The following is a 1,143,166-nucleotide window of genomic DNA, read 5'->3' as shown; positions in this document are numbered from 1 at the left end:
CCCTGTGTTTAACTCCCAGCAATAAAGGGCGGACCCACCGCAACCTTTTCCCTGCGCCGATCACTGAGAGGATTGGTTGCACAGGCTGGTTGTATCCTTATCAGAAGCAATAACAGTTTTGCTCTTTGTATTTCCTGGCTCTATTGGCAATCTCACGCTTTGAACAAACAAAAAACCCAGCAACTGGAGCACATGGCTGGGAAAAAAGGTGGAGATTCCTGGGCTCTCTCTGATGCTCTGCCACTTGCTCCCCATGTGGCCCCGAGCATGTCACTTCACCTCTCCATCAATCCACCTTTCTCCCCTGTAAATTTAGGAGAATGATACTTTGCTGGCCGGTGTGGCAATGTTTAATAACATTTCTCCAGCCTTGATAGCCTGGCATGAAAGCAGCCGTATAAGAGCAAAGTGTTGATATAAATTTGCACAGCCTGCGAGAAATCTGAGATGATATTAAAATGTCAGGTTTTTATTTTTAAAAAAAATTTTTTTTTTTTTTGCAAAATCTGTTGGATATATATGTTCAATAGGTACTTGTGTTAGATTTCAAAAGCCAGCAAGTTTTCTTTCATGGTGAAGTTACAAGGCTTTAACCAGTTGCAATCCATACTATACTGTGTTCGTAGTACTGCAACATTTTTATTTATTTTGCATTAGAAAATGTAAACAAAACCAAACCCTACCTTGAATGTCCACTCTTGGCCCTATTATCAAAACATGTTTTCGGTTTTGTTCAATATCTGAAATAACAAAATAATATCGTGTCTGTTGTGATAGAGCTGTGAAATGTACTTGGCAGAGTATTTTAAGTCCCTCCTTAGCTTAGCAGTTCAGATTCATTGTTTTTATTGATGAGGTTTTCATTGGCTGGGCTATTTTAAAATGGAGATTCTAATACTCAGAAGCCTTGTCCACAAAGAGAATTATATAATTGTGATTTTAATGAGTGGGGGATGGTACCAATGTAAGTACAAGCAATGGTGGGTAGTCTATGGTACCACTGGTTTTACAGATGCAGGTCATTTACAGTTTTGCCCTACCTCTATACTTGTGCTGTGTCATACCTTTGAAGTTGCACAGCCCTGTGGGAACTTGTGCCCAGGACAGTGCCCTGAAGCAATGACTTCTGGGAGATTTTAGAAGGCTTTCTGAAAGCTCTGGTGAACTATAAAAGAAGAAATTAAGCTCCAGTCCACTATGAAATTCTCATAAATCTGCTAATACCAGCAACCATTCTCAGTCCTTTAGCAAAATGGAAAATTTAGCTCTCAGCAAGAAAAGCTTCTTTAAAAAAAAAAAAAAAAAAAGGCAGCCCGGCTGTACTAGATAACAGAGGATGTTCTGGCAGTGCCTGCAGAGAGCTAGAGACCATATAAACTTCATGCTATAGTAGTTGTGCCTCCACCACTGCCTGAGCAGACAGCTGTATGCTTTGCTTGCAGCTTACATTTGCTGAGTGGAGTGTTGCTTTTGTGTCTGCACCCCTTCCACAGACTCATGAAACCAAGTTGTTCTCAAGACCTGCAATGAGTAATAGTGGCTGTTTAACTTCGGGATTAGGAAGGAGGCTGTTCTGTGCCTGGTGCAAATTGATCCCAATATTGCTGTGCCAGACCATAAGGATAATATTAATAATAAATGGAATTATTTAACAGAGTTTCAGAGCGATTATCAAAAGTCATCTTCCTTTAAGGCATCACCTAATGTTATTAGGGACTATTAACAAAACAATTTTCTGGAATCTTTCTGTTTTGAGATTTATTTTTTCCTTTATCACTTATATTGTGCCATAAATGGACATGATGCTTCATACAAAAATGAGACGACCAGGTCCCTGCTGGAAGGGAATACAGCTTATTACCCAATTCTGCTAAAATTACTCCCACAAAATAGCTCCACTTAAGTCAATGGGACAATTGGATTTGACTCTAAATTAGACAAATCATCAAACAGCTGATGACAAAGAATGGCACAAGGCTGGCAGAAACAACAGAAGAAAAGGGAAAAGGAAAACTGCTCTAAGTAGAGTATTTTTTTTACAAGATGTAAAATTGCTTTTTCCAATTTTGTTTTCCCTTACATGAACAATGTAATGCTTGATTTACTTTACAAAAATAACCATAGACGATTAGGTAATTAAACTATCATAAAAAGCCATTGTTGTGATTATTTATACAGTGCCCAATGTGTGACAGGGACTTTACTGAACAAATAAGACACATGCCCTTCCCTATGGAGCTTACAATCTAATTTTAGTCCTGACAAGACTGAGCACAATAAAACAGAAGGTGGGGGTTGAGGGAAAGACTAGGAATGATGATGGTTAAAATAGTAAAGTATGTGGCTACGGTTCTGTTATATTAGATTATTGTCTTCTTTCTCCCTCAAATTTGTTTGTAGGACTCACAGAAGAAATAAGTCTTGTGGAGTGATTTGAACGAAGAGAGGACGGGCAACCTGGCACATTGGGGTGGAGTGGTCATTTTACACAAAGAAGCAGCATGGAAGAAAGATATGGTGCAGGTCTCAAGGCTGGGGAAGCAAAAGAGTTCCTAGGGGGATATATAAAAACCATGAGGTTTAAGATGTAGACCAAGGCAGACTTATGAAGGGTCTGAAGGTGGTGAGCCCAAGAAATTTAAACTTAATACGGTGGATAATGGAGATATTTGAGGGGGGAGTGCCATGGTCTGATTTTAGCAGGTGCATTTCAGATCAATTGGCAGGGAATTAATGTGCATATTAGGGAGGCCATGGTGGAAATGGTTTCAGAAGCAAGATGGAAGATTACCAGTGTGTAGAGAAGTGTCTCAGCTGTTGAGAGGGAAAGAAAGGATCAGATTTTTGAAATATTGAAGGGGGGAAAGTAGCAAGACTTGGTAACAGTCCTGATGTGCAGTAAGGAGGGAGAAGTTAAAGATTACCCTTAGGCTGAGTGAGTAAGAAAATATTTGTGTTAGCCTCAATAATGGAGAAGGGCAAAGGCAGAGGGGCTTGGGGAGAAAAAATAAGCAGCTCAGTTTTGGCAGCATACATGGAGCTAATGCCATTAAATATGCAGGGTTGAACATAAATGCAGTTACAGTAGTCTGTACAGGGGACAGAGTAAAGCGGATCTTAAGAGATCTTCCCTGTTTGGTGATCACAATCATATGAGGGAAAGGGAGATTGCAACAGGCACCACCTTGAGAGTGTACAGATGGTAGGCTAACTAGTGGTTTAAAGAGAGCTGCCTACTGGCCAAGATCTCAGAAATCAGCTCCAGCTGGACAGTGTTCCTCCTGTGTGGGTGGAGTAACTGCGTCTCTGCTCCTGTCCCTTGCTGCTCACTCACTGCTACTTCCAAGTTTTTGGGGGCCAGTTAAGGACTGGGTGAGAGTAAGGCACTGTTTGGAGGGCTGCCCTCTTTTTGAGATTCTGGCTGCTACTCACCAGCTGCCATAGTGCCAGTGGTCAGAATTCAGTATATACATTTAAGAAATGTACCTAGCAGAGAACCTCAGACACTAGTGCCATACCATATCAATCAGTACACTGTTGGAGGTTATGAAGAAATTCAGGGTGAAACTATGACTTAACCCTACTTGAAGCCACCCACTTTTGTGTTTATGATGTAATTTATATAATGAAATGCAACTCCTTCATTAAAGCAACATAAATACTGCAAACTTAGGGCATCAAGCAGCAGGTTTGTGTGGGGTTTTTAATTATATTTTCTTATTTTAAAATGGTTTACTCTACCCTGTTGCTTTGTGAAAGACCCATATAAACAACAGAGGAAATTAGGTGACTATATGAAGAGGGAAAAGAGAAACAGACTCTATACACAGTACCGTCCAACACACAATGTAAACAAACTGGGGAAGAAACCCACCAGAAATATGTAACCTCTAATCTCTGTGTTATGTTCGGTGGTACTTGTAACAACAGTAGGTAAAAATATTTAGACAGAGATTTTATTTTTAAATTGACAGTGACACATCAGTCAATAAGGTCAAATTAAATTATTAGTTGCAGCAATGTATGATTGTTCCAGGTTGCCCTACTTCCTGTCAGCTCTTGAATTACTTGACTAAAATATAACACTGTTTAAAGCACGCACTGTGTCTAACATGCTGTTACTAAAATACTAAAAGCATTTTATATTCCTCACACAGTGATTACATGTGAAGTTCTAAAGAGCCGCAGCTTTTGAGTTCTTTGTGCAAGAGGAAATCTTACATATCTTTTTAATGGAGAAAAAATGTGTGTGTCAGGTTGGGGGGTGCGGAATATGGGCAGGAAGCAGGGGTGTTCCTTCAACAGCTAACCCGGAAGTGACTGAAGGGATTTTTTTCAAAAATAACTTACCACTGGCCTAACAATGGGGACGAGACTTGAACTCCTTACTCCAGCAAAATACCCAGGGAAGTCAATGATACTTTTGCTCAACTAAGGCCTGCAGGATCAGGTCCTGAGCATAGTTTTAGCTTCAAAAGCGAATGTTTCAGAAAGTTGTTATATGTGAAATCATGGCTGTAAACTGGTGGAGTGAATCAGCTGGTTCAGCAAGAAAAGAACTGTCCTTCAATTGGCAAATTTTCCTTAATAATCCCTTAATAATTCTTGAGGTCTTAGAATGTTTTAGTTACAAGAGTAACAAAGGGTTGTTTTCATACCAAGAAAAGAACAAGGACAACAAACTCCAGGGAACCCCCACCCATGTAACAACTTGGTGTCAAGTCTTACCTTCTTAAAGGCTTCCCCAACCTTCTGACAAAGTATGTAGCTTTTCTTTTAGCATATCCTAATACAATTTCTCACAGAACATGACTGGGGTTTCAGGCCAACGGTTTTACCTGACCACATGGCCTACATCTATGTAAGAGCTAAGCAGAGAATTCCTAGCTTGCCACTTCAATTACAGAAGACTCTCTCCCCCTTCAACTCTCTCCACTCACTCCCCCTTGGCTCCACTTTATCAAACACAAACTTTAAAGAAACATCACAGATTAGTCCCATCCTTGTGATTATCTCTGAAATGCTTTTGACTGGTTGCCCCCTCACTCTGCATTGTTAATTATCCCAGCCTTTAATACAAGTTAGTCCAGTTTTATCTTCAAACATCTTCACATTTCTTCCCATGCCATGCCTTAATCATGGTAGGAGCTCTTTGTAAAAATCCACAAAGCTACTATATTGTCATCCTCCAAACTCATCTCTGTCAGGATGCATACAAACCACTTGACAAAAGGCTAGGTAGCTGGTGTTCCATGACCATGGCTTATTATGCTAATCATGAGCATTCCACTGTTACCTTGTCTTTCCGCAACCTGCACACACACTGTCTGTTGTTGTGTCTCAACATACACTCAGATTGCATATTCTTTGGGGCAGGGACCATCTTTTCATTATATGTGTGTGCTACACCAAGCAAAATGGAGCTCAAATGACTGATTTGGCCTCTTAGGCATTGCCACATACAAATAAATAATAATAATAATTAATAATGCTTTCTGGTAATCAGGTGCGGCCACCAGATCCTGTTATAATGATAGTCACTTATATCATTAACTATAGTATTCTCTACTGTAAATGTTACAATATATGCCACAACATCCATTAGAAAAATCAAAATATCTCCTGGAAGTACAGGAAAGCTTACACCAGGGCTCCTAGATCTTTTTGTTAATAGCCATCACAGTCTGTCATGTACAATATATAGATTCATAGGTAATTTTTAAAATGGGTAGTATTGTACTTACTTGATATCTCTGAAGGATACATTATGTACTCTACTCTACCAGCGCCTTCAAAATCATCAATACCTATCATGTAAACATGCATTTACACATTTTTTAAATGTATCATTTGACTTAGATGCTATTGCAGTTCACGTTGTAAAAATGTATGTAGTCACTTAAAAAATTACACACACACACAGAGTTAGGATCTGATCCAGTTCAAACAATCCACAGTCTTCAAAGCTACACAAGCCATAGGAGGCTGTTCAGCCTGGTTCTGCAGCAGGCTGAGCTATTCAGAGGAAAGGCCAAGCTGTTGTGAAAGTCAAAAATAAAAACCACTGCTTTCTAGACAAAAGCTGTGGAGTTATCCAGGCCTCTGGGTGAAGGATCTCCTGAACTACACTCCTCCCAGTTCTCAGGACAGGAAGGCCAATACTTTCAAACTTGGGCCCAGGTCCTCAAAGATATTTGAGTGCCTAACTCACATTGTTTTCCATGGGAGTTAGGTGCTGAAATACCTTCCAGAGTCTGAGCCATAAATCCATATTTAGGTACCTGTGCTAATGGCCTGCTTTTCAGAGGTGCTGGAACACCTGCAGTTCTTCAAGTCACCTTTGAATCTTCAGTATGGATTTAGATGTCTTACTATAGACCCCTGAATTTGTAAAATTTGGCCTATGTCTCCAAGCAGCTCAAAGCCCTGAGAGTTCAGTGCATAGCACTGTGGAAACTCTCCACTCCATGACTGTATGGTTTATAGAGAGACAAGATAGGTGAGGTAATATCTTTTATCGGACCAACTTCTGTTGATGAGAGAGACAAACTTTCGAGCTTACACAGAGCCTTTCTCCAGACCTGAAGAAGAGCTCATCTCTCTCTCACCATAGAAGTTTGTCCAATAAAAGATATTACCTCACCCTCTTGTCTCTCTGATATTCTGAAACCAACACTGCTACAACAACACTGCATACAATGTATGGCTTATGGCAAATGGACAAAGATTGTTTATTTTTTAAAATTACTGGGATCTAGAGCCACCCTCTTGAAATCAATAGCCAGGAAGTGCTGAGAGATTTCTGTCCTTGACTCCCAGAGAGGATTGCATTCTCCACACAAAATCTGGAGAGTGTTGAGGGCTGCAATACCCTTTGTTCTTTTAAAATCCCAGATGCAGTTAGCCTGTGTGGTTTCAGAGTAACAGCCGTGTTAGTCTGTATTCGCAAAAAGAAAAAGGAGTACTTGTGGCACCTTAGAGACTAACCAATTTATTTGAGCATAAGCTTTCGTGAGCTACAGCTCACTTCATCGGATGCATACTGTGGAAAGTGTAGAAGATCTTATTATATACACACAAAGCATGAAAAAATATCTCCTCCCACCCCACTCTCCTGCTGGTAATAGCTTGTCTAAAGTGATCACTCTCCTTACAATGTGTATGATAATCAAGGTGGGCCATTTCCAACACAAATCCAGGTTTTCTCACCCCCCCGCCCCCACACACAAACTCACTCTCCTGATGGTAATAGCTTATCCAAAGTGACCACACTCCTTACATTGTGTATGATAATCAAGGTGGGCCATTTCCAGCACAAATCCAGGGTTTAACAAGAACGTCTGGGGGGGGGGGGGTAGGAAAAAACAAGGGGAAATAGGCTACCTTGCATAATGACCCAGCCACTCCCAGTCTCTATTCAAGCCTAAGTTAATTGTATCCAATTTGCAAATGAATTCCAGTTCAGCAGTTTCTCGCTGGAGTCTGGATTTGAAGTTTTTTTGTTGTAAAATAGCGACTTTCATGTCTGTAATCACGTGATCAGAGAGATTGAAGTGTTCTCCGACTGGTTTATGAATGTTATAATTCTTGACATCTGATTTGTGTCCATTTACTCTTTTATGTAGAGACTGTCCAGTTTGACCAATGTACATGGCAGAGGGGCATTGCTGGCACATGATGGCATATATCACATTGGTGGATGTGCAGGTGAACGAGCCTCTGATAGTGTGGCTGATGTTATTAGGCCCTGTGATGGTGTCACCTGAATAGATATGTGGGCACAGTTGGCAACAGGCTTTGTTGCAAGGATAGGTTCCTGGGTTAGTGGTTCTGTTGTGTGATATGTGGTTGCTGGTGAGTATTTGCTTCAGGTTGGGGGGCTGTCTGTAGGCAAGGACTGGCCTGTCTCCCAAGATTTGTGAGAGTGTTGGGTCATCCTTCAGGATAGGTTGTAGATCCTTGATAACGCGTTGGCGGGGTTTTAGTTGGGGGCTGAAGGTGACGGCTAGTGGCGTTCTGTTATTTTCTTTGTTAGGCCTGTCCTGTAGTAGGTGACTTCGGGGAACTCTTCTGGCTCTATCAATCTGTTTCTTCACTTCCGCAGGTGGGTATTGTAGTTGTAAGAATGCTTCATAGAGATCTTGTAGGTGTCTGTCTCTGTCTGAGGGGTTGGAGCAAATGCGGTTGTATCGCAGAGCTTGGCTGTAGACGATGGATCGTGTGGTGTGGTCAGGGTGAAAGCTGGAGGCATGTAGGTACGAATAGCAGTCAGTAGGTTTCCGATATAGGGTGGTGTTTATGTGACCATCGCTTATTAGCACCATAGTGATCAGGAAGTGGATCTCTTGTGTGGACTGGACCAGGCTGAGGTTGATGGTGGGATGGAAATTGTTGAAATCATGGTGGAATTCCTCAAGGGCTTCTTTTCCATGGGTCCAGATGATGAAGATGTCATCAATATAGCGCAAGTAGAGTAGGGGCGTTAGGGGACGAGAGCTGAGGAAGCGTTGTTCTAAATCAGCCATAAAAATGCTGGCATAGTGTGGGGCCATGCGGGTACCCATAGCAGTGCTGCTGATCTGAAGATATACATTGTCCCCAAATGTAAAATAGTTATGGGTAAGGACAAAGTCACAAAGTTCAGCCACCAGGTTAGCCGTGACATTATCGGGGATAGTGTTCTTGACGGCTTGTAGTTCATCTTTGTGTGGAATGTTGGTGTAGAGGGCTTCTACATCCATAGTGGCCAGGATGTGGTTCACTTCCCATTCCTTGGCTGATCACCAGAATAGATCTTTCACCTAGGGAGAGCACAGTACCCTTCAGGTTGCAGCCCCTTTAAATTTTATAGCCAGATGACTGATAGTCAGAAGGCTAAGTAAGAACACAACCCCAAGTTAAAACATCATACGATTCCCTGTCTCAGGCGTTATTATCCCTTGGAAGAGAGTGGATTAGAAAATTGAATCCAGAGATTGATAGATTTTAAGGCCAGAAGTGATCATTTAATTCTCTAGTCTCACCTCTTGTGTAACACAGGCTATAGAATTTAATCCAGCTACTTCTGTATGGAGCCCAATAACTTATGTTTGACGAAAGCATATCTTCCAGAAAGATATGAGGCCAATGTCTACACTAGCAAGTTTACAGCAGCACAGCTGTACCGATGCAGCTGCGCCACTGTAAGATTGTACGTGTAGCCACTCTGCGCTGATGGGAGAGAGCTCTCCCGTTGACAAGTGGTGGCAGCTATGTTGGTGGGAGAGCGTCTCCAGCCGACATAGCACTGTCCACATCAGTGCTTCTGTTGGTGTAACTTATGTCGCTCAGAGGTGGTTTTTTCACACCCCGAGCAACATAAGTTATACCGACAAAAGTACTTGTGTAGACATAGCCTCAGACTTGACTTGAAGACCTCAAGAGATAGACAATGGACTACTTCCCTTAGTAGTTTGTTCCACTAATTAACCAACTTGTTACAAATTTGTCCCTTCTTTTTCATTTGAATTTGTCTGATTTGAACTTCCAGCCATTTGGTCTTGTTATGCCTTTCTCTGCGAGATTAAAAAGGCCATATAATTTACTCCATTGACTGTAACTCTCCTCTTGAACCATTACAACGCATGTTATTGTTTCCATCCAGAGTACAGTGCACTTACAAGATTAATACAGAAATATATATTATTAAAATGTTACTGCATGTGCTCAGTAGCTGACTTTTAAATATAGTATTAAATATAAAGCATCTTTTAAAAATAATTTAAAATATTTAAAGGGTTCTATCTGCAGTACTGTAATTAATTTGATTCTAAAATCAGAGTTGATTTGAAATTGTGGAAGTGCGACAAGCCTCTGAAACTAACAAACTTCTCTTTTGTACATAATTATATAAAATAAATACATAAAGTCAAAATAAAATGGATCAAACATATTTTAAAATGTCACCCTTTTAGGCTGACTCTTTGTATGGCAAATTGCATTGTGAGATAGACTTTTTACAAATGAGTTCTAAAACTTGAGTGACATTTATAATGGAAATGTGAAGAGATCCTTAATGAAAGCCATGCTGTTTGTTGCTGCTATAGTCACTTTCAATGGATCACTGACTTCAGTGACCATACAGACTGTGCATGTATGATAACTCTTGTTTTGTCAGGGATTATAGGATGCTCTATTACCTGTTAAACACAGTAGACGAATTACTGTAGATCTGAGAGTACTGTCATTGTTTAAAAATTACTGCAATCCACAGTATTGCACAGCTGCCAAGTTTTAGGCCTCCAATCTCATAAAAAGCTACATCCCATGTACACTAAGGGGGGAATTCAGAGATATGAAAATGTAAATACTTTCTGAAGGCACAAGATCTTCTGAATCCCTAGTTCTTTCAATGTATCCTTGGAAAGCAGATATACAAAGCCAGAAGTCTTAGCTTTTCAGTTTTCACAACATGCTACACCAGTTTTGAAATGAATTTTAGGAAAATAAAAGCTTAATACGGTCATGTAAAAAGAAAGTGTTCGGCTCCAAGGCCTCAGCTAGACTCCAGAAGAGAAAAATAAGATCTTCATTAATTATTATTCCCTTTAAAAAATTAAAATTTTTCTTTAGTAGCATATTGGAAAAATTTACACTCTAACCAGGCTTTCTGAGATGTTTGTACAGTAGTTTGTTGGATTAATTGAATATGCGATTTAAGAGGCTGGGTCACCACTTTCTTATTACACTTCTTACTTCACACAGCGCACAATCAACCTGTGCAATTCATCACAAGGGGATATAGTGAAGGCCAAGAGTATAACTGGGTTCAAAAAGGAATTAGATAAGTTCATGGAGGATTGGTCCATCAATGGCTATTAGCCAAGATGGTCAGAGAAGCAGCTCCTTGTGCTGGGTGTCTCTAGCCTCTGACTGCCAGAAGTTGGGACTAGATGACAGGAGATGGATCACTCAATGACTGCCTGTTCTGTTCATTCCCTCTGAAGCATCTGGCACTGGTCACTGTCAGAAGACAGGATAGTGGGCTAGATGGACCTTTGGTCTGACCCAGTATGGTTGCTTTTATGTTCCTATTTATTTTATGGGTCCCGACAAAGAGAATGCACTTTCTTACAAAGCTCTGAAGAAAAAAAAAAAAAAAAAAAGGATGCGAATTTAATACAAATTGACCTGTCCTTTAGCCTGGAACAAATCAGCCTGTTATTTTGTTAACTAATTCAATAAAAATAATTACTTTATCAATACATAATAGTACCCTGAATCTATCATCAGATAAGCATAGCTATAGTCCTGTAGATAAGCACTGGAAGAAGTCATTAGCAACAGAGTAATAATTTTAACAATTTTCTGTTTCTCTCCCATGAAGAATTTCATACATTACCAGCATCTTTTAAAAATTAATTTTAGCAACCAAATGTAAAATATTATAGATAGATAGATAGATAGATTAGATAGATTCATTAGCCTAATTTAGCCTCAGCTTGTTGTAACACCAGGAAATAAGTATCTGAGTAGGTATAGATTTATGTTTTTTAGTCCAGATCCTCAGCTGCTGTAAATCAGTACAACTTTCAATGACTCAGCTCTGAATTAATTCATGCACAAAAATAAAAGGCAAACAGACTTCAGTGGAGCTACACGGATTTGGTCTGAAGATCTGATGTGACTCTTTAGTAGCTAAAGTGAAAAACCAGTGAGAAATTATTGCTACTCCTGTAACATACGAATTTTAATATACAAATTTAATGTGTGTATTTATATTTATACACATATATATACACATATACATTATATATATACACACACACATGTAAACTGAAAATATATATATATATACACGCATATACATTTCTAATATCTAATATGACTGAGGAAAGCTGAAGGACCACAGATCCACCCACTACACACACTGCAATGTGCTACTGCAGGTAAAGCAGTGGGTAGTTTCTTGTAAGGCACCCACTTTACCTCCCTATTCTTATTGAGACCCCAAGTATAGCCAGCTGTGGAAGCTCACATGTATAGTACTCTAGGTTCATTCAGTAGCCCACCAGTCCAAGCTTATAGTCTTTGCTACTATGGCAATGTCACTTGGCTCAGTCTTGAGGGGTACCAGTGGAGCACGTGGCCTCCTAGTGAGTGGAAGAATGGTGAGAGGGATTGGAGCTGCTGGAAAGAATGGAAAGAAGATTCAGAAGAGAAATGCAAAAAAGTAAAACAATAAAGAAAAAGGCTAAAGAGAGGACAGGAAAGAATGAAGAAAATGGACAAAAGGAGAAGCAACTGGAAAGAAAAACAGAAAGGCAATGGGCAAAAATAGAAGAGCTGGTAATAACTGTGTCAGGACATGGTACAAGAAGGCAATGGTGGGTTCCCATCTGCCAAGCTATCTTAGGTGGAGGGTCAAACAAAAACATCTGGGAAGGGAACCATTATTTTAAAGACTTCTTCAGGTTGTATCCTTTAGCTGTGCTCCTCTAACAACTTGTCTGGGTCCCAAAAGCCTGTAGATTCTGCTTTTCTCACTTTTGGCAGACTATGAGCATGTTTCTGTTTGCTCTTCTGTTCTCACTATGTATAAGGGAAGAAACTTGACCTCTGATCTGCCAGTGCTTTAGGATCCCCATAAGGGTACTTGTGGCAGCCCAGCCCTGTCAGCGGCTTAGGTTATCTCTGCTACTTACACTGTACATATAATTAGTTGGAGTTTATCTTTTCATTCTCTATTTTTAAAAAAGCCACAGGCATTATGTTTTGTGTCTTGTTTAAGCACCCTAGGGCGACACTTCTTACTAGAATTGATTTTATTTTCATCTGCTTGTTCTAACTCCAAACATAAGTCTCTCTATAAAGAAGTGGTGTAAAACAAGCTAATCAGATTCATGCAAATAACAGCACATTCTGTTACAACAGGCACCTGAAATTGGTGACATCCCAATGAAGCCAGTACCCAACTAGAATGTCATGACAGGAGAAGCTTCTACCGTCCCTGTTACAACTATTCCCAGTCATTACCGGCAGAACCAGCTATTGAACCTAGATCTTCTGAGTGAGAGGAACAGTTTATATGGGACTATATATCTTGTGTAACATTTTAAAAATTATTATTTAAATGGATTTAATCTTGATGGACTTGTAATGTTTTCTCTATCAACATAAAGATTCCAGAAGATAAACAGTTTGACTTATAGCCCAGTTCCAAAGCAGAAAAATTACTGTAAATCCTTTGTCTGAGAAGAAAATGGAGGTGATGAAACTGATAACTGATCATAACTGTTCAAATCTATTTTTAATTTCATGGAAGAATGCTGCTAGGATTCTTTTGCAATCAGTTCTTATTATACGATTTTTATGTTTAACTTTCTGTCAAACTTGTGACACGTCATCTCACCTGGATCAGACCATGTCAACATCCTCAAAACTGGTCTCTTGTGTACAGATTTTTGATAGTTTTTGGGGAGGAGACAGGTCACAAATGTCAGTCCCTCTGGTATGCAAAAATACCAATTATTTTTTAAATTGCTGATGTAAGTGGTTTTTTCCCCCAAACTTGATGTTAGCTAAGGATGACCTAATTTGAACCTGACTGGACCAAGTTGCAGGACTCCAAAATAGGCCTTGCATCTGATTTGTCCAGGGCCTTGAAGGGAGGATCTGCAAGGTGGAATAAGATAACTATAAAACAAACTATAAGAATCAAGGGTAAGGCTGAGAAACCTCTCTTTTCAGGTGAGCAAGCTGCCTCTGGGAAGAATGATAGTCTACAATACCCAAGACCCCTTTGAGGAGAGGAAATTAAAACCTCATCAAATAGGCTATGACAACCTTTGACCAGTCTCTCCCTGTGCCCACATTGTCCGGACATCTGTAAGAGAAGAAATGTTGGCAAAACCCTGTTATATGAAGTATCATATTTTCCTTTTTCTATTTTTATTAGCGGGGAGATGTCCCAGCCTTTTTATAGTTGTTAATATTAAGGTGTGAAGGTATCATGTGCATGCATGTGTCTATGAGTACCTATAAAGTTCACACGGGAAGGCACCAGAAAGGAAAATTCCCCAGATTTAAACAGCCCTAAATAGTATCTGATAAAATCATTCATCAGAGTCTGTTTTGTGTTTTATGTTTAGAAGTCCTGATACCCTTGAAATTGTCTTCCAATTTCTGGTAAATAAGAGTTGTCAAACTTCGGCTTATCAAGAGTATTTTATTAAAATCTGTATTAAAGTATCTTAATTGGGGGTAGGGGAGGAAAGGGTTAGGACCAGATAGATTTTTTCAAAGGTATGAAGTACCCCTTGGGACTTAGGTATGTAACCTGCTGAGGAGCTTTTGAAAATCCTACTAGGTGACTCTCTGCTTGTTTGGGTTCCTAAATACCTTTGAAAATCTGGTCCATAGCCACCACTTAAGAATAGAATTGTAAGAAGGATGCTTTATAATTGGCTCTGAGGTTGTGATTTAAATGTTAGGCAGTTTGATTTCAGTAAAAGATACGCAACTACTGAAATTAAAGATTCTACTTATTATGATTAAATTAGTTGGCATTTATAACCAAAAAGGACAGCTACCTTCTGAGACTCTTAAAATGTATAAGGATGATTATATTGGGTGTTAGTTTGATGATTTAACTAATTTGATGATGTAATTCCAAACCAATATCAAGACCAACTTGTTTTATTTTATCTTGATCTGATTTTGAGTTGATAGATGTAATGCTTTATTGCCACTTTCGTTTAATATTATTAATAGCTTAGCTTTGGTGACACATTTTATTTATTTTAATCTTTTAAATATTTTAATGTGCTTAATAAAACTGAGTCATATTTCCTGCAACATGGGTCCAGAATATCAGAAACGGAGGTGAGGACTGTCAGGCCTAGAAGTTGGAGCAGTGGTGGTCAGTCCTAGGTGTCAGAGCAAAGGGTCATAGCTAAAATCAGGGGTCAAGAGCATGTTTGGAACAAGGCAAGAGTAGGGCTGGGAGCTAGAGCAGGACTAGGGACAAGACTGGAAGAAGACCATGGCTAAAGCAGGCTGAGGCCTATGGAGTCTGTCACCACTATCTGGCAGAGGAGAGTTCTAGGTCATAAAATGACATTGAGCAGACTCAGCTGCTGTTTCGCCTGAGAGGTTTATATGCCTGCTCTGAGTCACTAGACTAGCTGCTGGCTTGTGGACTGGCTGGAGCCTAACACAGGAATAACTCATCACTGTATGTGGCTTAATTAGGCTCTAGATCAGGGATGACTCATCACCTCACACAGAAGTTTCCAAAGGCGATGTGTGGAGGGGATCTGTGGGGGGGGAGTCCATGTCGCCTACCAGATTTGTTCCTCGACTTGTATTGAGCATGCTGACATGGATTAAGCATGCTCAGTAACACTGATGAAGCTGGCTGCCCTCACATTGCTGCTCCCCCAACTATTGGCAGGCATGGGTCATCTTTGCACAGAACTTTTGAGGACCTGAGTGGATATCAGCTGATCAACATGAAAGCTTTTCCAGCTCCCCTTAATTAGTCTTTGGTTCTCACACCTGGTCCCCAGTCCTGTTTATTATGGCTTTTCTCTGTACTGTTGCACCAGTTTAAAGTGTTGTGATTTTGAAACATATTTAAAGCAGTGTAAAAGGCTATGTGGACACACTTACTTTGGTTCAAACACAGGTTATTTTGATTTAAGTTAATTAGGAACAGGTTTAAGTTAAACAAAAATAAATCACTCTTAGATCAAAGTAAGGATCTCCACACAGAGGTTTGCACTAATTGAATTAAACTGGTACAAAAGTGTGTGTAGACAAGTCCTTAGCCACAGACCATCTATGCCCTCACAACAACATAGGCTTGAAAAATCATATTTGCCCCCTTGGGCAGGACAAGTAGTTTTCTTGGATGTGTGAGTTACTTAGAGTAAAATGTCATCAGTTTTTCCATTGTCAACAGTCATTGTGACAAAGGGCAGGTGAGTCAATTTTGGGCATGGGCTAGTACAATTTTTATGAAAATATTGCAAAGCTGCAATAGCACATCTGAACACAATCTTAAGAAAAATTACAAGACCTTGTTTAGATTGTAATCTCTATGATTCAGGGCATCAACCTCCCTGGCATTTCATAGGGGGTTGAGCACTAAGCCGATATTTAACAAATAATAAATATATGGACTTTGGACATTCTTGAATTGTTTTATGTTCCAAGTCCAAACTGACAGTGTAGAACAGATATGACCTTGCTTCCACATGTGGCAGGCTATTTTAAAAGGAACGGCACCAATTTTCCAGGAGGTTTCTCCTTTAAATATTGTTTATGCACAGTTCTAAAATTATATAATTTATTACACAGCTATTAACAAGGCAAAGTCATGCAAGGAATATGACAAAGAATCAGAAATATAGAAATGAATACATGTGATATCTAGTTATTGTGGGTTTGTTTGAATAAAGGGGCATCATCTGAAAATAACATTTTGTATCTTCTGTTGTTACAAGTCACCCCAAGATCATTATGGCAGAAAGAAACTACTTTTCTATATTCTCAGTTTGTTTACATTGTTCCTTTAACGAAACTGTTGTGTTGATGCTCCAGCATGGCAACTTAATTTCTGTCGAGGGCTCTGGAGAAAGCTCATGTACATGTTCTTGTCTCCAAGTTTCACCAGAGGGTGTTTACCAGTAACAGTCGCTGCAAAGCGGAAACTGAAGGCAGATGTGCATAGAGCAGAAGAAGAGGGAGGTGAGGCGGTGGGCCCAAGGCCATTTGGTGTCACTGTTCTTGTGTCCACCCAGAAGACCCTTCTAAACATCACCAGTGGAGCAGAAAAACAGATATATTTTAAATATATGTATATATTTGTTACAGTTATATAACTGCACCTGTATTCCCCCCTATGATCCAGGAAGGACACCCACTTTCAGACCTCCGGCTCCTCAGCTGTTACCGCTGTTGGGTGGAGACATGCATCTCTCTCCCTGCTGCCTCGGCTGCACTCCTCCCTGCCTTCGCTGTGAATTCCCCAGCAAAGTCAGACTTCCTAAGCTGACCTGCTTTACTTTTCCCCGCAGAGATAGCACACAGTGTAATGGCCACAGTTAAGTTACCACATTGTTGTTTCTCAGTAAGCACATTAATTCTTAAGGTAAAAACATTACAGAGAAAACATACTAAAAACAATAAAGGAAGCTATGTGCATGCTAATAAGCTTACCAGAGATAGTTTTCTAGTGTAGTGTAACAGTCTCAATGCAAGCACTGATATTGAGAAACAGTATATGAATTTGGCCTCTGGGGATTTTAAGAAAGTGGAATTCTGTACTTACACCAAGGGCCCACTTGGGCAACCCTTCTTCACATTAATGATCATGATCTCATGAAATCAGTTGAACTACTCCTGTACATAAGTGCTTCCCAATGTAAGAGTAGCACAATCAGGCCCTGGAAATTTTCATGCTCTTTGAACTGTAATTGTATCCAGTTTCCTTGTACCAGAATGCTGTAATTTAAAAAGTTAGCACTTTTCTGAAGGATATATTGAGAAATATTCCTTTGCTATTATATTTCTTCGTTGCTGGCTTCCGGGTGAAGAAAGTGGGTGCAGTTTTTGTTTTGTTTTGTTTTCCTTTAGAATATCGCATGTGAACACCCTGATACGACTGAGAGGCTTCAACATTTTGTAGAAATGTTGCCTGCATTTTAGTGATGTGACAGACATATCACACACCTACTTTTTGGCTTGTGTATGCCATTTAAGATTGCTTATGTAAAGGATTGACAGCTCAAAATGATACTTCCCAATTTGACTTTAGTTTAGTCTTAAATAGTTCAAGTACTGAATAACTGCAAAATGCATATGGTACAAAAAAAAGCAAAACAAATACCTTGAAAAAGTGTTAAAAGGTATTGGAACAAGAACAAATCACTGTTACATCACTTTTACCAAATATACAAGTGAAAACCACAGCAGGAAACCATCAAAACCAACTGTGTTGAATCTTCCTCTCTACAGTGGTTAGTTCTCACAACATGTAGCTGGTGTAGAATCTTTTTCATTTGATTACTTATTTGAAAAGACCTATCAAATTAGTCTCTAAGGTGCCACTAGTACTCCTTTTCTTTTTGCGAACTACACCAACTGTTCACAGCAGTTGTGCAGATGTGGCAGAGTGGCTTCACTTGGGCTCCATAGCTTACTGTACTTCACTATCCTCCTACAGCTCCCAGGCCTCTCCAGTAGAGCTGGTTGGGAATTTTTTGACCAATTTTTTTGGAGGAAAATGCCGCTTTATCAACACCCTATCCAACATATATTTTTGGATAAAAATTTCATCAGGAAGGTTTCTCATCTCCAAGATGGAATATCTGGTCAGAGAGAGTGCCTAGAATACGCTACTGTGACGTGGGAACTTGAACCTGGGTCTCCTACAACCCTTGTGAATGCCCTAACCATGGAGCTATTGGCTATTCTGAGATGGGTCTGTGTCTCCGTCTCTATTTCTGCCTCAGAAAAATCTCATTTTTGTTCCACTTCAGAGCAAAAAGAAATAGAAATCTTGTTTTCTGGCCAGTTCTACTCCCTGGCACCTGACCTGTAGTCTCCAGCAGTATATCCAGGATGTGGATTTCCTTTTGTATCTCTAGCTGACTCATTTGTCATTTTTTGAAGAGACATAAGTTGACCAGCAAAGGAACTACACTGTTCATGTTTTTTTCTGACACATGGTATCGAGAGGAACAGCTCTAGAGGAAAAAGCTAAACATACAATTGAAACATCATCCTACAGCTCACAATCTATATTCGCATGAGATACTGGTGACTAAAGGAAAGTTCTGACCTATCCATCTTATCTGTCTCATTTAGGATTTAAATGGGGCCTATCAACTTGCTATCTAATCCCATATGTGCCATATTAAAGATTCTGTAAAAGAAATGTCTGATGTGTTGTAGTTTCCTCTGATGTCAGAGGGATGAGAAAAGATGGAGGTTTGTTGCATTATCTGTATAAATGCATCCATATCTCAAGATCTGTTTGTCTCAGATGAGAGCATAAGAACAGCACAGTTGGCTAAAACTCCCTGCTTTTGATTAAAACACATCTTTCTGGAGATGTGCCATAACACTCATCAAGGGCATACAGATGTGATGAAGCTCACACTTGCAGAACTGAACTCTTTAAAGGATGAGAAACTCAGTTATCCTATCAGAAAGCTTGTTCAGGCATAAATTGGTTTGATGCTTGTAGATTGCGTATGGCATAGGTGTACGGAATGGAGCTAAATTGTAGCGGCTGAATTAAATTAGGAGAGCCACATTACAATATATAGAATTAAAAACCCTGTATTATTTGCCATTACATGCCTGAAAAAAAAATCACACTTGTAGTTAAGTTATGATATTTTCTAAATAGTACTGGCACAGGATTAACAGTTAGTGCAACACTTTTACATAGAACTAGTATGTATACATGAGGAATTCAAGGAAGGGAGGGCTGCTTTGCTGTCTATTGTGGGCATTTTAAACTAATGTCCTGCTCTGTTTATATGCCCAGATGCCACAGTGCTAGATGCATAATAAAATAATTAAATAACCACGATCAGTGACCTGCATTATGACAAAAATATCTGATTTTTTTATAGCTATAAAGACCTCCTTGTATTAACAAAGTGCTGATATATAGTTACTTGGCAGTGACAGATTTTTCTTTTTACCAGTCTGATAGCCTCACATAACTAATTCCAAAGTATCAGTCTTTCTGTGCTCTATACTAGGAGTGTTCTAATTTTGTCCAGCTGACAAGAGCATTGACAATTTCCAAAAATCTGAGGTCTGCATCTAACTTGTGTAACATGGATCAGACTGAAGACATCCTCATTTTACATTTGTATTTATTTATAAGACATTTTAGAGCACCCACCATTACAGAATCCGAGCACCTCACAAACACATTATTTAAACCTCAGAGCTCCCCTGCCAGGCGTGGAAGCATTGATGATCCCAAATTTACAGATGGAAAAACTGAAGCACATAGATACTAAGCGACTTACCCAAGATCACACTGGATGTTTGTGGTATTGCTGGGAATAGATGTCATCTCTTGACGGCCCTGCCTGTGCTTTAACCACAAGTCCATTCTTCCTTGTGTGCAGCTAGCTTCTGATGCACACCTCAATATGGTGAAGGACCTTACCTCATGCATTGTCCCATTTACTCCACTGCAACTGCTCACGTCGTGATGTGCTTCTAAATGAGTGAGGATATCAGAATCTAGCCTTTCATAAGTAAAATCTGAGACCCATGGAGACTTCAGGTTCTGCATGAAATCTTCCACTCTGATCCAAGCACAGACCTTTCAGATCAAGATGGAGCACTGCATGTTACATGATGTACTAGCATCAGGGCCAGCTCTAGGCACCAGCAAAACAAGCAGGTGCTCGGGGCGGCACATTTCTAGGGGTGGCATTCTGGCGCCTAGAAATGTGCCCCCCCACCGCCCCAGCTTGCCTCCGCTCCGCCTCTGCCTGCTCCCCTGAGTGCGCCGCCACTGCTCCGCTTCTCCTCCCTCCCTCTCTCCTTCCCTCCCAGGTTTGCCGCGCGCCAAACAGCTGTTTCAGACAGCAAGCCTGGGAGGGAGGGAGGAGAAGCTGAGCGGCACTGTGCTTGGGGGAGGCGGCGGTGGTGGAGCAGAGGCGAGCTGGGGTGGGGAGTGGTTCCTCTATTCCACCCCTTGCTGCTCACCTCCACTCCGCCTGCTCCCCTGAACGCGCTGCCTCTCCCTCGCCTGGGGTGGGGGAGTGGAGTGGCGGCATGTTCAGGGAAGCAGGCGGAGCGGAGGTGAGCTAGGGTGGGGGGGTTGCGGGGGGGGGGAGCCGCAGGAAGCAATGGGGGGGGGAAATGTGGCACGCCAGGGGGAGGAGGTGGAGGCGGGGCCGGGGATTTGGGGAAGGGGTTGTGAAGGGGTGGAGTTGGGGGCGGGGAGGCATGAAAAATAGGGGGGGCAGCCAAAAAATTGTTTGCTTGGTGCAGCAAAAATCCTAGAGCCGGCCCTGACTAGCATTGCCACTCATTTGAATTTCTCCAAAGTGGCACGCTTATGAATTGAGATACCAACACTGAGCCTGCACATCATGGTACAATGTGATGGTCTTTATCAGTGCAACACCCCACTGTGTTACATTAAAATGTGACCACATTGCATCAACTGTATGATGACATTGCATCAAAATGTTATCACGACACATTGCCTTATGAGTGATGATATTTCACAGGCCCCACAAAGAAGGAGGATAGCTCAGTGGTTTGAGCATTGGCCTACTAAACCAAGCGGTGTGAGTTCAACCCTTGAGGGGGCAATTTAGGGATCGGGGCAAAAATTGGGGATTGGTCCTGTTTTGAGCAGGGGGTTGGACTAGATGACCTCCTGAGGTCCCTTCCAACCCTGATATTCTATGATTCTAAGAGGCTGTGGGACCTGCTAATGTCCCATCATCTAGGCTTATATAGTGTGGGATTGCCCCAGCCAAATCAGGATAATCCCAGATATCAAAAGGAGTAGTGAACATAAGGCCTCAAGAGTACAAGTCTATTCTAAATCAGGGTTATAAATGCAAAAAACAAGATTTTTCTATTTTTTTATGCACTAATCCTAAGAAATTTGATAAAGATTGAACAAGATATAATCCCCCCACAACCCACAAAAACTCCACCCATTCTCCACGTTGTCCCTTTTCCTTAAAAAGGGAAGTTATTGTAGCAGTTAGAAATGGAGAAGTCCTATTCCTTTATCTAGTCCATCCCTTGTGAGTGCAGGGATCATTCCATTTCAAGCATCTTACCTTAACAAGATGATTTAGGTTTAATACTCAAGCAAGTGATGACATATAAGCATTATGCTTTCCTACACAAATTGTTTGCTCTCGTTTGTTTTACAAAGTTAAAGTAGTTCACTGTCCTTCAGTAGTAATAAAAAAATACTACTACCACCATCACCAAGCTCTTGTATAGCATTTCTCGGGTCTCAAGTTATCTTTACCAGTATCTTGGTCTGCTCCTTTTTGTCCATGCTAACTATCATTCTCTCACAATGATCTGATATTTCGCTATGGCAATTTTTCAGTGTGGAAGCAATGTTTACCCTCAAAGGTTTGGACTGGAGAGAAATTGGAGCTACAGCTAGACACAGAGTGTGAGTTGAGGGGATATCATGAATGAATCAACCCCTCTTTCTCATTTTGGCCAAGAGTAACCAGGGTTCACTCAAAGCCTCAGAAGGTATTTAGGTGCCTCACTACCTTTGAGGATCTGGGCCCAGTGTCTTTCATAATTCACTACCCCATGCTTTGAGATCTAAGTACGGGCACTTGGTACGGGCACTATAGTACTCAGACTTGGGGCTTTCGCATCACTGGTGTAACATGGAGCAAGACATTACAGATCTCCTTTTTTCACACATGCAAGATAGCATATTCTGGTGACTGACTGACTCCCATGATAATGAGTATACTCAGAAAGAACAGCAAGACCTAAAAAGATGCTATGAGCAATAGATCTGCAATTACATTTCTGAAAACATGCATTGCTATTTTAGGACCATCCACACCATTACAAAACTTGTAGCCTAATAAAAGCACCTTAAGTTTAGCAGGGATTCATGGGTAGATGACCTACCTGATTCCTCCATCTGGGCTGTTCTATTCACTGGCATGACTGTGGCAGACATGACCCATTTAGATGGGGACACTATTGAAAGGCAAAGGGGGAGTGTTCAGAGTATCTTTCTCTGTCTGCTATCTTTGCTCTTTATTCCTTCTTTTCTGACAGTGAAATGATTGCACGACAGAGAAAGCGTTATTGCAGCGACAGTCATTGCTTGCAAATACACTGTATTCTCATCACTGTGAACACCTTATAAAGCTGAGACCACTTGGGATGTGGGAGACAACCTCCCTGCAGCTAAAGCATCCCTACATAGAAATATGCAACTTTCTGGGTTGTGTTACTGCAGTGACAGTCATTGCCTGCAAATACACTGTATTCTGTATTATAAAGCTGAGACCACTTGGGATGTGGGAGACAACCTCTCTGCAGCTACGCATCCCTACATAGAAATATGCAACTTTCTGGGTTAAGCTGTGCTGTGCTCTCTTAAGAATCATGCACAGGCTCTGACTCATGATAGCTGTAGCCTGCTGTGTGTTGATATACCCATAGACTAACTAAAGGTACAGAAAACTCTTTTCGCTGTCTGTGCTTTTGCTTAGACAGGGCTAATTTTCAGGCAGAACAAATTGGTTCAATCTTTTATTGGCCTGAGCAGATGTGAAGGGTGTGTGTGTGTGTCACATGCTGGTGCTGACTGCTCTGGATTGTGCTCTTCCAGCTGGGAGCCCCCTGTGTGCATCAAATGTTTGACCCGTCCCTTAAGTTCTGATGGATTTGTTCCTGTGTGGTTTCATGTGTCGCATGAGGTCACCTGATAGAAGGGTGTTTTCACCCAAATCCACTGCTGGCAGCATTTCCATGGTACTTATCTTTTGACATCTGGCTGAAGGATAGTTTTCCTGCAGAAAAGAAGGTTTCGACAAGATTTTACAGTCTGCCTATTTAAAACTATGAGGGTTATGCGCTTAGAGACAAGTTTGAAAGATTGCAGGAACAAACTATACAGAAGGGTCTCTGCTGCTAGGTTATGTTTTTGGGATTAGGTGAGGAAATGCACTTCAGATTCTTCTGAGGTGCTCTGCTACTCACAACACACAATTCATAAATTTTAAGGCCAGAAGAGACCATTATGTTCATCAGAATCACAGTCCCTGCATTGAACTACTGGGATTCCTCACCACTCAAACAAGCTGATTAGGTACTGAAAATGCTTCAGTTACAAACCACTAACATTGTAGATTTTATAATAAATTCTCCTTATAGACTTTGGAACTGTAGTCAAATCTCTTTCCTTCCTCCCCTCCTCCTCTTCACCGGCAGACACTACAGAGAACATCATCAGCAGCCCTATAGAAATGACAAATGATTATATCTTGTTCAATCATTTATCAAATTGCTTATGATTTTCCAGATGCCATACATTCCACTTGTGAGTGCAGCTGAGGCAGAAGGGGAGGAGGGGAAGGGAGATAAGAGGATATAAGGAAGAAAGGAAGGAAGGTAGCAATGAGAGGGGAGGTGGTGTGTGAAACAATCAGGGTGAAGAGCAATAGATGCACAACATGGAAGAAAGGGCAGAGACTGACAGAGGGAGAGACTAGGGGACAAGGTGGAGAGGCAGCAGACATGTTGGGAAAAGAAAATTAAACAGGCACATGAGTTAGAACTGGTAAACAGCAATGAATAGCAACAGTAGATAAATGGCAATTAATAGTAGTCAGCTAACGGCATAGGACAATAAGCAAATGATGATGAACTAGCAATCAATTAAAGGCGGTAAATAGGCCATCTATTTAAGGCAGTGAGAGCAAGCACTCAGTCAATCAATAGCAATGCAGAGCGGGGAACAATTAATAGTGAGCACGTACTACAACCCATGGCCTCTTGAAGAATCACAGTGTGTGTCTGGAAGATATGTATGTATGCCTGTGGGGAGAATGTCTGTGCACTTTTCTGTGGGCTTCTGCACAGCAAAGAGGTGTAAATTTGTAATTATAGATAGGAACCCAATAGCAGCTCTGCATCAGACCTCAGATACCATTGAATTTATGCTGCACTGGTATGAGAAACACAATTGGCAAATAATGGAGTTTTGCCCCTCCAGAAGATGTTGGCAAGTGTGAAGTTGGAACATCCAGCAACCTGGACAATCTCAGTAGCAGCTGGTGCTCAAAATAAGTAGTAGGGCCTTGGCTGGCATTTAGATAACCTTTCCTTCTCTAACTATATATTTCTAATCCCCCACTCTCCCATATGCAAAAATCATGTGTGATCTCCCTTCAGAAAAGTCAATTAAACCATTGGGGGCCCTTTCCTCCTTGCCAAAAAATAAATGTTACCACCACAATCGCTCCTCTGCTGTAATTCCCACCATTGCTCTTCCTGAAAGTGAGCAGACAGACCCCCTCCCCTCTATGCCAGGGAGACAGACCCTCTCCCCTCTATGTCATCCCTTCCTTTCATTCTCCCATTTCCAGGCTGCAGTCTCCCTCTTCTCTGGTCACAGACCCTCCTCCTACCTGCTGCCTCCTTACAATTGCAAGCAGCCAGCTCCTCACTCCCTGCCTCAGCACTCCCGAGTCCCTCCTCCTGTGCTTGAGGTGAGGCTGGAGATCTGCCTGTGCTTAGTCACGGGGGCTGCTATGATTCTGTCCCACAGGGAACTGAAAAAGCAGCCCATGAGCAGGCTCCAACATCAGCATTGCTCTGTCTTTTTCCAGAGAGGGAAGAGCTTTTGTTGTCTAGGAACCAGCAGCCTGACCTGCCTCTCCCTCCTAAGATTGCACTCATAGTGTTGTACCGAAGGCTTCCAACTCCTCCACCTCTCTCTCCATTGTGCTGCTGGAGAGAAGGGAGAAAAGAAAGCATTTGCCACAAAGGGTTGTTTGTTTAAAGAAAGGAGGGGGAGATTTAATCAACTGGACATAGCTCTATTAGTATCTCAACACCAGACACCACTGGACAACCTGTTTATGTTTTCTGAATGAGTTTGGCTCTGATGAGGCAAAAATCATAGATATTCCCTACTGTATCAAACAAGGTTTCATTTACAATTTCTAGCACCTTCGAAGTTAGGTATAATCATGTATGGGTGTGATTATCATTGGTGAAAATAATTTCTGGTATGTCCAGTTCATTGCCATCCAAACCCTCAGATCTGTACATGCCTTAAATACGTAACTAAAACAATATCACAAGTAATTGGGCAACATGCCCTAATACACATTGTAGCCCAGTGGGCTACCTTGCATAAGAACATAAGAATGGCCATATTATGTCAGACCAAAGGTCCATCCAGCCCAGTATCCTGTCTGATGACAGTGGCCAATGCCAGGTGCCCCAGAGGGAGTGAACCTAACAGGTAATGATCAAGTGATCTCTCTCCTGCCATCCAGCATCACCCTCTGACAAACAGAGCCTAGGGACACCATTCCTTACCCATCCTGATTAATAGCCATTAATGGACTTAACCTCCATGAATTTATCTAGTTCTCTTTTAAACCCTGTTATAATCCTAGCCTTCACAACCTCCTCTGGCCCCTAGTTCTTATATTATGGGACCAAGTAAATAACTTTTCCTTATTCACTTTCTCCACACCACTCATGATTTTATATACCTCTATCACATCCCCCTAGTCTCCTCTTTTCCAAGCTGAAAAGTCCTAGCCTCTTTAGTCTCTCCTCACATAGGACCCGTTCCAAACCCCTAATCCTTTTAGTTGCCCTTCTCTGAACCTTTTCTAATGCCAGTATATCTTTTTTGAGATGAGGAGACCACATCTGTACGCCGTATTCAAGATGTGGGCGTACCATGGATTTATATAAGGGCAATAAGATATTCTCCATCTTATTCTCAATCCCTTTTTTAATGATTCATAACATCCTGTTTGCTTTTTTGACTGCCACTGCACACTGTGTGGACATCTTCAGAGAACTATCCACGATGATGCCAAGATCTCTTTCCTAATTAGTTGTATCTAAATTAGCCCCCATCATATTGTATGTATAGTTGGGGTTATTTTTTCCAGTGTGCATTACTTTACATTTATCCACATTAAATTTCATTTGCCATTTTGTTGCCCAATCACTTAGTTTTGTGAGATCTTTCTGAAGTTCTTCACAGTCTGCTTTGGTCTTAACTATCTTGAGCATTTTAGAATCATCTGCAAACTTTGCCTCCTCGCTGTTTATCCCTTTCTCCAGATCATTTATGAATAAGTTGAATAGGATTGGTCCTAGGACTGACCCTTGGGGAACACCACTAGTTACCCCTCTCCATTCTGAAAATTTACCATTTATTTATTTATTCTGAAAATTTACTGTTTATTCCTACCCTTTGTTCCCTGTCTTTTAACCAGCTCTCAATCCATGAAAGGATCTTCCCTCTTATTATATTCACTGCTTTGCATTATATTCTGCTTTTATAATATTCAGCAGTAATGCAAGGAACCTACAGGCCTGTATGCTGTAAGACATTAGCTTCAGCAAGTTAGCATAAGGCTTGAGGCCTATGACCGTTGAACAGATAAACGTCCCAACAGAAAACTCCCAGTATTGGGGAGCTGAAAATAGAGTGTTTAATGGGAATTTCTGACCACAGGAACATGACCCAACCACAAGAATGTCATGGCAAGAAGTTGACATATATGATAATAAGTTGAAGATCATTGCTGTACTAACCTATAGGAGAAGGACACGCCAACATTAGTAAGGGGAGGATATACAAATAAGGAAAAGGGGAAAAATCCCCTACTGAATATGCATGAAACATAGTGGCATCAGCGTAACATATTATAAAAGTTGCAGCCCAGCCTATGGGCAGTCGGAGAAGGAGATGTAGTCCTTGGGAGGTGCCAGAATGATGGCCACTGCTGATGAGGGGGAAGGTGATGAAGATGATGTCTAACAGTTCAGTTTGTTCTACAAGGCATGGTGTGAGTATATGGATGTGCAGATGTACATTCTGTAGTATCTCTATCTACCTTACTGAGTTGGGGTGTTTGTGACTGCTAAATGTATTAATAAACTATTTATAAATAGTTCATGTAGTGTGAATGTTGCAATTATGCACATAGGGGTTCCCAGCTATATAACACTTTGAATAATACTGGGTCTGATACTGGGGAAAAAGCCTGTCAAACCTCAAAGTGACAACTGGGGATTTTTAAGTAATCAATACATGGGCGGTGCATGAAGCCCCCTTTCAGGGAGGCTAACCCCTGGTCTCACCCCTTCTGCCCAAGTCCCCTCCCTTCCCCCGCCCCTTCTGCCTCTCTCCCTGTGGGAGCTCTGAGCCCCATACTGTGGCCTGAGGAGCCCTGCCCCAGCCGATCCAGCTCCCAGAGTGCTGGGCCTCACCCCCACCCCCTTTCAGGGGAGATGCTGAGCAAGGGCAGGAAGAGGAACAGAATATAGGAGGGGTTCTTGGGGCAGAGAGTGGGCAGGATCACAACTGGCTACTTGGGGAGGCTTAGCCTCCCCTGGCCTGTGATATCTGCCGCCCATGAATCCATATAATTAATACATAATCTATAGATTGGGCTACAACTTCCACAATGGAGAAGAACACACAAAAAAACCCCTACATCCCTTTCCTGAAGCATAAACACACAAAAATCAAAATATTAAAACAAAATAAACTCAGAATTCAAGTGGAAACAATTTCAGTCTTTCCCTGCTAAATAGCAGAGATGTACATTATTGGCTATAAAGAAGAGAGAGAACCAGGGCCTGGTCCTTTTGGTGCTGAGCACTTTCAAATCCTAGTGAAATCCAGAGGAGAGAGATCACTAATCACCTCAGGAGGTCTTCAACACGTCACAGGATCAGGACCTACGAGAGCAGTGGATCCGCAGTGGAAGAGGCCACGTTTCCTCCCTTCTCCCTTATACCTTTCAAGATTGTATCTTGGGGCAGTTCTACTAATCTCAGTGGCCACAGTCCTTACTTGAGCTTCCCCTATATTATGTAGGGCTTTAAATAGTGATAAAAAACTGAAGTGTGCTTGCTGTCTTACAGCCACCCAGTGAAGTCTGAGAGAGACAGCATCATGACTGTTGCAAGCCAACCACCTTGAGAAGCTCTTCTGCCATGTTCTGCAGCAGCTGCTTTCTGAGGTGCAGCTTTCAAGGGTGGGTCAAAATAAAGGTCAATTACAATAGTTTAGCCTCTTTGCCACAAAATCCTCAGCAGTCAAGCAGTTTTGTCAATACCCTCAAAACCAACGAGCACCACCTCATGAATGTGCAGGATAGGCAGTGGGTCTCTGTCATCAGTGCAATACATATAATACTGTGTAAAATTGACCCTTTAATTCACTTACCACATCACGTGGATGTGTCTGCACATGTCATTGAAATAGAACCCTTTCAAAGCAGTAAATGCCTCAATGGCACAGGACTGCAGCTGTTATTTTCAGTGGAATTTTGCATATCCATGTGACATTGCCCTATGATATTGCTCAGATGGCTCATCACACTGAAGCTTGTCTTTCTGGACAGTCTTTCCCAAGCATCTTGTATCCCTTCATTGTTCCCCAGGAAAAACAAAAAGGAACATCACTGGTAAGGCCTATGGCACAGAATAGTGCTGGAGTATCCGAAGATGGTGGCTCATGTGACTTTTCCTTGTCCAGGTAGCATTTGTACAATTTTCCAGTTTACGCATCAGAAGTGTGATGGCGTAGAAAGATGTGACTGAATGGGGTCCAGAGCTAGTACTTGGCATGTTTTTGTAAGCCATGAGTCTTTCCGACACATTTTTGGAATCAGTGCAATGGACTTGCATATGTCACCTAACATTCTTTTTGAAGCATGGCAAGAATCCAGCGCAGAGACAGCTAAAGATGTAAAGTGAGGGGAGCTTTGTAATGCACACTATTCTTCATTCCAGAAAGATATGCATGTGTGCATCAGACACTTAGCAAGCCCTAAGAGTCAAATCTATGAATTCAAAAACTCTGTATTTTAGATTTTTTTTGTTCATGGTAGTGTGTTTGACTTAATTTAATTTGCCTGTGGCCAATTTGAGAAGAGCCCTATTATCCCCCACATCAAGAAAATGGGGTCCCAAATCTTTAGGAGAGCCAAAATTCAGAAACAATATTGAAGAATGTGCTGGTTCAGATCCTTAGTTGATATAAATGGGCACAGAGCAGCTATGGGGCAGATCCTCAGTCAGTGTAAATTGTCATAGCTCCATTGACATCAGTGAAGCTACAACAATTTTCATCACCTAAGGATCCAAATTTGTGTATACTTAACAGCAGTAGATGCCATGGCTTTGCAGATTTTTTTCCACAATTTTAATCTGGTCATATTGTTTACTCTTGAATTAGTCCCTCAAAACATTGGTAGAGACGATGATAAAAATGAAAGAACTCTGCTTTCTCTATCAGAATCTTGGCACAAATCACAGCAGAGAGCATCACTCTCCTTTTTGGCAAGGAGATCTCTTTTCTATCCCAATAAAAAGAGCCTCTAGAGAGCAAATAAGATGAACAACTTTGCTCAAGTAGTTTATTATAACACATGCCGCCCCAGATGGCCATTGCACAATGTGAACTTCTGCCCCCTTTCATGTGCTGGAGTTGATATTTTGGCAAGTCCAGAAAGTCTCTAAAAACAATTATGTGTTTAGTTTTCTGGTCAAAGAGGGGAAACCACTCCAGACAAGTAATTAAGATGCTGCAATAAGACTATTGTAGAATTAAAGTTTGAATGAATATACAAAGGTTTCAAGGAACATACTAAACATTGAATGGAAATACAAATAAGCAGCATTTATAAATAGTATACAGTTATTCATTTGTTATTGGTTTCTCTCCAATTATTATTGTAAAAAAAAAAAGACATTCCATAACGATGTTTTCCTTGAGCCTATTTAATTACATCCAATAGTGGCTTTATGCATTTAGAAAATTAAGCTATTTCACTAATGTAACATAAGCCTCTTTGTATAAGGTCTCATTTTCATTTAATAAATTCTGTTGAGTTATTAGTCTAGTTTCTGATAAACCAATAATTTGTCCTATTTCTCCCTCTTCCTAGTGACAGGGAGCAATGTAAATTCTGAGTGAAATCCTGCTCCTCCTGCTGTGATTACAGAAGAGTCAAAACTTATTAGATGGGGGAAAACATATAAGGAGATGCCACACGAGAGATTTTGACAGCCCCGACATGCCATTACACTGCTCCTTGGTCTCCTCCTCTTGAGAGCCTTTTTTTAATTTTGTCCTCTTATCAAAATATTTTGGAGGAATGATAATCTATTTAAGGACTTCTAATGCACCCATCACAATATAATTTAAGTATCCTTATAATACTTTGCACTTCTTTAGCACTTTCCACTCAGTGATGTCGAAGCACTTTGCAAACATTAATTTCAGCGTCACACCACTCCTGTGAAGTAGATCAGTACCAACATCCCAATTTTATAGTGGAGGAAGTTAAGGTGCAGAAAGATTAATAGTGGGATTTTACAAAGCACTCAAAATTGGCCTAATTCTTCTCCTATTGGAGTCACTGGTAAAACTCCCCTTGACTTGGATGGGAACAGGGTTATGCTTACAGTGAGCACTTTGTAAAAATCCCACTTTAAGTGACTTACTCAAGGTCACACAGGATGTCAGTAGCAGACTCCAGACTAGAAATTAGAACTTCAAACTCACACCTGTTCCTTACCTGTAGTACATTCTTCCTTTGGCAAATAACGTAGAATTATATAGTGTCAAATGAAAAACTGTGGCCAAGATTTTAAAAAACGGCTGGTCATTCTGTGCAATTTGTGTGTGCTCTGCTTGAGACAAGGGGTCTCATTTTCAGAAGTAGGGGAGTATCCACTTTCGGGGGGGTGGGGGCGGGGAGAAGAACCCCAAACACAAATCAAGCTGGTCTTTAAGGTGTCTCCAACTGAGCACCCAAATAGTGAGGCACTCAAAATCACTAGTCACTTTTGAAAATCTTGGTCTACTCTTTTAAATTGCAAGATTTCAGCTGTTTGTTGGCCTTTAGCCCCCTCTCCCTTCCCCCCGCCAAAAAAAGGAGAGAGAGAAAAAGAAAGAAAATTCTATTCATTTTAAGAAGCTTATGATGTCATATGTGAAATGTTAGATAGACTAAGTTTAGACAAAATCCCTAAAAAGATGACCTACTTGAGGGTGTTTTATAGACTATGCAATCTCTGTAGATAGAGTTAACAAGACATTTTATGGAGCTGGATTTTAAATGCATCAGATTTTGTGCAAGACAGACTTATTATTGGATCCAATTTTTATTATCTAATCTAATGTTTGAGTGTTAAAGAGACAATATATTCATTCTCAGTAAGCTCTGCCTTCAGATCTGGTGCTTTCATGTTTAATGCATTTTTATCTCAATTGTTCTTTTTAGTTTCCACAGATGTCAAGATATAATTTTCTTATAATTGTATTTCTTTCCATAGGCTTATAACTCCCACCTGCTTAAGTTTTCCACTGAATGCATCCAATGAAGTGAGCTGTAGCTCTCGAAAGCTTATGCTCAAATAAATTTGTTAGTCTCTAAGGTGCCACAAGTTCTCCTCTTCTTTTTGCGAATACAGTCTAACACGGCTGCTACTCTGAAACCTGTCACCTGCTTAAGTGTTTGCTTCCATTACAGTCAATGGGAAGTTTGCCATAGACTCCAATGGAAGCAGAAGTGGACCATAAAACTTAGATAAAAATTACTGTGCAACATGATTCGTATGTGTAATTTGAGTGAAAAAGTCAACACAGTGGACAAAATAGAAGTAGCTTTAGAAATATTTAAGCATCCATCTGTCTTAAAAGGCTTTAAAAATGAAAATGTAAATAAAAAAAAGGAGGGGGGCTAGACAATAAGTAAATAGAATGGGGAACAATTCACTCATTAGAACTTAAAAGTGCTGCGTATTTAATGAGATATATATTTATAAAGACTCATTTATGAATTGAATATCTTGATATTCAAAATGCAAGCATTTCACTAGCCACTTGCTACATAGTTAAGCCAATGTGACAAAGTTCCTGCTCTACCTTGGTGGGTCTTGCACTTATTAGCGGATTTGCTCACCTTGGAGGTTCACGGCAGCCCTCAGCTTGGCCGTTTTTCTGAATTCACAGTCCAGGTCGACTCCTCCTGTGTCTGACCAGGAGTTGGGAGGATTTGGGGGGAACCCGGGCCCGCCCTCTACTCTGGGTTCCAGCCCAGGGCCCTGTGGAATGCGGCTGTCTAGAGTGCCTCCTGGAACAGCTGTGCGACAGTACAACTCCCTGGGCTACTTCCCCATGGCCTCCTCCCAACACCTTCTTTATCCTCACCATAGGACCTTCCTCCTGGTGTCTGATAATGCTTGTACAACTTAGTCCTCCAACAGGCCGCGTTCTCACTCTCAGCTCCTAGCGCCTCTTGCTCCCAACTCCTCACACGCACACCACAAACTGAAGTGAGCTCCTTTTTAAAACCCAGGTGCTCTGATTAGCCTGCCTTAATTGATTCTACCAGCTTCTTGATTGGCTGCAGGTGTTCTAATCAGCCTGTCTTAATTGTCTCCAGAAGGTTCCTGATTGTTCTGGAACCTTTCCTGTTACCTTACCCAGGGAAAAGGGACCTACTTAGCCTGGGGCTAATATATCTGCCTTCTATTACTCTCCTATAGCCATCTGGCCCGACTCTGTCACAGTCAAGTTATAGCAATTATACTAAGATCTTTTGATAGAGACTTGACAAAGTAAGGCAAAGACTAGTATTTCTGAACCACAAATAGGCACAAACAGAATGCTCGGCTAAGCTTCCTATGGACTGAAAGTTGATGAGGCAACTAGAAGCATATTTATTATAACACCACAGTTATCCAGGCTTCATGATCAAGTTTAGATCAGCTAGTCAGTTGTTTTTCTTGGGTCTTCATGTAATCCTAAGGTTTGACTTTCTGTGGTCCAAACTATGATTGTTTTACTGAGCTAGTGAGAACCTCCTTATTGTTTATGATTATCTGTATTCGCGTAAGAAATCCTCAACACTATGTTATTTTTGTAGACATAAGTCAGGAAGAGAGCTCAGATTCCCCATCTTCCCCCTCTTAAAATTGTAGTGTAATTTGTGAAGAAAGATCATTTTGACCTTACCTGAATTGGAATTTTACTAACACCTCATTTGGCAAGAGAAGGAGAAGTATGCACTGGACATATTTAGACTTACGCTGCTTTGAATACGTTGCTGGATTTCAGCCTTTGTGTTTTATAATTATGTTCTCAGCACTGTAGTATGAAACAGCAGATATATAAAGATGCAGTTCTGAGCAGAAATATAATGGTTTTATCCTCATTATTAAATATTCAGAGGAAAAAACATACTTGTTTTCTCTATTACACTGCACAATACTCTTGATATACAATGATTATTTGAACTTTAATATTCTTATACTTTTCTGCACTACATCAGTGGGTTTGTAGAGTCTCATTTATAGAGCCACATTTAATGTTTACCCTCGTGAAGTATGTATCTGCCAGATACACACACATACCCAACATGGTAGGGGTTACTGTTCCCTTCATCAGAAAAATTAATGAACTTGAAATGGTTGAAGAGACAGATGTTTATTCTTTTACATTCCACACAAGGTTAGAGTTTCTATTTTTCTGAGAATGTTACTGGTAGGTATCTTTCCATATGAAATATGATTATTAAATAAGGATTTGAAAAGACTTGACAGTCATTTGGGGTTGCACACATGTTTAGCACAGATTTTTCTAAACTGGCTGCAGAGGTGGCTATATTTGTTGGCAGAAAGGCAGTTTTCCAAAGTTATTCCTTGAGTCAGGGGGCTTGTAAAATGAAACCCTCTCCTCTACTTTATCAGTGCACATCCAACCCTGGTCAATACAGGCTGAACTCTTTGAGGCGCAGCCAAGAAAAAAAAAGTTACTCCAGTCTGCACTTGCTGCAATATTTATAAATAATAGTCAGGAGTCAGCCCTCAGGACATTTTGCATTTTTTAATTCTCTGGTTCTCTATTTCAGTGCCTATGAACAGGCACATGACAAGTGTTTCAGAACCTGGGGGCAGAACTGTCTTGTGAGATTTGTCACCAATGCATTTTTGCATGCAGGAAGAACCAAAGGGCACTAAAAAAACAAAAAAACCCACGTCTTTCTAGGGGACATTTTTAAAAGTAACTTCTAAATAGGCCATGCATGGTGACATTAAAGGCATGCACAAAGTCATTATACTTGGAAAGATTAATCCCCTTTTTAAAATTAATATTTTTTTTAAAAGATAGTTTCAATTTTGGCAAAATGTTACAAAATGACGACTTTAGAATTAAAATTTGCACAGTTGGACAGGGCAAGAGGGCAATGTCATTAGCAAAACAAAGTAAAACTAACTGCAGGTATTGAAATGCTTTACTGGTTGCTTCTAAACATGCAATAAGAAAAATGATCTGAGCATTATAGGGCAGCATAGCTACTCCATAGTTAAAGCTAAAGTATTAACTGATTTTCTAAACTGCAACTCCCCCACCCCCCCAAAGAAACTGATCCCACTGAAAATCTCACATGCCACATTCATTCATGGGTGCAGTCTTTCTGGAAGATTTCAGGGGGTGGAGGGTGGGAGGGGTGAGCAAATCAAAAAAGAAGTTTTAAATGTATGGCATTTATTTCAAAATGTCTACTGACTTCAAAAAAAGCTAACTTTTTTTTAGCACATAGTATCTAAGTAGTTTGGCCCACAGACTTCACATTTGTCTGAGGAGGGTCTTTTAGTTGTTTTTTGGGGTGGGGAAGAGAAATAGAGGGGAAATTACACAGAAGTCTCTGCAATACCTTTGTGCAGGAGATGGAACTTTTTATGGAGTTGGTCCGAGACTGTGGACTGAACTCCCCTAGCAACTAAGACTCACAAAACCTCACCACCTTCCATTCCAAAGTATAAGATGCATTTCTTTGACCTTGCCTTATCCAATAAAAACGTATATTTTAGAACAACTTAAAACCTTACCAAAACAATAAACACTCCACAGCACTCACTTCTCCCCATGGTGGGAGGATCATAGAATCATAGCAATGTAGGGCCAAGTAAACCCAGACCATCCGTGCCAGCTGTTTGTCTAACCTATACTTAAAAGCCTCCAATGAGAGGGATTACACAACCTCCTTTAGAAGCCTATTCCAGAGTTTAACTACCCTTATAGTTAGAATTTTTTTTGCCGGATATCTAACTTAAGTCTCCTTTGCAGCAGTTAATCCCATAACTTCTTGTCCTACCTCTAGTGGACATGGAGAACAATGGATCACAGTCCTCTTTGTAACAGCTCTTAACATGGAGGGAACAAACACCACATGACAGATGTGTAGTCATGTTGCTTAATGCACGACTGGAAGTTGCTCAGCTACTACAGTGATGAGTGTGATACAAGAACCCATAGACTCTATAGCACCAACAGCTTTATACCAAACTCTGCGCTAAAGTAGGCAGAGAAGGAGTTAGTTAAGGGCTCATTAGAGCAAGGCTATACATTGAAGGTACAAGAAAGCTAGAGGACAGGCCCTGACGAGAAGTATACATAACCAAGAATATTTATTCATTTGAAATTCCCAGAATGGTTACACTAGTTTTCCCAAAAGACAAATGCTTGCCCTTACTGCTCATTGCCTGGAATCTGGATGTCCTGAGGAGTTTCGTCTGATGACTAGCAAAGCAGTCTGGTCCTTTCCAGGTGGTCTGCAAGCAAATTTGACTCCAGTCACTTCCCTGTTTTCCCTTTTAATCTTTGAGTTCCTTTACTGATTTGAGTTCTTAGTTGAAACTTACCATTTTCAGCACTTCAGATCTTTTCTCTGAGAAGTCATTGTGATTTCTGAACACTTCATTAGCTTATGAAGGACTGGGTTTCACTCCTCCGTGTCAGATCACCAGCCTTCTTCTTCCATTCATCTCTGAATCAGAAATAATTGCTGTGTAGATTTAGTATAGTACAGGTGAGCTATTCAGTTCGTGCAAATACAACACTTTGTGCATTTCCTCTTTAATTAAAACTATGTGAGACTCATTCTTGGTGCTTCAGTTGTTTTTGAAATACTTTTGGAGTCTTTCACTGCATCTGCCAGCTGCAGCAAGACACCAGCACAGGACCATGATTTCCAGGGAGTTAAACACCTAGGTGCATTTGAAAAATCCTACTATGTGCCTAATACAAAATGTGGCTTAGAGAATCCTTCCCAGGGGCCCTATTCTGTTCCCCACCACTAGAGTGAAAGGCAACAAATGCCAGGGGAGAAGAGGAGGGCTATATCCTGGAATTTAGAAGGGTGGGAGCAGTAGCATTTCAGCTGCCTCCCCACTTTCCCTGATCCCACAGAAGCCCTGATCCCATAGCACATGTATGCTGTGAGGACGGGGCTCCATGGATTGAGAGGAACTATTGCTGGGTGGGGAGGAGGATAGGAGCCAGGAGGCTGGCTGCTCCCCGTGGCATCAATTCCCCATCAGAACTGGGGATTTTTCAGTGTAGAGTAATGCTGACCACATAGGGGTGCTTGGCAATATTTTTCAGGAGGGAACTTGTGGGCACAGTTGGGCCAGTGGCAAGGAGAAACCCAGTGATCGGTGCGATGGCACTGGACCTACGTGTAAAAGCCCCAGACTTTGGTGGATGTCTGAAGAGCCTCTTCATTTCCTTCTGGACTTTGGGACATCTGCAAATTTGGGGAGCAAAGCCAAAGGTCTGCTTCATGGAGAGCAAATGCTGCCCACTCTCCCTGTCCCCAATGAGATAAGCACATGGAAACTCCACAAATAGAAATTCAGTAAATTTCCTGGCCTTTACCAGTGTTTTCCCACTCAGGGTACACTCTTGCCCTAAGCCATTGTAAATGATCCTTCTGCTCCATAGCACTAATCTTAAAGCTGCTCAAAAATCTTCGTTTCTTGGCAAGGGACACTTGCATGGCAGCTGAGTCAGCTTCCAATAATCAACACAGAAGCGTAACTATGTTGGAGCAGCTGAGGGTCTAACTCACAAATCGTGTTGGCATCTCATCTTCTTGTCCACTTTCTTCACTGATGTAATGTGGGAGAAATGGTACAAAATCTTTCACTGATATGTGGATGGATGATCTGATGAGTTATTTCTGAAATGCACGCAAAATCCAAGGGGGGTTAAGAGAGCTTTATTATTCCTACTAATCAGTTGTAGCAACTTCTCTCTTATACTCCAAGTACCAATATTAAATTTAACCCCCTGCTCTTTATCATTTAGGTTAATATGCCATTTCATAATTAACCTCTTCATTACTACTTTCTGCTTTAGTTTTGGTTTTACTGATCACCACTTGCATGTAGAAATTTACCTCTATGTACCACTAAGCCTCTGGATTTCACTCCATGAGTATTTAGTTAAGTGACTCAAAAAAAGCACTTTTGACTGCTGATGTTGTTTATGCCTCTCTAATTGAAGCTTTTGGTCCCATGTGATCAGACAAGAAACTCATCTTTTTTAAGCGAGAGCCACTTGACTGCAGGTAAGGTATGTTACAGCTTGTAGAATGTCAGCTGGAGCTAATAAGAAGCTGACTGGCCTGCCTTAGTATTAAAATGTCTCACAGAATTCACTCTGTCCTTGCAAAATGGAGATTTTGCTTTTCTGCATATGTCTGACTTAGGAGGCTCATAGTTTCATGTGCCTGTAGTGACTGGCTATGAAGATATCACAGCAGACCTAGATTTATCTTTATAAGAGAAATCCGCTGCATCTGATACAGTGTGAATAATTGCTGGAGTACAAAGTGAAGGGAAGGAAAATAAATTCTGCAGTAGAAGGAGGTTGTTAAACTAGTAGAAAAATGTACGTAGGTTCAATTATTTCAATATTAGCTAACAAAAATTATCTTGAGTGACAGTTAAGATTATGGCAGGATACACTTCATCCACCCAAAACTTTTAAAGAATGGAAACAAGGGCAAAAACTTGTGTCTTCCTTTCCACTCTCACATTGCCGTTGATGATACACTCCAACACTCCATAAGGTTTTCCCTTCCATCTTCAGATATCAAAAAGGAATATGTACCCAAAACTTCACCAAACCTGCACTCTAATGCAAAACCATAGTGGTGACCTCATGTGCTTTTATATCAACAGATCAGCACATCTGACTGTCACACATTCCATGCGTTTGGGAAGTTATTCCGCCAGAACACTGCTAACGTTTTGAGTATAGCTTTTCCTTAACTCTTTAAGTTGGGGTCCACAGGTTTAGTCATTAACAAAGGTAGTGAATTGCATGGGAACTTAAACAGCAGTCAGAAGAGAGGAGATCTGAACTCCTGGTCACCTCTTGTGTAGCCCAGGTAGCTTTTCCTAGACTACAGAGGTACTTGGTGAAAGTCTCACACACACTTTTTCCCGCCCAGTAATGAGTGGTGGCATTCATGCTGCAGCCCATTTGTTTTCAAATTAAAATTCAGCTGGTTCAGCTTGGTGCACATATTTTCCATTGTGTCTCAAATGTTATAAAATGCTGTACAGATAAACATTATCTCTGTATAAATGACGTTCTAGGAATCAGCCCACGTGTAGTAACAATCTGGCCAAAGGACATATCCCAGAGTGTTTTACATTTCTTGCAGAAAGGGTTCAAAGAAAACTGAGACAATAAATCAGCGAAGTAAATCTCATGCTTCTGGGGGGATCTGACTCACGATTCTTGATCTCTTGTGGTCGGAACTACTATAACTGCATCTACCTTAGGGCTTTTGCTGGCATAGCTATGTTGATTTGGGATGGTGTGTGTGTGTTTTTTTTAAAAAATATATAAAAACACAATCATTACTGACATTGTGATGGTAGGAAACAAGTCACAGACATTCTTAACAGATTTCCACGGGCAGAAGCAGGGCTCTCCATCATTTTGGACAGATGACTTGTGATTGTCAAAAAGTCCACAAAGTGTGTTTGGAATAGTGGAAGGAGGAGTTGGACTAGTCAAAGAATAATCCTCAGCACTCCTGTATTTTAATCAAGTCCCACAACCCTCTCCAATCTTGCCAGCAATTTTGGGCAACATCAACATATAGCAGTTACGTCCGCTGCCAAAATACACCTTGCAGAGGTCATCTCTGTGTGTACTACAGCCTGGCAGAGCTACAGGGGGAAAGGCATGTTTATCAGCACAGTCCAATGGACTGAGCATAGCTGGAAACCAGGAGCTCCGGAGTTCTGATTTGCTATGTGGCTTTGGCAAACTACTGAATCTGTGTCTCTATTTTACCATCAGTAAAGTCGGAGTAATAATAATGATAATATCTACTTACCTCACAAGAAGAAAAGGAGTACTTATGGTACCTTAGAGACTAACAGATTTATTTGAGCATAAGCTTTCGTGAGCTACAGCATGAAATGAGCTGTAGCTCACGAAAGCTTATGCTCAAATAAATTTGTTAATCTCTAAGGTGCCACAAGTCCTCCTTTTCTTTTTGCGAATACAGACTCACACAGCTGCTACTCTATTACCTCACAAGGGTGCTCAAAGGACAATTAGTTAATGGCTGTAAATAATGGCTTTGAATATACGACGTGCCTTTTGTTTCCGTTACTACTACAGGGACCTCAGGAGCAGACCCAGCCGCATCAGAGAAGCGTGAGGATATTTCAACAAGGCTGACAGGATGGTGGGGTTCACTGACAGCAGGAGACAACTCCAAGGACTTACTTACACTTGAAAGCTACATCAAGTTACTTATGCTTTTAATACTTATAGGAATGTATGTCTTTCTCTGTGTTTATACTTTTCAAGTCCTGATAGACCATTTTCATACGCTCCTTTGCTCATTGCTAATCCAAGTTATATAACTGATTTCAACCTTCTCATACATTAATCCCTCTACCCTACTAAGAATTTTTGTTATGCATCTTTGAATACCTTCCAATTCAGCCATGTTTTTCTGGTCATGAGGTACACAGAACTGAACGTAACTCAAGCGCACTATAGCTATAGAGAGAAGCTATAGCTCCTGATTACATGATGTAACTTCAAAACTCCCATTGACTTCAGTGGGACCAGGATATCACCCATGGAGTCCAAAGTTACATTGGTAATTTTTGTCACCATATTACATTAGAAACTTATAACTAATTTACTGTTCACTATCACCTCTAGGTCTCTTAAGACAACTCTGCAATTATTTAACCACATACATAATTTTAGACACATAAGTAGCCTCACTGATTTCAGTTGACTTATACACATATTTAAATACCTTGCTGGACAGGAACCTTAATGTGCTGTAGGAAAGAACATTCAAACCTAAAACCATTTAACTGAATGAGTAGTTAATCTGTTCATCCAGGGTGAAAGTAGCACAAGTGTCTACCTATTTGCCTGGTGGGAGCTCATATTTGTCAGTCAGTAGTTAGCACCGACCAAGTTCTCATTGACTAAAAAAAATAATGGTTCAAATGAAAATTTAAAGTTGCTAGTTGATGTTTATTAGGCTTGACTACAATAGTGTCTTCAGAAGAAATGCCTGGAATACTGGTTTGGGTGGAGTAGTAGTACATATTAAATCTTATCTAACCTATTCATCACCTACTAATGTAACAGTAATTAACTAGTATCTCACACCAATGAGCCCAAGCTAAAGAACTGGCTAAGCAAGTCTCAACACTTTGAATGAATGATAAGGAATTCAGAATCATGAGGTGTGCCACAAAGTTGGCTCTCCTTTCTCAGTGACATGAGGCATGAACTCCCCAAGAAGAAAGCCAAAGTTCTAATTCCTCTCCTGTTCATGGGTATAGACAAAATCCAGCTAAAAGCCCTTTATTTTCCAGAGGCTAGGAAAGGTGCAAAGGACATATATCATATTGGTAGATGTGCAGTTGAAGGAGCAGGTGAAGATATCATTAACTTGGGTTTGAATAGAGCCTGGGAGCGGCTGGGTCATTACACATATTGAATCTATTTCCCAAAGTTAAGTATCCTCACACCTTCTTGTCAACTGTCTAAATGGACCATCTTGATTATCACTACAAAAGCTTTTTTCTCTTGGTGATAATAGCTCATCTTAACTAATTAGCCTCTCACAGTTTGTATGGGAACTTCCAACTTATCTGTATGTATATCTATCTATCATCTTACTATATATTCCATTCTACACATCCGATGAAGTGGGCTGTAGCCCTCGAAAGCTTATGCTCTAATAAATTTGTTAGTCTCTAAGGTGCCACAAATACTCCTGTTCTTTTTGAGGGTACACCTAGGAGTTCGAGCACTCGTTGGTAGCCAGGAACAGGTGCCCAGGGTCACAGCTGGAGTCAGAGGCCAGAACCAAAGTCAGGAATCAGAGCTGAGGGCCACACCAAAGTCAGAAGCCAAAGCAGGATTCGGAGCTGAGGGTCAGAATTGAGTTACCTGGAGCAAGGCAGGGTAGGCATAGGACTGGAACAAGCGGGAGCTATCACAGCTGTGAGCAGATGCTTTGAGCACCCCATTAACCTCCTGGTGCTGCACTTAAGAGCTAGGTTGCTGGTTCTTCCCACCAGTCAGGCAGCATAGCCAATCATAGCCTACTATAGGCCAGCTGTGCTCATTAGGTTGCCTGGAAACCTGACACCACTGGGCCAAAGTTATTAGGAAGTTCTTCTTCTCCCCCAGCTGTTTTGTGTTAATTTCCCTGAGAGGCTTGATCCAGTAGGTGGCCTCTGAGAACACCTATCAGATTGGACCCCACACATGACGTAGGCTGCTGGCCCCCTGTCTTCTCCACTCTTGTTACAGTGTGTATGGTAACACCCATTGTTTCATGTTCTCTGTGTATATAAAATCTCCCCACTGTATTTTCCACTGCATGCATCCGATGAAGTGAGCTGTAGCTCGTGAAAGCTTATGCTCAAATAAATTGGTTAGTCTCTAAGGTGCCACAAGTACCCCTTTTCTTTTTGCGGATACAGACTAACACGGCTGCTACTCTGAAACCAGTTTGTGAATCACTCTGGGGGGTTAAATAGCATATAGGTGCCTGGACACAGAGTCTTCAAAGGTTGTCTTGATTGCCAGTAGCTCTTTATCCCAAATGCTATTGTTCCCCTGTGCTGGGGCTAACTTTTGGGAATAAAAGGTCCATGGGTTGAGTGGATTATGTGAACCCATTAGTTGCAACAGGCAAAAATTAGATGCATTGGCCACAGTGCATGGCTTGGTGGGGTCTGGATGGATGAGGCGGGGAACCATGGTGAAAGATTTCTTTAGTTGGTCAAAGGCAGATTGTTTGGTTTTCAGAGGCTCAAATTGGACTCAATTCCAGAGAAGTGCCATCAGAAGGGCTACCAGATGGGAAAACCCCTTGATTAAATGCTGTTAGAAGTCAACAAAACCAAGGAACCATTATACCCCTCACTTGTTCTTTGGAGCCACCCACTCAGAGGGTGGCAGATACCTTACATGGATCCATTGTCAGCCCTTAAGGCAAAATGATGTATCCAAGGAACTCATTTGTGCTCTGGCTCAATGCACTATTCTCTAACTTAGCATAGGGGTGGTTTTTGTGGAGCCTTTCCAAGATGCAGCACATATGTTGGTCATGGAGGACTTGGTTCTCAGAGAAGATGAGAATATCATCAAGATAGATATGAGGAACTGATCCACTGTGTCTCTAAATCTATCACTGATGAAGTGTTGGAATGTTGCAGAGGCATTGCACAATTCAAAAGACATTACCAAGTATTTGAAGTGTCTGTATCAAGTGCAGAAGGCAGTCTGCTACTCATTCCCTTCCCAAATATGGACCAGGTTATAAGAACCACAGAGGTCCCGCTTAGTAAATTACTTAGCAGAGCAGTGTCTCTCGAACAGCTCATTGATGAGCAGTAGAGGTAAAGATTCTCAAGGGTGACCTTCTTCCAAAGCTCAATAGACTGTGCAGGTGTACAGGGAGCCATCTTTTTTGGCCACAAAGAAAACTGGGATGTAGACATGGATGGCAGGATGAACCCCATTTCCAGATTCTCTGGGAGGTATTCACAAAGTGCCTGCAGCTCAGGATCCTCAGTTCTTGGCTGGAGATCGATGGAGCAACAGTTGCAGTGATGTGGCATCAGTATATCAGCCTTCTTTTTATCAAACACATCTGCCAGATCCCTGTACTTTGTCAGTACTTCTGGGGCTACTGGGGGAACTGTGAGTGTGATGGAGGTTTTGCTGACCTGATCTTCTCTGTCCAAGGATCCCTGAGGGTCTTGGGCTTCCTCAGATTTAAACTATGGATGGCCTCTGGCACAGAACTGGATTTAGAGAGACAAAACTGCTGACATAATGGTGAGCAAAAACAGACTGTCCCTGCCCCCAGCCAATATATAGTGACCAAAGAAATGCCAAGGATGACCAGGAAATGTAGGAAGCGAACCAAGCCAAACTGTAAGATTTCATGATGGTCCAAGATTTGTGACTTCCTGATGACAGGAGAGACCTGTCAACTGATTCCATGAGGTCAAGGATGGCCTTGCACTGTGCCTGCGCAAACTTCAAGTCCATAAAATTACTAGTGGTGCCAGAGTTGACTGGCACTTCTTTACAGACCTCTTGCATGGCAGGGTGCCACAGAGTAGAAACTGGAGGGGTATTGGCTGCTGGTTGGACACCTGAAGAGGCCCAGTGGTCAGGTGCAGGCTCTTGTGCTAAAACGAGGGGAGGAAAAACAGTCCAGCCCAGACCCATCTATCAATGTTAGGGTGTGGCATTTCCTGACCGAGATGTGGGTTGGTCCTTCCCTGGGCAGGACAAAGCTCAATGCCCAGACAATAGAGACCCCCACACGCATCATTGAGCCTTCTCCCCTTCGAGGTGGTGAGTCTGGACCATATCAACTTGCATAGTTTTGGGCTGTAGGGTGGGTGCAGAAGATTGACAGGTCAGGGCTGTCAAAACCAGTATGGCATGGAGTGTTATCCTTCTTTCTTGTCAGTGTTCAGCTAGATGGCTGTCAGTTTTAATGTACAGATTGATAGAGTCCATGCTGGCCTGAGGTTTCATCCAAGCCAGCTCCCCCTTAATGTTGTCATTGAGACCATGCTGAAAACGATGGAACTGAGTGGCTTCATTCCATTCTATGTCCGCCACTAGGTGCTAGAAGTCAGTGACCAGCCAGCATCCCTGCCTTAGAGTCTGAAGCATAGCCTCTGGCATGCAAGTCCTGTTCGGGTTGCCAAAGATCACCAACATGGCTTGAACAAATTCTTTGAACCATCTGAAGAGGGGGTTGGACTTTCGAGAACTGGGGAGGCCCAGATCAATGCCTCCCTGGTCAGCAAGCTGATGATAAGCCCCACCTTGGTCTTGTTGGCAGGAAGCAGAAACAGGAGATGGCACTGGTTTAGAAACCTGCAGAACTTCCCCCAGTTACCATCCAACTTGTGAAGTAATGGTATCTTCGGCTCAGTTACTTGTTAGGCTATATAATGTATTAAATTGAAGCTCTCTTCTGAAAAATGTCTATGTAAAAAATGGCACTTTGTTGTTCAACAGATCTGCTTCTTGTGCATATTCAGAATCATATCTACTGATTTTACTGAGAAACATTCTGTGGGCTAAATTCTACCCAGACTTACACCTGTGCCACTGTCTTCAAATTAATCCCTGAACAATACAACTGTAACCCTGTTGCCTTCACTGGGTCTGCACATGTATAAATGATTGGGCCTGACTGGATCTTAGTAGACATTTCTGTTGGAGAACAAAGGGAACAGATTCCAGCTCTTTTTCCTTTAGCTGTGTGGCTCTGCAAGGCCCAGCAGAGAAAAAGTGACACAGACTTATTTTGGCCATGAGTTGGTTATATGCCCTACTTGATTTTCAGGCCTCTTGTAGAATTTTCAGGGTTGCTAGGTTTTGTTTTTAAAAATATACCTTTTTACTTGTAAACTGAGCACATAATCTGAAAATCACTGAAAGGCAATAAACATGGGTCCCCATAATGCTACTGGAGAAGAGATTTTCAAAGCTTCTGCTTTCCCCATCAAAGTCCTCGCTCCAAGACCCTACAGCTTCCTTCGGTCATCTCTCTCCTCCCATTCTCACATTGTTCTCATGCCCTGCAAATACTCTTCTCTCCAATTTGTGACTCGACTTGCTGCCCCATGGTATCAGATCTTTTTGTGTACTTCTTGATTCCACCACAGGAGGTGATCCACTCCATTTTAAGACATGATTGTCTTCTGCTTTACGTCTGACCTTCAGCAAGGAGGAAGCTGTTACTCCTCCACATTTAAGCTAGTTCTTCATGGAGTCTATAAGTCTCTGCAGTGTTGCCAAATCTTTTGATTTTATCCTGAGCCTTGTAATGTTTGGTATTTTCCTTAAAACCACAGATCTTTCAGTTATATGATCACATGAGAATCTTAGCATTCATTTCAATGAGGAAAAAAACCCCTAAGTTTTTAGCCTTCTTGGTTGCAGTTAAAGCCTGAAAAGGAGAACCCTACAGGCTCAAAACCAAAGGCCAATAAAAAGACCATACACGTATTATTATTTTTTTTAAAATCTAATGATTTTGGGGGGTCTGACACATGATTTTTTGAATGCTTGGGCTGGGCAACCCTAGGTAGTTCTAGAGTGGGATTATTGAGTGAAGAGACCCTGGCACACTGACTTGCTGCTTCAGGCTTCTCATCCTCAGGTCTCCATTTATAAGTGAGTAGGTGCAAGGGGGTGATTTTACCTCTATATACAACTTTGGTTAGATCAGTTCTGGAATAGTGTCTCCAGTGCTGGCATCCACATTTTAACAAGGATCTTGAAAAATTGGTGAGGATGCAGAAAAAAGTCACAAAAATTGTTATGAGTGCTGGAAAAAATGCCTTGCAGTGAAAGATGCAAGGAGCTCAGTCTGTTTAGTTTATCAGAATGAAGATTGGGAGATGACTCAATTACTGTGTAGATGAATCTTCATGCGGAGAAAATACCAAGTACTGAAGAGCTTTTTAACCTAGCAGAGAAAGGCATAACAAGAACCAATAGCTGAAAGTGAAAACCAGACAAATTCAAATTAGAAATAAGGCACACATGTTTAGGTGAGGTTGATTATCCATTAAAACAAACTACCAGGGGAAGTGGTGAATTCTCCGTTTCTTGATGTCTTCAAATCAAGACTGGATACTTTTCTGGAAGATATGCTTTTGCCAAGCATAAATTATTGGGCTCTGTACAGGGGTAACTGGGTGAAATTTGATGGCTTGTGATATACTGGAGGTCAGACTAGCTAAATTCTTCTGGCCTTAAATCTGTGAATATGAAAATAAACCCAAGAAGTGTATTCTAATTTCCCTTTGCCTCAAGAGTACATCTTCAATAGCCTTATCTTCTAAGCACATCCAGAACTGTCTAAAAAACATTCCAGTTCTCCACTTACATCTCCTGGCTCATGGAGAGCTCCCCGCCGTGCAGAAATTTCATTGAGGTATCCGGCACCGGTACTACACCACCAGGATTGTCACAAGGCACAAAAGACCAGTCCACCCCTGCCCTTAAACAAATACTGACTGACGATGAAGCAGAGAGGCCTCTCTGTAACAACAGATTAGAAACGTTCTTAATTTACAAGCTTTGTCTGTTCAGGAACCCTATCAACACATTTTACAAGCAAGACAGAGCTGCGGAAAGTGTTCTGGGCATGTCTGTGAAATCTGATTGGTTTTCGGTCATGAAACTGTCATTTTCAATTACTGTCCTACTTCTGAATTAGATACTGAGAAACGTTGTTGTTATTCTATGGCAATATACAAGTTGGGGGAAAATACTACCCTCAGTTAAAACTGTTCAACTCCACTGAAGTCAATGGGATTGAATGGGTTGTTGAGGGCAGAATTAGGTCAGGTTGTATAATCTTTCAGGGTATGTCTATGCTGCAATTAAAAACCTGCCAATGGCCCGTGTCAGGAGCTCGGGCTAAGGGGCTGTTTAATTGCGGTGTAGATGTTTGGGCTTGGATTACAGCCTGATCTCTGGGACCGTCTCTCTTGGGCAGTCCCAGAGGTTGGGCTACAGCCTGAGCCCAAACGTCTACACTGCAATTTAACAGCCGCTGAGCCTGAGCCCTGCAAGCCCGAGTCAGCTGACATTGGCCAGCTGCAGGTGTCTAATGCAGTGTAGACATATCCTCTAGGTCTTGATGTTTTTCCTAAATATTATTTTTTTAAGCATATGATTAAGTTCATAGGAAAGTTTTCTTGAAAATGTAAATTCCCATGAGGCAACATATATGAATCATTCAGAAGTGGACAAAGATATGCTGTAGTAAACAATTCAGGGGCAGATGGGATGTATTAGATGATCAAATATGTCTTTCCCATTTTTAATGTCTATGATTCCCATAGAATAGAAAAAAGCATGTTGTACCTACACAAGGAGATCTTTCCTTATTTGATTTGTATTACAAGTATCACCTGGCAGCTTGATTATAGCTTTGCATCTCATCTGACTACATGTATGCTGATCCCTCCCTGATAATGGTCTCCCTGCCAAGGATTAGTATAAAAATGCACATCCCTCCCAAAGCTTTATCACATCTTCACTGCAAAGCCAGAATGAGCTCTTTTCTCTTATGACAGAATAGTTTCTCTCTCATTCCTTAATCTGTCAGCATTCTGTATAGAAGAGATGATGGGATTTGAAATTCATCCTCCAGGCTGGGCCAGCTGAATAAAAAGTAAATCTGAACAGGACATATTTATATCCCACCCCCTTTCTCTGCCCTGAACTTCGTAAAGGTAAGAGACACGTCTTTCCTTTAACACTTGATCCCTGAGTGATAATTTATTCTATACCACTAAAATATACAATAATAAAGTGTACATTTAGAATGGTGCTTTCTCTTTGAGTTTTGTCTAATGTATACCGTAAAAAGCAAGTACTTCCTAAACAAAAGTGAGTTCATAATCTGTGGGATAATAAATATTGTTACTGCAGTGGCATAGCCTACAGAACAGTGAAATGACTTTGATGTGCTGCCAGAATACTTTATGTAAATATGCTAGAGTCTATTCCATCTTTCCCCTACCCCCCACTATGCCCATCTTTTTATTTGTTAGGGACATTAGAAGAAAATATTTATTTTCCCTGGTAAATGCTGTCTGCTCATTTTTGTTATGATTCAGTACTGTGTAGATATGTCTGGCTGGATCAGAATAAAAATATAAAATATGGAATATAAACATAAATGTAAAACATAGAATTCATGTGCTTATAAGGATCATAAAACAAGTAATAGAACCTATATGTTTGATCCTTACTTTCAGTTACTACAGTTAGTGCACTCTGGTTGCTACTTACTGAGCCATTCAATTTGGCCTTGTTGTTACCTTGTGCTCCACCGATCTGTTTATTTTATCCAGCTGTTGTCTCTTCTCTTGTACTTAGGTCCTGATCCTGCAACCACTTATGCATGTGCTTGACTTTACTATACTGAGCAGTCTCCTTGAAATTCATGAGACTAACCATCGTAGCAGATTTGGTGCCTTAGACAAATCGTCTAGACATAAGGGCCATCTTTTTGTTCTGTGTGTACAGTACCTAGTAGAGTACAACCGTGGTCCCTGACTGGGGAATCTAGGAGATACCACAGTACAAATAAATAAATCAATAGTAAAATTAATTTGGGTGGATTTCTACCTGATCCTTTTTCCAGTTTACTGCAATAACTGAATCCTATTATGGATAGATGGGACAAGATTAATAGCAGATAAACAATAACACTGGTTTATTTTATATCAACAGAGTGATTTTTCTATTCAGTTAATACATGAACACTTTGCCCTCTCTGTTCAGCAGTTTTTCTTTTTGTCTTGTTGGTAATTTCATATCTTTTGCTTTTAGAGGATAGAAATTAAAATGGGAATCGCCTGTTTTTGTTTCAAATAATAACACCACACATTGGAGCCCAGCTCAGATTGAAAAATCCTTTTCAAAACAGGGTATCCTAGAGAGTTTAGTGTGGATGGGCTGCTATCATGCAGTGTCTAAATGGAGCTGGTGCCCATCCAATGACACCTTTGTGAGATGTGAGAAAGCTGTTTGCAGAGAATGAGAAACTGTGGCTAAAAATAGCAAAGCTTCACCATCAAATGGGGATAAGAAGAACTTACATGTTAACTTCATTCTGTATGAGACTTAGAAGTTGACAGAGAGATAGAAAAAGATAGCAACCTCTAACACCTACTGAGTGACCCAATGTGGGGAAGGAAGTAAAGTATAGGGAGACAACGGTTTTCCAGTAGGACCAAGCCTCCCCAAGGTTTATCACAGTGTATACCACTTCTTAGAAGAGAAGTCTTTTCCTGGATAACCTCCCAGACTTTTCTCATCACTAGCCTCTTCAGGATGCCACCCTATCCCTGTGGGCACTTATAGAACTTGGGGGCTGATTCAAAGCCCACTGAAGAAAATGGGAGTCTTTCCTTTTACTTCAAGGGTTTTGCACCAGGCTGTTGATGGTTTTGTACCTACAGTTATTCGTGTCACTAACTCTCAACTAGTTTCCTTCCCCAAATTCTAATTCTGATGGCTTCTTTTCTCCCACTCACTTTCATCAGTCTTCTTCAGTCACCACTGCATCTTCATTGACCCTGGACAACAGAAGAAATAACAGTAAAGGAAAAGGTGCAGCCAGCACCATGGCTGGGATTCACAAAGGGTCTTGGGCATCTAGAAATCATGAGGCCCACTCTGTGATCCACAAAGCCTAAGTTAGGTGTTTAGGCTCCATATACAATGATTGGGGAGAGATAGGCACCTGAGAATGGGATCCACAAAGCCAGCACACTAGGCAGGGCACCAGCTAAGCAACCCAATGAGAGGTACTGGTGAGAGGGACATGTCCTAATCCCAGCCCTTCTCATGGAGTTCTGGGCTGTAGGGGGGCACCTCTTTCTGATGACTTAGGTGCCCAGTCATTTTTCGTGAGACTGAGTTAGGCAGGCATCTACCTCCACACAAAGTGGCCCAGGGGTTGGTGAGGAGCTGGGGAGGTCCGAGGGGGGAGGGAGAGCTCCCTTATAACCCTCAGTCCAAAGATCAGGGTACTCATCCAGAATGTGGGAGTCCCCTGGTGGGAGTGGGAGTCACCCTCTACCTGATGCGGGGAAGGGATTAGACCAGGGTTCTGGCAGCTCACAAGTGAATGCTCTAAGCCCTCCATTATGGGACAGTCCAATATGGGTCGCTCTCAGTCTCTCCTGGTGAAATTGTTCAGCTTTAATTAAATAATTAGATATTATTTGGGTCACGGAAAGAGTGAGACTCACTTGATAATTAGGGCACCCACTTGAAAGCTGCCAGATCCCTGTTCAAATCCCTTGTCATCAGGCATCTCTACATCCTCTACTAAGTTATCAGGGAGGTTAGTGTTGGCCTCCCCCACAGTAGGTTTTGCGTAGAGCTAGGCAGCCTCTGAGCATGCCTACAGGATCAGGCCCGATAGGCAGGCTGACCCCAATCTTGCCTTGGTTCATGGATCACACTGAGGCTTAGGCAGGAGATAGGTGTCCAGAGACAGAAACATAGGCACTTAGGGAACTTTTAACCTGGAAACTTAGGTACTGAGTGAGGTTAGGGCACCTACAAGGAAAGGTGGCAGCTGAGTGGGGGTTTTGTGGATCGCAATGGTGCCCAAAATGGAATTTAGGTGCCTAAATCTGGAGTTAGATGCCTAAGTCCCTTTATGGATTTGAGCCTACATGACTAGCACTATAAAGAAATAGCATAGTACTCCTTTAAATAATTTGTAAGACCTCTAGTGGTGCCCACTGTGTTCTGTATTTTAGAAACCAGCCAATGTTAACAACCAGCAAGTGCTCCCCTATCTACAGTATGAAAACCTGTGACACAGATAGTGCAGGTGTTCATAGAACCATAGAATATCAGGGTTGGAAGGGACCTCAGGAGGTCATCTAGTCCAACCCCCTGCTCAGAGCAGGACCAATCCCCAATTTGTGCCCCAGATCCCTAAATGGCCCCCTCAAGGATTGAACTCACAACCCTGGGTTTAGCAGGCCAATGTTCACTGAGCTATCCCTCCCCCAATGCGATAATGTGATCTTTAAAATATTCTGTCAATTTCTATTCCAACCAGAGTTAGTTAAAGAATAATCAGCAAATAAAAATGTTTGGCTTCTTGAAACATTTGCAAACCAACCCCTTTTATTCCCAGATTTAGTCAATGTTCCAAAACATTCCAAGAAATCACAAGTGACAAAATGGCAATCTATGGGTGAAGTATCTGATATTGCTTTTTGGTGTTCCATCTTCCAACTTCAAAACTGATCATACATTACTCTAGCAGGAAGAGCACACGCACTCTACTTTGAATACTGGCATTCATGATCAGATACCCATCACTGATGCTGAAGATGTATATTAGGAACTGAATACATGCATTCAGTGTTGACTCCGTGTATTCAATGGAAACATGAAGACCAGTTTCAAAGTGTCATCAATCACTGCACAGCAGTAAGAAATGAACAATGTGCTAGCATCTGAATTTTTTTACCCAGCATTCAGCCATCTCTACTTCTGACAATGTACCATATACAATGAGTTGGAGTATTCAGAAATATGCTTTAGCATTAAGTCCCCCAAAATTGAATGGGGGAGGAGGAGGATTTGATTGCTGAAAAGCTACTCTTTCATGAGTACTGGATAAAGGACATTCATCTTGCTAGACTATCTCCTAATTTCTGCTTCTTTGGTACTGAAATTTCTCTTTCAGTAATACTCCCCATAACTTTATAAACTACGCAGTGAGAGGTGGCCTGTCCATAGACTGTAAGGTCCTTGGGGTAGGATCTCTCTTTTTGTCGTGTGTTTTTACACTGCCTAGTACAGTGGGGTCCTGGTCCATGGCTAGGGCTTCTAAGTGCTACGGTAATATAAATAAATTATAATAATTTTTAGTGTCACTTTAGCAGTTCCACACTTAGGGCCTGATCCTGCAAACACTTCCACAAGTTTTTTAGTTTTACACGCATGCAATGCTCCACTGAAGTCAATAAGTCACCAGTGTGCAATGTAAACACACACCTAAGTCTTTGCAGGACTAGTGCCTTACTACTTTTTCAAGCAAAGCAATATGTTTAAATTTCAGATATTCTTTTTCATGCTGATTCGTGCAGATTTGTCAGAAACCAATGAGCTTTTGCTGACCAAAGGTCAGCAGATTTTATGATTTGTTTGCGGATTGTGGGTCACTCAAGTGGATTTGCTCTTTTCTTTCAGGAAGATCCCGGAGGGTGGTAGAGGTTTGCCCTTATATGTCTACATGGGAATAACCCCTCCCACCCCTCCCCGGCTGGACTGGGTCGGCTGACTCGGGCTCAGAAGGCTTGGGCTTCGGGGCTGAAAAATTGCTTTGTAGCCCTGTGTAGACAGGTGCTTGGTTCTGTTACACTAGGTACTGCAAGATTTCCTTCTGTTACTGCCCCTGCTCATCATATGTGTAACCCTTCAGCCAGTGGAGCCGGCAGCAACAAGGGCCGGGTTCAGTATCTAGGGGTTCCTTTTCAACAATACAACCCAAAACCGGCTCGAGCCTCCACCCAGTGACCTGGGACAATTACACACCACCCTCTGGGCGCCGCTCAGAGGCAAGACTTCTGATCTCGCAAGCACAGAGTCTGAGTGTAGCAAAAAAGAATAATAGGGAAATAATGCGGCATTAATTTGGGAATACACCGTAAACAGGGTTCATAAACATAAACCATGAGAAAAAGACCTACCCCCAAGTAAGTTGGGGACTATCCTTTTCCCCTCAGGGTTTTAAGTCCAGCAACTCAAAAATCCCTTTCTCATGCTGTCCCTCCTCTGCACCCCACTCACAGTTGCTGTCTTTGGCCAGTGCAGCCCCACAGTTCAGAGGTTCATCAGCAGAGTTCACCTCCCACCTGAGGTGGAAGGGGTGGTGGTAAGGAGGCACCTTACAAGCTCTGCTGCTTGGGCACTCGCTCGTTGCCCCAAAGGCCGATTGCCACGCCTCTCTGCAGGGCTCTGCTCTGGCCCTCTCTGCCAGCCACCCCTGCCTCTCCACCAGCTGCCCACTCGCCAAGATGTCTTCAGATGTCTTAACACAGCTCTCAGTGATTTCAGCTGTTAGTGGGGAGCCCCACTGCTGGTGCACACTGCCTCTTGCAATGGACACTGTCCCAAAGTACATCTAATACCTAGGTATCACTGATTTCAGCTCTGCAGCATGTAACAGGATTGTCAATTGAGTCTAAATTAGCTCTTTTATTATACCATGGAGAAAAGATCAAATGGTGTCAAGGACCCCTAAACAGGACCCACACCACCAGGTACAAGTACCTGTCTCCATCCTCTCTCAACTCACTGGGCTTTGGAACCCATGTCCCCGCCCTAGCGAGTGCCATTCAGTTGAGGGGTGTGGGGGGGGGACCCATACTGGTAAGAGCTCCATTTTACTTTCACCCCTGGGTTTCATTCACCTTTTCTCAAAGAGACCTTCCCAGCTATTCCTGGATTCTAAGAGGACATCAGTGCCTTTTTTCATCTGTGTCTTGTAACCTTAAAACACAGAGGGAAGCGGTGGGAGCATTTGAAACCTAGATCTAAATGTTGTTACTCAAGCCTGTCACTATTTTGTTCCTTTCACTCTATTTGAATGGTAAAGTTAGACTGATCAATAGAGCTTCCCCCATCTTTTTTTAAAAAGAAAACAAAAATTAAACCCCTAAAACAACTGTCTTGGGCAAGACACTTAAACCTCGATTTCCCAGTATGCAAAGTGAGTCTATTACTAATTAACTTCATAGGGCTGCTGTGAGATTTAATTATTGCCTGTAAAGTGTTTTGAGATCTTAGGGTGAAATGTGCGATAAGAGTGCAAAATATGACAATAAATATGAATAATACCCATGATCCTTGGCCCTCTGCTGAGCTCCTTTAAGAAAGGTTAACATAACAGATAATCTAACTTGGGCATCCTAAAATCATCAGACTATCACTAGGCTTTTGTTGTTTCGCTTTTCCCATCCTGCACCTGGATGTATTCTGTTCAGAACATGAACTATATGAGACAGGGACCTTGTCTTCATTGTGTCTGTCAAATGCTTGCCACACTGTTCAATAATAATAATAATTAATAAATCCCTACATTTGGGGCCCAATACTACTGGACAGTATATGTGACAGGGTGCAGGTGCTCTATATGGTTCCCAAAGGGAACAAGGGCTCAACTCCAGATCAGCTTTCCCTCCCACCTAGCACAGATGGGGGATGGAGGAGGGAAACTATAGAGTGGCTGCTTGGGAGACAGCTTGGGGAGACTGACTTTGGGATGTGAGTACTGAGCTCTCCTCACATCTGGGATGAGACTGACCCCCACACTAGGGAGCTCTCTGACACCCTTCCACTTATATTAACTTAATATACATTCTAATTATAAATACAACCTTTAAGGAAAACAATTTACTAACATTTCCCCACAGTGCCACTCTTAGGTTATAGCCCTTCCCCTGAGCAAATGTGCAAACAGAGGGAGGGGACCTTAGCTCAGGAACGGGGTGAGCCTGTTGTTTCCTTGGACCCCGCACCTTGTCACAATATCCCTCCATCAATTTTACTTAGGACTCAACAAATGCAGAGCCATTTACTGCCTACTGAATATTCTGTGCAGTGTTCTGTTCTTGCTGAGTTGTAAGTGGAAGTGAGCCAAAAAGAGAAGAAGCAATTAACAGCCAGCTCTGACCACTAGATCAAAATGCAATGCAAAATGAAAACAATCCTGAGAGAGAGTCCTCTGCATTAGAACCCTTCCATCCCAGGGAGCATGAATACCTTCTCCATACCTGAGGGGAGGGCACCGTGACAATGATGGAGAAACTGTAGCTTATGTCAGTTCTGAAGAATCTTCCTTTCCAATTATCTTGATTCATTATTCATACATTATATAATCTATGTACAATTAATACTGTACTGTGCATTAAGACTATTTCAGAGGGTCAGCATGCACAGGAATACTAGAGTAGAATGGATATGAGTTAATGGCTCTATTTGATAGAGAGGTGGCCCAAACGGGAATGGCTGAGCCCAGTCATCCTCAAACATTGGGGAAGTTTGGATCCAGATTTGGACCTGAACTTTGCCGTGTAGGCTTGTCTCTCTAAGATGGATCTCAACTACAGTACCAGATTCAAATCTCCTTGAAGCTTGAGATCTGGAACAGAACTTTGTAGCTTGGGTTTTCTCCGGAAAAAAATCAGGAAGGACTATTTCAAAAACTTGGAATCTGAGAGTAATGGAGGGGAGAATTCAGACCCTAGTGCAGTCAAAAAGGTATGAAAGTGCCTGAACGCTGCATGGTCCCCTTTAAATCTCAAACTTCAGAATGTCTACCTAGGAACCAAGAAATTGTTTAGGGATTTAATATGAGGTCAGACTAGATGATCACGATGATCCCTTCTGGCCTTAAAGTCTATGAGTCTATAGTAGCACAGCGCTGCCCATTGGCCAGATTATCAGATGTGTTGCAGTTGTTTCATGCTGAGCTACTAGTGCAAAACAATCATGACCCCAGCAAAACCAGCCAGTAAAGGGTCCTCCCCTGAGTTGGGGAATCATTCAGCAACACAGAGCAGACTGTACCTTCACCTCCTTCATAACCTCCAGTGGTCTTGAGTCGGGGAAAGAGGGCTTAGCTTACTATTCCCGGCTGCTGCCATGGCCCCATTGGGTGTGTTGGCACTGCAGCAGGCTTAAAATAAAGCAGCCCTGAATGTACTCTGCTTTACACCAGCAAGCAGCCCAATTGTCTTGTAGGAGTGGGAAGAAAGGGACAGGGAGACAGGATGCAAAAGCATCTTAAAGCCACCTTTCAATCTTGCCCTCCCCTGAACTGTTCTGAATACAGCTTAGACACAGCCCAGAATCAGGGCCAGAGTGTGGCTGAATCCCTGTGTGCTCTGCATGGAGGCAATCTTCCCTGCAGTTCATTAACAGGCTCTTTCATGGGGAGAGCTTCAAAGGTAAGTGCCTCTATTTATTCAAACCCTCCCCTCCCCTCATCGCCTCCAAAAGACAGGCTCAGCCAGAACTGATTTTTTTAAATAACGGAGAAGCTGCTTTTACATGTTCACCTTCCTCCATCAGCCTCCAGCCCTGGAAGCCAAACTAGGAAGATTTTTACATAGTAAAATGACGTCAATAAATGACTTATATTTCACCCTGAAACACCACCACATAAAGGAAAAAGGAAAAATTCTCCTCTCATTTACGTAACCGAGAGAAAAGCTTGGCTCTTTACCACCTGATGGCTGGTCAGTGGGTTATAAGAAATGAGCTGTTGTGCTCAGCCTGGTTTCTAGTACACACCACAAAGGCCGCCATCACCCATCCTTCTTGGCAGTGTCAGCAGGGAAGCTAAGGATTGACTACACTAGGAGACCAGCTGCTCTTCCACTCAGAGAGATGGGCTTTCTAAATCGGGGTTTGGATGTATTGGCAGGGCAGTGTGGGGGAAGCTTGTCCTGCCACTGCTTTGCTGCTCCTCTTTTGTCATCTCTAAGGTTGTTAATCTGGCACCTATCAGTGAAAATACTTTTTAAAAGGTAACCTGGCTGGCTACAATGCTTACTGGGTAATAATCAATTATGCTTCAATCTGGGGAAATCAGCAATGCCAAATGTCCATTTGATCAGGTATTGTAAGATTGACATGTCAGACATTGTCCTGGACAAGCCAGGATTTTGTGCCCTGAATAGCTGGGGATAGTTATTCACCTAAAACTCCAAGGATGTCTCCTAGTTTTCACAAAAAGAAAAGGAGTACTTGTGGCACCTTAGAGACTAACCAATTTATTTGAGCATGAGCTTTCGTGAGCTACAGCTCACTTCATTGGATGCCCCGATGAAGTGAGCTGTAGCTCACGAAAGCTCATGCTCAAATAAATTGGTTAGTCTCTAAGGTGCCACAAGTACTCCTTTTCTTTTTGCGAATACAGACTAACACGGCTGTTACTCTGAAACCTGTCCTAGTTTTCAGTGTCTTAGGTGATTGCCCATTCTATGGTCCCTGGCCCTGCAATGATGTGTTTGTACACGAGTATAATTTTAGGCCACACATTTAGATCTGGATTGTGGCTAGTTCTGTGTGAATGGACAAAGTGGGAAGGGAGGCCAGGAATCTCTCACCTGCACAAAAGGCAGCCACAATCTTAGTCCTTGCCTTCCTGATGCATAAGGAGCAGCAGTCTCTAGTGCTCACAGAAGCAATAAGCTGTTTCCAAGTGGACAACAGTGGGTCCAGAGCTCCTCCACCCCCTCAACACCTAGCAGCACAGCAGGACCAGTATAGGGAAGATCATAAACACCACCTTTTTAAAGGAGGCCACAGCTCCCATTCTGGCATGTGCTCCTGAGTCTGCCCAAATGCCCTGATTACTATCTCCACATTTCCCCCACCAATGCAAGCTCTGCCTGTCAATGCCAGAGTAGGACCCTTAAGAAGGAATTTTTCCCCAGGTAACCAAAAGGACAAAACAAAACTCAATTAAAGAGCTATGCAGGGTATTAAGTAATTAAAAGCTTGCAAGCTGGTACACAGCTAATCATAGAAATAAATAGTTACCTAGTAGCTTTATTATATTAAAACTAAAGGTCTACACACTACATAACAGAATAACAGTTCAGGGACCTGAAACCACTGAGAAGCCATAAATTATATTCTGAAACACAGGAAAAAGCCCGCATAGCTGTTGTGGTACATACTTAGGAGAAGGCAGACTGAGTTCTGGGCTATATCTGTCAGGGGGCAGATGACATCCTGACATCCTCTTTAAATTACATGACATGTGTGCCCCCAGGTACTGTGTCTATGGTTTGCATATGTATAGCTTGCCTTGCCTATGCTAGTCAGTTGTGGGGGGTAGGGGGATTTACTCTGGCGGTCAATCATATAACAACCAGTCTGTGTTCTAAAAAGGTAACAAGCCCTGGAGCAAGCAATTTACCCCAGGAGCTAGACTATTAGAAACTGGCTGAATTCCACTCTCCAAGCCGAGGAAACCCTCCCCCGCCTATTGCTAAATCAGTAATTTAATTTAAATTATTCTACACTGGTACTGTCCTGAGGAAAAATCAGCATGCATCTCCTGGTCTTGGAATAGGATTGTCCCACAGAACAAGTTACACCTGTTCTCCTTTCCTGTACAGAAAAGGAGAGAGCAGAGAAGAGCTGTCACGGCTGAAACTAAACATTTTTCTAACACTATCATGGTGATTGAATGCCATATGCTTCCATTCCCTCAGTCCATAGCCACAACTCCCACCGACATGGATGAGAGTTCTACCATGGAGCCGGTCTGATGGCAGTCTATGGCCCACTGTGTTAATGTCCTGCTATGAACTGAATCAAAGGTGCATTTTATTACTCCAAAAGACAGAATTCCAAGCACAGTGCATATCTGTGGACTCAAGCAGCACTTATGAGCACAAGGCAGAGATGTGAGTGTAACTCTGACAAGAATAGGCACAAGAATTATGTAACTGTATAGACAATCAGGCAAAGTAATCTGGAAAATTCCTCATGGAGCACAGAACAAATACTGATCTTTTGGATTCAAAACAAATCATGAAGACTCAGGAAATAGGTAATACCCTGTGTTTTGCAGATGCATTTTGACTCTAATTCTGTAGAGGCTTTATAGTGCTGGCAGAACCAGCTGTCATACAAGCAGAGGAGAGATCTACATTCAAGAAGTGAAAATAACTCTTTCCTCACTATCTAAAAACAAAACTGAGACAATTACTGTAGCTGTGGGACTGTTTTTAAATTTTAGCTAAATCTTTGGCCTTCAGACTAGAACAGATGCTCATATTTTGTCAGATGAACATTATTTAAGTGGGGCTAGTTGGCAACAATTGTAGAAAGGTTTTGTAACCAATGCTATGTTATATACACTGCTATACATCATTAAATAAAGCACATTTCACTTACTAAATGACCAGACTATATAAACAAATTTTGTAAGTGCTAAGAATTATGATAATTTATATTGTTATTATTCTATTATAAAATGGTGGTAACTGCTTGCAACTCTTCTAGCTTCCTCAATGACAAAGTAAGGTGCCCTGTAAGTGTCAGACTCATCTCAAACCAGTTCCGCTCTCTATTTGCCTCCTTTGTCCAATAATATCATGAGGTAAGGAGAACAGGAGAAGAGAACAAAGTCAATCAGGACTGTGATGCTGAAAGAATAACATTCTCACAGTGCAGGAAGTCAGGCTCGTGTTTGTGAGTCAATTTCAGAATTCTTCCCCGCAGATCAAGACATTCCTTCCTCTCCCTTATTCTTCAGGTTGTTGATTTCATTATTCTGAATTCCTTGCATTGCTCAGTGTTCTTATAAATGAGGATCGCCATTCCCATCTGTTGATATCTGCAGGTCATTAGCTTTCTTCTTAGCCTCCTGCAGTTTTGAGCCAACCCTTCCTCTTTCAATCCATGAAAGTCAGGATAGCGTATATATTATTCAATATGCCAGAAATATTTGTAGCTTGTTTTCTGTGACTCAGGTAATGTGTGGCACCTCTTGCAGTTTCCTTGTCTGTATTGTGGGATATCAATGCACTGGTTGTCCTGGGGAGAAAATGGCAATCTAAACCAAAAAACACAGAGACGCAGTCACACAAAGATGTTTAACTCTGCATCTGTGATGAGAGTTGACTGAAGCTAGTGAAATATACTGCTTCGGTATTTTAGTTTCAGGAAAGTTGCTCTAGTAGGACCTGATCCAAAGCCATTGAAATCAATGGAAAGGCTTCCACTGACATCAGTGAGGTTGGAACAGGTCTTTAGAAGGTATTGTTTCTGCTTTAAAATAAAGGTTCTGTGACTGTAGAGCCCAGGGAAAGTGCCCATGAGACTGAAGTCCTCTGTGTCCACAGAACTGCATGGGCAGTGTCAGCACAAGCTTCTTACCCTGCCCTGTCAATGTATCTCAACCCTGACCTGAAGGAACTAGCTCAAGAGTTCTGAGAATAATTCCGTCTCTGCTCTTATTCAGGCCCCCCCGTTTAGTAAATCATGTACTTAAAAGTTTTGCTGAATTGGATCCCAGCCCTTCTTTTCTCTGCCATGACTCTACAGGGGCACTAATTATTGCACACTTTGGCAGTGGACCAGAATCAGCAAGCTCTCTCCACAAAGGCCACAGAAGAATTCAACAACATACCACAACAACATTTTTTGGTCACTATTGGTAAATCAATCATAGGTACTTGTATGGCTCCCATCACCATAGTACCTGAGTGCCTCACTATCTTTAATGTATTTATCCTCACAAACACCCATGTTAGGCAGAGTGGGGCACTGAGGCACAGCAACACCACGTGTATGTCTACACAGCAACTAAACACCTGTGGCTGGCCCATATCAGCTGACTCGGGCTTGCAGGGCTGTTTCATTGCTGTGTAGACTTTTGGGGTCTGGGTGGCGCCCACACTTTAGGATCCTGGGGAGTGAGAGGTCCCTCAGAGCTCAGGCTCAGCTCAAACCTGGAAGTCTACACAGCAGTGAAACAGACCCACACCCTGAGCCCTGTGAACCCAAGCTGGCTGGAGCAGGTCAGGTGCCATTTTTCTTCACTGCATAGACATACTCTAAGCAACTCACCAGGGTCACACAGGATGCCTGTGGGCAAGCAGGACTAGAACCCAGGTGTCCTAGGGGCCAGGTTAGGGCCCTGACCAGTGGACCATCCTTCTTCTGGGCTGGCTTTAAATAGGTGATATAGAGGTCATTATTGTTATGAAGAATTATGACTTCTAATTTTGTTGCAGGATTTGTATATTATAAATGCATTTAATTTTTTTCTGCCACTGTTCTAGAGGTTTGCGCTTAGAAGAGGGGAGGTTTGCAGGTTCAAACACGTAATTATGTGCCTCCGATTATACTGTTTCAAATATAAAATATGGTAAGAGCGTAGTACGCTAGAGATACAGTTAGTAATCAAACCCTACACGCTTGTACATTTCCGTGATTTGGAAAAGTAGAGTGTTTGGTTGCATCTGTATATAAGTCAGTACGTAAGCACTTAATTTTTTCCTGAAACAGGAAGGTGCATGTTGTGTCCTAGGAGCCTGGGAGTCTTTAATTAGCTTATTGACACTGAGGATTAATGTAAAGAATTATTGCACAATGTTTGTTTTAGTTAGAGGCACAGATTAATTGCTGAAGGCCAGATGGGAACCTTCGGGGTAAATAACTGGTGTTGCCAGAGATGTGCTGGGACTGTGTGTGTGCATAGCTGTGGCATCCAGGATAGCCAGCTAGCAAGGAGAGTGCTAGAGCTCTGAGGCATTCTGCCTACCCAGGGCAGATGAAGGCAGGATGGCTATGGGGCATAGGGGGGTGGAATAGTCCAAGCAGGGCTTCTAGCACCTCCTGCAGACAGGTGCACTGTGAGCTCCTCCTTTGCCTGTCTTTGACTGTGGCTCAATTTGGATAGTGATTGCCCCTCTGGGCCTATGGATGCAGCAGCATCACCTCCAGCCGTTAGGTATGTCTACACTGCAAAATAAATCAATAAAAAAGAAGCCCCACAGCAGTGAGTCTCAGAGCCCTGATCTACAGACTTGGGCTCGTGCTACGGTGCTTAAAATAGCAGCGTAGACGTTCTTGCTTGGGCTTGAGCTTAGGCTCTGGGACCCACCTCTCTTGCCAGGCTTCAGAGCCTAAGCGCCAGTAGCTATTTTTGGTGCCATAACATGAACTTGAGCCTGTAGACCTGGCTCTGAGACTTGCTGCTGTGGTTTTTTTGGTTTTGCTGTGTACACGTGCTCTTTGTGGCTCAGGGAACATTGTTCCTGACACGGGTGGTTAGGCTCCCTGCACAGTCCTCCTTTCCCCCCCTAGTCAGTGCACCTATGCAAGCAAGGAAGAAGACAGAGCAGGATTTTGACAAATTCACTGCTTTGCGAGAAGCAGGTTTTTAAATGATATGGTGATATACACCAAACACCTGAAGTTAGAGTCTTGGCCTGCAAATGGGAATGGATTAATAATTAGCACACTCAGAAAGGTGGGCATGACTGTCGGCAATGAGGGCATAGTTTTGTGTGCTATTGGATTAAAGGTAGGATAGTTGAGCTGGTTTGCATAAAACAACACTGCAGACCTTTGCTCAAAACAAAACTTTTTTGTGGTTCAAACATGGAAATAGGTCTTCTCAAGGAATTATTGCAGGAAATTACTTTTTCCTCTGCTAACACTCCTGTTCCCTCCAAAAAATGGCTTGTGGAGTAAATATTTAAATAATTCGATGGTTGCTGAGTGTAATCATGAGAACTGTAAAAAACCCTTTTCTCCTGACATAACATTTAAGGCAGGGAGTTGAGAAAGGTATAGGCAGAATGGTCCATATGGGAATATGAGGAACTGAGATGTCTGAGGGAATTGTCACTTTCAAGCCAAACTGGCATTGATATCATTTCAGGGTTTTTTCCCTCCTTCCCCTGTCACAATAGAGCGTGATCCAGTTCTCTCAGAACTCAACAGGAGTACTGCCAGTGACTTCAGTGGGAGTTGGATCAGGCTTTTAGCTGGCTTACAACAGGAAGTGGCAGTGAGTATAAAGTTATATGTGGACAGAAATGAAACGCAAATTGCAGATCAGATTTAGTTTTTTTGGTTTTTTTTCCCCCAGGTAAAAAAGTTTTATTGACACTGTAACAGGGTGAGCCATACTTTAAAATCCCAAGTAAAAACAGGAAGTAAACAGTGAACATTTATGTCCATGTATGTAAAAGTGACTACAGTGTAGTAAGCTGTGGTTACATATAAACCAACCTGTGGTTTTCACATGTGGCTATTGTTTCTTTGTTGTCTGGAGTGGAGTAGCAGGGATAAGGATGTATACTATACCGCCACCAGGTATGTTGGGGAGCGTAGACAGATAGTTCTCCAAAGTTTGGAAAGGCTGCGGAGGCCGATGTCTTTGGGCATGTAGATCAGTAATGCTGTGACTGCAACATTTGAGATTGTTGCCTGAGCAAATTCATGATGTCTTGGTGCATTTCCCAAAGCATCTCTCAGTTCTTTTGCCTCTTCTGCAGCAATCACTCTCTCCATGGTCATATTGAGATGCCCCCTCCAACGCCTTTGTTTCTGGTCTGAGGCCGTTCAGGACTGGAGGATTTCACAGAACATCTCCTCCCTAGATTTTGCAAAAAGAAAAGGAGTACTTGTGGCACCTTAGAGACTAACCAATTTATTTGAGCATGAGCTTTCGTGAGCTACAGCTCACTTCATCAGATGTATACCGTGGAAACTGCAGCAGACTTTATATACACACAGAGAATATGAAACAATACCTCCTCCCACCCCACTGTCCTGCTGGTAATAGCTTAAAGGAAGATGATGTCTGTCTGTATCTGTACAAGTTTTTTCATGCAGTTGATAGATTTCCACTCCATACGGCTAAATGCAGTGCCTTGCATAATGACAGGTTTCAGAGGAACAGCCGTGTTAGTCTGTATTCGCAAAAAGAAAAGGAGTACTTGTGGCACCTTAGAGACTAACCAATTTATTTGAGCAGCTCTGATGTAACTCACTGCAATTTATGTTACCATTCTAGGCAGGGATGCTTTTTACAAGAGAAAGGCTCCCATAATTTAATATGGATCTGGACACTATTGCTCATCTTTTATTGACAACGTAGAAATAAATCTGCTGCAGAAAATTCTACCTTCCAAACAACCCAGTTTAGCTGAACACTTTAATCCTGACCTTTAAAACTGAATGGGGAAAATGAGGGACAATAAAGACTAGTTTATAGGAATATAATTTTGTAGCAAGCAAAAAGCATGCAGATGTTTTCCATAGGTAATTTCAGTATTCCTGCATTTATATTGATTTACCATCATAAACACCATCTTTGCTTTAGGCCAAGAAGTGCCATATAGTTTCTCTATTATGGTGGCACCTTACTGCTTGATTTAAAAATGCATTTAATCACCACAGTTAAAATAACAAATGATATGCTTCAATTTACTGGCATTTCATAAATCAGTGTTAAGATGTGATGGTTTGAATCTGAGGCACTGGAACAGCAACAATAATAGGCAGTACACTCAGAATCCACTCCCAGTCTCTGCTAGGGTGGTTTTTAGGGGTGGCTGACTCCTAGGCAGAAGTGGGATGTTATGGATCCTTTGCATGGCTGTAATTCCATGTATCTGAGGATATCAAAGAGCTTTAAATCATCATAATATCCCTGTGACATAGATTCAGTAGAACCTCAGAGTGACAAACACCTTGGGCAGGGAGGTTGTTCACAACTCTGAAATGTTCGAAACTCTGAACAAAATGTTACAGTGGTTCTTTCAAAAGTTTACAACTGAACATTGACTTAATACAGCTTTGAAACTTAACTATGCAGAAGAAAAATGCTGCTTTTCCTTTATTATTTTAGTTGTTGATGTTTAACACAGTACTGTACTGTATTTGCTCTTTTTTTTTTTTTTGGTCTCTGCTGCTGCCTGATTATGTGCTTCTGTTTCCAAATGAGGTGTGTGGGTGACTGGTCAGTTCGTAACTTGGGTGTTTGTAACTCTGAGGTTCTACTGTAAGTATTATCCCCATATTATAGATGGGAAACTGAGGCCCAGGGAGTCATGACTTGTCCAATGTGACACGAAGCATCTGTATCTCAGCAACGAAGAGATCCATCTCTCCTTACTTCCAGACTCATGACTGAATGACAAACAGTCACGAAACAGCTCACGAAAGCTTATGCTCTAATAAATTTGTTTGTCTCTAAGGTGCCACAAGTCCTCCTTTTCTTTTTACGGATACAGGCTAACATGGCTGCTACTCTGAAAAAAGATCATTCATCTATCCTTTTACTAGCCTAAATCTGCATTCATTTGGTAGGGTTTAAGGTATGCAGTTTTCATGCTTAACTAGGCTGAAAACCCCACATTGAAAACCAATATAGACAAGTGAGATTTTCAACTGAGTTAAACTAGCTCACCAGAACTAACTCAGGTGAAAAACATATCTTTTTTCTCATCTAAATAAGGGCATGGTTGCAAAGCAACTCTTCAAAATGTGACCCAGACATGACCAATGCAGTCATATCTGCCTGAGTCTGTTTGTAAGCTATATGAAAAAACTCTTGAGTGATGTGTGAATGACCCCTTCATCTCAGTCGTTGTGAATGCAGATGCCCCAATTATGGCAATTTAAGTGCCAAGATTGTTAACTATTACATTGCTGATCAAAGCACGTAAGAAAGGAAATGGCAGCTTGTATTATGAAGAGATACACAATCTACTGTGTCTGGTGTTTCCATCACAAGTGGGGGGCACTTGGGAAAGAACTACGAATTATTTTTTTCACCAATAAAGGAATCAAGCTCCAGTGAGGAGGATCCATGCTCAAGGAGTCCAGTGGGACATCTGAGCCCTACACCAGTGGGGAGCTGACCCTGAGGAGCTTAGCAGAATCCATAGGAGGATTTAAAACCCACAGAGGGGTGCCAAACAAGAGCATAGAACCTAGCAGATCATATTGTGAATATCTGCATGACCTACTGTCAGTGGCATCTTATTTTGGTGTCTCGAGTAGGTAGAGCTTATTTGGGGGTGGTGGTGGGGGGAGATAGCTTGGTGGAATACCACTATTTTCCCCCTTCCATATCCACCCTGGCTTAAAAATAATCCTTGCAGTCAAAATGCTGTACAAATGCAAGGTTTCAGTTACTAGAAAATTGCTGAAGAGGATTGGGGAATGAGGAAATAGAGGTGGTAGATCAAGGTGGAAGGGAATAGAAGTTAAACTTTTGAATTTCCACAGAGTTGAGACACTTTGTTTTCAGTACACTCCTCTGATTTGTCCTGTACTCTTAAGTATATTACAACAGGCAGCAGAGAAATATATAATACACTCAGTGTGTTATTATATGCATCTGTTTGCTGTGAATTGGTCTTTACTTTTATCACTGTAAGAGAATTTGTTATAGAGGACAATGATTAGCACCAAAATTGGGAAGTAAGAGAAGCAAAGACTGTTAAATATAAATTAACCTGTGGGGAAACATTTATATCCTGGTTCATGCATAATATTATCATGTATCAGAAGGTATAGCTGTCAACTATAGCTAACTATCAGGAGGTATAGCTGTCAACACCAAAGCCAACACTAAAAATCATTTCAGAACAAAATACGTTGTTAACTTTTGTGATATGAAAAAGGCCTTAGAGACAAATAGACCAATGAAACAAAATGGCCTGAAGCAGCCATAAGCCAGCATATAGCAGAGCTAGTTTGTGATTACATGAGCGTATCTGATGGAGCTTACCAGTTCTCAAGTGCAATTTTCTTTTGAGAAACAGGATCCCTTAGGAAGGTAGACGAGCTATTCATTAGTATGCAGGAATTATTCAGCTAAATTTAGACTTAAATTTAGCCAACGGCTATTTCAGGCAATTTGTGACTGCTATGGGTAATGTTTTTTAAACTCATTGACCTACTGCTTATGTTAATAGCTCACAAACAGAACAATGAGATGGTAAATGAAAAATTTCACTGAGCACCTGGATACATGTAAGTTTGTCTTGTCCTACTGCTTTTTATATGTGACACTTGACAAAGAATCCTCAATAGTGTGGCCTTCTTTAGAATGAAGAGTGAAGAGGCAGTGCTCGTCAAGGGCGAAACATGAATTATTTCATGGGGCCATGTGGTCCCATGGCTCGTGTGCCACAGAGTGACAAAGACTCCAGTTCTGTGAGATGCTGAGCACGGAAGTCAGCAGAAGCTCATCACCTTGTGAGGGTGGGTCCAGAAAGCTAGAACAACTAGCCTCAAAAGCTAAAGCACTGGCCAATATCTTGTACTTGGTGTGATACCATTCCACATTAGAACAGAAAGATGGTGTGAGGTAGAAAATTGCCCAGGTCAGCCAACCAAATATGTGGGGGGTGCAATCTGTTGAAAGTTGGGAGGAATCAGGGAGAAAAAATTACCATTTATGGCACCCTGCATGACAACAAGATCGAACTTGCTACCAAAAAGACATGGCAAGTTACTCATGGCATGAGTAGCCAGACACACTTTGAATAATAAGGGATATAAACATCAGCTGATTTCTGAGACTTATTTGGGGCCAAATGCAGAGAGCATGTGTACAGTGATATAAATTACAACCCTTTTCACTAGCTTAGAGTGCCACAGAGCTGCTTACAGTCACTTTCCCAATGTGCAAGGGAGTCTAAGTGGGTATAATTTACATGGTGAGAAGTCAGAAAAAGCTGTAAGATAAAGCAGCGTAGGAGCTATGCAGAATTATTGCCAGTGATAGGGCTAAAAGACAGATGGCCTGCAGTGGGCACTGGAGACTAAACCCCATGAAACATTGCTCCCTGACATAAGGAGACACACTGCTGGGGAGTGTGCATCATTCCACATGGTTCCAGAGTGGGCTTGACCGTGACCCCCTCTGGGAAGGAGACAGTCTGAGATTTTTTTAAAAAAATTAATATTATTAGAGGTTCAGTTGGCTAAATGGAGAAAGCAGTTCACACACCGGCAGCGTGACAGCAGGAGACAGACTCACACATTGTTACTATGGCTTGTGCAAGGGCAACAAAATCAGCAGGAGGCCCAACAGTTACAGCAAGAGTGTTTTCTCCAAAGCCGTGAGAAACGGAGCCCCAGCAGATGGGTGGCTCTGGGGGAAGAGAGCCCCAGTAGGCTGGTACTAGTTCTGTCGAAACTAGGCCCCGGAGATAATCCGGAGGTGTTTTTAGACACGCTTGAACAGGTGGCAGTGCTGGCAGGTGGGGCTGAGGTGTCTTGGACAGCCTGGGTGGCCACATTTCTCTGAAGAGAGGCTCAAGCTGTGTACCATGCCCTTTCATGTGAACAAGCAAAGCCTCATATTGTTGTAACGGAGGCTATCTTAGACTGTTTAGGTCTAGTTTTGGAAACCTACAGACACCACTTTAGAGTAGAATCTCTCCCTCTAGGCCCACCTTGATTATCATGCGCATTGTGGGGAGAGTGGTCACTTTGGATGAGCTATTGCCAGCGGGATAGTGAGTTTGTGTGTGTGGTTTTTGGGAGGGGAGTGGGGGGGTGAGAGAACCTGGATTTGTGCAGGAAATGGCCCAACTTGATTGTCATGCACATTGTGTGGAGAGTTGTCACTTTGGATGGGCTATCACCAGCAGGAGAGTGAATTTGTGTGGGGGGGTGGAGGGCGAGAAAACCTGGATTTGTGCTGGAAATGGCCCAACTTGATGATCACTTTAGATAAGCTATTACCAGCAGGACAGTGGGGTGGGAGGAGGTATTGTTTCATATTCTCTGTGTGTATATAAAGTCTGCTGCAGTTTCCACGGTATGCATCCGATGAAGTGAGCTGTAGCTCACGAAAGCTCATGCTCAAATAAATTGGTTAGTCTCTAAGGTGCCACAAGTACTCCTTTTCTTTTTGCGAATACAGACTAACACGGCTGTTACTCTGAAACCTGTAGAGAAAACAGAAGCTTATCTAGAAACATATGGCATCGAACTGCCCAAGTGAGGGCCTAAATTAAGCATATTGTACTGAGGGAAATGGGTTGTCGGAGAACCCCAAATGCCAGAGGTCAAAGGTGACATACGAGGAGAGAAATTTTGAGATGCTTCTAAATTGCAAGGACAAGAGGACCTATCAACATCTCAGCAGTTCCCACAAATCTGCAAAGTACCACTGGGGGCAACAAGAAGACTATATGGTCTGTTTTCACTGTGGTCAGCCTGTCCACATAAAAAGAGACACCCCTTATGCAGTGCAACTATCCAGGGTGCTATTAGAGCCAAGTCTGTGGCCTACAAATCTCCCTTAATAGGGGTTGAACCCTACCATATATTGTACTTGTTTGACTAGGGGACTCGGTAGTAAAGGTCAACTCCTGCTGCAAGCAGATGTTAGTCTGGGGGAACAGTCTCCAATTAAAAAAGGTGGACAGACTCCTGTCAATACATAATTCTTGTGTGCATGGTGAGACATGTGTACCCAATGACAGAAGTAGACATTAATGTATGAGGTAATGTATGAGGTAATGTATGGCAGAAGGTTGAGGTGGTAAGGAAACTCCCCTGGCCCAAAACTGTGGGCAGAGACTGGTGGAGTTTCCTGACCCTGATGCAACACAGGGTACCCACTGAGCTGATAGGCTTGGGACTGGTTAGCTTTGCTGAACAGGTGGAAAGATCAGACAGACTTTGCAGGCGATGTTGAAAGGCCCAACCAGAGGCTTTAAGGCGCCTTTAAAGCCTGGAGGTGCAATTATATAAGAGATGAGGTGAGAGGAGGAGGAAGTGAAGGCCCTTTGGCAGAAGATTATGATGGAAGCAGAGAAATGGGAACAGGAATTAGTCCAGACAAAAATAGAATTGGAACAGGAAAAGTATTTTTGCCAACTGCTCAAACAGGAACTGGCCACATGCCGGGCAGAAAACCTGGAGTCCAGACCCTGTTAGTTAGCTACAAACACCCATTGGGACTGAAGAGGAAAGAAATTGGACAGATCTTTGGGAAAAGGATATCCTCTGTGAAAGGACAGAAAAGGCTGCACTAACCAGCACAGTAACTCCTGAAGAGTACCCCATTGGGCATGTTCTGGAGAACGGTGAATGAGTGATGGGGTGAAACCCCCCATCACAGGCAAGAAAGGGTTAAAAGGCCCAATTAGTCTCATGCACGTCACCTGGGTGGTAATTAGATAGTTACCTGTCAGCCAGAGAAGGTGGGACTAAGGAAGGAGCAGGTGATAATTCGACAGACACCTGGGCCTGATAAGTAGGCTGAGAGTTCAGTCAGGAGTGAGAAGCCGCAGGCAGGCTGGCTGGCCGGCCGGCCGACGGGAGGGGCCAAAGAGCCAGAGACTGATGCAGGCCAGAGGCCTCAGGAAGACTTAGGTTGGATGGGCCGGCGTTTGGTACCAGAGCCAGGGAAAGGCAGTGGAACTCCAGGAAAGGGTTGAGCATGGTGCCCCGAGGACGAGTGGATTCTTTGGGCTATGGACTGCATATGGACATTTCTTAACCCAGTAGGGGTTTGGACTAGCTGCTTCTCAGCCAGAGGGATGGGTGGGGTTCAAAGACTGGTGGCCTGCAGAGGGCACCAGAGACCAAAATCACTGCAACATTGCACCCTGACACAAAGGGGCTGCACTGGTGGTGAGTGCGCATCATTACACGGTCTGACTATAGACATGCTTACCCGCTGTTTGATCTTTGGAAAGTGTCAGAGAGTCCAGTAGAGAGCTGCTAGAACAGAGAAATAAAAGCCTCGGGCAAGAAGAACAGGTAAAAGAAGAAAGGGACCTGAGTCTCTTTTCCCACTTCCTTTGATGTCCTGACATACCACACGCTGTTACACGCATCTTTACCCAGAGTACAATTATTTTACACAAAATGTGTCCACAGTGACAGTGATCAAGCAGACCCCACCGTCAAAGAGATGTGCAGAAGGAAAATACTAGGAGAGAGTTAAAAGCTCCACAGGTGCAAAAGGCCCTAAATGCAGAGGAACAGGCTCCATTCCACTGTATGAGAGATGCTGTGAAGTTCCCATGCGGGGCGTCTTTGCTCCCATGTTCCACGGCAACACAGGTTTGAAGCTGCAGTGGAATGCATTAGGGAGGGGGAGGGAAATGGACAGTGAAACTGCAGATTCAGAGACCTAAATCCCTTGTGTAGGGTGTATACAAGGGAACCTACTGCTACCACAGTCCAGTAGTTTATTGCCATTTCCATGGAAATATTTCCATTACACAGAGCAAGAAATGGAGGGGCAAGGAGATTAAGCCCACATTTTCAAAAGTGGTCATTAATTTTGGATTTCTCAGTTTGTAGATGCTACTTAGGTGCTCAAGTTCACACAAGTATCCAGATTTTTATTGCCTTGCAGCCTAAGGAGCCATTCACACCTGTACAAAAGGCTACCAAGTTGGAATGGCAGCAGGTCACACACACTTTGCAAAGGTGAAAGTAATTCCACAAGTTGCAAGGCAGTGCGGAACCTGGCCCATGATGTCAGCGGCAGACCCAGGAATACAGTTCACATTGCCTGCCTCTTTGTCCTGTGTGTAACCACAAGACCATCCTTCATCCCAGGGGATGTGTAGTGGTGGCAGAAGTGCAATGGCTATGTGCCAAAGATGTGAAGAGGATTCATTCCCTTTCCACTTCTATTTAGACCTCCTCCATTTACTTGGATTTTGCCTTCTGGAGGTGAGGAGTAAGGAGGATTTGACCCAGAGTGTGTATTATTGCAGAAAAGAAATAGTAAGCACAAAAGAGATTGGGCAAACAACTAAGGTAACCCTAATTGCATTACCTGCCTAGCATACGTGAGAAGAAAGAGTATTTTTCAATCAACTGCATGTTTACAGAAAAAACAGTCATATGACTTTCCATCTAGCCTTCAGGATAGCAGTGGAACTGGCTTGGATTGACCTACAAATATTGTTAAATAAATGTCACATAAAGCTACATGGTGCCACAGTTCAGTAAAATTGGGCAAAAGTGCATGGACCTCCTACGTTAAATTCTAAGGGTGGAACAGAAAAGCTGACGTTCTGTCAGGAATAGCAGAGATAAATATTTGTTTTCAAAATAAACAGGTAACTCCCTCTTAAGCCTCAGAAGCCAACATCACTTCCCTTCCTGCAAAGAGTGATGGAGTAAGGAATTATTCTTAGTAACATAACACAGTGTAAAATAACCACTAGCTCACTGCAAATCTTGGGGAAAAGTGCCTTAATATTTTATTTAACAAATCTTTGCAAAATTCATCAACACTATGCTGTGAATGCATTAGCAAATTATTTCACCAACTTTAGAAGTTGGGAAAATTGGGGTGGGTAGCAAGGGAAAGTATTTGTCAAATTGTCTATGCAAAAATATCCTTACTGAGGCAAAACGCCATTATTTTCAATGGAAGTTTTCCCTGTAGACCACAGGATTAGATTGCAAGAGCTTAGTTTATTTATAATAGTGGTTTATTTATATAGGGAGGGAAGGATGATTGTGTGGTTAGAGCACAGCATCGGGAGCCAAACCTAGTTCGGGTTCTACCATACGCTTCTTGTGTGACTCTGGGCAAGTCACATGAAGGCTAAATTTAAGGCACAGGCAGGGCAGTGATGAGGTGCACCACTCCAATGAGAGTTTCTGGAGGGATGCACAATTGGGGCACTCTCTCCCTTGTGCATACACACCCCTGGATTCTTTATATCTAGCTAGGTACTTATATAGCCTTCATCACATAGTACCTCAAAATCATTAATGAAATTTAACATCATACAGGGAAATGCTATCCCACTTTTACAAGGGGGAAACTGAGGCACAGAGCATTTAATGCTATGTCTACACTTATGGTGGCATGTTGAGTACATGAACTACATGTGTAGCTACATGCTACTGTGAAAGGCAATGCTTGTCACTGTGGTGTGTAGCTACACATGGCAGTGAAGGCTCCGGCAGTGGGGAGCTGCTGAAGCCTTTTCCCTCTGCCTCCTCCTTGCCAGAACCTTTCCCCACTGCTGGAGCCTTTCACTGCTGTGGGAAAAGGTTCTGGCAGCAGGGAGGCAGAAGGAAACTCCACTGCTAAAAACAGCAGTATAGAAGTAGGAGGCACTGCTTAGGTGTGTAGAGAGCCCTGTAGGGTATATGCCTTGGGGGTTTGGGCTTGGAGAGCATGCTACTCAATTTGACAAAGCCATGCCTCACCATCTACATGGCTATTTATACCAGTGTTAACTGGATGCGCAGCATCTGTACTCTACATGTAGTGCAAATTAGACCTATCCTAGGTGATTCACCCAGGATTACATAGGCTGAGCCTTGAATTGAACCTAGGTCTCCCAAGTGCCATAACAGTGTACTATCCACTAGGCCATCTTTCTTGCCCCCTTCTTACCATATGACTCAGTCTTCTTCATCTGTAGGTGGATGATACTTTACTTGAGTGCAGCAGGGACTTGAGGACCCAGTTCAGAAGCTCACACTCAAGTGACAGGTTTCAGAGTAGCGGCCGTGTTAGTCTGTATTCGCAAAAAGAAAAGGAGTACTTGTGGCACCTTAGAGACTAACCAATTTATTTGAGCATGAGCTTTCGTGAGCTACAGCTCACTTCATCGGATGCATACCGTGGAAACTGCAGCAGACATTATATACACACAGAGATCATGAAACAATACCTCCTCCCACCCCACTGTCCTGCTGGTAATAGCTTATCTAAAGTGATCATCAAGTTGGGCCATTTCCAGCACAAATCCAGGTTTTCTCACCCTCCACCCCCCCCACACACAAACTCACTCTCCTGCTGGTAATAGCCCATCCAAAGTGACAACTCTCTTCACAATGTGCATGATAATCAAGGTGGGTCATTTCCTGCACAAATCCAGGTTCTCTCACCCCCTCACCCACCTCCAAAAACCACACACACAAACTCACTATCCTGCTGGTAATAGCTCATCCAAAGTGACCACTCTCCCTACAATGTGCATGATAATCAAGGTGGGCCATTTCCAGCACAAATCCAGGCTCTCTTTTTTGTGCTGGAAATGGCCCACCTTGATTATCATGCACATTGTAGGGAGAGTGGTCACTTTGGATGAGCTATTACCAGCAGGATAGTGAGTTTGTGTGTGTGGTTTTTGGAGGTGGGTGAGGGGGTGAGAGAACCTGGATTTGTGCAGGAAATGGCCCACCTTGATTATCATGCACATTGTGAAGAGAGTTGTCACTTTGGATAGGCTATTACCAGCAGGAGAGTGAGTTTGTGTGTGTGGGGGGGGGGGGGGGGAGGGTGAGAAAACCTGGATTTGTGCTGGAAATGGCCCAACTTGATCACTTTAGATAAGCTATTACCAGCAGGACAGTGGGGTGGGAGGAGGTATTGTTTCATGATCTCTGTGTGTATATAATGTCTGCTGCAGTTTCCACGGTATGCATCCGATGAAGTGAGCTGTAGCTCACGAAAGCTCATGCTCAAATAAATTGGTTAGTCTCTAAGGTGCCACTAGTACTCCTTTTCTTTTTACACTCAAGTGAGTAGCCCCATTCACCTCCTGGGCACGGCCTTAACTCTTGAAGATCAGGTTGAGAGGGTCCCTTGCATAGCTGCAGTAAGGCAGAGGGGTATACAAGAAGTCTCTGCCACCCAGAACCTGCCTGAGGGCTGCTCACATTAGTTGTCCCTTTGAGCAGGGACTTCATGTCCTTTCCTCCCCATTGAGCCAATTGCACAAAAACAAGGCGCAGGGAGGGATAAGGAAGAGATGGGACGATGGCTTTCACAGCAACCTGTGGAGTGGGACCAGTGCACTGGGGGGGGAGGGGGGGGAGAGCTATCTGCGCCTTTGTCCTAATGGCTGGCACAGAGATCCCATCCCCCAGGCACACCATGCAACACAGGGACAGATTGTATCTCCTGAGGATGCTGGCAGAGGCGGTGGATTGTGATTTTGGGAGGCAACCCTGAGCTGCTCTGGAAAGTGATGTGTAGAGGGAGAGCTGGTATATAGCTGATTGCTGTGTATATCAGAAGGGAAGGAGGTCTGAAGGAAATTGATTGGTGGGGCAGAAGCCTCATTGGCTCAAGTGGATTGAGACGGTATGTGTGGGAGCATCTTGGTGAGAGCAGGGAGGAAGTAACACATCCCTGGGAAGTTCCCACACGTGGGAACATAGGAATTGCCAGATAGGATGATACCACCTAGTCCAGTCTTCGACAATGACCAGTTTCAGAGGAAGCTGCAAGAAACCATATAGTGGATAATTTGGGGAAAGTTTCTCACTAGCCTCCCCCATTAGCGATTGGCTTCAGTTTTGTAAGACTGGCTCTGCACAAGAAAATCTCTTCTCCTGAGATTTTTGGCTGGATTTCCAGAGTAAGTAGGCCCAGCTGAGATTCAAATTAGCATCTGAACTGCATCAACCAGCCATTTAGATTTGCCCATCACAGCCTTAAATTGGGAGACCACATTCAATAACAGCAGTAGAAATTATGAAGTCACCTTGTCCGAGGGTGGCACAGGTTTCCTTCCCCTTGTCCCTGCACCGGCCAAAGAAAGGTTCTCAGAGGCCTCTTGCAGGTGCTTCACCTGTGTTCTTTCATTTACAGGGGCTGTACAGTCCCAATCCCCCCAACACCTGTCCCCGCTCCGACACCTCACTGGGTCCTCTGGCCTTTGAGGCTTGTGTCAGCCAGCAGGGGACAGAACCGCAACCCTCCTATCTTCCTGCCTGGCTCATGCCCTTCCTGAGCACTTCCCAGGGTTTATATGCCTTCCCAGTCAGCTCAGCAGATCCCACTGAGCCTGCCCTCATTAGGGCCTGCAGCTGGGCTCCCTGCTAAGGGCCCTGGCCCATACCCCTGGCCACCCTACAGGGAAGCAGGGGGGAAGCCGGCTCTTTAGCAGGGTACCAAAGGTTGCATACCTCTGCCCTGCGACACACCTGTATACACAAAATAAATAATTAAATAATAAATACACAGGATCTTGGCACAAAAACTCAGCTAGGACATATCTTGGCACTGACTAACTGGGAGTACCAATCATCTCTTGATTTATTTCAGCCCAGATTCTCTACATGTCATTCCAAAGACAGAGTGGTACATGGACACTTTTTTATCTTTGCAGTTAATCTGATCCTGGAGGGTCTCGATTGGACAGATCTACAGGGATTTTAAGGGCACAATTGCTTAAGTTCCTTGTACTTGCCAATTCTGTTGTGTTTTGAAAGTCCATTAAATGCAGTGGAATGGACTTAAGGAAAGACATGAAAAATGATAAGGCTGGTATCACAAACCTGCTCTAAATGTTGTTGTAAAGTGCAGGTCATCTGTAATTTCAACAGTTTCACTACCAATACCTCGCATAGTGACAGGTTTCAGAGTAGCAGCCGTGTTAGTCTGTATCCGCAAAAAGAACAGGAGGACTTGTGGCACCTTAGAGACTAACCAATTTATTTGAGCATAAGGTGCCACAAGTACTCCTGTTCTTACTACCAATACCTTTGATCTATTCTTTCTATTATTAAATAGCACAATGATAATAATTAATAATACCCTGTGCTTCCATTGTGTCTTCAGCCAAAGATCTCAAAACATTTAAAAAGATTAGCCGATTAGTCCTCAAACAGCCACATCTAACAATTGGAGAAACTGAGTCACGGAGAGGTTAGGTGACCTGCCTCACAGAGCTAGGAATAGGCATTCTGGGTTCTGTCTCCTGGTTCCCCACTCTCACCACTAGTCACATTTGTAAAACAGTTTTGTTTTAGTAGCTAACAAGTTACCTGAACGTTTGGTTTCCTGACCCTCCTATAGGCTACGCAGGCAACACAGTCACCGGAAAGTCAAGTGTATAAGGCAAGGTTGGTCACTGAATGTGAGCAAAGTGCTTTAACCATAGCAAATATGTTACCTATAACATTGTGCACCCTTCTAATAAATCTGATTTGAATGTGTCAGTGTTTGAGGACTGCTGTATGTAATGAGCCACATCACACAGCCACATAAGAGCTCAAACTTATTTTTAAATGCAGCATCATGCACTGTGAGTGACTACCACATACACTGACATATAAACTGACCCTCACATAAGACCATGGATAAAGAAACTAACAAAAGATGGGTGAGCTGTGTATAAATTGACCCACATCCTCTGTAAGCTTTCCTCTGCATAGCACTCTTTTCACATCACGTCTCTCTAGGGCTGCCACAACCTTTATATTCAGCTTCCCAAGTCTTTCCCTGTTTCAACTTGAATATTGACCTTTATCTTCTCTGGATTTCAGAGCTGCCCTTGACCTTCCAGACCTTCTTTCCAGTCTCCCAAAATTTTTTCCCCCATCCTCTCCCTCACTTCTGTCTCTTTCGCTATCTGTGGCTGTGTTAAGAGTTACTGTCACTGACTCGCTAAAGCAGCTGGATGCCGTGTTGTTGTCGCCGTGTCGGCCTCAGGATATTAGAGAGACAAGGTGGGTGAGGTCATATCTTTTACTGGTGTTTTATTTTATTCATACCAGAAGTTAGTCCAATAAAAGATATTACCTCACCTACCTCGTCCCACTAAAGTAGTGACACTGAGCTTCAAGGAGCCAGAGAGCCAATTCATCATCAAATAGAGTCTCTGGTGAATCAGAAAATCATCATACTGAGACTAGAGTTGGGTGAAACATTCAGTAGTAACTTTTTTTTTTCTTTTTTTTTTTGCAAAAAATACAGTCAGGAACACATAAAAGTTTCATAAACTTGTTTCAGTTTTGCTGAATTGGTCATGTAAAAACATTTGTTTTTGAAAATGTTCAGAAGTTTTCCTTTGACTTTTTTGAAATGTAACATTTCGATTTTTCAGTTCGTTATAACTTTGTTTAGAAATTTCCTTCAATTTCCTTAAAAAAACCAAACAAACTCTAAACACTCAAAATCAAAATGAAACATTTTGTTCAACTCAAAACTTTTTTTTTTTTTTTAAACTTTTTGGTTCCCTGAAAATGTAAATAAATAAATAAATAACAATAAAATTGGGATCAATCCCAAATTAGTTGTTTTTTTAAATTATTTTTCACAACTGCCAGTGTATCAAAAAAAGTTATTCATACAGCCCTGGTAGTGACATCCTTGTGCCATGTTTGTCATGGCTGTGTACTGATAATGCATCATCTCAACCCAATGCTGTCAAATAGCAACCTAACATACTGATGATCAGCCCATCACGTGAGGACACTGACTTCTGTCTCCATTTTACTCTCATCTTTTTTTTTTTTTTTCAATTCTTCTTCCTGCCTGGGAAGCTGGGGAAGGATTCTGGTGATTCCAGCCAATTTCCTTACTGCCTCGCGGGTGTGGAAGAATGGGAGGGGTGCCTCTGGGCTCTGTATTTGGATTACTCAAGCCTAGGACTAGCCCTGATACCCTAATGCTGTCGACCTTGCTCAGGTAACACTCCTCACTGAAATCAAGCAGAGTGTTGCATGAGTACAGAGTGCAGGATCAGACTCTGAATTCTCTCTTTTTAATCTTGTCAGTTACTTTGCTGCTGTGACATGTCTAAATGCGTTTTCTCGATTCCAAATTCTCCTCGCTCCTTGAATTTCCATCAGGTTAAGGCTGATTTGTGATGCTTTCATGTACTGGAGTTTGGTTTAGACCAAGCAAGCTCTAACCTTTCATGTAGATATGTCCAAGTCATTTACTTCTGTATTGCCTTGGCCCTACAATTCTCAAGGTATTTTATGTTCCCGTGTGGTGAAGGCTCTCTCCTTCCCGCTGTACTTCAAACAGTGTGAAAAAGAAATTGAATGGTACAAATGTATATCATGTTGGAAAAAGAGCATTAAGCAGAAGAAATGTTTTCTCCTTGCTCCTTAGAAAGCTTCAAATCCAAAACAGCTTTGGAAAAGATGGCACAAAAGTGTCATTTAAAAATTAAATCTGTCTTTGAGTGGTCCTGCTTAGTTAAAAGGCTACAAAATAGGAAAAGGTAAGTGAAGATTAACGCTTTGTGGCTTGATATTTAGAAGTGCTGAGCACTCACAAATCCCATTAACTTCAATGGAAGAAGCAGATAGTTAGCTCCTTTAAAAACATCAGGCCATTGGTATCCAGAGGCTCCAGATTGTAGGGGCAGAAGCCTCTGAAGCTGAGACTGCTGCAGTGATGGGCTGGTGATAAAGTATAGCCCAGCAGGGGCTGCACACTCCACAGAACACCCCTGGACTCAGAACTATGCAGAGGAGACACCCCCCAACACACACTGGGGGCACTTTGACCAGGTGGTTCCTCCCCTCCAGGGGTATATCTACACGGCATTGTAAACCTGGGTCTGTGGTATTGTGGACTCGGTGTTTCCAATCCAGTGTTTGAACATCTACACTGCATTGTAAACCTGGGCTTACAGTCGCTGTCCCAGATCTCACAGCCATTGTAATGTGTCCATACTGCACTACAGAGACCTGACTCGGATTTGCCACTTGAGCGGCATCCCCAAAGCAAAATGACAGGGCTTGGACCTGAGTCACTGTGGGGAACATAGCCCACCTCCCTAGGAGGGTCGTAGGAGCTGAGTCCTGAGAGGTTGCTGACGCAAGTCAGACTGATCTATGTGTGTGGATGAAAGTGGGACGTGGGTTCAAATCTGAGGCAGAGCCCAGGCTTATTGTGCAGTGTAGACATACCCTATATGGGAGAAAACTGCAGAGGAACCAGCCAGGAACTCCAGCTGGCAGGGGCAGAAGCAGCCAAAAACAAAGACCTTTGGAGAAGTTTGTTGACTGGACTCTCTGGCCTTGTGCTGACTGGATGTTTGCTCCAACCATCCCTACTCCCCACCTCCAGGGTTTTTTCTACATGGGGAGACTCCAGAAAGTGAAATTGAATTAACTGCAGGGGTGAATTAAAAGTGAATTAGTTAAACTGCATTAAGCCTGTGTGGATACTCTCATTCAGGATTACAGTGGCCTTAATTCAGGTTATTTTAGGGTATGTCTACACTACGAAATTAGGTCGAATTTATAGAAGTCGGTTTTTTAGAAATCGGTTTTATATATTCGAGTGTGTGTGTCCCCACAGAAAATGCTCTAAGTGCATTAAGTGCATTAACTCAGTGGAGTGCTTCCACAGTACCGAGGCAAGCGTCGACTTCCGGAGTGTTGCACTGTGGGTAGCTATCGCACAGTTCCCACAGTCTCCACTGCACGTTGGAATTCTGGGTTGAGATCCCAATGCCTGATGGGGCTAAAACATTGTCGTGGGTGGTTCTGGGTACATATCATCAGGCCCCCGTTCCCTCCCTTCCTCCGTGAAAGAAAGGGCAGACAATCGTTTTGCGCCTTTTTTCTTGAGTTATCTGTGCAGATGCCATACCACGGCAAGCATGGAGCCTGCTCAAGTAACCGTCACCGTATGTCTCCTGGGTGCTGGCAGATGCGGTACTGCATTGCTACACAACAGCAGCAACCCCTTGCCTTATGGCAGCAGACGGTACAATAGGACAGGTAGCCGTCATCATCATGTCCGAGGTGCTCCTGGTTGCCTCTGTGAGGTCGATCAGGAGCGCCTGGGCAGACATGGGCGCAGGGACTAAATTTGGAGTGACTTGATCAGGGCATTCTCTTTAGTCCTGCAGTCAGTCCTATTGAACCATCTTATGGTGAGCAGGCAGGCGATACGGATTGCTAGCAGTCCTCTTGTACCATCTTCTGCCGAGCAGCCATGAGATGTGGATGGCATGCAGTCCTTCTGCACCGTCTGCTGCCAGTCAAAGATGTAAAAGATAGATGGAGTGTATCAAAACAAGAAATAGACCAGATTTGTTTTGTACTCATTTGCAAACCCCGCCCCCCGTCTATGGGACTCATTCCTCTAGGTCACACTGCAGTCACTCACAGAGAAGGTGCAGCGGAGTAAATCTAGCCATGTACCAATCAGAGGCCAGACCAACCTGCTTGTTCCAATAAGAACAATTAGTTAGGTGCATCATTTCTTATTGGAACCCTCCATGAAGTCCTGCCTGAAATACTCCTTGATGTAAAGCCACCCCCTTTGTTGATTTTAACTCCCTGTAAGCCAACCCTGTAAGCCATGTCGTCAGTCGCCCCTCCCTGCGTCAGAGCAACAGCAGACAATCGTGCATCTGAGTTGAGAGTGCTGTTCAGAGCAGTAACAATGGAGCACTCTGGGATAGCTCCCGGAGGCCAATACCCTTGAATTGTGTCCACAGTACCCCAAATTCGACCCGGCATGGCCGATTTAAGCGCTAATCCACTTGTCAGGGGTGGAGTAAGGAAATCGATTTTAAGAGCCCTTTAATTCGAAATAAAGGGCTTTATCGTGTGGACGGGTGCAGGTTTACATCGACTTAACGCTGCTAAATTCGACCTAAAGTCCTAGTGTAGACCAGAGCTTAATTCAAACTGTGGAAGTCTCTTCACCCCACACCCATCTGTCTTACCCTCTTCTCCCCAGCACTGTCCTCCTCACCCCCACTCTTCGTCCTGTACCTTTCCATTTAGCGGATCTCCTCCTAAGTAAACCCAACTGCCTTCCCCCCCCAAAACTGTGGAACTAACATAACATTTGCCACCATCATATTACTCACTCTGCTTGTGTATTAGACCCTCTTCCCTCACCGTATGTCTGTCTGGTCTGTTTAGATTGTAAGCTCATTGAGGCAGGGACTGCCAGGTACTCTGTGTTTGTAGAGTGCTTCGCACAATAGGGCCCCATTCTTGATTGGTCTTTAGGCACAACTGTAAATAAACATGTTAAATAATATTACATTTAAAAAAATAATTTAGTATTTATAAATTCAAGGTCAAAGATTGCTTTGGATGTGTGGATACATCTTCCCCTGGGTCCAATGGGCTGATGCTATGACCTTAACCCATAATGAGTAGTCCAGTTAAAATCAGTGCAGGGTCAGGCCCTTTGCAGTCACCTTTCATATGAGCTCAGTCCCTACAACATGAAGGGCTTTTTTCCTCTCTGGAAGGCAGGGGGTGGAACCATAGTAACCAGTCGAGATGCTCAGAGGAAGTATTCTGTACATACAGGCAGAGTGTTGTGGAGGAGCAGCTGCACAGAGTGTCTTCCTGGCACAGGTTGATGAAATATGTAATGTGTGCTCCTGGCAGTTTCTGCTGCCAAAAGCTAGCAGGTGTGCTAGAGCGTACCTGGCCACGCCCCCCCATGTGATTACAACCGCATAGACCTTGGAGTGCAGCCGAGAGTTTTAGCTTCTGCTTCCCATACTTAGACGGCACAGCTGTTAGCATCTGGGTGGGATGGAACTCCCTAAACCCACTTTCAGCATCGTGCACCCACAGGATTTAGTTCTAAATTTCAGAGAAGTCATGGATGGTTCACACTCGCAATCAAGATCAGTATCCAAGGGGCCAGATTCTGCTCTCGCTTGCATTGGCATAAATCAGGTATAGCTTCACGGAAGTGGCGTTGACATGGGTGCAAAATCAGCGTGAGAAGAATCAGACCCAGAATTGAAGATGCATTATTTGCTCTAATTCAGTATCTACCACTCCCTGCCTGCAATGATCACAGAACAAACAATGACGTGTTGGGAGCGAACCTGCCTGGCTCTTAAGAACACACATGGATTTCCAGGATTTTCTTTCAGACAGAACAGCAGGTTTCATTCTGTAGAGCCACAGACATGCTACTATAGTCGGCTTTGTGCAATGCAGGGTTTTCAGCATTTTGTGGTTAACCACAAATGACATTTAAGATTGAGAATCCTCTTTAAATTCCTGCATTGGTCTCTCTCTTTATGTCACTGTACCTGACAATTAGGTATGCCAGGGCGAAAAAAGCTGAGTTCCTCCCCTTCCACTGTGGAGTAGGATTTGAGGCCAAATTCACCCCCACTGGCAAAGGGAGGTGCAAATCATAGCTCCCAGAGGCAGCCTTGCCCCTTTTGCCCTAGGAGGGATTCAACCTTTGGGTGGAACAACAAGCAGCAACAAACTGCCACCTTCTTTTCAAACAGAGGGATTCAAACTGTAGGACTATTTACAAGCCAATGGGGAAGCGGTGTAATTTAGCTGACCAGTACGATGCACCAGTCCTCCATTAATATTTGTGAGGAAGGGCCATCTGGTTACACACTGTAGCCAGGAGAAAGAAGAAAATACTTAGAAGATATTTTTAAAAATCTGTTTAAATTTTTGAGGTTGTCTTAAGATTTCTGAGCATGACAGGATTGACTGGACCTTCCTGGTTTTGTCTCTCTGTGACCTTGGGTGCCTTTAAAGCTTGACACCCTCCATTTGGTCCATCAGTTGCAGTTCCAATTCATTTCCAATATTTGCAGCAACGCCACTGAGTCCCATAACTGTATTTTTATAGCCATATAAGAATAGTTCTGTTTATAAGGAATGACATGGAGTTTCTCCAAGATACACCTTTACTGATACCTTCAGATTTTCTGGCCCATTGCCCAGCATCTCATGTAGTCATTTCCTTTAGCACAAGGCAAGTATAAACACCACCAATTCAGGATGACAGTATTTTTACCCTCATTTTGCATTGGTGTAAGAGACTGTCCAAGATACAGGGCAATGGAGAATGAGGCTCCCAGTATGCTCGTCACTAGAGCAGACATGCCTGCCAAAGCTTCCACGTGTCATGTGACCCTTACACTGCTTGAGACCTAGTTGTTTAACACTATCTCCGAACAATCAAGAAAGACAAACACGCACTCCAAAAGAAATATTTGTTTTGGACATTTGATAAGAAGAGATCATGTATACTATATCAAGTGCTGGTAGCAGCTGGTATTTCTGGTTGAGTATCATGTGTGGGCTCCACTCTGGTGCCTGCTGAATCTGCCACCCCAGCAGTTCTTGTCACCTAGGTACACTGTGCAGAAATTTTGTTTCGCTGTGAATCAAACACAATTATCATACCCCGTCTTTGCTGTTTTCGAACCAGTTAAGGACTCGATCACAGTTCAAAGAGCCAGAGCCCTGCTGCTGTGGGGAAAGAGATGAACTGCCCAAGCAGCAAAGGGCAGAGGCAGGATGTCTGTCAGGGGCAGAGGAAGGCACAATGCTTTTATGGATTCTGGAGGGCGTGACCTCAGGGACCGCTACTGACACAAGTGTGCCCTATGGCATATACACAGGGACCTGGGCTTTTCCTTCAGCTTTCTCTGCAATACTGGACATGGTTCAATTTCTTGCAATTGCAAATAGGAACAGACACGGGTGGACCTTGGTCTTTTCTCCACATCAGACATTCCTTTTTCCTGTATTATTGGTATCTTCTCCCTACCCATTGCTATAGGTCCAGTAGTGGATTAATGCCCAATGGTGTGTCACTAAGATGTGAGTTCTGCCACTTTAGGGGCAACTAGATCATTTCCTGTTGAGAGCACACTGCACCTCTGGTGCATGCACACATATGGAGTAGCAGCGACAGGGGAAGGTCTCAGTGGCAGCAGAGGGATATGGAGAAGGAAGAGGAGGAAAACTATTCTACACCTGTGGGAAACTATGAGGCGGGGGGGGGGGTGTGTGTGGAATTCCAGAGCCTGCATTCCATATGGCTGTCTCTTCTTCAGATGGCCATCTCCATTTCTGCCCTGCCCTGTGCGTGGTTACCTTTCAGATTAAGTCCTGGTGTCCATCTCTCATCTAACGTGGCAGAGTAAGAATACTGTGCGAGAGAGCTCTGAGTTAGAGTTGGAGGAGAGAAGTAGAATTGGAGAGGAGAAGGCAAGAGATCTAGGAGGGTGGAGTAGTGGGTAGGAATAACTGGAAGGAGAGAAAAGTTTGTTGAGGAGACCCAGCCAAGAGGGACCCCAAAGTACTTGTGCTTCTGGGCCCCATTTAGACACCATTGCACAGAGACTTGAACAGAAAGGGAAGGGAGGCTTGTGACTGTAGCTACTACTAGGATCCCTACTTCCCCAGCTTTTGAGCCATCAACCAAAACCCAATAAGAGAAGCACAATGCTGACTTATTCCTGCTGCTAACTTATCCAGTCACCAGGGAACTATTCAGAAAAAGAACACATCTTGCACATGACGTACAGCCCGGTATTAGTGGCAACCTGAGTCAGGTGCTGCTATTGTTGCTGTTTGATGAGTCAATGAGCAATGCGTGCTTGTTACTTTGGCTTTTGTTAATCTACATAATGAGACCTATTAAGTCATCAAGCCCTTCTCCCTGCAGAATAGTTCCCCAAACTATATCTGCTAGTTTTAAGAGTCCTATGCAATGTGTGTGTGGAGGGGTGTCTACCACAGTCCTTGGGAGCCATTCCTCACTCTAATACATTATGCCTCACTATCAAGAAGCTTTGGGATGATAATCAACCCAAGTGTTCCTTTTTCCTAAATTCAGCCTGTTATTCTTTATTCCACTTCATTGTCCCACCTTGCTTTTCCACTCTACCACCACCCCACCTCACCACTTCTTGGGGCTCCTTTTCCCCACAGGATACAAGTACAGTTCCATTGCCTTCCACAGGAGTTATTCATATCCTGAAATTTGAGAATCAGGCCTGTGGCAGAGCATGGGATCTCTTACTACACTGCCTTCCCCTTGCTTTCACAGACAGTCAACTCAATGTACAAACCAAACACAGTAGCTGTTAGTTTCTTCCTCAGAGCTCATTGCCCTGGTTTCTGCGCAGCACATACATACATATGTCCTTTCCTCTGCCGAGGGGCACACAACTTCCTTTTAAGATGTTGAGCCTAATTATGCTCAGCTACACATAATTAGGTCCCAGATGGTAGTGCCTGCCTGAGCTGACTCTGAACCTTGCCTGAGAAAGACTCCCCCAACCCACACCAAAAAAAAAAAGAAAGTCAATGTGGCTCCACAGGACCTGACCTAAAGGGCATCACGTAAGTGGGGAGGGGTGCAGTGGGGCAGCAGTGTCCCCACCAGGGGGCATCAAAGGATCTGTGTGCCCTGTCATTAGGCCTTTGGTGTTATACACCTTCCAATATGTTTTCTTTTATGTTCTACCCACACCTCCCTCAGTCTTCTTGCCAAATTAGAGAGATTTAGCTCTTCTAACCCTGTCCTCATAAACTTCCTCCCAGGCCCTGCTCAGTTTTATTGCTTTTCTCTGAATTCCCTTCAGTCTGTCAAACTCTTTCCGCTAATGGGATACCCAGAACTCATCGTGGTAGGGCAGTGTGTCCCTCTGCAGTGTCCCCACTCTTCATCAGCTGACAGCCTTATCCCCCCGAGAAGGTAGAAGTGTCACATTTCCATTCCATTGTTCATTTCAGAAAGCCAGCTGAACAGAACTGATGGCTACCTGCACCTTTTGAAGGTTCCCTGAGGAGTTGGAAGATACATGCCACCCAAGGGATTGCAACTTCAGGCTTCCCTTCCCTGCCTCACTGGACCAACTTAAATAGCTGTATGTCAGGAAGGTAATGGAAGCGTGAAATTTCACATCTTTATTTAAGATGCCTCTTTTTTCCAGCTGCATGACATTAGCAAGCATAAGAACATTGCACATCAGCAGAAAAGAAAGTGGAATTCACTGGGGGCATATGCCCATGACTGTAGACCAGAGTGTACTTCTTAATGAAAGTTTTAGGCCAGCTTTGCTGTTTTAAGGTGCCAAATCCTGCAGAACTTTCTCAATTCTTGGCTCTTGCTCAGGCAAAACTCCCAGTGAAGCCATTAGGGAAATTTGCCTGAATAAAAATGGAGCTCTTAAAGATCTGGCCCAAGACAATTCAAAGGTTCATTCTGGAATTAAGCCTGGCACAATAAAAAGAATTTGAAGAGAACACTACTTGAGAATAAACTAACTTGAACTACTGCAAGCGGTCCCTTTGGATCCTTCTGTAATATTTTTTTCTATCTATACATACAGTGCCTATGAAACAACCTGGAGGCTGAACTCCATTTAACCAAAGTACAGTGATGATAATACTAAGTGAAGCCACTCTAGCCTTCCCACTGCTCAGACTGCCTGGCTGATGTCCTGCAGCCCTTACTTTGAGGACCCACCCCTGTGTGAGAAGGCAGCTCAATCCCTATGCCCATTCAGTTGGCGTCTCTGCCGTGGCTGCCAGCAAGGGTGTGATTTAGTGCTAATTTCAGTATTTATTAGCAGAACTGCTCTCCACTAGCAGCTGTACATTGCACGTTGCCTTCTCTGTATTTCTAATGCTTTCTAGGTGTCAGCTTGGAAACGACCAGCTGCAACCAAAGGTTGCAGGATTGAGACCTGTGATACCAAGCAGCCACCGCAGAGGTGACAGGGCCAACATTGGATGGAATTGAGCTGGTGACCTAGAGGTAAAAGATGATCCCATCTGAGCCATTAATTCAGTTGACCTCACTCCTTATATCGAACTGGGCACATTACACATATAACTTTGCTTATTTCAGTTCATTCAGTCCTTAAACATTTTGAGAGTGACCCTAAAAATATGAATTTGCTTTGTGGGATGTGGTACTATGATGTATTAAGAGGAGTGTCATATGTAAGTCATGGGAGGTAATTGCCCCGTTCCACTCAGCACTGGTGAGGCCTCAGCTGGAGTAGTGTGTCCCGTTCTGGGTGCCACACTTTAGGAAAGATGTGGACAAATTGGAGAGAGCCCAGAGGAAAGCAAGAAAAAATGATAAAAGGTTTAGAAAACCTGACCTATGAGGAAAGGTTAAAAAACTGAGCCCGTTTAGTCTTGAGAAAAGAAGACTGAAAAGAGACCTGATAAGAGTCTTTAAATATGTTAAGGGCTGTAGTAAGAAAGATGGTGATCAATTGTTCTCCATGTCCACTGAAGGCAATCTGCAGCAAGGGAAATTTAGGTTAGATATTAGGAAAAACTTTCTAACTGTATGGGAAGTTAAAATCTGGAGTAGGCTTTCAAAGGAGATTGTGGAATCCCCATCACTGGAAGTTTTTAAGAACAGGTTGGACAAGCACCTGTCAGGGATGGTATACGTTTACTTGGTCCTGCCACAGCACAGAGGGACTGGACTTGATGACTTCTCAAGGTCCTTCCAGTCATATGTTTCTATGACTCTATGTTTTATAAATATCCTGGCTTGGACATTGTTTGTGTGGAATATCCTAAGAAATTAGTTAGCTACTCGTAATGATGACATGCTATATACATTTATAAATGTTATTAATCTCATTAGCAAACATTGAAGTATGCTCAAAATACATAGGAGCAGGGTTAAAATGAGGCAGATGCAACTTCAAATGCTTCATTGCCATACTTAATAGCTGGAGTCCATTAAAAGTGTATTAGTAAAAATATTGGAAATCCATGAAAATATGCTTTACTGTGTTTTGTTGAAAAGCAAAGGACCAAAACGATTGTAAACTACATTTACTATACTTAGGTCTACCTGAGTTTCTCAATCTACTAAATAAACAAAGGGGCCAGATTCATCCTTGATGTAATGGAATGACACCAGAGCGAGTTTGACCTTAGGAGACTGAATTTTTAAATCTACAATTGAACTCAAATTTTCATCCATTCTATAGACCTGTTGCAAGTCTACCTAATCTGCGTACTGGCCACTAAAGTGAGTGGCAAAAAAATTCAGCATGAATCTAATTAGGGAGGCAATGACAATCTGTTTAGTTACATTCCTTTAGAGGGAAGTAAATTTCATGGCCCATCCCCAGAAGATGCCATATGTAAGTAACTAAAAATACCATTGGCTGGGTCTTCAGCTACACAACCAGTTCTTTGATACCTTCTCCTTCCTTTTCCTTCACCCAGCCCCCCAAAATGCCAAAGTTAGAGATGGGCCCAAGCAAAACCCAAGTTTGGATCCAGACATAGAATTGAATTTCCTCAATGATCTGTTTGTTTTTAGGATTTTGATTGGGCCTAATTCTATCTGAAACCTTTTACTTAACATGAAGCGTGTTGCATTGGATTTACCTTTCTTTAAAGAATATGCATTTTCGTATCTAAACAGATTGAAATGAGTGTCCCTCGAATGAATAGAGAACCCATTGCATTATCCTGAAAGCCTCTGCGCTGTGTAATCTTAGTTCTAAATATAAGCTAAAATCTCAAAAATGCAATGCTCCTGCATTGTCAGCAGAGAATGGAGTGGCAGAGCAGATGCTTCTCATTATACTCCTTGGGCTTGATTGTCCCCATGTGTGCGCTAAAGTGTACATGTGTAAAACACATGAAGAAAAGTAGACTTGAAAGGAGCGATGCACTGAGTATGGTGTTGTACCTCAAAAATGTATAATAAAGGTGGTGAAATAATTATGCAATGCAGAGTGTAGATTTGCAGGTAGACCATATATGGTCAACGGGCAGGCCCTAAAGCAGGCTGGACTACACGCAGATAGAAGGAGATGTGGAAAACAAACAAAAGTGGGCCCAGTCTTACAACCCTTACTCTCATGAGAAATTTTATTATTATTATTAGAATTATTAGAATCTTCCAGGTGAGTAAGGGCTATTCGGGTGTTTAAGGGTTGCAGGATCAGGCCATATGGCACCAAGCAGTCATGGCAGAGACAAGTAGCACCACACAGTGGTTAGCAGGGAGAAGTGGAAAAGCAGAACCTGAACCATAGCATGGAAAGTGAAAGCAAGGAAGGAGAAATAGCAATGCCAAATAACAGAAGGGAAACGTTTGTAAGCTTTGACGAATGCAACAAAGATGAGAGTCTGGCCAAAGTGCATCCTAGCTCCTTCATGGAATAGACTCTCTGTAATGGCCACTTTTAGACCTGACAACTCCTTCACCTCCACTGACAGGAGCAATGATGCCACTGCGTCTACCACACCTGTCCCAAGTAATGTTAGATAACATATAACAATACCTGTGACTGGTCTAAATTAGCGTTCCCAACCTTGCTACCTGTGGTGGAACTGCACTGCTGCTAATGCAAAGCTGAGAGAATTCTCCAGGGCCTGCACCCGTGATGTGAAAGTTTTGCAATTAAAATACTCGCATTTCATATGTTTGTGACAGTGATGAAGATGGTTCTGTTGGCACAGAGTCATTATTTTCAGTTCTCTCAGGTGATCTACATGGAAAATGACAAGCTCACTATGCATATATCAGCTATATCCAGGTTAAGAATCTGTGGAACCATTTTTACACATAGCCTAGATCAGTGGTTCTCAAACTTGGTCCGCCACTTGTTCAGGGAAAGCCCCTGGCGTGCCGGACCAGTTTGTTTACCTGCCGCGTCCGCAGGTTCGCCCAATCGCGTCTCCCACTGGCTGCGGTTCGCCACTCCAGGCCAATGGGGGCTGCAGGAAGCAGCGCGTGCAAAGCGGTGGACCGGCTTTGAGAACCACTGGCCTAGATGACCTCCTGCATCCACAATTTCTGGAAGTACTAATACCTCCATACTTTTGGTATGGAATTCACTTGGACTCCTGGCATGCTAGTTGTCTCAGTTCTCCCAAACCCCTTATTTCTTGATAGCACGCCTTACTTGTTTTCCAGTAAGAGGGCTGAGGCACTGCTAATAGCAATGGTTTAAGTGCTAGCATAGAGAGGGCTCAAGTGTTTTTATCCACTGTATCATCAGAGTCTGATTTTCATTACATGTCAGTAAATATGCCTGAGCCTTCTCTACACTAGCACTCACATGGTACCTTTGCTGGATATCGGGAATAACATCTTCTTAGCTAGGTAAGGCTCGTGTGTGCAGCTGCTGTGCACAGTGGGGAGGCTCGCCCTGTGCCCAAGACTGAGAGGCAACATGGGCACCTCTTTTGATCACTTTGCACAGCATGGCCAGTAAGCTGATGCTTTCTCTTCTTACTGTGAACTGCAGAGCACAGGGGATATGCTGCCTTCCACAGAAAGTGCTGGCTAACTCCACCCACACAGAGCTCTTTGTTTCAGAAGAAAGCAAGAGTATAAGGGTATGTTTACGCTGGCAAGTTTCTGCATCACAAGTTATACCACTTCTATTAAAAAGCTGGAATTAAACTGCTGTTGTGTGTCCACACGGTGCTCCTTGTGACACTGGAGTGCATCCACATTAGCGGCTCTTGCAATGGCAAAGACAGCAGGGCATTGTGGTAGCTATCCCACCCTGCAACTGGCCGCAGGGTGCTTTGGGAAGGGTTTGCAGTGCCTCATGGGGCAGGCACAGCATTACATGATGCAGGTTTCCCAGTCCCATTGTTCCATGGAAATCTACTACATTGCCAGCTACTTTTCAACTGAAGTGTGTATGTGGGGGGAGTGTGTGTGAGTGTATGGAGGGGGTGGGGGGACAGTGTGTCAGCATGCTGCCTTGTAAGTTCAGACAGTGGCAGGAAGCAACCAGTCCTGAGGCAGAGGGAGGGGGGAACCCCGACATCAACCCCAACCTCCCTCCCTGGGCTCTCTGCACAGCAACCTCTCTCTCTCTCTCACACACAGACACCTGCCTCTGTGTTCAAAAGCACAAGCATTCCACATGAATGGTTTGCTTTGTGTCCCGGAGCAGATCAGCTCAGCACGCAAGGGCTGTCAGAAACAGTGCTTTGAAAGGGGTGGGGTGCATGTCCCCAGGGCAGCCGAGTTCAAAACAATGAGCAGAGAGGTCACTTGAGGCATTGTGGGACAGCCCCAGAGGCCAATTACAAGCGCAGAAAGCAATGAAGTGTCTACACTGGCAATAGAGAGCTGTAGCCTCTGTGCACATACCGTTACGACTCTTGTTGAGGTGGGATTTTTTGCAGCTCTCTGAGGAGAAACTGAGGAGTTTCTGCGCACAAAGTGAGTTGGCAATGTGTACACGTCTGCAGTTTGAGGGCAAAAAGCTGCTTTACGGCACAGAAACTTGCCAGTGTAGACAAACCCTAGTCCGTGTCCCTCCCTACACCTAGTTCTGCCTGTTCAGTGAAGGCAGAAATGCCCTTTCACAGACTATACTTTGCAGTCTTCTATCTGACCCACTGCCTGCGGGGAGTAGGCCTTCTTTACATATGCCCAATATTTGACTTGAAGATCGTACCTCCCTGCAACTCAATTTGTGCATTTGTAAAATGGCTATAATATTAATACCAACCTACCCGGCAGGGGTGCTGCGGAGGCTTATTAGTTACATATTTGTAAAGTAAATTGAGAGCCTCAGATGAAAGGTGCCAAATGTAAATATAAAGTATTATAATGATGGTGATTAGGCATCAAGAGTTGAAATTCCAACAGGGATGGCTGTAATTTTGAGGAGGAATTTTTAGGGGACCTTTATCTTCTGAAGCAAGGGGAAATTATGCCTGACTCCTCCCACTCAGAAAGACCATTGTGAAGAAAGACATTTGTGCATGATTTGCAGGACCTCTGTGCTACTGTGCCAACACATGGCAGTTTTCAGTAACAAGGAATTTAGTCACAGAATACCTTTACAGGGAAGCAAACCTCCAGAGCACCTGCAAATGTGCTGTGTGGAGCATGGTTTTCATTATCTCCATAAATAACAGCAACAATGTAAGATGAAGGCCAAATGTGAGAGACTTCTCAGTGAAAATGTCAGCTCTGAGTATGAGACACACATTGTTCTTTAGCCTGCCTCCCCCCACCTCATGCTGTTCACAGGCATGGGGGGACACTGAAAAATTAACAGTTTTTAATTAGATTTTAACTAGTTTTTAACTAGATTGCTCAGCTGGCTGGTAATGGTCCATTGTGCCTTTCACTTCTTGTTTGCTGACTTGATTGCAGCTTAGAATGGTGGTGATCAAACGCTGTGGCCATCTGTTGTTCGTTAGGTCTTGGTGAAAGAAGTCTAGTGCTGTCACCCTTCTTACCCGTGGACAAGCACCCACCTTGTGATAGGGAGGTCATAGGGTTCAGTAACTAGAGCATGTGAATGGGGGACCAGGGAGCTGGGGTTGCAAGCCCAGCCTTCATGCTAACTGGCTCTGTGATCTTGGACAAGTCACTTAGGTTTTCTGTGCTTGAATCTCCCCATCTGCTCCATGGGGCGAGTAATACTCATCGCATCTACCTCACAGGAGTTTAAACCAATAGGAGTGGATTGCAGCATTAAGCTCTAGCCCCTCTTTGGAGGAGGGGTGAAACCATGCCAGTGGGAGATCCAAGAACAATGTCTGCTAGAACTCAGGGGGACGTCTGTGCCTTGATAGCTCTGTTGGCTGCTATGGAGGGTCAGTGGGGTCAGGGCCCACCCCTTCATTCCTTCTCCCGATAGCCTTTTCAGACAGCAGCACCATACCTACATCAGTCAGTCTGAAAAGATGGGGAGGGACTGGCAGCATCTACTTGTGACTTTTCCTCCTTTCCCACCCACACAGGGACAGGTAAAATCTAGCCTTTAATGTTGCCCTGAAGCATTTGAGACCCTTGGATAGAAGGTGCTGTACTTTTGTTAGCCTCAGCACAGAGACCATTACTCCTTGTTCTGTCATCTGCTACCACTGAGAACAGTCTAGAGCCATCACCTTTGGAACCCCCTTTCAGGTAGTTGAAAGCAGCTATCAAATCCCCCCGCATTCTTCTCTTCCGCAGACTAAACAATCCCAGTTCCCTCAGCCTCTCCTCATAAGTCATGTGTTCCAGTCCCCTAATCATTTTTGTTACCCTCCTCTGGACATTTTCCAATTTTTCTATATCCTTCTTGTAGTGTTGGGCCCAAAACTGGACACAGTACTCCAGATGAGGCCCCACCAATGTCGAATAGAGGGGAACGATCATGTTCCTCGATCTGCTGGCAATGCCCCTACTTATACATTCCAAAATGCCATTGGCCTTCTTGGCAACAACGGCACACTGTTGACTCATATCCAGCTTCTCGTCCACTGTAACCCCTAGGTCCTTTTCTGCAGAACTGCTGCCGAGCCATTCGGTCCCTAGTCTGTAGCGGTGCATGGGATTTTTCCGTCCTAAGTGCAGGACTCTGCACTTGTCCTTGTTGAACCTCATCAGATTTCTTTTGGTCCAATCCTCTAATTTGTCTAGGGCCCTCTGTATCCTATCCCTACCCTCCAGCGTATCTGCCTCTCCTCCCAGTTTAGTGTCATCTGCAAACTTGCTGAGGGTGGAATCCACACCATCCTCCAGATCATTTATGAAGATATTAAACAAAACAGGCCCCAGGACCGACCCTTGGGGCACTCCACTTGATACCAGCTGCCAACTAGACATGGAGCCATTGATCACTACCCGTTGAGCCCATATATGCCATCATGTGCCAGCAATGCCCCTCTGCCATGTACATTGGCCAAACCAGACAGTCTCTATGCAAAAGAATAAATGGACACAAATCTGACATCAGGAATCACAACATTCAAAAAACGGTAGGTGAACACTTCAACCTCTCTGGCCACTCAGTAAAAGATTTAAGGGTGGCAATTTTGCAACAGAAAAGCTTCAAAAACAGACTCCAGCGAGAAACTGCTGAGCTTGAATTAATATGCAAACTAGATACCATTAACTTGGGTTTGAATAGAGACTGGGATGCCTGGGTCATTACACATATTGAATCTATTTCCCTATGTTAAGTATGCTCACACCTTCTTGTCAACTGTCTAAATGGGCCATCTTCATTATCACTACAAAAGTTTTTTTCTCCTGCTGATAATAGCTCATCTTAATTAATTAGCCTCTTACAGTTGGTATGGCAAATTCCATCTTCTCTGTATGTATATATCTTCTTACTATATGTTCCATTCTATGCATCCGATGAAGTGGGCTGTAGCCCACGAAAGCTTATGCTCTAATAAATTTGTTAGTCTCTAAGGTGCCACAAGTCCTCCTGTTCTTTTTGCGGATACAGACTAACTCGGCTGCTACTCTGAAACCTAATAAAAGATAACAACTCACCCACCTTGTCTCTCTAAGTAATTCAGTCTCAGTCAATCTGTAGGGAATACAGTTCAGGAGCACCTGCTGTGGGTTTTCCCTTACTGGGCAATTGCATTCTGCCAACACTGTTTCAGGAGTTAATCTGAAAATTACACGATATTAATGAGCTCAGGTTGAGTAAATTTAATTAAATGACAAGAACCACATGGAAGGGTGTGCCTTAGTTTCAGTCAAAGGTGGAACATTATTAAGTACCATTTACATCAAGGGAAACACCCACTTTTGAAATCACTGATGCCAGTAACACATGCTTTGTATTTAACTCACTCAGTAAAATAGGAAGCCCGTCTATAGAACACAGAGTTTCTAATTTGCTTTCTGCCAGGGTGATGATTAATGTAGTTTCAACACACCCCATCAGCCAATTATGACAGATAGTAACCCCTGTAATAGGAATCTCTGGCTACATTCTTGTTACTTGGATTTACTGTTCAGACCAGTTAGGCTATAAATTACTTTCTCCCTGGGAAAAGAATGAACATCTAAGGCTAATAAGTAGCGACTCAAGCTTTAAATTTTCATATATGTCCAGCTAAATTACCAGGGCACTCTGTACCTTCTCTTAACCTTACACAGCCACTTGATCATCTGTGCAATTAAAAGTAACTGCTTTGATCTATAGACCTCTCTTCTCTTGGACAACTCTCAATAGTTGGGGGAAAATCTTAAAGTGGAAATGCAAGCATTCAGATAAAATCAGGGGAGATGCTTTAGACTCAATATCTACCCTTATAAAATAAAAAGTACTAGAAAAATCTAGAGTAATGGCTCCAAACCACTACTGATAAAGTGTTTGGGCTATTAGTAGAGAATACAATAGTTGTGTATTTTTTTTTATTAGACAAGATGAGACTTATTATTTTAGCTTCTGGTAAGACTATCAGTGGAAGATTATAATGAAGTAGTTGGGCTTTTTGTTTTGTTTTTAATACACCCCAGAAAACCACTGAGGCGGTGGGACTCAGAGCCCAGGCTCTAGCCCAAACAGGAACATCTACACTGCTGTTTTTAGTCCTGTAGCGCAAGCCCGAGTGAGTCAACCCAGACTCTGAGATCTGCTGCCACAGGGTTTTTTTCTCTCTCTCTCAGTATAGAGGTACCCTTAGTGTCAGATGACCTGAGGGAATTCTAAGTACAGTAACTCCTCGCTTAACGTTGTAGTTATATTCCTGAAAAATGTGACTTTAAGTGAAACGATGTTAAGCGAATCCAATTTCCCCATAAGAATTAATGTAAATGGGGGGAGTTAGGTTCCAGGGCAATTTTTTTTGCTGGACAAAAGACTATATATATATATACACACACACATATATACACAGTATAAGTTTTTTAAACAATTTAATACTGTACACAGCAATGATGACTGTGAAGCTTGGTTGAGGTGATGGAGTCAGAGAGTAGAAGGGGATGGGATATTTCCCAGGGAATGCCTTACTGCTCAGTGATGAACTAGCACTGGTTGAGCCCTCAAGGGTTAACACATTGTTGTTAATGTAGCCTCACACTCTACAAAGCAGCACAAATGGAGGGAGGGGAGACAGCATGGCAGACAGAGACAGAGACACACACCCTGTGTGTGTGAGAGAGGTGCGCATTGGCCCTTTAAGTAGGCTAACCCCACTCTAAGTACACTGCCTTTTAAAGTAGATCAGCAAGTTGAGACAGCAGATGCTGCCAGCAAGCTCCCTCCATCCTGAGCCCTGTCATGTGTCCCCCGCTGCTCTATGAAGATGGGGTAAGCAGGGGGCAGGAGCAGCGGGACACCCTGACATTAGTGCCCCCGCTCACCCCGCACAGCAAGCAGGAGGCTCGGGGAGCAGCTCCAAGGGAGAGGGCAGGAGCAGCACATGGCAGTGGTGGGAGGGACAGCTGAACTGCCAGCAATTGATAGCCTGCTGGGCAGCTGCCCCACAGGGAACTTAGGGGAGTGGGGAGCTGATAGGGGGGCTGCTGGTCCACCCTGGTTCCAAGTCCTCACCAGCTAGCTGCAATGGGCTACTCTTTCTTAAAGCAGTGGACAAAGCTGGCGTCTGACAAACAACGTTATAAGGGAGCATTGCGCAACTATAAATGAGCATGTTCCCTAACTGATCAGCAACAAAACAACGTTAACTGTGACGACTTTAAGTGAGGAGTTACTGTTCCCATGAGAGCATGGACAGCTCAGAGAATCATCTTCATGTTTTCTCAACTTGCCCATTGCTGCTTAGGCTTTGGATCTAGATTAACAAATATGCTCATTGAAAAGACTAAAATGGACTTTTCCCTTTGGATCCAGTATATTTAGAGTTACGTGCCTCACAAACACATCTGAGCTATGTGCTTACAAAGGATTGCCAGATTGGATCGGAATAATAGTCCATCTAATCCAAACTCCTGTCTCCCAGCTGCTTCAGTGGGAAATGCAAGAATCTCTGCAGTTGGCATGTATGGAATCATTATTCCTACAAGTGGACAGTAAGCAAAGGTATTTAATGAAATCATTTTTCATTGCAGCAAAGCACGGCCCTATGGCTTATGCAGGATGGAGTCCCCTCCTGTTATACTGCACTGTTACAATCTCTTGTAATGGCAGAGTAAAAAATATATTGTGTGCTCCCTAACTGCAGTAAAAGGAGTTTTAAAAAAGCCAGAAAAAACCGTGACAGTTCCAAGGCTACACTCTTCATTATAACAATCCCAGACGGGGTGAATTCCTATATGAAACGCTTAGTTGCCTGGTGGTAGTACCTGTCTGTTTCCTTTGCCCTGGTGCACGTCCAAGATGTCTGGTGCACATCAAAGGAAGTGACACCCATATGATACACTTGACAATCCATTAAAATGCCATGTAATTCCACATCAAAAGACTTTTAGGGAAGTAGCGTTATCAGAAGCAAGAAGATCCATAAGGCACTGGAGAAAGGAAAGACTAGATTATAAATAGGAAGGAATGTTTTTTCTTCCTGCATTCATCTTTTTTGTTACCTTAGAGAACATCCAGAGATATTTAAGAAGATATCAGACCCGTACTTGGCTTGAAATTTGATTAATATAACATCTAAATATTTATTATATATGTTATCAATGTCATTTATTATAAATGCTTATAGTTCCACAGAGGGTTTTTATTTGATTCATCTTTGTATCAATATTGGTTTATATTTATATGTACATGTCTTTGAGAAGGTACAGTTTCATATGCTAACAAGTCTATATCTATATCTATTGTTGTCCAAACATCTAGTTGTGGCCCATGTTTACACAATGGGCGGGGGCTTAAAACATGCAGTGACACATGTGAGAGCAGTGACATTTTTGAAAATAGTACGCACTTCGTAGGAATCTGTTCACCAGGTACGAAGCACCCCTTGTGTAGCTGCCTCATCCTCTTCTAAAGGACTTCCAAATAATTGTGAGCCCGGTCATCAGGTTTGGTGCTGAAGAGGTTAGGTATGTAATTACCTGTTGAAGGCTAGCCTATTTATTTAAGCAAGTTTCAAAAGCCTCTTGAACTTGAAAGAAGTGCAGTTTCATATTTTCTCCAGCAACAATGGCACTCAGGAGGAGTGCTGATAAATTAATTTGCTTAAGAGGTAGCTAACTGTTTAAACAATGCCCCATAAAGCCTGTTTGCTGCTCTATAAACTTCTTGAAAAAGAAAACCCAGCTTGATGTTTACCTTTGACCTTGACACAGTGAGCCCTTTGTAAGCAGTTTTTTAGCGCAAACCAAGGCCCAATCCATCTTCTGTCAGCAAAGGATACAGTGAAGAACTGACTCCTTCATTCCTTAAGCACCCCAAACTCCCAATGATCGCGGTGGGAATATTCAGAATGCAGGACAGGGCCCTAAGCAAGCTTGTTTTACTTTTCTTCATTCACAATCCAGACCCGTTTGTTCATTTCAACACAAACAGCAGGAAAATAGCAACAGATCTCCCTGTGTGGGTCAGCTTTAGTCAATCAAATAACAGCTCCCCAGCACACCTGTCACATACACAGGGCATTTGTTATTCCAGTTAATCCACAAAGTCCCACCAAACATGTTGTTTCATTGCATGTGTGGTAGGATGGATGGGACAGTCTAAAATTGCTTCTGAAGCTCCTAGGCTCTGAATGGTCCCTAGCAATAAGGAAATGTATAATAATTACTACTATTGCATGGGTATGAATCACATTTGATACTCTAATTAGAGTCTGTGTAATGAAACCTGCCATCAGGCAAAATTCACCAAGCAGGTAACATACAAAAGCCAGTAGGAGAACACTTCAATCTCCCTGGACATTCAATAACAGATTTAAAAGTAGCCAGCCTTCAACAAAAAAACTTCAAGAACAGACTTCAAAGAGAAACTGCAGAGCTACAATTCATTTGCAAACTTAATACCATCAATTTGGGCTTGATTAGGGACTGGGAGTGGCTGGCTCACTACAAAGGCAATTTCCCCTCTCTTGGGATTGACATCTCCTCATCAATTATTAGGAGTGGACAACATCCACCCTGATTGAATTGGCCTTCAACATTGGTTCTCCACTTGTAAGGTAACTCCCTTCTCTTCATGTGCCAATATATATTTATGCCTGTGTATCTGTAATTTTCACTCCATGCATCTGAAGAAGTGGGGTTTTTACCCACCAAAGCTTATGCCCGAATAAATCTGTTACTCTTTAAGGTGCCACCAGACTCATCATTGTTTTTCAGTTAGGGTTTTGCAGTTTCTCTGGTCCTGGGACTGAAAGCTAGATTCGTGGGGTACGAACTCACAAGAACTGAAACCTGGATTAAAAAACCCCGTTGTTTGGTACATTTCTGAAACTGAACTCTTCATCTTGAGGGCATTAAAGAAATCAACATCTTGTTCTTCAGGAGCAAAAAAATCCATAGAACTACCCCTATCAATAACACCAGATTTATCAATCATTTCATATGTTAATAAAAAGACAATTTTAAAAATAAAGATTCAGAGCATTTTGTTTTTAAACATATTAGGCCTTCATCCTGAAGAGTTATGCATATTCACACTGAGAGTAGTTCCATTGATTTCAATGGGGCTACTCCATATAAAAGACATACATAAGTTTTTGCAGGATTGGGGCCCTAGAGAGATGGGCAGCTCTGAAAGCAGGGTGGCAACGGGGTGCTAAATCTTCTGAGAAAAGTGATATTGACAAAGTTTCTCCCCCACCCCCAAGTATTAAACAGTAACTATCAAAAATAACTTTTCTATCTATGTGTTTGTGTGAAAGGGGTCGCCAACACAAAAAGTCTGGGAACCACTGGGCTAAACCAAATGTAATCTTGGCAATTCTTGGATGTGATCCTTGGTACTCAGTGGAAAGTATTTTCCCACTAGCACAGGCTTGCCAGTTTTCATGTAAGGCATTGTCTCTTTGATCTCTAACTCCACCTGGGCTTAACTGGATCAAGAACATACAATTGCACACGCTTTTAGGGGTCCTGTTTGACCCTGGGTCAAAATGGACTATTCTTAAAGTGTTCTGGGATCCACTTGGGCTGTAGTCACATTGAGGCAGCTCAACTTATTGAAAACCTTTTCATGTCCTTCCCTTGTGTAGGAAGATACCCATCGCTGCATCCAACTGACTTTAAATAAGTTACAGCCATAGCAGCTGGATGTGGAATTTAGGAATGAGAGAGAGCAGCCATGTGTGAAAGTCTGAGACAAGTGTTGGAAAAAAATTATACCACTCCTATTCTATGGGGAAAAAAAAAGCTATAAAATAGCTTTTTTCGTGACTTGGAAAATGTTTAGAGTAGTATGTATTTTTTCTGGAGAAGCAGCATGGATCTAGACCCTTTGCATAAGCTCTGGACATTTTGTAGAGCAGATTTCCTAACGCTCTCAAAACTGCAGTGCTGGACTGTAACCCGTTCTCACAGAACATGTTTCATTTGGGCACACTGCAGTTACATCAAGAGCCTCATTATCAGCCAGTACTTGTACCTCATCTTACATTCTTGCTGTACCTTACCAAGGGCCAAATCCTGAGATCGTTATGCAGACAAAACTCCCCCTGAAGTGAGATTAACTCCAAAAGCTCTGCAGATGAATATAATCATTGGCTCCAATTCAGCCTTTGTATAAGGTGAATTCTGGTGGCATAAACTCAGTTGAAGGTCCCCAGTGGCAGAAAGACTGCTGAAGGGCATTTCTAGCCACTTTCCAACATTGCAACTTTCTTCCTAACCAGTATGGGCACTGCAGGAGGACAGCATAGTGTTTAAAGTGGGCAATGTTTGGCAGGAAACCTGTAGCCAAATTGTGCAGGAGATGTGGTCTAGGCCTTACAATAAAGGACTGCAAGTCAGGATTCAAATTTCATTCCTCACTCTGCCACCAGCTCTCTCCATGGCCTTAACTTCTGTGAGCTTCAGTTTTAAATCTGTAAAATGGGGACATTAATAAGGAGGAGGCTTATTTAATTAATGTTTGCAAAATACTCTACAATAACAGTCAGCAGACATGCAAATTATTATATTTGGTGTTGATATTTTGCATTTCAAAGGCTTACAGTATTCTGAGCTATTGCTACATTTTAATCTTTACAACATTTTAATTTTAAAAATCAGACCTATTGGTTGAATAAAATAAACCCCTCAGAGGAGGCCTGAGCTTGTGAGTGTAAGCAGGGGAATAGTCCTGCTATTGTGTGGAACTTTCCTGGCTTCTGCACTACCCCGGTGAAGTGGGCCAGCGAAAGGATCTGAGTCCTCGCTCCCACTTCCTTTACCCAGTGGCCTCACTGCCCTTGAGGGCTCCCCTTCCACTCTCCTGTCTGGCAGAGTCCTCGTAACCCCAACAAGGCTGGGGCCAGGATTCCTGGGGGGCTCGACCCCCAACCCTGCTGTGGTCACCTAGGACAGGGGCTAGGGTGTCCCCACTCCAGGGTACTCTCTCTGCACTGGGCACTTCTCTGACCCACTGACCATTACATGAAAGTTAAAGCAAATGCAAGTTATTTAATCAACAATTAATTTTAAAAGGAATAAGGAAAAATGGGAAAGGTTAAAGGAAACACATCAACCCGCTCTGTGGCAGGGAACATCACAAACAGGGTCTCTGGAATGTCAGGGGAGTTCACAGTCTGTTCCTTGTAAGTCCCAGGCCTTCTTCTCAGGCCCTGGCTGTGCTGTAGGGAAGCTGTGGGTTGGACACTTGCTCCGGCGGTGGCCACACGCTCCCAGGCTCTAAGTGGTAGGACCATTCTTCCCAGTGTCGCCCCCGCCCTGTCGGGGTTGTGATCCAAGCCTGGCCTGCAGAGCCCCTTGGCTGAGGCGTCTCCCTGTGCTGGGCCTGCTGCCCAAGGTCCCCCTCGGTCTCCCTTAGCTGCTCACCGCACCCAGCTCCAGACTGCTCCAGCCCCAGCTCCACCACTCTGTCTCTGCACTGCTGCTGCTGCTCTGCCTCCAGCTCCATGGGCTGCTTCTTTGGCCCCTCTTGCTCTGGTTGCTGCAGCTCTGCTCCCAGGACAGGTCTGCTCTGCAGGCTGCTTCTGTGACTCTGCTCCCAGCACTGACCTGCTTCCTGGGCTGTTTTTCTGGCCCCTCTGGCTCTGGTTGCTGCAGCTTTCTCCCAGGGCAAGTCTGCTCTCTCTGGGCTGTGCCTCTGGTTCCTCTGGATCTGGCACAGCTTTGCTCCCCAGCTTAGCTTGCACCCCTGCTTTCTCTTTAGCTCGGCCCCACTCTGTCTGGCCCAGGCAATTCCAGCTCACACAGAGGACAGGACCTCCCCGGCCTCCTGACTCCCTGATTAGCCTGCCCGCCCTGTCATTCAGGCTGACCTGGAGCATTGGCCTCTCCCCATTGTTCCTGGGGGCTGTCAGTCTCAGGGTGTTGATTCCCCATCGATCCTTCCCCCTTTGTAGTACTGGGAGATAGCAACTAAAACACCCCCACTGAATGTTAGTAAGGGGGCAACAGTCCCCTTACGTGAGCATGCAGAAATGATAGTTGGCATTTGAACTTGTTTGTCTATGTTTGGGGATTTCTTTTCTTTTCTTTTTTAAATGGGATGAGAAAACAAGGTTTAAGATTCCACCTCACACATTTTCAGATTCTAGGGAGATTTTGCTCCAAACAGTAATTGTTTGGCTTGCTGCTACATGGGTCAGGTGTGAGGTGACCCTGTTAGTCTGGATTCCTGCTGTGCAAACTTTAAACCCCATTGGTAGGAATGTTTAGCTTTGCTACAGAGATGTCTTGTATTTGAGTATAAATCGCTGTATGAAATGACAAAATATAAGACACTAACCTGCATGCTGCTATTTGCTAACTTGCTATTTTAATTTTATGTTGGTTGGGTTTATTTTCTTCACTGGTTGTCTCCTGCTCTCTCCTTCTCTTCCTGCATTCCCCTTCTCATTCTGCTTAGGACTTTTTATCTCACATTCCTAATTTGATAAGATCCTTAGGCCTTATCTAATTCCCACTTATGTGAATGGAAAGACTCCCATGGAATCAGAGGAGTTCAGATCATGCTCTTTTTCCTCTCCTTCCCACTAATCACAACTACATGGGGTGTTGTTTCTCATTCCTTAACTATGCAATAGACCTTGCAATCCGGACCTGGAAACTGTTCTCAACGACCAGGTCCGTGGCGGCCACCGTGGGAGCAGATCTCCTCACGGAGCCTCTGCTACACAACCTCCAGCTCCGTGTGCAGGTGGCGGAGTCCCGCTCGGTGCGCCAGAGTTTGTCCTGGAGGAAGTCACGAGAGTTGGAGACCTCCTGGACTACGACCGGGGAAACTGGCTGGATCCCCTGACGCTCGCCCGGCGCATGGGGCTCTCCAGACCTCGTACCCCCCGGCGCGTACTTCAGGAGGTGAAGGCCGCCTTGACGCCCGCTGCTTGGGCTTATCTCAATCGAGCCCTGCGTGAGGGCGCACCCTGCCCACTCTCTACCCCAGGCCCGCCGGACCTTTCAATTGGGCCCCTACCCCGTAGGTCCCAACAAACCTCTCACCCTTTCACTGCAAACCGGCTGCATGAACTGCAGCCGGTCAGCTTCCAAATTGCGCCACGGAAATATTTATACACACTCACGCGTCACACCCTTCACGCCCACACCCTGGTGTCCCGCCCCGATACAAAGTGGCAGGACCTCCTGCCACCTTTGGAGGGTGAGCAACCTCGGTGGGCCAGCCTGTATTCCACCTTGGTCCCGAGGCCCGTCGGGGACATTAGTTGGCGGCTCCTTCACGGAGCTGTGAGCACAGGCGTGTTTTTGACACGGTTCACCCCCATCCCGGATACTTGCCCTTTTTGCAATGTGAGGGAAACCCTGGCGTACGTATATTTAGAGTGTGCCAGATTGCAGCCCCTTTTTCGGCTCCTCACGAATATTTTATTACGCTTTTGGCTCCACTTTTCCCCTCACCTTTTTATTTACACACTCCCCATCCATGGGCCCACAAAATCGCGAGATCTCCTGGTTAACCTCCTCCTAGCCCTAGCTAAAACAGCCATTTATAAAACCAGAGAGGGGAGGTTGGCTAATGAAGTGTCCTGTGATTGTAGGGCCGTTTTCCGATCCTCAGTACATTCACGTATCCAGGCGGAGTTCCTCTGGGCGGCGTCCACCGACTCCCTTGACGCCTTCGAGGAGCGGTGGGCGCTGTCCGAGGTTCTCTGCTTGGTGACCCCGTCTGGTTCCCTCCGTCTGACCCTTTGATTGAGGGGAAGAGCGAGACACCCCAGCCCCAGCTGTTGCCGCTGTGGATACCATCATCATTGTCACCTAGGAGGGGTCCTATAACACGTGGGTGTAATCCCCCCCACCCCAAACCGCCTACCCCGCAGCCGTGCCCATCTTGTCGGGCACTCTCAGGAGAGGAATAATCGGTGACACTGGGCGTGGCACTAGGTAACTCGAGGGGGTGGAAGACCACGAGTGTCGAGGAAGCCCCCCCCGCTCTAGGCCACCAGGTAACTCAGGAGGGTGGAAGATCACGAGTGTCGAGGAAGCTCCCCCGCTCTGGGCCCAGGCTAGCCTGAACACTTCTCCCTCCTGAAGGTTGCTGTGTCATACCTTCTGTTTGCTTTTGTTTTGTTGCATAGTTTTGCTTTATCCCCTTTGGTGATTCTTTGTAAGTGTTACACAAATAAAATTCTTTTCTGCTTCAAAAAAAAAAAAAAAATAGACCTTGCAAAAAAGTCCTGGATTGTGAATGGAGGAACAAGTCACACGACAGTACAGGTAATTACCACTACTGAATAGAGAGGAACCTCTTTTCAAGTAGATGACCTCATCACAATTGAACAGAACAACAGAGCACTACTCCAGATGCAGGGGAAGGGCGTTGCCTAGTGATATTTAAAGCCCATTATAATAATCTACTGTGGCAAACATATAACACATACATTCATTCTAAACATACATTTTGTCTGTGGTGAAAATAAACTTTTAGAGATTAGAGCCCATTTAGATCCAGTTTCCAGGGCAAGAAGAAGGAAGTTTCTTTAATAACTAGTTGGGTTTAATTAGGAAAATACTTTCTCATGCAATATTCCCGCTGTGCAATACCTGAGTTTTGCTTGAGAAAGGATTGAGTAATACCTGAACCAAGGACTTCCAGATTTGGGTCCAACTACCTCAGGACATCTACAAATGTAACAGGCACCTTCAAACCTGGGTTGGGAAATGTTGCAGAGTGTGATCCCAGAACATGCCACCCTGTGTTATGACACTGCAATTACCTCGCCTCAGTTCCCCTCTTGGTTCTCCAGTTAACTCACACATAGCCAGGAGTTTTTGTAAACATAACATTCTTCCTCTGAGGGTCTGATTGATCAATTTCTCACAAAAGAAACACGCAGTTCCTTTGGCCCTTCCAGGCTCAGTCCCTTCCTTCCTCAGAGCTTCCTCTCTTGGCTTTTCAGTTCCTCTCAGCAGGGGAGCTCTGCCAGTCCAACTCCAGCCCTGGGCCTCTCTGGAGAGACTTTCCCCTAAATCTCTTCTTTGTCCCTGGTCCATAGCCTCAAACTCACTCTGCCACTGGGGCAAGGTCTCCCCAACCCTCCTTCTTTACGCTGTGATTGAATGCTGGCTGGCTTCTCCAATCCACCATCATTCTCCTCACATTCTGTCACACCAATTCAATTTACTCATGACATGCTGAGATTGAATTTGTACTACATTTACCTTCTTAGCACCCTCCCTTTATGTTGCTAATTTAAGGACACCTGACTCAGGCACCTCCTTCGGCTTGGTCAAGTGATCCTTTCCTGAACTACCTGTTCTTAAAGGGCCATGCTTTGGACAGGGTTAGCTAGCTCTGAGCCCCCTGCTCTTAAAAGGGATAGGTCACCTCTTACAAGGAAGTTCAGTAGGATGTAATTGAGCTGTTGTTTTTAAGAGGGAGAGTAAGATAAATAATGTCACTCTTTCTCCACACGTCTAGGCAATATCCAAACCCTGCTGCTTCTTCCTTCTCAACATTTCCAAGACCCATCATTTTCTTTCCATCTGCACTGCCAGACTTCTTGTTCCAAGTCCTCATTTTATCCCACCTCAATTACTGCAACATCCTTCTCTCTGGTCCCCCAAACACACTCTGTCCCACTTCAATCCATATACAATGCAGCCACTAAATGCATCTTCCTTGCCAGCCTATGTTATCATGCAACTTTCCTCTCAAATCCTTCCACTGGCTCCTCATTCAATGTCATATCAAATTTAAGCTTCTTGTCACCACTACAGCTGGTCAACATTTCTCAAAGTTCACAATTTTGACGATACTTCCCTGGATGGAAAAAATGGTTGAAATTTTTGCAGAGGTTATGTCCCATTTTTCAACTGGCTGTAGTCACTCCTTTCAAAGCTCTTTGTAAATCTGCCCATCTCTACTTATCCTCCATTGGAAAGCATTGTGTTGCTCACTAGTGCTCCCATCTTTTTCTGCCCATTTGTCAGTCTCTCACACAATCTCTTTTATGTTTACATCCAGATAGCGTCCCATGTACAACCTCCTTGCACTCGCCTGCAAAGCTCCTACCCTGTCCACATTTAAGTCCCTCTTAGAGACTCACTTCTGCCATGTCACAGTGAATCATGCTGACTTGTATAGAAGACAGATTGGTCCAGTCTGTATCCTGATTTATCCCCATTCAAACTTACTCAAGTCAAAAGCAGGCCGTGGCTTATGATAACAGGTATTATCGTTTATTAATGTCATTTATTTGCTGCATGCTGACATTGTCCTTAGTACTGCCTATAACAAGGAGGAAGATACCATCCCTGTTTCGAAAAGATCATCATTTACATAGGGTCTGATTTTCGGAGAACCCACAACTTCAGTTGAAGTCAATGGGAGGTGCAGGTGCTCAGCACTTCTGAAAATCTGGCTTAGAAGGTACTGAGTTATATCTCGTGATATACATCACATATTGTAATATGTAACATACATGTTCTATGGGGAACTCACAGGTCAGAAATGTAGAGAGAAAGCTGTGTGGAGGTATTTGTTCTTAGGTAGTTACCAGCCTCAGTGGCAAGGGCTAGGCTGGAGTTGATTGCCAGGAGACACATTTTCTCTTGCACCCTTCTTTATTCCAAATGAATAAATGCATTGAGGGTATCTGCTGCTGCATCACAGTAGGGCATGTATGTTTTGCTAATTAATACTTTCCTCCTGGGAGTGCAATAAGAAAATCCTGAAGTAGACTTTGATTCCCACTATAAATGGCTTATGGAAACATCCCAGGCTCACTGGGTAGTAATACCAGGGCTACCACTTTGTCATGGGACATCCTGTGTTTGTAGCTGTTAAAATTACTAGTGGATAGATCAATTTCTTTTTCTTGGCACCGTTGTAGCTGATGGATGGGTAAGTGTTTGCAGGAGTCATGAGCTGGTGAAGGGTATGGTTCACTGACTGCCTAAGTCACTTTGAAGCTCTGGCACATCTCCAGATGTCACACACTTCAGTTACAATAATTAGATCACTGTGACAGTTCAGTGCAAGAGGTTGAGTCTGTGCAGTCTGTCTCTGTTCTGGAAATTCATCCTTTTGAAAGCTGCTTCCTTCAGTAACACACTTCTTTGCCTCTCAGCATTGCTGCTGTTGCCTTCAGCTTACCTCCTGGGAGGGTGGGGCTGAGGAGGTCAAGTTTGTGCAGGGCCATTGCACTCAGGAAATGTCTCCGTTCTTCCACTGAGAAAATCTGCATTTCTTTGAAGATAATGGAACTCTCTGAAGTGTTTTTTTTTTTAACCTTGAGGAAAAGGGAGATGTATTTTTCATATTAATATCAATGAAATAATTAAAATGCATGAAACCATTAGGATTCCTATCCAGCTTTAGCCTGTGTCTTCATCACTCATCTGCTTGCAAATTTCCTTCCAGGCATCCAACAGTTGCATAGCCCACACTATGAGTAAAAAGCCCTTTAAGACAAATCTAAGGCTTGTATTGCTTGTGTTCAGCAGAAACGTTGCACAAGCATTCTTTTCAACTTTTTCAGCAGGAAGCATATCCATTGCTTAGCCAGTTCCACAGGGAAGAGGGGTAGTGAATAATTCATTAAAATACTCCTTTCCCTTCCACTGACACAATCATTCACAAGAGACAAAATCTTCCCTTACCTGACTGCGCAAGTTTCCTTTTGTCTTGAAAAGTTTAAATCAGCTCTGATCAGAAAGGGCTGTATCTAAGCTTATGGAAGAGACATTCAGGATGGACAGACATACTGATGACTGGCAAGCTTGTCTTTAACACCCGCTGCTGATGTGTGATCATTCTACTCAAGTGTTAGGAAAACTGGCACTTTGCCCACTCAGAGCTGGGTATGCGACCCCCTACCAGGACAAATGTTTAATAATAATGCAAGCGCCATCTGTTCCATAGAAAGACCCTTGTCTGTGGCAGCATTGAGACACTGATGTTCTTAACATGTGATTACACATGTTGACATTTATGCAAGAAAATAAATGGCATTGCCTATTGTAAACAGAGGGGGAGATGAAGAAAACTGGATTGCAAGTGCTCACTGAGAAGAAATAGTGTTTAGAGCACCTTAGAGACTAACCAATTTATTTGAGCATAAGCTTTCGTGAGCTACAGCTCACTTCATCGGATGATTCAGTGGAAAATACAGTGAGGAGATTTATATACACCACAGAACAAGAAAAAATGGGTGTTATCATACACATTGTAAGGAGAGTGATCACTTAAGATGAGCTATTACCAGCGGGGGGGGGGGGGGGTGGAGGTGGGGGGGAGGGGGGGCGGAACCCTTTGTAGTGATAATCAAGGTGGGCCATTTCCAGCAGTTAACAAGAACGTCTGAGGAAGGGGGGGGGAGGGATAAACAAGGGGAAATAGTTTTACTTTATGTAATGACTCAACCACTCCCAGTCTCTATTCAAGCCTAAGTTAATTGTATCCAATTTGCAAATGAATTCCAATTCAGCAGTGTCTCCTTGGAGTCTGTTTCTGAAGTCTTTTTGTTGAAGAATAGCCACTTTTAGGTCTGTAATCGAGTGACCAGAGAGATTGAAGTGTTCTCCGATTGGTTTATGAATGTTATAATTCTTGACATCTGATTTGTGTCCATTTATTCTTTTACGTAGAGACTGTCCAGTTTGATCAATGTACATGGCAGCGGGGCATTGCTGGCATATATCACATTGGTAGATGTGCAGGTGAACAAGCCTCTGATAGTGTGGCTGATGTGATTAGGCCCTATGATGGTGTCCCCTGAATAGATATGTGGACACAGTTGGCAACAGGCTTTGTTGCAAGGATAGGTTCCTGGGTTAGTGGTTCTGTTGTGTGGTATGTGGTTGTGTGGTGTGTTGGAGTCTGTTTTTGAAGTCTTTTTGTTCTATTGTTGTGTTCAACACGGCAGAGGTTATGGGGCAAGTGATGCTGCTTTTCCACAATTTCAGCCCGTGCACGTTGACGGAAGCAATCTATATAGAAGTCCAGTCTGTTTTTTTGACCTTCAGGAGGCGTCCACGCAGAATCCTGCTGAATTGGAATTAATTTGCAAACTGGATACAATTAGCTTAGGCTTGAATAGAGACTGGGAGTGGATGGGTCATTATACAAAGTAAAACTATTTCCCCATGTTTATCCCCGCCCCACCCCACTGTTCCTCAGACATTCTTGTTAACTGCTGGAAATGGCCCACCTTGATTATCACTACAAAAGGTTTTCTTTCCTCCCTTACCCTCCCCCCCTCCCCCCGCTCTCCTGCTGGTAATAGCTCATCTTAAGTGATCACTCTCCTTACAGTGTGTATGATAACACCCATTTTTTCATGTTCTGTGTGTATATAAGTCTCCTCACTGTATTTTCCACTGAATGCATCCGATGAAGTGAGCTGTAGCTCACGAAAGCTTATGCTCAAATAAATTGGTTAGTCTCTGAGGTGCCACAAGTCCTCCTTTTCTTTTTGCGAATACAGACTAACACAGCTGCTACTCTGAAACCTGTTTAGAGCAGAGGACTAACAGTCAGGATTCCTGGATTCTGTTCCCCACTCTGCCAGTAACTTGCTGTGTAACCTTGGGCAAATCCTATGCCTCAGTTTACCAGTTAACCTCTCTGTGCATCAGTTTACTTATCTATAAAATATCACCTACCTACCTCACAAGGTATTGTGGGAATTAACTTCTCCAAATCACTTTGAGAGCCTGGGGTGAAAAGGTGCGTTATAACCGTATATTTTGCCATGGCAAACCTTTTAAGAAAATGTGGAGTGACTGCATGTATGTGGATAGATGCACAACCAGAATACACTTAAAACCGCCTGTCCCACCACAGAGGGGTACCTGCACTAGGCCAAACACAGTGGAGCCTAGGTGTGAGCACCCAAAGGTCAGCCTGTTTACTTACCCTAAAAATGAGCAAACAGCTATCCTGACTGACTTCTTTCCCACACAACGCATTTGAAATCCTTCCAGGACCAGCACAGAAGAATTTGAGACTTCATCTGTTTTGGGCCTGAGCCTACTTCTATTGAAGTGAATGCCAAAACTCCCATTGACTTCAATGGACACAAGTCCAGGTCCTTTGCTCGTTTCTGAATTTGAGAGTGTCCATTCATTCATTGTCAACCATGATTTGACTGTGTGGGCTAGTATAGATAAGTGACAAAAACAGAGAAAATGAGACATTCTTGCTCATCACAATTGTCAGTGACTCAGTGGATAGATAGAACAATGAACACGTTCTAAGCACGGTTGAGATCCTCGGGACATCAAGTTGTTGCGTTCTAGGCATAATTTCAGTTCTACTCCAAGGAAGTCAACCAGGAAACCATAGTTCACAGATGGGTGTAGAAGGGTCTGGGCCTTCATGCTTTGTGATGCAATGAACTTCAGGCAAGGTAATTAGGGTTTCTGTAGGAAAACTGATTTGTGTTTGCAGTTGAGCTGCAGAAGCCAACAGAAAATGGAAACTTTGCAGCTGGAGCCATATAATTTTGACTTGTGGATTTATTACTCCAAGAAAAGCAGTGGAGTCACACCAAGGATTCTTCTGGCCAATGGGCAAATTGTTCTTTCAGTTACACAAGTGCAACTCCAAGTGGTGTAACAGAACAGAATTTGGTCCAGATTGACTTCACATGGGTGTAAATGAGACAGATTTTGGCTCAGTATCATAGAATCATAGAATCATAGAATATCAGGGTTGGAAGGGACCCCTGAAGGTCATCTAGTCCAACCCCCTGCTCGAAGCAGGACCAATTCCCAGTTAAATCATCCCAGCCAGGGCTTTGTCAAGCCTGACCTTAAAAACCTCTAAGGAAGGAGATTCTACCACCTCCCTAGGTAACGCATTCCAGTGTTTCACCACCCTCTTAGTGAAAAATTTTTTCCTAATATCCAATCTAAACCTCCCCCACTGCAACTTGAGACCATTACTCCTCGTTCTGTCATCTGCTACCATTGAGAACAGTCTAGAGCCATCCTCTTTGGAACCCCCTTTCAGGTAGTTGAAAGCAGCTATCAAATCCCCCCTCATTCTTCTCTTCTGCAGGCTAAACAATCCCAGCTCCCTCAGCCTCTCCTCATAACTCATGTGTTCTAGACCCCTAATCATTTTTGTTGCCCTTCGCTGGACTCTCTCCAATTTATCCACATCCTTCTTGTAGTGTGGGGCCCAAAACTGGACACAGTACTCCAGATGAGGCCTCACCAATGTCGAATAGAGGGGAACGATCACGTCCCTCGATCTGCTCGCTATGCCCCTACTTATACATCCCAAAATGCCATTGGCCTTCTTGGCAACAAGGGCACACTGCTGACTCATATCCAGCTTCTCATCCACTGTCACCCCTAGGTCCTTTTCCGCAGAACTGCTGCCTAGCCATTCGGTCCCTAGTCTGTAGCGGTGCATTGGATTCTTCCATCCTAAGTGCAGGACCTTGCACTTATCCTTATTGAACCTCATCAGATTTCTTTTGGCCCAATCCTCCAATTTGTCTAGGTCCTTCTGTATCCTATCCCTCCCCTCCAGTGTATCTACCACTCCTCCCAGTTTAGTATCATCCGCAAATTTGCTGAGAGTGCAATCCACACCATCCTCCAGATCATTTATGAAGATATTGAACAAAACCGGCCCCAGGACCGACCCTTGGGGCACTCCACTTGATACCGGCTGCCAACTAGACATGGAGCCATTGATCACTACCCGTTGAGCCCGACAATCTAGCCAGCTTTCTACCCACCTTATAGTGCATTCATCCAGCCCATACTTCCTTAACTTGCTGACAAGAATACTGTGGGAGACCGTGTCAAAAGCTTTGCTAAAGTCAAGAAACAATACATCCACTGCTTTCCCTTCATCCACAGAACCAGTAATCTCATCATAAAAGGCGATTAGATTAGTCAGGCATGACCTTCCCTTGGTGAATCCATGCTGGCTGTTCCTGATCACTTTCCTCTCATGCAAGTGCTTCAGGATTGATTCTTTGAGGACCTGCTCCATGATTTTTCCAGGGACTGAGGTGAGGCTGACTGGCCTGTAGTTCCCTGGATCCTCCTTCTTCCCTTTTTTAAAGATTGGCACTACATTAGCCTTTTAGTAGTGTAGTAGTGCCCTTATATTTCCTTCCCCTGGGAATAAAACAGCAAAAGCCCCATGAAGATGGGCCATGAGGCCATGCAGAGGAAAAATGCTACACAGCTATGTGGAATATTCCCCTTCTCTAGATAGCTGCTAACTTTCCCTCTTACAGACATTCCATGCCACTTGGAAATAATTGGAGTGGCCACGGAGCAGTGGAAAGGAGTAATGGAAAAGCTCTTTCTCCTTTGTGGGGATGCCTACAAAAAACTTGGTAATGGTTATGCAGCAGCTGTGTTGAGACCACTCCCTATCTCGCTGACCGGTATTGTCTCATTGTTCCCTTGTGCTTCGCTGTCTGTCTGTATCTCCTTGTGTCTCTTGTCTTTTACTTACATGGCAAGCTTTTTGGGCAGGGACCATCTTTATGTTCTGTTTGCACAGCACCTAGCACAGTGAGGTCCTGGTTCATGACTGGGGCTCCTAAGCACTATAGTAATACAAATAAATATTGTGAGCGAGACCAGATGGATGAGATATCTTTTAATGGACCAATTTCTCTTGGTGGAAGAGACAAGCTTTGGACCTGCACAAAGCTCTTCTGCAGGTCATCTCATCCACCTTGTCTTTCAAATATCCTGGGACCAACACAACTATGACTACACTGTAAACAATATCCTGAGCAGCGTTCTCCCCACTGTATGGGGCCAAAGTTCTGTATAAAAATAGAGAATTAACTATTGCTGCAATCCCATGCTCATAGTTAAGAACCTTGTACCTCTGGTCAATAGTTAATGTAAGTCCTTGATAGCCAGAATATAGCCGAGGGACCAAATGTGGCTCATTTGGTTCTACAGTGTGGCTTGTGGCTTGGTCGGGATAGAGCATTGCATGTTGGGACCTAATGTTTCTCTGGATCACGTCTCCACAGCAAAGACTAAGTCAACTACAATCTGCTCCATTTTATGCAAACCAGGTGCAACCCTGAGGCTCTTGGTGAGTTGCCAATGAGGCCCTTGGCTGGACAAAGTTTGGGCATCCCTGACTGAGTGTTAATTGACTGCTGTTTGTGACTGGCTTGCTGCCAGCGTCGAAATGACTGTGGCGTCTTTGAAGCTGAAATACTGTTTTTATAAAATAATCATCTCAGTTCTTTCTAGTGCCTTGCAACAGTTACATCTGTGCTGCTCTGTCTGCTGCATCTGCACATGAAGATGACCTTCTACAAAGCTTAATGCAGTATTATAAATACAGTATATGTGACATTCAGGCTGCCTGTTCCAATCTCGAGGTGGGAGGCAGTGCTAAATAGCAGCTATTTCAGCAGCAACACTAACTTATGGCTAAACCCACTCATTTTCATAGACATATGCATTAAGTTGCTCTTGCACTTCTGGAACAGGCCATATAAACCTGCACAGCCCTACACGCTTCATCGTTGCATCTTGTGTAGATAATAATACTTCCATCCGAGGATGTCTACGAGCTTTGTAGATATTCAGTCTCGCCACAGTCCTGTAAGGCAGATGTGTTATCACGTCCATTTTACAGATGAGGAAATGGAAGCAGTAAGTGAGGCCAACATTTTCAGTCCTTAGTGCCTACAGCTAGGTATGGAAATCTGTACTCAAGTGACTAATCATAGGAACCTATGTTTAATAATTTTGGCTTAAATGACCCTGTAACCCAAGGTCACACAGGAAAACTGGGGCACAGCTGGGCATAGAACTCAGACCTACTGATGCTAAGCCCTACGCCTTCACCCCAAGACCATCCTTCCATATTTGAGAATGGCTTCAGGGAGGAAGCATGTCTGGTAGCTAGAGCACAAGGCTTAGGGCTTGTCTGTATGGTGGTGTAGTGGGCGGCAAGCTGGGGTGTGAATTACAGAGCACTATGGAGCTTTTAGTCTGTGGTAGTAGGGTCCCTGCCGCCACTTAGTGTGCGGCAGACTAGAGTGCTGTTGATTTACACCCCAGCTGGCCATGCAATAAATCGCTGTGTAGATGTGTAGAGTCAGGAGGTAGGGGCCCCCGATTCTCCTGCCACAAGAGGTAAAGAACTAGCTTTGCTTTCGATAGGAGTTATTTGTGTAACCCTCCTGCCAAGTGTCATTAGCCAGGTTCAGATGATGTCTAGAGGTTCTGTTTAAAATATATACAAAGATTGGCTCATGCCACTGCTTAAAACCTTAGCCATTCCCAGGTTTTAGAAACTTGAGATGTAACCGCACTTATCACCTTTCTAGGTGTCTCTTCCCCCTTCCCTAGCACTCTGGCGTCCTTGGGAATAGGAAACCACAAACACTTTTTGTTGTTTGGGAAAGAACACAATCATATATTTCCTTAAAAATCATATTAGGAAAACCCAGACAATATATCAGGTGTATGACTGACTTCCTGGTCTTAGTTATTAATTGCCCATTTTTTGTCTTTAGCCCAGATTTGTTACACATGACATAAATCCCATTCACCTCTTGCTCATGAATTCATTAGACTCAGGAGTTGTCACCATAGTATCGGAGCACTGCATAATGTCCTTGTGAAGCAGGGAAGTACTTTTACTTGCATTTGATGGATGGGGAATGGCAGAACAGGGGGCCTAATGACTTGACCAAGGACACATAGGAAATCTGTAACAGAACAGTGAATTGAACCAGATCGGTAAATGCCTAGGCAACTGTTCTAACCACCAGACCATCCCAACCGACCCCAGCTGGATCTGGGCTTGGGGAAATGAGCTCCAATAAAACTACCACTGCACAGTATGGGTCCTATCAAATCAGCTTTGCTGCTCCCAGGCGGAGCAAATTCAGCTCCACCAGATCAGCTGCTACCAGGTCTTTTCCTGCAAAACCAGCTCTGCTGCTTCCAAATCCAGTCCCGTGAAATAAACTCCATGCAGAGTTTTTTTTTGCTGGGAATTTGGAGCAAAACAAAACCCCTTGCAGAATTTCTACTCGCAGACAGAATCGCCTGATCATCTTGTTGAATTTTGGCTCACTACCCATTCAGAGTTTACTCTCTGTCATCTCAGGGTGACCTATCTCCTTTGGGCTAGACCTTCATAATTTCTCCCCTTTTCAAAAATATATTTCAAGGCACCAATTAATGCCAGTCCCATAAGCAAAACACAAACGCCAAACAGGTCAACATAAAAGTACACTGGGACAAAATTACAAATGATGTAAATCAAGCCTGCCAAAGTTATTATTATTAGTGGTAAATTGAGGTCCCGTTGCACTGGGTGCTATACAAACACAGAAAAGAGGCAATTCTTGCCCTGGAGTGCCAGCTTTCCTTCTTTTTTTCTGTAGGCAGCTACTTTCCCAGTAAGACTCTATTTGGGTCAAAATGTTACCTAGTTGCTTAAATAATAAAATATAGCTTTGTCTTTTAAATTACAAATGCCACCTGGATTAAAAATTGCTTTGTTCTTCTAGAAGAAAAGATCATACTTGCATTTTCTGTCTTACATGTAAAAGACATGGGGTGAAATCATGGCCTGGTAGTTTGGCTATTGACTGCACTGTGGCCAGGATTTCACCCAGGATTTTAATAATCATTGTATATTATGAGTTGAATGACCTTTGTTTTGTGGTTAGTGTTTTTAGGGAAGGGTCTTGTGATGCAGTGTGTTATCCTTTTGATGGACTTCAGCTCTTCCAAGCTTCATGGTTTGTAGGAATACATGAATGCACTGCCATCCTAAGCAAGGCAGATCTGCTCCACTTCAGCTGATGACATTCCAGAACAAGGAGGGTCTTCTGGTAAAGACACCGGATTGGGACTTCAGAAATGTGAGTGCAATTTGTGGTTCGATCATATGCTTCCTGTGTGACCTCTGGCAAATCATTTAACGTCTGTGCATTAGTTCATCTGTAAAATGCGGGAAACCACACTTCCTTTTCTATTTTTTATCTATTAGATGGACCAGTTTTAGGGGCAGGAACGGTCTCTGACTATATGAATGTCAAGTACTTAGCATAATGGGAAGTCCAATTTTGGGAGGGGGGACTAGATGTTACGGCACTGTAAATATTTACGAAGAATAATTTTTAAAATAAAGGTGTTACACCTTTTATTTCTATGTATATTTAGAGAGCAACAATAAAACAGTATCAAGCTAAAACTATACCAACGATACAGTTGGTGATTTTGCAAGAACTACAGTTAAGGTAGCCCAGGCTTTTCCATGATAGTCCCCCCCCAGCCCCTTTGCAGTTGCTCATAACTTTGTGACCTTTTCACATTTTCAGCTGAAACTGTCCAAAGCTAGTCTTTGTCCACGTGTGAATATATTTTTGGAAATTTGCGCAAGATTAATTCAGCCATTTCTGAAAACGAGGAGAGTTTTACAAACAACTTACATTCCTTATTCTTATCTCATATCAAAAACTACATAAGCCTCATGGGACTACCTTAACAAAGGTGGATGGGTGTTACGAAGACAAAATCATCATTCTAGGCTGGAGCAGTGGTTCATTAAAGCCATTGTCCTGCTGCATGGATAATGCAGAAATGTTTCAGTGTACAGAACAAGAATCTCGACAGTCGTTATTTAAGAACACGGAGTGAACTTCCACAGCAATATAGTTAGCAACATCTCCCAACACCTTCCATAGCTCTGCTAAACGCAATTTTATCCAAATGGCTCTACGATTCAGACATCACATCTTATACCAACATATATTGTTCCGTGACTCATGCTGCCCTTAATGGGAACATATGCTACAATTTTCAGAGTAGCAGCCGTGTTAGTCTGTATTTGCAAAAAGAAAAGGAGGACTAGTGGCACCTTAGAGACTAACCAATTTATTTGAGCATAAGCTTTCATGAGCTACAGCTCACTTCATGGGATGCATTCAGTGCTACAATGCTTCAGAATGAGCCAGCAACCACTTAAAAGGAAGATTTATATCTTTTGCCTTGAAGGAGTTTTAACACCTTGAGTGCTTGAGATAGGTTACTGCTCCTGCACTATTGCCCAAAATTACCAAGACACTCTGGTTTTCAGTGTCACTTAATGCAATTGTACAGTGTGTAAAGCCAGCCACCATTTATCAAAGGGTTTTGATATTTAATAATTGTCATAGTTTGCTGTATACAGGTGCAGTATGTGCAATATGGCTGTTTGGTGGCATTGTCGTGACTAGTGCAGGTTGGGGAGTTTTCAACAAAATGGTTCTCGACAGAAAATGGGATTTTTGGGGAGGTCAAGGCTAGTTGTCAGGGAGATTGCACTAGAGAGCTGGAATAGGCTGAGATCAGGAGACTGGACAGAGTTCTTTGGAGGATAAGAAGAGGTGATGGGGATTGGAGGAGAAGGAGGATGGAGCAGAAGATAGTGAGAAAGGGGTAGATAAAAATCAATGAAAATCTCATCTCCACTCCTAGATAATTTCAGTTTTTATGCAACTTTACTACATTTTAAGTTGGCCCCTATGGTTACATGAATATAAAGGTCTGAACTAAATAACAGACACTTTTCAATTTATCCAAAAGCATTAACACAGAAAGGCCAGAAATTAAATATAAAGACCAGATATAAAACCAGTGGTGGTCTAGCTATTCATATGTTGCCTTTTCTTATCTGGAGTTACATTCTGTCATGTTTAGTTTCTCCATGTCTTGTAATACTATGCACAATGCCTCTAGGGACCAATACCTAATAACTTAGGATGTGATCCTCAGTATAATTATCTTTTTACCATGATCATAAAAATCTATAGTCTGATAAAACATTAGGCTAATAATTTGAAAAATTATGAAACATTATTAGGTTATAAAATGTAACAATTTTACTGTAAGGTAGTTGTAATTATACGTTACACAAAATTAAATGATAAAACATATGTAATATACATTCAAATCCTTTCTTTAAAATCACTTTTCCCACCAGGTTTGCTACCTCTTACCCTCTATTGCAACACTACTCACCTCTTCATAAATTCCACCTCACCCCTTCCACAAACATATCTCACTAAAAATCAACAGTGCAGCCAGTCTTTATGTCTCTCTCATTGCACCCCTCAGGGCAATGAGAACCTCATTTTTGGCTACTGTTGTTTTACCCACACCTTTTTTATTTGTTGTCCATTCACTATGACTTTGATCTACAATGATACTGTAAACTCTTCAACTTCGAGAGCTTGGGCTAAATTCTGCTGTCACACCTGTGCAATTCTACCAACTGGGATTGAGGTTGCAAAGGCATAACAGGGAGCAGAATTTGTCCTCTTATCCCCCTGCCTCTCATACCTGTATGATCAAGGGCCAATCCTGTAAAATCCTGAATGCCTCCTGAGAGGTGCTGAGTGCCTTCAACTAACTTCAATAGGAGTTGCAGGGACTCGTCACCTCTCAGGAGGTGCTTAGTACCATCTAGCATCAAGCCTGTATAGATCACAAGAACACAGCTGTGTCTCTTACTGAAAAGCATACCCCAAAGAGATAGCATGAGAATTATTTTGGGGGGCCTAGGATGTGGGACGTGGCTTCAGTTTAATTTGTGTGGCATTTCACTGAGGGCCAAGATTATTTAGCAAGCTTGTCATATGTCTGAGCAAGATTAAGGCAGTCAGTCAGGGATAGCTAATGTGTAGCAGTCATTTGACTTTTGTAAAAAGAAAAGGAGGACTTGTGGCACCTTAGAGACTAACAAATTTATTTTGTGAGCTACAGCTCACTTCATCGGATACATGTGTAATGTCATTGCTTATGTTGCTCAGAGCTTGTGCAATCCTTTAGAATGTACACACAGAGAGACTTTAACTGCTGTCGAGCTTTTTGCTATATTTAGAAACAAAATGTTACAATTCTTCTCTTAAGAAGAAAAATTTGCCTGGATGGGTAAAATGCCATTATTATGCATTATTTAGAATACTGACAGTCTGGAGTCTCATGCAGAGAGCGCCTCCCGCAAAATAAACCAATACTGTCAAGGGAGTATTTGCAGATTGCCATTTCCCCTTGCGCTATCGCTTTGGATAGGAGCTGCCTGCAGCCTGGGGCTACTGGTTCTGTCTTCTGACTCAGTGTGCTGGGAATACCCTCTGCATCTGCTAGGCTTACTTGGCCTGCAGAACTCTCCGACCTGTCAAAAAGATAAGGCAGAGAAAACTGCTGTTTTCAATGGCTTATTTATTGTAACAACAGGAATGGCAGAGCCAACTATTGTTGGCTACAGCTGTGGAGGGAGATGAGAAAAACCACTGAAGAGGCAGAGTATATGGGGCAAAAGCACCAGAGGAGTCCGAACGAAGGGCCTACCTACACTGCAAGTATATAGTTGTGGCAGGGGACTTGGTTAAAACATTGCGGCCTAAGGACCAGTTATGACACGGCTCCATTCATGCCCATGCTTTAGCAGTTAAGGTAGCATCAAAATAAAATCATGTTATGAAGTCACAATAATAGTCCTTCCCAGTCTGCCTTTCCTCTGCCTTTCCCCCTTTTGGGGATATAAGCATTTGCCATATACGGGATCTTTTTCAGGGTCAGTGTCTAATATCTTAGGGCCATGTCTTGCAAGATGCTGAGTGCCCTCAATTCACGTGAAGTCTAAAACACTCCTTACTTTGTAGGGTCTCGTTATTAACCGTTCCATCAATGTTATGGTATCTTTGTATTCATTCTCTACTGGGATCAGGCACATTCTGATGTTGTGGCCTCTTTGTCTCGTATTCTAAAAGCCCTGGGCATCTGTCACTTGCTGCCTTATACTGAATCAAAATTTTAAAGCCTTTCTTGTTTCTCGGGAACGTGATCAAACCTCTTTGCTACCTGGATTTTCAAATGAATCTTCTTCCCATTTTCTCGAGCTGACCTGCCATGTTTTTACCTTGGCCTCATCAGCCAGCCTTGCAAATTTATCTAGTTGTGAATGCAGAGGTTCCAGCAGATCTAGGAGAGCTGACTCTTCTGCAGGGTCATCTGAGGAAGGGTATGCTGGGTGCATGAAATGATGTCCTCTATGCCGCTTGTACTCCTGACGCTTGCAGCCCTGAAGCGCAATTTCTCTCTTTATTTTTGCTCTCACTGGGCATTTTAAGTGTCTTATCCCTTCAGGTTTCTGAGGCCCCTTCACTAACTTTCTTTACTTTTAGAAGCATTCCGTTGTCTTTGATGCTGCACCCGCTCAGGAGCTTGCATCAGGCAGATAGGGCCATTGCTAATGACCTCTGATGCTCCCTAAAGCATGAACTATTTTTAAGGTATCATCTCTTTATATTGCCTCACTGTTTTTTAACCATGCTTTCTCCCCATAGAACATCTGTAGGATCAGATCTCTCTGCCCACATTAAAGCTACTGTTCACTGTAAAAAAATAATGGAGGTGATTCCATGTGGCTCCTTTTGGAGGCACAGGCCAGAACTCACAGCCCATAGGGATGGAAGATAAAGGGGGCTTCCCACATTTCCCATGTCCAGGCTGCTGCAGGGCCTGAAATGCTGCACAGCACAACATTAGATGCTCAGCACTTCACAGGACCTGGCCCTTAATGATCTCTTGAGTTACACAACTGGGCACAAGCAATAGCAGAATGACATGTTATCTTTACCAGAATGGCCTTATTTATTTGTTACCTCGCTGCTTAATCTCTGATGCAGGAATCTCTTACTCTGAACTAGAACTGCTAGGTTAACCAGGTTTCAGAGTAGCAGCCGTGTTAGTCTGTATCTGCAAAAAGAACAGGAGGACTTGTGGCACCTTAGAGACTAACAAATTTATTTGAGCATAAGCTTTCGTGAGCTACAGCTCACTTCATCAGATGCATTTGATGAAGCGAGCTGTAGCTCACGAAAGCTTATGCTCAAATAAATTTGTTAGTCTCTAAGGTGCCACAAATACTCCTTTTCTTTCTAGGTTAACCAGGAATTCCCCTTTCTCTAAATAGTAACCAGGGCCTCCTTTTCCAAGGTGCAACTGTCCCCACGGTAGGTTAAAAAAAAATCATTGTCACTGAACAATTTAATAACATTTGCATTTAAAAGTCTTTATTTGAAACTCATATTTAATTAAAAAGCGGCCAGTAACATTTTAAATAATATTGTCATTTTAGGCAGTAAAGGATCCTTGCCTCAAAGCCAATATCACATTTACATTCCTAACTTCTGCTCGCAAGCTATACTGTAGCAGGACGATGCATTGCCCCTAGACTCAAACCAACATCCCTGAGAAGTCGCTCTACACGTGACCAGGGCACTTATCTGCACCACTGAGGTGTCTGGTCTTTCTTTCACGCTTCTCGTCAGTTGCTCTTTGGAATTATTTCTTATTCCAGAATCTTCTCTCCCTCTCACTCTGCTTCAAGTTGCTTTGCATACATACCCCTTTTCTGCTGCTTAATTCTGCCTGCTCCTTGTTACTCTCCACTTCCTGGGAATGTCAGTGCTCCCACCCCTCTTTCTTCCCTTGGCTCTTTCGTCCCAGCAGCTTCAACCAGCAGAAAGGGACTGAACGAAGGTGATAGGAAGGAAAGGTGTGGTATACCAGGATCTCTGTGGGTGTGGAGAATAAGCTGACAGCACCAGGGGATAAGCACAAGGAGTACGACAGAAAGGTGGAAGCTATGTTCCAAAAGCAAGAAAACCTGACATTTCTTTTCAACTCTGTGCCAGGTGGGGAAGATGTATAAATGTCACCCATGCCGCTCATCAGCTGGAGCACCAAGAGCAGAGCAAACAGAACTTCAATTCCTCCCACTAAGCGTACAAGCAGCCTACAAATGTCATCCCTGGCTGTCCATTCTAGTTTGTGGACAAGCGTCCTGTGGTCTGTTTTGAACCTGGATCTCCCTCCTGGCGCGTTGGGGAAGGAGGTTGCACAGTTCCCAGGCCAGTGACTGGACTTTCCCTTCTTGTGAGCAAGCAGTTGGGGAAGAGACAGTATTATTACTGCAAATTAATAATTTGACAGTTGAATGGAAATCTGTTGAGCTGGCTAGTGTGTGGGCATGCAGGAGTGTGCAAATGGCCAGACCATTGCCTGCTGTGCATTGGAATCAGGACTGCAGATCCTGTCTCACAGGCCGTACACTGGGCATAGCTAATGACTCAGCTCTGTTGGTCACCTATCCTTTAGCTCAAGTGGTAATATAAAGAAGATCTGAGTTCTGTCTTTTCTATCACTGTGAAATTCTGATAATAGGTGGCCATGGGCCTGTTATATTATCTTAACCCAGCATATCACCATGAAATAAAACATATTCATAATGAAGCCAGTATGCCTGATGCAAGGAACCTGTCTGTCCTTGTGTTTCAGTAGCAGTCACTGAACTTTTCAAAGACCTTGGGTAAAAGAATTAATGAGGAGGGAGGCAGAAATCTTTGAAATTGAGCATCAGTAATGGGGAGACAGAGAATGAATAGCTTGGCAGTTAATGGCATGTCCTGGAGCAAGGGGGGAAGGAACTGGAGTTTAAAATCCCTTTCTCATTTAAAGCAAGAGAACTAGGAAAAAGTAGAAAACAGCTGAGAAAAAGTCAAAAGATTTTACAAGGATTGGGAGCTATGACTTCTGGCCATGGAGTCCTATGTCCATAAGCCTGAAATATGAGAGATGCTTTTCCTTATTGTTGCCTCAGCTTGAATAGCTAAAATATATTATGGTAGCACCTCTGAATCCTAATCAGGGATCAGGGCTCCTTGGAGTTAGGGACAATTCTATTCTGTTCTGTATAGGTTTTTATACCGTGCTCATCACCGTAGTATCTGAGTGCATTCCAGTCATACATTAAATAACATGACTACACATCTGTCACGTGCTGTTTGTTCTCTCCCCCTCTCCTCAAAGGGAGAAGCATGCGCAGCAAAGTACCTTGGTTTGGTAGGGTGTGTCTTTTTTTTTTAATACAATACAAACATACTTATCAAATAACAAAGAAGGGAGTCCCTGACCCAGAGAACTCATAATCTCAATATCAGACAGTATGCAACAGGTGGATGAAAGAGAGAAATAGGTGTGGATTGGGAGACTGAAGTAACAATAAAGCGGAGTTTAGCAGAAAAGCAGAGGTCTCAGCTACCACTGTTGTGGGTTGTGGCTCCTTGTTACTCCTTGTTACTTTTCATTATCTCATAACTTCCGTCTGTCACAGTGAAGGGGATGTGTGAGCCTCTTGGATCAGATCATTCCTCCAAATGAATGAAACTCAGAACTCTATTGCATTGTTCACTGTGATGACAATCTCTGTTTGTTCCCTGAGATACGCAATTTGCACTGGTGTTACTGAGAGCAGAATTTGACCACTTTATATTACAGATATCGCATAAAAGCATTTCCCTCTTCCCTTTTCTAGAAAATAGGATGACCCCTTTCCAGGTGGTAGCTATGGCTGGAAACTGCAGTGAAAGGAATATCCAGGTGACAGTCATTGTATTAAGAGATTTTTTTTCACTATTTCAGAGAGACTGTAGGTATAATTAGAAATCTTTTTGCTATTTACTCTAAGGGTAGTATGGTTCTATTTAATTAAAGTGCTGTTTGCATATTTGACTCCCATTATGAGCCATAACCATCCTCTGCAAAGAGATCAGAAGTCCAGTGAAGTGCATGGGAAAGTTTCTCCTAAGTGTCCCATACAGCCGGGGTAGTCAATAGGGAGACCGTGGTCCAAATCCGGACCACCAGATGCTTTTGAAGAGACCCCACATTCTTTTTATTTAATTATTATAATAATAATAATTTTCTTTTGTTATTATTTTCTCTGGAGTCTGGACCTTGGCTATACCTTGACCAAGAAATTTGTACCTTGACAAAATATAATTGATTACCCCGGACCTACAGGATGAAACCCATCACAATGAAAGCAGGAACTTTTTTTTCCTCTGAGCTATGCTGGATGATACAGCCTACCTGAGCTTCGCTTGAATTCCCAAACTCCCAACCCAAAAGATGTGTGCATGAAGGGAGCTGTGCAAGGGACAGCTGTAGTCTAGTGGAGGGAGCATGGGGATGGCAACCAGGACACTTGCCTTCTATTCCTGACAGATTGAGCGTGAGCAACTCATCTAACCTCTCTGTGCCTCAGTTAACACCTCTGTAAAATAGAGATAATACTTCCCTCATGTTTGGTGAGAGTTTAGGATGCAAAATAGCTATATAACTTCAACGACTGGGCCCAGTCACACTCATGAGACTCATAGACTTTAAGGTCAGAAGGGACCATTATGATAGTCTAGTCTGACCTCCTCCACAACGCAGGCCACAGAATCTCACCCACCCACTCCTGTAATAAACCCCTAACCTATGTCTGAGCTATTGAAGTCCTCAAATCGTGGTTTAAAGACTTCAAGGAGCAGAGAATCCTCCAGCAAGTGACCCGTGCCCCACGCTGCAGAGGAAGGCGAAAAACCCCCAGGGCCTCTGCCAATCTGCCCTGGAGGAAAATTCCTTCCCGACCCCAAATATGGTGATCAGGTAAACCCTGAGCATGTGGGCAAGACTCACTAGCCAGGCGCCCAGGAAAGAATTCTCTGTAGTAACTCAGATCCCACCCCATCTAACATCCCATTATAGGCCATTGGGCATATTTACCGCTAATAGTCAAAGATCAATTAATTGCCAAAATTTAGGCTATCCCATCATACCATCCCCTCCATAAACTTATCATGCTTAGTCTTTCATCCAGATATGTCTTTTGCCCCCACTGCTCCCCTTGGAAGGCTGTTCCAGAACTTCACTCCTCTGATGGTTAGAAACCTTCATCTAATTTCAAGTCTAAACTTCCTGATGGCTAGTTTATATCCATTTGTTCTTGTGTACTGAGCTTAAATAATTCCTCTCCCTCGCTGGTATTTATCCCTCTGATATATTTATAGAGAGCAATCATATCTCCCCTCAACCTTCTTTTGGTTAGGCTAAACAAGCCAAGCTCTTTGAGTCTCCTTTCATAAGACAGGTTTTCCATTCCTTGGATCATCCTAGTAGCCCTTCTCTGTACCTGTTCCAGTTTGAATTCATCCTTCTTAAACATGGGAGACCAGAACAGCACACAGTATTCCAGATGAAGTCTAACCAGTGCCTTGTATAATGGTACTAACGCCTCCTTATCTCTACTGGAAATACCTCGCCTGATGCATCCCAAGACTGCATTAGCTTTTTTCACGGCCATATCACATTGGCGGCTCATAGTCATCCTGTGGTCAACCAATACTCTGGGGTCCTTCTCCTCCTTTGTTACTTCCAACTGATGAGTCCCCAGCTTATAACAAAAAATCTTGTTATTAATCCCTAAATGCATGACCTCGCACTTTTCATGATTAAATTTCATCCTATTACTATTACTCCAGTTTACAAGGTCATCCAGATCTTCCTGTATGATATCCCGGTTCTTCTCTGTATTGGCAATACCTTCCAGCTTTGTGTCATCTGCAAACTTTATTAACACACTCCCACTTTTTGTGCCAAGGTCAGTAATAAAAAGATTAAATAAGATTGGTCCCAAAACCGATCCGAGGCATTCCACTAGTAACCTCCGTCCAGCCTGACAGTTCACCTTTCAGTATGGCCCATTGTAGTCTCCCCTTTAACGAGTTCCTTATCCACCTTTCAATTTTCATATCGATCCCCATCTTTTCCAATTTAACTAATAATTTCCCAGGTGGAACCGTATCAAATGCCTTACTGAAATTGAGGTAAATTAGATCCACTGCGTTTCCTTTGTCTAAAATATCTGTTACCTTCTCAAAGAAGGAGATCAGGTTGGTTTGACATAATCTACCTTTTGTAAAACCATGTTGTATTTTGTCTCAATTACTATTGACTTCAATGTCCTTAACTACTTTCTCCTTCAAAATTTTTTCCAAGACCTTGCATACTACAGATGTCAAACTAACAGGCCTGTAGTTACCTGGATCACTTTTTTCCCTTTCTTAAAGATAGGAACTATGTTAGCAATTCTCCAGTCATATGGTACAACCCCTGAGTTTACAGATTCATTAAAAATTCTTGCTAATGGGCTTGCAATTTCATGTGCCAGTTCCTTTAATATTCTTTGATGAAGATTATCTGGGCCCCCCGATTTAGTCCCATTAAGCTGTTCGAGTTTGGCTTCTACCGTGGATGTGGTAATATCTACCTCCATATCCTCATTCACATTTGTCATCCTGCCATTATCCCTAAGCTCCTCATTAGCCTCATTAAAGACTGAGGCAAAGTATTTGTTTAGATATTGGGCCATGCCTAGATTATCCTTAACCTCCACTCCACCCTCAGTGTTTAGCGGTCCCACTTTTTTCTTTGTTTTCTTCCTATTTATATGGCTATAGAACCTTTTACTATTGGTTTTAATTCTCTTTGCAAGGTCCAACTCTACATGACTTTTGGCCTTTCTCACTTTATCCCTACATGTTCTGACCTCAATAAGGTAGCTTTCCTTGCTGACCCCCCCATCGTCCACTCCTTGTAGGCTTTCTGCTTTTTCTTAATCACCTCTCTGAGATGCTTACTCATGCAGCTTGGTCTACAATTCCTGCCTACGAATTTTTTCCCCTTTCTTGGGATGCAGGCTTCTGATAATTTCTGCAGCTTTGACTTGAAGTAATTCCGGGCCTCCTCCGCCTTTAGATCCACAAGTTCTTCAGTCCAATCCAGTTCCCTAACTAATTTCCTTAATTTTTTGAAGGTAGCCCTTTTGAAATCATAAACCCTAGTCACAGATCTATTTTTCTTTATCCTTCCATTTAGTTTGAACTGAATTAGCTCATGATCACTTGAACCAAGGTTGTCCCCTACAACCATTTCTTCTATGGGGTCCTATGGAGGTTTAGGTTGGATATTAGGAAAAACTTTTTCACTAGGAGGGTGGTGAAACACTGGAATGCGTTGCTTAGGGAGGTGGTGGAATCTCCTTCCTTAGAAGTTTTTAAGGTCAGGCTTGACAAAGCCCTGGCTGGGATGATTTAATTGAGGATTGGTCCTGCTTTTGAGCAGGGGATTGGACTAGATGACCTCCTGAGGTCCCTTCCAACCCTGATATTCTATGATTCTATGATTCCTCACTACTCACCAAAACCAAATCTAAAATGGCATTCCCTCTTGTTGGTTCAGCAACTACTTGGTGAAGGAATCCATCAGCTATCGCATCCAGGAAAATCTGACCCCTATTATTATACTAGCACTTGTCCTCCAGGCTATATCTGGGAAGTTATACACAAGTGCTGAGCACCCTTAGTTCCACTGGAATGAGTAGGACTTGAGAGTGCTCAGAGCTTGGTCCTATTGCAATAGCGTAAGATGGCAGTCTATGAGGGTTGGAAAAGAAACTGCATTAGGTTCTCTTTCACCTTCCTTTGAAGTTGTGATTGCTGCAGAAGGGCAGAGCTACTGGACTAGGTTGTCCAAGGGCTTGATATGGTATGGCAGCTTGTATGTAATTACATTGTTCTATTCAGCAGGATGCATTATTCTCTATTTATCGCCTGTTGTTCACATTCTTTGAAGAAAACCAAATATTTAGTTCTTTTGAGCAATTCTTATTCTGACTGGAGTTTCACACAATGGAAGAATCAGTTACCGGTTTAACATCTGGATATTTTGAAGGTATGCATGTCTACAGCTTCCTTCAGTAGGGCAGAAAAAAAGACAGTGTGTGTGTGTGTGTGTATACTATAATAGCAATATGTCATACTGGTGCTGCTGTCCTTAATTTCATACCAGTTTAACCTGGCAATAGAAACAATGGCTTTTTAGAGGAACACCGCTTCATGGGTATCACAAAGGGCTGCAGTACCATATAGATGTTAACTGTGTGAGTGTTGCAATACCATATAGTTAAGTTTGTGTGTGGGCGTATGCATGTGTGTGTGTGGGCATGGGGGAGAGAGAGAAATGGGAGCCAGGCAGATCATATAGTATAATAGTAATACTTAGCATTTGTATAGCACTTTTCATCCATAGATGAAGTGCTTTACGGAAGCTGGTACGTATTATTAGCCCAGTATGACAAAGCATAGATGTTAAAGCAAAATCTGTCTAGCAGACAGATAGTATAGCACAGTATAATGTAGATGGTAAACCAATGACCCAGAATCTAGACAGCTAAAATCTTAATCCCCTTTAAATAGATTCACAGACATCTTTTCATCGCAAACATTTGATCCAATGAGATGCTGTGTATTGTTGTGCTGTATTTATAGACCAACATGACAAAGGTTTGCAATGTTTTTGCTTAAATAATGCTGTTTTCTCCTGTTAATTTGTCAACACACTGCGGTCTTTGAAAAAAAGAACATCAGATCTGTATCAGAACAGTCAGATAATAAACAAAGGGCTATGTACAGAAAGTTCGAGTCAGCAGATACCCTGATTAGTAAGAGTACTTTCACTCTGAATAAGCCAAGAGTAATGGTCAGCCATAAAGAAGAGTTTTTTTCTCCCCCCATGTCCAAACCTTGGGGAGGTTATGGTAGGAGAGCAATGAGAAGTCAAATGGTCTGTTCTGTGAGCTCTCTCTGGAGTATTGTCTGTAGTTCTTTTTGCTCTTAACAAACTGGTCTGACCAGTGATTAATATTAAAGGCCTGATTTTTCAGAGGCGCTGTGCACCCTCAGCTCCCATGATAATACTTCCTTGGGGAATGCCGGTGCTGAACATCTCTGAAAGTCAGGCCAAAAAGCCCTAGGGATCAGTGCGTTGGAGTTAGGATCGGGGATCTGCGGCCGCAAATGGTTGAAATAAACATCCTTTTTCATTCCAACAGGCAACTCTGTTGGCTGGTGTTAAGAAATTATAAATCATTTATCTTAAGGAGCCTTGTCAATGTAAGAACTGAAACAGTGGCCACATCCATACTAGAAACACTTTACGGGTATGCTATATCAGCAAAGCTGCACTTTGTACCAGTACAGTAAAGTCTCCCCTTCCCCTGAGAGAAATAAGCTATACCTGTAAATGCGCAGTTTTGTCTGTATAGCTGTGTCTGCACTAGGGACTTCTGCTGGCACAGCTGTGTTGATCAGGGATGACATCTCTTCATACCCCTAACCAACACAGCTCTGTTGACTGAAGTCTGTAGTGTAGACCTGGCATGTGACTGCTCATCATTGATGTGCGTGATTATAGATGAGTGACCTGCTTTGTATTGGCTGGGTTGTATTGAAGTACTGTGATGCTGAAGTAAGACTATGTTGGATAGCCCTCTGTGACGATGGCAAATATCAGATGGGAATCTCACGAGACCACCCCAGTGAACAAAACGTAACAAACAAATGTACCTAGGAAGTTCAATATTTCTCATAGCAAGGGTACAGTATGCAACACTGGATAGAGGCATGAGTTTAATTTTTACTGTAATACCGCCTCAAATGTGATCACAGAGTTCAGTTAAACTTGTTAACTGTCCCTAGAGTCTCACTGATATACAATAGAACTTAGTTTGTGTGAGGAAACATAAAACACACATTCTCAATGTCTGGGAGAAATATGAGCAAAAATAACACTGAAATAGGCTTATGGGAGATAGTGGACAGCAAATGAGACATGAGTGTACCATGCCATATAGCTGCAGAAAGGGTCATTTTAACCTACATAAGCAAAAGCCTTACTTCTGTGAAAAAGGAGGAAGCAGCCCCTCTCTCTACAGCTCTGGTGCAGCTGCTCCTGGAATAAGTTGCATTCAGTTCTGGGCACCATGTGGCAACTAGAGAAAGTTCAGACAAGAACAACAGACAGGTCAGGGGCTAGAGTGGTTAACTGTGCCCCTGATTCAGTCAGGTGCTTAAGTTTGTGCCTAATTTTAAGCATAGGAGTAGTCCCTTTGATTTTAATTGGGCTACACATGCTCCAAGTCAGGCACTTGCTTAAGTACCTTGCTGAATCAGTGACTTAATAAGGGAGAATAGAAGAGCTAAGTACATACACTAAGTGGGGGACATAAATATTTTAAGAGTGTGAACACTGATTTAGAAGAGATATTTAGTGTGATACCTGAGGTTTAAGTTGGAGCAAAGAGAAGGAGAAAGAAAGGGAAAATGTAGGCAGTGTAGCAAGAACTCCCTGGCTTTTGATTCTTTGGCTAAGAATGAGCAGGGTCTTTAGATGTCTCCATTTTCCGTTGCCCACAAAAAGCATCTGAAACAGGCATAATTTTCAGCAGGCAGGCAATGAGCACTTTCTGAATGTCAGGCTCTTTTAAGGTTGAACATCCAAGTTGTGATGGTGCCCCCCATAAGGCTTTATGGAAATATGCTTATGAATATATATGACATAACTGGAATATATTCTATGCTACATATGCCATGTGAGATATCTATGTTTAGGTTTCAGAGTAACAGCCGTGTTAGTCTGTATTCGCAAAAAGAAAAGGAGTACTTGTGGCACCTTAGAGACTAACCAATTTATTTGAGCATGAGCTTTCGTGAGCTACAGCTCACTTCATCGGATGCTGTTTCCACAGAAGGAGATTAGTCTGTAAAAGGAAGCTTACTGGAACTGGTGAGGTTTTGTCTGTATTTAGTTTTATTAGACATAGACTTGCTGGTTTTATTTTATTTTGCTTGGTAATTCACTTTGTTCTGTCTGTTACTACTTGGAACCACTTAAATCCTACTTTCTGTATTTAATAAAATCACTTTTTACTTATTAATTAACCCAGCCTACGTATTAATACCTGACCGGGGGGGTAGGGGAGGGGCAAACAGCTGTGCGTATCTCTCTATCAGTGTTATAGGGGGTGAACAATTTATGAGTTTACCCTGTATAAGCTTTATACAGGATAAAATGGATTTATTTAGGGTTTGGACCCCATTGGGAGTTGGGCATCTGAGTGTTAAAGACAGGAACACTTCTATAAGCTGCTTTCAGTTAAGGCTACAGCTGTTAGGGGACATGGTTCAGACACTGGGTCTGAGTTTGCAGCAGGCTAGCGGGTCTGGCTCAAACCAGGCAGGGTGCTGGAGTCCTAAGCTGATTGGGCAGGAAAGCAGGGGTAGAAGTAGACTTTCTTGGCACATCAGGTGGCAGCTCCCAGGGGGTTTCTGTGCTCCAACCTGTCACACAAGTCACTAGTGACTTTTAGAAATCTTGGCCCTTAACTATGCACTGGTAATGTTGTATTAAGACACTATTTATGTGTTTATTTTCCGTTTTTATAGAAGATTTTATTTCTTTAGGAAAAAGGGGGGATATTGAAAAAAGAAAGTCCTCAATTCTATCTAAAAGAGGCAATCAGTCAACAGAGGCCAACTGGCGGCCATCTTTGTCATAAACACTTATAGACAGCTTAAAAGGGACCAAATCCTGTCGTCGTTGCACAGGCAATATTCCCACTGAGTGAAATTCTGCCCCCACTGAAGTCAATGGGAGTTTTGCCTGAGGAAGGACTGCAGAATTTGGCCCAGGAGAAAGACTTTTCAACTTAAAGAAACTTCTCACTAAATGTTTAACTGATTTAGTCAATCTATAGCTTTTATTACTTATTCGTGGGCTTACTGCAATCAGTCAGTGGGGGAAATGGTGATCTCAACTTCGGAACCCAGCTCTCTGTGGTTCAACTGCTATTGGAACACATGCAAATGAGAAAGGTGACTGTCCTGGAAGTTCTGCAGTGTCAGGAAAGCGTTACTTGTGGTTTGCGAAACAAAACCAAACCACAGCCCAATCCTCAAGAAACTGTGAGTATGCTCATATACAACCCCAATTCTCTTGTCGCTGCTGCTGCTACACACATTATATTTGGCAGGCCCTTACTGAAAGGCTTGAAAGATGCACTTCTGCCATCCTAGCACTGATATGTGGACTGAAGGAAGGCATTTGGTCTGAGTGTGGGCTTACTAAGGAGTGACATTATCTTAAACACCAAGCACTAATTATTTTTTATTTTTATTTATTCATTTTTTTAAAAAAAGCATACATCCAGGTTAGTCTCTGAAGGACACTTGGAGTACTTGCTGTCCTTCCCAGGCAGCCAGCCATTAGAAATAAACCAGGGAGACATTTAAGAGCAGCAGAATGGTACTCTTTGCACCCTCAAAGAATGCCGATAACCAGAGTTCGTGTAACAGAAGAGGTGCCTTGAAAATGGATTATTTAGCTTCAGAGTCAGGGATTAATGTGTCTCCAAAACACTGTCCGTTCCCTGCTTCCTTTCAAAACTCCCCTTCCCTCAATCCCCTATGGGTTAGTCTCCTTTCGCCAACTGCAACATCCTCACTCTCCAACAATCAGAAAGAACTGCTGACATTCTGGCAAGCCGTACACAAACTGTATTGTTTGCTAAACTCCCTTCATCCGATTCTCACTCTCCCATGTCACAGTCAGGGCCAGCCTCAGAAACCAGCCCGGGGCTGTTGGGTTATAGAATAAGTCCTCCGGGAAGTGTAGAGATGCCACACTTCCTGTACACTCTTCACGCAGTCTTTGGTTTCCCTGGGACACTTCTGCTGGGGCAGAAATAAATGAGCTCAAGATAGAGCAGTTGTAGGCTGCAGCTACATAAAGTAGTAGGAAGTTTATCTCATTTCTGTACATCGTTCCTGTTCATAATAAAGGCTTTATCCTGATGCCACTCTGCTTGTCATTAAGCTTCTACAGTTGTGGTCTGGTGCTTTTGAGGTTCTGCCTCCCACTGGAGCAGCCAGACTAAAGGAGGAAAACATCTCACCTCCAAACATGACAGCAGGGTGAGAGGTGGAAGAGACTGGTGGTCACTATCAGTAGCTAATGTTTGTACTAGGGGTGGGTGAACCTCATGGAGTTTTGCTAACCTCATGGCCTCTTCACAAAACTAGCTTGAGTCACGAACCTTTTTTCCTCTTTTAATGTAAACCCACATTCCTCCTCCTCTTCCCTCTCCCATCGCCAAGGGGGTTAAGTCAATTAAATATGCTTCTTGTTAAAAGGAAGACAGTGCCAGGTATTAGGGACAGAACATACCCCCTACAGTTAGGCAGGCACATGCTACGTATTTCATCTGATTTTTTTTCACCCATCTTTTCGGCTCCATTTTCCCGGTCCCCCTGTATTTATTTTTCTCACAGCTCCATTTTTCATGCAATTTCTTCATGGGAGTTCCTCTCTTTTCTTGCAGTCTCGCCTACGTGCAGTGTGTTCAGGTCTAATCTTTGAACTCAAAATGTTCGAGTGGGTTTGAACCTAGGCCAAGTGGGTTGCCGCTCTCTTTGGATATGTGCAGCCTTATATAAACACTAAGTGTTATTAGATTCCTCTCTGGCAGACTGGGGGGAAGGGTTTCCCTGAAATGGTGCAACCCTAGTTGATTGTTTGACTGCCCGTAATCCTGCATGCCTCTGTTCTGTTCATGACTCCGCTGTGCTGTGTGTCCTCCTGTTTCTACTGAAGCATCACAAGTCTTTTCTTTGTGTTAGACTTGGAGCAGAAACACCCAAAGGAAGGACTGGATTTGGACCAAGTCCAAAGGGTCCCTATCATCTCAAAATTGTCAGGGTAGTTTTTCAGTGAGTACCAGCTAAAACTAAATCACATAAGCACCTAAGAACGAAGTTTATGCTCAGAGGCAGTAGACCCATAGCTCCCACGGAGGCCAATGTCTCTTTGAGGTTAGATTGTGGCCCTCAAATTTATGTTAATTTTTGCCAATGCCTTTCTGGTTTTGGCTATGAGAGTATTTGTAAGGTACTTTAAGGAATTTGGAGCTTATTTAAAAGGTTAAAACCTAGCTGAAAAACATTTTATAGAGTTCTGAATTTCTGGATAGTGGAATTTACTGTACATGAGATTTGAAATAATGAGCTGAGCGTATTTAAGTGATGAATAATAAATAAATAAATTTGGAATCTATGGGTCAGATCCTCATCTGGTGTGAATCAGACATGCCAACCCCACAAAAAAAAACAAACACAGAAATTGGGCTTGTTTTGGGCTTAATTGGTGTGTGAGTTGCTTGTTGGCTAGTTTTTGGCTTGTAGCTTGGTTTTTCTTCTTTTTGATCAGCTCCTGGCAAGCGAGGGCGGGGGGGAGGCAGGCAAGCAGGGGCAAGGTGGAGAGAGAGTTGGGGTGCACGGCGGGCCCACCACAGTCCCAGACTGCACGCTGGGGGGATCTAGTCACATAGAGTTTTGGGGTTCTTAGGGATTGGCTTGTTTTGAAATGGGATTAGCTTGATTTTTGGCTTATTGTGAAAGTTGGGGTGCTTATTTACCGCATGCAAGTTGGCAAACATGGTGTGAATCAGCGTAGCTCTAAGGGAATCAAGAAAGCTATGCCAAGTTACAACAGTCCTATAATGACAGGTTTCAGAGTAGCAGCCGTGTTAGTCTGTATTCGCAAAAAGAAAACGAGTACTTGTGGCACCTGAGAGACAAGTGAGCTGTAGCTCATAAAAGCTTATGCTCAAATAAATTTGTTAGTCTCTAAGGTGCCAGAAGTACTCCTTTTCTTTTTGTGAACAGTCCTATAGTTTTCTAACCTGAGGGCGTGTCTAAAAAGACTTTTTTTTTTTTAATACTCCATTTCAGCATCCAGGTTTAGAAGATTTATTTTTCACTTATCTCATCCCATCAGCCAAGGTTCATTTATAAATACAGCCCCAAGTCTGGTGAGCTGTTTAGATTAATTAATGTACCTGGCTGTTTGTATTTCAGTGCTGATTTGCCATAAAAAGAGCTCCAAGAAAAATGTGTTCAATTACATGAAGAAAATGCAATGTTTTTATTGGCTTATTACATTAGATTCTGTACACTAGGGATATTTTATTCGGTTCTCCGATCACAGCACATTTCCTGGTCTCACCATTCCACAAAAAAAATATATTTTACTACAGCAGTTTTCTACATCTTGATCTGCCCCAACTCTCTCCATTTCTTGTTGGGATTTTGTACTAGGCACAGATGGGCCTGATTCTTGTTTACACTAAGGCCTCTTTACACTCTCAGAACAGTATAAAGGGGCCTTAGTGTAAATGAGAATCAGGCTCAAATGTGTGGCAAAGGGATAACTGAAGGTTCAGGGATTTAGAACGGAAGAGCGACAGAGATTTGGGCTCCAGTGGTGTCAATGAAAGTTGTGTCACTGACTTCAATGGGAGAATGACTGAGCCCAGAGCTTTTTACCTCTGACGGTTGTCCACACTGGAGCTGGAAGGTGTGAGTACCAACCCCAGGAGACATCCCTGAACTAGCTCTGATTGAGCTAGATCACTACAAATAGAAATGTAGCTGTGGCAGCACAAGGGGCAAGAGGAATTAGCTGCCCCAAGTACGATCCCTCCGAGACAGTAGGTGCTTATTTGGGGCAGCTAGCCCCTCCCACTCCTGGCACTGCCGCTGCAGCACTGTTTTGGAGCACTAGCTTGAGCAGAACTAATGCAGGTATAGAATGCAATTACAACCTCCAGCTGCAGTACAGACATACCCTAAGTCACTGGCTTGAATCTGGCCTGGTTGGTAGTGGCCCGAAATTGTTACTAGATGACAGCCCTTTGGGAATCTAGGTAAAATTGAGTTGGATGACTCTGGAGTTGGTCCAGTTTCTAGTGGAGAGGGGTCACAGAACGGTTATTATAATTGGCAACTGGTATTCTTGTTGGCATGAGCAGCAGAAATGCCAAGGTCTCCACTGATGGGAAAGACCTCCAAGGGTAAATAAATAAATGTATTTATAAGTAAGTAAATGAGACCAATGAAGTTGTATAGAAATTGAATAGGAATTTATAGCAATCAGTCTAAGAACCACTGTAGAATTTAATAGAGAATTATAACTTTTCTATAGGGTTTTGAACCATCCTATAGAAGAGAGAGGTCTCCATTAAATTCTATAGGATGGCTCAGAAACCTAATAGCAAGTGTGTCATTTTCTCCTGAATTTTATAGGACTTTTCGAAAGGGGCTGAATGAACATGGAGACTGAAGTGCCCTCTAATTCCTGAGGGTGTCTGAGTTACAATGCCATTAGGAGGCTTTCACCACTGCTGTTGCAGTTGTACCTGTTCTGTGGATAAAAAAGAGAAATTCTCTCTGGGCACCATTTGCAAGTTTTACCTACACTCGGGAAATCTGTATGAAAAGCAGTTGCATATCTGGCCCATTAGTTCAGCAATAATACAGGCTTGGGGTTTGAGTCAGATGTTTAGTCCCTTGTTCCAAGCAGGTTTGGGAGCATTATGCTCTCAGGCAGGTCTGGCTCCAGTCTAGCTCCTCTAGGTCTAAGAGCACCTCCTCTTCCAGGTCTGGCTCCACTTCACTTCTTGGAGAAAGCCTATTCAGTGCCTTTCCTCCCCAGAGGAAATATGGCTCTTTTCTTAGGAGAGCCACTTACTAGAGCTGGGCAGGAAACTGTTTTCCCCTCCTGTAAGAATTTTTGAGATTTCAAAAATCTCTTCCCCCCTCCCCCACATCAGGAAGAAAAGTTGAAATCACAAAACATTTTCCAAATCAACCCCCCCCAAAAAATTAGCATTGGGTCAATCTAAATATTTCACTTTGGTAATTCTGAAATGACTTGTTTCAATTTTTTTTTAATATAGTTTACTATCAATTAACTACAGTTTCTAAACAAAGATATTTTAACCTGAAAAAATGCTAACTTTTTGTTTTGAAAGTGTAAAAATGGGATGTTTTGATTGATGTTTTTTTCCCCAAAGACTTTTCAAAATGGAAATTGTCTGAAACTGACCCTTTCCTGTGAACAGCTTCAATAATAAGAACATTTATAAATCACACACAGACAAACCTGGTTTTGTTGAAAACCAGAATATAGACAATTCTAAAGAAAGTGTGTCTGGCGTTCATCTCAGCAGCCCGTTAAGTTGTCTGGGCAGTGTGCAATAATGCTAATACCGACGTATCTGGTCAACACACAATCATAAATCACATGGCAACAAAGACAGTGCTAAGGACTTGAACATTTAAACAAAGTCAGGCAAAGGGGTTTAAAGCTTCTTATAAAACAAACAATCAAGCACTTGATTGCCATGCCACCCACTGAGAGAGTCATGTGACAGCCAAAGGTAGGGCTGTTTGCAGCCCTTCCCTCAGATTAAGAAAACAGCTGCACTGGTTTGTGCTCTACCCTTTAGGATGAACTACTCCCTCAGGCCTTGCTTGCAGTTTTGCAAGAGCTTGGGATACAGGCTGTTGGGACCATAGTGGTAATGTGGAGCAGGCAGCCTGGATATACAAACACAGGCCTACCCCTTCTTTCCCATACAAACTGATGTGGGTTAACCAATGTGCACTTAGTACACTTGCACAGGGCTCCTATTGCAGGGGGCCCCCCCTGACCACCAGATCTGTGGGTGGCTTTGCAAAGGGCCAAACCTGAGTAGTGCTGTGACCCCATGCGCTCCAGGTCACAGTGCCACTCGCTCACATTTGGCCTGCGTCGTGTGAGTACAGGACAGGTGATGGGAGCAAGTGGAGCGGCTGGGCAGCCAGGACCAGGAGGAGCCCTCCTAGCCCAGGATGGGAATGGAGCACTGAGCCTGGCAGGGTGGAGGGTGGAGTGAGCAAGTTGCTGGTGAGAGGCCAGGAAGGTTCCTGGGGGCACTGAGTGAAGGACTGGGGGTGAGTGGGGCACGTTGGAGGGCTCCAGGATAAGGGGTTGTGGGGGATTGGAGGGAGGTGGAGGGAGAATGGGAGATGTTGGAGGTGATGAGTTTGGGGGCGGGCCAGGATGTTGGGGGCTGTGGCTGGTGTTGGGGGCTGTGGTGAGCGGAAGGTATGTCAGGACTCCTAGGATGCATGTGGGGGCTGATGGAGGGTTGTTGGGGTCTATGTGGAGTGGGAGGACCATTCAGGGGACGGGTCTGCGTGTAGGGTGGGCAGAGAGGGGTACTCAGGGCTCTATGGATGAGGTGGGAGTGCTTTGCTGAGCAGCCCCTGTCCATGCCATGCTGGGCTGGCAGCAGCTGGGGCAGAGCTAGAGCAGGGTTGCAGCGTGGCTCAGGTTTGGCCTGGCCGCCCCTCTATCATATTGGGGGTGAGGTTGGGGGGGTAAGGACAGCTGGGCCAAATGTGTGTGATGGTGGTGGGTGCAATTTCCATAGTGCCCAGGGCCCCAAAATTCTTTAACCCTGCCCTGCATACAAAGCTTTTACAGTCCATTGACAGCTGTAGATTTGCTCTTGATTTACACCAGTGGGAGAGGAGAATCAAGCCCATATTCTCCTGAATGGAGCATTTGAGGGGGGGGGGGTAACGCTAATCCCTGCTCTCTTTGTCTGAAATGTCAGTTGAGTCGTGTAACACAGAGCTCTGTTAAAGGGTAGGAGTGTTGGCAATTAAGGGATATTTCTTAGCAGTTTTGAGGGGTTTGCCTGTGAGGATGATGGACGCCGCGGAGGGCCTGAAGACAAAACTTATGCAAGTTAAAAGCAAACTGTTTGTGAGGACCATCCCGTTCCCCACACTGCAGTGACTGACGCACACGCAGTCCCAGGGTCGCACAGTCGCTGAACAAAGAATGGACCCATTATGGCAAAGAAGCACATGAGCATTAGTCATTCATTACTCCTCACAGGTGTTGCAGCAGCACAATCAAGCAGGGGAAGGGAAAGAATGTGAGGGGGAGGGAGAAGAGGGATAGAGTCATTCCTGCTGCTCTGTCAGCGCCAGCCTCAGAACCCCCTTAGTTTCCTTCTGCCACTCTCATCTTTGGCCCGAACGATCCCTTACCTTGCCCAATGTGTAGTTATTAACCCCTTGTGCAAACTGAGTGTAAAATGCTACTCTTCTTCTTTTTTGGTAGCACACTCCCAGGGGCAGGTTGCACAGGTGTATGCATCTGCACAAGGTACACCGCTCTTTGTGCTGCCTTTCACATTACCCCTGGTGCTTGGAACGAGCACGTAAACCCCACTGCACCAGGCCCTCAGCCACATCTTACTCAAATCCCTCCTAAAGACTCACTTCTTCATAAGACCAGCAAAACATAGCCTACGCCACTCCAATGTCCTCCCTACTCACAATGTTACATAACTGAGGTAACTCACAAGGTTACATAAATGAGGGCGGGATGATGATGGGAGAAAGAAAATCACATTTCAAACCAACATTGTTATTTATTATTGTTAATTATTTGTGTTACCATAGCTCCTCGGAGTCTCAGTCCTGGACCAGGACCCCACATAGTGCTAGATGCTGTACAAAACAGAACAAAAAGACTGTCCCTGCCCCAAAGCACTTACAATCTAACGTGGGGCTCTTATCATCTAGTGCTCATCTGGTCCTTTCTGGGTCTGCCTTTTACATTGTCAGTTCCTTGTGCTGCAGACTGCCTTTTGGTATGTGTTGTACAGCACTAAACATGCTATTGATGTGTAACAAAGAAATAATACCTTTTAACAATAAATACATTCAATTATTACATTCTAAAATAGTGCCGAAGTCTGATAGGGTCTAGTTGCCTGATGTGTTTTATGGTTGCCTCCCATAGCATAATCTTAAAAGACAATCCAAATAAATACAGATCAAACCTAAGGATACACTGCTGCCCCCAGAAATGCACGTATCATTCATACCGAAGTTCTGCAGTGATAGTGCATGGATTTTTTTCAGCAAACTCGGCAAGAAGCCATCTTCCATACTGACATGCCAGGACTTCATGGAAAGGCAGGTAAATGAGGCTAACAATGAGGTTTTCTGACTATGTGAAGCTATTTATTCTGTACAGGTTCAGACGTTGACCTGAAATATGAGATATTCTTGACCACTTTGGACCACATTGTACCCTGTAGTTCTGTGGGAGGAGGTTACAAGGATCCAGCAGGTCCCAACTCAGGCTACAGGGGCAGGGAAGGGAGATTACTACCCCTGCAACATTATTCTCTCCCTCTGGTAACCCCACAGAAGCCCCTCTGCACAGACTCGTGATCCATACATGGGAGGAATGCGAGGAAGACTGGAGAGGGCTTTACTCTCTTGCCATGTCCTCCCTTTCCCCCAAACCTATGGATCTTTTGTAGTTAAGTTAAATGAATACAGACAAGATCAGCATTATCATTCCCCTTCCACAGACTAGACTTCACCCTTTTAAGGAGGATTCTTAGGTCAGCAGATGGTGCGGGTGACATGAATTCTAAGGGGAGCTGGTACGGACCAGGGCCAATGCAAAGGTACAAAGGGTGTCCATGCAGATTACTCTGTGTTCATGGTTACCACAAGATCTACTAGTTTATGGGCTAGGTTGGAACCCCTGGTCAGGTCCATAGGGGGCAGGAGGGAATCGTATCCTACATTATCCAACAAAAATATTCCAGATTCTCGGAGTTCCCTCGACCCTATGTGAGAGAAATCTAGCACTTAGTAAAACTTCATCTTCCTCTTGAAATCCTTCTGCAATGAGTACTACAACTCTGTTTTTTTAATTCAATGGACAACATTATTAATAATAATTCATTCATCTCCAATGGATTTCAACCCAGCCTTCATATTCTGTTGTTAGTTGAAAAAAGAATGGCATATACTAGTGTCAGTCATGTTACTTTTTCAGATCAATTGTGTCTGACACCTGGAACGATCGCAGACATTGCCTCAATGTGAGAGCCTTTCAGATGAGATCTTAAATACTTTGGCATTGTTTATATTGTACGGATATTAGTGCTCTTTTGGCTCTTGTACCTTTTGGCCAAAATCTCCTTTCTGTTGTGCAGCATGTTATGTATTTGCTGGTTGCTGCTCTTCACCCAAGAGCAGGCTGCATGTCACTGATACTGTCTAATGTGAAGTACTTAGGGATTCTATGGGATGAACGGTACTATATAACTGTGTCATTAAACATACACCTAGTATAAATGTTTTCGATTGCATGCTTCTTAGGGTAAGGACAATCATTTACTTACTATGTGTTTGTATAGTGCCTGGCACAATGGGACCCTGATGTAGTCTGTGCCTCAAGGCATTACCATAAAACAAATAAATAAAATAAGACTACAAAGACAGGCTTTATAACATTAATGTTGCTTTACATGACATTAGCTCTAAAACGTGTTACCACATATATTCACATAGGGCCTGGGCAACTAGGTTAGCCTCTGAAACAAGGCTATTGTACTGGAGGGGAGAAAACCCCACTTTAGCCCACTATGACATCTCTCCCTTAGCTTATGCAATGAAGCCTATAACAGCATTTAATCTGAGGATTGTTTGTGATGCAAGAAACCTGTTCTTTTTCCAAACTGATCACCATACATTGATGAGCATCTTAGCACTTCTTTCTGAATGAAGTGGCAGTGCCAGGAATTACATCATAGCAGCAATCAGAGTAACACAGCTGTTATGTCTGGAACTTCTGGGCCCAATTCCCTACACCTTTATAGTGTACTTGAATTCTATGGAGTTACTCCTGATTTACACCACAGTCTGTACACGAGAACAGAATTAGGCTCACTGAGACTGGGGAGAGTGGTGAGGAGGGTGATTCTTCTAGGACCAACAAACAAACCCAATTTTGTGATGGCCCTTCTTATTTTCAATGGATTTTGGAAGCCTCATGAGTGTGTTGTGTATACCCAAACTACCTGTGCTTGCAGTTGGCCCCTGGGCTCATTCTGTCATTCCCCATCATGATAAAAGTTCCTCCCTGTTTAAGTTATTTAATATTTTCATCAGCCCTTAATGAAACATTTTCTCCTTTCTCCAGAACATTAAGTGGGGCTCAGCTGTTAGAATCGGGCAGCTGTATTTCCTCCAACAGGCAGTGTTCTGGGAGGGCGGATGCAGGGAGAGAAAGCTAGCCTTAGGTGGACTACACTTGGTCCCCCTCTTCCCTTTAAATTTCAATATTTCTTTAGAAATTTGAAACAGGTGGATGCTGGTGTTGTTCTGAGCCATGTTAGAGTAAATGGCACAGCATTAATGTACATGGCCTGTTACACTCTGAAACCGGAATACTAAAAGAGAACATCCTCAAATGATGTTGTGGGAGAAAGCTGACATTAGAGCAAGTTACTGATCTTTTCGAAGGAAAGCTTCAAACTGTGGTGGCTCTTTGAAAAAAAGAGAAGAGAAATGCTAGACTGTTACAAGTGACCCACTTAAAAAATCTGACATAGATTTTCTGCATTTGCAAGATACACTTCCAGCCCTGCGCTTTTCACACAGGACCACGGAAAGTAGTCACAACAGAGAACATCAGCCACAGCTGTTCAGATTGCTGCTTGAATACTGCCAAGCTTCAGCCAATTTGCCTGTAATTCTATTCAGATGTTCAGAATCTGCCTCACTGCTTTTCAAAGAAAGATTTTTTTAACCACATGCTGCCATGCACTGGGTTATCACTCATCACATCGTATGAGCAACGACTGCACTGCATTAGAGAGTGATGGTTACAGACATTAATGGGGGCATTAACAAGATCATTAATGCATGCTAGCTTTGACACTTCTTTCCCTTCCCCCACCCTGCACGTACACATCCAGTCAATAGTTTACAGTGACATGGCCCAAAGTGAAATCACATGAGAAAGAGTAAACAGTCAGGGTGTCTCCCCACCATAGATAATATTGCAAAATCTCTTGCTGTATTGATGACAGACATCATATCCTCTTTATACACTGGGGAGAACGATATTCAATTACTCGCATATGGTAATAAGCATTCTTTTAGTGTGTCAGTTCTTTCCTTATAAGGCAGTACCTGCATGATGCATGGAAGGATATGAGACAATATCATACAGTACTATTCTGTTACACAGGACTGTCATGTCTTCAGTCCCAGAACACACACCCCTTAGTTTCTATACTGAGGAGGCTCTCGCTTAAGGAATTTCCTTAAAGCCATTGGGCCAGTTTCATCCTTGGAGTAACTCTGTTGCACTCAGTGGAGTTGAGCCAGGGGTGAATCTGGCCTGTTTTCTGCACAGGTTTCAGAGTAGCAGCTGTGTTAGTCTGTATCTGCAAAAAGAACAGGAGGACTTGTGGCACCTTAGGGACTAACAAATTTGAGCATAAGCTTTCGTGGGCTATGCTCAAATAAATGTGTTAGTTTCTAAGGTGCCACAAATACTCCTGTTCTTTTTGTTTTCTGCACAGTTACACTGTCATGGTGTACTCAGCAGGAGACTGGAGTTCAGTTTATTTTAATAGATACTGCATGACAGAACTTGCCATCCCATGTCTATAGTGATAAAATGCATAATATAATATCTCATAAGATAATTAATTTCCTCTATTGTATCTTTATGACTGTCCATAAGGCTCTACATCAACAGCATACATAATGTAATGAAGCAACTAGCACAATAGGCGGTCTGCTGCAGAACTAAAATACATTCAGAACTAGGCTGAGCAGAGGTACCCAGCTTCTACCAATGCTGGTAGGGATGGTCTGGGTCAGTGTGCCCTGAATTTTTGATCTAATATTCCGGTAGCAGTTTAAACCTGTACCAGGAGTGGAAGCGGTGGAGACACCTCTTACTCCCTCATTATAGTGAAAGCTGCCCGACATTCTCCTTGTTCTGCAACAGCAGTGAGCTGGCACATGTGGGATTTTAGCAGCACTGCTCACTGACTGCAACAAAACAAGGAGGCAAAGTCCACATTCTTTCTTCTTCAAATATTACTGTGCTGGTGCCAAAAGAGTTTCACCTATTTTAACAAAAATGGAGCCTAAAAAAAAGGAAGGGGATAGCCAAATGAAAGAAACAACAACATTTCCCTTCCCAGAAAACTCTGCTGCCCATGGATAAAGGGCCAGAGCATTTTGAAATGGGCAAAATTGTCATTCAACATATCTGTGAAGATGTTTGTCTCAACATTGCTTTGCTCTCTGATATTCCTTTCTTAGCTAATGAAATGCTAAGTGTTATACCATGGCGATATTTGTTGCATTAAAATAGTTATATCAGTCAGTGTCTCAAAACAGGCAAGACTGGAAACTGATGCAAAACTCTTTAATGAAGGGATTCTTAGCTGCACGCGTGTCCTCTGATTTACTGATGAATGAGGGGTCTCCCTCTTCTTCCTCAACTGACATACCAGAATAATGGTACAGTATGGTGCAACTGGAAGTCTCCACTCAGGAGAACTGCAGAATCAGATTGCCACCATGGAAGGTCAACATTTCAGTCCAGTGGCACAGGTGCATGGGAGAAATAGACAAAAAAATTCCCTACAGCTGTGCTAAGTTAATAGATTTTAAGGCTAGGAAGGCCCGTTAGATCATTAAGTCTAACCTCTGTTATAACACAGGCTGTCAAATTTCACCCCATCACTCCTGTATTCAGCCCAATAACTCGTGTTTGGCTAACGCATATCTTCCAGAAAGGCATCCAGTCTTGATGCGAAAACTTCAAGAGACCAAGAATCCATCCCTTTCCAAGGTAGTTTATTCTAATGGTTAACCTCCCTCACTGTGCTTTATTTCTCATTTGAATTAGTCTGGCTTTAATTTCCAGACATTGGTTCTTGTTCTGCTTTTCCCTGCTAGGTTAATGAGCCCTTTAGTACCCTATATTTTCTCCCTGTGAAGGTATTAAATGTTGTAATCAAGTCACCTCTGTCTTCTTTTTGATAAGTGGAAAACATTCAACTCCTGGAGTCTCTCACTGCAAGGCGTTTTCTCCAACCCCTGAACTATTCGTGTGGCTTTTTTCAGCACCCTCTCAAATTTTTCAACCCTTTTAAAAATGTGGATGCCAGAACTGGCCAGAGTATTCCAGTATTGATCTCACTGATGTTGTGTACAGAAGTAAAATCACCTCCCTTCTCCAAATCCTATCCATACTTCCAAGTATCGCACAAGCCCCTTTTGCCACAGCATCGCAGCGGGAGCTCATGATCAGCCCTTTGTCCACTAGGATTCCTAAATCCTTTGCAGAGTCACGGCAATGCAGGATACAATCGCCTGGCTGGATACAATTGCCTGGCTACAGCTTGGACACATGATTCTTCTCCCTTCTGATCATCAGGATCTACGATATTAACATAAAATAGTGTAAAGTACTAACCCCAGCCTGCTAGGTGCCATGTGCTAATTGTTCTGGGCCTCTCCAGAGAAGCCAGGTTGAATCTTATGTGTAGTTTCTCATCCTTGGGCTGGCACAGGCTAGGAGAGCTGAAGCGATCACATTAAGACCTTTAGGGATTAAATGGAAAAAGTGCCTCATGCTGCTCCCTAATTTTTTACCTATTTGCCCATTAGAAAATGTAAAAAAGTGTGCTCTGCTGGGGGTGCCTTTCCGCAACTAATTTCCATGCTGACAGGACATTGGACTACTCCGCCCATTCCAAGAAATAAATTAACCACAGAAATAATAATAAATGAGGCCCCTCCAGAATAGTCAGTCAACCCCTCCACTCCTTATCCCCCCAGCAACAAGTGTCTGGGAAACTAACTGGGTTTTGCAGCGTACCTGATGGATGAGAAAACCGAGGCTAATTTGGACAAATGGGGAAAGCAATTTTCAAAGCAAAGGATAAAATTAGATAAAATGATTATTTTGCCATTGAAAATATGTCAAAAAGTTAATTTCTTCTGAGTCAGATTCTGCTTTCTGGTACACCAGAGTGACCTTGGACTAACTCCATTGGGGGTCACTCCAGATTGACACTGGTGGAAACTAGAGCAGAATTTGGCCCTTTGACTTTGGAATTATTATTTGTATGACTGTAGACCCTAAGGCCTCATGAAGAACTGAAATCTCATTGTACTAGGCTCTCTTGTTGGTGCGCATTTTAGCAGGGGCGGCAGGTTTGTATAATTTTTGGTGGTGCCCAGAACAGGTGAAAGTCCCATCCCCCGCCCCGCCCCACATCTGCCTTGTAAGCCAATATATATATTTTTTAAATAATGTAAAAATGGACTGGAAACGGTAAGCGTTTAACATTTTCCCTATATTGCACAATGTGGGTGTGTGTGTGGGGGGGGAATGAAGGCTCTGGGGTGGGTCTGGGGATGAGGGGTTTGGGGTGTAGGAGGGGGTCAGGGCTAGGGCAGAGGGTTGGGGTGTGCAGGCTCTGGGGTGGGGCTGAGGATGAGGGATTTGGGGTGTGGAGTGTGGAAGGGGGTCAGGGCTAGCACAGAGGGTTGGGGTGTGGGAGGGTGCAGGCTGTGGGCTCTGGGGTGGGCAGGGAGGGGGATGAGGAGTTTGGGGTGCAGGCAGGCTGCCATGGGGGAGTGGCCCCCTCCCCCAGCAGCACACTCCTATGGCACCATCACTGCACGTGTTCCTATAGGCCGGGCCCTTCTCAGGTCCAAGAAGCCCCCTTGTCTCCCTGGTGGTGGGTGCCGGGGTGGGGGGGCGCTACCATCATGTGTGCACCTCCTCCCCTCCTCCCTTCTCCGGCAGCGGCTGTGCTGCTGCCTCAGCCTGCTGCCAGCCCCACTCCCTTTTGAAGCCAGCAGCGGCCATCGATGGAGCTCAGCGCAGAGTACACCACTGCCCAGGGCGCAGACAGGGACCCTCTGGGGGAGGTGTGCAGGGTGGCAGGTAGGCCGAGGGAGAGACCTGGCCCTGAACATTGGTGGAGCTGGGCCCCTGGGCCCTGCATTTGCTGGAGCATGGGCACCACGGGCCCATATAACTTGCTGCCCCTGCATGATAGAACCCCCTATTATTAAGGTTGCCTGAAATTTCTCATTATAAGACCCTGTTTTTCAGTTACTTATAAAACTTAGCCAATCTATAGGCATTTGGGCTATCATTTCCCATACTGGCGGTCTGTCTCAAGTTGCATTAATTATTATATTATTTTAATTTCAGTGAAAACAGTTCAGCTGTTTCCAAGAGACTAAGGAAAACACAATCAAATATTACTTTTTCCACAGGACCCCTGCCTCATTCAGTGCACAGCATCTGGGGTTGTATCAGAGTTGTATCGAAAAGGAGGCTGCTTTCTAGAGGACCCCTGCTTTCTATAGGACCCTCCAACTCATCGGTTGCAGTAGTGGGAAGGTGTGTAGTGAATGAGGCAGGGACTGCAGGAAGAGACAGGGTGGTCTTGTTGCTAAGGCAGTTGAAAGTTGCCCTAGAAATTGGATTCTATCCCTGCCTCTCCCACAGAGTTTGTCTGTGATGCTGGGCAAGTCACTTAAACCAAACTGGTCTCTAGTTGCATGTTCCTTATTTTCTAGGTGCCTATTTTGAGACCCTGGGGTCTGATTTGTAGAAGTGCTGAGCACTCACAGCTGCAACTGAAGTCAATGGAGAGCTGTGCTTTGAACATATGAAGTCCTATCTAATGTTAAGTACACCAAAAAATCAGGTCCTAAGCATGTCGGCCATCCAAAATTAGTGGTTCTTTTGACCTGAAATCTCTTTGTGCCTCAGCTCCCCGCCTGTAAAATGGGTATAATACTACCTCATCTCACAAGGGTACCGTGAAAAGCGCATGAGAAAGTGAATAGTTCTGTCATCTAGGCAGGGTTTGAATAGTATGCAGTAAATAAGGTCTAGGGTCACACACTGAACAATGAGGAGAAAAGAAAGTATTGAACAGCTGCTCAGTAAGTGAGTGTCATCCATTCTGTGCACTGAATGAGGCCAGGGTCCTGTAGAAAAAACAATATGTGACCATGTATTTAAAGTCTGTATTATAATGCATAAGCAGAAGGGTGCTGAATTAAGGTTGCCTTAATTCTGACATTTCCTAATTTTGGAGTGCTTGACTTTGCAACCTTAAAAATCTTCTTTTCATGTAGTTATTTTTGTGTGTAATATAAATATATAATAAGTGACAGTCTCTGCCTCAAAAAGATTAGAGTCAGGAGGGACGCATTGTCCCTAGGAAAGAGGTTATTCTCAAGCCAAAAAAAATAAAGTGGCAAACTTGAGCTAATCAAATCAAATCAAATCTCCCTCTAATTTTCAGTCCTTTCCTCTTGTTAGAAATATTTTACATACCTCTACTTCTGATTGAACCAATACCAAAGCTAGTGCAAATTTCTTGGCACAGGCTGTTTTTGCAAGAGTTTCAGACCAAAGTAATTTGGATACATTTTGGATAAGCAGGCAAATTTGTGTGGGTGCTTATCCAAACCAAATTGCTAATCTTTTAGAAATTCATTCATTCCTATTAATCCTGTATCCTGGTCATAGAATTTCTGGTAACTTTTGAGATAGCAGTGCCATATTTTGGTTATAACTAGAAGACTATTTCTGCATGACCTGCAACTAACAGGTTAATTGAGGATTTTGAACATGTAAATCATCTGAAATATTTATCTCCTCTAACTCCTTGGTGTTTAATTACTTTACAGATACCAGATCCTGATTTGTACAAAATGAATTACAGTAGAAGACCATCCTTTACAAAAAATGTACTGATAGAAACTGAGGATTGTTGCTTATGCAGAATCGGGGCCACAGAGCAGGCCATTGTAGGCCACAGTGACTACAGTTATGGGACCGACCCTAATTTGGGGGATTGTAAAGGAGAATCTCAGCTTTTATTTGTTAAAACACCGAGGGCCAGATTTGCAGCTGGTGTTTATCAGAGTAGCTCCATTGTCTTCAATGGAGTTATGGCAATTCACACCAGCTGAAGATCTGGTCCTAGGTGTCTATATCATTTCCTTTCAGAGATAGGCTTGAAAATGTAAATGGATGCCCATTGGTGCAAACTGATCCCTAGTTTGTCATTCTTCTCTGGACCCTCTCTAATTTATAGCATCCTTCTTGAACTGTGGATACCAGAACTAGATACAATATTTCAGCCGTGGTCACACCAGTGCCAAATACAGAGGTAAAAGTACCTCTTCACCCCTACTTGAGATTACCCTTGCATCCCAGGATCATATTGTATCTTTTGGCTACATCATCACACTGGAAAGTCATGTTCAGTTAATTATCCACCATGACCCCCAAAAGTTTTTCAGAGTCACTGCTTCCCAAAATAAAGTTCCCCATTCTGTAAGTACAGGCTACATTCTTTGTTCCAAGATGTAAACATTTACATTTAGCCATATTAAAACATATTATTTGCTTGTGCCTAACCTACCAAGTGATCCAGATTGCTCTGAATCAGTGACCTGTCCTCTTCAATATTTGCCACTCCCTCAATTTTTATGTAAACTGCAAGCTTTATCAGGGACAATTTTATGTTCTCATTGATAAAAACATTAAATACCATGGGGCCAAGAACTGATCCCTGTGAGACCCCAATAGAAATACACCCTCTTGATGATGATTCCCCATTTACAATTACATTTTGAGACCTATCAGCTAGCCAGTTTTTAATCAATTTAATGTGTGCAATGTTAATTTTGTATCTTTCTAGTTTTTTAATCAAAATGTTATGTGGTACCAACACCTTACAGAAGTGTAAGTATATTATGTCAACTCTATTACCTTTATTAACCAAATTTATAATCTCACAAAAATATCAAGTTAGTTTGACAAAACGAAAGCTAACGTAATCAAATGCATTTATATATTGGCTTCCATAGGAAGATCAATCTCTAATGTAATTTACAAAGAGATGGAGAGAGAGTGAGTACTGTAAGGTTGGGATGACAAAACACTAACGTTCAGAAATTCACCGTCAAGAGGGAAACATGCCAGATGTCCTACAGTATTTAGCGTTAACAGGGTGTCATCTTAATTACTCTTTAAGGCACCTTCTCATGCTTCAGTACTACAAGATATGTTGTCTTTCCTCTTTCAGCTGCCTCTCCCTGAATCCATTCCTTTGGGTCTCAACCTGAAATCATTGTATAATAGCTTTGTGTGTGTGAATAGTTTGTGGACAAGCTGAGCTTTTCAGTCTTTGCAGGCCAATGGAGTTAGAGATTCACTGCTGGTTCCTAGCAGAGATAAAGGGCAAGTTGTGCCTATACAGCTTCTAAATTGTCTCATTCCAAAGTTCTTCAAGGTACAGAAATTAATTACTAAGAATAGTGTTTTAATTACACACTCATACTATTTGCAACAATTATAATGCGTGCCCAAAGAGGAAATAGCTGTCTGCATGCATCTGTTCCTGATAGCTTAGGAAATGGTTCTTTGTACTAAAATAGATGTGTGAACTTAACAAGCTGATCAAGAGAATAGCAAACATACTATAATAGCAATAGCGTACTATAATAGACATATATGGTCTAAGATTATTGTTGCTATTATTGTATGTTAAGTTCACACGTGTGTGTGTGTGTGTGTATATATATATATATATATATATATATATATATATATATATATATATATATATTCTGTACCCCGCCACATACTGAATTTCTACTCCAGTCAAAACACGGTATGTACAATGTTTCTGGTCTGTGCCAGAGTCAGGAGACTAGGAGTGTGTCTGGATTAGGACTAAGAGAACCCAGAGAAATTCAGTACTAGTGGTACTTTAGAGACTAACCAATTTATTTGAGCATAAGCTTTCGTGAGCTACAGCTCACTTCATCGGATGTGAGATGTAGCTCACGAAAGTTTATGCTCAAATAAATTGGGTAGTCTCTAAGGTGCCACTAGTACTCCTTTCCTTTTTGCGAATACAGACTAACACGGCTGCTACTCTGAAACCAGAGAAATTCAGGTGTGGATCTGGGTTCTGCTTTTGTCCAAAGTTCTGCAAAATATCAGAATTTACAGAACTTGAACTTGAATATTTCAGAATTTGGTGAGAAAGTTGTTAAGTGTTAAAAGTAACACAGCTAAAAATATACTACTACTGTATCTTTGAGAAGCTACTGTTTATGTGAATTATTGATCAAGAGTGCTCAGTAACTTTTAATGTAGGCCCTCTCTCCCCGCAGAGCCACTCCCACCTCCCTTACATCTAGAGTGGAATTAACCATTTGGTTCCTAAACTGTGTTATATTGGGAAACCCTATTTTTCCAGGACATTTTTTTTCTCCTCTCTGTATCAGACATTGGTCAGGACCATACAACAATCTGACTGAAGGCAAACAAAAGGGGGAGCCATGATTTGAAGATAAATGTCCAAGGAGGCAGAGAGAGAAAGTCAGAGACAGTTTGTATCTGGGAGACCTTTAGGAGTGGAGAGAGAGAGGTTGACGAGGCATCCTTGGAGAAGGGCGCTAAAAAGAGATAGCCAAGGTAACAGCACATTGCTGAAGGATTTAACACTAGGGGATCAAGGCAGCAAGATTTACTGTTGTAAATCTAGGATTTGTTAAAATCCATATTCATCAATTTGTTGCCATGAGATGTACCATGATTGGATTTTAACACATTTGTATAACAGTCCAAATAGTTTCCTGTGATGATCAATATTTTTACAAAACGTTTAAAACTTTAGTAGCACTTTTTTCTTTTTTTTTTTTGGGGGGGGGGAGATACTGTCCTAAAGTGACTTTAAATCTCTAAAGTGATTTAGGTTCTTCCATTGCTACTTGAAAAGCCAGCTATACATCCTGCCGGCAGCAATTAGATTAGCACACCAGAAAAATCAATCTGAGAACTAAATTGAAATCCTAGCACAGCCTCGTCTAGTGTAAGGAGTGGATGAATAGACTAGTCTGTACCAGCTCACAGTCAAATGAGAGATAACCAGAGGCTTTTGCCAACCATTTTCTGTGAAGGATTTTTAGCCTCTTATTGCTGCGATGAATGAGGACACAGTAGCTCCCACAATGACTGCACTAGTCGCGACAGACAACCACTTGTGTGCAAACATAGCCTGGCAAGGATTTGAACATCCTTTGCCACCTCCTGTCTATGCCAGAAATACTTGTTTGTCAGTGATGGGGGGAAATGAATGGAGTGTGTGACAGAGAATGGAATAAGGTATTACAAGGAACCCAACAGTGCAGGAAGATGTTAAAGCAAAGAAAACATCAGGGGTGAAATCCTGGTCCCACTGAAGTCAGTGACAAAACTCCTGTTGACTTCTCTGGGCCAAGATTTTGCCCATGGAGAAAAATCCACAGGAATAGGATGGGAAATGCCTTAATGTGGAAGAGCTGGAGTGACTGTCTAAAACTATGGGAGAATTTCAGATGGGTGTCTTAACTGCATGTAATTGATCGAAATGGATTGTTCAGTATGTTGTATTTTACTATTATAAGGGCACTGTGAAGGTATTTACCATAATTAAAAGAAGTCATTGTTATTGACCCATAGTGTTTTTATAACAACCCCTTGGAATCTTGAAATAAATTCTATTTCTTATGTTGCAGTCTTCTATAGTACTTTGTTACTGTAGGGCTGTGTGCATGTGATTTCAATACCTCACGTTGATTTTATTAATGATTTTAAATCAGTACACTTAGAAATTCAGAATTCTGATTTTAGTGCAAAATCCTGTTCCCTGGGTGCAGCCTGAACGAGTAACTCCTATCGGGAGGCTTGGGGGCTGGAATCCTCTCCCGCTAAGGCACGAAACAGCTGTGTAGCGGGTGCAGAGAGATTATTTTCTTCAGCTAAACTCGCCAAATCAAAGCAGATGGGGAGTTGAAGGGTGTCACAGTGATGAGGCTAGCTGCACCGCTGCCCTTTTTCTGGCCCCTGCGAACGCATCTGCCTCAAGGATTTGTCCTCTTGCTTGTGTGGGGGTGGAATCTTGCTGACTAGGATCCAAGTCCACTGCCCTATCTAAACCAACCACTTAATGCCCTCCAGGTTCAGCTGGCTTTTCATAGAATATCAGGGTCATCTAGTCCAACCCCCTGCTCAAAGCAGGACCAATCCCCAATTTTCCCCTCAGATCCTTAAATGGCACCCTCAAGGATTGAATTTACAACCCTGGGTTTAGCAGACCAACGCTCAAACCACTGAGCTATCCCTGCCCCTAAGCTCTCCCAAGAAGACCAAGCTATAGCCATTAAAGCTACTTGTTCTGGCATTGTCTCTTAAGCACCCTTAAAGTGTAAGTTGTTTGGCAACTACTAGAAAGAGCCTTCCACCCCCACCCCCATCCCTGCCATTCTATGCGTGTGGCACATAACAGTCTAGTCTCCGGTGGGCTGTTGTACTTTGATCTAATTTTGATTGTTGGGTTTAGTGTTTGGGTGCTGGGTGGCACTGGTGGCCTGTGATGTATAGGAGGTCAGATTAGATGAACTGGTGTTCCCGCCTGGCCTGAAACTCTATGGGTCTGTAGGGCAGGGAATGATTCTGCATTGGCATGTCATTGACTTTCAATGGGACTTGAGTTCACAAATCACTTAGGCAATTTTGAGAATCCCACCTATTATTCCTAGCAACTGCTTGCACTGTGCTAAACAATCCCTCTCTCTCTCTGGGGTGCTTGACTCTCCTCTCTTATAGCAGTGTAAATCAGGAAGAAATCTACTTATGTCAGTGATGTTATACTAACATGAAAGGCAAATCAGACCTATGAATTTCCATAGCTTGTTATGTCCCTCCCAATTTTGCACAGTCATTGATTAGCCCAGCCTTATCTGGGACTAAATTCTGCTGTAGGGTTACACAAATGCATCTCCCCGTTATTTTAGCTGAGAGCAGCATTTGGTCCATTTAGTTCTGACGACCCCTGACAGGGGGTCTGACTGTCATTAATAGTAAGCCACTTTCCACCACTCTGGCACTGCAAAGACCCCTTAAAGTAGGAATAAATTATATTTGTATCCACTTTAAAAATCCCTTTACACTTCTAGAATGGTGGAAAATGGCCATAGTGTAAGTGACATTCAGGGTCAGTCCTTGTGTTATCTACTGGCAAGTATCTCTAGTTCAAGGAATTACAATTATTGGGTGAACCCAAAAAGAATTTGTTTGAGAAAGTTATGAGCAACTGAGAAAGGTCAGATTATAATGGGAATGTAAATTTGTATTTAACTATCTGTGCTTAAATGTTACTATATGACATGATACAAATGTGAAATGAGGTCATACCTGGACCTACCAAGTTTGATAATACCCATATCTCTCTATTGAGAGAACAGCTGAATTAAGGTGATAGGCATGATCAGTCACATATAAAATATCTACATAATTAAAAATTTTGCTGCAGTACTTTCCAGATTTTAACTAGTAATTCTGCAATTAAACCTGGATAATTCCTTTTAATAGGTTATTTTGAATCCTTGCAGCATATATTCAGCTCTGGCGACCTGGTGACCACTGACTGAGCAGCACATTTGTAAAATTAGATTGTATATAAATCTACTTTTCTGTACCTGAGGCTTTCCAGATGCTGTAAAAATCTTATTGCATCCATAAAATGTATCCCAAAGGAACTGGTGCAAAGCCTGATGTGATAAAATGCATATATCTCAATATACGTATTCATTAGGTTGTTCAAGAAACCACCCAGTATCAATCACTGGTGTGGACATGTTTAGTGGCTGTCTGAAATATTAACTTGGACCGGATAGTGATTTTACAAGCAAGTGAACATCAGGCAGCTTCACTGGACATTTAATTTACTGAACAATGAATGGATTGAAAAACTGAAAAGAGAGAGGGACAGCAATTCCTGTAAGAAAACAATTATTGGAGCTTCAACAATTGCATGCAAAAGCCCAGTAAACACAGCTAGAAAGGAGCTTCTGAAGTTGAATCTTATGTTGCTCATTTGTTATTTTGCTTGCTAATTGATGTAAATAGAGATTGTGAAAAGTACATGCTTCCTGTAGGCCAGTGGCTCTCAACCTTTCCAGACTACTGTACTCCCTTCAGGAGTCTGATTTGTCTTGCGTACCCAAAGTTTCACCTCACTTAAAAACTACTTGCTTACAAAATCAAACATAAAAATACAAAAATGTTCCAGCACGCTATTACTGAAAAATTGCTGACTTTCTCATTGTTACCATGTAATTATAAAATAAATCAACTGGAATATAAATATTGTACTTACATTTCAGTGTATAGTAAATAGAGCAGTATAAACAAGCCATTGTCTATATGAAATTTTACTTTGTACTTACTTTGCTAGTGCTTTTTATGTAGCCTGTTGTAAAACTAGGCAAATATCTAGATGAGCTGATGTACCCCCTGGATGACCTCAGTGTGCCCCCAGGGATACGCATACCCCGGTTGAGAACCACTGCTGTAGGGGGTTCTATGGTTCCAAACTAGTTTAGGAAAAATAAGAATGTACTCCATGCTTCTCAACCAGTTTCTAGAATCAACTCAAAAATCAGCCTTTGGTTTTTTGCTTCTGGTTTCTGGCTTGCCCAAGAAGGAGAAGTGCTGAAATACTGTGGGGAGAGGGGGAAAGGGGAGGCTATACTTTTCAGGTATTCTTTCTATGACTGAATACTGAAGCATCAGAAATCTCAACCAGACATGCTGTCCTCAAAGATTTCCATTCCAATTTTAGGAACTTCAAGAGGCCTAGCGAATACTCAAATTTGCAGTGCAGCTAAACTAAACCCAATGGCCAAGTGTTTTGCAGTTCACCCATTGTTATTTAATGACAAGTTGTATCAGGGTTATTAGCTTGTGTGTCTGCTGCTGCACCTGGCTGGTTCTAAGCAAAGCTGGTTTCAAGAATTAAGCACTGCTGTGAACTCCTTATGTGAGGTGTCCCCGTATTGTTCAAAGTCCTAGGGAAGAGAATGGTGACAAAGTAAGTGTATTGAACTAAATTCTTATGTGGCCACCCCCCCCCCCCACATCTTTGTGTCCAAGTGCCCTACAAAAGATGAAGGAATTTATCCTTCCAACACCCCATGAGGCCGGCATTATTATCCGCATTTTAGATGCAGGGAGCAGAGGCATGGACAAAGTTGCTTACCCAAGATTACATAGGAAACCTGTAGCAGACCCAGGAATTCAACACAGGTCTCCTGACTCTCAGTCCACTACCTCAACCACCAGCCCAGTATTCCCCCACCCTAAGCAGAGAGGAAATTAAGCAAAAAAGTTTGGCTTTGGATCAGGATCCAAAGTTGTTTTCGGTGGGAGCATTCGGACCCAGTGTTTTGATATAGGCCCATTTCTAAATATAAAATTGTGTTGTGTTGTTTTTAATCAGCCTAAAACAGAAGTGATGAGAGCAGCGGAAGCCTCAAGGGATGGAGGAAGGCGACTGAAGACACCAGCATTTCCGCGGCCTCCCCACCCCCTCACACACATACCTTCCAGGTTACTCTAAAAGTGTGAAAGAAAAGCAGGGGCTCTAGGAGAAAACACATTGACTAGTAGTAAACAACTTTTGATGCTGATGACCAGTTATCAAAAAAAAAAAATGGTGGTGTTTTTCATTAATCCTTTGAAAGATGCCCAAACAAAGGTAGGAAAAAATATTACTCACTCCCCACTGCATTCTGGGAAGGATTCACATTTATTTTCCTGCTGTGATGGTGGCAATGGTGGGGAAATTAATTCTGTATAATCCCTTTGCTTTTTCAAAACAGAACAGGGATAGAAAATTGCTCCCCTTTTTAAAATAAAAAAAACAACACAACAACAACAACAAGGGTAAGAGGCTGAAGTGAGCTAAGCATCCTTGGCTGACAAGGATTTAATTACTTGCTGAGCTGAAACGAGGACCTCACACAGTCCGGCCCTTGGAAAAAGAGTTCTGTCGGGGATGTCTGTCCATTCCAGCTAAGTATGTGCAGTTCTAGTCTAGTCTGATGAGCCACGAGAGAAATCAGGTATTTCTCATCCCATCCACAGATTGAGGGTGTGCACAGGGCCATAGGGAGTAGCAGTACAGAGAGAAGGCCTTTGGAAACAGGATGAATTTAAAACTTCTTGGTTAATTTCTGCTCTGTGACACGAAGGCCTCTTCCAATTAATTTTCCATTGAATTTGTCCCACCTTGCTTAAGTCAGAAATGTGATTATAAGATGGTTGAACACTGCGCAGATGCAGAGAAAAGGTCTCTCCTTTCCCAGCTTTTCTCCATTCACACATAAATATTCAGGCTGCAGAGAAATCCATTGTGTGGGCTGCAGAAACCAGTTGCAGCTGTTAATGGCCATTGTTTAAGGAGTATCTTGACACTTCTCTGGGGTTGAGAATGCCCTTTCAGGAGCCTGTCATGGTAGCTTTTCCGCTGTGTTTGTTGCAGTCCTGAGCCCCCTTTATAAACCATATACTAACATGAAATCTGACTATACAGATATTTGGAAGGTAGTTTGGACTATGGGGGGGAAGCAGAGAATGTTGGGTTGGAATGGTTTTGATTTATTTCTTGTCTGTGACTTTCTCCCCCTTCCTTTGCAGGGCAAGAACTAGAGCAAGATAAACCTGAAGCTGAGAGGAATAGCTATCTAACTTGCTTATAAAGGAGCACATATGTGTGGAGGACAGCTCCTCTCCATGGGCTGGGGTTCACAGCACCTGACACAAAGGGGAAGAATCATCTATGAGGGCCCCTCTCACAGAGTTTCTCCTGAAAGATAAGCGGGTGTGTGGGGGGCGGGGGCGTTCACTTCCTCAGCCTGTGCCATGGAATGAGCCTGGTCTTTAGCAGTCTAAACCATCCGTTGGAAGCCTTGTGTCTCCATACTGGCTCTGTGCTCCTGGCAGCTTCCACTAGCAGAGACTCCTCTGACCATGGCTGATTCCCAAGGCTTCTGTACAGAGGGATACCTATCTTGGAGGGGGCTCAATGAGATTGTGACAATGTACATTTCCACCCAGCCCAGGGCTACCCACCGCTCATCCATCCCCCGTCTGTTCAAGTCCTGTAGCCCTTCTTGTTACTCTTCACAGATTCCGACTCCATGAAGCGCCCTCACAAGGTGACAGCACCACACAGATGCTGACCCTGTCACCCACTGTCCCATTCCACTTGTGGATCTTTGCAGATGGGGAAATTATGCTTCCTCATATTTCTAGCTGCCTTCCTGTTCTGGCAAGGTAACTTCTCCTTTGTAGTTACCCTTAATATGTCTGTCAAGGACACATTTGTTCTGAAACTTTAAAAGGCAAGTGGCTCTTTGCTTCAGACGGGTTTTTTTCCTTCTTTTTCTTTTCATGAATTAATCTCCAATATAGGCAGACTTTCCCATTGTGTGTGTGTGTCCCAGTGCCATTGCAAATGATTGCTTTTTAGGCTATGTTTGTTTTTCAATTTGTGCTGCCACATATCAATCCTGACAGAAGAAGCTTTTGTACAGATAAATAACTTTTTTCCCCCAAAGCCCAGGATTAATTGTAAAATAATACACATTTAAAACATATGGCGTGTGGCATGTAAAGCATCTCGCATATAGAATAGAAAATGCCAAGTTCTTCAGACTGCTTCCCTTTCTAAAAGAACTGAGGAAATTAGGGTGGTAATGAGCATAGGGTCTTGATTTTCCCTTCCACTGTGTCAGCCCTCCATCTTCCCACATAGAAACCTCACATGCATGCACTGTATAGTCACTCCCAGATATACCCAGCAATTATGAAGATCACTCCCTGGAAGACACTGACACTGAAAGGACATATTTGGGCATTTCTTTTTCCTCTCTCCTTTCCTCCCTCTCTTCTGTTTAAAGCCGCCTCTCCTCCCACTCCCCAACAAAAGCAATAAAGAGTCACTCCTCCTAGGCTCCCTTTGACAGCAACCCTGGGTGGGCGTAAATTAAGTGATTACACTGCTAGAGAAGTCTCCTGAGGAGGGGATTAAGGCAGCTTTGAGATCCAGGCAAGGTCAGGAAAAGGTGGCCACGTGTGAACTAAAAACGCAAGCTGCCCTTTCAAATGCCTAGAATTATCAGTCAAGCAGCACTTACATTTCATGGCAGCCTGCGCTTGTGCTCAGCCACCATTCAGGGAAAGGCAAGGACATTTTCCTCCTCTTTGTCCAATTTTCCCCCTCTGAAGTCTGCAGTTCATGCTATATCAATGACCAACAGGGTAAAATCACTACAATCCCGTACATTATTACTGTATGCACCTACATGCAGCAGCATTAGAGACGAACCCCAGGTTTGAATGCTCATACAGGACCAAATCCATAGACTAATGGACAGGCCAGATCATTTGGATCTAAACTTTCCAACTTAGAGCTCTCTCTATAAGCAGGCTGAGCCAGACCCACAATTCAAACAACCCCTTGGGGGAGCATTCAGATTTGGATCCAGTTTCACATCTGATTATAACCATTCCCCTCCCTAATTAGTATCTTTGGCCCGGATCCACAAAGGCATTTAGGCACGTAAGTCCCATTTTTAGGCTCTATTGTGATCCACAAAACTCTCACTTGGCAGCTGCCTAACCCTGTAGGTGCCTAAACTCACTTGATGCCTACGTTTTCAGTAAAAATTCCCTAAGCGCCTCTCTTTCTGCTCCCCGCTAGGAGTCCGGATGCCTGTCTCTGACCTAACCCCCACTGCAATCCACACACTGGGAGAAGATGGGCGTTCCTCCACCTAACCTGCTCATGGGGACTGATCTGGTAGGTTTTCTCAGGGGCCACCTAGATGTGCACAAAACAGCTGTGGGGGGAGGGGAGGAAAGGAGAAGGAAGAGAACGATGACTGTAGAGTCACTGGTGCTCTTTCTCTGGCCCAATTAACATTTAATTATTTAATTAAAGTGGAACAACTTCAATAGGAGAGATTGAGGGAATCCAGCGTGAGAATATCCTATAGTCCAGTGTACTCACCCGAGAGATGGTAGATCTCTATTCTAAACCCTTCTCATCAGGCAGAAAGTAGACTTGAACCAGGGGTCTCCCACATCCCAGATGAGTATCTTAACCACTGGGCTAAAGGTTATAAGGGAGGTGCGCCTCCTTGGCTGTTTTATGTAGATCTAAACAGTCTCTGCACAAGCCTACCTGTTCAGGCCCCAAGAGTGCCCATCTTCCCCAGGGTCTGTGGATTGCAAGCAAGATAGGTGTCTCCTTGCAGCCGAGATTTAGGCACTTATCTTCATAAGAGGGGTGATTATTTGGGTACATCCCTCTCATTGAAATTTCCCATTGTCTAGTGTAGGTAGCTCCTCCTTCCAGGGCTGGCTTTCTGGATCCCATTCTAAGGCATCTCTGACTCTCTATTCCTTGCATAGGGAGCTTAACTCATAGACTTTAAGGCCAGAAGGGACCATCATGATCATCTAGTCTGACCTTCTGAACATTGCAGGCCACAGAACCTCACCCACCCACTCTTGTAATAGACCCCTAACCTCTGGCTGAGTTACTGACATCCTCAAATTATGGTTTAAAGACTTAAGTTACAGAGAATCCACCATTTATATTCATTTTAAACCTGCAAGTGATTCGTATTTCATGCTGCAGAGGAAGGCAAAACCCTCACCCCCTCACAGTCTCTACCAGTCTGACCCAGGGAAAATTCCTTCCCAACCCCAAATATGGTGATCAGTTGGACCCTGAGCATTCTGGCATGACCTGATAGCTAGACACCTGGGAAAGAATCCTCTGTAGTAACTCAGAGCTCTCCCCATATCATGTCCCATCACTGGCCATTGGGGATATCTGCTGCTAGCAGTTGCAGATTGGCTACACGCCATTGTAGGCAGTCACATCATACCATTCCCGCCATAAACTTGTCAAGCTCAGTCTTGAAGCCAGTTAGGTTTTTTGCTCCCACTGCTCCCCTTGGAAGGTCTATTCCAGAACTTCACCCCTCTGATGGTTAGAAACCTTCCTCTAATTTCAAGCCTAAACTTGTTGATGGCCAGTTTATATCCATTTGTTCTTGTATCAACTTTAGCACTTAACTTAAATAACTCCTCTCCCTCCCTGGTATTTATACCTCTGATGTATTTATAGAGAGCAATCTTATCTCCCCTCAGCCTTCATCTGGTTAGGCTAAACAAATGTTTGAGTCTCTTCTCATAAGTTAGGTTTTCCATTCCTCGGATCATCCTAGTAGCCCTTCTGTGCACCTGTGTGAGTTTGAATTCATCTTTCTTAAACACGGGAGACCAGAACTGCACACAGTATTCCAGATGAAGTCTCACCAGTGCCTTGGATAATAGTACTAACACTAACTTGTCTCTACTGGAAATACCTCACCCGATGCATCCTAGCACTACATTAGCCTTTTTCACAGCCACATCACATTGACGACTCATAGTCATCCTGTGATCTACCAATACACCCAGGTCTTTCTCCTCTGTTGCTTCCAACTGATAAGTCCCCATCTTATAGCAAAAATTTGTGTTGTTAGACCCTAAGTGCATGACCTTGCACTTTGCACTATTAAATTTCATCCCACTTCTATTACTCCAGATTTCAAGGTCATCCAGATCTTCTTGTAGGATATTCCAGTCCTCTTCCGTATTGGCAATACCTCCTAACTTTGTGTCATCCACAAATTTTATTAGCATACTCCCACTTTTTGTGTCAAGATCATTAATAAAAACATTTAAGACTGATCCCTGAGGAACTCCACCAGGAACCTCCCTCCAGCCTGAGAGTTCACCTTTCCTCATGACCCATTTTAGTTTCTCCTGTAACCAGTTCCTTCTCCACCTTTCAATTCTCATATTAATCCCCATCTTCTTCAGTGTAACTAATAATTTCCCATGTGGAACTCTATCAAATGCCTTAATGACATCCAACTGCATTTCCTTTGTCTAAACAAATCAGTTATCTTCTCAAAAAAGGCCAGATTGGTCTGGCAGAATCTACCTTTTGTAACATCATGTTGTATTTTATCCCAAATACAGTTTACCGCCGTCTCCTTAACTACTTTCTCTTTCAAAGTTTGTTCCAAGACCTTGCACGCAATTGAGATCAAACTAACAGGCTTGTAGTTTCCCCAGTCCCATTTTCCCCCTTCTTCAATTAGCTACTATTTTTGCAATTCTCCAGACACAGGGTATGACCTCCCCGAGTTTATAGATTCATTCGAAATTCTTGCTACTGGGATTTCAATTTCATGTGCCAGTGCCTTTAATATTCTTGGATGGAGATTATCTGGGCCCTTTAATTTAGTCCCATGAAGCTGTTTGAGTTTGACTTCAACCTTGTTGATCATGTCATTGTTCCTGTGATTTTCTAGGTGATTTTCAGCGTCGTCAACGCCTAAGTCCCCTTGTGGATGCTGTGCTTTCTATTTATTTCCCTCATGTTTCAGTACAGGGAGAAAGGTGACAGAGATCCTGGTAGCTTCAATGCATTCAAGTTAATTACAGATGCAATAAACATTCACCATATTTTGCAGAGGTGTCTTTTAAAGTGCAGCTATTTGACACAGGCACATAAAGGAACATGGGTAATAGGGAAAGTAGGGATTCAGGCATTGTGAGTTTTATTCCTTGTTCTGTTAATGACTTCCTGTGCATCTTGGACAAGTTACTTAATGTCTCTGGGCTAATCCTGACTGCCTTGTACCTTGTGTAGTCACTTACATAGGCGCTAGCGTAAAAAAACCCACAACCATTCTGACTGGATACCATTTTACATCCACTTTGTGCTGGTGTAAGTGACAACACATTGGAAAATCAGGCCCAGCCATTCTGATTCAGTGGTGTTTTGACCTCAATTCACACAGCTGAAAAGGCTACACGAATTGCAAGATATTGGTGTATAGAGCCTTCTGTGCTTCATTTCGAGGGAAGCACAGATCGGGGGAAGAGAGTATTCCCCTCTATTCGGCACTGGTGAGGCCACATCTGGAGTACTGCATTCAGTTTTGGGGCCGCCACCACAGAAAGGATGTGGACAAATTGGAGAGAGTCCAACGGAGGTCAATGAAAATTATCAGGGGGCTGGGGCACATGACTTACGAGGAGAGGCTGAGGGAATTGGGCTTGTTTAGTCTGCAGAAGAGAAGAGTGAGGGGGGCTTTGATAGCAGTCTTCAACTACCTGAAGGGGGGCTCCAAAGAGGATGGAGCTTGGCTGTTCTCAGTGGTGGCAGACGACAGAACAAGGAGCAATGGTCTCAAGTTGCAGTGGGGGATGTCTAGGTTGGATATTAGGAAACACTATTTCACTAGGAGGGTGGTGAAGCACTGGAATGCGTTACCTAGGGAGGTGGTGGAATCTCCATCCTTAGAGGTTTTTAAGGTCAGGCTTGACAAAGCCCTGGCTGGGATGATTTACTTGGTGTTGGTCCTGCCTTGAGCAGGGGGTTGGACTAGATCAGTGGTTCCCAAACTTAAAATCCCCTGAACCGCTTTCATTAAAATGTGAAATCTCATGAACCCCCTCCTAAAAATGAATATTTCCAGGAATTTAAGTTTAAGTCTCCTCAGTGTGATGCTAACAACCAACAAACTAGAAAATGAGAAGATTAACTCACCTCTCACTGAAGCAAAACAGCATTCCAGAGAAAATGACTTAGTATCGAATTACTGAGGCACCTTAACACTGCTACATTGACTACAACGTGGTTCTGGCTGGTTTGGCACGCAAACACTTTTTCTTCCGCCACCAGGGCCAACCCTAGGGGGTGCCCTGAGAGGGAAAAATTAGCCTGGACCAACCCCCATGTACAGCGTGGCCCCCCCGCTCACTCTGCCCCTCATGCCACCCAACTTCCCCTGTCTGCCAAGGACAGCGGTCCAAGCTGCCGCCTGCGCACCTGGGGTCCCAGCTGCCTCCCTGCCAGCCCCTGCTGACTGCTGGGGCTCGGGCTGCCGGCCCCAACTGCCCGGCCCCACTCTCCATGGGGCTCGGGCTGCCAGCCCAACTGCCGTGGGCTCAGGCTGCTGGCCCCTCCGCCGAATGGGGCTCGGCTGCACGTTCCACAGCGCTCGGCTGCCGGCCCCAACTGCCCGGCTCTGCGCTGCTTGGGCTGCTGGCACCTCCGCTGACCAGGGCTCAGCTGCCCGCTCAGCACTCCACAGGGCTCAGGCTGTCTGCTCCGCAACCAGGTCCCACCTGCTGCCTCCCATGCCTGGGGTCCTCTGGCCACCATTAAAGACATTTTTCTGGCGACCCCCCTGTAACATTGTGCGAACCCCTAGGGGTTCGCAAACCCCAGTTTGGGAACCACTGCACTAGATGACCTCCTGAGGTCTCTTCCAACCCTAATCTTCTATGATTATATGATTTTCCTCATTGGTTAAAAAGAAAGGAAATGCTACCTATCCTTATCTTCTTGTTTTACCAGGACACTATCAGTGTAGAAGTTAACCCTTTTTGAACAGCATTTTCTTCCTACTCAAAATAGAATTAACCAGGATTATACTAGATTAATATATGAGCACTCAGATCCAACTGCACAACTCAAACTTACTTTGTACCCTTCTCCATGTTAATAAAAAAGAGAGAGAGAGAGAGAAGTTAATTTCATAAAAGAAAAGCATAGCTCTGGGAATTAGTAAGGGGTAGGCAATTGACTTTAAACAGAAAATAAAATTTTTAAAAAGGGGATGGGTGGGAAAGGGTTGTCTTATCTGTGACATCTTGAATTGGTTCTGATCTTCTAGGTGAAAAACTTTTTTTTATTTTAAAAACAGGTAATTCTGCTTATTCCAGTGAAGTGAAGATGTATTATTTTCACTTGTGGGTTATCATCTATCATTTTACAGCTGGCCTCAGGTGAAATTTGTAAGGCCCTTGTGCCAAAACAATTCACGTTCTCCTTGACCATAAATAGGAGTAATTTATGTCTTTAGCAGACTTTGAAGCAGACCTAGTCTTTACTGTCACTGAAGTGTTTGTAGAAAATCATATTCCCTATAGGGGAATTGTTTAAAAAAACCCATCATACTGAAGCCCATAAAATTAACAGTGTAAATATAAATTTTGAAGAAAGATTTTCTTCTTCTACTCAACTGTATAGAAATTACATATGCTGTATAAACTAGGTATGTGTGTTAGACATGGGCTTCAGCTGCCTAGGTCTGATCCATATTTGAATCTGAACAATCCAAAGTTCAGGGGTATTTGAAACTGTATTTTGATTTGAACCTAACTCAAAATATTTTCCGCAGAATCTGAAATCACTCTCATCATCTCTTATGCTGGAATGGTTAGCACAGGCCTCCTCAAATTTATCCACCTAAAGGTAGCATTTAGTTGCACTTTGTGGTCCATGTGTGCTTTCAGAACGTAGCTGAATTTTACTGCCTGCACCATCTGACACTTGGCGTTACATGTCTGCCTTTCTAGGTGCTTCTAAGCTGCTTTTTATCCCTTCCAGAAAGGCTGCCTCTATCTACCTTTCCTGTAGTAATACACTGGCTGTTTGTATATAAGCAAGCCATATTACCCTATAGTGCCTGATCACAGAGAAGATCAGAGACTTACTACTGGTGTGTGCTTTATGATTTCTCCTTCAGTTTACCTGGTAGAGATCCGCAGCTTTTTGGAGCTGAAGGCTCAGGGTTTCAGTTTCAGTCCCAGTTTCCTCTGTACATGTGTAAGTTGCATAATAATTTCATCTGTCTGCATCAAATGGTTACACCATTGACTGTAAGCACATAGTCATGTTCCAAATATCTAGCATGACAACCTGGCCAAGCTAGGACAGGTGAAAAAAATAGCAACTCCTATTCATCTTTGTGAAACAGTGCCACACCTTTTGAATAACTTGTATGGCGACACTGTTTCTTTGCCATCAGCAGATTACCTTCCATTGTGGGACATCAGTTTATTATCGTAGTTCCAAATCTTCATGTGATGGGTTTGGGAGGTGCTATAGCTGCATGATCTCTCTCTATTGTTGCTACATTTAACAAAACGATAAGGCTGTATTTGCTCCTAAGCTAATTTAGGGGGCAAGTTATTATCAACTGTGATCTAGGTTACATTTAATGAGTGCAAGTCTCGTGCATTAGTCTGTGTAACTAGGGAGAAAGGCACCAAACAATGCTCAGTAGCCAAGGAACTTTGAAAAAGGTCTGCTGTCTCTATGTCCTTGCAAGTGTGAGGGACTCGCCCCTGGGGCTCCTCCTGCTGGTGTCCTGGGAATTAGCTCTACTTCCAGCCTTGGAGCGCCCTCTGCAGGCCGGTGTCCCGCTTATGCCAGGCCCCCGTGTCCCTTCTGGATCCGGTGCCCCTTGTACACTGGGGTGCTGCCCCCCGGTAGTAACCCCTCACTTGCAAGGTCTCCCCACCCAGGGTTCCCCTAGCCCCACCTCACCTCAGTCTTTGGCTACTGCCCAGTCACTATCTAGCCCCCGTTCACTGGGGCTGACTGCAGTATATAAGCCACTCATCACAGGCAAGGGGGGTTTGGACCGGCTGCCTCTGCCTACCCGCAGGCTGCCCCCTGCAACCCCAGTACCTAACTGGCCTTTGACTAGGCCGCAGCCTAGGGGGTTTCCATGCTGGAGCTCCCCAGCTCCCTTGGCCTTCCCCCAGCCCTGCTCCACTCTAGGCACTTGGTTAGGCTCCCCAGCAGCCAGGACCTACTCTCTCTACAGGCAGAGAGAGTCTGTTTGGACTCCTGGCTCGCAGCCTCTTATAGGGGCCAGCTGGGCCTGATTGGGGTGTGGCCCCAGCTGTTGCTGCCTTTCCCAAATCGGCCCAGGCTTCTTGTCCCCAGCCACAGCCCTCTCCGGGGCTGTTCTAAGCCCCTCAGGGCAGGAACGGTGTCTACCCCGCTACAGTCCCTTATACAGGTGATACAAGGATAAACCTTACAGGGAGATCGAGAAAATAAGGCTGAGACAGGTGACTTGCCCAAGGTCACAAATTTAGTCTGGGGCAGAGCTGACGCTAGAATGCAGAGCCCCAATCCCTGGTGGCATGGTCTGGATATACTGGGTCACATTCTGCTCTCCGTTACACCAGGGTAAATCTCGAATAACTTCACTGCCTTCTGCTTTGCATTGTGTTGGCCTCCATGACCAACATAGGTTTTTTAATGAGGTTTTCCACTGGTAGCAGGTTCCTGTAAGCTTCCTGGATGTACACGTACTGTCAGATATTGACTCAGTTGACTCTGGGACAAAAAAACCAAACCAAACAAACAAAAAACTGTTGCAAGCCAAGCCCTCACTTACTACAGGCTGTTCCACCCAGGCAGGCCCAGGGTGTCATCTTTATTTTATGCCCTGGTAGTGGAGTATGTTGGTGCTGCTTTTCAGATAGAGAGCTGGGTCACAATGATGGGGAAGTGAGCTATCGAGTCTTTACTGGCAGTGTTAGAAGTATGCTATATAAAACTCACTGATAGCTTTGCCATTCATCAGTAATGCAGCCATCCTTAACTCATGCTAAGAAAGCCATTGTACAACACCATCACCTAACGCATGTATAAAAATTCTAACAATGGCTGGATCTGTACTTCTCCAAAGTTCCAGGAAAGAGGTTGAATGTGGTATTCATATTGAGGCCCATCTCTGGTACATACAAATTATGCCCCCACAGCAATTCTTTCCTTCCTAACCCATTCCACCTGTGCAATTCCATATCCTCGTTCACTCCCACCAATATCTGCTCCATTCATTTTACTGAGATTCCCCTCCCACGTGCACCTGCAAATCCCTTGGATCGCCTCTCCCAATTGTCTCCATGCCTTTCAGTTGTTTTCTTTTACTTACCATGACTTTTAAAGAGCTTCCCATCTAGCCTCACCATAGGCAGAGAATTCACCAGCAAGACTCTCCTGCTCTGTCAGCATTCTGTGAGGTAAGACTCGGGGCCAGAAACCATATGTGAGCCCAGCCCTTGCTTATGTGCTTCCACCCACACAGTCATCGCTGCTGTTTCATGATCTGCTACGAGTTGCCTTAGTGTTGATCACCACAAAATACACCAGGCCCTCATTTAATATCTATTCTTATCTGATCTAGATGATGTTGGACTGTGCAGATATAGGTCTCTTTTTGTCATCCCCTCAGAATTAGATTCTATTCATGCCAATGAAAGAGATGGTTAGCTACACAAGTCACTGACAACAGTGGGGATATGATGAGGATACACCTGGCTTTGAGACCCTTTTTCCTGGGCCCTCACAGCATGTGGCTCCTCAGTCCATCACTAGGAGACTTTCTCCTCCTTTAGTGATCCATCAGGTAGCTCTCCTTCAGCCAACTCTCCTTAAATGGCTCCTTTTTTCTGTGAAGTCTCCCCCAGACATGGGGGATGCAGCCCATTTGACTCTAAGCCGAGGTGCCATACTTTCAGCACACCACCAGCAGGACAGACTCAAGGTGGCAGTATCCATTCAAAGACATTCAACACTTTTGGTAGCAGAATTTCCTCCATTCTGTCCCAACAGCACTTTCTTCCTTCTTGTTCTTCACCCCCATTTCCCATTCTCCATTGACAGGGTTTCCCCATGAGTTCATGCACTTTCACAGGCTGCATTAGCTGGTTGAACACATGGCCAACCAAGGTTGGGTGGACACCATTTGAATATATCCTCCTCTGCCAAATCCTTAACACAACCACCACCACCCTTTTTACAAGAAAGACTAATACACTAAACTGCTTTATTTTATGGGGAAGGAGAGAGGAACTTTGCTCCTCTTCCTTGTGGGAACTGAGGTACTGTAAGTTTAAATTCAGAAAAATGAATGCAGGCACAAATACCTTAGAAGTATTATTAATACATACTTATTATACAAACACATGGCAAGAGGACATGAGGAAGGAGTTGGGTGTGTTTGCAGGCAACTCTATAAAAATAAAACAAAATTATCATTGTTTGACAATGTTCCTGTTAGTGAAAGGTGAACTTACGAAGCAAAGGTTCGGATAAACATGAAAAGGTTGATCTAGAAAGTCTACAAAACTCTGATGGAAGATTCTTGACACCTGACTTTCTTAACAAAATTTCAGGCACTTCTTGCTTCCAGCTGTGTTGCAAACAGGAAATACCATCACCATGTAAAGAAAGGAAAAAGCAATGAAGAGACACTAGAGAAGCTTGAGAGTCTGGTTTTTGGATGAATGCTTAGGCCAGTCTCCTGAAGTTGCCCACTCATATTCAGTTTCTATAGCCATCACACTTACACAACACCATCAGCAAGTTCCAGTACTCCCATAGCCCAGCGTTAATTCTCTTTTTCATGGAGCACACAGTTATAAATCCCTTCCCTCTACTTAAACAAGCCTGTATATCTACCGAGTTGAGAATGGCCCTGTAGAATAGCTGAAGGACTCCTAACACACAGCACTCCCGTGGGAAATAATTGTTCACATTTACAATTTCTAGATGCTTTACACAAAGATTAACTAGTTGATCTTTTCAACACTTTTGGAAAGCAAGTAGATATTATGAACCCTGCTTACAGATTTGAGGAAGAATCAAAGTTATTTACCCAAGACTGTCGAGCAAGGATATGAATCCTGTGATCAGTCCACTAAGGTGCACCTTTCACACAGCCACATGTTACTTTTCCCCCAACTACATATCATTTTGAAATATTCATCACTATGGACAAAAAAAAAAAATTGTACTCCATACATCTGTGGTCCAAAATGACCAGAGCAGTTGTCAGGGCCCTCTGGACTCTGAATATCACCAATGTTTCATTACTGATCTGGACACTGAATGAAATCAGTCATCCTAAGAAAGACACATTTTCAAACTGCATCTGTTTGCCTAGAAGAAAAAAAACTATGAATTATTCTGTGTAATCATTCTCCTGAAAACACAGCTCCTGTCAGCTTATATTATATGTGAGTTACAAGCCAAACTTAGACCCATAGATTTTAAAAGAGAACAAAACCCCATGAAGCCTATAGAACATTAGCAGAATGGAACTCAAAATACTAAGCAACCTAGCTAGGGGAAAAACAACGCTTGTCCTCAAGAGTTGCATTCTATACGAACAAGAAAGAAAATATAGATCACTTACAATGCTAAATGAAAGCAACACAATCCCCAATGCAGAAAGCAAAGAGCATATTAGAGTAAATCTCAAAGGAAAAACAGCAGATATCAGTCAAGAAGTCACAGAAATATGAACAACAATTAGTATTTTCCCCACTTGTCACCATTCTTCACATATACTTGGTTTCTTTGATTGCATCCATGCTGAAAATGTTAGGCATTTCTAGCACCAGTGCAGCTCCACCACTGCTAACAATGGTAGGAGTGCTAACATAGGAAAACCATAGAACATAGCTCATCTAACCATGTTCAGAACAGATCTCGACAACGATAGTATAACATAGTATATATATATACTATAGTATATAGTATATAGTATATATAGTATATAACATAGGGGGAAAGAGGGGCAAATGGTATAGCAGAGCTCCCCTACATCTATCCTTCACCTGCATAAGGTCCCGTAGAGGCCTTTCACCAGTGGCACAAGTTACAGCAGCTAGGGGTGTGCTCTAAGTTTTGCCAGGCTTGGTTGGCACAGGATCAAGGGCTGCAATCGTTCCTTGTGGCCACCACTCTCCACTTTTCCTGAGCTCCCCTTGGATGCAGTTGTCCTCACCATTGAGGCCTCACCACAGACAATGCCATTCTTGCCTAAAACCAAAGTATGCTGGGCAGAAAGTTCTAAGTGTCTTGAATGGTCACTAAGAGGCTGGCTATTTTACTTCCACTCCTTCGCTTTGCTGGTTGGAATCAGACATACCCAGATGTTTGTGCCTTTGCCACCATTTAGTGGATGACCTAGAAAGTAGATAAGCACCTTTATGTGACTCCCAACTAATGGGAACACGTGTTAGCATAAAATGCAGAGACTTGTGGTTCTGGAGAGGAAGGGTCACATGTTTTGTTTCACATGCTACAAGTAAGCAATTTAACTGGTGACCATGGCATCTGTTTGTTATACAACTAAATAAAATGTGAATTCCATGCGCACCGATGTCATTTGTGTCTTCAGATTGAACCATCATCAGTGTTAGCTAAGGGAGTGAAACTGGGTTCTAATCAGGTTTAGATAGGTGCTCTTGAAAATTTTACCCTCTAACTGAAAATCAGTGGAACGTAGCTGGCTCTGTGCCCGTTGCTCTTGAAAATGGGACAAAGGTACTTTTGAACGTTTTACCCAGAAAGATTTTCTTCAGCTTTGAAAAACAGACTCAGCTGCTCTACATGCAAGTTTTTAAAAAAGCAACGGTTGTTGTCTTTCTTCACTGAAGAACGATTTGAGTAGAAGGATTATGTAGCTGGGGCTACTTAGATTGAAAGGGCAGAGACTTTGTTTTCATATAAGTCCCCAACATACGACATTTCCTTGTTTCCTGAGACTGGCATTTCAAAGATTAACAGTCATGCTTAAACTCTTGGATGACCCAGTGTAGCCAACCACGGAGCTTGCTTCTCTTTCCCTTCTCCCACCCCATCTCAAAGGAAAGGATGGATTTTTCCTTGTTTAATATTTAATGACGCCTCTCTAAAGAAGTTTCAGCCCAACAGAAATACAAGCCTTAAGCACAGAACAACACTGCACTGTTTGGACTATTTCGTCTGACCAATTAATCTTATTTTGTGAGAGGTTGGGCAGCTTCGGCAGGGTGTTGAGCATCATCAAGTCTCAATGAAGCCCAAGGGAATAGAGGATATTCAGCACCTTGCAGGAAACGCTGAGCAGCTTGCAAGATTAGACCCTAACGTAGTACAAAAAGAAGGGATGATCGAAGATAACGATTCTTGGTAATCAGTATCCCACAGCTGATCTATTTTACAAGAGTTCCCCCCCTCTACCCTCATTGTATTATGGACTTTTCTCTTTTAGGATAGAAGGCACCGTAGACATGTACAGTATTTTCCCAGGACGTCTGGAGTTGTTGATTCAGCATGGAAGGGATGGGTGGTAATGTGTCAGGAAGCTGTCTGGCAGACGCGTGTATAGACCTTTGTTTTGTAATTTAGACAAGCTGCCTGGTGGGTCTGCCATATGTAGCAGTCTCCCAGTCAGCCCGGAATGTGATGTGTTAATGTCTGACACTGACTTGTTCTTTGCTTTCACCAGAAGCAAGAAACCTCTGGCCAGGCCAGAGCCCTTTAAAGGGAATTTTCCACTCCTCCAGTTCTTTCCTCAGCTGTGCCTTGGCCTACCATACAGCCACTAGAAGCCTCAGAGGAGAATAGAATTGTTCTTTATCAAACTCAAGTCTTCTCTTCTCCCTAGATTTGTTAGAAATATTTGGAATATGACAGGCTTTTCCACATTCAAAGTACTGAAGGTTTTCTTTCTAGCACCAATGCTTCCATTGTAATAAACAAGCCAGCTGATGACTCTGCTAAAGAATCAGAACCCACATGCCATTTGTATATGTTAAATTAATGTTTGATTTACTAGTAATCATTTGAAAAGAAATAGAAAACACTACATATTTGCCTAAGCCAGCACATACATCTCATAATAGGTGCTGTAACCTTTATGCAGCATACACACAATACAGAACCTAGTCTATATTTCTTCATCTGTCTCACCCAGCATTGTACAACAGTTAACTTTCATGATGATCAAAATCTTTTTTCCCCCCAATAAAGCATTCCAGATTAAAATTGGCAGGGAAACCCCCATTCTCCCAAACCTACAAATCAAAACAACCTCAGTGGTCTTAAATTTGTGATGTTCTAAATTGATTAAGATCTCATGGGTTTGAATCAGTTTTTCAGGACTCGCCACACAGATCTGTGCTCCCTCAGATCTGTCTGCTATAAAATGTATCATTATTATTTGTATTGCAGTATTGCAGCATCACCCCAGTCAAGGGTCAGGGCCTCAATTTGTTAGGCACCGTACACACATAACAAAAAGACGGTCCCTGCCCCAGAGAACTTACAGCCTTTGCATACTGGAGGGTGAAATGGATCACCTCTGATCAATCTTTCAGAAAGGTCCCCAGAAAACAGACTTCATAGCTGTCTCAAACCCTGAGAGCTTCCCGAATGGCAGATCTAGCCCATTTCTATAGAACAGGAGAAAGTACGTTGAGCCGGAGTGTGTATGTATGTATGTGCGGGGGTGGTTACACAAATTTCACAAGAGCAATTCTGTGGCAGGGTGAGATTTGATTTATTCTTTGGCCTTGTGTACAGTACAGGATAAGAGTGTGTTTAAACATGCATGTGAACAACCAAGTTAGATGTTACAATGTTGACCGCAAGTTAATGGTCAGGGTAGACCAGGACAAATCATGTTCAGCATCATGTTAATTAATTGTAATCAAAGCCTGTTGGAACCAAGGTTTATTCCTGATTGGCTGACCTGATGCTGACTGTTATGGGGTCTACCCTGACGACGTATGGCTTCCTACGTTACATGACCCTTCCCCAGAAGGAATGATTCACAAGAGGATATATGGTATGTATGGTAGGAGAAAGGACCGACCTTATTTGCTCTTTGCAATTTCCTCTCTCAGAAGTGGTTCTGTTGGCAGCGCTTATCAGTGGAGATGCTGTCAGAGGCTGTGAGGCTTTATTAGAACATCAGAGTGATCATTATTTTTACTCCTTCTTCAAAGACCTCTTTACAATGAAACCCTGTGAAGTTTTCCCCTTTTGAAGATCTTTCCTGTCAGGAGGTTCACATCCAATGTTCTCTCAAACCACAAAACCCTTTCCCCATGACACAATGTTAGGCTGCATAGACTCCATGTGATAAACATGTTGCATATTGCAGAACTATGAGTCAAATGGATGCAGTGGAAGAGAGGAGAAATGTGGGGGTAAGAGATCTATTCTTCTCTCCTTTGTTTCTTGGGGGTGGAGGTGGGGAGTCCCTGTAAACATTCACAAAGCTACCTCATTATCCTCCTTCAAATCCCTCCTTAAAACTCTCCTTTGACATGCTGCCTAAAAAAAACTCGACAATGGTTAGGCTGCTGGTGTGCCAGCCATGTTGACCAAAATTATCTCATTATTCCCTCGCACGTCCCTGTCTGTCTGTATCCATCTCTTGTCTCTTATCTTCTTCTTCAATTGTAAGCTCTTTGGGGGCAGGGACAATCTTTTGTTCTGTTTTTGTACAGCACCTAGCACAATGGGTCCTGGTCCTCGACTGGGGCTCATAGGCCCTATGGTAATACAATTAATTAATAATACAGTACAATCCACAGATCAATCAGATGCTCCCAATTTGGTTTTAACTCATAGAAATGTAGGACTGGAAGGGACCTTGAGAGGTCATCTAGTCCAGTCTCTGCACTAAGCCAGGACTAAGTATTAACTAGACCATCCCTGACAGTCTAACCTGTTCTTAAAAGCCTCCAATGATGAAGATTGCACAACCTCTCTAGGTAATTTGTTCCAGTGCTTAACAACCCTGACAGTTAGGCAGTTTTTCCTAATGCCCAACCTAAACCTCCCTTGCTGCAATTTAAGCCCATTACTTCTTGTCCTGTCCTCAGTGATTAAGGAGAATATTTTATCACCCTCCTCTTTATAACATTTCTCCAGTTTGTCAAGAACATTTTGAATTCTAACTCTGACCTCCAAAGTGCTGGCAAACTGAATATTGTCCACAAACTTTATAACCATACTTTCCATGCCAATATCCAAATCATTTATGAAGATATTAAATAGAACTGGACCCACGACAGATTCCTGTGGGAATACACTTGATATGCCTGCCAGCTTGTGAACCATTGATAAACGCTCTTTGAATATTATTTTCCAATCAGATGTGCACTCATCTTATAGTAGGTTCGTCTAGGCTATTTTCCCTAGTTTGCTTCTGAGAAGGTCATGTGAGACAGTATCAAAAGCCCTACTAAAGTTGAGATATTTCACATCTACTACTTCTCCCCACCCACAACACTTGTTACCCTGTCAAACAAGGATGTTAAGTTGGATTGACATGATTTGTTCTTGACAAAGCCATGTTCACTGTTACGTCTCACCTTATTTTCTAGGCAGGTGCTTGCACATTGGTTGCTTATTCGCTCCAATATCTTTCCAGGTACCGAAGTTAAGCTTACTGGTCTATAGTTCCCTGGGTTGTGCTTATTTCCCTTTTAATAGATAGGTACTATATTTGCCCCTCTCCAGTCCTCTGGGATTTTTTCTGTCCTCCTCAAGTTCTCAAAGATAATTGGTAATGGCTCAGAGCTCTCTTCAACCAGTTCCTTAAGTACTCTAGGACGGATTTTATCAGGCCCTGTGCCTTGAAGATATCTAATTTGTCTAGAAGATATCTAACTTGTTTTTTCCCTGTTTTAGTCCCAGGTCCTACCCCATTTACACTGATGTTCACTATGTTAGTCATCCAATCACTGCTAACCTTTTTGGTGAAAACTGGGGGAAAAACAAACAAACAAACAAAACATTAACACTGGCCATTGCTGCATTTTCTGTTATTGTCTTTCCCTCCTCATTGAGTAATGGGCCTACTCGGTCCTTGGTTTTTCTCTTGCTTATGTGTTTGTAAAATGTTTTCTTGTTACTCTTTATGTCCTTAACTAGTTTAATCTCATTTTGTATGTTGGCCTTTCTAACTTTGTCCCTACATGCTTGTGTTGTTTTTTTATATTCATCCTTCATAATTTGACAAGTTTCTATTTTTATATGACTCTGTTTTGAGTTTCAGGTTGTTTAACATCTCCTGGCTAAGCTGGGGTGGCCTCTTACCATACTTCCTATCTTTCCTGCATATTGGGATAGTTTGCTCTTGTGCCCTTAATAACGTCTCTTTAAAAAACTGCCAACTCTCCTGGACTCTTTTTTGTCCTCTTAGGCTTGATTCCCATAGGATCCTACAGACCAATTCTTTGAGTTTGCTAAAGTCTGCCTTCATGAAGTCCATTGTCTTTATTCTTCCTTTTTCCCTCCTACCATTCTGTAGTCATGAATGCTATCATTTCATGATCACTTACACCCAAGTTGCTTCCCACCTTCAAATCTCAACCAGTTTCTCCCTGTTTGTCAGAATGAAAGCTAGAATAGTCTCCCCCTTAGTTGCTTTTCCATCTTCTGTAATAAAAAGTTGTCTCCAATGCATTCCAAGAACTTGTTGGATAATCCGTGCCCCACTGTAATTTTCCCAATAGATGTCTGGATAGTTGAAATCCCCCCCACCAAGTCTTGTGCTTTGGATGAGTTTGTTAGATGTTTCAAAAAAAACCTGATCCAACTCTCCTTCCTGGTTTGGTGTTCTATAGTAAACCCCGTACCATGACATCACCTCTCCTCACCCCCCCCCCTTTTTAACCCCTTTTATTCTTACCCAGAGACTTTGAATATTTTTTCCAATATCTTTCCAAGTATCAAAGTTAAGCTGACTGGTCTATAATTCCCTGGGTTGTACTTATTTCCCTTTTCATAGATAGGTCCTATATTTGCCCTTTTCTAGTCCTCTGGATTGCCTCCCACTTCTACCTTGACTTCAGTGCAAGTGTATATATTTTTGATATACCAGGTAACACCTCCTCCCTTTTTCATTGCCTGTCCTTCCTGAACAAACTGTACCCTTCTTTACCAATATTTGCAGTCATCTGAATTATCCCACCAATCAGTGATGCCAGTTATGTTATAATTCACTAGTATTTCTAGTTCTTCCTGTTTGTTCCCTATAGTTCTTGTATAGTATACAGACATCTAAGATGTTCATTAGCCTTCCCTTCTATATTCCCCATTGTCTCTTCTTTGTCCTTGCTATGATTACACATGTTCCCCCCAGATTCTGACCCTTAACCCTGGTCTCCAGGTTCCGGACTTACCTGTGGGCTTTTGTCTCCTGTCCCTGTTGAACCTAGTTTAAAGCCCACCTCACTAGTTTAGCAGTCTGAATCCAAAGATAGTGTTCCCCTTCCCTGATAGGTGGACCCCATCTCTGCTCAACAGCATCCCATGGTCGAGGAAGCTGAAGCCCTCCTGGCAACATTAGGATGCGCAGCCATGGAGTTACCTCCAGGATGTGTCTGTCTCTGCCTGGCCCCTTACCCTTCACTGGACGTGTAGACATTACAATTCACCATTGTATTACACCTTGTGTAGTCACTTACATCAGTACAAAATGAGTATAGAGTAGGTATAACATGATCCCTGCATTTTGTTGCCAGTAAAGATGGTTTAGCAACAAAACCTGATTCCAAACACCTCCAAAGTTCAAGAAAGATCAAATTCAAACTTCATGGTTGGCCCATATTTCAATAGTGAGACAAACAAATGTGCCAGCTCCATACAGCCCTGAAGTCTGAGGCATCTTGGATCCAGATCTGAACCCAAATTCTGCTGCTTAGGGTGTGTGTGTGTGTGTATCTCCAAGGTTTTCCACATCTGTAAGCCAATGGTTATGTTATTTCTATTGGGTGTTAGCTATAGATTTATGATGCAAACTATGCGTTTTGGTTTCCAAATTTATCTGGAGTAGACATATTTACAGTACATTTTATATGGCAACATTTAAGGATATATCCAATGCTATTCTGGGAAAAAGTCCTTAAGACTGACTCTAGCTGGCTGTGCTAGGGTGTAGAATGGTAAACAGAGAAGGAGACAGAAAAGGGAGCACCATTACTCAGACACAGGCTGCAAACTGAGATCAACAGTAAGGGCATGCAAGGTTGGTCAGATTTGCACACAGCAGGAGGTGCTGCTGCTGATGTCAGTAAGAATTAGGATAGGGGCTTCAGCCAAGGGACAGAAAGATACCATAGATATTAAACACAAAATAGATAGTGTAAACAAAGCCTCAAGGAAAACACTCAGAGAAGTAGATTTTTCAGTTACTCAGTGCACAGGCAATGCATTGGGGTGAGGGTGGGGGGCGAAGAATAGGGGGTCACGTGCCAGATTTCTGCCTTCCCTTTAGTACAGAGTTTCCCAAAGTGTTTGAAAACCAACACCTCCTGCCAGAAGCCAGCTGATCGGAAGCTGGTGGGAGCCACCTGCCCCCCTCGGGCCCCTGGCTCTCCATGCTGTGGGAGCCAGGGTGCTGGCTGGCTGCCTGGCAGCCCTCCTTGCCAGGCTGCCTCTGCGCGGCCAGATGCTCCTCAGCTGGGTGGGCAGTACAGCTCCGAACTGCACCCCTGATGCGCTCTTGCCTCTCTGCCCAAGAAGCCCGGCTGCCATGAGCTGCTCCCCGAGGCACTCACTCACTACTGTCCTGGCACTCCTGGATCTGCTGCTGCTCCTCACGAGGGAAATGCACTTCAAGTTAAGATGTTTCAATTCTTGAGCTAAAATTAATTCTTTAAGCAAAAAATATTTGCAAGTGATTCATACTGTGGAAAGTTACAGTACTGAAACTGGAAAATCTATTTCACAGTGAAAAATAATTGTCTATTTAAACAGAAATCATTATTTCAGTGTTATAATGAAAGCCGTAGATGCTTACAGTCATTAATATGTCTTGATCAAACATAAACATCTTGATTTTTCAGCTCAAATGACCCGTGATGAGCTATTAATGTGAAGTTCTATAATGAGCATTGAGCTTCTCCTCAAGGTAATTGCTATTTCTTGTTTAATTGCTGAGTGTAAGGTCATCCAAGCCACCTCATAATCAGAAGTGGTCATGTGCCCCGTCCCCACGTTTAAATTGTGCTCCCTCCCACTATCAAGAGTTAACCATTGCCTCTGATTCAGTGTAAAGGTGGAGGGACACCACTGACTTCAAACAAGTTACTCCAAATTTACACCAGTGTAGCTAAGAATAGAATTTGGCCCTTTGCTTCCACTCTCCCAGTTAATGCACTAGGATTTGGATTGGCGTTTCCTGTTAAGCGTAAAAGGAGTCACCCCAATAAATTACCCTCATCTGCACATCGGTAGGAGACTGAGAGCCCCTTGTCAACTAACAAAGTGCGCCATATACAAAATAAATGTAGCATGCTAATTATTCTCTACAATTGTGATTGATTTTTGTGTTGGTTTTGCACATTCTGTAACTAGGAAAGCTAATTTACTAATTTTTATAGTGTCACCAACGTTAAAGCCTAAAGTGGCTATTCAGGTCTATGCCCAAATGACATATTTGTCAATTCTGCAGGCAGATTCTACAGCATTCAAAGCTGGTTGCAACCTTGATGCTGTTTATTTCAGGCAATGTACAAATTTGTCTCCATAAACTGTATCCAAATGTGAGCTCTCTGGGTTACTGTAGCTGATAGAATTGTAAGCTTAGTGAATGCTCATGGAAATCTGATGGGTTATTTATAAGGACCTCCAATATAAATATTGATGAGCCACCTGCTCATCAAATTTGGACAGCATAGACACACTGTACCTGTGAACCAGAAATGTAAGAAGCTTAGCCAACAATTAAGCTCTTTGTATAATGAAAGGCAGTCTTTGGGACCTGCAAAGTCTGAAGTCCTGGTTCCCTGATAAGTATAAGTGCCAAGGGGGGATGTAAAAGCTCAGCATGCTCTTCTTTTGCTCATTTACAAGTTTATTTCCGGCCTGTTTCCTGACAAAGACAGTTTACATTTGCAAGGCTGATTGCTAGGCTTGATTCCCCTGCCCCCCCCCCAAATAAGTCATGGATTTTGGATGGGTTTCACCTACGGCCACCTAGGGATGGTCTTTGGAGTCTAAAAACCACAGGTCTCTAGCTGGATCAGTTAGCCTGCAGTCATATGAGACTGTGCCATCCAGACTGCTGGTGGTGGTGGCGGCATTAGAACCACTGGCAAGCTACCTCCCAGCCATCTGCATGTAGGCTGCTCTGATGAGCAGTCATTGTAATCTTTGGACACAAGGAATAACTGTTAAACAGAAGGTGAGGCAGGGGGGACTAGATGGAGCAATCATGGGACTGAGAGCAAGGGATTCCTGGTCTCACATGGGAGGCGGGGATGCTAAACGGAGAAAGGAATCAGAAGGGGAGTGAGAAGGTGAGGGGAATGAAGATGAGAAGGTGGGAGGAGGTTGGAGGGATGAGACTTCTTCCAACAAGAAATAACCTCCGTGGGAGCCTCCAAAACCTAGCGTCAGTCCTGCAAATGTTACTTGGCCTCTATGCGCCACTGCACGGCCACCATGCTAAGTGTCTTGCATGGCTTCAATAAAGGACTTCTGCCGACACCAGTGTCCAGTTTTCACCTTTTGAAAAGCAAACAGATCATAGCAGAGGAATTTGGATTGTGCAGCTCTTGAAGCTGGAAGGCGGGAACTTGAAGCTGAGAAAAGTGTTAATTGTGCAAATAAACAAGTGAGAAATGAAGGCCCAAATGAGATCTCCCTTACAGCAATATACTCCTATTGGCTTTGACTGTGTTTCTTCTGATTTACACCAGCATGAGATAGTTCAGAATCCACCTGCTATTGAGTTGGAAGAAATACATTAGCCCTCACAGGTAGGTGTTTGTAAAACCCTTCGTAGCTGCAGTTTGCTAGCACGAAATGAAGAACTCTGGAGCAAAATGTTGTGCATTCTTTTTATCTGTATACATGTAGTAACTATCTATATTCAGAAGGGACTGTTAATCCTAGATTTCGATGCCAGACCCAATCTTGCACTCCGTAATCCCATTGATTTCCATCAATGAGAGATTGTTCTGAGTAGGGCTTGCAGGATTTTAAGAAGAGAGTAGCTTTACATCCCCAAGAGCCTGATTCTATTCTCTGTTGTACCAAGTTCTGCCAAAAGTAACTACAGTGAAGTTGATGGAATTACACTGATATTAGCGAGAGGTGAACAGCTTAATTGTGGGGCCCAATTGTCTAGGAAGAAATACTGGTTTAAAATGTAATACTAGAGCTAGCTGGAAAAAATCCAATGAAAAAATATTTCATTGGTATTCGCCAGGTCATCAAAACTGAAATGTTCTGCGGAGATGGTTCGAGTTGAATGAAGTTCTGATGGAACCCAGGGCAGGGATTTGATAGAACTCTGCATATCAGGCACGTTTGGAAATCTGCCTGGCTCCAGTCTGGTCCATTCGCTGGCCTGCCTCAGAATCTGGGACCTCAGGGCTTCCAGAGACCAGAGCTCTGGGGCAGCCAGCCAGATCGACTGCCCTGGAACTGGGGCTCCCTTCCCTTTTGCAGGGAATTTCAAAAATTTTGGAATCAGAACAAAAGCAATTTTTGACATATCGAAATCCTTTTCAAAGCTGTTACCTCTCTCCACATGGCTCTATTTAATACACATTACGGACTCAGTTTTCATCTGTGTTGTATCCAGTGCAGTCATTTACCCCTGTGTAATGTGTGTATAAGGGGCTACCCAGTCAGGTTTCTCAAATTCCTTAGCTATAATTTCTCTCCCTAAAAGCCCTCAGTCAGGCTGGGTTTACGAGCAGAGGGATATAAAAATGTATACCGTCCTGGCTACATTTGTTTTAAAATTCAAAACTATTATTAAAATTATCCCCCCTCCTTCCTCACCACATCTGTGGCATGTCACTAAACAAACAGATATTGGGGGCTATGACTTCTTATTGGTATGAATTTGGGACGGTCTACTTGATACTAATGTGGTTATCCCAAACACATGCCAATTAAACATCCGTCTTTCCCACACACAGACTACTTTTTCTTCCTCCTTGCCCTCCTCATGTTCCCTCACCACTAGTTTATCCTCATACTTGGGCCCGTAGTGGCCTACTTGTAAGCTGTATCTGTGTTTTCTCTATGAGGCACCTTTTTGTTACTGATTCAGCAGAGGATGTTGAGGATCTACCATTTACATAGTCTTTTTGGTAGGGCACAGGATTTCATATACCAGCTATGTGACAGTCCGCTGGAATGTTACCCATTGGAACAAGGTACCAAGGGTTGTGGTAGATTTTCCAGCACTGGCCATTTTAACATCAAGATTAGATGTTTTTCTGAGAGGCTCTAATTCAAACAGGAATTATTTCAGAGAAGTTCCAGGCCTGTGCAGGAGGTCATAGTAGATAATCACAGAGATCCCTTTTGGATTTAGATGCATAGATTTTATTCCTAATTGCATTACTTGAATAAACCTCTTTTGTAAAGCTTCACTAAGCTGTTATGTTCAGTTTTACTCAAAAACTTAGGTCTGGTCTACACTACAGAGGTAGGCTGATGCAAGACAGCTTCCATCGATCTAACTACAGAAGTGTCTACACTTAAATTTTGCTCCCGCCAATGCAACCGCACTGCTTCACCAGTTTAAGAATCACCTCCACGAGTGACAGGTTGACACAGTGTCAGTATAGTAACTATGTTGCTGACATCGACTGCTACTGAGTTGCAGGAGCCATTTCATAATGCCCTACACCGACAGTACAATCGATTCAAGTGCTCCTGGTGGGGAAACGCACTGCCGACACCAGGAGCAAAACAATGCAATTACTGCGGTGGCTGTATGCTGACATAAGTTAGGTCAACATGATTTGGTAGGGTAGACATTCCCTGCAGTGAAGGCGTTGGCTTATCACAACAAAGACAACTCTTCTGGGTCTCATTGCATTAGACCTGCTAGCTAGAGCTAAGAACTAAAATCCCAAACAGTTTAATACATTGCAGGCTGGCATTGCCACGTTCTGAAAGGCTAACCATTTTGTAACTCTATTACTGAGACAGAGATTTTCTCTCTTCCTTACAACTTAATTCTGAGGACCTTTCCATAAAAATCACATTAAGTGTAGAGAGCAACTGGCAGTGGTTTTAGCCCTAAAGATGAGACTGTCAAAAGACTTAATAGTAGTTTTAATCTTTTTTATCTGCCCTAGGATTCAAAGGAAGAAAGTCATTTATCAAAAAATACATGTGAAAGGCCTACAGTCTGTATATTTTAGATCAGCTTAGTCTCACTGATCCTTGCTTAACTCTTTTTTTTCTGATTATAAATCCAGTTCTCCACTTGTTCTCCCTTGTCTGACATTTTCTATTGAGAAGTATAATATTTACCTTTATATGTCAGAGCAATCTCAGCAAAATATCTGTAAGACTCTATCCAAATAAACACAAGACCAGTGGGATCAAAACCTCAGACCTGAAGTACCAGCCAATACCATTACAGCTAAAGTAGTAACTCCATCAGCTGCCAATAAGTAGCAGACACTTACCTTTGCTAGGATTGGCCACTGGAGAGACCAAGACTTTGTCTTCACTGGAAAAAAAAAAGTGCATTTTTTTAACCATGAAATAATTAACATGCAGTAATTAGCATGCTGTGAAATCCTAGTGGAGACAAAGTACCTATAGTTTTTACCATGAGATTGCTAACTGAGGTCAACACTCAGTCCACTTCCACCCATGGCTGACCTCTCCTAGTTTACGTTATGGTAATACTACAGTCAGTGCCCTTTATGCACTAGGATATTACCGTGGGATAGATAACACACAGTAGTTATCCTGCAGTGAAAACATACCTTTTTGTCAGTGACGACAAGACCTAAGTAAAAAAATGACAATAGCATAGAAAATTCGAGCTAAATTCTGCCTCATTACACTGATACCATCTCTTTGATTTCACCTCACAGACACTGATTGGTTTATATGGATTGCAGACTCCAAGCAGAGTTTTGCCCATTATCTGTAGATTTTATTCCAGTGCTGTACTCCCTTCTTTATTCGCCCCATGTTTACCAACTGCCAGAGCAGAGTTCTCCTGGTACCCTAGATATATGCAGTAAAATTCTAGTTTCCTATGTCTAGGGCATAGGATATTGTCCCATGGTTTCATGATGCTACTACATAAATGGCAAGGCAAAGCCAAACTGTTTATTTTCAAAAGTAGCGTGGAAGACCTTTCAGAAACAGCGATCTGTTGCATGGATTTCATCCCTCTTATGCCAAATTTCAGAGTAGCCGCTGCATTCTGATTTGCTTGGGGAACAAAGCTAGTGTGTGCTTTAGCCAACCAAAGCCGAGAATTCCTGGGTTTTTAAAATCCAGAATCTTGCATTATTATGAACAAACAGGTTTCTGAATGGCTGAGTTAGAAGCTGGTTTTAAATACATATACCACTAAGTTTTACAAGTCAGCTAATAAAAAAAAGCTGATTGTCTGGGACAGACTCCTGTTGCTATAATGCAGTACTTATTCAAGTGGTCACTGATGTAAGTGAGATTCAGTCAAACCCTAAGGGAGCAGCCTCTGTTTCCTTGCAACTCTGGCAGTGGAATCTCTCTACAGAGAAAGTTGCTTGTAAAGAGCAAAACAGCTTCCCTGCATACACTCCCCTCCCCCGTCTACTTTTTATTCCTTCTGTGGTCCCACTCTCCCTCCTCCTGCTGCACACACAGCTAACTCCCAGATCAGAAGCAGCTCTCCACTAAAGACAGGAAGCAATTCATTTGTCTTGAACCTCAACACCACACTAATCCGAAACATGCTGGAATCATTCTTCTTTGAAATAGTTTCTAGCCCATTAGCTGTAGTTATGGAGCATGGAGCAGTGCTACTTATGTTACAACACAGGGATCCAGAGCTGGAAATGAGGATCATTGTCTCAAACCAACAGCAGAGAGGTAGGACAAAAGATTCTCTCAGTCAGCCTGCAGCCGCCTGTCCTAGGGGGAGCATAGAAGTAGTGTATACCTCCTTCTTGAAACCCCTATACATTTCAGCAGGCTGTTGGCTAGCTTTGAAATTCACAGAGAGGAAGGAATACCGAATCCCTTCCAATCTCCACCATGCCAGAAATTCCCCTGGAAGCTTAAGATTTCATGTCAGATGAGAAGTTTCACATCCAAAACATTTTTTTTAAATGAAATGATAAATACAAGGAACCCAGGTAGAGTGAAAGTGGGTTCAGTGCAACTCCTTTAGTGAAGTAGATTCAAAAGGTCCCACATTTTTGCAGCATATTGTGATGCCAATGAGCCTATTCTTTAACTGAAAGGGGGTTTTTTTGGTTTGTTTTTGTAAGGGAGAGAAATGAGTTCATAATCAAAGGGCACGATTATAAAATGATATCAGTCTGGGCCATTCCAGTCCATCCTAATACTCTACATTTTGAAAGTAACTTTCTTTCTTCATGAGAGGGCATAGGTGAGAGAGAGAGAATAGTCACATCTTGAAAATAAGAAGTAGAGAAAGTCAGTGACTTGTGTCTGACAGAAATTCCTTCAGCAACATGGAGAGACTCATTAGAATTTTCCCATGACACACCACAAAAGATAGCTGGGGAAAACAAAGTGAGGTGCTGGAGCTCAGTATATTCCTTTGTCCTTGAGAATCCTGGCCTTGCTGAATCTCACGGGCTGGTGCATGCATAATTTGGGGCAGCTAATTAAGTGCTCTTGCCAAAATAAAGGGGGTTGAAAGGGGTGGGGGAAAGATATAAAGTTGGCTTTAATTAAAACCATGTGATTGTCTTTAATATTTACATAACGTGCTATCATAATTGCCCCTGATTGGAGACTTAAAACTGGGAGGAGGAAATGGCAGGCTGGAATTTCCGAGCTGTGAAAACCAAACACAAGCCCCTTCAACCAAACTGACCCAAAAAGCCACAGCAGAGGAAATGCATTTGAGCAATTTTAAACCCAAGAGTTACGAGCTGGGCTCAGATCAGCATATTTGTTATCATGCATTAATATGCTTTCAACAAATTGCAACACTCATGCAGGTGGTCCTATGAGCACCATTATTCTGGTTTATGGCTGCACACTTCATTAGTGCAGACAGGTTGCACGATATCAGATGGCAGTGGATTGGGGGGGGGGGTGGGCTGTTAAGTAAAGCGTGTCTTGTTTGGTGCTGGTCTCCTGCCTCTCAGATTTGAGAGTCAGCAACTTGTTATACCAATAAAATAAAAACCAGCAGGATCTTATTAAAGAGGAAAAGGCAAAATGCCACATTTATTGTGAATACAGAAAGAATCATAGTAAGCAGTTAGTTATAGCTATAACATTCCATTCAATTTCATATTTATTCACACACACACACACACACACAGGTTCTGCAAGGTTATCATAGTTATCAGCCTTAGAGTTGCTCATGGCAAGCCACTGGCCAGGTGGCCTGGACATGAGGAGGGAGCAGGGCCTCGTCAGATGCTCATCTGATGCTCCTGGAAGTTGGTTTGCAGAATCAGACCCCAAAGTTCTCACTTTCTAGAGTCCATTTTTATAGGAATTTCTTCCTATGCCAGTCTATGGGAATTGCTTCATCATGCTGTTGCTGATGGCACATTCCTGACGGCTCCGTGCTGCCAGATGTTATCTTGTTCTTTGGTTCTCCCATTCTTGAGGCTGTTGGGTGGATTCCAGTCTGCCCGTGTGTGTGTGTGTGTCCGTCCCTCTGGTTATTTCCACTTGACACCTTCTTCAGCCGATGGACACTGCATTCTAAAGCTGACACCTCCCTGATCATTCAGTTATTATTCACACCAAGAATCAACCACATACATTCTCCATCTCTATTTTAATCACAATTGTTAACAAAGTGAGATGAATACAACAAAAGGGCGGGGAGTCTCTGGGTGCTGTTTCTGTTGTTACAGAGTATTGCTTTGAGAGTCTCTCTATGTGAGTAGTTGTTGTTACAAAGAATTGCTTTGAGAACAGACTCTGTCTTAGAATGTACTAGCACAATTAGCAGCTTGCAAGTTTCACACAGAGGGAGAGAAACAGTACCAAAAACCAAGAGACCTCTTAATTAGTAATACCCTGGAATTTAAACTCTGGGGAATCAAACTCATTTGTGATTTTATACAGAACTTCTTTAATATGATCCAACAAACTAACTGCTAGGGAAGGAGGAGAGTCTGATAAGAGTCTACATAAAAGAAAGCGCAATACTTTCTTTTGGTCTTCATTGTATTAATGTAATGTTAATCATGATAACCTTTTTAGATGCAGATTGAATGTATAATTTTGTAGGAATTTAATATGGCTGTAACTCAATACATAACAGGAAACAGATGGGCCCTGTACCTGAACCCTCTGAAAATTGACATCTGGATCCAAATATTGCAGTTCAGAACCATCTCTATAAAAGGCCTTAACCTGAACCCAAGCATGCTTAACTTAATCACTTGTGGAGATAGCTATAAAACTGATGCCGTGTGTGTGTGTGTGTGTGTGTGTGTGTGTAGGGTACTTTTAAGTTTAAAGACAGCAACCATTTTGGCTGCTATGGGTATGTCTACACTACGGAATAAGGTCGAATTTATAGAAGTCGGTTTTTTAGAAATCGGTTTTATAAATTCGAGTGTGTGTGTCCCCACAGTAAATGCTCTAAGTGCATTAAGTGCATTAACTCGGCGGAGCGCTTCCACAGTACCGAGGCAAGCGTCGACTTCCGGAGCGTTGCACTGTGGGTAGCTATCCCACAGTTCCCGCAGTCTCCGCTGCCCATTGGAATTCTGGGTTGAGATCCCAATGCCTGATGGGGCTAAAACATTGTCGCGGGTGGTTCTGGGTACATATCGTCAGCCTCCCGTTCCCTCCCTCCCCCCGTGAAAGCAAGGGCAGACAATCATTTCGCGCCTTTTTTCCTGAGTTACCTGTGCAGACGCCATACCATGGCAAGCATGGAGCCCGCTCAGGTAACCGTCACCCTATGTCTCCTGGGTGCTGGCAGACGCGGTACGGCATTGCTACACAGTAGCAGCAACCCCTTGCCTTGTGGCAGCAGACGGTACAGTACGACTGGTAGCCGTCATCGTCATGTCTGAGGTGCTCCTGGTCGCCTCTGTGAGGTCGATCAGGAGCGCCTGGGCAGACATGGGCACAGGGACTAAATTTGGAGTGACTTGACCAGGTCATTCTCTTTAGTCCTGCAGTCAGTCCTATTGAACCGTCTTATGGTGAGCGGGCAGGCGATACGGACTGCTAGCAGTCGTGCTGTACCATCTTCTGCCGAGCAGTCATGAGATGTGGATGGCATGCAGTCCGTCTGCTGCCAGCCAAAGATGTAAAAGATAGATGGAGTGGGTCAAAACAAGAAATAGACCAGATTTGTTTTGTACTCATTTGCTTCCCCCCCCTCCCCTGTCTAGGGGACTCATTCTTCTAGATCACACTGCAGTCAAGGTGCAGCGAGGTAAATCTAGCCATGTATCAATCAGAGGCCAGGCTAACCTTCTTGCTCCAATAAGGACAATAACTTAGGTGCACCATTTCTTATTGGAACCCTCTGTGAAGTCCTGCCTGAAATACTCCTTGATGTAAAGCCACCCCCTTTGTTGATTTTAGCTCCCTGAAGCCAACCCTGTAAGCGCCCCTCCCAGCGTCAGAGCAATGGCAAACAATCGGGCATCTGAGAGTGCTGTCCAGAGCAGTCACAATGGAGCGCTCTGATGGGGCTAAAACATTGTCGCGGGTGGTTCTGGGTACGTGTCGTCAGGCCCCCGTTCCCTCCCTCCCTCCGTGAAAGCAAGGGCAGACAATCATTTCGCGCCTTTTTTCCTGAGTTACCTGTGCAGACGCCATACCACAGCAAGCATGGAGCCCGCTCAGGTAACCGTCACCCTATGTCTCCTGGGTGCTGGCAGACGCGGTACGGCTTTGCTGCACAGTAGCAGCAACCCCTTGCCTTCTGGCAGCAGACGGTGCAATACGACTGGTAGTCGTCCTCATCGTGTCCGAGGTGCTCCTGGCCGCGTCGGCTGGGAGCGCCTGGGCAGACATGGGCGCAGGGACTAAATTTGGAGTGACTTGACCAGGTCATTCTCTTTAGTCCTGCAGTCAGTCCTATTGAACCATCTTATGGTGAGCAGGCAGGCGATACGGACTGCTAGCAGTCGTACTGTACCATCTTCTGCCAGGCAGGCAAGAGATGAGGATTGCTAGCAGTCGTATTGCACCATCTTCTGCCAGGCAGGCAAGAGATGGGGATGGCTAGCAGGCGTACTGTACCATCTTCTGCCAAGCAGCCATGAGATGTGGATGGCATGCAGTCCTTCTGCACCGTCTGCTGCCAGCCAAAGATGTAAAAGATAGATGGAGTGGGTCAAAACAAGAAATAGACCAGATTTGTTTTGTACTCATTTGCCTCCTCCCCTGTCTAGGGGACTCATTCCTCTAGGTCACACTGCAGTCACTCACAGAGAAGGTGCAGCGAGGTAAATCTAGCCATGTATCAATCAGAGGCCAGGCTAACCTCCTTGTTCCAATAACAACGATAACTTAGGTGCACCATTTCTTATTGGAACCCTCCGTGCAGTCCTGCCTGAAATACTCCTTGATGTACAGGCACCCCCTTTGTTGATTTTAGCTCCCTGAAGCCAACCCTGTAAGCCGTGTCGTCAGTCGCCCCTCCCTCCGTCAGAGCAACGGCAGACAATCGTTCCGCGCCTTTTTTCTGTGCGGACGCCATACCACGGCAAGCATGGAGCCCGCTCAGCTCACTTTGGCAATTAGGAGCACATTAACCACCACACGCATTATTCAGCAGTATATGCAGCACCAGAACCTGGCAACGCGATACCGGGCGAGGAGGCGACGTCAGCGCGGTCCCGTGAGTGATCAGGACATGGACACAGATTTCTCTGAAAGCATGGGCCCTGCCAATGCATGCATCATGGTGCTAATGGGGCAGGTTCATGCTGTGGAACGCCGATTCTGGGCTCGGGAAACAAGCACAGACTGGTGGGACCGCATAGTGTTGCAGGTCTGGGACGATTCCCAGTGGCTACGAAACTTTCGCATGCGTAAGGGCACTTTCATGGAACTTTGTGACTTGCTTTCCCCTGTCCTGAAGCGCATGAATACCAAGATGAGAGCAGCCCTCACAGTTGAGAAGCGAGTGGCGATAGCCCTGTGGAAGCTTGCAACGCCAGACAGCTACCGGTCAGTTGGGAATCAATTTGGAGTGGGCAAATCTACTGTGGGGGCTGCTGTGATGCAAGTAGCCCACGCAATCAAAGATCTGCTGATATCAAGGGTAGTGACCCTGGGAAATGTGCAGGTCATAGTGGATGGCTTTGCTGCAATGGGATTCCCTAACTGTGGTGGGGCTATAGATGGAACCCATATCCCTATCTTGGCACCGGAGCACCAAGCCGCCGAGTACATAAACCGCAAGGGGTACTTTTCAATAGTGCTGCAAGCTCTGGTGGATCACAAGGGACGTTTCACCAACATCAACGTGGGATGGCCGGGAAAGGTGCATGATGCTCGCATCTTCAGGAACTCTGGTCTGTTTCAAAAGCTGCAGGAAGGGACTTTATTCCCAGACCAGAAAATAACTGTTGGGGATGTTGAAATGCCTATATGTATCCTTGGGGACCCAGCCTACCCCTTAATGCCATGGCTCATGAAGCCGTACACAGGCAGCCTGGACAGTGGTCAGGAGCTGTTCAACTACAGGCTGAGCAAGTGCAGAATGGTGGTAGAATGTGCATTTGGACGTTTAAAGGCGCGCTGGCGCAGTTTATTGACTCGCTTAGACCTCAGCGAAACCAATATTCCCACTGTTATTACTGCTTGCTGTGTGCTCCACAATATCTGTGAGAGTAAGGGGGAGACGTTTATGGCGGGGTGGGAGGTTGAGGCAAATCGCCTGGCTGCTGGTTACGCGCAGCCAGACACCAGGGCGGTTAGAAGAGCACAGGAGGGCGCGGTACGCATCAGAGAAGCTTTGAAAAACAGTTTCATGACTGGCCAGGCTACGGTGTAAAAGTTCTGTTTGTTTCTCCTTGATGAACCCCCCCGCCCCTTGGTTCACTCTACTTCCCTGTAAGCTAACCACCCTCCCCTCCTCCCTTTAATCATTGCTTGCAGAGCCAATAAAGTCATTGCTGCTTCACAGTCATGCATTCGTTATTCATTCATCACACAAACAGGGGGATGACTACCAAGGTATCCCAGGAGGGGTGGTGGAGGAGGGAAGGAAAATGCCACACAGCACTTTAAGCACAGCACTTTAAAAGTTTACAACTTTAAAATTTATTGAATGACAGCCTTCTTTTTTTTGGGCAATCCTCTGTGGGGGAGTGGCTGGTTGGCCGGAGGCCTCCCCACCGTGTTCTTGGGCGTCTGGGTGTGGAGGCTATGGAACTTGGGGAGGAGGGCGGTTGGTTACAGAGGGGCTGCAGTGGCAGTCTGTGCTCCAGCTGCCTTTGCTGCAGCTCAACCATACACTGGAGCATACTGGTTTGGTCCTGCAGCAGCCTCAGCATTGAATCCTGCCTCCTCTCATCACGCTGCCGCCACCTTTGAGCTTCAGCCCTGTCTTCAGCCCGCCACTTACTCTCTTCAGCCCGCCACTTACTCTCTTCAGCCCTCCACCTCTCCTCCCGGTCATTTTGTGCTTTCCTGCACTCTGACATTATTTGCCTCCACGCATTCGTCTGTGCTCTGTCAGTGTGGGAGGACAGCATGAGCTCGGAGAACATTTCATCGCGAGTGCGTTTTTTTTTCTTTCTAAGCTTCACTAGCCTCTGGGAAGGAGAAGATCCTGTGATCATTGAAACACATGCAGCTGGTGGAGAAAAAAAAAGGGACAGCGGTATTTAAAAAGACACATTTTATAAAACAGTGGCTACACTCTTTCAGGGTAAACCTTGAAAGTTAACATTACATACATAGCACATGTGCTTTCGTTACAAGGTCGCATTTTGCCTCCTCCCACCGCGTGAACGGATTTTGGTTGAATGCCAGCAAACATACACTGCAATGCTTTGTTCTACAGTGATTCCCCAGTACGTGTTGCTGGCCTGGAGTGGTAAAGTGTCCTACCATGAAGGACGAAATAAGGCTGCCCTCCCCAGAAACCTTTTGCAAAGGCAGAACCGCAAATGCCAGGGCAAAGTAATCCTTTCACATGCTTGCTTTTAAACCATGTATAGCATTTTAAAAGGTACACTCACCAGAGGTCCCTTCTCCGCCTGCTGAGTCCAGGAGGCAGCCTTGGGTGGGTTCGGGGGGTACTGGCTCCAGGTCTAGGGTGAGAAACAGTTCCTGGCTGTCGGGAAAACCGGTTTCTCCGCTTGCTTGCTGTGAGCTATCTACAACCTCCTCCTCATCATCTTCTTCGTCCCCAAAACCTACTTCTGTATTGCCTCCATCTCCATTGAAGGAGTCAAACAACACGGCTGGGGTAGTGGTGGCTGAACCCCCTAAAATGGCATGCAGCTCATCATAGAAGCGGCATGTTTGGGGCTCTGACCCAGAGCGGCCGTTCGCCTCTCTGGTTTTCTGGTAGGCTTGCCTCAGCTCCTTCAGTTTCACGCGGCACTGCTTCGGGTCCCTGTTATGGCCTCTGTCCTTCATGCCCTGGGAGATTTTCAGAAAGGTTTTGGCATTTCGAAAACTGGAACGGAGTTCTGATAGCACGGATTCCTCTCCCCAAACAGCGATCAGATCCCGTACCTCCCGTTCAGTCCATGCTGGAGCTCTTTTGCGATTCTGGGACTCCATCATGGTCACCTCTGCTGATGAGCTCTGCATGGTCACCTGCAGCTTGCCACGCTGGCCAAACAGGAAATGAGATTCAAAAGTTCGCGGTTCTTTTCCTGTCTACCTGGCCAGTGCATCTGAGTTGAGAGCGCTGTCCAGAGCGGTCAGAATGGAGCACTCTGGGATAGCTCCCGGAGGCCAATACCATCGAATTGTGTCCACAGTACCCCAAATTCGAGCCGGCAAGGTCGATTTAAGCGCTAATCCACTTGTCAGGGGTGGAGTAAGGAAATCGATTTTAAGAGCCCTTTAAGTCGAAATAAAGGGCTTCATTGTGTGGACGGGTGCAGGTTTAAATCGATTTAACGCTGCTAAATTCGATCTAAAGTCCTAGTGTAGACCAGGGCTTAGATGTGCAAAAGCAGAAACCATTTTGTGCTCAGAGATCCTGTTATGGAGGAGAGACAGTCACTCTGCTCTCCCTCATGGAAACTTTATTTTGTTATCTCATTGGTAACCTTGATCTACAAAAATGTATAGAGTTGCTCTTTGTGTATGGAAAGACATGAGAATTGTGGTGATCTGGAACTATTAGAACAAAAATAAAATTTCCATGAGAGAACGCCCAGTGTGTGTTTGTGCAGCCCGCACTGTGTACGGCTGCAGCATCTCTGATGAAAATATGGCAGCTGTCTCTACATACATTCAAAGTTCTTGGAAATTTAAAGGTGCGGTATTCAGAAAACAAAGGCATACTGTTTCATAGCTACTTACAACATGGGCTTATAGGTAATGAGAACCAAGTACAAAGAGAAACGCAATTGTATTGCTCTGTGAAACATTCTCTAGGCTCATATAATGAGAAACTGTTAAATTTCTATCCTTTTCCTTGCAAAGATAGCCTTAAAAATGCACGCTAACGTACTGCTAGGATTGAAAGTTTGGCACTGATTTTTCCTAAAAGTCATGGAATAATTGCTGTTTCTCACACGTACAACTCCTACAGCCCAACTTTAAGGAACTTGAAAACCAGGGACACAAGTCCTTTCTATTTTTGAGAGGACCCCAGATCATTTCACAGCTATTGAGTGTAATTCCACACAACTTGCCACCAGTAGCACCTTCAGCACCGCTGAAGGTTCTCTCCTAGCCAGTTCCTTCCAAGTGAGCTGGCTCTGCTTAGCAACCAGCACAACCTCTGACCACAAGAAGATGCACCTGAGCAGTATGAGACACCATGTGGACTAGCCATGGAGTGAAAAGGGGGCTCCTGGGGTCTAATGACAGCTCTACCACCAGCTCTCTTTGTAACCTTATTCAAGACGCTTAGGCCATGATCGTCAGGCATATCTATTAATTCAGGATCCGTAGGGGTGCTGAACACCCACATTGACTTCAGTTGGAATTATGGGTGCTCAGCATCTGTGAACATCAGGCACGAAGGCTCAGATGGAAGTTAGGAGCCTAAATACTTTTGTGGTTCTCGGCGTAACTGTCAGACCTTGAGCACTCAAAGACCAAAATTTATGGACGCAGGAAACTGTTGCTCTTAACTTCACTGCCTTAGTTTTTCCTAACATAAAATGGAGATAAGTATAGCCTTTTTGATGGACGGGTGATTTGATTACTGGTTAATCTCTCAGACGGCATTGGTTCAAGATTCTGTCTTCCGAGGGCTACAGCACCACTTGCCCCCAGCACGTGGGCCGGGCAATATACTGGTACTTCCCTACCTCACAGGGATGCTACAGCCATTAGTGTGTGTAAAGTGCTAAGAGTCACTGGAACACACACACAAAACCCTCCAGTGGCTGAGGGCTTAGTGGCCCTCACATTCCCTTATACATTGACGCCATTGCAAGCAGCTGGTCTCCATTTCTCCTGAACAGCTGAGAGGGACCAGAAGGTTTGTTGTTTTAGTGCTACAGCCATAATGCTAATTGCCTATACGTTATATCTAGCTTCACATGTTGTGTTAGTGAGCATACTGAGAGCAATGCTCTTTAACGTAGAGGGGCCACGCAAGACCCTCTGCATGGTGGGTTGTCTGCCGGGAGCCCCTGGCAGAGTGGATGGCAATGGGGATGGACCAGAGTAATGGTGTCACAAATTCCACCGATCTCATGGCTCACGTGCAACGGATGCAGAAGAGCTACAGCTTCTATTCTGACCCAGTGTTGGACTAGTGGCCACAATGGGGCAGTATGTACTGCAGCCCTACATCCTCTACGCCCATTTTATTGATTAATACCACTCAGCATCAACGTTTTGACTGTGAAATGCTGCTGTTCACTCGCCATCTTTGTACAAGCAAACTTCAGAAAGTTTCAGTGATGAACTTAGTTTCTGTCCCTTCCATCAGAGAGAAGCTAGTGACCTGATGAATCTACAAAGACATTTGGAAATGCACTTTGGTATTGCTGTGTCATTTGATCATTTCACAGCAACGACAAGAAGAAGAAACTACTCTGCCACAGTCAGGTCCCCAATAACCACGTTTGCCAGCTGTACCCAGATACAGTAGATTTAGTCGCATACACATTGCTGCTCTGACTAGTTTCTGGCCACTTCCAAAAGATAACCTGATAGTGGTGCTCAAAACGTTCTAACAAACTCTTTAAAGGCATACTACCTCATTGCTATACACTACACATGCCTCTCCCCTTAATGTAAAAAGAACAAAGTCACAACTGCATTACTATCATTAAATATCAACAAGCTACAGATTAAGTCTGAGAAGTGGTTTACAACCTCTCTCCGGATAACATTTCGTAAGCATCGCAAAAACAGCTAGAACAGTGTTTGTACATTACCAGCAACATCTTCCTGCTCTATATTGGTAAGGTTTCAGAGTAACAGCCGGGTTAGTCTGTATTCGCAAAAAGAAAAGGAGTACTTGTGGCACCTTAGAGACTAACCAATTTATTTGAGCATGAGCTTTCGTGAGCTACAGCTCACTTCATCGGATGCATACCGTGGAATAAGGTAATTTGTGGTATACTACTCTGTTCCTATTGGTACATCACAAGTGCCAAATATTCCTTTTCAGTACTCGAAAGAATCAACCTCAATGAGAGAAATCCATCTGTGTGACCTCACTCTCTTGGTTAAGGAAATCATCTGCACAAGAAACTACATTTCAGTGCCGTCAGTGAGCTCGCAACAGAAAAGTCAAGAAGCCTATATTCCATCCCATAAAACTCACTGAATAAAGAGGCATGACGTATGTGCAACCTTGGACATAGCTCAAACTCTGCTTCCAACTCGTTGTTGAACTTTGGGCTCACAACATATGTGGCCTCTCAGACTCTGGGCTTGTCCATACAAACACTTAGTTCACAGCAAATTGGGGTGTAAATCTACCCTGTGCTAGCCAACTGCACACTAATCGTCCATGTGGACCTTGCTGCTGTGCAGTGAAAGTTCCCTAGTGCACTTTGCTCTACTCCAGCACCACTCTAGCAGGTGAGGGAATTTACAGTACTAAGCAGCGGAATCCACACGGACAGCGAGAGTGGAGCAGGCTAATGCTGGGTAGATTTACACTACAGCTTGCCATGAATAAGTAAGTGCTTGTATAGACAAGCCCTTACTTTACCCATCTACAAAATGGATACATTAGAATGGGGAAACACAATGGATACACACTAGACTGAAAGTTATGAGACCTGGGTTCCCTTCCCACTCCTTCCATTGATTCCCTACTAAACTGCAAAGTCTCTTAACCTCTGTGCCTCAGTTTCCCCCTCCCCCAGACCTGTAAGAATGGGGAGAAACAATGCTTACTAACTTTTGTAAAGCATTTGGAGAAATACATAGGCAAGTCACTATCCAACTGCAAAGCAATTTCCTTTTTAATACTTAACAAAGGAATCTTCTAAGGGTTAATACTGGAAAGGGACTCCGTCATGGTAGGTGTAAATTATTATTTCTGTGAAGTTGATTTTTGTCAGAGTAAAGGCATCTGAATGTTTGTCTTTGCCAGGAGAAAGCAAAAACGTGACCAGTTCAATAGCACTGTTGTGGAAAATTCAGACAACCTTCAGACAGGAGAGTGCTCCCCACAGCAATATTAATCGCATAGTTTACAGTTGTAAACAACTAGACAAGAAGCTATTTAGAATATAATAGGCTCTCAAACATATGTTTTGAATGTCATGCATTTCTAAACACCGCTTCAATACCTTGCTTTTCTGGACATTTCAGTCATGGACTAGGTGTTAAACGGGTCATAATGTATTGTAACTGCTCCAGATTAACAAATCATATTAGCAAATAGCTTGGGTAGCACAGAGCTACAATATTTTCTGCATTCCTCCTATCCCCTTCATGCATTTCTACTAGGGTTACCCTTACTGGCCCGTATTTGACTGGCCTGGTCAGTTTTTCTATGGATTTGCCAGTTACCATAAAAATAAATTAATCTGCTGGGGTTTCTTTTACATGGGTCTAAAGATTTCTATTATCACCACAATACACTGGGATATCTAATGTTAAACGTTTCTGTGCCCAGCTAAAGATGCTGCAGTGTTCCCACTGCTGCAGTTTAAGCAATAACTAGGGCCCTACCAAATTCACAGCCATGAAAAACACATCACAGACTGTGAAATCTGGTCTCCACCCGTGAAATCTGTATAGTATAAGGTAAAAGCATACAAAAGACCAGATTTCACGGGGGAGACCAGCGTTTCTCAAATTGGGGGTCCTGACCCAAATGGGAGATGCGGGGCGGGGGGGGTCACAAGGTTATTTTAGTGGGGGTTACAGTATTGCTACCCTTACTTCTGCACTGCTGCTGGTGGGACACTGCCTTCAGAGCTGGGTGGCCAGAGAATGGCAGCTGTTGGCTGGGCACCCAACTCTGAAGGCAGCGCCTTGCCAGCAGCAGCGCAGAAGTAAGGGTGGCAATACCATACCATGTCACCCTTGCTTCTGCGTTGCGGTCTTCAGAGCTGGGCAAGCAGAGAGTGGCGGCTGCTGACCGAGGACCCAGCTCTGCAGGCAGCAGCGCAGAAGTAGGGGTGGCAATGTCATACCAGGCCAGCCTTACTTTTGCACTGCTGCTGGCGGTGGCTCTGCCTTCAGAGCTGGGCTCCCGGCCAGCAGCCGCCGCTCTCCAGCTGCCCAGCTCTGAAAGCAGCACGGCCACCAGCAGCTGCACAGAAGTAAGGGTAGCAGTACCGCAACCCCCCCTACAATAACCTTATGACCTCCCCACAACTCCTTTTTGGGTCAGGACCCCTACAATTACAACACCATGAAATTTCAGTTTTAAATAGCTGAAATCATGAAATTTACAATTTTTTAAATCCTATGACCATGAAATTGACCAAAATGGACCCTGAATGTGTGTGAGAGAGGGTTTGAGTCACATGAGAGTGAGGAGACATGCTATGTTATCAATCTTATCTATGTGTGTTATCTCTCTAGATCAGGGGTCAGCAACCTATGGCACGAGTGCCAAAGATGGAACGCAAGCCAATTTTTAATGGCACGCTTCTGTCTGCCGGACCCCGGCAGACAGCAGCATGCCATTAAAAATCCTACCCGGCCCACTCTTTTCTGCCCCCCACCCACAGCTCTCTCCTTGCAGGGCAGGCAAGCTTCCCCCTCCCCCGGCCTCTTCCCCCAGTGTGCTGGGTTCCTGCCCCTCCTTCTCTCCCTCCCTATGGCCGATCAGCTGACAGCCCTTGCTACGGAGCGGAGCGGGAGGGGGAGAGGGAAAAGCGGAGCCACAGAGCGCTCTGTGCTCCGGGGACCTTGGGGAAGGGGGTGGAATCAGGGCATATCCCCTCCAACCCCCTTCCCTGAGCTGCTCAGGGCAGGGGGCTGGGAGAACCCCCACAGCCCCAGCCCTCACTCCCAGCCCTCTGCCCTTACCTCTGAACCCCCCCACACCCCAGCCCCATGCCCTGACCTCGGAGCCCCCCAGCCCCGTGCCCTGACTCCGGCACCCCCCACACATACCCAACCGCCCCACACCCCATGCCCTGACTCTTGCACCCCCCACACATACCCAGCCGCCCCTCACCCCATGCCCTGACTCTTGCACCCCCCACACATACCCAGCTGCCCCACACCCCATGCCCTGACTCTTGCACCCCCCACATCTCCACCCCCACCCTGAGCACTGAACAGGAGCTCCTGCACCCCCCCCACATTCCCACCTGGACCCCTCATACCAAATGGGAGCTGACCAGGAAAGCGCTCCACACCCATACCTCCTGCCCCAACCTGAGCCCCCTCAGTCATTCTAGTTCCTGGCCAGACCCTGCACCCCAATCCCCAGCCTGCACCTTCACCCCCAGCCCTGTTCTCAGCGCACTCCCACCCTCATCTCAGTGCAGAGAGAGGAAGAGAATGGCTAGAACCAGGGAGAAGGTAGGTACCCACTCTATGTGGACAGGGCCGGGACCCCAGACCGGCAGCGGGCTGAGTGGGGCCGGCAGCCGGGACCCTGGCTGGCAGGAGCCGGCAGACAGAACCCCAGACCGGCAGCGGGCTGAGCCGCTCAGCCCATTGCTGGTCTGGGGTCCCAGCCGCCGGCCCGGGGTCCCAGCCGCCGGCCCGCTCAGCCCACTGCCGGTCTGGGGTTCTGGCTGCCGGCCCCTTGCCAGCCAGGGTCCCGGCCGCAGGCCCCGCTCAGCCCGCTGCTGGCCTAGGTGAATGGAACCCTCAGGTCGGCAATGGGCTGAGCGGGCCGGCGGTGTAAGATCAGCATTTTAATTTAATATGAAGCTTCTTAAACATTTTGAAAACCTTGTTTACATATGACAATAGTTTAGTTATAATAATATATAGACTTATAGAGAGAGACCTTCTAAAAAACGTTAAAATGTATTACTGGCACACGAAACCTTAAAGTGAATAAATGAAGACTCGGCACACCACTTCTAAAAGGTTGCCGACCCCTGCTCTAGATACTGTAAGTGGCTGTTAAAGGGGGGGGAGGTTCAGAGTTGCCTTGTAGTTGTGGGATGGAGTTGAGGTGGGCTTGCCTGCCTTGTGTGTGGTGGGCGTGCTGGTTTTTTTGCATTTCAAAGGTGGTAACCCCCTAGTTTCTACAAAGAGAGTAGAACAGAACCTCAGAGTTACAAAAACTTCGGGAACGGAGGTTGTTCATAACTCTGAAATGTTCGTAACTCTGAATAAAACTTTATGGTTGTTTTCAAAAGCTTACAACTGAACATTGACTTAATACAGCTTTGAAACTTTACTATACAGAAGGAAAATGCTGCTTTTAACCATCTTAACCAGCTACCCTGGGAAACTACATGAACCTTAAGAGCCCCCAAACAGTCATAGGCCAGAACTGCTCACACCTGGACTCTGTAGGCAAGAAATAGGTAGAATGCTTTCCTTCCCACTTTAACAAGCACACCTCCTCTCTTTAAAAGTCTAGTCATTGATCTTCCACTGGTGTAGTCATAGCTCCATTGACTTCAAAGGATTTATGACAGTTTACAGCAGATGAGATTTGGCTTCTCATCTTTGAGGCCCAGCTGTCAGCCTCTCCCTCCAGGACTAACAGGTTGTACTAGTTTTTCAGGGTGTGGCAGGTACTTTCCTCCCTCTAAGGAATCTGATTAACCTCAACCTCCCTTTGCTATGGCCAATGAGTACAGGCCCTCTAAGACATGCAGCAAAGACCATATTTTAGAGACTAATTAAGATTCTAAAATTGACAGGAGCCCTGTTCACAGATGTTACGTAACACGAGTCCTTTGCTCACTCTAGGATGCCTGGAGTATGGAGCTGCATTCTATTCTGTACTTGCACATTTTAATACCATCTCTTCTCCACCTGTATTCTCTGAAATGCCTCCAAAGATTTATTGTCTTATCCTCTCAGTTTTGAACTGGACACAGGCAACAAAACCTACATTTTATTAAACTGATTTACACAGGCATATAAGGTCAAGCTTAATCCCTGTGTTTTGTGTTACATAATGAAACCTATCACAGCAGGCTTTCAAGTTATTAAGCTTTTTTATGTTACTCATTTTTTTTGTTTATTGCTGCATTCCTCCCCAAGGATTTGTTGCTTTATTGTTTTTGGTTATGTGGCAATAGTGAAACTCATTTTAATTCATTTACTTTTGCATACCATGCCCCAGCACTTATGGATGAGTAGCTTTGCATATGTGAGTAGTCCCATTGACCTCTCAAATAAGTAAAGTTACTTGTGAGTGAAAGTCTTTGCGGTACCAGGGCCCATGCTTTTAACAACCATTGTATACTGTTCTTAAATATTTTGGGTCTGCCCCCGGGTAATGCCACTGAAATCAATGGAATTACACCAATGTGAAGGTGGTGTCAGGATTAGAATCAAGTCTACTGACTGGAGTAAATAATTAACAAAGCTATTTCTCCAGCTAGCCTAAGAAATCTAACTCTTTGTAGGTTAGTAGTGGTATCTGTTTTTATTAGTTTTGAAAAGTAATTTCTAATATAGAAGTTCCCTCTTCCTGGTGATAAACAGCTTCAGGGCTCCCCCCTGCTTTTCTCCCAATCCTTGCTGTCTCTAATTATAATATATTTTTCACTTCTACAGTGTCTCATCTGAAGATCTCAAATTACTTTCCAAACCTTAATTCATTAATCTTCAAATCATCCCTTTGATGTAGGTGCTTATTAATAGACCCATGTTATGGGTGGGCAAATTCAGGCAGAGTGAAATTAAGCCGTTTGCCCAAAGTCACAAAGCAAGTCAGCAGAAGGATAAGAATGGATTCCTATGAGAAGCCATTGGAAACACTCCTGCTCAATGAGGATTCCACATTTACAGTTAAATTTTGAGACCCATCAGCTAGCCAGTTTTCAATCCATTTAAAGGTGCCATGATAATTTTATATCATTCTAGTTTTTTAATCAAAATGACATGCTCAGTACCTCTGAAGATCAGATCCAAATTGGCTGCTACCCATTTCTGCAGTAGCTTATCCACTCTAATGAGACTCACAGTATTTTCATGGCTGCATTAATTCTTTTCCTTTTTACTGAATGCTCTTCTGAATTAAAATAATCTATCCCCCAACCCACCCGCTCCAGCCCCCCTTTTTCTTATTTTCCTCCTAAATGCTACAGAAATTGCTTTCCTGGGACTCAGAAACTAATTTATGCAAATTGTTACAGAGCATCACCACTGCCATGGTGCCACTACATTGGTGAGATGGTTAATTATCAGGATAATGCAATTTGTCTGCTCTCAATACCCTTGTGCTGCTCTTAAAAGGAAACAAATGAAGCAGCATCAGTGAGACCAAAAAAAAAGAGGGATACTTCAGTACTCTATTAATAACAGCCATAAAGGAAATAAAAGATTAAAGGCCATTCCCAGTACAAATGGCATGCAGCTTTATGCAGCACAAAAGCTGAGGGGCTAGGACCTCAGTGGCACACCTGGCCTTGTTATTCATGAGGAGATAAATCCAAAGGTCCTTTCTTAATTGTTATTTAATTACTTTTACCTCACTAGGAATTTCAGAGAAGAAAGAACTGAGTAAAGCTGAGGACCTGTGGTGAGAGATTGGACTTGGATTCAGAAGACATACATTTTCTTCTCAGCTTTGCCACTGACGTGCTGTTTGACCTTGGGCAAGTCATATAAATTCTCTGTGCCTCAATTTCCCTATCCATAAAATGGGGATAACTATGATTATTCATGGTTGTGTTGGGAAAAGTGACAGTAAAATTGATATCAGCTTACTCAACCTTTATGCTCTGTGGGTGTCTTCAAGTTATAGCTGCTTACTTTCATAACAGAAACAAGAGTGTCTTCTGTTAGGGCCAGTACAGCTATAGGAGAGCAAGCTGGGAACTGTTTTGGCTCCCACATGAACAGATTTGTCAGCTAAGTCCTGCCACCAGTTCTTTACTACTGGTGATGCTGTAAGATGCAGAAAGAACCAGCTTGACTTTCAGATCCCAGGCTGCATCTGCAGAGCTGCGGCTCTGAAGAAAACAACTTTTGCTAACTGAATAAATTTGATGAGACGCCCATGAGAGAATAATAATGAGCAGGGATAGCACACAGTGAGCCTGATCCCATACTCACAGGGACCAATCACGGAACTCTTCCTTATGCAGCGGGAGCAGGAACAGACCGGATACCATTTTCCAGTCACTTTCCTGACTGCATCTGCAGCTTAAACTGGATTAACTGCCCTTTATGCTTGCGCATCACTATCCAGATAATTGCCCTTGGCTGAACATTTTTAAGTGCTTATTTTTCCGCTAGAAAAACTCTCTCTCCCTTCAATCAAGCGCAGTTACCTCAACCTCCATTTCTAATTGTTGATTTTCCACACATGCACACGTGCACAAAATTCCCTTGGGGGTTTTCTGCCACTGTCAGTAGATACTTTATTAGCAGAATCCACTGAAGCTATTGGAGCTGGCAGCCATCTTTCATCTGTGGCTGGCAGGTACTAAACCACCATGTATGGGGATGCCCTGAGTGGCTAGTGGCATGAAGGGGAGGAGGGAGAGATAGAGACCTAGAAATACACATGTGAATAACAGGTTTCAGAGTAACAGCCGTGTTAGTCTGTATTCGCAAAAAGAAAAGGAGTACTTGTGGCACCTTAGAGACAGTGGGGTGGGAGGTGGTATTGTTTCATATTCTCTGCGTGTATATAAAGTCTGCTGCAGTTTCCACGGTATGCATCCGATGAAGTGAGCTGTAGCTCACGAAAGCTCATGCTCAAATAAATTGGTTAGTCTCTAAGGTGCCACATGTGAATAACAGTTGTGTGTCTTGAATTAGAGCCAAAACTCCACAGATGCCCAGCTGGCAGAGCCCATATGGAGCCTCTGAGGCCAGGAACTATGGAGACGCAATATATTTCCTAGATGTCTTCCCATTTTAATTGCTGAAGTAGTCTCTTTTCTTTATCTCAACAGGAGCTGCAGTAGGAGAACAGAGATACATATCTTGGCTCCTCTTCTATTGTAAAACCATCCTGACAAGGGCAGTGGGAAATTAAAATCAGCTGCCAGACACTTTACGCAACTCTCGGCTTCAGGCCAATCAAGAAGAAACAAAAGAGGCAACAGGAACACATTCCCTATTCCCAGTGTCTCTGAGTCAGACCAGTCCCAGGCATGTGCCGTTACTGCAGACTGTACACTGAAAACAGTCCGGTGGGATGAATAGAGCCAATATAGATTTTAAAAGAAAATCTATTGTTGGGGTCGGTCTGTCCCCTCTGTTTAAGGGGCGAAGACATGTTGGCTTTGTACAGCACTATAAGTGGGGCAGGGAGGGCGGCAGAGACCTCAAATGCAGGAGACAAGAGCTTTATACAGGATAAAAGAAAAATTACTTCTGTTCCATTACCCTTGAAAAATGATTTAGAACCTCCCTCCCCTAGCTTTTATTGAATCTAAATTATAGCAGGGTTTTCATCATCTGTGTCATCTCTGCCTTTTCTTTAGCAGGCTTGATTAAATAAGTCATCATTGGACAGTTTTTTCCCCCACTCAAAAAAAAAAAGGCAATTTGGACAGGTTTTTTCCTGTTAGTCTTTTGCAAAATGGTGCAAACGTGGCATTTGGGATGTAATCGTAGCATTTATCCTACCGCTTCTTCACTGGGTAATGCTGCAGGGATGTGCACAAATATGAACAGGATGCTTTTCGGAACTTTTTTGGGATCTAACTATCAGAGAGTACAAATCTGTAACATATTTGTCCATCCACTTCCGGTGGCCATGATGAGACAGGCGCAACTCAGGACGGAGTGGCAAAAATGGAATCACACCAGTTTTGCATCTGCAGGATTCTGGGGCTTCCAGGGACAGGTTCAGGGGGCTCCTCAAACAAGTCTGAGGCGCAATGGTCTGTGAGAAACCACGTGCAGAGCAGAGTAGAAACATCCTCTTCTCCCCCTGGATATGCTCCCTGCTTCCCCCATCCTTACACCAGGTGTGGATTCTCTCTCCTGTGGGTAGATCAGCTGCTTGTCAGCCCACTCAAGCTGCAGAAGCAGCATAAGAGAGTCAGAACAGAACCCCAAACTGGGGCCTAAAAATCAGCCTCCTGTGATTTCAGGCATGTTTCCAATCCCTACACTGTGACCAAACCACAGGCCTCTGGTGACCTCTTTTCTTCTCTGTGACCCTGGCTTCCAGGTCTCTTCCTCCCAGTAACCCCCTTATCTCCCTGAAACTTCCATTTTCTTTCCATCCAGGACACTACTTGCAAGGACCCCCTATCCCATGGAGGCAGCTTTCTTCTCTGATACATCTGCTACTCTCTCAGCCAGGCCAGCTCCTCCTCCTTGCTTCCAACTGATTTAAAGAAAATGGGCCTATACAGGAGAATTTGGATATCCGTTCAAATTCTGAACCCTTCCCATGTTCTGGGATTTTGGATCTGAGGAGTTGGTTCACCTCATATGGAGATAAGGCCAGACACTACATTTTGATCCAGACTTACATTCAGATTTTAAGTCCTACCCAAAATGCCAGGATATTCAGATTTACAATTCTGGTTTGGGCCCGTGTCTAATTTACATCTTGCAGCTCAAGAGCGTTCCCTGACCTGGAGAGCTCCTAAGAAGCTGAAATAGAGACGCCCAAATTCTTGTGCATGGAGCACTTGCTGGTGATCTACAGAATGTTCAAGCACATAGTGATGGAGTTTGTTGTTTTTTCCCCCTGTCCAGCTGCTTCTACAGGTGCCCAAGTTCCTCACTGCAAAAATGCTGTAAAAGCTGCTAGGGGCTGCTGCTACAAGAAGAGGAAGAGAAAAAACAGAAGTCTGGAACCACCAGGTTCCGGGGGAGCAGGGAACAGTACAGCTAGGCAGGATGTTCAGAGGAGTGGGATGGGTCAGGAGAGGAGAAGAGATTCAGATGTCCGGCAGAAGGGAATCGTGTGGCAGGGATTTACAAGCAAGGCAAAAGAAGCATGTGCAGGGAGAGAGGAGGAGATGGGAACCAGACCTGACTAAGCCGAGGAAAGAGGAAGGGTGGCGGGTACAGAGAAAATGGGGGGGGGGGGGGGACAATGGGCCGATCCTCAAAGGTATTTAGGCACCTAACTCCCATTGAAATCAATGGGAATTAGGTGCCTAAATACCTTTGAGGATTTGAGCCAATGTGATTAACTTTCTGAAAGAAAAACACTTAGGCACAGATTTTAAGTGACAAATGATTTTGTTTGCCTCAATTTCTGGGCAACCGACTCGAGATACCTAAAGAAACCAGATTTTCAAAAGTGCTGAGCACTCCCCTTCTGAAAATCCAGGTCCCTTTAAAGGTGTCTCAGGCTGGGAACTAAAAATGGAGGCACCCAGAATCGCTAGTCACTGTTGAAAGTCTGGGCCTCATTGTATCACCTATCACCAGCAGGAGAGTGAATTTGTGTGGGGGGGTGGAGGGTGAGAAAACCTGGATTTGTGCTGGAAATGGCCCAACCTGATGATCACTTTAGATAAGCTATTACCAGCAGGACAGTGGGGTGGGAGGAGGTATTGTTTCATGGTCTCTGTGTGTATATAAAGTCTGCTGCAGTTTCCACGGTATGCATCCGATGAAGTGAGCTGTAGCTCACAAAAGCTCATGCTCAAATAAATTGGTTAGTCTCTAAGGTGCCACAAGTACTCCTTTTCTTTTTGCGAATACAGACTAACACGGCTGTTACTCTGACTCCTTTTCTTTTTGTATTAAAAGAGTTATCATGCATAAATAATGCCCTCACTACTTCTGCCTGGGAGCAACAGCTCTTCTTGCCACTGAAAATGGGAAGGCAGGGGAGTCCACAAGACAGGCTCTCAAACCGGGAGCACTGTTATGAAAGAGCTTCAGGACACCTGAAAAAAAGATCCTATGTAATACCAGGGCAAGAGGCTCGTGCAGAGCCGTGAGCATTTCCAGAGATGGGCCTTCCCCAGTGGGATCAACAAATGTAGGGAGGCGTCATGAGTCTTCTGGGGTGGGAAGAAGGAAGACTGAAATCTCCGCTGTTTGTAAGAAGGGAGTATAGAATAAAGCCACAGACAAGGAAAGCGGCTGAAGAGTCATAGCGGGGGCGATGAGCCAACACAGCCTGGACAAAAATCCAGATCCCAGGTTCTATGGCACCTCTGTAATATCCATAATTTTTCATGGATGACATTAAGACACAGGACAATTCAAACATTTAAGCTTTCTAGCTGTAGCTCACGAAAGCTTATGCTCAAATAAATTGGTTAGTCTCTAAGGTGCCACAAGTCCTTTTCTTTTAGCTAGAGTAGTTTTCCCTCATTTAATAGGACTTCTTTTGCTACCCAAGTGCATATTTTATCTCTCTCCACCCCTGCCTGCCCCAGCTTCCAAGTGCTGATTTAAATGCAACTCTTCAGAATCGGCTCATTAATGTTAAACTCCATGTCTCCATTTTCCTTGGCAAAATAATCTAATTACTGGTATCCTTTGCTCTGCCACTGCAGAGATGATTCCTGCATCCTTGAAAGACAGGGAGAGAAAGCTAAAAGAAAAGTTAACAAGCAGTCAGGGGAATGTAGGTTACTACAAACAAACAGAAACTGGAGGGCTGTAATGAGATACAAATTGAAAATGAGACAAAGCATTGCCATGCTATCCTTCTACACACAGAGACAACATCACTCACCTTGACTAATGAGTGCTGTGGAACAAAATGGGCAAAGAGGGGGACTTGGCTGCACTGAATAATATTCTAGTGCAAGTTGAACTAATAGGTAAATTTCATCTGGTGATGAATGAACACGTTTGGCATGCATGGCAGAAAGAGCCCATGATTATGTCATGAGGGGGAAATGCATTTATCGAAGGGGATACTGGCAAGGTATTTAAAAAAAAATTGTAATCGTTTTTTCCACTCACTGTGTTTATAATGAATCACCTCTTGGAATCTTGAGACTGAAATTGGTTTTCCTAAGGAATCCCTGTAGCAGGGCGAGCACCCCGGTCTGGAAAGAAAAGGGTTAATACCAGCTCTGGGAAAGGACTGCCCTGAGGAGCCGATCAGGTGAAGGCAGGTAGCAGCCAGCCAGGCCTGGTAGGGCTGGTATAAAAAGGGCTGTGAGCTAGGAGGCAGGCAGTCTCACTCTAGCCTTGGGGTGGGAAGGACTGGGCTGCCTGGGAGCACAGGGTACCTTCAACAGAGCAGTGGAGGGGAAGGGGCAGGCTGAGCTGAGAAGCTCAGGCCCGGTGACCTCCCAGGCTGAGGCCTGACAGGAAGGCGTAAAGAGGTACTGGGGCTGCAGGGAAAGGCAACAGGTCCAACGCTCTAGCCAATGATGAGTGGCCACTTCAGACTGCAGTTTGCCTCGGAGGGACGGGGCTAGATGAAGACTGGCAGTGGGTCACTGAGGCGAGGTGGCTCAGTGGAGTGGGGTTCCCTGCGTGAGGGGCAGCACCCCAAGGTAAGGGGCACTGTGGTCTGGGAGGAATGTGGGGCCTATACGGGGTGGAAACAAAGAGACTGCAGAGGGGTAGGTAAGGGCAGGAAGAAACTGGCCAGAGGAGGGCACTCCTGAGCTGAATAAGCTAATTCCCAGACTGACCAGCAGGAGGTGCTGCTCTGGTGAGTCAGCACCTTGCCACAATCCCCTTCCCCCACTTTGTGTTGTATGACTGAACTCACATTGATTATTTTAATGATGTATCAATATTTTGTAATTAGTACTAAAAGGGAATACTTTTTCCACACAAAATACAATTAGCTGGTGGAACTCATGGCCACTAGATATCACTGAGGCCAAGAGGTTTGGTCACTTCTGCATATTCCTCTGATTTGTATTATTAGAATAGTAAATATTTTACAAGTAAACAAGAGTTTTGGAAGGAATATAAACCCTTATGCTTCAGAGTAGTAGTAGGGTTTCTTGCACTTTCTTTTGAAGCACCTGGTGCTGGCCACTGTTGGATACAGGATACTGGACTAGATGGACATTGGTCTCATGCAGTGTGATTATTCCTAGGTTCCTACTTACACACCATCAAGAGGTGCATCTAGAGCACCTATAATTCCAGAATCTCAAAGTGCTTTACAGGCACTAAGGGTATGTCTACACTGCAATTAAAAACCGGCAGGTAGCTTGTGCCAACTGACCCACCTTGCAGGGTCCTAGAGCTTGAGCTCCAGCCAAGGGCTGTCTCTAGCTATTCTGGGGTCCTATACAACACCCAATTTGGTGCCCTACGCAGCTGCATTCTTTGCGTATGGGTAGGGACGGCCCTGGTCCAGCCCAATCCCGAACACCTACACTGCAATTAAACAGCCCCTTAAAGCCCCAGACACCAGAGCAATGCTAAGGAGTAGCCAAACTGGGGGGAAGCTCCCTGAGCTTAAGGTTCACTTGGACAGTTTGGAAGGACAAGGTGGAGGGAAGAGAACGGTTAGAAGACAGTAGGAATGGTTTCAAGATCCAGAATGAATTCCTAACTACATTTAAACTAAAACAGGTTTCTCCTCATTTATACTGTCAGACCATTAGTGAGTTTTAAGGTATGTTTATCAGTCTGAGGTAATGCGAAAAGAGGACCCTTTTAATTCTTCTGGCCCTCTCCATGAGGTACTTATGTTTCCTTCCCCCTCCTACTTCCATCTTTGTAGCCATCAGCACATTCCTTCAGACTAGAAGAGAAATGTCCCCAAACCCCACAGCTGCACTGTCTGGGATATGCTAAAAGCAGGCTCCTGATGGCTTCAGGAAGTCCCTTGCTAAAATTCTCTCACCCCTTTGAAGGCAGGGAGTTGAGGTGATTTCCCACAGCAGGATGGGCCCCTCTCAGAGAAATACCCACAGAAGTCAAACCTCAGGGAAGAGTTTGCTGGGATAGCTAAGAGTGGGGGCAGAGCTTTTGCTTCCCTGCAGAACAGGCAGCAGAAATTGCCAGAGGTTTACCACAAACACCCAAGTAGGCTGAGTAGCACATGCACAATGCCTTGCAACTGTTCCCTCCCGTGGCCCATGCATGCACCTCTGGGGTCCCTGGATGTGTAGGACTCCAATAGCTTGCCATAATGAATGTTGCTCAGACTGGCTGGTAATTGTAAAGAATCCCTTTGTGTTTTTAGGGTTAAATACAAGAATAACCTTCCCAAATCCAATGTCAAAACTACGGTTAATCGTTGGCGGTGGCGGGGTGGTAGTAGGGGTGCAAGTGTCCCCTACAGACATCTGCACTTACGTGGGCAGCCTCCTGACAATGCTGTCCAGTCAGAAAGCCATTAGTTTAATTTTTTCCCTAACATCTAGCTCACAGCCAGCTTGCAAGTAAAAGGTTTTCAAATGGCCATCAAACAAAGGAGCTGCCTGAGCCCTTTCTGCTGCCAAAGTCCCTCTACCTCATGTGGTATAGAAATCTTGTTTACGAAGTTGGAGTGTGACGAAAGCAGCATTCCAGCATGGTCATAGTCAATGCCACTGATGATGCATGCCAGCTCTTTACGCATTAGAAATGCATCTTAATTGTCGTTTGTTAGCTCCTTGAAGAAGTTACAAACTTCTACAGAAAGTCATTAACTTTGACATGAAACCTAGGTGGAAAACCCCACCCAGTTTTTATTCTGATAGTAGGATTTTACTATTACTTGATTTCACCTTTAAGAAAAACACCTCAAATTAAACAAAATATAAAATCTGAAACTCAGGCTGGCCCACCTTTGTTCCATTTCATCTGAAACTCAGGCTGGCCCACCTTTGTTCCATTTCATCTGAATCTGGAATGTTCTTTGGCAGCTCCTCTAACTGGTACTCAAAAGCAAGGTACAATAGTGTGACAAGTTCAGTTTTAATAACCTAAAATTCTACAGGCACATATTTCAGCCAGCCAGAGCCATACATAGTTGCACCTTTGTGAGCGACAGGGCGTTAGAGGGAGGTCGATGTGGATTTTGTGCGCTGATAGTGCAATGTAATATAAATGACCAGCTAGGTAATATGCTGTCAGACATTTGCAGACCCCAACCACTTTGTAACTGCATGTGGGTTCATGTTGTGTACAGATACTGCAGTGATATCACCAAAATACCAACCAGATTACCTGTTAGAGAATAGATTTCAATTGAAATCCCTGTTTACACACCACTGGGACACTGAACTACCTATAATGGAAATTTAGGTTTTTTCCTAAATACCACTGTCTACTTGCACCCACCCAAGTGATGTAACTTGCACAGACTAGTCAGACTGATAACAATGCTTCTGACTCTGGCTCTTTAACTGTTGTGCTGCACTGCTCTTGTTTTGTTGAGCTTGAGCCAATGCCTAGTGAACTCAATGGGTCTTTCCATTGGGGTGCTGGATTGGACCCAAAATGCAGTGAATGCTTAAAGTACAAAACAATAGGATCACAGAAGAAAAGAAATATTTCTTGAAAAACATATTTGAATGGGAAATACAACTTGGAATTCCCCTAACCGTATGACAATCATAGAATCAGAGCAGTGTAGGGCTGGAAGGGACCTTGAGAAGCATAGGCACCGAGTTTCTAATCTGCCTGGGGATGCTCCCCCCGGCTCCACCCAGGCCCTGTCCCCACTCCACCCCTTCCCCAATGCCTCACCCCCACCCACCTCTTCCTACCCCTGCTCCGGCCTGCCTCTTCCCTGCCCAGTTCCGCCAAGCATGCTGCACCCTCCCTCCTCCCCCACCCCAATGCCTCCAGATGCCGCAAAACAGCTGATCCACAGGAGGCAGTAGGTGCTGGGAGGGAGGGGGAGGCACTGATCAGGAGGCACTGGGGGGTGGAAGAGGCATTGATAAAGGGGCTGCTGGTGGGCGATGAGCATCCGCCATTTTTTACCCATGGGAGCTCCAGAGGTCATCAAGTCCAGGCCCTTGTGCTGTGGCAGGACCAAGTAAACCTAGACCAATCAGAGCAACAGAAACTGACCATCACCAGAAAGCTTTGCAATGTAATACCCCAGCATCTCCTGGCCTCAGTCTTGGGGCTGCTCCAGAATTTAGTCTTACCCACATGATACTGGACAACTCAGTCAGGAACTTATTCAACAGCAGAGGAAAGCAGAGACTCATGTCTGACTGTGTGCGCCCTGTAGTACTACTTTATATCATTTTTAGGTAGAGAGTGGCTCCTGCTTGTTTCATAGCCATTAACAAACACATGACTTGTGACTCTTGGGGAAAATAACATCAAAAGAATAAATAGGATTCCATTTTCCAGGTACATTTTTCTCAGCCCGACAAGAACAATAAAGGTCTGTCTGCGTAACGTTCCTTGAAAGCTGTGAGCCATGGAATAAGGCCACTGCAGCGGGAGTGCTCTTTCACTGCTCTGCTGTGTGACCTCAAGCAAAGCACTGCACCTCTCTGTACCTCTTTCCCCCTCCATCTGTTACATGGGGATGATACTTACCTGCCTTCGTAAAGCACTTTGAAAGCAAAGGATGAAAAGTGCTATATAAAAACTAAGTATGAATAAATACATTTTTCAAAAAAAAAATCAACATGAACAGAAGAAAAAGAGCCAGTACAGAGTGTAGTCATGATGAATAAAGTTGTTATATAAAGTTATTTAATAAAAAATAACCTGTACAAAAAGAAAAGAAAGAAAGAAAAGTAGGATTACAGCCTGCTATTGTTCCCAGAATGTAACTGGCTCTGTAACACTGTACAAAAATCTGCTACAATTTGTTATTTCCCTGTGCCTAGGTTCCAGAGGATAATGTAACAACCATTTCCTCTGCACAAATTCCTTAGCCATAATAAACTCAGAACAAATACAAGTAAATAAACATTTGTCTGCAGGTCTCGTCTGTTACGATCACTATTTATTATTTGTATGGCTGTTTAACCTACAAAGTTCTAGGTGTTTTCCAAGCAGAGAGGAAGATAGTGCTTTTGCCAAAGAGGTCAAAGTCTCAGGTCCTGCTGGTCTGATACCCATCAAAGCCAATGGGTAGGGCCTGATCCTTAAGTAAACAAGGAAGAAAAACAATAGGGGCCTGATACAAAGTCTCAATGAAGTCAATGGAAATACTCCCACCGATTACAAAAGGCTTTGAATGAGGCCCTGTATGAATAACAAAACAGCAAAGTGTGAAGGAGGTTGGTATGTATTGTGTTTGTTTTTTTCCTTTTCAGGACCTTCATCCCCAACCACTACACATCTGGCCATCAAGCCCCTCCCTCAGCCATATTCCTACCCTTTTCTTTCATCCAGATTACTCTCCCATGCCAAAGCACCAGCCTACCCATGACTCCCCTCTAATATTCCCCAAGACATTGAGTCACCCAGCCTTTCCCAAGCCTCCCTGTCAAGCAGTCCACAGAAATGAGGAGCCCCCAGAATGGCGAAAGGTGTACTCTCTCCCCCTCCTCTCACACCACTGTAACTGCTCCAACCACTGCCAGAAAATCTCTGGCCTCCACAGAGACTGATGATGAGATTTCCTGCCCCATGTAGGTGTCTCCTTTTAATTTTTTGTCCAAACATTGGGTTTGCAGCCCAGATTTATGATAACACTTGGTATTTAGCCATAGATCTGAAACATTTTACAAAGGTGGCTAAAATATTATTGTCTCCATTTTACAGAAGAATTCAGATCTTTTAAATCCCAGGCCAGTTCCTTAACTGCAAGGCCAGACCATCCTTCCTCTCTTCACAGCCCTTATTGGGTTAGAACCTGACTAACGCAGAAACTGCTCCACTCTTCATAAAAGTGGCCACTAGTACTCCTTTTCTTTTTGCGAATACAGACTAACACGGCTGCTACTCTGAATCCACTCTTCATGACTCTCACCTACCACACAGCTACAGAGTTCAGGAATATAGGAGATTACTATGTTTAGGGTGAAACTCTAATGGCTGGGTGTTTTCTCGCCTTCCCAGTTGCAGGACCATGGTAACGGAGTTCCCTTCCAGCAGATACCAGAAGATCCCAAATCCCACTATCTTTGGAAAATAATGTAGGTGCTCTCTCTCTCAAATTTCTGGAAGATGCCAAATAATAGCAATGAAAAGAAACCACAAATTCATCCTTGGTGCCTCATAAATTCAACAGGGAAAGTAGTCTGTCAGACCGATTGGTTTTTGCAACTTTGGTTGTGCTGGTTGGCCAGGAGAGGTCCATGTGCTAGATTAGATAAAATACTTAGACTTTCAGGGCAAGGAGTGTCCATATTTTGGAGAAAGGATGGTTTTGTGTTTAAGGCACTTGACTATAACTCAGGATCTCTGGGTTTCAAATCCCAGCTCTGCCAGAGGCTTCCTGTATGACCTCAGCAACTCATTTAATCTCTGAATCTCTAAAATGGGTGTAATACGAGGGTCTGGGGGAAGAGGGCAGTGTTAGGCTAAATCAATACATGCTCAAAAGGAGATTAGAATCCACACTGTTCCTATTGGGATCCAGAAAGTGGGCAGGCGGAAGCCCGCCCACTGCTAAAGGGTCCTCTCCCAGCCTAAGGGGGGATCCACAGGACCTGGAAGCCAAGTGATTTCGGGGGACAACTAATAAAAGAACAGGAGCGTGGTCAAAGGGTCAAACAAAGGGAACTTGATGGGGACACTGAGCAGAGAACCCCGAACAGCACCCACTGCTCCTCGAAGGCATCAAGAGAGTCAGTGGGCACCGCCCAGAGGAATTCTGCCCAGATGCGTGGACAGACAGAGGATTGGAAATAGGCCCCACAGTCACAGGAGTCTCCATCGGCCAACCTCTTCTCCCTGGTTTTATAGATGGCCATTTTAGACAGGGCCAGGAGGAGGTTGACCAGGAGGTCCTGTGGCTTTGTGGGGCCATGGATAGGGAGTGCATAGATAAGGCAGTGAGGGGAAAAGTGTAGCCAGAAAAGTAACAAAATATTTGTGAGGAGCCGGAATAGGGGATGCAACCTGGTGCACTCCAAGTAAATGTGTGCCAGGGTCTCCCTCACGCCACAGAAAGGGCAGGTGTCCAGGCTATATAAATAGACACATCGTGGGTTGGATCCTGGTCTTTCTTCTGACAGTGTAAAGGGACCATGAAGTTGTCTGGGCAATTGGGAATTTCCCTGGTGTGGGGAAACTCCTAGATGGCGTTAGTAAGGAGAAGGTGTCCCCACCTCTTGGCCCTCTTGCACAGGGTACATGCCAGGGTGCCATGGGGCATGGCCACAGCATGCTACACTCCAGCCATCCTAGAACAGTAGAATGGCCCCTGGGAGACTGATCCAAACCAGCAGGAAGCGAGATTGCACAGAGTTATGATAGAAACCAAACTGACCACCTTTGCCCATCCCAACCTCTGTTTTACTGTGCAGAAGTCTGGGATAGCTGAGGATCTGGCCCCCTGTACCTTAGTCAATGCTGAGCACCATGTTGCTGCTTAACAAATATAAAACAACAACAACAACAACAGACAAAGTATCTATCATAACTGTTCTCTACTACAATGTAAGAGTTGAGCTAAAGGAGACTTGTTCCAGAACAAACAATGTAATCTTTTATTTCAGGAATTACTGTGCTATGACTCATTATATGTCAGATCACACAGACTAGAGCCACTTGTATAGCCCAGTAACTGTTATCGATACTCATGCTAATGTAATTAATGTACACTACCTGTATATCTCTTTTAAAAACAGCATAACTCTGTGTGTGTGTGTGTGTGTGTGTGTGTACGCGCATGTGTATACCTGCGCCAGGATTTCAAGGGATTATGTACCAGCTGTTTCAGCATGTGGCATATGATGCTGAGCAAATGATAACAAAACTTGTAACATGAAGGGCAGAATCTCTGACTGGAAGCTATCTCAAAGGACTGGAGAATCCAAGAAATTCCAGGTTTTTCTAAAGCACTTTGAATGCTCAGAGCTCTGTAAACAAAACGGTGGCTTGGAAAAGGCACTCCCTTCGTTAGCATAAAATTAGTGCAGTGTTGATGGCAGGTGCCCGAATGACAGGCTTGAGGACCAAAGTCCTCTCTTTACACAGCAATGCTGCAAACCTCATTACAGTCCCTTGCCAAACTACTTGACCCTTGCCCTGAAGGAAATTATAGGTGTGAACTATCCTGCAGTCTCCAAGCCTGTTTGCTGGAGCATGAACAAAGCAGCTTTACTAGTTGTAATGTGGGTTTCTGTTAAATAAATAGGATTGTCCATTAGGAACTGTACTGAAACCCCCAACCCATTTCAGATATGGATCTAACGGTCTTTGATTTTTCTATAGCACCTATCAACCTGGCATCTGGATAACCACCATACTCTGCTATATCCTCTATCAGCCTGGACCACACTGGAACCTGTGACCTGGATCACATTTTCAACCAATGTGCAAAATGTTCCCTATCCTGCTAGTAATTTTCTTAGCCATCAAGAATGTTAATAACAAATTATTCTCTCTCTAGTCACATTTATTTACTGAGCTCATTAAACCAACTAAAGCAGTGCAGATTAAATGTCGTTTCCAGGCACATGGCGGGTAGGGTACCAGAGCTGGGTTACAATGGCCTCCCACCAAATACAGTCACTAAAAACTGATAAAATAATCTTAATACACAAGTGAATTTCCTTAGCATAAACCTACATATTGTTCAGTAAAGGAATGGATTTCTTTTTTAAAAAATAGTAAAACTTATATTCTTTTTAGTATCACTCGGAATCCTGTTCATGTTCATTTGTTCTTTATCGGCAGATCTTCAGCTGATTTAAATTGGCATAGCTCCACTGAAGTCAATCCATAGACCTATGCCAATGTACACAAGCTGAGGATACGGCCCTTATTTTCCATCACCTTTGGATGGCAGTGTATCAGAGGATCTGAATCCACATTCAGAAAGATATTGCTAAAGTATCTTTCCCAGAGTAAAACTTTAGCTATCTATACATGCACTTCATAAAGTCACTTTGGCTCAAGGGGTAAATCCATCTGATTTTGATCAAATGATTATGGTGATGTGAGGTGATAAAGAATGCCAAACAGCAAATCTAATTAAGCAGGGGTGTAATATGTATAATTTGTGCAAAGTTGTGGCTGAGCAGCTATAAATTATATCACCATATTCAATTACAGGAAACAATATTTCCTGTGCCAAACAACCTTTAAAGTCTGCAAGGAGATTTCCCCATTTCATATGTACATTTTTAATCACTGTTTCAATTTTTCACTTGAAAGAAAAGAATAGAATCAACACACAACAGGAAGGTCAAAAAGTTCTTACATTCTAGACTTCTAAAAGCATCTTAGTTTGATAACTTTGGGTTCATAACAACAGATACACACACAGTATATAAACAAAAAATCTTAAAGGGACAGATACCTAACACATGAGATCCTTCACACCTTCATTTTATGGTGCATCTATAGCAGAAACTAATAGTATGAGACACAAACACACCACAGGGAGGGGGCTGTGAGCAGGGATGGGGGAAGAGGGGTGCCAAATCTTGCCTTCATCTGGGGTATCTAGGCATCCAGGGGCCAATTTTGGAGTGTCCAAGGGTCAATACATTGCATCAGGCCACCTAGTCACCTGGCACTGAGAGGACACTATTTGCTGACATGAAAGCCCCTATTATCTGCCTAGCTTTATTACATGGGATGACCCTGTTTGGAATCCACCTCCCTCAACTCAAACAAAGCTACAGTTCCCATTTTGTCTCCTTGCAGTTACTTGGCATCCAAGGTGGTAAAAGTGGTAAGAAGCCAATGGCCAAGGAGTTAGAGCAAAGGGCTTGTGAGCTTGGAAGTCCTGGTCCTGATTTTCCTCTGACTTGCACTGTGTTTGCAGCACTGTAGCCTCATTGAGTTAAATGGTGTTACTCTGAAACTATGCCAGTATAACAGCAGAGGGGAATTGGAACCTCTGAGTTTAAACCCCAGCTGAGTCACTTGTCTTCACTAGATTTATTTTCCTAAAACTTCCCAGCATTGCAGCTCCACCAGCAGTAGCAGTAGTGTAGAAAAGGCACTGACCTGCTGCAGGTGTTTTAACCACGGTTAAAGTAGCCGAGACGAAACAATGGTTAAAATGCTGTTGCTGGTCTTCACTTGGGCTTCCATCACTGCTAACACTGGAGGAGTATTAAATCCACTGCTCTGGGATCACTGGGATTCCACTTCACACCTGCAAACGCTGAAGGAAACTGCTGCTAATGCACCACCAAGGCTTAAAGAGAGTGTCCAGGGACTGGAAGGGGCAGCAGAGGCGCAAGCAAACTAGCAAGGGAGTGAGCTACAGTGGGCAGCTTCATCATATTTTCATCAGAGTCAAAGCTGTAATAATAAACAGTCTAGAGATATAGCGAGACCTAGATAATCCACGCCCATAGATGTACCTAGATGACTGGCTCTTTGAAGGAATTAAGTGTTGATCTTCTAGCCTGGGCCAAAGGCACAGCTGATTTGCTAATCTGAAGATTTTCTATAAATCTGTATAGCTTGCCCTTTTCTACAAAGGAGTGAATTATAGAAAAATAAACTATGGAGCAGATTCTTTCTTGGCTGCACCCGATGTTCAGCACAGCTGAGGAGGGAGCCCCTTTATCCTGGGACTGCTCTGCACTGGAAAGCTCTTCTAAATTGTGCCAGCTTCTCATGGCCCAAAGGGACTGTTATAGCTGTAGCAGGATCACCAGAGCAGACAATTGTTCTTCTTTTTCAAGGTTGAGGTCAATTTCCCCCGGCAATCGGGAGAAGTTCACTCTACCAGTGCTTATTTGCTTTACTTCTTCAGTTTCTAGGGCTGTCAGTCTGGCACCCTTCATAAGCACCAACCTTATTCTCATACTCAAAGAAATTAAAATAAAACAGTAGCAATAAATTTGTGTGTTATGTAAATAAAGCGGTCTTTAGTGAACAAAGCCAAATTTCAATTATTGTCAGTGACAGATTATAACCTGAAGTTTAACAGCAGGAAAATGATCACTTAGCAGTTGTTACATATTCCTCTTGCCAGGTGTAGTTGGGAGCAGCAGGGACTGGGACCAAACAGCTATGGGTTCCTCCTAAAATTCACAGACACCACTGGCTCAAACCCTGAGGTAGAATTTCTGGGATCACTAAATACCTTCTTTGGGCATTCTTACTAGGCAAAATTTCCTCACTTCCAAGTACTGAGTCTGTGTATGAAACAAGGAAAACTTTATTTTTCCAAATATATATAAAGGATAGGTAAAATACTGACCCATAGTAACTTTTGCAGTAGGCTGCTAACCCAGTTCCCCACTCATCAGTAGGAACATCGAATAGGCAAACATCCATTTACCACATCACTTCCCCCTTCTACATCTGGTAACCCTAACTCACAGTTTGGAGTCAGTGGGTAGCATAGTCCAAGAGTCTTGAAGTACATTCAGACGGGCCTCTGTCCAGTTCCTTGGAAAGCACTGCCGGGTCCTATCCTCAGGTCCTAATACCTAACCCAGCTACAGTAACTACAGCTTTATTTAGCAGCTGATCAGGAAGAACCTCACTAGAACTCACTCAGTTCTATTACTGTAATTTGCAGTATCAGCTGACAGTCCTTCCCATAACACACAAGCCTCAGTACAGAAGAAGAAAACAGTACCATATAACCTTCATCATAGCCCTTAATATATCATAGAAACCTTTTTCTTTGCTATTACTTCAGTTCCAGTACGCAACCAATTCTGAGTTTGTGTACAGTTATGGTGATTGTGACTGTGACTATCACTGGAGGAATTCTGGGTAGAAAATTTATGCAAATGAAGCTCTCTCTCTGCAGCAATAATTCCTCCTGTTAGCCAACAGATGGTGCAAGAAAGCTTCTTACCTTCTAAAGTTTCAGACCACAGGATTCACATTAGTTTAGCTGCAGCCTTTTATTAGGGTGCAGACTCCTTTTAGTCAAGTGACATAGGCCCAGATCCAGAAAGATATTTAGATGCCTCAGCCCCAGATGTAGGTATCTAAGTTCCAGTTTTATGCAGCACTGTGATCCAAGAAGACCCTGCTTGGTTGTCACCTAATCCCTAGTGCCTAAACTCACTTGGAATTTAAAATTCCCCTGTAAAAGTTCCCCAGCCACTTAAGTTTCTGCTTGCAGGCATGCACATTGCTGCCTCCCTCTAGGAGTCCAGACATCTTTCTGATGCCTAAGCCCTAGCATGATCCAAGGGAGTTTGGCACTCGTGTGCCTTTCTTGTCCATTCCAGATAGGGGTGGTGCCACTGTCCCCCTTATAACTTGTTGCCTCGTGGTCAGAACACTCACCCAGGCTGGGGGGGATGTGGGTGGGTTCAATTCCACCTGCTGCCTGAGGGGAGAAAGGATTTGAACAGGGGTCTCCCATCAGGGTGCCCTAACCATGGGACTATGGGATATTCTGATGTGGGGCTCTCGCTCAATCTCTAAAGTTGAGGCTGTTTCACTATGTAAATACTTAAATAGTCACTGGGCCAGAGAGAGAAAGAGAGAGAGAGAGAGAATCATTGTACCGCCTGACCCAGGGTCCAGTCTCCCTGCTCTAATGACTCTAATTATTTATCCAGAGTAGAATGCCTTCAACAGGAGAGAGGAAGGGAGACCTGTGATGATTCCCAAGGGTACCCACGGCTGTGAGACATCTCACTACCACCTGCCCTTAGCATGAAGAAGCCTTGACTGTGTCTGCTGGGGGTCAGCTCCCCAACTCCATCGGCACGGACAACACATGCACTCACCTTTGTACTTACACAGGCCCTGATGTCCCTCTACAAATTAGCCATAGGCTCACTCCAACCCTTGAGCCCTCTAAGCATCTCCCTAGAGTGTCTAGCCCCTGATCCACTGGACACTCACAGTAGTCACAGATTTGCAGCTTCCAAAGGTACAGAACACCCTATCTTACCAGTTCTACCCCAGATCACAGATCCGCTTAACACGCAACACTTAGAGGTGTTTATAGTGAACTAAAGTAAACGTTTATTTAACAAAGCAGGGAGATCTAAGTGATAGCAAGTTGAGGTATTGGAAACAAACAGTTACATATAAAATGAAATCCTAACATGCATTCTAGAGCCTAAACTTAGTTAACTAGATACTCTCATGTCTCATAGAGTAATGCTCACCCAAAGTCCTTCCAGCCAGTGACCCTCCTTTCATAAGACAAACACGCTGTTAGCTTGTCTCCTCGGTGAAGGATACCGTGTGGTTCTTTGTATTATCTGATATACCTTTGGTTTTTATCATAAAAAGGACATCCCCCTGTAGATTGCTGTTTCCTGTAGATTTTCTCTCTTGTAGATTTTGCAACCTTTCAACTGGTATCTGGCTCATTATGCACATAAGCATCCCAGACCTTAAGAACATATCTTTTCACTTTAGATACATAATTCCTTAAATATTATCCATACATATATTTCACAATGATTATGATGACCCCAGTTGGCTCATGGTTCTTGGTAGAGACCTCACATACCAGCCTTTGGAGAACTATTATGCATATATCTGACCCAGGGGATCCACGTAAAACCCTACACATCCCTTGTGTCTCTGCCAGTTGACACTGACAGGTCCCTGGGTCACAAACCCCACATCAGAATATCTCATAGCTCAGTGGTTAGGGCTCTCTCCCGATTGAGGAAGGCACTTAGCTCATGGTTGCACGAAACAGTTTAGGCACTTAAGCTGCCTGACTCCCTGAGAGGGGTTCCTGACTGGGGATCAGAAGCAGAGATAGGGGCCTTTCTCCAGCTCGGAGTTAGGTGCCTAAATCTGTGAGGGGGTGGGGCCTAGGACACACCCCTCTCACTGGCATCTCCCAGTAGCTAGTTTAGGCAGTTCCCTTCCTAATTTGCTGGCTTTTGGGGCTCCCATTCATAGGTGCCTTTCTCTCCCCATTCATTGTATAGGAAACCGAGGCACCTAATTCAATTTTGTGGATCCTGCTGATGTTCCAGTGATTTCCAAGGTGCCTAAAGGTAGGCATTGCAATACATAAGTCCCTTTGTGGATCCAGGCCATTGTGCTTTAGAAACACTGAGTAGGTATACTGACTTTTTGGAGTCATGGTGAAAAGCATGAGAGCAGAATCAGGCACTAATGCCAAAATGTTTAAAGCTGAGTTCCAAATTAGAGACTTAATAAAACTGGCCTCTGGTGCTGAGCACCCACAGTCCCCTGGGAGTCAGTAGAAGCTGCCGGTGCTCCACAGACAACTAATTTGCAGGGATAGTGAATAGTGGAAGCTCCTACTGACCCTTCCATCTACCAGCATTTTTCAGGCATTTATGACACTGGTGTCTGAGCACTCTGGGTCCCAATCTCACTCGTCTTTCTTCCACGCCATTTCAAGACTCCATCTTTATTCTACCCCTTCAGCTAAACTCTCATTCAGGTTCTCAACATATCCCATCTTAACTACTATCACTTCTTCCCCCCTGGACTCCCTGACATCCACACTGACTTCCTTGTGCATACAAAAACCAGCTGCTCAGATCTTCATCCTTGCCTGTTGTTTTGACCATTTCATCTCTCTCTGAAACCCACAGCTGGTTTCTCCACCAACCTTCTTGTCCTGCTCTTCAAAGCCCTGCAAGGCTTTCCCCCTCTCTCCTTTACTTACCTCATTTCCCCCCTCCTCCAGCCCATCAAATGGTGTTGCCCTTGATATCCAGTTTGTTCACTTCTCCCATCATCATCTCCATGTTGTCTTTCACACTGCTTCCTAGGCATAGATATCCTTCCTTAGCTGCCTCTGAGAGACTTACTTCTGATGGTGTGTCTACAAGAAACTAGCCAACTAATAATGACTAGATAGAGGAACACTTCGGAATCCTATATAAAATGTCTGTATGCTTTAGCTGTTCCCAGACCTAACCCCATTTCTTTTCTTCATAGAACATAGGCTTTTGGACTGTGCATTTCCATGTCTGTCCAGCATTTAGCACACTGTGGATGCTGTAATTCATAATAACAGACATAGTTCTCTAGTGTGAACACCTGTCGTAAGTGTGTAGAAAGTAGTTCCCATGTTGATTTTTCAGTAACGATATATATTGTCGAGTTTGCCAAAGCTGTAAAGCTTTGGAGAACGGCATAATAATGGAAACCAGTATTGTGGCCAATGCACATACCTTAAGCCAGACATGTACATCCATAATTGAGCACTAATGTAAATAAGTGACCTGATTTTCAGAGGCGTCAGTGGGCATTTGTGGCTTCTCAGCCACTGTGAAAATAAACCAGGCCACTTTTGTTTATGTTCCGAACACCCAAGTTTGAAAATGTCAGCTTATGATTCACGATTTAAAGAGAGAGAGAGATTAAACTGTGTGTGGTGGACTTGCAGGGAGTTTTGCACAAATTGGAATGTTGCCATGACAGACAGTTGATCAATGTAGGATTTCATCATATCATACAATTGCTTTACAATGATTTTCCCTGTACAGAGTATTGGCACTGTCCTTTTCAGTCCATTTGGAGTGTGGTGGAAGGTTAATGGGAGGTTTCCATAAGGTATCCAGATGGCTGAGGCTGCCTCTGAGATACACGGGGGGTTTAAAGAAACTTTTGACCAATAATGAAAAACAGAAGCCATGACTGGTGTTGGCTTCCAAGTTACTCATTTTCCTGTGAAATCCTTGACTGACACGCAAGCTGATTGGGGAGTCGGATTTGTAACAACCTGCTGCCATTAGAGCTACGCTGTTGCGCTAAGGCTGTGAGAAGTCAGGTGCGTCAGCCATTAGCCATAGATGTACAGTAGAAGGTTATAGCAGTTGTCCTGAAAACTGGGACGGGCTCATTCTTGTGAGCGAGTTAAAGAACTGAGAGTTAACAAATCAAATACCCTTGAAGGCCAGCACTTGTCCCTGAGCATTACCTTTGTACTAGTAGCTAAGGATTCTCTTGTATTCATAGCCTGTCTAGCATATTTTTTTCCAAACCCACATGCTAGTTTCTAACTCACTCTCTTTCCTTTGAGCTTAGCTGTTCTTTATTTAAGGCTCCCCTCCCCTCCCGGGACTCAGTAAAGATTTTTACATCCACTAGGTTATTTTACAGCAGGTTTAACCCATTTTCCAAGTATGGCTTCAAACACTTGGCCCAAAGAATTAACCATAAGGGCCAGATCCTCAGCTGGCATAAAGCTCCATAAAGACCTTTATAGGAAATTGTCCATAAAAAGGCTACAAAGTGAGAACTCTTCTGAAGGGGAGAGGAGAGTCCAGAGAGTGAAGTTCTGTACAGCTACAGGACTCTTTTCCTGATAACTCTGCCATTTATCCTGTCAGAAACAGACCCATGGCTCTGGCTGATGGAGTCAAGTCTGAAATTAAGCCTCTTGCTGAACAAAGGAGTAACTGACAATAACTGATCTCTCAGGCTGTGAGCATGCACAGTGTTATTTGGGGCACTCCAGCCACAGTTCAGAAACTTCAAACCATCCTCTCCCCATTTAGATTTCATTAGTCTTGTCTTCAAATGGCACTCTTGGAGTCAACCCTTTGGAAGCTGCAGGCATCCTTCTGAGCATTTGGCTGGTTGGCAGTCTGCAAAATGCCATCGTACAATTTCAATTTCTGAGGGCCAATATATGTTAGCACCTAACAAGGCCTCTGAGTAACATGCTGGCTGGATAACGTGCGGCTTGCTGTACCCGTAGCATTGGTGGTCACATGAAACCAAATTGTTCCCTCCCACAAATGGATGATACACAGAGATCATGAACCTGAGGGTTACCTTCAAATCTTGCCCTCCAGGGGATGGCTTGGGTGGTACCTTCTCTCAGAAACAGGGGATCTTATGGAAAGGAGACATGGAGGATTGGAATCCAATGGGATGTCACACCCAATGCAGCTACACTGCACCGGCACAAAAAGCCGTCCATTTATTGTGTACATTGGCCAAACTGGACAGTATCTACGTAAAAGAATAAATGGACACAAATCAGTTGTCAAGAATTGTAACATTCAAAAACCAGTCGGAGAACACTTCAATCTCTTTGGTCACTCGACTACAGACCTAAAAGTGACAATTCAACAAAAAACTTCAAAAACAGACTCCAACAAGTGACTGCTGAATTGGAATTAATTTGCAAACTGGATACAATTAACTTAGGCTTGAATACAGACTGGGAGTGGATGGGTCATTACACAAAGTACAACTATTTCCCCATGTTTATTTCCCCTCCTACTGTTCTTCAACTGCTGGAAATGGCCCACCTTGATTATCACTACAAAAGGTTCCAATCCCGCCCCCCCGGTTCTCCTGCTGGTAATACCTCACCTTTCCTGATCACTCTGGTTACAGTGTGTATGGTAACACCCATTGGTTCATGTTCTCTGTGTATATAAAATCTCCTCACTGTATTTTCCACTGAATGCATCTGATGAAGTGAGCTGTAGCTCACGAAAGCTTATGCTCTAATTAATGTGTTAGTCTCTAAGGTGCCACAAATACTCCTTTTCTTTATACTTTACTTTGGACACAAAAAGAGAGCTCAGGTTAGGAAAATCTGTCCTAAAACTCTATCCCTTAAGGACTCCAGCAATAGACATATTTCCAAACCAACCTTTGCTACAGCATTAAATTAAAAAAACCCACACAACTAAAAAACTCCCCATGGGCCAGATTCTGATACCCTTATGCATACTGAGTATCACCTTACTCCTTGAGCAGTCCCATCAAAATCACAGTATCTTACATCTAAGCAAACTCATGTATGCACCCTATCTGCTGTCACTGCACACATGCAGGAATTTGGAACACATAGCAAGCTGTGGGAGTGAGTTGATTTTTTTTTTAGTAAACTCTGCAAAATAATACTAATTTTAAAATGTTCACAGCTACAATCCTTAAGGTGAGTTCCATGATATGGGACATTTGTTGAGTCACATTGATTTGAAGTCCTACCACAACATTGACAGTGTTCCTCAGAATCCATTATGAATTCACCTTATTACCCTTATTACAATGCTTATCTCAAAGAACAGCCCTATATGAAGGGAGTTCTATACCCATAAAACTAATAGAGCTTTCTGGACATTTGCCCTTCCCGGTTGTGATATTTGTGTTTAGTGCTGCCTGCAGTACACCCAACTGAGTGTTGAGAGGTATGCCAGAAAGTCTCTGAATATGTGAACATTATCAGCTGGGACAGCACCATCAAATGCTGCACAATAAGTGCCTGTATCTAGCTGTCCTGCTAAAGCTCTCTCTCTCTTTCTGTTTCTGGTTGAGTCTCTCACTTGTTTGCAGTCATTTACCTTTCAGGCTGATTTTGCATATCCTCCACACCGCTCCCCCACTGCCCCCCCCTCCACCCCCCCAGATATTTTGGAATGTACGGCTGATCACAGGCAGCTGTAATTGGTCATGAATGGCAATGTGCTCTGGAGAAGAGGAAATACAGTATCTGTCACTCATCTATACTCCAGGCAAATTGTCTGCTTCAAGAGAAAAGATCGCCTTTAAAAAACAGGGGGAAATAAAATTGAAGAGGAAGAGTCAGAAGACATTTTGAATGAAGTCAACTGGCTTTAGAAAACAGCAAACTTCTCACCTACAAGGACATAACAGGCTGAGAAACTAGTTATTCCAGATGTACTGTATATCCTGCGCACACATGAAATACCACACAGAAATGTACAGTGCACTTCAGTTCCTATCTGCGTGGGCCTGCTTCTGATAAACATACAATAAATAAAAAGAAAAGGAGTACTTGTGGCACCTTAGAGACTAACCAATTTATTTGAGCATAAGCTTTTGTGAGCTACAGCTCACTTCATCGGATGCATTCTGTGGAAAATACAGAAGGTGTTCTTATACATACAAACCATGAAAAAAATGGGTGTTTACCACTACAAAAGGTTTTCTCTCCCAGCAGGAGAGTGGGGTGGGGGGAGAGAAAACCTTTTGTAGTGGTAAACACCCATTTTTTTCCATAGTTTGTATGTATAAGAACACCTTCTGTAATTACCACAGAATGCATCCGATGAAGTGAGCTGTAGCTCACGAAAGCTTATGCTCAAATAAATTGGTTAGTCTCTAAGGTGCCACAAGTACTCCTTTTCTTTTTGCAAATATAGACTAACACGGCTATTACTCTGAAACCTATACAATAAATAGCATCTTACTTCCCATCGACTTAGGTGGTTACCTCTTGTGGAGGAAGGTACCGCTCAAGGTGAGTAAAGGGTATCAGAATCTGGGAGAAGTCTTTTTGCATGCGACACAACTGTTTCTCTGCGCCACGTTTTCCATCTCCTCTTTTGCTGGTGTCCATCATGTTGATTCATTTAAGTCTCATACTGTAGCTTTAAAAGGTTATGAGTTACATGCACAATCAATGGGCCAAGTCTCCATTCAGCTTCTATTGTTGCTCATGCCCATGGCTGTCAGTCCCCTAGCAATGACTCCTATCACACTGCTGCTATGGTTCATACATATCATCCCTTATGCCTTTCAGTCTTCCGTATGATAGTTCAGATGACACACACCTCCCAGAATTCTATGCAGAAGCAGGTCACACTCTCAACCTGTCACTATTTTGGATCATATTAAAGAAGTTCTGTATTAAAATCACAAATGAGTTTGATTCCCCATAGTTTAAATTCCAGGGTATTACTAATTAAGAGGTCTCTTGGTTTTTGGTACTGTTTCTCTCCCTCTATGTGTGAAACTTGCAAGTTGCTAATTGTGCTAGTACATTCTAAGACAGAGTCTGTTCTCAAAGCAATTCTTTGTAACAACAACTACTCACACAGAGAGAGACTCAAAGCAATACTCTGTAACAACAGAAACAGCATCCAGAGACCCCCCGCCCTTTTGTCGTATTCATCTCGCTTTGTTAACAATTGTTATTAAAATAGAGATAGAGGACGTATGTGGATGGATGCTTGATGTGGATAATTGAATGATCAGGGAGGTGCCAGCCTAAGAATCCAGTGTCCATCGGCTGAAGAAGGCGTCAAGTGGAAATAACCAGAGGACCTCCGGTGGGCAGACTGGAATCCACCCAACAGCCTCAAGAATGGGAGAACCAAAGAACAAGATAACATCTGGCAGCACGGAGCCGTCAGGAATGTGCCATCAGCAACAGCATGATGAAGCAATTCCCATAGACTGGCATAGGAAGAAATTCCTATAAAAATGGACTCTAGAAAGTGAGAACTTTGGGGTCTGATTCTGCAAACCAACTTCCAGGAGCATCAGATGAGCATCTGACAAGGCCCTGCTCCCTCCTCATGTCCAGGCCACCTGGCCAGTGGCTTGCCATGAGCAACTCTAAGGCTGATAACTATGATAACAACCTTGCAGAACCTGTGTGTGTCTGTGTGTGTGTGTGTATGAATGAATGTGTGAATAAATATGAGATCGAATGGAATGTTATAGCTATAACTAACTGCTTACTATGATTCTTTCTGTATTCACAATAAATGTGGCATTTTGCCTTTTCCCCTTTAATAAGATCCTGCTGGTTTTTATTTTATTGGTATAACTATGTTTATTTGTGCAGCATTTAGTATTGTTAATAAAGGGCAATTATGGTTAAAATGCATCATTCTGCTCCCTCACTTAGGCTAGTGTAAAACTGAAATAACCCAAGGAATTATTCCAGATTTCCATTGATGTAACAAAAATCAAAATCTGGCCCAGAAGCTCTATGTTAGAAACAACACTTCCTTACTCAGACTGTGTGTACACCAACTTTTCTGACAATAATATATTTTATTCCAATCCTGATAGCTTTGCAGAGCCCAACAGAGAGAGATTGAACTGGATTTTTCTGACTCATGCACCTTACAATGCCTGTAATAGTTATCAGCTTCTTCATAATTAACAGAATTGTTAAAGATTCTGCAACAGGAACTTAGCAACTAGTGGCGTGAGAGCAAGAAAGACTCCACCTGGACTTTTAGATCTGAGGTGGAGTTTGTGGGCTGGCAGTTAGAAAAAGGCCATCTTTTCACTTGTAGCCAGAGCAAAATTGTTATTGAGCCACTAGCCATGGTAACCCACAATGCCGTTTGTAAAGCCAGGTCATGAAGTATAATTGCATTTTTATCATCATTCTTGTGTTCAGGACTTTACAGAACATAAGGGAAGATCTGGTCCCTGCTTCCAGAAGCTTGCACATCCTCAGAGAGACAATTCAGTTCAAACACATAGCACTTCAATCCTGATTAAATCCCCTTTGCACCACTCTAGCAATATGGAAGGAATTTAAAGCATCCACAGACATCCACAGTTCAGATATATTGTGATGTGGGGAAGGAGGCAGAGCCAGTGTGTGATGCACTCCAGCAGCCCTGGGCCACCACTAGGGGGCCATTGCAGTTGGCATAATTCAGAGCAGCTCCACCGATGCTCTTACTTGCAACCAGTTTGGCTCCCAGGAAGGAGAGAGAAATGAAGGTGGCTGACCCTTTGCCTCCCTCCTCAGCTGTGCTGACTGTAAATTTACAGATGATGGTTGAAACTCAAAGCAGTGCAGATACTTTCTCTTTTAGATTCTGAATCTGTATTCCTGTGATTCATGTTGCAACAGTGGATGGTCTAATGCAGCTGCAGTTGTGGGTGGGCTGGTAGCGTTTCCATGGAAGATTGGCTCTGCAACAGAAGCAGAACAGGCAGTTGCCCAGGGCAGCAAAACATTAGGAACAGCAAAGTGACAGTTTGTTGAGTGAGTGACTGCAGGTCCCGAAAGTCTGGATGTTTTCCAACAGAGCAGCAGACCTCAGTGCTGGCTGCTGTATCTCCATGCATCACTGCTCAGACCAAAGGAACAGTGCTGACCATTAGTGATCACAGAAGAGATAAGAACAATAAATATGGGGAAGGGTCTGATTCACTGTCCTTTATAATGTTTAAGGCAGTGCTAGGGTAACAGAAGCATCAACAACGTAGAGAGCTAATCTTATTTTTTCAGCTGCTTAAAAACTAGATCACCCTTCTCCTCCAGCCCCACAATACTCTTTTCTTCCGAATAGCCGCACATATAAGCCTCGGGTGCTATTTAAATAAAGTTACTTTATTTCAGAGAGGTTTCCAAACCTCAAAGTTCAGACCTGGATTTAGATCCAGACTTCTCCTGAGTTCAGATGCAGTTCATTCCGCTCATTAGAGACAGAAGACAAGCAGGGGATTCTGATGTAAACTTTCCCAAAGTTCAGGTATGTTTAGAACTGGATTATTTTATTTAGGCCCATCTCCACTTTATAATGCTGCTGGTAGTTCAGTAGGTGGCACTCTTCCTTCTGAGTCACTGGCTCAGCATAGAGCTAGAGGTTATTAGGCTACAGAAAGTGATGTCTTTGAGATGAGAAACAAAAATCAAGGACCGGACAATTAAGAAGCGTGTTTTAAAGTCTAGGTGAAACTCCAATTTAGTTAATGTAGATGTCCTCTCTGCAGTTCCAAATGGACAGGGTAACCTTGACTTCTCCAAAGCAATTTTGTATTTTTTTGGGGGGGGTTGGGCTGTATTAAAAAAATGCTTGTCAAAGCCTTATCCAGGGTCCATTGAAGTCAGTGAAAAGACTCCAATTGACTTCAAAGGGCATTGGATTAGGGCCAGACTCCTCCTTATATTCACTGGTAAGAGAGGAGAATCAGGCCCTGAGAGTTTACCTATCTGGCCCAAAAGCAGTGAGATGTGTAATGTTGTAGGGGCATCTCCTCTGCACTCCCAGACAGGTCTTTGTAACAATTAACAAAGCAACTGCCTCCAGAGAATCCGCTGCAGAGCCCAATGCATGTTAAGAATCATTTAAAGAGATTTTTTCTTCAGGTAACCATAAAATCTGCTTATCTGCACAGGGAGGTTTCCAAAGCAGAGTGCATGCCCCTTGTTACAATCTACCACAGGAGTTAGTGGCGTAAGGGATGCTGTGTCCTTTGGTGCTACAATTTGGAGTAGCAACTGCTATCTGTATTTATTGAGCCTCATTCTCCCCCATCTTGCATCTTGTGTATTCATTTGCATTGGTGCAAAGTGGGTGTAAAATGCTGTCAGAGCAGAATAGTAGCATTTTACCCCACTTTGGACAGGGGTAAATAACTACACAAGGTGCAAGACTAGAGAATCAGGACTCCAGTGTTTATTCATGGAGATATATGAATAAATTGTCTGCAAAGTAAAATCCTTCAGAAAGAGAATATCAATGTAATTGGCTTCTGAGTTTCATGTGTGTAGTGATGCCCGGTGAATTGCGATGGTACTCAAATCAATTGCTGATTTGAAAGGGGTTTTACTGATTATATAACAGTGGAGGAATAGACAACAAACAGCAACAAATTGCTCCCAAGGGCAGACATGCTGAATAGCATTCTGGTTATGGTAGAAAAGCTTTGTCAAATAAGGAAGATTGTGCAGCATTTCCTAGAGGTGGTTAGACTCTGCATTTGTATAACCTCCTTGGAAATTCATTCTGCAGCTAGATACCCTCAACTGCCAATACATTGTCCCCAATTCCTCTGGCACTTGGCCATCCAACCAGCTCCACGCATTGTTAGAGGTGCCTCAAGCTGAGGTTTGGGGCACACTAATGGGAGCAGAGTGGTTAATCAATCGCCATGATCCCTTACATATCTGTGCCATGGATAAACTGATGACTTTAAGTCTCAAAGGATGACAAGGCTGCTTCTTTCCTAGCATCAGATTAACTAAGTAAAAACCAAACCAAGTAAATTTAGTGAAATCTGCTTTCTGAAGAGGTCAGCAATTCATATCCTCTTGGGGTACCATACCAAAGTCTTTCTGTCACTCACCCGTCTAATTTTAGTTGCTTGGATTTTGTGGCTGCACTAGTGATGCTTCCTGGCTCTGAATACTGCTTAGCCTGCCTCGGGTCTTAGATTTACACTGGAAAGAGACCAGCAAAAATAATTTGCAACTTGCTTCAGAGCCAATAAACACAGTTGGCATTGTTTTGCTGTGCCACTCTGGTTGTAAAACACAGATGGGCTTCCCTTTATTCCTTGGATTCTTTTTTTATTATGACTATTTCAGAAATGTCCAAGAATGTCAGCTAACTTCTCTCAAACTAATACTTCAATGACATCTGGTGGTCTGGTCAATAAATTGTTTTCAGATGCTCTGAACAATCATAGTGGGGAATTGTCTTTTCAAGGGTAGGGTGTATTTCCATTGCAAAAACCTTTTATTGCTTGTAGGTGCTTTATTGATTGACGTTTTCATTAATCCCAACATAAAAAATGTGCTAGATTTTACTTTGAGCAGCAGCGTCAAAGCATATGAGTCAGCACTTGGCTTCCTTCCACCACCATGAACATCTGGGGAAACAGATGTCACCCCATAAAACTGCCAAAGTAATTCATCTCTGTCACCAAAGGGAGTAAGTGGGTTACTTGGGATAGTTGCTGAGTGGTTTCCCATTAGAATTACTGACTTGTTCTGCTGTACCAGGGCAGTCAAGGCTTTAGGGCTATTGTGGACAAAAATTCTGAGTAGTATTACGGAAGGATTCCCAAATTGGCTCTGATGTTGATATATCTTGGAGTAGAATCCAGATCAGCATTCTGATTGTTACTGGAGTGCAGACCTTTTCCCAATTTCCTCTAACATAAAATACAATAAATGTACAACTTTCCTGTTAATAATCTTACCTATAATAATAATAATAATAATTAAAAAACAGTCTAACCTGCGTGTGTGTGCTTCAGACTCTGAGTTGTAAGCCTGGCCAGTGAACTGTTGCAAATACCAGCTCAAGAAAGTGAATCAAATGCTGATGAATACACATATTACATACATAAAAGCAATCAAGTTTAAGGCAAAAGCCCAGACTGGGTTAGGCATTAAAGAATAAAAACATTTCATATTTACTGTAAGTGGAAGAATAATGGTTACTGCTGGGAGAGAGAAATGAAATACATTGGAAAACATGTAGTAAGTGCTGAGTCACTTTCCAAAAGCAAAGTTATGCATGAGTGAGATGCATCTGTTAACACGGTAAATGAAAATAGGGAATGCTACACTGGGCTGCTGCGTTCAGATAACTGTTGACATATAACTGGAGATACTGATAAAATATAATTAAGGAAGGTTCAGAACAGACACAGGAAAACAGACTAATGCAATTTCCAGAGGAAAATGCAATAGAAATAAAAAAGAATACACAAGCCACCTGGAGAAAAATAATTACTGTTACTGTCTTTACCAACTGTCCTTGTTCTCAAGGGGCAGTTCCTGTTAGCAGCTTTAAACCCATGCTGCAAAGTGTGGAGTATGAGACTAATGCAAAAGTTAATTTGTAAGGCCAGCCATTTTCAGGAGTTGCGAGAGAACAGTGTGCTGCCCTCAGCCAAAGAGTGGTTTTTCAGGGAAGTTGTCCTTATATGTTAGTTTGCGTTTCACTGGTTGAGTTCACTTAATATCTTGCTGCCAGAGTTGTGAGGCTACTTTCTGGAATAAACCGTCGTTGGTGCAAGTCAGAGCAGAACCTAGCTGAAGGAGCAAAGCATTGGAAAACTGCAGAGTTCTCTATTACTTGTTCTGCTTCATCCCTCCACTTTCCTGCCCAGTTTTGAGAGGTCAAGAGGTCCTTTGAAATGTTGTGTTTGACTAATTGACCACATAACTTTATGTTCAGCTTCCTCAACTGTTTAGATATGGGCAGGAGGGGAGATTGACTCTTGTTAACTGGAACATGATGTCTTGAACAGGGAAGCTTCCCACAGGGCTACCTTTAGAGAGACAAGTAGCTTGGAAGTGTCAGACTGGGCTAGCAGCTCTTGAATAACATGACTTTTGAGACAGAGCATTACAAGAAAAGACCTGTATAGCACACACGTTTCTTTCATATCACCACAGGGTTGTTTTTCTGTTTTGGTTTGGCTTTGGGGGGGAAAGTGTGCTTATTTTTTAAGCTGTAAAAAGCAGACAAACAATGATAGGGGAGTCTTTTTTGCTAACTCCATGATATTTGGTGTTTTTCTTATGGTCCCAGTTCCTGGACAGCCCCGCAACCTGAAGCAAATACTCACCAACAACCACATACCACACAACAGAACCACTAACCCAGGAACTTATCCTTGCAACAAAGCCCGTTGCCAATTGTGCCCACATATCTATTCAGGGGACACCATCACAGGGCCTAATAACATCAGCCACACTATCAGAGGCTCGTTCACCTGCACATCCACCAATGTGATATATGCCATCATGTGCCAGCAATGCCCCTCTGCCATGTACATTGGTCAAACTGGACAGTCTCTACGTAAAAGAATAAATGGACACAAATCAGATGTCAAGAATTATAACATTCATAAACCAGTCGGAGAACACTTCAATCTCTCTGGTCACGCAATCACAGACATGAAGGTCGCTATCTTAAAACAAAAAAACTTCAAATCCAGACTCCAGCGAGAAACTGCTGAATTGGAATTCATTTGCAAATTGGATACAATTAATTTAGGCTTAAATAGAGACTGGGAGTGGCTAAGTCATTATGCAAGGTAGCCTGTTTCCTCTTGTTTTTTCCTACACCCCCCCCCCCCTCAGATGTTCTGGTTTAACTTGGATTTAAACTTGGAGAGTGGTCAGTTTGGATGAGCTATTACCAGCAGGAGAGTGAGTTTGTGTGTGTATGGGGGTGGGGGGGATGTGAGAAAACCTAGATTTGTGCAGGAAATAGCCCAACTTGATTATGTAAAGAGTTGTCACTTTGGATGGGCTAGCACCAGCAGGAGAGTGAATTTGTGTGGGGGGGGTGGAGGGTGAGAAAACCTGGATTTGTGCTGGAAATGGCCCACCTGATGATCACTTTAGATAAGCTATTACCAGCAGGACAGTGGGGTGGGAGGAGGTATTGTTTCATATTCTCTGTGTATATATAAAGTCTGCTGCAGTTTCCACGGTATGCATCCGATGAAGTGAGCTGTAGCTCACGAAAGCTCATGCTCAAATAAATTGGTTAGTCTCTAAGGTGCCACAAGTACTCCTTTTCTTTTTACATGTGACTATGTGAGCATAAGCTTTCGTGAGCTACAGCTCACTTCATCGGATGCATGTAGTTGAAAATACAGTGGGGAGATTTATATACACAGAGAACATGAAACAATGGGTGTTACCATACACACTGTAACAAGAGTGATCAGGTAAGGTGAGCTATTACCAGCAGGAGAGCGGGGTGGGGGGGACCTTTTGTAGTGATAATCAAGGTGGGCCATTTCCAGCAGTTGACAAGAACATCTGAGGAACAATGGCAGGGGGGAGGGATAAACATGGGGAAATAGTTTTACTTTATGTAATGACCCATCCACTCCCAGTCTTTATTCAAGCCTAAGTTAATTGTATCCAGTTTGCAAATTAATTCCAATTCAGCAGTCTCTCGTTGGAGTCTGTCTTTGAAGGTTTTTTTGTTGAAGAATTGCCACTTTTAGGTCTGTAATCGAGTGACCAAAGAGATTGAAGTGTTCTCCGACTGGTTTTTGAATGTTACAATTATTGACGTCTGATTTGTATCCATTTATTCTTTTACATAGAGACTGTCCAGTTTGGCCAATACATGGCAGAGGGGCATTGTGACCTCATAATTGTGAAGAAAAAGTGAACCACAAAGTTTCAAAAGCCAGAAGGCAAATAAATCCCAGCAATTATTAATGTTAAAAATCTCCATGCTCTGACTCAGACTTCTTGTGTGACCTTGGGCAAGTCTCTCTCTTGGGCAAGCTTCTCTGTGCCTCAGTTCCCCATCTACCTCACAGGGGTGTTGTGACGATAAATATAGGAAGACTGTGAAGTGCTTTGAGATCTATGAATGAAAAATGCTATACAAGAGCTAGGTGTGACTATTATTATTTATTGAACCAATCTCATTATTTTTGAATGCTTAGGATTGGTAATACTGTCCGTGTTTTCATGAAGGTGGGTCAAAGCAACTAAAATGCTCAAAGATAGCTTTCATCAGCCAGGGAATGAAACCGCACAAATCTTTGTTCTTTCTGATTAATCGTTAGAAGGGTGCCATCAACTCAGCCAATATTACCATGAACATCTCTGCACTAAACATCCATTAAACCCAAATGGTCTGATTTTTATTTGCACCCAAGGCAAGATAATTCATTATGAAGAATGTTTTTACATGGGCAGCTCAAACCCATTTCTGTGCGAGAAGAAAATAAGTCTACCAGAAAATTTAAAACTTTCAGGTGTGAGGTAAACAGGACGGAGCTAAGATTCCTTAGGGAAAAAACAACAAAGCAACCCAACAGTTAACTACCTTTTAGCAGGAGACTTCAATTTCAAGTAGGCAAAGAAAGCTGGAGATAAGAAGTTATCTGCTTAAGATTTCTAAGTATCCAGCCTTATGAAAGTCAAGAACAAGTTCCACACACTATCTGGTGAAGATTATGCCTGACTAGGCACAGAGTGTGTAAACAAGAACAGCATTGGATTATATATAGTGCCTTTCAAACTCTGGGAGTCTTAAAAGCATTGTAGGTAGTATCACTTCCCAAATGAGCTGCATTTAGTGGATCAGACCTATACTAAGAAAGGACATAAGTTGTGAGAGGTTCCAACTTGCACACACACCAGCAGGATACATTAAGTATGTGGAGCCTACCTGACCTTTCCTATCAAATTCCATTGTGAGAGTGGGCAAATCACAATCTCTTTTTGCCTCAGTTTAATGTGAATAAAATGGGGATAATATTTCTTTTCTCCTATCCTTTGTCTGTCTTGTTTATTTAGATTGTAAATTCTTCAGAGCAGATAATGTCTCTTACAATGTGTTTGTTCAGAGTCTATCTCAACATGATCTTGATCTTGGCTAGGGCACCTAACTGCTATCATAACACCCATAAGAAATAGTAACATAGGCTAGAAAGAATGCATATGGCAAAGGATTGTGGGCTCCACTGATGGCACCACAGGCTGAAACTCCATTAAGCAGGGCAATTGGGCACATGAACAGACTGGGGTTTGACATGAGGGGAATTGCAGTTTCAATCCTTCCTCCAGACTCAACTTGTTCAACCTATTTTAGTCAACCTCGCTCTGTGCCCTAGAGTCCATCCCAAAGAAGGGGCAGAGGAGACAGTGGTCCTCCTTTCTCACAGACCTGCAGAGGTACATTGCAGGATGCAGACAGCACCATCCCAAAGAAGGTTGTTGCTCGCACATTCTCTCTGAGACACTGTCCCTCCCAGAGCTTCCCCAGGGGCAGGGCAGCTCCCCAGTGCATGCAACGCAGGCCTGTGGTTAAATACCACAATCTATGCCTCCATAAATTACTCCCTCCTTCACAGAACCTTACAGGAGAGTTTAATCTGCTGGGCAGCTCCACCATGAGCAGTTAAGTCTCCTTTGTCTTTGACTAACACACATACTGCAAGAGCGGGGGATCATTTACACTGTAAGTAATTCTGGATTGGCTATGACTGCAATTAATGGAAAGGGGGAAAGGCTCTGAAAAAAACAGTAACCCGTTGGACTTACAATATATGCAATCCCACTGACTACATTTGGCTTCTAGGAGGTGTAAATCAGACAGGAAAATTGGAGTACATATTTATATAGTATGGGCCTGATCCTCAGCTGGTGTCAATCAGCCTTGACCCATTGACTTCATTGAAACTGTACTAATTGACACCTGGGGGGATCTGCCCTGTATAGGAAAATAATCCTGAACTTTCCCACTCACAACAGCAAACTTGCCACATCAGTTAAGACTCTCTCAGTCCAGCCAGCAATACAGCTTCCCCCCCGATTACTATTAATGGGAGTTAGGAACATGCATCAAGTAGAGAATGCAACCTACTGTGTTCAGTGACCTTCATCTCATTTAATCAGAGTACTAACTCACTGGCTCTACCAGACACTGCCTTGCACAGTTTCCCTTGGTGCTTGTGTGTGTTATAGGTAATTCATAACAACACATGACAGGGTGTGCATTGGAGTCTCAAGCACTAGAGATGTATTACACAACATAACGCAATGCGTGACCTGGAGTGCCTGAATGCGTTTACTTGTGCAGTGAGGAGATAACTTGTATTCCAGTTCCCTGCAATCTAGCCTGAAATGTCTGCTTTATGGGAGATTTAGGTCAAGGAAAAAAATATATGGATTTATGTGTGTTTCAATTATTTCTAAAGCATCGCTGAAGTACTTTGAGTTACCAAGGATTGGCAGAGGTGATGTAATGCATAATCTCCATGAGCACTGTGAACAATTCGGCAAGTAGGTGGTGGTAGAGGATTCTGTTGCCTTGTCTTACCTTTTTTTAAAAAAAGGTATTTTCAGTGTTCCATGGTGACTTTCCCATTAAACAGACGGATTCAAATTCTGGCCAGACGCACACCCAATACAATCTGCTTTTAGCTGAGAGGGTTGCAGGGGGACTATTCTTGTCATAAATAAATGATTTCCTGCCTGCCTCACTGACAAACTAATGCTACCCAGGTAAATTCTGCACATCATTAGAGGAGGTAGAACAACAGTTCTGAATAACGATCCCATTTCTCTAGCACAAGATCCCCCTTTTTCCCCAGACCTGAGTTATGCCCAGGAAACTTGGAGTAATAATATTGTACCAATACATAGCACCTTTCATGTAATGTATCTACTTATAGCTCCTCTGAAATGCAGCCACCTCTGGGTGGGAAACCAGCGGACAGTCAACTGTGGATTTGTGGGGAGTAATGGATGATTCTTTGGTCAAAGTCATGGAGTAAATGCCTGCTCTTGTCAAAAGTATATCAGGATCTTTCATGTCCATAAAGGACTGACAGGTTTTTAAGAGTTCACCTGAAAGCCCATGACACAGTAAGATGTGTGGTACTGACCAGAGCTCACTGAAAAAATCTGAATTTTGTTTTTTTGATGAAAAAAAGGGATGATTTTTTTCACAATACATTTCCCCATTTTTTCCATTTGTTCTAGTATTGACTTTTATCATCTGACAGGCTTTAACACCATTGGATTCCTGACCCAGGTCAGGTGACTGGAGCCAAGAAACAAACTCATTCTGTCTTTCCAGCACTCATGTGTGTCAGAAGTATGTTATATCACCCTGTCAGGATCTGAGCCTGTTGTTCTAGGGAACCTAAGTATTCCAAATCTCCCTCTGATACTACGAAGTCAGGTTCTTCCAGTGGGCTGTCAACTCTCCTTTCCAGCACAGGGGATCATTTACCAAAAAATGAATTGTTCCACACACATTTTCACCTTTATCTTTCTGACATACAGTTTTCCACTCCCCATCTATATCCCACTGTTGAAGAGACAGAAAAAGATTTTTAAAACTTCAAAAACTGTTATTCTCTGTTTTGTGCTTTCATCTGACAGCTCATTCCTCACCACTAAATTCTGTTTTTTGAAACTGGGCAAAGTGATATTTTGTGTGACTGAGTAAGTTAATTCCAACGCTTGCTGCTGACCTCGCAATAGCCTAGTCAGTGGCCAATCAGATCACTGGATTTATATGGTCCATTTTATAAATGGAGTTGCTGTATTAAAGGATAAGCGTAGGAAGTGTTATTTTGGCTCCAAATATGGAACACTGAGACACAGTAACCACCTGTTACCTTGAGCCATCTTTTGAAGTTTCATGGAACCATATGGATCATCATACTGCTTTTGTAGCTCCTAAGTAACATCTGGCTTTCATTTTCCTTAGCCCTCTTCTGATGCACTTCTAAATCTAAGACTTCTGAGTCTTGGAAAGGAAGCTTTTACATTTTATATGCTTCAGAACACTAAATAGATTTTCACAGAAAGTTTTTAGAGAAAAGGACAAGGTCATATGGACCAGAGATCTCTTTGATAATTCGCCTTGCCTAGTCTTTACTTAAACTGACCCAGATGCTGAATGAGCAGATTTCCAGGTTCCAGTTTGCTTCCTTACCTTGCTGACAAGTTCACTAACCCTGCTATTTGTTATGTTCAGTTTCTATGTTTATCAGCTCTTCACTCAAAGTTTATGAAAAAGATGTTCTGATGAGGGGGATTAAAAAGAAGTAAAAATCCAAGGCCAGATTATCCACACTATTATGCCAGTATTATGCTGGTGTGACTCCTCAAGAATCACCTGTGTAAAACTGATGGAACTTGGATGAGAATCTGGCTTTCAGAATAAGTAGGGAGGAGCCACTTCTCACAAAGGATAATATATGGAATAAATTACCAGGGACATGATTGAAGCAAAGAGCCTAAATGAGTTCAAGAAATACCAAGATCTTTTCTGAAGGAAGGAATCTGTGAGGATAGAGAAAAAGACTTACAACTAAAAATAAATAAATAATAATTAAAAAGGGCCAGCGTGCTAAATGGCATTTTGTATTCCTAAAATCCCTTTACGTTGGACCTTCTTGTAAATGCATTAAAGTGACCCACTGGAAAATTATGCTCGCTTCAACTTTTTGTAATGGAAAGGTTTCTTGGGGAAAAAATACTAGAAATGGGCCTGAATCATACCCCAGATACTAATTTGACATCTGGATCTGAATACAGAATTTGTCAAAGAACTGGATATTCAGATCCAGTGTTTAGATTCAGCCCATTAAATAAGTACAAGCTGTGAACTCAGATCTGAGGTCCAGATCAAGATTTGGGGTCATAACGTGGGTTTTAATATATGTTCATCTCTAAAGCATACTCACTCAATTATTTTTCAACATTTTCAAGATGGATTTCAGAAAACAAGCACTAATCTCTCTATGATGACATCTCTTGCTTTGTAAAATGTCATATTGTGACAGAGTAGTCGATATATATTGTCACTTTACAAGCCTCTCCATGTCACACAGCCACTCCATGATTGGAAACCTTGGTAGTCCATGCCCAGGAAAAAAATCACAATAATAGGGTCTCCTGGGTTAGGACGGAGGCTTGTTAGCAGAGCTGTATGGAGGAAGCTTCCATAATGTCCACTATCATTTGGCTCAAACTAAGTGCTATCACTCCCTCAGATACATGAGCATTATAATTCATTCCATTCTAAATAATACCATGCCGCTACCTGTTTATCTTACATTTTTATAATACACCAAGCCCTGTGCAATCTAAGTATTGCACAAAACTAAAGCGCACAAATGCCCCCAATTTGATATATTTATTTATGCTGGGAACCACCTTCCTTCAAAAATAGTCACATTGACATGAATGCTACACTACATGAGTAAGAGTAGCAGAATCTGACCCAGGGTGTTTTCCTTTTTTGTTCCTCTAGTGCAAAGAAGCATGAGTTAGTCCGCAAAGGATATTTTAAGAGCATTGACAAATATGTTTACAAAACACTTTGAAACAAATAGAGGTTAGCAATAATGAATTATTTCTGTCCCACAAGGTTATTTTCTTTGTTCTCAGGTCTGCAGCAAATATACAGAATACTGCAGTCTGATTTTTCTTTACTTCCTCCCCCAAAGATCTACAGATTTTCAGTGGTCTCTAAATTGTTCGAGTCAATTTTACAGCCAGAAACCATTTCACGTATTGATTGTCATCTATTGAGTACAAGCAACTCCACACTGGACTTTCTGCAGGTGACATTCCAAGAGGAGACAATAATGACTCACATTTACAAGAAGGAAATGGGAGAAAGCTACAATCACAGTATTTCTAACCCAATTGGAATGTAGTCTCTGATGCACCCAGCTCTTAGATCAGATTTTCAGAAGAGCTCTGCTCTAATTTAAACACCAAAATCAGATAGATGTCTTTGTCCATTTTTAAACCATAAATTAAATGATCTTTTCCTATTGCAACCTGTGACAGCCGTCGGTCAGTCCTCTGAGCCCCTAGGGGCGATGGAGAGCAATGGTCTCCGTGGCAGGCCTCGGCCCCACCTCCCGGGCGCTGGGGAATTAGCGGGAAGGGGTGCCGGCCAGCGTCAGTCGCGCACCCCTCGGGCAGGGGAGCGCCAGCCAGCGTCAGTCGCGCACCCCTCGGGCAGGGGAGCGCCGGCCAGCGTCAGTCGCGCACCCCTCGGGCAGGGGAGCGCCGGGGTAGGGGAACGCAGGCCCACCCAACTCCACTGCGTTCCAGCCCAGGGCCCTGACAGTGGCGGGAGGCAAAGGTCCCGCCGCTGGGTCAGCGGGGCAATCCGCACCCGCTGACCAACACACCCACCCCACGGTGTAGTTGGGCCCCTGGGCTACTTCCTACCCGGTCTCGCTCAGGCGGGCCGCTCCGGTCCCTCCACCTCCTCCGGGTATTCCGCTGCGGGCAGCTCCGGATCCTCCATCTCCTCTGGGTAATCCACTGCGGGCAGCTCCGGTTCCTCCGGGTATTCCGCTGCGGGCCACCCCCGCTCTCCCTCGGTATCGGACTCACGCTGGTCCGGGCTGCAGTCAGGCCCCTCCAGGTCCTCTGGGTATTCAGCGGCCGGCAGCCCTGGTTCCCACAGGCCTTCCCCCCGGTCAGGCTCCTCCTTGCTTCGCCTGGGTCAGCAGCAGGATCGCGAGGGAGCAGCCTGTGTCTCCCTCCCTCCCTGGTGCTCTCCTCACTGGGCAGAGGGCCCCGCCCTTTGTACTTCCTGTCCCACCCTTCCCCTTCTGGGGATTGGCGGAAGCTTGGCCTGGCCCCGCTCAGGCTCAGAGGGTGGCTCTTTACCCTCTGGTTCGGAGGGGAGCCACTCTGGCTCCCTACACAACCCATTGCCCCAAGTTGAACTCTGTTTCTCGGTCTTAGGATATATGTGTACTGCCAAAAAACTTATCTTAATAAAAGTCAATCTCCACAGGAATGTTGAACCTAAAATTTGAACTTTTAAAAAATGGAAAAGAACTGAAAAAAAAAATAGTTAAAGCTCAGGATCAAGGCCCTGATTCAGCAAAGCTCTTAAATATGTGTTTAACTTAAATACATGCTTAAGTCCCATTGATTTCAATCCCAAACACAGGGTATTTCATACCCTCTGAGTTCAATCCTGAGCTCCACTCCAGGTCCTTTGTGCTGCTCCAACAGCAGTCAAAGGGGCAAGAAAGTCAGTGGTTCTTCCTAAACGGGGATTCTCCTGGTGTGGGGGCATCCTTGGGTGGCACAGAGCTGGTATCTAGTCTACTCCTTTCCAGCTCCCAGCACCCATTGCAGAGGGACATTCTGAGGGTGTGGCCTGAGGATACTGCCCTCCAGCGATCCCCAGTTGGTAGAGCAATCCCTTTTTGCATAGCCAGATAGGAATTGTTTAAAGCAGCCTGAGCTGAGCTTTGAGACCCAGGACTGGTGGATCTCCCAACTCCCACGGGCTGGCCCTGGCATTTACAGAACATGTGGATTTAGGCTTCTGTATGCAAATGAGGAGACACTCAGCTGGTGAGTCTGCATGCAAACTGAGCAGTTCCCTTTCAAAACCTCTTTTCAGTTAATGCTGTGGTTTTTTTCTCCTTCAAGTTCCATAGAAGACACTCTCTGTTACACTTATGCTTAAATTATACATGCTTTTAAACAGAGGGAGAGAGAACTAAAATCCAAGCCACTTTAGGTTAACATAGCCATATAAAATAGTTATATCACAAATTTAAAACCACCATATATCAGTTACATTATCCCTAAACCAAAGCAAAACTTCTCTAGCAAGATTATATGTGATATCTAGCCACAGTGAGTGATCTACATTAGACCCCATCTCCCACAATAATTCTTCTGCAGCTTGTCCATTTCATCATGTGGCCATCAAGTATAGAGCAATTGAATCCCTTGCCCCTTATTTAAAATGTGGAGGGCTTTGATCAGTTTTGTCCCATGTGATTTGAATCTGTGCACATGTAAGCCCTGCTTGGAAAATGTGGAGCCATTTTCCTTTCTAGTGACTGGTTCATATAAGAGATTAGCGAGCCTGCTACTAAGTGCTTTAGCTCAAGCAGTTGAGGGTCATATTTTAGTTTTGCAGGTTCTGGTTTCAAACCCTCAGTGTTCAAACATTCTGGAAATTATCAGAACTATTGCTAGAGAAATTTTTAACTAATCTATTGAAATCACATCATGATTTTGCTTGCTGGGAAATATGACCACTTTAAATCTGAAGGGCTAAGAGAATCATGCTTGTATGAAGTGTAAACAATGCTAGTGACTGAAAGAAAGTGTCTCATGCCCACATGGGTTGGCCCATACCCTCTTTCATCTAATATGTGGGCAGAATTCCTATTGAAGGCCTTGGTTTATAAGAAGTAGCATTGCAAAAGAATGGACAAACAAGTACATACTTGTGGTCTCTGCTTTGGAGATCACTCCCTCAAAGTTACTTGTGTTGGAATTATGGATGACTTCATCTACTGTACAGACTTAGCCTCCCAACATTTTGAAATGCTGCTGTTCTCATATCCACCCACTTAATGATGAATAATAGCACAGAGCTATTTTGATGACTTCAGTACACGTCAGAAGCTATGTTTATATGCAAATTACATCATTTTTGAAAATTCATAACAAAATTTCTTCTTAAAGTAGCCACAACCAAATGTAGCTCTGCTCTGGCTCACTGGCTTTAGAGAATCCAGTAAACATCTCTCTTTTACCAAACAGCGACTGTGAAGGTTAATGAAAGTGGTTTAACTGGGAACTGGCTGCTATTTCATGGTTTCCCTCATGCTGCTGTGACAGTTTTTCCTAGCTGGTTCATGGACTTCCCTCCAGAAGTGCTTGGAGGGTCTCTAACCATGTGCCTCTGACACTGCCCCACCACTCGTCCAACGGGGCCTTAATGCTGCTCCAACAATGTTTAGAGTACCACAGGCATTTGTCAGCATAGCAGTCTACTCACTGCAAGATGAGAAAGGAGGCCCTGAGTCAGTTTAAATTCAGGCTATTTATCCAAGTCCTCTCATTGTCTGTTAGTCTCTGAAAAACCCAATTTGAACTATATTATATGCAAGCCTCTCCCATGATACTTCTCCGGAGGTGTTACATCCTGAGTGAATTTGCCTAATTATCCCCCACTGTTCTTAATTCCTGGAGGGCTGTGATTACCCTGCCCCATGGAATTACATACAATCCTGGGCCTACAATGACACATAAACTTAATACAGTAAGTTCTCCCAAAGAGATTGCATAAAATTGCCATATCTGTCACAGCCTGAGCTTCCAGAAACGCGACACAGTGTTAAAACATGTATACATGGAGTGTTTCAGAGGTGTCATTGAATGAATGAGGGACTGGGAATGGAATGTAGAGTGTTTCATCTTTTAAAAACTCAGTTTATTAGGCTGAGGGTTACTGAAAATCATTACCATCCTGAAATTATTTGGTGACTTATGTGAGGTGTGTTGTAGGCCTTAGACCCTTTCTGACTAGACAAGTGACTATGTCACACATACACAAAAGACCACCACAATTGACAACAATTACTTACCACTATTTCCTGACATTGCAATGCAATGGTCTAGGTAAAGCGAGCTAAAGTCTTGCTTGGGTTTCCTACTGACAAACTCACCATTACAACTGGCAGACACCAAGAAAAGAACAGGCATGGAGAACTAATTACCCATTAACCCTCGAGTTGGGTCATCCAGGGTCAGTGCACATGCTCTTCTACTTGGGCATGAAAATTGGGATGTACTTGTATGTCCCCTGGGTCCATTATTTGAGTTTAAGCCCTTAGAATGCTTCCTAATCGCCAAATGTATACCACCTGGAAACATATTTTGAGAGCTGGAAATAAGACTGCAATGGGCACATGCCCAAAGGCAGCAGGAAAGCTCAGCAGTGGAGAAACTGGTCTCCAGTCACCCAGTACTGTTTCCTGGGGATGGGTAAACTGCATTGCAGTGTTTTGACCATTCATAAGAACTAGATATGCAAGAAAGAATCAATTTTAAAATTGATCTCAAGATTATGCTTTCTTTGGGAAATAAGGATTGCTATTATTTGTCATGATTAGCAAGGGATGAGGTTATGTGGGGGTGACTTCATAAATATTATTTTGTTTTACTAGCTCAGGGCATACACCAGAAACTGACATGACTACAGGAAGGTTTCAAACAGAGAAGGAACAGGAAACAGTTTTGCAATTCTAATGAGCACTCTGGGACTGTTTGCTTTTAGATCTGGGTAAGATTAGAACTACACACGTGTGCTAAATGTGTCCATGACAGAATCAAATGAGCTTTCCTGACTGAGGAGCCGAAGATTGTTGTGAAAGTGCTGAAGGCACAAGCACAGAGTCAGAAATCTAAGTTTCAGAGGAACAGCCGTGTTAGTCTGTATTCGCATCTGATGAAGTGAGCTGTAGCTCACGAAAGCTCATGCTCAAATAAATTGGTTAGTCTCTAAGGTGCCACAAGTACTCCTTTTCTTTTTTTGAGAAATCTAAGTGAATCTCTTTGTATTGTCTGCCTAATAAATGAACATTCAACTTTACATACAAACAAACAAACAAACAAACAAACAAACAAACAAACAAACAAACACCACGTTTGCCAGCCTCACAGCGCAGAGGGGGAAATCAGGACTGATTCAGATGAACAGGCTGTAAATTGCTGCCACTGCAGTGACAGACTCCAGTGACTGCTTTTGAGAGGTCCCTCATCGATATTGAAATTGCAATTCACAGCAAGCCTCCTGAAAGGTAATTCAATTGAACAAATGGCTAAGGGTTAAAGTCTGACCAGCTTGTGAACATAGCAGGTGTGTGTGTGGACCAGCAAGGAGCTTCCTCCCATTATGCAGCATGTGGAAGGCCAGCCACCACTACAGTCCCTGCACTTAGGTGCTTTGCACCTTGCAGTTATTTATGCCTCTGCAAGATGGGTATAATGATTTTGTTGAACTCTTCCATGGGGGAAAAAAACAAAAACAAAACATTTTTTGACCAGCGCCAATCATCACTCTTTTTTTCTGCAATGTACAATTTACCCTGCAGGAGACCTTTCATTGCACCTCAGGCATATATCAAACTTTTTTTTTTTCCTTTTTTTGCTGTTTTTGTTTCACCAGTTTGCATTCTAAGAGCCCGATTCTGCAACCCTCTCTCACATTCAGTAGTACCTGCTCCCACTGAACTCAGTGAGCCTGTTCACATGAGCAACTGCTACAGAGCATAAACTAGGCTTGTAGCAGAAGGGGCGGAGTCTTGACCGCCTCACACTTTGCATAGTCATTTACACCCGTCAAAGTGGGTATGAAGTGCTTCCCGAATAGCACTCCCTTTGCACTGGTGTAAATGATCACACTAGGTACAAGGCAGGGGAGAATCGGAACCAAAAGCATTTAACAGGTTTCAGAGTAGCAGCCGTGTTAGTCTGTGTCCGCAAAAAGAACAGGAGGACTTGTGGCACCTTAAAGACTAACAAATTTGTTAGAGCATAAGCTTTCATGGGCTACAGCCCACTTCATCGGATGCATAGAATGGAACATATAGTAAGATTATATATATACGTACAGATAAGTTGGAAGTTACCATACAAACTGTGAGAGGCTAATTAGTTAAGATGAGCTATTATCAGGCACTCGTCACCAAGAATACTGGGAGACCAAGAGGTTTCTGCACATTACAGAAGTGGTTCTTGGCCTTTTCCATCCCATGAGCCCAATAGAAAATGTTTCAGGCTCCCCCCCTCCTATCTAGCTATAAAGACAGGGAGGAGAAGAGTTGTGAGCCCTTAAGGCCTGTTTGTGGGTCTTGTGGGGATCACAAAACCCAGTTTGAAAATCTGTGTGTTACAGCATCTTTTGGGTTAGTTTGGTAATGGGCATTGCTGACATGGGTATATGCCTGGCAAACTATCTATGGCATTTATATGATCCCCCATCACTGTTGTGCCTGAGTGTCTCACAATTTTTAATCCTGTGAAGTAGAGAAATTCCCATTTTACAGATAGGGAACTCAGTCACGGATAGGCAAAGCGACTTGCCCTCAGGTGCAGTGGAATTCTGTGATGTAGTAGTGAATTGAACTCAGAGGTGCTAAACTAGAACCTTAACTGCTGGACCATACTTCCTGTCCAATTGGAATCGGCAAGATGTTGCAAGTTTAGGGACAGCATGGAAGGTGGCTTAGAGATGAGTGCAGGAGGAGTAGTCAGGCTGGTTTCATTAGCACAGAGAGGGGAGGAGTGGTAAGAAATGATGGCAGAGATGTAGGCATGGTGGAGTCGTACATGGCCCTGCAGATAAGAGAAGAAAATTAAACTTCAGAGCAAAGATGACAGGATGCCACTAGAGGGATTGAAGAGGAGAGTGAGTCATGAGTGCACCAGTAATTTTGAGGCGTGATCATATGAGATGTTAACAAGCAGTTGAGTGAATTTCCTGAGCTGCCAACAAGTGGCGACTGAGTTTTGCAGAGCAGCCGTGGTACAAGCCTCTGTTGTTCACAAACAGGATCTGGCCGCCCCTTTCGTTAGAAAGGGTCCATATCACAACAGGGGCATGTGCTTTTTCTTAGCAGTACTCGGTCCTGCTGAGTCAGAGTCACCTTGTACGCAGCCAAGCACAAGCCAGTAAAACGGGCATTAATCAAGTTGTTCTGAGCCATGCAAAAGAGCAGAGGTAAATGCAGATGTGAACTGCTTAGAGGCAGGATATTTTCAGAAGGTAAGACGTGGATGGGCTGAAGCAGAGGAGAGCTACTGCAGGTAGAGAAGTGAATGCAATACGCATACTAGATAAACAGACTACTTCATGTGTGGGGAGCTCCCAGCTGAGTTTAACGTCCTACTGGATCTGTGACACAAAGATTAAGTCTGGCACCCTGACTGAGCAAGCAGGAAATGCTTCTTTGTCCTGGCAATTTGGGATTCAGGGGAGGAGCCCTACTGTGCTGAGAGCACCCTGCCCCAAGCCAGTCCCAGCCTCTACTACAGGACCAGCACAGGTTACCTGAACAACTGGACTCAGCAGAGGTGGCAGCTGCTGTAAGCCTCCTGCAAGTAAGGACCACAGAGCCCCACAGATGTGCAGGTAAGAAGCCACAGCTGAGACTCCCGTCTGCATTCACTCTGCTCTCTTTCTAGCTGGGCACCTCTCCCCACCCTAGCTGCAGAGCAGGGGAAGTTTCTCTTCTTCCCACCTTAGGGGATAGGTAAAGGGAGTAGAGGGGTGTGGACAGTGTGGGAGGGGAGGCGGACGGGGACTGTGGGGAGGACAAGGTGGAACATCAAGGATTGAAGAAAGAAGAGCGTGGCAGGATGTGCAAGGGGTTTGCAGGAGGGGAGCCTGAGAGGGAGAAACTGGGTTGGGGACATGGGGAAGAGGAGCTGGGGAGGAGAAAGCAGAGAGATGAAGGATGAAGACAAGGAGGAATGGAGAGATGAGACTGGGGAAAAGCAGAGCAAGGAGGGATGATAGGATACATCAAGGGGCAAAGAAAAGCAAGCGGGTGTCACAGAAGGAAGATAGAAAGGGGGACATCACAGGATAAGATTTAGACATACCTAGGGGCAGAGGGATACTGGATGTAGCAAAGGGACTGTAGACACCTTGGAAGAGTGAACAGAAGTGGGATATCTATGAGTAGGTTGCGGAGAGGAGAATGGGTGGTGTTTGAAGGGACAGGATGTAGAGACTGGATCTGTGGGTAGAGGAGAGAGGGATGGAAAGTTGGGTAGAGGCCAGGGAAACGTTTAGAGCTTTAGGTGGAGGTAGGAGAGAACTAATACTGCTGGGAGCTTTGGGCACAGCGTGGCTCCTGGTTCTGTGAGTGTCTTTGTCCTCCCTTCACTTTGTTGACAGAATTACTCCACTGATTGGCAGCTGTCTGCTAGGCCTGATTGATTCCCAGGAGAAAACAGCCTTTGCTACTTGGGGTATTCCACTTAGCCACCCCTCAGCATTTAATAGGTTGTATTCTCCATGGCCACCAGCAGTATGCAGCTGCCCACCTGCATGACGGGTCATCTTTAGTCCTACTTATCAGTCACATCTGAGTGAGGAGGGAACTGACAGTTGAGGGAGGCTGGAGTCAGTGCTAACCTGAACTCCTGCAAATTTGGGAAAGGAGAAGCTATATACCTGCTAGGAAATGAGCAAGTTCAACCTATCCTACCTCCACCCACAGAGAAAGTGGAGACCCTCCAAAAAGCCCATTCCCTAAAACCAAGAAGCAAGTATGCTCCTTCTTGGAGGTGGCCAGCTATTGCATGGGATTCCTGACACATTTCGCCACACTTGCTTGAGCTTAAAAAACAGTGAGGCACCACAGCAGAGGTATGAGGCAGAACCATGCAACCAGGCTTTCACAGTGATAAAAGAACATATTTTTTAAACAGCCTGGGCTGAGCAACCTAGATTTTAACTGGACGCTTACTCTACTGAGCAGATAAATTGGATATTGAATTGGGGGCTGTATGATTCCAGAAATTTCAGGGTGAAGACCACAATATATTATACTGGAGATGTAGACTCATTCCCATTGGGGTGGGGAGTGGGGAAGATCTTTAAGGAGAGAGTGGTTGCTTTAAGACAGTACTGGCTTGGGTACCCTTTTATTTTGTTTACAGGCCATGCTGCCCTGTGTTGGTTACATACTCTGAAAGAGTCTAATCTCCAGATCATCCATTACTACCTGAGGCTCCAGCCTTATGTTTTCCATGTGCAACACCGACCTGCGAGGCAGCATGGGAAGGGTTAACTTCCCATGCACCCTACCCCCAACTTGGTCGCTGGCAAAAGCCCCAGTATCCATTCCTCTAATATAATGAGGCCAGTATGGGTTATACATGGGGAGTTTGTTAGACAAGTGGGCCTTGTTAACTTGCCAACATGGGGCATGTAACTTGCTGACTTTGCCTGTGGGGGAAACTCAGAGAACAGTCAGCCCACAAGAAAGGGCTCTAACCCAAGTAACTTGGAAGGGGGTCTCCTTACACAGTGAGCTATTTAAGTTTCTTTTTTTAAAAATTGCTGCTGTTAAAGACAATCCTGGGCCTGCATTCTAGTCCATCGGTGACACTCCAGCTGTGCAAAGGGGCTGCAAAACAGCCAATGTCTCCAGCTGGCATGAAACGTTGGCATAGCTACCTTCTGTCACTCCGCCCCCTGTTGTAGCCTGATTCCAGGGTTGGGAACATTCTGGGGGGAAAGCATGGCCAGATGACTTGTGTGCTCTGGCAACCCCCAGGAAGTGGTCACCCCTTGGGGGCCAGCAGCAGCCAGGGATAGTTTAGAGCAGCTTTTGGGCTGTTGTAAACTATGCTGGTGCCAGAAGCAGGGAGTGGATCACTCAATGGCTGCCTGTTCTGCTCATTTCCTCTGAAGTGCCTGGTATTGGTCACTGTTGGAAAACAGGATAGATAGCTGGACCATTGGTCTGACCCAGTATGGCTGTTCTTATGACCCAGGATCTGGGAGCCACAAAATGCTACTCATCCCTCCTTCAGCTGCATCCATTGGCTAGTGGGCATAGCCAGAGATCAAAGCCAATAAAGTAACAGCCAGCCTGTGGCCTGAGATAGAGGGATCTAGGGTGGGTCTTCTGTTCTTATTGGGTTTGTTCAATGAAAGCCTAAAATGAACAGATACCCCAGTAAAAGGTGGATGGCTAGAGGGAGGGGTGAACACTTGAGGAAAAAAAAAGTCAACCAGAAGGTCTGTTGTGATTTAAGAGAAGCCAGGGCTCAGTTATAGTCACCTCAGAGAACAAACGTTCTTGACTGTGGGATGGAGTCATTAATTTAATTGGTCCATTCCATTTCCAGTTTCAGTGATCCCTCCATGTGAGAGCTTTTAGCTAGGAGTGTGTCGATCCCCTGCTTGAGACCTGAGATTGCACACATGTTCGGCTCAGATCTTGAGACTCACTTAATCTTAGGTAAACTGACAGAAGGAATGAAAGGGGTGTCGGGTTGATACACAGCAGGCTCACTGGAGACGCTCACAGCTTGGTACAAAATGAAGAACATCTCAACCTTATCAGATTTCATTGGTAAAGAGTCTGCACATTCCTTTGGAGAGACTCATTAGAAGGCAGATAAGCCAAAGGTATGGACAGGGACATACAGCAGGCCAAAATGTCTCTCAGATCAATCAAAAAACAAAGAGCCCAAAAATGCTTTCCAGGAACAGGTGTTGCTGGTGGGAAAGACTGTGTGTTGGCTCTCAACTGACAGTCTCTCCAATTGTGCCTTTAAAAAAGAGTGTCATGTTAAAAACTATTTTAAAAAAGCTTCCCTTTCTAAGTGACTACCAACACAGTGAAGTATTACAAAACAAAGGATTTTGAAAATGTAAAGTGCCTTTCACTGTTGCATGTGTGCACTGTTTATTCTTGCATCAGAGTGGGAAGTGAGGTGTTTCAATTTTGTTTAAAGTCAGTATCACTGTCATGTTCTTATGTATTAGTTCAGTTCAGCACTGGTTTGGGTTACAACCACTACAGGAGAAGGCTGGGTATGTAACTATCAATACTTGCGCCTCCAAAACAAAGGCTGGGTTGAGGCTCAGCTGAAAATTAGACTCTATGTATGTGTGCCAAGTGTGATAGTCCTTAACATAAAGAGACAGTATTTCACTGTCTATTTAGAAAGTCTTGCATTTATTTATAAATATCCTATTCTCAAAGGGATATTAATAACTTCTTCACTCTCACTTGGGGTTGGAAGAATATTTTTCTTCTGCATTTACTTGAATTATAAAACAAGAACTAAAAATATCAGAAAGTGGATGTTCCTCAAAAACAGGAGCTAGCTTTGACTTCTTGGTATGTTAAAATATATTCAGCCTTTTTCTTGTTTTCTTTGTTTTGGTCTTGATTGAATGTGTGTATGGGAAGCAACACTGTGCCATCTAGTAGCTGGTAGAATGATTCCCAGCCATGTATTCCCAAATTCCACTTGGTTTTGCTGGGGGTAGGGTATCTTCTATTAGACAAACAGGCAACGCCCTTGCTTTTGTGTGCTGTATCTATGTCAAGATTGAGAAACCCTCCAAGTAATAGTCTCACATTACCCAGTCACATAAACAGGCTGGTTTGTTTGTGTGGTTTGCAACCTTAGTTAAGGAACAGACCTGATATAGATTTCCAAGCAACCTTTTCATCTTTGCCCTTTAAGGTTTAGCTCTAATTGTATTCAAGCCATGCACTTAACTATCTGCATTCTTCTGTTCCAGGAACAGGAGGAAGCCACATACTATACAGATGAAATATGAAATTTTGCCTCATTCTTACAAGTGATTTGTGAACTTGAATATAAAGTACAGAGATCTAATGCAAGCTGATAAGTCCTAATTATTATTGCTTCACAGCAACTGAATGAGTAACTGGTTCATATGGAGTTTTCAGTATCAGAGAAAGTAAAGTTCACCGGCTGACACACAACTGGCTAACAATTCTTTCTACTATAGATGCAGTGAGAAGTTGATCCTTACCAACAAGCAGTGAGAAGTTGATCCTTACCAACAAGCAGATCCTGTTTTTCCCTCCCTAAGTACCAGCTGGGCCACTTTGATCAATACCTTTAACTGTCAGGCCTTTATCTTCTATGAACCAACATGGAAAGCAATCTTAAGAATGTCCTTGTCATTTCTTTTGGATTTTTACTTCTATTTACTGCTTACGGAGGGCTTCAGAGTCTGCAGGTAAATGTAACTAGTTTCATTAGTTGCTATGATATCCGTTCCTGTAGTTTTCAGAGTAACAGCCGTGTTAGTCTGTATTTGCCAAAAGAAAAGGAATATTTGTGGCACCTTAGAGACTAACCAATTTATTTGAGCATAAGCTTTCGTGAGCTACAGCTCACTTCATCGGATGCATCCAATGAAGTGAGCTGTAGCTCACGAAAGCTTATGCTCAAATAAATTGGTTAGTCTCTAAGGTGCCACAAGTACTCCTTTTCTTGTTCCTATAGTTGCATCAGTCCAGTCAAGGGGTGTGAAACATAATCTTTTCTTGGTATCTTTGAACAAAAATGTGATTTTCTGGTGTGGGCTGAGATATGGCCTGGCAACAGATGATGTGTTTTACCCAAGTTCCAGAGCTTCTGTTAAGAATTTTATACCTGGAATGCAATGGAAGGGCTCAGAAATAGAGGGGATTTTTAGGAGTAGAAATAGTTCTAGAAATGCCTAGATCTGTAAAAAAATGCCTAAGACGTACGTTGGCCATGAAAAGGTGACACGGTATCTTGTTTGCAGACTTGTGCAATGCCAAACGCAGGATGTACCCTTCCTGCCATATGATCTTAAACTGTGATCTTTTCAGATCTCAATAACATTTTGGAATAAAAGGCTGTCTCGAAAAACCCAGAATGCTGCAGCTAGGGATGTTGGTAATTCAGGAAATGGTTCTCTTCCTTCTGTGGCCCCCTCTTGATGAAGAAAAAAGGTGCTTTTTTCAATCATGTAAACGTAACATGATTGGAAAGTCCTGGTAAATATGCAGTCTAATACATCTGAAGCCTGGTTAACTGGTTGCATTGCAGCCTAGCAGGAACCCTTAAAGAATTTCTTTTTAAACTCATGATGTTTAAACCGATCTCATGGTTTTTTGTGTTCTGACTAATAATATTTAAATGCTTGGAGCTGGCAATATTTTAGATATGGATTTTTAAATAAGAATCCCCCGCTGATCTGCAAGCCAAATTTGAATGTCTATTGAACAATGAGTTCCTTACACCTGCACAATGGCAGCCATGGAAGGGAAGTAGCAGAAGCTAATATGGCTTTAGGCAGCATTACTCCCACTGGGATTTCCAAACAGCTCTCAGAGCCAACCAGGGATTATGGGCAGCTGGTCTTCAGCTCCACGTCTGCGGCCCGAACCCTGCAGAGCCAGTTCCCCATGAAACACTGGTGGAGAAGCTGCTGGAGGCTCAGGTGAAGGATGAGATGAGGCCATGCAGGCGGTACCCTGCACCCACTCCCCCAGATCTGAAAGATCTTAACTAGAGCAGGTCAAAAAAATGGCAACACACTAGTTTTAAATCAAAATGCAATTTCATCTAAATCAAAACTTTTTGCAGAAAAGCGTTGATTTCAACAATGTTTTTCAGTGGGGAAAAAGCTGAAACCAATCATTTTGACTCTCATTTCAACTTTGTATTATAGTTTAATATTAAAAATATAAAAGTTAAAACAAATCAAAATGAGAAAGTAGAAACAACACATTTTTACCTTATTGAAATGACACATTTCGATGCACCCAAATCAAACATTTTAGGAATTTTTGTTGTGTGGGAAACTTCAAAATTTTGACTTTTCATTCGGATTGGGAACTTCTTTTGTGTGGGTATGTGAAATGTCAGAATTTCCCATTGGAAAATGGAAATTCCAGTTGCTGACCAGCTCTGATTTTAACCCCTTGTGCTCATGGAAGTGGAGAGCATGATCTGACCCAAGGTTCTTATTTATTAATATGACTGTAGCACGTAGGAGCCCTCATCATGGACCAGGACCCCATTGGTTTAGGTGCTGTGTTTAGCTAGTAAACAGGAAGCACATTTTTGCACTCTTCTAATTACTCTATATACATCCAAGAACTGTAGCCAGCCACTGAAAAGCACCCATCTCTAGAGTGGAAGACAGCAGACAACCAGTTACCCACCATGCAATGTGTCATAATAGTGATGGGTAGGGAGGAAATAATTTTGGCCGAGGACCCTGGTGACCGCATGCTCCTACAAAAAAAATGCCCCGGGGCTTACATGGGCACACACAACTTCAATTTTTAAGGTATCCTTTGAAATAACCTTCCCACACAGGGTAAACTGCATGGAACTCAGATCTACCTAGGAAGGGCCAACTAGACCATGCTGGAATTTGAACCTTTCGTTCTGAGATGTCTAAGAAGTTTTCAGACCTTGTGCTTAAAGTACTACGGCATTGCCTCGGGCAAAAATCCCCTTGGGATTATGAATCAAGAGACTTTCTTTTCAAAGTAAACAAGAAAGAAAAAGAGAGAAGGAAAACAGATTTTCCTTAAGTCTCATTGGTCTAAAAACCAAACTGTGTTTGTTGCAAACCAAAATCCTGGATCTGAACCCCACTCTGCATCCCAAATGTTTAGACAATTCACAATCCAAACCTGAATCTGGATCAGAATTTTGAAAGTGGCCCCTATCTTTGATGGCTTAAACCAAAATCCTGGAACTTGGACGGGTAGGGGATGTTAAAATACAGAGCCAACTTCTGGCTTCATCCTATCTCTGGCCAAAGCCAGTTTTGAGTATCCCCTTCCCCACTCTCCCTTTTCCATCCTTACCCTTGTGGCTTTGGAAGCACTGATATTTCAGCTACCATATCTCCCCTTCTCACATGGTAAATTCTGGGTCAACTTGTTTTTGTCTCCACAGAGCAGTCTCCACTCTGAAGAAGGTCTTGGTGTTGCCTCACTAAGTGTTATCTATGCAGCTCTCATCCTCTCTTCCATGTTTCTCCCTCCAATCCTCATTAAGAAGCTGGGCTGCAAGTGGACCATTGCAGGCTCCATGTGCTGCTACATCGCATTCTCCCTGGGCAACTTCTATGCCAGCTGGTACTGATGGCCTTTTATACTGATCTGCCAGAGTTGAACTAGTGAAACGCCATTCATTACATCTGGGTTAGATATGCAAAGGGGCAATTTTTTCTCCGTAGAGAGTTATCAGTGTTTGGAATTTCCTGCCCCCAGTGGTACTCCCAGAACCAACCAAATGGACAAGAACTTGGGCAGAGTCGTCCCTTTGATAGGGCGAATCGAGGTGACTGCCCCGGGCCTTGCGCTTTGCATAAAATCGTGAGGAAGCAATCTTGTTCAATGCTTCTGGGGGTGCTGGGGTATTGTGGAACTGGGCAGCCTCTGCTAGACCTTTTTTCAAGGTGTAGTGTCCTTCATGCCAAACCCAGGTCCACTCTTCATTGGGTAGGGGATGTGAGGCTAGAGGGGAAGGCTACTTGTTTTGTCCCCCTCCACCTCTCTTTACATCCATCCAGGGTAGGCACAATCTAGTCCTTAGATTACAGAAGGAAAGGGTTCGTGAACTCAGACTAGGTGTATGAACTGTACAAGTCCCCCCATGCCCCAAATATAGTTGGCATCATTCTCAAACTTCACAGTGTTCAGTCATTCCTTGTTTAAATTCATTGGGGCAGATTTGACCCTGGAGTAACTCCACTGATTTAAACAAAAGTTGAATATGTTTGGGTTATGGGCGGCGGGTAATGGAGTCTGGGGGAGGCTAAACCTCCCCAAACCTCCACTAATGCTCCCTGTCACAGGCCCAGGGTCAGGCCGCGGCAGAACTCAGAGCTCCTCTGGGTGGCTCAGACTCAGGGCTCAGCCCCAGCTGGCTGGCTGGGGCTCAGGGCTTCTCCGGACTGCTCTGGGGCTGCTCCGGGCGGCAGCAGGCTGGTGGGGGTAGGGCAGCAGGTCAGCTGGGGTTCCGGGCTGCTCCAGGTGCCAGCCAGGGTTCGGGTCTGTGCTGGTGGGCCAGCTGGTGGGGGGGGGGGTGGAAGAGCAGGAGTGGGGTCGAGGCCTCGACTGGAAGAGGCAGGGCAAGGAGCTAGCCTCTCCAAATGGGGGTGCACAAACTGCCCATGGTTTCGGTGTATTGTGATGTCTGTTATGCATCTGAGACTCTGGGAATAATTTGGCTTATGTATTTTATTTATGGAATGCAGTGTTCAGTGATCTGCCTTGGAGGGGGAATAGATGGACAAACAGATAAAATCTGTGCTAAATAAAGTATTCTTTGGCAGGTACACGCTAATCCCTACCTCCATAATCCTGGGATTTGGGGGAGCCCCTCTCTGGTCTGCTAAATGCACCTATCTCACAATAGCTGGCAATTTGTACGCCCAAAAGGCAGGGAAAATTGGAAGAGATGTCATCAATCAGTATTTTGGGCTCTTCTTTCTCATATTCCAGTCTTCTGGAGTCTGGGGAAATCTTATTTCATCTTTGATATTTGGCCAAACTATCACCACAGGTAATATATTATATGTATATGTATATTTAAAGATCTAAAGTATAATATTTCTTTCTTGCACCCTTCCATCATGCCGTGTTTCTGAAAGAAAAGATTTATTGCTTTAAAGTTTATTTTTTAAAACCTTGGTTAAAAAAGGCAGGCAGAATAATGCAGAAGCAATTTCATGGATGTTTTGAGGTGAAAAGTCAAATGTGTTTTACATTTTTAAAAATGCAAGTTTAATCACTGATGATAATTGAACTGATTTTGAGGTTACTTGGATTTAGTGCTTAATCCAGTTGCCAGAGAGAGGCAGAACTGTCTACTGGCTAGAACATGGGACTGGAAGCCAGGACTCTTGTGTTCCAATCCACACTCTGATAGTGAATTGCCATATAGTTTGGACAAGTCAGTTAACTTCTCTGCCTCCATTTCCCATTTATAAAATGGGGATAACAAGAGCTAACAAGGATGTTGTATTTGGTCAATATCTTGAAGACGGGAAGTATTATAATGTATCATTATTACAATCATCTTGCTGCTTCATTCAAAGGTCAGGATATAATGGAAATGGGAGATTCTTGAGTGGAAAGAAGTTACAGATCACTGGATCAAGCAGGAAAAATGGCTTCTTTTAAAGGAGGTTTTGTCTCCAAGAGTTCAGAGTTCAACTAGAAATTGGGTTTAACCTTATATATTCAGGAAGCTCACATCAGGTTTTATTAACAGTGTAAGTCTAAAAATATTGTCCAATCTGTTGCACCCTGTTTTATGCCAGCGCAGCTTTTGAAGTCAGTGAAGTTACCCTGAGACAGACTTGTATAACAGAGTGGAGAATCTGGTCCCCTGGGTATGAATCTCTACTCCAGTCCTTTGCCCCTGAGCAAGGTGGATATAACACACCACCATATCAGAATAGTGAGGGGAAGCACAAGGTGCAAGGCAATGGATAATCAGGTGCATTCTCGCTAATATTGAACCGTATTGTGGCTCACAGAGATACAGAAGATCCACTTTGAGGGGGTTCCCTCACTCTTACATTTGGGTTTGCACGTCTCCCTTAAAATGCTGAGGCCATCTCTGTGGGCCTCCACTTTTATTTCATTGATTGGCTCCTTTTGATTTTAGTAAATGCTGTACTTGTGAAAGGGGCTAACTTAGCAGCTCTCAAGTCTGAAGCTTTGTTTATCTAAACAGTGACAACATGGGCAGAGCCAGTGTAAGCTTCCCCCCATTGCCTGACCACTGAGCCTCAGCCTTGATGTGGAGGGATCTTCTATGAAGGCAAGACTAAACTCCAGTCTCCAGCTCATTCAGTTCTTAGCCTCTCTTTGGACACTACCAACAAGGGTGTGCTCATGTATTTTTCAGCACCAACAATGTTTGTTTTTGTTGTAGCAAAATGGAAAAAAAGTAAAATATGCTCATTTGGAAGAAAACCTTTACAAAATGTAGACCTGCTTCCCACACTCACGCTTATAAACTCGGCCAAACCCTTTACCATAGCTAGCCATCCCCATGAAGGCAGGACGTCCCTGATTTTAATGGGAGACCTTGTAAGAATGAGATGCTTCCGAAATATCTAGGGGCTGGCATGACATACTGCTTGGCTGCATCACGAGGGAACGACACAGGAGATAAATTTGTAAAGGCAATAGCCACATATAAAATGCAACATTCATTTTCCTCACCCCTTCCTACTAGCACCACTTTGGGCTTGATTTTCAGAGATGCTGAGCACCTAGTGACCCCAGTTAGAGCTGTGGGTCCTCTGCACTCCTGGAAACCAGGCCCCATACTACTTAAGTGCCCTGTGTCACCACCAGGATATTGCACGTGAGAAGAAAAAGCACCAGGTTTTGCTTTACATTGTTGAAAACTTAATCAAGTTCTAGATTTATTTTTCACTCCCGAGCCTCAGGACTGCTCTACATTATACTTTGCTCCCCAGGGGTCTTTGCAGCAGCTGAGAATAGCCAGAGTGCAGTGTCAGGCCGTGATGTAAAACTGCTGAGGCAGGTCTCTGTCATCTGGAGAATCCTTTTATACCAGGGTTATTCCCCAGGGGCCATTTACACTCTGTTTAAGCTTCCAGTATGACACAAAGACTGGGACAAAATGAAGAGTTCACCCTTGTTTATTTAACACACTTCCAGAATATAATCGCTTTCCTGAAGTTCCACTGGTCCGAAGCTATGCAAATGTGGCCACTGGCCACAGCAAGGCGATCACTTTATCCGCCTTGTTAATTTTTACCTCAGGGCATGTCTACACTGCTGCCTAAGTCGATATAAATTACGACACTGAGGGATGTGAAAAAGTCCCCCCACCCCCTGAGCAACATAAGTTTTGTGCTCTCCACACCAGCGCTATGTTGGCCAGAGATGCTCTACCGCTGACATAGCTTCTGCTTCTTGCATCGGTGCAGCTGTGCCAATGTAGCGCTGTAGTGTAGACTTGCCCTCACGGTAAACTTGAATTGTCTTTGTGGTCAATAAACAGCTTGTGCACGCGGCTGTTGTTTAAAGCTAAAAGCTGTGATGAAAACAAACCAACTGCAACTAATGTTTAAAATAACCATACAATAGACCTAATTAAGTAAGGAATCAACCTAGATAAACTTTATTCCCACTTATTCAAGAACTGACATGCTTTGCAATGAAAGCTGGTGAATTAATTTTAAAGCTCTCTCTTTTCCTCCTGGTACGCCCCGGCCTATTCAGGTTCACAATTTTGATGACTATTTTGCATTCTTACAATGAGTAATGAGTACAGGAGGGAATTAGCATGGTGTGATCACGCTACAGAGGAACTCTGTGTGGTGTGTGTGTGTGTGTGGGGGGGGAATATTGTCATATGCTCAGCATAGGATTTAAGGATTAAACAAAGCAAAGCCATGTAGAGTTGCTTTAGTTTCAAATATATTCGCAAATAACAATAAAACCAGGAAGAACTGGTTCTTTTCAGGGATGGATTATGGCTAAATGTCACCTAGATCAATCAAAAATGAGCGTCTCAGAACTGTCCTCCCAGACAGAGTGCTACTGGAATGTGAAATTCCATTACGGAGCAGAGCAAAGAAGGCTGCTGCTCAGAAAAACAAAACAACCGGGGCCTGTGTTTCCTCTTCTGAAGTGTTAGGAGCAAGCAGAAATGTTAGACCATTCTTTAATATTATTTCTTCAGTGTCATTCATCCAGAAGGTTCCCAAAGTTGTTTTTTTTTACAAACTAATTAATAAATACTTTGATCTTTTTCATCCATAGATGTCAAAGTACTCTGTAATGAATGGTAAGCATCATTAACTCCATTTTACCAATTGGAAAACTAAGAGAAGTGACTAAATCAAGGTTACATAGCTAGTGAGCTTCACTGGTGGGACCAGAACTCAAGTAGCCTGTGTTCTAGTTTGGTAACCTTGTCCACTGTCCTCCCTACTACAACAAACATGAATAGAAACTAACCCGCAATGGATCCCAACTGAAGAATTCAGATCTAGATCTGGATTTTGTAACTCCCAAGTTAGGGATATTCCAAACAAGGGGTTTTGGTATGACCTAGGATAACAAATTGGGCCCATTTGAAAAATCTGAGATCCAGATACTTATTTGAACTTCAAACACTCACAAAGTGAGGATGAGCTCAGATCTGGGATTACTGATTTGGGACCATTTCTACAGGTAACCACTTATTTAGTAAGCTAACTGGAGCTCCTGTTGCACTGGAAATACACACTAGGAGGTGGGAGGACCAGTTTGGACAAACTAAGAACCTTACCTATCCAACCTATCACCCAGAACTTGCACTGATTTTTTTGTTGTTGTTGAGGTTCAGGAAAGCTCATTTAACTTGTATTTCATTTTCATGGATGTGCTAAAGTGCAATATTTCAAGGAAAGCAATTCCTGTGGTTTCTGTGTCCCAGATGTTAATCTCCTAGGGAAGGGTCTTCTTCAGATTTCCAGCCCAGTTTTGCAGACCCAAGTAATTCAAATGAGGCTTCAGTAAAAAGTAAAAAAACCTTTTTGAGTACTGAACTGAACCATCAACCTTTTTGAAGTTTACTCAGGGTGACTTCAGGCCTTGGAAAGCATGCCCCTCCCCCACAGGGCTTACTGATAAAGAGTGGCGTGAATCAAAGCCCCAGCTAAAAACAGTTCCAAATTTTGGAGCATCACAACTCAGGATTCAAACTCTGTAGCTGGTGCCTTCTTTATAAATGGCTAAACTAGAATATTGCTGAATTTTGGGGAAGTTTGGATCTATGATCAACCTTTGTTACTTGGATCCATTTCTACTTATTACCTTGAACTCTGCTTATCTGACTTCCCTCATGTTCTGCCTTTGTTTTCATTGTTACTGAAGTAGTGGAAGTCTCAGCAGAAGATCTGATGTGCTGTGGAGCATATGACTGCATGACAAATGCTACAGCTAACACCACTGCATCGAGTGGGCCAACCAAGACCTTAATCTATATCCTGTTGGGTGTCTACACTGGTATGTGCTTCCAGCGGTCTCAACCAAACATCACTTACAGGGAAATTAGATGCAAATGAAATCAAAGATAATCTTGCAGAGTATGTTTCCAGAGTCCTCCAATTTGAGCTGACAAAAAGGAAAGCCCTTTTCTCCTGAGCTGCAACCAGTTCCCTTCTGAGAAGCCCTAGCTGCTTTGTGCAACTCTGTATTTCTTTACTCCTTAAAGGAGCAGGACACCCTTTATATTTACATTTTTACTTAGAATGAAAATTACAATTAAGGTAGAGTTTAGACATTTAGGCAAACACAATCCTCTCTTGCTTGGACCAGTCTTTACTTCAGCTAAGGAAAGCCCCATACAATATGGCTTTCTTCAACGAGTGTCCAAAAGAGGGGTCTAAAATGTGGCTCACTTCAGACAACTCCCACAGAGGAATCCCCAGCCTCTTCCTAGAGATTCTGTCAGAAACTGAGTAGTGGATGGTCTGGTATAGTGGTTGGAGCAGCAGCAGTCAAACCTAGTGATTGGGCTGGGGACAGGAGCCAGAATCAAGAACAGGGTTGAAACAAGGCTAAAGCAGAAACGGAACAAGGACAGGCTGGGGCTGGGGCTGGGACTGTAACAGAACAAGAGCAAGCAGAGGCTGGTGCAGGAGCAGTCTGTCAGGGCCACCAAGCGGCAGGTGATACTCCTGGTGGGGTAGCAATGTTGAGCAGACTGAAGTAGCTGCTCTCAGTGGGACCCTGTATCCCTGGATTTGGGATCACCTGGTGAGACCTGCACCTGTGGATTGGCTGAGCCCTGGTTGAGTGACATGGAAGCTCTGAGAGCAATCATCAGGTTCAAAGATGACTCATTACAGATCCTACCTCCCTGAATCTTAGTGCCAGATTCAGCCTTAACTCCGGACAGAACATCTGTCTTCTTGGATGTGCCTTAACTAGGATAAAAGGAGTTTTCTTAAGTGTTCACTCACTTATTTTAAAACCTAAGGATGTGGTAGACTCTTCATCCCTTGAAGTCTTTAAATTAAGACTGGATGGCTTCCTAAAAGATAAGCTCTAGCTCAGTCACAAGCTATGGGCTTGATGCAGAAGTTATTGCATGGAGTTCATTGGCCTGTCTTCTGCAGGAGGTCAGAGTACTTCAATAATACAAATAAATAATAGTAAATAATAATGGTTCCTTTTGGAAAATCTATTAAAACTCTAGTGTAGACAGGGCAAGTTGTATCTCTAACACATTTTAGCTGGTTAAAGTGAATCCTAGGAGAGAACCTATAAAATACACTTTGTCCTGTCTACGCTAGTTAAAACATGTTAACTAATACTTTAAATAAATCCTTTTAACATAGTCTAGATACACCCCAGCTGTGCTTAGAGGACATAATTCCTTATAGCTGGTCGAGCCCCACAATACTCAGGGATAGGCATAAATTCTTCTTCTTCTAGGCAGAGAATTAACAGCTTCCATTCTACCCTCTGGAATAGACCCCATGGCAGCACCACTATGATACCAGTATATTGGTACCATATGTACGACCCCCTCTTGCACCCCCGCACTGGATGGAGTATGTGAAAACTGCTCATAGGTTCCTTCCTCTGGCCACGCTAGTGGAGTAGAGTTGGGCCCAGAGCTAGTACAGTTGTCCAGTGACTATTTTGTCTGTCTACATGTGGCCAAAAGCCCATTATAAGGAATAAAGAGTGTATTACAATCTGCCCACCTTAGTGTGGCTGGATTTTGCCAATGTAGTGTTTTCCTAGATCTGAAGACAGGATCTAGCTGCTGAGAAGGGGGAAAAAATAATGCAGCACACATCCTCTGTTCTGAGGTAACACATGAACAGAGTTAGGTATCTCTTTTCACACCCTCTTTTCCCCTCAGTGTGCACTTGTAAATTAGAACGAATGTAGCCAATGAAACAACTTTAATTGGAATCCAGTGCTCAAGACAAAGAACACTCATGTCACTCAGTGACATTTTACAGCAGTGAGTAAAGCTTAGAATGCAGCTGACTGCAAACCGCGTAGATAAAATCTTCCCTTCTGGTTAAAGGGGAGAGGTTTTTGACAGCCACATATGTCACCTTTCACCTTTTGACACGGTTTTATGTTTTCTACCGATATATGTAATCTCTGTGTGGAGATATAACACTAAATGTGTAATACACCAATGGAAGGGAGTGTGTCATCTGGCAAAACACCTCAAATCTGCCATGCTTAATTAATGGGTAAAAGGAGGAAGTAAAAAGCCCCCTCGCACATCCTCCACCTCATCTGGAGTGCATTGGAGCTGCTACCTTTCTGCAGAGTGTGGGTTTGGGTTGTGAGTTTTAGCTCTAAATCTGATTACTAACATGTGCTCCCCTAAGCTTTGCTCATACAAAATGAAAGTAACCCTGCCTTCCACTGACCTCACTCCAACAGTCTCAATTTCTCTTTCACTCTTAATAAGAGATATTACTTTCCTACCTTGAGGGAAACCAAATATCTGAATATTTCATTCAGAGACATTTTTTAAATGTCTCCTCAGTTTTGTGGATGACTATATACTTGGCAGTTCTTGGCTGGAGAGGAGGATAAATAGCTAGGCTATCTTGTAGAGTCTTTTGGGTTATTTTGAAAACCAGAGTGTGGACTTCTCTGTTTAGATTTATAAGCCTCACAACTGTTAATCTCCTGTAATTGCTCTCAGTTCACTACAGGAATTTATAGACTATTCATCCTGCAAGCTTCCCTGGATTTTCCTTGCACTCCTCACTTCCCTGCAATAAGTCCATAACACTGCTATAAACCCTAACAGAATTAAAAATAACTCACATCACTAATGGCTACACTCCAGCGGTAACAGAACACGTGTAATCACTTTATGAGAACATTAATATTAACACTGTCTTAAGGAGACATACCTAAGAAGTAAGTTTAGTGTTTTTGTGCAATTTATTGTAAGTCTGCCCCTGCAATGGGAGGCGATATGAAAAGCACAAAGCATCTGGCTCTGAGTTAATGGATAGGCAGATGCACACCTACAACTACAGTGTCACAGTGATGAATGGATGTACAGCATGTAAAACATGCAGTGGGCCTGATTCTCCTCTCACTTTATAACTCCATTTACTTCAATGGAGTGATGCCTGATTTACACCAGTGTAGCAAAAAGATAAATCAGGCCCTGAGTTTTTAATTAAGGAAACGATCACCTGTTGCTGCTTCAGACCTCTTGGCCCAAAATTCTGTTCTAATTTATACTAATGCGGTCCTATTGACTTCAATGGAATGACACTACAGAGACAGGAGAATTTGACCCTATATGTATATGATCATCTGCACTGACTATCAGTGTACGCTGTTATTTGTCATTTTTATATTAGGTGTACAGCCACAGAGTTGATCTATCAAGCTATACACAGTTGCCTCCTAGCATTTTTCATGTCCCATACATTCATTACTGTTCTAAGCACATCAGCTACCAGCAGTGTTTTGAGACAATCAAAATCTCTAGTGGGATCCAGGAAAATAAAAGTTAAAATTCTATCCGTAGCCTGATATTTATTTTTTTCAAGTATTTTGAGAAAGACTATTACTAACCATGAATATCTTGTCATTGAACATGGATGTTCCCTAGTTGAGCTAGGAACTGTTGATAGGTGCAAAGGGAACTCTTTCATGCCAGCCTCCCTATGACCTCTGACATGACTTGGAAGAGTGAGAGATTGTTCTGATGTAATGGTGCAGCTGACTTTGCGACTGTCATAACATGTATGTCACACCTCAGCAGAGGGAATTTTGTGAGGTGCACAGCGGCATACAGCGGTCTGGAACTTAGATCAGGCATTTTTAATTAGACAGTAATGGCCACTAGGCTGTATTTAAACCAGTCTTTCAGCCACCAAAACATGTGACCCAGAACTAAGCACTAGATCTGAATAATAATAAACCAACTGTCTGTCATTCTCTTGGCTTCCCTCCTGGTTTCATGCATTTGTTTTGTTTTTGCAGGTAGTGGTGTGATAGCGGTGTTGCTGATTGCTCTATTTCTGGATCAAATCAAAGCCAACCAAGCAGAGAGTGAGACAGAAAAGATGCAGACTCAGTCCTTTTGGTCCACATTCCTAGCAACTTTCCAGCATCTTAAAGATAAGCGACAGTGTCTCCTAATCCCTCTGACAATGTACAGCGGGTTTGAACAGGCATTCCTTGCTGGTGACTATACAAAGGTGGGACTGAATGTTCCTAGTTATGCTCAATCTTTCTATAATTTACCTCTGCTTAATACTAGTTCCTCTACCAGATAATTACTCAGAGTAAAATGATGTATATTCAATGGCAGGGGACAGTCTTGGCAATGCTAAATTACTGCCTAATACTATTTGAATTAACTCCGACTGAGCTGTTCAAATACAAGAGGCTGGCAGTAACCAAATCAAAGCAAAAAAAAAAAATCTGGGAAGAAATTATTTTGAGTTTACAGCAAAAGGTTTTTAAAAAATTTCCTTAGAATTCGGTATAATATTTGTATTTGTTCGGTAATGAATCAATATATTATTGGTTTCAGAGTAGCAGCCGTGGTAGTCTGTATTCGCAAAAAGAAAAGGAGTACTTGTGGCACTTGTGGCATCGGATGCATCTGATGAAGTGAGCTGTAGCTCACGAAAGCTTATGCTCAAATAAATTGGTTAGTCTCTAAGGTGCCACAAGTACTCCTTTTCTTTTTGCGAATATATTATTGATAATTAAAATGTTATTGACTTCTTTTTAAGTATTGCATGGACCTTTTGGTTCCATTTTTGTTTAAGACTATTAAACTATTAGTTGTATTAAGTTGTCTAAAATTATATCGAACATTTCTTTTCCATGTCTATAAATCAATGGCAGTTTTAAAAAGGCAGAAGTCAGGAGGCAGCATAAGATTGGAACAAAAATTAGAAACTTCTAACATGAGATTTGCAAATACAGGACACTCAGCAATTGCTGATTAGCTCATCCTGAGTTCTGGAACAGGTCCAAAAATATCACTAGTTCAAATACAAGTTTTTTCTTCTTTAACACTATGATGCCCTCTTGTCATTCTTCAGGCTTCCTTTTCTCTTGGCACATGCTTTTCACATTTTGTCATAGTCACTAGTACAGTAAGTTTCAGAAAACTCCAGACCTTCTCAGGGTATATCACGCCACCCTTACTTCTGAGCTGCTGCTGGCATCAGTACTGCCTTCAGAGCTGGGTGCCCAGCCAGCAGCCACTGCTCTCCAGCCGCCCAGCTCTGAAGGCAGAGTGGAGGCTGCTGGCCAGCCGCCCAGCTCTGAAGGCAGTGTTGCCATCAGCAGCAGAGCAGAAGTAAGGGTGGCATGGGTTGGTATTTCCTATATGCTTAAATGGCTCTGTTTGAATCAATGCCTTACTGTTTTTAATATTTAGTGAGAGTTGCATGTTGATTTTTTTATCGGTATATGTACTTGTGTGGCAGGCAGGGGGCATAAACTGCTAGACACAAAGAAGGAGGGTGTGAGCAAATACATTTGAGAACCACTGGTATAGGGAGCCTAAGTTAGGGCTCAGAGTAACAGCCATGTTAGTCTGTATTCGCAAAAAGAAAAGGAGTACTTGTAGCACCTTAGAGACTAACCAATTTATTTGAGCATGAGCTTTCGTGAGCTACAGCTCACTTCATCAGATGCATACCGTGGAAACTGCAGCAGACTTTATATATACACAGAGAATATGAAACAATACCTCCTCCCACCCCACTGTCCTGCTGGTAATAGCTTATCTAAAGTGATCATCAGGTGGGCCATTTCCAGCACAAATCCAGGTTTTCTCACCCTCCACCCCTCCACACAAATTCACTCTCCTGCTGGTGCTAGCCCATCCAAAGTGACAACTCTTTACATAATCAAGTCGGGCTATTTCCTGCATAAATCCAGGTTTTCTCACATCCCCCCCACCCCCATACACACACAAACTCACTCTCCTGCTGGTAATAGCTCATCTAAACTGACCACTCTCCAAGTTTAAATCCAACTTGTGCTGATTTGTGCTGGAAATGGCCCACCTGATGATCACTTTAGATAAGCTATTACCAGCAGGACAGTGGGGTGGGAGGAGGTATTGTTTCATATTCTCTGTGTATATATAAAGTCTGCTGCAGTTTCCACGGTATGCATCTGATGAAGTGAGCTGTAGCTCACGAAAGCTCATGCTCAAATAAATTGGTTAGTCTCTAAGGTGCTACAAGTACTCCTTTTCTTTTTAAGTTAGGGCTGTGAAGTGAAGTTGAATCCTGTTGAATCCTACTGAGTGGCTTGATGGCTGATCTATAAGCTGGCTGGCTACAAAACATTATCTTGCACATGTTCAAAAGCCAGAAGTGATAAGGAAGAGTCAGAACCACCCCACTGCACATGCATTCTCAAAAAACAGCACAGAACAGACTTATTCCTCAGCTGTACATTCAGAAAGTCTTCAAGTAATCTGAAATAGGGAAGGAGCTAAACATCTTCTTAGACTGCTCATTTGAAACTTGAGCTTTCAGGCACCATGCACAACCAGAGAGGGAGGATGCACCCATTACTAATCTTGAATGGATCAAGTGACATCCCATAACCATTTAGGAGAATGTTTTTATAGGTAAGATCCATTCCCTTTCTGGGGGTGCACCATGCTCTTTTATGGAGATTAGAGTTCAAATCCCAATCCCAGCCAAGGAAGGGTAGAGAGTTCTTTGTGCCACTATGTAGCAAGAAAGTCTAGTGACCAGATGGCCTAGTGGTTATCTCATGGCCTTACAGTTTCTACTGGTCTAGTCATCCTGGCTGTGGACTCTGCTATAGACCACCAGACCAGGGGGATGAGGTGGACGGGGCTTTCTTCCGGCAACGAACAGAAGTTACTAGGTCACAGGGCCTGGTTCTCATGAGGGACTTCAATCACCCCAATATCTTTGGGAGAGCAATACAGCAGTGCACAGACAATCCAGGAAGTTTTTGGAAAGTGTAGGGGACAATTTCCTGGTGCAAGTGCTGGAGGAACCAACTAGGGGCAGAGCTCTTCTTGACCAGCTGCTCACAAACAGGGAAGAATTAGCAGGGGAAGCAAAAGTGGATGGGAACCTGGGAGGCAGTGACCATGAGAGGGTCGAGTTCAGGATCCTGACACAAGGAAGATAGGAGCAGCAGAATACGGACCCTGGACTTCAGAAAAGCAGATTTTGACTCCCTCAGGGAACTGATGGGCAGGATCCCCTGGGAGAATAACATGAGGGGGAAAGGAGTCCAGGAGAGCTGGCTGTATTTTAAAGAATCCTTATTGAGGTTACAGGAACAAACAATCCCGATGTGTAGAAAGAATAGTAAATATGGCAGGCGACCAGCTTGGCTTAACAGTGAAATCCTTCCTGATCTTAAACACAAAAAAGCAGCTTACAAGAAGTGGAAGATTGGACAAATGACCAGGGAGGAGTATAAAAATATTGCTCAGGCATGGAGGAGCGAAATCAGGAAGGCCAAATCACACCTGGAGTTGCAGCTAGCGAGAGATGTTAAGAGTAACAAGAAGGGTTTCTTCAGGTATGTTAGCAACAAGAAGAAAGTCAAGGAAAGTGTGGGTCCCTTACTGAATGAGGCAGGCAACCTAGTGAACAGACGATGTGGAAAAAGCTAATGTACTCAATGCTTTTTTTGCCTCTGTCTTCACAAACAAGGTCAGCTCCCAGATTACTGCATTGGGTAACACAGTATGGGGAGAAGGTGACCAGCTCTCTGTGGAGATAGAAGTGGTTCAGGACTATTTAGAAAAGCTGGACATTCACAAGTCCATGGGGCCGGATGCACTGCATCCGAGGGTGCTAAAGGAGTTGGCGGATGTGATTGCAGAGCCATTGGCCATTATCTTTGAAAACTCATGGCGATCGGGGGAGGTCTAGGATGACTGGAAAAAGGCTAATGTAGTGCCCATTTTTAAAAAAGGAAAGGAGGAGGACCTCAGTCCCTGGAAAAACCATGGAGCAGGTCCTCAAGGAATCAATTCTGAAGCACTTAGAGGAGAGGAAAGTGATCAGGAACAGTCAGCATGGACTCACCAAGGGCAAGTCATGCCTGACTAACCTAATTGCCTTCTATGACGAGATAACTGGCTCTGTGGATGAGGGGAAAGCAGTGGACGTGTTATTCCTTGACTTTAGCAAAGCTTTTGATATGGTCTCTCACAGTATTCTTCCCAGAAAGTTAAATAAGTATGGGCTGGATGAATGGACTACAAGGTGGATAGAAAGTTGGCTAGATTGTCGGGCTCAACAGGTAGTGATCAATGGCTCCATGTCTAGTTGGCAGCCAGTATCAAGCGGAGTGCCCCAAGGGTCGGTCCTGGGGCTGGTTTTGTTCAATATCTTCATTAATGATCGGAAGGATGGCATGGATTGCACCCTCAGCAAGTTTGCAGATGACAATAAACTGGGAGGAGAGGTAGATACGCTGAAGGGTAGGGATAGGATACAGAAGGACCTCGACAAATTAGAGGATTGGGCCAAAAGAAATCTGATGAGGTTCAACAAGGACAAGTGCAGAGTCCTGCACTTAGGACAGAAGAATCCCATGCACCGCTACAGACTAGGGACCGAGTGGCTAGGCTGCAGTTCTGCAGAAAAGGAGCTAGGGGTTCCAGTGGATGAGAAGCTGGATATGAGTCAGCAGTTTGCCCTTGTTGCCAAGAAGGCTAACAGAATTTTGGGCTGTATAAGGAGCAGCATTGCCAGTGGATCGAAGGACATCATCATTCCCCTCTATTCGACACTGGTGAGGCCTCATCTGGAGTACTGTGTCCAGTTTCGGGCCCCACACTACAAGAAGAATGTGGAAAAATTGGACAGAGTCCAGCGGAGGGCAACAAAAATTATTAGGGGGCTGGAGCACATGATTTATGAGGAGAGGCTGAGGGAACTGGGATTATTTAGTCTGCAGAAGAGAAGAATGAGGGCGGGATTTGATAGCTGCTTTCAACTAACCGAAAGGGGGTTCCAAAGAGGATGGAGCTAGGCTGTTCTCAGTGGTGGCAGATAACAGAACAAGGAGTAATGGTCTCAAGTTGCAGTGGGGGAGGTCTAGGTTGGATATTAGGAAAAACTTTTTCACTAGGAGGGTGGTGAAGCACTGGAATGGGTTACCTGTGGAGGTGGTGGAATCTCCATCCTTAGAGATTTTTAAGGTCAGGCTTGAGAAAGCTCTGGCTGGGAAGATTTAGTTGGGGATTGGTCCTGCTTTGAGCAGGGGGTCAGACTAGATGACCTCCTGAGGTCCCTTCTAACCCTGATATTCTATGATTATATGATTCAATCACCCCATCATGCTCCAATTGCTCCCCCCAAAGCTCAGTCACTACAAAGGGGGGGGGCAAGTTAGGGGGACCTGGGCCCACCCACTCCATTCGGTACTAACACAGAGCACTAGGGGTTCTCTCAGAGTTTCCAGCCCAATTACTGAGCTACCCCAAATTATGTTACCCCCAGGTCACTTCCTACCAGTCTGGAGTTCCTCCGATTGGAACAGGGTCACTGGTTTAGCAGACTCTCCTCAGTCTCTCAGTGTCCTGTTCAGTCAGTCAATCTCTCACACTTGTGGCTTTCAACTCCCAAGGAGGGTGGGGGAGCCTAAGTCCCTGCTGCTAGCGCAGCTGTCACAAAGCTGTTGTCATTCCTTGCACAGCTCTCAGCATCAACCTTGCTTCCTGGTGCCAGCTCATTCCCCCCTTTTCCTGGGCTACCAGTGTCCTTCTAAACTGTTCCTCCACTGAGAACATGCTCTGCACCTGTTGAGGGGGAGCACCAGTATTGACTACTCCCTGCCCTGGTTCAGCATGGGGCCTGTAGACCCCATCACACACTACCATGGGGGCTGATCTGAAGGGGAAATAGGGCTCCAAATGCAGCCCTTGTTCCTTTAAGAGAAACGCTGGTGCTGTGGTGCAGGTCTCACTGGGAACTGGGATGGGAATGTTGCTGGAGGCCAGATACAGCAGCATTCCAGAGACTTGACAGTGGAGATACCGAACTGTGCTTTATTGATCATGTCTACACGGTATGAATATTCACCAGAATATTCTGAGAATCAGACCCTCTGACTTTAGCCACAAAGAGAAGTCGTAGTCTGTGAATAATAATGCCGTGTGTCTGTTCTCTTCTCTTTAGTCATATGTGACCTGTGCCCTGGGGATACATTTTGTTGGTTATGTGATGATCTCCTTTTCAGCTACAAATTCGCTCTGCTCTCTGTTCTTTGGAAAGATTTCCCAGTTAACTGGCAGAAAAGCCCTATTTGCATTAGGTATGTAAAGACTGCTTGGAGGACCAATGATCTCATCTGGTAAGACAAATCCTGTGCTCCCTTCCCACAGCATGGGGCAGGGGGAATCATGCTATAGGTTACCAGTTAGAAGAGATATACCTGGAGGCAAACTCTTCATTCATTAGAGGAGCTGGGGAAGAGAGGAGTCGCAATTAAGCTGCATATTCAAGTCATTCCATTGACTCCGTCCAGCAGCTCTCCATTGTTGACAGGCTCAGCTCACCCTGGTTTTGGTGATACTATATACTCAAGTTGAGCTGTTAGTTCTTTGGAACGAATGTGACTGATGCCAGATTGTCTCTCATTATTGGGCCAAATCCTGATCCTGTTGAAGTCCATTGCAGTATTGCTATTTGCTTCAACGAGTTCTGAATTTACCAATAGCTCTGTCAGGACCAAAATCCTGGCCTACTTTTGGTTAAAAACCACAGTGAGTAATGAGCTAACATATTAACTTGGTCCTTGGGGGAAATGTGAACTTGGGGCTACTAGCATTCAGTCTAATAACTGCAGGATATGTTTTGAACATTAGTCCTGTGTCCTAATTGCCATGTGTTTTGTAGTGCAGAAAAATGAAAATGAAAGCAAGAGAGAGAACTATCTCAGTGCGCAAGTTTAGACTAAATGAAGTGCTGCATATGGACGAGAAGTGTGTAGGGTACTGTGAGGAGAAGAGACTTATGGGATGGATATATTTTAAGGGCTCCTTTCAGTGGACATTGAAAAAAGGCTGTCCCAATAAATAATTTACCAAGGCAGAAAAATATCAAGGAAAGTGTTTCATTTGAAGCCCAGTATCTGAAAATGAGATTTCTGTGCCATTTGAAGAAAGTTTATTACAATGAGTTGTCCTGAATTCCATAGCATGGTTCCCTTTATTAATAGAAACTGCATTGCTTGATTCCACGTGCATTGCCCTAGAAATTTTCCCTAAGATAGCTTTAAAGCTAGAGACAAGAGATTCAGAGTTCTTAATATAGAACCGTAGAACTTTGCAGGTTCCAGTTGTTCAGTTTTCCCATACATATTTTTGCTCTTTGTGTATTCCTCCCTCTTGGTGACTCATTTTATCTTAAGGAAAACAAAGAAATTACAGTCTTTATAAGGGTCTGATTCAAAGCCACCGTCCACCCACCCCTCATTCCACTGGGCTTTGAGTCAGGACCTTGGAGTGTGAGATCAAAATGCAGTGATTCACTAACATTCTCCATCTAAGCAGAAAGATAAAATGTCAGCCACCGCTTCAACAGGCAACCTAGATGATCTTAAGGCCAGGTTTCAGAGTAGCAGCCGTGTTAGTCTGTATTCGCAAAAAGAAAAGGAGGACTAGTGGCACCTTAGAGACTAACCAAATGATTTGAGCATAAGCTTTCGTGAGCTACATTCCACTGAATGCATCCAATGAAGTGAGCTGTAGCTCACGAAAACTTTTGTTCAAATAAATTGGTTAGTCTCTACGGTGCCTCTAGTACTCCTTTTCTTTTTAGATGATCTTAATGGCCCCTTAAAAAAAACAAAAATCTCTCTCTAAAGGACAGTATATGGAAAACAGAATGAAACATCCTTTCAGTTATCTACCAGTAGACACCTACATCACATTAGGATTCAAAGTCTTCTGGGGTCCCCTATGCCTATTCAGTGGTACATTGGCTTGGCTATTCCCATTGGTAGGTCTTAACCTCTGGGTTAATATCTCCATTAGCTCAGAATTCCTCTCTATTTAGGACATGGCCTGGGATGACTATATAAAAACAGGCTCTTCCCAATGTTTCATTGTACAATATTAACTGATGACCAAGAGAGGATTGCAGTGTCTTTGTGTAACTTTAAACGGATGAGTACAGATGATGGAACCTTCCTGGTTCACTGACCTTATTTTATTCAATAGCGTTTGAAGAAATCTTGCAGTAGACTCTGAAACACTGTATATCTAATATGAAATTTCCAGTTTATAACAGTAATTATGTTTTCTCCTTCTCTCTCCTAAACATACAGCTGCAATTACAAACCTTGCCTGTATAATAGCACTATTGCTGTGGAAACCTCACCCAAACCAGCTTGCTGTATTCTTCATATTCTCTGCTCTTTGGGGCCTAGCTGATGCCATTTGGCAGACACAAACCAATGGTAAGTCCCAGCGACAGCTAACTGAACCTCACTGAAATATAGTATTCTGTATGTTTTTTATTTATATGCAGTCTGTTTTACTCTACATGGGCATAAAACATGGTGATGGGTTTAAGATGGGCTTCAGGAAATATGCTTACCCTCCTTTCAGTCAGAAAAATGAGAACAAATGCTCAGGAAGGAGAAACTAATTTAAATGCTTATTAGCCTGGCTTTAGCCAAGGTGGAGGGAGGGGACATCCTTGAACAAGGTAATGGATGATCAAAATAAATCTTTGAAATGCTCACAAAATTCCAGAAGGAAAGTCAAAATTTGGAGGTAATTAAGTTAATACCCAGGTTGTAATATAGAGCTATCATTGTAGACATGGCCTGCATATATACTGACATCTGAGATAAACAGTTAATGCAAATGTTCTCAAAACTCTAAATATTAATATCTTTCGATACCTCACTCTGCTGAGAATAAAGGAGGCTCTTCTTTTTAGAGACGGGGGCACACACAACCTAAAGATTAAAAACAGGACAAATCAAGAAAGAGTCATGCACTCTGGTGGCCTGCGGGACTGCCTTTGAACACGTAAAGTCTAACAACCACCAATCTTAGCCTTGCTAACTGAATATCCCAACCTGTGCTGGCAAGATTTTCCATAGCTTGCCACAAGCAAGACACAGTTTAAGTGCTGTAACGAGGCACACCCACCTCTCACGAGCACCCCTTTGGCTGAGTGCATTGCCAGTGACTGCAAAGTCTCTCAGGGCTAGTCTACACTGCAGCAGCGCTTTAACATGGCTTGTGTAACTTGGCTTGTGTAGTCAAGAGCTCTCTCAGAGCTCTACAAAACCCACCTCCACAAGGGGCATAGCTAATGGTGCTGGGAGCCTGGCTCCCAGCGCTGGGGCACTGTCTACACTGGCACTTCACAGCGCTGAAACTTGCTGCGCTCGGGGTGTGTGTGTGTTTTTTCACACCCCTGAGCAAGAAAGTTGCAGCGCTGTAAAGTGCCCGTGTAGACAAGCCCTTAGTTTGTCCCTGCTCCAGGATAGTGCCCCAGGGCTCCCTCCCTGGTGACAATGTCTTCGCCCTCTTCTTGGGCCTTCTGGCTGCAGCTGTCCAGCTGGGCCACTATAGGTCAGTTGCCTCTTTAGGGTGCCTCAATGTCCAGGCCGCTTCCCCCCAGTGGCTAATGGAGGGGACCTGAGCCCACCCACTACTCCAGGTCGCAGCCCAGGGACCCTATAGATAACAGCCCATCCGCTGTATCCCTTTATCTATGTCACAGGGCTTTTCTAATTCCTCTGGGCCACTTCCCCGCAGCCCCCACCATCTTCACCCTTACCTCAGGGCCTTGTCCTAATGGAGTCCGAGCAACCAGCTCAGAGCTCCTTCTCGCGCTCCCTGGCTTCTGTCCACACTGCCCTGTCCAGGGTTCTGTAGGTCAGTCAGTCCATCTGCCAGCCAGCCAGCCACACTCCTACAGCTCCAGCAAGGAACTGAACTTCATCTGGCCCTGCAGCTCTTCTTATACTAGGCTGCTAGCCCTGATTCGTGGTGTCCCACACAGCTGCTCTAGGCAGCGTGGAGGACCCTCTCCACTGCCCTTTTCTGGGGTGGGGTGTGACAGGGCCTTAGAGGGTCTGGTATACCCCATCACAAGTGCTCTCCTATCTTATCATGTATTTCTTTTCTCTCTATTTCTTAATTTTTTTCAACTGCAACTATAATTCAGATCTGGCTATTAACATAGTGTTACAGGTGCTGGCTGACCCTCCCGAAGGTGAGATGGGGGAGTATGACATGGCTGGCCTACCAGGTTCTATGTCAGATTGTGTAGCTGGGCCTCCCTTCCCCTGTAGTGCTTCAGTTTCCCTCTGGTTGGTTGGGTAGTTTGGATGAGTTGACCCTCTGGCTAAATAAATGCTCTACCCTTTCACGGTTCCAAATAGGCCAAAGGAAACAAAACACAGTTCCTTTGCCCTGCTCAGGTCATAATCCTCTTCCCAAGATCCACAGTCTTCCCCTTAAGGTACAGGGGAATGAAAGGTGGGGCTTCCTCTCACCCACTCTGGAACATCCCCCCCCTGGGGAGCCCTAAATGAGAGCAGGTGCACACAGCAGGCTACACACCCACACCTCTTCTCTCATGCCAGGCCACATCCTTCTCCTGCATCCAACACAAGTCTAAATCACCACCTCTCGTATCCAGGTTCACACCTGCTGAGTTAAGGTTGATATCAATAGTTATTTGCCCTCCCTGGTTTAAACAGTTCATTCACAGAATCATAGAATCATAGAATATCAGGGTTGGAAGGGACCCCTGAAGGTCATCTAGTCCAACCCCCTGCTCAAAGCAGGACCAATTCCCAGTTAAATCATCCCAGCCAGGGCTTTGTCAAGCCTGACCTTAAAAACCTCTAAGGAAGGAGATTCTACCACCTCCCTAGGTAACGCATTCCAGTGTTTCACCACCCTCTTAGTGAAAAAGTTTTTCCTAATATCCAATCTAAACCTCCCCCACTGCAACTTGAGACCATTACTCCTTGTTCTGTCATCTGCTACTATTGAGAAAAGTCTAGAGCCATCGTCCATCATCTCCTGCCTTGAACAATATACGGATCCATGGGGGTCCTGCCTCTTCAGCTCACCTTTCCCAGGCTTCTTCCCCAGCTTTCTTAACCATGCAGCAGGTCTTGTTTCATCCTCAGGCTCTCCTTTTACTGAGGAACAGGTTCTGTCTTTTATCCTGCTTCCCTCTTTCCCAGCAAGCCTTGCACGCCGCGACTTGCTCCTTCTGGATAGCACATCCTTCAGAATGCCTGGCCCTAAAGGGGCCATGGCCCAAAAACAGGAGGCTTGGGCTGCATCTCCCTTAGAAGTGACTGCACGTCCTTACAGCAGAGAGAAAGAAAAAAACAGGAGGGAAGTGCCCACGGTCATAGACGGAGGTTGAGGAGGGTTGGCAGTTCCTAACCACAGAGTAGACACTGACAACGGATGGTGCTTCATATTGGTGTAGAATGAGCGACTGTGACTAATGAGTCTTGTGGTGCAGCGGCATGGTTCCCCACTGTTATGTACTGTCCGCTAGTACAGGTGCCACCTTCTTTCCTAAGTTCCTGGAAGGTCATCAACCAAGTCCACATTTAGTGTTTGACCAGGAAGCACAATAAGTGTTCTTTATGCATGTACAAACCCCCTATATCTTTTCTTATTATTATTATTATTATCTTTAGCTATGCTGCAGGACAAAATAATATCACAACAGGACAATAATTTGCATCTTCACATGGTCACATGGCATCACTGATGATAACATTACCCCTTCATGGAGAGATGCAATGTTATTACATCATAATGCTGCATCACACCATGGGATCTCCAGTATTATATGAATCTGTTCAGGAGTCCTATATTGGCCTGATTCTCCTCTCACCTACATCAGTTTTGCACAGGTGTAACACCACTGCCTTCACCAGAATTACTCCTGATTTACAGCAGTCTGAGTCGAGATTCATGCCTTTTACAATAATAGTTTAAAGGACAAATCTTGCATTTCTTACTCTGGCAAACCCCCATTGAAGTCCATTGGGATCTTAAAGGCTGAGTAAAAACTGAGTAAAACTACCAGGTTGTGCTGCACAATTAGGGCTTATGAGATCATCAGAGATTTACTTTGACCTTGTATGGAGATGTACTCTAATACGGATCAAGGGTTCCCCCTACAGGATATTAATTAGAACAGAATGAATCCTTTCATCTATATCCTTATATATATTTTTTTAATATTTCTGAGTGGCTGGGTGGTTGTGGTTGTGTGTGTCCCTAGTTATTCTGAATGGAATCTGTTCCATTTTAGAGTATGCAGCACCCTCTCTTATCTAAACTGAACACAGTCCCTTCCTGCTAATAATTGCAGTTCTTCAACAACAATTGTGTAGCACAGGACAACCAAGTAGAGGGTAGCAAAATAAAATTCTTTCCAGCCTCGCCTGCCTCTTTAGAAACGATGTGAATCAGTCTGGAACGCTGACAGCACTGGTGCTCACACTAGGTTCAGCAGCCCCAGTTTGTGCCCATTCCTAGTTGTAAACAGGGGGAAAGGAGGTAAGGGAACTACTGGAAAAATGAGGTCGGGGCTTGTGCTGCTAAAAGCAAGGGGCTGTTCCTGCCCAGTGGAATCAGGCATTTCACCAAGGAAGCACAGCGGTGCCGGGGCACCTCAGACTGACCTGCCAATTTGTGCCAAACTGTGTGCAACCGTTTTATGCTATGGACAACCATTTGTTAGGGCCTGGGATGAGACACCAGCCTCAGGTTCCTGTGTGACCTACGCCCAGCTCTTAGCACATGTTCAACCGAGAAGTTAGAGTTACAGGTCCAGATTTACAAAGGGACATAGTCCCAGACCCTCAGACCTATTCAGGCAGCTCACATCCATTAATCTCTCACAGTAAGGTGCCTAATTACCTTTAAGGATCTGGCCTTAGGCATCGCCATGCTGAGTGTTGCAACACTTAACTTTTAGGCGCCTAGAAAATCATTGGAATCCACAAATTCTGGGTTAGGCATTGTCAAGGTTCCTTCCCCACTCTGAACTCTAGGGTACAGATGTGGGGACCTGCATGAAAAACCCCCTAAGCTTATTTTTACCAGCTTAGGTTAAAACTTCCCCAAGGTACAAACTATTTTATCTTTTGCCCTTGGACTTTATTGCTGCAACCACCAAGCGTCTAACAAATATATAACAGGGAAAGAGCCTGCTTGGAAACATCTTTCCCCTCCCAAACCCTACACCCCCTTTCCTGGGGAAGGCTTGATAAAAATCCTCACCAATTTGCATAGGTGAACACAGACCCAAACCCTTGGATCTTAAGAACAATAAAAAAGCAATCAGATTCTTAAAAGAAGAGTTTTAATTAAAGAAAAAGTAAAAGAATCTTTTTGTAACTTAAGGTTTACAAAAAGAATCAGAATTCTCTGTAAAATCAGGATGGTAAATACCTTACAGGGTAATCAGATTCAAAACATAGAAAATCCCTCTAGGCAAAACCTTAAGTTACAAAAAGACACAAAAACAGGAATATACATTCCATTCAGCACAACTGATTTTATCAGCCATTTAAACAAAACAGAATCTAACGCATATCTAACTAGATTGCTCATTAACTCTTTATAGGAGTTCTGATCTGCATTCCTGCTCTGGTCCCAGCAAAAGCAACACACAGACAGAGAGAACCCTTTGTTTTCTCTCCCCCCCCCCCCCCAGCTTTGAAAGTATCTTGTCTCCTCACTGGTCATTTTGGTCAGGTGCCAGCAAGGTTATCTTAGCTTCTTAACCCTTTACAGGTGAAAGGGTTTTTCCTCTGGCCAGGAGGGATTTAAAGGTGTTTACCCTTCCCTTTATATTTATGACAGGCATCTAGGCTCCCTATACAATGAATAGGGAGAGATAGGCTCCTGAGAATGGGATCTACAAAAGCCAGCATGCTAGGAGGGGCCTACACTAGCCAATGGAAGATGCCAATGAGAGGATTGTGTCCTAAATCCTGCCCCTCTGATGGAGTTAGGCACCTAGCTCTGCTTGCAACAAAACCCACAACTTCCTCCTGAACAAACAAGAAAAAACCCTTCTAAAATCCAAACTTTTTACACTCAGAAATACTATTATATTAGCAAATATTGTTTAAACTAATTCTCACTTCCTTAATCCAAGAATCTGATAATTTTCACCCCTTTTCAGAATTAATTACAAAGCATTGTAGCAAGGTCCCTTGTTACTAAAACATCATGACTTTTACAAAATGTAGTTCAGGGCATTTACTTGTATCCTGTGAAGGAAGATCATTAATACTAACCTACACTGATCCAGGTTAATGAAATATACATTTGGTGATGCACTAGCCTTGATTTCTTACCACCCGTGTTCGCTTACTCACTAATTTGTAAAATCCAATAAGTGTCCCCTTGCAATTGGCATGAATTAGCAAGGTTCTACTGCCCAGATGATGAGATGATCCCCTTTGGGAGGTTAAACATCTCTCACAGCTCACCCTGACTTTTTGAGAGCAACTTCAGCAGGAAGAGATTTTTGTGACTCTAACACAAGCCAGAAATGCAAATTTACACTGAATGTTCTAACACCCATCAAGACAAAACTGCCCTCTTTGTTGTATGAGACTCTATGGACTGGGCTCAGCCCACGTCATTGATCTTACACTGAAACACTATAGGCCATATAAGTACCTAGATCAAGCTTCTCATTCTACTCCTCATCTTACCTCCTCACTGCATCTAGCACTGTCCTCCTCTCCCTTCTTATGTTCTCATCACTTTATGTAAGAGCCTTCTGCTTCATGGCTCTTGGTGTCTAGAAAAAGCTTCCTGCCACCTCATTTCAAACTTCAACAGAAAACATCCTTTCTTCCTTGCCTACAGCTGTCTCCCCCGACCCCCCGCTAGGATATATTCACCAAGTTACCTGTATTATTTAACTTCTTATAACACTATGGGATACAGTTTGCATGACAGAGAAGACTAAATTACAAGCTTGTATTTTCCTGTGATTTGACCACAGGGAAGGAAATATAGCTCATGTTGTAGGAAATATAGAATGTGTTCAGACTTACCATCACAAAGATCATCTCTCTTTCTTTGCAGCACTCTATGGAGTTTTATTTGAGAAACACAAAGAGGCAGCCTTCGCTAATTATCGACTCTGGGAGTCATTGGGATTTGTCATCGCTTTTGGATACAGCACCTTCTTTCATGTTTACGTCAAACTGTACATTGTAATGGCTGTGCTGGTGGTGGCCATAGCGACGTATGGGACAGTTGAATACCTGGAAGCAAAGGACTTGCCTGGAAAACCTACCACTGTGAAGGAGGAAATAACAGGATCTGTAGTCCAGCAAACACGTCTTTAAACCCAACAGGATCAGAGCAGTAGAAACAAAGAATTCTGGGCAGCTGAGCACAACTGATTTCTTTAAGGGAGATTCAAAGTGTTCAATCAGATTTTAGAAGAATATAAAGGAACTCTTTTCCTGGTCAGTCTAATATAAAGAAATAGGAATAAATCTCCTTTCATACCTCTGTTTTTTAAAAGGTTATCTGACTTTGTCATTTCACTCAAACTCTTACTAATAATGAAAAATTATTTTTTTAAAAATTGTATTGGATTTTTTTTTCACAAATAACATTTTATTAAACATGATAAAAGACCTTTTTATTAGATAGGATACAAAAGGTTCTGATCCAGTGGTGCAAAATGAATGAGCTACACCTTTCAGTTCCCACTGACATCAATGGGCATAGAGCGTGCTCAGCATTTTTCAGGGGTCACTCATGTGAGTGGACCCCTATTTATAACTACCTCATAACAACATCGACTCTCATGAACACAAACCTAAATTATTGCAGTTCCTTCCCACCTAGTTTTGATGAAAGGCTGCTCCATTGCTTGTAGCTTGTGCAGAATGCAGCACTGTGTGCCTAAGAGTATCTGTGATCATACTATTCTCATCCTCTGTTTGAATTTTTTTTTTTTACACTTGCTGTCAGAGAACTTGTAGTTGGCCTGGTTGGTCTTTAAAACCTTAATGGTGTAGGCCCTGGCTCTACAATATTTAAGAATTCTGTCTGAGCTGTCTTCATGTGTATTTGCACTCCGCAATATCTACTCCATTATGCCTTAGGACAGCAGACAATTGTGTCTGTGCCACTGTGGTCCTTGCATCCTGGTACTCATGCCTTCATCCCTTCTTAGGGGCTAAGATTCGCGATGTGACGGAGAGACTGCCGAGATTCATCAAGCCCTCGGATCGCTACCCCTTCCCGCTTCTCCACGTGGGCACCAATGATACTGCCAAGAATGACCTTGAGCGGATCACTGCAGACTACGTGGCTCTGGGAAGAAGGATAAAGGAGTTTGAGGCGCAGGTGGTGTTCTCGTCCATCCTCCCCGTGGAAGGAAAAGGCCTGGGTAGGGACCGTCGAATCGTGGAAGTCAATGAATGGCTACGCAGGTGGTGTCAGAGAGAAGGCTTTGGATTCTTTGACCATGGGATGGTGTTGCATGAAGGAGAAGTGCTGGGCAGAGACGGGCTCCACCTAACGAAGAGAGGGAAGAGCATCTTTGCGAGCAGGCTGGCTAACGTAGTGAGGAGGGCTTTAAACTAGGTTCACCACGGGAAGGAGACCAAAGCCCTGAGGTAAGTGGGAAAGCGGGATACCGGGAGGAAGCACAGGCAGGAACGTCTGTGAGGGGAGGGCTCCTACCTCATACTAGAATGAGGGGCGATCAGCAGGTTATCTCAAGTACCTATATACAAATGCACAAAGCCTTGGAAACAAGCAGGGAGAACTGGAGGTCCTGGTGATGTCAAGGAATTATGACGTGATTGGAATAACAGAGACTTGGTGGGATAACTCACATGACTGGAGTACTGTCATGGATGGTTATAAACTGTTCAGGAAGGACAGGCAGGGCAGAAAAGGTGGGGGAGTAGCACTGTATGTAAGGGAGCAGTATGACTGCTCAGAGCTCCGGTATGAAACTGCAGAAAAACCTGAGTGCCTCTGGCTTAAGTTTAGAAGTGTGAGCAAGAAGACTGATGTAGTGGTGGGAGTCTGCTATAGATCACCGGACCAGGGGGATGAGGTGGATGAGGCTTTCTTCCGGCAACTCGCAGAAGCTACTAGATCAAAACGCCCTGGTTCTCATGGGCGACTTTAATCTTCCTGATATCTGCTGGGAGAGCACTACAGCGGTGCATAGACAATCCAGGAAGTTTTTGGAAAATGTAGGGGACAATTTCCTGGTGCAAGTGCTAGAGGAGCCAACTGGGGGGAGCTTTTCTTGACCTGCTGCTCACAAACCGGGAAGAATTAGTGGGGGAAGCAAAAATGGATGGGAATCTGGGAGGCAGTGACCATGAGTTGGTTGAGTTCAGGATCCTGACACAGGGAAGAAAGGTAAGCAGCAGAATACGGACCCTGAACTTCAGGAAAGCAGACTTGGACTCCCTCAGGGAACTGATGGGTAGGATCCCCTGGGGGAATAACATGAAGGAGAAAGGAGTCCAGGAGAGCAGGCTGTATTTCAAGGAATCCCTATTGAGGTTACAGGGACAAACCATCCCTATGTGTCGAAAGAATAGTAAATATGGCAGGCGACCAGCTTGCCTTAACGGTGAAATCCTTGCAGATCTTAAACATAAAAAAGAAGCTTACAAGAAGTGGAAGATTGGACAAATGACCAGGGAAGAGTATAAAAATATTGCTCGGGCATGCAAGAGCGAAATCAGGAAGGCCAAATCACACCTGGAGCTGCAGCTAGCAAGAGATGTTAAGAGTAACAAGAAGGGTTTCTTCAGGTATGTTGGCAACAAGAAGAAAGCCAAGGATAGTGTGGGCCCCTTACTGAATGAGGGAGGCAACCTAGTGACAGAGGATGTGGAAAAAGCTAATGTACTCAATGCTTTTTTTGCCTCTGTCTTCACGAACAAGGTCAGCTCCCAGACTGCTGCGCTGGGCATCACAGCATGGGGAGTAGGTGGCCAGCCCTCTGTGGAGAAAGAGGTGGTTAGGGACTAGGGTTAGAAAAGCTGGATGTGCACAAGTCCATGGGGCCGGACGCGTTGCATCCGAGAGTGCTAAAGGAATTGGCGGCTGTGATTGCAGAGCCATTGGCCATTATCTTTGAAAACTCGTGCCGAACGGGGGAAGTTCTGGATGACTGGAAAAAGGCTAATGTAGTGCCAATCTTTAAAAAAGGGAAGAAGGAGGATCCTGGGAACTACAGGCCAGTCAGCCTCACCTCAGTCCCCGGAAAAATCATGGAGCAGGTCCTCAAGGAAACAATCCTGAAGCACTTACACGAGAGGAAAGTGATCAGGAACAGTCAGCATGGATTCACCAAGGGAAGGTCATGCCTGACTAATCTAATCACCTTCTACGATGAGATTACTGGTTCTGTGGATGAAGGGAAAGCAGTGGATGTACTGTTTCTTGACTTTAGCAAAGCTTTTGACATGGTCTCCTACAGTATTCTTGTCAGCAAGTTAAAGAAGTATGGGCTGGATGAATGCACTATAAGGTGGGTAGAAAGTTGGCTAGATTGTCGGGCTCAACAGGTAGTGATCAATGGCTCCATGTCTAGATGGCAGCCGGTATCAAGTGGAGTGCCCCAAGGGTCGGTCCTGGGGCCGGTTTTGTTCAATATCTTCATAAATGATCTGGAGGATGGTGTGGATTGCACTCTCAGCAAATTTGCGGATGATACTAAACTGGGAGGAGTGGTAGATACGCTGGAGGATAGGGATAAGATACAGAGGGACCTAGACAAATTGGAGGATTGGGCCAAAAGAAATCTGATGAGGTTCAACAAGGATAAGTGCAGGGTCCTGCACTTAGGATGGAAGAATCCAATGCACCGCTACAGACTAGGGACCAAATGGCTAGGCAGCAGTTCTGCGGAAAAGGACCTAGGGGTGACAGTGGACGAGAAGCTGGATATGAGTCAACAGTGTGCCCTTGTTGCCAAGAAGGCCAATGGCATTTTGGGATGTATATGTAGGGGCATAGCCAGCAGATCGAGGGACGTGATCGTTCCCCTCTGTTGGAAATTGGTGAGGCCTCATCTGGAGTACTGTGTCCAGTTTTGGGCCCCGCACTATAAGAAGGATGTGGATAAATTGGAGAGAGTCCAGCGAAGGGCAACAAAAATGATTAGGGGTCTGGAACACATGACTTATGAGGAGAGGCTGAGGGAACTGGGATTGTTTAGTCTGCAGAAGAGAAGAATGAGGGGGGATTTGATAGCTGCTTTCAACTACCTGAGAGGTGGTTCCAAAGAGGATGGATCTAGACTATTCTCAGTGGTAGAAGAGGACAGGACAAGGAGTAATGGTCTCAAGTTGCAGTGGGGGAGGTTTAGGTTGGATATTAGGAAAAACTTTTTCACTAGGAGGGTGGTGAAACACTGGAATGCGTTACCTAGGGAGGTGGTAGAATCTCCTTTCTTAGAAGTTTTTAAGGTCAGGCTTGACAAAACTCTGGCTGGGATGATTTAATTGGGGATTGGTCCTGCTTTGAGCAGGGGGTTGGACTAGATGACCTCCTGAGGTCTCTTCCAACCCTGATATTCTATGATTCTATTGTTCCTTTCTTCACCTCCTCCCTTGCCACTTTAAAACAACCCCCACTCAAAATGTCGGTCATCAACATTTCTAAAAAAATCATAACCACAGTCACCTTGTCCCTCCTGCTAAGTACCATGCAGGGTTTCCCCAACCCCATTTTATTTTTGTTTGGAATTTTATTACATTGTTGGGATTATTTTGTGCTATCATTAAATTATTGAACAGTGTCCCCAGCACCTTGGCAGGTGGGTATTGTCCAAAATCAATGATTATTATTAGTCGTGTAACAGCAGAAATAATCCTTTTTGTAAAGCAAACAAAATGTAAGAGAAGAAAAATTGAAGACACTGACTACCAATCATCAGGATTAGCACACACCTGGAAACAAATGACATTGTAAGATAAACTGTGTAATACCATGAAATCTAACATTTGAGACTAATAGGTTCAATTATTAACTGCACCATGAGAGTGAGGCATTAATGAAATAAAAACAAATGTGGATGTAACAAGAAGATAGAAAGAAATAATCAGATTAATGTGGGAAACCCCCCCGAAGTATTCCTTTTTACAATTTTTTTCTCACACTACTTTCCTTCCTCAAATAGTATTTTCTAGTACCAGGATTCCTGTCCAGATTTCACTCATGTTCTGTCTAGCGTTCCATATTATACCTTTATTTACCTTCTAGTTTATAATTAAGTATAATTCATTATGTCCAGCAAAAAAACAACAAACAAACAAAAACAGGCAAGCTCCTTTACAGCTCTGCCTCCCTGATGGCTCTGTCAATTCTGAAAAAAGGCTTGTAATTAATCACTTTGTTCATTATATTTGTGACTAAACTATTATAGCATTGGAATCCTCAGGAATGTTCACCATACATTCAGTGATTACAGATGGACTTTCAATAACATCTAGTTTACCTCCTGACTCCTTTACCGTTCTGTTGCATATTCTTAACAGGTGTTGCTTCCCCAGAATGCAGAATCTTTATTTCATCTTCAACTTGCCCTTTACGTATCAAACACACTCACTGCAAATACACAGGTGATAACACACTACCCCATTTTGCATGCACAGAGCTTGCATGCTGTCTTAGTGTCCTTCAGCCCAATGTCCATTTGTGTGCATGCAACTTTGCATCTGTTGATACAGCAGGTTTTTTCTATCACCATACTATTGAAATACTTTCAGTTACCTCCTCTCCTTCCTTCCAAAACTATCTGGATATTTTTCATGCTGTGGACATGTCAAGCAATGACACCACAATGGCCTGCCACAGACAACATAGATTCCAACTGAAGTTACAATGAATGAAGCAGGCAGTAAGCAACTGGATGGTGCTGGTATCTGGGAATCTCAGCACAGGTGAGGCAGAGTCAGAACTGGAAGGATGGTCTTGTGGGTCAGGCACTGGACTGGAGATTTGTGTTTAGTTAGTGGCTCTGTCACAGACTTCCAGTGTGACATAGGCAAGTCACATATCTCGGTGCCTCAGCTCCAACTCTGTAAAATGGGGATAATTACACCTCTCCCTCACAGGGGTATTGCGAGAATAAGTTCAGATAGTATGGCAATGGGAGCCATAAACATACCCAGCTTGACAGTTAATTTGAGAAGCCTTAGTCAGGGCAGAGTGAGGTGAAGCATATGATAGCCTCATATGCGAATAACACGGCTGAGCTGTCTGGCAGAGGCAACTATCAGACTTGATCTATGCAGCCTGAACTTTTCAATTAGGCCATAGATGAGCAAACCCCATAAGTGAGTTAGAACTGTGGTGATTTAATATAAAGTTAATAAACCGAGCCTGTGCTGTAGCACGACTCAAGACATCAAAATATTGGTAGGGGGCTGAGCCAGGGAGGCCTCTGTGCTCCAGTGGGAAAACAAAGTGACAGTTGGTATCACTGTGGCACGAAGCTGCTGGCCTTCCAGAGGAACATTCCACAAGCCTTGCTTTGGTTGACCGGGTACTAAGCAGGCGAATAATATTTGGATGGAATGAACTGAACCAGAGGCAGGACTCACTTGGAATCTCCATCCCCTCTCAACTCATGCTTGGCTGATGGCCAATCTATTATAATGCCACCAGCAATAACTGCGTTCACCCCAGTAGGCTTCTATCACTGACTCCACCTGTATGAGGTTAATGAGTGCCCATTCTGGTCGCATGCTGAGCAACCCCAATATGTACAAGCTGCAGGCTTGAAGGTACTGGAAAGATAACCACTAGTCACCTGGACAGCAAACCGTCTATAAGCAGACTGCCACTAAATGCTGTGCATGATAAATGTTTATACCAGACAAATATTATGCAGGCTCACAGCTTTGCAAGGTGGAGAGCACCCCCTGCAAGCTGCTGAGTGCCTCCTGACAGATGCTGAGTTCCCAGGCTGAGGAGACACTGAAATGGGGAGCAAGGGAGCAGAACTGAATTAGCTGGAGGAGGGAAGCAGAGAATAGATGATGGGGACAAGGGAAGTCACCAGTTTTTCTCCCTCTGGGACCTGGTCTCACACTTTGTGATCCTGTTTTCCCAGTTCAGCGCAGCTGAGATAGAAGTTTGATATGGAGTTGGGGGCAGTGATGAGAGCCCTGGCCCAAGCAGCAGCAGTCACCGGGGGCTAGGGGTGCGGAGGGAGGAGAGGAGGCAGAAGGCGGGGCATCCTAATTTACCAGCTGACTTTCTAAATTAAACTGAATACCATTAATATTAATCGTTGTCTACATACGTCCAGTGACTGCAGTGAGAGTCCTACACATAAAAACCAAAGCCCATCACAGCGCCGCATGAAACCACAGAGGAGAATGAATTAAAAGCAACATAAGCTAAAGTTTGATATTACTAAGCCAAGGCTTTCATGGACTCCTGGGGAGTTTTGCCTGAGCAAGGCTGGCTGGCTTTGGCTTATGGAGATTAAAGAAGAGAAAGAGGAACTTATGGGCTGGTGACAGAAGTTGAAAGGACTCAATAAACCACTTTGCCTACTTCCATGATGCTGTCACTCTTTGCCTTTGTGTACAGGATTGCTACTTTGTGTTGCTAGGCAACAATACTTCAACCCTCTTGGCCTGCCCTTGGAGACATCCAGGCAAGAAAAACCAATCAGACAGCTGTAGCTGCTGAATCAGGCAGCCTGCAAATCCCACTTTGGCGTTTGCAAGCATAAAGAGGGGGTTTCCTTCTGTTCGTATTTGAAAATTCAAGTGTATGTTGATGTTTTCTGATTCTCTACCTAGAGCTGGGAGTGTCCCGGCCAGCATGCATTGTTGATGAGGACAATTACCATACAGAGAATGCACCTGTCCAGAAGTGTAGATGTACCAGTGGGAGAGGTATGTGCCCATTTTGAATTGGTGAGTACAGTCGTGTGTATGTAAAGCACTTTCTAGTCCTTGGCCTTTCTTGGGAAAGAAGGAATTTATCCTGGGGGGGCGGGGAGGGGAAATCCTGTGAAAAGGATTTCATTCCCAGCTGATGATGGAGGACACACAACAGGGGTTGAGAGCATAAGGGTTGGAAGCCTTCTTTGTTTCATACCAGATTCATAGAGATGTCATGATTTGTAAGATGCTGAATTCAACTGCATTTCAACTGGCAGAGTAAGAAAAGGGAGGGGTTTTTGGTAAGTCTCTCTCTACTATTGTCCTTATGCCAATACATAAATATTTAGTATGCACCTGTCCAATACATCGTTTGTCCATTGTACAATGGCTTTTACAATATTAATTCCAACATAATGCAGCTATTGCTAGATTTGATGTCACAAAAACTCTTTTGTTCAAAGAAAATCAGTTATCTGAGCTAGCTTGGATGCATCCTTGGAAGATATGCTTTAGTCAAACACAAGTTGTTGGGACCAATATGGGGTAACAGGGTCAAATTTGATAGCCTTTGATATACAGGATGTCAGACTACTAGATGATCTGATGGTCCCTTATGGTCTTGAAATCAATTAGCCAGGAAAGCTGGGTGAATAATGGATTTTTTGATTCAGTGGCAATTTCAAAAAGTTTAAAAAATTCATTTTGGGTCTCACCAAAATAAAAAAAAATAATAAAAAAATTGGACAAATTGAGAAGTAAAAAGAAAAAAAATTGTTTGGGTCAAATGAAACATTTCATTTGGACCAAACCAAAATATGCTATTTCAATTTTGACCATTTTAAAATGTTTTAGAATTTTAAAAACAACATTAAAGAACTTTTTGAAACAAAACCATTTCCAATTGAAACGTTCAATTTCAAAAATGAAATTTTAAAGCTGGACACCTGCGCAGCGGTGGCCATTGCAATATCATCAGCATCCAGTTATTCGTTACGGCAGCACGAGTACTTTTATTTAAAATACAAGGAAATACATTAGCCTCTCAGAGACCACTGTGTGAGAGCTGTGGGCAGTTGTTAACTTTGAATGGAAACTACTACCAGTGCACTGGGCAACAATGATTGCAAGTAGATGGAGCTTAAAATTATGATGTTTTCATAACTTGCAAAAGAAAATTGGGCAACTCAGGCAAATTCATCTGAATGAAAGGACATTTGTATAGTGATTCACACAGCCATAGGAAAAAAAGTAGTCAAATTTGTGTTCACGCATTTAGGTGATCACTTGATGATAGTTCTCCTCCAGTTGTGCTTAAATTGTGTTCCTTATATCTGAAATCTTTTTATTGTTTTTGCGCTCCATATACACTAGGTACTGAGTTTCCAAGGTATTTGGTGTTGATATTTATGTTTAGGCTTGCAAAGCACTTGTCTTTCTAGTCAACTTCCCTCTGAGTGTAAATGGCACGAAAGGTTTTCCATTGACGCAACCTGACATGAGCAAGCCACTGTCAACAGCTTTATTGTTTAGGTAGTGTTAGCAGCCAGTAATGAGTAATTTACAATGTGTTAGTTCAGACTCCATTGTGACAGCATTTACTGTACTCAGTAGTCATATAATACAGTGCCTTTCAATGAAGGGTTGCTAGTTGCACTACTGATCAGTGCATCACACACACACGCAACTTACTGCAACATTTAAACTATGACTCAGAGATGTCAAGCTTGGTCAATTTAGTTAAATGTTATTTGGAATTTAGTATTCCTTGTCAGGGAAGCTGAGTCAGAGCCTAGAAAATTTGCAGCACAAATGTTTCTTTCCAGGGCTTTTAAAATGGATGATTAATAGGTATCTACCAAGGCGATTTTATAAGAGAGAATGGAACTTTAGGGAAGAAGATGGAGGCAAAGACAATAACTAACATGTACTTACATTACTGGAGGCTGCCATGGCAATGTGTGTTCTGCCTCAGCAGTGTCCACCACACTCCTGGGACCTTAAAGAGAATAGAAAATAGTCACTGGTGGGCTGCTTTTCCATATACCCAAGTAAATCTACTTACATCACTAGGGTGCTTTAGTACCCACATGGTTCCCCTCAATCCCACCTCCCAAGAGTGGTACATCCCCTGAGGACTCTGCCTTATGTGTGGGAGAGAGATGGGGAGGAGGAATTCCTGAGTTACCTGAAGGGGCTCAGGGGGTGTCCTCAATCCAAACCTGGACCTGGCTGACTTCCATCTCTGGCTCAAACACAAGAGAGAAAGAAGTTATAAGTTCAGCTGCAAAACAACAGAAAAAATATTCATTTATTTATTAACTACTTTGTTTTACTATAAATAGTATTGAGTAATGGATTAGAAATCATGAAATGAAGAAATTCAGCCCTAGTTCATGGGTGCTCAATAGTCTCTGCTCCTGCTGGACAGTGATTCTCCTTGTCCTCTTTCAACAGGGATCACACTATTCTTCACCTTCCCGCCACTTCCCCCAAGTCCCTCCCGCGTGTACACAGCCATTTCCCTCTATGCAGGGTCCAGCCCTTGGGCCCTCCCATGACGCACCTGGCTGTCTCAAAGCAGTAAAGTGCTGCTTCGCTGCTTCCCAGGGCCACTTCCTATGATGTCTGTCTCTTGTTAGGCCCTTCTCCTCAGCCTTTTGCCATCAATCCTCTGCTGAAACCCTCCTGGGTTTTGTTCCCAGTTCCCTGTCAGGGGCACCACCTCCAGCCTCGGTTCAGATGCCTGGTCACTGGAGAGCACCACTGCTGTCCCCAGATCTCTCCCAGCCACTGCCCTGCCTGTCAGCTTTCTCCCTTGTCTGAACAGCACAATCTGCCTTTTAACCTGGCTCCTTCTTCCCAGCAGGCCTGGCTCCAGTCCCACGGTTTGGGCGGCACGTCAAACCTAGATGGGAACTGGTCCTGAGTTCTTCCTAAAGTCCTAACTTGTCCTGTGCACGTGGCTCATGACTCATGCACCACTGCAGATAGCACCAGACCATTCATACCTGTTTCAAGTGGCAACAATGAAATTTCTCTAAGGTAGACAAGGGTTAAAGCTCACAAAAGAAAGATACTTAGTGTGTTGAGCTGACAGTGCCAGCTGACCACAGCACAAGGCTCAGGGAACCAATACATATACATCAGGCAAGAATGTCACTGAATGCTGGAGTAGGGTGGGAAATGATTTTCCCATCCTGCAGAATTTTTTGAGGTTTTGAAATTTTTTCCCATTCTGAATCAGGACAAAAAGTCAAAATCTTGAATATGTTGGTCGACTGAAAAATCTGAAAAAAATTTCAAATCAGGTCAATTGAAACATTTCATTTCAACTGTGCCTTTTCTTTTCAATTGAAAAAGATAGAACTTTTCAACAATTTAATTTTTTTGTTCAAAAATATTTCAAAAAAGGACATTTGTGAAGCCAACCATTTTCGGTGAAAAGTTTCAGTTTTGACAAATTGCCATGTCCCCATAAATATTCTATCACAGGAAAGGGGGGTGAGGGAATGCTGTGAGGTATACACACATCCTGGGTTTCTATGGAGATTTAGAATGTATGGCATTTACATTCTGGGGATTGTTTCAAAAGTTGGGAGTTTAAACCTCAGGAGGAGAGATTCTCAACCTCAAAAAATATACCAAGATGTCAGTCTGAAAACAGGTTGAGCAGAGGACTGACCGCTGTATCGCGGATGTGCATGTCTTGGGCAATGTCAGACCTGTGCAGATACTAAGGCTTTGTCTACACTGGCAAGTGAACGACAAAACTTTTGTCATTCAGGGGTGTTAAAAAAACCCCACACACTGAAAGACACCTTTTAGTGGCACAGCTGTAGCGGCACGGCTCTGTCACTAAAAGCGGCATAGCGTAGACAAAGCCTAAGGGTTGTGATTAGGAAAATTCCTTTCTTCTTTTATTTTCTAATGTTGTTACATTCCAAGGGTAAAATTTAATGTCCGTCCCTGGAGACCCCATCCTGGGGGATTTCAGAGTGTGGAGTGGTAAAATAGGCAAGTTCATGCTGATCTTAAGGGCATGGATTTCAATGGCAGAGATGATGCCTTGTGGAACTATTCTCCCCCTAACTGCAGTCTTGTCCCCTTTCTAGACATAGAGGAACTTCTGCAGCAGGTTTTGGGGAAGGGCAGAGCACTGACACAGAAGCAGCAATACCCCCCCCAAGGCAGATATCCGCTGGGATTTTGTGTCCTCCACAGACAGCAGGGGCAACAGAGCCTTCAAGTTGTACCCCATTTCTTTAGATTGAGAATTAATTGGTATGTGTGGGTGTGGCGGGAGGGTGGGAAGTCTTATTTAAAAGTTAATAATTCTGTGTTAAAGCTGCTACTTTCCCCAGGAAACTAGAAGAATTAAAATGCATTTCCAACTCAGAGGAGCTGACATGCACCATCTGCGGTACATATTCTGAAATGGTGCATCATTTAGAGATTACATGAATTCCTATTGGAGATTATTTACAAACCCCAGGGAGTATTAACTCCTCTGCCGGAGGGAAATGGAGAGAAGGAACAGTGTATGGAGCTCTTCAGGAAGGAGGAAAAGTTTCACTGGTAACAGCAAAGTATTAGGTAGACCAGCCAGGTGATACCAGGACTTTAGGCTGAGATCCAAAGCCCACTGAAGCCAATGGAGTCTTTCCAGTGACTTCACTGGGCTTTGGATCAGGTCCTAAGATTTTGTCTACAATGGGGTTTTTCTCAGACAAGGGTTAGGTTAAAACATGGTTGTAAAATGTCTGGTCCTTGTCTAAATGGCAACTGTTGGGAATTATGGGTCATAAATTACTAGTGTAGACAAGGTCTAATAGGAGAAGTTATTATCATTGGACTGAACAAAGGCATTGTAAAATAATAGATATCTGTGCATTACAAAAGCATTAGTCTACTACGCCAGCCCAATACCGCTAAGATTGGCCAAGTTAAATTAAAAAGCAAAGCAAAAGAAAATATATGAACATTCAATTTTATAGAGACAGCCATGTGTCATGCTGCCTTAAAGTTTTCTGAAACTAAGATCATTGTACATGAGGCTCATACAATTGCTCCTTCAGCAGTAAATAAATCTTTGGACTCCATTTTTCAATTGCAATTTGCTCATTCATGGTAGAAAGAACCATGGGAAAGAGAGGAGGCTTTGGGTGTGCCAAGACACATGTGATGCATTTCAGCTCAATTCATGACAGTCATTTATTTACCTTCTGATCATTCTTTTTCAGAAAATAAGGCCCACACAATGGCATATGACCATGATGCAGAAGACATCCTGAAGCCTCTGGTCTTCCGTCTCCATGAGAGCGTTCCTGAAGCAGTCCGTGAGGTCTTACTGGAACGTGGTTGGAGTGAATTTGATGAACAAGAGCAAGATGAAGCAGACTGGAATCTGTACTGGCAGAACTCCCCTTTCCGTATGACTGACCACCGTAGCATTAAACCATGGCAGAGGCTCAATCACTATCCAGAAACAGTCAGGATCACAAGGAAAGACTATCTGGCAAGGCATCTGAAACGCATGAAGGGAATTTATGGACCATCTCTTTACGAGTTTAGTCCAATGGCATTCATCATGCCTAACGACTATGTCAAGTTTATAGCAGAATACACTAAGGAGAGACAGTCACAGGGCAGAAAGCCAAGCTACTGGATTTGCAAGCCTGTGGGTCTATCTCGTGGAAGGGGCATTCTCATTTTCCAGGACATTAAAAACTTTGTATATGATTGCATGGTCATTGTGCAGAAGTACATTAGTAACCCTTTGCTTATTTCTGGGTACAAATGGGATCTCCGCCTCTATGTCTGTGTCACCAGTTTTTGCCCCCTTACCATTTACACTTATGAAGAAGGGCTAGTGAGGTTTGCCACTGAAAAGTTTGACCTTAGTTCTCTGGACAACGTCTATGCCCATCTGACAAACACCAGCATCAATAAATTTGGCGCCTCGTACAAAAAAAATAAAGAAGGGATCGGCCGTGGCTGCAAATGGACATTCAGCAAATTCCGTTCTTACCTACGCAGCCATGAGGTGGACGACCTGCTTCTGTGGCGGAGAATACACAACATTGTAATGCTGACCCTGCTCGCTATAACCCCTTCTGTTCCACTGACGTCCAATTGCTTTGAGCTCTTTGGGTTCGACATTCTGATCGATGACACATTCAAACCATGGCTTTTAGAAGTAAACTACAGCCCAGCCTTGCGCCTAGACTGTTCCATCGACAGAACAGTGAAAAAAAGACTTCTCCATGACATCATTGAATTGCTAAATTATAAGCAAACTGACACCTTGAGAGAAAACAAAGGGGCTGGCACTAAAGCTTCCTATGCTGGTAGAACACACATCCCCTTGACAGCACAGGGTGAAAATGCAACAGATGGTGCTCCTGATTTCCTTGCTTCTAGGCAAGAAAGTGAATGCACTGCCACTTCTGCAGTGCAGTCTCTCTTGGCGGTTACAGGAGGTGCGTTTAAGAAGGAGGCCATAGTGATGGAGAGAATGGCCAGAACACATCCAAGGAAAACACTAACCTCACAGCTCCGGGAAAGGATGAACAGGCCGAAAACATCTTCGCAATCAAAGGCAGTGTCTAAAAGCAACCAGCTCTCAGGAGCTAGACACCCTGCACATGCATCTGTCCAAGTCACCCATCGGTTGCCTACCACTGAGTTATGTAACTACAAATTAACTATTCCTCCATATTTTCTCTCCACTAAAGACAAAAGGCCCTTCCCTCGAGTAGGTGATTTTGTCCTTATATTTCCTTTCAACGATGCTGCACTTGAAGCCTCCAGAAATGGAATAGATGTAAAAAGCATCATACAAGAAATACACAAGTTAATGAACAAACAGTTGCCCCCAGGACAGCAGAGAGTAAAGAAGAGAAAAGATTATTTAACTTTTAGATAACTCAGTAGATGTTAGGATATAAGCTGCCACACAATGAAAGAGGAAGACAATAACCAGATATGAATGGTGCTGGGCTATTGACCCATCTTAGCTGGTGGTTTAGTTTGAAGATGGTGGGTATGTGCGGAAGTCATCTCAGAAATAGGGATCTTGCAAAACCACACACAATTTGAAAATGTCTCTTGTAATTTAACAATGACCCTGGGAAATTATTTTTTTAAATTAAATACTGAATTGCATAATTAATTTATACAGTATTCTTCTGCCTCTGAAATAGTCTCAAAATGAAAATATAAAATTGCATATTCTTTCAAAAGCTTTAACAATGTCAATCTTTGCTTTTGTTTATGAGTCATTTATTAATTCCTACCCTTCATTGTCAATGGCTTTTCTTTTCCTGCCTGGGAGGCTTTATAACTATAAAATGTTGGTTAGTTTACCCCTTGCAGCATGCAACTTGGATATCCATGTCCCATAGTTTACAGTGTTATTAATAGTCATAAAACTATCAAGTCTCTTTAAGAATTCAGTACATGATCTCATACACTGAGCTTCTGGGCAGTCACTGCTGCAACCTGATTACATGCTGCGTGAAGAAATACCATCCAAATAGAATTACATTCATTTGATTGAAAACTGGGTTTCTGCAGAAATTCTTATGAAATGTAATTTCAAAAATATCCTACATGCTGTTCCAGACTGGTTTTCAAACCCACTGCTCAAACACTAAACAAAGAATCCCGAACAGTCTTGGTGAGGTAGAAAATATTATAATTACCAGAGCAACAGAGGAATTTAATATTGGAGCTGCGTTGAGACCTCGAACTACCATTTTTGAATCACCAGATAAAACCTCTCCCACCGACACAGTACATTATCTGCCTGTTGGGGCCTTACTAATGTTAAACAGTTACTCAGCTTTGTTATGCCATAATTATGGGGCCTTACATCAGATTGCTGGTTTAACACTTTTTGCACAATAAAGTGAGTAGGGAGAAACCCCACCACCAACACTGAATTGAAATATTTGTCTGACTCCCTGTCCAAACCATCTGAGCTCCTCGTGCATCTCTACTGCCACCAATTGTCCGTCTGGCAAAAACTGCACCTGCTATGGTCTACAGAAGTACATTCTCATTTTGTTCCAAACATGAGGCAAAATTCTAATTGCCATGGGCTTAGTCTGATGCCAGAAAATCTGTGGGTAACAAAGAATTGAGGTGTTGCAACTGTATTCTATCTCCCTGCAAAGTCACCCCTTACAGCTTCTATAATAAGAAACACAGAGGGATGTTTTGGGGCCGGCATGGTCTGTGTGTTTAGGGAGGGTAAGACTCTGATCCTGCAGAAGGGAGTATGCAGCCACTCATATATAGGTTATCTGTGTTCTTAGAAAGAATCATCTGTGGCTGGGAAAGGCCATTGTCAGTCAGAATAAAGGGCAGAGGGGTTTTGCAGCATGAAGGATTAGAGAAGAGAGGAGTGTGAGGAAGAGGTAGGGAGCTGTCTTTTTGTATTAAGAATAACCAGATCAGGGCTCATTTTTACTATGTTTTTATTTCCATTGAAGGGGTTCTGGTTACGGCATGAGCTAAATAGCTCTTGTGATTTATGCCATCACCTTCTCCCTCTCTCTGAGAGCAAACTAGTCTTGTGCTATTTGTTTTGATGGTTCCTTTGCTTTTATACTATTCAGCATCTCCTGAGGTTTGCTTTCTAGCATGCCAGGTCCGACAAGACAACAAAATTACCATTAAATACTCATTACTAATCTCATCTCAAATGGTTATACTATGGGCAAGTGCAGCCGCAAAGGGTTCTACTAGCTAGGCTCTGGTTTGCCACTACCCCAGGCAGTATGGTGCCAGGCTCCTGGGGGAGCTAGCAAAATGATTTGGGCTGTGGTATCATTAACATGCACAGGACATGCAGCTCTAAATCTCATTTTCGTCAGAACCAGATGGTGCAGTGTTCACTTTCCTAGTGCCTGGCCAGGACAGGGACGTAGAGCGAGTTGCCTGAGACTCAATCTAGACGAGACATAGGTGATACTAGTGGGTTGGAACCTAGGGGATACAACAGAAGTAGTTCCTGCCCCTGTGCCTGAAAGAGATTTTGCTCATCTTTTCTCCAAGATGTTTGCAATTTGGGGGTGCTACTGGTGAAGTTGTTGGCCCAGAGAACCTTTTTTACCTGCATATGGTAAGTAGTGCTTAAATTATGTGGAAAAATAGGGGGTGGCTTTAATGTAAACATTAGTGAGAAGTAAGGGGGGGGTCATAAGACAGAAGTGAGGTAACCACTAAAAGTAGTATATGGGGGCCTGCCCCTCCCTCCCCAGCCCCGCCATAATTCAAGCACAGCTGGTAAGACATTTGTGACATTTTACTTTGGATCAAGAGCCTGCCAAGGAAATCCATACTTTTGTAACTTTTAGTTGGGATTACTGCAATGTATTTTGCATCTACATGAACCTATACATGAAGGTCATGTGGAAGGTAATGGACAAGGCAACTATATCACTGTTAGATGGGTATTACTCACAGGAAATATTTTACACCAGTTCTTTGATGACTTTACCGTTCGCACTTTTACTTCTGGGTTCAATTCAAGCTCCCGACTTTGATGTGTAAAGCCCTACAGTACATAGTTTACATTAGAGCCTGGTTACTTGAGAAGTTGCCTCTCCTCCTGTACCACAGTGCAAATGTATTTATTTCACTTACAGAGAGCACTATCACCCTAGGCACATTTAAATAAGAACAATCATATAACAGTACAATGCCTCCAGCATCTAATAGTAGCCAACACAAACAATCCCAAAAAACACCCTCAGAGAAAGCCTCGGTAAGCAGCTCTTACAATGTTCCCTGAAAGGCAACTGATTCAGGCTGTCAGACCTCTCCACTGGGAATGCTCTGCAACGCTTCTTATATGGGCCTGCCCAGCCCTGATTGGCTGCTCCTCACAGCCCTTCTCTGATTGGCTGCCTCCTGCACAGCCTCCCTGGGGCTCTATTAACCCCTTAGAGCCCAGTGTGGGGCAGGCACCCCATCACAGGATTATAATTAATGGTGTAAACAAGCAGATTTCTAGATACTTAATCATGATTTAAGAGTAAAAGTGACAAACAAAAACCACCAAAAATTTCCTGAATACCTGTAAATGAGCACAAACAAGCTGCTTCATTGACAAATAAACTTTTTTAAAAACAGGATGCTTAGGAATTAACTTGATGTTTCTCATTGGCAGATGCAAACACGATGTCTATTTTTTCCTAACCTGATTGAATGCAGTTTTCAATGACAGCTTTGCTGCGATGGTTATTTGGGACAAACCATGTAGCCTTGTTTCAGCCTTTATGTAGCAGCAAGAAGTATTACCCTGTAACAAAGGACATGGAATAGAATGGTCTCTTTCAAAGATCTTTTTGGACTTCTTTAATAAGCTGCCTTTCACAATCTACGTAGAAATAGATTAAAGATTACAATAGTGAAAAGCACACCATTCTAAATAGTTTATTTTACACATAGGGAGTAAAAGGAATAAAAATACAACTATGTTATCACACCCGAATTACATTAAAATATATTCATCATCAAATGCTTCGAAAAGAGTAATTACATTTATACACACTGTAGTTTGTGATCAATATTAATGGGAAATAACTAGTTTCATACACTTTCTGTCTAGTCAGAATACGTCTCCCAGACTGCACAGTAATTTGTTTGTATTCTGAGTTGCAAGAAACAAAACAGAAAAATGAACAATTGCATAATCTTGCAATTATTTTATACTTGCATGTGAGGAAAGAATAAAGGTAGATTGCTAGGAGAGTCTGCAGGAGTTTACACATTTTGGGTGCTGGAGTCAAAAGAAATTACATAATGCTAGAGAGAGAGAGAGAGAATCAACAAGAAATATTTGTAAAATTAAAGACATCGGTCCAGATCTTCATGGAGTGTAAATCAATATGTCTCTATTGAAGACTGAAGAGCTGGACCTGGTCTTTAGATTTTTACTTAATAAACTGCATTCACGTTAATGATTTTGTTTAAGGCAGCATGTCTGAGTGGATCTACCATGCTGAATAATAAAAACAATATTTTTTACATTTATATGGTGTCGTTCCAAAGGATCTCAAAGTGCCTTACAGCTGTGGGGCATACATACAACACCACTGAAGTGCAGCCACTTCTGGGATAGACAGAGGAGCCAACTAGCACCCGAGTAAAGGGAAGGGAAATTTTGGGCAAAGTCACCAGGCAAACACTTGGTGGAAAGGAAAGTACCATGGGTTGGTTAATGTATATTCAGGGCAGACATGAGTGCAGTTTTAGAAGCCTTCTTCAAGAAGCACCCACCCAGAAAGCTGTAGTTTAACTAAAATTCAGTGAATGCAAGTAAAATTCAATCCCACATATCTACTTGGAATGTGAACTTATGGTCCACGGGAACCTAGGCATATCATATCATATGCTTAGTCTGCTAGTCCATCCCCTTCTTCCTTACACCTGGTGTGAAGAAATGAAATGTTCTCCACACAGCAATTTCTGTTTTTTCTGGAGATGCATGGCATTCATTTATGATTTTAGAGAACACAACTCTTTATGAGCCTGATCCTTAATTGACTTTGAGAGGAGTTGTAGGTGCTCAGCACCACTCACAGTCAGGCCCTAATTCTTTCAAGGAACAGAAAGGCAGGAAAAGGGACAAGGAAGAAAACAAATCAGACTTGTGCACTTCCAGGGGATACATATCTACACTGTAAAATAATAACCAATCTCAACCAGAAACTGGCTTGAATGACCTACATACAACATTGCGTCTAGAGCAGATGAATCACTTCTTATTGAGGATGATGTTGCCCTCTTCGTCTTTGATTCGAACCCGGCCAGAGGAATACTTTGTTTCCTGTTGGCCACTGGAGTACACAGTCTTTACAGTGCCATCGGGGTACTCCCTTCTCTTGAACTGTGACGTGTGAATTTCCTTCTGCCCATTACTGAACATCACCATTTTATCGCCATTCCTGAAAAAAAAGACAGTTGATAAAGTATTCAACCATGTACAAAAGCCCAGATTCCCCATGGGTGTATAGTATATCCTGACCAGGAGCGGTGGGAGCTCCCTAAAATTGGGCGGGGGGGGGCCACTGGCACCTGAACTGTGCCCTGCCCCTCCGTGACACCCCTCCCCCCCGAGGCCCTGCCCCCATGCCACCCCTTTTCCTTGAGCCTTCACCCTCGCACGGCCCCTTCCCCAAGGCCCTGCTCCTGCACCGCCTCTTCCCACCAAGACACCCCCTCCCGTGCTCGCTCCTCTCCACCCCTCCTCCTGTTGCTTGCTCTTACGGTTGGTAAAAAGTGATAGGGCCATGACCCCTTGGTCCCCCATGTTCTGGTGCCCCTGATCCTGACAGACTCCAGCAATGGATAATACACCGTGGGGAGATATACAGTATAATAGATAGCTTCAGAAACCAATGCTGAGGGCCAGGGCTGCCTCCAAAGTGGCCAGCACTCGACAGGGAAGGGGCGTGGATATACTCAATCAACTCACTCCAAGAGCTGCTTCTAACAGTGGGGCTTTGATGGAGTCCCAGCCATAACTTAAAACTGCTCCCTGCAGGGGAAAGCTATGAGGGAGGTGAAGCTACAATTATGCTGCCTGAAATGAATCCTCCCTATGGTGGATGGGCCCAGGCTGGTGCAAGGACACACAAATGACATCTCCTTGTGTCCACATGGGTGAAAGTAGCCCTAATGTTATATACACTGCTGCAGGAGATGGACAGGGTGCACAGAAATGCATCACTGAGACTAAACGTTCTTATGAATATATCTGATTTGCAGCAGTGGGAGTGGAATATAACACATCAGATGGAAGCTTTCCCCTACAAGTTTCAGCACAGCTCTGATCTTCAACCACCCAAATGTAACAGTGTTTACAGAAGGACTGCAGTTTTCAGCAGTTCTCACAATGTGGCCTTCATCACAGAGATGCATCAGTACATAAAATTAACTCAAATAGTAATGAACAACATAATCTGCACTTACAGTGCACTCTCCATCCAAGGATCTTAAAGCACTTTACAAACAGTGGTTCTCACAATACCTCTGTGAAGTATGCGGTGATAAGTATTATTATTACTCATTTTTCGCTGAGGCACAGGGAGGTGTTACTTGCAGTGACTTGCCCCAGGAGAGAGAGTCGGCAACAGAGGTAAGTATAGAGGCCAGGAGTCCAGATCTTCAGTCCCCTGCTCTATGCACTAACCCAATGCACCTGACCCTCTGGTGCCTTGCCCCTTGCGTAATAAGTTATTACAGCTGAACAAAGTGAGTGTAAAGTGCTACTAAATCAAATCACACCTACTGTATCCAGCTGCAAATGACTACACAAGATGCAAGGCAGTGAAGAATCATCCCCAATGCCTCGCTCTGGTAAAAACTTTCCTCCATTCGTACTCCAAATCCTTTCTCTTTTCAATTCTTCTGAAACCTCCGAACAAACTGGTATGTACTGAAAACAAAACAACCCTCTCGTTTGTAAAAATGAACCTTGTAAGACACAAACTAAAGCTTTAACCTTCTGCCCTCCCACCAGGAGAACCGGTATAGATCTGCTCAGTGCCCCAGCCATGTCACCTCACAGGATACTTACTTTTCTACTTTTACTACTGTGCCATCTGGAAAAACAGTTTCCTCAAGCCCACCATCATAGAAGCGTTTCACTGTCTGATCTGGGAACACAATTTCTTTGGTGCCACCCGGGTGGTGTTTTTCTGTAGAAAACAATATTTTTAAAGTTTATTTAGAAACTCCGTCATGTTGGTTTATATGAAACTACAGCATGTTCTTTCACAAGACATGGGGGTGAGGAACGGACTTGATAGATGGTAACCTACTAAAAATTGTAAAGAATAAATAATGATAAGCATCTAAATGGTGCTTTTACATCTGTAGATCTCAAAGCAAATATCAATTATCCACATTTTATAGATGAGGAATCCAAGGGACAGAGAGGTGAAGTGAAAAGTCCCAGTCTCCCAGAGTTAGAGTCAGGCAATTTTTTATGAGAAGATACTCCTTCAAAAGTAGTTCAAAGTTATGAGCTACCACATACCTATCTGATTGTTAGGGAACTGCAGTAACTCCAAGCCATTTGGATAAGTGGTATGGGTTGTCTGTGCATCTGCATAATAATAAATCTGCAAGGACAGTGAAGAGTTTGTATTTTGTTCCTAACATTTTAATAAAGGGATACAGTTATAACAATGTTTTAAAAAAATCTCTCATAGAAAAATGATTTTGAATTAACTTAAGGTATTTGGATTACAAGTAATTATATTTATATTTCAACTCTCCTCTTTCCCTCACATATAGGATGTGTCCAGATTTTGCTGCTTTCTCCTCTACAACATACAAATAATCAATGCAGTTGCTAAAATTATCTTCCTTGCCCACTGGATCCTTCCTCTTGCTCCTCTTTGCACGCTTAATAAAGTGTAACATTCTCATCCTACCTTCAAGAACCTGCTCATTTCCACCCCAGCTCACATTACATTATTATTTCCTATTTGAAGGAAATAGTACTACACCTAGAGGAAAGGACCCAATTGCATTGGCACCCTGCAAATGTATAATAAAGAGACACTCCCTGCCCCAAGGAGCCATGTCTCACACTTTGCTTTGTATCATGGTTTCCATTTCCACCTGCTCCACCAAAGATGCCAGCATCAGTGCTCCATTTGTTCCATCTTCTACTGCTATCTTGGCTTCTTTTCACTTTTCCACTTGTCTGTGGGGTAGACTCTCTAGCCCAGTTCACCAAGCCACCCTGCTTCTCTTTCAAACCTCTACTAAAGACACTCTTCTTCTACCACGTCCACAAGACGTAGGACCTTGTAGTACTAGTCAATCTGCATAAAATATTGACGTGCTTTTTTTAAACAAAAAGAAAAGACAAGTGTTTACACACCACTCTCTGATCCGGCATGATCTTCTTTACATCTCCATTGAAAAAAGTAATCACTGTCATCCTTTTATCAGCACTGATCTCTTTCTTGGTACCATTGCGGAAAATAATGATTCGACGGCCATCAGTAAGCACCTCTTCTACCTTTAAACACACAAAATACACCTCACAAGAGAAACAAAAATGGGCCAAACACCCCTCTCAGCTCCACCAGTGCAGCCTCAGTGCAGTCAGTAATGTTGCAGTGGTGTAACTGAAATGAGAGTTTGCTGCTAAATATTTCATTAACACAGGGACTTCAGGCTATGCCACAGCCCTTCAAAGCTTATTTCTATAGCATGGGTAAGTAATGCCTACGTCACTTGTGTGCCAACAGAGGCCTAAAGATTATTTATCTCTCCCCCTCTCCTCCAAATGCGGGTTTTGGCAGGCTGGCCAGATTGCTATTTCTTCTCATTCAGTCTGAGTTTCAGAGTGCTGGCAAGCACAGTATTTCAATGAAGGACGACAATTCTGCAGCTACACAGTTGGAGTGAGCTAAGACTCCTGATTAAGACAATCTAGTTAGTCTGCACATATGTCCACACAAGTCAGAGCAAACTGAGTTCCCCACTCAAGAAACCTAGGATCTGGGTGGAGGGGACCAAAATGATCTGATCTGATAAGCTGGCATATGGTGGTGACATATGCAGATGGCAATTTTACTTCCAGACAACGTGACCCCATTAGAAGCACTTCAGCTCTATGGAAGCTAAATTTGCTGCATGCAGAGAGCCCCTGGGAAATCACCCAAGACCACTTGACAAGCAGACAGTGAACACATCACCAGTGTACTCTTTTGCAGCTGATGCGTTTGTCAGAGGAGACCTGCGGTCTAGCAGAACCTCTAATTAACCCAAGCAGACTTTGCTGGAGTCACTAGGGCAGCTACTTCTGGTCATCAGGTTGCATTGATTTACATAACACAATCCATTTAGTGAAATCCCAGTGGAGGAGGCAGTCAGAAGAGCTGTGCCTTAACTCTACCGTATGGCGCCAGTGTCATAAGTCATTCCTCATGGGAAAGGAAAGTCATGAACAGGAGAGAGGAGGAATACAAAAAATTTTGCGGGGAGGAAGAGAGGAAAGTAAGGCTTCCCAAAACAGGCATCGTAATGGATACTTGGGACAATATTTTTATTTAAATGTAATTGTATTCAAAGATGCCTGGGAAATAACTCAAAATTGTTATGAAGGACACTTTAACACGAAGTATTGTTATTCAGAGGTCCAAGTGCATTAGGGTGGCTGTTAATGTCTTGCTCCACCTTTAATGCCATCACATCCCTCTATCCCATTTCTCTAGCCCTCCCCATCCCCCACAAAAAACAAGCCCAGAACTCTTGACTTTATGAGCTGAAAGAAGTGGTGAAAATGCTTAATCTTTTCATGATTCTTTTCCTTTCCAGATGCAGAACTACAGGTCCTGCATTTGCTACTTCTGTGAGAAGGAACTGTGACAGGTATAGGCTGCCAGAGCCCATCTTAATAATAACTGTGAAGAGTTGGTGGTCTCTGGCCAGTCCCCACCAGCCAGGCAGTATCTACATCACGGAAACTCCCATTAAAACAACTGGCATTAATTGACACCCTCATTGGTAGCATTTGCAGAGAGGCCTAGGACTGAATGGACATGAGGAATGAACTAATGTCTCATGCCTTAGGCCCTGGTGTGTGCCAGAAAACTGACCCATAGCTGACAATGGGTCCCCCCTAAATTAGTGTTGAAAACAGTTTAATAGGACAAGACTGTTTGTAGCAATGTTACACAGGAGTTGGCAGGAGCCTGGGTGCAAGTCTCAACCACACTTCCTGTAATGGCATTGGAAAGAGGGCTGCCCAATCCATGCAAGCAGTTAAACACCACACCTAGGTAGCACTTTTTCATCAGTAGATGGTAGCTGTCATTATCTGCAGTTTACAAATGGGGTAACTGAGGCAGACAGGATAAGTGACTTGCCAAAGGTCACATGGTGAATCAGTGGTGGAGCTGGGAACAGAATCCAGGTGTCTGGATTCCGAGCCCGTTAGTTAATCAAATTTCCCATAACATATGGTGTGATCTTTACATTTTTGCTTTCCTGTGGAAAAGGGAAACTTCTCTTATAAAACGTTCTCTAGAGCCTGTGTAATGGTAATTCATAGCCATAGCAGGGATCCTACTGGTCACCTCTTTTCTACCCTGACATCTGTGTAAGGTCCCTTACCTTGCCATCTGCATACTCTATTTTTTCTCGCACCTCCTCATCACTCTTTTTGCTTTCTTCATATAGTGAAGATCTTCTGGATAATGTTGATTTTGGACGAAAATTCTATGGAAACATTACAGTCCCTGTTATATTGTTACATGAACATAGAGTTTTGCTAATATTTTTGCTAATCTTAATCAACTCTGCCAAAAATATGGTAATCAGGAGAGCATTACTATGGGAGACAAGCACGGCACAGAAGGGTGAGACACAGGGCCCTGTTCTCATTTACATGGAGGCCCCTTCAGGCTGCTCTGGCTGCATAAAATGGCCTTAAGTTATATTTACACCCACGGTGTAAAGGGCCCTCAGTGTAAGTGAGAATCAGGCCCACAGTGTCCAGACCCATGCTGAACCAATATTAGCTACAATCAGGGAGTGTGCGTGCTTTGTTTTGGAGGCAGAAATCCAATGGAACAAAAAGTCTTTCTCCTGGCAGGGTAGTAACCCATTCAGGTGAGCAACACAAGAGGGAAACAGTCAACTGAAGACAGTTTAGGGTGTGAGAGTGAGCTAGCACCCAAAATCACAGAGCCCCTCAGTTCCAGCTAGCAAGGGGGTCACAAGAATATCCTGATCTGGTGTGTTCTGGTTCACCAAAGAATGTCACATGAGGTCTTAAATGAAAGCGAGGGTCACATTGGCCATTGATACCTCTGTGAAATGGATGTGAAGATACTACGTAAGGAGTTACATATCTATGCTAAAAATATGTTCTTAGATTCTGTATTACAGCAGAGGTGGAGAAACAGGTGTCCTGTCAGAAAAAAAGATATTTATTCACCTATTTCTCTGTTGCAGGTAAATTAAGCATCATAAGCTAACACAATGGAAGCGCATTTACATATGAAATCAACAGGGAGACATGAAATCAACAGGAAAGAGCATACTGAAAAAGCAAGTGATGGGTTATCCCATCTCAGAGTATAGACAATCAACTTTGGAGATATAGGTAGAAGGCAAAAGGTAGCAACCTGCACCTAGGAAGTAAACAGGTAGTGTGTTTACATTCATGAAAATGGGACCTTAACAAGCCTTGACTGAAGACGCTGAAAAAGGCTTTGGGTGAGATAAACTAGACAGGAGGTTAACCTAATAGTTAAGTTTAGTCTCTAGAAAGCATGTCATGATTTTGTTTTATATATCACCCTTTTGTTCCATTATCCTTACTCACTATCTCTTGAACCTTTGATAATAAACTTCTTGTTCTCACTATACATAAAACTCAGTGATGAAGTATTAAACAAGGTGCTGATTCTGAGTTGAATCATACAAATTGGTGTGTACACTGTTCCCCTGGGGACTGCAGCCCTGATATTTTTGAGAGTGTTCAGTGGAGAAGGGGCTGGATGCTACAGGGCAAATGCTTCAAAGAGTTCAGGGACTGGGGTGCACCTACTGTTAAGCTGCAAGGCAAAGGAAGGGCTGGCACAGCCCAGAGGAGAGGGCTTGGGTGGCTAACAGGCTGGAGGTATCAGGTTGCTAATACCCAGTTAAGCACAAGGAAGTCTCCCTCTCACTGGAGGCGGGGTGGGGGGTAACAAGGTGACCCACAATCCTGGAGACCCCGAGAACTGTCACAGCATTCCAGAAGCTGTGCACCCTCTCTGCAGCTCCTTAGCAATGCCTCTGCCCTCCCTGCCAAGATAAGGGCCTCCCTCACCTTTTGTATTATTCATGCTTCTTCGGTGGCATTTTCACCAGTGGTTCCCCTTCTCTCTGAATTTAACTGTCTTCCATTCCCCATTTCTTCCAAATCCAGATTTCCTAACTGTGGCCCAGAACACTTTGGGGTTTTCTCTGCTGCTTGCCAGTGTATGCCAAAATATCTTCAAAGGGCCAGAGTGCTGCTTTTGCAGCAAAGCCTTCTGGGGCACATTAGCAATGTCAGGCAATGACAGAAAACACGTACTCTGAAGACAGCTGTGGCAACAAAACCGTAGGTAAAAAAATATTTAGTTTTGCTTAAGCTTTGCACTGCAGCTATGAGCAGTCCCAAGTCTTGCAGAGAGAACAATCCGGCTTCCTACCCCCACAAGGTCATATGCATTTTCATCAGGCAACAGAAGGCAAGGCCTGAACTAACATTAACCCTGGAAAGAAATGTGATGTAGGAAAGGAGGCTGCAATGGAGGGTTCTGTTGCCCCAGGTGTATTTTATTTTGCTTGGATTGATGAAACAACATTTCAGCGCACGGTTGCATGGCTGGAGCTACGGGTGTCGAAGATCAGTACGTGAGCCAGTATCTAGAATTAGCTCAAACCTTTGCTTCAGCATCCAGTAAAGCACAAAAACCTTCTGCTGCTGGTTTGCTGCCACTTGGGATTATGCTGTTTCTCCTGGAGAGTGTCACAGAGGCTGTTTGATCCCAAGGTTTAAGTGATTTTTCAGTCCTTTTAAGGCACAGATTTTCTTTCTCCTATGTCAAGATGAAAATATTAAATTGCAACATAAACCTCCTTAAGACAAATCGTTATAAAGGGTTATTTTCACAGAGAAACATACCATGGGATTTGTAAGATGTCGCTATATTGTTTTAAGTACAATCAGCACCAACAGATGGGAGGAAAAATGAAGCAGGCTGAATACTGAATGAAATGAAGCAGGCTGAAGACAATGGTAATTTTGCCAATGACTTAAATGGGACTAGGATTTAGCTTGGTGTCTGTGAAAGCTGAAGTATAAATCTTGCTGGATGATTAAATATGGATAAATATACCTGTGTTTCCTCATTGTTACTGCAGGATGCAGAGCTACAAACTTCATCGCTCTGGTTGCGAAAGAGGACTGTGTCCTCTGAACTACCTGAGGTGGATGAAAATCTGCCTACAGGGTGTGGAAAGAAAAACAGATTCAAAAGCTCAGTGCAGGCCTAGGAAAGTGCCCAGTCATACAACTGCCCCGGTGTTGTTTCAGAGTCCATTTAAAAAATACTGACTTTCAGATTCATGCAACACGTTGTTTATTGCCGCAATAATAATCATTCTCGTTGACAGCAACACTTGGTGCTGCCTCCTCCTGGAGCAAAAGAAAGAAGCTGTACACTCACCTGCAGACCACTGCTGACAGGTGGAAAGTTCCCACAAATCATAGCCATAAAAACGTAGGGCTTGCAGGAAATCTTACCTTTTATGTAAGAAGATGAGTTGGTTTCCTTAGACACAGTCAAGTGTGAGACGGGAAGTATAGGTGACTTCCTGCCATAGGTTCTTTGTTCATTATGAGATGATTGACGCATAACCTAAAACAAAATTTTAGACAAATATACAGTCCTACCATCTCTGTAACTTGGCAATTCTCAGTGTATGAATGGTCATGTGTGAACTTCTCCTGGGCTGTCAAGAAATGAAGCTTGTACCATAAATAACCAATATGGTATCTACAATTTGTTTCTATTCAACTGTCTACCTCTCCCCAAACATAAGCATATTGCTTGTTATCTTAGATTGTAAACTCTTTGGGGCAGCACGTGTCATAATGGATCCATGATCCCAACCAGCGCCTCTGAGCAATATCATAATATAAACAGTAAATAATCATAACAATCAGAATAGTTGCACTATTAACTAGTTACCTTCTCTGGCTCAAATGGTGTTAATCTTCCTTGATGGGATGTTCTCCTGCCAGTGGGTGTTGTACTTCTGCTATGAAAGTGATTAGATGGTGTCTTTTCTCTGGGTTCCCTGGTTACTGATTTCAAAGACTCAGTCCTTTGCACTCGGTCCTTCATTGCCTGAAATGCATTCAATACTTTTGCATTAAATATACACCGTCATGTTAAAAAATCACACTGAAGTCATTCTGTAAAAGTAGCAAAAATAATTTGCTTATTTCAAAAATGTTAGATTTTTTTTTAAATTTACTTTTCACTATTTTTGCTGTTTGTTTACTTTTCACGTTTCTCTCTCTGCTTGGAAAATGGAAGTGGACAAGCCACTTTCACTTTTGTTTCTAAGCAGTTTCATTTTCTGGTTCTTGTGAAGCTGGAAAAACCCTGTGAAAGGTTGCAATCACAGCAGCAGGATGTTCACATATTAAGCACTTATAGATTCATAGGGTGAAATCTGGCCCTACTGAAGTGAATGGCAAAACTCCCATTGACATCACTGTGGCCAAGATTTAACTCACAGTTTTTAAGGCCAGACGGAGCCATAACAATTGCCTTGGGTAAAATTTTTCAAAAGCCCTTATGTGACTTTGGAGCCGAAGCCTCATTTTCAAAAATGCCATAGGCATCCAGGAGCTAAAGTCCCACTGACTTTCAGTGTGACTCAGAAGCAGTGCTAGCCCATTGGAGGCCCTAAGCAGGAATATTTTGCCCGCCCCCAACACATAATAAAAAGCGAAAGGGGGCACCCTTGAGCTGCTCGGGCCCTAAACAATTGCTTAGTCTGCTTATGCCTAGCACCAGCTCTGATGTGACTTAGTCTCTTTTGAAAATGGGGATTTAGGATCCCAAGTCTCTTAGGTGCTTCTGAAAATTGAATCCCGACTCTGACCTCATACGTAACACAGACCATAGAATTTCACCCAGTAATTCCTGCATCAGCTCATAGCTTCTAGTTGAACTAGAGCATATTGTTTAGAAAGACACCAAGTCTTGAGGACAAACATCCAATCTAGGCCACCCCATTCAAAAGTGGGGAAATGACAAGCTAATAGTTCACACACGATATAAATGCTGCCCCTCTGTGTCTGTGCACATTACACAATACAGTCGTTATTCACCTGATCACATTTTACTTCACAAATAATATAATATAGAATTTTAAGGGTTTTTTCCTAAAATCTTCCTGACATCTCTATTCACGTTGCACAGTAACCTCATTTCACAAGTAACTGCCTTTTACATGTTTTTAAATTCCAAGTTAGTTCAGTTACTGGGCAGGCAAATGCGGTAATTGCTGCAGCTACTGTGGGAAGTAGCTTCCAGTCCGTCCGTGGATGTTAGAACGTATTTGTGTCTTGAGATCATTAACTGCAGAGACAGGAGGAATCTCAGTTCATCTGACTGACAAGGCACAGATTTAGACTAGGTATAAAAAAAAAGGCAGGGGAAGGATTATTATTGGGATGTTCAAATGGAGACAAAACAAAAAAGTTACAACTTGAAGCCAGGAGGAGGAAAATTCTAACTAGATATTTAGGAAAAAGTTCTTAAAAGTGAGATGCATCAGACAATGGTGTAATCCAGCCACAGAAGAGCAGTCAAAGGGCTATCAATATGAGCCCAGTGCTGCACTCATTATGGTCAAATGGGAGTTTTGCCATTGATTTGACGGGAAGTAGGATTAGGTCTGATGTGCACTAAAGAGAAATTGGGTTTCACGCTTCGGGCCAAATTCTGTGTGGTCTCTTTTGTAATTATGCAATGCCTGAAACAGTGAAAATACTGGATTTCAGCTTTAGAGACAAGGCTGCAGAGAGCTCATGAAAGGAGACCTCACAGCCTCCCGTGTGCCATGGTGCAATTCTTTAGTGTCTCTCTCTTCAGGGCCAAAGAGTCAGGGAGGGTTTGGGGAAGGGGAAGCTGGAAGAGTGGGTGGGGCAAGACTACTAGATCCTCACACTGTGCAAATACAAGGGCCAAAACCATGCATTGGGGCAGGGGCACAGTACGCTGTGATAACTACAAAGAGGCAATTCAGTTATGCTTAAAATAGGAGACAGATGATTGTCTCACACCAGTATGGAGTTAGGAAGAGTGCAAGGAAAACTTTACTACTGAGTCATAACAGGGGGCCATGTAGAAAAGGTGACCCCACATATCTGGACACTTTGATTTACATACATTTTGGTCCCAGAAATCATTTTCTAAAATAAGTCTCATGTTAAACTGTGGAAATGTGCCTGTTTGCAATAAGGACCCGAGTTTTGTCCATACTTTCATATTCACATCTCTGGGGGGGTGTTTCTCCACTGGCGTTTTCCTCCCCACCGGAGTGGTGCTGCGACTCTTCTGGCTACCTTGCAATGGCCTTTCTTCTAGGTTAGCCAGAGATGATGTCCCTCTCAAAATAGCTTCTGAAACCTAATGGAGAATTTATGATAAACAAAGCAATGGTTTAGCCGTCACATCTAACAGAACCAGTCACTTCATCTTGTACCTGGTGAAAAAACTCAAATCAAACCTTCACATTGGCTGAGGTAACAAGGCAATATGACATAAATACACAGCTAGCGACTATTCAGTCAGCTAGACCACAGGAGGGTGGGCAGGAGCAGGTGGCATCTGTTTCCCCCCAAGCAAAGAGATCAATACGGCATGGAAATCCCTCACTAGGTGCCTGGAGTTGGAAAACTTAATGGCTCTGATAGGAGATAAAACACAATCACCCTAAGTTTACACACACAGGACTAGATCCCCAGTCTGGTCAAGTTATGCTTCTTTGAGCCTGGGGCTAGCCAGGGACAGGATGGTCCCCAGCATAAGTTACAGCAGCCTCAGGGTCATGTCCCATATACAGCGCCCTTATGCCACCTGAGGATTCTCCAGCCCAGAGGGAATCTTCAGAGGCTGAAAGCCCAGGCGTTATGGCTCTTTTGCACCACCAGAGCAGGCCAACGCAGGTGGGGTGGGGGCCAGAATCTAGACCAAAATGTCCAGTGTATTTTGCCTTCCCTAGCTCTTGCTTTGCTTGGGATTGTTATACAGTTTTGCTCCGTACTGGTGTCCTTTATGTTGCATACAGCACAGCTGGAATCATCTTTGTGTGTGACCTTCACTATGCATAAGAAGAAGCGTCATCAGAAGTAACAGGCAGATTTCAGTCAAGTTAAAAATCAAAATTAAATTTGAATATGGGATTACATTTTCTGAAGTAGCCTAAGGGAGTTAGGGGCTTAATTTTCATTAATGCTATATTAAAATTACATTAAAATATATAAAGATTATTTACCATTTCCCTTACTTTTTCAAGTGAAATTGGTGGTTCCAGGCACCTTGTAAAGAAGAATAGAGTTACTGTCATTTACAAAGGGAAGGATGGCCCAGTGGTTAGGGTACTAGCCTACGACTGGTTATGTCCCTGAGAATAATTGGCTAAGAGGGAGAGAGGAGTATGCACATGCACTCCTGAATCTGAAGAAATCTCAAAGCTTTGAATTGCTCTGACATTGGTATACCAGACACTTCCACTGCTCAGACAACCACCCACAGACAACAGATCCTTCAGTACCGGGGTTTCTGATTTTCTGCTTATGAAATCCACAGCTCCAGATTTCTTTTCTGCTTCCAGCCTCTGATGCTCTGAAACTCTGAGCTCATCTCGAAGCTCCAGGTTCTGTTTGGTCAGCATCTCAATCTGATTTTTTAGCTTGCCATGGGCAGCCTGCCAGCGGGACTCATTTCTCCTGAACTCCTCCTGGAGCCCTGCAATCTGCTGTTTTAACATCTGTTATTAGAGAAAGGCATATAACATTAGTGCACCAGTCCAGACGAGGAAAGCGCATCTCATGCATTTGGAAAGATGCATGAAATCTGTTGTTTTGCTTAAAGCTTTATTGAAAATTTTCATGACATAAACGCACACAAAAGAAAATCACACAAGATCTACCAAAATACACAGCAATAAACAAAACAGACAACAACAAAAAATCCATGCTGCAGAAGAGCCAGAGAAAAGGAGCCTAAGAAAAAGGAGTAGCTATTAGCCCCCTACAGTATTTAAGGTGTACTGACAAGCATCTACAGCAGTGAGATATTCAGCCAACAACGGATGATTTTAGAAATGCTGAACACCCACTGTAAATGAAGTCAGTTGAAGTTGCAGGAGATCAATGCCTTTCAAAATCAGGTCCTAACATTCCAACCATCAAGGAGCATCTCGCTGTGTTTACATAAAAAAAAAAAAAAGAAAGATTTTCTTTAAGTGGCTTGGACTGATGGAACAATCTGACTGATTCAGGTTCTGATCCTAATGAGTCTAGCACATCCACAACTCTTGCTGACGTCAATGACAACTCAAGCCTGGATGTCTTTCTAAAACACATGCTGAGCTCAAACAGAAGTTATGGGCTTGATGCAGAGATTAGTAGATGACATGAGGTTCTTGGGCCTGTGTTATGCAGGAGGTCAGCCTAAATGATCATAATGGTTCCTTCTGATCCTAAAATAAAAATCTATGAATCTATGACCAAGCCATTTTAGAAACACATTTAAGCATATGTCTCCTTAGACATGCACTGCCCCTTTATTAACCCTGCACCTTTAAATGTAAAGGAGTGGATGAGCAAAGATCTCAAGCCTTTCCTTTGCTCAGGGAGAAGTACACCTAAGGCTTAATTGTAATCTGTCATTTTGACAAATAGGGAGGAACTGATTGAGAATTTGAAAGTGGAAGGCAGCTTGGGTGAAAGTGATCATGAAATGATAGAGTTCATGATTCTAAGGAATGGTAGGAGGGAGAACAGCAAAATAAAGACAATGGATTTCAAGAAGGCAGACTTCAGCAAAATCAGGGAGTTGGTAGGTAAGATCCCATGGGAAGCAAGTCTAAGGGGAAAAACACTAAAAGACAGTTTGCAGTTTTTCAAAGAGACATTATTAAGGGCACAAGAGAAAACGATCCCACTGCGTAGGAAAGATAGGAAGTATGGCAATAGATCACCCTGGCTTAACCAGGAGATCTTCAATGTTCTTAAAATAAATAAAGAGCCCTACAAAAATTGGAAACTAGGTCAAATTACAAATGATGAATGTAAAGAAATAACACAAGTATGCAGCGACAAAATTAGAAAGGCCAAAGCACAAAACAAGATCAAACTAGCTGGAGACATAAAGGGTAACAAGAAAATATTCTGCAAATACACTAGAAGGAAGAGGAAGACCAAGGACAGGGTAGGCCTGTTACTCGATTCAGGGTGTGGGGGGGAAATAACAACAGAAAATATGGAAATGGCAGAGGTGCTTAATGTCTTATTTGTTTCAGTTTTCACCAAGAAGGTTGGTGGTGATTGGACGTCCAACATAGTGAATGCCAGTGAAAATGAGATAGGATCAGAAAAGGCTAAAATAGGGAAAGAACAAGTTAAAAATTACTTGGACAAATTAGATGTCCTCAAGTCACCAGGCCCTAATGAAATGCATCCTAAAATACTCAAGGAGCTGACTGAGGAGATATCTGAGCCATTAGCGATTATTTTTGAAAAGTCGTGGAAGACGGGAGAGATTCCAGAAGAATGGAAAAGGGCAAATATAGTGCCAATCTATAAAAAGGGAAATAAGAACAACCCAGGGAATTACAGACCAGTCATCTTAACTTCTGTACTCAGAAAGATAATGGAGCAAATAATTAAGCAAACATCTAGAAGATAATAAGGTGGTAAGTAACGATCAGCATGGATCTGTAAAAAACAAATCATGTCAAACCAACCAGATAGCTTTCTTTGACAGGGTAACAAGCCTTGTGGATGGGGGGAAGCGGTAGACATGGTATATCTTGACTTTAGTAAAGCTTTTGATACTGTCTCGCATGACCCTCTCATAAACAAACTAGGGAAATGCAACTTAGATGAAGTTACTATAAGGTGGGTGCAAAACTTGTTGGAAAACTGTTCCCAAAGATTTCAGAGTAACAGCCGTGTTAGTCTGTATTTGCAAAAAGAAAAGGAGTACTTGTGGCACCTTAGAGACTAACCAATTTATTTGAGCATGAGCTTTCGTGAGCTACAGCTCACTTCACGATGAAGTGAGCTGTAGCTCACGAAAGCTCATGCTCAAATAAATTGGTTAGTCTCTAAGGTGCCACAAGTACTCCTTTTCTTTTTGTTCCCAAAGAGTAGTTACCCGTGGTTCATAGTCATGCTGGAAGGGTACAATGAGAGGGGACCCACAGGGATCAGTTCTGGGTCCGGTTCTGTTCAATATCTTCATCAATGATTTAGATAATGGCATCCAGAATACACTTATAAAGTTTGTGCACGATAACAAGCTGAGAGGGGTTGCAAGTGCTTTGGAGGCTAGAATTATAATCATGGGTGAAAGTAAGTCGAGTGATTTACCGTTATGCTCGGGCCAGCTCTGGCCCCCGGAAGGGGCGGGGCCTAGGGCAGAAGGGGTGGGGCTGATGGGGTCAGAGCCAGCCCCAGCCCATCCTGTAAGGTAAGTGCCGCCCGTCCTTCTCCTCCTCCTCCTCCTCCTACACCCCTCCCCCACCAGGGTAGCAGCGGCAGCTTCTGGGGCTATTTAAAGGGCCCGGGGCTCCTCTGCTTCTACCGCCCCTTCCTTTAATTAGCCGCCAGACCCCTGGGGAAGCGGCGGGGCTCCAGCGGCTATTTAAAGGACCGGGGCAGCAGAGGCAGCTGGGGCCCTGGCCCTTTAAATAGTCCCTGGACCCCCGCTACCCCTGGGCTCTGGGGGCTATTTAAAGGGCCTGCGGCTCCCCTGCTTCTACTGCCCCGGTCCTTTAAATAGCCCCTGGAGCCCTGGAGTAGCGGTGGCAGGGTTCCGGTGGCTATTTAAAGGACTGGGGCGGTAGAAGCAGGGGAGCCGCGGGCCCTTTAAATAGCCGTCAGAGCCCCGCAGCCGCTACCCCAGGGCTCCGGCAGCGGAGCTCTGGAGGCCATTTAAAGGGCCTGGGGCTCCGGCCACTGCTGGGAGCCCCAGGCCCTTTAAATTGCCCTCTGGGGAAGCTGGGCTGCCCCACTACGGTGCACCGGCTCTTGCCGGTACACCGTACCGGGGCATTATAGTAGGGGGTTATAGTGTACCACTATAATCTGGGGTTATAGTGGACCACAAACTAAACATGAGTCGACAGTGTCACACTGTTGCAAAAAAAGCAAACATCGTTCTGGGATGTATTAGCAGGAGTGTTGTAAACAAGACACGAGAAGTAATTCTTCCCCTCTACTCTGCGCTGATTAGGCCTCAACTGGAGTACTGTGTCCAGTTCTGGGCACCACATTTCAGGAAGGATGTGCACAAATTGGAGAGAGTCCACAGCTGAGAGCGGTTGCAAGTGCTTTGGAGGCTAGGATTATAATCAGGGGTGAAAGTAGCAACAAAAATGATTAAAGGTCTAGAAAACATGACCTATGAGGGAAGATTGAAAACAATGGGTTTGTTTAGTCTGGAAAAGAAAAGACTGAGAGGGGACAGTCTTGATAACAGTTTTCAAGTATGTAAAAGGTTGTTACAAGGAGGAAGAAGAAAAATTGTTCTTCTTAACCTCTGAAGATAGGACAAGAAGCAATGGGCTAAAAGTGCACCAAGGGAGGTTTAAGTTGGACATTGGGAAAAACTTCCTAACTGTCAGGGTGCTTAAGAACTGGAATAAATTGCCTAGGCAGGTTGTGGAGTCTCCATCATTGGAGATTTTTAAGAGCAGGTTAGACAAGCTCCTGCTGGGGATGGTCTAGATAATATTTAGTCCTGCCACGAGTGCAGAGGACTGGATTAGATGACCTCTCGAGGACCCTTCCAGTTCTATGATCCTATGATTTTTGCTTGCATTAAGTGGTTTTGCATTCATTCTTTGTGTATTTCCAGACAAACTGAACTGTATATTTTAAATCCTTGACCCTTTAGAATAAAACCCTGCAAACCCCAACCCCCAACATTAGCAAAAGCAATGAGGAAAAGCAGCAGTTTTCCCATCCTCCCTCTCCTGTCTGTTCATCCTCTGCCTCCTTTCTTCCTTCAAGCACATAATTCTTTCTTCTTCTGCAACTTCACCATGAATAGCACATTGTCGGGTAGTGAAATTGTGATTTACTGCTTAATCTGCCAAACGTGGGACACTACTCCAAACTGAGGTGGACATAAGAAAACTATTTATTTATATATTTATGCACCCACCATTATGGCACTGGGGCACTTGATGTACATTGACAGGCTTGATCCTGCCCAAGGGCAGGTGTGTATTGTTGCTTGTATAAAAGCAGAAGGTGAAAAGTGATGAGCAGGCAAAGACAGCAGGGGTACCTGATCTTGCAAGAATGAGTGATGTTGTGTGTCCGCTACATTACTAATGTAAGGCATTTGACTTAATCTTGCGTGCAGTGTTGTTGTGGCCATGCTGGTCCCAGGATAGTGGCGAGACGAGATGGGTGAGGTAATATCTTTAGTGGAGAAGTTGGACAATCTTGAGAAGGTGGTCCAATAAAATATATTACCTCAACCACTTTGTGTCTCTTAATCCTGCAGGATCTTGTAATTGAAAAGATAGCACTATATAAAATCAATCTGTAGTCAATGAGGAAGTGGGTGGGTGTGGGTGGGAGGGGGTGGGTGTGTGGGTGGGTGGGGGAGATGGGAACAGGGAATGGGGGTAAGAAAATTGGAATCATGTTTTGCTAAAGGGGGAAATGGGAACAGGGAATGGGAGTAAGGAAGTTGGAATCATGTTTGGCTAAGGATAGGAATGGGAACAGGGACACAGGTGTAAGGCTCTGTGGTGTCAGAGCTGGGAAGGAGGATACTAAGGAAGGAAACTGGAATCATGCTTGCTGGAAGTTCACCCCAATAAACATCGAATTGTTTGCACCTTTGGACTTCGGGTATTGTTGCTCTCTGTTCATGCGAGAAGGACCAGGGAAGTAAGTGGGTGAACGAATAAGCCCCCTAACATTTTGGTGCCGGTGACTCGGATGCATCGCACTGGATAGGTGAATGGCAGCCTCTAAGTCCCCCTCCCCAACAGTCCGCGCAGCTGCTTGGAGGGGGTATCGCGAACTCTCATGATGGTAGTTGCGGGTTCTGGCAAGCCAGGGTAAAGGATTTTTTGGATAAATGGATAAGGGAGAACCAGGGCCCATACCAGGTACAGGGGTCAACCTGGGATGGGATTAAAAAGGAAATGGAGGAAGTGATAGGGGACCCAGGGGGATGGGGGGTGGCTGAGGAGCCCACCCTCCTTGGTACATGGGTAGTGGAAGAAGGTCTCTGCCCATGGGGACTGAATGCCTTCCAGGGAAAGGAGGCACTTCAGTCCACTTGTGAGCGGTTTGAAGTAAGGGCAGCATTATGGGAAGCTGCCAGTAATCTTTCAAGTTTGGTGCTGCTTCAGCAAGGGCTGCTGAAGGGTTGTAAATTAGTTAGGTGTAGTTAAAGATGATTTAGCACAAAAGGGTTTAAAGTCAAAAGCAGAGTTAACAGACTACCTTTAGAGACTGGATCTGAGACTTGGTCCTGGGGGAGTGGAGAAAAAAAAAGTTTCAAAGTGCAACCTGCCTTTCCACACTCTTGTTTTTCTGAAGTTTTATTGGAGGGTACTTTGGATACTTATGTGAGATGTCAAGAAAGAAGTTTTTGTTTAATGATAAAACCCAGTTATATACATGTAACTGTATGTGCAACTCTGTGCAGTCACATTGGATGGAAGCTTGGTAATTAAATTTTCCAAGGGGGTCAGGTAGAGTGGCTACTACCACCACTACGCTTCTGTCCCCAGAAGCCTTTACAGCTATTCTGAGGGAAAATGGGCCCTTTTCCCACAGAAATGGTCTGTAAGGGACTGCTGCAGGCAGCAGGCAGAGAGAGAATCTGATCAAAATTATCTGACTTTTGGGTAATGTAATCAAAATCACTAAAGGATGGAAGGGGTTTCTATTGGAACTTAACTTGGCTGCCCCTGGTTGTGTCTAGTTGTACAAGATGGAAGTGTAATCGGGGTACAGTTGTGTAAAAAGAGTAATCACAGTGCAAGGGATGTTAGGCAAAACAGAATTTTGTGTGTGCGCGCACAGGTAAAAGAAAAGGAAAAGGGGAGGAATGATGGGAACACTGAGCCTTGGGATGGCTCTGGGGGATTAGATTGTTGCTTTGGTGGGTGTGCATGAAAACTCTGTAGGCATGGGGGAGGCAATTACACCTAGTGTAAAATTAATATGGCTAATATAATGTATGGAGGTTAAACTATACGGAAGGAATGTGCATTTTCCCAGGACGTGTGCAGTGTATATTGGAGAAGGAGTAAAAGAAATGCAAATAAAACATGGTACTTAATTAAAATCCTAATTGGGCTCCAAAAGGAGCCACAATAGGTTGTGCTTTCTTTTTCAGATCTCTGTGTGTTTTGGAGCAGGAGATGAAAGTAATCAGAACTCTGGTGGAAGTAAAATGCTTCCCTTTTAAGACAGTGTCTGAGCTGCTAACAGCTTTGGATCCAGAAGCAAGCTAGTAAGCCTCTGTGTGTAAATGCAAATTACCTAGCTGATGGGCACAAAGGAGCTGCAAATAACGAATACATCTGGTCAGCAAACAAGCTACTAGAAGACTCAGATTATGGCCCTCCAGTAAAGGGAGGTGAAAAAAACAAGTCAAGCCTGAAAATAAGGGGGACAGGTTAACCTTAAGGTGTGTGTGTACAGTGCTAAAATCTGAAGCTGTGTCTCAGCTATTACCTGAGAATAAACTTAAAGCTTGGTACAGCAGAGAAACTATTGCAGACTTGGTCTGTTGTACAAGAGGGGAAACTGAGGTACACCATCTCATGAATTTCATAAATGACCAGTGAGTGAGGTAATTCACTAGCCTGACTATAGAACAAAATAAGGACAGCCTGGAGGTAATTCTTCTGTTTTTCCTGCAATTAGCAAGGAAATTTGTAAAAGAAAGTGGTATTATTATTAAGCAATAATCTGTCCCCACAGGGGGGTGGAAATTGTTTCTTTTGTTTTTCAGACACTCTACAAGCAAGCTGGCGCCAGCGGAAGAATAACTCAGAATACCATGGATCTATGTTTTGTGTTGTTTGTCTGTGGTGTTTGTCTTGTTGCTAGCATTTTTGGGTTTCAATAAACACAAAACCTCATGATGTGGGTGGGGGATGGCTTCAAAAGGCTGACCTTGGGGGGGAAGATGTGTATGGGAATGCGAAATGCTCAACTAGGAGGCCAGCATCTGTGTAATAGCTACCGTGGTACCTGGAAATGGAATGGCAACTAAGGTGGCCCCCACAAGCCCTATGGAAATAATGAAAAGGGGAGGAGCTCACTGGGAATTAATGGAGGGGTGTGTAAAATAGTGTAAATCAATAGAAGATATTTGGATGTGCCCCTCTCCTATGACTATAGAGGAGCAGGATCAAAAGCCTATGCAAGGGGTGGACAATTGGGTGTACTGTGTATAAGGTGTTTTGCTGGGAATGTACATATTACTGGGGGCACAATTACACCAGCCCATAACCAAACTACACACATTTACATGCAGCTATCTGGACTTTGGTGCACAAATGGATCTGTGAATCTTATTGCTGTGAATAATCAAACCAGGGCATACTGCCTGGTTCCATACCAAGTAGTCAAGCTGGTTTGGACAATATCCCATTTCTCTGTGAACATTCAATGGACTTATGATATGAACAAAAGCATGCAAAACTTGCATGAGCAGCTTGTTGCAACTACCAGCAACTGGACACATAAGATCGTGACCTCGTCGAAGGAGGAGAGGCAGTGTTTTGGTGGTGTCTCGGATGTTGGATCATACTGCAGTGGTCAGGACTTGGTGTTGCTGTGGATTTTGAATTGTTAACGGTACTTGTGTTACGTTGCATAGGGAGATAACCTATAGGTAATGTAATAAGCCCTCCAAACCCTGCAGTGTACTAGACAACCTGGACCTAACCTTCTCGGGCCCACTATAATGGGAAGTCTGGAACACTAACTGGAATAGGTATGGTATGCCCATACGAGAGAAGGTGCAGGGCACTATACTACACAAGGGGCAGTGGGACAAATGGAATATCGACACCTTCCACCTTGATGCCTGGCCCTATCAGGAAATGTGTCGCCATATGTCCTATGCTTTTCCAGGGATACCTGGGCAGGAGGATCCCAAAAGAAAAAAAAGGGGTGGAGTGTTAGGATAAAGATATTCAGGCCTGTCTGCAAAGGCCTGTACTTTCAGAATGTAGGTATATTCTTATCACTTGGCTAGTTCTAGAGGTATAAAAGAAAGAATCAAAATCACTGTCTGCTGGTGTAAGGGCCTTCTCTTACTGTGACAGTCTGAGGCCCTGTTCTTAGGCTAAGGCCTTTGGCTAAGCAGCAGAGGCAGCCATAAGCTAGGAAGCGAACAGTCACATCCTCACATTCCAAACTAGTCACATTGAAATAAGGTGCTATTGGGCTGTTAGGCACTATGAGGACAGGATTGTATTCCTATCACCTCCAGAGAAAGGGAAGTGCCTAGAAAATGTAAAAGGAAACTTAGTTTGATAGCATCCTGTCTGGCAAGAACTCACTTATCAATAGCTGGGATGTGAAATCCTCACTTCTGTATTGTCTTGTCATTATAGTTACCACTTTGCTATTGTTTGTCTGTATAATCTCTTTCTGGTTCTGTGATTGTTCCTGTCTGCTGTATAATTAATTTTGCTGGGTGTAAACTAATTAAGGTGGTGGGATATAATTGGGTACATAATCATGTTACAATATGTTAGGATTGGTTAGTTAAATTTCAGGAAAATGATTGGTTAAGGTATAGCTAAGCAGAACTCAAGTTTTCCTATATAATCTGTAGTCAATGAGGAAGTGGGTGGGTGTGGGTGGGAGGGGGTGGGTGTGTGGGTGGGTGGGGGAGATGGGAACAGGGAATGGGGGTAAGAAAATTGGAATCATGTTTTGCTAAAGGGGGAAATGGGAACAGGGAATGGGAGTAAGGAAGTTGGAATCATGTTTGGCTAAGGATAGGAATGGGAACAGGGACACAGGTGTAAGGCTCTGTGGTGTCAGAGCTGGGAAGGAGGATACTAAGGAAGGAAACTGGAATCATGCTTGCTGGAAGTTCACCCAATAAACATCGAATTGTTTGCACCTTTGGACTTCGGGTATTGTTGCTCTCTGTTCATGCGAGAAGGACCAGGGAAGTAAGTGGGTGAAGGAATAAGCTCCCTAACAGTAGCCCCTATTAAATGGATTAAAAACTGAATTTTTGAGATCTATCAATTAATAATTGTAAATGGGGAATCACCATCCAGTGAGGTGTTTGTAGTGGATTCCCAGTGGAATTTGTTCTTGGCCCAGTGCTATTCAATATTTTTATAAAAGCATTGCTGGTAAAATTTACAGATGACACCAAAATTGGTGGTGTGGTAAATAATTATAGGAACACGTCAGTTATAGAGAGTGATCTTAGCAAGCTGAACTCATTTGAACAACAAGTATTTTAACTGAGCCAAATGCAAAATCATGCGTTTAGGAACAAAGAATGTAGGTCATACTTCCAAGATAATGGACTGTATCCTGGAATGCACTGGCAAAGAAAAGGACTTGGTAGATAACCAATTAAACATTAGATCCCAGTGCAGTGTTCTAGCTAAAAGGGAAAACGTGATTCTTGGATGTATAAGCAGGGGAATATCAAGTAGGAATAGGCAGCTGGTATTACCTCTGTGTATGGGATTGATGAGACCATTACTGAAATGCTCTGTCAGTTCTGGAGTCCACATTTCAAAAAGAATATTGAAAAATTGAAAAGGATTCAGAAAAGATCCCCAAGAATGATTTGAGGTCTGGAAATCATGTTTTATTGGGAGAGACTTAACTCAGTCTAGTTAGTATATCTAAGAGGAGTTTAAGAGGTGAATTGATTATGGTCTACAAACACTTACGTAGGGAAGTGATTTCTAAGTCTAGCAGAAAAAGGCATAATGCTATCCAATAGCTGGAAACAGAAGCTAGACAAATTCAGACTGGAAATAAGTTGTAGGTTTTTAACAGTGAGGGTAATTCACCAGTGGAACAATTTATCTCAAAGCATGGTGGATTCTCCATGATTTGAGCAGCAATTCTCATATCCATTCTAGGAGGGACTACAAACTGATCTGTAAAATCACGTTTTCTTTTTCCCCTTCTTTATACACTGCTTACTTGTATTTCTTCTGATTTTACTTCCTCTTTAGTGACTCTAGCTGCTGTTGAGTACTTCTTAAATTCAACCTTTTCTTTCTGCGATGTGTGAATGTGGTCTCTCTTATATTCTTCTAAGCGATTAAGTTCTTGAGCCTTGCTGGTCTCAAGCTGATCCATTTGTGTTCTGTTCAAAAGGTAAATTGGGGATTATGAAGCTGATGTAACGAATGTAGGTTGAATCCTGTCTTTCGATGTGTATCCAGGATTCCCAGATTTAGGGCTTGATTTTCAGAGGTCTCGGGCATTCACAGCAGACACTGAAGTCAAGGGGAGCTATAGGTACTCAGCACCTCTGAAAAAATCAGGTCCTTAATCACTGAGAGTCTCAGGTGCGCACAGTTTCAGCTGTAGCCCTCTATGCAGCATGAGGCCACACTGTGCAGAGGACACCAGACAGAATCATCCTACAGGCCAGATCTGGCCCATGGGCCACCACTTGGGCCATGTTTTTTAATTCTGGGCCATGCAATGCATGCGTGGCATACTTAGACGGCACACCATTGATCGCAACCTGGAGCAGTTGTGCTTGAGAGGAGAGAGAGGGCACAGGTGTCTTCTTCCTCACACATACCCATGCAGGGTGCACGGTTGGAGACTGAGCTTCCGGAAGCCCTAGCTGCCCCAGAGTGAGAACAGCCGTAGACCTTATGTGCCCGTTAGTGGGCGGGGAGCTGCTGGGAATGCTTGCGCTACAGGTATGGAAAGTTCAAGTGTCCAATGTACAATCTTAGCACCTAGGAGACATTTTGCTGTCCCACTCCCAAAACCTCTAGATGCTCGCACTGGTACAGGGCACGTTTTCCCGCACTGGAGCTCCAGCCTGTAAGTCCTTGACTGAGCCCAGAATGTAGCATATTTGTATGAACTGAAATCAGTGTTTGGCACAAACGCTGACCCCATTGTTGGAATATATTATCATATCATTTGTTAGCCTCATAGGCAGGCACATGAGGCAGCAGGGAGGTGGTTAGGAGCATTCACCTCACGAGCTGGGCCTGTCACTGCAGAGGGTTCTCTAATGGGCAAAATGGAAACTAACACTGACATTAAGAGACCCACGGGCCCCCTCCTCCTGCTGCCCGAAGGAAGGTGCCACTGCAGGAGAGATCTTTACGGTTGAGTCATTTGGAGTTAATTCATTGGTTCCTTTTTTAAAACATGAGCCCTTACAGTATTCCGGGTTCATGAACATTAAAAGTAATTCATCTCCCCAGTAACCAATTAACACCTCACCCCAACATCTAGTAGGAGTAATAAATTCAACACCCCTGCTTATGCCCGTCCTATCCCTGCCCCTTGTGAGAACAGAAGCGTTACCCAGAAAGTCAACAAAGTTGGACCACAACAGGAAGCAATTTCTAAAGTGGAGGGTCTTTCACTGCAAATGCCCTACTTTCTTGGCTAGACCAGGGAGCAATTAGTTCCAGCATCTCAACTGATTTCATCTGCTGCAGAATCATCCAAAGAGACCAGAGGTGTTTCAGTTAGGGTTGACCCCAACCTTTTAGAGGCCTTATACAATAGATTAAAACCAAAGGCTTGAATTGCACATGGAAGTGAATTGGCAGCCAGTGCACATCACAGATGTAAAGTGCTCCCTGTAGAATACACTGCCTACAAAGCAGACCTCCATGTTTCAGGCAAACTGAAGTTCTCACAAGGTCTTCAGCTGTAGCCCCATGTAAAGCACATTGCAATGACCCAATTGTGAACTGATAAAGACCCTAGTGTTGGAAGCAAAATCCACAGCCAGGCGAAAACCTCTAAGCTAAACAGAGGGAAAAAGCACTCATGATTGCTGTTGCTACCTGGACATCCAGAAGCTGCTGTAGATCCAACAAGAACTGCAGGTTATATGTCACAAATGGCAGGCAAACTCCCCAGAAATAATCTTCCCTAATCTCCTTACGGCTTCCCATAGCCAACAGGAATTACCTCAGTTCTGTCTGGGTGGAGTCTGAGCCTACTAACTCCCATCTCTGCCCCAGTCTCCCATTAGGCACTGTGTACATGCCAAAGTCTAAACTCAGAGAATTTTCACCCTCCAGTCTGCACTTCTCATGCCTGCAGAGGCCTAAAGTAAAAAATGTGTTTGGAAACCAGAGAATGCACAGAAGCCTGGACAGGTCCAGGCATGCCAGCTGACTCTCTCAACAGGGCTCTTATTGCTTCCACCAGGCAAAAAAGTCAACATGGTATAACGGAAGAGCTATATCACTGTGGTTACCAGCCAGAGCTCCTGATGTGCTCACTAGTTTAAAAATACAGAGCCAGATCCTGAGCTAGTGTAAATCATTGTGAGATCATTGACATCAATGGAGGTAAGCAAGTTTACCCCAGCTGAGGATCTGGCCCACAAACTGGAAAGAAGAAATGAAAAGGTCTACACTACACAGCATGCCATCTATGGATTTGTAGATAAACACCTTTGTGAAAATGGTAGAGTCAACTACAACTAACTCCACGAAAACGCTGTCAACAACACTCTTTTTAGGGCCAACGCTGTTATTAGATGCCAAAGCACTATACTCAGTAAGACAAACCCACCAGAGGGCACTATCTATCTACAGGAGCAGAGTACAGTGCTGTCTGGGAAAGTATTGCATTAACTCTGCATGGAAACATCACTTAGCAACCGAAGGTAACACCAGTACATAACTCTGGAAAAACTGGAGCCTAATTTCTTTGACTGATTTTTTAGATGTTAAACATAAACAGCCCAAATCCACACACTCTCACACACAGAACTCCTATTGCAGTCCATTGGAGATCAGCCTGCAGGATGCTTTGGGGATCATACCCAGAAAAAGATCTTTATTGAAGCAATTTTTAATAAATGCAAAGTATTTTGAGCAAGGCTAGCTAAGGAAAAATATAGCACACTGTAATTCTGAAAGGACTTGATCCTAAGCTCTTTGAAATCAATGGGAGTGAACATACAAACGTGTAAACTTTTGGTTTGGGGGCGCGTTCAGTTTGCAACATGTATTTTTTTAAAGGAATGCAAAAAAAAAAAATCTAAATCAAGAAACTACTCTTACTTTACATAAGAAAAAAAAATATTCTCATACCGAGTAAGAAATAGAAAGAACACAGTAATATCAAAAAAAGGAGTTTGTATTACAATAGATATATGCAAAAAGAAAAGGAGGACTTGTGGCACCTTAGAGACTAACAAATTTATTTGAGCATAAGCTTTCGTAAGCTACAGCTCACTTCATCGGATGCATATAGATATACGGTAAGTGTAGGTTCTAACAGATTTCAGACATGTTTTAAAAAAATTCACACTGGGTTTGAATTTAACCATGTTATGATTTTATTACAGGCATGCCAATGGCTACCGGGTGCCTACATTTGAGATGGTGCCCTTATTCCAAACCCCTGTTTTCAAACATAATTTTCTTCAAAATATTACATTTTTGACTGAAATTTTTCCTGCTTGATCTCAACCAAGTAGAAAATTGTTTGAATTATGCAAACAAACATTTTATAGCTATGCAATTTTACAGCTGCTTTACTGCACTTTGATTATTTACAAATCAGCTCTTTTGAAACTTTAAGCTTGGCACATCCATAGTTACAAATACATCCTTTGCCTGGTTTGGATAACTACCATGATATAAAGGTGGGTAAATCTAAATGTGACATAGGGATGATAACTAGGTTGGGCCTGATCTTCTGAGCTGGGAAGTGCCCCCAGCTCACAGTGACTTCAGGATGCTCAGCAACTTGTACAGAGTATTCAGCATTTCACAAGATCCAAGCCCTAAAACTCGTCATCTGGCCATAGGTTTCAAATCTGTGTGCCCTCTCGTTAGTCAGCTACATCCATATTTGGACACCCACATAAATGGCCTGATTTTCAGAGCACCCACAGATCCCACTGAAATGAGGCCACTTCGGTAGGATTGAACAACCTAGCTTTCGGAATCCAAGGTTGAAAATATTGGCCGTAATGCATGGTCAGCTAGATTCGTTCTGCATGCCATGGGATAGTTTACTTACCTGAGCAAATGCCTTGCTTTCTCTTGTTCTTCTTTCATCCTCACTAGAAGAGGGGTTTCTCCATGATATACACCAACCTCCTTTTCCAATTCCTCTAACTTGTCAGTAAGCCTTCTCTGAGCTGCTTCTATGAAGACAATCATATTAGTACATATAACTTACTGTGTGTTCATGAAAATAGTCCACGTATTTAACTACAGTAGAATTGCACAGACCAGGAAAATGTAAATTTCTCTGCTATATCCATCATTAGACATTAACATCTTGGGCCCCAATCCTGAAACTATTCACTATACAGCATAATGCTTACTAGTGCAAATCAAGCACTACACCTGGCAGTAAGTGTGATGGATTGGGGGCTCTCTCTGGGCCAAGATAAAAATTCTATTTTGGTTTTTGTTAATGTCACGCTGTGTTTCAACCTCCATTTTGAATGTAACTTTTGAAGTGGCTTTGAGCATCCATTTTGAAGCAGGAACTTGGCAGCTAGTGAAGAGTCTGTGTATGAGGAGGTGTGATAGAGCAATCAAGGGCCATCAACACTGAATGGCTCTACTCCAGTGGAACAATTAATTATTATTAATTATTTGTATTACTGTAGTTTCTCTACCAGCAGGATCACTGACATTGAACGACTCTCTGCCCAGAGAATTTCTTATATAAGGAATGTTTCTCTAAGCCTGTGTTTCTTTGCTTTCCTGCCATGTTGTCCCCAAAGTGTGTAACTAGAAAAACCACAGCTCCTACATCCAAGAATGGAACCAAGTGGGGGAACGTGTATAAGCAACAAGGAGCTCAGGCACTAGTTCCTGGGTCTAGACAATCAGACTGTGAGGTTCCACTGCCCAAGAAGAGGGTTAGACATAGGATCTGCAACTGGGAATGTGCCTGAGCTAGGAACAGTGACTATCCACTCCTCATATCCAGATCCCGGGAGCATATTAGTATGTGGGATTCAGTGATTGGATCCAATCACAACAGACGAGGGTCCATCCAGAGAGTGGGACTGGACCAGGTTGTGACGGTAGGATCAGGCTTTTGGTTACTGTAAATCCAGTTGGAATTCACCCCAGTTAAGTAAAAGGTGCGGCACCAAAAACTTTCTAATTCAGAACAGAGGAGCCTCTCAGAACTTTCACTTGGACAGCAAACCGACCCAGAGGGGAAAGGAGACTGAACATGGTGGAAGCACAGTAATAAATAAATAGATAATTAACTTCCACTCAACCCCAGAAAATAAGTAACTAAATTGCATGGGCATGTGGTATTTTTATAATTTTAGGAATTGCAGCCCTCGGCTTCCAAGGGTCCAATGAACCAGAAACCACAGGGCAGGCTCTTTTTCTGCCACTGGAGTTCCACGTATTGTCGTTATCGCTCAAACGGAAATAGAAAAATCCCTCCTGAAAACCCACTTCCTCTGCAAGGCTCTCCCCACATTAAGACGAAATGTAAGAGGATCAAATAAAATATAAGATTAAATCGAGTTTGTAAGGTAACTCTCCCCTCTGCTTCTTCCAGTGCATCCTGCTTTTTCTTGTGGGGTGAATGTCTCCTATAGTGAAAACTCTTCAGGGCAGAGGCTGTCTTCCTGTCTATGTCTTGCACAGTGCCAAGCACATTTGCCTGTGCTTAATAGCAACACGAATTAATTACAAAATGAGAGATGTGATGTTGGCATCTGAGCACGTGACCAGGCCATAACTTCACTGACGATTCACCAGGGATGAATTTGACACCCCCCCAGCTTTAATCCCAGATCTCACACCATCTGCCATTCTGGCCTTGCATGTGTCACTTAAACTCTCTCTCAGTTTCTCCATCCCTAAAATGGCAGCAACTCAACTTTGGTGCCAACTTTGAGTGCGGTGAGGATGAATTGACAATTTGTAAAGTGCTGTGAAGATGTGAAGCATTATGCAGGCTAAGCAACCACACCTACACACCCACACCGAAACAGTGTTAAATTATATTCAGTTAGTAGTGGGTGGGCTCAGTCCAGCTCCTAGTGCACAGTTGCCCTCGTCATGAAACCAGTTACAAGTGGCACTGATAGACATCCTTGTTGGCAGTCTCTGCAAAGAGGCCAAGACTAGAATAGGCATATAGATTGAACTATCCCCTCAGCCCCACTGGGAGCCTGTTTTTTCTAGGTCAGGGCTGAGGAATGTTGGCATGGTGGTTGGCATGGCATGGGATGGGACATGCACTAATGGAACATGTGGTGCAAGTATGGCGGTACGGTCTGGTACGCCGTACCAGTAAGATATTTATAGCCCGGTACTCTGTACCAGAAAGACATAGGAGCAGAACATGGAGCTGCTGGGTGGCCCTACACCCACAGCTCCTCCGGCATGGCTGTACCACCTCCATCCTCACCCCCAGCCCTTCCACGCAGCTGCATCTCCTTTCTGGGGTCTGTACAGCAGCCCTGTCAGAGGACAGGGCTGGGGGCAGTACAGCCGTGCTGGAGGAGCTGCCAGGTGGCCCCACATTCTGCTCCTTTCGCCTGTGGTTCCGGAGAGCCCTGTGGTTCAGAAGTCTCCGGCACAGCGGGAGGAGGACAGAGGCCCACCCCCCCCAGGTAACGTGGGTTGGATCATGGGGAGGGGAGAGCGCAGGGAAAGCGCAGAGCCCTGGGCTGGGGTGGGACAGGGAGGAGTCACGTGGGGGGTCACGTGCCCCCCCTTTAGCTGGTGCCCCTCTTTGTGTCCCTCCCATGAGTGCAGCGTACAGGTAAGAGATGAATTCTACTTGCACCCCTTGTGTAGAATCATTATAAACCAAGAAAAATTCAACTGCTGCTGACATCGGGACAGAAGTTTTGCTTAGCCCTTACCTAGCATACCCAGAACCGGTTTTCTTTGTGTCTTCTCCTCTGCAAAGGTGTCTTTAATTTTGAACGCAGGGAACAGGCTGGCCACCAGATCACATGTTGAGGGTGATGACTGCAGATCTACATTTTTAACATCCCCAACATTACTCTCACTCCTTGTCTCAGGCTCTCTTCCACCTCTCGCAGATCTTGGGGGCCAAAAGGGAAACTTTCGAAGAGAAGAGCAAGACTTGTTTCCTCTCAACCTAGCAACCCCATTACCAGACTCACTGCTGCTTGTGCTGAGAGAGAGACCCTGCTTGCCTTTTATCGCTTGAGCACCCAGTTTCTTTGGAGGTGGCTTGGTGTGCTTTTTCAGGGCCAGCTCTTCTGCTCCACTGGGCTCATCACTAGCATAATCAGCATCAGAGAGATCCAAATTTTTGTCTGTGCGACCTACTTTCTGAGGCACGTGCGTTGTGGGAGTCCAAGAGCAGTAAGATTTGGGGTCATCCTCACTGTCAGTGGACGTGCAGCCTGACCCACTGGACAAAGGTTGAGCATTCCACTTGTTGGTAGCACTTCTACTGCTTTGCCACTCTCGCTGGTGGCCGACAGATGTGATGTTCTTTTTCCTGGCCATGCCTTGAGTTGATTTGTGGGTAATTTTCATTATTCTGTCATTAACCATCTTAAACCCAGTGCTGGGTCCTCTTTGGATCTCTGCGCTTTTGCTCACAGTGTATTCTTCATTGTGGCAACTGCTAATTCCTTTCACACCTGGTGTGAATTTGAGGCCTGTGCTCCAATCCATCTGCTTGGTTTGGCTTCCTTCAAAATTCTGAAGCTTAGAAGCTTCTTGAAGGATTTCCAAGGGATTTTCTGCTATCTGAGTTAGATTGCCCTTTCCACACTGATCCACAATATCTAGGTCCTTTTGAACTGTAGACTCCGTGGAATGTTTGTCTGCTTTGTCTGAATGTCCTAGAGAATCAGTACTTTGAGCTTTATTTTTCTCACCTATTTGTAACTTCATTTCAGTAATTTGTTCCTGACACGGCTGCAGGAGTTCAGCCCAGTTCATCTGCAGTGGTACAACAGGATCCTCCTTTGCACACTCTTCTCCACTACCTCCTTCTCCTCTTTCGTCTGGGCATTGCTCAGGATCTCTTGCCTTACTGTCAACCTGAGCCTTTATTTCACTCATGGAGATAGTGCAATCTGTATTCTTTTCATTAGAAACCAACACCGTGGGGCTGCTGACCTGTCGATGTGAACGATTTAAATGTTTCCCCAACTGTAATTTTCCTGCATCCTGTTGGTGAGGCAAAGAGAAGAGATTCTGGCAATCAAAACTAACTCTTCTGGCATGTTTGGCTTGTTCTTTCGCAAGGTTCTCTTTATTTTTTTCAAGCCTTGCAATGCCTTCTCCATGTTTCAGGAAAGATTTCCGAGGGGTCATTTTAGCCTCACAGAAGTTCTGCAAATACCAAAAATTATGTTTAAATTATGAGACATTCTTCAAAAATGGAGAGAGAAATCAGATCCCATTAGGCGGAAGCCATAATAATAAAAACAGTTTCTTTGTTGTATGCCACATTTTTCTATTTTCCTTTATATCAAAACTTTTTAAACACGCACAATGTTAGTTTTCCAGCATTTATACTGCTCAAGTCATACAGAGCAAAATAAATTCTCACAAGGAGCAATATTATATTGAGATAATGTTCAGACAGTGTTATTAGTTAATCATTTTTTAGGAAATCTAAAAAACCCTTCCAGAGCGTTTGGTTAACATAAGTTAAAACTCACTTCTGGAATGCCCAGACATTCTTTGTAACCCTGTTAATTCAGTCCTTGTGCACAGCTATCTTAGAATTTTTATTTCCATGTGATCAAAGTGTTTTCCTATTCTGCTTTCGTAACAGTGAAATAGTTTCAATATCTCAGATGAAAGATATAAAAAATGTTCAAAAGTCATTCAGTGACCACTTTGTGGCTAAGGCCCTCCATTTCTTTTCTTTTTTTAAAATAAAAATTACAGACAGATATATAAATTAATCTGCAAATATCGGACTTCATGGTTTTGTGCTCTCTGCAACAGATGATGACATCAAAGCTAGCACAAAATCATGGCCTCTTTTTCTAAGATCAGGTATATGGACAAACTAACAAACTGCCAACAGAATCTGACCCACAGTCACTGCACTAAAGAGTTTAGTGATGACATCAGATATTGCCAATAAATTCAGATTCCGGCAAGCAAATTATTCTCACTGTTTCTCATAGTTTAACAACTGCAAGGAAATATATTTTGAGTCTGCGCTTAAACCTGAAACCTGCTCAGATTATTCACAAAAGCAGTCCCATTGATTTAGTCCATGTTCTGTTAGGGCAACATGCATCCCTGTGTAGATGGACAGGATCTGGCCTTTCTGTATCCCTTAAATCCCACTAAAACCCTATTTTGAGGCCTCTGGTGGTGCTTAGGCCAAGTGATGGCCCTTTTGCACTGGAGGGAAAAGGACCTTAAACAGGATTTTGTGCTGTATTTTTTTTAAAGGTTTATGGTTTACTTTTAAAGTACATATTGAATTACTATACTCTGGGGAAAACAGACATACAGAGAGATAATGGGTGGAATTTTCAAAAGTGCCTAAATCACTTACGAGCACAGGTACCACTGAAAGTCAATGGGACTTGTGTTCTTACGTAATTTTGGAACTTTTGAAAATCCCTCTCAACGTGCACAGAATTGAAAGACAGGAAACAAATAAAGGACGTCACAGAAGGCAGAATGATAGACAAATGTAATGAATATAACTGTGCATTACATAGCAAATAATTCACTACTTCATTTTATTATTACATTTCCATGTAGAAAGAAATACTGAGATTTCCCAGAATTTCAGATTAAAGTGAACCACGGATGCCTGCTATTGTGCTGATGTGATCTGGCAAAAGCCTCCCAAAAATTCTGATAGGAGTTAGAACTCTCCTTTATTTAATTTCAGGCCAGTGAAGTTTATTAACATAAACACCTTTGCTTTTATGTCACATGGACAGCACTACACGAAGTAGTGAAAAGGTTTATGGTAATAAGTAATTTGAGTTCTGTAAATCCAGATAATCTTTAAAAAAAGTGTTTTCTTAAGTTACTTGTATTTTTATAGTAGTACCTGAATTGATTGCTGTATATTGTATCACCTTGAAGTTTCAAAATGTTATACATTGTACTCTATATCACTGAACCAGAATAGAATGTTCTGGTTTGTGGTGATTATTTTGTCAATTTTAGGGTGCTTACTGATAGATAGATAAATTAATGGATAATATTTAAGAAGAGAAAATTGTTGTTTTAATAATCTGTTTATAAAGATAATTTTCCTTGAATTATATTAAAGTTGACCTTTTTCTGAAATCTCACTCACCCAGGTATGAACTCCCGGCAAGTGGTCTCAGATTTTTTCTTCACTTGAGTTTTAATTGTATTTATTTGAACTGGAAAACATAGCTGTAAACAATAGGTCAGCACTTGACAGTTTGCATAGTTGAAAGTTACCAGGCTCAGGAGCCTTCTGATTAGAGCAGGTCAGGAATTTGAGGTGGGGAGGGATATGGGGCTTTTTGTTGAAAAAATGCCAATTTGTTGAAACCAAAACTTTAAATGGGAAGTGGTTAGATTCAATGCATTTTTCAATTTAAAATTTTTTTTTAAAAAAAAAAAGATGTTTCTATTTTGAAAATAAAATATTTCTTGTTTTCTGGTTCAAAACAATTTTTGCATAGAAATTTATGCTAATTAAAGTAAAAAAAAATGGTCAAAATCAAAATGACAGGTTTTGATTGACCCAAATAGAATTTGGGGTTTTTTTTGGATTTTCAATTCATAAACATTTTTTGAGTCCAACTTTTTGTCCTGATTCAGACTTGGGAAAAAATGTTGTAATCTTGAAAACTGTCATGGGACAGAAGATCATTTCCTGCCCAGCTCTTCTTCTGATGCTCAACCAACCTGAGAGATTTATATGAACCTTCTAGATTCTGTGTTATGCTTATCACTGAACTAAGATAGTTACTCTTTCTGTTTACCTCATGTCACATCTGTTCCAATGTGCATGTGTACCCCATTATTGTTCAGATATCTGAACTGAACAAGAACTACACGACACCATAAAAACTTTCAAACCCAAAACATGTCCTTTAATCTCTAAAAAGGCCAAATACCCTCCATGCCACAGAAGACCCAAAGCTTGGCAGAAACAACACGTTATGATGGGAAGCAAGAAGCAGAAAGCAGAAGCCTCCACATCCCTGTGTGCTGAGGAAGCAAGACTAGAGTTGTTTGTGGGTAGACAGCAGAATGGTAGCATGGACAATAGATCTTCAGACTGCACTGATCCACTGGACCACAAAACTGTGTGTGTACAGAGGAAAAGGGATGCTGTACAGCAAGCTACAGCTGCTACTAGGGCCCATACATTGTACCAGCAGCTATGGCCTGGGTGCAAAGGTGACTCAGACCCATCTCCAGCTCAGAGGACGGAGGAATTCATCCTCCTTTACCTGTGCTTTGCACCCCAAGAGAGATGAGTGAGGTCCAGTGGACTGAGTCTTGGACTAAGAGCCAGAAACTTCTGCGTTCTGGCTGTGATATTGATTCCCGCAGTGACCTTGGGCAGCCGCTTACCTTCTCTATCTGATTGTCCCAATTTGTAAAACACTTAACTCACAAGAGTACTATAGGGATCAATTAATATTTTAGACGTTATCTGGGGGTGGAAACTACCACACAAAAGCTAGAGATACAGGGCAATTGAGGTAATATTCTTTACTGGACCAACTTCTGTTGGTGAGAGAGACAAGCTTTTGAGCTACCTGAAAAAGAGCTCCATGTAGCCCAAAAGCTTGTCTCTCTCATCAACAGAAGTTGGTCCAATAAAAGATATTACCTCATCCACCTTGTCTCTCTAATACCCTGGGACTGACACGGCTACAACTACACTGCAAATGTAAAAGCTAAGTATTTTTATTTTTAGGAGTCCTCAGTGCCTGCAGGGAAGTCTTATTCACGTCATTCCTATGAGTGGGAGTGTCATGTGGTTCCAGACAGGATATGGCCCTAAGTGTTCTATTATTCAGAAAAAGCACGTGGCTCCATTGAGTGCAAAGGTTCACATCCAGTAATACAAGCAAAGGGTTCAATAAGAAACGTAACTGGGCCACCAGAAGCCTAGTCTACGGTACTGGCTTTGGGTGATTGAGCAAATGAATCACAACTAGCCCCCAGAGAGGATATGAGAACTACCAGCAGCAGCTACAGGGCTGCTCCTTTAGCTCAAGTGGTAGAGGCCCGTGGGTTCGGAGCTAAAAGAAAGGGGTCTGGTTCAGGCTCCATAGATCTATGTGTTTTCTGTAACAAGTTTTTCTGATGTCCACACTTTTTAATCATATCATGGTAGGCCAACAGTTTCAAACTTGAACGCCTAAAGGTAAAGCACTTAAATCCATTATGAGGCACCTATATTAGTAGTCTGATTTCAGTTGCTGAGGCCTTGGGCTTCTGACTGACTTTGGATTTTTCAGCATCTCTGAAAATCAGCCACTAATTTAGGTGCCTATATATGGATTTAAGCGCCTAATTTTAGGCACCCAAGTTGGAAAATTTTGGCTCTAATTTCAACTACTATTTAACATTTTATTCAGTAGCACCTACATACTAGCTATCCCTTATGCAAATATAAGTACTAAAAGACACGCAACAACTTATTTCCTTCTGTGTTATCGCTAGTGTTACTAAATATGATACTAGAAAAAAGAACAGCCCCTAAAGATGAGAAGTTTGCCTGCAGCTAAGGCAAGTATGAGTGTTTTGTGTAATATCATATAGAAAGGAAGATAATGCATCAGTTTGAGTTTGTGCGTTTCTTTGTTGGTGGACAAAGAGGAAACAGGAATCTATTGCTCTGGGTTTCCAAACGTTTGATACTGAACTGTACGTCTTCCAGGTCAGTAAATATAGCAAGGTGGCAGAGCTGGTAGACAGGATTGAAGATAAAATACAGGTCTCAGAACCCCCAATTTCAAGTGGACAAAAGCCACTGCTACATTTGACACTAAGGGCCAGATTTTCAAGAGTGCTCAGCACCCAGTAGCTCCCACTGTGACACTCATCCAGTGTGCTGAGCACTGTTGAAAATCTGTCTCCGTCAACATTGTACCCTTGCTCTCAGTCTCAGCAGAAAGGACTTAATGAGCCTTGGAAAATGATATATCTTCTCACCCCCATTCCCACATAGCCCATCCAGATCAGGTTTGGAGTACAACATCAATAAGGCATGTGAGAAGTCTGGACTGTTAGTGTCCAAGATATACCCAGTGGTGAGCTGGAGCCGGTTCGCAACGGTTCGCTAGAACCGGTTCGCACCGGTTCGCTAGAACCGGTTGTTAAATTTAGAAGCCCTTTTAAAACCGGTTGTTCCGCGAGGGAGAACTGGTTCTAAAAGGGCTTCTAAATTTAACCAGCCAAAAGTGGCGCCTTAGGCGCCGACTCCACGGGTGCTCTCGCCCTGGAGCACCGAAGGGGAAAATTTGGTGGGTGCAGAGCACCCACAGGCAGCTCCCCGCCCCACCCCCGGCCCCAGCTCACCTCACCTCCGCCTCCTCCCCTGAACTCGCCGCCCTGCTCTGCTTTTCTGCGCCCCCCCCCCCCCCCCCCGGCTTCCCACGAATCAGCTGTTTGCGCGGGAAGCTGGGGCGGGCTGAGAAGCAGGCCGCGGCTTCCCGCTCAGGCCCAGGGAGGCAGAGGTGAGCTGGGGGGGGGGGGGGGGCGCAAGGAGGGCCTCCTGCGCCACAGCAGGTAACCTGGGGGGTGTGTGCGCAGGGGAACCGCTCCCCGCCCCAGCTCACCTCCGCCACCCTCAGTCTGAGTGGGAAGCCGCCACCTGCTTCTCAGCCCTCCCCGGCTTCCCGCTGAACAGCTGATTCACGGGAAGCCAGGGGCGCGCAGAGAAGCATAGCGGGGCGGTGCGTTCAGCAGAGGAGGCGGAGCAGAGGTGAGCTGGGACTGGGCGCGGGGCGGGAAGCTGCCGGTGGGGGCTCTGCACCCACCAATTTTCCCCATGGGTGCTCCAGCCCCGGAGCACCCAGGGAGTCGGCGCCTAAGGCACCACTTTTGATGTGATCAGTGGGGGGAGCAGCTATGCTCCCCCACCCCTAGGAGCCAGAGGGACCTGCCGGATGCTTCCTGGGAGCTGCCCTAGGTAAGCACTGCTGGGACTCCCCACCTTGCCCCCTGGCAGGTGCCTCTGACTCTTAGGGGTGGGGTGGGCACCCACTACGGTGGCCCACGAGACCCTCCTGCCCGGTCCTGGGGGGGACATCAAGGAACGCGGGAGGGTTGGATGGGGCTGCAGTCCCGGGGGGCGGGAGTGGGCAACGACCCCCTCGTGGGGTGAGGAGGGAACCCGTTTAAGATTTTGGCAGCTCATCACTGGATATACCGGTTCTGTGAATTATTTGAAGATCTGTCTTCAGGGCAGCCAGATCAGAACATGTCACCAGGATTAAGGGTTTGATGCTGCCCAAGGTGCTGAGCACTCTGGCTCCAGTTCAGCAAAGGAGATTCACTTACGCACATGCTGATCTTTAAGCATGTGAGCAATCTCACTGAATAAGCACATGGGATTACTCATGTGCTTAATTTGCAGGATTGGGATGAGCATGCTCAGCACCAGGCAGAATGAAGCACTAAATTCACATTAGAAAAGACAAAAAGAAGAGGGACATGATTATCAAACACCAACAGTTTTAGGATAGGGAATGGTGACAAATGGAATAACAGAGTCATCCTGAGATCTAATTTAGTTTAAATAAACTGGAGGAGGCTAGAATATAGGCCATGAAGTACCTAGATGAGGAGGATACTGTGAACACTAAACAGCTCACAAAATGTCAGCAATATCATAGGCAAACAGCATTTCACAGTGCATTTATGGGGACACAGCTTTAATTTGTGGAAGCTAGTCTAGGCCTCTCTAGCATTAACAACAGGTGAGGGGAGAAATTCACCCTTGTGCAAAGAACCAGAACAAGTCCCATGGACCACTTAAGCCCATAGGGACTTGTAGAAACAAGCTGAACAGTTTCATCAATACAGCCAATAATACAGTACCTGCTCGTGGCTGTCTGTTATTTGAGAATCCACTTTAAGTTGTTCTTCAACAAATTCTTCAAAAGTCTTCTGTCTTACACCAATTCTTGGTCTGATTGGTCAAGGCAAAGAATAAGATGGCATCAAATGTAATAACTTCCCAGCTATTTTTCTTTATAATTATAGTACAGCTGACCTCTAGTTCCAATTTCAAAGGTAATCTGCATTTTTTAAAAGGGGGAAGTGGCCGAGCAATGAATCGAACATAACCTGGCACCTATTAGGGCCAGGACATAGGAACCCATGCTTAGTGCATGGAGCCAGGGCCAAAAGCCAGGATCCAGAGCCAAGGGTTAGAGCTGGAATCAGGAAAGGGAGCAGGACAGGACTGGAGTAAGGTCTGTCATAATAGTCAACCAGTGATCCACCTACTAGCAGAGACAGCTTCCTGGAATTCTTAAATAGTGCTCCTCCTGGACCAATCAGAGGTCACAGGGATACTGCTAATTGAGGCTTCCATGGATGGCACTTCCTGTGATGCGTAGTCTCCCAGGTTTACAGTGCACTGATCATGTCTCTACCATAGCTGCCAGAGAGTGGCAGGGCAGCATTGGTCACCTGGAGCCCTACAGACCTGGGTTCTGGATCCTTACAGGATACACTTTTCACCTTGAAAATATCCTGTGTGAGCCTGAATATATGTTTTGCAGACAGACAGACTGCAATTTCTTCTAAAACATTGGAAAATGCCTGAAAGACAAATAAATCTGAGAAGCTGGACTATTTTCCAATCCTGCACAGCCTGCTTATTCCAGGCACTTGTCCCAGACCCGCACCAGCTCCAGCAGAAAATAATGCAGTGAGAGGGAGAAGTCTGCAATATTTGGTGAAAAAAGCGACATATCACAGCATGCCCTTACTTTGGCAAGGGAGAGAAAGAATGTCTGTAATGTATTGGAAGGCCAAATGGAAGTCTCTGAATAACAGACCAGGGTAGTGAAGCAGAGGTAAACCTTTCAGTAGTTTATTCGGGATGTATCTACAAGCTTACTTAAAAGGTCTCTGAAGTCTCAGGGAAAGCAAATCTTGAAAACATCGTAAGATGTGAAAATACTAGCGTGCTGAGGACACATATGGAAATGTTTCTTAATTTGCTTTAGAAAAGCATCTCAGTATTTATCATTACTTCCTCCTTCCAGGTGGATGATCCTTGCTTGCTGATGACATTATTGCCTGATCTGGAGCTCTCTGAAGCTCAATGAAGAGTAAAATTATGGCTATAATTGTAGCTAATGCTTAAGAGACGTCTTAAGGCACCAGGTGATTTTTTTATGCATAGGCTTAATCACTTGAGGAAACTAGGGGCTGCATTTTCAAAGGGCCTCAAACTGGCCTTCACTTGTTCGCAGGAAACTTTGCACTTGCAGACACCATTTCAAGCACTAATTCCCACGTGTGAAAGTTGATACCTTCAAAGGCAAGAATGGGTTTTGCCCTTGTACATGCTACCACCTGTGCGTGCAAGTGTTCGTGCTCGAAAAGTGTGTGCGCAGGTGTTTATATATGCAAAAATGGAGGGTGCTTTTCCAAAAATGAGCCCTAGTCTTCTTGCCCACAGGGGTCAGCCTTTTCTTCCTTGTTTTCTGCTGCCCTGCTGCTTTTTAAACTATGCATAGTTGCTAATATTTAAAAGCTGTTTCTGGAATAATTAGGGTTGCCCCAGGGAAGAAGGAGTGAGTGAAAGAAAGTGTGTGTGAGAAGTATGTATGTATGTAGTGTGCATCTCAGTGTTGCCAGTATTGGTGTTTTTTCTTAAAGCTTCAGCTCCAGGAGTCCTCTGATTTTGTGAGAATCTCAGCTTTCATTTAAAAAAACAAAACCGTTTTCTAGCCCTCAAGACTGTGGAGAAGAGCTGGAACATTTGAACCTGAAATGCAGAAGGCAAATACAAGAACCACAAAATTATCATTTTAAAAATCTCAATCTGCGGTGTGCGAGGCTGACTCATTATTATTATTTTTAAACACTTGTGGTTGGCAATCCTGAATCTTGGGAAATTCTAGGTTATTTTATTAGGAATGTCTTCCTGTGACAAAGTGTAAGGGTGCTTTGACGTGAAAGGAGTTATGTGGCTCCTCACTATCACATGGCTGATCTAGGCAAGATTATGCAAGAAAAGAGGAAGCTACTGCAAAGGAGGCTGTTTTGTGGGAAGGGTGCATCCTGTTCCCTTTCTCTTTAGTTACAGAAAATCTTATATAGGCAAAACCCATGTGTAACAGTCTTTTAGATGGCATTAACTATGGTCTTAGCGGTCCTTTTTGGGGAGGAAAAGAGAAAAAGTTAGTTGAGATGATCTTGAGCAGTTATTGTAGTTGAAGTCTGGTCCAGTCTCCTTTAAGGCAAAACAAGGCAAAAGCACATGAAAGGGGTGGGAAAGGAACAGTAAAGATAGGAAAGGCAGCTTCTGCCTGTGGGGCTGATTTTCACTTACAACCTTGATGCTAGAGGAAACACAGGTGCAGCGCAGTCTGATCAGCCACTTGAACACCTGGCTAACTTTTACCAGCACCAGGCTGTTTAAGGGATTGCTTTTAGCTGCCCTTCCAGTCACAGGATCACAGCAGTGTAGCAAAAGGTGGAGCTGTCCTGGCTGGCCAGTCTTATTAGGTAGAAGGCAAAAGGAGAGAGATAGGAAAGAGGAGAAATGGGGGCTGGGCGGGGGGGTGGGGGGAGAGAAAGTAAGACATTCGGGAGGGGTTGACAGCAGGTTCACATCCCAAGTGTTGGTCAGGATTTAGCCAAAGCCAGTGGAAGTGGAAATGCCATCTGGTTCCCTCTCTTTAACTGGGTCTGGCGAGGATGCCTGTGCAGATGAGAATGACAAAGGCCCAGCAGTGTTGTGGTGGACCCCAGGATCCCTAAACTCCAAGCTGCCTTAAACTGAAAAGGCCTGGGCCAGGGGTGGTATTAACCAGTAGTTTGAGCTGATCTATTCTGGTGTGTTTGGAAACCCTGTGAAAGGGATGTGAAGAGGCCCGTCACTGGGACTTTATTTCCTTTCTCTGGCTGGTTAGCCTGCATATCCACTTACACTGGTGTGCTCAGGGCGTCTGGCCCCCTCCAACCATACCTCCTCCATTTGGCTTTTTTTCTAGGAGGTGATTGAATGTTGTCATTGGTGTTTCTGCTCTGGAGCTGGCAGTCCTATCAAGGAGCCATGGATCTGTCCCAACTTTGCCCATGCACACAAACTAATCTCATAATCTGTGATACCCCACTGATATGCTAGCATTTGCAATTTACTGTGTACAGGGGTGCGGGAACAATTTTTATAGTCGGGGTGCTGAGAGCCATTGAACCAAACTGTAAACCCTGGATATAGAAACTACTTCAAGCCAGGGGGTGTGGCAGTACCCCCAGCACCCCTAGTTCCAGCACCTAGGACTGTATATGTATAAAAGTGAGGAAAAGTAGTGACTGTTCACCGACAGCTTTATTTGTATCATTGTAAATGACAAACTAAACCCTTTCCTCACCTGTCTTCCAGGTTTCTAGTCCTTGCATCCATCCTTATGCCAAAAGAGGAAAGGGGAATCTGTTCATCAGTTTGCTCTCCCTCTTCTTCTTTAATGGCAGGCAAAGTATTCGGACAAGCCTCTACCATTAGTGGGCTTTCATCTAAACAGCAGTAAGGAGGGACATAAGAAGAAAGCCTTGACATTTTTCAAGTTTTCTATAACTTCTAAGATTTTTTTAATATTTGAAAATGCTTCCTGGAATATTTTAAACTTAACGAGATGGAAGAATGAGACTCACAAAAGACCATAAGAATCTCTAATCTCTAAATCTAATGATTACAAAGAGTGAAAAGTGAAAATGAATTGATTTATGCCCATTCAATGTATAAAACTGAAATTAACTGGCTAGTCAGTGTCTAGCAGTCTATCCAGCATTGCTATCTGCAGGATAGAATTAAACCTGCTCAAGTGTGTGCATTTATGTCACCTCCTAGTGGCTAGCCTACTAAATGGACACAAGAAGAGCTGCATATCGTTTTTGTAATAGGAGGTTTTGTCACAGAAATGTGCCAGTCCCCCCACACTCTACAAACTGAACCAACCGGCAAGAATCCCTACAACTGGCAGGTTGTCACTTTGATAAAAGCCTAATACTAGTGTCAACCAATGGAGAATTACTTCTTTAGTTCAAATCACAGAATTCTGTGGTCTGGGAACAGAAGAGCCTATGTTTGATCTTTCATGTTTCACACACATGACATTGCTGGCAACTTGTGTCCACTCTTTACAGCACAAATACAGCAAGTGCTACTGAAGCCCTGTGAAGACATCTTCGTTTTCCTCTCCAACAGCCATCCCAAGCCGCCATGCCAAGCCAAGCTACTCCTGCTTTGTGCAGGGGAGAGTATTTTGCTCCTAGAGAAAAAGCATCTGCAAGTGTTTCATGGAGGTTAAGAACTAGCTCAATTTAGCTTGAATGACTTAACGTAGGTGATTTACCAAGAATGCAGGGAGATGTAAGTTACTCCTCCTTGTGGTCAGCTGTGGTCATTACAGTGCCTGCCTAACTTTACAAACAGCGCCGAGATGAGCACTCTAATAACAGGCTGCTCTAGCTCGACAGGTTTCAAAAGTAAGAGGAAAAACAATATGCGTAATGCGCAGCGTATTGGAGAAAGAAAATACTCTTCATAAACCCTCCCAAAACACACTTAGCATGTTTCATCTTTCTCTTACAGCAATTCAATATATTGCTCAGATCTGTTCCTGTAATTCACCTTTGCTGGATGTGATTTCCTCTTCTTGAGCAACTTGTCTGAAAAGTTTTTTTGTGGGGCTTCCATCACTTCGAGATAATGGCTCGATCTCTTTCCCTATAGTCAGAGAAACACCTTTTTTTTTAGTTTATATACATTTTGATACTTGTTGTTAGTTTTCAACTCTAGGGCCTAACAAAACACACCCATCGTAATTTCCACTAGGCCCCAGTTCAGTGAAGTATTTAAGAATATGCCTAATCAGTCGTGTTTAAAGTCAGGCACCGGCTTAAATACCCTGCTGAATGGGTCCCTTGGTGTCTCCCACTGTAACAGGAAACCATACCATTGTGCTGTAGCTGGTCTTCATATAAAGTAAACTTAAAGGAAGCTAGGACAAAGGTCTGATTTATATTTTCTCCCCTTGGCATCTAATTGCCTTCACCCTTTGCACTTTTTTCATCCCCTCCATAATAAATTCTCCCTGCTTTACCCTAGTTTCTCATTTCTTTTTCTTGCTATCGTTTTCTTTGGCCACTTTGGTTTTGCTTCCTTCTCACTCCTCAACATTTTCTTATAAAGCAGTTTGTCAACTACCAGTCTGTGGACTGGCGCCAGTCCCTGAGATTTCCCTGACACAGTGTCAGAAGGCAGCAAGCCAGTCCCTGTTATCAAAAAGGTTGAGAAATACTGTTAAAGAGGATGAGTACAGCACAGTGTGTTACTGAAAAAAAGCCAGACCAGAGCTTCCATCCCTGCCCTTTTAAGGCAGGGCCATGTGCCTCTGTGAAAACAGAGATTGCTAACACAGAGACTTCCTCCTCGGCTAAGCAGACGCATCTATCACCTTCGGAAGCCATATCACTCAGTTCCTTCTTACCGTCCCTCTCCTGGAAACCACCATGTTCCCTACACTCTGTAACTCAACTTTTTTATTTTAATCTAACATTTACTTTCTGTTCCCCCCACATCAACAAGCCTCTGATTACTTGTTTAGCACTGGAAATAGCATGGCCATCATCTCAAACTAGTAGGGAAATGAGTTTAAAACTTTATTTCTAAGCTTTTAAAACAAAAAAACACATCAAAAATCATACGGATTTTAGCTTTCATGATTTGCACAATGTCCTTGGGTGCAAATTTCCAGTGCCTGGGTTAATTCCCCACCTGGACTTGGAGGTTGTGGGTGCTCCCCTAAGGTTTCTGAGCAGCTGTTGTTGGGTGAGGACGCTGGGGAATGTTTCTGAAGGGAAGTCTGCGTTATTGATGGACTGGTTTGTAAATGTCCGCTGTTCTGGACTGGTGAAGAGTTTTCGAAAGGGAGCTGGACAGGAAATAAAGTGGCAGGAAATCTTGGAAGTGTTGGCACCATGGCAACGAGCTGGGAAGGGGTGCCGGGATAGACTGAAAAGCCTGCAATAACAAACAAAGGAGAAAAGTCAGTCTGGTATAGGACGGCAAGCCAGTTCTGACCCAGAATACTCCTGCTAAACAGGCACTGTACTAAAATACTCATTTTTTCATGTTTACTGGTGTTTTCATGTTCAGCCAAAATGCTAAAATATTGAATCTTGTTACAAGATTTATTTGTAATGTTTAAACCAGGCCGACCACAACCAACAGTTACATGCCCATAATTATTAAACATAGATCAAAGCATAACTCAGCAGACACACTGTCATTTAAAGGGTCCTCACAAAGTACCCCCAGGCAAACAAAATCAGGTGCCCTCCATCCCTTCGAGGCCAGCTCATCAGGCAAAAAGGTGACTAAACAGAAAAGCCTTGCAATGGCTCCCAAAGGGGGGAACTAAGCATTCTCAGTGCAGTGCTGGAAGTGAGGAGGCCTTCCCAAAGAGCACCGAGACACCAGAAATACAGAATAGGGACAGTCAGTATGAGCACTTCTAGTGTCAGGGTAGAGCACCTGGAGAGAAGAGGTTTCTAGACCTTCTAGATATAACTTTAATACTGCTCTGAAATATTTAATTTTGAAGCGACTATGCCTCCTAATGAGATACATCAAATAATAAATTAAATCTATTCCATACTGGCTAGCAGCTCCAACTAGGTGACCAGGCCAATCTCATCTTTCCTCACTGAATACTGAATACTGGACTTGAACCCAAGGTTCTGAATTGTTAGGCAGTTTTACCTGCAATGCTGTCCTCTGTCACCAGGGAATATAGCTCTGACTACTAGACAGATTCCCCCTGCCAGGAACCTAGCTCCCTGTTCTTTGCCTCTCTGGTTGCACAGCAGGGAAACAAAGGAGCAACAGCTGACAAGGGAGGCAGAGAAAGCAAGCAAGCAGAGGCACCAGGTCACACCTGACTTGTTTTGTAAATCTCTTGGAGATTTAAAATTCATGCCCAGTACGAAGACAGCATATGACAGGCCATCACTAGGGGGATGCGGGGCCCAGGCTGGAAGTGACGAATCTATCACTTCCAGGACCAGCTGCGCCGGCCAATCGCTCTGGCCCGTGGGGCCCCCCAAAGCGTGAGGCCCGGAGCAGTCGCCCCGATTTGCTGTACCCAAGGGACGGCTCTGACTGCAGAATTAGGGTTGCCAACTTTCTAATAGCACAAAACCAAACACCCGTACCCTGCCCCCTTCCCCACCCCTGCCCTGAGGCCCTGACTCTGCCCTGCCCCTTCTCTGAGGCCCCATCTCCACTTGCTCCATCCCCCCCTCTCCATTGCTTGCTCTCCCCCACACTCATCACTTTCACCAGGCTGGGGCAGGGGGTTGGGATCCAGGAGGGGGGTGAGGACTCCAGTTGGGGGTGCAGGCTCTGGGGTGGGGCCAGGGATGAGGGGTTTGGGGTATGGGAGAGGACTCCAGGATGGGGCAGGGGGTTGGGGTGGGGGGGGGTATGGGCTCTGGGCTGGGAGTGCGGGGTCCAGGTGAGGCTAGAAATGAGGGGATCAGGGTGTGGGAGACGGCTCCAGGCTGTGGCACGGGGTTGGGGTGCGGAGTTTGAGGTCCCAGCGGCGCTTACCACGGCTTCCGAGAAGCAGCTGCCAGGTCCCTGAAGCCCCTAGATGCATGGGTGGCCAGGGAGGCTCCATGCGCTGCCCTTGCGTCTGCAGGTGCTGCGCCACAGACCGGACTTTTAATGGCCCAGTCAGCAATGTTAACTGGAGCCACCAGGGTCCCTTTTTGACCACGTTTTCTGGTCAAAAACCAGACGCCTGGCAAATCTATGCAGAATGTAGCTGATCTATAGGGTAAAAGGCCTGTCGTGCTGTCCCAATTGTGTCATTTTATACTAACGCGTTAATGGAATCATTCAGAAGATCAATAATTGGTCATGAGACTGAAAATAAAAATGTATTTTAGTATAAAGATAATATATAACATTATGTTAGCTAAGGAGAGGGGTTAAGGACCTTCATCTTACAAGCTATGGCTAGAACTGCCTGTTACCCTCAGAGTCTGGTCCTGCCCCATCTGATTCAGCACACTAGTAATCCCCGTGGACTTAACTGTATTTCACATACAATATAAAGCCAAGTTCCAACCACCCTGAGATTTTTGTCTCACATACACCAATTTCCATATGGAAACTGTTCTTAACAGATGGCTTGGCCTGGTCACACAGACAGCTGCATGCTCTTTGCTCAGACCGTGCTCTGAAAGTCATGACTTAGAATCATAGAAGATTAGGATTGGAAGAGACCTCAGGAGGTCATCTAGTCCAACCCCCTGCTCAAAGCAGGACCAACACCAACTAAATCATCCCAGCCAGGGCTTTGTCAAGCCTGACCTTAAAAACCTCTTACGGATGGAGATTCCACCACCTCCCTAGGTAACCCATTCCAGTGCTTCACCACCCTCTTAATGAAATCGTGTTTCCTAATATCCAACCTAGACCTCGCCCACTGCAACTTGAGACCATTGTTCCTTGCTCTGCCATCTGCCAGCAATGAAAATAGCCTAGCTCCATCCTCTTTGGAACCCCCCTTCAGGTAGTTGAAGGCTGATATCAAACCCCCCTCATTCTTCTCTTCTGCAGACTAAACAAGCCCAGTTCCCTCAGCCTCTCCTCATAAGTCGTAAGCCCCAGGCCCCTGATCATTTTTGTTGTTCTCTGCTGGACTCTCTCTAATTTGTCCACATCCTTTCTGTAGTGGGGGACCCAAAACTGGGCGCAATACTCCAGGTCTGGCCTCACCAGTGCCAAATAGAGGGGAATAATTACTTCCCTCGATCTGCTGGCAATGCTCCTACTAATGCAGCCCAATATTCCGTTAGCCTTCTTGGCAATAAGAACACACTGCTGACTCATATCCATCTTTTCATCCACTGTAATCCCCAGGTCCTTTTCTGCAGAACTGCTGCTTAGCCAGTTGGTCCCCAGTCTGTAGCAGTGCATGGGATTCTTCTGTCCTAAGTGCAGGACTCTACACTTGTCCTGCATCAGATTTCTTTTGACCCAACCCTCCAAGCTGAGCAATTCTAGGTCACTCTGGACTGTATCCCTACCCTCCAGTGTATCTACCTCTCCCTCCAGCTTAGTGTCATCCGCAAACTTGCCTAGGGTGCAATCTATCCCATTGTCCAGATCATTAATAAAGATGTTGAACAAAACCGGCCCCTACACTGATCCCTGGGGCACTCCGCTTGATGCTGGCTGCCAACTAGACATGGAGCCGTTGATCACTACCCATTGAGCCTGACAATCTAGCCAGCTTTCTATCCACCTTATAGTCCATTCATCCAATCCATACTTCTTTAACTTGCTGGCAAGAATACTGAGGACTTGCCTTCCTCTAAGACAGATATAGTGCATCTTTCTCTAAACTGTAACTTCGCAGATTCATTGTCTCTTCTCTGTCATTACCGAAACCTCAGCTAGCTGCCTACTGCAGCCACTGGCACTTAGAATCGTAGAAGATCAGGGTTGGAAGGGACCTCAGGAGGTCATCTAGTCCAACCCCCTGCTCAAAGCAGGACCAGCCCCGACTAAATTCTTCCTCTCCTCACCCATCTGTCTCTTCTATCCTGTCACGCCCCTCACAAACTGTCCCTGACAGCTCCACTTAATTCCTGTGCACACTCCCAGCTTGCAGCCTTCTTCTTCAACACTTGGAGCAGACTCTTGGAAGAGGGACACTGCTCACCTACAGCACCTCAAGTGGGTATTGTGAGGCGTGGGGACAGATTCTGCCCTTTTAAGCAACTGCAACAGCATGAAATGTCTGCAATACCCCTCTAAGAAATTATCCCAGCACAGGGCCAAGAGCCCTTCACCACCCTCACACACAGTCCCTGGCGCAGGGACATGGCTAGGAGCAGATCAGGAAGGGGGATGGCTAGAGGACATTGTGCTCCAGTTACTCTAGACTGCAGCAAAGCCCACAGCATAGGCCACTTTGGGGCTGCTCTAACTTGTACCTGGGGCTGCACCAGCCTCTGGAGCACCCCAGAATTAGGGAAGACACCTCAGCACCTCCCCACCTGTTCTACATTTTCCAGGAACTCACAGCTTTTCCCTTGGATTTCTGGGTGGCTCCTGGATTCCTAGATAGGAGCTCGCCAATTACAGACTCCTGCTGCACACAGCAGGGGAAAAGAGAGCAGCTGGCATTTGGCTGACTCTCTCCCTCTGAAGCACCAATCAAGTGTGCTTCCCACTGCTACCCTCTGAAAGGCTTGGAGAAAGCAGTCAGTCCTGTGGAGCAAGCTGAGCAATTCTAGAAGCATAGCTTCCAACTTTCCCTGGGGTGCTCAACCCCCACTCAGTCCTAGGCCGCAGCCTGACTCCACCCTTTCCCTCAAGCCTGCACCCCACCTCTTCCCACCCCAGGCCCTGCCCCCACCCTACCCCTTCCCCCAACCTCCCAACCCCACTCCGCATCTTCCCGCCCCTGCCCTGCCTCTTCCCACCCAGTCCCATCCCTCTCCTGAGCAAGCACCATTCCTGCTCCTCCCCATCCCTCCCAGCGCCTCCTGCACGCCGCAGAACAGCTGATCCATGGTGGGCAGGAGGCGCTGGGAAGGAAAGGAAGGAGTTGATTGGCGGAGCTGCTGGCAGGGAGGAGGCTCTGGGGGAGGGGAGCTTGGCCCTGGAGTTCCCACAGAGTCAGTGCCTATGAGGAGAAGGGTACTGAAGATGAAAACAAAACAGATAGTGTGTGTATACACACAGAAAAAGCAAAGGGTCAGAGAGAGAGAGAGAGAGAGAGAGAGAGAGAAGTGTCATTTGGGTTTTTTAAAAAAAAATGTTCAATGACTTTCAGTTCCAGAAACTGGAGTCATTTTAAGCACACTGGGGAAGAAATCATGTGACATTATGTTACTGCACTTCCAGTATATTCTCTGGGAACGGCAGTATAATTAGTGTCACTTAATCCAGTGCTAATGACTCATTAGTAATGAGACTTGAAGTACTGTTGTTCAGACACACAGAAACGTGCCATCCCCCCCTTTTTTTAGCTGCATAAAAGTGGTAGACATTAAAATGGAATCATCTCTCTTATTGGCATACTGATTTGCTCAGTAAGTCACCGTCTTTTCTTTTCCCTAAAAAAGATGGCAACATAATAGTGACATGTGTGTACCATGGCAGGCTAAATAACACAACACTTTTCTGGGGTTTTACATCTATAAAGCATAAATAGAGCCAGATCATTCAAGGGGCTGAGCACCCCCAACTCACATTGTTTCACTGGGAGTTGTGTGCTCAGTGCTTCACCGGAGGTGCAGGTTCAGGCCAAGATTTCATGTTCAGGAAACTATTCTGTGTGTGGTTTTGTGTACACACATCTATATGTATATATAAATATACACACATATGTAGTACACAGTACATTTTATTTGCTGATGCTTAATAGTAGTTTGCTTTTGACCTGCTGATGTTGATGGTATTGTCAAAGTCAGATTCAGGACTCACATAATTTGTCAGAAGAAAGAAAAGGAGTACTTGTGGCACCTTAGAGACTAACCAATTTATTTGAGCATAAGCTTTCGTAAGCTACAGCTCACTTCATCGGATGCATCCGATGAAGTGAGCTGTAGCTCACGAACGCTTATGCTCAAATAAATTGGTTAGTCTCTAAGGTGCCACAAGTACTCCTTTTCTTTTTGCGAATACAGACTAACACGGCTGTTACTCTGAAACCTATAATTTGTCAGACCACTCTGTTTATTAGCAAAGCGCTTTGCTAATGCACCCAGATGTGAGCCCCTCTCTGAGGCTAAAGATAACTTATTTATACAGCTAAGCCAAAGCCAACTTAACATAAGAAACAAAAGGAAGCAGAAACTGACAAATATACATACATATCTTATTTGCATACTAACGTTTACCATCTCCTAGCTCAGTAGGAGCTCTAAGTTAATTAGTTTGAGGACCCATTGTCTCACACGCCTTAATGTTTCTCTTCCTGACAACTATATTTCAACAAACTCTTCAAGTAGCATTTCTTTAATGAATTATAATTTCATTATAATTCATTCTACTTTCACAGTATACTTCCTTCTCTGAGAAATGCAGAAGTAATTACAGTATTAGGAGGAAAAGAAATCCTTTTTTGGGGGAGGGGGAGGGGCGCTTTGAAGTGTAACATGATCCTTTTCAGTGTTTCAGTCCTTTTGAGAAGCCAGCAGAAAATGACACGTTCTAACTGCTCTGTTTACAATGAGTCTGTGGAAATAGCCATGAACATCCTTCTAATTTTGGAATTTGGGCTGGGACTCACAAGCAATGCTATTGCTCTGTGGACGTTCTACTTCCGTTTGAAAATTTGGAAGCCACATGCCATCTACTTGCTCAACCTGGTTATTGCAGACGTCTTGCTGAACATTTGCCTGCCGTTTCGACTACTGCTTGCTCTCAGGTTTAGCATTCTAGAGACATGGGATTATAGAGAGCTATTCTGCTCGGTAATACTCTTCATGCTGTCTCTTTCCCAAGCTGTCTCCATCGCATTCCTCACGGCTGTAGCTCTGGATCGCTATTTCCGAGTGGTCCACCCTAACGATAAAACCAGCTCTCTCATAGCCAGGAATGCTAGAGTCACTGCTTGCTTGGTTTGGCTTTTAGCAATCGGATTGACTGTTGAGATCCTGGTTGCTCCTCAACCCAAAACCTTCACTGAGTGCCGCAGTTTCAGCCCACAAGGAGATGCCAACTTCTACAGCATCTGGCATGTCATCGTATTCTTTTTGGAGTTTCTCGTTCCCTTTGGCCTCATTTTGTTTTGCACAGTTGGCATCATCAGGAAGCTGAAGAAGAGCCCCCGGGATTTGAGCAGTCAACCTAAGCTGCAGAAAGCCATGTTGTTAGTGATTGCAGTGGTGGTGGTGTTCGGAGTTTGCTTCCTGCCCAGTGTGTTGGGCAGAGTTCTTGTGTATATTCTCCAAAACTTTGAAAGCTGTGCAGCTTTTCGTTTTGCTGTGAATGTATTTGATGTTACTGTCTGCTGGACCTATCTCAACAGTGCTATGGACCCCATCGTGTACTGCTTCTCAAGCCCGACTTTTCGAAGTTCCTATAGGAAGGTCTTGAATTCTCTCAGGGTGAGAAGAAATGAAGTGGAACCCCAGAGCTTAGACATTTCCAAAGATTCTGAAACTTGAAGCAATTGGAAAGATTTTGATAATCTCTCATGTATATGCCAGGTTGGAAAGGAAACTTTTTTCCCTCCATTACCATGTCTTATCCTGAAAATGAAGGGTCTGTCAGAACTCAGCCGTTCTAACCCCTTTCATTCCATTGGGCTGGAATTCTAGTTAAACAAGTCAAAAACCTAGATGTAACATTAGCTGATGTACATCACTGTAGCTCCATTGACTTAAGTGGAGATATGCCAATTTATGCCAGCAGGGGATCTGACTCTATTTTTTTTTTTTTTTTTTACAAAATCTACAGTCTAAGGGCCCCGTGCTCCCACTAAAGTCAATAGTAAAACTCCTATTGACTCCAGTGGCAGTAGGGAATGCCATCTTAAATCAGTTTAAAATTGTGATATATACAAAAGCCAAATAGATTCTCCAAAACTTATTATTTTCTTATGTTTAGCTGTACCTAATGTAAAGATTAACATTTTAAAAATGAAGCTTTACAAGCAGTTGTTCCTTATATGTTGATTGAAACTTGAATTTAGATTGTAAATAATTCTGTCCAAACTAGCCATGTTCTGTTCCTTCATGTACATGTGAGGCACTATTGTTTTATTTTTATAGGGATAGAGCAGGGGTGGGCAAACTATGGCCCGTGGGCCAGATCCGACCCACAAGCCATTTTAAGCCAGCCCTCAAGCTCCCACTGGGGAGCGGGGTCTGGGGCTTTCCTGGCTCTGGCAGTCCGGCCAGGGCGCTGGGTCAGGGGCCGCACCACGTGGCTTGGCCCAGCTCCGGCACTCCAGCTGGGGTGCAGGGTCGGGGGCCATACCACGCAGCTCCTGGAAGCAGCCGCATGGCCCCGCTCCAGCTGCTACGTGCTCCAATTGGAGCTGTAGGGGCGGTGCCTGAGGATGGGGCAGTGAGCAGAGCTGCCTGGCCGCGCCTACGCGTAGGAGCTGGAGAAGGGACATGCCACTGCTTCCGGGAGCCACTTGAGGTAAGCGCCGCTCAGAGCCTGCAGCCCTGAGCCTCTCCCCATGCCCCAACCCCCTGTCCCAGCCCTGATTCCCCTCCCACCCTCCGAACCCCTCAGTCCCAGCCCGGGGCACCCTCCTGCACCCCAAACTCCTCATTCCCAGCCCCACCCCAGAGCCTGCAACCCCTCCCACACCCCAACCCCAATTTTGTGAGCATTCATGGCCTGCCATACAATTTCTATTCCCCAGTGTGGCCCTCAGGCCAAAAGGTTTGCCCACCCCTTGGATAGAGGGACTTAATTGTCTTTGTCAAGAATGTTTCCTATACATAGTACAGCAGGAGTGGGGGAAGTGAAACTACAAAAGATTTACATCTTTGATTGCAAAATGCTACCTCTGTGAACCCATGAAGCTTTGCAATTCACTCATTCTATCATCTGGTGGAACAATATCTTGGGTCTAGTGAGAAATGCAGAGGTGTGGACAATATTATACCAAGAATCATGAATTGCACGTATTATTTCTTGACGGTCGAATTTTTAAATCAAGTTTTTATTTCTTTACCAATCATTATTTCTGCATTATAGAATTATAAAAAGATAGCAGCATGAAGGTCCATTTAACACCCACTCCCCTACAATCACAGAAGATGGACCATGCAAGAGACATCCACAACATCCTTGAGGATTATTGGTTGCTGCTGAATGCCCTAACCAAGACCTATGCAGTGTAGTCGTAGTTGTTTCGGTCCCAGGATATTTGAGAGACAGGGTGGGTGAGGTAATATCTTTTATTGGACCATTCAAGAGCTCTGCTGAGTCTATGATTTTTAGTGATTAGCAGAGTTATGACCCTGGATGTATGGCTAATTACAAGTCTATAATCCACTAACCCCCTTTTTTTCCCATGACTGCAAAGGTGTTAACAGGCCACTCTACCTTGAATGGTCCCTTAGAATATGAGCTAGCTACTTATGCTAACCACTCTGTTCCACCTTGTATTGAGCTGTAATGCTCTCAGCATCTTTCCCAGAGCTGAAGAAGAGCTCTGTGTGGATTGAAAGCTTGTCTCTCTCACCAACAGAAGTTGGTCTGTAGCAAGGCGATGACTCACAGGCATGGCGCCTCCTGCTGGTCAGCCAGGGAATTAGCTCTTCACCAGCACTGAAGCGCCCTCTGCAGGCCGGTGTCTCACCTGCCACTGGCCCCGTGTCCCTCCCAGACCCCGGTGCCTTATTCCCTAGGGTTCTGCACCAGCAGGATCCCCACTCTGGGTCTCCCCTCCCAGGGAATCCCCAACCCTCTAGGCCCACCTTGCCTCAATGGCTACTGCCAGTCATCAGCTAGCCACTGTTCACTGGGGCAGACTGCAGTGTAATGGCCACTCATCACTGGCAAGGGGGTAGGACCTGCTGCCTTTGCCTATCCTCAGGCTGCCCCTCTGCAGCCCCAGTGCCTCTGGAGGCCTTCACCAAAGCCTGCAACCTGGGGGTTTATCAGGCTGGAGCTCCCCAGCTCCCTTTGCCCTTCCCCAGCAGTATTCTGCTCAGGCACCCTGTTCCCAGGCAGCTAGTCCTTCCCACTCCAGGGCTAAAGTGGGACTTCTTTAGCTCCTGGGCCCCAGCCCTCTTATAGGGCCAGCTGGACCCTGATTGAGCTGGCCACAGTTGTGGTCAGCAACTCAGTCAGCTTCCCACAGATGTTCTTAATCCCTTTCCCTGCTGAAGCCCTCTCCAGGGCTGCTTTTAACCCCTTTTCTGCAGGAGTGGGGCAGCCACCCCACTACATGGCCCAATAAAAGATATTACCTCACCCTACCCAAGACCTGCCAGTCTGAGTCAGGGCTGCAGGTTGTCCACTGGAATCCAGGTTTCCCTCCATCCCTTACACACACACACACAAATAGTGTGAAAAACCAGTTCTGAGCGATACAAGAGTTAAAAAGTATCAAATGTTGAGTTATATTTCCCCCCTCCATGCACAGAGAGTTTTACAAAACCCTTTTACAATCAAACTCTATCATCATAAGTATGGACTAGTATATTTATAACATTGCCCTGGACAGACAGCAAGAACTAAGGGTTTTAAAGAGTCAAAACCTGTTTGTTCCAGCACTTCCCCACTACCAAAACCACCCTCCCACACCACATTTCAGTCTGAAGCTAGTCCCGTAATTTTACACCCTGACACCCCTACTCAAACACACACCATGGTAACCCACAGTTGCAAAAAAAATTCTGTACTGCTTCACACTATACTATATACGAGGGACACAAATGGAACATGATTTTCTTTACAATGACTCCATGCCCTGTATTTTTTGCAAAGAGAAGGAGGTGGGGGAAGATGGAAGGATAGGCATGCTTGGTGTTGGAAAAAGTCTGTGTCACTAAAAGCATGGAGAAATCATTTAACAACCATTTAACCACATAAAATATGACCCTGTCCTACTACCAAAATTAGTGAAATTCGCATTGTAAGTGCTGGTTGAACAGTTTAAAACTACTTGTGAGCTCTGCCATCCTAAGCATTTTGCCAGACCTATCCAGATTTTGTTTATGGAAAAGCACTGGACCAAATTCCAATCTCATTTGCACCAGTGTAATTCCAGAGTAACTCCACTGCTTCCAAAAGACTTCCTACTGTCACTGAGCTTGTCAGGCACTGAGGATGCTAAACTGAAACTGTAGAGAATTGTGATAGAAGACGTTTTCTAAGGAATGCAGGTGATCCATGATTACAACATTGCTGGAATCATCGTTCATGGGTTCTTGATGAACTAGAGTTTAGCCTAGCATATGTGATGGCATGTTCTAGAGCTGCAGACCACCAGCAGTAGAAAGTCTGTCCTCAAGGCATCTCAGCAGCACAAGATACTTGCAATCCCCAAATTGGGTAATGTAGCCCAGAAAGTGGAGAGGGGAGGCCAGGATGCCAGAGCAATGTGCAGATGTACATACCGCAGGCAACATCTGCCAGTGGGGCACTGTGGAACCCTGTCCAAAAGGACAAAAACTGTTCCCTCTGGTGAAACATCTCCAGGAGAGCACCAATTCAAAGATCCTCTGGCTTTTCCGTGCCTCGTTCTCTACTTCCCCCTGCTTGCACTCATGCAGAGGGCCCCTGCAAAACCAGATTCTGTGCAGTGGGTGGAGATCCCAGCTGGTCCCTCACATTGCATTGTGGAACTACACCCATTCCAAAGTTGGGGGGTGGGGGGACAGGGAAATCCCTGCAGAGGGTGGATTCTCCTTTTCTTATTTGCTATGCTGATGCCATTTTCTGGTACTGCTACCATTAAGGAGGAAGCTGTTCCGGAAGTTATATTGTGTTGTGGGGAAGAGACTGAATTACCAGCACGGAAAGTCTATTTCTAGAAACCCTGTCTGCTGAATTCCTTCCCTTCCCCTTCTCATCTAGTTTTTATAAAGCGAGAAAGATGATATTTTAGGTTTTAGCAGTGCCTCCCACTACACTAAAATTTATTACAACACAAATGAATTTTAATCTAGACTTTAGTCGACACATGTACATGAATGTCTGTTAGTATTAAACAGAAATGCACTTTTACACATGAAATGTCTGTAGGAAATACTTAAGAGTCAAAGAAAAGTTTTCTGGAGTTATCATTTTTGTGGTGTGAATAAAATATTTTAGTACAACTCTCAGGTGAAGAGCCTTCTACTTCCTCCGACCAACCCCACATCATAGCTTGAATTTATTTTGGGAACTACAGTATTTTATTGTAGGAATGTGAACAGCTGCCATTTACAGTACTGAGTTCTTAGGAGGAAATCCTGGTAGTACCTGGGTTATAGTAGGTGATGATTTTCTGTTGTTCAGTTACCAGCCTTTGAAGCTGCTCCATCTGTTCCATCATCACCTGTTCCTGCTGCCCTGGGCTCTGTAAATAGTACCAACGAAATGAATTAAAATATGCTCATCTCTCCCTTTTAACAGGAAGGAGGTTTTAGTTTTGTGGTTTGTTTGTTTTTAAAAGGTGATTCCATTGTTTTATTCCAATAAAAAAAAGAGTGTATTTGTATTTAAACATTCTTTTGCAGAGATAACACTCAAAGAAAACAGCAGTGTGCTAAATTAGAGCCTTGCAGTGGGATTGGGATCTCATGGGTCCTGCAGGACCCACTGCCATAATAGTGGGAGCGGATAAACTGTACTTCATTGCAGGAGGGATTAGGTGGCAAAAAAAAGCAACAAACAAAAAAACACCAAATCTCTCCTAAGTTTGCCATAAATAGAATTTCAGCAATATAAAGCAAGTTTTTCTTTTTTTTAAATAAAGCTTTTAATTCTTAAATTTAAATGGGGGATAGAAAGAGATTTCATGTCCATTATAACAGGAGTTAAAGTATTTTTACATGGTTTAAGCAAGACTTTTTTATTCTTTGAATGGTAAAAATTTTGTCTGAATTCCGCATATATATATATATATATATATATATATATATATATATATATATATATATATATATGATGTCAACATTATATATAGTATATATATAAATTGACCATTTTATTTTTAGTGGCAAGGGGAAATCTGTCTTTCCTGCGGGATTTGTGGGATCTAAGGGTTTTGTGCGTGGGAGTGGGATAAAAATGCAAGAAACCATGCAGGATCCGGTGGGAGTTGGTACTGCGGAGCTGGAGGAGCAGGATTTTCAAAATAGTCCAGCACAAGGCTCTATGCTTGGGCATGAGAATCAGGAAGTGAAACTGACAATTTTTTCACTGTCCAACTTGAGTGAAATGTAAATTAACCACATAAATGATGAAAAGTAGAGTTTTCAAATTCTTTCACATACAATAGTCTATGATACTGTTAGTAACATATATGGAAAAAAATTAAACACAATTTTAATCCTGACAGTATTCCCACTCTCCCAATCTTTGATGTCTTATGGCAGTTTTTACAGTCAAACCACACATACTTAAAAACATATTCAAGAGTGAATTATTTCATAGTGTTATTCAGTATTATGGCTGATAGGAAAATGCACACATTTAAAAAAAAACAAAAAAATGAAATTTTTCCTGCACATTTTTCTTTGAAAATTTGAAAAATTTAGACCACTCTATAAGCCAGTCAAAAAACAGTAAAACATTTCTGCAAAACAATTTCCTTGAAATTTCAAGTGTTTTAAACATTTCACCCAGCGCTATTAGAATAAGCTATATCAGTAGAGTGAAACACATTTGCTGGCAGATTTGTGAGCGGCTATGTTAATAATTCATGACCTGATTTGCAGAGGTGCTGAGCACATAGATCTCTCACAAAAGCCAATAGGATTTGCAGGTGTCTCCGTAAACCTGGGTTCTATTCTACTCAGCTGACCTGCTGAGTGACACTGGCCAAGTCACTTCACTTCTCTGTCCCATTTGCCCTTCTAATTAGACTCTGAGCTGGTCAGGGCAGAGACTGTCTCTTACTACATATATGCATAATGCTTAGCACAATTAGGCTGTGATTTCACTTAGGGCATCTAAGTGCCACTGTAATATAGATAAATAAATAAATAGCCATGTTCCACTCTTTCCACATGCTGAAAATGCCTTACCTGCTTGGCACTCTGTGAATTTGGGGTGGGTGGGGGTCATAGAAGAAGAGAGAAGATGGGTAGAAAGGAGAGATTTAAGAGTGCCCCTAAAATTTCAGGACCTACGGCACTCTACAGCTGTTAATGCCACAGTCATAGGCACCTCAAGCATTAAACTATTATGGAACAGAACAGGTCTGGCACTATCCTTCTATCTCCAACACAAGCGGGTTAGCTCCCTACCTCCATAGAACTCCTGGTCCAGAGAAACAGAGACCCAAATCTGCCCCAAATTAAAATGCTGCTACTAACCTGCCCACTGCTCCTTCTAGTCAGTCTATCCTTCTTTCTCTCTCCTTCACTCGTGCACTCCCCATTCACCTTGTTTGTCTCCTTCCCATCTCTCCCCTTCTGCTTTTTGGCTGTTCCCCCCACTGGCCTGCTTCCTCTGTCCTCTCTGTTGATCAAAACTTCCAGCCCCTAGCAGTGCAGGAATGAGTTAACACTTGCGGGGTGGAGAGGGAATAGCTCATAACCTAGTAGAGAAAAAGCAACATTCTAGTCTTTGTGCATATCCTCCCTCCATTACTCCGCCCCTGCAATTTGTCTTCCTTGCCTTTCATCTTTGCTTAGGCTGCAAACTCTTTGGGGTAGGGGCCATGTCTTCTTTATGTTCTGTGAAGGTCTATCTCATTTCAAGGAATTAAACAAACAGTAATTATGTGACTATATTATTTCTGCATCTTGTATTTCTCCAGCAGCCTGCCTGAGAGCATTATCTTCATTCTCCTGCTGCCCCTTCTGGCCTCACTGGGGAAGCACCATACACAGAAGCCACCCAAACATGTTCTTTCTTTGTAGGAGTCTCTAGGAAAAGCATTTCAAAAAGACAGAGGCAAGGGCCTACAGGAAAATCTAGGATCTCCAGGACCCTATGCCAGATTTTAACTGCCTGACAATAAACTGAAGACAAGTTTACACCTCACAGAAAATGTTGCCGACCCTCTACACGGCAACCTAATCTTAAATAACTAAGCCCCAGCAAACTCCATTTGCCTGCTAGACATGATCTTCAAGTAGGGCCCTGTCTACACTTGCACTTTTACCAACATTGGTCTATTACCAGGCATCTCCCTGGGGTAGCAGTAGTAAAATAAAGTCTGTGCCTCATCAACACTACTGCTTCTGCCATTGCTCTCTCTAGTGGTGCTGCACAAAGATGGGAAAAGTGCTGAAGAGTCCCAGTGTAATCGTACCCTACATTTCAGATAAGCTGTTGCCTATTATAGGTGGTGTCCATAGTGCAGTTTTATTTGGTAGTTAGAAACCCAGTGCAGCAGGCTGCTTTGGTGCAGGAGACAGTGCAGAGCTACTCTTGTCCAGCTGTCTGTCTGCCCCTAAAAGAAGAAAAAAGAGAAAAGGGACAGTCAAAAGGGAAGAGAAGGAGGAAAAGGACATAAAAGTTGAGAAAAGAAAAAGAAAAGGGAAAAGGCATAGGAAGAAGACAGACAATAGTGATCATTGAAAAAAAAAATCCCCAACTTTGGTTTCCCATGTCATTGTCACACACATGATGATGTACTACCAAAGTCTGGAATTCCTCCTAAAGGAGGGAAGTGGAGAGGAATAAACATCAAAACGACAGGAACAAGGGGTGAACAAACTGATTTGTTCTTGGAAAAAGGAATTTGTTACTACAGATTATCATAACAAGCAGCATTTTATTGCCTTGACGTCTTTAAAACAGCATAATCAGACACAGGGTCACACTCCACATCCTGACATTGCCACTAAAGCCTCTCCGTTGCAGACACAAAAGTTAGCAGACCTGTTCCTTCTTAGGGCAATGCATTAGACGCTATTTGTGCAGTCTTCAAAAACCGGGCATGCTCATACTCCACTGAAATGCAATGAACGCTTAAAGCAAACTCACCTGCTCCATGTTTCTGTAGTGTATGGGTTCCTGACTTATCTGAGGAGCAGGAGCAGCAGCAGAGGAAGGACTGAGTGTTTCCGAGTCACTACATTTACTGGCCTGGACAATTCCAGTCTGAGTTACGCTGGATGCCAACAAATGAGGAAAAAGAGCAGAGTTGGCCAAATAATTGAATTGCTTTGCATCCTGAAAAGCTTGGCCATGAAACCTGTTATCTGATGAGCTGCCATTACTGCCCATCATACTGCTTTGTGCCGAGTAGCAGAAGGGTGTAAACTGTTCATTGAATGAGCCATTTGTGCTGTTTATCTGGCCCAGGGGCAAAAAGGACATGGCCTTCCCAGCAATTTTGCTAGGAGATGGCACCAGTCTTGCTGGATCATTGGCAGTCCACTCAGCCATATGGTCTTCATCTTTGAGAGTATCTGCTTCCATATCCCGCTTTCTGAACTCCAGCCTATGGACATACAGTGAATGCAGTTGAAAATAAGCATGCAGTGCTAAAGCGATGGCCCGAGTGGATCCTACCAAGTTCCTCCATTTTTTTTTTCAATCCCAGAGCTTTTTTTTCAGGCTGAAGGCAAAGGATCTTCCATCCATAATAGCTGTCAAAAAATAATATTATTCAGTCAGGAAACATGCAATAAAACAAGAAACAAAACCCCACATTTCTACCACTTGGAGTATCCTGCCTGCCAACTGCTCACTATTAAATTCCAAAGTGTCACACAGATGGGAAGCAAATATAAAGGTATGTTGCAAAAAATATACTTTTCAGCACCAAAAACATCCTTCAGAAGTGAGCTGCCTTGTCCCTTAGCTTCACTGTAAGCCTTTAGGATTAGAGAAATCTGCTTTGAGGCCAAACACCACAGAAGAAACACGGAGAACAGAAGATGATTATGCAGAGAATGCACTACTGAAAAACTATCTGACAGGTTTAGGTAACTCAGAAGAAAGCTTAGTTATAAAAAGGAAGGGGAAAATACACTCATAACTTACAGCCCATTCTCTTTGACTCAGGTGATTAAGAAGATTAGGGCATCTGAAAGCTGTGGGACAAAAAAAGCACATTTCCCTGTTTTAAACTTTCTTAACCTCTCAGTCCTCCTCTCTGAGAGAATGGCTGGCTGCTCCATTTTCTACACAGGTGATTTTAAAAATTATTTAATCAGTTGAACTTAGTGGGTCTTCCAGGTATATTTTAATTTGATTCATAGGCAGTTTCCCTGCCTTCTATGAAATGCAATATAGGCTCTTCAGTAGATTAAGCTTCGAGATAATTAATGACTTTTTCTCCCCACTTCAATTTAAGTGGTTTGAATATGATATACAGACCCATTTTATCTTGATCACTTATTATTATTAGTTAAGCACTGAAGATGTGCGTGGTGCTGGTACAATACCTAAAATACAGTCTCTGCTTCTAACAGCTTGCAATTGGTGTCTCACTGCTGTTTGCATTACATGTGTAATTTTATTCATGTGAGTAGCCCCACTGAGTTCAATGGGACATGTAATTTGAGTAAAGTTGAGTAAAGTCTAAGTGCTTGCAGGTTAGAGGAGAAGACAGGGAGAAAACAAGATATCCTGGGAAATGAAAGGTGGGAATAATGAACAATTTGAAAAAAATTAAACTAAGATATTAATCAGTCAAAGTTTAACACCTTCTTCCTTGTTTGAAATGCAGGCTTCCAGTTTCAGAAGGTGTCTGGAATACAAAAATTTAAATTACAATAGAAACTCAAAAATCTTAGTCCATCAGAGTACCCATAACATTTCATATATCAGTATGATATGTGAACGTACAGGTGTAGTGCATACGGTTTGCTAGTGCTAGCCGTTCATCTCTGGAGAGCTGGGTTCCAATCCTGGATAAGACCAGAAGTAAATGTGAGTTTGGTGGTCTCATCTTAGTGCCTAGAGCACAAGCGTTTACACTGCATGACTGGCAATTTCTATTTAAATACAGCATGGCAGGGTGGCTTGTGCAGAGTCTGTCAGCAACAAGGAGCCCATCCTCCTCTGAGTGCACGCACATAATTCCAATTTATGTTTCTGGGAGTCAGTTGCACCCCAAGGGAGGCAACTTCAGCTACTAGAGTCATTTAAAAATCAAGTTGAAAGGTTATGTTGGTTAAAAGATATGGATAGTGAATATCGGGCTAAGAATCCAGAAGCCAACACTGCAGAATGAAGAGACAGGAGAAGAAGACAGCCAAGACAGAAATAAAACCTGATTATTAAAATTATCTGGCAGGCATGAAAGTGAAAACATTAGCATAGTAAATAATATTTTATCTTAATTTTCAAGCAGAGTAGACTTCTCTTACTTGAATAATTGCAAGAATATAATATACAGCATTCAACTACTAAATCTACATATTGTATGTTAAAAGACTAGCACTAACAAACTTTATAAATTAGAATACATTAGAATCTATTAGTTATGAGCCCTAAAGAAGGTACATTTTGTAGATTACGTTGTACTACTTTTACTTTGAGTGTGGTTTTATTGTAAGGGTTTTCTTTTAATATCCCCTCCTGGCCTCCTTTAAGCTTTCCTTGTGAGCTAGTGCAGTTGACAAGCATGGAGTTGTAGTAATAAAATTACTGTACATGCCAAACACCAAACAATTCATCACTCTGATGTGATTAGTGATTTGGGCTGCTGAGAATGAAGCAAAATGAATATTTTCAGACACTTTGGACATGATATTACATGCTGTTGCTTCCACTCAGTCAGCCAGATTTTATCATGCATGTGCTTAATTCCTTGAATGCCATATATTAATCTCACTCAAGGCCCCAGCCAATTCTATTGCCTGTCACTGATTAGAAATGGAAGAGCCTTGCAACAGCATTGACCTTCTCTCTTCTTCCTCTCCTGAGATCCTCAGTGTTGGGAGAATTCATGATCGCTGATCCAGTGTTTCCAGATCCGCTTATTATGATTAACATCACTTGCCCTGCTCTGTGGTGATCCGGATGCCAAAGTCAGAGTGAGGATAAAAGTATCAGTTATAAGTAGGCTTAGCAGAATTTTATTTTTATTTTTTTATAATTTTGACCAATAATATTGACTTTTATTGTTAAATATTTTCTATTTTTATCTATTTAAATAGTCACAGTTGCACAAAATTACGGGTTTTAAGCTTATTTTTATCTATTTAAATTTTCATTGTTGTGGGAAGTTATGGAGGAGTCAGAGGCTATAGGAAGGTCAGACAATTTTTAATGAAGTAGATGTTGAGATTCAAAAACTTGCACTTTATAATGGTTAAACACAAATTGTCAACATCATGTGTTTAAATATACAAAGTAAATATCTTTACATCAAACCCTAATAAGTTCTCAAGCAGCCTTTTTCTTATTTTTCCCATCTGTATTTTTGATTACTGTCAATGGAAATGTTTTTTCAACAGTATGTGTGTGCATTGTGAAATCGATGTTTATTGACATTTGCCCAATAAAAATCTAATCCTTCCAAGTCTAGTTATAAGACGGGGGTGAACTGGCATGAAGATATGCAGGGCTGGTATACACTAAAAGTTAGTTTGACTCAGCTCGGGGATGTGAAAAATCCACCCCCCTGAGCAACGCAGTTAAGCCGATCCAAACCCTGGAGTAGACAATGCTAGGTCAACGGAAAAATTCGTGGGGAGGTAGATTAACTACAGCAATTGGAGAACCCCTCCTGGCCGCGTAGGTAGTGTCTGCACTGAAGTAATACAGCAGCACAGCTGCAGCCGTCAACTACAAAACCCTCAGCTACAAACGCGCTGACTGGAGGAGATATCCACTATCAGCAGGCACTTAATTAAAAAGCTTAAGTAACAACAAGAAGACTCACATTTGCCTCTTTAGAAATCCAAGACCAATAAGATAGATGTCTGTCAATGTGGGGGTTTTCTATAGTACCCATCACTGTATTATCTAGGTCAGGGGTAGGCAACCTATGGCATGTGTGCCAAAGGCGACATGCAAGCTGATTTTCAGTGGCACTCTGCTGCCAGCCTGGGGTTCCATCTGCCGGCCCCCTGCCAGCCGGGGTCCCGGCCGCCAGCCCCACTCAGCCCACTGTTGTCCTGGATGGACTGAAGCCCAGTCCAGCAGCGGGCTGAGCGGGGCCGGCGGCCGGGACCCCAGCTGGCAGAGGCTGGCGGTCGGAACCTCAGATCGGCAGCAGGCTGTGCTCAGCTCGTTGCCGGTCTGGGGTTCATGCTGCCAGCCCCTTGCCAGCCGGGGTCCCAGCCGCCGGCCCCGCTTAGCCCGCTGTCGGCCTGGGGACATTGGAAAACTCAGCAAGGAAAAGAAAGGGCAAGGATCACACTAAACTGATAAGATCTGCATTTTAATTTAAATGAAGCTTCTTAAACATTTTAAAAACCTTATTTACTTTACATACAACAATAGTTTAGTTATATAATATAGACTTATAGAGAGAGACCTTCTAAAAATGTTAAAACGTACTGGCACACGAAACATTAAATTACAGTGAATAAATGACAGGTTTCAGAGGAACAGCCGTGTTAGTCTGTATTCGCAAAAAGAAAAGGAGTACTTGTGGCACCTTAGAGACTAACCAATTTATTTGAGCATGAGCTTTCGTGAGCCACAGCTCACTTCATCAGATGTGAATAAATGAAGACTTGGCATACCACTTCTGAAAGGCTGCTGATCTCTGATCCAGGTGCTCCCCAGGTAAATTAAATGTGCCTGGTGAAATAGTCTGCTCTTCTCCTTTCTCTCAGATAAAAAAAGCATTGTTTGGGGAATAATATAGGTGGGGCTGGTAGCACCACCGGTTACTAAGTTAGCCTGATATTTCCATTATAAGCAGCTGAAAACAGGTTCTCATAATGTTGCCAAACTTGAAATGTTTGGGTTGAAATGTCCCATGCTGGATGTTTGCTTCTGCTTGAATTTTTTTGGAAATGTTCAGCCAAAACAGTTCAGCCATTTCCAAGAATGAGACTAGGAAATAATCTGTTGTTTTGCCCATGTTAAAACATTTTTGACAACCTTTTCTTTGAAAAGCGTTGGTCTGTCCACGCGTTGAAGTGGGGGCTTGAAATTTGGAAGGAAGGTGGCCTTTGTGTTAGAGATGCATCTTTTGCTATTCCTGTGAAAATCCACCCAAATTTGGCCAAGTTATAAGCCTTTGAAAACTCTCAGTTTGCACATGCTCAGTAGAGACTTCTTAGATTTAGAAGTTAAAATCTCCAACACGTCCATAAGCAGTGAGCATGTTCTATCCCCTCACAGCTCCTAGTGCTGACCAGACCGTGCATGCACCATTCTCACAGGGCAACTGAGCATGTTCCAGCCCCTCACGGTTCTTATATTAGACCAGACTACACATGTGCCATCCCCACAGAATGAGCACGCTCCCTCCATAGTAGGGATACAGGGACTAGTGTGCAACTGGGCACCAGAACTGAGAGCAAAAGCTTGTCTCTCCAGTGCTCCCAATTACCCCCCAGCTGGCACCCAGGCAGCCTAGACGGGTACTTGAACACAGAGGAAACAAGAGCCAGAGTTTGGAATTTCGAGAAGGAGGCTGAGAGGAGTAGATTGGGGCAAGAAGATGGTGAAGGCAGAGACACAGATTGGATGAGAAGCCTGGGGAGGGATACTGGGACCCAATGGGGATAGGACACAGGAGACATAGAGAGGATGACTGGAAACCAGGGGAAGAGAGAGAGACAGATTGGGGCATAGGGAGGAAACTGGGACTGGCTGAGCAAGGAGACTGGAGACAAGGAACCAGGAGTAGTGGTAGTGGGACTGGGAATGGCTGGGCAAGACGAGAAAAAGTACCTGCTGGGAGACTGGGACTGAAAGGGGATAAAATATGGTCAGCACTAGGAGCTGTGAGGGGATAGAGCATGCTCACTGCTCACGGACATGTTGGACAGTTTGACATATTCGGGTGGGAGGTTATATTTAGAAGTTAATCTGGCACCTCCAGCACCCACACAATTGTGGGCCCGATCCTTTTTTCCTTTTCCTAGTCTTACATCTCAGGACTATCTGTTCCAGTATCCCCTTTCAGTCTCGGAGCTAAAGGCCCTTCCCCTCAGTTGAGGGGGAGGGGGCCAGCGAACCTAGGCCACAGGTAACAGTGAGGGACAACAAATGAAAATGTAGTGGAGGATACTAACAGTAGGATAAGCAGTCCGAGGAGCAGAGACTGGAAATAGGACGAAGAGCCAGGTGGGCAAGAGACATGACTGAGGCAGGGATAGGGTGGAGGGCTTGAGATAGAAAGGGTCCAGTGTGGGCAGAAATGGACAGAAGACTCTGTGTCCACTAGAGAACACACCCTTACAGAGCTTGGAATGGAACTGAAGATTCCTGAGTCTCATCATTCGTCTGCTGCCTGCCAATATCTTGAAATACACTGGCAAAGTGATCCATTCTCCTCTAGTGCTGCTCTACCTAGAGGATGACAACATACGACTTCTACCAGTTACTCCATTAACTCAAGTGACAGAGGTCTGTGTGGTGGATTTCAAGGTTCCAGTGCTGCTGCTGACCCATGTGGTGGTCAATATAATGCCAGATTAGGAATTTATGGTTTTTTCAGTTTGCTTTTTTAAAAAACTAAGGAATTATACCCTAAAAAAAAAAAAAGTGAAAAAAAACATTATTAAGTTGCAAAAACTAGTAAATGCCAGGTTGCTTGTGAAATCTTAATTTGGCCCCCTTGTGTGTATGCGTTATAATACTGCCTTTATCCATCCAAGTGACCATCACATACTATTTTTCCCACAGGACCCTGTCTCATTCAGTACACAAGCTAGATGGCGCTCTGGAGGTGAATCAGTGTTGTGTAGTGGAGGAGGCTGTTGTCTGCAGAACACTGCTTCACTTGTTGCAGAAGTGGGAAGGTGCGTACCTAATGTAGTTCTGGGAGATGGCAAGCCTAAACCCACTCAGCGCTAAAGGCCCTCCCCTCAGTTGAGGGGGAGAGGGCCAGCAAACCTAGGCCACAAGTAACAGTGAGGGACAACAAATGAAAAACCCAGGGATGGGAGTGAAGGTCATAAGGTGAAAATCAGGTAACCAGAAGGGGACACCAAGCAAAGAACCCCCGACAGCGCCCACTGCTCCTCACAGGCATCTAAGGAGTCACTGGATACTGCCCAGAGGAACTCTACTCAGAGGCACGACCGAACAAAAGAACAGAAATAGGCCCTGCAGTCGCCTAGCACCACTCTCATCCAGCTTCCTCTTCTCGGTGTGATGGATGGCTACTGGTCAGGCTCAGACTACAACCCCCTTGCCTAGCACGTCTGGGAATGACTCTCAAAAATAATAATACAATTCTGCTTGGATACCAGTGGAGTAGAGAGATGACATACCCATGTGTGTACAGGTCCCTCTGTGTTCAGATACACCTGAAGTCTCGAGAACTTGGTAACAAATTTCTTTACAGTATTTTTTAAATAATTAAAACAGATTAAAACTGTAATCAGAATTTTAAATCAGTTCCTTGATTTCCAGTCCCAGTAAAAGCAACGCTCGTTAAAATGTAGGGCAATATGTTGCCTTTTTTTTCCCCTGTGAGAAAACAACAAAACCTTTGCAGTCAAAAATTTTTTTTTCTTGCCTCTCTCCTAGGATAACTGGGATATATACATTTTCAGAAAATAGTTACTTATGTAAACTAATTGAGAGAAAGTTCCTGATACACCAATTCACTGTAGGCTAGTTACGCTTTGATATGAAAATTAGGGATTGGAGAGATGGGGAGCATTTATGCCCAATCCTACAATTAGCTCCATGTGGGTGGACACCTACTGAAGTAAATGGGACTCTGTACAAGCAAGGAGCCAACTACATGGACTTGATTGCAGGCTCGGGGCTATATATTGTAGCAGATGCTTCCTTAACTGCTTTTATGGATTTTAAATTAGCAATTGTTTTCTGTACATTATTTATTTATTTCATGGAACTCCTGTTGTGCAGTATGTTTGTTCCAATGGTCTGCTGATTTTATAGGAATTAATATGCTTATTTCAGCAAAGGAATGTCTGACCAGGTAGTCTCATTAAATTGCCCATCACCAGCCTGGCTGCTCTGCCTGAGTGCTCCCATGCAGAGTTGGTGGAACTCACTGCTGTAAATTAATCTGAGAGCAAACATTCATTTACAAAAAATATTTCCAGCCCTGGGGCCCAATCCTGTAATCCCTTACTGATGGATATTATTGTTTACACTGGGAGCAGTCCCACTGAAGTCAATAGAGTCGATATCAGTGGACTTGGGCCCCTTCTTCTGTATGTTTTGAAATGGAGCAAACCCCTTTCTGCAAGTGGCAGCAAGGAAGGCTTCCCTTGCAGCTCTGGCTCTCCCCACATCACCCATGGAGCTCTTGATGCTAATGAGAAGGGGTGAACCCAGCAGTTTGCATGCATCCCACAGGAATTTAGGTGGGAGCCCCTTGGTGGGGCATGACCCCCTCTCTCCCTCCCCGAAATGGGACCGGGCAGCAGAGAATAGAGCTCCCCATTCAACGCACTTGGACTTTGCTCCTATTCTTCTGTTCAGAGCAATGCGTGGGGTGGGGGGCAGATGGGGTCATGTGCCCCCCTGATTTCTGCCAGGGTTAATATCCACTGGAGACACCTGACTCACCCCAGAGTAGAGGCTGGGGGTGGGCTGCTGTATGAGACACCCCAACTTCTCCCCTCCTCACAGACACCTGGGCTCAGCGAAACCGCGGCAGAGCTTCCCCTGGGCGGGCAGGCAGGGCACTTAGCAGTGGGGCGCCGGGCTCCCTCGCCAGGCTGCAGGGCTCGCACCTGCTCTGGGCAGCATCCACAGTGCCTCCCCCCGCACCCCCCCAGCTGGCTTCTGCCCCCTCCCCCAGTACCAGCGGGCTCTAGTCCTCAGTGTCTGCCGCCCCACCCGCCCCTGCACAGCGGCCCCGCCCCCCAGGACAACAGCTGGCTCTGAGCGTTCGCTCCCAGCGTCCACAGCTCCTCCCCCGCCGCTGCCGGGCTCTCCACGTGGCGCCGCAGCCCCGCCCGGCCTGCCTACCCCCAGAGAGCCGAGCGGGAGCGGGAGCAGCTCTCTCCCTCCACTCGTCTCCCCCAGGCACTGGCTTCCTTACCTGCCCTGAGCTCTCCCGCACCCTGGCTGCCGCAGCCTTTCCCTGGGGTCCTAAAGCCCGACGAGTCTCCTGCTGCCACGGAGGGAGTTTCCAAGCTTGCGGGCCCGGTGGGCTGTAAGCCTCAGCAGTGGCCCTTTCAGAGCAGCCTCCATCGGCTACTACATGGTGTCGTAAACCGGGCCCTCAGCAGCCGCTCTCCCAACCGAGCCTCCCCGGCTCTCTCTGGAGGACGCTGCCTTGTACAGCCAGCCCCTTGAGACTGTGCCCGCCCCGCTCCCTGCAGTCCCGGGTCCCCGCGGGGAGCCGGAGCCCCTCGCCCCGCTGGGGAGCTGCCAAGCCCTGCAGCAGCCCGGCGCCGTTGAGCTGCGGCGGTAGCTACAGCAACTGTAAACAGCAAGTGCGGCCCCAGGCAAGGGAAGCGCCGTCCCGTCTCTCTGTCCCTGCCTCCCACGGCCCTTCAGTGAGAGCCCGCCCTGCGGCAGGAACTCGCCAGCCGGGCGGGAGCGGGGGAGCTGCCCAGGGGAGCACCCCAGCAGCCGCCTCCAGTGGCGAGAGCCGCCTCGCACAGCGACCCCACATGTCTCCAGAGGCGCTGCCCAGAGTCCCTGGGGGAGGCTGCACAGCGCAGGGCAACGATCCCCGCTGGCGCCACCAGGCAAACACCGAGGTGGAGCATCTCACTGCCCTTGATAACAGCTCTGCAGCCCTGTCACCTCCCCACCCAAGTGAGTGCGTGGAGTGGGCTGCGGGACAGGGGATGCTGCACATGGGAACGTAGTGCTTGATGCAGTTTGACAGGCTAACAACCGAAGGCCGGTCTGCTCAGGGCGCACATTGAAGATCCATGGAAATACTCATAAGGGGCAGGGGGCCTGGTGTCAGCTACATTTTCCCTTCTTGTCGTGCACTGTGAGCTTTATGAACCACTTTGAACCAGAGTGCCTGATGATTAAGGATACCATTTAGTCATGGCAGGCATGGACTCCCTGACTTTACCAGACCTCTGTGATGTTTTCAGCTTCAGCTGTCAGCCGCTGGAGCCAGGTCCCACTCCCCACACTGCAGCCTGCTGCCCTGGCCTGTTAGAAGTCAGAGCACACTGAGAAGCGCTTCTCTGGCATGCATGGGGCAGGGAGTAATGGGGGGGGGGGCAGTAACAGGCGACCTATCTAGTCTCTTCCTGTGATCCACTGGTAGGTCCGGACTCACTGTTTGAGAATTACTACTCTATAGAATAGAATAGAATTACCAGCAGGACAGTGGGGTGGGAGGAGGTATTGTTTCATATTCTCTGTGTATATATAAAGTCTGCTGCAGTTTCCACGGTATGCATCCGATGAAGTGAGCTGTAGCTCACGAAAGCTCATGCTCAAATAAATTGGTTAGTCTCTAAGGTGCCACAAGTACTCCTTTTCTTTTTGCGAATACAGACTAACATGGCTGTTACTCTGAAACCTACTCTATAGAATGTTTACCTAAAATAATGATATCATTCGCAGTAAGGTATAGTACTCCACTAGCAAAATACTGATTAATCATTTGAATATTATACATTTTAAAAATTTAAATTGAATGTAAACCAATGCCAAAATTGTCTTTGTACTTTCAGGAAGTATTTATCTCGCCTATCCAATAAAGGTTTTAAAGCTGATTCATAGTGAATGTTATTTGCTGGCAATCTGAATTGTAATTGTTGCTAAATCGCTCACTCATAATGATTATACAAAATTCACTTAGAAGCAGTGAAAATTATTTTGGCATTTGTTAAAACATTCAGTCTGCATCAAATGCAAGTACACATATTCTGGGTCAAATCCTCAGCCAGTGTAAATCAGGGTAGCTCCATTGACTTCAGTGGAATCACACTGATTTACACTAGCTGAAGCTATGGTCCTTATTCTTGTTATTTATCATTACAAGTGCATTTTAAAGTCTCTAAACATCTCTGGTCTGAATACATATCCTCAGCAATCATGGAGAGCCTCAGTGACGCTCTTAGAAATTAGACTGTAATAGCAGCAAGAACTGAAAGATGAAGAATATTGTATCTCCACCCATCCAACAGGGTCATGATAAAAACATACATGGTCAGACACAAAAAATCCTAGTTCTGTATGCACAGTAAGTTGATGCCACTGGAGACTGTGGTTCATCTAAAATGTTGTCCTAACACTTCCACAGCTTTGTACTGTCCATATGTGATTTCTTAACAGGTGTTTGTGTTGTACTTTTTTTTTCTTGCTGTTACAGATTCTGGTACTTTTTTTAGCATGATTTGTTCAATGGTTTCTAACACAATAAGAACTACCAAATTTGGTGCAATAGTCTAGGTGTCATAAATTATTTTAATTTCAGCATGTTTCTTTAGTGCCTGCTGTTTACTATACACTGGAGTGCTTGAACTGCATGTGGTTTATCCTGGCAGTTGTAATGAAGCCTGATGCCCCAATGCCATGGGAGATTTTTGTTTTACAAATTACTCACTCAGGTTGATCTAAAGCTAAATTATTGTCACAGTGAAAAACCTCCACATCAAGTTTCCCCTTTCCTCACTCATAACCTTCTGCATAGAAAAAGTACTTCTCTATGAAATGCAGTGCAAGATAACTATATTTGAATACTGCTAGTTAAATCATTGTTCTCAGTTGCATACCACGTGGCAAATGCTGTGGTGGTCACCAAAGATCACATTTATCAAGTGAATATTCATTGTTCATGGTTTTGTGAGGAATAATATTTAACCAAATGCTAAACATTTTTGAAAAGTATACACAATTTAGAGGCATTTTACTGCAAAGAAAACTTCCCCTTTGGACATGCTGGACCATTACACTGATGGAAATCGAGAGTAACTCCATCAATGTATTAATATTTCTCAGCTACAGCGGTGGTATTTCAGGGTTGTACCAGATGCTGTGTTTTAAAATGGACTGGAATCTGCCAATAGCACCTGACCTGCAGTGCTGGTGGCTAGATTTCCCCCAAAAAGCTTCTAAATTCTGATTCCAGGTCTCTAATTGGTCCAGAGAATTTAAGAGTGAATGAGCATAAGGCAGGAGCAGAGAGGGAATTAGGAGCATCGGGGAGAGCGCGGGGAGGTAGATAGAAGAGTTGCAGTGACAGAGATGCTCCAATCTGTCTTGCTTCATATAGCTCCTCATAGCTGGGGCTGATGCTGAGCCACTGAAGTGGGGACCACAGCCTGGTGGGCTCCCTTTAAGCAACTGGACTGTCAATCTACAGATTTCTATGCTCCTTTTGCAGCCAGCTATTGGACCCACTCAGGGAGCAATAGCAGGGAGGAAAAGTGAGGAACAACGGGAAAGGGAAGATCAACAAATGAGGAAAAATCATTATGAGACAAGTGGGGGCTGTGAATAGGGAACAGGGGTAAGTTGTACCCAGTTTTGTCCCTAAAATGAAGGGAATGCATATTTCTTTTGTAGTTTTCCAATCTTAGGGAGGCAGTTGATTTCTCCTGCATTGTTTCTAAAATACAACGATACTAGAATCTTGTCTGTAAGCAAAAGGAGCCACTATAGTGATCGGAAAAAATTTCTCTCCTATGTGCAGTTTTTATCTCCCCACTATACTTATCTTTCTGTGTGCCTTGCTGCTTACTTGTCTCTTCCCCCTTGCCTACTGTCATTTCCTCATGTCCAGCTGCATTACCTTGCTTATTACTCTTCCCATTTCATTTGTCTGAGATGCTGATCAGTCACATTGAAACAACTCAGCTTGAGGCAGCAGAAACTACAGTGGAGGAGAAAGTGCTATTTCATTTGGATTACACAAAACTTCTCTCTAACAAAGAATGCTAAATTCAGTTTAATAGATTCGAGAGGAGCAGGAACAGAATGCAAAAGCAGATCACAGATAAGAACATCCTACTAAAGCGAAACAGGGGTCCCAATCCACAAAGATACTTGAACACCTAAACCCATGACTTAGGCACCACTGCACTCCACAAAACTCCTGCTGAAACTTGTAGGTGCCTAAATTCATGCAGTGCCTACATTTTCAGATTAAGAGTTCCCTCAGCACTTAAGTTTCTGTCTCTGGGCAGGAGAAAGGGAATGCCAGTAAATGAAGATAAAGAGAAAAGTCATCATGAGACAAGTGGGGTCTGTGAATGGGGAACAAATGAGGTGTACCCAATTCTGTCCTGAAAATGGAGAATATGTAGGGAATGCATATTTGTTTTGTGGTTTTCCCATCTTAGGGCAGTTGATTTCTCCTGCATTGTTCTTAAAACAGTCTGATACTGGATTCTTGTGGATTCCAGCACTGCAGGATCACTGCAGAGATAGGTGCACAAATTCAGGCAGTGGGGAGGCACCTATCTCTGTGAGGGCAGCAGGGTTTAGGATACAGACCTCTCCTGGGCATCTCCCATTGGCTAGTTTAGGCAGCTCCCCACCTAATAGAGTGGCTTTTTCAGATTGCATTCTAAGGCACCCTTCTCTCTGCATTCATTGTATAGGGGGCCTAGGCACGTAAAAAATGGTTACCTTTCTTTCTGTAACTGTTGTTCTTTGAGGTGTATTGTATATGTCCATTCCACTGTAGATGCATGCACACCTCATGCAGTTGTTGAAGAACTCTTTCTCTCAGCAGTACCATCAGGGCCAGCTTGAGTGCCCTCTGTTGCCACACATCACTGCATGCCAGGTTAAGAGGGCAGAGGTACCCCGACCTCTCTCAGTTCCTTCTTGCCGGACAGACTCCAATAGAGAAGGTAAGGAGGGAGGGTGATGGAACTGACACATGCAACAAATCTCAAAAAACAACAGTTACAGAAAGGTAGGTAACCGTTTTTTCTTCTTCAAGTGATTGCACATGTCCATTCCACTGTAGTGATGCATAAACAGATTAATATGGAGGTGGGATCGGAGTCCACCTGAACATGATTGAAGAACAATCTGTCGAAAAGTGGCATAATTTCTGAACTGTTGGGAAATGGTATAATAAGCAGCAAAATTGTGAACTGATGATCAGGTTCCTGCCTTACAAATGTCTTGAAAAGGAGAACTTGTGCTCAGAAAGCTGCTGACGCCGCTTGAGTTCTAGTCGAATGCGCCAGTACTGTTGGGAGTGGCATGACATTAGCTAATTGGTAGCAAAACCGAATGCAAAAGCAAATCTAGGAGGAAATCCTCTGCGTGAAAAACGGTTTGCCCTTCATTCTGTCTGCAATTGTGGCAAATAACTGCACTGAGGATCAAAATAGTCTGATGTGATCCAAATAGAAGGTCAATACCCGCCTCACATACAACAAATGCAGCCTTTGCTTATCTACGTGCATAAGTCTTTTGGAAGACCATTGGCAAATACGTTACTTGGGTCACATGGAAATTGGAAACCACCTTTGTCAAGAATTTTGGGTGAGGGTACAGGTAAACTTTAACCTTATGGAAAAGCATGTAAGGAGGTTCTGAGACCAAGGCTCTCAGTTTGCCCACTCTCCTTGCTAAGGTTATTGCAACGATAAAGAAGATGGAATAAGGAGCAAATCAGAAAAGGTTCAAAGGGAGCCCCCATTAACTTCATTAGCATGAGGCTGAGATCCCATGGGGGAATAGGCTGTTGAACCTGAAGGTATAATCGCTGCATCCCTTTTAGAAATCTGACAGTTATAAGGGTGGAAAAAAACAATCTATTACATCCAGTGGAGGGTGGAATGCTGACATAGCTACCAAATGTACTTTATTGGAACTAACTGTTAGAACCTGCAGATCTGGAACCTTGGGAGTGCTGGGCCACTCACACCACTCCAGAAGTCTTAGGCTGGGCTCCCATGAGAGGACCCTGTGAGGCTGGGCTCAGCAGAAAGTAGCGCCCAGTGGGACCTGAGTGGTAGCCCCTCATAGCCCACTGATTGGCCAGTATCAGTACTTAAATCAGGAAGCCATGAAGGGGAGCCGTCTGAGCAACAACAACACAGACTGCCTGCCTGTCTCTGCTCCAGATCCTGCTTGCGATAGACTCTAGTTTGTCCTCAACTTCACTATTTGATTGTTGTCTGTAACCTGATGCCTGACCCCAGTCTCCTGGTAACCTGACACTGCCTGCCTCCTGATTCCAGGTCTGTCCACTGGCCTGTCTTGGTCTGATCGCCTACGTCCCTGTCATGACACTGTCATGCCTTGATGTTTTAGGTGCAACAGATAAGATCTGCTGAGACCAGATATAAAAGTGTTACTCTTTGGCAAGGTAAGTATACCTAGTTGAAGGCTTTCTGCTATTCAGAATCAACTCCTGAATGTTTTTCAAGAAAGACATTTCAAGCTGAAGCCTGAGCCCTGCCATGGTAAGTTGAAGCCCGAGCCCCACCGCAGGGGGATGATGTCTGAGCCCTGCTGCCCGGGGATGAAGCATGTAACTTAGCTTTGTGGGGCCCCCTATGGAGTGGGGCCCCAGGCAATTGTCCTGCTTGCTACCCCCTAATGCTGGTCCTGCACTTGCAATCCCCCAAAACCCATCTTGTGACCCCCAGGTTTAGAAACACTGGTCTAGACTATGTCAACAGGGGGCATACACCAACGCTAGCCATTCTTGAAGCCTCCTTAGGTGGAGCCTGGCACGTTCCACCACATAAGTATATGCTGCTATGTGTCACAGAAGTCTGAAGTAAGTGTACACTGTAGTAATGGGATGTGGCTTTAGGAGCAATACTAGGTCTTGCAGCATTTGGAATCATGACTGGGACAGAAAAGCTTTGGCTTATGAAGATCCAGGAATACTCCAATAAACTCTGTTCTTTGCAAAGGTTTTAGAATTGATTTGTCCCAATTGAGTAATAACCCTGGTGCACTGCAGGTGGACTGAATGATGGCCACATTTGACAGAACTTGAGTCTGGGACCGGCCCATTACTAGTCAGTCATCCAGATAGGGAAAGAGGTGGATTCCCAATCTCCTTAAATACGCAGCTGCTGGTACCATGCATTTCATGAAAATGTGAGGGGGCTACTGATAGCCCAAATGGAAGTACTATGAATGGATAATATGTTCCGTGCACTATAATCTCAGAAATTTGCAGTGGTCTGGATGGATCGCTATATGGGAGTAAGTGTCCGGTAAGTTGAGGGCAGCATACCAGTTACCCTGTTCTGGCGAAGTAATGCTGGAAGCTAGAGTAACCATGCAGACCTTTATTTTTTTCAGGTACTTGTTTAACTCTCTTAGATATAAAATAGGTCTGAGATGGCCTTCTGCTTTGGAAATACGAAATAGTGGGAACTAAAATATTTCCCTCTGAGGAACAGAGGACCTTCTCCCTATTGCTCCCACTAGGAGAGATTGGATCTCCTGCTGAGGAATGGTCTTGTGACAGTGGTCCCCAAAGAGGGATGGGGAAGTGTTTAGAAAAGCTGGACATGCACAAGTCCATGGGTCTGGATTTAATGCATCCGAGGGTGCTGAGGGAGTTGCCTGATGTGATTGCAGAGCCACTGGCCATTATCTTTGAAAACTCATGGCGATCGGGGGAGGTCCTGGACGACTGGAAAAAGGCAAATATAGTGCCCAGCTTTAAAAAAGGGAAGAAGGAACCTCACCTCAGTCCCTGGAAAAATCATGGAGCAGGTCCTCAAGGAATCCATTTTGAATCACTTGGAGGAGAGGAAGGTGATCAGGAACAGTCAACATGGATTCACCAAGGGCAAGTCATGCCTGACCAACCTGATTGCCTTCTATGATGAGATAACTGGCTCTGTGGATATGGGGAAAGCAGTGGATGTGATATACCTTGACTTTAGCTAAGCTTTTGATATGGTCTCCCACAGTATTCTTGCCAGCAAGTTAAAAAAGTATAGAGTGGATGAATGGACTATAAGGTGGATACAAAGCTGGCTAGATTGTCGGGCTCAACGGGTAGTGATCAATGGCTTGATGTCTAGTTGGCAACCAGTATTAAGCAGAGTGCCCCAGGGGTCGGTCCTGGGGCTGGTTTTGTTCAACATCTTCATTAATTATATGGATGATGGGATGGATTGCACCCTCAGCAAGTTTGCAGATGACACTAAGCTGGGAGGAAAGGCAGATACGCTGAAGGGTAGGGATAGGGTCCGGAGTGACCTAGACAAATTGGAGAATTGGGACAAAAGAAATCTAATGAGGTTCAACAAGGGCAAGTGTAGAGTCCTGCACTTAGGACGGAAGAATCCCATGCACTGCTACAGACTGGGGACCGACTGGCTAAGCGGCAGTTCTGCAGAAAAGGACCTAAGGATTAGAGTGGATGAGAAGCTGGATATGAGTCAACCATGTGCCCTTGTTGCCAAGAAGGCTAACGGAATATTGGGCTGCATTAGTAGGAGCATTGCCAGCAGATCGAGGGAAGTGATTATTCCCCTCTATTTGGCATTGGTGAGGCCACATCTGGAGTATTGCATCCAGTTTTGGGGCCCCACTACAGAAAGGATGTGGACAAATTGGAGAGGGTCTAGTGGAGGGCAATGAAAATGATTAGGCGGCTAGAGCATATGATTTACGAGGAGGCTGAGGGAACTGGGTTAATTTAGTCTGCAGAAGAGAAGAGTGAAGGGGGATTTGATAGCAGCCTTCAACTATCCGAAGGGGGGGGTCCAAAGAAGATGGAGCTAGGCTGTTCTCACTGGTGGCAGATTACAGAACAAGGACCAATGGTCTCAAGTTGCAGTGCGGGAGGTTTAGGTTGGCTATTAGGAAAAGCTATTTCACTAAGAGGGTGGTGAAGCACTGGAATGGGTTACCTGTGGAGGTGGTGGAATCTCCATCCGTAAGAGGTTTTTAAGGCCTGGTTTGACAAAACCCTGGCTGGGATGATTTAGTTGGTGTTGGTCCTGCTTTGAGCAGGGCGGTGGGCTAGATGATCTCCTGAAGTCTCTTCCAACCCTAATCTTCTATGATTCTATGATTAGTGGGGTGGAAAGTGGGTAGAAACAAATTGAAGGGAATATCCCAAATCCACCTTGCTTATGACCTAAGCATGGAGGATGTGGGATAGACAACAGGCAAAGATATGGATAGGAAAAGACTTGTCTACAAATATTGGTATGCTGCCCTCAACAAGCCCATCAAACTGTATGTTTAGACTGGCTGTTGGTCAAGAAGACCTTGCTGCTACAGATGATGAGGGGGGCAGTGATCAACTCCAGTAACTCCTGTCTCTTTTTTTCAGTGGCTCCTGGGGCCAAAGTATAAAGCTCTGATATCTGTGAGCCTGCTAGAGTTGGAATTGCTTCCTCTTCATTGCCAGTGTGTAGCTTCCAAGCAACTTCAGTGCTGCCCTGAAATCTTTTAAGCTATGCAGCCTTTTGTCCACCTTTAAACAAAAAACGATGGACACTCAAATGGTAAATCCTGGAAGGTCTGCTGTACTTCAGAAGGAAAACCAGAACACTGCAGCCATGAACATCCCCTCATAGATATGGCAGATGCCAGGGAACAAGCTGCTGAGTCCACTACATTCAAACTGTCCTGAAGTGCTGTCCCGGCTACCAGCTTACCTTCTTCTACCATGAGAGTGAACTCCTACCTGGAGTCCTCCAGTAGCCTGTCCTTAGACTTCGTAATGTTTTCCCAGACTATGAAGTTATAGTGACTTAGGAGGGCCACTTATATGGTGGTGGTAGGCCCCATGGTTGTGCAGGCCATTGCCCCTGGTAATGTGCCCACAGCTGGGACTGTTGAGACATCCATGGACTCCACAGCTTACATGAAGGATATGCTTCCCATCTGATATGGGACACAAAAGACCCTCTTCGGAATCTGATGATGAGACTGAGTTCTGTGACAACAGTGGAGTAAAACCTGTGTGGACAGGAGACAGGTAAGCCAAACCTGGAGATGACGGTACCCAGGGATATTAACGATGGCTTGCCCCTGGAATGTCCCAATCTCCTAGGCACCAGAAGTGGCATGGGTACCACATGCTCCTGCAGGTCTGATGTAGGAATTACAGTTGCCAGTACTGCCTGAAACCCTTTCTGCACCACCAGGGACACTGGTACAAAGACAAGTAGATCTCTGGCAGCATCGTAAGCTTCTGGCATTGTTGGTACTGGAACTGGTTCCTGGGTTTGACTAATAGAAACTTCAGGGGTTAGCATCAATGGACCTGGCACAGGTTCTAGAGTCAACAAACTCCCTTTTGCGACAGAGGATCGCTCTGGAGAATGCTTTCCCTCAGAGTCCCTTGCAGGGTCCTTATTTTAGCAGACCTCGGTACCAAAGGTGCGGTACTGTGTCTTTGGCAAATTGTGTCTACTGCAGTACCAGGAATACCAAAGCTGGAGTCAAAGACATTTTGAGAGGCACACTCTGCACTGATTGTGCCCCACTCAGAGTATGCTCTGAACCTGAAAGATCTGATGCAGGGCAAAGTGCCACCTCCATAAGAAGACACTAAAGCCTTACTGCTCTATCTTTTTTTTTTTAGCATGGCTTGAACCCTCTACAAATGTGACACTTGTCACTGATGTGGGACTCCCCAAAATATTTTTGGCAGCTGGGGTGTGGATCACGGACCGTTAAAGGTCTGGCACACAACTGGCAGGACCTGAACCCAGAAAGCAAGGCACAGTTCTGATCCTCGTCCCAAAAAGTCAAATTTGGTCCAAAACGGACCTAAAAACTAAAAACTTAACACTAACTATATACTATATCTGACTAACTACTAAGTACTAAACAAGAAACAGATTATATATAAAGAGTGAGGAAAATAAACTCGCAATAGCAAGAGCAGAAGCACTCCAACAACTGTCACTGGTGGTAAGAAGGAACAGAGGGAGGTTGGGAGTGGCTTTGTCTTCTTATACTGGTATGCACTGGTGCACAGTGACAGAGGGTGTTCAAGCCACCCTGAGGGATAATGCTGAGGGAAAACATTCTCTGACAACTATGCATGAAGCATGCACACCCCTACAATGGAATGGACATGTGCAATCACTCAAAGAAGAATGCAGGCTTTGTGGATCACATTGATGTTCCTATTATTTTCTGGGCACCTAAAAGTTAGGTGCTGTGACACTGAGCATTGTGATGCCTCAGTGCCTTTGTGGATCTGGGCCAAGATCCTTTACAAATAATAAAGATTCTGTTGGAAGTCTGAACATATCCTATGGCTTTTATTAAGCTTTAATTTTATACATGTTACATTTCTCCTGCTGCTTCCTTCACTCCAAGTCTTCAGATCATTATTAGACCTTGCTTTTGGTTTATCTGATGGTTCTTGCACTCTCAACATCCATGAGTCTACTTGATGAGACTATTGGCAGCCCCCTTTTCCCTTGAAGTAGCTGTGATATTCAGGAAAAGGCCACTGGCTACCCACCTCCCTCAACCAACTGCAGAAAATATTTAGGTCACAGACAGCCTGCACAACCTTTTTACCTTGGATATGTTTTGTGAACTCCCAACCATATCTCTCATATGTCCTTGTTTTTTTCACCCACGGAGCTCCAGTGTATGTATGATTCCCTGCCTTGCTCCTATCTCCTGAAGCTGCTCCTGAACAGAACTGGTGCCCCCCATAAATTCTGGTGTCTAGATGTTGCATTGTGGCAGCTGTGCCTCAGTTTCCCTCTTGGGTTTTTGGCCTATTCCAGCTATAGGCATAACCTGACCCTCCAACCAAGACACATTCAAGAATCTGACTCCTTCTATGAAGTGAGCTGTAGCTCATGAAAGCTTATGCTCAAATAAATTTGTTAGTCTCTAAGATGCCACAAGTACTCCTTTTCTTTTTGCGAATACAGACTAACATGGCTGTTACTCTGAAACAGAGTCTTTTAACACATCCAACAAAAATATAAAGACAATTAAATCTTCAGCTCCAATAGGGCACACCTTGCCACCCCTCTTCCTCACAGGCAAGCTTCAGATACAATGCAATGTCCTCACACTTCTGTACCTCACTCCAGCCCAAAGGCTAGGGCTGGCACAGTTCTCTACCTTCTAGGATCTCAAGCAGGCCATCATCCTTCAACAGCTCCTGATCTGCCCTCAGACTACAGGCTCACCTGAGGAGACTGTCTGGTTCTCTCCCCTCCTAGCCTTCCATCACTCCCTTTCCCAGAAAGAGGACACTCACTACATTCTCTCCCTGGTCTCTGTCCCCAAATGAGCTTTCCTTTAAGTCCTTTCCCTTCACCTGACCACACCCTCCCCAGATGCAATCAGTGAGATTCCTAGTACTCTCAGGCACTTTATGGTGCCTATGCGTGATTTACACCCCATCACAGTTCCCCATTAATGTTCATAAGCAACAGAGATGACAGCATTATCTAGAGGTTACAGGCCAAGGGTATGTCTTCGTTTTGAGCTGGGGGGGTGATTCAAAGTGTGGATGTACCCCCAGAGACAGGACTCCTGGGTTTAAGTCCCATTCCTAATATGATCTCATAGGATTTTGGTCTAGTCACAAACTGAGGTACAGAGAAGATATCTATCTGTAAAGCGAATAAAATCATATAATCTATCACTAGAGATATCGTGAGATTTAGTAAACTGTTAGTAGAGTGTTTTCAGATCCTTGGATGAAAGACTATGGGCCAGATCCTTAGCTTGTATAAATTGATCCTTAGCTTCACATACTTCAGTGGAACATGTGTGGATCTGGCCCACTGTGTTAGTGAAAAGTATTATTACCTTCAAAAGAATAGCTAACCAGTCCATCCACTCCCCCACACCAAAGGAGCTCATCAGAACTAAAATAAGTAATTTGCTAACAAAATTAAATATATTTAGTGTTTGTTTAAAAACATGTAACATATTAAAAATGTTCTAATCCCACTACGGTTTATATTTTAAAATACTTAAATATTACAATTTTACATACAATATTAAACAAACTGACCTGAGATATGAATTACGAAACAGAAGTATAATTAAAACAAGAATGATCTAACAAATGTTAGTCAACTTAGAATATAGCATAACAGAGTAAATTATTACTGACATGTTGAATAGCTTTACCTAAATTTCAGATCCACTGTTTTCATGCCACTGATTTAACTACTGCTGGTGATACTTGGATCATTTTTGTTCATCATCATGTAGGTCTTCATCTTTGTGTTGCTCAGCATCTACGAAAGCCACGTGTGCTGCTTTTTTTGAACCTGAAGCATCACCTTCTTCAAAAGGTATTTCTTCTACCTTTGCTATGCCTTCATCATGTAGGCCCTCATCTTCACGATGTTCAACATCTACAAAAGTCACATGTGTTTCTTTTTTTGAACCTGAAGTCTCACCTTTTTCAAGAGGTACTTCTGTCTTTGCTGTGCCTTCATCATGTAGGTCTTCATCTTCACTATGTTCAGCATCTACAAAAGTCACATGTGTTTCTTTTTTTGAACCTGAAGCCTCACCTTCCTCAAGGGGTATTTCTTCTACCTTTGCTGCGTCTTCATCACTTAGGTCTTCATCTTCATGATGTTCAACATCTACGAAAGTCACATGTGTTTCTTTTTTTGTACCTGAAGTCTCACCTTTTTCAAGGGGTATTTCTTCTATCTTTGCTGTGTCTTCATCACTTAGGTCTTCATCTTCACGATGTTCGACATCTACGAAAGTCACATGTGTTTCTTTTTTTGAACCTGAAGCCTCACCTTCCTCAAGGGGTATTTCTTCTACCTTTGCTGCGTCTTCATCACTTAGGTCTTCATCTTCATGATGTTCAACATCTACGAAAGTCACATGTGTTTCTTTTTTTGTACCTGAAGTCTCACCTTTTTCAAGGGGTATTTCTTCTATCTTTGCTGTGTCTTCATCACTTAGGTCTTCATCTTCACGATGTTCGACATCTACGAAAGTCACATGTGTTTCTTTTTTTGAACCTGAAGCCTCACCTTCTTCAAGAGGTACTTCCTCTACCTTTGCTGTGCCTTCATCAAGTAGGTCTTTATCTTCATGTTGTTCAACATCTATGAAAGCCACACATGCTGCTTTTTTGGAATCTGAAACCTCATCTTCTTCAAAAGGTACTTTTTCTACCTTCGTTGTGCCTTCATCATGTAGCTCTTCATCTTCACGATGTTCAACATCTACAAAAACCACATATGCTTCTTTTTTTGAATCTGAAGCCTCACCTTCTTCAAGAAGCACTTGTTCTACCTTTGCTGTGCTTTCTATTGAAGATGCTATAGTAGTATCCTCAACTTTAGGTAAGTCTGCTCTGGAAGTCCAAACAGAACTGTACTTTGTACATGAATCATTTAGACTCTAAGAAAATACATTAAAAATGAAAACATAAATATGGACATGATACATTTAAATATCTAAATTATATCAGAAGTTCTAACAAAACGGGATGTTCGTAGATCAAATAGGTTTTAAGGACAGAAGGGACTATTACGATCATCTAGTCTGACCTGTATAACACAGCCAAATAGACTTCTTTACCCAGTAATTCCTGCACTGAGCCTATAACTTCTGATTGAACTAGAACATACATTTTAAAAAGACAACCAATCTTGATTTAAAGACTTCAAGGTGATGGAGAATTCACCATATCCCTTGGTAACTGGTTCCAATGGTTAATGGTTCTGTTAAAAATGTACATCTTATTTCTAGTTTGAATTTATCTAGCTTCATCTTCTAGCCACTGGATCTTGTTATGGCTCTCCCTGCCAAATTAACGAGCCTTCTGGTATCCAATAATTTGTCTCTGTGTAGATACTTATGGACTGTGGTCAAATAATCTTTTAACCTTCTCTTTTAATAAACTAAATAGAATAATCTTCTTATATCTCTCACTGTAAGGCAGGATTTCCAGGCCTCAACTCATTCTGGTAGCTACTTTCTCCAATTAGTCAACAAAACCTGATGTTGCAGGAACTATACATAGAAGCAACTAACTATACATTTTTAGAATATCTATTTCCACTTTATCTTTGAACTGGGCTCTGATAAATGGCTCATCCAGAAAAGGATAGAAATGGATCTCTTCCCACCGTAGGGCTGCTACTAATACCACAAGGACTTTCATAAATAATCTAAGCACTGTGACCTGTCCAAAAGGCAATGATTAATATTGAAATACTGATGCCCACAGGCTAAATGGAAAAAAATTGAGAAGGAAAATTGGAACATAGAGGTAAGCTTTCTTCAAGTCTGTGGATGACTGGTTGTCTCCCCTACTGATGGTTGGGAGGGTAGGCTTGAAGGTTTCTATCTTGAAAGATAGGTTACTTACCTTGTACAGTAACTGGAGTTCTTTGAGATGTAGAGTCCCTATCCATATTCCATGTAGGTGCTCATGAGTTCCTTGCGTCTGAGAACAGAAGATTTTTGCTAGTAGCATCTGTTGGTTCACACCAATGCTCTTCGCCTCCTCATGCTCTGTGCCAAGGGTATAAGTGACCACACAGACCAACCATCTCTCCAGTTCCTTTTCTACCACAAATTTCATGTCAAGATCTGCAGCACTGAGGAAAGAGGAAGGGTAATGGAATATACATAGGGATCATACATCTCAAAAACTCTAGTTTCTGCACAAGACAAGTAACTGCTCCTTCTTTGAATGATGGTCCCTATCTCTATTCCATTGTGGGTGACTGACAAGCAATACTCATTATGAAGAAGGGTGCGAGGAGCTCTGTGAAGTCAGCAATTGCAGGACTGCTGTGATTGAAGCCTCAGCAGCAGATGCTTGCATTAAAATGTCATGCTTTGCAAAGGTGTGCACAGAACCCCATATTGCTGCTCTGTAGATATCAATTAGAGAAACATCACTGAAGGAGGCTTTGCTCAAACTGAGCTCCTGTTAATGCTGAGAGGACTAAGTTGAGGTCCTATGACAGAACAGGTCTTGTTCTGATTAGTCCTTTTAGGAAACATATTGTCACTGGATGTTTGAAGATGGAGTGGTTGTCAATCAGAGGGTGACAAGCAGTGATACCTACCAGATGGACCCATACAGATCTAAGGGAAAGACCCTTAGTCTTCAGAAAAAGTAGATAGTCCAAAATACTGAGAATGTCAAAGGGGTTAGTTGATGTGGTTGACACCAGACTGAAAACCACCTTCACTTAGCTATGCAACATTTCTAGTGGATTCTCTTCTCCTAATGTTAAGGATGGCTTGAACAGCTTCTGAATATGTGTTTCTAGGTTCAACGCTGATTAAAAAACCAGGCTTTGAAGTGGAGATAGGTAGGTTGAGTTGGGGTGTTTTATCTTGCCCTCCTTCTGTATCAAACAGTCTGGGAAGGGTTGGATTGTCATATGCGGTGGAGCTGACATCTATAGAATACTGAGGTACCAGAACTGTCTGGGCCACCTGGGAGCAACCAGTATGCTCATTATTTTTTCTACTTGGTTTTTTGCAACACTGAAGTAAGTGGGATGGGTGAAAAGACATACATCAGCTCTTCTGACAAAGGTACTAGAAGTACGTTCCCCCTCTGGATCCTGATCTTGACCCCCTCTGGAGCAATAGGTTCTACATTTTCTTTTCTCCTGAGTCACAAACAGGTCCCAAGATGCACCTACAGACCCCCCCTTTTGGTGGAATATGGTTTGAACTACTGAGTCATGTAGTTCCTATATGTGATTCCTGGACAAGAACCTGGTGAGGCTGTTTGCCAGAGTATTGTGTATTCCTGGAGTTATGTGATGGCGAAGACACCAATTCCACAGATTAACAGCTTCAATACATAGCAGGGTAGATCTCACACCTCATTGCTTGTTGATGTACAATACTGCAACATGTTGTCTAACATCACTTGAACATGCTTGCTTTGTGTGTATGATAGAAACTGGTTGCAAGTCTTAAGGACTGCTTGCAGTTCTAGGAGGTTTATGTGCATCAGAGCTTTTGTGGAGTCCATATGACTTATGCTGTAGGTTTGTCTAGATGGACACCCTTCCTAACTGGGAGGCATCCATAATCAGTGTTATCTTGGGAGGAGGAGGGATGAACAGAACCCACACACACATCTGTTTTCTGTTCTTCCACTTGCATACTCAAACTTAGGGCTTGGGACATATGCTGTCCTGAGCCAAGCTTGTAGGCAATGAAGTCAAAGCCTCGCGAAGGATGTCATGTATGTGCAGGCAGCCATGTGACCTGAAAGTGTGAGACACAAACAAACAGATGTTTGTGGGCTGATCTGGAGCTGAGCAGCAAGTGTCTTCATGGTCTGGAACATGTCCAAAAGGAAGGTATGCTCTGGCTCTGATAGAATCCAGTGTTTTCCCAATAAATTCTATGTTTTGTGTAGGAACTAAAACAGATTTTTCTGTGTCTACACAGATTCCCAGTGATCATAACAGCTTGAGTAGGAATGATGTTGCTGAGAGAATCACTTGATAAGAGCTCCCCATCAAAAGCTAGTAATAGAGGTAGGGAAAAATTAATGACCTGCTGTGGCAGAAGTGAGCTGCCACTACTGATACTACTTTTGTGAACACTCCTGGGGCTGTTGAAAGATTGAAGGGAAGCACCTTGTACTGGTAACGGTTCATTTCTACAGTGAACCTGAGAAATCTTTCTGTGTGCTAGATAGATGTTTATGTGAAAACTGTCATTTTTTACGTCGAGAGCTGCGAACTAATCTCCCTTGTTTGACAAGGGAATTATTGCTGCCAAAGTTACTATTCTGAAGTGTACCACACACATGAAGACATTGAACTGATGCAGATCCAAGATGGGTCTCCATCCTCCCTTCTCCTTGAGAGTATGGAAGTATTTTGAATAAAACCCTTTTCCGACAGTACTGGTGAGTTGCCAGTTCTATGACTCCTAGATGAAGAAGTCATTTTCCTGAACAAATATCATCTCAGGAAAGTGGTCTCTATAGTGTAACTGGTATGAAAGATGTTGAGGATCCATCTCTCCAATGTTATACTCTGCCAGGTGTGGACGAAACAGGCTAGACAAACACCAAATTGGGTATGACAGTCTTGGTTAGATGACACTGGCAGTTGAGTTGGTTTGCAGTTCTTTACAGTCCCATTAAAAGTGTTTCTGTATAGATGGCTGGAATTGGAAGGTAGAAGCAGGAGTGTTATGTTTGCTTTGTTGCATTTCTTTGGTGGTTCATAACCCCTCTGGTAGAAAAAAAGGTTGAGATGTTTGTCTTTGTCTATATGACTGTGGCCTACGGAACTTCCTCTTGGGTGCTGGTGTGAAAATTCTCAGGGAGCAGAGGGTTGTCCTTGGGTCCTTCAATGAATTTGGTGACTCGTTTGTCCTCTAGTTAAAATGGCTGTTTACTTCAAAGGGCAAGTCCTCCACTGTAGACTGAACTATCGGGAATCTGGAGGAGGGAAGCCATAATGCTCTACTCATGACAACAGCCATCGCCATTGAGTGAGAGGTTGTATCAGCTGCACCGAGTGTGGTCTGCAGTGATGATCTTGCAATCAATTTACCTTCCTCAATGAATACCTCAAACTGACCTCTAAACTCCTGTGGAAGATTATCTGTGAATTCCATGAATTTGGTATAGTTGACAAAAATTATATTTAGATATTAATGCCTGACAGTTTGCTATACAAAATTGCAGGCTGGTGGAAGAAAAAACCTTCCTGCTGAATAGATCAAAGCATTTAGCTTCATTATCAAGAGGTGGAGCTTGGATAATGTTGCCTGCTTTTTTCTGAGGTTGTCTCTACCTCCAATGAGTTTGGTACAAGGTGAATGAATAAATATTCTGCTCCTTTGGCTGTCACAAAAAAATCGTTTTTTTCTGTTCTCTTAAGGGTGAGAGCACATATGGCCAGAGTGTGCCAGACCACTTTTACAGGTTCCAAGATGGCTTAATTGATCAGCAGTGCCACCTTGATGTGCCCCACACACTGCAGAATATCTAAGAGTTTATGAGTTGTGTCTTCCACTGGGATCTGTAGCATGTCTGCCACCTTCTTTAGCAAGTCTTGAAATTGCCTGAAATTGTCAGGTGGAGATGGGGAGATGGGAGCACTTACCTTGTCTGATGATGACAAAGAGAATCCTGTTGGATCAGTCAGCTCCAATTAATCTTCCTCAACTCTTTCCTGCGGGGGTTTTGTTTCCTTTCTGTGGGGAGAGGGGTCCTGTGATTCAAGGAGGGATCATGTAGACTTGGAACCATGAGTGTACAGGTCCCAGGATCGCCAAGTGTGGTCTGTGCAATGGGTCTTCAGAACTGGGAACTCTGGGTAAGCCAATCCCATACTAGGATGACAAGGCATCAAGAACATAAGTTGGAAAGGAAGTTTTCCTCTTTGAAGAAAGGCTAGTGGGAGATTTCTCTCTCCTATTGTGGGAGTATTTTCCGTTGTCCTCTATTTACAGGAGGAGGAAGTCTTACACCTAAGTATCTTGGTGGCAATACTGGAGGTGACCAAACTTGAAGGCACGCTCCTAGACTCTTCAGCCCTATGTAAAGGGGGGGTCTACTGAGCCTGGATCAGACTGGGCCCACATGCCTGGCAGGTTCTTATAGGCAAGAATCAGCAAACTGTGCACTTGGAAGAAATGTGTGCTTCTCCAAAGCAGTAGAGGTACCTTATGTGGTTGCCACTGACTGGGAAGACCTGAGGACAGCAGGCACACGTCTTAAAGCCCAGGATCTTGGGCATACTATTTGCCTTAGACAAGGCATATGAGAGGGAGAGAAATCCCCATCCCTAACCACAGTAGGACTAAGAACTTACTTACTAAACTAATATTTATAATTTTTTACAGAAAGAATTGTGAAGGAAGCAAATGCTATGGACACTGGAATGTTCCAACTCACACCAACAGCTGTAGAAAGGAACTAGAGAGGAAATCGGTCTGCACGGCCATTTATACCCTTGGTCCAGAGCACTAGGCATGAAGTGCGCAAGCACAAACTATTGGACCCTGCCAGCAAAAATCTACTAGTTTCAGATGTATGGAGAACAAGCACACCCACAGTGGACTACAGATAGGAACTATCACTCAAAAAAAACCCTGGACTTTTTCAGGAATCTGTTCAAGTGTTTCATATCAAGTATGGCTCACAGTTGTTCTGAACTTTTGAGATCAGAAACAGCATGGAGCATAGCCCTAGTGCTCTCTCTTAATGAGGGACTACTTCCAGTGGATAAATTAGATCCCTACAGATCCCAAACTGGAGTATGTGGGCCCAACTCTCAAGTCTGTTCAAGCTGCAGTCAGTGCAGGACATAAGTATGAGAGCAAAGGTTGCTTTATGCCACCTTTATGATCCTATAACTGTTGGATTTTCAGGGGGACAATATGACTCCTAACATACATTCAGGGAAGTTGCAAGGCTGCTCTAGTTTATGCCTAGCTGCAATGCTATCAAGAGGTCATTGTGGCAGCTAGAAATTAGCAGGGATCCTACTACACACCCATCCTCTTGACATGTCCCTGACACGTGCCTTATGCCAGAGGTTGTGATACAGGATAGCACAGGACAGACTATGCCAGAACCATGGAGCTCAAGGATTCCTCTTATGCTAGAAGAATTGTCTTCTGGCCACTTTTAAGTATGCCGTGCAATTCCAGAGCAGCACAAAGTAGACTGCAGGCTAGTCTGTGGAACCTTCACGTATGTCAAGGAGCATTTACTCACACATGAAGTCCCATTAACTTCAGTGAGATTATTTCTGTGAGTACAGCTCATTAGCTCAAGGGCTAAACAAAGTAAGCCTTGGCGGAGTCATGATCTGCCCTCTTGTTCTTCTTTACCACTTATACTTATTTTCTGGCCAATTTACCATACATTTAACTACCATTTTATGTTTCTGTGCCACTGCTTAATTTGATCATATTATATCTTAACTTAAATATCTGCCTTCGATACACTCATTTTATATAGTAAATCAAAGGTTCTCAACCTTTTTTCTCTCATGAACACGTTTCTACCCTTCCATGCTGCTTGGAGGAACAAAAGACTCAAGAGATGAAAAAGAAATGTCTATGCAAGATGGTTCCCTTTTGTACATTTACTAGAGTATTGGCCTGTGTTGCTTTTAGTTGTGTAAAGTGATAGGAATTCTATCAACTGCCTTGGAAGAGTGTTCTACAACATGGGCAGTCTATGACTCCAGTATTTTGGGGAGGCTGGGAGTGGGTGCCGGAAGCTCCCTACAAGTGTGTGTGTGTGTGTGTGTGGGGGGGGGCACCGGTGCCCAGACCATAGCCCTGCCCCCTGCTTTACCCTGAGGCCCACCCCAACTTAGCCTCTTTCCCCCCAAGGTCCCATCCATGCTCCACCCCACTCTGCCCCAGGCCCCACTGGGCCCCCTCCCCCGAGATCATCCCTCGCACCCACTCCTCCCTGCCCTGAGGCCCCCCTCCCTGCTGTTCATGCCTCTTTACCCCCTCCTTCTGAGGACCCCCTGCTCATCACTAGCGTCTCTCCATCCCCTCCCATGAGGACCCTCCCTCCTGTTGCTCCTTGGCGAGGGGGCCTCAGAGGACAGTGCAAGCGGTGGGCAGGGGGGATCCTTGGAGGGGAAGAGGCAGAGCAGGGGTGGGAAGAGGAGTAGCGTGGGCAGGGCCATGGAGAAAGAGGACAAGCAGGAGGGGACCTTGGGATGGAGCACAGGCAGGGCTCCAGCATGGGCGGCCCTTTCCGTTGCGATGCTCCAAAGGCAGTGGGCCAGCGTGCCTCCAGGGGAGGTGTGCCGCATCCTGTTCGGGGAGACTTAGTCTCCCCTGGCCTCTTATACCAGCTGCCCATGTTCTACAACCTACTACATCTTCCTGTCAAAAATTTCTTCTAACATTTGGCCTAAATTTTCCCTTCCAGTTTCATCCAATTGCTCCTAGCTAAAATACCTACTTTTACGTTGCTAAGATAAATAGCACCTCTCCCTTCTTAGCATTTATACCCTTCGTAAGTTTACAGACTTTATCATGTCTCATCTCCTTCCAGTTGTTGCTTAGTCAAGCAACATAGATGCAACTCTTTTAATCCTTTCTTGCAAGAAAATCCTCCCATGAATTCTGATGCTCTTTTCTGATTTCACTCCATTTATCAATATCTTTCTGGTGGCTAATTGCTTGTTCAAAGGCTGGAGGGCTTAAGGAGCTTCTTCCCACTTATATCCTGGACAAAGGCCCAACACAACTGCAGTTATTGGACTCCCTTGAGCTCAAGGACTGCTCTTGGCTAGCTGTGTTTTCTGTAAAAGAGAAACAGATGGGAGGGAGAAGGCAGGGATATGAGTCCACTAGCTGTGCTTCCCAGGAGCACTGACAGCATTGTGCCTGGTATAGGTATAATATCTTCAGGAGCTCCTTCAGGTGGAGGGCAGCTTCATACCACCCTAAAGGTAGGGCACTACTTATACATCACAAAGAGATGGGAAGAGCATCTTCGCAAGCAGGCTGGCTAACCTAGTGAGGAGGACTTTAAACTAGGTTCACTAGGGGAAGGAGACCACAGCCCTGAGATAAGTGGGGAAGTTGGATACCGGGAGGAAGCACGAGCAGGAAAGCGCGAGAGGGGAGGGCTCCTGCCTCATACTGAGAAAGCCGGACGATCAGTGAGTTATCTCAAGTGCCTATACAGAAATGCAAGAAGCCTGGGAAACAAGCAGGGAGAACTGGAAGTCCTGGCACAGTCAAGGAATTATGATGTGACTGGAATAACAGAGACTTGGTGGGATAACTCACATGACTGGAGTACTGTCATGGATGGATACAAACTGTTCAGGAAGGACAGGCAGGGCAGAAAGGTGGGGGAGTTGCATTGTATGTAAGAAAGCAGTATGACTGCTCAGAGCTCCGGTATGAAACTGCAGAAAAACCTGAGAGTCTCTGGATTAAGTTTAGAAGTGTGAGCAACAAGGGTGATGTCATGGTGGGAGTCTGCTATAGACCACCGGACCAGGGGAATGAGGTGGACGGGGCTTTCTTCCGGCAACTAACGAAAGTTACTAGATCGCAGGCCCTGGTTCTCATGGGAGACTTCAATCACCCTCATATCTGCTGGGAGAGCAATACAGTGGTGCACAGACAATCCAGGAAGTTTTTGGAAAGGGTAGGGGACAATTTCCTGGTGCAAGTGCTGGAGGAACCAACTAGGGGCAGAGTTCTTCTTGACTTCTTGCTCACAAACCAGGAAGAATTAGTAGGGGAAGCAAAAGTGGATGGGAACCTGGGAGGCAATAACCATGAGATAGTTGAGTTCAGGATCCTGACACAAGGAAGACAAGAGAGCAGCAGAATATGGACCCTGGACTTCAGAAAAGCAGATTTTGACTCCCTCAGGGAACTGATGGGCAGGATCCCCTGGGAGAATAACATGATGGGGAAAGGAGTCCAGGAGAGCTGGCTGTATTTTAAAGAATCCTTATTGAGGTTACAGGAACAAACCATCCCGATGTGTAGAAAGAATAGTAAATATGGCAGGCGACCAGCTTGGCTTAACATTGAAATCCTTCCTGATCTTAAACACAAAAAAGCAGCTTACAAGAAGTGGAAGATTGGATAAATGACCAGGGAGGAGTATAAAAATATTGCTCAGGCATGCAGGAGTGAAATCAGGAAGGCCAAATCACACTTGGAGTTGCAGCTAGTAAGAGATGTTAAGGGTAACAAAAAGGGTTTCTTCAGGTATGTTAGCAACAAGAAGAAAGTTAAGAAAAGTGTGGGTGCCTTACTGAATGATGGCGGCAACCTAGTGACGGAGAATGTGGAAAAAGCTAATGTACTCAATGCTTTTTTTGCCTCTGTCTTCACGAACGAGTTCAGCTCCCAGACTACTACACTGGGCAGCACAGTATGGGGAGGAGGTGACTAGCCCTCTGTGGAGAAAGAAGTGGTTCGGGACTATTTAGAAAAGCTAGACGAGCACAAGTACATGGGGCCGGATGCGCTGCATCCGAGAGTGCTAAAGGAGTTGGCGGATGTGATTGCAGAGCTATTGGCCATTATCTTTGAAAACTCATGGCGATCGGAGAGGTCCTGGATGACTGGAAAAAGGCTAATGTAGTGCCCATCTTTTAAAAAAGGGAAGAAGGAGGATTCGGGGAACGACAGGCCAGTCAGCCTGACCTGGAAAAATCATGGAGCAGGTCCTCAAGGAATCAGTTCTGAACCACTTTGAGGAGAGGAAAGTGATTAGGAACAATTAACATGGATTCACCAAGGGCAAGTCATGCATGACTAACCTAACTGCCTGCTATGATGAGATAACTGGCTCTGTGGATGAGGGGAAAGCAGTGGACGTCTTATTCCTTGACTTTAGCAGAGCTTTTGACACTGTCTCTGACAGTATTCTTGCCAACAAGTTAAAGAAGTATGGGCTGGATGAATGGACTAAAAGGTGGATAGAAAGCTGGCTAGATCGTCGGGCTCAATGGGTAGTGATCAATGGCTCCATGTCTAGTTGGCAGCCGGTATCAAGCGGAGTGCCCCAAGGGTCAGTCCTGGGGCTGGTTTGTTCAATATCTTCATTAATGATCTGGAGGATGGCATGGATTGCACCATCAGCAAGTTTGCAGATGGCACTAAACTGGGAGGAGTGGTAGATACACTGGAGGGTAGGGATAGAATACAGAGGGACCTCGACAAATTAGAGGATTGGGCCAAAAAAAATCGGATGAGGTTCAACAAGGACAAGTGGAGAGTCCTGCACTTAGGATGGAAGAATTCCATGCATTACTACAGACTAGGGACCGAATGGCTCGGCAGCAGTTCTGCAGAAAAGGACCTAGGGGTTACAGTGGACGAGAAGCTGGATATGAGTCAACAATGTGCCCTTGTTCCCAAGAAAGCCAATGGCATTTTGGGCTGTATAAGTAGGGGCATTGCCAGCAGATGATCGTTCCCCTCTATTCGACATTGGTGAGGCCTCATCTGGAGTACTGTGTCCAGTTTTGGGCCCTACACTACAAGAAGGATGTGAAAAAATTGGAGAGAGTCCAGCGAAGGGCAACAAAAATGATTAGGGGACTGGAATACATGACTTATAAGGAGAGGCTGAGGGAACTGGGATTGTTTAGTCTGCGGAAAAGAAGAATGAGGGGGGATTTGACAGCTGCTTTCAACTACCTGAAAGGGGGTTCCAAAGAGGATGGATCTAGACTGTTCTCAGTGGTAGCAGATGACAGAATGAGGAGTAATGGTCTCAAGTTGCAGTGGGGGAGGTTTAGGTTGGATATTAGGAAAACTTTTTTCACTAGGAGGGTGGTGAAGCACTGGAATGGGTTACCTAGGGAGGTGGTGGAATCTCCATCCTTTGAAGTTTTTAAGATCAGGCTTGACAAAGCCCTGGCTGGGATGATTTAGTTGGGGATTGGTCCTGCTTTGAGCAGGGGGTTGGACTAGATGACCTCCTGAGGTCCCTTCCAACCCTAATATTCTATGATTTTATGATCACAGATGAGCCCCATAAACTAGATTCTCAGGTCCACTAAGTCTCCTTTGCACTGTGGACTTAAACTGACTGAAGATGGCCAGTGGATAACTCCACCTGTGCAACGCATGCTCCTCTGGTGGAAAGATAGTGGAGGTGGCTCTGCTACCTACTGTGCTAGCTGCACACACTCCTAGTATAGAGGGGAGAAAGGTGTGTTGGAAGCATTCCAGGACTAGGATGGGGAGGACCAGCAGAATATGTTAGAGTTGCTCTCCTCAGCTGTAAATTGCTCTTGGCCTGATGGCCCCTCCTCTCCACTGCACCAGCTCAGGTGGAGAATCTGCCCCTAAATATTTAAGGCCAGATTTTGAACCCCTTACTCACTCTGGTGAGCATTTACTCTCATGAGTAATCCCATGGACCTAAATGGGATTCTTTGTGAGAGTAACTGTCATTAGTAAAGGGTTCACAATCTGGCCAATAGTGATTTAGTGATCTGGATGGATTGCATGGTAAGCTGGGAACAAGCAAACAATATACATTTAAATATGGCCAAATGTAAATTTATACATCTTGGAACATACAGGCCATATTTACAGGATAGGGGACTCTATTCTAGAAAGCAGTGACTTTGAAAATGATTTGGGGGTAGTGGTGCATAATCAGCTGAACATGAGGTCTCAGGGCAATGCTGGAGCCAAAAGGGCTACTGTAAACAGTGGAATCTCATGTAGGAGTAGAGAGCTTATTTTATCTCTGTATTTGCCCCTGTTGCAACCTCTGCTGGAATATTTTGTCTAGTTCTGGTGTCCGCAATTCAAGAAGTTGATAAATTGGAGAGGGTTCAGAAAAGAGCCACGAGAATGATTAAAGAATTAGAAAACATGCCTTATAGTGATAGACTCAAGGAACTTAATCTATTCATCTTAACAAAGAGAAGGTTAAGGGTTAAGATTTGATTATAGTCTGTCTGTATGTACATACATTAATATTTAATAATGGGCTCTTCAATCTAGCAGAAAAAGTATAACAAGATCCAATCTCTGGAAGTTGAAGGTAGGCAAATTCATACTGGAAATAAGGTGTACATTTTTACTAGTGAGGGTAATTAACCATTGGAAAAATTTACCAAATATTATGGATGATTCTCCAATATTGGCAATTTTAAAATCAAGATTGGACGTTTGTGTAAGAAGCTATACTCTAGCTCAACCCAGATTTATTTTGGGGAAGTTCTATGGCCTGCGTTATACAGGAGGTCAGACTAGATGATCATAATGGTCCCTTCTGGCCTTAGAATCTATTAATTTATTCTCTATATTGCATCCATTATTTTATTAGTAATAGAAGCTAAACTATGGGATACTAATTGTAATTATCACTTTTTTTTTTAAGACAGGTATTTAATTCACTTTATTGTTTTTATTGTATATAATGATGCCTGTCAATTATTTTAGGTTTACAAAACAGCTTTTAAAAACACATAATAATGTGAATTAGCATGTCAAAAATATATTAATAAAGGCTTCCATAGCCACTAACGAAGAATAATTGCCCAGTTCAACCAAATCGTCCAGCTCAACCAACTCATCTGCCTGGAAAATACCTAATTATATGTGTTTTTCACCAATCTTCTGGTACCTCCCTGTTTGTTTTTTGTGGGTTTTTTTGGTCTTTTCAGATAGAATATTTGGAGTATAGGCAATGGAAAGATCTGATGAGTAAAGGTTATAGTCAAGCTTTTTTAACCAGAATATTTTAATCTAAGTGCCACAAAACTCCATAATACAGCCTTCATTATTCCAATAGAGGACTTGATGGAAATTTATTGACTGGAGAGGCTGGTGTTGTTTGATCCCATGCAGTATTCTTAAGGTGACTAGATGTCCCAGTTTTATAGGGCCAGACCCGATTTTTGGGTCTTTTTCTTGTATAAGCTATTACCCCTCACCCCTTGTCCAGATTTTTTAAATTCGCTGTCTGGTCACCTTAAGTATTTTCTACTTCGCTGGCCAGGGAACTGGAAATATAACCAATTTCCCAACATTCCAGCCCTATTTCATTTTCAAAGACAAAATAAAATCTTCCTTACATATGGTAGTAGTGATGTGGTCTACCCTGGTGCCAGCTCTGGACAGGGCTGCAGGCTAATTCAATCATATGCTAATAAAAATCAAAGGAGTTTCAAAAGGTATTGTAGTGTAATCAGGCCAATTCAACTAGCATGTTAATTTAGTTCAAAGGAAATGTTAATGGTATTGTTTTCACTTATCTAACCTGTTGATCGCTATGGCATTACCTTCTGTATATCCCTGTAACTAGTTAACCCTAGATCAAAACTGTGTGTTAGTGTTAAAATGAGAATATACTTGACGTGTAAACTTAATGAAAACTAATGAAGGATTGTTGTTTGCTATTACATTAGGTTTTACATTGTGTATATCCCTGTAATTAAATTACCCATCAAATGCAATTGGAGCCTTGGAAATATAAATGAAGAAGAATGCTAACTTCAAAGCAACGGCCATTCTGTTCAACAATGGAAATTCACACACACAGTCTGCATTTCCTACTCATCCAACCCACACAGGTGAAGACACTGTTCAGACTGCTTTCTGGAGAAGAAGCTATAAATACTGATTCAAGGAATGGTCCTGTATCTCTGACTGTTTGGACTTTTACAGGGAAGATACCAAATGCAAAGTGGAGATCCCCAGAAACATTTGGGTTCCCTGAAAAGACTTCTGGGAAACTGAGAGATTACGACATCTCTGCTATCATGTTGGTCTTAAAATACATTAACAGGTGAGTCAAAGTTTATACCTGCTTTAACCTCTCAAAAACTCTCATTTCTTTTTCTTAGCTAATAAATCTTTAGTTTACTATAGAATAAGCTGTCAGCATTGTCTTTGCTGTGAGATCCAAAGTACCAACTGATCTGGGGTAAGTGACTGATCCTTTGGGATTGGGAGTAACTTGATGTGGTGTGATTTTTGGTTTATATGACCATTTTTACTAACTCCAGTTTGTCTGAGTGGCAGGATAGGCTAGAGGGCCTAAGGGGACTGTCTGTGACTCCATGGTAAGACTCCATGATATAGTGATCCAGGAGTGCACAATTGTTACTGGCTTGGTGAAATCTAATTATAGAATATACCACCAGTTTGGGCGTCTGCCCTGTTTTCTGACAGTCTGAACTGAAATTGGCAGACACAGTTGTGAGCCACTCTAGACAGCATGACAGCAGTATCTTCCTTAATCTTTAAAATTTACTGTACAGTGGTGGAAATTAAGGGAACAAATGATCTGCTAGCATAATTTCACTGACTTCAATGGGAAATTTACCCCACAATGTTTCCAACAGTTCGAAAATTATCAGTTTGAGAAATATTTTCTATATATAGAAATGGGGAATACCAGGATAACCCATAAAAACTTTCAAATAGGCAGAAACTTTTAAAGTTGGCCTACTGCACTAGTATTACATTATTAATAAGATTGAGAGAATATATCAATATAAGAACATTAATAAATTATAAGATTGTGCTAATCTTTTAATGAAGGTTAGAAATATCTATCTATCTATCACTCCTGAGGGAATTTTGTACCACTACACAATGCAGAATTTGTGTAGAAATTAATGCTCTGTGCAGAATTTCCTTCACCCCTACCCCCAGAAATAGGCTGAAGAGCTGCCGGCCACCAGTAGGAGCCAATGGACCTGGCAGAGCTAAGCTCATGAACAGAATACACTGGGGGATGGAGCAGGAGAGTTCTGGGCAGCTGAAGTTCCCGGCATGCCCTGAAGGAAGGAGGTGGCATACAGGAAATTCCACACAAACCAGAGACCCAGCATCAAGCTGTTTCTCACTCTGGATCCCTGGGCTCTGGGAGGGCAGGGGGTCTGTGCGAGTTTTGTGGGGGGGGTGCAACTGGGGTCTGGGAAGGACAGGGTGCAAGTATCTGGGCTGTGGGGGATAGGGAATGCAGGTGTCTGGGCTGGGGAGGGCCTGCAGCTGGGCTCTGTGGGGTAGGGGGTGTGGGTGTCTGGGCTGAGCGGGGCCCGCAGCTGGCCTTTGGGGATAGGGGATGCGGGTGTCTGGGGGGGAAGCACCCCATGGCTGGGCTCTGAGGGTAAAGGGTGCAAGTGTCTAGGCTGGGAGGCACCCTGCAACTGGGCTCTGGGGGGGTATGGAGTGCGACTGTCTGGGTTGGGGGGGTGCCCTATAGCTGGGTCCTGGGAGGTGGGTGTCTGGCCCCCTGGCTGGGCTCTGAGGGGGAGAGGAAGGGGACAGAGAAACAGGAACTGGATTGTCATAGGAGTTTCTTTAACTGTCTACTCCTAGGGGAATTTTTTTGTGTCTGTATTGTTACAGACATAGTTGCTGACAGGTATTTTGAAATAAATTACCAAAATAATTGAAACTGGCATGATTATATAATGTTATTTTGACAAATAAAATATGCAGAATTTTAAAATATTGTACGCACAATTTTAAAATTTTTGGTGCAGAATTCCCCCACGAGTAATATATAGCTGCTTTAGCGTCATGTAAAATTTAGAAAGCCAGTTCCTACATGCTTAGAATAAAGAAGTTTTAGCATAGAAAGACCATTTTAGCATAGCTGCATTCAATCTTTTGTTTACCTGCATTGAATGAACTGGTGACCCCCAAGGTATTATACTGTTTGTTACCTCACAAACAGAAGCATGAATAATGTTTTTCTTCTGTTGTACTGCTGTATTTTTAAGCCGTGGAATGAAAGCAAGAATACCTGCTGCTCCAACAGAGCAAAGTCCAGGCACTACAAATCCAATGTTGTAACTTCCTAAGAAGTCATATATCCAGCCTGTAACAAATAATATTCCAATTGCATGTAATCATATTCTCTCTGCATCAAAGCACATCTTTATCTCCACATTGTTCTTTATTATCCTATAATACGATGAGTGCCTTAGAAAACATAGAAAAGTCGATAAGCTAAATAAATTAAACTCCTTTTGAAACCCTTTATTTTACTCAATCCAATACCTTTAGACACATTATGTACTCAAGTGTGAGAGAACATTTTCAATTTATGTAGTATATATGGAATCACCAAGCTTTATGGAGAAACAACCCACATCTCTTAGAAAGGTTCCATGGTGGGTCCAGTAGTCAGGTGATGCAGGTCCTGGTGGACTGAAAGCCCATTACATCAAGATTTGTGTCTATGGCGCATGTGAGGAGTAGAACTGGGTGAATTTTTTTTATTAATAGTGTATTTGCTGAAAAATGCAGTTTCAGGTCGACAAACTATTTGTGAACACATGTTGAGTTTCGACTGAACCGAAAAAGTCAAAACGTTTTGGTGATGACAAATGAAACATTTTGTTTAGTCCTGAAAAATTCGTTTTGCTTTTCAGGCATTTTGACAAAGAAAAAGACTCACAAAATAGCCAGAGGATGAGGTGCTGCCTCCTTTGTAAGATTTAGTGAACTGGTTAGAACACTCACCTAGGATGCTGGAGATCCAGATTCAATTCCCTACTCTACCTGATGTGGGGAAGGGATTTGAACTTGGGTCTCCTACATGTTTGGTTTCCCATCCTGACCAGGGGGTTTAGGCTGCAGTTCCCCTACAATCCACTGTGATTGTCCCAAGCAGGTCTAACTAATGTCTAGCTCCTGCTTTTTACTTTCTCTCCAAGGACAACAACAGTGATTTATCAGGAACAAAACTGCTCTTTCAAAGCATAGTACATTTATTTAAGGACAAAAGCATACAGAGAAAACATATAAAACAATAAAAAGGTCTTAATCTAAATGCACACTAAAGGTATCAGAAGTCACCAATTTTTAGCATGGTGGAATCTGACAGGTTCAAGTCTTCCAACTTCCCAGCAGGGTGGGATCCCCACTTGGACCAAAAGTCAGGTCTGTTTGTTGAATAAAAAAAGAAGACCCTGAGTCTATTTAAACTCAGTCTTTAAACCCTAAAGCCTTAGGCTATGTCTACACTACAGCCTATGTCGGCAAAATTTATTTCGCTCAGGGGTATGAACATTCTCCACACCGAGTGACATAAGTTACACCGACATAAGCGTTCGTATGCACAGGGCTATGTTGGTGTGAGAGCTTCTCCCGCTGACATTGCTTATGCCGCTTGTGGAGGTGAGTTTTTTATGCTGACTGGAAAGCTCTCTCCTGTCGGCATAGAGCATCTTCACCAGACATGCTGCAGTGGCACAGCTGTATCAGTACAGCTGTGCCACTGCAGTGCTGTACATACAGTCATGCCCTTAGTCTCTCAGCCTCTTGAAAACAGGTAAAACCAATCACTGTCTCTATCTCCGGGGGCCCAAGCCATAAAGATGGGCATTTATATAACTGGCTTTGGGATTTTGCATTAATCACCCGATAGTGATTCCGGATTCCACAGAGAACATCCCCAGTCAGTTAAGAACAAATACATAAAGCTTATTGATACAAAGATCTCTGAATATTCCAATGAGCCCCTCTCGTCTCACTCATCTCCATATCATGGTCTTTGGAGTTTTCAGACTTTCAAGAGCTGGCTCATATATACAGGTAATATTCATAAAATTAAACATAATGGTCTCAAGATAGCTCTGTGTTTGTGTATCTGTCACAGTCACAACAGAAAAAAGAACAGAAAAATCATTCATCTTGAGAGAGGAAAAGTTTGTATGGCAGCATCAGCTTGAAGGAGGGGAGGTTTAAAATTTCTCTCCCTACTATTCATTTCTCCAATTTCATCCCTTGGCCTATGGGGAGGGGGCTGTCTCAAGAACTATAGACAGTGAAAATCACTAAAAGGACACTTTAATATGGCTAGCAATGCTATTAATAGATATAGGGCTAAACATTGTTCTTCATATGGATAAAACATTTAAATACCAGCATATGCAAAGCATCATTATTTAGAAACACATTCAAATATAACTTCTCTGTATTAGATAACTCACCTGCAAATGGCGGACCAAAACAACTAATTGTGTGGACAGCCATCATAAATCCCCAGGCCACAGGCATTTTCTCTGCTCCCATCAAGTCTAGAGTTAGAACAGGTAAAAGAACATAGTTTCCTGCATCAAAAAATCCCAACAGCGAGCCAAAAGCAACTAGGGAGGGGAAAGTTGTGCATAGAGGAATTGTCAAGTACAACAGCCCTGGAAAACAAAACAAAACAAAAACAAAAAACGTTAAGGTGGTTTTGGTAGGGCATTTGCTTAGACTTCTTATGGATGAGACACCTGTGTTGAATGGAACCAGATGAAGGCCATGTTTTCTATAAGTAGTTAGTTGTGTAGTCTATCTGATTATGGAATGACTCTTGGATTTCTTGCTAATGTTAAATTCCCACATAGCAGCATATATAAGTAATGTTTTTTTACCACCTCCAGTTGGCTAGGAGACTCCATACCATCCTGGCAAATGCTGATCTAGCCTTGGTTATACATGCCTTAGTTACCGCTCTACGGGACAACAGTGCAATATACCTGGGCATGAAGTCATCAGTGCTTAGGAATGTTGCACCATGTCTTCTCAGCAACACAGGCCATCACAAGCAGATCACACCTGTCCTTTAGTCTCTACATTGGCTTACCATAAAATATAAAATCAAGTTCAAGGTCTAGTGCTTACCTTACTTTCAAGGCACTCAATGGCCTGGGCCCAGAATATCTAAAAGATCACCCACAGCTTTGACACTGCTCCATACAGAACTTACCACCATAATGGTAAAGCTCATCTGTGCGGGTGACAGAACTTTCTCGGGGGCTGGTCCAAGATTGTGGAATGAAATCCCACAGGAAGTAAGGCCTATCACAAACCTCACCATCTTCCCACTCCAAGTGCAAGAGGCGCTTCTGTGATCTTGCCTTTTCCAATATAAATACAGAACATAACACAGACACACACAAAAATAAACCCCTACCACAACAAAACACTCCACTATATACACAATTCTCCCCATGGCAAGAGAATGAGAAAAAGAACAAACCACATGTAGTAGACGTAAGTCATGTCACTCAATGCACTACTGGAAGAGGCTCATATACTATAGTGATGAAGGCAGTAAACAAACCTGTATAATTTAATGTTCAGATTGGTGGTGGTTGTAGTTGAGCAATGTAGGATTTTTGGTGTTAGAACATGAACCATATTTTGATATGTATGGTTTGCTTTATTTATTCAGTTGTGAGTTGTAATGTGGTGGTAAGTTTGTTTGCTGTTATTAAATAGCTTGAATAAACGTATTTCTCTGTAACGCTATATACTATCTGATAAGAAAAGTAGATTTGAACTAGTATAGCGCTTATATTACTTATCTGAACTTAAAAGCTTTGCTAGTCCTTCTTTAATGATCTATTTGATACCTGTGGCAAAGTGACTTACCAGTCGGAGCATCCCCTTACGGCTAGGTGTGACATTGAAGGAATTTTCTCCACTATAGTACTGCAGACCAGCCATCCAAGCCTGCTAGTGGTCCCATTTGCCTTGTGAGTTGGCCCTCTGGCCAAGTCATTCTTGAGACATGCCCCTTGCAAGGTAATTCAGAGTCCAGGTCATAAGACAGGAAAAACCTAAAGTCTAGTAGCCTCAATGCCAGGGCCTCGGCCCCCATCTGGCATATGTAATTCCTGATCTCATTCAATCTGGAAGCCTGCCCTTCTCCTCTTGATCTAGGGGAGAGATAGGGGAACATAGGCTCATCCACTCTTCTAGGTATCAGGAATCGGGGTCTGCAGTTGATCCTGAGACCACCTAGCTGCCCCACAGCTGAACACCTTGATCGAACAAATCACCAGATTGTCTGAGAAGCATCACCAGACCTGCTCTGAAGCCCAGCAGCAGCACTAAGCGAGTAACTGCTCAAAGCTTCTGCCGCAGCTGTAATCATTCCTGTGCAAGCCTTGTTCCCAAGCCTTGCTCCAGCTCAGCTTCTGCTTGCTCCTGCTGCCCAGCTCCAGTCCACGCCAGCCTTCCTACTGTGCTTGGTTCCTGACTCCAGCTCTGCCCTTCAGCACTGTTCCTGGTCTCTGACTCCAGCTCCAATCACTAGGCCTGACCACCGCAGCTCTGACCACTAAGCCTGATCAACCATGCTCCTGTCTGTGACACAGATTTCCAGCCCAAGGACTATGTTTAGGTGGCTAAGGATTGTTCCTTCAATTCCCCCTCTATTTCCATGCTCTGTTTCTACCTTTCCCTGCTTGTCAGTGTCTTCCCCAGGCCTGTGAATGTTGCAATTCCCACCATGGAATTGTGGCTCCTTGCCGCTTTTTTCCAGCTGGCTAAAGTGAGGGGCTTCTGCCCAACCTCTCCAGCAGTAACTGGGCTATATTCCAAAGAGTTCTTCTGGTCCGCCCCAGTATTCCTCCTGGAGCTGGAACTGTGGTTCAGGCAGTCCCGTGGTCACCCTTCTCAAGGCAGGAGTCCTCCAGGTCTCCTTCGTGGAGCTGGACTTCTGACTTGGGCCACCTATAGGACCTCAGTTGACTGCTCTTTCAACTGGCTCCTTTTCCCCCAATTAGTCCCCAGGTTCAGCAGAGTCAGTAAGCCAGCTTCTTCTTTTTCATGTCTCCCACCTACCAGCTAGTGGGGAGAAAACTGTCCACCTCCCAGGGTTTGGCCTTTCTGAACTTGGCTTCTGCATTTCAAAGTTCCTCCTCCATGACTGGCATGCCTCGCAGATGCAGCAGGATAGAGCTGCCTGAGGCCACAGCTGCTCCTTAACCTCTCCCTGACTGGTATAGCGTTTGTACCCCATGTCACATACACAGATAAAGAGTATGTGGGGAATGGTCTGCCTTGCTTGAGAGCTTAATTTGTGATGGAGTAGAATTTAAACAGACCTAGGTGCTCTAAGAAAAAAGTGGGCTGTACAATTAAACATGGTATACTGGTGATCTTTAAAGAACAAAGACAAATATTCCATAGTGCTAGAGAACTTTCATGTATTTGCACACTCATAATTCACATTAAAGATCTGACATTCTAGTCTTTTCTTTTCAGTTTTAATACCAAATTATTGATATACTATGAGTATTATGGAATACTATGATTGTTGATCAACCTTAATTTACTTTGACTTTCCAAAGTGGCCAGATTAAGCAAGTGCCCTTCTTATGAAGATTTCCTTCTAATAATTTTCTTATAAAGAAGTTGTATTTTTATACAAAAATTGTGTATTTTATAAATTGTGTATTGTATTTTTATATAAAAAGTGCTTGAGGGACCTGACTTTGGAAAGTGTTTAAAAGACTATTATAAAGAAGCTATTTTAATTCATCCACTTTGTGCTCACTTTTCCCATGGCCAGATTACCAGTATTGCAAAAACCTGGAGTAATTACAGGCTCAAAACTGGACTAGAATATTAGATTGCTTCAGACACAGGATTATATTTCCACAAATTTGTCATAAATGATCTCCAATAGAGGGCAATTGTGCACTACTCTGAGCGAGCAAAACAGGATGTATGAAAAAAGCAAACCAAAGTACCTTAGAAAAAAGGATAACCAGGAAAATAGCCTCTCACTTAAGAAACTTAAAAAGAAAAGGAGTACTTGTGGCACCTTAGAGACTAACCAATTTATTTGAGCATGAGCTTTCGTGAGCTACAGCTCACTTCATCAGATGCATACCGTGGAAACTGCAGCAGACTTTATATACACACAGAGAATATGAAACAATACCTCCTCCCACCCCGCTGTCCTGCTGGTAATAGCTTATCTAAAGTGATCAACAGGTGGGCCATTTCCAGCACAAATCCAGGTTTTCTCACCCTCCACCCCCCCACACAAATTCACTCTCCTGCTGGTGCTAGCCCTTCCAAAGTGACAACTCTTTACATAATCAAGTCGGGCTATTTCCTGCATAGATCCAGGTTTTCTCACATCCCCCCCACCCCCATACACACACAAACTCACTCTCCTGCTGGTAATAGCTCATCTAAACTGACCACTCTCCAAGTTTAAATCCAAGTTAAACCAGAACATCTGGGGGGGGGGTAGGAAAAAACAAGAGGAAACAGGCTACCTTGCATAATGACCTAGCCACTCCCAGTCTCTATTTAAGCCTAAATTAATAGTATCCAATTTGCAAATGAATTCCAATTCAGCAGTTTCTCGCTGGAGTCTGGATTTGAAGTTTTTTTGTTTTAAGATAGCGACCTTCATGTCTGTGATTGCGTGACCAGAGAGATTGAAGTGTTCTCCGACTGGTTTATGAATGTTATAATTCTTGACATCTGATTTGTGTCCATTTATTCTTTTACGTAGAGACTGTCCAGTTTGACCAATGTACATGGCAGAGGGGCATTGCTGGCACATGATGGCATATATCACATTGGTGGATGTGCAGGTGAACGAGCCTCTGATAGTGTGGCTGATGTTATTAGGCCCTGTGATGGTGTCCCCTGAATAGATATGTGGGCATATGCTGAATTGGAATTCATTTGCAAATTGGATACTATTAATTTAGGCTTAAATAGAGACTGGGAGTGGCTAGGTCATTATGCAAGGTAGCCTGTTTCCTCTTGTTTTTTCCTACCCCCCCTCCCCCAGATGTTCTGGTTTAACTTGGATTTAAACTTGGAGAGTGGTCAGTTTAGATGAGCTATTACCAGCAGGAGAGTGAGTTTGTGTGTGTATGGGGGTGGGGGGGATGTGAGAAAACCTGGATCTATGCAGGAAATAGCCCGACTTGATTATGTAAAGAGTTGTCACTTTGGAAGGGCTAGCACCAGCAGGAGAGTGAATTTGTGTGGGGGGGTGGAGGGTGAGAAAACCTGGATTTGTGCTGGAAATGGCCCACCTGTTGATCACTTTAGATAAGCTATTACCAGCAGGACAGCGGGGTGGGAGGAGGTATTGTTTCATATTCTCTGTGTGTATATAAAGTTTGCTGCAGTTTCCACGGTATGCATCTGATGAAGTGAGCTGTAGCTCACAAAAGCTCATGCTCAAATAAATTGGTTAGTCTCTAAGGTGCCACAAGTACTCCTTTTCTTTTTGCGAATACAGACTAACACGGCTGTTCCTCTGAAACCTGTCATTAAGAAACTTAAGATCACAATAACTGAGTGGATCAAAAGCAGCTTTCATAATCTTATCTGGACTATATTGTCTCATGACAGATGAGGCTTTTAAATGTGAAGATTCAAACCATACAATTACGGGCTGCAGACACACTGTCTTACCTAAAATTGACTTAGAGAGACACGGTGGGTGAAATATTGTCTTTTATTGGACCAAGTTCTGTTGGCGGGAGAGATAAGCTTTCGAGCTACACAGAGCTTGTCTCTTTCACCAACAGAAGTTGATCCAATAAAAGATACTACCTCACCTACCTTGTCTCTCTAAGATCCTGGGACCAACATGGCTATAACAACACTGCATAAAACTGACTAAGGCACTTAGAAGCCTAAGTCTCATTGAAAAGCTACAGGACACAGAATCCTAAATTACTTACTCAAATTATTTTTGAACATTTTACCCTGAATTCCTTTAGTGTGTAATCCCTCTGCATGGGTTTCCCATTCCAGACTGGATGCACCTGTGTCACTATGATTTGGACTGGAGGCATCCAGGAACCCATCTCTAAATAAAGATTGTACCTGGAATGCCACCAGGTCAGAGAGGCTCTGAAGTTGTCTGTTATCTGAAGCAACGTGAGAGTCCCTGGGATGCTTGCTTTCACTGAGGTCACTGAAGTTGTCTCTTATGAACATATGCCATGGCTACTACTGAATATGTTTGCAGCCATCAGATTCAATGTTCACAGTATTGTCCTAGCTGTCACCTGTTGGCTTTTGCTTAATATTTCTGCTCATCCAGTGATGTCTTGGATGCTGTCTGGGCAGGAATGCTTGAGCTGTGTCTAACAGGGCTTCTATGTACTCCAATCATCTACTGGAGACAAGGTGGGACTTAATTTATCATAAACACTAGGGTATCCAATATCCCTGTTGTGTTGGCTTTTTGAATGCTCAGGAGTGTCCTTGATAACCTAATTGTCTAAGTGGGGCAACACATGCACCCTCAGTTTGTGCAGATAGGTTACAACTGTGATGGGTTCGGTTACAGAGATCCCCTTGGGACTGTCAACTGATGTGCTGAAATTACCTCTAAGCCCGTTTTCCCTGCCAGCTTGGGACTTCCAGAACCCTATCTTGTTGAGCCAGACATGCTAGCCTGCTGCAATATAGACCCATGCCCCCAAAGCTGCAGACTTAACTGAAAACAGCTCAGCAGGTTACCTGTCTCCAGCACCCAGACACCGAGCTCCCCATGGGATCCAAACCCCAAATAAATCTGTTTTACTCTGTATAAAGCTTACACAAGGTAAATTTATAAATTGTTCACCCCCTATATCATTGATAGAGAGATATGCACAGCTGTTTGCTCCCCAGGTATTAATCACTTACTCTGGGTTTATTAATAAATAAAAGTGATTTTATTAAGTATAAAAACTAGGATTTAAGTGATTTCAAGTAATAACAGCCAGAACAAAGTAAGTCATAAAGCAAAATAAAACAAAACACGCAAGTCTAAGCCTAACACATTAAGAAACTGATTACAGGAATATCTCACCCTCAAAGATGATCCAATAAAATTCTTTCACAGACTAGGCTCCTTCCTAGTCTGTGCCCAATCCTTTCCCTTGTACAGTCTTTGTTAGATCCACCAGACATCTCAGGTGGTAAGCAGGAGTTTTCTCATGACTGGCAGCGCCGTTTGTGCTGCTCCACCCCCTTTTATAGCTTTGGCACAAGGCGGGAATCTTTTGTCTGTGCTTGTCCCCACCCCCACCTAATCAATGGAAAAGTACAAGGATTAAGAGGGATTCCAGTACCATGTAACATGGTCACATGTCACTGTAAAACCCCTAATCTCCATTCTTCCTGGGGTGGCATACACAGGAAAGTTTGCAGGTAAATAAACCATTTAAAACCTATTGTCCTCGTCAATGGGAGCCATCAAGATTCTAAAACACCATTAATGGCCCACACTTTGCATAATTACAATAGGACCTCAGAGTTATACTTCATATGTTTAGCTTCAGATACAAAAATGATACATGCATACAAATAGGAGGAATATATTCAGTAGGTTATAACCTTTGTTATGATACCTTACAAGAGACCTTTTGCATAAAGCATGTTCCAGTTACATCATATTCACACTAATAAGCATATTTCCATAAAACATATGGAGTGCAACATCACAACAACTACTGCCAAACATTTTGTGAAAATGTGGTGTCAATGCTATTCCGAAAAGCTAAACATTAGTAATGCTTGTCCCCTACAACAAAAGAGACTTGTAAGGTAAGGTAAGGTAAGAGCTTGTAAGGTATCCCTATGTCCACATAAGTATCCATAATGTCCAGATCTCATAGCCAGTTGCCTTTCTCTAGAAATGATATAATTGTTCCTAAGATGACCACATTGCATTTTTCCTTTACCTAATACTGGTTTAGGTTCTCAAGAACCGGAGTGGGCTGGAGCTCTCGTGTCTTTTTGACCATCAGAAAATTATCTGTTATCAAAATTCGTTCCTCTTTAGCACGTTGACATAGGCTTGATGGCTCTCTTTTGAAGAAAAAATGGATATCCTGGAGTATTTATTTCTTACAATAAGGTGCCCAAGAGACTTATGAGGTGGGAGTAAGGACAAGCAATCTAGAACGGGGTGGGCAAACTTTTTGGCCCGAGGGCCACATCTGGGTATGGAAATTGTATGGCGGGCCATGAATGCTCATGAAATTGGGGGTTGGAGTATGGGAGGGCTCCAGCTGGAGGTGTGGGATCTGGGGTGGGGCTAGGGATGAGGGGTTGGGGGTGCAGGAGGATGCTCTGGGCTGGGACGGAAGGGTTCAGAGGGCAGGAGGGGGATCAGGGCTGGGGCAGGGGTTTGGGGCATGGGAGGGAGTCAGGATGGTAGGCTCCAGGTGGTGCTTACCTCAAGCAGCTCCCAGAAACAGCAGCATGCCCCCCTCCAGCTCCTACGAGAAGGCGCAGCCAGGCAGTTCTGCACGCTGCCCTGTCCGCAAGGGCCGCCCCTGAAGCTCCCATTGGCTGCGGTTCCTGGCCAATGGGAGCTGCGGGGGGTGGCGCTTGGGGTGGGGGCAGTGTGCGGAGCCCCCTGGCTGCCCCTATGCATAGGAGCCGGAGTGGGGACATGCCACTGCTTCTGGGAGCCGTGCGGAGTGGAGTAAGACCCTGACCCCACTCCCTGGCTGGAGTGCCGGAGCAGGGCAAGCTCCACACCCCACTTCCCGGTGGGAGCTCAAGGGCCGGATTAAAACATCTGGAGGGCCAGATGTGGCCCTCAGGCCGTAGTTTGCCCACCTCTCATCTAGAAGGTTTTCTGAGAATCTAATTTTGTCACCTTACCAATCAATACTCATCTGTTTGAGGTAACCAAAGGCTATCAGGGATAGCTCACAGTCTGCCTCTGACAGGGAGGTCCTGGCAGGGATTGAAAGTAATCATTTGGCTATATGCTCTGGAATCTTTCAAAAAAGCCTTTGGATTTTAGAATTTGCTGAAAGGACCCATAGAACCCTCCCAGAATTCCTTTTAAAAGACTGCTTACCTGGATATTATGCAGCGGTCAGGATTTGGCCCTTAACTTGCCTTTTTCTTTTAAAAAAACATGACTGAGATGGCATAGAGTGCAGTTTTCTGTTTTGTGTGCATGCGTGTAAAGCAGTTGTGAAGTAAACTGCATTAAATCAGTACTTGATAAACCATTTTAATATCAACGTATGTATTTTTCATAAAATCTCATCACATCAAAAATAATATTTTAATTCTCTATATTTCCAAGCAACCATTACCTGTTTGTCTTATCAGCGTCAACTTCAGCAGAAAAACAGAACCTGTTTCATTATGCAAATAATATTGTTCTTCCACCTATGCTGTGAAGTAATACCAGACCTCAAAAGTCTTTAACCTATTTTCCCTGTTTCTTCAGACTCAGTTGTCCATTTACAGCATATGCTGGCTGCCACTGACTGACAAAGGCAGAAGTGAAATAGTTTACCAGGTATTCTCCCATAATGCAAACCACTGGAAGGACAGCAGAATTTTTCAGACAAGAGAAATGTAATTCAACGTGGGATTATATCTATTTATTTGTTCTCTTTTTGGGATTGCAGCATAATGCTGAACCAAACAAAATGTGAACTGAAAACATACCTATTTAGACCTGGATTCCGTTACTCTTACTCATGTTAAGTAGTAATTTACTACACACGTAGTCCCACTGATTTCAATGAGACTATTTGCCAAATAAGTTAATTACTCAGTGTGAATAAGTGCAACAGAATCAGGGTCTAAAAACCTGAATTCTATAGGAACTAATAAATTATTGCAAAATACATATAACAAAAACAATAAAAGGACAAACATACATGCAAAGACGAATAGCCTATTTGAAAAGTAAACAGATTTTGCAAAGTTTCAGAGGAACAGCCGTGTTAGTCTGTATTCGCAAAAAGAAAAGGAGTACTTGTGGCACCTTAGAGACTAGGTGCCACAAGTACTCCTTTAGATTTTGCAAAGCTACCATCACATTAGCTACTGAGCATGAATACAGTAACACTGATAGAGAAGTATTATGTAACTCCATTCCATTAATTATAATTCTCCATTCCTTTATGCCAGTGCACCTCCATTTCAGGAGTTGTACTAATGTGAAACTGGTGTAACAAACAAGAGAATCAGGCTGTGCGCATCTAAATACAGTGGAAAGATAAATGGTAGAGACATTCAAATACTCAAAGGCAGTTTTAAAAACATTTCTTATTTTTATTTGGAAAGAGTAAGACTTACCAACAGACAGTACAGATGCCTGGTTAACATAAAGGCGGTTGATATTTTCTAAATCACAGATCTTCCCAAATAGAAGACAACTAAGCAGGCTGCTCATTCCAATTCCTACCATAATATATGATGCATCATCCAAAGAAATACCCAAGTCACCTGCAAGTTTCATCTGTAAACAGAATATCAATTAAATCTATCTATCACAAATGATACAATGCACATTTGTTAGCTTGTGCAAGTATAGAGTTTGGCCATTATTCCAAACAATTTGAGTTAAAACTCTGCTTAGAAGGAGGTTGTCAAAATACTGCATGTTTCATAGTTTTTAAAATATTTTTTGTCCTTGTTGTTTAAACCTCTTGGAAGCTTGACATTTAACTGTTCCCTTGCTAGCAGTTTTATTTTTTTATTCTGTGAGCACACAGGTAAGCATACCCATGACATAATGTTTGTTTTCACTCCAGTTTTGAGAGAGGACTGGCATAATATTTTACATTTATCTCGTGCCTTTCATCCCAAATAATCCCTAAATGTTTCAGATGCTGCAATTTATGTTGAGAAGGGTAGCAACCACCTGGTGTACAGCAGTGGGAGGAGAGAGGTCTAGCTAATCACATCAGAGATTAACCCTTTCTTTTATGAAGAATGAGATGCTTTTATTTGCCCCACAATGTCCACAGCATAGATTATTCCTAAAAAGGGGGAAGTGGAAAATCGCAACTGTTCCTTGACAACCTTCTGTCAAGGGGCAGGGTTTCAATCACTGCTCCACCTTGAAGAGTCTAGAAGTTCTACCTCCTAAACCAGCAGATCTCAGGTGATCTGCTTGAGATAAGAGGCTTCCATATGGAGGACCCAAGCCTCTGCAGTGCTCTTTAGCCCATCAAACCAATTACAGGACATGCTGCTCAGTGCTCCCCAGCATTGGATGGATTTTTATGGCACTAAGAGGTAAAAGCTGCACAAGTTACTGTTGTGATCAATGAGGCCTTGATCTCAGCTGAGGCCTGCAGGTGCTACCGTAATACGAACAATAATAATAATGAGTCTAATATTTTCTTCTGAGGTGGAGAAGAAGGGCCTCTGTGAAAACTCTTTAAGACAGGACTCCAGACAAGGGGAAGCAGACTAGAGAACCCAACATTGGGGCTGTTTATATCGTGCTCCCTGCCCCTTAACTGACAAGTGACATACTGCTATTTTAGATGAAAATGCCATTAAACAGCAACTACTGAAGAAGTCTGTTTTATTGAAGTTAGGGTGACTGATACACATCTTTACTAATTAGTATTCAGTCTCTATTCTTTTGAAGACAGACAACAACTTGTTGCTCTTCTAAACTACAGGTAAACTGTAGAAATTTCAGAAATTTATTTAAAAAAAATCACAAATAGATATGTCCATTAATCAAAATACAGAAATTACATTCTTACCATATGCACAAAGGGTATGAAAAATCCAAATTTTGCTAATCCAAGAGCACAAACCCATAACTCAAAGATACTATCCTTCCATAAACTCAGATCTACAATAAAACCTCTTAATGGTGATGTCTGGAAGTTTTCAACAACACTTGGATGTCTTCCTTTAAGAAAAGAATAAATAATTAAAATAAAATTATATTTAGCATTTACACATATTTTATATAATTTAGATATTTTAAGTAGAGCTCTCACTACTAGGTAGCTTGCTACAACTGTGGATGTTTCTTTCAGACTTAAGTTTCTACTTGAATGTCTAATTTAATTTTTAAAATAAAAATGTATCCTGGTATTTTCAGAGGAGCCTAAGGGGTTTAGATGCCAAAATCCTACTGAATTTCAATGGGATTGAGATACCTAACTCTATTAGGCTGCTTTGAAAAAATCTAAGTTTAAAATGTTAAAGAAAACCAACCACAAAAGGTATTGTCAAATGCAACATGAAATTTTGTTCAGAACAGCTTCCTACCGCAGCAGTCAAAGAAAAGACTGGACAGGGAAACTGGAATCTTCTTATTGAAAAGAAATCAGGCAGAGTGATAGAAGCAAGTACTGTAGTTTTGACTCTCCAAGCTCCCTAGCCACCTTATAATGTAGTTTATTCTAAAAGGAAAGTATGCAAAGCACAAAAGTTTACTTAAAAGGTCTTAAGTAAAAAAGGTAAGGGGGCCAGATTCACCAGTATGCACCAGCTACTCTATACCAGCCCATCATCATAAAACACCTGTAAATCCAGTTTCACTGATTTACACCTGCTTTATGTTGCTAGAGTACAATAAATCATCCAGAGCCTACTGATGAATCTTATGCAGTATATTTAAGTGAAGCCCTTATACACTTTATTTTTAACATAAAACCTGGTATTAATTTAAGGCCATTTAATAAATATTAATTTTATTAATAATTAAATGTAACATTGCTAAGGAATCTGGTATTTCAGACCAGATTAAACTATCTGAACTGAGAACATATTTACTCATTTATGAACAAATGATAGACCCAATATGAAAGGCATTTACACTAAGGTCACAGAAAATCCAGGTATTTTGCAGACAAACCCCAGAAAATCTTCATGGGTCCACTTGTGAGATGGAGAACAAGAGCAACAGACCATGATTTGAAAGCCTCTTTTTTAACCACCTGAATAGTCTGAAGAGTCAGTAAAATTCAAATATTTAATCCAAACAACACCCAACAATCAAGAAATTAATCATAAAAGTTAAGCAAGTTTTGACATTACGGATCCTAGAGTGAAAATACTTGTGTTAGGATATAGATATTCAGGCCTGTCTGTAAAGGCCTATACTCTATGAATTTAGGTGTATTCTTATCACTTAGCTAGTTATAGAGGTATAAAAGAAAAGAATCAAAATCTGACTGTATAAGGCCTTTTCTCACTGTGACAGTTTGAGGCCCTGTTCTTAGGCTAAGATCTCTGGCTAAGCAGCAGAGGCAGCCATAAACTGGGAAGCGAATTGTCACATCCTTACATTCCAAACTAGTCTCATTGAAATAAGGTGCTATTGGGCTGTTAGGAATACAGTCCTGTCCTGATAATGCCTATCACCTCCAGAGAAAGGGAAGTGCCTAGAAAATGTAAAAGGAAACTTAGTTTGATAACATCCTGTCAGGCAAGAACTCACTTATCAATAGACGCAGCTGGGAAACCCTTATGTCTTTATAGATGTAGTTGTAAAATCCTCATTTCTGTGTTGTTCTATCATTGTAGTCCCCATTTCCCTATTTTTTGTCTGTATAATCTCTGTCTGGTTCTGTGATTGTTTCTGTCTGCTGTATAATTAATTTTGCTGGATGTAAACTAATTAAGGTGGTGGGATATAATTGGTTACATAATCATGTTACAATATGTTAGGATTGGATTAGTTAAATTTCAGGAAAATGATTGGCTAAGGTATAGCTAAGCAGAACTCAAGTTTTACTATATAGTCTGCAGTCAATCAGGAAGTAAGGCGGGAAATGGGAACAGGAAATGGGGGTGGGGAATTGGAATCATGTTTTGCTAAGGGGAGGAAATGGGAACAGGGAATGGGGGTGGGGAAATTGGAATCATGTTTTGCTAAGGGGGGGAATGGGAACAGGGACACAGGTAAGGCTCTGTAGTGTCAGAGCTGGGAAGGGGGACACTAAGGAAGGAAACTGGAATCATGCTTCCTGGAAGTTCACCCCAATAAACATCGAATTGTTTGCACCTTTGGACTTCGGGTATTGTTGCTCTCTGTTCATGCAAGAAGGACCAGGGAAGTAAGTGGGTGAAGGAATAAGCCCCCTAACATCTTGTATAAAGCAACCCAAACTGAAAGCATAACTGCCCTCATAGACTGCTGATCTCCAAAACATAAGTTGTTGGCATACTTTCGTCTGCGAGAGACAGTTGGAACTCCAGCCTATGCTGTAGATGGTTTGCAATGCCTCATGTGACTGAATAGGCCAATCCGAGATTTGCATGAGCTTTGGCAGTTATTGCAAATGTATGTTTCTTGGTTGGGAGCTGCTTGCTTGAAGAGAAAACATAAGAGGAATCTCACATTTCCTACGGTATCACAATTAAATGAAGAGACTTTCCATGAAAAAATGTGAAGCTCCCAAATATTTTAGTTCTGACCATTGTATTGTTACTATCCAGTTTTTAAAATCTGGACACCAAAATTATGACTTCTGTTGGAGTCAACCTAAGTAGAGAGTGGGTGAAAAATGAGCAAGGATCTCAAGATTTGCCTCATGTTAGTACTTTTTTCTCTTTCACAAGATTATATCCAGAATTACCTTAGTTAGAAAGCCTATCAGTCGATGAAGAATTTTGTGGATTTATAACAGAAACACAGGAATAACAAAAACTAATCTAATGTTTAACAAAATTTCAAAAAGAAGGACATACGTTTTTCAAGTGGTCTGTACGCAAACCCAGCAAAAATACATATTGTTAGAATTCCACAATACACACGCAGACTAGTTCTCCATCCAAATGCATTGATTAGGTAGCGATGCACCTGATTCTGTACCAGAGTTCCTGCTGCCCCTCCAGCCATCACAATCCCAGTTGCAAATGAACGCTTTGTCGTGAAGTAAAGGCTCACCATTATCAAGCCTATCAAAAACAAATAAAAATGTGAAAAGTTGAAAAGGAAAAAATTGTTTTATATGAAAAAAAGTAAAGTTCAGCTATTCCCTATCCCCTTCACTCTCATCAAAGGCAATAGAAGCAACAACTCTCTCAGGAGGAGAGGACAGGGTGGGATGGGGCACCTTGGCTGAAACAGCCAGGGGGAACCTCACACAGAATGCTCTATTTCAGTCACAAGTTGGGATCAATACAGGAATTACTGGTTGAAGCCTGTTACGCAGAGATCAGACTAACTGATTGTATTGGTCCCTTTGGGCTTAAAATATGTGAACGGAAGAGGCCCAAGCGCAGTTTGTGGAGAGAGATACAATAACATCTGATGCAAGGCTCCATATGCCCAGATAAGCATTAGAACTTTAGGGTGTTTCTCAGAACCAACAGCAAACTCCAAACATTTGGCATTCTCTTACCATTGGTTTTGTACATACAGTGATTTAGCAGTTGTGATAATGGCTTTATGCATGCTCCTATGTTTTTGCAATGTAATGTCATTATGATAAAACATCAATGTGAACTGTTACCACATCATGATACAATATATATGGTCGACAATGTGGGATTGAGTGGATTTTTTAATTTAGTCCTCTAGGTCAGTGGTTCTCAACCGGGGTACATGTACCCCTGGGGGTACACAGAGGTCTTCCAAGGGGTACATCAACTCATCTAGATATTTGATAGCTTTACAACAGGCTACATAAAAGGCCCTAGCTAAGTCAGTACAAACTAAAATTTCATAAAGACAAAATGAAAAAGTCAGAAATTGTTCAATAATAGTATTCTGTGACACTTTTGTATTTCTAGGTCTGATTTTGTAAATAAATAGTTAAGTGAAATGTAACTTGGAGGTACACAAGACAAATCAAACTACTGAAAGGGGTACAGTGGGGTACTGGAAAGGTTGAGAACTACTGCTACCTAAAAATTCAACAAAATACACACAAAACACTCTACTGCCTAGAGGGTTGGCAACCTCATTTTATACAGAGCACCATCAATTAGAATATGTTTTGCATGCTGGCAACTATATGCAACCTAATTAAGTCTAGAACAGGAAACAATATTGAAAATTCAACAGGACAGTATATTTGTTTCCTGAATAGATTTATTTCCATTTAAAAATACTAATGCTCTCTGAGAAAAGTTCATGACGTTTGTAATCTTTTTCACTTGTAAAACAAAATTAGTGCTTATGCTTAATTAAGATTACTAAGGAAATCCTCTATCCACAGAGCTGGTACACCAGGAATAATATTTTCACCGTACTGCCCAATCAATGTGCTTCAACCCTGCTTTTGATAGACCATCTCCACAGGTGAGTGGGGTCATTCAGCCTGTAATCCAATTCCATTATTTGCCTCTCTGATGAGACTACCAAAAAGCATGCCAATCAGTGGCAGTGTTTGTGAAGTGGACACCTGGGATATATACTGTCAAGGCTAATTACACACGCTGGCACTTTGAGTGCAGAAGCCCACACAGAGTCTAAAAATTAATACTGGCCACTTCAGGCTTGTATTAAACTCCTAAGGTTACAGCTTTTTTCTGACTTTGGATAGGTAGATGCTGCCACCACCCAAATGAAGAACTCCTCTGAGAGCCCAGGAAGGTGCACTTGGGAATTCCTTCCTGTGGGATACCCTCAAGCCCTTTCACCTCCCCCTCCCCCCGGGAAGAGCTGAGAAAGAAAGAAAAAAAAGGAAGTAAGCTGTTGCGACCAGCTAATTAAACAACGTGCACAAACCTCTTAAGACACAAAAATTCAATTCTGTTCTTAAAAAAGGTAAATTTTATTTTTAAAAGAATACATCTGGGAACTCAGGCTATTGCTAGATTTTAAAAGAGAAACTACAAGGATTAAGCACCAAAAATAGCTTTCTTGAGGTCCAGCTTAAAGGTTACAAGCAAAACAAAAGCACTTGGGGTTAGCACAGAGGACTCCACAAGCCAAAGAAATAAAAGGGATAAACCTAATTGCATCTTCCTAGACATTTCCTGAACTACTTACATATCTGGGGTTTTAAATGAGTAGTTTCTAGGTATGATACTGATGATTTTTTCATACCTGGCACAAACTGCTTATAGAGTAGCTGCTGCCCTGTCCACCTCTCTCCGGGAGAACAACCACAGACAGACAAAAGGGGAGTTTTTTCTTAATTTTAAAAAGTTCTAGCCTTCCCACTGGCTCTGTTGGCCAGGTGCCCACTCACTTCCTTTTACCTATACATAGCAGTGAGACTTTTTAACCCTTTACAGGTAAAGCAATTAGAGAACAGCTACTAAGAGGGATTTTATAGCTACTGGCTGGCTGGTGTACGTAAAAGGGAGCTACCCCCACCCCCTTCATTTATCACACATACCCACTAGTAAATGGTCTGAGAATATCAATACATTTCACATAAACCAGCACAAAACTGTAAAATGTTAATAGTTTTTATCAATACCAATATGGATCAAATTTGAAATATCAAAATAGATAGGAAAGACTTTATATTTCATTATTAATCCCATAAATCATCTAGTTCCCAAGGCTTTTTAAAAAAGTCTTTGTTTATTATCATTTCTCTTGCACACATTTAATGATCATTAGTATTTTAGTATGGAAAAAAAGAATATCTTAAGAAGTGTACTGCCCATCACAAATGCAAGATGCATGCATCCAATTCATATTTTTGAATGAAGAATGTGTTTTCTTCATTAGGTCACACTTTTTTATCCTCTACTTTTTATTTAAGCAATGGAAGGTGGAACTTAAAAACAAATAAAACACTGACAGTCGTTAATTTTTTTAAATTATTTTGTGTGTAGCTAGCTGCATTTTTACCTAACATCCTGGTCTACTGGTAAATAAATAAAATCAAGTTACCTGGAGTAGAAGCAAAACTTGATCCTACACCTACTAGGATTCCATGGGTTAAAAATAGAACACGTATATCACCAGCATAAGATGAACAAACAACACCCAACATGACAACTAGAGCTCCAAATATGGCTACTTTGATGGCTCCATATTTCTGCAAAAGTTTTCCAGAAATGGGACCAAAAATCATAATGAAACCATAACTGACTGATCCAATCCAGGCTGAAAAAGAAAAATATACTTTTGCAATTAAATGCATTAAATAAAACCGTAACAATGACACCAAATTAAGTGCCAGATATTCCACCTCTGTCAACTGCCATAGTCAGTGGATGTATGCTGACATTTTTATCAGCTGAGGATGTACATACTTACTACTTCCAAGATATACTTGTACTTCTATCATCAAATACTGGATACTGTGGGAGGTACTAAGTGCCCTCTATTTTCACTGCAGCCTCAGCACCTCACAAGGTTCTGTTTAAAATTTCTAATTATTATATCAGTGCATATTATTAACATTTAAAAGCAATTTCAGAAATAACAGTGGAAGTAGATCAAGGTGTCTTAAATCACACCTTTTAAAATCTAAAAGGGAAAATGTATTAAATTACATTGTGTTAAACTAACTTTACAAATATAGCAAATTAATAATTCAGTATTTACTTTGCACTTCTAGTAAAAAAAATCATACACATTACACCAGAGGCATGAAACTCATTCAAGGCAGAGAAACAAATTTTACTTGCAGTTATAGGCAGTAGGAGCCAGGATATAAATGTAGACTACATTCTACCCTCAATCCCACCACTGAGAAAATATGTTCCCTTTTCAGGTCACCACTACTTCTGTCCTTTGTTTTTCTTCCTTCCCCATTTTCCTTTCTTCCCCTCTCCTCTCTTTGTGCATTTTTCGTGTTCTTCCCTCTGCATTTCCTGTCAGCAACTCCCAAATACCACTTCGTCTTTTGTGCACACCTGTTTTGGGCTGAGTGACCCAAGGTAAGAAGTTGTAAACTATCAGGAACCCAGAATATTAACTACTTAGCACTTATGTAAATGTAATTTTAAAAACCCTGTATTTATAATGCAGTATATTGATCACAAATTTCTCTTTATTTCTGTAATAAGATCAAAATTTAATACCATAATGTGAATGTTATTAGACTTTCAATCATTTAAATTTTAAAGTCACCAAAAAGTTCTAAAGAAGTTATATCATTCATTTTTACAGGTTTCAGAGTAACAGCCGTGTTAGTCTGTATTCGCAAAAAGAAAAGGAGTACTTGTGGCACCTTAGAGACTAACCAATTTATTTGAGCATAAGCTTTTGTGAGCTACAGCTCACTTCATCGGATGCATACTGTGGAAACTGCAGAAGACATTATATACACAGAGACCATGAAACAATACCTCCTCCCACCCCACTCTCCTGCTGGTAATAGCTTATCTAAAGTGATCACTCTCCTTACAATGTGTATGATAATCAAGTTGGGCCATTTCCAGCACAAATCCAGGTTTTCTCACCCTCCGCCCCCCCCACACACAAACTCACTCTCCTGCTGGTAATAGCCCATCCAAAGTGACCACTCTCTTTACAATGTGTATGATAATCAAGGTTGGCCATTTCCGTCATTATGCAAGGCAGCCTATTTCCCCTTGTTTTTTCCTAACCCCCCCCCCCCCCCGACGTTCTGGTTAAACTTGGATTTGTGCTGAAAATGGCCCACCTTGATTATCATGCACATTGTAGGGAGAGTGGTCACTTTGGATGAACTATTACCAGCAGGAGAGTGAGTTTGTGTGTGTGTGTGTGTGTTTTGGGGGGGGTGGGGGGAGTGAGAAAACCTGGATTTGTGCTGGAAATGGCCCACCTTGATTTTCATACACATTGTAAGGAGAGTGGTCACTTTGGATGGGCTATTACCAGCAGGAGAGTGAGTTTGTGTGTGTGGGGGGGGGGGGCAGAGGGTGAGAAAACCTGGATTTGTGCTGGAAATGGCCCAACTTGATTATCATACACATTGTAAGGAGAGTGATCACTTTAGATAAGCTATTACCAGCAGGAGAGTGGGGTGGGAGGAGGTATTGTTTCATGGTCTCTGTGTATATAATGTCTTCTGCAGTTTCCACAGTATGCATCTGATGAAGTGAGCTGTAGCTCACGAAAGCTTATGCTCAAATAAATTGGTTAGTCTCTAAGGTGCCACAAGTACTCCTTTTCTTTTTGCTAATCAAAAATGTAATTTATACTGGCTCAGCTATGAGCACTGACACCTAGCGACTGGATCTCTCCCCAGCTCCAGTCACTTTATGCTACCCTTTATGATCAGAATCTAATCACAGCTGCCCAGCACAGAATTCTCCCTAGGCTACTCTAACTTGCATTGGGGGCCATAGAAACTGACGCTTGAGAATAAAGAGCTGCAATCAGATCCTTAATGACTGCCCAATCCTGTGATAAAACGATCTAAGCTTAGGACAGAATCTGGTTCATAGGCTGGTAATCGTCTGAAGCACTCTGAACAGATCAAAAGGTAATATAGCAATGTATCCATTTAGGGAGGCAGGTGTCTAGTTGGCTGCTGCCAGGGTTGACATTAGAGTCAGACTTAATTGATATCTTCATTAATGATATAGAAGTGAGTGTAAATAACACCTTAACGAAATGTGTAGATGGTACTACATTAGGACGCGTTCCAAATACCAATGTGGACAGAGAAACGATACAGTGGGGGACCAAAAGTGGTTATCAAAGATTAACAGAAAATAGCAAAATAAAATTCAGCTTGCAAAATGTAACACATTTGGGAAAAATAATTTGAAACATACATATTCAATGAGAAGAAGAAAACTGGAAAGAAGTAAGTTCATAGGAGACTTAAAGTGGTATTCAATGAAAAAAAAGTCTTCATGTGTCACTGTATTTAACCTTTCAGTCGTTCTCATTCTAAGCATAGTAATATATTAAATACAACAAATATCATGGTAAATTCAAACACCACAACATGACAAAAGGTGATTTTTTTTAAAAGGTGACCACTCTAGTGGTAACAGCAGACAGTAAATTAGGTGAGTTTTCAACATGATATGGTATCAAAAAAGATTGATTTAGTTTTGAGCTACCTGCACAGAAACATCAAGCCTTGGTTTCACATTATAAATGGATGACCTACCTGTTCGTGACCTACTTGACTGGAAAGTCTCAAGTAAGGAAATCATGTACACACCAAAAGCATTGTGGAATCCGCTGACAAGCAAAGCATGAGTACATGCAGCCAGCACCACAACCCAGCCCCAACCCCCATCTGGGGGAGGATAGAAAAATGACGACTCTTTCCGGAGATTATCAGCTTTACCCAATCTGTGTATGGCATGATGCAGCACAGTACGTATCCTTCTCCCTTTAATCATGACAGGAAATTACGACCTGTATACAAATACATTATTTTAGTCTTTAAAAATAGTTTAATTAAAAATGTACAACATAAAAGAAAATTAAATATACTTATAATACTGTACAAAAATAAAATGTCTGTTACTATAGAAATGTTTTGTCATGATGAGACATAATGAAAAACAGAAAAAATCTACTGTCTAAAAATCACACACTAAAATCTCTTAATCATAATATGATTATTTCATGACATCACTATAGAGCAGAGTCAAGGTTTGTTGGGTGCTCTCGTACATTTCCATACCTTGACATAAGTTTAACCTTAAGTCTGAATTTCCTGGTGTCATAAATATAAAGGGAAGGGTAACCACCTTTCTGTATACAGTGCTATAAAATCCCTCCTGACCAGAGGCAACATCCTGTTACCTATAAAGGGTGAAGAAGCTAAGGTAACCTGGCTGGCACCTGACCCAAAATGACCAAATGAGGGGACAAGATACTTTCAAATCTGGTGGGAGGGGAGGAAGGCTTTTGTCTATCCGTGTGATACCTTTGCTGGGAACAGATCAAGGATGCAAGCCCTCCAACTCCTGTAAAGTAATCTAGCTAGAAAATGTGTTAGGTTTTCTTTGTTTTGGCTTGTGAAATTCGCTGTGCTGGAGGAAATGTGTATTCCTGTTTTTGTGTCTTTTTGTAACTTAAGATTTTGCCTAGAGGGATTATCTATGTTTTGAATCTGACTGCCTGTAAGATTATCTTCCATTCTGATCTTACAGAGTTGTTCTCTTATTTTGTTTGTTCTTCTAATAAAGTTGTGTTTAAGAATCTGATTGGGTTTTTTGGGTCTTAAAAATCCAAGGCTGGTCTGTGCTCACCTTGTTTATTCTGAAGCCTCCCTAGGAAAGGGGGTGTAAGGGCTTGGGGGGACATTTTGGGGAAGTGGTCCTTTCCCTGATTGTTTGTTAAATCACTTGGTGGTGGCAGCATACTGTTCAAGGACAAGGTGAAATTTGTGCCTTGGGAAAGTTTTTAACCTAAGCTGGTAAAAATAAGCTTAGGGGGTCTTTAATGCGGGTCCCCACATCTGTACCCTTGAGTTCAGAGTGGGGAGGGAACCCTGACACCTGGGTTTATATAATTACAACTGCTGCAACTTCTATAACACCTTCTCCTAAACTACTGGTGCTCTCGCTGAGTTAGTGTAGGGCTAAACTCTGCTACTGCTGCATCAATCGAAAGGAACCAAATTGCACTTTGAAGAAGAGCAGGGAGTTTTTTGAGGCTAGACCCACAAAGGGACTGAGGCATTGCCCAATGCAATTCACAGCCCCAAGTGAGGCATGTTGGCTCTCTGTATTATGCATGGGAAGAGTTAAGTGCCCATGTTAGACAGTGGGAAATGTTGAGGAAAGGAGTAGGGGCTAAACCTCCACCCCTCACAGGCAGTTAGGTGCTTAACTTTAGGGTGTAGGTAGGTACTTCCCTCTGCTTAGGTTTCAAAGCCATGAACGCTCTCTGGGTGTTAGGCACCTAAGCCAGCTCAATTTTTCCCCATAAAGATTAAAAATGAGAGCACCCCCACATTCCAGCCAATTGGTTAAGGCACTCCACTGGGATATAACAGACCTATTTTCAAATCCCCATTCTGCCTGATTTGAAGCAAAGACTTGAACCAGAGTGATTCTCACTCTGTAGAGAGACATTCTCACTCTCTCTGGGGCCCAATGCTTAATTTATTTTACAAAGTGGCACAGCTCCAACAGGCGGGATTGAGAGAGACCCACCCAGGAATACCCATTAGGTTGGTGATTAAAGCACTCAGTTGGGAGTGGAGATCTCAGTTCAATTCCTTGCTCCAAATCAGGCAGAGTCTCTCACACTGCAGGTCAGCGTGGGCTACAGCACTCATACATCAGCTAGCCCCAAAAATTCCTGATCTACTTGCCCCCAGCTGTCTCTTGTGCAGGTTAGGCATGCTCAGAGCATCCCGATAAATTGGAAGGGGGGAACAGCCTAATTTGAGAATCTGCCAGAGTTTAGGTGTGAGCTAGGTGCTGAGCAGCTCAGCAGCATCAGGAATTAGGCAGTTTTGCACATTCCCACCAGCAGAAAGTTAGGGAAACCTAGGGAATTTAGGTGGCAGTTGAGCAGTGGTTCTGAGGAGCTCAGTAGCAGCTAAATGTTGAATTTAAGCATGTACAGTGGGAGTTAAACACCTAAGTCCTTTTGTGGATTTAGCTGCAGGTGCCTTCTTTATTGCTCCTCTGACTAAACTGAATGCCACAAGGAATACAAAGGAGGCAGAAGAAACTCTCCAAGTGTGATTCTATCCTGAAAATAACTGTAAAAACTCTACTCTCTTTGGCCTAATCCTGAACCTCTCAAATCAATGGATGTAGCTTCAGGTCCTTACTTAACAGATCTGATCCTTGTGAATATTCAGTCACATCCATGTCTATTGTTGAAAAAAGTAATTTTTATTACTCTTTACCACTCTGAGCCCTGCAAATCCAACACAGCTCTAAGAAACTGAAGTGGATTCATGCATCAGCAACAGAACTGCTAATTAGACTCCATTTTCAAGGCTGCTTGTGCAATCCAAATGCCTTCAAATTATGTATTCAGGTTGAACTCCAGTTCAGTAGCTCCTAGGCTAGGGGAAGGGCCCATAGACACGGGCAGGCTTGCTCCCACCCACACCAGGTACACTTGGGCAACTAGGCTGTACACGTATAAGTAAGAGCAGCATTTGGCCTGCCAGAATTTGTATTAATAGTGATGATTCAAAAAGCAGAAGGAATACAGCTTGATTTTCAGATCATGTGCTGAGTTGGCATAGTTGACAGTTAAAAAAACCTCAAATTGTAAACTGAGAAAATTTGATTTGAAAATATTGATACGATATATGTGAAACCTCATGGTGCCATTTTTACAAGGTCACTTTTAAGAGTACAAACCACTTTTAGAACCACAGCTGAAGAGGATGGAAATTAAAGCAAAGTCTCCAAAGACTTCTCTCCACATCACTCCAGACTGGGGGAAGCCAAGAGAAGATACCCCAGCAGTTCCAGAGACTTCAGAGGTAACATTTTTGCTTCTTACCTAACCTGCAGGAAGCAGCAGTTAAAATGCAGTAATTGCTTATTAAACACCTGATTCCGATACAAGGGTTGATTCAAAGTCTGCTGAAGTCAATAGGATTCTTTCCATTCACTTCAATGGAATTTGAATCAGGCCATATTTGGGGTACATTTTAAATACACAGTAGTAGCTAATTTTACAAGATATGCAGCAGAATATCACTGCAGGACAGTGTTTTTGTACCAAAGCTGGATGGGAAAACAAAGGAAAGAAAGAAAAATTAAAGAAGGGAAGGAAGGAAAAACAGAATAAGAGGATAAAGTGGGGACAGAAACAGAGTAAAAGAATCAGGCTGGTAGCGTAAGACCTGTTGAAATTAACCTACCCTTAAAATGTAGGCGGTCTTCCCATTTGAAAGACTGATGAGGTAGTTGAAAAAGACCTGACTTCCACAGACAGATCTTGAGAACTAAGAAAATTACAAACAAGTGCTCCTTGTGAAGTCTCTTGCAAGAGGAAGCACGTCCTTTAGATTCCCATAAATGTTTACCTTTATTTCCTCTATATTTGATATACCAATGGCTTAAGTCTCTTCAGTATTTTGCTTTTACTTTTATGAGGTAATACTATTCACAAGTCATACTTTCATATTGTAGCTATCAGTAATATTCAAGATAAAAACCATAAACCTGAAATTAACTAAAGAAAGCTGCCTATTCAGGAAGCAGATTGAATTAATTTCATAACTCATTTGAGTGGATATGCCTTAGCAGCTTTTTCTACCTTTCCCTCACTTTACTCCTTCTAGAGGCACATAAGTCACACCTCTGAGATAACTGTACCTCCAAGGGATTTGTAAAGGGATCTTTGCACCTGAACAGTCAGTAAATCAAGCCACCTACCTAATGTAATTTGCTCACAGAAAATTCATGTATCTTTGGTTTATATGAGAACACTCTTCATCGGAAAAATATGGAGAATATGAGACTCTTGTATACGATTTGTTCTTTTCTCCTGTTTGCTAAATGGTCGATTTGTTTCTTTTCCTAGGGGAGGAGTAGGTAGATTTCAGTCTGAATCGGGGGAGGGAAGCTTATTTTATTTCTCCTTACTCTCTTCACTCCAGATGCCCCTTACCTCTGTTAATTATTAAAATTCATGTACTTTGCAGTAAATTATTACTTTGTATTATCTACACTGCAGCTGCCTGCACCATGGCCTGGAACAGCCCAAACCATGGAGGAAGAGGCAGCAACCGTGAAAAAAGAGTGACTGTCAGCCTCCCTCTGGACCCGTCTAGCTGACGATGAACACTCCCTGCATCCTATAATCCCTTACGCCCCTCGCCCCCCCTCCACGTTTCTCCTCCTCCACTGCCCTCTCTTCCCCCCCATCACGCATCACCCCTCCCCAGAGCCCTGCCCCGCCCCCAGAGCCCTCCCCACCCCTTACCCAGAGTCCTGCCCCGCATCACCCCCTCCCCCCATACACCGCTCTGCGGCCGCTCCCCTGGAGGAAATGGAGGTGACGCTGCCGCTGCCGTTATTCCCCAGCGCGCCGGGGGCGGGGCCGAGCCAGGCGCGCGGGCGTGGCTGGGCTGGGCGGGGCGGGGGTGGAACAAGCTGGGCGGAGGCCGACACCACCCACTCCTGAGGCGCACGCGACCCCCGCTCCAAGGCGGGAGGGGGCAAGTGGGAAACAGGCTGGGGGTGTGGCCGCGAGCTGATTCCCTGAGGGGCGGGGCCGAGTCAGTGGGGGGCGGGGCCTGGCACTCGGACCGCCCCCGGCCTACTCCTGTGCTGGACACGTGTCTGGGCTGGGGGCGCTGCTGCCCTGAGCAGCTGGGTAGATGCCAAGTGCCCACAGGGGTCGCTCTTCCCAGGTCCCTGCCCACCAGGCCTGGCGTAACTCCACACAGTAACCAGGGCCCTGCTCAGGAGCTGCCCACAGGGCTCCTGCCCCAAATGAAATACCCAGTGGTGCAAGTAGAAATCATTTCTTGCTGGTACTGTACTGATGGGGGGGGCACATGACAGCCTCACATGACCCCTGCCTGCCCCACCCCCAGCCGTGGGCTCATAGGCTCTCCCTGTCCCCTCTCATACTCTCCTTTGTATATACAAACATCAACATGCTTAACTACTCACTTTCCACGCAAATATGTAGTATTTAGTCTGTTTATATGGAATCTGGAAGTTGGGTGAGGAGTCATTTCAGCATCTGTATGACTTATTAAAAGACAAATTAAGTAAAATTGTAGCCTAAACTGTTTTAGGATACCGTACCCAAACATTGCATTTCAAGAGGGATTCAACTTTCTTTATAGGAACAGACTCCTGAAACTTTTACCAGCCCACAAAAGCGGTCCAAATCCATGCAAATAGCTCCATTATCTTCCATGGAATTGATCAAATGATTAAGGATTTGCAGGATTAGGTTCCAAGTTTGTAAATTGTTGTGGATGAAACTGACAATGTCTGAGCTGTCAGATCAGAAGGAGCTTCATTCGAATAAAGGTGGGCAAATGTGTGATAAGTCTTAGCTCCGTTGCTGAGATGAGGAACATATGTTCAGCAAAGTTCTTGGCAGATTCCATTGTAATCTTCACTTATAGTTCTCTCACCCACAAAGCTGGAAAATGGGGCATTTGTTGTCTTTGTTTTGCTGCTCCAGTTCCAGTTAACAAAATGCATGTTAGACTAGTTTGGATGCAAAGAGGAATTTTAGGTACATTGGGGACAACACCTGATTCCCATTAGGCTGCAGAACTGGGCTGACATCAGAATCCAAACATCCTCTGGTCAGTGCAGGCAGAGGCATTCCTCTAATGATTTGGACTTGATGTGATGCAGTATGCATGTCATGGATAATTCAGACCAATGGGAAGAAACAAAATTAAATACGCTGTTTAAACAACTTCCGTCCGCCCCACCTTTCCCCTCTTGAGGACTCCTGACCAACTTAACAGCACAATACATATGCTAACAAATTTAAACAAAACCTTTGTTTAAGTTTGTTAGCATATGTATTGTCCTGTTAAAGCCATATAAAGAATAAATGTCCTCCTTAGCTGTGTTCTGCTCCTTTAAGGAGCAGAGTACAGGCCCCTGAACCTCCCAGAGGGGCAGCTAGCCCCAAGTCTTTCCCGTACCCCATACTCGCTAAAAATCTCTTGCCGGTACTGCGTAATGGAGGGTACCGCCCTATTTGCACCCCTGGAAATCCCCCTCCCCCGCAGTGTACGGACAGTTCCCCACTGTGCAGGGAGTCGCTGCTTTATGAATGTTTATGAATGGTTTATGAATGTTATAAATGTTATGAATGTTCTCCAGTCGGAGAACACATCAATCTCTCTGGTCACGCGATTACAGACATGAAAGTTGCGATATTACAACAAAAAAACTTCAAAACCAGACTCCAGCGAGAGACTGCGGAATTGGAATTCATTTGCAAATTGGATACAATTAACTTAGGCTTAAATAGAGACTGGGAGTGGCTAAGTCATTATGCAAGGTAACCTATTTCCCCTTGTTTTTTCCTACCCTCCCCCCAGACGTTCTTGTTAAACCCTGGATTTGTGCTGTAAATGGCCCACCTTGATTATCATACACATTGTAAGGAGAGTGATCACTTTAGATAAGCTATTACCAGCAGGAGAGTGGGGTGGGGGGAGAGAAAACCTTTTGTAGTGGTAAACACCCATTTTTTCATGCTTTGTGTGTATCAAAAGATCTTCTATACTTTCCACAGTATGCATCCGATGAAGTGAGCTGTAGCTCACAAAAGCTTATGCTCAAATAAATTGGTTAGTCTCTGAGGTGCCACAAGTACTCCTTTTCTTTTTCCAGAAGACAGACGGTGTTGTCCGCTTTGTCAGCAACCCTCACATTTCACTCACTACATGTCAGAAATTGAGCAAGGAATTGCACCTTGATAATGAGGGCAACTGTGAGTAAGAGTGTAAGGAGGACATGGAAAATGTCATTCTTGAGGTGCTATCAACAGCCCGATCAAGCACAGCAGAAGGTATTTTTTTGCATGGGACTTCTACTTTAAGTGTGAGTAGTGTAGCAGGCACTAGCAAGATTGCTAAGAAATCTCCAATTAATCTCACTTTCCATGTATTTTGAGACAAAGGCCAACCTGGGATCCTAAAGGCACGTTTGTAAACTTAAAAGCAGCTTGATTTTCAGTAGTTTGAGTCATCCACTTCAATGGAAGTTATGACTCCTTTTTTTCCCCTGATGCCTAAATGATAGATTTGGGAGTTTAATTTAAGGCACCCAGGTTTGAAAATTTTGGCCACAGTTCCACTTCTGCTTTTATTTAAACTCAGATTGGCTTCAAAGAGAGCAGGATTGGGTCCCACAGGAGTTTATCAAGTCACTATGTTGATAGGGAGTGTTTCATTCACTTTTATTTCTTTATTATGGCTGAGTCAACAAAGTGATAAGTATAATGATTAAATCCTGGAATTTGTAATTTCTGTGGCTTTTATTTTTCCTTTTGATTAATAGTGGGTTTTTTAAAAAAATACAAAAAATAACAGTACAGGAAATTATACAACAAAAAATTGTTAGCAAAGGAAAGCATGAATGATGCCTCACCAATCTATTAGAATTCTTTGAAGGTGTCAGCAAGCATGTGAACAAGCATGATTTAGTTGCTATAGTGTACTTGGACTTTCCGAAAGCCTTTGACAAGGTCCACACCAAAGGCTCTTAAGCAGAGTAAGCAGTCATGAGTAAGACTGCGAGTTTGTCACGGAGGTCACAGAAGTCATGAATTCTGTGTCTTTCTGGGACCTCCATGACTTCTGCAGAAGCCAGTGTGGCTGGCCCGGAGGCTGCCTGAGGAGTTCGGGCAGCTCCCAGGCCAGCCACACTGGCCGCTGCTGGGGAAGTCTTGGGCCATCGCTCTCTTTGCCTCCCCACCCAGCAGCAGGATTTTGAGTGCATCAGGTGCTCAGGGCTGGGAGTTGGGGTGCAGCTGGGGATGAGGGGGGCTCTGAACAACGCTTACCTTGGGAGGCTCCCCTGAAGCGGTGACATCCCTCTCCCTCAGCTCCTAGCAAACAGCTTTGCGCACTGCCTCTGCCCACAGGCTCCGCCCCTGCAGCTCCCATTAGCTGTAGTTCCCGGCCAATGGGAGCTGCAGAGCCAGTGCTTGGGCAGCACGCAGAGCTAGGAGCTGAGGGAGGGACACGTTGCCACTTCCAGAGAGCCATGAGGAACCGAGTAGGGAGCATGCCAGGCCCACCAACCCCTTCGCCCCCCCCACACACACACATTAGTGAGGTCCCGGGCCATCCACCCCCTGAGCACCCATGGCACCCCCCAGGCTGCCGCCCTGCCCTCCCCAAGATTTAGTCAGGGGTATATAGTATAAGTCATGGACAGGCGGTCATGGGCTGTGAATTTTTGCTTACTGCCCGTGACCTGAACACGACTTTTACTAAAAATACCCATCACTAAATCTTAGCTTTAATCATGAGCTAAGAGGGAAGGACCTCTCTTGTATCTGATTAAAAGTTAGGAAACAAAATATAGGAATAAATGGTCAGTTTTCAGCATGGAAAGTGGGCAGTAGTGGAGTTCCCCCAGGATATGTACTAGGACCAGTGCTATTCAATATATTCATAAATGATCTGGAAAAGGGGTAAACAGTGAGGTGATGAAGTTTGCAGATGATACTAAATTACTCAACATAGTTAAGTCCAAAGCTGACTGAAGAGGTACAAAGGTATCTCACAAAACTGGGTGACTGAGCAACAAAATGGCAGATAAAATTCAATGTTGATAAGTGCAAAGTAATGCACCTTGGACAAAAAAATCCTAACAATACATACAAAATGATGAGTTCTAAATTCACTGTTACCATTACTGTTACCAAGAAAGGGACCTTGGAGTCATCATGAATAATTTTCTGGAAACATCTGCTCAATGTGCAGCAGGAGTCAAAAAAGCTAACGGGACTTTAGGAACCATTAAGAAAGGGATAGCTAATGAGACAGAAAATATTATAATGCCACTATATAAATCCATGGTATGGCCACACCTTCAATACTAAGTGCTGTTCTGGTTTCCCCATCTTAGAAATGATGTGTTAGAATTAGAAAAGGTACAGAGAAAGACGACAAATCTGATTAGGGGTGTTGGACTCGTGACAAGGAGTGATTAAAAAGACTGGGACTGTTCATCTTAGAAAAGAGAGAACTGGGGGGGGGATAGGATAGAGGTCTATAAAATCATGAATGATGTGCAAAAATGAGTAGGGAAGTGTTATATACCCCTTTATATAACACAAGAATCAGGGGTCACCTCATGAAATTATTAGGCAGCAGGTTTAAAATAAACATAAGGCAACATTTTTTCACACAACACACAGACTACCTTTCAGAGTAGCAGCTGTGTTAGTCTGTATCCGCAAAAAGAAAAGGAGTACTTGTGGCACCTTAGAGACTAACAAATTTATTAGAGCATAAGCTTTCGTGAGCTACAGCTCACTTCATCGGATGCATAGAATGGAACATACAATTATATATACATATACACACACATACAGATAAGTTGGAAGTTACCATACAAACTGTGAGAGGCTAATTAGCTAAGATGAGCTATTGTCAGCAGGAGAAAAAAACTTTTGTAGCGCTAATCAAGATTTAGACATTTAGACAGTTGACAAGAAGGTGTAAGGCTACTTAACACAGGGAAATAGATTCAATATGTGTAATGACCCAGCCACTCCCAGTCTCTATTCAAACCCAAGTTAATGGTATCTAGTTTGCATATTAATTCAAGCTCAGCAGTTTCTTGTTGGAGTCTGTTTTTGAAGCTTTTCTGTTGCAAAATTGCCACCCTTAAATCTTTTACTGAGTGGCCAGAGAGGTTGAAGTGTTCTCCTACCTGTTTTTGAATGTTATGATTCCTGAGGTCAGATTTGTGTCCATTTATGTCTACCTTTGGAAGTCATTGCCATGTTCTGAAGGCCAAAAGTATAACTGGGTTCAAAAAAAGAATTAGGTAAGTTCATGGAGGATAGGACCATCAATGGCTATTAGCCAAGATGGTCAGGGACACAACCCTATGCTCCAGGTGTCCCAAAACCTCTGACTGCCAGAAGCAGGGACCGGAGGACCGATGGATCGCTCCACAATTTCCCAGTTCTGTTCATTCCCTCTGAAAGACAGGATAGGGGGCTAGAGGGACCTCTGCTCTGACTCAGTATTGGCATTCTTATGTTTTTATAATGATGAAGATACATCCAGGATAATGGCACTGGGACTTCTGGGTGGCTTGCAGTTTGTATGCTGCTTATCAAGCACCTAAGTATGTATTTTTGTTACTTCCCCATGACCACTGTGTAAAGACGTCTTTGAAACAACCTATGATCCATTTATTTAGCTGTCTGGCAAGGAATATTGAGTTCTATAGATTTTGTGTACTCTGTTTAGTGATGCCTTCAGCTTCTAATATGCTAATCACTAGGCTCCAGATCATTCCCACAGGCAGGAAACCCCAAAAAAGTTTCTTCCAAATGTTTCTGTTGAGGGGGTAGAATTTAAACACACTCACACAGGATAAGCACACAAACCCTGCAGGATCCCTTGAGATCAGTGCAGATTTTGGTGATCCTGTGGAGCTCAGCTTCATCTGCATGGAGGTTCTGTCTCTACACACCTGTTCCAGGATCCTTGCCATTCACTCAGATTCGCTGGCAGCAAAGTTTCTCCTCTGTGGTCAGGGGACAGTGTCAAAGTTGTCCACCCCTCATTCCCACCCCACCTCACCTCCATACTGACTGGAGCAGATCCAAATGTGGAGATTCTCCTCTGCACATGGGTCACAGAGATAAAACGTGGTGCCAGGATTGTGAGTGTTTCCTCAGGTCCTCTACCATTTCAAAATCATCACTCACGTGCCACAATTTAATAATATGCAAACCATCATGGGATTTGTGTGAAGAAAAGCACACACAGTTCAATAAAGGGCAAAGTTCCCTCTAAGCTGCTCAGGTGTACAGCAGGCTATCAAGGGCCGCACAGGCGGGAGAGGCACTTCTTCCTCAGCCCCGGAGCTGCTGCGGTCAGGACGAGATGCCTCCCCCCCGGCCCCGGAGCTGCTGCAGCGAGAGAGGGTTCGGGGAGTCCTTTCCCCCCACCGCAGCCCCGGGGCAGCCTGCACCCCAAACCCCTCATCCCTGGCTCCACCCCAGAGCTTGCATCCCCAGCCAGAGCCCTCATTCCTTCCCCACACCCCAACCCTCTGGCCCTGAGCCACCTCGTGCACCCCAAGCCTTCGGCTCCACCCCCACCACATATCACCTCCCTATTGGTGCACTTAACAAAATTCATTCCACAGGTGGATATAAAAAATTAGAGGGAACATTGATAAGGAGTTTATCTTTTTTAATATACACAGAATATAAACTATAATAAGCATATCTTATTTATACAGGTTTTTCAAATGTTACCTAGGAAATCTGTTACAGTTGCAGGTTCATTTGCAAAAATCATAGAAGTAATATTATACACATTTTAAATACTATTTTCTACTATAAAACAGCAAAACACATTTCAAAGTCTTGTATCTAATCATAAGGGAAGGAGAAAACATTGAATAGGCTCTATAATAGAGTTTTTAAGATGAATAAGGAATTTTCAATGTAATCAAGTGACCCTGTTTCAGCTATTTAACGTTAGGATAATGAAGACAGAACTGTATTATTTTTCTGTCAATCAGTTATCAAAGTTTTATTTGCTGGAATGTCTACTAGTACGAATGCTTTGCTATATATGAGTAAATATATGTATTAATATATACGTATTTTTGTATCATGTTTGTATAATTTACAGTTAATTAACAATAAAAGACATATCTAATTTCCAAATTTGAAGAGAGTGTCAGAAAAATCAGACTGGTGTCTGTAAAATCATGACTGGTATAGAGAAAGTAGATAAGGAAGTGTTGTTTACTACTTCTCATAACACAAGAACTAGGGGTCACCAAATGAAATTAATAGGCAGCAGGTTTAAAACAAATAAAAGGAAGTATTTTTTCACACAGTGCATGGTCAACCTGTGGAACTCCTTGCCAGAGGATGGTGTGAAGGCCAAGACCATAACAGGGTTAAAAAAAAAAAAGAACTAGGTAAGTTCAAGGAGGACAGGTCCATCAATGGCTATTAGCCAGGATGGGCAGGAATGGTGTCCCTACCCTCTGTTTGCCAGAAGCTGGAAATGAGCGACAGGGGATGAATCACTTGATTACCTGTTCTGTTCATTCTCTCTGGGGCACCTGGCACTGGCCACTGTCGGAAGACAGGATACTGGGCTAGATGGACCTTTGGTCTGACCCAGTATGGCCGTTCTTATGAAAAAAATAGATCTAACATTTATATCTGAAAATCTCAAATTACTTTACAAACATCGATATATATTTGTATCATGTTTGTATAATTTACAGTTAATCAACAAAAAAAGCCATGTCTAATTTCCAAATTTGAAGTCAGAAAAAAATAGACAACATTTATATCTGAAAATCTCAAACTACTTTACAAACGTCGATACATTGCTCCAACGTGAACAGTCCCCGTGTCGCATGTCCCATCTGTGCTCTCCCTCAGTACTCCATCAGCACCAGCAGCACAGCTCTTGGCCCTGTCATGCTGCCACTGGCAGGCACTTTGCTGGCTCCAGTCTGCTTCCCCCTTCTACAGCCAGTTAGAATCATGCAAGGGTAGTTACTCTGCCAAAGCCAGAACTTATATTGATCTGAGAAGGGAACAGTCCACATGCAGAAACTATTCCCCAGACACCTTTCGGGATCTAGCTAGCCACTTCCCCACATTTTAGCTGTTCTGCAAAGGAGCTGTGCTTGTAGAGATTGAAGCAAAGCAGCTGCTTTTGCTCCTTTCTACACTTTGCCCCCCACCCTCCATTTCAGACTGAAATTGCTTGCTTGCTACACTTCAGAACCAAAATCATTCCCTCCAAGATTCCAAGCTCCTGTCTAGAATATTCTCCTACCAATCCCATTTATGAAGGGGTGGGACTTCTTCTCTTATTCTCTTCTGACCGCTGTTACAATTTTATGAGCTCCCATAACAAACAGAACTTTTAATTAACTACTCAGAAGTATTAAAGAGACTGTAACAACCATTTTAAGTAGCTGTGTTATTAACATATTTTCCTGAGTGTTGTGCATAACTTAAAAAATCCGTTAAGTTTCATCCTGAATCTTTATTGCTGAAAACTTGTGTAAATATAAAATGTGAGAAATAGCTAAATTGCATAACAGATTATCCCCGTTTTGTGCTGGATCATGATTAGGTTGTACTGTATGTCTCCCGCACTGACTAATAATTTTACAGTTTATTGTTTAAGTATTGAAGGTTTATTCATAACGGGTCAAATACTGAAGTCCTTACTCAGTATTAACTCTGGCAGACTTTACGTTGCAGTCAATGAACCAAATTCTGCTCTCAATCATATCAGAGTAATTTCTGAAGTCTGTGGAGTTAGTCCAGATTTGCATCAGTTTAGCAGGTAGCACAATTGAGCCCAACAGGAATTTTAATGACTAATAAGGACTGAGAAACAACTTCAAGATTTTTCTCCATGTCGTTTGTCCAATAAAATAAAATAAAATACCAGAGTATCAAGTGAGCCAAATACTGCCCTATTAGGCCATCTTCATTGAAAAACAGAAATCACTCATGTGAATTTAAAATTTCATTTAATAAAGCAAACAGAAAAATATTCAGAGTGGTGTTTTGGCCATTCGCAAGGAGAAATTTACAAAATGGTCAGTTTTGGAGGAGTCGAAAACCTGAAGTTCCACTGCCAAATCAGGAAAATATCTCTTCTCAAATAAACCTTATTTTCTGTTCCACAGATGATAAAAACTGAGGAGATGTTCCCAAACTTTTCAGTGTGTAGTTTTAAAAAAACAAACTATTCCCTTCAGTAGCCATGCTAGTATTGGTCTGGACAATTTAGTGCTGACATAAGAAGGCACAACTATATAGGGAGGCAGCAGTCAGTAGTTAGGGCACTGCACTGCACGGGGACTCAGGAGACCATTCTTCCACAGCCCTACTATGTGAGCTTGATCATGTCCCTTCTCATTCTCTGTCTTGGCTATTCAGAATGCAAGCTCGTTGGTACGGGGACTGCCTCTTACTATGTGTATGTACAATGCTAGCACAAAGGGGTCCCAGTCTTAGTCAGGACCTTGAGACATTACTGCAATATAAATAATTAATAATAACATAAGTATAAATGGAGTTGGGTTGGTGGTGAATTTGCCTCTCTGATTCTTTTAAAACTGTTGTTATTCTATTAAAATTGTTGTTATGATATGAGATAGCTGAGTTGAGCCCTGTTTTAAAACCAAAATACAAAGGCAATGTTCAAAACAAATTTGCAATTTTTCATTAGAATCAAGGAAGTTGCTTGATAAATTTAGCTCCCTGGAGAATTTTAAGTGCCTGTATTTGAAAACAGCATAAACATTAGCTACGCAGTGATTAATATGAGTTTTCCATAGTCGTGTCATTCTTCTGTTTATGTTAATTGTTTTGATGGAGGGAGCTGCAGATCATAGAAACTACTATTTAGGGTGTCAGAAAGTCAAAATCACTGGCTGTGACATGAATAATGAGATTGGTTTGGATTGTTGGATGAATATAATCAAAGCTCCTTCGTAATAATGTTGAAGTCATATTACATAGTAAAGGATGACACATTGTCACTCATAATTTCACTTGTCTGTCTTGAGTGATAGGTATCAGAACTTATCCTTGAACTCTTGGTCTTGTATTTCTTGTATCTCAGGCACCACAGATCCTTCATCATATTCACAAAGTAACTTCTAAATTTCACCCCAATAAATGCGTAGAGCACTGGGTTCAAACAACAATGGAAGAAGGCCAGGGTTTCTGTAATGTACTTTGCAAAGGCTATTTGCTTTTCACTATCACACTTTTTATTTAATTTACCCATATTTATGGCAGTCACAAGAAGAACCATGTTATATGGTACTTGACAAACCAGGAAAACAATGACAATTAATATAATCAGACATATTGCTTTGTTTCTTTTGGAATTCTGAGCTTTCACCAAGGTTTTGACAATGAATGCATAGCAAAATACCATAAACAGCAGAGGGATAAAAAATCCAAATGCAAGTTGCATACCCAGCAGCAATAATTTCAACACAGTGCCTTTGATCTCTGAATTGGATCTGTGTTCACAAATCTTTTCTGTTTCATTGACGGAGTGGCTGTAGCTTTGACTGAATATGAAAGTGGAACTGGAAATTAAAATTGACGATACCCATACAACCAAACAGATCAGTCTACTGTATGCTAGCGTTCTAGCCCGAAGTTTAAATGACTTTGTTGCCTGTACAATAGCAATGTATCGGTCCATACTGATAAAGGCCAAGAGCAGCATACCACAATTGAAGTTGATTGCATAAATACCTCTGGTAATTTTGCATATGAAGTCACCAAAGATCCATTTTTCAGCAGCATAATTTACTGCCCAGAATGGAAGAGTGAGAACAAACAATATATCTGCTATGGCCATGTTGAAGAGGTATATATCGGTCATAGACTTGGTTTTTTTATATAAAGCAAAGGTCATCACTACAAAGATGTTACCCACTAAGCCCAAGACACATATAATTGAGTATGCAATTGGCAAAAATACTTTTGTGAAGTTTCTGACTTCCCCCTTGTCACATGGTGATGTAATTTTATCATAATCAAATGTATAGTCTGGATATTCTGTGTAGTTGGGTTCTACCTGCAAAAACAATACAGCCAGTTAGCGTAAACATTAGTGCTCATTTCTGCAAGTTCTCTCTATTGCGTAAACAATGGAGAATTGATGGTATGAGACAAAGGATTCAATTCTGCTTTTAGATACATCCACCCACTCCTGTAATAGACTCCTAACTACTGGCTGAGTTACTGAAGTCCTCAAATCATGGTTTAAAGACTTCAAGTTAAAAAGACTCCACCATTTACATAACACGGTCCCTAACCTTGAATGATGTTTTCCCATATTTACAAGTCTTTCTTCTAGCATAGTGTATTTGTTGTTTTTCTTGCACTTTAGCAATATTACTAAGAGCCAACGAAATGTCAGCATTCTTTCGAGCATTCAAATTAGTGCTGTGCTCCTTGGAGTATTGTTCATTGAGTTCCTGGAAATATGGTGGCTAATGAGCTTAATAAAATTATAACTGAACTATAAGAGGTGGTGATAATCTTCTGGAATAGTCCACAGAACTCCGTACAAAAACTTCAGCAGGATATCCAGTGACAACACAGTCTATGAAACATCACATCATCACAAATAACTCTTATTAGCCAATCAGTCCCAAGGTCATGACAATTTGTCCAGCGCTTCATAGAACTCCCACTTCCAAATCAATTGTTTCATTGGTATATTAATACACTTCACCAATACACTGCTTACCCCATTCATTTTCGTGATGTGCTTCCTCTGATGAGAAAAGAAATGGTGAGGACAGTTCTGGTGTCCTCAGAGTCCCTGTGCAGGAGGGAAGTGGATTGGATCAGGAGAGCAAAACAGGAAGTGTCAAGAGAGCAAAACAAGAAATATGCAACAACAGAGAAAACCAAGACTAACAAAATTCATCAAAATACATTGTTTTCACTGAGATGTTCCAGTTTTGATGAAGTCTTCGTTGAAAAGGTACGAAGTTTTTTGAGGCAGGGGAAAGTGAGTCTGATACAGTATTCTGGAGTCTGGTGGTTAGGGCATTGGCCTGTGGTGTAGGAGACGCAGGTTCAAGTTGCTGCTCTGCCAGATTCAGAGTGATCTGGGAGAAAAACTCTGCTGTGAATCAGGGGGAGCAGAGACTTGAAGCTGGCGTCTCCCCCACCACAGGTCAGTGCCCGACCCATGCACTCTCCCTGGATGTTTGAAAGGTTTTGCTTTCATGCCAATGCAGAACAAAAACTAATTTCAACATCTCAGCAAGTTGCCGCGAAACAGAATTGTTCTCTGGTCAACTGTAGTTGAAGGTGATAGTGCCTTTGAACTGAAATTGAGTGTGTTTGTGTTGGTGAGGAAGAGCGGTAGTGGACTAACACTTGGAGACTGGTATTAGTTGTGTGAATTCTGCCTTAACTTACGATTTCTTTGCTTTTCAGTATTTGCATTGTTGTGAGGAAACACACACACTCAACCTTAACTCTAATTTAACAAACTCTTTTCTATAGGAATTGTTTGGGTTTAAAAAATTTTGCATATGGAGCTGTGGGGACTGCAGACGCATTTGTGAAGGGGCTGGAGAGAGAGGCTAGACTGTGTGTGGGACTGAGGAGATGGTCTTCTCTGTTTCAGACTTGGCACACCCATTAGAGAAAGCTTTAACCAGTGCTCCAACTTTCTTTGCCTGCTTCTCAAAGTTTTAGTTGTGAAACTGCAGTAGCCTGGAAGCCTGAAGAGATTTGAGCACCTGGTGGAGGAAGCTTGAATACTATTTAAAGCTCTTTCTTGGAAGTATAAAGTTTCAAACCAAGCGGATGTGATTGTTTAACAGGCTCCACTGTTTCCCCAACTCTGCTTCCTGGCCAGCTCCACTCTGAAGACCCTCGGACAGTCTCTATCTGCTCCTTTAAGTCTTGAGTAGGCACTTTCTGTCTCCATCCAGCCATTGTCATTTGTCCACTGTCCAATCTCCATTGTCCCAGCTGATTTTCTTGTTTGTTGTAAGCTATCAGCACTCACATGCAGGACAGCTGCTCCTTTCTATGGTTTTACCAAGATGCAGGAGACAGGCTGTACCTGAGTCCTTGCTTATAGTTCAGCCAATGAAGCCTTGAATTAACTAGATGTAAGACAATGCTATCTCTGTCAGTTTCTCCCGAGGTGATTTACCTTGCAATTATATATTAAAACCACACACTCTGTCACAATGAATCATTGTGAAATCAATTATTTGCCACAGTAGTTGTAAAATGCATTTAACAACAAATAAATTGAAAAATTGCATGCAGTGTAAATAGAAATAGTTATGGCTCAAAGTATTTACAGACCATACACATCAATTTAAAAAAATAACCCATGCCTTAGATTTTGGAATAATCTGCAAGTGAGTCTGTTCTCAATTCTCAAACTCCAAGGCCCTAAAGATTAGATTCAGCCCTCCCTCCGCAGCAAAAAATCAGAAGTGGTGATATAAAAAAGTTTATAACTCAAATGAATTAACAGATTTACTTGAAAAACTCTCATAAATTATAAAAAGTAAATTCTGTCAGTTTGGTGAGGGTACAGAATTTAAGCCCCATTTTAAATGGGGTGAATAAGGACTGCAGTATTTAATCCTGAGTCCGAAGGCTTGCCACACTTCATGCTGACTACAATAGGAGCTAATTCAGACCAAAAATTTGTTACTAATAATAGTAATTGGTTAGTGTGACTGCTTCTGGCTCTATTTTTCTATACTGTATTAAGTAATTATCAGGGGTACATTTTCATATTGATCCACTAAAAACATAAGCTCTTTAATAGTGCTTCTATATATATATATACACACACACACACACACACACACACACACAGTCTATACGCTATATGTAATACAAACCCAGCAACATGCCATTTTTCCAGTGCATGTACCTCAGTATATTTCATTTCACTATCAACGAATACATGAGTTGTCAAAAGTACTAATGTGATGCAAAGGTAAACAAGTGAATAACCTGGAATTATAACAGTATAGACAGAAGAGTCTTATGGGGTGGATAAATGATAAGCATGGGTAAGGAAGATAGATTTCTGAAAGATAAGAAGATTTCAGATACTTCAATTAAATCAGAAAGTAACCTCCAAATATTACTAAAAATCTTCATAGCTCCACTTCTTACACTTTGCAGATGCATGGATTAAACAGATTTGGTCAGACTCCCTTTCAAATATTTGCACAGCCTTGTTTTATTTTATTACTCACCAATACAGAAAACTTCGCCAGGCAAAGAGGAAGTACGTATTCTGTTCTGATGGGTTCACTCTCAACTTCAGTAAAAATGCACTTGAATATTAGGAACTCGAGAAACAAGAAATAGCAGCATTATTATAAGTACGGGTTAAATTCAAATGATCACCACTTCCTCCTAACATGCAACAACAATAATCTGTTGTGCATGTAAGGGCAGAGATTCAACCATAGGTGTATTGTAGATGACAGAACTGGATGTTACTCGTTCAGGCATTAGACACTATTAAAATTTTGATAGTTTTGATTAAATGGTCCTATTAGCATTGGAACTATGGAGAATAGGTTTGTATCTAATTAAATGATTTCATTGTGCTTGGAACATGTCATGAATTATGGCCTCTATCCTGCAAAAAATTAAGGAAATAAGCGCTTAACTTTATGCATCAGAGAGGCCAACTGAAGTCAATGGAGTTACTGGCAGTGGCTATAAAGTTAAACACATCGAAGTGTTTGTAGGATCAGGGCCCACCTTAGTTACTTAACTGAGCAGTAATTATGTTCTGAAGTACACAAGATCTTACTATATATTGGGTTCTAAATTTTCCAAATGATGTACCTGAATTGTACTCAAGCAAAATGTGCACTTGCACAGACAAAACAGGAAAATCTTTGTCGCCTATTCTTGTGCACACTTTTGCTAGTTATATAGTCATAGCTCAGGCACAATGTTAACATTTGTTCTAATTAGCCTTGGAAGGATTTGATTTTATGTTGTATGAATTCTGGATAATATCCGTGTTTATTTCCATGCATTTTATTATTCATTTATGTTCATTCAAATGTTTGCAGTAACACGAAATTAAACAAAAAATAAATCACTCAAATATGAATGATTTACTCAATGTCCTGAGTGTAAAGTTGTCATAGTTTGTAATATTATTGGATGTCACCAGATGACGCTGTTTCAGTGGGCCTTACAAATTTTGTTTAAATCAATCGGAGGCTAGATCTTGGAGAAATGCTAGATATTGGGTGTGACAGTTCTTTTTGGAAGTTGAACATACAGCAATAAAGTTGGTTCCCTACCTGATTTTCTTTGACTGGAATAATTTTATAGATGCCAGGCTGCTCTCTACAGGACATACTCACAGAATCAAACACATTGCATGGTTTCAAACATTAAATAACTGGTCAAACTATTATGTCAAAAGTCAATAATAATTTACAGTTACTATCTTAGATCTGTTTCTAAGGTCCCTTTCTCCATATATCAGCATGAAAGGCCCTGAATGGAATTATGTGATAGAATCCAATCCTTTGCTAACATTACTGACACAAGGACAAATACTCTCTTATTAGCCTTCAAGTGAAATAGAGTTTTTCCCCTATATATGCACACACACATTTTCATTATTACTGATAAAAAATAGGGCTGTCAAGCACTTAAAAAAATTAATGGCGATTAATCATGCTGTTAAACAATAGAATACCATTTATTTTAAATATTTTTGGATGTTTACTACATTTTCAAATATATTAATTTCAATTACAACACAGAATACAAAGTATACAGTACTGACTTTATTTTTTATTATAAATGCACTAAAAATAAAAAATAGTATTTTTCAGTTCACCTAACACAAGTACAGCAGTGCAATCTATTATGAAAGTTGAACTTACAAATGTAGAATTACGTACAAAAAATAACTACATTCAAAAACAAAACAATGTAAAACTTTAGAGCCTACAAGTCCTCTCAGTCCTACTTTTTGTTCAGCCAATTGCTCAGACAAGCAAATTTGTTTACGTTTGCAGGAGATAATGCTGCCCGCTTTTTGTTTACAATGTCACCTGAAAACGAGAACAAGCATTTACATGGCATTGTTGTAGCCGATGTCGCAAGATATTTATGTGCCAGATGCAATAAAGTTTCATATGTTCCTTAATGCTTCAACCACCATTCCAGAGGACACATGAATGTTTAACATATTTGGCATGTAAATACCTTGCAACACTGGCTACAAAAGTGCCATGCAAATGCTTGTTCTCACTTTTAGGTGACACTGTAAATAAGAAGCAGGCAGCAGTATGTCCCGTAAATGTAAACAAACTTGTTTGTCTTAGCAATTGGCAGAATAATAAGTAGGACTGAGTGGACTTGTAAGCTCTAAAATTTACCCTGTTTTGTTTCTGAGTGCAGTTATGTAACCAAAAAAAAAAAATTTGCATTTGTAAGTTACACTTTCACGATAAAGAGATTGCACTTCATAGAATCATAGAATATCAGGGTTGGAAGGGACCCCAGAAGGTCATCTAGTCCAACCCCCTGCTCGAAGCAGGACCAATTCCCAGTTAAATCATCCCAGCCAGGGCTTTGTCAAGCCTGACCTTAAAAACGTCTAAGGAAGGAGATTCTACCACCTCCCTAGGTAACGCATTCCAGTGTTTCACCACCCTCTTAGTGAAAAAGTTTTTCCTAATATCCAATCTAAACCTCCCCCACTGCAACTTGAGACCATTACTCCTTGTTCTGTCATCTGCTACCATTGAGAACAGTCTAGAGCCATCCTCTTTGGAACCCCCTTTCAGGTAGTTGAAAGCAGCTATCAAATCCCCCCTCATTCTTCTCTTCTGCAGGCTAAACAATCCCAGCTCCCTCAGCCTCTCCTCATAAGTCATGTGTTCTAGACCCCTAATCATTTTTGTTGCCCTTCGCTGGACTCTCTCCAATTTATCCACATCCTTCTTGTAGTGTGGGGCCCAAAACTGGACACAGTACTCCAGATGAGGCCTCACCAATGTCGAATAGAGGGGAACGATCACATCCCTCGATCTGCTCGCTATGCCCTTACTTATACATCCCAAAATGCCATTGGCCTTCTTGGCAACAAGGGCACACTGTTGACTCATATCCAGCTTCTCGTCCACTGTCACCCCTAGGTCCTTTTCCGCAGAACTGCTGCCTAGCCATTCGGTCCCTAGTCTGTAGCGGTGCATTGGATTCTTCCGTCCTAAGTGCAGGACCCTACACTTATCCTTATTGAACCTCATCAGATTTCTTTTGGCCCAATCCTCCAATTTGTCTAGGTCCTTCTGTATCCTATCCCTCCCCTCCAGCGTATCTACCACTCCTCCCAGTTTAGTATCATCCGCAAATTTGCTGAGAGTGCAATCCACACCATCCTCCAGATCATTTATGAAGATATTGAACAAAACCGGCCCCAGGACCGACCCTTGGGGCACTCCACTTGATACCGGCTGCCAACTAGACATGGAGCCATTGATCACTACCCGTTGAGCCCGACAATCTAGCCAGCTTTCTACCCACCTTATAGTGCATTCATCCAGCCCATACTTCCTTAACTTGCTGACAAGAATACTGTGGGATACCGTGTCAAAAGCTTTGCTAAAGTCAAGAAACAATACATCCACTGCTTTCCCTTCATCCACAGAACCAGTAATCTCATCATAAAAGGTGATTAGATTAGTCAGGCATGACCTTCCCTTGGTGAATCCATGCTGGCTGTTCCTGATCACTTTCCTCTCATGCAAGTGCTTCAGGATTGATTCTTTGAGGACTTGCTCCATGATTTTTCCAGGGACTGAGGTGAGGCTGACTGGCCTGTAGTTCCCAGGATCCTCCTTCTTCCCTTTTTTAAAGATTGGCACTACATTAGCCTTTTTCCAGTCATCCGGGACTTCCCCGGTTCGCCACGAGTTTTCAAAGATAATGGCCAATGGCTCTGCAATCACAGCCGCCAATTCCTTCAGCACTCTCGGATGCAACTCGTCCGGCCCCATGGACTTGTGCACGTCCAGCTTTTCTAAATAGTCCCTAACCACCTCTATCTCCACAGAGGGCTGGCCATCTCTTCCCCATTTTGTGATGCCCAGCGCAGCAGTCTGGGAGCTGACCTTGTTAGTGAAAACAGAGGCAAAAAAAGCATTGAGTACATTAGCTTTTCCCACATCCTCTGTCACTAGGTTGCCTCTCTCATTCAGTAAGGGGCCCACACTTTCCTTGGCTTTCTTCTTGTTGCCAACATACCTGAAGAAACCCTTCTTGTTACTCTTGACATCTCTTGCTAGCTGCAGCTCCAGGTGCGATTTGGCCCTCCTGATATGATTCCTACATGCCCGAGCAATATTTTTATACTCTTCCTTGGTCATATGTCCAACCTTCCACTTCTTGTAAGCTTCTTTTTTATGTTTAAGATCCGCTAGGATTTCACCATTAAGCTAAGCTGGTCGCCTGCCATATTTACTATTCTTTCGACTCATCGGGATGGTTTGTCCCTGTAACCTCAACAGGGATTCCTTGAAATACAGCCAGCTCTCCTGGACTCCTTTCCCCTTCAAGTTAGTCCCCCAGGGGATCCTGGCCATCCGTTCCCTGAGGGAGTCAAAGTCTGCTTTCCTGAAGTCCAGGGTCCGTATCCTGCTGTTTACCTTTCTTCCCTGCGTCAGGATCCTGAACTCAACCAACTCATGGTCACTGCCTCCCAGATTCCCGTCCACTTTTGCTTCCCCCACTAATTCTACCCGGTTTGTGAGCAGCAGGTCAAGAAAAGCGCCCCCCCTAGTTGGCTCCTCTAGCACTTGCACCAGGAAATTGTCCCCTACGCTTTCCAAAAACTTCCTGGATTGTCTATGCACCGCTGTAGTGCTCTTCCAGCAGATATCAGGAAAATTAAAGTCACCCATGAGAATCAGGGCATGCGATCTAGTAGCTTCCGTGAGCTGCCGGAAGAAAGCCTCATCTACCTCATCCCCCTGGTCCGGTGGTCTATAGCAGACTCCCACCACTACATCACTCTTGTTGCACACACTTCTAAACTTAATCCAGAGACACTCAGGTTTTTCTACAGTTTCGTACCGGAGCTCTGAGCAGTCATACTGCTCCCTTACATACAGTGCTACTCCCCCACCTTTTCTGCCCTGCCTGTCCTTCCTGAACAGTTTATAACCATCCATGACAGTACTCCAGTCATGTGAGTTATTCCACCAAGTCTCTGTTATTCCAATCACGTCATAGTTCCTTGACATCACCAGGACCTCCAGTTCTCCCTGCTTGTTTCCAAGGCTTTGTGCATTTGTATATAAGCACTTGAGATAACCTGTTGATCGCCCCTCATTCCCAGTATGAGGCAGGAGCCCTCCCCTCACAGACATTCCTGCCTGTGCTTCCTCCCGGTATCCCGCTTTCCCACTTACCTCAGGGCTTTGGTCTCCTTCCCCCGGTGAACCTAGTTTAAAGCCCTCCTCACTAGGTTAGCCAGCCTGCTGGCAAAGATGCTCTTCCCTCTCTTCGTAAGATGGAGCCCGTCTCTGCCCAGCACTCCTCCTTCATGGAACACCATCCCATGGTCAAAGAATCCAAAGCCTTCTCTCCGACACCACCTGCGTAGCCATTCGTTGACTTCCATGATTCGACGGTCCCTACCCAGGTCTTTTCCTTCCACGGGGAGGATGGACGAGAACACCACTTGCGCCTCCAACTCCTTTATCCTTCTTCCCAGAGCCACGTAGTCCGCAGTGATCCGCTCAAGGTCATTCTTGGCAGTATCATTGGTGCCCACGTGGAGAAGCGGGAAGGGGTAGCGATCCGAGGGCTTGATGAGTCTCGGCAGTCTCTCCGTCACATCGCGAATCTTAGCCCCTGGCAAGCAGCAGACTTCTCGGTTTTCCCGGTACTTTTCAGTACTTGTATGAGGTGAATTGAAAAATACTATTTCTTTTGTTTATTATTTTTGCAGTGCATATATTTGTAATCAAAATAATAATATAAAGTGAGCACTGTGCACTTTGTATTCTGTGTTGTAATTGAAATCAATATTGAAAATGTAGAAGAACATTCAAAAATATTTAATAAATTTCAATTGGTATTCTATTGTTATAAGTGCGATTAATCGCGATTAATTTTTTAATCACAATTAATTTGAGTTAATTGTGTGAGTTAACTGTGATTAATTGACAGACCTAATAAAAAATTTCCTTCAGTTTTTGGTGTGTGAATATGCATGTTGAACAAAAAAGGGGTGAAATTAGTTTGTGATTTGACTCTATTGACTTCAATGGAATCATTTTGGGGATGAATTTAGATGCTTGTCACTGTATTGCCTAACCCAAAGTTCCATTTGGATAGGCCTGTAGCAGATTATTAAAGTCATAAAAGAGTTGAGAGACTGACCCAGTGTCTAGTGGAGATTGAGGCATGGAAGAGAGAAAGATGTCTGGATTGAGGCTCAGCCAAGACAGAGGTGATGTTGGTAGGCTGGGAGAAACAACTGCAAAAAATGGCAGAGATAATATCTGCTTCTAAGTTCAATTGCCTTTAGTCACCTGAGCCTATAACATAGGGCTTTGTTAGGCCAACAGCTGCAGTTAGAAAATCGGGTGGGAGCAGCGGTTCCAAAGGTATTTTACCATCTATGCCTGGCTTGACAGCTGTGACTGTATGGAAGCGTGCTCCCACTATCCATGCCTTTGTCACTTCCAGGTTAGATCACTGCAGTGCACTTCACATGAGACTACATCTTAAAACCGTTTGTAAGCTGCAACCTGGTGCAGAAGATGGCTGCTTGGTTTGTAAGTACAGTGTCCTTCAGAAAGCACATAACGCCTGTGTAATGGTATCTGCACTGGTTACTTGTGAGCTCACAGATAGGTTTAACAATGCTGGTTTTAAATGATATAGCCCTAAATGATCGAGAGCCAGTCCAGCTGAGTGACGGTCTCTCTTGCTTTGAAACACTGCCACAGTTGTGGTCGGTATAGGTACTGATGTGAGTTCACCCTTGATATAACAGAGAAGGTGGCTAACAGGCGAACAGAATTCAGAAGGGCTCCAGGGCTCTGAAATAGCCTGATTTAGTGACTTTCATGGCATGCGTCAGGGCCCATTTGTTTCATCTGGCTTTTGAAGAGGGGTGGATGGAGTGAGATACTGTCCAGTGTCTGACGAGGAATAGTACTTAAGCACGTGTTAATGGTGTGGTAGATAGAACTCATGAGCTGAGCATATTTCATTTTTGTTTTGTATGTTTAGATAACTGGCAGGGCACCCAGAACTTGTGGATGGGTGCTTTCGATTTATTGCAAACAAAAATAAATTGTAGATACAATAATCTACTCTGTATAATGTATTTGTTTTATGATGTATAAAAATGCACTCATCATTAAAATCTCACAATCTTGTAAGTAAATTAGGTCCCCAAAAGCCTGTTTTAACAGCTGTTGAACTTGTTTTATTAAGAACAAATGAAACCTGCAGTTATTACAATCAAAAAATTATGCAGCTTGGTTAAAAAAAAGCTTTTCCTTAAGATCTTATTTGCTAATACTTTTTCTTTAGATTGTTTATTCTGTTTTGCTGTCTAGTGAATACTTGCATTTCCAAAGGGTCTGATCCAAAATTCACTGAAGTCAATAGAAGTCTTTCAGTAATTTCAGTGGACTTTGGATCAGGCTTATAATGCGGTTTCTGGACTGTTCTGGAGGTATAAATACTAGTTTTATTTCAAATTATTTTGCTTCTGAAGTATCAAACTATAGCATATAACCTCCTCACTCACTAACACTTTACATAAAAGGAGCATGTGCAAATGTTTTCATAATGCTGATAGAAATTATTTCTAATAAATTATTATAAAATATTTTAAAAATCCTGAATAAGAAATTCTGTTGCCTGTTACAAGGCATTTGTAAACGGAGTTACAGACAGTTATTTACACCATGTCTTTATTATGGGTGATAGCATGTCTTCAAGGAACTTACTAAAGAGAAAAGCAGTTTCTCTTAATAGCTAAAGCAGATCCCTAGATTCATAACAATCTTGCTTTCTACATTAAAATTTGGCCTCAGTCCTGCCATGAGCCACACCCAGGCAGACACCTGGCTCACAGAGTGCATTGCAGGATCAGGGCCTTTAACGTTTCTTTCTTGCCATGAGAAAACTTTTGACAGCTTTGGGAATGAAAAGGTGATTGTAATTCTTTCAGAGCTGACTTCATTACACAAAGCCAACTCCAGCTCACCTCACTGGTATGAGTAGTCTGATCAGCTTCAGTGGGATTACTCACATGAGTAAAGTAAGCAGGCTATGGTAATGATTTATATTCTTCTAAACTGGATACATAACTCAATAAATGTGCTAGTTTTCAGTCCAGATGCTCACTTCCAAATGAAGAATTCTGCTAGTAATGGGCTTAATCATCCCTTTGAGGTGCTGGCCGACATTCTAAGCATTTACAAAGCAATGATATAACTACCTTGAGAGGTAATTAAGTATTATCATCATCACTGTGCTACGAACAGAAAAACAGACCCACAGTAGTTCCATGACTTTCCCAAAGCCACACAAGGAATCGGTGACAGTGGTGGAGATAAGAAGTCAGAAGAAGAAAAGTTTCAGAGTAGCAGCCGTGTTAGTCTGTATTCACAAAAAGAAAAGGAGGACTTGTGGCATCTTAGAGACTAACACATTTATTTGAGAAGATAACAGATTTACAATCTGAGCCCTAAACACATTTAGTTAAAATAAGAGGGATGGTTATTGCCCACTAAGTAGACTGATCAGATGTTCAGCTTGGACACTATACAAAGCATTGCTGATTCTTTTCTGTATTCTAATATTCCCTAATTAAAAAGTGTAGCTTTTACTTTTAGTCTGTAATAGACACAATTAGCAGCAATAAAAGGAGACTTTGAAAATGAAAAATTAACTCAATTTTAACTGGCTAAGGTAGCTAGTCTGACTTACCACCACTGCACATCTTCTTTTGACCCATTTATTAAGTCCAGACAGCCATTTGAGCAGACACCAGACTTCTTCAAAGTGTTGTAAGGAGAGGGGTTTTTTTCTTTTTAAGACATCTTACTAAAAATCTGCATGCCATGCAAATGAAGCACCCACACAGTCTTATATTTCAGCTCAAAAGGAAACTTACTCTCATTTTGCTAATATGGTTATTGTGGTTTGTCAAATCTCACCACCGGTGAGCTGTCTGCCACCACGAACTGAACCAAGAGAAAATAAAAGGTAAGAAAAATACTGTCCATGTTATGCAGATGAAACCCACAGGCTTAATCTGGGATGATCCTGCGGTTTTTTTTTTTTTTTTGCAACTCTAGGAAAACTTCAGCACGTGTCATCCACTTTGTACCATCCCATGTTTTGAATTCATTTACACTTTGGCATATATTGATTTATAAAATAGATATACACAAAATGGCACCCATCACAGGCTCTGGGCTCCCTGTCATTCCTTAAGAGCACAGAATTTAAATAATACACAGTCATATTTAGTTTATTATATGCAAGTTAACACATATTGTCACTGTACTTTCTCTCAGATATATTTTTACCTTTTTCCTTTGTCCATCTCCTTATTCTGTTTCCCTCTCAAACTTATTTTTCTATAGTGCATAGTTTTCCCATCTGTCTCTCTCCCTCCATCCCACTCCTTCCTCTTTCAGTCTTTTCCCTCCCTTTTCTCCATCAGTCACTCTCACATTTTTCTCATCACCCAAAATAGCCCTCCCACCACCTACTTGCTGCCTTTTATTCTCAGATTGCTCAAATTCTTTTTTTTTTTACTCCCAACCTTGACTCACTCACTTGCTCGCTCTCTCTCACTGTCATACACACACATTCTGCTCTTGCCCTTCCCATATCCATCCGTGGCTCTCACAGACACATACTTCTGGAAGGGTTGGGGGTTTGTCAAGGTTCCTTCCCCACTCTGAACTCTAGGGTACAGATGTGGGGACCTGCATGAAAGACCCCCTAAGCTTATTCTTACCAGCTTAGGTTAAAAACTTCCCCAAGGTACAAACTTTGCCTTGTCCTTGAATCCTATGCTGCCACCTCCAAGCGTTTTAAACAAAGAACAGGGAAAGAGACCACTTGGAGACGTCTTCCCCCAAAATATCCCTCCCCCCAAGCCCTACACTCCCTTTCCTGGGGAAGATTTGATAATAATCCTCACCAATTGGTACAGGTGAACACAGACCCAAACCCTTGCATCTTAAGAACAATGAAAAAGCAATCAGGTTCTTAAAAGAATTTTAATTAAAGAAAAGGTAAAAGAATCACCTCTGTAAAATCAGGATGGTAAATACCTTAGAGGGTAATCAGATTCAAAACATAGAGAATCCCTCTAGGCAAAACCTTAAGTTACAAAAAGACACAAAAACAGGAATACACATTCCCTCCAGCACAGCTTATTTTACAAGCCATTAAACAAAAGAAAATCTAACGCATTTTCTAGCTAGATTACTTACTAACTTCACAGGAGTTGGAAGGCTTGCATTCCTGATCTGTTCCCGGCAAAAGCATTGCACAGACAGCCAAAAACCCTTTCTCCCCCCCCCCTCCAGATTTGAAAGTATCTTGTCCCCTTATTGGTCATTTTGGATCAGGTGCCAGCGAGGTTACCTTAGCTTCTTAACCCTTTACAGGTGAAAGGGTTTTGACTCTGGCCAGGAAGGATTTTATAGCACTGTATTTCAGAAAGGTGGTTACCCTTCCCTTTATTTTTATGACAGGGTTCTTCCTTCTTCAGGATAGGATCAGCAGAGAGTATTTCTAATTCCCATGCAAATGAGAGGGACAGAGCTAGGTTTTCAATGTTGGGGGTTAGCTCAGATTTTAGCTCAATCTACTTGATCTAGTCTCAAGCCAGGCAGAGAAAGCTGAGCCCTCATCAGCTATTCGGCAGGGGTTTTTCTGGGGATGGAGGAGAAACAGGAGGTGGATGGGGGTGTGATTGCACATGGGGCAAAAGTGAGACAGAGGGACTGCATGGTTGACCCCTGTGCTTAGCTCTTGTTCTTAGCTCATGAGATACTTGACATTTTACTCTGATTGCAAAATCTCATCACATTGGTGATATTCTGTTACCAATGCATGCACCATTTACCATGGAAGGTAACAAATAAGGCAAAAGCAAACACAGTCTGAGTGGGAAAATCGGAAGTGACCTGTGTGGCAATGATAAAGAATTACAGAAAGTCTCTCTTTCTTCTACATTGAACAAAGAAGTGTCAGAATGAGGAAAACATTATTTCTTAAGCTTTTCTCTCTCAATCTTCTTCACTGTAGAACTTCTGTTTAGAACCTTCTCCCATGCTGCCTGGCTTCCCAAAACAGATTTAAAGAAACAGTACATGTGTCCTCACACTTGTAGTTAACTTTTCAATGGAGTTAGTGAAAAAATATTTTATTTTCCCACAAATATTTTTTAGGAAAACAAAAAGTTTTATCTAACTTGCCAACAGAAAATTTTGATTTTTCGTCAGAAATTTGAATACCAAAACATTTCTGCAGAAAAGACAAACATGTTATGACAATGTATCAAAATAATTGTTATGGTCAGAACTAAACTGACTAAAGAAAGGAAAATCTGCTGAATTGTCTTCTTTAATTCACCTGAGCATGCCTAAATACAGGGGTAGCGGTGTGTCCATTGAATGAGTCTCCACATCATAAATGCTGCAAACTTCAGGCACTAGAGGAGAGTTACATGTGAAATAAATAAATAAATAATAATAATAATAATTTCCACATTTTTGATGGTTTAGTCAGAGCATGAACCTTGTGTTAATTTTTTCTTCTTCTTCTGTCTGTTTTTCATACCTCCTTGAAATAAGTACCCTGGTAGTTTCTCAAAGGTTCTCATCATTTAACTAAACCCCCAAATGGTGACATTTCTAGCCAAGCACATTGAATACACTGATCTGATTTCTGCTCAGAGTTATGCTTTCTTTGTATTACTCTGTTTCTACAAGAAATCTGGTTCTTGGAATGCCCCAGTTGAGCAGAGGCAGCTAACAGGAAAGTTTTGGAGGGACTTTAGACCAGGAGTGTGAGAGGCTTTCCTTCTAGGTACAGCTCTGCACGCAATTTCAATATGGCTAGTAATGGAACAGTTCTGGTGACTTGCAGTGAATGTGCCATACTTCTTTTCCTGCCTGAAGCCAGAAGGGACTTCCTGTGCATGAAGTGCAAATTGGTGGCTGCGGTGGAGGAAAAAGATTCTTGAACTGGAGGGACAAATAGAGATGCAACTGAGAATCAGAGCAGCAGAGGTGGTCTCTAGACAGCAGGTTCAGGAAATATCATTACTCCAGTTTCAAGGGGAAAAGGAGCTGGCCACCAAGAAGATGGAGAGAGAGGAGCCCTAGAAGTTTGTAACCACCAGAAGCAAAAGTTCACTGTGGCTTTATACATGGCTGGAGACAGATAAGGATGGGCAGACCATGGCTGCCAGAAAGAGGAGGACCAGGAGGCATTCCACACAGCTACAAGTTTCAACACCAGGGCCTCAGTGTGGAAACTACCTCTCAATATCCATCTAGACCAAGGGAACAAAGATGTATGAACACACATGTGAATGGCAGCTTGGCAAAACTGATAAAAAAAAATCAAGCTTGCCCACAAAGAGTTCTCCAATTGTCCAAGGAAGATAGATGATCCTTTTTAGGAATTCAATACTCAGAAGAAACAAGAGAACTGTCTGCAAGGGCTAGGCAGACAACAGGACAGTGTGGTGACTTCCAGGAGCCAAGACATGAGTTGTGTCTCTGAGATTGGATAGGCTTCGGAAGTTGATGAGCAAGGATCCACTGGGTGATGGTTCATATCAGCACTGATGATAATGCATATTGGGATATCTCCTACATAACAGATGACTTCAGGGAACTCAGAATCATGCTGAAGGAGAAGAATATTTACTCAATCTTCTCTGAGATCCTTCCTGTCCCACAAGCAAAGAGAAAGCAGATGATCCTGGAAGTGAACAGCTGGCTAGGTAAGTGGTGGGGAGGGGTTGGTTTTGTGGAATATTGGTCCACCTTCTGTGGGAATAGAGGGCTGTATAGTTTGGATGGGTTCCACCTCAGAAGAAGGGGAACCAATCTCTGTGGGGACAGGCTGGCTAGAATAGTCAGGAGGGGGTTAAACTAACAACAAAAGAGGGAAGATATGAGCACTCATTTAACACAAAATTGAGAGGTTGACAACAAAATTAATCAAGGAACCAAAAGGATATGATGAGAAGATGATCTTGAATTACCTACATACCAATGGTAGGAGCCTGGTGACAAACAAGAGGAATTGCTCATTCATGAGCATACATTTTATCTTGTTGGTATTACTGAAACCTGGTGGGATTATTCACATTATTGGAGTGTTACAGTCAATTGTTATAATCTATTTAGGAAGGATGGAGTGGGGCAAAAGGGGAGGAAGAGTGGCACTGTATGTAAAAAATGGCATTACCTGTTTTTGAATCACTGATAACTCAGAAGACGATCTAGAATGCTTATGGATCAATGGCCTAACAGATAAAGCACAAAATGGAGTACAGGATATTAGTCTGTTTGCTACAGACCACCAAATCACACTAGGAAACAGGAAGACCAGCTCCTTAAGCATCTATATATATTGTGTAGGACTTCAATTTGACTGACACATGCTGGAGGTGTTATGCTGCCAGTACAAAAACATCCTTGGAATTTCTAAATATTAGAGATGATAATTTCCTATCTCAAAAAGTGTTGCAGCCAGCATGGGAAAATTCATATTAGACTTCTTTTGACAGATAAAGAGGAACTGATCATAGAACTAACAATTAATGGTAGCTTAGGTAAAAGTGATCATGACTTGATCACATTTATAATGTGCAAATAGAATAAAGTCTAGGCCAGTTTATATATATTTGGTGCTTTAAAAGGGCCAATTTCACAAAGCTAAAAACAATTATGAGCCAGATCAGATGGAAGAAGGAATTTAATTGGAAAAATGCATGAGATAATTGGGAATTGTTTAAGAACACTTTTCTAGGTGCCTAAAAAGACCCAATCGACAAAGAAGGCCATGCTGGTTAAAAAAACTGATCTGAGTTTGCGGGAAAGTGAAGGCAGCTATAAAAAAATAATATTAGGGCTGTTAATTAATCGCCGTTAACTCATGCAATTAACTCAAAAAATTAATCGTCTGTTAAACAGCATACTAATTGAAATTTATTAAATATTTATGTTTTTCTACATTTTCAAATATATTGATTTCTATTACTACACAGAATACAAAGTGTACAGTGCTCACTTTATATTAATTTATTACATTTTATTGTAAAAATGATGTGGGTTTATGGAAAATAGATCCTGTCAAACTAATTTGGTATTTTTTATGAGATTACAGGTTTGTTAATAAAGTTAATAATGTTGCTGTGAGATTTCTGTAAGCTGTTTGACTTGGTACTGCACAACATTTTGATTACATGAATTATAAGATGGCTAACTGGAAAGTCTCAAAATGTAATTGTAAATGGGGAATAATCAAAATGGGTATGTTTCTAAGGGGGTTTCGCAGGGGCTGGTTCTTGGCTAACATTTTTATCAATGACCTCAGAGGAAACACAAAAACCAACACAGACAGTTTGCAGATGACACAAAAATTGGGGAAATGGTAAATAATGAAGACAGGTCACTGACATGCTTGGTAAGCTGGGCAAGCAAACAATATGCATTTTAAAATACAGGTAAATATAAATGTATACTTCTAGGAACAAAGAATATAGGCTGCACTTACAAGACGGGGGACTCTACCCTGAGAAGCAGTGACTCTGGAAAAGATTTGGGGTCGTGGTGGATAATCAACTGAGCATGAGTTTGCAGTGTGACTCCATGGCCAAAAGGGCTAATGCAACCCTTGGCTGCATAAACAGGGGAAATCTTGAGTAGGAGTCCAAAGATTATTTTACCTCTGTATTTGGTACTGGTGTGACCACTGCTGGAATACTGTGTCCAGTTCTGGGGTCCACAATTCAAGAAGGATGATAATAGGTCAGAGAGGGTCCAGAGAAGAGCCACAAGAATGATTAAAGGATTAGAAAATCTGCCTTATAGTGATAGACACAAGGAGCTCAATCTAGTTAGTTTCCCAAAGAGAAGGTTAACGAGTGACTTGATTACAGTCTGTAATTACATACATGGAAAACAAATATTTGATAATGGGATCCTCTATCTTGCAGAGAAAGATATAAGACAATCCAATGTCTGGAAGTTGAAGGTAGACAAATTTTCAGATGGGAAAGGCGTCAATTTTTAACAGTGAAGATAATTTCATCATGGTGGATTCTCCATCACTGGCCATTTTTATATCAAGACTGGATGCATTTGTAAAAGATCTGCTCTTGAAATTATTTTGGAGAAGTTCTATGGCCTGTGTTATACAGGAGTTTAGACTAGATTATCGCAATGGTCCTTCTGGCCTTGGAACCTATAAATCTATTAATTTATTTCAACAGCAGTGGCTTTAATGGGCAGATATGCCTGAGGAAGAACCAAAGAATTTAGGGCCAGTCATCAACTAACACATTTCTCTGAACTCAGATGTTGGCTATTAAAATCCCTTTCATGTCACTTCTAAGAGTAGGCCGTCGCTGATTTTGTCTTATCTTTTGATCTCTAGCCTTTAATGCATGTCGTTTGTTACTGGGGATCAGCAGTTAAATTAAGAACTACTGTTTCCAGAGTTGGTTACAGTAACTCCAAAAAGATATATGAAAATAATGATTCAAAAAAGTAACGAGTTGCACATCATTCATCACTTTGTCTCAGGAGGAGTAGGTAGTGATTGTTTTAGATTAATTCTGCGATGTACATGGAGTTGAGGGGCCTATAATAATGTACGATGATCACTACTCCTGAGATGTACTGGCTTTGTTTCTTTCTGAATTGCTGGGACTTAACCTTGCCATAATGCTAACACAGGCACACACGACGTGTGGGTGTGTGGGGAAGAGCTGTACAGCGAGACTGTGGCCACCATGACGTCACTGCAGGGAATCAGGGCAAGGGACAGGATTGCCAAGAAAAATAAACAAATATAGCCCAAGTGTTCAAGGAAAGAGATTGCTTTTTAGGATCATGTTTCTAAAAAAGGATCCTTTACTTTAGCCAGTTACTTTAAAGTGATATGATTACATGAAGTTACTGTAATTGGTTTCTTTACTTTATTTCTCTGTTTCAATATAAATAAAGACTATTTAGCAATTTCTCTAGGACAATTTTATTGATTTTTTTAAAATGTTTGTTATTTTGGTAGTGCCGAAAGGTCGGAGTCAGGATCATTGTGCTAGCTGTACAGGATAAGACAACAAGGTCGCTGACCTGGTGAGCTTACAATTGAAAGTGACAAAGACAGGAAAAGATTGGGCTAAAGAGGAGCAGCAGAGGAGAAAAACACGCTAGACGACAGCTCACACAAGTACGTGACTCAGTGTAATGGGTTAGACTAGAGAGAAGTGAAACAAAGGTTACCTCCTGTTCAGAACAGCAGCTCAGCACTATCATCAGTTGCTCAGCACAGAGGTAATCAAGATGCTGAAGATTCACATTTTTGCAGAGATTTGAGGCAACTGTCTATTAATCTGGGTAATTATGTGGCTCCCATCACCGTGGCATTTAAACACCTCACAAGTATTTAAAAATAGAAATAATAGGAACAATCTTTCCTTTTCTCTTTCCCAGCCTGGGGGATAAATCTTTCCCCCTGCCCCCTATTATTTGTGTGTGTCTATACCTTTCTGTCTGTACATGGAGAAAAGCCAAGTAGAAGAGATGAGTTTTGCATTTAATTGTGAATGGTTGAATTTCTTGTGGGAAGAAATTCCATAGTCTAGGTCCAACTCCTGTGAAAGTTCTGTCTCCTCCTCCTACAATCCTTCCTCTTGGTTATCATTGCTCCAGTGGAACATAGCTCTCATGGGAGACCTGAAGGGAGAAGCACTCTCTCAGATAGCTGGGTCCAATCCCATATTTCAGGACAGAAACCATGAATTGTTTTTTGTTTGCAATGGAGATCCAGTGCAGAGAGCAGAGCACCAGGTAAACTGTTCATGACAATCTGTGTTGCAAAGCAGATGGACTTCTTCTTTTTTGTACCAACGGGAGCTCAGGCAAAGTACGTGGTTTTGTTTCTAGATATAAATTGCAGTAATCAAGCCTGGATGTCACGCATTTGTGAATCACTGTGGGCCAGTCTGAGCCTCATATATTCCTGTACAGAGTGATTCGGGGACTCATCACATACTTGGTGCACATTACTGCACTTTTATTTCATGCTAACTCAGGTCATTGCTTTCCATCAGTGATTCTCAACCTTTTGTACTGGTGACCCCTTTCAAATAGCAAGCCTCTGAATGTGACCCCCCCTCTTATAAATAAAAAACACGTTTTTATATATTTAACACCATTATAAATGCTGGATGTAAAGTGGGGTTTGGGGTGCAGGCTGACAGCTCGCAACCCCCCATATAATAACCTTGCGGCTCTCTGAGGGGTCCCAATCCCCAGTTTCAGAACCCTTTCTCTACATTCTCTTCTGAATCACATATCACACAACTTGAACCATATATATCACAAACTGGATTGGATACACAATAGATTGGTTAAATCTAAGCAACTAGCTACTGATTCAGATATGTTGGTGATCATTCTACAGTACATCAGGCTGCGAAGGGATGGACAGGTCTAAGATAGATACAGGACTGGGGCTCAATTGAGAGATGCAACCCAAAATTCAGATGCCTATCCAAAATGTATCTGTGTGGCGGTTCAGTGATGAGACAGAACACAGCTTTATGCAAGCAAGCAGGCTGGTCAGCGGAGATGGGCTGTTCTGCCCCCCCCCGCCTTCCACCTTCTCCTTTTATTATATTTCTCCCCCTAAGCATTACACACTGCTACCCAAAGGAATGTATGACGTTGATTAATATACTTAGTTACCATCCTTTATCTACTACAATCCTGGTTCTCAGGCCTTGAGCCCAGGCTAAGAAAGCCTCCCACAGTTGCTGTCCAAACAATCAAGTTCTCATGGTTCATATCTAGCCCTTGTCCTTGGATAGAGCAATGTGTGCATTGCTTCTACAAAACAGTCAGGGTGTGCCCTGCCTGCTTCCAGGTGGAATAGCTAAACATGAACTCTTCATATCTGAAGCTCTTTGGTTTGCAAAACTGGCTTAAAGTATCACAAGAATAAGATTTCTCATGCATTTCAGAGCTGATGGATCCTGTTCTGGCTGAAACGTATAGCCACAGAACAAAAAACTAACAAAAAAGAATGAAAAAATATTTTAATATAAACTTCAGCACACCCCTAATATATAGTTTGGTTTGAAGTTTGGGGAGCCTGGAGAGTGGTTGTCCGTATTGTATCTAAATCAAATAATTCATCATTAATACCCATCTAGCCCTTTAATGCTAAACCTTAAGTAATATCTTAAAGCACATAACAAATAACATTTACTGAATATACAAGAACTGAACTCATTATACTAGGTACTATATCTGATACATCAGCTGTTAACCCAGAGAGATCTGTTTAGAGAACACCATTCATATAAAAAGAGCAATATCTCATTTGGGAGCTCACAGAAAGGGAAAATCAATTATGTCTTGAGGGAAAACAGTCTTCTGTACAAACATTGTATTAGCAAAGGGACAACTTCCTCTCCCACTTCTCCTTATTCTAAACCACATTTGGCTCAAAGAAAATAGCAGTTTTATTACTTCACTATAATCCACAGTGGAATGCTAAATCCAGTTTTGTATTTTAAAATTCTGTAGTGAATTTAATCAAGGAACTACACACTTTGGCCCTGATCCAGTAAAACACTTAACTTAAGCATGTGCTTAAAGCTAAGCTAAGCCTGTGAACATTAGTCTCACTGACTCCACTGGGGCTACTCACATGTTTAAAGTTAAGCAGATGCTTAAGTGCTTTGCTAGATCAGGGTTTTGATGCTTGTTAAAGGCTGGACTGACAGTCCTGAAGACTAAAATTCCCTATATATTCGCTTCTAGATTATGCAACACTTGCTTCCATCAGTGAATATGTTTTCACACAAGCAGTCCCTTTGAAACCAATGGGACTGCTCAGGGGAGTACGTTCTCATTAATGAGAGGAAAGATGGCACAGATAAAGCACAGGCAGGATTCCCCAAGCTGCTCCCATCAGTGTATCTCAGTCTTGATCTGGAGGAATAAATTCTCTCTGTAAGAGAGGAATGCATTCTGTATGCATATTCACTCCTGCTCCTTTCTGCTGAGACAGGTGCATGGATAACTGGGAAAGATCCAGCTCATTCATCAAGAACTAATGTCTTCTTACCCTCAGCTGAACGAATGTTCTGTTCCTTTAAACATAAAGATGGATATTCATGGAGTCATTTTGTTTGGACAATTCTTGACCTTACTAGCCTATTAATCCAATTAAAGGTGGATTGTCATGATGGTCCTTTTGTCATGAAGGTCACAAATAGTGCATTGCTTCTGCTCTCTGTCTGGCTTACACCATGGTAACCGGGATGCGTCCAGTAATTTATTATTTATTTTCATTCTAATCTATCTGGGTACTTCAATGGCCCTCCTCATTTGACTCTCTGTTTTAAAGTTTTGATATTTTTTTAAATGGGCAGTTTCTACAAATGAAATATGAAACTTAACTGAATTGCAGAGGCATGTGGTAATAAAATGTTGGATAAACTTAATCTAAATGTCAAATGTGACAAACTGGCATTCACCACGGTGTCCCAGTTAACTGTGTTGCAGAATTACTGTTACAGGAGTTCAGTTTCATTTTTACTGTGACCCAAGTGCTGCACTCAGTTACCCAGCTGCAAAGCCAGATAAACAGCACTGAAATCAAAGGAATTACCCTGGACAGAGAGCCGTGTAACTATAGAATTTGCAGAATTTGTCCGAGTAATTAATGCAAGCTACTATGTATTGCAGTATACTATAGTATCAGTAAGTAACGTCATTTCAGTACTCCTACACCCTTTTCTGGATCAGCTGTATCATTTGTTTACCCAGATAAAATCCCTGATGCACCAGATTGTCCAAGTTCTTAGAATAAGTGAATGAGAGAATCTAGCTCCCCATTCTAATAATATTGTCTTGTGAGGAACCCATCTACAGTGCACCATGTAGACAACTGAGGAACAACCGTCTTCGCCCTCCCCCCTCCCCGCCCCAAATTAAATAAATAAAAATTGAAGATTCGGGGTCAGTTTGGATAAACACCAAAAAGTTTATGGACCAAATCCTCAGCAAGTGAGAATTGACATAGCTCCATTAATTTCAATATTAACCAAAACTTCTCCTTACCACTTGTGTCTGAAAAACTGCACTGGAAATCCCGTGGGACCAGATTCCTTCGTGTCATTTTGGTGCTTCTTATTTCTATACAAGCATGAATACGGAGGGTCAGGAGGGCTCTATAAAAATAAAGCATTGGTGGAAAACAGAGGGTAAGTCTGGCACTACAAGCTTCACAGAGCAGGTGTGGGAAAAAAACTTGTTTCTCCTTTGTGTTCATGCAGGTTTTCTTATGACTTTTAAAAAATCTGTACTTTCATGTTAATATTCTGCCTGGGTTTTTTCAGTCTTTGTCATTCTCAGAAGTGATGGAAAAAAATAATTAGTGTGCAGAAAGGTTATTCAAAAACCAAGTCAGGAGGCCTGTGGTTGACATTTTTTTAAATTTAAGATACTGTGAGCTACTGGTGTGAAAAGTGTCACATTGCTGAAAACAGCTCAAGGTTTTATTCTCAAATGAGAAAACAACTCTGAATGAATTCTATTTTCTATAAGTAACATGGTTTAGGTTCTTTGTTTTGTCTTTTTAAACAAGTTAGAATGTTTATTCATCTACCAACTTTCAATCTTGTATCTAAATCAGTAGAAAATGCTAGAATGTTTTATACATAAATACAACAACCAAGCTTTGTGTCTGAAGTGGGCCTGCAAAGTAGTGGGAACTGAGGAGGGAGGATGAGAAGAGGCAATGAAGGACAGCAGAGAGGAGGTAACAGTGGCTGGAATCAGGTGCAGTGGGAGACAAAAAGAGGAAGAAGAGGCAACAAAGGAGAGGAAGGAACAAAAAAGGACATGGAAGAAGCAGCACACCAGGTGCATAGGGAAAGGGTAAGGAACAACCAACCAAGGGATTTTTTAAGCCGCCAAATAGTAGCTACCAAATGGACACGTCACATATGAGCCCCCTTACAAAGGGCCTCAAAGGCTAGTGGCAAGAGGCATTCCTAAGAATACCACTGTCTACTCTACCCCTACCACCAAATGAATGGTCAGGAGGATGACAACCCCAAATCCCTTTCTAAATTCTCTGTACAATCCTGAATACAAATAAGGCCCCATTCTACCCTCTATAACCTCAAATCTTTGTTGGCCTCTCACCACTTCTCTGCTGGGAGGGATTACAGCGTTAGTTAGTGATCATTTATGCACCAAATATACAGGCAAGGATCTTCCACCCCTCTTGTCTCCCACTCCTTTTTTCCATTCTGCATATCAGCTCTGATCTACGCTCATAGCTGCACCATTTAACATAAGGCATGCTATTTATTTAGAGGTGCTTTTTGTTACAGGTTCAAGCTAAACTGCTATCAGCAAGATTTAAACTAATACTGATGTCAGTATCCACGTACAAAGATGCACCAGTTCAGCTAAATCAGTTTAACATCATGCCTTTAATTAACCTGGGACAATTGTGTATAGCTCAGGCATCTGGTGTTTTTCAAAGGCTGAGGATGCTTCAACTCTAAACTCCCTAGATTTCCATAAAGTCTTGGCGAACTTTCGATTGCTTTATTTTTTTAAAAAGGCTTAATTTCAAGAACTGCTCAGGTTTGTGATGCAGCAGTAAATACTCCAAGGCAGTGCCTCATCCCAACTCAGTAGGTACATGGCATATGCTCATCTCAGCTTCACAACTAAGCAACTCTCACAATGTTATATCATTGGTGCGGGTGTGGGGGAGGCAGGGCAGTGAAGGAGAAGTTCAAGTAAGTTTGAAACCATCGGGGCTGGTCTGCTCTACGCAGTTAGGTCTGCATAAGGCAGTTGAAGTTGACCTAGTTGTGCATGTGTCTACACTTAAATTTGTCTCCCACCCCTGTAAGCTCCCAGTTACACTGACATTGTGTAACACCTCCCTGAGTGGCATAGAGCTATGCATGGTCTATGTACTTAGGTTGATGAAGTGCATATGTAGACTGTCCTCCAGCAGCTGTCCCACAATGCACCACACTGATTGCTCTGGTCACCAATGTGAACTCCATTACCCAGGGGTCATGGAGACCAGAAGTCCACCCATCCTTTAAAGTTCCACAAATTTTTGAAATTCTTTTTCCCGATTCCCTGACTTGCCAAGCACATTTAGCAGCTCTCCATTGTTGTGTGCAACTGCCCAGATGACCATGCAGCTACATGCTCCACACACTGCTGCTGCCTAGAGTACACAGGAGATATTGGATCTCCTTGGCCTGTGGGGAGAAGAGGCTGTTACAGCACAGCTCTGATCCAGCCATAGAAATTTCACCATCTATGAACAGATTGTTCAGCGGATGCAGGAGAAGGGGTATGACAGGGACCAGCAGCAGCAGCATGTGAAAACCAAGGAACTACAGCAGGTATACCAAAAAACCAGGGAGGCCAACAATCAACCCGATGTCGAGCCGTAGACCTGCCTCTTTCACAAAGAGCTGCATGCTCTTGACAGAGATCCCACCACGACACTGGACAACCAAGAGGTAGCATTGCTATCTGCTTTCCATTCTCCTCTAGAGTTTGGTGGGGGGAGGGGTGGATGCAGAGCAGTTTGTTTAGGTACACGGGGATTTGCCTTGAATCCTCCTGAGAGATCTCGAGGAAACTTCCATGGAGATATCTACAGTCCTCTCCCAAAGGTTTCTAGGGAGGGCTGCCTTTTTTCTGCCGCTGCAGTAAGACACTTACCTATGCCACTCAGCAATAACTCCAGCAGACACCACTGCAGTGCACAGGCTAGCAGCAGTCAGTCCTGGGTGGCTTCTGGACAACAGCAGCAGCTGTGCTCTCTCTCTGCCTTTGTTAGCCTCAGGAGTGAGCCATCAGCTACAAATCACCACCACTTGTGGAAAATGGTGCCAGTATTCCGTGCCATTGCCCTACAATCCTAGAATCATGCAACCCTGGCCCCCAGCGGGCCATACTTGCCATGGCTGGTTCTGTGACTGGCACTGTACACAAGCAATCCCAAGCAGAAGTGATAATGTAGTGCTTAAAACTTTAGAGGAGGAAGGGGAATGAGTTTGGCATCTTAAGTTTTGCTTTTGGCAGTGAATACGCCCTCTGTGTGTTTTATCTTCAGCTACTGCCATTGCAGCCTTCAGGGTCTCCCCTTCTGCACCCACAGAATGCCTGAGCCAGATAGTGAGGCCAAAGAAGAGGATTTGGGATGACATGTTGAATGAGATGCTGCAAGCCAGTGCAGCATCGCATCGTGAGCACAGAGCCTGGAGGAAGAACATTGTGGATTGCCTGGAGAAGGAAAGAGTGCAGAGGAGTAAGGCCCAGGAGTCCCAGCAGGAAAAGGAGAGGGAGGTGAACCAAGACATAATTGGGCTGGTCAGGCAGCAAACACAGATTCTGCGGACTCTGGTGGACCTCCAGGTTCAACAATCCTGGGCTCGTCTCCCTCTGCAGCCTATTGAGCATTCAATATTGGAACCTCCCTACCCCACCCTCAACATTCCATGTGGCATCAGGAGTCACTGCACTACCCCTTCCACTCCACCCAGAGGGGACATTAAAGAAAGTCACAGCTTTACATACACTGACCTGTGAAAGCTATCATGGGTGTATATGTAGCTTAAAAGGACATGAATGTTCTTTCCCCTTCCTAAGTTCTGTTATCTTAATTTATTACATTTTTAATGGATTTGTTATAAAATTACACCTTTTTTGCACTGATTTTGGTATAGAATAAAATTCTATTATTTGGAACATAATTCATCTTGATTAGTTCACAACATATGCTGCTGAATGCTCAGGAGTCCTGAAAGCAACCAACTACCTGTTACTGCAGTGTCACACAACTCATAGGATCATCACAGACAATATTAGTAGGTGCATTGATAATGTTATATTTCTACATGTAAAGCAATCACCACAATTCCTACCAGGCCACAAAAAAGCAGGTCCAGGTGCAGCACACTACAACATCATGTGCTACTCTGGCTCACTGTTAAAATAGTCTTTCCAAGCCCACTGAGTGACATAACCCTACATTGAGCTCTTCTAATAGCCCTTGTGTCTGGCTGTTCAAATTTAGCAGACAGCCGCTCCACCTCTGTCCTCCATGCTGGCAGATACTTTTCCCACTTTGTTTCACAGCTATTATGTAGGACACAGCAGGCAGCTACCAGAAAGCCAGTGGAATATTTTTTTTCACTGAAGTCCAATCTTGTGAGTAAACGACTCCAGTGTCCCTTCCAATGACCAAAAGCGCTTTCGATTGTCATTCTGCACCTTCTGAGCTTGTAGTTGAAATCTTTCCTTGGTGCTGTCGAAGGGACTGTGTACGGCTTTATGAGCAAGGGGTAGGCTGGGCCCACCCAGGATCAGTATTGACATTTCAACATTCCCAATGGTAATTCCTTGGTCAAGAAAGGAAGTCCCTGCTTGCAGCTTTCTGAAAAGTTATGGAATCATAGAATATCAGGGTTGGAAGAGAATTCAGGAGGTCATCTAGTCCAACCCCCTGCTCAAAGCAGGACCAATCCCCAACTAAATCATCCCAGCCAGGGCTTTCTCAAGACTGACCTTAAAATCCTCTAAGGAAGGAGATTCCACCACCTCCTTAGGTAACCCATTCTAGTGCTTCACCACCCTCCTAGTGAAATAGTGTTTCCTTATATCCAACCTAGACCTCCCTCACTGCAACTTGAGACCATTACTCCTTGTTCTGCCATCTAGTACCACTGAGAACAGTCTAGATCCATCCTCTTTGGAACCCCCTTTCAGGTAGTTGAAAGCAGCTATCAAATCCCCCCCTCATTCTTCTCTTCTGCAGACTAAATCCCAGTTCCCTCAGCCTCTCCTCTTAAATCATGTGCTTCAGCCTCCTAATCATTTTTGTTGCCCTCCGCTGGACTTTTTCCAATTTTTCCACATCCTTCTTGTAGTGGGGGGCCCAAAACTGGACACAGTACTCCAGATGAGGCCTCACCAATGCCAAATAGAGGGGAATGATCACATCCCTTGATCTGCTGGCAATGCTCCTACTTACACAGCCCAAAATTCCATTAGCCTTCTTGGCAACAAGGGCACACTGTTGACTCATATCCAGCTTCTCATCCACTGTAACCCCCAGGTCCTTTTCTGCAGAACTGCTGCCTAGCCACACAGTTGCTAGTCTGTAGCATTGCATGGGATTCTTCCATCCTAAGTGCAGGACTCTGCACTTGTGCTTGTTGAACCTCATCAGATTTCTTTTGGCCCAATCATCTAATTTGTCTAGGGCCCTCTGTATCCTATCTCTACCCTGCAGCATATCTACCACTCCTCCCAGTTTAGTGTCATCTGCAAACTTGCTGAGGGTGCAATTCACACCATCCTCCAGATCATTAATGAAGATATTGAACAAAATCGGCCCCAGGACTGACCCTTGGGGCACTCCGCTTGATACCGGCTGCCAACTAGACATGGAGCCGTTGATCACTATCCGTTGAGCTTGATGATCTAGCCAGCTTTCTATCCACCTTATAATCCATTCATCCAGGCCATACTACTTTAACTTGCTGGCAAGAATACTGTGGGAGACCATATCAAAAGCTTTGCTAAAATCAAGGAACAACATATCCACTGCTTCCCCCTCATCCACAGAGCCAGTTATCTCATCAAGCAGGCAATTAGGTTAGTCATGCATGACTTGCCCTTGGTGAATCCATGCTGACTGTTCCTGATCACTTTCTTCTCCGCTAAGTGCTTCAAAATTGATTCCTTGAGGACCTGCTCCATGATTTTTCCAGGAACTGAGGTGAGGCTGACTTGCCTGTAGTTCCCAGATCCTCCTCCTTCCCTTTTTAAAAGATGGGCACTACATTAGCCTTTTTCCAGTCACCCGGGACCTCCCCCGATGGCCATGAGTTTTCAAAGATAATGGCCAATGGCTCTCCAATCACATCCACCAACTCCTTTAGCACCCTCGGATGCAGTGCATCCGGCCCCATGGACTTGCTCGTCCAGGTTTTCTAAATAGTCCTGAACCACTTCTATCTCCACAGAGGGCTGGTCACCTCCTCCCCATTCTGTGCTGCCCAATGCAGTAGCCTGGGAGCTGACCTTGTTCGTGAAGACAGAAGCAAAAAAAAAAGCATTGAGTACATTAGCTTTTTCCACATCCTCTGTCACGAGGTTGCCTCCCTCATTCAGTAAGGGGCCCACACTTTCCTTGACCTTCTTCTTGTTGCTAACATACCTGTAGAAATCCTTCTTGTTACCACTAGCAAGGGATGTTAAGAGTAACTCCAAGTGTGATTTGGCCTTCCTGATTTCACTCCTGCATTCCTGGGCAATATTTTTATACTCCTCCCTGTTCATTTGTCCAATCTTCCACTTCTTGTAAGCTTCTTTTTTGTGTTTAAGATCAGCAAGGATTTCACTGTTAAACCAAGCCGGTCGCCTGCCATATAATAGTAAGAAAGAATAATAAATATGTCCTTAAAGATGTGCGCATCATGCACCTTCCCTGACCAGCCCACATTGAGGTTGGTGAAGAGTCCAATAGTGACCATAACATAACAAAATTTAACATCCCTCTGGGGGAGACAGGGAGAAAAACCACAGCAGCCGATCATGGTAGCATTTTATTTCAGAAAGGGGGACTACACAAAAATGAAGTTAAACAGTAATTAAAAGGTACAGTGACAAAAGTAAAGGAGTACTTGTGGCACCTTAGAGACTAACCAATTTATTTGAGCATAAGTTTTTGTGAGCTACAGCTCATCCCTGCAAGCTGTATGGAAACTTTTAAAAGACAGCATAATAGAGGCTCAATTTAAATGTTTACCCAAAATTAAAGAACATAGGAAGAGGACCAAAAAAGTGCCACCATAGCTAAACAACAGAATAAAAGATGCAGTGAGAGGCAAAAGGGCATCCTTTAAAAAGTGGAAGTTAAATCCTGTTGAGGAGAATACAAAGGAGCATAAAAACTCTGGCCAGTGAAGTGTAAAAATATAATTAGGAAGGCAAATGAAAAATGTGAAGAACAGCTAGCTAAAGACTCAGAAAGTAACAGCCAAAAATGTTTTGAGTACATCAGAAGCAGGAAGCCTGCTAAACAAACAATGGGGCCATTGGACTATTGAGATGTTATAGGAGCACTTAAGGAAGATAAGGCCACTGTGGAGAAACTAAATGAATTCTTTGCATTGGTCTTCATGGCTGAGGATGTGAGGGAGATTCCCAAACCTGAGCCATTCTTTTTAGGTGACAAGTCTGAGGAACTGTCCCAAATTGAGGTGTCATTAGAGGAGGTTTTGAAACAAATTGATAAACAGCAGTAAGTCATCAGGACCAGATGGTATTCACCCAAGAGTTCTGAAGCAACTCAGATGTGAAATTGCAGAAGTATTAACTGTGGTTTATAACCTATCATTTAAATCAGCTTCTGTACAGGATGACTGGAGGATAGCTAATGTGAGGCCAATTATTAAAAAAAGTCTCCAGAGGTGATCCCAGCAATTACATCCCAATAAGCCTAATTTTAGTACCAGGCAAATTGGTTGAAACTCTAGTAAAGAACAGAATTATTAGACACATAGATGAACACTAATTGTTGGGGGAAGAATCAACATGGTTGTTGTAAAGGGAAATCATGCCTCACCAATCTACTAGAATTCTTTCAGGGAGGTCAACAAGCATGTTCACAAGGGTATTCCAGTGGATATAGTGTACTTAGATTTTCAGAAAGCCTTTGGTAAAGTCCCTCAACAAAGGTTCTTAAGCAAAGTAAGCTGTCATGGGATAAGAGGGAAGGTCCTCTCATAGACTGGTAACTGGTTAAAAGATACAAAACAAAGGGCAGAAATAAATGGTCAGTTTTCAGAATGGGGAGAGGTAAATAGTGGTGTCCTCCAAGGCTAGGACCAGTACAGTTCAACATATTCATAAATGGTCTGGAAAAGGTGTAAACAGTGAGGTGGCAAAATTTGCAGATGATACAAAACTACTCAAGATAGTTAAGTCCCAAGCAGACTGCAAAGTGTTACAAGGGATCTCACAAAATGGGGTGATTTGGCAACAAAATGGCAGATGAAATTCAATGTTGATAAATGCAAAGTAATGCACATCGGAAAACATAATCCCTACTACACATATAAAATAATGGGGTCTAAATTAGCTGTTACCACTCAAGAAAGAGATCTTGGAGCCCACATCTTGAATACTGCATGCGGATTTGGTCGCCTCATCTCAAAAAAGATATACTTTAGTGGGACGAGGTAGGTGAGGTAGTATCTTTTATTGGACTAACTTCTGGTATGAATAAAATAAAACACCAGTAAAAGATATGATCTCACCCACCTTGTCTCTTTAATATCCTGAGGCCGACACGGCGACAACAACACGGCATCCAGCTGCTTTAGCGAGTCAGTGACAGTAACTCTTAACACAGCCACAGATAGCGAAAGAGACAGAAGTGAGGGAGAGGGTGGGGGAAATTCTTGGGTGGCTGGAAAGGAGGTCTGGAAGATCAAGGGCAGCTCTGAAATCCAGAGAAGATAAAGGTCAATATCCAAGTTGAAACAGGGAAAGACTTGGGAAGCTGAATATAAAGGTTGTGGCAGCCCTAGAGAGACGGGATGTGAAAAGAGTGCTACACAAAGGAAAGCTTACAGAGGATGTGGGTCAATTTATACACAGCTCACCCATCTTTTGTTAGTTTCTTTATCAATGGTCTTATGTGAGGGTCAGTTTATATGTCAGTGTATGTGGTAGTCACTCACAGTGCATGATGCTGCATTTAAAAATAAGTTTGAGCTCTTATGTGGCTGTGTGATGTGGCTCATTACATACAGCAGTCCTCAAACACTGACACATTCAAATCAGATTTATTAGAAGGGTGCACAATGTTATAGGTAACATATTTGCTATGGTTAAAGCACTTTGCTCACATTCAGTGACCAACCTTGCCTTATACACTTGACTTTCCGGTGACTGTGTTGCCTGCGTAGCCTATAGGAGGGTCAGGAAACCAAACGTTCAGGTAACTTGTTAGCTACTAAAACAAAACTGTTTTACAAATGTGACCAGTGGTGAGAGTGGGGAACCAGGAGACAGAACCCAGAATGCCTATTCCTAGCTCTGTGAGGCAGGTCACCTAACCTCTCCGTGACTCAGTTTCTCCAATTGTTAGATGTGGCTGTTTGAGGACTAATCGGCTAATCTTTTTAAATGTTTTGAGATCTTTGGCTGAAGACACAATGGAAGCACAGGGTATTATTAATTATTATCATTGTGCTATTTAATAATAGAAAGAATAGATCAAAGGTATTGGTAGTAAGAACAGGAGTACTTGTGGCACCTTATGCTCAAATAAATTGGTTAGTCTCTAAGGTGCCACAAGTCCTCCTGTTCTTTTTGCGGATACAGACTAACACGGCTGCTACTCTGAAACCTGTCACTATGCGAGGTATTGGTAGTGAAACTGTTGAAATTACAGATGACCTGCACTTTAGAACAACATTTGAAGCCTACTGAGCAGGTTTGTGATACCAACCTTATCATTTTTCATGTCTTTCCTTCGGTCCATTCCACTGCATTTAATGGGTTTTCAAAACACAACAGAATTGCCCTTAAAATTCCTGTTCATCTGTCCAATTGAGTCTCTCTAGGATCAGATTAACTACAAAGATAAAAAAGTGTCCATGTACCACTCTAGTGCCTCTGTAGTGTTTTAAGTGTTCATACAGCCTGAGTGATAGAGAAGTTGTTCTCTGCCAGAGAGCTCTCGCACTGATGTAATTAATCCACCCCCAATGAGCGGTGGTAGCTCTGTCGGTGGAAGTAGCTCTCCTGCCGACATAGCACTGTCCACACTGCCACTTACGTTGGTATAACTTACGATGCTCAGGTGGTGGCTAATTCACACCCCTGAGCAACGTAAGTTATACCAACGTAAGTGGCAGTGTGGACATGGCCTTAGTGACAATAGAATGTCTGCTGGCTGTTTAGTATGGGAGGGTGTGACAAACTGGGAAATAGCTGTATTTTTTATTATTATTTTTTACAAATATGGTGCATGCCTCTGTGTGTTTGTTTATGGTGCATTACTGGCTATGGAGTTAGATCAAAATGGGTTGTTCAAGGAACCAAGCTGGAAAGGAAACATCAAATGCCTTTCCTAGATAAAGAGAATCCCAACAAGTGCTCCCACACGATGGCCAAGTTAACAGCCACGAAGAGATGACTCCTAGGGCTCCAACCCGGGTGACAAGAAAGAGATCAAAGGAAACGCTGAAACATTACAGGACCCTGGGCTTAGAAAAGGGTGGGGATTGAGTCAGTGACCAGAGACTGCCCAGGAAGTGACAGCAAGAGCTGACAGGCTGGCCTGGGGGCATGCAGAGCATGCTGCGAGCAGCAAAGTCTGTTTCGTCCAGCCAGAGATGCGTGTTAGCTGGCTTGAGCAGAACCTACAAAACTGGCAAAGAAAGAGTAAGGTGTAGGTAAGACCCGGGCACACAGGCCTTTTATTGTTTTGTCTTTTGCTCCCCATGCTTTGCATCTTTGGTGAATGAATAATGCTTTGTTCCGAAGAAGCTGTTTTTGAGTCGCTTTAATCATCTCGCTGGTCAGTCTGTCTCCAGAGTGAAAGGACTTACAAAGGCCAAACAGTTGCATTAATATCGTTGTAAAATGGGGGGCTGGACACACTTGGAGACGCAATTCCAGGTGGTTGTGCCCCCTGGTGCTACTCAGAGGTGCGGGAAGCCAGGTCTGGCACCTGCAGGGTACACTGAAGAGGGACTAAAGGAGTACAAAGTGCAGTTCACCCTATAATGGGGACAGAGGAACTGTAGGACTGAGGATTCTCTAGTTTGCATAGAACCAGCTCAGCTCCCAGAGTCATCTCCAGCTCTGGGCTAGCTACAAGTAACCATGCTATTACACAACTATATGAGTCAGGCTGCATCCTTTTTTTATTTTCAAAGACCACATGTAACAAACCACAATGGGAGAGGAGCAGTGTGAAAGAAAAGCGTTCTGCAAGATTTCCTGTTCCATGATGCTTGTGCAGTTGGCCTACATTTGTGACCCCATTTTACTTTCAGGTTTGTTACTTACAGTCCAAAGCTATGTTCCTTTGGCTCAAATATGCATTGTATCTTGCTCCTTGGGGAGAGGTGGGGATCGATCTGTACATTCTGTTGGGTGACAAGAAAGGGTCAGGCTGGATACCTCCTCTCCTTATTCCCCCAAATGTAGCTTGCCTTATAAATATCACGCAGCCCTGAATCTGAAACAAGCACCACTCTAATCTGAATCACAGCACAACCATCCTACGCCGGCCCAGTGAGGGGAGGGAGAGGAGACAAAGGGGCCATTCCCTCTCCAGTACACTTAAGAAAGAGGCAACTGTAATTTAGCAGCTTGTGCAGCCAAAGTCCAAAGGTAGGGGGAGTTGGTTAGTGCTGCCTCTGATGTCAAACAGTCGAAGGGGGCATCTCCATGGTTCGACCCCTACTAACCAAACGCTAGCCTTACAAGGCAGGGCTGGGGTTGGGTTGGAGAACAAGCTACACCTGTATAGTAATTGCTGCAGGAAACCATGCGACCCTTGAACCCGAGGCAACTGTGCCTTAGGCTATGTCTACACTGCTACTGGGAGGTGTGAAGCTAGCATACTAAAAATAGGGTAGCTGCAGTGGCCCAGGCTAGCTACGAGGGTCCAAGCTTGCTTGGGACTATGAGTACGTACTCAGGTGATGAGCCTGGACTGCGGCAGCTTCACCTCTGCCTTCAGCAAACTAGCTCGTGAGATCCTAAACATAGCAGCGTAGAGAAACCCATAAACCCCACGTCCTGGGCGTTTTTCAGCCAACATTCATGCTTCTAAAAATTACATCTCATTATTCCTAGTTATTCCTACTGCCTTAAGTAATTATGCATCCCTGCTGCTAACAGTGGGTTCATGCTGTTATTTCACCCTCTTGGTCTCACTTCACTCATAAATAAATCCCTTTCTCCATCCTCCTGCTCATTTTTGTATTTTTTCCCTCTACATTCCCTGCGATTTGTGTCTAACTGATTTTCCATTAATAATGTCACACATAGAAGTGAACACAGTATTTATGTGCCCTTGTACAAGAGCAACATAAACATGTTTTCTGCCCCGATATGCCTCTGTGTATACTAGACTGTGTTATGTTGTTGCATTAAAGTTCTGTGTAACTTGCTGCTCATATCAACCATAGCTTTATGAGTTTCACTACTTTCCAAATGTCTCCCTTATGAATGGGTGTAGTTTGGATTTTTCCCAGTTGTACAGTATTAATTTGCATTTTTCCAAGGTGTATTTGCATGTTAGTTTCTGACCAAGTTTCTAATTTCTCTATGCTCCATTGTATTGATTTCTGTGATCTATGGGGTGTTTGTAACTCCTCCCAATTTCATGCCATCTGTGAATTTAACTGTCATTTAATTTCTTTTTTAGATCATTAAAAATTAAATAAGACTGGAACGGACAGATATCTGCAGTGCCTTAGACTTCCTCAACTTGATACTTTAACACAATCTTGGATGGCTGATTTTCAATTCAGGTTCCTATTTTAATGGAGTGTAGGATTCTGAGACACTATCTGATCTCTTAACAAAACACTAAATATATTTGATAAACTAATTATGCAATCAGATATTTCTGGCAAGATCTGTTCTTTATAAACTCCTGTGATTTATTCCTTGTAGAAAGAATTATTATCCTCTAAAAGTTTCATGATTTTTTCCCCTTTTCATATTTGTCCTATTTTACAAGGGGACAAAATTTCAATTTATGAAATGGTAGGTGCAAGAATCACTTTCTCTTTTGAAGATCAGTACTTTGATCCTGACACTGTACTAATTTACCTGTGACTTTTCTAACTCACTGCCATTCGGATCATACCACCTCCCTTCTTACCTTTAACTGCACACTCTCTGGTGCAGCTTGTTTGCATAGATATACGTTTTCCCAAATATTTCCTCACTTGTTCTTTACCACAGTGTTTTTGAAAGTGCTTGTCTTTGGCTCCTTAAGCAAAATAAAGGCAGTTTTGTCTCAGCACTGTAGCCAGAAAGTAATTTTATATCAGTTAAGTTGTGACCTCTCCCTAAAAGAGCAGATCCTGCAGCCCTTATGCAAACAAACTCCCATGAATTTAAGGAAATTTTGCCTGAAACAGGATAGCAAGACTGGCCCCAAGAGACTTTAAACCTATTCTCAGCTGTTTCTAGGATTAATTTAAAATATTACTGATATTTAGCTATAAACAGATCTCAGACATCACTCACCCATGACAAAATCCAGCTGCAGGCCAACGTGATATCCCATCTCCCACTCCACACGTCCCCAGACACCGCCCCCCAAAACAAGCCGCCTTTATTGAGTGCTTGTCCATATGTCTAGTGAATGTGAGGTTAGAAGTGCACCTGGAATTGGAGAATTCTTCCTAGCAGAGTCTGGCTGGGCTGCGCATGTGCCCCTGCTCTCTTCATGTTCCACACTGAGGGTGTAAAAGGAGCTGCCAGATTACCGCCATTTCAGTTTCTTCCTACCAGTTGTGGGCTGGGAAGGAGCCTGAGTGTTCACTGTGGCTCCACAGCCTTACCTGTAAATAGTGAGAAACAGTTTCTAGTTTAACTTGGTATATTTTGGGGTACAGTGCTCTCCTTGGGACCCCACTCAACCCCTTTCCCCAGTGCTATTCTCTGGGGGTAGGGAGCATATGCCAAAAAGAGCCCCAGCTTCAAGAGCTGAGTGGACTGCCAGAAGCCCTTCCTGGTAACCAACGCCTGTTTGCACTGCCTGGGGGAACCCCATATTCCTTCCATGTGCAGTAAGTTGTTTTACTGGAGAACGAGGCAGCAGACAGAGTTCCACCTCAACATGTTTCTCATGGATAAGTCCTTGAGGATGGATCGAAACCTCTGGCCAGGGAGACTCCCCTGAACATCCACCTGAAAAAGATAGGAGTGTCCCCTTGGAACACAGCTTTGGCTGAGGCAATCAGAAGGCATGTGCTGCTCTTACGGGGAGCTGTGCAGATGACCTGATTTTACTACCAATATCCGTTGTGGTTATCTGATTGTTTTTCAGCTGTTCAGTAGTTTCATTGCTTTGCTTGAATTTTTCTACTAATACAATTAAAAAAACACCAACTTTTGATGGTAAATGGTTATTTTTAAATATACAGACATATGGTTAGATGCCCAACAGCCAGCACCCAACAATGGTTTAGTGTCAAGATTGTCAAAGGTCAGAGGCTAGTTAGGTTTCTAAATGTGTACTTAAGACACCTGCCTGATTTTTATCAGTGCTGAGCATCTAACAGTTCCCACTAAGGTCAAATTAGGCTGCTATTTTTGAAAATGTTGGCCCTAATCTGCAGGTAAAATTACAGCTACTGCATGCACAGATCATGAATGTAAATGATTAAGTGAACCACAACAGGCCATTTCTGCATGCAATCAAGGTAACTAAAGTAAGCATGCATGCACACACAACTAGATACACAGACCAATTCCAGTCTTTTTGGTAACTATCCTGCATAGAGTGATTTCTTTCCATGCTTCTCTTCACAGGTTGTATAAACGTATGTTCCTTTAATAAAGAGTTAAAAAAATAGGGACCAACTTTCACTAGTTTTTAATAAAACAGCTCCTCCCCCATCACAGCATCCTCTTACTCACCTACTTATGTCTGCTGTGACCTATATGGCATTTCAGAACGACTCTACCATGAGACAGTGTAGTCTTTCAGAGGTAAAAAGAGAACTCCTCTACTCTTTCCATTCTTAAAAGCTTTGTGTCATTTTTCTGGCCACCTTTCTAATGTGAGGCTCCATATCCAACTCAATACCCAGACACAGAACAAAACAGCTTAAAATGAATTTATAAAGGCTTGTGAGAAAAAAGGCTGCATTCATGCCACTTTTTTGTTCAAGTAGTTGTACAATTTATTGGGTTGTACCTCTCTTTTCATCTCTTTGAAAAAAGCTCTAGGGCAGGAAGCTTAAAGTTGTGGCTGGTTTTAATACACTGTAAATATCAAAGAAAGTGATATAAAGTACTGCACATATCCATAAGGCTTACAGATTTAAAATTCCTCACTTTCATTGAAAATCTCAGCTGTTCCATGGCTTTTAGTATCTCAATGCTTAAGACAATAGCGATAATAAAATGTCAGAGAGTGGTTTTAAAAAGATATGGAGAATTCAGTGCTTTCCTTGGAATTCATTTGTTGAATCGAGGAACTGGCACTTTAAATGTTCACCAAATAGTGACATACTCTAAGAGGATCTGATGTGGGGTTATGCACTGAGCCTGAATGGGCAGGTCCCTTTCTTTTGGAGAGGTAGTGATGGTGGTGATTCCCAACATTTTACAATCACAGAATCTCAGGGTTGGAAGGGACCTCAGGAGATCATCTAGTCCAAACCCCTGCTCAAAGCAGGACCAATCCCCATTTTTTGCCCCAGATCAACTTAACAGCCCCCTCAAGGATTGAACTCACAACCCTGGGTTTAGCAGGCCAGTGCTCAAACCACTGAGCTATGTTGGACTATTGCTTTATAATGAATTTTGCCCTGGATGCCGGAGACTAAACTCAAGCTGAAGTCAAGTGAAGCTGCATCTTAAGAAACAAACAATTTTACTTTCAGCTTCAAACTGACTAAAAAGGAAAAAGTCAAAATCAAAAAGGCACACGAAGACACTTACATAAGACGTCTATGGCAGGGACGTCTGACTCACGTAGCTACTGAAATCAATGGGGAATGCTTACAGATGATGCAGAAAGTGGATATTTAAGCCAGCTTCCACCTTTTGCTGAACAGAAATGCTTTCAATGAAATAACCGGAGATACTTCCTAAAATGCTCATTCCACTCCCCAAGGTGAAAAGTATTTAGTCAGTGCCAGTTAAGAATTTTAAACTATCTTCTTCCTATTTACCCCAAAATCAGTTTTAAACAGAATTTAAAAGTTCTGTTTAGTACTCAGTATCACTATTTAAGTGCATTTATGTTTACTGAGGTTTCACAGGATAAATCTTCAAAAGCACAAAGCTGAGAGTGGGTTTAGTATAGCTAGAAGAGAGTCACTTTTGGAAAAGTGCTCAGTTTCTATATGTATGGCTGTTCTCTGGTTTCCCACTTTTCATTTAAACAATCAACACACACAAAACGAGTTGATTTTGAGAAGCAGGGACAGTCTTGTTGAAACAGAATTGCAACTGTTTGGCAAATCTCTCTACATTGTTTTTGTTCATTAATTCTCAACTTTGACAAGTCATACTATGATTAATAGCATTCTGTCTGGAAGTGCAGAATTCTGTGGGCTTTTTTTAAATTTTGTTCTTAAGAAAGAATCATATATTCAACTATATTTCCCAGTACACAATTTGGGCTGAGGTTTGTAAATATATGTTTTAATAAAAGCAAACAAACCCTGGTAACCGCCTTCCATTCCCAAACTTTAAGTTTTGCAGATGAAGAAATCTCACAACATACAATCCAGCCAGCCCTGTAGCTTTATCTTGCAGCTCAAACTATTACTGCATATGGAATTCAGTAAGAGTCCCACAGGAGAAAGAGCATGGAGACTTACCAAATTTGGCGTTTGCTTCAGTTACAGTCTAAACTCCAGATCTCCCCTCAATGCCAAGGAGAACAATACTCCTTTTTCAAATGCTAATGTTTAAAATATCTAATTAGGTGTTTAAAAAGGCCACACCCTCCAATGATATTTATAAAAAACATTTAATTTATCTCCCATTGGTACGACAAAAACTAGCAAATCTGATACAGCTAAAAGGTGAGCAGATAAATGTTGCATTTTACTAGAGACACGTAAAATGTAAATATTGCTTTCCTCTACATGGATCTTACACATATTAAAAAATGCAAGGTTAAAAGCAAGTGTTCCTTTCTATTTTCTTCACTAGGATTTAACTTCCGTTTTTTAAAGGATGCCTTTTTGTTTCTCACTTCTTCTTTTACTTTGTTGTTTAGCTACCGTGGCACTTTTTTGATTCTGTTTTTTAATTTTAGATATACATTTAAGGTGAGCCTCTATTATAGCGTCTTTAAAGTTTTCATGCATCTTGCAGGTATTTCACTTTTGGCACCGTACCTTTTAATGTCTGTTTAACTGCCTTCCTCATTTTTGAGTAGCCCCCCTTTCTCGAAATTAAATGCTACATTGTTGGGCTGCTCTGGTGTTTTCCCCACCCCAGGGATGTTAAATTTAATTATATTATGGTCACTATTACCAAGCGGTCCAGCTATATTCACCTCTGGGACCAGATCCTGTGCTCCACTTCGGACTAAATAAAGAATTGCCTCTTCTCTTGTGGGTTTTAGGACTAGTTGCTCCAAGAAGCAGTCATTCAAGCTGTCAAGAAACTTTATCTCTGCATCCCATCCTGAGGTGACATATACCCAGTCAACGTGGAGATAGTTGAAATCCCATATTATTATATTTTTTATTTGTATAGCCTCTCTAATTTCCCTGAGCATTTCACAGTCACTATCACCATCCTGGTCAGGTGGTTGATATTATATCCTTATTGCTATATTCTTATTATTAGAGCATGGAATTACTTTCCATAAAGATTCTATGATATAGTGTGGTTCATTTAAGATTTTTTACTTCATTTGATTCTATGCTTTCTTTCACATACATTTTTCAGAGTAGCAGCCATGTTTGTCTTAGTTGCAAAAAGAAAAGGAGTACATGTGGCACCTTAGAGACTAACAAATTTATCTGAGCATAAGCTTTCGTGAGCTACAGCTCACTTCATCAGATGCATGCTCATGAAAGCTTATGCTCAAATAAATGTGTTAATCTCTAAGGGTATGTCTACACTACGGAATAAGGTCGAATTTATAGAAGTCGGTTTTTTAGAAATCGGTTTTATATATTCGAGTGTGTGTGTCCCCACAGAAAATGCTCTAAGTGCATTAACTCGGCAGAGTGCTTCCACAGTACTGAGGCTAGAGTCGACTTCTGGAGCATTGCACTGTGGGTGGCTATCCCACAGTTCCCGCAGTCTCCGCTGCCCATTGGAATTCTGGGTTCAGATCCCAATGCCTGATGGGGCTAAAACATTGTCGCGGGTGGTTCTGGGTACATATCGTCAGGCCCCCGTTCCCTCCCTCCCTCCGTGAAAGCAAGGGCAGACAATCGTTTTGCGCCTTTTTTCCTGAGTTACCTGTGCAGATGCCATACCATGGCAAGCATGGAGCCCGCTCAGGTAACTGTCACCCTATGTCTCCTGGGTGCTGGCCAACGCGGTATGGCTTTGCTACACAGTAGCAGCAACCCCTTGCCTTGTGGCAACAGACGGTACAGTACGACTGGTAGCCGTCATCGTCATGTCCGAGGTGCTCCTGGCCACGTCGGCTGGGAGCGCCTGGGCAGACATGGGCGCAGAGACTTAATTTAGAGTGACTTGACCAGGTCATTCTCTTTAGTCCTGCAGTCAGTCCTATTGAACCGTCTTATGGTGAGCAGGCAGGTGATACGGATTGCTAGCAGTCGTACTGTACCATCTTCTGCCGGGCAGGCAAGAGATGAGGATGGCTAGCAGTCGTACTGTACCATCTTCTGCCGAGCAGCCATGAGATGTGGATGGCATGCAGTCCTTCTGCACCGTCTGCTGCCAGCCAAAGATGTAAAACATAGATGGAGTGGATCAAAACAAGAAATAGACCAGATTTGTTCTGTATTAATTTGCTTCCCCCCCTCCCCCGTCTAGGGGACTCATTCTTCTAGGTCACATTGCAGTCACTCACAGAGAAGGTGCAGCGAGGTAAATCTAGCCATGTATCAATCAGAGGCCAGGCTAACCTTCTTGTTCCAATAACAACGATAACTTAGGTGCACCATTTCTTATTGGAACCCTCCGTGAAGTCCTGCCTGAAATACTCCTTGATGTAAAGACACCCCCTTTGTTGATTTTAGCTCCCTGAAGCCAACCCTGTAAGCCGTGTCATCAGTCACCCCTCCCTCCGTCAGAGCAACGGCCGACAATCGTTCCGCGCCTTTTTTCTGTGCGGACGCCATACCAAGGCAAGCATGGAGGCCACTCAGCTCACTTTGACAATTAGGAGCACATTAAACACCACACGCATTATCCAGCAGTATATGCAGCACCGGAACCTGGCAAAGCGATACCGGGCGAGGAGGCGACGTCAACGCGGTCACGTGAGTGATCAGGACATGGACACAGATTTCTCTGAAAGCATGGGCCCTGCCAATGCATGCATCATGGTGCTAATGGGGCAGGTTCATGCTGTGGAACGCCGATTCTGGGCTCGGGAAACAAGCACAGACTGGTGGGACCACATAGTGTTGCGGGTCTGGGACGATTCCCAGTGGCTGCGAAACTTTTGCATGCGTAAGGGCACTTTCATGGAACTTTGTGACTTGCTTTCCCCTGCCCTGAGGCGCATGAATACCAAGATGAGAGCAGCCCTCACAGTTGAGAAGCGAGTGGCGATAGCCCTGTGGAAGCTTGCAACGCCAGACAGCTACCGGTCAGTTGGGAATCAATTTGGAGTGGGCAAATCTACTGTTGGGGCTGCTGTGATGGAAGTAGCCCACACAATCAAAGATCTGCTGATATCAAGGGTAGTGACCCTGGGAAATGTGCAGGTCATAGTGGATGGCTTTGCTGCAATGGGATTCCCTAACTGTGGTGGGGCCATAGACGGAACCCATATCCCTATCTTGGCACCGGAGCACCAAGCCGCCGAGTACATAAACCGCAAGGGGTACTTTTCGATAGTGCTGCAAGCTCTGGTGGATCACAAGGGACGTTTCACCAACATCAACGTGGGATGGCCGGGAAAGGTACATGACGCTCGCATCTTCAGGAACTCTGGTCTGTTTCAAAAGCTGCAGGAAGGGACTTTATTCCCAGACCAGAAAATAACTGTTGGGGATGTTGAAATGCCTATATGTATCCTTGGGGACACAGCCTACCCCTTAATGCCATGGCTCATGAAGCCGTACACAGGCAGCCTGGACAGTAGTCAGGAGCTGTTCAATTACAGGCTGAGCAAGTGCAGAATGGTGGTAGAATGTGCATTTGGACGTTTAAAGGCGCGCTGGCGCAGTTTACTGACTCGCTTAGACCTCAGCGAAACCAATATTCCCACTGTTATTACTGCTTGCTGTGTGCTCCACAATATCTGTGAGAGTAAGGGGGAGACGTTTATGGCGGGGTGGGAGGTTGAGGCAAATCGCCTGGCTGCTGGTTACGCGCAGCCAGACACCAGGGCGGTTAGAAGAGCACAGGAGGGCGCGGTACGCATCAGAGAAGCTTTGAAAACGAGTTTCATGACTGGCCAGGCTACGGTGTGAAAGTTCTGTTTGTTTCTCCTTGATGAAACCCCCCGCCCCTTGGTTCACTCTACTTCCCTATAAGCTAACCACCCGCCCCTCCTCCCTTCAATCACCGCTTGCAGAGGCAATAAAGTCATTGTTGCTTCACATTCATGCATTCTTTATTCATTCATCACACAAATAGGGGGATGACTACCAAGGTAGCCCAGGAGGGGTGATGGAGGAGGGAAGGAAAATGCCACACAGCACTTTAAGCACAGCACTTTAAAAGTTTACAACTTTAAAATTTATTGAATGACAGCCTTCTTTTTTTTGGGCAACCCTCTGTGGTGGAGTGGCTGGTTGGACGGAGGCCCCCCCACCGCGTTCTTGGGCGTCTGGGTGTGGAGGCTATGGAACTTGGGGAGGAGGGCGGTTGGTTACAGAGGGGCTGCAGTGGCAGTCTGTGCTCCAGCTGCCTTTGCTGCAGCTCAACCATACACTGGAGCATACTGGTTTGGTCCTCCAGCAGCCTCAGCATTGAATCCTGCCTCCTCTCATCACGCTGCCGCCACATTTGAGCTTCAGCCCTCTCTTCAGCCCGCCACCTCTCCTCCCGGTCATTTTGTGCTTTCCTGCACTCTGACATTATTTGCCTCCATGCATTCGTCTGTGCTCTGTCAGTGTGGGAGGACAGCATGAGCTCGGAGAACATTTCATCGCAAGTGCGTTTTTTTTCTTTCTTTCTAAGCTTCACTAGCCTCTGGGAAGGAGAAGATCCTGTGATCATTGAAACACATGCAGCTGGTGGAGAAAAAAAAAAAAAAAAGGGACAGCGGTATTTAAAAAGACATTTTATAGAACAGTGGCTACACTCTTTCAGGGTAAACCTTGCTGTTAACATTACATACATAGCACATGTGCTTTCGTTACAAGGTCGCATTTTGCCTCCCCCCACCGCGTGGCTTACCCCCTCAACTTTCCCCCCCTCCCTGTGGCTAACAGCAGGGAACATTTCTGTTTAGCCACAGGCAAACAGCCCAGCGGGAATGGGCTCCTCTGAGTGTCCCCTGAAGAAAAGCACTCTATTTCAACCAGGTGACCATGAATTATATCTCACTCTCCTGAGGATAACACAGAGAGATAAAGAACGGATGTTGTTTAAATGCCAGCAAACATACACTGCAATGCTTTGTTCTACAATGATTCCCGAGTACGTGTTACTGGCCTGGAGTGGTAAAGTGTCCTACCATGAAGGACGCAATAAGGCTGCCCTCCCCAGAAACCTTTTGCAAAGGCTTTAGGACTACATCTAGGAGAACCGCGAATGCCAGGGCAAAGTAATCCTTTCACATGCTTGCTTTTAAACCCTGTATAGTATTTTAAAAAGGTACGCTCACCAGAGGTCCCTTCTCTGCCTGCTGGGTCCAGGAGGCAGCCTTGGGTGGTTTCGGGGGGTACTGGCTCCAGGTCCAGGGTGAGAAACAGTTCCTGGCTGTCGGGAAAACCGGTTTCTCCGCTTGCTTGCTGTGAGCTATCATCATCATCTTCTTCGTCCCCAAAACCTGCTTCCGTATTGCCTCCATCTCCATTGAAGGAGTCAAACAACACAGCTGGGGTAGTGGTGGCTGAACCCCCTAAAATGGCATGCAGCTCATCATAGAAGCGGCACGTTTGGGGCTCTGACCCGGAGCGGCCGTTCGCCTCTCTGGTTTTCTGGTAGGCTTACCTCAGCTCCTTCAGTTTCACGCGGCACTGCTTCGGGTCCCTGTTATGGCCTCTGTCCTTCATGCCCTGGGAGATTTTGACAAAGGTTTTGGCATTTCGAAAACTGGAACGGAGTTCTGATAGCACGGATTCCTCTCCCCAAACAGCGATCAGATCCCGTACCTCCCGTTCGGTCCATGCTGGAGCTCTTTTGCGATTCTGGGACTCCGTCATGGTCACCTGTGCTGATGAGCTCTGCATGGTCACCTACAGCTTGCCACGCTGGCCAAACAGGAAGTGAGATTTAAAAGTTCGCGGTTCTTTTCCTGTCTACCTGGCCAGTGCATCTGAGTTGAGAGTGCTGTCCAGAGCGGTCACAATGGAGCACTCTGGGATAGCTCCCGGAGGCCAATACCATCGAATTGTGTCCACAGTACCCCAAATTCGAGCGGGCAAGGTCGATTTAAGCGCTAATCCACTTGTCAGGGGTGGAGTAAGGAAATCGATTTTAAGAGCCCTTTAAGTCGAAATAAAGGGCTTCATTGTGTGGACGGGTGCAGGTTTACATCGATTTAACACCGCTAAATTCGACCTAAAGTCCTAGTGTAGACCAGGGCTAAGGTGCCATAAGTACTCCTTTTCTTTTCACAAAAAGTGTCACTCCAACAGGATGACCTGTTCTATCCTTCCAATATGTTTTGTACCCTAGTATTACTGTCTCCCATTGATTATCCTCATTCCAAGTTTCTGTGATCATAGAAGATTAGCATTGGAAGAGACCTCAGGAGATCATCTAGTCCAACCCCCTGCTCAAAGCAGGATCAACCCCAACGAAACGATCCCATCCCGGCTTTCTCAAGCCAGGCCTTAAAACCCCTAGGTAACTCATTCCAGTGCTTCAACACCCTCCTAGTGAAATAGCTTTTCCTAATATCCAACCTAGACCTCTCGCACTGCAACTTGAGACCACTGCTCCTTGTCCCATCATCTGCCACCACTGAGAACAGCCTAACTCCATCCTCTCTGGAACCCCCCCTTCAGGTCGTTGAAGGCTGCTATCAAATCCCCCCTCACTCTTCTTCTTCAGACTAAATAAGCCCAGTCCTCTCAGCCTCTCCTCATAAGTCATGTGCTCCAGCCCCCTAATAATTTTTGCTGCCCTCTGCTGGACTCTCTCCCATTTGTCCACATCCTTTCTGTATTGGGGAGCCCAAAACTGGACACAATACTCCAGATGTGGCCTCTCCAGTGTATATATGACATAACTAGAATGCGTGTTACGCTACATATGCCATGTAACATATCTCTGTAAAGGTTATGATCTACTGAATCTATTAATCCTATTTGTATGCATGTATCAGTTTTATATACGAAGTTATGAATATTGGCTGCATACTTGTTTGACTCTGAGTAGGTTTTCGTGAAGCAGTTGGTCAGCTTCCTGAGAAAAAAGACTATTCTCAGTAAGTGCCCAGTCAAGAAGCCCTTAAGCCAACAATGAACTTGGAGACGCCAGTCCACATCTGGGCTTTCCCAGAATGTGGCTTGGCTGGTAAGGAACTCAGTCATGCATGGACATGTGACTTGCCCAGGTGACTCCAAAACTCCATTTTGTAGCTGGACTTTGCATAGGGGAGAGGAGGGCGGGTCTCCACCCACAAGAGAAAGTCTATTTAAGCCCGTGGGAGACCCCTCCATTTTGTCTTCAGCTGGCTAAAGAGAGCCTCTCCACCCCCAAAGATACCTGAAGAAAACTGGAACAAAGGACAATAACTACAGGGGCGTGAGTGATTGCTGGACCCAGACTAGAAAGAGACTAGTCTGTAAAAGAGAGCTTACTGGAACTGGTGAGGATTTTATCTGTATTCAATTTGATTAGACATAGACTTGTGTGTTTTATTTTATTTGGTAATTCACTTTGTTCTGTTACTACTTGGAACCACTTAAATCCTACTTTCTGTATTTAATAAAATCACTTTTTACTTATTAATTAACCCAGCCTATGTATTAATACCTGGCCGGGGGGTGGTGGGAAACAGCTGGGCATCTCTCTCTCTCACTGTTGTAGGGGGCGAACAATTTATAAGCTTTATACAGGGTAAAACGGATTTATTTAGGGTTTGGACCCCATTGGGAGTTGGGCATCTGAGTGTTAAAGACAGGAACACTTCTGTAAGCTGCTTTCAGTTAAGCCTACAGCTGTCAGGGGATGTGGTTCAGACCTGGGTCTGGGTTTGCAGCAGGCTAGCGGCTCTGGTTCAAACCAGGCAGGGCACTGAAGTCCTAGCTGACAAGGCAGGAAAGCAGGAGCAGAAGTAGTCTTGGCACATCAGGTGGCAACTCCGAGGGGGTTTCTGTGATCCAACCCGTCAGAGGTTTTGGGACAAACTGATAAACTAAACAATAAGTCATCCAGGGCCAGATGGTATTCACCCAAGAGTTCTGAAGGAACTAAAATGTGAAATTGCAGAACTGTAGTTTGTCACCTATCATTTAAAATCAGCTTCTATATCAAATGACTGGAGGATAGCTAATGTGATGACAATTTGAAAAAAGGGCTTCAACGGTGATCCCAGCCTTCAGTACTGGGCAAACTGGTTGAAACTATAGTAAAGAACAAAACTGTCAGACACATAGATGACAATTTGTTGGGGAAGAGTCAACAAGGTTTTTATAAAGGGAAATTATGCTTCACTAATCTACTATATTGCTTTGAGAGGGTCAACAAGCATGTGGACAAGTGTGATCCACTGGATGTAGTGTACTTAGATTTTCAGAAATCCTTTGACAAGGTCCCTCACCAAAGGCTCTTAAGCAAAGTAAGCAGTCATAGAATAAGAGGGACGGTCCTCTCATGGATTAGTAACTGGTTAAACGATAGGAAACAAAGGGAAGGAATAAATGGCCAGTTTTCAGAATAGAGAGACGTAAATAGTGGTGTCCTCCCAGGGTCTTCACTGGGACCAGTCCTATTCAACATATTCATAAATGATCTGGAAAAAGGGGTAACAGTGAGGTGGCAAAATTTGCCAATGATACAAAACTACTCAAGATAGTTAAGTCCCAAGCAGACTGAACAGCTACAAAAAGGATCTCACAAAGATGGGTGACTGGGCAACAAAATGGCAGATGAAATTCAATGTTAGTAAATGCAAAGTAATACACAGTGGGAAACATAATCCCAACTATGCATATAAAATGATGGGGTCTAAATTAGCTGTTACCACTCAAGAAAGATCTTGGAGCCATTGTGGATAGTTCTCTGAAAACATCCACTCAATGTGCATCGGCAGTCAAAAAAGCTAACAGCATATTGGGAATCATTAAGAGAGAGATAGAGAGAGATAAGACGACAGAAAATATACTGCCCTCTATCTAAATCCATGGTACACCCACATCTTGAATACTGCATGCATATGTATATGGGAATTAGAAAGGTTCAGAAATGGGCAATAAAAATGATTATGGGTATGGAATGGCTGCCATATGAAGAGAGATTAATAAAACTGGGACTTTTCAGCTTGGAAAAGAGATGACTAAGGGAGGATATGATAGAGGTTTATACAATCATGACTGGTGTGGAGAAAGTAAATAAGGAAGTGTTATTTACTCCTTCTCATAACACAAGTAGTAGGGGTCACCAAATAAAATTACAGTAAAAACTTTGTTATCCATCATGTTGGTTAACATGTTGGATAAAATTCCTGTTAACTAAGTTATACTTACCAATGGATTACCAATTTTCAAAGAATTAGAATACAATAAAATGAACAAACTTTTCTTGCCCTTTTCAAGACATGTACAGATATCTATTTTCTGTTTTAATGTCAACAATCTCTTACTCTTCTCTCCTTTGCTTTTTGCTGGTATTTTGGATGCCATAATGGTAGGGTTGTGTTGATATTTTACGATAAACACAGGACAATACACTGAGTAATAAACCGACCGATCACAATGGCGGATACAAACAGAAAGAACAGCATTTGGCTCTTCTTGGCTAACTCAATTGTTGTCTGACTGCTCTAAGAAATACTCAGATCCTGAATAACTTCAGCATCGGTCCCGGTTACTAGATTGAAGATTTGTATTGGAAGATATCAGAAATGCTGGTTTCTAGAGCATTCTGGTTGGTAAAATGCCAGATAACACAGCTTTTACTGTAATAGGCAGCAGGTTTAAAACAAAAGGAAGCATTTTTTTCTCCACACAGTGCACAGTCACCGGTAGAACTCTTTGGCCTTCACAACAGCCCCTGGCAAGACTATAACAGGGTTCAAAAAAGAACTAGGTAAGTTCATGGAGGACAGGTCCATCAATAGCTATTAGCCAGGAGGGACAGGGATAGTGTCCCTAGCCTCTGTTTACCAGAAGCTGTGAATGGGCAACAGGGGATGGATCACTTGATGATTACCTGTTCTGTTCATTCCCTCTGGGGCACCAGGCATTGGCCACTGTTGGAAGACAGGATGCTGGGCTAGATGGACCTTTGGTCTGATGCAGTATGGCTGTTATGTTCTAAGTGCCTCCAGTGGAAGTTCTAGTGGAAGAATACACCTTCAGACATGCTGCTGCTTTCTTTTTTCCATGTCCTCCTTTACAGGTAGTAATTCTAGGCACAAGATCTCCCACATCTTAAAGAATCTCAGCCTCAGTAGTTATTGCTACAAGATCTTTGCTACTTCAAGGCTGTGGCATGTAGATTATGGGATAGTCTCTCTTCTGTGCTCAAGACCGCTACATTACGCCACAAGGTAAGATGTTGATTCCATGGCTCATGTTCTGTTGCTTTATGCTGGCTATTTGGGGATAGATATAAATAAGTCACTTTTCCCCTCTGCCCTCAAATAATCTACCTACTGTATAAGTATAACCTTCCAATACAGCCTCACATCTGCTAGCTCAGTGTGTAAGAGCCTGAGTCAGACTCAAATCAAAGTAAAGCAGCTCTGTAAGCTGTACCAGTGGATATGGTCTCGCATGCTACTGTTCTTGAAATGGCTAGGTTACCTGAAATAAAGTTACAAAGCCTGCAAAAAGGTGATTAATTTATCTTTATATTCACTGACATGTATCTTTTCCAATGTATTTTTTTAACAATGCTCAAAAAGTACACATTTTGAAGGCTTGTTTCAGTATTACAAATGTCCATGACCTATATACTACAGCAGCGCCATGCATGATAGTATAGTTAAGGAACTGTCAATGTTTCCATTACTGACTCTGTTTTTCAAGAGTTGATAATGGAAGTACAGAAATGTGCTCCTGGCTGTAACTTAGTGTGTTCAATATCTTAGGCCTGGTATTTATTTTTAAATATTTGGGTTTAAATCTGTTCATCTGTCATTAGATTCTGATACACAGAGAAGTTTAATTGCTTCACACTTTTTTGGTGCTCCTTTTTAAAAAGAAACATGGATTTTTAACAATGAAAGTGAGTCAATACAAATTAAGATCCCCCCCCAGTAACATGAACTCCACAAACCATTAAACAGCTCTTCTCAGAAATTTTGCTATTTTGTATTATGATCTATGGATCATAAGGGAATCTCACATTTTTATTGGGATTTTAACAGGTGTTAACATTAATGAAATTATCACACACAAAAAGTAGTTTAGAGTAACGTTAATGGTCTGACAGATACATTAAAACAAGAAAGTTCAGAGTTGAAAGATACTTCAGCCAAGATTTTCAGAAGTGCCTACTGATTTTAGGTGCCTCAGTTTGGGCTGTTCAGCTGGAGACACCTTAAAGGGGCCTGGTTTCCAGAAAATGCTAAAAACTAGGCCCCTTGCAGACCTCTAAAGTTTGGCTCCCAAAAATCACTAGTCACTTCTGAAAAATCTTGACCCCTTAAAGTAGGCAAGAAGTGACTAGGTACTGAGGCAAATTTATTAGATATTATGTAAATTTCAGAGACTGCTTTTACTCTCCTGCTGAAGTTTTTAGTAAGTTGAAGCAGTAACTCTTAAGTTTTCTTGCTTATCTTAGCAAAAATCAGACCGTTACCATAACAGTGTAAATTCATTATAAAGACATACATCTGTGTAGAAGTTCTGCAGCTTTGCTGATTTCTTCAGTTATGTTCTCCTATAGACTGATGATTTTCTGTATCCATCGCCAGCAATGGACATCCAGCCGGAAAAAATTCAACTCCTTGTGTGAAAGGTTTCGCTGAACCAGACGAAGAACAACAATTCCAATATTAGACTCAAGCTGGAATTAACTATTTCATTCAGTTCTTACTATGATTTTATAAGCGCTCTGTACACCTCCAGTCTTTCTGAAACACAAGGCACAAATAGGGAACAGACATTCCAGCAAAGAATGATTGTCTGAAAATAGCAGTCCACAAGAGTCCTCAATCCAGCACTAGAAACATCTCTACTGTCCAGTTCTATGCCACATCCTCTAGATAATCTGCAACATCACTTAACTGAGAAATGGTAAGATCTTGCGTGAGGTCTTCAAGCTAGAAGAGTAAACAAAAATCAACCAGACAAGATATATTTATTTAGATTTCTAAATCTATTAAACTATACAGTCCTGCAAAAAGCATCTTGCTCGCTTACGGCCCTGTCTGAAAGGTATCAATTGCAACATATGAGATACCGTGTGCATTCAACTGCCCATTAAGTTAATGAGAAGTACCTTATAGAATTGGGCTCCTAATGCCACTGCTTTACTTTTCCAACCAAATAAAGAGCAATTGGTTCAAATGAGAAAAAAATATTTAAAATAAAGTAGATTTGGAGTCACTTGCCCTGTTTACAATTTTAAAAATGCACTGAAAATTTTTGGAAGGCGACCTAGGCAATGGGCTGTTAGCATGCTGTCACCAAAGAACTATTCAGCTGGAAGCAGTACCTATTAATTGCAATATCTCAGAGTTCAACAGAAGCCCAGCAAAAATACTTTAAAGTCTTCTGGTTTAGAAAGGGAATATACTCTAACAATGCAGACAGAGGTATGGAAATTTGATAGCCAGTGCTGAATAATGAAAATATGAGCACAACTGAGGCAGTTAATAAAAACTCTTGCATAAGCTCAAAGATTACAAGAAAACCTCTCAACTGTTACTGCACAGTTAGATCAAATAATTGTTTTGTTTTTTTTTCTTAAAAAGAGTCAGTATAGACTCTAACCCTAATGAAAACTTATGCTCAAATAAATTTGTTAGTCTAAGGTGCCACAGGTACTCCTTTTCTTTTTTAGTAAATGAATGGTTATAAATAGAAGGCAGTTTTAATGAATGGCATGACTATATCCACCTGTGCCCAAAGGGTTTATTACATAATGACAATTGTCCAGAAAGGAGAACCCAACATCTAATCACCACATCCAAGACAAGATTAAAAGCATATCCAGACAATAAAAGTCATACTTTATCACTGGCATTCAAGTCGTCTATTTCCACAGAAATTTCCTCTATTTCTTCACCAATACTGATGTCACTTTTTTCTGAGCGATGACTGGTACTAATGACAGAAAAAAGAATAAAAGGTGAAAATAATTAGATTTTCTTTTTCTGCTGTACAAGAATTCCCACCACACTCACACACCTCTATAGGGAAGAGTGTTTAGGTTAGATAGCGCCATTTTTACAGAACAGAAATTTAAATAAAAATATTTGAGAATACACCTGTAACTAAATTAAGCTGTGAGAAATAAGCTGTGCCATGTATATTGTAGGATCCAGGCCTTAAATGTTATTGCTCAATTGTCTGCCCTTCATGCTGCCGAGTTTTTTAGATGCAAGATTCAATTTGGACTCATATACAGTTAGCTAAAAATACTAATTAAAATGTATAAAAAAGTAAATGATAAAAATGTATTGTTGAGAAGAGGCTTTTTAATTTGATTAAAAAACCCTAAAGCTTGTCAGCATCCTAAGGACAGGTTTTCAAGACACTCCTGCCTACAGAAAGTATAAGAAAGATGTATATTCACAAATGTATAACAGACAGATGGCAGCATTGTCAAACTGATCATGACAGGACGGAACTTACTTCTGGTTCAATGTAATTAGAAAACTGAATCATGTTTACTATCCATTAAATATTACCCTGTAGCAATATAAGTATTTTTCCCTCTTACCTGTTGAAATCATCAACATACTCATCTTCATCTCCAGTTCCTAAATAATGAAAAAAGTATTTTACTGAACAAAACAGATTCCCTGTGCAGGAAATATGAAGAGATCAAATTATATTTCTGTACTTGTAATGGGGGAACTGAAAAATATTTTTTTTTTTTAAAACACAATGCATGTATTTGTAATTAAAAACAAATATCATGTGAGCACTGTACATTTTGTATTCTGTATTATAATTAAAATCAATATATTTGAAAATGTGGAAAACACCTAAAATATTTAAATAAATGGTGTTTATTATTAATAGCGTGATTAATCGCACAATTAATCACGATCAATTTTTTTAACTCACTTGACAGCCCTGTTAATAACAACAAGGGGAAGGAATATATGACAAAATAGGGAAAAAAAGATTAAAGAAGATTTAGGGGAGTTAAATGTATTCAAGTTGGCAGGGCCTGATGAAATTCATCTTTAGGATATTAAAGAACGAAGTAAAGCAATCTCAGAACGGTTAGCAAATTATCTTCGAGCACTCATGGAAGATGGGTGAGGTCCCAGAGGAGTGGAAAAGGGCAAGGATAGTCTAGATGTACCTCAGTGCAAGGGGCTGGACATTGCTATGATTCTATGTTGATACTATAATTGGGAGAATTTCAAAGACACAAAAAGCAATTAGAGACGCCTAAATCCCACTGAAAGCCAATGAGAGTTGCATGCCTAACTTCTACTTGTGCCTTTAAAAATCTGCCCTTAAAAGCCTATGCTACCATTTTCAATAAAGATCTTAAGTGAACACTAATTCCGAGATGCATTTCCATGCTGGATAAATTTACAAAGTCTTATATATTTTTGCCATAGAATTGAAAACAATGGTAACTGGACACTGATGTCATCAAGCATATATCCAGGAATATATTACAATTTCCAAAAAAGAAAGTATGTAACATTAATAGCAATATGGGAAATGCTTCATAAAAGCTGGTATCATATGGACTTAAGCTGCTTTACAAGACAAGACATTTTATTTTTTCTTACAGTTGGTTTCCCCCTGGTGTTCTAGTCAACAATACCTTACTGACAAGCAGACCAACTACAAAATTATCACCAAAATTTATGCATGGGATAGCTTGAGTTCCTGTTGTATGTTTCTACCAGAATTATTTTACACACACAAGTAATTCCTGCCAGTTAGGAATTCTGTACACAGAATAATGAATCAAATCTTGCTTCTTACTCAAGCAAGACTCCTGCTGTCTCCAATGGAACTTTTACCAAAGACAGACAGCAGGTTTTGGCCCAGTATCAGTATATTTCAGTGTCTCAGTTTCCTTGAGGAGCTGAAATGGAACTCAAATGTAGGCATATCAAAACTAGTATGTTTACGTTCCTTCATACTCAACAACCACTTGCCTAATTCAAGAGATCCAAATTTTGCATTCACCAAGCGTAGATCTTTCAAAACAGAGTTTCTATTTGCATCTGTAACCAAAAAAAATTTAAAATCAGAAATACATTTGGTTATTGTTTGGAAAAAAAAGAGCACACTTAAATACATCCATCAACCAATTAAATCTAGTGTATTTTTCTATAGGCTAAAATTATATTCCAATTTTAAGAGCCAATCCTGCAAACACTTACAGACATTTATAATTATAAATGTAGGACTGGAAGGGATCTCAAGATCATCTAAGTCCATCCCCCTTCTCTCCTGCCCTAACTCAAGATACAAAAGGATTTCAATATTATACTTACTGTCAGGCTCTTTTAGTGAAGGTGCTCCAGCAAGGGAGCTTAGCCCACTCCTTAGTGGGGGTGCATCAGAAAGAGATGCAAGGCTTCCTCCTTGTTTGTTGGACTCTGTTTTCCTAAAAAGGGAAATAATTTGTAACTAGATATGTGACTCTCTCTTCTACCATCCATTAAATATGTATGCAACTAGAAACAATACTGTATGTAGCAAAAGATCAAGCGAAGGAAATATTTGCTCTACAATCTAAAAAAGGCCAAAAACTTTCTACTGGAAGTCGGTGGTAGAAGTGTCAAGCAAGACATGCAATAAGAAAGTTTTCTCACCTATTCACAGACTTCTGCCTGCCTTCTATCTCAAACAGATCTCTTGCATCTTCTTCAGTATCACTATTTTTATCAGAGGGCCTTTAGTTATCCCCACAAATACCATGCAGCCAAGAGGAAAAGATTCGGGCATAAATAAATATATCAACCAGTTTTTGAATTATGACAGGTTTCAGAGTAACAGCCGTGTTTGTCTGTATTCGCAAAAAGAAAAGGAGTACTTGTGCTCAAATAAATTGGTTAGTCTCTAAGGTGCCACAAGTACTCCTTTTCTTTGAGTTATGATCACTTTTGTTCAACAAAACTAGTAACAGTTGTGTTGTAGAAAGCATGCCCCTTGAGATTGCAACAAAATGGATTTCTTTCATCGCCACATGATAAAGTGGTTTAGCTGCTATTACATTTAGGAATGGAACATGAACACACACATTATTTACAAATAAAAGATGCAACAAGCACATTGAAAGTCAAAGGTTAATCTTCACCATTCCCAGAAAATATCCTCAGTGACCAAGTGGTGATTGGTTTCATGTAATGTATTTTACGCTCATCTAATGAAATGATGTATGAGCAGAATCTAATTTTGCATTAACTTTCTATGGTTTTGGTGAGTTTAATGTATATTTAAACAAGTTTATAAGGACATTATATACATTTATAATGACTCCACATTACATGTATATACACACGAAATTTGATCCACCATGGAGGAAGATTACAAACTATTATTTTACTACACATACAATAAGTCCCCAAAATCTGTAGAACCTTGCTAATTAGCATTTTGCTAATTCATTTACCACAATCTGCACACACAAAGATGCCTTACTATGAAATTGCTATCAATATCTGCATGCTACCTAAACCAAATTAAGATACACAAGTCTAAAAACGTATGTAAAATTGATATGGAAATAGATCGTTAGCATATTCCATGTAATTTGACAAACCTTGTTTCTTTTCTGCCATGGAGATTTGTTCTGTATAAGGCAATTTAGTTTTGCTGCATAACTAAGGCTTCTTTTCTTGAACTCTTATCTTTCAAGCATTTTCAGGTAGCAATAAGTATTACCATTCAAGTCATTGGCCTTTTAACAACTGATGACCACTTATGTACTAAAGTAATACTGTAGTAGTAAAATTCCTGAACAGCGGACATAGTGTACTGAGATTTCCAGAAAGCCTTTGTCAAGGTCCCTCACCAAAGGCTCTTATGTAAATTAAGTTGTTATGGAATAAGAGGGAAGATCCTTTCATGGATTGAGAACTGGTTAAAAGACAGGGAACAAAGGGTAGGAATAAATGGTAAATTTTCAGAATGGAGAGGGGTAACTAGTGGTGTTCCCCAAGGGTCAGTCCTAGGACCAACCTATTCATAAATGATCTGGAGAAAGGGATAAAACAGCAAAGTGGCAAAGTTTGCAGATGATACTAAACTGCTCAAGATAGTTAAGACCAGACTGAAGAACTTCAAAAAGATCTCACAAAACTAAGTGATTGGGCAACAAAATGGCAAATGATATTTAATGTGGCTAAATGTAAAGTAATGCACATTGGAAAAAATAACCCCAATTATACATACAATATGATGGGGGCTAATTTAGCTACAACTAATCAGGAGAAAGATCTCGGAGTCAGCGTGGATAGTTCTCTGAAGACGTCCATGCAGTGTGCAGCGGCAGTCAAAAAAGCAAACGGGATATAAGGAATCATTAAAAAAGGGATAGAGAAGACGACGGAGAATATCTTATTGCCCTTCTATAAATCCATGGTACGCCCACATCTTGAATATCGAGCACAGATGTGGTCCCCTCATCTCAAAAGATATACACCTCTACCCCGATACAACGCGACTCGATATAACACAGGTTCGCATACAAGGCAGTAAAGCTCTGACACGCTGCTCTGAGCAGTGTGTTAAGGGTGCCAGGCCGGGGCCAAGGGGCTGGATAAGGGGCAGAGGGTCTCGGGGGCGGTCAGGAGCTCCCCCCCAGGGTCTGGGAGACAGAAGCTGGGGGGGCACTTCTGGGGGCCCCGCAGTCCCAGAGTGGCCTGGGGGATTAGTGGGGGATCGGGAGAAGCCTGCTCCACTTCCGTCGCTTGGGGGAGGGGGCTTGGGGAAGGGATCCCCCCGCACTCACCGGCAGCAGCGGAAGCTGAGCAGCCCAGCCCCAACACGCTCCACTCCGCCAGTTCCCACCCGCAGCTCCCCGCTTCCCGCCGCAGGTGAGTGCGGGACCCCCCTCGCGACATGGCTAGGGCCGAGGCAAGGAAAGCGGAGTGGGCTGGGGCCGTGTTGCTCCGCTTCCTGCTGCAGGTGAGTACGGGGGGAATGCGGGGAAGGAGGGGAGGCGTCCTTTCCCTAACCTCCCCGGCAGCGGGAAGCGGAGCAGCCTAGCCCCAGCCTGCTCTACTCTGCCAGCTCCCAGCTGCGGCACTCTGCTTCCCGCTGCAGGTGAGTACAGGGGGCATCCTTTCCCCAACCCCCGCACTCACCAGCAGTGGGGAGCAGAGCGCCACTATCAGGAGGTAGGGGGTGTGGATAGGGGTCGGAGCAGTCAGGGGACAGGGGGCCAAAGCAAGTTTGCTATAACGTGGTAAGATTTTGTCTCCCGAGGACAGCGTTATATCAGGGTAGAGGTATACTGGCATTAGAAAAGATTCAGAAAAGGACAAATAAAATGATTAGGGGTTTGGAACGGGTCCCATATGAGAAGAGATTAAAGAGGCTAGGACTTTTCAGCTTGGAAGAGAGGAGAAGGGGGGGTGGGGAAGATATGATCGAGGTATATAAAATCATGAGTGGTGTAAAGAAAGCGAATAAGGAAAAAAGTTATTTACTTGTTCCCAGAATATAAGAACTAGGGGCCACCAAATGAAATTAATGGGTAGCAGGTTTAAAACAAATAAAAGGAAGTTCTTCACTCAGCTCATGGTCAACCTGTGGAACTCCTTGTCTGAGGTGGTTGTGAAGGCTTGGACTATAACAGGATTTAAAAGAGAACTGGATAAATTCATGGAGACTAAGTCCATTAATGGCTATTAGCCAGGATGGGTAAGGAATGGTGTCCCTAGCCTCTGTTTGTCAGAAGGTGGAGATGGATGGCAGGAGAAAGATCACTAGATCATTACCTATTAGGTTCACTCCTTCTGGGGCACCTGGCATTGGTTACTGTCAGTAGACAGGATACTGGGCTGGATGGACCTTTTGTCTGACCCAGTATGGCCATTTTTAATGTCTTTTGTTTTGAATTATTTGATTACAAACACTGGTCTATGAACTGTAGAATTTGCACTCATGATTGTTATATTTAGTTTTCAAGGACGGTAATTAACACAGATGCACTGGATGTGTAATTCTGACCTATGAATAAGATTGTGATTTAGTCACAGAGGTCACAGAATCCGTGACTTCCAAAGATCTCTGTGACTTCAGGTGCAACGGGCAGCAGGGGGGATCCCCAGTAGCTCCCAGCAGCTCCCCAGAGCTCTCGGCCGCGGTGGGCAGCAGGGGGATCCCCAGAGCTTGGAGCCACCAGCAGAGGGGGACCCTGGAGCTCCCAGCCTCTTCTCCCCTGCAGCTGCCCAGGCTACCCATTTTGTCATGGGTATTTTTAGTAACAGTCAAGGAGAGGTCACGGACTTCCGTGAATTCTTAATTTATTGCCCATGACCTGTACATGACTTTTACTAAAAATATCGGTGACAAAAACGTAGCCTTACTTATGAACCATGATGTCAGTTAAAAGCCAAGCTAATCTGACAAGATAAATATGCTGGAAATTGCAACAATCCTGGCAATCTACCTGCTTCGAGAGACACTATCACCATCTCAGAGTCAATGACTGGAGGAACAAATTCCTTTGAAAGTTTCATTTTAATATTTTAAAGCCGCCAGTTTAAAGATCATGCACAATTATTAGATCTCTGACACTGGTATTCCCACCTATTGTTATATCCCAGTTTATGACCTCACAATCAGTTGGCTGTAGAAATTAACATGATGTTAGAATCAATTATTACACCTCTACCCCGATATAACGCAACCAGATATAACACAAATTCAGATATAATGTGGTAAAGCAGCGCTCTGGGGGGTGGGGCTGCACGCTCCCACGTCTGGCTCTGACATGCTGCTCTGAGTGGCATGTTAAGGGTGCCAGGCTGGGGCCAAGGGGTTGGATAAGGGGCAGAGGGTCTTGGGGGGCCGTCAGGGGACAGGGAGGGTTGGATGGCTCAGAGATTCTGGGGGCAGGGTGGTCAGAGGATGGGGGCGGGGCAGGTCTCTGGAGGGGGTGGTCAGAGGACAAGGAGCAGGGGGACTTAGATGAGGGTGGGGTCTTGGGAGGGAGAGGGTGTCTCGAAGGGGGTAGTCAGGGGACAAGGAGCCGGGGGGAGACAGAGTAGGCTTAGGAGTCAGTCAGGGGGAGGGAAGTGCCTATTAATAATGGAAATGCTCGAGGCCAAAGCAAGTTTGATATAACATGGTTTCACCTATAATGTGGTAATATTTTTTGGCTCCCGAGGACCATGTTATATTGGAGTAAAAGTGTACTTAAGCTCTTAAATAAGCAGGAGCAAATCAAAGATGTTATTTTAATTCTGCTATGGCTACTGATAAAAAAAGAAAAAATTACCAAAAGAATAATAGCAGAGTTCTTTGTAATGTAGTTCAATATTTTTCATGAGAAGTCAGCTGCTCTTTAAATATATTATAGGAGCATATCTTGTAATTTTTATTTCCTACTAGATAACAGTCATAAGTAATCCCTTTCTGAAAGGAGTGTGCCAGTTTATTAGAAATAGAGGGGAGAATGATGTCGTTACTTTGTGCCACACCAGGATCCTTCTAGTGTAAGGATGAGCATCTGATATTGAAGGGCCAACATAAGAGGGCTTAGACCTGTGGTTCTCAACTAGGGGTATGTGTACCCCTGAGGATATGCAGGGGTCTGTCAGGGAGTACATCAAATCATCTAGACATTTGCCTAGTTTTATAAACAGGCTACATAAAAAAGGACTAGTGAATTCAGGACAAACTAAAATTTCATAAAATAACTTGTTCATACTACTCCATATACACTGAAATGTAAGTACAATACTTCTATTCCAATTTATTTATTTTATTATATGGTAAAAATGAGAAAATAAGCAATTTTTCAGTAATAGTGCGATGTGAGACTTTTACATTTTTAGATCTGATTTGTAAGCAAGCAGTTTTTAAGTGAGGTGAAACTTGGGGGGGGGGGGGGGGGGGGCACGCAAGACAAATCAGACTCCTGAAAGGAATACAGTAATCTGGAAAGGTTGAGAGCCACTGGATTAGACCACCTCGCTGCTTGTTGCCACTGTAAAAGGGAAAGAGTGGGAATGGATGGGGCAACCTCCTGCTACATCAATCCTCCTCAGGTGCATTTTTGGCCCACCCAAACTTTAAAGTTGTTCTAACACAGCACAGTGGAAATGGTTCTGCCCAGAGGTGCAGCAAGATCAAGGGACTGAGAACGTGGGCTTTGACACCTTTGCACCTTTCAGTCAGACTTGCACTTCAAAATATCATTTCACTCATTGTCCGACACTACGTAACCACAAAGTGCCCTAAAATGTTTGGGCCTGCAACGCTGACATGTTCCAGAAGAACAATTAATCTACTGAAAACAAGTCAGCTTGGACACACTGGGTAATAAACGTGAACACTGATTTGTATAAAGGGAACTTTTTCCAAGAGCAAAAGAGTCTTTCCTAATACTTGTATTGTATGAAGCTGGTGTGTATGTGTGTGTGTGCGCGCTACCAATATTTTCTTACCTACTCCAGTATTGTGGGTTAGATTCTGCCAGTCTTTATGAAGTTATGCAGAGAAATAAAGGTTCTCCCCTCCCACTTGTGCAGCTACTTTAAGGTTGGCCAGAGTTGCATCTCCAGGGCTCAAGGAGCATAGGGTTTGTACCTCAGATACTCACTCCTAGCATCAAATGGGTTGGAAAGAGCAGGGGTTAACAGAGCCAAGGGCTCCACTGCCCTTCTCCAACCCCACCAGCCAGATCAGTTGTCTTAGTACCAAAAGGGTGAAAATTACTCACCAGTGCAACCAGGGAGCCCCAGAAAGTATTGTGCATTTCAAGCAGGGTGTTTTACAGTGCACCTACACACCACCTTTTACTAGAGGCTATGTGCAAATAGCACATCTAACCCAAACCTACTAAGCATAAAATAAATGTTAACTATGGAGCACAGTTTACTTACCAGCCATAGTTTCTCTCCGGTTTGGGTATGGGATCATCAAAAAAAGAATCTCCCTCTATGTCATCCTCATCTACAGCTGGATCACTTTCTTCTTTGGTATTTAAGTCTTTGTTGTGCGGTTCAGAAACTAGCTTTGTCTCATTGGGAAGAAAGTAAATGCTGCTTTTGCTCTTTGTTTCTCCTGATGAGATACTTGTATCACTTTGACTGGTTTCAGCAACCTTTAAAAAAAAAAAAAAAAAATCAAATTTACAGAAGGGAAATGCCTTTCCTTGAGTGAAGTCATGGAAATAGTTTCTCATGACTGAACTGCAGTCCAATTGTTAATAAAGGACCATCTGGGAACATACACATACATGCAAGTCATCCACATAATCAATTTTTCAAAATTAAATGATTTAATATTTCTATTTTTGTACCCATAAAATTGTATCAACTAAGAAAAAAAATCCTATTTCAAAGCCATCTAAAGAGCTCTTTTTAAAAAAATTCTATTCTATTCCCTCTGTAGGGTTTTATAATATAGGTTATATCTAGAAGCAAAGTCAAATGAACTAAAAATACTGTAGTGCAGAAAAATTTACTCTAAAATTAGTAAAAAGTTATTTTGCGTAGGCAATTTAGTTGCTAACTAGGCATGTTTCAGCCTTCCACTTCTATCTATCTTAATTCTGGTATTTCCTAATTTCTGAGTAATTGATTTTTTTAACCTTGCGAACATAGTTAACAGATCGTGTCGGAATATTGAGATAGAGAGATTAAGTATGGGGGCTCTACAGCTGGATTATTTATGGGACAGAGCTAATGACTTGTATTCTAAACTTGGTTCCAAGACTAACTTGCACAACCATAATCAAGGTACTTAACCTCTCTCTCTATTTCCCATCTACAGTATAAAAAAAAAAGAGGTTATCAATATTTACCTACCATAGGGGATGTTGCAAAATAAATGTTTATGAAGATACCATATAAATGCAAGAGACAAGGTGTGTAAGGTAATCTCTTTCACCAGTAGAAATTGGTATAATAAAAGATAAGCTTTTGAGCTCCACAGACCTGAAGAAGAGCTCTGTGGAAAGTGAAAAAGCTTGTCACTTTCACCAACGGAAATTGGTCCAACAAAAGATATTACCTCACCCACCTTGTCTCTCTCATATTTGGGACCCACAAGGCAACACCACCACTGCAAACAAAATATCAGTGCAAAGTATTCATGTGCAGAACTATGTAAAGTGACTATGCTACCACAGCACTCCATGTTTCCCAATGACTTCCATGACCATATACGCTCATTTTTCCTAGTAAAATGCTGTTTATTCTAATTGTTATGGCAAAAAGTCAATATAAACTGAGAATTATGTTCCTTCCTTCTTATGCAACACAAGCAGTTAAGCCAAACTGTGCTGTTAGTGACAACTGCACAAACCCACTGGCATCAAAGGGGTTTTGAAAGGTGTAGATGATTGGAACTTAAACAATTAGTTTGATGATGCACAAGAAAGGATGGAATATTGTTTACTCACTCTGAGTTGCATTGGCTCTTACAAGTTGAACAGGAATAAAATACAATCAAAACTTATTAGTTAATATTCAGCAGCTATGACTCTGAATGCATACAAGCAACAGATCCATTGATTAAGAAATTGCTATTTTTAGACAGTCACTTTTCAGAGTAGAATTGCACTTTAAAGGTAGGTTTCAGAGTAACAGCCGTGTTAGTCTGTATTCCCAAAAAGAAAAAGGAGGACTTGTGGCACCTTAGAGACTAACCAATTTATTTGAGCATGAGCTTTCGTGAGCTACAGCTCACTTCATCGGATGCATACCGTGGAAACTGCAGCAGACATTATATACACACAGAGATCATGAAACAATACCTCCTCCCACCCCACTGTATTGTTTCATGATCTCTGTGTGTATATAATGTCTGCTGCAGTTTCCACGGTATGCATCCGATGAAGTGAGCTGTAGCTCACGAAAGCTCATGCTCAAATAAATTGGTTAGTCTCTAAGGTGCCACAAGTACTCCTTTTCTTTTTACTTTAAAAGGTAGTCAGTGAAGGCGGGAATTCAGAAGTAGAGCGTGGTGGAGAAAGATAATTCCATTTTGTGTAAGTTCCCCCCTCCCCTTTGGAACAAAAATCTCAAAATGTCTACGTTCTCTGCTAAAGAGACTGGAGCCCCATCTCCAAGGCAAGTCTACATTATGGACTGCCCCAGAGGGACAGACCTCAGAAACCCTAGGAGCCCAGGCTGCCAAGGAGCTGGGTGAGCAAGTTAGCAGACAGCCAGGCATGTTTCTTGCCTAGGTTTCAAAGGAATTTAATCAAAATGGAACCATCTCCATGAAACTTTTCGATTTCAATTAATCAGCAAATTCTGACAAAAAAGTTTTATACTGGAATTTTTCCAACCAGCTCTATTCAGAAGTATTTTGTTCTCAAACGACATTGCACAGAACACCAGTGATACTTTTCCAGGTGTGCAGAATGAAATAATTTGAAACAGTTACTGGATGACTGGTTATTTAGAGGGTGAGGTTATTCATGAGAAACTCTTACACAGTTAGGAAAACATTGAACTACTATCTTTATAACATCCTGCAGGCCCTATGTAAGCATTACATGGTCTGACAGACCTAAGTAGCAGCCTCATAGGGAATTCTGACAATTCTAACACAGAAGAGAACGATTATATGCAGCCTCGATTCTGCAAAGTGTCACTAGATTTCTGCAAGATCTTTGGAATAAGGCACATCATTTTGAAAGTTAAACATAAACAAAAAGCATTATAGTAATTTCCCCACATCTGAATTATACCTAGTTTTCCAACTTCCCTTTTCAAAAATAGTTTGGCCAATTCACTTCAAAGTGGCCAGAAGAGTTACTGTTTGTCCATAGACAAGTCTGCATCGAGTCTGAAGAAGAAACGTCTCTGAAGGAACTTAGAGCAGCAGTTCTTAACCTTTCCAGACTACTGTACCCCTGAAGCAAGAGCCCTGCCACGCAGCACTGTATCTTAAGCGCCTTCCGCCCGGGACTAAAGCATGTAATCTAGCTTTGTGTGGCCCCCTGTGGCATGGGGTCTCGGGCAACTGCCCTGCTTGCCATCCTCTAACGCTGGCCCTGCACTTGCACCCCCCCTCAAACACATCCTGTCCTGTGGACCCTGGGGTCACAACCTCCAGGCTGAGAAACCCTGATCTAGATGCTAGATGAGTTGACATGCCCATTGGAAGACCTCTGTGTGCCCCCCAAAGGGTACATGTGCACCTGGATGTGAACCACGGACTTAGAGGAATGTTGAAAATTCATCTTATAATACAAATATTGTTGTAACCTTAACTATGGAGCTACTGCCATTCCATAATACCTTCTTTAATGACAAATTTTAATACAGAATTGAAAACTCATTCATTTTACAAGTACTTGAGAGGCAAGTCAACTAACAGACATGGGGTTTTAGCATTTATATCATTCTCTCCCACACACTCTTTTTCAAATTAAACATCCTAAAAAGTCAGACATTTTAAATGTGAAGTGGTAGAGAGTGGTATGTGCAGGGGAAGTTGGATCATTTTTGATTTACAGGTTATCTTCCAAAAGTGTTTATTAGCTAATCTCGAACCACATTACAAGGCAAAAAAGAGTGAGAGTTTGAAAAATTATTCGTTCAAGGAATATATTACAATGGGAGAGCAAAACCCCTCATGTTATATGGCAATACTGCTAAAACTGAAGTTTTATCAATATTTCCAATTAAATTTATTTTTTAAAGGGATTGTAAAAATTAGTGGAAATCTGATGCAGACAGACAAGGTTGCAAACCAGGAACAATTTTTTCTAAATTAAAACTCAACTGGCTAATATTTTTAAAAAAAGCTAATTCTTAAAGGTTAGTTGTTTAAGATCCTATTCCCAAGCCTAGTAACTAATAAAGCACATTAAAATAAAATCAATTTTGACAATTAATCTATTCATATACTCTAATGCAAAACACACAGAAAAGAACAAAGATCGTAAACTCTGAAAGGTGGCTGTGAAATTTTTTTTTCAGAAAGATCAAATACACAGCAGCAACTATGAATTATAGTCCTGACTTATACCATCTTTATACAGTAAGAGCCCACTTCCCTTACCAAGATTGAGTGGTACCTTAACCTACAATCACTCCCAGTTTTAATAGGAGAATGCAAAGTAAAGTACTAAACATAAATCAGGGTAGCAGAATCTGGTCATCATTTAAAGACAAGAAACAAATGCAATATGCAACAAGAGGAAAGGGAGAGGATGAGTAAGCAGGACTGTAGTAAAAGCACATACATAATCATTCCAAATAATTTTTAAAGGATTTATTTTACAATTAAATATAATTTATCCCTACTAGCTTTCTATCTACCCATTATCACCTGGTGATGTCTTGTCGATAACAAGGTCAAAATGGATCTTAAGGAGGGTTCTGAAGGAGAAGGTTAATGGCTTCTCAGATTAGTTTTGGGAGGGTATGCCAAATTAATGCAACATTAAGAAAAAAAACCCTAGAAATTCAAACCTGAAGACAGTCTACACTTAAACTCATGCGGTTGTCATTCCCTCCACACTTCAACAGCATTAGTTAACAATGAAGTGCCCAACAGAAAGCTTAATTTTTCATAATTTGTTAATATGATTTATGTAGTAAGCTTTTTATGTATACAATATTCTAAGTATGGTGCCTTAGAGTGCCATTTCTATACCTTTATACTATATTAATAGCTAAATTATAATAAACTTTAGTGTTTGCATTGTCAATTTTATTTTATAGTATAATCTGTTTTTTCCTAAAGGAAGACTAAAAGCACCTGCCAGCATCTTCTTCTCTCATGCATTTTACCTGCTCACCAGCCTTGTCCAAGCACTTTTTCTGTCTACGAGGTCCTTTATACCTTGGTATCTAAGCATGAGAATAAAATAATAGCACAAAGAAATGAAAAAAAGAAAAAAACAAAAACAAAACAAAAAAAAACCCAAAACAAAAAACCATGAGTCATTTAAACCACTCTAATCTGCATTTATATATAGAAAGTTTTTTTAAGCAGTAAAACATTGCAGCTAAATTTTCCCATCTTCAAGGATGTTCTCTCTCTGGCTGTGTGAAAATTTTCATGAGCACATTAATTGCCAGACCTCCTCCAGATGAGGATAGGTTGTTAAAATAATGGATACTGACTAACATCTGTCAGATACTAGTTTCTATATGAACAAGCTTCATGAGGAACTCCCCAGAGGAGCATAACAGAAGAGTTTTTAAAACTAAGGATTGGGGGAAAGCCAACAGGTGTGGAGAAGCACATGGTTTGGACAGATACAACCCTTAGAGAAGGATTTATTAAAGGGAATACTCTTTATCCTAGTAAAAAGGAGAAGATAGAAGTTAATAAAGTACATGTAGAAGCTGAAGAGAAACAATCAAACAAACAAAGTCCCATTCGATTACATCACATGAAGGCAGACAACTAAAGATTGACAAATTATTTTATAAGTGCTTGTACACAAATGCAGAAGTTTAAATGCTAAGATGGATTAACTAGAGTATCTGGTATTAAACAAGGATATTGGTGTAATAGGCATCCAAGAAACTTGGTGGAACAATGATAATTAATGGGACATAGTAATACCAGGGTACAAAATATACAGGAAAGACAGTGGGTAGTGCTGGTGGGGATGAGGCACTATATAGGAAAGAAAGCAGAGTGGAGTAAAGTAACAATCTTAAAATGAATCAAACTGTACCATATAATCTCTATGGACAGAAATTCCATGCTTGAATAATAAGAGAATAGCAGTAGGAATATACTATTGACAACTTGACCAGGATGGTTACTACCGTGAGTGTGGAAAGCTCTGGGAGATTAGAAAGGCTACAAAAAAAACAGAAAACCCAATAATAATGGGGGATTTCAACTACTCCCATCTTGACTGGGTTCACATCACCTCAGGATGGGATACAGAAATAAAATTTGTAGACACCATTAGTGACTGCTTCTTGGAGCAGCTAGACACAGCCATCTTTTAAAAATTGGAAGTCAAGTCCTAGTGAGGAAAACAGTAAGGAGCATAAACTCTGGGAAGTCAAGTGTAAAAGTATATGTAGGCAGACAAAAATGGAATCTGAAGAGCAACTAGGAAAAGACAAAAACAGCAATTTTTTTTTTTTTAAAGTACCTCAGAAACAGGAAGACTACCAAACAATCAGTGGGGCCACTGGATCACTAAGGTGCTAAAAGCAGCGCTCAAGGAAGACCAGGCCATTGTGGAGAAGCTAAATTATTTTTTGCATCCATCTTCACTACGAAGGATGTGGGGGAAGATTCCCACACCAGAGCCATTCTTTTTAGGTGACAAATATGAGGATCAGTCCCAGATTGAAGTGTCAATAGAGGATGTTTTGGAACAAACTAATACTATTCAATTTATCAAGTCATCAGGACAGATGGGTATTCACTCAAGAGTTCTGAAGGAACTCAAATATGAAACTGCAGAACTCTGGTATGTAACCTATCACGTACATCAGCCTCCATACCAGATGACTGGCAAATAGCTAATATAATACTGAATTTTAAAAAAGGCTCCTGAGACGACCCTGGCAATTACAGGCCAGTCACTCTAACTTCAGTACCAGACAAACTGGTTGAATCTATAGTAAAGAGCAGAATTATCAGACACATAGATTAACATGATATGCTGCGGAAGAGTCAATGCGGCTTTTGTAAAGGGAAATCATGTTTTGCCCATCTATTAGAATTCTTTGAGGGGGTCAAAATGCATGTGGACAAGGGTGATCCAACTGATAAGGCATATCTGGACTTTTAAAAAAGCCTTTCGCAAGGTCCCACACTAAAAGCTCTTAAACAAAATAGGTAATAATGGGATAAGAGGATAGGTCTGCCCATGGATCAGTTACTGGTTAAAAAAAATGGGAAACAAACAAAGGCTTGGAATTAATGGTCAGTATTCACAACTGAGAGAGATAAATAGCGGTGACCCCCAGGGATCTGTACTGGGACCAGTATTGTTCAACATATTCCTAAACGATCTGGAAAAAGGAATAAACAGTGACGTGGCAAAGTTTGCAGAAGATACTAAATTACTTGAGATAGTTATGTCCAAAGCTGACTGAAAAGTTACAAAGAGATCTAACAAAACTGATGATTGGGCAACAAAATGGCAGATGAAATTCAATGGGGATTAATGCAAAGTGATGTACATTGGAAAACACAATCCCAACAATACATACAGAATTATGTTAGCTGATACCACTCAAGAAAGATATCGACATAACTGGGGATAGTTTTCTGAAAACATCTGCTCGATGAGCAATGGCAGTCAAAGCTAACATTGTTAGGAACTATTGGGAAAGGAACAGATAATATCCTAATGCCACTATATAAATCCATGGTACGGCCACACCTTGAATACTGCATGCCTCATCTCAAAAAAAGATATATTAGAATTGGAAAGTACAAAGAAGGGCAACAAAAACAATTAGGGGTATGGAACAGCTTTAATATGAGGAGAGAGACTGGACTGTTCAGCTTAGAAAAGAGACGACTAAGGGGGGATAGGATAGAAGTCTATAAAAACCATGAATGGTACGTAGAAAGTGAATTGCGAATTGTTATTTACCCCGTCACATAACACATTTCTAAGGGTCACCCAATGAAATTAATAGATAGCATATTTAAAACAAACAAAAGAAAGTACTACTTCACACAACAGTGTCAACCTGTGGAACTCATTGCCAGGGGATGTTGTGAAGGCCAAAAGTATAATTGGGTTAAAAAAGGAATTAGATAAGTTGATGGAGGTTAGGTATCAATGGCTGTTTGCCAAGATGGTCAGGGATGCAACCCCATGCTCTGGGTGTTCCTAAGCCTCTGACTGACAGAAGCTGGGACGGGACAACAAGGGATAGTTCACTTGATAAATTGTCCTGTTTTATTCACTCCCTCTGAAGCATCTGGCATCAGCAACTGTCAGAAGATAGGATTCTGGGTTAGATGAATCACTGGTCTGACCAGTATGGTCATTCTAATGTTTCTTATGTAAAGACTGCTATCAAAGCAATCATTTTATGTATACAAAACAAAATTTTCCACAGAAGAGAGAGAAATACTGTATGTCTTTTCTATCAGATTTCTGATCATGCAAAATGATTCCCTACTGTCAATTTACTGCAGCTTTGTCCAGGAATACTTAAAATGGAACAAGAGAAGGCATTTCTACCACTTCCCTTTTGAAATTATTTCACATTGTAATAAACCTAATTGTAGAAAGTTTCTCTCAGAATGCTTACTTTTTCTTATCCTTATTGTGGTATACTTTCCTAAAAATTCTTATCCTTGATGCTTACAATTTTCATATATTTGTGTACTATACTGTCCCTTTCTTAGCTGTTATTTCCCCCTCATATGTACATTAATAAACAAATTTAAGTTCAATAAATACAGCTATATTGCCCACTCACCTAGCTTGATTAGGTCCCTTTGAAAATCCTCACACAGTCGTCTCTAGACTTTATTAACCTAAATAAGAAATGGTTACTAACCTCTTCTGAAACTGTTTCTTCAAGATGTGTTGCACATGTCCATTACATTTCAGGTATGTGTTCACTCAGTGCGCAGTTGCCAGAGATGTTTACTTTAGTGATACCCATCGGGACAACATGTGCACCCTTTGCTGCTTCATGCCATTGCGTGAAGGTACAAAGGGCAAAGCCCTCTTCCCACCCCAAACCAGTCTGCCAGATGGTTTTGAACACCCAGAAGGTGAGAGGCCTTGAGATAGACTGAGCTAGTGATATAAAACTCCCACAGCCATGTTACTTCCTGGCATAGCAGAGTTGACTGGGGCCCTCCTGGCCTGTTCACACAGGACATGGCCACTGTGTTGTCTGAGAGCATGAACAAATTTCTTCCTCTGACATAGGGAAAGAAGATTTGACAAGCTAAGCTGGATGGCCCTGAATTCTTTGACATTTACATGCAAAGTTAAATCCTGAGCCAACAATAAGCCTTGAGTCTCCAGGGATCCCAGGTAAGACCCCCAACCTAGGGCAGAAGCATCCATAACTAGGGTCAAAGCTGGTTAAGGAGGAGCAAATAGAACCCCCCACTACACACATTTGAAAGGTCTGTCCACCAGTCTAGAGAGGCCAAGATTTGAGTGGGCACCCAAACCACTGTGTCTAAGGGATGGCAGATCAGAGAGTACACAGATGTCAACCACTCTTGCAACTTCCAGAGATGAAGCCTGGCAAACTGAACTACTTAAGTGCATGAGGCCATATTCCCCAGCAGAATTAGGCGAATCTGTGCTGTCTGGTAGGATGGGCCTTCAGGTCTAAAGCTATGGCCAGCATTGTCTGGAATCTTATCTGTGGAAGGAAGGTCTTCCTTCCTTCCACAGAGTCCAAGACTGCTCCTATCAACTATTTTTTGTGAAAGAATTGACTTCTCAGTGTCAATGAGCAACCCTAGCACGTCAAATGTTGACTGGATGACAGACATGCTACGCAGCACCTGAGCCTTGCACCATCTTCTCACCAAAACAGTCATTCAAGTAGGGAAATGAACTGAATTCCTCAAGAATGCTGCCACAACCACCATATATTTTGTGAACACCTGTGGATCTGCAGCCAGGACAAATGGTAGTACTGTAACTCCAGAGAGGGATTAATGGAAATCAGTGTGACCATAAAAATTCTAGTATGGAAGCAAATTCTTCCTTTGCTTTCAGGATCAGGAAATAGTGGGAATTAAAAAAAAAAACAAAAACACTACACAAAACAAAACCCACCTTCCCTCTGTATAACTGAAGAATTTTCTCTATGGCCCCCGCTAAAGAAGAGATTGCACCTCCCGAAGGAGGACCTCCTCCTCAGAGTGATCCCTGAAAAGGGATGGGAAGAAGATGAAGGGTGTATCCCAACTCCACTATGCTTAAGACCACTGGTCTCTAGTGGGACTGAGACTTAGGCTTAGGAAGTGGGATAGCTGGTTGGCAAACAGTGGGACAGGAGAGGTTGGCACCCTGGAAACTGGTAGGCTGCCCTTGACAAAATGTTTGCTTAGAACTCTTAGTCTGTCTGGATGAACCAGGAGCTGTTGCTGAAGAAAGAGGGAATGGTCTTCTCCTACAACTTCAGCCTTTTTTCCTGGCTCGGTCTTGGTGACAAGATGTGAAAACAGGGAGGCTGCTGAACAGAAGAATTGCTTTCTCTTTGGTGAAAGTGTATGCCCAAAGATTTGTACATCTCCCGTGAGTTCTTTAGACTATGCAGCTTGTCATCTGTCTGCTCAGAGAAGAGCAACAACATGTCAAAAGGCAGATTCCCTATGGTCTGTCAGATACCTTGGTGAAGACCTGATGACTAAAGTCATAAGCATCTGTGGTTTGTAATGGCCAATACCACGGCTCTAATTGCAGAGTTCAGCAATGTCCAACCACATCTGAAGGGAAGTTTTGGCCATTCATTAAACCTTATCCAACATGATGAGAAATCCCCTCCTTGCATCCTCTAGCAATTTGTCTTTAAGTTTTAATATATTGTCTCAGAGGCTAAACTTGTAACATCCCTGCAAAGCCTGCTGGTAAACAATCCTAAACTTTAGGCCCACTGTCAAATCAAGTTTTCTGCCAAAGAGATCCTGCTTCTGTGCATCCTTTCCTACTGGGGTAAATGCCTGCTGACCCTGGCGTGCTCTCTCATTAACTGCTAAGACCACCAATGACCCCAGAGGGGGGTGGGTGTAAAAATACTCAACCCCTGAAAAGGGACAAAATATCTGCACTTGGTCCTTTTTGCTGCGGGTGGGGGAGGGAGAGAGAGACACTGCCACAGCACTTTGCTGTACTCCAAGATAACTGCATTAAGTGAGACCACCACTCCAGATCAGTGGCTTGCAACCTTTCCAGACTTCTATACCCTTTTGGGAGTCTGACTGGTCTTGCGTACCCCCACGTTTCACCTCACTTAAAAGCTACTTGCTTACAAAACCAGACAAAAAATTTTTTTAAAAAAGTCTCATAGCACACTATTACTGAAAAATTGCTTATTTTCATTTTTACCATATAATTATAAAATAAATCAATTGGAATATAAATATTGTACTTACATTTCAGTGTATAATATAGAGTGATATAAACAAGTCATTGTATGACATTTTAGTTTGTATTGACTTTGCAAGTGCTTTTTATGTAGCCTCTTGTAAAACTAGGAAAATATCTAGAGAAGTTGATATACTCCTTGGAAGACCTCTGCGTACACCCGGTTGAGAACCACTGTTTTAGACAGTCTCACAGAAGCTAAGATGTCAACCAGCCTGTGAGACCTTTCTCCAACCCCTTCCACCTGGATATACAGAGCGGAAGCCACACTCTTACACAGATCCTGGTGAGCCCTGTAATCCTCAGTGGGAGTTGAGGAACCTTCCAACACAACTGCTTCACTGGGTGATGAAGAGGAGGAAGCCAAATGCGGCTGCAGTGGGGTCTCCACTGATTGTGTTAAAGGGAGATCCACTTGAGCAACTTCCTCCCTCTTGGCACTGAGCTCAGTAACAGGAGTGGTCTCCCGCTGCAATTGGTATGATAAATCTTGGTGCTCACTCAATGAAAAAAAAAAAAAAAAAGAGCAGGGAGGGCATAAAGCAATCCTCCCCAAAAGGCTACAGATAAGGCTCCGAAGCCCAATTTCTGCCTGGCCATGGGTCTTTTCTTGAAGGCTAAAGCACAGCCTCCAGGAACACCAAGGATGATAGGTGGTGGAAGTGGAAGGGAGTTGTTCCTGGTGTGGCTGTGACACAGAGACAACCTCAGAGTCTGAAGACAAATTAGCCTCTTCTAAGGAGGGGGCTGTTCCCATTGGTGCTGGGGATTAATGTTGGGAGCCCAGAGACAGCAGTAATGGTAAGATCATGGCCAGCTTCCCTTTGGACAATAGAGGCATGCAAAGATGCAGGCGAGAGACTGGAGGCATGGACGGTACCCACTGCTGAGATGATCCAGTTACAGTAGGTGCTGGTACTGGGCAAGAAGACTCCTGGATTGTTAGCAAAGCTGACCCTGAGACACTCAGTAGGTCCCAGGCTGAACATAAGCTTCTGGAGTAGACAGTACTGGGATATAGTCTCCTGTACTGTTGAACCAGACGAAGCCACCTCAGAGGTGCCAATGCTGACAGTCCCTGCTGAGTAGATTACGGTCTCGGAGTGCACCTTGGCCATAAGTTCACTCTGTTTTCCTTGTAAAAATGCTTGCTAAACTTCAGTGCTGAGGACCTCGCTCTCCCAGATACTGAGCCCTTACAGGCCATCTTCTGGTCGTTCTTCCCCAACACTTGGGAGGGGGGAGCACTTCTGAGTGACATGGATGCACTCGATACCCACCCCGAGTGGGAACACACTGAGGGTGGACACAGAGCTGCCTCTATGAGAAGAAACTCAAGTCTGACCTCCCTCTCAGTCTTGGTTCTTGGATTAAAGTCCCTGCAAATTTGAAAACAGTCCCTGAAGCGAGATTCCCCAAGACACTTCAGGCAATTGGACTGCAGGTCACTCGCTGGCAGTTTCTTGAAGGAAAGCAGGGCTTTAAACCCAGTGACTGAGGCAAAACCCAGCAACGGGAACCAAAATATTAAGGAACATTTCAAAAGAAAACTCATTTCTGTAAACAGTTTAAACTACTGAAATTACTAAAACGAGTAACAACCATATAAACAAAGGAAAAAACCTACAACAACAGAACCACACTTTTCAACAACCATAAAGGCCGTAAGAAGAATTGAGAGCGCACAGGGCGCATGTGCCACCCAAATGGGTACCACTGAGGGAAAAAATCTCTGAGAGCTGCGCGCACACACACACCCCCGAAGTGAAACTGACACGTGCAATCAAAGAACTGTAACTTATCTAAATTTAGATAACTCCCTGTTCACCCCTTTTCCAGATTATAACTGTATTAAACATTGGATACGACATGTAACCTTGAGGCAGCCTCCTGTCAACTTTTTGCTATGGGGAAAGTTTTCCTTTTATTTTTTCCTCTTAGCCAGGTTATGATCCAAGCCAATACTTTGCCTCTCATTCCATGATTTCATTTCTCATCTTGTCACAGGACCTTTGAAAGTCTAAAAAAATTATGTCAACTTTATCCACGACTTTGACATGTTGCAAGAATTCTAGTAGATCAGTTAAATACTATTTTCCTATGCAGACACCATGCTAGTTAGATCCTAACATAATTTGATCTACCAGGTGTTTTATTAGTCTATTTTTAACCTATTTAGCAGGTACAGATAAAGGGTTTACTGCTCTGTATTCCACAAATCATCCATTGAGTCTTTTAACATAGGCACGTTTGCTATCCTCCAGTCCAGAAGCTGTTTTTAATGAGAGATTGCAGAGTTTTACTAGTGGCTCAAACACTTCATACTTAAGCTCCTTGGAACTACACCATGTGGGCCTGGTATCATAAAAAGCACAGTGGATAATTAGACACAAAAGATTACTTCTAAATCAAGAACCAGCAGAAATGTCCACTGCACACAAACTGCACAAAAGCTCTGTAAGAATGACGGATTTTCCAGATAATTTTGTCATTTATATGCCTATTTTCAGGGAACAACTCGACACTACGTTCAGTATGTCAAAGTATTGCACAAATTTACTAAGATGGAGTTTGTAGACGTTCAGGAAACAGGAAAGCCAATTATACTGTCAAGGCAATGCCAGCACCAAAAGCAACTGATTATTTGCTTGTTTGCTCTCTAAGAATCAGTTACTCTGGACGGGCAAATGGCTTGATTTCCGGATGCCCTGGCAATCAGTATGAGATTAAGGATCTTGTATGAATATTTGTACTCCCCTCAATTCCCTTTTAGAATGGCCAAAATGGATATATTTGCTCAATAAATGCTTGGTAATGTCTTATGTAGATTCTAAAACTTCTGAGCAAGTATAACTGGAGACAAGATTCTGGCATCAGTAGGGTCTCATATCTGGTAAAAACTCCAACCTTATATAAATTGCATGGAGATAATTGTATAAAATGGGGATCACCTATGCCACAAGATTGAGCAAATACTAACCCTAACAACAGTCCTTTGAATGTGAAGCTCTATACAAGTGCTCAATATCAACCATCTCCCCTGCCTCTTTGTTTTTGTCCCCACTTTCTAACTATAGCCTGTTTAAGTAAATGTAATCCTGAAGCAACTGAGGCACATAAACTGAAGTGTCACAGAATGAAATCCTCCCTGTCCTAAGGGATCTTAACACTTTTTCTTGTCCTTTTTAATAAGATTTTTAAAATATATTTTTAAAAAAAGGTATTACACTTTACTGTATGAAGACACTTTGTACATTTTATTTGTAATGATCACTGTAATACTTCTCAAGTTTATTAAAAATGCCAATCTTTAATAAGTATGTTAGTTTTCAGAGTTAAAAAACTGTTACTTGCAATTATGAATATTATTTCTTCTACTTTCCTTTTCTGGGGGATTTGAACACCAAATGTTGAACAAAGGTTACTTAACAGACATGCATAAGTGCACAAATTCCTTAAAGAACAAGATTAAGAAACCGTATTTGCTCCTGGTAAAAAACAGTGATAAACTGAGATGGCATCGATCAGACTTATTTTTTTTATGAGGCTACATTACATGACAAACTGACACCTCCAATAAGCACAGACTTTCCTAATGATCTTCTATAATTTCCTCTCTCAAACAAAAGAAATGAATGAAAAATTGCAAAGCAGCCACTCTTGTTACTAGTTTTCTTGATTCTTTTCTTGCTATGCACTCTGCCATTTCAAACGTGGTTGTTCTTTTTAAAAAAATGTTGTAATATGTTTTCAGTTGTAATGTGCTTTATTCAGATATTTTTAAATTTGAATGGTCACTTATATAAAAGATGTGAATAATTAGTAAGTCTACTTTAGTGGAACGAGTTCTGAAAACTAGTTTTCCCTATTAAACTGAATAAGTATATTGTTGCTTTAGAAGAATTTACTTGTTCAAAAGGTGCTTTGCTGGTATGACTTCTGGCCTAATACAGATACAGGAATTAATGAAAGTTAACACTTTTGCTCTGTTCCACATAGTGGCAGCCAGAAAACATTCAGTGATGTATAGTTTAATGCCAATTTTAATGTTTTGATAATTGAAATAAATTACCAATTTTAAAGTAAGATCTATGCCGTAAAAATATAGCTGGCATATAACCAAGCATCAGTTAAGTGATTCAAGTTGCAGAAACATATGGTGATAATCTTAAGTAATGTTTGGGGAAACTATTTAAATGAAACAGCTGTTAAATCAAGATTATGGGAATTCACCAGGGTGTTCCAATTAAACAGCTTCTACCATAGGAGTTTTTCTGTCCCTTCCTCCATAACAAGCTGTACTATTCTTTCCTATTTTATATATAATTATAGCAATTGGACTCCCCCTTCCTTCATCACAAGAATTTTCTTTTTAAAACTTAATTTTATTTTTACTTACAAAAAAATGAATCAAGTTTTTGTTGTTCTCTATTCTGAAGTATTTTTGGGAAGCAAGAGGGTGGTTAGAGACTACCTATATGTGATAGGTCATTCAGAACTGCTGGTACATGTATCAGAGGGAAAAAGGAAACAGTATGACTTTGAAACTACTGCTGGAATACAAAACTTCACATACTCCATATCCACATTCCAATTCCCCAAAAGAGTAGAATGGGAAGCAACAAAAGTAGTTTCAGTTTTTATGCATCTAAAATAAAAATAAAAAGGACAACCATGTTATTGAGGAGGAACTGAAGTGGACTAACCCTGGATGAGCGCAAGTGTCCAGAGTAGTCTTTTTTTGTTTTGAATAGGAATTGCACAGGGTCACTTTGTTAAACTCTGATGTGTTCAACAGTGTTATCTCATGATGTGATATCATCACTTGTAACAATTAGACCCTCACCTTGTGCCGAACACATTTAACACATGGCTATAACTTGCAATGAAACCATATTTTTTGTAGTGCTTATCTAACAGCATGCAGCAATACATCCTGTGACAATCTCCACAACATTTTACATTAAAACAACATGCAGAAAGTTGTTGAGACATTGCAACTAACTAAATACTTTCAGACTGAGCACCTTCAGATTAAGCATACAGCTTCATATGTGAAGGATGGATGATTAGCACCGAGCAAAAACTATTTAAGAGCTTGGTTAAACATCTCCCATTTAAGGCAGTATTGGTAAATTAAAGCAAGGATTTACACAGCTCTTCTATATTTCAAAAATGTTTGGATAGAAAAGCCAGAGCCTCAAACAGCTGAGTATGATGGCCAAAATATTCCTGATACATGAATCAGTCAGCATTTCTGCAATAACCATCTTTTACATTAAAAACCCTTTTTAATGCACTTTACCACAAATTGTTACATTATTTAGCATTTCGTTTTATTTAGCTAACTTACCTTACTTGGTATTGGATGTGTATTTGATCTTCCATCAGGTGATTTTGGTGAAGAATGCATGTCAGACACAACTGGAGCTACCTAAACCAAAGTTTCACAAAGAAACAACATACTTAAGATTCCATAAGACTGTGTCAGAATGCCAAATGACAACGAAGGGTGCAAAACTCTTTGCCCTTCACTACGTACAAATTCTGACAGCGTGCAGCCAATTCAGCAACTTTAAGGCAGAACTATTTTCAAATTAAATTTTCTTCCGGCCAATTTATTAGTGTGAACTCAAACACATTCTTGGTGTAAGTGAAAGGGCTGAATGCACTACTTCTGAAAGTCTAGTAAACATTCTTTTGTTTAAATGATTATTCTGACCAGGAATGATAATAAATGCTATCATCGGGATTTCATTCTCTCTGCTTACAGCGCAGACTCCATTACATTTGGAGATCTCTTCTAACTTCACTATATTCATCTCAGTGAGTATTTTGTCATACAAATGCTTCAGTTTTCTTTTTAAAATACAACAGGTTTAAGCAGAAAAGCAGTATTTCAGATTAACAGATAGTATGGATTTTCGTTACAATTAGGGATGTGCCAAAAGTTTACTAAACATGAACCAGAGAGACAAAGTGGGTGAAGTAATATCCTTTATACTGCACATAGTACACTGCATAAACACTAACCAGTCACAAGTGTTGTTGACTTAAGCTAAATTAGAAACAAAATAGTAAATACTGTATTCATCTACATTTCACACCGAATGTTTGTTGATTGCATCAGGATAAAAAAAAAATCAGAATTCATCATTGCAACCTCTTAACACATGTTGAATACTTTCCCTAGTATATTAAATTGCTGTTATAACATTTTATGATAAAGCTCAGTAGATAGAACACTTTTGATTAATCAGTTACACAGAATCTCATTCCATTCCTAATCATAATGGAAAGCTATTCTAATTTTCTATAAAGACATTCTAGTAATTAAATCTATTTTGAAAAAATAAAAATAAAAAAAACAAAACAACCCGAAGGCTAGGTCTACACTGCGTACCTTACAGCAGCACAGTGGTGCCGCTGTAAATTACACAGTATAGTCGCTCCTTGTCAGCAGGAGAGCTCTCCTTCTGACAAAATAAAACCACCCCCAAAGAGGGACGGTAGCTTTGTCGGCAGGAGAGCAACTCCCACCGACGGAGCACTGTCCACATCGGCACTTTTCATCCGTAAAACTTTTGTCTGTTCTGGAGGGGGTTCACACTTTTGACCAAAATATCTTTAGTTTATGCACGTGACAGGGTTAAGTTTACATATTCAGATTTTCCTATTTTAACAATAATCAGCTTGTATACATGTTTTTTGACTTTAAAAATACAGGCTGCAAGAGATTAATTAAACAAGGAGTCTCTCCAGACAATAAGCACATAGAAACCCACAGCTTTTGGGATTGCTGAATTTGTTTCTGATTGAGCGATGATACTAGGAAGGCAGCAGTTGTGAAGCTGAAGTGTCTCACATGAACCAACTGTAAGAAAGGAAGCAGCAACTGATGCCACAGGGAGCCTAGAGAAAGGAGCAGAGATTCCTATAGAACTTCCCATCTTCCCTTAGCTACCATCAGATCTAGCCCTGAAGGAAAAGGGAGAAGTTAGAACTGGCAATGCTGTAGCTGTTCTGGAAAGGAAGCAGTATTTCTTAAATATATATTCAAATATAAATGCTTAATGAGTTATCTCAAAGCAGAACATAATTTCGACCAAATTAGCTCAATTAAGACAGACCTAAAGCTGAAGATTGGCAAGATAAGAGGACTTTGTTCTCTTGGTTGGAAGCCATGCAAAAGTTGCACTTCATAAGAATTTACCATATAGAACAGGGGTGGGCAAACTACAGCCTGTGGGCTGGATCCGGCCTATCAGGGCTTTGAATCTGGCCTACGGGATTGCTACCACCGTGGCGCCGCGGGCCCCGCACCCCAGCTGGAAGCGGCTGGTACCACGTCCCTGTGGCCCCTGGAGGAGGGAGGGCAGAGGGCTCTGTGCACTGCCCTTGCCTACAGGCACCGCCCCCTGCAGCTCCCATTGGCCAGGAACCGCAGCCAATGGGAGCTTCGGGGGAGGTACCTGCGGGGAGGGCAGCGCACAGAACCCTCTGCCCCTCCTCCCCCAGGGGCATGGTGCCAACTGCTTCCGGGAGCAGCGCTGCTCAGAGCCAGGGCAGGCAGGGAGCCTGTCTTAGCCCTGCTGCGCATCGCTGCCACCCCAGAGCCGCTCCAGGTAAGTGGCGCCGGGCCAGAGCCCACACCCTGAACCCCTCCTGCACCCCAACTCCTTGCCCTGAGCCCCCTGCCACACCCCTCCTGCACCCCCTACCCTGAGCCCCCTCGTACACCCTGCACCCCTCCCACACCCCAACCCAGGCCCTACATTCATGACCCTGCATGCAATTTCCCCACCCAGATGTGGCCCTTGGGCCAAAAAGTTTCCCCACCCCGATATAGAAGGCAGGTTTTTAAAAATATTTTGTGTTTTATATTGTTCTTTTGGACTACTGCTTACAGTAAAATGGACATCTGTGCGTACATACAATCCAATACACCAGTGAGCATAGTATTTAAGTGCCATGTATAGTAGGTGTATATGCCATAAAAAACATTGAGAATTTTAAGTTTGCACAATTAAGAACTCAAAGATCAGGAATGAAAGAGCTATAACTGCATATGCTACTGCCACAGCCTGCTTCTGATGTGTCTCCACTGCAGACATCTGCAAAGCAGCAACATGATCTTCACCACATATTTACAAAGCACAGCTTTGATACAACTTCCAGAATGGAATCCTGTTTCAGGCTCTCTGTTCTCCGTTTCTTTGGAAAAGATTTCTCAAGCAAACTCTTGTACCCCTTTTTATTTCCACTCCCCTAAAAAAATTAGTTTATTTTGGAACATCCCTTATTCTCAGTTCACTGATTTTTCTTTTGTACAAAGTTTCTCACTAATTGCTGTCACCTGTTCTAGACTAAAATATTGTTTCTGTATTGGATGATTAAAAAGCCTCATCATGGGTCTGAACCTGCTCCTATTGAAGTCAATGGCAAAACTCGCACTGGGTTCAATGGAGCAGGACCAAGCCATATATTCATAGATTGGTAAAATAAAAATAAGAGAAAAATCCACACTGTTGGCATTGGCCTTGCTGCTACTCATTGCAGCTTTATCCATTTTTCTTCTTCTTTTGGGATGTCTCAAGCTACTTATTCCCGAAGAGCGAGAACCCTGCACAGATGGTATCTTGCTAAATAAAGAAAAAAATACTTACAAGTAATTTGTCTTCTCTGAAGATACGACCTTGTAGGGCTCTCACTTCCACTCAGAAGTGAAGATTTTTATGGATGTGTCTCAATTTTTATTATTTGTTTTCATTTTTAATTAGAGGTATATTCTTGCTTGTGTGTTCATTTTGTACTGGATTATCATGGAAACTGCCACCAAAGGAACTGACTGGAACATTTAGATGGTGGTATTTATATGCGTCAAGGAATGGCAAATGATTACCAGTAGGGTGCCTGCCCATGTTTATCTACCACTGCCCTCAAGGGTCAAAAGACCATAAGAGGTAAGGAAAATCTCAGACTAGCACTTAAGAGCTAAGACCCAGGAATGAAAATCCTGAAGATGGAAACTCTCTCTAAAGATACTATTTCCACACAAAGTATTCAAACAGTTCATCCCTGAGACAAGCAGTTTATAAACTACATAAAAATTTTAATTGTAAAAAAAGTATAATGCATGTTAACAATACTTACTTCTCCACTACTGGAACCCTTTTTCTGCTGACATCTTCTGACCACTTCCAACAATAAGGGGCCACCTACAGTACCTTCTGCTTCTATAATTCCTAAATCTCGGGCTAAATTCTCTCGCCCTTCAAGCCCATTTAGCTGGAAGAAAGTTAACATATAATCTTAATCTTCAATGCAAATGAAAGTGGTAAACTTTTTAGGAGTTAGCACAGCAACAATTTGGCCAACCAATCAAGATTTCCCAGTTGTAATTGTGTACATATCAGGACTAGCTGACACTAAACAGCATCTTTATTATATTCCACATTATAGAACTAACAAAAACAAAACAAATAAATATTCCACGTCACTTAACACACAATTAAGATTAAAATAAATTTTATATTCAAGTTATTTTAGTCTATTACCTTTTAAAACTGGGTCATACCATACTTCAACCAATGATTCTGCAACAAGCTCAGCACAAATGGACCACGGCCTCCATGCAGGGTTTCAGTGACTTCAATGGAACTGTGCAAGCACATGGCTTCACCTATGTGGAGCAGTATGCAGAATCAAAGCCTTACCTTCCAGCCTCTATGGGTCCAAAAAGTCTGATTTTAACTAACGACCCAGATGAAAATTTTTCCTATTCTTTTTTTCCAAATTCCGTTGTTCTCAACATCAGCAACAAGATTATAGAATAGCTTGTAGATCAGTTAAATAAAAAAAAAAAATGAACAAAGGTAGCTCTAAATTCAACTCTTACACACGTTGACACAAAATGTGATAGCATGGTTTGTCCAGGTTTCACTGACATGAGTACAGAATGGCTACAAATGGCATCCTTCCTCTTAATTTCTTAAGGTGACTTAATGGGAGCTGTAGCCCGCTTCAAAAATATAGGGAAATCAAACAATAAATTTTACTTGTTATGTAGACATCTCATTGAAAACAGACTAAAATTGCCAACATATTTCACATAGGCAACTTGATGAGCCATCACAACTATATACTCATTTAGTCCATAAAGGCCTGGCTTTACTTAAACCGAAAACCTTGAGCTGAAAACATCTATACAACCGTCTAATCCTCTGAATCACTCAATCCCATTAAATTAATGGTCTACTACTACAGAAATAATTGCAAGATTGCACAGTGAATGTATTACTTCACTCTAGGATTGTATAAGAGAGTGTGCTGTGAGGAAACAAAAATCAATAGCAAATAAATTATGGAAAGTTACTGAAAGATAAACAGATTTCAAAATAGATGATAATCTGAAAAATGACTGTAAATGTGCCATTATGGGATTCTATTTTATTTCAATACAGCTCCTTTTCAAATATGCTCAGTTTAAAAACAAGGATTCCCACACCACAAAAATGCCAGCCCCACAATCTCAATTTGGATTTTCAGAGTCATTTTTCTTTTCATTAATCAATATCAAAACTATGCTCTTCCTTAAGTTTGCATAGGTATAGCTGACTGCATTTTAGTAAAAAATAAATCTGTTGATAACACAAAAAACTCAGCCTGCACTCTCCCGTATGTTGGTTCTGTAGGGCTAACAGAAACAGTGTTGAAACAGCATTTTTGGCTACTGAACTCAGCAGATGTGACTCTGGAGACATCAAGGGAGAAATCTGTTAGTGAGGAAGTACCATTTTCAGAACAGACACTCATTTTATGTAATGAACAGGAATACTTGAAATATTTCTCTAGCATACAAGCTCCTCTTAATGGGAGCTGATTCTGAAGACACATGGTGCTGAGGACGTTTGGCACAGCATGGAGTCTAGGTGGTTTTAGGATTAAGTCAGTTGCAGATTTTTCTGCATTTTCTTTTGTGAAACAGGGCAAAAGTCCTTCCACTAGGATAGAATATGAAGCACCAGTTTTTATCAGTTTATCTAGATTGAATAACAAATGCCTTATATGTAGCCACTTTTTAAAATGGATATGAAATCAATATTTCATTCAAGTGAAAAAAAATTTGTCCTTGATCAAATTCAAGCTTAAATAACTAGTTTAGCAACACTTCTTGCAAACTAAACTGAAAAGTGATCAATAAGAATAAAAAAACTTTGTAAAGGAACAAAATGTTCTTTTTTAAAACAGATGAAAAATATTTTCAACGCGAAATAATCAATGTCATATATAAGTATTTGATAACTGAAAAAGTGTTTTGAAGACCTAGCAAAATATAGTACTACTTAAAAAAAAGTTTTCAGTCTCCTCCTCTTGTAACAGACTTTTAGGCCAACACCCCAAGCACGTTACCTTGTTGCTTAATATGTTGTCTGGATCACTTGCATACAATCACTTGTTTTTCCTCCAGTTTCTCTTACTGTATAATGCCACAAAGTGGTTCTGCTGTGAGTTATTTTATTCTCAATTCAGTATTGCTGCACTGATAGAGACATGTAAAATTTGGCACACAGTCCAAAGGAATGTCACCATTTGATTAATAGAATCCCCGACTATTATGAGCACAGATAGCTCCACAGACAAAACTAATTTATTTTAAGCGACAAAGATAGAAAAGAATTGATGAAGTACATATGCTTTTAGTCAACTTTAAAAACCCACCACCATGAATCATCAATTACATAAACATCCTTTTCTGTACTTGTGACAGTCTATGACTTGGGTTAGTGTAGGGACACAGGTATACATTACTAAGTTCCGGCTGATATTTAGAGCATAAATTTGAGTAACTGGTATAGACCAATACAAAATCCACTAAAGCTTCTGCATTTGTTCATTTCAGATTCTAACAGTCAAGTTAGTAAATGATTAAAAACAGTATCTTCCTTACTGTGCTTGATTCAGGCTGAAAAACGGCCAATGTAAAGTCAAGATTGAAAAACTGAAGAAATTCTGCAACAAGACCAGCAACCAAGCAACCTAAAAAGAAAGAGGAAAAAAATAATTTGGTACATCAAACAGAATTAAAATTCTCTTATATTAAGGACCTGATTTTTAAGAGATCCTCAATCTGGTCTCCTCTGTCCCACCCATAATTCTGCAGGTCTGGTTTAGGTATTTAACTACCTAATCCTCAATCCAAATCAGGAAGACATTTAAATTAAACCAAAACTGCTGGAACAAAACTCAAGGCTCCTTCTAAAATTCAGGCCCCATTTAACTTAAAAAAAAAAAAAAAAAAGTCTAGCTCAAAGACACCTTAATCTTGGTGTCTGTCCCACACACACTTTTAATACTGTACCTCTACAGTCTACTTTCATATTACAGCTTTAGGTTGCTGTTTCTGCTGTCCTAAAAAGGCTCAGTTGAATTATTGTAAATCAACAAATGACAAAACAATGGAAAAAAATTTCCTCAGCAATTAATTCAAATACCTACAGAAATCAGTCCTCTCAACTAAGACCATGGCAACAACAGAATATTAGCTTTAAAAGCTCTGGACTCAATCTTAACTTCAGTGTGTGCAATGGTACTTTTGACATTTACTTAATGGGAGAAGGACTGGCTTCTATCTTTACTATGTTTATGACCAACATCAGGATCATATTGCAAACACAAGAGCAAATGGATTTACCTTCACTTTTCTTCAAAATATTTGTCAATATCTGAGCAATGTATAAGTTAACAAACAGGGAAAAGCTTACCATCTTTTGTACCTAGAAACTTTTTCAAGCTTTCATTTACCAGGGGTGTTTTGTTCTGTTGAAAGATGAAAAATCAAGGACAATTAATAAGGATTTCCCTGTACTGCAAAGACATTTAACACCTCATCAAGAGTTTTGGCCATAGAGGCCTCACTAGTATAACGAACAGCTTAAACAACTGATTTTAACCAAAAAAAAAAAATCTACTTTTATACTAAGTGTACTAGTAGTAATTAGTAAAGCAGCACATTTAGATGGTCATAATTAAGGCTTAATATTTCTGTTACCAACCTCCAGGGGATTTTAGTTTGGCTATAAAAACATTATAGATAGGAATAGTATCAGCTGGTTACAGATTTTTAGGTTTTTCCATACAGTTAAACAAATTACAAGTTCAGCAGTTGAGCTGAACAACCACTGAAAAATAGAAGTTTGCCAATTTTACTCTGTAGGGCTGTCAATCAGTTAACTCCCCCGATTAACTTTAAAAAAAAAAAAAAAGAAAGAAAAACTAAATCACAATTAATCAGTTTTAATCGCACTGTTAAACAACAGAATACCAATTGAAATGTATTATTTTTGAATTTTTTCCTACATTTCAAATATATTGAATTACAACACAGAATACAAAATACACTGCTCACTTTATATTTATTACAAATATTTGCACTGTAAAATGACAAGATACAGTATTCTTCAATTCACCTCATACAAGTACTGTAGTGCAATCTCTATCATGAGAGTGCAACTTACAAATGTAGATTTTGTTACATAACTGCACTCAAAAACAATGCAAAACTTTAGAGCCTACAGATCCACTAAGTCCTACTTCTCATTCAGCCAATCACTCAGACAAACAAGTTTGTTTACATTTACAGGACATAATGCTGCCCACTTATTTACAACAACATCAACCTGAAAGTGAGAACAGGCATTCACACGGGACTTTTGTAGCCAGCATTGCAAGGTATCTACGTGCCAGATATGCTAACCATTCGTATGCGCCTTCATGCTTCGGCCACCATTCTAAAGGACATGCTTCCATGCCGATGACGCTCATTAAAAAAAATAATATGTTAATTAAATTTGTGACTGAACTCCTTGGGGGGAGAATTGTATGTCTCGGACTCTATTTTACTCACATTCTGCCATATATTTCATATTATACTAGTCTTGGATAATTACCCAGCATGTTCTTCATTTTAAGAAAACTTTCCCTGCAGATTTGACAAAATGCGAAGAAGGTACTAATGTGAGATCTCTAAAAGCACTCAACCCAAGAGTTAAGAATCTGAAGAGCCTTCCAAAAATATTTAAGGATGAGGTATAGAGCAAACTTTCAGAAGTCTTAAAAGAGCAACATTCCAATGTGGAAACTACAGAACCCGAACTACCAGAAAAGAAAACCAACCTTCTGCTGGTGGCATTTGCCTCAGATGATGAAAATAAACATGCGTTGGTCTGCACTGTTTTGGACAGTTATCAAGCAAAACCTGTCATCAGCATGGACGCAGCATTGTGAATAAAAAGTGGGCCACATTATCTCCTGTAAATGTAAACAAACTTGTTTGTCTGAGCAATTGACTGAACAAGAAATAGGACTGAGTGGACTTGTACACTCAAGTTTTGCATTGTTTTATTTTTGAATGCAGGGGTTTTTTGTACACAATTTTCTATCATGAAAGTTGAACATACAAATGTAGATTGCACTAAAATACATGTATTAGGTGAACTGAAAAATACTTTGTTTTTCCAGCACAAATATTTGTAATAAAAATACACTTTGTATTCTGTGGTGTAATTAAAATATATTTGAAAATGTGAACATCCACAAATTATTTAAATAAATGGTACTCTATTATTGAGTAACAGTGTGATTAATTGCGGGATTAATTGTGCGATTCGTTTTTTAAATTGCTTGACAGCTCTACTATTTTGCACTCGCTCTGTTTTTTAAAATAGAATTTGCAGATTCTTCAGGCAAAATATGGACTAAACTATTCGTTAACATGGGATTACTAAACGATAGTTTTATTTTCTATTTTTTGCAATAAATTCCTGTACGTGTCTAAGTGTTAATTTCCCCTACTAGATCTGTTCTATTTAACTTACATTTTAAAATCAAGAAGAAATTAACTTGCAGTTTTTGGTTTGAAAAATCACTGTATAATTTAGATAATGCCAAATTCTAAACCAAGATCACCATCATACCAAAATATCACTGTTCATGCATCAGTCTAATAACGATGTCTGTACATCTCCAGGAACAGCCTTTGTCTGTGTTAACTATTGCTGCAGAGTCACCAGAAGCACAAAAATTTGCAAATGAGAAATATTTTTTTTAATTTATATTTAGAATTCAGAGGCTCTAATTTTAAATGTAAGTTTATACATGAGTAAACTGATAAAGTTCCTTTCAAATTTTTTTTAAAAATGCAGAAGTACTTAATTTTTTTAAATTATTTTTTCATAATGTGCTTTTTGAAAGTATTTCAGAAGTCTTTTATGATCGATAGGATATTGATGGGGTCAATAAGAAACATTTTAAAAGAATTTATGAACACACTTGATGAACTGGAGTATCTTTTTTAGATGTGTGTAGTGTTGTTGCAGCCACGTCGGTCCCAGGATATGACAGAGATAAGGTGGAGGAGCTAGTATCTTTTATTGGACTAACTTCTGCTGGTAGAAGAGACAAGTTTTGGAGAGTCATAGAGCTCTTCTTCGGGGACCTGTGAAGCTCAAAAACTTGTCTCTTCCAGCAACGAAAGCTGGTCCAATAAAACATATTACCTCCTCCACCTTGTCTCTTTCCTATCCTCCTTAGAGTCATTCTGGACAACATGCTATTTCAAAACTAGCCAAGATCAATATTTACCCAAGAGAGCTAACCAATTGTAAATGAGATGTTATGAATCTAACCAGATCTTATAAAAAGGAAAAGATAGAAAACAGACAGTTTAATATTTTTCAGGGATATTTCTGTCATATTTAAAGCTTGACCCGTTACCACTGAAATCAGTGAGAATTTAAGGATAGCAACATACTTTTGGCAAAGTGACAAAAAATGAACTTATTTGTATTTTTGTACTTCTTATTGCATTAAACATTTACTGAAAGCTGAAGTAGAAATTACATTCTTTTATCTCCTTACCTCTACTTTTTCTTGCTCTTCAAGTGCCAAAAATACAGCTGCTCGTAGTTCTGCCTACCAAATTAAAAAAGAACCCGTATTTTTGCAGTCACTGTGTTCTCCCCACAATTCAAATACAACAAGCAACAAGTAGCCTGCCAGGTATTTGTTTAAAACTGACCCCAGCTTCTTCCTGAGGTACTTGTATTGAATTTAATACACCTAAATGCCTTCATTAAACTAAAGCTATATGCAACGTGGCTTGGGGCTGGGAAAGAAGAATTTTTTAATCTGAAAAAAAGGGAAGAAACAGGAATGTAAACTACAGCAGAACCTCAGTTATGAACACCTTGGGAATGGAGGTTGTTCATAACTAAAATGTTCGTAAGTCTAAAAACATTATAGTTGTTCTTTCAAAAGTTTACAACTGAACATTGACTCAATACAGCTCTGAAACTTTACTCTGCAGAAGAAAAAATGCTGTTGTTCGTAACTCTGAGGTTCCACTGTACATGGCCCATTAGGTCATTTCTGCTGTCAGGGTGGGATTTTTTTTTTAAAACACTGCCTAGGTGGACTGGACACCTAATTCCTATTAATTTTGAATACAAGTGGGACATTTAAGTCCCTTAGGTGTCTTTGAAACTCACACATTTAATATACAATTCTATGATAAGGAAATGTACACAAATAACATACTCAAAACTAGGAAAATGTTAATAGTAAAGTAAAGATATTTCTTCAGTGTCTGGTCAGGAGACATGCAACAGAATCTAAACTCAGGAATCTGAGCAGTATTAAAGGTATAAAACTATTTCTTTATTTTTTGGATTCATTGTGCTCATGGATCTCATTTTCATTCATCGGTTTTTCTTCTTGAACATTCAAATGTTAGTCTTGCATGAATACTTCCTTATGTTTGAGTTTCCCTATGTCCCTCATATATTGTGGATAGTTATCTGAAAACATTCGCTCAATGTGCAGCGGCAGGAGAAAAGCTAACAGCATCTTAGGAACCATTTGGAAAGGGATAGATAAGACAAAAATATCATAATACCACTACATAAAGTAGCGGAATGCCCACATCTTGAATACCACGTGCAGTTCTGTTCACCCCATCTCAAAAACAATATATTAGGACTGGGAAAGGTCCAGAGAAGGGCAACAAGAATGATTAGTGTTATAAAACAGCTTTCATATGAGGAAGGATTAATAAGATCGGGACTTTTCAGATCGGAAAAGAGACGACTAAAGGAGGATCTGATAGAGGTCATGATAGAGGTTCATGATCATAAAATCATGAACGGTGTGGAGAAAGTGAGTAAGAAAGTGTTATTTACTCCTTCACATAACACAAGAACTGGGGGTCACCCAATGAAATTAATAGGCAGCAGCTTAAAAACAAACAAAAGGAAGTACTTCTTCACACAATGCACTGTCAACCTGTGGAACTCCTTGTCAGGGGATCTTGTGAAGGCCAAAAGCACAACTGGGTTCAAAAAAGAATTAGATAAGTTCATGGAGGATAGGTCCACCAACGGCTATTAGCCAAAATGTTGAGGAATGCAACCCCATGCTCTGTGTGTCCTAGCCTCCGAGAGCCAGAACCTGGAAGTGGACAACAGAGGATGGATTACTCAACGATTGTCTGTTCTATTTATTCCCGCTGAAGCACCTGGTTTTGGCCTCTTTCAGAAAACAGGATACTGGGCTAGATGGACCATTGGTTTGACCCAGTATGGCCATTATTGTTATGAAGTATCAGGCAGGAATACTTGAAGATAACAGTGGAGCAATAGCAACAGCAGTTAAAGTTATGCCAGTGTTTTCAATTGAGCAAGGGTGACAATGTTTTCCAAGAACCGTGTTTTGATTTGTAGAATTAAATTAAAATAGTAATTCCAGTTTTTAGAGTGCTTGAATTTTCTAGGACACTTAAAGAAAGAGAGCTGATCTTAGTTATCACTGCTCCAAAATGAATCATTTGGGAATTAACTGGATTCTGACCTTCTCTTCAAGTTCTCTTTAAAACCTCACAAAGCAGTACAAGATATGAAATTAATCTAATTCTTTAGTACATGTTGTTCATGTCCATATTCATTAAAAGTTTCAATTTATACTGTTGCTATTTAAGGTAACAAATATTAATATACTGACACTAAACAGTACTTTGTCAACTCATCAGCACTTCTATACACATATTATAATTAGCATGAAGGTGTTAACATGACACATTGTTACTCAATATATGTTTTCTGAGCACAAGTTAAGACGACAGAACATTACTAGGGTTTTTGTCCCCCACAGAAGTTGAAATGATAATATTTCAGGCACAGCAGTTACTATAATAAAAATTTTCTAGTAGAAGGTTTCTCGGGACACAATATTCACAACAAAGATTTCCCTTCAGTGGGATGTTCAATGTTTACAATTGCATTTGACGGTAATAGTTCACAAAGTGCTTGATTTTCTCAGGGAATGCTGTAAAACACCCCTTGTGAATCAGTCAACTTTTTTTACAAGCTACATTTTTTTTTTTTTTAAAGAAATCAACTATGTAATTATAATACTATTTTTACAAATTTAAAGAGTATGGTTAACTTCCCCACCTGCACCTAACATTTAAAGTTTACCTCATTTTGTTTCTTTACAAGCCAACTAACTTCCTGATTGGTTTCAAATGGATTTCTCTCTCACTCTACTAATGCCATAGAAGCCAGATGCACTTACAGCAGGAAGGGAACAGCCAGTTAAACGAAACATTCCCTGATGAGACTGAACACTTGAAGTATTCTGTTACTTGTTTATGAATGGAAGACAGGAACTGGTGCATAAAGGGGTATGCAGTCTCTGCTCCTTAGGTAGGTTAAGAGGCAAACTCAGTGGTTCTTCATGATAGAGAGAATTACTCATCCTGGACACCTTGGTACTCCTTCCAAACATCCCTCAAAGAAGAGAGCCTCTGGTGACACCTCCTCCTGAGCCACATACAAAGTGATCCCACAGTCCTATTAGAAGTCCACATTACATCAATGCAAATAAGTGTCCCTGCTAAGATTCTATCATAGTGATTTAGTTCATGTACCACAAGCAGATCTGGCTCTCATGTCATTAACAAAGTAGGAGATAGCCACTTTACAAATAAAAAGAAGGGGACCCTTGAAATTAGCTCAAGCACAAGTTTTAAATTTAAAATATGAACAATTATTTCTTAAAAATACTCATTTACTTCAAAGAAGCTAAAAAATGTTAAAAGTATAGTAACATTATTTATAATGGTACCTAGACAATCATTCCAGTTTAATGAACAAGCTGTCCTCCTGAAGTGAAGCTGCTTCTGTAACCATACATGCAAGAGCGAAGGGAGAGGAATATAGGTGCAAGTTGCCCTGAACTGTGACAGAAGGGGCTGTGGAAACTAATTAGTTCTTTAAAATAAAGAATCAACTTTATACCATCTTAACAATTAATATAATTTTATTCTTTTTTAACCCTCTGTTGTGGCAATCCTGATAACTGCCCAACAGAAACAGTTTAGGCTGAACTAATAAAACTGACTTATCAAGGCTGCTGTTAGCTTTATGTTGTCAAAGAGTGTCTTGCTCGCTTATTGCTACAACCAAGAGGTGTTGCAAGTGCTGCAAACCCCATGTCACGAGTGACTAGGGTGACCAGACGTCCCGATTTTTAGGTCTTTGTCCCATGTCCTGACCGATGCACGGTTGGGACGCCATTTGTCCCAATATTGTGGCTTTGGCCACTCTGGCTTTTTTATTTTTCCCCCTCCTTCTTTCCCCATGTGTCCCGATATTTTCTCCATTATATCTGGTCACCCTACTAGTGACATTTCACCCAACTAAAGGAATATAAAATGATTTTGAACAAGTCATAGCCAATCAGAAAATAGTGGTTGTAATGCAGGATATGGGGGAGGGGGAAGGGAAAGAGTAGAGGCAGCCCGAGCACCTGCTCCCCACGGAAGGTCTGGGCTGCGCTCAAGGCCTGAGGGGCCGGAAGAGACAGGAGCTGTGGGGAGCTGCTTTGGGGGCCCCCCACAGGCCCAGAGCGGCCTAGGGGATTAGCAGGGGGCCGGGAGCAGGAAGTGGAATGACCCGGCCCCAGCCCGTTCCCCCCCCCACCCCTCCCACTGGTGGCAGGGAGAAGGGATCCCCTCTCCCCCCCAGCGGTGGGAAGCTGAGTGACACAACAGGGAGCCAGCAGAGTGTAGCAGGCTAGGGCGCTCTGCTTCCCACCACTGCCGGTGAGTGCAGGGGTAGGCCTGACCCCTGCTGCCACCACCAGGCCCCCCGCTAATCGCCTGGGCCGCATCCGTCGCTGGGGGAGGGGGCTTGGGAGAAGGGGCGGGGTGGGGGCAGAAGGAGGTGGAGCAGGGGTAGAGGGAGTTGTCCCAGAACGCACATGGGGGGCCAGCTGGGGAATGGGGCTGGCCGCTGGGGGCGCTGCCACCTATGAAGCACACAGCTGTGTAGGACACCATGAAATTTGGGGAAATCTGGTGCCCCAAATTTCATGGTGCCCTACGCAGCATGTGTATTCTGCGCATGCCTAAGGACAGCCCTGAGTAGAGGCCTTCCTTTTTCATATGAAGACTGTCTCCCTGAAATAAGAAAAGAAAAAGCACAAGCTCTTCAGAACAGGGCCCAAGTCTTCTTTTGTGTTTGTACAGCACTCACCACATTGTCAGTCTTAGTGGAAACAAGTAATAAAAGAGTATGAATGTGAAGAACAGGCTTTTGTAGAAACATGTCACAAGAATACATGAAATAACAGGAAAGAACACACACCTGGGTAGTTTCTGAATGTTAACTAGTTTCATGCTCATGGATTATGAACACTATTATATATTTCAGTTTAAAAGCAAAAGAAGAAATGTGTATCAATTGCAAGTGGATAATATACCAATTATACATGTTTAAGTATTTGCCAGTGTACAAATTAAGATTTTACTCATTCTCTTGTGCTCAAAAACTAGTAAATAAAATATAACACTTCTAAAATAACTGCCCAGCATTACTTTAAACATTAACAGTTTTAAAGGATAATAGACATTTTGCATTGTCAAGTTAATTTACGCAAATGCCAATGTGCACAAGATATTAATACACAGAAAAGCCAAAAATCAAGCAAACTACTACTATTATTATTATTACAACCTCATACAAACTACTGTAGGACAAAGATCTCACTTTGGTTCCTTCACAAGTCTCTGCAGAAGGCCTAAAACTAACTAAATAGGTTTTGTATATTTTCCCCAGTTTTATTGCTGGTCACCTTTACAATACATCTTCTATTGATAATATTCTATGTTAACTAGAATCCTTCCACATTTGTCTCTTATGACAAGTTCACGTTCTCTTGACTTCATCTGCATCAGACTCGTATACACACCCTTCTTAGGGTTTGCTCTCATTTATGTCTTACTGATCTCTACAGGATACTAAACACAAATCCTTACTTTCTAGCTTTTACCCTCACCCATCCTTGGAAAGTACTGTTTAATTTTGGGGTATAAATCCTACATAAATACGCAATATCAGAGTATAGCTTGTTTTTCCTAACAGGTACACAATACTCAAGCAAACAATATATTGAGCATCCTTACATTTAAATGTATTGTAAGAAAAATTCCTTATGCATGATATAAACCAACTTGAAGGGCAGATGCCTAACAAAATCGATTGGATCAATAGAAGTAGCGCAACTCCCATAAATTGCCACTACCTATCAAAAGTCTGTGCTTACCCCCATTCAGATAGCTGCTACTACATGGCCATTTAGAATACTGTGTTTAAGATATGAAAACTGAATTTCAGGGAAGCATGGCATCAGTGGGAGCCACTGGCAAAAAAAGCGCTATCAGCAGAAGCTACAGGAGCCATTTACAAGTCTCTGTACGGCACACGGACCAAGTGAGGAGCAGGATGTAGCGTATACTTCCAGGAGTCTCTCGCTACTTTTATCTCAACCAAGGCCAACTTAATTTAACCACATCAGAGTGGCAGCCACAATGGTCTGGATCAGCAAAAACAATGAGGACTCCTTGTGGCACCTTAGAGACTAACAAATGTATCTGGGCATAAGCTTTCAAAGGCTAAAACCCACTTCATCAGATGCACTGAGTGGAAAATACAGAGGCAGGTATAAATTCACAGCACATGAAAAGATAGGAGTTGTCTTACCAAGTGGGGGTGAGGCAAGTGCTAACGAGCCAATTCAATTAAGGTGGAAGTGGGTTATTCTCAACAATTAACAAGAAGGGGTTAATACCAAGGGGGGGGGGGGGAGGAGAATCACTTTTGTAGTGCTAATGAGGCCAATGTAATCATCGGTTGCATCCGATGAAGTGAGCTGTAGCTCACGAAAGCTCATGCTCAAATAAATTGGTTAGTCTCTAAGGTGCCACAAGTACTCCTTTTCTTTTTGCGAATACAGACTAACACGGCTGTTACTCTGAAAAATGTAATCAAGGTGGCTCATTTCAAATAGTTGACAAGAATGTGTGAGTATCAGCAGGGGAAAATTAGTTTTTGTAGTGACCCATCCACTCCTAGTCTTTATTCAGGCCTAATTTGATAGAGTCTATTTTTGAAGTATTGCCACTTTTAAGACTGTTATTGAGTGTCCAGGGAGATCGAAGTATTCTTCTGGTTTTTGAATGTTAGAACTGTTGGTGTCTGATTTGTGTCCAGATATTCTTTTGTGTAGAGACTGTCCAGTTTGGCCAATGTAGATGGCAGAGGGGCATTGCTAGCACATATCACATTGGTAGATGTGCACGTGAACAAGCCCCTGATGGTGTGGCTAGGTCCTATGATGGTGTCCCTTGAATAGATATGCGGATAGAGTTGGCAACAGGGTCTGTTGCAGGGATTGGTTCCTGGGTTAGTGTTTTTGTTGTGTGGTGTGTAGTTGCTAGTGAATATTTGCTTCAGGTTGGGGGGCTAAAAGTGGCAGAATTCAATTTTTTTCAAATGATTTTGACCCATAAATCCAATGTGTATTTTTAAAAAAAATTTCCAATGTTTTATACATTTAATTTTCCACATTTGCAAGAAATTATGGGTGATCAGAGAATGACAGTAAACATCAGGATATAAAAGCAAAGCTTTATTACCATTAAAAACACAAACAGTCAATGTCACGTGTCAAAACATATAAACATCCTAAAATCCAACTTTAAGAAGTTCTCAAGCAGCATTTTTCTTACTTTGCCTAATTGTTAATTTCAACTATTGATGAAAATATTTGTGTTGTTTGTTTCTATTGGTGAAATCAATAGATACCAACATTTATTGTTGAACATCAAAAACCTTCCAAGCCCAATTATAACTTGTAGAACATTAGAATGGGAGGATTTAGGTAAGGATGTGTGTGTGTGTATTTTACACACACGGGGGGGGTGGAATTTTACATAAGAAATTAAACTGAAATAGCGGCAAAGAGTCCTGTGGCACCTTAAAGACAAACAGACGTATTGGAGCATAAGTTTTCGTGGTTGAATACCCACTTCGTCGGATACATGCACGAAAGCTCATGCTCCAATATGTCTGTTAGTCTATAAGGTACCGCAGGACTCTTTGCCGCTTTTACAGGTCCAGACTAACAGGGCTACCCCTCTGATGAGCTGAAAAGCAGATCCGCTCCAGCTACTCCTTTGCTTTGCTAGGAGCGCCACGGGCCCGGAGCTGCCACACTAGCGTGGGGAGCAAACTCGCCCGCAACGCAGGGAGCGCAGCGGCAGAGCGATCCCTGACCGGGCCGGCCAACCCCCCGCGCCATCAGGGACGTTTCACAAGCACTTTGCCCCGGGTGGGCCGGAGGCGAGGGCTGCGGCGCCTCCCGGGCGCGGAACATCCCATAGGGCCTTCGCGCAGGGCAGAGGCTCGCCACGGCTCCTGCGTAACCCACGGTGCCCGTAGGCCAGACAGGCGCCGCCATCGCGGCCCGGACTACCGTGCGTAGGGGCGGCACAGGAGGAAGCGAACCGAGTCCCCGACCCCGCCTCCCGCTGGCGCGGGGCGGAGTGGCGGTTAGGGCCGTTAGTGCAGCTGGCACCACCTCGCGCTCTGTCCGCCCCCCACCACCACTACGTGCGCATGTGTCTCGCGCCCCAGGGGACAAGCCCCTCCCCCGCCAATACCTTGATTTTATTGAGCACCCCGCTGCTCTCCAGCGTCTGCACAAGGAGGTCCCGCAGCTCCGTGTCCTCCTCCGCCGCCGCCATCTTGTTTCTCCCTGACAACCGCCCAAACTATGTTAGCGGCGGGAGCGGCGGCGCAGATTCGCGGCGGGGAAGAGAAGAGGCGCCGACGCCAGGGCAGGCTCGAGGGGACGGGGCCAAGCGGCCGCGGCGACCGACTGGCCACCCAAGAGGCGGCGGGGCGGGACCGGAGCTGCCCAGGACCTGCCTCGGGCCCGGCGCGCGGAATGTGCGGCTGCGAACGGGCAGCGCCGCGATTGGCTGGCGGGCGCGGGAGGTTTAAAGGGAATGGGCGGGGCTAGGCCCGGGCCTGGGTCGGGGAGCGGCGCCCGGGGAAATCGCGGGGTTCTCTGGAGCTGCTCAGGGGCGGGGCGGGCTTTCCCAGGAGGGGCCCGTTTGTGGGGCAGCGGCCCGGACTGGCGGCTGCCTGGTGTCCTGGGCTCAACGTCGTTCCTGCTGTCGGGGGGTGTTGTGGGAACCCTGGGTGGAGAGCGCGGGCCGGGGTGCAGCTGGAAAACCCGCTAGTAACGGAAGGAGTCAGACAGGGGGCCGGGACCCGGTCGTTCCTGCCCAGGCTATTCACGCTTAACAGCTCCCCAAGCAAATTATTTCACTGTCTGGCACCTAGCCAATGCCCCCCCAGCGAAACTGCTGCCTCACGTGGAGAACGTGAGCAATCCTCTCCCTGCTCAACAAAGCGCTCAAGGAGGCACGGTCCCATGGACCTCAAGGAAAACAAGGGGGGCGGTTAAGCATCCCTGGAAATCCAGGGAAATTGTGCACGTGCCTGAAATTAACCCGGTGTTTGAGTGTTTTGTCAAATAAGGATGAGTTTTGTGCTTAAATTTAGGTACATGCTTAAAGTGCCTTACTGAAATGGCCTGAATGCGAAATCCGTCCTAAGAGTGCTTCTTGATCACGTCCCACTCTTTTGCTGATCAATTTACACCAGCTACATAGTTTAAATCACCATCTGAGTTTGACTCATAACAGCAAAATGGTGTAGAAGAGTGGTTCTCAACCCTCCCCCCCCCCATGGACCACTTGAAAATTGCTGAGGGTCTCAGTGGACCACCTCATGATCTTTCCAAATGTTGTTTGTACCGTTTGCTAACTATTGTAAAGCACTTTGGATAAAAGTGCTATCTAAAACCCCCTTAATAATTATTAACTTTTTTTGTGCTACAAATAAAAAGCACACAACTCATTTTAATATCAATAGTCTTACCTTTCTAATGCGATGGATGTGCCCTCTCTCCCCCGCCACGGCAGCCCCCCGAGGCTGGGAAGGAAGGGGGTCTCCCCCCGCCACAGAGCTGAGCCTGGGAGGAGGGCCATCTCTCCCTGGCAGCCACAGCCCTGGAGAAAGTCACCTCTTTCTCTGGCCATCACAGCTCTATATGTCCCATATTCCCTCTTCTCACCCCACTGCCCCTTCCACCTACCCCTTATTCCCCCAAGGCCATCACTTCACCTGTGCGTCTTTTCCAGGGTCCAGGCACCTAATTAGTGGAGCCACGCCTGTGTATCTCCACTAATTAGGTGGGTGACCCTTCTTTCTCTTGTGTGCGGCCACCTGAATGGAGGTCGCAGACCACTGGTGGCCCATGGACCACAGTTTGAGAAACTCTGGTGTAGAATAATTAGGATAATGGGTGGTTCTGCTGTGTGAAAACTGAAAACATAAATTCAGATAATTAAAATTGCTTTTATCTTAATTTGATACTTTCACATATTAATTATAGCTGGTTGAAAACAGATAAGTATATTCAATGAAATATTTAAAAATGAATTTTTTGCTTTCAACAACTTCCTATGAATATTTTTGGGGTTTTCAATACTTTTTTCCCCCTACATTTCAGTTTTGTGTCAGTGGGATCAATGCTTTTTTTTTTCCTGCTGGGGGGGGAAAAAGAGGAAGGAGTAAAAGAAAAGGGAGAGAGTGAGTGGTATTTTTTCTCTACTTTCACTCTTTTATGTCCCCACATTGCTTTTTTCAGTTGGGGGGAGAGTTTAAAAGTTTCAGAAAAATTTAGTTTTGAAAAATTTTGATCAAAATTTTAAAAAATCACTAAAATGTAATCATGTATTTTTCATTAAAAAGTTTGTGAAAATGTTTCTGATCCGCTCTACTGTTAATATAACTGAGTAGTTCTCCCAGTTGTTTCAACTTCACTAAGTAACATTCATTTCAGTAGACTGTTTCACAGCAAAAGCAGCAGAACTTTAGGAAAAAGTTTTTTGTTTTTTTTTAAATAATTTCCCTTTTCTGACTACTGTGGTGATCAGCGGACACCCTAAAACTGTAAACATGAGATTTGATGCAGATGAACAGCACATTACCCACAGCAAAATTGAGAATCACTTTAAAAATGCTCTTGGGACCAAATCCTGCTCTGCTTAATTACTCAATTTATGGGACTATTTGTGTGAGTAAGCCAAACAGGAGTTGGCCTGATCCAACACCTGTTGATAAGCAAACATGCAACTAAGGGAGGGGGATGCAAATTAAATTCTATATGCAGAGTTACCACAGATTTAAAACGAAAAGGAGACTGAGGATTCTCTAAATGTTTTAACATTTGTTAATACTGTTGAAAAAATACTGTTCGACCAAAGAAAATGAGGGAGCAAGTGGTTTGGATGAAATTATGTTTGGAATATTGTTAAGATAAGTATTTTATAGATGACTATTTATCTACCTCAAAGAGATTTTGTGAAGATTAATTAATTAATGGTTGTGCAGTGCCTTGAACATGTAAGGCATTACTAATGCTATTTATTAAGACATGCAAATGTTTTACAGTATGTGATTCTTCTTTGCAGTATGTTTGTAAAGAAAACTTTGTATCTATTTGTAGTAAATTATAGAAATGAGGGGGAAGTTCAGGAAATGAAGAAACCCCAAATGAAATATATAATTAAAAATTTTAAAAGATGAGTTAAGAAAATTCAAAGTGGTTAACCATAAGATGCAGATACTGTACACTAGTATACATGTATTGTTGATTGGTATATTGTTTCCAGAAACATGCAATAGGTGGCACTAATAAGCTACATACTATTTTCCCTTGACACAATTCAACGTTAAGACTATTTTAAAAAGAAATCTGAGAAGTCCGATTTTAGCAACGCCATGGCCTGTTTCACCATGTTAATATTTCTCTGTCCTTCCTGCTGCATGTATTGCTGAATGATTGAGCTCATACCTAGAGTGATGCAAAGAATGTAGTATTGCAGTCTAAAGTCCTGATCCTGAAAGCTGCTCTGCGTGGGCAAACCGTTACCGTAATGTAAAACCCCATTAAAATCAATGCTTAAACTTACCTTTTTTTTCACTTCTCCTTCAAAATTATAAAAAATGTTTTTTAACCTAGTTTTGCAAAATATTGCCATAAGCAAAACACAGAATCCAAAAATGTAGCGCTGGAAGGGCCCCTGAAGTCTATTCCATCCTCCTACTTTGTGGCAGGATTAAGTAGATCTAGATCAGGGGTTCTCAGACTTTTGTACTGGTGACCCCTTTCACATACCAAGCCTCTGAGTGCAACCCCCCTTATACATTAAAAACACTTTTTTATATATTTAACACCATTATAAATGTGGGAGGCAAAGTGGTGTGTGGGGTGGAGGTTGACAGTTTGAGACCCCCCATGTAATAACCTTGCGACCCCCTGAGGGGTCCCAACCCCCAGTTTGAGAACCCCTGATCTAGATCATCCCTGACAGATGTTTGTCTAACCTGTTCTTAAAAACCTCCAAAGATGGGGGCTCCATATCCTTCCTAGGTAACTTGTTGCAGTATATAATTATAGTTAGAAAGATCATGTTTTCTAAACTTATTATTTTTGTTGCTCTCTTCTTGAGTCTCTCCAGTTTGTTTACATCTGTCTTGAAGTGTTGTGTACACAGTACACCTGATACCTCACCAGTCTCCTATGTCTTACATATGACTCTATATATGACATGTCTTTTTTCACAACAGCATCACACTGTTGACTCATATTCAATTTGTGATCCGCTATTACCCCCAGATCCTTTTTTCAGTTCTACTGCCTAGTCAGTTACTCTCCATTTTGTATTTGTACATTTGATTTTTCTTTCCTAAGTGTAGTACTTCGCACTTCTTTATTGAATTTCATCTTACTGATTTCAGACCAATTCTCCATTCATCAAGATCATTTTGAATTCTAATCCCGTCCTCCAAAGTGCTTGCAACTTCTCTCAGCTTGATGTCATCTGCAAATTTTATAAGCATACTATCCCCTCCACTCTCCAAGTCCTTACTGAAAATATTCAATAATACCAAACCCAGGGACAGATCTTTGTGGGAGCCCACTAGATACATCCTTCTAGTTTGGCAGTTAACCATTAATAACTACTTTTGAGAATGGTCTTTCAGCCAGTTATGCATTTACTTTTATTTTTCCTTTATGCCATTTTCCTGGTGAGGGTTGTGGCAGCAGCATGGAGAGTGGGGAGAACCAGACTTCCCTTTCTTCCGCAACAGGTTCCAGCTCCTCTTGAAAGCAAGGGAGATATTCCCCAGCGTTTCCAGGCCAGCCAGGAGATATAACCCCTTCAGTGTGTCCTGGGTCAGCCTTAGGGCTCCTCCCAGTGAGACGTGCCCGGTAGAGTTCCAAAGGAAGCTTTCCAGGGGGCATCCTGATCAGGTGCCCAAACCACATCAGCTGGCTCCTCTTGATCCGGAGGTATAGCAGCTCTAGTCCGAGGCTCTCCCAAATAGCTGAGCCCCTCATCCTGTCTCAGAGAGTAAGCCCGGCCATCCTGTGGAGAAACCTCATTTCTAAGGCTTTTACCTGCTATCTCATCCTTTCGGTCATTACCCAAAGTTCATGACCATAAGTGAGGATGTGGACATAGATTGATCTGTAAACTGAGAGCTTCATCCGAGTACTCAGCTCCCGCTTCACCACCACAGATCGGTACAGCACCCTCATCACTGCTGCTGCCGCACCAATCTGCAGGTCAATCTCACGCTCCTGCTTACCATCACTTGTGAACAAGACCCCTAGATACTTGAACTTGTCCACTAAGGGCAGCTGCTCCCCCTTCACCTAGAGAGAACAGTCGATTTTCTTCTGGAAAGGACCATGACCTCTGATTTGGAGGTGCTGATTCCCATCCCTGCTGCTTCACACTTGGCAGCGAAACATTCGCGTGTGCATTGGAGATCGCAGTCAGAAGAAGCAAGAAGGACATCATCTGCAAATAGCAGAGATGCCACCTCCAAGTCCCCATACCGGAGGCACTCCACAGCTCAGCTGCGCCTTGATATCCTGCCCATGAAAATCATGAACAAGAGCGAGGACAAGACACACTGTTGGTGCACTCCAACACCCACCTTAAACAAACTCGACTTAATGCCAAGAATACAAACACAACTCACTCCGAGAATAGAGGGACTGGATAGCACGCAAAAGCGGCACCGGCGCCTCATACTCCAGAAAAAAGCTTGAGGAACGCAATCATATGCCTTCTCCAGGGCTACAAAACAAAAATAGACTACATTAGCAAACTCCAACAACCCCTCAAATATCTGCGAGAGAGCAAAGAGCTGGTCCGTTGTTCCATGGCTGGGACGGAATCTGCATTTTTCCTCCTGAATCTGAGGTTCAGCTAATGGGCATAGCCTCCTCTCTAACACCCTGGCATAGGCTTTGCTGGGGAGGCTGAGGAGTGTGATTCCCCCTGTAGTTGGAACACACCTGCTAGTCTCCATTCTTAAAAATCTGGACCACCACCCCGGTTTGACAGTCCAGAGGTACTGCACCTGCCTTCTGTGCAACATCGAAGAGGCACATTAACCACAACACCCCAACATTGTCCAGTGGTTTCAACATCTCTAGATGAATCTTGTCCACCCCTGTTGCCTTACCACTACAAAGGCACTTTACTGCTGTAGCGACCGCTACAATAGAAATAGATCCAATCTCACTGGGGGATTCCAGAACTGCCTCCTGAAAGGAAGGTGTGTCCACCGGGTTGAGGACTTCCTCAAAATGCTCCTTCCACCTTTCAACATTCTCCTCAGTTGAGGCCAGTGTTTCACCACCCTTGCTGGGAACAGCCTGAGCAATGTCCCACTGACCTCTCCTAAGGCGACAAATGGTTTGCCAGAACACCTTTGAGACCATCCAGTAGCCATTCTCCATGGTCTTTCCAAATTCCTCCCAAACCCAGGCTTTCACTTAAAAAACCACCACAGCCGCAGCCTTCTTAGACAGCCAGTACCTCTGTTGTACCGGGAGTCCAGTTCACAAGCATTTACCTTCTAGTAATTTTATTTAGATCATATTTCCCTAGTTTGCTTATGAGACTGTCATATGGGATTGCATCAAAAGCCTCAATAAAGTCCAGCTGTATCACATCTACTGCTTCCTGCTATCCACTAGGCCAGTTACCCTGTGTAAGGTAAATATGAAATTAAAGAATTAGAGTTAACTTAAGGAACTATATATGTGTTGTAAAGAAAGGACCTGACTTGGAAGTAGAAGGAATGCCTTGAAAATAATAATTTAAAAAGTCAGAAGGAATAAAGTAGTAAGGATGTCTGGTTCCAAGAATAACTAATGAAATAAGGGGAAGTTTCTAAAAAGAAGGCCTCTGACCAATAAGGGTGACTGCAGATGGTTTTAAATAAGACAAAATAAATCTGTCTCTAAATGATCCAGCATGGTCATTCCCACCACACATACCAGTGTTATCTCAAAAATTAGGGCCTGTGTGAACCCAAGTGCAAAAGAAAACCTGTTGGTCATCAAGAAGGAGGGGAGGAAAAGCCTGGTGAGAAAGGAAATTGTAAAACCTTATCTGTATTAAGACTGGAAATAAGAGTGAATGGTCTCAAATTGGTTTTTAGCTGGAGTCAGTAATGGGAGGTGACAGTATGTGTTTGTTAAAGGATATAAAAAGTAAGCTCTTAAAGGATTCATTTTTAATACCTGCTGCCTGACCACGCTGGAGCCAACCAGTATGAGTCTAAGCGCCACTAGGTTTAGCCTGTTTGTAAGTTTCTTAATCAAATGCTTATAAATGTTTTGTTACTGTTTAGACATAGTAAATTGCTCATTATTTAGGCTTTTTAGGTATGTTTAGAGCTATTCTATAAGTAGCATTTGGCCTTTAAATTTAATAAAGGAATTTATGGTTAGATTAATGCTTGATGGTTTCCCATATTAATATGAATAATTTCAAATAATTCCAATACCCTGTCAAAGAAGGAAATTAGGTTGGTTTAACATTATTTGTTCTTGGTATTTGGCTATTACTTACAACCTTATTATTCTCTAGGTTTGAACAAATTGTTTAATAATTTGTTTCAGTATCTTTCTAGGGATCAAAATTATGCTGATTGGTTTATAATTTTGTACATCCTCCTCTTTCCCCTTTTTGAAGATAGACAAGGCCACGTTATTCTCATTAGCAGAAAACATTTGATATATTAGCATTAGTATATTAACTCTTGCTGCTATATTTGCTCTCCGTACTCACCCTGCTGAAGTCAATACTTCCATTTATGTTAGAAAGGCAAGCAGGATTTGGCTCTTCGTGAATTATCACAACAAAGGAGCTGAAGTTGAAAAAATAATTTGACTTCACTGCACTTTGTGGTGATAAGAGTGAACTTCAAAGCAAAAGACTGTTTCTCTTTCTGATTCTTTATGATGTGTAAAGACTACCTCAAAAGTTTTTTTTCTTTTAATAATTTCCCTTTTCTGACTACTGTGGTGATCAGCTGACACCCTAAAACTGTAAACATGGGATTTGATCATTACTATCTTAGCATAAAAACTATAGATGACACTGTCCTAAAAAGAAAAGGCGTACTTGTGGCACCTTAGAGACTAACCAATTTATTGGAGCATGAGCTTTCGTGAGCTACAGCTCACTTCATCACGAAAGCTCATGCTCAAATAAATTGGTTAGTCTCTAAGGTGCCACAAGTACTCCTTTTCTTTTTGCGAATACAGACTAACACGGCTGTTCCTCTGAAACTGTCCTAAAAATAATTCTACCACACCACAGTCGTTCTGTCACTACTCCAGACAGCCTTCATTCCTGACACCATCTACCAACCCTAGTATTTTCTAACAATAGAGAGGAAACAAAAGGATTCATAAGTAACATTAAGAATATCAGAGGATATTACACTGTTGTAATTTGTTCTCCCATATACACTCGGCACCGTCCCTTGGTTTATAGTCATTTGTTGCTGTGTTTATATGGCACACTCCTTGGAGCAAAGACATGTCATTTTTATTTGTCTGTAAAATGCCATGGACCGCTTTTGGTAAAATTCTGCAATAACTTCTAGTTCTTGAAAAGACAAAAGTAACACAGATGTTTTAGAAACAATAGCCAGGAAAGGCCTGATTACAAATATGGGAACTCAAAAGGAGTTCCTCTTTGAGCTGTTCAGGAAATAATGAGGTACGGAAAAAAAAAATTCAGTTACAGCTTTAATGCAAAAAAGCATTGTGGTAGGCTTGAAACAAGGTGCTATATCATCATGTTTCAGTCTTGGCTGTCATATACAATTTTAATAAGTAAGTGTATATAGGACATAGTTACTTTCTATATTTCATATAATTATATGATCCTTCTTCTTTTTATCATGAACAGAAGAAACAAAATATAACTCTTTCCTGCATAGTACCAAGTGCCCAGGGGCCACAGGGACGTGGGGCTGGCCACTTCTGGGAGCGGCAGGGAGCCTGCCTTAGGCCCACTGCGCCATGGGGCTGGCAATCCCGCGTGCCAGATTCAAAGCCCTGATGGGCCGGATCCAGCTCGTGGGCCGTAGTTTGCCTTCCCTGTGCTATAGTGTACTTGGACTTTCAGAAAGCTTTTGACAAGGTCCAACACCAAAGGCTCTTAAACAGAATAAGCAGTCATGGGTAAGACTACGAATTTGTCACGCAGGTCACAGAGACACCTGAGGAGTTCAGTCAGCCCTGGGCCAGCCACACTGGACGCTGCTGAGGCAGTCTTGGGCCACCGGCCCCTTTGCCTCCCCCTGCCCCAGCAGCAGGATTTTGGGTGCATGTAGAAGGGGGCTCAGGGCTGGGGGTTGGGGCGCAGGTGGGGATGAGGCAGGCTCTGGGCGGTGCTTACTTTGGGAGGCTCCCTGGAAGCGGTGACATCCCCCTCCGTCAGCTCCTAGCAGACCCCTGCCTCTGCCTGCAGACACTGCCCCCGCAGCTCCCATTGGCCCTGGTTCCCGGCCAATGAGAGCTGCGGAGCCGGCGCTTGGGGTGGGGGCCAGTGCACAGAGCTAGGAGCTGGGGAAGGGACCTGGTGCCACTTCCGGGGAGCCGTGAGGAGCCGGGTAGGGAGTCTGCCCGCCCTGCCAACCCCTTCGCCCCCCAGCATCAGTGGCGGCCTGTCCCCCGCCCCTCCAGTACTAGCGGGGTCCCAGGCCACCCCTGAGCACCCATGGTGCCCTCTGGCTGCCGCCCTCTCCCCCCACAAGATTTAGTCAGTGGTGTATAGTACAAGTCATGGACAGGTAGTCAAGGGCTGTACGTTTTTGTTTACTGCCTGTGACCTGAACATGACTTTTACTAAAAATACCCATGACTAAAACGTAGCCTTAATCATGAATTAAGAGGGAAGGACCTCTCATGCATCAGTATCTGGTTAAAAGGTAGGAAACAAAATATAGGAATAAATGGTCTGTTTTCAGAATGGAAAGTGCTCAGTAGTGGAGTTCCCCCAGGATATGTACTAGGACTCATGCTATTCAAGATATTCATAAATGATCTGGAAAAGGACTAAATAGAGAGGTGATGAAGTTTGCAGATGATACTCAGATAAATTACTCAGCATAGTTAAGTCCAAAGCTGACTGAAGACATACAAAGGCATCTCACAAAACTGGGTGACTGAGCAACAAAATGGCAGATGAAATTCACTGTTGACAAGTGAAAAGTAATGCACATTGGAAAACATAATCCTAACAATACATACAAAATGATGAGTTGTAAATTCACTGTTACCATTCAAGAAAGAGACCTTGGAGTCATCATGGATAATTTTCTGGAAACATCTGCTCAATGTGTAGCAGGAGTCAGAATGTTAGGAACCATTAAGAAAGGGATAGCTAATGAGACAGAAAATATCATAATGCCACTATATAAATCCATGGTATGGCCATACCTTCAATACTAAGTGCTGTTCTGGTTTCCCCATCTTAGAAATGATGTGTTTGAATTAGAAAAGGTACAGAGAAAGATGACAAATCTGATTAGGGGTGTTGGACTCGTGTTCCATACAAGGAGTGATTAAAAAGCCTGGGACTTAGGAAAGAGATAACTGAGGGGGGATAGGATAGAGGTCTATAAAATCATGAATGGTGTGGAAAAAGTGAATAGGGAAGTGTTATATACCCCTTTATATAACACAAGAATCGGGGGTCACCTCATGAAATTATTAGGCAGCAGGTTTAAAATAAACATAAGGCAACATTTTTTCACAAAACACACAGTCTATCTTTAGAACTTATTGCCAGAGGATTATGTGAAGGCCAAATTGGGTTCAAAAAAAGAATTAGATAAGTTCATGGAGGATAGGACCATCAATGGCTGTTAGCCAAGATGGTCAGGGACACAACCCCATGCTCCAGGTGTCCCAAAACCTCTGACTGCCAGAAGCAGGGACTGGAGGACCGATGGATCACTCCACAATTTCCCAGTTCTGTTCATTCCCTCTGAAAGACAGGATAGTGGGCTAGAGGGACCTCTGCTCTGACTCAGTATTGGCATTCTTATGTTTTTATAATGATGAAGATACATATGTGATAATGGCACTGTGACTTCTGGGTGGCTTGCAGTTTGTATGCTGCTTATCAAGCACCTAAGTATGCATTTTTGTTACTTCCCCTTGACTACTGTGTAAAGATGTATTTGAAACAAACTATGATCCATTTATTTAGCTGTCTGGCAAGGAATATAGCATTCAGTTCTATAGATTTTGTGTACTCTGTTTAGTGATGCCTTCAGCTTCTAATATGCTAATCACTAGGCTCCAGATCATTCCCACAGGCAGGAAACCCCAAAAAAGTTTCTTCCAAATGTTTCTGTTGAGGGGGTAGAATTTAAACACACTCACACAGGATAAGCACACAAACCCTGCAGGATCCCTTGAGATCTGTGCAGATTTTGGTGATCCTGAGGAGCTCAGCTTCATCTGCATGGAGGTTCTGTGTCTACACACCTACTCCAGGACCCTCCCCATTCACTCAGACTCACTGGCAGCAAAGTTTCTCCTTCCAGCAACTGCCTTCAGAGCTGTTTTAAAAGGAAGGGAGAGGCTAGGGAAGGGATACTGTGTGTCTGCTCAGTCTTTGCATTCCTACTGCCTTGTTGCTTGCAGATCCCCAGTCCTGTCCTCTGTGGCCAGGGGACAGTGTCAAAGTCTGTCCACCCCTCATTCCCACCCCACCTCACCTCCATACTGACTGGAGCAGATCCAGATGTGGAGGGTCTCTGCACATGGGTCACAAGGACAAAACGTGGTGCCAGGATTGTGAGTGCTTCCTCAGGTCCTCTACCATTTCAAAATCATCAGTCACACGCCACAATTTAATAATATACAAACCATCATGGGATTTGTGTGAAGAAAAGCACACAGCATTCAATAAGGAGCTAAGTTCCCTCTATCAAGGGCCGGGAGGGGCCTCTGCCCTGGCCCCGGAGCTGCCACGGCTAGCAAGAGGCGCCTCTGCCCCGGCCCTGAAGCTGCCGCGGCTGGTGAAAGGTGCTTTTCCTTCTCTCCTGGAGCTGCCACGGTCAGCAAGAGGCACTTCTCCCCTGTCCCCGGGCTGCTGGGGCGAGTCCTCTCTTCCCACTGCAGCCCTGGAGCAGCCTGTACTGCAAACCACTCATCCCTGGCCCCACCATAGAGCCCACACCCCCAGCCAGAGCCCTCATCCCCCCTACACCCCAACCCTCTGGCCCTGATCCCCCTCCGGCACCCCAAACCCCTCGGCCCCACTCCCGCTACACATCACCTCCATATTGGTGCACATAACAAAATTAATTCCACAGGTGGATGTAAAAAATTAGAGGGAACATTGACAAGGAGTTTATCTTTTTTAATATATACAGAATAAGAAGTATATCTTATTTATACAGGTTTTTCAAACGCTACCTAGGAAATTTGTTACAGTTGCAGGTTCATTTGCAAAAATCATAGAAGTAATATTAAACATATTTTAAATGATATTTTCTACTATAAACCGCAAAACACACTTCAAAATCTTGTATCTAACGATAAGGGAAGGAAAAAACATTGAATAGGCTCTATAATAAAGTTTTTAAGATGAATAAGGCATTTTCAATGTAATCAAGTGACCCTGTTTCAGCTATTTAACATTAGGATAATGAAGACAGAACTGTATTATTTTTCTGCCAATCAGTTATCAAAGTTTTATTTGCTGGAATGTCTACTAGTACGAATGCTTTGCTATATATGAGTAAATATATGTATTAATATATATGTATTTTTGTATCATGTTTGTATAATTTACAGTTAATTAACAATAAAAGCCATATCTAATTTCGAAATTTGAAGAGAGTGTCAGAAAAATCAGACTGGTGTCTATAAAATCATGACTGGTGTAGACAAAGTAGATAAGGAAGTGTTATTTACTACTTCTCATAACACAAGAACTAGGGGTCACCAAATGAAATTAATAGGCAGCAGGTTTAAAACAAATAAAAGGAAGTATTTTTTCACACAGTGCACGGTCAACCTGTGGAACTCCTTGCCAGAGGATGTTGTGAAGGCCAAGACCATAACAGGGTTAAAAAAAAAGAACTAGGTAAGTTCATGGAGGACAGGTCCATCAATGGCTATTAGCCAGAATGGGCAGGAATGGTGTCCCTACCCTCTGTTTGCCAGAAGCTGGAAATGAGCGACAGGGGATGAATCACTTGATTACCTGTTCTGTTCATTCTCTCTGGGGCACCTGGCACTGGCCACTGTCGGAAGACAGGATACTGGGCTAGATGGACCTTTGGTCTGACCCAGTATGGCCGTTCTTATGAAAAAAATAGATCTAACATTTATATCTGAAAATCTCAAGCTACTTTACAAACATCGATATATATTTGTATCATGTTTGTATAATTTACAGTTAATCAACAATAAAAGCCATGTCTAATTTCCAAATTTGAAGTCAGAAAAAAATAGACAACATTTATGTCTGAAAATCTCAAACTACTTTACAAACGTCGATACATTGCTCCAACGTGAACAGTCCCCGTGTCGCATGTCCCATCTGTGCTCTCCCTCAGTACTCCATCAGCACCAGCAGCACAGCTCTTGGCCCTGTCATGCTGCCTCTGGCAGGCACTTTGCTGGCTCCAGTCTGCTTCCCCCTTCTGCAGCCAGTTAGAATCATGCAAGGGTAGTTACTCTGCCAAAGCCAGAACTTATACTGATCTGAGAAGGGAACAGTCCACATGCAGGAACTATTCCCCAGACACCTGTCGGGCTCTAGCTAGCCACTTCCCCACATTTCAGCTGTTCTGCAAAGGAGCTGTGCTTGTAGAGATTGAAGCAAAGCAGCTGCTTTTGCTCCTTTCTACACTTTGCCCCCCACCCTCCATTTCAGACTGAAATTGCTTGCTTGCTACACTTCAGAACCAAAATCATTCCCTCCAAGATTCCAAGCTCCTGTCAAGAATATTCTCCTACCAATCCCATTTATGAAGGGGTGGGACTTCTTCTCTAATTCTCTTCTGACCGCTGTTACAATTTTATGAGCTCCCATAACAAACAGAAGAGGAGTACTAGTGGCACCTTAGAGACTAACCAATTTATTTGAGCGTAAGCTTTCGTGAGCTACAGCTCACTTCATCGGATGAGCTTATGCTCAAATAAATTGGTTAGTTGGTGCCACAAGTACTCCTTTTCTTTTTGCAAAGACAGACTAACACGGCTGTTACTCTGAAACCTACCCTTAAACTCTGAGTCTTGTATTTTTTGTATCTCAGGCACCACAGATCCCTCATCGTATTCAAAAAGTAACTTCTAAATTTCACCCCAATAAATGTGCAGAGCACTGGGTTCAAACAACAATGAAAGAAGGCCAGGGCTTCTGTAATGTACTTTGCAAAGACTATTTGCTTTTCACTATCACACTGTTTATTTAATTTACCCATATTTATGGCAGTCACAAGAAGAACCATGTTATATGGTACTTGACAAACCAGGAAAACAATGACAATTAATATAATCAGACATATTGCTTTGTTTCTTTTGGAATTCTGAGCTTTCACCAAGGTTTTGACGATGAATGCATAGCAAAATACCATAAACAGCAGAGGGATAAAAAATCCAAATGCAAGTCTCAAAATGACAGATGTGTTTGAAGGAGTCTGGAGAACAGTTGAAAAATAACTCATAGACTTTAAGGTCAGAAGGGTCCCTCGTGATCATCTAATCTGACCTCCTGCACGTTGCAGGCCACAGAACCTCACCCGCCCACTCCTGTAATAGACCCTAACTACTGGCTGAGTTACTGAAGTCCTCAAATCATGGTTTAAAGACTTCAAGTTAAAAAGACTCCACCATTTACATAACACGGTCCCTAACCTTGAATGATGTTTTCCCATATTTACAAGTCTTTCTTCTAGCATAGTGTATTTGTTGTTTTTCTTGCACTTTAGCAATATTACTAAGAGCCAACGAAATGTCAGCATTCTTTCGAGCATTCAAATTAGTGCTGTGCTCCTTGGAGTATTGTTCATTGAGTTCCTGGAAATATGGTGGCTAATGAGCTTAATAAAATTATAACTGAACTATAAGAGGTGGTGATAATCTTCTGGAATAGTCCACAGAACTCCGTACAAAAACTTCAGCAGGATATCCAGTGACAACACAGTCTATGAAACATCACATCATCACAAATAACTCTTATTAGCCAATCAGTCCCAAGGTCATGACAATTTGTCCAGCGCTTCATTGAACTCCCACTTCCAAATCAATTGTTTCATTGGTATATTAATACACTTCACCAATACACTGCTTACCCCATTCATTTTCGTGATGTGCTTCCTCTGATGAGAAAAGAAATGGTGAGGACAGTTCTGGTGTCCTCAGAGTCCCTGTGCAGGAGGGAAGTGGATTGGATCAGGAGAGCAAAACAGGAAGTGTCAAGAGAGCAAAACAAGAAATATGCAACAACAGAGAAAACCAAGACTAACAAAATTCATCAAAATACATTGTTTTCACTGAGATGTTCCAGTTTTGATGAAGTCTTCGTTGAAAAGGTAGGAAGTTTTTTGAGGCAGGGGAAAGTGAGTCTGATACAGTATTCTGGAGTCTGGTGGTTAGGGCATTGGCCTGTGGTGTAGGAGACGCAGGTTCAAGTTGCTGCTCTGCCAGATTCAGAGTGATCTGGGAGGAAAACTCTGCTGTGAATCAGGGGGAGCAGAGACTTGAAGCTGGCGTCTCCCCCACCACAGGCCAGTGCCCGACCCATGCACTCTCCCTTGATGTTTGAAAGGTTTTGCTTTCATGCCAATGCAGAACAAAAACTAATTTCAACATCTCAGCAAGTTGCCGCGAAACAGAATTGTTCTCTGGTCAACTGTAGTTGAAGGTGATAGTGCCTTTGAACTGAAATTGAGTGTGTTTGTGTTGGTGAGGAAGAGCGGTAGTGGACTAACACTTGGAGACTGGTATTAGTTGTGTGAATTCTGCCTTAACTTACGATTTCTTTGATTTTCAGTATTTGCATTGTTGTGAGGAAACACACACACTCAACCTTAACTCTAATTTAACAAACTCTTTTCTATAGGAATTGTTTGGGTTTAAAAAATTTTGCATATGGAGCTGTGGGGACTGCAGACGCATTTGTGAAGGGGCTGGAGAGAGAGGCTAGACTGTGTGTGGGACTGAGGAGATGGTCTTCTCTGTTTCAGACTTGGCACGCCCATTAGAGAAAGCTTTAACCAGTGCTCCAACTTCCTTTGCCTGCCTCTGAAAGTTTTAGTTGTGAAGTTGCAGTAGCCTGGAAGCCTGAAAAGACTTGAGCACCTGGTGGAGGAAGCTTGAATACTATTTAAAGCTCTTTCTTGGAAGTATAAAGTTTCAAATCAAGCAGATGTGATTGTTTAACAGGCTCCACTGTTTCCCCAACTCTGCTTCCTGGCCAGCTCCACTCTCAAGATCCTCAAACAGTCTCTATCTGCTCCTTTAAGTCTTGAGTAGGCACTTTCTGTCTTCATCCAGCTCAAATAAATTGGTTAGGCTCTAAGGTGCCACAAGTACTCCTTTTCTTTTTGCGAATACGGACTAACACGGCTGTTACTCTGAAACCTGTCATCCAGTCATTGTCATTTGTCCAATCTCCATTGTCCCAGCTGATTTTCTTGTTTGTTGTAAGCTATCAGCACTCACATGCAGGACAGCTGCTCCTTTCTATGGTTTTACCAAGATGCAGGAGACAGGCTGTACCTGAGTCCTTGTTTATAGTTCAGCCAATGAAGCCTTGAATTAACTAGATGTAAGACAATGCTATCTCTGTCAATTTCTCCCTAGGTGATTTACCTTGCAATTATATATTAAAACCACACACTCTGTCACAATGAATCATTGTGAAATCAATTATTTGCCACAATAGTTGTTGTAAAATGCATTTAACAACAAATAAATTGAAAAATTGCATGCAGTGTAAATAGAAATAGTTATGGCTCAAAGTATTTACAGACCATACACATCAATTTAAAAAAATAACCCATGCCTTAGATTTTGGAATAATCTGCAAGTGAGTCTGTTTTCAATTCTCAAACTCCAGGGACCCTAAAGACCCCCAGCCCCGTGCCCCCCAGGCAAAAAAATCAGAGGTGGCAATTGTCACAGAGTCACCAGGCAATGGTCTGGAACTACTCCATAAGTAGCCAGTCAGGACTCTGGGGGAGCATGCCTCATCTCTCTGAGTATACTGTCTCCAGGGCAAGAAGTTTACACAGCTTCGACCTTCCTGGGTCTGACCTTGGAACATTCAGCATCCCCTTTTCACACTGTGTGATTCCTGCAGCAAGTCCGCACAGGTGGGGCTCCCGGGGAAGCCAGAGGGCCCTGCACCCCAACTCCGCAGTCAGATGTGACTCTCAGCCAGCCGGTAAAACAGAAGGTTTATTGGTCAACAGGAACACATCATAGAACAGAGCTTGCTATTACAGACATCAGTGACTTTCAGCCAAGTCCAGACACCCTGGATTCCCCCTCTTCCAGGCCCCCCACGCAGGCGGCCTGCTTCCAGCTACCCGACCTCCAACACCCTCCTTGATGCTCCTCCTCCTTCTCTTTGTCTCGCTTCCCGGGCAAAAAGTGTCACCTGGTCCCATACCCCCTCTTGGGTCTCAGGTTACATAGGTGCAAACAGCTGGGCAGCCTCACCTGCCCTGAGGGCCTCAGCAAAAATCACAAACCCAATTCCCACCACCTATGTATTGGTGCAGGACACAGGGAAACTAAGGTACACACAGCATTAGGATAGGATAGTAAGACTCACATGCAACATTCCAAGATGAATATAACCCCACTTTGTCACAGCAATATAAAGTTCTTTTTAGTGGCCTCTTAACAGGCATTTGGTTCGCGTGCCTGCTTCTGGCTCTATTTTTCTATAATGTAGTAAGTAATTATCAGGGGTACATTTTCATATTGATCCACTAAAAAACGTAAGTTCTTTAATAGTGCTTCTATATATATATACACACACACACAGAGTCTATACTAGGGTGGGCAAACTTTTTGGCCCAAGGGCCACATTGGGGAATAGAAATTGTATGGCAGGCCATGAATGCTCACAAAATTGGGGAGGGGGTGCGGGCTCTGGAGTGGGGCTGGGGATGAGGCGTTTGGGGTGTAGGAGGGTGATCCGGACTGGGATCAAGGGGTTTGGCGAGCGGGAGGGGGATCAGGGCTGGGTCAGCGGGTTGGGGCGTGGGGAGAGGCTCAGGGGTGCAGGCTCCGAGCGGTGCTTACCTTAAGCGTGGTGCGGCTCCCGACACAGCTCCCCGGTTGGAGCGGAACCAAGCCGCGTGGTGCGGTTCTGACCCAGTGCCCTGGCTGGAGCAGCGGAGCGGGGCTGAGCTGCGTGGTGGGGCCCAGACCCAGCGCCCCGGCCAGAGCGGGGCCAACCAGCATGTAGTGTACGGCCCCCGACCCGGCGTCCCAGCCAGAGCAGGGCCGAGCCACGTGGTATGGCACCGACCCAGTGCCCTGGCTGGAGCGGGGCTGACCCTCATATACGGCCCCCGACCCAGCACCACAGCCAGAGCGGGGCTGAGCCACTTGTATGGCCCCCGACACAGCTCCCAGGCCGGAGCAGGGCTGAGCAGTATGGTGCGGCCCCGAACCAGTGCCCCGGCTGGAGCACCGGAGCGGGGCTGAGCCGCGCGGTGTGGCCCCGACCCAGCACCCCGGCCGGAGCAGTGTCAAGCCATGTGTACAGCCCCCGACCCAGTGCCCTGGCCGGAGCGGGGCTGAGCTGAGGGTGTTGCAGCTCACGGGGCCGGCTTAAAACCCACCCCTGCTATAGAATATTCAGGGAATTCCCTCAGTCTTCCCTGTTGAAGCTGTTCCACTGTGTACAAATAATTAGTCATTGGGGAAGGAGACTAGCTCCTGGTCTCCCACCTGCTCAGTGGATGCCCTAACCACTAGGCTGTAGAGTCATTGTCCTCTTTGATCCAGTGGCTGTAATTCTTTAGCCAAAGTGGAACAACTTCAATAGAAGAGACTGAGGGTGGATCTCCCCCCGCAATCAGACTAGTCTATAGCTCAGTGGTAAGTGCACTCTCTTACGAGATCCCTGTTCAAATCCTACTTCTTTTCTCCCCATCAGGTACAAGGGGGAATTGAACCTGGGTCTCCCATATCCCATGGGAGTGCGCTAACCACTGTGTTAAGATTGATAAGATGAGTAACACCTCCTCCTAAAGTTGTGTTGTGGGGAGTGAGGCAAACACACAAGTAATTCTCAAAAGAAACAACTTAGGCCCCTAAACAGCCTAGCAGAGATAGGCACCTCCCTGCAGCCCAAAATTAGGCATTGAATTTTGTGAGCACTGCTCTCTCTCTAACTTCTCTGTTGTTGAGTTCGCTCTCCGACCACCATGTGGTCTCTTTCCCAGAGCCCACCAGTCCCACTCATTCCCTGTCCTCTCGGCCTTTCCTTGACTTCCAGTCCATCAGCACTGATTACTTCTCATGTGCTCTCAGCCCTTTCTTCTGTTGATATGGTTGTTGATTCTCTCCGTGTTTCATTCTCCTCTGCCTTTGATCCTTTTGCCCCTCTCTCCCATTGCACGGTCCACCCTGGGAACCCCCAGCCTTGGCTCACACCCTACCTCTGCTTGTTCCATTCCTGCTCTTACACTGCAGAGCATCTCTACTGGAAATCCTGTGACCAGGCTTACTTCCTACACTATACATTTGTTTTCTCCTCCTTCGGTTCTGCCATCTTCCTAACTAAATCATTTTACTACTCCACTTAATTGAATCCCACACCTGCAATCACAACGGCCTTTTTGCCACCTTTGACACATTCCTCAAAACCCCCTCCCCCTTTTTTTCTTGTCTTCACTTCTCTCTCTGCACAGAATCTCACTGATTTCTTCCAAGAGAAAACTCACAAAAGATGTGACCTTCCTCTCCTCACTTCTTGCCTTTTCTTCTCACTTCCTCTTCTACAGTGCTCTTCTCCTCCTCCTCCCCTGTCACAGTTGAGGAAGTTTCTCATCTGCTATCCTCCTCTAACCTCTCCACTTGTCTCAGTGACCTGATTCTATCCCCTGATCTCCTCATGCCCACTCTCATCCCCTCCTTTACTCTTCTCCTTAACATCTTGCTCTCCTCTGGCTCTTTTCCCTCTCGAGTTACTTTCCTTTAATTCCATTCTAGAGCCTCTCCAATCTGGCTTCTGGCACTTGCATTCCACTGAAACCGCTCTTGCCAAAGTCTCTGGTGACTTCTGAGCCAAATCTGAGAACCAGTACTCCATCCTCATCCTACTTGACCTGTCACCCACTTTTGATGCCATCAGTCGTGCTCTTCTTCTTGAAATATTGTGCTCCCTTGGTTTCTCCTTCTCAGACTTTAGCAAACAGAAGATCCCCATTTTGATTTACGATTTTTCGTGGACCCCCAAACCAGCTTCTATTTTTCCTCGAGGGTGCTCAACCCCCACTCAGCCCCAGACCCTGCCCCCATTCCACCCCTGCCCCCAAAACCCCCTTCTTCCCACCCCTGCTCCACCCTGCCCCAGAAAAATGGCACCTGATTACTCAGTAGATCTGCTCACTAGGTAAAATTCATCCATGTGGAAAGTATGGGCACAAGTTCTGTGCACCAATTTGAGTCAAATTTAAGTCTTCAAAACAGTGCAGAGGAGAAATCTTTCTTTAAGGAATTATAATATATATAGCCCATATAGGAAATTAGAAACCCTGGAGTTACAGGAAATAGTGAAGAGTGCTAAAAGACCATACAGTGACCTAAATAATCATAATAAATTGTGGGGCAGTAAGACAACTAATAACAATGGCACATTCTTAGAAAAGTTAATTGATGAAAACCGTTTAATGGTTTTAAACTGTGGCACCCCAACTAGATTTAATGCAGCAGATGATAGTTTTCCTTGCTTAGACCTTGGAATTATAACAACAGACATTGTAAGTGGATGCAGTTGAGAAATATATAAGGAAAAAATATATAAGGAAAAATAAATCCCTATCCTTACTACTTTTCAAGGCCAAGGTAAGGTTGAAGGTAATAGAAAATTACCCACCTGGAATTTTAAGAAAGCTAATTAGACACTATTTACATGTAACAGAGTAGCAGCCGTGTTAGTCTGTATCCGAAAAAAGAAAAGGAGTACTTGTGGCACTTTAGAGACTAACAAATGTGCCACAGGTACTCCTTTTCTATTCACAAGTAAGTGTACTGAATTTGTGAATGTTCATTGTATATGATGACATAGAGAATTTCAATGGCAACATAAAAAAGAGATTAATAGCAACAGCTACAGTAGCTATACCTAAGATATTGAAGTACCCCAAAACTAAAAACTCACTTCCATGGTGGAAAGAGGACTGCAAACTGGCAATTATAGAAAGGAATGAAGCCTATAAAAAGCAAAAAACACAATGAATAGTAAAGATCTAACAAAGTATAAAAGAAGTAAGGCAGTCGCACAAAGAATTATTAAAAAAACAAAAACAAAGAGAGTTAGAGGAAATACTGTGGGTGGATAAATAAAGGTACCAAGACATCAGAAATGTACAGGCAAAATAGAAGAATGAATAAAATGTAAACTAAGCATAGTCACATCACAGGTCTTATCTGGACTGATAAAATAAGTTCTGATAATGAGAAAGCAGAAGTTTTAGCACAGATTTTCCAAGGGGTTAATAATGATGAAAATCAAAGTGCAGTTTTTCACCAAATTAAAAGACAATTCACTGAACAGAATCATAAGCTATTATGTAGGTGGGGTAAATATGAAGATACTGTACTGAATGAATGGTTTTGTGTGCAGGAACTTGAGAAAGCTATTGATATCAGCAAGAATACATTTCCAGGTAAACATAATATATGCAACATAATATTTAAATATCTCTCTCAAACCAATTTGAGAATTCTCTTGGAATTATATAATATTATATGGGGAAAAGGAGCGATACCAGGAGGGTGGAAACATACAGTAGTAATTCCAGTACAAAAACCAGACTATCCACAAAAGTAGATGCTTATAGACCTATTGCCCTTATGTCCTGTTTGAGTAAAATTATGAAGAGAATGGTTAATGTAAAGTTTGGTTGCCTATTTGGAAAACAAGGTGCGGAATGGTTTTAGGAGAGGAAAATGCACCATTGGTCACATTGTAACTCATATTTTTTATTTTTTCCTACTTTAACAAAGGTTTCATGATAGCTGACTTTCTAAATATTGCAAAGGCATATAGCATGCTATGGAGGGAAGGATTGTTGTACAAAGTAGGTGCACTAGGGATAAGGGGAAGAATATATGAATGGATTAGAGACTTTCTGAGTAAAAGGACCATGTAGGTCAGAGTTGGGAAAGTTATGTCAACTATATATAGTATTAAAAATGGTACATTGCAGGGAATTGTTATCAGCCTGACCTTATTTAATATTATGATAAATGATATCCCAAAACAAGTAAATGTTGAGGTAGGTGTCACTCTGCACACAGATGATTGTGCTCTGTGGGTTGGGAGCAGGAATACTGGGGTGGCAGAAAAGAGAATCATTAAAACGTTAGGTGAGACCTCTGACTGGGGAAATGCATGGAGTTTCAAGTTTTCCATTGTCAAAATCAAAGGACTGATCTGTACAAAAAGGAAAGTTACAAAGGAATGTAAACTGTATCTGTATGGAGGACAAATATATATAGTTAAAAGATTTACATTCTCAGAGGTAATATTTAATACTAAATTACTTTGGAAAGATCGTATAGACTATGTTAAAGATAAACATACAGGAAGGAATAACCTTCTTAAAAGTCTTGCTGGGAATAATTGTGGGGCAGATAAGAAAACATTACTGATGGTATAGAGAGCCTGAATCAGACTGGTTATTGACTATGGCTTCCCAGCTTTTGGGTCAGCATCAAAACCAGAACTTGAAAAATTAGATTTAATACAGGCCCCAGCACTAAAAATTGTGTGTGCAGGGCATTTGTTACAACATTACATGGATGCTACAGATAGCATCTAGTGAAATGCCAGTTATATTATGAATGAAACTATTGGATTGAACTTCCTGGTCCAAAGTGAATGGGTATTGTGTTGAGGAAAGTATCTAACAAATATATGAAGATTGTTGGGAATTTGATGGGCAAACTATAGTACATAATGTTAGAACTCCATGTGCCATTCAAGTTAAAGTGTGAATGCAGAAGTTGGAAGATAAGAAAAGCTAAATGGCATCAAAAGTTTTAGTCATGGGAAAGTCAGATAACCAAACATGGATTTAGATTTATTTTATAACCTTAAGGATAAAAAAGAGACAGTAGGTATTTAAAATGAAGTATACCAATATATGGATGAAAAGTGGAGTCAGTTTTTGTCAGATACATACAGATGGGCCTGAAAAAGAAAAAGCAGAAAGAATAGGAGCAGCATATCGTATACCAAAATTTCAAATGAATATATCTAAAAGAGTGACTGATTTTGTAGCTGTTATGACTGCCTAACTGGTAGCAATAATGCTAGCACCACATTGGATTTGGGATGTACTCCCAGCAGCAGCAGTCATTTTTTTGGATTCAGTCTCAGGTCTCACGGTGATTAAAAAAGCGTCTCAATATATAGAAGTGATTTAATCAGCACAATTATATTTCTAATAGCAGAGTTAGTATAGATTGGGATACATGTAGCATTAGCTTGGATCCCAGTGCAGATTGGGATAACAGGGAATGAAATGGTGGACAGAGCAGCTAAAAACACTGTAAGGAATGGAAAGATTGACAAAGAATACCCTTAAATAAACACAAATTTCCAAGCCTAGACAGAAAAATGTAAAAGAGGAATGGTAAAGAATCTGGATTAATGAAAAAAGAGGAAGAAGGTTTTTTGAATTGTGCCCTTGAGTTGAGGATAGTGAGATATGTCAGGGCCTGGCTGGAAAAAATGAAGTGATTTTGTTTTGAGCATGAATTGGCCATTGTGGCTTAAACAAAAACTGTTTTCAAATAAATAGACACAGAGATGGACTATGTGTGTTCTGCAAAATGAAAGAAACACTTGATCACCTTTTGTGGGTATGTAAGGGCTTTGATAAAGAAAGGGAAATGTCTTAAGATAACAAAAATTACATTATGTTGTTTAGTAAAAATATCAGGGAAATGGGGTAGTACCATGTGGTGTTATATCCCCTGAAGGACACAAGGCAGAGTGAGAGAGTATAAGTATTCCTAAGTATCTAGGAATTATAGCTGGCGGCTATAGACTATTCAGTCAAGCCTGCTTTGCCATTAAAGAAAGAAAAGAAAAAGAATTAGGAGAACTTGACATAATTAATGTCTAGGAATAGCCCAAAAGACAGTGGGCATCTCAAACCTTAGTCCATACCATAAATAAACATTAACTTGGGCTGGGATTTCAATACTTTGCTGTCATACTGATGACTGATACTCTGGCCAAAAGATGGAAGGGAGTGGGGGAAAGTGACTATTATTATTTGTATTAGATAGCACCTAGGAATCCCACTTATGGACTAGGACCCAATTGTGCTAGGCACTGTAGAAACACAGAACAAAAAGACAGTTCCTACCCCAAAGAGCTTGCAGTCTAAGGCTAGCCTATACAATTAATAATTTGAGTTTCTTGAAAAGTCTGTAATGTGGGGATTGTGGGGATTTGCAGGCACTGAATTTCAATTTGGCCTGATAATTAAAAAAAAAAAAAAATAAAGCCATGTCTCAGACTAGGGGGAAAATTCGTTTTGAAATTCATTTTACCATGCCATGAAAAAGGTTAGAGGCGACAATGGATTCTAAAGGAAAACACCTTATTATGAATTCATAACTAATATTTCTATAAGATTCCTAAGAGTTTGCATAATCTCCCCATAGATATTTTTGTCATGTAGTTACTGTTTAAAACTCTTTAATTTCTTGTCATCCCAAGATGACTTTCCCTGTAATTACAAACCTCATTTTATACTTATAGGACCAGATTATCCCACTCTTACTTGTGTTGAAGTCAATGGGGCTATTCATGGAGTAAGGTCCTACTCAAGCTGAATAAGGGTGGCAGAATCTGACCCCTAGTGAACCTAAGTGTCATACACTGTTATAACTGAGAATTAATAACTAGCTACCATTTTGCCTGGCATCTACGAGGTAAGCAAAATCAAGCAGAAGTGGAAACCTTTTTATTGATTTTGGTTAACTGGTACAGAAAGTCCCATTCCATGGGTGTCCAACTGGAAATGTGCCAACGTAGACTATTTGCATTGGAATAATGATCACAAAGTACAAGGGTCATATCACACCAAGTCATACAATTTTGACAGGTTTCAGAGTAGCAGCCGTGTTAGTCTGTATTCGCAAAAAGAAAAGGAGTACTTGTGGCACCTTAGAGACTAACCAATTTATTTGAGCATAAGCTTTCGTGAGCTACAGCTGCTGAAGCTCACGAAAGCTTATGCTCAAATAAATTGGTTAGTCTCTAAGGTGCCACAAGTACTCCTTTTCTTTTTTCATAACATTTTGTTAGTGTTAATTAGCTAATATGTGTAAATTACTTAAAAATTGCAAGAGAAATTCCTGCATTGTACAAATACATGGCTTTCAGTTGTTTTACACCGAGGATCAATTTGTCCCAACAAACATTATGTAAGTGCAAAGAAATTTTTATTCAGGAGCCAGAGAAACAAAGGAGTAAAAATCCTTCACATTGTTAATACAGCTGTGGGAGTCCAAGGGGAAAAACAAAGCAGTAATCAAAGTACAACAGCATTTCATGCTAAAGAAAAGAAAAAGCATGCTAAATTCAAGAGCCTCTGAAAAGCATAGTGTGTTTAAAAACTAGAGTAGTAATAAATAATTTTGAATTAGGAAGAACCTTACATTTCAGGCAGCAAATGAAAAGGTTTCAATGCTAAACTGAAGTTATACCAATTTACATCAGAGATTGGTTTCCTGGATTTTCGGATATGGTTGTCTGTAAGCTCACTCACCATTAATAAAAGGACAAACTTTTCATTTCAGAAATGATTACTTGAGCAAACTCAATCTTGTATTTAGCTTTTTATTTTTAAAGTTGGCTTCTACCACAGAAGTTGACATTATTGAATTAATGGTCTTTAACAGCTGTATAGTTTCCTGCCTTAGTACATCATGTATTGCAACACATAGAAATAAAGTGCAACTTGTCTTTATTCCTCATTATAGAGCTCAGCATTTGCATCAGATGTGGTGATTGATTTAACTGCTGTTATTGATTTGAGACAATATGTACGAAGCTGGTTTCCTAAGAGGTACTTTGGCAGGCATTTTGAAGCTTCCCTGGGGAGAAAAACCCATTATCTACTGACAGGTTTCAGAGTAACAGCCGTGTTACTCTGTGTCCGTAAAAAGAAAAGGAGTACTTGTGGCACCTTAGAGACTAACAAATTTATTTGAGCATAAGCTTTCATGAGCTACAGCTCACTTCATCGGATGCATGCAGTGGAAAATACAGTGGGGAGATTTTATATACACAGAGAACATGAAACAATGGGTGTTACCATATACACTGTAATGAGAGTGATCAGGTAAGGTGAGCTATTACCAGCAGGAGAGGAAAAAAAAACCTTTGGTAGTGATAATCAGGGTGGGCCATTTCCAGCAGTTGACAAGAACTTGTGAGGAACAGTGTGTGTGGGGGGAAATAAACATGGGGAAATAGTTTTACTTTGTGTAATGACACATCCACTCCCAGTCTTTATTCAAGCCTAATGTAATGGTGACCAGTTTGCAAATTAATTCCAATTCAGCAGTCTCTTGTTGGAGTTTGTTTCTGAAGTTTTTTTGTTGAAGAATTGCCACTTTTAGGTCTGTGATTGAGTGACCAGAGAGATTGAAGTGTTCTCCGACTGGTTTTTGAATGTTATAATTCTTGGTGTCTGATTTGTGTCCATTTATTCTTTTGCGTAGAGACTGTCCGGTTTGGCCAATGTACATGGCAGATTTGGCATGAACAGCAGCAGAAAAATCTTGCAACCTCCACCATTAATGCAGTACAACCCACTTCATTTTGGAATAACCTTCCAAGGGAAGCAGTGGGGGCAAAAGACCTATCTGGCTTTAAGATTAAACTCGATAAGATTATGGAGGAGATGGTATGATGGGATAACATGATTTTGGCAATTAATTGATCTTTAAATATTCATGGTAAATAGGCCCAATGGCCTGTGATGGGATGTCAGATGGGGTGGGATCTGAGTTACTACAGAGAATTCTTTCCTGGGTATCTGGCTGGTGAATCTTGCTCATATGCTCAGGGTTCAGCTGATAGCCATATTTGGGGTCGGGAAGGAATTTTCCTCCAGAGCAGATTGGAAGAGGCCCTGGAGGTTTTTCGCCTTCCTCTGTAGCGTGGGACGGGTCACTTGCTCGAGGATTCTCTGCTCCTTGAAGTCTTTAAACCATGATTTGAAGACTTCAATAGCTCAGACATAGGTGAGAGGTTTATCGCAGGAGTGGGTGGGTGAGATTCTGTGGCCTGCATTGTGCAGGAGGTCAGACTAGATGATCATAATGGTCCCTTCTGACCTTAATATCTATGAATCTCATCAATGTACCTTAATGTTGACCTGAAGACATTATCCATGTCCATTCAGTCCTTCTGGGACAGTTGACAAGGATTTCAGTTCTTTGGAGGTGGCGTGATTTTTTTATGTGGATACTTGGTGATGCCACTCGTGGGATTTACAGAGCTCCCAGAGACTTCCGTTTTTACCACTGTTAAACTCTGAAATTTCCTGTACTGACCATTGGAAGGGGCAGAATACTAAACTAGATAGACCTCTGTTTGTATCTAGTATGACAATTCCTGTGTTCCTATACAAGGGTGAGGAGAAAACTACTTTTGCCTCCTCCCCTCTCCCATGGTGCAGATGTATAAACAGGAGCGTAACATCACCAGAAAATCTCACCCAGACAATGAGAATGTGACATTGAACAAGAGCCTAAATAGCAAGTTTATCGAAAATAAGTCTACCCACAATTTTGCACTTGTATTAACAGAGGATATTTGAAACTTGGCCCAGTGTATTCATAACCATATAATAAAAATTAATCATGCTTAGTATTCAGGCTGCATGTATCAAAGGGGAAACACATAACTGATTGTTGGATATTTTTCTGATTTATTACAACAGATAGAAAGCTCCTAACCAAAGTGATGTGTGACAAATTTTGTGGTTCATTCCATTGGGTTCTTTCCTGCTGGTTTCTCAGAACATGAATGTGATCTTTTGCAACTTCCCTTATGACACTGTAGAAGAAAGAAGTACAGCTCAAACCATACATAAACTCAGGTCTCAGCGCTCATTTGTTCCTCTACTATGCTTACTGTACTCCATAGCACATTATTTGCTATTTAAGTACTGTGTGTAGTTAATAAAATGATTTTAAAGCACCCCCACTGCCTCACCAAAAAGCTCATTGTATTTCACAAATTATTAATATGTAGTCAAAATAATAAACAATAATTAAAATATAGAACACCCTAAATACTAAAAGAACGACAAAGCTGTATTACAAAAATGGAGTATGTGGGGGTGTCTTATGCATGGATATCAAAAAAGGGGAGCAGTAGACCTGAAAACAGGAGCAAGTTACATATACCCTAGAGCAGGGGTTCTCAACCTCTTTCTTTCTGAACCCCCTTCCAACATGCTATAAAAACCCCACTGCCCGCCTCTGCCACAACAACTCTTTTTTCTCCAGATCCAGTAGATTAAAAGCCAGTGCTGGCATTAGGGGGTAGCAAGCCCTGAGGCTCCATGCCTCAGGGGACTCCGTGAAGCTAAGTTGCCTAGGCTTTGGCTTCAGCCCCGGGCCTCAGTGAGTGTAATGCCAGCCCTGCTCTCTAGTTTATTTTGATGGTCCCCCAGAAACCTGCTCACGGCCCCCCAGGAACCCCCGGATCCCTGGTTGAGAATCACTGCCCTCGAGATCACAGCTACAATAAGGGCAGCTGACCTAAATGGTGGAACCCCAAAAAGTTGGGAGGTGAGTAATGGAGATAGCCTTGGGGCTCCAGAGGGAAACATGGGCAAATAGGTCATTTTGCATCATGGCCTGAGTCTGAAGAAGAGATTCTTAAGATTTGGATAGGAAGAGGTCATCAGTAACTTTTGTGAAGGTAGTTTCAAGAGGAGTGGATTTTGTTCTGTGTTTCGGTGCTCAACTCCCTGCACCTCTTTACACTTTATTTTCATGCTTTAGTTTATAACAGACACGTTGGATCCCTCTGTTGTTTGGTGCATGGATACAAGCAGATATATGCATATATATGCACAGGGCTGTCAAGCTGTGTCATCTTGAATGAGGGAGGTAAGATAGATATATGAATGCAATCTTCAAATGTCCCATCTAACCCACACTGCAAAATCCTTCTCAGGAGAGCTTTTGAAAAGAATAGGAGTACTTGTGGCACCTTAGAGACTAACCAATTTATTTGAGCATGAGCTTTCGTGAGCTACAGCTCACTTCATCGGATGCATACCGTGGAAACTGCAGCAGACTTTATATATACACAGAGGGGTGGGAGGAGGTATTGTTTCATATTCTCTGTGTATATATAAAGTCTGCTGCAGTTTCCACGGTATGCATCCGATGAAGTGAGCTGTAGCTCACGAAAGCTCATGCTCAAATAAATTGGTTAGTCTCTAAGGTGCCACAAGTACTCCTTTTCTTTTTGCGAATACAGACTAACACGGCTGTTACTCTGAAACCTTTGAAAAGAATGCCATCTTAGTTCACAAAGAAAGTGTCTCCAACAACACAAGTGAGCCTCAGCTGGTGGGTGCTAGTGGAAAGGTGGGGTGTGTGAACTTGGGGAATGGTGCATTAGGGTAATACAAACACATTGTGAAGCCTTAGCCTGGGCAGACTGTACCTAATTCTGCGAGATACAGGAAGGTGCAGGCTGAGATTTGCCAAGGAAGAAGCTGGACACCCAAACCTCCCTAAAAAGAAAAGGAGTGCTTGTGGCACCTTAGAGACTAACACGTTTATTTGAGCATAAGCTTTTGTGAGCTACAGCTCACTTCATCGGATGCATTCAGTGAAAAATACAGTGGGGAAATTTATATACACAGAGAACATGAAACAATGGGTGTTAACCATACACACTGTAACGAGAGAGTGATCAGATAAGGTGAGCTATTACTGGCAGGAGAGCAGGGGAGGGGGGATGACCTTTTGTAGTGATTATCAAGGTGGGCCATTTCCAGCAGTTGACAAGAACGTCAGAGCAGCAGTGGGGGGGAATAAACATGGGGAAATAGTTTCACTTTGTGTAATGACCCATCCACTCCCAGTCTCTATTGGAGCCTAAGTTAATTGTATCCAGTTTGCAAATTAATTCCAATTCAGCAGTCTCTCCTTGGAGTCTGTTTTTGAAGTTTTTTTGTTGAAGAATTGCCACTTTTAGGTCTGTAATCCAGTGACCAGAGAGACTGAAGTGTTCTCCGACTCCAAGCCCCACTGAATGTCAATGGGAGCTGCTGGGTGCCTAACTCCCTTTGAGGACCCCGGCCTCTTTCTAACACGTTGCTTAACGCTCCCAAGAGGTAGCCCCCGCCCATGGGACCCCACTGACCGCGGCTCACCCGCCCTGGCTGCAAGGGCGGAAGGGCAGCGCAGGGGGCGGGGTTTAATGCCGGCTCTGCGCGGAGTTGTTGACGGAAGTGGCCTCTTGCGCTGAAGCGAGGCGGCTGCTGCCTGAGCGAGACGCTGGCTCTGCGTTAGCAAAGGGCCAGGTAAGGAAGGGGTGCGCGTGGCTGGGTTCGCGCCTCTCCGCTGTGGCTGGCGGCGACGGGGAGGGCGCGGGGGAGCTGAGGCTGGATGCCTGGTGCCTGCTGTTCCTGGGAGCTGCGCAGCTAGAGCGGCACCCGCCAGCCTCACCCCGGCGCTCCCAAAATCAAAAGCTTTCTTGGTGTGGCTAGCCACGCACAGCTGCTCGCCCGGGTGCCTGTCACAGCTAGCTGCAGTGTACTGAGCAGCTGCCTGGTTTGTTGCCTGGGCTCTCTAATCCATTTGCCAGTGTTGCCCCTCTCTGACTTGGTAGCAAGTTGCAGCACGATGCAAAATGTCCCATCCCTTTCCTTTCTCCTGGGATTATGCAGCTTTCAACGTGCCCCGCCAAATTTAACACACACAAAAATATGGCTTATGGGCCAACGACCAAAAAAAAAAAAAAAATCTCCTAATTCTTAATCTAGCCAAAGAGTCCCCCCATTCAATCCTTCCCCTCAGAGGAACCCTTGAAGAACAGATGTGATCTCCGGTTATAAATTTAGTTAGTTACTAAAACCTGCAAAGGGGGTCCGGGATTGTGTCTCTAAGGTGCCACAAGTCCTCCTTTTCTTTTTGCGAATACAGACTAACAGGGCTGTTACTCTGAAACCTGTTCTCCTGAGTGTTATCATAGCAACTAGTACAGAGCAAGACAACACTCTCTGGATACTCTTGCAAATTAATTAAGTGTCCCTGAAGGTCAACAGATCCAGACTTGGTGTGTGTGTGAAGTGGGGGAGTCAATTCCAGAGCTAAGGACTAGGGCTCTCGATTAATTGCAGTTAACTCATAATATTAATTGAGATAAAAAATTAATCACAGTTTTAATCACGCTGTTAAACAGTGGAATACCAATTGAAATGTTTTAAATATTTTGGATGTTTTTCTATATTTTCATATATATTGTATTCCGTGTTGTAATTGAAATCAAAATGTGTATTTTTATTACAAATATTTGCACTGTAAACATGATAAACAAAACAAATAGTATTTTTCAGTTCACCTCAAACAAGTACTGTAGTGCAATCTCTTTGTTGTGAAAGTGTAATTTACAAATGTAGATTTTTTTTTTTGTTACATAACTTCAGTCAAAAACAAAACAAGGTAAAACTTCAGAGCCTACAAGTCCATTCAGTCCTACTTCTTGTTCAGCCAATCACTAAGACAAACAAGTTTGTTTACATTTACAGGAGATAATGCTGCTCTTTTCTTATTTACAATGTCACCAGAAAGTGAGAACAGGCATTTGCATGGCACTTTTGTAGTTCTCATTGCAAGGGATTTACGTGCCAGATATGCTAACCATTCTTATGCCCCTTCATACTTCGGCCACCGTTCCAGAGGACATGCTTCCATGCTGATGATGCTAGTTAAAAGAATTATGCGTTAATTAAATTTGTGACTGAACTTCTTGGGGTAGAATTGTATGTCCCCTGCTCTGTTTTACCCGCATTCTGCCATATATTTCCTATTATAGGAGTCTCGGATGATGACCCAGCATGTTGTTCATTTTAAGAACACTTTCACTGCAGATTTTACAAAATGCAAAGAAGGTAGCAATGTGATATTTCTAAGATAGTTTCAGAAGTTGAGCCAAGGTTTAAGAATCTGAAGTGCCTTCCAAAATTTGAGAGAGACAAGGTGTGGAGCAATGCTTTCAGAAGTCTTAAAAGAGCAACACTCTGATGCGGAAACTGCAGAACCCGAACCACCAAAAAAGAAAATCAACCTTCTCCTGGTGGCATCTGAATCAGATAATGAAAATGAACATGCATTGGTCTGCTCTGCTTTGGATTGTTATCTAGCAGAACCCGTCATCAGCATGGATACATGTCCCTGGGAATGGTAGTTGAAGCATGAAGGGATATATGAATCTTTAGCACATCTGGCATATAAATACCTTGCGATGCTGGCTCCAACAGTGCAATTAGAATATCTGTTCTCACTTTCAGGTGACATTGTAAACAAGAAGCGGGCAGCATTATCTCCTGCAAATGTTAACAAACTTGTTTGTCTGAGTGATTGGCTGAACAAGAAGTAGGACTGAGTGGACTTGCAGGCTCTAAAGTTTTATTTTTATTTTTAATGCAGTTTTTTTACATAATTCTAAATTTGTGCATTCAACTTTCATGATAAAGAGATTGCACTACAGTACTTGTATTAGGTGAACTGAAAAATACAATTTCTTTTGTTTTTTTTTACAGTGCAAATACTTATAATAAAAAAATATAAAGTGAGTACTGTATATTTTGTATTCTGTGTTTGTAATTGAAATCAATATATTTGAAAATGTAGAAAACATCCAAAAGTATTTAAATAATTGGTATTCTGTTATTGTTTAACACTGTGATAATCATTCAATTTTTTTAATCACGATTAATTACAATTTTTTTTAAATCACTTGACAGCCCTGCTAAGGACCCTTACATTGAGACGATCTCACCCCAAGTTTCTACCTGTTTGAAACAGGAACTCATATGCAGCTGTAGTGTGATGATTGAAATCACTGCAGAGAAAGTAATCCCTCTGAACTGGATCCTGCAGTCATACATGGGCTTAACTTTACACGTCAGTTGCCCCACTGGCTTCAGTAGGATAATTCACATGCATACAGTTAGGTTTACCATGCGTAGTTTTGCAGGACTGGGGTGGCAGGTAACTAGGACTCCATAAAGTACTTCTGTAGGTCAAAACCTACACCTTATACTCCCCCCTGAGAACAAATCAGAGGGCAGGGCAAGGTTAGAGAGCCCCAGTGTAATATGCTGTCTACCAGAAGTGCTGCATAATTCTTTTCTTCCTCTCTTTTTATGTCTGGTAGTTTGAAGGAATATCTTTCAACAACTCCTTGGTAAATTAGACAGGGGAGTAGAAATCGAAAGATATTTTATATCTCCCTTTTGTCACATTACATACACAGTCATACCTGTTTGTGTCTCCATGGTGCTGTGTACTTTGCAATTTCAGTGTTATTTAATACGATATTTATACATTGTCCCCATGGTATGAACACCTCACAAATAACAGTGAATTAAACCTTGCAACACTCCTGGAGGTGTGTAGTATTAATCCCTAGCTGAGGAAATGGAGGCACAGACCAGCCCAAGGTCCCACTGGAAGTGTATGGTACAGATGGGAACAGAATGTAGATTGCCTCATTGACTGCCTTATGCCCTAACTATAAAACCACCCTTCCTCCATTTCACGCAGTCTGTATGGGGTGATAGTCTGTCTGCCTTTTCTGTGTTTTACTGTGGTACAGTTGGCTGCTAGTGAGCAGGTTTTATTTAGGCCCCTGGAAGCAGTCTAGCCCATTGTAATGATCTGTTGTATAATTTTTTTTCTAGTTATTTAAGTATTATTCAGACTTGGAAAGGGTTGTTTGCTCTGCTGTTGTGGAGACTTAATGTTGCTGAAGCTAAAAAGCATTGTTATATCAGAATTTAATGTGTGTTGATCAGGTTTTTGGATGAGGCCCCCTACTGCTTTGCATGGGAGGAAGTATGTGCTGTCTTGCTTGAGATAGCACCTGAAGCTTAGGTTTCAGAGTAGCAGCCATGTTAGTCTGTATCTGCAAAAAGAAAAGGAGGACTTGTGGCACCTTAGAGACTAACAAATTTATTTGAGCATAAGCTTTCGTGAGCTACATACAGCTCACTTCATCGAATGCATGCAGTGGAAAATACAGTGGGGAGATTTATATACACAGAGAACATGAAACAATGGGTGTTATCATACACACTGTAAAGAGAGTGATCACTTAAGATGAGCTAATATTACCAGCAGGAGAGGGGGGTGGGTGGGAAGAAAACCTTTTGTAGTGATAATCAAGGTGGGCCATTTCCAGCAGTTGACAAGAACGTCTGAGGAACGCGGGGGGGAGGGGCATGAAATAAACATGGGGAAATAGTTTTACTTTGTGTAATGACCCATCCACTCCCAGTCTCTATTCAAGCCTAAGTTAATTGTATCCAGTTTGCAAATTAAGTCCAATTCAGCAGTCTCTCTTTGGAGTCTGTTTTTGAAGTCTTTTTGTTGTTTTAATGCGACTTTTAGGTCTGTAATCGAGTGACCAGAGAGATTGAAGTGTTCTCCGAGTGGTTTATGAATGTTATAATTCTTGACATCTGATTCGTGTCCATTTATTCTTTCAAAAACAGACTCCAATGAGAGACTGCTGAATTGGAATTAATTTGCAAACTGGATACAATTAACTTAGGCTTGAATAGAGACTGGGAGTGGATGGGTCATTACACAAAATACAACTATTTCCCCATGTTTATTTCATGCCCCCCCCCCCCCACTGTTCCTCAGACGTTCTTGTCAACTGCTAGAAATGGCCCACCTTGATTATCACTACAAAAGGTTTTCTTCCCTCCCTCCCCCCCACCCCGCTCTCCTGCTGGTATTAGCTCATCTTAAGTGATCATTCTCCTTACAGTGTGTATAACGCCCATTGTTTCATGTTCTCTGTGTATATAAATCTCCCCACTGTATTTTCCACTGAATGCATCCGATAAAGTGAGCTGTAGCTCACGAAAGCTTATGCTCAAATAAATTTGTTAGTCTCTAGGGTGCCACAGGTACTCCTTTTCTTTTCACCTGAAGCTCAGTGTCCGTTTTTGCACATTCATATGTAAGGCTGACTGCCATTGTTTTCCCCTTTGGCCATCATTGCAGGAGTTCATTTCCATGTATAGTATGTTGTGAGAAGTTATAACACACGAGTTAATTAAATAATTTAAGCAGTTATCGCTACTCGGTTTCTCAGCATTCTTTGGATCTGTGTTCCTTAACTGAAGTACAAACTGGAGAATTATTATAAATTTGAGTTTTATAAGCCAACCTCTCTTTTAAAGCAAATAAGAAATCACAGCAAACTAAATGTGGTTAAATGATAGTGTTTACAACATCAAAATTGAACTCAACATGGAACGTTATGCTTTTCATGAGATAATAAAGCAGATCGATTAATTCACAGTTTTAACATAATCTTGTTTCAAAGGCAGACTTCCCTAGTTTTACACTAGTCTGGGCAGGTGATTTTTGGTATCAATGTGAAACTATGGTTCTTTAAGCTTGATTTGAGATAACTCCATTGGCAGATAAATATAGATCCTTAAGGGACTATTGATGTCATTTCAGCTAAACAATTCTAAGTGGAACTTAAAAAAAATTTAGAGAAGCTTCTTAATTACCAAATAATTGTTTTATCCAGGTGACACTCATAGACAAGCTTTACCACAAACACACACACAAGATTATCAAATTATTAAATATTAAATATCAAATATAATATGCAGGTAATTATCTGGAAGCTTTTGTAATTTCTCTGGAATTTCACCAACATGGAAAGCTCTTGCCTTAGTTTAAACAACAGCTGAAATAGTGGTAAAATCTTCAGCTTGCAAGCCAATTCAAAGCTTTTTCCTCTTTTAAGAAGCTGTCAATTCTCTTGATCACAAAATCTGTATGATTTTTAGACTGAGCTCTCAGAAACACTCTGGGTTTTGCACAGCTAATTTTTGCTTTAGGGAAGCATAGTTTTCTGTTCTAAATAGTATGAAGCTTAGTTAGTGTAATGAGTTTCTCCAGCATCAATGCTTTCTATTGAGTTAGTGATTCAGTATAACTAAACTAAACATGTTCGTGAAATACAAGTGCACGTTATACATTTTAGTCATTCAGAGGGTTTTAACTCAGGTTTATGCTTTCTGAGAAGCACGTAGTCTAGCCATAACCAAGTCATCGTTGGGTAAACAACACATTGTGTTTTTATAAAAGTAATTTTGCTGGTTTTCAGTTAGAACTGCGGTGAAGCTCAGTTCTCTAGCTCAGCTTCTCAGTTGTCTTTCTCTGGACTGATAAAGTTAATTCAGGTGATTCACTATAGGGATTATGACAGCTATGGTCTTATTCTTTTTCCAGCTTCACAGTGGTCTTCCTAGGATAGGACTTTAAAAGACAGAGTTAATAGAATGCTCAGGATAGACAGGATTTTAGCTAATACAAAGCAAGGGGGCACTCTAGCTAGCCAATGACAGTCCAGCTTACAGTCTCTCTCAGCCAGGTGTTTTGGCTTTTGGGAAGCAGACCAGCAGATTGAACACAACGGCATCTCCACTCCCCGCCCCCCCTTCTGCTGGGCAATGGTGCCTGGTTCTCTTTTTGGCAAAGACTTGAAATTTCCACCCAGGATATGAGTTATGTCCTTTCTGCTCATCCAGGGAGAGAAAGAGGCATCATCTTTATGGCTTCTTGCAACTTTGTCTAGAAAACTACAGTTTCGTTGTTCAAACCACCTTGCACTATACCGATATGTGTAATAGGAATTTGATAATAGGGAGGTTCATGGAAGTAATTAGGTCATTATGTTTTGCCCCCAATTTCTTTTTGTAATGGTTCTGACACTTCTCATCTCCAGCAAGGCTCATTTCTCTTGAATCACCTTTTTTTGCTCTCACTGGGTTGATCTGCAGTTGACACAAGCAGTTTCCCCAAAACAGAACAGATTTTGCTGATCAGGAATTTGGTTGTATGGGAAGACGCTGTAACCACTGGAGTTGCAGATTGGCCTCTGTCAGGTGACATGATATTAGATCAGTGAAACAAAGCTTAAGTCAGATGACTGTAACTAGGAAATGAAATTTGAGTCTCTCACCAGCACAACGTGTTACAGTGCTGATGGGGAAATGGTGGGCAAACGACATCAAAATTATCTTATTTTTTCAATTCAAAATTTTGATTGAAAACTTGTAGAAAAGTTGAAATCTGGAAAAAAAAAATCGATTAGCAGTAGGATCACACTCTTTTCCAGGAAATCATGAAATATCTCTCTGTTCTCTAGCTCCAAACTTTCAGGACCAGATTTTCAAACTACTTTTCCATTTTGGCAAGCACACTTTTCCACTTGCAATTAATTGTTCCCACAACTTTGTACCTGTAATTCATTCAAATTTTTTCCTGGCAATGCATTGTGGATGCAAAAGAGAAAGTCTGCTTTAAAAATCAGGCCCTCCCTATGCCTTTGATCTTATTTGAACTGTGGGTGAAACTCTTTAAGTTTAGTTATCTTGGGTGTTACTTTTTACAATCTCACTTTCAGATAGATGTGAGTTCTAACTGGGTGGTATCCCCTTAATAAGCACTCAAGGTAAAACTCCACCCTGTGCAAAGGGCCAGCACAAACATTATAAACCACTTCAATGCCACTTAAATCTTATTGTGAGGGCTGAACTGTAACTATTATTAAGTAGAACATAGGCCTTCTGCATAGGTGGGAATTTCACCCATAGAAAATAAATGAAACTTTAGTCCCAATGAGTTTTCATGAAGGTTCAGCTTGGATGGGCCAAATAGAATATTAGTGTTAAATTTGAGTTTCCTAAATTAATCACTTTGTGCATTTGAACTCAACAGTAATGTAAGTTTATGCAACATAAAGCTTATTTACATATAAATACTATGGTTCAGCTCTCAATGTATCTCAGGGGCCAGCTTTCCAATGGTATAATGTGCTGTGCAAGTAAGAGATAAGCCAGTGGTTTCAGCCCGGATTCGAGTGGAAATATGAAATTTCATACTTTAAACAAAAAAACATGTACAACTTTCAAAAGATACTGTATATTCATGTGTTAAAATAAGTTCTGTTGTTTTAAATTTCACATAGCATTGATGATAATTTCTGTTGTTTCTGTAGTGTCTGCAGGTTGGTTAAGTTTTTATTTCTGACTAAACATCTGACTGGTAATTTTTACAGGTTTCTTTTTCTCTTTATAGATATATGGTAAACAAAATGAAGCCGGCTACAGCACATTATTTGATTCTGAGTTCTTTTTGTCTGGCTTTTTATTCTGGGTGTACTTCCTATAAATTCCTGGAAAGGTAAGTTATCAGTTGGAAAAGTTTCTAATATCTTACCAAGTTTGTTTGTTTGTTTTAAGCAGAACTTAAACTTCTGGAATATGATTGGGCTTTTATCAATGTGAAATTTTTGTTTCATCTTGTGCTATTTTTGATGCACTATATTTTTGTCTCCGTCTGCATAATGATTCTGTATGAGTGAAGCTGCTTTTTTATGCCTAAGAAAAATTGAGGTTTACATTTATTAATATGGCAGAAAGAAGAAGGGAGGAAACTTGTTGCACTTAAAAACATTACAGTTTTGCTTCATAATTAATTTCAATCTAGTATTTGTTTTAGGCAGTGCCTATAAATAATAAATGGAAAACCTGCTCAATTTTGTGTTAATTTAGCTAATGAAACTTACAAGTTTTTAAGCATGGCCACTGTGACAAAGTGAAGTGTGTAATGAAAACGTTTTAGGCCTGAGAGAGACCCATTTTTTTGCTGTGTTAGAGGTGGTGGTAGATGTCATCATTTCAGTTAGTAAAGGTCCAAGGTGCTTTTGACTCACTAGCTAAGCGTATATTTACATTTAAAATGCTACAGCAACGCAGGTACACCATTGTAGCACTTCAGTGAAGACACTACCTACACTGACGGGAGAGATTCTCCCATCAGCCTAGGTAATCCACCTCCCCGAGAGATGGTAGCTGGGTCCACGGAAGAATTCTTCCGTTGACCTAGTCCTGGCTACACCAGGAAATAGGTCAGTAAAGCTACATTTCTCAATTGTGAATTTTTCACACCCTTGAGATACTTAGCTTACCAATATCCATTCCTAGTGCAGGCCAGGCCTAAAAGATGCATAGTTCCAAGTGGCAGGTGATGGCTCAGTTTTTCTGCAATTTTTGTAGAATTATCTGTTATGTGAATAGGTCACATTCAGAGAGGGAAAGTATTGTGTTATCAAGCCTAAATCCATTGTATGGTTTCTGATATTCTGGGGGAGAGATTCAAATTCGTGACATTTTCTCTGAGAAGTAGGTTGATAGTTCTCCAGAATGGGAACCGTGTAGGTTCCAAGTGAGTTCCGTTACCTACAGGGTTAGGCGGCCGGGGGCGGGGGAGGGTTGTTTTAAGCAGCTGAGCCCCTTTGTGGATCTAGCCCTAAGTTAATAAAGTTTTTGAGTGTGTGTGTGTGTGTGTGTAGGGGGTAATGTTTAGTTTTGGAATAATTAGTATAGTAGTGGAACTTTTTCAATTTTAAGTCCAGAAAAAGAGAGTTTTGGTGAGTGTGTTCTTCTAAAACAATCACTATGATCACACAGGAGTTGTGAAAATGACATGACTGTAAGGGCAATGCACTTACACAACGGATTCACATTGAGGAATAACGCCAGGGCTTGAGGCAGTGAAGCAAACCTCCGAGGCTAACAATTTTAGGACTCATATAGCACAAGGACATCTTTCAACTGTTGCAAAATATTAGAAGATCCAACAATAACTGTGTAATATAGGGCCAGTTAGTGATCTCAGTAGGAAAATGTTGATGGTTATTATTGTGGCTACGCCTGATTTGTTCCACAGCAGTTGAGTATAATGAATTAAAAACCACACATAAATCTGACTATCTGTTTAGTTGGTTACATTTTATCTCTTAATAGTGCAAAACCACGGATGGACAGATTCAGAATTTGGGATAACTTCATGACAACTTAAAACCATAAATATATTTTCCTGCTTCTCCTTGCTTGGGGAAAATTTACTTTCTCAAATAATTGCTCTATTTCCTTTTTCTCTTTCACATTTGTTCTAACAAAGAGCATATGACAAATTGGCTGTTCACAAGAGGTTAACAGCCATTTACTCTGTCCGTTCTGCAGGTCATTCTGTTGGCTTGAGCAAATGGAGGTTTTGTAAGGTTTTAATATATACTTTATTTAACAACTACTGTTATACATGACAACCCTTTTTCTGCATTATTTTCGCCCCCTGTTTCTCAAAGCATCTGCAGCTATCCAGTCTCCATACTCCACTCTTTTCCTATCCCACTCCCACCCCAAATTGTTAACCTAGGAGTTTTGCTTTCACTGCCTCAAGCCCTGGCTTTACTCCTCAATGTGAATCTGTTGTGTAAGTGCATTGCTCTTACAGTCAGTCATTTTCACAACTCCTGTGTGATCATAGTGATTGTTTTAGAAGAACAGTTACAGTTTCAAGAATGCTGTCCACATCCTTTTCAAATAACACAGCCATGAAGAAAAATTAAGAGATTCCTGGCACCCTCTAAATGTGTTTTTATTGCCATAAGAAAAAGTCCAAGTGCTCTTCTAAATCTAATAAAATTATTCTCATTCTCTGTGTATTAAATAGAAAATCTATAGGGAGATGAGCTGCCATCAGTGGAATTTGTTTAGCAATAAGTAATATATTAATAACAATCAAAACCCACTATTTCTTTGTGCACTGCCTATTACAGCAAGTCCCTACTTCTTGTTTGGGATCGTTAGGTACAGCTGCAATAGAAAGAATAAATAATAGTTGATTAAAATCAATGTGTGTTACACTACTTAGCAATGTGTCATTAGTTGGAGGAGTTTTGCTTTTTGAAATGCATGAGGAAAATAAATGTCTCATCTCTTCTTCTCCAGTGAGCACCATCCTCGCACTTGGAAAAAGCTGTTCCTTGTTCATCACTGGCCCGTGACCGTATGCAAGGTGAGCTTTGTTTTGTTTTTGTTTTTTTAAAATATATCATTGTAAATGTAACTGTGTAGATCATGCTGTATATAGCTGAAAATAAGATGAACCTAGTATTGTAGCAAAATCCCTGAAATATTTAAACCTACTTACATTTTGGTAGGTTTCAGAGTAGCAGCCGTGTTAGTCTGTATCCGCAAAAAGAACAGGAGGACATGTGGCACCTTAGAGACTAACACATTTATTTGAGCATAAGCTTTCGTGAGCTACAGCTCACTTCATCAGATGCATTCAGTGGAAAAAACTGCATGCATCCGATGAAGTGAGCTGTAGCTCACGAAAGCTTTTGCTCAAATAAATTTGTTAGTCTCTAAGGTGCCACAAGTACTCCTTTTCTTTTTACATTTTGGTACTCTCACTTCTCTGACTATTGGTTAATATCTGTTTGTCACATCTGTCAGTGGCTCGAGAGCAACAGTAAAGAACAAAAAGAAAAGGAGTACTTGTGGCACCTTAGAGACTAACTAATTTATTTGAGCATAAGCTTTCGTGAGCTACAGCTCACTTCATCAGATGCATACCGTGGAAACTGCAGCAGACTTTATATATACACAGAGAATATGAAACAATACCTCCTCCCACCCCACTGTCTTGCTGGTAATAGCTTATCTAAAGTGATCATCAGGTGGGCCATTTCCAGCACAAATCCAGGTTTTCTCACCCTCCACCCCCCCACACAAATTCACTCTCCTGCTGGTGCTAGCCCATCCAAAGTGACAACTCTTTACATAATCAAGTCGGGCTATTTCCTGCATAAATCCAGGTTCTCTCACATCCCCCCCACCCCCATACACACACAAACTCACTCTCCTGCTGGTAATAGCTCATCTAAACTGACCACTCTCCAAGTTTAAATCCAAGTTAAACCAGAACATCTGGGGGGGGGGGGTAGGAAAAAACAAGAGGAAACAGGCTACCTTGCATAATGACTTAGCCACTCCCAGTCTCTATTTAAGCCTAAATTAATAGTATCCAATTTGCAAATGAATTCCAATTCAGCAGTTTCTCGCTGGAGTCTGGATTTGAAGTTTTTTTGTTTTAAGATAGCGACCTTCATGTCTGTGATTGCGTGACCAGAGAGATTGAAGTGTTCTCCGACTGGTTTATGAATGTTATAATTCTTGACATCTGATTTGTGTCCATTTATTCTTTTACATAGAGACTGTCCAGTTTGACCAATGTACATGGCAGAGGGGCATTGCTGGCACATGATGGCATATATCACATCCACCAATGTGATATATGCCATCATGTGCCAGCAATGCCCCTCTGCCATGTACATTGGTCAAACTGGACAGTCTCTACGTAAAAGAATAAATGGACACAAATCAGATGTCAAGAATTATAACATTCATAAACCAGTCGGAGAACACTTCAATCTCTCTGGTCACACAATCACAGACATGAAGGTCGCTATCTTAAAACAAAAAAACTTCAAATCCAGACTCCAGCGAGAAACTGCTGAATTGGAATTCATTTGCAAATTGGATACTATTAATTTAGGCTTAAATAGAGACTGGGAGTGGCTAAGTCATTATGCAAGGTAGCCTGTTTCCTCTTGTTTTTTTCCTACCCCCCCCCCCCAGATGTTCTGGTTTAACTTGGATTTAAACTTGGAGAGTGGTCAGTTTAGATGAGCTATTACCAGCAGGAGAGTGAGTTTGTGTGTGTATGGGGGTGGGAGGGATGTGAGAGAACCTGGATTTATGCAGGAAATAGCCCGACTTGATTATGTAAAGAGTTGTCACTTTGGATGGGCTAGCACCAGCAGGAGAGTGAATTTGTGTGGGGGGGTGGAGGGTGAGAAAACCTGGATTTGTGCTGGAAATGGCCCACCTGATGATCACTTTAGATAAGCTATTACCAGCAAGACAGTGGGGTGGGAGGAGGTATTGTTTCATATTCTCTGTGTATATATAAAGTCTGCTGCAGTTTCCACGGTATGCATCTGATGAAGTGAGCTGTAGCTCACGAAAGCTTATGCTCAAATAAATTGGTTAGTCTCTAAGGTGCCACAAGTACTCCTTTTCTTTTTGCGAATACAGACTAACATGGCTGTTACTCTGAAACCTGTCAGTAAAGAACAAGTGGCTGGTGCCATATCTATAACAGTCTATAACCTAAGAGGTAGCAAATAAGCCTGAATAGTAAAACATACAATGAGCAATGTCTCCTTACAATCTTAGGCTCATACGGCTATGTGACCCTAGCTCAGTTTAGTGGGCAGTTACTCACATGAGTGGTTTCACTGAAGCCAATGAACTATTCATAAGAATACCTGTCTACCAGTTTGATTAAGCTTCACAATATTGGCTCTATTGTTTTAGTGCTGCCATTAAATATGGATTAAACTGAAAAATTCAATATCTATCACTGATATGTCCTAGCAGGAATCCTAGAGCAGAGTTTCCAGTTATGTTTGTAAAGTACTTAGCAAATAAATGTACTTCCCTTCAGTTCCAATGACATTAAATTCTGATAAGTGGTGTGGTTTTTTTTAGCGAGGTAGAACACACAACAGAGATCTGCTTTTTTGCTGTTGACTTCAAATTTAAGTGTACATTTTTGGGGGTTCTTAATCAGATTGGCTGAGGCAGGGCCATATCATCCTGTGATTAATAAAGAGAAGCCTCAGCTAGGGCAAGTGTTGCTGCTACACATCTGGAACTGCAATTCTGAGAGAGACACGTTTAAACCTCTAACTGTAGCATTCAGGGGCACGCTCTCTTGTTTAAGGGCAGCTTTTTAGGCTTGTCAATCCTGTTTCAGGAATCAAATTAGGGAGAAAAGCAGCAACAGTAAAGCATATACAGTGTTAAACTCTTCTGAAGGGAGCAGGATTTGTGCTCTACATTATTCTAAATTGGGAGGCAATGATAGTGGAGAACTTAACACCCAATTTTTCAAACATGATAGCTGATTTCGGGTGTGCAATTTGAGGTGTATTAGGTCTGATTTTCAGTGCTATTGGGTGCACACAGTTCACAGTTACTTCAGTTGGACTTCTGCTGGTGTGCACTTCTGAAAATCTGGTGACAAGTCAAGCATGCAAACAGGCAACCCAAAATCAAGGGCCTTGCAAATCTGTGGTTAAATGAATGAGACATGCAGACTATCAAAGTAAAATATTGTACTACTATGCATCCAGCCTGGCTGCTGCTTTTAATTCTAGAACTCTGATGTTGGCTGAAATGTTATATAATTTTGTGAGCTAAAATGGAGAAGCTGCAAGCAGGATAACTGAAGACTTGGCAAGCTACCAAAAAGGCAGGCTCTCTTAACAGTAATCCTTACAGTGTCTCATGTGGGGAGAGGAATCAAGATGGATACAAATGTATCTAATGGACTAGAGTAACTCTGAAAGAATATAATCGTTAGGTGACATTTTGCACCGTTTCACAGCCTTGAGTGCTTACAGAAATCTTAACTTCAGTTCCACCTCCTATGCTTTCAAAACTTACAGATTCCTGTTAATATCATATAATATATGGAAGCAGGGTTCCAGAATGCAACTGTAGTTGGTTTAAAAAAATATAGTCTTTTAAGCTGCAAAACAATCTGTTTCTTAAGTGTCTTTCAAATGATTTCCATATTAATTTCAGGAGGAAAATATCACTAGCATTGTGCCTTCTTTTTTCAAAATGATTAATAAACTACTCTAATGACTTTAAAAAAAATGGATACAGGAGATTACAACACAGATTCCATCATTCATGTTTGTAAAGTGCTTTGATGATAAAATACTCTATGCAAATGCTTATTATTATTAGGTTATATTTCGTGACGGGGTGGAGTGGGTGGGTGTGTCTGTCAGTCAGTCAGCCGCTTTGCTTATATGCAAAGCTGTCTCCAGGAGGTTAAACTCTTGCTTGGTGTGCAGATGATGTTCGTCTTTATTCCTACTGGCTATGGTTGTTTGTGTGTACAGAAAAGATATTCAGAAAACTGTAACTCTTTCTTTAGTAAATTTAAAATGAAATCTGCTTCATGATCACTTTGAAATCCCTTGAGTAGAGTGTTCATGCTAGAAATAGAGAGCATACATACCTTAGATGTTTATACATTTTAAGCTACTACTTTATTGTGTATGGTAACTTTTGAGTAAGTCTTTTCTCTGACTTGGTTAGATTGGACATTGTATGTTTAGGTTTTCTGTTACTAGAGTAAGGCCAGAAGGAACCATTAGGGTCATCTAGTCTTACCTCCTGCATAACACAGGCTTTAGAATTTCATCTAGTGATTCCTACAGTGGAGAAAATTGTTCTTCCTGCTCCATAAGTGAACATTATTGAGCCCAGTAACTTGTGGGTGAACTGAGACCATCTCTTTTAGAAAGGCATCCAATCTCAATTTAATGACTCTGAGTGATGATGAATTTACCGCTTCCCTTAATAAATTGTTCCAATGATTTATCAACCTCCCATAAAAGTAGTACTTTGTGCAGTGAATTTTTTTCTAATGTCAACTTCCTATTACTTAGCCTTTGAGTCACTTGTGACACTTGACGACTGCTATTTCTAATGCAGAGGTAATGTTATAAACTACTTAAAAGCCGTGCAAAGCCATGCTAGAGAACTCTTTAAAGGAGGGGTGTGCTGTTACACTTGACTCGTCATCATGGCTTCAGTGGTGGTGAGCTACTTTATGATTCTGTAGGAGTTAGAGACCTCTGGGGAGGGTAAGACTTGGACTGTTCAATCCTAAGGGATTGTGAACCCTGTTAGATGGGAACGGGAACAGTTGAATAGGAAAAGTTGTGTCCATCCCACCCTCCCCGCTGGAGAACATGGGCTAAGGAACTGGCGGAGGGAAGCTTTAATGACTGTGCCTGTCTTTCTTGGAGTTGATTAGGGTCTGTTTTAAGTGCTGCCTGTTCTGAAGATACTTATTCTCGCACACAGTAGCAGTAGCTGCCTTGCCGTCCATTGGGAATATGGAGGCCTGTGGAGAGGGGGAATCTGTTGTAAAAGTTTGGTCATTCAGTCTCTGTCTCGGTGAGCAAGGGGAGAACAGGAAGGAAGATAAAGGCCAGCTCTGCCTAAATCTGTTTTGCATCACACATAGCAACTGAACAAATGAGAGAGCCACCTAGGAGAAAGGAAACAGGGAGGACTGTTCAACAGAATACATTGGTGACACAGTGGTGCTGCAAGACCACGAACACCAACTCCAGGGCAGACCACTAAAAACCGGGGCACAAACCCCTAATTGGCTGTGAGTTTTAAACATAAATTTTACCAACTAACTGCACCAAGTGCAAACTCCTCAGATACTTTTACAGCCTTAACATGGAGTCACGGACAGTCCCCTTGGGTACTCCATCTGTCTTGCCATCCAGGTGAGTCTATCTCTGTGATAGATGGTCCCTTACACTGAGAATCACAGGAATAATCAGGTTACTCCTAATCCCAATGGACCAGTCACTTACCCCAGGTCAATTGTGCTTTAGATCTCACACCAGAGACAACACTTGTAAACTAATATGAAGTCCTATTAAATAGGCAAAGGAAACTAGAGAGTTATTTACGAGGATAAAGCAAGCAAATATAGGCTCTGTCTACATTGCAATTATACACTCATGGCTGGTTCATGCCAGCTGACTCAGGCTCGTGGGGCTGTTTAATTGTGGTGCAGATGTTTGGGCTTGGGCTGGAGCCCGGGCTCTGGAATCCTCCCACCACAATTAATTAATTAATTAACACCACAGTTAAACAGTGCTGACTCAGGCTAAGTGGCTGTTTAATTGTGGTGTTAATTAATTAATTGTGGTAGGTTTTTAATTGCAGTGTAGACCTATCCAGACACACAAATGAGTTAGTCCTAGGTTTCAAAAGGTAATATAGACGTCTATAATCAGCAAGCTCTGTTTGTCCTTCAGGGCTAACCCGGGCTAAGCATCTGGGGAATCTCTTGCCTAGACCTAGAAACACCTTGCCCCGCGGAGTCCAAGCAGCATAGAGATCCTTAATTCCTTTAGTTTGGGGGTTTTATCCCCCTCCTGTCATGTACTCTCAGCTGGTGGGAGGAGTCCACTTGCATGACTGATCTTCATGAGGAGGAGAGCAGAACAACAAGGAGTATCTTTAGTCCTGTTGACTGTTGTTGACTCTTTCTCACTCCAGATGGAGGGAGTTTCCAGTTGTAAGATCCAACCCTAGCTCACCTGGTATCAATAGGTCTCCTCTTTCAGGAGGGATGTAACAATTTCTGTAGAAGAGCATCTCTTCGCATTAATTAATGTCCCTCTCCTGTATGCAGTCACAGAAGCTCACAATACAACTGCTCATAGTATTACATTACAGTTTGGAACACAGATATTACAAATAAGATTAATGCATGCAGCAACTCCCAAGCATTCAATAATCTAAACACTTTTGCTTGTAATTCGAACAATTTCACTTTCTTCTATGTATTTGTGTCCCAATTATTCTATCAATTTTAACCCCCAAGTAAGCCAGACAGATTCCAGCTATGTATTTATCAGTGTTAACTTGAGACACAGGGACCTTAGCATGAGCTGGCGCCTGGCCTGCCAGCATCACACATTTCATTTAAGAATTAAACCAGTTTTCAATAATACTGATGTGACCAAAGACGTTCCTAGCTACAGGGTTTTAGTTGTGACTGCATATTAAAGGTTACAAGGGAAAAGAGACACATCAAATAAAATAGAGTTCAGCAATCAAAGAGATTATGGTGAACCACTACTGTTTTGATCTGTCATTAGACCAAAAAGTCCTTGCTTATGGACACCAAATAAAGTTGTTCCTTTGTTCCTCTGTTAGTCATGTGCAAACGTTGCTGTTTCTAAAAATGAGTTGGCTTGATGGCCTGCAATTTTGTCAGTTATGCCTTTCATATTTCCAAAATTATTTAACTGTACAGTTGCCTTTACAATATGTTCCTTCTCCGAACTGGATAGTCTCATGTTTGTACTGGTATTACCCAAGAGACGTGTCCCACTATAGATACATTTTACCCCGAGCACTAACATATTGTATTCTTCTGAAGGAGCTTGTTCTAAAACCAGGTTACCTCAGAGCAATTGTGTTATAGTTCTACACATTTGTGAGTATTTCCAGCAAATGTTTGCTTGCAAGTGGCCTGTGCTACATATTCATGAGAGTCTGGTACGCATTCTGAAGCAAGACAGCTCTTTTCCCATACGGTCCCCATAAACAATCCGTTTATATTGTAAATACAGAAACCAGCCTCTAGTTTCCATTTTCACGGTTGCTTTGGTGTTTAGCCTGGATGAACTTATTTTTGTAGGATCTATATAAATGAAGTAGATTTTCATTTAAACTAGATCTATTTATTGTAGGTACTTATATGGCCTCCAATACCATGGTCTCTGAGCACCTCACAGTCTTTAATATATGTATCCTCACAACACCTTATTAAGTAGGGCAGTGCTATTATCCTCATTTTACAGACAGAGAGCTGATCCATAGAGATAACTTGCCTGGGATCACATAGGAAGTATGTGGCAGAACTGGGAATGAACCCAGGTCTCCCAAGGATAGGGCTCTAACCAACACACCATTCTTCCTTTCATTATAAGAAGTGATAAATGGGCCCTCTGGTGGCTTGCATCTGCATTCTGTTTTTTCTAATACAATTTGAAAGATGGCTTATCATACCAAATTGGACTGTGCTATACAGTCTGATTGCCAAATGGTTGTCAAAATGTTCAAAACCATATTACTCCTCTTCTTCCACACCAGCTACAATATCTCAAAGAACCACAAATCTGAAGAAGAACAGGAGTACTTGTGGCACCTTAGAGACTAACAAATTTGTTAGTCTCTAAGGTGCCACAAGTACTCCTGTTCTTTTTGCAGATACAGACTAACACGGCTGCTACTCTGAAATTTGGAGGGTAATATAGAGAAAGTGAAATCTGTAAAAGGTACTGTGCCAGCCGGTTCCGTGTGGTGGGCCTGATTCTCTGGTACCTTGCACCTTGTCCATTTACGCCCGTGCAAAGTTTGGTCTAAAATGCTACCAGATCAGAATTCATCACTTGCTTGCACTCAGTTTGCATAGGTTTCAAATGATTACATAAAGTGCAAGCCAATTGAATTTCAAGCTTGGCGAGTTTAATCTATGTTCATACCAGTCTAAGAAGGACTTCAATTTGAAGGACTGTCAGCCTTTGATGTTTGACTTTCTAGGAATTTCAAAGCAAGGTCTTGATCCAGCTTGCACTGAAGTTAATGGAAGTTTTGCCATTTACTTTGATGGGAGCTGGAGCAGGCCCCAAGTGATTAGCAAACTTAGTGGTCCGAGCTATTTAGGTGTAAGACAGTGTTCCAGGGAAGATGTAACTTACTGGATAGTTGTTAATTGACTGTATTTCTGGTTTAGCTATCTGAAGTGTTTTGATTTCACAAAGCCTGCCTCCTTTGAGGAGTGATGTTGTTTGTCTAATTTCCCTTCTGGAATAAAACAGACACTGGGTTTAATTGCAGTCTAGTGACTAGACTATGTAGGTGGCAAGATCAGAGAGAAAGGAAACTGACACACATGGAAAGCAAATGTGAAAAATTAAGCATGCTGTTTTATGCATGGCATAGGACTGTAGAAGCCTAGACAATTAGTGAGGTTACAGGTCTTATTCTGTCCTTTTGCAGTGTCAGAGCTACTGCTCTGACAAAGTGAATCACACTAATTAGGGCAGAAAGGAACATGCAGAGATTAAAAGAGAAGCTAGTAGGGAGTTTTTGTTTTTTAATAAATATTTACATTAAACTATTTGGTGGTCACCAGGCAGAATACTGGGGAAAGTACCAAAAAAAAAAAAACAACACCGAGTCTGACAGTCTGAGCATCAAGTTTAGTGACTGATCAGAAGCATATAACCTACACTAAAAACAACATTTTATGCACAGAGTGCTCTGCTCTCCCTGTGTAATCAAGGGCTTTGCTTCCTTTCAGGCGGGGAACCCCAACCCTTATAGAATAGTAATAATCCGTGCTCAAGCAAGTAGTTAAACTGAAATCAGTGGGATTAGCATTTGCAAGACTGGGCCCCCATATTATATTTACTGAGCTCCTCGGAAGTTCCTGTATGTACTGTTCTGCCCTTTCTTTAGTAGTTAATGATTTGCATAGGTAATTATTTGGGCTGTGAATGCTGGTGTGGTTCTCTCCCTTAATCATTGTATGTCTACTTGGATTTTGCAGCCAATAGAGTGCTGCATACTGCAGCAATCTGGATTGTCTCATTTTCTTTATACCAGCAGTAGAATTGCTCATGCACATGTACAAACTGTTGCTGGCGTCAGGGCCGGAGAACATTTTTGTTCCCCCAAGAGTGGCTTAGCTGGCTAACCAGTGGAGTGGGGGAAAAAATGGCACAGCGGAGTGGTGCTCCCCGGGAAGTTGGCGCCCAGGGCAACTGCCCTACTGGCCTGCCCCTAAAACTGGCCCTGGTTGATTTCACTAACACACGATTGATGGCTTCTCACAGTGTTTAAAATCTCTTTGTTTTGGGAACTCTGAACTCAATGAAAAGGTTTGTTGATCTCTTAAATAGGAAACTGCTGGGAACTGCAGGCCAGATCCTCATTAGATCTAAATAAGACTTAGTCCATCTAAGTGAATGCAGCTATGCTGATTTACACTAACTGAGAATCTGCCCTTGATCTTTCATATATTTGTGCTGCTCATTCAGCATGTTTGTGGTAAGTCCCTTAGCATGCTCTAATGCTTTTAAACCCAAAATGGATTAGGTGATCTCTGACTAAGCAATGTATTTAATAAATGTTATGGACTTTTGCTTTCTTTAGATGAGTGAGAATGACTGCAAAGATCCCCCCCAGTACTGGACAATTCATGGACTATGGTAAGAACTTAAAACAAATCCTTTAAATTTCAAATTGGAAAAGAATGCCATGTTGGTCTAAATTCAGTGCTGGCGTAAGCAGGTACAGCCTCATTGACTTCAAGTGTAAGGGCTTGATTCTCCTCCTATTTACACCAGTGTAAATCAGAAATAACTTCATTAGAGACAATGCTGTAAAATGAGTGTGAGGGAGAGAAGAATCAGACTCTTAAACTTGGGGTCAGTGGATCTGTAACCACTTAAAGCAGCATTGAATCTGGTCTATATCCTTATTAAAAAGGACACAGTTGTGCTTCTCTGCTATGGAATTGTAAATCTGAAAGAGCCATGGCACAAAATTCTGGCTCCATAGAATCCTATGGCAAAACTCCTATTGATTTCAGAGGAGCAGAGTTTCACCCATGGTGTGTGATTTGAGCACAGGACTGGAAGCCAGTGTGGGCTCTAATCCCATCTCTGGCATTGACTCCTGCAGTAGCTTTGGGTAAATAACTCAATGATTTTTTTTTTTAATCTGTAGAATGGGGATGATAGTATTTAGGCATTACAGGGATTAGTTATTTGATTCTAGACAGGAGTTTGAGGAAGAAAATGTTCATATTATGTTTCATAAGGATTAATACACAGACTTTCAGCAACCGTAAACAGCTCCAAACTGTGGTCTGTAATCCAACTAAAAACATCACCAGCCTTGATACAGAATGTAACTTCTCTAAAATTTGTCTTATCAGTTTTATTTCTGCTTTCACTGCAAATTTACCCAGTAGTATGCATATTAAAATGCCTAATTTATAGTGTGTTTCTCCTTGAGTTGCTTGGTCTTATAGTTTTATGTAGGCATTTTCAGTAGCATAGCTCACAGAGGTTTAAGAGCATGACATATGACTTCTAATTTTGATAATAAAGTCACATCAATTTAAGATATGTTTTCCCCTTTTCCATTCCACCTATGGAAGGGAAATTATGAGAAACTTTTGAAGTGTGTTTCTAATCTGAAAAATGACTTTGTAAACATGGGATTGAGGGTTACATGTTTGTTGTGTCCAAACAATTCCCTTATTAAATGTGCTCGTTTACAAGTACAAATGCTGTTTTCTATCAGTCCTACAAATTCACTTGGGTTCTGAAGGCCCAATTGTCTACTCGTGTAAATCAGCTAAAGTCAATGGATTTACATGAGTGTAAAACCAGTGCAAGTTGAGAATCAGGCACTGAGAGTCAAGATCGGTTTTTTCCTTTTCCAATAATAAAAATCCCACAGGTCCAGTTAAGCCCTCTGTATTCCCATTCCATTGTCTTCAAATTATGCTCTTGTTGGTGCCTCAGCAACCAGTTACCATCAAAGGAATCTTCGCAGATACAACTGGTCAGATCTTAGTATACAATACTGATGATGATGCATCCAAAAACAGACTTCAGTTCATTCTCTCTTCTTTGTTCTGTTGGCTCTGCAGAATTAAAAAGAATAATAATAAAAAATATACTTTGTCTGCTGATCTGACTTTGAATACATACAAGGAGCAGACCTGAGGAGGGAGAAGTTATCATGTTTTCCACAGGCAGTTTTCAGAGCAAAATCCCATTTATCACTGAATTTGTGCCTTTGCAGGTTCAAGTCAGACCTCTAACTTACCAGGATGTTTAGTTTTTTGTGCTGGTGGATGCTCCACTGAGTCTTAGGAATGTGTAGCGTATTGAAATATAAGAACCCTGCTCTAGCCAGAGACCAAAGTTGTATAGTTCAGTACACTGCTGACATATGATCTCACATGCTTGGTGATCATGTGCAGGCACACAAATCAAATTGCAGGATAAGCTCTTTTTTAAAAGTCTATTTCCAAAGTTGCTAATGTAAAGGAGTATAGCTTCCTCTTTTTCCGAGTTCAGAGCACTTGTTTGTGTCTCATGACTGAGTGTGGCCTCAGGAGTCTAAACCTGTTACAAAAAACTCATAGAAATTTGTGAAAAACATGTCTGTCTCAAAGGAAACAACTGGCTGGAATCTCTGTGAAGATGTAGAGACTTTTCATTAAAAATATAAGTGATTGCAAGAAAACATACAACAGATTAGTAGCCTATCCTCTATAAAACTGTCAACAGCATCACAGCTAGGGTCCAAGGCAGCTAGAATTTGTGTGGGTCTGGGAATCATAAGTTGAGTGACTCAGTTAGGGTGGAATTGACTTCATTGGAGAGGACCCAGGCAAAATCCTCCACACCACTCAGGAACTTTATGCATAGCTAAAGTGGTGTGAAGGGCACAACAGGGTCCTCTGCACTTAGAAGAGTTCAGACACAATTAGCACGTAATGAATTTTAATGTGTTTGTGTTGGTTAAAATGCTGAAGAGATTGACTTGGGTGCCTTGGATTTTTAAACTCAAATTTCAAAGCTATAATCTTGTAACTTTGAAATGTAGCTCCGTGACATGACTTTTTCCACCAAGTACCTAATAGTGGGCATTCTGTTTTCATTTGTATATTTCTTCCCTAGGCCTGATAAAGTAGACGAATGTAATAGAACATGGCACTTCAATGTGACTGAAATTAAGGTAATTTAATTTATTTAAATTAAAATGTTAATTCTGAGCAGGATTGAACACAATTACGTTTTCAAATCCCAAATATATATATATATAACTTCATAGCATATCACTTCTGATTTAATTTGTGATCTGAGATGGTTACGCTTTTAAAAATTCCCATTCCAACATTCATTAGGTGCTTTATTCCCTTATTCTAAGTCTCGATGAAGTTCAACAACTCCCTCAAATCACCATTGGTTTTGTATATACACATGGCTTGAGTCATTCCCTTGTCCTTTCAAGTAGAAATTGGCAGAACACTGGCTCTGGGCCACCCGGGGCAAAAAATCTTTCTGGAGGGGAGGGTACAACTAGTGCACCCCTTGCAACTTCTGTACTGCTGGGCGGCCCAGCACCTGGGAGTGCATTTTCCACATAGCATCCAGTAGTAGGACTCCTGTTGAGCGTCATCTGTTGCTTAAAGCTGTTCCCCTGATTGAACCAATAAGGGAATTGAAAGTAGTGGTGGCTGCAGCCTGTCCTTTCCCAGAGGTGAGGTACATCTGCAAGCTGGGGTGCAGAGAATGCAAATTAAGGAGAGCTGAACAGTAAGTTCTATGATCAATTTGACTTCTTTCAAACCATAAAGAACGGAAAAGTCCGTTTTTCAGTCAAACATTGCTTTATAATACAGGGTGGGGGATTAAAGTCTGGAGATGAGTAAGACAGGAACCATACAATTTAACAGGATTTCTGTAGGGTTGCAGAAATTAATCAGTTAATTAAAAGTTACAGAAACATATCTTATTTCAAGAAAGGAAATATTTTTGTACAGTGTTTCAAAATCTAATTATACATTTGCATCTGAAACAGCCATAAGGATACATTTTAACCATATCAGCGCATAAAACCTCTTACTCGCCTAGCAATAATTTTTTTCACTTATATAATGGGTTTCAGCCAAGAATCTTTAAGTAATTGGGCAATCTTTTGAAATTGTATCCATTTATGTATGTTGAGTATGAAGTCACTTTTCAGGGTAGATACATATTTTTAATTTCTAGGATCTCTTGCCAGACATGAGACACTACTGGCCTGATATACTCCATTCATCTCCTAATCGCACCCAGTTCTGGTGAGTTCAAGCTACAATGGAAAATAATTTTGGATGTATCTTATAGTCTTTCTGAATGACTATCTGAAGGAGCCTTTGGTACCAGGCTTCAGATGCTTGCTGGAGTTGCATGGAAAACCTTGGAAAAACAACTTTAGAAATGATTCTGCACTTTCCTTCTGTGTCTCTTATTCTTTGTCAATATTAATATTTACATGAAAGCAGAATCTCTGGCCTCAGTCTTCCAAAGGTTTACTTGTGTCGGCCCTTACGCCTTTATTGTGTCGGCCCTTACGCCTTTATTGTGTCCCAGTGACTACCATGACAGTCAGTGCAGTCATCTAGACCTGATAAGTGTCATATACAGACCTCCTGTAGGTGTATCACACATTCCTATAGGACTGGTAAAATGGCACACATTTAAAGAGGGAAGGAGAGAGAGACATTCCTCCTACAAGAAGTATATGAAGGTGCAGAGAACAACCAATCAAGAACCTGTGAGTTCTTGTCAAACAAACTTGATAGTGTTCTTTGAGATTACAAGATTGGTTGACAAAGGTAACTGTGTTGACATCCTACACATATAATTCTGTAAGGCATTTTGATGTAGCTCCACACAATATCCGGAGGTTTCTTGTTTTTTTGTTTTTTGTTTTTGTTTTGTAAAAGCACTATACAAAAATCAGTGCAGCCCATATTGGATTTATTTAAAAACTGGTTAACTGATAGATCTAAAAAAAACCCCCAAAACCCTAAATGGGAGTCATCATCCAATGTTGGTGTTTCTTATGGTTTCCCACAGGGACCTGTTCTTTCCCCAGCTCTATTCATTATCTTTATCAATAATCTGGAAATAAATATAAAATTAGTGTTGCTAATATTTACAGATGGCCCACAAGTTGGTGAAGCAATAAATAATGATAAAGATAGGTTTGATCCATATTCCTCTGTAGAACTTACTGTAAAATGTCCTCACTTAACAACATGCATTTTAGTACAGCTAAACACAAGGGCATAGTTCTGGGAATCAAGACTGTAGGTCACATTTATAGGACGGAGGACTGTGTTCGGAAAGCAGGACTGCAGTTAGTAACATTAGTAATATTAGTAACAGGATAAACATGATTCTTACTGTGTATAGTATTCTGCAAGGTCTTTGGTGTTTGCAGTAGGCTAAGCTCGTTACTATGGTTTCCATATCTTCTCTGTGTTCAGTCAAAGAAGGGAAGATAAAAACTATTTTCTTTCTTTCTCCCATTGCAAATTGTGACGGGGCAAGGCCAGATGGCTATAGTAAAGTAATGGGAGTCAGTTATATTAGTCACAGGCTAAAGAAATCCCTGTTACCAGAATAAGCAAATGGCAGCTGCTCCAGGTCAATTAAGATCTTTCCAGAAGGCAGGGAGGACAACTAGGTTGATTGGGACACCTGAAGCCAATCATGGGCTGGCTGAAACTAGTTAAAAGCCTCCCAGTTAGTCAGGTGGGCATGCATGTCAGGAGCTGTAGGAGGAAGTTGCGCTGTTGGAGAGACTGAGCAGTATACACCATATCAGGCACGAGGAAAGAGGCCCTGAGGTAAGGGTGAAGTGGATCTTGAGGAAGTGTGGGTTGCTGTGGAGAAGTAGCCCAGGGAATTGTACGCATCCTGTTTCTAAAAAGTCAGCTACCATAGCTGATACTATTAGGGTCCCTGGGCTGGAGCCCGAAGTAGAGGGTGGGTCCGGGCTCCCCCCTTTGCCCTCCTGATGAATCACTGAGACTGGGAGACAACAGAGACTGTGCAAGGGAGGATAACTTCTCCTCACCTCCCTCGCTGGCTTATGATGAAAATGGCTCAGTAGGCTGTGACCCTTGCCTCTAGAGAGAGAAGGGCTACGTGGAGGGTCACAGTGAGCCTCTGAGGCTAGCAAAATCCACCGGGAAGTGCAGGACCCACGGAGACAAGAACAGAGCTTTGTCACAAAATGTATTAATTTTTCATATCTCCTTGATAAATGCTTGAAGTTGCTGGCTCAGTAGAGACATTGTAAGTCTGTTTCACACCACGGGTTCCTTGTATAGATGTGAAAAGGCAATAGAGCATGCCTGTGAACGAAGAGCCTTTCCTGCCCAAAACCTCAACCCAAAAAGTTAATGGACTCATTCAGTATTTTATTAGATTCTCCCAGCTGCTGAGTTAAAATCCTTCACTGACTTAGTTTCTGAGGTGCTTTCCATTAGGATTGGGTAGTTTATCTCAACCTATTGGACTGAAAATTCTCCGGGGGAGTATCATAAAGCAGGCAGGGAGAGTGGCTGTCCTTTTGACCCTGCCCTCTTCCTACATAGAAAGCCCAATCCCCGCCTAGTTCCAGGGCGAGACAAACATGCCACAGAACTGGCACTTCCTGCACCCTGATCAACTGCTCTTTACTTCACTTTGCTCATTGAAACAGTTGGGAGCTTTTGGCCTGAAGAGTGAATGTAGGAGCTTGTTTCTTTTTTCTGAGGGGGAAAGTCAAGATATGATATCATGGTAGTGGACAGCAGGTCCTGATAAACATAAGTGAAATATTTTCATACAAGTTTGCTGGTGAAAAACGGCTATTTGATCAAAATGAAAAAAAAAATCCTTCAAAACTTTGAATCCGCTCTAGTCCCATATTTCATCATGGCTACTGATGCTGTTTAGCATTTCTAACTCAAAAGCTAGCCAACAACAGTCTTGCCAAAAGTTGAAATAACCTTGGGAAACCAGCAGTATAAAAGCAATATGGCAGTTGGTTTAGGTATGTTTTAATTCTTTTTCTGTGACCAGTATTTGTTGACTGTGTGAGAAATCCTTCCCTTTAATACTGGGAGCTGTTTAATAAGGGACAGTGTTGCCTTAAATATGGCTCTAATTATAGATTTTATGAATCTACAAGCTTTTAGCAAACCTAACACCGCTGAAATGCTTCCACATTTTTTACTTTAGTTAAAATAGTTCTAATGAAACAAATAAGCATTCCTTGTAAATATTCCTTTTTACAATATAAAACCCTGAAAATTCAGCATGAAGACCTAAAAGTGAAATGGACTAAATAGATTTTTTGAAAGCTAAATGAAAGAATTATATTAAAGAGCATAGAAAGTGACAAGTAAATGGATTTTAAAAAATCCTTCCACTTAAGAATCTAAGATCTTAGTAACATAGGAAAGAGAAATGTATGTATTCTATAATTTATCATTTTTAAATTGAAAGTGTCCCTTGTGGAGTAATTGTTTAGGGGGAAATTCTTGAAAAGATTGTTCAGCCCAAACATATAAGGCTGTAGGCTCAACCCAAATGTGTACAGCGCAGAAGAAAGAATCAACAGACCTGGCAACTATCTGCATCTAATCCCCTTTGAGTACTGCAAGTTATGGACATCTGTGTGTTGCAGCTCCTCATTATTCCTCCCTCAGTATCTACATGCCTGTGAGCCACTGCATTTGTTTAGTTCTCAGACCCACCTGATATGACTCTAGCTTTGTCTGCCAGACACACTCAGGCTTCAGTGCTCCTGTAAAGTGGAGCAGAACTCTGCAGTGCTGTTTGGACACCCCATCTTCCGTCTACAATGGTGAGCATAACAATTTTTGCTGCATTGTGGGCATTCTGCAGCTCTGCGTAGTGCAGAGGCAGAATTACTGATGTCAGCACACGGTAAAAAGTGATGGAGCAGGGCAGGTTGCATAAGTGAGTTCCCTTGCATGCCCATTAGCAGAAGGAAATCAAAAGAGGGACTGTCTCACTGAGTACTCCATTTGAATGCTGAGCCTTTGAACTCGTGTCCTCAGACACACCTGTTGTGCAGTAATGCCTTGCCTCTTTTTTTTCCCCCCATGCTGCTGAGGGTCAGGGAGATCCACAAGAGGTTTGTTGTTGGGTAGTTTGTTTATTTACTCTTTTCTGCCTGTACAGAGGACTGTCTTGCATCCATATTCGGCACAAGCATGAGCTGATGCTCAAGTGTGGTGACCTTGCCTCTCTTGCTGTTTGCCACACAAGTGCTTTGAGAAATCAAGGCCTTCCTGAGCATTAGAGAAGAAAGAAATTGGTCTCGTATTTTTCACTAGGGATCTCTGCAGTTTCCATAGTTTCCTTAGTTGTGTTTTGTGTTAAGTGGAAGAGGTGAAGGTAAAATGCCACATTCCCATACTCAACAGTTAAAAAGAATGAATTATTTCTACATCTTTTCTCTTCTTTCATGTAGCTGTGCTGTACAAAATAGGTAGCTTCTCTTTAAGAAGGGTTATCTTATTTTTTTTGTTACAAGCTGGGGCAAGCACCCCATCCTGGACACTCACCATGCTGTAGTGAACCCAAACTTTGGGTCCCATGGGTTCTTGCTGTGCTGGGCAGAGCTCTTGGCAGTGGAGACACTACAGTCCGGTTGCCCAGGCCCTGAAACTATCAGCAGTTCTTCCAAGCAGCTGCTGCATGCTTCTAAAGTTCCACCAAAGCTGCAGACCCTCTGGTTTGTAGTTTGGTATGGATACATACAGATAGATTCTGATCTGTCACATTTGTATTGACTCTAAAGAAACAAATCTATAGCAATGAGAGAAACATTTTCATTGTAACCCCCTAATTTCAGTACTTCTGCAGTCTTCCAGTTACACATAACCACCCCCAATCCCCAAATCTTGAACTCAGTCTTCATACTCACTCCCAGCTCAAAAGTAAATGTCATTTTTTCCAATTCCAAGTATTTAATAAGAGTTTTCATACTTTAAGTTCTTTAACTTTTATTGTAAACATATAACTCAAAGGCATCCTGAAGAAGAAAAAAAACTGGACTTATGCCCCTTCTTTGTGATGTATAAAGGGGGCATCACAAGAGTCAAGGGATTGAAAGCAAGGCATCCCAAAAGTGAAGGGATTTTTTTAGTCATTCATGACAAGCTTTTTGTGTTTTGTGCTGACATCTATTTAACCCCAGTCACTAATGAACATTTTGGGAAAAGGATGTCCGTGTTAAAGATTCCACACCTGCATCTTTCACAGTAAATATGCCTTGAGATATAGCTGAATCTCCTGCTTTGTATGTGTTAGTCCACTGACAAAATAGAGTATGGCCTTTTTTTTTTTTTTTTGCATTACATTCTGGGATACTGATAGCCTTGACATTATAGTAAGAAACCAGGTTTTCAGACATCTTCATTGTTTTTAAAGTTCGATTTGATGCATGGCCTGCTACCATAGTGTACAAGACCTCACTAAAGTTTATACTAAAAGAAATTTAGAAATGTTAACACTTTAAACAAATTCTCAAAGGTTAACTTTCTGAACATGACTCATTTCTCATAATACATTTTTTATCTCACTAATATGACTAAATTTTGTCAAGCCGTGACTAACTTGGGTATGTTCTGCTTACCTAAGTTAGCCCACAATGCATATTTTTCAGATGGTTTTCTGTATCTGTGTAAGCTATTTATACGGCCCACCATCACCATAGTTCCTGGGCACATCGCAATCTTCAATATGTTTATCCTTACAACACTCCTGCGAGGTAGGGAAGTATTACTTATTCCTAATTTACAGGTGGAAAACTGAGTCACAGAGATACTAATCTATTTGCCAGGGTCATACAGAATGTCTGTTGAAGGATAGGGAATTGAACACAGATATCCCAGTCCCAGACTAGTACCTTAACCAATGGACCATCCTCTTTTTCTCTCTTGTATAGTTTATAGGACAGTCTGAAACTATCTCATGCAGTATTACTGAAAAAAAATGTTCCCAGTTCACCAGCCAGATAGAACTCTGTTTCTGTACTAAATAATAAAATTTCATGAAGGCAGGGCTTTTGTATTGTACGTTCTACTGTATGTGGCACTAAATTGTTATCAGACTTGAAAAATACATCCTGTTACTGGATGGCTTTGTAAGTCTTGTTACAATTCAGAATCCACAAAACCCTGAAGCCCAGTGTGTAAAATGTAGCTGTTCCTAGCTCTGCCACTGACTGTAACATTTATGGTCTCAGTCAGTGGGCAAGTTAGCGTCTCTCTTCTTTTGATCAAACGATTATCTCATCCTGATATTTCCTTAGCAATTTGCACTAATAGAACTGTGAAAATCTGCCTTCCTACAGCAGTGTTTTCTCTTTGTGTTGTGTGCTCTGCTACATGCTAGGGTTCTCTGCCTTATCACATCTAATCCAGTCTCAGTCTGAGATGCTGGCACCGGGAATGGGAGGCTTCTCATTTTCGCACCTGGCACCTATGGCAAAGTGAACAAGATGTATTTGTAGAAATCAGTATCTCTGCTGACTTGTACTGAGGTGCAGGGCGATACAGGAAGAGGATTTGGGGGGTTTGGAGTGGGATTTTTGCCTACGCTAGCTGATTATATGTGCAGTTGTTTGTAAGAGATGTGGTGGTTTTCTCCTGTTTCAGTTATTAACTTCATCTGTCATATGCTTGTTCTTATACTAATATTTGGATAAGAATGCTTTATCTTAAAGGGACTTTCTCTTAGCTCTTTGAGTATACCTGGGCAGATTCCATGTCTCCTAAAAACTGAATTTAGCTTTGTTCCCATAGGAAGCATGAGTGGGAGAAACATGGGACCTGTGCAGCCACAGTGGAGCCTCTTAATTCTCAAAAGAAATATTTTGGTAGAACATTGGATCTCTACCAAAAACTTGACCTCAACAGGTATGGAAATCTACCCCTTCTGTTGGTTTATTATTTTAGTGGTGCAAAAGGCTTTGATGTACACTTAACAACAAAGAAAAAAACCCTAAAAATGTCATTCTGCAGTGGAAAAATGACTGTTGATGCCAGTTGTCTTTAATAATGTACTCTAGAGCCAGAGCAAGGATTATTCTGCTACCATTTTAAGTTGTAGTACAGTCTCCTTTTCTCATCACACAATACTAGGCACCAATCCAACTTCCATTTCAGTCAGTAAGTTTCTTCGTTGTCTCTGAGTCCAATTTTGCCATCCTTTTCAGGTAAAACTCCCATTGACTGCAGTGAGAATGGCAGGATTGGCCCTAGAGGTAGATTCATTTTTAGATACCATAGGCTGCCATTTGTTTACTGAAGCCCTGATCCTGCACACACTTACACATGTGCTTAACTTTACTTCTGTGAGTAGCCCTTCTAATTTTTATGGGATTACTCACAGCAGTAGAGTTAAATATATGCAAAGGCATTTGCAGGATCAGGGCCTGAGATGGTTGCATGGTGTTATAATAGACAGTCAAATTGGAAGTCAAGTTTTGGCTACTATACCTTTTAGAAGTACTGTTATGTAACCAGAAACATTCTTGTAGATTTTTAAAAACCTATGTACAACACTGTGCTTGAGAAACTAAATTTTACAATAGGAGGGCCAATAAAAAAAATTCAGGACATTTATAAAATAAAGTGCATCCATCGTTTCCCTTAGTGGAAAAGGACAAGTCAAGTGCAAAACTCTTGTTCAGCTTTCTGAGAGAGAGAATAATAGACTAGGATTTAGGAACTATAGAGGAAGGATCCAATAGAAACAGAGGACAGCCTGAAAGACCAAAGTCAACCAATGCCAAAGCCCCCACCATGCACTCATAAGCAATTAACTGTGTTATGTTTTCCTATTCCTATTGGATGATCCCATCTCACTGCTCCAACACACTGGTGCAGAACAAAAAAAACTTTTAGATGGGATATAACAACTTGTCCCAGCTCCTTAGGTATACATTAATTAGGAGCACTTTTAAAAATGCCCCCCATGTAGTGACTAGCAGGCTGTCAGCTTCTCCGTTCCCTGCTTGAATGTGCAAATTTGCAGCATACAGATGTCTCATGTGAAACCTACATGAAATTATCAGCCTGGGAGACCCCGGGTCCAGTCCACCTGTTCCAACCATTCTTTCATTATTTATCCACAGTGGAACAGCTTTGCCAGGAGAGCTTGAGAGAACCCCACATCTGAATACCCCTAGCTCAGGGGTTTGAGCACTCTGAGAGGTGGGAAACCCCTGTTTTGAATCCTTCCTCCCCCTTTGACGGAAAGGGGGGAGTTGAACATGGGGTCTCCCGCCTCTCAGGCGAGTGCTTTAGACACTGGGCTAAAAGTTATAAGGTGGGCGGCAGCACCACCACCTCGTCCTCCTTTGACAGAATTTTGAATGGGACCTTTTGAGCACACCTACTGGATTGGGCACTGCCTCTACTTAGGTGGGCTAAGGACTATCTTCCCTTGGTTCATGGATCACTCTGGGACTTAGGCAGGAGATAGATGGCTGAACACCTAGAGGAAGACAGCAATGAACATGCACAGAGGCAGGAACATAGGTGCCTACAGAACTTTTACTATGGAAAAATGTAGGTGCTGAGTGAGCGTGGGTGCCTTCAGGGTTCAGTGGGAGTATTGAGGATCGCAGTGGAGGCAAAAGAGGGACTTGGGTTCCTAAAACATGGACTCAGATGTCTAAAACAGGGATCCACTAAAGTACTTTGGCTCGTCCCACCTATCCTGCTTAGCTTTATTGAATGACTTATTTTAAAAATATGCTTTTAATATTAAATTAACTGGAAAACTTGTTTGATTATTCTCAGCTGACAATGGTTCTGAATCCTGAGCCACACTCCAGTTGCTTTGTGCTCTTCCACTGGTATAAAGTGACCTTAAATTTGGCAAATCTCCCTGTGTACAGGGATTTCCAGTAGCACACAGTGACCACAACAACTCCTATTCCTCTCCCTCCCTCTGGTCAGATGAGGAAAAAGAGATGTGACCTGCTGCTCTAACCTGTATCACGTGACTGACACACCATAGCCCATGGATTTGGGGAGCGCAGAGAATGCCGTGGGCCCCTCTCCCAGCTACAACTGAGGATCTGGCTCTAATGGTTAAAGTTGATTCCAGCAGGAGAGTTCTCACTGCACCAGCCAAGGAGTAAGGGGAATGCTAGTTACTCAAGCTCGGGAAAGGAGAGGGAGGTTGAGCTTCTCCCATTCCCCTTGCTTTAATCTGTCTGTCTAGCTCCCTCACTGGGATTTTCCATTTATCCATTGGTTAGCTGTAGCATATCTACATGCAGTGACTCCCATAAAATGTAAGATGTATTACTCCACAAAAGGCATTTTTTATTCATTTCAGTTGTCTCCTGAAAGTTGGGATAAAGCCAAGCAGTACCTATTACCAGGTAAGAAGCTGTCATACTTATAAAATCATTTTAATGTATTGCTGCTAGAAGGAGTGGGTAGCTTCAGACCTGCTGCAGATAAGCAATCTCTTAACTGTATAGCTGTTTACAGTAGTTTTTCATGCAAAAGGCTTTTTGTGACGGTACAAATATGGGATTTGTTGAAGTGATGCTATATGCCTTTCAGCGCTCTCTGGCTTTTAAATCTTCAGATGACAGCCATAAAAGAAGCCCTTACAAGTGTTTATGGAGTAACACCAAAGGTTCAGTGCCTTCCTCCAGAAGAGGTAAAACTTTCTTTTATTATTTCCTTTATTGATTGAAGTAGTAGACAAAAGTTTACCTTGATGAAACTAAATGTATTAACTTCTGATGATTTTTCCTCTCTCTTTGGCTTCTATGTTGGGATATTCCAAGTATCCCCTGAAATATATTTACCTCAAAGCATACAGTACTCAACTGTCTCTACTTAGGCCAAATTTTAGCTCTGTCCTACTAAAAATAAAAAGACTTTGCCTGATAGCACATGGGGATTAGGCAAATTCAGAGCCTTACCCAGTGTCCCAAAAGAATTCCTGTTTGGAGAAGTTTTATGGCTTTTCCTATGATTCGGAAAGACAGAGCTAAATGATCTGTCTTCTCCAGCCAAGGCTGCCTAAAAATCCGGTTTCATTTTCCCTTTCCATGCCAGCAACTGATCTATAAGTTAGCATGCAGTAGAGAATTTAGTGTGCACAATCAATACATTATGGCACAAATACAATTCTACCAAAGTAAAATAAACTATATATTTAAGCTACAAAACAGTGCACATGGCATTGAGTTTAGTTAGCTATATAGGTTGTGATTTCCCCCTCCCTTTTAACTATCACTTTGTGATGTGACCTTTCCTGAAAAGGTCACAGATCAGCTCTAACAATCACTAATTTCCCTATCACAGTTTATTAAAGCTGTTTTGCTGGAAAACATTTGGCGGAGTTATCCCACCTGTGCAGAAAGCTATTTCATGAAAACCATTCCAAGTTAAAATTGCTTTTAGAGTTGAATATCTTTTTTTTGTGTTGTCAAGTTAATTTGCTTTAGCAATATTCTGAGTCTTTTTGTGCTCAGCCTTTCCTTTTTCACATTTAAACCCACTAAATCATAGCCTCTAAGGTCAGAAGGGTCCATCATGATAGTCTAGTCAGACCTCCTGCACATTGCAGGCCACAGAACCTCACCCACCCACTCCTGTAATAGACCCATAACTTATGGCTGAGTTACTGAAGTCCTCAAATCATGATTTAAAGACTTCAAGTTACAAAGAATCCACCATTTGCACTAATTTAAACCTGCAAGTGACCCATGCCTCATGCTGCAGAGGAAGGCAAACCTCCCCCCCCCCCCAAAGGGTCTCTGCCAATCTGACCCAGAGGAACATTCCTTCCTGATACCAAATATGGCAATCAGTTAGACCCTGAGCATATGGGCAAGACCCACCAACTATCAAAACCAGTTGCCGCCCTTTTAAGGGCTTTTTAAACAACAAATGAAAATTGGAGTTGTGCCATCAACTTCAATGGGAACAGGAATTTGCTTTAGTGCTTTTAATCGAGAGGCTGTATGTGTGGAACAGGTTAAAGCCTGGTTATTTCTATTCTGGAAAGGAGGAATGGGGAGGCAATGATAGTGGTGCAAACAGTGATTGCTGTCATGGAGACTGCTCAGGTGTGCATGCATTTATTTTGTTACAAAAAAATCCAATACATTTCTTCTTTTTGAAGGGTGCCCAAATACTACAGTGATGAGAAATCTCTTTATCAGTATAAATTAGAGCTTCGCTCTAGTAAGAATCTTAAAAAACGATAGCCAGTATCTTAGGTATTGTGACAGGGTCGGCCCAGAGAACTACAGGAGAGTGATAGAAGGCAGATATATTAGCCCCAGGTTAAGTAGGTCCCTTTTCCCTGGGTAAGGTAACAGGGAAGGTTCCAGAACAATCAGGAACTTTCTGGAAACAATTAAGGCAGACAGGCTGATTGGAACACCTGTAGCCAATCAAGAAGCTGCTAGAATCAATTAAGGCAGGCTAATCAGGGCACCTGGGTTTAAAAAGTAGCTCACTTCAGTTTGTGGTGCGCATGTGAGGAGCTGAGAGTGAGAAGGCGTACTGCTGGAGAACTGAAGAGTACAAGCAGTATCAGACACCAGGAGGAAGGTCCTATGGTGAGGGTAAAGAAGGTGTTGGGAGGAGGCCATGAAGAAGTAGCCCAGGGAGTTGTAGCTGTTGCACAGCTGTTCCAGGAGGCACTCTAGACAGCCGCATTCCACAGGGCCCTGGGCTGGAACCCGGAGTAGAGGGTGGGCCCGGGTTCCCCCCAAACATCCCAACTCCTGGTCAGACACAGGAGGAGTTGACCTGGACTGTGGGTTCACGAAAATGGTCGAATTGAGGGCTGCTGTGAACCTCCAAGGCGACCAAATCCACCAATAAGCACAAGACCCACCAAGGCAGAGGAGGAACTTTGTCACAGTATCCAAATGGATTCACTGACCTGCACACTTTGTGAATTGCATAAAGGGAACAAGGTGTCTGTACTATGAACTGTATGCAGTAGATACTTCTGTAAACATCATCCACCCATACCTTTACAGTGACTTATCTTCAATATACCATAAGAACAAGCAATCTATATCTAGAGCAGGGATCTCAAACTCAAATCACCATAAGGGCCACATGAGGACTACTACATTGGCATGAGGACTGCATTACTGACACCTTTTCATACAAAGATACAAAAGCCCCCCACTCCTGCCCTGCCTCTTGCCACCCATTCCCCACCCCCATTCCAGCCCCGAGTCCAACCCCTTCCCCAAACCCCGGCCCCGGCCTCGCCTCTTCTCTGCCTCCTTCCTGAGCGTGCTGTGTCCCCGCTCCTCCACCTTCCCTCCTGGAAAGTCCTAAGCGCTGCCAAGCTGTTTGGCGGCGGGAAGCACTGCGAGGTAGAGAGGGGAGCAGCATGCTCGGGGAGAGGGGGGGTGGAGGCAGGGAGGGAGCAGGGGGGTGAGGGGAGCTATGGTGGGCTGCAGGAAATAACTCCGCAGGCTGCCTGTTTGAGACCCCTGATCTTGAGGATTAGCTTATTTTCTCCTCTACAACAAGAAGCCTCAATGAGTGCCTTCAAAAGCTGAGTATCTCATTTTTACTGTTTCTAGGGCGAAGAAGTGCAAACAATTGGTCAAATTGAATTCTGTTTTACCAAAGACTTGGAGCTGAGAAACTGTACACACTCAGAGGCTGAATCCTACGTAATGCCAAACAACTGGCATTTTGGACCTGAGGAGTTGTCTGTCTGTAATGATACCCTGACATATTACCCTGCACAGGTTCAGTTTTACAACTGAAGCCTCCAGAACTTGAAATACTTGGTAACAGATACCTTTTTAAAATGAGATACTTTGCAAAGCAATGAGAAAAGTTGTTTTGAGTAAGTGATACTATGCTTGCCTACCTCACGGGAGTGATGGGGGAATTAATGTTTGAAGTGCTATAGGTATAAGGTGATTCTTTTGTATTAAAGAGGCAATGGGCCAGATTCTAATGTCAGTTCCTTAGGTGGAAATCTATGGTAATTGCACTAGTTTAACTAAGGTCAGAAGCTGACTGGTTTTTTTACTATAGGAAACACTGTTTAAAAGAGAAATGGCTTCTCAAAGTTCAGAATTGAATTAAAGTCCGATTCTTTATCTGGGCACTCTTTTTTTTAAAATTATTATTTGTGTGTTTTTTGGAATTGCAAACAGAGCATGAATTCGTCCCTCAGCCCACTATAAAAATATTCTTATCTCTCAGAGTGAGATGAGTTTCTTGGGAGAAAAACTTATTCAGACATGAAACTAAGGGTCTTGTTCAGAGCTCCTTATGCAGGCAAAACACTGATTAGCTTCAATAAGAATTTTGCCGGGGAGTGCTGAATAGAGGCCCTGTCCTATGTGGTGTTAAGCCCCTTTTACACCCATTGAAGTCATTGAGCATTGTGTGTAACTGTTATCTCACAGGACTGGGCTTGTTATCTTTGTGTTGTCTTGTTTGGCGAATGAAAAGCTAAGATGCAAACTCCCAAATGTGGCCAGTGGCCACTGATGATTTTGGTGCCCCAGTTTTTAGCTGCCCTTTTCAAAATGCCAAGATTTCCCTCTCCTCCAGATGCTGAACACCTGTAGTTCCCATTGATCTGACTTGTGAGTGCTCACTAGTCTGAAAATTACACCCAAGATTTCTGACTGGGCAGCCAAAAGTAGAGGCACCCATAAGCAGTAGCTAGTTCTGAAACTGCTAGCCTGAATGGCTCCATATTCTTCTGACATATCTGATATCACCAAACCCAAATGTTTGAAAACCTACTACTAGAAATGACTTGGTAGGTCAGGAACATAAGAACCGTCATACTGGTCCGTCTAGCCCAGTATCCTGTCTTCCGAATGCCAGGTGCTTCAGAGGGAATGAACTGAACAGGTAATCATCAAGTGATCCATATATCGCATATGAGGAATCTTAAAGGGCCAGGACTTTTAGAATTGTTGCATCACTAAAGAATAAATCACATTATTTTGTAACACTTTTATATTGTAAAGGAGACCGACTTCAAAGGATGCTGGTATTATCTGGTACGTTTCAGTGATTCCTGTGTGGGATGGCTGAATACACTACTGAATTTTACTAATAAATAGTAAGAGACAAATTCTGTTCTTTGTTTTCAAGGTGGGGGCTCCAGCTGAGTTCTGTGGGCATTTTGCTTGTATATGAAAGAACACAGATTGGCTCAAAGATCAGAAATAATTCACTGCTTATCAGTATTACTTTGGACTGAATCCAGAGAAAGTCAGTGAAATTTTCAGGGATGGTACTTTGTCTTCTGGTAATGCTGTGAGCATCTGTAGTTCTTTCATCAGGACTGATTTAGTAATGAACACGGTATGAAATTATCAGTAGTAAGAGGAAATCTTTGTCTTGGGATCTTTTAAAATTTCAGTATGTATGTTTGTCCAGTAACACATCTGTTTGTAATGGTGAATGCTAGTGCAGGATCCCTTAATGCAATGATTGTCAGTAGAACCGTGTTGGTATTGTTGAATAACTTCTCAGTGCACAGTAAAGAGTTACAGGGACATAACCTGCTACTGGTAGGGCCCAAAGTTACATTTACATCAGGCTTTTGGAAAATACACTTTCAAAAGCCCGATGAAAATGTTTGCATGAAACTAAATATTTTTGCTGACTAATTTCCTGTGAAGTTGTGAATCCAAACTACAGTATTGTGTGAAGTGCATGAAACTCCGAGTGAAACAAACCTTCATCCTAGAAGCTTGTACTACATGCAGAGTGCTCATTAACATTCCATTTTAGGTCCTTAAGCTTTCCTCAGTTCATGCCAGAATTTTCCAAGCAATGGTAACTGTTGAGACTTACCTAAAATGCATGAAATAATGAGAACATACTTGCTTTCAACAGAGTCTTTCTGAAATCATTAATATGGCTTTTTTCTTCTAATTATGGGGAGCTATCTTTGACAGTAGGGAGACTGGCAGAAAATTAATCCCTGTTGGGTGAAATTCTGTTCTGTGCAGAAAACCAGCACAAAGCCTATGTGCTTCTTTAGTACCATTTCAATTCTCATCATAGGGCTTCAGTGGTGCATAAGCTTTGTTCTGGTCCTTTACACAGAGGTTGATTTAATTCCAGTATGAACAACAACCCCAGGGATTTAAAAAAACAAACTATGAATCAGTCAGCGGGGTTCTTTTTATTTGTTTTCTGGGGCTGGATCCATCAGGCTCTGTTTTCAAGCTTTGCTACACAACCGCGAGGGCTGGAAACATGTCTTCTTCAGTGAAAGCTGTGATTCTCACATAACATGAATTTAGGAGCCAGGGTTTAAATACCACATATAGTGAGACTCATGGTAAAATCATAGGAGTTGGCAACCCTGATAAGCCCTCCCACTTCAATTATAACTTGGGCACTTGAAAGTCTAAAGCTACCATTTATAAGTTAGTGTACACCTAAAAGGCTTCAGCAATAAGTACTCTAGGGTACTTTTTTAAACTGCCTTCATTTTATTCTGCTATTGGAAACTTATTGGACCAATTTTGACGTTTTGTGATATTGTCCATTATCAAAGCTACAGTCAGCAGCTTTCTTTCATAATTCAGGATATAATGATAGAGTTTAACTAGCCTTTTGAAAGGGTATGTCTACACTGGAAACTTCAAAGCGCTGCCGCGGGAGCTCTGGGAGAGAGCTCTCCCAGTGCTCCTGGTAATCCACCTCCACGAGGGGACTAGCTCCGAGCGCTGGGAACCTGTCTACACCAGCACTTTAACACGCTCGGACTTGCTGCACTCGGGGGTGGTTTTTCACACTCCTGAGCCAGCAAGTTAGAGCGCTATAAAATGTAAGTGTAGACAAGTCTTTTTGAAAAACACCTAAGTTGTAGAATAAGGGCTTGATTACATTTGGAAGCTATTGCGAAGTAAACTAGAGTGTGAATTTAAAGTGCAATAACTATTCCACACTAAATTCCCATTTGGACACACTTATTCTGAACTCAGGGTGCCTTTTTGTGGTTTAGCTTAATCTACTTTCGGTTAATCAAAGTGCACAAAGGTATGCTTAGTGTAGAATAAGTGTGCCTACACAGGGAGCTATTACGGAATAGCTATTCCAAACTATTTCCCAGTCTAGACGAGCCCTAAGAGTCACTTTTGCTAGCTGTAGAAAATGCTTATTAACTGGGGATTGGCTAAAAGGGTATCTGATCTGTGTTCTTCATTGTCCCAAGAACTTTCCAGATACTACATCTTAGCATCATTGTTTTTATGGAGCGAAAACAATGACATGCTTCAATAACTGCAATCTCCCAAGAATCTCTCATGGAGCTCTGGCTTAACATTTTCTAATCGCTTCTGAGTTTTATTATTAACTCAACTGTCGTTAACCCAACTAAAAGAAAATAGAATGCTCGAGACTTGACAGTAAATATGGCTTCCTTGGAGCCTACATTTTCTGCAGGCCTTTGTTTAGTACTAACAAAAGTGGATACAGCATGGGGGGGGGGGAATCACACCAGCAAATGCCGGATGCTGTACTGTACAGTTATCAATTTGTTGTTTTGCTGAACTTCTGCAACTTTTTCTCAGTCATACTCGTACCTGGCTATCAACAGCCAGGAAGGTTTCTTAAAATTGAGAAGTGGCAATAGAGTTGTTGATTCATGTTGTACAGTTGTTTAGTGGACATTTAAATCAATAACAGCATTTAGCTTTCTTCTTTTCTTCCTGTATCACAGGATGCTGCTAAAAATATCTTTATGAATAATGCCAAACAAAAGTTGGGGGGGGTGGGGGGTGTAATGTTAATACCTATAGCAACTCTCTGCAAAGACTAGAAATCTCTAATACAAACCAGTTTTAATGAAATCCTAGGCAAAACAACTGAGAGTGCAATTATGTACTTTAAATGCAGGGAAACAAGAAACCAATTGTCTAGATGTGACAAGCTAACAGACAACCTTGCCACAGTGAAATATGCAAAGATAAAGCCAACTCTTCCCAAATACAGAACCAGTGAAGATAAACAAGTATCATCTGGGAAGTATAAAGCACATTGCCAACCCAGAGAGGAATAATTGCAACTAATGTAACAGAGAAGAGATTGTGATTGACAAGCACTTGCTAAGCTAGTGTACAAGCTTCCCAGTATTGTGAAAAATATATTCTATACTTTATCACAGATGTGAGACTTTTCATTTAAAAAACTATATAACTGAAGGAGAAAGATGACAGAGACAGCATCGTGCTAAGTAGTAGCCTGCTTTGGAATATAGAAAAATTAAAAATGAGTCAACACAGGAAATTAAACACCTAACACACGCTGAAGTCCTGTTCTGTGCACATGCATTTACCTTAGAGATCCCCTCCAAGATCTTGGGTTCGGTTACACTTTGGCCACACTTTTATGTATCTCATTAAAAAAAAAATATTTTGAATTTGCTTTGCCGCTAACAGTTTAACAAAACACTACAGCTGTTAAGTATAGTACCTTGGTTTTGGACTACACTACCTGCTTAATGTCAAAGTCCTGCTGCAAGCCACAGAGGTACGAGCAGGGCCGGCTCCAGGCACCAGCGTTCCAAGCAGGTGCTTGGGGCGGCAATCTGCAAGGGGCGGCAGTCCGTGTGCCGTAAGGGCGTTTCCGTGGCGGCGGCAATTCTGTGACAGCCTCTCTCTTCAGCCGCCCGTGGTGGCAAATCGGCAGCAACTTCCATCTTCAGCTGTCCGTGGCGGCAATTCGGCAGCAGCTTCTATCTTCAGCTGCTCGCGGCAGTGGCAACTCGGTGCGCTGCTTGGGGCGGCAAAAACTGTAGAGCTGGCCCTAGGTACAAGGATTCTTCTTAAAAAAATGAGAATTTTTGTATTGGAAAGCATTAGGCAACCTTAATATTGAGGTCTTTGCTGCTCACCCTATAATCCAAAACATTACAGAAATGCAGGTGAGTAGAAGATATACTTAAGTCTGGGCTAACATCTGACAAGCTCTCTCAGATTTATCCACAGATATCTTAACACTAAGAACACAAGAACGGCCATACTGGGTCAGACCAATGGTCCATCTATCCCAGTATCCTGTCTTTTGACAGAGGCAGATGCTACATGCTTCATATGGAGAGAATAAATCAGGGTAATTTACTGAGTGATCCATCCCCGATCATGTAGAGCCAGCTTCTACCAATCAGAGGTTTAGGGACACCCAGAGCATCTTTTTTGAGATGGGTCGACCAAAATGGCATGCAGTATTCAAGGTGTGCGTGTACCATGGATTTATTTTGTGATATTGTGATATTTTCTGTCTTATCTATTCCTTTCCTCATGATTCCTAACATTTGATTAGCTTTTTTTACTTCAGCTGCACTTTAAGTAGATGTTTTCAGAAAACTAGCAAGAGTGACTCCAAGGTCTCTTCCTTTAGTGGTAACAGCTAATTTAGATCCCATCATGATGTATATAAAGTTTGAATTATGTTTGCCAGTGAGCATTACTTTGCACTTCATATTGAATTTCATCTGCCATTTTCTTGCCCAGTCTCCCAGTTTTGTGAGATCCCTTTGTAACCCACTGCAGTCAACTTTGGACTTAACTAGTTTGAGTAATTTTGTATTGTCTGCAAACTTTGCTTCTGTCAGCCAACAGGGATGAGGACAGGCAAGCCTAATGGCTGGAGCAGACAGTAGACCTAGTGGCTGGAGTCAGTCAGTTGTTGGGAGACACAGCCACAAGTAAAACTGGGAGGCAAAAATGGGGTGCCAAAGCCACGGGTCGAGCTAGAGTCCATAGTCAGGAGCCAGAACCAAGGGTCAAACCAAAGGGCAGGAACTGGAGCGAGCATGGTAGTGGGCAAGAAAGGGTTCAAGGTAGGGGCAGGACAGAGGCAAAGCTGGGTTCAAGGCAGGAGCAGCAGGAATAAGGTAACACAGAAACCGGCACAGTGATGGACATGAGTTTAGAAACCAGCAAGCTGCTGCTGGCTTAAGAGCCGGCCTGCTAGCCTCTGCAGCCAGTCAGGATGCATGGCTAATCAGGCAGTCTGCTGCAGACCAACTGCACTGATGAGGCTGCCTGGAGACTAGCTCTGCTGCAGGCCCTGCTTCCTGACAGCTATCTCTCTATTTACCCATTTTTCCAGATAATTTATGAATATGTTGAAGAGCACTGGTCCCAGTACAGATCCCTGGGGGACCCTGCTATTTACCTCTCTCCATTGTGAAAACTGACCATTTAGTCCTATCCTTTATTTCCAATTGTTTAACCAGTTACTGATCCATGAGAAGTCCTTCCCTCTTATGCCATGACTGCTTACTTTGCTTAAGAGCCTTTCGTGAGTGACCTTGTCAAAGGCTTTCTGAAAGTCTAAGTACATTATATTGACTGGATCACCCTTTTCCACATGCTTGTTGACCACCTCAAAGAATTGATATTGGTCAGTCATGGTTTCCCTTTACAAAAACTGTGCTGACTCTTCCCCAACACATCGTATTCATCTATGTGTCTGATAGTTCTATTCTTTACTGTAGTTTCAGTCAGTTTGCCTGGTACAGAAATTAGGCTCTACCAGCCTCCAATTGTCAAGATTGCCAGTGGAGCCTTTATTTAAAACAAAAAGAAAAAAAAATCAGCATCACGAGCTCTCTGCCAGTCATCTAGTACAGAGACCAATTTAAGTGATAGGTTATATACCACAGTTACTAATTCTGCAATTTGGTATTTGAGTTCCTTCAGACCTCTTGGGTGAATACCACCTGGCCCTGGTGACTTATTACTGTATAACATATCAATATATCATAAAACCTCAATCTGGGACAGTTCATCAGATCTATCACCTAAAAAGAATGGCTCAGGTGAGGGAATCTCCCCCTCATCCTCTGCAGTGAAGACTAATACAAAGAATTCATGTAGCTACTCCACAACAGCCTTCTCAACCTTGAATGCTCTTTTAGCACCTTGATTGTCTAGTGGCCCCACTGACTGTTTAGCAAGCTTCCTGTTTCTGATGTAAAATTTTTTTTTGCAATTATTGTCTTTTGCTGGCTGCTCTTCAAATACTTTTGTGGCTTGCCTAATTATACTTGACTTACCAGTGTTTATGCTCCTTTATATTTTCTCTGGCAATTACCTTTCTAAAGAGAACACACCACCGCCGTCCTCAGTCATATCTGCATTCTTTAAAAGAAAAAAGAAAATCTACCATCAGCCTTGCAGAGCTAACACAGCTCCAGGAGAGTGAGCTGGATTCTTTTTTGGCTCATGCATCATCAAGAAAATCAACTAAATTCCAATAGCAAGACCACCTGTGCTACTTCACTGATTTAAAATTATATGCTTAGTTCCATCTGTGCCACCTCATTGAAGCTGGTGTGGAGAATTGTTTTTATGAATAATGATGCTGTTGCCCATTCTGACACCAGTGGCCTGTTTGGACGTCAGTGGTGCCCCTCTGCTGAGCAGTAGATGTTCAGGGCCTTGCAGGTTAGTTTCCCAGTGGGGAAAAAAAGATGAGTGATGCTGAGTCTGGTTTTATCTTGTGTAACTTGCGTTACTTCCACAGAAGCACCAGTCCAGAAATGAGATGGTCAAACAGCATGCAGGGCAAGCCCTTCATCCAAGTATCTCAGCCCAGTACCAATGCCCAGATCCCATGGTGCAACTCTGCCTCAAGAATGGCTTTGGACACTGAGTTAGAAAGCAAACTCTCCTGCTGTTTGCACAGCTTTCTCTATCCCAAAGCCTTGTGTAATCCAAAGCTAACACCACAGCATGTTTTGTCAAAAGTTAAAACTTCCTCTCAAGCTAAGAAAAAGAACCTGGAGGATTGTATAATAGTACCACAATATCATTGCCACAGAAAGTTGTTCAGGCCAAGAATTTAACAAGACACTTACCCTGGTAACAAGAATATCCAGAGTTGTTATAATTAATATCAAATATTTTGGAAGGGATATTAAACCTCGTGCTTCAAGGCTTAAACCAGGCTCTAACTAGTAGAGACTAGGATGAGACCTAATGTGTGGCATGCGCAGATTTCCCTACATCTTGCCTGCTGCATAGCTCTTGTATCTTCCTCTGAAACATCTGGTACTGGTCACTGTCAGAGACAGACCACAGGACTGATGGGGTGTGATAATTCCTATGTAACTGGTGACATCAGCTTTAACAATACATTAAGCAGATAAAAACCCCACAGCTTTGAAAATTTGTCGGAAACAAGATTCCATTTGCAGGGCTGACAGTTAACTCCCCTTTTACCTGTAAACTGAGCAAATTTGATAAGAAAATTGCTGAGAAATGTAAAATAATTCTATGGTGTTTGCATAAAGTCACTTTTCAGAGTAGAACCACATTTTGTAGAAAACAGGTGGCTAGTTTCTGTGGTTCCCACAATTGTCCTTTGCAGGTAGGGCTTACGTAAATCAGACAAGATAGGCCATAACAGAATCAGCAAGAGCTAAAAGCTCATCAGTTATACTGTAATGATTGCAAACTTCTTAAACATGTCTGATATCCCAATAGGCAGCTTCTATCAGATCAGCTAGTCTGCCAAATAATTATTAAAGTTGCCATCATCAGCTTCTGTACCGAGAGAAACTGTTACATATTTCCATCACAGGCATAAAACTTCCTCTTGTTGACCCATGTGGCAGTATTATCTGGGTAAAGTCTCACTTTAACCCAAAGACTCTTCCACAGGTTAAAGTGTTAAGGGTTCTTTCCCAAATTGGGAGAGTTGCACAGGTTATAACCATCATAGAAGTTGTGTTTGTTCAGAAAGCTTTTGCTGTCAGTCCCCCAGGACTAGATTCTTGGAGGCTAGTGTTAGAGCAGTCTCAGTAGATGGACCCTGAAATCACTTTCTGTGGGATAATCAAAGCTAGAGTTTAACAACAGCCAAGTTGTGTTGCAAATCCTTTTATTTTAGGTACTTACCAGATGATGGAGGCATACGGTTTTGCAAGATTTGTTGGCTACCAGGTAGGTTGATTAATAGTGTGACTATTCTGTTACCTAATGAGGGAAACAGCATTGTGGCCCTTAGGGTGCTCAGATACTTTGAAATTGTTAGGACAATAATAACAATTACAAAAAAAACAATTGCTGGACAATGGCTTCACTTTTATGTAAATAATGGTTCTTGCTGCTTTGTGTTTGTCCTTAGCCTTCTGAGAAATTCTCATAGGTTTCATTCTCTAAGTTCTAGAAAAGTCAACACCTGACTCAGCCATTATGGAACAAAATTCAGGATCTTGGGGACCCATTGACCCTGGATACAAACTACCCTGTAATTTTCAAATACAGTAGAACCTCAGAGTTACCAGCACCTTGGGAACGGAGGTTGTTCGTAACTGTGAAATGTTTGTAACACTGAAGAAAATATTATGGTTGTTCTTTCAAAAGTTTACAACTGAACATTGACTTAATGCAGCTTTGAAACTTTACTATGCAGAAGAAAAATGCTGCTTTCCCTTTATTTTTTCAGTAGTCTACGTTTAACACAGTACTGTTCTTGCTTTCTTTGGGGTGGGGGGGTCTCTGCTGCTCCCTGATTGCGTACTTCCGGTTCCAAATGAGGTATGTGGTTGACTGGTCAGTTCGTAACTCTGAGGTTCTGCTGTATGTAGTTTTGTTTTCAATTAAACCCACTTCATTATCTACAATGACTTCAGAGAACCAAATTCTTCAATCAAGTGCCAAAAAATTTCATACAATCTTTCAAACTAGTGAATGTTCCTTAGCAGTGGAGTTCTGAGAGAGCCTGACAACTGGATCCCTTGAAATTCTGAGGAAGGTACAGTATGTGTGCCCATTAATGGCTCTTAATCCTTTATTTGTGTTTCCCTCCTGTTCTAAAGACTGTAGCTAAAGAATGCTGACTGATGGCATTGGTTTGTTGTGGGGCATCTTACTGACTCACAAGCCCCCTGACAAGATCACAAGTATCATCATCAGCATCTCCAAAAACTAATAGGGGGGAAAAAATGGGAAAAGCAGATAGAGGCAGAGCGGGTACGTTCAAATGGTACTCCCACTGAGGGCATCCAAACTAAGCAATTACACCACCTATCTGCCACTTTAGATGTTTACATACAAAATTTAGGTCCTCAAAACTCCTACTCAGGTGCTGCCTAACCATGTAGGCACTTAAGTTTCCACTGGTAAAATCCTGTGGGTTCCAAAATGTCTACTGGTGGGCATGCAAAAAGCCAGCTCTGTCCTGACATGCACCTTACATCTAAGCCCTGGCAGGATCCTCAAACTAGATATATTCCTGCTTATCTTGTCTGTGGGGCCTGATCTGGTCAGGGTTCTTGGAGCACTCCTACACGAACAGGGCCAGCACAAAACAATGGTGGTGGTGCAACCACACCTCACATCCAATAGCCCAGTGGTTAGGGCATTCACCCAGGCTCCAGGAAACCCAGGTTAAAAATCTCACTCTGTTTGAGTTGAAGCAGGGACTTGAACTTAGGTCTCCTATTCCTACCTCCTACATAAGAACCCTAATCACCAGAAGAGTTCATGGGTGTGGCTCTCCCAATCTCTCCTGTTGAAGTTCCACTTTTTATAAAATCCCTGACTAGTGAGTGAGTGTGACTCTATAGGCCAGTGATCGGGGCACTCAGCTGGGAGACCCAGCTTCCAGGCCCTGCTCCAATAAATATTTCATACAAAGTGGAATAGCTTCAACAAGAGAAATTTTCCCCAGCTATCTTACATCCTCGTGGTTAGAGCAGTCATCTGGGAGATAGGATACCTGGGTTGTCAGTATCTGCTTCAACTAAGGTGGATTTGAACCTGAGTCTTCCACATCTTGAGTGGGTGCTCTGGCTAGTGAGCATAAGGGAGACACTACCACCTCCCTTTTCCCTCAGGAAAGGACTGATATGTCTTAGGTGCTGAACTCTAGGAGGTGTCTCACAGCTGAGGATCCTAAATGGAGGCAGGCACCTCCTGTTAGGCACCTAGCTCTTTTTGAGGGTCAGGTCTTAGGACCCTCCCTTCTTCTTGGCATTTCCTATTGGCTAGCTTAGTTGGCTCCCTGCTCAGCATGCTGGCTTTTGTGAATCCTTTCCTTAGGGACCTGACTCTCCCCATCTATTTTATAGGGTGCCTGAGCACCTAACTCAGAGCTGTGAATTCCATCGGGGGGCAGGGCACCTGAAAGTTAGATGCTGAGTCTAAGTCCCCTTTTTGGGATCTAGTCCTTTTGAGGCTGATTATCAGAATTCCTGAGCTCCTACTTTCCAGTTGACTTCCACTGGAAACTGCCAGTGGATCTAGGGACAGAGGTAGGAAGTTTTCATGTATTGGCAGTTTGATATAATCCCTCATGTGACAGATGCAGCCAAATATACATATATTTGACAATATAAACAACATTTAATTCAGATTACACAATCCCTCCAGGTTTGCAAATCAGTAAGACAGTTAATAGTTTTTAGTCTGATACATACTGCACATTCTAATAACCCATTGTCATTTTGAACGTGAGATGGTGATTAAGCATTCAGTATACAAGATAATGGAGACTCATTACAGTCACTCAGAGTGAGAATGTACCTGGGCTTAAGATATTTAGCATCATACAAAGATTATTTTATTAGATACTTGGAAAAAAAAAACTATAGCTTCCTTATTATTCTGCAAAACTAATGCTTGCCTTACGATGGTTGGTTGCTCTAATCATTTCTCATTATAGTAAAAATCATTGATTGAAATCGGACGTAGGATGCCAGAATGTGTCATTGTAAAACGAGATAATACCTTCATCAGATAATAGTGAATACAGTTTCCTGCTGAAATACCAGCTTTAAAAAAAAAATTCAAAAAACAACACAAACCAGGTATTAGCTTTTGTGATGAATTGAATTAAAATTCTTCAAAGTGTATGTCTGGTCAGAAATGTGATGATAGAAAAAAAGCAATTTCTTACCAAACCAGATCTGTTCCTCCAGAGTTCTCCTTTCTGTTGACTTTTTGACTAAAACACATTTTTACTACTTTTTACTCCTGTGGACACCAAGGACTAATTCAGCATTGTGAGAGGGAGCTAGATTTTATTCTGACTCTGCCATAGAGGCCTGATCCAGCACCCACTGAAGTAAAGATCTCCACAATGGGTGTTCGATCAGGTCTGTGGCCTTCACACGTGTTCTCAGTGCATGCATGTAGTCCTTTTGAGTTACAAGATGTGGTCAGCCACCATGGGTCAGTCAATCCTTGTAACTCCTAAAACTGCTGCTAATGATAATGCCATGCACAAGGACACCTGCGCATACTAGAAGTGAATTGAGACCACTCTGGGTAAGGAACTAGCTTAGCACTTGGGGATCCTTTTAAGGTTCTGATCCTTCAGTTGATAGCATGCAAAAGGACTGCTGTGCCCCTATGGAAGGAATAGATCTTTGTGTTGGCTGTGGCGGTTTCCCAATGCACTGCCAACTGTGGGATTAGAGCCAAAGATTGTAGCCCTCTTCCATTGTAAAACTCTGTAACTATGGCTGGGGAAACTTGATTTGCCTGAAAGTTGTCGTATTTCCTCTAAAGGCAAAGGAAAATGTTTCCAGAAAGTTTGAAGAAAATTCAAATCGTGTGAGAGTTGCAGGTTATGTGTATAATTACCCTGATATGAAACCTCGACTTTCGTCTAAAGTATTTTTGGATCCCTTTAGCTCAAATTTGGCTTGTTAATTACCCTCCAAACTTTTTATATTAGTAAATCTCTCTGAAAATATCATGTCAACTCCATGTGAAGAAAATTAGTTGTAAGCAAAACTATGAACGATTTTTTTGTAGTTAGTTTTGGACCCAATCCTTATTCCCACTGAACTGAATGGGCGTTATGAGCCCAAGCCCCTCCCAGCTGGGGCCAGTGGAAACTTTTGCCATTGCCTTTAGTGGGATTAGGTGAGCATGTTGCCTTATAGTGAATGATTACAGGTTAGAAAGAACAAAGGCATTTTCTATAGGCAACCACGATCTTCCTTTAGCACATGCAGTAAAGGCCTGAGGGTTTGGAGCTGTTGGCCCAAGGTTACAGATGTGTGTGTTGTTTTGTTGTGGAGACATATTTAAGGTTGTTGACATGGTCCCCTTATAGACTTGACCACCCTTGTGACTACAGGAAAGAAAGAAAATCTTTTGTATTTAGCTTGTGTTTGATTAATGTGGAAAATTTTGAAAATCTTCCAGTATTAAAGGGCTCTGTGTCCCCAGTGAAATGAGGAATTCTAAGTACATTTAAATACAAACTGACATTCAATTTTTCTGTGACTTCAGTTTCTCTCAATTTTTTGTAACATTTATACCGTATTTATCATCTTTTTAAATGTTTAGCTAAACCGCTAAAAAAATGCTATCAACCGACTATCAGCATCTGGGTAGGAATAATAAATTGCAGCCAAGGAACTGGGCTCAAATTAGGCAAGGCTTTCACAATTAAATATAATATAATGAGAAAACAACCAATCTAGAAAGACAGGAATAGATTGGGGATGCTTTTCCTAACTTGTTTAGCATTTTTGTCTAACCTTTTATAGTGACAAAAACCCACTGCTATTGGTTCTAGTTCCAGGATTAGAGGGCTGGACTGCTTTAAATCACAGTTTTGTTATTGAGTGTCTCCAGTCAGACTCTACTTATCAATAATCTCTGCAGCAGGAATGGTTTACAGTAAAGCTCGAGCTCAGATTCCTTGTGTTCAGTAACGACTCCCTCTTCCAAGTGATTTGGCATCGTTCGTATTTATGCTGATCGTCAGCCTCATTTTTCTCATTTGTTCTTTACAGAGACATTATTCCTATTACCATTTCCCGAAATCTTCCCACAAGCCACTCAATTTGAGTGTCATTAAGAGAGCTGGAAACCTTACTTGAGTAATATAGCAGAAAGCTTTGCAGGGTGAAGCATAGTTATGAGGGGTTATTGTCTTAGAGAAGTATTCAATTTCTTGATTCCTTGTTGCTGTTATCTCTAATATCTGGTTCCACTTTCTGCACCAGTAGTTCTAGTTCCTCCATTTTGTAACCCAGGCTCCTTGCATTGGTGTACAAACATCTTAGTTGTTTCTACTTGGCTTTGCAGATTCCTCACCCAACTGGGTACAGTCATTCTACTGACAGTATTGCCTACCTGACTGTTAGCTACACTGGTATCGGCACTATCTTTCCTCTTAATGTCCATTCCTCTACCCACTGCTGTTCCTTTCACCATTGCTGTATCCTTCTTCCTTGATTTTCCTCCTGTTCAATGGTAGGACCAGGCATGGAGATTATATGAGCATCTCCCAGCCATCTTCCCTGAGTTCCTAGTTTAAAGCTCTTTTAATCAGTTGTGCCAACCTCCATCCTAGGAGTCTGTTTCTCTCCCTGCTCAGGGGGAGTCTATCCCATGAAAACAGTGCTCTGTCCATGAATGCTTCTCAGTGGTTGAACATCCCAAAGTCCTCCTTGTAGCACCATGACCTGAACCATCTGTTGATCATCATAATCTTATCTTGCCTTTGTTCCCCTTCTCTAGGGACAGGTAGAATCCCACTGAAGATCACCTGAGCCTCCATTTCTTTAAGCGTCTTCCCCAGCCTTGCATAGTAGTCATTGATGTGTCCCAGCAAGAATCAAGCAGTATCATTTGACAATCAGTGGATTCTTACCAGCTCCCATTAGGATCCTCTTCAGCCTCAGGTCCACATCCCATACCTTAGCTCCTGGAAGACAGCACACCCTTCTGTTCTCCAGATCAGCTTTGGTGACGGGCCTGTCTGTTCTTCACAGTAGAGAGTCCCCAGTCATGTAGACCTGCCTTTTTCTGGTGTTGGTGTGATTCTCTGGCCTTCCTCCTGTTTTTTTTCTGGCTGCAAGTCCTCTCTTCTGTTCTTCCTGGCAATTTTCTGAGAGTCAGCCTATATCTTCCTGAGGCTCCAAACTCTGGCTCTCTTCTTATAGCCGCTTTTCTCTTCTTCCTTGCCCTCCCACCTTCTGTTACTGCCTGCGGTGCCCCTTGTTCACTTTCCAACACAGCAAACCTGTTCCTAAGCAATATTTCTCCTTCACTAGCCGGTCTTTTCCTCTGCCTGGTTCTCATAATCACATGCTTCTACTGGCCACTTTCTTCACCCAACAATCTCCCCTCACAGTTCTCCAGTAAAGCTTGCATCTGTGAATCTTGACTTTTTCCTTCAGCCTCCTCTTGCCTTCCCCCCTCACCTGCTTGAACCCCCTTCAAAACTCAGCCATCGTTTCCACCTGCATCTCCAAACCTCAGATTTTCTCTTCCATCTGCTCTAACGGGTGGCACTTTATACAAATAAAGATTTTTTGGGTACCTACCCCAGGGTAATACACATCCTGCAGTTTCCACATCCGGTCATCTTCATTGTCTTTTCCATTCCTGGGGTCACTACCACCCCCGCCTCTGTATCTATCATAGCCTTTTTGCCTAACTTCCTGTCAAGGAAAAGAAAAAGACCAAAAAACAAACAAAAAAAACCAACCACCAAAAAGCAAAACAACCAAATACCACACATCCCAAAACTCCTCTTACTCTGACTCTCCTGTTTACAGATCTGTTTGCTGGCTCCTGTTCAGTGTATTTTAGTTAGTCTATTTTGTTGCATGGCATTTGGGAGGACTTGGCAGGAAGAGCCTGTGTGAGAGAGGGTTTTATGAATAAAGTTGTTTTGGGTGTATGGGAGTTGCTTGATAAATACAATTATTATTGCAGAAGAAATGCAGAACTCTGACCTCAAACAGTTGGCAGTTTACTGTTGAAGTGCATTTATTTGTAATTTTAAGGCTAGTCACATATTCTATTAATGATTTCAAGATGTACATTTTTAAAGTATTTTTTAAAAAGCCTTTCAGTTCACCTATAGTGTTTTACCTCAGGCATTATACACTGCATATGTCAGTGTTCATTTGTGTTGTCCTTTAAATCTTACATATTAGAGCTGAGGGAGTATTTTCATAGAAATATGTGGTCTCAAAGTGTTTCCTGGAAATATGTCTGTTTCAATGAGGTTTTCATCAAGGTGTTTTGGTTCAGAAAGATTTCTCATGCTCGATAGCCTGGTTGGGTAGTGGGAGATGGTCACAGAGTGGTTGGACCCTTTTAGGGGAGTCGGGGGCAAGGCAAAGTCTACTCCTGATAGGCTTCTTTAAGAACAAGCCCATCTCAGCCCACCTGTAGTAATTAACTGCCTAGGTGCCCATTTGGCAACTAATTGACAAATGAGTATGTGGCCTTGTTAAAAGGCTATCAGAGCTCAGTGGGGTGCTCCTAGAGGATGTCTCTGTTTCTCCAAGCCTATGGGGAAAGGAGTAAGTAGGGGAAAAGAGGCTAGGTGGGTAGAAGCTGGATGAGGCCTACAGCTGGCCTGAGTTACCTCCCTGCTCTGGGAGGAGGGCTGGGGATTCCTGATTCAAAGAGACAGTGACTATTTGCCACTTAGCTCTGGGAGGAGGGCTGCTCGGAACTCCTAGTCCAAGGAAGAGAGTGATTGTTTACAACCCAGCCCTAGGAGGAGGGCTGTAATATGCCTGAATTATCACACAGGCCCAGATGGAGGTCCTTGGGCTCCTGGATTTAGGAGAGGTTGGAAGCCTGTTTTGATTAACACCCAGGCTCCCAGAAGAAGGGTGGATTTGAGGACTGAAGAGTTTGTACCCTGTGTCTCTCAAAAGGATCAAATTTTGATTTAAGTACTCTGCTCTGATAGTAAATCATTGCAAGACCACAAGCCAAAGAATCCAAAGTGGCACCAGGCCTATGCTGTGGTACAGGGGAAACATGCTAGGCCACACCATAGAGACCTGTGTTCAAATCCCTGATCTCCTTGATTGAGTGGTCTAGGGTTTAAACAAGCCCATATTCTGGAGCAGGGAGTTGAATGTTGGTCTACGACAAACCAGTGCCTCCACCCATAGACCATACAGTATGACATACAAGTATGTCTGGCCTGCCCCTCATGTTTTGATTTAAAACCAAAACAAAACTAGACACTTCAACACAACTTCATTTTCATGAAAATGTTTGAAAGGGTTTGTCAAGGTTCCTTCCCCACTCTGAACTCTAGGGTACAGAGGTGGAGACCTGCATGAAAGACCCCCTAAGCTTATTCTTACCAGCTTAGGTTAAAAACTTCCTCAAGATACAAACTTTGCCTTGTCCTTGAATCCTATGCTGCCACCACCAAGCGTGTTAAACAAAGAACAGGGAAAGAGCACACTTGGAGACATCTTCCTCCCAAAATATCCCCTCAAGCCCTACACCCCCCTTTCCTGGGGAAGGCTTGATAAAAATCCTCACCAATTTGCATAGGTGAACACAGACCCAAATCCTTGGATCTTAAGAACAATGAAAAAGCAATAAGGATCTTAAAAGAACAATTTTAATTAAAGAAAAAGTAAAAGCATCACTTCTGTAAAATCAGGATGGTAAATACCTTAGAGGGTAATCAGATTCAAAACAGGCAAAACCTCTAGGCAAAACCTTAAGTTACAAAAAGACACAAAAACAGGAATATACATTCCATTCAGCACAGCTTTTTTACCAGCTATTTAAACAAAAGGAAATCTAACACATTTCTAGCTAGATTACTTACTAACAAGTTCTAATACTCCATTCCTGTTCTGTTCCTGGCAAAAGCGACAGACAGACAGACCCTTTGTTCTCCCCCTCCCAGCTTTGAAAGTAACTTGTCTCCTGATTGGTTATTTTGGTCAGGTGCCAGCTAGGTTATCTTAGCTTCTTAACCCTTTACAGCTGAAAGAGTTTTGCCTCTGGCCAGGAGGGATTTAAAGGTGTTTACCCTTACCCTTTATATTTATGACAGGGTTTGTTTTCATTCCAATATGGAATGAGAACAAATTTGCAGTTGCTGAAAAGCAGAATTGTCATCCTCTGGCCAGCTTTATTGGAGATTTTTGCTATAAATCTGAGAGCAAGTGGCTGGTACTGGGAATTCTTCTATCACCTCAGTGGTAATTTTACTTCTAATTCTAAGCCTTTGGTACCTGGTTTCAAGAGCTTGTCTGTTAATGCAAAGCTGACCAATTAGAGGAAATCAGGAGCTAAATGAGTTCTAAAAGAGCACAGCAGATATAGGCTTAATTCATGAAAGCTAATGAAGTAATAAGAGCATTACAAATAGGCTCAGTGATGGCTAGGCTGGGTATTTTATACCCCTGGGAAATCTATTAGTGTTGGAGTTTGTGCTCTTGATCAGAAAGTGTGTCCACTTTGGTTGTCGTTAACTAGAGCAGGGATTAAGGGGAAAAGTTTATCTCTATCAAAAGCATCTCTGGTAGGATTAGTAATTGTATATGCACTTTAACTCAGTTCAACTCGCTTCTTCTTAGATGGCTTTTAGCTATGTAGTAACATTATTGCAGGATAATACAGTCACGGGGGTGGTTTAAATTGCTTCAAATAAATTCTGGCTCAATCAAGTCACAGAAATCCCACAAGCAGAACTGCAGCCAAATTTATAAAACGTTCTGCAAACATAAGACAAACCCCTGGGATGAGAAACCATATTTTGATAGTCCTTGTGACATTTATACTCACTGATTATTCTTCAATTTCTTTATCTTTGCCACCAGGATAGCCTTGTGGTTTAAGGCATTGTGCTGTAAGCTTGGAGACCAGGGCTCTTTTCCCAGGTCTGCCACAGACTTCTTGTATGCCAGTAGAGAGTTAATGGAATTTCTGTACCTCCCTTTCACTTACAACACACTGGGGATAATAACACTTCGTTATTGCACAGGAGCATTGTAAGGGCTCATTTATTAACGTTTGTAATGAGCTTAGAGATCTTCTGATGGAAAGTGTAATTAATCACTGGAGTGAGCAGATACTGACCCTTTTCCTGGACCCAGTCTCTTGACCTGGCTCAGGCTTCAAAGATTAATCTGAGATTTAATATCAATTGATTTCAGTGGCTACTCTTATAGAAAGCAATATGTAAGTACAATCGTTTCCTGGAAATCTTTGTTAAACTGTCATTGAATTTGAGAAAGTTTAAAGGGAAAAACCAAAAAATAACTTTGCAAGCAAAAAACCCCAAACATCTGAAAGCCAGAAAATTCCAAGGTAAGGCTAAACTTTAAAAACAAACCAATCCTGAAAGTATGCAAAATCACAATTAAGGTAACCTAAACAACCTTAACTCTGCCCTTCTTAGACCATATTCAGGTCAATCACTGTTAAGGTGGCAAATTTAGATAGTTTATGGCCAAGTGTGTTTTAATTTTGCCTAGAAGGTGGCTAAAAGCATGAATTTCAATATTCACTGTCGCACAATTTACGAGGCAGCATTTGCAAAATAATCTTTGCATAATAGTTAACTCTTGGTTAATTGTCAAAGGAAGGGGATGGGAAGAAAGGAAGCACACTGATAAGGGTACACAGCACAAAATGTGTTCCAAATTTCTGGTGACTAAACAGAACTTTGAACTTCTGTTGGTTCCATTCCTTTGCCAAACTTCTATCCCCAAATGTTAAAAACTAGTTTTCTCATTTCTAATTAAAAAACCTGACAGGAATATTTTCTGATGTATATAGAGGGGGTGGGCAAAATCAGTTTCTGAAAAACGGGTTGTGCCCTTTACTATGGGAGGGACTCGTGTCTCTCTGGAACATGTATGCTTATGTGGTGACCTCTGCACTTGGCTGGAAAGGATTAATGCAGAGTCAGAAGGGGGCCAATTAACCCAACAAGTCATAGCTGAGGGGAATCAGGTGGCCTGGTAATCCCCTGACTGAGTTAGGGTGCTCCCGGTGAGGAGAAACCAGCTGGGCTGGGACAACAAAGACAGGAGATTGGAAGCAGAAAGGATGGCTGGGAAAGTCTGCAGTCACCCCTTGGGAGAAGGGGTTTAGAGGCTATAGAGATAGGTAGCCTGTAGTTACTCTCTGGGAAGGGGGAATTAGGAGGCTGGCAAATCCCAGAGAAAGACGAGTGCTGGATGGTAGGAGAGGGCTCAGGGAAAGGCAGTAAGCCCAAAAAGGGAACAGACCTTGACTGCTGGCTAGAGAATCCCTGAGCCACAACCTCGAGCAGAGGATGGGCCCATGTTCCCCTGCCAGCCACTGAGGCAGTGGTACAGACACAGTAAATGGGAAGGCTGCTTAGGACTACTGAAGGAAGCCTTCCTTACCTCAGAAGGGGAAAACAAATAGGCTGACTTGGATGGAGGGTAAACTCACAAAGAGGAGGCTATGACTCATGCAGCTAGAGAGGGGCTGCAGATCCAGAGAGAGAAGCGGAGAGGTGGCGTGCAACTGTAGGAATGAGTGTTCACCTCTGAAGCTACCCCCCAGAAAGACCAGGAGGGAATGCCATCCTAATGGTAAGTGGCGCACCCATCACAGCTCAGAAAAATAAAAGGGCCAAATTCTACTCTGTCATGTCTGTGCAGGGGGTAGCAGAGCAGAATTTATCCTGCAAACTTAAAATTGGATCGATGCCATTTGTAGAATGTTTCTGTTCCCTGCATAGTAGTCTCCGCCTTGCTATCCTGGTTATGGATTGAAACCTCTGTATGCAGAAAAAGCTAGTTGCTAAAGTAAAAAATGTAAGATGTATGTATGTTTGTTTGTTTTGGTTATCTGGGGAAATGTAAATTCCTTCAGCGCACTCTTTATTTGCAGAACAATTTATGTGTCATTAAATGCGCTCTCCCATTTTTAAATAGCTAGAGCTCTCTCAAGTCAACCTCCACTAGAGAACTGTCAGGGGACATCACTTTTGAAAAACAAGAAGTGACTGCAGGAAAAGAGAACTGACCTGGAATTTCATAAGGGTAGAAAAAGCTCTGCTCGTGTCTATATAAACAGCAGCTAATTGCTAGGACCCAGCAAATAAAATTGAGGGAGTCAATGTAATTTTCATACCCTTTCCAGCCTCCCTGGACCTTCCAAGCTTCCCCCAGTCTCTCGCCATCTGTACAGGCCCCTGCTCCCTTATCAGCCCCTAAAGCTCTGCTTTGTGCTTTTCCCACCTCTGCCTAGAGGATCTCAGGGTTCAGTTGCTTCTTTGGGACTCCAGTGATGCTGTGAATTCCACCAATTGTGTGGGCTCACTCAGAAGCTTCTTTTGGATCTTCTGTGGCTGAGGCACCTACTTCTGTGTCTGCCAACATCCTCAGGGGTCTCATAAGGCTGGGGTAGGGGAGTAGTGGGGCCTGATGAGCATCCTAAGGCTCATTGAGGGAGCTGGGGGGCCAAGAATCTGACCAAAAAAAAAAAACTTTGTGTAGGGTAGAGGAGGTGCTGATGGATGGCAGGAATGAATTCCTGAAGCTGCTCAAGGAGTGGAAATTGGGAGTCTATAGGGGGGCTAAACAGGGAATGGCAGAGGTTGATCACACCCTGTGCTGGTACCCCCTTCATGGGAGTTCAGAGCAGCAGGAAGGCCAGGGAGATGCTTTCCCCTTCAGTTCAGCTGAACCCCAAATCTTCTGCCAGACACTTTTCCCCCTTACTGCAGAGCTTAGTGGAAAAGGCCAGTCCTTTGGACATGGAGAATTGGACAGGAAAATAGTCATGAGGGACACGCCCATCTTCTTCCAAGGTTCTACAAGAGAAGTCCAGAGCCTGTGAATTTCTGTAAAAAATTCAGAAGTGGGATGCTATTTTTGCAGACCTTAAGAGGTCTGTAGCACCAGGACTTTCCCACACAAGATGGTGGGTGGCAACAGTGGTTAACTGAGAATCTGTAGCTGAAAGACTTAGTGGTCTTCCCAGTTCTGTTATCAACTGGGAATTCTTCAAGCAAATCTAGGATGCTTTTTGGGTTTGTGTCCAAATGAATGTGAAACTTGGAGGTTTTGTCTGAGTTTTGCTTTCGTCCTCACATTTAAATGCCCACAAGACCTCAACCTCAAAGCAGAATTCGAGGGCTGAGAATTCACACCCTGTAAAACTGAAGATGGGATTCACACAAATCCCTATGCTGAAACTGCTGAGTAATAAACAATGACCAATACCATACTTTGCTACAATACTTGTCCTGGGGCTTAAAAACAGGAAGAGCAAGCTACTGATATCACTCCTGTCCTGAACTTTGGCATAGTGATGTATAAATGGTTAATAAGCCATGATTTGAGGACTTCAGTAGCTCAGACATAGGTTAGGGGTTTATTACAGGAGTAGATGGGTGAGATTCTGTGGCCTGCGTTGTGCAGGAGGTCAGACTAGATGATCATAATGGTCCCTTCTGACTTTAAAGTGTATGACTAACATTTGTCGGTTTCTTTGTTTAACCAACTCTGTCCAGTGAATAAAATGTCATTAATTATTTCATGCTAAGAATGCACCTGGCCAGCTGGAGTGGTTTGGATTTTCCTCCCCTACTCTTACAGAATGTGGGTGAATTGAGTATGAACTATCTTAAATGGGTCCAGACCATGTAAGTGACTTCTGTAGTTAAAATCACATTCATTAGCAGATTAGCCAGAAGGCTTGGAGCTAGTCTCAGCAAAGGTACCAGCCCATGGTATCTAAGCAGGAGCTCTGGGTGTCTTTTACCTCTAGAGCAGCTGGCACAGACTATTAGACACAACAAAGAGGAAAGAATATAAAAATTGCTGCTTATGCTCTCTTCAGGCTCAGATTCCCTCACTAATCTCCATAATTGGTGGAAAATTGTGATAATTTTACTTAGCTTTTTATGTTCCACGATCATTATGATAAATTGGAGGTTCTTCCAAATGCCCTTAAAGGTAGGGTAAACACCTGAGCTGAGACTAAGCTATACTTTTCCTTTTTGACAAACTTAAAGGCTCTTTTTAATAATCTGTGACTTCAGACATCATACAGCACCTCTTACCTTAATGATGTGCCATTATTTCAGTCCATTATGGATGTGAGCTGCTGGAAATCACTCAGTATTTTTTGGCTAGCTTGAAATCCTTAATCAGGGTTTCTGCCATGATTGACTTTGCTGGGCTGCAGGGTGTATGCGTTCTGAGATCTATGGATCTGAGAGCAGTAGGTAGTGGTTGGTACAGATGGGTTATATGAGCATGATGCTGAAATTGGTGGAAAGACTCACATTGGCTTCAATGGATTCAGGACTTGTATATTAATAGTCCCAATAGCACATGTATAAGTCTTCTGTTCCCATATTTTAAGACTTTTAGGGGGCACAGCAAAACTGTTACAATAGGCTCTATAGGAATGCTCTAAAATCCTTAAAAGTATATTCTGTGGTGTTTTGGGCAATTGCTGTAGAATATGTTAGTATTATTTATACAAGTAGTAATTTTAAAGGTAATATTGGGGAAGTAAGACTCCAGTGACCAATGGGCTTTGGAGCAGGCCCATAATCATTTCCTGGCTAGGGTCTCCTTGCCATATTTCTGGCGGACATTGGAAGTGTCAAATTGTGTGAGAAAGGAACTCTTCCAGCTGGCTTTCCAACAAGTCAAGGAGTTATATACATTTGAAAAAGGCATCCAAACCTTTGGGTACTTATTTGAGGCTGTCTGAAGCTGACCTCCATATCTTGTGAGTTTCTGCTAACGCTTTCTTCCTCAACTTTACCTTCTTGGTACTACTGCGAGGCTGCCTTTATATACATGTCTTAGTATTGTAGGAAAACTTTTCTATGCTATTCTGGATGCCAGTTTCTGCGCAGTTGCCTTAAGCAGAGTTTTAACTTACTTGTGGTTAAATCAGATAGGGGAGGTTCCTGACAGTGCTGGCTACATGGTGTGCCATTAATCTAGTTATACAGCCTGTTTGTTCTAACATGCTTTGACACCACGATTCAGCATGGTTTTGAAAGTCAATTATAAGGCCAGTATGGATGGCACCTAATTCTGCTTTGATTATAAATGTATATCGGGTGATATTTTGATTTGCTACCTGTTGACTGACTGCAATAAAACAAAACATGGATCCTGCAGGGCCCTGTGTTAAGCCTGAGACTCTTCGGGCAGAGCAAAGACTGTGACAGACGAAAGGTGGGGAAAACATTACCTGAATGCTGAGAGAAAACAAGGAGTCTAGCAATATGTAAAAAGCTAGGTGCACACATGAAGCTAGAAATGGGGGAGGGAGACCTGAAAAATTGAAGTTGACTCCAAGAAAGCCCAAACCCCTATATGAGGCTCTGGATAAATAAATACTGAGAGAAGAAATTCTTGTACCCTTCACATTTAGTTCTCTCAGGCCTGTCCTCCCTCCTTTCCAATGTCTTTATGAGGGGGTGTGTTCCTTTGCTGGCTGCCATTTCATTTCACTAAGTATTGTTAGCTTCTCCGAGGTACAGGGAAAATCCAGAGTAGTCTCTTCTCTTCTCCCTACCCCCAAATAAAAAAAAATCTGCCCTGAGATAACCGGGCCCATGTCTCTACTTTTACAAAGGGTAGAATTAAGGGGGAATCTAGCTCTTCAGTACCTACAGCACCCTGTCAGTTTTTTTCTCTTCTAGCTTTACCTTGGGGCCTGAAATTAATTTCAATGCAGTGTTTTGAATAAAGTTAGAATGCTTTCTGTATTAGCCCTTGAGTTCTTTCCCAAAGGTATTCTCAGTCATATACTACAATTAGGAAATAGAAACAAGTCCTGTGACTTAATTAACCAACTACAGTGCTCAAATAGCAAATTCTGAGTATTAGCAAGTAAGTATTCAGTAGATTTTTTTTATGAGAAATTTGCAAAATAATCCAGAATTCAAATATATTAAACTATTCTTCAGAAATGTTGAATTATGAACAAATTATAAATACAGTGATCTGCTCATGGACATTTACAAACAAAGGGGTTACGTTAATTGAACAAATTATTTGGGGTGGAAGAGAAGTGGATTTATGTTAGAGATGACACATGGAGTAAAATCATGGCCCCACTGAAGTCCATGACAAAACTCCCATGGACTTCAATGGGGCCAGGATTTCACCCATGGTTTGGTAACTAAAGCACAGGACTGACTAGTGGTGAAGAAATCTGGGATCTCTGCTCTGCTACAGGCTTGCTGTGTGGGTTTGAGAAATCACTTAAACAATTTGTCTGAGACCTCTCTCCCTATAAACCTTAATGAAATAAGCCTCAATACTCATTTTATTAAGTGCTTTGAGAAGCTTGCATGGACGATGCTATGGAAGTGAAAAATATTATTCATGAGGATGCTTTTGTGTTACATGCTTTTGTTGTCTTTTACCTCACCAGAGTGTGTGTAGGCAGACCTTTGCAAAATTTTTTATATCAACTCAAACTCTGTGGTAAGGAGTGAATAATAATTGAATAAGGACTTTAGGGTTTGGCCTGTAGCCCATGTTTTAATTCCTATGCTGACAAGAACAGCAACAGAAGACTTATAAACATGGACTGAGGTTCCCCAAAGCGATTATATAGTACTTCTCCCTACAGCTGGCATCCCTCCTATAAACCCTAGTACCCTCCCTTCTTAACGTAAGAGTCTTCATGAGATATGGTGGCCTCACTCCATCCTGGTCATCATGTGGTAATGTGCGACTGCTCCTGTAGGTTCTGCAGAGTTGCCCAGTGTGGGCAACTGCCCCATAATCTCTATGGGATCTTCTGGAGGAAAGGGTACAATGAGGAGACAAAGCCACTGCTAGAGCAGGCAGGTACTCTATGAAAAGAGTAAATGGCTGAGATGCCACATAATTTCTAGCATGGTTGCTGGGCAACTAAAGTGGGTTCCTTAGCAACTGCTGCTTAATGATTATGGGGTGTCTCTTCACTTGAAATGTTTGTCTTTGTGAGCTACCTAGAAGGCCTCTTCATATCGCTGAACCATGCATTGAGGTGAGATGGCCAGGAATTAATAACCTAAATCTGGAAGTACTTATAGCTCAAACTGAGCTATATTTTGCAATTCTCATATTATTGACTAAATGATCTTTTGATGTTTTTATTGTTTGTTTTTTCCCCCCAGCCTCATGCCATTTGCTTTTGTCTTCCTTTGTAACATTAGAGAGTAGGTAGCCCAGTAATGTGATCACCTTTTAATTATGCTGCTACTTATTGACGGAAAAGAACCAGAGCTAGATCCACTAAGTGGCCTTGGACTCAGTTTTCCGGTACCTAACTTTAAGAGCCTTGCTGTCTAGTGGATGTACAGCCTGGAGTTAGGTGCCTAGGCCCCCTTTATGCTGCCTGGGGAGAGTCAGGTGCTTAAGAATGGGATCCACAAAAGCCAACCTGCTGAGTAGGGAGCTGCCTATGCTACTCAATAGGAAATCCAGAGGAGGGGGTGGTCCTAAGCTCTGCCCCCAAAGGGAGTTAAGTTCCTAAGTCTGGGCCACAGGAAGGCATCTCCCGCCACTTGGGATTCACAGCTGTGAACCCTCTCCTGGAGTTAGGCACCTAAGCCCTTTCTCACAGAAAACAAGGAGGTGGTGATGCCCCCTTCCTAACCTATAGCTCAGTGGTTGGTACAGTCACTTAGGATGTGGGCAGACCCAGGTTCAAGTCTTCCCTTCGCCTGATGTGGAGTAGGAATCTTCTCCCCACCCCGAAGAGGATGCTCCAACCACTGGGCTGTTGATTATTCTGGGTTGTGCTGCTCTCAATCACTCCTTTTGAAGCTGTTCCACTGTGTACAAATAAACATGCATTGGGTTAGGGAAAGGGTAAGACTGACTCTCTAGCCTGGGGATTAGAGCACCCAGAGGTATGTGGGAGACAGCTTCCAGTCCCCCTCCTCCACCTGATGTTTAATTATTTATGCACAGTGGAACTGGTTCAATTGGAGAGACTGAGAACAGCCTACACTATAGCCCAGTGGTTATGGCGCTCTCTAGGGTGGGGGACCTGATTATTTAATTTGGGCCCAAATATTGCATCTAAAGAGTCAAAGACGTTAACATGACCCTGACTCTGTCCAACTTTAAATAGTTTTTAATGAGATTCTGGGTTTGGTACACAGAAATCTCCACCTGCTCAGTACCATGGCAAACACCTTATTAATAAAAGGTTAACAAAATGTTTAAAGATACAGAAAAGAAGGAAAAAAAGTAAAGCATCTGAAATGTAACATTTAATAAGGCTTTCGTTGTAACATCCCTTGTTTCCCTGTCCCTTTAGCTGTAGAGAGCCTTTAGAACGACAACCCTCTCCCTTCTGACTGTCTTTCAGTTGGTAATAACTGCTCTTTTTTTGGGAAAAGAGGAGAAGTTAGTTGAAATGGGCTGGAGCCGTTTTTGTTAAAGTCTGATCTCGTTGCCTTAAAGGCAAAAGGAGACCAACACACACACACAAAATGCAGATTCTGTCTCTGGCATTGACTTTCACTGCTGGAAAACGCAAGCACAGCACGCAGTCTTATCAGCCATCTGAGTCCTGGCAAACTTGTTACCAGCATTGGCTTTTAGCTACCTTTCTGGCCACAGGCTCACAGCCATATTGCAAAAGAGGTCAATTCTTCGCCAGCTAAGCCAGGCTCTTATTAGAAAGAACAGAGAAAAAATAGGGTAGGAAGGAAAAGACACATTGGGGATGTGGAGAAGGAAGATGGAGCCTCACATCTAAGGTGGGTCTTTGGGGTTTAGTTGGAGCCAGTGGAGGAGCTGGTATCATCTGGGTGGGTGTGGGAGTGAGTGTGTCTGTGTTTCTCTCTCTCTCGTCAGGACATCTCTCAGATTAGAATGAAGGTCTAGGGTCCAAGAAAATGGCGGAGGTAGTAGCCATGATGGTGAAGCTTTCTCCTTCCCCGTCCTTCGTTTTGCAGTCAGCCAGCATTCACACGTGTCTGTATTTTCCCCCTAAAGTTGCGGGTTTTTTAGGGACCCAGAAAAGGGAGCACTAGGCAGAATAGTCTGTCTCCTGAGTTTGTTCGCCAATTTGGCCTAATTTTCAACATGCCACTTTTGGTCACAGACTTCCAGTCCCGCACTTTTCTTTTTTTAATTGTCTGATCTTAATACAGTTCTTGAGTTATATCGGGGGGCTTTTTGTTTGGATTCGCCTAGTGGGGGTTTTTTTTTGTCTCTCTTTCCCATCAACATTTGTTGTTGTAGGTTAGTGTGAAATTTTATGAACTTTCACGACTTTTCACAGTTGTGCTCAGAACTAAGGAAAATAAGAAGGTCCAAATATTACATCAGCACTGAAGTTAAAATCCCTGCTTCATGTCAGGTGCGGGTGGGCGGTGGGTGGGAATTTGAGTCCAGGTATCCCATAGCCTTGGAAAGTGCTCTAACCACTGGGATAAACATTGTGGGGGGAGGGCACTTTCTCTTTCTTTGTTTTGTGTGGAGCCTCATCCAGTAGGCCACATGTCAGAACGCCCACCAGATTGGGGTGAAATAGGTGGGGGAACAGCTTGCTGGATCTTAGGCATGAGACAGGTGCCTAGACTGAGGTGAGTGTGCGCATGTTCAGCAGAAGATTTTTAGGCACCTAGTTTAGCCCTAGAGGAGGGGGAGATAACTGGGTTGAACTAACTAGAGCCTAGGGAAATGAGTTGGGGGGGAAATATAGGAGTTTCCCTATATAACATGTACATTGTGTTTACAGCTTATAAAACAACATGAAGTGAAATGCAGCTAGAAGCTTCTTAAACATTGATATCAATCTGAGTTAAATTAGAACTCCTGCAGTCAAACCCAACCCAGAGAGGATGATTTGTGTTCAGAACTGAAACTCCATTGCCCTTTTCCTCTTCGTTGTTCTGCTGTGGCCTGTTATTGCGCCACTCCAAACAAATCTGCTAAACCCTGTGATTTGAATCCCTGTAACAATGGCATTGATCCAGCAATGAGTGCAGTGTGGGTGTACTCTAGCCACTTGTAGAGCTCCACTTAAATCAATGGAGCTCTGTGCTGGTATCTTCCAGTGTGACACTTGTTGCAGTTATATGTGAACCAAATCCTGCATCATTCATAGGTGTAGTCCAAGCTGTGAGCTTTGATTTTGCTTCTGCTTGTCAATCATTTTGAGAATCTTGCCTGAGGTCCTATAAAAATTTATAAAACTGTATTAAAACCGACTTTAAAAAGTAGGCTAGTAAGAGGTTTGTTTCCTTAAGCCTTTGATAGTCCCTAACTGACATCGTAGTCTTCTGTGCTCACAGCCTTGAGTGTCTCTCAGAATATATTTTTAAAATCCTACATTGCATTGATAGTAAACTCTGCTCTTCACTTCACAGGAGGCCTAATTTTATTTTCTTTCCTAATATAAACAGCCTCGTGTTGACAAGTACTTGTACAACACTTTAGTTATGCGATTGCTTTTGTCTTAACAGTACAAATCCTGCTTTTAAAAAAAAAAGCAGAAGATTTGTTTCAGCTTATGAAACATTAAAATTATTCTAGACAGAAGGTGAGAGAGTATTTATTCACATTCTAGATATAGATACAGATATATTAGGGCTGTCAATAAATCACAGTTAACTCATGCGATTAACTCAAAGATTAATCGCAATGTTAAACAATAGAATACCAATTTAAAAATATTTAATGAATTTCATGTTTTTTGACATTTTAAAAATATATTCTATTTCAACACAGAATACAAAGTGTACAGTGCTCATCTTATATTTTTATTACAAATTTGCACTGTAAAAATGGTAAAAGAAATAGTATTTTTCAATTCACCTCATACAAGTACTGCAGTACAATCTCTTTATGATGAAAGTGTAACTTACAAATGTAGAATTTTATGTACAAAAAATAACGTAAAACTTTAGAGCCTACAACTCCACTCAGTCCTACATCAGCCAAATCGCTCAGACAAACAAGTTGGGTTGCAATTTGCAGAAAATAACGCTGTCCACTTCTTGTTTACAATGTCACCTGAAAGTGAGAATAGGTGTTTGCATGGCACTGTTGTAGCTGGCGTTGCAAGATATTTACATGCCAGATATGATAATCATCTGTATGCCCCTTCATGCTTCAGCCACCATTCCAGAGAACATGCTTCCATGCTGATGATGCTTGTTAAAAAAAATAATGCGTTAATTAGATTTGTGACTGAACTACATGGGGGAAAATTGTATGTCTCCTGTTCTGTTTTACCCGCATTCTGCCATATATTCATGTTAGAGCAGTCTCAAATGATGACCCAGCACATGTTTGTTTTAAGAACATATTTTCACAGAAGATTTGACAAAACGCAAAGAAGGTACCGATGTGAGATTTCTAAAAATAGCTACAGCACTCGACCAAAGGTATAAGAACCTGAAGTGCTGTCCAAAATCTGAGAGGGCCGAGGTGTGGAGCATGCTTTCAGACGTCTTAAAAAAGCAACACTCCGATGCGGAAACTACAGAACCCGAACCACCAAAAAAAGAGAATAAACCTTTTGCTGGTGGCATCTGACTCAGATGATGAAAATGAACATGTGTCGGTCTGCACTGCTTTGGATCATTATCGAGCAGAACCCAACACCAGCATGTCCTATGAAGATGAAGGGATGTATGAATCTTCAGTGCATCTGGCATGTAAATATCTTGCAATGCCGGCTACAACAGTGCCATGCGAACACCTATTTTCATTTTCAGGTGACATTGTAAACAAGAAGTGGGCAGCATTATTTTCTGCAAATTGCAACCCAACTTGTTTGTCTGAGCGATTTGGCTGACCTAGGACTGAGTGGAGTTGTAGGCTCTAAAGTTTTACATTGTTTTGTTTTTGAATGCAATTATTTTTTGTACATAATTCTACATTTGTAAGTTACACGTTCGTGATAAAGAGGTTGTACTGCAGTACTTGTATGAGGTGAATTGAAAAATACTGTTTATCTTTTTTACAGTGCAAATATTTGTAATAAATTGAGCACTATACACTTTGTATTCTGTGTTGTAATTGAAATCAATATATTTGAAAATGTAGTAAACATCCAAAAATATTTAAATAAATGGTGTTCTATTATTATTTAACAGCGTGATTAATTGAGATTAATTTTTTCAATTGCTTGGCAGCCCCAATATATATTTTTTTTTTTAAAAAGGAAAAATTCTTAGCCATTTGCCTAAAGGAATAATTGGCTTGATTCCCTATTCTGCCTATGATAGGGAAATAGAATATTTAAGACACAAGACAAACAGAAATGATAGAACAGGTGGATTAATTTATCGTTGCACCAGGACTATTTAAACTTTATAAATAGATAAAAGTAAATGAATTTCAGTTGTCCTATTATTTCACTGAACAGGATTTGTCAAAGGGAATAGGGAACCAGAGGCAATTGAATAACACTGATAACTAAATTAGCATCACTGTCAATTACCGTTAAACAATGTTCACACGTACACATTCCATAGTCTATATTAAATTGAAAGTAAATTAGTGTACATGCTCAGTAAACCTTCAATTCAAAATGCAAGCTAGCTATTAAGTGCCTAGGCTGACTCCTGCCCCTTCCATAATCTTTTCTGGAAATCAAAGTTCAGTATGCAGTCTTTCTCCTGTGTGGCCCTTCAGGCAGGTGAGGAGCTCTTTGCCAACTTTTTTTTGAAGGAGCTGGTTAATTTGGATTTCTTACTGCATTATTCTGTTGGTGAGATCAATTGGGACAAAGCCACTGGAATAATGCAGACTCTCTTCAAACTTGACATATCATTCAAATTACATTAAATCCTGAGCGTAGGTGATAATTACATTCTAAATTTTGCATTTAAGTTATTAACAATTATATAGATTAGTGGCTTTCAACTTGTGGTCCATGGACCCCTGGGGGCCTGTGACTATGTCTAAGGGGGTCTGCAAAAGACTTATTCTGTTCAGCTAGGTGTCAGGCTCCAACTAAAGATTCATAGATATTAAGGTCAGAAGGGACCATTATGATCATCTAGTCTGACTTCCTGCACAATGCAGGCCACAGAATCTCACTCACCCACTCCTGTGATAAACCTCTCCCCTATGTCTGAGCTATTGAAGACCTCAAATCATGGTTTAGACTTCAAGGAGCAGAGAATCCTCGAGCAAGTGACCTGTGCCCCATGCTACAGAGGAAAGTGAAAAACCTCCAGGGCCTCGTCCAATCTGCCCTGGAGGAAAATTCCTTCCCGACCCCAAATATGGCGATCAGCTGAACTCTGAGCATATGGGCAAGATTCACCAGCTAGATACCCAGGAAAGAATTCTCTGTAGAATAGATGGACAATAGATTTCTAAAGGCATTTGCATTTCCATTCAAAGCTTCCAAAGCGTCTGCACCTCTACTAGTAAATTTTTTAGGGGGGTTGCAAACAAGAAAATTGAAAACCACTGATACAGACTCTAGAGAGGGTCAGGTCAACAGCTCATGTCGCTTTAGTGGAGTCACTGAGACATCAGATGTAGTTCGATCAACATACCACCCTTTCTCTACAGCTAAAATACATGTAACCATTCTACTGGTTGTAACGAAAGTGATATGATGGAAACAAGAAACGTGTCAGAATTCTCACTAGTAGATTATTTGGCCCAACTGTTGCTCTTTAGACAAAAAGCAACAAAATAGAATTACACTTAAGAATACATATCACTGACTTAAGGGCAAAAATAATTATCCCCAAACCAAAGAAATACAGTGGTAAGTTTCTAATTAAAAGAAATGCATAATTAAGGCACCCAAACAACCGTATTTCTACCCTATAGTGACACCATGAGGAGGGAGAGAGAGAGAGTGAATAAAATTAGTTTAATTTCATCTGGGACCACAGATGCTAAAATACCGTAATCATAAACACCTGTTTAGTGCATGCCCTACTACAAAAAAGAGTTAAGGTTGTTTGGGTACCTCAGCTATACAGATCTTTACCTTCACATGTTTTCTTATCCTACACTTGCAAGTTGGAGTGCATTAAATCAGCCCCGGGCACCCTAACTCCTGAGGTGTCCACACTGGTAAGGCACATAGAGCGTCCAGACTCCACAGCTGGAGCGCCCCGGTAATTCACCTCCACGAGAAACATAGAGCTTGTTGCACCCTGGCTGGAGTGCCATGGTGCCAGTGTGGACGCCCTGATCTATTAATACACTCTGACTGGCCTCCAGGAAGTGTTGCACGGTGCCTGTTCTAGCCACTCTGGTCATCACTTTGAAGTCGACTGCCCTGTCCTCAGGTGACCAACTGTCGGACCCACCCTTTAAATTCTCTGGGAATTTTGAAAATCCCCTTCCTGTTGGCTCAGCCAGGCATGGAGTGCTCTCAGCGAATCTTTCCAGGTGACCATGCCTCGATGTGCCAGGTGATCCCCAGTGTGGAGCAATGGCAAGGTGCTGGACCTCATCAGTGTTTGTGGGGAGGAAGCTTTCCAGTCCCAGCTGTGCTCCAGCCTTAGGAATTACGATACCTACGGGCAGATATCAAGGGCCCTGAGAGAAAGGGGCCATGATCGGGATGCAGTGCAGGGTTAAATTGAAGAAGCTGCGGAATACCTATCACGAAGCGCTGGAGGGAAACAACCACTCCGGGGCTGCCCCCACGACCTGCCAGTTCAACAAAGCTGGACGAGATACTGGGGGCGACCCCACCTCCACGCTGAAGAGCACCATGGACACTTCAGAGGCCATGGCAGCCCAGAGTGCAACAAAGCAGGAGGAGGAAAGTGGGAGCAAGGGTGCTGAGGAGGATGGGGGCCCAGAGCCAGAGGATGTCCTGGCATCCCTAGATGCATGCAGCCAGGAGCTGTTTTCAAGCCAGGAGAAAGGTAGCCAGTCACAGCGGATGGTGCTTGGGGAAGAACAAACCGCAGATGAGGTGCGGTAAGCAGCTTTTATTTTGAGAAGACAGTTGGGGCGAGGAGAGTTGCAGAAAGAAGGGTCAGGGCTGCATGCATGCCTAGATACGGAATAGGGCATTGATGTGCTCTCACATCACGTTAATTGGCCTCAGTGATCTCATGAAAGGTCTCATGCAGAAGCTGGGCAATCTGCTTGCTCAGGTTCCTTGGCAGAGCTACTGTGCTCCTTGTCCCAGTCAAGCTAAAATGTCTATGCCACTGTGCTGTGAGGGGCGGGGGGGACAGTTGCTGCACACAGGCAAGCTGCATATAGGCCAGGGTGGAAGTTGTATTGTTGCAGAAGACCCTCCCTTGCTTCCCAGGTCACCCTCAGCAGTGAGATATCTTTCAGGACGAACTCATCCTGTGGAAAATGTGGGGACAGTGTGGAGTATAGGGGCGCCTTGCAGCTGTTGGCTCTCCCCAAGGCACAGGACCCCAGAGGACAGTATGCCCCTGGTACCATCAGTCTTTCCCCCCTCCCCATCCCCCGTGGTACTTACCATTTCAGGGCTCTTGTGGGTTATGTGCATTCGCCTTGGGACAGGCAGTTTCTGCTATTGTGTGCACTGTGCTTTTCTATAAGTTCGGCCAAATCATTGCTCTGTCTAGTGTTAACAATGCTGCCTCTGTTAAACGTTGCATTTTGGCTTTACAGATGCAACGTTGAGATCCCAGCCATCCTTGTTATCAACTGCCGAAAAGCTGCAAAGACTCAGGAAGCAACTGTGAAGAAGCAAGGAGGACCTTCTGCATGGAGTTATGCAGCAGTCCCTTACTGACAATAAAGTACAGGAGTGGCAGGAGACCAAAAGGAGGGTCTGCTAGGAGAATGCGGATTGCTGGCAACAAACCATGGAGCAGCTCCTAAGCATTATGGAGCGCCAAGCAGATTCGATGTAGGCGCTCATAGCACTGTATAGGGAGCAGATCCGTGCCCCCTCTCTCCGCAGCCCTTGTCCCCAAACTCTTTCTCCTGTGCTCCCATGTTACCCCAACCCACTTTCCCGGACATCTGGTTTCTTATCGGCACCAGCTGCCTCCAACACCTTTAGCTTCACTGCCCACCCCTGCAAACTACGACCCTTACCTACTGCACTCAACCCCCATCACCATACATTTTAGCCAGCCTGAAGTGCAGCACTTGTTGCACGGCACTCCAGACAAGAAGACTGAAAATGATAATAGGACATAGGCAAATCTGTGATTGTTCCTTTCCCCACCCTACCCCTTTCCCTCCTCCCACATAGCACAGATGTGTCGTGCCATGTGTGTTTCTCCAGCAGTTGTTTTCTTTTCAATAAATGAATTTTTTGGTTTTGGAAACATTTTTTATTGCATTAAGTAAAAGATAGCATAGCCCAGGAAAGCAACAGGCCCTGCAAGTCAGTGCATCGTATGTAGCAAACACAAATGATTATGAGCATTGGAACCACTGCACTTCACTTCCATGCAGGGCACTAAACCTTACTGGTGGCTTTCAGCATCAAATTGCTCCCTCAAGGCATCCCTAATGCTTACAGCCCCATGCTGGGCCCCTCTAATAGCACTGGTCTCTGGCTGTTCAAATTCAGCTTCCAGGCATTCAGCCTCAGTGGTTCATGCCTGAGTGAAGCTTTCACCCTTCCCTTCACAAATGTTATGGAGAATACAGCATACGGTTATAACCGTAGGGATGTTGTCAGCAGCCAGGTCCAGCTTCCCATACAGACAGCGCCAGCAGCCCTTTAAATGGTCAAAGGCACACTCAACAGTCATTCTGCACTGACTCAGACTGTTGAAGCACTCCTTGCTGCTGTCAAGGCTCCCTGTGTATGGTTTCATGAGCCATGGCATTAAAGGGTATGCGAGGTCTCTGATCACAGTGGGCATTTCGACTTCCCCTACAGTGATCTTCTGGTCCTGGCAGAAAGTCCCAACTTGCAACTTCCTGAACAGACCTGTGTTCTGAAAGATGTGTGCATCATGCACCTTTCCGGACCAGCCTGCGTTAATCTCCATGAAATGCCCATAGTGATCCACAAGTGCCTGGAGAACCATTGAGAAATACCTCTTGTGATTAATGTACTCAGTGGCTAGATGGTCTGGTGCCAGAATTGGAATGTGCATGCCATCTATCACCCCTCCGCAGTTAGGGAAACTTATTTGTGCAAAGCCAGCCACAATGTCATGCACGTTGCCCAGAGTCACGGTTCTTCTGCACAGGACACGATTAATGGCCTCAGCATGATTCCAACGGTTGACTTTCCCACTCCGAATTGCCTAGCGACCAGTCTGTAGCTGTCTGGAGTAGTGAGCTTCCAGATTGCAATAGCCACCTGCTTCTCCAGTGACAGGGCAGCTCTCAATCTCATGTCCTTGCACCACTGGGTGGGGGTGAACTCAGCACACAGTCCCATAAACATGGCTTTCCTCATCTGAAAGTTCTGCAGCCGCTGCTCGTCATCCCAGACTTTCATGATGATGTGATCCCACTACTCAGTGCTTGTTTCCCAAGCCCAAAAGCAGCGTTCCATGGTGGTGAGCATGTCCACAAATGCCATAAGCAATCTCGTGTCCTTTGCATTATGCATATCAACATCATTGTTGGATTCCTCACTGTCACTTTGTAGCTTGAGGAGTAACTCGACTGCAATTTGTGACATGCTAGCAAGACCCATCAGCATATTCCTCAGCAGTTCGGGATCCATTTCCGCAGACCAAAAGGGAAGACAGAGCACACAGTGCAAAAACCATTGAAAGATGGGGCTAAATGTGGACGGAAGCACAGGGATTGCTAGGATGCAAAGCGATGCATCCTGGGGCTTTGGGACAGGACCCAAGATACCCCGTGCTCCCCTTCCCACAAGCCTCAGTGCCAGAATGGGAAGAGGTGCTCTGTGGGATAGCTGCCCATAACGCACCGCTGCAAGTGCCACAAATGTGACCATGCCACTGCGCTTGCAGCTGACAGCGTGAACACACAGCAGCGCTTTCCCTGCTGCCATCTCCAAGGGCTGGTTTAACTCCCGGCACTCTATATCTGTCAGGGTAGCCCTAGTCTCAGACTGTTTCAATAGTTTCTTCTGAACCTACAGACGCTCGCTCGTGAGCTCATAACATGGTGTACAGCCCTTTTGAAAGCATCAGGCAAATATTCATGCCAGACATGTCATATCCCTTCTATTCCAGTGAGAGAGACGGCAGGCTAGTTCTGTTTTTAAAAAAACGTTGCAAGAGTAGGCACAGGCCACCAGCAGAGGTATAGGAAGTACATCTGCTTTTCCCCCTTAGCCTGTCTGGACTCAAAAAAAGAAAAAAAAAAGCAGCTGTGATTTAATTGATCTCATCAGTTGGCCTTACCCTGATCAGCAAATATAAAAGGCTGGTGGTAGTTCAGAAACAGCAGTCCCTTGTTGACTGAGATGCAGTTTATTAGCAGTTGTGTAGAGTTAAGGTTGAAGAAATCTCTCTTATGAGCAGAGTTTGTTCCCTATGAGGTATGTGATTGAGTGGCTAACTACTAGGGCTCTTGAATGATTACAAAAATTAATAGCAATGAATTGCGCTGTTGAACAATAATAGAATACCATTTATATAAATATTTTGGATGTTTTCCACATTTTCAAATATTGATTTTAATTGCAACATAGAATACAAAATATACGGTACTCACTTTATATTTACTTTTTATTATAAATGCACTGTAAAAATAGTATTTTTCAGTTCACCTCATACAAGTACTGTCATGCAATCTCTTTATCATGAAAGTTGAACTTACAAATGTAGAATTATGTACAAAAATAACTGCATTCAAAAACAAAACAATGTAAAACTTTAGAGCCTACATAGAAGTCCACTCAGTCCTATGTCAGCCAAATTGCTCAAACAAACAAGTTTGTTTACGTTTGCAGAAGATAATGTTGCCCGCTTTTTGTTTACATCATCTGAAAGTGAGAACAAGCGTTCGCATGGCACTGTTGTAGCCAGCGTTGCAAAATATTTATGTGCCAGATGCGATAAAGTTTTACATGTCCCTTAATGCTTCAATCACCATTCAAAGAGGACATGTGTCCATGCTGATGGTGGGCTCTGCTCGATAAGGCTCCAAAGCAGTGCAGACCAACGCATGTTCATTTTCATCATTGGAGTCAGATGCCACCAGCGGAAATTTGGAGTCATTTTGAGCTAGGGGACCCAGTGATATAAGCCCTGTGGGAAAATAGTCATTTTAAAAAAAGCTTCTAGAGATTTCCTTTGTGCCACCCCACCACCCCCATAGTTAGAGGTCAAACCATTGATAGACTCTTAGACTTTAAGGCCAGAAGGGACCATCATGACAATCTAGTCTGACCTTCTGCACATTGCAGGACACAGAACCTCACCCACCTACTCCTGTAATAGACCCCTAACCTCTAGCTGAGTTACTGAAGTCCTCAAATCATGTATCACCATTTATACTATACTATACTATACTATACTATACAGATGCATCCAATGAAGTGAGCTGTAGCTCACGAAAGCTTATGCTCAAATAAATTGGTTAGTCTCTAAGGTGCCACAAGTACTCCTTTTCTTTTTGTGAAATCCAGGTAAATTAGATCTACTGCATTTCCTTTGTCTAAAAATCAGTTATCTTGTCAAAGAAGGAGATCCGGTTGGTCTGGCACGATCTAAGTTTTGTAAAACCATGTTGTATTTTATCCCAATTACTATTTACCACTATGTCCTTAACTACTTTCTCTTTCAACATTTGTTCCAAGACCTTGCATGCAATTGAAGTCAAACTAAGAGACCTGTAGTTTCCTGGAACACTTCCCCACCCCCTTCCCAAAAATGGCTTCAATATGTTAAGTTTTACACAAGGTAGTGCATGGCACTCACTAAATCCCAAATTGAGAACAGGAAACACAAACTGAGAATAGTATTTAACAAAATGTATATGTTTTACACTGAGACAAGGTGGGTGAGGTAATATCTTTTATTGGACCAACTTCTCTCTCACCAACAGACGTTGGTCCAATAAAAGATATTACCTCACCCACTTTCTCTCTAATATCCTGGGACCAACACAGCTCCATAAACTCTGCAAATAGCACATTTTACACCGCACATTCACCAGGACGGAAGAATGGCTAGAGGGCTTCCAGTCCCACTATTTTATATTGATTCTAAGTATTCTAATATGCGAACAATTACTCTGAGTGCTTGAAATTTGGTGTGACTTATGCGGGTAAGGGGTAGCATTAGTCACATGACCCCAAATTTGGATTACTGATGGGTTCCTGATTTAAAGCCGCCTTCCAAAAAAACCCAGTTTCCTTCTGCTGCCTTATGCTGCTAAACTGAGAGGTACTAATAATGACTGGATGAGGCTGTGAACTCACCCTTCAATTAACATAACTAAGGATAAATTAATCATAAGCCACCACCTAAGAAAGACAAAAGGAGTTTTTAATTGAGAGGCTAGAGCTTGCTACAATGTGTGAGTCATGGGTGGAAATTTTCTTTTTGGGAGAAATGTAATCTAAGTATTTGGGGGGCGGGAATTAGACATGTGAATGCTTCCTGGGGGGAGAGCCATTGGGGGCGGAGAAGTGGGGAATAGGGGGAGATGAGTTTGAGGCTGTAGTGAGGAGTAGGGAGGTTATAGAGATAGATGGTAGGGGAGGTGAGAACTTAGGGGCTCAGGTGAGGAGGCATGGCACCCACCAGCTCTGCCAGTGCACCCCAACATTGCATGAAAACTATAAATAAAGTGTCAGAAGAACATTAATTGGGAAATTGGAGGTTTCATGGCTCCTGAGAAAATGTGTGCTATATGGCACAGAAACACTACAAGCTCTGACACCTTACTGTTTCTCGGAGATGGGGTACATCTATTGGACCAGGACCAGAGGATCTTTCTTTCCTACATAAAACTGTCGGTATTCTGGAACAGAAACCCTGTCAGTGATTTCTCTCACCAGTTGTGGTACAGAACGCCATGCTCCAACCATTGTGAAACACCATCAGGAATACTGTTTTCACTGTAACATAGTTGTCCTTCACTCCATGCACTGCACATGAGTTGGGTTATAGGTGGGGGGAAGTAATAGCAATGGAAATGGTTGTATATCAGGGAGTGAAAGCTTCAGGGAGATGCATTCCCTGCTTGCAGCGGAGAGGCCGGGACACAAAAGTGGGGAGGGGTCAGGACATAGCTGGAGAGGTGGGCCAAAGCAGGGCTGGTAGGGTATAGGTGGTGTGTGTGTGGCTGGAGGACAGGGGAGCAGCTAGCTCAGTATGTTGATTGTGGGATTGTGGCAGGGCAGGATTAAACCCCTTTAAGGCCCTGCCAAAATGCTGGCTGCAGCCTGCACTCTGGCCAGGAGACCAGGGGTAGAGACACAGGTATTCAGCAGGGAACCCAGCTGCAAGCCCTAATGAGGGCTGGCTCAGAGGAACATGCTGACAGCTGGACTGAGGCATGAGAGGGCTATAAAAGCCCTGGGCAAACCTCTGTGAGGAGACAGGAGGGTGGTATTGGTGTCTCCTTTCCAAAGAAGGAAGCCTCGAAAGCTGGGAGTCCCTGGGGAGGGTCTGTGGGGCACTAGCTGTTGGGGGATTGGGGATCTGGGAACTGCACAAACACTGTAAATAAAGACACTTGGGTGATCCAGCAACAGAAGGTGTGGAAGATTCTTTATTATACCAGCCTAAACACAGGGTGCAGGCTCAAGAGGGAGGAAGCCTGCAGGGATCCTGTGACAGGAACATAACTACCTATATGACTACTAACTCTTACCAAAAACATATTTTTCCTGTTCAGTCTAGGAAATTCAATGACAAGAACCAATGTTAACACAGAGTGAAGGTTGCTTAGTGGCATGTTTTCCTCTTGCGGAGTGCTTAGCTGAGTAAAACCCAAACTTCTGAAAACAGGAAATGCACAGTTAAGGTTTCCCCTGCAACCTGAACTCTACTCTCTTTCAGCAACACCCCAGTACACCTCACTATACACACACACACACACACCCCTTTTCTCTGCCAACCCTACAGTTTCTGAAATGTACAAGCTCTTCTTTTACTAGCAGTTCACTCTCACCCGCAGGATTCCATCTAATGCTGTGAAAGGACAAAAAGGAGGAAATGAGGGGGAGGAACAGCTGCCCATGCCACCTTCCCTCTGCTCCTATGGAGCTAGCATTAACCCATAAGAATTATTTGCATACACTCCAGGTGCAGTCAGTGTGTTAAGTGTACCTACACTAAATAGTGGAAGCAGTAGTTATCACTGCTTTTACTATGTTACTATTGCTATTTTGTGTGTGCTAATTCAAGCAAAGTTAGCATGGGTATGTTCATGCAAACTGGGAGAAGGAAGTTGTAAAAGGCTGTAAAGTGGTTCTTAAACTGTCTACATGTGTTACTCTTTCTGGGAAGTGGGCGAAGTGTGTGAGTGTACACTGGGATCTGGAACCTCCTGAGTCTTATAGTGCCAAGGGCTAGTGCAAGTGCGTGTTAAGTGCATACTGAGGCATCGATTGAAGAGGGCAGAGAGAAGGGGGCTTGCTCAAATTGTTTTATGTAGAGATTCCCCCCCCCCCCGCTTTTTGTTCTTTAATAGTGTTAGGTGGAATCCTCGGGATGAGAGTGAATGGGGTGTAAAGGGAGGTGATCAGCTTGTACATTTCAGCAACTGCGGAGTTGGCAGACGAAAGGTTTGTGTGTTACTGGGGCATTGCTGAAAGAGTAGATTTAAGGTTGCATGGGCAGCCTCGCTTGTGCATTTCCTGGTTTCCAGAAGCTTGAGTCTTGCTCAACTCAGTACTCTGCAAGGGAATGACATAGCATCAAGCAACCTTAACTCTGTGTTAATGTAGTTTTTTGCCATTGAATTGATTTTTTTCCCCCTAGAGGTATTTTTATTGAGCAACTGTACTAAATCAAATATCTGACCAGTAGAAAATCGGACCTTGTGTCCTTATTCTTATAAAATGGCTATTGTCTGCCTTTTCATTTTATTTATTTTATTTTTGGAAATCAGCTTTCCTGTTGTCACACTTGCTCGGTAAATGGCTCCACAGAATTCTGATTTGGTATGTATTCTTTTGCTGTGTTGATGTTACCATTATTGTTGATTGCATTCCAAAAGTGCCTCTTGGGGTCCCCTGATATTTCATTATGTTTTTATATTTGCAACCTTTTCTTGAATAGAATTCTTTCTTGCTTTCTTCTAGTACATTTGCTCACTTGTTTCCTTCTGCAAAGTAAGTTTTAGACATGGCATTAATGGGATTTTTGTATGCTATAGTTCATTTTGAAGGTTTGAAAAAATAATCTCTTAATGTATTCTAGAAACAAAATACCTATACTCAATAGCTCTGCATTTCAATAGCTAATGTCAACAGAATAGCTCCATAGTAAAGATTTTAAAGGTAGCTGAATCCTTGATTTGCTAAAATATTAGGAAAAAACATCTGACAAAGCAAGCCAATGGACTTCTCCACAGCCAATAGCTGTCTGTAAGTAGAAGTTAACTCATGTACCTTTCATGGGGTTTTAGTCACCTCTCAGTTATATCAGTCTGATACCAGTGTAACTCCACTGAATTATTCCTTGTGTACACCAGTGTAAATGGGATAAACAAGCCCCATGAGACTTGAAGTGCAAAAAGCCAGGAAAGGGCACTCCCAAGAAAACAACTCATTCTGAAAGAATAAAGATTTGATTCTGAAAGAACCAGAATGTCTCCTTCAAGGTGCCAGGTGCTCTGAAATCTCACTGAAGTAAATATTCCCAAAGGGAGTTCAGGGCACTCGGGACTTCACAGAATCTGGCCCTAACTTTGTTTCCCCCCCCAAATTTCTCTGGTACTGTAAGTGAACAGACTTATAAGATGTGACTCTCACTCTCAGTAGATGGATGATTTAAAATGCTTCTAGGACAGCTGTTCTCACACTGTGGGTCAGGACCCCAAAGCAGGTCATGACCCCATTTTAATGGGGTCACCAGGGCTGGCTTAGACTTTTTGGGGCCCTGGGCCAAGGGCCAAAGCCCAAACCTAAGGGCTTCAGCCCTGGGCAGCAGGGCTAAGGTTACAGGCCCCCTGCCTGGGGCTAAAGCCCTTGGGCTTTGGGTTTGCCCCCCTGGGTGGTGGGGCTTGGACAGGCTCAGGCTTCCATCCCCTTTCCTGGGGTCCTGTAGTATTTTTTCTTGTCAGAAGGGGGTTGCGGTGCAATGAAGTTTGAGAATCCCTGTTCTATGATTTCATCCCATTTAAGTGTTCTTTAAACATTTAAGGGCCTGATTCTTAGTTATACTAAGGCCACATACATCAGTCTACAATGTGATGCCTCTTTACACTGCCAGATTAGGGCAATGGGGCCTTAGTGTAGCTGAGGATCATGCCCTTAAAGAAGTGGGGTGAGTGGGAGTATAGTCTGGGAATTGAGTAACTTGTTTTGGATTTCAGTTGTGCTACAGACTTGCTGTGTGACCTTAATTTCTCCATGTCTGTCTGGTTTTCCCCATCTTTAAAATGGAAAAAACACTTCCCTGTGTGCTAAGGTGTCTACCTGCACACAAGGCCTGAGTAAGTTAAAAGGAGCCAATTAACCCAGTGACAGGCTGCACCTGGAAAGGAGTCAGGGCTATTAAGGTCTAATTGATGATGAAGCCCACCTGGACAGGCTAAGGTGGAGAAGAGGGAATTGGTAGAAGACAAGGAGGAGTAAACCCTAGGATCCCTGTCTGAGAATAAAGATTGTGACAAGAACCTGAGAGTGTGAACTAGCCATGGGAAGCAGAGGAAGCTTGAGTGGTAACCTAGGGGTGGGTTAGAAGACAGAGGTAGGAAAGAGCCTAAGGCAGTGGTTCTCAAACTTCTGTAGTGGTGACCCCTTTCACATAGCAAGTCTCTGAGTGCGCCCCCCCCCCCTTATAAATGAAAAACACTTTAAAATTTATTTAACACCATTATAAGTGCTGGAGGCAAGTGGAGTTTGGGTTGGAGGCTGACAGCTTGAGACCCCCCCATGACATAACCTTATGGTCCCCTGAGAGGTCCTGACCCCCAGTTTGAGAACCTCTTGCCTAGGGCAACAGCATCTGGGTCTGAGATTGCGTAGACTGTGGTTGTTAGGCATAGTGTCCATGGGCCGGAACCCAGAGCAGTGAGCAGGCCTGGGTTCCCCTACCAACCAGCCACAGGAGAACTGGCACAGTCAGGGCAGTGGATCAGAAGACTACCTGAGAGAGTTTGTCCAGAGGGACTTTAATACCTGGAAGGGGAAAATTATAGTGACCTGGCAGGAGGAATAAGCCACAAAGAGGGAGTAACCTGAGCTGCGAGAGAGAGAATCCACAGGATGAGCAACCAAAGGAGTGGGGGCACCAGACTATCCAGAGGTAATCCCCAGGTAAGCTGCAGGGAAGAGCTCTAATAGTGAGTAGTAAACACTGTGATGCCCTGCCTCAGAAAGCTATGAAGGCATAATTCATTGATGTCAGGGTCTTTGATGGAAGGAATTTTTATAAATGCAGGTTTTATCTTCCGCAAACATAAGCATTAATATAACACAGCAGGCTATTGATCCAGCTAAACCAGCATTTTACAGCTGGTAGTAGCCATTAATTAGTGCTCAGATGGGAAAACAAGATTAAAACCATTGTGCTAACTATCATGCTGTGTTATGAAGAGGGGCAAAGGAAATAATCTTATCGTGAAAGAAGGTGGGTTAAATAAAACGCTTCAATTCTTGATCTAGTGGATTTTTAATCTTTTTAAAATCCTGCTAAGCTATTTAGCACCATAGCTCCTTATGGCAGCAAATTCCATAGCTTCATTCTTGTAGCATTTCAGTGTTTCCTTATATTGGTTTTAAACTTGCTTTTCAATTATGTCAAATATACTTTTTTTTTCTGAAATGAGCAAAGGGTGCAAACTTAAGACTGATCAAACAATTCATGTAAAAAAGGGATTTTAAGCACTTTGAGACACCCACAAATTTTCCTGTGTTTGTAAAGACTGTAGTAGAACCATGAATCACCAAGGCGATACAAAAACAGTCATTCTCACTAATGAGTAAGAGCTTAATTCTATAAGCCATTAGTCATGAGTAGTCCTGTTGAATTGACCAGAAGTGCTCTTGTGAGTAAAGGTTGCAAAATCGGGCTCCACGATCTTAATATGTGGAGGGGGAAAATGGATTTTCTTTGAAATGAAAGTTTTTTAATTTTTAATTGGATGTAAAGTGTTCCTTTCAAATAATCTGTGTGAAATCGTCAGGGATGCAACCCCATGGTCTGGGTGTCCCTAAGCCTCTGACTGCCAGGTGCTGGAACTGGATGACAGGGGATGGATCACTGGATGATTGCCCTGTTCTGTTCATTCCCTTTGAAGCATCTGGCACTGTTGAAAGACAGGTTACTGGACTAGATGGACCATTGGTCAGCCCCAGTCTGGCCATCCTTATATTCTTGAAATACAGTCTGTAGGTTTTGATTAAAATATCCAAACATCTTAAATTTAAAGAAGTGACTGATTGTGCTGCCCTTATTCTGTAGTGTAATCTCATTGAATTCAGTAGATCACAAGAGCGATCCCTGCAATAACGCCAGCCATGTGCTGGTGGAAAAATAATGTCAAAGTATTCTTTGTCTCTCTCCTCCTCTTTTTTTGTCTCTACTGCATATATGTTAAGGCTGGAGGCTAATGTCATAGTTTCTGAGGTAACCGCATCTCTGATCCCTTGGTGGTGTCCCTCAGAGCACTCCACTCAGGTTTAGGGCCTTTAGCTGAGCCTGTCACCTTTGTCAAGGCAGGATCCCTCCAGACTGAGGACTTAGGCTTCATGCTCCTGCAATTCGCTGACTATCTCAGCAGGTTTGAAGCCAGCTATATACCTAAAAAGGTAGGTTGATCTAGCTACATGTTTCTGGGGTATGAAAAATCCACATACCATAGTGATGTAGTTAATTCAACCTAACCCCTGGTGTAGACTGCACTACGTGGATGAAAGAATTCTTCTGTCAGCCAAGCTACTGCTGCTCCGGGAGATGGATTAACTACACAGATAGGAGGACCCTTCCCGTTGCAGTAGTGAGCATCTATGCCGAAGTGCTACAGCAGTGCAGCAGCAGTGCTTCTGTAATGTTGCAAGTATAGACAAGCCCTGAGACTGTAGTTGAGTCCCTGCAGCCCTGTTCTCTCAGGTGCAATGATAGGGTGAACCAGTGACAGCCGGCTTTCACAGAGCAAAGCGTTAGCTGTTCAGAACAAAAGCATTACAAAGAAAACCACTTATTTGCAGGTCTAGTTTACAAGACACCTACTGATCTTTCATATGTGGATCCTGGTCAGTTTCAAACTAGTGCACGGCCTGTCTCTGCTAGTTGCAGTTTCATGTCCATTTTTGGATTGCATGTGAATGAGCCCATTCGGACCAGGGTTGTCTCTTTATACTGTTTACAGTTCTCCGATTGCCAGGACTCTTGAACCAGGTCAAACCAGGATATGCTATCTCCCCCAGGGGGTGAAACTTCCACAGCCCTCTTATCTGCATTAGGGATTTGCATTAATTATCTCCCCAGTGATTTCAGTTCCTGCATTGATCCAGGAATATAATCACTAGCTAGCATATAAACACTTATAAAGTTGATGCAACAGTCTTTGAATATTCAATGTGTCCATAGCATCTGTCACACTTAAAAAAATCTGCATATTTTAATAATGACTTCAATTTGCATATTTGGTTAATATGCATTATAAATATGTAACAAGAGGCTTCATAAAGGAGCTCATGGATACCTTGTATATCTGTGATGGTGGTGAAATATGCCTGACTTCTCATCCTGGGAGAGGTCAATGTGTGTGTTGACATGGCCACAGATGCAAAACCCCCAACACTCATCTCCTCACTTGCCTCCTTAGGACTTCCACAGGTAATTTCTGGTCCAAACCATGCAGCTGGTCTCACCTGGGACATGGATTGATATCCAGGCAACTCCAGTGGCTTGTCTAGTCTCTGCCCCTGGTTTTTCTGTGTTGGGTGGAGGGCTGTGGTTGGGTTGCAGGCTGCTGCTTCTTGTAGTGGGTTGGGAGGGCATCTTGTTACTTCCTGCCATTGGGGGAGATTGCTCTGGTCAATTTTCAGGCCCCTGGCTGAGTGCCTAACACTAGGTTGCTCCCTGCCTTTGCTCTTTGATTGAGAGGGTTTTGATGAAGGGGTGTATGTCTGTGGCTCCCTGGCTACTGCTTCTAGGCCTCTGGCCAGAAAATATCAGTAATGTAGCTCAGTTTTGCACTAGCCACAGTTCCAATTCTATGGGCATGAGTGAGTTGAAGGGTTATGCTCTAGGCTACATGTTTATGGTTACACTCCTCCAGGCCAAGTCTTCTGCTTAGAGTTGCAGTGACTCTAACTCCCTAGTCTAGGGTGATCCTTACCATAGAGCTGCAGCGGGAGGGGCTAGTCACCCTGAGTACGTACCAATGGCTTGGGATGGGACTGTACACATGGCTGCCTCAAGCTTCTATTTTTAGTGTGTTGCTCAGAGCGAGCTGGAGTCTGTCTCCTCAAGCTGCAACTTGCACAGCTCCAGCATGAGATGGTACCCAGAGACAGGCTTCCTGAGCCAAACAGGAGACTTATTGAGTCGGTTCATATCAGAGTCATCCATGTACCATAGAGTTGGGACAGTGCTGCAGGCCAAGGAAAGCCCCCCACACTCCCAACTCTGAACAATTATTTAAGTTTGTAAGCTAAAACTTGCATCTCTTTGTGTTTGCTTTCTGTGAATATTCTAGCTATCTAGTTCACTGGCAGAAAGGGTCACCACAAAAGCCAAATGATCAGGAAACAAGCTTCAGATTTGTGGGCATTTTTTGTAGAAGTATTAGTGTTGCATGTTGTTAGGGAACAATAATATACCACATGGCCTATACGGTCATTCAGTGTATCTTGAATTTGGAATATCTCCAAGGAGCAGGAGACCAAGAACTATTTGACAGGTTTCAGAGGAACAGCCGTGTTAGTCTGTATTCGCAAAAAGAAAAGGAGTACTTGTGGCACCTTAGAGACTAACCAATTTATTTGAGCATGAGCTTTCGTGAGCTACAGCTCACGAAGTGAGCTGTAGCTCACGAAAGCTCATGCTCAAATAAATTGGTTAGTCTCTAAGGTGCCACAAGAACTATTTGCAAATTCTTCAGCAAATAACTTTTTGAACAAATTCAAGGAACTCGGGATCAGATTGGGCAATCTGCCCAGGTAAAGTGGCATAACTAGAATCAACTATTGTGAGTTCTCGGTTCTAGCAGGGATGTCAGAAAGATTCCATTTGCTCCACTTGAAAATTAAAAGGCCAACCTCTATTAGAAATATTTGTGGACACACCTCTGCTTGTGGGTCTACAGTTGACTGACAATAGCCTGCTAAGGCTATTGTTGGAGCCTTTTTCTTTTAGAAACAATCTTCCTTTTGAGGCAGTTAGGGTTTCCTAAGACCTTTTTCTCCCCAAGGTAGTACAACAGCTACCATAGTGATGAACTTAAAGATTAAGGAAGAATGTTTTAAAAAACCCTAATTCACTGAGTCAGAACTGCTTTTTCAAATCTTACTATTGTTCATTAAAATTCATCATGCATTTGCACAGCCATGCAACAGAAGTATAATATGGCTCTTTATTTGTTTACACACACACCTTAAATGTGTGTTCACACATCTACTACTTGTTCTTAAACAGCAATTTGAACAGCAATCTGGGGGGGGGGGGAACAGCTGATATGAAAGTGACAGCCCAATATTTGTACTAGGGGGTGGCAATATATAGACTGGAGGTTCACATAGCACAGCTGTGTTCATAACTATGATTTCAAGAGGATGGGGACTTAAGACCATCAATAAACTGATGAGAAAAGTTCATCAGATTCAACTTGTCTGCTTTTTGTTTATCCTGAGGTATTGATTACAATCAATCATGTCTACGATGAGACCATCATTCCGTGGTGGAAGTATATTTACATACAGAAACTTCTGCCGCAGTATAGTTACACGATCACTGTTGTCATAGTGTGTTACTGCTGGACTCATAGCAGGTGGATGTGTACATTTTACTTTCACTCTGGCACTGAGTAGTCTTGTGATCATATGTCTTTACTAATTTACCTCAACCCCAGTTTTCTGCTTTTTTTTTATTTTGTATTTCTTGTACTGCCATACCTAACTTTGGAATTATGTCAAAATTGAGCTCTGCTAGTTCAGGGGATGGGGGGCACCTCTCTCATGATGTCAGAATAAGCTAAATTAAAGTTGCCTCCTGCCCTCCCTCCTTCTCCCCCTCCCCCCACATTAGATAAAATCCATACTACCGTCCTTGCCCTCCTTGTTGGAAGAATGGGGGTATCATTGTCCCACAAGGGGCTCAGATGAATATGTGGCTCTTTCAGTTATTGTAAAATAAACATTGTATGCCCCATAGAAACATGAATGCTGTCCTCCTAGAGGACTGACTGATAGTTTTGTTGCAGACTCTATCTAAGGGAATTGGGCAGGGTTTACAAGATGCAGGATTTTCCCCCCGCAGAATACGTATATTTTAAAACTTAAACTCCAGTCACAGGATGCGAGGGCTCAGCATAAAGTCTGAGATAGATCCTCTTTGGGCAGTGCCATCTTCATTTGTTCTGCTCACGATTCCAGAGAGGGTAGCTTCCCAGCAGAAAATACCATCCTGGAAATATAGCCTACACAAAGGCAGTATGTTGCACCCTATGAGGTGGAACTTGCCAATATGCCAAGCAAATGTCTACAGGTCCAGTGGGAGGTGTAACCTTCAGGAGAAAATCAAAAGACATGGAAGGATGGAGTGATCTTTAGAAACATTCTTGTAGGAAGGAAATGCTGCTTCTTAAAAATGCCCCTTCTTGGCTGAGAATTTCTCATGGGCAGCTCTCCCACATGTGCACCATTGCTGATCTATTATTATTGTAGCTTATATATGCCAGTTTATTTACATGGGATGTGTTGGGAGTAACTCCTATGAGAGAGAGTCAACAGTACATTTTATCAGTGACTACATTTTTGTCAGACAGGGGTATCAAGATCATATGCATTTACCCTTCCCCACACTACAAAAACCAGGGGGTCACCCAATGAAGTTGGTAGGTAGCAAGTTTAATTCAAACAAGAGGAAATACTTTTTCACATAAGACAGAATTAACCTCTGGAACTCATTACCATGGGATGTTGTGATGACCAGGAGTAAAACTGGGTTCAAAAAAGAACTAGATAAATTCATAGAGGATAAGTCCATCATTGGAAGATAGGGATGTAACCCCACACATTGGGGGGGGGGTCGACTGTAAACCTCTGATTGCCGGAAGATGGGAGTGGATCTTTCAAAAATTGCCATGTTTTGAATACTATCTGTGAAGCTCTGGTACTGGTCATTGTTGGAGACAGGAATCCGGGGTAGATGGACCATTGGTCTGATCCAGTATGGCAACTCTTATGTTCTTACATGTATACATATACTACCCATTGCTACCATACTGTATGGGGAAAATCCTGAAGGCTTTACTCGGGTTTTTATGTGGCCTTTACCTAGGTTTTGATCTGCAAGCGTTTGCTCACTGGCTTACCCATTGAGATCTGGGATTGTATTTTGGCTCGGAATGAATCAAACCACTCCTAGCTTTCTCCCTAAATTGCTCTTACCTGCCAGGCGCTGTATTGCAGTCAGAGGGAGCTAAGTGCATTTAGAATCTGGCAGAAGTCGGCCCTAAGATTGCTTTTTAACTGGTGTAAAAAGAAAAACAAGAAGAGGCTGCATATACAACAAAACACCACTGCAGAGTAGGAGATGCAGGAGGGCCAAGGGGAGTTCACCTTTCTCTTCCCAGAACAGCAGCTCTCTTGGCAATCAGTCAGTGTTTTGATATTTTGTTGGTATTTCCTTACTTCACCAAGGCGGCTGACTCCCCTTGGCTGAGGACAGCTGCAAATCCATCATGTAGCGCGACATTTGGCTATCACCTGGGGAGGCTTCCAGCCTGAACAAATTGTGCCCCACTGGGAGCTCCTGCGGGTGTGGTTGATGCCGGAGCCACCAGCTAGACCGGGAGGAGAGGCTCTGCCGCACCTCCCCTCCCTTGCTTGCTCTGCAGTTGCTATAGCAGCAGCCGCAGCAGCATCCTCGCACTCAACTTGCACCCATCATTTAAAGAGCAAATTAAGGTGCTTGTTTTTTTTTTTTTAAAAGTGGGTGGTGGGAGGGGGGAGAAAGGTAGTTCAATTTACTGCTGCAAGAGAAGCATTTACTCTGACAAAGTCACTTTGCAAAAGCTAGAGCTGCAATTATATCCCTCCCTCCATCCTCCTCTTCCCCCCCGACCTCCTCTTTCAAAGCCTGAGTGTGAAGCAGCAGCATAAGCAGCTTCTCTGTGTGTCTGTCTCTCTGAGGAGTGGGAACTGGTGGTGGTCACACAAGAAACCATACTACAGACCTGAGCCAGGGGCTCCAGCAAACCTCAGAGATTGCTGCATTCTGCTAAGTCCTCTGTGTCTGTTGGGCACCGCTCACTTGCTCACAGTTCTGGCTGTGTCTCTCATCCTCTTCCACTCACTCACACATTTTCTTCCTCCCTCAGCCTTTGAAAGAAAAACTCCAACATGCCAATTGCCCACTTACTGGAGCTATGGAAAAAGATAGAGGTGGAACCCATGGACACGGAGGTGAGCCTCAAACCAACCCTTAATGATTTCCACAGGCATCGCAAGTCCATTGCAAATGGACCAGTTTGAAGAGGTCATTTATATAAAATGCGTATTTATTTCTTTATATGGGTGCTTTGGGGAGTTCTCTCTCAGCATGGGACCCAACTGCTCTGTTTAGCAAAACTTTAGGATGTCTTTCTTTTTAGTGACTTGTATTGTGTTGTAAGGCAAACCCACTTGTTGATGGTGATGGAAGATGTATTCCCTGGGTAGGGGAGGGAGTAGCTTAATTAACTTAACAATGGGTTAAGTATTAGTGGAATGAGATAAGTCTAATGTTGTATTAATCCCTCTTTTGGAATGATTCTTAAAAAGGGAGATGACCAGGAAACTTGTCATGCCTGAGCTCAAAGGCTGCTGATTTCTGAAGTGATGGGAAAAACTTCAAACTGCCTAGTGACAGTGTTGGATGCTTGCTTAGGCACCTACTTTGAGCAAAACAAAGTACTGATCAATACAGGTTGCTTTACAGAGGTGCTCTTTTAGTGAAGGGGATCTCTTGAAGATATTCTGGGGCACTCCCAAGACTGGAGACTGCCTGATGTACAGTTTCACTATATAGTTTACATATAGATTGAATTTCATTGACTTTTTAAAAAGTGTAAATAGGTGGAATTAGTCTAAAATGTTTGACTAGAATAATGTTGCTTCTCAAATGTAATTAGCTACATTGATTGATTGAATTTGTGTTCTCTTGTTTCCTAGCTAAACCTTTCCTCTTACTGCTAGATGTAGTCTTGCTAAATAAACGTGTCTCCCTTGTATTCCAATATCTACTAATTTTCTTCCACTACAAAATGCTTAAAGGAAGGGGCAGAGATGTTTTTTGTATTTCTTTTTCCCTGCACTTGATTCTGAGCTACCTTACATTGGTTTTACATCAGTGCAATTTAATTGACTTCAGTGGAGTTACCTACAATGGTACAAAATCAGGAGTAAGATCAGAATATACCCACTGTCTTTATCACCTCTAAAAATCATTTTTCATACACAGGACCATGCTGTAAGTACCTGCCAGAGAAGGTAATTGGTAACCCATTATAAAACTCTCTAAGAACTATATAATATCATTAGAGCATCTTGACTGCATGAGCCCTTTATGTCTGCAATACGTGTAGTTTTAGATTTTTCTCTTATACTTGGGCCAGGTCTACAGTAAAAAGAGAGTCAACCCAGCTACGTTGCTGAAGGGTGTGGGGAAAAATAGCTATGCTGACCTAATCCCCAGTGCAGACAGTACTAGGTCGACTGAAGAACCCCTGCTGTCGTTGCAGTGAGAGACTACACTGAAGTATTGCAGTGGTGCTGCTGCAGCTGTACTGGCTTAAGTGTAGACGTAGCCTTAGTCTCTGCCCTGAAGAGCTTAAAACCCTCTTTGTGCTGGACTTTCTGTAGCACGGAATACAATGGGGAGCTGGCCCAGGACTGGGGCTCTGGGGTTCTACCGCAGTATAAATGATTGTGTTGGAAATGAACACAAGCCACAAAAACTAACGACCATACCACTAGTTACATTACTAAATGAGAGCAAGACTTTTTTTTTTAATGTAGACTTATGTTTAAATTTTAAAACCATGTGGCTTTTTCTAACCATAATCTTAGTTAAGTAACAGATTTCTTAACTGTAACTTAAATGACAAGATTGCAAGAAACCAAGTCCTGTTTCTCAAACTGAGACGCTGAATTTGCAAAGATTTCAGATACGACTTGAAGTGAAATACGTGAAAGATAAGGGAAAAGCATTAAAAATAGAATTACAGTAAATAACTTGGTGTGGAAAAGACCCTACATGAGGAATGTATTTGCCTGAGGCTGGGGGAAGATGATCAAATGCTGTCTTGAGCCATAGACTTCATCTCCTTTCTTGTGGCAGGTCACTTTCTCTCAGTTGATTTGTGGGAGAATCCCTTGTGTAGTCCAGAATAGCCCTGAAAAATTGCTGTTTTAGGAAAATCTAAGTGTGCTATCAAAAATGGCACCTCTGGGTATAACATTCTTGCCCCCTTTGGCCCACACAGTTGGCCAACATTTGGGGCCTTGCTGGGCTGTTTCAGTTAGGCGAAATTGGGGATAGAGGTTGGGTGTTCCTTTGGTAGAATGCTGTTTATTTACAAACAATGCGCACACAGGCCTGTCTACTCTGAACACAGTAAACACAAATAACAGCAGGCAGTTGCCTTGCTCAGAAATCCAAGTCTGCCTTTCCAGTGAGTACTGGGTCCAAAAGAGTCAATCTCTCTCTCTCTGCTTTCTCCAAGGACCGTGCTTGCCACTGTTTCTCTCGCTTTCTGCCTTTCTCACACAGCTGCAGCCAATCAACCCCAACAAAACCCTTCAGCCCACACGGAGTTAGCTTTGCCACGCAACCCTGTGCGTCTGGTGGTAGCCTCAGCTGTCGCTACGCTAAAGAGCATTTAATTGTTCCTTCCATTTAGCTTCCCAGGGTATGTCTACACAGCAAAGACAAACCCACGGCTGGCCTATGCCAACTGACTCTGCTTCAGGCTGCAGGGCTGTCTCATTGATGAGTAGACTTTCTGGCTTGGGCGGGAGCCTGAGCTCTGGGACCCTTCCACCTCACAGAGTCCTTCAGCCCAAGCCTAGATGTCTACACTGCAGCGAAACCGCCCTGTGCACCTGAGTCGGCTGGCATGGGCCAGCCATGGTTGTCTAGTTACTGTGTAGACAGACCCAAAGAAGCATGCTGAGCACACCCATCAGCTTTAACCAGATCTGTGGTTGTCTTTCCATCAAAGACCTGCTCTGATGGTCACTAACAATTCTTCTAGCACAGCAACTTCTTCTAAAATGTACTCAGACCTGTATTTTGTACTAAGGTGCCATGGTGCTAGGGCACTTACAAACATAGGATAGAGCTGGGCAAAATTTTGGACTCTTTTTTTTTTTTCCAGCCAAAAATAAAAATGCAGGTTTGGGACAACCAGAACATTTGGTGAATATGTGTTCGTTTCACTGAACTGTTTAAGTCAAAACAGGAGACATTTTTGGAAATGTCCTAACAAACAATTGGACACTATCAAAACAAAACACTTCAGCTTTTTGGACTAGATTCACAACGGTATTTAGACACCATTCACAAACCAGGTAGTTGTGATGGTTTCCCCCCTTACACTCAACAGCCTGTTGGGCAGGGCCCTCTCTTGAGGTGAGGGGGACATAGGTTCAAACCCCCACTCTGGAGCAGAGACTTGAACCCAGGTCTCCCCACTCCCAGGAGCATGCCCTCACCATGAGGCACTCTGGAGTGGGCAGTATCTCGGTCTCTCCTGTTGGAGCTTTTCCACATTTTTATAAAATATTTGAGTAGTCCTTGGGGCTGGGAGATGGAGAGTGACTCCATAGCCCACTGATTAGGGCACTCACCTGGGAGGTGGAACCCCTGGGTTCCTGCCAATGATCCAGCGTGGAGACTTCCGCCTGGCCTGGCCCAACCCAAATGAGTATCCTAACAACTGGGCTATTGAGCGTAAGGAGATCTCCTTCTCTATTCTTGTGAAACTAGCCCTTATTTTCCTTTTCCTTTTTCTTAAAATACACACAACAATCTCATTCCAACTTTTCAATTTGACAATTTCCGTTCTGGTTCAACCCAAACCAAAAAACTGTTAGGTGTCCCACCAGCTCCCCTCCGGAACTGCCAGCAAAGTGAAGCATTCTCTGTTGTGAAGTACTGAAGTGCTAAAATGCACATCCATTACATACATGCACTTCTAGTTGTCAGTCCCTGCCACTGGGTTGATGATGGGGACTATGTTTTTGTGCGTGTGATGAACCAAAAATAAGAACACTACATACTTTGTTCCTTATTTAAATTAGGACCCTAGATCAGTATTGTTGTTGAACTTAATTTCCAGCTTAAAAAAAATAAGTTTGGTAATGGGTTACAGACTTGTTTGTTCTTTATATGAAGGTTTTGTTTTATGAATAGTTTTAACAAGGGTTAAAATTGTTAGTATCCAAAAGGTCTCTGTCTTGCTCCATAATCATGGCTTATGTCTAATTCCTTCCACTGATTTTTGTTTATAACCATCTATAACACATTCTACTCATGTCTGTAACATCCTTATAACCTATATAATTTATTAACCCTTTATAAACTATTTAGAAAAAACACTTTATATTAAAGTGTGACTGTTTAATTCTAGCCCGGGTGAGTTTGATAGCTGTTGAGCAGCCTTTATGATTGATTTTCAATGGAAACTAGAAGCCTAAATACCTTTTGTGAATCTGAGCTGTTCCCTCTCCAGTGGACAAGTGTCCACATTACAACAGCCGCCACAATGATTTGAATGCAAAGAACATTCCTCTTTTACAAATTATTACATTTAACTTTTATCTTGGCTACACTTTAAAGTCTGCTGTGTGAAAACTTATGATTCGAATACTTTTAAGGAATTGGAATGGTGTTCAAATCCACGCAGGGTAAAATGTCATTTTGGGGGCTAGTCTGACATTTCTCCCCCACAAGATTTTCACGTTTTGTAAATATGCCATCTGCCAGGGAGGGAGACAAATGTCTTATTTCTTTTATATGTGCAAACCTTCCCTCTTATGCCAAAAAACCTTTAAAAATGCATTTACCAGTATCTGAGTGTGACTCAGTGCAAACATTTAAATACAGCACTTACGTTAAATCAATTTTATATCACCGGGGGGTTCACTAAGGACATGTACTGCATTGTGTAAAGTGAGTAAACAAGGAAGGATTAAGGGCTGAATCCTACTTTCTTTACCCATTGACTTTCAAGGGAACTACTTCTGTGAGTAAAGTAAATGGGATTTGGCCCTAAACCTTTTGAAGATGTTGAAATGAGAACATGTTTTTAGTGTATCTGATCTTGCAGTCTGCTCAGGCAAAACTCCATTGATTTCAATTAGGTTTTTTTTTTTTTTAAAAAGTGAACGACTTCCCTTGGGGATATTTTTCTGAGTAAGGACTTGGAGGATCAAGCCCTCAGTTACCCTGTCTGCTTTAAAAGCCAGGTTTTTTTCCAGTGGCCTCAGCACCCAACAGCTCCATCCCACATAGGTACCAAATAAGTGGCAGTACTGAACTCTTCTGAAAACTGTGGCCCTATGTGTTTATATGTTCTCTTTTACTCCCTTGTGAAAGTTTGCTACCTTTCCAGATCTCCAGAACGGTCTGTTCATGAATAATCTTGCTTCATTTTTATTCAATCTTGACAAGTTAATTGCACGAGTCTGTTTTTGATTATTCACCCATAATCTTGTATAATCGACATTGCACCCTTAGTTCTGTCTGTTATAGTCTTTTTCCATATGTTCCCCAAACTTGATGCAACCTATATTCACTCCTTACTTAGTTCAATAACAGGTAAGTAAAATACACACTATTTAATGTATATACACAATAGATTCAGTGTAGTTTTGTCATAGCATTACTGTATCTTTTAAAGAAAAAAATAGATAACTGGATTCTAAAAAGTTAAGTCTTTTAGTTATGGGGTGGGTGGGGGGAAGGTTAATTTAACCATTGTAAATCTGGAGCAACTCCCTTGACATAATTTGATTCAGATTTACACCAGTGTAACAGAATAGTCTGGCTCAGAATTGTGTTTTTCTGAGGCTTTTCATAATCCATCTTCACGAGACTTTTCTTCTTTTGATTACCAGCCTGCAGTGGAAGATGCCATCTTGGATGAAGAATTTACAAGTGAGGTAATTCTGTGCATGTTATAATTTCCTGGATATTTTCATGCTTGTCAATTTTCTACCTTCATGAAAAAAATTCTAGTATTTCCCACCACCTCCAGGAAATACTGTGAGAATTGACTTTCACTCAAATGCTACTTTGAAAACTGAAAATATACTATTTGGGTTGGATGTTGAGGATCTTTCCTAGCAGTGAGGCTATTAAACTGTGAGGTAGCCTTTTAAGAAAAGCTATGGATGCCACATTGCTTGTCATTTTTAAAACTGGCCTGGAGAAAACAATGGTGACTATAAAGCAGGGAACTATTCTGCCGTGGCCAGGGAATGGTCGAATTGCTCTAATAGTACTTTTCTTTCCGTAAGTCCTGACATGTCAAGAATTTTTGCAAAACTATCAGTGGCCATTCTGTCCTAAGCATGAAGATTCTATTATTTTAAGAGTGAGACAGCAAAACTGTGTTGTGAAAGAGGCAGTCTTGTAGCTTAAAATGAAGGAAGAAAGATATGAGATGTTGGATGGAAGGAATAGGGGAGAAACTCAACAAAAAAGAGAAAAATGGGAGACTGGATTATGAGGGGTGTGTGTGTGTGTATATGTGTGTGTGTATGTATATGTGTGTGTGTGTAAATTAAAAATAACACAATACACACACAAAGACCGAGGGAGACCTGTGTATTGACTAGTAGAGAAGAAAAGAACTGGATTCAAAGTTAAGAAGTATGAAAGAATAAAAGATGAGGGTAGCTATGGCATACTGTCTCTTTACATTTTTATACAAGAGAGCATGTAATAGTGATCTGTTACTCTTAGGGGCCATTAAGCAATACATTTGCACAAGTTACAGTGAACTGGACTCAACTGGTGAATTGATACTAAATGCTACCAAGCTTGTGGGTTTACTTCATTCGTCCATTAGACTGGCTCTTCATCCCAAATAGACTGTATGCTCATTAGCTTAACAGTGAAGATAAATAAACACTGCTACGGTCTTGTCTACACTACAAAAATACTGGCTTCTGATAGTGGTTTGACCTGTAAGTGTAGACAAGGACAAGCCGTATTCAGTGCCATGTCAGAAACTGGGATTAAAACCTGCTCAGCTGGGCTCCCCATATCATCCTCATGAGCCTCAGGCTCATTGAAACCCCTACCCCTGAAAACCAGAAGGCTCCTTAGAAGTCACCCCACAAGACTTAGTAGACTTGTTAGGCCCCAATGAGACTTCTATATGATGGGGGCTAGAGAAGCTGCCATAGCCTCTCAATTCTTGCATGGGGGTAGGAGCTTGGAAGAGCATCAAAAACTCTTCCAAAGCCAGGGGAGTCCTGCAAGCTCCTGAGGCTTGGGGGTGGAGTGGGGCCAATGAACCTCATAAGACTTGTGGCTTGGAAACCCCTTAAGAGACAACTGAGGCTGATGTGGTGGTAAACTATGAATCTGCAGGGACCCACAAGATTTTGGATAGTGGGGAAGGGAAGTTGCCAAACTTCATAAGTAGAGCATGTAGAAAATATTTTAAGAAGGTATATCTGTTTTACATGGTCATTTTGTGAACACAGACTTTCAGGGGAAAATGGCTGGTTTTCCAAGTCTTCTAACTTTTTTGCCAGTTTTTTTTTATGATACTTTTTAATCCCAAGGGTTACTACAGCTCTTGGCTTTCAGTTAACAAAATTTTGATTTTTTTAAAAAAAAATATAGTGAACCCTGTGGAAACAACTTCAACATTTAAATTTTTTTCACAACTCTTTTTAAATTTCAACCCTCTCCGCTTTCTGGGTACTGATGCACTTATGCAGATGGAGCCCCCTCCTGTAGACATGAGGAGGTGCATGAGGATTGGGCTCCTCTCTTAAGTGCAGTAGAACCTAAGAGTTACAAACGCCTCAGAAATGGAGGTTGTTCGTAACACTGAACAAAACATTATGGTGGTTCTTTCAAAAGCTTACAGCTGAACAATGACTTAATACAGCTTTGAAGCTTTACTATGCAGAAGAAAAATACTATGTCTTCTTCTGCTCCCAGAGCAGATTTAACCCTCTTGCACCCCTGGATAGCAATGCAAAGTACAGAGGGAAACTGAGGCATACATAGGCGGCATAAAACTGTTACAGAAAATTCTCACATCACAGTTGCATTATATGGAGTTCTCACTGTTTCTTGGCACCTTGGTCTTGGGTTTTCTCTCCTTTTTATGTGCTTTTGCCTTCTATCTATAAGTATCCACAAAGTGCTTACATGGTGGTATCATATCGTACTGTTTTCTATACTTTCCCCAGCAAGTGGGATGCAAAGCGAGTAACCCAGAACAGGGTGTGGCTATGCCTGTCTAAACAGCCTGCCTCAGTGGTTTTTATAAAGGGTGCGCAAAGAATAAGGAGGCTAAGAAGGCAGAGTTAGAGGTGAAACATCATCAATTACACCATGTAGGAGAGGGTCCTCTCTCCTCACCTAAAGTTTTCTCAAACACTCCTTTATTGCAGGGGCCCACAAACAAATTGTATGTCTTTCCCATTCATATCCTGCTGGTCACCATGAGATTTGAGCTCTGACTGCAAACTATCCAAGCCAGAGTCTGTACAGCACCAAGAACCCTTCCAGGTTTAACTTAGGCAAGTCTACCTATAAAACCACTACAGTGGGACAGCTGTGCTGCTGTAGCGCTTCAGTGTAGACGCTCCCCGTGCTGACGGGAGGGGTTCTCCTGTCAGTGTAGGTAATCCATCTCCGAAGAAGAGGTAGTTAGGTTGATGGAAGAATGCTTCCATTGACTTAGTGTTGTCTACATTGGAAGTTAGGTCTGCATAGCTATATCTTTGGGGGAGGGGGAGATGGATTTTTCACATCCCTGAGAAGTATAACTATGCCAATGTAGGTTCCCTAATAAATAATACAGAGAAGGACCAGTTTCTTGAATGTTAGGTTCCCATCACCATGGATATATGGACTACTGGCTGAGTGACTAATAAGTCTGCCTAACATCCTGTAGCAATCTTCTAGCTGATGGAAGTGCTGCACCCAAATCCAAAGCCAGTTTTATCAGGAAACCCTTCATCTATATTTTAAAGGGTGGCCTGAAGGCACTTAATGCAGACAATAGATTGCATTCACTGCAGGGATGTGTTTAAACAAAATGCTTTGGGCTATATTAGCATCCTTCCCCACTGCTATGCACAGTCCACATAAATCAGATAAAATAGAAAAACCAATAAAAAAATTACATTGCCTATTGTCTGAGTTAGTGCTGTCTGATTTTGCTGTCACTGGGGACAAGTTCCTTGAATGTGCCAGAGGGCAAAAATGACTAAGAGAACATTAATAGACAATGATTTGCCCAGGACCAGCCAGCAGCAGGAAATATTGGTGTTACCCATGCTGCTTCTGAGACTAATTGAACACAGATGGCTGGGGTGTTTTGATTGTAAAAGTACGACTGCTCTCCAGGCAAATTTATTTATCTGTAGAAGAGTATTTCCCTCTGTCTGAAAGTTCTAAAAGTGTTAATGAAACTGATGATTTAGTGACTTAGAAATAGATGTTTTGGCCAATGAAAGGCCTCACAACTCAGTTGTTAAAGATCCCATGGTGGTGTTAAGGAAGGGTGTTAATCCTAGACTGTGTTCTGACCAAATTCCTATCTGTCTAGGCTCTCCTTGTAGTTTCAGTTGGGGGCTGTATTCTTTATTTCACTTCCTAAGCTATTGAGAAGTTATGCTGTGTACACTGTAAAACAGTAGGTGCGTTCCTCAGAAATAGCTTCATTTTAGGTGGATTCAGCATATTTTTTTTTTTTTTTTTTTTTTTTACACTTTCTACACTTCTGTTCCTTTATACCTTTTCCAGGAGTGTTGCCAGTCTTAACTTCAGTATTTTCAGATCTGCTACTGGAAACCTGCTGTTGAAGTTCAATGTATTATCAACAAAAATGACTTCTCTGTCAAAGCTGCCACCTAGCCAGAAATAGAATTAGATAAAACCTCTCAATTTGTTTAATGAAAAACTCATGGCACAACTGAAAAATTTAGGATTTCAGAGCCACCCCTCACCCCCGTTCTGAAATTTTCAAATATTGCTGTTGCTTTGAAAAATGTATTTCCTCCAACAGTAAAATCAGTAGCTAGATGAAAGTTGAGGCAGAAATGGAATTCTTGTGGTAATGTTTGGAGAGAGCACAGAGTGGCATATAAGCCAGGCTCTTTGGTGTCTAGTAGTCCAACAGGCAGGAGAGAGGACACCAGCAGTACCCTCTGAAGCTACTGTAACATACACACAATTGTCAAGGGAAGGCAAAACAGGTGCCCTAAATACACTTATCCATAGTTATTCCACATCTATTTTTATATAAATGCAGAAGATGAAGAAGACTAGACTGAGTACCAATATTAAAGGATAAACACAGCACTCTCATAGGAGTAAAAACGTAAGACTTGTTGCTCTTGTATTCCTGTCATCATGCTGAGAATGTGTTCAAAGTACGTCTGTGCTTATGTAACACTAAAGTCAGTTGACAACAACACAAACTTTCCATAACACTGTGGTGGTATTCAACTGCCAGCTATAGAAAACCTGGAAAACACATTTCCAGCCTATTTGTAAATAATATAATGTCACTGAACTTAACTCTACAGCAATTTCAATGTAGCTTCAAAAAAAGAACAGGAGTACTTGTGGCACCTTAGAGACTAACAAATTTATTAGAGCATAAGCTTTCATGGGCTACAGCTCACTTCATCGGATGCATAGAATGGAACATATAATAAGATGATATATATAATAATATACACATACATACAGAGAAGGTGGAAGTTGCCATACAAACTGTAAGAGGCTAATTAATTAAGATGAGCTATTATCTGCAGGAGAAAAAAACTTTTGTAGTGATAATGAAGATGGCCCATTTAGGCAGTTGACAAGAAGGTGTGAGGATACTTAACATAGGGAAATAGATTCAATATGTGTAATGACCCAGTCACTCCCAGTCTCTATTCAAACCCAAGTTAATGGTATCTAGTTTGCATATTAATTCAAGCTCAGCAGTTTCTCATTGGAGTCTGTTTTTGAAGCTTTTCTGTTGCAAAATTTGCCACCCTTAAATCTTTTACTGAGTGGCCGGTGAGGTTGAAGTGTTCTCCTGCCGGTTTTTGAATGTTATGATTCCTTATGTCAGATTTGTGTCCATTTATTCTTTTACATAGAGACTGTCCGGTTTGGCCAACGTACATGGCAGCGGGGCATTGCTGGCACATGATGGCATATATCACATTGGTAGATGTGCAGGTGAACGAGCCCCTGATGGAGTGGCTAATGTGATTAGGTCCTATGATGGTGTCACTTAAATAAATATGTGGACAGAGTTGGCAGCAGGCTTTGTTGCAAGGATAGGTTCCTGGGTTAGTGTTTCTGTTGTGTGGTGTGTGCTTGCTGGAGAGCATTTGCTTTAGGTTGGGGGGCTGTCTGTAATCGAGGACTGGTCTGTCTCCCAAGATCTGTGAGAGTGAGGGATCATTTTTCAGGATAGGTTGTAAATCTTTGATGATGCGCTGGAGAGGTTTTAGTTGAGGGCTGAAGGTGACAGCTAGTGGCGTTCTGTTATTTTCTTTGTTGGGCCTGTCCTGTATTAGGTGACTTCTGGGTACTCTTCTGGCTCTGTCAATCTGTTTTTTCACTTCAGTAGGTGGGTATTATAGTTTTAAGAATGCTTGATAGAGATCTTGTCGGTGTTTGTCTTTGTCTGAGGGATTGGAGCAAATGCAGTTGTATCTTCGAGCTTGGCTGTAGACAATGGATCATGTGATGTGTCCTGGATGGAAGCTGGAGGCATGTAGATAAGTATAGCAGTCAGTAGGTTTCCGGTATAGGGTGCTGTTTATGTGACCATCGCTTATTAGCACAGTAGTGTCCAGGAAATGGACCGCTTGTGTGGATTGGTCTAGGCTGAGATTGATGGTGGGATGGAAATTGTTGAAATCATGGTGGAATTCCTCAAGGGCTAAGGAAGCGTTGTTCTAAGTCAGCCATAAAAATGTTGGCATACTGTGGGGCCATGCAGGTACCCGTAGCAGTGCTGCTGACCTGAAGGTATACATTGTCCCCAAATGTGAAATAGCTGTGGGTGAGGACAAAGTCACAAAGTTCAGCCACCAGGTTTGCCATGACATTATCGGGGATACTGTTCCTGATAGCTTGTAATCCATCTTTGTGTGGAATGTTGGTGTAGAGGGCTTCTACATCCATAGTGGCCAGGGTGGTGTTTTCTGGAAGATCACTGATGGATTGTAGTTTCCTCAGGAAGTCAGTGGTGTATTGCAGATAGCTGGGAGTGCTGGTAGCGTAGGGCCTGAGGAGAGAGTCCACATAGCCAGACAATCCTGCTGTTAGGGTGCCAATGCCTGAGATGATGAGGTGTCCAGGATTTCCAGGTTTATGGATCTTGGGTAGCAAATAGAAATACCCCTGATCAGGGTTCTAGGCATGTGTCTGCACAGATCTGTTCCTGTGCTTTTTCAGGGAGTTTCTTGAGCAGATGGTGTAGTTTCTTTTGATAATCCTCAGTGGGATCAGAGGATAACGGCCTGTAGAATGTGGAGTTAGAGAGCTGCCAAGTAGCCTCTTGTTCATATTCCAACTTATTCATGATGACAGCATCTCCTTTGTCAGCCTTTTTGATTATGATGTCAGAGTTGTTCCTGAGGCTGTTGATGGCGTTGTGTTCAGCACGGCTGATGTTATGGGGCAAGTGATGCTGCTTTTCCACAATTTCAGCCCGTGCATGTCGATGGAAGCAATCTATGTAGAAGTCCAGTCTGTTTCGACCTTCAGGAGGAGTCCATGCAGAATCCTTCTTTTTGTAGTGTTGGTAGGAAGGATTCTGTGGGTTAGTATGTTGTTCAGAGGTGTGTTGGAAATATTCTTTGAGTCAGAGATGTCAAAAGTATGATACAGTTCTGTGGTGACCTGGAATCCTGTTTGTGGGGCTGGACGGACAAAAGGAGAGGCCCCGAGACAGGACAGACTCTTCTGCTGGGCTAAGAGTATAGCTGGAAAGATTAACAATATTGTTGGGTGGGTTAAGGGACTACTGTTGAGGGTCCTTGTGGCATGTAGCAGTTTGGACAGTTTAATGTACTTTTTCTTTTGTAGAGAAGCAAAGTTTGTGTTGTAAATGGCTTGTCTAGTTTTTGTAAAATCTATCCATGAGGAAGTTTGTGTAGTTTCAGTATGCATAATGCCTTGCCTACAATCCTTCATCATTCAGTGGCTGGGCAGACAACTGATATAGGTCAGGCTAGTAATCTTCTAACCTACTGTCCCAAGAGCTGTTTTTATTACAATGTCAGATGAGGCCATTACCTTAAAGTTTAGTAATGGTATTTATGCTGGTGTGGTTTCCTTGTTAGGAAAGGTTCTATTAACTTGACATATTGGAATGGGACAGGGAGGTCTCTGCCTGGTTAAAGAGCTATCTAATCATGATCTTAATGATGACTTCTAATATTGGACCTAAGGATGGGATCCTCAAAAGTCCCTAACTCTTGGGTTTAGGCTCCTAAATCCCAGTTTCGGCTCCACTGTAAACCACAAAACTCCCAAGTCCCACCAAACCCTGTAGTCACCTAAACTTCACTCAGCGGAGAAGTTTTCAGGGTAAAAGCTCCCTAGCCACCTCTGTTCCTGCTTCTGAGCACATCCACTGCCGCCAGGCATCTGATGGAGATGGCAGTGCTGCTGCCACTCACCTTATCCATTTTAAACCAGTGGTTAGAGCACTCACCCGGGAAGTGGGAACCCCACATTCAGTTCCCCTCTCAGGAGGCTGCTCTAACCACTGAGCTATGGGGTATTCTGACGTGGTGTGCCCTCAGACATGCCTGTTGAAGCTGCTCCACTCTGGATCAATAATGAGAGTGACTGGAGCAGCAGAATTGGCCCCAGAGTCTCCCACCTCCAAGGCAGGAGCCCTATCCATTGGACTGCGGTCATTCTCCTTCTCTCTTGCCCAATGACTGTTCCATTGTGGATAAATACGTGACTCGCACATATCATTCAGCATTGCAAGGACTAAGTCCGTTTGTGGACTGCAACCTAACTACTTAGCTAAGGAGATAGAAATGCATGTATGGGAAACAAAGGTCAATGCCAATACATATGTGGGATATACGCAAAACTAACTGCTCTGAATTGATCTTTTTGCTGCGCAGAAGACTGACTTATCTGTTGTATTTTGTGTGTTGGAATAAACCTGAAACATGTAGTTTTACCCTGCGGCAGGAAGGATAGTAGATAAGAAGAATGTTTAAAAGGTTGTGTGCCTTAAAACGTCTTTTGATCCTAGGAATAGTTTGTTCTTTCCAGAAAAAGCAAATAGGTAGCTGATCATCAAATTTACAGTACAATGTGGGGAGGGAGAGAGAGGATGTATAATACAACATAAACTTTTGTTTTAATAACTGGTTGAGGTTGCTAAGTGACAGCAGTGCATTTAGCCATCAAATTGTTTACAAAATCCAAGCTCTTGGAAATGAACAGATAAAGATATTATATATCCTCTTCTGCTGAAATAATGAACAAACACGTTCTTATCAAGTAATGCATTTTTATTCAACAAAATACGTTTACCTCTGACCCCAAATCCTAGTCTACTCAGTTATGAGGAATCTCAAAATAGAAACATAACCTCTTTGAAAAATAAACATGAAATTTAAAATTGACCTTAAATGCATGTCCACATATGTAATTTTTATCATTGGTTGGTATTGATACATGTGTTTCTAAGAAATTACTCTCATTTTTTTCTTGATAGTACTGCCAGTGTTACTTTGTGCTTTCTACTAGATAAGAATGGTGTATGTAGGCAGTGTAAGATTTATAATGTCCTTAGCTATTTATTTATTTGTTTGCTTTTAAAGATTTGGCAGGTAACAAGAGTTTTGTAACTTAGCAATGTTAATTGGCTTTTGAAATGGACTTTTTGGAAGTTCCAAAGGGGTCTCTTTTCTTTAAACATTTCTCATTATATTTTTTAAAAGAGCCATTTCTTCATTTACTTACTAAAAAGAAAAAACAAGTGGAGTTGGTCAGGGCACCAAGTTTATACTGGCTCCTGAATTACCCTGTCCAATTCAATGCACACCTGACAAATAAGCATGATCCCTTGGTATCTGAGGCCCAGTCCTGTACACAGTCAATTGCAGAAGCCCCCCTCCACCTGTGTTGAACCCACTTGAAGTCGTGGCGGGGGTGGGCACATGTGGGTGCTGGGATTTGTCCATGTGCAGTCAGCTGCAAATCTACATTAGCCATTCAAGGAGTCTAGTTTCATTCTGTATCATGGTCAGCAGTACTAAAGTCATAGCAGGTTAAGGGGCAAATTGTGGCTGGCTGTTACATGGGTGAATGGTCTGAGTGGATGCGGAAGAAAATAGGGGGACGTGTAAGGAGTCTCCCTTCCCTGGTGCATTCAGATCCTGTTCAAAGGGCCCTGATCATATACCCCTCCTCAAAGGAGACGTTGCTGTTTTTTATATATATTGGTTGTTTTCTTTCTTCCCTCACTAGCTGAACCAGGGACATCTGATGTATATTTAAATGAGTAGGAGGGGCTGTTACTGTATGTAGAAAAGCAAAAATTCTGCTCTATGGGATTTTTTTTCTTCAACATTATATTCATTTTTCATTCATTAAGGCTCAACAAGAGCATGATGTGATAACAAAAAATCCCTTCCCAAGTACTGCATCCCTTCAGACAAAGGCAATAACTTTACAGATATGGAGCTGTGTATCTACTAGTGGCATATGTGTAGGGGTCTACCAAATTTTCAGCTGTGAAAATCGCATTATGGACTGTGAAATCTGGTTTCCAGCTGTCCAGCAGAGCGCATAGGCTGCTGGCTGGGCGCCCAATTCTGAAGGCAGTGCTGTGGCCAGCAGCACTGGAGGAGTGCGTGTGGCATGTCTGGTATTGCCACCCATACTTCTGCGCTGCAATGACCAACCCATGAAAAATGTGGGATTTCTCTGTAGCGTTTATCAAACTGGGGGCCCCAACCCAAAAAGGGGGGTTGCAAGCCTATTGTGGAAGAGAGGGTCACAGTATTGACACCCTTACTTCTGCGCTGCTGCTGGCAGCAGCACTGCCTTCAGAGCTGGGTGCCTGGCCAGCAGCTGCTGCTCTCAACTCTGCTTTCAGAGCTGGGCAGCTGGAACGTGGCAGCGGCTGGCCAGGCACCCAGCTCTGAAGGCAGTGCTGCTGCCAGCAGCAGCGCAGAAGTAAGGGTGTCAATACTGTGACCCTCTCTTCCACAATAGGCTTGCAACCCCCCTTTTGGGTTGGGGCCCCCAGTTTGATAAACGCTGTGGAGAAATCCCACATTCGTCTTGGGGTGGTCACGGAAAAATAGCAAACTTCACAGATGTGTTAGACATCCAAGAAATTTGCTGTTGAAGCTGTGACCAACCTCTGAAAAATGTGGGATTTAAGTAGCCCCCCTGTTTGTGTGCTGAATATAGTGCAGCTAACATATCTTCTCTGCTTTGTGGCAAGATAGGAATATGAGCAAATATTGGGTAAAGCAGAACAGTCTTACCATGAAAATGGCCTTTGCACTTACAGGCCATGTTAGAAAAGTATGGAAAGGTCACATGATTTACAGGCCATTCTTCTTTCATAACCAGCCATGCTTGCTTGATGGGTTTATATCCACTTGAGCCTGACACTGTTTCTGCTAAAGGCAAAGAATAACCTAGTGCTGAGAGGCAGAGAGAAGTGACTGTGAAGTACTATCACAGCAGAATAAAATGCAACATTTCAGTGAGATGTAATTACAGCCAAAAAGTAATATTTAATGCAATGTTAAGATTATGTAATTAAAATAAAGCCAGGAATTGGGTGTGTTTGGGTTCTCTTACGCTGCCTAGACTATATGGTGTGGTATCAGGCTTGAGTTTTGTGTTATTGGTCTTTAACATGGGGCACATTACAAAGACATTTGCATTAAATGACTGCTTTCTTATAGCAATTCACAGATACTACATCCACTGTTCATGCTCCTTAACTGCTCTAGCTTTTTATGTAGTCAACCCCAAAATGTTACTGACCTGCTCCCGGTAAATAGTGCAGCATTCAGCTTATTTCTCTTCAGGACACAGAGTGGTGAACTGTACCTGATTCTCTTCCTCAAGAGCCTTTGCATATGGGGTCCCACAGGGATTCATCCTGACAGCTCCTATCCAAAGTCTATATGAGACCATTTGATGAGATGGTAAGAAACCAGGCTGTGGGACATTTTTCCTTTGCTCAGATTCTTCACTTGACACTTCGTCCACCTATCTGTCAGTTAAGGCACCCTATCTGTCAGTAAAGGCACCTTGAATGTGACCTTCAAAGCCTTCATTGGATCAGGATACAGTTAAATGGATGACCACCTCTACATCCATGAGTTGCATAGGGAGCTTTGCTCCTGTGTAGGGTGACCAGATAGCAACTGTGAAAAAACAGGACAGGGGTGGCGGGGTAATAGGTGCCTATATAAGAAAAAGTCCCCAAAAATGGGACTGTCCCTTTAAAAATGGAACATCTGGTCACCCTACTCCTGTAGGACAGTGAAATCACACAAAGCCTGGGATAAAGGGCATGAAAGCCAGCAAGCAAGAGGTTTCTCATTCCATAGCCACACCCCCACACCTGAAACTACACAAATGATTCCCTAAATTCTCTCCCAGTCAGTAAGGGCTAAACAAGCAGGAAACTCCATGAGTTTAGTCCATGATAGTCTGAGGGACCTCTGATAGTCAGATTTAATAAACCAGGAGGCAATTGGTACCATGGTGATGGGGGCTATTTTAAAAAAGAACACCCCTGAAAGATTTTTGCAGTCTTGACTGTAGCATTTGTTCATTAGCAACTGCTCTAATATCAAAGGAATAAGCAAGGAAAGACCTGAGAATTTTTCAGAAGGTACAAAACACTTAATAGAGTTAGACTGCTTGATTAGTGGTAAATTAATAGCTCTATTTAGTTTTCCTCCCTGGGCAAATAGTCCGCTGTGAGACCCCATCCTTTCACAGTGGCATTGAGAACTCATGGGAGTATGTTGTTTATGAACTAATCATGTTGTCTGGACAGAAGAGTCACTTGACACTCCCTAATGTCAAGAATAATTATTTCTGTGATGAGTACAGCACCTTCTACCGCATTGTTGTATTTTGTTTTTCTATCTTAAAACTGGAGAGAGCTAAAATTTTACAGATCCAGGGTTATAAGCTAGTCTTGCCATGAGCAGGCCAGTCTTTCTTTCCTTGTAACAGAGAGTTGGAAAACCTATTTATTTTTCTTTTACTCCTATATAGAGTTTTATTCACTCTCACAGAACTAGTCAGACTACTTCCTACCCCAGGCTCAAATAGAGACACTCTCCTTACTTCTCCTCCCTGCCCCCAAATTTTTGGAACCTGCCTAACTCTGAAACTTAGAGAATTCTAGCTAACCAAATAATAAAAGTATAGAATAATGCATGAAACACTGCAACCCCTCCTGACTACTGCTGGGGAACTGAAGCAATCTCTTCCATTCCACTGCTCACTGCGACAGAAGAAGCTGGAAGAAGGAAAACTCCAGCATCAGTCACAGGAACTACACTCTCGTGAAAAGAAAAGGAGTACTTGTGGCACCTTAGAGACTAACCAATTTATTTGAGCATAAGCTTTCGTGAGCTACAGCTCACTTCATTGGATGCATAAAGTGGAAAATACAGTGAGGAGATTTATATACACACAGACCATGAAAAAATACACATTGTAAGGAAAGTGATCACTTAAGATGAGCTATTACCAGCAGGAGAGTGGGGTGGGGGAAGAGAAAACCTCTCTCGTGAGCAGGTTCACTTACAGAATTTCGACAAACCTATCTCACTGCTGTGAAGGTGGTGAAGAGATCTTACCTTTGGGCTGCAAACTTTGAGTAGTAAATTGATGGCTAACCCAGACTGCCTCCATTCTGTTCCTGAATGCAGCACCTTTCCTGTGGAGGATAACCTTATTTGCAGTGGATCACCTCCTTCCACCATGAGAACCAGCTGAGAGAGGGAGCCAGAACTATGAGACTCTTGTTACGAGAATTCATAACATTCACGCAAGAAGTCTGCAGAAGCCCTAATGGCAATCAGGGCTTCTACCTGGACCTCTGATCATTGCCCTTCCAGGAAGGCTAGAGAGTAGAAAATCCCTGGCACCCTACTCACAGAGAACACCACCTTTTGGGAGGACTCTACCATTCACCTTAAAATATGCATGGGTCTTACCAGTAGTAAAGAAATCCTAGTTCAGAAAGCCTTTGCCTAGGAGTCTAGCATGGAGATTTCCAAAACCATAAAGAGGTTTAGCAACACAAAATATGTAAGGTGTATGGATAAGTCCCCTGTCCTGCTTTGCATATCTCTGTATAGGTGTCTTTGCCATATAGAAAGATGTAGGCCTATGACTGCAAATGAAAGTAAACTTAGCAGTGCCCTTCAACCTAGTAAATCTCAGGGGCAGGGGTGAGCGTACTCCCAAGTTTGGCAAGGCATTCACATGACCTGACCTGGCTAGAGTAGTTACTCCCATCAGTGCAGCGAGCATGGGATAGCTCCTCAGTTGTAGGGACAGGGGTCTGATATAAGCTCCAAGATGATGGTGGTGCAAGTATTATTTTTATCTTAGTAGCACCTAGGATCCCAAGTCCCAGACCAGCATTGCATTGTGCTAGGTGCTGTACAAAGCAGAACTTACCTTCTCAATAGTTTTGATTTCACCCTCTTGAGAAAGAATGTTAAGGATTAACACATTAATAGGAAAAAACAATTAAAATGTACATGAACAGAAATAAAGGAGTAAACTAGAAAGGAGCAGTTATAGATCTAGGGTGGGAGCCACAACAATACTTAGTCCCATTCCCAGGCACTGCTGTGATCCACAAACCTCCTGCCAGGCTGCCCCTGAACCTTGTACATGCCTTCGCTCGCTCGGTGCCTCAGCTTTTTGCCTCTGGGCACTCAGACAGCAGCCTCACTCTAGGCGTGATTGTCTCCTGCCTAAGCCACCGAGCAACTCACAAACTGGGAAAGAGAGGCAGGCGTGCCGCCACCTAAGTCATGTGTGGAAGCCTGTCCAGCAGGTGACTGCTAAGCATGCCTTCTGGATGGGGCCCCACAAAACACAAAACAGCTGGAGGTGGGGAGGACAGCCTCTCTTTTAACCTTTAGCCAGGTGGTTAGGGTACTCAGCCAGGATGTGAGAGCTCCCTAGTTCCAGGTCCCCACTTCTCCTGAAGGAGAGAAGGGATTTGAACAGGTCTCCGCCACCTCTCAGGTGAGTGCTCTAATGGCTGAGCTATGGGATATTCTGATGTAAGGCTCCCTCAAACTGTCCTACTGAAGTTGTTCCACTTGAATTCAGTCATTAAATATTAACTGGGCCAGTGAAAAAGTGACTCTATAGCCTGATAGTTAGGGTATTCCCCTCTCAGGAGGACTGGGGACTTGAACCAGGGGTCTCCCACTTCCCAGGTGAGTACTCTAGCCTAAAGGTTAGAATGGAGGGCCTCCTGCCCCCAGCTATTTTGTTTTGGGCTGCACACACAACTCAGGTGGCAAATGCCTATCTTCTTCTGGTGTGTGAATCACAAGCAGAGCCAGGAGCCTCCCTACAGCTGGGACTTAGGTGCTGAACTTGCGGGGTGGGAGGCGCTTGGGACACACTCCTCAGCTTGTCACTGGCTAACTTAGATGGTTTCCTGCCTAGAGTGCGGGCATTGTGGATTGCAATCAAGGGCACCAATCTCTCCTCAGTTATTGTACGGGAACCCAGGCACCTAAATGAGGCATTGTAGATCATAGTATTCTCCCTATGATTTTTCTAGGCATAAACTTATAAACTTCCCAGGAGTAGAAAGAACACCAAGACCAAGACTCCAGCAATTATGACATCCACAGTGTTCCTTCCTATCCTCCCCAAGATAGGGTGTTTGTGGAGTTCCATGAGGATGGGGCCACCAGGACCAGGTCAGTGCCACGATGCTCAGCACAACATGTAAATCCTTTTGTGGATCCCACCCCAAATATTTTCAAATGTGGAAACTCTGCTCCTTTGTTACTCCTAAACTCCACAGGAGCAAATCTTAAGAGCTGGTCTTGGTGGCCCCATCCTCATGGAACTCCATAAACACCCTATCTTGGGGAGGATAGGAAGGAACACTGTAGACATCATAATTGCTGGAGTTTTGGTCTTGGTGTTCTTTCTACTCCTGGGAAGTTTATAAGTTTGGGAGGAATCACGGAGTTTATAGATCTGTCTTTACAGTATTGGAGATGGAAAATTTGTGGTCCAGATTGGAAATGTGGAAGAGGGTGTGGGCTGGGCTGGCTATAAAGGATTTGTTGGTGCACAGCTGAAGATGGGCATTAGTGCAGGGTTGAAGCTAATGCTGTCTGTGGAAACTTAACTATGACTTCTCAGGCATTAAAAATTTTTGGTGTCCTTTTCAACTTCAGTCTTAACTTAGAATTTCCTGTCCTTTTTTATGGTGTGTTTTTTTGTGTTTGTTTTTTTTTACACTAAGATGATCTAATGAGGTTGTTTTTTGGACAGATTTACAAGTTTAATTCCAATTGAACAAATATTTTTCTCTGCTAATTAGAAAAGGACAATAAAAATGCTGCTTATTAATAACCAAATTCTAACTTCATTTAGACTTGTGCAACCTGGGCAATTTAGATGATCTTTGCTCATTATTTTTGTCTCCATTCTGAAACTGTTTTCTTCCCTTTTTTAACTGGTCTGTTTATGTGAAATGAGTAATTCGAAGACTGATTACTAGGTTCCTTCAGCCTTGTCTGGCAACTTTCTTTGTTACAGATTCTTGGAGGAAGATATAATATGCACAATGTGGAACAAGGTTTGCTTCGTATATTTTCAGTAATGTTTAGCATTATGTCTAATTTTCCAAAGTTTGAAACATGAGGGATTAGACACTGAAATCTATATTTAGGCACCTAAATCAATGACCTGATCTTCCAGTGTACTGAGCAACCACCACGCCCATTTGAGGGCATCAGGAACCCCAAGGTGCTCCATACCTCTCAGAATCAAAACCACTTTGTAGGAGCCTGGTTTTTAGCACCTAAGTTAGAAAATGTTGGCTAATGTATAGAAAATGTGTTCAGATGTGTTGTGTTTGTAATTCCAAAACATTTTGTAGTGCATGTTATAATAGAAAGCATGCAGTATAACAGAAAGATGAGCAGTGTGCACATGTAAAAATGTTGACCTGATATCTAATCACATACATGACTGTGATGTTTTAAGTGATTTTTACATTCAAGTCCCTTCTCCAAATCTGGAGCACCCCTCTTAAGACACTTCTATTGGATTCACCAAAACTTTTATCAGGATGTTTTCTCAGGTCAAGGATGTAATTTCTGATCCAAACCATAGAACAAGACCCACCACAAAATATTCTATCATCTGCTGGTTAGGGCACTTGCTTAGGAGGTGAAAGACCTGGGTTAAAATCCTTGACCCAAATAAGGCAGAGTAGGGACTTTAACCTGGGTCTTCCACCTCCCAGGTAAGTGCCCTAACCATCGGGCTATTGGCTGTTCCCTCTTGCTCTCTGTTTTTGGCAGAAAAACATTCAAAAAGATCTTGGTTTCATTCCGCATCAGAATGGACTCAAATGTCAAAACCTCAACTTTTCACAAAACAGTATTCTTGTTTTCCGGCCAGCCCTGTTAAGAAGGAAATACAATATAGAAACTCTAAAAAGAGGTGACACTGGTACAAGAAAAGGCAACTGGTCAGCCAGAACTCAGCACTACTATCAGATTAGTGTGCGATGGTTACTTCTCTGCTGAATAAAATACTTCAATACCATCACTTGATGGCTACATGATTGTGATATCTAACCCTTCCTTAGATTTTCCATCATTATGCTGAGAGCCTGCGTCTGTTTTTAGTTCAGTGGCAGTGTAGCAAATTGATCCCAGGCCTCCTGCTTCCCACTGTCCCATTAGATATAGTGTTGTTATGGATCCTCTTCATTCGTTGGGGGTCAACACCAAACAGCACTCTGCATGAATCCTTTCCCCACGAGAGAGGAGTAAGTGAAGCAAAACAGGTGGAGGTTGATGTCTGACCAGGAAGTGACGGAGAAAAGAAGGGGCAGTGGAGAGAGTGTCCCGTACCATATTTGGTGCCCTATTAAGATTTGTCTGTGTTTGAATAAAACAAGTGCCATTATAGATGTCTTCGCAGAAACTGTATCCCTGGCTTCAGTTAAACAAAATCTGATTAAAAAGATGTTCGGCTTGGAGGCACGTATCACAGTAAAAGAATGACACAACACCTGCATTTCTTTCCATGCTGTGGCTGTATTTCTGATCTTATTTTCCTCACCTTGTTTACCGGATGAAGTTTGTGATAGAGTGAGATTTCAGAAATGAGAGATGTAGTTCCCTGTAATCTGAAAGTGAATGCAAGTAAAGATATTTCAGGTTCAGTGACATTCTGTGATGTTCAGGAGCATTTGTGAAACAGAGATGCCAAAGATCCCTTTCTCACCCAAAAAGGGGTGTTTATTTTGCAAATCACAGCAACAATGGCATTTAAATTGCACAGCTAACACAAGGTAACATGTCCATGCCCTAGGGTGAGGATTTGAATGTGCACCTCTTGCATCCCAGCCCTGCACCCAAAGCTCTAAGCTCTTGGGTATAAGGGGGGGGGTGGTGGTACTTCCTCTTCCTCCTTTAGTGAACCTAGCCCTTCCTTTCCTCTGCTTTTATTGGAACAAAAGTCAAAAATGCCCAAAATTGTAATGAAACATTCTATGTAGGTTGATCCAAAATGAAATTTTTCTGATATATTTTTCAATTTGCTGAAAATGTAAAAATAAATAAATAAATAAATCAGTTCTGGTTTGATCTGAACTGACTGACACAAACAAAAAACATCAGTTAATTAGCCAGCTCATGTCACACACATACTTTCACTCTCTCTCTCTCCCCCTCTCCCTCGGCACGAGCTACTAGTTGTCTGAATATATGCCCCTTTTCTCAGATCATCCAACTGAATTCTTTTTCAGTGCTTATTTTCAAGACACTAAAACTCTCTCTTGATATTTTACATAGTAACACACTGTTCCTTAAAGGTGCATTGTTATACGTTTTCTAAACTAGTGCTCCAAATTGAAAACAAGAGCATTAATCTCTGACAATTATACTGGATCAGATATTACTGAATATCAATTTAAAAAACGCAAGTCATCTTTCTATCTATTGTGCTTAAAACCCAAGTGATGGTGATGCCAGCCTCCATTGCCTACTCGCTAAATTTTCAAACAAGCACCTCTGTGCTTTCTCACATGCTGGGAGAAGTTCCCCGTAAACAATCACAATGCTATCTCAATATCTACCTTCAAATTCCTCCTCAAAACTTTGTCATGATGCCTACAAAAAAGCTTAAGGGTGAGGCTAGTTGGGTACTGAGACCATGGCTTATCATGCTGACCAACATTCTCACTGTTTCCTTGCACTCCCTGTCTTTGTATCCATCTGTTGTCTCTTGTCTAAAACCTGGTTCCTGCTGCAAAGAGCCTACAATCTGTCTTTTTGTTCTGCATTCATACAGTGCCTAGTACATACAGTTCTGGTCCATGACTAGAGCTTCTAGGTGTTATGCTAATATTACTACTACTAATGTACTAATATAACAAGTGAATCTCTCTTTTTATTGGCTAAGTTCATGTTACTTTTCCTTTTGAACTAAATGTTAAGATAGGTGGCCTATTGCCCAATAACTATCATCACTAGCCATTGGTCCTGCACTTAAAAACACCCTATGTCTTAAGCCAGGCAAGGAGAAATCATACATGGTTCTAGCCCTGAGATAATGTGGGTTGGAAAAAGACATGGTATGCATTTATATATTTATGTGAGGGGCTGAGTAACCACTGGAGATGTGCATTTTCCAGGGTGGGAATGTGCAGAGCAAATGTCTACAGCAGGCTTCAACAGGTTAACTTGAGAGCCTGTCCTCAAGCAAGGGAGGCCTCATTCTCATTTCACTTACGCTGGCGCAAAATCAAATGTAACTGGTTGAAGCCAATGGAACTATACCAGTGTACATTGGTATGAGATCATAATTGGCCCTTGGGAGAGGAAAGGACCATTAGAGACCTCATTCATCCAGCCTGTAAGTTCCCCCAACTTCGCTTCTTCCCTGATGCTCCTAGACTAATGCAGAAATAGCTCTGTATGAAGGGCTAGAAGAGCGACTGGTAATTTTGACAGACTAAATCACAGAAGCAAAGCTGTTAACATAACCCTGTCACTGTGCAACACAAAACAGTTACACGTGATTTGGGGTTTTAACTACAGTGACCTCTGCCTACTTAGTCCCATGGCATCAACCACCATTAAAAATCTTTTTAACCTTTTCTTAAAGGTATAGAAAAGAAGGGTAAAAAAGGGTCAAAGCATTTGAAGTGCAAAGTATGAAGTTAGGCTTTCATTTTAACTATGTCCCTTATTCCCTTTTCCCGTAGAGAGTTTTTATAGGAGAAAATCCCCTGGTTGACTGCCGTTTAGCAGGTATTAAAGATGGTAATACCTGTTCTTTTGGGGGAAAAGAGAGAAAATTAGTTGAGATGGGCTGGCGCTGCTGCTGTTAAAGTCCAGTCCTGCTTCCTTGAAGACACAACAAGACAAACCCCCAAAAGGGGAGAGAAAAGACCAGCATAGATTGAACATGCAGCTTCTGTGTCTGGTGCTGACTCTCACTTGCAGCCTCGCTGCTGGAGAAAGCTGGGCACAGCACATGGTCTCATCAGCCACTCCGAGACCTGGCAAACTTGTACTAGTGTTGTGCTGTTTTGGCCTTTGCTTTTAGCAGCCTCTCGGGTCACAGGCTCACAGCAGTGTTGCAACAGATGCAGTCTTGGTAGCTGAGCCAGACCCTTATTAAACAGAAGGCAAAAAAGGAGAGAAAGAGAAAAAATAAAAGTTGGGGAAGGAAAGTGACAGCTGAGGAAGTGGATGACCGCAAGAACCCAAGGCTCACTCCCCAGGATTTAGCCAAAGCTGCTGGACCTGGCAGTGTCATTTGGGTTCCTCTTTTTGTCCCCATTAGGTCAGGACTGTATTTTAAAGAATCCTTATTGTGGTTACAGGGACAAACCCTCCCGATGTGTAGAAAGAATAGTAAATATGGCAGGCGACCAGCTTGGCTTAACAGTGAAATCCTTCCTGATCTTAAACACAAAAAAGCAGCTTACAAGAAGTGGAAGATTGGACAAATGACCAGGGATGAGTATAAAAATATTGCTCGGGCATGTAGGAATGAAATCAGGAAGGCTAAATCACACCTGGAGTTGCAGCTAGCGAGAGATGTTAAGAGTAACAAGAAGGGTTTCTTCAGGTATGTTGGCAACAAGAAGAAAGCCAAGGATAGTGTGGGCCCCTTACTGAATGAGGGAGGCAACCTAGTGACAGAGGATGTGGAAAAAGCTAATGTACTCAATGCTTTTTTTGCCTCTGTCTTCACGAACAAGGTCAGCTCCCAGACTGCTGCACTGGGCAGCACAGCATGGGGAGGAGGTGGCCAGCCCTCTGTGAAGAAAGAAGTGGTTCGGGACTATTTAGAAAAGCTGGACATGCACAAGTCCATGGGGCCGGATGCGTTGCATCTGAGAGTGCTAAAGGAATTGGCGGATGTGATTGCAGAGCCATTGGCCATTATCTTTGAAAACTCATGGCGATCGGGGGAAGTCCTGGAAGACTGGAAAAAGGCTAATGTAGTGCCAATCTTTAAAAAGGGGAAGAAGGAGGATCCTGGGAACTACAGGCCAGTCAGCCTCACCTCAGTCCCTGGAAAAATCATGGAGCATGTCCTCAAGGAATCAGTTCTGAAGTACTTAGAGGAAAGTGATCAGGGACAGTCAGCATGGATTCACCAAGGGAAAGTCATGCCTGACTAATCTAATTGCCTTCTATGATGAGATAACTGGTTCTGTGGATGAAGGGAAAGTAGTGGACATGCTATTCCTTGACTTTAGCAAAGTTTTTGACACGGTCTCCCACAGTATTCTTGTCAGCAAGTTAAAGAAGTATGGGCTGGATGGATGCACTACAAGGTGGGTAGAAAGTTGGCTAGATTGTCGGGCTCAACGGGTAGTGATCAATGGCTCCATGTCTAGTTGGCAGCCGGTATCTAGCGGAGTGCCCCAAGGGTCAGTCCTGGGCCGGTTTTGTTCAATATCTTCATAAATGATCTGGAGGATGGTGTGGATTGCACCCTCAGCAAGTTTGCAGATGACACTAAACTGGGAGGAGTGGTAGATACGCTGGAGGGTAGGGATAGGATAGGATACAGAGGGACCTAGACAAATTAGAGGATTGGGCCAAAAGAAATCTGATGAGGTTCAACAAGGACAAGTGCAGAGTCCTGAACTTAGGACGGAAGAATCCAATGCACCGCTACAGACTAGGGACCGAATGGCTCGGCAGCAGTTCTGCAGAGAAGGACCTAGGGGTGACAGTGGACGAGAAGCTGGATATGAGTCAACAGTGTGCCCTTGTTGTCAAGAAGGCCAATGGCATTTTGGGGTGTATAAGTAGGGGCATTGCCAGCAGATCGAGGGACGTGAGCGTTCCCCTCTATTCGACATTGGTGAGGCCTCGTCTGGAGTACTGTGTCCAGTTTTGGGCCCCACAGTACAAGAAGGATGTGGAAAAATTGGAGAGAGTCCAGTGAAGGGCAACAAAAATGATTAGGGGACGGGAACACATGACTTATGAGGAGAGGCTGAGGGAACTGGGATTGTTTAGTCTACAGAAGAGAAGAATGAGGGGGGATTTGATAGCTGCTTTCAACTACCTAAAAGGTGGATCCAAAGAGGATGGATCTAGACTATGCTCAGTGATAGCAGATGACAGGACAAGGAGTAATGGTCTCAAGTTGCAGTGTGGGAGATTTAGGTTGGATATTAGGAAAAACTTTTTCACTAGGAGGGTGGTGAAACACTGGAATGCGTTACCTAGGGAGGTGGTGGAATCCCCTTCCTTAGAAGTTTTTAAGGTCAGGCTTGACAAAGCCCTGGCTGGGATGATTTAGTTGGGGATTGGTCCTGCTCTGGGCAGGAGGTTGGACTAGATGACCTCCAGAGGTCCCTTCCAACTCCGAGATTCTATGATTCTATGATAGGACACCTTTTCAGGGTCAGGATGATGAGGGCCCACTGTGGTAGGGTGAGTCCCAGGAGACAGCAGGCAGGCTGGCAGCCATGATGGTGAATGTTGCTTCTTTCAGTCTATTTGTTTTCCAGCCTAGTATTTACAGGAGAACTGAAAGTATTTTTAAGGCCTTCAAAAGGGGAGGGAGGTGTGGGCTCTTCTAGCAATTGCCTCATTACTTTGTCCACCAGTTAGGCCTAATTTCCAGCACACCAATGTAGGTCCATTAATTTCCGAATGCATTCTCCTTTTGTTTACCACATATGATCTTAGCACAGACTGTGGGTGGTTGCAGTAGACCTTTTTTATTTGGACTACTCCGTGCAAAATCCACGTCTCATCTTTATCTAACTTTTGCTGACTTTTTAGTAACAGGCAGAGCTGGACTCTTGTTACCTTGGTCAACTTAGAGCACAGGCCTGCACACCACACAACCCCTTGATTACACTGCAAGCTGCAGTAACCTTTTACTCCAGAGGGCATTCTGTGCCAAAAAATTAAAAAGTGAGCCAAAAAATTAAAAATCCTGCACATGATATTTTTAAATGCTGCACAATTCTGCAAGTTTTGTCAATTAATAAACGCAGAGGTCCCAGCATGGCAGGGGGGAGCACAGACCACTGGCTGCACAAATGTAGGACATGGACTTAGTGGTGAGGCTACACTCTACCCTGACACAGCACAAGGTCTAGGTCTGCCCCAGAAACATTGTGGGGCCCTGCCTCTCTGCACCAGGCACACCAGGTGTGGGGCAGGCAGGCTTAACCAGGCAGGATTCAAGTGCAGAGGGATCCAAGTGTGGGGTGACGGGATTCTGTGTGGGACAACCTGGGTGCAGGCAGCTCAGTGGGATAAGGTCTAGGTGTTGGGGGAGGTTCCAGGGGTAGGAGCAATGGGGCTCTGCTGGAGCTTCCAGGTGAAGGTGGTTGGGGCTCAGCGAAGGGGTCTGGGTGTGGGGGTCTCAGTGGAAGGGGGCGGTCTGGGTGCTGGGAGAATGGAGCTTGGTGGGGTGGGAGTCTGAGTGCAGCTAGTTGGAGGTCAGTGGCATGGGGGTTTGGATGTGGGGGTTCAGAGTGGTGCAGTGGGTGTGGCCATCAGGGTTTGAGTGCAGGGAGCTCAGTGGGGGGTGGTCTGAGTGCAGGGGTAGGGGTCCAGAAGCAGGGACTCTGGGTGCCGGGGGGCTCCAGATGCAGGGGTTGAGGTTCAGTGGCATGAGGTTTGGGTATGGAGGGCTAGGGGGGTTCTTGATGTACCAGGTGAGGCTTGGCAGGGGTGTTTGTCTATGGGAGGTCTGGATGCATCAGGGTTGGATGGATGGGGGAGCAGCTCCTTGTACAGTGACCCCTGCCCCCCACAGCTGTGGAGCAATGGGGGGAGGAAGCAGGGGAGGATGCTGAGCTTCCTGCAGCTGGAGGAGGTTTTTGGGGGTGGGTCTGACACAGCCCCAGCCACTCCTTGCAGGGGTAAAGGAAGTCCTGTCCTCTCCTGCTTCCAGCCCAGCCAGGACTAGCAGCTGATCCCAGCTCAGGGTTGGAGCTACTGGCTGGGGTGTCCCCAGCCCTGTGGTGATTTACCTCTCCACCAGCTGCTCTGGGTGCCTGAAACGATGTACCTGTGCAGCTAGGGAGTGGTGCGTATCTGTTCTTGCAGCTTCCCTTTGCTTCCCTGTCAGAAAGTCATTTTTTCTGCAGGGAAGCAAAGAAATCTGCGGGAGACATTAATTCTGCACACACGCAATGGCGCAGAAGTACCCCAGGAGTAACCTTTACATGAGGGCACTGCTGACTGCAGATGGAAACGTTGTAGAATTTCAGTTTCCCTTTACAGCTCCTTCTCAGTGTAAACGGTTTGTGCCCTTGTTACAGAGGGAATCTAGCTAGGACTAGCTTGTTTCATTCTGCACCAAGGGCCAAATTCTGGGAGATGGTGAGCATTCATTTCATTGTAATGAGAGTTGCAGGTACACAGCATCTCCCACAATTTGGCTAGGGGAAGCTGGCTCCAAAGGGCAGTTGACAAATAGGCGCAACCCTTTGATCAGTTTCTGTCCGCAGCCTGCTCTGCAGAAAGCTGCTGGTAGTCCGCAGCTGCAATCCCTGTACAAAAGGGCTGTAAAGAGGAACTGAATAAAATGCTAGTCAGCTTCTGATTTGATGCTCTGAAAGTGTCTCTTGGTGCAGTCTGTGCCTGTTGGGGGAGATGGTTCCTTTTTTAGGTTGTCTAAGGCTCCTGCTCTACATCATCCTTGGGGGCAAGACACTAGGGGGCATGGTGCCCTGTTATCTTGGGGCTCTCTGGCTCTCTCGCCCTGTTCCCTGCAACTCCCATTGCAACTGCCTATCACATGCTGTCTAAATATATTTCTTTTATACAGTATTTGCAGCATACCCAGCCCCAATTGTTCAAAAAATCATGAGATTTAAAATAAACAAAAACAAAAAATCTGAAATTCTTATTGAATCACAGGTCTCCAAGGACTGGGCATCTAAGAAAAAATATATGATTTTAAGTAAAATCACAGGAGCTGGCAATGCTGTGCATAATTTGCTGTGGTCACTGACACCAGGTAGATAGAAGCTTGGGAGCACAAGTGCCTCATGGAAAATGGAAACATGACTCCTATACCCTCAGTCTGTTCAGCAGCAAAACTCTCCTTATTTTTCAGACACGTGGACTATGGAAGTCTGCTGGGCCCCCGCACAGGGCCCTGCAAATCCTCAGGTTGGCCTTTGCTCTGTACGGCATTATGTATACTGTAAAGGTGGTGGGTACATGTACTGTTGTCCTCTGTGGAGGAATTCAGGCCTATTGGAGCATGTGCCACAACCCCTAATACAGCTAGAGCCAGAGGCAATTCTGCTTTGATGCAAGCGGCAAGGGCTTGGGCTTTGCGGGGCAGCGGACGAGAAAAGCATAAGGCTTGGTCTACACTACAGACTTACATCAGTATAATTACATTACTCAGGAGACATTACCGCCTCTTGGGGAGGTGGAGTCCCTACACTGGCAGGAGAAGCCCTTCCACTGTCGTAGATAGTCTTCTCTAAGGGCTACCATGGCGCAGCTGCAGCGCTATATGTGTAGACAAGCCCTCAGTTCTGTCCTTGCTTGCAACCACCAGTCTCTGAGCAGACACTGTGTGTGTGGTGTAGAGACTGATTTCTTCATGGCATACAGACAGAGAAGCTAGATAAACATGTAAGTACTCTTGTGGGAAGGTTGCAGCCTAACACTACTTTCTTTATGAGAATTCATAATGGTAACATACAAGAACCCACAAACAGAGACAAAGCAGGCTGCTCACTAAAACAGAGAGGCACAACTCAGCCCACGTTGCTCCAGGCTGTCTTTCTGCCGACTGACTGCTGCTACCAGGCTAGGCCCAGATCAGGCACTTCCCTATAGACCCCCTTATCCTGCAAGCAGAAGCAGGAAAACCCCCAGAAATTTAAAGTGACAGCCTACAATTTTAACAGTTTTTTCAACACACCACAGAGATAACCAAGAAGTCCATGACAGAAGGACTAGAGCCTATTACATGTTGATATTGAATGTAAACATTGAAAATGATCGCTTAAAAAATTCTGGCCTCTTTCAAACTGACCCAACTATTACAAAACTGCTATATTTCTGGATAATGAACACTGAAACCACTTCTAGGAGATCATTATCTCTCTCCCAGCAGACACAACTCTGTATGTCTTCCAGTCTGTCACCAGGAGGGAAAAATAATTCTCCTTTTAAAATTCATGGATTATATTCAGATCTCTTTGAGATGTGCGTGCACTATAAACACAACAATTATGCTATCAAGTCACTCAGTTTCATCTCTGTAGTTGAGAGTCATTGTCAAGGTTGATGGATTCCATATTTAGCTATAGTAACAACAGTGTGTGTGTGTGTACGTGCGTGTGTGTTGTCTCCTCTTTCCTCCTGCCATCCCCCGCCCCCTCCCCCGCAACTATATACCTGAATCTGGGAAATCTATTTCTTCCCACAAAATAGCAGGTGCAGCAGTATGTTCCAGTTTCTGTGACCTTACCATAACAATCTCAGCATCTTCATGGGATACATGTAAAGGGTTTGGCCACATTTTTGCTTTGCTGCCCTCTTTTCAGTCTTGTGAATGGGATGGTTTCAAGAAAGAAAGAAATTAGAACAAAGGTCTGGTATATGCTAAAAAGTTAGATCAACCCAGCTATGTCGCTCAAGGGTGTGACAAATCCACACACCCTGAGTGACGGAGCTGTGCCGACCTAAGCCCCAGTGCAGACAGTGCTAGGTCGATGGACGAATTCTTCTGTCAACCTAGCTACTACCTTTTGGGAAGGTGGATTAACTATAGCAAAGGGCAAACCTATACCATCGGAATAGGTAGTGTCCACACTGTAGACAACCCTTAGAACCTGTCTGCAAGAGGCATAGAGCAGGCTTTACTCTCACGCCCTCTGGGACAATGCTACGCAAATCTAAACCACTGTCCTTAGCCTAGCACCAAAGCACTTAAAAATACCACCTTTAAACACAGCAAGCACTACTGACATCTAGTGGCGTTTACTAAGATTGAACAAACAAGAAGGAAAGTCACAAGTATTTGAACCAATGGGGCTAGAAGAACTGGAATAAATTTGTGGGTTCACAAAACCTTTAGAACATTTGAAAGAGTTAGCAACCAAGACAGTAGCAGTGTCTTAGCCACAGGATTCTGATTGGCTTAATTGTATAATTCGGGCTGATGCTGCTCTTGCTGTTACTGATGACATCAAAGAAATCTGAGTTACAATAGTGTAGCACAGGGGTGGGCAAGCTATGGCCCGCCAGCTGTTTTAATCCTGCCCTCGAGCTCCCACTGGAGAGTGGGGTCTGGGACTTGCCCTGCTCCGGTGCTCCAGCCAGGGAGCAGGGTCGGGGGCGCAGCAAGGTGGCTCTGCATGCTACACCTGCAGATGGGGCAGCACGCAGAGACGCTTTACTGCGCCTCAGTGTAGGAGCCAGAGAGGTAAGCACCATCCGGAGCTTGTACCCCAACCTTCTGCCCCAGCCTGATCCCCCTCCCGACCTCTGAACCCCTCAGCCCCAGCCCAGAGCAGCCTCCTACACCCCAAACCTCTCACCCCCAGCCCCACCCCCAGCCAGAGCCCCCAACCCCTCCCCTGTACCCCAATCCTCTGCCACAGCCTGGAGCCCCCTCTCACACACTGAACTCCTCATTTCTAGCCCCACCCCGGAGCCCACACCCCCAGCCAGAGCCCTCACTCCATCCCACATCTTAACCCCAATTTCGTGAGCATTCGTGGCCTGCCATACAATTTCCATACCCAGATCTGGCCCTCAGGCCAAAAAATTTGCCCACCTCCGATCTAGGGACTGATGGGGCTCTCATTATGGGAGTATCTGAGCACCTCACAAATATTCATGAAATGATAGTCACAACATCCCAGTGAGGTAGGGAAGTGTTCTCTCTGTTTTACATATGGGGAACTGAGGCACCAAGTGTCTTGTCCAAGCTTACAGAGGAATCAGGAGCAGGGCTGAAACCTGAACTCAGGTCTCCTGCATCTCAATCCCAAAAGCTTCACTGAAGGGCTACTGTGATGGAGTCTATCAGACTGCCTTTTTCCCCTGCTGGAGGCGTATCTCCCTGACACCTCTTTGCTTAGAGAAAACCCACGCAGGTTGGGCTACCATAAAGACTAAGGGATGGTGTACACTGAAAAGTTGCGGCATTGGTACATCCGTCAGGGTTAAACCCACACCCCCAAGAGACATAGCTATGCCAATTTAGCCCCTGGAGTAGACAACTGTAGGTCATCAGAAAAATTCTTCCATCGACCTAGCTACTGCCTCTTAGGGAGCTAGATTAACTCCAGCAGGGATCGGCAACCTTTGGCACACGGCCCATCAGAGAAATCTGCTGGCGGGCCGGGCCAGTTTGTTTACCTGCAGTGTCTGTAAGTTTTGCCGATTGCAGCTCCCACTGGCCACTGTTTGCCTTTCCAGGCCAATGGGGGCTGCGGGAAGCGGTGGCCAGCATATCCCTCAGCCCACACCACTTCCCGCAAACTGACATAGATCAATATGGCTTTTTTTACTTTGGGAAACTTACCTGGCTGGTGAATGGCACAGGCAATTTTAGGGTTAAGAAGCAAGGGACACACATCTCCTGTCTGTTAAGCGTTTTGAGGTTTATGATCCAAATATTGTTACTTCCTCTAGGTGAATAAAGAGTTGTGTAAAGCATTGTCATGCTTTCTGGATGTTTAAGTAAAGTGTTTGTAACAAGACTTCAGCACTCATTTAAAAAAAATTGTGAACATTAGACTTTTTTTATGTTTCATAACAAAAGTGATCCATTTTTGGTAATGGTTTCTGTCTGTCTGCTTGTCTCAAAGGAAAATTATGCATACTATTATATAAACATAACACACTGCTGGGGATACACAGAGCCACTGTATTACCTCTCTGCCTCACCAAGAGTGAGTTTTTCTGGTGATTAGACTGAGGGTATCAGCTGCCTCCAATACCAGTCTTCCTCACTAGCAAACTCTGTCAAGTCTCTACTGGCCCAAATCTTGCCTAGCAGGTAACAGTGAACTCCAGCCCCCGAGGCCCTCAGAGATGTTTCTCTGCAATGCACAGCCACTACCACTGTGCATTCACAGAAGATATTAAGTTTGCTGCACTGGTAAAGAGTCAGTACACCACAGTTTATTAATTTAACTGGGGTGAATACACCCTTCCCTTCAAGCACAGCATTGAGTTTGTAGTAAAAGTAAAAAACAAGTTTATTAAAAAAAGAGTAGATTAAGTGATGGCAAATAAAAGAGATAAAGGTAGAAATGGTTACCAGATTCAAAGTGAAAATACATAGCAAAAAGTCTAAAACTTAATCTAGCAAGTTACAGTTTTTGTTCAAGATGGTTTATTTTACCCACAATCGCCTTTCCAGCTTTTTACTAGCCAGCCTGGCCTGGACCCATCACAGAGATCAAATCACTTGGTTTCTTTGTCTGGTGAAGGATAAAGATGGCGTCTCTCTGTTCCTTATATCCCCAGTGGGATTGCCTTTATTTTACAAGTCAGGAAAGCTTCCTGGGGATTCAGTCTCCTGTGTCTCTCTGGGGTGCAGGAGCCATGTTAATTCTCTGTCGTTCAGGACCAGAATAACCCCTGCTGGTTTAGCTCGATTGCTTTGTTTACTGCTAATATGTAAATTGAGGTAAACTCGTCTGTCCTAGACAAAAGAATACCTGTTTATTACCTTTACCTAGGCTAGGCTGTCTTGTCTTAAACATGTTCTAGTAGTCAAACAGAGGGAATTCATAATTTCACATATAAGGTTAACACTTGTATTTTGCAATGATATAAATAACCAGTGTATTATTAGCTTTCATATGATACTTCACAAGGCACATTGTGTACAAATGTCATTGCAATAGTGGGTAGGGTGTGAATATAGTGGTGCCTACGGTCACACTAAACCCCAGTATTTAACTTCTACGTTTATCAGGGAAAGCAAGAACTAATCTGGCATGGGAGAGGATCACATGAAACAGAGAAGGCAAGAGAAATCGTAGGGCATTTATTATCTCCTTCCTTATGTTCACAGGTGAGTTAGTACAGACTCAGGGAAATGCTATGGGGTGTATCTCAATTCAGCATTCAGAGCCTTGGCCACATGGTTCTCAATAAATGCTAATAAATGAAGGGGGAAGGATGGTCTTTTGGTTAAACCCACCAGGGAGTAAAGAGACATAGGTGTGAATCCTAGCTCTGCTACAGACTTTCTGTGAGATCTCAGGCAAGTCTCTTAACTTTTTGTCTCAGTTTTCCTACCTGTAAAATTGGTGATACAACTTTCCTAGCTCATGGTTGTGTGTGAGTGTATGCGTTAGGATTAATTCAACAATATCTGTAAAGTGCATTGTTTTCCTTAAATGAAAGGTGCTAGAGTTGTGCCTATTAATTAATTAATTAACAGAGTGGCTTAAGCTACCACATGCACTGGATTGGGAATCATATAACTGGAAAGGCTAAATTATTTGTCATTCTGTGGTAATAAAAGCAAACGGGTTAAACCTGCAGTAACTTTATCTGCCAGTAGAGGTCTTTCTTGTATGAAAAAACAGAACAGAATTATCTTTTAAGTATGAAGCTAAACCAGAGCTGTATTAACTATATGACTCCGGCGGCGAAGAGCTGTGTGTTCGTCTCTTAGATAGGTAACTTTGTTGTTTGTTCTTGTCAGTAAGAGCTGCTGTATAAGTACCAGATAGAATTATTCAGTGAATAATATTTGTCAAATATATCATTGATATCCCACCAGTTGCAGAGCTAGTTGACTAACATTACTTGCTGAATAATTTATTTGATCAAGAGCTACAATAATTCATCAGCTGAATAGGACTGTCAATATTTATTGAACATCTATTTTATTTTCATTTGGCATCAGCGAACTATACATCCTAATGGTGAACCTGGTGAAATAAGCCCATTGAATTATTGTGTTAATAGATAGATAGTGGGCAAACCTCCAACGATTCAGTTCAGGCCAGTCTAAATGCTCACCTGAAACCTTTTTATCTGGAAGTTGAGGAGTAAATCTCCTATGAAGAGCCTTTCTAATGGTACTTTAGTCTTTCCGCTTCCTATGTCTGACAAAACCAGGAAGCCCAGATACATGAGGAAATGTGAACACAAAAACATAGTTTACAGAACCTTTTCAAATATCAATAAATGGTTTGGGTTTAACTTGTGATTTGGGCAAAGGTTCTAGACAAATTAGAGGATTGGGCCAAAAGAAATCTGATGAGGTTCAAGAAGGACAAGTGCAGAGTCCTGCACTTAGGACGGAAGAATCCCATGCTCTGCTACCGACTAGGGACCAAGCGGCTAGGCAGCAGTTCTGCAGAAAAGGACCTAGGGGTTACAGTGGACAAGAAGCTGGATATGAGTCAATAGTGTGCCCTTGTTGCCAAGAAGGCTAACGGCATTTTGGGCTGTATAAGTAGGAACATTGCCAGCAGATCGAGGGACGTGATCATTCCTCTCTATTTGGCATTGGTGAGGCCCCATCTGGGGTACTGTGTCCAGTTTTGGGCCCCACACTACAAGAAAGATGTGGAAACATTGGAAAGAGTCCAGCAGAGGGCAACAAAAATAATTAGGGGGCTGAAGCACATGACTTATGAGGAGAGGCTGAGGGACTGGGATTATTTAGTCTGCGGAAGAGAAGAATGAGGGGGGTTTGATAGCTGCTTTCAACTACCTGAAAGGGGGTTCCAAAGAGGATGGATCTAAACTGTTCTCAGTGGTACCAGATGACAGAACAAGGAGTAATGGTCTCAAGTTGCAGTGTGGGAGGTTTAAGTTGGATATTAGGAAAAACTTTTTCACTAGGAGAGTGGTGAAGCACTGGACTGGGTTACTTAGGGAGGTGGTTGAATCTATTTCCTTAGAGGTTTTTAAGGTCAGGCTTGACAAAGCCCTGGCTGGGATGATTTAGTTGGGGATTGGCCCTGCTTTGAGCAGGGGTTTGGACTAGATGACCTCCTGAGGTCCCTTCCAACCCTGATATTCTATGATTCAGGCCAGTTCTTATTTATCCACTCCAGCTGATCTCCACCAAAATAGTTGTTTTAATAAGAAAAAAGATACTGATTCTGAATTACTTGTTTACTAAACAGTGATGCATAATCTCAGTAGTACTTCATAATACTTATAGTGGTGAAAGGCATGACAAGAACCAATGCGTGCAACTTAAAGCCAAATTCAAATTAGAAATAAGGCCCAGATTTTTAACAGGGTGGGCAATGAACCATTGGAACAAACTACCAAGGGAGGTGCTGAATTCTCCATCTCTTGATGTCTTCAAGACTGGATACCTTCCTGGAAGATATGCTTTAGTCAGACACTAGTGATTGGGCTCAGTGCAGTGCTAACTGGGTGAAATTTTATGGCCTGTGATACACAGGAAGTTAGACGAGGGGATCTAATGGCCCCCTTCTGGCCTTAAGCTCTATGAAAGATACTTGTATTAACATTACGTTGAGATACATTAAGACCTTGTGATGTGTAGAGTCTCAAGCTGAAGAGGAAACTGATGAGGCCATGACTTTCTTCCATTCTGGAGCTGTTGCCAGAAAGTGGTTATGGGGGCTGGCTGTGAGTTTTCTCCAGCTCTGATCTATCTGCTGGGCAGGTGACTGAAGGAATTTGGGACAGTCTGGAAGGTACTCACTCAGCTGAGGATCATAAGCTCCTCAAAAGCACAAAGCCCCAAGTGCTTGTTTGCATTGCTTGTGGCTGAGTCTGATCTTGTGAGCAGATTAAAGTCTGTTGAGCACAATGTCCTTATTGCTTTAGGTAGAGTCCTGAAGGTGGTCAGTCACACCCACAGAACAGTTAGGTTAGCCAAATACACCTAGTTACTGCACAATTGTCTTCCCTTAAGACAATGATGCTGCATCATGTTGAAGTATTGGAAGTTTGATCCTTGTTTCACTGCAGTCAGAGCACAGAGATACTGTACCATCTCAATTCTGTCGTCATTCTTAGTAACTGTTCCACAGCAAAATACCTGCACCCTGGCTAACTGTACAATATGCAAATATCCACACTCTTGCTCTGTCCTCAGAACTCAACCTCCGTTGGTCTTCCACAAGCATGGCTGCCTTTAGCTTCCCGTTTCCTTCAGCTGGCAAAAGATGAAGTGAAGACTGATATAAAAATAATATATATATATATATAAAACAAATGGAAGAAAAGGGAAGTTGATAGTAATGACTATAAATCAGAAGCTAGGAATTGTATAAAATTGATAAGGGAAGCAAAGGGATACAAGGAAAAATCTATGGTCAGCAGGGTTAAGGACAAGAAAGAGGAGGTTTTTAAGTTTAGTTGGAACAAAAGGAATCCTAACAATGGTACTGGTACATTTCTTGACGGAAATGGTATAATTATCAATATTAATGTAAAAAAGGCAGAAGTGTTTAATAATACTTCTGTTCATGTATTTTTGGAAAAAACAGACAGTATCGTCATATCATATGATAACACTCTTTCCATTCCACTACTATTGCATTAGGATGTTAAACAGCTGCTATGGAAATTAGACATTTTTATATCAGCTGGTCCAGATAACTTGCATCCAAGAGTTTTCTAAAAGCTGGATGAGGAACTCTCTGGACTATTAATGTTGATTTTCAATAAGTCTTGGAACACTGGGGAAATCCTAGAAGAGTGGAGAAAAGTTAATGTTGTGCCAATATTTTAAAAGGGTAAACTGGGTGACCTGGGTAGTAATAGGCCTATCAGTCTGACATCAATCCCAGACAAGATAATGGCTTATAGGGGAATGAATTAATAAAGAATTAAAGGAGAGTAATGCAACTAATGTCAGTTAACATGGATTTATGGAAAATCCTGTTAAACTAACTTGATATATTTTTTGATTAAATTACAAGTTTGGTTGATAAATGTAATAGTGGTGAAGTAATATACTTAGATTTCTGTAAGGCATTTGACTTGGTACCGCATGACATTTTGATTAAAAAAACTAGAAAGATATAAAGTTAATGGCACACATTAAATAGTTAAAAACTAGTTAACTGATAGGTTTTGTAGTCAACTATGTGTTTCTATTGGGGTCCTGAAGGGATCTGTTCTTGGCCCTATACTATGTAACATTTTTATTAATGACCTGGAAGAAAACAGAAAATCATCACTGATAAAGTTGGCAGATGACAAAAAAATTGGGGGATGGTAAATAATGAAGAGGACAGGTCACTGATTCAGAGCGATCTGGATGGCATGGTAAGCTGGGCTCAAGCGTACAAATATGCACTTTAATATGGCTAACTGTAAATGTATACATCTAGGACCAAAAAATGTAGGCCATACGTACAGGATGCGGGGCTCTTTCTTGGGAAGCAGTGACTCTGAAAAAGATTTTGGATAATCACCTGAACATGAGTTCCTTGTGTGATGCTGTGGCTAAAAGAGCTAATGCAATCCTTGGGTACCTAATCAGAAGAATCTCGAGTAGGAATAGAGACGTTATCTTAGCTTTGCGTTTCGCACTGGTGCAACTGCTGCTGGAATACTGTGCTCTGTTCTGGTGTCCGCAATTCAAGAAGGATATAGATAAACTGGAGAGAGTTCAGAGAAGAGTCATGTGAATGATTAAAGGATTAGAAAACCTGCTTTATAGTGATAGACTAAAAGAGCTCAATCTATTTAGCAGAACAAAGAGAAGGCTAAGGGGTGACTTGATTAGAGTCTGTAAGTACCTACATGGAAAACAAATATTTAATAAAGGGCTCTTCAATCTGGCATAGAAAGGCATAACACAATCCAACATCTGGGAGCTAAAGCTAGACAAATTCAGACTGGAATGAGGTTGAAATTTTTAACAACAGCGGTAATTAACCATTGGAACAATTTACCAAGGGTTGTGGTGGATTCTCTGTCACTGACAATTTTGACGTCAAGACTGGATGTTTTCTACAAGATTTTCTCTAGGAATTATTTTGGGGAAGTTCGATGGCCTGTGTTATACAGGAGTTCAGACAAGGTGATCACAATGGTCCATTCTGACCTTGGAAGCTATGAATCTTTTCTTAAAACCCTTTGTGTGTGGATCATCATCATGGCAAATCCCTTGAAGACTGAGTGCCACCTAGATATATCTCTGTCTAAAAGCCAGGGTGTTACCATCAAGCAGCCTCCTGCTCCAATTTACAACCAGCTCAGTATTAACCGGTTGGACATCAAGCAGGTGGCAGCTGTCAAAGACATGGGAAGCATCATAGACATGCTGGGGAACATAAGAATGGCCACAATAGGTCAGAAAATGGTCTGTCTTCCGACAGGTTTCAGAGTAGCAGCCGTGTTAGTCTGTATCCGCAAAAAGAACAGGAGTACTTGTGGCACCTTAGAGACTAACCAATTTATTAGAGCATAAGCTTTCATGGGCTACAGCCCACTTCATCGGATGCATAAAATGGAACATATAGTAAGAAGATATATATATACATACAGAGAAGATGGAAGTTGCCATACAAACTGTAAGAGGCTAATTAATTAAGATGAGCTATTATCAGCAAGAGAAAAAAACTTTTGTAGTGATAATCACGATGGCCCCTTTAGACAGTTGACAAGAAGGTGTGAGCATACTTAACACAGGGAAATAGATTCAATATGTGTAATGACCCGGCCATTCCCAGTCTCTATTCAAACCCAAGTTAATGGTATCTAATTTGCATATTAATTCAAGCTCAGCAGTTTTTTGCTGGAGTCTGTTTTTGAAGCTTTTCTGTTGCAAAATTGCCACCCTTAAATCTTTTACTGAGTGCCCTATACCGCAAACCTACTGATCGCTATACTTATCTACATGCCTCCAGCTTCCATTCAGGACACACCACACGATCCATTGTCTATAGTCAAGCTCTAAGATACAATCGCATTTGCTCCAATCCCTCAGACAGAGAGAAACACCTACAAGATCTCTATCAAGCATTCTTAAAACTACAGTATTCACCTGCTGAAGTGAAAAAACAGATTGACAGAGCCAGAAGAGTACCTAGAAGTCACCTAATACAGGAGAGGCCCAACAAAGAAAATAACAGAACGCCAGTTGCCGTCACCTTCAGCCCCCAACAAAAATTTCTCCAGCGCATCATCAAAGATTTACAACCTATCCTGAAAAATGATCCCTCACTCTCACAGATTGTGGGAGACAGACCAGTCCTCACTTACAGACAGCCCCTCAACCTGAAGCAAATACTCTCCAGCAACCACACACCACACAACAAAAACAATAACCCAGGAACCTATCCTTGCAACAAAGCCCATTGCCAACTGTGTCCACATGTCTATTCAGGGGACACCATCATAGGGCCTAATCACATTAGCCACTCCATCAGGGGCTCTTTAACCTGCACATCTACCAATGTGATATGTGCCATCATGTGCCAGCAATGCCCCTCTGCCGTGTACATTGGCTAAACCGGACAGTCTCTGCCGTGGCTATGCAAAAGAATAAATGGACACAAATCGGACATCAGGAATCATAACATTCAAAAACCGGTAGGAGAACACTTCAACCTCACTGGCCACTCAGTAAAAGATTTAAGGGTGGCAATTCTGCAACAGAAAAGCTTCAAAAACAGACTCCAATGAGAAACTGACGAGCTTGAATTAATATGCAAACTAGTTACCATTAACTTGGGTTTGAATAGAGACTGGGAGTGGCTGGGTCATTACACATATTGAATCTATTTCCCTGTGTTAAGTATGCTCACATCTTCTTGTCAACTGTCTAAATGGGCCATCTTGATTATCAGTACAAAAGTTTTTTTCTCTTGCTGATAATAGCTCATCTTAATTACAGTTTGTAGGGCATCTTACAGTTTGTATGGCAACTTCCACCTTCTCTGTATGTATGTATGTATGTGTATATATATCTTCTTACTATATGTTCCATTCTATGCATCCGATGAAGTGAGCTGTAGCCCACAAAAGCTTATGCTCTAATAAATTTGTTAATCTCTAAGGTGCCACAAGTACTCCTTTTCTTTTTGTCTTCCAACAGTGGCCAGTGCCTGGTGCTTCAGAGTAAATGAACAGAACAGGGCAATTCCAAGTGATTCATCCCGTGTTGTCCAGTCCCAGCTTCTGGCAGTTAGAGGTTTAGGCACATGCTGAGCTTGGGGTGCATATCTGACCATCTTGGCTAGTAGCCATTGATGGATCTATCCTTCATGAATTTTTCTAATTCTTTTTGAGTCCACTTTTACTTTTGGCCTTCACAACATCCCATGGGAACAAGTTGCACTAGTTGACTGTGTGTTGCATGAAGAAGTACTTCTTTATGTTTGTTTTAAATCTGCTACTAATCAATTTCATTGTATGAAATGAAATTCTTGTGTTATGTGAAGGGGTAAATAAAAATTTCCTATTCACTTTTTCTGTACCCTTCATGATTTTATAGATCTCTATCAATCCCCCCATAGTCATATATTTTCTAAGATGAACACTCCCAATCTTTTTAATCTCTCCTCATATAGAAGCTGTTCCATATGGCAAATTGTAGGTGCCGACTCTGTAGGTGCTCCAGGACTCAAGCACCCACAGAAAAAAATAGGGGTGCTCAGCACTGACCAGCCACAGTGATTCTGGCCCTCGGGCTGGCCAGCAATCAGCTGTTCAATGGGCAAATGGTGCTCAGAAGGGGGCAGAGTGGGGGTGGGAAGAGGGGGCAGAGTGGGGGTGGGAAGAGGCGGAGTGAGGGCAGGTCCTCGGGGGAGTGGGGGAGGCCGAGCAATAGCAGGGCCTCAGGGGGAGCAAGGGGGAGCACCCATGGGGAAAACAAAGTCAGCACCTGTGCCCTAATCGTTTTTGTTGCCCCTCCTTGTACCTTTTTAATTCTAATATATCTTTTTTGCGATGGGGCTACCAGAACTGCATGTAGTATTCACGGTGTGGATGTACCATGGATTTATATAATGGCATTGTGATATTTCTGTCTTCTTATCTATCCCTTTCCTAATGGTTCCCAACAGTCTGTTAGCTTTTTTGACTGCTGCTGCACACTGAGAAGATATTTTCAGAGAACTATCTACAGTGACTCCAAGATCTCTTTCTTGAGTGGTAACAGCTAATTTAGACTCCACCATTTTGTATGTATGGTTGGGATTATTTGCATTACTTTGCACCTATCAACATTTTGTCATCCAGTTACTCAGTTTTGTGATCTCTCTCTAACTCTTTGCAGTCTGCTTTGGACTTAACTAGCTTGAGTAATTTTGTATGGTCTGAATTTTTTGCCACCTCACTGTTCACCCCCTTTTCCAGATCTTTTATGACTATGTTGAACAGTGCAGGTCCCAGTAGAGATCTATGGGGGACCCTGCTATTTATCTCTCTCCATTGTGAAAACTGACCATTTATTCCTATCCTTTGTTTCCTATCTTTTAACCAGCTAGTGATCCATGAGAAGACTTTCCCTCTTATCCCATGACTGCTTACTTTTCTTAAGAGCCTTTGGTATGGGACCTTGTCAAAGGCTTTCTGAAAGTCCCAGTGCACTATATCAACTGGATCACTCTTTTCCACATGCTTACTGACACCCTCAAAAAATTCTAATAGATTGATGGGTTATGATTTCCCTTTACAAAAGCCATGTTGGCTCTTCTCCAACATATTGTTTTTATCTGTGTCTTATAATTTTGTTCTTTACTATAGTTTCAACCAATTTGCCTAGCACTGAAGTTAGGCTCACCAGGGTTACTTCTGGAGCCTTCAGAATTCTTGGGTGAATACCATCTGGTCTTTGTGACTTATTACTGTTCACTTTACCAATTTGTTCCAAAATCTCCTCTATTGAAACCTCAGCATGTGACAGTTCCTGAGATTAGTCACCTAAAAGAATGACTCAGATGTGGGGATCTCCACCACATCTTCTATAGTGAAGATCAATGCAAAGAATTCATTTAGTTTCTCCTCAGTGACCTTGTCTTCCTTGAGTGCTCCCTTAGCACCTTGATCATCCAGTGGCCCCACTGATTTTTCTATCAGGCTTCCTGCTTCTGATGTTCTTAAAAACTTTTGGTTGTTAGTTTTTGTGTCTTTAGCTAATTGCTCTTCAAATTCTTTCTTGGTCTGCCTGTGACACTCTGTACCTCAAAGTAGCACCCTGGAACCCCCATTTTCACCATTGTCATATAATTATGATATGTTTCGTACATAGTATACCTTGTGAGGTATCATTTTAAAAATCTTGATTTTTTGAACATTAATATCCTGTTGGATTGTATGTTCTATTATTGTATGTGATGTGATGAAGCACTGCTATATGTGCTATTGAAATATGTTGTGAGGTTGGGACATGCCCAGAGCTAGACTTTCAGTAAGGACAAAGGAGAATCCATCACTGGCCAGACAGACATTGATGGCCCATCAAAAAAGAATCCACTACCCCAGAGGCTTCTTAGAGAAGGGGGTCCAGTCTGTGTATTGAGGAACTGTAAGCTGACTGTACCATCTGTTAGGGTGCGACACTGCTTGATTCAAATCTTGCTTAGTCTGTTTACATTAAAATTTAGACTGTGAATTTATATTTATTTCTTAGGTAACCAACTTTGATCTCTATGCCTGCTACTGACAATCACTTAAAATCTATCTTTCAGTAGTTAATAAATTTGTTTTATATTTTACCTAAAACAGTATGTCTTTGGTTGAAGTGCATAGGGAATCTCAGCTCTGATGTCCATTGAAGGGAAACTAAGTAATGAGTTTACACTGGTCAGGCTTCTGACCAGTGCAAGATGGTACAGTTCTTGGGTGCAAGGCTGGGGAGCTGGGGGGAGGGGGGAGCGGGAATTGGCTGAAGCCTCTTAGTTGATGGTTCATGAGTGGCTGGGAGATCACTCATGTTACTCAACTGGGTGTGTCTCTCCCTGTGGATGGCTGTGGAAGTGCAGTGCCTGTCAGAGGCTTGTAGCTTGACATTAGCATCACACTGACCGCAGCTCAGACTGGTGGGTTTGGAGGGCTCAGAGGTCCCACAGTCCAGGTTGTATCTTGGGGACCCCGTCACACTCCCTTATTCTGTTTTTACACTTGACTTGCCAAAGTTTATACTCCTTTCTATTTCCTCAGTAGGATTTCACTTCCAATTTCTAGAGGATGCCTCGTTGCCTCTAACTGCCTCTTTCACTCTGCTGTTTAGTCTTGGTTGCATTTTTTTGGTTCTTTTACTGAAGATGCTTAAAAGATGTGAACATTCATATAGCAGCTGCTGTTGCTCTGTTTCAGCCCTTCAGCAGCTTCTGGGGATGTCATGATGTGAAATTCGTGACAAAGCTGCAGATCTGTAGAACCCTGGCTATACCAGCTCTACTGTGGAGCTGTGACTTGTAGACATTGAGGAAGGTGGAAGAGCACAGGATTGATGGTTTTGATTCTTGTTGTCTTTGTTAGCTGCTCAATATTAAGTCGCAGAATCTGATCAGCAACGAGGATATTCGAAGTCAAACTCAGCAACACCTCCATCGGCACTGGTTCAGATTCAGTGTCTTTTCTGGTATGAATGTATTATTAGGATGGAAGAGCAACAGATTCCAAAGTGTACTTACCAAGTAATGCTGCTACACAGCTGGTAACCACACGGTTGCTCAAAGCTCTGGTGCCACTATAAGATAGCCAGTGATGGACATAAATTGAATATCCGGCCAGACAACCTTGTGTTTTGGATGAATATGAATAAGTACGTGTGACATGCAGAGGTCTATAGGTATAGTACTATATATAGGTAGGAACATAGGTAAGTAATATACCATCGTTCTACATTAAAAAAAAATTACTCGGTGCAATATTGTTCTATGCTAATAGGTCTCCAAGCAGTCGATGTAGAGATTTAGTCAGAGTTAGGTACGCAGATATGAGGATTAAAATGATATACTTAAATGAGATTGAATATTTTTAGATGTGTCATTTTTGCTGAAGGTTTTTGCTTGTTTGTTCTTTGCACAGAACAAATACAATATCACATCAGCTAATGTCCATGATGTCTCAGACTGGTCCTGGATTTATCTAATCTAAGCTGTGATCTGTTCTACATCATAACATCAGAATATTTTTCCTATGAGCCAGTGTTGACAATGATTTTCTCCCCTGCTGCTATTTATTATAATCTGAATACATATATTTCAATGTTGGTGCTTAGGGGGTGGACGGAGTGTTATTTCTGCTAGAACATAATTAATGGGAGCTTTTACCAAAGTGTGTTGTGGTTTTCTGTAAACTGGTTGTGGTAGAAATGTTTGGATCTCTGGACAGTCACAGAAAATAAGAAGGTGGGTGATTTACTTCTGTACAACCTCTCCAGCTGTGGTTGGAGGTGTTTGAGGTTCATTTGATGGTGGTTACTGTGGGTAAAAGAAGAATGAAACTTTTTCACAGCAGAATTCAATCCGTGATGGATGATAGTATATACAATTTGAAAGATATCTGCCCAGGAGCTGATCTGGCACTAAAATTCTGGTTTCCCTCTGTCTTTAATATGCTGTAACGTAAGAGTTTCAACATCACTGGATAGAGTTACAGAAAATAAATTTGTCTCTCAGAGCTACCTATTGTTCTTAGTCTTTGTAATGAGCTTTCAGACTCTGACATGGGTGGCTGTATGTTGTCCCAGTGTGTTCTGGTGCAGAGATAATGTCCAATCATGCACTCATGTTAATGGGAAAGTTTCCTGAGGATGCAGGCCCAACAACTTGAGTGTATTTCCTGCTAACCTGGTTATATCATGGACTAATATAAGTACCTGGGGTTTAGTTATTCAGCCCAAGGTATAGTTAATGTCTCATAAACAGGGATTTTCTAAGTTTTTGTCCCATTGAATATTGTTTTCATGTAGTTAGTTAATTTTATTGAATATGTTTTTGTAGATTATCATCCATTACTTCAATGGCTGTAATTATGACAAACAATGTAATTACTTGATATGAGATAATGGGATAATTTTCAAGGCTGTGAGGATGGTTTTAGCTGTGTGACTGGCAAAAACCTTGCATGTAATTTAAAATGTTTTATCTCTGTGTGTGTAATAATATCACAGAAATGCATAACGGTTTCTTTAATCAGAGGAGTAAATGAATGGAGCACTTGCATAGTAAGGGTTTTAAAATTCAATAGCATGGCGGGTTTCTTATTTTTCTTCTCCCCTCCTGGAATACTTACAGTTGCACAGACACTGCCTTTTTGTTCCAACTCGTGTGTTGCTCTTGGTATCTGCCGTGAATGCAGAATACGGACTTCACAATCCTTTTTAGAGCTGTGGGGCTATAACAGGTCCTACCTGCATGAAGAATAAAATACAATATAATCACTGAAAATATAATACTGGCACTATGGAAATCAATTGTGCTGTGTTCTGGTCACCTTATATCAGAAAGGAGTTAGCTGAGGAGAAACAGAAGGGATCCAAAGATAGGCAGTGAAAATGATGAGAGGTCTGGAGAGACTTTCCATATGGGGAGACACTAAGGATGTCGGCCTCTTTAGGTAAGAGAGGGTCTGAGGGAGTGTATAAGATAATGAATGACCACTCAGGCACTCTTAGTCACCCTCTCTCATCATACAAAAACAAGATAGTACCTAATGAAATTAAAAGGCAATATTTACAAATGATAAATGGAACTACTTATGTGTTGTGTAATCTGTAGAACTCACTGTCTCAAGATATTGTTGAGGCACAAAGCCTAGCTGGACTAGAAAGGGATACAAATTAAGGGGTATTAGCCAACCATTAATTGCCTGGGGATAGGAAAAACTTTCCCTCTGGGTAAATTACATAGTTGTATAATTGGGCTTTTCTACACTTTCCTCTGAGTATATGGTATGGGCCAATGATCTGATCTAGTATGGCAGTTCCTATGTTTCTAAGGATGAGACTGGCCTAAGCATTGTGAGTAAGGTTAGTGTGATGATTGTAATGTTACGAATGTATGTATTTTGCATTTTGATTGGCTGTGGCCCTTCTAATACTTTGAGATTACACAAGCGAAATTAAGACTGTCCAGAGAATAAAAGCACATTAATAAATTAGAGTACTGCAATGCAATTTTCAATTCTGCATGCTCGATATATGAAGCATTATATCTCTGATTGTGCAGCTTCCTGATTCACTGAATGCAATGAGAAATTACACCAACATGAATCCATCCTTGTGGCAATTATTGTAACAAGAACAATGCCTGGTATAAACCCTAATTCAGTCTCATAACAATTTAAAGAGCCAAATTCTACCCTTGGATTTATACTAACTACTGTGAAAATTGATCCAAATTATGAGTCTCAAGGTTTTAAATCGGCCTTTGACTCAAAATATGATCTTCCACTGGTGACTGAATGTATTCTCCTTAAAGTAATAATCTTTTACTAGAAAGACACAAAAATGTTCAAATTTAGACACATACAGTGAATGGATAATGTATTATATATAGGTTAAAAACTAGCTATTTGTAAGAAACCTAAAAACACTGTAGAATTTCCATTCTCATCCAGATCTGCAAAATCAGTTAGAGTTTTTATGTATAGTTTAGCATATCTGCAGCAAGTGTAGTGCACAAAGGGCCATAGAAATTGTTCTCTGAATAAGCTTTTTTTCTTCAAAAGTGCAGAATTTTCAGGCCCTCATTCTGCAAGCAGAAGTGCTAATGTCAATCTCAATGCCTGCCTGGAGTCCTGATTTCATTGGACCACTGTGCAGGTACATGGGATTGACACTAATGTTTTTACTTGTAGGAGTGGGGACTAATATTGTTGTTCTGTGACCTTTCTGCAGGTCTCTTACCTCATCTCTCCCTGGCAAGCATAAGAAATATTTTAACCTGAACCCCAGAAAACTGCTGTGTGCTTTCATTTGCCCCCCTCCTTTTACCATAGTTAATCAAATAATTGTGTGTAAATTGAAGCTTTTCCTTTTAATCAGTTTTCCTCCTTTGGCCAGTTCCTTCAGTTATTTAATAATTCAATGTCTTGTTAATATGTCAATTAGGGACGGTATGCTGGAGGTTAGTGTAATTTCACAAAGCGTGGACTGCGACATTATTAATGAATTGGGCGGCAAGAGGAGGATGGTTATAAAGGGGCAAAGCTCTATCTGTTAGACAGGACTCACAGCTGGGTGTGTGGGTGTGAGGGATGTGACAGCTGATATTTTGGTCAAATATATATATATATTTTTTTGCAATTTGCCTGAGAGTGGCAGGTACTCTTTAAAGGGACACTGCCATCTTATTTTTTAAATAAATATTTATATTAGAAACCTTAAACTGAAATCTGTTACCAAATATTAAGTATTAACTAAGAACCATTTAATCAGATATGTCTGTCTCCTCTTTAGGGATATGTATTCACCAGTTCCTCAGCATCACAGTCTCCTCACACACACTCTGCTTTGCAAGTCTCACAGTGTGTCCCAGTCTACACCCCTTTATCTCATACCTCCCCGTCACTTAAGTGTGTTAGTAACCCTGTAAATCCCACTCAGCATCCCTTCTCCTGGTGTGTTACAATCAACACATTCCATACCTCCTCAGGGCCGGGGTGGGGTGGGGGGGGTGTCCAAGGGTTTTCCCCACCAGCAAGAGGTGTTTTCTTAGGGGAGGGGTGGTCTACGCCTAGATAAATACCTTGAATTTACGGTTACCACAGGTTACCAGACCTAACAAGCATCAGAGAAGATAAATATCAAAAAAATGTTACAGTGGAAGAAATGTAATCATTAAAAAGTGTGGAAATAAGTGAAATGAAAGAATTACAGTTCAGATGTTTGCTAACAAAAATGGACACCTATGAAAATTAACATTCAACATCCTTGACTTTGATCTCTTTTACTTTACTTTGTGAAATACAGTTGCTCAGTAATGTGCTTAATAAACATGGCATGATATAAAATGTCAGTTGTCTGAAGATGAATGATGCAAATGGTGTTTTAGCTATTATGTACTTAGCACAATAGATGTGATTCTGTAGGAGGCTATGTCTTAGTTACATAAGAATTGGATACAAGCCAGTGGTCCTTTATAATGTCTTCAGAATAAAATAAGTACAATGTTAGTATTCAGCAGTTAGATGTGTGTTCAATTAGACCTTGAAATGCATTGCTTTATGTAGTTTGGTGCAAGACAATTAGAGTTATACTAGTTCTTTGTCTTGAAATAAATGTCTACCTTTTTTTATCTTTCTATAACTCAAACACTGAAAAGTTTCAGAGTAGCAGCCGTGTTAGTCTGTATTCTCAAAAAGAAAAGGAGGACTTGTGGCACCTTAGAGACTAACTAATTTATTTGAGCATAAGCTTTCGTGAGCTACAGCTGGTCGGAATGTATCCGATGAAGTGAGCTGTAGCTCACGAAAGCTTATGCTCAAATAAATTGGTTAGTCTCTAAGGTGCCACAAGTCCTCCTTTTCTTTTTTCAAACACTGAAGTACTGTATTTCTTGGTACTGTAGCTCTGTCTTGGAGGTCACAGTTAAGATGATAGTTGGAATGTCAAATAGTAATTTTCATGTCTGTAGAATGTTTTTAGAAACAGTATTATGGTTCCGGATGACCTGTACCTTTGATCTCTCCTGTCTCTCTGTGAGCACCCATTTCAGGTGACCAGCACCTGCACTTCTTTCAGGGTGGCATGCTGTGATTCAATCCACTTTTAGTCTGGGTCTCCAGGTTACAGCACCCCTGTTTACCAACCATGTTTCCTTAGCAAGCTCACCTTGGTTTGGTGCCTACATGAGACTTCCCTTCAGGAGCTGTGATCAGTAACAAAATTCAATGACACCAGACAGCTTTCTCAAAAGAAAATATTATTTTTTAATCTACAGGAGCATAGCAATGAGAGGGAAAAGGGTTAAAACAACAAAAGGTCTACATCTATATGGTCTTACCTAAAAACTTTTAACTTCCCTCAAGACTTAGGTAGGCCCTGTGTGTCCCAGGTACCCCTGTTCAATGGGCCTAGATTTCTGTCTTCCTTCCTGCAGACTCTGTCTCCATCCCTCTCTTCATCAGGGATCCTCTTTTAACATTTCCCAAGATTTTTGATTAAGGTTTCCCACCTAAGGGCCCCAACCTTGTCCCAGCTGGGAGTGGAAGCATGCCCAATTCAGACAGAGACAAAACTTGAAAGGCCTTGACACTTGTATTGTCAGTTAAGCACCAGTGATGCTGAACTATCTGAAGTCATTGATTTTGGTTCTTCCACATGGCCAAAACCACCTAAGACTGTCTTAACTCCTAGATATCCTTTAGCAAGCAACACCATAACCTCAAACCCACAGAAGTAAATATAATATTCATTAAAATTATATTGCTTTCTCCCACATTTTTATGGGTCAGATGGTAGGAAATGTGGACCAGGGACCTTAGACTTGATTTTTTTGGAGGAGAAGAGTGGTAATCCAGAGTAGGAGGAGAACAGAGGACTCCTTCAAATCTTTCCTTCAAACAATTCTGCCATGATGCATACAAAACACTCACCAGTAGCTAGATAGAGGGTGTCCTGTGACTGCTGCATAGTATAGAAAATAGGATAGTGTGACGGGGTGGACTAGGCCCAGAGGTTTCTTGATGGAGCTCTCAGTGTCCTAACACACCCATCCCAGGAAAGGTGCAGTAAAGGAGTCCCCCAAGCAGCCTAGAGTGGATGCAGGGGAAGCAGCCAATCAGAGAGGCTGCAGGAAACAGCCAATCAGGGCCCAAGAGGAACATATAAAAGAAGCTGCAGAGCCAGAGCCAGTCAGTTTCTTGCTGGAGCTAGAGGAGTGTAGGTGATGCTTCTGGCTAGCCAAAGGGAATTGCAGCAATACAGACAACTCAGTGCTGGCAGGGACCGAGGCAGCGAGGAAGAGCTCCTGGCTGGCTGCTGGACCTGAATTAAGGCTATGTCTACACTACAGACATTACAGCGGCATAGCTGTACCACTACTCCTGTGTACCTGCTCTCCTGCCGGCATAATTAAACCACGCTCAATGAGTGGTGTTAGCTATGTCGGCATGAGAGCCTCGCCTGCCAACATAGTGATGTCCACACCAACACCTTTGCCTGTGAAATTTATGTCAGTAAGGGGTGTGTTTTTTCACATCCCGACCAACAAAAGTTTTACAGACAAAAGTGTTAGTGTAGACAGAGCCTTAGATGAGCCCTGAGGTAAGGGTGAAGTTTGGTGAAGGCTGGAGGTGCGGGGAAGTGGCTCAGGGAGCCAAAAACAGTTATTTAAAAGGACATGGTGGTGTGTGGCTGCTATTCTTAGGGTCTCTAGGTTGGGACCCGGACTAGTGGCCAGGCTCAGGCCCGCCCATAGGACACTGGGGAACTGGCGTACAATCGGACAGCAGTAAACCCCCACAAGGGAAACTGAACTGTCAAGACACCCAGGTGGAGAGCTGGGGTTGGAAGGGACAAAGAGGGTGAAACCATGCCTCCAGGGAGGAAGCCCGGGGGGCTACAGCCCAGTACCAGGGCTGGGACTATTTAAAAACTGCAGACACACCCAGCCAGAAGGGGTGCTCATGAGAGGTGGGTTCCACACTGTTACAGATAGTTTCACTGTTACCGGTCTTCTTCCCTTCCCCTCTCTGATTATGCTGTCTGCACAATACTTTTCTTGTCATATGCTAAGATTGTGAGACTTCTGAGGCTGGAACAGTCTCTATTATTACATGTGTGTATAATGCTTATCAAAATGATCCTTGACTGGGATCCCTAGCCACTGTTGAAATACAAATAATAGCTGATGATAATAATAATAATGAATAAGAACATTTTTTGATCTAGACTCCAACAAGTCTATGGCCTGTGTTGTGCAGGAGATCAGACAAGATGATTACAATGGTCCCTTGTGGTCTTGAAATCTGTGAATCCATGAAAGTCAATTCACTTAAAATTTTCCCTGCTCACAAGTGTTGGCATACAAAGCATTCTCTGTGAACAGGACTTGTATTTACTATTTTATTTCTGCTTTGATTACATAAATTGTACCTATTGGCATGGTTTTTTTCCACAGTGACCGTGGCTCATCTCTACTTTTTAAAAAATGCTGATTCTGGATATTATTTGTTTTTATTGTTTGACTATTGGCCTATCCACAAAGTTACATTGCAAAACTAATTACCAAGGGATTGGTAAATTACAGTCAGACTCTATTTTCAATATATCTGGGGACATGAAGAAACATTTAGAAGCATGGTGATTTTCAAAAAGAGGTCCTTCTAAAAACTCTTCACCAGAAAAAGTATTTTCTCAACTTCCTTCAAATTTGCAGGAGAGAAAAACTTCTGCTTCACCTTGGGAGTTAACCTTATCATTGAAAACATGAGGTTGAATTTTTAAATTAGAAAAGCGATGCCTGACCTTAAAACGTAAGCTGGGTTACAACCTTAAATATTGCAAGAGTATATTTCTTCATAATAACAATATGCATCTCTGCATGATGGACCAGACTTCCAAAAACAGTGCAGATTTTCATGTGCTCAGCACCCACAATCAGGGCCAGATTTTCATTCTCAAAAGAACTCCATTCCCATTTAGGCATCTAATTAAGGGCCACATTCTCACAAATACTCAGCATCTAGAAGCTCCCATTGGAACACTTATGGCCAGACTTTCAAAAGAGCTTAGCGTCAAATGTACTGAGCTCTTCTGAAAACACAGCCACTTATTTTGGTGCCTAGATGACTGCTGGGCCCTTTTCAAATCTGGCTCCAATTGTGGGTGCTCAGCTCTTTTTTTTTTTTTTTTTTTAAATCTGCCTATGTGTTTGTGGGGCGATACTGTGTGACCTGCCTCCTAACTAAGAACAGTAGGACAATGGGTCTTAAATGAGACACATTGCAAACATTTGTTTTTAAAAAGCCATATTTAAATGTCTTCTCAAAAGCCACCTTAAAATGTCTTTGAACTTTTCTGGAAAACTTCTCCTACCAGCTGAGAGATCTGCTTCTTCTTTTGAGAATGTGAGTAGTTTGCATTGTGTAGCTAACGTGGCTGAAAACTGGCCTTGAAAAGAAGCCCTGATTGCAACCTCAACCATGGAGAGGGTGAGGTTGCAAGCAGGGCTTGATCTCCATCATGCTACTTGACTTTGTCCCTTTAGTTTAATTGTACTTGTGAACATAAACTGCAAGCTGAAGGCAACTGAATTTCCTATCCAGCTGGGTATTTTGAAATTTCCTACAACTGAATTTCCTATCCAGCTGGGTATTTGAAATCCCAGCATATGTTTCATTTATAGGAATAAAGATGTGGAAATGTCTCTGATGTTTTTGCTTTTTGGGCTTCCTCCAAGGAGACTCTCCATTGGCGGGCAGCGATCGATCCAGCAGGGATTGATTTATCGCGTCTAGTCTAGATGTGATAAATCGACCCCTGACTGCTCTCCCATCGACTCCTGTACTCCGCTGCTGCGAGAGGTGCAGGCGGAGTCGACAGGGGAGCATCAGCAGTCGACTCACCACAGTGAAGACACCACAGTGAGTAGGTCTAAGTACGTTGACTTCAGCTACGTTATTCATGTAGCTGAAGTTGCGTATCTTAGATCGATTTCCCTCCCCCCGAGTGTAGACCAGGGCAATATAATTTATTTTTAGTGGTGTGCTCTTACAGTTGAGATATTATATTCAATTCCCAGATGGTATTCATTTGGGTTCCTGCAGCATCTGTTTCAAAATTTACCAAAACAGGAGAGGATTGACTGACATTTGTGGGATAAAAAGACTTCAGTAAAGTCTAGCACGAAACTCTCAGACCTCCTAAATGCAGTTACTTCCTTTCTACTGCCATCTAGTGATATTGACAATTTATGGCATAAAACAAGGTTACTGGTTGCTTTATTATGGACTCTGAGCAGGAGTGACTATGTTTGTAGCTGTGTGTGTCAGATACATGGGAAAAATATAATTGGGGTTGTATAGGTCCCACATACCTCATCCCCCCTCCCCCCTCCTATTACTCTGCCCACAAGACTTTCCATTTCCCTCCCTCCCACCATGTGATTTTCATAGTCATATATTGGTGCACCCGTCAAGCTGGCTGGAGGTTGCAGGATAGAGCCGCAGAAGTATGTGAGAGAAGGGGTTTGGCAGTGAGAGGAGGAGAGAGGAAAAGGTACCTACTTCTTCCACTCGCCAACCCAGCCAGCTATTCCTTTGGGTCTCCTTTGTTGTCTCCGTTCAGACTCACATTTAGACCATGACTACACTAGGAAAACAGGTTGCACAGAGGTATTAATTAACAAGATTTTAAACAGAACTTTGCACCCAGCATAGATGGGGCAAGTAGACTCAAGTTCTTTTTAAAAGGGTCATGAACTACAATGAAATGATACTTGTGCTTGATCTGAGTTTTGGATTTTGTGAGAACACCACCAAACCAGAAGTGCTTTGCATTGTTGCAAAATTTTAGTGTGAAATTATTTCTTTAAGAGACCTCTTGCTACTATAGCCTTTAATGCAAAACATTTGGGAACGGCTAAACTAAGTTTCTTTAATGAACCGTTGTACAGATGCCGTTTAAAAGGCCTGCAAATTGGAGATAATTTAGAAGACTTTAAAGAACTATGACAGGTTTCAGACTAGCAGCCGTTTTAGTCTGTATTCACAAAAAGAAAAGGAGGACTTGTGGCACCTTAGAGACTAACCAATTTATTTGAGCATAAGCTTTCGTGAGCTACAGCTCACTCATCCGATGAAGTGAGTTGTAGCTCACGAAAGCTTATGCTCAAATAAATTGGTTAGTCTCTAAGGTGCCACAAGTCCTCCTTTTCTTTTTAAAGAACTATGTTGTCCGTATATTGTAAATTCAGAGCGCGTGTGTGGTGATGGTGTGTTGAGCCTTGCAAAACTCCCTAGCAGAAAAGAGAAGAAAAATCTGCATCAAACTCTGACCCAAGTATATGAATTCACAGTGCTACATGGAGTGAATTCCTTAGCACGTGGTTGAAAGTTGATTCAACTTTGGTTTACAACAAGTTTCAAAAAGTTGGAGGCTTCTCCCCTTTAGAGTGCTGCTCTCACCTCCCATGTGACTCTCCTAGATTTTAAACTTCTTCAATAATGAATATGCAGCGTTGCTTTTTAAATTTTAGTGTCTCCATTTAATTTTTACATTGTATTTCTGTTTCAATGATCCTGCTCTCATATCTTGGCTGAGGACAGTGGCATGAAGGTTGCCCCATGGATGCCTTGGGCAGGAGGGAAGCAGCTGCTGTGGACAGACAGGGTCCCAGCTTCTGCCTATAGAGTTAAGAAAACCCAACTCTCTTGCTTGCCTCCTCCAAGGAGGGATCCCCAGAAGAGAGTGAGTGTGTGTGGCACACTTTGTATAGAGCGGGAGCTACCAGCTCAGCCCTCAGGCCTGCTAATTCAAGCAGCAGGGCAAGGATGACAAGGCAGATGACAAGGATGACAAGTGGCTGAGGACATACTAAAACTCAACCCTTTGAGCCAAAGATCGCCCAGTTTGTGCTTTTGATCTGCAACCGAAGCCTGCAGCAGTGCGAGCAGGGCGTGGGCACCTTCTCCACCTCTTTCATACACGCCCCCAGCCCTTCTCTACTGCTTTCTGAAGGAGGGTCTGGACACAGTGGGCGGTGGCAGTTCCAGCTTTAAAAAGTGGCTGCAAAAATGGCATCATGAACTTCTATGATTCTTGAATCTCAGAGATTCCAGATTGCACGTTACCAGTTTGCCAGTAGCTTGATGTTTTTTCTGACTGTCAGTCCCACATACTTATCCTGGGATTAGAGAATTAAGTTGGTTTCTTTCCTTCTGGCAGATCACCAGTAATTTAGGATGTGGGGGGTGGTCACTTATGCCCTCATTACATCTGTGCAGTCCCTCTACCTCGAATGGATTTGCACATGTACAATTGACTGGGACTTAAGCAATTCCAATGCTGCACCAAAAGGAATAGAATCCATCTCACTCCCTCACGTGTGTTGGCTCCACAGGGCTAATGGGAGACAAAAAAGCAGGAAAAGCTTATTTTTATCATTACAGTATATAGCCAGGGCTTTAAGTAACAGATCAGAGGAAGACCGTGAAATTTTTACATAGGCACTTTTTTCTGAGTAGAGTTGCACTTGATCCAGTGGTCCTTATTTGGGGAAAACTCCCATCCACTTGGTTTTGCTTGTACCTGGAGCACAAAATCAGGCCCTAAATGAATTGCATTGTGTAGCTAACATGTGGCGTGTGACTCCAACAAACCCAGCAGGATGCCCTTTGATAATAAAGGGTTGGGTTTTCACACTGAGAATTAAATATACAGTGTTATTGTTACCAGGCATTGAGTGTCCAAGTCTCCTCTGTGAAGATGAAATTAATCCCTTGGGCTGTCCAAGTTGATTTTAAAATGTCATATCAATGGGTCCCCTTGTCACAGTTCCTGGGTTAACTGCACCTCTGTCCCTTTCAAGTCCTTCACAAATGCACCCCCTTATGTGTTAGGTCTCCAGCTGTCACTTTTCTCAGGATGGGAACCTGTGTTCCTCTCTGTTCAGACCAAGGCACAGTCCCCTTGCAACTCACTGTGTTTATCCCAGCAGCTCTGACTTTCGTTCAGCACCTGCAGTTCGGTGACAGAGTTAACAGCTTTCACAAAGCATGGTGCTTTTTTTTTTTTTTTTTAAGGATAAAAGCATGACAGAGAAAATTTGTAATAAAACAGTTAACAGTTTACTGGTAGGTCCATACATAAGTGTTTTTTTTTTTTTTTTAATCCTGTGAGTCTCTCTTGAGTCAGATCAGGCTGACCCTTATACAGTTTTTGGGACCTTTGTCTCCCAGGGCTCCTGAATCAGGTAAAACCAGCCAATGCTATTTCCCGCAGGGAGCAAAGCTTCAAAGGGCTGGCTATCTGCATAACTGGCACTGGGAATCTGCATTAATTATCCCCTCGTGACTCCAGATTCCACAAGAAACCCACCCAGCCAGGAACACAAAGGTAGAAACAACACTTACTGATACCATAGTCTGTGACTATCCTATGTGCCCACAGTGTCTGGCACATCTCACTATAATAGACTTCGAAGTTTCCATGCTTCTGAGGTCTAACATCTGTGTTCAGCATCTCTAAGCAGAGACAGATATTTATGGGCCCAATCAAACATAAAATATATATGGAGTCGCAGGTAGGCAGTTAGCCAAGTAAGAAATTGACTTGTACCAGGGGACTGTCCCAGTATTATCGGAGTCCCCAGTTTATCACTCCTATCAGTCTGCTCAGCCCAAGTGTTCCAGTAAGTGCAGAAATCAAAGTCTCAGACTCATTCATCTCAGGAAGGGAGAAGTCATGGGACTCCTGATTTTTGCATCCCACAGCTGTAGGTTGTAAGGTAACAGACTCTCTTTTTTATTGTGTGTTTGCACAGTGCCTAACACAGTAGGGTCCTGGTATATGCCTAGGGCTCCAAGTCACTGCCTCATTACAAATAATACTAATACACCTCAGAAATATAGGGTAGATTGAATGACTATCAGTTCAGGGACTGGTTTTTGGCTAGATTTGGTCCATTGAGACTTAGTACCAATAGGGACAAAATGCAATACTAAGTTCAAAGTATTTACCATTTGTTTATTGAGAAAGTATTAACAGGCTTACAGATTCTTGCCATGTAACTATCAGAAACACAACAAGAATCATTACAACAATGAGCTTTTATGGAAAGAGACATTGTACAGTAATATAGCCATTTAATAAGACACTACTATATTATAGAGTAAGCATCATTATCATACCTATGACATATTGTTTCTAGTGATTTTTTTCTTAAAAAGATTGACATCTCTGATTGCACATATTAACAGGCCAGCCATGTAGATCAAGTATTAATAGTTAAAAATACTGGACAGGTGTGCTGGGGGGTTTTTCAGGTGAATGTATTTTGTCTGAATAAATGGTAACCAAATATCTAAGTATCTATTTGTCCTCTCTATTTTGCGGGATACATAAATGTGTGCTTGCCTCAGGTTCCCTCCCCAGCTCCTGCTCTCCCCTTGAGTAGAGCAGGTGTTTTTTTTTTTTCCTTTTTAAGAATGATTTGATTTTACAGTAACTAAAAGAGAAGAGAGGATACAGTCTGGAATAATATAATAAAATAATAATACCTAGCTCTCACGCAGCACTTTTCATTGGTAGAGCTCAGCATGGTATAGTATATTATGATATTTACCTAAATATACTAGTTTTTTTTTATTTGATGTTAGCACGTAAAGGTGCTGTACAAACACATTGGAATACACACTGCAAAACAAGAGAGGAAACTAAATACTGTATTAGTTTGCCAGAGAATCTTACATCCATTCTTTTGTCAAAGGAGGTATAATTTTGCCTATTGTTGAATGATTTCTGTTGGTTACCAAGTCCCTTCATTTTCCCCAGGGGTTAAGCATCCGGCAGGGTTGGGCCTACAAAGAACAGGGCTCTTTTTTGATGAAATCTTTCTGCTATTTCATTTAACTGAGATGCTGAATTTCCTGCATTGGTAAGATTGGTAACATAAAGGAGTAAAATAAGCATTCATCAATGCATGAAACCCCTTCTTTCCTCCGCACAAAAGGGTACCTTTCAGTGCCATATATAGCACAAAACAACAGGCAGACTCTGACAAAAGGGCATGTGGTGATGCTTGAATATAAAATGCATTAATTCTTTAAATGACACAATTGGCTGAAAGGATGGTGAGTAAGATGAGATTGTATGTGTTATGTTTATTTACTGTGACATTTAACAACAACGAATTATCTACCATAGTAACCACAGCAGAGTTTAGAACATATTCAGACACACACCTAAAATGCCTAAAAATAATGTTAAAGGTATTGTAAACCATAAAGAGAGTGGGGAGGGTGTAGAGAAGCAGGAATTGAGAATTATAGCTCAGACTCTACCTTCAATCTTTCCCCTAAAGCTGTGGTTCTTCAGATGTCTTCAAAGACTGGGGATGCATTAGCAAGGAACAATGGAGCACTTAACATAACTTCCATTTCCATCTTAAACCCAAAATTGTTTATTTTAAAACAGACCCTTCTTTGAAAAAGTGGGGGATCCCAGAGACCCACATCTGGGGTTTTTCCTCAAAGGCACAACTCAATCCTTTGTTAACATTTTAAGTAATTTCCTCAAAATACTTCAATATAATTAATTGATTTATATTTATAGAAGTCTATATAGATGCCCATCCTACCTCTGGATGCCATTGCATAAATTAAAATACAGACGAGTGGTAATATAATATAAAGCACTGCCATCTTAATTTGACATCATCAGCACATATAATGAGGGTAAAATTTAAATCCCAAACCTTCCAAATCTCAGCCAACTCCCTTCTCAAAATCCTTGTCAGGAAAATAGGCTTTGCAGTGTGGCTAACAAATTCAGGCTCTGGCAGATCCAGTGGAAGTGTGTTCCACAGACAACCTCCTGTGTGTAGCTACTTCCTATTTGTTTGTATCAAAGGAGTTCCAGTTTAAGTTCCTCTGCTAATCTCCCTTGTTGAAGCATAGCAAGGGGAGAGAGAAGTGACCTCTCAGGTAAGTAGGTCCTATCACATTTAGGCTTTTTAGTTTAACTCCAATATCTTGAATTCTCCCTGGAAACCTATTGGCAGCCGGTGCATATTCTGGAAAACTAGTATAATAACCTTATCTAATTACATTTTTAAGGGAAACCACCCCCATCAATATACAGTATATTTCATGTACCATGTGCTGGATAATAACATAAGAGAACACCATGTTTCTAAAACTAAACTGGCTCTTTATTAAGAGACCTATTTACACAGATGTTGCAATTGCATCTAGCATTCTAGCTATGTGAACACAGACTGACGTCTTGGTGCCTCTTCCAAACTGTTCCTCCTGCAATCTGTACTCTTCCCTCCCCACTGATATCTTATCTATGTACCTGTAATTGATTAGATCCCTTGATATTTATGTCTCAATTTTACCTCTTTTTCACTCCATACTGCAGCACTATCCATTTCTGGGTTTTCCGAGTGGCAAATGAAATGTTTAAAAGGCCTGTAAATGCACTTTTTGTTTACTGTCAATGTTTTCATGAATCTTTTCCCTCCCTCCCCCAAAAATTTTTTTTAGGCCCCAGTCATCTAAACATGTACACAAGTGCTTACCTATAAGTATGGGACTAGTTTTACTGGTTTCCACAGTGGGCTGAAAGTTAAGCATGTTCATAAGTGCTTGTATGATTGGAATCTTGCAGTGGATTGTGAGTGTGTATATGGCATGTCAGTTCCTAGGGTTGCCAACCCTCCAGAATTGTCCTGGAGTCTCCAGGGATTAAAGTTTAATCTTTAATTAAAGATTATGTCCTGTGATGAAACATCCAGGAATATGTCCAACCAAAATTGGCAACCCTAGAGGCAGTGGGGCAGTGAGAGGGGAGAATTAAAAGCAGCTGTTGCAGGGGGTAAAGGGGAATACAGAGAGAGAGAGAGTTTGGCTTCAGGTTTAACTGGTTTTGCAGCTGTAACTTGTTTGGAGAGAAATTCCTGCCACTTAAAAACAGAGAGGGATGTTTTAGTGTGGTGGTATTTATTTAAAAGCATTTCCCTCCTGTTACATTTTTGCCCTCACCCATTGTATATAATGGGCATAAGGACATATTTTTGTTTATGCCAGTTCTGTGCTGTTGGGTGTTACCAGACAGCTCTGATATTAAAAAGGCTCAACGGGCCAATCAGAATGCAGCTTTGAACAATCATTTTCCCCTCTCCCCTGACTCTTCTAAGCAGTGGGTTATGCCAGCATCTAATGGTGTAACTCAGAGTGGAAGGCCGTGGTGGTAGAAAGTGTGCTTTGCACACAAGGCACCTACAACCTCTCCTCCACTGAGGAGCTCCCGAAGTGAGCAGCACTGGTCAAGGTAGCTGGGAATGTAGTAGTTTAGGCCTCAATTCAGCTAGATGCTTCTACAGATGCCTAACTTCAAACATCGGGGCTCTCCTATCGCCTTCATTGAAACTTCTCCTGTGCATAAAGCTAGGCATGTAGTTAAGCACCGTGCTGGATCAGCATCTTAGCTACCCTGGGCAGCTTACACCAGCAGATCTCCCACCAACCCTTACTCACAACTTAAATTGCACTCTCCTGGAAAAACTCTGAAGGCAGCGGGAAGGACAGTGGTGCATAAAACTTGCTACTCCTCACAACAATGAATCAAGCCCAATATTTGCAAATTATATAAATCTCTGTGTGTGTGTGTGTCATATCTTTGTGTAGTCTTCTCTTTTACTCATTGTGAGGAAGAAGTCTCCAATTCATTTCAGAAAAAAATGTAAATGACAAGCTTTTTTATTGGGCTTGGCTGAGTCACACAACATGCACACAATTAACAGGTGTACTGTGGCGACTGGCACACAGCAGGCATAGCTGGATGTCTTTCACAATCCCAGATACTGAACTAGTTTTTCCTGTGGCATGGGCTTTGAAGGATCAGCCAGATGTTGAGCTCTGGTACATTTTTGCTGTCCCTTACATTTCTTTTCCCTGCGGATAAGAATCTATTGTAACTTTGCAATTATTTTAAAAAGATGGGTGCAGCCCGGAGGCTTGTTTCCTTTTTTCCTCCTCTGTGCTGACAAACAGAGCTATGCTTCAGCTGAGGCCAGAGCTGCTGTGTCTATCCACCTGATTTGAGTCAAAGATTAGATCCAGTCTAGCCCTCACCTTTTAATCCGTTGCTGTGCTGGGGCTGCTGTCTGACGCGCGGAGCTAAGCTGTTTGCAGCAAGATAACAGGGAAGATGATAGGTGTCGAACCCCTGCAGAATGGCTCAAGTACTCGCAGAATCTGACCCACATCACATTTTTGAATGCTGACAAAAATGATAAGGCTGTCTCACAAGAAACTACAAAAATTGTTCCTTAAAAAGGTAAGGTGCTTTTCTGCTTTGTTTTGTTTCGAACTGGACTGATGAGAAAGTTTGCCAATTGCATTGTTCTGATGCGCTGACTCTTAGGAGGGCACAACTGCCCTCAGCCTGAGATGCATTGCCCTTCTGTTTCACCAAGACAGTTCCTTTTCATTTGTGGTTTTACTGCTTTATATTGTGTCCCAAACTATACCTAATGTACAGTATGCTGCATAGTTTAAGTCAAGTATAGTCACTGTTTATAGGCTCTCTCATCCTCAGGTTGTCTTGTCTTTTTTTTCTACCCTTTTTGCACGGTCTCAGGAGCAGTAGGCATTCCAACCTATCAAGTTAAATTCTAATGTTCTCTGGTAGTTGCAAAAAGTGTGGGGCATCTCATCCTAGTAAGCAAAAAAGGATGCACCCCCCTGAGTACTGCTCAGTTTTAAAAGAATATTAAAATGAAGAAGCTGTTGTTAACTCTGTTACCAAAAGCAGAAATGCCCATATTTTAGAGTTATACCATAAACTCAAATATACCCATGTGATTAGTGCACTTCCACCGGGTGTAACTGAGAGCATTTGGCATATTACTTTCAGGGTTCAAATCAAACTCTGTCTGAGATTCTCTGGTGAATTTGCCGCAGTCAGAGTTGTGTGTCTAAGCACTGCCAAAGGCAGCATTTAATAAAGTAGTCTGAGAAAAGTGTGTGTATGGGATGGGAATCTATCATAATCTGGGAATAGCAACTTTGATTAAACACTGTTTTAAGTGTCTCTCTCAGCAACCCAACTCAATTTTTTATTTCTCCCCTCGCCCCGGTCTGTGACTCCTTGTGACTCACCCCACTTCAAGTACTGGTATTTAATATTTAGGTACTGTGGTACTGGCATTCTTAAATGCCTAGTTAGACTGTGGTGCTATCTGAAGGGGCTCTTTTTTTCAAAGTTTTAACATTTATCCCATGGTTTATAAATGTACAGTCGCTGACTTTTCCCCACCTCTTCGTATACTTCGTTTATTAGTGATACATGAGATGAACAGTCTGTTAATTCAGCATGACTCGCAATTTCAGTATTTCAGTATTGTAATTTCACATTTTCCACAGTGTATTGTTTCACATTCACAGAATTTCACATTGATTTCCATAATATATGCTTTTGCTAAACAAAGCAGCCATTTTGATTATATTCTTTTTGGAACGAAAAGAAACAAAACCCATTTTAAAAACATTGTGAATAAGGCACATTAATAGACAATCTGATTGAACCTGTTCAATTGCTGAAGATGAGTATACTCTTCTCCTGAAGGAATTCTGCAGTTTTTAATGTTAGGATCATTCACCTCTATGTAACTGTCCTTTTGAGATTCTCTAGGCAAAGTGAACAGTATATTCACAAGGGAGTTGGGGGGACAGCCAATATGTACTTTTTATAGTCATTAAGGTTGTATGTGCATCTGATGAGATGATCAGAAAATTGTTGATTTGTGTGTGTGTATAGTGCTCCAAGCCCCAAGAAATTATTAAGATTAAAAATACATGAAGAGAATTTCAAGAATTTATAATTCACCTTTCCTCATCTAGTGTGCTTTCAGGAAATGCATCCTTATGTCAGGGTATGTCACTGCTGAGCTTCTGTTTTCAACTGATAAAATGAAGGTGGGTGCAACCTAGAAGGAACTGAGCATAATTCAACTTGGAAAAAACAGTAGGGCATTGATAGCATTTGGTGTCCCTTAACAACCTGCTTTCCCATGAAAAGGTATATATACATGGTACCACACAATCAATACACAAAGTAGAATTGTCACCTGCCTATGTTTATGGTTAAGGCTAAGTTTTAGACAGGGGTATTTATATAGTAAAAGTAATGGATAGATCATGGGCAATAAGCAAAAATTCATGGCCTGTGACCTGTCCATGACTTTTACTATATAAATACCCCCAACTAAAACTTAGCAGTTCCTGGGGCCCAGGTGCTGCAGCTCTGGGGGGTCCTAGGACACCGCTGCTTTGAGGGGCCCCAAGGCCAATGGCTAGCCCCTGCACTGGCCATGGAGACTGACTGCCCCCAGCCACCCCTGCTCTGAGGCCTTGGGGACTGCTGCTCAGCGCTCCCCAGGGCCACCCCTGGGACCACTGCTCGGGTGCTCCCCATGGCCAGTGGCCCCGGAACCGCTGCTTGGGTACTTCCCCTGGGCCAGGCACCGGAGCAGCAGCTAATGCAGCTGGCCCTGGGGCAGCCTCTGGGACCACTGCTCGGGCACTGCCCGGGGCCAGCTGCTCGGGCGACCCTGGGATCGGCCGAACTGGCCATTGCAGCTGCGAAAGTCACGGAGGTCACAGAAAGTCACAGAATCCTTGACTTCCACGACCTCTGTGACAGAATCGCATCCTTATTTATGGTTCGTGTTGTTTATCAGAGTTACTTGGACAGAGAGGTAAAGAATGAACTTTTTTCAATAAAATGCCTTCTATTAAAATGTAACCCTTCTGCCCATCAGAGTTGGCAGCAACAAGGGCCAGGTTCAGTATCTAGGGGTTCCATTCCAATAACACAGTGCAAAACCGGCTCGAGCCCCCACCCAGTGACCTGGGACAAATATATACCACCCCCGCTGGGCGCCTCCAAGAGGCAATAGTTCCCCTCTTGCAAGCACGGAGTCTGAGTGTAGCAAAAAAGCCTTTTAATAACAGAGAGAAACAATGTGGCATTATGTTGGGGAAACACCACCAACAGGATTCATAACACAATCCATGAGCAAAACCCACCCCAAGCAAATTGGGGCATGTCCTTTCCCTTGGGTTCTTGAGTCCAGCAACCCCAAATCACCCAAAGTCCCAAAAGTCCAATGGCCCAAAAGTCTCTGTCCCTGGTCAGGGCACCCCCGGAGTTTGAAAGTTTATCTGCAGAGTTTTACCTCCCAACCTGGGTGGAAATGGGGGGAGGGAAGGGGAAGAGGCACCTTACATGATCTGAAGCTGACTACCCCACAGCTCCACAGGGCTCCGCTCCGTTCCGTTCCACCAGCCAGTCCACAAACTGCTCTGCATCCCACAAGCAGCTCCCACCATCCCATGAACTACTCCACCAGCTGGTCCATGAACTGCTCTGCTCGGCGTCCCACAAACAGCTCCTGCTGTCCCATGAACTGCTCCACCAGTGGGTCCACAAGCTACTCCAGCTGTCCCACAAACTGCTCCACAATATATCTTCAGGCTCCCCCACTACTTAACACAACACTCAGTGATTTCAGCTCTTAGTCAGTTTTTAGCTCTTTTGTGATTTCAGCTTGTAGTAGGGGAGCCTCAGTGCTGGTGCACCATTAGCCCAAAGTGAATTCAGCTCAGCAGCCTGTAACTAGACTCCTAATGGAATCAACATTAGCTGTGATATTCCACAGTGGAGAGAGGAGGAAGTGCAGTTAGCATGTAAGGCCCTCACCAGAGGACCCATACCACCAAATACTAATACCTGTCCCCAACCTCTCTCAATTCACAGAGTTTTGGAACCCATGTCCCTTGCCTAGCGAGTGCTGCTTACTTGATGGCGAGTCCCTCCATCATAACAAAAGGCCCAGTACAGTTCCAAGCACAGTTCCCATAATCAGGGTAATAACAATTTATTCTTCCTGCCCCAATAACAGAGACACTGGGGATCCCACAGCAGCCAAAGTGACCATTTGGGCAGCTATGGGCTCATGCTAGGCGGGGTGGGTGTGCCTATGCAAATGAGATCAGCCCCTGAAGTTCTCTTCCACAACTTGCCACACCTCACCACCAGATGTCAGGGTGGAGCTCATCCTGACTCTGCTTACATCTAGTAATAAGCCTAAAAAACAATTTGTAAATGTCTCTGCAGCACCTCTAAAATTTGGAGGAGAATGAATCATTGTATAGACCTTTTGTGTAAGCGCTAGGAAAATGACTGCAAAACAAAAGATCAAATTATACCCTTGGATGCACATGCACACCTCCAGTCGAAGTCATTATACCTGCATATTTAGGTCATAATTTGGTTTGAAATGAGACAGATCTGCATTTTATGGTCTGATGGACAAATCACAGCATTAAGTGTCAGCAGATTGGGATCCCATTCCTGGCTATGCCACAGACTTGCTCTGTGGTTATGAGAGCTGTCTGAAATTTGTGTGGAAACTTTTCATGAAAAATTGTAGATGTTTTTCAATTAGCTCTAATGAACAGGTCACCCTCTAGTGGCTAGTCTCTGAAAGGGTTATAACTTCCAATACTATGACAGCTAATACTACCTTTAAGTCAGGGGTGGGCAAACAACAGCCCGCGGGCTGCGTCCAGCCCATCAGCCATTTTAATCCAGCCCTCAAGCTCCACTTGTTAAAATGTGGTTCCGCTCTGAATATGGACCGACAATGGCATTGTAGGGTTCCATCTTTATCTCAATGGTCCTGTACCAAAGTGTTCCGTTTACAAGTGAAGTGATGGGCTTTTTTCTAATTACCAGCTCCACAAGCTCAGACTAGTCTCTGATAGTCAAGTATGGCCCCTGCCCACTGGTCTGTCATCACTATTAATAAAGGTTTTGCAGACCAAAGCCACCTCCATGACACCCATGCAACCCCATGGTAATCAGTGGCATTCCATAGGTGTATCTGATTGGAAATTAGTAAACAGTTCCCTTGATGAAGAACAATATTAATAGAATCTGGCATCGCTCTCTCTTAGATGGCTCAGCTTTACAGGGCTAGCAGGAATAAAAAGAAGTACAAATTGTTTTTGTCACTAAATTCAGCAATTAAGATGGATGTGCAAAAGGAACAGATCTTTTAATTGGGTACTATTGTTACATAGTCACTTTTCAAAGAAGCAGGACACTTTAACAATGGACAAATAATTTAAGACATTTTGCAGTATAAAGCTCTTCTCCTAATACTGTCATTCATGCAATTCAGTGTTTCTTCTGAGAGTGTTTTAATCCAAAGAAACCTACAGAAATAGTAGTGAAAACTGCTTCTACAGGCTTTTCAACTAGAAGACTCTATGAAAGTTGGCATGCATAAAAAAAGCAACCTTACGTAAGGTACTTAATATAAAGTATGGGTATAAAAGTAATTGATTGTAGTAAAATGTAATTTAATAACTGATTCAGGAGGAAAATTAAAAGCTAGCAGAGCACATTTTAACTTTAGTGGGATGTGGGAGGAAAAATATACTCTACATTACCTATTTTTAAGAAACTATCACTGTTATTAACAGAGGATGCATCCTCTGTTAATAAGGAGAAGCACTTCAGCAGAAAACGTAAATGAAGACTTTAGTGGCCATCACCCCTTCACATGAATGTGGTGCTGCCAATATTTATTGTATGAATTGTAAAATGCATATCATCTCAGTATTGTTAGCAGGGAGGAATGTGACTTTTTTTCCAGTGAAGAGAATGATGATTTGGTAATGATTACAATATTGGCAGAATATAGCTCTGTGATAGCTTGTAATAAATGTCTGTCTCCTCCTGATCACTGCCACCAATGAAAGTTTCTGTGCTTAAAGAACATATGGTTGAGTCATTGATCCCAGGGAGAGAAGAATGAAAAGCAACATAAAGCCGAAGGAATCAGAAGGTGTAAAGATCCGCTAGATGTCTTTGGGTACATTCATGCATATGCGAGTCATATACATGGGCAAGGTATTTCTTTAATCTTTACAATGAGTCTCACTGTTCTTCAGGTACTGTGTAAAACCAGAATTTTACCTGTTTCGTAACATAATGATTTTTCTTTGTGGCACATGCATGCTTGTTTTCTATTGCAAGGTTGCTTGTGAATTCTGAGCTGCTTATGCAGCATGTTGTAACCTAGCTGGTTTTCCCCCTCCACCCCAGAGCTGGCTGCATTTCAGTGATGTAGATACAGTTTGTGTTGGGGTTTGGAATCCATCAGGATGGAAAGTCAGAGGTTGGTATGTGGATTTTTGGATGGTGCCATTTTTTTCACCCGCATTTCCAATTCAACAAATTCCTATCTGCTGCGATGACACCACAGTGTTGGGCTGACAATTATGGGGAATGTTAGTGATATTGAACTGACTCATTTTATTGGATTAATATATCTTGGGGTTTTAAGGTGGGGGCAATAGTCAGGTCCTCACCTGCTGCAGGCTTTGCAGAGACCCAACCTGTTTAAATTTTGTTGCCAAAGAATTGACCAAATAAGCTGGGAGACTGAGGCTTCTAGGCATCGAGGCACTGCACGATTTGTGTGCATTCTGGTAAATGTTAGCGCAGCCCAGAGTTGGTCAGTGTGTGTGTGTTACACATCCCCCCTCTGTGCCTGATCCACGGAGAATGTGAGTCTGTTACCATTCTCAGCTACAGAGCCTGGCTTTTTAGTTGCTGCTGTAGATACTCATGCTGCTAGCTCTGGAGATCTCTGATTCAATTCCTGTTGGCCAAGATGGCAGCTGCCACAGAAGCATGTTTGGTATGCAGTGTCTACTAATGTTAACTGCCTGCCTTAACAGCCAGTAAAATATTCCTATCCTCGTCTGACAGTTGTGGAAAATAAGATGGAAAGGTTAGGAACTTGACTATGCCCTCAGGGAGATTAATATGTTGCCAGCCCATGTGGCAAGGAGCCAGTTAAGCTCCTGGCAGCCTACTGGGAAAGAGCATATGTAGTACACTTTTCTCATCCGCTGGCGCTCGGGCAACACTGCCTCTACAGTCAGGAACTGTTCTGGGATCCTCCTCACTTGAGGGAATATTGGTAAACTTTCAAACAGAGGAGATTGTTTACATTTTCAAGAAAAGCAGCTGAAAAACATATTAAAAGTGAAATTTAGATTATCCCTTATGTTCCAAGATTCCAAAAAGTCAAAGGTGGGTGAGAGTCAGGCATGTCCCGAGGGCCAACTCTGTGCAAGATGCTGTATACAAATAAAATCCTAATAAATCAACATTTGAAAGTGTTTCCTGGGGATAGGGGAAAGCACAATGAATTACATGGAATTGCAAACAGGGGTTAACAAGTTAAAAGTTAGGCAATGTTGATACCTGCCAACTTCAAGGTGTTCCCTTCCGCTCTTGCCAAAGACTTGTCTTCTGAAATTACACCAGTGAATGTGGTTCTGCTCATGTGTTCATCTACTCTGTGTGTGTGTGTGTGTGTGTGTGTGTGTGTGAGAGAGAGAGAGAGAGAGAGAGAGAAATCCTGCCTCCCACTGATTTCAATGGAACCAGGATTTCACTCCTTTCGTCTAAAATGTCTAGCTTGCCATGGACTCTTTGAGCTAAAGGTTTAAATGATTACTGTTACATTGTGTGCAGTACCAGATAACCACTTATTTCATTAGTTGCCCATTTAATTAGATCATAGGTAAAATTTGCAAATGCTCCTAAGACTTAGGAGCCTACATTATATCGAACATTAATAGCACATAGGCTCCTAAGTCAGGGACGCTTTCACATTTTTATCCTGTATCTTTATGTACTGCATTTATCAATTGGTCCTCTACTGTTTTTAAACATTAAAATTAAATGTTCCCCCACTCCACTCCCTCAAATAAAATAAAGAAAGAAAATAAAGAAAAATCAAATAATCTTTGCTAGGGTCAAGATAAAGATTTTAAATGTAAGGAAATTAAGTTCTGATTTTAGCAACAACCATAACTCAGCTATATTGCATATTTATCTTAAGACATACATTCAACTACATATATAATACTGGACACTAGATTCCATTAAAAGAACATTGAGTTTGGAAAGTCAAGTACTCAAATGTTCAGAAATGCAACATTAGTTCGGGCCCCCTTGTGTGCATGCTTTATGACAGTCTTTAATTATGTGATCATGTACTATTTTTTCCACGGGACCACTGCCTCATTCAGTGCACAGGATGGATGATGCTCTGGCAACGAATCATGTTTTTTCAGTGAAGTTTGTAAGAATTTTTTTAACATGAGCAAAACATTATTTTTCCCTAACCTTGTTCTCAGAAACATCTGACCTCGTTTTAGCTGAAACTTTCCAGAAGAACTCAGTCCAAGGCAGACCCTGGCATGGAAAATTTCAGGCCAAATGGATTCAGTTTGGCAGAGTCTCAAGCACTTTAAAACTAGGTCTTAGGATGGGATGTGTGAGGCAACCTTAACAGTAGGTGATGCTACCTGCATCGCCTATAATGCCTAAAGGCTCCCAGAAATAGTTGCTTCGGGAACCATGTTTGACATTTTTAACCTTTTCCCGTAGTGCGTATGAATTACGTTGGGCCCCAGCCTGCTGTCCTTACTGACAAGAGCATCCCTCACTTGCATGCATGCTTCCCTTTAAGTCAATGGAACTATGTGTGCTAGTCAGGGTTGCAGGATCAGGTTCAACCTTGCGTGCATTAATATTAACAAATATTGAGCCCAGTCCTGCAAACTAATCATGGATTAATCCCACGAGCAATTGCTGATGGACTACACTTGTTACACACACACACACTCTAGGGCGCCTCACCTTTAACCTTCCGTGGACTCAATTTAGGCTCCCCCACCCTTTCCCAATTCTTAGGGCTCAGGGCATAATTTTCTGTGGGTTTGCGGGGCCTTTTACCAGTGAAAGAGGCTTACATAGTAATATCCTTAACCTCTATTTATTAACAGTTATCAAAACAGAATACACACACTAAGCATACAGTGCTCAGTACTGCCAATAAGGCAGATGAACTTTTTGTGCTGGCCAGTCAGGATCAGGTCGTCCGGGACTCCTCCAGCTTGTGCATGATGTGGTTTGCAGGGTGTTGAGGTCTGGCAACTCTTATTTTGGCTGTGACCTGGAGTTAGGTTCCAAAGAACTTCCTTTTGGACCCTAGTTTATATAGTTAAACTTGAGTCCTGCTTAGCTATACCATAACCAGTCATTTTAAACTAAAGTATTACAAAACAGTATTTTCCCCAATCCTAGCCCATTACTAAACAAGTCTTTACCCAATCAGACCCTACCACCTGAGTTGATTTACACCTTGCAAAGTTAGTTATGCAGCAAACAGAAACAATTAAAGAATCAGACAAAGACCATACAAATAAACAATAGAGAAGTGGGGACTTTAAAGGCAAAATAATAAAGAAGTAGAGATTTCACAGTCACAACTGTTATGACAGGGGTGGCCAACCTGAGCCTGAGAAGGAGCCAGAATTTACCAATGTACATTGCCAAAGAGCCACAGTAATAGGTCATCAGCCCCCCAATTATCTCCCCTGCCCTGTCCGCAGTGCCTCCCACCTGCTGGCACCCCCACCAATCAGCGCCTCCCCCTCCCTCCCCGTGCCTCCTGCCCACCACAATCACCTCTTTCACGGCATGCAGGAGGCTCTGGTGGGGAAGGGGCAGGAGCCTTGGGGAAGGGGTGGAGTGGGGTCAGGACCTGGGGCAGAGCCGGGGGTTGAGCAGTGAGCATCCCTGGCACGTTGAAAAGTTGGCAGCTGTAGCTCCAGCCCCAGAGTCGGCACCTATGCAAGGAGCCGCGTAGTAACTTCCGAAGAGCCGCATGTGGCTCCGGAGCCACAGGTTGGCCACCCCTGTGTTACGTGATTCCTTGCCAGAGCGAATGCTGTCAAACAAAGTTTTCTTTAAACGTCTTAAGCTCTGTTTCTTTATCTGGTGATGCTGGCTGCTACTAGGACCAGGAGTGCCGCCTTAACAGCCTGATATTACATTGTTTTCCTATAATTTAGAGGGAATGTGGAGAATGTGACTTTCTGCTTCTTAGCTCATGGCTACTGCTGTCCTAATGACAGGTTTCAGAGTAACAGCCCTGTTAGTCTGTATTTGCAAAAAGAAAAGGAGTACTTGTGGCACGTTAGAGACTAACCAATTTATTTGAGCATAAGCTTTCGTGAGCTACAGCTCACTTCATCGGATGCATACTGTGGAAAGTACAGAAGACGTTTTTATACACACAGACCATGAAAAAATGGGTGATTATCACTACAAAAGGTTTTCTCTCCCCCCACCCCACTCTCCTGCTGGTAATAGCTTATCTAAAGTGATCACTCTCCTTACAATGTGTATGATAATCAAGGTGGGCCATTTCCAGCACAAATCCAGGTTTTCTCCCCCCCCCAACATCCCCCCCCCAAAAAAACCACTCTCCTGTTGGTAATGGCTTATCTAAAGTGATCACTCTCCTTACAATGTGTATGATAATCAAGGTGGGCCATTTCCAGCACAAATCCAGGTTTTCTCCCCCCCCAACATCCCCCCCCCCCAAAAACCACTCTCCTGTTGGTAATGGCTTATCTAAAGTGATCACTCTCCTTACAATGTGTATGATAATCAAGGTGGGCCATTTCCACATGTCCTAATGTGGCTGTGGGAAAAGGCCTCAGACTCTACACACTCTCTTTCCATTGCACTAACCATGCTAGAGCAACTACTGTGAGATTTAGGAACGGCAAAGGTTCACAGTGCGCGAAAACCCTTTGACTGGTGTTTGAGAGAAACAAGTTGCTTTCAACCTCCCAGGAGATCAGCAGTGCCCCTAATGAGACTTTTAAAATGAAACAGGGCAGCAGCAGCTCTATATAGCTGATTTATGTTTGACATGAAAACTCCTTGCATTTCCGGTGTAAATTCTGGAGATGAAATGGCTTGTTTGTCCTCCTCGGCCCAAATAACTGATTAGGTTGATGCTTTGTTCTTCGTGGGTTCCCTCCCCTTCCCTCTCTTTAAAAATAAAGATGAGAAAGACTGGCCAAAGATGATGCTTCAGCACCTATGAAATTGACAGCAAATTCCTGCATTTTAGCTGCTCCTCCTGATCTCTTACAAAATTGCTTATATTGAACCTAGCACTTGCTTAATGCTTCAATGGATGTTTGCCAACAAAGAGAACAAAACAACTTTTCTCATAGCCCTATGTCTTAGGTCTGTGTATTGAAAGAGAAAATACCCCAGGGATAGCTGCTACCAGGAAATCTCCATTTCCAGCCTGATGTAACTGCGCCTTGTTTCTTTCTCTTAGTCCAACTTAGGCAGTGACGTCTGTGGCAGTTGCCAAGCTTTCTTTGTTTTGCAGTCCATGGGCTAACATATCTCCTGCAGCCATGACCCACTGGCATGTTCTTAGTTGCACTGAAAGGAATGCGGTAGAAAGCTGGACCTTGCTGTGTTTGGATATGGGCGTGCTTTCAGTGGACAGTGCTTTTGCCTCCCTGACTGAGGACGAAGGACCTCTTGAGCTGTCTCCTGAAACTTACACATCTCCAGTGGTAGGTGACTTTTGACTGAGAGGATCTCTTTAGTGTTAGAATGAAAATTCTGTAGCATAGTATTCAAACAGGGGATATTGCTTATTGCTTCAAGACATAAGGGATACTTAAAAAGATGCCAAATCTGCAATAGGGAACTTGAGTGATGGCAAGCAAAACAGCTGGGGATTTGATTTTGACTGATGTGAAATTGAACTGAATATAACTGACAAATTAACCTAGTGTGTGTACTAACTGTATGTCTTAATTTATCATCTAAATTGCCTTTAAAGAACTTGAAAACATACAGAGATAAACTAGTTATCCTTTGCAGCATCAATGTAGATTTTGACAAAAAAGTTCATTTATTGATTACAAAAATAGCTTCCTTTTTAAATTAAAAATTATATATTTCCATTCTTCCCTCCCTCCCCTCCCCGGAGAGTTATTCCTACACAGAAGTACTAATAGCTTCTCTGGGGCGATGGGTAGTAATAGGCTTTTTGAAGATGAAGCAGCAGTGTTGTTATGGCAACTAAAGGCCAAGGCCATATGCTGAGTGTGCAAAAATGCAATGTTTTACTATTACGTCCAATTATTCTTGATTATGGCACACTTTGATATTGCACTGCTAGCTCTTGAAACTTGCAATGAAATGAAACAACAACATTTGTAAAGGAAAATAGGAAGAGAACTTCACCTTTCCAGCCAGACTCCTTCACTTAGTAAGACATAGCTTGAAACTGCGCAGGGGTTCAGGATAATGCGTGACGACCCCCCTGCCTGCTTTATGTATTTACTAAGGACTTCACTCTTAAGCTTCTATCTTTGTCCAGCTGGGAACAGACTCTGATGCTTGGGCCTACAGAATGTTGCCCCTGGCATTTAGCAAACTTCTCTAGTATTCAAAAATGTTGGTGTGCTTTGTGTATTCCATGCCTCTGGGAAATCCAGCCATTTTCTTTTTTTTTTAGAATCATAGAATCATAGAATATCAGGGTTGGAAGGGACCTCAGGAGGTCATCTAGTCCAACCCCCTGCTCAAAGCAGGACCAATCCCCAATTAAATCATCCCAGCCAGGGCTTTGTCAAGCCTGACCTTAAAAACTTCTAAGGAAGAAGATTCTACCACCTCCCTAGGTAACGCATTCCAGTGTTTCACCACCCTCCTAGTGAAAAAGTTTTTCCTAATATCAACCTAAACTTCCCCCACTGCAACTTGAGACCATTACTCCTTGTCCTGTCATCTTCTACCACTCAGAATAGTCTAGAACCATCCTCTTTGGAACCACCTCTCAGGTAGTTGAAAGCAGTTATCAGATCCCCCCTCATTCTTCTCTTCTGCAGACTAAACAATCCCAGTTCCCTCAGCCTCTCCTCACAAGTCATGTGTTCCAGTCCCCTAATCATTTTTGTTGCCCTTCGCTGGACTCTCTCCAATTTCTCCACATCCTTCTTGTACTGTGGGGCCCAAAACTGGACACAGTACTCCAGATGAGGCTTCACCAATGTCGAATAGAGGGGAACGATCATGTCCCTCGATCTGCTGGCTATGCCCCTACTTATACATCCCAAAATGCCATTGGCCTTCTTGGCAACAAGGGCACACTGTTGACTCATATCCAGCTTCTCGTCCACTGTCACCCGTAGGTCCTTTTCTGCAGAACTGCTGCCTAGCCATTCGGTCCCTAGTCTGTAGCGGTGCATTGGATTCTTCCGTCCTAAGTGCAGGACCCTGAACTTATCCTTGTTGAACCTCATCAGATTTCTTTTGGCCCAATCCTCCAATTTGTTTAGGTCCCTCTGTATTCTATCCCTACCTGCCACCATATCTACCACTCCTCCTAGTTTAGTATCATCCGCAAATTTGCTGAGAGTGCAATCCACACCATCCTCCAGATCATTTATGAAGATATTGAACAAAACCGGCCCCAGGACTGACCGTTGGGGCACTCCACTTGATACCGGCTGCCATCTAGACATGGAGCCATTGATCACTACCCGTTGAGCCCGACAATCTAGCCAACTTTCTACCCACCTTATAGTGCATTCATCCAGCCCATAATTCTTTAACTTGCTGACAAGAATACTGTGGGAGACCACGTCAAAAGCTTTGCTAAAGTCAAGAAACAATACATCCACTGCTTTCCCTTCATCCACAGAACCAGTAATCTCATCATAGAAGGCGATTAGATTAGTCAGGCATGACCTTCCCTTGGTGAATTCATGCTGACTGTTCCTGATCACTTTCCTCTCGTGTAAGTGCTTCAGGATTGATTCCTTGAGGACCTGCTCCATGATGTTTCCGGGGACTGAGGTAAGGCTGATTGGCTATAGTTCCCAGGATCCTCCTTCTTCCCTTTTTTAAAGATGGGCACTACATTAGCCTTTTTCCAGTTGTGATAAAATACACAATTATGTAAATACACAATTATGCTCTATGATTCTATGATTCTGGTATCTATTTCTCTCTCTCTCTCTCTCACACACACACACACGTTAGACCTCTTGTTTCATATATATTGTGACTGCATATATCTTACACTCTAAGCTTTTATCTTTGCAACACCTTGTTCCTTAAATCAGATAAGCAGGGAGTTCTTGGATTTTAACTGAGAGTAACTACCAGCAACAAGTGGTTTAATACTGAATGTTCCCAAACATGCCTAACACCCTCCGACTTGAGGTGCATGGTACTTTTCACCACTAGATCAAAAAATACCACACTGAAAATTGCTGACCTCTGTCAATGAATGAGAACTGTAACTGCTCCTCCCCCCATGATTTTATAATTTGGCTTGGTGATTTTTCCCTTTGCTGGGCTGCAACATTCTCACCAGCCATTCAGGGTGTATTTATTTTAGGGGGCTGTATCAGCCATAAACTGTGTAGTACCAGCCTTAGGCGTATTTTGTACTGGATTATGAGCTTTTTCCACAGGTTTTTTTTCCCCTTTGGTACCTGCAAGGGATACCAGTGATGGCTTTTAAAGCACAATGCTATACTCCTGTCATTACCTAGTCATTACTTCAATCAATTTGATTTGGGGTATATATTCCTTTTCTCTTCTTTTCTTCTCCCTTCGTCGTCTCTAGCTAGTAGCCCTCCACTCCACAGCTGTTTTATTATCGGAGAATGTCTTTGCCGCTGGAACTGGATGTACCACTGGCTTCTTGCTGCTATTTTACCTCTACAATTTTGAGAGGGTGATAAACTTCTAATGTCTAACTTGCATTTTGGAGTGCATTGTAAAGTCAGGTTGAGACAATCGAATGCTTTCATAGGTTATTAATACTTAGTTTAGAGTGTTTCCTGTCAGTTGACTTTAAGTCTTTTCACTGCCTTCACCTCTTTCTCTACTAGCTCATTACCTAATAATGTCTAGATTCCTTTTGCAGGGTTCTATATCTCAGACACTTCTTACAGTATGATGCATTAGCGCCACAATGCCTCAGTTTTATTTTGGCCACTAAAGAATGCCCATGGCTCTCCTCTGATACTCTTTTTTTTTTTTTTTTTAATCTCCAAATGTCCTTCATGCATTAGCTGTGACATTTCACGTCTCACCAATGTGAGAATCACAACTCTCTGGCCTTTAACACTGCACCTGGGTTAACTGAGAGTTGGCTGTGAAAATGAACATATGGCTTGCATAAACATTTCAGCTTTGCTTCTCTGTTCAGACTTAATGCCTCTTATTTATCCCTTTGGGTATACTTGTTGTTTCCATTGTTGATATAAGTGCAGTCATTATCATTAGATTTCTACTTCCCTTTCTGTGGACACAGTCATAGGACCTCTTGGGTGAGAGGAGAGGAGAGACTTCAACCCTTGCTAGATATGCAGGGTATTTAAGCTGATTTTATGTTTATCTTTCTGTACTCCTGAAGATAAACAGAAATATTACTGGGTGTTTGCTAAATAAATTCTTAGAGTCAACTTCTTAAACTTTAAAAATATGTTTAATTTAAAAATATATAATGTTACTGAATATTTCTAATCAGGGTGGAATGGAGTGGCCACTCCAAGTTTCACTTCAGACTTCACACTATTGTTTTGCCATTGTAATTGTGGGCGTGTCTTATGTTTAAAACACTCCAGTGGCTCAGCTGTGCTGCTGTAGCACTTCAGTGAAGATGCTACCTATGCTGACAGGAGCGCTTCTCCCATTGGCATAGGTATGTCACCTCCCTGAGAGGTGGTAGCTATGTCGACAGGAGAATTCTTCTATCAACCTAGCACTGCCTACACCAAGGGCTAGGCCGGTTTAACTGCTTTGCTCAGAGCTGTGGATTTTTCACACTCCTGAGCGACATAGCTGGGTTGACCTAAGATTTTAGTGTAAACCAGGCCTGTGCCTGACTGCAGCAGACATTGGGACATCTTTTTTAGAGCAGCCTGCATACTCTGAGCCTTTCTGCTGATCCGGGGATTTCCAGGCACAGAACAGTGACACAATTGGTTGTCTTGCTATAACAACCTGTCTAGTTCACCTCTTAGTGCCTGTGACATTTTATTGGGATTGTGATACCTGATTGAGAGGCAACATGATCCAGTGTTTAGGGCACTGGACTGGGACTCAGGAGACCTAAGTTCTACTGCCGGCTCTACCACTGATCTACAGTGTGATCTTGGGTGAGTCATTTTACCGTGGGCCAGTTTTCCTATCTGTTAAATGGGGATACTGATACTTACCTACCCTTCTAAAGTGAGATCTATTGTTGAAAAGCTCTACAGAAGAGTCACATATTTTTTTTTATATTGATTTGACTTCACCCCTCTTATCCTGCCCCAGCATCAGTCCCTCACTTCTGGCCCAGCAAAGGATAGGAGTAATGTGAAAGCAGCACACTCCGGACATGGGGAGGAAAGAGCATCTGCTGTCACTCTGGAACAACTGCATCCTACCCCTTCCCATCCCTCTGGTGAATTTTTAGGGAGACATGGCTTGAATAACAACATCTGGACCTGAACCTTTTAAAGGTCGAGGCTGTGTGGATCTGGATTTTTGATTCAGGCCCATCTCTGCATTTGGAGCTGCATTTAATTTTCTCTGGATGAAGCTGCTTTTGGCCTTCCTTTCTAGAAAGGTCACCTTCTAAAGGAGGTAGTACTGGAGCAAATGAGAAAGATGTGGAACCCAGCGATGCATTCCAAAGATGTCTCCTGTTAAAATATCCTTGAGGCTGTCCAATACATTCTTTTTGCATGTGTTCCCATTCCGAATTCTTTGCTTCTAAAAGGTGTCTCAGTGCAACATTTCTGGCTGACGAATGGGTACAGACGTGTTAGGGTAATATATCAATTCCATTCCCCTCTGGAAACTTCTTCTGTTTTGTGCATTTTCATGGCCACACCTTTCCAGGATTGGTCTGCACTCCTTCAGGGGAAAAACCTGTCATTCAGGGCAGCTCTTGCGACACCTGATATTTTTCATGGCTTACTTTCACAACAATATTTCTGACATCCTACAGCAGTGTGTGGAATCTTCCATCATGTTCTGCTTCAGTTTTCCTTTAGACTGAGATTCTCTAAAAATACCTACCATCTAGCTCTTCAAAACAACTACTGTTGTACCACAAAGAACCACATTATGCCAAAAGTAGGTCAAAGGTTACCCTCAAGAAAAGGAATGCTTGCTTGAATAAGAGAGTACATCCCTTTGTGTCTCACTTCTTTACAGGTGTTTGGTTAAAAAGCAGAAGATAAGGCTAAGCAACTACAGCATTTACCTTTGAAACACTTTACAAATAATCCTCACCTCAGCGGTAAGAAAACTGAGGCTAAACAGGGGTCAAAGATACTGGAAACTTGTGTGATCAAACATTTTGCATCTGTTACAAGTTTATGTAAACAGTCCATTCTGTAGCATGGTAGTACAAACTGAGGCAAATATACCCACATGAATCTAACAATAAGGTTCAGAGTAGCAGCCGTGTTAGTCTGTATCCACAAAAAGAAAAGGAGGACTTGTGGCACCTTAGAGACAAACAAATTTATTTGAGCATAAGCTTTTGTGAGCGACAGCTCACTTCATCGGATGCATACAGTGGAAAATACAGTGGGGAGATCTTATATACACAGAGAACGTGAAACAATGGGTGTTACCATACACACTGTAACCAGAGTGATCAGGTAAGGTGAGCTATTACCAGCAGGAGAGAAAAAAAACCTTTTGTAGTGATAATCAAGGTGGGCCATTTCCAGCAGTTGACAAGCACTTGTGGGGAACAGTAATGGGGGGAAATAAACATGGGGAAATAGTTTTACTTTGTGGAATGACACATCCACTCCCAGTCTTTATTCAAGGCTAATGTTATGGTGTTCAGTTTGCAAATTAATTCCAATTCAGCAGTCTCTCGTTGAAGTCTGTTTTTGAAGTTTTTTTGTTGAAGAATTGCAACTTTTAGGTCTATAATTGAGTGACCAGAGAGATTGAAGTGTTCTCCGACTGGTTTTTGAATGTTATAATTCCTGACGTCTGATTTGTGTCTGTCAAGGTTCCTCCCCCACTCTGAACTCTAGGGTACAGATGTGGGGACCTGCATGAAAAACCTCCTAAGCTTATCTTTACCAGCTTAGGTCAAAACTTCCCCAAGGTACAAAATATTACACCCGTTATCCTTGGAATGGCCGCTACCACCACCAAACTAATACTGGTTACTGGGGAAGAGCTGTTTGGACGCGTCTTTCCCCCCAAAATACTTCCCAAAACCTTGCACCCCACTTCCTGGACAAGGTTTGGTAAAAAAGCCTCACCAATTTGCCTAGGTGACTACAGACCCAGACCCTTGGATCTTAAGAACAATGAACAATCCTCCCAACACTTGCACCCCCCCCTCTCCTGGGAAATGTTGGATAAAAAGCCTCACCAATTTGCATAGGTGACCACAGACCCAAACCCTTGGATCTGAGAACAATGAAAAAGCATTCAGTTTTTTAAAAGAAGACTTTTAATAAAAAATAGCAGTAAATAGAAATAAAGAAATCCCCCCTGTAAAATCAGGATGGTAGATATCTTACAGGGTAATTAGATTCAAAACATAGAGAACCCCTCTAGGCAAAACCTTAAGTTACAAAAAAAGTACACAGACAGAAATAGTCATTCTATTCAGCACAATTCTTTTCTCAGCCATTTAAAGAAATCATAATCTAACACATACCTAGCTAGATTACTTACTAAAAGTTCTAAGACTCCATTCCTGTTCTGTCTCTGGCAAGAGCAGCACACAGACAGACCCTTTGTTCCTCTCCCTCCTCCCAGCTTTTGAAAGTATCTTGTCTCCTCATTGGTCATTTTGGTCAGGTGCCAGCGAGGTTACCTTTAGCTTCTTAACCCTTTACAGGTGAGAGGAGCTTTCCCCTGGCCAGGAGGGATTTCAAAGGGGTTTACCCTTCCCTTTATATTTATGACACGCCCCCCAAATCTCAGCTAGGGTGAAACACTGGCTGGGATTTCTTCCTGGAGCTCTAGGAAAAACAGAGTTAATAAGACACATGCATCTCTAAATATACTACCAAGTACATAAAGACTAACAATATTTTCCACATCTCAAGGACGATTTTAACCAGTTGATTCTGGGAAACTTTCACGGGAGAGTGCATCAGCCACTTTGTTAGAAGCTCCTGAGATGTGTTGGACGTCGAAATCAAAATCTTGGAGAGCTAAACTCCACCGAAGAAGTTTTTTGTTAGTTTCCTTGACGGTGTGAAGCCACTTCAGTGCAGCATGGTCGGTTTGCAGGTGGAAACGCCGTCCCCAAACATATGGGCGTAGCTTTTCCAGAGCGTAGACAATGGCGTAACATTCTTTTTCAGTGACTGACCAGTTGCTTTCCCTCTCAGACAGTTTTTTGCTGAGAAACACTACAGGGTGGAATTCTTGATCAGGTCCTTTCTGCATTAAAACTGCTCCCACACCATGCTCGGACGCATCTGTGGTTACTAGGAACGGTTTGTCAAAGTCTGGGGCCCTTAGTACAGGGTCAGACATGAGTGTCGCTTTAAGCTTGTTAAAGGCCTTCTGACACTTTCCGGTCCACTGAACAGCATTTGGCTGTTTCTTTTTGGTTAGGTCTGTCAGTGGGGCAGCGATTTGGCTGTAGTGCGGTACAAATCGTCTGTAATAACCGGCCAAGCCTAAGAAGGATTGAACCTGTTTCTTTGACTTTGGGACAGGCCACTTTTGGATAGCATCCACTTTGGCCTGTAGGGGGCTGATAGTTCCTTGACCCACCTGGTGTCCAAGGTAAGTCACTCTGTTTAGGCCTATTTGACACTTCTTAGCCTTAACAGTTAGTCCTGCCTCCCTTATGCACTCAAGGACTTTTTGTAGATGTTCCAGGTGGTCTGCCCAGGAATCCGAAAATATGGCCACATCGTCAAGGTAGGCGACTGCATATTCTCCTAATCCCGCTAGGAGACCATCTACAAGTCTTTGGAAAGTGGCGGGTGCATTTCGCAGCCCGAAAGGGAGTACATTAAATTCATACAGCCCGAGATGTGTGATGAAGGCTGACCTTTCCTTGGCAGATTCGTCTAGCGGTACCTGCCAGTACCCCTTGGTTAAGTCCAAGGTAGAGATGAACTGGGCCCGTCCCAGTTTCTCTAATAGTTCATCTGTGCGTGGCATGGGATAGTTGTCTGGGCGAGTTACAGCATTTAGCTTACGGTAGTCCACGCAAAAACGTATCTCCCCATCTGGTTTGGGAACTAGAACCACTGGAGATGCCCATGCACTTTCAGAGGGGCGGATTACCCCCATCTGTAACATATCCTGGATCTCCCGTTCTATAGCAGTTTTAGCTTGAGGAGACACCCGGTAAGGTTGGACCCTAAGTGGGTGAGCATTACCTGTGTCAATGGAGTGGTATGCCCGTTCAGTCAGTCCTGGGGTGGCTGAGAACGTTGGCGCGTAGCTAGTGCACAGCTCCTGGATCTGCTGTCGCTGCATATGCCCAAGGGTCATGGAGAGGTTCACCTCTTCCACACCACCAGCACATTTCCCTTCGTAGTAAACACCTTCAGGCCACTCAGCGTCGTCTCCTCCCTGGGCTGTAAACTGACAAACCTTTAATTCTCTGGAATAAAAGGGCTTTAGAGAATTAATATGGTACACCTTAGGCTTTCGGTTGGAGGTGGGGAATGCTATGAGATAATTAACAGCTCCCAGGCGCTCCTGGACCGTGAATGGCCCTTCCCACGATGCTTCCATTTTATGGGCCTGGAGCGCCTTTAAGACCATGACCTGGTCTCCTACTTTGAAGGAACGCTCTCTGGCATGTTTATCATACCAGGCTTTTTGCTCTTTTTGAGCATCCTGTAAGTTTTCTCTAGCAAGGGCTAAAGAGGTTCGGAGGGTGTTCTGTAGGTTGGTTACAAAGTCCAGAATGTTAGTTCCTGGAGAAGGTGTAAATCCCTCCCATTGCTGCTTCACCAACTGCAATGGCCCCTTAACCTCACGGCCATATACAAGTTCAAATGGGGAAAACCCTAAACTGGGATGTGGTACAGCTCTGTAGGCAAAGAGCAACTGCTGCAACACTAGGTCCCAATCATTGGAGTGCTCATTTACGAATTTACGTATCATGGCCCCCAAAGTTCCATTAAACTTCTCCACCATGCCATTTGTTTGATGATGGTAAGGAGTGGCAACCAAGTGATTTACCCCATGAGCTTCCCAAAGGTTTTTCATAGTTCCTGCCAGGAAATTAGTCCCTGCATCGGTGAGGATGTCGGAGGGCCAACCTACCCTGGCAAAAATGTCTGCTAGTGCCTGGCACACACTTTTAGCCCTGGTGTTGCTTAGAGCTACTGCTTCCGGCCATCGGGTGGCAAAATCCATGAAAGTCAGTATGTACTGCTTTCCTCTGGGTGTCTTTTTCGGAAAAGGACCCAGAATATCCACAGCTACTCGCTGAAATGGAACTTCAATGATGGGGAGTGGCTGGAGAGGGGCTTTGACCTGGTCTTGGAGTTTTCCCACTCTTTGGCACACCTCACAAGACTGGACATAGGTAGAAACATCCTTGCCCATTCCCTCCCAGTGGAATGACCCCCCCAAACGGTCTTTGGTCCTGTTCACCCCAGCATGGCCACTAGGGTGATCGTGGGCTAAGCTCAAGAGCTTGGCCCGGTATTTAGTTGGAACTACCAACTGTCTCTGAGGATGCCAGTCTTCCTTGTGTCCACCAGAAAGAGTTTCCTTGTATAAAAGTCCTCTTTCTATAACAAACCTGGATCGATTAGAAGAGCTGAGAGGCGGTGGGTTGCTCCGTGCCGCCGTCCAAGCTCTCTGGAGGCTTTCATCTGCTTCCTGTTCGGTCTGGAACTGTTTCCTTGATGCTGGAGACATCAGTTCCTCATGGGATTGTGGACCTAGGCTTGGTCCCTCTGGAAGCGATATAGGGGATGGAGCTGTTTCTATTGACTGTGAACCGCTCTCCGCTGGTGCACTATGTTGGGATTCAGGCTCCGGTTGAGCCTCTTGTGTAGGGTTATCGGCTGCTGCCAGTTCAGGTTCGGTGGGGCCCTCTGGTGTTGAGGTTGCAAGTACTGGATTCAGTGCTGACACGGGGTCTGGTGTTGGTTGTTCGGCTGGTTCCGGTTCTGGGACTGGTTCCGTCTGGGTCTCTGGGACTGGATCCACTACTGCTGTTGCAGACATTGGCCTGGGGTCCAGGTCCATCACCTCTGACTGGGTCCTGATAGAAGTTTCCGGAACAGAGCTAGGCCTCACGGCTTGTTTAGCCTGGCTGCGGGTGACCATTCCCACCCTCTTGGCCTGCTTCACATGATTGGCCAAGTCTTCCCCCAACAGCATGGGGATGGGATAATCATCATAGACTGCAAAAGTCCACATTCCTGACCAGCCCTTGTACTGGACTGGCAACTTGGCTGTAGGCAAATTGAAAGAGTTGGACTTGAAGGGTTGAATCGTCACTTGGATCTCTGGGTTGATTAAATTGGGGTCCACTAAGGAAGCATGGATAGCTGACACTTGTGCTCCGGTGTCCCTCCACGCGGTGACCTTCTTCCCACCCACACTCACAGTTTCCCTCCGCTCCAAGGGTATCTGGGAGGTATCTGGGCCTGTGGACCTCTGGTGTGACTCCGGTGCAATGAACTGTAATCTGTTGGGGTTCTTGGGGCAGTTGGCCTTTACATGCCCCAGCTCGTTACACTTAAAACATCGTCCAGCTGACGGGTCACTGGGGCGAGGAGGGTTGCTGGAGAACGGGGTGGTGGGACGATAAGGGGTCTGGAGGGTTCTTTGGGAGGTAGGTGGGGCTTTGGGCGGCCCCCGGTAATAAGGTGTGGTCTGGGGTGGTCCCTTCTGGTCTCCGCTCCAACTGCGACCAGTTTTCTTCTTCTCTGCCACCTCCACCCATCTGGCTCCAATCTCTCCTGCCTCAATTACAGTTTTGGGTTTCCCATCTAGGATGTATCTTTCTATTTCCTCAGGAACACCCTCTAAGAATTGTTCCATTTGCATTAGGAAGGGCAAATTTACTGGAGATTCAACACTTGCTCCTGATATCCAGGCATCCCAATGTTTCACAATGTGGTAGGCATGTCGGGTAAATGACATGTCTGGTTTCCACCTTAGGGCTCTGAACCTCCGACGAGACTGCTCGGGTGTTATCCCCATTCTGACTCTCGCCTTGGATTTAAACAGTTCATACTTGTTCATGTGTTCTTTAGGCATTTCAGCTGCCACCTCAGCTAAGGGTCCACTGAGCTGCGGCCTCAGCTCTACCATGTATTGGTCAGCAGAGATGTTGTACCCAAGGCAGGCCCTTTCGAAGTTTTCTAAGAAGGCCTCAGTATCATCACCTGCCTTGTAGGTGGGGAACTTTCTGGGATGGGAAGTGGTACCTGGAGAAGGATTGCTAGGGTTTGTTGGTATATTCTGCTGGGCCTTTATCCTCTCCATCTCCTCCACATGCTTCCTCTCTTTTTCCCTCTCCTCCTCCACATGCTTCCTTGCCTCCATTTCTTGTTCCTTCTTCAGCTGCATGAGTTCTATCTGTCTTTCATGTTCCCTTTGCCTTTCCTCAGCCTGAAATTTGGCTAATTCCAGCTGTAGTCGAGCTGAGGATTTGGCCATTCTAACCTCTCTGTTTTTAACTAACTTTACACCCGAGGTTTAGAAATAAACAAACAAAACTTGGCTGTAAAATTTTGCTGTGCTGCAATAGAATACCTATTCTCTGATAGTGATTGTCAGCCTACAGAAAAAGACAATTCCCTTGTCTCTGCTCTGGGCCCAAATTAAAGCAAAAAACCTCCAACTGCTTGGAAACCTGCTTACCCAGCCCAAAGAAAAAGCAAATGGGTAGAACACACACCCCCTATTTACTTTTAGGAAGAAAAGAAAAAAAAAACAATGGGTTGGAAGACTGTGAATTTCCCTGCAGGAGTTAAGTACCCTGCCTCCAGGCAAAAAAACCTGCAATTCACAAGATAATCCCCTTTTGTCTCTGCTTGGCCACAAAGCAGAGAGAAACCAAGCTGCTTTCAGTTTCAAAGCTGCTTTCTGGACTTTCTTTCCAAAGAAAAAAAAATTTCCTTTTTAAAATCTGTATTTCTAGTTCAAAAAATCTCAACTGGATCTCAAATGATTTCAGGTTAATCCCACCACTGTGCCACCATGTCAAGGTTCCTCCCCCACTCTGAACTCTAGGGTACAGATGTGGGGACCTGCATGAAAAACCTCCTAAGCTTATCTTTACCAGCTTAGGTCAAAACTTCCCCAAGGTACAAAATATTACACCCGTTATCCTTGGAATGGCCGCTACCACCACCAAACTAATACTGGTTACTGGGGAAGAGCTGTTTGGACGCGTCTTTCCCCCCAAAATACTTCCCAAAACCTTGCACCCCACTTCCTGGACAAGGTTTGGTAAAAAAGCCTCACCAATTTGCCTAGGTGACTACAGACCCAGACCCTTGGATCTTAAGAACAATGAACAATCCTCCCAACACTTGCACCCCCCCCCTCTCCTGGGAAATGTTGGATAAAAAGCCTCACCAATTTGCATAGGTGACCACAGACCCAAACCCTTGGATCTGAGAACAATGAAAAAGCATTCAGTTTTTTAAAAGAAGACTTTTAATAAAAAATAGCAGTAAATAGAAATAAAGAAATCCCCCCTGTAAAATCAGGATGGTAGATATCTTACAGGGTAATTAGATTCAAAACATAGAGAACCCCTCTAGGCAAAACCTTAAGTTACAAAAAAAGTACACAGACAGAAATAGTCATTCTATTCAGCACAATTCTTTTCTCAGCCATTTAAAGAAATCATAATCTAACACATACCTAGCTAGATTACTTACTAAAAGTTCTAAGACTCCATTCCTGTTCTGTCTCTGGCAAGAGCAGCACACAGACAGACCCTTTGTTCCTCTCCCTCCTCCCAGCTTTTGAAAGTATCTTGTCTCCTCATTGGTCATTTTGGTCAGGTGCCAGCGAGGTTACCTTTAGCTTCTTAACCCTTTACAGGTGAGAGGAGCTTTCCCCTGGCCAGGAGGGATTTCAAAGGGGTTTACCCTTCCCTTTATATTTATGACAGTGTCCATTTATTCTTTTACGTAGAGGCTGTCCGGTTTGGCCAATGTACATGGCAGAGGGGCATTGCTGGCTCATGATGGCATTGTATGGTAACACCCATTGTTTCATGTTCTCTGTGTATATAAAATCTCCCCACTGTATTTTCCACTGCATGCATCCGATGAAGTGAGCTGTAGCTCTTGAAAGCTTATGCTCAAATAAATTTGTTAGTCTCTAAGATGCCACAAGTACTCCTTTTCTTTTTAATAAGGTTCAGGTTATCATAAATTTTATACCTAGGATAGACGGTCACTTCTCCTTGACTATTTTATTATACCAAACACTGCTTATGCAGTCTGACACTTTCATGTACTTTTAACTCTTCACTTATTTGTCATTGGTATAGGTTTGATCTATATACTTCCTGGGCTCTGTTAATAGCTGAAGTAATAAAATCTGCAAATTTGTGTTCCAGTGTCTAGTTACCAAAACTATTCACATCATAATTGCATTAGTTTAACTGGCTCTGAAAAGTTTTTTTTTTATTAAAGTTAAATCAATTTCTCCAAGTAAATGCCTCCTTACTCTTTGTAGATCACAGTTTACTCTCTGCTTTTTGAGTCAGACAGCAGACCACATTTAAAGCAGTGGCTCAAAAAGCACACGTTGGTGACATTATTCTGTTGTCTCGGATTCCTTCTGAATGCAAGAGCAAAAAATACTTTGTATAGGTTATGCTCTTTTGTGGAAGGTAGAAGGACTCAGGTTTTTCTCCTCACTGGAGAATAGTTACTGTTCTTGTGCACCAGGAGCACAAAGAGATTATAGCTTGTGTCTCCAGGGTGCTTCATTTCTCGTGTGGCTGATTACAGGGGTGTTTCATCAGCTCCTTTGGGGTGATACAGCATTAAAAACTGGCTTAACTTTTGTAATATTAAGGCTGTTTCTTGTTAGCTACAGCTTTGTTTGGCAACAAATTCATTCTTTGTACCATGTTATGGTATGAAGGAGGGCACAACATGCGCAGTCTAGACTAGGAGTTCCCAAACTTGGTTCACGGCTTGTTCAGGCATGCCATGAGATGCTTTGTTTACCTGAGCATCCACAGGTACGGCCGCTCGCAGCTCCTAGTGGCTGTGGTTCACTATTCCCAGCCAATGGGAGCTGTGGGAAGTGGTGGCCTAGGCTGTGCTGCTTCCCGCAGCTCCCATTGGCAAGGAATGGCGAACCATGGCCACTGGGAGCTGCGAGCGGCCGTACCTGTGGACACTCAGATAAACAAAGCATCTCATGGCACGCCTGGGGCTTACCCTGAACAAGCTGTGAACCAAGTTTGGGAACCCCTGGTCTAGACAAACTATTTTCTAGGTCCACACCTCTCTCCTTAGGCCAACATTTTCAAAAGTGAATACTGATATTTGGAGAGAACCCCCACTTTCTTTTCTGTTCCCTCCCTCCCCCCACAACTGAGCCCTGATCAGACCCTTTTAAGATCTCAAATGGAGCCGAGCAAAATTTAGAATTTCCATCTCCCAGAAAAATCTGATCTTTCTAAATTTGTTTCCCTTCTGAATCAGGACTAAAAGTCTGAATATCAATTTTTCACAGAAGAGAAAATTTCAATTCAGAAATGTCAAAACATTTCACTTTGACAGTTTGGATTGAACTGAAATGTTTTGACATACTTGAACTGAAAAATTTCATTTTGGTATATTGAACCAAATTTACACATTTCACTTCATTTTGAGTCAGTTAAACGTTAAAATGCATCTGCCCAAGGTGCTATGCTGCCACATTCTTCCCTATGGGTTATATGGACTGACTAAATCTTTCATAAGGCATGGTGGATATGTGACTCCCATGATGCACCACATGCTCAGTCAGAGGGGTAATTCATGGTTCATCATGGGAGATGTAGTCTGACCAAGGAGCCCAGCCCATAGGAGAGAATGGGGACATGACACATCTGAACTACAACATCCATGAGACTTGCACGTTACACAGGTGCAGTTTAATGTCAAACTGACCTGAAACAAAATATTTTTTTCTTGATCGAAAAAAAATCTGTAAAATTAAAAAACTCTCCACTGATTGGCTACCCTTTGTGGAGTCCCAGTGCCCCCTAGAGCTCTGTTCCTCCAACCTGGTCTTCTGGTTTCACAGATCTGATTGGGAGGAAAAAATAGTGGTACACTCCCAAGCACCATCCATTTGTGGCATCAAAATTATTAGTATTTATTGTTTGTATTCCCTTAGCATCTAGGCGCCCCCATCATGGACCAGGACCCTTTTGTGCGAAGCGCAGTACAAACCCAGAACAATGAGAATAAAACTCTGGTGAAGCCAGTAGGATGATTTAGAATTTATACAAATGAACCTACAGCAGAACTTGATCCATCAACTGTAATTTGTGTGTGCTTGGGTAGGTCCTTCTGGAAAATTTGGCTCTTGAGTTTTTATAGCCATCTTTAATTAAGCATTTTTTAGTCCACTGTTGGATGAAGGCCTTCCCCACAAAACACCGCTTTTTTTGACCTTGTGCCATTTCCACCTAAGCAATGCCTACCTGCTTTGTCATTTCATCTTTCCATTAGTTCATGAACAGCCTCTGCATGGTTTCCAATCCTGGGGCACCATTCTAAAACTTTCTCAGACTATCTTTCATCTGGCTGTCTCGCAATGTGGACACAATGTGGGGGCTCCTAGGTGCTAAGGGAAAACAAATAATAAATACTAATAATTTTGATGCCACAAATGGATAGTGCTTGGGAGTGTACCACTATTTTTTCCTCCCAATCAGATCTGTGAAACCAACAGGCCAGATAGGAGGAACAGAGCCACTTCTTTTTCTTTGCATAAATGACATCTATCTGTGTTAGTTGCTAAATGCATGCGTTGGTTCTCCTGTCCTTCAGCATGATTGCCTGCTCCACTCTCTTTGGCATGTCTTCAAGCCCTTTTCTATTTTCTTAATCAGTGTTCAAGTTTCAGCACCATAGATGATGAGATGCATGTGCTGTACAACTTCAGACAAATAAATTGGTTAGTCTCTAAGGTGCCACTAGTACTCCTCAACTTCAGACAAGTGACATCCATCCTATAAGAAATGGTTTCGATCTGCTAAATGTAACTTAGACAAATTAGTTTGGGCTTTCTTTTTTCTCGTCTTGGTCACTGTCTTTGTGAAACATTTGACCCAGTGTGACAAAGTTCCTCCTCTACCTTGGTGGGTCTTGCGCTTATTGGTGGATTTTCTCGCCTTGGAGCTTCACGGCAGCCCTCAGTTTGGCCGTTTTCATGAACCCACAGTTCAGGTCAACTCCTCCTGTGTCTGACCAGGAGTTGGGAGGTTTGGGGGGAACCTGGGCCCACCCTCTACTCCGGGTTCCAGCCCAGGGCCCTGTGAAATGCAGCTGTCTAGAGTGCCTCCTGGAACAGCTGTGCGACAGTACAACTCCCTGGGCTACTTCCCCATGGCTTCCTCCCAACACGTTCTTTATCCTCACCATAGGACCTTCCTCCTGGTGTGTATAATGCTTGTACACCTCAGTCCTCCAACAGTATGCATTCTCACTCTCAGCTCCTAGCACCTCTTGCTCCCAGCTCCTTACACACACACACCACAAACTGAAGTGAGCTCCTTTTTTAAAACCCAGGTGCCCTGATTAGCCTGCCTTAATTGATTCTAGCAGCTTCTTGATTGGCTGCAGGTGTTCTAATCAGCCTGTCTGTCTTAATTGTCTCCAGAAGGTTCCTGATTGTTCTGGAACCTTCCCTGTTACCTTACCCAGGGAAAAGGGACCTACTTAACTTGGGGCTAATATATCTGCCTTCTATTACTCTCCTGTAGCCATCCGGCCCGACCCTATCACACCAGATAAACAGTCTTCCACTTCAATTGTATAACTTTGAATCTCGTCCAACAGGTACATTTGACGTGACTTTTGTCATCTTGTGATTTGTGTTCAGATCGGTTTTTCTGCTTGCCTCACTGAGTCCACGTAGCATAGTAATAACATACTACACATGTAATAGTTTCACAGTTCGATACACCCCATCATTCCCCTTTGCTGGCCTTTGCTAATTCTGAAAGTGAAACATTTACAAACATTTTCTCTTGAAACTCTTATGAATCCAAACTTATGAGTTTGGAGCAACTCTTTATCACCTATTTATAGTGCTGACATACAAGTCACACATTTAGAAGTACAAGTCCGATAAAGATGGGAGCTTGCAGTGCCCTTCTAAAAATCTTAGAGATAGTTAAGAGACTTAAAAGATAAATAAACCAGAACAACAATGATACACATAGAAATTACTGAAATGCAGTAAATCCAGTTGGTCTTGAAAGCAGCATAAACCATATCCTTTGTGTTTCTCACTCAAGAAACCTCTCAGTTTGAATATAATTCTCAATTTATTGATTAGATGGTCTGTATTGTAACTCCTCTTTCAGACTGGTCTTTTCATATAAATAGAACATTCCATGAAAAGCATCAGAAATAAATTTAGTAGGCAGTGCAGTTAAAGTTAAGAAAGTACTACAGAACTGTATAAACTCTATCCTCAAAATGAGTCCAAGCTGCTTTCAGCATCACCTCTCCAAAGACTAAGGATGACAAAGCATGGTGATAAAGGCCAGCAATGGGAGGTCTGATACAAAGCTTGTTGACATCATGGGTGTTTCTCTTGCCTGGGTGCAAAGAATAGATCTCTTTGGAGATGTGTGAAGGCAGGGGCATTTGCTTTGGGTGCTAAGATGCAAAGGTGGAACAGGTTTCAGAGTAACAGCCATGTTAGTCTGTATTCGCAAAAAGAAAAGGAGTACTTGTGGCACCTTAGAGACTAACCAATTTATTTGAGCATAAGCTTTCGTGAGCTACAGCTCACTTCATCGGATGCATACTGTGGAAAGTATAGAAGATCTTTTTATACACACAAAGCATGAAAAAATGGGTGTTTACCACTACAAAAGGTTTTCTCTCCCTCCACCCCACTCTCCTGCTGGTAATAGCCTATCTAAAGTGATCACTCTTCTTACAATGTGTATGATAATCAAGTTGGGCCATTTCCAGCACAAATCCAGGTTTTCTCTCCCCCCCCCCACCCCACACAGACCCACTCTCCTGTTGGTAATAGCTTATCTAAAGTGATCACTCTCCTTACAATGTGTATGATAATCAAGGTGGGCCATTTCCAGCACAAATCCAGGGTTTAACAAGAACGTCTGGGGGGGGGGGGGGGGGCGTAGGAAAAAACAAGGGGAAATAGGTTACCTTGCATAATGACTTAGCCACTCCCAGTCTCTATTCAAGCCTAAGTTAATTGTATCCAATTTGCAAATGAATTCCAATTCAACAGTCTCTCGCTGGAGTCTGGTTTTGAAGTTTTTTTGTTGTAATATCACAACTTTCATGTCTGTAATCGCGTGACCAGAGAGATTGAAGTGTTCTCCGACTGGTTTATGAATGTTATAATTCTTGACATCTGATTTGTGTCCATTTATTCTTTTACGTAGAGACTGTCCAGTTTGACCAATGTACATGGCAGAGGGGCATTGCTGGCACAATGATATCACATTGGTGGATGTGCAGGTGAACGAGCCTCTGATAGTGTGGCTGATGTTATTAGGCCCTGTGATGGTGTCCCCTGAATAGATATGTGGGCACAGTTGGCAACGGGCTTTGTTGCAAGGATAGGTTCCTGGGTTAGTGGTTCTGTTGTGTGGTATGTGGTTGCTGGTGAGTATTTGCTTCAGGTTGGGGGGCTGTCTGTAGGCAAGGACTGGCCCATCTCCCAAGTTTTGTGAGAGTGTTGGGTCATCCTTCAGGATAGGTTGTAGATCCTTAATAATGCGTTGGAGAGGTTTTAGTTGAGGGCTGAAGGTGATGGCTAGTGGCGTTCTTTATTTTCTTTGTTAGGCCTGTCCTGTAGTAGGTGACTTCTGGGAACTCTTCTGGCTCTATTAATCTGTTTCTTCACTTCTACAGGTGGGTACTGTAGTTGTAAGAATGCTTGATAGAGATCTTGTAGGTGTTTGTCTCTGTCTGAAGGGTTGGAGCAAATGCGGTTGTATCGCAGAGTTTGGCTGTAGACAATGGATCATGTGGTGTGGTCAGGGTGAAAGCTGGAGGCATGTAGGTAGGAATAGCGGTCAGTAGGTTTCCGGTATAGGGTAGTGTTTATGTGACCATCGTTTATTAGCACTGTAGTGTCCAGGAAGTGGATCTCTTGTGTGGACTGGACCAGGCTGAGGTTGATGGTGAGATGGAAATTGTTGAAATCATGGTGGAATGCCCCAAGGGCTTCTTTTCCATGGGTCCAGATGATGAAGATGTCATCAATATAGTGCAAGTAGAGTAGGGGCGTTAGGGGACGAGAGCTGAGGAAGCGTTGTTCTAAGTCAGCCATAAAAATGTTGGCATACTGTGGGGCCATGCGGGTACCCATAGCAGTGCCGCTGATTTGAAGGTATACATTGTCCCCAAATGTAAAATAGTTATGGGTACGGACAAAGTCACAAAGTTCAGCCACCAGGTTAGCCGTGACATTATCGGGGATAGTGTTCTTGACGGCTTGTAGTCCATCTTTGTGTGGAATGTTGGTGTAGAGGGCTTCTACATCCATAGTGGTCAGGATGGTGTTATCAGGAAGATCACCGATTGATTGTAGTTTCCTCAGGAAGTCAGTGGTGTCTCGAAGGTAGCTGGGAGTGCTGGTAGCGTAGGGCCTGAGGAGGGAGTCTACATAGCTAGACAATCCTGCTGTCAGGGTGCCAATGCCTGAGATGATGGGGCGCCCAGGATTTCCAGGTTTTTGGATCTTGGGTAGTAGATAGAATATCTCAGGTTGGGGTTCCAGGGGTGTGTCTGTGCGGATTTGATCTTGTGCTTTTTCAGGGAGTTTCTTGAGCAAATGCTGTAGTTTCTTTTGGTAACTCTCAGTGGGATCAGAGGGTAATGGCTTGTAGAAAGGAGAGTGGGTCTGTGTGTGTGTGTGTGTGGCGGGGGGGGGGGGGGGGAGAAAACCTGGATTTGTGCTGGAAATGGCCCAACTTGATTATCATACACATTGTAAGGAGAGTGATCACTTTAGATAAGCTATTACCAGCAGGAGAGTGGGGTGGGGGGAGAGAAAACCTTTTGTAGTGGTAAACACCCATTTTTTCATGCTTTGTGTGTATAAAAAGATCTTGTATACTTTCCACAGTATCTGATGAAGTGAGCTGTAGCTCACGAAAGCTTATGCTCAAATAAATTGGTTAGTCTCTAAGGTGCCACAAGGTGCCACTCCTTTTCTTAAAGGAGGAACAGGAAGACAGGAATTAAAACTCTTTACTTACAGCACTTTATACAGTCTTGAATTCATTTGGGGAAAGACTCATTTGTAGGGAGGGTAGCTGTGTGTTTTATATGACAACTCAAGCATATCAGAGACCCTGAAAGCCATAACCAGGCTGGGAGAGGTAAAGAGAAGGGGAAACCAAGAAGGAAGTATGTCAGAAAGGCTGAGCGGATGAAAAAGTCAGGGCAGGGAGAAAGCGCTCTCTAGAAATGTAATGCGGTTACTTTACTACCCACTAATCCAAGATATACCTTCTTATCTTAATTTATTGTGACTGTAAGGCTAGATATGCTATGCAGGCTGTTTATTTTGTTTTAATCTGATTTTCACTCTTCTTTAAACTTGCCTTTAATTAAAATATTTTAGTTTTAGGTTGGGTGGAAGTAAAACCATGGCATAGCATGCCAGTGAAGGGAAAACAGCCTTTGGACTAAAACTGGATAGAAAACGGAATTTCCATTCCAGGGGAAATTAGGATACTTTGAATTCTTTTGCAGAAAATTTCAGCTTTTTATTTGGCTTGAAAACAAAAATTCTGAATTTTTGATTCAGGACAATCAAAACATTTTATTTCAATAAGGTAAAGCCATTTAGTTTTGAATTTAAAATCAATTCATTTTGTTTCGACTTTTGTACTACAAAGTTAAAAATTAAATCCAATATTTTAATACTATAAGTCAAACAAAACAAATTGAAACAATAAACTCATAATGAAATATTTTTATATTCTGGAAATGAGAAAGTTGAAATTATTATTTATTTGTATTATCATAGAGCCTAGGAGCTTCAGTCTTGGACCAGTGTGAGGTGCTTCACAAACACACAAGAAAAAGATCATCCCTGTCCCCAAAGACCTTATAATGGTTCGCTTAAACTTGTGCCTGTCAAAGTCAACACCTTCCTATAAATCATTTAGATTTAGCCAAAACTGCATATTTTGATGAAAAACTGTCCTGTTGAAACATTTTTCTACCAGCTTTACTTCTGATCTCTTGTGAAAGGCAGCTGGGGAGAAAATAGTACCTTTCCTGGAGCAGCTCATTAAGTTCCACCAAGATACTGGCTGTGGCCCATATCAGCTTTTTATCATTGTTGTGAAACAAACATCCAGAATGCTGAATAATTGCACATACCTTCAAAGGAAAGGGAGGGGGAGAAAAGGAAATGGATTTCTCTGCAGACGAAGAGAAATTATTAGTAGATTGGCATTATCTCTAACAGTTATTTTAAGATTAAAGCCACATTAAAATGGTTTTATCAGTTTTTCCAGTTTTAAAAACTGATATACTAATATATCGTTTGAAAATGGTCTCATTACAAGAAGCATGGTGCAGGTCTTCAGCTTGAAATATATCTACTCCCACAAATTCTCGCCACACAATAGTCTTTCCTCTGATCAGAGCTAGATAGTGTTGTCCTAGATCTTGCTCCATCATACTAAAAAAAGGAAAAAAAAAAAAAAAAAAGGTAGCAGTAGCCATAAGACCAAGAGTCTTTTCTGTCCCTTTACAAAGAAAATAAAGACAATGTTTGTTACTATGGTGTGTTTTTTCTCATCTCATCCTTCAGAATTATCATTTGTTGCTGTCATTTTTACCATAGCTTAATATTTTTTCATTACACTGTACATTTGTCATGTCATGCAATCTATCATAGGAGTGCTACCAGTCTTTTACAGTGGTTAAGTTGTGTTTCTGAGACAATTTTTGTGGTTCTTCTCAAGCCATTTTTGACACCTTTAGAGAATGAACCTGGAGAAGCTAAATAATTGATTTAATTAAAATCACTTTGCAAGCTCTCTCTTTTCTCCATGGAATATTTTCTCTTCCAAAACACTTTGCTGTGGATTTTTCAGATGCTTTCAGGATTTCAGTGTGGCAGATTTCATTGACCTTTCAAACCTCTCTTTTGCTTAACTTTTACAATTTATTTTAGAAATAGACAACCCATAGATATTGGATTTGAATCTGGATTTTGAATACCAGGAAGTTGTGTGGCATGTTCTGATTTTGGCTTTGGCCCATTATTATTAGGGATTAACTGCAAATTTTAGATTTGTGTCAAGGTTCAGATTTTGAACCCCCCCCACCAGATTCTGGGAGCGTTTGTTTGGAACCCGGGTTTTGGGTTGAGGCCGTCTGACTAACTTCTAAATGAAGATAATAGAGTGATGATGCTTTGAAATAAAGAACCCACTATGGATTTGTAGCTCATCTGCAAGATGTATGGTCTCTTGTCTTCTTTTCAGTTTTGGAAAGAGATTTGTATACCATCTACCCTGTCTGGAGAGTAGGATAGACCGTGTTTTAAAATGTGACATGTTGATGTGTCATGTGACACGTCATATCTGCCTTTGTGCATCATGCCATGATTCAGTCAGATGTGACATGACTAGAAATATATCACAAGAAGATACAGTGACCTAAACAACTCATTTCAGCCTGTGAGGTTGGTGGTGCAGTACAACTTTTGGCCTGCAGAGTAATTTTCAAAACTCATTCTTTGAAAAATTAAGGTTTTCAGGCCAAATATTTAGGAAAACAAGAGGAGTTCCCAACACCATCGATCATCCTGTGCTGTATGTAATGCACATGTGTTTTCTGAATAATTTAGAAGGTATCATTACTGACCTGAAAGAAGGAGGGCCAGAGTCAAATGGTGTCAATGGAAATATGCCAATTTACATTTTCAGCTGAAAATCTGGGCTATCATCTTTATTGTTCTACGTTTACCTATAACTTGACAGAAGTATAAGACTATTCCTTGCTAACTAGAATACCAGTGCAGACACATGACCATCTTGTGCCATATTTGTGTGGCAGGCAGATGCAGCAACAGTAGCCCTCTGTTCTTGATGGCACCCTCTGATAGGACTTGGCCTTTCTTTTTATTCTCCACTCTCCATTCTGCTGTGACTGGTACAAGAGCCTTTTCTGTCTCAGGCAAAAATCTGTAGCAAAAAGGATCCAGAAAAAAGTTTCTAAAAAAAAGTCCTTCTTGCTATTCCACCCTAATTTATGCTACCAAAAAATGCCCAGACAAAGGCAGAATTTTCTGCTCAACCTACTTGCACCTTACCATTTGCTCAGATGGAGGGGGCTTACAGGTCCAGATAATGAGAATGCATTTACCCATGAGGAAATGGCCGAGACAAATGCTTCAGACCCCTGCTTTTTGCCTACATTTTTTCCTTAGATGGACTATGATTTTAAATTTCCTAGTAAGCAGAACCTCTCTGGAGGCTCAGACAGAATTTGTTGCTCAGTTCTGAAAGTCAAGGAGACAATCTTGCAAGACACAGGAGCTCCCTCCTGTATCATCTTCACTCTCCAAAGAATAACCAAATACCGAGGGAGAGCATTCACTGTGTTCCAGTTCTAAGTAGTTAGCAGGAGTGGGAGAAATAGTTGAATTTCTCTTAGATGAGGACACCTATCAGAAATTATCTTCCCCAGCTAGAGAAATTGCCAATGTCTGTCTCTTATCAGAAAAAGGTACAGAAGAGTGGGTGGGTAGCAGGAAGACATTTCTAGCTCATGAAAACATTAAAAGAAACTATTTATCCAGACTCTTAAGGTGTTTGGGTTCTATGGCCTGATTCTTCACTCCCTTATACCTTGTATAGTCACATGTGCTAAGTGAGTGTAAAACACTAGCATTTGATTTAATAGCATTTTATACTCATTTTGCATGCACTTCTCTCAGGTGTAAATGAAAACACGAAGCAAAGAAGTGGAGAATCGGGCCCCAAGCATTGGCTTGCCAGAGTCACTTCCTTAATGATGTAGAATTGCAAATATTAGCCTTAATATATTGCAGAGGAAAGGTAGCTACTCAAGTAGACCTAGAAGAGAGCAAGTAGTTACAAAAACAACCCTCCTCCACAAATAAACATCAACAAACCTGCAACTAAAATCGTCTTCTTTTTTCCCCCTGGAAATATCTTTCTAAAAGCTCTTGTGGTAAATGGACTTTGCACTTATGAAATTGTATGAAAGCTCTGTGAGACATCTGAGGATTGTAGGAAAGAGGAGAAATTGAAAAAGAAAATGAATGGGAAGTCTATGAATATGTCTACACCACAATGTAAGTGTGGGCTCAGACTGAGGCTTGAGCCCAAACTCCCCTTTCGTCGACACCCAAATCTTGCAGACTTGGGCTTGGACCTAGGGTCCTATTGCTTTTCAGTGTAGACACAACCCACCCCTGACTTGGGTCCTGGGAACCCACCAAAGGTACCCCACAATCCCATGGGCCAACTTCCTTTGTCCTCTCTATCCCCAGAATCTCCAGGGAAACGAAAGCACGTTGTCCAAGGCAGGTGTTTTCTGTCAGTCCTCCCATGTGAGGGACTCCACAATTTTGTCAAATGCTGACAATGATTAGTATTAATTACTGCACCTCAAACTCTACTTGGTTCATCACAGGTTTCTGCCTTGAAAAGCTCAGAATCTAATTTCAGCTTTGTGGCAAAGAAAGGGATCACAGAACAGTAGGGAGGAGTAGAGAAAGGAAGAACACGATTACAGTAGCAGGATTATGCAGTTACTCAGCAAAGGCTGAACACTGGGGAGCAAGAATTTTTTTAATGATTGTTTTTACCATTTTGGTTTAAAATAGATGCAATATAAATGAACACTGTTGACCATTGTGAAACAGCAAAAGTGGTTACTGAGGAAGAAGTTGAATGAGAAACTAGCTCCCAAGGTGGGTGATGTCCATCTATACTGGTGAACCCAAAAGATCAATGGACATTGTCCATCTCCAGGTCACTAAAGCCATCATTCCTGTACTGGAAGAATTGAAAAGGGAGGGCATTATCTGTGCTTCATGTGGATCTGGTCAAAAAATGATGAATGTTTTTTGTGAAAACATTTTTTTAAAGTTCACAAAAATATTCTGCAAAAATGTAACCAAAATCTTGATTAAATCAAAACTTCACTTATAGACACCATGACTAAAGTAACTGAAGCAGGGGAGCAAGGGAATTACACAGTGTTCATAATGGAAAATGTGGTAGCAATTTACCAGCATTTTCTTGGCTTTCCCATAAGACATCAACAATTCTGATGCTTGTTTCTGCTACTGATACAGTGTATGCACAACATCTTGGGTCTTTGCTGAAATCTTTTTAAGTGGTAGCACCATTCCTGAGCCATCAAATGAAACCTCTTATTTCCCCATCTACTGCTTATCCAGACTTTAATGTTCACCATTGTTAATGTTACCTTCTCAAAATCTGTCTTTTTACAGTTCTGATGTGTATCTTATGGGGCAATATTAGTAGACAGGAGAAAACATAACTGTATATTTAATTTTCCTGTGAAAATGTCACTGTTCTGATCAATGGCTTTGGTATGAAAAACCCCGTTGGTTCTCTCTTGTAGCATAGCAAAATCTTCAGGTGTTCCCCAGACAGACCTGCCTCAGGAAGTGCTTAACTGTTGTGGTTTGCAAGGATATTCATGGCATCATAATCCTAATTCATGTTGGGATCGAACAAGTATTGTTTGCTAAACCTCACTGCTAATACTGAAGGGCACAGTATGATGCCAGGACAGTCAGCCTCTCCTACTGTGTTTCTAACGCAAAGTAATATTTAAAAATGTGCTTTGAGAAAATGATTCATAGCTCCCATCATACTCCTTTTCTGTGTACACTCAAGAGCAGGCTTTATCAAAGAGTAGTCATTATTTTCCATTATCAGCTAGGACATAAGATGACAAAACTACTCAGCCTGCTCCCGTGCTGAAATGAGAACCACTGAGAGCCAGTTTCCTGAGCTGAACCAAAGCGGCATGGAGAGTCGATACTAATATATATCTGAACTGGTGAGTGTGTGTGTTTGTAGATGAAAGGAACTTTTCAATGCAATGAGCATCCTTAGAAGAAACATGGAAACAGAATAACAGATGTTCCTCTCGAGCAGCTGTTGAAACTGGCAGGGTTAGCTTTGCTTTGCAACCAGTTTAATGGACAGTTAGTGAAGGAAGCAAAATGCAAACAGTCTGATGAATAAAATATGTCTGAGCCCAAATCTTGGCTGTGGTTTCCATGGCAACAAGGAGCATAGTAGCTGAGCAAACTGGCTGCACATCAGGCCAACCAACCATGGTTCAGCCTTGTACACATGCAAAGGGAATGAGAGGGGCCCCCCTGCAGTATCATGAGGCAGCAGGTGGTTCTTGTGGCGGGACAGAGAGCTCATGCAAATCAGTTTATATCAGCAACACAAGAAGGAAGGAAAGTGGGGTGAGGAATCAAGAGAAGATCCCAAGGGGGTGAGGCAGAAGGGAGAGCTGCCAAAAGAAAGGTTGAAGTACAGTAGAGGAGACGAGGACTCCAGTGATGGTTTCCCTCCAGAAATGATGTGTGAGAGGGAGGAAAAGATGAAGAGGAGGGGGCAGGCATTAATGGACCCTAGTAAGCAGGAGTTAGAGGGTGACAATGGGAACCACCAGAAGGGTGACTGGGGTATAGAAGACTACTGAGGTGGGGGAGAGGGTGGTCTGGGTTAGAAAGGACATTTTACTGGCGTAAGTGAAAACAGGCATGGGAACGAGCCCTTATAAATAGTGCAGGAGGGAAGAATCCCTTGGAATAGGTGATTTGGTGCCTATACAACCATCAATATGCCATTGACATGGCATTACCCAGGATGATGCCCAAATACTGTGCATACAGAGTAGAAATAAAGCATATCGAACTCCATTTTCACTACTGTTTACTGTTCACTACTGCCAGCCTGTGTCATTCGGAAAGCCTATATAAATGAATATTTTAAGTAAGAAGTTTAGCCAAGAATCCTACAAGCCGCTCTGAGAACCAGCATTTACAGATGCGTGATTTTTAAATACCTTGTGATATGCTGTGATTGGGGGAAAAAGACTCTCAGTATCTTGAAGCTCAAGATTGAAGTGGGGGTTCATTATGGAAAAGGGATCATGTGAAAAAGTTTATCGCTATTGGTGGTGGTGAAGTTGTCATAAATGGCAAAGTGGAAACACCCTTGTGAGTTCTACACCAAGCTGTGTGCAGGAATAATAGCAAGTGTAATGTCTGATGTGATAAAATTATCGGTTCTGCCCGCTCCTTTTATTTGGAGTGTCTTTGTGGAATTGAATCTTCAATAACCAGTGAAAACCTGCTACGGGTCATGCTTTGCAGACAGTCAGAAACACAAACTGGAAATGACCCATAGCTAGACGTAGTTACTGGAGGTCAGCAGAGTGATAATGTTTCACATTAACTGAATTGAACAGAGTGAAGTGCACAAAAACATATAAAATCGTTTAATTCTTTTGCAATCCAGACTAATCTCTATGATTGTGGATAATCCTTTGAAACTGCACCAAAATCAGCACATGGTGATTGTCGGAAGCATGACATTTCGGGGGGAGGGATAGCTCAGTCGTTTGAGCATTGGCCTGCTAAACCCAGGGTTGTGAGTTCAATCCTTGAGGGGGCCATTTGGGATCTGGGGCAAAAATTGGGGATTGGTCCTGCTTTGAGCAGGGGGTTGGACTAGATGACCTCCTGAGGTCCCTTCCAACCCTGCCTGATATTCTATGATTTGGCCTTGAAACATCACTCTTACCCTGCTACCTCTTCCATGAACAATATGGCACCTCTATTCCTCCCCTCGACCCAAACACTGAAGTGGTTTATTTCGGCAGCTTCATGATCATCAGGCCTCCATTCTCTCTCTCTCTCTTTCTCTCTCATGCCCCAATTTGCAACTGTAAAAATACCTAAAATCCCCTGGTTATTAACAAGGATATTTTAGAATTTTCACTGTTCCTTTTTTTAAGTGCTTAAAAGAAAAAAACAGAAAGGGTGAAGGGTAATTGTGTGTAGCCCAGAAATTGAGACCGTAAGTTTCCCATGAGGAATTGTAACTCTGGCCACTTGTAGAAATGCATTGCAGTAGGGGCTTTCGTTATCTGATAACATAAATGGAGTGAAGCGGTCCATCTACCGCTCAAGAAGATTGCCCTTTGTACCTTTGAAAATTTCCCCCTTTAATTTTCTCCGATAAGGAGTAGACACTTCATATAAGTTTTAAAAAGGCCTTTGTAATACAATGAGAACTTGTCCTCTGTCTTAAAGAGTATAACATTGAGGCTTATATGCTAATATTTAGTAACTCATGAACACAATGGAAACAAGAAAATCTTCTGGCCTGCAATGGAAGATGAAATTATTTTTCACTTTCATGCATACCACATCCATGTAAAAAGTGTCCTGGGTTGATTACTTCATGCTATATTTCCCCTACCCCAATATGCAGGAAGATCTAGGTTAACAATGCTTCTATCTACTAAAAAGATCAGTTACTCTGGGAAAGGGCATGAGCGCTCCATTTAGAAATATTCCAAAACTCAAGAATGCAAACTAATGTCTAGCTAGAGACAGCTAACTAGAAAGATGCTCCAAAGCCTCATGAACAAGAATGATTTTCAGATCACATGGCCATGTAGTCCTTCCTTTATTGGTCTCCTCACTTAATATTAAGTGAGCGCCATTTTCAAAATCTGGATATGTATTTTGAAAAGAACTGTAGTTTGTGGGATGTTTGGATCTAGGATTACTGTTCAGGTCCATTTCTATTAAATATATGATTTACAAAGCAAAAAGAGTTACCTTTTAAACTAACCCTCAAATGCGTCATTAATTTTTATTTGTAATTGAAAATCAGCTGTATTTACAGTTTAGTTTTCTAATCTTTATTTTCGTCTTTGCAGCTTTAATTTCTTTGCAAATAGCTCCTTCCAAGCATCAGCAGTATTATCCCTACAACAGGTGCAGGCAGGCAGGCAGACAGATGGTGTACAGTTTAATCCGCCTCATTGCTTCATCAACAGTAGGGCCAGGCGTGAATGGTGTAGTCAGCTTCAAAAAAGCTGCACTGATGCTATGATAAAGCGATGTAGCATTTCCCTCATTTTTTACAACTGTCCTTATTCACTGGAAGGTGACAGAGGGAGCATCGGAAATCCTTACGTGAATTTTTCACAGGTAGATGATCCCTTGCTCCACTTGCCCCGTGAGAGATTCACTAAATTCTATCTATCATTTATTAGATATCTTGAATCAGGGTTGAGAATTGTGTTGCATTGTATAAAAAGACGTTGGCTGGATAGGAAGCACCTGACAGCGAATGATAATTGTTAATTTTGGGAAGTTTAGGAAGGGCAATACAAGCAAGCATTAGTTCTTGTTTGTTTGTTTTTTAACATGAATGGCTCCATGCAGGCAACAGAATCAGATGGCTCTGGGGTCTTGGTTTCTGGCAAGTATCTGTTAGAGCAGAAGCTGAGAGGGTTACCAGCTCTCTCTGTTCTTAATCTTGGCCACTTTCTGGTAGTTTCCTGAACCACTTATCAAAAGCTATTGGGAGATCTTATACCAAATTTATAAAACTAGGGAAGAAAATAAGACTTAATCTACCCATTAGATTTCTACAAGGGGGACTTCCTTGATACTCCTCCTTCACAAGGAGTCATCAGCAAGGATAGAACCTGGGACATTCAGCACCAAAATGGAGTACTTGAGCTGAAAGAGTAATAGCTCTGTAGCTGTTGCTGTTAGACTGTTGTCTTCTGTGAGTCAATGCTACAGGCAGACCCTGATAATTTTACCAGTGAGTTACACTGACATGTGACTTCTTATCCTTTTTCAGTAAATGGAATATTGATGTCCTATAGAACCTGGAGAGCATTCAGAGCTGTTCTACAGCCCGTACTCAGGCAGAGCTCCCAGCAACATATATAAGGAACTGCAGAATTTAACACTGAGTCCAAATGAGCTGTCAAGGCCAAGATATAGGGCTATTTCATAAACTGAGAATGAATGTGATTCTTCTCCTATCTAAATGGCACCCACTAGACTTCTTGCTGTAGTTGTTAGAACTATTGTATCAGTACTGTATTCTATTACATTTCATTTATGTTGTATAATCAGTTTTGCTGCCCCTTTCTTTTGCTCACAAGGCTTAGCATTTCTTGTTTTTGTGAGCTAGATCAATGCTTCCCAAAAATAGTCCGTGGAGCATTTGCTGCGGCTCCCTGGGGAGCTGGCTGGTGCCCTGGAGCTAACTTTTCCTTGTTTCCACTTGCTAAGTCTCATTGAGACAGCTAACAATGAATCAAATATGTTCCCAGTACTACTTTCACATGTTAGCAATTGCTGTAGTTGCCACAAGAATATTATGCAATCACAAAGGGTGGGCAGTGCCCCCTGCAATTGTGATGAGGTGTGGATATAGCCACAAAGGTAATCTCTCTAAAATTTGGTCCATGCTCTGAAAACATTTTTATCAATTTTTTTTATTTGTAACTTTTTTCAACAAATTGGCTTCTTTTGAAAAATGTAGAAAAAATTCCGTTTGACTTTGACTTTTTGATTTTTTTAAAAGTGAAAAAACATTTTTGGGAGGCTTTGAAAACAAAATTGGTTTTCCATCTAATGTTCTCCCATTTCCCCACTCCCCTACCACTTCTCTTCTTTGCCCTACCTCCCTTTTTTCCCAATGGAAAATGGCAAAAGAAGAAAAGGAGGAAAAGAGAAATAGGGGCAAGTGGGGACAAAAATTGCAACCAAAAAACTTTCAGTATGTAAAACTGAAAATCAAAATTTTTCATGAAAAACACTTATCATTTTTGACCAGCTCTTGAACTAGATAAAAGGACTGGATGATCAAATAATAGTGATACATTTTTCCAACATGAGTTTCCCTAAAATGATTTCTTCCTTTCTGTGTTACAACAAGAACTTTGCGATGGTATGTACAGAGTGAGGAAAACAGGGTCTTGCATCTTGTCTGTGACTTTAATCATGAAAGGAACCAAAGCCTTAATGTTGTTCTGTATGGGTGGAAGGGAATGCCTGTGGCGATCCTATAGTTCTAGGCCCAAGAAACCACAGAAGCTGAGATAAGTTATCCAACTGAATTTAGAGCAATAATTTGTATGTATTAGAGGCTGGGGAAGCATCAAAGTCATAGTAGGTCTCCAGACAGCTAGGGACGAACCCTCTTAATTCTGTTCTTAACATAAAAAAAAACCCCTCCCTTCCCTTTCACATCTCTATCTCACCTTTCAAAGCCTTTAAAAGTAAAACTTACATAAAAAATCAGTTATGTATCAGATTCATGGATTTCAAGACCAGAAGGTACCAGTGTGATCATCCAGTTTGACCTCCTGTATAAAACAGGCCATAAAACTTCCCAAAAATAATTCCTATGAGTACATCCTTTAGATAAATTTCCAATCTTGATTTAAAAATTGCCAATGATAGAGACGCTACCGGGACCTTGGTAAATTGTTCCATAGATTAATTACCTTCACTGTTAAAAATGTATGTCTTATTTCCGGTCTGAATTTGTCCAGCCATTGGATAGTGTTGTAACTTTCCTCTGCCATATTGAAGATTCCATTAAAAAAAAATATGTTCCCTATGTGTGTACTTCTAGACTGTGATCAAGTTAACCTTCTATTTTATTAAGACAAATAGGCTCAAGGAGCTCAATCTATCATTATAAGACGTTTTCTAACCCTATAATCATCCTCATGGTTCTTCTCTGAACCTTCTCCAGTTTATCAACATCCTTCTTGAACTGTGGACACCAGAATTAATCACAGTATTTCAGTAACAGTCAATAATCCTTTGTTTCATGCAGATAAACAGTCTCTCGGTCGTTTTCCAAAACCCACTTCACTCTTTGCCATTCGTAAAAATAGTCACTCTTTTCATTATTGTAATATTCTATTTTTATCTCTTTATTGTATTATTGAAAATTCTTGAAAATAAACATAAAATCTCCCTGAGCGTAGGTTTGTATTCTCCTGCTAATGACTGTGCTTTTGTAGTGTCAGTGATCAAGCTTGCCAAGATCATTACTGAACTGATGTGATAATGTAGTTGTTTTGCCTGTTTGGTGAAGACCAGTATTGTACTGTAGACTTCCAGGAATCAAATTAGCCATTGGATACGGTAGCATGTAAAATGAGTACACGAAGGTAGTCTAAGCGTTTTGACTCTTGTTCTCCTTTTTGGTGGTCTTGAAAATTGGTCTAACAGAATTGTTGAGATACTAGTCTAAACATTGCTTGCCTCCATGCTTATGATGAGGCATAGTAGAAGAGTTTAGTCCCCTACATAGTTAAAAGTTCTAGCCATGTTGTTTCACAGAAACTCAAGAACAATGGTTTCTTACAGCCAAATCAAAGTCTGTGTCTGTGCATTCGACCCCCCCCCCCAATTTTTAGAATGATTCCCTTCCAGCGTTATGTGCATTTTTCATACGGTTCAGGGACACCCCTGAGGGAAACTCTCTAGGGTGCATGCATCAGCATTTTCTATACTCTGAGAATGAAAAAAGCCATAGTACTTGATGGAACTCTGCCTCGGTCAATTATTCAGTTATAGTTTCATCTCTGAGCTTTTGCACACTCAGACTTGCAGAACTCTCCCTTGTGGTCTTTGTGGAATGGAGTAGCCCCAGTGGTTTGAATGGGACTACTTGCAGTGCATTAAGTTAAGCATATGAATAAAAGTTTTTGCAGGATCAGACGCTTGGTTTGTATATATCCATAGTGATGTTATAATACATATTTCAAATTAGGTAATGTACATTTGGTAACCTAAGTTCCTCTTGTAGTTTCAATTCAGTATGGCATTGTTCAGCCACTGAACTATTGCATGGGATTGCCGTGTGCTGTCAAACAGCTGCAGCTTTCCACACAAAAATGACTGTGTTTCAGTAGTGATTTAACTGCTTCCTGTGTATATAATCCTCAGCTAGTTCAAGTCAATGGAGTTATGCTGACTTATATTCACTAAAGATCTGAGCCATAGTTTGTAGCGTGCTGTGGGATTCATTTGGATGAAAGACTATAAAAATGTAAAATTACTATCTAAATCTTGTATTTGGCTATGTTGGCTAGGTAAACTGAAATTTAATTGGAATTAATAGCCAGTCAACGGAAAGGCAACTTTTGAAAAAATTAACCATGTGCTCCAAATAGTAGTTACAGTAACTGGGAACATCACCCAGATGCATGAAATAGGCCAATATTTATTCTGCATTCTCTTAGTGTGATAACATCTTTGTTTACTAGGGCTATCCACCACACTTTGACTGTCGCTACATGATAGCATGCAAATAATTCATCTATAACGATGCAGCTCACTTGTTGATCTTTCATTAGAAGTATGCTTTAAACCATGTGCCCACCACAAGTATCAGCCATAATTTATTTCTAGCAGCAAACTTGACAGCAGGATATGTTTATAATGTCAAGCACTTGATAAACTGCATTAAGAGGTAATGCTGACAGCTGGACTCCAATGATTTCAAAACCTAAGGAAATCATCAGCTTGTCACTGAAAACACCTTACCATATTGTTGGTGTCTGTTTGAACTGGAGGCTATCATCTTGCAATATACAGAAACAAAAATTGTCATCTTAGTGAGATGTTCTTTTGTTATGGCGTTCAGCTCTGTGTTTTTTGTATGCTGCTTATTTCTTCTTCTTCCAAGCCTCATGGATTTGATGGCAGTTAGTATACTGAGGCCATGGCACTCAGCATGTAGTAGTGCAAGCCCTCACAGAAGCTGTTACTTGTGCCAATGTAGTTTTATGGAAGTGAGTACTGGAAAGAGGCTTGCATCTTGCATTGCTCGCTTTCTCCTATTCATATACAATGTGTATGATAATCAAGGTGGGCCATTTCCAGCACAAATCCAGATTTTCTCACCCCACCCCCACCCCCCCACAAAACACACACACACAAACTCACTCTCCTGCTGGTAATAGCTTATCCAAACAGACCACTCTCCCTACAATGTGCATGATAATCAAGGTGGGCCATTTCCAGCACAAATCCAGGTTTTCTCACCCCCTGCCACCACACACAAACTCACTCTCCTGCTGGCAATAGCTTATCCAAAGTGACCACTCTCCTTACAATGTGTATGATAATCAAGGTGGGCCATTTCCAGCATAAATCCAAGTTTAACCAGAACGTTGGGGGGAGTGGGGGGGATGTAGGAAAAAACAAGGGGAAATAGGCTACCTTGCATAATGACTTAGCCACTCCCAGTCTCTATTTAAGCCTAAATTAATAGTATCCAATTTGCAAATGAATTCCAATTCAGCAGTTTCTCGCTGGAGTCTGGATTTGAAGTTTTTTTGTTTTAAGATAGCGACCTTCATGTCTGTGATTGCGTGACCAGAGAGATTGAAGTGTTCTCCGACTGGTTTATGAATGTTATAATTCTTGACATCTGATTTGTGTCCATTTATTCTTTTACGTAGAGACTGTCCAGTTTGACCAATGTACATGGCAGAGGGGCATTGCTGGCACATGATGGCATATATCACATTGGTGGATGTGCAGGTGAACGAGCCGCCCCAATGCATTGATTCACTGCTGCAGAGACACTGACAGCCCTTGATGTCTGATTTGATATTTACATTCTGCTTACATTCTCATCTCCCAATGGGGTTTGCATTTTTGTCTTTGTTTATTTAGAATGCATTGAGAACAAGTTGATGGCTCTTTTTTATGACTTATTCTACAAAAAAAATATGTTCTTTCAAAGAAGTGTCTTTGAGAAAAGTTCCATGCGAGTGAAAACCTGGACAAACACTCCAATGAATACAAGAGTTGACTCATGTCACCAGTGTTGCCTTTGAGAAGGAAACTGCAAAACATACTTTGTAGTGAATTGATTTCAGATATTTGAAGTTGTAGCAGCACAATGGCTCTGGGGACAGAAGTGTGCGTAATCATCAGTTGAGTCTAGAAAACTCCCTCTGGGCTGCCACATGTCCATTGGTCACCTGACTCAGATGCAAGTCTGGGTGCCTTAATCCCTGAAAGTACTATCTTTTCCTGTGACACTTCCACATCCCTTGGTAAGCTATTTCAATGCTTAGTGACAGTAGCAGCATGTCCTGTATAGTCCATTAGGAAATAAGATGCAACATTGTACAGTGGACAGGACCCTAGACTAGGGGTCAGGAGACTTGTGTTCTCCCCCCAACTCTTCCACTGACGTGGCTGTATGACCTTGGGTAAATCACTTCTCTGTGCCTCAGATTTCCTATCTGCAAAAATGGGATGTCCGATGAGAGCTATCCATGAAATGTTCTAAGAGCCCATTTATTATCCCTGCCAAGTCATTTATCTCTTTCTCTGTTTTCCTATCTGCAAAGTGGGGGTAATATTGACCTACATGTGGCTCTAGATATCATAATCCTGATTCTTACAGTAAGGCCCTTTTACAATGCCAGTGTAGTGCTACACTCTCATGCAGTGTTGCCCACTCTCGTGATTTTTTATTTTTTTGCAGCTGAATAGGAGTCTGCTGATGACATGCAAATTCCAGCCATGTCAGGGGAAGTGGGGAGAACTTCTCTGATTGTCAGCCTGTCCCATTTGTCCATCTCCTGGGGTACAGCAGCCAATCAGGGCTGCTGCAGGAAGCAGGCAGAGCTCTACCTCCCCCCAGCAACCCAACCATTAGCACAGGAGGCGGTGGGGGAAGAGGGAGCAGAAAGAGCCCAATGGCTGGGACTGCTCCACTTCCTCCTCCCCACTCCCATCTTGTGAGCAATGGGATGGCTCCTCTGCTCCTCCCCTCCCCTTTCCCCCCTTGCAACACCAGGCCTGGGAAGGGGAGAGGGGAGTGAAGAGCTCCTGAGGCTGCCCCCACAGCCTAGAAGTGGGAGAAGGGGACTGTCACGGCCCCACAGGATTGGTGCTATGCCCCCAGCTTTGGAACGGTCCCTTGGATGTGCAAGACCCCCAAGGGATCTCATTCTTCCTCTGGTGTAGATCATGCAGCCTCACCACCTCCTGAGACTGAACCTCTGCATGCCAAACCTCCTGCTTCCCACCATGAGCTCGGTTCAGCAAGTCCAACTCAGATAGACTCTTGGTAGAGACTTGTACACTCTTCAGGGACTAATGCACCTCACCAAGCATTTACAGTGACTCTTGGGCAGCATTCTCAAAACAGTAGGGTTTATTAATCAGTTGGAACACAGATTAGGAAGTCCTTAGCTTAGCAGAGAGAAACGAAGGTTAAAGCATAGACCATTCTGGTCAGTCCAGAGCAATTCTTCAGCCAAGCTCTAGTGAAACTCTGTTTTTCAGGCTCCGGCTATGTCTTCCCTAGAAACACTGCAGTGACCGTGCTTCAGTGTAGACACTCACTAAAGCAATGAGTAGTGAGCAATGGAAGAATTCTATAGTCTGCCTAGCACTGTTTACACTGGGAGTTAGGTTGGCTTATCTCCATCGCTCACAGGCCATGGATTTTCACACTCCTGAGCGACGTAGATGGGTCGACCTAACTTTTTAGTGTAGATCTGGCCTAAGTCTGTCTCTCTGTCTGATCTTCTTAGTCAGCTCCCAGGTGAGAGAGCTCCAAGCTTCCATCAGGAGCCAACACTTTTTATCCCCACACCTCACACCTTCCATTCTGTTGTTCTTGAAGTGGGGTCTTTGCTCAGCTTTCCTGTTGACAGGCTGGGTCGTTGGTTGCTAGATGACAACACCATGGATGGTTGGGTTTTCTGTTGTCTTCCACTGAAATGGGGTCGGCCTTGGCTAGTCCCTTTTCATGACACATTCAGGGCATGGCTACACTGGAAACTTCAAAGCGCGTTCGCGGGAGCGCTCCCATGGCAGCACTTTGAAGTGTAAGTGTGGTTGCACTCCAGCGCCGGGAGAGAGCTCTCCCCGCGCTCCTGGTAAACCACCTCCACCAGGGGATTAGCTCGGAGCCTGTCCACACTAGCGCTTTAAAGCGCTCTGACTTGCTGCGCTCAGGGGGGTGATTTTTCACACGCCTGAGCCAGCAAGTTACAGCGCTATAAAATATAAGTGTAACCAAACCCTCAGGCTCAGACAGCTAGTTGGCACCACCCAAGTCCCTGAGCCTTCCCTGAGAGCTAATTTAGTTGTCATCCCCCTCACCCCACTGGGTGGCCGTGCAAAATGTAGAGGAAACTGAGGCACACATCTGATTTATAAAAATATTACAGAAAATTTCCACTTTGTCACAGGGACCCCACTGAAGCTGCCTCCCTGCAAGCCTGGGAGAGGGGCAAGGAACGCTAGGAGGATTAGATGTGAGGCTTGGGTGAACAGAACTGATGTGGGGCAAAACTGATTTGGGGACTGCAGGGACAGGATTGATCTGGAGGTTTTAGGTTCAGAGTTAAGTGCTGGGCGCAGGGATGGGCAGATGTCGGGGTGAGATCTCCAGCAGCAGGGTCCACACACTGTCCCCAAAAATTTAGGAGACTGGGCAACACTAACTGTCTCCCACACACAGAGTGAGGACGGTCAAGGGAGTTCAAAAATCATGAGATTGGCCTAAAATTTGAAAAAGATTGTATTATATTTTTTGTCTATCTCATGATGTGTGTGTGTGTGTGTGTGTGTGTGTGTGTGTGTGTGTGTGTGTGTGTGTGTGAGATCTGACTCATGATTTTTGGGGTTGGCAGTACTGCATATCAATCAAGTTACTCCCGTGCATAAATCTATGCAGGATTGGATCCTACATCTCTGATTTAACAAAAGATATCTCATAAATTCATGTTTCTATGCCCAGGGAATGGCTGGCTTTGTGTCATCAGTAAATTACAGTCAACTGAAGAAATGATGTGGTAAATGAGTAAGAAAAACACACTTGAATAGTTTGTAAGAGATCTCTCCTAAAATTATGTAAATCACTCCCAGTGTTTAGTTAGATCGTCATTCATACGTGAAATGCATAGGGATTATTCACAAAAAGAAAAGGAGTACTTGTGGCACCTTAGAGACTAACCAATTTATTTGAGCATGAGCTTTCGTGAGCTACAGCTCACTTCAGTGATTATTCATTGGTTTTGTAATCTTGAGTTACAGCAATTAGATTTATGTGGTAGATATTAATCTTCAGGTATCTTTCAACTCATATTTGATATGTATTAAAGCAAATACTTTTTGATGTTGCTTGTGAAACTTCATGGAACAGATTCTTTCTTTCTCATGGCCATCTGTTTAATCTAATCTGTTTTTATCTGGCACCCATCACTGTAATATCCCGTGGTCTCCAAAAAGTGATTGACAGGAAAAATTCCAATAAATGGACTCCGTTTCTCCCTTCTCTCCAGAAGGTTACTGATTTTTTTAAAAAAAATGTAAATGTGAATTTTCTCCTCTTACTCCTTTTCTCCTCTTTTTTTCTTATTTGTTGTTGCTGCTTTTGTGGTAAGACCAGGCTAAAGAAGTGAGCTAAAAAGTAGAAATGAAGAGAAAGTGGGTAGGGAAACTGTTGTTTGACCATACATAACAGCACTCAACATTGCATGAGAGCTCTGTGTGGACACGGAGGGGAGGTACAAACACCTTGTACCTTTTGGTTTTAAATTAATGTTTTCTCCTATGTTAAGAAACCATTTAAAATAAATCCTGTTATCCTCTGTGTTTTAGTTTACCTAGCTTCAAAGTAGGGTAGCTGCATCTCAGTTTCCCCGTCTCTAAAATGGGGATAATAATATTGACCTTTTTTTGTAAAGTGCTTTAAGCATCTACTGATGAAAAACACTATATAAGAACTAGGTATTATTATTTATTACCAAACAGAATTAGGCCCTGATCCTGCACTTGAATTCACTACCGGCAATGCTTATGTCCATCCAGAGTCCCATTGAAAACATTGGGGCTCTATGCAGGCATTGGTGCATGCCCATATGAAGCTCACTTTAGGATTGGGGCCTTAGTTTGTGAAGTGTAGAACCAGTCTGAAAATTTTTGAACCAAAAGTTTTGTCTTCAACAAATCTTATTGATTTTTTTTCAAGAGGAACATTTAAACAAAATGTTTCCAAGCAACATTTCAAAACTAAACAAATTTCTATTTTGTTTTAGTTTTTTGAAGCTGAAAAATGTTGGTTGTCCATTTTGGGGTTTGGATTTTTGGTTGTTTCCCCTCTCTTTTTTTACCCCCTCCCTGTGCCTCCTCCCCAGTTTTCCAGTGGAAAAAGGCAGGTGGGGAGATGAAAAAGTACAAGACAGTGGGGAAACCTCCACTTCCTCACATTTTCCCACTGTTTTCCAACTGGAATGGTTTCTGGAAATCAGGAACAAGGTGTGAAAATTTTTTTCTCCACTTTCTCACATGTGTTTGCTTTTCTCCCTTTTTATGAAGGAAAGGTTGGGGGTTTTTTGTTTGTTTGTTTTTAAAAGAGGCAGGGGATAAATCCAAAATCTGAAAATAGACAACTGAAATTTTTCAGTTGTCAGAAACCAAAACCACACAACATTTTAAGAAAATAATGAAAATTTTCATTTTAAAATGTTGCTTTGAAACAAAACAAAATTTGCTTCAAAATTTCCTGTGGAAAACCAAAATTTTTCAACTGAAAAATTTCAAACATGCCTAATTCTCACAAAATTGTCTGCAGAAAAAATGTTGGTTTTCCATCCAGCTCTACTAAAGTGCTTTTGAGATTCTTGGATGAAAGGTACAGCTGCGCAGAAGTGCACTGAATTATTAAAAATAATTCTCTACCCTTTTGGCATTGTGTTATAATCATTCTATTGTATTGTATTATATTTACTATATTATATTACTATGAAATGAAACTTGAATGTGTGATGGCCACCATGGCTGGCACACTGAGGACTTCCAGAGCTTAAAACATGAGCGTCTACAGCTCCAGCTAAAGAACCAGGCTCTGCATCCTCTGTAGATCAGGCACAGAGTGGGACACCTCACACACTGACTAGCGGGTTACACGTGCGCATGAACTAGTATAGGGAAACCTGGAATGTTTGGTACATAAATAGTACTGTCATTAAGAACTAGTTACTATTTTCTTTTCTTCCTCCTTTTACTCTTTCTGTTCCTTGGTTGTGATTTTAGCTGTTTTTCCTTTCCATGTTCCTACCACTTTCACTGCAGCTAGTCTCCCCATTATGTAGGCGTCTTAAAATTTTACTTGGGGAAATAAAAACTAAATGTCATGAGTAATGTTATTGATGAGAGCTGTTGCTTTTCTAGGTTGAATCTCTCGTTGCTTAACAATTAAAATCTATACTGCTTTCAGGTTGGGTTAAGTGCATTCATTGATTTGTCTAGTTAGCTCTGGAAGGGGCCTTTTATGGTACTGACTGTGACTCACCTAGTGTCAACAGTGGAGATGTTTATTTATTGAGAACTCTTGCTCTGAAATATTGGGGGAAACCAATGAGCCTCTTTCATTTTGTGATATAGTTTTGATTATTAGATTTGAAAGTAAAATGTAATAACATTTAGTGTTGTCTGCAACACCGCCCTTTATCCATTGAAGGAACTTCTCAAAACCTAAGCAGCCACCTTATCTTCCTTCAAATCCTTCTTTATATGGCTCATTTCTGCCATGATCCCCACAAACCCGGTCTGATCATGGGTACACACATGATAAGCAGTCACTGGTCTTCTCCCTCTTCTTTCCTTTTCCTACTCGTTCAGTCTTACTAACTTCCTGACTGTAGCTCTAACCCCAATTGAAAATTCAAAAAGAAAAAAAACCACTAACAACAAAACGTGTAACTAACAAAGCTGTGCCATTTTTTCACCATATGAATCTACTTGTATGCTACATTCCTGCCCTCAGCCCTTTGTCTTGTTTGTATCTTTTAGATTGAAAAAGTTTTGCCCAGCTCTACTTACAGTGAATAGTAAATTTGCTGAAAATGCATTTTTAAGGACACCAAAACGACCTTTGAATTTGGATGAATTTGATTAATAGTTTTGGCCACATTTTTTTTTTAAAAAGTTGGAACAATTTGTTTCAGCCATCTCCAAATGAAACATTTCAAATTTTTTTTTTCAAAATGTTTTATTTTGACTGTTACGAAATGTTTCAGTTTAACTGTTTTGAAACATCATTTGTGGGGTTTTTTCACCCTTTTTAGCTAAATTTCTAAATGAAATGATTGTTTCAGAAATATATCTAATTAAAAACAAAAATAAAAGAGGATGAAAACGTCCCAACATTATCTGAAACGAAACCTCAGAAAAAATTATTTTAAGTTGAACAAACATGTTGTTTGACCTAAAATGAATTTTTTGTTTGTTTTTTTAATGAGAAAAAAAATCAGTTTTAGTTCAAACAGAACCAAATTTATTTCTAATTTTCAGGTTTGGCCCTACACTGAAAAATCAATTATTCGCTTAGCTCTAATTGCAGCATGGATTGTCCCTTTGTCTGTGTTTGTACAGAGACTGACATAATGGGACCACCCCAGTCCTGAAGTAGGCTTTTGGAACTGCCATAAGATAAATATTTAATGATGACGTAAACTGGTATGATTTTAAGTAGCTAAATTTGTCCATTAGGCTTCTGTGAACCTTTCATTATAAACTTGAGCCTTAGCCAAGGACTGCTGAAAGCTTCCCTGAGGCTTGTGAACCTTCAGGATAAGTGTCACACATGCTCCCTCGCTCCTCACAGATTCTGGGAAAAGATATATGGTTTTGATCCAAAACCACAATATACGTAACAGCCAGTGTTGCCAGCTTTCATGATTCTGTTGTGAATCTTGTGGTTTTTAGTATAATTCTGAAGCCCTGGCTGCTGAAATCATGCCAATTCATGAGAATCTCAACTTACTTTTAAAAAAATAAAGCTTCTAGCCCTCCCTGGTGCAGAGAAGAGCTCAAAAACATGAAGCAAGTGCAACCTAATGGCTGAAGAAACAGACCCTGAATAAAAAGAACCCAACAATTATAATTTTTTTAAAAACAACTCATAAGTTTGTGGGGCCAGACTCATGATTTTTGAATGTTGGGGTTGGCAATACTGTTTCCATGATATTTTGGCTGGAACCTGAAAACTCAGAGCAAAACTCAGGGATGCATATACACTTACATGAACTAAAGCAAAAAGAGGTTACTCATTGCTGTCGTATCCCAAACTGCTTTAGTGTGATAGGTAAGCTGAATACTTTAGGATCCATATATTGGTTTAGTGTTTGTCATGTCATGTTAGAATTGTTCTATCCTTGCAGAACAAACCACAGGGATCTGATTTCTATTTTGGGTCCTATCCTTTGAGGGAGGGCGCCTCTGAAGTCACTTTTGATGTTTTTGGCAGCTTCCTTTTCAATTGTGAAAGCATCTTTGAACATACGTGAATTAATGGGGTGCTTGACACTAGAGAATCACTTGAGAACATTTCAGTTTAGGGTAAACCATCCTTATTATTCCGGCCAGGTCAGAACCAGGCCATGGTATCTGTCACATTTGAGCCACATGGTGGCAGTGGTACTTAGTCTTGCTTGAGAAACGTTTTCAGCTCAGTGATTTTGATAGAAATCATGCAAGTTCTCTGACTTCCCAGGTGCCATTGGCTGTATATGCTGGTAGGAGCAAGTTGGCCAGCATGCTGCTGAATATATGTGCACCCAAATTTTTGAAATGTTGTATTTTAGAATTTCAGTGGCAAAGGAGAGGTCTGAGTTTATTTTGTGTCTCTTCACTTTTTACATCACAATCTGATCTTTCTGCTTTTGTCCTAAGAGGTGCTCTAGGAATTGTTATTATTAATATAGCATATTACCACAACACCAATTTAACCATCAATTCCTTTATTAAATCTAAAGGCCGAATGGTATTTCTACACTTGCTCTAAATATTTCTAAAAAGTCTAATTTTTACTACATCCAAACAGTAACAAAACATTTATAACCATTTGATCAAGATACTTATTTACAAAAGGGCTCAACCGAGGGGTGATTAGACCTATATTGGTTGGCTCCAACTTGCTGAGGCAGGTATTAGCAATGAACCCTTAATAAGATTACTTTTTTATACTATTTAATAAACAAGTGATGTCAGTGCGATTCTCAGACCATAGCTAAAACCGGATGAAGCCGTTTTTTATAATACATTAAACAAACTTATAAAGCCAATTATTTACTGCACCTGGTACCCAATTAACCATGTTTTATTTCTATTACCTCAGCACAAACCTTAAATAAGATAACACTGGTATTTTGAAGGGTCACTACTAGTTTAACACAACGCTTCTTTCTCATGATCTCAATCTTTTTGGTCACATGCTTTGGGACTATTGGTCATGCTAATATCCCAACTCAGTTTAAAACTATAGTTCATCCAAGTCTAATGTGGGCCGGTATTCCTACAGGTGCCTGCAGGATGAATGTCTAGTGCCTATCCCAAAACCATGCTTAATGTATTCCAGTTTCATATAAGTTGTATGGGAAAGCTAGTCACTAGGCCTTTCCGTGTACAGTCTAGTTTTTAGTTTATTTCTGGAACGTTAAATATGAAAAATAATTAAACAAAAACGCACTTTGGAAAACTGAGACCAATTTCTTCTATCCTCTTTTCCCCTAATCTCTTCATCATGGCCTTATCAGAGAAGACTAGGCTTCACAGCCTTCTCCAAGAAGGCAATAAAAAACATCTTATATAGTATTTCATCATATCTCATGTAAAAGCAGGACTGTGGCCTTCAGATTGAATCTGGAAATAATGATGATAAGGAGATACTTAGTTGCTGTATATTATTTAGCCACTAGATAGGTCTGTGGACTGTACAGTATAAGGTTCCATGGAACCTGGTTCCTGGTAAACAGTGGGGGAAAAAACGAGGACTCAAGCTGTTTGTGTTTGTAGTTACGGCTGTGTAGTAAATGACTCCTGTTTAAAATGGGCAATGATTCTGTATATCATGATGCTTGTCCAATCTTAATGATTCTATAACCTCTGAACATCTTAGATCCATGGCCAGCAGGGACAATAACTTATGTTTGACTAAAGCATATATTTCAGAAAGGCATTCAGTCCTGATATGAAGATATCAAGAGATGGAGAATCAACCACTTCCCTTGGTAGTTTGTTCCAATAGTTAATCTTCCTCGCTGTTAAAAATGTAGGCCTAATTTTCTAATTTGATTTTGTCTGGCTTCAGTTTCCAGCCACTGGTTCTTGCTATGCCTTTTTCTGCTGAATTAAAGAGCCCTTTAGGATCCTGTAGTTTCTCCATGTGAAGGTACTTTTACACTATAATGATGTCACTTCTCAGTCTTCTTTTGATAAGCTAAACAGACCGAGCTCTCAAAGTCTCTCATTATAAGGCAATTTTCCCAGCCCTTGAATCATTTTTGTGGCTCTTTTTTGTACCCTTTCCAGTTTTTCAATATTTTTTGAAATGTGGACACCTGAAATGAATGCAGCGTTCCAGAATTGGGCTCACCAATGCCGTATACAGAGATGAAATCATCTCCCTGCTCTCCTCTTTAAAAATCCAAGGATCGGATTGGTCCTTTTTGCCATAGCATGATACTGGGAGCTCATGTTGAGTTGCTTGTTCAGTATGATCCCAACACCTTTCAGGGGACCCATCAAGCTGAACCAAGAATTAGTCCTGTACAAAAAACAAAAATGGAACTCAAAACTGAATGTGCTACATTCATAATTACAGGGATTCTTTATTTTTTTTTTTTTAAAAAAGCTTTTTTTCTAGTGTTGAAAAATTCTTTTCATTTTAAAAAATATTCTCAGTTTTTGAGAAAAATATGTTTGCTTCCCCTACTCCCCTGCCCTCCCTTTCTACACAAATGCTTTTCTTTTGTGACAAGTTCTGTGCCATTGTTATTCATGTGGTTGCTTGAGCCTCTCAGAATTAAAATAACATTCTGCAGACGGACATGTAAGCTTGAGAAGAAGTTTGAAGACATGTATTTTTCAAAATCTTTCATTTTTTTCTCTGTGTGTTTGTTTTTTTAAATGAGCCTGGCTACTCACAAATAATTTGGGTTCAGTAATCTGTTCCTTGCTTTTCATGGGTTTTTCAGAGATGAAAAAACTTGCATTTCCCCACCCCCATCTCCTGACGGGTTCTTTCTTCCTCTTGGCCATCTATACAGGACAGTGGTACTCTGAGTTATCACATCCCATGACCTTGCAAGTGGGGATGATCCTGAATGACAACCCCAGTTCAACCCCTCCTGAACTTTGGGAACTTTCAGACCTGTTGTTATTTGTATTGCAGTGAGGCCGAGAGGCCCCAAATAAGTTTAGGGCCTCACTGTTTTAGGCATGTACATACACATGGAAGTAATCCAGTGCTTGCCAGGGCTGAGCCTTAGCACCTCTAGACTTGGCAGTTCATAGCCCCAGCACCTCTGGGCTTGCTGCATCGGTTATTAATGTAAAAAAGACTGCTTGAGTCTGGCACCTCTTTTATTACAAATTAAGCACTGAGGCAGTCCCTGCCCAAAGAGCTGACTATTTACATAGATAAGACAGGAAACTGGTGGAAGGAGACAGAGGCACATAGGGGGAAAGTGACTTGCCCAAGCTCACACTGCAAGTCAGTGGCAGAGATGACAGGAGAACACAAATCTCCTGATTCCCAGTCTAGCATTCTAACCACCAGACAACACTGCCTCCCATGCAATTTGCCACTGTACAAGTAGTTGGCTCTCCAAACCCCAGCAGTACTTTTTCTGTGATCAGGATGATGATCTTTCCTGGTTCAGAGTGGCTGAATACAGCTTCCTCCGAAGCCTATCAATACTACTCTTGAAATTACCAGAGGAGTTGATGCCCAGCCCAGAAGAGAGTTTGTCTTAGCTGATCGATGCTCCTCTAGGCATTAGCACTAGCCTTTACATTCACTTAAGGCAAAGGTTTATAGAACTGAAAAGGGATGAAACCAATAAGTTTCTGGGGAAACTAATTACTCTCAAACCTTTGAATTAGTAAAGAATTACATCCATTCTATAGAATTTTTAACCCTTCCTCTAGAAGTTAATGGAGGATCATCTGCCATGGCATTCTATAGGTTGATCTAAAAATTCTATAGAAAAGTTTGCATTCTATAATAAATTGTATAGGACTTTCCCCTAAAGGAATCTGTTTGAATTGCAGTTTATTGACTTATTTGTTGGGACACATTGTCCAAGATGTGAATGTTACATTATTTAAATATAACTGTTGTGCCTCGTTGCAGGATTTTTCACAATAAAATGGCTACAGTTTATGCTCCTGCATTAACTCTTCCCTACATTTATAACTGTTCACATGCTAACATTTAAGGCATCGGCCATAATAATAGTAATAAAGACTAACTGCTAGCCAAGCAGGGAGAACTGGAGGTCCTGGCAAAGTCAGGGAATTATGATGTGATTGGAATAACAGAGACTTGGTGGGATAACTCACATGACTGGAGTACTGTCATGGATGGATATAAACTGTTCAGGAAGGACAGACAAGGCAGAAAAGGTGGGGGAGTGGCACTGTACGTAAGGGAGCAGTATGACTGCTCAGAGCTCAAGTATGAAACTGCAGAAAAACCTGAATGTCTCTGGATTAAGTTTAGAAGTGTGAGCAACAAGGGTGATGTCGTGGTGGGAGTCTGCTAGAGACCACCGGACCAGGGGGATGAGGTGGACGAGGCTTTCTTCTGGCAACTCACGGAAGTTACTAGATCGCAGGCCCTGGTTCTCATGGGAGACTTCAATCACCCTGATATCTGCTGGGAGAGCAATACAGCGGTGCACAGACAATCGAGGAAGTTTTTGGAAAGGGTAGGGGACAATTTCCTGGTGCAAGTGCTGGAGGAACCAACTAGGGGCAGAGCTCTTCTTGACCTGCTGCTCACAAACTGGGAAGAATTAGTAGGGAAAGCTAAAGTGGATGGAAACCTGGGAGGCAGTGACCATGAGATGGCTGAGTTCAGGATCCTGACACAGGGAAGAAAGGAGAGCAGCAGAATACGGACTCTGGACTTCAGAAAAGCAGACTTGGACTCCCTCAGGGAACTGATGTGCAGGATCCCCTGGGAGAATAACATGATGGGGAAAGGAGTCCAAGAGAGCTGGCTGTATTTTAAAGAATCCTTATTGAGGTTACAGGGACAAACCATCCCAATGTGTAGAAAGAATAGTAAATATGGCAGGTGACCAGCTTGGCTTAACAGTGAAATCCTTGCTGATTTTGAACACAAGTTTACAAGAAGTGGAAGATTGGACAAATGACCAGGGAAGAGTATAAAAATATTGCTCGGGGATGCAGGAGTGAAATCAGGAAGGCCAAATCACACCTGGAGTTGCAGCTAGCAAGAGATATTAAGAGTAAGAAGAAGGGTTTCTTCAGGTATGTTAGCAACAAGAAGAAAGCCAAGGAAAGTGTGGGCCCCTTACTGAATGAGGGAGGCAACCTAGTGACAGAGGATGTGGAAAAAGCTAATGTACTCAATGCTTTTTTTGCCTGTCTTCACGAACAAGGTCAGCTCCCAGACTGCTGCACTGCATGGGGAGGAGGTGACCAGCCCTCTGTGGAGAAAGAAGTGGTTCGGGACTATTTAGAAAAGCTGGACGAGCACAAGTCCATGGGGCCAGATGCGCTGCATCCGAGAGTGCTAAAGGAGTTGTCGGATGTGATTTCAGAGCCATTGGCCATTATCTTTGAAAACTCATGGTGATCGGGGGAAGTCCCAGATGACTGGAAAAAGGCTAATGTAGTGCCCATCTTTAAAAAAGGGAAGAAGGAGGATCCTGGGAACTAGAGGCCAGTCAGCCTCACCTCAGTCCCTGGAAAAATCATGGAGCAGGTCCTCAAGGAATCAATTCTCAAGCACTTAGAGGAGAGGAAAGTGATCAGGAACAGTCAGCATGGATTCACCAAGGGCAAGTCATGCCTGACTAATCTAATTGCCTTCTATGATGAGATAACTGGCTCTGTGGATGAGGGGAAAGCGGTGGACGTGTTGTTCCTTGACTTTAGCAAAGCTTTTGACACGGTCTCCCACAGTATTCTTGCCAGCAAGTTAAAGAAGTATGGGCTAGATGAATGGACTATAAGGTGGATAGAAAGCTGGCTAGATCGTCGGGCTCAACGGGTAGTGATCAATGGCTCCATGTCTAGTTGGCAGCCGGTATCAAGTGGAGTGCCCCAAGGGTCGGTCCTGGGGCCGGTTTTGTTCAATATCTTCATAAATGATCTGGAGGATGGTGTGGATTGCACCCTCAGCAAGTTTGCAGATGACACTAAACTGGGAGGAGAGGTAGATACGCTGGAGGGTAGGGATAGGATACAGAGGGCCCTAGACAAATTGGAGGATTGGGCCAAAAGAAATCTGATGAGGTTCAAGAAGGACAAGTGCAGAGTCCTGCACTTAGGACGGAAGAATCCCATGCACTGCTACAGACTAGGGACCGAATGGCTAGGCAGCAGTTCTGCGGAAAAGGACCTAGGGGTTACAGTGGACGAGAAGCTGGATATGAATCAACAGTGTGCCCTTGTTGCCAAGAAGGCAATGGCATTTTGAGATGTATATGTAGGGGCATTGCCAGCAGATCGAGGGACGTGATCATTCCCCTCTATTCGACATTGGTGAGGCCTCATCTGGAGTACTGTGTCCAGTTTTGGGCCCCACACTACAAGAAGAATGTGGAGAAATTGGAAAGAGTCCAGCGGAGGGCAACAAAAATGATTAGGGGACGGGAACACACGACTTATGAGGAGAGGCTGAGGGAACTGGGATTATTTAGTCTGCGGAAGAGAAGAATGAGGAGGGTTTGATAGCTGCTTTCAACTACCTGAAAGGGGGTTCCAAAGAGGATGGATCTAGACTGTTCTCAGTGGTTGCTGATGACAGAACAAGGAGTAATGGTCTCAAGTTGCAGTGGGGGAGCTTTAGGTTGGATATTAGGAAAAACTTTTTCACTAGGAGGGTGGTGAAACACTGGAATGCGTTACCTAGGGAGGTGGTGGAATCTCCTTTCTTAGATATTTTTAAAGTCAGGCTTGACAAAACTCTGGCTGGGATGATTTAGTTGGGGATTGGTCCTGCTTTGAGCAGGGGCTTGGACTAGATGACCTCCTGAGATCCCTTCCAAACCTGGTATTCTATGATTCTATGATTTCTAAGATGTAAATCTATGCATACTTCTTCTGGACACGTTTTTATAAATTATGCCAAATCCACACTCTGCTCAGTGTCAAGTTCTCGTAGCCATTTAAGTGGAAAATATGTAAAAGTGATCCATTGTCATTCATGTGTATAATTGCACACAAGATTATGCAGCTGGTGCACACAGTTATGACACTTAGGCTGGATTTTCTGTCGATACAATTCACTCAAGATTTTGATTTTTCAGTCCATCGAAGACTTGCAAAAGTTTTTAAATATAGATGCAGAAGTTGCCACATCTTGTCATCTGATGTGTGTTTGCAGAACTTACCCATAGAGTTGAGCCTCGAACACAAGCATCAATTTTTCATCAAATAAATTAGCCATACTTCCCAGCAAAGAATCAACCTCACTGTTTTGCCTTCCACAGTAACAGCCAGATAAAAACCTTCTCACTTCCTCCGTCTGCAATAAAAGCTATTTTAGAACACTTTCAGATGAAATGAGTTTGGTGTTACAAAGTTAGTCGTTTTTTAAAATAAATCACCCAACCAAAAATTTACTAGTTGTTTGTATTATGGTGTTCCCCAAAGGCCTCAGTCAGAATTGAGATACATTGTGTTAGGTACTTTAAACATCATGTTTGGTGCAGTAGTAAAAAAGAGTCCGCAGGCAAATTTGAAAATATGACAACTACGTTTATTAAGGGCAAGAGATTCATTCAGACAACCTCAAATGATGTTGTACAAGCAGGTCAGAGAGCGTTTTCTGGCTCCACTGAACTCCACCAAATCTCTCCCACAGATATCGAATTGATGCTGCAATGGGTGGACGAAAGCATCCGCTTTGCAGGATAGTTCCCTTGAAGGATGAGAATTCTTATAGCATCTCATAGTGATTTGCATCGTATTTTTGTCCCCATATTACAAAGGGAGAAACTTAGGCACCGAATGCTAAATGACTTGTCCAAGATCGCAACAAAGAGTCAGTGACTGAAAGGGGAACAGATCTCCTTGCTGCAAGTGCTAACCCCCTGAACATGTGTTCTCCAAATACATTTCACATTCTGGTGAGGTGCAGGAACAGTCTCTGTTGCTACTCATGCTGTCGTAATCATTCCCAGAAGTATGGTTTAATTTGAGGTAATAATAATTACTATAAGCATCCTGAGATGACTGTTCAGTGATCCAGAGGGCCTTTCTTGCTATATAATCTTTTCATTCTAACATGTTTTGGTGCCTCCATCAGTGGTATGGAGCTTTTGTGTTTAGAAAATCTAACTTCACATCTTTGACTCTCGGAATAATGTAATCTACTGCTGTAGAATATTATAATTTTATAAAAGATGCGTCACATTTAGAAAACACTCCTACACAGGGTTTGGAAGAAGCAATATTTCTAAGAGTGAAAAAAAAATATCAAAGCAATGAAGCCAATTTCTTAGCTTTTGAAAGGTGTTTTTTTAAAAGCAAAACATCTGTTAATGCCTGAATAGTTCTTATATTTTCTCACAACTCAGTTTGAGGTCTCAGGAAATTTAAGGGTCTGTATGTACTGTCAGCTGCCCTAGTTCAGCCAAACGTAACCTCAAGGAAACTTATGCTACCTGTGACTGCAGAGCTGACAGCAGTTTGAACAATTTGGTAATTGCTTTCTTTTGGATGATTTATACAAGCAGCTGCTATTTATCTAGCAGTCAGTGCTCAGGAGACTTTGGATAAAATATTCTAGTAAAATTATTGCCAGAATAAGATTTATGCAGAGTATTTAGTACACAGTCTCAGATGAGTAATATCCCTGAACTAGAGAAGTGTGAAGAAATGCTCCCTATGGCTATCATGATCCATTTAAAATTATTTACAGTTTTCTGATAATGAAATATATTTGCATACATTTTCAGTTTGCTTTTATGGAGCAAATGGTAGCAACTCAGACAATATTTAAGACTGTAACATGCTTTCCATTGCAGGCTTGATTCTGATTCTCTCTCTCCTTCCATGTGCAATTTTCATAAAAAACAAACAACTTTCCTCTGTGGTTGCCAGCCAGGGAGTAAATATTGAGTTTTTTGATAAGGTGTTTGTGATAGGAACCTAAAAAATAAAATATTTCACTGGTTGTAAAGTTTCTAGCTTTGTTTAGAATTTAACATTTCAAAAATGGCCAGTTCTGGAAACTCCACATTTCTTTATTTGTTCCGAATGAAAACTAGTGTCTCTGAGTACTGTTTTGTGGCAGGTAGGGTGGTCAGTTTTGGGAACAGTCAATATGACTATTCAAATAATCTATTTTATGCTACCCCCGTTGCCTTAACATCTGAGAGCCTGATAATCTTTAATGATTTCTCATTGCAACACCCCTATAAGGTAGGGAACTACTATTACCCCCATTTTAGAGAGAATTGAGGCACAGAGAGACTGTGACTTGCCCAGGCTCACACTGGGCATCTGTGGTGGACCAAGGAATTGAATCTTTTGAATCTCAGGCCAGTGTCATGACCTAAACACTGCCTTCCTCTCATGGTGGAGGTGAAGGTTCCCCAGTAGAGTTATAAATTCTGACAGTGCAAGAGAAACCAGTAGAACCCTGTGGCTCACATAAGCTCCAAAAGATCAGAGAAAACCACCACGGCTCAAACCTTCACTGGTTCTGGAGAGTTTATTAACTCTAGAAGTGTCCTGGACCAGGTGACTTCCTTGTCCTACAGAGCTGGGCTTTTTTTTTAAAAAAAAAACAGTCATAGGAGGGGCAGTTGGTTTATGCATTTACGTATAACTTTTTTCCTTCATTCTGTTCTTAAGAATACAGTATTTTCAAGAAAACTACTACCTTAGAGGAAAAAGAGAGAAGACTTTGGAAAGTTTAAGGTTTGTCTACAAACAGAGTTGGCACTAGTTTAATTTTAAAGTGTAATTTTAATCCCGCTTAGTTAAAGTGGTGGAAAAGTGTGTGTGGATACTCAATTTAAACTAAGATTATTGAAAACTTCAAAAATCTGGAACTCAGGGGACCATGCTAGTGGATTCCAATGCAAGATCAGAGCCTTAATCTCTCTCCTAATAAAGTATAGGGCTTGTCCAGATGGCAAGTTAATGTGTGGCAAGATTGGTATAAATCTACCATGCACTAGCATGCCATGTATCAGCTGTCAGTGTGGACCCTGTCCACCACACACTAGGGAACTTTTAGTGGGCAGCAGCATGGTCCACACAGACAGTTGTGCACAACCCACTGTGCACTGTAGATTTACTCGCCAGCTTGCTGTGTATTAAATCTCCATCTGGACAAGCTCCCAGATTCTGTTCTCCCTTACACTTCTATAAATCATAAATAAGTTCATTGGAGGCAGTAGAGTTACTACATATTGACATTTTTGCAACTGAGAGCAGAATTTCACGCAATGATTTTGTCTGGGAATTAGACCTCTTTAGACCATTAAGATAATTGGAGTGTATGTATACATTTTTTTTAAGAAGTGATTTTCCTATAATCATAGCAATATAGGACTGGAAGGAGCCTTGGTAGGTCATCTAGTCCCATCCTCTGCTCTGAGGCAGGACTAAGTATTATCTAGACCATTGCCGACAAGTGTTTATCTAACCGTTCTTAAAAAAGTCCAGTGACGGATATTCTACGTCCTCCCTAGGTAATCTGTGCCAATGCTTAACTACTCTTACAATTAGGAAGTTATACCTAATGTCAAACCTAAATCTCTCTTGCTGCAATTTAAGTCTATTACTTCTTGTCCTGTCCTCAGTGGTTAAGGAAGACAATTTACCACCCTCTTCTTTTTAACAACCTTTTACGTACTTAAATGCTGTTATCATGTCCCCCCTCAGTCATATTGCTTTGCTATCACATTTTTTTGCGAGCGGATTGTGTTTTTTTTTCTTTTTCATTTATAATGTTTTAGTCAGCCCCAGCTGTCTCAAGCCAGCTTTCCCTTATCTCCTGCCACTGCTTATGCCATGGGACTTATGCTCTAGGCAGTGACTCAGACGTTTAGATTTTAGCTCAGTTCATGTTCATTCTGGCTGTCATTCCCTCCCCCTCCCCTTCTTTATGCCAGAGAATCCTTGGTGTGTTTAGCACCTTACTGGCCTCTCAAAATGACCTCCTGTAGCCACTTCCTTTCAGGCTGGCACCACACATGGCATATTCCCAGTGCTGTAATGAACCACAAAATTGCTTGGATGCAAGGAACTAAATAAGACAACATCTGTTCTGACCTACATAGAATATTTCTTCCCTTTTAATCAGTTCAAAACTCATAAACCTCTCTCAGTCAATGAGAGTCAAAATGTTTGTGACTGTGTGATTTGCCTTAACATAGGCTGGATTTTTGTGATTTTCCTGTGTTTAAATAAAGCCATTACCACTAAATTACTGAGAGAAATGAAAACAGAATTCTTATTAAATTTTGCCATTAGCTCTAACAACGGTTATTTCCTTTTCCTTTTTTTAAAAGGATATTTTTAAATCTTATTTCTTGGCACTCTCTTGCTCTTTTCATCCAAGGATTTAAAGTACTTTACAAATATAAATTTAATTCAGCATTACTGCACCCTGAGGCACTCAGATACCAGGGTAAGGAGTTGTGTGGTATAACAACTTAGATAAAAAGGCAGCTAGGTCAAGTAGCACTAGCTTCGTTTTACAAAAGGAAGGTGAGCTCAGAGAGGTTAAGTAACTTGGTCAAGGTCACATCTTGAATCAGTGGCATTCATCATAAAATAGAGCATAAGAACCCTGAATCCTTTGCACTTCTATATAGCTCCTTTAATCCAAGAATCTAAAAGAGTTAACCAAACATTAATAAATGAGGCTTTACAATACTCTGGTTAGGTAGGACAAGGAAGGTAATATTACATCAGTTTTACAGATGGGTAAAAAGTTACTTACCTAAGCCATGCAGCAGAGCCAGGACTAGAACCCAGTAATCTTGACTTTCAGTTCCCTGGGCTAACCACAAGACACCATTCTTCTGCCAAGTGGTCAGTCTAGCTATGCGATCCACTATAACAAGGTATATCTGGAACACCCATTTCAGTAGGACGTAAATGCTAATCTCTGTAATATGTTTGTGGTGGTGCAAAATCAAAATGCTTTGAAGCATTTCAGAAAAATTACTTCTGCTGGACAATTTCCAGGGAAATCATTGCTTTCACAATCACACAGATATATTTGGTATTGATGAGAGCACTACCTTCAGAATCATTGAAGGTCCGTGAAGGAGGAGAGGGAAATAAATCAGTCCTAATAAAAAAATGTTTTTGTAATATGTTGTACTACTTTATTATGAATGAATGAATTACAAAATACTTGGGTAAATGAGAGAAAATATTTAATGCAAGCAGTGTGAGTGAAAGATGTAAAGCAAAGTCAGAAAGATGCTAATTCCCCCAACAGCACTATTTTAGTTGTCCTACCCTTTCCCATCATTTGGTTTCCCATTAGCCTGGTTTTGAGGAAAAGTTTTTTCTAGTTTATGGGGTTCTGAGAGTTCAGGATTTCACAGGTGGTTATTTGTTGTTGGGTTTTAAATTTTTATACACTTTATATTAAGAATACATTTATTAATGGTCTATAAATGATTAATAGATTTATAGGAATGTTGAGACATGACTATTATGTGTTATAGATGGTTATAAGACATGGTTCTAAGCAATTTATTTACCTGTTGGACTTTATAACAATTGATTAATTACTAAAGTATTTATTAAACAGCCATTAGCCCTTTTTAAAAACTATTTATAAATATATCCTTAATATTAAGTGTGGCTTTATTTTTGAAAGAAGATTCCACCAGCAGTCTAGCAGCATGTGAAAGAGATCAGAGATGCATTTTTAGGTGATCTAAGGAAGGCTAAATAAAGAGTATTGTCAGACCTGTAAAATAATTTCCCAAGGGAGAGTGGTGTAGGTCATGCACTGTTTGATTCTTTTGGAAGCAATCACTTGAGTCTATAGTTCTATATTGCAGGAAGCAATCTATGATTTAGCTTACTTATTATTTGTTAAACACTGACTGTGCTTGGCAATGCAAGACACAGCATGAAGATAGTACCTCCCTCAAAGAACTCATAATCCCAAAGGCTGATACAGAGAACAGGATCCACACGACTTTTTATTTATTTATTTATAGATTTATTGACCCATTGACTGACTTCTTGAGGATAACTTGGAATTTATTTCCTTGAATGTCTTTGTTTACATTTTTTAAAATACCCATTCTTGTTGGCTTCTAGGCACTTCTAAACATTTAAATGTACGTTGATCAGTGAGTACTATGCAGGAGCAGTGATGATTTCTATACTTAGGTTGCCTAACACTAGCCATTATAAAAAATCTTATAAAGTATAGCTTAACCTAGAAATCACTGAGTGACCCTATTTAGTGGGGGGAATCCTTCATTTTAAGTAACCCATCTCTCTAGCCCCCTCTTCCTCTGATAGCTGTAGAATAGACAAAAGTAAAAACGAAGGTGAAGTATTTTGGCCAGAATGGACTATTCATCTCATTAGCCGCTGCAGGATGTATAACTATCGTCCATTAAATCTACGTCAATTTCTGTGAGTGAGACAGAATAATTTTATAAGAATGAAAAAAATATTAATGTAATAGTTAGAGAAAGTGTTAAACCAGGCTGATTACTGCCCTCAGGGAAGACACACTAACGTCCGTCAACTCTCCAGCCCCAGCTTTCATGCACAGATCTGCCTAATACTGATGAACATTCTGCAACCTGGGTGATTGTTATGATCAAAAAAGTCTGACAGCAGAAGTTAATTTAGCAGTTTTCCCCACTACACTAAGGGTATTTTGATAGGGAGAGCTGACTCCACAGAGAACTTTATGTATATGACAGTTTAGTAAATGTATTATCCATTAGACTAATCATTGTTTTACTTCAAATTAAATATTCGGATGCCTCTTGATAACGACATATTACTGTGTTCCCCCCTAACTTTTTGATGTGGAACTATTCTATACCACTCCTGGCATCCACTACTGAGGTTCAGATGATGGGAGCTTTTCTACTCTGCACTTGCTTTCCTACACTCCCTTGTTATTACAACAATATCTGTCCTGGGAGACTGTGTAGATCAATTAAATAGTGTACCTTTCTTCCTTAAGTCCCTGGTTGTTCTGTAGCCCAATTCAGTAGAGACTGAAAATTATTGTTGTATGACAACTGTATGATAAGTAACATAAGGCAATATTGAAGACCTTCTTCTCGTGGTGGCTGTGTTTAATTTACTTATTTAACCCACATGCTTTGTACTAGAAGATCCCATCATGGTTGCCTCCTGAATACAACTGTTCAGTGGTTTATGTGAAACTGGTTGCTGGTCTTAGTCCAGTTCTTATCTGATAAGTGTTCACATCACAACAATCATCATCATAATTGTCCCTAAATAGCATCTTGATGGGTGGTTTTATCCTAGCCTTTTCTGATAAGTGGGCATGAAGACTGAACTACCCTCCAGAAGAGGATCAAAGTGCATTAGCAAAGGAGCATGGGGAAGTTTCCATTGTTGCTATACCTGTTCTGTGAATTATCAGAGTCCATCAGTTGCCAGAGATGTTCAGTCTGGAAAACTTGCAAATGTTCAGTTCCCTCTTAAAAATAAGAAAAAATAAAGCATTAAGGGGAGAGACACCCCTCTCTCTTGCAATTAACATCCGCCATAGCGGAGCTTGGTTCCAAGGAGGAAAAGCCCACACAATTATGCCATCTCTGTCCCAAGGAGGGAGGGCAGTGTGGGCACCTAAGGTGTTCATGTGGCAATTATGGAAGCAGTTTAACGGTTTTTCCCAGGAAAGGTGTGGCAATGCAGGTTGTCTGAGTGGTTGACTTATGTCCTGAAGCATCAAGGTTTGTATGCCTACTATGTTTTTGGGTCCCATCTGGTGTAACTGTGGATGTTCTTATTTGTTTACATCTGCCTAGGTCTAGTGTGTCATTCTGCAGGCCTGCTTCCACAGAATCCCCTTTTCTTCTGTCTGAAGGTTCACAGTAGGGGTACAGTGCATCACAGCAGGTCATAACCAGGTGATTAAATGGTATTACTGAAACCTACAAACAGGTGTTGAGTAAAGATTAGAATTGATTAAATCAGGGCCCTGTCATCTCCTCCTTGGGTAAGAAGAGTGAGACTTGTGTAAGGCACTAGCCATGAGTTCCTTGCATGCTTTTCCCAAGCACCGTGAAATTGGAGCCTGATATTTGTTGTAGTGATGAGTGCTGCAGGAAGTCAGCTGGACATCTGTGGTTCTCCCCTTCTGAAAACTCAGGCCCTGTTAATGCCTTTGCCTCAGCAGCTACAGCCTTTGGGTGGAATTAGTGTCTTGATGAAGCCATTGGCTGGGAACTGCTCATCCCATTCGACCACACTGCGTCTTGGGCAGTGACTTTTTGTCTCCCCCTTGCTGTGATCACTCTGCTCGGGGAATGCCTTCAGGTCCCATCAGTCTGCACAGGAGGCAGCTGAGTCTGCCTATTCTTTTCAGTCACTTGGTTTTATCCGTACAGATACTCACTGCTGATTTAAAACGGATGAAAACAACGACAAGGATTAAGGTTAGATTTGCTGTTGTATGCTCTGTTATTGAGCTTGTCTAGTTAAATTACTGCTTTGAAAATCCTGAATCTAGGATGAAAAGAAGTGTGGGAGGAGCTGGGCTGATAAAGGATACACATTCCCTGGGCTTCTGTTAGTTGCCATTCTGACATATTGGAAGATACTGGCCTATTGGTCTGCACGGGTGTACCAAGTCACAGAAAAGAATTAACAAGTGAAAGACAATTTCTTTATACACAGGATTCTTTGTGGCCATTTGCAAAGTTGCACTTTACTGGTTTTATTTTCTGTTTTCCAGTTCCACTGTATTTCCCTGGGATTCTGTAATGCAGAAGGCTCTGGATCTCTTTCAGTGAATAGACCTCTGGAGAAGAAATGTTCTGTCTTCACACCCGAAACCCAGTGCTTTGGAAAGGGAACCCACAAACCCTGTTTTCCCTTCTACTCCAAAAATGTTTTAAGCAATCCACTCTACAAAAAATATATATGAGAGTACATTTAGAAACATATTGAAGTTTCAATTAAAATGTATTTGAAACCCAAATATGTGGTGGCAAGGCATCTCCTCCATTTCACTGTACTTAGCTCTTCCCTCTTTGGCCGTGGCAGGGCCTAGGGTAAATCAGTCCCACTATGGACAGTCTTTGTCTTCCCTTCTGCGTTCACTTGTTAGTATTTTCTCGGTAGGCCTCAGGACAGGCCCAAGTGATCCTCCACCAAACAAAAAGAAACAAATTTATAAAAACAAAAGGGGATATGTTTCCCTATCCCCTCACTGGGGGGATGTTGTCCTGCTGGTGGCCCCAGGGTGTCAATCCTTCCCCTAAACAGGCACTCTATTCCAGTTGTTTCCCCTAGGGGGAGGAGAGCAGTCTCTCACTCTGGAGAAGACTATCTCTCTACTGCCATTAGCCCTGCAGCAGCTTCTCTCCCTTTCTCCCTGAGTAGGGAGTTTAAAAAGGTCTCAGGAAGCCCTTAATTGGACTGAGGTAACTGAATCAGGTGTCCCTAATTGGCCTGAGGTAGCTCCTTCTCAGCTTGTAGGAAAAAGAGCCTTTATCATTCCCTCTTCAGATGTCCAGCCTGGCTTTGTCACAAGATCTATAGGAGAAATTTTGTATGCATCTGTTTGTGCTAATAGATTTACAGCCTTTAAAAACATATTCAGCAGCAAAGGTATAGAAAACAGGGGTTCTCATCTGGAGCTGCAGATAGAAGTAACTATCTTGCAAGAGTTCTGAAGACACCATTATGAATGAGTGTAAATATTTATAGTACAGATGCCCAAAGTGTAATTTATCATAGTGTACTATTATATAGCCTCTATTTTTATTGCCAGTGTCAGAAAATATACAGGGGAATATGATACAGTGTAGTCTTGTATGAATATAGCAAAAGATCATTTGGAAAACTGTATGACAGAAATTTCCAGGGGTGAAGCATAGAGAGCTCTAGATAAGAAAGTCTGAGAATTATTTGTGGTTGCCGTAATTAATTTTAAAAGTACAACAGGCGGCACAAAGTATGGCTGAAATGCAATGTAGCTCATTTCATACTGACACATGAGAAAGTCTGACAGAGACTTATAATCACAGACCTGACTTTATAACAATCTGGTCTCGCTTTCATGGAAACCTTAACAGTAGGCGAAGGGAAGACCTTGTGCTGATCTCCATGGCTTGATAAGCAGTTTTATTTAATCTGACCGTGGGTGGGTAAGGCCATTGGCACTGACAGTGAAAGCAGCTGTTGGTTTGAGAATTATTCTTGCATATAGTTGTACAGGTGATGTCTGTTATACTGTGCTTTTCATGACGGTCCAAGAGCTGTGTTTGGGTTTTGATTTATTATGAGGCTATTCCTGTATATAATGACACAACACTGTTATTAAAATTGTCTTTTCCTGGCAACAGGAAGTTGAGAGAAAAATTAAAGGATCCTTACACCTGACCAAAAGCATATTTAGGGCATACTACTGCCAATTGCTCTGTGAATGGTACCCTATTGATTTAGTGGGACTATGGAGCTTGAAGGATCAGCCCCTCAGGGTTAGACTGTTAGTTGGACTGTACACCCACCCCAAGGAATAAGAGGGAGTAAGAGCTATCCCAACCAACCCACCCCCTGACACGCAAACAGCCTTACACAGGTCACCTGGACCTTGAGTCTGGGTACATAGGTGTAAGTGGGGCTACTTTCCTAAATATTCCTTCTAAAAGGAGGTGGAAGAGAATTAGGCGGGTAAGGGACCTCCTCCCCCGTCTCATTTGCTAGAGTAGCTCAATCCATGCAGTCATTACAACAGTAAATTACTAGCAACCCATCCTCTCCCCACTGGGAAGGAAAAGGAAGCAGGGGAGGAATTCAGCAGTTTTATTTGGACCTCTTCAGGGCAGGCACAGTGGAGAGAGGTAAATAGCAGGGTCCCCCAAGGATCTGTACTGGGACCAGAGCTGATCAACATATTCATAAATGATCTAGAAAGGGGGTAAACAGTGTGGTGGCAAAATTTGCAGATAATACAAAATTACTCAAGATAGTAAAATCCAAAGCTGACTGTGAAGAGTTACAAAGGGATCTCACAAACTGGGTGACTGAGCAACAAAATGGCAGATGAAATTCAATGTTGATAAACGCAAAGTAATGCACATTGGAAAACATAGTCCCAGCTATAAATGCAAAATGATGGGGTTTAAATTAGCTGTTACCGCTCAAGAGAGAGATCTTGGAGTCATCATGGATAGTTTTCTGAAAATATCAGCTGAATGTGCAACAGCAATCAAAAAAGCTAACAGAATGTTAGGAACTATTAGGAGAGGTTAGATAGTGAGATAGGAAATATCATAATGTCAATATATAAAGCCATGGTACACCCACACCTTGAATACTGCATGCAGTTCTGTCATCCCATCTCAAAAAAGATATATTAGAATTGGAAAAGGTACAGAGAAGGACAACTAAAATGGACAGCTTCCATATGAAGAGAGATTAAAAAAGACAGTGCTTAGACAAGAGACAACTAAGGGTGGGGGGATAGATCAAGGTCTATAAAATCATGAATACTGTGGAGAAAGTGAATAGGGAAGTGTTATTTTTCTTTCACATAACACGAGAACCAGGGATCACCCAATGAAATTAATAGTCAGCAGATTTAAAACAAACATAAGGAAATACTTCTTCACACAACACAGAGTCAACCTGTAGAGCTCATTGCCAAGGAATGCTGTGAAGGCCAAGAGTGGAACTGGGTTTGAAAAAGAATTAGATAAATTTATGATGGATAGGTCTATCAATTATTATCAATGGCTATTAGTCAAGATAATCAGGGATGAAGCCCCCTGCTCTGGGTGTCCCTAAACCTCTGACTGCTAGAAGCTGGGACTGATTGACAGGAAATGGATCGCTTGATAATTGCCCTGTTCTGTTCATTTCCTTTGAAGCATATGGCACTGGCCATTGTCAGAAAACAGGACACTGGGCTATATGTCCCATTGGTCTGACCATTGGCTGTTCTTATGTTTTTATGCCATTTTACATTTTAGTAAAGTGCTCCACGCACACTTATTCTGCTGTAAAAATACAGTTCTGTGGCTGGCTGCTTTCCTTCCATTCCATCCACAAACTCACGCTCCCTTCTCTGCTGTCCTTGCTCACAGGCTATTGTAACAGTAATTCGTTCTCAATACTACTCCACAGATCAGGCAGTAAAGAGAAGACAGTGATGAGAATTAGTGCCTGGTTTTCCATCTTCTCTGAGAGTTCCAGTGCTTCCTCTCTCTACACTGTGTCTGTTCACCCTGCCAAGTCCATATCCTTCTCAAATATCAGTGCTATGGGCTGTGGCTGGGCCAGCAGCCGAATGAACACACACACACACACACACACACACACACACTTTTCTGATATCAAATTTGCCAGTTACATAAGAGAGTCATCACTATTGCCATAAACGCAATGCTGAGTGAAGAGGCTGGTCAGGGTGTGCTTTTTCCATAGCTAATTTTTCTGTAACTGGTCGAAGTGCTCTTGAAAAAGATGCTTGAAACACAGGGGCTTTTCCCCTTAACCAAAAAATATTGAATACAAGCTTCCTTAATGAGTATAGACATAGTGTACTAGCTCTAATGTATCAGTGAGAAATTCAAGCATTATTATTATTGTTATTGTGTCAAAAGGGTATTTGTGGGGCAATATTGATATTTCATAGTGTATCTGTGAATTTTTCAATATACTGAACAAGATAATGTTAATAAAGCAATTAACATATTTAACTAAATCTGCTTTAGAAAAACATGTACCCTCTGTATAGAAAAACTGTAACTTTCAAAATGTTATGTTGCAATATACAGACCAATGCAGGGGTGCTGGAACAATTTGTATAGTGGGGGTGGTGAGACCCATTGCACCAAACTGTAAACTCTGTATACGATGGAAGCCACTTCAAGTCGGGGGTGCGGCAGCACATCCAGTACCTGTACTTTCAGCATCTCTGGACCAATGTGTTTACAGATGCATATACAGAATGTTTCAGTGATAATTATTTTGATATTTATTTATCAAAACTTTTTTTCCTGCATAGCTGAAACAAAAAGTGACCACAGAATAAGAATGTGTTGCTGGCATTTGGCACTACCCAGTGGTGTGCATTCTGTAAATAAATAAATACACAAAATACATTATCTATGAAGTAATAGGTATGTTTAGTTTTGATGGAGGGATTTTACATTATTATATAACATTGGATTTATCGGTGTGATTTTACCAAAATTGGATTTTAATTCAATGTCATGGTACATTGGGTGCAGGACTTTAATTAAGTGATACGTATTTGACTAACTGAGGCAGGAATGGTTTTTCTACTTTTATTAGTGCTGAAGGACTTGTCCTATTTAGAATAGAATATGTAAATGTGCGTTACAAATCAAAGCTGCTTAACATGCAGATAATAATGATTTATTGTTAATCTTTTATTTCAGTTTAGTTCAGCTTCCTCATTGCAATCTGTTCAGGTTCACAAACTAGGGCATAAGCAGCCTTTTTCTAACTTTATTTCTATATTTTCAGCAGGCTACAGTGGATTGATGGAGTCTGCCAGTCCAGATGGCAAAAAATATAGAGCCTGGTTCTGATCTGACTTATCCCAGTGTAAATCAGGGACAACTCAGTTCAAATCAATGGAGTTACATCAGTGTAAAAGTGATTTAAGTGAGACCAGAATTAAACCCACAGTATTTTTCCCACTTCCCAGAAGGTCTTGCACAGTAGTCTGGGAATGCATTCAATTTTATTTTGAATTTCTGAGTAATCTGAACTCTTTAATGTTGTAATTAACTTTCTGAGCTAAATCTTTCCCTGGAGTAACTCCACTGAAGTCAGTGGACTTGCACTATGGGTGAAATTGGCCCCTGGGTTTTAATTTGTTTTACATCTTTACAGTGCAGTGGAAAACAAATTTTCACAGACCTTTTGATATTTGTCATATGTATTTATATATTATTTGAGATGAATCAGAGCTAAAGTGGAATCTGGTCTGGATATTAAATGGGATGTTTTGTGTCCTCTTGTTTTTATTCTGTTCTTTTGTATTAATTATTATTATTTATTATAAAGCTGTGATGAGGTGTAACACAAGTGACAAAAGGATTAAAGTGGCCTGAGAGGCCAATTAACCTACTGGGCTGCACTTGAAGAAGTGTTAGGCAGAATTGGTGATAAAACCCAGCTAGGGAGGACCTGGGTCTTCATAGAGGAAGGCACGAAGGGCGGCTGTAGGAGAGGATTAGGAAGAGACCCAAGTGAGAGGTAGCTAGGAGCTTTGTCTCTTGGGCTGAGGGAAGTCTGGGAGGCTGAGCCCTGTGCTGGAATCCTGACTGGATACAGGCGGTGATCAGGGACTGCAGTCTGCCTGATGGGGGTAGAAGGAAAGTGTGACCACCTCCTGGCAGTAGGAGTGAAACCCAGGAACTGGAGCCAGTGTTAGGATGGTTTGGAAGTTAGGATTGCCAGGTGTCCAGTAGGGGACCTCGCAGCTCTGGTCAGCAATGCTGACTGGGCCATTAAAAGTTCAGTTGGCAGTGCAGCAGGGCAGGCAGGCTCCTGCCTGGCTCCTGGGAAGTGGCTGGCACATCCCTCCAGCTCTTAGGTGGAGGGGTGGCCATGGGGGCTCTGCATGCTGCCCCCACCCCGAGTGTCATCTCCACAGTTCCCATTGGCCGGGAACTGTGGCCTATGGGAGCTGCGGGGGTGGTGCCTGTGGCAAGGGCAACACACAGAACCCCCTGGCTGCCCCTCTGCCTAGGAGCCAGAGGGACATGCCAGCTGCTTTCCGGGAGCCACCTGAGGTAAGCACCATCCGGAGCCCTCACCCACTCCTGCATCCCAACCCCCAGCCCGTAGCCCCCTCCTGTAGCCTGAACCTCTCAATTCTGGCCCCACCCTGGAGCCTGCACCTCCAGCCCAGAGCCTGTACCGCCTCCCACACCCCAAACCCTGCCTCAGCCCAGAGCCCCCTCCCACACTGCAAACCCCTCATCCCCACCCCCCCAGCCTGGAGTCCCCTCCTGCACCCCACACACCTCATCCCCATCCCAACTCCAGAGCCCACACCCCCCCAGCCAGAGCCCTCACCCCATCCCTCCTGCCTCCCAACCCCTCGACCCCAGCCTGGAGCCCCCTCCCACACTCCAAACCCCTCAGCCTCAGCCAGGAGCCTCCTCCTGAACCCCAAACCCCTCATCCTTGGCCCCACTCCCGAGTCTGCACCCCCAGCTGGAGCCCAACCTCCTGCCCTAGCCCAGAGCCCCAGAGCCCCCTCTCACACTCTGAACCCCTCAGCCCCAGCCTGGAGTGCTCTCCTGCACCCCAAACCCCTCATCCCTCTCCCACCCCAGAGCCTGCACTCCAACCCCCTGCCCCAGCCCGGTGAAAATGAGTGAGCAAAGGTTGGGGAGAGTGAGTGATGGAGGGAGGAGTGATGGAGTGAGCCAGGGGCAGGGCCTCGGGGAAGGGGGTAGGGCAAGGGTGTTTGGTTTTCTGCTATTAGAAAGTTGGTAACCCTAAGTTGGGGCTAGTTTACTATTTTCTGTTGGGCTTTAACTGAAGGACTTTGTGGCCCTGTGAAGGGTTGGACTCTGATACCTGGCTTGGCTGGAGGACCAGGTCACATCAATGGCTGAAATAGGCCCAAGAAGGTATAGCAGAAAATGAGGCAGAGCTTTTGCAATGCTACATACAGCCAGCAGGGGTGTGGTGTGATGGCAGTCTTGTCACAAATGCTTTGTGTTATTTGTAGTCTCTTAATGAGCTTCCCAATCATTAATTAAGCTTCAAGGCACCCTGATGAAGGAGGCAAGTATTTTACGCCTATTTCAGATGGGTAGAGATGGTCCAAAAATGGTGCCAAACTTTCTTCAAATTTCAAAAACTGGAAAATTTCTGCCAGCTCTAGTGATGGGCTAAACAACAGAGTAGTTGATTGGGGCCCTATATGGAAGCAGAGGTCCCACCGCCACATGAAATGCTTACAGGTTTGGGTTCCGTTATTACATTGCCATTAGCATAAGTGTCTGCATGGTGAAGGCAGATAGACATACTCTGTTTAGGTTGTCTGTATATTTCACCAGTATTATGTAGGTTGGTGAGCAAGGATGTTCTCTTTTGAAATGTTGGTTAGAGTTTGGTGTATGAGGGGGAACCAGGAGTCCTTGTGATTTGGCGTTTCTAGTATTTCTTATGTGGCATGTATCTACTAAACTCATCTGCAGCAGTCCACGTGAAGGAGGACAAACTATAGCCTGGGAATTTACTTCCTTGGAATGTGTAGTCAGGTTTCTTTTCCAAGTTTGTGGCAATTTGTGCTTAAATGTCGATACTGGCCTTTATTTGTTAGAAATTCCTTTTACAGTGGATTGGTAAAACTTGATGTTTTTTCTGGCCTATCACATTGTGCCTCATCCCATAAAGTTGCTACTGACTCTCCTCTCTATCCGGTCTTTCTGACTCTCCTGTTCTTTTCTGAGTCTCTTATGTTTTTTTTATTCTTCTTTGTAATTTTTTTTCTGTACTCTATGTTGTGCTCTTCTCTTTTTTTTTGGAGTCCTCTGGGGTTGCTTTTTGTTGTTTTCTAGATTTTGTTGTTGTTGTGTGTGTGTGTGTGTGTATACATTTTTTATTTTTTATTTTTGCTCCTAGAGAATCCACCCCACTCTTCCCTTCTCACCAAATGGCTATATGGTGTTCAAGATGTGTGAAATGTTTCACTTGCTTGTTTTCCTAATGGAGAGGAATGCCATGGGAGAAGAAAAACTTAGCTATACCTGGAGCTGGATGCATAAGAGTCGCTGCAAGGGGAGAGAGGGACGGTGACTGGTTTTCAGATTTCCCTCAAATGCTTTACCCACAAAGGAAGTGGAAAGTGTCTCCCAGGTCATGCAATTATCGCTGCCCTAGTGCTCCCTCCTCTGTCGTTGGCCCCTATCTGGACTGGGCTGTTATCCCAGGGTAGGAACACTGAGTTAGATGATCTTTTACCTTGAAAATATGCTGTGCCATATAAAATTTTTCTACTGATTTATGCAAAAATTTTCCTTATAATGAGCCGGAACTGGTAACAAGTTCGCCAATTCTTGTGTCAGATAAATTTGGGCCTGATCCACATCAAGTGAGCTTCTGCTGTTGTGTTGGAGCCCAGATGGAGCTCCAGGAGCATTTTCTGCTCCCCAGCCCAGAGAGAGGCTAACTTCTGTTCTGAGAAGTACATAGTCCAGCTGCCACTGCCTCTTTACTTTAGATGGAGTTATTTGCACGTGGGCAGATGGCAGTCTAGCTCTTGTGTATATTGCCAAATGCTCAGTAAATCCACTCCCATCCTACTACAGAGAGAAGGTTCTTTTCTGGCTACTGGAATGAAACAGAAAAAGGTGAGGATATTTGCTTAAGCTGCCATTCCACAGGGTACTTTTGTCACTAGATGCCTGCTGTGGAGCTGTTTTAGACCTTTCCCCATGGTAGGTCTAGCTGCTGCGAGACCAATAGCCAGCTTTCATGGCTTGACAGGTCCCAGATATGTAAGTACGGTCTAAACGAGCTCCCCCTGACATATTGTGCAGAATAAGACTTATAAATTGAAATGGAGAGTCAGCAGATTCATTGTGTATGTCTCAAAATGACCTGGGACTTGGTAGGTAGCCTAAAAGCCATTTCTCCATAGAAATGTCCTGTATTAATGCAAAATGAGTTGATGTTAATTACCGAACATGCTAATCCACAAATATGTTCTCAGTTCCTTTTAACTTTGGCCTCTCATGATAATTTTTGTGGGGCTTTATCCAAGTTTAACCATTTTTTAAATTAAACTGTTGACTTAATTAAATATAGGGATAAAGAAGCAGTGAGCGCCTTAGGATATGTTTACTCTGCAATAAAACACCCAGGGCTGGCCCCTGTCAGCTGATCTGGGCTCAGGCTGCAGGGGTATACAGTTGTAGTGTAGATTTTTCGGGCCCGAACCTGAACCACTACACTGCAATTTTATAACCCTGCGAGCCCAAGTCAGCAGCGGCTGTTTTTATTGCAGTGTAGACATACCCTTACTGACAACAAGAGTCCTGTGGTGGTTTTTTAGGCTTGCTCTGAGCAGGTTGAATTTACACAACATTAAAAATGCTGGTGTTTGCAGGGGCCTTTTCTATGCCAGGGCTCCCAACATTGCTCACAACAGGGCAGTTAACGACCAGGCTCAGGAACTTGAGGATGTTCACTTTTGAGGAGCATCTCATAGAATCAGCCCCTATACTTGCAACATTTTCATTAGTGGAATGCAGGTATTGCATAGATGAAATCATTTCAGTTCAATTGTAAAAATGAAACTGAGCCTGGCAGCAATTTAAATTCCATTTACATGCACAAACACTACATTAAAAGAACAATATTAAGGTTGCAAAATCAAGCACTCAGATGTTAGGAATTAAGGTTGTTTGTGCCAAAAGAAAAAGAAGAAAAATCAGCCTGAGGCAGACACCTGTCATGGAAAACTTCTGCCCAAATGGCAAAGTTTGGCAAAGTTATAAGCAACTGAAACAGCATCTTATAATGGCAAATGCTAATAGTCCCTAGCTATTGCTACTCTAACAAAATGTATTTCCTTTCATTTCATTCAGCTTTTTTCTAACCAATTTTCTCCCATGTATATTTTGTCTGGAAAGAAGCTTGACTAGCATAGAAACTGTATTTAAGAAAAAAAAAAGTATTTTTAACAATGTGGGGGTATGAAAGGGAAATGACTCATTAATCATCTATGTCAACTTATGTAATATGCAGCTGAGAGGTGGTATTTTGATTCCTGTTCACTAATGTATCTTTACAACATGAACTTGGTGAGTGGTCACAGTGATTTATTGTTTTGTCTCATTGCCATTTAAACTTTTATAATGAAGAGAGAGGATATATAGATTGGCTGGCTTTTCTGTGCTTTGAATTACCCATTGTATTTTGACTCTTCACCTTGGACCTATCACCTTGCTGCTTTTTATGCTGCTTCATCAAAAAAGAGCAGAGAAAAGAAATCGCAGTTGTGAAAATATTTCTTAGTGACTGAGATCATGTTGACACTACATCTGTAACTGAATTAAGGAACCCAGTTACAACACTGATAAATGTTGTAGTGTAGACATGGACAGATGCTACCTGGGTCCCCTTAACTGTGTTAAGGCCTTGGATTCACCTAGATTTCAACCTGGACAAAGTTAAATTGATGGAGTCTAAACAGAAATTGGCTACAGCTGTTACCTCTTTGATGGCAATCTTGTCAAGTCTCCATAACTAAATAGGGTTGAACTTGAATAAAGTCCTCCAATGGGAATCCAGGGAATTACAGGATATGGTGTTGGTGAGTAAGCTAGCACAGTGTTGCCCCATGTCTCAGGATAGCATTAGGCAATGCTGGAGGTGCAAGCTGTAAGATGTTTATGTTAAATGAAGGTCCTGGTCACTGACTCTGGCTCTCTATGCAAAAGTAGGAGGCACCCTACTTGTATCCTAGTAAAATTTTCTGTTGGTGAATATTGGAGCTGTGGATCTTCTCCTCCCAGATAGTACAAACCACCTGGGTCTTTTCACTGGGGTTTGTATCTTCTGAGGCCTGCTTGTTAGTCTGGATGTGCAGGCGGAGGAATGTTTCCCATCCATTTGTTACTGAACTGTGTGGGAGGCCCACTGCCTGCTCTCCTGAGAGTGTGTCCTGGGGGTGGAACATGGTCTAAAACAGAGCTTGCAGGTGCAGAGAACAGGACCCCTCAACTGGGTCCATTTTGGGGGGTAGTGAGCCAGGCAACCACGTCTGCACTTCACTCCATGTCCCAGCCAGCCCCAAACTGAAACTCCCTCCAGCCCCTCCTCCTCTGGGCTTTCCCCTTTCCCGGGCCAGGAGGTCACCTGATTCCTTTGTTCTCCAACCCTTTAGCTCTCACTTTGCAGGGGGGAAGGGCCCAGGCCATCAGTTGCCAGGAAATAGGGTGTTGGCCATTCTCTGTGTCCAGACCCCTGCACACACCTGCCCTCTAGGGCTCTGCAATGATCATACACCCTTACCCCACCACCTAGTTACTTAAGAACTGCATAGGGGAAACTGAGGCACCCCCACACTATTCAGAGGAAACATTAAGAACAGTCCCACTTCGTCACATCATCAAATCTTGAACTTTTGAGCATGATGATGGGGGATGGGGGGTTACATTGAAATTTAAAGCCAAGTGAGCTGTGTGAATCACTGGGAGGGGAAATGGGGTCAAGTGGAATGAGGAGAAATGGAACCTTATCAAAATGCTTCATTTTTATTTTTATTCAGAATAAATTGTACTGAAATTGACACATTCCCATGGAACTTGGTTTTGAATTCACATTTTCTGATGGAAAAATATTTGGTCTAAATATATCCTAACTTTTATAAAATAATAGGAACTTCAGTAAATAGGGTCTGTCTTTTCTCTTGAGACCCAGCTGCTTAAGAATCAAAGACTTTTGTGGCAGCTGTTTCCTCAGTTAAAGCACCATGTTACTTTTATAGGCAAAAAATTTCAGTCTCTTGCAAGTATGCTGAAAGGTGGCTTTCCTGTATTACTGACTACCTCATTTTTTCTTTTCCTTTGGGGTTTTCTTTCTTGCTGTGGTGGGGGCCTTGCATGTTTAGCTGTGATCCTAAGGGAATAGGCTGGAAGAAGAGCTAGTTGCCTGCAGACAGCTGGACATGGCTCCCTCAAGGTTTGAGTGGGGGTTAAGTCATTAAAATTGCCTTTGGATCCAAATCATTCAATTGACCAAGCTCGTCACGGACAGAAACAAAGAATAAATCATGTAGAGGGCAGGGAGGAAAGACTGACTAGACTTGCATTACTAATCTCCCTTCACCGTCCCCAAACTCCAATGATCCTACAATCCCTTTCCTTCATTCAGAAAACACTGAGTAGAAAAGTAGGCAGTTTAAAGGAGGTTCCAGGCCAGGAATTGTGACTAGCCAATTTTCTTTTCAGGGAAGGGAGATATATTTATCCCCTGTTCTGTACTGTATCTGAGCAATGTGCAGCAGCACAACGTGGGTTTGTTTTCTTTAATTTTCTGGTTGGGCTTTTTGCTACTTTACAACGTGTTGATTTATGGCTCATTTTGATGCCTTAACATTAGCCACTCTTGATTAATCCAAAATTTTTTTTTAAATGTTTCTTTAACACAAAGGGGCCTAGACCATCACTTCCTTTGCCCTCATTTTGAGACAGTTTGTATCTTGATGTGAACATCATGTTCAGTCACACCTCCAGGCTCTGATCCTGCCATCTGATCTGCCTGGCTGGACCTGTGTGCCCATGAGAAGCCCCATTAACTTCAATGGGACTCTACGCAGGTATAAGTGTCTGCTGTGTGGAGTCCTACTTAAGTTAATGGATCTTCACATGGATGCATGTATCTCTGTTTGGTTTGAATGCCATGTTCAGTGTCTTAGTTACTATACACCTGTCTGTGGGAGTGTGCCAGTAGATTACTGTTTTAGCTGACAAACTGTATCTGATCCCTTTTCATGCTGTGGCCCCACATTTAGCTACTCAGGACTAGCCCCCTTCAAAGGCACCCCAGAATCTTTTGCACTTGTGCCTGAAGTGAGGTTCCCTGGTCTTGTGGGATTTCAAAGGAGGTATCATGGGAATTAACACAAGAGTTCTTGGTATCAGAGAAGGAGCAGATGCAAGTGACTGAGCAAATCTGCCTCAGTGGAGGAGCAGAGGCAGGGGAACAAACTTGTGACTGCTTAGAGAACAGGTGGGGATCCCCTTTCTGGGGAGGTGGGCTACTTATTACGAGTGTGAGAACAGCTCACTGCATGTGGGGGAGTAGCACTGTATGTAAGGGAGCAGTATGACTGCTCAGAGCTCCGGTACGAAACTGCAGAAAAACCTGAGTGTCTCTGGATTAAGTTTAGAAGTGTGTGCAACAAGAGTGATGTAGTGGTGGGAGTCTGCTATAGACCACCGGACCAGGGGGATGAGGTAGATGAGGCTTTCTTCCGGCAGCTCATGGAAGCTACTAGATTGCATGCCCTGATTCTCATGGGTGACTTTAATTTTCCTGATATCTGCTGGGAGAGCAATACAGCGGTGCATAGACAATCCAGGAAGTTTTTGGAAAGCGTAGGGGACAATTTCCTGGCGCAAGTGCTAGAGGAGCCAACTAGGGGGGGCACTTTTCTTGACCTGCTGCTCACAAACCGGGTAGAATTAGTGGGGGAAGCAAAAGTGGATGGGAATCTGGGAGGCAGTGACCATGAGTTGGTTGAGTTCAGGATCCTGACGCAGGGAAGAAAGGTAAGCAGCAGGATACGAACCCTAGACTTCAGGAAAGCAGACTTCGACTCCCTCAGGGAACGGATGGCCAGGATCCCCTGGGGGACTAACTTGAAGGGGAAAGGAGTCCAGGAGAGCTGGCTGTATTTCAAGGAATCCCTGTTGAGGTTACAGGGACAAACCATCCCGATGAGTCGAAAGAATAGTAAATATGGCAGGCGACCAACTTGGCTTAATGGTGAAATCCTAGCGGATCTTAAACATAAAAAAGAGGCTTACAAGAAGTGGAAGGTTGGACATATGACCAGGGAAGAGTATAAAAATATTGCTCGGGCATGTAGGAATCATATCAGGAGGGCCAAATCGCACCTAGAGCTGCAGCTAGCCAGAGGTGTTAAGAGTAACAAGAAGGGTTTCTTCAGGTATGTTGGCAACAAGAAGAAAGCCAAGGAAAGTGTGGGCCCCTTACTGAATGAGGGAGGCAACCTAGTGACAGAGGATGTGGAAAAAGCTAATGTACTCAATGCTTTTTTTGCCTCTGTTTTCACTAACAAGGTCAGCTCCCAGACTGCTGCGCTGGGCATCGCAAAATGGGGAAGAGATGGCCAGCCCTCTGTGGAGATAGAGGTGGTTAGGGACTATTTAGAAAAGCTGGACGTGCACAAGTCCATGGGGCCGGACGAGTTGCATCCGAGAGTGCTGAAGGAATTGGCGGCTGTGATTGCAGAGCCATTGGCCATTATCTTTGAAAACTCGTGGCGAACCGGGGAAGTCCCGGATGACTGGAAAAAGGCTAATGTAGTGCCAATCTTTAAAAAAGGGAAGAAGGAGGATCCTGGGAACTACAGGCCAGTCAGCCTCACCTCAGTCCCTGGAAAAATCATGGAGCAGGTCCTCAAAGAATCAATCCTGAAGCACTTGTATGAGAGGAAAGTGATCAGGAACAGCCAGCATGGATTCACCAAGGGAAGGTCATGCCTGACTAATCTAATCGCCTTTTATGATGAGATTACTGGTTCTGTGGATGAAGGGAAAGCAGTGGATGTATTGTTTCTTGACTTTAGCAAAGCTTTTGACACAGTCTCCCACAGTATTCTTGTCAGCAAGTTAAGGAAGTATGGGCTGGAAGAATGCACTATAAGGTGGGTAGAAAGCTGGCTAGATTGTCGGGCTCAACGGGTAGTGATCAATGGCTCCATGTCTAGTTGGCAGCCGGTATCAAGTGGAGTGCCCCAAGGGTCGGTCCTGGGGCCGGTTTTGTTCAATATCTTCATAAATGATCTGGAGGATGGTGTGGATTGCACTCTCAGCAAATTTGCGGATGATACTAAACTGGGAGGAGTGGTAGATACACTGGAGGGGAGGGATAGGATACAGAAGGACCTAGACAAATTGGAGGATTGGGCCAAAAGAAATCTGATGAGGTTCAATAAGGATAAGTGCAGGGTCCTGCACTTAGGACAGAAGAACCCAATGCACAGCTACAGACTAGGGATCGAATGGCTAGGCAGCAGTTCTGCGGAAAAGGACCTAGAGGTTACAGTGGATGAGAAGCTGGATATGAGTCAGCAGTGTGCCCTTGTTGCCAAGAAGGCCAATGGCATTTTGGGATGTATAAGTAGGGGCATAGCGAGCAGATCGAGGGACGTGTTCGTTCCCCTCTATTCGACATTGGTGAGGCCTCATCTGGAGTACTGTGTCCAGTTTTGGGCCCCACACTTCAAGAAGGATGTGGATAAATTGGAGAGAGTCCAGCGAAGGGCAACAAAAATGATTAGGGGTCTGGAACACATGAGTTATGAGGAGAGGCTGAGGGAGCTGGGATTGTTTAGCCTGCAGAAGAGAAGAATGAGGGGGGATTTGATAGCTGCTTTCAACTACCTGAAAGGGGGTTCCAAAGAGGATGGCTCTAGACTGTTCTCAATGGTAGCAGATGACAGAACGAGGAGTAATGGTCTCAAGCTGCAGTGGGGGAGGTTTAGATTGGATATTAGGAAAAACTTTTTCACTAAGAGGGTGGTGAAACACTGGAATGCATTACCTAGGGAGGTGGTAGAATCTCCTTCCTTAGAGGTTTTTAAGGTCAGGCTTGACAAAGCCCTGGCTGGGATGATTTAATTGGGGATTGGTCCTGCTTTGAGCAGGGGGTTGGACTAGATGACCTTCTGGGGTCCCTTCCAACCCTTATATTCTATGATTCTATGTCAGCTTGAACACTGTGTGAAACAGATGAATCTAGTAAAGGTTATAAAATACAAAATGAAAGTTAAATGATTACTTACCAGACGTTTCTTACATGGGAGCAAATATGGACACGGAAGAGAAAGCAAAAAGTCAGTCAAACAATGAAAGCACAAACTACAAAGCAATTCAAAATTGAATTTTTCTTTGAAATGACATCAGGATGAGGATTCCTGTTCAGTCCAAGTTTCCCACCTTGAATTAAGTGTCAGGTAATGCAGGATTGGGATATTTCATTAAATAGCCTGCTTAATGTAACCGTATGGTTGGGCATAAGGTAACAAAGGGTGATGGCAAAGAATGAGCATATTTTGTTAGAGTAAAGGGAAAGGGCAGAGTTTTGAAATGTGGAATGGGTAACCTTGGTGAAGGAGGGTGGGAGAACAAACATCTCAGATATTAGTCATATTGTTTAACACTTTCTACTGAAAGGCACTCAGATACTATGGGGATGAGTATGCAAAAATCTATGTACAATAGAATTGATATAGAATGAGTTACCATAACAATATGAAGATATCAACTGATACATGTTTATGAACACATCACGGGAGTAGACGTACTGTAGCATTTTCACATTTACATGTTTCATGTATGAACGTAGTTGTAAACTGAAACACATTTGCATACTGTGTTCATTTTTAAGTTTTAAGTTATATCAAAGAAAATATTTGTGGTTTTGATCACCTTAGGTCTTCCAGTGAAGAGACACTGAAAGGAAACTGAAAGGCTGGAGGGTATTGGGGAACGAACGGGTGTGGGGAGAGTTGTCATTCTTTGGCATTTTCCCCATGAGATACATTTTCTACCATACTGGTTATTAGGGAGTAGGCAGAATATCTTGTTTAGATATGAGAACAGCGAGGAGTCTGGCGGCACCTTAAAGACTAACAGATTTATTTGGGGACAGCTCCTCATCAATTATTGGGAGTGGACCACACCCACCCTGATTAAATTGGCCTTCAGCACTGGTTCTCCACTTGTAAGATGACTCCCGTCTCTTCTTGTGCCAATATATATTTATGCCTGTATCTGTAATTTTCACTCCATGCATCTGAAGAAGTGGGTTTTTTTACCCACAAAAGCTTACACCCAAATAAATCTGTTAGTCTTTAAGGTGCCACCAGACAACTCGTGGTTCTTATGGATACAGACTAACATGGCTACCCCTCTGATACTTGTTTAGATATGGAGAGCTGGAAGAATTGACAGTGAAAACCCCAACAGATAAGGTGATTTGGTGCTGTTAAATTCCATTTTCTTTTAAATAGAAATTTTTTTTTCTTCAGCATAAAGTAACTAACCTATCAAATTCTCATTCTGTGACTGCTATGCAAAAATTTAAATAAACTCTCATAACACACGGTCTGTAGCTCAGCAACAAACTCATGTTTTTCTGCATAGTGTCTGGACTTAAGAAGGCTGCTGCCACCCAGTAATACTCAAAGCAGGCTGTTAACTAACTATTCTTTCTAGGTAAAGCTACACAGAAAAGCCGTGCAGAAGTGTAAGCAACTAACTACACAGTCATAGCAGTAGAGGCTGCTACAAACCCACTTTCGTTTATTCTTGTAATTATCTCTTCCATCAGCTAAAAATAGTTTCTGAACTAGAAATAGTGTCAGAATATAGTACTTCTTAAACATTCATGTCTTTGAAAAGCAGAACACTTTCCGTTTGTGGATACTGTAATAATTCACATCTAGAAAGGAGCATTCTCTAACAATGAATAGGGAACATGGTGTCATATTATTTCAGATAACATCAGACTTAGGTAAAGTGGCATGTATATTGTGCAATGTCATGGGTGTAAAATTACATTTTCTTACTAAGTATCAGAGGTGTAGCCGTGTTAGTCTGGATCTGTAAAAGCGGCAAAGAGTCCTGTGGCACCTTATAGACTAACGGACGTATTGGAGCATAAGCTTTTGTGGGTGAATACCCACTTTGTTGGATGCATGGAGAGGAAATTTCCAGAGGTAGGTATAAATATTTTCTTAATAGATGCTACAAGTTACAAGGTTGTTAGTATCCAAGAATATATTGTAGTGCATTCTTTTCTGTTTAGATTAATATTAGTAAACAGGTGACTAAGCACAGAGGGTGGTGGCACAGGGTAAAAATGAGATTTGGGCATGAGAATGTTTTATAAGGATTTTAATACCCAAATCTGTGAGGTCATACGAACTTTCTGCAAGCTTTGGAGTGTTCTCTACTAGCATTGAAATCAGTGGGAATGGAGGGTGCTGGGACCTTACAAAAGGCACTCCAACACACTTCTCAGGATTGAACTCTTAGGTAACAGCACTGCTAATCCTAAAACCAATACACTTCTTCTCTTCAGGGCTGCACAGAGATATTTGGGGCCTTGGGACAAAAATTTGAAATTGAGGCCCCCTCGCCCTTCCAAAAACAATTACCACTGAGTGGGGGATTCGGGAAGGGGGCTGAGAAAACAAGCCCACACCATGCACCCTGCCACAGTGGGTCCTTTTTCACCAGGCTGGACCTGGCTCTGGGTGTTGCACCTTGGTTCATGGTAGCACAGCAGCATTCAGGCAAGTCATGACAGAAGGGCATCCAGGTCAAACCTGAGTTGTGCTGTGACCCTGGGCACCAGGTCATAAGGCAGCTTGATCTGAGGGCTCTTTCAAATGAAAGGCCAGGGGCAAACTCCCCCTTGTCTCTTCCCCCTCCCCACTCCAGTGGCTCTGCTTCTATTCTGTGTGTTCTCTTAGAAATTCTCAAACTCAGTTCCTCTCTTTCCAAAAGAAAAACCCCTGTAAGGTCAAAAATACATAATAGGAGCCTAAAGGTCAAAAACCTAATGAGAACCTAAGTTATAAAACAGCCATTAGAATCTTAGGAAATCCAGTGTTAAGGATCAACTTGGAAAAAACCCAAGAATGTTGCAGAATGGAAATTTTAAGAGCTAGATAGCCAAAATTAATAAGCCTCCAGGAATGATTTGACTCCTTCAGATGACTTGCTGGAATTATGGTTGTATGATAGTACTGTTAAATGAGAATGTAGGAATTCAGTAAGATGTTTAGATTTGCACTGAATTTGAGTCATGGTGCCGTTTGTGTTGAATTGTTTTCTTGAAGCTATGATACAGAATAGCGTTAGCCCTGTATTCATGTTAAGATCAGTTGTAGGTCGTTAACAATTGTTCCTGGTGTAAAGGAAAAATTACATATAAAGGAAACATTGCAGTCTATGAACTGTTAACCATGTCAAGCTTCCATTTTGCACAATGGTTACCACAACTGGCATTAGCATTCTCAAGTTTCAGCAGATAGGCCAAGGATTAATCAAATGGTCTTGAATACTGAGCTCTCCTCTCCAGAGGGTCTCTGCAGATCATGGTTGACTTGAAATATCTTGGCAGGGTAATGTGGGATAACTTGTGCTGCTGCATGTCATGTCTGTACCAATTCTGTGGATAAACAGAGGACTTCTGTCTCCAAAAGAGAATTGTATCAGTGAGAAAATGAAGCATTAATCTAACCTTCAAGATTTATAGCCAAGTACTGTGTGTAAGGAGACAACTCACTATTAACCTTGCTGTCTTATAACTCACCATTTCCACATTACTATAGTCTGCATCACATTTTGAAAAATAACTGTTTCATTAGAGACCAAAAGTTGCTCTAGGATTTATGAGCTGTGTCATTTGATAGAGTGTAGCTACTCATGGGAAACAGGGCTGCAGGATTTGGCCCTTTGATTTTTAATTGTTGAACCTGTCTCTAAAATTAGTGGCTGTTCAATAATATAGTTGGAGTAACTTCAGCTATTACTTTGCTCCACAATTTCAAGGAAACAACAAGCATATTGAAATTAAATTAAATTTCCATCATAAATACAAAAGAGGCTCACTGGAAATCAAGACTACTGGTATCCTTAATTGTAATTTCCTATGGCTCCACACAGCCTCTGTCGTTTTAATAAAAATTCCATTGTGTTGTCTGGTGCCTCTGAGTCATTCTAAAATGCATTTTGTGGTTTTTTGCCCAAATAAGTCTTTGGTGACATGACAGATTTGAATAGCACAGACAACTGAATTCAATCGAGAAACAGCAGATCTCTTTTGCTATGGCAGTCCAGGCTTATCCTCTCTGGAAGTGACTCCTTTTGGCATGAAGAGACAAACTGTTGAGGAAGCCTTATTCAGTTTAACTACATTACTCTGATGCTCAATAATTGGAGATACCGAAGTGAAGTGCTTCTCCATTACCAGGAATAAAATGACATAACTGCTAAGAAAAATGATTCAGTTAGCTGGAATAAAAAATCTTGCAGTCATCAATCACATGTTGACACCTTCTCTGAGATGGGCTGGGTCTTCAGATGTTAATGATTTGTCTTTATTAAGAATAGAGCTGAGTGAAACTTGGAATTTTATTCCCATAAGAACTTCTGACATTTCATTTGTTTTCTACTAGCATTGTTAAATTGTCAGGATAAAAAATAAAAAATGTTCATTTTGGAAATATTGTTTTTGTTTTGACACTTTCATAGACTCAGAATTCTCTGCAAGCAAAATGAAGCACTTCAGCTTTCCCGACATCAAAATAGATCACTTCCATTTATTGAAATGACTTGGAATGCTTCAACATTAAGCTACATTTTCTCTTGTTGTGGCATGCCGCCTGATGGGAGTTGTAGTTTGGGAGCCAGATGCCCCCATTCTCCTCTAGGAGCTAGGCTTCTTGGGTAGACTACTTCACCCATGATACACCCAGCATCATGAGACTCCCCTAAGGCACCACAGAGGGCAATCCCCATTGCTTTATAGTGCATGTAGTTCTTTAAGAGGGCTCAGCCCACAGGAGAGAATGGGGGCCCGAACTAGAGCTCTCATAAGGAAATGCTCTGATAGGGAAATGCAGTTTCCTGTTTTATTGAACTCCTTCAAAATGAAACATTTCAGGTCAGTTCAACAAAATGAAATATTTGAGTCAAACAGACCTGAAACTAAATATTTCATTTTGCTCTTCCTGATGGAAAATCCAACATTTTTTAGTAAAATCCATGATTTTTTCAGTGAAAACTACTTTTTTCCATCAACAAATCATTCTAATGGAAAATTCTCAATCAGCTCAGTTTAAGATTATCTGTGTCCTCTCAGAGAGAAGCAAGTCAGTTTCTGCATTTATTAGTGAAGGACTACCTTGAAAGAGGGAGATTTGTGGAGGGCTGTGGAATTTAAGGAGATGACTCTGTTGGAGGGGGGAAGTTTGGGTTTAGTTTGAAGGGGGAAAACTAGTTTTACTAATGTGGCTAAGGTGGGATTTTTTTCTAACCCCTGAGGAATATTAAAAATACTTGAAAATTTTAGCTTGAAATTTCAAACTTGGATGTTAAAAGTTACCCATCTAAATAGACTCACCGATTTTATTTCAATAAAAAAAGAACCATTAGCCCAGATCAACTTGTCTGACCTCTTGTATACCACAGGCCATTACCCCTGTATTAAGCCCAACAATGTGTTTGACTGAAACATATCTTCTAGAAAGCATTAAGTCTTGATTTGAAGACCTCAAGAGATGGACAATCCACCAGTTTCCTTGGTAGTGTGCTCCAGTGGTAAATCATCCCAATAAAAACAAATTATGCCCAATTTAATTTTATTTATATGGCCTTTTAAGCCATATGTGCACATTACATGACTTCCCCCCCAAAACAGAGAAATCATGAAATTTGTGGTCACAGGCGTTACAAGACAATCCACTAGCAACCCCCCTGAAGAAGGTTCATAGAATATTTTTTTTATTTCCCTTGAATATAAGCCTCATTTAAATTACTTTTGCAATCCTAGGAAAAATGAAGAAATGCATACTGTATTTTTTTCTGTCATTCATACAATTATTTCGTAAATGTTTTTTGCAAAAAAGAAATGTAATATGTTAGCTGTGTTACTGAATTCAGGTGGGAATTGCTTGTTTTCATGACTGAGTCTGAATAGATACTTTGTAACGTTCCTCAATATATCTTTGCTTTTTGTTATAACTTGCTTCTGACCGCCCTATTTAATTGACTGTCTAGCTGCATTACAACGTTTTACAGAACATCTTCTATTTTTAACCTATTTTAGTTCATTTTTATTGACAATATAAGTACTTGGCTAACCTCTGTCCTAAGATGTGTGCTGCTGTATCATTTATTTCCATACGTTATTAGCAAGTATCAGAGGGCAGAATTTAACATATTGGCTTTCGGTGACAATTAGGTGGAGGAAAGACTTTCATAGCCTTTTTTTTTTTAAGGCTAGACGCGTCAATTATGATCTAGTTTGACCTCCTGCATAACACAGGACATAGAATTTTACAAAATAAATTTCCTGCATCAAGACCAAACCTTCTTGTTGAGTCAGACTAGCTTGTCACAGTTCAGAGCTACTGCACCTGTGTTTCACCTTTCATAGTCCAGCAAGGGCACCCACCTGAGGCTCCCAGCTCCTCAGCTGTCATCTCTTAGGCAGAGATCCCATCTTTCTCCCTCCTGACTGGGATTTTTCTAGGCGGAACAGCTCCTTGCCTATGCAGTTATTCCCAGGGGGCCAGACTGCCTAACCAGGCCAGTGTCTGCACTTTTCTTACTCTTCAAATGTGATTAATCACATAATTGCCCACAGTTATAAGTTGCCACACAGTTCTTTCTAAGCGAGCATTATAGCAAAAACATACTAAAAGCAATGAAAACATCCACACAAACTAAAAAACTGAGCAGAGGCTAACCCAGCTGTACTCCTGGGCTCCGGCAGGTGTCAGACCCTCTAACCCTTCCCTAAGGATTGCATCCACCCCCCATCTTGCACACATGGTCCTGTCTGTTTGCTAGATCAGAAAGAAGGCCCTGAATCAATTTAAACTCAGGCTATTTATCACAAAATCCTTTCTCTGTCTGTTGGTCTCTGTAGAATTCGGTTTGAATCAGCATATGCAAGTCTTTCCAGGTGGTGGTACCTCTTTGGAGATGTTACAACCTGAGTAAATTTGCCTAATCTTCCCCCACTGTTCTTAGCTCCTGGAGGGCTGTGATCTCGCTCTCCAATGGAATTACATGCAAGCCCAGTCCCACAATGATACATGAATGTAATGAAGTAAGATCTCCCAAAGCCATTGCCTGAAATTCCCATATCTGTCCTAGCTCTTTTAGAAAAGTGTCCAATCTTGATGTATAGACCCCAAATATTGGAGAGTCCACCCCATCACATCCATCCAAAGGTTAACTACTGTCAGTTGAAATAAGGTGCAATTTTTTTTGGTCTGAATTTGTCTAGCTTCAACTTCCAGCTGTTATAAATTATTATACCCCTGAAAAGCTGGAGGAATTTTAGCTAGGCAGCATGACTGTGTATTTACATTAGTCAATTTACCTCACCACAACTGTGAAGTGAGGTTTTTTAGTACTACCATTTTACAGAGAGTGTTCTAGTGGGAACTATTTGCTAAAAATCTTATGGGCGTTAATTTAAAAATAGCTTATGCTACAAAAATGAAGATTAGTCCGAGTCCTGAGGACAGGCTGTTTGCATTTCATTCATCACATGTCATAAAAAATTAAGTGCTAGTTCTTCATTCAACCAATGATTTAAGGTGTTTAATATTCCATAAGGCAGCTGATTTTTCTCAGTGTGCTTATTCGTGCAAAGTTTTCATTTCTCTGCAAAGGACTTGCAAGAACACACACTTATGCATATGATCAAATTGAGGACCCATATTAAAAAGAAGCCCATGAGTGTAAAATAGAAATTTCTGTGGTTTTCTTAATTTTCACGTTCAACACCATAAACCCAGTGTCCCACTGTTGTAGTGCTCTTGTAAAGTAGTCAGTATTTATTAGCTTCCTTGAAGGATCTTCAATAGGTGAAAAGCAAGAATCATAAAAATGACTGACCTGTATCATAGGCATATATGTTGTTATATGGTCTTTCATAAAATATCATTAGCTTTCTGGTAAAATTATTTTAGTGTCTAGTGGTCAGTAAAGGCTAAGAAATGGAATGGGTGACCTTCCTGTGATATGAACTTTGGTCAAAGTGAGTTCATGCCATTTTCTATCCTTTTTTTCATGTTTAAATTGTTAAGGCAAATCTAGTGTTGTAAGGATGTTTATTTTTACAAGCATCATGAGACAAAAAACCTCAACGAAAAGACCTGTCCATCCCATCCCCATATTTTCTTTTCAATATAAAATGAAGATAATGCACCAATCCCATTCCCAGTTAAATCAAGGGGAAGATACTCACTTCAGTAAGAGGTTATGTTGGGTTCTTATCTGTAATAATAAACAAGAGAGCCATAAACTAATAATCATAAACCCCTGTAATTTCAGCCTGCAGCTCACCAGCCCTCCACCTCTCCAAATGCCAGAGGATAATATTGTAAATATGGAAGCTACCTATTTCTTTAAACAGAAAACTAAATATTTTGGCCCTCTTCCCCTTTAGCCCCATAGGTATGAGCCTTGTCTACCCTAGGGAACATTTACAAAAGAGTGCCACCATTGCAGTACTGTTCACAACATTGGGAGCCCTAGTATAGAGGGCTTGTCGGTTCCAACAGTCATTTTCCACAACATGTCAACTAAACCAGCTCAGATCAAGTTTAACTGATGTGGTGTTGAAAACAGCTGCTGGAGAGAAAGAACCTATACTGTGTCGCCCAACACTGCTGATACTCATGCTGCTGAACCGGTGTTAGAAAAGGTGAGAATTTCCTAATACAGACATAGATTCATAGATATTAAGGTCAGAAGGGACCATTATGATCATCCAGTCTGACCTCCTGCACAACGCAGGCCACAGAATCTCACCCACCCACTCCTGCGATAAACCTCTCACCTATGTCTGAGCTATTGAAGTCCTCAAATCATGGTTTAAAGACTTCAAGGTGCAGAGAATCCTCCATGCTACAGAGGAAGGCGAAAAACCCCCAGGGCCTCTGCCAATCTGCCCTGGAGGAAAATTCCTTCCCGACCCCAAATATGGCGATCAGCTGAACCCTGAGCATATGGGCAAGATTCACCAGCCAGATACCCAGGAAAGAATTCTCTGTAGTAACTCAGATCCCACCCCATCTAACATCCCATCACAGACCATTGGGCCTATTTACCATGAATATTTAAAGATCAATTAATGCCAAAATCATGTTATCCCATCATACCACCTCCTCCATAAACTTATCGAGTTTAATCTCGAAGCCAGATAGGTCTTTTGCCCCCACTGCTTTCCTTGGAAGGCTATTCCAGAACTTCACTCCTCTGATGGTTTGAAACCTTCGTCTAATTTCAAGTCTAAACTTCCCGATGGCCCGTTTATATCCATTTGTTCTTGTGTCCACATTGGTACTGAGCTTACATAATTCCTCTCCCTCTCCAGTATTTATCCCTCTGATATATTTATAGAGAGCAATCCTATCTCCCCTCAACCTTCTTTTGGTTAGGCTAAACAAACCAAGCTCTTTTAATGTCCCTTCATAAGACAGGTTTTCCATTCCTCAGATCATCCTGGTAGCCCTTCTCTGTACCTGTTCCAGTTTAAATTCATCCTTCTTAAACATGGGAGGCAAGAACTGCACACAGTATTCCAGGTGAGGTCTCACCAGTGCCTTGTATAACGGTACTAAAACCTCCTTACCTCTACTGGAAATACCTCACCTGCTGCATCCCAAGACCATATTAGCTTTTTTCATGGCCATATCACATTGGCGGCTCATAGTCATCCTGTGGTCAACCAATACTCCAAGGTCCTTCTCCTCCTCCGTTATTTCTAATTGATGGTCCCCAGCTTATTACGAAAATTCTTGTTATTAATCCCTAAATGCATGACCTTACACTTCTCACTATTAAATTTCATCGTATTATTATTACTCCAGTTTACAAGGTCATCCAGATCTTCCTGTATGATATCCCGGTCCTTCTCTAAATTGGCAATACCTCCCATAGGAGGAGCTGTGCATGGATCCAAACAATTGCAAATATTCAGAATTCAGTAAAGACTGAAGACTTTACACATAGCCTCCAGTTGGCCTGAGAGCAAAATATGTGAAAACATGAAAAAATACTTGCCTTGGCACTTTCTGCAAAGGCATTTGTCATTACAGAAACATACTGTACATTCAGACATCCTGTTAACAAACGAAACCATGTCAAAGTTAGTCATGCTTGTATATCCTTTGTGGAAAACACATCTATATAGTGATGTCATGAGTAGTGCTGAGTTATTGAATTCAAGAACTAGACAGTAAAAATTCAGTGTTGTGGATTTGTAAGTCCATCCAAATTGCTCAGTTTTTAATATGTAATATATGAGGGAACTAATTACAACATAAGCGCTTTCTCTGCGTTCTTAACACAGTGGCCGATGCTGCACCAGTAGTTCACTTAATCTTATTGTTCACCCGTTCCACTAAAATACGCAACTACAGCTAGGTAAGGGGAGGAATGCTAAGGAAATGGTCGTAGTAATTCAGTTGTCTAGGCTGTTTGAATACCCCTTCAAGTTCTTTGGAATGTCATCACAGCTGGTGTGTGGTTCTTGCACTTCAAAAGTTGTCAGGCACCCAGAAAAACGGAACCACCCAAGGGACTCGGAAGCTTCCTCCCTCTCTGTGAGTGAACAGTGTGCTGATCCAGCAAGCTTAGATTCTGTTTATGCATATAAAAGAAGTACTTAACTAGCTTTCTTTTTCTTACTATAAATGGAGATGCCCAGATCCAGATTCAAAGTCTGGGACTGAGATTATCATAACTTTTGTATTGGCTCATTATAGAAATGCGGACCCAGATGCCAAATTTGACTCTCTATAAAATCTGTTGAATGCATTTATAATGTGCCCATCACCACAGTACAGTCTGCCAGTTTTGCCTTAAAGGGATATGATGACCTTAGTATTTGCAAAAAGAAAAGGAGGACTTGTGGCACCTTAGAGACTAACCAATTTATTTGAGCATGAGCTTTCGTGAGCTACAGCTCACTTCATCGGATGCATACTGTGGAAACTGCAGAAGACATTATATACACCGAGACCATGAAACAATACCTCCTCCCACCCCACTCTCCTGCTGGTAATAGCTTATCTAAAGTGATCACTCTCCTTACAATGTGTATGATAATCAAGTATGATAATCACCCCCCCACCCCCCTGAGAAAACCTGGATTTGTTCTGGAAATGGCCCACCTTGATTATCATGCACATTGTAGGGAGAGTGGTCACTTTGGATGAGCTATTACCAGCAGGAGAGTGAGTTTGTGTGTGTGTGTTTTTGGGGCGGGGGGGCGTGAGAAAACCTGGATTTGTTCTGGAAATGGCCCACCTTGATTATCATGCACATTGTAAGGAGAGTGGTCACTTTGGATGAGCTATTACCAGCAGGAGAGTGAGTTTGTGTGTGTGTGTTTTTGGGGCGGGGGGGCGTGAGAAAACCTGGATTTGTTCTGGAAATGGCCCACCTTGATTATCATGCACATTGTAAGGAGAGTGGTCACTTTGGATGAGCTATTACCAGCAGGAGAGTGAGTTTGTGTGTGTGTGTTTTTGGGGCGGGGGGGGGGGGCGTGAGAAAACCTGGATTTGTGTTGGAAATGGCCCACCTTGATTTTCATACACATTGTAAGGAGAGTGGTCACTTTGGATAAGCTATTACCAGCAGGAGAGTGAGTTTGTGTGTGTGGTTTTTGGAGGGGGGTGGTGAGAAAACCTGGATTTGTGCTGGAAATGGCCCACCTTGATTATCATACACATTGTAAGGAGAGTGATCACTTCAGATAAGCTATTACCAACAGGAGAGTGGGGTGGGAGGAGGTATTGTTTCATGGTCTCGGTGTATATAATGTCTTCTGCAGTTTCCACAGTATGCATCCGATGAAGTGAGCTGTAGCTCACGAAAGCTTATGCTCAAATAAATTGGTTAGTCCCTAAGGTGCCACAAGTACTCCTTTTCTTTTTGCGAATACAGACTAACACGGCTGTTACTCTGAAACCTGTTAGTATTTGCAATAGTCCCTGTACTTGCTGTAGGGTATGTTACATACACTAAGATAATGTGTCCAAACCAACTGCCAGATTTTTAAGGGTGACCATACTAAGTGTAGTCATTTCCAAAACTTGAGGGTTTATAGCTCTGAAGTTTTGATTAGAGCCCATCTCTTTTTTCTTTCTTAAATTTCTTCTTCTTTCTCCACAGAGAATACCACTGCATAGCTACGCCACACTAAAGCCTTGTGCCCACTGGGGATTTGTTCTGATTTCAGCCCTTAGTGGCTAACTACTAGCATGACTGTATGAGAACAAACCCTCTAAAGAAAACAGAGTAAATGGCTATAGGTCTGATTTACATCAGTGCAGCTTGAACAGTAGTTTTGTTCTGTGTTTGTACAGCACCTAGCACAATGGGGTCCCAGTCTATGAATGGGGCTTGTAGGCACTACAAGTACATAATAATAACCCAGTTTCAAGCAGGGATAAACTTCACCCATGAAAATAATAGCTTTGCCTGTTTACACAAGGAATTTGCCCCAATCCAGCTACACTGGTGGACACTTATGGTTGAAATTGGGACGAACCTTCAGTGTAGATAAGGTCTAGGCTACAAGTGATGGAATTGATCCATAATACTGACTCTAAGATTCAACTGTTAATTATCTGAAAGTGGAAGGAGGGTGGGTGGGTGTTTATTGCTTATAGTAGGAACTTAATGTGTGATTCTTATGCAGTTATCCCCCTGGGGGAGAAAGATCTGCAGTTAACAATGCATCAACTTTAAAATCAATGTTAGGGCTTCAGAGGCAGTCTGATGGCTAGCCACTTCCTCTTGAGAAGGAATGGTTTCAAATTAAACATGGTCAGGGAAGAGTCTTGTAATGAAAACCACTTCCATGTGAGTGCCTGGGTAATGAAACCACTGTTCCCTCTCAGCTGTGCACGTGTGCATGCACACACAGATCCTAAACCCCGCGCACACGGTGAAACACCATGTGCACAAAAATTTGCACAGAAGAAATTTTTTGCGCACACAGCCTGTCAAAAATTTGCACAGAAGAAATATTTTTCGCACGTGGCCTGTCAAAAATTAGAGGGAACATTGAATGAAACTGGCAAAGCCAATGTGATTCATACCTGTTTTCTCTTATGCTATTGGGATCTTCCAGCATTAATTGGGAGTTAGAAGTTGGTAGGTTACATTCCAAAATTAAAGTACTGTGATTGTTTCATTTTTATGCAATGGGCCAAACTCTGGTTCAATATGTAAATGGCCTCCAAAATTATTGTACATTAATAGGCACTAGGAGTGTTCATTTGTGTTTGTTTTCTAGCTAGGCCCAGTCCATGCAGAGCGCCCACACACACCCTGCACTGGTTATTCAGAGAGAGCCTGTGGGAATGTATGTAGATGCCATTATTAGGTCAGCTAGAGGCCAGGAAGCAAAAATGTGTAGCTAGCGGCCCTTGCCCTAGATTGTCTCAGTGCTGTCAATGGGAGTTAAGGATATCCAGCACTTGGAAGCATTAGGCCCTAAGAGAGAGTAGAAATACAGAAGTGCACATAAACTGGTAGAATAGTCATGCTTGTGGCCAAAATAATATATATTGCAATATGCAGTGTAGCTGTAGCAATGTTGGACCCTGGATATTAGAGAGACACGGTGGTTGAATTTATATCTTTTATTGGAAAAAGAAAAGGAGGACTTGTGGCACCTTAGAGACTAACCAATTTATTTGAGCATAAGCTTTCGTGAGCAACAGCATCCGATGAAGTGATTTGTTAATCTCTAAGGTGCCACAAGTACTCCTTTCCTTATTGCGAATACAGACTAACATGGCTGCTACTCTGAAATCTTTTATTGGACAACTTCTGTTGATGAGAGAGACAAACTTTCGAGCATACACAGCTCTTGGAAACTAAAGTCATGTCTACACTACAGACATATATTGGTATAACTACATTGCTCACGAGTGTAAAAAATTCACCGTTATCCCCCTCCCCTGCCCTCCCCCCGAGTGATGTAGTTATATTGGCCTAACCCCCTATATAGACAGCACTATGTCAACAGGAGAAGTTCTCCTGTCAAAGTAGCTACTGCCTCTCCAGGAGGTGGATTAACTCTGCTGACGGCATAAGAGTGTCTTCGTTAAAGTGCTATGTTCCTAGCACATCCTTTATCCAGGGGCTTCTGGCTACCCATGTGCTTTGTTCAGTGAAGAATTGCATTAATACAGCGACACTTGCATGGGCTTAAGCACACTTTAGACAATTTCCATTTCCACAATAATGTCCTTCACTACAACTTTACCCAAACCTTAAGGCATCACAGTTGTGTGTTAAGCTTATTCAGACAGAATCTAAAATATTTCCAGCAACATGCAGTGCTCAGTGTCTCACAATAGGACTAGGACTGTAATATTTGAAGAAGTACAGATTAGATGGAGAACCTCTGAAAAAGGGGTTGGGGTGGAAAGCAAGGTTTGCTAGTCAAGGAAAGAGCAAAGTCAAGAGGTGGTGTGTTCTCTTCCCCCCCCCCTCCTACCCCCCACACACACTCATTTATCGTGGTCTGACAATTTTTCCACAGCTCTGCAGTATTTAGTCAAGATATTAATGCATACTGTACCTGCAGATGAAATTTCTGGCTAGTGGTACTTAATTAGTGCACAACTGTCCAGGTTCTTTTCTCTAGGGACTGACAGCATCTGCCTTGTGATTCTTAGTATGAGAAGAAATTCTCTGTATCCTGTTAATATGTTCCATATTACCACTAAAAATTCACTGTTACTGATAAAAGCTGCACAGGCTCTGTAAACAGTTCTCATCTTACAGAACAATTAATGCTATTACATTACAATTTGATTGTAGGTAAGTGGGGGGGGTTTACAGTTATATCATGGTCTTTGGCCTCAAACCACAGTGGATCCTCTCACATCCATCTTACAGCATTGATTTCAGTGGAGTTACTCCTGATTTGCATCTGTGTGATTGAGACCACAGTCATGCCTAATATATTTCTGTGATTGACATGGAAACTTCACAGTACCTGTTATTGGACAAATGCTTTTCCATTCTACTCCCACCCCACCACTGCTGGAAAAATAAATATGCAACACTTTCTCTACATGGAAGCATGTCCCCTGGAATGGTGGCCAAAGCATGAAGGGGCATACAAATGTTTAGCATATCTGGCACGTAAATACTTTGCAACGCTGGCCACAAAAGTGTCATGTGAATGCCTGTTATCACTTTCAGGTGACATTGTAAAGAAGAAGAGGACAGCATTATCTCCCGTAAATTTAAACAAACTTTTGTCTGAGCAATTGGCTGAACAAGAAGTAGGACTGAGTGGACTAGTAGGGTCTAAAGTTTTACATTGTAACAAAAAAAATCTACATTTGTAAGTTGCACTTTCATGCTAAAGAGATTGCACTACAGTACTTGTATGAGGTGAATTGAAAAATATTATTTTTTCTATCTTTTTTACAGTGCAAATATTTGTAATAAAAAATAGTATAAAGTGAGCACTGTATGCTTTGTATTCTGTGTTGTAATAGAAATCAATATATTTGAAAATGTAGAAAAGCAACCAAAATATTTATAATACATTTCAATTGTTATTCTATTATTGTTTAACAATATGATTAAAACTACAATTAATTTCTTTAATTGAGTTAATTTGTTTTGAATTAATCGCTTGAGTTAACTGCAATTAATTGACAGCCCTAGTTAAAAATAATACTGCAACTCATCTGATCAGTATTTAGATAGTTTTATCTCTTGTCTGTTTTCACCTTTGTTCAGAAATGTGTAAAATGGTGTCCCAAATGACTCCAGGAGAGACCTGTCAGGTTGTAAACTGTTAGCCCTTTTTCTTGTCCTGGGCTTAGACTAAAACCCCAGTTCCAAAGTCGGCACCACATAAAGGCAGGAAGTAAAACACAACCCCCACACACTGACTGTAGGCTGCTAGGGCATTGGCAATGGATTGACTATACAGGCTGTGATAACCCAATAACTGGAAGACCACTCAGGTTTAAATACAAACAAGAACAAACTTTATTCCAGGGGCCTTACTGACACACCCTCTAGGTTTTTTTTTCCTCCTGACCCCCACTGGGTCAGGACTCTCCTCTTGCTCCTCCTAGTTTGTTAAAGGAGCCATGTCTTGTAAGCAGCCACGCCCAAATACTAGACAGGCAAAACTTCAACTATATACAAGAAGGTACTATTCAGAGTCTAGCTGGTTAGAGAGCATCCAGAGAGCCATTGACTGATACATCAGAAATACTTGTTCTCTTTCATGCGCCATCCAAACTAGCAACAGCTGGCGTACTGTATTTCACTGAACAGCTTAACTCACTGTAACTGTTGCCAACAGGAAATGGAAGCAGGGGCATGTCACCAAGGAAGTATACATGGGAATAGCGTGAGCATGTAGGGACAAAATCAGAAAAGCCAAGGCAAAGAATGAGTTACAGCTGGCTAGGAATGTTAGAGACAACAAGAAGGGGTTCTTCAAATACATCAGACAAAAAAGAAAGATCAGGCATGGTGCAGATCTGCTGCTCCGTGAAGAAGGTGAGCTGGTAATGGAAGATGATAGGAAGGCAGAGCTGCACAATGCCTACTTTGCTTCTGTGTTTTCACAAAAAATGTGTCCGGATGACTAGCAAAGTTACCATAGACAATAAATGGGAAGGGATGCAGATCAGGACAACTACAGAACATGTCAGAGATCTTCTGACCAATTTGAATGAATTCAAGTCAGCAGGGTCTAATGCTATTCACCCCAGGGTACTGAAGTAATTGCTGATGAAATCTCAGAGCCACTGGCAATAATATTTGCAAACTCAGGGATGACAGAAGAGGTCCTGGGAAGGAAGTTACTAGAGCAATGTATAAAACATTCAATTTGCAAATAATTGGAACAGGGCCGGCTCTAGGACTTTTGCCGCCCCAAGCAAAAAAAATTTTGGCCCCCCCGCCACTATTTTTTCATGCCGTCCCCCCCCCCGGACTCCGTCCCTTCCCAACCCCTTCCTCAAATCCCCAGCCCTGCCTCCTCCCCCGGGCGTGCCGCATTTCCGCCCCCCATTGTTTCCTGTGACTCCGCCCCGCAACCCTCCGCCCTAGCTCATCTCTGCTCTGCCTGCTCCCCCAGACATGCTGCCACTCCGCTTCTCCCCCCTCCCTCTCAGGCAAGGGACAGGCAGCACGTTCAGGGGAGCAGGTGGAGTGCAAGTGAGCGAGGGTTGGGGGGAGCACAGGAAGTAATGAGGGTGGGGTAGAGGAACCGCTTCCCGCCCCAGATCACTTTTCTTGGCTTCTCCTCCCTCCTTCCCTCCCAGGCTTGCTGCGCAAAACAGGTGTTTTGCGAGCAGCAAGCCTGGGAGGGAGGGGGAGAAGCGGCGCAGCAGTGGCGCGCTCAGGGGAGCAGGCAGAGGCAGAGCAGAGGCAAGCTGGGGCGGTGGGGGCACATTTCCAGGGGCGCTGGAATGCCGCCCGTAGAAATGTGCCGCCCCAAGCACCTGCTTGTTTTGCTGGTGCCTAGAGCTGGCCCTGACTTGGAAGACGAAGGAGTACTCACTAGCACCCAGCATGGATTTACTAAGAACAAACCATGCCAAAGCAGCTTGATTTCCTTCTTTGACAGGATAACTGGTTTGGTGGATAGGAGGAATGTTGTGGACATAATATACCTGTACTTTAGCAAGGCTTTTAACACAGTCCCACATGATGTTCTGATAAGTAAGGTGGAGAAATGTGGGCTCGGGGGAACTGCCATTAAGTGGATAATTGTTTAACCAATCGCAAACAAAGAGTAACTAATAATGGAATGTCAGATTGGAGGGAGGTCTCAAGTGGGGTCCACAGGATCTGTTCTGGGTCCTATGTTGTTTAACATCTTATTAATGACCTGGATGTAGGAAACTAGAGAGGACATTATTGGAGAACTGGGCTATAGACAACAAAATGAAATTCAACAAAGACAAATGTAAGGTGCTACACTTAGGGAAGGAAAACCAAATGCAGAAATACAGAATGGGAGATAACTGGCTTGGCAGCAGCACTGCTGAGAAGGATCTGGTAGTTGTGGTGGATCATAACCTCAACATGAGTCAGCAATATGATGCAGTTGCAAAAAAAGAAAATGCAATTTTAGATTGCATTAACAGAGTCATATCATGCAAGTCACAAGAGGTGATAATACTGCTCTACTTGGTGCTGATTAGGCATCAGCTGGAGTACTGTGTCCAATTTTGGTCACCAGTGTATCGAAAGGATGTAGAGAAACTGGAAAGGATCCAGAGGCAAGTGACAAAGATGATCAAAGGGATGGAATGCAAGCCATATAAACAAAGGCTGAAGGAACTGCGTATGTTCAGTTTGGAAAAGAGGAGATTAAGGGGAGACATGATAGCAGTCTTCAGATACTTAAGGCTGCCATAAAAAAGATGAAGAAAAATTGTTCTCTCATGCCACAGAGGGCAGGACAAGAGGCAATGGGTTCAAACCACAGCATAGATTAAATCTCAGGAAAAATGTCCTACCTGTAAGAACAGTAGGACAATGGAACAGACTGCCTAGGGAGGGTGCGGAAGCTCCTTTGCTGGAGGTTTTCAAAAGGAGGCTGGCTAGCCATCTATCTTGAGACTTAAACATATTGTGAAAAATGCTCGTAATGCCTTTGTTGCTTTTGAATCAGACAGATCTTTAGAGAGAGAAAAGGATTCTGCCTGCAGTATCACCTTGCATTGTGATCCTGTCAGGTTTCCCAGGGTGCCTGTAAACAAGGTAAAGCTGAGAACTACTTGGTAAAAATGACCTAGGAAAACATAGATAAAGTAGAAAATGGTATTTGTGGTAATCCCTCCCTGAGGCTCTACTTAACCAATGAGCCGGCATGGTGCTAGAGAGCACTGTGCTGCTGGCTTTGCTATCTTTCATATGAAAAGTGAACTCTGCTCCTCACCACTTTCACAGAGAGCGAATGGTATTTTTCATAGCCAAAAGTAGAGTTGTGTTAACTTCATTGTCCTGGCCAAGTTTCAGCTTGGGAAATTGCTTTCTTGCCTACCTAAGTTCCCCTACTGCTTTCTATTTCAGTTGATGACATCATTCTGCAGATAATGTCTTATGCCCTTGTGCTGTCCTGTCGTGTTCTGGTAAATCATTGCTCTGTTTAACCTAAAAGTAGCTGCATTTCAGTTACATGTGGAGTGACCCTTGAAATAGTTGCAAAAAGAAAAGGAGTACTTGTGGCACCTTAGAGACTAACCAATTTATTTGAGCATAAGCTTTCGTGAGCTACAGCTCACTTCATCGGATGCATACTGTGGAAACTGCAGAAGACATTATATACACAGAGACCATGAAACAATACCTCCTCCCACCCCACTCTCCTGCTGGTAATAGCAGGAGAGTGAGTTTGGGGGAGGGGGGGGCGGAGGGTGAGAAAACCTGGATTTGTGCTGGAAATGGCCCAACTTGATTATCATACACATTGTAAGGAGAGTGATCACTTTAGATAAGCTATTACCAGCAGGAGAGTGGGGTGGGAGGAGGTATTGTTTCATGGTCTCTGTGTATATAATGTCTTCTGCAGTTTCCACAGTATGCATCCGATGAAGTGAGCTGTAGCTCACGAAAGCTTATGCTCAAATAAATTGGTTAGTCTCTAAGGTGCCACAAGTACTCCTTTTCTTTTTGCGAATACAGACTAACACGGCTGTTACTCTGAAACTTGAAATAGTTGGTCTCGATGTGCAAAGCACACTGAAATCCTTTGGGATCAAAGATACTATATAAATGTAGTTGTATTATTGCCCCCAAAACTATAACGCATTAAGAAATCTAGGGTGCATTTACAAGTTAAACATATGGTGTTAAAGCATGCAATAAGATAAATGCTGTAAAGATAAAATAACTTAAACATAAAAATGCAAGAATGTTATTACTCAAACCCTAAATCTTCCTAGAATGTTTTATCACTTACATTTATTGCCTTTTATTATTTTGTGTAACAGTTCCCTGCACACAGGATTTGGCTTGTTTTCCAAGTCTGACTTGGGTCAGACAGTGCTACTCTTGCCCTTACTCCTTTTGTGCTGGGGAGGAAGTCACTGGCTTCCATAGAGGATTTGGCCAACCTCTTACAAATTCATTTCAGATTTTCCAGAAATAGATACACACATTCACTCCCCCTTTCCCTCCCTCCTTCTCTCACTCACTTCCCCTGTCTCCCTTTCCACACAAACACACACACTCTCTTTCTCTCTCTCTCTCCCACCTTTACATAGCTGCAAAAGTAGGGAAGGATCAGCACTTCATATACCCTGGCCATTGTTCATCAGCAAATGGATCATTTGTTTAATTCAGACACGAATCCCGTCTCAGTCATGTAGTGGTCATCAGACATGACCTGCCATGTTCCAAGGGCCATCATCTGTTAAATGGAATTAATGGCTCTCTCAGTCAGGACTCCTTTATGGTTGTAGGCTTTTGAATTCATTATTTTGGCTGCATAGCAAAATGTATTAAGAATATATATTAATGTATATAAGAGAGGCTATACTGGGCAAGACCAATGGTCCATCTAGCCCAGTATTCTGTCTTCCATCAGTGGCCAATGTCAGGTGCTTCAGAGAAAATGAACAGAACAGGACAATTATCTGGTGATCCATCCCCTGTGATCCACTCCCAGCTTCTGGCAGTCAGAGGTTAGAGACACCCAGAGCGTGGGGTTGCATCCCTGACCATCTTGGCTAATAGCCATTGATGGACCTATCCTCCAATATTTACAGATTAGATAAATTCATGTTGACCATACGTGACACAGTGTGCAACATTTCACTTTTGCCTTGGTTTTCCTTACTTTCAGTCTGATATAGGATACACTGAGATACAAAGTTCTACTCATCTTTATCCAAAGTCCACTTTGTTATAAGTTATTTTACATTGATAATCTGGGCTTCAGTTCTAAAGAAAGTTGGTTATAATTTTTCCCTCAATTAAAAACAATGTTCTTGTAGCCTGTTGAGTGTGGCTCTCATGAAGAAGAGCAATGAGCTTAGATGAAATGAGCTCCTGATTATCACAACTACTGAAATTCTTTAGTGCCCTGTAGCATTTGACAGGCTATAAACTTCTCCATGTGTGAGCTGTCTTGCACCCTCAGCAAGTTTGCAGATGACACTAAACTGGGAGGAGAGGTAGATACGCTGGAGGGTAGGGATAGGATACAGAGGGCCATAGACAAATTAGAGGATTGGGCCAAAAGAAATCTGATGAGGTTCAACAAGGACAAGTGCAGAGTCCGGCACTTAGGACGGAAGAATCCCATGCACCGCTACAGACTAGGGACCGAATGGCTCGGCAGCAGTTCTGCAGAAAAGGACCGAGGGGTTACAGTGGACGAGAAGCTGGATATGAGTCAACAGTGTGCCCTTGTTGCCAAGAAGGCCAATGGCATTTTGAGATGTATATGTAGGGGCATTGCCAGCAGATCGAGGGACGTGATCGTTCCCCTCTATTCGACATTGGTGAGGCCTCATCTGGAGTACTGAGTCCAGTTTTGGGCCCCACACTACAAGAAGGATGTGGAAAAATTGGAAAGAGTCCAGCGGAGGGCAACAAAAATGATTAGGGGACGGGAACACATGACTTATGAGGAGAGGCTGAGGGAACTGGGATTGTTTAGTCTGCAGAAGAGAAGAATGAGGGGGGATTTGATAGCTGCTTTCAACTACCTGAAAGGGGGTTCCAAAGAGGATGAATCTAGACTGTTCTCAGTGGTAGCTGATGACAGAACAAGGAGTAATGGTCTCAAGTTGCAGTGTGGGAGGTTTAGGTTGGATATTAGGAAAAACTTTTTCACTAGGAGGGTGGTGAAACACTGGAATGCATTACCTAGGGAGGTGGTGGAATCTCCTTCCTTAGATATTTTTAAGGCCAGGCTTAACAAATCCCTGGCTGGGATGATTTAGTTGGGGATTGGTGCTGCTTTGAGCAGGGGGTTGGACTAGATGACCTCCTGAGGTCCCTTCCAACCCTGATATTCTATGAAACCAGTCATATGTTAATGTTGACCTCCAAGCCTATGCATACCATGTTGAGAGGGCATGGTTGATTGCTGAAGCTGGAAGCTTTATCTTTAGATGATTGTCTACAGTTGTGGGCATATGGGGAGAATCCTTTAGTCTACAGCTGAGCTTCCCTAGCTCAGGGGAAATATAGTTAAGCTGTGGCAACATTATATAGTTCCCCTTATATCCACTGACCATAAATAACATAATAGCTATGTATGCACCCTATATTCTTGTTAGCAGATTAATTCAGATAAAAAGATGGCTGCATGGTACCTTCTGGGCACACTTTAAGTAACTGGTTAGTTATTGCTATACACTGCCTTGAGGCATTCACTACACACCGGTGAGAGAAAATACATATGACCCTTTGAATGTGTTGGCAGTTGTGTACCCTGATTATAGAAACTTGTTTCATGTGGGTTCCATGGGAGTTACACAAAGGAGTAGAGGAATTAAGAAAACTGTCAGCTTTTAAAAGTTTGACCATTTGATTATGTATAAGTCCATTTAAACATCTGTGGGTGGGGGTTTAAAAAAACCCCCAGAAACTAAAACTGTAGGTAAGGTTTAGGAGAATTCATACATTACCTATACATTGTTGTGTATAAAACAAGAATATTTAGGGTGCGGACTTAAGTTGGAAAATTGACTTTCAAGAAAGATTAATTCATCCTAAATTACTTAAAAGTACCTGAGCAAGTTGAAACACAAAATTTCTGGTTCTATCTTTACAACTCTACCAATAGGTTACAGATGCACACAGCTAGTGAAACACAGTTTATTCTGATGCAATACCGCTAAACTCCCAGTGGTTCCACAAATTCAGAGGACAGGGTACTTACCTTACAACTTTTGAAAGCTTTACACTTTAACATGCTCCTTGTTGTTGATTTATCACAGAGGCCTTCCTGTGTACAGAGATGTGTTTCCATCATTATAGGGAATAGTCTAGATAGTACCCAAGGACTTCCACCACCCTAGTGTGTCTTATCTACAAAACAAGTAAATTAAGTCAGACCTACCTATGGAAACTGCATATTGGATTGAGTATAATCAGAACTGTTTAGTCATTAGAGAGCCAGAGGGTCACCTGATACAGTGGTCAACAGTAAAAGCATTTCTACAGTTACTACACAGGGGTGTTTGATGTACCAATATTTTACATTACTTAGAATGGGAATAATTGTGGTATATCAGATAATTCTATGTGGTGCCTGTGGGTAAATATTGACCTCTTAAAGGCAACCACCATACTGTATGCTATCTTCTCTTTTCAAACAGCCCGGTGCTTTCTTCCCACAGCAATTAGTCCACAATTTAAGTATCATCATTTGGTACCGCTGAAAACTAATTATTGTCAAAAATGCTTGAGGTCATGATGATAAATTATTTTTCAGTGGGTATAAATTGCAGGAGGCAGGGAACCTGTCTCAGAATTGTAAGACATGAGTTTCAAAGGGTTCAGACAGTTCACTAAGGACCATGTTCTCTCCACCTTCATTAATGCTGATTAGTGCTTTACATCATGAATAGTCCCATCCATCTCAGTAGGACTACTTGTGCCTTAATAGTACTACCCAGCATGAGTATGGATCACACAGTCTGGCCGAAGAATTGCATAAGCATTATTAATTTTGGGTGCTTAAGTGAAACTGATCAACTTTTAGGTTCTTCCTTTGCCAAAATATGTCTGTCTCTTTGTGAATGCCCATGCTTATACTGGCTCAGGAGCATCCCAGTGTCAATGTCCTGTTCCATCTTGCTCAGGTAGCTTTTTCTCTACCCTACATGTCCGCTTTGTTGGTTTTTTAAACATAGCACTATACCTGTGGAGTTGTTCTATGCACTATGTCCTGTGAAATCAAAGACAATATCTAAAAACATGCTTCGCAAGAAAAAGAGAACCTGGAATTGCTTTGTGCCACCTGTTGGTATAATGCATTACATCAGTGCAGATGAGATGTGACAAAACATTACTCATTTGATGTAACTTGACTTGATGAAATAAAGCATGAAGTCTAGCTTTAAAAAAATCTATACATGGATTTTAAAAAATCTGCAGTATATACAGTATTTGTATGAACTTGGGCAGTTTTACCCAATATTCTTGTTTGTTCTGTTTTTGTTTTCTTTATTCTGGAAAATTAGAGCTACTAGAGTGTCAGAAATTACGAGTAAGAAAGACAGACATTTCTGTTCTCAAGGATAATCTTGCAATCTGTAAATACTGTATTGACTGTAAGAGGCAAGCTGAAATGGACCCTCAGGATGTGTATTTTGGTTTTTTTAAACAATCATATTGTGAAGTGGATGGCTCAAGAAATTACTATTGCCGCTCAGTGGCTTTTCTGTCATTCTATACTGCCACACTCAGAAGAAAGAATCCAGAGAAAGGAAAGATGGAAATGGCCTATTAGTTCATTCAGTTTATCTCCCTACCAAAACAGAATTGTTCCCAGTTGTAAATGTACTAGTGCTTAAAATGTCCAAACAATCATAGTCTAGTCTTAAATGTCTTAAGCGAAAGGGCTTCCACCATTTCTCTTGAGAATATTTAAGCCTGATAGATCTCACTGTCAGAGAGTTTGTTCTGATAATCAGCCTACATGTTCTTTCTATTGCTCCTAGTTCTTATGTGCATGTTGCTACCCCTACTTATGCTCCCTTGTTACCATCCCAAGTCACTTCTCTCCATCCTTGGTGTTTACATCCTCCAAGTATTTGTAGATTATTATGTCTTCCTTAGTCATCTAGGAAATCATAAGAACAACCATACTGGGTCAGAGCAATGGTCTATCTAACCCAGTATCCTGTCTTATGACAGTGGCCAATGCCAGGTGCCGCAGGGAATGATCAAAACAGACGATTATTGAATGATCCATTCCCTGTTATCCCATTTCTGCTTCTGGCCAATCAAAGTAAAATAGATTTGCCTTAATCTCTGATGATTCTATATGCCATTCACAACTCTTAAAATAACAGCACAGCACTACCCTCTTCTAAGTGGAGCGTGCATGGTGGCCTTCTTGCCGGTCTGGTGCCTCAGGCTGTACAACATACACTCCAGTAGAGGGGGTTGGCAGCGACAAGACTTTCAAGAGGGCACCTGCACTTCACTGAACACGCGGTCAGCCATAGCAGGGGACGAAAGTTATTTCTGAAGATGGGGTTAATTAAGGAAGTTGACAGCATCTTGCCTAAAACTTTTTAATCTAGAGCAGCAGCTGCTGCAGATCCTGTTTCTGATGCTTCCTCAGAGGCTCAAGGGGAGATTGCTGCTTCTAATATTGTCTGATAATAGTGTCGCTATGTCTATAGAGCACGATCCAGAATCTCCTAAAGGATGTTTTGTTTGTTGTTGTATGTGGTGGTGGTGGTGGTTTTGTAAACAAAAGAAGAGTGCTGCCTACTGCATCTTCGGCACACTCCCTGTTGTACATAGCTGGTCTGAAGAGGCCTCCCATCCAAACAGCAACTTGGCCAAGCCCTGCTTAGCTTGTGAGCTGTGAAAGCACATGCAAGTATGGCTGCACAAAATTGAAAAGCTAAACATTTTCTGGTTTTAGACAATATTGTATTAAGAATTTTGCCAGCACAGGCATCAATAATTATAGGAGAGAGAGAGAGAGAGAGAGAGAGAGAGAAACACACTACAAACTAAGGTGACCAGATCGCAGGAGTGAAATATCAGGACACATTGGACGAGCGGGGGGGAGGAGGGGGCAGGAGGGGAGAGGAACGAGGAGAGCCACAGGTGCACAACCCCGACCGGAGCCATGAGAGGGGGCGCACAGCCCTAGGAAGCTGCAAGAGGGGTGTACGGCCATTGCTGCAGCCCGCACCACAAGCCACGGGGCAAGGACTCAAGGACTCATGGCGTCAGCTCCAGCCCCCAGCAGAAGCCACGGGGCCAGGGGCACAGGGCTCCAGCTTCAGTCCCCGGCTGAAGCTGCAGGACAGGGGCGCAGGATCCTGGTTGCAAAGTCAGACCCAGTGGCAGGGCAGGGGAGCGAAGGGTCCCAGTTCAAGCCCTGGCTCCAGCCCCAGCCGCAGTCACAGAGGGGAGGCCCACAGTCCTGCCTTCAGCCCCCGCTTCAGCGTTACACCTGAAAACAACCTGAAAACCCCAAATTGCCAGTAGATAACAGATCACAATCGGGTTTAATGGCACATTCCCAATCGACTAATTTTCTATTTCACTACCAAGTTTAAAATGTTACCTGAATACCGGGACACATGGCGTTCCGATTGTACATCGAGGCAGATGTCCACCACCAGGTGCAATCCTGGCTTGCCAATGTGGGTAAATGAGCTGGGCAGCAGCTTAGCAGTGCGCAGCCCTGGCCTGCCCTGGGGGGAAATCAGCACGGGCAGAGGCAGCTGCCTCCTTTCCTCGGCTCTGCCATGAGCTAGATGGACCAGTCTGCACACACTTTGCTGTGGGGAGCCTGGGCCTCGCTGCTGGCTCAGCCCAGCTGACACTCACCTCGGGGACCTGCCGGCCGCTACACAGGAGCTGCGCCAGGTAAGCACTGCCGGGACCTACCCCTGCAGCCCCTACCCCCGCCTTCAGTTGAGGAGGTGAGCAGTGGGAAGGGCGGGGCCGGCCAGGGGCAATGGAGTACACTGGTCCGCCTGGCCCTGTACTACCAGCATGCCCCTTCCTGTTGGGTGTGGGCCCATGCTGCACCACACACAGCTCCCCTGCCCAGCACCCCCTGGATCCATTATGCCCAGAGCCCCCCCAAAACCCTCCCACATTTCCACCACAAATGCACAGTGCTGTGCACACCACCACCCCTGCCCAGCACCGGCCCCCTGCCCACAGCCCCACCACAGCTGCCCAGGACCCCACACAGAATCCCCCACTCACTAGTTTCCCAATATACACAGATTTCTCCTCCCTCCCTCCCAGCCCCCTTCCCCACAGCCCCACCACCACAACTAAACAATGCCCCACACAGACCCCCACTGCCCAGTACTCTGACACACACAGGTCTCCCCCACTGCCCAGCACCCCCAACAGGTCCCCACTACCTAGCACCCCAAAACATACAAGCCTCCCCCACTTCCCAATGCCCTCCATACCCTCACAGCCCAGCATCCCACACATACCTCCCAGACACTCATTCCATCACATCCTACCCCCTTCCCTGGCCGCACTCACCAGCCCTGCTGGGAGGTCTCTGGCTCCTAGGGTCAGAGCGGCAAGGGGGGTCTCCAGACTCTCCACATACTACGCCCACCACAAGTGCGAGCTCCTTGGCTCCCATTGGCCAGGAAAAATGCCAATGGGAGCTGCTGGAGCCGTGGCTTGCAGGTGCCGGCAGCATGCAGAGAGCCCCCTGACCCGACCCTAAGAGCCAGAGGGACCTGCTGCGGGGCTAGATGGGGAGTCCTGGTGGTGCTTACCTGGGGTGGCTCCCGGGAAGCATCCAGCAGGTCCCTCTGGCTCCTAGGGTTGGGTCGGGTCGGGTGGGGATTGGGGGCAAAGGGCTCTCTGCCCACTGCTGGCGTCTGCAAGCCCCACCCCGCAGCTCTGATTGGGCAGGAGGGAGTCAGTGCAGCATGCAGAGAGCCCCCTCCCTCCGCCTCTGTGCTTAGGAGCCACCTGCATTGTAGGGTCCTGCCAGCAGGCGGGCACTGGGAGCTGCCCCAGGAAGCGCCACCAGCTCCAGGACTTTGGTGCGCACAGTGACTCATAGTGAGCGGTCCCCGATATTGGGACAAAGGGCATCCTGACCAATGTGTGGTCGGGATGCAGGACAAATGTCTTAAAAATCAGGACATCTGGTCACCCTACTACAGACAAACCCAGTACCAAGCCCAAGCCATGTAAACTCTTATTTATATCCCTTGCCCCTGCCTCCATGTAAAAATATTTATTCGTCATTTTGCTTCCAAGAATCTATGGAAACTTGTGGTCAGGAGATCTTCCATAAGGAAATTAACTAACCAAGACACAATTTAGACACAGTAGACCCATTATGTTTGATTTTTACCTGATGAATACATGCATGCACACACATTCGTGTGGCCAGTTGAGAGGCAATCCACCATTTCTTTTAAAGTAAATCGCAACAATAAAATACTTGTCTTCAAAAAGCTGAAATCTGCTCCTGCTGCATTGTAGATGTGCCACAAGACACTGAGAAGCCGTCAGGTGCTGCTGCTAGAATTTCCAATCCCTCTTGGCTATTTCTAGGGCTCTGTAGCCTGAGTTTAATGAATGATTAATTAGAACTTTTTTTTTTTTTTTTTTGAACCTTAATTACAATGTTCACCAACTTGGTGACTTCTAATTATTAACTTTGTTTGCCTTGAACAAATCTAATCAGGTCCAGGGTTTTAATACAGACTGCATGCCTTGGTGAAATATAGGCAGTTTAGATCTACACCCCCATAATTATACTTGCCACCATTTAGATTCTAAAATGTAGAGCAATTTTATTTGCTTCTCTCTCTCTCCCTTCCCGTTAGGATTTCACCTTCATGTTTCTCTTGTTGTTTTATCCCCACTCTCTCTTCTCCCAAAGCCTCTCTCTCTCTCTCTCCCTGAGGTCCCAGTGGAGCTGGAGACTCCACAGACGAGGGGGACAGACTGGAGACAGGTTGGAAGGCAGAGATGTTAGTTGTCTCTGCCATGTCCTGTGATCCTCAGCTTCTTCAATAGTGACTGAACTCCACCACTCTCAGTGTAGTGGAAGCATGGCAGGGGCCTGATGATGCCATTGCTGAGTGGAAGAAAGAGAAGAAGTGACTGATGGCCTGTGAAGACAGTACATGCTGTGGAGCAGGAGCAGAGTGGCTGGCAGATAGCACACGTAGGGTAAAGAGCCAGATTAACACTTGGCAGTTCAGGAACACATCTCAGGAGGTGCAAACATCAGTTTTAACATGGTATTGGGACAACCGGGTCAAAAGTGGGATTGTCTCTTGCAGTACACGGCTGTTGGCAAGCTGTCACAGCAGGCACTGTTGTTGGCAGTCTCAGCAGAAATATGAATGGGAATGGGCACTGAACCACCATGTTATCTCAGAGGAGGTTTTCCTCCTGGACTGGGTTCAGGCATATTGATAAGGCTGTGCGGGGACACTTGCCCAGGTCTTGCTCATGCTGCTCTGTGGAAATGAAGACTGAAGTCCTCTAGTTCTCAGACCAGTGCCTTTCACAAGTATAAAGGTATTAAACTCCAGAGGAGATAATTTGTTTTTCCATCATGAAAAGGTGAATGGGGGTGGAGTTGATGGCAACAACACAAACTCAGTTTGATACAACTGATGTGATAGTTTATTTTAAAATGTAAAATTATAAGTAAAATTAGCTGGAGCTTCCATAGATGAGGTACTAAGATCCCATTTTGAACATCTGCTAAGGAAAAAAGAATGTTTCTCAAATGCAGCAAGCCAGTTCCTAAACAAGCCTTAGAGATGCACAGAAATGATTAAAGGATTAGAAAACATACCTTATAGTGATTGGACTCCTTGAATCTATCTATTTAGCTTAATAAAGAGAAGGTCACAGTTTATAAGTACCACTTGGGGAACAAATATTTGACAATGGACTCCTCAGTCTAGCAGAGAAAAATGTAACAACCCAATAGCTGCAAACTGTAACTAAACAAATTCAAATGGCAACAACAGAATACGGTCCAATAAAAGATAGTACCTCTCCTTGTCTCTGGAATTTAGCCATAATTTTTTTACAGGGTAATTAACCATTGGAGGAATTTGGCAAAGATTGTGGTAGATTCTCCATAGCTGGCAATTCTAAAATGAAGATGGATGTGTATCTAAAATATATGCTCTAGGAATTACTTTGGGGAATTCTATGGCCTATGTTACATGCCAGACTATATTATCACACTGGTCCCTTCTGGCCTTGGAATCTATGAATTTAATGTCTGTTTTAATCTGCTAAATTGGGTTCAGTCAGCTACTTATGGATTTTATCTATTAGTGAATTTGAGTTTTCAAAGGGTTCCATTAAAGGGAATTAACATTAAAAATGTACCAGAAAATTAACTCTAGGTGTGTGTAGTGCGGCCACACACCTGAATAGGAAATTAATCACAACAAAGCAAAATAACAATAAAGCTGCAGCAAACTGCTGAGATTCAATTTCTGGCAAATAAGCTCCCGGAGATGCCTTGTCATTACTTGTGAGGATTGGGATCCATTTCATTTGTTCCTTTGCACCAACTGGGTAAATCTGATTTGCATCAGCTGGATGAAACTGATTACATCATAGACTCCTTGGGTCTAAAGCTCTGTACTTGAAGCAGTCAGTTAAAATGATCAGAAAAAAGCAGCAGCTTGGAAGGAAATACTGAGATAAATTATTTAGTTTACATCGTTTTAAAGGACTACATTTCCAGAAACTCTCAAAGATAAATATTGAAAAGGGAGAATAATAGATAAACAGTGGGTTGCTTGGTTTGTTTTTTCTTTTTGGCAGGCAGTCATACATAAAAGCCATTTTAATGACTTCCAGAGAACCAGCAAACAAAGGGCCAAATTCTACCTAAATCCATGCATGCATTTCCCACTTCCTTGAAGAGAGTTGTGCATGTGTGTGAAGGCAAAATTTGGCCTGGACAGCTCCACTCTCATATCCATAAGGCCTCTGTAGCTCCTCTGAATATTAATATGATTATGGGGCAGGAAAGCACCTTCAGCTGCATGTATCTAGCTATTTTAGAAAAGGAATTTTAAAGGACTTTGGGTTTCCGTAGTCCACCCCTTGGGAGCTCATGCTACTGTTCATCACATGGAAGAGGAAGGGGAAAGGGTCCCACTGAGTCTGGTGAGAGAGACATAGGCAGCCCTGAAGCTAGGATATTGACAAGGGCAGACTGCTTCACACGAAGGGCAGTTTTGCCTGCTTTCAGAAGTTCATGTACTTAATGGAAAACGCAGACTCAGTCAGAAGCCTTTTTTCAAACTTTATTTTTATGATTTAGCCATGTATCCTATTTTTCTTATGTGATTGTTCAGTGTAACAAATATTCAAGTATTCCAAAAATTCAAAGATTCAGAAATATAGAAGTAGAGATTATAACATGAAAGTGCTATGTAACATTAAGACTGTTCATGAAAGTAAAGATGTAGTTGTCTTGGATAAGGGTATCTGAATTCTTTCACAAAGATATCCAGGTTCAGTTCTGAAGTCAAATCACTTTCATATCTTCATGATCCAACTTAGCTACAGGGTTGGCCATATGGTTTATATAACCTACACACCTTCTAGGTGTGGTATTCTGTCAGAGAGAGAGAGAGAGAGAATTTCACACAATGCAGTCAACCGGTGGAACTCCTTGCTAGAGGATGTTGTGAAGGCCAAGACTATAACAGGGTTGAAAAAAGAACTAGATAACTTCACGGAGGATAGGTCCATTAATGGCTATTAGCCAGGATGGGCAGGGATGCTGCCATCTAGCCTCTGTTTGCCAGAAGCTGGGAATGGGTGACAGGGGATGGATCACTTGATGGTTACTTGTTCTGTTCATTCCCTCTGAAGCACCTGGCATTGGCCGCTGTCAGAAGACTGGCTACTAGGCTAGATGGCCCTTTGGTCTGGCCCAGTATGGCCATTCTTATGTTATGTTTTTGTTACCCCCAAACTACATATAGCATTTCCAGATGGGATTGAATTGAAGCTTCACATAAACAAGTATCTTAAAACTTACCTACTTTATTAATTGCTACTCATTTTGTGTGTGTGTGTGTGTGAGTGTGTCAGTGTGTCAGTGTGTCAAAAGCAGGTGAAGTATTAGGCAAAAGGGACTTAGGCAAAAGCAGGTGGGTATTACGGAGATACTATAAAACGATGTTTGTTTGAATCAAATGCAAATCTCGATACCAACAATGTAGTGCCAATTATGCAGTGTATTTAGATGAAGAAGCATAATACATTCAAAAATTCCTTTAATATTTAAAGATTTGAAAATACTAATCAGTCTGCTGAATGGCACTATTATTCAAGCTGTTAATGTTGTCTTTTGGTTTTCTAAAACTACATATTTAAAAGGTAAGTCTTAAATCTACACAAAATCCTACTACCCTCCTAAATAATGTATTTTTAGCAGTGTATTCTCCCTGTGTCTTGCTTCATGAATAAGCTAGTTGGCAAGGACAGAGTGGCGCATATATAATGCAGGCAGCACCCTCTCTCCTATTAGACTCTCCTAAAAACACACTCCATTTTGCATCTACACTCTGTAGATTGTTGTTCAGCTCTGAAATTCAAATGTAGTGTATAGACTTGGTCATCATTGTAACTTTTCAGTCACCTCTATTTTTATCTGAAGCACCCATTTATGCTTGTTCTAGTGCATATGAGTCTATTGCTCATAACTACAGGTTGTGCGATTATGAACAACTGTGATGCTGAGATATAAAACTGTTCTTGCGTTTCCACAAGTAGCAAATTTTAGTCTTGACTGTACTACATGGTAGCTGTCAGATGCCAAGAATCTGTATTGACTATTGACTGTGGTTCTAACGTATCACAGTCACTGCAAACAAATACTGGGAGATGATCACTTCTAATATCATGTCCCATGCAAATTATGTGCATTGCTCAAAACTCTTCAAAAGAGAAGATTTTTAAAACACCTTTTTAGGCACTTTTTTTGATAAATTAGATTTAGTTCGTCCAAACACATTTCAAGAGGGCTTAGAGATCATTTTCACCTTTCATTTGTTTTTTTACGGGGGATTAGATCAGAGCCCTCAATGCAAATCTTACCGTTGGACATGATTTTATATACTCATACAAAAACAAAGGCAGCCGGTGGGCAATTCTAAAACCGAAACCTCACATCCAAACCTTTCTATGAATTTGATATCAGTTTGGATGGGACCCAAACACTGGAAATTGCCTATTTTCCAAATCTAGTTTGAATGTGGCTCAGGATGTCAAACTTTGCAAGATTAGCTGATGTCACACATCTTCCTCCATTTTGGTGCAAGAACAACTGGAAAGATTTTGGCACCATAATCTGGTTTTGCATTAAAGTCTTGCCTAAATCTAACACTGCTCCATTGACGCATCTCTAATTGATGGTATATCATTTTCTTTACTAATTAGAAACCTAAGTGTGCTGTGTTAAACCTTGTCATCCAAGAACAATTTTCCATTCGCTTTTCAATTTTTTTTAAAAAAAAGCAACACCAAATGGAAGTTTCAAAATGATTTTTGAAGCCCTATGTTGTGTATTTGGTTGTCGTGGTAATAGCACCTTGTTGTTGCTATGGCAACTGAGCTAGATTATTAGGGGATAGCCCAGCCAGTTTTGGCTGGTTTGGTTAGTTCAGTTTGTGAAAATAAATGGCTGCTTTCATGGCTCACAGCTCTCTGTGTCTCAAGTGATTTCTTCCTAAAACTGCTGCCCCCAAGGATACAACAAAGTGGCGACGAGGATGGGATGCCTGTGCTGCCCCAGCAACAGAAGGAAGTAGAAGTCAAGGGAAAAGAAAAAAAAAACTATCAAAATCTTTTAGCTGTTGGAAAGGGGTGAGAACTGGCTTGTTTGCACTGACTGTGCTGGCTTGGTGGCACTGACTGTGAAACCTGAAACTAAAACCAGGGCTGCACTTACATGGCCACTGGAACCTTTTGAGGAGACTAGAGTGCAGTGGCACGTGTATACTGAGCGTTTTGAGTTTTTGTTATTGCAGATGACATTGCAGAAGAGAAGAAGGTGCCAATATTCTTAAGTGTTGTGGGGGCTAAAAACTACTCCCTGCTATGCAGCTTACTACACCCTGTTAAGCCTGAGACCAAATCTTACAGTGACATTGTGGAAATCTTGGGGTCCCATTTTTCCCCAAAACCACTGGTTATTTGCTGAAGGATATAAGTTCCACAAAAGAGACCAAAAAAAAGATGAAACAGCTGTACAATATGTAGCAACTTTAAAAAGGCTAGCAGAACACTGAATTTAAGGAGATGTTAAATGATGCCCTACGTGACAGGTTAGTGTGTGGTCTGTACGGTGAAGCTATACGGAAGCGCCTATTGACAGAGGCTCAGCTTACCTTACAGAAGGCTGCTGATATTGCGGTCTCCATGGAACTGGCTACAAAGGAGGCACAATACATCGGTGCATCCCCTAGGGTGCATAAAGTGTCACAAGAACCTACCCACAAAACTGTGCAGAGTCAGGAATGTTACCGCTGCGGTAAGCCGGGTCACCAGGCATCAGAATGTTGGGGTAAGGACCTGGTGTGTTGACACTGTGGCAAAAAGGGACACATTGAGTGTGCCTGTAAACAAAAGAAAAAGAGGCCTGTGGTCTGGCAGACCAAAAAGGGGAACCTGCATACCCAAGAGCACACCCAGGATGACCAAGGAGACACCTCATCACAAGGAGAAGTGCCACTCCACGTTTTGTCTTTGGCAGTGGGCTCACACGAATACTGGGTAACCCCGTTGCTGGATGGCAAACCCATACGCATGGAGCTGGACACTGGTGCAGCCGTCTCGCTGGTCTCCGAGACTGTGTATAGAGAAAAACTACAGTATCTTCCGCTTAAGGCAACAAAAATTTTTCTGAAGACGTACACAGGAGAAGCTGTGCCCATGTTGGGCACTACTGATGCTAAGGTGGAGCTCAATGGACAGGCTGCTAAATTGCCATTGTTTGTGGTGAGATGTAATTACCCAGCCTTAATGGGTAGGTCTTGGCTTGGGAAGATTCAGATGAACTGGGCAGAGGTGCACCGAATGACTAAAGAAACAACCAGTCTGACCGCTATACTAAAGAAACATGCAGCTGTTATCTGAGAGGATCTGGGAAGTATGAAGGGAATCACTGTGACACTGAACATTTAAACCTGACAGTCAACCAAAATATCTGAAAGCCTGAACTGTGCCATATGCCATCAGGCTGAAAGTTGAAGTGGACCTGGAGCGCCTGGTCACTAACGGAGTCCTAATACCAGTTACCCATAGCCCATGGGCCACTCCTATCATTCCAATAGTGAAGAAAGATGGCTCTCTCCGGATTTGTGGTGATTTCAAAGTCACTGTTAACCCAGTGTTGTGTGCAGAGCAATATCCGCTTCCCCGCATTGATGACCTCTTCCCAGGCCTGGCTGGGAAACAAAAGTTCAGTAAGATTGATCTGAGTCAAGCGTATTTTCAGATGCATGTCAATGAAAAGTCCCAAGAGCTGTTGACTATTGTGACTCATAAGGGGCTTTATCGATACTGTCACCTACCCTTCGGAATAACGTCTGCTCCCACCCTGTTCCAGAAGGCTATGGACTAGATCTTGTGTGGCTTGCCAGGAGTTCAGTGCTATCTGGACGACATCCTGGTCACTGGAAGGAATGAAGAGGATCACTTAAAGAATGTAGAGGCTACCCTACAAAGACTGGAAGAGTACGGCCTACGCGTCTGCAAAGACAAGTGTGAATTCTTCCAGCCCTCTGTTGAATATTTGGGACACATCATTGATGCTGCGGGTCTTCATAAGGCCCCTGCAAAAGTCAAGGCTATTGTGGAGGCTCCCCTGCCTCGAAATCTTAGCCAGCTGCGCTCTTTTCTAGGACTATTGAACTATTATGGAAAGTTCATCTAACAGTTAGCCACACTTAAAACCACTTCACAAACTCCTGGGGCAGAACAAGGTCTGGAAGTGGACTGAAGCCTGTAATGTTGCATTTAACAAAGCTATGGATGCATTGCTAAATTCTGAAGTTCTGACGCACTTTGATCCATCCTTACCCCTACAATTGGCCTGTGATGCCTCCCCTTATGGAGTGGGAGCAGTCGTGTCACACATTATGCCTTTGGGACAAGAGAGACCTATTGCTTTTGCCTCACACACTCTTAGCAAAGCAGAAACTAACTATGCCCACATCGAACATGAGGCATTAGGAATCGTTTTTGGAATTCAGAAGTTTCATCAGTACCTGTTTGGGCGGAAGTTTACTCTTCTTACAAACCATCGACCTCTGACATCAATTTTTGGACCCTCCACAGGCATTCCGCCATTAGCTACTAGTCGTATGCAATGTTGGGCATTGTTACTTTCAGCGCACACATATGAAATCAAATATCGGAAATCCACTCTGCACGGCAATGCAGATGGTCTCTCAAGGTTGCCTTTGCCAGTCAAACATCAAGATTCTGCCCAAAAGGAAATCTTCTACTTAGAACACGCAGAGAATACACCCATCACTGTACTCAGATAAAGAAGACAACTCTCGCTGACCCAGTATTGTCTGAAGTTATGGACCTGGTGATGCATGGAAAATCTCGACAAACCTCTCCGGTCTCACCTAACCTTGTTACCTACATGTCCAGGAGGATGGAGTTATCGATCCAATCTGGTTGTTTGTTGTGGGGGAGATGTGTCATTATCCCACACCACTGAGATCACAGATGTTAGAACAGCTACATTCCAGTCACAGCGGAATAGTGCACATGAAGGAAATTGCACGAAGCTATTTTTGGTGGCCTGGATTGGACAGTGCTATTGAAGAGAAGGCAAGAGCTTGTAATGTCATGTCAGGGTGTCAGGAATGCACCCCAGTGGGCGCCCCTACACCCATGGGACTGGCCTGAAAACCCTTGGCGACGTATTCTTGTTGACTTCGCTGGTCCCCTTGAAGGAAGCATGTTCTTGGTGGTGGTAGATGCCCATTCTAAATGGCCAGAAGTCTCTATAATGCAGTCCACTACTGCAGCGAGTACTATTCAAAAACTACGGGGACTCTTTAGTCATTTTGGTCTGCCAGAACAACTTGTGAGCGACAACGAACCGCAGTTCATAAAATTTTGAAACTCCTCAGAGACGAAGGCAAATGGGATACACCACATCACTTCAGCACCATATCATCCATCCACCAATGGATTAGCTGAAAGATTTGTGCAGACAATGAAACAAGCTTTGAAATCAGCAAGGGGACAACACCCCATTCAAAAGCATCTGGACACCTTCTTACTTTCCTTCAGAAACACACCTCATGCTATGACCACGGCATCCCCGGCCTTTCTAATGATAGGACGACAGCTGCGCACTTGCTTTGATCTGCTGAAACCTTCTGAACCCCGACAAATTGTGCAACGTCAGCAGCAACATCAAGTCATCAGACGTGCACCCAGAGCAAAAGACCGAACCTTTAGCCAGGGACAGCCAGTTTTGGCTCGGAATTATACTTCTGGAGCTAAATGGGTCCCCGCCACAATCATCGCTCAAACAGGACCTGTTTCCTACACAGTCTGGACTGCAGAGAATCTCACCTGGCAGCAACATGCAGATCAGCTGTTACCAGGTCATGCCAGTCCTCAGGACACATCTTCAGTTGAGTTGCCTGACTTCACCTCTTCTGGCAAGACACTGAATCAAGAATCACCTGTTCCTGACTGTTCTCCTCCATTACTGCCGGTGGCTGAGATACCCCCTTGCCCAGAATAAGCTGATACCACCTCCTCACCTGTTCATGCTACGAACCCTGAGCCCATTGTCAGACCTGCGCCCAAGGTACTTTTGGGTGCAACAACACCAGAAGTTCGCCGTTACCCACCTAGAGACAGAAGACCTCCTCAATGGCTGGATCTTTAGCTAGGGCAAACCCACGGTTATGGGGCAAAATAATTCCCAGGGTTTAGCCGGGAATGGAGGCAGTCTACCCTCTTTCTCTAGTTTACTGTTTGTTTTATTTAGGGGATGTTCTTATTAAGGGGAGAGGAATATGTTGTGTATTTGGTTGTCGTGGTAATAGCACCTTGTTGTTGCTCTGGCAACTGAGTTAGATTATGTGGGGATAGCCCAGTCAGTTTTGGCTGGTTTGGTTAGTTCAGTGTGTGAAAATAAATGGCTGCTTTCATGGCTCACAGCTCTCTGTGTCTCAAGTGATTTCTTCCTAAAACTGCTGCCCCCAAGGATACAAACACCCTAGACTCCATTTCTTGGTTTAAAGAGGGGGCTGCAGTTATTGTTCTGATGAACTCACAAGCAAGAATTGCCAGAGCAGCACCAGTGAGTGGGCAGGATTATATCTGTACTGGAGAGACAAGGTGGGTGAGGTAATATGTTTTACTGCACCAATTTGTTGGAGAGAGACAAGCTTTTGAGCCACAAACAGAAGTTGGGCCTGTCACCGTGCCTGGTATGGGTCACAGCTGAGAGGGCCAACCTCAGGTCAGAGTGTCAAAAAAAAAAAATGGACAGACACTCCCACACTGGTGGTATATTTTATAATTAGGTTTAACCAAACCAACAAATGTGTGCTCTTGGATCGCTATACTAACCTCATACGGAGCTACAGGCAGTCCCCTGAGACATTCCAGCCTGTATTACCACCCAGACAAACTGGATTTCTGTGATGAAAGGTTACTAAAACCAAAAATCACCACACATTAGGTTCTTCCAACCCCAGGCAGCCAGGCACTTACCCCTGTCAATGGATGTTCAGGACCTTACACCAAAGACAATGCTGTAGTCAATCCTTTAGTTAGTTTACTAAAGACTTATTAACAAAGAAAGACATGAGTTACTAAAAAGTGAAAGCAAATAAAATACATTACAGTTGGATCAAAGTATGTAGTCCAAAATGATAGCAGGGATGTTAAATCTGATAGTTTTTCTATAAATCTCTCTGGGTTGCCCAAATAGTTTTTGGGGACCTCAGTCCTTTTGTTTAAAATTTCCCGTTAGCATTCACCAGTCCAGAGATGGGATAGGAAAAAGGTGGCCAGGGGTCTTTGTTCTCCCTTTTTGTACTTTAACCCTTTTTTTGCTGGAATAATCCTGACTGCATTATGTTCCTGGGCATGCTTTGTCATCGGTCCTTCATATGAATTGCAATTTGTAGTTTGCAGCTTTTGCATATGTGCTGTTTGAGGGGTCTTGGGGAATGATGTGCAGGGCGCTTGTTTACAGCTCCTTTTATTATTCCTGAAGAGCTAACCTGTGGGAGTTTCTCAGACTTGCAATATGTCTGAGTTGCAAACATATAGCAAAATTTCATACTTCCACACACAATGTCAATATACACATTATAACAAGATAATACTCAGCAGATTACAACTTTTCCAGTGATACCTCACAAGGCGTACTTTGTACAAGATATATCATAATTTTGTAAAAGTGATGACCATATTAGTGTAGACTGTCACCTTCCCTTTAGATGGCATCGCAGGTCCAATAAAAAGACTTACCTTGTCTCTCTCATATCCTGTGACCGACACAGCTACAACTACATTGCATACGTTACTGTATTGGGCAACATAATCTTTCCCCCTCATTCAGGGGTTCCATTTTGTTGCCATGACTTGTTTCAGTTGTTTCCATTTTCTGTCAAAACATCATACTGCTGTACAATTCATTAACTGATTGTGACTGAAAGAGCGTGAGGGGGTTAGGATACAACTAACAGATTAACATATCTTGCATCCCGTATTGATGGATGTTAATGAATTCTCTGCTCTCCCAGCCATGTCACCTGTGATTCAATCTTTAAATGACAAGGTTCAGAAAATAATCTAAAAATGTGAGCTATTTATATTCTGTGCTCAGAAAAGATGGATTTGTAACCACATTCAGCAGTGTAAAGGATATCCTCTTCAGGTAAAATCTTACTTTAGTTTTATATAGCACTTAAATATAGTGTAGGCAGGCAGAGAGCACACACTAAATTTCCCTCTGCACCATCCCTGAAGAGGATGCAGCATATTCCCTCTTCTGTGCTTGGTGAGCTCCGCTGGCTAGTGCGGCATGGTGATAGCAGAACCAGGGTCCAAGCTCTCCCTTGCAAACACCCAGGTCCTGATTCTGAGTCGATGGAAACTGTGGGTCCTCAGCACCTTTAAGGACCAAGCCCACAGTGGTCATAAGAATACTAGGTAGAAAAAGGAAGTATGCTACCTGTCAGATATTGACCAGCGCCTGCATAGGCCTTAAAAGGAGAGTGGGGAGCTCCTTACATGCTCCCCTCCCCCTTGTGCCTTTTGGCAGGTGCTGGCCAGGATCTGATTCAAAGCTTTCATCTGTAGAACTCAGTGCTTCACAAAGGTGGGTAGGTATAATTATAGTTAAGATGGAGAAGCTATTTCCATCTAACTCCTCTTTGCTAGTTGCTAATAACATTGTGCAAAATGTTCCTCAGAGGATTGGTAGGTGGACCCAGGCCCACCCACTGCCATTGAGTTCCAGCTCAGGGCCCTTAAACTTGGCAAGCCAAATCAGGGTTTGACTCCAGCCATGCCCTGAGCTCCTTCCTACCTCCCCCTGGTTTCTGCAGGCTCTTGAACTTGGTGGTCCAATTGTCCCCTCCTAGGGCACTGTGTCTGAGTGGCTTTTCAGCAGCTTGCTGGCCACCTTCAGCCTGCTCACTCCTCTGACAGCCACCTCTGCTTTCCAGTCCTTTTGTCTTCCCAGCTGCTTTGAGGCTGCCAATCAGCACTGGCTGGCAGTACCTGCATTAACTCTTTGGTTGCTGGGCCAGCATGGGGTACATACACTCCATGACAGATACCAACATGGTATACAATTTTAAACTAAAGAGTACATCTACAGTGGACTCACTTAAATTGATTCTGGTTCTGGAGATATTACCAGTTTTAGCAGTACTCCTCATCTGAAGTATAAGGAATGTTTCTGAAACCTTCATGAGGTTTAAAACCCAAATGAACTTTTTAAATGCTCCCACTCTCAATGTGAACCTATTGATAAAGAGGCTTCACACTTCTCACTACTCTTATGAGTGTCCATAGCTAATCAATATCTTACCCTGTAGCCCTACTGAACTTTCTATACTCCCTGTCCTTCTGATTGGAAGGAACTCTTGAAAAGCACCTCAGAGCTTGAACCAGGGGGAACGTCCATCAGATTTCTTGAATAATGAAAAAGAAAAAAATGTTAAAACTGAGAAATCTTCGAATGAGGGATCAGCTTTCTAATAGCAACTTCTCACTATTCATATTATCCAGGTGTTGCATTTAGCAATCACATTTTGCTTTTCATTGAAGGTCTTTGGATGGACACCATGGGTGCCATTTTTCAAAGGCATTAATCTCGCCTAAGTACTTAAATCCTCCTTTGTCTGCTATAGCACCAAGCACTCTGCAACTGCTTAACAAATTAATAACATTCCTAATAAGAACATTTAAACAAGTATGAATAATTGACTGCTGGGCTTCGATACCGAGGAGTCAATATAACTTCAGTCTGTCTAAGTAAGTATTAGGACCTACTTCTCATTCACAATGGTCCCTTTATTTTCCTTTGGCAGTGTAAAGGGGGCTTAAAATCAGTGTCAATTACTGTTATGGCCACTTTACACTGCCAGAACAGAGAAAAGGGGCTTTACTGTAAATGAGAATCAGGACCTTTATCTTTAGTTATAAAGTCTTTTTTTAAGTATGATGCAAATACATTAGCTGATGTGTATGGATAAAATAAAGTGAGGATTCTGCATACAACAAATTGAAAAAAGAAATGGGCACATGGATTTAGAGCAAACTTCAGGCAGAGTGAAGATAGAATGAGAAACCAAACTGAAACTTCACAGCATGAAAAATATATTGTGTACTGTTTTCATTGTTATGAATAATATTAATAGCTAAGTATTGCAATTCAGGAATTAGTTATGGTAGATCATAACTGCACACTATTTAGAAAAGGATGCTGATACGTTTATTATAGTGCTAGATAAATTGTCTACATGTTATATGTACATCTCTAGACACTGAATAACTAATTTAAATTGTATTTAGTTTCAAAGGGAATATATTGAGTTAGTGAGGATAAGAAATCCATAATATACGGGAGGGGGGGTGATAACCAGTCAATATATATGCGTGGCTACAAAGCGGAGGTATTGACTAATTTCCCTTCCTCCTTCTTGAGTGTATTAATGGCAGGGCCGGCTCCAGGCACCAGCGTTCCAAGCAGGTGCTTGGGGTGGCAGTCAGAAAGGGGCGGCAGAGTTTCCACAGTGGCGGCAATTCGGCGGCAGCTTCTCCGTTCCTCCAGCCGCAGCGGCAATTCGGCAGTAGCTTCTCTCCTGCCAGCCACAGCTTCTCTCCTGCCGGCCATGGCGGCAATTCGGCGGCGACAGGTTTTTTCAGTGCTTGGGGCAGCAAAACTGGGAGAGGCCCTGATTAATGGGTTTTTAAAAGTCAGTCGCAGCCAGCCAACCAAAAGTGAGAGGACTATTAGATAGAGAGGCACAAAAACACTGAGGGTTTGCTTACACACGAGTTGTACCACTTTAACTATACCAGTATAATTAAAGCAGTACAACCCCACCAGGGTAGATGCAATTATATCGGTATAAGGGTGCTTATGCTGGAATAGCTTTTCTCATGCAGGAAGGGCACCTTTGTATTAGTATAACTGTGTCCAAACTAGGGGTTGTACCTGCATAACTATCAGTTAAAATAAATCATACCCCTAAATGAAATAATTATACTGGTACAAAATCTGTGGGTATGCAGGCCTCAGAATAGGTATTCCAGGGGTCTTCCCTTAAAAACAATATGGACCTGTAAGATACAATTTCCTGCTTTTAAAATATTTTTTAAAATTGTATAAAGCAAGAAGTAGACCTTGAGCTGGTGTTTCTTTGAGATTCTCTACTAGAGGGCAAATAATTCTGGAAGTGGATAGAAATTAATTAATAATTGCTATATTTGCATATTCAAAATATCCCTGAAAATTAAGTGTCCAGCTTTCTCATGAGAGTTGCCTCTGTATCTCAGCCTCCCAGCTCCTTGCTCAATGCTCAGCATGTGTGCATGCCATGTCCTGCCTTCTACTAGCTAGTGGCAGCATCAGCCAGAACCACTGCCTTTTCCTCCTGTCCCTGCAGGCTCACCCCTCCTTTGCTGTTTTTACACACACACACACACAAAGAGCAGGTACTCCCAATCAAAATGTCTTTGACTTCAGAAAAACGAGGAGTCCAGTGGCACCTTAAAGACTAACAGATTTATTTGGGCATAAGCTTTCGTGGGTAAAACACCACTTCTTCAGATGCATGGAGTGAAAATTACAGATACACAGGCATAAATATATATTGGCACATGAAGAGAAGGGAGTTACCTTACCAGTCGAGAACCAATTCTGAAGTCCAATTCAATCAGGGTGGATGTGGTCCACTCCCAATAACTGATGAGGAGGTGTCAATACCAAGAGAACGGAAATTGCTTTTGTAGTGAGCCAGCCACTCCCAGTCCCTATTCAAGCCCAAATTGATGGTGTTAAATTTGCAAATGAATTGTATCTCAGCAGTTTTTCTTTGAAGTCTGTTTTTGAAGGTTTTTTTGTTGAAGAATGGCTACTTTTAAATCTGTTATTGAGTGTCCAGGGAGACTGAAGTGTTCTCCTACTGGTTTTTGTATGCTACCATTCCTGATGTCTGATTTGTGTCCATTTATCCTTTTGCGTAGAGACTGTCTGGTTTGGCCAATGTACATGGCAGAAGGGCATTGCTCACACATGATGGCATATATCACATTAGTAGATATGCAGGTGAATGAGTCTCTGATGGTGTGGCTGGTGTGGTTGGGTCCTATGATGGTGTTACTAGAGTAGATATTGGAACAGAGAAGGCAATGGGATTTGTTACAGGGATTGGTTACTGGATTACCATCAGGAATGGCACATACAAAAGCCAGTAGGAGAACACTGGTCAGTGGACACAGACTAACACGGCTACCCCTCTGATACTTTGACTTCGGACTGAGAGAACAGCATAACAAGAATGAACAAACGTAGTGTCCGTGTCAGAGCATACACTGTGTACCTCTCCTTTGTAATGGTCTGCAGTTAACTCTGACAACAAAATGGCTGCTTGTTTCTGCAGTCAGCAAAGTCAAAGATTGCCTTCCACACACAGAAAATGAAGGCAAAACAGTTACACAGCTAATGACATCCCCATTCTACACCTCTTGTTCAAGCCCCAGACTCTGTGCATGTCATGCTCTGCCTTGGCAATATAGGAAAAATGCCCACTGCTAGCAATAGTGTCAGAAGTCCTGCACAGTGCTGACAGTTGGCCACATGCAGGAGACCCCAAAGTCCTTGGCAACTCTAGGGAAGCAGTCAGGGTGAGTGGGGAAGCAATGCCTCCAAGTTTCCCCCACTAGCAATAGGTATTTACAAATTCTGATCCTTCCATAGAAGATGGTATTCTTGTTTTAATAAGCAGGTTTGGATTTAAACAGTACAGTGTCCCATTTTTGCATAATCTGTGATTAAAATGATTCCATACAATTTAGCAAGGAATTAAAATATATCCTTGCTTGAATGCTTTTTATTTTCCTCCATGTGACCATTCCCACTCCCCTGTAATTTTATAAAAATTGTGTGTCTGTCTAGCTGTCAAATGCCAACCCCAAGTATTCAGAAATTATGGGAGACTGGCTTAAAAATCATCACTTTTTTAAAAAATCTGAGTTCTATTTATTTGCCTCCTGGGATTTTTAGCATTCATGTTTTTGAGCTTTTTCTGTGCAGCCATATGAGGGCTAGAAACATAGGAGTTTTGGTTTTTTTTTTAAATAAAATCTGGGATTCTCCAGTAAGAACCTCATTCCAGCAGCTGCGGCTCTAACAAAACCACCAGCTACCTTGAGACTTGCATTAAAACTGAGAGTTGGCAACACTATCTACATAGAGAAACCCTGAGTCTGCAAGTGGCCTGCACCAACCCAGAGCCACATTGACTTGAGTTCTACTCCAGCACAAAAGTCCACTCATGTGGAGTTGCTGCCAGACTCTGGCCTTAGAATATAGGAAATAAATATGGGCCAAATTCTGCTGTTACACCAGTGAGGATTTATAATGGTGTAGCTAACAGTAAAATATAATCAGCTATTTTTTTTTGTAATATATTGTAACATTTTGAATAGTTGAACAGACATACCTACATACATCTAAATACAGGTAACATAGCCTACGTAGGCAATGAAATTTACAATACTTCAACTCTTATATTTGACAGTATGCAATATTAATACTTGTCATTCCCCAGTGAGGAATTTGCAATTCAGGACCTTTTCAGTGACAATTTGTAAATAGTACACCTACATATATCATGAAATTATCAGATCTATATGTCTACTTCTGGCATACATAGCCCAATGTAATAAAAATGCATTACAGGATCTCAAGGAAAAATCATATAGAATTTTAGTAGGAATGAAACAAGTAGGGTTTTATAAAAACATAATATGGTTCTAAAGAAACTATTTTTAAAACCTATAAATGTTAACTGAGAGTGATATCCTTTCTGTTGGGCTTTGAACTATTTTACAGAATTCTATATAGGGATATGATTTCCTATTAAATTGATTTAATTGCTTTTGATGGTTTTTGTTGAAATAGTGCAAAGGATGATGGGGTAATGGGCCACTGCAGGGGAAATGGTTTTTTGGGGGGTTGGTGTTGTGTGGGAAAAGGTTGAAAGACCCCGTTTTGCACTGTTCCGCATTATTCAGGGAAGACACCAGGTGTTAGCCTGGAGCCAACTTGTCTAGATTTGGCAACAGGGGCCATTTCAGCGATAGCACTTATTATCCTGCGTAGCTGCCTTTCCTGGTTTTTTAAAAAACACCATACCCTAATGTTCCCAGGCTTTGAAAAGTATCTCCTACGAGTGAGGGAGCTGTGAGGTGTTGGAATGCTTTCTTACACAATGGGGTCTGATGGTGCTCAGCAGTTTGCAGGACTCAGCCCTAAGTTGGTTTTCATTTTGAATTGGTCCACAGTGGTTTAAATCCCAGTCGCTTCTATTTTTGCTCGTTCAGGCACATGTTGTTTCAGGAAATAATGAGATTATTGCATTTATAAGGCCCAGTTCAGCAAACATACATGTGAGTGATTTTACTCATGTGCATAAGCGTTCTTAGGATCAGACATGTAGATATGAAAGAGCACAATGTGCATTTGTTTTTGTCAACGGTAAATTGCTGCAAGTTCTTTTTAATCAAATTCTTAGTCACCAGTTCTAAGCCCTTTATTTATTAAAAAAGAAAGGACATATGTTTGTGTTGTGACTTATGTAGATAGGTGTTCAGTTTTATTTTGTATGATTTTTGTTTTGTTTAAAATGTCAGTTTTCATGAAAGAAAATTGAGATCAAAGCTTCATTAGGTTATACAACAGAAATCAGTGGCATATCTAGTTTAAACTCAATGTCCCTGATGCTATATGTCCTATTGATGGTTTTCTTCTGAGACATCCGAAGTGAAACAGAGCAGAATAAAATCAATAGAGAAGCTGTGATGCTTCATCAATGATTAATATGAGGTTTACTGTCATGAATGCCTTTTTGATAGAAACTACAAACGGCTGAGCTGCACAGTAGTTTATGAGAACTGTGGCATAGGGAAGACATGATAGTGTTTATTACTAATTGACTTTCTGGGTGGGTGCTAATCCATGGTAGGATCTGTAGTCTAATCAAAATGAGACTGAGAACACTTGAGGCTGGTCGAATTAATTATATTACCTATTGATTAGAAGTACAGCAGTCACTAGAGACAGACTTATGGTATTTGTGTTTTTCACATTCTAATCTGATTTAATAGAGAGAGAAATTAATGTACCACAATTAAACAGCTAAGCGTGTGAATGGAGATTTGCTGACCATATTGTTTTCAAGTGTAGTGAGGGCAGGGAAGGTTTATTGTGACACTGAATGCAAAAACCATTAATATAGCCTGCCTGCCTGTAGTCATTCATCTTCTATACTCTCTTTTATGTCTAGATGGGAAGGCCCTTAAGTGTAGGCCACATCTTATAAAGAGCTGAGCTAGCACTGTGAGATGCTAAGAGCCCTCTCGCCTCCCACTGATTTAAGTGGACGGTGAGAGTGTTAACATCTCATACAATAGTGGCATTTGTGAGGGCTGAGCCTGATAATTATCACATGCCAAGACTTCAGTGGTTCCCCCAAAATACTGAAAACCATTTAAAATGGAAATTCCAACCCCAGACGGACGGAATTTTTAAATGAGATTTAAATGTTGTTTGCCCTAAATTCCTCAGCGATGTTGCTTTAATTGAAAGCTTTGGATACACAGAGAACTTTTTTTTAGTGGGGTGGTAAGTCTGCTTTCAATGCAGTCATGGCAGCGCGAAGTAATGCACTGATAAATCAGGCCCAATACAATATTACCGTTTGGCCCCATTGCTAGTACCCTCTCTTACTCACATCGAGTTGCACAGTACCACACTTCACAAGCTGATCTTGTTTCAGTTGGACGACTCATGGAGCAAGGCAGGGCTTCTCAATCTTTTACCTTCTAACCCCCTCCTCCTGCAACATACTATAAAAACTCCAGGCCCAGCTGTGCCACAACAACTGGTTCTCTGCATATAAAAACCAGGGCTGGCGTTAGGGAGTAGCAAGCAGAGAAATTGCCTGGGGTCAGATACCTCACGGGGACATAAAGCTAAGTTGCTCAGGCTTCGGCTTCAGCCCCATGTGTTGAGGCTTGGGGCCCCAGGCTTCAGCACCGTGTAGTGCGGCTTTGGCTTTCTGCCCAGAGCACTGGTGAGTCTAACTCCGGCCTGGCTTGGTGGACCTCTGAAGCCTGCTCACGATCCCTCGGGGGGCCCCGGGAGAACCGCGGAAGTAAGGTATCTATTTAGCATTGACCAAAGGGGGTGTAATGGGACCCATTGATAGCACAGTGCTATTAGTGCAGATTAGATCGCATCTGATTCTGCTCTCAAATACACCAATTTAATCCCATTGACTTCAGTGGAGTTTCTGCAAATTGATGCTAGTGAAAGGGAAAGAAGAATCAGTCACTCGGAATTGTGTTTTGAAGATACACTGACATACTAATCCTTAACAGTACCATGAAAATGGCCAAAGTGTAGCAGCTGTGAGAGTATGTTGGTACAATTAGTTCTTTTCAGACCCAGTACTAAAAAGCCATGTACATTTTAATGAGGATCCTACATCATGAGCATTTGATTTCAATTATCAAGATTGAAACCAGACATTTTAACTTGTCTCTTTATTCTGGACTTGGCTTTCTTTCCCCCTACCTCATTATTGTTTAGCCTGGGCATCTGCCTACTTTAGCTGATGCTGCTGGACAATATATGAGTGTAAATTCTCACTGATCTCAGTGTCTGTCAGTGGGCAAAGATTTCTGACAACTGAAGGTTCTTTTACATCATACGTTCTTCACAAAAAGTAAGACTGAGCAAGGGAGAGGCTTAATGTCAATGGGATTCTGGCTCCTAAGTGCCTAACTCCCTTTTGAAAATGAGATTTAACCTTTTAAATCAATTAGGTGTTGCAACACCAAGCACAGCAATGCTTAAATACCTTTAAAAATCTGGGCCGCAGTGACTCTTACATTTTCCTAAGGTTCTTTTCTATTCAATCTTTTCTTAATAAAGAAAGCAAGACAACAATAGTCTAATTGACAGCATAACAATAACTTACCCTGATAACTGAGAAAATGGTGATTATTCTGCTGTTTATTAAGGCTCTAGTGTCCTTAGTATAAGAGCTTGAGAAAAGCTGAATAAATAATACTGCTATACTGAGAGGTACTGAGGACTGCTTGGATCACAAATCTCTTTGACAGGTTTCAGAGTGGTAGCCATGTTCGTCTGTATCAGCGAAAAAAAACAACAAAAACAAAACAAAACAAGGAGTGACATATCCTTTAATTAACATAACTTTGAGGATGAACTCAGAAGCCCCCTCTAAAGTAAAAGGGTGTTATGAACTTGCCCAGTGGGTTGGCCTGAGTGGGTGAAGGGGTTTGGGTTGAGTTTTGTTTTTAGTGCGGGCTAGGTGTGAGGGAAGGCAAAACTGGGAGCACCTGAGAGACAGCCAGCTCCAGAGAGCAGCTGAAGGCACGATGTCAGAACCTGGGGAGAGGATGTTGAGTCAGGAGTACAGGCTGAAAGAGCGCTTTTGGTTCTATGAGTAAAATAAGCTGTTTCCAGATATTTGATTCCTTCTGTGTTCAGAGAGACAGGACTTTGTATGTTCTTTGTAAATAAATAAAACTGCACCCAGGAAATACCCAAATCACCAATTTCTACTCCCAAGTGGAACATCCTCAGGGCCACAAACTTTGACTAGCTGCTCAGGTCAAAAAGGAGCAACAATTTAATAATCTTTCAGTTCTTCTCTGTATATAACAGAAAGCTCCGGTTTTCTTTCTACCTTCTCTGTAGTTTTCTGCTTTGCCTTTCATAGGAGTCCTTCTCTAGCTTTGTTTTGGTTCCTCAGTTAAGATTCTATTTCATGTATTATTATTTATTTATTAAGCATCCGCTGTGTGTTCAGTGCTGTACCAGACATACAGAGAACATGGTTCTTCCAAAAGGGGTTTACCGTCTAAGGCCCTCATCTTGAAAACATTTTACCTAGGTTTGGACACTGCCAATTGAACAACAAAACTTTTGTCATTCGCAGGCGCTTAAAAAAGCCCCTCCCCACCCCCCAAAAAAGACAAAAGTTCTGCCTCTGCAAGTGGCAGTGTAAATGGCTCGTTTTCGGCATAAGTGCTCTCCTGTTGACAACGTGAACCCCGCTCGCAGGAGGTGGGAGTATTTTGTTGGCAAAAGTGCCAACAAACAGCATTTACGCTGCCCGACTTTTAGCGACACAGCCATCTTGCTAAAAGCCGTGTAGTGTAGACAAAGCTTCAGGCTACCCACGTGCACTTCTTCCCCAAATAAGTTTAACGAGACTACTCATATGCTTAACATTGTGCAAGTATGTGTTTGCAAGAGTGGGACCTAAATAAGACGCTTATAGGCTAAATGTTTGTATTTGTTATCAGCTGTTTTCTCCTTGGCAGTTAATTTAGTTCTAGACATAAATCTGCAAATGATATACTTGTACTTACTCCAGCAGTATATGGGGAAAATCAGAGTTCTCTGACAATTAGAACATTACTGCCTTTCTAGTAATTAATTATATTGTTGTTACTGCTTTTGGCCTGAGTTTTCAGGTGGGTTGTTTCTGTTAGGAAAAGAAATTAATTGATGATGGAGTCAGGCATTTTTTTGATTCAGTCCCGTTTCTTTACAAAGAATGTACACAAAGTCCTGTTTCTCTGAACACACACCATCAAACAATACCTAGCCCCCTCCATTTGCATTCAGCCCACCAGCAAAACCCCTCCACCCATATAACTCAGCTTCTGATTGGCCTAGCATGTGGCCTGTGTTGGCTTCTATCATTTAGGCTTTTTTACTCCAAAGAGGAGCTTATCTGCTTCTTACATTTATCCTAAACGAAGGGCGGCTGTGCTTGGCAGCTTCAACAAGGTTTCACCTAACCTCTGTCACAAAAATCTAAAGCCCAGTAAAACTTTTTATTCCCATATTACCAAAGGGAGTTCTAAGATGAGCTCATAGCATGTGTAGTTGTATTTCCTGATGCTGGTAGCAAAAATGATCTTCTCATGGCTTATGTCATTCTATAAATTACTCACATGGTGTAGAATGACTAAGGCCTCTTTGTGTAAGGTTTCAGAACCTGCCAGTCCAGTTAGGAAATTTGAAATAGTTGAAGTTTGCCCAGACTCACAGTTTTAGAAACTGAGCACTATATTCTGAGCTGGTGTAAATTGGAGCATTTTTATTGACTTCAGTGGAACAAAGCTGACTTACACCAACAATCTGGCAGTGAGTATAATGCATATGCAGCAGATGTGGTAGAGGGTTAAAGTCATCTAGCAAAATGGTATGAGCGTAGTACCACTGCACACATGCAGTCTAACGGGGTATTCATTAAACAGAGGTTGTTCATAAATAGGGCCCTTCATTTTCGGTTTTTATTTTATTTAATTTTTCCTGGAAATGTTTATTACTACAACAACAAAAACAGGTGAAAATGTGTGCAAAAAAAGTAATTTTTCTGGGTAAGTATCAGGGTTTATTTTGGTAGATGGAAGGGCGGGGGGGGGGGGGGGAAGTATTCAGTAGATTAATGCTTAGAGAAATGGAATTCAGTGTGGTTTGCTGCAGAACTAAAACAGAACTCAGAACACAGTGCCACCTCTGAGTTTAAGAAAACAATGTATCTCTGATCCCCAAATAAAACTTTTAACTTGAATAAACAGTTTACTGTCATAGACTTAGAACTATTAGCCTATAAATATTTACATTTAATAATTGGGCCACACCATTTGCAGTGCATACACTCAACTTCTTCGTTTTCTCCTGTTTTTGTTTTCTTAAGACTTTCAAATACTTCCTTGTGTTCTGAAATGTATTTGGCTACATATTTTCATTTTCTTCTCATTTTAGTATGTCAAATCTTTAAACCATTAGCTGCTAACAGCTTTAAACGTGTATGTGGTGGGTGTGAGATTCATCAGTACATTCAGATGCTCATGTGTGCCTGTTTATTGTGTTTATCTTCTGGACTAATATAGCCTTACTTCAATAGACAGCTTTGCATATACACAGAGACTAATGTATATTATCATAATACATATATTTCAGGCAATGTATTGTATTTTCCTAACGAAACAAGTTTTTTTAAACATATTTGAATGATACAAAAGTAGAGTGAAAATAGGGGGGAAAATATAATACTTTTTTGTAAAATCCAAGATTTTTTCGATTAAAAATTGGTTTAAACTAAAAGAAAGGGGGGCTTATTCATAAATAAGAAGCAGGAAGGATATTTGAAGGAGAGACATGGTCTGTTGATTGAGGACGGAGGGTATATTGCCACTGTAGCTGGGAGGTGTGATTCTCAGCATGGGTTGACAAATTAGTGCAAACTCAATTCAACTTAGTGTGCTAAAAAGAGCAATGTAGATGCTGCAGCACGGGTGGTGGCTTGGGATAGCTGCCCAAGCTCAGACTCAGGGGCTGAGTAGACTAGTGTGGACGTATACTGGGAGTCAGATACTCTGAGTTCTGTTCTTAGTTCTGCCATAAACTGCTGAGAGACCTTGAGCAACTTACTTCACCTTTCTTTGCCTATTTTCCCACAGAAAATGGCAATAACAACTCCCTCCTGTAGATCATTGTCATTAGTGCTTTGAGTTTCTGTGCTGGAAAGCATTAAAAATGCATGAAGTGTAGAGCTCTACATCTGGAAGAAATACAAGGCAACTCTAATTTTTTTTTTTTAGGCTTCAATGTTTGCTACACTGGAGGCTTTAAAGAAGTAGCTTTCCTTTTAATTAAATGGAAGGTTTCATTACTCATAAGCAGATAAGGGCTTAGTATGAAAATACCAGTACTATTCAGAACTACCAAATCAATTCCAAGCCATCTGTGCATCATCTCTAATTAATAAGGTTCTCTGTTACAAGGTTGTCTGAACAATAACAGGCTAGTCTTTTTATCTGTTTGAGCTGCAGTCTATTAGTTTTTCATCTCATGTATTTATTTTTTAATATTATGGAAAAGATGTTCATGATTTTTCCTTGCCAAAAGAACCCAAACAAGCAGAGTTGTTGTTGTAAGGAGAAGTTTTCAAAATCTGCTTCCAAAGTGTGGAGGTGCTTGTGTGCAGGATCTCTGCTTGTAATCAATGTACACAAAAGCTGCCATTGTGTTTCTCTGCATTCTGGAAGTGTGAACGTAAGACCTAGTGGGATGTAAATTTCCAGCAGTGAGAGTACTGTCATAAAGTATAATGGTTTTCAGGGGAAAAAGGGGGGGAAATGAATAAGGACAAATCAATTTTGTTTGTAGTACAATCAAATGTTTGCAGGCTGCCTACGTATAGAATGGCTTCATTTCTTTTGTTCCTGGAAAATGATGAACTGAGGTTGATAGAGGAGATTAAGGAAGAAGAGGAAAAATTAATAAATATTTTTTCACACACAGAATTTGTAAGCTGTGAATCTGAGCTAATAATAGCAAGTTGTCAACTATCCAGTATATATTAACATTAACCAATTGTTTCAAAGCTATTCAAAGCCTGTTGGAAGTGCATTAACCACAGTCAGGGTTTGACAGCTATAAAAATAATGCATTTTGTGCCTGTTGAGTAAGGGATTACAGAGGCAATGAAAACAATAGACGTGGAAGGGTATTGTGAGGCTGAGGAATACATCCCAGTTGTGGCTAAACAAAAAGGGCCTGATCCAGTTAGATGGGGAGCGCTTTGTGTAAAACCTCAACTCCCAATTAAGTTACTGGAAGATGAGGATGCTGTGCACCTGAAGTGACTCACTTGGCAAACTGCAGAATCAAGCCGACATACTATGTACGTGTGTTGCAATGATGCACATTAGGGTACATTTACCAATCTTCTCATGTGCTGATGGGAACTTGGAGGATCCTCTGAGGGGGGAAGATGATTTGGGAGCCATGAGTAGTTCGATGGAGGTGTCTGCCTAGTGTACAACAGAAGTTTAACAAGTAAATAGAATGCTTGAAGAAAGGGTATAAAATGAGAGAGAAATAATTATAACTATGATGTTACTGGGAAGAATAGTAAATCTTGATCTGAAGTATATGGTTTCATATAGGCATCATCTTGAGATAGCTCTGTGGTGGGAAATGAAAAGGTCCAGAGAAGAGTAATGAAAATGGTTAGCGGTATCGCAGCATTTACTTAAGAGATTGTAAAGCTAAGATTATTTAGCTTGGAAAGAGGAAGACGTAAAGGGACTTGAATGATCTCTTCAGAATTACAAGGTTCAGTCATGCCTTTATAACCTGTCTGATCATAGGAAATCAGAGATTTTCATGAAAATTAAAGGGCACTAAATTTGGATCTACTAAAAGGAAGTAATACCTTAATGTGGTTTATAACCATGCTGTAGAATTCACTGTCACAGGAGGTCACTGAGAGACATGTATTGTGGCTGGAATTAATATAGGGCAAAGTAATTTTATGACAAAACTCTTTTTAGTCATATGCTAAAATAAGGATGAATAAAATATTATGCTTCAGGGTGTAAACTGATTGCATATGGGCTTCAGTGAGACATACAATACTGCCCCACCTAATGTATATCATGCAGTTGGCTAGGTTTACTGGTTTGTGGTGGTGGTTTTTTGTTTGTTTGTTTGTTTGTTTGTTTGTTTTATTGCTTTCTTCTCACACAGTAGTTATTGGCCAGTGAAGGAGGCTAGATACAGAACTGGAAGGAACAACAGTACGATCTTTATGGCAAATCCAATGTAACCTTGAGGACTATGTTAATAGTGACGCAGGTGCAGATCCCACATTCTTATTGCTTATCATGAATCCATTAAAAAAAAAAGGCTACCAAGCATAATTTCCAGCTCAGGGACAGCTGCATAGTGGCTGTCTGTCTATGGTGACAATTACATATTGCTTCTGTGCATTTGTAGACTTGCCGAATTACATTATATCCTGTGCAGCATATTTCAAAACCTGCTGAACAGTGAATATTGAGAAACATGGCAGAACTGGAGCACAATACAGTGCTCTAAGGACTTCTCAGACTAGCTTCAAAGAGTAGACACTGAGAAGTCAATATAAAAGTTGGTAATAGCAGTACTGCTAATGCCATCTAATGTACTATGGAACTAACACTCCAACGCCTTGATGTTGAGGCTAGACACATTCAGACTGGAAATAAGGTGTACATTTTTCCACAGTGAGGGTAATTAGCTATTGGAACAATTTACCAAGGGTTGTGGTAGATTCTTCATCACAGGCAATTTTAAAATCAGGACAGGATGTCTTGCTAAGGCTACATCTACATTACATACCACAGGTGGCAGCATGCAGTGCACATGTAGCTACACGCCACAGGGAAAAGCAGGCTGCCTCCATTCTCTCACATCATTATTGTATGATGTCATCTCAGAGCAAAGCTAAGGTTGTTTGGGGGCCACAACTGCGGGGAGATGCCAGACTTCTGCCTTAAGTTCAGGATCTGAGACGGGAATTCAAATGTTTAGAAAAGGTAGGAGTTCCCATCTCCCCTCGGCAAAGGGATACGAGCTGGGAGACTATCTGGTGACCATCATGAAGTAGACAAAGAGCTTCCTTACCAGCAGTAATCCTTGCTCTCGGACTGTATTGTCTCAGCAGAGCCACTCTGACCTTCACTGTACTTTGAAAAAAAACCAAACCTTCTCCTCTTGCTCCAAGAGGGCTGAGAGGAAGGATGTTCCAGTGGTTAAGCCACTAGCCTCAGACTTGGGAGACCTGAGTTAAAGTCCCTGTTTTGCCACAGACTTCTTGCATGATCGTGGGCAAGATACCTAGGCTCTCTGTCCCTCAGTTTCTCATCTGTAAAATGAAGATGATGATCCTTTCCTACTTCATGGATGTTGTGAGGATTTAATATGTAAAAGATTGTGAGGCACTCAGATACTATAGTAATAGGAGTCATATAAGTCCCTAAGACAGATGGATGGAAATGAGGGACAGTGTTATTTATACTTGAGGTCTATGGAATATTAGGCTCAAAGGTGTGTGTTCCAACTGTTAAGAATGTTCCATGGCTAGGCAGGTGTCTCCTACAGTGACTCTCTATGTAACCAATACATTCGGAGAACAAGCGTTACTGCTGCTAAGTACCCCTTTATCTTACTATGTTTTCCATCTGGTAGAATAGCAAACTCTATCATTGCCCTTCCTCTCCCCTGGCCTCCCCCATGTTTTTGGGTGTAGGATATTATTAGGATATGTTTGCAAAAGTGAGTTGAAAGGGAAGCATAGGAGAGGTCTACAGGTCAAACTTCCAATGCGTGTGGTGGTGCTGGTGGCTTTTTCTTTTTTTTTTTTAACCAATTCTTCTTTTGAAGTCTTGAATATCTCTCTCTCTCTCCATGTTTTCTAACTACTGCTAAACATACTTACATACCTGTTGAGTGGTTTGCTCTGGAATGAGCATAAAAAAATCCTGTATGGGTCACACCACATAATTAAATCAACCTGAGAAATAAAACATCCCTTTGTCCTGAGGCATGAAAGAGATGAGGGCTAATTAATAGCATTAATGAAGTCTTAAAGCTGTGAAAGGCTTTGTGACCATGAGGTCTCCCCCCAGCATGAGTAAGTGAGGAATAGCAGGGAACCTTGGATCTAATGACCATTAGCAACATGAAATTAGCATAGTAAGGCCAGGTCTACACTAAAAGTTAGGTCAACCCAGCTATGTCACTCAGGGATGTGAAAAATCTATACCCCTGAGCAGCATAGTTAAGTCGATCTTACCCAGAGGTGGGCAAACTACAGCCCACGGGCCACATCCGGCCCGCGGGACCATCCTGCCCAGCCCCTGGGCTCCCAGCCGGGGAGGCTAGCCCCCAGCCCATCCCCTGCAGCGATGCCGCTTCACCGCGCCACCAGTGCTCTGGTCCACCGCTCCTGCCGGGCAGCGAGGGTGGCGTGGCTGGCTGCAGCAAGGCTGCATGCTCCTGCTGCTCTGAATAGCATGGTAAGAGGGTGGGGAGCGGGGGGAGTTAGATAACGGGCAGGGAGTTCCGGGGGCCAGTCAGGGGATGGGGAGGAGGGGGCAGTTGGATGGGGTGGAGGTTCTGGGGGGAGCAGTCAGGGGACGGGGAGCAGGGGGCAGTTGGATGGGGTGGAGGTTCTGGGGGGAGCAGTCAGGGGACGGGGAGCAGGGGGCAGTTGGATGGGGTGGAGGTTCTGGGGGGAGCAGTCGGGACGGGGAGCAGGGGGCAGTTGGATGGGGTGGAGGTTCGGGGGGAGCAGTCAGGGGATGGGGAGGAGGGGGCAGTTGGATGGGGTGGAGGTTCTGGGGGGAGCAGTCAGGGGACGGGGAGCAGGGGGCAGTTGGATGGGGTGGAGGTTCTGGGGGGAGCAGTCAGGGGACGGGGAGCAGGGGGCAGTTGGATGGGGTGGAGGTTCTGGGGGGAGCAGTCGGGACGGGGAGCAGGGGGCAGTTGGATGGGGTGGAGGTTCTGGTGGGAGCAGTCAGGGGATGGGGAGGAGGGGGCAGTTGGATGGGGTGGAGGTTCTGGGGGGAGCAGTCAGGGGACGGGGAGCAGGGGGGGTTGGATGGGGGTGGAGTCCCGGGAGGCCTGTCAGAGGGTGGGGGTGTGGATAGGGGTTGGGGGGCACTCGGGATAGGAAGCGGGGGGGGGTTGGATAGGGGGTGGTTGGGAGGGGTCCCAGGAGGGGGTAGTGAGGGGACAAGGAGCAGAGGGGGGTTGGATGCGTCAGGGGTTCTGAGGGAGGCAGTCGAGGGGTGGGGGCCAGGCTGTTTGGGGAGGCACAGCCTTCCCTACCCGGCCCTCCATACAGTTTTGCACCCCGACGTGGCCCTCATGCCAAAAAGTTTGCCCACCCGATCTAACCCCTTGGTGTAGATACTGCTAGGTCAATTGAAGAATTCTCCCGTCAACCTAACTACAGCCTCTCAGGGAGGTGGATTTAGCACAGCAACAGGAGAGTCACCCCCACTGCTGTAGCAAGTGTCTACACTGAAGTGCTAGCTGTGGCTGTGCCTCAGTAGTGTTTCAAATGTAGACACAGCCTCAGTAACGAGCAAATATAGATCACTGTATTCTCAACTCTGTGTTCAAAAATTATATCAGATTCCAACACTCGTGAGACTGGCTTTGAAACCATGAATATTGTTTTTAAATAAAAGTGAGTTTGTAGTATTTGCCTTCTGGTTTTTGAGTTAGAGTGCATTCTTCATCTTTTCAAGTTTTTTTCCCCGTACAACCAAGAGGGCTAGAAAATTACTTTTTAAAAGAATTTAAGGTGAGATTCCCATGTAATCACATACATCCAAAAGCTGGGGTGGGTGGGTCAGTCTCGACAGGTAGATCAGAGTTTTATGTATATAAAAAAAATTCTGACAAATATTAAGAGAAAGAAATCACTAAGGTCCCAAGCCTGAAAGCACTTACACACAATAATTTTTTTTTTTAGATTGAGATGTATCAGAATGCGGAATAACTTTACAAAGAAAGTGCTACAAGCTCCATTGCTTGGAACATGGAAAATGAGCCCAAACGCCATCAAATGTACTGTGGGGAAAAAATCATGTATTGGCATACAATTCTGTGATCCTCTTTACAAACTATGGGCCTGGTTCTGCAATGAACTCCTCATGAGTGAACTCCTGCACACATGGGAAGCCCAGCTGATTTCAGCAGGACTCTCTGAAGACTCAAGGGTCTATCTGTGTGGAGCTCATTGCAGTACTGGGGTCTGAGTCAATTACATGACCACATATTCTCTTGAGATCTTAAAATGCAGCTACATGAAACACCTTTTAAGGACTGAATCCATAAAGTGTTTAACCTCGTCTGACAGAAGTAATGATGTTTAACCTTTTTAATATTTTTTACCTCGTTTACTTCCACTGTTTTTTATAAATAAGAAGCATAGAAATTAGGGCATTGTTTTTAAATGTACAGTCTAGATGTACCATACTATACTAATTCAGGTTTCAGAGTAGCAGCCGTGTTAGTCTGTATTCGCAAAAAGAAAAGGAGGACTTGTGGCACCTTAGAGACTAACACATTTATTTGAGCATAAGCTTTCGTGAGCTACAGCTCACTTCATCGGATGCATGAAGTGAGCTGTAGCTCACGAAAGCTTATGCTCAAAATAAATGTGTTAGTCTCTAAGGTGCCACAAGTCCTCCTTTTCTTCATATTAGACTAAGTACAGTAAATACAGTCGTTGTTTTGTCAGACCCCTAGCAGGCCACAGTATTTGGTTAGAGAAACTCCCCTGCATTAAATTTCACAACAGAACTTTTATGAAGTAGGGAAATGTTGTGATAGCAACACACTTGTTTTTGCCGTAGAAATAGTTCTAATGTTTATCTCTGTGGGCGACTAATCAGTAAATTATTAGCCTAACACAGCTGGGCTTGGAGAGTGTTATTAATTTTGCTCTACATACTAATGCTAGCCTGAGATTAATCAATATACATTCAAAGTTCTGTATTGGAAAAGTAAAACAGAGTTTTTCAGCAATGCAGCAAATAGGATTGCTATTTGGTTATACTGATTAATCTGTATTTTTATATTGTAAGGCAAAGGTTTTCAGAGCAATGAACGGCAGGTTTTTGCTTGGCTATACATTTAATAACCTTATATCTGAAATATTTGCCATTTCTATTATAGGGATTAGAACCGTGTTTTAGATCTAATGTGAAAATGGCTTGGCAGCTGCTAAAGCATGTGGGCCGTATTCTGTTGTAAACTACAGCTTTGTGACTCCTTTGAAGTCAGTGGGGTTTCATTCAGGGTTGTAAATCCTTCCCCTGTCGTACTTGGGGACCCAACTTGAGGCTTGTTTACACTTAAAAGGCTACAGCGGCACAGCTCTCCCATTGGTATAAGTAATGCACCTCCTGAGAGGTGGGAGCTAGATCAACATGGGGAATTAGGTTAGTTTAACAATGCTGCTCTGGGATGTGGATTTTTCACACCCCAGACCAATTTAGTTAAACCAACCTAATTTTCTAGTGTAGACCAGGCCTCAGTGTGGGAATATTTGATCCACGCTCAGTCAGTGCAAGCACGCTGGCAGCTGAGTTCCAGGAGGGACTGCCACCTCTTGCTTCATACCTGTCCTCTCTCCACAAGGGGAGAGCCAGGTCAGTGCCTCTTCTGTCAGCTGCTGGCTCCTGCGCTCCATCATAACCCAGTGTAAACTGTCCTGCTGCTAGGTCCTGGTCTGCACTACAAAATTAGGACGGTTTAACTATGTTGGTAAAGGGTGTGAAAAGTCCACACTCCTGAGCAGCATAGTTAAGTTAACCTGTGTCCTCATGTAGACAATGCTAGGTTGACAGAAGAATTCTTCCTTTGACCTGCCTACCGCCTTTCGGGGAGGTGGATTATGTACGCCACTGGCAGAATCCCTCACGTCAGCACAGGAAGTGTCTATGCCGAAGTGCTACAGTGGCCCAGCTGCACCGCTGCAGTGTTTTAAGTATAGAGAAGCCCTACGTAGCAGCAGCTGGAAGGAGAGGAGCCTGCTGCTTGGCCTGAAGTCTGCTACTTTGAATCAATGATTCCTCTCCCCACACCCCCTATACCTTGTCTTAACCAGGGTGCTGGTGAAGGAGAGATTGGATCATGTGGTGGTGGGATGGAGAGAGGGGAGACCAAGAAGAATGCAGGCAGAAAGGGGATCTGAGGGAAGACTGGCTCTTCTGGGGTCTTGGCAATAAGTGAAAGTCTCAGCTTTCATTTTTTTTTAAATACTATGGCCTACTCCTGCCCCAGTAGCTGGGTTGCAGGAGGCTGGGAGAATGGGAATTTAAACCACGTTTTTGTGGTGTGTGGTGCTGCCTCTCACCAGCCGTCCTAGTAGCAGAAGCTACTGCGTTAGGGCTTGGAGTGCCTGCTATTTGTGAAGATGTACAGCTTCAACATATTTGCAGCTTCTGTGAATCAGATCCAAGCCATACTGCTATGACCCTGTCAACCCTGGGAAAGGAGCTGTGTTTGAAATATACGTTAAAGTATGGTTGCAGCGCAGCTCCCACAAATCATGTTCTGCATGATTTTGGCTGGCTGGGGCAGATGAGCTCAAACCATGTCAGCTGTGTTCAAAAAGTACATTGGAACTCACCTAATATTTGAACGTGGCTGTACCGCAGCAGCTATCCAAACTGTGCTAACAAGCAGTTTCACAAGAATTGCACTGTAAGAGTGTTGTCAACAATGCTTTCCATGAAAGAATCCAATATTTCCAAATGTTTTTTTGAAGCTGAGACCCTCTTCAAGAAATAGAACCCAACTGTACCTCCTGGAATGTCATCATGGGCTGTATAAGTTAAGATGTTTAAGCCATTAAACATCTTTTGCATCCTACTCCCCCTGCTAGTCCTTTCTGTGTGCCGATGAGGTATGCCCTGCACATAGGAAAGGCTGGTGCAGATCTTCATCGTATATTTTCTCCCCTTCCTTACATGCTGTGAGCGGTGACACATTTAACAATGATGACATTTGAGGGCTTATCATGGACATCTGATTTAGCACCCATAAAAAAGAATGGGGCAGTTCACACTTCAGAGAGATCATTTCAGACTCTATACTCTCCAGCAGACATCAGGTCATATTTTGAAGGTTGTCTTTGCAGTGATACAGCTAGAGACTAACCTTAAAATGAAAGCTAAGATGCAGGAGAATTTCTTTGTTCCTTGATATGATTAATGGTCTATTAATTAATGTGACTGATTATGATTTGAATTTCTATAGGAATTTCCTTGTTACCAGAATTTTTTTTATACAAACCTTTTCTTGGGTTGAGTTGAAGTGACCACCATGAAGTAGGTTATGTCACTTGTCTGCAATCTCTGAGATATGGAATCAGTTCTTTTCTGTAGCATCTCTGTGGAAAAAAGCAATAGCAGTCCCCACCAACCTCCCAGTGAATAGATATTTCAGTCTGTGCTATTCCACAAATAAACAATAAGATTGCATGTCAAACATCAAGGAAAAATATTGACTCAGAATACATGGAAGTATTCTTATACTGGAACAAAATGGTCACACTTCAGTGGTTGTATTTCGGCTCAGTTGTACACTATTTGTAAAGTGCTTTCTGATCTCAGGACACCTGTATTCTGAATGTAGCATGTATTCACTGCTCATGAAAAAGGTAGCTTCTATAGGACCTTGTCCTGGTTCGCAAGAAAAGATTTCAAAGTCAGGTTACTGACGGGGTAATGAATTTAAGATGTGTGTTACCATGTTGCGCTCTCTTAGATTAGGTGGTATTGCATTTAGATCATATGGTTCTCTTTATAAAAAATCTTGTTCTACAACTTCATGATCAGGAGCATCCATTTTCTATGTTGAGCTAAAAAAGCAGCAGAAGTCAAAATACTTAATTACGTCCTCCAACATATGCTTAGAAGTATTCAAAACATACATTAAACATTATAGGTTTAGAAGTTTACAGCAGAATTAATTGTATATTGTTATTGTAAGTTGACGATAAACAGACAACACAAAGCACTAATTTGGTATTGCACGTGTGAGAAATGGAGTCTATACTTCTATGTTTGTGTTTAAAAAAAATGTAGTCAGTGTTACATTGCTAGATTTATTGATGCCACAAATGGAATTAATAGGTTACTTTGGAATTTGAAAGAATGTACTTAATTAAATGAAAAATGTCAAAGGCTATCAGTGACTTAATATGATGAGTTGTCAGTTCTTTGCCCGTTACGTAGGCATTAGATTAATCAGACATCTCGTTATTGTACTTTCTGCCTAAGCTCCTTATAACCAATTTCACATACTTGTTGGATGACTGGGTAGACATACACCATATGTTGAAATCCCCCTAGGCATTTGTTGAAGCATTATGTTCGCTCATCTCATAAGTGGACAGGAATGAGTCCGCAAATAGAAGGCTGTGTACAACCCCACAGCTTGGTGGTTTAAATGAAATGAGTCATGCTACAATTCAGAGGGAAAGGCCATCTATACAGCTGGACTCATGTAAGGCTATGAGAAAGGATCGTATAAAATTGTGAACTCACCAAAATTATAATGGGTTCAGGTTCTGTTAAGAGGAAACAGTCCTAAACTTGATTAGATGGTATTCACATAGCTTTGCCTTACGCTCTTGCCATTGTCCTTCCTGCCCTGGGGTCCACCCAACCTTATCTTAAATTGGTTTTTTTGGAGCCCTAAAGCCTATCCCCATTCCTCCTACATTGTCCTCTAGGGGATGAGGGGCTCCATAGTTCTTCCCTGGGTCTTCTGGGTGTCTGTCAGATAAGGGCTACTACTCCCTAATCCATACAGTGCCACCTGTGCACACACCACTGCCCCCAGGGGGAGATCAGCACATAGTGTAACACTGGTATTGTATATCTATAGCAAGGAGTTCTCATAATGTCATGGTAGCCATGAGCGCTAACACTGAACTGTTTATGTTGTTTACTGCTCCCTTTCCTGTTTTATTATGGTATTATGAAGTGCATAGATGCCCTGTTTTTAGTATTTACAAGTAAAATGAACTGAAGGTGATTTTAAAATTGGTTTTACTTCATCTGCCTTAAGATGGGGTCAGCTGTTTCAGGCAAAATAGGAACCACCATGAACCTTTTCCAGATCTTGAATGGGACCCACACAACTATTTTTTGAGGTTTGAAATGTTTTTTGGTGACTGTTTTTTCCCCAGTGTGTACTCTGTTTTCATAGCTCTTTCTGAAAGACAGAGGGTTTGTTATGATGTATCAAACCTATTTTTTTATTTTTTATTTTTTGGGTCCATTTTTCTCTTCAGTATCCCATTTCAGAGAATGCTGGGTGTTGTCTGGAATTGGTTGGTAGTATCACTGTAGCTTGAAGCAGGGCTTTCTTTGTGTAGCCCAAAAAGGGATGTGACAGCTGCATTAATAAAAGAAATCAAGGCCCAAGTTTTCAGAAGTTATTTTAGAATTTTTTAGTATCTCAGTTTCGGGGAGCCCAACTCAGTTCACCTTGGGCCTGATTCTCAGTAGGAGTTAGGTGCTTTTTAAAACCCAAATAGGTGCATATCTGCATTTTAGGTGCCTAAATATCTTTGAAAATCTGGCCCTGAATGCGTTAATCTTTGAAGTATTTCCCTCATGACACCCCTGTGAGGTAGGGAAGTGTTGTTATCCCCAACTTACAGATGGGAAACTGAGGCACAGAGCGCCTAAGTGACTTGCCCAAAGTCACAGAGGAAGTCTGTGGTGCTGCAGGGTCTTGAAACCAAGTCTGCCAAGTCTCAGGCTAATGTCCTAATCAATGGGCTGTCCTTCCTACCTGTTTCCCACCCCCATCTTTTGATATTTTTTGAGGGGGTAGAAGTTCTCCTTAAAGTTTTGTCTCCTCAACATAAAAATTGTCCGTGCCCATTCTTCATTGCCTTCTGTTGATAGCTGAAGGAGTAATATTGATTCCACATCTCTTGAACCTGTCAAGAAAGCAAGTGTAATGGCTATTTGGTATTTGTCTTCCTGTATTACTAAAAATAAGGTTTTGGGTAAAGTGTTCTGAATCCATATACCAGTCACCCTGTTAGGTATAATTAAGGCTATGATTTAGTGATGGAGGTCACAGAAGTCACGGAATCTGTGACTTCCAGAGGTCTCAGTGACTTCAGCTTGTAGCAGTCAGGAGCTGCAGGGTCCCCTGCCACCCACGGGGTCCCGGGACAGGGAGCTCCACCACCCGTGACACCTCCCACGGGTCCCTGGCCACTGCAGAGGATCCCCAGAGCTGGGGGTGGCAGGGGTACCCCGTAGCTCCTAGCTGCTGCAGGTGGCAGGGGCCTCTGAAGCTCCCAGCCGTCGTCAGCGCAGGACCCTGAAGCTCGGACACCCAACCTACAGTGCGGGCCCCTGGAGCTCCCAGCCACCCTGCAGCTGCCCCGCTGTGGGTGGTGTGGGGACCCATAAAGATCCCTATTTTGTCAATGTTTTTTACTAAAAAAAAATATCTGTGACAGGTCATAGCTTCTGTGAATTTTTCTTTAATGCCTGTGACCTGTGCAAGGAGTTCGGTGGCACCTTAAAGACTAACATATTTATTTGGGCATAAGCTTTCATGGGTAAAAAAACCCACTTCTTCAGATGCATGGAGTGCTTTTAGTCTTTAAGGTACCACTGGACTCCTCGTTGTTTTTGTGGATATAGACTAACACAGCTACTGGTCTGATATGTGACCGGTCTGTGACTTTTACTAAAAATATCCCTGACAAAATCTTAGCCTTAGGTATAATGCCTTCCTGTCAGGCATACCAAGAGGGATTTACATATTGCTGGTTCTCTAGTACATACATTCCTTCATGGGATTGCCAGTTTCTTGGGTAGTTTTTGTGTTTGTAACCAAAGCTAGTAAATATGAAACAAGTACCCCCTACCTCTTGTACAGTAGCTGCTCAGAGTCAAGTGGATATACATGAACATCTGTGTACTCAGACTATTGGTGAGTCAACTGCCAAATAGCATCCATGTCTGAGAAGTATAATTCCACCCCAGTATAAGAAGACAGTATCCATTGCTATTGATTTTCCAAAAACAAGCAAACAAAATTTGCATCCTTTATCAACCTTCATGGAGCATGCTGGGGGAGAGGCTGAAGTGGAGTGGGAAAAAAATTCCTACTTGAGCCTATGGAAAATTCAAGTAGAAGCTGGGAAGCAATGTTAGCCCCAAGTTAAAGGCCCAGTGACAAGAGTAAAAGCTTTAGCTGGCACTGTCCTCACTGGAGAGCTTTCAACACTGGCTGTTAGACTAGCTACCCTTCATGCTAAAAATAATCCCCAGCAAGCTGACATTGATATGGACAATGATGCTATCATTTATTCATGGGGTGTGTGACGGGGTGGACTAGGCCAAGATGCTTCCTGCTGGAAACCTCAGGGTCCTGCCACACTTGTCCTAGGAAAGGAGCAGTGGAGCTAAGTCCTTCAAGTGGCCCTGAGAGACTGCACAGGAAGCAGCCAATCAGGGGGAAGCTGCAATGGGTTGGCCAATCAGAGGGTTGCAAACTAGTATAAAAAGCTGCAGTGCAGACCAGAGGCAGTTCCTTGTTGGAGCCAGAGGAGTGCAGATGTTGGTTGTGGCTGGCCAAAGGGAACTGCAGCACCATGGACAGTTCAATGCCGGTGGGGACTGGGGGAGCAAGAAAGAGGTCCTGGCTTGCTCCTGGGCCTGAACATATAAGAGCCTTGAGGTGAGAGTAAACATTTCATGAAGGCTAGGGCCACATGGGAAGTGGCCCAGGGAACTGAAAGCAGTTTATTAAAGAGACACTGCAGCATGTGACTGCTATTCTTAGGGTCCCTGGGCTGGGGCCTGAAATAGTGGGTGGGCATGTGTCATAAATATAAAGGGAAGGGTAAACCCCTTTGAAATCCCTCCTGGCCAGGGGAAAGCTCCTCTCACCTGTAAAGGGTTAAGAAGCTAAAGGTAACCTCGCTGGCACCTGACCAAAATGACCAATGAGGAGACAAGATACTTTCAAAAGCTGGGAGGAGGGAGAGAAACAAAGGGTCTGTGTCTGTCTGTATGCTGCTTCTTGCCAGGGACAGAACAGGAATGGAGTCTTAGAACTTTTAGTAAGTAATCTAGCTAGGTATGTGTTAGATTATGATTTCTTTAAATGGCTGAGAAAAGAATTGTGCTGAATAGAATAACTATTTCTGTCTGTGTATCTTTTTTGTAACTTAAGGTTTTGCCTAGAGGGGTTCTCTATGTTTTTGAATCTAATTACCCTGTAAGATATCTACCATCCTGATTTTACAGGGGGGATTTCTTTATTTCTATTTACTTCTATTTTTTATTAAAAGTCTTCTTGTAAAAAACTGAATGCTTTTTCATTGTTCTCAGATCCAAGGGTTTGGGTCTGTGGTCACCTATGCAAATTGGTGAGGCTTTTTATCCAACATTTCCCAGGAAAGGGGGGGTGCAAGTGTTGGGAGGATTGTTCATTGTTCTTAAGATCCAAGGGTCTGGGTCTGTAGTCACCTAGGCAAATTGGTGAGGCTTTTTACCAAACCTTGTCCAGGAAGTGGGGTGCAAGGTTTTGGGAAGTATTTTGGGGGGAAAGACGTGTCCAAACAGCTCTTCCCCAGTAACCAGTATTAGTTTGGTGGTGGTAGCGGCCAGTCCAAGGATAACGGGTGTAATATTTTGTACCTTGGGGAAGTTTTGACCTAAGCTGGTAAAGATAAGCTTAGGAGGTTTTTCATGCAGGTCCCCACATCTGTACCCTAGAGTTCAGAGTGGGGGAGGAACCTTGACAATGGGTCCCCCGCCCCGTAGGCCAGTTGGACAGCAATAAACCCCAGAAGGGGATCTGAACTGCTTAGTGGCCCAGTTGGAAAGCTGGAGGGTGAAACCATTGCCCCCAGGGAGGAAACCCTGAGAGTTCTGCCCAATACCAGGGCTCGGACTATTTAAAGACTGCAGACACCCCTGACCAGAAGGGGTCACTTGACAGGTTTGTGTCATGCCATTACAGGGAGTCTGTGGATGAGAAAGTGCATATGATAGAGGGAGCAGTAGTAATAAATGCCACAGTCATTTCAGAGTAGCACTCCCCAGACCTGAAGTTCAAACACTTTTGAAAGAACTAAAATGTCTTATTACATATACAGACAAATCAAACTCCCTTGTCTTGTCCTGCCACTACTGTTTCTGCTTCTGTCCCAGTTCTCTCTGTACAAATAAGAACAACCTGTGTGTCTTCAGAGTATTTTTGTATTAGTAAGTTCTCTGCAGGTAACACCCAATACAACCCGATTTTAGGTCATTTTTCATGAGAGACATAATGCTTCATTCTAAATTGTAGGGGTTGAGGGAAATGGATATTCTAGGCATCACACAGCTAGAATAAGACCTCTTCATCACATCCATATCATTCAGCCATGAGCTCTATCTCTTTGGATGACGTATGTCTTGTATAACTACTGCTGTATTACAGCATATTGGAGTCCATACTGAAAGAAAAGAGCAAGTTCCCTCTACTTTGCATCATGAAAGTTCAGTAGCATGTACAAATCTATGCCATTTGCTTCAAACACTAGTGGTCTCAGTACAACTGAGCCAGTATACATCCTAGCTCCAAGCAAGGGCTTGTAAGGGGATTGGAAAAGATAGGTTTGTTTGCACTGTATTTTCCAGAAGAAAGGTATTACTTCAGAATCAATCATCCAACCACACACTACTGCAAAGGAGCAGAAATGCTTGTGTTTGACTTTGCTGATAGCAACGGGTGCTCAGCAACTCTGAAAATTAAGCCACTTGTTTAGGTGCCAAACTTTAAGATCTGGCATTAGAAGATGTCGGACAGAATCCATTAAAGAGGATATTGGTACTGAGTCTGAGGGCTTACAGTGCATATTGAGCAACACTAGTTCCTTCAAAGCAGAAAGTTCTCTACATCTTTGGTGTGGTCGTATTTATACTGGTCACCTTTCAGAATTACCAGATGCCTTGCACAATTAGTGAAGGCCATGTCTATACCACAGACTTTTGCGTATGCAAGTTACATTTGTGCATGAATACTTAGTGCCAACACAAGGAGCTGTGTGCACTCACCAGGAGTGCTCGTGTTGATGCAGAATGCAGTGCATTACGGGTAGGAGTCCCAGAGTTCAACCGGCCACCAGTTAGCACATTGTCTTTTGGGAAGTTTTGGCAATTCAGGGTGGGGCAGAAATGAGTCACAGGGATGACTAGCAGCAAGGGTCAACTTCCCAACTGTCTCCATCCCATACTGTCATCTAATGTCCCATAATTTTCACACTTTCCATCATCTCTCACAGAAGCACAGAGCCTGCACAGCTCTACACTCTTGTCATACGGATTGCAAGGACAGCACCTATGATCCTCTACTATTTGCAGAGCCCCAAGAAGAACCGAATCAGTGGGGAACATGATTTCATGGAGGACAGATAGCTGAGGTACATACTGAGAACCAATTCAAGGTGGTTGTTGGTGTTCACAGAGCTGCAGACAGAGGTGCACCACTTCTGGGTCCGAGAAATGAGCACTGACTGGGATGCGTCATAATGCAGGTTTGGGATGACGAGCAGCGGCTGAAGAATTTCAGATGTGCAAGGCCACATTCCTCAATCTGTGTGCCAAGCTCACTCCAGCACAGGGACACCAAAATGAGAGCTGTGCTAACAGTGGAGGAGTGAGTGGGGATCGCACTGTGGAAATTTTCAATGCCAGATTGCTACTGGTCAATCAGAAATCATTTTTGAGTTGGAAAATCCACTGTGGGGGGTCATTGTGGTGCAAGTGTGCAGAGCCATTAATCCTCTCCTGCTACACAGGACTGTGACCCTCCAGCAATGCGTAGGACATAGTAGATGGCTTTGCAGCAATGAGGCTCCTGAACTGTGGTGGAACAATAAATGGCCCTCACATTCCTATTTTGGCACCAGACCACATTGCCACAGGGTACATCAATAGGAAGGGCTGCATGGTGATACAAGCACTGGTGGATCACTGGGGACACTTCACTGACATCGGTGTTGGCTGGTCAGGGAAGGTGCACGACGCTCAGATCTTTAAGGACACAGCGCTGCTCAGAAAGCTACAAGCAGGGACTTTTTTCTCAACCGGAGGATTAGCATTGGTGATGTTGAAATGCCAGTACTGATCCTGGGGACCCAGCCTAGCCCTTGCTCCCCTGACTCATGAAGCCATATGCCAGCCACCTTGATAGCAGCAAGGAAAGATTCAACTACTGTCTGAGCAGGTGCAGAATGACAGCTGAATGCGCTTTTGGTAGATTGAAAGGTCACTAGAGTTATTTACTCTCAAGATTGGATCTCAGTGAAAAAAAAAATCCCAGTGGTTATAGCTGCCTGCTATGTCCAGCATAATATCTGTGAAGCAAAGAAGGTCCTGGTCCTGTTGTTTTGGGGCCTGTTAGGAATTATGTGGTGCTTGATAGTCTTGTATTTGTAGAAGTACACCAATGCAGCTATTAATTTTGTGGTGCTTGCTGTACATTTGTGATTATTATATTTTGTCACTGATCCTACAGGTTGTGTCACAGTGTGCAATAACAAGTAGGCGCTTTCAGTACTGCTAGGCATTCTGCAGCATATATTGTGAACTGATAAAGATGAATTATTTTCCAAAGAATAGAATATCATTAAGAACAAAATCAGCGCAAAAAAAAATCTATGGAATTTAAAAGCACATATCTTAAAAATGTAATAAATTAATGGAACAGAACTTAACAAGGGGAAAGAATATGTATGTGCATTTTAGCTACGTGTACAGCAACTGTGGCTTTCGCAGGTCAGTGTATGTGAAGTTGTTGTTGTCCTTAATGTTCCCCCCCCAGTGTGGAGTGGTAGGGGTACAGCCTGGAAGCCACATGGAGTGTTTGGAGGCAGTAATGTACAGGGGGGTGCTGTAATAGAGTTCTTAATCTACTGCAAAGGGAGGCAAGCCTGTGATTGTTGAACCTGTAGGTCCACAAGAGTCGGCAGCATCTGTGTTTGCTGTCGGAGAAGCCCTATTATGTCCTAGTGCATCTGCCTCTCCTTTTCCTGCAGGGACTCCCAGGCCTTTCTGCAATATTCACCAGCTCCTAGGTGTGCTCGTTATGCTGAACAATCAGGCAAAGGAACTTCAAAAATTCACAGGGCTTTAAAGGGGAGGAAGGGCCTTCTGGTCTCTGAGACCCTAGGCAGTGGAGCTAACAATTGTGACCAGAGCACTCCTGGGTCCTCATGTGTCTTAGCAGGGCCAAGTCCCTGATGTAGTCATTCACCTAGCAGACTATACACCCCCCTGTTTCTGCAGTGATTGTTGGGGACACTAATGGCACAACTCACTGTCAAAATAAATCACAAGGGTTTTGGTCTCATTGACTGGCTCTGCGCCCACTGCAGCAGCATTTCAGTAGCCCGCTCGAGCCAACCTCTGAGTAATGCTTATGGTGCTTCCTCATCGCTTACTGTCCCACCATTGTCAGGGCAGAAGCACTTAATGCCCCATTTTAAACATGCAATTTTAAAGTAGTTTAAGGAGAGAGAAAATTTGCTCCGATACCAGCTGACTGTGTTTGGGAATTGTGGGATAGCTGCTGGAGTACTGTTAAGAGTTGACATAGGTAACGCACTGTCAACGCTCACAATGCGTTAACTTCAGTACGTTGACCAAGGCTTAACACTGCTCATTGCTCAAGGCTGTTACTGTGTCGCTGTAGCAGGGTGCTTACATCAGTGGGAGACAAATTTAAGTGTCAACACATGCACAACTCGGTCAGTGCAAGGAGGCTTATGTTGACCTAACTTTGTAGTGTAGACCAGGCCCTTGTAACTTAAGTCTTGATTGTCCCTTTGCCTGTGTGGTATTGGGGACTTTGCCCTTAGTGACTGAGCTTCCCAAACATAAACTCTGGGTGGTGTGCTGTGAAGCTCTTGTCACTATGAAGGGCCCATTGGAACCTGACACAGAATAAAAAGATCTTTTGCAAGCACCTTAATATGGGCACTGAGGAAGGCTGAAGACCACCAGATCAATGTTTTTGGTTCTTGTTGTCTTTGTCAGCTGCTCCATAATAAGTGGCAGGACAAGCTAAGAAATGAGGATATCTGTAGTCAAACCCCCCACCACCGTCACCTCCATCAGCACTGCTTCAGGTTTGGCAGCTTTTTTGGTACAGATATATACTTCGGATGGAAGACCAATGAATTTCCAATGTGCGTGTGGCAAGAAAGGCTGCTATATGGTGGGTGATCCCATGGCTGTGCCTGATCACAATGCTTCGTTGTCATGATTAGGGCCCTACCAAATTCACAGCTATGAAAAACGCATCACAGACCGTGAATTCTGATCTCCACCATGAAATCTGGCTATTGTAGGGGAGGGGCAGGGCTGGGGCAACCCCAGCTGGGGACTTCTACCTTGGGCCAGGCTCCAGTTGCTAGTCCTGGCCCAGGCTGCGGAGAGATGGGACTTTCTCTTCCCCCTATAGCAGTGGTTCTCAAACTTTTTTTTTCTGAGGACCACTTGAAAATTGCTGAGGGTCTCGGTGCACCACTTAATGATTTTTCCAAATGTTGTTTGTACCGTTAGCTAACTATTGTAAAGCTCTTTGGATGAAAGCGCTATATAAAAAAACCCCTAATAATTAACTTTTTTTGTTCCACAAATAAATGCACACAACTCATATTTTAATATCCATAGTCTTACCTTTCTTATGCGATGGATGTGCCCTCTTCCCCCTGCCACGGCAGCCCCCAAGCTGGGGCTGGGAAGGAGATGGGGTCTCTCCCCCATTTTGGCAGCCCGAGTTGGGACTGGGAAGGAGGGAGGTCTTTCCCTCTCTCCCCCACCACAGCAGCCACAGAGCTGAGGCTGGGAAGGAGGAGGGCCATCTCTTCCTGGCAGCTGCGGCCCTGGAGCTGGGGAAAGTCGCCTCTTTCTCTGGCCACCTCAGCCCTGCACATCCCAAATTCCCCCTACTCCCTCTTCTCATCCCACTGCCCCCTCCCACCTACCCCCCCATTCACCTCCAGGGCCACCACCTCATCTTACATGTGTGTCTTCTCCAGGGTCCAGGCACCTAATTAGTGAAGTCATGCCTGTGCGGCTCCACTAATTAGGTGGGTGGCCCTTCATTCTCTCATGTGTGGCCACCCAGGTGTGCAACTTAGAGGGAACTACCCGTGGACCACCTGAATGGAGCTTGCGGACCACAGTTTGAGAACCTCTGCCCTATAGGAAACACTCCTGGAGCTGTATCAGACCCACCTCCCAGGAACCTCCCCTGGCTGCAGGAAGCTCTGTGACTCCAGCTTTCAGCCCCGAAACCATGCAGAGAGGCTGCAGCTCCAGCTGTCACTTCCTGACCTGGGCAGGAGGCTGCTGGGAAAACCCAGATGTATGGTCACCCCCGCACACATACCCTAAGACCCTTACTTCTGTGCTGCTGCAGGAGGTGGTGCTGGCTTTAGAGCTGAGTGGCCGGCCAGCAGCCACGGCTCTTCAGTTGTCCAGCTCTGAAGGCAGCACCGCTGCCAGCAGCAGCACAAAAATAAGGGAGGCAATCCCACAACCTTCCCACAATAGCCTTGTGATCAGGAGTGAAAGTAAGTTAGAGGACTTACCGGTACACCGGAGTCCTGAGCAGGGGGCGTGGTCTCAACCGGAAGAGGCGTGGCCTCAATTGGAAGAGGCATGGCCTTAAATCCCTGGGGTAGCGGCGGCGGGGCTCTGGCGGGGATTTAAAGGGCCCCGGGGCAATAGCAGTGGCTGGAGCTCCAGGGCCCTTTAAATCCTGGCCTGAGCCCTGCTGCCCAAGCTCTGGGATAGTGGTGGCGGGGCTCTGGCAGGGATTTAAAGGGCCCCGGAGCTCCAGCCGCCATTACTGCCCCGGGGCCCTTTAAATCCCTGCCAGAGCCCCGCCGCCGCTACCCCAGGGCTCGGGCAGCAGGGTTCAGGCCAGGATTTAAAGGGCCCCGGGCGGGGGGTAGCAGCGGCTGGAGCTCTGGGGCCCTTTAAATCCCCGCCGCAGCCCCACCGCCACTACCCCAGGGCTTTAAATTGCCCTCTCAGAAAGCCGGTCCTGGTACGGTGCACCGGCTCTTACCGGTATGCCGTACTGGGGTGTACCAGCTTACTTTCACCTCTGCTTGTAACACACACCCCTCCACAACTCTCTTTGGGTCAGAACCCCCATGTTTATATTGCCATGAAATTTCAGACATAAACATCTGAAACCATGAAATTTACTATCTTTTAAATCCTATGACCATGTAATTGACCAAAATGGACCACGAAATTTGGTAGGGCCCTATTCATAAGGTCACCAGTGACGGAAATTGACTTAACATCCACTCAAACCATCTGTGTGGTGCTCTGTCTGCAAGGAGGCTACCTCCCTTTGGGATTTTCTGTGATGATGATGCTTGCAAGCACCTCAAGCTTTGAGTGATCACTGAACACCACAGCCTGCATGCCCATTCAGGGCAATAACAAGGGAATAAGACATCCCTCTTAAGCTTCTGCCCTGGCAGCTCAAAACTTGAGTATACATGTGCAGGAGTAAATACATGTGCAGCTGTAATTTGCTGTTGGTATAGCCCTGCAGCAAATTTCTAGCACCCTGGAGCAGAGCGTGGGGGAACACAGATAATTGTGCCATGCAGAGGAAAGCAGGGAGGGAGTTCTTTGCAGAGACACAGTGGGGCATGCTTTCAGACAAGCAGAGAGCAAAGCATTATATTTCACCCTCAACTTGTGAAGAAACAGCCAAATAACTGCATATATTTCTGTCACCACACACTAGGTAGATTCTGGGTACAGCTTAAGGATCTGGCATCAGCACTTTGCTGTCAACTACTGAATAGATGTCCTGGCTGCAACATGTACCACAGACAATGGCTGTGGTCCAGATTACACACTTCCCTTTAGCACGCAGTACTGAGGACATGCAAAATCAAGTGGAAGTCTGGTTAACGTTTGGATCACTTCACTTGGTTTCACATTAATAGTTATGATTTTGTTTATTTTTTTTCTGCTTTAATGTGTGCCAGGTGTTTTATAGGTACACAGTGAGACAGATTTTTGTCCCAAAGTTCGTACTGGTAGGATGTAAATAGACAACATGCGGACAAGGGGATGAAATGAAAAGATTTTTGTGTGTGTGACCTTATGGATGGAGCACCTGACTGGGACTCAGGAGACCAGGGTTCTAGTTCTGGCTCTGCTGCTGGCCTGCTGGGTGACCGTGGGCAAGTCATTTCACCTCTCTGTGTCTGTTTTACCTTCTGTAAGATGGGGGTGATGACACTGACCTCCTTTGTGAAGCACTTTGAGATTTGCAAATGTAAAGCTCTGTGTAATAGGTAGGTATTATTTCCATTATTTTAAACCTTGCCTTCATTATTGTTTCCAGTCCCTAAACCTCTAGTCATTTATTATTAAGTAACCCTAACCTAATGTTCTGTGTATTTTCTTTTGTACTTAGCTAGAAAAATTAGCCCTTCTAACACTCCCTCGCAACCAGCAGCAATCATCTTTGATATAGTATATGTGGCTCAAGTCCTGCATTGTGTTCTGTATGGGAATATCCCTGCACCCTCACAGAGCCCCATTGCAGTCCATGGGGCTCTGAGCAGGAACAGGGGTTTGTCCTAATACAGCAGCTTGAAGGACAGAGGACTTTGTTTTTACCAGAAAAATGTGTGAGACTCTTACCCAAATCCATCGGTGTGTTTTTAAAAAACAGCAAGAAAAACAACATGCCTCACAATTGCATATTGAAGAAACACACGTCAAGTGAAAATGTGCCCACTGCATCTGCTCATGACCGGGAAGTGGTGATCCCATTGCAAGTGTCATGTATCATATAACAGGCAAGGTGGGTTAGGCAATATCTTCTATGGGATCAACTTCTGTCTGTGAAAGAGACCGAACTACTGAGCTACACAGAGCTCGCCTGCCGGTCTCTGTGTAGCTCAAAAGCTTGGGTCTCTTTCACTAAAAAAATTGGTTCAATTAAAAAATAGCACCTCACCCCCCTTGTCTTGCTAATAATGTCCTGGGATCAACATGGCGACAGTAATGCTGCAAACATGTATTGCATAATCAACGAGGGCACAGTGCTCTTCTTTTTCATGCTGCTCAGTGGATGCTCCTGAAACACCTGTTCCTGATTCTCTTTTATAAGAGTAGCCTTTTTAAAAATTTGAATTGGTTGATAGACCTGTGTTTAAACTATAGTGTCTCTGGGGACTGAGCTCAGCTCCTGTGCAGCCAAAGTTTCAAATCAATAGGGTGAAAGTTACCTTTTAAGATTCTCTCGGACTGGGAGACTCTTAGGGGCACATGACGAGCAAACACAGCGACCACAAACACAGTTACAAGTCAAAAATCTTGTTTGTATTATCAGTTATAAGTTACACTCGCATACAGATCTACACAACCTGAGAGCCCAAGCAACAGACAATGCTTTATTCATACCCAAAGATGATATTAGAGTCTTGTGGATCTCTCAACAGATGGTCATTGATAGAGGGGTGGTTCCTGCTAGGGTCTTCTGAATGAGGTCTTACGCTGGGGTCTTCCCACTTTGCTGCAATCAGGGAATTGCTTTTGTCTTGTTGTTCTGAGCACACCGAACCCATATGTATATGCATGAGGGTTCCAACCCTTCTTTTCCTTAACTGTACTTCCATGCCCCATAAATTTTGGGAGCCCCCACTTTCCATAGGTTGTTCTCTTAGTTCCCTTTTTTCTTATTAACATCTTATTAATATTTATGTACACATGTTCCCATGGTAACTTGCAGTCAGAAGAGAACTTTCCATGATGTATCAATCAGGTACCATGCTGTCTAGATGGGTATATTACAGTCTATTTTTCTATAACATCACCTATTGGCACATCCTTTGCAGTAATCATGTGGTTTTATTGGTATAGGGTTATTCTTAGGTCACCCACTTATGTCAAGCTTCCTTAAGTGTAGTGAGGCTAAGCTGAAGTTTTACAGGCCTTACCCTGTAGGCCTTTCATTACAGCCATGCTTTACTTATATATCGAATATGCAGTCATCACTCCTAAATACTTGTCAGTCTTATACCCCTATAGTCTCACCCTACTTATACAATCAATGTGTGATGAATAGATATATGAAATAGCATTTGGGTTAACCACAACAATAAAACAATTAAATTATCAAATGAATAAAGTGGCTACAAGAGCGTAAATAGGAGTATTTAATTTACCTTCTTGATGCCATTTTTCATATACAGCACACTCATAAGAACTGCCATACTGGGCCAGACTAAAGGTCCATCTAGTCTAGTATCCTGTCTTTCGACAGTGGCCAATGCCAGGTGCTTCAGAGGGAATGAACAGAGCAGGTAATCATCAAGTGATCCATCCCGTTGCCCATTCCCAGCTTCTGGCAAACAGAGGTTAGGGACACAATCCCGCCCATCTGGCTAATAGCCATTGATGGACCTGTCCTCCATGAATTTATCTAGTTCTGTTTTGGGTTAGGGTTTGGGTTTATTCCGTTTATCTGAATGGCTTCAGGGAAACTGAAACTTTCGGCTAACCAGGTGTTTGGAGAAACCAAAGTGCTACATTGAGCTGCAGTTTCACTGATATAGAAATATGGGGAATGAAGCAAGTAATGCTAATATTTGCTTAATACTTTGTACTTTATTAAAGAGTAAAAAATAAACCTCTTGAGTTTATTAAGCCACCAAAATTGTATTAAAATTGTGTCCACAGTGGTTTTAATATAATTTTAGCATTTATATGCAATAACATTGGGTTTATTCCTTAATAAAATAGAAAGTATTAAGTATTAAAAGTGCAAAGCCCTTGATTAGTACTAACTAGCGGTAAGCGTCTAATTGAGAAGTTATTGGCTGGTGAATAACTAATGTAGGGCTACGTGGGGGACACACAATGGATTCAGATAACAAGGATTTTGGTGTATAGGGAATTGGGATAACTGGAATTATACTGTACCTTTATCATGACCCTCTTATTCTCCTTTCTAAATTTATGAGGTCCTAATCATATGTGTTTTTATATGGAAGCCTTTTCTTGCCTCTAATAATTTATTGCCTGTTGCTGAAGCCTTTCTGTTTCTCATATAAACTTATTGAGAAGGGGCAAGCAAAATTGAATGTATTACTCAACATAAGAGAGTGCCATCAGTTTGTACACTTCCATTTTTATTCTCTATAGCAAGAATAATTCAACCCAGCATCTCATTTGCTTTTTGGACCACAATTTTACCTTAGATACTTTCATTGCATAGGCTTGTTGAGGGATTCCTAGAGGCTTGTTCCTCAGCCCCCATTAAGTCCCCTGCATTCAGAGTCAACAATATATTCCTTTCAGAACTAAAGACATTCATCTGGGATGGGAACATAACACTAACACTCCATGAAACATAGAGCAATAACTCCAGTTACCTGTTGCTTTGCTCAGTTAGCAGAGTCATTGCAGTTTTATTAATAGATAAACAGATTGTTAAGGCTAGAAGGGACCATTATAGTTATAGAGTCTGACCTGCACAACACAGGCCCTAGAATTTCACCCAGTAATTTCCTGCACTAAGCCCATGTCTTGTGGATGACAGAGTCATATGTCTCAAAGACTTGTGTAGCCCTTCTTCCAATTACTTAGCCCAGTTCTCTTATCTCTACTGCAAATTCATAGTTCATGCAGCATCAACCAGTCATGCATGTCCTTTTAGGTTCTAGTTCATCATAGATTGTTGTTTGTTGCTGAGTGTAAATGTCTTAGGTCTGTATCTGCAGTTCCTGGATAGAGCTGTGTGAATAACTGATTTTTTTCTGTTCAACCGGTAAATGGAAATTAAAAAAAAAAATCACTTTGGTTTGCCCCCCGCCCCACCCCAAAAAAATTCTAATATTTTTTGTGAATCAAAACTTGAAAAAATTTCTTTTTTGGGTTGAACAACATGTTTTGTTCTACCTGAAATAAAGCATTTCATTTTGCCTGTGGTAAATAAAGTGGGGGGATAGCTCCCTTTGATGGACACCTAGCCAGCCAGTTAGCTGTAAAATCCCTCTTGGTAACTGTTCTTTACTTGCTTTACCTGTAAAGGGTTAAAAAGTCCCCCAGGTAAAGAAAAAAAAGTGGGCACCTGATCAAAAGAGCCAATGGGAAGGCTAGAACTTTTTAAAATGAGGAAAGAAACTTTCCCTTTGACTGTTGTTCTCTGGGCTAGAGAGACAGAGCAGCCATGCTATAAGCAGCTTTAAGCAAGGTATGATCATAAATCATCAGATCATACCTAGAACTACTTATCTGAACTCCAAATGTGTAAGTAGATCAGAATGTTAAGCTAGATGTGATCAGGTTTATTTCTGTTTATTTTTTAAGGCTTGTGGATCTCCCTCTGTGCTAACCTCTGATGCTTTTGTTTGCTTGTAATCTTTAAGCTGAACCCCCAAGAAATCTGTTTTGAGTGCTTAATTTTTATAATTGTTTCTTTTAAGATCTAGCAAAAAGCCTGAGTTCCAGATGTATTTTTTCCCTTTTTGATTTTAATAATATTTACCTTCTTTAAGAACAGGATTGGATTTTTGGTGTCCTAAGAGGTTTGTGCATGTTGTTTGATTAGCTGATTTCCTTTGTTTTCTTTCTCAGCTCTTTCTTTGCCCACCTCGAGTTGTGTGCTTGACTTTTATTATTCTTGATGTGTTCTGTGTACAGCCATCTGTGAGGGTCACACAAGTTCTGGTAGTAAGTTTTATTGTTAGAAATCTTCCATGAAATGTGTTAACTAACACCTAGTCTCAGCAAACTCTAAGTTGAAGTACTTTTTGTCTGTACAATTTGGTTCCAATCCTAATCAAGTCAAAGTAAATGAGTTTTACAGTTGGCTCCAAAAAAAAGCAGAATCAGGCATTTTATCTTTTTTTAAAAAACTCTATATTGTGGCAATTAATGTTTCAGTTTAGAAGCCATAAATCAGAATCAAAAATATAAATATTACTATGAAGTGTAAGTATGTCAGTTGATCCCCCACCTCTGTTGTTTATTCTTGCCTTAAGCATAGCCATTTGGTGGATTTCATTTCCATCAAGTTCTTTGGCAGTAAAAATTACTCAGAGGGAAGCTGATTAATAATTTACTGCCATGAATTTTGAAGTGCAATGAATTTTTCAAGTTGATCTGACTGTTAGTATGCTTATACATAGAACAATGAATGTACAGTTTAATCTAATTTCTTTCTTGGCTTGTACCTTTTTATTAGTCATTGGGCAAATTGGATATTCTATGGCTAACTGTAAGTTATGGATCTTTCACTCTGAGACTTCATCTTATTCATTTGTTCTTCTGAAGCTAAGCTAAATAACAGTGGCTCAGAAGCATAAAATGCACACATGATACTTGTAGAATTTTTTCTATTTTCTGTGCCTTCACTTCATATTATCTATGTAGTTTGTGTGTTTCCTGTATTTGTACTTTTTTATGTTATTAGTCAAGGAGCATTCCCTCCCCCACATCCTCTTGCCTTGTAAAGAATTTGACATGGTACCGTGTGGGAAAATATTAGTTAAATTAGAGTGGATGCGTATTAGTACAAGAATTGTAAAGTGAATAAGGAACTGGTTAAAGGGGATAAGACAATGGGTTCTTCTGAAAGGTGAAATATCAGACTGAGGGTAGGTTACTAGTGAAGTTCCTGAAGGATTGCCTTGGGATCACTCTTAATATTTTTATTAATGACCTTGACACAAAAAGTAGGAGTGTGCTAATGATGATACAACTTTGGGAAGCATTGGAATATTATAGAGGAAGATCTGGATGACCCTGAAAACTGGAGCGACAGAAATGGGATAAAATTCAATTGTACAAGATGCAAGATCGTGCACTTAAGGTCTGATCATAAGAATTTCTGCTCCAAAACCTGGAGGGTCATCAGTTGGAAATGAGAGGATGAGACAGACCTGGGTGTGGGGGAGTCAATCACGGGATGGCTATGAGCCACCAAAGTGATGCAGCTGTGAAAGAAGCAAATGCAATCCTAAGATATATTAGAAGAGGCATCTCCAGTAGTGAGTGGCGGGTGGGGTGGTATTTGTGCCATTATACAAGGCACTGGTAAGACCTCCTCTGGAATATTGTGTACAGTTCTTATCACACATGTTCAAAAAAACTAAATTCAAACTGGAACAGGTCAGAGAAGAGCTACTAGGATGATCAGGGGAATGGAGGGCCTGTCTTATGAAAGAAGAATGGAAGAGCTTGGCTTGTTTAGCCTAGCAAAAAGAAGGCTGATAAGGGATATGACTGCTCTTTATAAATATACTTGTGGGTAAACTCCATGGAGGGTGAAGAGCTATTTAAGCTAAAGGACACTGTTGGCACAAGAACAAATGGCTATAAACTGGCCATGAAGAAATTCAGGCTGGAAAACAGAAGAAGGTTTCTAACCATCAGAAGAATGAGGTTTTGGAACAGCCTCCCAATAGGAGTTGTGGGGCAAACAACTTACTTAGTTTTTTAAGACTGAGTTGGACAAATTTGTGTAGTTGTATTATGGGGCTGGTTGTGGTGGGGGGGGAAGGACTCAGCAGCCCTGGGGCTCTCTTCCAGTTTACAATTTATGTTCCTAAAGCTCATGCTTCAGGGTTTCAGCTGGCCATCTCCAGGGGTGAGGAAAGATTCCTGCCCTTCCCTCAATGGATTCTGAGGTCTGGGATGGGGATGTGGTTTGTTTGTTTGTTTTTTTAATCATTTCTCTGAAGCATCAAGGATGGCCCCTGCTGCAGACCAGACATTGGATGGGGTAGGTCAGGGCTCTGAGATGGCACCAGTCATTCTCTCTCTTAGGTGCCTGGCTGGCTGGTGTGTGTTTGGGGTCTAACTAATCACCGTATGTGGGGTTAGGAAGGAATTTCCCCCCACATCAGATTGGCAGTGAGCTTGTGGGGTGCAGCGTGTTGATATGGCTCACTTGCTGGGATGTGCCCATTTAATAATTTCCCTGCCACTTCATGGGCCTTGGGCATTAGTGCACCTTGGTCCATCCTATTCTCTCCCTGTGGCACACAACCATCTAGTCTTCTGTGATCTTAGTTTGGTTGTTGGGTTTAGTGCGCGGGTCCTGGGTGGTGTTGGTGGCCTGTGGTTTGCAGAAGGCCAGACTAGATCTGGTGGTTCCTTCTGGCCTTAAACTCTGTGACCTGTGTATATCCATGTGGGGGAGTGATGCCATGACTCTGACCCTTCCTGCTCTTCTGCACCCACATGTTGACCACGTGTTCCAGAGGGGACTTAAATATGCTTGCAGAGCTTGTTTCTGTGGGTCTAGGCATGGAAATAATCAGTAAGGCCTTTCAGGGATGTAAGGCGCATTCTTACCACTTTGCATGGGCCCGTAATCCAAGTCTCACTCTAAAATCCTCAGTATCAAAGGATAATTATTAAATTGGTGTTTGCAGTACATTTCCAAAACATCATTACGGCACGAACATAGAAAAACAACATATTTCATTTTTATTGAGGGACCTAATTTTGAACAAAATAAGACAGGACACCTGGTACGTAACAAGTACGTGATAGTTTTGGATAATTTTTCTTTGGAGTTTATTGCAAAACAGACTCATTTAATGGCCTTTAATGATGACTGAAAATTGCAGTATATTAGACTGTAAGAATCCCATTGCAACATGAAGGCAGTGACAGATCTTATAGTAAAAGCCATCAATAACTGTTTTTAACTCTGGGACACGCCACGTGTTTTAAATCTTTTTTTTTTTAATTGATGGTGCAGCTCCTTGTGCCGTAAGAGTTGGGAAGGGCTAATTGCATCCACGTAAGTAAGAGTAGCAGAATCTAGATCTAATATCGAAATATTTTATTTTTTTGGTGAACAACAAGTATATTTTTTGAACTTTATAAACCCACTGTGGTTTTGAGTGGTGGCATAATAGATGGGCTTTCCATATATATGATGGAAAAGATTTAAGAAAACTGAGCAATCCCATCTATTATGCCATCAACCGAGCTATCATTCAAAACCACAATGGTTAAGACAGTTCAAAAATACTTTTGTTAATCACACCCCCAAAAATTACAATATTAGATCTAGATTTTGCTTTCCTTATTCATGTGATGAAATAAGGTACTTCTTGAATAGTCAAGAACAGTGGTTCTCAACCAGAGGTACACGTACCCCAGGGGGTAGGCAGAGGTCTTCCAAGGGGTGCATCAACCCATCTCAATATTTGCCTAATTTTACAACAGGCTCCATAAAAAGCACTGGCAAAGTCAGCACAAACTAAAATTTCATACAGACAAAATGAGAAAGTAATCTTTTTTTTTTCTGCAATAGTGTGCTGTGACACTTTTTTGTATTTTTATGTCTGATTTTGTAAGCAAATAGTTTTTAAGTGAGGAGAAACTTGGGGTACGCAAGACAAATCGGACTCCTGAAAGGGATAAAGTAATTTGGAAAGATTGAGAAACACTGGTCTAGGACATGCCTTCTTCCAGGCACAGGGGCCTGGGTGGAAACAAGATAAGAGAAGGATATAAAAAGCATTATTAAGCTTTTGCAGCAGGTATGGAGCAATGCGGTTCGGGAAAGAAAAAACAAGATCAAAAAGTTAGGTGGAAACCTAAGTTCACCAGGACCTTGAAAGCAAGGGTGCAGAGTTCACATTTGATGTAGAAGATGAGAAGAAGCCAATGACAGGATCTGGAGGAGGAGGACACAGTCAGAGCAGCTGACAAGGTAGATGCTTTTCACAGCTACATAATTGATAGGAGTTGGGGTGGGGTGCAGGAAGATATAGGTGGGGAAGATAGGGCCTGTGTAAGCTGAGACCATAAACTCCGTGACATCTTAGGAAAATAGTCATGGTTGCTGTTGCAGTTATAGATAGGTTTGGTTGGTTGTTTTTTTACCCTTGCCACTAACCGATCAATAGAGCAGCCTGTGATAATCATGACACAGCCCCTGAAGGTGCCTGAAGAGACCCAGTAAGCAATTAACACAAAAAGTGTATTTCTCTTTAAGGCTGATCAGTTGCAGTGGTGCTGTCAGTTAGCCTCTGAGAACCTTCCCCAGTATGGTGGTGCCACTGTTGTCTCAGACCTTTTTTCAGTTGAGTCATTAATAAGTCCTCGGTGCTGTTCTCTTTCCATATAAGGACATAGGCGGAAAGGTATGTCTTGATGGTCTTTAGCAGTTGGAAAGGAAAGATAATTAAGGCCAAGGAGCCCAAGCTGTATGTGGCTGGCACAGAAACACTTTGGGTCTCAGAAGCACATTGAGATGCAGTAGTTTTCTAAAGGAAATCTAAAAATAGGGAGGGAAAGCATAGGTCTGCATGTGTCCAGTATAATGAGTAACTCAGAATTACTGATTTAGTTGGGGATTGGCCCTGCTTTGAGCAGGGGGTTGGACTAGGTGATCTCCTAGTTGGAGGTCCCTTCCAACCCTGATATTCTATGATTTTATACTGTACAAAGAGCAAGGTTCCTATTCTGTATGTATGTATACATTCTTAACATTTAACATTTGTAGACTCCCATCACAATATAATAATAATCACAATACTTAACCTTTATATAGTGCTTTATCTTTTCAAAGTGTTGTACAAACTACTATTTAAATGTAAAGCCTTTAGGTAATCTGTAATATCTGCGGTGTGTGCTGGAGTTTAATGTTGTTCAGGAAAAAATGTTTTAACTTCACACGGATAAAGGTAAAAAATGTAATCCACAGAATAAAATGAGCTTCAGATGCTACTATTTAGCAGCGGGCTCATGGTGTCTTTCAATCTTCTCTTAGGAGAATCTCTTTTACAATAGCTGGTTTCTTCTCAGATCTGGCCCATATTGTATATGGTAATTATAGCTCTGCTGAAATTCCAAGCTAAAAACAGAAATGCAGCATGTGCTTATTTTCCCCCTACAGTTCTCAAGCCAAGAGATTGGAAAAGACTGGCTGGGAGAACAGGAGTGCAAGCAATAGACACGTCTACTCTTTATTGCAAACCTGCTCTGCCTGGGAGTTGGTAGCTGTCATTTTCTGGTGCTTATTATGTATGCAGCAAAAGCTGATCTGATTGGATGTAGTAGGACCTAAGGCGAGGGAGCGAGGGAGTGGAAAGGGAGTTCTGCTTGCAGCACTGAAATGTAAACAGTGGAAAGAAAGACAGAGTAAAAAGCACTTATGCTCTGAGCAGCAAGCAGCACACTGCAAGATTTGATGGCTCTTGTAATATACCTTCTGTGTATCTATCTGTACACGACTTGATGAATTAGCAAAGCTACTTCTGATAATCTCTCTCCCGTGGATTTAATATAAGGGGCAACTGGGATGCACTAGCCTTCTTCGTCACTGCAGCTCCTCTCTGCTCTGCACCGTAGTTCAAACGGGGCAATGGAAATGAATATGAAGAAGTTCACAGTGCGTAGGTTCTTTTCAGTATATCTCCGCAAGAAGTCTCGGTCGAAGAGCTCAAGTTTAAGTAGATTTGAGGTAAATTTTTATTAAATTCTTTATATGTGGCAAATACTCTTATGTGCTTCTTATAGAGGTGGGGGATGGCTGCACTTGCTGATGTAATCAGCAGTTAAAGGTAATCTTCCTCTATAGGTGGTGGTGTTTGCAATGGTATTATTCAATATCACTAAGCTTTTTTTGTAATGCACTGTATATTGCAAAATATATTTGGCATGTTATTGAGGCTTATTTCACTGGCATAGCACGTGAGAAGGAAACCTGAATCAGGGCATTATAAACTTGTTTGAAATAATTACAGATTCACCTAAATTAGCACAGACAGCACCAGAATCTATAGTAGCTGCCTGCTTTACTCTTCCTAACCCCACCCACAACTCAGTCTATTGCAATACTTGGTGTTCAATTATTTTTTTCATGGTTTGCGAAAGTGACTCACAGTTCTTTTATCCAGGATAGTAATTGCCCTTGCTTTGTTTTCCTATAGGCTCCCATCCTTGTCACATATTTGCATTCATCTTCTCTTCAGCCCATCCATCCTGGCATTTTTCTGTTACTGAAAAGGAGAAGTTGTTTGGGAAAATGTCAAAATAATCTATATAAAATGTGTTCACACTATCACCAAGTGAAATGCATTTTCAGTCAGAAAGAAGTATTAATGTATAAGAATGTTTGGATGGGGCAGGATCAGGATTTCTGTATTCCATCCATCACATCGTTTTTTGACCCTGTATCTGGATTTGGGAACAGTCAGTTTTATATATATAATTTTTTGTTCTCTTTGTCATTGCAGATGATCTGCTACCTCCCCATTAAAACAAAGGTATACAAGGCCTGATTCTCCCTTACTTGCATTTGTTTTTTCATAATTCCATTGACCTCAGTGAAGTTACTCTCAGTTTGTGCCAGTGTCCTGAGAGGAGGATCGGGTTCATACTGTGCAAATAAATTAAAAAATATATATTTCCTTCATGTTATATCTAAGACATCAAATAGCTATTTGATGATAATGGTCTTGATATTGCATTGCTTAAGCAGGATATGATAAAGACTGAATTTAAATAGATTTTTTTAACTATTTCCTGAAAAAATCGTATTGCTTGCCTAATTCTATTTCACCCATCAGATAGGAATACATCACAATAAAAAAACAAAACTCCACCAACTAATGTTGGCACCAATTGACATCCAGCCACGTTAATCCAAACCTCGTTGGCAGGGAAAATAAATTTCTCCTCCCTCAGCTTTGTGCCCAAATCATGGAAGTGCTAAATTAAAGAGATGTATCTTGCAACAGTCCATGAAAGTAATCAAATCCATGCTCCACCAGAGCAGATGCAAAGCCAGGTGCAAAGCTGTGGCTCTTCCACGAAGAAATTCTATCAGGGACTAACAAGAGCATCATGATTGATCATTAGTGCCTGGACAGAGCATAGCAGGAGATGTGACTTCTGCGGTATCAGAGTCCCACCAGACCACTCGTGTTAACTATTTGTGTGACAATGCCATTGGTTCATTACATTGGGAAGGAGCAGTTTCCACCATGCTAATAAACTAATCTGTTGGATAGTCTGACTCTGACTAGCACAACTCCTCTACATTTACAATAAGTCAGATTCCTATTTTAAAAGAAGTCTTTAAAATTCTTTTGGACATAGTTATGAACAATAATTGCCTTTTAAACAAATTATTAGATTTTCTTTTAAATGTCTGGGATATTTTCTCTAAACTTGTTTTCTTGTACCAGGATTTACTGACTTTTACATAATCTTGTTCAAGAAGCAGCCCAATAGATCTATTGTAACCCATTTAAGTTACAAAGCATCACATCCACTCCCCACTTCCCTCCTTTATTTGGCAGTAATAACCCACTTTATGCAAAGTCACTCTGTATTATAATGCAACAGGGAAAAGGGGGTTTTCAACCAGGAAGGGAAAAAAGTGATTTAAAAATCTGTTCTGCTATTTAAGTGTGAAAATCATCAGAGAAGTTCCGACTTAGTGGAAAAACCAAACACAAACACCAAGCCCTCTGTGTGAATCCCATCCCTTAGCACTTCTGCATATACACTCGTAATTGCAAGCTAATGAGCATTCATCAGCAAAATATAAAGAGCAAAGGAGGCTTGCTGGTAGTTGGATCGTTCGGAATAGGAGTATTCTCCTTCCAAATAGATACACTTATAAAGAGACAAAATATGAAGTCGGTACATAGAAATTTATCATGAACAAAAAATAAAATAAAGGCAGGGAACTTGGCGAAAATACACATAGCAATGTTTTGCTTAGTGGTTTGTTGCTAATGCACCTGGCAGGAAACCATGTGTTGGTAGATCTGATTTGAAATTTATAGGAGGATCATTGTCTGTCTGTCTCCCTTTTCCCCCTGTTTTGCTTCAAGTAATTTTATATCCTTAAATTACCACACTTGCTGTAATGTCTAAGATATATCTACTAGGTAAGGTTTTGCTGGTCATTTTATCTCCTCCCCCACCCCACCCCCCATTCTTGTGCTGTTACTGCTTGGCTTACAAGATTCATAGCTCTGTAAATCAGAGGTATGGATTCAGAAGATGACTTTGCAAGTTGCAGACCAAAACTTGATCTTTGCTTAATGGCTGCAGTACACCAATATCACTTCTTTATCGGAGACATCCAAATCCATTGCCTCATTTACACTATTAGGTTTTTAACTTGTTCATGACTTAAGTTGTGCATGAGAAAGGTAGTGGAGACCAATACTATGGTAAATAAGGAACATGTTGGGGTTTGTGGGGGGTTTTTTTTTTTTCTTATCCAAAATGTGCCCTTTATATTATTCTGGAGAAACTCAGCTCAAATTTGTAATTATGTTGTTACATATTTAGTTTTTAAGTTTTATACTATTTTTCAATATTTCTTAACTTTCATTTATATTTTGTGATGATATTATTCAACATGCAGGGTCAACTTCTGCCCTTGTACATGTGCACACAATTCCCATTGAAGTCCACTGAACACCCAGTGAAATCAAGGGGAATTGCAAATGTGGAACTGAAAGCAGAGTTTTGTTTATAGTTCTTACTGAGTGTCAATGAGCATAAATGTAAAACCACCAGGAGAAAGTGCACATGGCACAGATCTGCTAAAGACTTTGAGCCCCACTGGAATGTGTCTTGTGGCAGAGATGAAGATTCCTTGACTTATAAATAAAGGTTAAATATGACATTCTAATAAAACAATGCAGTAAAGATGCAACAAGCAAAGAATTTAATTATAATATTTATTCCAATGATGCAAAAGCCTTTCCCGCCCTTAAATGTTTCTGGAAAAATGAGAATCTAAAACATTTACCAGGAAAGAACAACTGCCGATGTTCTCCATTTTTGTTATTTTCAGTTATTTTTAACTTTGTGTTTAGTCACACTAATATCTATGATCCATATTCTAGCCCTGTCTAGATTCTTGATATAACTCCAAAGGCTCCAAAGTGAGTCAGTACAACTCTTAGAGAAGACAGTCCTGGCTGATAGCTCTGTAGAGCTGTCATCTTGGGAAAGACCATGACCATCAGCAAAAAGATTTCCCCTGAATCTCTCCCCTCCATGGAAATCTGATTAATTTCTGCAGAGCCTGAGCAAGAGGATCATGATCTGTGGGGTAGGGCTCTTCATCTCTGCCATAAGACACCTTCCAGTGGGGCTCAAAGTCTTTAGCAAATCCATGCTGTGTGCACTTGGGAGGCCAGACCCAATAAAAATGATGTCTCCAACCTCTGAGAAGCTCTATTGGTCCTAGGCACAGTGTGCTCATGGAGTCCTGAGTCCCTTTCTAAATTGGGCCTGACCACTTCCAAGGTTAGTTGTGTCACTCCAGATACAAGTAATGTGAATCTTAATGGCTAATAGACCCTCCCCCCAATAAACTCCTTCCACAGTAGAGAGCCAGGATTTGACCTAATATGAAGGCTGGGGGAGGGGGGGGGAGTGCAACTTAATCAGCCACCTTCATAGTCTCAGGTCATTAGTCCCAACTGTGGTTCCACTATCCTCATTCCTTTCTTTGATGAAGGACATTTCTTTTTCTGGTGATTGGAATATAATCAAGCCCTTGCGAGTTCTTCTCCAATTCCTATGTGCTGCTTTGCAAAGCCAGATCAGTACATCTTTGTGTGTTGGTATGTAAATCCTTGGAGCTATTGGATGGCTTCACGCGAAGTATTGTAACATCTTTGGAGCTGCAAAGATAATACAGTTATTGGGGCATATAAATACATAGATATAATTTCACATCTCACAAATGAACAGTAACACAAGGAGTTTGTAAGAAATAAAATTCCTTGCTGAGATCATTCAGCATGCAACAAGATTGTTTAAAATAGCAAATCAACAAATCACTTTTCTGAAAATGTTCCTGGATTAGACCTTTCAGCGTGTTCAGGGTCTCCATCTACACTTGTTATTTTTATATCAACTTATTTTCAACATCCTCCTCCTTTTTCCTGACTGTAAGATTGTTCTCATGGTAATTAATACTTTTGTTGGGGGATTTTCAAATGTACAAATGGGGGGTGAGACCCCCAACTCCCATTGACTTTTTCAACGTTTAGCTGTTTTGGGGGTTTTTAGAGAGAAGGTGGGTGAAGTAACATCTTTTATTACACCAATTTCTGTTGGTGGAAGACACAAGCTTTCAGGCTTACACAGAGCTCTTCTTCGGGTCTGGGAAAGGTACTCAGAGAAGTGTCACAGCTAAATAGAAGGTGGACCAAACTGTTTAGCATAAGGAGTTATGCTGTAAGAGACCATTCAAGATGAAATGGACAGTTAACACCTCTGCACTCACAGGACAAAAAGCTTTTGACAGTCTCCCCCTTTGTGTTTGGTGTACAGTTTTCCTTTTAAAAAAAATCCATTTCCCATCCTTGAGCTCACTTGTAGGGCACACTGTAGTTACTTTATATCATCCCAATCAGAGGTCAGGTGGAATATATGCAATGACTGGTTGTACATTCACTGACTGGAATTTGATGTTGGACAGGTTCTGTAGAATTAAACAGGGATGAAACAATAGAAATTAACTAGGATTCTACGGAAATTATTCTAAAAACTACATAATTTAAAAGCATTAAACCAGTACATAGAATATAATCACGTCCCTTCATTTTTCATTTATAATGTTTAAAATTTTGTGGGAATTCTTCTTTGTTTACTACAAAAATTGAAAAACTTGGGTGAATACTGGTGAAAATTAACTGCACAATTTTCTAGGGAAATATTGGGGTTAATATTGGGGGATGGGAGGACAGGAAAAAAGGATCAAATAGATAAAAATAAGAGTTTTAAAATTAAAAGCAGTTTTATGCTGTGGTTTATTTCATGAATTGTACATTGTCAGTAGATACACACATGTACATGCATATGTGTATTTTCAACTACATTGCCTCACTTTAACAGACAACCTCGCATTTACACATAGACTAATTTATTATTAGCGTAACCTTGCCAACAGAATAAGTAGATGTGTTTATCATTCTATATTAAATTATATAAGAGTCTGTAGGACTTTTTCCATTAAGGATAGCACAATGCCTTTCTTTTCAAATTACATTGTATTTGCAGTGTCTCTAAATCAGTGGTTTTCAACCTTTTTTCATTTGCGGACCCCTTACAAAATTTTGAATGGAGGTGCGGATCCCTTTAGAAATCTTAGATATAGTCTATGGACCCTCAGGGGTTGGTGGACCACAGGTTGAAAACCACTGCTCTAAATAAATCTGTATCTAATTCATGAAGAGAAAGAAAGTCAATTGATCCAAAACTGAGGAAAAACAGCCAGTATCCCATTATATTGCAGTCTGCATATAATGTCCAAAGAAACACAGTAACCTTGATAAGACTGCTGCTTCTGTGCATCATCCATCAGGCTAAAATTTGAAATTGCTGCAACAAATCAGCTGGTTTATTATCTATGATGTCCAAAACGTTAGTAAAAAGCTACAATAATCTCTTTAAAATAAATTATCCCAGTACATGAGACAAAAACACTTCAAAGTCAGAATGTTTATGCAGATAAATAAGCTGATATGTTTGTTTCTCCACTTAGCAAGTTCAGATACACATTTTTTACACAAGAGCCTAGTTTGCATCCTGACTTTCAGGTAGTAAAAAAAATTAGTTCAATGAGATTGTTCAGTTCCTACAGTAGCTTCCTAGATGACTTTGTGTTCACACATCAAACATCCATATCAGACACATTGTCTCTCCAGAGACACAGCACTCAGAGTTTGGTATCTCAAGAAGCAGATGAAGTGATAGATGGGGAGAACCTGACATACAATGAACTTGGCCTGCTTGTTGTATTAAAAGACCTCAACCTCCCCAGGGTCAAGTTCAAAATTTGTTTACTTAGGTTTATTGAATGAAAATAAATAAGTATAAATACTCCTCAAATACAGCACTCCAGCTTCGTAAACACATCAGGGTGCCTGCTACCTGCAATTTTATTATCCTCCTTCTCCCCCCACCCCCCGCATAGAAGATTTTTCCACTTTCGAGGAACTGATGAAACACTCATTATCTAAGCCTGAGTTAGACAACAGTTAGAGTTAAGCTAAGAGAGGTTGGGAGGGAGGAGGAGGTGGTGGGAAGGGTAGTTTTCTGATCTGAAATTTCCAATTTCAGAAGTAATACTTACAGAATATACTGATGTCAGATCCAGCTGTGACACCATGCAAAATGCAACTTCCAGCTGAGAAGTACTTAGCACACAGTGTCCACGGGCTTGGCAAGGGACAGGCTTTCTTCACATAGGAGGTTGCTGCTTGCACTTTGTGAGGATAGTAGCTCTAGTCTCAGCAGTGGTAAAATAGAGGACCCACAAAAGGCAAGTCCAGGGCCAGAAGAGGGAACTTAACACTGAAATGAACTAAACCAATTAGTTTTCAGGCCGCTGACTGGCAGACACAAGAGAAGTCAAGGATAGATTACTAATGTACTCTTTTATTAAATACAGTATTTCGGGGAAAGGAGAATATTGCTGTATTTAAAAGTTTCCAATTGCAAGTTGTGATGTGTGAAACTTTATAAATTATAACAAAACTCCGCACCAGGTAAAGCTTACCTGACTTCAGGTCTCATTATAAATGCAAAATAAAGTGCAGTTTGAATTTCTGGGGGGGAGGGAATGCTGTTTTTGTTTTTCTGGTTTTGACTGGCATAATCTTGCATCCTCTGAGTTTCACTGTGAGGTTCAAGTTAATACAACCCTGAAATCAAACAGAGAGGTAAAGCCCATGAAACTTGGTAGTTTTGGGCTGAGTTTTACACAGTTACCCTCCAAAATTGTAAATCAACACAAGTTGGCTTGAAATGTGATGTTTGCTGAGATTTTTTCAGACAACCTGAGTGGTCGATTTTGAATGGAAACCATGCTCTACATGACTTCAGCCATCTGAAACTACAATAGACAAAAGTTGGCAGTTTCCGATGATTTTCGCTTTGAGCTGCTAGGTTCGTTGAAGCACAAAACTCAAAGTGAAACACTGTGGGTAGAAACACAGAGCAAAAAAGGCAAAAAGTTGGTAGAGGAGGCAAAATTTACTGAGTTTCGCCTAGTTTTAGTGACTGTTAACGATTCTTTTCCAAGGTACTGTAGATGCCATAGAAACTGGGCTCATTTCCGCCACTGACTTACAGTGCCGTGAAAATGGTGCAGCATGGAGCCAGAATCCCAGACAGAAGTTCCTGCTCATTTGAAACCTGAGCTGAGTCATGGGGGTGTAGGTCTGAGTCCTGATACAGCAGCAGGTGGGAGCTCAGGAATCTAGTGGGACCTGCAAGAGTTTCTGCTGCTTGAAAGAGTCAGGTTTCAAGGGGAGGGGAGAGGTAGACCTACAAGGTGTTTGAACTGTGGGATGGTGAAAAAACAGACAGAGCCATCAGGGGTTGTGGTGAATTGGGTATGGAAAGCTTGTTGTGTGGGTTAGGATTTTGGGTGAGTAGCAGAATGGGCAGGGGGCACTCTAGAGATATGCGGTAAGGCCACATTTTGAATTTGCTTTGGAACCATCTGAATATTGTTCCGTCCCCGAACTGACTGTCTGCTATGAATCAACTGTTCATGAAACAAATGTTCTGTTGTTTGGATGACATTTGAATTTTCTCCCAGCTATTGTCCTGGTCAAGTATACACATGGAGGCAGAATGCTAAAAGCAACAATGTACTATTCCCAGTGTCAGGGTCTACAAAGTAAACAGAGTTTAGTCAGATAAATGACATGGAAGAACCAAATCCTGATCTCTGAGGAGTGAAAATGTTCTCGATGATGCACAGGTGCTTTGAAGAGTGAGTCCCCAAGAGCCTGATTTCTAAGAGGCTGAGCAGCCTCAGCTCCTGCTGACTTCCACAGGATTTATGGGTGCTCAGAACTTCTGAATCAGGCCACCAAAATTCTCCACATCAGTGTTCAGCAGGTTCAAATCCTTGAGCTTTATTCATGGGAGGAAAGGAGCAAGGCGAGAGAAATTCATTGGCCCATGGTTGCAGATAGCCACTGGAAAATGGGGACTCGCTCTGCCTCCCAAAAGCAGAGATGCTGAATCCCAGACCGTGACAGTCCACTGATCATCGGGAAGATAAATGAGTGATGCCAGCTAGAGAGCTGTATTCCTGTGAATGTGACACTGCAGAAGGGTTACAAAAAGCAAGGGCGAAAGGGCAAACTTCATCTCTTGCATATGGTGTGTACAGTGAGCCTTAGCTTTACAGCTCTCCAGGATTATAACAGCCATGGTTGTTCCAGTCAAGAATGGCAGGGAAGAGTGGGTGAGCAGAAGTGAGAGGAACAGAGAAATTAAAAGGAACAGATTATAAAAAGAGGAAGGGAAACAAAGGAGTGGCCTGTTTCTCATAAACCAGGTTAGTCAAAATGTTCTATTTTAAAACCATCACAAATTTTGTACTTTAAAAAACAAATTATGCTTTTAATCTGTTCATTGTAGATGTATTATCAAGGGATGGAAATTTTAATCCACAACTTTACACTTCCATAATTACTAAGGAGAAACACTATAAAAAGAGAAAAATCCAGGAATTTTCCCCTCCAAAGGGATAGCCCATCACCTGTCTCTGTTTGCCATGAGATTTTTTAAAATGTTTTTGCCAACAATTATTCGAGTGAATTTTAACACTCAGGTTGGCCATCTCTATCCCAGAATCCGTGACAAGAAGTGGAAGATTGGACAAATGACCAGGGAAGAGTATAAAAATATTGCTCGAGGATGCAGGAGTGAAATCAGGAAGGCCAAATCACACCTGGAGTTGCAGCTAGCAAGAGATGTTAAGAGTAACAAGAAGGGTTTCTTCAGGTATGTTAGCAACAAGAAGAAAGTCAAGGAAAGTGTGGGCCCCTTACTGAATGAGGGAGGCAACCTAGTGACAGAGGATGTGGAAAAAGCTAATGTACTCAATGCTTTTTTTGCCTCTGTCTTCACGAACAAGGTCAGCTCCCAGACTGCTGCACTGCATGGGGAGGAGGTGACCAGACCTCTGTGGAGAAAGAAGTGGTTCGGGACTATTTAGAAAAGCTGGACGAGCACAAGTCCATGGGGCCGGATGCGCTGCATCCGAGAGTGCTAAAGGAGTTGTCGGATGTGATTGCAGAGCCATTGGCCATTATCTTTGAAAACTCATGGTGATCCGGGGAAGTCCCGGATGACTGGAAAAAGGCTAATGTAGTGCCCATCTTTAAAAAAGGGAAGAAGGAGGATCCTGGGAACTAGAGGCCAGTCAGCTTCACCTCAGTCCCTGGAAAAATCATGGAGCAGGTCCTCAAGGAATCAATTCTCAAGCACTTAGAGGAGAGGAAAGTGATCAGGAACAGTCAGCATGGATTCACCAGGGGCAAGTCATGCCTGACTAATCTAATTGCCTTCTCTGACGAGATAACTGGCTCTGTGGATGAGGGGAAAGCAATGGATGTGTTGTTCCTTGACTTTAGCAAAGCTTTTGACACGGTCTCCCACAGTATTCTTGCCAGCAAGTTAAAGAAATATGGGCTGGATGAATGCACTATAAGGTGGATAGAAAGCTGGCTAGATTGTTGGGCTCAACGGGTAGTGATCAATGGCTCCATGTCTAGTTGGCAGCCGGTATCAAGTGGAGTGCCCCAAGGGTCGGTCCTGGGGCCGGTTTTGTTCAATATCTTCATAAATGATCTGGAGGATGGTGTGGATTGCACCCTCAGCAAGTTTGCAGATGACACTAAACTGGGAGGAGTGGTAGATACGCTGGAGGGTAGGGATAGGATACAGAGGGCCCTAGACAAATTAGAGGATTGGGCCAAAAGAAATCTGATGAGGTTCAACGAGGACAAGTGTAGAGTCCTGCACTTAGGACGGAAGAATCCCATGCATGGCTACAGACTAGGGACCGAATGGCTTGGCAGCAGTTCTGCAGAAAAGGACCTAGGGGTTACAGTGGACGAGAAGCTGGATATGAATCAACAGTGTGCCCTTGTTGCCAAGAAGGCCAATGACATTTTGGGACGTATATGTAGGGGCATTGCCAGCAGATCGAGGAATGTGATCATTCCCCTCTATTCGACATTGGTAAGGCCTCATCTGGAGTACTGTGTCCAGTTTTGGGCCCCACACTACAAGAAGGATGTGGAAAAATTGGAAAGAGTCCAGCGGAGGACAACAAAAATGATTAGGGGACTGGAACACATGACTTATGAGGAGAGGCTGAGGGAACTGGGAAGAGAAGAATGAGGGGGGATTTGATAGCTGCTTTCAACTACCGGAAAGGGGGTTCCAAAGAGGATGGATCTAGACTGTTCTCAGTTGTAGCTGATGAGAAAACAAGGAGTAATGGTCTCGAGTTGCAGTGGGGGAGGTTTAGGTTGGATATCAGGCAAAACTTTTTCACTAGGAGGGTGGTGAAACACTAGAATGCATTACGTAGGGAGGTGGTGGAATCTCCTTCCTTAGATATTTTTAAGGTCAGGCTTGACAAAGCCCTGGCTGGGATGATTTAGTTGTGCATTGGTCCTGCTTTGAGCAGGGGGTTGGACTCGACCTCCTGAGGTCCCTTCCAACCCTGATATTCTATAAATGGGTGTCACATCTGAGGAATGGCTCTGTCTCTAGGCAGAGGGAAGGAAGGGCAGAGAATGAAATGTGAGTCATCACCATTTTCATGATTATCTTTCCACCAGTAATCAAAATGGTTAGATGTACCCTTGGTTTTTGAGAGAAGGAATACTGATATCTCTAGCTCAATGATGTGCAAAGCATAAGCTGATACACAGCAGACGGCAGTATTTTTAAAAGTTCAACCCTGGCCAATATTTCTTCTGGGAAATCTGAGCAGTTAAAGTAACTTTAGATCAGTATATCGTGTTTCAGAAATGATGGATCCTAAGAACACTTGACTGTGTTCTATCCAGGACTTCCATTTGGGAAAGGTAAATTCACTTCCTAGATTTTCAAGTATCGGGCATTGTGAATGCTGCTTGAAATAAATTCAGTCCCACCAAACAATATAGGCCAAATCATGGTTGCTTCAGCACAGGCGAGCTGAGAGGAAAGCAAGCCCAGGGAGTATTTCTCTGTCTTGCACAGAAAGAAACTAGAGCTGACTGTAGCAATAGCAGCCGGAGGGAGAGGGGCGTGTCTGGATGGAGCCCTGTCTGCACTGGGAGGAGGGGGAGAGGGAAGGAAGAATTGTTTACACCTGTTATACAGGTGTAACAAGTTCTACTGTCTGGCGCTTTTCCCCCCAGTGCATCTGGAGATATTATCTGAGTAAAGTGGCATTTAGGTTTTTCACAGATATCTAGAGAATGTGGGGAACACCATTGGTGCTGTGTGAGGAAAAAATTTCAAAGTTTTGTAGGGTTACTTCAATTCTACAGAAGTTTTGCAAAGGCAGAGAGAAAAATGTTCTCTACAATAACTTTTTGGATGACCCAGCTGTCCAAAGGAGCCTTCTTTTGTAGCTGCTCTGTGTGCAGAATTGCCACTGACTTCACAAAACCAGAGCTTGTTTGGGGTTTAAAAAAAGTCTGAAGTCACCACAGACACCATCACCTTTTCTCAGTCTTTGATCACAGGAAACAGTGATTCCTTTCTAGCTTTGGCAACAGTTAGTATGGTGGTTCCTTGCTAAGATCAATTTGTATTTAATATAGTACTCAACCAACTGTCTTATTTTCAGCTGTGAGTTAATGTCTAAAAATTGTTAATCCTTATTACATTCAGGTGCTAAAGATGGAATCCGCCACCAAACCCTAAACTAGTGAAGAGAGACAGTCTAAACTTACACTCAAAAATCAAATGTCAGTGCAAAGTTATCCACTCACAGCTAGTTTCACCATGCCTCTGCTTTAGAAGGTTTTTTTTTATACTTTGTCTACTTTTAAGTTTCCAAAACTGGTCTACAGACAGAAGAAGAGGTTTCCCTCTCAAGGCAGTGTTGTTATGCACAAACTGGCAAGAATCAAAAAGCTACACAACTTTGAAACTCTTCAGACACAGAAAATTATAAGATTACACGTTTCTATTTGGGCTCTCCTATGTAGATTTTTTTTTTATCACACTCATGACTGTGGTATCTAAATTTCCACCTATTTTTAATTAAGTCTTAAACAGTTAAGGACAAACACTGTTCAAAACATTGGACTTTCCTTTTTGAGGAGATTCAAGGAAATTACATAATACAGAAATAAGAGCCAATTTACTATTGTATTTACAGTACCTCACTTTATGCCTGTTTCACCAGATATCACACATGACATCTGAAGTCCCTTCTAGCCCTACATTTCTATGATTTTATTACTACAAAAGGTGCAAGAATCTGGTAAAAATGAAATAGGAGCATCTCCATCTGAGAGAGGTGTATTCCTTTGCACTAGACTTGTGCAAAATGTTTGCAAGTGAACTGGAAAACTTCAAAGTTTGAGGAGGTTTTTATATTTCAGTTACATGAAAATTAGTCATATTTTGAAACAATCTTGGTTTTTAAACGGATGAGGCCACTTTTGAGTGAAAATAAGTGATTCCTTTTTCCAACAAATTATTTGATTCTTTTCAACATATGTTAAAAAAAAGTTTCACAACTTTTTGAAACAACATAGACAAAATTTCACATCTGGACATATAACTATGAAAAGTTAAAGTGTTGTGAAATAGCCTTGACTAAGTCATGAATATTTTTTCCATGAAAAATATTCATTTTTTTCAGATCATTAAAAACTTAGCAATGTTTTTTGGACAGAGCAATTACTGTGGAAGCTATTAAATCCCCAAGGCAGAGCATGAAAGATTTACATTGTTGATTTTAAAAGTGTTGTTCACTTGCTATCTCAGACATCTTCAGATCAAAGTTTGTCTTGTACACATACCATGGGAAAGGAGGTGTGCCCAGTTGAGAGACTACGCGGAGTTGCATCCTACAGAATCACTAAACATGGCCTCTAGCCACATTCTCTTTGTAATTAAAGGTGGAGAACAAAGTTGATCAGTTGCAGGGTGTGTGGATATTATTTGGCTGGTGAACCAAAACAAAGTTCTACTTATCTGTCAAGGAAGTTAGCCATACAAGCAAATATTATGGAGGTGTTCCTTTATATCTCCTAACAGTATTTCTGACAGTTTGCATATAAATTATCTGAGGCTTTTGGGCTCCTGGCAAATTGCTAGTTCAGCTCTCTGCTCTGCATCACAAGGTATGACTCCTGGCTCTTTGTTCTTTTAAGAAGTCCCAATCAGAGTACTGATTTTGATGATTGTCAGGGTTGACAAATGCCAGGAGATTCGAGGGATCCATTGGTCTCTTTCTCTAATGTGCTACCACTATGAGAAGAACTCAAACCTTGAACATATTTAGTTTTAATGGAACATTTCAAGCCACCAGTGTTTGAATGAGTTCTAAATTCTCCAAAGTTCTCACCATCACTTGGTGCTTACATTTACTCTACTATCTTCAAAACCGTACACCGCAGTGTTGATTTTATGAATTGCTGGGTTATTTTCCAAAGGCAGGACAAAAGGTTGCTTTGTTTTTGTTTTTTAACTAGTGAGGAAAGAAATGGGGGTGAGAAGCAGCTCGAGTCAATTTGTAAATTTGGCAACTGAATTACTCTACCCTCTTGGCATTATCTCTCACATGTTCTAATGATGTCCATGGCTGTTTAATACCAATCTGAGACTTATGGAAGAGATTTACAGAATTTTTACTATAGTGATAACTTTTCTATACAATTCTTAAATCAGCCAATAGTATTCTGCAGCAAGGATGTCATTCTGTGCTATATTTAAGGCCCTCCATTTTTGGTTTCTACACATATATATATTTAACCTAAACATTCCCAGGTTCTACAAAAGCTAGTATTGGGTTTCTGCTGATATTCATCCAAAATCTGGACCATTCAAGTACATGCAAATACTGCTTATGTTCATAGATCCATAGATTCCAAGGGCAGAAGGGACCCTTGTGATCATCTAATCCAGGGGTGGCCAACTTCAGCCTGAGAAGGAGCCAGAATTTACCAATGTACATTGCCAATAGCTACAGTAATATGTCAGCAGCCCCCACCACCCGCTCCCAGCGTCTCCCACCCACCAGCAGCCCCTCCAATCAGCGCCTCCTCCTCCCTCCCCTCATCTCCCGATCAGCTGTTTCATGGTGTGCAGGAGGCTCGGGGGGGAGGGGAGAGGGAGGAGCAAGGTCACAGCAGGCTCAGGGGAGGGGGTGGGAAGGGTGGAGTGGGGGCAGGGCCTGTGGCAGAGCCAGGGGGTTGAGCAGTGAGCACCCCCCGGCACATTGGAAAGTTGGTGCCTGTAGCTCCAGCCCCAGAGTCTGTGCCTATACAAGGAGCCGCGTATTAACTTCTGAAGAGCCGCATATGGCTCCGGAGCCACAGGTTTGGCTACTCCTGATCTAATCTAACCTCCTGTATAACACAGGTGTCATAAATATAAAGGGAAGGGTAAACCCCTTTGAAATCCCTCCTGGCCAGGGGAAAGCTCCTCTCACCTGTAAAGGGTTAAGAAGCTAAAGGTAACCTCGCTGGCACCTGACCAAAATGACTAATGAGGAGACAAGATACTTTCAAAAGCTGGGAGGAGGGAGAGAAACAAAAGGGTCTGTGTGTCTGTCTATATGCTGGTTTCTGCAGGGGATAGACCAGGAATGGAGTCTTAGAACTTTTAGTAAGTAATCTAGCTAGGTATGTGTTAGATTATGGTTTCTTTAAATGGCTGAGAAAAGAATTGTGCTGAATAGAATAACTATTTCTGTCTGTGTATCTTTTTTGTAACTTAAGGTTTTGCCTAGAGGGGTTCTCTATGTTTTTGAATCTAATTACCCTGTAAGATATCTACCATCCTGATTTTACAGGGGGGATTTCTTTATTTCTATTTACTTCTATTTTTATTAAAAGTCTTCTTGTAAGAAAACTGAATGCTTTTTCATTGTTCTCAGATCCAAGGGTTTGGGTCTGTGGTCACCTATGCAAATTGGTGAGGCTTTTTATCCAACATTTCCCAGGAAAGGGGGGGTGCAAGTGTTGGGAGGATTGTTCTTTGTTCTTAAGATCCAAGGGTCTGGGTCTGTAGTCACCTAGGCAAATTGGTGAGGCTTTTTACCAAACCTTGTCCAGGAAGAGGGGTGCAAGGTTTTGGGAAGTATTTTGGGGGGAAGGACGCGTCCAAACAGCTCTTCCCCAGTAACCAGTATTAGTTTGGTGGTGGTAGCGGCCAATCCAAGGACAAAGGGTGGAATATTTTGTACCTTGAGGAAGTTTTGACCTAAGCTGGTAAAAGATAAGCATAGGAGGTTTTTCATGCAGGTCCCCACATCTGTACCCTAGAGTTCAGAGTGGGGGAGGAGCCTTGACAACAGGTTACAGAATTTCCTCAAAATAATTACTAGAGCATATATATTAGAAAAACATCCAATCTTGATTTAAAAATTGTCAGTGATGGAGAATCCTCCCTGACCACTGATAGGCTGTTCCACTGGTTAATTACACTCACTATTAAATATTTACACCTTACTTCCAGTCTAATTTGTCTTGCTTCAACTTCCAGTCATTGGATTGTTTTATACCTTTCTCTGCTAGACTGAAGATCCCATTATTAAATATTTGTTCCCCGGGTAGGTACTTATAGAATGTAATCAAGTCACCTCTTAACCTTCTCTTTGCTAAACTAAATAGATTGAGCTCCTTGAGTCTACCACTGTAAAGCAGGTTTTCTAATCTTTTAATCATTCTTGTGGCTCTTCTCTGAACCCTCTCCAGTTTATCAACATCCTTCTTGAATTGTGGACACTAGAACTGGACACCGTATTCCAGCAGCAGTTGCATCAATTCCAAATACAGATGTAAAATAACCTCTCTACTCCTACTCAAGATTCCTGTTTATGCATCCAAGGACCATTCTGAAAATCCAGTACATTACATTTTTTTAAACAATCCCACAGATGTCAATAGTTGTTCCTGCTATAGAATTCTATCAGATAAATAGATAGTTAAATGTTATTTAGGAAAGATTATCATGGTACATTAAATTCTGTCGGCTTTAAGTAATTTCTGTAGAACTGTAGAAGGGCAGCAGTGTTTCCTTGAAACATTCCACCTTTGTTGTAATCCTTTCCCAGCAAGACCAAGACATGCTATCACAGGCAGCAACTTTGTCATTTCCCGGGGGGGGGGCTTGACCAGCCCCAGAGCACCCACAGAGCCCGTGCCTGTGCTTGCTATGTGTGTTCTGCAGAGGCAAATTATTTGGTAATCTATCTGCAAATAAGGGAGGTGGGAGTGGCTCTCTAGGAAGAGAGGGTTAGGCCTGGTCTATACTACGGAGCGAGGTCAATGCAAGGCAGCTTACGTTGAACTAACTATGTGAGTCTCTACCACTAAAATTTCGCTCCCACTGATGTAACTGCCCGCTACACCGATTTAACTCCACCTCCACAGTGTAGTTAAGTCTACACAGTGTCTGTGTAGACACTGCATTGCTTACATCAACTATTCCTGGCTTTCAGAAGCCATCCCGCAATGCCCCAAACTGACAGTGCAATCGGTACAAGCACTCCTGGTGAGGACGCGCATCACCAATACGAGGAACCAAGTGTAGACACACACAAGCAATGTAATTACTGCAGCAGCTGTATGCCGACGTAAGTTACGTTGACTTAATTCTGTAGTAAAGGCATGCTCCGAGTGTCAACTGAGCAATCTTATAGGAGGAAACCTTGAAACAGCTGAGCTTTGGGAGAAGGTTTAAGCTTATTTATATATAATATTGCTGTTTTCTTTATTACTAAAGCCAACCCCTCAGGAAAGAGATGCTCCTGGACTTTACACACGTGGACTGCGTTTGCAGAGCAAACGGGGAAGAACCCTATTCAATTTCTAAAAAACCCTATTGTTTTTATCCATATTAAATGTGCACAGGATTTCCCCATAAGTTTATTTTTGACAGTTATAGCATTATATTGTAGAAAGCAAATGAGAATTTTTGTAATGGCTTGAAGGGCTTTTACAGAGCTTCTTAAGGTTCATACCTATTTATTGTAATCTGACCAATGATTTTTACTCTGCGTTATCCTTGGAATAATGATTTTTAGTCACCTTCAGTCAGAAGCTTGCTGTAAGTGCGATGTTATTTACAAACTAATGTCAGAGATCAAATTATTGAAATTAATGTTATAATAATATAGAATTAGAACTGTATTGGTATTTTCCCCTCCTCCATACACTCTGCCTCAAAGTGCTATCGACAATAAATTAATACACAGAGGAGGGTGGTGTTTTATGTGGGTACGTGTCACTAATGTTATGTATCTAAGCAGTATTTCATGTGCTGTCTTGTCAGACAATCTGTTCTACTACTCACAAGAAAGAACACTAGTCAAAAACGTGTGGTGGTGTTTTTACCTCTTTTCTTATTAGTTTGTGAACAGGATTCATAAGGAATGTGTTGCAACTACAATTGCATTTTGTGTGCTGTAGGAGTTTGTCGTGGACTAGGACCCCATTGTGCTAGGCACTGTAGAAATGCAGGAGGGAAAAAAACACAACAAAAACCTGTCCCTTCCCCAAAGAGTTGTCAATTTAAACAAATTTACGGTTTTTATCTCGTAATACCTTATGTATCATCTCACATCACAGCTTGGAAGCCATCTAGCTTTTACTTCTGTTGGATGCCAACCTGCTGCTTGGCAGCCCATGTTTTTGCTGCTGCCCTTCCTTCTCACCTGAGAAACACTACAAGAAATACTACAATAATTTAAATAGGGTAAAATATTAATCAAAGTGGCACTTCAGTAATCTAGTTAGTTACTAGTAATATTATTTCACTTTCAGCATTCTTCGCCCATTGTTCTCAAGGTACTTCACAAGGGGTGGGTAATTCTAAAACCTACTCCTTCCTTTCTGTTCCAGTGAACAAATCACTTTTCAATGCCAATGCCACGATCATCTCCTATCTCCACTAGTCAGATTGTCTCCTTTTGGGTCTTTTTGACACTAACCTTTGAGCCCTTTGTCTGTTTATGACCCTTACTTGTTGTGACATCTGAAATTAAGACTGTATGCTCTCTGGGGCAGGGACTGTCTTTGCATTTTGTTCTAGGCAGGACTGGCACATGTTTGACCTAGGGAATTGATGATAATCACAACCAGACACAGGTATGTTTTTAACCATGTTCTATCATCTATTTTATCGATTAGTGACATTTTACAGTGCAAAATCAAAACTTGAATAGGAACTTGCCATTTGCATATCTTTTTAAAAAAACATATCAACTATGAACGACAAATAAGATTTTTCTCAAGGTCCTGAAAGTGTATCCCTCTGGCTTCATGCTCAGTTTATAGTATTAGTAGTGGAATGAGTGCTTTGAACTCAATGTTTGTTTCTCTATTGTTTGCGTTGCCAGTTTATTTACTAATATTTCTAATATTAAAGACAAACAGAATTATTGACAGCATACAGAACGTTTTCTTACATTAGCAACAAGAGGCAGGGCATTGCTTATGCAAGATGATGATATTCAGCTGAGCTGTGTGGCAGTGTAAGCTATGGTTACAGTATGTTATAGACAGGCAGGACGGCCTAGTGGTTAGGACTTGCCTGGGACTGAAGACCTGGGTTCTATTCCCTGTTCTGCCACAGATGTCCTGTGGGACCGTGGGCAAGTCATTTCACTTCCCTCTACCTTAGTCCTTCATCCTTCCCTACTTCACAGGAACTGCTCAGATACTATGGTAATGGGGGCCGTATAAGTACCTAAGATAGATAGAAATGATTTGTTCTTAATCAGCTCATCTCACTTTCTCCATCCTTTCTCACACAGTTCAGTTTTGAACCACTGTAGAAAGCTGCTTAATCAAGAGAAATGGAAAAACCTTTATTTCACAGTCACTTTATAATCAAAACTATTTTCTCAGCATGATTAAAATGGCAAAACCTTGTAAATAAATTCTGGACTTCTCTGTTATACAAGTCATGATTTTAAAATGTTTCTCCCTTTCAGCTTTCCATCCAGGGATGTCTAAATAGTTCTTATTTAAATGAGGACGCCTGCAGTCTCTAGGCCCCTAAACACCAATGTTCTGTGTTTCATATGCAGTCCATGTATTTCACTACCATTTTCAGGGGTTAATTAACATTTGCAAATTATTGAAGATGGAAATCAAGCTATGCTGTAAATGCTAAGTAATAGAAATCAGCTCCCTGACTCCAAATCATCCTTCAAGGCTGGCTTTTTTTCTCCCTCACTACTTCCCATAGTCTTCCAGGGGTTGGGAGAGAGAGGAAGGGACTTTACTTGTAAAAATGGTATTGAGGCCACATTTTCAAGAGTGCTCTATATGCACAATTGGGGTCACATTTTCAGGCATGCTTGTTTTTCATTTAAGTGAAATGACCAGATTTTCAGAAGTACTCAGTGTGCAGCATCTCCTGTTCTTATGGGGAGCTGAACTCTTTTGAAAGTCTAGCCCTAAAGCCTTTGCCTAAAGTATTTTCAGTATAACATTTCCCAAAACTACTAGTAAGTGGGACACTCAGAAAGAAGGTCTGAAATAGAAGCAGGAGTAAGAGGAGCTGTGGAGGAATGGTGGTCGTAGGAAGGGGAAGGAAGAAATTAGTGGACGTACATTAATGAAGGGGATGAAAATAGGGAAGGCAGAAAGAATAGAGAGTATAGGAGTAAAACCAAGAAAACTCAACTAAGTATATATAAACTTTAGAAAGAAAAAATAAAATTAAACCATGTTCACAGAAGATAGAAATGTCTAGACCAGGGGTAGGCAACCTATGGCACGCGTGCCAAAGGCAGCCCGTAAGCTGATTTTCAGTGGCATTCACACTGCGTGGGTCCTGGCCACCGGTCCAGGGGGCTCTGCATTTTAATTTAATTTTAAATGAAGCTTCTTACACATTTAAAAAACCTTATTGACTTTACATACAACAATAGTTTAGTTCTATATTATAGACTTATAGAAAGAGACCTTCTAAAAACGTTAAAATGCATTGCTGGCACGCGAAACCTTAAATTAGAGTGAATAAATGAAGACTCAGCACATCACTTCTGAAAGGTTGCCAACTCCTGAGAGAGAGAGAGGAAAAAAAATATCATGAGGGTCAACCACAAAGACAGAAGAATGAAGGGAAAAGGCTGAGGTGTAGCCGGACTGTAGGAAAGAGGAAGTACGCAGCAGAGCGATAAGACCTTCCATTCCCTGTAGCAGTCAGGGATAACTGTTTTAGCCCTTCCAAAGGACAGACACCAAAGTGTACTTGACACCTTGTGTCTCTTGTGAGATCCCCCTTTTGATGCCAACTTAGTCAGGAGAATAGTCCTGGAGTGTTGCAACAGCCACAACCTCACAAAAATCTGTTAAGGCCAAAAAAAAAAAACCCAAAAAACCAACTTCCTGTTTATTCAGTAGGAAAGTAGAGGTGACTAAATGGAAATGCCAACCTTGAGAGATGATATTTTACTAGGTTTAGTGTGAGGTTTTTTGCCTCTACTGTACTGACAAAAGCACTGACTCCTCCAGTACAATCTAGAAGAGCCCAGTGCAGCATATTCTGGACTAAAGATGGGATGAACCCAAAATGTTTTATCTGCACACCTCTCTCTTCCCCAAACTTCCAAGGTTGGGATAAAAGTTCTGGGTTGTAGCCCAAATGGTGTGTTGAGCCTTGTTTCTAGCATGGACCACAAACTCTGGCTGACCCATTTTTGGGGTTCTCATTCAGGTGGAGGCACAAATACTGAGTGAACTGTTTTTCTAGCAATATTTTCTTAATAGGATTCAAAGCTTTATTTTGACAGCTTTACTCCCCAGTGAAGAGGCTCAACAGGCTCCCCTCCCTTCCATTCCAATCCTACTTCTCCCATCCTCCCGTGTGGCTCCCCCATGTCCGAGGGGAAGAAGGGTGAAGAGAGAGGCTTGTGGCTTCTTTAGAGCTCCATTCCTGTGGAGGGGAAGTCCTGGAGAATTTTACAGGGATAAACTCAACTGGATTCTTTAGAAGTTACTGTAAAAAACAAACAAACAAAAAACCTATAGAATCAATAGAAAATATTAAGCTGTATAAAACCATTCTGTAGATCTCTAGAGTGGGGGTATTAAATAGCCATTAAAGCCAATGTGGATGTTCCTTTAATTCTGTAGGAGGTTCAAATAATTGTAAAAGCTTTTTAATTACTGAATTCTACAGGATATTTCCATAAGGGTTACACTCCCTAGAGGGCGACAGAAAAAGAATCCCTCCCCTCTTCTCCCCTATCTGGCTCAGCCTAAGCCCTCTCACACTGCACAGGGTCACAGAGGGGAAAAGATGCCCTGAAGCTTCCTGTCCTCACCACCACCAATATCCAAGATGAAGGGGTTAGAGAGACTTCCCTTCTTTCCAGCTATGTTCCCCTCTTCTCAATTCCCAAGGTAAGAAGTGTGGACTTCAGAGCACCTCTTCACCAACACCCACCAGGCCCCAATCACTTGCCTTTATAAACCTTAGCTAACCAGCAAACACACAAATACCCTGTGAGGCAAGCCAGGAAGCTTAACTTCAGCACCAGGCAAATTGGTTGAACCTATAGTAAAGAACAGAATTATCAGACACATTAAGGAACATGATCTGCTAGAGAAGAGTCAACAAAACTTTAGTAAAGGGAAATCATGCCACACCAATCTATAAGAATACTTTGAGGGCATTAACAAGCATGTGGACTTTCAGAAAGCCTGTGACAAAGTCCCACATCAAAAGCTCATAAGCAAAGTAAGCAGTCGTGATAAAAGGGAAGGTCCCCTGATAGATAAGTAACTGGTTTTAAAAAATAGAAAACACCAGGTAGGAATAAAAGGTCAGTTTTCACAATGGTAAGAGGTAATACCAGGGTCCCCTAAGGGTCTGTACTGGGACTGGTGCTATTCAACATAGTAATAAATTATTTGGAAAAGGGGTAAACAGGGAGGATGCAAAGTTTGCAAATGATACTAAATTACTCAAGATAGTTAAGTCCAAAGCTGATTGCAAAGAGTTACAAAGGGATCTCACAAAACTGGGTGACTGGGCAACAAAATGGTAGACGAAATTCAGTGTTGATGAACGCAAAGTAATGTAAATGGGGGGAAAAAAATAATCCCAACTATAGATGCAAAACAATGGGCTCCACATTAGCTATTACCACTCAAGAGAGAGATCTTGGAATCATTGTGGGTAGTCCTCTGAAAACATCTGCTCAATGTGCAGCGATAGTCAAAAAAGCCAACAGAATGTTAGGACCCATTAGGAAAGGGATAGGTAATAAAACAGAAAATATCCTAATGCCACTATATAAATCCATGTTACACCCACACCTTGAATACTACATTCAGTTCTAGTCACCTCATCTCAAAAAAAGATATATTAGAATTGGAAAGCTACAGAGAAGGGCAATGAAAATGATTAGGGTTCTGGAACGGCTTCCATAGGAGGGGAGATTAAAAAGACTGGGACTGTTCAGCTTAGAAAAGAGATGACAAACAGGGGATAGGATCCAGGTCTATAAAATCATGATTAATGTTCAGAAAGTGAATGGGGAAGTGTTATTTCTCCTTTGCATAATGCAGGGATCATCCAACAAAATTAATAGGCAGCAGATTTAAGACAAAGAAACAGTAGTACTACGTCCCACAATGCACAGTCAACCTGTGCAACTTGTTGCCAGAGGATGTTGCAAAGGCCAAAAGTATAACGGGGTGCAAAAAAAATTAGATAAGTTCCTGGAGGATAGCCATTGATGGCTCTATCAGCCAACATGGTCAGGGATGCAACCCCATGCTCTGGGTGTCCCTAAATATCTCACCCCCAGAAGCTGGGACTGGATGACAGGGGATGGATCTCTCACTAATTGCCTTGCTCTGTTCATTCCCTCTGAAGCATCCAACACTGGCCACTGTCAGAAGACAGGATCCTGGGCTAGATGGACCATTGGTCTGATCCAGTATGTCCATTCTTGGTGTTCTTATGTATTGCTATTTGCACTTTCCTGATGCTGTTCTCAGATCACTCCTTTTTGTCTCACTATGGATAACTGTGATGTGGTGCCCACCCGACACAGGAGTGGAAGGGGTTAATGGAGGCCTTGCAAGCCTATCATACCCTGCCCCAAAAGGGAGCAGTAGAGGTGAATCCTCCAAGTGGCATAGAAAGACTGCATGGGGCACAGCCAGTTAGAGAAGAGCTGCAGGGGGCAGCCAATCTGGGCCCCACAGGCCCATATAAGAGGGGCTGCAGAGCAGAGCACGATCAGTTGGTCCTGGGAGTTCAAGGTGTGAGGACTGCGTTCCTGGCAGGCTGAGGGAACTGTAGTACCTTGGATAGAGCAGCTGCTGGCAGGGACTGGGGGAGCAAGAGGGAGCTCCTAGCTGGCTGCTGGGACTTGGTAGCTGAAAGCCCTGAGGAAAGGGTGAAAAAGGTGCTGGGGTCATGGGGAAGTGACCCAGAGAATTGAAGCAGCATTGAGAAAAATTAGAGATGCAGCAGGAGACTATTCTCTACAGGGTCCCTGAGTCAGGACCTGGAGCAGTGGATGGGTCCAGGCTCACCCCCATTAGCTGGAAGTGGCTGGAATAATGGACGGAACCCCAGAAGGGGGAAATATGGACAGTGTTTCCTGGACTGAGACAGGTCTGTAGGTGGAGAAGATGATGGGAGAGGCACCACAGGAGAGGGCACAGCAGCTAATCCCCAGAATGGCCAGCAGGAGGTGCTGCTGTGTTGAGTGGACTCCATCACAGCAACATATTCTTCTAACAGTCTAAGCAGACTGAATTCCTAGCTGCTGATTAATTATTTTCAGAATTATAATTACTTTGGGCTTTTTTTATATTGCCAGACATTCTATTATATTGTTTTGCTTTCCACTCCATGCTGTTAGTCTGCAGTTGTTCATATTTCTTGTGTAAAAACAGCCTTGGAAAAATCTTGTGGTAGAAAATAGCTGAAACATATTGTATTCATCCCCACGTCTCTGTTAATGCCTTGGAGCATGGTTCATCCACTCTTGTATACTTAAAGGGAGATATTTGTTCTTTTCAGGGAAATTCTTCTATTATCTGAGAAAGTATGAAAAAAACAGGGTCATATTAGAGAAGCTGAAAGTGACCTAGATCCTGGAAATTACCCCAGGCAGTGAGATTCAAACCAGCCCAGGTGATGGCAATTTACGATTTGATGCTCTTCATCATTTCTTCTAATGCACCATTCGGTTATTAGTTAGTTATTATTGTATAAGGATTTTATTTTAGTTTTATAAATGTGTTCAGAAGAAATATTCTTTTACCATTCATTTCCTGAGGGCATCCTCATGAATGGTGCCAGATTGACAGCAACAGAGGAATTAAGTCCTCTGTTCATCCACACAAGAGGAGCCAGATCCTGCAAAAACTTATTGGCTCTAATGGGACTACTTGTGTATAAATCTTTGCAGGCATGGGACCAGGTACAGTATAGGTAACAGTAAGACACGCTTCCTCTGCACTGGTTTACCAGTGTGCCTCGATCCTGAATGTTTTTGCAAAGTGATTATCAGAGCCATGTTAATCTTTCTGTAACTCAGCAAGTTTTGAGTCCTGGAATTGTCTTGCATTGTCAAACACAACCAAACATTTTACTACATGCAGAAACACACAAAACAGGATAAAGTACTTCAGAGGAGGCCTGAATTTGAGAAAATCCTCTTTTGCATCTCAAACCATCTAAGCACCCAGTGAAGTCAACAGAACCATGCACGTGTTTAAAGTTAAGGATGTGCTTCAGTGCTGTGGTGGATCCAGACCTTAAAGAATCCTAGCATTGTCTCCCAGTCCTGCAGTCAGATCTGTGGGGGAGCTGGGATGGGTGGTGCTCTGCTCTACAAAGGTGAATAGGTTCATTGTGTGGATTCACCAAGGGCAAGTCATGCCTGACCCACCTGATTGCCTTCTATGATGAGATAACTGGCACTGTGGATATGGGGAAAGCGGTGGACATGATATACCATGACTTTTGCAAAGCTTTTGATATGATCTCCCACAGTATTCTTTGCCAGCAAGTTAAAAAAAGTATGGATTGGATGAATGGACTATAAGGTGGATAGAAAGCTGGCTAGATCATCGGCCTCAATGAGTAGTGGTCAACGGCTCGATGTCTAGTTGGCAACCAGTTCAAGCAGAGTGCTCCAGGGGTCAATCCTGGGGCTGATTTTGCTCAACATCTTCATTAATGAGCTGGATGATGGGATGGATTGCACCCTCAGCAAGTTTGCAGATGACACTAAGATGGGGGGAGAGGTAGATACCCTGGAGGATAGGGATGGGGTCTAGAGTGACCTAGACAAATTGGAGGAGTGGGCCAAAAGAAATCTGATGAAGTTCAACAAGGACAAGTGCAGAGTCCTGCACATAGGACAGAAGAATCCCGTGCACTGCTACAGGCAGTGGATCGACTGGCTAAGCAGCAGTTCTACAGAAAAGGACCTGGGGATTACAGTGGACAAGACGCTGGATATGAGTCAGTGTGTCCTTGTTGCCAAGAAGGCTAACGGAATATTGGGCTGCACTAGTAGGAGCATTGCCAGCAGATCGAGGGAAGTGATTATTCCCCTCTATTCGGCACTGGTGAGGCCACATCTGGAATACTGTGTCCAGTTTTGAGGGCCCCCCCCACTACAGAAAGGATGTGGACAAATTGAAGAGAGTCCAGCGGAGGGCAACAAAAATTAGTAGGGGTTGGGGCATATGACTTATGAGGAGAGGCTGAGGGAACTTGGCTTATTTAGTCTGAAGAAGAGAAGAGTGAGGGGGGATTTGATAGCAGCCTTCAACTACCTGAAGGGAGGTTCCAAAGAGGATGGAGTTAGGCTGTTCTCAGTGGTGGCAAATGACAGAACAAGGAGCAATGATCTCAAGTTGCAGTGGGGTAGGTCTAGGTTGAATATTAGGAAAAATCATTTCACTAGGAAGGTGTTGAAGCACTGGAATGGGTTACCTAGGGAGGTGGTGGAATCTCCATCCTTAGTGGTTTTTAAGGCCTGTCTTGACAAAGCCCTGGCTGGGATGATTTAGTTGGGGTTGATCCTGCTTTGAGCAGGGGGTTGGACTAGATGGCCTCCTAAGGTCTCTTCCAACCCTAATCTTCTATGATTCTATGATCTGATTACAGGATTGGGACCTTGGTCTGTAAAGGATAATTCTTGCCTAGAATATAAACGTTTTCTTTTGCTTCATACCTGCCTAGTCTTTTAACACCACAATCAAAACTAGAGATCTTGCTGTCCTAATGTTGTTTTTTGTCAGTCAATCCAGAAATATTGGTTAGCACTGCAGTAGAGCCAGTAATTCTACATACATTTTCAGTAGAAAATGGGAGTGTCAGTAATAATTTCCATTAGTTGTTCAATAATCATAGCAATTCTGCAGACAGTGTCTCTCTGTTTTCTCTTCAGCTCTGGCAAATCCAAATAGGGAGGAGGGTGGAGTGGGGAGGTGATTTGTCTAAAATTTCAAACTTTCTAGCCAGGAAGGTGTCTGTCTTGGTTGACAACACTAAAACTACAAGAAGAGGCAAATCTTGTCCCCTCCTCTGTAGTGTCAGAAGTGCCCCAGACAGCCGGACCAGCGCAGGGAACAGGATTGGAGAATGTGCAGGCCTGGTGCAATATGAACTGAAGCTCTGTAGCTGGTCCTTGAGATGTGAAGGGTGTAGGGTGGGGCTGGGGGCCTGCTGCAGACTCAGAACTGTGTTGACCCTGCACCCGCTTCATGAACTGATTGGGGAGGGTGTCTTCTCTGGTACTTGGAGGAGGGGTGTTAAATGGATGCTAATGGGCACATTTCTGATTTAAAGAAACCATCTGTTGGGTGGTTCTTGTTCCTGGCATGCGCTATATCCCTATATGTGCACACAGTGCTCAAGAAAATATAGCATATATAGTTCCTGGGTTTTGTAGGTCCTGAAAATTTGTTGTACGTTGCAGATGGCTTCCTCTCTGATGCTCTCAATATCAGCTGTTATGAATTCTTACATGCTGCCTATATTCTTACGCTGTCTCAAATGCTCCCCAGCCTGTGTCTACATTCTTCAGCCCTGGCATCCAGCTGCATTTCCACAGAATCAATTACAGCTGGGTTCTTTCTTGGGAAACCACCCATGCTAAGTCTACAGCCGCAAAAGGCTTTAAATTAATCACAGCAGGAGGAGGAGGGAGTCTCTGTTATAGGTAAATCACTATCTGTAACTGCTACTGCTGTAGCAGTAGAATCCCACTGGAGCAACACTAACAGCCAGAATTGCCACGGCAGGCCTTCTCAGGAGACACAAGTACTGTGGCCACCATAGCTGGTATTCCAAAATAAAAGGTGGAATCACTGTGAGTAAGGCACAAGTGTGCTGGTCTAAGGTTGCTTGCAGGCCAGCTGAGTATTCCCTACCTTTGCTAACTTCAGTCCCTCTCAGTCAAAATCATTTTCAGTGTTTTGGGTCAGATGTGACCCCCACCCTCCCAAAGACAATCCAGTTCACAAGAATATCACTTCTTATAAAGAGAAGAAGGATAGTCCTATGGTCAGGGCACTAACATACGATTTGGGAGAGCTGGGCCCAGTTCACTTCATCACCAACATCCTGTGTGATCTTGGGTGGTTAAGTCACTACAGGTATGTCGACATTGCATTTTAAAACCTGCAGCAGTGCAGCTCAGAGCCCAGGTTGACAGACTCTGGCTCATGCTGCAGCACTAAAAACAGCTGTCTTGGTGTTCGGGCTCAGGCTGGAGCGAGTTCAGGCTCTGAAGCCAGGCCTCAGAGCCCGAGCTGTAAAGTCCACACAGCTGTTTTTAGCATAGCATAAATCCAAGTCTGTTGACCTGGGCTCTGAGCCTCACTGCCATGAGTGTTAAAATGCAGTGTAGGCATACCATTAGTCTCTCTGTGCCTCAGTTCCCCCTCTGTAAAATGGGAATAATAGCACTTTCCTCCTTCACAGGAGTGTTGTGAGGAAAAATACACTAAAGATTGTAAGGCTCTGAGATACTATGGTGATATGGGGCCATACAAGTACCTCTGGTATTTTCTTCTGCGTGGTGTGTCACTAAAAGAAGTTCCCTCCATTCAGAAGCAGCGGCAGAGTATACACAATCATGGTTCTAGGAAATGGAAATAAGACATTTGCGGGTCAAAATCAAACTGCTTCCACAACTGTGTGACTGAGAACATTCTAGATGAGTAGAATGGAAATAACTGTAAAAATCTCATTTACGCATTCTCTCTCTCTTTGGCTTGTTTACTATTTGCTTTCCCTTTAGTGAAAATAGGCCACTGAATGTCTCTTTTCCTTGTGGTCAGTCTTATTCCTTTTAAAATCCATTTCCACTGATTTTTTTCCTTTAAATAATATATAACAGCATTTTTATTGATGTTAGGTTTAATTAAGAGCTTACACTTAATTTTAGATCTTAAATGGACCTGATTATGGACCAGTTCCTTAAAATGGACACAATTACTTGCTGGGGCAAACTTCCATTGAACCCTGTGAAAGATTTGCTTTGGTGTAGAGAGTGTGAAATTCATACTTAAATAAATGACCACCAGAACCAAATTAAGGCTACTGTAGACCTATGCCTAGAGCCCTAGCTCTTTGTCATATGATCTAAGCTTTGATTTAAATGAAAGCTGCTTCTAGCCATTATGGATGCTAAAATTGTGACTCTAGTGTAACTGATACAGTGGTCTCTGCAGATATCCTGAAACCATAACTCACTTGCCCCATGTATTACGATGGGTTGTTAACTCTAAGACCTGTTGCTCTGCAAGGACCCTGCCAACACCACCCCAGCAGAAGACCCTCTGTGAAAGGTCCTTTGCTGCCACCAACCCATTGTCAGGAGCCTCCACATTCAGCTTTGCTCCAGTGTGGGAGGGGCCTGAATTCTTCCTTCTCTGGGGTGGATCTGCACCCACTGGTAGCGAGGGAGCAATAGTCTGCAGAGGCAAGGAACCACAGTCTGCCCAAAGAGGAGTACTAGTAGCTTCTTCACCAGCCCAACAGACTGTTATTGTGTGGTTTTTCCTTAGCCACCACCATCCTAAGCAGAGTAATGCTTTGGCAAAGGGGTGGAGCTTGGTGCAGGGGCAGAGACGCAGGAAACTGTTATTGGATCCCAGTCCTGCTCTTCTAATGCGTATGTATTCCATTTCAATGCAGGTCAATGGGCATTTGATTAGAAAGGACTTTCTGTTGAGGAACATTTCAAAGCATCAGTCAGAATAGTGGACATCTGAGTCTGACTTTTAATGAAGAAAACCGGCATTCTGGCCCACTACATAATAAATAAATTACATGAGAAGGAAAAACTAGGTACATTCTTTTCTACAAACAATAAGGTGTGTACAAAGAGAACCAGTTTATTTCAGAAATACAGCTCACGGCTGTTTCCCATTGGGCTTTCCAAATATGCAAGTCAGAGTTGCATAAACACAGTGATAGGTCTCTGTTTGCACTCATATGAAGGAAGTGCAGAAAGAGCATGTAGATTCTCTTGCACACATGCTTTTGAAAATTTGGGCCAATAACTGTGTTGCTGCTTACACACGTTTTCTGATGCTTTCACAAAACTGTAAAAACAACATAAAACAAAGCAACTGAGCATCCAAGGTTTTTTGTCTTATGTCTATTGAAACCCAGTGCCCAACAGAGCCAAAATGAGTTTCACGTTATTTAGCTCAATAAAAATTTCTTTGAGGCTAGAATTTAATTTCCCATTCATTTTATTAACAGAGGTTGTGAACAACTGAGGCAAGGTGAAAATGTGCTTTCCCCCTGGAGGAGTAGAAAAGTTTGTTTTAAATTTTCATTACAATCTACATACAGCTTTATATTGAGTCTACTGTAGCCATAGGCTATGGACCTTCGCTGTGCAGCAAGTAATGGAACAACATATTATGTAAAGAAGAAATGAGGCCATTTCTAGTTAACAGTGGCTGTAACTTTTAACTATGTGAAGCAGTCATTTTAGCTTAGAAATGCATCAACCTGGTCTTGGTTCAGCTGCCAAGTATGTAGAGAGGAAGAGATGCGTTTCCCTGGCAGATTCCACCCCTTAACGGAGGAGCAATTTTCTGAAAGGGATTCCGTTCTTTGCTCCTCACAAAAAAATTATTTATGCCAATTTCAATTCTCATCATTATTTTAACTTGTGGCAAGCATGATAGGGGGTCCAGCACCATGTCAGTGACTGTGAAAAGCTCTGATAATATTTATTGTTTGTGCTCCCCTTTTTGCTTTTTTCCCCCCTCTCCTATTCTCTTCTTTTGACTGGGAAGATGAAAAATAGGGAGCTGCTGGGGCTGGCCACTCACTTGCTTCGATGAACTTCCGGACTGGCACGGTTAACTGAACTTCATTCTTTGAGCTGGCCAAAAAAGGCTTTGTAGCCTCCTACCTGCATGCTCTGCTCTGTCAGTGCAGTGCGACTGAGCATGTTAAAGAGAGCACGGTGGGTAACTGTTTGTTCTGTGGATATATGTGGGAGTAAGTGGAAAATGTTACTCAGATGGCACCATAACTTCTGAAATGTTACACCACCATCCTTGGACTCCAGTAAACAAGTGGAATTTATATCCTGTAACTCTGTGAGCAGTGCACAGAGAAGAGCTGAACCTATTTTCCCCCAAATATCATTGAGTTGGATTTCAGATTCCTTGGTACATCAGGATGTAGCTCTGAAATTGTAATCTTTTTGGAGAGGGAACATGTTTTAATCTGAAAGGCAACCTGTGAATTTATGGTGCTCTATAAATGATAGGTTATACTATTAACAATCACATGCTAGGCACAGAATGTGAATGGTACCCTATTGTATGTGTCATACCAATTGCAAACTACCATGAAGCAAGTCCAGGCAAAGATAACTATAAAATGTTTCTGTATAATACTGTATACTGTGCAGAGACTAGTGCAACCAGCTCATTGCAGACACTTTGGGCATTTCAGAAAACTGAAGTGTATTTCCTCCTCACTCAATACTCTCTATCTGAAAAACAGGACTGTTCATCAGTACTTACTGTAGTTCGTTTCCTGCCTGTAACCAGGTCTCTCTCCAGCCATTCCCTCCCCACCTCTCTTGCCTTCTCTCAGCTGGTTCTTCTCTCTTCTTCCTCCCACCCCCATCATTTCCTTTCCAATCCTTCCGTCCCAATCCTTTTCACCATATTGAGTCCTCTCGTTCCATCAGGGCACAAAAGGTCTCCTGCATGGGCCAAGGTTTGCCTACTGGGGAGTTCACTGTCTGGAATGCAAGCTGCCTCTCATTGATAGTGTGTGTTAGGAGACCAGTCAGGAGGAAGGGGACTGCTGCAGAGATACAGGTAGGTGCAGCACAGCGTCACCCCTTTTCCACCTACATGTGAACATTTTCCATTGGGTTGAGGTGAAGTAGCATGCTCACTTCTCCCTCCACACTCCATAAAGGCTGTCCTCAGCCCCAGCTATAAATGCACTGACCTCCCACCTTACAGCTGATTGCACCACCCGCCAGCAGCATTGTTATCAAGAAGAAATTTTAGGAGGCCCTCTGAAGTGGCATGGCGTAGGTTCTGGTGCACACAGATTCTGGCCTTAAACCACCTCCAATTCCTTTTGGGGCAAGATTGCAGAAATAATAACCTAATCTCTTTTAGTCTCACATTTTCGCGAGACATGTAAGGCAAGGAAGTTTGGTGTGAACATTTTCCATATGCGTCTTGGACTATGATATTGTTTCTCTCATCTCTTTCTAATCACTCCTGCAGCAAACATCACCATAGCATTTAAGCACTTGGCTGGTAAATTAGGTCTGTATGATGGAGTCCCTGCTAGACTCTCAGTGGAGTCTTCCACTCTTCTCCCTTCCCTGATTACAGGAAGATTTGCTTGGAGCTGAGGATTTGGACCCCTCCACACAAACACTCTTCTTGTAGTGGAAAAATTTCATAAAGAGCATACAGCATACCTTATAGGTGGTCAGACTCCAGTAAGTCTGATCCCTTCTGGGAGCTCATTCTACAGCTGCATCCTCTCAACCAGGAACACCTTACTTCTGGTTCTCGGGTACTTTGCCCTGGACTCCATTAGCTGCATTGTCTCAAGGGAGGACAACTGTCTTGGTGAGTCATGGGTGGAGATGCAGCCACTTAGATAGCTGGCATTTCATTCTGCTTTTTCCACTTCCCCAAACCCTGAAAAAACTTGTTTACTTTCAGCTTTAAAGGCAAATCTTGAAGTGCAAATAATAAGTCTATCTGACGTAAGTACTTCTATCAAATAAAATTCTACTCCAATCCTAATGAAGAGTGCACAGTAGCTCCTCTGATAATATAGATCTGCAATATAGCTCTAATTTCAGTTCTCTGAGCTAACCCTGAAAACACATTTTTAGAGCCAAAAGAAAAGGAGTACTTGTGGCACCTTAGAGACTAACCAATTTATTTGAGCATAAGCTTTCGTGAGCTACAGCTCACTTCATCGGATGCATAAAAGTGGAAAATGCAGTGAGGATGTTTTTATACACACAGATCATGAAAAAATGGGTGTTTATCACTTCAGAAGGTTTTCTCTCCTCCCACCCCACTCTCCTGCTGGTAATAGCTCATCTAAAGTGATCACTCCTTACAATGTGTATGATAATTAAGGTGGGCCATTTCCAGCACAAATCCAGGGTTTAACAAGAACATCTGAGGAACGGGGCGGGGGGGCGAGAGAGGAATAAACAAGGGGAAATAGGTTACCTTGCATAATGACCTCGCCACTCCCAGTCTCTATTCAAGCCTAAGTTAATTGTATCCAATTTGCAAATGAATTCCAATTCCGCAGTCTCTCGCTGGAATCTGGTTTTGAAGTTTTTCTGTTGTAATATCACAACTTTCATGTCTGTAATCGCGTGACCAGAGAGATTGAAGTGTTCTCCGACTGGTTTATGAATGTTATAATTCTTGACATCTGATTTGTGTCCATTTATTCCTTTATGTAGAGACTGTCCAGTTTGACCAATGTACATGGCAGAGGGGCATTGCTGGCACATGATGGCATATATCACATTGGTGGATGTGCAGGTGAACGAGCCTCTGATAGTGTGGCTGATGTTATTAGGCCCTGTGATGGTGTCCCCTGAATAGATATGTGGGCACAGTTGGCAACGGGCTTTGTTGCAAGGATAGGTTCCTGGGTTAGTGGTTCTGTTGTGTGGTATGTGGTTGTTGGTGAGTATTTGCTTCAGGTTGGGGGGCTGTCTGTAGGCAAGGACTGGCCTGTCTCCCAAGATTTGTGAGAGTGATGGGTCGTCCTTCAGGATAGGTTGTAGATCCTTGATAATGCATTGGAGAGGTTTTAGTTGGGGGCTGAAGGTGACGGCTAGTGGCGTTCTGTAATTTTCTTTGTTAGGCCTGTCCTGTAGTAGGTGACTTCTGGGTACTCTTCTGGCTCTGTCAATCTGTTTCTTCACTTCAGCAGGTGGGTATTGTAGTTGTAAGAATGCTTGATAGAGATCTTGTAGGTGTTTGTCTCTGTCTGAGGGGTTGGAGCAAATGTGGTTGTATCGTGGAGCTTGGCTGTAGACAATGGACCGTGTGGTGTGGTCTGGGTGAAAGCTGGAGGCATGTAGGTAGGAATAGCGGTCAGTAGGTTTCCAGTATAGGGTGGTGTTTATGTGACCATCGCTTATTAGCACCATAGTGTCCAGGAAGTGGAGACATTTCTGAAATATGTCAGACACTGAATGCAAGCAGGTATATTCTTCCACTCATTACCGGAAAAATACTTGCCTTTCTCTAGTAATTCTGTCTGTAGATTAACAACCATAGTGACTGCTGGGCTAATACTTATTTCAAATCTATCCATCAATAACAGGGCCCATCTTTTCTGCTTCCTCACCCCCCAAGGAACTGCAAGCAAGAGCAAACATTTTTATCAAATTTTCTGGGTGACCTGTCATGTCAAAATGCATCACAGCAGGTTCCATTAGGCGTGTGAACAGCAGCACAATGTAAAACCACAGTGACAGAATGACCCATTTAAATATATCACTAGGGAAATATGAAGGGCACACTTTCAAGGAGTTGCAATTTTCAAAGAAAGAGAAACCTTTCAGCAAAGATTTTTTTTTATTGTCCTTTAGAAGGAAGGACAGACATTCATTGAGCTATTCAAATCTGTTGGAAGGTATCTGGCTGTTTTCCTGCTCCTGTGCTCTACTCTCCACTTATGACTTACCTCCATAATGATTCTTCTCCCTCTCCAATCTTTGATTTTTCTTCCATGCTTCCCCTTTATACTGGAAAAGTCCCATCATCTTCTCATTCAAATTCATTCTTAAAAAAAAATGTTCCATGAAGCCTCTCATAGTAAATCCACCAAAGAAGGAAGAGCATGCAAATCCCATTGATGGAGAGTGTCTTCACTAGACCCGCTAAATTGATGCTGCTACATTGATTGCAGCAACGTCGATTTAGCTCCGTAGTAAAGACAAGCCCTTAGAAACCAAAGTCTTTTTTTAAGTGAATAGAGGCGGGAACCTTCTCTTTGCTACTCTGCCAATGTGCCTCAACCCCAACCTAAAGGGACCACCTGTACCAATGAGAGGTTAGTCCTGTTTCTGTGACCAATCATTCCTAGGCTTATGATTAAAATGCCAACAAAACAATAAGTGCAGTAGTAGTTTTGTCATATATACTCCTGTCAATGGGGAACTGACCTGAGGCCACAAAACTCATTTCACATAAGCCACCAAATACCAGCCAGCTTCTGCTAACTATGAACTGGGCTGGGCTGGATTTGAATTGGCGATTGATGTTATTATCCTATCACAAATGCTGTGAACTACGCGGGATTCCCTCTTGATTTTCCTTTAAATCCAACCATTTTCCAACTGGGAGGAAAAAGCCACGTGGGTTTGGTTTTGTACGTCAAAAGGCCACAACTGTCACAGAGGGACCACTACTGCAAAAGTAATACTGTTACTGTAGTTGTGGTTGATTTTTTTTCCTCTGGTTGCTCATTTTCAATCTTCCCTTCACCTGCTGTTCCGTTACTTTACACTTCACCATGGAACTGTTGAACAGCTGCTGATAAACTGTGTGAAAACTAAAAACAGAGCTCTTGAAGCTTTGACACAGCTGCTCATAAACTTGTGGGCTTTTTCCCCACCCTGAAAACTACAACAGAGAGCAACTTTATTTCATTGGCTCCAGTATAACTGAACGTTAACAGTATTTCCTTCTAAATATGTGTCATATGGGGATTGTAGTCTCTTTAATTAGGATTTGGTTCTTTGTTGCAGCAGTAGGTATCAAAGCTGTCTGTGCTTGCAAGTGAAGCAAGAACTATGCAGGTGTATAGCATACTTCTAGTAGTACATCTAAGGTGGAGGTAACTGATCACAGGCACTGAGTAATGGCAGCCATGGTGCAGGATTCAAGTTTATTACTTATTTCTGGCTCCTTAATCAAATAGTAAGGGGGATTCCTACTGATGAATGGGATTGCTTTCTTCAACAGCAGGAACCACAGTAAAAAACATGCAGAAACACAGGTTTTACTTGGGTAGGAATGTACCTTTCTCAAATAGCTGAGTGACAATCACCAGACTGGCCTTTCAGAGAAACTGCACTGGAGAGAAAAAGGTCTTCAGTTTTTTCTCGCGCCATTGGAGTTCTTTATCTGCTTGGTGGCACTGAATGTACTGGAAGTTCATGGAAGAGATCTCTTAGACACATTCTGCTTTGTTCCATGGGTTAACAATTAATAGGAGGTGCACCTTTGGAACTGAGAACAGAACTGGATTCATTTTATTTTTTAATATGTTTTCATAGTGGTTTTTATGAATGTACTTGGAAGTGTTTTGGCCAACAGGTGTTGCTTAACAATTGCAGGCCCTGAACAATGGGATTAGGGGTATTTAGCACCTGCATCTCACGCTGACCTCAGTGGGAGTTGTAGGTACTCGGCATTTTTGAAAATTGGACCTTTAGAATATACTAAATTAAGCATGCTGCTGAACTGGCAAAGCCAATACTGCTGTGTGAGTTTTAACATCATATTTTCCCTACGTTGTCAATTTAATGTTTTAAAATCCTGCTTACACTTCAAAGTTACCATTTTTACTTCCGGGGGGGGTAGAGGGAAGAGATAATACACTCTGTCAGATATCACAACCTCTTCCATCCCTTCTTGGTGTGGTTTCCAGTTGATTGCCTTCTTCAACGAGGATAGGAAGTAGATCTGGACACAGATGAAATACAGAAGAGATGTGGACTTCTTCTCTTCTCTCTTGCACAGCTGTAACAATGTACTTCAGTGAAGTTATGCCTGCTGTACACAGAGAGAGAGAAGACAAGCAAGATCGTGTCCATGGAGGCAGGGACAGTCCCCACAAATAACCCAGCTAGTACTTTTTCCGTTGACTTCAGCCAGTAGGGACCTGGGTCAAAGCACAATGTTGTCCAAAGTTTATAGTTAATGTCATCTGGCCCTTCAAGATACTTTTGAGGTCTGTCCTGCCCAGAGTGTGCCATTTACAGCACCTATGATCAGCTAGAGGAGAACATAAATCCCATAGCAAGTACATCTAACAGCTGCATGAAAAGTCTCAGTGACAGCATTTTTGAAGGTTTCATTTCTCTCAAGGAGGCTCAGAAACACTAGTCTTTGACATGGATGTCAGGAAAAATATTTTGCAAGGGATGAAAAGCACTTCAAGTGAAGTGGCAGAAGTTACTGTTGACTAGATGTCTCATAAGATTTGAGATGTGTTTCAGTGAAACAGGGATGTTGATTTTACAAATAAATGCTTTCTTGTTTGGGGGATGTTGGGGCATGAGACAAGGCATTTCAGTGAAATTTTGATTAAAATATTAAATTAGGTAGTGTTCATATAATGCCCTGAAAATGTGGTGTGCTCGGAGCAACTTACTTTAACCATTTATTTTTCTTCCAAATTCTGGTGTGAAAACAGCTTAAGTGCTGGGAATTAGACCCAAATTCTGCAAACACTTACACAGGTGCAGCCACATGAGTAGTCATCCTTAAACTTAATCATGCATATAAATGTTTGCATGATCAGAGTGTTAGTTTCTAGATTTTAAGCAAGGTAAAACTGTACTTGTTTCCTAGGTCATTTCACTTCTCTTCACATCTGCAACATCTCACATATTATCCTCAGAATTTAGAGGATTTTTTTCCTCGTGTCATCTTGAAAAATCTATTTTGGATGCAATAATGTACACAGGTCTGTCTTCTCAGCCATTTTTGGCAATTGAGAGGAGGGCAATACAAAAAACCCAGACTGCTATATACATGCATGCAGACAAAAAATGCAGATCCAGTAAATGTGAATATGTAATGAAATACATTTTTATAGTTTCATAGATTATAAGGCGAGAGGAGACCACTGTGATCATCTAGTCTGACATCCTGCATAACACAAGCCATAGAACTTCTCTGAATTAATTCCTGTTTGAACTAGAACATATCTTTTAGAAAAACATCCAATCTTTATTTTAAAATTGCCAGTGGCAGACTTCATCAGGTCATATTTAAGGGGCATCTGAACACTAGGACAAGGGCACACACAATGAAGGTGTATGTTCTAATTTTAATTAAACATAAAGGATCTAAACCTGCATACACTTAAGCACATGAATAATGTTATGGATCTGAATTGTTCCAATAACTTCAGTGGGAGAGCTTATAAATATTTGCATTAGAGAAACATAGGACACTATTTATAGTATAGCATTAAAACCTAGTATAAATTATGTACAGTAACCTAACTTCAATAGTTTTGATCTAATATGGATGGGTAAACACATTTGAAATAGATTTTTGTGTAGATGGGCAAAAGCTTTAGAACAGATGCGCTTCTTTTTTCATTAAAGATAAAATTGTTGACCATACAAGATATATTTTTATTCAAAAGTTTTAAAACAGAGGGAGACAATATAAAAGATAAGAGAATACAGTAGATGAGAGACAGTAGAAGTTGAGTTACAGTGAGTATACATGTTTGGGATTTTTAAATGGGGGCCTAAGGCAATTGGTTGTCTAACTCTTTTTTGAAAACCCCAGCCATTGTTCTTATACCAGCTATATGTATTTTTTCTAGTTCATCCCATATGACTCATCTTTCCTAAAATAGTTCTCTTGATAATTCAATACAGACAGTACCCTGCATACATTTTTTTCTACAGAACTACAGGGCGATATTGATAATGTGAGATTAGACTGGGGGAAAAGAAATTAACGAGCAAATCTCTCCAGAGGATGGGAAAGATATGATACTAGCCACTATGATAAGCAGTACGAGTCCTGCCCCCAGCCCCCCATGCACACCCACATCACTGTAAGTTATAAGTAAGGCTAAGATTTTGTCACTGATATTTTTAGTAAAAGTCACGGACAGGTCACGGGCAATAATGAAAAATTCACGGAAGCCCGTGACCTGTCCCTGACTTTTATTAAAAATATCCATGCAAAATGGGGAGCATGGGCAGCTACGAGCGGGCTGGGAGCTCTAGGAGCCCCCGCCACCCATGGGGGCTCGGAGCTCCAGGGTCCCCCTCTATTGGCGGCTTCCAGCGGCAGTGGTCCACCCTGCCGCCCGCGGCGGATGGGAGCGGCGGAGGGCTCCCACAGCTCCCTGCCTCCACAGACGTCAGGGCACCCGGTTGTCACACACACACACACCTCTCTCTCCTTAATAACTGTGTTATTAAGCAATTGTCATTGATAAAATAATAGTATGTGGTCAGTCATTTTGCTGTGAGAATATGTATATATAAAAACGAATTTTTTTCCCTGTCATACCATTGAAACATCAATAGCACTACAGTAAATGAAACCATGAATTCACACTACTGTGGCTCTTTTGCGTAATGTTGATTGCTGATTCGGCTCCTGAACCACTGAGGTCTGAGAATCACTGAGCTAGGCCGTGAAACTGGGGTCAGCTCTCCCAAGCCTCCCCAGTAGCCATTACACACTCCCAGACTTCCACGAAAGCTGTGGACCCTCTGGTTTACTGTTCCTCTCTTCAGGGACAACATGATCATGTAAGCAAATAATGCACAGACTCTCTTAGGATTTGTTCAGTGTATTTTCAGGGAATCCAGGATTCTTCTGTACCCCTACTCCCCCAGTCTTATCTTCTGGTCTCTCTCTGCTCTCTAAAATAGCTGGTGAGAGGGCTGCCCTTTTATAAGGTTCCAGTTCCCCCTGTCATGTGAGTCTCTTCCTTGTCAGGTGATCCATTGCTTGATTACAAACTTACCTGATTGATCTGATTCCTCAGGCAGCAGTGTTTACAAAATGGAGAATGATGGTTAATATAGATATGTAAGGCATACACTAATTCACCATGTACTGTAAGATCTCAGAAGGTGGAAGAGCTTTTAATCAAGAAAAAAGTACAAATTAATGTGTGCTTTGTAAAATCCAAGAATTTTACTTACAGTGATGCAACAGTGAGGCAGATCTGCAGTGGCCATAAAGGCTGGGGAGATGATCTTGTATACAAGGGAAATATAGGCACATGAGCAAGTGTCAGCAATACTGGACCATGTTCTCTCTGGTGCATATCTACAGTTACTTCTGCAGGTGTCCCACAGTAACTTAAACTAAAGTGGCTACAATATTCTGCCTTCAGGGTCAGGTTTAGTGACACTCGCAGCCATACCTACTCTCCTTTTACAACATGGCAGCTTTTCCCTAACATAACATGCTGCAAACTAGGAGGAGCTGAATGAGGCAAGCGCTTATATATGGTACTGTAACTTGTAAAGCAGGGGTGGGCAAACTTTTTGGGCCAAGGGCCACATCTGGGTGGGGAAATTGTATGCAGGACTGGGCAGGGGGTTGGTGTGCAGGAGGGAGTGCAGAGTGTGGGAGGGGGTGTGGTGTGCAGGAGTGGGCTCAGAGCAAGCGATTGGGGCAAAGAAGGGGTGCAGGGTGTATGAGGGGGCTCAAGGAAAGGGCTTGGGGTGCAAGAGCAGTGCAGAGTGCAGGAGGGGGCTCAGGGCAGGGGTGCAAGAGGGGTGCAGACTGTGGGAGGGAGCTCAGGGCAGGGGATTGGGGTGCAGGAGGGATGTGGGGTGCAGGCAGGGAGTTGGGGGTGGGGTGCAGGACGGGTATGGGGTGTGACGGGGGCTTAGGGCAGGGAGTTGGGGGGCAGAGTGCAGGAGGGGTTCGAATCCGGCCTGGCGCTGCTTACCTAAAGCGGCTCTGGGGCCAGGGCAGGCTCCCTCCCTGCCTGCCTGCCCTAGCCCCACGCCGCGCCGGGAAATGGACGGAACCACATCCCTGCACGGCCCCTGGGGGCGGGGGGGGGGCACAGGGCTCCGTGCGCTGCCCTTGCCATGCCTCCAGGTACCACCCCGACGCTCCCATTGGCCATGGTTCCCTGTTCCTGGCTAATGGGAGCTGCAGGGGGCGGTGCCTGGAGGCAAGGGCAACGCACGAAGCACCCTCCCTCCCCGCAGGGCCCCAGGGACGTGGTGCCGGCCACTTCTGAGAGAGGCGCAGGGTCTGCGGCACCACGGGGGGCAATCCCGTGGGCCGGATCCAAAGCCCTGAGGGGCTGGATCCAGCCTGCGGGCTGTAGTTTCCCCACCCCTGTTGTAAAGGATGTGTATTGATACTTCAACACCTGCAGTGCCTAACCCCTTAAAGACCTACAGATGTCACTTTATTACTATGTTTAGTCCCATTGAAATCAATAAAACTGCTTACATGGGAAGCTGCTCTGCAGTAATTTATCAATATTGTAAGTTGACCTGGTTATTGGGATGTCTACTGTATGACTATATTGCGATGTGGACTGTGTGACTAGGTTGGTTTAGTTTAATAGCAGGCTGTTAGAAACAAATAGGAAGGTAAAAGCAATGACTATAGACAAGACAGACCCAACAAACCTTTGGGATATTTACAGGACAGTGGGACAGCAATTGGCCTGAGGAAACAAGATTGACATCCCACAGAGCTGGTTTTGGACAGCAGAGTCAAAATGCCAGAAATTGAGAGAAATAAAGATTTTAGGGGGCAGGCAGTAGGTGCCGGGGACAGTTGTGGCTAAGAACCGTTTCTGATTGACACACTGCTGCAGATGTTCAAAACAGTTAGACCTCCCTAGGCTTCCATCAGGGGATGGCAAGCCTTTAAGTCAGGTAGATGTGTGTAGAGTGTGTGTTGCTTTTAAAATCCTTTTTCTCTTATGTTATGCTTTATTTCTACTGTTGAGATAAAGCAATGCTTTGGTTTAAGAAGGCTACTGGTCACAGTATTCATCATTGGCCACAGAGTCCTGAAGGGAAGAATGGCATGTGCTAAACCAGTTGGACCTTCTGAGTAAGCAAGGCAGATAGACCAGGCCCTAGGTTACAGACCCCTATGTAAGAGGGGGAGAATCAGGGGATTCCACCCAGGAGAGGTGAAGGCACAAGGCCTGACACTTGTGGGGTGCACTCAGAGAGACCAGAGTGGGGACAGAGGTGCAGCTAGCCCTGCAACTGTGATAGACCATTTTTTCCAGAATCAAGCCATGCAAAAACTCGATAGGCTCCCATGTACCGCATGCTGATGTAATTAAGATTCAGTTATTGAAATCAGTGTGGAGGGAAACTTTTTATCAGCTCATTTGGAAAGAATTCTGGCAAAATTAATCAAATCATGGTAGTCTTGATCTTCTCATTTTGATTTTTTTTTTTTTTTTTTTTTTTTAGTTTTAACAAGTTCATCTTGTAGTATGTGCATAAATCAAATATATGTTTTTGTTTTCTTGTTTTGCATGACCTGACCTTACTGTGAAGCATTTACAGGAATCTTTCCAAAAATGTGCTGTTTATGGAAAAATAAAATCCATCTTAGAAATTAGTGTCCGCTAAACCAGGGCAGTTAAGAGGATGGTCAGTTGCTTCACAGAGCTTACAGAAACCTGTGTGCAAACTCTGCTGCTTCTTTTTTTTTTTAAGGGTCTTCAAGCTGAAAAGTTCCAACAGAGTTTAATTAAAGTTACCTACTGTTTAAAATAGGCCCATTCCTGCTTTGAAGCAGCTTGCAAAGACTACCTTTCCAACACTGAATTAAAGTCACTGCAGGCATGTTTCAAACTCTTAAACTATACCAAATCCTATCATTGCTATTCTTCCCTGCTCTCCCCCTCCAAGTTATAGAATCATCACATAACCTCTACTTTGAACTAAATATACAGTTATACTTAAAGTTAAGGTTATAGGTTTCCTATTACTTCTCTTAACCAATGAAGACTATTGGGTCTAAGTTTGTATAGCCCTTTGAAAATCATAAATGCTATTTAAGGTCTAAGTATTATTTATTTACTTTTGTTTTCACCATTTTCTTTTGGAGCTACGATTCCAGAAATACATTTAAAAATTATTATTTTTTTCCTTTTTACCTTCCCAGTTGAAGATCCCCAGGGATAACCCCCACCCTGTTTTGAAATGCAATGATTAATTCAGACACACATGAGGCCCACAAGAGCATGCTATGTTAAAATAAGGTTCGACTGCTAAAAGCCATGAAATTCAAACATAAGGCTTTAACTGTGCCCTTAATCTGCACTGGCTGATGTATCCATCAAAGGCATTACAAGAGGAAGTTCATATATCATCTGTACTGCAATAGTTAGACATGATTTGTCTCTCTTTTGGGAGCATTGTGGGTCCACTGCATAAATATATACATTTAGAAAATTTTAAAGAAGTGCATTAAAACTCAGTACATTGTAAGTATTCCAATCCAGTGAGAAGGCTGCTGTGGACTTCAGCAAGTATTGCATCAGGTCCTAAATTTCTATTTACCCACACCTTTAAAAATTGATTTTTGACACAGATAGGAGTGCAGTGGCTCGATGTCTTTAATCATGAAATTATTTCATACTGACTTAGCCCCAAATACTGCATTACACAACGTATCTTCTACCCCATGCCACACTCCCACGACAAAAGGCAAGGATGTTGGGTGGCACTGTAAACACTGTATCACCTTTCTTTTAAAAATGGTTGCTGTGCAGGTGGGGCTGTTACTGTGCAAAATTAAATATTTCTGACATTTGTTTTCAAAGTATTGGGCCACTTGATGGGCTAAGTTGCCTGTTGCACATGTGTTTTGTTATTAAAGCTAGCTTAGCACCATGGCGCAAATGCTCCCCTTCACTTCTGGGCACGTAGGCCAGTGCAGAGCAGTGAATCTATGCTGAGGAGAAGGGAGTTCGTAGCTCTGTACTGTGCTCTTACCTTCCCCTTGAGACCACAGAAGTCTCTCTGTAGGTGTCATGCAGGCACTCAGTTCCCTGGGTAATAACAGGTGAAGGAAGGTGTTAGCTGACTATAGTTTCCCATGGCATTGTTTTCCATTGGGAAGCTCAGCATAAATTGACGCTAATTTGGGCCATATTAAGTAATGTTGTTTCCAGTCATAATCTGGGGCCGGGGGGAGGGAGGACATGGCAGCATGGTTCCTCAGGTTGTGCTACAAATAGGCCCTAGATGGGGGACTGGGAAGCAGTGTCAGATGGGTGAACTTGACCTCCAGGGTTCCCTGGAAATCCGAGAGTTTGTTTCTGAGCTCCTAATCCCCTTCACAGCAAAGGATCCAGGTAAATTCTGAGTGGATCATCTTGTGTTTTCCATAGGAAATGGAAAGGGCACATTTGAGTTTAGATCTCTGTAGCTACTTTTAGTTACAGCAGAATGTAGCCACTTACTTGATTTTATTTGTTAAATGTATAGGGCCATATCCTGTTGCCCTTACTTAGGCAGAACTGAGGCAAGGATATGGTAGAATTTTGCCCATGTCTAATTGGTGACAACTAAGGGGCTGATCTTGCTGTCCTTCAGCAGTAAAACTATCAAAACCTAAGGGATGTGGGTGTCTGCTGGTCAATAATCTGACATTCGGAGTTGGGGATAATCACAAATTGTTTTTCTCTATTATAAAAGAGAGAACACAGACAATTTTCAGATCCAAATGTAGGATCAGCTCCTTAGCTTATTTTTTTTTAACATGAACAAATTGCCTAGGGAGGTTGTAGAATCTCCATCATTGGAGGATTTTAAGAACACGTTAGACAAATACTAGTCAGGGATGCTCTAGTTATTACTTCCTCCTGCCTTGAGTGCAGGGGACTGAACTAGATGACCTACTGAGATCCCTTCCAGTTTGACACTTCTATGATTCTATGAAAATGCTTTGTATTACATTATTTAGCTCCTCATCATCCAGGACTGGAAAAATATTGTCTTGTTACTTGATTAACTTGCTTGTGTATTTCAATGGAGAAATGTGAAATATTACTGTGCAACCATATTTACTTATATTTGTGGAGGTAGATTTAGAAACTGAGAGATACAATGTGCAGTCTTTATTCCCACACCCATGGCAGAGAGATGCTTTTGTTCAGATGAATTCCATACCTAGTTTCATAATAAGTATGTCAGCTAAAAGACTTTATGGCCAAAGCAAACAAAAGTCCAGAAAATAGGCAACATTTTCTAGCCCTTTTCAGATGAAGAGCTCAGATTTTATGGCATTAATAGGAAGAGTAGAAGTAACTGAGGAGAAAGTCCTTTTTCTCTAGTTAGCAAATGGACAGAAAATGTCATTTTCATACACTTACAGTACTGAAAGCTACTCTTATCTTCAAAGAAATGCAAAGCACTTCAAGCAGAGCTGGGAGAATCACCAATAAGGTGGAACAAGAGATGGGACCATGACACTAAATTTAAATCTGAATTTTGAATACTTCCCTAAATTGGGAGGTTTTCTGTATCCGGGGTTTCGATTTCACCTATTATAGTGATTGGGCCAGAAGCAATATTTTGATCTGGGCTTAGACCTACAAGTAGGGTTATATTCTAACTTCCCTGTCTTCCCTCAACATTTGGGTTCTCTGAATCTGGACATGTGGTTTGGTCCCATACTTTACTGGAATACAATTCGCTGGCAGACTTCTGGTGATCTATAAACTTCCACTTTTTGCCATGCATTTGAACAGGTTTTCCCCACAGGAATTAATTGCAAAGCAATGTTCACTAGTAAATACTGATATTTGGCTTTTAAAAAAGAAAAGATTAGTTACTTTTTCTCTGGAAACTCTTCTGGAAACTTAACGTGATCAGAAACATTTCACACCCTCTGTAAATTGTTTAAGTAGTATTTGAAATAAAAGGACTGAATCTTGCTCTTAGACATGTACTTCTGTTGGAGCCATGTCATGCATCTATAGCAGTGCTACCATAGTACTTGGGGTGGGACTTGGAGGTAATGTCACATGAATGGTCCTGGCCTCCAGGCATCCTTTGAGATCTGTGTGTTCATCCATGCTTATGCTTCCAAGGACAGAATATGACTCAAAGGTCAAAAATTTCAAATATGGGTGCCTAAAGTTAGTCACCTACTAGTAATTTGCTGAAGAGTTTCTTTGCCAAGGTAGCTGTGGCAAAGGGGACTACATTTTTCAGTGCATTTATTTTTCTGTAGCTACCATAGCAAAGCAAATTAATTTAAGCCACCCTACTGGAAAATTCAAATGGAGGCACCTAAATAAGTGACCAGATTGTCAAATGTGCTGAACATACAGTAGTTCCAATTAAGTTCACCCTGGGATACAAAGAGGACAAAAAGAAATAATGAAATTTACTTTAATGTCATTTAACTATCTTTCTGTGGAAAAACAAATGTGTAATTTATTTTTGGACCTGCAACATAAGAACATACATAAGAGGGGCCACACTGGATCAGACCATGGTCCATCTTGCCCAGTGTCCTGTCTCTGACAGTGGCCTGTATCAGAGCTTCAGGGGGAGTGTACCGAACAGGGCAATTAAGGAATGGTCCACTCCTGGCTTCTGGTACTCAGAGGTTTAGGGTCACCCCAGTGCATGGGGTTGTATCCCTGAACGTCTTGGCTGATAGGCATTGATGGACTTATCCTCCATGAACTTTTCCAGTTCATTTTGAACCTAGATATGCTTTTGGCCACCACAACATCCCATGGCAATGAGTCCCACAGGTTAGATGTGCATTGTGTGGAAAAAGTATTTCCTCTTGTTTGTATTAAACCTGCTGCCTAGTAATTTCATTGGGTGATTTTTGAATTGTGTGAAAGTGTAAATAACACTATTCACATCTTTATTTCAAAGATGACTTAAAACAAGCTAGATGGTATCAAATTAACTAAGCCTTTTAGAAACAGCTGATTTTGAGTATACAATAGGGGATCCTAGGATATCAGCTGTCAGTTAATTTCTAACAGTTCTTCTAAATATGATACGCAGCAGCAGCACTTCATCATCCTTGACCAAGGCCTCATATTTCTTGCTATACAGCTATATGCAAAACTGCAGTTCTGGTGACCTATACAACTTAAAGCACCCAGGATCTCATTTTTCCATTGATCATTTCTTTTTATACTAAAAGGAACAGGAGGCCTTGTGGCACCTTAGAGACTAACAAATTTATTTGAGCATAAGCTTTCGTGAGCTACAGCTCACTTCATCGGATGCATTCAGTAGAATGCGTTCAGTTTTTCCACTGAATGCATCCGATGAAGTGAGCTGTAGCTCACAAAAGCTTATGTTCAGATACATTTGTTAGTCTCTAAGGTGCCACAAGTCCTCCTGTTCTTTTTGTGAATACAGACTAACACGGCTGCTACTCTGAAATCTGTTTTTATACTGTATATCTACCTTGTAAATTCAATTGTTGTTTGCAGTGTTGGTCCCAGGATATGAGAGCGACAAGGTGGGTGAGGTAATATCTTTTATTTCACCAACAGAAGTTGGTCCAAGAGACAAGCTTTCAAGCTTACCCAGAGCTTTTCTTCTGCCGACCTAAAGAAAAGTTCTGGGTAAGCTTGAAAGCTTGTCTCTTTCATGAAAAAAAGTTGGTCCAGTGAAAGATATTACTTCACCCACCTTGTCTCTCTCATGAATTCAAGGTATTAGCATCTGGAATCACTAGTTTGTTTCAGTCATATGACACTGTCACTCTGGAGACCCAGGGTTAGAAACTACTAACCTGGAGCCAGATTGTCCCCTGAGACAGGAATCTGTGCTGGAGGAGGAAATTTGCAAGGATCCTTTCACAGAGTTCTTCCCTGGTTGTTCCAATCTATAATGAACATCTTGTTAAAATTAAATTAAATATGTATATTAGTTAACGTTCATGCTGTGGGACATGTAATTTAGAGAAATGCTGAAACGTTATTAAAGAAGTACATGCAATACCTAACAAAATAAATGCCTCTCTTGTGCTGTGTCACATAATGGGAGGGAATTGGTGAAGCAATGATATTTAATTTGAAAAGGTGGACAGACTGATACAATAAAACTGACCAGAGGGGCATTTCTCAAGCTATCACTCCATTGTGGTTCACAGGACCAGGATCTGTACTGCAGTCCCTACTGGGGCAATATTCAGTTTGATTTAAGTGGGAACTGTGCATAAGTGGCTCTGGGAATAGTTTGGCCCTGGGTAATGGGGATAGAAGATTCACATTCAGTTTTTATGAACCCTCGTAAGGCTGTTGTTCTCCAGTTTCTGATTGATTGCCTTTATGTAACAAGGGCAGCTTATATAGGCTTGTCAGAGCCACTGAAGAAGGTCAGCTGTGGCTGCTGCTGTTTTAACACAAGCTACAAAGGTTGCAGAATGGATTAGTTGTTTTCTACACAGTGAAGCAGCATGTTTTTACTAATGCTTGGGATGCTGCCTGTACTTGCTTACTCCCTCTAACTACTATTATGCTGCACAGTGGGCCCTATTGCAATTTTGCTTATATTGAGAAATACTCCTAGAACATTGTCCCTCTGTCAACTTCCACTTGCTTGTGATAAGGTCATATTCTATATTCCAAAGTGTTCTCAGATTTTGGGTGCCTCTCTTTTGGGGGGACCAGCTGGAGACACCTTAAAAGGGCCTGATTTTCAGAGGTGCCGATCACCACAACTGGAACTGAAGTGAATTGGAACTGTTGGTGATCAACACCTCTGAAAATCAGGCATCTATGACAATTATTTATCTATGTTTTGTATTGTAGAAGCACCTAGGAGCCCCAGTCATGGAGCAAGAACCCACTGTGCTAGGTGCTGTACAAATACAAAACAAAAAGATGATCCCTGCCCCAAAGAGCTTTCAATGTAAATAAATATTGAGACATACAAAATCAGAGGCTACTTTAAAAAAAATTGTCATGACACTCTGTGCATAATGTAACTGTCCTGTCCTAGTGTATGGTTCAAGTCAACATGGAATCTGGGGATTTTGTTTGGGTTTGGGTACTTGGGTTTTCTGTTATAAGCTTCATTTATTAAGATTTTCTCTGGCTAAGTGTAGTTTATGGAGATTAGACACTATAATAGCTGCACATATGCAAATCTCTCGGCATTTCTTTGGCAGTTTCACTCTGATTATCAAGCTTCAGGCAAAGGGACTGAAGATCATTCACGGATGTCTTGTCAGGGCAAGAGATTTCTGTAAGTGCAGAATGAAAGATACCAAATTAGTGATTAGTAAGGCTCCATGTTTGTCACGGAAGTCACAGATTCCGTGATTTTCTGTGACCTCCATGACTTCTGTAGCGGCTGGTGCGCCTGGCCAGGAGGGCCACCTGAGCAGCTCGGCCCCCACCCCCCGAGCAGCAGGAGTTTTCGGGGAGGCCTCAGGGCCGGGTGTGGGGTGGTGCTTGCCTGGGGTGGGGGCTCCCCGGAAGGGCGACAGCAACTCCTCTCACTCAGCTCCTAGCTCTACGTGCTGCTTCCGCCCACAGGCACCGTCCCTGCAGTTCCCATTGGCCACAGTTCCCAGCCAATGGGAACTGCAGAACCGGGGCTTGGGGTGATGTGGAGGCAGCACGTGGAGCTAGGAGCTGCAGTCCCTGCTTCCCAGGAGCTGGGTAGGGAGCCTGCCCCAATCCCCTTCCCCCCCAGCACCCACAACGCCCCCCGAGCTGCAAGCTCCTGCGGCGCCCCCTCCCACAGGTCGCAGCCCCCCTCCCCAGTACCTGCAGCATTCACCCCCCCCGTCCCATTCCCCCCCAGCACCCGTGGCACGGGTGCCCACAGGGCCACCCTCCCGAGCTGGCCTCCTCACCCCCCAAGTTTTAGTCAGGAGTATATAGTAAAAGTCATGGACAGGTCACAGGCCGTGAATTTTTGTTTACTGCCTGTGACCTGTCCATGACTTTTACTAAAAATACCCATGACTAAAACATAGCCTTACTGACTAGAAATGTTGTATTGCCTCATTTTTGTAGCCTTGGGTGAACAGATTTTAATTTTGGTTTGGTGCAAATGAGTATCCAAATAATTTGGGGAGTGGCTAATTTATTGCATTTGCAAATATGTTAGCAGTGTTCACTTAATTTCCATACCCCATACTATTAAAATAATCTACCACTGTGTGACATTGGACTGAACATTTAACTGGTTAGAAATTTGAGTTCTGATGGCCAAATCATGCTGCCAGTCTCCACACACGTGCAAAAAATTTTCCTTAACTGAAGCTTTTCTACATTCAGTATAAAGATGTCCACTGGTTACAGCTGATGTGTTGGGCTTTTTTTTTTTTCACTGCCATGTGGACACTGGTGAGTCCCTCAAAAGGTGTCACAGTCTTGAGCCAAGGTGGGAGTGTTCTGAGGGACTCTCAATGTGCTGTATGATACCACCAGGATAGGGTGTATATTTTGGAGTAAAACAAAAAAGCACCAGTTTAAAACGGATCTCATGCTGCTCACCATCCCTATAGGTGTATGGTCCCAAAATAAAAAGCGTTGCTATCTTGCAGTTATGGTTGAGAAGTGCTAATCCACATGAGCAATTACAAACCTATTCTTTTAATGTTCGGTTTTAAAAAAATGAATAAAATTTAAATAATCTTAGGCTGTGAATTACTTAAAATCCTTCATTCCAAAGTAACAAAACATACAATATATAGGCCTCATCTGGCAAACTTTTACCTGTGAATAAAAGAGTCCACTACAGGGACAGAGTTAAGGTTTTCTTGCTGCACAGAGATTTGCAATCTATTGGCCTGGGTAAGTTTGGTATCAAGGCATGTCTACACGAATACTTACTGTACAGCAAGCAGGGGTGTAAATCTACAGCGCTGTAGTGTGCTGCACACTAACTGTCCGTGAGGGTCCTGCTACTGCTCGCTAAAAGTACCCTCGTGCACATTTGAAACAGCAGTACGTCCACGCACGCTATGGAACATCTACTACTGAGCAACCGGGTCCACACGGACAGTTGGTGCACAGCACACTGGAGCGGTGTGGATTTACACCTCAGGTTGCCACGCAGTAAGTGTTCGTGTAGATATTATCTCACAAGTGCGTCCATCATCATAGGTGGTGATTTCTATGGTTTGCTTTTATTGATTTTATTCTAAATAATGTGTGTAATTGTACAGGGTTAAAGTAGCACTTCTCAAAAAGGTTTTTGTTTGGAGATTTCTTTGGTTTTTACACTAGGAATTAATAGGGCTGATTCCCATGAACACTAAGGTTCCTTTTCACCACTCTGGCAGCTTAAAGGAACTTTATAATGGGAGTAAATGCAATGCACACCCCCTTCAAGGTCCCTTTATGCTGCCAGAGTTATACGAAGGGACCTCAGTGCAAACAAGATCCGAGCCCAATGTCTATGAATGGTATTGAGAAAAAATTTGAATGGGGTAGAGGGAATGAGGGGGATGAGGAGTTCAGAGAAAGGGAAACTGCAGGGCCAGGAAGAACAAGGTCAATGTGCTACCCACTTCCCCCTTACAAACAACTCTCTCTTCTAATCTACTCCTTCCCCATCTACTGTTAGAGGTATGCCTGAATGGCAAGGGTGTCATTTAGTAGATATTCCACACCATGCAGTTTTTTGTTTATCTTTTCTCATTTTGCAAGTTGTTGTTCCTGCCTGGAAACGTAGTTGAGCATAAAACCTATACCGGATACATTTTAAAAATATATATCTAATACTGTAGAATTCTTATGTATTTTGCTATCTGTCATTTTTCTTCTATATGAGCTTCTGAAAAGAAATAAAAAGCATTTCTTTTTTTATGACAGGTTTCAGAGTAACAGCCATGTTAGTCTGTATTCGCAAAAAGAAAAGGAGTACTTGTGGCACCTTAGAGACTAACCAATTTATTTGAGCATAAGCTTTCATGAGCTACAGCTCACTTCATCGGATGCATACTGTGGAAAGTGTAGAAGATCTTATTATATACACACAAAAAGCATGAAAAAATACCTCCTCCCACCCCACTCTCCTGCTGGTAATAGCTTATCTAAAGTGACCACTCTCCTTACAATAAGAAAAGGAGTACTTGTGGCACCTTAGAGACAGCAAAGTGTGCGTTGTAAATGGCTTGTCTAGTTTTAGTAAAATCGAGGTGGGCCATTTCCAGCACAAATCCAGGTTTTCTCACCCCCCCCTTCCCCCCCCCTACAAACTCACTCTCCTGCTGGTAATAGCTTATCTAAAGTGACCACTCTCCTTACATTGTGTATGATAATCAAGGTGGGCCATTTCCAGCACAAATTCAGGGTTTAACAAGAACGTCTGGGGGGGGGGGGGAGGGTAGGAAAAAACAAGGGGAAATAGGCTACCTTGCATAATGACTTAGCCACTCCCAGTCTCTATTCAAGCCTAAGTTAATTGTATCCAATTTGCAAATGAATTCCAATTCAGCAGTTTCTCGCAGGAGTCTGGATTTGAAGTTTTTTTTGTTGTAAAATAGCGACTTTCATGTCTGTAATCGCGTGACCAGAGAGATTGAAGTGTTCTCCGACTGGTTTATGAATGTTATAATGCTTTTTCATGCTTTTTGTGTGTATATAATAAGATCTTCTACACTTTCCACAGTATGCATCCGATGAAGTGAGCTGTAGCTCACAAAAGCTTATGCTCAAATAAATTGGTTAGTCGCTAAGGTGCCACAAGTACTCCTTTTCTTTTTTTATGCAGCCAGCAATGTTAGTTCCTTTAAAGCTCATAATACTTGAGAAGTCACAAGGAATAACTAGATAAAGTGAGGTACATTAATCTCAGGAGAAAGATAGAATCGAGTACAGTGGTTCTAAAACTTTTGTACTGGTGACTCCTTTCACATAGCAAGCCTCTGAGTGCGACCCCCCCCCCATAAATTAAAAACCCTTTTTTATATATTTAACACCATTATAAATGCTGGAGGCAAAGTGGAGTTTGGGGTGGAAGCTGACAGCTCACGACCCCCCATGCAATAACCTCGTGACCCTCTGAAGGGTCCCGACCCCCAGTTTGAGAACCCCGATCTAGTAGCTGTATTGTAAAAACAAAAAGAAAAGGAGTACTTGTGGCACCTTAGAGACTAACCAATTTATCTGAGCATGAGCTTTCGTGAGCTACAGCTCACTTCATCGGACGCTCACGAAAGCTCATGCTCAGATAAATTGGTTAGTCTCTAAGGTGCCACAAGTCCTCCTTTTCTTTTTGCGAATACAGACTAACACGGCTGTTACTCTGAAACCTATTGTAAAAACAATTAGCTTTGTTTAATGTTTTTTCTTCCATTTTCTTGAATCTCCTTGATTCATTATTGTTTGGTTCCTTGAACAATTTCTGGCCAGGAACTCGGGATTTGGGGCGTAAGCAAATATCTTTGTGTCTTCATCAAATCCTTGAATGTGCCACAATTATACACAGGTTCAGGGGTTGCTGCAAATCTATGGCCACCTCTTCTGCCATAGCTCTGGAACTTAGTTATAGCAGGCAACGTTCCCTCTAATTTTTAACAGGCCGTGTGCGCAAAAAATTTCTTCTGTGCCGCCGCTGAAGCGCACACACTCACACAAAAAAAAGCCGCCGCCAAAGCCGGAGTGCGCGGGGTGTTTCGCCGTGTGCGGGGCGTTTAAGATCTGTGTGTGCGCGCACATGCACAGCTGAGAGGGAACAGTGATAGCAGGTGTAGCCTGTAGCCACACAGGGAGCTGAGATGATAATGAACATAAGCTCTTGGCAACTGGGTGTAATATGCTCCTGTCACCTGCTGGCTTGGCGAAAGCATTTACTTGCATAAGGCTGGGTAATCCCATCTACTGATACAGATGCCAACTCCTTAGAACAGTGATGTTTTTGAGCAGACAGTGAAACTCATTGGGAAATACATGGAAGCATTTCTGAGTAAGGGGAAACAGTATTCTCAAGTCTTGTCCTGAGCTTAAACGTACTGCATCTTAGAACAGCATTTTGCCGTTTGATGCTAATTTAACTGTGCCTAGGGAATACAGTCCCTAAACTGTAGGGCCCCACTGGTATAAGTTTCAGAGTAGCAGCCGGGTTAGTCTATATCCGCAAAAAGAAAAGGAGGACTTGTGGCACTTTAGAGACTAACAAATTTATTTGAGCATAAGCTTTTGAAGTGAGCTGTAGCTCACGAAAGCTTATGCTCAAATAAATTTGTTAGTCTCTAAGGTGCCACAAGTCCTTCTTTTCTTTTTATAGGTATAAGTGTATACATATGTGCATGGGCTTGCACGTGTATATATAAACACTCTAGTCTGTCTTTGGACATAGTTAAAAGCCTTAAAAGAAGCAGAGTTCTGGGTCAGATTTACTTAACACCTCTCATGTGATTTTTTTGTTTTTTATTAGAATTCTATGAAATTCTAGAATCAAAGTGAAAGTGATCCCTCAATTACAGAATTTCAAAATTGCCCTAAAATTCCATTCCCTAATAGCTCTGCTCCTGCTGCGGTTGAAGTCAGTGTCAAATCTTCCCTTGACAGGGAGAAAGAGCAGGGAGGCTGGACATAGTCGATAAGTAACATCATAAACCAGAGAAGCATTTTAAACAAAATATACTATGCGGTTTATCAAAAGCTTGCATGCTTAGGTTTTTAAAATGTTTTTCTTTTCACACTGGGATTCTAATTAATAATCGTTAAGGTTTAGTCCCAATCCTCTCACAGCATTTTGTATTTAGAGTCTCGGCTGCCTTTGAGCCTGGGACCCTTTTTTTATTTCAGCAAGGCACTTGGTATTCAGCCTCGCTAGCACATTTTTAGTGTATTATTATTACATTCTCTTGTTGTGTCAGAGCCTACATTGGAACAAAGGTATTACTCAGTAAACGTTTGCGGCAACAGTGGGCTGTAATTGCTAATTAGGAAAATGCATGGTAATTTAGTAAGTGAGATATTATAACCATCTTTGGTTCACTTATCTGGTGGATGGATTTGGAATGTACAGTGAGGGACCTGGGGGAAAAAACATATCACAGATTGGTCAAATTGCTTCATTAAACAGATTTTGCTTTTTTTCCTTGGGAAATGCATTTAATAAGCCTGGTTCCTTAAGTAGACCAGTTCCTTTAGGAATCCAGGCATAACTCAATGCCTGAAATCACGTCATTAATTATTCAAAGCAGGTCTCCAACATCACTGCACATTGGTCCCACTTCACGAGGGAAGGCTACCTTCTGTTAAAGCATTTGTAAGGCTAAAATGAGTGATGATTCTCTTGAGGGGCACTGGGAGAAATCGGTTTCCATAAACATATTATATTAGTTCTTCCTTCAGTGCATTGTCTGTGATGTATAGGGACTTTGCTTGCGTGATTGCTTTCTTTCCTTTGTCAAATATCTATTTGTGGTGTGTGCATGGAGAGGGGAAGGGGGGAAGGTGTCATGAGCCCTGACCCATGCTGTATTGTACCATTTAAATACAGTGGGCTGGGTACTCCAGTCCACCAAGTTCATCTTGCTCACTGTAAGTGGTGCAAAGTGAAATTATATCAAGTGGAGATTCCCACAGCAGAATTCCCTCCATGTAGGAGAATCTTCACCATCATCACTGCTTCCTATGCCAGCTGTCCCTTTCCCACCCCCAGTGAAAGGAAGAAGAGGAGGGGAGTGCCTGAGAGGGGTGCCCTGCTAGCGTAAGCTCTGTTAGAGTAGGCTCCTCTGCTACTCTCACTTTTGACAGCACTGGGCGGCCAAGGATCTGGGAGTCAGTCTCAACTAGATCCTTGTGGCTTCTGCTGTCCACTGTGTCAGAGCCCAGCTTGGACATAGTAGAGAATTGGGAACAGTATATACACAATACAATAAAGGTCTGAATTTTCCCTAGCCTTAATGCTGCCATGAAGAGAAAGTAGGTCCCCATCTACCAGCATGGTCACATTCGGGCTACTCAGATCAAAGCTTCTGGTCCCAAACTGAAGAAGGGGCCAAGAAGGGAATGGTGCCATGGTTCCACAGCCTTCTCCCTCACCCCCAGCACCCCAGGCAGCAGAGCTGGCAGGGCCCAACGCGTGAAGTAAACTACACCCTTTTCCTCCCTCCTCCCACCAAGAAAGAGGGGGGCAGCGGTGGAATTGGGGCTCTCTGAGCCACACGTTTCCCAGTGCTTTCCCAGTACATACCATGCTGTGTTTAGGCTCAATGTGAAAGCCCAGGGCTCACAAAGTGAAGAGGGAGCAACAAGAAGTTGATAGCAGCTCTCTGATTCTCAGCTCTCCCATAGCCCCTGCCCTCGTTTCTCTTTCCATGAAATGCCTCCTTCCCTGGTACTTTCCCTCCCCACTTACAATGGGCAGCAGAGGACCAACTTACACCACCTCTGCCAGTTTTACGTGGGCAGAGATTGCCCCTGCCCAGGGGGAATTCTCCTAGGACAACAACTTTCAGCCTTTTTATAGCACAAAGTGAACTTGGCCAACTGGAGAATTCATCTTCAGTCTAGTCCTAATTCAGTTTTCTCTTTGTAAAAATCTCAAATCACACGTGTGTGTGTGTATTAAAAACATATATTTTAAACCAGTGGATAGATAATGTCATTTTTATTTAAAACAAGAAATGTCTTGGGCATGAATAGTTTATTCTGTCTCTAATATGAGAACTAGCTAGGCTGCTGAACACTAGATTTTTTTTTCTGAAGGAGTTTAGCGAAAGGCGCTTATAGTCTAAAGTGGAAGCATTAAAAGCCATTCAACACAAGTGCGTAATGGGGATCAGTGTGACACATCTCAGGCCATCACCTCAAGTGACAATTTATGGGCAAAAAAACGTTACTCCAGAACTTGCATTTCCATTGATATTATTTGCATGTAGATTAAACATAACTCACAGTTTCAGTAGGGAAATGTATCGTATTCATGTCTTAAAAAATAGAGAGTACCAAATTCTGACTGTATTGTGGTTGTACAGGTGTGAATAAGGGCAGAATTTGATCCTGTCAAGCTGTTAATGTACATGTCAATCAGTGGTGATCTGCCCATGCACACCCATCAGCAGTGGCAGAGTTTTGTTAGCTATATCATGGTAAATGTCATGGCAGTCAAAGATTAGCAGCCTTATTCAACCACTGAATGATCTGGAATCTGTCTGCATCAGATCCTGCTGCACCACCATCTTTACATTTGACTGGAGCACTTCTGCTGTCAGAAGTTGGTCCAATAAAACAGCGTTTCTCAAACTGGGCTTTGCAGACCCCTGGGGGTCCACAAGAGTACTCCAGGGGATCCAGAGGCCCTGCTGATCAACTCCTCCCCCTTCCTCCCTCCCAGTGCCTCCTGCATGCCGGAGAACAGTTGTTCAGTGGCATGCAGGAGGCGGGGAGGAGAAGGAGCGGTGACAAGGCGCACTCGGGGGAGGGGGTGGAAAGCAGGGAAGAGGAGGGGTGGGGCTTGGGGGAAGGGGTGGAGGTTGGGCCTGGAGCTGAGGGTGGGGGCTTGGGAGTCTGCAAAAATCTTTTAAATCAAAATGGGGGTCCCTGGGTTGCTAAAGTTTGAGAACCGCTGCAATAAAAGATATTACCTCACCCACTTTGTCTTAGGGTTGCATTTATGAGGGGTAGTGGCAAGGCATTCTTGCCAGTGGATCTGTGGATCTTGAAACTCTCTCACTCCCTTATAAGTCTGTGAGAGCCCTTGCCCACCCCCCTCTAGGGTGCATTGCAAGATGTTTCTGTCTGTCCTTCACTTCTTCAGTGAATCTTAGTCAGTGAGAATTTCCTTGTCTTTGTGGCAGTTCAGGGGTGATGAGTGGGTTAGTTTATTACATTTATTGTCCCTTTTTGGGTCTATCTTTTTTATTTTCTTCTTCCTTTTTGAAGGGCACCATTGTACTCAGGGAATGGGCACTGCACTATTCCAAACACAAACCCTAGAAATAAACTGCACTGCAAAAAAAAAAAAAAAAAAAAATCATGAAATTAATTACCTCCCCCCCAACACACAGACACAGGCATGCATGTATGCTTGTATGTCAGCATATATCCAGTGGTGGGATAACTTGCCTCAAGAGAAAATTCCTCCCAAGCCTAAACAGTTAGATATACATAGTTTCTCATACTGGCCACTGTTGGTGACTGTCACAGGGGAGCTGAGCCCTGTGAGTAGATGAGGCTGTGTCAGAACACGTGAGCCCAATCCAGCCAATTAAAAGGGGAGGGGCTACACCTGGACCCATAAAGGGTTGTTAGAGGCCAGGCAGAAGGGGAAAGAGATTGTGGTAGGTAGTGCATGGGGCAGGAAAACCATGGTGTAGTGGAGCTAACTCCACTGGTGAGTCCCTAGAGCAAGGGGCCAGGTGCTTGGGGAGGCAGCCCTGGAGCTTAGTACTCCAGGAAGGGAGCAGAGCTGAGGAGAACTAGGAAGCTGCCTGCAGCAGGATGCCGGAGACCCTGGGAGGGGTGGCCTGGAAGCCGGAGAGCAAAGAGTATGTTAAAAGACTGTTTGTTTACTCACTTGTGTTAAGAGAATAAAACTGCTTGAAAGAAACTGGCTGTGGCAACACATAACTTGGCTGATTGCTGGGGGAAATGGGGAGGGACAGAAGCCCCTGCTTGTACAATGACAAATCGTATCAAAGATTGCCACTTAATCATGCACATTTTATAAAATCATAATTTTGTGTGAGCCTGTAATTTTTGTCTCAAAAACTGGATTTTTTCTTACCCTATCAGAAATAAAACAAATACCTGATTTCTTTAAAATATTTTTCAGAATGTGCAATGGGGATCTTCAGCGGTGAATAATTCATTTTTGGAGTGGAAATCATTGTAATATGACGGACCCCATAATAACAGGCATAATATTGTAGACACCATATGTCCCAATCACTCTGCAGGGTTTTCAATAGCAATTTGGAGTTCTTGCTCAATATATTCTTGAGATAAGGTGGAATCCAAATGTAGAGGTACTTTGTGAGGTCTTAATAGCACTTGGAAACTCAAGCAGTATGCACATTAGGACAGATGGACAAAGCATGGGCACATCAGATAGAAGCAAGAACATACATTTGTGAGGTACAATCTAGGGAGATTTTGAAACAAAAATTGATAGTTTTGCCTAGCTCAGCGACATAACCTGAGAGAGAGAAGGAAGAGATTATTTTCTTATACCTAGAAAGAAATGAAACTAGCTGATAGCTTTCATCTTCTTACACTGATGTTACTCAAGTATAGCTGGGATTAGCACACAATAGGAACCAGTTTTCTTCAGAAGAGTAAGAAGAAAGTTTGGTTGCCCTTTAATAATGCACTAGACATTAATCTTTAGGGCTGTATTGAATTGATGAGCAATCATCTGAGCAATTGCACAGAGCCTTTAAAACACTGTAGATGTCCTTAGATCTGTTTTTAATCAAGTATTTTTAGTCTAAGGCTCAATTCTCTGTAGGAAAAACACTAATATTAAATCGACGTTTGTTTGTTTTAAATGCTATCTTACTACAAGTTTAAATTTTAAAAAGTGATTTGACTACTGTAAATAATGATCAACCGCTACTATATTCTGAACTGGATATTGTGATACCACTAGACAACTGCTGAAAATAATAATCCTCAGACACACATTATTTATTGCCATCTACCGCTATATAAACAGCTTTCTATGTTGTGCATTATTCATGGGAAAGTCCAAAGGAATTTGTTCACACTCCAGGGGCACTACTGAATGTAAACTGATTTGGGGCTGATGAGCAAGTGGACTCGCCACTGTCCTAGAAGCTGCTGTTTCTTAGGCTACCACTCATTCAAATGTAGCTAGATAAAGCAGATTTCATCTTTACATTCCTGCCCAAATTTGCCCCCTTCCTGAGGGCGTCTTTGCCCTATGACTGGGCACTTGAGAATTAAATCAGAAAATGCTCTGAACATGCTTAGTGTGTCTTGACATCTTTGTGTGCCTGTGTTCTTCCTTGAAAGCAATTCAGGGAAGATTCTAAAAGCAGCAATGTTCCTGAAATTGAACTGTCCTCACTGGTAGCTCCAGCTCTGTGTAATGAAGCTATCCTCAGCTAGGGAGAGGAGATGGAAATTTTAGGGCTGAAAGTTGCTCTTCCACCTGCTAGCACCAATAGTGGTTGCAAAGGGTAGAACATATCCTCCAGTACGGAAGCCTTGTAGATCGAAAAAGCCCACCATCACCTCAGGTGACTGGGAGCACAAGTTCCCTACAACCAACTCCTGCAGTAGCCAGGGACAGAAGCCCCACTCACCCAGCTTCCTGTGGGATGGGCGAGAACATTTAAACAAGGACAGGCAAAAAGCAGTATTTTTAAGGGTGGATGGAACTCCATGAAATTTGATATTTAGTGAATGTTAAGAATTTTTTTTTTGGCTTAGAAGATTTTTTGTGAGATTAAGTTTGAGCATATCACAGGAATATTAACTACACTGTAATTACATCTTTGGATAAACCTGTGCATACCATAAAATCCTGTAGATTCGCTGTAATGAGTGCAACTATTGTGAAGTATGTGAAATGCATATTGCAAGTTCAGTAGAAGATTTGTAGTTAATGTGAAGGATTCTGTAGTAAGCACAAGTATCACAAGGTATAACTGCAGTGTCTGAATGCCAAAAACACTGATTATGTAGACAAAAATTATTCTACTCCTATTTTGTTACTTACACCAGCTCTGTAATGGCCGGATCCAAAGTCTGTTGGAGTCTTTCCATTGACTCAGTTGGCTTCAGAGCAGGCCCTAATTTCCTTCCTTGGAGTTGACTTTGTTGCTGCTGCTTTGTGCCCCAGGCCATGCCACTAATGACCTGTCTCTTGAATGCATCGACCCAGTGCAGAAGCAGCATGTTTGGTGTTTATCTCCTATCAGTTTGAGGTTGAAACTCACCAAAATGATGATAAAACCAGTGCTTTCACCCTATACTGCTGCTGGCTCATGTTTCTGTGGAAATACAAGTCCCAACTTTACAGTTGGGCCCTTTGTACGATATTACTGTGGCAGATATGGTAATTTCCTGCAATATCCTTGAAAGACCTTATTGTATTAAGTGTATGTATTATTGTGGGTCAGGATTGTGTATAAGCTCTCTAGGGAGGAAATATGACAGAGGGAAGACCTGGGAGTCCAAAAGATTGTATTGAAAATGTGCCAGACAAGAATGGACTTTTGGGACAATGAGTGTTAAGTAGCTTTCCTGGGGAGCCCCAGGGAAAAGTTAATGAAAATTTCCCAACTCTTGTTATGCAAAAACCCAGACTTTTGAAACTCCCCACTTAGGAAAGGGTCATTGTCTGCTGATCACCTGTTACAGAAGGCCATGGTCAAAGGTCTAGGCTGTAGAAAGAAACTGCTGATGTGCCCCACCTTGGGTCTGGATCTAAGACAGATGAACTTGTAACCACAAGGGAAACCCCTCATAGAATCATAGAATATCAGGGTTGGAAGGGACCTCAGGAGATCATCTAGTCCAACCCCCTGCTCAAAGCAGGACCAATCCTCAATTTTTGTCCCAAATCCGTAAATGGCTCCCTCAAGGATTGAACTCACAACCCTGGGTTTAGCAGGCCAATGCTCAAACCACTGAGCTATCCCTCCCCAGTTGTGTATTTTAGTCCTTTAAAACCCACTAGAGCCCTAAGCTGGAGGTGGGGGTGAACTCTGGTAAGTGTTTTGTTTTTTTTTCTTCAGTATGCTAGTAGGTTTTTATTGTTTGTGGTTTTGGGTTTTTTTTTTAATGATTTCTCTGTAATGCTTTTCCTTTAAGAATAAATGTACTTGCATAGAAGGAGCTATGTGGTAACCTGTAACGGCGGGCAATACACAGGTTATAGCTAAGGATACGATTCTGTCATGGATTCTGTGACTTTCCGGGACCTTTTCTGGGGCAGGGCTGGACCTGTGGCCAGCCCCAGGGCCCCTGGATCAGCTGACCTGGGGCTGGAGCAGCGGTGAGGCTCAAGCTGGAGCAACTGCAAGTCCTGGCAGTTCTCTGTTTGTGTCTCCCTTCGCCTCCTGGGTACTTTTACTAAAAGTCAGTGACAGGTTGTGGGCTTCCATGACTTTTGTTTATTGCCCATGATCTGTACCTGACTTTTATCAAAAATACCCATGACAGAATCTGAACCTTACCTTCTGAGAGAAAGCAAAGTGCAGGCAATGACCCTTGCCTTGCTGGGGATTTCACAGTGTAAGCGGAGAGGTATGCAGACTTAAAGTCCCCTGTCGGGGGAGCGTGATGTGGGTCTCCACTCAAGAGAAGTGGTAGCTGGGGGCCAGAAGCCTAAAGTGGATGATGATGGTGGACCATAGGCGGGGAAATACAAGTGCAGTTATTCTGAAACTGTGACAACTATGTAACCTTAAATTCTGATGCATAGCCCGTGGAAGTTGAAGCTGAGAGAGGGAATACCTTTAGTGATAATACAAGAGTATTGTAACTCTAACTTATATAAGCTACTTATTTTCTTTAAGTCACTTTGTATTGAGTTCCTTACATTGTCACTGTATGGTTTCCATTGCCCATGTTTGCTCTTTACAGCTTGCTTAGGTGGTGTTTATAGACTGCAAGCCTTTTTTATTTAGTAGTAAGACTCGTTATTTCCCTGGAGGGACCCAGATGTTTTTGTAATAGCTCACAAATGGATGGTCAGGCTAATCAAGGATGAGTTGGGAGCAGTGTCCTGTATTCTCTCTGAGAATTGCCCTTTCAACTAAGATTTTTGTCATTGTGCAAATATTGCATCTGCTGTACATAGTCACTTTTAGTTTTACAGGGGAAGAAATCATCTTTCTGTAATATTTATTGACTCTCAATTACATGGGAACCTTCCCACAGAAGCAATTAAGAAGATCACTCAGGTTTATGAATTTAGTGAGCCTTATAAGAGATGTACTGTAGATTGAGCAGTAGTTTTTTATATAGCTAAGAATATTGCCACATTTTTCCTGCAAATGGGTATTCATCTGCATCTTTAAGATGATGGCAGGTGAGGACCAATAGATGTCCTATGTCCCTTATTATTAATGTAAAGCACTTGCCTCCAGGAACCAATGATATTTTTCACCTGATGAAGCACATGGCTGCACAAAGCAGTCCCTTTTCCCCAGGGCAGCCTTTTAAATCATATGTGGGAGAGTAGTGGGAAATACAATGGAGCAGATAGACCTAAGAAAAGTCTGAGGCAAACCAAGGTATGGGGGGGGGGGAGAGGCTGGGGGCCAAGGCAACTGCCCTCTTTGCCCCAGTGCTGACTAGAAAAATAGCTCTGGAATTGGCAATTAGGAAACATGGATTCTAGTCCTGACTCTGTCACTGACTGTAGCCTTGAGCATGGAACTTGGGCCAATGTATTTATAAGTGGTATGATTTTGAGGGCCTCTATTATGGATGCCCAACTTGACACAGAGTGGCTTCTTGGACTCATCTCTAAGGAATGAATCCAAAAATAGTGACTTGTGTTCTTTAAGGGGCCTCAAAACACAGAATTCACTAGTCAAAAGTCCCATCAACTTCTTTATTGATTTGTAACTTAAATGTCTTCTTAATAAGTAGATTTCTCAAATGTAAAAAGAGAAGCCATTTGAAAGGAAAATATAAAGAGTGTCTATGTGAACTGATGAGCTGAAATTATTCAAGAAACGTTGGGTTCCTTAATATGCAGTGGCCCAAGTAATCTGAATAATTTGCTATTTATGGTAAATACTTACGAAAATACTTAAGCAAGTGCGTGACTTGGTAAATGTGAGTAGTCCCAAAAATTAAGTATGTGAATGTTTGCAAGATCAGGGTCTGAGACACCTTCTTCTATAGCTACAGGTACTATTCAATGAGTATATGTATCAGAATCTGTCCCTTTATAATCACTGTGGCCACTTTTTTTTTTTTCTTGTTTGCTCCCAGAAATATTGTCAGTAACGTTTCTGGAAACAAATAAACCTCTTATAGTCTGGAACAACTCATGCCACTTGTGACATGGAAGTGCCACCCTCGCAATAATACTTTCTACCTCTAGGAATCGCATTAAAGGATTTGTGGCGGTGGCTATTTTGTTAGTATGTGCAGGTAATGACTGTTTTCTAGCTTGCTAATCTCTTGTCTTTAATTAAACCGAGCAGATGCTGCCTCGCCCAAGTAATCATTAGGGACTAGCAATTCTAGTGTTTGAAAGATCAATGCAACATGTAGGTCAGACACAAAAATACGTGTGCAGTGGTGTTGTAGCCCTGTCCGTCCCAGAATATCAGAGAGACAAGATGGGTGAGGTAGTATCTTTTTTTTTTTTTTTACTGGACCCAACATCTGCTGGTGAGAGAGAGACAAGCTTTCGAGTTTACACAGAGCTCTTCCTCCGGTCTGGGAAACCTACTCAGTGTCACTGCTAAATATAAGGTGGAATAGATTGTTTAGCATACATAGTTAACACGTATTTCTATGGACCATTCAAGGTGAAGAGACCTGTTAACACCCCTCCAGTCACAGCTGGGAAAGGGGAGAAAGCAGCTAGGGGTGCGTGGGGGTATTAGTGGGTTACAGATTGGATTTATGGTTTATTACAACAGTGTCTCTACTAATTCCATAATTTTTAGTGCCTAGCAGAGCAATGAATTTAATCTCCCAGGCTCATCTTTCCAAAGTATTGCACAGGTTTCCTTTGGGGATGAGGACTGAGAGATCCTGCCCCCTCCCTCCCCCCCATGACTGGAGGGGTGTTAACAGGCCATTTCACCTTGAGTCTCCCCTGAAATGTATTCACGACTTATGCTAAACAATCTGTTCCACCTTGTATTTAGCTGTGACACTCTGAATATGTTTCCCAGACCTGAAGAAGAGCTCTGTGTAAGTTGGAAAGCTTGTGTCTCTCACCAACAGAAGTTGGTCCAATAAAAGACAAAAAGTAGTTGTAGTTGGTGGCAGTTTGAAGGTCTGGGGAGAGATGGGTTCTGAGTCGGCAAGAGAGCTGCGGCTGGAATAAAGGCTGTGAAACTGTAAATATGGAAATGACATTTTCCATGAGAGACCTTTTCTTGAATGAAAACCTTTATTTTCTGTTTACATTGTATGTGTCAATGACTATGTGCTTGGAACAGAAAGCATTGCTTGGCTGTTTAAGCTGGGGATAGGCGTCAGGAGATGGTGTACTAGTCCAGCCTTCTTGTGTGGCTTTGTGCCAATGATTGATGTCCTGATTTTCAGCCATATTAAGCGCCTGCAGTGCCTGTTGACTTCAGCTGAAGTCCTGAGTGCTTAGCATCTGTGAAAATCAAGACTTTAACCTATTTGTTCTCTAATACCCCATCTGTAAAATGGGAATGACATTTGTCTAAAGTGTTTTGCGATCCTCCAATGAAAGGTACAACACAAATGTTATCCTCCCGGGTGCAATGCCAGGACCTCTGCCATTTGCTGCTCCAATATTTAAGCTGCATTTTTGCCTGCAGAGTGCCTGAAACAATTGCTCAGAGGTGTGGACTCTGTCCTACTCATCTCAATGAGGTATTAACTCTACATGCCCAACGGTGATCCTTTTAAATGATCGTTCTCATCAAAGCACATAAAGGAGGGGGAGGGTCATATTATGAAGATCTACACAATCTGCTGTGAGTAATATCTCAATGTGGCACTGCCAGTTGGTAGCATCTGATAAATACCACTACTTACTCCCCACCCCTCGTCCCCCTCAAAAAGGAGCCAAGCCCAAGGAGCCTAGCAGAGGTCAGCTGGATGTCTGAGTCCATTACCAAAATAACAAGAAAATAGCTCCCGGTGATAGTGTTAAACAGAATGGTCTAATGGTTAAACAAATGGACTATAACTGGTTTTAAAATAACACACATTTTAACTGGAAGAGAGATTTGAAACAGCTTTGAACTACATACATGCAATTAGTTATTCTTCTGCCAGCTGAATAAGTTTAAGAAGTTGAGATGGCCCTATTTGATGTGGACACATGGATGGGGAGCTCTGAGTGAAGGTAATTGAATACTTAACATTTCCATGCAGTTCTGATACTCTGAAACCTGTAGAGTTACTGTAACAGCCGTGTTAGTCTGTATTCGCAAAAAGAAAAGGAGTACTTGTGGCACCTTTAGAGACTAACCAATTTATTTGAACATAAGCTTTCGTGAGCTACAGCTCACTTCATCGGATGCATACTGTGGAAAGTGTAGAAGATCTTTTTATACACACACAGCATGGAAAAAATACCTCCCCCCACCCCACTCTCCTGCTGGTAATAGCGTATCTAAAGTGATCACTCTCCTTACGATGTGTATGATAATCAAGGTGGGCCATTTCCAGCACAAATCCAGGGTTTAACAAGAACGTCTGGGGGGGGGGGGGGGTAGGAAAAAACAAGGGGAAATAGGTTACCTTGCATAATGACTTAGCCACTCCCAGTCTCTATTCAAGCCTAAGTTAATTGTATCCAATTTGCAAATGAATTCCAATTCAATAACAATAGTTACAGCTAATCAATCAAAGTAAATTTGTGTGACAGTTTAATACAATTTGTAACTTTTTTTTTTTTAGAAATGTGACTAATTCCTGGTTTCTGCTGACCCAAATTAGGTCAGCATAGCAGGCACTTAAATGATACAGTAACTGAGGTGCACTCCAATAGAAAATGGTGGCAGGGTATTCCCTGGGGAAAGCAATGAACAAAGCATCTGAAGAGACAAAGGGAAACAATTTTTTCATTGTTTTATAGATGCAGTTGCAAATCATGAATAGTCTTCTTTCACAGCAAGTGGCTTTGGGGCTTCTGGGAATTAGTGGCCAGTGGAGTAATTCTCTGGGTTTGATTGTTGAAGCATTTTCCAATGACAATGGAAACTTTGAAGAGACTTTAATTTTACATGGGGTAGGGGGGAATGGAAGCAAAGTGCTGTACTATATAGGCTGATTCTCAGTCACCTTGGTCATGTGTTCACCTTGCATATCCAAATAGTATGTGCTTGATTCATGAGCTATATTAACTAGATTACTTGGAATTCTGATTAATAAAACCTGATGAGCTGTACAGCTCATCAACTTAACATTCACTTGAATTAGTTCTGAATTAGTGGAATTTGATAAAGTTGCATGTTATGAAGCTGCAGCATCTGTCTGCGTTCTATATGAGGAACTTTCAGTCAGGGTGCAAGGCTGGATACTTGTGGAAAAATCTCAAAATAGGGAACATATTTTCTGCATATCCTCTCCATGTTCCTGATTACATGCCCTTGTAGTTCTAACTATCTAGGACACTTCTTAGGGATTCTATTTACAGCTCCTCTTTCAGTAATAGTATGTCCTAGGACTGAACTCTTCTGGCACTGAAAATTGCTAAAGGATAAATGGGTAGCATATTGGAGCTTCCTGTATTCAGGATGCCATGCAGGGGAATTCAGAATTCCCCTCTGCAGATATTAATGTCAGGAATAAATGGCCAAGGCTTATTTTTGTGGAATTAAAAAGAGTGGATGGCATTTCTCCTTGGAGGGAGGACGTTTGCTGAAGGAAGGTGTTGGAATTGTGGTTTATTTTTAGTGCTCCCTTTTCAGGAAGGCTTGCAATAAAGCCATTTACCTGGTTCAACAGCATTGCCTGAGACTGGTGCAGTCAGCCATTAAGAGACCAAGGACCTGCTTCTTCAGTGAGAAAGGATTACAGAGTTGAATACAACCACCACATAGGGCAAGACCAAGTTACTGACCTACTGTGAGCTTAGTCGTCCCCACCCTGCCACACCAGTCAGATTTGGAGGGAAGAGCTTAAAAAGGGAAAACACAGCACAGTTGGTGGCAGACTGGAAAGGGGAGTGGACTTCTGGTCTTCAGCTCCTGGCAAGCGGGCTGGCTGAAGTCTGGAACTTCTCCGATGATTGCTGCCCAATGCTGAATCCACTTTTGATGGGACTATTTTTCCTTAGTTGCCTGTGAGGCTAGTTGGGGCCACAGGTTAGCAGAATTGACTAAAGGAGGAAATCCTTGTCCCACCTGTGGGACAACTCATTTGTGTTCATTTCTTTTAATGTTTGTTGACAACCCTGGAAGAGGCATACTGTCCAGGGCTCAGCCATAAGACAGATCCCGTTACTACTAGGCTGTCATGATGGAACATCTGGACATTGCAGAGCAGCAACCTGGGTGAGTGCAGGGGCGTGGCAAAGGTCCTAGGGGGCACCCTGCTGAAGGAGCTTAGTGATACTCACATTACAGCCAGATCCACAAAGGGACTTAGGTGCCTAAAGCCCACTTTTAGGCCCAATTGCGGTTCCCAAAACTGCTGCTTGGCTGCCACTTAACCTTGTAGATGCCCGAACTCACTCAGCACTGAAGCTTTTGCCTCTGAACATGCACACTTCTGCCTCAGGGAGGTGCCCAGATGCCTATCTCACACCTAAGTCCCAGTACGATCCTCAAGCCAGGGGAAGATAGGTATTTCCCCTCCTATCTTGTCTGTGGGGACCAATCCAGTAGGTGTACCCTGAGTATTTCTAACTCCACATCACACAGCCAGGGAGGGAGGAGGCAGCAGCCTTCCTTACAACCTTAAATCCGGTGGTTAGAATACTCACACTGGTTGTGAAAGATCCCCCATTTCAACTCCCTCCTCTGCCTGATGAGAAGAGACTTGAACAGAGATTTCACACCTCCCAGGTGAGTACCCTACCCACTGGGCTACAGGTTATAAGAAAGGCAGTGGGTAGGGTACCATCCACCATCTCTCCTCCACCCCCCCTCCCCAACAAAAAAATTTTTTGCATGGAGTTAGGTGGGTACCTAAGCTTTTTTTTGAGAGAACAGCTTATTTAGGTATCTAAACTGCCTGATTTCTTGAAGAGGGATTCCTAGCTGAGGATCGCAAACAAAGATCAGCACCTTCCTACAGCCCCGGTTTGGGCACTGAACTCAGAGGAGTAGGGCTTATAACATACCTCTTATCAGCATCTCTCATTGGATTGCTTAGGCAGCTCCCTGGCTTTTGTGGATCACAGTCTCAGATGCCTATCTCTCCCCATTCATTGTATAGGGGCCCTACATGCCTGAGTCAGACATTGTGGGTCCCAGTGATTTTTCAAGGTGCCTAGAAGTTAGGCCTTGCAGCACTGGAGTCCCTTTGTGGATCCAGGCTTAGTGACTACTCCTATCAGTTGGGACTCCTCTCCTTTGTTTGGGCTTCCAGAATCGGGCCCCAACTGTATCTGCCCTGTGACCATATGGTAGTTGAGCAGTTAGCAACCTAGGTAATTTTCAGTGGACTTGACATGCACATGGATCAGTACTTTATCTATTTAGAACCCTATCACAAACCCATATAAGTCAATGAGAGTCTTTCCAGAGTTTTTGGATGAGGCCTTTAATTTGCTGACTGGATGTTTGTTTTCTTTACTGCTTAATATTTAGCAAAAACAAATGTAGAAACGCCTCATATTTACAAAAGAGGCAACAGTGCTAGCTGACTAAAAAGGGCATAATTTGTTGCCCCACTTATCTCATTTTGTTGATTAGCTGCAACAGATGCTGATGCCCAATTCACTTCTTAATATAGTAAATTTGGCACATTTGATAACTCCTCCTCTTCTTGTACCATCTTCAACAGACCTTAATTAACTGGTACTGTGCCATAATGACAAACATGAGTTGTTTTCACTAATGGCACATCTTGCATTAGCCATCTGCATCCTTCTTTTGTATTTCTTTTGAAGGGCCTGATCCTGCTAATTCTCACTCACACAAAGCAGTGCTTTCTGACACCTCTGCTCACACTGGAAGCAACGGGACTACAACTATGAATAAGGACTACTCATATGAATAAGGCTTTGTAGAACAGGGTCCCGTATTTACAATATTGATCCTGAGCAGAGCCAGGCAAGATTTTTTCCGAACGAATACTTTTTGTTGAAAAATGCAGTTTGGGTTGACCCAAAACTCTATATGCAATTCTCATGATGAGAACAATAACTGCCTCTGAGTTTAAAGAGAGATGAGTAGCCAGAACTTGAGCACTTGTGTTTGGAGAGAGGATTACTGAGTCCAAATTGGTTTCCACTCTTGTGTTGCAAAACAGCTGTGGCTGATGAGTGATACATCTGCTCCTCCCTCAGAGCTTTGGCCCCAGTTCTGTTGTGGCTTTGACCGACACCTGGGCCTGCTGGTGTCAGTGGTTTTGACTAAAGCCTTCATCACAAAGAAATTTATTGTGTTTAGGGCAGGATTAAAAGACAGGTTCCCTGATAGTAACAAAAAGCAGCTTTGTCTGGGGTGTCCCAAATACGGCACTCTGTTTAGCTGGCATTCTGAAAGTAGGGCTACATCCATATAAGCTGTACTGTTGCTCTTTGCTCTTAATCCTTCTTTGTGCAATGTAGGAGCAGGAGCTATATTTAGAGTGTCAACAGAAAAACAGAACAGGAGGAAGACCTGGAGTCTGTGCCCACTCTTTTTTCTTTCTGCCTGAAAAATTAACCCAATCAAGAAATCCAAAATGTGTTTTGTGACTGCTCAGCAACTAGGAGGATTGTGTATAGTCTGCTGTCTCACAGCTTTTAATTCCATTAACCGTTCTGCAGTACAGTTTGTATCGACAATTCTATACCAAATAAAGTTTCACTGTGCAGTGTACATTTATCTTCCTTGAGCCTCTAATGGAACACTTTCATGTTTCTGTATTTTCAGAGACACCCAGTTTTAAGGTCTCCAATTGAATTAACCTATTAGACAGTATTTTACTGTTCCTTCTATTTCTGTCTTTCTGCCTGGGTGCATCACCCTGTGGTTCAGCTGGCTGAGAGTAAGGGCAGGGTGGAACCTGCAGTCCTCCTTCCACAGGGTGCTGCTTGGGAGACTGGAGAGGCTACTTCATCCATTGGGGCTGCATTAACCTTGATGGAGCAGCTCCGTGACCAGGAGGAGGATTTGTCCTTCCTGCACATCTAGGCTGGCAGGGCTACTTGGGTCAGGTGATGGGTCCTGTATTTGTCCTTTAACGCATAGGAACAACTATACTAAGTTTCACCACAGATCGCGTGCGCTCTCGCTTTCTCTGCCATGTTTTTACCTTGAAGATGGCAGCTGTGTTCTCGGAAAAGCTTGTGCATTTAAACTTCTCATTTGGTTCTGTAAAACCACTGGGAGTATTTTAATCTTTTATCTAACTTTCTAGTAGTTAGATACCGTGTAGATTTGCTGCAACAGGTGTAAGCTACAGTAGAAAAGAGTCAAATATTTTTAGGCTAATTAAAAATACATGGCGCAGACCTGTTGATCTTGGTTTGACATTCTACAAGATTTGCAGGAGTGCAAGGAAATCCTTGTAGGGTGGAGTGCACTGTAGTGAAATGGTTCTTAATCTGGAATGCTTGATGTTTTAAAGCACTGGAGGATAGCATGCTATAACAGATTGAAGGAAAGGGATTCCCTTCCATTGACTTCATGGGCTTTGCTTTCAATGGCAATTCCGTGCATTAAGTGACTGCAGAATGGAACCCACAGCACCTGGTTCTCATTTACATTAAAGGTGGCAGTGTAAAGGAATTTTAGGGATTCTGCTGACAGATGATCGCAAAAGCTACAATCAGGCTCTCTGTTTTAAGCCCAGGTTTAGCATCTCTCTAAGCAGAGCAAAATTGGTGAGCCTTTCAATCCGCAGGCTTACTCTAAAAGCCAAGCAGTATTTTATCTGGAAAGGTTGGAAAAAACTACTTTTGAGTTACAAGTCATTAAAACATATGTAGATATGATATTTTGACTTGTCTAATGCCACTTTGTGTCCTTCTAGCTCACAGTCAGCTTATTATTATCCCTTCAAACTTGGAAAGAGCATCAACGTGTTTAGAGAATGTACATTGGACCCTCGCTAGAACGCAGGATTTGGGATCCATGCGCGGGACTGCGTTAAAATAAATTCCAATTAAAGGAATTAAATTTTGGATTCATGGCCGCGACTGCATTATATGCAAATTTGCGCTATATAGATGCATGTTCTAGCAAGGGTCCAGTGTATTGCATCTTAATTTGTTAGGTTTCAGAGTAACAGCCGTGTTAGTCTGTATTCGCAAAAAGAAAAGGAGTACTTGTGGCACCTTAGAGACTAACCAATTTATTTGAGCATAAGCTTTCATGAGCTACAGCTCACTTCATCGATGAAGTGAGCTGTAGCTCACGAAAGCTTATGCTCAGATAAATTGGTTAGTCTCTAAGGTGCCACAAGTACTCCTTTTCATCTTAATTTATAAACATTGAGCCAAATTCTGAGTCTGACAGCATACAGGAGAATTTCCCTCAGTGCAAGATGCTGCAGTATCGGGCATAGGGGCCTGTCAGAGTGAAAGGGGGAATGTCAGTGGTACCTTGTTTTATGGCTGTTATGGGCTGCAGAGTGACCCACAGGCAGAAGTAAGAAGTTACTGTAAGTTAAAGCAGAGGGTGTTCTTGAACCATACAATGTGATTCTACACACGCTTACTGTGGGCCTAATCCAAAATCCAGTGAAGTCAATGGGACTCTTTGCATTGATTTCAAGCGGGGTTGCATTAGCCCTATATAAACTTTTGGTGCATTTGAATATTGCTCTTTTGCACACTTGAATACAGAGGCAGGGTTTAGATTGTAATTTTCCTTGGTGTATATACATTAAAGTTATCAAAGATTTTTGTATATTAATATTTAGGAAATTGGCGTTACTGTGTAACATAAATGGCATTTGAATCTTACAACAGTGAAACTAATAAAAAGTTAAACTCCTCAAGGTCCTATTCAGCAGAGAGCTGTCAAATTATTTTCCTGGTTTTTGTTTTTTCAATACAAAAACAAAGTTTGCTCACAGTACATGCTCTTCTACAAGGACTGCCAAGATTTATGCAAAAAAGTCACCTTGTCTGAGATGAGACTAAAGTTCTCAACCATCTTTAAAAGGGGTTTCTGAGCATCTGGAGGGATTGCCTGCATTTTGTTCTAGTTTCAAAATTTAAAAAAATCTTCTAATTGTGTTCTTTGATGGATGATTCCTGGTAAGTGTGTAGTAATATACTTGGTAAATTAAAACCTTTCTGCCTCTGCAGAAAAGAGGCTGTGTGGTTGAATATAACAAGCAAACTGCTCCCTCAGAGATATACAATGTGAATCACTGAGTTATGTAAACTATGCTGAAGGGCTTCTTACTAATTCACAAAGCTGCAAAATGTAGAGGACCTTTGCTGGACCACATTTCCAACAGATTATTGTGCTATAAATCTGTTTATATGTGCATTTGTACTTGCATGTGAAATTGGGTAACAGCATGCAATCCTTAAGCACTGTAGGTAACTACTTGTACAAATAATGATCTGTGTTTCTCATGCAGGTGCAGTAAAGGTACACACATACAGGTCCAGACATGCATGAATTTTGTGTGCTAATCTTAGCATTCGTCAGCTGAACATTTCTCCTTGTAACTGGAACCTAGTTTGAAGAGGTGTTGTCAGATAGTTTTTTGCATCTCTTTTAATTTTACCTTTGAGAGCACAGTGTAAGACAACAAAATGAAATTAGTTCATAAGTAAATAGGCAACGCAGTGGTATGCAGAGAACCCATTTGTATTTTCGCAATGTTGTCTAGCTCATGTTGATCAAGAAATATTATGAGTAACCACTGGAATGTTGACTACAAGCTAAACTGTCATACCCCTTACAGGGGAGCAAGGTCCTCGCCCTCTCTTACTCCCTTGCTCTGCCTTGTTCAGATTTCAGGCCTGAATACGGTGCAGGGCGGGAGAAGAGGCTGCATGCCTGGTACCCCCCTTACCTCTGCTCCACAAGCAAATGGGCAGAGAAGACCAGGGATTGGAAGGAGCCTTGGTTCATGCGTGCACACTCTCTCTTGCTCACTGGCAAGAATAGTTGACTATATGCACAGATAGTAAACTGCTGCATTAAAAAGGGTGTAGTAACTTATTCCTTCCCTAGATCGAGCAGGGAGCAAGGCAGGAATTGTGGCTCTGGGCAGCTTCTGGGTCAATGCAGCTACACACTGCCCCTCACCCAGGCAGATGGGTAAAATTACAGTCTAGCCTCCTGTGGTCAGGTGTAAGCCATGTCTCCAACTGTGACATTTTCTTACTGATTCTGAACTGTACTGAAAATGAATTGTTCACTAATGACAGGCAGGGATCTGAAACTGGACTAAATGGGTGGCTACAGCAAATGATATTGTCCTCTTGAGTATTCTCACTTTCTGTGTTTATCCATGTCTATCCTTCTCTTGAATATATAGGCAAGACTGAATAAAGGCCAAATCCTGATCCTATTGAGCTCATTGGGAAACTTGCCATTGACTTTAGTGAGATCAGCACTTGGCCCCTAGAAGAGATGACTCAACTCTGCAGGGATGGACTTCCCTATTGTGCTGTTTTATAGCTCTCTGAGCATGCACGTGCACAGGATAGGGCAAAGTGCAATGATATTTTTCTAGTGATTGTTGATATGATAAACCTCTTACAATTTACATAGCACCTTTTCATCCTGTGTGGCTTTACCGACGTGTATATAAAATTGTCCAGCACTAAATATTACCAGCTCTAGACTGACTGCCTGCCCCCCACCAGATATCTCAGGCCTCTTCAGAAAAGAAATCTGGACAAATACCACATGTAATTGAAATCACTGGGTGGGGAGAAAGTAAAACTCCCTGAGTTGGGGCCAGTTCACTTCCTCGCTTAAGAAAAATCCCATGAGGACAGGGTCAGAGAAGGCAGGTGAACTGAACCTCAAAATTTTCAAGGAAGCATGGCCTCTTCCATGGTGCTGAGGAGGGGCTTTAGAGCAGGCAGTGCATGAGCTTCCACCTCAGCAGAAGTAAAAGCCATTCTGCAGCAATGGTTGCATTTTCATGTGACTCTCTGTGCTTTGTCTTCCCCTCCCTTCCCCTCCAGGTCTCCTCTCCTTGTCCCCCTCCCCAACATGGCATGAGCTCTGTTACAGTTGGCAGAGTTCCATGTGATTGCTCATTGACAACCATGGAGGGACTCTGCAGGCAATAATGCTGCTCTCTAAGATATGTGTGTGAAAACCTGGGGGTTAAACAGAGGATATAACCACAGAACAGCTAGTCCCGTGTTCCACTTACTGCTGAGCCCACAAAGCACCAAAACAGGAGCATCTGTACAGGCGGGGGCAGCAGGTTTGTTTAATTTTTGGTGGTGCCCAGAATGGGTCTAGTCCCCCCCACCCACCTGCCCTGTAAGCAGATATATATTTTATTAAATGTAAAAATAGACTGGAAACCGTAAGCATTTAACAGTTGCCCTTTATTGCACAATATCACTATCATAAGAAAAAATTATTTAACTAAGAATATCAACGTTATTAATACTCTGTTGAATACGGAAACAACCAAGCACTCCTTGATCAACAATCCTCAAAAGCGAATCCTTTCTAAAAATTAAAGCAAATATAGGGTTAGAGTTGTTGTTAGTGGTCCTACAAATCAAGAATTTGTTGCTGGGATAAAATGAAGCTACAACACACCGGCACCACAAGATTTCAAGGGTCAATTAAAAGTAGAAAGTCAGAAGCGGCACTCGCCTGCTTCAATACATTATATTTTTGTTGTACCTGTTGTGACGAAGTGGGAACGTTCTTAATGTTTTCTCTGAATACTGTGTGGGTGCCTCAGTTTCCCCTATGCATTTCTTAAGGATCTAGGAGGTAGGATAAGGGGGTGTGATTGTTGTAGAGCCCTAGAGAGCCGGTGTGATGCTGTCTGCCACACCTCGCTGCAGGAGGTGCATGTCCGCCCAGGCGGGGCTCCTGGGGAAGACAAAGGGCCCTGCACCCCAACTCCACAGTCAGACGTGACTCTCAGCCAGCCAGTAAAACAGAAGGAACACAGTATAAAACAGAGCTTGTTGTAGGTACAGAAAACAGGACCCCTCAGTCAGTTCCAGCTTGGGGGATGGGGAGCCCAGACCCTAGTTCTGGGCCTCTCCCCGTTTTCCCAGCCAGTTCCAAAATGACACTGCCTCCAGCCCCTCCTCTGACCTTTTGTGTCTTTTTCTGGACAAGGAGACCACCTGATCTCTTTGTACTCAACACTTTCAGTTGGCACCTTGCAGGGGAGGGGCCCAGGCCATCAGTTGCCAGAAGACAGAGTGTCGGCCATTCTCTCTGTAGACAGCATCACCCTGGCCCTCTAGGGCTCTACAACAATCACACACCCTTATCCCACCTCCTAGATCCTTAAGAAGTGCATAGAGGAAACTGAGGCACCCACACAGTATTCAGAGAAAACATTAAGAACATTCCTACTTCATAACACCTGTATACAACCAATTATATGTTTTAAAGGGTGTAAAATCAAGTATTGTGCTAAACACAATCATACCCCAAACTGATCGCCAAATTTAAGTTGCGTGTTTTCCCCCTCAGCTGAGAGCTCTGGGGTGGGGCTGGGGATGAGGGGTTCACACTGAGCAGGGGGCTCAGGGCTGGGACTCAGGTTTGGGGTGCAGGCTCTGGGGTGGGGCAGGGCCAGGGACAAGGAGTTTGGGGTGCAGACAGGCTGCCCCAAGACTAGGGTCAGAGAGGACTCTTTTTTTTTTTTTTTTTTTTCCCTCCCTGCCGGCAGCAGGAAGCTCCGGGTGATGGACCCCTCCTCTTCTCCCCCCCCACCCCCCCCGCAGCACACTCACTCTGCACATGATCCTCGGGCCCCACTCAGGTCCAGGAAGCCCCCTCGCCTCCCCTATGGTGGGTACTGGGGGGGCTGCCATCATGTGTGGCCTCCCATGCTGCTGCCCCTGACCATAGCCTCATTGGGGGTGGGGGATGGGGCTGCCCCTTGCCCAGTGTGGGGCAGGAGTGGTGGTTGCAGGGATGGCGGGGAGAGGGGCAGATCACAGGATCAAATACTCACCGAAGCCCCAGCAGCTACTCAGGTGAGTGAGGTCCCCTCCTGGTGGAGGGCGGGGGGGAAATAGGGCTGCCAAGCACGTGGGTGCCTCCTCCCCGTCAGCTGCCTGCCTCAAACTGCTGCCCGTGTCTCTTGTTACCACAGGCAACAGCAGCCAGCAGCTGCACAGGCAGGCAGGGATGCTCTGGGGAGGGGCACTCTGGGGCCGCGGGGTGGGGGTCGCGTGGGCGGCGGCAGGTGGGGCCAGGGGAGAGACCCAGCTCCAAATATTGGTGGAGCAGGGCCCCAGGCTCTGAATATTCCTGGTGCCAGGGCTCCACGAGCCCATATAACTCGCCCCCTATGTGTACAGGGACGCTATTTAGGGAGGTCCCCCTCTCCCCCAGTTTCATACCTGAGGTCTGGTCACAGAGCAGCCCTAGCCCCAGACTGAGCTTTTAACTGCAACACAGCTTGAGTGTGATATGTGATGAGTTCTGTGCTGCCCCAGCTTCCACCCTTGGGGCAGGGAGTTTGTTTTATAAACAGAGGCAGAGTGATTGATTAAGATAATAAAAGGCTTGTCATTAAATTAAATAAGGATCCTTAGATGATCCTGGAAGCATTGCCAGGCACTCTAGTTAAAAGATAGAAAACAAAGGGTAGGAATAAATGGTCAGTTTTCAGAATGGAGAGAAATAAATAGTGGTGTCCCCCAGGGGTCTGTACTGGGACCAGTGCTGTTCAACATATTCCAAAATGATTTGGAAAAAGGGGTAAACAGCAAAGTGGCAAAATTTGCAAATGATACAAAACTACTCAAGGTAGTAAAGTCCCAAGCAGACTGCAAAGTGTTACAAAGGACTCTCAGAAAACTGGGTGACTGAGCAACACAATGGCAGATAAAATTCAGTGTTGATAAATGCAAAGTAATGCACATGGCAAAATAAAATCCCAACTATACATACAAAATAATGGGGTCTAACTTACATGTTGTTCATCAAGAAAGAGATCTTGGAGTCATTGTGGATACTTCTCTGAAAACGTCCACTTAATGTGCAGTGGCAGTGAAAAATCTAACAGAATACTGGGAATCATTAGGAAAGGGATAGATAATACGACAGAAAATATCATATAAACCCCTGGTATGCCCACATACTGAATATTGTGTATGGATCTGGTCACCCCATCTCAAAAAAAGATATATTGGATTTGGAAAAGATACAGAGAAGGGCAACCAAAATCATTACGGGTACGGAAATGATACCCATGTGAGGAAAGATTAAAAAGACTGAGACTTTTCAGCATAAAAAAGAGATCACTAAGGGGGGATATGATTGAGGGCTATAAAATAATGAATGGTATGGAAAAATTGAACAAACAAGTGTTCTTTACTCTTTCACATAACACAAGAACTAGGGATTGCCCAATGAAATTAATAGGCGGCAGATTTAAAACAAAAAGTATTTCTTCCCAGGATGGGCAGGGATGCAACACCGTGCTCTGAGTGTCCATAGCCTCTGTTTGCCAGAAGCTGGGAGTGGGCAGCAGGGGATGAATCACTTGATTTCCTGTCATGTTAATTCCCTCTGAAGAATCGGGTATTGTCCACTGTTGGAAAACAGGATGCTGGGCTAGATGGATCTTACCCAGTAATGAGCTGCCAAAATCTTAACAACCGGTTCCCTCCCCACCCCATGAGGGGGTTGTGGCCCCCCCCCCGCCTTCCCTCCAGACCTCTGCCTCATCTACCCCTGTCCCCTGACTGCCCCCAGAACTGAGCAGGAGGGTCTCATGGGCCACTGTAGTGGGTGCCCACTCCGCCCCTAAGACCCAGAGGGACCTGCCGGGGGGCGAGGTGGGAAGTCCCAGTGGTGCTTACCTGGGGCAGCTCCCAGGAAGCATCCGGCAGGTCCCTCTGGCTCCTAGGGGCGGGGCAGCGTAGCTGGGGGGGGGGCAAGGGGAGCAGCCGCTTCCCCCACTGATCACATCAAAAGTAGCACCTTAGGTGCCGACTCCATGGGTGCTCCGGGGCTGGAGCACCCACAGGGAAAATTTGGTGAGTGCAGAGCACCCACCAGCAGCTCCACGCTGCACCTGGCCCCAGCTCACCTCCGCTCTGCCTCCTCCCCTGAACGCGCCACCCCGCTCTGCTTCTCCACCCCCCGCTCCCCCTGGCTTCCCATGAATCAGCTGTTAGCGCGGGAAGCCTAGGAGTGCTGAGAAGCAGGCGGTGGCTTCGCGCTCAGGCCCAAGGAGGCGGAGGTGAGCTGGGGCAGGGAGCGGTTCCCCTGCGCACCCCCCGGGTTACCTGCTGTGGCGTGGCTGGCCCTTCTCGCACCCCCCCGCCCCAGCTCACCTCCGCTCCGCCTCCCTGGGCCTGAGCGTGAAGCCACTGCCTGCTTCTCTACCCTTCCCAGGCTTTCCACGCGAACAGCTGATTCGTGGGAAGCTGGGGCGGGGCGGGGTGGGGAAGCAGAGGTGGGCGGCGTGTTCAGGGGAGGAGGCGGAGCAGAAGTGAGCTGGGGCAGGGTGGGGAGCTGCCGGTGGGTGCTCTGCACCCATCAAATTTTCCCTGTGGGTGCTCCAGAACGGCCACACTGGGTAAGACCAATGGTGAGCTGGAGCCGGCTAAAGTTCTTATATAGAACCTAGATATATCGGCCCCCACCTAAACCCTGGATTTGTGCTGGAAATGGCCCACCTTGATTATCATACACATTGTAAGGAGAGTGGTCACTTTAGATAAGCTATTACCAGCAGGAGAGTGGGGTGGGGGGAGATTTTTTCATGCTTTGTGTGTATAAAAAGATCTTCTACACTTTCCACAGTATGCATCCGATGAAGTGAGCTGTAGCTCGTGAAAGCTTATGCTCAAATAAATTGGTTAGTCTCTAAGGTGCCACAAGTACTCCTTTTCTTTTTGCGAATACAGACTAACAGAGCTGTTACTCTGACACCTCGCCATTGTAACCCATTAGATCCCAATTCCTTCCCAGAGCTGAGATAGAACCCAGGAGCCCTGATGGGGTCTCTCCAGAGTTAGTAACAAAATAAGAACATATATTAAAATTTTAAACCTAACCAGAGTGCTCCTTAAGTGACTTGCCCCAAGATGTCAGAACATGTTAGTATTCAAGCTGAGTGGGTCTAATATTTATTTAATTTTCTTTCTTTTATATAGGCATTAGATACGGTGCTCCTGTCAGCTAACTGCTAAGCTATCTGTCAAAAAACTAGAGTTTTCAGGTGCCTAAATGGCCCTTGGAATCACAATTAAAGTTGCCGCACCCCCCACCCCATCTGAAATGGTGCCCCTGGATCTGTACCACCTATGGCTGCAAGGAGAAGGCAACTGCAGTCTCCCATTTCACAAAGTCAGACTGGGTTCCCTCTGCAAATTCTGCATTCCTTGTGCACCCAGAAGTCTTGCTCACTTCATTGGGAGTTTTGGGTGAATGATGGAATGTGGGATCAGGCCCTAAATCACCAACATCCCTGTCCTATGCAAGGCACATGAAGCATAGAAATGTAGGGCTGGAAGGAACCTTGAGCAGTCATCAAACCCATTTGCACCCCATCCCTCCCCAGAACTGACGCAGTATCAAATATACCTAGACCATCCGTGACAGGTTTATCTAACCTCTTCTTATACAGACGCTCTCCGAGTTATGCAAGACCCGACTTACACAAATCTGCACTTACGGAAAAAGTTCTGTAAGCTAGAAATAGGAGGTGGGGTTGGTGGCTTTTTTGTTTTTGTTTGTTTGGTTTTTTTTTTTTTTGCCTAACATTTCCGACTTACGCAAGGCGTTTCAGAATGATTGCATAAGTTGGGGAGCTAGGGTGACCAGAAAGCAAATGTGAAAAATCGGGACAGGGGATGGGGGGTAATAGGAGCCTATATAAGAGAGAAACCCAAAAATCGGAACTGTCCCTGTAAAATTGGGACATCTGGTCACCCTACGGGGAGCGTCTGTAAACCTTCAATGATCGGGATTCCACAGCTTCCCATAGTAACTTATTCCAGTACTTAGCTATCCTTGTTAGATTTTTCTAATAGCTAACCTAAATCTCCCTTTCTGCAAACTAAGCCAGTTACTTTTTGTCCTGCACTTAGAGAACATGTATTTGGTGAACTGTCCTCTTCATAACAGCCTTTAACGTATTTGAAAACTGTTTTATGTCCCTCCTCATCCTTCTCTTCTCTAGCTTAAACATGCCCAATTTCAACCTTCTCTCATGAGTCACAGAAGCATTCTCTGTTACTTTATCAGGGGTGGAGGCTCATCTCCCTCTGTGTTTCTATTGTTCCATCACATGCCTTCCACAAACAGACAGGAACATCCATTTCACTTGAATAATCGTAGATCTCTGGCACAAACACACACATTTACAGAAGATTTAACTCAATTCAGGCATTCCCTTTAGTGTGCTGAAGGGACATGTCAGCTGGGAGTTAGAGGACTGGGTGCTGTACACATGACTGAATCATGACCATTTCATTTTTATATTCTCCCAACTGGACGGATCAAAACTCAGCGTGAAGATTCTGCTCTTGATCTTTTTCAGGGTAAAACCCTCTAATAGGACCAGATCTTACTTCAAATATTGCTTTGCCTCATCCTCAAATTTGGATGTTGTAGATCTGGCTGAGGAAGGGTTAGACAATGCACATGTCATTTGCATCTGGTCAACGTTCAGCCAATAACTCGTCCCATATGTGGGATACCATTGCATATGTTTTCTCAGTTCAGCATGCATTCTTGTAGTCGTGAAACATAAAAAGATTTCTGCAGCCTACCTGTGCACAGTGAGAACTATCTGAACTCTGATCCACAATCTCAGAGCCACAGTTGTGTGAGTGGTAAAATGACGCTTATGATCTTCAGCATGATTCTGCTAACTTTAATGACATTGATCTGCAAATGATCCCACTTCTTTTGGTGGGACTGGTACAGAGTGGAATCTCTAGCCCCGGTGTAGCTGCATTGCTGCAAACCCCTACCGCAGCTATGCCACACCAATGTGAACTGTGGCTTGCACCTGTGTAACGTATCCCAGGTGAACTACAGAGTGGGGACCCATGAAACTAAACCGAAGGTGTTACTCAATGTGGGAAAAAGTCTGGGAGACTCTGACCCTAAAGCTTGCACTCCTCCAATTTGGTGTTAACTGTATCCAAGAAAACAGGTTCCCTAGGAAGTGCTGTATATTGTGCCCCATCTTGGTTTAACAATGGGAGCATTCAGCAGACATAAATTATAGAATGTTGGAACCAATAACAAACAATATAACCATGCAAAATGTTTTTTCTACCAGGAAAGAAACACAAATATTGTTGGAGTCGCGTGTCCCCTCCGTCGTCTCCCCTCCCCCGGCCGTGTACTGAGAATATAAAAATGAGGTAGTCTGGGTAAGGCCGGATTTACACCTTGTGCGCCCCTAGACACCCCAGTGGCCAGGAGTGGCAGGGTACCTCCACCGCCCGTGGCAGCTTGGAGCTCTGAACTAGCATGGGCAATGGGGGGTACCCCGCCACTTTTAACTTTTAGGTGCCCCACCGCACAGCCCCACCACCACAACTGCCCAGCACCCTGTCTAGACCCCCCCCCACTTCCCAGCACCCCAACACACACAGACCTCCCCCTTCCCCATCCCCTCACTGCCCAGAGCCTCTCCACAAACCACCCCAGAGACCCATTCTCCCATGCCCTACCCCCAGCCGCACTTACCAGACTGTAGTCTACATTTTCCAAAACAAGTAGCGATTTTGGGTTCTTATCTTAACATCTGAAAGAAGTTTGATTTTTTTTTGTTTGTTTTTTTCCAGTGGGTACACTCAGTAATTTATGAAAATCCAACTGTTTTAACATGTCTCAAATTTGGCACCTCCACATTCACTAATCGCTTTTGAAAAGTTAGGCCAGCAGATTTACATACCTAATACAGCTCTACCCTGAACCTTACATGGGTGGGGGTGGGAGTGGGGGGAGGGACGCTAGGGTAGATAGGTCAGGCCCAAGATGGGCCAGCCTTACTCTGCTGGCACCTCCATCCTTCAGTGCACTTCCCGATATTAATTCTTTTCTAGACAAGACAAGACAAAAACAAAGACAACCTTAACCAGGCTATTTTAACTGAGGGATTTGGTCCTGCTTCGAGCAGGGGGTTGGACTAGATGACCTTCTGGGGTCCCTTCCAACCCTTATATTCTATGATTCTATGATTTTAACAACTATCATCCAGATGTCAATGACACTTACTGCTGAAGTGAGCTGTAGCTCACGAAAGCTTATGCTCAAATAAATTTGTTAGTCTCTAAGGTGCCACAAGTCCTCCTTTTCTTTTTGTGAAACTCCTGTGTTATATGTCTGTGAACAACATGTGTAGAATACAACTGCTCAGCTCAAAAAAACCACCATTAAACTAACATTTTTTTTCCAAATAATTTTCCTGCAGAAAACCTTTTGAAAACTTCCTGGTTAGTCATGCTTTGGAGTGATGAGCTGCGTGCCCTGTAGTCTGCTTGTAGCATTATGTTTTCCTGTCTGAATGCTAGCTATTCAGCAGAATTAAAACACTTCCTTTTACTGATATGATCTCTTTTTGTAATTAGATATAGTTCATATTTTTGTTTTATGTTGTATTTGAATACTGAGTGGGGCCCAGCTGATAGTACTTTTAATATTGTTTTATCCTTCATTCCGGTCTTTGTATCCATAAACTAATCTCTGGGCTGCTAATGCCCTGTGTATCCTGAGCACAAGTAACAATATGATCCTTGTGCTGGCCCTGGCTACCCTGGTTGAACCATCTAGCGAGAGCTGTTATCTCCCCTTATGTAAGAACTGTGCTGCCAAAACGAATGTTTATGGGACTCCTTTCTGTGAGATCCTAAACACCACCACCACCCCCATCTCCTACTGGTTTCAGCTAGAGCTGATGGCAGTCAGCGCCTCACAGGAACTGGCCCTATGACATTATGTAGATAGGACTTAGTGATTTTATACCATGTTGAATTTAGACAACCTCATACACCAGTATTACTGAATCAGCTTATTTATTTGTATTACTGTAGCACCTATGGGCCCTAGTCATGGACTAAGACCCCGTTGTGCTAGGTGCTATGCAAATGTAGAATACAAAGATGGTCCCTGCCTCAGGAATCTTACCGTCTAAGTAATACTCTTAGACTTTAAGGTCTATGATCATGATCTATGGCTCTACGCTGACCTTCTGGATATTGCAGGCCATAGAATCTCACCCACCCACCCACTCCCTGTAGTAGACCCCTAACCTGTGGCTATTTTACTGAAGTCCTCAAATCATGATTTAAAGACTTCAAGTTACAGAGACTCCACCATTGACTCTAGTTTAAACCTGCAAGAGACCCATGCCCCATGCTACAGAGGAAGGTGGAAAACCCCCCAGGGTCTCTGCCAATCTGATCTGTGGGGGAAATTCCTTCTTGATGCCAAATATGGCATTGCGTTCCCACCCACCTGGGAAAGACCTATCTGTAGTAACTCAGAGCCCTCTTTATGTAGTGTCCCATCACCAGCTCTTGGAGATATTTGCCAGCCGTTGCAGATCAGCTGCATGCCATTGTAGACAGTCTCTTCATACAAAATCAGCCATAATTTTATCAAGCTCAGCTTTGAAGGCCAGTTAAGTTTTTTGACCCCACTGCTCCCCTTGGAAGGCTCTTCCAGAACTTCACTCCTCAGGTGGTTCTAAACTTTCACCTAATTTGAAGCCTAAACTTGTTGATGGCCAGAAGGACTCTGTTAAAGTTCGCAGGCATGAGCAATCTATGTGATCTTTGCCCTTCGCTTCAATGGGAGGAGGATTAAGCCCGTAAATTTCAGTGTTAATAAAATAACAATTACCGTTTATGCAACAGAGAACCTACTGCAGTGCTGTTCTCCCATTCTGCATCCCTGTTCCTCTAGTCAGGAGACTGCTTATGGAAATTCACAAGCATCCTGTCTTTCCAGTGCTTCAGAGAACATTATGCTTGCTCCCAGGAACAGAATAAGCAGACTTCAAGTAGCTTGACATGCCTTTCAGCATTTGAAACCAAGCCAAACCAAAACAGGATAATCTTCATAGGAAGTGATCTAAACCTCATTGCCTGAGATATTTAACACTGCACTGGACAAGTCAAATGAGCTAATAGAACTTTTCTATCTCTCAATCTATAACTCTCTCATTAAAAATTGGTAGGTCTAATTTTAGTTCTTGGGTGTCCTTTTTAACCATCTTTTTTAGCATTAATTAAGTCTCTCTTGGTAGTTAATTAAATTGCTGCTTTATTCAAAGTTATGAATTTAATCAATTGCATTATGGTATTCCCAGGAAATAACAGATTTTCTAATGTTCTTTCAGCAAACAAAATTAGCAACACCTTAGCAATTTCAACATATCCCTGTAACTAAATGTCTTGAACTCAAGAGGTTATGTTAAATTTAAAAGCGTAATGTGAAATATGCTCCAGGTTGTAGGCATGTGATACTCATTATCAATCTGAATGGATAGATAGAAAACTCGTGTATAATTTTAATTTGCTAAAGCAGTTTGAATGAACAGGAAACAGTGAGTGAAATCCTAGCCCCATAGACACTGGGAGTTTTGTTACTGACTTCCATGGAGCCAAGATTTCATCCAGAGTGTTTTGGGGACAGAGAAAGTTAGTGAAGAGAGGAGGTACCAGTAGTCTTGGTGATGCCATTTTGATGTGTATATAAAACTAGGGTTAGTTTTTGTTTTAGGTTTGTTTTGATTTTATGCTTTGCCAAAACAAAAACAAGATCCATTTAGATCTGGGTCCCATTTTTCCTATGTACCCAGAGTTCAGGAGTATGGGTAGATGGTTCTGGTTTTCACCCATTTCTATATGAAATAGGTTTGCAAAACCTAAATCACCCATAGTTTTTTGCTAACCTAACTCTAGTTTAGAGCCAATGCTCAAGTTATTCAAACCCCAAAATTCAGGGGATAATAAAAGCTTCTGTTCAACCCATTTCTATTCTTTCTTAATCTAGTAGTGATTTTTGTTAAAATATATTTTAATTTTATTTCTTCATTCCATATGATGAGAAAATACAAAAATGGGGAAGGCAACTACAAAATATGAATTACACACAGACAAGGCAGCCACCTAGTATATGGTAATCTAGCCTCCTAGCAAATGCTGTGTGCAAAAGTATAGAATGGCTGCATTGGAAGACACTTGTTAGTGTTGTAGTGATATCAATAAGTTGACTCATATGGATGGTGAGTTGGATGAAATTCTTTTGGGATTCACACTAGATAAAAATGAATATGCTGTGCAAGTCAGAGCTAGGTAAATCTACTTGATACCGTGACTTACAGCAAATTTAGGGCCTATTCCTATGATCCTGAGCAGCTCACACAGGTCTTGTGAAGGGTTTTGTGCCGTCTCCCCTTCAGTAGACACAATGACAAATCTGTATTGTTACCCAGCATAAGACTGTTCTTCAGATATAGTGGAGGCAGGACTGGCCAACTCAGGCTCCTGGTCTTGCAAATACTCAAACGTTTCGGATTGTGCTTAACTTTAAGTACAGATGTTTTCGGGATCAGGAGCCCTGTTCAGTGTCTTCAAAGGATGCCCCTCTGCATTGACAACGCAAATATTCCTAAGGAGCCTAGAAAACATGAAGCAGTGGGGCTCATTCCTGGTAGTGGCAGGAGGAATGTATCGTCGTCCTGCTGCTGCCCCACTAGCATGTGGGATTTGTGAATCTTTGTATATGGAAGGTTGCTAGTAGTAATCTTCCATTATTCCTTCAGCTGAACATGCAGAAGCACTATGAGCAAAATCTTCTCTCTGTCACCCATTTATAGTCTGAGTCTCTCCTTCAAGATGATAACGCTACAGGTTTTTTTAATGACTGTAAATGAGTCTTTGGACCGAGTCGGGTGTATTTGGAAAGGACTGCACTAGTGGTACTGTAGCACATACACGTAGATCACTGTAATAGACCATAAAGCCTGTGATGAACAGGCATCCTGATCCCAGTTGCTTCAATTATTTACTCCAATGTTTCAATTTACAGGTTCTGTTTTTATCTATTCACATCATGAAGTTTCATAGGCAGAAGCAGTGGGATGCTGACGTCTTACATTCAGACTCAGTGTGCTGCACTGAAAATAAGAAGTCCCAGTGTGTATATACACACTTCATATTTGGCATAGCATATAGTTTGTATTTTTCAAAGTTTCGGTATTAAGGATTTAATTGTAGAAACAAGTGTGGTGGGATTTAAATAAATATTGTGTTTTCTTTCACTCACAGTAACAGCTGTGCTTTTCTTTTTTTCTTTCACAGGAAGAAGGTATAGTGAAGGAAATAGACATCAGTCATCATGTAAAGGAAGGTTTTGAAAAGGCAGATTCTTCACAGTTTGAGTTGCTGAAAGTATTGGGGCAAGGTTCCTACGGAAAGGTAACTTTCTACAGTATGTAATGGACCTAATTCTGCTTTAAACAGCACTAGTAGCATCCCATTGAAGTCAATGAAGTTGTGTGGGCAGAAGAGCATATTTGCCATTTACTGGGGTCCTAGGTAAGACAGGTTAGGGGATAATATTTATGGGGCTAGACCCTAAAACATGAATGAGTGTTATGTACTGGTTATAAGAAAAAGAGGACTTGTGGCACCTTAGAGACTAACCAATTTATTTGAGCATAAGCTTTCATGAGCTACAGCTTACTTACTCACGAAAGCTTATGCTCAAATAAATTGGTTAGTCTCTAAGGTGCCACAAGTCCTCTTTTTCTTCTTGCGAATACAGACTAACATGGCTGCTACTCTGAAACCTGTCATGTACTGGTTATGTAATCCACTCCTTGTTGCATTAAACTACCCCCCAGCTGTTCCAGAGGTGGTGATTGTGCTATAATTGCTAGTTAGGGGACACTGGTTGAGATTTTCAGAGAGGCCTGTGGGAGTTAGGCATCCAATTCTCATTGACTTTCAATGAAATTTGGTCGCATAATTCCCTCAAGGCCCTTTGAAAATCCTCTGAAGCTCATGATCTGAGCTCTGGAAATCCCAGGTTTAGTGAGCAAGATAGCAACCATTAAAGTTAAAGCATGGGACTGGGAGTCAAATGTTTCAGCTGCAGCTCTGCCAGTGACACCACGTATGGTCTTGAGCTTTCACTTACCTTCTCTGTGCTTCAGTTTGCCTATCTATAAAATGAGGTTATTGATCGCTTCCTCAGAGTGGTACTGAGAAAACTTTATGGTGCTCAGATGAAAAGCACCATGTAACTGCAAAGTATTATTATCTTTAAGAAAGATAAACTAGTTTTGCATTGTCACTTCCCTTTTTAATGCCCACAAAAGCCGTGTTTGTGCACACATTCCATTGCTGTGTGCATATTATACATATCTATTACAAAACAACGTACAAAGACTAGAAACCACAAACCATCACCTGAATGTCCTTTGGTTAAGCATCCACGTTTCTATGGTCTGAATGAATGAGATCTGCAAACCTTTGCAAGTGTGACCCTTGCTAGCAGCTGGTGAGCCTAATTTAAACCAAGTGCCAAAAATCTGTGTTTTAAGTTTATTTTTCTTGGTTTGTTTGAAAATATATTCCTCAGGCCTGAACCCTTGATCAATCTGCCTTACTCAAGAAACTGATGTACTCCTAAAATCAACTGAGTTACACCAGCATAAAATGGAGAAACAGTGTCAACCTGTCTAGAATGGCTCACAACTATGAGTGCTGACCTCGGGGCAGACGCTCCAAACTAGTTGTATGTTCTAGAACATACGATTTCACCAGTCCAATAAAGAAAGAAAGAAAGAAACCCAGTAACAAGTGTGAACTCCTGAAGCAGTATAACTGTCTTACCATGGAGTCACAGACAGTCCCCTTGGCATTCCACTCTATCTTCCCACCCAGGTAAGCTGGACTATGTGATTGTCACTTTACACCAAAAATCACAACAATACTCCGTTTACTCCCAGTCCCAAAGTACCAGTCAGTCACTTACCCCAGGCCATCTGTACTCCGATCTCAAACCAAAGACAATGCCGGTAGCCAATCCTGTAATAAACTAAAGATTTATTAACTAAGGAAAACGAGTTATTTATAAGTTTAAAACAGGAAACATACACACACACAAATGAGTTAGTCTTAAATTTAAAATGGTCATATAGGATTCTATAATAAGCAGCTCTATATGTCCTTTAGGGCTGACCAGGCCAAGCAGCCTGGGGATCTCTTGCTTATGCTCTCTGGACTCGAAGATTCCTCAACAGAAAGATCCTAGTTTCTTCTTGTCAGGGATTTTTATCCCCTGTTCACCAGAATCCAAGCAGATGGGATGAGTTCATGCACAGGTTTTCGCTTTGTGGAGGAAGTTACGAATGCAATCAACAAGGTCTCTGTCCTTTGATGCTACATAATGCTCATTTTGCCTTCAGTGTGTCATCTTGTGTGCAGGATGAACACTTTACCTTAATTAATACTGCTTTTCCTGTTCGAGTTATCCAATGACAGAGGTTTACAATGCAAACAGTATAACTTTATACCATGGGATAACAAAATTATAAGTAGGATTAATGCATGCAGCATCCTACTAACATTTCATGAAGTCTAGACACTAAACACATTCTTATAACATTACTATCTGTTTGGCTTTACCTGTTGGTTAGTATAGTTCAGACTGGTTTCCAGCTATGCATTTGTCAGTGCCCAATGAGGCCTGGGGCCTTGGCATAAACTGGCACCCGGTCTGCCAGTGTCACACACTGATGAAACAGACCCTACAGTTTTATTCCTGAGACAAACTATATTTAGAGGATTTATCCATTTTCCTGAACACTGCAAATGGATAACTATCACTACATCTGTTACAAGCTCCCTGGGATGAGGGAATTTGGAAACCATTCACCAGCAAATTTATGTCCTGCAGAGGAAAGACCATAGTAGTCTTGTGTTCTGAACATCTGCATTTAAAAACAGTCAGACCAAGTAAGCATTGGCTGCTGCAGTGAGATGCAATGTTTAGGGTTTTTTTATTAAAAAAAAAAAAAAGGTGAAGGTTGGGGGAGGGTTTGTTCTTTCCAGATCAGCAATTGACAGCTCTCCTTGTTCCAAATGCCCCAGATCTTTTGCTCTGTTGTAGTTTCTCTCTATCAAACTTAATCCCAACTTTTCAGAATATGGGTATAATAAATATTTCAGAAATGGTTCAATGGCAGTCTTAGATTGTACTGCTGTATTTCGTTATTAGTCCTCTAAATTGGCTGTTTACAGTTAACATTTCACAGCTAAAATAGCTAGTCTCTGGTGCCACAGAAATACTTACCAAAGGAAGACTTGGTCTTTTGGGCAAGGTCCACACACTTTAGTGAAGGATCAGCGTATAACGGGGTACAGATTCAACCTAGCTTGGGTTGTGGGTGATTGCTAGTCACCATTCAGGGAGCTGTGTGAAATAAGTTAGTGCTCTCCATACCACAAAAGGCACTATTTGGTAGCTTCAGCTGAGAGGCCTGGGATTGAATGCCCCTGGAAAGCTAGCTGCCTCTTCGCTCCAGTAATGGTCCCCACAGGTTAGGACAGGGTGGGGAAGCTTGCGCGAGGGTTGCTTAGGCTGTTCCGATCTAGGTTTTCATCACCACAATGTCTGAGATCCTTGTTTAACTTTATAGCGCCTTAGTCTCCAGGACTGTCAAGTCACCACTCTTCATGGCTACTAGCTGGAGCCAACGCTCTGCTGCAGGATGCTTAAAGAAACTTCCTTTGTCATCTAGGAGAGCTGCAGGTGCTCAACGTCTCTAAAAATCTTATTTAGGTCTAAACAAGGGTTTAGGTGTCTAGCTTTAGGCAACCACATAGGCTGAGGGGAATTTTGACAATTCTATTTGCATTCCATTGTACCTTTAAGAATAATAAGACATCGTTTTGCAATACAATGCATTTTTGTTCCATGTCCTTTTTGGTTTGATGATGATTTTGATGTCCTCTAAAACAGGACACAATGTTCCTTGACTCATTTTGTTTTGGAGGGGAATGCAGACGAACTGCAATATCCCATGCTACACAACAGCTGACAAATGACTAATAATTTAAGTTGATGATTTTTCTTATTACAGCCATAGGGATATTACTGGCATTGCAAGATTATATAGCATGCAGTGAGGGGTTTGGGGTTTTTTTGTTTTGTTTTTGCCCAGTACTTCGACCATTCCAGTTTAATATTCCTGCAGGTATAATGTGCTGTGCTGCTGAAAGTGGAACGCCGCTTATGAAACATTATATCTAATACTGTCCACTTGATTGGGAGTTAGATACAATGCCAATGTTTAAAGGTGAATAACAATGCTGGAACTCTGGGGTTTAGCCAAACTTGCTTATGGTGATTTATTTTTTTTCACTTCCTATCCCCATAATGCCACACTCTATTTCTGAGTAGAGTTGAGTGAAAAACATACAAAAAAGGTTCCATGAATAGTCTGAACTTTTAAATGATTAGCTTTGGCAATGTCCACTCCTCTTTCTGTCTTTGATTGCCATGAATATTTGAGTAATTGAGCTTAATTTAGCAAGAATGTTAATGGAAAATCTATTTTTAAAATTGTATCTGTAGAAGCCAGATTTTACACTTTGCACACACAATTATTGGTGGTAGCATTGTTTGCATGTTTATCAGATCAGGAAACGAAATACCAAATAACACATCTGTCCTATCCAAATATTTTTATATTCCACTTCACTTCTAGTATCTGTCCAGCAGCAGAAGTCCTGAAACACCCTAGAGAACAGCTTCTCAGATTGTATTTCTGGCCCTTTTGGAACCAGTAAATACTGGAAATCGACTGAAAGACCCTGCTCTTTTGAGATTTCTTGCCTTATTGATAGATCAAGGAGGTATGAATAGTTTGGAAAGCTTCAAACTAAGTTTTGGGAGGCTTATTGTGACAGAACTAAATTGTTTTTCTCCCTTTCCCTTTTGTCCCAAAATATCATCTGGGACTAGATAGGAAGAAACTGCTGTACAGAATAAAACAAAACAAAATATTTTGTAAATTTGCAGAGTCAAAAGGTGTAATAATAGGAACCTTTCACAGATGTACACTGGGCAAACTATCTGTATTGTAATGAACAATTCATTCATCAGATGTAGCCTTTTTTCTGTTCATGAAGTTTTCATAAGCAGACTTTGATCTTTAAAATTTTATTTGCTTACAGTTTTACAGGACTTATGCACACACATGTCAGCTTCTGGATTGTTAATGACCTATTCACTTCAACTACATGCTTAGCTTGTCAGTCATGAATAATGAATCACATAGTATGGTTTCTTCTTCCTGAGTCAAATGATTAAACCTTTTTAAATGGGCTGAACACATCTGGGCACAAATGGCAAATATCTTGTTTTCATGCAAATACAGCAAGTTATGCGAAGAACAGCCATTCTCCAGACGTTCATGTGAATAGCTGTTTAGAAATCAAACAAATGTTTGCAAACACTATTACTATTCGACCACTTTAACTGGATGTGTAAAGAACAACTGATCATATTAAACATGTTACCTTTAGCAGAGGGCAATAGGGTAGAAAATGAAGCTTACAAGGGCCAGCTAAGCCAATTGTTTGTGAAGTAAAAACTAAACACTTTGAGTATTAACTTTTCCTTAGAATTCTTGCCGTCTCAGTATCCATTACTCCATCAAATTCAGCAAATGCTGTCCCCTCAAACCACTGTACTTGATTACATTGGTGTCTTACTTTTGTAGGTATTTCTGGTGAGGAAGATCAAAGGATCTGATGCTGGCCAGCTTTATGCCATGAAGGTACTTAAGAAAGCCACTCTGAAAGGTACGGATTAAGACACTGGGCTGAACACGCTCTCTCCTGTACTATAGAGTTTACTTTTCTTGTGATGTGTAGGATCTGTTGGCATAGTTTTGTAGGATCTAAGAACACAAAAGCATGTTCTTATCAGCCTCCACCATTCTGTTTCCTCATTTTGGACTGAACTTACTAAAACTCCACACTTTCAGTGCAACATTGTGCCTTTAAATAATTGCACCCAAAATTTTGCACCTCCAAGTAATTTGCAGGATCAAATAATAGATGTGGAAATGTTATTTAACAGCACCTGAAAATCCGGCAATAGGTGCAGGTGTTCTCATTTGCACCTGCAATAAATTGCAAGCAGTGTTATTTGTGGGTACCAAATTAGAGGGCAAGTTCTGAAAATTGGTCTCTAAAATTTTTACATCAAAAAAAAGTTTTTCATGACTGTTTAGCCATTTTAAGAAAATGCTCAATATTGTTGTCACTATCACTAGAAAATGCAGTTATAGTTTGTGTTCATAATAACTAAAATGCTTAGGCAAGGAAACCTGTGACTGATTGCTACTCAGATTGAGCTATGGTACCTATTACAGATGGAACAACAGTTTCTCTCTCTCATTATTTACTTTTTTTGGTAACAAAGACAGACTTGGTTGCCATATGGAAAATTAAAATGTTGTTCTGCTTTCTCATTTTCTTCTAGTTATAGCTATGGTTGAGAGAGAGTTCAGTGAGTCAATTCACTTGTGGTTTTTTTCCTTTGCTGGCCATACAGTATGGGAGCCAGAAATTATATAAGGAATTTGGTATTTGCTAATTCTGCATGACTTATTCACTATTTTAATAAGGATTATTTATAGTTGTTCTGGGGGGGGGGTCACTTTTAATTTGTATCCGAGTGTTGGCATCTCTCTGAAATACATTTTATGTAAATAACTCACTATTGGTAAACAGTAACCCTATTGAATGATTGTTGCCATATATCTGAAAACTCACAGGCTCAAACTTTCAGGAATGGCAAATTATTTCTGGGTGCCTAACATCTCTCAATTTGGAGATCTACAATCAGCAGTAATTCTATGTAATCTTGGTTATGACTAACAGCACAGTAGATGTCAAGAGGCTGATGACATGACACAGCAATTCTCTTGAGCACCCACCGAAACGTGCAAATAGGAAACTAAGTACTCACGTAGTGCTATCTGACGTCAAAGCCATTTACAAACATTAATTACAAATGCTGAAGCAGCTGCTGATCTTTCCATTTAGAGTTTATATAGAAGAGTTTGCACTCTGCTGTTTTCCTGGAATAAACATCCATCTAAATATTTCTGCTTCCAATGGATAAATATTTGTGTGTGTGTGTGTATATATATAATATATACACAAAGTGTATAATGGAGAAAATCCTCAAGTCTTTATTCACAGTCAAATTCTGCAGTACCTCAACTATTCAAAACTGAGAGTTCTCCACCTGTGAAAGTTATTTCTGCTCTGTGAGAAATCTGAGGAAAGAACACCTAGCTTGTTACTATTTTTGTGAACCCACGTAACCCTTCCCCTGTGAGAATTTTATTTTTTCACATCTCTGTATAGATGCGTAAGGTCCTTCCAGCAGGAATGACCTCTGGCTTTCTGTCTTGTGCAGCACCAAGTACACGCTCACCACTTAACAAATAATAGGATATATTGTCTTCAATGTTGTAGCTGTGTTGGTCCCAGGATATTAGGCTGTGTCTACACTGCCACTTTCAGCACTAAAACTTTAGTTGTTCGGGGGGGTGAAAAACACACACCCCTAAGCGACAAAAGTTTTAGTGCTGAAAAGCGCACTCCCGGCAATAAAGCTAATACCCCTCATTCAGGGTGGTTATTTTTTATTGCCAGGGTAGAGCTCTTCCCCCAGCAATAAAGCATGACTACACTGACCACATCACAGCACTACCATGGCCACGCTGTAATGTGGGCAGTGTAGACATACATACCCTTAGAGAGACAAGGTGGAACAGATTGCTTAGCATAAGTAGCTAACACACATTTCAAGGGGTCATTCAAGGTGAAGTGGCCTGTTAACATCTTTCCAGTCATGAAGCAGGGAGGGGGAAAACCAGGGTGAGTTTGTTGTAATAAGCCATAAATCCAGTGTCTCTCTTCAGTCTTCGATTTTTAGTGTCTAACAAAAAAACAAGCTCACAGCTCGTCTTTTGAAGGCGTTGTGCAAGTTTATTTTAAGGATGAGGACTGGGAGGTCAGATGAGTGATCACTTTGTTTCAGAGTAGCAGCCGTGTTAGTCTGTGTTCGCAAAAAGAAAAGGAGGACTAAGGTGCCACAAGTACTCCTTTTTTTGAAAAGTGTTGACCCACAGGTGATACGGTGTTTTTGTCTCTTATGTTTCTGTGTGAGTTCCTTTTGAGCATGTAGTAATTGTCTGGTTTCACCCATTTTGTTGTTGGGGCATTAGGACACTGGATGTGGTACACCACATGGTGAGAGAGGCACATGTAAGACCCATGCATCTTGAAAGGTGTGTTATGGGGGGTTTTGACCCTCATAGCAGTGGAGAGATGTCTGCAGGTTTTGCATCTGTTCTGGCAGGGTCTGGTACTGCTTTGAGTTGGTGTCATAGACACTGACTCCGTGGGTGCTCCAGGGCTGGAGCACCCATGGGGGAAAAAATGCTCAGCATCCACCAGCAGCCGCCTTATCAGCGCCTCCCCCTCCCTCCCTGAGACTACCGCCCACCGCAAACAGCTGTTTTGTGGCCTGGAGGAGGGATGGGGGAGGAGCAAGGACACAGTGCGCTCGGGGGAGGGTGTTGGGTGGGGAGGGGGCAGAACTGGGTGTGAAGAGGAAGAGTGGGGGTGGAGAAGGGGCGGGGCAGGGATGGGGCCTTAAAGGAAGGGGTGAGTGGAGGCAGGGCCTGGGGCAGAGCCAGGGGTCGAGCACCCCCAGCACTTTGGAAAGTCAGTGCCTGTGGTTGCTGTGTCTTGGTCTGTGGGGAGCTTGCTTCTGATGATAAGCTTGGAGAGATAGGGAGGTAGTTTGAAGGCCAAAAGAAATTCTACAACCTCATCCCTCATGAGCCCACCCCAGTGTCCTTCTGCATGCTTCTCAAGATACACAAACAAGGGAACCCAGGGAGACCCATCATACCTGGTCCGGGCACTCTTACTGACAGAATATCAGGACTCATAGAAACCATCCTCAAACCACTCACTGCACAAATGTCCAGCTTCCTCCAGGACACAACTGACTTACTCCACAACATTAACAAAATCTCTCAGAACGCCATCCTTGCCACCATGGATGTCACCTCCCTATACACCAATATTCCTCACAATGACTGCATCACTGCCTGCCTCAGATATTTACAAAACAATGGACCACACTTAGATATCCACTCCAAACACATCGCCAGACTCATCCACTTCATCCTCACCCATAACAATTTTACATTCAACAGATGCTTCTGGTTCCCCTCCCCCTGCATCTGCACAACATCACCATGCTTCCTAGAATACTCCACAGCTGCTTTTCTGACATTTAGTGGTAACACCTGGAAGCTGTGACAGGAAAGTGATCTCTGCCAGATCCCACCTGCTCCATTCAGATTGGTCACACTGTAGAGATCCCAGTCAGAGGGTATGTTTTCACTGACTTTTGTGCCTCGAGCTACTTGACCCTAAGGATCAGCATAGGGTAAAGAACAAAAGTTTCTAGCCCAAATCAAAGATGTGGGGAGGTCCACATTAGCTTCTTACAGACATGTTATCTACCTCGAATTAACTGGCAATCAATTCACTTGAGTTACAAAAGTGAAGACCGCCGAGAAGCGTGGTGTAGGAAGGGAAATATTAAAAGAGCTGCAGTGAGAGCTGCTGTCAGTGAAGTTCCAAAGAATTTGGCACAGAGAATAATAGTTTTGACAGCTTAATTTGATCTTTAAGTGAGTTTTAAATTATTGCTGCCCACCCACACTGAGCAGGGCTGGAAATCCGTCCAATTTGAGATATTTATTACCATGTCAAATGATGGGCACAAATGCATGAGTGCTTGCTAGCTATAATTCAATAATTACTGGCAAAAGCATGGCTGCCCAGACTCTTCTCCCCCCCCCCCCCTGCACTGAACAGCATAAAGCTGAATGTCACCTTCCCATGAGTAGGGTTAAGATTTTTGTCATGGATATTTTTTAGTAAAAATCAGGGACAGGTCACGGGCTTCGATGAATTTTTAGTTATTGCCTGTGACCTGTCCCTGACTTTTACTAAAAATATCCCTGACAAAATGGGGAGGGAGGAGTGTCCCACACGTACAGCTGAGAGGTCCAGGGGAGCCCGTGGACTGGCGGCAGGGCAGCTGGGGGGAGGGCCCACTGGCCACAGCAGCCTGGTGCTCCGGGGGGGATTCCCCCCTGGCCGTCTGTGACAGCTGAGAGCTGCCACGGGGCTGAAGTGAAAATGTTAGACATATCTGGAAATCGTGGATTCCGTGACATAATCATAGCCTTACTCATGAGTAGCCCTTGCAACCCCAAAAACCACATTGGTTGTTTTTCTGTATGAAGGTACATTTACAACAACATAAGGGAAGTGGGGCAGGGGGAAATGACAGTTTAGAAAAAAAAAGTGGGGGGGATGCAGAAAACCTTGCTGTTTGGATTAGTCTGAGGAACTAGTTTGTGGGTAAAGAAGGTGCGGCATTTAATGCATGTTTTAACCAAGGGTTACCCACTTATGATGAAACTCTTATTCTTCGTCAGTAGATAATCTCTCCAGGCTGTTATGCCTCATTAGTCAGCATGATCCCAGAGTTCAGTGACAGCAAAGGTTATTGTAAAAACAGTACAGAACCTTTCACCTTCAGCAATCAATAGTTTCCAGCATTCACAGCTCCCAATGAGCCAGCTCTGTACCAAGAGAGCCCTGAAGTTCAAATATATCTGTGTATAGAGAAACATAGTATTTAGAGATGGAAGAGATCTATTAGATAACGGAGTCCCTCCCACTGCAAGGGCAAATGTATCCCCAGTTGTGGCTGTATTGTATATTAAGCTGATATTAGATGTTAAATATTAAACAATCTTAGAATGGAACAGTTGCAAGGATATGAGTAGTACACACAAACTCTTGTGACAATAAAAATAACCCTTACCAGTATTAAAATAGTACATGTATGAGTAGTCATATATTTATGGCATGGATACGTGATAGTGGAAAATTCTATAGTTGGGTATAGATCAAACCAAAATTAGTTACTTAATGACCCATTGCCTTCAGTGGTTGCTGCTGGGTGCTTAGTACTTCTGAAAATCAGACCATTTGTTTAGGATCCTAAATAAAGATTTAGAAAACTAATTTTAGGCACTCACTTGAGGAAAAAACTTTGGTAATAATACTTAAAATTTAGAAAGATCTGTTTGGATGGATATCAATGGGGATAAAAGGCTGCAGTTAGGGATGTTTGCAGAACTTAAACTCTGAATTTTCTGACTTTCAAATGTTTCATGTTTCTTTTAAACTAAGATAGTGACATGAGGTTCTTTTTGTTTAATCTATATTTCCAAACTTAAAATTGCGTTAAAGTACTACTTGTCTGGGAATTTCTTTAAAGTTGTGAGGTGTTTTGAATAAGCCCTTTAAAATGTTTCCACTTCTTAACACTATAAAAATTATTTTCTTGAAAGTGTTTTTTTGGAAAACAGACAAGAATATAATATGTTTAACAAAAACCTGGAGGCGTATTTCAGTGAAGCAGGGCTGCCCTTCACTCTGACTGAAACCCAAAGGACAGAAGCAGTGGGGTTCCTCTGTACTCTGTAGGAAACATGGCACACAGGAAGGACAGATTTATTAACTTGATTTTCACATCGTTGCTCTTAAGGTGTTTATAGGCTCCATCAGCTCTGCCAGGGAAAGTTCAAAGTTCCTTGAGCAGGAGCCGTTTTGAATCACACAAATCGATCCTGCTTTGAGCAGGGGGTTGGACTAGATGACCTCCTGAGGTCCCTTCCAACCCTGATATTCTATGATTCAAATTATAAACTCCACTAAACATATCTGAAGAGTTTGTTATAGTGGAATACAAGGACTAACAGTGGAGTTCAAGTATGAAGACACAGCCTTGTAAGACGTGTTCTATAGTAATTGGCACTGAGACTGTAGCCGCATATCCTTTCATCAGCGCTTTTGTACTTCATAATTATTATAGCGGTAAACACGGATCTTACAAGCTCTGCAAGATGGGCCTGCGTATCTTGTGAGAAGTGGGATGCACCTGCTGATCTGGTCAGTTGTACTGGCAATACCTGCAGATTTTGAAAACTTTGTAGTGGGAAGCTTCTAGGTTTCTTGAGGAACAGAAGCTATTTGGCTCCCAGAGCTTAGCGGTTCCTGCCACACTGCAGTTTATGGAGCTTACACCCAGCATGGTGGCATCTCCCAAGTTTCTAAATTCCTTGAACAAATGGCACAGTCTGTATCTGCAAAGTTTGTGATCTTCTTGAGCCAAAGCTATTTGATTTATGGTGGTTATAGTTGTGCTGATTACGCTGCAGAATTTACAGCTTCTGAAAAGCCTAAAAATAACTTTAATTCCACAGAACTTGGAGTTCTCAGAGGTTAAAATATTCATAACAAACTTCAAATTAAACACACATACATATATACAAAAGTCCCAGGCAGCAGATATCACTCAGGACACCATTCTTCAAAAAACTGGAGTTTCCATACTGTAGCAGTGGCTTGTGTGTTCAACCATCAGGTGCAGTAACTCCCTCAGTGTTCCTCCTCACTGTGCCTGCCTCAGTTTCATGGTGGTGGTGTGGTTTAGACCTGAGGCTAACCCCTAAAACCTCTCTGGTTCTGATGTAACAAGTCCAGTGAAACCACATGTATAAAGAGAGTCTAAACTTTCATCCCTTGGTGCAGAGTTTACAAATAACACATCCACCCAAATAAACAAACTTCATTCATTGGTGCACAGGTACAGAGCCCTATGCTACTGGGCTCTTCCACAGACTTTGTTAAACTTTTGAACAGAACTACTCTCTCATGCTCTAGCCCAAAACCTTGCCTCTTCTTAAGCCCACCCTCATCCTTTTACTGTCCCTCGAGACCTCTTCCCAGCCTTTCCAAAACCCTTGAAGGTCCTTTACCTGGAGAAACCCAACAGTATGCTCTGTCCCCTTCAGGTCAAGAGACCCACAATAGGTTGTCCCTGGTCACCCACTGGTCTGAAGGAAGACTACTGCTTATATTTCCCCAACAACCTGCACCACATCCATTGTTCCCTAACATACAGGTCCCCTACTCCTTTGGAGCTACAAGTCCCAGAATGTCATGGTTCTGAACCTGGAAAATGGACAGAGCTGGACCCTGATATAAAAAACAAAAGGTGGTTTATCCTCTTAATGGATTGCTTGAAAGATATTTTTGGGAAGAATGTAGCTATATGCCGTAAAGAAAAATAATTGCCATGGCTACACAAAGTCATTGTGTGAGAGAACATATATTCTGAGAATGTCACCCTGAACTGGAGAAACTTAAGTACCGCTGCTAGTATTGATTGCAAAATGATTCTCAAAAAGCCAACACAAAGACTTCACAGGTCAAAACAGTTACCAAAAGAATCATACAGCATCGTTGGAACTTTCTTTTTATTGGCTTTCCAAAGAGATTCTTTAAAGATTGACTCACTTGCATCTAGATCTTAATTTTTGTATGTGTGTATTTATACTTCTTGCTGTTTCTTTAGTAATTCAGAGCACAAGTTCAGATATGGATGAGAGGGCAACTTTTCTCTCTAAAAATAAATTCTGAGCACACAGCGTTTGCGAGTTATATTGTCTGTTTCTAGTCAAGCCAGCTGGAAATTCTCATTATATAAAGTCCTGATCAAATTATAGCCTCATCCCAATGATGCACTTAGAATTAAGATCCTGCACTAAGGGGAAAAAATCCCATTTCTAAGGACTTTAAGAAATTATATAGCCCTAGAGACTTAAAATGCTATTGTCCATCAGCAATAGAGTTTTTTTTAAAATAGGAACTCAGTGTTACTCTATAGAATTATATCTACAGGGCAGGAGGAATTATAAAACTGTGTGACTGTACTTTTTAAAAAAACTTATTGACTGGTCTGCCCTTCTTTAAACAATTGATGGAACCCCACTGAAGATCCCATCAGATGTAGTTTTCAAAAGTTATCACGTTATATACGGACAAACAAGAGAAATGCCATTGAGTTGAATGTAGAGCCTCATTTTGCTCAGCCAGAAATAATCAGTCTGGATACATGCACTCTACTAAACCCAAGGGAAAACAATCCGAAATGCATCACATGATTGGGGGGGGGGACGCGTGGGGGTGAAATGAATACTAATTTGAATGACAGTAATCATAATAATTTAGCATTTTGCATGTTTAAAGCACTATATTGTTAACTGGTTAATTAATCACCATAACACAACCGTGAGGAAGGTGGCTGTTATGAGGAAGAACTCAAAACTGATTCAAAGGCTAGATTCTCCATTGCTCCTAAACAAAGGTTAACCTAAATTTGAAGTCGTCTAAGCCACACCTTTTCTCTACATTTTATTGGTTTCGTATTTTGTATCAATTGATGATTCAACCCAGGATCAAATATAATCCCCTTAAATGCTTGGGCTCTTGAAAAGGCTACATCTGTGCAACCGGCTGATGTCACATTGGCTGATGTCAATAACTTTGGATAATAGGAAGCCCTATGACTAGTCACAGCCCAAGCCGGAATCAAAAGAAATTGACTCCTAGAGCAAGCTCCATTTCTGGTCTTTTAGCAGTGAGTAATTGGTGGTCTAGGTACTGTGAAGGAATGTACTACGCCTTTAAAGGATAGGCTGGAGCCTATGGCTGGGACAGCCTGGGGTGTAACAAGGAGGCCCTGCCCCACCCTAGGGCTGAGCTATATAAACAGGAAGAGGATGCTGAGCAAGAGAGGGAAGTATTAGTGCAATAGCACTCTACAGAGATTTTTATTATTATTTATTATTATTTTAATCTAGAAAAAACTGCAAATGCATTTCAGGGAAATACCCTGATTGCATAAACATACCTAGCAATTTCTTCCATAGAGAGAACAGATTTCTGTTGCATTTGTTTTGACCAGTCTTCTCTTATGCTTTCACTCATGTTCAAATTATCTAAAATTACTCTTGATACTTGTTGGGTTTTACCTGGCTGTCAATGAAATAGGGAAAGAATGTGGAGCCTTTTTCAAAATTTCTAAAAGAGCAACTGCCCTTGATCTGCAAAGTGCCTCTGAAGATATTTCCATAGAATGGACTGTCAACCTATTGCAACTGTCTGAAATCTCCAAGCAAATTGATTAGCATTCCTCCAAATGGTTGGGTTGACATGTGCAGGTTCACCGGTCTACATCTTGCATTTTGTTGTTTTTTATTTTTTTCCAGTACTGAGCAGCACATCATACTCATTTCACTGGGGATATTAAAGTTACAATTTTCCAAATCCTTTTGTTACTTTTGATCCAATTTGCTATCTAGCTCTTTAAAGTTTCCATAAATTCCAATATGTACAGCAGAATAAATTAGTGGCCTTGGAAACACAGCTGCAGCTCCTGTTTAAAAAAAAAATATTAAAAGCTTTCAGACCTAATTTTTTTATAAAAAGCTCAAGTAATAGACTTGATCATAGTGCTTTTACCACTTCCCAACTTTCCCTTGGATTACAATTTTGTCATGTTTGTTATTTTGTCTGATGGCAGCTATTTGCAATTGTAGAAAATCCAAAATTGGCTTCTATTCTGCAGAAAAGACCACATGCAGTATTTCATACTGTTGAGTATCAGTATCATCATTCTTTGCTTTTGTTGTAGATATAAAAGATTGAAGACCACCCAGATTGTTGTAGTTATTTATAAGTGGCCCTCTAGTCATGACTGAGATCCAAAGCACGCGTTCCAATTTCAACCTGCCTAGCTACTCCATGTGGTCCCATACCAGCAGCAGCCATTCACTTATGTAAAACAGGATTATTTTCAATACCAGCTTCACATTCATCCTCAACTACAATTTCTGACATCTGAGGCTCTTGCAAAACATTTGCCTCAAAATTATCTTTCCATGTAGAGAATCTGTTTGCCAATTGCTTCAGATTTTGCTATGTGACCTTCAAAATGATGTGGTGATGATAATAATTGTTCTAGTCTGTATCTGGCACAAACAGCAGGTGTTCTTCCTTTAACCCACCTTTGTCCTTTTTTGTAATACTTTGTGAACTCTATTTGGCTTATTTTCCAGGTCATCTGCATGCTGTGGATAAATTTCTAGTTCAGAAGGAAGAGCAGTGTCTTCTGCTTTCAGTGTGGATAGCTAGCTGTTGTTGTTATTGAACATTAACTGCAATGATACAATGGGCATACCATCAAAATCTTGCCCATATGCTCAGGGTTCAGCTGATCACCATATTTGGGTTTCGGAAGGAATTTTTCTCCAGAGCAGACTGGAAGACACCCTGGGGGTTTTTCGCCTTCCTCTGAAGCATGGGGCACGGGTCACTTGCTGGAGGATTCTCTGAACCTCGAAGTCTTTAAACCATGATTTGAGGACTTCAGTAGCTCAGACATAGGTGAGAGATTTATTGCAGGAGTGGGTGGGTGAGATTCTGTGGCCTGCATTGTGCAGGAGGTCAGACTAGATGATCATAATGGTCCCTTCTGACCTTAATATCTAATAATAATAAATAATATCTGTGAAAATGTTAAATGTTTCTTGGGCTGAGTAGTCAGAGAGGAAAAACTGTACTGCAGTTTTTCCAATATTGCCCTTTACATTGCTACGTTGAACATCACCAGCCAATTCCTCAAAGGTTCTCCACTTGGGTTCCCCTTCATTGTCATATTTAGCTTTGTAATTTAAGTACAGCATCAATGGATAGGATGCACTGTGTATCCGTGTTGGCGCATCAGTGTTCCCATCCATATTTATTGTGCAGGTTCATCAAAAGATCATTTCTCGCAGTTGAGTTGTCACTGTCCTACTCTTGACTATCTCAGTGGTGTCCTCCTAGGTCCAATGGGAACTTAGAGCAGATGTCTTCATTACTGGTTTTCTTTCTCTTTCCCCCCCCCCCCCTTATGAACCTAACTTTCCTATGTACTGATAACTGTTCCTCATCAGCACTGTCAAGCATTGGGTGATCCTTCAAGCCATAAAACTTCCACAGGTGTTGAAAATCTGTATGATACCAAAAGTTCTTAACATTGAAATATGGACAAATTAATGAAGAAATCAGCCCAATTTTGGAAGAACCATGAAGCAATTAAAGGATTTTCCTTAAGTTTTGCATACCTTCCATTTATTGTATATTTCTTGGCATTGCTAACTAATCTGTTTTTGAAGCTAGCAGTTGATATAGTTCAAACTAGTGCAGATAAGCTGCTGTTAATGTGAAGACCAGTGTTCAAGGTTGCAAAAACAGTATCTTATCCAAGAGTTCACTGCAGCATGTGCCAGTAGATGTTAGTACCCCTCAAAGATGAACTGTAGAACATTAGTTGTTTGGCAAGTATAAGCTCTGCATTCAGTAGTCTTTCCTTTAGCTCATTAAAACCATTTAATTCATTCCTTCATGAGGCAGTGTTTCCTAGAGGATAGAGCATTAGACTTGAATTCAGGAAACTCTGAATCTGTGCTTTGCCACGGACTTACTAGGTGACCTGGGAAGTCATTTCACCTCTCCATGCACCAGTTTTTCCATCTGTAAAATGAGGATAATGATGCCTATCTTCTTCTGTAAATTATACTGAGACCTACTGCTAAGCGCTATATCAGGCCCTAGGTGCTATTACACATACTATTCCATGCTGAGATGTGTGGTCCGTTGCATTGTGGAGTTCTGGCAAAAAAAAAAAAATAAATCAGATGTTTAGCAGCTCTCCTGTCTCTGTAATGCATGAAGTGTTGAAAATAGTTGGGTGGATGGACAGTTAGCTCTCAGTGAGTAAATCTGCAGCTCCATTGGGAAATAGCACTGTAAAGGTCATATCAATCTACCCAGTCTTCTCTAGCCATAGGACAGGCTCATTTTCTACATGAGCAGTGTTTTTGTTCTGTTTGCTGAAGGAGTTGCACCAAGGGAGCATCCAACTGTAATCACCACTTATTCCTTTTCAGCTGCCTGTAATCATGGTACATTTTGTAGTTAGTGTTGCATTTGGTCACCTACCATCTTTAGGGAGCTGCAACAAACTGTTTTAATGGATTTCTATTTCCCCACAGAAAATAGTGCTACTTTTCAATTGCAAAAGCGCATTTTTACCATTTTCCAATTAACATGGAAATCAACATGCCCATTTTCTGTATTATCACAATAAAACCATTGAAGGCAGTGAGTTTAATGAACGCAGAAGCCACTTGAGTCTAGTGTTGACATCTTGCGGAAAGTTGATCACCTGTCTGCAATAACCAAACTGCTGTCTCTGTTAATTCTGTATACCAATGCTACTGGGCAAACTCTGGCAATCTGCAGTACCCACACTAGATTTATGTAATTCAGGAGCCTGTGCTCTGGAATCCAAACAATTTTCAGCAGAAAATATATTTATTGGATTTGTATATTTTCTACATCAATCACGAATGCTGTCAGTTGTGGCTTTTGCTCCCTGGGTTCCAGCCACCCAAATCCCTGAGAAAACCTGCTTCAATACAGAATTAACCCCCTTCCTCTGACCTATATCCTCAAGTTGTCACCTCCCACCCCACACTGGAACCCATAAAGGTTATAATCAAACTACTCTGACCTATGTTCTATGGGGACCCTATCCTGAAAGCTTTCCTGAAACCCCTCTTCTGGCCTTCACAACTGCCCCCTACCCCAGCCAATGTCACCAAGCTCATCGTCAGAAGCAAGCTCCCCACAGACCAGGACACACCATCTCAAAGCAGCACCAGAAACAACAGATGCAAAACCTGCAGGTACATCTCCACTTCTACAATGACCAACAACCTTCCCTCCACCCCCCACAACATCCCTTCTAAGATCTGTGGGTCCCACATATGTGGCATACCTCATGCAGTGCACTAAATGCCTGAATATCAATTATGTGGGTGAAAACACACAAGCATTGGGCTCTTAAATGAACTCAGACAGGAAAATGATAAAAGACCAACACCCTAGCACCTGTGGGTGAACCCTTTTCACAGAGCAATCACTCTGTATCTGACCTCTCAGTCCTCATCCTCAAAGGAAACCTCCACAATGCTTTCAAAAGACAAGCCTAGGAGCTTGAATTCATAACTTTGCGAGACACTAAAAATCATGGTCTTAATAAAGAGACCAGATTTATGGCTTATTACAACAATCTGTAACCCACCAACCCCCCTTTTTGTCTTATGATTACAGGGGTATTAATGAGCCTCTTCAACTTGAATGATCCCTTAGAATAAGAGCTAACTACTTATGCTAAACTATCTGTTCAATCTGGTATTTAGCTGTGACACTGAGTACCTTTCCCAGTTCTGAGGAAGAGCTCGGTGTAGCTCAAAAGCTTGTGTCTCACCAACAGAAGTTGGTCCAATAAAACATGCTATCTCCATGACCTCTCCCTAATATCTTGGGACCGGCACTGATACAACACAGCAAACAACACCAATTTATTTTCATGTTTGGGCAAAGTTTCTATTTGTGCTGATACTTGCATGATGCCCTTGGCTATCTAGCAGACAGTCACGTCGTAGCATAGTTTCCATAGCAAGGGTAATTGCATTACACTCACTATTAGCTCAAAGCCACCTTTCATGCTCAGAAGGAGTTTCATGTTGACAGCATTCAGATTGCTGTTTGTCTTTGTAGATCCCAAGTTCTTTTGTTTTTGTGCATGATATAGGTAGTGAACTAAGTATCAGAAGGGTAGCGTCTTAGTCTCTATCCACAAAAACAACGAGGAGTCTGGTGGCACCTTAAAGACTAACAGATTTATTTGGGCATAAGCTTATCTGGGTAAAAACCCTACTTCAGCTGCTGCTAGATAGTTGGAGATGGCATAAGTAGACTTGGGAGAATGTGATTATTTTTGATACTATCCATCAAAATTATGAATGTTCTGGGTTTTTCAGCATTTTTTTAATCTATTCACATTTTCAGTTGCAGGAAATTATGGCACATCAGACAATAACTATTTAATGATGGTAGATTTTGAGATTTAAAAAGTTAAAGCTTCATAACTACTAAACCAAAAATTAGGGAGAGAAGGCAGGTGAGGTGAAATCTTGGACTAATTTCTGTTGGTAAAAGAGACAAGCTTTCGAGCTTACATAGAGCTCCCCTACAGATCTGGGAAAGATACTTGAGTGTCACAGCTAAATACAAGGTGGAACAGATTGTGTTAACTCCTTATGCTAAACATACTGTAAGAAACTATTCCAGGTGAAGAGGGCAGTTAACACCTCTGCAGTCACAGAAGGAAAAAAGGGAGGTTAGTGAGTTACAGATTGTCCTAATAAATCATAAACCCTGTGTCTTTATTAAGTCCTTGATTTTTAGTGTCTAACAAAGTTATGAATTTAAATTCCCAGGCTCATCTTCTAAAGGTGTTTTGAAGATGGGGACTGAGAGGTCAGATATGGAATGATCACTTTGTGATAAGTGTTCGCCTGTGGGTGATTGTGTGTGACCACGCACCTCTTTGGTCACATCAGGGCTTTCTCCCTCTGGCATTAAGGGAGCCTAGGGTAAATTAGTCCCACTCGGGAGGTTTAATACTTCATGCTGGTTTATTTATAGTATTTTACAGGGTAGGTTCGAGGGCTTCTTTTAAACAAAAATATTACATTTCCTAATTCCCACTGGAATTAGGAACAAACACAAGATTTCCCCTTATAGGGAAAAACAACTCTTTATCTCGGAGAAGCCTTTTGCCCTCACTGCACACAACCGTTCTGCAGCTTGCTTCTCATACCTCCTTCCTTTTCTTGCTCACTGGAAGAGGTTTTTAAAGGTCATAGGCTGCCCTTAATTAGACTCAGGTGCTAGAGCAAGTAGAATTTGCTGTTTGCCAGATGCAAACAGTCCAATGGAACAAGTGTTCAGTGTGCTGGACAGAATTTGGAGTGAAGAGAAAAGTCAATTCAATGTGGACATGAGCAAAACAGCAGCTTTGATCAAAATGAATATTGACAATGTTTGTTCAGTATTTCATTATCAATTCACTCACAACATGAAATCACTTGAAAAAAATCTGCCATTATGTCACCACAAAATGTCCTGTTTTTAGGCTTGTGGGGTGGCGGGGGTGTTTTGTAAATTATGGTCACCTTACTCCTGGGACACTCTTTTAGTTCAAAGAATCGCTTTTCTCACCTTTGCCCTCACGAACTGAAGCACAACGTCTGAGAGAGCCAAAGACTGGTCAATGGTATTTTCAAACGATAAAATAGCAAGCAATGTCAATCTCTCATCGGCCATCATCAATGAAAGGTATCTCTTAATGAGCCTGAACTTCGAAAAGCTGCACTCACAGCTGTGACTGGCAGCATGAGCAGAATCCTCAAACCTATCCACATATTAGGAAAAGTGTCCTTATGCTCTGAATCATGAATGAATTGAAGAACTTGCAGTGGAGAGTGCTTCCTGTTTGGCAAAATGTGATGGATGTTGTCCAATTTGACAGAGGTGTTTATCATTGACGTTCGAACATTCGCCATGTGTCAGCGTCCAGTGAAAGTCTGTACAAGTGTTCCAGAGTGTGTTTTCCTGTCCGCCAGCAGCTTACTAAGATCATACCAAAAACCCCAGGTCTTTTCATGGTGCTTCATTTGTCCAAATCTTTCTTTGATGGACACTTGAGTAGTATCGATGAGCAAGCAAAAAAACTCCCTTTTTGAATTTTTCTTCTGCGCTTACCATCACCTTGTCTCTACCCTTGTAACCAGACTGTCTCTCCTTGCAATGAATATGTGTTTCCTTGAAGACAGGCTCAACTCCTAAGTTTTCTGCCATTTCTTTGGCAGCAGTGATGGCATTGTCTCCGGAGGCCATAATGAAAACAAGGCAGCTTCTCATCAAAGTAGTAGTGGTCGCGACATCCATCGACCTGAGTGCTTACAACATTTACTTGGAGCAGAGATTGTGAGACCAGAAATACAGTCAGTGATCTGGTTTGCCAGGCTTTGCACCTTGTGTCGGATTCTGGCCTAGGCTTTACTCAACTGCACCAGTTCCATCAGGCATCATAAAACTCAGTCACTTGGTACCTCACTGGCCTTATGCTGTCAATGTGGCTCTTCCAGCGAGTGTCACTTAGCTGCTTCATAGTCAAATTTGTAACATTGTCCAGAAAGATCTTCCACCTGATAGTTGATGCTGAAAACAGGACATATATCCCTTGCAGTACTCTGAAGAGAGATACTGAATCTAAAGAAGATGACGCTGTATCTGACCCAACCAAGTTGAGGGAGTGGCAGCCAAAAGGCATGAAGAAAGCTCTTAGATCCAGCACAAAGATCCTTGCCTGGTAAACAGCACCCCAAGCCCAGTACCCTCCAAGCCTGGCACCCCAGGCAAGTTGCCTGGGTTGCCTGCGCCTAAATCCAGCCCTGTGCATTACAACATATTAATGGTGGTGATTTAAAAATTACTAAACTCTCTAATTTTAAAATAAAAATGTCAAAATAGAAATAATTTTTTTTCAAAACAATGTTTCAACTGACCGAACTCTTTTTTCAGAAATGTTATTGTGTAGAAAATTTCAACTCTTTGGTGCAGTTAGAAGAAAAAGTATTAGAAATGTTATAATTTCTCCTAGGATGGAAATTCGGAGTTTTGACCAGTCTACTGAATCTACAGTAATGTTACCAGTCCCTGTCCCTATCCTGAATAAAACTCAATTGATGAGGCAGTTCAGAATCCCACTAGGTACAATCTCCATTGTGAGAGAGTGTGAGACACTGTCCATTCCTCCCAAAGATTCATTCCCAGTTCCCACTTGATATTATTTAAACACTTTCAGTCTTGACCCTAACAACCTATGTGTATGAGGGTGAGAATCTGTGCTGCACCAAGGCACAGCACAAGCCTCCTAGCACAGGAGGAGGTGGGGCTAAGTTGACTTTAAGCCACATTTGTGTGTCCTAGTTCTGGGTTGCTATGGGAACTGGAAAGGTTTGTCACGCTTTAGGCAGCCCTAGGAGCCTGTTTAAAGTCAGCCTCCCAGGACTATCCTGTGTGTTGCAGCACTGCCTAGAATTTCAGTCCTAGCCCTGCCCCCAGCCTGTCCTCTATGCAGGGGTTTGCAAATGGGTCCTCGGAAAGCAGCCTATGGCCATCCACCACAGTGCCTGCACTGAGGCAATCTTCCTTTGGCCAGAATTAGGACTTCTTGAGCCCCTTTATGTCACTCTGGCCCTCCTACCTTGTGTAAAGGGCACAGAGCAGGGGTGAGGATTTCACCACAGATCTCTTTGGATGTTTATGGACAGCCCAAGGGGGGCTCTTAACAGTTTTCAACCATAAAAACTGCATATTTCACTTCTGTGAAATACTGCAGAAAATATTTGCTGTAAAAGCTAAAACATTGCCATTTTCACACTTTATGGCAAAGTGAAGTGAGCCAAGCATTTTGCACCACTGTGTCTGTGCCACCCACCTGGCCTGAGCATCTTTTTAAGAACAAAGAAAATAAATGACAATTGATGACACCAAGTTGGATGTATGAAACTTGCCACCTTGAGAGATCCACCAGATCCTGGATGGCTGGCTCATCTCCATCTCAGACTGGAGAAGAGAGAAACAATTTAGTTGTTTCAGAGTAGCAGCCGTGTTAGTCTGTATCCACAAAAAGAAAAGGAGTACTTGTGGCACCTTAGAGACTAACAAATTTATTTGAGCATAAGCTTTCGTGAGCTACAGCTCACTTCATCAGATGCATTGTTGTTCATGTTGACTTAGTGACATCACAGTAGCAAACACAAGGCAGACCATCATTTAATTCAGAAACATTTGGGCTATGGATAGGAGAGATGTGGGTGTTGACCTTCCATGGTAGGTGAGCAGCCTGCTGGTGAACACCTCAACATAACCATAGCAATAAAGGGAACTAGAGGCTCAAAGGAGAAATGACAGGTTTCAGAGTAACAGCCGTGTTAGTCTGAATTCGCAAAAAGAAAAGGAGTACTTGTGGCACCTTAGAGACTAACCAATTTATTTGAGCATGAGCTTTCGTGAGCTACAGCTCACTTCATCGGATGCATACCGTGGAAACTGCAGAAGACATTGTTTCATGGTCTCTGTGTGTATATAATGTCTTCTGCAGTTTCCACGGTATGCATCCGATGAAGTGAGCTGTAGCTCACGAAAGCTCATGCTCAAATAAATTGGTTAGTCTCTAAGGTGCCACAAGTACTCCTTTTCTTTTAAAGGAGAAATGGTGGCACAAGAGCAGTGCTGAGGGGAAGTTTAGGCTCTGTGTCGACTGACTGACTGACTGTCTTTGGAGTAAATAATGTAATATGTGTAGGTTTTTTCCATGCCTAATTTCTATGAGTTGGTACTAAATGTTAAAAGGGAGAACACCCATCTTGGTGAGGGAAAAGAGGCCATCTTACTGTGTAATTATTGTAAGTTTTTCATTATTTAAATACTGTATAAATTGTCAGCTAACTCCTCCCTTCATGATCATAACAATTTTCAGAGCGATTACTGATCCCCATTCATCTGGGGCCCCGTAGCCCTAATGCCTGGTTTATTTGTTCATTTCTGGTTTTAAAATTTTGTGATTCCTATAATGTGGGTAATTATTGCCTGTCAGTGGCAGTTAATGCAGTTAAGTGCTGGTATGGCTTGCAGTAATAATATATCATACATCTAGGCAACTAAAGGAAAATGTAATATAAAATAAGGATAGGTTACAGGAGAATTTGTGACCAGAATCCAATATTGCATGCATCGTTTGACAGCAAATCATGTCAAATAAGGCAAATAATTCTAAATAAACAACATTTATATAACCAAGAAAGTATGGGTCTGCTGAGGCTGTACTCAGAAGTTAGAGCTTTTATTTGTACGGGAGACAGGCTGAATGATCTATGATTGTTTGTTAGTGTAGAATAGAAAGACACATTTCATGAATATCCATGTGTACAATTTTGTTATCCTGAGGTTTTCTCCTCTCCTGATGACTGGCAGATTTCTCTGTTCTTCATCAGTCTTTTTATTAACGTGCTCCTAGATATCCAACAACAATTGCACTCATTGGTATTGCATGTGGTGAATGTCAGCACACAATTTGGCCCACTGAGGAACTTTAGGTATATTGCACGTGAGGAGGCAGTGGATTGACCTGTGTGTGTGTGTGGACATTTAAAATGATGTCTCTGCATAGGGATTTTTTTCTTTTCATTGCAAATGTGATATTTTTATCCTTTAATTTTTTTATGGATTTAAATTACTTTCGTAATAAGCTTACTTTCATTTTCAATAACATTTCTGATCAAGAACTTTGCAAAATGATGGTGTTTTGTCCAGTGATTAGAGCTGTAGAGGAGAAAACCTGGACTCTCTTCCTGATCTTGACACTGATTTGTTGTGTGGCTTTGGACATGCCACTAAATCTGTTAGTGCCTCGGTTTCCCTGTTTATAAAACAAGGATAGCTGCCTCGTAGTGATAATGTAAGATTAATTAATGTTTGTAAAGTGCTTTGAGAGCCTCATAAAAAGGTGGTGATATATGCTATAAGTGAAAAATATAATCAGACGTTTTGAGATATTTTCAAGACCTCTTTTCTTCCAACCCATAAAGTAAGTCCAAGCACTCAAGGATATCATTTGTCTATGGATAGCTGACTTATAAAATAAATAAATTTAAAAAGATTTCCTAAAAGTGGAATGTGTTGGTTTATGTAAGAACAATATTTAGAGGGAAAAAATTGCCATTACCTGAACTTGAGTTCTTAAAGTACAGCCTGAGACATTATTGATTTTTCTGAGTGCCCTTTAAGAAAGAATGTCTTGATTCTCTCTATCTGGTTGTTTCTGTGCAGCCACAGCTCTAAGCTTAAGTACCAAAGCTCACTTTTTATTTCTCTTTTCTCATCTCTAAAGATTCCACATTTCGGGGGGTGGGAAGTTTTTCTCCCAGAAAAGTAGCCAGTCCTCTAGGAAATGTTCAATGGCATTCTGCACAAGCCATTGCCATTATGCTTCGTTATTCAGGTGACAATAGTATAGCTTGTGGGAGGGGGGTTCTGCATATTCTAACAGGTCCCTATGATGATAAGGTAATACAAAGATAAGGCAACTCTGGTTTTAACTTAAATAGGAGCTCAAATTCAAGTCTAAAGGAGAACTCAAGCTGCTGTGCCAATGCAAGATAAAATATCAGAATTGCCTCATCTTTATTGCTATTTTTAACCTAAATTAGCCACTTCGGTTTGCTAACCCGAATTAAAGATTAAGAATACATTTCTTTTTATTTTTCGGTGAAGATGTATCTTCAGGGCCAGCTCTAGGATTTTTGCCACCCCAAGCAAAAAAAATTTTGGCCGCCCCCGCTTTTTTTTTTTAATGCCCACCCACCCCAACTCCTTCCTAACCCCTTCCCCAAATCCCCGGCCCTGCCACCTCGCCCAGGCCTGCCGCATTTCTCCCCCCCCCCCCCATTGCTTCCTGCGGCTCCCCCCTGCCCTAGCTCACCTCCACTCCGCCTGCTCCCTTGAACATGCTGCCACTCCACTTCTCCCCCCTCCCTCTCAGCAAGGGAGAGGCAGAACGGAGGTGAGTGAGGGTGAGGGGGGGAGAGCACAGGAAGTAACGGTGGGGTAGAGGAACCACTCCCCACCCCAGCTCACCTCCGCTCCACCCCCACCGCGTCCCCAAGCACACCGCTGCTTGGCTTCTCCTCCCTCCCTCGCTGCGCGAAACAGCTGTTTTGCGCGCAGCAAGCCTGGGAGGGGGCAGGGGGAGAAGTGGAGCAGCGGCAGTGCATTCAGGGGAGCAGGCGGACATGAGCTGGGGCGGCGCTGACCATGCCGCCCCTAGAACTGTACTGCCCCAAGCACCTGCTTGTTTTGCTAGTGCCTAGAGCCGGCCCTGCGTATCTTTAGTGTGATTCTCCATCTACAAGATAGTGGAGCAAGAGTAATGCATATTTTCTTTCAAAGCACAACCAATAGAGCCAGATTCTGATCTTGGTTAGGAAGCCTATATTGCTTTGTATTTTGCAGAATCAGCTGCTGTGCATCTAGTTTATCTTCCATGACATGCATGCATATCTGAGATTAGAATCTAGTTCTCTAAATTGTTTCCTTCAAATGCAATAGACTGCACTTAAAAAAAAATTGAAGAAAATTCCTTAAATAGCTTTACTTCTGTGTCCACTATTCTGTATTGCCTGCCACTCTGTAATACTAAAGAGACAAAGTGGGTGAGTTAACTGAAGGTTATGTAGCTGAAGTCAATGTACCTTAGATCGATTTACAGCGGTGTCTACACGGCACTGTCAACAGGAGATGCTCTTCCGCTGACTTACCTCATTCTTCTTGGGGAGCTGGAGTACAGGAGTCTATGGAAGAGTGCTCTGCCATCGACATAGCAGGTCTTCACCAGACCTGCTAAATTGACACCACTGCATCGATCGCAGCATAAATATAGACAAGCCCTTTTATTGGACCAACTTCTCTGTTAGTGAGAGAGACAAGCTTTCGAGCCACTCAGAGGTCTACCCAGATATGACGAAGAGTCCTGTGTGGCTCATAAGCTTGTCTCTCTAACCAACAGAAAAGCTGGTCCAATAAAAGATAGCACCTCACCCACCTTCTCTCTGATATTCTGGGACTAACAGGGCTACAACTACACTGCGTACTTCGTAATATGCTCTTAGAACCTTGAAATTGAAACATATGTCCCTAAGTTTGAGTCAGTTCTCCTCTTTGTAACATCTGTGCAACTGCATTGAGATCTAGGGGTGTGGAGGAAATAATAGATGGCAGAATCTGACTATTAGTTTCCTTCATTTAACAAATGTTGATTTACCCTTACCCCCCAATCACCTACATTAGCATGTCTTCTAGTTCCCATCTTTGTTTTGGTCATTTCCTGTATGTTACCCTTCCTTAATAATCTCAGTACAACATGGTAAGAATTGAGTTTCTTAGTTAATTTGTACTCTCTCTGCTTGCTGAGTAGAGACATTTCTTGTCCAATTTTAATAAGGGTAGAGATCAGCAAATAATTTGTAACAAATTATTTATCTGTTCAATTTTGTCTCTTTTCACAGAATGTTTGTGAGTAGATTGTGAAACTCATAATGAATCATATGTTCACACATTTTCTTGTACAATTAGCTCAAAAACAGCTTCTTGTGAGCATTTTTTAGTTGCATAAGGTAATGGAAGTTAGGTACCAAGGCACTCTTGAAATTCATACGGAGTGCCTGAATACCTTTAAAAATGTGGTCCAAGATCCCTTTTGAAAATGGGATTTAAGTTCCTAAATCACATAGGTGCTTCTGAAAATTTTACCCAGTGTGAATTGTGAACTTCATAGTTAAATATACAATGTGGAATGTGCTTTGGGAAGCTATTTTCAAGGATCCCTTCTGTTAGTAAGGCTCAGCTTTTCAGATATCAATGGAAAATGCACACACGAAGGTTATGATAGTTTAAGTTTTGAATTTGAACAAATATTCACAGAAAATGTTTTCCACTGTGACATAACAGTGCCCGTGACATAACAGTGTTAACGCCCTGGTGAGTTTGTGTTAAGTCCCCCTCTCTGCCAATTTACAAAGGAGATAAGTTGTTACAACCTCCTGCTACAGAAGGCTTGTCTCTTTAGGATAAACTGTAATTGCTCATGCTTTTAGTTCTGGACATCCCCACTTGAATCCCTGGTATTTCGGCCATGAAGCCACCACCAGAGTTGCTCCCCAGAAAAATTAAATTGTTTTTGTGGTCCAAGTATCACATATTTAAGTATCTGACTGTTAAATCAGGAGTCCGCAATTTTAGGTGCCCTGACAACTCCCTTAAAGACAGACTCAGGTCACTTACTCTTTTTTTTCATTGAATCCCTTGTCACCAGCAGTCTGAAATGCTTGCTGCTTAGCACTAACACAAAATGTATAGGCTTGAACATTCCCTCTCAGATCTCTCAAACATGAGATCCTTGCATGGATTTTAGTGGTGGGGAGAATTCTTAACTCGGTTCAGAACTCCTTAACCCAGGAATACTGAGATGCCCATAACAAGCACCCCCTTCTTGACTCTATCTCAACATACATTTTTAACTTCTTTAACTGAGGCATTGGAGGAGACGAGTAAGTGGAAAATTCTAGCAGTCATGAGAAAACTCATGCTAAATGGCCAAGTGCCACACTTACCCCAGCTGGCACAGGCAGGTGCATATCATGATGCTTGCTGTGCACTAGGTGGGTTTCATCCCTTGTGGGAGGGCAGGGCTTATTTCCTTCCCTTGGAGATTCCAGGGTTCCTTAAGAGCCCTTGCAGTATAGATTGCTGCAGGGACAGAGCAAACGTGCACATACCCCAGCTTCCTGGTGCACACCACCTCTCTGGCTGGCACCACTCAGTTTGAAGACAGCAATGCCCAGCTAGTGGCTACCCACCGTGCATGTGAGCTTGTGGCCACCTTGCCACCCTGTTTTAAGTTGGCAGAAGCAAGCAAAGTAAAATTGAGCCCTGTAACTTAACTACTGAACCAAGTTTCTTCAAATGTGATTTTTCTCCCACAATAAAGACTACTGAACACGTAAGCTTGATGTTTGTAGCTTCATCCGTTTTTTCTGAGTAACACAAACAGAAAATAAAATTGTGGTTTGGAACATATGAGCAAATTATGGCTTTTTTCCATGATTGTGTAACTCAAAAATAGTTCAGCTGGTTTTGTTCATACCTTTCAAATAAATTCACCTTCAGGCTAGGGTCAAGCATGGGGAAAGTGTCAGCCCAAGAAGAACTGGTTTGACAAAGGTCTGAGCAACTAAAGAGGAGTTAAATGTTGTTGTTTTAGAACACTGCATTACAGTAAAACATCAGCGTTATGAACTGACCAGATACCTCATTTGGACCAGAAGTACGCAATCAGGCAGCAGCGGAGACCAAGGGGAAAAAAAACAAATACAATATAAAATTGTATTAAACTTAAAATACTTATAAAAAAAGGAAACACAGCATTCTTCTGCTGCATAGTAAAGTTTCAAAGTTGTATTAAATCAATGTTCAGTTGTAAACTTTTGAAAGAACAGCCATGACGTTTTGTTCAGAGTTACGAACATTTGAGTTATGAACAACCTCCATTCCCGAGGTTTTCCTAACTCTGAGGTTCTAATGTAATTATAGCTCCCACTATGAGCAGAAACTATAGTACCCATGACCTTCCCTCTCATCCCTCTTTCCCCTCACTCACACTTTTTCTCTTGCAAAGCTATCCATCAAACAAACAATGACAAGTTACAGTTTAGAACAAATACTATTTAATTTTATTAACCTTCCCTATATGTTAATATTACTTTTTTCTTTCTAAATTAATATAGTTTTTAAAGATCTACTAAATTATATTGCATTTATTTGCTTATGTACTTGCTAATGAAAATAATTAATTGGCAAAATTCAAAACCTTACTGCCAAAAAAATTTAAATGACTTTTCCAGTGACCTACAGTACAAACATCAACTCCTCCAAATTAGAGAGATGTAGACACCCTCCCCCGCCCCCCCCAAAATGTCCATAGCCTTCAAGGCTGATAAACTGCATAGGGACAAGAACAGCACCATTTTAAGGGTAGCATTTGGCCAAACTAATCTAAGAATCCAGAGGACATCTTTGCCCGACTGAAGTCAATGGCAAAACCCCCTTGACCTCAGTAGAGCCAGGATATTACTCCAGAGATCTAATCAGGAGCACTTAAGAAAGTCTCCTCATTTTTGTGCTAAATTACCTACCAATTTTAATCAGTATTTTAATGGGGAAATTACCGTATCACCTCTATAATATCTATCGTTGCAGATCATCTATGCCCCAATTTGCTTAATTAAAGGTTCCCATTGAGTTAGCCCAGCTTCCTGCTGAATTGGTAGACATTCTGTGGCTTCTACATTAAGGAAGGCCCTTCTGATTTGACAGAGTCCATAGTTAGCGATGTGACTTCGCTAGCTATGGCATGCCTTTAGCCTAAGGCACATCTGTTGAAAATTTAATATTTTTTCTTCTTTAACTCTTGACCGGATTTGATGTCAGCAAATCATTCAGCAAGAAGGGATGGGTATTTTTGGTTTAATTTTCTTAGGGGGGAAAAAACGCAACTGATCGTCTCTAGAGTTGGAACTTCTTTTTACCAGTGCAATACACTTTGTATTAATCTTCTTTCTCTTCTCTTTCACTTCAGTCCCTTGTGGCTAGGAAAACTACACCAACCGTCTAGCTAAAAATCCACTTTTAAGAAGAAAACAAAAGTTTCTCCTCCCGTCCCAACCCTGTCATATTAAATGGACTCATTCAAATGTGGATCACTTTTATTGCAAGCTGGCATACACTTTCTCTATTGTTGTAGGATGTGACAGTGTAGTCACTTCTGTTTCACATCCCCCAAGGCTCACAGAAGTAATTTATAGATAATTTATTTATCCTAGGTTGGACAAGTGAGTCAGTGGCACAGCCAGGATTAGCATTCAAGACTTCCTGAATCTCAGCCCTATACCTATTCCTTTGGGCCAGCAGTTTCCACACTTTCTTGGTTCACATGGCACCATGTTAAAAACTTGTTGTGAAGTGAACTGACGGAACACCAAGATTGCCTACCGTAGTTTGGGAAGCCCAGCTCTAGGTTGTACTCTCTCCATCTATGGTATGTAGCTTAAAGTTGAGAGACAAAATCCAATTCTGGATATACAGGACAAAAGCTTTCCTGTCACTAAGAGTTCAGCAACTGGGCACCATTTCCAGTGAATAAACTGTTTATGCAGATAAGTAAACAACATCTGTTAGTATGCATATCGCCTGCCAAAACACTACACATTCCTGCTTCCTGTACACTGCACTTAAACCTCTATAGAAGATACAAATCCCAAAAGGGGCTGTTAGGCGCTTGAGATAGGGTTTGGACAGCTGAACAATCCCCTGCCAGTACCAAAAGAGGGGGAGGAATTGTGCAGCCTAGACAGCATAGCCCTCTCAAAAGCCTGGAGTAAATGTTTGTTCAGCAGCAGACCCTTCGATATAGCCAAGTGAGGGGACAACACTGAAGTGAACCACAGCACGGGAAGCTAAGCCTTCTGGGATGACAGAGTAATGCAATCCATATGAATAGGTCCTCCTCATAAACAAGTTTGACTGAATTTAGGATGATGCAAGTTGTCTCCTATGCCAGCTGATCCAGCAAAGGAAAGTACAAAGTTACGCACCCCCATGTAATGACGTAGACAATAGGAGGTATCCATAATTGTTCCAAATACACACATCAGTGCTTTTTTGGTTCACTGGGCCAGGCATCTTCATCCCTCGCATCCAGCCACATAGTCAGACCCTACTAATCTCTCCCTATAGGATCTGGAGAATAATCCTGGAGTGACCCAGCAATCTGGAATGACTGAGCCAGAGTTGACTCACAGACAATCAATAAATGTCGCCGATTTATGCTGGCTCCCTACATGTTACGATGCAGGCACTAAAAGTTTTGAGGCCAGTCCTGGACACAAGCACAAAATTGTAGAATGCAGTGAGCAGAGCATTTTCATATATAGGGCCCCACCTGGGGAAGATTTTGTTAGAGGAGCTCAAACTAAGTCAAAGCTTGACCCTCTTCAGGAGGGCCTTTCCACATCAACACCAGCTCCCACCTACATCAAAAATGGAGCAGGAAGAGCTTGAGCATATGGCAAATGCCGGGATGAGAGAGAGAGAAAACCTGATCTTCCCCCCACAACCAGAAAACCTGCCTAGGGTGCGGGCTGGAGGAGAGAGGGAGTGTCTCTTGATTTATGCTGCCCATAGCCTTGTATGGCATATAAATACTATGGTGATAGGGCCTTACAGATATTCAAAATGGAACAGCAAACCATCAGCTGTCTCCACCCTGAAGAATGTTAATCCATAGAAGGAAACATAAATTTAAAAGCATGCACAGCCCAGAGGCACTGAAGCAACAGAGAGGTGATACAGGAGGAGGAGAATAGAGATGGATCTGCTTTGCCATAGAACGTGAGAAGGCATCTGAGCAATGGACTAAATGACAGATGCTATGACATCAGGATGCCAGAAGTGGACCCACATAATTGCTGTCCTAAGGGCACCCATGCCAGGAAATATGTAATGCACAGGAGCAGAGAGAGCATATCACCCACCTATCGGTCACTCTGTAACCACTGAAGTACCTGTGTGCCACAACAGTCTTTTTAGTTGCCCCTGGATAGGGAATGGGAGGTTAGAAGGATATGTAAAAAGGGGTCATCAGGCCAAGACATCAGAGAAGCTGTGGTGCATGTTATATGGAGACATAACACTCTCCTCAATATCACATGGGCATGCTACAGCTTCTGTCTCCATGTGGGGAGGCAGATGGCATACCATCATGACAGGCTAATGAAGTCCCAAAATGTGTAACCACCACCTTGGTGAATTAGATATAATTAGCTGAGCCAGATAGGCCCAGTGGGGACTGTTAAATGTGGCACAGAGATAATCACGCAACATGTAACCGGGTTACGTCCAGTGTTGCCTGCCAAAGCCCGAAATCCGTTTTCAGAACAGACGTTTTCTTATGAAGACTAAAAAGGATTACAGATCCGCAGTCCCCAGAAATACTGACTACTAAGAACTGTGGTCAAGGGGCAGATGACTGTGATGCTGAAATCCCTTATACATGTTGCTCCTCAGACCCATTTCAATTGCCTCTTCACTCGCAAACAGTATCCCCACCACCACCACTACTTAGTGCCACCATCCTATTGTAATATCCCATTCCTCATATAGCACTATCCTGATACAGCACCTCCCTCCGTGTTCTCACCAGTACAACAGGCGCTCACCTAAAACCACAACACCCTAACAAGGTGTCAGGAGAAATACCCAATGGGGTGAGGGAGTCCTGCCATTGTTCGTGGCTATAGCCACGCAGATGTGATGCACATGAACACACATCACAAATATCACCTCTGCGGCTACATTCGAATGCCCTCAAACTAATGTCTAAAATAACTTAAAACCAAAGCTTTTTATAATGTGATGTAAAAAAATGTCAGCGCAGCACTACTGTCAAGCACCAAGCAGTATAGGGGTATGGTTGGTGTGGTGAGCATAGCTGGGTGACCTTTCTTTGTCTATGATGGCGCGAGAGCTTTACAGCTGATTTATACTGTTACCCATGGTGGGTAACAAACCACTTCTGCTTCTGCCCACTTCTACCTCTCTACCCTGTCACTTGGGTGGTGTTGTGCCTCGGGGCTGATGCATGGCTTACGTGAATGTTTTGGGAGGTTGCCTGCATTTGGCATAGCTAGACTTCAGGAAGCACTCCTCACAGTATATCCATTTGATTGAAATAGTAAATATTTTATGCAGAAGGGTGTAGCAGTCTCTACCCCAAGCATTCCTACACTGGGTACGTGACTTGTGGTGTATTGCATGTGCAACATGAGAAATGTATGCCCCTGCCTAGCTTTGCACTGCATGACTATATGATATGCCATCTTTGCACATGGTATGGAATTTGGGTCTTGGTGTGGTTGGCTTTTACTGCAAAATGGCTTGAATTGAGGAAGCAATGTGAATGGCTGAGGATTACAAAATCATGCTTATATGGGTCCTGTCTTAAATAAAACATTAAAATAGCTAGAGACCCACATTTTTCCAACATTCAAGGGTTTTCATATCTGAAATTTTGGTTTGGACCAGTGTCTATAAACCAACAATTTTAAAAGCACAGTTGTACAGAAGAATGTGTCATTGCACTGTAATATATTCATTACTTGGGTGTTGGAGGCACTCAGCTTTTGACCTCCCATTTATCAATACACCCAACACACGTACATGTGACAACAGAACCGCAGTGAGGTCTCATGCATTATTGACTAAAATAGACTCATAACCCAGTGGGTGGGTGCTGCAGCTGAGAGATGAATAAATAATGTGGTACAAGGAGAAGAAACAATAAACCTAAACAACTTTATTAGAAAATCAGTAAAACCGTGATCAAGAATAAAATACATCTTTAGGATCAAGGGATGTTAATCTGAAACGTGGAACCCAGCTTGGTTTTGTGAAATTCTATTAAAATCCGTTACTAGGTGAACTTTGGTTTCAGTCTTGATTAGCCTGAACCCTATTCACATCTGTAATTATTTTTTCTCTTATTCTTCATTCATCTGATCCATAAAAAAATCATTACACTTGCTTCTGCCCTGCAGTAATTGTCTCTGCAGATGAAAATAATAGTTGTCTCTTTTGCCTCAGCCACAGACTTTTCCTTTTTACTAATTGTATCTGATTGGGAGCTCAAAATATTTAATCTAAACCACATCCAGGTATTCAATGAGTCATCCTTATTGCTAATATCAGCACAGCACAAGTATGCTTAAATGCACGCAAGATTAACCTACCATAGTCTCTTGATTAACTTGCCATGGTCAGTTGCTGTTATATTCTATTTATTTTTAAATTAGATATTGAGTTTATATAGCTTTATTTTATATTAAAATTCTTTTTTGTAAACCTTAATCTTCCTATTGTGTATATTGCCTTAGTGCCTCACAGCTCAGCCAAGATTAGTACGTCATTGTTCAAATGCAGAGAAAGAGACAGTCTCTTACTATCTACAGGAGCTTACTATCTACAGAAACTAGACAGGCGGTAAGGGCAGGGAGAGAGGTAGGGAAGGTGAAGTGACTCGCCCAGGTCCCACAGCAGGCTAGTGGCAGAGTCAGGACTAGAATCAAAATCTCCCGAGTCCCAGTTCAATGCTCTCTCCAGTGCACCATGCTGCCTCTTAACTGATTGCTGTTCTTATTGTTCTCTCTCTTATAGTTCGGGATCGGGTGCGATCGAAAATGGAGAGAGATATTTTGGCAGAAGTGAATCATCCTTTCATAGTCAAGCTTCATTATGGTAACTATAATAAAATGGAATTCAGATTCACTCGTACATGTGTTTTGGGATTGTAATTGGATCTGTGTCATTTCATAAGAATGCCACTTTGCTAAATACTACCCCATTTCCACTCAGTTATGGACTTCATTTTCCTTATATCACAGGAAAACTTCAGCATGAGGAGGAGGGCTTTGCTACGCCTCTGTCAAAACAAATTTGATACAAGGTGTAATGTAATGAAGGTGTTACTAGGGGGGTGTTGGTGGGATAACAAAGATGTATAGGCCAGTTCTATCACCCCTCTTCAGCAGACAGTTTGATTATTAGATTCTCTTGTTTCCAAAAACTATTAATAATTGATAGCACTCACTAAATTTCTATAAACTATTTACTCCTGGGGGAATTCTGTGCCACTGCGCAATGCAGAATGTTGCAGAAATTAACGTCCGCACAGAATTTCCTTTCCCCCACAGAAATGGGCTGCAGTGCTGCTGGCCGCCACTAAGTACTGATGGACCCAGCAGAGCCTAGCTCGCACATAGAAAACACTGCCATGGGGAGTGGGCAGAGCTAGAGGGTTCCTGGCAGCTGCAGTTCCCCACACACCCTGATGGAAGGAAAAGGTGCAAGCCTGGGACTGAGCATCAGGCTGTTTCTCCCTCTGGATCCCTGGGCTTTGGGGGGGAGGGGACCAGGTGTCTGGTCTCGGGGGAGAGGGTGCGGGTATCTAGGCAAGGGGGAGGCCCTGCAGCTGGGCTCTGTGGGGAGGGTGTGTGGATATCTGGGCAAGGGTGGGGGTCTTGCAGCTGGGCTTTGAGGCAAGGGGGTGTGGGTATCTGGGCAAAAGGGGGCCCAATGGCTCGTCTCGGGGTGGGAGAGGGTGCGGGTATCTGGGGGGAGAAGGCCTGCAGCTGGGCTCTTGGGGGGTGGTATCTGGGCTGGGGGGACCATGTCTGTGCTCTTGGTGGGAGGGGTTTAGGTGTACTGTCAGGAGGGCACCATGGCTGGACTCACGGGGGAGGGGTTGTGGGCATCTAGCCCCCTGGCTGGGCTCTAGGGGGGAAGGGAGCAGAGAAACAGGACCTGGGTTGTTACAGGGGTTTCTTTAACTCTACTCCTGGGGGAATTTTTGTGTGTGTCTGTATTGTTACACACATACTTGACAACAGGTATTTTGAAATAAATTACCAAAATAATTGAAACTGGCATGATTATGTTGTATTATTTTGACAAATAAAATTTGCAGAATTTTTAATTTTTTGGCACAGAATTCCCCCAGGAGTAACTATTGCAATGCTGATGAACTATTGCAATGCTTTCAGTTACACAGCGCAGCTTCCCCCTAGATTTGTCTGTCTTAGCCCAGCAAGCTCCCTGAGTTCTTGAAGAGCCCTATTGCTAGTGCAAAGGGGCTTCTGTGAGCATTTTGAACAGCTGTAGCTCTCTCCTTCCACAATTCTGGGAGCCTCACTGACTAGTTTTACTCTCTTTCCCTCTTTCCACCCTGTGCAATGTGCAATAGAAGGCAGCCTTAGCTTCATTAGGTATATCTACACAGTAATTAAAGGCCTGCACAGATCAGCTGACTTAGACATGTGGGGCTCAGGCTGCGGGGTTCTAAAATTGCTGGGTAGGCATTCAGGGTCAGACTGGAGCCCAAGCTCTGGGACCAGGTGCTAAGCATGGCAAAGAATTCATTAGTAATAAATCTCCATCTCCCAGCTAACACAGGATTGTTCCCTGTAGTATGGTCTAGACTGCTTAGTCCAGCAGAGGTCTTAAATAATTCCGTTCTAAAAGTGAAGTGTTAACATGGTAGGAGAGTTAGCGAACAATGCAGAATTAATCAATAATATTCATTCTTTGGAGACATTGTAATGATTTAAAACATCCAACATCTCCATTCTTTTCTAATGCAGCATTTCAAACAGAGGGAAAGTTGTATCTAATACTAGATTTCCTACGGGGAGGGGACCTTTTCACAAGACTCTCCAAAGAGGTAAGCCCATTGATTTTGTGTGTGGTAGAACACAAAATAACGTCTAGGATTATTTTCAGAATTTGTGTGTGTCCCTGGGTGTATTTTCATTCTATGTAACTGAATTGGAGCTGTAATTTGCTATAATTTCCCTAAACCTTTTTTAATACTTGTATCTACATTGTGTGATAAGTGACATACCTGACAGAGCGTGAGCATCGTGTTAATAGAAAACGTAATTACAGTTTACTCCCAACGGTTAGATCATTGCTAGTTCCTTCTCATGGTAGAATAACCCCGGACTCATTGCTAAAACGAGACACTTGCTGGCTGTGATCTGGAGAGAAAAGATATACCCAGATTCCCCACTCTATGAAGCCTATGCTCCAGTGACCACATGTAGCAGGGTCAGGTTCTGGGTGGCTAGAGAGTTCACAGGCAGCTCAGGTTGAAATTCCAAAATCCCTTCCAGGTTTTCCAGTTTACTTCACCAGATATTTTACACTTTGCAGAAGTCTCTCTCTGCACTCCTTCAAGTAAAGGCCAACATTCAAAACAAACAGGCCAGCAGGGTGGCCATTATGGTCCCCCAGAGTTCCCTGCCATGGCTTCTGGTGAGTAAAATTCCTGTCTCTCTCTTTCATGGGAATAACCTAGTCCCGCCTTACTGTAACTGAGTTCATCTATCCCTGATTAGCTCCCAGATCGGAGAGTCTCCCTGAGCTGACTCTGAACCCTTTGGAATTAGCACAAAAACACAAAGGGTGAAATCCTGGCCCAAATGTAGTCAATGGCAAAACTACCATTGACTTCACTGGGGCAAGATTTCACCCAAGGTTGTTAAGTGGCTCTGCAAGGTCTTTTCCTAGAAGCCTTGCTTGGGCAGGAAGCAGCAAGGTTGTGAGGGCCCCTCACGAGGTCACTGAAAGATCAAGGACACCTTGTCATGCTAGGTTAGCCATGCTACTTTGTCTCTGCCCTTTTGTCCCAGTAATTACATTACCCCAACCCTGGCCAGAGATGGTGACTAATCCTTCAGTTCCAATGATCTTTCCTTTAATTTAAAGAAGAGTGATCCAGGCTTCTCACTCTCTCTCCCTGTGTTACTTTTTATTTTTGTTAAACATACATTATTCATAATACAGCACCTTTTAGTCTGAATAGAACATTTCATACAGTCCTTATCCCACACTGCTTCCCAGAGTTAAATCCCCATAGATATATAGTTACATAATAAAAAATAGCAGAGGGGAGAAAACTGACAGGGAGAATGAGAGAGAAATGAGGAAATAATTGTTTTCAGATTAAATTTGAAAAGAGGGGGAGAGTCAATGAGGAGGACCGACACAGGACAGCTGCCGATGGGGGCAGGGGCTGCCAGGGAGAAGGGTCTTGCACCAGTCACGGTGAGACAATGTAAAAAAAAACAGCTGGTACGACAAAGTTGAGGGTGCAAATGCAGGGGGGGAGAGAGAGAGAGAGAAGGTGCATGTGAATAATGCAAGCCAAATTCTTAAAGCATTGCTCTCGCCTGAAAATTGGCTTTTTAAATTCACATAGAGCAATGACAGCAAATGGGTTTTTTTAAAACATATTATACTATTTTAAATTCTAGATCGAATTTGGTTCTACCTAGCATCTGGTAGAGACAGTGGCAGAGGATGTTATTCCAGTGACATCATTGGCTGAGCTCATTGGAGATTACAAGTCTCTGACCGCAGGGACTATTGCCAGTGGCATTACAAATCCCAAGGAGTTTAACCTGGGGCACATGGTAGCATGCTGGGTCTGGCTGCTGGAGAGAAGCAACAGCTAGCACTGGAGGTGGGGATTGGCACAGCTGTGAGACAGAACCCAAGGCACAGGGTGTGGCAACTGTGCAAGCTAACCGGGCAACAAGAGATGTGATAGTACTACAGAATGTGGATAGTACTGTCCCCTGCAGCAGCTGGTGGAAGTCTGAGTAGACCAAGAGACACCACCTTCCTTTGGTGCTAGCAGTTCTTCTCTCACCTGTCTCAGCTGTGTACCGGCTCCTCTCCCTGCTTCCTTGCTCCTGGAAAGGGCATCTCTCCTTGTCTCCATTCCCTTCCTTCCTCACAGGTTCCCACATATTCCTCTCCGCTCCCCGCCCTCCTAGAGATGTGGTGAGAGCTGCTGCAGCCTCCAAAGGAACAAGTCTGACCGTGACCAGGACTTGAGCCACCACCACCAGGAGGAAGACAACTCCTGGCTGGCTGCCAGGAATGTCTCTAGAAGACAGCATTATCCTACCTCCCCAAGTGATGCTTCAGAAGCAGCCAGCTGGGTAAACTGCAGCTGCTGCTCAGCTCCCTGAGTTCTGCCTCACAGCCAGTACCTGCAGTTGCCATACCTTAGCAGTCAGGCTTCCCAGGGGTTTGCTGTCGCCCCAGGCTAGACTAGCGGGGGAGCCACATCTGGTCCTGTAGGTGTTTTGCCTGTGCCTGGGCCTTTCACTGTGTTCTGTGTCTCATGTCACCAGGGTGAGGTCTGATAGCAAACGTATGTCTCAGCAGGTAAATAAAAGAGGAGCTTGTCATAACTAAGAGCCCAAACCCACTGAAGTCAGTGGAAAAACTCCTATTGACTTCAGTGGGGTGTTTTTGTGATTGGGCCCTAAGTCTACACATGCTGCATATTCTGTTAATATTTTGGAACTAAATATAAGTCATTTTATAAAACACAAAGCATTTCAGTTCACTTTTAGACAAAATAGGTCCATATCTGAGCTTGTGGGAATTTGGGAACCACATGCCAACATTTTAGTAAACTAGGATATATGCCGGTACTAAGGGCCTGGCTGTGCACTGTTGACTTTTTGCCATTGACGTCAATAGACTATGGCTCAGCCAGGGGTGAAAGTAAGTCTAGTGACTTACCGGTACGGGGCTGGGCTGGGGCCGGCTCTGGCCCCCGGAAGCGGCGGGGCCTCAGGCAGAAGGGGTGGGGCTGGGGGAGGTCAGAGCCAGCCCTGGCCCATCCTGTACCAGCAAGTGCCTCCTTCCCCCTCCCCGGGATAACAGCAGCAGCCGGGGGCTCTGGCAGCGGTTTAAAGGGCCCCGGGCGGTAGCGGCAGCCGGAGCCCTGGGCCCTTTAAATTATCCCCAGAGCCCCGCCACCGCTTCCCCAGGGCTCCGGCAGCAGGGCTCCGGGGACGGGGCTCCGACCGCCACTACTGCCCCGGGCCCTTTAAATCATCCTCGGAGCCTGCCGGAGCCCTGGGGAAGCAGCAGCGGGGCTCCAGGGACGATTTAAAGGGCCCAGGGCTCGGCCACCGCTACCGCCCAGGGCCCTTTAAATTGCTGCCCCAGCCCCACCGCTGCTACCACAGGACTCTGGCAGCAATTTAAAGGGCCGGGAGCTCCAGCCACTGCCAGGAGCCGCAGGCCCTTTAAATTGCGCCTGGGGAAGCCGATCCACGCCGTACCAGGGAGTACCAGCTTACTTTCACTTCTGGGCTCAGCCCGGATTTATAGTAGTATGTAATGTCAGCTGAACTGACCAAAAACAAGAATGAAAGCAGCATGATTTAAGGGAGAGGAAAATGTAGCTGAATGAACAGAATTTTGTCTTATAACCAGGAAAACCTGATGAGGAGGGTTAATGTGAGTACTGACAAATTGAATCTGATATGATGGTCTTTCTTGCAATCCTGAGTTAGAGAATTCAAGTCAATCTGTTATCATAACAGTGATTAGACTTGTTCTTCTTTTCTTTCTGACTAGGTAATGTTTACCGAAGAGGATGTCAAGTTCTACTTAGCTGAGCTGGCCTTGGCTTTAGACCACCTCCATAGTCTTGGAATTATTTACAGGGATCTAAAACCAGAAAAGTAAGTTAAGGAGAATAAATTAACTGAAAACATATATATGAACCTTTTAAATCACTTCCTTGTTATATTATTAGTAAGTCACAAAATGCCAAAGAAAGTCCTTAGGTATCTTTTTCCTTATCTTATCTGAGTATTTGTAGCGTCCTCATAATCATATATCTGAGCATCTTACCATCATTACTAGATTTTATCCTCAACACCCCTGTGCGGTAAATTTACCCAATTTACAGATGGGGAACTGAGGCACAGGGTTGATCAAGAGACTAGTGCAAGGTTATTCTAGAGGAGGACTGTGTTTGAGCCAGGAATTGCACTCTGGTCTCCTGAGTCTCGGCCCAGTGCCCTACCTATTCAACTAGCCTTCCTACCCTACCACTTCAGCATGATGTGACACAACATCTGCTATCGTCCAGTATTATATAGTCAAACAGAGTGGGTGCCCTATTGCTTTTGACTGGATAAATTATCTCCCCTCAAAACAAGATATGGAATAAGGTCCCAGATGAGGTAAATCTAGAATAATGCCATTACTCTGGATTTGTACCATTTTAATGCAGATCAGATTTTGACCCTAAAGTTTTTTTCTCGATTTAAACAAGTTTACTTCTATTTGTAGCAGTGAACCAATATAAACTGGCCTTAATCCTGCTGGTTTACAAACTATTCAGTGATGTTAGCTAAATTTTGCCAAGAGTACTGGTAAATTTACTGTTTCTAAAATGCTAGTGTTCCCTTTTTTTTTCTTTTTTTGCTTTTTAAAAATATTTGTATTTACTACTGAAATAAAGCAAATGACACTCATAGTGAGATGACTGCGAGTCAGTTGATATTTTTTGTTGTTGCTCTGTTCCAGTTGACTTGTGGTTAGCATACATTGTTCCATGCCAATTTTAATAAAATGTGCTTCAACCTTTAAAAGTTATGAACCTTTTTAATGAAATATTCAGGTTTGTTTAAAGGAGATTACAGTGTAGTGCAGAAACAGAGCCAGTCTGACTATCCTTTATGCTCCAAACTCTAAGAACATAGCAATATTCTTTCCCTTCATGCCATGCAATTTAAATAAATGCAATTATTTCTTCAGAGTGGTGTGTAATCAATTTCATACTTCTGAAGGAAAGAAGAAGCCAAGAATATTGGAAGTTTGATTTTGTAAGGAGTTGTGGACAGGAAGGTTGTTTATCCACAAATACGATACAAATTACATAACCTTCAAATTCAGTTTCATGTATATATTGCAGTCATTTTGACCGACCAGTAGATAATGACATGACTGAAACTATATGTCATTTACTCAAAAGACCATTTCACAAATTACTAAAAGTTCCAGTCATTTTTGGTTAAATGAAAATAAGAACCAGAAATTTATCAAGTGCAGAAAGTCACCCACTGAATTTAACATCTAAAGGAATAAATGTATCACTTTATTACCAAATATCAAATATAAAAGAACATCTGTCATCAGTAACAAGTGCCATATGTTTTTGTATCTCTATCTGCCAGGAACCCTTTTGATTTGACTTTGTTTTGGTGCTTAGTTGATTCATGTTTGCTAGGCAATCACATACTGCATTCATGAGCACCATAGAAAAGCTAATAAATAAATAAAATATTTGTGATCTTTGATTCTGATTGCTCTAATTAAGAATCGTGCTAGTGTGCTCTTCTTGATGATATTGTTTCTTTTGTTGGGGAATGGCACATTCTCCACTGCCTGTTGCTTTGACCAACCTGTGAAGTACTGAATCACTGCTAGAAAATAATCCTAATACAAACCCATTTAAAAAGCTGAGTTACGGTGTAGTTAAGTTTGTAGGCACATGGCAGTGAAGTTGTGTTTAACAAACAAAAAAGTGAGAAATATAAGAAAGTCAGAGTTAATGGTAAAGTGACCACAAAAATGAAAACAGACTCATTAGGCCCCTTAAAAGCCAAAATAGGCTGCCATGGGACTAATAGGCCTCCAAAGATTATATAAAGTGAACTGGTTTTAGCAGTGTTGAGAGCCATAATGTAGAGAGCCCACTAGCTGCTAATGCTGTTATTCATCCTCATGTCACCTAATCCTGCTGATAGTAAACTTAGTAAACATGGTGTTCAAAAAACCAGTGTTGGTAGCCCATTTACACTAGGGCTCCCGCTGGTGCAAACATCAATGGAGCTGAACCAGTGTTAGATAGGCCCTCTGTTGTCTTTATAGTACTATCCAGTCAAAAAGCTGAGATACAAATACATCTCAGAAGTGGGGAAGGATAGCTCGGTGGTTTGAGCATTGGCCTGCTAAACTCAGGGTTGTGAGTTCAATCCTTGAGGGGGCCATTTGGGATCTGGGGCAAAAATCAGGGATTGGTCCTGCTTTAAGCAGGGGGTTGGACTAGATGACCTCCTGAGGTCCCTTCCAACCCTGATGTTCTATGATTCATTCAGTTGCACCCTCAAAAGAGCGAAATGAAAAGATATTTGGTAAGGTTGCAAAGTCAAGTACTCAAAAGTTAGGAAATGCCAGAATTAAGATTCCCTATGCAATCTTTATTCCAACCCCTTGCATGTATACATTATGATACAGTTTTTAATTACATGATCACCTATTATTTTTCGATAGGATCCCTCCCTCATTCAGTGCAGTCACCCCACTCCATTTTTCTCTCCAGCTTCCAGTCTGCTTGCACAGCTAGTCCCAGTTTCGTTCCCTAGCTCCCAGTCTCCCCCGCCAGTTTCTCCCCCTCCTCCCAGGTTACTTGTCATAATCTACTCCTCCCACAGGTCTGGCTCATATCTCCTCAGGTCACCTTTGCATTTGAATAAAGCAGCTTCCTCCTCCCTGGTGCCTGGGCCCAGCCAGGGGGCTGGAGTGTCACTGAGAGCATAGGAGCACTAGGCTCTCTTCTTTCCACTCAGGTGCCCAGACCCCGCACAACCCACAGCAGCCCATAATTTCAATTTTAGGGAAGGTCCTGCTCAGTCCCAGAGCATGCTCAGTGCAGATGGAATCTTCTGGGAGTTTAGCTGTTAAAATTCTGAACATGTTCAAGTTGCAATTTTTTTCAAAGGCATGTAACTTGGCCAAACTTGGGCAGATTTTCATCGAGATGGCAAAATGAACATCCCTGACACAAAGGCTACCCCCTGCCAAATTTCAAGTGCCTGCTCCAAAGCATGGGGACGCTAGAGCTTTTTACACACAAAAGCTTGCTTTAATTTTTTAACATGAGCAAAACAGCATATTTTTTCCTAGTTTCATTCTTGTAAATGGATGAACTGTTTTAGATTAAATTTTGTCCTCCCCCATTCCCCCAAAATATTCAACCTGAGGCAGACACCCAGCATGGAAAATTTTAGCCCAAACACTTGAAGTTTGGCAAAGATTATAAATAACTGGAAACAGGGTCTTATAATGGGATGTCAGCAACTTTAATAATAGGCAATGCTACCAATTCAGTCTATAATAAATGACTCTGAACACATAGTAAATAAAGCTATACAAAGGAATCCTTCTAATTACATTGGTGTAGCTAAGGGCTTGTCTACACACAAATGTTCGTACTGCTTTAACTATACCTGGACTGTGGGTTCAGAAAAATGGCCAAGCTGAGGGCTGCCGTGAAGCTCCAAGGTGAGCAAATCCGCCAATAAGCGCAAGACCCACCAAGGTAGAGGAGGAACTTTGTCATACTATGTTCACATTAGAAGCTGTACTGGTATAAGTATATGGGTAAAAAATCACACTCCTAACCACAATAGTTATACCAGAACAATAACTGTGTGTAGACCAAGCCTAGGAGAGGATGGCATGAATGCTTGTGGTTTCATCAGAACTTTGTGAAGCCCTATTGGCTGATCTGATCCAAAACATTAAAGAAAAAGAGACAAGTTAGAAAAGAATAGTTAATTGTTCGAAAGATTTTATATGTAATCTACATTAGGAGATATTTATCTTTCAAAGTGTTATTTTTGAGTTGTCTCTTTTTACATTAACTTGGTTCAAACCACATGTGAGAGTGCTGAATGCATCTAATATTTCAGAAATAATCAAGCAAAACTGCAATACAGATACCAACAGCATCATATCTCTCTGTAAATCCCCTAGCAAAGTGCTGAGTGCATCACTGGCTTGATGGTTTACATCACATCATAAAAGCTCAGACAAGCCTGACTTTCCAACTGCCCCATGTCCCGTTTTATATATATAAAGTCTTTTAAGGCGATGATTTACTAGTAAATATTAGTTTCAACTGTAAACATCTGGAATATTTTTTTAACTTTCTATTCTTGCTATTGATAAAGAATTACTGGATACCATTTTTAGATACTGTTAGGGTGGTCACTCTTTAAAACTTTCTGTTTTGCCTTAGATTACCTGATAATATAACCATAATATTAGCAATGTTCCCTTTACTTCTCTATGTTCCTCATACAAATATCTAGAGCAAATTGCAAATACTGAGTTAGTGTTATTAACCACTTATTAATCACAACTGACAAGTTTTTAAGTGCAACTTCTGCACACCAGGAAGTGTTGTGATGCTGAGAACTAGAGGATCTAATCTAAATAGCCAAAAATTGGTCTTTCTCAGTCCTGTTGAAACCAGTGGAATTATTTGTGCAGTAAAGTATGATTCAATGTAAGAATGGCAGAATTGATCCCTTAAAGGCAGCCATTAAATGCCGGAAAAACATACACAGTTCATGAAATCCGTACATGAAAATGTATGTTTGTATTGATGGTGTGGTTAAAGTAGTATGAAGGATTTGGGAGAGTAGTTCTACCTCCTACCAAGAAGTCATAGGTAATTTTCTTCCTTTTGTAGTGCAAAGGACCAAATACATACTTGATGTAATTCTGTTGTAACTCTTCATTGTCTTCATTGAATGTACTGGAGTTACATCACGAATGAATTTGGATGAACAATCTGCAGTGCTGCGGTTGGGTGACATGATGCAAATATTGTACCACAATAAACACACAATACAATGTGATGACATCCTAAATTTGTGAATGTCTCCTGTTTTATGAAGATATTTTGATCTCTGGAGCTGTGAGGAACTTTCATAACAAAACCTGCAACCAGATGAAACTCAAATGGTGTTTCAGATTTTCTTAGCAACCAGAACGTCTGGCCAAGTTTGCTGAAAAGCATAAAATCTAGGTTACATTTCATGAAAACCTGACCTAAGTATGGAGCAAATCTGACCAAAATCATGAAAACTTCGAATAGTTCCACATGAGTTTGGCACCAGGCCAAATTTGGTAGTTTTGGCTGAGTTTCATTCTGCATTCAGGCTTGTTTGAACCTAAAGCTCAAAGTGAAGCCTAGAAGACATGGATCAGAACTAAAAAACAGATACAGAAATTGCTAAGTGTCACAGACAGAATCATTTTAGTATTGATTTGAGATATACAGTAATGTCACTATCCAGTGGGAAGGATTTTTTGTGTTTAAGATTCAGTTGTGGACTTCAGCTGTCGGTTGTAATCCCAGCTCTACTGCAAACATCCTGTGTGACCTTGGGCATGTCACCCTACTGTCCCTGTCCTAGTTTCCCCATATGTAAAATAGAGATTTGTATTCTCCCCTGACTCAAGGCGTGATCCAATGAAGGGCAATAGGCATTGGTTCAGGCTGTCAACGATTAAATTCATTGTTTGTGTTTTAAGATCTTAAAATGGAAATTACTAGAGAAGTGCAAATTGTTGTTATTATTATTATTATTTATTATTACTAATTGTGAAATATAGAATGTGAAGAGCCTCAGTTTTACACAGACACTTTCTAACCTTACATTGAAAAAATAATTATGCATAAGTAGAATATAGAGAAGTTCCATCTTAGGGTTTTGTGATACCATTGGCGTCCTCAGTGGAATTATAACCTAGTATAACTTGCTTATCTGTTCTTCCTCTTCTATTGTTATAATTTCAAACCATTGAATTGGAAGAAAGATTATTTTTTTCCATGCCTGAATCATATTAACAATGTCTGATTTCCTTTTTTTTCCCCCCTCCCCCTGAAAACAAAAGTAGTGTAGATCAGGTTTGTGCATCTCATAAGCAGTAGCTGAAATAATTGTGATTGTCACAATAGAGCTTTCTGTTAATGATAGAGTAGAGTAAAAAGAAACTGTAAAAAGAATAAAACATAAAGAGACAAGACAGGAAGAATGATCGAAGACGAGGTATGTTTCCACAATTACTGGTGAAGTTTACTAAATGCCAGTCGTTTCAGTCAGGATAATTAGTCGTGGATACAGTGGCTGCTTCACTAATCTTAAATTGATTCATTGCAATAATGAGCATGTTTTCCCCTCCAATTAGTAGCTCATTTTCCTTTTTTCCCTCCAGTGTAATTTTTGGTTCATAAATATGGAGTTCTGTATATTTTATACATTGTAAGGGGACAAATTACTCTGTGTGCATACATGCATCCATCCATACACTCTCTCCCCATTTTGTCCTTGGGCAAGTATAAGCTGCAAGTGTAAGTGACAGAAGTGTAAGCTTGCCTAAGGACAAAAATGTAGCACTCAGTGGAGTTTGTAGCCTGCTAAATACAAAGAAAATGGAGCGGGAACGCTGAACATGACTTATCCCCTCGGTGGAGGTATTAGTGGTCATGCAACAGGGACAGGAGCATAGTCGAATCAAATGTGTGGAGCCTGATGCAGGGAATCTCATCTCCTGCATTGCAAACAAAAATTTCTCTCTAATCTCATCTGTCTAGACCCTCCTTGCGATAGGGTCTGAGTGTCTCCCAAAAGATTGCAACGTTCTTTTTCTCTGTCTCCCACTCTCCATACAGTATATAGTGCTTTGATGTGTGTGTTCATTTTTATTAATGAATCCATGAGAATAAGGGTCCTATTGTCAGAAAGCCCACTGCATGTTTTTAGGCCCCTTTCGCTCTTGGCAATACAGCTAGCCTGATTACAAATTAGCTTCAGTCCATTGCTGTGAACTACTCAAGGAGGATGGGGATGTAGAATGCATGGTTCAGAAGTTAATGCTGCAAAAAGCAGCATTCTTTTCCAGTGGGAAATAAACTATTTATAGTATGGATGATTCACGGGAGAATTCAATGGATGCTTTGCAGCTCTGCTCTGTGCCTAGCTGGCAATTCCCTGGAATTACTACAGAACTGCAATCTTACATTGTTATCAGAAGCCTTCCCCTGGGTTTGGGAGTGAAGAAGAGTCATCACTGTGTGCCCTTCTACACTTCCAGGGTCAAAACTGTGTGATTACCACATGTTTGCTCCTGTTGCCCCTTTCTGACCTGACTGGCTAGTCAAAGTTCAGGGCTCTGTGGATGTTCCAGGTGGGAGGAGAAATTGGTAAGAGCCAGGTATTTGTTTGATGCAATCTTGTTTATTTACAAGGAAAGTATAAAGTCCTGTGTCTCTGAATGCAGAAGGAATCAAGACAAAAGAAGCAGTTCCTTAGCTTACCAGCCCCCCAAGCCTCTTTAGCCAACACCAGTGCCAAAAGCTCTTTCTATGGCTTTTTCCAGGGTCACACTATGCTCACTATGCATCCGATGAAGTGAGCTGTAGCTCACGAAAGCTTATGCTCAGATAAATTTGTTAGTCTCTAAGGTTCCACAAGTCCTCCTTCTCTTTTTGCGGATACAGACTAACACGGCTGCTACTCTGAAACCTGTCACTATGCTCACAGGCTCTTGTTTGCCTTTTTCTTGTTTCCTTTCCTCTGCCTCTCTCTCTGTTCTGATCCGTGACCTCAGTAGCTGTGTGTTCTTTCACACTCCCAGGAACACCCACCCAAAACAAATCTCAACACACCCACTCCTGGGCAGGTTTACGCATGCCTTTTGTCTTAGGTGGGGCTTATGTTTGCAGTGATGGTAACTGAAGGGTGAGTTTACACCTATCAGCCTGGGAAGGGAGGGTTAGCCCAACCCATAACAAGGTTTCACACCCAGCTCCTGAGGCTGGCCTCGAAACCACATGGGTCAGGGGAGCCTAAAACTGTATCTTCCTCAGTGTAATCCTCTTGTTGAGGGAAGATTATCACTAGTCCATATTTAAACATGCCTGTTACATGGCTAGTGCGTAAAAATCATGCTTCCTCAGGAAGGTGGGAGGTGATAGAAAAGAAGAAGCTTTACTTATTGAACAATAATAGTGACTCAGCTGTCAGCCTTTGATGTTGAATTATACTTGATAATAGTCTGTTCCCAGCCTACAAATGGATTACAGATGATCATCTGTTTAATTATGTTTCAGTGCAAAGACAACATTTTCTGAAAGTATATGCTAATGTATCAGTTTTGCTTCTATTATGTTTTCTTTTAATTATATGTATTATGATGATCTGAATGTCTGAGAGGACGGGAATATAAAGAGAGACAATGTGATTGACTACTAGCTTTCCATATTTAATCTTTTTGTTGATTAAAGGAGTGCTGACCACATTAGGGCGACAAAATTAATATCCTTAAAAGTTACTGAATCACAATATTTTCTCAACATTCTTTCTTGTTTCCACAAAAACTAACGGTGATTTTTTGCTGGCTGCCTTAATGTTTCATGTCAGAATGCTTCTGTGAAAACAGCAAATGTTGGCCTGGAGCAAATATATGAAAACATGAGGTTATAACTCCAAGATTGCATTTTTAACATTTGTTACCAAAAAAAACCTGCTTATAATAGTGGGGAAAGTGAAAATGTCTCCCCATTATCAAAATCACACTACAGATCAGTAGAATCTCTAGTTTTTCCACACAAATATTTTTGAATAGTGAAATATATCACAATCACATAACGAGAAATCACTTCACATCACTGAAAGAGAGCTGCCTTCAGTGCTGAAAAAATATATTCAGCAGTGCACAGAAACACTACAGAATAGTTCAGGGCAAAAAGTAAAGAATTGTATCAGATCCAATTGGTATGGTAAGGAAATTTAGGTGGGTAAAATGCAATTACCCATGCTGGAATTTGACCAGTTGACTAGGGTTAAAATCCCTACTGTTCTGAAAAGTGCAGTAGAATCTTTTTATGGACCACAAGCAGTCAGGAGATAAGAGTTAGGTTTTCTTCAAAACATAAATCAGCAATTAGATTAAATACTCCATACTACTGCTTTCATATGGTAAAAATAATTTATAAAGTGAATACCTAAATAAATCCCTTGTGCAGCATGCTCCTTCAAGAGCGCAGCATTTATTTACTGAGTCTGGGACAGATAATTCATTTGCATTTGTAGATATCCACAGTCTCACTACCATGGTTTTACTATGTTCCCTACACCAGTGAGGTTGGTCTGCCATCACCTTTCAATCTGTTATGGGTGCTGAGTTAAACTTAACTCAGAAAATAAAAATGTATTTACTTCTACTATTAAAAATGAAATACATCAAAATAAACAATATTCATGGGCTAATTTAAGCTGATATAAGCATGGAAATTCAACATAATTATTCACGGCGTGACCGGATCATGGCCTCTGGAGTTAAATTTCACTGGAAGGGACCTAGGGAGATGAGAACTGTGTAATCCTCCCTTGTGGCTGTATTACCTTTTCAGCAGATTTCCCATTGGATGTTGGAGGTGGAAAGGGGACAACACTCCCTCCCTCCAACATCTCATTTCTTAGCCACCCCCTCATGCTTCTCCATTCACTGAATCCTGGATGTATAAGAGTGCTCCAAATGATCCAAGGCAAGGTGGTGCCATGCAGTTGGTTCAGTCTTCTGCATGCAGATCTAAGAGGTATGACCTCATTCTTTTCTTAACCTGTCACATTGTGCCTATTGGTTCACAGGCCTACCTAATAGGTGGCTGACACTTAAAGTCTATGTGATAAAATTAACTTCTCTTCTGAGATTGCTGCAATACTGAGCCATCCCGGGGAGTCGTGAACAGAATGGCAGCCTTAAATCTAACTTGCATTATTTGTTTGTTTTTTGTTTGACCCTTGATGATGATAATACACTGTAAAAATGTGTGTAGCCCACTCTCAGAGAAACCTCTGGTCTTCAAGAGTGTAAGAGTCCACTTATTTCTCCCTTTTAAGACTCTGTAGATCACTTTGCAACCAAAGAGCCTTGGGTTCTCTGTGCACCTTTCTCTCCTTTCCTTCAAGAGCAGTGAAAGCTCTGTGATTTTTGTTGCTGAAAGCAGACACCCTGCAGTCAACTCCCTTCCTTCAAACACTGGGTCTCAGATCATGTGTCTGGGCAGTCCCAACCAAACATTCAAATCATGCAATTGGCTGCCTTGGTATGTCAGTCAGGCTGATTATCCAGCCTGCACAGGCTATTCATGTCTCATGCATATAGGTATGTAGACCTTTGGGCTTCTGGGGATCTTTCTCTTCTCTGGAGTCTCTAAGAAGGAGGCGGGCTACATGTATATTTAATTTGTATATATTTCTCTCTTCCACCATTTTTTATTCTTTATTGTTAAATGTACTACGTATCTTTATAATCCTTCTATGTTTTTTGCCTTTTCCCTTCCAGCATCCTCCTAGATGAAGAGGGTCACATTAAGATTACAGGTGTGTAAAGAACAGCATTTGATCACTGAAACTTAATCTCTATAAGCTTGCCAATGTACTGCATTGGTTTCCATGCATCAAGCTGTGACCTTGGGTCAGTAGCTGGAAGGATGCTGGGCGGGAGGGATAGCTCAGTGGTTTGAGCATTAGCCTGCTAAACCCAGGGTTGTGAATTCAATCCTTGAGGGGGCCATTTAGGGATCTGGGGCAAAAATTGGGGATTGGTCCTGTTTTGAGCAGGGGGTTGGACTAGATGACCTTCTGAGGTCCCTTCCAACCCTGATATCCTATGATTCTAAGGAAGTTGGTAGAGAAAACCTAGAGGCTGCAGGAAGTGGGATTGATGATTCAGTAGCTGACATTATTCCCTCTGGTCATTGCTGAGCGATTGGCCTGGTGTAGTGTAAGGGCCCTGTGCATGCAGGAAGTACCATTTTTCAGATAAAATTGGGCTCCTGACTGTGGCTTCCAGCTCCAGACTTCTAACCCAAGAGTCCTTGCAACCACACACCCTTCTGGCATGGCTTCTAGCTTCAGATTAGACTGCAACCAAAAGATGCCTAGAATGGACATCCCTGTATTGCCTTGGAGCTGAGGTGTGGGCATCACTGCATGCTTGTCCACTTGTGATGATTAGAAATTCCATGGTACTTTTTGTAAGAATTGGGTGTTAACTCCAATGTCCTGTGCAAATTCCAGCTGGTGTATAAGTATTCTGCTTATCCAAATTACCTCTGCCATCTCAGGGACGTATCTTCAGAAGTGTGTGGAAAAATGCATGTGTCCAACTTCAGGGTACAAAACCCTACATGCAAGCAGGGAATTTTGTTCGCATATAGCCGCATGCAAATGCAGCTTCCAACTTCTGAGTATGTTTTGTTTTATGTGCACATAAACTGCACATTACGTGAATGTGCACTTCTGTAAATATTCAATTTTCAGTTGGATTCGGTATGCTGTATCTCTGTGGTAAACTGTTGGGTTTCATCTGAATGAAAAATGCTGTTTAAATGTGAGATAATGTTTATAATCGTAAACCAAGATCTGACAAGAGTTCTATCTATTTACAAAATGTGCCTAGATTTTGGCCTGAGCAAGGAGGCCATTGACCATGACAAGAGAGCCTATTCATTCTGTGGGACAATAGAGTACATGGCCCCAGAAGTGGTCAACCGGCGAGGACACACTCAGAGTGCAGATTGGTGGTCCTTTGGTGTGCTAATGGTAAGGGTGAATTATGTTTCTTTTTTCATTCTTTTGGCAGCTGTTTGGATATTTCAGGCTAAGAAGGCTCACTTTCAGCAATTAATGGACTGGTAGTAAGGAGGACATAAATGGGTGATGATTGCTTTGATCGTTCACATGGCATCAGCAGTAGGAAAATAATTACTTCTGACATTATATGAGATGACATATGGCCACTAATTTCTCACTCCCTCATTCCAATTCTCTCATAAGCTGGCTGTTATAATTGATTGCCATGAGTCATGATAACCTTATTCCAAAGAGAGAGGCCGAATAAGTTTAGAAAAATACAATCACCCCAGGAATAAGCAGGATCACTGTTTTGTTATTTGAGTTTTTGGTTCTTGAATGGAAGCAGTTCCCCATGTGGCATCTGTCTGTAGGATGTCGCTGATCTCTTAGAGAAACCCGGGGAGGTTCTCCACCTCTGCAGCATTTAATATAAAGTGAAACCTCTTTGGGAAAGTCTGAGGAGAGATTCAGATTCACATGCTTTTGTGTTCAATGGCTAACAATATTTTCAGAGGCTGTTTCTTCATAAAGCCCTGAGATTAAGCTCCCAGTATGAGCAGATTTTGTTAAATTCACCTTCAGAGAACCAAAACTCCCCTAGCCAATACTGACTGACATTTAACGACACACATTATTTATTATTTTTTAATCATAGACAATCTGATCCGTTTAATATGAGACTCAAATTCCATAGTCCCTCCCTTGAAGAGTCGCAGCTTGCTTAGATTGTAAACTCCATGGGGCAGGGACCATCTTTTTGTTCTATGTTTATACAACACCCAGCACAATGGGGTCCTGATCCATGAGTAGGGTTCTTAGGTGATACAGTAGTATAAATAATAATAAGCAAGACAGGTACAGGTGTGAAATAGGCCAAATTCACCAAGAAACCCAGAGGTGGACATAACTAGGAGTTGTATTTTAGCTAGTATTATTTACTCTTTACAGTATTAATTTGGTTGCATCAGCCCCTATTTGAAGGAGGTGGGGAGTAGGAAATGAATATAACAGTGGTGGTTAAATTCTATTTTCTGCACCTTTAGGAATACTTCCTTAGAACCAGTGGTCATGTCAGCGATGTTTTTCATGACCATGGCTCTAGTGAGGACTGGAGGGTGGGCAAAGCAGGGGGACAGCTTCTTCTGTCCTGTCCACCTCCCCTGAGCATGTGCTATTGTCTTTGCCCTTGACTTCCTCCTGAAACCTTGTCAAACATCTGTGTTTTGTTTTTATATATAAAGAACTCATTTTTAGAGGGCATCTTGGCTGTTTCATTTCACCTCAGTAGTTCATGAGTAGCTGTGCTTCCCCTTCAGTTGTCTTCTTGACATCAGTAAAACTCACCATTGTGCAAGGAACCATATATCCTGGCCCAACTCTAGCACCACCTGACAGTGGATTTTCTGCATGGTTTTTGCTAGTGGTCACTGGGATTCTCTTCAGATCCTTAATTTTCTACCTCCTAAAAAGGCAAACAGAATTTTGAAACAGTTGTCATCTTCTTCACTCTTGCTCTCCTGTCACTTGTCTATGACCATGTTTGTATCTTTGCTTTGTGTGCTGAGTGTTTGCTGAAGGGCAAAGTATGTGGAACAGGGCATTTTAGGGCAAAGTATGTGGATAGATTTTTAAAATAATTGCTCCTCACAGAGAAGAAGCCATTATAAATAGATCCCAGCTACTTTTATAGTATCGGGTACTTTTTGACCTAGTCATGTCCTTTCAGAGAGCCCAGTCATTTATTAATTAAGGCATGTCTGTGCCACCTACCCTGGTGTATGATACCATTGTGTGGTATAAATTGGCACAGAGGAGGGGCACTGGTTCACCCCAACTTCATTGACATCCATTTCTTAAAATTCATTGCTCTGGTTTAATTGTGTGAGGATCACTTTTTCTCTCCATTACTGCTTAACTTTTAATAGTTATGGTCTTTATGCAAATTGGTTTTGGACCAATTTAAATAGGATCAACTATAAAAAGCTACCTTTAAAGACATCTGCAGTTGACTCCAACTTATTTGAGCTACTGCAATTTTTGTAATTTAAGATCATGTTCTTGTTCCTTTCCAGAATCATTCATTTTGTCATACAAAAAAATCTCAGACCAATTGCATAGAAGCACCAAGAACATTCCTGGACCACTTTTTCCTTCTGCTTCTACTTAGGTTTCTTCCCACCAACAAAACAGTGGAATCTGTTTATAGTCAATTTGGATATAATGAAGTGGTGTCAAAAACCCCAAATTGGGTTGGTGCCTTTCTATGGACTTTTACGCTCTTTACACTGAAGTTTCACTTTCGTATAAGTAGGTCATTGTGGTGTTACAACAGAGCTGTGCCCACAGAAGGATGTTCTGAGGGATTGCCACCTCCTCCTCTGCTCTTCTTTGGGGTGAAGCAGATAGGAGCAGAAAGGAAGCTGACACTACCCCTTGTGATGAGGGATAAGGAAAAATCACTAGCTACCACTGCTTCACACTTGGTGTGAAGCTATGGTCCTCCAGAGATCACCCTTTGCCCACAGAGACCCGTGTCTCTACAGTGGGGGTGAAGCAGAGTGGATCTTTCCACAGAATGACCCTCTTCTCACAGAGTGAAACTCAGCTCATAGTGAAGTTGTTTTGTGGTGATGGACAATTTTTATTTTAACCTACCAGAGCAGCTCCACTATATGTGAATCAGTTACACAGAACTGTCTGTGTCACCACATCATTGTACTGCTATCTCTTGCACTTTGTTTCAATGTTTTTATTATTATTGCATCAATAGTTTACTAGCCACTTTACAAACGAATATGAAGACAACGTCACTTTTTATTAATTTGTGTCTCCTTTGCATCATCATTATAGTGCTCAGTATTCTTAATCTTAATCTTTTTTCTCCATTTCATTCTCTCCTACTCCCCTCCTCAGTGACTTAATATATTGGAAAAGATAATGGAATACAGATAGAGATAGTAAAATCGTCTTAACTGTAAGCTGGTCCTTAAGCCTTTGAGTGCTGTCAGAGACACCTCAGAGAAAAAAAAGCTTTAATCACTTTAACCTTTTTTCCTTTTAATAATTAACTGATTGAAGCAGTAAAAAGGGATTTCTATATGCAAAAAGTATGGGAGGATATCTGCTGCTAGCATTTTCCTCTTTTTGTATCTCCTTATGCAGTATTTTCCTTGAACTGTGACTAACATACTCTGGTGGAGAAGCTGTTCTTAAGATAAACTAAAGATCAGAAAGAATTAAGTGATATCCAGATATTGGTTAGAATTTACCGCAAAGCAATTTGCAATATGTTGTCAAATTCACATGAAAAATAGACTAGTTGGAGGCATATACGTACCTTGATGGAAAATGTATGTAAGTGTATTATTCATATCCAAAATCTTGATCAATAGGGTAAGAAATATGTTCCCTGCAGTAAGTTCTAAATTATAGTGATAAAATGGTATTTACCCCAGCAATGAGACCAGTCACCAAATAGTGATACTCCCTTGTCTCCTTTTATACCATTTGCTTCAATTCATAATATAGAGCAACAGCATAAAGAGAAAAAGAATGATAAGCCATTTTAAGGGCTTGTTCTCTTGAGCCACAATGCAAGATCCAAGCACATAAAATGTAGATCAAAGGATCAAAATGGATTGGGTAAAAAGAGATCAAAGACTTGGCCCAAAAATAGGGATCTCTGAGATGGGTCAGTGGTTGCCAAGGGAATATTGTAATTTTCTATCTAAACAAGCTGTTCGAGCTCTAGTGTGTTGTTCCCACTTTATATAGTACTGTAAATGGATATGGGCTTGTCTCGAGCAAAGCAGATCTTACAATGTTGAGGGATTAATCTTCTGAGGTGCTGAGCATGCTCAGCAACCACTGACATCAATAGGAGGTGAGGGTACTCAGCACCTCCCAGGAACTGGCCCTAAATTATCAAAGCAAATAAGCCCTGGGACAACAGTGCAAGTAAGGGAGAGCAATGGGATCGGTGACGGTGAAAAATGGGAGGAAGGAATGCTGGAAGCGGTGGGATATAAAGGAGCAGAGAGAGAGTGGTCTGTTGAGGAGCACAACAGCCCATGACAAGTGTAGGTAGGGGCAGCAAGACTGAAGGTGCGAAGTTTTTTGTTAAAAACTAATGAAATTCTGTCAGTGGGCATTAGCAGTGCCACCCTGTTAACACGGAAACAAACGTTGTTTTTGGATCAATACCAATAGAAAGGCTTGTGCTCTGAGTTCAGGCTGGAGGCTAGTGTAATTCATGAGTTCTGATCTTGTTCTGGGTCCTTGGACATGTAAGAAGAAAGGTCTCTTCTTCAGATTTCACAGGTGTAAAATGGAGAACAGGGACAGATTCTCCAGTCTGCCTTACATGGCACAAACAGAACTTAGAGCATCCAGAGATTGTCTCATGTAAGAGGAGGCAGGGGGCCTGGTAGCGAGGGGGTGAGAAGATGAGACATGAGGGACCTTATGCCCATGGCAGATGTTAATTTACACCAGGACCAGTTGTCTGAGACTGGAGACCAGCTCCCCATCAGTCTCTTCTCTTAAGCACAGTGGAGAATCAAGCTAAATAATATTTAGTTTCCCACCTCATGGAAGTGTTGTACAGTTTCATCTAAGTTTGTCAAGTGCTTTGAAGCTGAAGTCCAATGTAAAATATTGTTGTTATTGTCACGCTGTCTGGAGTGGCTCATGACCGAGAATACCAACTTCAGTACAGACTGCTGGTATGGTATGTTCTATAATTAGATTTCACCAACCCAGTTCCAAATGTGAACTTCTGGATCACTGTAACAGTCTTACCATGTAGTCCCACAGTCCCCTTAGGCACTCCAGCCTATCTTGCCATGCAGGCAAGCTGGACTTAGTGATAACTGGTCACTTACACCAAAAATCACAAAATATTCAGGTTGCTCCCAGTCCCAAGAGACCAGTCACTTACCCCAGGTCAATTTGTACCCTAGATCTCATACGAAAGAGAACGCTGGTAGCCAATCCCATAGTAAACTAATTAAGGATTTATTAACTAGGAAAAAGAAATGAGAGAGTTTTTTTACGAGTTAAAACAGGTAGTATATATACACAAATGAGTTCAGTGTATTGTTCCAAAAGGTGGCAGAAATGTAGTAATCTGTCAGCACTGAATGTCTTTTTAGAGCTAACTCAGGTTGACCCTGGGGATCAGTTTTTTTTGTTTCTTAGCTCCTGCCCTTGCAAGAGTTCAAATAGCAAAGAGATAATCTTCATGTCCGCTATCTTTATTTCCCTCTTTCTGAATTCAAGCTGATGGGATGTACTTTCTTGCATCTAGCACTTTTGTGGGTGTAAGAGGGCCATTAAACCAATCTGTGCATTGTGATGTTCCACACAGACCCATTTAGCCTTGATAGTCCTTCTGCATGGGCAGGGGAACCACTTTTCCTGCCTTGGTTGACAAGTTCAGAGCAGGCATTTTTACAATTTTAAACCAAAATTTATATACTACTCTATAGCACGGGGTACAGACATGACAAGTAAGATTACTGCATGCAGCAACCTACAAGCATTTTATAGAGATTAAACACATTCTTACAAGTTTAACTACCGTCTTGACCAATATTAACATACAGGTGAGCTGGTCTGGTTTCCAGCTATGAATTTGGCTCAGCTGACACCTACAGCCTTAGCAAGAGCTGGCACCTGGTTTACCAGTATCACAATCATCATTGTTATTATAATAAAAATGATCTTAACTGACAAAGTCTATATCCTGGTCTCTTTGAAATCAATGAGGGGTTTGCCATTGACTTCTGTGAGACCAGTACTTGCCTTACTTAGTACCAGTAGCCTGTCTGAGTCTTTGATGGTAGAACTTTGTAAATCAAAAATCCTGCTGTATCCTGCTGTATTTATGATCATGTAAATACCACAGTTTGCCAATCAATGTGTCAGAATTAGCTTAAGGTAGTATAGTACGTGTCCATAGGAATGGGAATACCAGATGAGAGCATACCTCCATCTTGTATCTTGGCTCCAATATCCTGCTTTACACACATAGCATCAATCCTTGATGCTCTTTTAGTAAATGATGGTACCTGGTGTGAGCCTACTTATAAATTTGTTCAGAGGGATGTAAAGGTGTGTAAAGGTATGGTTTATCATGACCAGACTCCTTTTGTTTTCTGTCTTCCTGCCTGCCACTCACCCCTAAGGCCTGAGATTTCAGATTCCAGCTCAGAGGTCTGTTCTAGTGGTGTTATAAAAGCTCTTCACCAAGAGAATCAGTATGAAGAGTTAATTGATTTAAAAGACTAAAAAGTTGTGGATAAACCTAGTCCATTTTCTGCTACACATTGAGAGGTTTGTAACAACCCCATAGATGTAGATCCCTGGTGGGTTGGGCTATCATTGAGATAGCACGTGCAAGTCTAATGGGAGGCCTGTAGTCACAATGGTCTCTTAGCATGCTTTCTGGCTAATTTACAGAGCTCCAGACCTCGAGGAGGCTGTTTGTTTTTCCTGAAGTGAAGAAAGTTAGACACTCTACAGACAACTTCATATGCATGTGGTGGGATGTGAGCGATGATTGGGCTAGAGGTCCCAAATAAAAAGATACGTGTTATTTGCAATGTAGTGAATACATAAAGAACAAAGTGAAGTGCCTTTCTTTAGTTGCTGCACCTGTAGAATTTGTAAGTAGAGAGGGGAGATGCTAATGAACATCTTACTCTGCTTCTGGCCAGACCGAGAATGTTTTGCTCTGATAATTTTTGCCTTAAACCTAACTGTACTATGGAGCTCTATACACCAAGGACTGTACAGTGTACACACACGTACCTGGTTAGATCAATACCAAGCATCACAGCAAGACTACCTCCTTTGCAAAATCCAAGTCTAACAATGTCCTTTTATTTTCATTGTGAGGGATGCTTTTCATAATTCAGATTATTTTGCATGTGAATAGCAGTTAGGTGAAGCTCTTCAAGCTCTTTACAAACACTAATTAATTATGCCTCTTGGGAGGTAGGTGATGCAATTCTGTCCACCCACCTGAGGGGGAGCTTCTACAAGCACCAAGGACCTGCTCATGTTCTGCGGTGCAGCTCCATCCCAGACCTTCCAGTGAACCCTTCAGTTCACTTTCTCTCCCCGCCCCCCTCCCCCCGCCACCACCGCTCTACAGTGCTCTCCTTCCTGGGAACAGAAGTTTCCCATCTGCTCTCCTCCACTAAACCTTCCACTTGCCCCAGTGACCCAATCCCTTCCCATCTCCTGATCTCCTTCACATCCACTCTCATCCCCTCATTTACACTTCTCCTTAACTGCTCGCTCTCCTCTGGCTCTTCCCCTCACAATACAGGCATGCTTTAGTCTCTCCATTCTTAATAAAAATTACCCCTTCACCCTACTTGCCTCTCCAACTACTGCCCCATCTCCCTTCTCCCCTTTGTCTCTAAACTTATTGAACACACACTTTACAATCTCTGCCTAGAGTTCCTTACCTCCAATTTCATCCTAGATCCTCTCCATTCTGGCTTCTACCTCATCAGGGCTGGCTCTACCATTTTTGCCGCCCCAAGCAGTGAAAAAAAACGTCGCCGCCGAATTGCCGCTGCGGACGGCAGAAGAGAGAAGCTGCCGCCGAATTGCCGCCACTGGCCGGCAGAAGAGAGAGGCTGCCACTGAATTGCCGCTGCCGCCCCTTTCTGACTGCCGCCCCAAGCACCTGCTTGGAACACTGGTGCCTGGAGCCGGCCCTGTACCTCGTGCCCTCCACTGAAACTGCTCTGGCCAGAGTTTCTAATGATCTCTTCTTCGCCAAGTCTCAGCACCAGTACTCCATCATCATCCTTCTTGACCTGTCAGCCACCTTTCACACAGGCGACTATGCTACTCTTTCTGAAATTTTGTCTCTCCTGTCTTCCATGATTCTGTCCTCTCCTGGTTCTCCTCCTACCTCTCTAGTAACTCATTCAACGTATTCTTCAGAGGATCCTCCTCATCACCCCTTCAGCTTTCTGTGGGAGTTCCACATGGCTCTGTCCTTGGTCCCCTTCTCTTCTCCCACTACAGTTTTTCTCTGAGTAATCTCATCTATAAACACAAATTCAATGACTGTCTCTATACGGAAAACTCACAGATCTACCCCTTATCCCAGACTTGCATCCTTCTGCTTAAATTAAATTGTTGACCTGTCTCTCTGACATCTCATCCTTGTAGATGGCTCGCCATCAGCTCAAGATCAATGCAAAAAAGCTCCTAATCTCCCCCTTTTCCTGCCCAAATCCTCTGTTATCTCCTTTCTCAAGCACTGTGAACTACACCACTATATCATCTTGGACTCAGACCTCTCTCTAGGTACTCTCATCCAGGCTATGTCTAAGTCTTCTAGATTCTGTCTGCATAACATCTCTAAGGTACGGCCTTTCTTTTCCGTCCACACAGCTAAAACACTCATAATTATATCTTGATTACTTCAACATCCTTTTCTCTGGCCTTGAGAAATGCAATTTTGCCCCATTCATATCTATTCAAAAATTTTCCTAGCTCATCCTTTTGACCGTGTCATCATCATCTTTGCAACCCTTCCCTGTCTCCCTTTTCTCTATCATACCAAACATATGCTACTTGTCTTCACTTTCCAGGCCCTTCCCATCCTATCTATCATCTCCATTCAGTATCAAAAGGCTGACTTGCGTGTTGATCAGCCCGTAATGCCAACATCCATTGTTCACTTGTCACATTTTCAAACAAGCATGTTTGTGTTTTCTCCCATCACACCTGAGAGGGACTCCCCATTAGCATCCACAGAGGTACCTCAGGATGGTCCTTCAAACCCCTCCTTAAAACTATCCTTTGCCATGATGCCTACAAAAAGATTGACAGTGGTGTTGGGGTTCTCCCAGGACCTCTTCCGTTCAGCCTCTAAGAACTCAGTTAGACTTCAGTCTTGTCACTCTGGTTCTTTTATTTGCCAAACAGCAAAGCTATGCTGAGTTGATCAGACTCAAGTGTAGGGGATGGGCACACAGTGAGCCACATATCCAAAGTTACACAGCAAACCTCTTCCTTTATATACATTTACACATTACACTGGAAAAAAGAAAAGGAGGACTTGTGGCACCTTAGAGACTAACAATTTTATTTGAGTATAAGCTTTCGTGAGCAACAGCTCACTTCGTCGGGTGCATGCACTGGTTTACTATACATTGCATCACACATTTGGGGATCGGCTTGGTTATTTTGTAGGAACCAATCCCTGAATACCACGCACTGTTCATGCACAACTTACTCTTTACCTTACCTTAGGTTCCAGGCTTATCTTATCCATTGTTATCTTGTCCGTTGTAAATGGTTCCATGGGTGTTCCCCCTTATCTTACCTTGTACAGACGTTCTCTTTACAGCCTGCTGATGCATTTACCTCCCAAATGCGTCTCTCAAAAAATGAGGCTTCACCCATGTCCAATTACTCATGTCAAGCCAACCTTACACTCCACCACTTTTGTTTTTCTTTTTTATATTAGCATTTGTTTTATTTGCATTATATTCCTGTCTTTCTGTGTATTTTTTCAAGTTTAGTACCCAGCAACACATCTTAAACACTACAGTAGTTATTTGAACTACTATTAATGCTAAGCTTAAAGTACAAACTAGGGGGCGCAAGCTCATCTGTGGCCGGGATTCTCAACCTGTTTCTTTGCGGACCCCTCAGCATGCTTGTTTGGGTGGAATCAGGGCCCAGCAGGGCTCAGGCCATCTCTGCAAGGCACGGGAAGGGAGTGCCACCTCCACCCCCGACTCACTTCAGCAGGCCACCCAGCCCATCTGGGATGGGGAGTGGGAGGGGATCAGCTCAAAAAGTTTGAAAACCACTCAGGGTGCAGAGAGATGGGGTAGCTAGGGGCTGTGTGCAGGCAGGAGTGTAGCTCAGAGTGCAGGGAAGGGGTAGCTAGGGGCTGTGTGCGGACAATGGGGTAGCTCAGGGTGCAGGCAGGGAATAGCTAGCGGCTGTGTGCAGGTGGGGGTAGTTCAGGGTGCAGAGAAAGGGGTATCTAAGGGCTGTGTGTGGGCTGGGGGGTAGCTCAGGGTGCAGGGAAGGAGTAGCTAGGGGTGGTGTGCAGTGAGGGATGTAGTTCAGGATTCAGAGACGGGTAGGTAGAGGCTTTGTGCAGGCAGGGAGTAGCTCAGGGTGCAGGCAAGGGGAAGCTAGGGGCTGTGTGTGGGCAGGTGGGTAGTTCAGGGTGCAGAAAAAGAGGTAGCTAGGGGCTGTGTGCTGGAAGGGCACCCCCCACTGTGGTTGCTGCTTCCCAAGGGCTCTGCCAGCCCTGGAGCCTGGTCCCCCCACCCAGGTAGCTCTTACCAGGTGCACAAGCAGTCAAGAGGGGCCGGGAGCTGAGGAGCAGCCACAGTCCCAGGCACCAGCAGCAGGAGGAGCAGACAGGGAAGCACTGCGGCTGACTGTTCCATGGCACCAGCCAGAGCAGGAGCCACCCCACCCTGCCCATCTCCAGTTTCTGTCCTTCGACCTGGCCAAGGGCCGGGACCTCAGGGGCAGAGGAAGAGGAGGGAGGGTGGGACTTCCCCACTCTGGTTACATTATTAGGAGTTACAGCACTGCAGTTTGGGGGTGCAGGAGGGGCAGCTCCTCCCCTCACACCCCAACTCCACCCATGGGCTTGGGGTGCTGAATCTCACGGACCCCATGAAACCAGCTCATGCCGCCGCCCAGGGGGCCACAGACCTCTCAGTTGAGAACCACTGACCTATGGTATAGCCCACCAGCGTGTAAGTTTACATTATAAGCTTGCTTTGCCTTTAAAGCATTTTTTCGTCATTTTAACTTTGTTTTATTTTAATTGCATTATAAAAACTTGTACAAAAATATAAAAATATTTTATTTATTACTATAGCAAATGTAGGTGTGAAACAGAATACAGACTAATTAAAATACCATTCCCTGGGTTCTGGTGCGCTGAGACCACTGCTTATGTCTTGTTGTTTTCTTGTACTCCCCTGTCTGTCTGTATCCATCTGTTGTCTCTCGTCTTATCCTTAGATTGTAAGCTCTTTGGGACCGGGACCATCTTTTTGTGTGGTGATTGTACAGTGCCTAGCATAATGGAGCTCTGGAAATCTGATACACTGAGCAATTAAGTGACTTTGCCCAAGGCCACCTAGCAAGTGACTGGAAAAGATGAAAGTGAGAGTAAAGCCCAAGAGTCCTGACTGGATGTTCAAGTCTCTGAAACCAAGTGATTTCAGGGCCCTAGTGCAACCTTGAACATCATCCCAGACTCACAACATTTCAGCAGACCTGGAGTGAAGTAGTTTGGGCAACCTGTCCTTTCCCCATACTCTGTTAAGGTTCGTCTGGCCATCACCCCCAGCTCTCAACTTAATTTTGTCAGCTCACTGGATCTCATTGAAGATAAACTCCTCCCCCTCACTCCCTCATTGAGTGTAGTTTCCCCATCTCCTGGTCTTCAGAGGACACTATGTGGCGGCTGCTTCTCTTATCTTGCTGCTTTGTGGGATCACCAGGTAAATGTTACTGCCTCTCCCAATCAAAAACGTGTGATGAGGTGAAGTAGGAGAGAGGAAACACTTCCTCTTCTGCAGTAGCTGGCGGTATGATGAGGCAGGTGTGTATGGCATCCAATAATTTCTAACATGGTAGCTAAGGAGCCCTCAGGGATTCCCTAGCAACTTCTTATTAGAGAAGGGAAAGCTCATGATCCATAGCATGCTCTTGCTAGTGTTTTTCCCCTCCCACTGCTCATTAGTAAGTGGTGAGAGGTCAGGATTAGGGAAAAGCAGTAGTCTTTCAAAGATACTGGATGGAGTGGGCACACAGTGTGTCTGAATATGGGGGTTCATGATGGAGCAGGTGAGAGGGGAGGGAAGATGTCAGGGACACAGCCACTGGGCCCCCTAGAAGACCAGCAGGGAAAGCAGGTGGTACACAAGGAACAAGCTATGAGATGGCTTATGTATTGGGAGGGGTGGAGTCTGAATCTCTCAGCAGAACTGCAGGGTTCTGTGATGGCTTTGGTGTCAGCTCACATCACCCTAATCCTGCAGTTTGGTTACTCCTAGGCCTGACACCCAGTCAATCTGCTGTGACACCCCTGCACATAGATGCAGCAGTGTATCTATGTGCAGGGGTGTCAGCTGTGAGGGCTAACTTCTTTGGTCAAGTCTCATGTTCCGTATTGAACAGAATTCTTAATTCTTTGATAATAAACAGGAAACCGGGGGTGTGCCGTGCAGTGGCATTAGCTGGTGATAACATAAGCTATTTCAATTTACAAGGATGTTTTTCTGTTTACTTAATGCTTGCTAACCTTCTCCAACATTATGTTAAACACAATGGCATTGCAGTTACAGAAACATCAATGCTTTCTTCCAGACCCTGCCTTGATTCAGATCACTGAAGGAAAAAGCATTGATGCATACAATGTGCTGGAGCCACACTGCACTGACTTTTAAATATTGATGTTAAGTGCATGTCTTTTGAATTTGATTTCATCTTTATATTAGAACCATGTAATTGTAGAAATGCGGTAACAAAGTACTAGTGATTGAGACATTGCGGTAAATGTTCTGTATGGTGCTCAAGGGAGTTACGAGCACAACTCCCTAATGCCAGTCAACAAATGTCTCTCTTTTTTTTAAAGAACACTGTGTAGGCAGTGTGCCGTCTCCTGGGCGGGCAGAGCCCTCAGGGAGCAGCAAATGCTGTGGAAGGGTGCCCTCTGGGCACACAGCTCCTACCTACCCCTCTCCCTGCACCCTGAGCTACCCCCCTGCCTGCCCACAGCCCCTAGCAACCCCTCTCCCTGCATTCTGAGCTACCCCCCTGTCTGCACACAGCCCTTAGCTACCCCCTGCCTGCATCCAGAACTATTCCCCCACCTGCCCACAGCCCCTAGCAACCCCTCTCCCTGCACCCTGAGCTGCCCCCCTGCCTGCACATAGCCCCTAGCTGCCCCCATCCCTGCTTCCTGAGCTACCACTCTGCTCTTACTTTCAGGCTGATTTGCCTTCTCTGCCCACACTGTAAATACAGATCTTTTTATGGACTCCCTTGTGAATGGAAGCTGCAGTCTTTTTCTTCCTATATGATCAATGGCCAGGCTGTCACTCATATTACTGTCTCCTGCCTCAAATGTGTCAGGCTAGCCTTATACCAAAATGAAAAAAACTGCAGCCACTTTTAATTTTCTTAAATTAGGATTTTAAGAGCAAGAAGCTCACAAGAGAAGAAAGCATGAAAAACATAACGTGTTAGATACCCAAACATCCATGCTTCTTGAAATATGGGGACAATTCAGTATAATGCATATTACTTTTCTTACCACTTAATGGAAGAGTACTTAAGTCTCATTTTTAAAAATGACTTGGGTGCTTTCAATGGGACATTGGCTCCTAAGTCACTTAGGCACTTCTGTGACTTTTACCCAAAATCTTTTTCCCCTCTAATAAAACAGCTACTTCTCTCTGACCCTCCAAGCCAACCACCCTTCCTCACTTTTCTGGCCCTTTGTTTTCTGAGTCTGGCTTATAATTGTCCACACACAATTGTCCTCTGTCTCCTTTCAAGTGCCTGTTTTCAGTAGCTTCAGCGAGCTTGTTGGTGACTAAAGTTAAGCCTCAACCCTTCCTCTCGTTCTGTCTCCTCCCCAAAGAGCTATTATAACTATTTAATGATTGTGTTTACTCTGTGGTCCAAGTTATTAAATCATCAGGTACTTTTCCTGGTGACTATGGTTGCTGAAGAATGAATTTTAGGAGTCCTTATCATTCAAATAGCCTCCTGACATAGTTCTGATTGTGCCTAGACCTTTATAAGTTCGGACATGACATGGGCATGAAAGCTTTCCCTTTTAGTCACAGAACTTCCCTCTACTTAAAACAGGAAATGCAGTCGTTTTGGTATAGCGAATACTGTAGCATCTGTTGGTAAGTTTTTCATAGTGACCATTGCATCTTATTGAATGATAGTGGGAACTGCAAAATACAGCTGACTGGTTAGAGAGTCCATGACCAGAATGCTAGAGGGGTAAAGAGGTAAAAGACACCATTTATTTATTTATTTATTTTATGGAGATGTATTAGTCTGTCACACCTCTCCCCTTCAGACTGCTAGCACTGCTACTAAGGAAGAGGAACTGTTTCAGAATAGAATGGTACATGTTTTTGGACATTTTAAATGAAATTAGCTCCCGGTAACTTGGCAACTTGGTTTTGCAGGCTATGGTTTCATGAATTATTGCTATGCAGACACTGCCAAATGCATTGTGCTGTGAGTCTCAGAGGTGAAATTAGGCTGGGTTTCTATTTGCTTAGTGCTAGGGAAACCATGTCTGAACTGAAGATTTAATATGCATAATGTTTCAGTGTGGTTGATAAATTGTCACTTTTAGGTGACCTGATTTAAATGTCTATACAGAATAGAAGACTTTAAGTTCAAGCAATAATGTCTAAATAGCCCCAGCCACTGTTAAGAGTTTAAAATGAGGTGCTGATGAGAGAAGACAAAGCCAGTTAGCATATATTTAATGAAATGTGTACAAAAGTCAGAATATTTATTTGATAAAAATTGCAACGTCAGCTTTGAAGAGCAGATGTTAAGATACCACAGGACGTAAATCTAGTACAATGGCACTTTGCAATGAGTTTCAATTTTAAGAAATGCCCTGATCTCACTGGAGTTTTACCTTGTCTGAATATTTCTGTTTCATCTCTCTTTATCATAGGAAGTTCTCTTACCTGCCATATGCACATTTCTCATAAAGGAAAAACATATTGTATCCAGCAAGAAACATTCCTGCCTCACATCTTGAAATTTGATGTAGAGATTCAAATTCTGCCCTCCTTTCTGCTGGTGGAACTCTGTGCCATGGTGTTGCCCCATTGAAGTCTATAGGGTTTAGCTTTTATTTTTCTAAATTTCAGGGAGAAAAAAATAGTAATTTTTTGAACTTCCCATGGGTTAGGTTTTTTTAATCATTGGGAGTTTTGTACAGATTTTAAAAAGCCATTATCCTTTAAAACACCGGGCAGCCATTCCTTAGGGCTTTTATGTTTTCCCTTTTATGTCTTTTAAATTGCTGAAATGGATATGAGTATAACTCTAAACTAAATTTAGTATTTAATCATCATTTGTGTTAATCAAAGCAGAGCAGATTCATAGATATTAAGGTCAGAAGGGACCATTATGATCATCTAGTCTAACCTCCTGCACGATGCAGGCCACAGAATCTCACCCACCCACTCCTGCGATAAACCTCTCACCTATGTCTGAGCTACTGAAGTCCTCAAATCATGGTTTAAAGACTTCAAGGAGCAGAGAATCCTCCAGCAAGTGACCTGTGCCCCATGCTACAGAGGAAGGCGAAAAATCCCCAGGGCCTTTTCCAATCTGCCCTGGAGGAAAATTCCTTCCCAAACCCAGATATGGCGATCAGCTGAACCCTGAGCATATGGGCAAGATTCACCAGCCAGATACCCAGGAAAGAATTCTTTGTAGTTACTCAGATCCCACCCCATCTAACATCCCATCACAGGCCATTAGCACTGTCCTGATTACTCCTAAACTAATATTTACTAACTAGCACAAGGTAATTAAAAATGTAGGTTAAAGAAAGGCAAACAGAACGAAGCATGATCTTCTAGCACTCAGGCCTCTGGACTGAGAGCCACGAGACCTGGGTTCTGCTACAAGTTCTGACAATGGCTTGTTTTTTGACCTTGGGCAAATCATTCTGCCTTTCTGTGCCTCAGTTTCCCCAGTTGGGACAATGAGGCTTGCCCACTTTTATAACATACTTTGAGAGAGAAAGGTTTATAAAGTCACTGTGAGTGCTAAGTATTATTATGAAGTACTTAGGGGAATTATTGATCTATTTAATTTGGAAGGGGGGGAGTCCAGCTAAGGTTGAATAGTACCTTAATGCACAAGTGGTCCCCCAGAAATCAAAGGAGCTACTCCTCTGGTAAGGTACAACTCAACAGAAGGGTGACAGAATCTGGCACTTGTAAATATGAGCTTAACTATAACCACAAATATTAAACAGTATATTTATTTACTGTTAAAAGACCCAAGACCTTACTTGGCCCTGACATAAGCAGACAGAATGCCTATTGACCTCAGTGGAAGTTGTCCTCATTGATGGCAGAGCTGAATTATGTCCCTGATCCTTGTTTTCCAGTACACAATACCCATCATTGCTTATCATGGGGAATCAGCTACTACTTGTACATGCAAACAGTGCGGTGACTAGCCCTGCGTGAAACTCTCAGAATTCAATTCCAACCAGGCAAGCTCCCTTGATTTGGGCTTTTGTTACAAATGTGACATTCCAGTCAGGGTTGCTGAAAGAATCACTGCATTTCAGAGGAATGTTGGATGACTGATGCTTTCAGATGGATGGCAGGCAAAAATTGATGACCACTCTGGGCTTTTACTTTGAGTTTGTGGGTTCATTTAAACCTGAAACTCAAAGCAAAAATCATGGGGGTATGAACCCAGATGGAAAAAAAATCATGCAAACCCATGAACACCAGACTTTTGTGCATCTCAACTAGTGCATGATTCTCCACGCTACTGATGTGAACAGTTCCTTAGGCAGCTCTTTGAATTGAAATATAGTGCTGGTCTCTGATGTCCAATACTGTAGAAATGGGCTTGCCATAATAAAATCTCTTTTTGTATAGCTACAGTTTTTTAGACCTTTTTTGGCATAAACAGTACATTTTTACAAAATACTCATTGGTGTTTGAAATTAATAGAAAACAAGATAATGGAAAGTATTACAGTATGGTGCACTGTCAGATGGAATCTTATATAAATACTGTATGTGCTTATTTGATTTACCATTTTTATTGTTATTCTACAGTTTGAGATGCTGACAGGGTCATTACCATTCCAGGGAAAAGACAGAAAGGAGACAATGGCTCTCATTCTCAAGTAAGTAGTAATGTCTGTTTGGTTTATCTACTACGTACGTGTTAGTTCTGTTCCTTGGATGGGCCATTGATCCTAAGCACATTTAACTGCATAAAGTATATAGAACAAGAATAAATATACATAGAGGCTGAGATTTTCAAAGCTGCACGTGGAGTTAGATGTGCATCTCCTACTAATGTCAGCGTTATGGTGTGCCTAAATCCCCTAAGTGATTCACCCAGAGTAAATAACTACAAACTGTATTGCTGGTCTATGAGCATTCCATTGAGGGGGTGGCCTTGCAGAAAAAATATATGTGGCCATGTAATAAAAGACTGTATGATGATGCATATATAAAAGGGTGCAGAGCTAAAGTTGTACAGACAACCTGCACGTTGTCATTCCTGACTTTCGAGTCCTTTCCTGTGCAAACCTGACATTGATTTAATGCTGAGCGTGTGCATAAATGTTTGCAAGATCGAAACCACAGTCCCTGCCAAATTTCTTATTTCTGCCATCCACCACTGAAGCATCAGAGCTATTAAAAAACAAATACAATTTTTAATAATGCAAAAAGTGTATTTTATTGTCACTCTCTTCATTCTTGAAAATGTCTAGGCCATTTGGGGTCAAACTTTCCAAAAAGTTTGCTCTTGGATTGAGAACAAATCTGCCAAATTTAATCCAGAAAGGTAAAACTGAAAAAAGATTATAAATAGCTGAAAATGATCTCTTAGCATTAGTAACCCTTGAGCAACATTAACTATAACATGGTGTTATGTGCTTCCAGTCAGGAGCTGCGCCCAATGACATCAATGGTAAAACTTCCTTTAACCTCGATGGGTGCAGGACTGTCCCCTCCATTTGTGGGCTGTCTAATCTGTCTAGGTATTATATCTTTGGTGACAAATGTGTATGGGTTTCTGCATGTCCCAATTAATTTCAGTTATAAAATGCAGGTGTGGATTTGAAATTTTTTGAAAAATATTTTTTTCTTTTCAAGTGTTCTGTTCTTTCAGAGCCAAGCTAGGAATGCCTCAGTTTTTGAGCATAGAAGCCCAAAGTTTGCTAAGAGCCCTCTTCAAAAGGAACCCGTCCAACCGATTAGGTATGGATGCTCATTTGATTTCTGTACAATATGGTGGTGATAATTTCCCTCAATGCATTTTAAATGGTCGTTATCCTCTCCATTATATTTACATTTATATTCATATTTATTCTGCAGCAAAACACAAGCATTACTAGAGAGAGAAGCAAGGAAGTCAAGCATAGCATTAGAATCCAAAGCATGAGATTAATTCATGATTTATTTCTTCAGCAAAGAGGGGAAGTAAATCACCAACCTTTATGAATTGCATAAGAAAACTCCTGTGGATAGTAATACAGGAAAATGAGAACCCAGTCAGGTATTTTAATGAGCTCTCTATATTTCTGCTTCACATCTTGGAGGGGGGTAAAGGAGAGAAGAAGAATTTTTGCAAAGCCACTCTGATTAAATTTCTGTGCTGTCTTGTTTGATTTAGTGGGAGCATTTTGAACAAAGGGCCTGCCCCTCTTTATCACCTTAAAATGAATTGTCTGCTTTATCACAAAGATTTTGTTTTACTCTTCTTTCATTATTGCACCCAGTTATGTTTGAATAAGCATAGAGGATGTTTTTGATTTATTTAGGTAAAGCCATCTCTGCCTATACTAAAGAGTTCCGTTAGGAAACTCACGGTATTTTGGGGGGGTTATGTAGGAGACTTAGTGTGTCCATTCATGTTTTAGCAGGTGGTTCCTTTGCAAATTTGTCCCCTAGAGATTTTAGTGAAAAACAAGAGTAACCATAGCAAATTGAGGATATCAAAGTCATAGCATTATGTTATTATTTTAAAATGTTACCTCTGTCTATAAAAATATTGTAGGTTCCTTCCAGCTCTCTTGTCTCTGGCTCTGTTCTGGGTGAATAAGAGAATGACTTGTTTTCTAAAGTAGAGGGGTACAAGGGGAAAAAATGATTGCAACAAGATGTGTTTCCTCCTCTATTCTCCCAATTTCTCTGTTCTCTCCTGCCTCCTATTCTCTTACCAGTTTACACCTCCTATGTCCCATGTATCCATTTTTCTTCACTACTGTCATCCTCTATTCATTCTCCTTTTCTCATCTTTAAAAGTCTTGAATGCCATTGTTATGATCAAATTTAAAAGTCTCGAATACCACTGTTATTACCAAATTTCCACTAGTTCGTGATACCTCAGTGTACAATTCGGTACAGTTCTCAGATGTGAGACTTAGTGAAGGGAAAAAAAGGACAACAAAGAGAAATTTTGAAGCCTGTGATCCTAAAATTCCACCTGACGATGTCGCTAAGAAAAGGTTGAAATTGTTTTCCAGATATGTGATTTTTTCCCCATTTCTGAAATATTAATTTATTGACTCAATAAAGATGCAGTATTAATTTTAACACCTAGAAGGCCATAAACCATTAATAAAATGCAGAGTGTACTGCACAGAACTTCAAAAAATAGTGTTAGTCAAACCTCTGAACATATTCAGAGTTTAGGTTCAACACAAGGGGAAATAATATATTCCTTTATAGCTTTTTTGCTGTAATTCCCCATCTGGATACTCTATTCAAGAACAAAAGCTATTTTACTCTAGAATAATTTCTCCTCTTTAGAAATAAGGGAAATAAGGTTTTCCCATATATTTATAACATACGGTAAGTTATCCTTCTCCACCAATCAGCCACATCATTTAGCTCTTCTGTGTACGCTCTGTTGTATCAATGGGAGTATATTGCTCTAGAAATTGTAGGTGGCTATAAAGAAAAGGCCTCAAGGAAAACAAAAGGAGGAGTACTTGTGGCACCTTAGAGACTAACCAATTTATTTGAGCATGAGCTTTCGTGAGCTACAGCTCACTTCATCAGATGCATACCGTGGAAACTGCAGAAGACATTATATACACACAGAGACCATGAAACAATACCTCCTCCCGCCCCACTGTCCTGCTGGTAATAGCTTATCTAAAGTGATCATCAAGTTGGGCCATTTCCAGCACAAATCCAGGTTTTCTCACCCTCCGCACATTGTGAAGAGAGTGGTCACTTTGGATGGGCTATTACCAGCAGGAGAGTGAGTTTGTGGGGGGGGGGGCGGAGGGTGAGAAAACCTGGATTTGTGCTGGAAATGGCCCAACTTGATGATCACTTTAGATAAGCTATTACCAGCAGGAGAGTGAGTTTGTGTGTGTATGGGGGTGGGGGGGTGAGAAAACCTGGATTTGTGCTGGAAATGGCCCACCTTGATTATCATGCACATTGTAGGGAGAGTGGTCACTTTGGATAAGCTATTACCAGCAGGAGAGTGAGTTTGTGTGTGTGGTTTTTGGAGGGGGGTGAGGGAATGAGAGAACCTGGATTTGTGCAGGAAATGGCCCACCTTGATTATCATACACATTGTGAAGAGAGTGGTCACTTTGGATGGGCTATTACCAGCAGGAGAGTGAGTTTGTGGGGGGGGGGGGGGCGGAGGGTGAGAAAACCTGGATTTGTGCTGGAAATGGCCCAACTTGATGATCACTTTAGATAAGCTATTACCAGCAGGACAGTGGGGCGGGAGGAGGTATTGTTTCATGGTCTCTGTTTGTATATAATGTCTTCTGCAGTTTCCACGGTATGCATCCGATGAAGTGAGCTGTAGCTCACGAAAGCTCATGCTCAAATAAATTGGTTAGTCTCTAAGGTGCCACAAGTACTCCTTTTCTTTTTGCGAATACAGACTAACACGGCTGTTACTCTGAAACCAAGGAAAACAAGAATAGTTGATCTTTGACTTCTGTAAGGTCTGTCACAGGAAAGGAAATAACTAATTGGTCCTCATTAAATAGACAGTTGGCTGACATCAGCACCCATGGGGTTTTGGCAGCTAATTAATTACTTTCCTTTTTGCAAGTAAGACGCATCATAGTGTAAATACTAAGAAACTTTTGAAAAGCAGGATGCTGTTAGCTCCTGTAACTCTTTATGCTGTTTAGATTTTTGCGGGATTGGGAATAGGGGTAGGAGAGCAAAGCTCAATTAAGCATGTAACTTGTTCCAAGATGTGTAAAAAGCAAGTGGTGCAGGAGAGATTTTTTTTGCCCCTGGCTTTCATACTTAGTTGTTCAATCGCTTGAGGTGGTGTTATGGAGGGATCTACTACGCTGAACATTTGATCCCACATGTAGCAGTCACAGCATTAGCATTCTGACTGACAGTCGTTAGCAAGATGTTTGGCAGCCCAATTACATCACCATCTGGCTGAGCTATGGTTCTTGAAATTTCTAATAATAATCTTGCGTGGAAAATGGAAGCTTCCCTCTTGCTATCTGTGTCCTTGTGCAGCGGAGTGACCTTTTAGTGCTTTGCTAGCTTACAAAAATTAACATTCTTCAAGTATATGTCAGTGTAGGGCCACTGAAGGTGCCTCATGTGCACTGGACTGGACAGTTTAAAGTAGCAGTGTCTGTCAGGGCTGCACGTGTACCATCTGCCTTCTCATGCTCCTATGCAAAGGCATAAAGAGTGAAGTGACTGCACCCTCCCACAGTTCCGTCATCTTATCTATTGCAGTGAGACAGAATCTCCAGGTTTCTAACCCACTAGCTCTTAGTTTTGGCTAAACATTCTGAATTTCTTCAGAACTCTTTTGATTAACTTAATATTTGACTGTTGCGTTCATATCAACCCATCTTATGAGTATCAACAGCTAGATCCCGCTGTACACACCTTCCTGCCCAGAGCTCCTTGACTTGGCAGACCTAAACCTACCAGCTTCACACCCTATCCATCCTGCTATGGACTAATCCCCTTAGAAGACGGACTTAGTAGGTGCCTCTTCTGTTTAGGGGGACACGGGGCCAAACTCCGTCTTCTGGAACAATTCATGAGTCTCATCAGGCCGTGAGATCTTGCGAGTATACAAGCCGCCATTATCCAGCGTCTCTGTTGAAGACTAGTGCAGAAAAAACTGTGTCAAGAAAGAAACTTGTGCTGCCACTTGCACCGGCATTGCCGCCTCTGGTCCCATTCTCTGTCCCCTCCCCAAAGGACGCTTATCACAGATGCTTCAGTGGGCTGCAGTTCCCAGATGAACCACCTACAGATTCAGGGCCACGATCTCAGGATGACCTGAGATGACACATGAATGTCCAGGAGCTGGGAGACGTGACTGGCCTTCAAAGCATTCCTGCCTGTTCTGTGGAACTCCGCAGTGCAAATCCTGCAACACATGATGGTGATGCACTATGTAAACAAACAAGGAAGGGCCTGATCATCCCCTCTTCTGCCAAGAAACCATCAGGCTATAGAAGTGGTGACATCAACACAGGATAATCCCACTGGGTCTAAACCTCCTAGGGCTCAGTGAAGGCCTGGCAGACTTCTTAAGCAGTCACCCAGTGACCAACCACAAGGGGTCACTGAAGGAGTTTATCATAGACCTCATATTCTACCCCCATAACAGACTTATTCACCACAGGGGACAATGTCAAATGCATGAATTTCTGTTCCAGAAGAGGTGTGAGCCTGGGATTATTGCCAGATGCTTTTCTTTTGCAGTAATCTGGAGGATTCATATGTGCCTTGCCACCAATTCTCCAGGATAATGTCCAAGATCAGGAGGGACAAGGTTACAGACATCCTGGTAGACTCTTACTGGCCAAGACAGTTTTGGCTGTCAGACCTGCTACAGATGGCCCTGTGACATCCCATTCACCTCCTGGCCTGCCTGGACATATCATAGAATCAAGGTCAGCAGCCAGACCTGCCATTGTTACACCTAATGGCTCAGCTGTTGGCTGTTTGAACAGTACTGACAGAGACTGCTCCCTATAGGTTCAAAAGATTCCCATACAAAGCAGAAAATCCTCCACCAGGAAGACTTATGCCTCAAAGATTTTCTATATGGGCAGCCCAGCATGGTTTGGACCCAGTTGAGGCAGCAACACTGAAGATCCTAGACTATGCTGTTCCTGAAACAGGCAAAACTATCATTTAATTCTCTCAAAGTCCACTTGGCAGCATTATCTGTGTGTGACACTCTGGCACAGTCACACTCAATCTTCACACCCAAAGATACTGAAATTCTTTAAGGGCCTTCTTCATATTAGCCCTCCATTTAAGGACCTGACTCCCTCATGAGACCACATTGTTATTCTTCTGAAGCATATGGACCCTCCCTTTTGAACCAGTGACAGAATACTCCGTGCACTCTTACCAGAGGATCTTTGTGGTGACTGTCACCTCAGCTTGGAGAGTCAGTGAACACTAGACTCTCATGGCTGGACTGTGGTCTTTCATATGAACAAGGTGGTACTCAGACTACACCCCAATTTTATCCCCAAGGTGGTCTCAGACTTTCACCAAAAATCAATCAATTACCTTGCCAGTCTTCTTCCCAAAGCCACACTCACCAGTGGTAGAGAAGAAACAGCACACTTTAGACATATCCACAGCTCTGCTGTATTACCATAATGAAACCAAGCCAAGGTTTTGTCTGACTCGCCACTTTGTGATCATTTCTGGTTCGTCCAAAGGCCAAGCCTTCTCACCACGATGAATTTCCAAGTGGATCATGTAATGCGTTTCCACCAGTTATCAGTTGGCTGGAGAGCCTTTCCATTTGAATATCCAGGCACATTCTATCAGAGCACAAGCTGCATCTGTCACTTGCTTCAGAAACTTTCCAATCTTATGCTCTTGATATGGCAGCCACCAAGTTCAGGAGAACAGTTCTCCAGTCGCTGATGCAGCTGAAACTCTTCACTCCCACCATCCTAAGGGGAACTGATTGCTAGTCACCTACAGCAGGATCCATACTGACACATACTCAAAGAAGAAAGAATGGTCACTCTACAGAAACTGGTTCTTTGAGATGTTGTAGTCACTGTGGATCTCACAAACAGCCCTCCATCCTCACATTCAGAGTCCTTAAGTAACACAGGCTTCAAATGGCAAGAGAACTCAGAGTTTGGGACCACTCTCTCCTTTATGTCCTCACACAAGAGCATGAGAAGGCACAAGGGTGCATGCACAGGCCAAACAGACACTGCTATTCAGCAATTTCCTATCTCACGCACATGAGGCTCATGTAGTCCTACAGAGGGAGTCACACTGACTATAAGATCTCGAATAACCACAATTACTCTAGGGTAAGTAACTGTTCTTTCTACTGTATTACAAAGATGAAGGGAATAAAATCGATATTCTGATTTTTATAACCTACATTTTGCTTAACTATTGAGCTGATATTTGTTGAAGCAAACATATTGGCTATTACTGGACCTAATCCAACATCTATTGAAATCAGTGGGAATCTTTCCAATGGCAGCTGAATCCGACCCTTTTTTAACAATTAACTCAATTTAAAATTTATATTCAATAGCTATGTTAAAAAGAAAGTTAAGGTTGCAAAGTCAAGCACTCAGAAGTTAGGACAGGCCAGAATTAGCCTTGCCGATCCAATCTTAATTTGTCTCCCTTGGCTTTAATGAGACATAGGCTCCAAAGCACCTAAAACCACTTTTGAAAATGGGACTTACACTCCTAAGTCACTTAGGCAGTCCTGAAAATTTTACTCACAGTCTTTAATTATATGATCACATACTATTTTTTCCACAGGATCCTGGCCTCATTCAGTGCACAGAATGGTCAGTGCTCACTGTAGAGGTAGTTATTCAATATTATTTTTATGCTTAACCACACACCATTCAAACCCTGCACCGAATACAGAATTATTAATTTCCTCATGGGCATTTCCCTGGTGTTCTCATTGTAATGTCTGAGTGCACTTCATAAACACCGAGTGAATTATCTTTACACAACTTCCCTGAGGTGAGGGGTGGCATGAGACCCAATTTACAGTTGAGGAACTGAAGCACAGAGAGATTAAAGCCAAAAGTGTCGACTGATTTTTGGTGCCCAATTTAACATACCTAAGACCTGTTTTTTTTTTCCAGAAAACTTAGCATTTTTATGGCACTTTATATGTTCAAAGCACAGCTCCCATTGACTTCAGTTGCAGCTGTGAACTATCAGCACTTCTGCAAATCTGGCCAAAGTGTCTCAAGTTGGGCAACCATAAAGTAAGGAACACACAGGTAGTGACCACCTGGGGGAAATGTGGTTTAAGTGACTTGCCCAGCATCACATAAGCATTCTGTGGCACAGTGAGGGATAGACTCCAGTTCTCCAGTGTGGAATTCAGCTGCAATTCACCACAAGACCAAGTTCTGAAAATATTGGCTAGATTTTCTCCATTATGATGGGAAGTAGTTGAGGATCAAGGTTTTAAAGCTTGACGCTTACTGTGATAATAAAGAGATTGGGAAGGAGGGAAGTATTAATTATAGCAGAAGAACAGTGAAGAAAAAGTTTAGTTTTTAAAGCCAAGGCAAAGCAAAATACTGTAGAAAGGGAGTTATTGTCTTTCACTAATATAAATATTTTTAATAGTATTAAGCTTTCATTAATATTATTAATATCCATCAATATTAGTAATCTTATTAATAAATCAATAAATTAATATTATTAATGCTTCATTTATTTATCAGTATTATGAATCTTGCGTTAATATTACATTAACATTACCAGGCGTTTCTGGGGTACTGGTGAAGAGCTTGTTGTAAATATCGGTGTTGAGTCTAATGACATGAGAATTAAAAGGCAGGATGATTACAATAATGTTGCTAGTAATGAGTGGAGGAGTATTTAAATGAACTGGATAATTGATCTAAATATTTGACAGAAGGCAGTACTTAAAAGGAGTACTTTGGCTTTATAGATCTTAGCCCATGCTGGGCTAGGTATAACAGTCCATAGTTAACCAAAGATAGGATCAGACATTCTGGCACAGAAAACCCCTGGAAAATTAAATGAAGCATGGTAAAATAAAGAAACGGCTATATTATGGATCAAACACTTGTTTTCAATTGCTTGTTCAGAAGTTTAATGATCCAGAAAGCATTTGTATTGTCCACCAACGTGTTTCTAACCCTGGCAAATTGCAAGACACTAGACTTCAAAAATCACTTTATTCTGATTATAATCTTGCTTTTCTTTCCACTTTACTTATGATATTTTAACAAACAGTATTTCATGAAACCACAAGAATACTTCCTTGAAGCTATAGCAGTCCTTCAGATAATGAATACTAAAATAATAACAGAATTAAAATGAGGGTGAGAGGGAGGGGAAGAAAAGGAAGATAGTAATCCCAGTTATCTAAATTTTGACGGTCTGATATTTTACAGTGATAGAAATGTAGGGCTGAAAGGGACCTCCAGAGGTCATCTAGTCTATTTCTGCCCCTCCCACCACCTCACCTCATTGGGCCAGGACTAAGTATATCTAGACCATCACCGAAAAGGGATTGTCTAACCTGTCATTAAAATCCTCCAATGGCAGGGATTCCACAGCCTCCCTTAGTAACCTGATCCAGTACTTAGCTATCCTTATAGTTAGAAAGATTTTTCTAATATCTAACCTAAATATCCCTTGCTGCAAACTAAGCCAAATACTTTTTTTTCTGACCTACAGTGGACATGGACAAAGGGTTGAGCACCATCAGCTTTATGATGACCTCATACATATTTGAAGACTGTTACCATGATCTATCTTGGCCTTCCTTTCCTTCTACTAAACATTCCCATTTCTTTTGACCTGTCTTCATATGTCATGTTTTCTATGCCTCTTATCATTTTTGTTGCTCTCCTCTGGACTCTGTCCACTGTATTTATATCTTTGTTAAAGTCTGGTGCCCAAAACCGGATGCTGTACTCTAGCTGAGGCCTCACCAGTGCTGAGTGTAGAGCAGAACAATTACCTCCTGTATCTTACATATGACACTTCTGCATTCCAGAATGACATTTGCCTTTTCACAACAGCATCACATTGTTGACTTATGTTCAATTTGTGATCCACTTGTAAAGTATTAGAGCTTAAAACAAATGTTTTTTGGAATAAAGTATTTGTTTCATTGGTATCCCCTGTCTACCACATTCTGACTCAGATATAGTACAACCTATACCTTTTGCTGTAAACTTGATCTGAGGGCAATAACACTGCTTTTGTAGCATTGCTCCCTGATTGAACACGAGTGCCAGACTGCAGAGTGGTGTACGTTTCAGTCCCTGAAATGGATAAATGGAATATCCAGGCAAACAAACATTGTGGGAAAGAAAAAGACCAGTGGGGAATGTTAATGCATCAAAATGCCAGGAATTTTGGAAACAAGAGGGCCTGATTCTCAAGGCGCTTTCATACCAATCAGGCAGCGTAAATGAGCCTTACGATGATCTTAAGGCCCCTTTACACAGTGAGAGCAATATAAAGGGGCCTTAGTGTAACTGGAAATTCAGGTCAAAACAGCATCAATTGAAAGTGTGTTTCAATAAAGCTCAGGTTACAGCCAAAAAGGTAATATTACTCTTTCCTTAAAAAACCCTAAAGAAGATGGGCACTGAATTGAGATATACAAAATGTATTGTTCTGTCATACAGCACTTTACCAAAATAACAGATCTGATCATTGTGATGGATTTCCCACTCTGTCACAAGTTTTGGATGAACTACACGTTGCAAGTGACTCCATTAAATTGATTTTGAGTTCCTGCTGAAAGTAAAGCTATTATCCTCAGAAACTGAAAATCTGGAAAGCCTTTCTTTTCATTCCGAATGGCTAAATTAGCAACTTTAAAATTTCCTCTGGACCCCTTTCCTACCCAGCAAGTTATCAAGGCCCCCTTCATCCATAGGGATTCAACAATCAAAATTAAATACCAGGAAAATAGTATAAATATAGTTGTTGTTTTCTGACATTTTAGGCAGCTGAATAACATAGCATTAAAGTAACCTTAGGTGGTTGTTTTCTCCCTTGTTAACATGCGCTGTTTTGATATAACCCATTTGCTTCACTGAATATATTTAAACGGCCTGTTTAGTTTAAGTGAAAATAGTGCTCAGTGCCTACTCCTCTTGTATCCTCTGAACAAATCTCACAGCAGCCCACCATTTGGAAATCAGTGGGTTAAAAGAATAAATGTAAGCTGCTTGAGGCCTAATTCTGTAAAGAGAGCTGCATGGGTCAACCTCTACAACCCAGCAGACTCCCATGGACTTTAATAGGAATACTTAAGAGCATGAGGTTCTGGCTGTGCAGATCCCTTTGCAGAATCCAAGCCTTAATGGAAAAACTGATGGTGAGTAAAAGAAACAAAGGGAGAAAAATGTTGCCCGGTGGTTGCGCGTGTTACATGCTACCATTATGTACCCTATGGAATATTCATCTTTTAATCAAACATCTGTCAATCCACATGAATTTAGATACACTGATTATCTTGGTCTCTTTGTGTTTCCCTTCATCAAAAAAAATATTTTATAGCACTATAGGTGTACGTGGCATTGGATAGTAGTGGAAATCTGATGAGGAAATATGAGTGCTGAATACAGTGCACTCACCTTCCCTTTGACTTCAGTGGCATGAGGAGTACTCATCTCTTGTTAAAATTAGGCAATTTTAAGGACACTAGCAATTAAGGCCATTAAGGCAATTAGGCCATTCTAAAACTCGGTAATAGAATACACTCACTGGAGATAGGCTTTCAAACTACGAAGTTCACAACAACAGATTTTTAACTTGTCAGAGCTCTGGGATGTCCAGATCTGGGGACTGGTTTAAGTTCCATAGTGGTAGCCATGTTAGTCTGTATCAGCAAAAACAACGAGGAGTCCTTGTGGCACCTTAGAGACTAACAAATTTATTTGGGCATAAGCTAAACAAATTTCCATGTAAATGGCATGGTATGTTTCTTTGGTGCACATGGCAATCCTTCTCTAACTGAAGTAGTTGGCTTATTGTCTTCATTTGTCTTCAATTCTACAATTTTATTGAAAAATAATAAAAACACTCAAAATGTTTTCATTCATGTTAAGTCATTTAAAGAAATGAGACTGTGGTATTCAAATACACCACTGAAGAGGGAAAAGGTTGATGATAGACTGATACTGATATCAGAATCCCTGTCAGAAGGATGAGTCATTTCTGCCACACAATAGGGAAGTGTTCCTAAGGCAATAGCCGGGGCAATTGTGAAGGGGCAAGGGATGGAACTGCAGAAGCAAAGAATAGAGGCAGAGAAACATCTGTCATGCCCATCCTAGGGAATGTTACCAGCTGGTCACAGACTCAGGGCCATAACTGTGTCCTTTGAAACCATAGGATTTTTCCCATTCATTTCAGGGAGACCTGGATTTGGCTCTCAAATTTCGACATTGTGTAATGAAGAAGCATTATTACACATTATGAAGTTATCACTTATCTTTGTACACAAAACGTATTCTTCCCTGTTATTTCTTCTAAACACATTTGCTGGTCCTGATACTCTTCTGATGCTGGGTTTATATTGTGTAACTCGGTTGTTTTCAGTGGAGTTTCCACTTAGCTATACTAGTGTCAGTGAAATCAGAAGCAGACCTGCGATATATGTTTAGTAGGCAATCTGGACTGTGCCTTGAATTTGGATGATGTTTGAAAATTCCTAATAAGAAATCCATGGAACAAGATTTGTAGCTGTCCACGTTTTTGTATTTACTGATTTCTGGCAGCAGCCTGTTCTGTGTTCAGAATACCAGGGGGAACAAATCAAAACTGTAAACACACCTATTGGGTCAGTTTGCCCATGAACATGGCTGACAGCCCTGCATGTAATATGCAAGCAATATTTGTTTTTAATACCTAGTCATGAGCCAATGTTTAAGCAGGCTGTCAAATGGAGTTCTTGATCAGTGCACTTTAGCAAACATAATGTCTTGTGTGCATCGAAAGCAGATGTCACATTTACAAAAGCTTGAGTTGACAAGACATTTTACAAAACTGCTTGTTAGGAAGTACACGTATTGCAAATAAAAGGCTTAGTCCGCTGGGGTGCTGAGCACCCACAGCAAGGTACTCAGTGTCCTCAGCTCCCACTAATTTCAGTAGGAACTGAGATGCTCAACACATCTGGAGATGCTCAGTGTCTCACAGGAAATGGCTTCAAAATTGCAATGCGGAATCTTCATCTCCAGGTGTTACTTTCCCCCATGGAAGAATGAAAGATGCTATTAATAAAAACAAATCAACCAATCACATGGCACACTCAGTCAAATCTGAGGGTTGTTTAATTATTACTGAACACCTGCTAATTTCCCTCAAGCCAGTAAACTAAACGTGCTGAAAGGAATAAACAAGAAAGATGTTAAATGAAGTCATAAATCAAAAGTAATGAAAGAATTAGACATGTGCCACCAAACCCCATGAAGTTTTGCTAAATAATCAATAGAATACATAAGAAACATAAGAAAGTTGTTAGTGAACAAAAAGTATCTATGACATTGGTGTGTTTGGTGCCAATACAAATGAGAACCAGGTGTCTCAAAATGGGCACCCAACGCTTTGAGATACGCAAAATCAACTGACTCTTTGTGTAAATTTGAGCCTAAACTATGTGCACCAGAGTTTCCCCATCTGTAAACTGGAGTTAATAAAACGTAACTCTCACATGGTGGCTACAAATGTAAACGTGTAAGTGCTAGGTAACAGTAATACCATTGCCCCCATGTCAGGAAGCCCTTTGGACTCCTAGTCCTGCCTGATTTTATTCTGTTCTCTCTCTCTATTCTATTCTATGCTTTCTCTTCTCTCTCTCTCTCTCTATTCAGGCTCTTAGATCACACTCATTATTGTAGTACCTGAGCACTGGTCTACACTGGGGGTGGGGAAGATCGATCTAAGTTACGCAACTTCAGCTATGTGAATAATGTAGCTGAAGTCAACTTACTTAGATCAACTTACCGTGGTGTCTCCACCGCAGTGAGTCGACTGCTGCCACTCCCCCATCGACTCTGCCTGCAGAGTACAGGAATAGACTAGATGTGATAAATCGATCCCCGCTGTATCGATCGCTGACCGCCAATCCGGCGGGTAGTGAAGACATACCCTTAGTGCCTTCCAGTAGTGCATTAGGCAATGTACTAACATCTGGCACATGTAGCTGATTGATGCACACTACAAGAAGGATGTGGATAAATTGGAGAGAGTCCAGCGAAGGGCAACAAAAATGATTAGGGGTCTGGAACACATGACTTACGAGGAGAGGCTGAGGGAACTGGGATTGTTTAGTCTGCAGAAGAGAAGAATGAGGGGGGATTTGATAGCTGCTTTCAACTACCTGAGAGGTGGTTCCAGAGAGGATGGTTCTAGACTATTCTCAGTGGTAGAAGAGGACAGGACAAGGAGTAATGGTCTCAAGTTGCAGTGGGGGAGGTTTAGGTTGGATATTAGGAAAAACTTTTTCACTAGGAGGGTGGTGAAACACTGGAATGCGTTACCTAAGGAGGTGGTAGAATCTCCTTCCTTAGAAGTTTTTAAGGTCAGGCTTGACAAAGCCCTGGCTGGGATGATTTAATTGGGGATTGGTCCTGCTTTGAGCAGGGGGTTGGACTAGATGACCTCCTGAGGTCCCTTCCAACCCTGATATTCTATGATTCTATGATGCAGGGTCTATTTCACTTCACTAGAAAGGATAATTGTGACCAGATGCGTAACACAATTAATATTAACAACAAAGAGGAAGGAATACAAGCAAGAATAGGGACAGAACGGGTTAAAGAATATTTAGGTATGTTAGCTATATTCAAGTTGGCAGGGCCTGATGATATTCACCCTAGAGTACTTAAGGAACTAGCTGAGGCAATATCAAAACAATTATTTTGGAGAACGGGTGAGGTCCAACAGGACTGGAGAAGGGCAAACAGAGTACCTATCTTTAAAAAAGGGAACAAAGAGGACCTGGGAAATTATAGAGCAGTCAGCCTAACTTCAATACCTGGAAAGATACTGGAACAGATTAAAAAATCAGTTTGTAAGCACATAGAGGATAATAGGGTAATAAGTAATAGCCAGCATGGATTTGTCAAGAACAAATGCCAAACCAACCTAATTTCCTTGACAAGGTTGTACAGGCCTAGTGAATAAGAGGGAAACTAAAAAGATGATATATCTTTATTTTTAGTAAGGCTTTTGACACAGTCCCACATGACAGTATCATAAGCAAACTAGGGAAATGAGGCTTACATAGAAGTACCATAAAGTGGGTGCACAACTGGTTGAAAAACCATGCACAACAAGTAGTCACTGATGGTTTGCTGTCACACTGGGACAACATATCTACTGGGGTCCCATGGGGTTCAGTCCTTGGTCCACTACTGTTTAGTATTTTCATTAATGACTTGGATAATGATGTGGAGAGTATGCCTATAGCATTTGCAGATGACAGCAAGCTGAGAGGCTTGGGAGCATTTTGGATGACAGGATTAAAATTCAAAATGACCTTGACAAATTAGAGAATTGGTCTGAAATCAGCACAATGAAATTCTGTAAAGACAAGTGCGAAGTACTATACTTAGGAAAATCAAATGAACAACTACAAAATGGAGAATAACTGACCAGGCTGCAGTAATGTTGAAAAGGAACTGGGGGTTATAGTGGATCACAAATGTAATGAGGCACAACAGTGTGATGCTGCTGTGAAAAAGGCTATTATTCTGGGGTGTATTAACGGGAGTGTTGTATGTCAGACACAGGAAGCAACTGTTGTACTCTACTCGGCACGGGTGAGGCCTCAGCTGGAGTACTGGGCCCAGTTTTGGGTGCCACACTTTAAGAAAGATGTGGACAAAATAGAGAAAGTCCAGAGCAGAGCAACAAAAATGATAAAATGTTTAGAAAACCTGACCTATGAAGAAAAGCTGCAAAAAAATAGGCCTGTTTATGAGAAAAGAAGATTTGGGGAGGGATCTGATATGTCTTCAGGTATGTTAAGGGCTGTTATAAAAGATGGTGATCAATTGTTCTCCATTTCCACTGAAGGTAGGAAAAGAAGTAATGGGCTCAATCTGCATCAAGGGAGAGTTAGGTTAGATATTGGGAAAAGCTTTCTAACTATAAGGATAATTAAGTGTTGGAATAGTTTACCAAGGGAGGTTGTGGAATCCCCTTCTGTGACACAACTGAGCCAGGATTTATTCACAGTTTGCTGGTTGACTGAGGTTCACGCTTCCAGCAATGGTAAAATAGTTTCAAGTGATTCTCGAGTAAAGAGGCTGGGGACTGTTAAAGAAAGTATAGTTTTATTGTTTTCTGTTGTTTGTTTTGGGTAAGGGACATAGAGCAAAGGAAGGTGTAAAGAAGAGTAAGCCGTAGAGAAGGCAGGAAGAGCAAAGAAACAGATGCTGAGCTCACCAAGAAGCAGTTAGAAGAGCTGTGTGCAGTGAGCTCTATCAGCGGCTGATCAGAAGAAATAGGAGCCGGGGGCCATGCCACACTCATATGCCATGAGGCAAGATGGGGCACTGCTCCAAACTGGGGAAGGGGTCCCTTTTTCTCCTACAGGGCATGCAAGAGATCAAGCAGATGGTTCCACAGAGGTGGCAGATGATCCAGCAGAGGTGGCAGCAGTAGCAAGAGTATTAGAGCTGTGGAGGCTGGAGTGGAAAAGGCTGCTAGTGGAGGGGAGACAGACAGAGTTGAAGGCCCAGTGTCAGAGTAAGGAGACAGTGCTGGAGCAACAGAAGCTTGCTGACCAGGACAAACGCAAGCAGCTGTAGCAGAAGAGGAGTGGCAAGTTATGCCCATGGAACCCAGGAGAAGGACATAATGGGGTGTGCCTGACAGAAGCTAGCAGATGTGGGTATGATGAATCCCTCTACCCTGCCTGTAGCCTGAGTCATTATGAACACTAAAGGTTATTCCAGGATTCTGACTGTGGAAATGCGGGGAAGTGTGTGTTGTGTTGTTTTCTGTAATGAGGTAACAGGATTGAGGCCAAGAGCTCAGGTACAAATGTACTATAGCCAGACACAGTGGTCAAGGCAGTAAACCCTCAATGGGGAAACTGAGTCAGTGTTTGGTAGGTCTGGGGCAAAGCTGAAAGGAGCTAGGGTCCAGGATCTGCTAGGAGTGATGGGACCCTGGCACAACTAGGTCAATAGCTATGGGCCTGTACTCTGCTGAGAGTGGTCAGTCTCTGGGAAAGCTGTGGGCCAGCAGGGCCAGCTCCGGATGGAAAGAGATCCAGTTTCACACCTTGGATTGACAGAACTCTCTACTGGCCTGGGTGACCCAGACGGGTGTGAAGCAAGTACTGGGGTAGCAGGGATATTAAGAAGGGCAAAAGGTGCCCCTTAGTTTATGGACTCAGGAGAACTTTGAACGGATGCCTGCAGGGGAGTCAGTAGCTAATCCGACTGGTGGTTCACTACTGTGTGTCAGCAACTCTTGTCATGGCTGACATACTCACTACATCTAACGCACTGTTGTCATGGTATATGCCCCAAAAGGTGCCATGTGAGATATCACTGGAAAACTTCACACTTCCAGCAATAGTAAAATAGTTTCAAGAGATTCTCGAATAAAGAGGCTGGGAAATGTTAAAGAAAGGCTATAGTTTTATTGTTTTCTGATTGTTTGTTTGTTTTGGGTAAGGGGCATAGAGCAAAGGAAGGTGTAAAGAGAAATAAGCAATAGGGAAGATCATTAATATTCTTACATATGTAGGTTTGGGTTGTGTACAAAGAGTGATGGACATGTGCTAGAAGTATGTTTGGGCTTATGCATTGCTTGCCAAACAGTCTGCTGTAGACAAAAGAATATGTGTTTGTCTGACCAGCCTGGTTGTCAGGTCGAGACAATGAAGATGCATTTACATAAAATGTAAACAAAGCTATCAATTATCCAGAGAGTGGGGCCAGTAGCTTCTTGTGGGGGTCTGAACTCAAATGGTAAGTATCAACTAATTGTATACAATATTACTGTGTTATAAAGTGTATTGAGTAACGTCTTTTGTGAAAGTCAGTGACATGCTGGTGATTAATATCGTTGTGAAATGTACATATTAACGCTATATGAGGAATTATGGATATTCAATGATATTATGCTTTAAATTCTGTGACCAAACACAGGGAAAAACAGGTTTCCCCCAGATTGGAGGGAAGGCAGCATTTTGGAATCAAAACAATGAAAGCCTCATTTACACACAAATTAGCACAAGGATGGGATGTGCACAGGAAGGAAAGAACAGCATGAGATCATCCTGCCTCTTAAAACAGAGTCAATGAACTCTGAGTGATATAAGGGGAAACAGAGAGCCATTTTGGCATCTGTCACCTAGAAAGACAAGGAAATCCGGCACTTTGTATGTTTGTGGACAGTCCTGACTGAGAGAAAGTCAGCCATGGCTGGAAAAAAGAAAAATCAGTAAGAAATCTACCTTGAACAAAGAGAGTAGCTGATAAGTTAGGTCTTATGCATTAGAAAGCATATTTTTACTTTTATTTGCTTGTAACCATTTTTGTTTTTTGTGCATGAATTCACTTAAAACCCATTTCTTTTTGTTAATAAACTTTTCTATTTTAAACTAAATCAGCCGAGTGCTGTGTTTGAATTGAAGTGATTGTTAGCTCCAGTTAAAGTAATAAGCTGTGCTTTTGTCTCTTCAAAGGAACGACGAACCTTATTACTCCTCTGAGTGTTCCAGGTGAGGGCTGGACACTCCATGGCAGGGGAAAATTCAGGACTGGGAGTGTGTTGGGTTCACTCTGCAAGTAGTAACTAAGGCTGGTGGAGACCAGTGTCTGGCTGTTGTGTTATAAGCAGGCTGCTAGGGTCAGAGCGCTGATCAGGGCTGCACAGCACAGACACTCAGTGTTTCTGGACTGTGAGCCACAGCAACTGAGCATTGAAGGCACCCAGGGTTACAGGGAAGGCAGTGACACAACCTCTCATTCATCTGGGTTGAACCCCAAAGTATTACACCATCATTAGCAGTTTTTAAGAACAGGTTAGAGAAAACACCTGTCAGGGATGGTCTAGACCAGCAGTTTTCAAACTTTTTGAGCTGAAAGCCTCCCTTTGAGTTACAATTTTTGGCGGCACCTCCCCAATCCAGACAAAAATAGAGAGGAAAGGAGAGTCAAGGGGTGGAAGTGGCACTCCCTCCCTGAACCCTGCTGCGTAGGGTTGCCCCAAGCCACCTGCCATCACTGACCCTGCCAAACATTCCTCTGTGCCCTTCTGGGGGACATGCCCCACAGTTTGAAAACCTCTGGTCTAGGCATACTTGGTCCTACCTCAGTGTGGGAGGATGGATTAGATGACCTCTTGAGATCTCTTCCAGCTCTACATTTCAATTATTCGATTTTCTTATCTAATATGAAGCATGAGAGACTGGCCATGCAGACCTGACACAAGCATACAATCAAAACTCACGTGTTCAAGGGTTTTTCTTTCCTGGGTGTGATGTTTGCATTAACAAAATGTCCTTGTATATTTTTGTGATGGTTTAAACAATTTCTGACATTTCTAAATTTTTTCAAGGGGAAGGGAGGGATATGTTGGTGTGGTTTTAAAGAATACAGCATGTTCCTCTGGCTTGACTTTATTTTGACTCTTTCTTCTTGTTGTCTTGGCAGGTGCTGGCCTCGATGGAGTTGAAGAAATTAAACGGCACCTGTTCTTTGTTACTATAGACTGGAATGTAAGTAGAGCAATATTGTTGCTAATTGTAGTCTTGGATTAGGTAGATTTAGCAAAGGCCAGCTGGAAATTGAGTCTATCATGTAAAAACAAAACAAAACAAAAAAAGCTTACTGGAGTGAGATCTACCATAGAGGGCCCATGAATTAAAGCCTTTTGATTCGTATCCACATTCCTGCTTTTACACGAAAGAAAATAAAGGTCCATTTAGCATCTGCAGCTTTTTCAAACTTTTTGTTTCTGTTTTATCTAATCAGCTGGCTCATTATGATGTAATTTGAATCACTTTCCAGAGGTTCAAAGAATAATTACCACATTACACTCTGAAGAACTTAATGTACTGATCCCAGGAGTTGGATTAGAATGTAATGGAGCAGCTCTAAATGAAGGAGTTCCTGTGACATTTCATACTAATTCAAAACAAAGCTTAAGGCTTTGGTTGGAAAAAGACACAGCAGGGGAAAGCTATCTGTTCCTTTGGACTCTTCCATTGTTGTGCTCTTACATTTTAATAAATATAACAGTTGAGATTAGAAGTGTTTGACATGATGCATGGAATTGTAACCAATCATTTGCCTTTTTGCAGTCCGTTTCATCCCATAATGAAATTAACAGCAGAGCTCAGCTAAGCATTTGATTCAGACCTCACAGAGATTCAAAATAAGCCTCGGCACAAGTTTCAACTTATGAACCAGCATTAGTGTTAATACAGATTTTGTCCAGATCTACAAAGTTTGAGTTAAAGCTGGATACAAAAACTCTTTTTTGCTCTCTCTGAGTATCTGCCAGCATTCTGAGGCTTCTGCCTGGTAGAGCCTTTAAAACTCTCTAACCTAATTTTATCTGATGTAATTGGTTCCACAGAAATACCATAAATCACCCTAATATTAGAATTGTATTCAGTGGGGTATATCACATGGATCAAGTCACCTGGCCACTACTCCCACTTCTGGTTTTAGTGAACCTGTGTGAACGCAGCTAAACCAATCAAACCCATCCCTTGTGTGTGGCTTCACAAAAGGGCTAATACCTGGGGGAAGCTGTGCTCATTTGAACCCAATTCATTTTCAAACTACAGCCACTGAGCGCCCATGAAAGATCGTTTTAATATTGAAAAAATTCACACACCTGCTTTGAAGTGAACTTTGAAGAGCTGGCTCGGCTCTTGCTAGTACCTCAGGAGCCAATAAAATGAAAGAAAAGTAGAGGTTTAGGTTTTCATCTGCTGCCCAGCTGCCTTGCATCCCATTTTCTTAAGTATTAATTTCATGGATTCTCTTTTCCTTTCCACTACATAAGATTTTATATAGCACTTTCCATTTCAAAGTATTTTTCGAACATTAAGGATTAGGTTGTATCTGGCTTTGCGAGAGAGAGAGTTCACAAAAGGCCATTCCTTACTGCATCCAGGTTTCTGCTTTTACACGGAAAAACAAAATCAGTATGATTTGAGCCAGCATGAGCCTTGAGATGAAACTGGGCCTTTGTTTTATTATAACGATACAGCCAGCTGTTAACAAGCCCTTCATGGATGAAAACAGAGGGGTTGGAGAACAGGAATGGATCTAGCCCAGATGTTTCGTACTGGTGGCTATTTTGTTGCAGAAAAAGTCCCTGTTATGTTCATTTTGTTCTTCAACCAAATATATGGTATGCTTTGCTTCAGCTTGTGGGCAGTCAGCAAACGTCAACAGTGATAAGCCAAGACTTCAATACTGATAGATTTTACTGCTAGAATATTTGAAGTCCTCAGTGGGGAAGGGACAAGGTGTCTCAGAAATTGCCTATCCCCTTTAACCCACTATGGCAGCTGTGATTGACAGGGACACTGCAGCTGACAGTCCAGAAATATTCAGGGATCATAGGGAAAGCATTTTCCATCAAAAGTCCTCAGGATAAAATTGTCAAAGACCAGAATGAATCTGAGTCTTCTGAGGCTTAGCACAAGGCTGATTTTTTGAAGCAAGCTTTTTCCCAGTACTGGAGTAGCATGGTGACCAGGCAAGCAACCACCACACTTAATCGCATTTGAAAAAGAGGCTCAAAATAGAAAGGAGAACTTTATAGATTCTTGTCTCAGATATGGTGCCCAGATACCACGGTGATGGGTGCTTTAGAAATGCAAATAGACAAATTACTAGTTTAGATCTTCATTTCACAACACTGTCTATTGAAGTCATTCACTTGGCTTTTGTTAGCACTGGTTATTTCCTCAAGGACTGGAACAAATTTCTTCACACATTGGGGTAGTTGTGGCATGGTATCCTGGTGTAAACCACCCCAATTCCATGTGAGGAAGCATCACATACTAACTTGTTGGGCAAGAATGGGTTAAAGTGTGTAAGCACACTGTCTGAGGTGACCTATTGTTTTGCTTCTAGAAAAGCTTTTTGACACTCACATGAGAAAACCCGCTTTTGACCAGACTGCAGTAAACAATTCAGCAGATGCAGCAGAGTTGCTATGTTTGGTACAAATCGGCTATAGTCGTTGATAAATCCCAGAAATGATCTAAACTGTGACACATCCTTTGGCGGGGGAGCTTCCAGGACTGTTCCTTCTCTTGAGATTTATGTAGGGCTTGTACATCAATAATATGCCCACAATAACCTATCATGTCCTTGAAAAATTAACATATTATGCAATTAGCTCATACCCTATATTCTTCCAGATGTTTTAAGACCCCTTTCAGGGTTTCCAGATGTTCTTCATCACTTCTACCAGTCACAATAATGTCATCCAGAGAACACTGTGTACTCAGAATACCTTGCAAAACTTGGTCCATTGCCATATAGCAGGAGCTGAAGCAATACCAAACACTAGTCTATTGAACTGGTACAAACCCGTTTGTGTGTCGATTGTGAGGTTTGCCTTAGACTCTCCCTCAACTTCCATCCATAGGTAGGCCTGTGACAAACCCATTTTGCTGAATCATTGTCCCCCTGCCAGTGGTGCAAAAATATCTTCAATTCAAGGCAGGGGGCATTTTTCAACTGTCAGTCCAGGGTTCATGGTGACCTTAAAAGCTCTACACACCCTTACTGCACCACTCTTTTTTACAATTGGAACAATAGCAGTTTCTCACTCAATCCCAGCCAGTATTGAAAGTATGCCCTCTCTTTCCAGATGTTCCAGTTCAGCATCTAACTTTGAGTAGATACCATAAGGGACAGATCGAGCTCTGTGAAACTTGGGCTGTGCCTTCTCATCTTGGATTGTTTTAGCCTTCATGGGTTTTCGAGTTCCTGGGCCCTCCTTGACTACTTCCGAAACCTGACTTAGTATCCCTCCAGCTGTTGTTCAACTGTTTTAGTGGAGTCTGCTGAGAGTGACTGCAGCATCTTTATAGATACCTAATCCAGTGTAATTTCTAAATTATATATAAGTCTAATAAACACTACTTATTGTTATACTCCACATTCACTTGCATCACTCCAATTGGCACTGTTTTTTCTCCCCTATAAGTTTTTAGTAACATCAGTTTCTCCTTCAGTTTGGTATTTTTAAACGTTTTCTCATATTTGAACGTGAGATAATAGAAACTGCAGAGCCTGTGTCCAATTCCACGTTAAGCATTTTTCCCACCACCCTGGGTACCAACCAGATTATGGAGTGGTCATTTTTGCGCACACTATCTATGTGCAGGCTGGCTACTCCATTCTCACAGTCTGTCACTACTGCCTCTGTCCACATAGTGTACATTGATATTCATTTTTCTGTACTGATCTGATCTCTTCCTTATTTTTCTTAGTGCAAGAAACTGCTTGGATGTGACCCTTTTTATTACAGCTTCTGCAATATGGATCTTTAAATCAGCAATCAGAAGGAACGTGGAAACCTTTTCCACACCAATAACATGTCTGTCTGCTGAGCGGACTGGATCTGTGCTGGAGTAAGGCCCTCAGTGGCATCTGTTCAGTACTCCTCATAGCCTAACAAGCCACCCAGGTTGCCTGATGGACCACCTTGCCTGAGGAAGCCAGCCAGGTGGTTCTTAAACATTACAGCAGCAGTAGTTTGCTGGCTGCTCAACTCACATGCCTACAGACTATCTGCCTTCCTGTGCTCATCTCTAAGTCCTGCTCCTGATCTGCTCCTCCACAGCTCCAGCCCAGACATGGTCCTTCACCCAGCTTCAACCCTGGGCTCTGGCATTCAGACTCTGACCACTAGCCTGACGCTTGCTCTGACCACTAGGCCTGGCTGCCTAGGACCCGGTCCACAGACACTCTTGCAGTGGGTTACAGATAGTTTAAGCATTCGTATTTTTGTTTTAGTGCCAATATGGAATTCTATTGCATCCCTTTTTCAATTTCCATTGCTACTCCAATTTCTACTGTGCATTTAAAGGTATGAGCTTCTTCTGTGTGCTTTCATTCAGCAGTCCATATACAAGTCTGTCCCTTATTGCCTCGCCAAGCCCATTCTTAAAAGCACAGTGTTCTGATAATCTTTTTAACGCTGTCGCAAAGAAGGAAATAGATTCACCTTCAAACCAATTCCGCTTATGAAACCTGAACCTTTCTGCTGTAAGCAGGGGCTTGGGTGACAATCTTGAACAATTTGCACTATCTTTTTAAAGGTTTTGCAGGCTGGCTTCTCTGGGACGATCAGACTACATAATAAACTGTAGGTTTTTCCTCCGATCACACTCAGTAATGCTGCTGCATGTTTTGCTTGGGGATTCTCATTTACTTCAAAATACTCCTCCAGCCTCTCTAGATATGTGAGCCAGTCCTCCACAGCATTGTCAAAGGCCTCCATTTTTCCAATACCGCTTGCCATTTCACCTCGCTGCTGTTAGCTCTTAGGGACTGCAAGCAAGGTCACAGATTGTCTTGCTACTTGAATACATAGAAGGTTCTTGACATCCCACACTTGTTGCCCATTGTTGTGTATTGTGGATGCAGCACAAATCCCTGATTATAAACCCAGACACATCCATATAGGTGGAGCCAGGGTGGCTGACTGACTCTGTACTGCAAAGAGGTAGAAGAAAAACATAGTAACCACTATATAACAGCAAATTCAACATAAGCAACTGCTTAAGAAACTGTAACTGCAAATTCATATGAAGAGATTCAACTCTCCATTCAATACATTCAAATACATCACAAGCACCTTGGCAACTGTGCTAGGCAGAGTGAGGTCAGCTGCTTTTCTGTTACTGTCTAAGGAGAGCTGAAGCACCAGGATCCCATCCTCCTAGCATGAGCAGTACGGGACAGCTGAATGCATTAGGAAGGCCAAGAGGAAGAGTGTTCTCTGTATCTGTCTTCAGCCCAGGGGCGGAAAGAGGAGGGTAGGCTGGGCTGTGCACATTTTGATATTTGCCAAGCTCCGCATCCACACTGCAATTTGGTGAATTCGCCCATTCCTCGTTCTTAGGCTGAGTGCATTTGATGCCATATTTCAGTCTAGGCTGCATTTTCATGGCTGAGTTACATACCCTTCTGAAGACAGACCCTTCACCACAGTTGGGCAAGTGGGAACAAGTACAGTAATATGAAAACTGAGCTATGAAGGCTTGATTCTCCACTGAACCCAAGTTCTGCTGAGACGCAGTGGAGAAGGGGGGGGCTCTTAGGGAGCTGGTCACAGCTCCTTGATTCTCAGCTGCTTTTCCCCAGTGTGAAGTGAAGCTGCAGAGAAGTGAAGCTTTAACATATCCCACTGATGTAGAGTCCTTCAGGGACCTTGTGCCAGTGGAGAATCAGGTGTAATGGCACCTAGATCTGCCATGCCTCCTCACCCGGACACCCACCCTCCCTCCACTTATGGCAAAAGGGAGGGCTCTGGTGCTGGAGGCAGCAGAGCAGCCTTCACCAGCTTTATGCCAAAAGAGATTCCCCCTATACAAGGGCAATTCTCTAGTGCAAATCTCCAGCCACTTCAGGTGCACTCTGCATTGTGTAAACAACACAAAGTGAACTTGACAGACTGAAAAATCTGGTCCATAGTGTTTATCCCGAAGCCAGAATTGTAGCCCTGGCCAATCTTTGTAAAAGCCTCCATACTACTGTTCCTGTCACTGCAATAACAGGGTCCTAAATCTGCACTTTCCAGGGTGACACAGACAAAGGCGTTTCTTCTGCAAATTTCCGTCTCAGTGCTACAAGACATTCATCAGGCTACTGCAGCACAAATTCGGTAGATTCTCCTTTAAATAAATTGACATTCCTTCAGAGTAAAGGTCTGGGCTGAGATTTTAAAGGAGCTTGAGGGGGTTAGGTGCCCAACTCTCACAGCAATTCATGTGCCTACAATCTCTACAACGTTTAGGGCCCGTTTGTTCCCCAAGACAAATGGACACCACTCCCATTGACTTCAGCTGATTTAAAAGCAGCAGTGAGTCCGAGGGCAGAATTTGGGTCCCAAATTCTTTTTCTTATTATTTTCTCCTTCCAGATTGTGCTTATAGAAGCTTTGGCTTTTCACTGGGTCTATGAAATCCCTTTGTACAGCTCTCAGTCAGAAAAGAGGGGCATGAATGGCTGTTTTTTCACCAGATGATCTAGAAAAAAAGTCTTGAGTTAGGACTCTATTCATCACGGGTGGGATTGATATATAAAGTAGGAGGGAATTTCTCTCCTTTCATCAGATCTGGCTGATAGGGTGGGAGTTCTTTTTCTTCCCCACTCCCTCTGTTTCCTTTACCAGAACATACATTCACCATAAAGGTCAAACTAAATTCATAATATAAATTAATTATAGACGTTATCAACAGCAAAAACTGATCCAGGGATGTGAATTCTGGTGTCCTTTCTGTCATTTGCCATTAGTCTTGTTAAGGGCTGACATTTTAAAAGATATCTCAGCCTTTTGTCTGTTTATTGGATTTTTCTGTGACAGGTATATGTATCAAGGAAGTTTATTCCTGTCCTGTAAGTGCGTCACTGCAGAGAGCAGCATCTTTCTATTTCTGGAAGGTGTCTAAGGAATAACTCAATTCTTCATCAAAGACACTCGGCTCAGTGCAGGAAATTACTAAATAGTTCTTAATTAAATTAAATCATTTTCTTTTTCTTGATATCTGCCAGACGCATACATAGGGCATTTACATCTGTCTCTCTTTCATGTATCCATTTAAAAATGAATTGTGATAAATAAAGTGTTCATGAATAATGAGGGACAGATATGAGTCCCAAACACTTAATTGCCAGAGAAAGAAATGTCCAGTGACCACCCAAGTTTGCAACAGGGACTGAGGGCAAAGATATTAACAAAGCATAATAGCAACACATATTAAGTAGAACTGGTAGTAAAATCAGAATTTCCAGCCTGTGGGAAATCAAATGAAAATAACGGGACAAAAAATTGAACTATCAAAATTTTTGGCAGAATGGAAAGTTCAGAAAAATTTGAATTCAAAACATTTTGTTTCTACATTTCCATTAGAAACTAAAACTAAATGAGTTGACATCTCCAAATCAAAATGTTTCATTTCAACTTGGTTCAGCCTTAACCTGAGCTGCCACGGTGACTCATGGGAGCTGAATTTATGTGTCTCGTATCTCCATTTCCTGATGTGGGCCAGACTCCCTGGTCATACTACATCACCCATGATGCACAATGGTCACATGAGTTCCATGAGGCATGGTGTTGGTTCAACCAGAGGGGAGACTGTGGTGTGGCACAGAGGTGTAGTTTAGCCATGTAACCCACCCCAATAGTGAAGAATGGGGGTATGAGGCATGCAGACTACAAATCCCATGAGGTGCTGTGGCAGCTGACGCATACCCAAAGTAAAGTCATACTGACCGAAAACAACCTGAAATGAAATATTTAGTTTAGATTTTCCTGATGGAAAATTGGCACATTATTTTCAAAATAATTCCCGCTGAAAATTTTGATTTTGCAGAAACTGCATTTTCTTTCAAAAAAATATTTTGACAGAAAATTCCTGACCAGGTCTAATATTGAGCTCTGTACAAAAAGCATCTCTGTATAGCAGATATGTTCGAATGCAATAGGCCATCAATTACAGAATGTATTTTTCACAAGTCAAACTAAGCAAAATCTTGACAGGCTTCCCAGCCTAGTGTCAAAAATATGAAATAGCTAATTGCAAAAAACGTCAGGGTTAATTCTCCAAACAAACTGGAGCTCTAGAAGCCAAGAGTCCTCGAACTGTCAGAAGTCTCTGTGTGCATTTTGGTGAATTAGATATGAATTAATCTGACTATAATAATTGTCAGAGCCTCAAAAGGTTTGGGGATTTGATAAACATATAGAAGCTTGGATGCTTATCCAAACCTGTATGCGTGAGTTAGGGGGACCAGACAGCAAGTGTGAAAAATCAGGACGGGGGTGGGAGGTAATAGGAGCCTATATAAGAAAAAGACCCCAAAATCGGGATTGTCCCTATAAAATCGGGACATCTGGTCACCCTAGCCTGAGTATATCACTCTTTCTTCTTTGAGTGCTGGTCCCTGTGTGTATTCCACTGTGAGTATGCATGAGTTCCATGCACCTGAGACCAGGGAATTCGTGAAAGTCTCTTATTCCATGCCAGCACCCCTGCCCTCCTCATGCTCTGCACCAAGAGCATAAGGGGCAGGGCAGACTAACCACCTCTCAAGTTCCTTCTTACTGCTGCATGGTCTGAGTTGGAATCCTCCAGTGTCCAGAGCTGATCATTCTCTTTTCCTGTAAATATTCAAATTATGCTGTTATCAGGGATTTTTAATTGCTAGTTAGTGTTTTATAGCTCCCCAGTTACCCAGTGTTAGAATCCCCACCCTGGAAACTCTCCTAGTCACCTGGCGGGGGGGGGGTGGTACTTAGATTTTGCCCAGGATATTGGACTTCAAAAACTGTCTCCTGCCCCCACTCCTGTTCAGTCAGCAACAACCACCAGGGTTCCCTCTGCTGCCTCAGAGATGCTCACAGCTCTGCTAAGTGCAGTACCTGCCACTCTTTTCCCAGCCAAATGTGGCAAGCATGGGAATTTCAGCTTTGGAAGTACCTTATACATTGGCCAGAGTCAGCAAGAAGCATGCTCTCTAGTACTATGTCTGACTCCAAAGTGGAGACAGGAGAGGGAAGGACCCTTTGGTTGGGCCCCCTTCTGAGAGTAAGGGGCACTCTCATAGATGTAAAAGCAGATCCACTTCTAGACTCTCAAAGAGGAGAGATCCCTCCCCAACCTTTCCCAAGTCAGGTGAACCTTCATGCTCAGTTCATAACATCTGAGGCCCTCCTAAAACTTAATGGCATCTTCAAAAGACACATAGGAGCAAGATTTCTTCTGTATTGGCATCTGCATCAACTTGAACACTGGCTGTGGTAGCACCTAAAATGAAGCACTGGGACAAGAAGGACAAGGAACCACTGGTACTGTCAAAAACTGCATCGACAGAGACTCAATCATCGGTGGTACCATCATGGTCACATAAGGAACCACCATGTATACCTACTAAGGTGGCACAGAGTGACAAGACACAGCCTCCAAAGGTGCAGGTGACTTATACCACTCTGGACTATATCTTTGACCTCCCACATCTACAATTTCCCTAGTTATTGGGACTGATTCTCACCACAGAGATACAAATGCCTGTGGAGTCCGGGACTCTGGGAGAAGTCTATCCCCCGCCCAGTTCACTAGCCATGGTTTCCTATCCACAGATCTGTTGGCACCACCACTTGACTCGGATCCAACCTTTGCATCTTTGGGAGAGTTGGATGTGCCAATGGAATCAGCTTCATTTACACTCAGGGAATTCATCCCAGATAGGGGATTGAGAATCTCCTGGAGCCAACCTCAGATGCACAGACCAGAACTACTTCCTCGGGACCAGTGATATCTAATGCCTGGCGGACCACCACTTTCAACCTCTTTACTGGCCTTATTAGGGCCCTTGGGACCCTGATACATATTACGCAGAATCTGTCTGTTCAGACAAGGAATCTTACTACCCCTCTGTCCTCCAAAGGGAGCAGTCTGAACCCCCTGAGCCCACAGAAGAAGGGGAAGATGAGCCAGATCCACCAATTCTACCACTTCCAACAGGGGTATCATCCTCATCACCTGAAGAGGAAGTCACTCTGTCTCCCCTGGACAGTCATAGACAGTTTCAGGAGCTGTTACAGAGAATGGTGGAAGAGCCCAGATCTCCTTAGAAGAGGTGAAAATCCTCAGCAGAAACTCCAGGATATCTTCCCACTCCTGGGCTCCAGTCAGGTAGCACTGCAGTAAATGAAGTCATACCAGAACTGGCAAAGGCTCTATAGCACATGCCAGCTACCTGTGCCCCTGCCCCCAAGAGGGCAAAGAAGCAGCCCTTTGTCCCAGCTAAGGGACATCCTGCCCCAAACTCCTTAGTGGTCCAGGCAGCCACTGAAAGATCCGGACAATACCACTGGAGGGCCATGTCTGCAGATAAGGACACTTGCATTTCAATCTTATGGAGAGGAAGGTGCTTATGTACACCATACTGGCATTTCAAATCTCAAACTATCCGGCCTTTCACACCAAATGCAATTTCCTGAATTACTCCAAGTTTCTGGACTCTTGGGACAAGTTGCTTCAGGAGGATAAGGCTCAGTGTCAAAACCTCTTCATAAGATGCAACTGATGTGGCTGGTACAGCATCAAGATCCATGGCAACTGCCACTGCGATGTGATGGGAATCATGGCTACACTCTTTGGGGTTCCCAGGGAGATCCAAAAAACTGTTATGGACTTACCCTTTGATGAGACTAATCTTTTTAATGAGAAGATGATCGAGTCTTTGCACTTGTTGAAAGACACTAGGTCAACCCTCCACTCCTGGGGTACGTATCCACCTGGCCCAAAGGGAAAATATCATAACCAACTCTACAAAAGGAATCCCTTACCACAGAGATTTTTGACATGATGCTAGAGAGCTGAGAACCAATATCAATGCCATCTCCACCCAATTTTGAGATCCATTTTGGGGTCTGCCTAGCAAAATTTTCCCACAACTGGGTGGCAATAACAATAGACAAGTGGGTACTGGATATCATCCATTCCGCTATACCATCAAGATTCTCTACCTACCTCCCCCAGAACCCCCTTCCATATCCCTTGTCAGGAACCACTCTCATGAGGGGATCCTCCTTCAGGATGTACAATCTGTTCTCTATTGGGGAGCAATACAGCAGGTACCCCCTCAACATTGGGGGAAAGGGTTCTATTCAAAATATTTCCTAGTCCCTAAGAAGAAAGGAGGCTAGAGACTCATTCTTGACTTGCTTTGACTCAACGTTTTTATTCACAAGCTGAAATCTGTATGGTTACATTGTCATCAACAGTACCATCCCTAGAAAAAGGCACATGGTTCACAGCTCTCCATATGAAAAACACATACTTTTATGTGGATATTCACCCTTCTCACAGACTCAAGTAATAAAAATATGGAGAATTCTAACCTGACGCATACCATAACATTTATAGGAGCATCCTTGGATTCAATCAGGGTGAAGGCCTGTCTCCTCATGGACAGATTTTGTGAAATGGGCACTCTGAAAGACCTAGTTACACACAGCCCTCAAACATCAGTTGGGATATGCCTTACTCTCCAGGGTCACCTGGCATCATATATTTGTGTGATGCCATTTGCCAGACTTCACTCCCATTGCCTGGAAGCTTGGCTTCAAAGGTGAAGGCCTCTCTTGCATGGTGGCAGGACACTGGACACATGTGCATGGGAGTTCCCTTTCTGTCCCCACATCCAATAAGATGATAATTAGACTGCTCCCTGACAGGCTCGGAAGCCCACATGGACAATCACACAGCACAAGACATGTAGACACAACTTAAAAGCCCAGAATGAATATAAATCTTCTGGAACTGGGAGCAGTACAAAAATCTTGCAAAGCATTTCTGCCATTCACACAATTCCAGCACATCCTGATAATGTTGGATAACATAACTACTATTTTCTATATAAACAAGCAAGGAGGGGCATGCTCCATCCCCCTCTCTGTAGAAGCAGTCAACTTACGGAACTGTCATATACAGAACCACAACACCCTTTCAGCAGTCTACCTCCTGGGCATCCAGAACTCACTGGCGGACAGCCTCAGCAGGTATTTTGCCACCAACCATGAGTGGGAGTTACACGATTCAATATTAAATAGCATCTTCGCCCAGTGGAGAACCCCCACTTGGGACAAGGCAAACAGGAAGTGCAACATATACTGCTCCAGGAGAGCTCAAGGTCAGTACTCCAGGGATGATTATCTCCTTCTGGGGGCTGGTTTTAAGGAAGCCGGACTTTTCCCATTGAAATGGCTGTCCGTTATTGCAATGTCATTCTCAACTCTCCCCATGCCCATTCTTCTTTTCCAAGATGTTGTCACTTGGCCATAAACATCTGCTCTGTGCTGATGCTGACATTATGCTATATCAGGGATGGGCAAACTTTTTGGCCCAAGGGCCACATTGGGGTTCCTGACCTCCCCTCTCCCCCCGAACCTCTGCTCCATCCAACCGCCCCCTGCTCCCTGTCCCCTAACTGCCCCTTGGGACTCCCTGCTCCTTATCCAACCCCCCTGCTTCCCACCTCCTTACCATTCCCCTCAGAGCAGCAGGACTGGCAGCTGTGCGGCACAGCGAGCTGAGGCTGTGGGGGAGGGGAAACCGCAGGGGAGGGGCCGTTATTTAAGCAAACAGAACATTAAAATTTCGGATAGTAATGTAGCATAAATGATAACACATGCCATATATTAGAGTAATTCACCCATTACAGAAACCGTACGTTAAGGAGAATCTTCCTGCATGTAAAGAGTGGGAAAAGCATATGTTCGGCTCTATTAAATATTTTGAAAAATCAGCTAATTTATGAAGTTGTTTTATTTCTTAAGAGTTAGCTTAAAATATTCTTTCCAAACGCTAATGAAGTTGAACTCTCAGCTCTTTTTGTGGCTTGAAGGTTAATGCAAACATTATATTTGTGTTTAAACATATTAATTATTGAGGGTGTTCTGTTTTAATCAGATCAGCCCTTTGAAGCCAGAAGACAGCAATGCTGATAGAAGAGGGAACATGGTCTAGTGATGAAAACAAAGGGCAAGGAGTCAAATCAAAGCTCTTTTCCAAGTTCTGGCATAAAGCACGCTGTGTGATCTTGGTTAGCTCATAGAGGATCTGACCCAAAGCCCATTGAAATCAACAAGAGTCTTTCAGTTTATGTCAGTGGGCTTTGGATCACCCCGAAAAACTTTGTTCCTCAGTCTACTCATCTATCAAACAGATATAATTACCTACTGGATGGGAGTATTGTGAGTCTTAAGTCATTAATGTTTGGGAAACATCTATGAGATATTGGGATGGAAAGTGATGTGGGGTGCAAAGTACTATTATTACCAGTTACCAATGTAGTCTTCCATATGTGCTCCCTCCCTCTCCAACATGAGCACACCTACCCAGGAATGCTTATCTGTACATGCCCTCCCCCAATCCCTAGTAATATCCCTTGTTTCTTATTTCACCTGCAAGTGCCTAACCCGGACTCATCTGCAGAACCCTCTTGCTATCTCTCTTTGGCAAGTTCTTATCTTCCCTGTCATTTTCCCAGCCAGCTGCTACACCGTCCTTTTCCAGTCATGACAAATGACAAGACATCAACTTGTCGTCTGTTTAGACTGTAAGCAGCTTGCGCCAGCAACTGTCTCTATTTTGTGTCTTGTGTGGCATCAAGCACATTGTTGGTTCTTACCAAATAATAAATACTAATAACAAAGTGACCCTTTCCCTCAGCACCACCTAACAAAGGCCACAAATGCTTGGTTCCTACTGTCATCTGCAAATTCATGGACTCATAGAATTTAAGGTCAGAAAGGACCATCATGACAATGTAGTCTGACCTCCTGCACATCGCAGGCCATCGAACCTCACCCACCCACTGCTGTTGTAGATCTTAACCTTGGGCTGAGTTACTGAAGTCTTCAAATCATGGTTTAAAGACTTCAAGTTACAGAGAATCCACCATTTACTCTAGTTTAAACCAACAAGTGACCCATGTCCCATACTGCAGAGGAAGGCAAAAAACCCCAGGGTCTCTGCTAATCTGACCCAGGAGAAAATTCCTTCCTGACCTCAAATATGGCGATCTCTTATACCCTGAGCATGTGGGCAAGACCAACCAGGTAGATACCTGGGAAAGAATTCTCTGTGGTAACTCAGAGCAATGTTCCCTCTAATTTTTAACAGGCCTTGTGCACAAAAAATTTCTTCTGTGCCGCCGCCGAAGCGAAAAAAAAAAAAGCCACCGCCAAAGCCAGAGTGTGCATTGTGTGTCGCCATGTACACAGGGTTTAAGATCTGTGTGCGAGCGCACACATGCACAACTGAGAGGGAACAGTGATTCAGAGCTCTCCCCATCTAAACTGCCATCACCAGCCACTTGAAACTGCCTGCACACCTACACACTGCCTCCCCAGAAAACACTCTGGCCCAGCCTTGAAGAGCAGCCAATTCCCAGGGGCACACCTCGCTTGAAATGTTGTGCCATTCTGTAGCTAAAGGATGCATTTTGTTTTGACCCCAGGTCATAATAATTAAAAATGGCAAAGACTTACTAGGACATAGATCTAATCAGCAGGAGCAGCTGCTGCATCCTCAAGTATATCACTCCCTGCCAGTGTAGCACATGGCTCCCCTGACAGAGGACATGCTAAAGAAGTGTGTGATCCTGCACTTGGACCTGACTGCTGCTATGGTGTGTTATTATATCACTGATCGTTCTCTATCTTTGTTCTCGTAGAAACTATATAGGAAAGAAATCAAGCCACCTTTTAAACCAGCAGTGGGACGGCCAGAAGACACATTTCATTTTGACCCGGAGTTCACATCACGGACCCCTACAGGTTAGCATCAATCATGAGATGGAACAGAAGTGATGGATATTTTCAGTTAATAGCTCCACCCCCATTGAAGTCAGTAGGCCTGATCTTTTGTGGCATCAGTGGGCTTTGTCGGGTCAAGCAAACAGGAAGCTGTGAGTGCTCAGCATTTCTCAGGAACAAGCCCATAGTTACTTCTCCAACTTGTCACTGGGTACGTCATCCAGAAAGGAAAGGTGCATGATATTACTGAAACGAAAGAAAAATTGCAGTTCTAGTTTGATTTTTTTTATTTTATTTTATTTTTTGCCTAGGTTAAATAAGTTTAACTCTTTTAAATGACGACAATTTCAAAGGATTTGGCCGCTGTGCAAGTTAGTATGTAACTGTGTTACACCGATGTCTGATTAAACTGTGAAATGCCCTAGAACACTCTGACCAGTGGAAATTGATGAATGGTAATCCTGATGGAGAGTCAAATTCTCTGCTGGCAAATCTCTAGTGAAACCAGTGGATTTATGCCTGCAGAGAATTTGGCCCATAACATCCAAGTTGTTAATGACCAATAAATGCTCCAGATGGGACTGTTGCTCCTATTTTTATTTATAATTTCCACTTCAGACTAGCGATAACATATGCCAGGCAGTATATTTTAGGGCAGCTGTTACCCTTATGGGTCAGTCTTCTGAGCACACAACAGTGGTACCAGTAACCTCGTAAGCACTAATCCCAGCTGCAACACTGACTCTCTGTGACCTTGGACAAATCATTTAACCACTCTGCCACAGTTTCCCTATCTGCAAAATGGACACAATAATACTTAACTATGTGCCCCACCAGGGTGAAGAGTTACTTTTTATTGTTTGTAAAGCCCTTTGAAGATGGTAAATGCTATAGATAACGTTAAGAATTATAATAAGATTGCAGCCTCTGGCTTCAAGCTTCAACCCCCAGCTTGTCCCAGAATTATAATGAGAGTTATAAGAAATGAGTGAATCAGTTCTGATAAGAATAAAACCACTAGAGATGGGTCATGGCACTTAGACCCAAAGCTGAACTTTCCCATCATTTTGGTTCGGGCTGCTCGTAGTTTTGCCTACGGCCTCTCTCTCAAAACTAATTCGAACCTTCGCCTAAAGCTTGACTCAAAACTTCTTTCATGGTGTGAAAATGCTTGTAACACTTTATTTTGATCACCCCTTTACACTTCCTAATTTTTTGCTACAGTCAGGCTCTTGAGGGCAGTGCAGGCAGAGGGAGAGCTGCATGCCCTGTAGGGTATAAGACATTTTTACACCACTATTTGTACATTTAATTCAGATCTCTATGGAACCTGGAGGCACATCTGAAATGCTGGAAACTTCACAAGCTAGTCTGTTTTTGTGAGATTTGTGATCTGGCAGCTAGTTTGAAGAAAGTGAGATACACCTTTGGACGTCTAAATGCTTTTGGAGTTCACACTCTGCCAGTTTTATTGGCATGAAAACCATTGTCTGCACAAGTGTGCTGATGAACAAAATTACAGTTTATACTATATATGTTCGCAGGTATTTTCTGATCATTAACTGTCAGATTCAATTTGATATTTTGTGCAAAACAGACTTACATGGGGACTCTTTTTTAAATGATTGGGCCTGAGCCCCATTTACATTAAGACCCTCTTCCACTGCCAGGGCACAAGTGATTACAGCACAGGAACACCTACCTGCACTACAGGGGTGCAAGTAAGTCTAGTGACTTACCGGTACGGGGCTGGGCTGGTGCCGGCTCTGGCCCCCGGAAGTGGCGGGGCCTCGGGCAGAAGGGGTGGGGCAGGGGGAGGTCAGAGCCAGCCTTGGTCCATCCTGTACCGGCAAGTGCCTCCTTCCCCCTCCCTGGGGTAACAGTGGCAGCCGGGGGCTCTGGCAGCGGTTTAAAAGGCCCTGGGCAGTAGCGGCAGCCGGAGCCCTGGGCCCTTTAAATCGTCCCCAGAGCCCCGCTGCCGCTTCCCCAGGGCTCCGGCAGCAGGGCTCCGGGGACGGGGCTCCGACCGCCACTACTGCCCCGGGCCCTTTAAATCGTCCTCGGAGCCTGCCGGAGCCCTGGGGAAGCAGCAGCGGGGCTCCAGGGACGATTTAAAGGGCCCAGGGCTCGGCCGCCGCTACCGCCCAGGGCCCTTTAAATCGCTGCCCCAGCCCCACCGCCTCTACCCCAGGGCTCCAGCAGCAATTTAAAGGGCCGGGGGCTCCAGCCGCTCCCGAGAGCCGCAGGCCCTTTAAATTGTGCCTGGGGAAGCCGATCCACCCCGGTACGGCGCACCGGCTCTTGCTTTTACCTCTGCCGCGCGAGCTTTAATCTAGCTACCGAAGGTAACAGGAGTAGTGAAGATGTGGTGGCACAGGCTCCAGCATGGGCTAGCTGCCCCAGTACGGTCCCACCAGGGAACCCGGGGGCATGCTCAGGCTGCTAGCCCATGCTGGAGCCTGAGCTGCCACACCTCCTCTACTCCTGTTACCTTCGGTAGCTAGGTTAAAGCTCATGCAGGTACGCCTATGCGCACTACAGTCACACCTTCATTTGCAGAGTAGATGTATCCCTAGCCTACATAAGAATCAGGTCTAATATTTTTTTAATGGGTGTAAATGTGATCTGTTGCCACTTTAAGACCCTCCTTACACTTCCAGAGAAGGGTAAAGGGGCCGCCATATAAATAAAAATCAAGCCCATCTACAGCAGTCCTTGTCCCAGGACCATATCTTTGCCCACTGAAATAATTTATTTTGTTAAGTAAAAGAGAAGGAAACAGTGAACAAACCCATGGTTCCCGTACATCCTTTGGGTCTGTTGAAACTGTAAACGAATTAAGCTTTTCTGTTGTGGTTTATTATGTTTATTATGTTATGTACTATGAAGCTTCTGTGTTGTGGGTCATTATGTCAGCCTTTTACTGTAACGTAATTTTAGCCTTCTAGTTACAATTAATCATCGTAATAACTATATCTTAATTTAATGTGATTGATTATGTTCTAGCAATAAGTGAAATTATATTACAGAAGCCTAGGATTTGTATCAGTTACTGTTCAAATTTTATAGTTTCTTGTCATTGATGTGTATCCATTAGGATCCAGGTTATTCCCTGCAGTAAAGTGGTGTCTACTTGCTAAATTCCTGCAGCATAAATATATAATTTGTCCTAAATGTTTTGTGGACATCAAAAATGCTTGGACAAGTGTGATTCTAGGGTAATGGATTTTTGCTGGACAAGTGATTTGTGCAATATGAGGTTGCTTAGGATTAAAGAGTTTCAGATAAATATGTGTATGTGAATTTAAAAAGTATAATAAGCATTAGGTATCGTCTGCTTAAATGCAATAGGATAGGCCAGGAGTAGTCAATAGGCGGATCGTGAGCCACATCTGGGCCAGCAGTTGCTTTTGAATGGACCCCAAAATATTTGTATTTACTTATTATCATTATTATTTTCTCTGAGTCCGGACGTTGGCTATACCTTGACCAAGAAATTTAGACCTTGACAAAAAATAATTAGCTACCCCTGGGGTGGGTTTTGAAGAGTGCCGCTTTCTAAGAACCTATATAATAAAATTATATTACAGAGTTCTTCACTGTGTGAATTCATACGTCAATGATGAAATGAAAAAACGATGTAGTGAAGCTTGGACAGGGCCCACCTCCATTATACTTGTGTCCACCCAATGTTTAGGTGAATTCTTTGGTTTTATGAACACTCTAATCCCCAGATTAATGTGAACGATCTACTGCAGCATACTGTGGTGTCTGATAAAGAACCAGCTGGCTGTGTACCTACTGCAGGTACTAGGATGGGCAGGCCTAGGCCTACTCAAAACTAAAGGCCCACTCCCTAAGCCACGGTGGAGGAACCACAAGGCCCAGACCACAACTGAGTTTGAGAGAGAAAAAAGGATAATGCAGGGAGGGGAGTCAAGATTATAGGGCCAAAATGAGGGATCCAGAGGGGGACATCAAGCAGAGAATAGCATCCACCACTCCTCCAAGGAATACAAGGAGACAGTGGACACCGCCCAGAGACATGAAGCAACAAGAGAATGGAAACAGTCCCCACAGTCTTAGAGAAGCCTCTCTACACCCCCACTCTGGTCAAGCTTCTTCCTCCTGCTCTGCTGGATGACCCTTTGACCAGCACCAGGAGGAGGTTGACAAGGAGGTCTCACGATTTTGGTGGGCCACGGATGGGGTGTGCAAATACAAGGAGGTGTAGGAGAAAGTGCAGCCAGAACCTCTGGAGGAGGCAGAAAAGGGGCTGCAGCCTGACAAACTCTACATAAATGTGTGCCAGGGTCTCCCTCTCGCTGCTTGGCTGTGTAGATCTACACTTGAAGGAGTATATTATACAGAAACTGTCTTAATCATAGGAGCACATTGTATGTCTAATGGGGTCAAACAGGAGCTTGTTTTACTGTTTCCTTTCTGCCATGATTCAGACCTGAGAATCACCTGTCCTGTCACTAATGACAAACCCAAACAGACAGTGCTATAAAGATGGCCTATATCTTGGTCATGATAATTCTGTTGCTGAGTTTTATTGAGGCTGCCAGAGAGAAATAAAAACAAATTACAAGCATAACCTGATTTTACATGCTGTCAGTTCTTCCTGAATGAGTTCTCCTGTCTGGGAAATATTTGTTTATCAGTTTTGTCCCCAATAACTTACCAGTTGAATAATTTGCTACATCAGAAGTTGTTTTGTGTGGTCTAGGATAGAACAGACAACTAGGAGTCAGGATTGCTAGGTTCTGTTGTGAGCCAGGTATTCCTGTGTGACTTTGTCACTTCATCTCTGTGTCTGTTTCTCTGTCTGTAAAACAAGGATTACAAAGCTTACCTCCCAAGGAGTATTGTGAAATTGAGTTAATTGATGTCTGTAAAGTACTTTGAGATCTTCTTATGAAAGATGCTATGGACGTGCAAAATGATTTTTTTTAACAGTTTGAGAGATCAATGTGCATTTGAGAGACTCAATGTGGGGAGATTAAAGTCACGTTTATAGACATACTAGCTAGTTGTGGTCAACTTTTGATGTTGCAAACAAAATAATTAGTGCAGTTGTTGAAGAAGAAATTGGCTGTGGATTATGCGCAGTAGTTAGCTTTTAAGTAGAAAGGCATAGGGGTCGTAGAATTTGGAGCAGGAGCTGAGTTCTCCTGAAGTTCAAGTGTGTTCAGATTTGGTTTTGATTTGGGCCTGTCCCCACTCTAAAATGTTCATTTCCTACTTTTTTATTGACCAGGTTTGTAAAACTGATGTGATGCACACGCCAGTGCAGCATCTGATTTTGCATGAGGCCTGGTGATTCAGTGTGAGCATTTGGAAAGAGAGAACTCTCCGATATGCTGAGAGATGAACAGCCAGCTCAGATAATTTTAACAAACAAACACGATCTTTCTCACACTCTGGAGATGGGTCTGACTCAGTGTGTTTATTTCTCATCGATGTCAAAGCTAAGAATGATCCCTGATGAAGTACCTAGCAGCTGCAAGCTGGGCTGCACTAACCTCTGCAGCATTGGGCAGATCATATTTCCTCTTAACATGTTGGTTATATGCTGGCCTCCAAAGAACTGTTCAGAGCATCTCTTTCTCTGTTCATTATTCTTACTGCATTTCTAGGGAAAATGTTTAGACTGGGAAATGTTTACCTTGCTGGGTAATTCCAGGGCACTAAGGGCCATGAACAACTGGGCATGCCATGCCCATTTACATCAATTAACACTGCTATTGATGTCAACAGAGGTTGCACTCAAGAATCAAGAGTTCTATACCTGGCCCTAAGAGGATGTATGCTCTTTGCTCAGGTGAAACTGGATGTCCTACAAGTTTTCTACCAGGAGATACTTTAGTAAGGGAGGTTTAGCTGCTTAAGCTTTTCGTAGAAAAATACTTGCTTTGTAACTGAAGGAAGTATCGGAAAAACAATGAAAGGGGGAAAAATAAGTAGGCTAAAATAGCATGGGTTTTCGAATACTCATCTAGTTAAAATCCAGGGACAGTACCAGTAGCTATTACTGAGCCCTGTTATTTGCTTTGTTTAAAAATGTTCATAAGTGTTCATTTTAAAAATGATAACACAATGTGACTCTTTTTTTCCTTGCTATGACAGATTAATTATTGGGCTAGCTACCAGAGAATGTTGTATGGGTGTGTGACTCAAATGGCAGAAGATTTAAACTTTTTAAGACCCAGATCATTCCTTTCCATGGGTTTTACAGTGAGATAGGGTCTTAAGGGAAAGAAATATCCCTGAAGATCCTTTCAGAGTAGTCAGTCCAGTTGGTCTATCCAAGGACAACCCTACATGCTCTCTCTCCTGCCCCGCATGGAATAGGGGGCTGCTCCCACCCCTAAACCTGCTAGATTTCCACCAGACCAGGAACCAGCTGTGCAGAGGCACCATACATCTGCCATTGCTCCAGACCTGTGGTTTCCCCCCACTCCGCTGACCCAGACAACACATCTCCATTCATGCTACTCTACACTCCTTCTAGTTGTGGCAATTCCCAGGCCTCAGGAGCAGGGTTCCAGGGGTGGAGGGGAATAGTTCAGTAGAACCTCGATTTTATAAACACCAATCTTATGAATGACCATCTTATATGAACCACTTTTCACTGCCAGGAGTAAAGAACCTCCATAACAATAGTGATGTTGATGAAGAACACGTTGACATCCCTTCACATTCCAATGGCTTCAGTGCCTTGGACTGAAGGACAAGAAGAAAGCCAAGCAGTCTGCCATTCTCCAACTTATGCACCATAGCTACTCTAATTTTAGATGTTCAATTTTATAAACTGTTCGATTGTCTGAATTCAGTTCCCAATTAGTTCATAAAGTAGGAGTTCTACTGTCCAGCCATAGGTTGTATTTTTTTCCCCCGGGGAATCTTCCCCAAGGCCAAAGGGAGAACAGTGTCCCAATCTGCCCACTCCTTCTCACAGCCTGCCCAGCCCCTTTCCTCTCTGCATGGACCCCAGACTTGTGGAGTGCCCTCTGTTGTAATGGTGCTGTGGAAACGGCTGTGTAACAAGACTGCTGTGCAGGAGAGGGGAGATCCATGCATGGATGTTCCCCTCTGTGTTCAGATACAGGACAGGAGGCGGTGATCCACACATATCAGAGTCTTGAGATGATGACGGAGACTATGAGTGTGTGACGGCTAATTTAGTGGGGTTTGCTGTTAGTGGTGACCTTCATTGCTGCAAATGTTGTACCATTATTCACTTTCTGATCTCTAGTTGTCCAACTCATGTAGCCATACCCTCGTTTCTTCTGCAGATTCCCCTGGTGTTCCTCCCAGTGCCAATGCTCATCATCTTTTTAGAGGATTCAGCTTCATTGCATCCAGCTTGGTGCAGGAGCCTTCACAGCCAGATTTGCACAAAATCACAGTTCATCCAATTGTGCAGGTACTGACACTTTGCATTATACTTCACATTTGATGAGCAGATATATAGCTGCATAGAACATTTTAAACTACATCAGTCAATCAGCTTATCCATCCCATGTATATTTACATACAGCCCACAGTTTATCCATCCCTAGTCTATTTACATACAGCCCACAGTAGGTGCAAAAAGAGAGATATTCCAAAGGCTTTTAGTTTTACGTTCAACTTTCCTATTTACTGGCATAAAGAAAATGTGAATCACGCAATTTAATTACTGAAACAAAGTGCACTTCTAAATACCTGACACTGAGCTGGCTCAAGGGCGTACGAATGGCCATACTGGGTCAGACCGGTGGTCTGTCTGGATCAGTATCATGTCTTCCAAAAGTGCCAGATGCTTCAGAGGAAATAAACAGAACAGGGAAATTTATCAAGTGATCCATCCCCTGTCATTGAGTCCCAGCTTCTGACACTCAGAGGTTCACTGATACCCACAGAATCTGGTGCACATCCCTGACCATCTTGGTTAATAGCTATTGATGGACTTATCCTCCATGAATTTATGTAATTCTTTTTAACCGTGTTATAGTTTTGGCCTTCACAATATCCTCTGGCAGTGAGTTCCACAAGTTAACTGTGCATTCTGTGAAGACGTGCACTTCATCATTTTTTTTAAACCTGCTGCCTGTTAATTTCATTGGGTAACCCTTGGTTCCTGTGTTGTATGATGGGGTAAATAACACTTCCTTATTCATTTTCTCTCCACCATTCATGATTTTATAGACCTCCATCATATCCTCCCCTTAGCTGTCTCTTTTCTATGATGAACAGTCCCAATCTTTTTAATCTCTCTTTGTATGAAAGTTGTTCCATCCCCCTAATAATTTTTGTTGCCCTTCTCTGTACTTTGTCCAAGTCTAATATATCTTTTTTGAGATGCATCTACCAGAACGGCACACAGTATTCAAGATGTGGGCATACCATGGATTTATATAGTGGCATTATGATATTTTCTGTCCTATTATCTGTCTTATCTATCTATCCTCAACACAACACACAGTCAACCTGTGGAACTCATTGCCAGGGGATGTTGTGAAGGCCAAACCAATACTGGGATTCAAAAAAGAATTAGATAAGTTCATAGTGGATAGGTCCATCAATGGCTATTAGCCAAGTTGGTCAGGGATGCAATCCCATGCTCTGGGTATCCTAGCCTCTGACTGCCAGAAGCTGGTAGTGGACAACAGAGGATGGGTCACTCAGAGATTGCCTTTTCTTTTCATTCCCTCTGAAGCACCTGGCACTGGCCACTGTCAGAAGACAGGATACTGGGCTAGATGGATCATTGCTGTGACCCAGTATGTCCATTCTTATGTTCTTATCCTTTTCCTAATGGCATAATGGAGAGTAGGACCTGCCCTTGTGTGGGCTACACAGATCTTGGATTCAGGGGCACAGGAGTAAGTGAGAACTGTGTGCAGGGCTGGATTAACCCATCACTGGGCCTGAGGCAAACATACACTTCTGGGTCCCTACTTTGTAACATGAATAAGAACAAACAGCCAATAACTGGAAAGAAGGGGGAAAAACACTTCAGTGATGTTCCCTTCCATACATGCGACTACAGTAAATTCCCATCCCAGCCTGTTCGCTTACTGCTGTGGGGAAAGGAAGCGGTTTCTTTACCCAATACCCTCCTTTCTCCTTGGCTCTTTCGGGAATGGCAAAGTGAGTATCAGTTGTGTGTGAGGACTGTTTCTGCCCACTTACCCATCTGTGCAAATTTGCACGTAAACTAAAAGAACTTCACACACTTGAGTGAGTAGCACTGCGACCATGTGAGCATTTCAATCTGGCACACCAGGTCTTTTCTGATGCACTTCCTGGGGAGTGCCCCTGTTTATGGGATCAGCTTTCATCCCGTTAATATTCTGTGTGATAGAGTGAAGTATAATTTTTATATAGCTTGTTTTGTACAATAGTAGCACAAAACACTTCACCTGTAATTACTGAGGCTGGCCAGAAAACAAGAATTCCTATTTGTGAAAAATTTGGAGGATTCAGCATTAGGCTTCATTTCTTATTGGGCCAAAAATGAGACTTCAAAATTCTCTGTGAAAAACCAGACAGACAGACAGACAACCCCCAGAATAGCTAATATCCCAGTGGTTAGGGCACTCACCTGGCACAAGGGGGACCTAGATTCAAGTCTCTCTGCCCTAACTACCATCCTATTGAGTCAGTCTCAATTTCTCCTGTTGGAGCTGTTCCACTTTGTATAAATACGTAAATATTCATTGGGCCAGAGAGAGAGTGTGATTAATTTCTAATGGGAATTGGATCTTCAAATCCCAAATATGGCTAAAAACATCTCAGCCATTGTTTCTAGACATACAATTGTAGTTTACTGAGGAAGGACACCAATAAGGAAGGAGACACATTTATTTAGAAAGTGGCCACAACTTCATTGAACTGAACTTAAATAATTTCTAAGGATAATGGATCCTTGGTAGATGTTTGGACAAGGTGAGCTCAGCAATCCCTTTATTGTCACTGGCCAGGATTATTCTGTTTTTATGGTTCTATAATGTTTGTCTTTTGATTTCCCTTGTTTTGTCTTTCTCCACAGCAGTTACATGGGAACAATATTCATTTTACAGATGGATATGAGATCAAGGAGGACATAGGTGTTGGCTCCTATTCAGTATGCAAGAGGTGTGTGCATAAAGTAACAGAAGCAGAGTTTGCAGTGAAGGTAAGAAATCATCCTGGCAGATGCAAATATATGGTCAAGGCTGCTCCATTACATTTGGCATCAATCTGGCCACTGACTCATTTGTTTTTCAGAAGGATTAGATGTTGAGCTTTAAGGTTCATCCTTCTGATTTAGCCTCAACAAATGAAATTGCAGAAGGAAAGACCTTTCATTCTCATACAGAATATCAAATCAGTCAGATTTAGATTATTGTTAATCGTTTCAGCCACTCTCCCTGCTACCTAGAGAATAGATTTGAACAGGATCTAAATTGAAATAGCCCCCAAATGAAGAAAAAAACGTTGTGAAGTATATTCCTTATAAATACAAACCACCTTTGTTTCTCATTCTCTGTGGTGTATTAAACTATGACACTTCCTTAGTATAATTCGAGATGTTTGGGAAAGAAATATGCTGCACTCTCATAGTCACCTATGATTAATCAGATTCCATGCCCCTTCTGTCTCGTTGGCATTCAGTCACACCACCAATGCACAAAAGAGACCAACGTAGAGATCCAACAGAGAATCAAAATACTAATTAAATAGAATTCAGTTAGACATGAAAGAAAAAGCAAAGGACTTCAGATTTGGTCGCGTAATCCTGTGAAAACCAAGTCACATGGTACAGCTGCAGCAAAGAAAGCCAGCAAGGTGCAAGGGTGTATAAAAAGGGAATTATTTTCTAATAGGAAATAACGATCTCTCTGTATAATTCCTTGGTAAGATCACACCTGGAGTGTTAAATTGCAGCATCTGTTGCCTGTATTAATTAAAGGATACGCAGGTATTAGAGATATCAGAAGATGAAACCCACAGGACTAGCTGATGGTCTGGAGGGTTTATCTTTGGAGGAAAAGTTCCAAATATTAAACATGTTTAGCATCCAGAAGAAAAATAGATTCTAACAAAAAAGCTCATGTATCAGAGAAGTAGACAATTACATGTTCTTTCATTAAGAAAAGGGGATAATGCATGATCATGATTTGAAGATGAAATCAATGGGACTATTTCCAGAGAGATCTGAGTCCTCAGTGTGACTTAGGGTAGTAGAATGGCCCAATGATCCTGTGGAAACAGGTGCATAAATAAACATAAGGTAAAGGTGAATATTTACTTGAAATCAAATTGTGGTGTGTAGTTAAGTATGTTTGCTGAACTTGCAGTATATGAGGAACTCTAGCAAATTACCTGTCTTCTGAATATTTTCCTTTTGTAAGTTTCAAAATGGATTTGAAACTTAGTTTTGTTGTAAATTGTGCTTTTGCAGGTGAGATCGGGAGATGAGAGTTTCATGATAATTGAGTTTGTTGAGGTCATTGTTGAGGTAGCAGTTGATTACACAACCACATGCTGAAAAGGAGCATGGGCCTGTGTGAACTTGTGAGGTTTTCCATTTAAAGTGAATGGAGAAGTTAAAATTTTCCAGTGTCCACTGTTCTTGTCAACAGATGGTACTGGCTTGTAGTAGGAATAATTCTGCCTGCACAGAAACATGTTTTGAACCAAAAATGTATTTAATATTTTCTTTGTGTTAAATATTTTGATATATTTGGTAGTAAGCATGAAAACAAAGCTCAAAGGGCTAGATACCTTTAGGTACCTTTAGGTACTACTAAGATCCTCAAAACCCCTGCTCAGCTGCCACTTAACTCTATAGGTGCCTGAAGTCCCTTGGCAACTAAATTTCCATTGTTTAAGTCCCCTAGGGACCTAGCTTCTGCCAGCGAGCATACACACAGCTACCTTAATCTAGCTGCTCGCATGTCGATCAGATGCTTAAATCCCAGTGGGTTCCTCAAATTAAGCGTTTCCCACACCTATGGGGCCCAAATCTGGGAGGTGTGCCCAGAGCACACCTAGCCCACACAAAAAGGCCAGAGGAGATGATGGCAGTGTCCCCCTTATAGTAGACTAGTGGTTAGCGTACTCATCCAAGACAGTGGAAAACCAGGTTCAGTTCCCCCCTCTGCCTGATGTGGAGCAGGGATTTGAACTTGAGTCTACTTCCTCCCAAGAGAGTGCCTTGACCTGCAGGATGTTCTGGGGTAGGCCTCACTCCTGTTGAAGCAGTTCCACTTTGTATAAATAATTAAATGATCTTTGGAGCTGGAGGACTGGAACCTCCAGTGAGTGCCCCAACCACCAGCCTAGAGAGTCATTCTCACTCTTTCTCTGGCCCAGTGTTAGCACTTAAGAGACTATTCCCCCAAGGACAGTGATATCAGCAGCAAAGGAGATAGGAACATGGCTTTGTGGAATTACTGCAGGAAGATGTGAATAATCTCTGCCAATTGCCCAGAGGACACAAAACACTATGCTGCACAATCCCTGTTGGGACTTATTTACTATTTCTGTGTAGGAAAATAGATTCTCCAAATATTGAGTCAGAGTACTGAGACAGAATAACTCAGAGCTGCAGCCAGAAAATACACTCAATAAAAGGAACCCCTCCCTAATCCAGAAACAGTACATGTTTGTTAAAATGTATGACATTTCTCCCCTTTTTCCCACTATTGTTCATCTGCCTTCTCTATCCACATCATGCAACTAGCTGGGGCCATATTTATAAAGGTATTTAGGCACCTAAAGATGCAAAGAGGAGCCTAGAGGAATTTTTAAAAGCACCTAAGCAGCTTAGGCACCTAATTCACACTGGCTTTACATAGGAGTTAGGCACCTAACTCACTTAGGTGAGCTGGGTTTGTCTATGCAGGGGGGTTGTTATGCACTAACTTTAGTTTGTGCATATAAAAATGACCTGCGTCTATGTGACACAATTCTTAAAGGGTATTAACTGAATTACAGTTAGACATGGGTCTTGTCTGGCAAGCTGGGATGTGACTCTGCTGTGCACTAGCTGTCCATGGGCACCTTGCTGCTGCGCACTAAGAATTCCCTAATGTGCGATCAACTCCCGTTTCAAAGCAGTGTCGCTCAAAGCACACTAACAAACTCTTAGTGCACGTCAGCAAGGTCCACATGGGCATTGACTGTGTGGCAGGTTAGAATAAGGTAGATTTACACCCCTGCTTGCCACAAACTAAATGTTCATGTGGGCAAGCCCAAAAGCTCACTTATAAAAATGAGAGTTAAGTGGTTTTGAAATTTTTCCCCTGGGTCTTTTTTCCACCTCACTTCCAAGTTACAAAGAATTAAACTAAAATGGTTGCTAGAGGTTTATTGTTTGGTGTGCAGTTTTGCAATATAAATACAGGTAATGTCGCTCACTTCTCCGAGATCCCTGGGAAGGCACAGGCACAAGGAAGGGAAATGGAAAAATGATAATTTTACAGATCACTGCTGGTTCAATGCCTTCAAATATTGACGTGTTTGCAAAGGCAGGTATAGCAGATGTCTAGGGATTTTAAACAGCAGAGGTTTTGTCGAGCACATTTGCAAGGATTATATTGGTGTCATTGTACCAGTGATGTCAAAGAGTAAATGAAAATCAGGTCAATCTATTTAAGTTATCTCAGTATTTAGAGAAAGTAAGTCACTAAAGTAAAAGGAAAACGCTTCAGTGAGTGTGTGTGTGTGGGGGGGGGGGATATTGTACCAAAGAAAAAAACCATTGATATGAAATCCCCAAAACAGATCGAGAGCTTTGTTTCAGAGAAGAAAGGCAACAGCTGCACAACCAGAAGGGAGTAGCAAATCAGACACTGGAAAACATTCCAGAGACTTGATAGAAGTCGGCACTCTTGGAGAAAAGTTTTCTTTGTTTAAATACTGTTGCTGATTTTCAGCTTTGATCGCTATATGCAAATAGCAATGATGATATGGGGCTAGATTCTCAAATTTGTCCATTTTCCACTGGCCAGAGCTAAAGTGAGACTGCAGAAGAACTGGCTACCTCTCTCTGATTCTAGGGAGTGCTCTAAACTACATGGGTTGGTCCTAGCCCACAGAGGTTGTTACTCTAGCAGAGAATGGCCAAAGCAGAGTAGCGCTCCAGCCATGATCCCTTCTGCCCCAACATGCCACCTTCACCAGAGGCTGCAGATGTGGATGTACAGGAGCCCGCTACAGCAACTCCATGCCAGCTGTGGACTCTCCCATGCTGAAGGAATCTCTAGCTAGTAAAATCTGATGGCTTTCTGGCCCCTTCTTACTACTGGAGCCAATCAGAGTGACTGGATCATTGGAGAGAATCTGGCCAAAAAAGCATAAAGTACAGATGGGCACAAATGAACACCCAAGATCTGAACACCCCTACACCTTGAGGAAGTTGGATCTGGAAACTGCATCTGAACGTAATGACTTTATCCTATGTCTATAATGTGCCAAGCCAACACCCTGGCTCCAAACACTCCCCAGCTCTGAGCAGAGTCAAATTTTTGATATAGGGACAAATTTTACCGCATGGGTCCCTCTCTAGGATAAAATGACATTTACTTTTAGCTTGTAACACTGGTAATTAGTAAGCATTCTGTGGATGCATCCACCCCTGTATGTTTTGATATGGGCTGATTTGGGAGAAAGGTGCATTTTACTTAAGCTATACAGATACAATACAAATGGAGAGGCAGTGTCTACAAGCCATCAACAGAGAGAAGTTGATAACCCATCAGAGTGATGGGCTATTATTGCAGGGCCTGTGTACTCAGTCCCCCAAAATACATGTATTTGTGTGCTAATAACACTGAGTGAAGTGGTCTAGCTAAGAGAGTCCAAGTGGTGTATATCATAGTTAACCTTAGCTTCTCTTCTCCTTTCCATTAATGTTCATAGTTGTAATTTGCTGGTTTTCAGATGCTTGATCTAAGTAGACGTGAAAGCATATTAGTCTGAAGGCTAGAGAGTACTCAATAAAATGTAGTTCATTACACAATATTCTCCTCATAACCTGCAGCTATATCAGGAGTTTATTACTAAGTGCAGAAAGCACTGAATGACTACCAAGATAAATTTAGCCTTCCAACACTGTCTGGCAGGCTGATGCATTTGTTTGGTATTCTTTTTAAGGAAACAGGAATTTGTATGTCTTTATTTATTGAGGCAGAAAAAGGAAAAATATTCTGCCCAGAGGTCCTCAAGTCTGACTGATTGTTGAGGTGTCTGTATTATTTGGACTGTTTTGCCTGGCTCGCTCACTTGCTCTCTCTGAAAATGGGAGACATCTGTCTGAAATGAAACAGATTGTAAACTCTTCAGGGGAGAGACCATGTTTATGTATATCTGTCCACGAGGCACCCACCACACTTGTGGACATGGAATAAATAAATTGTCCGCTAGGAAGTGTAATGAGAATTTCAATGGAAAATCTCAAGTTTGTTGTATCCTTTGGCACCAGTCTTGCCAGTTCCTAGAAGCAAGTGCCCACATATAGCCCCCCCCCCCCCCCCCCCCCGATTTCAGCAGGTCTCTGGATGGGATCCAGGGTCCATCTGTGTGCTTAGTTTGCAAGAACAGGGCAATTTTAAGAAACTTTTTTTTTATTTAACAGTGAAACAGGTTTCACAGTAAATTGAACAAATCTAGCGTACAGTGTAACTGCATAGTATCAAATGTGATATGTTCCTGGAGCCAAGCAGTAACAAAAATAATGTTCAGTGTTAAACCTGATTAGGTAACAAGGGATGGGGACGGGATGGGCATGTATAGGCCAAATCCTGAGGTCCTTATTCAGATTTTACTCAGTCCTTTGTCATGCAAATGCCATTGACTTTACGGGGTCAGGGGTGGAAATGAGGACTGAGTAAGGATCTTGGGATTTGGCTCTGTATTTCCATCCCAGGGGCACTGTAGTATAGGACTCAACACTACTGGGGAGAGTTGGTATCAAGAACAAGTTTAGGTGCTGCCAGAGGTTCCCAAGAGCCCCATGTTTAAATTCTGCCACCCAGCTGGAGAGAAGGTTGGAATGATTTCCTTGTCTCCAATGTAATCTCCCTGTCTCTGAGTGTTAACTGCACCCTTCCAGAGATTACTTACAAAAATACTTATGAAGAAGAAATCTTTTGCCTAAAATCTTTAGAATGGACCAGATCACATCAAATGACAGGGATGTGTCCGTATTTCCCCAGGAGAAGAAATTCCCCACTCTCCCCCAGGCTTTTACCCCAGCTCTCCCCAACCCCCTTCATCAGACTATAATGCAATGAAAATGATCAGTGTATGCCAGATATTTCTCAGGAGGAAAGTATGAAGATTTGAACATTGATAGCAGAGAGCAACTTAACATAAGTTTGTTGTCTCCATCCTTCATTATGATTATGAGAAAGCACTTTTTTTTAAACAGGAGAACAGATAAATAAATTTCCCATTCTCTCTCTCTCCCTCGCACATACACACACACACTTCTGCAAGTAGATTCTGTTATAGTACTATAGTACATAGGGTTTATCACAGATCATTAACTAACTAATGGGGTATTAGTGCTGCTCTGCATAGCCCCAGTGTGACCATATCTAGATGAATTTATTCAGTTCTAGTCCCCATATTTTAAAGAGGAATACAGACATGCCAAAGAAAATACTAAGAATAAACAATAGATATTATACAAGGAATGCACGGCATGCTATATCAGGAGAGATTGGGGAAGCTAGAATATGTATAGTCTGGGAAAGACAAGAGTCCAGAGGGACATGATCAAAATCTATAAATATCTTCCAGGTGATAGAAATGATAGATGGCAAATACTTAGTCGCTCAGGAGAGCAGGACAAGAGGCAATGGCTTGAAGCTAAGGAAGAGTTTTGGGGAAAAGTTGGATGGTGAGAGCAGTTAGTCGGTAGCATGGACTCCTAAGGGACATGATCAAGACACCATCACCTTCAGACAAGAACAGGTTTGACTTATCATTGACGAGCAAATGATGCAAAAAGTAGCCCAGTAAAATGAAGTCATCGGAAACATGGCCTTTTCTGACTCCAGAAAATAGGGGGGGAAATTTGTACTTCCATTGTCATTCTTCTCAGAGGCACTGAAAATCCGGTAGGCCTAACAGTTCAGTAAAAGCTATTTATCATCAGTCAAAGGATGCTTAGGCTGGTAGCATGACAACAGCATCAGTAGAATACATGATACCATTCAATAAACACAGGTTTCAGAACAGATTTGGACAAATTCCTTGAGTTTCTTGCCCCTTGTGGAAGATTTTGGATTTGCACAGGGGACCTACTTTGCAGGAAGCTGCTCATGTGGTATTCTGCAAAAGGGAAGGTGTGGAAATTCTTATTCGCTAAAATTGTGTGTACAGATCATGAGATGGGAGTACTACATACAACAGTGACTGGTTCTTTACAAATATCATAGATAAAGCATTTATAGAGGTAAAAATGGCAGCAAGAACAGGGATGGAAATGGGACAGGAAGGGCTTATGAGGGTCTGTGTTCTGATCTGTGGGAATATTTTAAAAACTTTTTCCTAATTATCCTGTTCTAACGAGTCTTAAGCGCTGATACATGCATATAGGCCCTGATTCAGCAAGGTGATTAAGGTTCATGCTGAATTGGGGCCACAATGAACAATTTTAGCACAATTTCATGTGGTAACATATACAATATAATATACATGCCATTCTTGTTTTGTGAGATTTGTGTTCTACTCACAAGAAAACAGCTGCAAAAATTCACTCGTTCTCATTCTCCTAATTGTTTTAATTTGAGTACACACACAGATTTCTGCCAGTCACTGCAGGCTTGGAAATGAAGGCTGTCCTCTGAGGAGGCAAAAGTAAATTGAGGCAGGATCAATGGACCTGAGCGGAAAAGGGATCTGTGGAACAATACAGTTTGGATCCAAGGGCTTATGGGAGCGCTGCCAGTGAGACCTGGAGTTCACCACGAGCACTTGGGAGTAGGAGGCAGTATTGGCAGGGCAGGGAAACCGGAATGCCATGAGCAGTTTTATAAGTGGGAGGTTTATTAGTTGCAGTGAGCCCTTTGGTTTGCTGGTGACCCTTTGGATGTATTGGCTCCAGGCCCCATTGAGTGTTAATAGACCACTGGAGGAGTGTGTGTGAATATCTGTGTGTTTCCCATGACTTCATTTGGTGGTGTTAGGGTTCTGTTTTGGTTATCAATTAACAAGATGTCAGATAATTCAGCTCAATCAGTTTATTAAACATGGAGAAATCAGCACAAACAGAGAGGTTCATACTTTACCAACTCAAGGACCAAGCTTGCCACAATCACACCTTTCATCTGTGTCTGTCCAAAAGCACCAACTTAATTTGACTTATGTTTATAGTGCACTTCTTTACGACAGATAGAAAATGCACCTTAGTCTTGTTGCCTTATCTAGTTTTATACTTGTTTTTCAAGGCACAAAGATATCTGCACCAGCCGTACACAGCAACTTTCCAAGGATTGCTAGACTGAAGAGTAGAAATTGCATTAGACTATAGAGACATTAACTATTTTGTACTAATGGTGCCCAACACACAATTAGTATATAAAACTCCTTAACAGACTATGCATATTATTTTTGACGGATTTTTCACATACAAAGAATAAATGTTAGAACAGTTTAATTATTAGTTGATTTCCACAATAAAGCTTAGCATGGGTACAAAGCTTTCTGGGAATCCAGTTACACAATTTAGCATAAATGCAAAGCATTCTGGATCATAGATGATATTGGCCAACAGTGTGCAGAGGATAACATTTTCAGTGTAAACTGGACCCTTTTTGAGAGAGGAAATATCAGATAGTAGTTTTCCTACAATTTAACAGCATCATCTCTCTCTTTTCCCAGTTGGCCTGCCACGTACCTGAATATTTTGGATGGAATTTGGTCTTTAGCAGTTCTATTTTTCTTTGAGACCCGGAAGTTTTTTGTGTCATATGTTTAGATTCTATGCTACTTTAAGAATTTTCTCCTTGTATCAAAAACGCATCAAAAGACTAGTTCTCCTCTGAGACATCTTAAACATAAAATTATACCATGTCCTTTTAAATAATGTTAGCACTTCTGAAGTGATTTCCATCCAGCCTGAGTAACTTGAAATCAAAAGGAACCAAACTGAAACAAATACTTGACATAAATAGGACTTATTTTTAGAAAGAAAGATGATTGAAATGGAAACCAGTAGCGAAGTTCTATCTTTGTGTCACTTCTCTTTGAATTGAATATTACATATGAACCAGCTAGTTTAAAAACTCTGCACACACTGTTACGCCTCTTTTCTTTAAAAGTGATGTTTATCCCATCTATAGTTAAAGGAACCATTTTATCAGGGTGACATGAATATTAAATGTGCCATAGATATGAGGTATAAATAGTGTGTTCAAACCCATGGAATTAATTTTCTTTTTTATTCCCCCATTTATAGCACTTACAAATCTTATAATAGGGCACTGTGACATACAGTTGTGTTAAATGTGATTAACCCATCCACCCCAAACAGGCTTCTTAAGAATACCTCAAAGCACATTATACAAGATAAAGCAGCTTTAAGCAGTGACAATGTGAATATTCTCCTTCTTCCCTATGCTTTCTCTGAACAGCTGGCATCTTTCATCTGAACCAGCTAATCAAAGGGAGGTATTTATGGTCCCTCCTTCCAAGCTCTAACCTTTAACCATTTCAGTGCTATATAATGCACCTGTAGTGCTCCCTGGGAATCTGGTACGTCTCTGTGCAGGTGCCAGGTTTCCAGCTGAATGTCTGCATTTGAACGAGTCTTGCCATGGTAGGGGCACAGCTGGGGTTAAATCACAGGGCCACCTCCAGAAACGTTTAGTTAGATTTCTCTCAAGAGGTAAGAGTGGCAGAACTGGCTACCATTTTTTTTATCTAGAATTTATAGTTCCGATCTTGCAAGCCCTCCATGCATAGAACTCCTACCTGACAAGTGTGGACTGACAAGCCCATGCAAGTTCTACATGCAGAAAACTTATAACACTGGGGCACATTGTTAATTAGGATTGAGATAATGTTTGTTTCTTACTTGCCCTTGCTTCCTAACTTAGAGAGGGTAGGAGGGTTCAGTATTATTTTTTTAGTTGGGGCCTCCTCTGTTTTAAAATGTCATGAGGCTTGTGCCCTAAATTCCTCCTGGAAGGAAATACATCTGTCTTCGACTATCAGTAAAATACATGAAGGTTGTAATAGTCAAAGAGTAAGAGACACCATATACCATCTGCACTGAACCCACTCTGCTCAGGAAATGCTTCATCCAGAATGAAGACAGATGAGCTTTTCAGCAACCCCTGGGCATTTGGCACATAGAGAAAAATCTATTTAGAGTGGCTGTATGGCTCACTTTCTTAAATTTCTATGTACAATAGTTAACCCTTCTGCTTTTTTTTAGCTCTGCTTTCCAAAAGCACTGCAGAGTTTTTAGTGTGTTCTCAACTGAACTACTGATACATTGTGATAGCTTTCTGGGTTAGTGTTGTTCACCACAAAAAACACAGAGAAATATCAGTAGAGGTACATTTTTGCATTATTCCAAATCTCAGCACTGGAAACAGACAAAAGAAGTCTCTTACTTTAACACTGGTGTGTGTGCTTACTTGAGTTCAGTTCAAAATGAAAGTCATGATTAAGGCTTAGAGAAAAAAGTTCATCCCTTGCACACAAAGAGTGGAAAGGGCTTGTGGGGCCTCTTATGGATGGGGATGGAGAAAGATCAGACTGTCACTGTGCAGGAAATATTGTCTCAAAGGAAATGCAAAATTATCAGGGTGAGGGATGGTCTGTTAGCAGAGGGAAAGTCTAAAGGCTTGTCTACACTGGACAGGGGGTTAAACTGGATTAAGTCAAATTAATCTGGTTTGAAAACACTTACGTACACAACACAAACACCACATTTATCATGAACTCGAAAGTCTTCTTTCAAAGCTCACTAACTTTGCTGCACAGCAGAGTAGTCTGGTCCATTGTTTGTGTGCACCCAGTGTTGCTGCTTACAGCTTTGGCAGTCCTCCAATGGCAGTCCCACACTGCTTTGCAGGTGACCGTTACTGACTGGTCTGTTTACCTGCATGTCCCCATTTGCACCTGAAATCAAGGGTCACAAAAGCTGCACTATTACCCAGAAGCCCTGAAATCTGCCTCGAGCAGTTGCACTGAGACTTTGGATCTCATCGCCATCTGAGAAGCATGAGTGCAGGAAGCAATTGTGGCCAGCTATCAGAATAAAGCTCTCTTCATGGACATCTGCTTAGCATGACGGGTCACAACCAGAATGGCAACCAGTGCTGGATAAAGAGTAAACAGCTCAGGAGGACCTATATTAATATGCTTCAGGCAATCAGTGCAGAACCCTAACTATTTCTCACTCCACTTTCACTGTGGCTGCAAGGGAGGTAAAGCAACATCTTTGCTCAGTTTTGGTCCAGACATTGTGGGGGAGAGCTACATGGTCATCCCCACAGTATAGCTCACAACTCCCTTCTACTCCTGTAACACTTCTGGGGGAACCATCTTGGTGAATGTGCCCGCAAGGGCTGGGGGGGAAGATACCAGCGAAAGGAGGACACTCAGGCCTAAGAATAGTAAACTATGCTTTATTGAAGGAAGGAAGAACTTACGCTCCAATCTGCGCAGGGAGCCCCTAGGATGCGCGGAGGGGCTGCAGTGGACTCTGGCCGTTTGGGACAGCTGACCAGGCAGGACTCCGTCGGGGGGAAGTCCTCTGCGGCGCTATATTCTCCGTGCTTATCTCGGGGTTACATGGGGTCAACAGCTGGCTACATTCTTATATGTAGGATTTATGCTTATTACATAAACTGACTCGTTTACAGGCAAAAATATGCTGAGCTATGCTACAATGTCTTTTGGCAGGGTCTGTTGGACAAAGTTCATTGAAACTGCCTGCATCCTCCGCTTACATCCAGTCACATACTCAGTGCACCATTTAGCTCCTCCCCAATCTTCCGCAACCTTGCCCCTACAGTGAATAACTTCACTGCATATTTCACTGGTCTGCCCTTTTCCTTTCTGAATAAGGCCATTCTCTGCCTCCTAGTCACCTGCCTCAGTGTAACATCTCCAAGAATCAGGCCAACCTAAAGGGGATGTAGAGGGGATTACTATTCAGCTCACCCACCGCTAACTTCTCCAACACCATATAGGCACACCAAAACTGCAAAGCCAGATCACGAACATAATTTGCAACCCACCCAAGCTCCACTCTCTACGGCATAAAGGCAAAACCAAACAGCAAAGACAAAATCCCAGTGCAGCCGTCCTCACACACACACCACTTACCATCTCTGAGATTCTCCCAAGGCTGGAAAGAATCTCAGAGGGGTAAAGTCAGAAATGCATATAAAAATGCCATCACAGCCTCTCTAGAATATGAAAAATCACCGCTTCTGGAGTTTTTATTACTCCTACAGGCACAGCACCTGCATCGGCCAGACCCTCAAGCACAGGGCTTCTATTGACAGTTGAGTAGGTGGACAAGCTGAGGGGGAGAAAAGTGAAACCCTGGGATGAAATGTTCACAGAGATTTTTACAGGGTCCCCAAAACAGCAGAGATCTGAAGGCAGTGATTGAATGCAGAGGAGGAAACAGACCAGGAGCTTTCCAGAGAAAATGTGGGAGTGGCCAAGGACAGCATAGAAATTCCCAGGGACAGCATCAACAGCAGTGTCCCAAAGATAGGGACATGCAAACGCAACACAACCCCAAATGCTCTGGACCAGTATATGCTGCTGTTAGAGCAGCGGGCTTTGCAGTGTTATACCAGTAACGCTTGGGTGGCCAACTTCCAGATGACAATGGTGACTCACTTGTCCGTGGGTTTGGCGCTCTACCTGTTGGCATGCTGCTGCTGCTGCAACTCCAGGGCTAATTGAGCACATATCTCCAAAAAGGTTGCCTTTCCCATCCTGAAATTTTCTCACCCCTGCAGGTCATCCCAGATCTGCAGAGCAACCCTTTCCCACCAATCAGCACTGGTTTCCTGAGCCCAGAAATGGCACTGAATGCTGTGAAGCTGCTCCAGGAATCAGTCCACTACTATCATTCTGCTTGGTGTCCTCTAACTGGAATTTGTCTGGCTTCCTCTTTGCATGTCACAACAGGCAGGGTGAAAAATCCCAGAATGCATGCTGCTCAGCAGCGAAGAAAGAACCATAGGATACACTTCAAGAATGGCATGCCCTTAATATGCTGCAAGCTGCCACTATGTGTACACAATGATGGGCACTGAAAGAGAGCACACCATCCCATGTACCCGCTATTAGTGCGGCTTGCATAATGCATGCTGCAGACTAAACCCCTCATATAGACAAGCCCTCAGAAGGTTTGCAGATTGACTTGGGTGCCGATCATCATTCAGAAATTTGGCTGCCTATCTGAAGCGTCAACAGATTTATTCAGAGCTCAACAGTCTGGAACTCTACTGGAAATCAAACTACTTAACTACATAATAATAGTAGTAATACTTAGTGCTTTTCATCTTCCCAGAATTTAAGCTTTCTTTTTTAGGAAAGAAATCCCTAGCCCTCATGGAACCAGTGTAGCCAATGCAGGGTTCCTTGTTTGGAGCACATAGCCCGAAACAATAGCTCTGCAAAGTGAGAGGTTCCCCCTCTCAAATAAATGGGGTGTTAATGTGGAAGATAGAAACACAGGAATTGCACACTGGCTCAGAGTCAGAACTGAGGTCAGTCTGCTCCAGTATGCTGGCTCAACATTGGCCAGCACAGGATGATTCAGAGAGGTGTCTACCCTCTACATAGGCAGAGGGGAGACATTAGTTCTCATCATGATCTCTAATCATTAGATATTTATATTCAGATATAAACTCTGAAGCATGAGTAAGAGGGAAAAAGCATTGACCCCAATGTGATGAAGGAAGCCAGTTTCTAGCTTGTTAACTGTTTCACGGCTGATCAAAGCACGCAAGAGAGGAGAATGTCAATCATATTAGAAAGGTATGCACAATCTACTTCAAATGGCATCTGAGCCTCACCAAGGTTGAGTCAGGCCCTCTAGAGCATCTACCCACCACTAAACCTGGGTAGCTCATCAGAATCTTGCTTGATTGCATTTGGAATATCTGCATAATCTACTGTGAGCAATGCCTCATTTTGGTATTTCAAGAGGGCACTTGAACAAGGCAAGATTTGTTCTCTGCACCCAACAGTTCACATGATGACACTTATGGCTAGATTTTCGAAAGAACTCAGCACCAAAAACTCAGAGCTTTTTTGAAAATCTGGCCCCAACTGCGAGTATTCAGCTCTTCTTCCAGCCATATTGTGAATCACTTTATCCATTGCTGAAATGCCTCCACCTCTGGGCTGGAACCTGGCTGCTGTTTAACAGTACATCACAACAATTTTGTAGTGGAAGTGACAAAGAAAGTGCAGGAGGAATTTAGGCAGGCAAAATTATAACTTTTCCCCTGTGACCGCTGCAGCATAAGAATATAAACTTTCCATATGCTGCAGTCAGTCTGAATTGGAGAAGGATTTCTGTCACCAGTGGTGCAGCTGTCTCTCTTGTTATTTTATCAGTCACCATTCATCTGCAAGCCAGCGTGACAGTGTTGAAAAGAGGGATCATCACGGTGACAATCTGTTCTAGCATGTCCTAGTGGACTGCCTATGGGCCTGGGAGTCAGGAATAGAGAAGTTCTGTTCCCAGTCTGATGATTTGTTGTGTGGCCTTGGACAAGTCATTTATATAACCCACCTATCTCCGTTTGTGAGATAGTATTTATCACCCGTGATTGTTATGAGCATTAATTGTGTGTGTAGAGCACTTTGCAGATAATAAGTATTATTCATGATGCTTTTCATTAAATGATTGGCAGAGTGGTTCATAGCTGAGTGTTGGTTGTCTGAGTATTTGATCAATGACTGAGATTTTTAAAGTGTATTTGTGTTCTCTCATCTCTTGAAATAAGATAAATAGAATTTAAATAGACACTATATATTTTTTGTATTTGTGATTTAATCCTATGCACTACTTGGAGTTTTCTTTCATAGAAATGTGTGTGATAAAAACAAATTAAGAACATGTTACGGCATCTCTCATTCTACTGACTACATACCAGGGGACCAGATTTTTAGCTGGTGTAAATTAGTGTAGCTCCACTGACTGCAAAGGAGCTAGGTTGATTTACACCAGCTGAGGACCTGCCCTTGGATACTATTCTGTATGAAACAGTTACTGATTGATTGGGACATTTTAAGACTCTGGGATCCTACATGTGAGTATTCATTCAAAGAGGGTATCCACTGTCTTTCTGAGCATTGTCTTGGTTCCCCTAAGCTAGGTGAATAACACTATTCTGAGGAGAAGTTGCTAGTAGGATTTTTTCCTGCCACCTGTTTTTGGAAATTCTTTTTCTCAGCATTTACTCATATGTGCACAACTGCTGGCCCACACTCTGACAGTTGATATATACTTAAAATGTGTGAACCAACTGTTGACGTGTAATCAAATCACTGACCTACCCACAAATGTGTACCCCCAACCGCTGATCTCCACAATAAATGCAAATGTGTCACAGTTGATGTGCACTAATAAGTATCAATGTTAAGAAAGTCAGTGCTTTTAAGTTTTTAGTTGTGGATGAAATTGTGTTAAATCTATACCACTGTGGTAGTTCTCATAGAGAACTACACGTATCTGAAGTTTGAAGCCTTAAGAGTCAAAAGTTGTTGAGTTACGAGTTTATGAAAATGTCACAAATATTTTTTCAGAGCCCTATTATTCAAAAGTGTATCTCGTAATGCCCCCAGAACGTCCCAGGGGGCGGGGAAGGGGAAGAGAAAGTCTCATCTTTTGGTGTGAATTTCTCCTGGCCAGAAATTTTTTTGAAAATTGGGCTTATAGTGGAGTGGATGTTACAACTTTAGTTCTGGAGTTACAGCTGAGACTCCACAGTAAGGCTAATTTCCCCTAGCTGTTTTGTAAATACTTTTGTTTCATATTTATCATTTACATATAAGATATGAAGAACCATTTAACATTCAGCACTGAAAGCAATACACTCAGCTGGGCAAGCAGCCAAGCCTCTTTGACTGACATCCCAATTGTAGCAGGTAGAAATGTCGATGAGAAATAAATGACATCCTAGCAGCAGGCTCTATTTGCAGGGGTGGCATTTAAGCAGCAGGTGTAATGTTTTCCTTAGACCTGCTGTCTACAGACCAGAATTTAGTCAAACTCTTTATGCCCCTGTACAGTGCAATAGATGTATGTATGGGTTGAATATAGAAAATGATGATGTACCAAGCAGTTGATGTTTTCTTCCTAGAATGGAGGTGACCACAGTTTGGCCTGAGGGCCAAGCTCAGCTTATGGTCACCCTCTAGTTCAGTATGGTAGTGTGGCCCACAGAGAATAATGAATACAACAGGCTGCAGCTCAAGTCTGTTATACCTCCTTTATGCCTGTGAATGTCTTTCATCGGTTAATCAGCAATGAAAAAATATATCTGACAAGCAATTCCTGTTTATCTACCGAGGATGATGCAAATACAAGACAGTGTTATGGCTGCCTGCATTTATTTATTATGTGACAAAGTTCCTCTTCTACCTTGGTGGGTCTTGCGCTTATTGGCGGATTTGCTCGCCTTGGAGCTTCACGGCAGCCCTCAGTTTGGCCGTTTTCATGAACCCACAGTCCAGGTCAACTCCTCCTGTGTCTGACCAGGAGTTGGGATGTTTGGGGGGAACCCGGGCCCACCCTCTACTCCGGGTTCCAGCCCAGGGCCCTGTGGAATGCAGCTGTCTAGAGTGCCTCCTGGAACAGCTGTGCGACAGTACAACTCCCTGGGCTACTTCCCCATGGCCTCCTCCCAACACCTTCTTTATCCTCACCATAGGACCTTCCTCCTGGTGTCTGATAATGCTTGTACTCTTCAGTTCTCCAGCAGTACGCCTTCTCACTCTCAGCTCCTCACATGCGCACCACAAACTGAAGTGAGCTCCTTTTTAAACCCAGGAGCCCTGATTAGCCTGCCTTAATTGATTCTAGCAGCTTCTTGATTGACTGCAGGTGTTCTAATTAGCCTGTCTGCCCTAATTGTCTCCAGAAGGTTGCTGATTGTTCTGGAACCTTCCCTGTTACCTTACCCAGGGAAAAGGGACCTACTTAGCCTGGGGCTAATATATCTGCTTTCTATTACTCTCCTAAAGCCCCCTGGCCTGGGCTTTTCTTACTTTTTGCCCCTGTTTCAGCTTCCCCCCGACCGGGCCAGATGCTTTTTCTTCATTTTGGTTTTTTTTTTTTGCTGTTTTTCTGCTGCCATTCGAGAGCTGTTCATAGAATCATAGAATCATAGAATATCAGGGTTGGAAGGGACCCCAGAAGGTCATCTAGTCCAACCCCCTGCTCGAAGCAGGACCAATTCCCAGTTAAATCATCCCAGCCAGGGCTTTGTCAAGCCTGACCTTAAAAACCTCTAAGGAAGGAGATTCTACCACCTCCCTAGGTAACGCATTCCAGTGTTTCACCACCCTCTTAGTGAAAAAGTTTTTCCTAATATCCAATCTAAACCTCCCCCACTGCAACTTGAGACCATTACTCCTCGTTCTGTCATCTGCTACCATTGAGAACAGTCTAGAGCCATCCTCTTTGGAACCCCCTTTCAGGTAGTTGAAAGCAGCTATCAAATCCCCCCTCATTCTTCTCTTCTGCAGGCTAAACAATCCCAGCTCCCTCAGCCTCTCCTCATAAGTCATGTGTTCTAGACCCCTAATCATTTTTGTTGCCCTTCGCTGGACTCTCTCCAATTTATCCACATCCTTCTTGTAGTGTGGGGCCCAAAACTGGACTCAGTACTCCAGATGAGGCCTCACCAATGTCGAATAGAGGGGAACGATCACATCCCTCGATCTGCTCGCTATGCCCCTACTTATACATCCCAAAATGCCATTGGCCTTCTTGGCAACAAGGGCACACTGCTGACTCATATCCAGCTTCTCGTCCACTGTCACCCCTAGGTCCTTTTCCGCAGAACTTCTGCCTAGCCATTCGGTCCCTAGTCTGTAGCGGTGCATTGGATTCTTCCATCCTAAGTGCAGGACCCTGCACTTATCCTTATTGAACCTCATCAGATTTCTTTTGGCCCAATCCTCCAATTTGTCTAGGTCCTTCTGTATCCTATCCCTCCCCTCCAGCGTATCTACCACTCCTCCCAGTTTAGTATCATCCGCAAATTTGCTGAGAGTGCAATCCACACCATCCTCCAGATCATTTATGAAGATATTGAACAAAACCGGCCCCAGGACCGACCCTTGGGGCACTCCACTTGATACCGGCTGCCAACTAGACATGGAGCCATTGATCACTACCTGTTGAGCCCGACAATCTAGCCAGCTTTCTACCCACCTTATAGTGCATTCATCCAGCCCATACTTCCTTAACTTGCTGACAAGAATACTGTGGGAGACCGTGTCAAAAGCTTTGCTAGAGTCAAGAAACAATACATCCACTGCTTTCCCTTCATCCACAGAACCAGTAATCTCATCATAAAAGGCGATTAGATTAGTCAGGCATGACCTTCCCTTGGTGAATCCATGCTGGCTGTTCCTGATCACTTTCCTCTCATGCAAGTGCTTCAGGATTGATTCTTTGAGGACCTGCTCCATGATTTTTCCAGGGACTGAAGTGAGGCTGACTGGCCTGTAGTTCCCAGGATCCTCCTTCTTCCCTTTTTTAAAGATTGGCACTACATTAGCCTTTTTCCAGTCATCCGGGACTTCCCCGGTTCGCCACGAGTTTTCAAAGATAATGGCCAATGGCTCTGCAATCACAGCCGCCAATTCCTTCAGCACTCTCGGATGCAACTCGTCCGGCCCCATGGACTTGTGCACGTCCAGCTTTTCTAAATAGTCCCTAACCACCTCTATCTCCACAGAGGGCTGGCCATCTCTTCCCCATTTTGTGATGCCCAGCGCAGCAGTCTGGGTGCTGACCTTGTTAGTGAAAACAGAGGCAAAAAAAGCATTGAGTACATTAGCTTTTTCCACATCCTCTGTCACTAGGTTGCCTCCCTCATTCAGTAAGGGGCCCACACTTTCCTTGGCTTTCTTCTTGTTGCCAACATACCTGAAGAAACCCTTCTTGTTACTCTTGACATCTCTTGCTAGCTGCAGCTCCAGGTGCGATTTGGCCCTCCTGATATGATTCCTACATGCCCGAGCAATATTTTTATACTCTTCCCTGGTCATATGTCCAACCTTCCACTTCTTGTAAGCTTCTTTTTTATGTTTAAGATCCGCTAGGATTTCACCATTAAGCCAAGCTGGTCGCCTGCCATATTTACTATTCTTTCGACTCATTGGGATGGTTTGTCCCTGTAACCTCAACAGGGATTCCTTGAAATACAGCCAGCTCTCCTGGACTCCTTTCCCCTTCAAGTTAGTCCCCCAGGGGATCCTGACCATCTGTTCTCTGAGGGAGTCGAAGTCTGCTTTCCTAAAGTCCAGGGTCCGTATCCTGCTGCTTACCTTTCTTCCCTGCGTCAGGATCCTGAACTCAACCAACTCATGGTCACTGCCTCCCAGATTCCCGTCCACTTTTGCTTCCCCCACTAATTCTACCCGGTTTGTGAGCAGCAGGTCAAGAAAAGCGCCCCCCCTAGTTGGCTCCTCTAGCACTTGCACCAGGAAATTGTCCCCTACGCTTTCCAAAAACTTCCTGGATTGTCTATGCACCGCTGTATTGCTCTCCCAGCAGATATCAGGAAAATTAAAGTCACCCATGGTCAGCTGCCAGCTTGCTGCCAGCCCCACCACGCCTGCCCTCGGACGCTGCTACTGCTCCAGCTGAAACCCGCGGGGCGGGAGGACTGCTGACCCGCTCCCCGGAGGAGGGGAGTGGAAGCCCCCAGACCCAACCGTTCACTGTTCGTTTGTGGACCCGTAATTAACCGACAGGTTATTTTTTTCTTCTTATCTGCTTGGCATTTTTGGAATGCTCCACAAAGCCCGGGAGAGAAGACAGCCGACAGAGACATTGCCCAGGGAAGCTACAAATCATCGTGGAGGGGGCCGTAAGACTGAGTAACTTTTGAACTGTACTCTCGTGTGAGGGGAGTTTGACTGTGTCTTAACTGCGTTTGTAGGGGCACAGGGGGTGTGGCACAGAGCTGCCCCCCAGATCCATCGGTCCCCCCCCAACACTACTACAACCGTCACGGCCCCCCCGCCGTCCGTCCCTGCTGGCAGCTTGCCATCTGCCTCTGGACTCAGCTGCTTGCCCTGAATTCCACCGTCCGGACCAGACACAACAGCCGACCAAACGAGACTCTTTGGACAAATGCGCGTGGGTCCACGTTCCCCCCCTTTCCCCTCCCCAGACTGCCCACCCCACAGTTTGCCCCTACTACCTGACCCCAACTCCTGTTTCCTCCCCCTGTCCAGTCCGACCCATTTGGCGCCCCCCGCCTGCAGCCCAACAGGAAGAAGTGGTTAATCTGCTTCCCCCTTCCCCCCCCCCCCTTCTGGTGTCTCCCCGTCTCTCCCTGCTCACGATGGCGGGGAATGAGAGGGGTGAGGCCCCGCTAACAACCTCAGCTGCCCCTCCCCCACCTACCCTCCTGCCCAACCCCCAAGCCTCCCCCCCCCCCCACTGCTGCCAAAACACCTGCCACCGTCCATGGCAGGGTCTGCCCCCACCGCTGTGGCCTCGTCATTGACCATGGCATCCCTCCCTGCTGTTCCCTCCACCAGCTCTGCGAGCGTCCCTGCCCCGGCCCCCAAGACGTATGCCCGGGCGGTGGCAGCCCCCTGCACGCCTGCCACCTCGTCATCTCGCCCACCCACCACCTCCGCTACCATCACTAGCGGCCGGGGCCCCTTTCCCACCATGACCAGGAAGCACGGCGTCCGTTGCCTCCTGGTGCCCGCCTCGCCCCACGTGGAGACATACGTGCAGGCATTGGCGAGGGTGGTAGGACCCATGGCTATTGTGGCGGCCTCCAAAATGTACGGGAAGGTCGTCTTTTTCTTAGCATCGGAGGCTGCCACCCAGGAGGCAGTGGAGAAGGGCCTGGCGGTGGGGGGGGGTGTTTGTCCCCCTGGAGCAGATAGAGGACCTGGGCGTTCGCCTAGTCCTCACCTCCGTCCCTCCCTTTCTACCCAATGCCGCCCTGTTACCCAGTCTCTCCACCCTGGGGAAACTCGTTTCTGTCATCAGCCCTCTCCTGTTGGGCTGCAAGGACCCCATCCTCCGTCACATCCTCTCGTTCCACCAGCAAGTGCAGCTTCTACCGCCCTTGACGCCTTCGAGGAGCGGTGGGCGCTGTCCGAGGTTCTTTGCTCGGTGAACCCGTCCGGTTCCCTCTGTCTGACCCTTTGATTGAGGGGAAGAGCGAGAGATCCCAGCCCCAGCCGTTGCTGCTGTGGATACCATCATCACTGTCACCTAGGAGGGGTCCTATCACACGTGGGTGTACGTCCCCCCACCCCCAAACCGCCCACCCCACAGCTGTGCCCATCTTGTCGGGCACTCTCAGGAGAGGAATAATCGGTGACACTGGGCATGGCAGGTGGGTGGAAGACCATGAGTGTCGAGGAAGCCCCCCCGCTCTGGGCCCAGGGTAGCCTGAACACTTCTCCCTCCTGAAGGCTGCTGTGTTATACCTTGCGTTTGCTTTTGTTTTGTTGCATAGTTTTGCTTTATTCTTTTTGGTGATTCTTTGTAAGTGTTACACAAATAAAATTCTTTTCTGCTTCAAAAAAAAAATTACTCTCCTGTAGCCATCTGGCCTGACCCTGTCACAATTATGACACTATTCAAGTAGCTAATGTTCAAATTACACCCCTTGTACTCACAATTGTGGTCACAAAGTTGCAGGCATAAAAAGGAAGGCTGGGTATTGCACCATCTGTTTTCTGGCAGATTGCCATTGTGGTTCTTGGTATCGCAGAACTTTGGCTGTCCTGTCCTAGAACAATAATTATCAGAAGACTATTAAATGTTAATACATTTAAATTAGACATCTTGGTGCTTGGTGATGGGTGCTATCAGCCTATATATTATGGTCTGTGCTTCCTTTATTCCAGATAATTGATAAGAGCAAACGAGACCCCTCTGAAGAAATTGAGATTCTCTTGAGATATGGGCAGCATCCAAACATCATTACTCTGAAAGATGTGAGTAGTCTATGAGCACGTCTGCTTTAAACAATTCTCCTTTTAATATCAAGCTTACCTGCTCTGTAACTGAGAAACTCGCCTGTTTTAATGTTCAAACATTTTAATTTTAAAATGAGAGCTATTTGAATTCCAGAAAAAATGTTCATTGAAAAATTATTGGACACAAAAATGGCAAGATTATCAGATCATGCATTCAACAAATACTCTTTGGCCAACTCTAGCTAAAAGCTTACTTGAAATGACCCATAAGGCTAGATAGAATAGAAATTAATTTGATTTTAAAAGACTTTTCATAACCAAAAACTTTCAATCTTCTTTTTGAAGTAGATTGTCGAACACTAATAACGAGGGTTCTGTAGATAACTGGAACGGCTATTTCCTGGTCAGTAGCTGTTGACATACAGCCTCAGGTACTTGTTGTATTGAGAGGAGGATTGTTAACTAGGCCAGTAGGGCTTCCCCTGTTTTTTCTTGAGTACCAGGAAGTCTTTAACTTACATGTGAGCAACCAGAAAAGACCAGAAGAAGAGACCTTATTTTAACATTTAATATGAAAGACAACATCACTAAGGCCTTGTCTATGCTACAGAACTTTAGCAAAGACTTCCCACCAGTGCTAACCCCTCACCTCAGCTACACCAAAGGCAGCATCTGCCAAAGCCATAGAGCCAAAATGATTTCTGGTGTTTTTATCCCCTTTCTCTGAGCAGCTTTAGTCAACATGGTGTAGAAATGTTGTAAGCGGCTGGAGTCTTGTCAACACTAGGAATCCAACTCCTGGCAGCCCTACTGGAAAATGTTCTTGCTTAAATCCCCTCGTACAGATGAGGCCTAACAGTGCTAGCTGTCTCACAAATGGCAATAAAGGAAAAAGAGGAAGCTTGCTTCAGGGTTGTGGTGTGCTCTTGTGTGGGAGACTACTGATTTTTTCACTCCCTTAAAGAAAACACACCTCTGTGAGCTCATTTGTGTTGGAGCTCCTGGAGTATTGTATTTACAAAGCTCAGAGCCCTTGATTCTAGTGGAAGATGGAAAGCTGTAGAAAAGTGATCATGTGGACTTCCAAAACTTCAAATAATAAAATATGACATTTTCTGGCTCCCCACTTCTTCTCCCATTCCAAGAATTGGGGAATGTTAAGGGACAAAGACACAGCCTATCGCAGGGGTTCTCAAACTGGGGGTCGGGACCCCTCAGGGGGTTGCAAGGTTATTACAGGGAGGGTTGTGAGCTGTCAGCCTCCACCCCAAACCCCGCTTTGCCTCAAGCATTTATAATGGTGTTAAATATATAAAAATGTGTTTTTAATTTCTAAGGAGGGGTCATACACAGAAGCTTGCTAATGTGAAAGGGGTCACCAGTACAAAAGTTTGAGAACCACCGGCCTAGTGCGTATCTATCCAAGAGTTACAGGAATTGGGAATGATCTAGTGTGAGATTCTAGGCACTCAGGGATTACAGTGATGAGCATGGTATAAGAACCTAAACAGAATACAATACAGCAGAATTCTATCCAAGCACAGAATGTTAATGCTTCTAGAATGCTGGCACTTTGCAGATGGGTATCCAACTGAATGTTAGGAGAATGTGTGTAGATATTGTTTGGGTTTTCCTGATACCTCTTCCACTCATTCCCCAAGAATTCAGTTTGACTCAAGTCTCGTCATTCAGTTCCTTTATTTGGCATACAGCAAAGCTACACTTAGTTAATCAGACTGAAGCGTAGGGGGGTGCATGTAGGGTGCACCACACACCCAAAGTTACACAGCAAAACTTTACCTTACATACATTTTTCATAAAACATGCATTCTTACCCAAACATTGCATCATATGTTTCATGGTAGGATTGGTTACTTTTCAGGAACCAATCCCTGTACAGTATGCTCTGTCCATGTAGAAACTGATCTTTACATTCCAGGTTTATCTTGTCCATTGTCCCTAGCATCCAGGTGCTCCTGCTTATCTTAGCCAGCACAAACATTTTGACTCCAGCATACTGCTTGTTAAGCCCCTATTTACAACTTAACCTTCCATTCACCTTCACAATGATATCCACTAAGAAATGAGGCAAGTTACGTATAACAAGCCAGGCCTACAGACATATCTGTATTTACTCACATTATAATTCCTAGTCAATTCATTTGGACAATAGTCTACCATTGCCAGCACTTAGAGTGTAGTGGTGTGTGTTGTGCATGTGTTTGTTTCAATAGACAGAAACACAGAGACGTTATCCATAGTCTGTACACACAGGAACATAGGAATTGCCATACTGGATCAGACTTATCTTCATCTGGTCCAGTATCCTGTCTCCAACAGTGGCCATCAGCAGATGTTTTAGAGGAAAGTTCAAGAAACCCCTAGGCATATGTGGTCCCCATTAAGGTCTCATCCTAATCCCTAATAGAGATTGCCTTAAAACTGGCAGCACAAAGCTTTGTATCTCCTCTGAAAAGGTTTAGCATTGATTATTATAACACTGGATATTCTTGTTGTCCATAAAAGTGTCCAGTCTAGCAAAGGGGTATGAAATTAAAATTGTTATACTGCAGTTTGGACAAAAAGCTGATGCAAACAACTTATTCACCAGAATAGCAAAGCACATGCTATATGGTGTCACGGAAAGTAAGTCCTGACTAAGCATAATGCAGTTTGTTTGGCTACTTATGAGGCAAAAGGGAAATATTGATATTTTAAATGGCAAGTGCTACCCTGTAGAACTGGAAGAGAGCAGATAATTGTGAGGAAGTTTGGACTAACGCCAGAAGAGATTTCAGGCTGCGTGGTGGTGCTGCTTCTGCAGCTTGGTTTGTTAATATTTTGCAGACTTGATAGCAAATTATGATGTGCAGTTTAAAGTAGGGTGAATAGTTGCTTTAGAGATCAGAAGAAAGTACAGTAACTCCTCACTTAACATTGTAGTTATGTTCTTGAAAAATGCAGCTTTAAGCGAATCCAATTTCCCCATAAGAATGAGTGTAAATAGAGGGAATTAGGTTCCAGGGAAAATATTTTCCCAGACAAAAGACATTATATACATTTTAAACAAACAATGTAATACAGGTATAAGTTTTAAACAAAACAATTTAATACGGTACACAGTAATGATTGTGAAGCTTGGTTGAGGTGGTGGAGTCAGAGGGTGAAAGAGGATGGATCATCAGGCTGCTCCTCTTGCTCCTCCTAAGTGCCAGGAGGTGCTCAACCCCCAGCTGTGCCTCAGGCCCGCCCCCACTCCACCCTTTCCCCCCAAAGCCCAGGCCCTGCCCCTGCTCCACCCCCGCCCTGCTTCTTCCCACCCTGCTCCACCCCCTCCCCCCCGAGTCCTCACTCCTCCCCCGCTAAAACTTCTTGCACACTGCAAAACAGCTGATCATGGCAGGTGGGAGGTACGGGAAGGGAGGAGGAGGCACTGGGGGAGGGAGGGAGGAGGCTGCGCGCCACATCCTCACTCCTCCCACCTCCCCCCCAGAACCTGCTGAACGCCGCAAAACAGATGATTGTTGCGGGCTGGAGGCATGGGGAGGCGCTCATCTGTGGGGCCTGTTGGCAGGAGGTGCTGGCACGGGTGGAGGGGAGCAGATAGGGGGCCGCTGGTCTGCCCTGGTTCCAAGCTCCCACCCGCTAGAGCCAACGGGCTGCTCTTCCAGAGAATCCCGCAAGTAGTGGACAAAGTACTATACTAGTGGGCTGTGGCCAAACAATGTTATAAGTGAACACTGTGCAACTTTAAATGAGTATGTTCTCTAATAGATCAGCGACATAATAACATTAACCAGGACGATGTTAAGTGAAGAGTTACTGTAACGATTAACCCCTTTTGTAAAAAGTTCACTTTTATGTTGTTGTTAAATACAAGGAGTATAAAATTCACTTCTGTATTAGCTCTGTTTTCTTCTTGCGGCATCTTGCAATTACATGGCAAGATATTGCAGAGTGATCACTACTTGCTAGACTAATTGATCCATGATGTATGATTGCTTCCTCTGCTCTGTTAGGTGTATGATGATGGGAAGTATGTGTACCTGGTGATGGAGCTAATGCGAGGAGGAGAGCTCTTAGATCGAATCCTTCGACAGAAGTGTTTCTCAGAACGAGAGGCTAGTGCTGTCCTTTGCACCATTACCAAGACTGTGGACTATCTGCATTCCCAAGGAGTAAGTATGATTACCTCTGTTCTCCATGTCAACCTTAGTAAAAACTGACTCTTAGAAAAGTAGCTTTGATGTTGCTTCTCAGGAAATAAATATTAAATACGGGGGGTTGCCCAAAATGAACATTCAAAGGTGCAAAGAAATTTGGAAAGGGTTAATTGTTTTAATATTTAATAATTACATTTAAAAATGAGTGTCCAGTTTGAAATGGGATCAAAGCCACTCGTGCCATTCTCCAGGCCAAATACCTTATATTTATGCAATGCCAAAGATTCTCATTTTCAAATCTATGTGGGTGTTATTTATTCATATCACAATCATCATTGTAGTATCCAAGCACCATGTGAGCAAATATGAACTCTTCAATAAAATATCGAAATGCTAGCCCTCGGACATTCACATCAGCATATAGGTGCATAAACAAATTCCCATTTTTTAAGCTTATATGCTGATTTGAACATCTGATAGGGCAGGGCTTTGACAGCCTATTAATAGCACAACTTTTGAAATTTGAGCTCCCTACATATCGCAATTTGAAGTACTTTCCTTTCCCATTTGTCTGGGGCATGCAACATTTTGGATGGGCCTGTAAAGTACCTTTTCCATTATCATCGTGACCAGGATGAGTTCATTTTGTACCAAGGCTAATACATTTTCATGACAGTTTTGCATGGCTGATATAGTTTATATCATTTATTTGCCCACCACTGAAATTCAGCCACTTCTAGTGACATACACACTGCACAAAGGATTTTTAGGAAGGGAAATGAAGGAAAATGAAAATGTCTCCCTTCAGTTGAGAGCCACTCATGTTAAGAGCAGCCAGAGAAAGAGCCTCACACTCAAATGAGTCCACACTTTCCGCCTTTGGCAGTCTTCTCTCTTTTTTAATTGAAGGATTAAAACATTCAGATTCAAAGAGCTTACTGTACTTTTAGAGGGATGTATTTTATTTGTATAGTAATCCCTTCTGCTAACTCACAAAAGAGATACCTTTCCACTGGAACATCTGCCTCCCTCTTGTATATCAGCAGAGGATGCAATTTGTATTATTATTTCTGATTTTAACAGAAGTGCAATTCTGCATGCATGCCATCAATTCACTCGTTTTTAAAACAAAAAAAAGTGACATTCTTCAAAGGCCCACTCTTTCAAGGCAGGAACCCCCACCCCCACCCCCACCCACACACTCCCCACCATCAGGAAAAACATATAATGAAGGTAACCAAGCCTGCAAGCTGTGTAATCATGCCCAAGTTATTTATTTTTTATTTGTTTCCCATTAAGGTTGTGCATCGAGATCTGAAGCCCAGTAACATTCTCTACATGGATGAGTCAGGAAACCCAGATTCCATCAGGATCTGTGACTTCGGATTTGCCAAACAGCTGAGAGCAGAGAATGGACTGCTCATGACACCTTGCTACACAGCCAACTTCGTAGCCCCTGAGGTAGTGTGTTTCACAAACTGTGGATACAGAATTTTATAACAAAAAGCATGTCTCTGTCACTGTCCTTCCTTTCTCACACTGCCTTTAAAAAAGGAACAAAGCAGGAGTTAGAACAGAGACAAGTTTCATGTGCCCTGTTACCAGCTGTCCCTAGTCCTACAATTCCTTGTGGTTGGTTAGCTTTCCCCATGTCCCTACTGACTGTATCCATGTCTGGTTGGGACTTACTTAGCAGACATGCCAAACCCACGAAAAAAATGCAGAAATTGGGCTCTTTTTTTTTTTTTTGGCTTAATTGGCGTATGCGTTGCTTGATGGCTAGCTTTTGGCTTGTAGCTTGTTGCTTCTTTTTTTTTTTTTGATCGGCTCCAGGCAAGCAGGAGCAAAGCGGGGGCGGGTGCACAGTGGGCCTACCACAGTCCCAGACTGCACGCCGGGAGGGGATCTAATCACATAGAGTGTTAGGGTTTTTAGGGATTGGCTTGTTTTGGCTTTGTTTTGAAATGGGATTAGCTTGATTTTTGACTTATTGTGAAAGTCAGGGTGCTTATTTACCGCGTGAAAGTTGGCAACTGTTACTTAGGTGTCACTTTGGCTGATTACTCCAGGCTAGGTATCTCTTTTTCCCCAGTTGCTTCACCTACGAGGTCAGAAGGTTGTTTCCCCTTCAATGTACCTCATCCAAACAAAGTTAGTCTCAGAATCATAGAATCATAGAATATCAGGGTTGGAAGGGACCCCAGAAGGTCATCTAGTCCAACCCCCTGCTCAAAGCAGGACCAATTCCCAGTTAAATCATCCCAGCCAGGGCTTTGTCAAGCCTGACCTTAAAAACCTCTAAGGAAGGAGATTCTACCACCTCCCTAGGTAACGCATTCCAGTGTTTCACCACCCTCTTAGTGAAAAAGTTTTTCCTAATATCCAATCTAAACCTCCCCCACTGCAACTTGAGACCATTACTCCTCGTTCTGTCATCTGCTACAATTGAGAACAGTCTAGAGCCATCCTCTTTGGAACCCCCTTTTAGGTAGTTGAAAGCAGCTATCAAATCCCCCCTCATTCTTCTCTTCTGCAGGCTAAACAATCCCAGCTCCCTCAGCCTCTCCTCATAACTCATGTGTTCCAGTCCCCTAATCATTTTTGTTGCCCTTCGCTGGACTCTCTCCAATTTATCCGCATCCTTCTTGAAGTGTGGGGCCCAAAACTGGACACAGTACTCCAGATGAGGCCTCACCAATGTCGAATAGAGGGGAACGATCACATCCCTCGATCTGCTCGCTATGCCCCTACTTATACATCCCAAAATGCCATTGGCCTTCTTGGCAACAAGGGCACACTGCTGACTCATATCCAGCTTCTCGTCCACTGTCACCCCTAGGTCCTTTTCCGCAGAACTGCTGCCTAGCCATTCGGTCCCTAGTCTGTAGCTGTGCATTGGGTTCTTCCGTCCTAAGTGCAGGACCCTGCACTTATCCTTATTGAACCTCATCAGATTTCTTTTGGCCCAATCCTCCAATTTGTCTAGGTCTTTCTGTATCCTATCCCTCCCCTCCAGCGTATCTACCACTCCTCCCAGTTTAGTATCATCATGAATAATTATGATCATCAGAATGATTATATTGAAACCAAGATTAATTAAGAATCAAGAGAGAAAAAATTTTGGAATGAAATCCTGGCCCCACTGAAGTCAATGGAAGTTTTGCTAATGGCTTCATTGGTTCCACAATTTCAGGAGCTTAAACAAAAGAGCCTGCAAAACATCTCTGACCTCGAACTCCTCAAATCGTAATCAAGCCAGATGGAATCTGTGGTTATAGTGAAGATGAAAAAGGCACTACAGGTTTAGTGAATGCTCCTCTCCTAAGCTTAGCCCATCCTCCTCTTACTCTTTGTGTGGCAGCATGTCTGAATTCTTTCTTGGCATCACATCTCTGGATTCATTTCCCATCTGGGACAGTTTCTGATACCATTATTCATGATGGATAGTATCTCACCCCATGAGCAGTCCCACTGAAGTCAATGGAACTACTCATAGAGTAACATGCTGTTTAGTGTGAGGAAGGGTATCCGAATCTGGCCCTCTGTGTTTTCTCTTCTTTCTATCTGTGATACTTGTATGGCCCCTATCACTGTAGTATCTGAGCACCTCCCAGTTTTTAATGTCTGGTGTCCTTACAACACCCCTTTGAGAGTGAGAAGTGCTATTATCCTCAGCACTTACAGGTGGGGAACTGAGGCAGAGAGAGGCCAAGTGACTTGAACAAGGTAACAGAAACTGGATCCAGGTTAGCACTAACCCAAGCAAGTGCTCTTCCTTTTTATTGCCCCTAATCTTGTGGTAACTGTGCTCATAGCTTTGGTTCCTTACCTGTTTGGACTATTTAGGCTGCCCACTATGGTTCAGCACTTGAAACTCATATCTGTCCTTCTATGAAGCATTAACAAGCTTATCTCCTCGATGATTGTAAGTTATTTGTTCCAATCAGGTTTCTCTAGCTTATTCAAGTCCCTGAATATACAACTCTAATTGTTTGTCTACCTCTGCTGGTTACTACCCAATAACAGAATACAAAATTATTACATATCACAAAATTATGTATCATTCCACTATCAAATACCATTTTTCCCTCAGACAGTATGCAATCCTCAACCTCCTTTGCCCCCTAAGTTCCTTACCCTCCTGCCCAAAAAAGTAGCAACTTGGTATCTGTCTATAACTATGAAGTAAGTAATTGGCTCATCTTCCTGCAGACAATACTTTTAGGAAGTTTTTTTAAAATTTGGGTCATATACCCCGAATTCTCAAAAAGTGACTTTTGTTTAATTGACGCCATCTCATCATCAGATGATGTGGCTCATTGTGTTAGACACAAAGTCATGTTCCATGACACATGCGACCACCATGATCAATATATAAAAATGCAGATATTTTATTAACTCTTCCATTGTCAAGTTACATTCTGGTCAGTTATTTTGTTGCTGCTGGTCTGGTTATCCATTCTGGAAAGTGGAAAGAGCTCTTTAAAATATATCAGAATGAAATGAAAAAATGTACTGTGGTACCACGACAGTTTAATTTTTAAGATGAAAATTGACCACCTACGAGATACTAAATATTGTCATTTTCTGGAAGATGTAACATTCCTACAGTATCTGTTTTCTCTTTTCATTATGGAATATCTTTTGTACACTGTCCTTAATCAGAAACACTGCCAGAGCAACACACTGTCAGATTAGACTTTAGTGAGCTGAATTCAGATCAGAAATCATACTCCTAACCATTCTCAATGAGCCAGGCAAGTCCTACTAATGCAGGAAACATTAGAGATCAATTGAAACATTGCCATAACTGACAGTTTGCATGAAAGCCTTAAGTGCTGCTCCTGTGACATAATGCTGCCCGTCAGCTCAGATTTGTCTTTTACTGTCTCAGTTCAACCCCCACTGAAACCATTTCCTCCCATATGCATGTGAAGTTATATAGGAAGTTAGGAAGGAGATTGAGCATATGATACAAGAGGATAGCAGAGGTGTAATGGCAGGTCTGCATATATAAATCTTTATTTTGTACAGCATTTAATTTTTGGTAATAGATGCTAATGGGGCTATTGCAGGATAAAATATCATAGATGGTAAAAGATGCCTAAGAGGAAGAACCAGCATGCCACCTAGTGGGAGCAGTGCTCTCTGTAAAGAATAAATAGCATGGTTCAGTCAGGAAAAAAACAAACCACAAGCACCATGACATAGTACAAGAGGATCATTTTGGGGAAAATAAGGAGCCTTCGTTCTTCAAAATTCAACCAAACTCTGGCCAGAATCTTTTTGGGCATGCAAAAATGTAAGCATTTTTTTTATTCTTATTTTTCCATTGTTGTATGCTTCCTAGACCCACTACAACCAGAAACCGAAATGCTAAAGTACCAGAGAGAGCCTATTTTCACAATATTTCAGCCCAGTAATGCAAAATCTAAAAGTTAGATGATTTTGGATACACATCTGGGTGGTTTTTAGAAATCAGTGGAGCCATCTGAAGTTTGCCCATCCCTACAAATGACCTACAGTATGTTGACCTAAGAACCATATATATGTACATTGAAAACACATTCTGTCCCTTAGGAAATCTTGGCTCTTAAATACATGACAGGTTCTCTGACTTCCATGGGGACAGGATAACACATCTTCTCTTGTAAAGCCCTTTTAACAAAAATACTTTTATGGAAGTTGCGAAAAAGAACTGGTATCTGATTTTAGTGCAGATGCTTATCGTTATTTATGTTAGTTGTGCCCAGAAGCCACACTGTGCTAGTCACTGTACAACCATAGGCATGGTCTGTGCTTGACCTTTTTGCCAAAAATGTCCCACACTGCTCCCATCTGTTGAGTTTCACCAGTGGGAGCTGGAGCATCGACAAGGTGCTGGTGGCTGCTGGTACTTAAACCACTGCATTATTGTAGACCTGGAGATGATGTTTAAACCATCAGTGGTGCCTGGTAGCTCTGACAAGCCGTCCCACCATTGTTACCACCAGTGGCAGTGACAATAGGGAATTTTTGGCAAACAGTCTTTTCTGAGTAATTGCACACCTACTTTTTCCAGATTCCCTACAGCATAAGCTTGCACAAGGGTAGATTTTGCACCAAAAAGTGTGCAGATTTTCTGCTGAAACACCAGGTCTTTGGCCTCCAACGTGGATACATTATTGGAGGTACTTTGGAACCTCTCCATTTTATTTCATGCAACTGTAAAAATCAGTAACATGGACTATTAAAGTTATTTTGGAAGCTAAAATACACCCCAACTCCTGTTCTGATTTTACTAGCTGTTAAAATTGTCATGATGCAGTAGCCAGCCAGCACAGTCAATTCTGAACACAGATATACTGTACTTTTAAGCTTTTTAGAATTTTTTGTCTACTCTATTTGCCCCCAAGTCATGACTGTCTTGTGTAAGGTAGCTTTTTCCAAGGTAGCAGATGCACACTCAGCACATCTGTCAGATGGAGAGATTGTTTTGCCTTGTCATTGGTATTCACTAAAGTTTACCTAGGCAGGATTTTCTGAAACTACTTTTGTCATCGATTCCAAGGACAGAAGGGACTATTATGATCATCCAAACTTACTTCTTGTCGAACCCAGACCATAACCCCACCCATTGCAAAAAAAAAAAAATTTCTAGAGCAGATCTTTTAGAAAAACCTTCAATCTTGATTTTAAAATGATCAGTGTTGGAGAATCCCCCACAACCGTTCAATGAAGTGAGATCACTAATCAGTGCTAGGGCTTCAGGACAGAAAAAAAAATGTTTCAGAATGTTCCTTCCTTTTGTAGTGTTTTGCAGGGAGGTCACTGTATCTAGTGATCCCAGCATATGGGAAAAACTGATCTTCTATAACAACTGCAATCTCAAAATGTAAGCAGAATACTGACTCACTTTTAAAGCAGTAGGGAAGCAAATTCAAAAGTTAGTTATTCTTTCCCTCCTGAGGGTAAGAATGCTCCACGGTCCTTCTCAGAACATCAGGAATCCCCTATTTTTCCCCCACCCTGAGAGATTTTACACCATTGTAAATCCACTGACTTGAATGGCGTAACTCCTGATTTACACCACTGCAGATCTGACTCAGGCCCCTTGTGCTGGGCTAGCTGTCCATGCGGCCAACAGGACTGAACATAGCTCCCACTCTGGTTCTACACCAGTATTAAGTCAGCTGGGCAGATCTCTTCAAAGCACCTTAGAGCTTGTCTACATGAGGAAAAATGGTCAAGTTTGGCTTTGTTAATGTAACCCCGACAGACCACAGTCATCGGTGGACGAGATCAAACCTGGGACCTCTGGAGCTTAGTGCATGAGCCTCTACAGCATGAGGCAAAAGCCATATGGCTGTTAGGTAAGACTGTAGAGCAGACTCAGACGTATTGGAGCATAAGCTTTCGTGGGTGCATGCATCTGACGAAGTGGGTCTTCACCCACGAAAGCTTATGCTCCAATACATCTGTTAGTCTATAAGGTGCCACAGGACTCTTTAAAAGAAAAGGAGTACTTGTGGCACCTTAGAGACTAACCAATTTATTTGAGCATGAGCTTTCGTGAGCTACAGCTCACTTCATCGGATGCATTCCACGGTATGCATCCGATGAAGTGAGCTGTAGCTCACGAAAGCTCATGCTCAAATAAATTGGTTAGTCTCTAAGGTGCCACAAGTACTCCTTTTCTTTTTGCGAATACAGACTAACACGGCTGTTACTCTGAAACAGGACTCTTTGCCACTTTAACAAATATGTTATACACTATAGCAGAAAGGGTTTTACACCTTTAAAAATGCATTCACTGATTAGAATGTATATGCACAAAGGAGAGAATAGTTGCTTGTATTCATTGCCTTTAAACTCCACCTTCCCCTCCCTTCCCCCCTCCCCCCCCCAGCTTCGCAGCCCCTCTGACTTATTTGGCTTCTTTAGAGTTGTGGGTCTAGGACCAGCTAAATAGATTCTTATTATCTTCAACTAAATGGTAAATGTACCCCCCTTCCATCCTATAGTTGCCCACGCAAACAATTCCTGTTTTGCTGCCCTCAGCAACTCCCTATTCCACCTGTAGACTAGAGCAAGCTCTGCAAAATGTTAACAAATCACTGCCATAACATCCACATTTTCTTGCAATTCAAAAGTTCAGAAATCAGGAGCATGAATTAACCTTGTCGCTTTTGATTTCCTTATGTAGGTCCTGAAACGACAAGGTTATGACGCAGCCTGCGACGTCTGGAGTTTAGGGATCCTGTTGTACACCATGCTGGCAGGGTAAGTGTGAGATTTCTGGTGCAGGTAGTTCAAAAGTGATTAAAGACATAAACAGGTCATGAATAAATACAAATACAATTTATTCTGAGAGATTAAGCTAATTGCAGCAGACAAAATAAAAAGCCTGGCACTTTCAGAACTGAAAAGTCTGGCACTTTTAGAACTGATTTAGACACTTAGCCTATGTCCCATAGGCTGTCAATGAGACTTAAGCTACTAAATGCATACATCACTTAGGATAAAATTTCCAAAAGTGCTTAAGTGTATAATATAGGAATAGTCTATTAAAGAGCCAGATCCTGTTCACCTTATTCATATGAGGAGTTTCATTAATTTCAATTTTAAGGTGTGTTCTATTCAGGTTCCTGTACTGTGCTCATCACTGTGGTATCTGAGCACCTATGAAAAGGAGAAAAGTTGTGTTTTCAGGTGCAATTTGAAAGATAGATGGAGGCTCCAAGATGCAGACAGAATAGGAATTTTGCTTCTGATGGCAAGAGTTACAAAGGAAAAGGCTCTCCTACCAGCAATAAGATTGTAAAAAGGGACAAACTAGCAAAAGGAGTGGGTGCTTGGGGAGCTGGGACCTAGAAAGGGAAAGGAGGTATAGATGTGGTGGCTAAAGTTAAAGACAGACATAAGATGGCTCAGAGGAAGAAAGTAGATTGAAAGGAGTAGAAAGGGCTGAGAATGAAGAGTTGGTTTGAATCTGAAAGTCAGTGTGAAAGTCATAGAACACAAACCAGAAACAAAAATTGTCAAACTCCTTGCAAACTAAAAATGTCAAGTTTCGTACAGCTCTAGTAGAGGAATGGCTGGCTGGCTGGCCACAGCAGAGAGTACATGCACATTTGTCATATCTAATCATTGGTTGAATCTTTGCAATGTCCTTTAAAACACATAGACCAGATACTTGCTAGTTCAGCAGTGGAGAAGAACTTTAATTCCCTCCTCAGATTGTATGGAAAACACATACTTTGAGTCCATCTCTGTCACTCACATTTTGCCTCATCCATTACAAAAAAGATGCCAGCACTTCCAATACTAGCTATTTAGTGGTGATCAGAATTGTTCAGAAACTGTGTTAGGTATGTTAGACGCTTCAGGAATAATGTGCAGAGCCTGTCTGGCCTGCGCTGCAAATCAAGTCAGTTTCTGCTCTGAACTAAAGCAATGTCTTACAATTCCTTACTTCACTGTGGTCTCTGAAAAAGGCAGTCTCTGTTTAGCTAATACCACAGATTTACAGCGTTTATGGCAAGAGGAGATAAGGACTTTAAAGACTGACACATTATCTGAGATCAGTTTATCTTATCAGTTAGATTAATTAACTGGATTTTTAAAAATGTAATCCTTAAAAGAAAATCTGAATTCCCATCAGACAAACCTCCTATGGCCCTGCCATTGGGCCAAGAGCTTGCCCTCGGAGCTGGGGAGGAGCAATAGCATGCAGTCCCCCCACCTGAAAAACCCTCTCCCAGGAGCCTTTGTTATAGTTTTGAGCCTGAGTTTGTTGGGCACGCAGGAGATTCTCCTTCATAAATTGTCCCACATGTTCAAGATTTGTGCATTTGTAGGACCTGCTGTAACATGGTTTGAGACCATGACTACTGCTTTTCCCTGGCATCTTTTAAGGAGGTCCAGGATTCCTCAAGGCTGTTAGCCATATAAAAGTTCAAAAGGTGAGAAGCCTGTTGAGATCCGGGGCACCTCTTCTACTCCAAAGAGGAGATAGCTGAGGGGTGGGGAGACAGGCTTTTCCATAACCCTATCACAGGTGATTTGTTTCCACAATCTTTATTATGACAACTAAAGAAGACCTGAAAGGTGGGCTTTTGAATGTTTTTTTTTAAAAAAGGTGTTTGTTTTCCTGCTTTCTTCGTCTCAGATATATCAGAGCTTTTACATCCTGCCTCTTATGTCATAATTCCACTACTTTGCCAATCACCCTGGCAGGTAGCCTAGACCTGAATTTTTAAGGTTAAAAAAAAGGAGGGTGGGGAGAAAAATAACATATGCTTTAAAAAAAAAATCAGAAAGAAACCAGAGGGAAACAAAAGTGCATTTCTTTTTTCTTTGCAGGACAATTTCAAGGGGATGGTACAGCATTTGTCCTTGAGAAACTCTCACCATAGCTGAATAAAAATTAAGGGCTTGTTTCTGCAGTCTTTACTTAGATTAAATGCCTAATGATTTTAGTGGGAGCTAGGGCTGCAGAATCAGGCCCTAAAATTGTACACCTAAAAATCTGCAGTACATAAAGATACATCTTTTTACAGTAAACGTGATGTTTGTTTCACAGATTCACCCCTTTTGCAAATGGACCAGATGACACCCCAGAAGAGATACTGGCCAGGATTGGCAGCGGGAAGTATGCACTTGCAGGAGGAAACTGGGATTCAGTGTCCGATGCTGCCAAGGTCAGCAGATGAGTCATGTTTTTATCCTGCTTTCCAAAAAGGGGTCATTCTGCAAGACTAAGGTTCTTTTAAGCAAGAGGAGATGAAAGCAGCAGCTGTATTAGTTCCATCAATTCTATTTTAATGAGAACTATGTCAAAATGGTTCTGGGTGACTTATGAATTTGTGTCGCCTATTTCAGGAATGTAAGACATAATGCAGCATCATAACGCAAATAAGTGAAATTTAATATCTAAGTCCAACAAAAAATCCTTTTCAATTTGGTTGAACTTTTCAAAATATAGAGGGCAGCCCAAAACTGCAGATGTCCGGGTTAACTGTGGATCACTGTGTGACCCCCGGAGGTAAACCCTTTAAAAGGCAACCCATAAATAAATATTTTAACATGCACTTAGGTATGTTTGTTGTTATGGTTTTGTATTATTACTAATACTTTTCATTCAAGTATCTCAGTTGACTTTACAGATATTAATTTCTCTCTCACAGTCTTGTGAGGAAGGTAAATATCCTTGAACCAGTTTTACAAATGAGAAAAGTGCAGCACAAATTGATTATGCCAAAATTTTCAGAAATGGCCACTCATTTTGGGTACCCAAATTTGTGATACCTTGGGCCTGGTTTTCAGAGGTGCTGAGCACCCACAGCTCCACTTGACTTCATCTGAAGTAGTGGGCACTCAGCCCCCAGCCCTTTTAAGAATCAGGCCCAAGGTGTGTCTCAAATGGGCCCCCATACCTCCAAGTATTGGTCACTTCTATACATTTTGACCAAAGTGACTTACCCAAAGTCACAAAAGAAGTCTGTGGAAGAGCTGGGATTAGGACAAACCTGTCCTAAATTCTAACCACAGGACCATCTTCATTTCTCTTGTATTCTTTAGAGTTTAAGGCCAGAAGGGACCATTAGATCATCTAATTTGACCTCCTGTATATTACTGGCCATAGAATTTCACCTAGTTACCTCTCTATTGAACCAAATAACTTGTGCTTGACTGAAGCCTATCCTTCTAGCCTTGATTTGAACATGTTAAGAGATGGAGAATCCACCACTTCCCTTGGTAGTTTGTTCCAATGGTTAATCACCCTTAAATTGTTAAAAACGTATGCCTTATTTCCAATTTGAATTTTTCTGGTTTATGTTTCTAGTCATTGGTGGTCCTTATGCCTTTCTCCACTAAATTAAAGAGCCTTTTAGTACCTAGTATTTTCTCTCCATGGAGGTACTTACTGTGACAAAGTTCCTCCTCTGCCTTGGTGGGTCCTGCACTTATTGGTGGATTTGTTCGCTTCAGAGGTTCACAGCAGCCCTCAGTTTGGCCACTTTTGCTAGTGGCTCAAACCTGCCGTTCACTCAGCTAACCTCATTGCTGGCCAGCTTAGGGAAACGGAAGGAGAACAATCCCTGCAGTCTCTGCTGATTCACCTAGTGGGTTGGGGGACAGGCCAGGGACCTTCCCCTCTGGTGGAACCCACAGTCCAGGACCACTCCTCTTGTATCCAATAAGGGGTTGGGGGAAACCCAGGCCCACCCCCTACTCCAGGTTCCAGCCCAGGGCCCTGTGGATTGCAGCTGTCTACAGTGTTTCTTGTAACAGCTGCATGACAGCTACAACTCCCTGGCTACTTCCCCACAGCCTCCTCCCCACACCTTCTTTATCCTCACCACAGGACCTTCTTCCTGATGCCAGATAGCGTTTGTACTCCTCGGTCCTCTAGCAGCACGCCCTCTCGCTCTTAGCTCCTTGCACACCCCTCACTGATTGAAGTGAGGTCCTTTTCCAACCAGATGGCCTGATTAGCCTGCCTGTCTTAATTGCTTCTAGCAGCTTCTTAATTGGCTCCAGGTGTCCTAATTAGCCTGCCTGCCTTAATTGGTTCCAGCAAGTTCCTGATTGTTCTGGAACCACCCCTGTTACCTTACCCAGGGAAAAAGGACCTGCTTAATCTGGAGCTAATATATCTGCCTTCTATTACTCTCCTGTAGCCATCTGGCCCGACCCTGTCACAACATACAAAGAGCATTATTTAGTAACAAATAGAGACAAAATTGTACATTATTTGTATTGAGTGCAATACAAGCCTACATAAAAAATTACAGTGAAAAAAAAAAAAAAAAAAACCACCCCTGTTACCTTACCCAGGGAAAAAGGACCTGCTTAATCTGGAGCTAATATATCTGCCTTCTATCACTCTCCTGTAGCCATCTGGCCTGACCTTGTCACATATACCGCCCCCCTCTGCTCAACACTACAGGGTTGGGCAACTTCAGACATCAGGCAGTGTACCCGAGACAAGCCATCTGCATTGCTATGGTGGCTTCCAGCCCGGTATTGTATGATTAATTGAAAAGGTTGTAGGGACAGGAACCATCTGGTCACCCTTGCGTTCTTCTCTTTATTTTGCTGCATCCACTGGAGGGGTGCATGGTTGGTCACAAGGGTAAACCAGCAGGTAATAACATAGTGTTTCCATGGCCCATTTCACAGCAAGGCACTCTCTCTCAACCACAGCATACTTCTGCTCTCTTGGGAAGAGTTTCCTGCTGAGGTAGAGGATCCAGTGTTCTTCATCTCCAGCCATCTGCGATAGGACATCTCCCAATCCTACTTCAGATGTATCTGTCTGTAAAATGAATTCTTTGTTGAAGTCTGGGGCTATAAGCACAGGGTTACTGCAGAGGGCTGTCCGTAGATCCGTGAATGCTTTCTCTGTGGCATCTGTCCACTTCACCATGTCTGGACCCCGGGCTTTTATCAGGTCGGTCAGGGGACTTGCTCTGGTGGCAAAATGGGGAATAAATCACCGGTAGTACCCCACCACACCCAGGAATGCCCGGACTTGCTTTTTCCGATTCGGCCAGGGACAATTTTGGATAGCCTCCAGTTTGTTTAGTTGGGGCTTGACCATGCCCCTTCCTACAATGTAGCCAAGGTATTTAGCCTCGGCTAGCCCTGTAGAACACTTGGCTGGGTTGGCTGTGAGGCCGGCCCATCTTAGCGTGTCCAGTACCGCTTCCACCTTTTCCAAGTGGGTCTCCCAGTCGGGGGTGTGAATAATCACATCATCCAGGTATGCAGCTGCATAACTGTAGGGGGCCGCAGGAGCTTGTCCATAAGACACTGGAAGGTGGCAGGTGCCCCATGCAGTCCAAAAGGAAGAACAGTATATTGAAACAGACCCTCTGGTGTAGAGAATGCCGTCTTTTCTTCCGCATCTTTGGCAAGGGGAATCTGCCAGTATCCCTTTGTTAAATCAAGGGTGGTCAAAAATCAGGCATTGCCCAAGTGGTCAACTAACTCATCAATGCAGGGTATGGGGTATGCATCAAAACCTAGTGGTGCCATCAGGTTTGGGCACCAACACAATCGGGCTCGACCATTGACTGTGGGACTCTTCGATGACTCCCAGTTCCAACATCCTTTTTACCTCTCCCTTGATCTCCTCCCTTTTTGCCTCTGGGACCCGGTAGGGGCTTAAAGTTACCTTTGCCCCAGGATCTGTGATAATGTGGTGATATGCTTTGGTGGTCTGGCCTGGTTTGGTTGAAACACGTCCTGGTACCAGTTGATCATCTCAGTTACCTCCTTCTTCTGGTTCGGTATCAGATCAGGGGATATCCTGATCTGTTCATGTAAGTTATTTCCCTGGATCAGGGCCTCTTGGGCCACTACACATGCCTCTCACTGTTGCCAAGGTTTCAAGAAGTTAATGTGATAAATCTGTTCTTGTTTCCGGCTGCCGCACCTTGTAGGTTACTTCCCCCACGGGTTCAACCACCTCATAGGGCCTCTGTCATTGGGCCAAAAGCTTGCTTTCTGCCATGGGTACCAACACCATCATGCGATGCCCTGGTTGGAACTGTCAGACTTCTGCCTGGTGATTGTAATGGGTTTGCTGGGTTTCCTGCACCTTTTCCAAATGTTCCCATACAATGGGGTGACCCGGGCTATCCAGTCTCGCATCTGCAATACATGTTCAGTTATATTTCTCCCCTCATTGGGTTCCTCTTCCCAGATCTCTTTGGCGATATCTAGTATGCCACGGGGTGGCACCCATATAATAACTCAAAGGGGGAAAATTCAGTTGAGGCCTGAGGTACCTCCCGGATGGCGAACATAAGGTAAGATATTAGGGTGTTCCAATCCTTCCCATCCCAACTTACCACCTTCCTTATCATAGCCTTGAGGGTTCGGTTAAACCTTTCTACCAGCCCATCGGTCTGCGGATGATAGACTGAAGTTCTCAGGGTATGTATATGGAGCAGGGTATAGAGGTCCTTCATTAGCTTCGACATAAACGGGGTTCCTTGGTCTGTTAATATCTCCTTTGGTAGCCCCACTTGGGCAAAGATCCCCACCAGCTCTTTGGCTATCATCTTAGAGGCCATGTTTCGCAGGGGGACAGCTTCTGGGTAGCGAGTAGCATAGTCCAAAACAAGAAGTATATATTCGTAGCCCTGAGCCGTCTTCTCCAGGGATCCCACTAGGTCCATGGCTATTCGCTCGAAAGGGACCTCTGTGATGGGAAGGGGTACTAAAGGTGCCTTCATGTGAGGATGGGGACTTTGCAGCTGACACTCTGGGCAGGACGCACCATACCTTTGCACTTCTTCATGTAGTCCGGGCCAGAAGAACCATCGTAGGACCCTTGCCATTCTCTACCCCCAAATGCCCCCCAAAAAGATGCCTATGGGCACGTCTTAATACAGCATTCTGGTGTTTTTGAGGTACTAGGATCTGCTGTACCTTCTGCCCCTGTACTGGTGCAACCCGGTACAAGAGATCCTTCTTCATTATGAAGTAGCATCCTGGTCCCTGGGTTTTCCATTCCACGGGGACCGTATCTATTTCAGTCACCTCCTTCCTAATGTTGTAGTACCTTGGGTCTTCAGCCTGGTCCCGTCCAAAATTTTCTCTCCTGGGGCTAATCTGCCGGAGATCTAGGGGACCAGTCTCTGTCACCTCTACTGGATCAGAGGCATTAGGGTGCGGGTCAGACTCGGGTGCTTCTCCCTCGTGGGCGGCCTCCTTTTCAGCTGCTCAGGTCTGCCTACCTGCAAAAGCAACCCTCTGGCTTTGGGTCAGTATTCGGGTTCCCAAGGCCTTAGCTGCCCTTCTTTCCTTTTTCATCTTTCTACCTTACCTGGGAGTGGAGAACAAATCTGGGGATATTTCAGAGAAGATTCAGGGTTGACAGTTTACTGTGGATGTCTCACTAACTTCAGGGTTTCCCCCTTTCTCCAATCCCCCCTACTGGCAGTAAGTCTCCAAACCCTGGAAAGTCCCTCCCTATGAGCACCAGGTATGGGAGTTTAGGGACTACACCTGCTGCTACCTCCGTAGTATTGCCCTGGATTTCAATTTTTACCAGGATGGTGGGGAAATAACTAACTGTCCCATGGATTCATGTCACCCCTGTGCGCTTTGCTTGCAGCAGCTGACTACACTTCACAAGCTTCCCTGAAATAAGCATGATAGCACTCTCCGAATCAACTACTGCCATGGTTTCTGCCCCATTTAGTTTTACTAGTCTGGTGTACATATGCGGGGTTAGTGCAACCCCCACCAGATGGATTAGGGAGCATGGGTCTGCCCAGTTCCCCAGGTTACATTGCATAGGCTTCTCGGCATTGGGACACTGTGAAGCTGTGTGTCTCCACTCCCCGCAGGTGTAACATCCGTATGGGGCCCTAGGCATTCCTTGGTCTCTCTGTTTGGGCAGTCTAATGACACTATCCTCTTCCCCTCAGTGCTCCGACTCTTTGTGGTCGCCGATGGGCCTTCAGCCTCTCTCTTTTTCCACCTGGGCCCTCCTAGGGGCCCAGTCACCCGAGCTGTGCGGCTTGGTGCTGCTAGTTTAACCCGGGGTGCCTCTTCCTTAAGTGTTCGGGGCAGTTCCCTTGCCATCCTTCGCCCTCTACCAGTGCGACAACCTCGTCGTAGGTGGAGGGTTCATTCTGGCTTACCCAGGCACGAAAGTCTGGTGGGAGTCCCCTCATATATTGGTCGATCACCAGAACCTCTAGTATCTCTTCCGGACTCTAGGACTCAGTTTGAAACCACTTTTGTGCGAGATGGATGAGTCATATAATTGGGACCGCGGGGTTTTGTTTTCCTGGTACCTCCACTCATGATATTGCTGGGCCCGCACTGCGGTCTTGACCGCAGATCTGGCCAGGATCTCTGCTTTTAGCTAAGGGTAGTCTGCTGCATCTTCTTCAGGCAGATCATAGTCGGCCTTCTGGGCCTCCCCACACAGGAATGGGGAGAGGATGCCAGACCACTGATCTCAGGGCCAAGCCTCCCACAGGGCTGTCCTCTCAAATGCCAGGAGGTACGCCTCTATGTCATCCTCCCATGTCATTTTCTGCAGCCAATTGCTGGCCCGTATGATGTGTGTCCCATCCTAGCCAAGATTCAGCTCTGTAAGGGCCTTTACCTGGTTTACCAGTTCCCACAACATAGCCCCATCTTGAGCAGCCTGGTCTATTAACAAGCGATTAGTCTCCTGCTGCAGCCTCACTGCCTCCTGTTGGGTGGCTGCTGGACACGAGTAGCCATGGCTTGTATCAGTGCCCGCATTACGTCATCCACTGTGGTGAAAAAATAAACCCTCACCTTTTTAAAAAACGAAACAAAAAACAAACAAAAAAAACAACACACCCTCCTTCTTCCTCTGCACTGTGCACGCCAAATCCCACCCCGGACACCAGTTGTGACAAAGTTCCTCCTCTGCCTTGGTGGGTCCTGTGCTTATTGGTGGATTTGCTCGCCTCAGAGGTTCACAGCAGCCCTCAGTTTGGCCACTTTTGCTAGTGCCTCAAACCTGCCATTCACTCTGCTAACCTCATCCCTGGCCAGCATAGGGAAATGGAAGGAGAACAGTCCCCACAGTCTCTGCTGATCCAACTAGTGGGTCGGGGGACAGGCCAGGGACCTTCCCTCCCCCTGCAATGTTCCTCTCTCTTTTGTTTACCCCCTCTTTTCCCTCCCCCACAGTTGGCAGTCTTTGGAGGAAACTCTCTCCAGGCCACCACCCACAGGCCTGTGTTTGGATCTTGTTCCTCCACTTCTTTTGCAGTGGGGGTGGGGAGGAGAAAGAGATCTGGCTGGAACAAGGACCAGTCTCTCAGGCAGTCCTTGAGAATCAGCTCTAAGGACTCAGTCCCACAGAGTCTATTGCCCCCTCAAGGGGTTTACCTTCTACCCCTCTTCCTGGTGCATATTGTTTACCATCAGTCAGGACAGCTATGAGATCAGTATGTCTTGTAGTTATCTCCTCCTTGGCTGGATTTCTTGTCACCAGCCATCCCTGGGCAGAGCAACTTATTCCTGTTTCCCCCCTTTAAGCTCCTCCCCCTCCAGGCACAGCAAGCCTTGTAGGCATGGAATGGGCCCAGAGGAACTAGTTAGCGTCCTGCACACCAGGGTGAGCATGTCCTTTCACACTGCACTCTCCATCATTCACCAATGTGTGTGTCATCTGTTAATTTGATCAGTAGTGATTTTATATTTAATGCTAGATCATTGAAGGAAATGTTGAATAGTTCCAGACCTTGAACCAATATCTGCAGAACCCCACTAGAAATACTCCCGTTTCAATGGTTCCCCATTGACAACTTTGAGTTGTCAGACAGTTCTTGATCCACTTAACTCAGGTCTGAAGAAGAGCTCTGTGTAAGCTCGAAAGCTTGTCTCTCTCACCAACAGAAGTTGGTTCAATCAAAGATATTAACGCGCTTGCCTTGTCTCTCTAGTATCCTGGGACCAACACAGCTACAGCAACGCTGCATACAAACCTTATTGTAACAATTAGTTGGGACCAAACAGGTTAAACTGAACTCAAATCAATAATTAAACTAGAGGCTTTTTAATTAAAAAAATGTTTTTCATGCTTGTCAGCAATGTGGGAATCATATAATTCAGTATAATAAAGGTGGCTGGGTGTAGTTCGTGAACATTCTCAAGCTGGTGACTTATGGTAACATTTTCAGAAGTGCCTCAGTGACCAAGGAATCTAACTTCCCCTTTCAAAAATGACTTAGGAGCCTTTAATATCCCAGTTTTCCTGTAGGAAACTATATTTTCCCCTAATTTCTTTGTTTGTTGATTTTGGTTAGTTTTGTTTTCTCATTGTTAGAGAAATAACTAGTTCATCTCATCTGTGCAGGCCAATTGTCAAATGATGTTTTAATAGGATGTCCAAGTTTCATATTAATGTGTTCAGATGGGCTCTTAGGTGCTTAAATGTCAGTATGAAATTTGGTTTTACTTCTGAAAGTTACAAGGGACTATAAAGGCTTGGATGCACTGCCCTGTCTATTTAAATACTGCTGATGAAGCTACCATGAGTAAGGGGAAAATCTAAGTAAAAATATTTCCAATCAGACTCTGAAAACCTCAATTGACGGTTTTTACATTTCTCCCCCCACCCCCTTTTCCTTCTCCTTCAACCGCAGGATATTGTGTCCAAGATGCTTCATGTAGATCCTCATCAGCGCCTAACAGCAGTCCAAGTGCTAAGACACCCATGGATAGTGAACAGGGAATATCTATCTCAAAATCAACTCAGCAGACAGGATGTTCACCTGGTGAAGGTACACAGCATCTTTTTCCTGAGAACTGTAACTTCCCGAGTAACAGTGAAAAGATAGGATTTGCATTAGCAACTTGGAGATACAGGAAATTAGGGGGTTATTTTCAAATGAGCCCAAGATAAATATAGTATTACATTAAATGTAAAGCTTTTACACACATCATCATCTACTAGTTGTTATAACTTCCTTCTGCGTTGTAATTAACTAGCTCAAGTGTGTGTGTGTGTGTGTATGTGTACACGTGTACCAGTACCCCTTGTGGGGTGGAATTGGAACCAGTCTGCCAGGGCCTATACTACTAACAGCTACTGGAGAGTCTCCTTTCACTTGGTGGTAGGAACTAGGAAAGGGAGGGGAGTAATGAAAGAACTTATTTTAAGCCAAGAATTTCTCTTATTTTACAGGGTGCAATGGCAGCCACATACTTTGCTTTAAACAGAACACCTCAGGCACCAAGACTGGAGCCTGTATTGTCCTCCAATCTGGCTCAGAGGAGGGGCATGAAAAGACTTACCTCAACAAGGTTATAGCAGACCCCAAAAATGCCTCACTGAAACCCACAGTTTGTTATTCAAGAGGTTCATCTTTATTACTCAGTTAACAGAACTTTGGACAACTTGCACATGAAGTCACCAGAATCAGCAGAAGTCCAGCATAAAGGCAAAGTTATCCTTTACTGTTTTATATTTTACATTCAGGCCAGAATCCTGAATCAGCAACTTCTCCAAGATGTGCCAATTGCCCTATTTCCTTATTGATTTAAAGCCAAATAAAATAGATTCCCTCCCAACCCCAAGTACTATTTTCGAATCCTTAAGATGTGCCGAGATCACTTTTTTAAAGCACTTTTCACAGTGAAAGCAAGCAGTTTGGTTTAAAAGTTTTCCACTATGCCAGCATCTGCATCATGGTGAATTGGCTCAACCAGTCAGCAGTATACATCTACTGATCATCAACTGCACTGAAGCCCGTCTCAAAGGAACTGAAGGTTGGGGAGACATGGTGCCAAATACCAGACTATAAAAAATGCTGTACAAAGTGAAGAAGAAAGATCTGTCGCTGATCAACACTTCTTCTGATTCTGAGAAATCTTGTGAACTCTTCCACTCTCATCTGATGTTGAATAAGGTATGGAACAGTGACAGTCCCTTTAAGAGCAGATGTCACGAGCCCTAACATATCAAGGTTTGGCAGAGAACTCTTGGAACTGCAGTCTCCAAAAGGGATTGTTAGGTCTTATGTGAATGAGGAGGTCAGATGTCTGACCAAGACTATATGAGTAGGAGCCTGTGGCTCAGAGAGAAGGTATTCCCTAGGTTTGACTTCTCCATAGTAGCTGGCTTGACAAAACAAGCTGAGGATGGCTGGTGGAACAGATCCAGGAAAAGACCTGGGACAGACCTACAGACAGCACACAGAAAGACCCCAAGGAGGGTTATTGACAGAAGGAAGTCACTTGGACAAGATTGTGGAGGGGGGTGTTAAAGTCAGTTGAAACTCACAGTTAGGGTGGCCAGACTTGATCTTCCAGGAAGGGTTGCAGGAAGTTCCCCTTTTTATAACTGTGCCAACCAGACTAGTGGATTGTTGAGCCCAGGAGGGGCTAAATGGACTGTCATTCTTGTTCCCCCAGGCCTTTTCCACCAACCCTCCTCAGTTTGTTTGCACAGGCCTGCTACTCTGGAGAGATCAACCCTATCTCCATCAACTTCCTGTCCCCTCCACTGCCTTCCTTATATAATCTTGGCTTGTCACCTGACACACACTCCCATAGATGCGTGACACTCAACAGTTCCTCCCTGGGAAATGTACTCTCCAGGTTCCCTGCTTTTAAAGGGCCAAACCTTCTATTATGCCTGGGCTCACAGTACTTTCCCCTAAAGGAGCCACCTGAGTCTTACAAGGTATTTAAATAATAATGTTATTATTCATAATAATAAAGGATACTGTCCTATTGAAATAAAAATCAACCATACTCTGCTATCTGGGTTTTCCAGGTGTGGGAAAAGAACTTCACCGGAAAAGTCTTAGGAATTGCAAAAGATGATTTGTTTTACTGATTTCAAAAGAAAATGGGCAAGGTTTGTATTGCTGGACTTAAGACTTTTTTTATTCCCTTTCTTATCCATGTTGGCTCTTGATGGTCACAAGTTGGCCAGGGTTGTTATTTATAGTGCTTTTCTTAATTTGTTTTTCAAGTGAATTTCATCACCTCACAGGCTTTGCAGAAGCAGACAATATACTATGTTGGCTTTTATTTTCTGTTGCAAAAGGTTAAAAGAAAAAAATGTGAACATGGAGCTTTGTATCCTAGAAGTGGTGTTTATTATGCTGTGCATCTCGATACTCAACTGGAATCAGCAGATTCAGACTCTTCGCAGCAGTATGTCCAGGGGAACAAGGAGTTGCATTAACTACAGCAATGCACTTTCTAGGATTACATTTTCCAGTGTTGCTCTGAATTGTTTGTATTAGTCGATTTTAAAATTTATAATTAATCTTAATAATTTAAACCAATATTTAATGTTCTGTTTTATGTGCTGTGCACACGGGACTGCATCAAAGCAGCTCTCCTTTAAACTGTATTTTTTTTTTAAGAATAAAACAATGCTGTGAAACATCACAAGGTGAATGAATTGGCTCAAATTTGTGTCCTTGTTCATGTGTATATAATATATAAATACATATGGTCCTGACTCTCTGGTCTGGCCAAGCTCTGCTTGGGACAGGACTGGGCATATAGGTTTTATGCCACCTTTATGGTCCCCTTATTAGAAGTCAGAGTAGCCCCAACCACCCAGCTGTTAGCCTCAAGAGGCTAGTCCAGCAGTTGGGGATCATGAGGCCATAAGGATGCCCTGGTGACGCACACTTTTCTCTGGGAATGCCTCCTAGAATAGGCATATGAAGGGGAGGGGGGTGCAGAGTCACTTTAGCAGCTGTACACCACCCAGGGATTTTGCATACATGTGGGAAATATGAGGGGACTGATCTGCTGGGTCTCCACCTGCTTGAGTAGACTCAAGAAGGCAGCCCTACATGTGCAAATGTATTGTGTATGAAGAGACTGAGTATATTGTATACAGTTTGTCTCCCCTAATATTTCCTGTTGATCATGCAGTGGGGTAATTTTCCTCTCTATTCAGACTAAATTGAAACAGCAGTTTTTAAAATCCCATCCCCTTTTGACATTTTGGTTTTTTAAATCGTAACACTGCAGTGGGCCTTCCCTACTGCTTTATATGAGCCCTGCTTTGGGTACTACTTAGGGGTGTGATTCTGATCTCAAAATACATGAGAATAGTACTCTAACCCACAAATTACCCCAGGCTACATGTGCACAGAATGAAAGAATAAATGTTAGCTTGCACTAATTATTTTGCTTTATAAACTTAGAAATTGTGTTTAATGATGTTTGCCTATTAGGGTCTGTGTATCCAAAAATACATAAATCCCATTTTCTCCAGGCTAATGCAGTCAGTGTTTGAAGTGATAGTAGAGGAGCTTTCTCATCAATATAATGAGCCTTTAAAGTAGTCTCAGGTAAAGTGGCAGTTCCCACTATCACTAATAGAGCTACTTTTTTGCCAGTGTTTTCCTTACAAACTCCTAACTACAGAGTTGTATAGCTTGGCAGTAAGCACTTGCTCTTTCTAGGAGGAAATTTAGCATAGAATGGCTTAGCTTAATTTTTTTTTAAACCCTAATGGAGGTTTATTAATGGGCATGTAAAAACCCATTATTTTAATGGGTTTAGATGTTTTTTGCACTCCTATAAATCTAAAATCATTCAAATTTACAAGATCCTTGATCACAATGGTCCCTTCTGGCCTTGGAATCTATACCATACTACAGGCTGTTCATCTGCACAGTGGTCTAGTGCCTTTGCATATTTAAGAATAGAGTTTTCAGAAATGGAGTGAGGTAAACAGTGGTGTCCCCCAAGGGTCTGTACTGAGCCCAGTCCTATTTAACATAGTCATAAATGATCTGGAAAAGGCTGTAAACAGTGAGGTGGCAAAACTACTCAAGATAGTTAAGTCCCAGACAGACTGGGAAGAGCTACAAAAGGACCTGTCAAAATTGGGTGACTGGGCAACAAAATGGCAGATGAAATTCAATGTTGATAAATGCACAGTAGTGCACATTGGAAAACATAATCCCACCTATACATATAAAATGATGGTCTAAATTATCTGTTACCACTCAAGAAAGATCTTGGAGCCATTGTGGATAGTTCTCTGAAAACATCCACTCAGTGTGCAGCAGCAATCAAAAAAGCTAACAGAATGTTGGGAATCATTAAGAAGGGGATAGATAATAAGACCGAAAATATCATATTGCCTCTATAAAAATCCATGGTATGACCACATCTTGAATACTGTGTGAAGATGTGGTCACCCTATCTCAAAAAAGATGCATTGACTTGGAAAAGGTTCAGAAAAGGCAACAAAAATGATTAGGGGTATGGAATGGCTGCCGTATGAGGAGAGATTGGAAAAGAGATTACAAAGGGGGAACATGATTGAGGTCTATAAAATCATGACTGGTGTGGAGAAAGTAAATAAGGAATTGTTATTTACTCCTTTTCATAACACAAGAACCAGGGGCCAGCAAATGAAATTAATAGGCATCAGGTTTAAAACAAACAAACATTTTTTCTACACAAAGCTCAGTCAACCTGTGGAACTCCTTGCCAGAGGATGTTGTGAAGGCCAGACCATAACAGGGTTCAAAAAAAGAACTAGATAAATTCATGGAGGACAGGTCCATCAATGGCTATTAGCCAGGATAGGCAGGGATGGTGTCCCTAGCCTCTGTTTGCCAAAAACTGTGAATGGGTGACAGGGGATGGATCACTTGATGATTACCTATTCTGTTTATTCCCTCTGGAGCACCTGGCATTGGCTGCTCTAGAAAGACAGGATACTGGGCTAGATGGACTTTTGGTCTAACCCAGTATAGCCATTCTTAAATGCCTGAGCCATACAAGTGTATAAAGAAATTACAGGGCAATGTATACTTATGCACAGTACAATGTATCTATTATAGGCCCAGTCTGTTACAGTGCTGAGCAACTTCAGCTGTCATTCAGCTCAGCACTTCCCTGGAGTCTCTCAACACCTTGCAAGTTTGGGCCCAATCTAGAAAACTACTGCTTTACAACTGGTTACAAATACATTTTTAAAAGTAAGTTAAGCTAACATAAGGGGCCAAATTTACAAAACCTAGCCTCTTCGTTTACATGCAACTTGCCCACACAGTCACCTGCATAAATATTTTTTTGAGCACTAAGGAGAACAAGTGCATGCACGCAACTCATTTGCAAACACAGCAAAACCTTGATTTTACAAACACCAACCTTATGAATGACGAGTTGTACAAACCATTTTTCCTCATGGGGGAAAAAAAAGTCACATCACAAAGGAAGTGATGATGAAGGACAAGTCAACATTGCTTCATGTTCCAATGCATTGGAAATCGCCTTGCGGTGATTTGAAGGACAAGAAGAAAGCCATGCACTGCACCCTACTGCACAGCACCTGCTCTAATTTTGAGATGTTCAACTTTATGAACTTATGATTTTTTTAAAATAGAGGTCCTACTATGGAGGCCTGCTGCTCCAGAAAGCCTCTTAACCTGTAATAGCAACCCCACGGTGGTATGCAGCTGGCAAAGTGGCTCTATGGCAACCAGTTTCAGACACCCCCCGGCAGAGGCCCACAGTGCTCGAGCTATTTCTAGCTGTTATAATGGTTTCTTGAGACTGTGGACAGCTGGGCTTATGTCTGAGCAACTGTTGACTGATTTTTGAAGGGATATTAAACCTTGTGCTTTGGAGCTTAAGCCAATCTCAAAGATCAGGGCAGATCATCCCCCATCTGTCTACTGCAGGGTTCTTACACCTTCTTATGAAGCATCTCGTACTGGCCACTCTCAGAGACAGGATACTGGACTAGATGGAGCTTGGGGTCTTGTTGCTGGCACAGAGTGCCCGAGGCAAGCAACAGCAAGGTTTGTTGCCCGGTATGAGTCACCCAATAATCACAACAGGGTGGAGAAGCAGAACAGCTTATTTGAAGCTTCAATATGGTACAGAGAGATATTCACCTCAAATCCTGTACACAGACCAGGAAGTTACACAGACTTTTATACATCCTTTCTTCAGCCTACTTAGCCAATAGCAAGCTGCCCTAAGTATTCATATAGCCAGCCAAACCAGATACCAGCTAGTTCCCTTTTGCTTTGTACCATCTGTTAAACCATATATATAAAGCTGCTTTGTTCAGCAGTGTTTTACCATATCTACCCCGTCTGGCCTTGTTTAGTTTCAGACAGTCTGACTTTGTAACATATTGTTGCAGATCCTCAGCATAACTACTGCAAGTGCCTCCAGGCGGGAGGGCCAAGGTCACTTGGGCCTAGTGCGAGGGGGCTTCATCAACACTCGTGGTCTTCCATCCCCTCGAGTTACCTAGTGGCCATGCCCAGTGTCCCCAACAGTCTGATCCAGTGTCATAATTCCTGTGTCTTAAGGTATTCCATGGACTAGATCAGACCTTAGCTAAACCCAGCAACCAATTCCAGGTGCCACAAAGGGGCATAGAGGGCTCCTATACTCCCCTTTTCCCTTTCTGAGCAAGGCAAAGCTCAGATACAGCGCCATAAAGTCTATATTTTTTGTGCAGAAGCAATTGTGCATGCAAGGCTATGCGAACAGAAATGGAGGACAGGTTGAGGCCTCTTTCAAAATGTGACCCTGAAGCTCTTACAACTCACAATAGTAAGGAGGTGCAGTTACAGGGTAACAAGCCAAGAAAAAAAAAACTGGGGTTCTGCACATTTTGCCTCCACATAAGGTGTAAAGGGGGCATGAACAATGGTTTGTTTTTTAAATCAGACCGTTTTGCGGGAGAAATTCAGGTCTTATTTACACTGATTTTGTGAAAGACTTTGGCTTCCTGGAGTTCCGGTAGGATTAAGACAGAGAAACCATGGAAGTGAAACCTTTTTGACTTTGAGAAGTGATTTTTATTCAGATTGTTTGGAACTTTGTTTTAAGGCCTCTAACTTAAACTGTTGGAAGAAAAGTTCTCTTGTTAAAAGTTTACATCCCACTCCTTTTTTAAACAAGGACAGAGCTTCCCAGTCACATGTTCAGGTCGTAAAAGAGAGTCAACCAGTGCAGCTGAGAAGCCAACTTTTGACATTTGTTCGGTAAAAAAGCAATCCTAAAAAACTTTTGTTTTAGAAAGGTGACCTGAACATTTGAAGACAAAAAATGCACACACCCAATATTTTTTCTTCTGAGGTGATCTTTAACAGTCTAATTCTTCCAGAACATTCCCCAGTATGTCTACAAGCATTGTAGTATACATGTAACAGGACACCATCTTATCAGCTCTACAAGAATTGTGAAAACGCATTGTTAAATGCGCAAAAAAAAAAAAAACACAAGTAAAATTAGTGCTAAGGCTTTTGTTGTGTTCTTAAGTAAGATTTTTAACAACTTTAAAGTAGGGGTTTTTTGGTACTATATAAGAATATTATATAGTAAAGTCAGTAATAGTGGAGCCAAATTTTCAGCCAGATTTTGAAATTGTGTTAGTTTTGTGAACACAAAAGCTCCATTATGTGCAAATGACAACTCATTCAAATCAAGTAGCTAACTAGCCAATTTTCTGTGTAAAAACAGGCAGGCACATGTAAATATTTCATCATCTAAACATCTTCAGTGTTCTGTTTTCAGTTACACCACCAATTATTTGTATCTAGTTATATCTTATTAGTCCATAAAATGCATTGTTAGAGGTTCAATTTGTGCCCCATTATGTGTTCTAAATACATGTGATGTCCATTTTTTCTGTAATGTCATAGAACGCTGGAAAGGCAAAAGAGGGTACTACATGTCCCTTTTGTTAAAGATGAATTTTGAAACCAGAGAAAAAAGTATTGTAAAAAGGTGTGAAATGGAAAATAAAATCAGTTGCTAAAGGCTAGCTTTTGATTTTAAC

General features: G+C 42.7%; 8 protein-coding genes across 20 annotated transcripts; 5 read left to right on the top strand and 3 right to left on the bottom strand.

Moving 5' to 3' along the window:
* The first annotated feature begins 247,655 nt into the window (after positions 1-247,655).
* On the top strand, positions 247,656-281,424 carry UNC93A (unc-93 homolog A). 4 transcript variants are annotated; one of them, XM_048844009.2, is made up of 9 exons: positions 247,658-248,462; positions 252,843-253,076; positions 255,788-255,969; positions 257,172-257,401; positions 261,748-261,879; positions 265,864-266,081; positions 272,040-272,175; positions 274,192-274,323; positions 280,982-281,424. In XM_048844009.2, exons 2-9 carry the CDS (start codon positions 252,990-252,992, stop codon positions 281,245-281,247), a joined length of 1,383 nt encoding a protein of 460 aa, XP_048699966.1. In that variant the 5' UTR covers positions 247,658-248,462; positions 252,843-252,989; the 3' UTR covers positions 281,248-281,424. The 4 variants fall into 4 exon arrangements, with proteins under 4 accessions (XP_048699968.1, XP_048699966.1, XP_074982961.1 ...); XM_075126860.1 differs by having other exon boundaries at positions 252,609-253,076; XM_075126861.1 differs by lacking the exon at positions 247,658-248,462 and adding an exon at positions 253,699-253,866 and having other exon boundaries at positions 253,013-253,076.
* A 7,701-nt stretch (positions 281,425-289,125) lies between these two features.
* TTLL2 (tubulin tyrosine ligase like 2) lies at positions 289,126-296,675 on the top strand. The gene is given in 4 exon segments (XM_048844012.2): positions 289,126-292,812; positions 292,911-292,975; positions 292,978-293,044; positions 294,039-296,675. Coding segments are annotated over 4 exon segments (1,875 nt in total). The 5' UTR covers positions 289,126-292,754; the 3' UTR covers positions 295,724-296,675.
* A 2,486-nt stretch (positions 296,676-299,161) lies between these two features.
* On the bottom strand, positions 299,162-370,452 carry LOC125633959 (centrosomal P4.1-associated protein-like). Of its 2 annotated transcripts, none has more exons than XM_048844013.2 (21): positions 369,765-370,452; positions 360,638-361,245; positions 356,957-357,053; positions 344,768-345,013; positions 343,622-343,717; positions 342,363-342,504; positions 338,845-338,935; positions 330,696-332,151; positions 327,857-327,983; positions 323,807-323,972; positions 313,171-313,386; positions 311,877-312,023; positions 309,567-309,725; positions 309,119-309,233; positions 308,712-308,818; positions 308,256-308,411; positions 305,950-306,054; positions 303,707-303,847; positions 302,852-302,936; positions 302,390-302,510; positions 299,162-300,755 (listed from the first exon to the last, which is right to left on the bottom strand). In XM_048844013.2, the coding sequence occupies exons 2-21, from the start codon at positions 361,073-361,075 to the stop codon at positions 300,566-300,568; spliced, it is 4,401 nt and encodes a 1,466-aa protein (XP_048699970.2). In that variant the 5' UTR covers positions 361,076-361,245; positions 369,765-370,452; the 3' UTR covers positions 299,162-300,565. The 2 variants fall into 2 exon arrangements, with proteins under 2 accessions (XP_048699970.2, XP_074982960.1); XM_075126859.1 differs by lacking the exon at positions 369,765-370,452 and adding an exon at positions 358,726-360,101 and having other exon boundaries at positions 360,638-360,728.
* GPR31 (G protein-coupled receptor 31) lies at positions 351,190-354,126 on the top strand. The gene has a single exon (XM_048844014.2). It carries the CDS (start codon positions 351,220-351,222, stop codon positions 352,186-352,188), a length of 969 nt encoding a protein of 322 aa, XP_048699971.2. The 5' UTR covers positions 351,190-351,219; the 3' UTR covers positions 352,189-354,126.
* A 63,847-nt stretch (positions 370,453-434,299) lies between the features above and the next one.
* CCR6 (C-C motif chemokine receptor 6) lies at positions 434,300-450,645 on the bottom strand. Its single transcript, XM_048844015.2, has 4 exons — positions 450,579-450,645; positions 441,830-441,925; positions 439,327-439,401; positions 434,300-438,648 (listed from the first exon to the last, which is right to left on the bottom strand). The coding sequence occupies exons 3-4, from the start codon at positions 439,333-439,335 to the stop codon at positions 437,563-437,565; spliced, it is 1,095 nt and encodes a 364-aa protein (XP_048699972.2). The 5' UTR covers positions 439,336-439,401; positions 441,830-441,925; positions 450,579-450,645; the 3' UTR covers positions 434,300-437,562.
* Positions 450,646-489,002: 38,357 nt separating this feature from the next.
* On the bottom strand, positions 489,003-535,888 carry CEP43 (centrosomal protein 43). Of its 2 annotated transcripts, XM_048844016.2 has the most exons (13): positions 535,587-535,888; positions 527,447-527,500; positions 524,293-524,347; positions 523,479-523,567; positions 520,682-520,816; positions 516,882-516,962; positions 505,254-505,313; positions 500,382-500,602; positions 493,815-493,927; positions 493,473-493,541; positions 492,062-492,101; positions 491,349-491,442; positions 489,003-490,436 (listed from the first exon to the last, which is right to left on the bottom strand). In XM_048844016.2, exons 1-13 carry the CDS (start codon positions 535,668-535,670, stop codon positions 490,362-490,364), a joined length of 1,170 nt encoding a protein of 389 aa, XP_048699973.1. In that variant the 5' UTR covers positions 535,671-535,888; the 3' UTR covers positions 489,003-490,361. The 2 variants fall into 2 exon arrangements, with proteins under 2 accessions (XP_048699973.1, XP_048699975.1); XM_048844018.2 differs by lacking the exon at positions 505,254-505,313 and having other exon boundaries at positions 535,587-535,885.
* Positions 535,889-566,047: 30,159 nt separating this feature from the next.
* Positions 566,048-638,065, top strand: RNASET2 (ribonuclease T2). 3 transcript variants are annotated; one of them, XM_048844022.2, is made up of 10 exons: positions 566,048-566,190; positions 574,007-574,111; positions 576,724-576,790; positions 586,627-586,682; positions 589,176-589,233; positions 590,271-590,341; positions 596,879-596,992; positions 599,427-599,472; positions 599,660-599,759; positions 637,398-638,065. In XM_048844022.2, the coding sequence occupies exons 2-10, from the start codon at positions 574,011-574,013 to the stop codon at positions 637,469-637,471; spliced, it is 687 nt and encodes a 228-aa protein (XP_048699979.1). In that variant the 5' UTR covers positions 566,048-566,190; positions 574,007-574,010; the 3' UTR covers positions 637,472-638,065. The 3 variants fall into 3 exon arrangements, with proteins under 3 accessions (XP_048699979.1, XP_048699976.1, XP_048699980.1); XM_048844019.2 differs by lacking the exon at positions 637,398-638,065 and adding an exon at positions 602,668-603,198 and having other exon boundaries at positions 566,049-566,190; positions 599,685-599,759; XM_048844023.2 differs by lacking the exon at positions 637,398-638,065 and adding an exon at positions 602,668-602,838 and having other exon boundaries at positions 566,049-566,190.
* A 15,814-nt stretch (positions 638,066-653,879) lies between these two features.
* Positions 653,880-1,137,777, top strand: RPS6KA2 (ribosomal protein S6 kinase A2). 6 transcript variants are annotated; one of them, XM_048844025.2, is made up of 23 exons: positions 653,880-653,940; positions 654,354-654,438; positions 660,136-660,180; positions 975,008-975,124; positions 980,443-980,524; positions 1,010,537-1,010,617; positions 1,012,519-1,012,598; positions 1,016,324-1,016,430; positions 1,026,905-1,026,942; positions 1,028,024-1,028,166; positions 1,045,079-1,045,149; positions 1,046,148-1,046,236; positions 1,064,659-1,064,723; positions 1,079,455-1,079,557; positions 1,086,838-1,086,968; positions 1,089,579-1,089,704; positions 1,111,640-1,111,729; positions 1,115,731-1,115,889; positions 1,117,174-1,117,335; positions 1,124,060-1,124,136; positions 1,126,439-1,126,556; positions 1,135,014-1,135,151; positions 1,135,556-1,137,777. In XM_048844025.2, exons 2-23 carry the CDS (start codon positions 654,376-654,378, stop codon positions 1,135,679-1,135,681), a joined length of 2,211 nt encoding a protein of 736 aa, XP_048699982.1. In that variant the 5' UTR covers positions 653,880-653,940; positions 654,354-654,375; the 3' UTR covers positions 1,135,682-1,137,777. The 6 variants fall into 6 exon arrangements, with proteins under 6 accessions (XP_048699982.1, XP_048699985.1, XP_048699981.1 ...); XM_048844024.2 differs by lacking the exon at positions 653,880-653,940 and having other exon boundaries at positions 654,135-654,438; XM_048844028.2 differs by lacking the exons at positions 653,880-653,940; positions 1,111,640-1,111,729 and having other exon boundaries at positions 654,132-654,438.
* The last annotated feature ends 5,389 nt before the right edge of the window (positions 1,137,778-1,143,166 follow it).

Source organism: Caretta caretta, chromosome 3 (genome assembly GCF_965140235.1).
Source record: "Caretta caretta isolate rCarCar2 chromosome 3, rCarCar1.hap1, whole genome shotgun sequence".
Classification (NCBI taxonomy): domain Eukaryota; kingdom Metazoa; phylum Chordata; order Testudines; family Cheloniidae; genus Caretta; species Caretta caretta.
This window is presented reverse-complemented; position numbering and strand designations above follow the sequence as displayed.

Excerpts from the sequence above, each read along its gene's own strand:
- UNC93A (XM_048844009.2), top strand. The coding sequence starts at position 252,990 with ATGGAAAGCAATCTTAAGAATGTCCTTGTCATTTCTTTTGGATTTTTA. Across the intron at positions 255,970-257,171 it reads GGCAACTTCTATGCCAGCTG|GTACACGCTAATCCCTACCT; the intron begins GTACTGATGGCC and ends ATTCTTTGGCAG. Across the intron at positions 272,176-274,191 it reads AAAAGCCCTATTTGCATTAG|CTGCAATTACAAACCTTGCC; the intron begins GTATGTAAAGAC and ends CTAAACATACAG.
- RNASET2 (XM_048844019.2), top strand. The coding sequence starts at position 574,011 with ATGGTAAACAAAATGAAGCCGGCTACAGCACATTATTTGATTCTGAGT. Across the intron at positions 574,112-576,723 it reads TCCTATAAATTCCTGGAAAG|TGAGCACCATCCTCGCACTT; the intron begins GTAAGTTATCAG and ends CTTCTTCTCCAG. Across the intron at positions 576,791-586,626 it reads GGCCCGTGACCGTATGCAAG|ATGAGTGAGAATGACTGCAA; the intron begins GTGAGCTTTGTT and ends TGCTTTCTTTAG.
- LOC125633959 (XM_048844013.2), bottom strand. The coding sequence starts at position 361,075 with ATGGAAGCAGATACTCTCAAAGATGAAGACCATATGGCTGAGTGGACT. Across the intron at positions 327,984-330,695 it reads ACCGGTTCTGGGTATGCTAG|AAGCAGCTCAGAGAAGGCTT; the intron begins GTAAGGGCTAAG and ends TTGTCTTCATAG. Across the intron at positions 308,412-308,711 it reads GTAACAATGAGGAAACACAG|GAGAAAGAAAATCTGTGCCT; the intron begins GTATATTTATCC and ends ATCTTGACATAG.
- RPS6KA2 (XM_048844025.2), top strand. The coding sequence starts at position 654,376 with ATGCCAATTGCCCACTTACTGGAGCTATGGAAAAAGATAGAGGTGGAA. Across the intron at positions 1,010,618-1,012,518 it reads CATAGTCAAGCTTCATTATG|CATTTCAAACAGAGGGAAAG; the intron begins GTAACTATAATA and ends TTTCTAATGCAG. Across the intron at positions 1,089,705-1,111,639 it reads AAGCAGAGTTTGCAGTGAAG|ATAATTGATAAGAGCAAACG; the intron begins GTAAGAAATCAT and ends CCTTTATTCCAG.
- CEP43 (XM_048844016.2), bottom strand. The coding sequence starts at position 535,670 with ATGGCGGCGGCGGAGGAGGACACGGAGCTGCGGGACCTCCTTGTGCAG. Across the intron at positions 505,314-516,881 it reads CACATCCAATACCAAGTAAG|ATACCAAGGTATAAAGGACC; the intron begins GTAAGTTAGCTA and ends TCTCATGCTTAG. Across the intron at positions 492,102-493,472 it reads ATTTGGATCTCTTGAATTAG|GAACTGGAGATGAAGATGAG; the intron begins GCAAGTGGTTGT and ends TTCATTATTTAG.
- GPR31 (XM_048844014.2), top strand. The coding sequence starts at position 351,220 with ATGACACGTTCTAACTGCTCTGTTTACAATGAGTCTGTGGAAATAGCC.